A 1,153,433-nucleotide genomic window follows, 5' to 3' on the forward strand; every position below is an offset into this window, starting at 1 on the left:
CAGAGACTTTTCTGTACGTCCTGAGAGAGGACCATCAGTTAAAATTATTTTGAATAATAAAGTGTAATTAACTCTTCGTGCATTTACGTTTCTATCTTTCTGAACTAAGCGATTATTTACTTACCAATTCTTAAGGTTCCACACGTTTAGCTGCAAATTCTAGGTTGGAACATTACACTGAAGAGGGGTTCATATGAGATATTCAGAAGTTAAAGTCATATGCTTACAAAGTGTTAGTAATCTTCATATCTGTAGCTATTATTAAGTGCAATATTTGTTAGTGTCAAATGCGTTCTTTCTCTGAAATGTACTCATGTACCAAACCTGTGTGTCATACTAGCACAAATAATAATAGATTTCCTGTTCCATTTTTTTTTCGTAGCTAAGTTTAAAATATTGTTTATTAAAATGCATTCTTCCTACAGCTTTCGATCTGCATATCAATTTAAGGAGAGATACACACGTTGATTTCTTTCGCTCTGTTTCAACTTATTCCAAGAAGCTGAAGTGAAGCTCTAGTGATGTAATGGATTTATTTTAAAGAAACGCATTTTTCTGGCAGTGATGGAGTTGTTATAAAAAAAGGGAAGGAAAAGAGAAAAGAAAACATAACGAATGATTTATTTGATTTCGAGAAAGGCAGTGCTTTTAGAAAATTCCATTAGTTTTAAACTTGAGAAACATATAAAAAAATTGAAAATCTTCAAAAGCATTCCATTTTTTAGGGACATTTTTGTTCCAACGCAGAAAGACAGCATATTCAAGGAATACATCTTTCAAGGAAATACATATGAAGGCTTCATAAGGCTTCAGTTTTTAAATACTCAACATTCCAAATTTTGAAACTAATATCTAGGTACTAATTCAGAAGTCAAACAACAAAAATCAGTGTTATATTTACGACCTTTTTTTGTAAATATAACGCTGATTTTTGTTGTTTGACTTCTGAATTAGTATTTATTCGGCGTGTTATTGTGTCTTAATTAATATCTATATATAAACGATAATTTTTATAAAAGCAACAATTTAATTTGTTTTGTTCTCGTTTCCAATTTTTGAACTAGATATACATTTTCCATTAATTTGCAAAGTAAGAAAACGTTTTTGAGATGCAACAAAGAGAGAAAAACTGTGTTAATGAAAGCAATACAATGTATATGTTTAAAAATCTAAATTCTTACAAGTTCGTTGAGAATTATAATGTACAAAATCCACCAGCATAGATGCTACGTCCATGAATTTCTTTCTAATCTTTGTTGAAAGTTATGATACATTGTCTTTCAATAAATCATATTTTAAGAAAATTGTGTTAACATCATCTTGTTTTCTATAAAATCAACAACAAGGCATTGATAAAACGGAACTGTTCAAAGAAGAGTTATGCAAATGGCATGTAGGAATTAAAATCCAAAACCGAAGGATTCCATGCTTGACTGACTAATATGCAGCAGAAATAGATGCCGAAACCATATAATAGATTTATCAAATGGACTGATTTCATCCCATTGTCTTGGTTTTAGACTTGGCAATCAAGTTTCACTACTCATATTGCCCATAACAGTAAATGTAATTTTATTCACAATGTTATTATTATGAAATCATCTGAAATTTTATACTAACCAATGTATCGGATTTACCTGCATTCTGGATATGACAATTGAAGATTTATTACTGTCATATTTAGGAATTAAGTAAAACTTAAAGATAAATTCACTAATATTTTTGTAACTCATTTCTAGGAAATTTACATTTTTAATAAATAAATGATAATTCATAATAATTCTTAAGCTTATTTTAGAAGAAGGTACTTATGTGGAAATGTTACAACATTTTGCTAACAAACAGCAGAGGTGTTTTAGTTTCTAAAAAATACCTTTTTTTAGATTGGAAAAGTCGAAAGTTAGAATTTCTAAAGATGTAACGGTCAGTTGTCTTTGCATATGGTGTGTGAATGGTCGTGCAAACGTGCAAAGGAAGTCATTTCTGTTAATATAAGATTATATTTATTATACGAAAGTACTTATACATATTCATGAGTTCAAGTATGCATCGAAGGTACATAAATTTCAGGAGAAATGTCTGAAATGTCGTACGGTTCAACTCAATCAGAATGATAGGACTTTATGAACTGCACATAGTTATCATAGTAACTAATACGTAATATAAAGGTTGTTTTTTAATTTTCTCTACGGCTCTGGATATATGTAACAATAATAATCCCTTATTTCACGATTCATTATTTTCCAATATTTTGGAAGATTGCTCTCTTTACTTTCTTATAAGGAAGTATTGTAATCTGGAAAATTTCGGCTTTCAGATTTCAACGGAAATATCCATTTTGACCATTCCTAAATTCGTTTTTACTACTTTTTTGCTTTACGTCTGTGCGTACGGATAGTTATTCCGAAGCAGATCGTAAAATGGATCGAATATTCATTTTTGTGGCATCTGTACGTATGTATGTACGCTTGAATCCCGCGTAACTTAAAAACGATTAGCTGTTGAAATTTTGTGTATTGGAATGTTCTTTCTATTGCACTTAACATCACCAAAAGTATACACACGCACACCTATATATATACATGCGTGTATGTGTAAGACAAGAAATATGTAAATTAAAATTATGATTTGATTTGGCTATGGCTTTCTGATTCCTAATTTAGATTTTGGTGCTTCCCTTTCTATTCTATGAATAATAATAACATTTCCTGGACTGCGTCACTTTTAGATTGGTCCTATCATATGGCTTTTTCATGGCAATGTGACATAATTTAAATAAAAGTTTCGAGAACCGAAACCTTTCTCTTAATGAGCTGCCATATTGGATAATTCTCTCTCTCACCGTTAAGTGCGCTTTACTTTCGTGCTGTTTTCTTCCTATCACAAATATAAATATTTTGAATTTAACGAAAGTATTTGAGAGGAGAGCGTAGAATTAAAAGGTGATCTAATTTACCACTCAAGTTAAAAGTTTGTATTTGTTTTCGTGGTGTTTACCTTTTTTTTTTTCAAAATTTTCGTTTTCGAATAGCATTATCTCAACATTATTTGTTTCATACTGCTGTTTTATGCTTACATCTTTATATTTGAATTTGAAGCTATAGTCTTGTATTATGCTGCAGCTAACAAACTAAGTAAATGTATTCAATTCTCGTAAACAATTGAAAAGAAATCAATATTTCGATAGAGCATGTAAAAGTGACTTCAGTCATCAGTTTCTTAATAAAACTGCATGTATTAAAAATTTAAAACATAAATTTCTCTGAAACTGGGGGAAGTTTCGTCCGAAGTAATATTGTTTAAAGACGCAACGCCCGTTCCACTCCTGTCGGAGGCAAGGTCTGTTCCTATTTTCCTGTCTCTCCTTTTGATCAAGCACTACAACTTTTCCTTTTAGCACTATAGCTTCTGCTCAGCTCATGTTCGTAGCAATAATAATAATAATCATTCGACTAAATTTAAAAAAAAGAGTCTGCAGTCAGGGATAACGTTTTGTTTATTTATGCTAAATATTACGTTTAACTTCTTTTATTTACTAGATTTATTTATTAGGAAAATAAATTAAACCATACATACGTCTAATAACTCAATTAACTATATATACTGTTACGAATTTGGTATTTAAAAAAAAGCTAATGTTAGTTCAATTATAAATTAAATGGTTTTATTTCTCGCTCAGTGCAGCGCGTGACGAATATTAAAAGAAAGCTAACCCGGAAAAATTAAAAATACAAGAGCGCGTGCGTTAAATAAATAAATATCTCTTTTTGATTTCGAGAAAGTACTGGAAAATTCTAGCGCGTGATTTTAAAATCTTATAAAAGGAGGAAAACATCTCAGTTTGTAGTAGTTGCTTAGTTTGTTGTTGTTTAGAAAACTGCCGTTGTTGATTATAGCGAATTCGCGGATTAGCGTTCTTTAGCTGTTTTGAATTACGTTCTATTGTACATTTAAGTAGTTAAAAGATAACTACTGTGAGATATTGTGATACTGCATGATAATTTGAGAAAATTTAAGCATTTCTGTTGTGATAATAATAAATTTTTGTTCATTTTTCATCGGACTTGTGCATTCATTTCATAACGAACCCGTACGCACACAACAATTTTTGGTGTCAGAAGTGGGATTTGAATGCCAATAACAAGAGCGATGGAAGAGCAATTAAGGCATTTAATATCAGCCTTTGCCTCATTTAAAGAAGAAATGAAATTGGGCCAGGAATCCCTCAAGGAAGAAATGAAAGCGGCACAGGAACAAATGAAGTTGGGCCAGGAATCCGTTAAAGGAGAAATGAAATTGGGCCAGGAATCCATTAAGGAAGAGATGAAATCTCTTAAAAATGAGATGAAAGCAGGTCAGGACGAAATGAAAAGAGAAATTACCTGCGTAATAGAAAATAAATTTGAGGCTATGGAAGGCAGAATAGACGCGGTTGAAACTAAAGTTGGACAAATAGAAGAGAGAGTTTCTTCGGTAAAAGAACAAGTAGAAGAAAGAATTTCTTCTGTAAAAGAACATATAGAAGAGAGAGTTTCTGCCGTCGAACAACAAATTGATGATAGGGTTTCTGCTGCCGTCGCCAAAGAAGTTGACAGCCTAAAGAAGTGCATAGCGACGGTAGGAAACAATTCTGAAGGTTTCAAATTTTTATCGATGCCTGCTCGTTCCGTTCTGAAACTATCTACATATGATGGGAAGACCTCCTGGCAGGTGTATAGGACACAATTTTCTATCGTTGTGGATGCGAATGGATGGGATTCCCAAGCTAAGGCCTGTCATCTCGCCGCTTCTCTGAGAGCAGACGCAGCGGATATCCTGCAGACGCTTCCCGAAAATCAAAGGCTAGATTTCGAAGGTCTGTCCGGCGCTTTGGAGCTGCGTTTCGGCGAGAAATGTTTAAAAGACTACAGCAGGCTCCAATTAAAATCTCGTCAACAGAAGCCTACCGAAACACTTCAGGAGCTCGCCGCGGATGTTGAAAGGCTGTCCCATCTCGCCTTTTCGGAATACCCGACAGAAAAAAGGGAAATCCTGTCCTTACAATACTTTATCGACGGCATCCGAGATACTGAAATACAGAAAGCTCTTCGAATGACAGATGTAAAGGACATAAAAAGCGCTCTGTTGTACGCCATGAAGTTCGAGGCAGCCCAGCAAGCAACTAGTAGAGATCGCTACCCAGTTAGAGCTGTGCGAGTCCATGAGCCAGTGGATCAACTGATGGCTCGTTTAGATGATTTAGCCAGACAAGTCGAAGATTTGATACGGAGTAGGAGCGAGAAGAAAGTGGCTCTAAGGTGTTGGAGATGTGGTAGTGAAGGTCACCTAAGACGGAATTTCAGAACACCCCAGGGTACGGAATATAAAGCAGATGATTTTACCAGACAAGTCAGTGGCTTGAGATGGAACAGAAGTGAAAAGAAACCAATTCTAAAGTGCTGGAACTGCGGAGTTGAAGGCCACATACGAAGAAACTGCAGAACACCCCGAAGTACGGAAAATAAGACCATTTCCCAGCAACAACGCAGTAAACAAATTAGTGACCATATCGAGGAACGGAGGTTGCCAGATAGTGAAAAACCTTGTTTTAAAGCTCTTAAAATTTATACAGTGAGTGGCAACAATAACGGATTGTCCATCAATGGGAATATCGATGGAGTTCCTTGCAGTATGATCATTGACACAGGAGCTAATGTTACCATCATTAGGAAAGATTTAGCTGAACAGTTTAAAGATAAACTTATTTGGACGCCATCCTGTGTTACCCTTCAGACTGCGTCTGGTGACAAGATCGACATAACTGGGAAGTTAAACGTAAACATCACGTTTGGAAGTGCCGCCTACCATCACACGGCATATGTGGCGGATATTACAGATCCATGCATACTCGGATTGGACTTTTTAAGGAAATACAATTTTTCCTTAGACTTGAAAAACAATAAACTGCTTTCAGGATCTGAAGACATGACTATCCATCCTAAGAAGGGATCCTCACCTGGAAATGCCGATTCTTTGTCCGAAAGAACCAGCTCGAGAAACAGCCGAAATCATGCTAGGGTCGAAAAGAAACACCAGACTACCAGCTACTCTCCATCTCAGATGCTCTTCGGTCGAGACCTTCGTCTGCCTTGTGACCGCCTGTTTCATCGCCGTACGGATGCGCCTTCATCGCCTGAGGAACACATCCAAAATGTCAAGGCCCGTTTTGAAGTGATGCACCGTTCCGCACGAAAGCGAGTGAACTTGGCGACGGAGAAAGTGAAGACCAGATACAACGCGAGAGCTACTGGACATAGATTCAACAAAAGAGACAAGGTGTGGTTGTGGAACCCGATTCAACGAAAAGGACTTTGTCCGAAATTACAGTCACCTTCGGATGGTCCATATACAGTGCTGAACACGAATGACGTCGTGGTTCGGATCCGTGAGTCTTCGAACTCTTACGACAGGTTAGCTCATTACTATGGCCATAGTACATAATGTAAATAATTGTAAATAGTATAAGACCATGGTCCATTTTGTTTTTAAATATGTATTTGATTTGTATTTGATAGTATTTGATTTGTTTTATGTATTGCATTTATTGTTCATGTTGTTTATTATTGTAATGTAATGCTTATTAACGCATTTATGCCACAGTTGTAAGTTTAGCTTCCTGTCCAGGGATTGTACTGCCCGGGACGTGCAGTCCTTGGGAAGGGGGCAGTGTTACGAATTTGGTATTTAAAAAAAAGCTAATGTTAGTTCAATTATAAATTAAATGGTTTTATTTCTCGCGCAGTGCAGCGCGTGACGAATATTAAAAGAAAGCTAAGCCGGAAAAATTAAAAATACAAGAGCGCGTGCGTTAATAAATAAATATCTCTTTTTGATTTCGAGAAAGTACTGGAAAATTCTAGCGCGTGATTTTAAAATCTTATAAAAGGAGGAAAACATCTCAGTTTGTAGTAGTTGCTTAGTTTGTTGTTGTTTAGAAAACTGCCGTTGTTGATTATAGCGAATTCGCGGATTAGCGTTCTTTAGCTGTTTTGAATTACGTTCTATTGTACATTTAAGTAGTTAAAAGATAACTACTGTGAGATATTGTGATACTGCATGATAATTTGAGAAAATTTAAGCATTTCTGTTGTGATAATAATAAATTTTTGTTCATTTTTCATCGGACTTGTGCATTCATTTCATAACGAACCCGTACGCACACAACAATACTATAACAGTCATTCAGAAAGGCAGCAAATGCAAAAAAAATGTATTGAAGAATATAAAGTCAATTAATTAAGCCTAAAGTTACTTTTGGTTATTTCAGTAGCCTAAGTTACTTTTGGTTATTTCAATTAGGAAATTTGTGTGATGTTAGAAATATGTATATAACGAAGTTTTTTGACTATTTTTAGCAGTTTTCTTAAGTTGCTTCATGTTATATACGGCACATACATACTTCGCAACTTGGCAAGTGCTGTCAGTGTGCGAAACAGAAGCTGTTAACCTTCAGCTCAGTTCGGCAAATAGTCATTCTAAAAGCACTGCATTTCGACATGTTATCATATATTCAAATATTATGATATCTATATTTCAAATTACAGGTACGTGTAACGTGAATACTACCAAACTTCCCTAAACATTATCTCAACACAATCATTCCTTGCCTTAGGTAAATTGCTCTTATCTGCGTTGCCATAATCTACTAAATAAATAAAGATATTTTCACAAACAGTAGCAGTTCATATTTTTTAATTTTTACACATTTTAACGTGACTCAATGTTAGCAATATTTTTTCACACAAAACACGCATTTTACATTTATTTTAATTTACATCATAGATTTTTACAATAGCTCTCACGGGTAGCAGCTTTACACTCAACTTTACATTGTATTAGAGCCCTCTATTTTTATAGTTAGCAGTAACAAAATACATAACTCAACTAGTTTAGCAAATACTTGTACAACTCAGAAATTCAAATATGTTGATCTAGGTAAGTTAAATTAAAACTTGCTATTTACTAGCCTTTTTTTATTATTATTTTTATATTTTGATAGTTGTATATAATTTATTTTAGGTTTACATGTATAATTCGTGCTGGGGAAGTTTTCAGGAGGCAAGAGTTTCTAAATTACTTTGGTTTTCTACTCTTAATTGACTTTTAATTAATTTTAACTCTAATTATTTACTTGCTATTTTATCAAAATCTCCCTGTTTAAATTTCTTTTTTAGTAACTCACAATATTTGGTTTTACTTTTACCCTTCCCTATATGGATGACAAAACAAGAAATGAGCAATTGAAGAGTTAGGTTTGGGGGCAACTCCCCCTTGATAAGTCTGTCTCCTGCATGCTCAATATTCACTTATGCAATTTTTTGGAATAATATATTTTTTCATGGTTTTAGATAAGTGCAATTAATTTACATATGCTCTTAGAATTTAAATGATATTGTAAATTAGTTCGCAGCAATGATAATTATTTTCATTTTTATTTCTTTGCAATTTAAATTTCTTAATTAAATTTTAATTTTATATTTGCTTTATACGAATAGAGAATATTTGTTAAATTAACATATATATATATATATATGTGTGTGTGTAAAAATAAAATTCCATAGTCAAGAATACGCTTAAAATTCTAACTGTATGTTTTTTTCATTTTTAATGGCGACGTTCTCTTATTTGAAAGTACGTGGAATCAAATTCACAACCCCGTAGTCAATTTGTTTTTCCCGCCTTTGCTACACGTACAGTTATAGAATGTTCTGGAAATATTTAAAGCGAACTCGATTGGCTGACGAGGGTGACGTCATTTCTTGGAAGCTCCGCCTTTCCAGAGACTATAAAAGGACTCGCAAAAGAATATCGGGGCTTTTTCTTAAATGTCACAATGCAGTAAACTTCATACAAAAAGTTATTTGTAATTCTTTTTCTTTACTCCGGATATCTGTTTTTGTAACTGCTATTTCTCCTGAATAATAATAAATGGATCCTGTTTTTTTTAAACTTATCGTCTGATAATTTAAGCTACGACTAAAGCTGGTACATCACACACATATATATAGATAGATAGATACATAGATATACAATTGGAACTGTAATCGAATATTATAATGCTTTCTCTACGTTCAAACGAAATAACAAAATTTTAGTAAGTGCAATTGGATTTTGAACTTTTCCTTAATGTAGAGTACAACAAAATGAAGATAAAATGCAAGTGTGCCAAAAAAATAAAAGAATTTTTACTTAGGATCCAAAAAAATTATTTGTAGTTGTAGCTTTCAGTTTCCAAAGCTGATGATTTATGTCATGTTATTAGCTAGAAAAGTATAAATAGCAAAACTTCATTTATTATTTAAAACCCCAGCTTGCCTGTTAAGTAAATTTAAATAAATCTAAATGCAAAATGTATGTTACAAAAAATATTTCAAAATAGTGGATATAAATCATTCGTTTCTATAGAAACCAAATGCCGAATAGGAGAGATGATGTCAAGGATAAGATGACTAAGTTTTTCGGATTACTACGTAAGGAAAAAAAAAATCCAGAGTTGCCTTTTAATAAAAATGAAATTTTTCGCTTAATTAATATGAAAAATTAAAAGTACCATAATTAGCGCTGGATAGTTAAATTTGCAAATCTTCTATATTTTTCATTACACATATTACAGATTTTTTCTCATAGAAATGTAAATCCTTTCAAGTACATATTTTTAATTAAAAAAAATAGGAGTTCCTAATTAACAGTTGATGAAGAGCTTTCGTAATTAAAAGCTCAAGCCACAAACCACATGTTTTTCAGTTGCTTACAAATTTTTAAAATCCACAGCAATAATACAGTATTAAACTCTGATACATGGAAAGCAAATTACAGTTGGCAGTGTACTGTTTTGAGCTAATTAAAGAGTATCAGGGAAAACATTAATATATTTATTACCTTAGAAGGCAAATATGTTTTGACAGACACAGCATTCTTCATTACACATACAAAAATCAAAACAAATTAGCGAAATATGCAGCTGCAAAACTCAAGAAAATATTACATTATTATGCCACCCAGACGGGAAAATAGTTAGTCACTCTGACTCCCGCACTTGTAAGATTTCTCTCTTCGCTATCATACAAGTGACTTGATCTCAGTGGTAAACTTGACGACTTCTCGCACAGGTGCGAAGAGTAACAACACAGCCAAAAGATGTAAATTGCCCTTTTATTCGCAAACTCTTTAACAAAAATGCACATACTTAGGCTCACTAAATACCAACTACTTAGACGGTGAGAATTTAAAATAATTTGTAATTTTGGAAAATTTTAACAATAAATTCGAAAACGATAAAGAGTAGAGCTACACTACACGGTTTACTTAAAGTTAACAGGTTGACTGAACAACCACACTGGCGATAGACGTAATAAACTCCCAGCATGCGTAACCGCAACTAAGATTAACAGCTGGAGGACAAAATAGTAATGTGCGCTAACTAGCGGAATTACACTCCATCTAACCTTCTCGTTTCGCCTATTTAAATACTCTCTTCACCTAACTTACTTTGCATTCTGGCGAGGAAATGCGAAGGGAAATAAGATGCTAAGAAACGATATAAAAATTAAAATAATTGGTTATTCAAACTAAGGGAAACCCTACATCCCGAAGTTCCGGTTTCGAATCCTGAAGAAGGCATGGATGTAAATTGTCTGGGCCCTCATAGGAGACAACGGTGGTTCACTTATTAGGTGCCACTAATAAAATGACCACCAGTTCCTTAGCAGCGGCCAACACCTTTAACGACTGGTACCTGCGTTCAGAAATCAAAAACAAATTATGTTATCATTGTTTTAAATAAAATTATTACTTGCATACATACGTATGTACATTGTTATTACAATGTATACATATTATAGCAAATTAGTAATATTCGAAGGTAAAGGCGAGAGACATGAAATATTAAGTCACGTTGCAAATGTTTCAATCTGAGAAGGCCGGGGATATTTTTTTCCAGATTCGATTTACATCCAAGGAAACAGCTGCGGTTAACAGATTTCAAAATTCACAAAATTTTCCACCTGTTTTTGATAAAATTTGAAATGTGGAGTCTATACCTATAAATATTTAAGAAATAAATCCTTTAACCTCATTTTGAGAGTCCTATATAATATCATTTTTCAATACGCTCGAGAGCTAGATAATACAAGAAATTTCATTTTAAAGATTTAATTCATTGAACTGAAAATAATTTCCTTATAAGAGTTAATATAAAATAGATTCATCAGTTCTTGAATTACAGTGGATGCTTACTTAGACATAATAATTATTAGTGACGCTGACTACTATACTGAAGGGCCCGGGTGTGAATCCCGGAGAAGGCACCATGGATGTCTATAAAAGCATAGTATCTATATGGTAGGGGGTGGGTACTCAAAATAGACAGCGAGTCAAAGTCCTCTCAAGTAATTTGGTGGTAAGGGAAGCGGAATGATTAGACCCAACTGCCGGAGGGATCTTCTTCAAAATCGAGGTAGAAATAGGCATTCGTCGCATTGTCACCTATTTGGTGTTGAAACTTCAGTGCCAACAAGAGACAGTGAGAGACTCCATGTTGCACTCCTTGTCCGATAAAATTCGTAACCTTTTTTTGATTAGTCAACATCAAATATTTTACAACGATACTTTGTGCTGAGGTTCATAACGCAAAACCAATGGAAATCTTTAAATTTAGAACTCCTCCGGAAAGGATAAACACATTACTAAACACTTATAAAAGACAAATATTTAATATAATGGTACCAAATCTCTGTGAAATTAAGAGGATCACTTAAGTAGAAACTTATGAAGAGAAAAAAGTGCTAATTTTTGGATGAGAACTATCCTTTCATAAATTATAATATGATGAGAGGGAAGAAACCGCTGATCAACGCTGGTGTTTGTCAGATATTTTCTTTCAACTTCGTTTTGGCCTCTTCTGTCTACTGACTGTGTTAAAAGACTAAAAAATGTGTCAATGGATCATGTAAGCGTAGAAACTAATTTCAACAAAAAATTGTTTATGTAATTTGGGATTTATAAATTATGAATAATCTTGATTCTGACTTTTAATCTAGCATGATGGTGAAAATGACTACATCTGTGAATCGGTAACCTCGAGCACACAAGCGAAACGCTGAATCAAGAAAATTAGGAATTTTTGAAATACTTTGATATATATATATATATATATGTCGTGTAGTGAAATTATCAACACAGTAAAACCTAAAACTCAATTCAGCAAATCTCTTTATACTGCAGTCTCTCCAAGTTAACAAATTAGTGATTTCAAAATCGTATTTAGTATATAGAGCTGCACTGGGTTCTGGAAGCTTCGAGAAAATTGCTTCTAGAGCTTTGAAAATGTGTTTTCCCTAAATATCCAGAAAATACTGAACCTGATGAGAAACTGCCAAATAGCACGAACTTGGCGTCAACAAATATCGCCAAAGCCGATCGTGAGCATTTCTTCCCTGTCTCTTGTAGATTAATTTCCAGAATTTAGAAGTTGTTGGTTTCGGAATTACAAGAACTACAATTCTATACAAGAAATAAGTATTTATATATAAATTACTGAGCTACGAGTTCAATTATACAAGCACACATCGAAAAGTTATTATCTATAATGCAATAAAAAACGAATAACTAAATAAAATAACAAAGAACATGATACGGTTTTGCAGCTGAAGATGATGGTTCGGTAAAACCATCGAAACTAGTCCTGTGAAAACTTTGTGAATTAACGCTGATTTTTGTTGTTTGACTTCTGAATCAGTATTTATTCGGCGTGTTATTGTGTCTTAATTAAAGAACATGATAACAAAACACAAAGACAGCAATACAGTCGAACAGACACAAATACTTTCAAAATTTGCCAGAGTAATAAATATGCAAACACGATTTCTACATTTCCATGTCTTGACATTCGATTAGTATCCCCTCCCCCTCTCGAATAAAAAATTCTAATACGGACACTACATGACTTCCTTATACGGCTTATTAAAATGTATACATTTTTTGCTGCACTTGATTTAAACTTATTTCCTCAAATTATTCTAAACCGAAGAACCACAATTCTATCAAAAACTGCGAAATTTGAATTTAAATATCCCGGTCAATTTTTATCCTACAGGAGTCAAACTTCTTATAAGTTTATTTTTTAATAACGAGTATAAAACGTTTTAAAAAATAAGTATAAAAACCGGGGACAGCAATAAAACTTAAATTTCGTTATTTGTTGAAAAATATTGTTTTTAACTTGATATTGCCAAAACAGGAATATTTTCGTTATTTAAAACACTTCTGTAATTAAAAGTGTAGACTAAGACCAACGGTAGCGAAAACAAGAGGCCGGGTAAGATATATATATGTGATGTACCAGCTTTTGTACGGAATAAATAGATTGGTGAAGAATCATAGATGTAGTCGTAGCTCAAAGTATCAGACGATAAGTTTAAAAAACAAGGATCCATTTATTATTATTCAGGAGGAATAGCAGTTACAAAAATCAGATCTCCGGAGTAAATAAAAAAGAACTACTAATAACTTTTTGTATGAAGTTTACTGCATCGTTACATTAAAGAAAAGACCCCGATATTCCTTTGCGAGTCCTTTTATAGCCTCTGGAAAGGCGGAGCTTCCAAGAAATGACGTCAGCCTCGTCCAGTTCATTTTAAATATCTCCAGAACATTCTATAACTGTACGTGTAGAAAAGGCGGGAAAAACAACTTGACTACGGGGCTGTGAATTTAATTTCACGTACTTTCAAATAAGAGACCGTCGCCATTAAAAAAAGAACATACAGTTAGAATTTTAAGTGTATTTTTGACTATGGAATTTTATTATTACATATATATATATATATATATGTGTGTGTGTGTGTGTGTGTGTAAGGAAAATAAAGAATATATAAAACATTAGCAACGTAAATTTTCCTTTTCTATTCTAAAAATAGTAACCTCTCTCTGCACTGCGTCGATTCTAGATTAATCCATGTCATATGACTCTTACATAATTCTGGTGATGTAAATGGAACTAAAACTCAACCAGCCAATGGTAATTTTACAGCAATATTAACTATCTAATCAAAATGAAATGAGAAACGAAACTAACTCAGTCTGAATTAAGATTTCACCCTAAACATAACGCACTTGCTCTCTACACTTTCGCCTAGTTTGACTATAGTCTGTCTGCTCCATTTTTCTTACTGCACATTTATCTGAAATGTATAATTTTAGAACATGCACAATTAATTGTGACCGCAACGTGTTTGCTGAAATAAAAATGAAGATTTAATCTGCCTTCGTCTCCAATTTCCTACCATTATGGATGAACACTTCTATGCCATCAAAATTCTGCCCGTCATTACTTCTAAGTTTGTTTTTATTACACACATATATATATGCGTTTGGTACTTTCAATTCCAATAAGAAAGGGACATGAACAACCAGAAGCTATGACTGTACCATATACACAATTTCAACGTTCTATGGCTAATCGTTTTTAATTTATTTTTGGTAAATGAGTCTTTTATTCTGTCCGTACGTACCGACGTCACCAAAAAAAAAATGTCCAGTTTTATTCCGGAGCAGTCAAAATTGATATTTCTGTTGAAATATGATACTCGAAATGTTTTGCGACTGTAATACTTCCTTCACTTCTTACAAGGAAGCAAAAAGTAAAATCTGCATGTAGAAATAGTATTCTTTACACGAGCAATAAAACATATTTTTGTACTTCACAGTACTTGCAGGGTGAAATATCTATCTATCGAACAACACTGCTATTTGCACATATTAGTATCATAGTTAGTATTTACATTCCTAAAGTGCTTAGCATAAAAGCGAGCAAAAGGAACAAAATAAGAGTTATGATTATAGCACTGTAGAGAAGAAGACGATGTATTATCTCAAATTCCTTGGGAAGATATTTCTAGAAAACTCTGCAGGTAGGATAAAGATGAAGTGAGCTAAATTCTTCAAAATCTTTCTGTCGATCTTCGGCTTTCATTCGAAAATTTGGTTTTTAAATCCAAGAGATTTCTCGCAATCTCTGTTTTTGCATGAACTTATATATTGTACTCGAATATATGTACTAGAAATTTATTTCTCTTAATTCCTTTGCTTCTATCTTTACGCCTGAAAAAAAATGTACTTTGTAAATGTATTTCCATGTTATGGTATCTAAACGCTGAATAATTGAGCTTCCAGTTAAAGACATGCTGACTATCACATTTTTAAGAAAGATAAAAATGGCAAGCGAGTTAATGCGGATTAGAGCTTAAGAAAATCCTCAATTACAAGTTTTCTTAAGGATTACATTTTTTCCATCGTTTCATATAAAAAATACAATTTAATGTCGAAATAAAGCATTTAATTTTTAAAAATCGGAATTTATATTTTTAAAATAAGTAATGTAATTCTAGACGTTAAAATGGTTTATTTCAATTGTTACATTTTATGCGCTGTTGTTAAGATTAGTTTATCTGTTGGTTCTGAGTAAATCCTGAAATCAATTCTCGACATTAGGATATATATATATATATTACATACATATGTCTACATCTATATCTATCCTATATATCTAGCTATTTATCTAGCTATTTGTCTATCTCTTTCTCTCTCTCTCTATCTATCTATATATATATATAATTTTTAAAAATTTAATTCTTTAAGAAAAAGTTTAATTCTTGACTTTACTTGCTTGTTTCTCAAAAGACTTAATTAGTATTTTCCTTTTTGAACTTTAATTCTTAAATGTTAATACATAAATGTTAATTTCTAAGGGTACCACTTTATTGGAATTACTTTTGGTTTTGACTTTTACCCTTGCCTGCATGAATGACGAAACACGAATTGAATGATTGGAGAGTTAGGTTTGGAGGCAACTTCCCCTTGATAAGTCTGTCTTCTGCCTACTCTACGATCATTCACATATGCATTTTTTAAAAAAATTGTTTAATTTAATTTTAATTTATTAAATTAGTAGATTTATTTCATGGATAGATTTTGCACTTGATTTGCTTATGTTTCTGAATTTAAATGATATTGTAGATTAGTTCGAGAATTAAATCTTTTACATGTTTGCATATTTTTAAATTATTTTAAATTATTTTGGCTTTTTTCTTTTTTTAGAATTTAAATTTGCTTTTCTACTTTTTTTCTTTTATACGTATTTGTTTAGAATTTAAATTTGTTTATATTTAATTAAATATGTATTTAAATTTAATTTTTTTAATTAAACTCAATTTATTCTTATGAAACAATATATATATATATATATATATATATATGGTGCCCTCCCCGTGCGGAGCAAGTAATATATATATATATTATTACTATATATATATATTACTTGCTATATTACTATTAAGTAATATATATATATATTACTTGCTCCGCTCGGGAAGGGCATCACACGGAAAGGGAAGGATGTTCGGTAGAAGACGTTTAGAGGGAAAATGGCTCGTATTCACATTACACATGGGGAACACCAAAGCGTTTGCAGACTTTCCATTCGCCGGGACTCGAACCAGGACTGAACTATCAGTATATTAGTAGGGTGGACATTACTTTGCATTTCTATATAAATATTTCTATAATACGTGTTTTGGAGTGAAATCATGAAGTTTTATATCAATAGAAAAATAATTTAATAAAAAATAAATGCAGTAATAAAAATATGTACGTTACATAATAATATATACACTGATATTCATCAAATTTTGTTCAGTTATCTGTATTATTTATATATATATATATATATATATATATATGTATATCTATATTCAAAAGTTATAAGTAATAACTAGAAAAGTTAAGCATGGCTTGCTTAATTAACTTCATGTGAAGTAACTTTCCTTCATTTGAATTTAGCCAATGAATATAACTCATTTAGATAGCCAATCTGCTGTCATCTTATTTTGACAGTTACATGGAACGATACGTGAATGATGTGTTGCGGCCGGTGACACTTCCTTACCTTCAGGGAGTGCCCAATGCCCTTTATCAGCAGGTCCACCCTCTTACCACACACACCTCGCATCAGCTATGTGCTGTGCAAAGTGTACAAATGCTTTCCTGGCCACCGTTCTCTCCTGACCTCTCACCAATCGAACACATTTTGGATTTGGACGCCATTTGCAGACCCTGCCATTGTCGCGTTCAGTATATGAACTGTGGCAAATTGTTGACAGAAAGTCATTCCTCAAGACACCATCCGTATTCTTATTGACTCTGTACCTAGACATGTTGTTTCATATATCGCCGTCAAAAGTTGTCCTACAACCTACTGATCCGACGATGTTCTCTGTATTATGCCTATCATTTCGAAATAAAGACAAATTACTTTTCGTTGCTGTCTATCTCTATGTGCTGAGTTTCATCCCTTTCTGGACAATTCTTCTTGGTGATGCATTTTTAATGTCGGGTAGTGTATATTCAGGCATCATGCCGGTCGTGATTATGCATTTCAAGTATTATAAAGAGCGAATGATATACTTTGCTTACTAGAAAGTAAATTTCGGGTATGTTTATGTATATTGTTTCTTTGATGGTTATATTAAGTAATAAATCTGTATCTTGAATAATAAATTTGTCAAAAAGTTAGCTTTGGAAATATATCTTCATACTTGACAGCTTTTGGAAGTACCTTTGATCTCCGATACAGATCATGTACACTAAATACGAATCAAGGCAGATAATGACAAATTCTGCAAATATGAATTTTATAAATAGTTAATCAAGCATGAAGAAGAGTGACATGTAAAGCAGGCAAACGTTGTCAATAAGCTTCTACTATTTCACCTATTTTGAAAAGAGCCATTGACTCAGCGGACATAGAGATTAAATATCCATTTGGAATATTTTCAGTTAGCCAGAACAGAGTTCTGTGAAAACGTAAAAGCTTTCCTTTATTAAGTTGTGAAATATTACATTTTATAAAGCTTAATTAATAGCTTAACATATTTAGAGGAAAGATCATATAATGTTTATACTCTTTTCATATTTACTATTCGGGAACCTAACAGTTCTCCCCAGAGCTTGTCAGATGCAGCCAGAATGCAGTCAAAAACTCTTTCTAATGTGGTGAAGCGACACGCAGTAAAGATGGCTGCCGGAATATTCAGCTCCCAATCAATGAAAAATTTCCGAAATCGCAGACAATCTGAACGCCATAGTTCTTCACAAATTTCAAAGATACTTTATAAATTCTAAATTTTATTATCAGTTCGAAAAGAAAATTAAAATTTAAATCTAATCAGCCACTTTTTATTTAAATTCCCCTGAACGAACAATAAAGCTATAAATAACCAAAAAGTGTGAGCAAATTGCCACTGAAAGGAAGGAGAGCGGCTAAGCAGTAAAGTCGTTGAACTCTGGTAGTTCGGTTCGAGGGTCAAATCCTACGAACGAGCTGGCTGCTTATGCGCTTTCACGGTTTCTCCATGTGTAACGTGTATACGAGCTAGTTCCCCTTACAAAATCCTCCACGAAGGCATCCCTTCCGCTAGGCAGATAGTCCTTGAGGCTTTGCTGCAATCACATAAACCAAACCAACCAAACCAGCGAAAGTAAATATAATCTCCGTGAGAAAAGTATTTGTTTTTTTTTGGGGGGAAGGGGGTTAAAAAACTGAGGAAATTTACACACATAGCTGTTTTGCGAAGGATCTTTTCCTTATCGCTCACTCAGAAATTTTTAACTTTTTTCTCCCTGAGGCAAAAATCCAACTTCTCAGTTTCAAATTGAGTGGAAAAGGTAAAAAATTCCTCACTAAACGTTTTTCTCATTGTTAAGCCCTTTTCGCTTTAAAACAACCCCATACAACACAGCAGCAAATGGCACCCTTAATCTTAACTTTCTTTGCGTTAGAGGTACGATTTTGAACTACGAGAATTGTAATTAAAAGTATTAAAGGTATCAATAAATACATTACTAATTACGTTAATTAATCATTAATAATTCGTACACTAATTTAAATTCTTATGAAATTCCTGCTAAGTATAATTTATGCATGATTTAACATTTAATAATCTTTAATATGTACATGATATGATATTTAACTACATTAGTAACCAAACGATTATTGTAAATTCTTCTTATCTTTGTGTTTCACACGTTGCGTAGGAGACTGATAAAGTCAATCTCAGTTTTATTATTGTTACAGGTATAGGGAATCTGTTCCATCCGTGCACATTTACACTTGTTTACATATAAAATAATATTCATCAGTATTAGGCTTCCTCAATGATTATCCTAAAATTAATGATTTCGATAAAGGTTTAGTTTAAGTCAAGTTTTACTTTGCATCGAATTCTGTGATCAGGAAAGTTCTAACATGAGGTTTTAGAAAGTAATAATATGTTATAAGTATTATATCATTGAAAGTATAAATAAAAATGTTATTGTTTGTAATAAGTCTTTAAATAAGTTTCCGTATTAAGCATTATGGCTATTTATAATAAAATTTAAAGCACACATACATTTTTAAATGTTTACCATTCTAATGCATTTTTATATGCTTAGAATACGTTAAACGTGTCTGTGTCTCAAAGCCAATCACTCAAGTAAATATATGTCTGTTATCTTCTTTTACGAACAAAATTCATCATTATTTCCTGTAAGTTACTTTTAAGTAGAAATACAGCCGCATCAGTTTTCTATTTTTAACTCTGTACCGTAAGTAAAATTATTTCGTGTACGTAAAATGAGCATGTAAAATATTGGTAAAAAAAAGCTTCGAAAAAAATTTTCACTGTCAAATGATTAAATGAAAAAATATAGTAAGGAGAAAATAAATGGATTTTATTTTTATTTCTTTCTCCCCGAAGAGGAGCAAATAACTGAAAAACACTTAATTGGCTTTTCCACGAAGTAAATTTAACTTTTTTTTCAGGATATTTATTTTCGTCCACAAAAGAATTTTTTTTTAATGCAGACATTTTTTAAAAATAAACTTTTTCTCTTTTCCCCATGGTTTCGTTTAACATTCGCGAATGTAACAGTTTAATGAATCTAGCTAGTCAAAAAAACCTCAGCTATTGTGTGACAAGAAATTTAAATAGATAATTAAGTAATGCAAGAGGGCGATTTCATTGAATTTCATGCAATAAAAGACGCATTTGTATGAAGGAAAATTATAAGTTTTATATTTAAAAGGGGCTGAAATTTTGAAAAAAAATTTGATAACACAGAGTTACAATGAGATATTTTACTGGAATGACAGGCTCAAAAATTTGATTTCCGTTAAATAATTAGAGAATAAATTTTACGAAAATACGTTAATACCATAAAATTATTTTCAAGGTAGCGTTAAACTGTACACCAGGGTTTCTTAAAATTTTTCAATCGCGACTCCTTTTTATCACTGAGATTTTTTCGCGATTCCCAGCCCCCCTCCCATAATATTTACGAAAATATTTGAGACGTCATAAGCATTGCGCAAATCCGACGCACGCGCGTGTGAAACTCAATTTTTTCACTTGTACTGTAACGTACTATTGCACTTTTAGGTCATTCACTTTAATTTCTAATTTTAAGACATAGAACAATGTGAAAATTTTAAATAAGTAACAGACGAAATGACAGTGTCACGTGCAAAGCAAGTAAAATGAACGCTTCCATTATAAAAAGAACGCGTCGAAACGTTTTCCTTTTTTTCTTTGTCTGTATTGTCTTATCTTTATCTATTTTCAGATACATTTTGTAAAAATATTTGGTAATTGTAAAATTATTATAATAAGTTAATGAAATATCAAAACTACTAAATTTTTGGTGATTCCCTGCTGCAGGTCCTGCGACCCCCACTCGGGGGTCGCGACCCCCAGTTTAAGAAACGCTGCTGTACATGAATCGTAAAATATTTTAAGTTGGTCAAACAATTTAAATTCACGGAAATGTGAAGACACTTGAGAGTTTTGAATCATACAATTGCTTATAGAAAGTATTAATTCTCGATATACAGTGCTGATGTTAAGTTTTTTAAATGTCATGTACTTTTTTTGCTTAAATACGGCAAAACAAATGAGAGCTATCTGTCTACGTGGAGAAATTACTTTGTGCATGACTTTCTAATGGAAATTAGCTTCGATTTGCGATACGTAAGTGAAGACCCGGGGGGGGGGTCACTTATGCCAGTTCGCAGGAATTTTGAGTAAATGAATTTTTAGTTTGTGTAGTTACAATCATTAAAATATTGTTGCAAAATTATTTAAAATTGTAAAAAATTAAACCTTTGTTTAACGAAATGTGTCTTGTGTGAACACGAACATAGCAAGTGACAATTCCAGTTGGAGCTCCTATTCAGCAGCTGACTTTTCTGCAGAAGACGAGAAAGAAAAATAGGGGAATCCGCGATGTAATGAAAGTTTAAGAGCAACTACGCCTGAGTTTGAGATCTGACTGCATTTGAAAGATTTTTCAAACTCTGTTCTTAATGTATCACAGATACTACAAGTATCCTTTTTTAGGTACCGGGGGAAACCGATGTTAAACTTAGAATAATGAAAACCATCTCTGAATTTATACAATAGGATACCGGATTATCCTTTTTTGACATGTCGTTAATTTTGTTATGTTTAACCCTTTGGTCAAGTATATTTTATTACTCTTTTTTAAGAAATAATGAGACTTTCTCTCCTTGAGGGAGCTGATAAACTCAATTATTTTCAAAGGAACTGCATGTTTTCAAGTTTGTACGTTTTTGCTGTGTGATCTACCGGTGCTTTTCCATCGATGGCTAAAGTTTCTCTCAATTTTTTTTAAGCCGATTTTTTGTAATGTTGTGGAATGAAGGAAAGACATTTATATAAATTTGCCCATCATTGCATTGCCTGTCTTGGAAACAACATACTCTATAAGAGCAAAATGCATTGTGTCATTATTTACCAAACGAGAACGAAAGAGCATCATAGGCAAAAGCTTTACAAAACTGACAAGGTAACGATTTTTGGTACCATAATTCCGAAGTAGATTAAAAGATTTGGGAATTCGTTTCTTTTCAAAATCATGAATAAAAAAAATCTGATGTGTACACCACATGACTTCCTTGTATTGGAATATTAAATTATACGCATTTTTTTTTGCATTTTATTTAAACTTATTAGATTGAATTAAACCTACTTCGCCGACAGCGCATAAACCACAATATAATAAATGCGTTCTTTAAAATTCACTTTGTTTACCATAGCGACACTCTGGCGCTAGGTTTACTTAACAGTATTATATTTCATTCTTATTATAACTCAGAATGCACAAAATGTATATCATTTAAAGAATTATCTAATCGTTGCCACATGTTCTATTCAAATACTATAATAAAGCTAGAATGATGCATAAAAGAAATTAAGCAAACAAAACTAAAAAGAAACAGTTTTTCACAGACGACTGAGTATTTCTCATTTAATTAATCCAGTTCTCACTTCGTGAGAAGGCAAAAATACATAAAAACTCAAAATATCTATATTAAAAATTACGAAGTAAATCTGAAACACTTATTTCCTCGAAAAAATTCCAGAAAGAATTAAGCATGATTTAATTGGCAATAATAAATGAATGCGTTATTTTGTTGTTACGAAGCTAAGTTTCTCTAGATTGGCAACAAATCCACTAGTCTCCTGTTTCAAATGTAAACATCATTGGCCGCCATTAAAAAAAGGCTTAGCGGCACTTAGACAACTTTAAAATTGTTGATAATTCTAAAAATATTACATACAGATTTATTAAAGACATGAAAACCTTAACCGGCAGATAAAAACAACATAATACATGTACATTTTATAAACATATACGAGTAAAGAAACTGAGATCACTGAGCCGGGTAACAAAGTGGATATATATAAAAATATATTTATATACGTTTGGAGCGGCCGATTGCAACCAAAATAATGTTATAGCAGTCCTATATACAAAAGTTCAACGTTCTGAGGCTAGTCGTTTTTGAGTTATGCGAGACACGTACGTACGTACGTTCGTACAGACGCCAGGAAAAATTCTCTTCAGAATTAATTTTAAAGCAGTTTTATAATTTTTTTGGAGGAAAGGAGTCTTTTATTTTATTCTGTCCTTACGTAGAGATAACACGCAAAAACATCGTTAAATTGCATTCGATAGCGGTGAAAATGGATATTTTCGTTGAAATATGCTGCCTGAAACTTTTGGCGATTACAATACTTCCTTTTTACTTTGTACAAGGAAGTAAAAATACTGAAAAATATTTCAAATACTCTCAGATCCCAACTCTAATTACATCGCGGACTCACTTAGTTTTCTTTCTGTTCTTTGCAGAAAAATCGGCCACCGAATACGAGTCTGCTATGTAATCGTCACTTTCCATGTTCACAAGCACTACTGATAAACTGATGGGTGAAATCAACAGGTCGTTGTTATCACCGAGAAGAACGAACATGAATAACCTGATGAAAGGCGTTTAAATGTTTTTTTCCTTTTGGCGTGTGGACAAAAGTTATTTTTCTTTAGTAAACAAAATCTTTCCTGGGTTGCAGTTACGAACACGAATACGAATACTTTTTCCCCCTGAAATGATTCATAATATAAAAGGTGTATCTGTTACCCAGTAAATGGCATTATTACTTCAATTTTTACAAAGAATTACATGAATGATTTTCTCTTCCTTAATCTTCAATTAGAAAATCATTAAAACGCTCATGTAGCCAGCCCTTTTGCCAGGTTTCGAACTAGAAGTGTTTAGTGGTCTCAATCGCTGGGTTACTGCAACGGAATATGCTGCGTAGGTAAAATTCGAAAACAAAAATTTTATTTCTAAATTTAAAATTAATTTACTGTTTGGTAGTTTAAAGTAAAACCTTTTCGGTCCATTTATCTCTCTTTTCCTGCTATTCCATTTTTTACAAACAAAATTTAGTGTGCAATTAATAGCACAAGCAAAATAACAATAAAGCAATATTTTTTTCCATTAAAAAATTTCAAAATATGTTATCAAAAACGAAGTGTTCTTCATTGTATTATCATTAATATCTAACATTACGATATATTATTAGGCACACCAGCAGACGAGCGGAAAAGGCAGCTGCACTATGCTAGTTCGGCCCAGATTCAAATCCGAGACATTTCCTTTCTTAGACGTATAGCTTTTGTGTGCTTTGTGTTAATCAATCAACCTAACTGAGTATTGTCTTTCATTATTATACGGAAGTGAATATAAAAATGTACGACCTAGGTCGCAGATATATTGTTTTGAGTGTGTGCTTAACTGCAACGAATATAAATTAGAACTGAAATATATTCCAAATAACTGTGAAAAAAGATAATTTATTATTAGGAATATTATTCAAAAATAATTATATTTGAAACTATTACAGAATGAAACCAAAAATAAGAATGGGTCTAATTGATTCCATTTCCATTATCAGGATGCATGCATGATCTTCCTGTTAATTGATGCGCATTTTATTTTGATAACACTTTCATATTGTTGCATTCAATGCGTTCGTGGATTTGGAGTAATTGATGATAACACTTGATGAAGAATCAAAACACAATTTATTCGCCAGGAAGCACTGTTACACAAAGCAGTTCCAAAAGCATGTTTACACTGCTCGAAAAATTATGACAAACAATAAGGATCACATTTTTCAGGCTATAACGGTAAAGACAGCTTTACGGCGAAGAACTAAAGTACCACTTTCGACTCGATCGATCGCTCTCAAGCTAATCTCTGAACTCAAGACACTACTTTCTCCCCGTATAGGCAGGGTATATATAGCTTTAACCTACTTTCGAGAATATTCTAGGGGAAAGCGCTAAAAATGTGTTCTAGAATATTCCTCTCCGTCTATGACATATCGCTAATTTTGTTGCCATATATTGCCCAAAGGGCGATTTCGCGCCGAATATAGCAACCTGCCTTTTCCTTCCAGTTTCTGGCAATCCTAAGCCTGCCTTTGACTCACGCTGCTCAGCCAGGGAACTTCGTTTTCGACCCGGGTTTTCATCTCCCCGTATAGGTAGGGTATATATAGCTTTAACCTACTTTCGAGAATATTCTAGGGGAAAGCGCTAAAAATGTGTTCTAGAATATTCCTCTCCGTCTATGACATATCGCTAATTTTGTTGCCATATATTGCCCAAAGGGCGATTTCGCGCCGAATATAGCAACCTGCCTTTTCCTTCCAGTTTCTGGCAATCCTAAGCCTGCCTTTGAGTCACGACGCTGCTCAGCCAGGGAACTTCGTTTTCGACCCGGGTTTTCATGGAAGCTGTTTCACTAAGACACCGCTGGGCATTTCGCAAGAATATTTAATTTTAAAATAAGTAAAAACATATTTCTATTATATAATACTTTTGCGTTTAAATGATTTGGAAAAGCAATCTTCTTTCACATAAGTATACAATTTGATCCCTAAATGTAACATGAAAAGCAAATGTACAAAAGTGCAAAGTTTGTTTTAATTATGAGAAACTTAATGACATCTTTGTTAAACATTTGTTTCAATTAATAATTTTTGCTCCAGTATCATAGATTATTTTGTCATAAACTTGTTATTTTCAAAGAAATTTAGGTCCTTATTTAATAATATACATCTTCAAACAAAATCAGTAAAAACTAGTGAACTTTCTTAATTCAATTTATTTTTGCATTTTTCGTTTAACTTTTAGAGATTAATAATAATATTCGACAGAGTGATTTATCGTAAGTTGCATGTTTGAGTAATAGATCAAAATTATTGAATTTTTATTACTTTGAAACGCACCAGTCAATCATTTTAACGCAGCGCGCTATCGTCATAAATTTAATATCTGAGTATCGCCACTTGAGCGAGCCGCTTGATTCGGTTACTGGTTGAATGTTTTCAGCTGACCTTCTGGGAAAGGTTAGAGTACGGTGAGCCAGAAATGGCCAAAATGTTGTTCGAATCAAGGCTCGCATTCGAGGAAAGCGCCAGAATATAAACTTAAGGAATGTATACCGCAGCTAAAAATTCAAGTAACATATTAAAACATTTTTCGTTCTTAATAAAACATTCCACTGCAGTTCCACATTCTATATGTCTTTTGAGAAAAATGGATTAACATACAGAAGATGCAAAGTTTTAAGAACCATTAATGACTTCCTAAAACTGGGCAAAAGAGCAATTTTAATCTGATGTAGATTTCGAATACATCTGTATCGATTTCGAAGGTGATGAGGCAAAAACCTCTTTTTTTCCGGGGGGGGGGGGGCAAAAATCTTTTGTATTGCGGAAGAGTAGTATTCATAATTAAAACAATTGGGAGAGCAATGTTAAAACAAGCGTAACATATGTATCGATGAAAATAACAATGAAATTATAAGGCATTTCTCACGTCTTCTTTGCATGCCTTCGTGGTGTAGTGGTCAGCACGCTCGGCGCGTATTCGAGAGGTTCATGGTTCGAGTCCTGGCGAGGGCACTTCTAATTTTTCACATCTCCTGCTTTAAAAAAATATCTACTGTGTCTACAGTGGCGTCCGAACTAAAAAAAGGTGATGGATGATGATTCTCCACCACCAGGATTTGGCGACTAGGTCCTCTAATCTCCAGTTGCCCTTTAAAAGGGGGAGTACATAAGGTATTTCTCCCTCCTTCTTAGCATGCCTTCGTGGTGTAGTGGTCAGCACGCTCGGAGCGTATTCAAGAGGTTCGTGCTTCGAGTCCCGGCGAGGGAATTGCTATTCATTTCTCACATATCCTGCTTTCAAATAATACCCAATGTCTGTACAAAATATTAAAACAATGAAATGTGGGTGAAAAAAACTAAGGTAGTAGACTTTTGAAAGCCTTGCGAAGGAATTGAATGAAATGAAAATGTGTTAGGTTTAGCCGTCGTTTTTGAAATTTTATATTTTCATAAATTAATTTGTTTATTTTGTGTAATAGTTCCAAGGTTGTGAGATTTTAAGGTTATGAGAATAAATGTTTTTAATACTTGTGCTTTTCTTGTCACTTCTACTTTCACTGGTTCCACCTAGATGCAAATTAGTTAATGCATACAAGGCAGTCGCATTCTCGGAGAGGCTCGAAACATTTTCTAATTGCTGAATTTACTTTACGTTTGGCTTTAGATTTGTTACTTGTATTTTCCCGCGTGACTTGAGGACTAACCCAAAACTATTAACGCTCTTTTTGTATTGCAACTATCATATTTAAACATTTATATTTTACTTTGTTTTTCTTAATCCCGTAAATATAGAAGACCATTTTTTCATTGTTACACAAACTGTTTAAATTGTTAGGCGGAAGAACCATTAAAAATATTTTAAATTTTCTTCTGTGTTCAGCGTTACTTCATTGATAGAAGATAAGTCTGCTGACTGTCTCCGCCGAGTCAGAGATAATATTCGTAAGTAACAGTTACATTTTGTACAAATTAAAATTATAGAAGCGTTAATTTTTAAATCAACAAATTTTAAATTCTCGTTGAAATGTAAGTGATCAGTGGTTCAACCATTTCCAAGAAACTCTTAAACAGCAAAGTTGCCGTTTGAAAAGAAGTTTATTATGAAACTAGCGTATGTTGTCCGTATGAGCTATTGCATCGGTTCATACATCAATACTTATTCCCTTAATACGAACCATCCGGTGTTAGTTTGGTAAAGAGGCAATAAAAATGCTTCCAAAATGTCCTATAAAGGAAAATAAAGAGTGTTTAATGTCAGTGCTTCAGAACTCTTTTTATTCAAGGATTTAGTCACTTTCATTTTTATTTATTTTTTGTTAGTTATTTTTTGTGTTATTGTTTTTAGCCTAATGGGCAGTTTTCCCAGAAGGGCTATTAATTTTGTTTTGGCATTTTGCGTTGATTCACTATAAACGGCGAATCACTTTTCAAATTGTTGCCACCAAATATTAGAGCCCTGTATTATATTTAAATAAATAAATTAATGAAATTTGATTAAATGTATGTATTTTTCTCTCACTGTGATAAAAACGACTGTATTTAAGGTCATCAAATTTTGAATAACATATGTCTCCACCCGAAAATGGGCATCTGGAAGCACAAATTTGGAATTTGTTTTATTATCTATTTCATATTCTGTAAAGCATTAATGAGTTTTTGATTAAGAAACTCAACGATTTCAAAGCGAGAAGTGGCAACATTACGAAAAAGAAAAAAACATTTTTATCGAAAATTATAAAAAGATATGCTCAATTTAAAATTGTTTTGCGATATTGTTCTTGAATTGAATTTTTTTATTTAAGTGCAAAGAACACGATATTTAATAAATAAATGTAACACACAAAACGTTTAATAAACGTCCTTTGGGCGTAATGTAAAATCTGAAAGCTTTCGGATTTCTTTTTTGTTTTTGTTTGTTTTGTTTTATTTGATTTTTTTCGTCCATTATAATACAATGCGATTTCATTGTAATGCAATAAGATTGATTTGAAGATTTGATTTGATTGCAATTGAAGATCTCGCAAGCAGCGATGGCTAGGTTTTTTTAAAATTTTTATAATGGTATAAAACGTAGATTTTAATAAACTATTTTTGTTTTACTGAGCGTGTTCCTGGAGTTTAGGCCTCGACGTAAGTGCTAGTTTGTCAAGAACAGTCATATTGTAGGTGTAGTGTAACAGCTAATTATGCTTAACCTTCCAAGCGAACCGTAATGTGGCGACGTATACGCCATTTATTTAAAATACTTTCTACTTGATATGAATTATGCTCCATTTTAAACAAATATATTTTGAATTCATTATAATAATAAATTGCCTTTTCATTACTCGGGGATGTTTCTTAGATAAACAGTTTCTGTCCAGAATATAAAAAGGCATTTATTTTTTAAAAACTGCAAGACGTTTAAAACATATAGGTGGTAGTGCATATTGTCATTAAATGGAGTTCAAGTAATATTCAACAGCGATATTTTGAAAATATTCATTTAAAAGCTTTTGTGATAAATAAACATTCATTTGCTACCAAAAAAAAGGTGAAAGATTCTTTTGCGAAATATTCTCTCATATGAATGAAAAATAAGCGAGGAACTTTTCCCTTTACTAATGAGCTAATTAACTTATTTTCCTTTTTTTCCTATATTTAGAATTTGTGTATTTTTACTTTTTTACAGAGAATTTGAAAGCTACTTTCTTGGAAATAAATACGTTCTTTTTCACTTATATAAAACGCTTATCGTAATTTTAAACTACATGCATGAATACATGCTTTTATTATACATGAATATAAAATATAATGTTTTAATTTTTACAGGCGAATGTTACAGTAGTCAGCTCGAAAGCGCTTTTAAGACCGAAAAATTAATTCTTTTTATTATAGAGTTCTATTAATAGTTCAAAAGTTGTTAGATCTGTGCAAGTGTTTTCAGTCATGAAATTTTAATTACGAACCGTTGTTTAAAAGCTGTACAAAAACTATATATTATTACGAATTTTGTATATATGTGAATAATTTTAGTGAAATTATATGTTACATTTTAATATATTTTGTGTAATATAACATGAAATGCCGCAAAAAAGCCAAGCTATGCCAAAACAATAAGATCACATTGGATTGGATTGGATTATTTAATTACAGCAAAACACACGAGGACTATCTTTCTAAAGGGAGGGATGCCTTCGTGGAGGACTTTCTAAGGGAAACTGGCTCGTATTTAATAAGATCGCAGGAGTAAGTCTATTTAACATTGAGGTAAATGGAATCATTCAGGGAGCATAAGAAAGAAATTTTTGAAAATGTAATTCGTTAGCGTTTTCCTTTAATATAAAATCAATAAAATATGGAAAACTCATAAAACTCAGATTGTATGACATTTAGATTGTATGACATTAAAACTATTTCAGAAACTTATAAAGATATGAAATCTGATGAAGTTATTTAACGTACGGGAGAAAATGAGAATGTCAAATTCGGGTAATTAAAAAACTTAGAAAATCCTTAATGCTAAACTATGGTAAAAACCGTATGATTGTCGTACGCATTCCTAAAAGTGGATTATTTCAAAAACAGAATGTAGCTGTACTTAGAAATATAAAACGTAAAAACGTATATTCCAAAGGCTTAAGCGTTTTGATGACATAAATTTTTTCTGGAGAATTTCGTATCTTGTGTTATTTACGAAACAGTTTTAGTCAAATTACAGTTTTTGTCAAAACCTTTGGAAATTTAGCTTACAAATACAGCATTTTGTGGCATTTGAATTACTGATAATTAATCTTCAAAGTTTTGAAGTCACTGCGTATATTTTCATGAGAATAGGGCTCACCAGCGGCCGAGCGGTAAAGTCGCTGAATACTGGTAGTTCGGTCCGAGGTTCGAATCCCGCGAACGGGCTGGCTGCATGGGTGTTTTCGTGGTTTTCCCCATGCGTAACGTGTATACGAGCCAGTTTCCCTTAGAAAGTCCTCCACGAAGGCATCCCTCCTCTTAGGCAGATAGCCCTAGTTTGCTTTGCCATAATTAAATACACCACACCACCATGAGAATAGACTTTTGAAATGAATCAGTATGACTCAGGTTTAATTCAAAGTATTTACTAAATAAACACGTTTTATAAATATATTTTAAGAAAATTCGGAAAAGTTAGAAATTTTATTAGTAATTTTGTCCAGAATTTTATCCATTACAATGTTGTCGATGAATCTGATTGCAAACAAGAGTTTTCATATTGTATGTAGCCTCAATCCAAACTGTATACAAGATTTCATTGATAATTTACACTCTTATAAATGTTTTATCGACATTATATTTTCAAATTTTCAGACTAGTTTCGATGGTTTTACAGAACCATCATTCTCAGCTGCAAAAGCGCAAATGAACAGGTAAGATATATTGATAAGATAAGAAAGCTTGGACAGAAGATAAGCTACTGGCGCCATCTGTTGATGAAACGAGAACTAAAACATAATTCCTTTAAAGGCTGAAGGCAAAGATGGATTGGAATTAGGGCCGTTAGAATAAATGACCGGAAAGTTAAATTTCTGCAAAATACGTGCAACTTTATAGCTAATTGATGGAAAGAAGGGAATGACAACAGAAATTTTATAACCTCTTAAAACAAGAGTGTGCCTTTTGGTGTATTGAGATGAGAATTTTTAACTGCTTGATTAATAATGTTGGGTGAAAATCCCCTGTCAATAGCTATTGTTTTAAAATAATTTAGTTCTTCATCAAAGGATCGTTTGGAGGAGCAAACTTGAAGAGCACGAAAAATATAGGAATAAAATAAAGCTAACTTTTGCTCAGTCGGATGACATGATTTGAAGTGTGGTGGAAGGCAAACCGATGAAGGTTTACGGTAAACCGTAGTACTGAAGTTGGATGTGTTACGTGTGACCAGAATGTCGAGAAACGGAAGAGAATTGCAAGTCTCAAGTTCAAAAGTGAACTGAATAGCAGGATCAATGGAATTCATTGTTGAAAAACTTTATTTAAATCACCTTTATTACCTTCAAACAGGGTAAAAATATCGTCTACGTAGCGTAACCATACCGGGAAGTTTAAAGTTTCAAACAGTTTTGATTCATAATAATTCATGTAGATAATAATAATGTTTAGTGAATTACCAAGTCATTTAAACAGCTCTCTTTCATTAGATAGTAAAAGCAGTTTGTATATATGGAGTATTGTTTTAAATACTTTTTCTTTTAATTCTTTTAATTTAAATGTTAAGTGTTATTTAGATAAAAATGAACAGAAACTGTTTATGGACAACAATTCTGATTTGACGTCTTCAGTTAGTATTTTTTTCGTTAGGCTCATTTTCGTAGGCCCATTTTCAGTTAAGTTCGAAATTTTACAATGAGAGCTTCCTGCAAGTATTAGCTCAATTAGTCAATATTTTTTGAAATAAATGTACTTAGCTTAGGATTAAAAAAGTTGTAACTGTTTTCGAAACGTCCGAAAAATTTGATTCTATGTTCGGTAACCTAAATTTGAAAAAAATATACAAAAAAAAAAAAAAAAAAAAAAAACTGAGACTGAAATATTCGAGACATTTTGCAAATTCTTGCCCTAAAATGAGCTTCACTTTACGAACAGAGTGAAATTAATAACCTACTCAAAAGACCTTTAAGTAATGCTAGAAAAATTTAAACATCTATTGTTCATACGAACTGAGAAGAATGAATAAATTTCAGATGATTTCACTAAAGCAACCTCAAAAGTATCATTCCATAAAAAAGAATAATTTATGTAATAGTTCTGTCTTTACTCACTACAGTTCATAAATTTTCTTGCATTAAAAATGTATCATAAGTTGTATTGCGAAATCTATCATAAGTTGTATTGCGAAAATATTGGAGAGTGATGAGAGAAGTATAGATTCGGAAGGAGAAAGTTAGAGGTACTCTAAAATTATAAAGTACCAATAAGGGATACGCGAAAGGAAAAAAAAAGTTGGGAACTGCTACTCTAATTCAATAAGTTACATATACATTAAGGTTTTCAAGACTACATGCTTTGCAGAAATTTATTTAAACTTCGTGTGCTTTTGAGAGTTTATAAAGATTCTTAAGTACTCAGTTGAAACGTTTGAGTAAAGGAAGTATACTACAGAAACATGATTGTCTTTTCAGATACAACAAACTTTCGAGCTTTTCAGATACAAAACGTTCGAGAGAGTGGACAAACATCTTCCAAAGAAACTGGACAGTACATTTTTATATTGCATATCTGTACTCCTCTGCAAGAAATTATGGACAATTTTTAACAATTCCTGTTTAATATATGACTCAAAAAGTAAATTAGCAAGCAGTTCTGAAAAGCACTGATTGGTAAATTGTTTGTTTTGCTAACTGAACTGAGTTCGATTCAAAGGAAACAATGCGTTTTCCATCTACCTGTATGCAGAGTCAAAGCTACTGTTTGATATCTATTATTATGTAAAGCAATGAAGTTCGTGAATGCGACATTGAATAGAATCTATGGCTTTTCTGGTGGCACAGAATCGACGTAGCAGCTCAAATACAGTTTTCGACCCTAATGCTAAGATCAGTCCTATGCAGATATTACCAAATAACCATTTAATCAAATTTTTTAAGCCCTATTACTTATAAAGTTTGGTGGGTTTTGAAATCATTAAATGATGTCCAAAATCTTGATTAATATTAAACAAATTATCACTGATTCTAAAATAACAACCGAAATTTGAGAAGGGTGCAAAAGACACTTTTATTTAATTTGTGGCTGTAAGTAACGTTTAAATATAAAATTTCAAGTAATGTAGCAGCCGAAGACTACACAAATCAATTTAACGCGAAGTTTGCTCAAAAATTCAAACAGAGATTCAATATCGACAATTATAATGCAAGGCCGAAGATAACAAATATTATCCGAGCTAGTAAAGTGGACTCGAGAGGTAGATGACGCTCTGTCTTACAATCTAAATACATTGACTCAAATACGCGCGAACTAATTTAACTTTTGGCGGGGAAATGAAAGAAAGATGTGACAGTAAAGGTCTAAATCATAAAATAACTGCTTAATTAACATAAAGGAACTCTACACACTCACCGTTGCTACTTATAATCTTTGGCTGCGTTATGCAGTGTCGAGTGCATGCTGATATCAAAATGACATCCTGTTGATCCTATGCCAACGCCGATTTTGTCAAGCAAAAGTTTTCGGCCAGTGCCGAATTTATCAACATCCTCTGCCCCAGCCGATTCTTTCCAGTGTCGATACTGTGCCAATGTAGATTTTTTCTTGTGTCTATTCTATGCCAGTGTAGATTTTATGCAGTGTCGGTTCTTTGCCAGTGCAGATTCTATCCAGTGATCCTATTCCATAGTTGATTCTATCCGATGTTGGTTCTATGCCAGTGCTGATTTTATTCAGTGTCGACTCATGTCAGTGTAGATCATATCCATTTTCAATCCTATGCTAGTTCCAATTCTACCATTGTTGGTCCTTTGCTAGAGTGATTCTATACCAGTTCCATCCACTGTTGGTCTTACCCTGTGCCATCTTAAGCTTTATACGTGCTTATCTTATAAAGTGTCAATACGCAATGTCAATAATATGCTTGAGAGAACTTTGTGAAGTAACAAATATGCAATAATCCTGTTACTCAGTGGACGAATTTAGACTGTATTGACGCTACGCTGAATCTGTTCTACGCAGTGTAGAGCTTTTAATGCAGTGTGGATCACATATATGTAAGCATCAGTTTGTGTCGGTTATTATATTCCCTACCTTATTTTGATCTTTCTATTCCTTATCTCAGAAGTACCAAAGTGAAAGATGAATCTAAAAGTTTGCAAAGAGGAGTGACTGAATCCAGAAATCTGAGCTGTTGTTAAATTTCAAGCAAATCTTTTCACTGCTCTTTCTTTTTTCTTTACAGGCGGCAATGACGTGATCTACCTGAGTTCGAGATATACGTATCAAACAACAACCTAATACCATATTACGAGATCCTATTTTAAAATCACCTCCGCGATCGACCGTTAGCTCGTGGTACATTAATTGGCAAATTCTGTTATAAAGAGGTATATATACTTGTGACTTTTCTAATAGCAGAATGAATATTAAAATACGAGTAATAAGTATGAAAAGTAAAAGTAACCAGTATAAAATAAGAGTAAGTAAGTAATAAGTACAAAATAAGTGTAAACTAAGCAGAAAAGAAGAGTAAGTATAAAGATTAAGTACGAAAATACGTATAAACTGGTATATACAAAAATAAGAGCGGAATGAGTAGGAAAGAAAAAGTACGTAATAAGTACGAGAATTTAGTTTGTAGCAATGATTAGTTAAATTTTAAGTTACTTAGAAACTGAAATGCCCGAAGAAGGGCTATTTGATACTTAATTAGATTACTTCATAAGTTAGTAAATATAATTAAATTATTAAGATTGTTTGAAATCAGTACACATTTGGAATTCGAATTATTTAATATAAGTTTTTCGAATTTTAATAGTTGAACATAAAATAGGATGGCAGCTAAATAGGCTTAAGCAAATTTAAATTTCTCTTATTACGGTAATTTATTACTTGAAACTATTTTTTGAGTTTATAAAAAAGTTTATAGAGTTATTATTGAACTTCTATAATTTTCTGTTAAAATAGTTTAAGCTTGTTAAACAAATTGATACTCTAATAAATTTATTGTTTCTCTTAGAAGTTTGTAAGTTTATTTAGATTGTCTTTATGAAGCTGGGCTGAACTGTTGCAAAATGGTTAAAGCCATTAAACACTGGTTGTTTGATCCGGGATCAAATACTTTGAAATGAGCTAGCAACACAAGCGCTTTCGTGATTTTGTCCAGCGAAACGCGCATACAATCTTTTCTTCTTCCTTGTACAAAGTAAAGAAAGTGCACTCAAAAAGGACTATTGAACCTCTGTGGGTACAGATGCTCCCACAGAAAAACTATCGAAACTTACAAGTCCTATCCACCTAGGATCTATTAGAATTGAATGTATTTGATGTATGCTAAAAGAGAGTCATCATCAATCGATGGTGAACTAAAATCGTCTGCTATGGAGACAATTTTACTCCAGGTATCCAGAGAATAATTGGCTTCACATATATACTGATAGATCGAAATGCTCGACAAAGTTAGATCTGGTGTAGAGCTTTTTGCATTCTATACTTTCTTGTCTTGGTCCATTTCGGACTAGTTTCGATGGAGAACTGGAGGCAATCTGAGTTGCAACTGAACAAATTATTATTAGACCAATTCAATTAAAAATATTGTCATCGTTTTAGATTCCCTTTCAGCCACTCAAGCGATTCCTGCACATAATGTCGCGGAATCAAAAACTATTGACTATTGCAGAAGAACTCTTTTACTTGTGGCCTCAAAAGGATTTACTGATGTCTTATAGTGGATCCGACACATGTTGGAATAGCTAGCAATCAATAAGCTGATAAAATATTTAAAAAGGGAACTGAAATTTCAGTCAGATAATTGTGGGTTATTATTTGCATCAATGAAACGACTAGTAAAAATAGTATGAGGAAATATTTTTATGTTAAATTACTTGATGAAATTAAGAATGAGCAGTGGAGGAATTCGATTTGTAATATTTCGGACTCTCTCAGATCCATCGCAATTGCGGCGTTGCATTGGGAGATTGAACATGATTTGTCTCGCAAAATATATGAATTGCATTGGTACATATGATAGACCCTTGTTCACTTTGTGCAATTAGAATTTTGAGATAGACCGAGATTATTTGCTAAATAGTCCCTCGCTGAAGCAAGAACATTTGTACAGTCGATACTGGCGAGCTAGAGAGCTGATGCAGTTGACATCCAGCGACTGATTTTCTTTCATTTCCATCTTCGATGTAGTAGTTGTTCCTATTTTAATTAGGTTAATTACTATTTTGTCTTTTTGTAAATCTATATTTGTATTTTTTACCTGCTCTGGTCTCAGGCATCTTCGATGCATGGGAAACCGATGGCGTGTAATCAAGTGCCTTTGCAATTAGAAAAAGTAAAGCAAGTTTTGTAATTGTGAAAAATCATATTTCAATGGAAATATCCACACTGACCGTTCTCGAATCCATTTGAAAAACTTTTTTGCGTGATATCTCTACGTACAAACAGAATAAAGGACTCTTTTTTCAAAATGGATTATAAAATAGATTTAAAATGGATTCAAAAGGGGTTATTTCAATACGTCTATAAATACGTACCTTCGGATAGATACGTATATATAGACGTATCGAAATGTATACGTACCTATGTACCTATGTATTTTTGCAAAATCGCCTAATTCAAAATTATTAGCCGTAAAACGTTGACATATTGTATAGGTACTGCTATAACATCTCGTCGAGCACCTATTTTTTAATTGCAATCGGCACTACTGAACGTATATAGGTAGAAAGTAATAAACTAAAAATAGGGAGAACTAGTTGGTGAAAAAAATTGCACATTGAGCTACAAATTTTAAAATAGTTGCAAAGAAGAGGACAGTTAAAATTCGCTAAAGCTTTAAAATACATTTGATACAGCAATTCGAAAATATACATGTAACACCAAGTAAAAACAATAATACTAAACTAAAGCAGTTAAATTTTACGTGAAAAAAACCTACTGTAATTACTAAAAAATTAAATAAACAACAAAAACAAAATAGGAAATTTAGAAAATAAAATATGTCTTTAAAAAAATTTTAGTCTTTTAAAATTTCCTATTTTGTTTTTGTTGTTTATTTAATTTCGTATTAATTACAGTAGGTTTTTTCATGTAAAATTTAACTGCTTTAGTTTAGTATTATTGTTTTTACTTGGTGTTACATGTATACTTTGGAATTACTGTATCAAATATACTCTAAAGCTTTAGCTAATTTTAACTATATATACTCTTCTTCGCAATTATATATATATATATACTCAACCTCTTACCCGGCCTTTACTTTCTTTGTCGTCGTCATATACTTCTAATTACAGAAGTGCTTTAAATGATGAAAATGTTCATGTTTTGGCAGTGCAAAATAAAAAAAAAAATAATAAAAAAAAAAAAAATTTCAACAAATATTAGTCAGCAAAATTTATTCGTGGTTTTCCGCATGTGTAACGTTTATACGAGCGAGTTTTCTCTAGAAAGTAATCCACGAAAGCTATCCTTTCTCTTAGGCAGATAGCTTTCGAGTGCCTTGCAGCAGTCAAATAAACCAAGCCAAAATCTTCTGAAGTACTATTTTCTGAGTATATGGTAGTAACATGTTTTTTAAACATTTTTACGCTTTTCTGAAAGCTAATTTTAGCATCAAACATTTACTGCCTATTTACTCTTATGAACGACAGATTCTGAAACTTGAGTGGCAAGTCTAATATTTTTACATTAGAGCTATCGATTGAGTGTGTCTTTCAATTTCTTCCACAGTTACCTTTGAAGTACTATTTTGTAGTAGTAGTAGTTGTAGTAGTAGTTATGTATATGTTGACGGTTTCTTCTTCAGACAATCTCTTTTTCAGTGTAATCATTGTAAGAAGGCACCTGCTTAATGCCTCAAGAAACATTGTTTGTATGTGAATACAACTTTTTTGTTCAATAAAGATTGATTTTCTTTAAGCAAATAAATACATTTTAAGGTAATTCATCAAGCATGTTGGAAAAAGTAACTGATCAAAAATTTGATGTTCTTTCTCAGGGTAAGCCATAATCATCTCATCCAATATGTCACAACTTCTTAAGTTTTCTTCTATTTTATATAATTTATGGTTTTTCAGGTAAAAAAAAAAAAAAAACATTACTTAACATTATCCTTGGAAGTAATTTCGAGCCTTGTGAAGTTTATCATTTAAATAGATGAGAAAGAACCGGAAGAATAATTTAAGTGTTGTTTTTCCCAGAATTTTTAAAAGAAGGCATGATTATATTTTTCTTACAATGCTTATCATTTACCATTACTTTATTTTAATTCAGCCATCACTTCTATGAGATGTGCGAGGTTCATACTGTGTTTTTTAAACCATAATATAAAACAATCAAAAAAAGTTGCATTTTTTTCAGTACGGGATCCATCAATACGTTTTTACATAAAATATAATGCTGCTAATGCCGTCATTAAATTCTATCTCTTACAACACTGTTCTGTTATAAGCATATCACAGATTTACACATTGTCAGCATTAAAATAAATGCTTTGCTTTAACTCTTGCATGAGTGTTCTTGTTTTCACTGTGAATATTGTCAACAAAAACCTTTTAAAATGTGTTTGTTATTCAGGGAAATAGTCTTAGAACATACGACGCATATCTATATAGTAGTAATTGCGAAAAAGAAACTATTATTTTTTAATTCTCTCTTATAATAGAATTTTTATTAATTACTTTTTATATACAGCTTTATATTGCATCATTCTTTTATTTATAATCAGAAATTTAAAACGCTTTGCGAGTTATCGTATTGATTTTCTTCCTCCCAGTCTAGTAATGCTGACTGCCATACCAATGGCAAATACTTCAAACTTCATAGCAGTGCTATGGATTCATGCCGATGCCATAACTATCCTTCATATCGATGCCATAAAATGCTTCATACAGATGCCATACTGATGCCTTTTCTGGGTTGGAATCCCGGAGAAGGCATAGATGTTTTAAGCGTAAAGTGTCTGTGCTGCGAAGGGGCACTCAAAAATGCACGGCGAGTAGGAAGTCCTCTCGAGAGGTTGCTGGTAAGGAAAGATGGTTGAGAAATAGACGAACACCATCGGTGTGTCCTTCCTCAAAACTGGGGCAAAACGGCACAGTTAACGCGGAGGAACCATCCTATATGACCAATCGTTAAATTCTGGTATTCCGTTCATTTCTACCTGTATCTGTCTAAATATCAGTATCATTAACGAAATAATCAATTTTTTTCTACGGATCTCTTACAACACATCTTTTCTCTCCTGTCCTCCTTCAACGTGAAAGAAAGACTTAAGTTTTCCTTGTCTGCATGCGGTACCCTTATCTCATCACGTAGAAGTGTTGGTTTTTTAGTATTAAATTGGAATAATTTTAATTATAGTTTAGGCATTATTATTATGCATTCCTTATTACGCAAAGGCCAGTTTTCTGCATCGATGTTTCCATCGTTTTGTGCCTTTAAGTTTAAACTTATTTAGTTTTTTAAAAGATGTTTATTTACAGCTAGTTTATTTTAAAGATATTTATTCCAAGCTCCGTATGATAATGAAGCATTTTTTTAGAAATTTTAAACATGAGCGAAAATGAAACAGAGGAGCTTTAAAGGGGCTTTAAAACCAAGGTAACCTCACTTATAAATGCTCTTCTGAAAAATAGAAATTGCTTAAAAATAATGAAAACGTGCGTTTGCAGTAATATAAAAAAATACACAACATATAAGGAAATTATATAAGTCAAGAAAATTAGCTAATTAATAGCTTATGATATTACAGAGTTCCCTTTGCCATGGTTAATGTAAGTTATAAATTCAACAACTTCTGTGAATCAATAGTATCAGTTTTAAAACTTGAGACATTATATGATCAAGGCTTGAACTGAAAAAATGCCATCAGATAAAGTCATCTTATGGCGTAATTTTCTTTTGAATAAAATATCAATTCTAGGCAGAGTGCACTGGAGATTGAAATAAGAGACTCCGCTGTACAAGGAATTTCAGTATTAGAAGAAAATTTTTAACTCCATACTTTGCTTAGTATGTATAGTTACACTTATATTAATATTAATACAGAGTGAAAAACTCTATTTTCCTTAGAAGACCAAAATGCGTGAGAGAACTTCAACAGCTAAAGAAGGAAATTCTCCTTGTCAAAATGCAAAGCCATTAGAAAAAGGAATTTTTATGAGATATATTCATTTCCATGCATCACAAACCGGCACCATCTCTGGGATTCCAACTCCGGCCCAAAGACACTACAGCCAGCATCGCTAACCTGTGTATCGAACAGGATGTAAAACAACAGTCGAAATGAACTGACGACGAATACGTGTTTATTAGCTGGAAACATGAAAGTGACATACTTATTTATCTAAAGAAAATTATTTCGTGAGTGCTGTCTTATAACAAGAACGATCGGAAAAATTATCTTTATTTGATTTCTGGTTGTGCATGAACATTTCATTCGTTATAATTACGCGATTGTATGCTCAGTATCTGAGTATACAATTACTTGGTTTCTTTGAAGATAATTTCTTCAGTATGATCGCATACGAAATTAATTCCATTATTAAAAAATTTGGTACTTTTCTGCTAAAGCTATTGGCGCCTTTTTGTTTCTAATTTGATATTTTTCTTTCGGGCTATGCGTCGCCAATTTGGTTTGATTTGTTTTCTGTCGCTACTTGTCTTTATACCCAAATCATAATTGCTGATCATTATTGATAATGGTATTATTCTTATTGCGATGGATTTCATGTTCTGGGATTTGCCGAGAGATGAATATTCAGACACTCTTTTTCTTCAACATGAAGGCATTCTAAGCAAGAAAGACTGCATTGAAATAACCACCTCATAGCAAAAATTAAAATGTGACGTAAAATGGAAATTTATGCGCCTTCATTCATGCCGAAAAGAAAAGGCCGCCAGAACACAACACAAGCGTGATTTACCGGATCCTGGATATCTTTCCTTACTGCAGAAGAATTCATTTGTATCTTCTCTTTAGCTTTATATGACTTTTTTCAATGCGATGTTTATTAGTTACTGTTATATTTTATTTTAATTTTAGGTATTTTATTCAATCACATAAAATGCAGTAAAACTCAGACCAATACGCTGGCTTCATGGTTGCGTTTTGTCGTTTATCCCCATGTGAAAGTTAACAAAGACTATGTTTCCTTAAACAGCCCTCCTCTAAGGGATCTCTTGCGGTAGGAAGACCTTGTGGGATTTGGCATATCCCATTAACTAAAATTTAACCTAACATAAAATGCAGTTAATATAAGAAACTTTAAATGAAACAAAAAGGTTTGGGGGAAAACATCTGATGTACACCTGAAAGCATGAGGAAAACATTAAGCCATAATGCACTAATATGGACTCGAGAATACATGGTATAGCTTTAATGAAATGTATCTAATCTTTAACAATTTAAAATAAATGGAATAACAATTAAAACTTTAAATACATGAAGTCGTTCCTTGACTGCACATGGAATGCAGATATTAAACATGATATCTGAATATTGATTCTTTTATACTGATATAGATATACTATTTAGAAAGGTTCAGTTTGAAAGTCCTTCTTGTAAATCTGACGTGCTATTGGATTTACAAGATTTTAATATTAGGCCAAACTTTGCATCTGCCTTACAGATTTAATTAACATATTATTGTCACCAGTAACTGCCTATGTCTTCATGCAGACAAGCCGTCGAGATGGGGAAATAGTTAGCGATGCTGATTGCCATACCGAATGTCCTAGGTTCGACTTCGGAGAAGGCATGAATATTTATAAATGTGCATGTGTCTGTGCGACACGGGGGCACTCCTAATATACTGCTAGCCGAAAGTCCTCTAGAAAAACTCGAGGTAGGGGAAGAGTTGTAGGAGACCCTCGGAATATGTCCTCCAGGGATTTTTTCTTCAGCATTTGAAGTGGAACTGAGCATAAAATCGGAATGTCACCTGTATGGAGCTCAAATCTTTGACCAAGGACAGACGCAGTTTTGTACACCTTGCCCCGATAATTATTTCTGGGCTTGCCTGATTACGTCAGATAGGCGAGGCTAGTAATAGCAACACCAACAACATCATATAAACATAGAGCTCTGTTTCTATCAGTTTAACTATTCTGGTTAATTCTCTAATATTATTGGTTTATTCTTTAACAAGGTTCCTGGTTATCATTACATACTTACAAGTATCTGGTTACATTACAAGTTGCTGGAATCAGTAAATTGTTGATTAAAGCATGATGCAGAAAATTTTGTTAGCTAAACTATTTAAGTGCTATTAGAAGTAATTGTCCTTTGACGAATAAGTACAATTAAAATACTTCTGCTTCTGGCAGTAGCAACTCGCATTCCAATCAAAAACAGTTATAAGTGGCTGGCTGTGTAATTCCGCTAACGTAAATAAAGAAAAACTAAACATCTAGTAAGTTTTATTTCCTTTTAATGACTGTTCAAATTGGGAACATAAAATAACTTATTTATAACTAATAAAATAACAGTTTACAGTTGTCGTCATAGATTCTGGACACATAGCTTCTTAAACATAGCTTGTCACAGCGTATTGAACAGTCTAGAGTATTATACGCACGCACACTGGTACTTTTGGACGTAAGGCTAAATATAATCTTTCGTGTGCTGTTTTAGACAATGAGAAATAAAACCTATATGGGCTGTACTTTAGTCAGCTAAGCGAGAGAGTTTAATTTGGGATAACAAAATTCGTATGAATAAAAATGCACCTCCTAAAAATTATGGGTTGATAAAAATTTAAAACTTGAAGTTGCAAATTACCAGCTTAATCAATACGGCATGATTGGAAGTTTTTCAGGTGATAACAGTGGAATATATATAAATAGTTTCAAAATGAATTTATCTGTTTTCTTACATTTTTAACTTTGACAAAAGTTTGATTCTTTGCAAGTGATACTTATTAACCCATGCAATGAAAAATCAGAAAGAAAATTTTTAGTTACGGATACAAATTAAGAACGCTGTAGGATTAACGGGTAGCACAATTGCGAGAGTAGTGGCAAGGTTAAATAGGAAGCTATTTTCTGCTCTTTATTTGCAAAATTTTATTTCTTCCTAGTGTTAGAATGTAGCGCGGATTGCTGCTGTTTTTTTGACCATTTTTATTTTCTTATTCATTCTTCAAAAAAATGGCAAAAGAAGTTGATTTTGGCTTACTGCAGCCCTATTAATAATCACCATTAATAAGTGTATTTACAACAAATTAAATCCAAGTAGATAAAAGTATTTGTTAAGATAAAACACTATAAAACCAGAATTCCGAGAGAAATGTTTCCTTAGAAGTTTCATAAATAAAGTGACTTCTGTCCCTAAAACATTAGAAGAATCAATAAAACCATGCAACGAATCGGTTCGATCGTCGAAAACATATTACGAGACGAAATTACCAATGCTCAATAGTCTTGACTTCTTTGCCACAGATGAATTGTAGTGCTTGTGAAGAAGTTCTGTTTGAAGGCCATTTCTCGATTAACAGACTTTGGCTATTTAGCGAAGTGGTTGCATGTTGGCAATCAAATCTTCTTAATTCTTTGAGTTTGGAATGGACATGTATTCTTACAAGTTCTGATGTCTACTGATATATTTATTATTTAGTACTTTGCAGCAACCATGCAACGAAGTTTTAAATTAAATGTTAACTGTTTGTCTTTTTCATATATAGCAGTGCTGCAACTAAACTCTGGACTTTTTTCCCAAGTGAAGTGAACTGATTCTTTTGAGTTAGTCTTCCTCGTGCCTGTGCTGTTATCGCTGCAGAAAAGCGGCGTGATATGTTTTAGTAGCATGCTCTTTTATTTCGGTATGTAACTGTAAATAAATGTCATTAATTGAATAAGTTTAGCTTGTCAGGACTCGTATTTCTTTTGATTTGCGTTGGAAACATGAATGGTCCTGAATCGGAACAGGGAGCTTACTGAAGCTATGTTCAAGAAGGTGTGAAGTAGACAACACAAGCAGGAAGGGTATACGAAACCCTATATTTTCAATACTTTACAGGTATTTTCGAACTTCGGAATACAGAGACCAACCACTTGTGGTCTAAACGTAAGAATATAAAAACTACTAACTAAAACTCTAACTAAAAGCTAACTTTGAATTGGTATACAAATGCCTAGCACTAAGACTGGCCCTTATTTAAAAAAAGGTACGTATGTAGTACGCCATTCTGCTAAAACTACGATACGTCTACAAATATCAAGAGGGCTAAACCTCTGGCCTTAAAGGCAACCAGCAACAGAGTGAAAACTCGTAAAACTGCGGTGGCAAACGGATTGCTTCCTAAAAACATTTTATCTCTCTCTCTTGGCAAAAAACCACAACTTAAGTATTTGGCGTTAGCAAGACAATTTGCATAAAACAAACTAAATTAACTAATTAACTTAATTAGTAAACTAAAAATACTAATCTAGAAATTAAAAAGTATTTAATTCTGGCCGGAAGTAGAAAATAAGAAGTGATAGTACAGTTTTAAAATAAAATAAACTTTAGTAAAACTTAGAATCCTTACATACTTCCCGCCAGAGTTAATTAGTTTGAAACTGAGGTCTAAAACGACCTTGTTGAAAACTTTTACTCTAGATTCTAAATCTAACGCGAGGCCAATCTTTTACAAAAACTCCTCACTAAAAACTATCTAATCTAGAAATTAAAAAGTCGTTTTTACATGATCAATTCCATGGACAATTACTTTTCATCTGTACTACATCTATAAACAGGAGTTTTTCTTAGTTGAATCTGGTTCCTTCCAGAGATCTGGAAGAAAACTAGTTTAATGAAATGTTAGACAATCAAATGCCAAGTAACATGAATACGTATATTTTTCTTTTAAAACTATTCTTATTTCATTCGTGCCATTTTGCCCACCAGCGGCCGAGCGGTAAAGTCGCTGAACACGGGTAGTTCGGTCCGAGGTTCGAATCCCGCGAACGGGCTGGCTGCATGGGCGTTTTCGTGGTTTTCCCCATGTGTAACGTGTATACGAGCCAGTTTCCCTTAGAAAGTCCTCCACGAAGGCATCCTTCCCCTTAGGCAGATAGCCCTAGTGTGCTTTGCCATAATTAAATACACCACCACACCATTCATGCCATTATTTAATTATCTCCCCATGCTCTCTGACATGTGTTGTAAAGAGAAACACCAAGCACGTGCGTGTCTATGTACAAGTGTTCAACACTACCACCTGCAATCAAAACACTAACGTGTTAAAATTCAACGTAACAGGACCTCAGAATACACCTTATATTCATCTCTGAACCCTGAGGTACTATTCTCAAAAGTGGCTAACTCTGAAGTGTAGCGTCAGAGAACCTAACTACATTCATTCAACCTTTAGCACATGTTCACAACAGTTTGCTCTTTTTACAGTCATACCAATAAGTAAAAATTTTGGCATTACTATAACATTTTCACTTTTAATATATCACAGTACTTCTTAACTTTTAAGATAACAGTTCACATTGTACATAAAGACATATTAACATGCCGTTAATTTTACGCATTTTAAAACATACATTAGTAGTACAATGTTTGTTAACTTCTATTTCTTTCCAAGCAAGTGCTAATTCTTTTACATTGAAATACTACATTTCAAAAGTCCTTTAGACTAAAACTTCTTTTCTTGACAGAATCTTTTAAATAAATTTTATACAATAATTTTATAATTTTCTTAAGGTACCTTTCTCAAAGATTACCAATGCTTTTACAATATTCAAGTATTTGCACATTCCTATTCTACAATAATTTTAGTTTTACTCGCAAGTAATTGAAAAACATAAGACCAAAATAGGTAAAACTCATTTCTCGCCTTTTTGGCGATAAAGGTAGGCCGCACATGAGGTAAAACTTCTTCAATTCTGCCACTTGCAGTAAGAACGAAAAATTAACTTAAAGTTTCAAAGTAACATAAAGTTTTACTTATCTTTGTGATATTCCGACATCCGTTTTGCCGCCTATTCCTGGAAAATGGCGAAGAATACCGTCTGGTTTATCCTCCGTCTTGTGCGGGTTCGCCCTTCAGTTCCTTCTTCCGTGAGATTTCTTTTTTTTTCCAGTTTGATGACCCTTGAAGAACTTCTTTTTAACATCTGATTGTACTTCCGGCCGTTTGATGGCAGCTGTTCTTGGCGGAATCGGGACAACTCTCTCCCGTTGTTGCCTGGATCTCGTTGCTGGCTGTTCAACCATTTGTTGCTTCCTTGCATCTGTAGCTGATTTTCCTTCGTCAATTCGTCGACATTTGCTGCGTAAACTCCTATCCGATGGGTACATCTTTCGTTTTGGAGCCGTGTTATGGTTGCTGCCATTTCTCCTGGCTCTCTTTGCATTAGTAGAACTTTTCCCTTCTTCATTCTGGGGGTGGTCGTGCCCTTTTTTTTCTGGTCGGTGGAACGGCTTCTTTTTCTTGTTACCTTCAGTTTTCAAACGGAAAACTTTCTTTTCATATCCACCTGTCTACTCATAGCTTGCCCTTGTGATTGTCGTTGTGCCACCTCTGGAGATTGTGCTGCCGTGCCGGATCCTGCAAAAGATCTTGAAATATTTGCATTTTATTACGATTATAGAAGGGTTTAATCTGGTCAATGTTTGCGGTTCAGGTTTCACCATTCTTGGCTTTTAACACCACTAGAGCCTGGGTTACTTTCTCTATGACATATGGTCCTTCAAATCGTGGATAGAACTTTGGAATTTTATCTCCTGGTGCTGAAGAAAGTGAATGCTTAGTTTTTAACACTTCATTCTCTACTTTATAAGTTATTTTCCATCGTTTCATGTCATAATACAGTTTCCGTTTTCTTTGTGCTATTTCAGTGTTCTTCTTTGCTTCTTTAATTAATTTTTCTATATCGCCCATTTGAAATTTAGGGGCTCTTTGTTGAACATAAAATAATTTATCTAACGGCGTTATAATCTTTCTGTCTAAAAATAACTCGGCAGGACTTTTGCCCGTCGTGTCATGTTTAGCGGTCCTAAGGGCGAAAGCTAATTCATTGACTAAAACTACGATACGTCTACAAATATCAAGAGGGCTAAACTTCTGGCCTTAAAGGCAACCAGCAACAGAGTGAAAACTTGTAAAACTACAGTGGCAAACGGCTTGCTTCCTAAAAACTCCTTCTCTCTCTCTTGGCAAAAAGCCACAACTTAAGCACTTGGCGTTAGCAAGACAATTTGCATAAACAAATTAAAGCATTTAATTCTGGCAGGAAGTAGAAAATAAGAAGTGATAGTAGAGTTTTAAAATAAAATAAACGTTAGTAAAACTTAGGATCCTTACAAGCTTATTTGTGAATATGCAGAACCAACCTGCCGTAACTTATTATATTATTACTGGAATCCAAATGAACTAAATATGACTCTTCATTTTCATGTTGGTCAAAGCATCGACACTGATAAATGAAACATAATAATTGTAAGGGAACTGTCTTAATTTATATCTTTTAGGCAATGGATTAATTTAATAAGTAATACAAAACCAGCCAAATTTCAAAATTAGGCGAAAATCATAAATTATACCTAAATTCATTTAGATGAATTTCAGGTAATAATTGTAATAGCTAAAATCTTTATTTCTGAAACAAAACTCGGGAATATTAAACTCAATAATTACTACTTGTTAATGACTAAGTTCAGCGTAAGTTAGAACTCAGTGGATTCTAACTCTTTTTTTCCATCGTATCTCCTTTAATAAAGTTTTATAATTATGGAATACACCTGATCTCTCTCATTATAATCCATCTCACCTCTTCCTGTATTTTCTCAGCATATGTTATTATTATATTATTTTATTGCGATGAAGAAGATCACAATAAAATACAGTATGCTTGAGTTATATAAGTAATGCTTTCGGTAAATAATCATTCCGTAACTTGAATTTTACGCAAAACGAATTTATGAATTCTGAAGTGTAACTTCGTAAAAAACGACAATAATTAATAATGTTAAAATTGTGATATATATATATATATATATGTGTGTGTGTGTGTGTATTTAAAATTTATAAAATAAAACTTTAATTTGCGATAGTTATTTAAATTCTCTCTATTTTATTTCGGTAGCTCCTTTTTCTGCTCTATAAAAATAATGACTGATCAAAATAAATCTCTCTAAACTGCATCGTGTTAAAATTTATTCATCTCATATGATTCTTATATGAGGCTCAGGCATTTATAAACACTTAAGATTATGATGCAAGTACTCCCATAAAAGCTTTAGACAGAAATACGTTTAGGAAATTATTAATTAACAAGTCAAAATAAAGGTGAAACAAAACTAAATCTCTCTAAATGCAGTTTTTTCTTGACACTAATAACAAAATTTTAGATTTTTGAGAGGTGTTTAAATGGAAACAATTCTTAGCTCCCTTTAAGTAAATTTTTAATTTTTTTTGAATCCTAATTATCATATGTAAACATTAATTTCTTACAGAAAATTTCAGTAAAATATCATTTCTGACAGAATAAAAGTTTTATAAGAATATTATGTATGTTTATATAATAAAATTTCTTTTTACATTTATAATGCACAAATTTTTCATTTTGGTATTCAAGATAATTTCTTTTCTTTCAGTATATTAAATTTATGAATTAATGAAAACTTGATAACTGCTACGAAGACCATGCAAGACGTTCATATGTGAGTTTTTCTGCTTTCATAAAAATCTGTCTTGATATCATCAGTTTAAAACAGAGATCATGAAGTATGCAGTAACTGAAAGATTCTTTAAGAAAACTCTCTTTTGGGGATTGTTATATATATCATCAAAAGATGGAGCCACCGTTAAATTTTTGTGATTGAAGCGTTGCTAGGTTACGGAAGAAGACGGAGGAGGCAGATTCCTTCCTTGCTGCAGCCTTCAGGTGCCACATTCAGGATGCAGCCTCCTGTGCAATCGAATCAAGCTGCATCTGGCATCGACACGTGGGCCTTTCTAAACGTCAAATCTTATATTTGTCACCGAAGAGGAAACGATGTATGCTTTCACTTCCTGTTCTTCAGCAAAATACGATAAATTAAAATTTATCCTAACTAGTTTAAGAGCTTGTATTTGGACATCTTGTGACAGAGAGAAGGTAAAATAATTACTCTTTCTCGATTCTAATGTAACCTAGAGATACTGGACACTGATATTTGGGATGACAAGTTATGCTTCTCGCTGATATTTGGATGGAGTGGTTAACATATAAACAAGGTGATAATCTACATGCTTTAAATTTATTTCTGGACTTTAAAATTTAGGAAAAGATAAAACAACTGATTAATTCTTGTTGATAATAAATTAACCAATGATGTTCTCTTTATAACATTATTAAAAGATTTCGAAATTTTCATATTGTTGGTGTCTGAAGCTCTGGCTTAAGACTATTGCATAAGGAAATACTGAAATTGTGAATTCCAGTTATTGTAATTATCATAAATGTACTAATGAGTGTTATTAGATAAATAACGATTTGACAGCTGGCGAGATTTGATAAGATTGATTTAGGGCTGAAGTTTAGAAATAACTGCGAACATTCATTCAATTCTAAGAGATTTTGAGAATTTTTTAATATTGCCTTCTTGTCGATTTATTTAAATTACCCTTTTGCGAGAGACTATCGCGAAAGTTGTTTCAAAACACAGCATGGAATCATAAGATCCACTTTAATCATTATAAAAATTATTATTTATACTGAAATATAAATAATATATCGAAAAGAGAAAACATGAATATATTTCACTTTTGTTTAGGTACGAGAGAGTAGCTGTTACATATAAGAAGATAAAGTATCTCCCAAGATCCTATCTTGACAGTTTTAAATTTACAGCTCTGATAACCTAGATATAATTTTGCTTTTCCTGATGTTGTCTGTCAAGGTTAAGACACAGCTACCTGTGTAACGTTCGTTTGGGAATTAAGAAAGTAAACTCAGATTATTTAAGCATTACTCACGCCTTTAATTGGTTATGATTGTTTTAACTGGTGAATGATAAAATACTAACGTGAAAGACTAACTAACTCCATGAAGGTTCACTTTCAACAAACCAACTGTGCACTTAAACTAACAAAAATCATAACTGGATTCTCATGCGAAGCGTGTGCACATAAATGCTTTGGTTTGTTCACAGTAAACATCCTGAACAGTCTTGCACTGCTAATCAGGAAAGGAAATTCGTCATAGTGAAGCCAAGATCAATTTCGGGAGTAGTTTAGGAATCATGTTCTGGTTATTCAAGCGGAAGAAAGTTGCTGACAAGAAGGCTATTACACCCTGTGTTTGTGATAACGGTAAGTTCCTAATTTTGTTTCGTATTTTAATTAAGAATAAAATAATTAAAAGATTTACAAAAAGGTGGAAAATGAGAAATATAAAAGAGAATTTTATTAGTTAATTTCATATAATAGAAAAATTACCTCTAATTTAATATTATGTGGAAATATATAGAAAAGTAACATTTTTCTGTACTCACCCGATGAAAGGAGAAATTATAGTTAAGGAGTCATTTAAAAAAATGAAAATAATTCTCGCAAAATAATTATTCTAATTCAATGTATTAAATTTGGCATTAAAATTAGAGTAGGGATTCTCAACACTTTTTGCCCCCTGCACCCTGTCCTCATTGCTAGAAGATCATCCCCCTCTCCTTCCCAATATTCGAAAAATAAATGTATACATTTATCAAGATTTAGATGATTTTTAACACGTTTTTATAAATTAAACAACAAAAAGTGTAGAAAATGTTTTAAGCACCAAAACTTTAATGAAAGCAGTTTCCTATGTTCCTAAACTAAAACTAAATAATTTACAGCTAAATAAATCCTGATCGCATTCCCAATGAAACTATGAAATTCCTTCTCATGGGAAAATTCACCCGTCCCTCAGGTTGACAATCCCTGAACTAGAGCCATAACTATGTCCTGGTTAACTGATATTTTATTCCTCCAAATTTTGTTGCTTGTCCTATTTCATATACAGAATTCAGATCAAATATAAAATTAATGAAGTATAATATATAAAAACTATTCTTTATAATAATTAACAAAATGACAAAGTATTAAATGGCATTCCGTTGTTTAAAATGATAACACTGCATACCGTAATTTCATTATTAATTTCTCAAATGAAATCTTAAGTTTTAAATTAAGCGAAACTGACTTTTCATAGGTTTTTTATTCTACAGGAGAATGCTTATATAGTAATATGCCAATTTTTGGATTAAGGCATATATAATCTTGAGTTTTCTCCTATTCTATAGCATTATTTCTGTAATATTTCATAGCAACACGTCAAAGTTTCTTTTTATGCTTTTTTACTTACATGTTATAGAACATAAAAATATAGAAATTCTGGAAAATTTAATTTAAATAGAGATAATAACAGTGAAAGAAGAACTATAAAAAGTATAATAAAAGATTTAAAAAATGAAAAAGAAAGAAATATAAACAGAGAAAATATTTGTACAATATCAGTTTTTCTAAACTAAGCTAAAGTATATATATATATTAAAAGTTTCTAAATTAAAGTATATAATACTTAATTTAATTATGATTTATATACAATTTTAACAATCAGGAAATTTAGATAATAGAATCGTTTTATTTCTATGGGTCAAATAATTGTTTATTATAATATTAATCAGTTTTGTTTTTAATCTGTTTTAGTTACAAAACTTTATACAGTTAAAAAGATTCAGATATATTTTATGAGTTAAACGAAATGCAAAACTTATTTATTTTGATAAAAATATTCAGTTTTACTATTTATAAAACTATTCACTTTTACTATTGTGAAACTATTTATATTTCTTTAAACGCATGAAAAATAAAATAAAAAAGTAATTGGTTTATTTACATAAGTCGCAACTCTAAGCGTATGCCTATTTTTGATTTAGTCTGTATTTAGAAAGAACGCATTTGCTATGGATATGCAACGATTCACGGAATAAGCAAAGAACAGTAGGCTTATATAATATCGGTTGTAATTGTGTTAATATATGTAAGCTATATAATAGGCATATATTATGTAAGTAAGTAGGCCATATATATATATATATATATATATTAATACGTATATTGGTATTTTATCTTTTTATGTTGCCTAAATCAACAAAATATTAAAACCACGTAATCAAATAAAACGCAAGCTTAAATATAAATATATGTTCTCGAAAGGATTACTGTATTACTCAATTAACTGCAGTTCAGACAGTTAGATCTTTTGCTGTGTTAGAATGAAAAGGCTTGGAAACTGAATTTTCCGTTTTATTAACATATTAAATAGCGTAAAATTAAAGATTATTGAAAAATGTATGGGAATAAGCATTTATTTTGCAAAATGGAACTGCTAAATAAATTTACATTAGTGATATAACATCATAACACGTAATTAAAATCATTAAACCCCTCCGAATAGGACATTCTTGCAAAGAATAGAATATATATAAGTATATCAGTATTTTTCGGGCTTCATTTGTATAAATCAAGATTCAACATTAAATAATAGAAAAAAAATATGTAAGATTTTTTTAATATTCCTATTGAGATAAATTAACACTACTTTTAAATTCATTTGTTAACTAAATTATTTTCAGTCATTCCTTTATTATAAAAGAATTGTTCAATAGAATGAGTCAGTTTCTATTGGTAGTACCATATGCTGGGAAACCTATCAATAAATAAACATAATCTCCACTAAAAGAGAGTAGAGGCTTTTAGCTTCAATTTAATTTTGTATGTGATAGCATTTTCCATATAAAAGCATTTTTTAACTATCAAATTTTACGCCCTTGGCTTTAAGCTACCTGACAAATACTTCATACTAGAAGAACCCGTTACCGTAAAGTCTTCAATAATTTACAGCTTGAAAACTGAATGTAATCCCCCTAAAGGACACTGTTTACATATAGAAGAACAAAAATGTCTTTGATATTCCAAAGTAAATTATTTATGGACAACTGTCATTGAACATATCATAACTTTTTTTATATTCGTTTTATTTTCTGATTTAGAAGAATGTGTATTTGAACGCTATGAAAAAGTATTTATAAACGCGGTTTTTTAAAAATAAGCTTTTAAATCAGAGCAAAATATGCTTCGTCTACTTGACAAAAAAATCATTTTAAATCTTTAGACCAGTGTACGTTATTCAAACTACTGTATAAAATATTTGTGATTGTTTGATGCTTCTTATGTTTAAGCCTTTAAAATGGAAAAGTCTTGTCAGGATCTTGATGGACGCTCGGCGACAAATGCACAAAATTCTTTTGGAGATAATTTATTTTAATATTGTGTACCAAAACGTTATTACTTGAAATGCATACATATTTACAACTGACACTCTTTATAACGACACTTCATTATAGCGACCATTAGATACAATGTTCATTTCCTTCGAGACCTAAGGAATCGTTGCAATGAGGTCAACCATATTGTTCTAATATCAGTAATCTGAAAATTCTAAACCTTTTAAACTCATTATAAGAACCGCTTGTAATAGTGACCGTTCCATTTCAACTAGTCACTGTCTGAGGAGAGTTTATTAAACTCAATTTGATTATAGAGACTCTCATTACAAAATCTTTGTTCTTTCTTTGTGATGAAGTCGTTATGGTGAATCTGTATTGATTAAGTTTTCGCAATCTGAAAATCCGAACTTTTTGAAATCGTCATCTCGCGCAAGCGAAAAGTTTTAACATGTGACTCGCCTATGAAAGATTACATTTCTGTATTTGTGGTACTTTATAAACACGTTTTTACGTTTTAATATCAATATGGTAATCAGTTTAAAAATATGTATCATGTAAAGTCAGACTCAGAGGAAGGAAGATATTTCCTGTTAACTATACATGAAAGATGAGGCAACTTCTAAATTTTAAATCCTAAACAGCGACTCTAAATTTTAGATACAAAAGAAATTATACAATGACCTGTTTGAAATTGGTTCAAATCCTGCTCTTTCCTGGTTAGTTATACTGATTATACTGGTTAATTTTGTTATCCTCAGCCACCAGTGGATTGCAACTACGGTGAATAATTAAAGATGTATCTTATAGAAAATTGTATTTTGTATTCGAAACGAATTCTTTATTTTATTTGGAATAAAGCGAAACCAATCTTAGATTCTCTCAATTCATTTTCATTTTAACATTCCTAATATGTGTGATATATTTTAATTTATTTAAACTTTAAAAGGGAATGTTTAGAAAGTACTTCTATTATGTATTATCCTTATGTTGCTGTTGTTGACAGGAAAACTTTTATTATTTAATGCTAAGAAAGCATTTTATTAACTTCAATTTTCACTTTTATATGAAAAAAATGCCTTTTGATTCGTTAGTGAAATAATATGATTTTAATTCAATATATTTTTAATTTAAGCTTAAAGAAACCTTCTAATTTGCATCGTGTTTCAACAGCATTTATATATAACAATAATTATCATCATTAATGCATGCCATAAATTCTGTCTCATTTTTTTTATATATTTCTATGGATCAATATAATCCCAGTGTTTTTCGAGCGCAGTTTGGGAAAAATTTTATTAATTTGAATTATTGACTGTAGTAAATATTTTCCCACTGCAGATTTTGTCGATGTTTATTATTTATAATTTAAAAAGAACCTAACGTTTAATGAACCTCTTCTAATGCATTCAAATTTACTTTCATATTACATGGCTAAAACATACTAAATAGCAACATTTCTCTGAGAAAATAAAAGTCATATACTAAAAGTATCAAAGGGGAAAATATATTAGAGAACAAAATTTAATATTAGATTACACTCGATATTTGCTACATACCGACTACGGGAGTTTGTCGTATTATTTCTAACCAACAGAATTTTACGGAATGAAATCATTTTTTCTTTGGTATGGATGAAGAATGGATTTAATAATTCTGCGTACGGTAAAAAATTGTATATAAGAAAAGGACTAGAATAAATCTCTCTGTCACGAAAATCAGACGTTCTAAAACACTTTAGGAACTGGATAAAAATGCATCTTCGTAAAAATGCTTAATTTTCTATAGCAGAGAATGTAACCAGAAATAACTGAATTCATGAGGGCATTTATGCTAATGCTTTCTATAATTAGCATAGACTAAAGAATAATCTAATAATCTATGTTAATTGGTGGAACATCAAAATCTGTTCTTTTCAGAGTTTTCTCTAAGTAGTCAGGCAAAAATTGACAGCATGATATAGTATATAAATTCTAGAGACGAAGATTAAATTTCAAATAAATTATATCAAAATGGTGAGTTGCATCTTTATATGGTTAAAGAAAGCAGTTTATCAGTAATTCTAAAATAAGAAAAATTTTACAATAAGATTTTAAACTTACATACATTTTTGAATTATATTATTTTTTGATATACTTTACTGCATTGCAATTCGAATGGTGGAATTTTTGTACAGTTTTGTGCATAAAAAAAGCATTCTCGTCATAACCAAAATCTTTTTATCACACCCAGTCTTTTGCATTAATCTTCAATTTAATTTAATTTTTCTAAGTGCGCTTAATTTAGTAAATTGAAATAAGAGTAGAGGTTAAAAGAATAAAACTAATTTTGTTGATTAAAGAGGCTAAATATTTCATGCAATCTTCTTAGAGCAGTTATATTATGATAAAAAAAATCTCGGAACTAAGTATGTCCTTTCAGCCAAAAGTGTTTCAAAGTGTTATGACGTTATTATTAAGTAAATTCTAATTATTGTTTCCTAACGTGGAATATTTTTTAAGATTTCTGATATAGTTTTCGGGGAAAATCGACGTTTGCCAAGCAATCAGAAACCAGATTTTTCCTTGAAAAATCGTGTAAATAAAAATAATTTAAAACTCCCAGGTGAAATTATAATAGACTGTGTTTCTTTTTCACAGTTTTAAGTACCTAGGCACAGGGAATGTGACAAATGTTAAAGAACTACCGTGAACGATTTGGTTCATAAACAAATTTAGATTTCTAACGAGAAATTTTGTTTAGCCCACCATTCGTGCAAAACAAAGACCACCAATGGCCGAGGGATAAAGTCGCTGAATACTGGTCGTTTAGTTTGGGGTTCAATGCAAGCGAACGGGTTGGCTGCACGGGCGTGTGAATGAACATGTATACAAGATAATTTCACTTAAAAAGTCCTTCACGAAGCACCTCCATTTTCTTAGTATATAGGAATCGTTAAGTTCTTAGTATATAGGAATCGTTAAGTTCTTAGTATATAGGAATCGTTAAGTTCTTAGTATATAGGAATCGTATCGATAGTTAAAAAATCTGATGTGTGCACCCCATGACTTCCTCGTTGGAATATTAAATTATACCCATTTTTCTTGCACTTCATTTAAACTTACTGGATTGAATTAAATCTACTTGGTCAATAGTGCATAAACCACAACAGAATAAATGCACTGGTCAATAGTGCATAAACCACAACAGAATAAATGCACTCTTTAAAATTCACTATATTTGTTTACCATAGCGACACTCTGGCCCTAGGTTCACTTAACATTACACATTCATTTTAGGTTACATTTAGTTCCTTTTTTAGCTCAGAATGTACAAAATTTATATCTTCTTAAGAATTATCTAATCGTTGCTATATATTCTATTCAAATACTATATTAAATCTAAAACGATGTATAAAAGAAATTAAGCAAAGAACAACAACAACAAAAGAAGCAGTTTTTCACAGACGATTCAGCATTTCTAATTCAATTAATTCAGTTCTCACTTCGCCACAAGGCAAAAATACATTAAAAATCAAGATGTCTGTATTGAAAATTATGAAGTAAATCTTAAACACTTATTTCCTCGAATAAATTCCAGAATGGATTAAACATGATTTAATTCGCAATAATAAAGGAAGGCGTTATTTTTGTTATTGCGAGCTTACTTTCTCTAGATTGGCAACAAATCTATTATTCTGCTGTTTCAAATGTAAACAAGCAATGGCCATTATCGAAAAAGTATTAGGCTTAACAACTTTTAAATTGTTGATAATTCTAAAAATATTGCAGACTGATTTACCAAAGGCTTAAAAACCTTAATCCGGAAGATAAGAACAACGTAATTCAATCATTTTTAAAGCAAAAAATGCACAATTTACAAACATATAAGAATAAAGAAACTGAGTTCATTGAGCCGAGTAACAGAGTGGATATATATCAACAATATATATATGTATACTTTTGGTGAGGAGGACTGCAACCAAATTACGAGTGCACATCTACATGTTATAGCAGTCCGATATACAAAATTTCAACGTTCTGAGGCTACTCGTTTTTGAGTTATGCGAGATACATACGTACGTACGTACGCACAGACGCCACGAAGCATTCTCTTCATTATTCATTTTAAATTAGTTTTACAATTTTTTTGGGGGAAAAGAGTTCTTTATCCTGTCCTTACGCACAGATGTTACGCAAAAACATCGTTAAATTGCATTCGATAGCGTTGAAACTATGATTGAAAATTGCGTTGAAATATGATGCCTGAAACTTTTTGCGATTACAATACTTCCTTTTTACTTCGTACAAGGAAGTATTAAACGAAAGTAAACCAATCGTGCGAAATGAAGGATGCAGTTATAAAGTTTGTCAGGACTGTTGTTCCTTCTGGTTGCCTTTGGAAATATTTACTAATCCTGAATGGGAGCATCGAGCTTACTCAGGGAGTGTGTAGGACAAACACCATCATCAAAAAGATTTACCCTTTATTTTTCACAGCGTACAGCGCTCCTGCACTTCGGGATACAGAGACCAGCACTTATGGTCTACAACGTAGAAAATAAAAAGTAAACTAACTTAACTAAAGAAGAACTAAGGTGCTTTACAGAGACTAGTAACGCAAAGATTGGCCGTTTGACACTATGCATCTTGTGAGCGAAATGCAAAACTACAATACGTCTTCCGATATCAGCAGTAACTAAGTTTTCGCCTTAAAGGTAGACATGAACTGACTGAAAAGTACGCGCGTGTTAGGCAGCAAGAAGTCTCTCTCTTTTCTTGGCTAAGAGCCACATCTTAATTACCTATACCGTTTGCATCCTCGTTAGCCTAAACAATACTACTCGCGCTTATTCTGGTCGGAAATGAAAAATAAGAGAGTATAACAAAGTTTTAAAATAAAATAAACGTTAGTAAAAATTAAACTCCTTACAAGCTTTATGATGAAAGCCAGCTATGGCAGGAATATTTCTGGCATTTGTGCCTTAGCGAAAATATAAAACTTATTGAAATTAAGTAATAAATTTATCAAATGCATATCTTGTTAATGCATACCTGTCATATTCCAAATAAAGAATAAAATGAAGATTTAAATTTTACAGTTGTCTAATCTTTGCAGTTAACTAGCTGAAGTTATTTTCTAAGCAATGACTACCTTTTGACACTTTTACAGGCTTAAATGCATATTAAATACTTCTCTGTGGTAATTTTATAAAAACTTTTGTATTCAAAATTTTATGCTCTGAGCTCCTTTATGTTCAAAACATTTTAATATTATAGATGTTTTAAACTAAGCTGCTTCCTTTTCAAAATTAACAATGGGAATTTTAAATATAATATATGACCTATTTATTATGGAGTTAACATAGCTGAAAATTAAATTCACGTTTCGCAAGCAATTTTTATCTCATAGTGTAACTAATTCAAAAGAAATAACAAACATTGTTTTAAGTACTGAAACCGGATACAATAGTTTAATGTATTTTAAGTACTTATTCTGAGGCATGAATAAGTTTATGTATGTCCTACCGTTAGTGTGAAAATTAAATAAAGAATGAAATTTCAATTTTAATCTTCACATTATAAATAACGGGATTACTTTACAGGAGACAGTACTAAAAACAAATCCGCATTCATTGGCGTAAAACTGCCATGAGTGAAAACACTTGCAATAAAAAGAAAATTATTTCTCTATTTATTTAGTAGTTTAAAAATATCTGAATGCGAATGACAAAGATATTTTTTCAAATAATTTTTAAATTATGAGAATATTCTATCAGTATGTTAATGAGTTACTTTATGACAGTTTTCAAGTGAGATTCTTGAGTACGAAATTTTTCTCACATTAAACATTACTCATTAAATTATTTTCTAAAGAAAAGTTAATGAAAGAACTAAATTAAAAATTTGAATAAATCTAAAAATTAGTAAGTTCTTTATTGTTTGAAATATACAGTATCATCATTACCAGTTCTTTCAAAATGCAGAAATTTAATATCAATAATGTGCCACAACAATAATTTTACTTACTCATGTTATATACATTATTCAGAATGCTTTGCAAATACAAGATTTACCTGTATATGTATTTATCCTAACAATTACTTTCGTATGAATTAAGAGTTGAATGTTATACCTAAAACCAAATTAATATACGCAATTTATTATAGCCGTTTGAATAAATATCAGTGCATGTTATCAATCGATTTTTCCTTGTGTGCCTTCCGAAAGGAAAGTTAGCTCATTATCCTGATTCGACAGCAAATGCTAAATCCATATGTTTTTGCTGTGGCTGTAATCGCAAAGGAAAATTGATCTCATTAATTTTGCTCTTTAACAATAAAATTCCATTGCACAGGACGTATAATTGCGTAGACTTTTAAAAATATCGTCTGCAGATTTCACAAAGAAAAATGTCATTAGTTTATAACATAGCATAATTCGTGGGAATGTAACCCTAAACATCAGAGTACAAACAATGTCTTCTAGCAACATTCAGATCTATTTGAAAACGCTTTACAGTATCTTAAAGGGACCATCACAGGATGTAGCAGTGATCTAGATTGTTTTTATGTTGCTAAGTCATTTGCTGAGGCTTACGTTACAAAAGATAATACTTCAATTAACCCATAAAAAGTATGAAGGCATCACATTAGGTGAAAAGGGCTATTTGGAGACTTAAGTATACAAACATTCTCGATCCTTATAAACTGAAAGAAAATGGTGGCCACATTGGCCAAAAGCATGAATTCCTGCTCTTTTAAGTTAAGTGTTTTGACATTTATTACAGCTTTGGACATTTTATGTATCATTTAACGTGATCAAATTTTTAATCTAGAGTTTCTGTTTTTAATTTTCAGAACTTTAATATTAAAAAATATTTTTTCCTTTTTAGTAGAATTTAATTCAACAGTTCACTTTTAGAAGTTTAAATTCGCGTTATTACTTTCTACCGACATATTATACTATTTTTAAATTTCATTGGCACCAGTAAAGGTTTTGGCGTCCCTTAGTAGCAGTAATCTATTTAAAAATTTCAAAGCCTAGCATTTTTAGCATTCAACATGCATGTTTTTCACCGAATTACCAGCTATTTTACTTTTAGAAAATAGAGATATTTTAAACTAATATTTTAGTACTTATTTTTGGGCTGTTGTACACTGGTATATAGATTTTAACGTAATTAATTATTTTCATCTAGAGTGTTAAATTTCTGAACTTAAATGCATTAAACATGCTTTTACGTTTTTATTCGCTTTTTGATATTTTTAGAGTTGTAAATTCGCTTTGGGATATATACTTAACTCTGTGGGAATGAGATTAAAAATACTTTATGCATCCTTTTAATGATTTTTTTAATATTATAAATGGTGTGTTTAGTTCTCTTAAGTCGTCAAGAAGGATAAAATGCATTTTCAGAATTCATTAATTATTCGGATTTAATTTTTAAGCTGATTACCTTCAACGAATTTTTCTTTAAATTAATAATAATTAAATGTAGATGGTAATAAAATATTTTATATTAAAAGAATTTTTGATTATTTTATTCTTAAATTTAAATATTTTAAAATTTAGTAATCTTTATTTTGTTTACTTTTAATTATTGTTTTAATTTCTCTTTTATTTGCTAAATATTTTAATAGTTTTAATAGATCTTTCCAAATACATTTTATACTTTCTCGGATAGAATAACTTTTTAAAAACTAAATATATATATATAGATAGATAGACAGATATGGATATAGATATAGATATACTGATGCCAACTTCCTTACCCAACTCAGAAGTCTTTACTCGACTTTTATTTCGAACCCTTTGGTCGTAGACATATATTTCCAATTACAGAAGTATTTTAATTGACAAAACTATTCATGTTTTGGCAATGCCAAACTAAAAAGAAATTAATTTAGGCAAATACCGAAATCTAATTCTTAATACGGTCCCCCGGTTCCCATGCTTGTATTTGAGAACGTTTCGTACTCGTTATGAAAAAAATAAAAATATAAGAAATTTGCCTCCCTTACAGTAAATTTGACTAGTATATTTGTAGAGAAATTAGGTTGTTTGGAAAAGTCAGAGAGATGAAAAATCGGCAAACGCCGGAAATCGAACCTCGGATCTCTGGAATACGCGCCCAGCATGCAGACCACCACACCATGAAGGCATGCCAAGAAGGCGGAAGAAATACCTCATATATTTAACTTTAAAATATGCAGTTTTTGATGTAATTTTCAACTTGAGTTGAGGGATCTGTTAATGAAATTATAATAATTCAAAGAAATAAGTTTAAGTGAAGCAAAAAATATGTATAATATATTAGGCGTACAAGGAAACCATGTGGTAAAATCACAGATCATCAACAAATTTTTTTGTCTTTGCTTTAACATACCATATTTTGCTTAAAATTTCACATCTGTAAAAAGCTGAATGGCTGGTAATATACAGCGCTTCTCATAAGTGAATCGGTTAAGTTACTTGCGTTATGAGATTACTTCACATTATACTTTGGAGATCATTATTCCATTTAAAAATACGATTAATTGTTATCGCATACGATGCATTCTATCTGAGGGTAAATACAGTTTGGGAAAATGCCTTTTTCATTAGCCCTTGAACCATTATTTTGCCGTTATATTCGTAGAGATGAAATTTTAATTCTTAAGAGAAAATCATAAAGTTAGCTCTCTTTTAGAGACCAACTGGTATATTAGTTTGCTTGCTTAATTCTGTTGTCCCTTGGTCTTGAAATCATATATTATGTTTAACAGTTCGCGAGTGGTGTTTCTTATTTCTTAATTTGAACATAACCACTTCCAGCATAATTAATTTTTCAGTGTTCAAATCATCCAGAAATCACATGTCAGTAAATCTTTGCTGTACTCAGGATATATAAATGCTGACAGAATTAATATAAGGCAGTGCTAAAACCCACAACAGTTATACGCAACCAGGCATCGTGATCGAGCACTACTTCTTGAATATTTCTTTTTTTAATTCCACATGGCTTTTGGACACATGATTTTCAAAACATACAATAATCACTATACATTCTCTACTTATGAATATGAAATGTTGACGTACCTAATCGTAGAGGATAATCTATCAGAACATTATTTGTAGATAATCTGCGTGTTACTACCTCGAAATGCCTACATTTTAACATACTGAAGAATGACTAATTGATTTATTGTCATACCCATGTAAGGTAAGAAACATCGAAGATAAAGTTCTCACTTGTGCTATCTCTTGTAATTTCCTTTTTGATTCAGTTTTTCTATATCCTCGCATATCTATAAAAATATAATCATAATAAATTATTCTGCAATGACTTACTTCAAAATTAATTTTAGTTATATGATTTTATGTAATGCTGGTTATTTGCTTACTTACTTAACGGGAAACGTGAAACTAAATACAATTACTAAACAAAAATTAGTTTTAAATAGTCAATAGAAATAAAGCATAACCATAACACGCTGTTATTAATCCAGTATCATTATCGTAATCTTGCTCTATTTTCACCATCTCTGTGCTATTAAGATGTTAACCATCGCCTTTCCTCTACAGAAAATTTCATTGTAACGAATATGGGAAAAGTAAGCAAATATATGTGGTTTAAATATGTATATTTAATTCATATCATAACAAAGAAATGTTCAAACAGAGCAAAGAACAAGAACAAAGAAATGTTCCAATGTGTATGGCTGCTTCCTTAGAGTGATAGTCAGCTTTCCTCATTATTCAAGTTTAAGATACTCATTGCCTTGTCTCGGTATTGCCGTCAAGTTCAGCATAGTCTTTGCCATTTAACACGTTCTTTCAATCTATGCCCGTACGTGCATACGCATATCTTTCTTATTCCGTACAAGAAAATATGCTTGGTACTTTCCCTTAGTTTGTGACTGTGTACTGAAAGCCGTGAACTCTACAACTGCAGGTCCAAACCAATACATGGTCCAAACCAATGATGTCTTCTCAAACTCGAGTACCGAGTTATCAAGTTCAATATCAGGAAAGACGAACAGAAAGAAATCTTAAAACTTTTATGCCAACTCTTGTGTAAAATAGAAGGACAAGTATTTTTACCTCATGATTATTAGTTACGATAATCCTGGAAGGTATTAAGTCAAATATAGATCACAATCGGTATTCTTATGGTCGTCGGATTCATGATAAAGGGATTTCTGATAAATAGGTACTTCATAAAACCTGCTCTTAGCAGACGTTAACAATCATTACCTTCTGTTTATTTCTGATATACCACAGAGATGGGAAATGATTAAATTAGAAGTTCTAACATGCGTTACCTTGTCTGTTTCAATGACTAAAAAATAATTGCCCTTTTACAAATTACTGCATGTTACGTGCGTCAAGGAAATATATAGATAAAGCTGTTTAAAAAAGTGAGAAGCACTCATCTTTAAGCATAACCCTGGTAAAATTGCATAGTGGTATCTGCAGCCCTTTTCTCTTGCCCATGCTGATTATTGTAATTGTGGTAATGAAACTGAAGCAGGTATATGAACGAAGGTATATGAAGCAGGTATAATGAAACTGAAGCAGGTATATGAACAGGTATGTAAACAGAGGAGTCGTCGGGGAATGTTGCAATTACTTTTACTCCATTTCATCGCTCTAGGACATTATGAAATTGGATCATGCAGCAATATTTCTTGTGTTACGAAATTTCTATTGCATGCAGAGACATATCCAGTTGAATCATTTGTCATATTTAGTGAAGCAGTTTCTTCCCAGAACTGCATATAGTTATGCTAAGATCGTTAAGGCAAACAAATTGTGTTTTGCATGATGAGGTAGATGCCATTTTAATTGGAAAAGTGCAACTCTTTAGATTTATTCTTAATTTTCCTAAATTAAACGTGTAAATTTTCTCTCAAGAACACTTAAAAATAGACTACTTAAAGTGGATTAGTCAAATTTCATACGGAGGTGAGAAAAGTAGTCGATCCTCACTTCAACGAAGTGTTAATTACATCATTTTTGCTTCCTTTCATGAATAATTACGAAGTTCACATTTTTCTTAATACATAAAGTTTTTACTTTTAATACTTTCGTGTTTTGCCCTTTCTGAATTTTCTGATTGAAGTCTCTCATTACGGAAAGAATGCAAATATAGCTAGAATAAAATAGTGTAACGTGTTTTTTTATTTTAGGTAGAACATTATGATAGGACTTAGCTAACATTATCATGAATTTGTACATGCGATGCTGTGCTATTTAAATTGCAATGCTCTTATGTCTAGGAACAGAATATATTGGTAGAAAGGGCAAGATAGCTCAGGAGTTTGGAAATATTATGTTAAATTGACTTTTATATATAGCTAGACAAGAGCAAAATGAACATTCGTTTTGTTAAAGTATTATAATTTCTACTTCTTTTTGCTTCATAGTGTAATTAACACAATAAACTTTGCTTTGTTTGTTTTGTGTTTAGAGATATATATTATGGTATGATTTCAGTCAATGCTATTTTCTGCTCAGTATTTGGCTGAAATAATTCCTCTAAACATGTTACATTAGTGCCCTAATTGATCTGGTTAAGTGAAGACAGCATTTTTATAACATTTTCTTTATACAGTAATTAATTAACACAAAATTATTACAGAATAAGTATATCGTTTCAGTAGTTTATAAAAAACGAAGAGAAAGATATAGCAATGGAACTTGTAAATGTATGTGCATGTAGATATGAAGTTTCCTTCTGTATTCCATGTTGTAATGTGCGTGGTGATCGTATATAACATGATTCAGTAAACAAAATGGTCATTCTACAATGGAGAAACTTTTCAAGCTCATTTAGGTATAACTGTAAATTTAATGGAATGAATTTTAGCTACTTTTGAAAAGGTTTTCGCGAAGTTGCAGAATCTGAAATTCAGGTAATTTTCTCTTGGTTAATTTCCTTGGTCTTTGTTGAAAGACATTTATATCATGTGCAAATGTCCAAGATCTCCTAATTCTGGACCGATTCTAATCGCAAGACTTTAATTTTATATAAACAGACCATATTTTTAAATTCATTCTACCAGTGATAGATAGATATTCTGTCTTGAGGTACTTTTATGAGGGTTCATCGAAATTTATATTAAGCCACTATATCGGATTTTGATTTCTTGAATTAAAATTTGTGAAACGCCTTCAGCCTTGCAGATGCAGTCACTTTGTACACCGAACTATGCAAACGCAGCATACACTGATCTCTTTCTACACAAGAATACCGAGAAGAAATTTACAGTATTTAGTCCTTCAAATTTCATTGATCTCTCATTCATGCAGCTAATTTTTTAGCAACTGAAACTGTGTACCTTTGTAATAACCATTGTATTTATTTAATTAAAAACAATGAAACTTATTTTTTAATTTAAACTTTAATAATAATAATAACGATTAATGTTATTTCTTTTATTCATAGACTTGAGAATTTTTACTTCAAACAAGCGATGCAAAAGTTTGAAGAATGTAAAAATATAAAACAGTTTTATTGGTGCAATATTATTTAAGACGACAAAATGACATAATCATCTAAAAGAAATTTTTAGTTTTATGTTAATGGTGTTTTCTTAAACAAATGAGTTATTCTGAGATCTTTAATTACATTAATATACTGTATTTAGTTCACTACAGCAACGTAAGCAAAAAAATTTGTAACTACGTTGGTATAGATTGCAGCAACTCGCACGAGCCTAAGAAAAAAGGTGCATTTGTAGATGACTTTTTAATGTAAACTGGCTTGTATTCACACTGTACACAGTGAAAAAAAAAGGAAATGGGAATGCAGTCACTAAGCTAGCCTATACCTGAACCCAGGTAGAGATATCTTTATCCAGCTGTTTTATCTACTAGACCGCTGAAGAACATTTAAAATTTCATTCTAATATTTAAATAAGTTTAAACGTTAATACTTTGTTCATTAATTGAAGTAAAACTTTATGCTGGATACCCTTTCAAATTAGTAACAATACTAAATATTGGGTGCTGCTGATGAGTTTGAAAACATTCATGAAATTTATCATTCATGACATTTCGGACTTATTTAGACTTGTCTAGTCAGTTAATGAAAGCATCCAGCTTCAAAAATTGATGAGGTAAACCAGCTTTAGAAAGCTAAAATAACGAAGGACAGATAAGTGCTTAAAAGCAGGAATATCGGTATAGAATTGTTAATGAAGTCAATTAAACTTTCATTAATTTAACATCGGTGTTTCAAACTTATCCCGATAAGAAATTAAAACACCTAGTAACAAATTAAATGACACGTGTTTATCTAACACAATATAATGAATGGTAAATTAGAACTTAATATAAATTAAAGATTAAAAGCTTTGTCTTTAATTTACGATGTATGTTTACAATAGCGGTGTTTACTAGTAAGGTAAATGATTAATAGTACTTCAACAATTTTCCGAAGTGTTGCCAAATGTATTCATATTTGCTAAATAAATCGTCCATGTAAAAGAGAATTTAATTTTAGTCATTAATTAAATTTATAATGTCAATTGTCTTAACAAATATGTCCTAAATATTATTCAATATTAAAATGTTCTTTATGTTTTCAAATTACATTTTCGTAACATTTTTTATTTTGTTCATTAATTATCCTTATTAGTTCAAGAAAACGGTAATTTAAAATTTTCCATTGGGATCCCAAAACCACATATCACTCTATATCAAATATTTGGTCACCAGAAATTAAAATCTTTAAAGTTTCAGGTTAACTCTTTAGGATAGTTATGGTTTTGATTAATTATTCGCGTAACCTATAGTTTTAAATTTATCGTACGCGGCATGAATATAAAGGATAAACAGGAAACTTCATTTAGCCATAAATAACTGATGAACAGAATCAGGCCATAGTTATGAATATAATACTTAGCTATAGTAAATTTATAAGGGTGAATTCATTTTGGCTTAAGTTTGCTCTAACTTTCTGATCATCCGGAATAGATTTAGTTCCGGTTATAACTAACAATATCGGATCTGTAATTTTATGAAATTGAAAAAGCATACTGCGCATTCAGCTGTAAATAAAAACTACACTCATGTCCATAAATTAAGGATAATACAAAATCAGGCAAAGGAGGAGTTAGAAGCCAAACAAATTTGACTTATTTGTAAAGCTCATTTATTAAACAAAAGGTAAAGAGCAAAAAAAGATGCTATATGTTTGATAATATTAAAACAAATTAGAGATTTTTCTCCCTGGAGCAAATTACAAAAAAAAAAACCTATTTACAAAAAACCAATATTACATGGTTGGTATGATTGTTAATACATTGTATGTCTCCCAGACGATGCAATACAGTCCGTACAACGCCTAGGCATGCCTGAGTATCAAATTATCGATCTGATCTTGGGGGATATTCCACCACTCAAAAGGCAATGCTCTCCGAAGTTCCGGTAGACATGTAGGAGGAGGTTGACGGGCTGCAACTCGTCGGCCAAGCAAGTCCCACACATGCTCTACTGGATTCAAGTCCGGTGAGAATGGCCAGTCCATACGGGAGATATCCTCCGATTGAAGGCATTCGCTTACGATGTTTGCACGGTGAGGACGGGCGTTGTCATCCATAAACACAAATTGTGCGCCCATGGCGCCCCGAAACAAACAAACGTACATGTTGTTCCAGAATGACGACGCTATAGATTTGGCTTGTCATGGTTCCAATTCGAACATGCAGGTTAGTTCTGGAACCCAGAATAATTCCACCCCAAACGAGCAGTCCTGCACCACCGTAACGGTGTCGTTCAATGATCTTTTCTTAATGGTAACGGGTACCTGTAGCTCTCCATATGAAAGTCCGGCGAGAATCAGACTGCAAGCTAAACCTGGACTCGTCGAAAAACATCACACAAGCTCACTGTTGCGGTGTCCACAATGCATGCTCTCTACTCCAGGCTAACCGGAGGCGACAGTGAGTTGCAATACGTAGAACGCGTCTGAGAGGTCTACGAGCATATAGACGAATCTGCCCTAAGCGTCTGTACACGGTCTGCCTTGAAATTGTCGTACCAGTGGCTGGAGAGAGCTGACGAGACAGGTCTGAGGCTGTGGTCCGCCTGTTTCTTTTGGCAGTAACTGCCAAATACCGGTCCTCATTTGGGGTTGTAACTCTGAGGCGACCTGTGCTATAACGTCTACTCACATTACCATCATCTTGGAATCGTTGCCAAAGCGTGGAGATGACACTCTGGGCAATTCCAAGTTCGTCTGATACTTCCAGGTTGGTACGCCCACATTCAAGACGGCCGATAATTAATTCTACCACGTAAAATATCATCCAAATGCGTACTTTGTGTCATAACTATTCGGTTATTGCACTGAAATGCTTATAAAGCGCCTGCGAACAATTTTACTTCTTTGCCTGTATTTCTTATATATCACTCTCTTACACTCTCGTCATTGTGACGTACCATCGGTGTCATCTGGTTTCTTCCTGAAATTTGCATATGATTCTTGAAGATGTGTGTAGTGATTTTACAGGTGATATATTTATTTTAGAGTTCGATTTCCGCGTGACTCCGAATTATCCTTAATTTATGGACATGAGTGTAGATGAAAGTGTATAAATAATCTCACTTTCCCGCTGCAATAACATAGAACGTAGAATTCAATTATTTACAGTTCTCTCATTTTGTTATATCCTAACATCTGGTTTGGGTAATTTCACGAACTAAAAGCAAAAGGAAAATTCACTAACATTCAGAAATGTCGCCCACATCGGACTCACAAACAAGTTTCTTAATAGGCGGCCGATATTGCCAGTGCCCATTCTCATTGTTACTCCATATTTAAAACTACTCTCATTTACACATTCTAGTAGAGGAGACGATTCAGTAGGACAGAATTTAACATCAACTAAACATGTTTATTAAAAAAAAAATTGCAGAGTGACTATGCTTCAAAAATAAAACCAACTGAAATGTTCATTAAAGTGAAATTAAACTAGCCATACACTTTCAAAGTTATTAGAAGTAGAGGGAGAACAGGTACTCAAAGAAATGTACAGCAACTTTAATTTAGTATGAACTTGGGGATGATAAATACACTTCCGCGATTACCACAACACATTCCGATGGATGTTTTCTTTCCAAGCATATATAAAAGATAAAGTATGAGCGATATCATCTAATCTTCTGGATCTGCGATAGCATTTCACTAACGCTTCACTGTAACCCTGTCCACGTTAATGAATAAGTATGCAAATGAATTTAAACATACAGAGGGTGTATACGCACTTTTAGAACGCTTTCGATGTCTTTTGATTATTGGATAAAATGTGAAAAGTACTTTTTCAAATGTTCGATATCATGCCCTTTTTTCTGGACTGTCAATTTCCATCGTAATTTTTATGGTATAAACTATAAAGGCATTCATAAAATTTCCAGGAATACTAATTTCCATTCTTCTTTCCCACTACTTTCAAGAACCCATCCATCGTGATGTGTTTGCGCTTAGAAAGATCTCTTTTCAAGAGCCCAAAAGCACAATAGCGCATAGGCGAAACATCACTGGATTTCCGAGGAATACGTGGAAAGAGAATATATGAAATATCTGTATCAGTCTTCATTTTGTTAATTAATACAGTGGTACTTTCCGAAGTATTACTTTTTGCTTTGTCTGGATAAAGTTTCCTTCTTTGAAAGTCGCTGCGATAATGAAATGTAATTTATTCTGTAAATATCGGATGTAAAATTTTCTCTTGATAGTACGTGGAGTTGAATTTAGCAATTTTTTCTAATCTTCTTATTTTTAATTTCCCATTCTAAGAAAATCCTCCAACAACCATAAACCCCTTATTGAAACTTTCTTTGTATTAATGGAACCAGCTCTTCAGATATTTTTTTTTCGTTCCCGATAATAAATAGACTTTTCTTTTTTCGTTGCATTTATTTTATCCTTTATCGACGGTAAAAATGTATTTCTATTTATCTCCTGTTAAACAGTTTTCATATAGGGTTCTATAAATCGTTTTCCGTTGAGCCACATGTCTCGGCAAACGCTGAGGAACATTTTGACTTTTAGTTATTTTACTTTGTAAATCTTGGTTTATTATTTTATTTATTGTCGCTACAAATGTATTTAAAGACTTTGCAATTTATTTATGCGTCGGCGAATTTTCTGTTGTTACCAAAGATTTAACTTTAGAAACATTGAAAACAGTACGTAAATTTTTCGGGTGTTTGTTTACAGATTTCTTTTCATGTAAAAGTTAATATAAACGTTTAATTTTTTATTTACGATTAATAATACTGTTCATTTTGCACTTACATGTTTTAATACTAAATGCTTCACAAAGTTTTTAAATTACAGAATGGAAATAGGTCTCTTCTAAAACACTGTCCTTCAATCTACAGGTTGTTTACATCTGACATTTTGCAGGAAGAATAAACTGGAAATAAGCAGACGATGTTTCTCATTTGCAATAACAAGCTGTTACCAGAGATTTTTATTCCAAAATGTTTGTTTTTTAAAAATTTCTTTATGAAAATTGTTTTAAAAGTAAATAAGGTCTTTGACTAATAGATAACCTCTTAGAATAACATCTATATAATGTTTATAATGTTTTGTTTTACTGGGCAACGGGCAAGCTATATTGATGCTGTACATATTGTTTGCCTATTTATTTATATTTCTGGACTCGTGCATACTTATATAGTAAACTTCGCAATACAGTATGCATCACGCATAGCTTTCGGGTGTTTTGCGTTGTACACTGGAAAATTTATTGTATTCATTTGTACTTAATGTGTCTTTTCATATTGAAAGGTGATGCTTTGCAACTTTGTTAATAACATTTTCAGTATCTCTCACATTTTTGTGAGAAGATATCTAATTTTTGAATATGGCCGATAGATACTATATAATGATCTCATCTTGTTCAGCGGAATCAATTTACTATAGGTAGACATTGTATGCGTAATTATATCTGATACTGTTTAACAATTATTTCGAGACATACAAATTTTCCTGCTCTCCTATAGACAACGTCCGAACTCCCTTATACCGTATTTCTTTTCGGAGTTGGTGGTGGTTATCATTGAAAATATTTTAAATCAGGCAATTATTCTTCTTTTGAATTTGTAAATAACAAAAAATAAATTCACTTTGAAAACAATATCGCGAAACTTTTAGGTTTTACATTGCACCCAAAGGGGCGTTTTTGACCTTTGCTGACGCATACGCGTTTTATGTTATTTTTATGCGTTTCGATAGCCACTTTCAGAGCATTTGGTTTAATGCTCCTTTTAATTCAAAATAATTAAAAGCAGCATATATTTAGAATTTCCGACAGGCAGTTCAGCGCGCTGGAAATAAAAATATTTCTTTTTTTTAACAGTGTTGCCATTGTTCGCTTTGAAATTATTGATTTTTTAAGCAAAAACTCGTTAAAAATGTATAAACTATGAAATATATAATAAAACAAATTCGAAACTCCAAATTCGGGCCTCCAAATGCCCATATTCATATGGAGGACTGCGTTATTCAAAATCAGATAGCTCTAGATACTGTTGTTTTTTCACAATGCAATAAACATGCATATATTCATGAAGATTCTTCGTTATTTAATTTCTTTAAATATTGTACGGGCGATAAAATTTGGTGGCAACAATTTGAAAAGTGATTCAACGCTTTTAGTAATTCGAAGCAAAATTCCGTTTTGAAACCAATATACTTTCTAGGCTAACTCCACTTGGAATTAAAATTATGAAGTTTAATATTCTTTACTGTCCATTGTCCTTATACTTACATTTATGAAAATTGTATGCTCATTATAAAAATAATATACGAAAAGTGTGTCTTCCGTACGATAAAAATTAATCGAGATATTTAATTTTAAAGTTTGAGATCATATTCACAATGTGTAAATAAAATGAAGAGCGAAAATGGTTGCTTTTGCACTTAGCTAATAATATAATTATAGTTTAGATAAATAATTCTGATTTTAAAATATTAAGCGAGGGGCATTTCTATGCATATTGACAAGAAACGTATTGATCAATATACATTTTTTAAAGAATGGAGACCTTATTCACAAAATCTTATATTTTTCTAGAAAATACTGGCAGGTTTCAGAATTGGTACACAGCCAATTTGTAATATTGTTTGCATAAGTTAAAAATGAAAACATTTCTATTTTAATGAATTGTTTGTATGTATATTAGGTTATGATTCTAAAATTACATAAGGTGCATAAAAAGTCTTTCATTATGTCAGTGGTAATAAAAATATACATTTAAGGATACTATGTATTAGCAGACCACAAAAGAGTATCACTGAATGGCATTTATGAGAAATAATCCTTGAATTATGCTACGAGTAAGTCATTTATTAACCGACCTCTAAAAGCAAATCGGAAATGACGTCAAAAATCCCATTTTGTGAAATTAAAATTCTCTGCGAATTCTTTTCGCGCGCATGTCAACAATTTTGTATTTAAGTGTTTTATAATAAATTTAAAACTTCCCTAACTGTAAGAATAAAAACCGGGAGGCGATTAAGATGGTAAAAATCATAAATTTTCTAAAAATAGCCTGGCCCACTAGCGGCCGAGCGGTAAAGTCGCTGAACACTGGTAGTTCGGTCCGAGTTTCGAATCCCGCGAACGGGCTGGCTGCATGGGCGTTTTCGTGGTTTTCCCCATGTGTAACGTCTATACGAGCCAGTTTCCCTTAGAAAGTCCTCTACGAAGGCATTTCTCCCCTTAGGCAGATAGCCCTCGAGGCTTTGCCATAATCACACACACACACACACAGATTCTAAAAATAGCCAAGCATGGAGTTTGAGTCATATTCGATAGATTTTTAAATTAAAAAAAATATCTGAGCATATAAATATTAAGTTCTTACTAAATTATCTAAATTTAAGATCTTACAACTGGAATTATCCCACAGTTTTTGACGTTAAAGAAACATTAACGTGAAGCAGAAGAATCATTTATTTAATAAGATGCAAAACTTTGGGGACTAAGTTCTCAAGGAACATTCACACAGCAGAAGGGATTGCTTTAAGCTTCTGTTCCCACACTAGTTAGAAATTGTTTTGCCGTTTACTTTCTTCTTTTTTTAAATTTTATTTTTACCTTCGCCAAATGAATAACTATTTACGAATGTTTAAATTTGTTTTGCAACTACACACTGTTAATGTTGTAAGCTATTTTATATTTGTTTATTTCATTTGTTTTTCTTGAAACTTAAAAATGATGTTATTTTTCCAAAATTGAAAAAAAAATTCGTTCGTGATAGAATGAAAAGTTATGTTAGTTTATTATATTTATTTAAGACTACGACCTCAGCTACAGCGTAAGATACCTTAACACTTTTAAAAATTGAGGCAAAATGACGGGAAGATTTGCTACTGTTTTATCCTTCAAAACATATATTTCAAAAAATTGGAAACTTTTGCATTTCTGGTTTAGTTTAGATATTAAGAGAATATAAAAGTAGATGTTTGCCATTCTGAAAAAAATAAAGTTTATTTTTATCGTCTGTCTGGTACGTTTCGGACATTTAAAAAATTGGAGCTAAAGCAATACGTTTCAGCTATTAAGCTGAAATCTGAAAGCAGGCCCTTCGCTAATGGTATGGTGTGAAAAAACTCCCCTGGTTGCCTGGTATATGAACCCCTAGCGCCCTATCCGCTCAGAAATTGAAATGAAATTTCAGATATGTTTATTTGAATGTATGCGCTCGTGATTGTGATTATTTAAAACAATAGAGAATTCAGGTTTACGGTTACAGCATTCAAGGTTACGCCATTCACGATGTTACCATTTCAAAATTTTGGAATGGCAATACCCACCTTTTTTTTTTGTGCAAGTAGATCAGCGCATTGAAAACCATAAATGGAGTTGCAAGGAACTCATATGAGAAAAATTGCTGGCGTAAAATATTTGGAAAGAAGAGTACTGTAAAGAACAAATGACTCTTCTCTGGAGAAGGAAAAAATTTTATTGAAATCGATATTTAAGGAAATATAATATATATTCACCTTTCTCGAACACACTACACAAGATTTTATACTGCGTTCATTTAAAGAATTATATCTTTAAAGTAATCTGTTCTTTCATTTGTTGTTTTGCTGATGCATATCATATCGTTTATAACAAAGTTTCTCAAAAATTATCAATTGGATATGTTGCAAGTTAAATTTATTTTTATTTTCATTGCTTATATATGTTACTCAAGTAAAATAAAGATTTAAATTCTTGTCAATTGCATTAATAACTTTTAAATAGTTCAGTTTGTTATATAGAAACATAGACTTGCATATTATATGATCCCAAGATGTTAGATTTTCTTATCACCAGCTATAGTTCTCACTCTGTCCTGTCATAGTAATATTATCCCAATACGCGTATCTTTCAGCCGAAGCAGCGTACTTGCTACCGAGTGAAAGTATATGAGGAAGATGTTAAATATGCTACCAAGAAACTGTTAAATCCGCCCATGTTCGGGAAGCTACCTGCAACTTGATAGCAGGCTCGTTAGTCGCTTCCAGTCTGAGGAACATTGCTGCCCCTCCACCCAGCCGAGGTGGACCCTCAGAGGGGTGTTAAATTGCAACTAACTGACTAAATGCTTAAGCGAAACCAAAGATTTTATACTTTTACGATTGGCTGCAATCTAAGAATAAGAACAAGCGCAAAGCCATTTGGAATTTATTTTTTAAATCTTATTTTTTACGCAGGGCTAAACTGCATGGATGATAAATCTGTTGCTTCTTACCATGTTCTAAGTAGCAGTTGAATGGTAAAGTGGTAGCTGAATACTGGTAGTTCGATCTGCGTTCGAATCTTGGTTGATTGTGATTGACTGAGTGACTGATCAACGGCTGATTGCGTGGGAGTTTTCGTGTTTCTCCCCATGTGTAACGTAGACAGGAGGCAGTTTTTCTTAACTCTTACCTCATGAAGGCATCCTTTATCATTAACAGATAGCCCTTGAATTGTTTGCTTTAATCAGTTAACCAAACTTGCCATTCTTCATCATCCAGTTTCCGAGGTATAATCGTATAAACTGATGTTATTACACCAGGACGTGATTTTACACATTAACAATACATTTTTTAAGTTTTATGAAAAGATACAATTCGATTTGAAAGGGAAAATTTACAGATATTCAGTAGAAGATTATCGCTTCAAAGTTGAAAAACTTGGCGAATCGACTGTAGACAAGTTTCTGCCCAGGCTAGTTTCTATCCGTTTTCTTTCCATAAGATTTACTTATGGGTCGACAGAAAATTTATTTGTAAGTATTCAGCCTTTATGTAACCTATAGGATTTTAAAAAGGAAATAATATTTTAGTTTTCATTTATTTATCAGTACATTCGTTTAGTGATTTGTGTTTTCTGTGGTGGCAATAATTCAATTTTATAACTTAAATGGTTTCCAGTTTGAGCAGAGACTACTATTTGAAGTGAATGGCTTGATCAAAATAAAATTGACATACGAAGAAGTTATTTTCGAGCTCAGGATATTGTTGCTATTTAGCATCTGTATGCTGGATTTACTTCACTTTTATCTTATTCCTTCACGCAGAGCTTTATCATCCTTTGTGTGAATGAGATAACCATTTCTCATAATATGAATAGGGATCTTAACAAGTTCCTGGAGAGTAATACTCATTTATTTAACAAGATAGATTTTAGCTGGAGAGACATACAGGCAAAGGAAGCATCAATTTTCCTGTCTCTCTGAGTAATCCCGGAACACAGCATATAATTCAAGATGGTGCTGTTTCTGGCAGTTAATTATGCTGAAGGGGGAAGGCTGTATATCAAAATTCACATATTTATTTAGTGAAAATTTGGGAAAGGTAGGAAAAAATAATACTTAAATAGCTCGAGAGGTTACATTTATTTCCTAGTATCCTTTTGGTCAAATTTGAATAAATAGCTTAATTGTTGAAATTAGACCCACAGTTAAGCAACATCGGAGGTGGAGCAGTACTAAAGAAGTTTCTTTGGAATCATTCAAAAGAATAAAACAAAAAATAATAATTATCTGAAAACTTTCGATTAAAGTTTAACGCATTGACTGAATTTAAAAACGCATATGACTGAAATTTAAAAAATGTATTGATTAAATAAATATTTTAAAAATATTTAAAAAATTAAAAATTCTAAAAATCATAAAAATTTAAAATACAGATGATTCTGTAACAGTTACAGTACGTATATCATTAGAAACGTCTGTTTATTGAAGTGTTGCATTCTTACGGGTTCGTGGATTTGGAGTGATTGACGACAACATTTGATGAAGTATCAAAACACAATTTAGTACCCAGTATCACTAACGACAGCTCCAAAAACACGTTTAAAGTAGTCGAAAAACTACGACAAACACACTGAAACAATCAGCAACACAGCCTTCAGGCTATAACGGTGAAAATAGCTTCACGGCATAGCACTAGAGTACAGCTCCCGAGTCGGTCGATCGCTCTCGGAGCTCAACTCACTCGACGACGCACTACGATATACTGAACAACGCACATTATCGATGCACCAACTCGTGATGCTGTTGAAGACCAACTCAACACTAGACTCTCGATCACTAGACTACGAGACACTCTTGCGATGCACTAACTTGTGATAGACTCGACGACCAACTCTACACTAGACTGACAATACTTGCTAGATTTGCAATCGACTCCTACTCCGCGTACAAACAGAGTTTATATAGCTTTTGGGCTGGCCTCGAGAACATTTTGGGCCAAACCAGTAAGAATTCCTTTCAAAATGTTTTTTCTCCGTCCATGACATATCGCCAATTTTTTCACCAAATGGGCCGATTTCGCGCCAAATACAGCAAATCTGTCTTCCCTTGCCATTTCTTGGCAAGCCTAAACCCGCTTTGCGGAGAAGCTATGTTACCGGGGCTGGACATTTCGTAACAATAACAAAGTTGCAATTAATAAAAAAATTATCAGTTGGACCTGTTATAATTTAAATATATTTCCAACTTATATCATTTATATGCCTTACTAAAAAGAGAAAAATGAAGATTTAGTTTATTAAAACGTGCGTTTATTACTTTAAATCACTTAATTTGCTTACAAACAATATATTGATCAAGCTTGAAAGATAAATTAAAGATTTAGTATTATACTAAATGAAAATAACACTCATAATGTGTTGTGAGCAAAAGAGATTAAAAGAAGGTTCATTTGCTTTGCTCAATTGGAAAATATTATTTTAAACAGCTCATTTCTTAATTGATAATTGAATGATTAAATTTACAAGGCATTTAAATGTCTTTTGCTTGTTGATTGACAGCAAGGAGAACGCGGCACGTGAAAAAGTCATAATGTACACTCTTTTGCGATCGTGACGAAATTTGGTATGCAAAAACATCTTGATCGAACATGCAAATGATCAAAGTTTTAAGGCAAATGAACAGGAATTGCGATCATAGCGCACGTTTCTAGCACATTTCTAGCACATTTCTTTCATTCGCAAAGTATAAAATCAGTAACAGAGGCAGAAAATTTATCTTTTTTTATTGTTGTTGCTTCCATTGTAATTCATTAAAGAAGCAACTAAAAATGGTATTACGACGATATCGAAGACATTACAAACAACTAAACGACTTCGAACGTAGCCGCATTGTAGGGCTTCGTGAAGCTGAGTGGTCATACGGAGCAGTAGGCCGCCACCTGCAGCGCACAGACACTGCTGTGCAAAGATTTTGGCAGCAATGGTTGCTACAATCACATTGCCGACGAAATGAAGGCTCTGGAAGGCCAAGGATCACAAATGCGAGGCAAGATAGGATGATTATTCTCCAGGCCCTAATCGCTCCAACGGTATCATTGTCGACTATTCAACGCACTACAGCCACATCTATACCTCCCGTGGTACCATCATCACGGCGCTTTTTAAGACGTTTGGCTTTGACCTCACAACATCGGCAGAATCGTCTGGAGTGGTGTCGCAGCCGATTATCACGGTTGCCATCAGACTGGCGCGTTCAGCGATGAATCCGGCTTCACTCATGAAGCAGATGACCATCGTGTTCGTGTCTGGAGAGGACGATAGCAGCGGTCTCAATCAGTCTTTGTGTTAGAAAGGCATACAGCCATAATTCCCTGTGTGATGATGTGTGGCTCCATTTCTTATGACAGCAGGCCATTTTTAGTCATCCTCCGTACATCTTTAACAGCTCAACGATATGTTGATACTATCCTGCGGCCGATTGCATTACCCTTCATGGCATGCCATCCTGGGTCCATTTTCCAACAAGATCATGCCAAGCCACATACCACTTGCATATGTTTTGGCTGTATCCGTGCGGTTAATACTCTTCCTTGGCCAGCAAGATCACCAGACCTTTTACTAATCGAGCATGCCTGGGGCATAGTAGGCTGCCAAATTCGGGCACCACAAACTATCGCAGATCTGAAGCGACAACTGATGAATGCCTGGTAGAATGTGTCGCAGGAGGACATTAGGAACCTTTACCACTCCTTGCCTCAACGAATTTAAGCATGCATTGCCTCCAGGGGCGGTTAGACCAACTACTAATTTGAACACTCAATGGATCATTGTGAGCCGTGAACCGGTACTATGACCTTGATTTTTAACCATTTTATTATCTGTGTATGAGCTATACACATATTCAATTTCATCAAAAACAATCACTTCCTTCATGGTGCTTCGATTTTTTTTTTTTTTTTTTGTATTTGCTCCCTTATTTCTACATGCCTTCGTGGTTAACTGAAAGTACTTTCGACGCGTATTCGTAAGGTCCGGAGCTCGAATTCCGACGAGGGCGCTGCGCATTTTTACATTCCTGAAACGATATAACCCAAACTCTACGAAGTTTACCCTCAATTTATCTCCCATGTGTACTCACGCTGAAATTTCTTAAAACTTATGTTTCGCGTAATAGCAATGTTCATCTTTTACTAATTACAACAGCTGGATATATTCTAAATTAAATTTATTTAATGACTTATTAAAATTTTAAAATAAAGGTTATATTTGCTGAGAAGGGTATATAGCTTTTAGCTAATCAATTGATTAGCAATCGAGTGATTAAATCCGAAAGGTGTTATCAAGGCTTTCCCGATTAGCAATATTTTGAGAGTTGGATGCAACGATGTTAAAGGGAGCGTGAAAGGTTAATTAAAAAGCCAACATTTCTCGCAATGGAAAAGCTTGCCAAAGCTACTTAGGATTTTCCAATATTTTTGTATGCCATTGTTTGAAGCGTGATGATATCTGCTTATTTTGTTTGCAGGAAAAATGTCATTCGCTAGGTAGAAGAAAAGAGACACAACTCGAAAAACACTAGAAAACCCTTCCCCAAAACGATATAACCAAAGTTTAACTGAATATGGACAGTGCAACCAATAAACACCAGTGACACTTTCCCACATAAAAATATACCACATTTTTGTTTTGATTATGACATAAGCAAAGAGCAGCAATTTTTTTAGCTATGCCAATTTATTTAAAAAGTAGGGATTTGTTAAAGTAAATAAATAATGCGTCTCCTTCGAAATGTAATATGTTACAAAAAAAACTTCTTTCAAAGACGCACACAAGCGATGCTTTGCAGATGCCTTTGTGAAGAATTAAAAGCACACCTCTTGTATGCTCATGTAATGAATGCAACGGTTATATGGAGATACCATATTCCCTTTAGAACAGAAGTATGGTTCGTTTTTAATTTATTAAAGCACCCAGACGTCTCTCATCCCTCATATAGCTAATCTGTTTGGGGCTCGAAAGATAAAAATAGCATCCTATTGAAATGACGATTAAATAAACGTAAGAATCCTTTAACTAAGATTATGCTTTGCTTATTTATTATAACTCACTTCGGAGAAATGCTGAAATACATGGCTGCGAGCAATAAAATTCATTACTTTTATTCATCGTTTCCACTAGAAATATTCATCACCATTCTCTCAGATATGAAATTTAATTCCTAAGTTAGTAGAAAATATCGGTAAATCTAAGGAATTCATGTCAGAGCTGCTCAGCTTCAGTTTCAGGAAATTGATTTAATTGGCTGAGCTAAATATGACAGGGAATATGCTTGAAGTGAAGTGCACCGATGTTAAAGATGTTTCCGATAAAATTCTTTTTAAAGTGTGTATGCAACCGTAACTAATTATCTTACTGTGTAGTCTTTTAAACATCTTTCACAATGCACTTTATGGCTCTGATACTCCTTCATTCTAATGCAGCATTCGAATACATATTTAGTAGAAATCATAATTAAAAGAAGAGTGAAGTTAAAATTCCTCGTTTCCATTTCTCGAACAAAATTTCGATAACTGTGCCACGAATATTTCAAGTATAATTTAAACAAACCAACTTTTGAGGAACTTTATCGAAACTGCAGGAAGAATAGCGGTTTGCAATAATAAATTCCCAAAATATCCGATAAACCTATGAAGGGAATCTCTCTTTGTCTGTTCCTAAACATTTTGTCCATATGGTAAACAACATTTAAAATTAAAATACTAGATTATTATTAAAGCTGAACTGCAAAAATGCTTTCCGCACTTTTTGGCGCTACATCTTTTCTCAATATGTCTAAATAAACCCAGTTTACAAAATTCTTAAAATCTCGAAAATGCATTAAGGAAACAATTAAGATACACGACAGAGTGATCTCACAGAAAAATGACATCATATCTGCAAAATTATCCACATAAAATTCCATATAAAGCCATTAAGTTACAAACATTTTGAATATTTTTCTCTCGTGCTCTTGTGATTCATTAGTAGTTGTTTTCTTAACTTTTTGTGGCTGCAGAATTCGATTTTTAAACGAGATTTAACGTGATAAATGCGTAGAGATAATTCAGGGTAGCGTCCTTGCGTTCTTTCTCTTCAATATATTTACTAACGATATGCCCATCCTCCAGCTAGCAGTGAAAAACCTCGAAACTGCGGTTAACACCATATCCCATTACTGCAAGACTTGCTTGCAGTAATGGGATATGATGAAACGCTTCAAAAAGTAATATCTTATTATTTAGAAGATATCGCAAGCTCACCCCGGTTGAAATAAATATCAAAATCAATGATCAGTCTGTTCCGATTGCGAATACTACCAAATACCTCACAATTACTATTCAACGAAGATGCAGAATACGCAATAAAGAAATCAATAGCTGCCAGAATTGCCCTACGCTCATTAAGAGAAAATCAAAACTAAATATCAACATCAAGAAAATAATTTACCTTACTTTATTAAGACCAATACTTCTCTTGCAATACCAATCTGGGCCACTGTATTCAAGACATACAGCAAGAAAATAGGTCTTGCAACATAAAATCCTCCGAGAAATTGTAGATGCTCCTGGTTCGTTTGTAGCCTGCAAAATACATAAAGAATTAAAAATAAAACCTATCCAAGATCAAATATTTGTTCAAATACCGTTATTTGTTTTTGTTTTTCCTCTATGGCATGGCGATTTTCGCCTTAGAAACTCAATAACCAAGGCCTAAGGGCACACCTTCAAGACAGGCAGTAAAAGCTGAGGCCGCTAAAGGCTGCTAAAGCCAACCAAGATCAAAGATCAAGATAATTCATTGCTTACTGTTGAGCTTCATTATTACATCGGCTGTTGATGTCAAGGATGTTCCTAAGGTCTTTTGTGTAATTAAAATCAAGCTTCAGTTAAAATTCAAAACTGCACACTAAGTGAATTCATTGTAGAATTTTATTTAAAATTGTAAAATTATTTTTCGTGCTTGATTCATCTGGAAAGGAAGGAGCTGAATTGGTTGTTGTACCACATTACATGAATTCGACAAGAAGCAAGATTCCATTAGCATCCCAAAACACAGTGACCATAATCTTCTTTGCTGTCAAAGTTCGACGGGCTTTTCTCAGCTAAGTCGGAGAACCGGTATTAACCATACCATTAATTGTTGTTTTGTCTCAACATTCACATGTGCTACCCATGTCTCGTTGCCAGTCACTATTCAATTCAAAATCTCTTCCCCTTCCATGTTGTATGGGAAAGATAGTCTGAGGCAGCGCCTATTCGAATGATTTTGAAGATCTCCATGAGAACTTTCCTTGCCCATCGAGCGCAGAACTTCCTGTAGCCTAATTTTCTGGTGGCTACCTAATACAAAATAATCCGAGAAAATTGTTTTTCGCAAATTGTACAAGTTCAAAAATATTGAATGGACGGATCTGACGTGTTTTGTTGTCAATTTATTTCACGAAATCATCACTCAATACAGGTGGTCTTCCACTCCTTGAATTCATCATGAATGTTTGTTCTTCGTTCCCTGAAAAAGTGAACCCACTGGCGCACTAGCCATTCACTCATAATGATTGGGTTGTATATGGCATACAATTCATGAGGAAAGTCTGCCACTGACACGTTTTTCCCAATAAATCGTATTTATCTTCGTATTTCGCCGAATGTTCGATAGCAGTCCACATTTTGTGATGTTATAACTAGCACACACGCGGTAGTACAACACTCTTACTAGGAGCAGGAAGCTTACTGAATGTTTAATGTAACAATGTGTTGCGCTCCGTCCACTACTGCTAGCGCCATGCCACAACGGTTAGTTTCCGAATAGCCCTCGTTCCGAATATCCCTCACCAAAATCTTTATGTAGTATGTACTTTTCTTAATACACCATATGTGTTTTTCTCTTTATTGTATTTCAATAACGTAATGGTTTATTTTTATAATATATTTCTTTGTAATGTGATAAATTACTATTTTCATGCTCTTATTAATAATATTTGATTATATTTGTTCCTGTACTTTATGTTGTATATAGTAAAATTGTTTATATTTTTATAGTTTATGTATTTTTTGTATAAAATTACTAAATATAGTAAAAAGACAAATGTACTTTTGTACCTTTTTTGGAAACTTCCTGATACTGGTATTCTGGTATAATTTCTTTTTAGTAATTCACATTTTTTGTATTACTTTTGGTTTTGAATTTTCCTTTTACCCTTGCCTACATTGCTTACATGGATGACGAAACACGAATTGAATGATTGGAGAGTTAGGTTTGGAGGCAACGTGTCCTTGATAAGTCTGTCTCCTGCCTGCTCAACAATTATTCACTTATGCATTTTTATAAATTTTTAGGATTAAAAAGTTTATTGGAATTATATAGTTATTCACAGATTTTGATGCTTGCACTTGATTTGCATATGCTCTCAGAATTTAAATGATATTGTAGATTAGTTCGCAGCAATAGTTAATCATTAATCATTTATTTGCAATTCAATTTCATTTAAAATTTAACTAACTTTAAGTAATTGTTTTAAAAATTTAACTAATTTGATTTTTACGAATAGAGAATGTTTGTTAAATTCAAATTTCATTCCATGCAGCAATGGTGCAAGAGAATTATTTAAATTTAATTTAACTTTACTATTCTTTTGAAACAATATTAATTTAAATACGTGTTATAATTTAATTTATCTTTTTTTATTTTCAAATAACCGAAGTATTCCAAAACAAAATCGTTCAATAACTTAGTTCAATTTACTGTAAAAATATAAATTATTTCTCTGAAATACAAATCTCATTCTTCTCTTCGCACGTACTTCCCAATCCAACAGAGACGTACGATACCAGAAACAGATATTGCAATACAAATAAAATAGGAGACGAAAACTTATCCTCACAATGATCATCACTTTATGATGAGAATAGAAACGCCACTGTCGATAAAGCACAAAACCCGAGTCACGTATCTCTACATCTTCTAGGACAGGAATTCCAAAATATTTTCGGAGACTGTTCCACGTCTATTTCCTCTTGTTATCGGATGTCATTCGTCAGCTTCATCTGCGGGGGCGAAGATAACAAAATGGATAATTTCTATCTCTGACGAGTACAGAATTGGCTGGTTATCTAGATTATTAGGAAGCGCTAACTGCAAAAAGAAATTTTTCCGATATCCGACTAAAGAATTCTAAGTTGGCATTGTCTAAGCTTGCCGTTAGGAATTTGTCGTTATTGGATTTTCGTTCGGTCATCTGGTTATATGCCGCATTTTAATGTGGAATGCCATTCAACGATTCCTAAAAGTATAAATAAAATCGGTGGCTGTCATTGTATATGAATTCGTATTTGAATAATTTCGCGTTCAAACAACTGGCATTACAGATGATGAATTGGGACTAGAAAAATTTCCTACAACTTTTATGTGTTAATATATTGGCAACGGCGCGTGATAAATTTCTCTTTTGATGGAATTCATGTTAGCTTATGAAAGTCAAATGGAAACGGTAGTTTTCACTATACGAAATATTTCATCTATATTTTAAATATTGAAAAAGAGATACCTAATCGAGGAAGTGTGCTTTTCCTTTGTAGGGTAAAATTAATTACCTGTAGCTAATCTTTGCGATAGGATATATTATTGCATTAATGATGCAATATTTTAAGAGCAGTAAAATCTGCAGCTGGTTCTTTGCATGTAAAGAAAAGGAACGCTTTGTACGTGTTAAAAATAACGAAATATTTTATTAATTGAGTTTTTATTCTAAGGGAACTTTATAAAATGTAGATTTGAGAATTACATAATCCTCCTACCACACTTCGATGAAAAGTCTTCATAAACTTCACTCACTACATTCATTTATTACACTGATGATGCTCTTTTCATAAAAATTCGTTGCCTGATTTTCAGGATTTATAAAACTGGAAGTAAATGTCTAGGAACTACATTCGTTTATTACATTGAGGATGCTTTTTTTTTTCATAAAATTTGCTGCCTGATTTTTATAATTTATACAACTGGAAATACATATTTAGGATCAATGTTTAAGGCTATGAAGTCTGTAGCAATCTTTTCGAATACCTTCAATTTTCCAAATCATTATTCAGGGTAATTAAAATAATAATAATGAATATAATACTGGCAAAAGAAGGTAGACGAACCCAAAATGAAAAAAATTGTAAAGTTGCTGAAATGGTGGACTGTGATGGTACAGACCGCTATTAAACGGTAGTTAAACATTTTACTGTAATAAATCGTGGTTTCCTGAGCAGATATCGAGTCGTATGCGACACTGCTCGTTTGACCTGCCTTCTTCCTATAAGGCTGCGAACGAAATGAAGTAGCTTCTCAAGAAGGTACCTATGTATGATTCGAAAGTACCTGCTTTGAGCAGCTGCTTCTTAGGTAAAATGCGTATCAGCGAACTCCACTTACTCGCATGAATGCAAACTTCTGAATCCAGCGGTAACAGCTTCTCCTTGTATATCTTTCTTGCAAAGATTGATAAAATATATGTATGAATAGTTCGGTAACTAAAGTGTATAAACGACATTCCTGTAGACAGCTGCATCTGCATCACGCTCTGAATATGGTACAAATAGCACATGTGTGCCTTATGCTCAATCAGGTGACGTATTTGTTGTCAAAATTTTAATATAGTCAGGTGCCAGTTAGTTTGTGTAGAAGATCTATAGGAAGAGACAGATGCCCTGCCTGGGCATTCTATGACAGCTAACTAGCTATCAGCGCTTAAAAGGTTTGGATAAATTACAATACAAAATGGAAAAAAGGCATAAATATCAGCTAATTTTACAGACATAATGTACATACCGTTTTTAACCTTCGAAAGCCTAGTTATTCGAGCTTTTTCAACATAATAGAAAACATGGATGATTTCTTTTCAAATAAATGTTGCATGTTCCATACCTTTCTCGAGAACTGTTTTTACACAGCTGTTTATATACTTCCATGCACTATTTCTGATGTTTTAGAAAAGTCTAACTCAGTTGTTGCCAGAATAATAAAGCACGGTGCAGCGTGAGAGGGTTTCGAGATTTCAGTGAAACGATTTAACTTTGTCCCTAGTGCTTCTTCAAATTACCCATGCATTTAAGAAAAACATTGAACCTGCTGGAGATTACATTGGCAAAAAATTGGTGAATAATGGCTTCAAATATGAATAGCATAAGTAGATACATTGATTACTTAGGCGAAACTAGGACAATTTCTGGAGGCAACTCTGATATTTTTTGTATGCTAAATGAATATGCTTCGTAACTATGCTCATTATTTATCTCAGATGCAGTAACAGTAAATTGAATCAGAAATAAATTGCCTTGCACTTTTATCGTGTTCCATAGCTGTCGCGAAGATGAAAACAATTTACCATTTTTTGCATTGAGAAAGATTAATGAAAAATCATGTTAATGAGGTGTATTTTACTATACTGTTTCAAAGATAAGCTTTTATGAACATAGTATTATTTTTACATATCCGATTGTTAATCACCAATTCAATACGTTTTTGACAAAACTTAATTTTGTGTCTATAAATACAGAAGCTATTCGCACATTTTATAGCCGAATTTCATTGTGAAACAGGCAAATCGACAACCTTGTATTCAGCGTAGATTTTGTAAAATCCCAAACTACGCCGAATATAAGGTTGTCGATTTGCCTGTTTTATTTACCACGTCGGCGTGTTTCTCTTGCATCTCTACTTTCGAAACATTTCACCTAAATTTCTGTGTTTAAATGGCTCTGTTTGGAAACCCTTATTCTTCATTAGCTTTTTACACCGTAATTTCCAAGACAATAAAGCCTTTTATAGTATAGAAGAAGTATTTTATGCCGTTCCTTTTGAACTGCTTTCCAAAGTCTAAGGAGTGTTGTGGGTCGACATTTGGACAATCCACTTTTTAAAAGTCCAGAAGCGCAGATATCCAAGAGGTAATTATCGGATGATTAACAACCTTGATACTTGTTTCTTGCTCCATTTTTCTTCAGGAAATTAACAGTGGATTTTGCATGTGGCTGCTTGCTTTATCTTGACGCAGTTCTACTGAAGGATGGCACTGTGAGTAAAGAGAAGGTATTTCATGTTTGAAAACTAGGTACAAAATATATTCGTGATAATATGTGCAGTTGATGTTAACAGTTTCCTCCACTCTCTTTAATTTTTATTTGTTATTATATCAAAAACCAACAACAATTATAAATCCATTTGAAAAGGTTTCTTTTGATTCTTTGGACCATTTTTAAGATTTTTTTCTCTTCTTTGATGATAATAAATGGATTTCATTTCATTGTATCATTTAAATATATCCAAGTATCATATGTTGTGGCAATAATTTTTCCACTTTTGTTCGGAAAAGTATTTCTCATGAAGAATTCTTCAGCGCGTTCTGCATTTGGTGATATGTCGTGTAGAAAGACGATGCATGTTACATTTTGCCACCCTTTCAGATTCAAATAGACATTAATTACTTTGTTTCTAGTTGCCAATGAGTATTTTAACTAATTTTCAACTCTCCTTTGACTTGGAGGATTTTCTTTTAACATTAAGGATTAACTTTGCAATATTTTTTTTTCTCCGTTTTTCTCTTCGATATGTGTTTGAACAATTTTTCTCTTCGAAGACAAATTTGACGGTTTTTCCTTTTTTATTGACAGTATTACCTATAGTAACTTTATATATCGAAACACCATGGACTTAAAAGTATTTTTTAATAACTAGATACGAATAAAAAGTTCGTTTCCGAATTCTTCGGAAAGAAGCCAAACATAGCCTTTCATCCACTGCTTCTTCGAAAGCGACATTTTGCATGAAAACAAACCTGTCAAGTAGCAGACGATAATTTATACATTCAAAAATATAGTTGCAGTTAAACAACTTTCAAGCAGAAATTTTTTTTAAACAGCAAAGAAAAATCGTCTAAAAATGTGAGAACAACCTATGTATTTGACGGAGTAATCTTGCTGCAGACGGATGACAAATTGTTTTGTTTATTGTCAGAGAAATAAGTTAGTTTTAAAAGATTTTTAAGGGATGTTTACACGTAAAATATATATGTAAAACTAATTATCATTCAGAAACTTGGTTTATCTACGAACATGTTTCTTAAATCGGACAACTCTTAGAAACTTTCCTTCAACAAATAAGCCTGCAGATTATTTTTAGTGCCGACAGTAGCGAAATTGGAGAAGTCGAAGATACTTTCTTACACAAATACAATTACACTTTGCTATCTGAGGAAAAACATTTCCTCTTCCATAAAGGACGATTTCTTTCTGTATTTTGATATCAATGACTCTAACAATTGCCTAGGAAGAAAAACTTTCTTATGGCATGAAGTCCAAGACGTTTTTCGAGATCGAGTGTGTCTATAAAACAGTAATACTCATTTTTCTTTTTATCGAGAGACGATGATAAAACTTTGGCCCAAGAGAAGGACTTTACTGATGACCAAGAAAGTTTGACAACTGCAGATAGTTGCTTAAATGAACATAGTAGTTTGAATTATTTAATAACTTTATTTACAACCCATAGCGCCTGGAACCTTATGAAACTTAACTACTTATAAACGGTAACTACGAACGCCTACAATTATACCTAGATGATCACCCTGGATATTTGAGAATGTTTCAACTCTATTGGATAAGAACAAAAATGAATTAAAAAAGCATAGCTTTCAAAAAATATTCAAAAAAAAAATTTAAAATCCACTATTTTTATATAACATGCACAAAAAGCTTACTAATATGTCTGCTAAAGGACAAATAAATTCATTGTATTTATTAAAAAATACCCATTCCAAAATATAAAAAGAAGACCATTGAAATAAAAAGAAAATATAAAATAAAACTATGTGTCCAAAGTCGTGTTTTCCTCAGATAATATTCAGGCAAGAAATTTATGAAATATGCTTGTAGATGAATATTTGTCTTTGCAGCTATTCTCTTTCTGTTATTGTCTTGCTACTGTTCTTTGTCTTTACAACTGCCTGTCACTGAATTAAGATTAAATTCAAAGCAAGCTAAGCTGGGCAATGACTGAGTCGAGAAAAGGTTTAAAGATAGGGGGGGAGGCAGTTCAAAGGGAGTTTAAATTCGAGTGTTTACTGTATGGGATTTTGTCGTTTCGCCATGTATAACATAAATATAAGCCTGGTCTCTTTAGAAAGTCCTCCATGAAGTTATTCCTCTCTTTAGACATATTGCCCTCGGTCTTTTGCCTTGGTTATTTAATAATATATATATATAAAAGTAGCAGCTATATTAACAGAAAATAAAGGTTTTTACAATTAAAGGACTCGAATTATCTAGACTCCAAATCTTAAGGTCGGGTTGTCTAAATCACTTTATCTTCCTTCTAGGCCACTTAACATTATTGTTATTGTTAATTTATTTATGTGTTTTAGTACATTCCTTACCTAAAATTGCGTAAAAATATACGAATGGAATATTTTTAACAATATATTAGAGTAATTTAAATGATCATATATAATGCGTAAACTGATTTACAATTTTAGTATTATCAAAAGCAGAAAATAATATCTTAATAAAATTTTAATTGAATAAAAATTGCGCATGCACTTTTGCTTTAAGTGCATAAAATATTTCCTTGTATAATGTTTTCGTAGCAAAAATAAAAGCAAAATTATGTATTACACTTTAGAGCCAATTTGTATAAAAATTTACATCATTGATTTATTTGATCGAAAATAGATTATGCTATTAACGTAATAAAAATAGCAACAAGAGAACAAATAGCGCGCGCTGTTCACTTTTTGTCTGTGATTCAGTGGCAACGGTGAAACGATGTTTTGTTCTTAAGATTTTAATTCAAGGAGCCAGTTTTTACGATTTGGATACTGGATTGTGAAGGAATGTTGTCTGACGATGCTTAAATAAATGTTCTTGTTCTGTAAATGCGCTGCAATTTTTAAATTTTCTAAAACTATACATTTTTTAAGACCGAAACAAAATAATTTTTAAATGCACAATCATTGCTGAATGCTGTTAAGATTAAAAAAATATATTCAGTCATAATACTATAAATGCGATTTTTACATACATGAAAGAAAGGTCAGACACAATATCCGGACAGGCTGCGATACTGGAGTTTTGCTGGGTATGTAACTACTATCACTTTGTTAAACCATACATGCTGCGTATTCTCTTTTATCTTTATTTGGCTTTTTTAGACTTTCTTATAAGAATCATGGGGTTTCGAGATACTGGATAGTTAAACCCAAAATAATATATAACATGTAAAAGACAGGAGTTCATTGATATAACATTCGAGAAAAGGAAATAAAAATACTGAAAGTATTTTTAAATAATACTTTGGTTAAAAAAACTGTTATCCTTTTAGAAATTAAACTGCATGTTTTCAAAACTACGAAAAAAATTAAGCTAAGCGATTTAATAAACAGGAAGATAATGCTAGAAAATCTTTATTTTATTCGTTTCCAGTTTCCGTTCCTTGTAGAACGATAAGAAATTGCTTTTATTCCAAAAGAGTAATTTTTCTCCTTAAGAATATTTCAGAATTATTGTACCGTAACTTTACGTGGAAGTAGTTTTGAAGGAAATGAGAAAGCTGCGGCAAAAATTCAAAACCTAGAAGAAAAACCTGAGAGGATCATCGAATCCACCTCCAAATTCTAAGTATTAACTGCCAAACTTGTTGAAGAAATAACATTTCACGATTCACGGAATCACGATTGCAATATCTAAGGCTTCTAATATTATCAATAGTTTCTTATAATCCGTGTGTAGTTAGCTAGAGAGAAACATCAAGTAATGTTGGATGATTGATAAAAAATCCTGTAATAAAAGGGAAAAAACAAAAACAAAAAAAAGTTTTTTTGTCCTTTTTTTTTATATGATACAAAAGTACACAATTTTTTAAAGAAATGCTTAAGGTTTCATCAAAATTACTTACTTAATTATTACGCATCTGTTTAGTTAAAAGTTTAAAATTTAGTTTTTTTTCTCATAGAGCAAAATAAATTATTTATTAAAGTACATATTTTAATTCATATGTATCATATTCTACAGTGCTAGGATCTTCTATGTAGGAATCAAATGTAACTTTAATTACTAAAATAATTTAATTTTGTTGGTTCGCCGCTAATGATGTTAACAAGATGTACACTTAAAAAGTAAACACTATTACGTAAGAAAATAATTAAGTGGAATAAGAACCAACAGTCTTAATATATTGTTGCCAATGTGTATAAATTCGTGAGTCTAGCAGCTCTTTCAAATCACGAAACGTCGAAAATTAACTGTCCTCTCCTCAGGGTTAAAAGCAGATATTTTCGACTTGCTAGTGCGATGTGTTTCCCTATTACACCATGACATCATTCGCGAAGAATGCATTTTCGAATAGAATATTATAAACTCTATGTTTGAAAAAATTCAAAGTGTCTTGAGATAGTGATGTTTGCATCCAGTTAATAGACAGAAGAACATTTGTAAAACATTTACATGAATATTACTGTACTTGTAACTGTCCAAACGTTTTGCTAAAATCTGGAAAATGAGGAAGATGAAACAATTTCTATGATCTTTAATACTATACCTGTTGCATGCTTTACACTGTGGAACATATGGTATTTTTCACTGTCTTGTGGTAATAATACCCGGATCTAGATTAGCACCAGCTACTCATGGCACGAGGTTTGGTGCATTTCCTAAGTATAAGCGGAGTATAAATGTGTTTAGGTGGTTTCAAAGAAAGAATAATGTGTCGCACAGAATGAAAATCGTCTTACTGTTCGCATTATTTTCTCTGCGAAGGTATATTTTTTAGTATTTTTTGTAGATTTGTTTATATCGAAATACTCAGCTACAATTGTCAAAAATATTCTACTCTTCAACAGATTTAATGCTCTAAAGTCTAAAGTAAGGTTCTCAGCCTACGTTTATTTAAGACAGAGAAACCCATTTCAAATTTCTTTGTTTTATTACAGTCGACGAGCTCGTACAGCACCAATGTATCACACTCTTTATCTAATTTTACCAAGTATTCCTAAGTTGCTGGAAGTACAATAGGAGGATAAGATTTGACCGGATATAACGGATATCGGTGCTTCCAAAGTGTATTCTATTAGCCTAGAATTTCATTAATTATACAATCATCTTCGAAATTTATGTGACTAGAAATACCGTCTTTTATACCATTCAAAGACGAATGTTTCATAAGAAATCCACTCTTGGAGAAAAAATAACACTAGAATTAGAAATTATTTTAATTACATTCTTCAAAAAATTCTTCTAGAATATCGATTATTTTAAAACCGATTTTAAATTAATACAGGTGTGACTTTAACCCTTAGAAAACCGAAACATTTGTTAACCTGTATGCTTAAAATACTGAAACGGCCCTGCCCTACTATTAATCATTCCGTCCGTTTCTTCACCTAACGCACAAAGAGGTGTGGAGATTTCAAATGACATCCTTTCTACTTCCTAATAAAGGAGCTTCCATTAACCTTTTAGACAAGCTGTCTGCAATAAACTGATGAAATTGCATTTGGAGAAACTGCACCTGCTAGTGTATACCTTAGGCCGTTTCGGGAGGTTGTGGTTGTTTGATTCAAAGATTGTATCGGACGCCTTGGCCTTCGAAGACTTAACCTCTGAAGTTTCTTAGCAAAATCTGGTTTCTGATTTTCCAAGCGTTTATTTTATTATTGTTACAATTTTCTTTCTTAATACCAGAATGTTTTGTGTAAATTTGGAAAATCTTCTTGTAGCCTTCCTATATATTTGAACCAACATCACAACTCGTCATATATGATTCAAAACAATAGTAACAGGTTGTTTTATGTTTTTAAAATTTCTGACTATCTTGATAAGAACGATGATATTTCTCACATTTTATGCAATAAACGGATTTGTAACACTTGGTTTAATCATTAAAACTGTGGCAACTGAACATGTACGAAGTCAGGTGTTTATAGAAAACTGTGTAAAATAACAGTCTTATTTATTAAGTCTTATTTAAAAAAAATGGCAGCTGCAGCTCCTAAATTTCGTCATTTCTTATCATTCTGTATGCTCATATTTAAGTATGGAAAATTTCTTTTCTTTAGGCTCTTCAGAAATTTCTTTTCAATAAAACCACTTTAAGGCCGTAAAGGTCTTTCCTGACAAAGATGTTTGTGAGATAGAACTTCGAAATTTCTTAGTTCTTTTGAGTTTTTATAATTGGTCTGAAGATATTCGATGTCTCCATATAGATTTTAAATTGATCACACATAATATATCTCATTTTTGCTCAAATTCCTTAGTTCTTTCCTTAAAAAAATCTCCAAAATTGGAAACCATCTAATGGTTTTTTTGTCTCTTGTTTCAGAAACACAGGGTCAACGCCTTCATTACCTTTGATGTCGATTTTACGAGATTCAGAATTATTTGTTACTCTGTTGCAACCGCTTCCTTCTTCTTTTGCACAAACTTTGGGCTCCAATATTTTGTTCAGAATGAGATATTTTTAACTTTCTCTTTCAGTTGAGTTTACAGTTTCCTTTACCAGGATATTCTCGATAAGAATTACATTATTTGCTGATCTTTTCACAATTCTTTATTTCACTTTGCAAAGGAAGTTTCCGTACAGTTTTGGTAAACAGTCCGTTTCATTTTTCATCGTAATTATTCCCATAAAATAAAAAATAAAAACACACTAGATTTCAGTATACTGGCAACGTTCCATAGTCAAAGTCCACAACTCATGGCTAATGATTGTTAGAGTAATTTCCATGCAACATTCAGGATGTTCTGTCTGATTGAACCCATTATTTTACCAGAATCAACAGAAGGAAGCTAAACGGCCACGGGTTTCGTTCTGCAGACTTTTATTCCTGATATAAAATCTGAGCGGCAGCACTGAATTGTTTGCTCGATGCAGTATCTCTCTCATTTTTTTATCTTCAGTACTAACAGAAATCCCTATATCAAACACATAAAGCAAAATTAAATACATGATCTGCTTCATGTTTGACTTTGCCTGAACAGTTAACGCTAACACATATTCTCTGAAACCAAGTAGTGCCTTTTGCAATTCTCATGCATGCAAGTGCTTCATTTTGCCTGAGATTTTCAGAAAATGTAGTTTTCTCTTTCTTCTTAGCAAGCAGAATTTCTTTATCTTTGGTGGAAAATTTTATTCCAGTAGACTAATATTTACAACCCTTTACTCATTTCAGTATTTATTTGAAAGTTTTGTACTGTCACCTGTAAACATGACTTTTGATGAGTTTAGATTGTTGCACGATCGTTACAAGGATGTTAAGCACAAAGCCCCCTTAACTGCTTTACACAACTGGTTTATTAAAAATAACTATGATATTTGTTTCAGTGTCAATAATACGCTGTGACTAAATAAAAATGCTGATAAAATTATAAGAAGGGAATAAATTGGTTTCCTTTCTTATCGTTTTAGCAGTTAGGTGGCAATTAATATTGACGTATTTATTTATTTGCTATAAGCATAAAGTAGTGAGAATAAAAGTAACGTAAATATTACATATAATGCACATTTTATTCTCACTAAAATTTTGTTGGAACTCCGTTGAAGTCTATCAATACAGTGTTGATGGTGTTTTCAGGTGGAGGTTAGGTCAAATCGCAGATACGTGACGTACGTGTTCACCCTTTAGCAAAAAGAAAATAAATAAATAAAAAATAGAGGTTGAGACAGGCTTTTCACGCACCAGCAAGAACGTTTTATAAAATGAACTAAGATTCAAGTACATAGGAAAAACTTCCATCTCGTTAAAATTCAGAATTAAAGGGTACTCTTGATATGAGTTAAACCCTCTAAGCGGTAAGGCCGTATATATACGGCATAGAATCTGCGTGATATCTTGTGCTATCTGTAAGAACGTATATATACGTCCATATTAAAATATGTCAAAGAAATTAAAGAAATATATCAAAAGAAAACAAATTCAGGTATGAAATACCAGGAGAGTTTTCACATTAAATAAAAAAAATTGTTCTCATAGTAGTTTGGGGAACTTTGTGCTTTCTTAGCGAAAACCGCTCAGAGGGTTTAAAGAGAAAGACATGAGAAAATTCTGATTTGTTTTCCAGTTTTGGGTTCGAAACCACAACTTTCTAGAATACTGCAATTATCAGTTGCGCAATGCGTCTCTCCAATGCGGAATTTTTGTCATCTTCGCAAGTGTAATTCATAAGGATGATCTTGGGAATGCTTCGTCATACATAATTATCATCGTTTAGTAGTAAGGGGGATAACGAATCCTGTTCTCTACCTTAGAGTTCATTTTCTGTACACGAATTTTAATTTCTGTAAGATATACTGTATACTTTAACTGTAAAATACTGAATAAATCCAGACCGTTCAGCGAAACATTAACAAATAATAAATTTCATATTGAAGCCTTCATCATTTGAAGCAAATTCTTTACAATTTCTGTCTTCATTCGCGTAACATAAAGTGACGTTCAAAGCCATTGCGAAACGCATTAACCTAAAGCTATTGAAATTATAATCAGCTTAAAAGTGGTACTGATTGAAGCATAAATATAAGATCTGGTGGACAATAATTGGCTTTCTTCTGGAAGAGTAAATAAAACATAAACACATCAAAATTTTGAATTAATGTATAAGTGATGCATTAGGGTAACACGTAGTTGCTACTTATTCAATAGAAAATCTAAAAAGAAGAATTAAATCATTAATACGTTATTCATTGCTTTTTTGTGTTTGTTTTCCTTCTGTTGTCGAAAAAGTATTTTTTAGATTTGAGACGATTTTAGAATTTGCATATGAGTATTATCTATATATTATCTGCTGTTATATATAAAAATAGCAATATAAAGGGCAAAATAATTCGCAAACATACGTGATGTAAATAATAATAACGTATATTAATATAAGAAATTCTAAGGCGTGCAGTAATTAAGGATAAACATAATAATTAAAAGGCATAATAAATTTATAACGTTTTTATTAAAGGGACGAATGTGCAATATGTCTAGCTTTATGTCCGTATATTATGCTTATCAGTTTAATTGCTCTGCATAAGATTCATTTATTTGACCCGCTTATGTAAAAATAATGCATGCATATCATGCATTTTACTATTTAAGAAATTTTATCCTAGAATATTTCATTTTGTTAAGGAAGCATGCAGTAGCACTAGTGCACCTTCGCAAACAATTATCATCTCTAGTTGTAAATACTGCAGGTTGGTTCCAAGCTTTGATATAGTATATTCAGTTAAATAGGTCCTGTAATTTAGATCCCACTTAAAGTTACGCTGTTTTGAAGGGTGCGTTTTGGGATGATGAGATACAGCTTCTTAATTCAGTTGTAGTTAGATATACGTATTCCCTGTCGTGAAAAGCACTCGCAAATCTTTAAATGCAATACCTAGATTATTCCTATAATCATAGGAAATAATCGAGGAAATTAACTAACATAAAATCGTATCTTTGCACGATGTGTGTTTTGCAAATCATGTTCTTCCTCATAAGGTTAGATTGTCAGTACTGCTATTCCTTCTAATTGCCTTTGGGGACATTTAGGAATCCTGAATGGAAACATGGAGCTTAATCAAACTATGCTCATGTGTGTGTAGGACAAACACCAATAGGAAGGGTTAACTGTACCCTTTATTTCTCACAGCGTACATCCGCTTTCGAACTTAGGGATACAGAGCCCAGCACTTTTGGTCTAAAACGTAGAAAGTAAGAAATAAGTAAGTTAACTAAATAAGAACTAAACTTAAAATGCTTTACAGAGTACTAGTAACGCAAAGATTGGCCTTTTGACACTACGTATGTAGTGAGCGAAATGCAGATACTACAATATATATTAGTATAACAGCAAGAACTAAGTTCTGACCAAGGCAGGCATGAACTGACTGAAAAGCACACGCGTGGCAGGGCAGCAAGAAGGCTATCTCTTCTTTTGGCTAAAAGCCACATCTTAAATACCTATATAGTTTGCAACCTCATTAGCATAAACAATTCTACTCGCGCTTATTCTGGGCCGGAGATGGAAAATAAGAGAAGATAGAAAAGTTTTAAAATAAAGTAAACGTTAGTAAAACTTAAAATAATTACAAGGTAACCAATGGAAGTCGTCGTTAATTATAGCTGAGTACATTTCATCAAGTGTCGTTGTTAAAAACGTGCACAAACATACTTGAATAAATGCTAAAATTGCTGTTAAAAACTCGGAAGCCTTTAGTCTTTAATTGAGGCAAATAACTTTATGATATACTTTATTTCTTCTTCTTTCCCTTTGTTTTCTTTCATTTTTTATAGTTTTCAAACTATGACTAATTGATAAAATGCGACACTTACAGCTGTTGGTTTCTCATTTTCATTGCAAGAGACAAAGGCATATCGAAAAGGTATTTTGTTCTTCCGAAACTAATCTTCCTTTGAACGGAATGCTTCTGCACTAATACGAATATGGTATCAGTTGATCGAGGAAGAAAGTACTCACCTATGTAAAAAATGTTAAAGATTCCAGTCGCACTTCTACACCTCTGAGACAGACCAAACAGTTTTCACTATGGCTGTACGGAAATAACTTAACTCGAGATTCAGGGTACCTAGCTTAGCAATTAGTCTCCACACATGAAATTGGACATTGTTGACATTAAAATTTACATTAAAGAGGAAATCTGGTGCGTATCCATTGGTTCAGTACATTTGATTGCATTCCATAGGCGTCTACTTTGTTATTGTGCCTAGAGCTTCGGACTTGGAGGAACGAACGGCATAGCGTTATATTTTCAAACGAATTACGTCTGTTTCTACAGTGCCATGATTGGTGTATCCTCATGAGACGGTAGCACGAAGACAGGCTAAGTTAGATCTGTAATTTATATTGCCACATGTGTTTAATATCTGACGTTTTGATGTAGAAATCACTGGATACGAATCTTATTGTTATTTAGCATTCATTTCTGCTAAGTGAAATAACTGTCGTTGAAGGTTTGGAATCTTGTGTTTTCTTATCGTCATGGCCAACTATCTATAGGACAGTGCGTGATTGTAAAGGAATAAAGTTTGTGACTTTGAGTGAAATTGTGATAAATTTTATTCTTATTATGAGCCTTCACTGGCTGTATCGGCTATTAAGCATGTCAAATCTATGATGACACAATGATAATCCTCCTCGACTACAATAGTTAAACTTTCCCAACGGGATATGTTATATGCTCAGGTACATGCCAAAACCTCTGTCCTTTAGCAGTAGTTACTGCCTTTCACGTTGAATGTATTATGCACTGGCTTTTTTATGGTTCATAAATTGAATCAAACTGTATTTGCAAGCATTTTACTCTCGTATTTTATGTTACCTGTATTATAAAATATTTGACCTGCATAAATAAACATTATACCTAGCTTCTGGACTTCAGTTACCGTACCAGGTATGGCTAATGATGTGGAATATGGGATACCCAGCATCTGGGTACCTGTATATAAACCTTGTATATATATATACATATATAACCAGTTTACAGCTCAATACAGGTATATATATATATATATATATATATGTAATAATAAAATTCCATAGTCAAAATTACACTTAATTCTCTAACTGTATGTTCTTTTTCATTTTTAATGGCGATGGTCTGTTATTTGAAAGTACGTGGAATTAAATCCACAGCCCCGTAGTCAAGTTGTTTTTCCCGCTTTTTCTACACGGACAGTTATAGAATGTTCTGGAGATATTTTAAACGAATTGGAATTGCTGACGAGGCTGACGTCATTTATTGGAAGCTCCGCCTTTCCAGAGGCTATAAAAGGACTCGCAAAGGAATATCGGGGGCTTTTCTTTAATGTAACGATGCAGTAAACGTCATACAAAAAGTCATTAGTAATTCTTTTTATTTACTCCGGATATCTGATTTTGTAACTGCTATTTCTCCTGAATAATAATAAATGGATCCTGTTTTTTAAACTTACCGTCTGATAATTTAAGCTACGACTACATTTATGATTCTTCACCAATCTATTTATTCCGGACAAAAGCTGGTACATCACACACACACACACACATATATATATATATATCACACCTGTAATGAGCTGTAAAACTGTTATCTTTCACAAAATAGCTCTTTTAATGGGAAATAATATACTAATGTGCTTGCGTAACAGAGAAGATATTAGTTGCTAAATGAAGGTTAAATAAATATTGTTTACTACTTTTGAATTATTTAAATTTTGCTTATTTGCTATGAATGCTATATCATCTAGAAAAACTGAAAGGTAACAGTGCTAAGGTGTTGAAAGATGTAAAATTTAACTTTCCAGTTAAAGAAAATGAAATTATTTTTCTAGATTTTATTTAGGGGTTTAAAATAATGGTAAAACTTTTAATATGCCTCAAGTAAAAATATAGTAGATTATTGCTAAAGAAGAAAATAATTTCTAGTACCATTTTAAATGAATTCTTTAATTCAGGAAATAAAATTTGTATTGGTTGATAGAAGTTCCAAACGGCAGTTCTTGTTAAAGTTCAAATGTTTTTAAAGTTCAAATGTTGTTTTCATAAAGTTAATAAACAGGAAAAGATCAATTCTACGAAGGTTTGAAAAGAAATTTTGTTCAACTAATGAGACTTCTGCTTCTTGGTTTTATTCCAGAAGAATTCTAGTTTTCTTTTCAGAGCTAAAGTTTTATCTGTGAAGTTTTAACGAAACGAGAAGTCAACTGGATTTTCCAAAATTTGCTTCCGTAAATAAAAAAAAAAAAAAAAAATGCCGCATTAGGAACGCAAAGAAGAATGTAGGTCAGGCTGGACGTTCATTACTGTTTCAAAGTCTGATGAATACAAACTGTTGGAGAAGGAAGCAGATATATTGATGTATAGTCTAATCTCCGTAAACTCCAATTAGGATTTATGATGTTTGAGAAGGGATGTGGAGGCAGGATCGAGTCTTCATAATCTTTTCCTTCTTGATTAAGGATTGCTGAAAACTTTCTTTCAAAAACAAGGATTGCTTTTCGTTTTCAATAATTTTTTATTTGGGGGATTTGTACGATATTTTTTCTTCTATTTTACCGCATCATTTGCTGCAGGGAAATTCTAAGCAGTGCATACTTCTGCTAAAACGAATGTAAAGAAACCTGCGGAAGCAAAAAAAAGATTTCTGGTCTTTTTTCCCCAAGAAAATCCTCTCTTGTTGGTATCCCAGCTTCACGAAATCCCCTGAAAGATTCTCCAACTATTGATCTTCCTTTCGGGTACCTTAACAAAAATGTCTTTATGCTGCTGGTCATATCTATCTTAAGAAAGGAAGGTTATTATTTGAGTTTGTCTTCCGTTACACAAAAGAAAGTGTATTTGATTTCAGTTTTGTCTTAATGGTAATGCATGTAATGAATGGTAGAATAGGAAGAGAAAAATTCCTTTGTACATTTATCTTTCTGTATGACTTTTGGAAAAACGATATCACATAGCAGATATTTGTTTAATTCTTACCATCGTTCTTTGGTATTTGTCTAACTATTGTCGCATGAAGTAAAAAAGACAGTTCGCTATAACTGTATTATTTTCAGAAACTAGTACTTCAGTCTTCAATTTTGGAAAAGGATATCAAAGTGCTTGTGTAGAATAATGAAAACCTAAGTCATTTACTATTAATGAGATTAAATTTAATAACTATATGTTTCATATTAATATTACGATGGAAGTTCAGTAAAAGAAAAAGTAATCCAGCATTCTGTGACAGCGCAAATTAGTCTTGTCTTTTAGTCACAAATACAGAAAAAGGTCTAATTAGGAAAGAATTTTATGCGTGATTTTATTTTTACTTAGATGCGTAAGATTCTGTTTTAGTTTAGATAAATTAGTTGCAATTTTAATTTATCTATCTAGTAATTCTTTTATTGCTGGCATACAGTTAATCTTCAAAGAAAAGAAACTAACGTAATTTAAAGCGAATAGAAATAGCATTAGAATAAGAGAGATAATTACAATTTACTCGAGAGTTTTTTCATGTCTACTTGGAAATTTCCGTGTTTTTCATAAGCTGCATAGTAGCGATCTCGTTTTATTTAAACTTGTAGATTTACAACTAAAGTAATCTGAATTAATCTTTCAAATACTTCTTAAAGGATATTAGTTGAATGGGAATTTATGTAATGCGGTCATGTTGACTGTTGTAAGCAGCTGTAGACACTACAAATATTTATTATGTATTTTCCAGCCTGTAACCTGCAGGATTATTATATGTAATTGTTTCAGGCTGTATGATTGTATTATCATATAGTGAATAATATTTAGAATTGTTTGTCTTGTCACTGTGAAATGTAGTAGTGTGTTAATACAGCAGCTCACAATAAACCATGATGGGTATCTAGATCGTAACTGTTAAATAATTGTTAAGCCGGAAGTTATAATATAATAGCTAGAGCATTTCCACTGGCCGAACCATTGAAAATTCTTGATTCATTCATTCAATAGGGAATGGAAATCCTTCCTGCTATATATACTGATTTGCGTTATATTAAATAGATATTTATTTGGGATCGCACATCTCTGTTGTGGGACGTATTCATCGACCTGAGTAAGCTTAACAGTAACATAATCTGCACCCAAAACGAATTGTCAAACATTCACTTTAAAAGCTGCAACATAACAAACTTAGTAATGCGAGTAATAGTAATTTTCTTGTAGGGACATTAGGATATTTTGAAGCAGAAGTCATGAAAAATGAGCAATGCCCTCGCCGGGACTCGAACCGCGGACATCTCGAGTACGCGCCGAGCGTGCTGACCACTACACTACGAAGGCATGTTAAGAAGGCGAGAGAAATATAATCTTATTTGAATAAAATATTCATATCTGGTTATGGCTTCACTATTAATCAGTATTGTATGAGTATTAATACTAGTAAAAGTATTATATGAGTATTAATACCAATAAAAGTGTTGTATGAGTATTAATACCAGTATAAGTATTGTATGAGTATTAATATCAGTATTGTATGTATGAGTATTAATATCAGTAAAGTATTGTATGAGTATTAATACTAGTAAAGTATTGTATATGCATATTGCTCATGCATATATTGCATTAGCTATACAACAGTCTTATATCAGTATTGTATCAGTATTATATCAGCCTTGTATCAGTTATATTTCATCAGTGATGTAGAAGTAATGTAACAGTAGAATATTGATCTGTGATATTTTAATTCGCAATATTTTGAGTCTCTGTATCATATTATTTCGTGGATTTATTTACCGACTTGTGCAAAATCATTCCCGTTTAATCAGTATTACTAATCAGTGTTATATAAATGAATCAGTACTGTAGCAGTATTAATATCAGTACCAGTATTATATCAGCCTTTTATCAGTTCTGCATCTGTCATATTTTCATCAGTAATGTACCAATAACATATCTTGAATATTAATCTGTAACTCTGTAACATGTTATTTTGTATGTCTTGTAGTGACCGTTGATTACCTTTCAGGTGGCATTATGTATTTTGAATGGGATGCTATAGCTAATACAAGTAAAGGTACTATAGATAGTACAATAGTACAAGTAATGTAATAGATAGTGGTGGACGTGGTGCTATACTAATCAACATTTTGATAAGGGGATAGTGCCCACGTCCTCCGTTCTCTCTCTCTCTCTCTGTCTCTCTGGTTACGGCTTTAAATGTCAAAGTAAAAACACAATGAACTCTTTGCATTGGATGTTGGCATACCGAGAGGGCTTTAAACGTTGTGACGAGATGTCTTTCTTGTAAGTGCATGGATAATATTATGATCAAGGAGTAGTGAAAGCATTTAATACTGTTTCAATCTCTACCTAAATATTCCTAAGAAACTTTGTAAATTATGTTTCAAGAATAATTTCTTTACCTAGCCTTTTGGTTCCAGGTTATTTTTCTGTGTAAAGAATAATTTGTAATCAATCTTATTTATTATGAATGATTTTGGAGTTGAAACAAGCATTCTATATGGAAAACTTATTCTTTTGAAGAGGATATTTTGTCAGTAAATGTTTTGGTTTCAAAAGCAACGAAGGGAAGTTTAGCAATAATTTGCATGTTGCTGTTAATAGTGATGGTTTTGATTCTGAAATGGGTATCGAAAATAGGAATGTTCCTAATATAAACAATAATACAAAAGATGCTGATGGTAGAGATGCTAATAATAGTGATTAATTGTCTCTCCCCAATAAAAATTGAAAAGGTTAATTTTCTAAAGCCATTAGAAATCATGACTAACACAATGAGTTAAAATACTGTACGGATAGCTATATTCCTATCGCCGAAATATGTAAAAATTAATCAAATTAAATTACTACTATAGGAATATGTTATGATTGTAGGTAAGTTGATGAACTGAATAAATTAACTGCGAATTCATATTGACATTTGTGCTACTTCTCTTTGTGCTTTGCTCAAATATATTTTTCTGAAAGAATTTTAAACCACTTCTTTTGTGCAGATTTAATAAGCATCTCTTAAATAAGACTTATCCGAGATAAGCTAAGGGTAATCAAACAAAACAAGCCTTGAAATTTTGTATCGCACATTACGAGAGGAGGAAACACTTTCGAGGGAGGAAGGGAAAAGCATTCACAAGCCAACTAACTAAGCTCAGTTTTTATTGTGAAAGCAACACGTTTCTTATCTTTCCAGCCAAAATTTGAAAACAAAAGCACTTTCAATGAGCTAATTATATTTTCTGGAGGTTTTTAACGTAGAATGTTTTTTGTTTTTCAATTAATTTTCCCAAGCCCAATTTCTGTAAACCGTTTTCGTTAAAAATGGGCTGGTTTATATTATTACAATAAAACAGTCTAAATACTTTTACTCAAGGAAAGGATGTCGTCATAGATTACTTTCTAAAGCGAAATGGCTCATTTTCATGTTACACACTGTTAACAAGAATTTTTTTTTAATTATGTGTCTTTAATGTTTCAGTCATAAAGCTACCAAAAGGATATTCTGAGTTTGCACTTTAACCTATATTTCTATTCATTTCATTTTTCGCATTTGGGGTTGAAGAAGAATGTATAACGTGTGCTTCAAAACCAAAGCCCTTCACGTTTTTATTTGCAAGTTTGAAGCTAACTTTATTCTCCTTTGGAATGACATTATTATTTGGGCTACCTCATTTTAAATAAAATAAATTGAGAACTAAGAAGTGTCAATTTATATGGCACGTGAGCTATTAATTACATTTGTAAAAAAATTTAATTGAAATAGGCACAAATAATTGCCGGCAATAAGATAATATTTATGTACTATTTGTATAATTTAAACGATATAAATTTAAGTTATTTTGTTTAATAAACTTACGTATTAATTCAAACTTAGACTTTTAAAAGAAAATTTACTAAAATATGAATTACGAACTGATAAAAATAATTAAGGGCTGATAGTAAGTCTTCTCAAAAATATTAATTTCTAAATTTTAAATAGCATCAGAAGCAATCTCATTACAAGTTAATTTTTAAGCAGCATGAGTAGTCCAGTTATCAAATTGCTTGTTCTTTGTTCCAGGATAATGACACATGAATTTTTATCAAATTATGTACGATTTATTTACGTTGCATTGGTTTAAATAACATAAAAATAGTATTATATAATACACTGGTTCTAAGAAGTTATAAAAATATTTGTTTTTAAATACTTATTATGTGACAAACTGATTTTCGTTATGATAATGACGTTCGTCACAGTAATCGTTCTTTTACGTGTTTGAGAGTCTTTTGTTTTGCGTAGCAAAATATTAAAACGTTTGGTTACCCATGAATTACCGAGTGTTTAGGATTGCTGAAGGTCAATTTTGACCTGGGTTGGACTTCATCAAACGTGCTGGCTGCATAGATAGTTTCATAAATTTCTCCATATGTAACGTAAATATGAAGCTATAACTTTAGAAAGAATTTCAGGAAGACATTTTCCTGAAATTCTTATATACTTTTGGAGAGATCCCGAGAGCCAATCAAACGCTTACACAAGAAAGTATTTCAGATATCGGAAACTGTCTTACAGTAGCTCTTTCGCGATAGTGGTACCAAGTTTTACTGCTGTATAACAGATGCACGACCGAATACCAAGGTCGTTTTAATATCCCCCAAAGCATCGTTTCTTTTCTATCCCGCACATCTCATCAGTGTTAATGGATGGTGACATGAGCAAGAAATAACAGACCAAAGAAACACAAACGAGTCTTACTCTCGGGACCGCCTTACTTTGTTAGATTCAGAGAGCCTAACATTGCGTTAGATTTACCTTTAATTAGAAGTATAGAAAGAATGGGTTGAAACTTATCTTCTCCAACTTAAATAATCACTTGGTATGTTAAAGAATGACTGCGTAAACGTATTTGTATTTTTTAACATTGTAAGAAAATTTTCTATTGTTTTTCTTTTTAAGGAGGTAAAGTTATCTTAATCATGGATAACTTTTACTGAAAACGTTATTGTACTTGCAGTTACAGTAACTACGAATCTTCCTGGATTACAAAAACAAAACGGTATATTCATTACATTCTTTGAATAATCGACGCTACATTTCGACTACATTTGAATGCATTAGAAAATTAGAAATCTTCATAAGCAATGATTGCCCACCAGCGGCCGAGCGGTAAAGTCGCTGAACACTGGTAGTTCGGTTGGAGGTTCGAATCCCGCGAACGGGCTGGCTGCATGGGCGTTTTCGTGGTTTTCCCCATGTGTAACATGTATACGAGCCAGTTTCCCTTAGAAAGTCCTCCACGAAGGTATCCCTCCCCTTAGGCAGATAGCCCTCGAGGCTTTGCCATAATCACACACACACATAAGCAATGATTACGTAAAATTTCGAGCTGTATCTAAATCGTAAAAACAGAATGTTCTTTATTTGAAAAATTGCCAAAAATGATTTGATCCCCCTCTCTGAAAGCAATACAATCTATTTTTAAGCTAAAATTGTCAAAATATTTTTTTACGTTAAAAACTTTCTGAACGTGGACTTTCAGACGGCGATCTGGCATATACGCTTTATCCTAATTGTCTCCATTTAACTTGTCCAATTATACGCCGAACTTTATATTGTGAACAATTATACGCCAAGAGTATTTCAATTATACGCCGAACGTTGCAGTATGTCTGCCGCGTTATGAATGGTTTAAAAATTAATTCATTAAAGAAATCAAACATTACTTAGAACAGCATAACGTAACCATCCTAATTCTCCTAATTCTCCATAATATTCCAGGACATAGTACTGAAGCCCTCACAACGTTGCATCGACGTGACCACCTCTTCCTTAATCCAACTAATACATCAAGAAATCATAAAAGCATTCAAAGCATTTTATGAGAGGCAGGCTTACATGTCTCCTAATAAAGCACTAGACGAAGGAAAGCATGGCACAAAAATGATATTTTGAAAACAATTCAAAATAAGGCACGACATGTAAATGATTGAACTCGTATGGAAACAAGTGAATTCATCAAAACCCGAATGCTTGCTGGCATCAGCTCTGGATAGAAGTTGTCAAAAAGTTTCATTCAAACAAAAAGAACTCGGTGTGTCTGGCAAGTTTTTCCAGCGGCATATAAAAACATAGTTTGCAGCTTTCCAACAAAAAACATCTTGTCGTGCCTGGCGCATTTTTCATTGATATATGCAATACGCCGTTGATGGCTTTGAAGCAAAAGCAATACATTGTACTCCGAAAAGTGTTTCCAGCCGCTTCTGCAAATACATCATTGACGACTTTGTAACAAAATCATCTCGCATTCGTAACAGATCTTTCCAATAAATGTTTAAAACTTTATCATTATCAGCACAATCTCAAGCACTTTCGGCGCCCTATATATGGCGTTCTGCATATATTAAGCCACAAATATGGCAAAATATGCTTTTATTTCGTCGTCACTTGTGCAAGCAACGTAGCGGGTTCCCTAAAAAATTCTGCGTCTTGGCCGCTGCCCCAAGCTTGCAGCCGGCTCAGATAATGAGCTTTCGAGATAAATGTGTTACGTATAGTGCATTTTGTGGCACTAAATTAGCAGCATGCAATCCGAGTTTTTATTGTCAGTTAATAAATCACTGTTAATATCTACTGATATTGAAATGAGGCTTCCCAATTAAGTTAATTCTAAAGAGGATAACGTAATCGTTATCCATGAAAGAGTGGCAGTATCTATTTCGAAAATCTGGATGTACTTTTGTCCTTCTCTGCTAATAACGAAATGAGCTTGTGCCCTCATTTATATTTTACTTCTAGACACGTTTTTACATCTAAACATTTCCATTTACTTAAGTATTCATATAGTTCATGTCACTAAGCAAGTCTCTTAATGACATAGGTGCATGAATTATAAGGTATTTACTCTTACGTTTATTTGGAAAAGCTGCCGTGCCAAACCCACACCCACTATTCAGTTCGTAGATGGCCTTCTAAATGTCATTCTAGAGGTGGCAAAAATAGTTCTAGACATTAATTAGTATATGGAAAGAAGTAACCAGTGGTACTTTAGGGAGACATGTTTTGATTGTTCTAGAAAGTTTTCACTTAATTATTAGTTCTAGACTGTTTTCCCATTCCAACAAAATGCGTCCATGATTTTAATACTTTCATTATGAAAGATTTGACTGAATTTCTCACTCTCTGAATTTGTTATAAATTTACATGGAAATCATCTTCATGAGAAATAGGCGAACAACAGTTCGTTCTCATTTTATCTTGAATGATACTTAGTGGTGTTTAGAGAACTATGCAGAGGAAAGAAATGTTTTTATTATTTAGAAGCTAAAATTTAAAAATCATCCAACAAATTGGTAACTTCATTTTTACGATCGTGACAATTCCTGGCACAGAGAAACGATGACAAAATAAATTCGAAATATCACTTTAACTGAAGAAAAAGAAAGAAATTACTGATACTTAAAATATATTATGCATAAATTTAAATGTACCTAAGACGTTTCCGTTTTACAAAAGCTTTATAAAAACCAATTGCCATATCTACCAAATAAGAAAAACAAAGCAAATTTAAGTGTTTTTTCTTATCACTTTCTTACTAAGAAACTTTCACGGTGTTTCTAAATTCATTTTTGAACAAGTCTGAAAACAAGTAAAACTTGAAATCTTGCTTATATGAATGTTTATGAATGAATATAATGTCCAAATACTATTTATAGTTTACAGAACTATAGAAAATATATCTACATACACGGTTTTCTAAAAGGGTAGTCATAGGCTTTATTTCCTTAAATACTAATTCAGGCTTCTAGAGTCAAAATCCTTTAATCGGAGGCCGATTAATCGAGTTGAGAATTTAACTGAATAATTAAAATATCAAAAAGAAAAAAAAATAACGGAATCAGCAGATGATATCATGTTGCCATTATGCTTGGGAACTTCTTAGCAGTATATGTAATTTAATTGTATGTAATCCAGAGCATAAAGTGTATCTTAAAAAGAACTGAATATTTTTTGAATGGAACATTTTAAATAACAAATAAAAAGTGACTGAGAGATATCGGTGGCTGATGAAGCCCGGAGAGAACGACAGTTTTCAGTTCTTTATTTCGGAGTTGAGGTCGGTGTATTTAAAGATCACCGCGCTCTAAATCTAAAGAGCGTATCTAAAGAGCGAATTTAAAGATTCGCTCTTTAGATACCTTTTGAATTGCATTTTTTTAAACGTTCTTAGTTGTTTAGAGTGTACTTATTGACTGTTTTCTGTGATACTGAGACGAGCTGTACAAGTATATTTGCGGAAAGTTCCAGAATTGAAAGTTTTTCTTTTGTGAAAATAATTTTTATCAAGCTGTCAACGGTTCTGTATCCATTCAATCCCTTACGAACCCCTTACGCACGTAGCAATATGAATGATGTTGTCAAAATAACATTCATTAGACCAAAAATTATATGAATATGTTTATGATATAGCCCATTCATGGATAAATAGGTTTATGATGTTTCACTTAGCAACAATATGAATATTTCATTAGCCCAGCAATAAACTTAAATTAATTTTGATATGTTATTTTATTTTAAAATGATGAAATTTCCCTTTGTTTAGCTTTTCAACAGCAGGGGATTTGATGCGAATAAAAATACCTGACATGATGTTAATTCAGTTATTATTTTGTTGTACCAAGGAAAACAACTCTAAGATGAGAAAATACTATTACACACTTTTACGAAATATTGTGGCAATAAAAACAAAAATTTAAATATTTTGCTACGTAAACATTAAAATTACCTCCCACGAAATAATTATTCATACAATCCTGTACTTAAACACTCTCTTTCGAAAAAAAACTGCTATTTTTTATTCTTCTAATAAATTTTAAACTAATGCATTTTTATTCATGATATTTAAATATTTTCCAGTTTTCTTTGTTTGCGATATTTATAACTGGGAGTAATAAGCAAACAAATTCTTTTTCACAAAAAGAGATATTCATCACTGTTAATAACTTTACATAGTGAAGCATTTTTTATCTCGTTATTTTATTTTTAGAAAGTTCCATAATGAATTTCGTAGCAAAATAAACTGTTTAAGTTCGGTTTTTATATGGTTAACTCTATTGTTCATAACGCTAGAAAATCTTTGGATATATTTTAATCACTCTGTAGGGTTCCAACGTTTTGTGTAACAGATAAATGTGTAGGAACCTCGTGAACAGATAAGCGAATAATCGCTTGAGTTCGGGAACAGAGACGTAAAACTCAAGAAGGGTTAATTACCCTTTATTTTTCAAAATAAGAGTGTGCAGTTGGCTCCTTCTTCAGGGCGTACAGCAAAGCCTCCACTTCAGCTTGAACTCAAAGTAATAAGAAATAAAACTTAACAACTGCTTATCTAAAAGATACAGCAGAGGCTATCAAGATTTCTAAGTAGTTGACGCCTAAATATCAAATAAACTGGTGAAGCTATCAAGGGCCTGAAATACGGCCGAGGTTAAAGAGACGAAGCGAAAAGGCGAACACGTGCTACTCAGGATCTCTAACTCTCTAACAAAGTTAGTGAAACTTCGACTTAAATACCGCTCTTACTCATTTGCAGTAAACGCGATTCTAAAAACACATTCTGATAGGAAATTGTAAGCTAAAATTAGGAAGGATAGGAAAGTAGCCTTAACTAAAGCTAACTCTTAAAAACTTAGAATAAACCTTACAACTCGACTGATTGTTACTGAAAATTCAAAAATATAAGAAACAAAATATGCTTTATTTTATTGTTAAATTCAGAATATAATTGTAGAATCTAATTTTCAGCTCTAGAATATCTATTCAGTTCTAGAATATAATTTTCTGCTTTCGGTAATTAATGTGGTTATCTATACACTGTATATAGAATATTTCACGAAACATAATTGTAAATTCTGAAGTTATTTTAATGCATTAATTTCTTCGCACGCAAGTTAATTGAAAAATATTCTTGCATGAAACGGTGCAATATTTCATCCTGAGAATTATTACAGTATATTTTTAATTAAAAAATTCTGGATAGTTACTTTTTTTCACAAATTTGCTTTCTCCTCTCTCAGCGGAATATAATCTCGTTTATTAAAGTAGCAGGTTAAGACTGCATGCTTTGTAAAATTAATTTTTGCTTCCTTTCTTCACGGAGTCATTTAACTTAAATACTTTTATAAATATTACAAAAAGTAGTAACAAATATATTTTAAAGTAAGTGTATAAATTACCTACAGAGCTTTCTTCTATGTGTTGTAAGGAAATTAAAAAAATCACTCATTTTTAGGCGCTATATTTGACAGAATTTCGAGCTTTTCCGATTTATTTATTTATTTGACTATTTCAGGAATTTATTTGTTTATGATGATTTAAGGATATTTATCTTTTAATGGTGTTAGAAGAACATACTTTTACGCTTGAAAAGTTCTTTCGCTTAGTGTACTTCACCTCTGCAGTTAAAACTAATTTATCTTTGTTGATGAAAATATTATTTAACTGTTTTGACTTTACTATTGAAAAAAAAAAAAAAAAACATTTATAATTTTTCTAGCAATTTTAATGAATTCATGTAACTCTTTTTCATATTACATACAAATAGTAATGCAGTTGTCTCGATTTCATTAAATAATGATGTCATAAACATCTATATCCTTTCATTTTTCGCCGTTACGCTACGATACTCTACCACGACATTTCTAGTTCATCCAGTCTGACAAATGTTGCCACTGCAAGAGGGGTAAGATCTTTCATTTATCATTCATGGGGACTGTCAAAATGACATTTCTCAGAAGCAGTATCACTGGATATTACCGTATATTTTTTAATTTAAAATAAAACAGTACATTACTTAACTGATTTAAAAGCGGTATACATATATTTTTATAACTCTTAATTTTAGTTTAATTTTTAATAATGAATCTAATAGTTGTAAACTCATATAAATAGACTTGTATTGCACCGGGTGTTTAGACTGTTATTTGTACTTATTTTGGATCATTTTCTGCATTTCGAAATATCAATATTTTGTACAAATATAAAATAAATTAAAACTGCGACAATTTTTATTAAATTTATTCAATTATTTTTATATTTAAGTGCTTCTTTCATTAAAATTTTCTTTAACACTTCCTGCATTGCGCCATATGAGAAAAATGTGTTTCAAAGTATATTTTAAGCATATTATAATGTATTAAGTGTTATTAAATTCCTATTCTAAATCCAAATTTAAATCCTTAACTCTCCGTCAAATTAGATTCCGCGTGCAGCCAAATGAAAAATACTTATGTGATATTTCGTGATTAGGTAAGGAATGTAGTGGATAAAACACTATAAAATGCAACAATGAAAAGACCGAAGATGCAAGGAAACACCAAAAGATGCAACAATGAAAGAAAATGATAATAGTCACAATTATTTGCAGCTGTCTAGCGATCCTTCTGATAGCCATTAAAAAAGAAACATAAACACATCAAATCAAGATGTTCATAAAATAATTCCCTTAAAACAAATGTCACGCGGTTATTTTAGATTTTCTTCTTAAAATACTACACATTTTAACCTTTTTTTAAATAGTATACTAATTTTCTTGTACAATAAAAGAAAATAGACACAAAAAAGATTTAAGACTTAGCCATTATTGATAGAGCGGAGAGAACTGCTAAACACTGGTAATTAAACCCAGCTGCAAATCCAGACTGCCGGGCTAACTGCATAGGCGTTTTTGTAATTTACCTCAAGTTTGACATGGATTCAATCCAATTTCATTTAGAGATTACTACATACAGACATGTCACCTCTTAGGCAAAGAGCCCTCTTATGCTTTATCATCATCACAATTTATTTTAATAAAACAAATAATATTCTTAGAAATTGCTAACCTAAACAATCTGAGAAATTTAAAGACTACAGTGAAATTAGAACTTTTATATACACTTTGCATACAAGAGGAAAAACTAACTATTCGGGATTTTAACATTCACAATTGTCGAGAAAATATAATCTACAGTAGACCCTTGTATATTTACACGTTCCTAGGGAAAACTGATTGTCGCTAAAATATTAGATAATTAAGCTTTAACATTTTAAATGCTTACAAGCACAGATTAGGTAGCTTAAATAAACAAGTTACAACTACAGGGTTTTTAAACAAATCAACTTACACTAAATTAAGTTAAAACAAAGGATTCAAAATTACTAAACTAGCAATGCGGACTGCTTAAGAATTTAATAAACAACGAAGCTAATGTAATAAACTCTTATTTTTACGAAACAGAGACTTACTATCCTTTGCAGAAAACTAAATTCTGCCTTATATTATTGCCAGTGTGATTAACACAAAGCATAAAAACGTGGATAATTTCTTTCGTTTTCTAGATTATGTACCTATTTATGCCATGAGGTGAATATAAATTAAATTTGCTTTCATTTAAAAAAAACGGCTGTAGACCATTGTTGTTTCGTTCATTTTATGTTCTCCTTAAAGGTTGATAAGATTTCTCGGCATTCAGCAGTTGCAAAATGTTTATAACATGAACAGTTATGGTTTTGTAGTAGACAGTTATGGTTTTGTGAATTTCATTAGCGGACCTTGTCCAAAGTTTATACACATTTCTTACCTACATGCCTTGAAAAATGTTGCCATTGCAAAGAATACTGCATTGCTGTATGCAGTTTAATGTCAAATCACAGGCGGTTAATAAAGTCATTCTAATAGTTTATCTAAATATACTGATTATTCTCACACTGATGACGTTTAATGATTGTCAGGTTTGCAGTCACAGGTGATCAGTGTAGTATTTGACGATCATTGCTGCATTTTAGTTTTATTTAGTTTAACTATCGATTTAAACTCAGTGTGTTTCGTCCCATCAGTGGCTGTCAGCTTGTTGAACAATTATCGCGAATTTCAGCTTTACCTAATTTTACTTTATTATAATAAATCAAAAATAAATAAATAAATATAAATAAAAAAATTTTAATAAATCAAATAAATTTACTGCATCACTCCATATTGGGGACAATCATTTTTTAAAATCTCGGCAAACAATGTCGTTGATAATCACTATGTTCTGAAAGTTTATTTTATTTAAATATTCGATCTAATTTACTGCATCATCCCACACCTGTGACTCTTAATACACATAGAACATCGATAGCCTTCGATTTAATTTTATTCAAGTAATCTATAATTTACTGAGTTATCTTCCCTTTGAGAATGTCAAAAAGTTGATATCTATGTTCTTGATTTAATTTTATTCAAGTAAGGCGTCTAAAGTTTATGCGTTATCCTATGTCCTTCACGTCCGTCAACTCATAAAACACCAGTGGTCTTAAATTTAACTTTGTTCCATCAGCATCTAAGTGTATAACATCACCTCACATTGGTGACTATCATCCATATAATATGTGTCTTTACTAATAATTTTATTTTAATAATGTGCCTAACTGGTAAAGGTACATTATTAAATTGATATGAGCACATTAACATAATAAGAGTAAATGATAATTTACATGAACGTTTGCAGCATTATTTTTATTAACAAAATAAGCTTCTGACAGAAATGTTCCTTATCCGATATAGACTCGAATGGTCTTTATTTGTCTCAAATGCCAGGTATATAGGAGAAATATTTAAGCATAAGCTTTATCTGAATTAAGTTCATTAACTCTTGTTTTGTTGAGGACTTAACGTCGATCGAATGTGATCATTCTGTAAGACTGCTTTCAAGTTCGCAGCATTCCAAACCTCGTTTGACTGTAGACATAGGCTGTAACTTATTTGTTGACTCATATTAAGGCTATGAATAGTTTAAACTTAAATTGAAAATCTTCATGAAAATCTTTGCTCGCGTCCATTCTTTAATACATTTATAACAGGATGTTGAATTTCAAGGAAATATCTTTTCCGCTTTTTACTCTTTATGCTAACTATTAAAGTTTTCTTCTGAAAACAGAAAAATATCATTAAAACTATGCTTTCTATATCTTAATATATAGTTGTTCAAGAACCTTTGATTCCAAGTTTTGGTGAAACATAAAATTAAAATTTTTTCACTGAACTAGTCTTGTGTTAGACTATTCACTCAGAATGTACTCATTGAATTCCCAGAAATGATAATCGTGCATGCGAATCTCCTAAAAAAAACTGGTTTCGAATGAATTCCTGATTTAATTTTCATAAGCAGTTCATTTTATAAATATAAATGAAACGCACTTTTTGAAACTATATTAGTTTCTTTTCCAATATAAAAACTGTTGTTTGACTGTATAAAATACAATTACATAATTTATGTTAGCTTTATGTATAGACAATTATCGTTTATAGATTATCTTTTCATAAATGTTGCATTTTTGTGAATATATGTTTGCTTTTTCCTATTAATGTATAATATATTATTCGTAACTGACGATATATGTTAAGAAATCGGTTAATGACAAGATACATTATTGATGCTTGTTTTACATTGGAAATTTGAATTCGGATGCAAAATGGTGCCAACAAATTCTGATAGTTGGAATTTTATTAAATTTAAAAGCAATTATTATTTACGAGACTTCTTTTTTGGTAAGTAGTAAATTTTTAAAAACGTTATATACTTCCACTATGGACATCTAATAGCAATATGCATGTCAAAACAATTCGAACTTCCAAAGAAATGCAAATATATTACTAGCTTTGATTCGGCATATACTTAAGATAATACTTTGAATTTTATGCATATTAGTTTTCTACGGCAAGTGTAAATGCAATCAAACGCATTCCTTCATTAGCTTCTCCAACTGCGGATTCTTAATTTATGTAAAAATTCCTGACTAAGAATTAAAGTGAAATGAACCAAGACGAAAGTGTGAGCTTTCTCGATCGCTTAATATCATATGTCAATAATTAGCATGCAGCCTGGAAGCAATGTAGATCAAATTCGCAAGCAGTTTACCGCGAAAACAGGAGAATGCATGAAATTTTACTAACGAAAATCAGGGTTGGATAATAAAAGTTAACCTCAGTTCAATATGCACATGTCAACTGTAATACGCAGAACTCTAAATTGCTTCCTTACTGTTTTCATTAAGTTGAGATGATTAAAGCAAGATAGCTGTCGATATCTATGCGAATTTAACAAATTAAACATCAGATTTCTGAGATGTTCAAAACGGTTTGAGTTGTTTAACATAGCGTGGGCAATTTTAAGTCCAAAACATATTTTAGCGTGGGTGCGCATTGCTAATGAAAAGAATTATTTAATATTTTTCTGCTTATTTAAAATATCTGAAAACTTGGCTTAGTGGTAGAAAGATAAATACCCTGGAGTTAAATTGACAGTTGGTTTTTAAGCTTAATCTTTATTTACGTATGCTAAAACTTCGGTTACAGATTAAAATTTGTTAACGAGAGGCAAAAAATACAGATAATTTTAAGATAAATTAATGTATTTAAATTGCATTCCGTTTCAGATATTATGCAAAGAAACTAACTTTATGTTTTTTTTTTCTTTTAAGCCACCAAGTGATTTAAATGAACCAGTTTTCGATACTCGACATATAATTTCAAATTTGCATTTTTTTGATGGAAAATAGGATTTGACTGCTGTCGACGAATTCATTTTTGTTTAAAAACTAATCATTCGTTAATGCATTACATTGCATTAAATACGTCATTGAATAAGTGCAGTTTAATTGTGATTTATGATCAGTTACTCCAAAATAGGCACTTCAAGGCTATTTCTCTCTCTTATTCCAAATCATGACTCATAACCATCGTAACGACTACTGAGGAAAAGAAAAGTCCAAAATATCCAATTTTCCAAAATAACCCCAATTCCCTCTGCGTGGTGGAAACAACACAAATTACGATGGTACATGAGGAAAAGTGATTACGATCTTAAGGGACCTATTTTAAAGTAACACAGTATAATAATTCCCAGTTTAACAATATCCTGTATTTTACGCTAACTAAACACCTCCAAGAAAAGTTCTGCGTGGTACGTAAGATCTTTAGTTCTCAGTTTTGGCATCTTAGAAAAATAGAAAGTATTGCCACTTGAAGATGTCACAGAGCTGTTACGCATGTGATGTAATTAAATAAATATGAAACTCTGCTTGCTTATTTAAGTGTTTTCTTTATTAAATAAGTGCACCTGTCGCCATGTTGGTAATTTACACTGACCTAATAAAAACACTGCAAATATGTTTCCTGCCATTTGTCTTTGCCATTTTGAACAACTGATTTCATATATAAGGCTGAATTTCGAATCAAATTATTTAATTTCAGAAGACGTAATTCTTAATTATAGATCTAATAAAATCGCTTGGCTTAAAATTGTTCCAAATGTTGGAATGAAATATACATATCAAGATCAGACTGTAATTTCGTTTTCTTCCAATTTCCTTTTTACTTACTAGTACAAAGTAAAGGAAGTATCGTAATCGAAAAATTTCGTGTATCATACTTCAACAAAAATATCGATTTCAACTCCTCTTGAAACGATTTGAACGACGTTTTACCGTGTCTGTACTTACGTATAGATAAAGGACTATTTTTACCAAAAAGTTAATTTAAAATGGATTCAGACGATACTTTTTCTTGACGTCTGTACGTAAGTGCGTATGTATCTCCCATAATTCAAAAACGAGTAACCCGTAGAACGTTGAAATTCTGTATATGGGACTGCTATAACCTGCAATTTTTTACTTCGCGTTTTCGTTGATACCAGTGGAACCAAACGTATATATGTATATATATATATATATATATATATATATATATATTTCCACTCTGTTACCTGGCTCGGTGGGCTTAGTTATTTATTATTCTAATATGTTGTCAAATTCTGCATTTCTTGCTTTAAATGTGATGGAATTATGTGGGTTTTATGTTTCGTTTAAGGTTTTGAAGCCTTAAGTTAATCTGCATGCATAGTTGTGGAATTATCAACAATTTAAAAGTTTAAGTGGCATGTTAAACTTAATGAATCGCCATTTGTTTACATTTGAAACGCAGCAGACTATTGAATTAAGTCAGTTTCTGCACCTCCAATGTGTTTTTGCCGAGTGTAATCACATGTAAACTTTCAGTTCTGTGCATTGTTATTACCGAAAAATCTGCCGTCTTGTCCGCCGGTCGAATTGCTTGTTTTTACGTAGACACTGTAATTTTAATTGTAAAAACTATTTTCTTAACCGTTTTAACTGTAGTTGGTGTCTTATGTTTCTCTACATTTTACAATTTTTAATGAAGCTGTTTTGAGTTTTTATGTATGTTTGCTTTTCTGTGAATTGAAAACTGAATTATTTGAATGAGAAATATATCTCTAATGAAATTCGAAGAAATAAGTTTAAATGGAGTGCAGCAAAAAATGTCCATAAAAGGAAGTCATGTGGTGTCCTCGTCAGATTTTTTATATAGTTTAAAAGTTTTTTAAACATATCTTTAACCTTTTAAAAATTTAATGCAAACTCCTATAAGTCTAATTTGGCATTTTTAGATTGCAAATTTTAATTGTTTCGATCCGAAATGTATAAATGCCGGCAGATTAACCCCGATTTATTTATGGATTTCATTTAGTAGTATTTCAAAAATCCTGATATCTTCGAAGGCAAACGTGATGGTTTATTTTTATTTCTCTCTTTTCAACTAAATTAATATCTTCTAATGCCATAGTCTTGGTCCTTTCCTCCAATTTCTCTGTTTTCAAGCTCCTTTAAGAAAATGTTCCTATCCTTTACTTTTAAATGGACTTCTAAGAAAAACTGGTAGACCAAAGGTGACAAGTGAGCGCTTGACAATAGACTGTGATTACGAGAATTGTAATCCATATTGCAATAGAATATAAAGTACCATTCACAAAGTGAAACTGTGACCTTAACTATTCTTGTTCTTGTTCACTAAAAAAATGAAAAAATTATCATCTTGAATAAGGTACTTTAAGAAAATATTATCATTTTGGAAATCCATTTGCATCATGTTTAAATTGACAAATAATTACTTTCGATGAGAACTGATGAAAATTAAAAAAAATATAATTCTCTAAAATTTATATTTCTGTTTCGGTAACTTTTCTGAAATCCACCAGTAAAAGACTATAATTCAAAACTATGTGCAGAACCTGGCCATACTAGGAATTTTCATGCTTTATTACTAAAATTCTAGAGCCAAATATTTCAGTCGAGTTAATATCTGTAAAAGGAATTTTGTGACACATTGAAAAAATTTATTTCACGTATCTGAAATGCATCAGAAATCAAAGATGAATACCCTTCAGATTAGATGGACTATCCTGCTTTTGTAATACATTTCTCATTAATTTTCCCCCATCAATGAAAGAGGAGGAACCAGCATGGCAGATTTATTCGCCAACTGTCATGTAATTTTTACAGAATGAGTTATAACCTTATCATAAATATGATCAATAGGTAACATTATACTTATTATTACCCATAATTACTTTTGAATTACAGAATTACTTTTACGCTTTTAGAAACTTTTCGAAAAACTGTAAAGGAACAGCATATAATTTAAAGAACATTACGGAGTGAATTATTTTTGAAGAATAGGTATATTTAATAATAAACATTTAATATGTAAGTTTTATGATTAGCATTCTGATAAACTTAACTAATGTATCTTTTTGTTTGGAAATAGATACTGTGAAAGTATAAAATAGCAGCGAGATGGTACCACAGAGAAAAAAATTGTTATTGAAGTGCTTGTCGAGTGACTATGACGGGTTAGCTGAAGGGAGATTACAGATGCGGAAATGCCAGACAAGTTGAAAGGAGGATTACTGCTGTAAAATGTTGTTGTCAGCACGGTATATTCTGTAGGCTGATAAAGTGAATTAATCTGTTAAAATCAGGAGTTAAAAAATATAATTTTCAAGAAAGAACAAAAAGAGGGAAGTGAGGGAAAAATTACATGTGCATTTACTGACTCTACTTTGAGCGTGAAAATCCAGTAAGCGTAAAAAGGAAGCTTTGACAACCGTGACATTTATCATGTAATAGCTAAGGAATATGTTACAGCTTTCATGTTTTAACGCTGAAATATTTTATAATTTCATAAAACAATAATTCATGATCATTCTTATTTTACTTTCTACTGTTGATATTAAATGAAGAAAGTCAACCTTAAAACAAAAGCGATACTGCTTAATATTATTTTATTGTTATTATTCGGAAGGAAGACAGTAGTGGAGATATGCGGATGATCATACTAAATGTTTATAAAAAGCATTATATCTACAGATGAAATAAGAATAATGTTTACTTTTTTTTTTCTAAAGTCAAAATGACATCAAACTCAGTATTGAACATAATAAAAAGTTGTATAGATTATTATGCACTTTATTTGAGAAGTAGATTTGAAAGTTATGCAAGTCTTATCCGGAACTTGATTTACAGATATTATAATTTCTAGTCAGACGTGCGTACGAATTACACTACGAAAGAACTATTAAATCAGAAGAAAAAAAACCTACTTTCAAACCCTATTAAAAAGGTGACACGACCGCCTCACCCTGGGTGTGACTCCTGCTTGTATGTTTAATTATATTTGCTTGCCATTGTTAAGACCATTAAAGATTTTATTTTGGAGCAGAAGACGTGCAAAATGTGCAGTACTTTCGCTGTAATTCGAACTAAGAACTATCCGATTGCTATTCGGACGTGATCTCCAATAATACTACGAAGGTACGCAGGAAGGAGGCAAAAATATCCTTATACAGTTAAGTTAAATAAATATAATTCCAATCTTTTTTCAGTTAAAATTAACATAATCATCAAGATGTATTCGGTTCATACTAGGAATTAAAATTTATAACATTCTTGGAATTCTACTCTTGAAATTCTGTATATGCTGAAGTGAGATTTAGCATTTCTTTTGAGTATAACTAAATCTAATTCGAAAGCTGATATTTTTTAAATCTTGGAATAGATTATATTCATCACTTTGAAGATGTTTTTCCCTCTGCCGAGTGAATGTGAAGGAAGAAACAATATCAGAAGTAATCATAAAGAGACATACATATAGCCATGTCTTATTACTGTGACCACTCGTTAATACCCAGAATAATTGCCACGTGTCATGGGGGCAGGACTGAATGGGCTGCGAGAGACTCAGTTAGGTGCTGGAATCTGTTCACAAGGGTATACAACCATGCTGGCGCTGTTGGAGGATGTGTGACAGCGGAGCCACAGAGCAAGCAGTATGGTCAGTGTGGTCACATAGATTCCGGATTAGTCTCTTAAATTTGAAGAATTAGAAACGAAAACGTTTTCCGTGCTTTTCCAACCAGTTACGTACATTCCTATCTGTGTGGCAGATCATATTGTCGCGTTGAAAGATGTCATAGTCTGCAAGAATCGATAATATCATTCACAATGCTGAGTGGACCCACATTATGGGAAGGAAACATTCCACAGGTCCTAACGTTGGCTCTGCTAGGTTGTATTCATACACAGATCATTGAAGATGTTTGTTCTGCTATGATTTCCGCCTATGTTCATATGTTTATGTACTTTTATGCACAAACGCCCATCCGTCAGATATAGCAAAATATGTTAATTCCTCGAAGAAGACACTGCCTTCTGCCAGTCAGTGGATGTCCAGTATTGGTACTGCATGCGAACTCGAGCATCTTTCGCCGATGGCAGTAGTAAGTGCTGTCACCGTATGTCAGCTGCTGAACCCTGTACACAACCATGCGCATCAGTGTTCATTGAACTGTCCTTTTATGCATAATTGCAGTAGTTTCCCTGTTTATTGAGCAGTATGTTGTTCAGCTGTAATATATGTGTCTGCCCAAAACACACAGCGGACCTACCATTTACCTATTTCATCTGTATCTTTTACTGCTCCGCTTTTTCCATGTCGCTTGTTTTGTCTGATGCTGTTTCGCATTCGATCTCTTCGCAGCAGCTAGCGAACAAACTTTGCAGATTGTGTAATATTGTCACCCTTGCCTCAAGAACCAATAATCGTTACAATTGGTAAAGCTGGCAAATCGCTCCATTTATCCATGACAACAACTAGAATGTTTCTCGAATGCTACAACGCACTTTACTTACATCCACCGAATCTTCAACTCACACTCGGATTGTTTTGTTTATTATTTAGTTCTGACATTAAATGTAAGGTTAAGTGGCACATTCATAAAGCTCAAACCTGCATAATATAATCCAAAACTGCTAATCATCTTTTAATTATCTAATTCAAGTGTGATTTCTAAATGTCCTTCGACATATGTTCTGTAATATTTAGCGTCTTCTGAGAGCTATGTAACATCGTAATTTCAACTTCTTGGAAAGAAAATTGAATAATTCGTAAGCAAATTCATCGAAATAAATTTATAAAAAGTTTAGGAATTTTCTTTGATAATCCAAGGGTCATACATAAATTTTAAAAACTATCGAGTGGCATGGCGGGACTGATTGTATTGTCATCAAACCATAATGAAATATACTGTATTTCCTTGATCTAAATTTTAATAGGAACTTACAAACGGATATAAGTAAAATTGCAGAACTAGGGTAACAGGTTTAATTATGATAAATATTCAGAATAGTTACATTGTTTAAATACTAGATAAACGTAGGTAATTATCGTAAGTAGAAATGTATAACGGCAGCTAATTACATTAACTACATCTAGCTCAGCAATATCAATTTCGGGCTGCTTCCATTAAGTCCGTGTGTTTGAAAACAAAAAGTAACATTATATTACTAACGTTTCCTTACATTTCCTTGGACTGTGGACCATGCTAATTGTATTGCTATTTTACGCAAATTCCTGAAGTAAGAATAACAATTGTTATTCTAGAAATTAGCGCAAAATAAAGTGATTATTTAATTGCTTAAAATTAATACTAAAATGTGAGGAGGATTTTATATTCGAGAGTTTTCATATTTTCGAGTAAGTACTGTGGAATACCTTTATACATTTAATTCATTAGATACTTTCAGCATTGTCATAAAAGGAATTGATAAAGTAGACACAGTATTTTTTACAGCAAGACTTATATTAGAAAGTATTCATTTGCTAGAAGAGCATTTTCTCTATTTATTAAAACTAAGAGAAAATTTAATGTTATGCCAATGAACAAAAAATATACTGATCTTGCTAATAAAATGAATTCGTTTTATAAATATACAGTATATACATAGGATTGGCAATATTAATTTTAGACTGGAATTTAGAAACTGAAGAAAGCCAAGTTGTGAAAAACTGAACTTCTTCACGCAAATGTGAGAAACAAATTCTTTACTTGTAATAAAAAATAATTCCTGATTTAAGTTACATTGGGAGGACATTTTCTTTATTTCGCTATTTTTTACTTTTAGAAAACCTATTATATATATACAACAAATATAAAAAATCTGATGTATACACCACATGACTTCCTTGTATTGGAATATTAAATTATACGCATTTTTTCTTGCATTTCATTTAAACGTATTGGATTGAATTAAATCTACTTCGTCGACAGCGCATAAACCCGAATAGAATAAATGCATTCTTTAAAATTCACTCTAGTATTTGTTTAACATAGCGACACTCTGGCGCTAGATTCACTTAACAGTATTAATAATTATATAACAGTTAACTTATATATAATAATTCTATAACGGAAACTAAGTTAACTGTTATATAATCCAATAATAATATAACAGTTAACGTATATATTTCGTTCATATTATAACTCATAATGCACAAAATTTATATCATTTAAAGAATAGAATTATCTAATCGTTGCCACATGTTCTATTCAAGTACTATAATAAAGCTAAAGCTAGAATGGTGTATAAAAGAAATTAAGCTAACAAAACAAAAAAAGAAACAGTTTTTCACAGACGATTGAGTATTTCTCATTTAATTAATTCAGTGCTCACTTCGCGAGAAGGCAAAAATACATAAAAACTCAAAATATCTATATTAAAAATTACGAAGTAAATCTTAAACACTTATTTCTTAGAAAAAATTCCAGAAAGAATTAAGCATGATTTAATTGGCAATAATAAATGAATGCTTTATCTTTGTTGTTGCGAAGCTAAGTTTCTCTAGATTGGCAACAAATCCACTAGTCTCCTGTTTCAAATGTAAACATCAATGGCCGCCATTAAAAACAGGCTTAGTGGCAATTAAACAACTTTAAAATTGCTGATAATTCTAAAAATATTGCATACAGATTTACTAAACGCATAAAAACCTTAACCGGAAGATAAAAACAACATAATTCAATCATTTTTAAAGCAAAAAATGTACAATTTACAAACATATACGAGTAAAAAAATTCAGATCACTGAGCCGGGTAACACAGTGGATATATATACAAATATATTTATGTACGTTTGGTGCGGCCGATTGCAACCAAAATACGAGGTGCACATCTACATGTTATAGCAGTCCTATATACAAAATTTCAACGTTCTGAGGCTACTCGTTTTTGAGTTATGCGAGATACGTACGTACGCACGTACGTACATACATTCGTACAGACGCCACGAAAAATTCTCTTCAGAATTAATTTTAAAGCAGTTTTATAATTTTTTTGAAGGAAAAGAGTATTTTATTCTGTCCTTACGTACAGATATCACGCAAAACCCTCGTTAAATTGCTTTCGATAGCGGTCAAAATGGATATTTTCGTTAAAATATGCTGCCTGAAACTTTTGGCGATTACAATACTTCCTTTTTACTTCGTACAAGGAAGTAAAAAATAACAATTATATATCAAACAATTACATATAACTAATTTGTTGATAAAATGAATGATCACAAGTAAGAAACGTAAATAGTTTTTATATCAGAAAAAATGAAAAATTTAACAAATACGCAACTTCAGATAAATTTTTATCACTGATATTGTAGTTTGAATAATATATCGAAAAGATCTTAAAACTTTTATTCCAAATAAACCAAACAGCGAAGATCATCCATTGCAGCAACATATTGTTGCTACATCATTAGGCACCACTGGCAAGCCATCCTTCTGTGTCAGGAGAACTTCCAGCGTTATACTAGTGCAATTAACAGATAGCTCACACTCGGCGTGTTCATCCATTATCTTCAAAACGGTGACGCTGCGTTATCATTTGCGAACGATCGATTATTATTATCTAAATTTGATTGAAATATATAATATTAATTATACTTGCTTGAATTGTGGCTCCTAGCTCTGACTAGAGTTTCTTGGAAATTAAGATATTGTTACAAATTGAGCTTATCATGATATACATTTGCACATTGACTGTTTAACTAAGGAATAAAACGTTACGTAATGAATGAAATGAAATTTAAAGTTTGAATGATTTACTTGGAATTACTGTTACCTTATATATTGTAACCAACAGAAAATAAATTTATGAATAATTATTATGTAAGGTTTAACTCATTTTGGGCTAAATCTAATCTTTTAGACTGGCAGATGAATTTGAGTTTCTCCTTTATTTTCAATACCAGAACACTAAGTATGTGTTATAAGACATTTCTCCCACTTTCCTAGCGTCCTTCGTGGTGTAGTGGTTCTGCACGCTGGGCCGGTCGTGGTTCGATTCCCGGCGAAGGCGTTTGCTATTTTTCATCTTTTATGTCTCTAAAAAATCCTAATGACTCTACAGTGTAACAGAAACAAAGTAATTGACGATTTATTTTGGGTCAAAGTACAGAACTAAAATAACAAAAATTTATTTCCTCTACTCGTGGAAATGACAGAAAAAAAGTTAATTAAGTTATTTAGAACTCAAAAACGTGACTTTGTTGTGACCTGTTTAACACTAATATCAGAACAAGAACAAGAACTATGGATATTTCCAATCCATAGTTTTATGTGAAGAAAGGCGCAGGGATGCCATTGTCGCTGACATGGGCTTTAGGCATTTTATACGTAAAGTTTAACCTTGCCAGTTCTGTGCCAATTTCGAAGAAGAACACCCAGGGACGAGTCCAAGGATCTCCTAAACCTTTTTTTCCTTCCACCAAACCATTCGAGGGGGTATTCGACTCATTACGTATTTCATTGTTATTTTATATTCATTGTGTATTCCATGTTACAAAGACACTGTACTCTTACAAGTGCATATCCGTGCCTTCTCCGGGAGCCGAAAGCAAGAATAGCAACACGGTACCTAGCAACGCGAATCACTATACCAATCAAGGCGGTGTGTTTGAATTTCAATCCTAGCACCAAGATGCTGAAGTAGCCGAGACAGGTGCTGGGTTTAAAATTAAATCACTATCCTTCTCTGTCCACAGCTACTACTAAGTATTCAATTAAAAGGAAAAATCATAAACTAGTAGCAATACAGCTCATTCCAATAACAACAGAGGAGCTTCAATACGGCCGCTGATGTTGCCATTCCTCTATCTCTTAAATTTAGATTCATATCTTTATTTAAAACTTCTTTCATTTGCACATTGTGGTAAAGTAAATAAAACAGGAAGATTGTAGGAAAGAGAATACGTAAGAAATAATCTGTTAATTAAATTAAACCTAAACATTATCGACATGACTGCAGTTTTAATAGGAAATTAGAATAGGCAACCCTAATTAACGAAGTAACATTAAGCATTCAAAAGACTCGTGTTTTAACAAACTGATAAAACATTAAAGTGATATAGTAATTACATTGTAGATACATTAGAATTTTTTGAAGCATGAAAGATGAATATTGAGTAAAGCCTTCGGGAATCGAACCACGGACCTCTGAAATACTCGCCCAGCGTGCTGACCACTACACTGCGAAGGCGGGAAAATACCTTATATACTCCCCCTTTTAAAGGGCGACTGGAGTTTTAGGGAACCCAATCGCCAAATCCTGGTTGGGAGAATCATCATCCACCATCTTTTTAGTTCGGGCGCCACTGTAGAGACATTAGGAGTTTTGGAAGCTTGAAAGTTGAAAAATGCGCAACGCCTTCCCCGGGAATCGAACCACGGACTTCTGGAATACGCGCCCAGCGTGCTGACCCCTACACTACGAAGGCATGCTAAGAAGGCGGAAGAAATACCTTATAACATAAATAGTATTTAACATAGAGGGCAAGTTGTAAGATATTCCTTCCTTTTTATAAAGTGACCGTAAAGTGCATTATGTGCAAAAAGTACATTATGAGCAAAAGGTTCATTATATGCAAAACGTACATTATGTACAAACAATACTTTTAACAAATGCTGAACTTTGTAGCCAAACCAAGAAAAACCTTCAAGACACTGGTAAGTAAGGACAGAAAAGCAGCATTTCTTCAGAGATATTTGGAACACGCAACGATGTTTTAGAGTCATTCGGTTTTCTTGAAGCAGGAGATGTGAAAAATGTGCGCTGCCCTCACTGAGACTTAAATCCTGGGACTTAAGTAGGTTTCCAACTAAACCACGAAGGCATTCGGAAAGGAGGAAAAAAAATGCTGTACTGTAATAGCTCTTAAAATTTCTAACAGGTGAATGATTTCGAGTTATCACGAATCAAATAACCTCGTAACCAAAATCCATACGATTTCAGGTGGTACAGAGATATGAATTGTCATTTGGGCTAAAATGACAACTTATCAGTTGATTCTCTTCAAAATTAAGATTAGAAGTTATTCACAGCAAACGCTGCATATAATGATGCTCTATCCTGCCTAAATACTAGAAAATTTGCAAGATTTAATTTAATTAGCTATTTAACTACATTGTAAATATTCCTGCGCTTCAGATGAATTTTCTTCTTCGCGCTTAATAGAAACTTATGCTTTAGGAACACAGACAAGAGACTATTTGCTCTGTAAGTATAACAGAATTATGCATCTGTACAGGCAGAGTCTCAGAAATTCAAATACAGTAAAATCTTATTTGAGGATTTTAATTCATTCCGGAAGGCCATTCTTCATCCGAAATATTCATAAGCCAAAACTGTGCTTTCCTTACTTTGATTTTAAAATTAAGTAATTCTTTCCTGGACCAGATATGATTTTTTAAAATATATTTCTATACCTTGCGCATAAATTTGTAACACAGAATCAAGAGAAATCAATAAATCTAAGACGTTTCCTAAAAAAAACAAGGCGAATCCAGTATTAAACAGTAAAAAAAGATGAAAATTTTATTTCATTGTTACCGTACCTGTACGAAAGAGAATGAATGGCATAAATGGAAAGAGATGAGGAAGCTATATTATATAAAGAAAGTGATGAGGAAGATATGATTTGTTTATGTGTGGAATCTTCTTCCATGAAAATATCATATAAATCTCTTTCTGAATCATCATCTATTACTCAGTCTAATTTGCATCCTGAAATGGCCGATGAAGAAAATAGATAGGAAAAGTAAGGAAAAGAATTAACATAAAAATAAGGTGTTAACTTATAAGGTATTTCTACCTCCTTCTTGGCATTCCTTCGTGGTGTAGTGGTATGCACGCTGGGCGCGTATTCCTGAGGTCGTGGTTCCATGCCTGGCGAAGGCGGTGATATTTTTCATCTTTCCTGCTTCCAAAATGCTTAATGTCTTTACAGTTGCGTCCGATCTAAAAAGAGTGGTGGATGATGACACTGCCCACACAGGATTTGGCGATTGGGTCCCCCAGAAACCCCAGTCGCCCTTTAAAAGGGGGAGTAGTATATAAGGTATTTCTCCCACCGCCTCGGCATTCCTTCGTGGTGTGGTGGTTTGCAAGCTAGGCGCGTATGCATAAGATCCATGATTCAATTCCCGGCGAAGGCGGTGGATATTTTTCATCTTTCCTGTTTTCAAAATACCTAACGTCTCTACAAACTTAAAAACCTTAATCTACTAAACTTTAAAATCTTAATGCTGATCTTTTTCCCTCCTAGATTTGGTTTGGTTTATTTAATTATGGCAAAGCACTCGAGGGCTATCTGCCCAAGGGGAGGAATGGTTTCGTGGAGGGACATTCTAAGGGAAACTATCTTGAATATATGTTACACATGGGGGAAACTAGGCAAAGGCCCATGCGGGCAGCCCATTCGCAGGGATTCGGACTCCGGACTGAAATACCAGTGTTCAGTAACTATACCGCTGAAGGGTGCTTTTCCATCTAAGAAAAAAAGTTGTTTTCGTAACATGTTTCACAATATAGTCATATATCAAAAGCAGAGTCATATATTGAGAATTAAAAGTCACAGAACTAAGAAATGGAAGCAGTTACAGCTAACTTATTTGCACAATAAAATCCCTTAAAAACGGATAGTATTATTTTATTCATTATTTAAAGGTGGCGTCATACTGTAATATTTCTTAACACAGAAGTTCTTAAATGTTTATTTACTTTTGGATGAATTACTTCTTTTTTTTTCTAACAGTCCAATGGAGTACCGGAATTTTGTTGCTATAGATACATTTCTTAATTAATAACTAAATAAAAACAGCACAAAGAATAAAGAAATATATATTAATTGTAAATAACTGCAACTAGAGCTTAGGGCGTAGTTTAAATAAAGAAACTGCAATCTCTACAAAGAGAAGTTCTTAAAGCAAAACATTGCAATTTACGCAGAAGAATTTCTTTCACACAGTGCTTTGATTTGCCAGAAATTCTTGAAATCTAATGGATTGGATTTTCTAAAAGCCGCTTATTAATATTTAGTGCAAAATAAAATTTAGCTTTTACAGCTTGGTTGCCTTGCTATAAATTTAACACTGTGTATGCTGAATCACACTGATATCACAACTTAATTTAACTATTGCACACTCACCTATAAACATATTTTTCTTGTTTCAGCTATTTTAGATCCTTTATGAAAGAAGCGCTTTTAGGATTTCGAACTATTAGCGACAGAAAAATAATAGTAATTCAACCGAACTATAAGGTAATTATAACCGAATTAAAATCTCAAAATAAACATCACAAGTTTTTCATCAAAATATTTCTAAATAGAATGCTTTAGAAGGGGTTTAATCTCAAGCTTTATATTTTTAAATTAATCTTTTTTATTCATGATTGAAATCGTTAAAAATAAATAAACATAATTTAAATTTGGGCCAAAACCACAAACTTAAAAATTTGCGTAGATTTTCGAGATCAATTACGAGAGCAATAGGACATTGGTCCTTCTTTTCAGAAGCAAACGCACTAATTTTGTCTAATTTAAATTTTACAGATGGGTATTTATTTATAAATTAGAAATACATATAATGTTATCAGGTTCAGTGTTCCTCCTTACTTGCTTCGGGAACATTACATGACCTGACTCGGAACAGGGAGCTTACTAAAGCTATGTTCAATAAATGTGGGAAGTAGACAAAACACACAGGAAGGGTATACGAAACCCTTTATTTTTCTCTCTTTACAATGATTTCTGGACTTCGGAATACAGAGACCAACCACTTGTGGTCTGAACGTAAGAATATAAAAATATTAACTAAATTCTAACTAAACTAACTTTGGATTAATAAACAAGTGGCTACTTGAAGATTGACCGTATATTAACAGAAAGGCCGTATGTAGTACAGAGAACTGTTAACACTAGGATACGTTTAAAATTATCAAGAGGATTAAACCTCTGGTCTTGAAGGCAACCAGCAACCGAGTAAAACTGCTAAGGCAAGCGGCCTGCTTCTACTAACTCCTTCCTCTCTCTTGCTTGGCAAAAAGCCACAACTTAAGTACTTGGCGTTCGCAAGACAAATTTGCATAAATAAGTTAAAGCTTTTAATTCTGGCCGGAAGTAGAAAATAAGAAGTGATAGTAAAGATTTAAAATAAAATAAACGTTAGTAAATCTTAACATCCTTACAATGTAACGTATCGCAAATGAGATAGGCTATAATTGTTTTTATTGCATTTAATTTGCTTGATGAAAAATCTTATGATGGGTTGAAAAACATTATATACATACGTACATATATTAACAATAGGATTTTAAATTCTTCTGCACGTAAACTTTGCATTTCAAATCAAATTACTTCAAGAATCAAAGACCGGATTTCAGTAAACATTAGATAATCCAATCAAAACAGAAAGCGTTCTAAAATATTAATCAATGAAATTTTATTTCATTTCAACATTTCTACTGAATTTTTTTCTTAATTTATTATTTTACCATTTTTATGTTTATAACGCTTCATACACGCAATCCCTTATCAAAATGTTAAAAGCGATGAGCAATTTTGGTTTCCATCAATAATAAAATGAATCAGGGCAAAAATGCGTTTTATTAATGATCTTTTTTTTTTATCAGAAATCTCTTTCGAGATTTTATCGTACTTTAAATAATTTATAAAGTAACAGAACTAACAGGATTAATAGCTTAATAAAAATATACAAGCATTTGTAGGACAACCGTATTAAAATAATTAATGTAACTCGTTAATTGTTTCGCAATGATAGAAAATATTTTTATTTTGACTTTTTAGTTCAAATGGGCTTTGTCCGTGAAGGACTATTGTTTTCGTTTTGCGATTTTCCGTTGAATCACTATAAATGTCCGTTTTACTTTAAAAACTGTTGCCACCCAATGTTAGAGTCCTGCATTATATTTGAAGAAATTAAATAATGAAAAATCTGCATAAATGTATGTATGTTTCTCGCATTGTGATAAAACGACGTTACCTAGAGCCATCGAATTTTGAATGACGTAATCCTCCTACAAGTATGGGTATGTGGAAGACCAAATTTTAAATTTGCAATTTGTTTTATAATCGATTTCCTATTTTGTAAATCTTTAACGAATTTTTGAGTAACAAACTCAGCGATTTAAAAGCAAGCAATGGCAACACTCTACGGCGGGGGAAAAAACCTTTTTATCTCTAGCGGGCGAGGAATTGTGTATTGGAAATTCTAAAGATAGGCTCATTTGAAAATTATTTTACGACATTGCTACTGAACTGAATTTTACGGTTTAAGTGCAAAGAATATGGTATTTAATAAATAAAGGTAACACATAAAACGTTAAAAAAACGCTTCTTTGGCCGTAATTTAAAATCTGAAACCTTTCAGATTTGTTTAGGAGAGGGCTTATAATTTTTTTTTTGCCATCATACTGAATATGTATTAATTTTAATAACATTTCTTAATATTCTGTGAAGGACCTTTAATGTGTTCTTAATATTTATATATATTAGTAATTTTATGCAGAATAATTATCTTAAGAATCATTTATTATGGTGATTTCCCAAACGTACTTAATATTTTAAATGATTAACATAGGTATATTTCAGTTTTTATGCGAGAAATGTGTATTTTAAATAAATCACTTATCGTCTATATATTGGAAAAATTTTGAAAATATCATACCTGCCTCTACTGCAAAGTATTAAATACTCATCGAACATTCTTTTAATATTTCTTTATCATTTGAAGTTTTATTACTTTTTTTTCGCATTCTGTTTAAAAGCACAGCATTTTTTCAGATAATATTCTTAACATTTCATGAAGTGAAATATCTTTAATACTTTTTCCTTCTATTCAAGGCGCAAAGACCTTTCGCTGCAAGCTCATAAGCTTCCAATGAAATATTTCTCTCCTATTATCTGGCGACAGCGAGCTATCTTGCCGAAGGGCAATCACAGTGCGGTCTTTTAATCCTCGAACCCAGCGGGGAAATGTTCCAGTGAAATATCCGCCAATTTCATTTCAGTCCAATGCATTCCTTTCCTCCAGCAGACTATTCCTTTTTATAGCTGCGGTTTGCACCTACTCCATTCTTTTTTTTTTTTCCCTGAGTGAAATAATCGAACAAAAATTCTGGAAGAAATAAGAATCTTTAAAGTTTTATAGCTACTTGGGTGTATAAACATAGAAGTGTTGTAAGAAATCTAATTTTTTCTGAATCAGTTTCTTTACTTTGGAGTATTTTCTTATACTATACCGCATTCGCTGCTTTTAATTCTTACTTCATTTTGAATTCTGTAATTCTGAATTTGTAATTCTGCAAAAAGAGAAATTTCATCGGTAAAAATGGTCTACTTTAATTGTTCTTTAAAATATGGAGAAAAAGTCAAACCTCAAAATTTTTATATATTTTTTCAAGCAATCTTAGACAATTTTCTGCAAGAACACCTGATAGTTTAATCATTATTCATCATATCTTTCAGTATAGGATATAGTTCGAAATGCTGCAGCGTTATTATCCGTATGTTATGCTGTTCCGATCTTGTCTTTTCCTAATTATATCGTTACGAAATGTACAGGCGCGGTGAGATGGCTTCCTCACAAAGCAGTTTAGGGTTGCCATAAAAGAGCAAGTAGGGCAGGGTTGCCACATTTGGTGAGAAATCGCCCGTTTGGCGTCAAAATTGGCGATATACCATGGACGGTTGGAGAACCTTTTGGAACGAATTCTTACCGGTTTAGTCCAGAATGTTCCCGAACACAAGCCGAAAGTTATATAAACCCTGCTGGTCCGCAGTCAGTAAGTGTGCTTTATCGAGAGGAATTGTGTCTCATCTAGCGAGTCAGTCCCTGCAGAAGCGATCATGTTGACAGCCGGCCACCGAGTGCCGAGTGGGTCGTCGCGTGAACCGAAAGAGTCTCATAGAGCATCGCGGTTAGTGCAACGTCGAGAGAGCGTGTTGAGCTCGGAAACGACTGAACCGAGAGTCGGGAGCTGTTCTCTGTGTGTCGTCGAGTGCATCGCGAGTTGTAGCTCTGTTGTAGTCTCGAGAGTACGTGGAGTTCCGAGAACGACCAAGCAGAGTCGGGAGCTGTACTCCGGAAAGCAGAGTCGGGTGCTTTGCAGGAAGCTGTCTCCACCGTGATAGTCTGATAACCTGAAGGCTGTGTCGCTGATTGTTCCAGCGTGTTTATAGTAGTTCATAGACGACTGTAAAACGTGTTTTGGAGCTGTGACAATACTGACTAATAAAGTGTGTTTCGATACTTCCTCATGTGTTGTCGTTATTCACTCCAAATCTACGAACCCCGTACGAACGTGAAGTCAGAAAATAACGTAACAACTAGTGTCAGAATAATCAGAAGAATAGGAAAACGTAACAATATGTATGTGCGTTAAAGTCTTTAATCCTGCTCTCGTTATGAATTTGCTGCTATGTTTTGTGTCATCAAATCGGTAGAACTCATGTTGTTACCTAACACATTATAGCTGTAGAATTTATGAGCAGTTGGCATGTAAACTCCATATGAACAACACTGCGACGGAAACCATCTCGGGCGGGATCGACACAAAATCAGGTTTTTCTGAAATGACGTATCGATTATGTTTTTGCATATTTTGATTATGCAAATCAAAATATGAATTATTCGGGACGCAAACTGTGCATCAAGATAAATTCTAAAATTTTTCGATAGATTTTTCACCAACATTTTACAGAATTTAATATTTGAGCATAGTTTGAGTTGTAGAATCGAAATATGGATTAAAATTAGTAGGCCACATGAGGTAAAGTCCGATTTTATGTCAAATACCTAGTTTAAAATAATGCTATATATAAATCTAATATATATGCCATGTGACGCTTTCGGGACATGAGAAATGAAAGTTAAATTTCATCAATATTTCCAGTAGAACGAACTATATAGAAATGTATTATTCTTTATACGCAGCGCACATCTGCAGCTTAATAGAAGGAAATGGAATAATAAGTTAATGACAACAGAAAAACAAACTTTCAGGATTATTTCTAGAACTTGCAAATTCTCGATACTTACATTCTTCGTGACATGGCAAATATCACTCAAATGTTTAATTTCATCCACGTTTGTTCTGTTGGTTTGACAATTTGAATATTATATGGATCATACCTCACATCAGTATCTTTAGTTCTTTAGGAATCTATATCAGCTTTCAGCCTACTTGTAAAGCGTAGTTCATGTAGCTCATAGAGAAGTTGCATAACAAACACTTGTTGGAATCTAGAGCTGTAAAGGTCACTCATAACTTAGATAGTTCTCACTTTAAAGGTTATAAGTTCGAATAAGAAAAATCTAGTAATGACTGGATCTTTTCTTTCAGGGGTTTTCCAATTGGCTTCTTGGCCCACCAGCGGCTGAGCAGTAAACTTGCTGAACACTGGTAGTTCAGTATGTTATTGAATCCCTGTGAAAGAGACTCCATGATTGTGTTTCACGGTTTTGCCTATGTGGAACGTGAATACGAGCCAATTTCTCTTAAGAAGTCTTCCACGGTAGCAACCCCCCCCAATAGACAGATACCCCTCAAACTGCTTTGCCTTAATAAGTTTACCTTACTCTGACTAAGCGTCCTCTTTCTTTCGTCCGGTTTTCGATTACTAGGATAGTAGCTCCAAATAAACTTGTAGAATTCTAAGATTTTACACAGTTGCTTAATATAATATAGGTATAATAAACAATAAATTCCAAAGCAGAAGTAAATTAATTAAACGCAATGATAACTCGGTTTTGCATCATTATTTACAGATGAAAAAATAGAAGATATTTGCAGTAAACATATTTACGAATGAAACATATATAACAACACAGCGATCATTTCCGTGAATATGATTTTTGGAATGAACAATAAGTAATATAATACGAGAAGCAAGAAGACTGTTATTATTCACTTAGCATAGTTGTGCATTTTAATACAGAATGAAAGAGAATGAATTTACTACTCAAACACTTGTTTCCTACTCTCGTTTTCAAAAAGCTTTGTATTAATGTTTTTATGATCGTGCTGTGTGTTAGTCTTTTAATTTCTAAGATAATTATTTCATCAAATGATTTATAAAAAATACCTAAAGCCAAAGAAAAAATATTTTAACTTTGCCATTACCAACAGATCGCACTGTAATCACAAAAATTATATTTGTTAAATTCTTTAACTTCTTTTCAATAAAAACATAGTTTTACGATTTCCTCAAGCAATGTTTCATTCCTCCGCATTTTTTTATTTCAGTGTTCTGGGTGATGGAATTTTGAATTTGGAACGCTGCTATTTTAGAAAATGTTACGAATTGTTTCAATTTCCTTTTCCATTTCTATTTCTTTTTTTCTAAACCTAAGGTTTTTCCTTTTTCATCGATTATTTCATTGTAACCTCTTATTTATATTATTTAGAAAGAAGGTTCTAGATTAATTATTAGTTTAGAAAATGAAGTAGAAAAAAACTGTTTACTATTAGTTTAAAACACATTTTAGAAGTGATAAAATAATGTGCAGTTATTATTCTTTGAATACTTAGCCAGGTTTTATTCGATTTTTTTAATCTCGTTTTGGGGAAAGTGTAAATGTTCTATTTTTTTAATGCTTGAAAAATGTCTGCAGTTTATCTTTCCTCTCTTATTTTATATTAAGTTTCGTGCTCAAGTTATTTACTACAAAAAAAAACCTCGTTGTTATGTCAATCTTTATAATTAAAACTATGCATTGCCTAACAAACCGAGTGCGTTAAAAGAAATCAATATATTTTTTATTTATTTTCAGTTATTTATTTCTTCTTGAACTAATGTATACATACGAATGCTGCAATTTATAATACATGTAACTGGTTTAGTTTGTAACAAATCGAAATCGAATAATTTCTAATACTTACAAATTTTCTAAATTTTATCAACTTTGCTTAAGAAGCTTTGTTGTTAGGTTTGAGATCTTTTAAGGCGTTTAAGGCGTCACCCTGGACGGTTTAGTGATTATCGTAGAGTGACGACTAGTTAGAATTCCAGCACCCTCGTTCTACATTCCTTAATGTTGATTGTGTTCTCTTCCCTCTCTTGCGGATGCAATATCGATCGCTTACTGTAATGCACACTAGATGACACTGTCGGTTATGATTCAACTAAATGGCCGATGTGTTCTGAAATTCCTGAAAAATGCATTAATCCTTTGCTCTCGTGATTTCCATTCGAGAATTTTCCTTTCTTGGGCAACTGGTGGAGGGTCATGTTTTTTTTACAACTAGTATACTGCATTATGAAATGTTCGTTGGAATTTAATTAATTTGGCTACTCACCATTCCTGGAAACCAAAGTGCAGGAAAAACGAAAATGCAGATAAAAAATGAAGTTTGAACTGAGGAGGGGGCGGGTAACCTATAGAAACTGAAACAAATCTTCCACTGCTGACGCCATATCGAATGGTAGTGTGATATGTTTCTTGATTATTGTTATTATTATTATTATCATTTTATTCCACATTACGAATAAAGAATATTTTAGCACTGATCTGCAGCTAACAAAATAACAAATGAGATACTCAACAAAATATTTATATCATTAAATGCTTGTGAAAACATAATGAGTTAAGACTGTAGTTCTCCATTCAGTACAATAAGAATTATGAAGTGTAATGTAATGCTATATTTATGTAATATACATAATGTGACTATGTAAAGTATGTCATGTAACGATGTAATGTACTTAATGAATGTAATGTACGTAATGTAATGATGTAATGAACATAAAGTGCGTAATGTAATGATGTAGTTTGCGTAATAAACAATCTAATGTTTGCGTAATGAAGTACGGACGCGTAATGTTCATTTGAGGTCAACTGAAAACTCAGGATGGTGAAATATAAGCATGACTGCAAATTATTTATTGTTTTTAGATAGATTATCTACTGAGAAATGGCAACACCTAATTCTGGTGGCCATTCCATGGACATCTCAGAAATATATTGACGCGTGCGATGCAGTAAGAACGTCTGTTATGATATGTACGTTTAAAAATAAGTTACTTGTAGTCCAATAAGTTACAAGTTTGATTCATCTTTCAATAGATGTTTGCTGTTTTTTTAAAGGCCTTATGATGGATTAATTTAAACTCAAAAGTAGCTAATACATATAATTCAGTAAAAATTTTCTATCTACCACTGTAATCACAGGCCAGAGGTTCCGAGCCCTATGGCCACAGGTACCATTATGGCAGCCAACGGTTTTACGTTTGCCCGCTGCTGTGTTACCATGATAAAAATAATTACTTAAGCTTTCAAGAAAATGTTGTGTAATATTTTTATTGTTAGTAATTAGAGAAATATAAGCATGTTTGTTTTAAAAAAGTATTTGTTTATAATTATATGTCTAAATGGGCTCATCAGATTCGGATTTGATCTGTTCTGACCAGACCACTTTGTTATTTTAACACGGTTATTTGTTAAAAATTAAAAAAATATCAAATATAATTATTTTCAACAATGAATATTATAGAATCAGTCCACATATCTCGACTTACAGATGAACACCTTGATGAATTTTTACGAGAAATAATATCGTCACACACTTCTAATTCTGAAGCAATGGCCTATGAATTGCAATGGCTTTAGAATTACAATTTTATAAAAGTGTCTTATACCAAATAATTGTAAACCAAAGAATTTGTAAACTTTCGTCTGTGCTAATTATTAATTTTACATAAGAAAACAATCAGTAATTTTTAGAACTTAAAATTATATATTGGAAATTGTTTGTATGTTATGCATATTTTTAACTATGTCAACCTGTAAATTTACCTTGAATAAGTTAGGAAGTTTTATATTTTTAATACATTAGACATATTTAATAATACATTAGATGAACTTACATTTATATAAAAATCAGTTTCTTTGGAAATTGTTATTGTACGTTACATGCATGATTAACTTTAAGTTGCATAGTGGCTGTCAATGTATTACTGCATGAGTGTTGATATTAGAAGATAAGTAAAAATTGATCACCTCGTTACAAATGTTTATAATAACCTATATAACTGGCAAATAATTTTCTTCGAAAATTAAAACGGGCTAAAGTCGCTAAACCCACTAGCGGCCGAGCAGTAAAATGGCTGAATCCTGGTGGATTCAGCGAACGAACGGGCTGGCTGTACGGGAGTTTTCGTGGATTTTCTTATGTGTAACGTGTAAACGAGCCAATTTTTCTTTAGAAAGTCCTCCACGAAGGCTTCCCTCCCTTTAGGCAGATAGCCCTCGAGTTTTTGCTGTAATCACATAAACCAAACCAAAACAGTCTCGATGGATATGTAAGAAGCTCATGCATTTCAACTCTTCCATTCAAAGTCAACACTAAAACCGGAAGCACGATTGGAAGTCATGTGACTATGAAATACGTATGATGTCTTGGTCCTTAAAATTTTTAGGAAATGTTGAATAAATACGACATTACCACAATGATGTTATCAAATGCAATAAAAAGAAAAGTCAGCCTTGATTGCCTTATTATAAGCCTTATTCATTACTGTTGCTATCTTAAACTATTTGCCATGTCAAATTCTGAAGAATAGTCATGAATAAAATATGTTGAGTTATCATTAATCCTGTCTTAAAAATATAATCACGCAAAGATTCATTAAGAGTGCGGCTATCACAGTTTCTAATAAAATTAAATATCATTACTTTATCGATTGATTTTTCAAAAGTGGTAATTTCTTCGTAAAGTGGAAGAGTTACTATAGAATAGAGAAGTTTATGACCATCTGGCAGAAAAGAATTTCTATGATACTCAGACAGAGGATAGGTTCTCCTTCTTCGGCTAAAAACTTGGTCTCCGTTTAGCTTAAGTAGCCCTCTTTTTTCCACTTTATTTGTTTAACGCACAAGGTTTCTTCGTATTATTTAAAATACATGAGTTTCATTTTTGAAATTTTGCTTGTGAAGCGAACAATGAAAGGTTTTACTCGTTAATAAACATTTGATGGATAAACTGTTAACGAGATTAATGTATAGTCAGTGAAACAAGTTTGGTATGCTCATAATAAATAGCATTTCAGAGTATGAAATGCTTCGATTTTTGAGGGGGAGTAGTTGTTATTTGTTTAAAAAAAATCTGTCAATGTAAGTGCCTGCAGAAGGAAAGCCAAGTCTCGAAGTGGCACAATTTAATGTTGCTATCTTCACATAGCTTGAAACAGAAGTGAGTGAAATGAGACATAACGATTGATTTTGTGCCACCATTGCCATCCGACATTAATGAACTTAAAACTCGTATTATCCTCGCCATACCATCAGTCACATCGAGTATTATTAAACCGGTGTGGATTGAAATGGATTTAAAGATTCAGTATCTGTAGCGCGACAAAAGGATTTCACTCAGATCATCTATGATATGTCATAAGACATCTGAATATTTAAAATATAATTTAACGTTTTACAGGTGAATAAGTGTCAATTAAATTGTTTTCTCTAATCACTTATATCAGGATTATTCGTTTTTGATTTACCCTGCAAGTCAAATTTTGCATCCAATGAATCCTAAAGATGAACGCATTCCGTGATGATGACTATAAAAAAATCTCAAGTGTCCAATACATGATTTCCTACTCAATCCATGATTTAAACAGAAACAAACTTTAAATAAGGTCATTATTTTGGATAATTGTTTGCGAACAAAATTTAGTAATTTGTTGTTCCCATAAATAGAAAAGACTGCAGTACGAACTTTTATAGTAATTGGCCATATATAAGTTGTCATGAGGAAAAGTGGTATTTCTAAATATATAAAAAAATCATTATAAGTAATTGCCTATTTATAATTTTACTGGGCTATTGAATTACATGTAATTTAACTGGATTTTAATCAAAGAAAATCATATGTAATAATACATTTAAAACAAATATTTCGAAACGAAAACCATAATTTAATGTCTTCAGTGGTATTACTGTAGTATCAACAATTTTTATTTTCTTTTAATTTACACGTATATTCCTGCCATTTTTAGGTATGAGTAAACAACATTCGTTTGACTGAAAAAATATATTATGGTTTATATATGCAGCAATATATTATATTGATGGGTTTCAAGTACTACTTCCGGTCGACCTATTTTACTCCAAATCTAAGCAGCTCGTTATATGAAGGCAGAAAGATTAAATAAAGAAAATATAAATTTTTGGAAACTTGAGAGTCATCCTGGATGAAACCATCGTCGCAGACATACAGACATCATTGTAAAAATAATAAAAACGTATTGTGAGGAACCTAATTCGTACTTATTTACTGAAAACTCACTGTCGAATTTTTTAGGGCCGAACCCATTATCTTCCTTATCTATGTATGTAAGTTGGCAGGATGTAAAAACATGACTGTCAGTGATGTTAATTTAAAATTAATTAATTATACTCTTAGATATCATGATCTCCTTCAGACGTTTGTCATGTTAAAAAGGTTATCTCAAAAAAATATTTCACTACATTTACTCATGGTATGAAAATCTGGTTTTATAATAAATACTTCAATTACTCAAAAATTAAAAATTTTTTGATGAGAAAAGTTCAATGTTGCGATAAACAAGTGTAACGAGAGCAAAATATTGACCTTAATAGCATCTTGAAACTATTTTGTATCATTAATTATCCTTTTTTACTCTGTTTTGGCAACACCAAGGTTAATATATATCAACTAAACCTGAAGCATGATTAACTAACTCCCCCACTTTTTTTCTTTATGCTTTAACAAAAAAAAAAAAAAAAAAAAAAAAAAATTCAACGGCTTACAAGCAAAATGACAGTGGTTTAGCCGCTAGAGGAAAAGGTGAAAAATTATTGATTTTAAGACGATGATTTATAGTACTAAAAATATTGGAAGAGAAAGTAAAGGGGTAGTAAAAAAATCTCATAAACAGAAAAAAAAGTGCATATGTGAATAATTAATCACCTTTCATCTTGAAAGTGAACTGTAATACTCATAAACTTATTCAATAAAAATAAAAATTCCTTGTCTGTATTTTGATGTTTAGCAGACGCGGTAAATATTTTACATTTTATGAGCACTTTGTTTGTGCTGAAGCTACCTGAAAGTATTCCCTTTTTTATCTTCATCTGAATTTTTTTTCTATTATACCACAGGCATATATGTTTAGAGTGGATATTATACATAAAATCGTCTGTTTGAGGGTAACATTATACAAAAATAATCGAAAGCGCAGTATAAACTCAAGCACTTGAAATAAAAATAAAGACTTAACTCACTTTTTTTAATTATCACATAAAATTCATAAGTAAAATGAAAAATTTTGAACATAATCACACTCGTTGACAAACGAGATTAATTATTTCTGAATTATTCTTATTTACAGATATTTCTTGCCTTTCCGACAACTTGCGTTTATTTGCTTTTATTATTTACTACCAGATTCTATAAAGATGGTTCCGAATTCCTTCAAAATTAAAGTATTTTCTTTTGATCCACTTAATCAACTAATTTTCATACGCAAATGTATAATTTATGTACATTGCCCCCCCCAAAAAAAGGGAGGTGACAGTTCTATATCTCCCGTTCTAGTGGGCCAATTGATGAAATTTAGCTTGCGTTTGTTCATATATCGAAAGCGCGACTTAGGATATGTATCAGATTTATATATACCATTGTTCTAATACAGGTATTTTGACACAAAATCTGACTTTTTCTGAAATACCATGCCACATTTTTTCTATATTTCGATTCTACGATTCACAGTATGCGAAACTGGCCAGTTTTGTAAAAATCGCACGAGTAGTTTTTAAAAAAATAGCTCTCAAAATTTTAGCTCCTCAATGTTAATTGAGTTTGGTATATATTTATTAATATATCTTTTTCTATTAAACTTATTTGATTCTTCCTTTCACATTTCGAAACTAAGGTACATTCCAAATAACATTCGTCCATTTTTATGATTTACTTTTAAAATTTGTATTTTTAAATAATTTTTATAAATTTTTCGAAAAACATTTTAAATATGATCCATAAAATTTTTGCCATCATCGTAACGTAGATGTATTTCTAAGCACACCTTCAAAAAAAAAGTTTTTCATTCAAAATTTCCGAAGATATGTGTAAATTTGTATAGTGCCGCGTTTTGAAATTTGGTATATTTGTTGAAAACGATACATCAAATATGGTTTAGGCACTTTGTTAAAATTATTTGAAAGTAAAACGAAGTGACGTTTTTCCCGCTCATGCACAATGTAAAAAGGTAGGAACGAAGTAACTCTTTTTCCGCTCCTGCACAATGGAAGGGAAAGGAAAATAGGTTGCCATATATTATGAAGTTCGCCAAGTGGGTTATTTCTGACGTAAACTGACAAAAATTGCGCTAAGATAACTGTTTGAGTTTCTCCGTAATTTTCGCACCAAATTTTACAAAATTTAATATTTAGGCATAGTTTTAGTCGTAGAATCGAATGGAAAAAATTTATATGTTATTTCAGAAAAATGGGACCATTTTGTGCCAAAATACCTACGTTATAACAATGATGTATATAAATTTAATATATACCGTAAGTCGCGCTTTCGAGACATGAAAAACGCATATTGAATTTCGTCAATCGGCCCAGTAGAACGGGAGAAATGGAACTGTTCAATTTGTTTTTCGCAGTGTACATACAACACTTTATTTATATGACTAAACCATATTTCCCCCAGTAACAAGTATTAAAAGCCGTACTCGTTATTAGGCTTAACATCTTCGTTAAGTTGAATGCATTTTATGCACGCAAAATCAAAATGTATTCCAATGCGTCAGGGTCCCAGAAGTGCCATCTAATGGCTGATAATTTTAACTCAAAGTATCACAACTAATACATCTGATAAATAGTTTATTCTTTAGATGTATTATTTCAATATATCTTGCAAACTAAATTAAGGTCTTTTTTCTAGATTTTTTTTTTTTTTTTTGCAAATCAGTTTAATTCTATCCTCTATGTTCTATACGCTATCTCTAATTATTCTCTCGAATGCTGATTTTAAAGAATTTTTTATGTAAACTAAATATGCATTCGTATACAGTTATATAATAATGCAAAATTTGAAATTTTTATCCAGAGAGTGTATTGTGACGCTAAACCTCTCTTTGAAAGAAAACTGGAACTAATCAAAAGCTCTTTTTAAGTTTATCGACCGGTAAAATAATTATCATTTACATATTTGTCTGCATATTTCCTTCCGAATTTGTGTTAAATGATGTCAGTAATTGTCTAGACAGTCCAATTTCGATAAGATTGCCGATGACAAGTAACATTCCTTACCGATATTACACTTATATGCTTTTTCTTCGCAATATTGGAGAAAATGATCGATTCATATTATCACTGAGTAAACATAAAAAAGGTATTATGCACCACAGATGAATGGAATTGGTTTTATTAGATTTCCGAATCTGTAGTCTAATTTAGTAGAACAGTTCATAATATGAAATTCTTTTGTAGTTCTAACATAAGCATTACGTTTTTGGAATGCGGTTCCCTTTTGATGCTACATGACTTACACCATGATGTTTGTGTAACATTATTGTATAGTATCCAGTTCTCATCTCGAGTAATGAACCGTCTGAAAGAAAAAAGGGTTTCCATATTTCGTACATCCTAGCAGATTACGTACCCAGTCTTCTTCAAAGGGTCGTGTATTGTACTTTTTGAAATACGTAATCTATCTGATTGTTCGTAAACCGCAAAGCGTGGATTTTCAGATATAGTACTTTTCAGTACCTCCTTGTTTACACAGGCTGGTTGTACAGAGTGGACATAATATCTCAGGCTGACATTTCCGCACTTATAACCGTGTCAAACTGTATACGAATTGTATCATAAGGAGCAGAATATTTCCGTGCACAGCCAGAAATTTTATGAGCAGTCTGACTAGCAGTTTTTATTTTTTTTAAATTAAAAAAAATATAATGACAAAAATGATCTTTCCGGTTTTCCATTCGTAGTATTAAACTGGAAAAGTAAAATATGCCACAAAACAAGCCAGAATCACGCAACATGAATAGATAAGAGTGCATTTACACATCTGCTTCAATCAAGGTCACCCCTTATTAGGCAGCAACAAAATAATTAGAGGAAACCGCACTTCGGTTTAAAAAACAGCAGAATCTTTCGAATGATCTATTAATTAACAGGCAAACCTCTTCAGAAAAAGAATTTTTATAAAATACGGGGATGTCCATAAGCTTAAAATTAATGGTTTGAAATGTTGCGCATTAAGTTATCATTATTAAGGAAGCAGAGAAAGTTGCATGTTAACTTCACACTAATTTTCTATTTAGTTCCACCTTTCTTCCATAGAGGGATCTAGGAGTCTCTAGCTCTTGGTATAAAGAAGAGAGTTAGCAGTGTGGTTTATTAAATTATGGCAACGCACTTGAGGGCTATTTGCGAATGGAAAGGGATGCTTTCGTAGAAGACATTTTAGGGTAACTGGCTCCTATACTTTACACACGTGAAAACCACAAAAATGCCCGTGCAGCCAACCCGTTAGCCGGCATTCGCTCTCTGAATTTGCAAAGCAGAACCATCTACCAGTGTTCAGCCATTTTACCGCTCGGCCGCTGGTAGACAGTGAGTCAATGTAGTGGTCTCACTTCCTAGCAAATAAGATATCAGTCACAGCCTGAGGTAACCAGGAAGCATTTTCGGCGATAAGACTGTTAGACTGATGAATTCGGCAATATTTCTCCTCGAATACCGGTTTAGCAAGCATATTCCGTTAAAATCACATATATACATATGGAATAAAATACTAACTTAATGATTGCGCTATGATTATATAATATTACTGTATAAAATAATGACAGAAATTAATACTTTTTTATCTACGCTATATTTGCGAATCATATTTCAGCTAAAAATAATTAATAGCATATATATTTTTTAATAACACATAAATTTACTTTAAAGTACAAAATGTTAATCTCTTTCTAATTCTTTATAATATTTGACTAATTCTAATTGCTTATTAATTCAAATTGTTATAATATTTGACTAATTCTAACTGTTTATAATAGTTTGAATTATAATATTTTACGCTTTTAGCAACATAATGTTCTCCACTTTTAAAATTCTCCCAGTCCTTTTCATACGCCACTTAAGAGATGAGAGTAAAATCATTTCTAATGTTGCCATTGCCATAGATATTAATATCTTTTTATATATATAAGCGGCTTAAGTGTTTGCCGCCGATAGTTTATTGTTGCCACTCGGAAAAATGAGCGCGGAAATTAACGTTTCCGCAGTTTTTAATTAATATATCGGCCGATTAATGTCGTACAAAGATGAGAACGGTATCGATGGATTCGGAGACCTTTTTGGAATCCGAGGATACGCGTCTCGAATTTAAACTGGGCGACGTTCCGTAGATATTCGAGAAAAAGAATTTGGCACGTAGCCAAATCCCTCTAATGGGGAAAACCCAAGAAAGAAAGTGGAAAATGTAAGGGGAAATTAGTTTTCAATTAATATCTCGGCGAATTAAAGTCCCACGAAGACACGAATGGTCAAAATGGCGTGCCACATAACTGCGGAATCCAACGGTTTGCTTCGCTAAGCCCGGGAGCCAGCCGTTTCGGAGGAGATGATGTTACTTCACCCCATATATATATATGCGGCTTAAGTGTCTGTTTGTCGAGGATACTTATTGGTTGCTTGCGTAACTGTACTAACCAACTAACCAACGGGGTGAAGTTGCCCCGACACTGCGTTGCCGTTTCAATTAAGACGTAGACAATTTCCTGTAAAACTTGCCTTTGCTATGACCATCAATAAGTTTCAGGGCCAAACGCTTAACCGTGTTCGCATTTTTTTTACCTGAGCCTGTATTTGGACACGGTCAACGTTATGTTACCTGTTCAAGAGTTCGTGAAAGAACGGATGTAAAATTAAAAATAATAGATGATCCTCTGCAAGGGGAGCTTAAAAATGATGGAAAGATCTACACAAGAAATGCTGTGTACAAAGAGATCTTTGGCATGTGAATTATCATTTTATTATTTAAATCACCTTTATTTATTGGGCTCTTAAGAAATGTACCGTCAGTGTTTTCCTTCATTGCTTTCTTTTTTAAGTAATTAAGCAAGTAGAAGGGGGAAATCCCATGGGGCAGTAAGCAAAGGGGCGTCCTCGCCGCCTGCGCTCGGTAATTCAGTTTGAATTAGCGAAAACCTTTGCACAAATGATTTTAATTACATTTTATAATATCTAAAACAGCGGTCATTTCGTATTACCACCGGGCTTTCTAGTATGCATATAATTATATTGCTTTATGGTGGTAAGGAAGCCAGTTCCCATAGTCTTAATCCCGGGTTCGAATCCGGGATGAGACATGGATGTTTGCTAAGCTTTTTGTGCCTTTTTAGCACAACGGACTTAAAACATTATCGAGGCAAAATTCCTTTCGACAGGCTCATGGAAAGCGACGGTGGATGGAAGATTCTCGGATTTTTCATTTGGGAAATTCTGAACGACTCATGTTTTTAAATAAATGATCTCAAATTTGGTTTTTGAAATCCAGATTTTCACAAATTAAGGCATAAAGTTTTATGAAAATAGTTAAAGTACCGTAGGCAGAAAGTTTCTGCAAATGTAAAATTTAATTTTTTGTGTTCTTCCCATGCAGCAAAGTAACTGATTAGGAAAAACAATTATTATGCCTCAAACTATTTAAAAGGAGTTTTCTCTCTCCTTTCGTTGTGCTGTTGTAGTGTAACTGGATAATACATCTAGCTAGCATCTAGAGGTCTGGTGTTCGAATTCCGGAAAAGCATTGAGGATTTCTTCGATTTCCTTTCGATGTAACTTGATTCTGCAAATTAAGCACAAAATGTTCCATTCGATTTAGAAAACATTCTTGGCTTTATTAGGAAAAGAATTTGCTATATAGTTCTTTTAAATATCAAAAGTTATGATTTTACAATCAATATTTGGAAGCAACTAATAAAAGAATGTTACTCTTTTGGACGACTAATTACGCTTGTTATTAAATCTTATTGCACTTGTTATTAAATCTGCTTCATGTTTCATTAAAGTATTAATTATACGTATCTCTACGAATATTGTTATTTAACTTTTGAAACATTTTGCATTTAGCTCATCGCAGAATTATTTTTTAAGAATATTGGAAAGCAGTAGTTAGTGTTTTATATTTATATAGATTCCTCCCATTTTTCAGAATTTAAATGATTTTTGGTGCACCTTCTACCATATTTTGAATTTTTTTAAATTTAGAATACATGTCTAAGATCAATATTAACGAAATAATATCTACAGTCAGATTTTTCGAAAAGCCCATATATAAAGACTGAAATATAAAGTATCAGACTGCAAATTTTGTATTTGAATAAACCTAAGAAATAATAACAGAAGTTATAATAATTCTTAACCTTACTTAGGATTTACTAGAACTAATAATGTGGGAAAGATTTCTTTCCTTAATTTTTTTTTTTTTTTTTGAGAATGTGTGTCTTCTGATGCCTGAATTCTTTCATGGAATGACCCGTATAAAAATAAAACTTTTCTTAACCACAAAGTTCTCTGTTGCCGTAGCAGAGGAGACGAATTCCCAAGACCATTGATGCCAGGAATTCGAACAGCGATATTGAGCTTTAATTAGGAGCTCACCAGCTCTGAATCCCTATTGCCAGTTTGTCCCTTGAGAGGCAGACGATAAAAGACAGTAAACGAAGATCACGTACATCGTTTGTCGAAGGAGGGCGGAGTTGTAAACGCAGCTTCTGGCACTGGTGTCTCTCCCGAATGTTTTATTCGAGCTCCTCTTTTGGTATTATCGCAATATCTGAGAAATTCTTCGCTATATCTAAAATGTATCATTGATTTCTGAACAGTATATAAAGACATATTTAACTTCTTATGTTTAACTATTTAGCGAAATTTAAGGTGAACAACATTTCTTCTAAGGAAATTGTGCAATGTTTATTTTTGTTCGATTTTGTTTCACCGCTTTTGGTTTTTTATACGAAACTTGTTTAAAAAAATCCGCAGTGTTTATTTAGAAATTTTTAGGATGTTTTAGAACCTGTTTAATTAATGTTTTGAACCTTTTTAATTAATTAATGAACCTGTTTAATTATTGAAGATAATATTTTCGATCTGATAACTTTGTTTCTGGACTATAGTCTGCATCGTGATTTCCATGTTCGAAGAGAGTTTTATTAAATTTCCAGGGTTTCTGATTTTTCTTCCTCTTCCTCTATTTTCCAAATTTCACCTATCTGGTGGATTTGTGCTTAGAAAGAGATACTTTCAGGAAACCAAAGGCACTATAGTCCATAGGCGAAATGTCAAGGAAAATGTCTTGATTACATTTCACTTTTTGAAATTCATTTCGGGTAAAGGAAAGGAATTCTTTTTGTTTATTGTTTATTTATTAGTCCAAAATGGCAATTTGCCCATAAGTTCTATTAATTTCGTTCTGGAATTTTGCGTTGGTTCACTATAAAAATTCCCTTTTCAAATTGTTGACACCAAATATTAGAGCCCTGTATTAGATTTAAAGAAATTTAATAATGAAGAATCTGCATAAACGTATGTATGTGATTAAACAACGGTACCTACAACCTTAAATTTTGAATAATGTACGTTTCCAACCGAATATGGGAATCTGGAAGCCCAAATTTGGAATTTGAAATTTGTTTTATTATTTATTTCATATTTTGTAAACTTTTAACGAATTTTTTAGTAACAAACTCAACGATTTCAACGCGAGCAATTGCAACACTGTATGAAAAAAAAATCTGATGTGTACACCACATGACTTCCTTTTACGAAATATTAAATTATACGCATTTTTCTTGCATTTCATTTAAACTTATTGGATTGAATTAAATATACTTTGTCGATAACGCATAAACCACAATAGAATAAATACACTCTTTAAAATTCACAATATTTTTTTACCACAGCGATGCTCTGGTAAAAAAATATTGTGAATCACTTAACAGCGTTATATTTCGTTCATATTATAACTCAGAATGCACAAAATTTATATCATTTGGAGAATTATTTAATCGTTGCCACATGTTCTATTCAAATACTATAATAAATCTAGAATGATGTATAAAAGAAATTAAGCAAACAAAAGAAAAAAGAAACAGTTTTTCACAGACGATTGAGTATTTCTCATTCAATTAATTCAGTTCTCACTTCACGAGAAGGCAAAAATGCATAAAAACTCAAAATATCTATATTAGAAATTACGAAGTAAATTGTAAACACTTATTTCCTCGAAAGAATTCCGCGAAGTATTAAGCATGATTTAATTCGCAATAATAAATGAAGGCGTTATCTTTGTTGTTGCAAAGCTTAGACAATAGTTGATTGGCAACAAATCCACTATTCTGTTGTTTCAAATGTAAACAAACATGTCCGCCATGTTATTTAAAGATTAGGCTTAACCGCACTTAAACACATTTTAAATTGTTGATAATTCTACAAATATTGCTTGCAGATTATCGACAGACATGAAAACCTTAACCGAAAGATAAGAAAGAACAACATAATTAGATCATATTTAAAGCAAAAAATGCACAATTAGAAACATATAAGAGTAAAGAAACTGAGATCACTGAGCCAGGTAACAGAGTATATATATACATAAATATATTTATATACGTTTGGTGCGGCCGATTGCAACCAAAATACGAGGTGCACATCTACGTGTTATAGCAGCCCTATATACAAAATTTCAATTTTCTGAGGCTACTCGTTTTTGAGTACGTATGTATGTACGTACAGATACCACGAAAAATTCTCTTCATAATTCATTATAAAGCAGTTTTATAATTTTTTTATAGGAAAAGAGTCTGTTATTTTGTCCTTACGTACAGATGTCACGCAAAAACATAGTTAAATTGCATTCTATAGCGGCTAAAATGGATAGTTTCGTTGAGATATGCTGCCTGAAATTTTTCGCGATTATAATACTTTCTTTTACTTCGTACAAGGAAGTAAAAAGCATTTTTATCTCCAGCGCCGCGAGACTGTGTATCCGAAATTCTTAATATATGCTCATTTTAAAATTATTTTGCGATATTGCAGTTCAATTGTTAATGCCCTTTTGGACATAACTTAAAATCTGAAACCTTTCAGCCTTATTTATTTATTTATTTTATGTTTGTGTAATCATTTAAATAAACGCATGCTTCACAAAGGGTCCAAATGTATTTATATTTATCTCCTACTAACTAATTTCATACAGGGTTTTACAAATTGTCCTGTGTTGAAGCACATGCCTCCTGAAAAGCTGCTGAACATTATGTTTTTTAGCTATTTTAAACTGCAAATCTTAGTTTATTATTTTATTTATTGCTGCTACGGATACATTTAAAAACTATGCAGCTGATTTATGCTTCGGAAGCCTTTCTCTTGATACCAGTGATATTACTTTAAAAAACATAAGAAATAGTAGTTACCTTTTCTGGTATTTCGTTTGGAGATATTTTTTCATGTAAAACGAAAGACTGACGGTTTTTACTTTCCTAATTAAAAATATTGCTTATTTTGCACTTTGAAATTTTAATACCATGCATTTCATAACGTTTTTGAATTACGGAATAGGAATATTTATTTACGGAAAAGGCAAAATATTATCCTTGATTCCATATCTCGTTTTTATGTGACATTTTGAAAGCAGAATGCATGTAAAAGTATTGTCAAGAACTCTGATTTCAATAATAAGCTGTTTTCAGAAGTTTTTATTCCAAACATTTTTCTTTTTTAATTCTTTATTGAATAAAATGTGTAATCACCGTCAGCCAGATGCTCATAGCAAGTAAGTTATTAGTATGAGTTTAGCTTGTTGTTGGCATTATGATTTCAGGCATTAAAAATTCCTTCCTTCTGATGGAAGTAGAGAAACCAACAATGTAAACGTTGAAGTGATTTTTTTAACATTTTGAAATGTGTATTTGTGAATGAAGAATATACAGTTTTTCTTCGACTCAGAAATTCAGTTTGTATTTCAATTATATGAACATCACTGGTTCAAAATGTTAATAATTCGAACAGAATGTTTCACGCAACTCGCATGTGTAGCAGAGTATCGGTTTGTATAAAGTGAAAAAAATTCGAATTATAGAATATTCAAATTGATGAAATTTTCATCATATTACATCTGATAGTGGCAGGAAATCCTACGGAGCTATATCCTAGGGCATCTATATATTATATTTCTTTCGTAAGCTATGTGATAGAATTGTTTATTTTCTCCATCTATTTTTTCAACCGATCTATTATTGACATCATTAAAGAAACAGAGTTGGGTGATAGGTAAACTCCTTCCTTCAACAGCCATGACGGATTTTAAATATGGCAACTGGTGAGGATGATTTGTAACATTATCATTCAAAGCAAACAACTGGAATTATCATTCAAAGGAAATATAAGGAATTTTGAATGGTAATTCATTATCATTCAAAGGAAATAACAGCTGCCTCCTTGGCAAAATTATATTTTCCTTCCATTCCTCACAGACTGTATAATAAACACTTTTTCTGCAATTTTGAAATTATTAAATTTCTAACTGGACATGATAATTTCAATTCATTTCTGAAGAGATTTAAATTATCTAGTACAGACCTGTGTCCGTGCAGTTTCGCGGCAGTGCAAAATCTCGAACATGTATTGTTCTATTGTTCAAAGCTCACGTAAGGACGAAAAGAACTAATTTCTAGGTTATACTGTGAATATTACATTTCATCCCCCTATTTACGTATTTTTTCAGATAAAATGGCTTTCTCTTTCTTCTGTAAATTTATCCCTTACCTGTCGTCTATGAATTTATAACTCTATTTTATTTTGTGTTGTGTTTTTGTATTTGTTTGTTTTTTACTTACCCTTGTAAGCCTTGTGTAAATACTATGTTGTGCACGAGGAATTAAACATTTTCAATTAAAAGAAGGAACCTTTTCTTTTGATATAGTAAAGTTTTCAGAAGCATTTTACAGAGGAAGAGACTTCTAAGATAAAGCTGCTGTAATGAATGTTAATAGTGTTTCAAGATTTTCTAAATCGCAGGGATATTGGATATTAGAATTCCTCTTACGGTTTTTGGAATAATACACAAACGATGATTTTAATCAAAATCTTCGTTAGAGTTATCACCAGAAAAATACAAACAGTTTTTCGCTGGTTTGAGTGCTGTTTATCCTGTGCTATTTGAATGTACGTTGTGTACGACCGTGAAAGTTAGTTACCATCGAACCATGATAGTTAGCGGAGATCACGCCAAATTTGTGCCTCGTATTCCTGAGGAATTTTGAACCTCACTTCTATACGCAACTCTTGACAATTCGTTAGGAATGCAGGTATGTCAAAAATGTGCAATGCCCTCTCCAATCAATGCAGGAATGTGAAAAATGTGCAATGCCCTTGCCGGGATTAGAACTCTGGACGTCTCGGATATGTTATGAATCTTTGTAGTGTTTCAAGTTACACCACAAAGGCATGCGGAATGGTGGAAGAAAATACTTTATGCGATAAAAATTCTTCTTAGTGATTATGCATAATCCAGTAATTAATCATTATGCATAATCCAGTATGTTCCCCACTGCTATGCAAGTATTCGATTTACTTCGATTTGAGCTTCGCTGAAAGGCTTTCGTCTATTTTTATTACTTTGGCCTTTGGGCATTCCTATTTTAACACTAGCTCTGTTTAGAACGCCATGAGTATAAATTCCCGCAGGTAATTTTTCCAATCTATTATTGTTTTGCCGATCATTCGTTTTTAAATTCAACAGATGTTGATCATTTCTGACAACTAGCTGTAAATCAACCGGAATGCAGTCATAAATTTGATTCGACTTGGCTTATCAAAAATTAGTTATCAAAAATTATTATCAATTATTTGATATATAAATAATTATCAAATAATTATCAATTATTCGACGATTGTAAATTATTATAAATTATTATCCAATAATTATCAATTATTCCACGTGGCTTATAAAAATCATTAACAAATAATTATCAAAAATTAGTCCGAATTACGTCAATCGAAAGCGAAAATATTATGAGTGTGTTGTAACGTCACGCTTGCCCATAATTGATGCTATGTCCCGCTGCCTGGCGGCAGCTTTACGGTCGACGGCATAATACGAGAATACTGAGCATTATTTTATTATTTTATTCAGAAACACCAGTTTCTTCAGCATTAAAAACTTCAGAGGACTAATTCCGTCATTCAGTTATGTTCTTAATCCTAAAGCAGTATGTTGGAAATGTTGAAACATTTTCCTGTCTGCATTTACTGCTTTTCCACTAATTTGCAAAATGCATAGATTTTATTTTATTTTTTTTAATCCATGAAGCCAAATTTTACTTACAGTTTTTATTTTTATGATTCCCTTTTTTTTTCTGAATGGTATTAAAGTTCTGTCTTTATGAATGATTAACCTTCTTGTTTATATTCAGGTTCTTTAATGCCCGAATACTGGCTACCAAATTAAAATTACCACCTGATGGGATAGGGATTCATCATTGGTTAAAGGTTAAATTTCTGAACACTGGTAGCTCGACTCATATTCAAATCACGGCAAACGGCTGGGTGCTCGAATTTTCTGGATTTTCGTCATTTCACGTGTAACCTAAATGCCAGTTAGTTTCAGTTTAAAAAATTATCCATGAAGGCATTCCTTCCCTTCAACAGTTTGATGTAGTAGTTCTTAAATGAACTGATTTAATATGAATGATGTGACAGCTGGAAAATATTTAATGACGCCTATCGAGCAGGATCAGTCGAAATTTTACACTCTTCAGTATAAAATCAGGCAAAAAATAACGTAAAAAATTCATAATTTCTTTGTCCATTGATGAAAAAATATCCATGTCAGTCGCCCACAAAATTATTGCTAATTTTAGCTTCTAATGTTATGCTACATTCCCCAGTGCCTTATAAACACTTTGTGTTCCTTTTTATTGATAGCTTAAATGATTTGATAATGTCGAAAATAAGAAAGCATCCTAAAATACGCGCGTTTCCAGTAATGAAACATAACCAAGTTATGAACGAACATCATAATTTTAGCTTTTTATGAAATAATTACATGTAGTAAGAGAAAAAAAAAGTATTGTAACGAAGCACTGCTAAAATGGAGCTTGGTGTAATTTAAATAGGTCTTAAAAGAAAATTATGGCGTTTATTTAAATAGATCAAGATATCTTAGAAGGTCTTAAAAGAAAATTATGGCGTTTATTTAATAATCAAGATAGAAATGGCGTTTATTTTAGAAACGCCATTTCTATCTTGATTTGGAATGGAACAAAATTGAAGTATTTTATATTTTACATTTTCGTTTCCTAGACTTACAGGTTATACAGTGAACATTTCGTAGTTTTGCTGTTCTCTTTCATCTTTGTTTGTTTTGTCTACAGCTGTAATGTGCTGTAATTTGCCGTTACTTAAAATCTCATTTTAAATAACATAAATTTATTTTAAAGAATAAAATTCTATACATTTCCTTTAAATATTCGAAATAATTTTAAAATATAGATTTGTTGCACTATATAAGGATTTTATGTTACAATTTTGATTTTAGAAAAGAAGTATTACCAGGTGGTAAAAAATATTCCATTAACTTTCGATGTTTTTACTTTACGATTTTGATGCTCGAACGAAATGAAATGTTGCAAAGTCGTCAAAAAATCTTCTATTAACTTTCCATATCAACTCTAAATCGACATGCGCATTTTATTCTCTGTCAGAAGATTTATAATTTTACGATCTTATCAAGTATGATATGAACGTATTTTCTAATATAAATTACATTTTCGTTTCAATAAATGAATTGTAAACATAAAAATTCCTTGACTTCATTATTTCCAACATTTCTGTTATATTTAAGTCATTTTTATTATCAATAGACGAAATAATTTCTGTTTTCCTCTGCAATATATATTTATAACCATCGTAATGAAAAATACACCAAATTTTGTATGCGCAATTTGCTGAAATTCTCCTTAACTCGATTTTCCGAATATAAAATAATTTGTCTCTATTTTCTACAATTTTAACTATTCAATACACGACTACAGTACGTTACCTCCATGCAATTTGAATAAGTAGGGAACTGTAACAGTTTATAAGTTATAGCACTGGAACGAATTATCGCTATGTATTATTTTGGTATGTAACTAAAAGAACTACCTTTTAACATGCATTATTAGCACAAAATGGTTGTTTGGGTTTTAAAATATATGTTGGTAATTTGGAATAAAACAAAAAATAACAGTCTGACTATTAAATAGAACTAATATTAATATTGTGTTCTAAGTTAAACTTATACGTGTTTCTTCTTGGTTTTATATTTCAAAATTATCCCTGTTTGATTCCAGAGTTTTTTCCTCTTTTAGTAACATTAAGCGTAAAAAAAAATTATATATTTGTGTGAGGATAATAAAAGTAAAAATAAAAGAATTTCATTTTTTTTTTTTTTGCATTTCTTTTAATTAAAGTAATTTGCACGTTAAAAAGTATTTTGATGCTCATTTTGTTTGACGTTAATGAAGAAAGTGGTAAATAAGAAAAAAATCATATTTAATTTCTTTAATTATTCTAAAAACAGACAGTTTTTGAGCCTCCTTTTTTGTAAAGGTACGTTTGTACATACTTTCGGTTTTTATATATTTTCAAAAGTTTTGTAAAGCTATCTTTTTAAATTTCCTTTTATGTTTAACTGAAAAAACAACGTTATCATCAATTTTAGCATTTTTTGTAATAATTTAAAAAAAAATTATTGTCCTAGTCTCAGCGTGTTGCCATTCCGTAAAACCTATTTAACTTTTTGATTCAAATTGGAAAGTTATTGGGTAATAAACTAAGCGATTTAAGTTCTTAATAATATCTTTATACTTTTTTAATAATCTTTATACATTTTGATTTAAATGAAAATACGTTAAAATCATGAAATATTTAATGCAATACTGAAATATAGAATTTTTTTTATGGTAAGAGTTTTAGGTGGCTGACAGCGCAATGGGCTACGTTTTAGAGAACTTGTGTAGCGATAAAAAAACAATAAAGATTGGAATTCCTAAAACTCCATCGAGAATTCTAAAGATATGCTGCATTTAAATGTTTTTTAATTTAATGCGGTGTAAGAGAGAAAAACGTGATATTTAATAAATAAAGTTAAATGCACTGAAAAAGTCTGAACACTGACATAATGAACTAAAAGACTGGACTAGAATATAAAACTGTTTATCAATAGTTTGCATTGTGTCAGGAATTCTAAACATGTGCATTATTAAGTTATTAAAGTAACATAAAATTGAATTTATATTGTAACAAAAGGATAATAGCCTGAGATTACAGAAATTTGGCTTAATAAAGCTGTCTGAACATCAGTTCGCGATCTGATGTCAGCTAGCAAACGGCTAATACAGGGATATTAAATGGTGGTCCTGGGCAATCGAGAGTAAAGTTTTAAGCGTCGCTGCCAAAAGCTACATATCTAAAACATTAATTACCTTAAAATACCTTAGAAGTTTTGTAATATTACATTTTCGGATGATTTGCACATAACTCGCAGAACTTTGAGAATTGAATGCTGTATCTAAATTTTTTGCCATCTTAATAAAAACATAAGGGGATAATACTAAAATATAGTAATTAACTCAATCACGAAAAGGTTGTTAAATTTTATTTTAAATGTTAGAAATTGGTTGAAAATGCTAGAATATTCAAAATAATACTTTTAATAAGATTATGAATTTTTAAACAAGAAATGAAAAACTTTAAACGTACGAACTATGTAAATAATATTCAAATTTCAGAAGAAAATGTTTTTCGTAGATGCCTTTGATTAATATATTGGGTATAAATTCTTAAATTTTTTAATTTATTTCGTTCCATTGTTTTTCTTTCCTTGTCGAAGAGAGTTTTGTAAAATATAATTAAATGAAAATAAAAGTTCTTTCCATATTCATTCATATTAATTTCTTTCATTTGGTTTATTATTAATTCTCTATCTCAGATGATTCTTTGTTCTCAAAAACAATTCATCTGGTTTTGCTAATGATCGGCTGAGATTTTTGTTATAACAAAAGTACGAAATTCAGAAAGATCTTTTCGTTTTTCTCAAATACTGATTTTTTTCGATAATGCTTCTATGTAACAAAGCAAATTAGAATATATCTTTCAATGAAAGCCGTTCTGAAAAATTATTCATTACCTTTGAATGAATGCTTTGATACAAGACTGGGAAAAAGTAGCATTGTTTACCCTTTTATTAAAAACATATTAATATAATGCATAATTTTAAAAATAAAAACAGAAGAATTCTACATTTCCTTTAAAAAAACACGAATATTACGGAATCATTTTGTATAATGTGAAGCTGAAAGTCTGAGGAGTAGCTTTTCTCGTTATCTTTCATTTTTTCTTAAGATTAAACAAAGCTAAAACATGTTTAGTACCAGTGCATCTAATTTTAATCTGATGACACAGCCACAGTAGTAATACCACCTAGAACGCGCTGAAAGATTAAGAGGAAATATATAAACAATAGATCATTACGTTATCTAGATACGTTATCCTCAACAATGTGTCCACTGGGCCTTTTATGTGTCTTTTTAAGCTAATCATTTGCATGATGCTTACGTGAAAAAGTGAACTGAAACGGAGGCAGAAAAAGAAAGCAACAATATGATAAAAAATTTTGGTTTAAGAGAATACAATCTGGAAAATCTATACACTGTGTAATTCAATTATACAAAAATTTCACTTCTATTTTTAAATAAAAGCAAATGTGCTGTTGCCAAACTATTAAAACTAAACTGTTATTCTTGTTTGTGTGTTTAATTAAAATGGTAAGCCACATGAGAAGTATCTTGCTCAAGGAAAAAGACGCATTCACTTAGGGTTTTTCTAAGGGAAACTGCCTTCTACTTATGTTACAAGTGGGATGAATCACGAATGAATATACATTAAAAATTTATAAATTTGAATCCCTGAGAACATGAAAGTATTATCCTTGTTCTGTTAGTCCCTTGTGAAAAATTCTCAATAACGAATCGTAATCGATCAAAAAATCCAAAAACGTTTAACCATTTAAACTGAGATAGTTAAATAAAAGTTAAATTAATTTAAATCCAACAAACCTAATCATTAAATGTCTCATATTTTAACAAATGTATTAAGAAATAATGGCTGAAAAGTAATAAAAAGACCAAGAAAACATTTTTAATTAAATTAAGGATTTTAAAAGAAGAGAAATTAAAAACAAAATTAAAAGAAGACTAAGAGAATTATATTTTACATTATGTCGGTAAGATTTGTTCGAACATTTTATGATTAACGAGTGAAGGAAGATTCAAAGAAAGCAATTTAAAATAAAATCATTTTCTAGCTGGTTAACAAGATTTTGCATCGGTTTCTAAAGGATTAATCCTAAAACACGTGATAAAATTAAAACTTCTTGTGGAATCTTCTTTTCCATTTGGTTCAATAATCATTAATCTGTTTTGGTTTCAGCCATTACATGATTCTTTTTTTTTGCCCCAAGTAATCATTTGGTTTTTATTACAGATCTAATCTAATATAATTCGTCTGTCAATAGTAATGTAAAATTAAAAACGATACCACCTTTTTGTTTCAGTAACGTTTCTGTAGATAATTCTTATTGAAACTAAAATAGCAATTTAAAGAATCGCTTGCATTCGTCATGAAAAAGAATAATGTTGACTGTTTAACTTATTTTATTAAAAAGGGAAAGCAGAGCAGTTTACAAAAAATGCCATCAACTGATTTAATTTTATTGTTCTCTCGAAACTCTCTTTTTGTGTGTCTCTAGAATTATATTCTTGCCCTTAGTTCAGAACAATTTTGTTTATATAATTTAATATAGTCATCTAACAGTTATTTTTATTTATTTTAAAATATACACAAAAAATACGAATGTGGGTAGTTTACTCTGATGTATCGGCAGACGACAGGTCGTAAATATAGTTTTAAATCACTGCAAAAATAGTTTGAATGAAAAATAGTTTGAAACTTTTATTACAAATATCGTAACAATTGGACGGAGAAGATAAATTTAGCGTTTTTGGCCGCAAGCCTTGTGAAAATAACGACATATATGATCATGAGTTGCAGCCGGTCGATAAAAATGAAAAATGAAAGCAGAAACATTATAATCAAAACACGTTGTTAAATCCTTAGAATCCGTTTAGCGAGCGTAGTGCTCTGGGAATTATATTCTAACCGTTGAACTTCGTATATTTAAATAAGAACTTTTCGCAATAGAGCAAAAAGAGAAAATTGCTTTTTAAACTCTTAGAGATTTATAATATATTTTGCTAACAACAATAAAAACATAAATTTGGTAGAAGAATTTCGTTTTTTGTTATCTGTTTGATAATACGATATTTGTGCAAGAAAAGATTCAGAAAAATAATTATTTAACCAAACATATTAGAAGATAAGGTAAAGAATTGGTGGTGTAGTGTATTTAATTACGGCAAAGCACACTAGGGCTATCTGCCTAAAGGGAGGGATGCCTTCGTGGAGGACGTTCTAAGGGAAACTGGCTCGTATACACGTTGCACATGGGGAAAACCACGAAAACACCCATGCAGCCAGCCCGTTCGCGGGATTCGAACCTCGGACTGAACTACCAGTGTTCAGCGACTTTACCGCTCGGCCGCTGGTGGGCTAAGGTAAAGAAGATACTGATGATTACATTTATGTGAGTATACGTTTTATTGTCGTCGTGATGCATGAAAATTATTCCCCTCGCTTCCAAACAACGACATATTTAATTCCTTTATTTCTGATTTGCACAAATATAAAAGGAAATGTATCAGATCTTTTTTTTTTCTTACTATACAGTAGCGGTCCATTTATCATAAATGAATAGAGCGGTGTCATTTCGGATTGGATTGGACTGGATTATTCAGTTATGGCAAAGCACACGAGGGCTATCTGCCTAAAGGGAGGGATGCCTTCGTGGAGGACTTTCTAAGGGAAACTGGCTCGTATACACGTTACACATGGGGAAAACCACGAAAACGGCCATGCAGCCAGCCCGTTCGCGGAATTCGAACCTCGGACCGAACTACCAGTGTTCAGCGTCTTTATCACTCGGCCACTGGTGTCATTTCGGATAACATTTTATTAAGATTACTCGTCTGATGCTCGGTTTCATAAAACTATCTTAGCAACTACATAAATGTAGAATTTGACTTAATTCACAGCATGAGAGCACGAAGTAATATTTAAATGGTTTATTTAATAGAAAGAAATAAAAGTAATTAAGAAAAGTATATAAAGATGAAGTTAACGGTATGCAGGATTAACATAATGATGTAGTCCTTTTACACCTAAAGGCATAACATCAAAGCACAATCTAAATTCATAATCTCTTGAAGACGTGTGAGCCGTCTGCTCACGTCTGCCCTCCACTCTCGACCAGGTCTCAGCGCTGTCTTCGATGATTCTTACTGCGCTGGGTGATTCTATACTGATGACGTCATAAGGGGCAATTCTAATTCAGCATCGGGCATTGGTGAATCCCACATAAATAATAATGTTTTTTCGAGGCCACCAGCTGTCGAGAGGTAAAGCCGCTGAAAATTAGGAGTTCGGTCCGAGGTTCGAATCCCGGCGAACGGGTTAGCTGCGTGGTCGTCTCAGGTGGTTTTCCTCAGGTGTAATATGTATACGAGCCAGTTGCCCTTAGAAAGTTCTCCACGAAGGCATCCCTCTCTTTAGGCAGATAGTTCTAATGCGTAATCAAATAAATTAAACCAAACCGTAACTTGTTCCGTAATCAAATAAACTAAACCAAACCAATAAGTTACTTCTGAACATATTGTGCATAAAGTAAACTTCAGGATCTTTTTCAATTTTACTTTGTGTCATTAAGTTTCACTAATATTTAATTTTAAGATAATTTGTAATTTGTATCCTGTATTTCCTTGCTCCGTCACTATGCCACTTGCTACTTGCTCAGACCAAAGTTGTATGCAAATCGAACAGCAAACGGCAAAATTTAAATGTAGGATGTAATCTTCTTTGAGAATCTGCTACTGCTTGTTACGTGATTCTACCGCCCTGAGAGTAAAAGCTGTTTTTAGAACTGTGAAAATGCTGCCGAAGAGGGTTACCTAAGTTTGCGAACTTCGTAAGAAGAAGGCCATGACACTCGTTAAGAAATTCAGGAATGATTCATTCTTTCCGTCCATCATTTCAGTCGGCTGTTTTTGCAGCTAAACTTGCAGTAACAAAGATTAACTTTGTAAATTATTGCGATACTAACGATTGATCTTTATCGCATGCCGAGCTGTGAATCCAATTACGTTGAAACAAAGTAGCGTTTATATGTTTCGGAAGAATGACACAAAAAGCGAGATTTATTTCAAGTAAGAGAAATGTTATTCTTGGCTAAACGTTTTCGTTTTCTCAGAGGTATTATTTCAAAAGATGATTTTATGAATATACTCAGTGGCGTAACAGCCCTAATGGGCCAAGGCCTGCAGTGCCCGAAATCTGCTTTCTGGGGTGCGTAAGCATATACCCTGAACAAGTGATCAGCTTGTCGCAGGACCACCAGTGTTTAGTGCCCAAGCGAACTTGGTACTCATTTAATCGACTCAAGTGATGGAAATCAAGGGATGAAAGGTTGAGTCGACCTTGTCCAGCTCGGGAATCGAACCCCGGACCTGTGGTGCTGCTGCGCGATACGCTAACCACTGCGCCACCGGGCCTCTTTTATGAATATAACTGGATATTAAAATATAAAACATAAACCCATTGTTTATAATCTCAATTTGGTTTATATGGTCAAATGCCAGGGAGAATTATTCATGTGACTGCGCAGGAAATTTTGGGGGAGTGAACTGAAGTGAACTGAAACACGTGTTCAGTCGAAAAGCTTTAGTTAAATGTATGTTTCATGAATTAGCATCTGCAACAAAGTGGCCTGAAGACATTTTCCTGTTTGATCAAACTGATGTGGATTTAAATGTATCGAATAATAAAGAGCAAATTTTAATATAACACATAAATGGTTATCAAGTGCATTATTTGAAGCTTTTAAATGCGGTGCTCCTAAAAAAATATCCGAACTTAATTAACTCCTTCATTTTATCAGTTTGAGTTACCGATTTCGAAACTATGCTTAAACTATTGTAAATCGTTAGTTTAACTATTGTAAATCGTCAGCTCTTTCAGTAATATATATGTAGAATGTTAATGACCATTTCTCCAGATAGTCTAAGCTTGCTCTTTGAGAATATGCATTTATTAAATAAGAATATTTTTCAGACGAAAATTAATATCCATCTCAGTAAACGGATTTCCCGTTTACAGTATTTGAATGAAAAGCTCCGCTATGCTTTTTAGTGTCTTGACCTTCTGTCATGGTTAAACACATTAAGTATGAAGAAAGTTTACATTGAATTCCGACCTCATTGTGCTATAGATTGCAGTTAGGATAGAACTGCAATTTCTTCCGAGCCTAAGCGTAACGGCAAGTAGTCTATCATTGAAAAGTTAAACGAAAAGATCTCAGCTTTAGTTTATTTTCATGTTAAACAGTACCAGCAGTGATAACTCGTCAAACAAAGGATCTAACTCCTGTAAATAGCTGCTAGTTATTGAGTTAAGCAGTTCAAGTTATTTTACAGCATACAAGCTGTAAGCTAATTATTTACAGGCGGCTTAATATATACATGGATAGATAGATATAAAGAAATAAAATGAAATGATAAAATATACGTCTGCAAATGAAAAGAAAATGCCACAGTTTTCATTTTTATTACAATTACCATTTTTTAAAAATATTAAACAGTATTCCGTTACTGAAGAGTAAAACATTCTCTAATAAAATTATAATTATCATAACATAAATAAATTAATATTCCTAAAACTTCGACTTAAAAATGTATACAAGATAAAAAGTGTAATATTTCGGGAATAATAGAATAAAATATAAGTTTCAGAAATTTTCATTTGGAACATTTTTTTATATTAACAGCAATTCTATGAAAAACATGTTCAAAGAATGCAATGGAATACTTGAAATTTATAGCAACATATTTATGGTGGTGTGGCAAAAGATACCATTTCAGTCCGTACAGCTTCCCGCTGGTGAGCACAGGCACATGTGGTCTTGTATATGTAGAGGCATTAGGTAATTTGGAAGCAGAATATATGAAAAAATGAGCAATGGCCACCCCGGGACTTGAACCACGGACTTATCAAATATGCGCTCAGATGCTATTGTAGAGCTATTAGGTTATTTCGAAGCAGGAGAGATGAAAAATGATTAATGCCTTCTCCGGGACTTGATCTAAGGACATCTTTAGTAGGCGCCGAGCATGCTGACCACTACACCAAGAAGGCATACTAAGAAGGCGCGAGAAATACCTTACACATTATCTTGATGGAACATTACATTTTTCCTTTGGAACTCAGTTCGACGATCTTCCTTGATAGCAGCTTCAACACCGACTGGCATCTCGCTGTAAACCTTACTATCGACAGTTTTACGTTTTTCCAGATACTCTGTATGTATAATACCACAGCAGTCTCGCCAGATAAAAACCATAATCGTTTTGTTAGTCAAATTGCGCTTTACGATGCTGCAGACAGGCTCACCGGGAGCTGACGAACCCCCTTTTTCGGCCTCTGTTGTTGAAGTAAATCCACTAGTCATCACAAGTGACGATTCGGTCCAGAAGTTTATCCTTGCGTTGATACTCGAGCAGATTAGTTTACGCTCCAACACGTCTGTCCTTTTCTGCTTGTTAGCTCATGCGGCACTTAGGGATTGAAATTGTAGAGCAAGTTTATGCGATGCATAGCACGAACGTCTGGAGTGGTTCAGAGCGCTCTGCTTCTTGAATGTCATAGGCCTTTTATTTGAACTTTCGGTACCAAACCCTCACATTGTCATATGATGCAACATTAGTACCTAAAGCTGTACATATCATATGGTGACATTCTGTAGCTGATGTTTTGCAAGAAAATTGGAAATGAATGACGCTTCTAATTTGATAGCGTGATAGCTCCATTGCAGACACCTGGTACTTCTTGATAACGATATTTTTTTTTACAGATTTCACAACACAGTGTTCTAAAGGAAGTCTCTTTCTTTCAAATACCAAAAATCGTTTGACAGAATATGATTAAACACGCCAACATGAACTGTTTGAGCAAACGACGTTTGCGGTGGCGGGAAATTTTCATTAAAGCTCCATGTAAGGAACATGGAGGCTAAGGCCACATGAACCAATCAGGGGGTCGATGTTTTTCAATTCTTTTACGGGAACTTGTGTTTTTCTACAAACGATAGATATGTCTAGATAACATTCCTTGGAAAATGAAATAAGTTTTCTTGCTCTTATTTTTTAATATCTCGTAGTAGCAAGCAGGCTTCATTCTATCGCCTTTTGGCAATCAGTGGATGAGGACTGATCAACAAAAAATGTCAATAATTAATCGATTGAGGAATCGAATGTTGCACTCTTTCATGTTTAGGCTTCTAACTACTATTTACAAATGAAACTCATGACTAAACGTATGCCTTTATCATCATTGCTTTACGCAGAAGGCACGTTTATTAATATATATATATATGTATATATATATATATGTATGTATATATAATCATTTTTCTTAGTTTTATATATCTGACACGAAAGTAGAGTTCACCTTTGTAACAAACAAGTTCGAATACCATCGATAGCACCGTCCAATTTTCGTGTATCCTGCTACAAATAACCTCATAAATCTATAGTAGCATTCGAACTAAAGAGAGGTCGGACTAAAGCGAATGGATTTCCACCTCTGCAATTGCCTTATAAGTGAGGAAGAATGTAATGCATTTTTTTCGTTTTTTATAGCGTGTAATTGTTTCTTCAGAGTGTAATTGAAAGCACGTCTGGCCAGCGGTCGGGGGTCCCGTGTTTGAAAACAGAGGATAGCCTGTATACTTTCATATCTCCTGCTTCGACAAATCTAATAACTCTACAAACTCTTACATGTATTTACAAATAAATATCAGAAAAGTTAACTGGTTCAAAAGAATTATCATCATCCAACTAAACGATTCAAAGCTAATTTTCTGCTCTGTTTTGATAAAGCGCTATCTTGGTTTAGCGGTTTCAATTTACACGCATTTGCTGGCACTATAAACAGACAGGCTATGATTGAACTTCATTCATCAACTTTGAAGATTATTTTAGTGTAGCCATAGCCTCTCTTATATGAAATATCAGGTGATGAAAACCGTTATTCGTAATGTAATAAAATGATTTTAGGCAAACGTCTATTCAAATAATGTTACACAAGTGATTTTCGGAGACGATAGCAGCTTTTCAAGAGATTTTGTTTTAGAATGGTTAACCAAACTTTAATTTTGGATGCCATTTTCCGTTCAACGTTCTTTCATACAGGTTTTCCCTCAGGTATCAGCAATCTGATGATCTACTTTATTGCCGAGAGATGACAGTACCATGTAAGCAATTAGTCTTAGCAAAGAGAATGAACCGTTGCGAAATACAATTTCGAATGATACCCTGTCATGGGATTGCTCAAACCAGAAGAGTATATGTTAAATATATTCTGGGATTTCTGTTAAATATATTCTCTGGGATGAGTTTCGTTATTTTGAGAAGCTTTTATCCGGATGTTCATTGATTGCTTCACAAAATTTCTTATAGTAGTGGAAAAAAGAACTAGGAACAACTAAAGTTTCTACAACTTTTAATCTGAGAAGACGTCTCTTTGTAGTATATGTTTTTCAGGTTATAGTTTCAATAGAGGCAGCACTGTTTGAAGTGCTTTTAACTAAATATTATAGTTAAAAAATTCAACATGATAATATTGGGTCATATAAAAAGTCTCAGCGGTTTTTGGTACATTTTTGAACAAAAGTTTTCTTTTCTGAAAATCAGTTTTAATCAAGTACATATTGACCATTAAAATCAGCGACCGTTTGTCATTTTTCGGGTAGCTTCATCATTCCATCGGTGTAGAAGTTCTGTGGTTTGCCGTCGAAAATCTTAGCCAAGTGATTTTCAGCGGCGCTTCGGTCGGCCAGCTTTTTACCTTCAAGAGAGTTTTGTAGAGACCGAAACAAATGGTAGTCAGATGGTGCAAGGTCTGGGTTATACGGTGGGTGCATCAAAACATCCCAACCAAGTTCCGTCTATTTGTTCCGAGTCATCAAAGATGCGTGTGGTCGCTCATTGTCATGATGGAACACAACTCCCGTTTCGTTGGCCAATTCTGGTTGCTGTTTCTGGATTGCTTCATTCAAACGGTCAAGTTGTGCACAGTACAGAGCAATGATGGTTTCGTCAGGTTGCAGCAGCTCATAATGGACAATTCCCTTCCAGTCTGGACATCGAAATTTCCAAAAACACTTCTGGGTCCTTCATTCACTCATAGCATTCTCACCGTACACTTCACAAATTTTTCGGCATGTTATTACCTTTTTGATAGTAAAAAGCATTACATAGCGCATTTCTTAAGATATTTCATCATTTTCAAATCAATAAAGCGTTTTACACGAGCAACGAATTGGAAAGCTATCTTCACAAACAATGGAAGCTGTATGTCACCTTTTAAGCACATGTTCGGTTGAGACAATCGGGTGAATGTTGCCGGAGGTATAGGCATCCACACCATGCAGTGGCAAAAAACCGCGGAGACTTTTTATACTACCCAATATTTAAGTTAATCAAAATTTTTCATTTTTATCTTGCAAGATATATGGCCCGCCTGCGATGGAATGATAGAGTATCTGAACACTATTAGTTCGACCTGGTTTCGATTCCAGACAAACGGGCTTTCATGGTTTTCCTCATGCGTGACAAAGGCACGAGTCAGTTCTTGAAAAGCCTCTCCTTAACTAGGATAGCTCTCTCGTACTTTGCCATAATCGTATAAATCTACACCAAACTTTCAAGCAGCAACGAGAATGCGCTTAGGTTATCATTATACTTAGGTTATCATTATACAAATATACGGAAACAAACATAATACTAATATCCTCGAGGGCACTGAAATGGGTAGGAAAATGCTATCATATCCGAGTTAAAATTACGCTTTATATTAACTGAAGATAGAGTATCATTTATTCCCAGTGTCTGTTATATGTATCACAAATGTGTGTTGACCGACGAAGTGTTAAAAGGAAATGAGGATGCACTTCGTGTAATTCAGGAACAATTTATATATCTCCTTAAAGTAAAATGGAAGGCATAAAATTTTATGTACAGCAATTTGCTTTTTAATGATACTTTTATTAAAGCGGCAGGAAATCTTGTATATGATTACATACAATTCTTTATGATTACATGTAATAAATTGGTAATTCTTGCATGTTGTACTTGAAAATTTCTCCGAACATTAAGTAAAATTTAGAGTAAAACTCCGAAAGTTAAGAAAACATTTAGAATAAAACAGAAATATAAGTTTTTTTAATTGTTAACCAACACAAGAGAATACATTTTCTGGAAAACGTTTATTCATTAGTAAAAATTAAGACGCCAGAGGTCGAGTTGGTATGATGGGAACGTCATACGTTCGTCCTTTAAACACTAGTAGTTTAGTCGCTAAACACTAGTAGTTCGGTCCGTGGTTCGAATGCCGCAAACGGGCTGGCTGCATGGGCATTTTCCTGGTTTTCACCATGTGTAACGTGTATACGAGCCAGTGTTTCTTAGTAGGTTCTACACGAAGGGATCCTTCCTCTTAAGAAGATAGCCTTCGAGGTTTTACTATAGTTACATAAACCGTAAATGTGAATACGTTTCACTTCGAAAATCCTTCACGAAGGAATCACTTTCTTCCTAGCATGTTTCCCATAATCAAACATTCACCGCATTATTCTCTCCGATTTACGCTATGAATTTATGATGGTAATTTGCCTGACTATTATATATGAAGCCATAAATTTATGACGCAAACGGAGCTGTAAAAATTCTAGTATAACAATTAGTTGCTACTTGAATTTAGGTTGTGTTTAATAACTCTAAAAAAGAATGAATAAAACATGTAAGTTTCTGCATCATTATTAAAGTGAATAAAATAAATATATAGGTTGTAACAGGAAAGAAACAAGTGCTGCTACTGATTACTGGATACGAATTACCTTCAAGGGAAGAGGAAGATAGGGAAAATTAAGGAATTAGTTATCATGCATTGCTTGTTATTGCATTCTTATGGATGTCGTAATAATATCATGTCAAAATTATATTCATAAATAACTATTCACATAGTGTAAAATATTTATGGACTAATAATTTACTCTCTCATAATATGAAACATCCTCTCCCTTATATACGAGCTATACGAACTTCAAAATAGAAATTCTTGAACAAAACCTAATTCTTTCTCTTACAAATCACAAATAAAATGAAAAACAGGCCACTTACAAATCACAAAAGGCCACTTACAAATCACAAATAAAATGAAAAACAAGTGTTATAGTAAAAGCCGTGTATATTATAAAGAAAATTATGCAATGGACACAAATTCTGAAGAAGTAAATATTGTGATAATTACATTTGAACACAATACTATATTACATACGTATCGCGTAATATATTACTTATAAGCTCTCTCGTGCATTTAGCGGGCATAAAAACTGCTTGTTCGAAAGCAAAAGAGCTAACAATATATAAGCCGATTACCAACTTTTCGAAAGGGAAATAAAATAACGAAAAATGAAAGAAACCTTTTCTCACTCTGGAGTCTTGAATTTCTATGGAAGATTTTGATATATTGTGTCAGCAACTATCATATATCGTTCAAAATGTTTGGTGAATCCGACATTTATGCAAAGTCAAAGTCAACAGTTAGACTTTTCAGTGCCAGCTTACTTGATATTCTAAATGCATTTGAGCTAGACCACTGATATTATTTTGTGTATTTACTAGGAATGGAACATTCGATTCTTCGAATCTTAAAAAAGATTCGCGAATCAAAACTTACACATTCGCTATTTTTCTGTCATTCGAATCCTGCCTTGTAAAACCGTTAACATTATAGTTCAAAACTTGGAATGATTAGTTTTATTGATGTTCGATGGAAGTATTCATCAAAAGGAATTATGACAGTTGCAATTTTAGTGGTATCTGATTCACATATATCACATAGTTTTAAGTACATACTAATGTTCAGATGATTTCTTGAATTCTTCCATCCGTCTACATTCGTTTCGACTTAAAATGATTTGGGGAATATCTAGAAAATTTTAGATGATAGTAAAATATTTTTTCTCATATTATTTGCAAGCAACGAGCTTAAGTTCAAATTTTTAATTCTGTGCATCATTTGCTAAATTTATTCATGTCTTCGTAATATATATAAGTGAAGTTTTAAAATCTTAGTCTTAAATTTGTTTTTGATTATACGTCAATTCAAATTTCGTTTTCGTTAGAACTTCTCCTTAATAGTTTTTAACATTTTATCATCATAATAATTGTTAATATTCATCATCATTATTATCATGATGTTGATGCAATAAATTTTAGACATTGGAAAACATTCCTGAAATGCGTTCTGCAGGTTCGAATTTTTTAAGACATTCTGTCCGATTCTTCCTGTACTTTCATTAATGATCTCATTTCCATTTGAAGCCTTTTTGGAATAGAAGAGAAGTAACAATATATATATCAACGTGATAGAATGTAAAACACTAGAATGTAAAAGTTAATTTGTTAAGAAATAAATGAGTTTTACCACACAATTTTTAAATGTTTATTTTCTGCAGATTTTATAGCACATGATTTAGGGTACGAAAATTCGTAGTTTTAATTTCACGAATGGTTTCCACAGTAATATCAGTAAGCTGCCCAGACGGAAAAGTGACTCTAACCATGGTCCAGGTTCGATTCCCGAAGAAAGCATGGATGTAATTTGTCCGTTTTTCCGTAGGAGGCAACGGTATCCCACCTGTTAGGTGCTTCCACAATAAAGAGACCAACGTTTCCGGCCTTATTAGTAAGCAATACCTATTGTTAAGTTGTTTCTTCCTTCACGTTCCTAAGTTCTTTGTAGATTTGAAGTGAATAACGACGACACTTGATGAAGTATTGAAACACACTTTATTTAGCCACTGTTAATCAGGACAGCTCCAAAGTCACGTTTTACAGTCGTTGAAGATTTACTATACACTCGCTGGAACAATCAGCGACACAGCCTTCAGGTTATCAGGCTGTAACTGTGGAGAAAGCTTCACTGCAAAGCACCAGAATACAGCACCCGACTCTGTTTGGTCGTTCTCGGAACTCCACGTACTCTCAAGACTCTCCACGCTACAGCTCACGATGCACTCCACGACACACAGAGCACAGCTCCCGACTCTTCAGTTCAATCGTTCTCGGAGCTCAACACACTCTCTCGACAATGCAGTAACCACGATACACTAAGAGACTCTTTCGATGCACTCTACGACCGACTCGGCACTCACTGCCCGGCTGCCAACTGGATCGACTTCGCACGGACTAACTTGAGACTATCTATCTCGCACTGTCTTTCCACGTACCAGTAGGGTTTATATAGTTTTTGGCTTGTGTTCGAGAACATTCTGGACTAAACCGGTAAGAATTCGTTCCAAAAGGTTCTCCATCCGTCCATGGCATATCGCCAATTTTGTCGCCAAAGGGGCGATTTATCGCCAAATGTGGCAACCCTGCCATTCCTTGTCATTTTATGGCAACCCTAAAACCGCTTTGCGAGGAAGCTATCTTAACGCGTCTAGACATTTCGTAACACTATAAACGGCTAAAGCCCGCAATTTGAGGGGAAAAAAAACAAAACAAAAAAAAAAAAAACACCAGTTAGTTTATTAAGTGAATTTGGGTATCTTTGTAAACGCTTTCTTCTGCATAATCTTGTAGAAAATAACCAGTTCCATTAATGGATGATTGAAGGGTAGATATTTGACATCAACATAAGTAAACTGTTAATAATCATTCCCATTTAATTTTTCAATTTTCCTGTTCAACTATTGTGTTATTCCTGTGTCTTATTGTCTTATTCTGAGTAAATTGTCTTTATTTCTGTGGAAATAAGCTTCATCCTCAGTGAGCTAATTATCTTGATGTATTTTGACTAAAGGCTGCAAGCACCTATAGTCGATCCAATAATTGCCGGTAATTTTACATAGAGATAGAACCAGCTGTGGAAACCATTTCAGTTATTTATTTAGAAAATACTATATAGAACATGCCAGAATTTTTGGAGGTGTTAGATCACTACAGTGTTAGGCTATCGATACTGTTATGCTTCTATACCAACAAAATTTTCAAATAAAACAAAAAATAAAATCTTTTATTATATATGGTTTTCTTATGCAAAGAAAGAATTACAATAGTAATCAGAGTAGGATTCCTAATCCAATGTCACGTTTAACTACACAATTAATAAAAAAGTAATAAGTAGATGTAAGAAAATATTAGCTTTTTTGATCCAATATTAGTAACCACAAACTGAAAAATTAATAAAAATTAATAAATAGTTGTAAGAAAATATTATCTTTTTGATCTAATATTAAAAAACCCAAACTAGTTTTCACTTAAATTGTTAATAAAACAAAAGAAGTTCATATTCATTCGCATATCTCCACAATAAAGAGACTTCAGCTGTATGATTTTACTTTACAGTCTCAACAGAATAACTGTCAAAAACGAAGTTCTAAAGTATGACTGCAAAGCTATACCGAGGGAGCTTATACTTTCTGAGATACAGAGTTTAGACAACAAAATGCATCTAGATTGTAATACTTTATTAATGCAATATAGACCCTGCCTTATAGACAAGATTGAAGCAAATCTTTTAAAACTGAATAATCCGAATCTTTTAAACTTTAAATTATATTTAGCTAGTTCTCTTTCGAAACATTTGTGATTTCATATCATGATGCTGAAGGAAGATAACATTTCCCATTTCTATTTCGTAACACACCTCAGACAGTTTAAACGGTGTTAAATACATGAATTATGCCGGATGTGGAAGATGTTCAAGTTCATTTTTGGCATCCATTCAGATTGTTCTTAAACCACTCTGTCGTCCGTTTTGAGTTAATGAATTTTATCCTGCAGTGAAACTATGAGTATGTTGCATTGTGACTGCCCATATTTTAAACTTCTTTAGATCACTGAAATCAATTTTCAATACCAATCCTGTTTATTGTCGACTTTCCTGTGCACCCCTGATAATGAATCAAGTCTAAGAAGTTTCTGACAAGTAGATAATTCTTAATACACCAAAGCAATTTGTTCTTTGGACAATACGTTTCCAAGATTAACTGTGATTAGCGACGATGACTTTGGTATCGGTGAGTTCGGGTTCGAATCAGGGAAAAGACATAGATGTTCATAAATGAATAAGCGTCTCTAAGGTTTTAGGGCACATAATTTACCTGGCAAGACGAAAGTCCTCGCGATTAAATTGTTAGTAGGGGAAACGATGTGTTAGACCTCTGGAGCAGTCCCTCAAAACTGGGAACTGGACGACTTTTTACAGTCAGTGCATTATAATTATACCTGTACAACAAATGATGTAATTCTGGTGTATCGCTGACTTCTTCTTGCCCTATCTTGGCCCTTCAAGATGAGCTTCAACAATTTTGAATTATAATTCCTCTTTCATTTTTGGTCAGTATTTCTCAATGCCGAAAGTGAGTTATTCTAATATTACTGAAAAAAGGAACTTTGCACTCTGCTGCTATTAATAAAATTCGTAATATTTAGGGATTCGCAAATAGAGTTACATATTCTGGCATGAAATTTGGAGTCACGAAGGTGTTTAAATTCTATAGGAGTTTCGCCAAGTGTTTGATACGATCTTAGTCAAGTTCTCAAATATATTCTCTGAGTGTTTATATTTCATCATCGAAATCCTGTAAATATTTAAACATTTTTCTTAAAATATAGCTGTTTTTCCAAACATAATTAGAAACGTATTTTAAATACCTATTAATAAATAAAAATGAATAAAAATGAGTGAATTTATTTAATGTAATTCCCCAAATGCATGACATAAGATATTTCATAGCTAAATAATATAAAATGTATAGTTTTTAAAGTATAGATGTGGAATAAAATAGGAAGGCAAATTTAATTCCAAACTTGGACGTGGTAAAGATTCTGCTCTTCAAAGAAAAATATTGGTTAGGTTTGTTATATTATGCCTTTATGTTTAACAACAATCCTGATTTTATTTACGAAATTTTTGTAGCCAAATGTTTGCAGTCTGTGAGAAATTCATTATTAGGTTAAATGTTTAATTAATAAACCAAAAAAAAAAATAATGCTTTTCTGACATCACCTTCAGTCACATATCCTTAAAATAAGGATATAATACCACACAAAGCTAGAATACCTTTTTCCTTTTTTTTTGGCATAAACTCTCTACTGATTTCCGAATATACGAGTATTATAATCTCATCGAGTATTCTTATATTCTTCTTTAGCGACTTTTAAAGACTTCGTTTATGTACAGTATTAAGTTTATTTAACATAATCATCAATAAACTTAATTACTAAATTTGATGCATTAGACAAGAATACCAGGTCGCAAATTTTGCGAGCATCATACAGAAATAGTTTTTGTTTTCCCTAAAAGAATTTACTTAATTCTAAGGAATAAAATAATAAAAAGTACATTTAATTAAAAAGTAAACAATAATAGCTTTTTTACTTATTGATTTAATTTTTTGCTTCCTCCAAATAGCATGAGCTTGGGATAACAGGAAACATTTTGTAATTTTCCGTTCCTGCACTTAGTTAATTAATCGTAAATTTGTTTTCAACTTTATTTAAGCAAACTGTTCCGCTAATAACAAACTTTTTAATTAAAGAAATGCTAGAAAAAATTACCCTTCTAACACACTGAAAATAAAAGGTGAAGCACGGCCAATGAAATCTTGATTAATTTTATTAATGAATATTCGACATTTTTCAGCATTTTCTGACTTTACATAATACCCATTAACAAATTAGTTTTAATTAATTGGTAGCATGATTTCAGATAAATTCCTAGCTTAGAAATAAATATTAATTCCCAAAATATCGAAATATAGCTATAATGTTAAAAATATATTGTCAGTATACTAAATACTTACAGAGGGATGAAACGTAATTTGTGTTTGAAAATCGAAATTTAACATAAAGGTAATTTAACCTTTCAAATAAAAGTAACTATATGAACTGTTTTATTGAAGAAAATCATAAACAATAAATTTATTAGTATTCAATGTAAATTATTAGTAACTAAAAATTGCTAATTATATCAATACAGTCAATAACCTAATTTCATAAAATCAATGCATGAGAATAAGGTCCAGAGAGTCCACAGTATGCGTATGCGCGGTAGCAAACAAAGAATAATAGGAAAGATACTCCGTAACGTGTCTGAACATATCTGAGCTCAGCGTGGGTTATGTTAACCATAAAGAGATACAGTGAATGCTAAAACGTGCACAAGGCTATACAGAAAATTTTATTGCAAAGGAACCTTTGTGTACATCCAGAACGCACCTCGGCTCGTTCTTGGTTCCATTTCCATCATAGTGGCCGGACATATTCGCCCTTCGCCTTGAAATAGTTTATGGCCTGTAGATGTGTAGAGACATTAGGTATTTTTTGGAAGCAGACAAGATGAAAAATTAACAACGCCTCCGCCAGGAATTGAACCACGGAGCTCTGGAATCCGTCCCAGGGCGCAGACCACCACAACACGAAGGCATGCCAAGAAGGTGGGAGAAACACCTTTATATACTCCCCCTTTTAAAGGGCGACTGGGATTTTTACGGAGCCCAATCGCCAAATCTTGGGTCGGGAGAAATCATCATCCACCACCCTTTAGTTCGGGGGCTACTGTAAAGATATTAGGTATTTTTTGGAAGCAGACAAGATGAAAAATTACCAACGCCTTCGCTGGGAATCGAAACACAGACTTCTGGAACACCGGCCCAGCGTGAAAATCACAACATCACGAAGAAATGCCAAGAAGGTGGGAGAAACATTTTACAGATGAACAGTAGACTTCATCCATCATTCATTTTACCATCAGACGTCTTTCTGTTCCCGCAGCTGAAATGAGCTTTGAAAGAGAGAGAATTTTCGGATATTCCATATAGCTGAAAACCAATGACAAGGGCTGCGCCTTAGTCTTCAGAATTTATTTAGTCGTCGCAAAACGTTCATTGCAAACACAAGCATTAATTAGAAGGAATATAACACATCTTTCGTAAGCTAGGTAAGAATGTTTTCATTTATGAATATATTCAAGCGACTATACTGTTGTATCCCGTAGGACGTATAGGAATTGTCTATACACAATTTAACAACATATAGGGATACCCAAAGACACCTTGTTTCTTAGCCCATCAACAGCTAAGTGCTAAATATTGGTAGTTCGACCCGGATTCAGAGCCCGCGGCCCGGTTAGCAGTATGGGTGCTATCGTGGCTCATTTCCTCTATGTCAGGTAAATACAAGTTAGTTTTCCTTCACGCAGATAATACTTTATTCAGAAAAGAAGATCCTGTGTAACCCTCCTGTACTTTGCTGTCTATATATTATATACACATATAATATAATATTTTTCGTTAATATATCTCATTAATCTCTTTTGCGTCAGAGGCTTTGTTAAATGGATAGGGGAAATAGTTATTTTTGTCAGTTCTGATTCTTTAGTATAAAGCGTTTCATAGTTAAGAATATTATTGACATATATATAGCGTTCTGACAAGAGGATATTGACGTAGCTTACGAGCAGAAACGGAAGTAATGTTCATATCCGCAGAAGTCCTTAGCTGGCCTTTACTTTCTCAAGTGTTTGTCATAGACTTATATTTCCAAAAGACAAAACTATTAAAAATGCTGCAAAAAATTATGTTTTGGCATTTCTAAATTTACCATATTTTTATTTATAAATGTTAGAGCATGAATTGTTTAGTTCAACTTAAGAAACTAATAGATTTTTTTACGTAGGTAAAATAAGAATCAAATCCACCTTCGCGAAGATTCAAACTACTGAACCATGAAATTAAAGGCAATAAACTTGCTTGGAGAGCACGTTTCTGAAATTAAAATTCGAGAGTCATGTTCTATTACTTAGACTCATTTATAAGTCTACCTACAGGAAAACTAGATTCTTTGGAGAAAGTAATACGAAAAATCAACTGACCTTCACTGAAATTCGAATCACAAATCTTTCACTTGCTAGCTCTACATACTAACCGTAATAACTCTAAAGACTCACATGGGGGTATGCGATAATTACTTAAATTTTCTCCTAATTAGAGGTGACTAAGGGGAAGACCGAGAAGCAGTCAGTTCGCTCTATGTGATGATAACCACATTTAAGGGATAAATATAACAACAGTATAAAGATTTCTAGTTTTTATGGAGACAGAAACGTGAAAATTCAACTTATGATCTCACTGACAATTGAATCAATTTCACCACAAAAGCACGGGAGTGGAAATGCTATAGTGTCTTACACAGTCTCTCAAGGTGATTTCGAACTCTGCTTGGGAAACTGTTTTTGTAACAGGATATTTCTCCCTGCCTGGTTCTGCATATGTGTTTCATGCCAAATACCTTATTCTCTTGCCAGTATTTTCTCTGTTTGGTTCCTAAAACTTTTTAAACGTGTGTTTAATAGATAAGAGATCAACATGGTATGTCAGCCATTTGACCAAATTTGAAAGGCACATTTCAGAATATGTTTTTTCTATAGCACCTGTAAAATTTAAGAAAAAATTAAATAGCAATCTATTAAATATATTTTCTGGTATTTAGATTAATCCACTGAAATAAAACAATTGTTAACATTTTATTCAAAATGCATTTAATGAATCAAATATTTCAAACATGTAAAAAATGTTTCTTCTTCGAAGCTCAAGAACAGTTTAGTAATCTTATTTGGCATTCTTAGAGGTAGGTTTATCCACGTATTTGCGAGAAAAGCACGTCCGTATTTTAAATGGATTCTTTTAAATATTACATCATCCATTTAAATATTTCGATTAAATTTTTGCGCGATTTCAATTTCTAAAAATTTAATACCTTATCCTTTAAGTCTCACAATTTATGAATTTGATTGCTTTATTTATAGACTCATACTTCACGATTTTGATTGCCCTCGAGCTTCTGAAATTTTGTTAAACATGAAATGACTTCAAATGTTTTTTCTTACGGTTTTTGTTGAAATTATAACTAAAATTAGCAAAAGAGGCATAATTTTATTGTAAGGCTAAATATGTAATATTTAATTTCTCATATATATATTAACTAAAACAATTGTTCTTATTTTAGCAATTATTTCTATGAACATAGTTTAGTTACGTTTATAGGAATTCTAATAATTCTAAGTTAATGAAATAATTAATACGGGAAATGTATGTTTTCTTTGCTTTTAAAGCGTTTGTAAACAAAATTGTCATTGCCTGAAAACATACTTTATTTGATTCATTTCTTAAGCTGGAAACATAGGTTTGCTACCAACCGAAGACATTTAGTAGCGGAATCTTTGGAAACACCTTGATTACTTTTTTTGATGCGGATTTAATGTGGAAACCTCCGAGACCAAATAGTTTATCGAAGCTATGGGAGCCTCGAGAAAGTCACTTACATTTTTCCATTTTAGCGATCATTTTATCATGAAGATTTTGGAATATTTTCAAAGCTAATAAAGGTAATTACATATAATAATTACACATAATAAATATTTTTAAATAAACGAACATAATATAAACTTATATTTAAAATATTAATACCATTAAAGATTTTAATTATTTACAAATTTTAAACCTGTATACAAAACTTCGTAGACCTAGAGTAGTAAACTGAGTTAAATTCTGAGTTAAATGTTTTCTCAATTTAGACAAGTTCCGTCTTAAGGCTCTTTGTGTATTTTGATTCTCTACATCAGAATTTTGCACACATCATTTACATTTTATTTTTTAATTACACAGTAAAATCCCTCGTAAGCGGCATCCAATCAACCGACTATATCAAAATCAATAAAGTCTGGATTTCGATCCAAATTTTTATGCGACCATGAGTGAATTTTGAAAGTTGTGTTGACAATTTTCAAAAACAAAGCCTACTGAAGGATGTCATTTTTACTTTCTCTCTCCTATCATTTTTACTTTCTTTTTCCTGAAACGATATAAAGAATATTTTTTAATGTTACTTTTGATGTAAATTGTGGGCTATGATTCTGTTCGTAGATGATGAATCGAATGAGAGAGATACTCTTGATTTTAAATCATGTTAAACCTCATATACCCATGTTAAACATACATTAAACCCGTATCAGATATATTGGATGTACTTACACAGAAGCTGTGCTCGCTTGGATTGATGTAGATAAAACTATTCTCGTCGCACTTTCTCAAGATTACTACGAAATAGTCAGGTATGCACTTGGTAAAGAGGACCATAGTGAGATAAAGTTGAAGATAATACGCAGATTAAAAACTTTACATGGAAATAAGCTGACGATGAATTGCAGAATTTCGTAAGATTTCCCGAGAAATGTTAATGTCTCTATATGGTATTATGAAGCTTCATTGTATACATGCGAGCTTTTAAAACATCGGCGACAATTTTATAAGCAGGCATTGGAAGTGCTAAGAAACCATCATGCTAAGAAATTCATAATTTTCATGTGATAATAAATATGGTAACTTTAAAAATTGCACAATTTTGTTTTTCTAAACTATAAAATCATGTCGTGTTTTTATTCTAAATATTTTGTATAATTTTCAATATTATTTGTTTAATTTTGGCAGTTAGATAGAAAACGTTCTGACGGATTTTATATGCTACTATTTCTACAAATGACATCACAAAATATGAGCAAGTAAGTTTTGGAAATATATACTACCCAAAAAAAAACCTCTTATCAATCCTTTCTCTTGTAATATTTGTGAACACATACATATGACTCGTTTTATTGTTGGCTAGAAATGCTGTACATTTTTTCTGAACTCTCTCTGCTCTTTTAACTAAAATGTTAGTTAATATATACTACCGTCATATACTAAAATTTGTTGAAATAATTTTGAAATTTACTTGTGGTATAGGGCTTTACTAACTATCGCAGACGTTGTTAACGGTTTTTGATATAACTAGTAGTAAGTCCTACAAGACAGAAGACATACTGTGCGTGTTTTAATGTAATAAATTATCCATCCTCTTGCTTATTGGTAGGCAGTTTTGGCATACTTAAACGGCATTGTAAAGAATAAAGAAAAAGGAGTTCTGAAAACTGAATTTTTTACCGATCTATATTAAATTCTTTTTCTGTCAAATGTCTTGTTTTATTTCATACAGTCGAGATGTCTGCTGATAAAAATTCAATAACTGAAAAATGAAGGAAAAATATTATGTATTAAAGTTTCAAAAAAGACATCTAAAAGGCACGCAACATAGGGCGTTAGATATTAATATAAAGTATTTTTTATATGAGCAATTCTATGCAGCTAATTCGATGTCAAATACAGATGTTATATCGAAGAATATCGAATGTTATATCGAAATAATATCTCTTTTTTGAGCAAATTTTAATATAAAAAGCATTCAGTAATTATTTCTGAAATACTGCCATTGGTCTGTTGAGAAGAAGTAAACTGAATTCTGACATAATATTAGTGAATGAGATCCCAAAGCCGTAGATACAGTACCTACGCTTTATTACATGACAATGTCACTTCGTCTAGTTCAACTAAAATTTAGAAGTTTATTGTAAAGGAGCTATGATATATAATACGTTTATAATAATATTATACGTTAATAACAACATATAATACGTTTATTTACCAGAAATTATACGTATAATTTTGTAGCAATGTAGCATGCGGTATAGCCTAATCAATAAAAATAATACAAACAAATGAAACTAAAAGAAAATATTATTGAGATTTAAATATCCATGGAAATTAAATTAATACCTACAATTTTTTATGCCGTTTCTAAGCACTAGGACATAATTTACAGTTTCGATAGGATTATGGCTGATTAAAGTTAACTTACAAGGAATTGTAACATCCGTGCCATATGTGTCATTGTGGTGTATGTGTCATTGTGTCATTCGTGCCATATGTGTCATTGTGTCATTGCAGAAAATTCAGCCAGGAGCTGGAAGACTGATGGTTCGATTTCTGGAGGAGACTGTAGCTAACGTTACACATTTTTCAATGACTAGAGTCTTTAAAATGGCATTCTGATCTAACGTGTAGTGGACGATGGTTCATCATTATTTGATTTTGGCTGATTCTCTGGCTTGATTATCGTCTACTCCCCAGTCACCTGTTCAATAGGAGAATATAAGGAATTATAGAAATCCTCTCTTGTGTGTCTTTGTCGTGTACGACAAACCAGTCAATTAGCAATAGAGAAATATATGCTCGATTGCAGTCGTTTGGGAATGCATACAAATTATGATGAGGGGGTAACCATCACCGTACTAACTGTGCAGCTCCGTCGCCATTTTGATGGAGAGGTGCGAAGGTTTCGTTCGGGACGGTGATGGGACGGTGCGATGGTTTCCGGTCACTTTTCCTCTACCACCAAGCCACACAAGACGACTTTCGACTCTCCAGTATTCTAAGTACCTCCATGCCGCCCAGATACTATACACCTACAAACGCGATGCTTTCTGCGTGTTTCGAACCTGTGGCCATCGGTTCTTCGTTGGGGCAACTGGACTTTTATATTTCTCGCTCTAAATGCGTAATAATTCTTACAAAGTAAACTTCGGAGGCTCCGGAAGTTTGGCTTAATCAAAGAAACTATTAATTTATTTGAATAAATTATGTAACTAATCGCTTCGCATAAATTACAGCTCTCAGCCACAATTAGATATTGCAACCAATAAATTAATTATTACCGATTATAGGCTCAGAGAGTTCGCAGTAACACCATGTAGTCAGCTAATTCGATTTACTTTCTGCTGTATCGTTATACATCACTGTCTGATGATTCGTCTTCGATATTTGCTAAATTTGTATATTTCTATGCACTTTGAGTTTGAAACAATGAACAAATAATAACAAATCATAAAATAAAATGGCTTGGTTAAATATTAAAATAACCTTACCCTTATTAAAATAGAGGCTTAAAAATAGGCTGCCAATCTCCAACCTTAAAAAGTTATTTCTTTCGGAAAATATTGAAGTGTGTTTGAGTACTCGTAAAAATATTCTATGTTAAAATACATATGAAGACCTAAAAGACATATACCACAGTCCTGGAAAACTCCCTTAGAATATTTACTATTTCGATTTTTTTTCCTCCCCGCATTTTTATTTGACAATCTCTAGGAGTTGAGATATGATTGACTTTCAAATCGGAGGATGGCTATGAAACTGGGGCTGATGCGATTTTAGAAGATGGATGAAAATGAAAAGACATTTCCTTCTTATCTTAAATCGATGAAACGGAAAATAAATGTGAAAAAAAATAGTCATCCAGCTAACATCTCTACTCGGCTTTCGTGATTTGAGCTGTCAGACATTTTGGATCAATCTGTCTACGTTGGCCTATCACGTGGCCTATCTTCCATTCAAAAGCAAAACCGGATTAAAACGTGTCTTTATCTTTCTTTTTTTATCACAAAGTATCCCACTGAAAGTAATATCCTATTCTGCTTCGCAAAATTAGTTTCGTAATAGGTTCTATTTTTTTCCTCTGCAAAAAGTTATAGCTCGAATTTTTCATACTGAGATACCCATAAAGCAAAGATTAATTTATGGGTTGATTAATAAGCCCTTGCAATGTATTTTATTTTATATTTTAAAAGCTGATTATTTGAGGAGGTAAAAATATCATTTTATTTCAAATTTTTCTTGAATATGAAAGATAAATTAGTATTTAGAGTAAAAACATATTTTAAGATAAATTAATAGTGGGAAAAATAACTTTATAATTAATACGAGCTTTTAAATTCTACAGTGTTAAGATGTGTATTGTGTATATTAATTAGTATTTCCTTAGATAGCCTCTCGTAACAGCTGAGTCAATTTTTGGAACTAATTAGTTTTATAAATTAATTTAATTCACCAAAATAAGCAAAAAATTCAATTACCTTATACCAAATAATATGCTAAAATTGTATGCATCTATAACCTAAAATCCATGTAAGAAAAAAATTAATACCTTAACAACATGAAGATGGAGTATCTGGTCAGCACCTCGAAATTTTAGAACTAAATTAAAAAACTGCTTCATTAAACTGTGTGCAAAGGGGTGTAATAAACAATTTCCAAAAATAAAATTCACTCATACAAATTTACTCAAATTCGAGGAACATTTATATTCTGAAATAAATAAAAATATTTAATTAGACTCTTATTGCCCTTCCTATGCATTAATACTTATGTGTCCGATATTACTTTATTAAATGTTTCTTAATTCGCTCGAAAAACAAATTAGATGCAATAGCTTCGAAAACTATGAAGCGCATATTCATATTAACATTGTAAGTTTTTCGTGGTACTGATTTTCAAAACATTCATTTTCGAAATGAAAAAAAGTATTTTGATAGTTTAAAATATATTTAGTATAAGATGTTGCATTTAAATTCCACAATGTGACATGCAATATTTGCCGTGCTTTTAAGACAGGCTCTTAAACATATGCACCGCTTAACAACAATTTTATAGTTTTGTATGACGAAAAATTTTATTAACCCTATAATTCAATGATTTTTTATTCCATATCAAAAATTTAAAAGAATCTCTAACACTTCTACCTATAAATTATTACTTATGCCAAAAAAAATCTGATGTGTACACCACAAGACTTCCTTGTATGGAATATTAAATTATGCGCCTTTTTTTTTTTTTTTTTTTTGCATTTCATTGAAACTTATTGGATTGAATTAAATCTACTTCGCCGACAGCGCATAAACCACAATAGAATAAATGCATTCTTTAAAATTCACTCTAGTATTTGTTTACCATAGCGACACTCTGGCGCTAGATTCACTTAACAGTATTATATTTCGATCATATTATAACTCATAATGCACAAAATTTATATCATTTAAAATAGAATTATCTAATCGTTGCTACATGTTCTATTCAATAAAGCTAGAATGATGTATAAAAGAAAGTAAGCAAATAAAACAAAAAAAAAACAGTTTTTCACAGACGATTGAGTATTTCTCATTCAATTAATTCAGTTCTCACTTCGCGAGAAGGCAAAAATACATAAAAACTCAAAATATCTATATTAAAAATTACGAAGTAAATCTTAAATACTTATTTCCTCGAAAAAATCCCAGAAAGGATTAAGCATGATGTAAACAATCAATGGCAGCCATAAAAAAAGGCTTAGCTGCACTTAAACAACTTTAAATTTTTGATAATTCTAAAAATATTGCATACAGATTTACTAAAGGCATAAAAACCTTAACCGGAAGATAAAAATAACATAATTCAATCATTTTTAAAGCAAAAAATGTACAATTTACAAACATATAAGAGTAAAGAAACTGAGATCATTGAGCCGGGTAACAGAGTGGATATGTATATAAATATATTTATATACGTTTGATGCGGCCGACTGCAACCAAAGTACAAGGTGCACAGTTATAGCAGTCCTATATACAAAATTTCAACGTTCTGAGGCTACTCGTTTTTGAGTTATGCGAGATACGTACGTACATACATACGTTCGTACAGACGCCACGAAAAATTCTCTTCAGAATTCATTTTAAAGCAGTTTTATAATTTTTTTGGAGGAAAAGAGTCTTTTATTCTGTCCTTACGTACAGATATCACGAAAAACATCGTTAAATTGCATTCGATAGCGGTCAAAGTGGATATTTTCGTTGAAATATGCTGCCTGAAACTTTTCGCGATTACAATACTTTCTTTTTACTTCATACAAGGAAGTAAAAACCTGTGTAAAAACCTTTAATAATAATAAAAACTTAAACATAGTCTGATCATTCAGCCTAATGTTATTTTAAATGTTATTTTTAAAGGAGTTTATTTAAATTACAAAACCTTTTTTGTTATTATTTGCATGTAAGAAATTATTATTAATTTCTTAAATAAACTGTGCAACTATGACCGTGCCTAGTAAACTGAAGCATAAGAAAAAAAGTAATAATGTAGAAGGAGAACTTGGCAAAGAATTTTAGCGCACAAAAAAAAATAAAACATTTAATTTATTTTTTCGCAAAGCAGAAATTTAGAATGATTCAAAAAGGCATGAGGTCATTAATTTTTCTTTCACACTCTTCAATCTGTTACTAAGCAGTTCAGTATATAATGGTGTTAGTATAGTTATGCATGCATAAGTATTTATTATTATAAAAATACATTCCTACCCAATACCTATCCTCTTTAGATTGTAATATTATCACTCTATATTAAGTTTCTAGTGTTAAATCGAACGTATGAAAAACAGGTTTTCGTATGAGGAAGAAGACAGTCAAATCATAACAAATAATACATAAATCTAGACTGACTAGAATAAATAACAGCAATTATTATTGCACAAAACATGCATTCTACGTAAAACATTCTTCTAGGCTAAAACATCAAAGGTTGTTGTGTAGAAACATTTTGGAGAGTGGGATGGATTAGAGAAAAACAGAGATTTTCTAGTGCATAATTATCATTGCAATGCAGCATAACTGTGTCACTGAAGTATACAATACCACCTTCGTCTGCTAAGAGAAAAAACAGGAAACAGAAAAAACAGAAAACATCTGTTAGAGAAAAACAGTGATTTTCTAGTGCATAATTATCATTGCAATACAGCATAACTGTGTCACTGAAGTATACAATACCACCTTCGTCTGCTAAGAGAAAAAACAGAAAACAGAAAAAAACAGAAAACGTCTGTTAGAGAAAAACAGTGATTTTCTAGTGCATAATTATCATTGCAATGCAACATAACTGTGTCACTGAAGTATACAATACCACCTTCGTCTGCTAACAGTATGTCGAATTTATCGACTGTATGTCTCATCGAGTTGCATGTTTAAGTTTGAAGTTTATCGTGTGCCTTGAATGATATGGAAGGTTTGTGATTCTGAAACGTTATTAACTGATTAAATTTTTTACAAGTATATACTCTCATACTATATAGAGCAGTATACTGAATATATTACTCTAAGCAGGCATTTAAAGATTTTGCATAATTGATCTATGTGCGTAGAGTTTCAAAATTAAATCTAATTTTTCTTCAGTCATTGCTTTAAATAAACGTAAGACGGTATGTTCGAGCTCTTTATATCATATCAAAGTTGTAAAGTCGTTAGATTTCTCGAAGCAGGAAGTATGAAAAATGGGTTCGCTGAGGTTCGAACACCGGACCTCCCATTTGCTAAATGGGCTTTAATTTAAAATAGCATGCGGCAAAGAATGAAGAAAATATCTTACAATGTGAAAATCCTTTAGCGATTTTTTCTGTGGAAAATATATTAATGTAGGCCTTTCTTAAAAAATCTAAGGAAATTAAAAAGGATTTTGCAGTATAGCAGTATACCTGTATTTCACAACCGATTACTTTAATAATCATATTATTTTAGACGAAAATGATTTCATTTAAAAGTAGATTTATCAGATCGTTCCCAAAGTGTACAAATGTATGTAACAAAAATTTTTAAATATGTTATAAAATTTATCGATCTACTTTCTTTATTACATAAAAAAATGAATGAGATTTTGAACGGCTTTCCTACTGCGCATATTGAATTATAATGAGTCAAAATACATTTTCTACTTTAAATCTTAAAGCCGCTCAATGTATTTTGAAATATTGAATTTTGGAACCCCAACATGTAATATTTGTTTCCAGAATGTGGCAAAGTTAGCAATCACATCTATCAATTTTCCTGTCTGTAAGGACAGCTGATAAATATATATAAAAATCTGGTGGAATTGGTAAGGCTTTGTGACAATTGTTCCAGAATTATATCTAAATTGAAATGGAAAGGTATTTCTCCCGCATTCTTAGCGTGCCTTCGTTGTGTAGTGGTCAGCACACTGGGCCGGTATTTCAGAGGTCCGTGGTTCGATTCCCGGAGAAGGCGTTGCTGATTTTTCATCTCTCCGGCCTCAAAATAACCTAGTGTCTCTACAAAGTTACTTTACTAAATCCAAATAATACTTTAATGTTTTGAAATGAAGAAGCACAAAACCAAATTATGGCTTGTTTCCGCGTTAAGGCAAGTGTAAGCATTATAAATTTTTAGTTACTGTCTTATATTATAAGTTATAAAACTTGTTTTAAGATATTAAACTTGTAGAAAAAGCTTCTTTTTGAGAAACCATTAAATATCCTAAGTATGTGAAACGCCAAACATTAAATGTTACGAATAGAAAAAAAAAACAAATTTTAATTTTACTATATTCTGCATCTATCTAAATTCAATTGTTTGTATTTAGAAATTCATCTTTAGCATCTTGAATAAAAATGGTAAAAAATAGTAATTCAAAATCTAAAACTTCTTGTTTTCTAATTATTACAAATCTCGAAGCAATTTAAGAAAATCTGTAAATAAATTACAAGCAATTGCGCTTTCCATAGAATTTGCAGAATTTACATTTTTGTGGGTATTTGATTTCCTAAAATTAGCAAAGCAACAACCTTGCGTTTGGCGTAAAATTTATTCAGGAATTCAATTGATTTCGAAGGCAAACAAGTACCGGTTCCTCTTCATCAGGCGCTAAGAAATCTGCAAGACTGGACTAAATGGTAAAAAATAGTAATTCAAAATCTAAAACTTCTTGTTTTCTAATTATTACAAATCTCGAAGCAATTTAAGAAAATCTGTACCACTTGTAAATAAATTACAAGCAATTGCGCTTTCCATAGAATTTGCAGAATTTACATTTTTGTGGGTATTTGATTTCCTAAAATTAGCAAAGCAACAACCTTGCGTTTGGCGTAAAATTTATTCAGGAATTCAATTGATTTCGAAGGCAAACAAGTACCGATTCCTCTTCATCAGGCGCTAAGAAATCTGCAAGACTGGACTAAATGGTAAAAAATAGTAATTCAAAATCTAAAACTTCTTGTTTTCTAATTATTACAAATCTCGAAGCAATTTAAGAAAATCTGTACCACTTGTAAATAAATTACAAGCAATTGCGCTTTCCATAGAATTTGCAGAATTTACATTTTTGTGGGTATTTGATTAGCAAAGCAACAACCTTGCGTTTGGCGTAAAATTTATTCAGGAATTCAATTGATTTCGAAGGCAAACAAGTACCGGTTCCTCTTCATCAGGCGCTAAGAAATCTGCAAGACTGGACTAAATGGTAAAAAATAGTAATTCAAAATCTAAAACTTCTTGTTTTCTAATTATTACAAATCTCGAAGCAATTTAAGAAAATCTGTACCACTTGTAAATAAATTACAAGCAATTGCGCTTTCCATAGAATTTGCAGAATTTACATTTTTGTGGGTATTTGATTTCCTAAAATTAGCAAAGCAACAACCTTGCGTTTGGCGTAAAATTTATTCAGGAATTCAATTGATTTCGAAGGCAAACAAGTACCGGTTCCTCTTCATCAGGCGCTAAGAAATCTGCAAGACTGGACTAAATGGTAAAAAATAGTAATTCAAAATCTAAAACTTCTTGTTTTCTAATTATTACAAATCTCGAAGCAATTTAAGAAAATCTGTACCACTTGTAAATAAATTACAAGCAATTGCGCTTTCCATAGAATTTGCAGAATTTACATTTTTGTGGGTATTTGATTTCCTAAAATTAGCAAAGCAACAACCTTGCGTTTGGCGTAAAATTTATTCAGGAATTCAATTGATTTCGAAGGCAAACAAGTACCGGTTCCTCTTCATCAGGCGCTAAGAAATCTGCAAGACTGGACTAAATGGTAAAAAATAGTAATTCAAAATCTAAAACTTCTTGTTTTCTAATTATTACAAATCTCGAAGCAATTTAAGAAAATCTGTACCACTTGTAAATAAATTACAAGCAATTGCGCTTTCCATAGAATTTGCAGAATTTACATTTTTGTGGGTATTTGATTAGCAAAGCAACAACCTTGCGTTTGGCGTAAAATTTATTCAGGAATTCAATTGATTTCGAAGGCAAACAAGTACCGGTTCCTCTTCATCAGGCGCTAAGAAATCTGCAAGACTGGACTAAATGGTAAAAAATAGTAATTCAAAATCTAAAACTTCTTGTTTTCTAATTATTACAAATCTCGAAGCAATTTAAGAAAATCTGTACCACTTGTAAATAAATTACAAGCAATTGCGCTTTCCATAGAATTTGCAGAATTTACATTTTTGTGGGTATTTGATTAGCAAAGCAACAACCTTGCGTTTGGCGTAAAATTTATTCAGGAATTCAATTGATTTCGAAGGCAAACAAGTACCGGTTCCTCTTCATCAGGCGCTAAGAAATCTGCAAGACTGGACTAAATGGTAAAAAATAGTAATTCAAAATCTAAAACTTCTTGTTTTCTAATTATTACAAATCTCGAAGCAATTTAAGAAAATCTGTACCACTTGTAAATAAATTACAAGCAATTGCGCTTTCCATAGAATTTGCAGAATTTACATTTTTGTGGGTATTTGATTTCCTAAAATTAGCAAAGCAACAACCTTGCGTTTGGCGTAAAATTTATTCAGGAATTCAATTGATTTCGAAGGCAAACAAGTACCGGTTCCTCTTCATCAGGCGCTAAGAAATCTGCAAGACTGGACTAAATGGTAAAAAATAGTAATTCAAAATCTAAAACTTCTTGTTTTCTAATTATTACAAATCTCGAAGCAATTTAAGAAAATCTGTACCACTTGTAAATAAATTACAAGCAATTGCGCTTTCCATAGAATTTGCAGAATTTACATTTTTGTGGGTATTTGATTAGCAAAGCAACAACCTTGCGTTTGGCGTAAAATTTATTCAGGAATTCAATTGATTTCGAAGGCAAACAAGTACCGGTTCCTCTTCATCAGGCGCTAAGAAATCTGCAAGACTGGACTAAATGGTAAAAAATAGTAATTCAAAATCTAAAACTTCTTGTTTTCTAATTATTACAAATCTCGAAGCAATTTAAGAAAATCTGTACCACTTGTAAATAAATTACAAGCAATTGCGCTTTCCATAGAATTTGCAGAATTTACATTTTTGTGGGTATTTGATTTCCTAAAATTAGCAAAGCAACAACCTTGCGTTTGGCGTAAAATTTATTCAGGAATTCAATTGATTTCGAAGGCAAACAAGTACCGGTTCCTCTTCATCAGGCGCTAAGAAATCTGCAAGACTGGACTAAATGGTAAAAAATAGTAATTCAAAATCTAAAACTTCTTGTTTTCTAATTATTACAAATCTCGAAGCAATTTAAGAAAATCTGTACCACTTGTAAATAAATTACAAGCAATTGCGCTTTCCATAGAATTTGCAGAATTTACATTTTTGTGGGTATTTGATTTCCTAAAATTAGCAAAGCAACAACCTTGCGTTTGGCGTAAAATTTATTCAGGAATTCAATTGATTTCGAAGGCAAACAAGTACCGGTTCCTCTTCATCAGGCGCTAAGAAATCTGCAAGACTGGACTAAATGGTAAAAAATAGTAATTCAAAATCTAAAACTTCTTGTTTTCTAATTATTACAAATCTCGAAGCAATTTAAGAAAATCTGTACCACTTGTAAATAAATTACAAGCAATTGCGCTTTCCATAGAATTTGCAGAATTTACATTTTTGTGGGTATTTGATTAGCAAAGCAACAACCTTGCGTTTGGCGTAAAATTTATTCAGGAATTCAATTGATTTCGAAGGCAAACAAGTACCGGTTCCTCTTCATCAGGCGCTAAGAAATCTGCAAGACTGGACTAAATGGTAAAAAATAGTAATTCAAAATCTAAAACTTCTTGTTTTCTAATTATTACAAATCTCGAAGCAATTTAAGAAAATCTGTACCACTTGTAAATAAATTACAAGCAATTGCGCTTTCCATAGAATTTGCAGAATTTACATTTTTGTGGGTATTTGATTAGCAAAGCAACAACCTTGCGTTTGGCGTAAAATTTATTCAGGAATTCAATTGATTTCGAAGGCAAACAAGTACCGGTTCCTCTTCATCAGGCGCTAAGAAATCTGCAAGACTGGACTAAATGGTAAAAAATAGTAATTCAAAATCTAAAACTTCTTGTTTTCTAATTATTACAAATCTCGAAGCAATTTAAGAAAATCTGTACCACTTGTAAATAAATTACAAGCAATTGCGCTTTCCATAGAATTTGCAGAATTTACATTTTTGTGGGTATTTGATTAGCAAAGCAACAACCTTGCGTTTGGCGTAAAATTTATTCAGGAATTCAATTGATTTCGAAGGCAAACAAGTACCGGTTCCTCTTCATCAGGCGCTAAGAAATCTGCAAGACTGGACTAAATGGTAAAAAATAGTAATTCAAAATCTAAAACTTCTTGTTTTCTAATTATTACAAATCTCGAAGCAATTTAAGAAAATCTGTACCACTTGTAAATAAATTACAAGCAATTGCGCTTTCCATAGAATTTGCAGAATTTACATTTTTGTGGGTATTTGATTAGCAAAGCAACAACCTTGCGTTTGGCGTAAAATTTATTCAGGAATTCAATTGATTTCGAAGGCAAACAAGTACCGGTTCCTCTTCATCAGGCGCTAAGAAATCTGCAAGACTGGACTATTTGTTTCTCCTGAAAAAATTGTTTTATTCCATAATTACAGGCATTTACATCACGTTTAAAGCTGTGCAAAGAATCTTAGCTGTATATTATCAATTGAACTGATAATTGATAAATTTCCGGAACTATCATGATGTTATTTCAGTAACTAATACACTCTATTAAATTAACTTGAACAAATTAATTATCAACATGCAATTTGTTTCCAATTAGCTTTGACAATGAAAGATGACCGTCAAAAGGTAGCAATGGTGTGATTCATATTAGATCAAACAGAATCAGCAATTAGAATGACGTGAATGTAAGGAGTGAGAACAGTGGAAAAAAAAGAGCCTATTTATGTAAACAGCAGGTAGACAAGATTTCGCTTTAGCGTCTGCCAATAAGTTGAATCAAATTTATCATAGTTATAATTTTGCACATAACAGGCATCGTTTTTTTACCTCATGCGAGATTTCAGACAGTCGAAGTTAAACAGTTTATTTTAGCTTGAATTTTACGATCCTTTAAATATTTAATTGTAGCTGTAATAAGTCTCAATATGACTGATAGCTCAACAATATCCATGGGAGTTTGGACATAAAATGAAAATTCCCTGGAATTTCAGCTCTTGCAAGGCTGTTGTATGAATTTTCGAAAAGATTCAAATCGAGAGATTTGATGAGTTTGTTTGTTCGCTCGGTGCCTGTGATTTCAAAAGATGTATCAAGTTTGATGAAGTGGATGCAAGGTGTCAGCAACAAAAGGATATCATATCCATGAGCACCTCAAAAAACTTTATTTAGAGTTATAAATATTCATTTTGATATCTATAAGCAAACACATTTTCTTTTTCGAACACATGTAAGCGAGTACAGGGCACTGATCACTATCCTTTTCTATAAAATCACCTTTACACCGCCGTAGCCATCATTTTCCCAAATGCAAGGAGAACTACTTTGTTTCCTGACTCTTTCTAGACGTAATCGCATTTCAAATCAAATGCGAAAGTGAACCGAGTTACTAAAAAGACCACGTAAGGCATTTAGTTTTCCTAATCACGTCTCTTCGTGGTGTAATTGGAAAGCACGTCCGGCTAGAAATCGGAAGGTCCGAGGTTCGAGTCAGTAATCGAATAATAATCGAAATGTATTGCAAAACTTTATTTTTCATAAATGTAGGAAATATATATATTTATATAAAAAACTTTAAATATTTTTTACGATTTACACAATGAGGTTATAAACAGACCATTTGATTATCTGGCCTTAACTTCAATGCAATAATGAAGAAATCGTTTTAGCTGATGTGAGAAACCGCATAAATTTTGACACGTACGTGAAACAAATAAAAAAAATCTGATGTGTACACCACATGACTTCCTTGTACGGAATATTAAATTATACGCATTTTTTCTTGATTTCATTTAAACTTATTGGATTGAATTAAATCTACTTCGCCGACAGCGCATAAACCACAATAGAATAAATGTATTCTTTAAAATTCACTCTAGTATTTGTTTACCAAAGCGACACTCTGGCGCTAGATAACAGTATTATATTTCGTTCATATTACAACTCATAATGCACAAAATTTATATCATTTAAAGAATAGAATTATATAATCGTTGCCACATGTTCTATTCAAATACTATAATGAAGCTAGAATGATGTATAAAAGAAATTAAGCAAACAAAACAAAAAAGAAACAGTTTTTCACAGACGATTGAGTATTTCTCATTCAATTAATTCAGTTCTCACTTCGCGAGAAGGCAAAAATACATTAAAAACTCAAAATATCTATTTTAAAAATTACGAAGTAAATCTTAAACACTTATTTCCTCGATAAAAATCCAGAAAGGATTAAGATTGATTTAATTGGCAATAATAAATGAAGGCGTTATCTTTGATGTTGCGAAGCTAAGTTTCTCTAGATTGGCAACAAATCTACTAGTCTGCTGTTTCAAATGTAAACAATCAATGGCCGCAATAAAAAAAAGGCTTAGCAGCACTTAAACAACTTTAAAATTGTTGATAATTCTAAAAATATTGCATACAGATTTACTAAAGGCATAAAAACCTTAACCGGAAGATAAAAACAACATAATTCAATCATTTTTAAAGCAAAAAATGTACGATTTACAAACATATACGAGTAAAAAAACTCAGATCACTGAGCCGGGTAACAGAGGGGATATATATATAAATATATTTATATACGTATGGTGCGGCCGATTGTAACCAAAATACGAGGTGCACATCTACATGTTATAGCAGTCCTATATACAAAATTTCAACGTTCTGAGGCTACTCGTTTTTGAGTTATGCGAGATACGTTCGTACGTACGTACGTACGCACGTACGTACATACGTTCGTACAGACGCCACGAAAAAATTCTCTTCAGAGTTAATTTTAAAACAGTTTTATAATTTTTTTGGAGGAAACGAGTCTTTTATTCTGTCCTTACGTACAGATATCACGCAAGAACGTCGTTAAATTGCATTCAATAGCGGTCAAAATGGATATTTTCGTTGAAATATGCTGCCTGAAACTTTTCGCGATTACAATACTTCTTTTTTACTTCGTACAAGGAAGTAAAAATGAGAAATATCAAATACAAGGGTTAACTAATTCGCGCATGATTGCCACAAAATGTTTACTCGGTAAACAGCTGAATAAATGACATAAAGATTAGAAGAAAGCACAATATGTTGAGATATGCCTACAACTGAGACGTGCGAAAACTAGCTTAATCAGTGATCAGATTTTTGGCTACGTTCCTATTGATGGTAAAATTTTTTTAGCAAGATTTGCGGCACTTGAAAAATAACCTTTTGAAGTACTGTTTAATTCCTTTTCAATATTTTCTTATATGCCACAATTTTTTTTCAATAATTGAGAATAACTCTAGCCTTCAGTTGCTTTGCATAGTAATTTCGTATCATTATTACCTGCACATGTTAAACATGCGAACATAAATTACATTATCTGAAGTCTGAAGACAACTTACAATGCACAGTATTTCTTTCATGCTGTAATTATTCCATCTGTTACTCTGAAGTTTCTACTGATTCAAGTTAACTTCCTAGATAAAGTTTCTTGTTACAGTATTATCATGTTTTGATCTTTCTATAAGCTCATTGATTACATAGAAAACTTTAAACTGTATTATATTTAAAAGGAATTAAATTTTCATTATCTTTTATTCTTAGAGATACCAATCTCTAACCTATTCTTACAAATGTAACCATTTTTTTAATAATATGTAACATTTTAGGAACACTATTCAACACCGTATGTTGTGGGCTAAGTTAAAATGTATTTTCATATGATTACCACAGGTCAACAATTTCAGTTAAAAAAGTAATCATTTACTCAAATTAAACGAAACATAGTATCATCATGTACAAAATTTCGGCCCAAATGCACTGTTATCTCCATGTTTCTAATCTGTGTAAATTAGAACGTTTTAGGAGAAATTTATGAAGCAGTTGCAAAACAAGTGTGCTCATTTTGCGATCAATACTTCTTTCTGTCTTGGCAAACCATTGTTCGTTAATAAATCTGTAAATAGTTTCTTAAAAGTATTTATTAAATACATAGCTGAAGTTATTATGATTAAGATCTTTACTGTCACTTCTTCCTTTCGTTTCCCTACCAAAATGCAAATTTAGTTTTTTAGTGTATTTAAGCTGAGGTTTTTGGATAAGACAGACCGTTTTTGTCCCTCTCGAGGCCACGTTACTAGGTTTCATCTAGCTCAGATAAGATTTTAATCTTCGGCTTTGCATATAGTTGCTGCCATTTAAATTGTTATGCCGGTGAGAAGTTTGAGCCAACTTTGCGTTAAATCAGAAGTGTAGCTGCTAGACTTTGTTTTACTTTGAAACTTGGCTGTTAGCTTAAGTTACTTCTCATAAGCCGTGGTCGAGCATCTGAAGATTGGTCATGCGTATATGTTAAATTTCTAATTTAATAAAACGGTTATTTTGTAACATTTCAAGTCTTTGTCATTATCATCACTCACAACGATAATTACCTGCAATGCCGTAAGGAAGTTACAATGCTGTAAGCAATGCTGTAAGGAACTTAGTTGAACTAAAAAATATTAAAATATGGAATGGATTGTTTGTAAACTGTAGCACTTTAGAGTTTTATTTATACTATAAAAACATAAAAAATACAAATTACTTTTCCAAAACTCTTTCACCCGTAGTGCTGACATAAGTTTTAAGTTTTCAGGAAATTCTTTGCCATATTTTGAGAAATATTGCTATTGAAAGTACATGTGTAGATCAATATTAAAGAAATAATGTCTGTAGCTGCCATTTTTGTAAACGCACTGCATATCTATGCTAATTTCTTATTTTGAGGGTTATATATACATATTTTTATACTGATTTACTGTTTATGTCGGTGAAATTTATTTACTGACTTATACGTATTTATACAGCGTAAATCAAGATGTACTGATTTAATAAGATTAAGAATAACTTAATTAATTGAATAATATTTACTTTATAAATAAAGAGGCGTTAATTTTAGTAAGAATAAAAGTCCCTGAAAAATTTGACTTTGGTTTTTTCATCTTATTTTCACATAAAATAAACACTCAAAATTTTCTGCTTTCCCGTAATCAGAAAGCATTTGGAAGTAAATTCAAATTTATTCTATTTCTAGCGCAAATGCAGAAAATGCATGAATAAAAATACCGACACATTTGCTTGCAAATAAAACGCCAAATATTATCCGCGCGATGGATTCAGAGACATGTTTATTTTGCCAGAAGTAACATCCTTTGGCCTTCCATTCGTCAAAATTTATCGAGTGAAAGTAAATAATGCCCAGAAAAATGCATCAGAAACGATTACGGAGTACGAATGGCCGACTTAAATTCGTATTTCTAAGGATGCAAATTTTTATTTCGTCAGATCGATTGCTAGGGTATTATATTTGGTTGTCATGAATGGCAACGGTTCTTTCGGAAGCGACTGAAATCAAATTGTTCTAGTTTATTGGTCGCGGTTTTGCGTCACTGCTGGCGGCGAAAGAAGTTCTTGAATTTATTCAAAATTCAAATAAGCGTACAATATAATGAATGCGCAAAAGAAGAACTTTGCACAATCTGTCCAAACCAGTTCCATTTCCATTAGATATCGTTTTATTCAGAAATCAAGCGTAGCGTTATTAACAATGAAAGAAGTATTTAAATTCAAACCTGACTGCTTATTGTATCATCTGAAACAAGTTTCTTCTTCTATAAAACGGAGTATTTTTATTCAGCAATCAGACTTGGTAAAGTTTATGAACAAAGAATAGACAACTGAAATTCAAGCATGGATTGCTATTGTGTTGCCCGACTGTATTCATATAAAGTTAGAATAATAATTCTGTAACCGCTGTGTTTATATATAATGCATTAGATCTTTGATTTCATAGCAATACATGGATACAATTTATTAAAAATTTTAAACTTTTCCCCTGAAGATCAATGCTTTCGATTTCATCTAATTTTTTAAACCGTTTTTAATACAATTTTACTTGTAATCAATTTATGGCAAGTCATATAAAATTTGCTTTTGCAATGGCTGCTCTTTGCAAATCAGTAAAGTAATTTCTTACAATAAAAATATATATAAACAAAGAAAATGCCATGATATAACCACTCATTCTGTTGTTGAAACCCTACCAACATTCATTAATTTCTTGATGATCTTTATTGCACAGCAAATGGCTGTTATAATTCTGTGAAAAGCACCGACAACGTCCACAAAGATTTAAAAACATCTGCAGTGGGGAAATGTTCAAGATTTAAAGCGATAATAACATTGAGTTGTATTATCTTTCATAATCTTCTCAGTTTTAATTTTTTAAATTTGTATCATAGTTGTCTTAAATCTAACGCCTGGGGTTTAGCCTATGCCAAACCTTATAAAATGGTCGAAAAAGGAAGCCTATTCCAGAGACAGTTTCGTATGTACAAGTAATCATATGCCTAACCCAGTAAACATATGCACAACTCAGTCACTTATTATTGTTATATCAAAAATAGAAAATGGAATTCTTAAAATGAGAGCCTATATTCAGGCTATATTACATAGCTCCTAGTTATATAGTATGTAATAATAAAATTCCATAATCAAGAATACACTTAAAATTCTAACTGTATATCTTTTCATTTTTAATGGCGACGTTCTCTTATTTGAAAGTACGTGGAATTAAATCCACAGCCCCATAGTCAAGTTGTTTTTCCCGCCTTTTCTACACGTACAGTTATAGAATGATCTCGAGATTGCGAACTGGATTGGCTGACGTCATTTCTTGGAAGCTCCTTCCTATTCAAATATTCTTTCGAGTGGTTTAGTATTAGGAAAACGAAGTGGTAAACTTTGCATTAGAATATGAAATCTATTAAGTGTAAAAATAATTTATATTATTCACGTAATTTTGAAAGGCTTTTTTCTCATTAGTTTAATTTAGAAATACCTTAATCATGCATAAATTGTCGTTAGAATATAAGCACACTGAATCCTTTCTCTAATATGTAACTTAATCTGTAGATAATATACTTTTCATTCTTATATTCATTTAATTTTGCTAATCACACATGTGCATTAATCTTAAATTATTATATTCAACGCAATATTATCAAGACGTGTGTCTTGTAAGTTTTAACCTGAATTCGTGACGTTTTGACCTATGTCTACACAAGTAAATGGACAAAAACCTACGATTTGGACAAAATAGTGTTTTTTACTTTGCAGAAGTTATTTTAACGTTTGCAATACTTTTGGGTAAGCAAGCTGCTTCAATTCTAATATTTTTCTTCTATCGCTTTTTCACGGTCGTTAAGTACAATGCCTTCAGAGAACAAAATCTTTTGTAAACTACTGATGGGTAATTTTATTTCTAATCATTATCTGCCTTCCCCCGACACATACGTCCCCTAGAAGATACGCTTCTATTTGATTGGAATTGTTTCGATGGGATTTGGGACTTTCTGCGATTTATTTGTTCTGAGATAATAACTGCTAGACATTTCATTGAGAGTCTGATGAATGTGAATTGCATCATGTTAGTTGGTATTAAACAAAACTTTAGTTAATTTCATGCAGTTCATTAATTTTTATATATTGTAATGATATAAATTTTATGAAACCATACATCCGTTTTCTCTATTTGATTGGATTAAAATTAGTAATTAATTTATGCATTAAATAAGGTTGAGGTAAAGGAATTTATTGAATATTTAGCTACGCTACCATCTTTTTTTTTTTTTTTTTTTTTTTTTTTTTTGTTTAATGGTTACGACTGGATTAACAATTTGCAAAGTATAACAGATCGTATATCTGAAAGTCCATGCTTGTTACTTTTCTGATGACATAAGACTGTCTTAAAGTTTTATTAATTTCGCAGTTGCTTTTTTATATTTGCTTGGGATTATGATTTCATGTTTATTAAATACTTCCTTCTCCATTTCTTAATATTTCTTTCCATAGCTTCACAGTCATAAGTTAATTTTTCCATGCGTCTATAATATTACCATACATTAGATATTGTAAATAATATTTTAATCCCTTACTTCTCTTAAGTTAGATTACAATTTGAAATTTAGTTAGTGTGGAGACTTGTTAGTTTAGAAGGTTTACGCAAAATGCTATTTGACGTAAAATGCTGGAATCTAAATCACAATTTTTAACTATTGTACATCTGACATTATTTTCTCTGTATATAAAAGAATAAACAATACTTTTCATATTCATTTTTATATTAACTTTCATAATGAATGATCATGTGTCTTTCAAAATATTGGTATCTATATTAATATTTCACCAAACACATATTAGCTGTTTGGTAACAGGAAAGACTGATTCGTCGTATATTTTTCTGCATAATTTTAAACTGCGTGTAAGGCCTGACACGACACTCAGAAGCATATAAGTATCTCCTCCAATTATCTATACCAGCACAATTGATTATTTTGGTCTTTGGGATTTATTAAATTCCGGTTCACTTCAAATGATCGCAATCTTATTGATTTTAATATTCTAAACAATGCAGTGTTAAGCAGACAACATGTTTAAAATAAACTTTCTCTTTGGATATTAGCGTCAGATATACAAATATTCTATTTTCTGCTTTGATTCTTAGAACAATTGTGCAAGAACAGAAATGCCAGATGTAACATTTCTCTTCTTGCCTAATTTTCTTAGTTCAACTGTTGGCGACATTGCCAGAGATAAACATAAATATATACAAATTATTATATCACAATTTAGCTGACAAAGGTTATGGTATAATGACCGTCTGCGTAATTTTTAAATATACGTCAATGCTGCAACTGAGGACAAGGTTCCTAAAACGAATCAGACGGCTTCCAGTAGTAATATTTGTCATATCACGTTGTCTGTGCCTTCCCTTCAAGCTCTGCCAAGCTCAAAGTAAGATAGTTGAATGTTTTCTGCCACTAGTTTTGTCTACAAAATAATTTCAGCGTCAGAAGGCTTGCGGAATCCTATTGGTCTGCATTCTAAGCTCATTCTCCGGTTGCATTACAGATGTGCACTTACGAATTATGTTGACGGTCTAGAATCTGATGCTTAAACCAGAAATCATTAATCAAATGAATTCTATAATTCATATATCATATACGTCATATATTGAGAAATTTATAAATATAGAAACTTCAAACTAAAATTCAAGCATCTTTACATAGAATCGAATTCGAGATGTTTGAACACTGGCTCGATGTGTTGATCTTACACTACAACAAATGTGAGGGATATAAGTTACTCTGCCATTTAAAGCTGATTGAAAAGGTGAGAGAACCAAATGCAGTAATCTAAATCTAAATAGTCTATCAGTTCACCTATTCAATTCAATTGACATATAAGGAAAACAGAGATATCTTTGGAAATTTTAAATATTATTGTAAGGAGTCGAGCATGTGACGCTCAAAGCGATACACTGCTGTCTTCTTTTCTATAATAGAGTGTAAATATACACATTTCTCACTGTGATAAATATACACATTTCAAACCTCGACAGAAGATTTGTCAGAAAAACAGTAACAGTAATTAATAAGCAGTCAATAACAATAACAAGAACATCACATTACCTCTGCGTATTACCAATTTAAATGTTATATTAATTATCTCCTCTTATTACGCTACACGTTTAAAGCTCACACAAATTTTTCACATGCGTTTATTAGCAAGCTTCCTTGAAAAAAAAAATTTTTTTTTGTTTTATTTAGTGCTTCTTCTACATTTATAAATATAGCTGGGAAGTGTCTATTAAAGCGGAAGGAAATCAGGTTTCCCTTCTGCATGTATTCAAGCACTTTGTAAAATTTTTAAATGAGCCAAGTTTAAAATATAATGGGTTTTTAGGTCGAATACTTACTTGATTTTAAACTAGAACATATGCAGCAGTTTTAACTTTTCATAGTATGATCTTGCAGATTTATTGGGTTATTTTTAAGCAGAAGACATGAAAAATGAGCAATACCCTCACCGAGATTCGAACCCCAACCTCTCGAATACGCGCCGAATGCGCTACCGTTACACCACGAAGGCGTGCAGAAAGGTGGGAGAAAATAACCTTATATACAACCCCTTTTAAAGGGCAACTGGAAATTAGGAGACACAGTCGCCAAATCCTAACGATGAAGAATCATCATCCACCACTCTTTAGTTCGGGAGCCATCGTAGAGTACGTACGTTATTTTGATGCTGGAGACGCCAAAAATTATCACTGCACTTGCCAGGACTCGAACGTGGACCTCTCGAATACGCGCCGAGGCTACTAGCGTTACAGCACGAAGGCATGTAGAAAGGAGGAAGAATTTACCTTAAAACCTAAAACAAAAATTTGCATCGATTAATTTAAAATCCAATACTTGCGTTAGTTTTGTGACCTAGTAAAACTGCAAACGAAGTAAATTTTAGAACATTCCTTATTTACGTTATTATATTATTAGAAAATATTTACAGAATATTTTACAAAGATGTTTCAATGTTTTTTATTGTATTCTTCAAGTTCAATAAGGAAAAATAATTTCCAGTATTATGTTGTATTTAGATTACCTTTGTACGCAGGGAGTATAAAAGCGTGGATTTGTATTCTGAAACCCAAAGTTATCATACTAAAATCCTTAATTCATTTTTAATTTTATCACATATCTTTTCTTTATATTTCTATAAACGTTGGACTGAAATTTAGAATGCACATTTAAGATTGCAATTATGCTATGTATTCAGAATATAATCTAAACGCTTTCAGCTTGAGGACCGTAGTACTGCTGACAAGATGAAGATAGAGTGTTACAACTTCAACGAATAAGAATGTCTGTCTTATCTTTCTATATATGTACATTTAGACTCAATATCTAATATTTCTTACACTGCCAGAATGTATTAACATTTCTTAAATTTTTAAACATTTTAATCGATGAGAACACACAAAAATTGCAAACAAATACATATTTTAACTAATAATCGACATTTCACTCTTTTAGAATTTAACTATTAGATTGCTAACCGTAAGCAGATATTCTTTCAAACACTATCCTACCACCTATTTATACCACCTATTTATTCTCATACAATTAGTTGATTTTTGTCTATTCTCACTTTTATTACATTTTTGTACAATACGTTGCAATAGTGTAATTCGTTTATACTAAACTAGATCGTTATTAGATGCCATCTTCGTCTGAATTCATCAAGACAAGCAACTCACGAACCTTTACAATTTCTGTGTCAGATGCTGTCCCCTGCTGTGATTATTGTGGAGGGTTAATAATAATATAGCATGCTAGAATGAAAGAGGCTGTTGCATTATTACAGTAGCGTTTTTCAAAAGTTCCCAAAACATATTGCAGACTTACCTTAGAGACTTTTAAAAAATTGAAATCATGTTTCTCTGCAATTATACCAAACAACAACTACTGATCGATATTTTAGTAAATCGTTTCCGTATAAGAGAAAAATATTTTTTCGATTTTAATGCTTTTCGTATAAGAGAAAAATGCTTTTTAAATGGTAAAAATTATTAAAATAGTTCATAAAAGCAAAATGGTATTAAGCAAACTTTCACGAAATATATATAATAGTACTTTTTTATTTTGCAACCAAATACTATAGAATAAGAGAATTTTTACCGCCTTGTAGCCAATTACAAATTTAATAACTATAATTTATTTTCATAAAAATTTTCTTATTTATGATTTTACTATTAAATGTAGATTTATTCTATTTTGGGAGGCTAAACTATTGTTTTTGTATTGTACTGCTGTACAGCATAAAGTCTGTACTTTAGATTATAAAAAATGGTAAAATAAAAACACGCTTTTGTACTCTTATTCAGTATTCTGGCCATCCGCCATTCGTGTATGTATGTGATGAATTTTACGACAAAAATAATAGTTATTTGAAAATTATGCGAGCTCACCTTCCTCGGTAAAAACCAGTATGAATTTAACATAACAATACGTAAAATACACGACTATGTTCTTATTTTGAAAATGGAATCCGCACAGAAAACAAACTTATTTTTATCGCGTTTCTTATGCTTTCCAAACATTCGTTTATCATCACAGTTTTCTTTGCTTAGTTTTTTTTTTTTTATTTATTTATTTTTAGAGAATCACTACGAAGTATTTCTTTTTTTCCTCCTTCGTTCTGTTATCTATGAGATTATTCAAAGTCTTTTCGAAAGCTTCGCTAACATAGTTTTATTTCGTAGCATAAGATGAATAAAATGCGATCTCAGAAAAGTAGCTCACGGAAATATAACTTTTTTTTGCTTTAATCTTTTCTCTACCAACGCGTGGCAACAGCAGGAAAGAAATGTTTGCTAGAACTTTTATTTTACATTTCATGCATTCGGCTGTTGGGCTATTGCTCGAAAATTGATGAATCTTTGGAAAGTGTTTTGTTTTCGGTGTATTTCGAGTTGCATAACAATTCACTCCCTGCTGCGAATCAATGAAGTGCGGCAAAAGAATCGAGAGTTCATTTCGGAATTTCTTATAGCGTCAACATTTTTGTGACAGCTTGCTTGCTGGGATCAGTGCAGATGAATGGTTTTCTGTCTATAGTTTTTTTCGTGGTTCTGCTTGGGGCTAGGTTTATCAATTATTCATTAAAAGATTTTTAAGTTACGTGACGATATTGGTGAAAAAATAAATCATCGTTATGGACTTAGAACTTCGAGTACGTCGGAAGTTGACAAATGATAAAAGCATTAACTGTCGACCCAATGTAGAGACATAAGACAATCTACAGTATCGTAAAGTAAAAAATATAAATAAACGTAGGAAGGAAAGTAAAACATCGTTTTCTTGTTACTATAATTTAAAATAGCTTGTAGGTTTTGAAGCGCATTTTAATATAAGAAGATATTTTTGTGTAATTATTATTACACATTTGCATTTATAATTCCAAACAGTTCTGGAGCATTAGAGCGTTAAGTCTTTGGGGCGATTAACCGACGTCCAAATTTCTTGAACATTTCGCACTCTATGACTCTTATAATTTATAAAATATTTTCCTTAAAGTCCGAAATTAACACAAAGAAATCCTACTCAAGTTTGGTCACATTGCTTACCTAAACGCTATCAAATTTATACTTCTCCATATTGAATAGATGGTAGACAAATATCAAAAATAATTATTATCTTATTATTATTATCAAAAGCAATTAAATTGTTGAATGAAAGATATAAAAGTAAAGTATGCTGGAGAAAATATCGACATCTAGTAAGTAATCATTTAGTAGTAAGTAATCATTTAGTAGTAATTACCATGTAGTAAGTAATCACCAAATCAATTATTACTAAATTATGACTTTTCCTTTTCTTTTAATACTTTATTCCGACTTTTCTTGAAAGCCAAACCGTTCTGGTTAAACACAACTACAGCAGTGCACATTAAAATTAGTGTGTGTGTGTGTATACGTACGGTATGGTAAACGTTAAAAAAATAACTGGGGAAATTTAGTTTTCACTCTTTATCTAATATTAGAAATTCTTTAAAATACGAACAAAAATTTACATTAGAAGTAATATTGTAAAACATCTGAGAAATTCTTTTGATTTTTTTTATTCGATTAGTTAGACTAGATAAGTTGACTTATTTTCCATTAAGAAGGCACACATTTGCTTTTATTTGATGAGACATATTTACCTTTATCAGAATAGTTCCAACGACGTGCCCAGATTGAGACTTCTGGTACCAAAATTAAATGGATACCACTTCATGTGATACGCATCGTTATCTTAATCTCAAAACTTCTTCATAGTACTAGGATTTTTCTGGAAACCCTTTTATTAAAAAATAAAACATTCAGAAATTTATTTCAATAAGTTGCTCATCTGCCTTCAAAGGCACTTCTTGAAACATGAAAATGATTTTTAAGAATTTAAATCAGTTTTCTACAACGGTTTAGCACTTGTATTATTAATTTATGCTAAGCCATTCAGCATATCATGATATAATCGTTCGATTTAGTTCGATGCCCAGCAAATATTGACGACTTTGAACTAAATTGGATTCATTCCAATTTCGCATTTATAGAGAAATTAAACAAAATCAGGCTGGGATTTATTTGTGAAATTGCAGGGATATAATCTGAATTTGTGTAATTTGTGTGTTAATCGCTTCGTATAAATATTTGAATTCTGACATCAGTGAAGTGCATATGACAAATAAATGTCAAGAGACTAATTAACTGTGACTTGGATTCTATTCATGAAACGATGCAATATACTATTACTGGCATGAATGCTACTATATCTATAAAGAATTTATTAATTTCGTTTGATTCTGAATTAATTCAGCCACTATCAGTGTTTACGAATGAGTTATCATTCTTGCGCATTGCTCATATCAACGAAAAATTAAGAAAACACAAACCACAGCAGTTTATTTAAATCGCAGTAACATAATAAGACAAACTAACAAAATTTCCAAACGTAATGGAAAAAGTCGTTAGATTTTTTTAGCAACAAAGCACAACAGTATGCTATATTAGTATAACCAAAAATTTAAAGTTAAATTAAACATTTAGCATAAGGTGAAAGTAAGTGGCTATTTATAAAATTTGTAAAGCTAAGAGATATTTATTACCGGCATATATCTTATTTCATGTAAATACCGTATTTTATGGATGAACCGGAAAAAAAAATTGCTATTAAATTTTTCGAACTACAATTTAACGCTTCAAAAAAAGAGTTTAATAATACTGTTATTAATTTTGTAGATAGATAATTTTAGTCACATTATGTTATTTTTCTGTATAATTTAACATGAAAAGCCGAAGGAAACGATGCACTGCCGGAAAAAAAAATACAGGAGCAAGTGCATTAACCATTTACTAAGCGGCTATCTCGCTGATTTGGCGAGATATCTCCAACCTCGAAACTGTTTTGGCGACTAAACATTGTCTCCAAATTTGGCGAAAAATCTCTAAAATTAACCAAACTTTGTCAGGTCTCTGTATAACTGTAATGGATACTGTAAATGAATAACTGTAATTGATGTTCTGTAATTATATACGCCCTCATATTCCTACGAGTAGTTTCGAGAAATAGAAAGTACTAGAAATATATCTGAGGTCGGGCGAAAGCTATATAAGAACGGAGAGACCATCAGTCTGTCAGCTGTTGTTGTGAGAGGGTAGTTCAGAGCAACTTCAGAGTATTGAGATATCCGTGAAAGTTTTTTTAAATCATTCACTTACGACAAATCATGCAGTTCTGAAATGCTGAATATAAGTGAAAGACTTTTTTTATGGCAACAATACACCTCGCATTTTTCATTATTATTTGTTTTGGTCAAGTTTTTATTTCTAAATGAAAACAGTTATTTTATTTCGAGGTGTAAGTGAGAAACTTTTAATCAGCATGTGCATAAGTAGAACATTTTACAAAACTAGAGTGTTTTTTGTTAAAATCGGAATTTGCCGTGAAATACCAACAGCTTCAGTGTTCAGCCAGATCATGGGATTTTTCACAGATTTGCTACTTTTGACAATCTTGTGCCTTTAAAACTTATATCAACTACATTTTGCCAATTTTCTACTGCTTCAATATTTGCTTGTGCTACTTTTCGCTACTTAAAAAGCTTTCAATACATCGAAATATATATATATCTATTTAAATTAATTTATGATAAAAATGCTCCCCAGCAGCCGAGTGGTAAAGTCGCTGAACACTCGTAGTTCGTTCGGGGGGGGGGGTTCGAATCCCGGTATAACTGAATGCTATACCGGGATTCGGGCTGATGCTATTCCGGGTATAACTCAATGCTATACCCGGAATGAGCTGGTTGCATGGGCGTTTTCGTGGTTTTCACTATGTGTAACTTATATAAGAGCCAGTTTCTCTTATCAGCAAGTTTCACTTATAGATATTCACCTCCACAAAGATATCCCTCTCATTAGACCAATAGCCCTTGAGTGCTTTGCCAAAACCAAGCCAAAGTAAACCAAACCAAAATTGTAATAAAAGTAATGATTTATTTAGGCTTAAATAAATGATAGCATCTTTCAATTCTGCGATCGTAACATGTGCACTCAATTTGAAATCATATGCATCAGTTTGAAATTATCAATATGAAAGCATATGCACTCAGTTTTTAACACTGCAATCTGTTAGTTTAGAAAAGGCAATTCCAGGCCTATGTTTTTTGAACCATACTTCATAAATATAGCAACCACTGTTATGGAAAAAAAGTCAGAGTGTTTAATTTGCTAAAATTCCGTAAGTCCTCTTGGTGAAAACGGCGGCATACATTACGATCGTAAGTAACGGAACGGTCGTTGCAACCTTGAAGTGCCTCTTTTTAAGTAACAGACTCTAGTCACTAGTTGTTCGCACATGTGTCATTTTGCTTTGTTTAACTGATGATCTGTGAGTAGAGTTCTAAAGCTCATGTCAGATTATAACTGCTATGTTAACTAAGTCTGAATAATGAGTAATATGAAAAATTCAGCACTAACTTTCAAACGCCTTGGCTTAAAGCTTCTGTGTTCGAGTATGAAGGGAAAGAATGAAAGCAGGCAAAACAAATATATGTCAAATATACTACAAATATGACAAATAGCTTACAAATATATCAACTGAATAATGTTGGATAATGAGGATCTATAAAATTGATTTAATGAAGCGCAGTAATTTTTAAGTAAAAACGAAAAAGTTTTACAGCGCTTAATATGGCTAGTCTAAACCAAGCAGAGTCAAAATTTCAGAATTTAAAACAAAAAATGTCTAATTCAGAAGTCAAACAACAAAAATCAGCGTTATATGCACAAAATTTTCACAGGACTAGTTTCGATGGTTTTACCGAACCATCATCTTCAGCTGCAAAACCGCAAATGAACAAGATAGGAAATAATGATTAGATAAGATACGGAAGCCTGGACAAGAATAAGCAAGTGGCGCCATCTGTTGGCGAAACCAGAACTAAAACATAATTTCTCTAAAAGCCGAAGGCAAATTTGGATTGGAATTAGGATCGTTAACTAGAACAGAGAGATTTTTATGAATGTGAAATGCCTCTAGAAAATCCAGTTCTCCAATGGAAGATGTTTTTTGAATAATTTTGGCAGCAGAAAAATTGAAAGTGTGATTTTCGGACCAACAATGTTGAGCAACAGAAGACTTCTGTGTTTCCTTTTTTCTAACATATGCCTCATGTTCTTTGACGCGAAATTTTAAGGCTCTCTTAGTTTGGCCAATGTAAATTAAACCACACTGGCAAGGAATCCTATAAATACCCCAGGAATTCATATCCGGAATGGGGTCCTTGAGTATAGAAGTTGGAATTTTATTGATGGGAGAATAAACAACTCGAAAGTTAAATTTCTGCAAAATATGTGCAACTTTATAGCTAATTGATGGAAAGAAGGGAATGGCAACAGAATTTTTATAATCTCCTAAAATAAGAGTATGGTTTTTAGTGTGTTGAGATGAGAATTTTTTAACTGCTTGATTAATAATGTTGGGTGAAAAGCCCCTGTCAATAGCTATTGCTTTTAAATAATTTAGTTCTTCATCAAGGGCTAGTTTGGAGGAGCAAACGTGAAGAGCACGGAAAACATAGGAATAAAATGAAGCTAACTTTTGTTTAGTCGGATGACATGATTTAAAGTGTGGTGGAAGGCAAACCGATGAAGGTTTACGGTAAAGTGTAGTACTCAAAAATTCTGTTGTCATTCCCTTCTTTCCATCAATTAGCTATAAAGTTGCACATATTTTGCAGAAATTTAACTTTCGAGTTGTTTATTCTCCCATCAATAAAATTCCAACTTCTATACTCAAGGACCCCATTCCGGATATGAATTCCTGGGGTATTTATAGGATTCCTTGCCAGTGTGGTTTAATTTACATTGGCCAAACTAAGAGAGCCTTAAAATTTCGCGTCAAAGAACATGAGGCATATGTTAGAAAAAAGAAACACAGAAGTCTTCTGTTGCTCAACATTGTTGGTCCGAAAATCACACTTTCAATTTTTCTGCTGCCAAAATTATTCAAAAAACATCTTCCATTGGAAAACTGGATTTTCTAGAGGCATTTCACATTCATAAAAATCTCTCTGTTCTAGTTAACGATCCTAATTCCAATCCAAATTTGCCTTCGGCTTTTAGAGAAATTATGTTTTAGTTCTGGTTTCGCCAACAGATGGCGCCACTTGCTTATTCTTGTCCAGGCTTCCGTATCTTATCTAATCATTATTTCCTATCTTGTTCATTTGCGGTTTTGCAGCTGAAGATGATGGTTCGGTAAAACCATCGAAACTAGTCCTGTGAAAATTTTGTGCATATAACGCTGATTTTTGTTGTTTGACTTCTGAATTAGTATTTATTCGGCGTGTTATTGTGTCTCAAATATGTCTATTCATAATTGAAATAACCATCTCATTGTAAGAAATAAAATACTTTCTTACTGCCTTAGAAAAATGTCAACTCAGATAGAACAACAATGTTAAAACTCGAAACGTGAGAAAGTAACTAAATAATCCTAAAAATAATAATCTAAGTTGAATAATATAATTTATAACTGATATAAAGTAAGACCACAGTAAAAACGTCAGTTAAGGCCGCCACTTACAGAACTCACGGAGACTGAATTTGTGATAACGTTATCATTAATTTTCAGAAGCCGTGTAAGCCACGGACTTGTGATGTCACGAAACATCACGTGACTTCTGACATCATGAGCTAATTTTTGTTATTCCTGGTTTAAACTACTATTGCTAATTTAGCTCAAAAATTTCAGGGAACACTGATCAGCTTATTTAAACATTGGGGACACAACATTTAAAAGCATGTCGAAAAACATAAATGAAGATTTTGCTACGGATCGCTTCTATCGATAAATGTTGCGAATCGATTCTTCTGTGAAACTACTTTATCTGCAGCAAGAGTGAATATGTTATGAAGCGAATTTACAGTTGAGCAAACTTGCATTCATGAGCGTATGGTATTTAACCGTACATGGCATTACTCATAAATTAACTCTTGCTAGTATATTTATTGTCTATAAACTGATACATAAAAGCGACTCCTCTTCTTTCATAAGAAGTCTGAATCTTTCTTCAGTTTACTTTTTCTCAGTTACATTGAAACATATATTTCGGCAGTGCAATGAAAGAAAAGTGTCTGGCATTTATTGATGTAGTAATTCTCATAACGTATTTATATGTTCTACAACATTATGAAAGTATTCTTAAAGTTTACTTATATAACATTACATTCATAAAGCATACCATTGCATAAGCCTACAAATCTATTCAAAATTTTTAACATTCAGTGTGTTACGTGCTGAGTGAAAAACGATACGTGGGACTGCATGAAATATGTTTACAGAAAGAGAAAAATAAAGTATTTGAATGCCTAGAAATAAAGAGTCTATTTTTAGGGTTAAGTTTTTATGCTTGAAGAAGAAAATAATATTATAAAATATTTTGAATTTCACAACCTTAAGAAATGAGAAATGATTTTCGTGCTGCTATTTGTAATATACCTCGTAAGGGTAAATAAATAATAATGTATTATAAGTGTTGTAACGCATAAGGAATTTATTAACGTTATTTACTTTAGTTAGTGCTTTTCAGACGGTAAAGTGGTTAGTGACGCTGGCTGTCGTACCGGTGGACACGGGTTTGAATCCCGGAGAAGCGTAAGTGCATAGTAAATGTGTTAAATGATGTTTATAAATCTATTCTGCGTGTGAGGCATGAGAGCATTCCAAATATATTGCGGGTTCTGAAGTGGTTTGTTTGTATGGGAAGAACAACGGAAGACCTGAAAATCCGTCCGCTTAGATGCTCTTCTTCAAAATAGCGAAAAACTGAGCAAAGTTTTGATGTCATTTATTAGATGGTTCTCAGTATCTTCAGGGTCCATGCCGATGCAAATGCAATCTTACAATCCTGGCGAAGATAAAATTCGTGCTCGTATTCTGCTTAGGACAGACGAGGGAGATTAGCCATAACAACAGAACATTTTTGCATTTTTTGTTTCAAAACCCGTCTATCATTGTGTTCACTTGAGTTTGATCAAAAAGGAATGTAAATTAAGTACGAAATAAAAGAAAGCAAGACAAAATTTCGAAAAAGATTGAAAGCTGGAGCTTAACTTTAGCTATCCTTTATGTGCGTCCCTTTCATACACTGGGCAGCGGGTGGGAATTGGGATTTTAACTGTTGATAAAAAGTTACAGTCACTCAAAATAAATTATTCTTTGATTGAATTTCTATGTCCAAATTTTTTCAACAAAATTAGTTACTTCACTAACCTAGAAGATGTATATTTCAATCTTTATGACTCTAGTATAATGTTTTTAATTTGCTGAAAATTTCATTCACTGCTACAGAACCTGATTTGTATCTAAATTTCATTTTTATATTTGGCCACATTTCCTTCTCATCTTGTTTATGTTTACATTACACTGAAACTACCTTTCGAAGAAAAAAAATTAACTTTCCTGTTAAGGGAGAAAAAACTTTAATTTAAATATTACTTCAGTAATTTTATGAAATTTCTGATAAATATTTTATGAAATATTTGGAATTATATCGAATAAAAGCTTAGGCTTACTATGTTGTAGAGCCCTTAGGTTATTTTGATGCTGGAGGCAAGAAAAATAGGCATTGCTCTCACCGGGACTCTAACTTGGACATCTCGAATACGCATCGAGTGCGTGCTACCGTTACACTGCGAACGCATGCAGAAAGGATGGAGAAAATACCTTATATACTCCCCTTTTAAAGGGCAACGGTGTATTAGGGGACCTAGTCGCCAAATCCTAGTAGTGAAGAATCATGATCCACCACATTTTAGTTCGAGCGCCACTAAAGAAAGAATAGGTTATTTTGAAGAAGGAGACATGATAAATGTGCAATGGCCTCGCTGGGACTCGAACTTTGGCCTCTCGAATACGCGCCGATTGTGCTACCGTTACACCACGAAGGTATGCAGATAGGAGAGAGGGAATACCTTGTAATGTACATACTTAAATTATTTCCAAACTGTTTTGGAAATGAAAAGAAAGGAATTTCCCAATCAATAGCTATTGCATGTACTCATTACATGTAGTTAAAAGTTTTGTCACATAGATTTTAGTCCTTCTGTCACGTTGAGTAGCATTGCGTTAAGAAACACCAATAATAGATTTATTTATACTATTTTTTAATAATCAGATATTAAAATCAGACATCGGAAACGTTAAAATAACACTAATAGTTTTTTTAGTTTTAATTTGGGAGATTATTTAGACATTAGTTCTTTTGATATGCTCAGGGTTTGTGACAAGATAATTAACAAAATATAATAAATAAAGATAAAAAAACGTAAATAGTAAGCAGAAGAACACCTGTAGCTTAATCTCTCCTTGTCACGTTCCGCACTGCGTTTCTGGATCATCACAGACATTTATGATTAATGCGGGTTCATAAATTGCTGGTCCTGCGAGCTGTTGCCATCTAACAAAACAAAAGACTATAAACTATCTATGACAAAAGACTATAAATTGAATTTACAAATGTAAATTCTTGTAGCAACTTAATTAATTACAGATATGTTTATGTATTTTAATAATATTTTTTTAACATTTAATCATTTACTACAATTAAAAAATCATATATAATGCGTTACAGATCTTGGATAGAGTAGTTTTTAAGAAGCCAGTGTATATGGTGCGATTTTATGAATATCTTGCTGTAGCATCCAGTACATTTCATCATGAAAGTAGTCTTCACTTTCATCTTATGTGACTAAAGAAGATTTAGAGAACAATACAGGAAAGATCAAGTGTCACACGACGAAAAGTAATAGGCTAAAAATAAAAAATTAATATCGTGACATGGTATCGTAACAACTTGTTAAAATCCCAATAAATTCTTTTTTAGAAACCATCGAAATATAAAAATAAAGGAAAAAAGTCATTTTTCTGGTGGGCATGTTTTTCTGTCCTCTATTTGGAACGTGATATCTCGAATTCGGACGTCAATCGAGCAGGCGACCACGAAAATGGCTGAGGTCGCCGTTGCCAGATCCCCGTTCCAAGAATTACTGCACCCTAATCAGGCGTAGAGCAGCAATTTCGTTGTCAGAATTGTGTCATAAATCACACATTTTGTTTCATTTCGGAATGACAACCCGTAAGATGGGAGGGGAAAAAAAGAAGAAAACCCGAAAAAAAATGAGAAATATGGCGATATGCACCAATGAAAACGGGACTTATTCGGAAATTCTGAAAAGTGATGCACATGCTATCGATCACAAGTAGCCAATTTAAATCTAGTAAGCAAATTATTAATATTACATTATTTTAATTTTAAGATGCAATAAATTATTCTAATTATAAATATGTATATTGTGAAATGCTGATTTCCTTTGCTTGCCAATAGCAAACGTATAGCGTTTGCTTGTTAAATGTTTTGAAGGATATCAGAAATTCGAATTTATGACACTGGTATACTAGATATTCTCAACTGTTTCTGATTCTGATTTTCAATATGCGATAGTTTTAGGTATTTTTTTAACTTATTTGTGCCTGTCGTGTTTCTCTGATAACATGGACTTTAGTGAAGATGCATTTTTTCCTGAATGTAAAGATACAGCACATTTTTTAAAATATGCATTTGTATGAAACTTACATAATATACAGCAAAGAATGCAGAAAAATATTGCTACGCGTTTTATCATAGAACTAACGGAATTTGAAAGAGATTGTCATTGAAAAGAAATCACTTTGAAAGAAGAATGTTATTCAGTCTGAATGCAAATAGTAGGAAAAATTAAATGCAAACACAAAGGACTAATTTACAGAAGATTACATTAAAAATAATTTCACATAGATTTGATTCTGGTGGCAACACAACGACAGCTGACCGTTTGCACAAAAACAAATAAAAAAGAGTTTGTTGAATTGTAAAGAAAGATGCTTTGTGTCATTAGTTAAGACTGCGAATTTTTATAAGACAATAAAAATTTTTGTACTATTAAATGATTGAATTCCTTACTTGCTTATTTTTTTGTTTGCAACCCTAGAATTCTACATAAAATATATAGGATTCTCCACTGTGTACTTCTAAGTTACAGTTGAATATGAAGAATCTTAAGAACCAGTAAGCGAATAATCGCTTGAGTTCGTGAAGTAGTAAACAACAAGTGAGAAGGGTGAAATAACCCTTTATTATTCCAACTAAAGTTTAACAAAATTCAGTCCTGGAGTTGTACAATAAAGCCAACACTCGGGCTTCAACTTAAGAAACTAAGAAATAAACTAAACAAATCTTAACTAAAAAAAAGATATAGTATAGCCGAAGCTATCAAGATTCTAACAGAGTTAGCCCCTTAACGTTAATTGACTGCGAAGCTATCAAGGGCTTAAAGTACTGCCGAGCGTAATAATAGCTTACTAAAGTATAGCCTAAAAAGGCGGATGCGTCCTAACCAGAATATCTGGTATCTCTTACACTAAGAGAGTAGAACTTCCCGGTTAAATATCGCTCTTCCTCATAAGCATTCAAACGTGATTCTAAAACTGCATTCTAGCCGGAATTGGTAAGTTGAAATTAAGAAGCGATAGGAAAGGAAGTTCAGCTCAAAATTTAACTATTAATAAAATTAACATAATCCTTACAAATAAATAAAATTTTATTTTCATAAGATCATTTAAATCAAAAAGGACTGCAGAGCTTGAGTGTTGAGGAAAATACTGCGTTTCATTCTTAAATTCGTTTCAAAATTTTATTTTTTAAACTAAACCTGTGTTAAATTTTTCTTCACAATGTTGCCACTGCATATATCAGTAATATTATTATTTTAATTTATTTATTTTGAAAATTTATTTTTATTAATCCAAAAGGGCAATTTGCCCTGAAGGACTAGTAATTTCGTTTTGGAATTTTGCATTGAAAGCTATAAACGGCGAATCGCTTTTCAGACTGTTGCCACCATATGTTACCACCCTGTCTTATATTTAAAGAAATTAAATAATTAAAAATTTGCATCAATGTATGTGTGTTTCTCGCATTGTGATAAAACAACGGTACCTGGAGCCATCAAAATTTGAATAATGCAACCTTCGATAGGATATGGGAATGTGGAAGCTCTAATTAGAATTGGAAATTTGTTTATTTATCGATTTCATATTTTTAACACTTCAACGAATTTTGGATTAAAAACTAAACGATTCCGAAGCGAAGAATGACAAAACTGTAGGAAAAAAAAAACTTTTTATCTCCAGCGCGCGGAACTGCGTATCGGAAATTCTAAAGGTATGCTCATTTTAAAATTATTTTGCGATATTACTGTTGAACTGAATTTTATGGTTTAAGTGCAAAGAGCATGATATTGAATAAATAAAGGTAACACACAAAATTGGACCTGGTATATTGAATAAATAAATGTAATACCAAAATTGGACACAAAATTGCCCCTATGGACGTAATTTAAATTCTGAAACCTTTCAGATCTTTTTTTAAATTTTAATTTAATAATTTTTGGAAATTCATTTACTATCAGCATGTACTTACTATATCAATGCATTAATGTTAAAATTAAATTAAATTTTTCTTCGTAATTCACTACATCATGAATTCAATTTTTGAAATAATTGCATCTTAGTAAATGTATTCTCATCTGTATTATCTGTTAGTGATTAAATCATTGATCATAAAGTGTTGAATTTAATAAGATGATGAATATTTTGTAACTGTATCACATATTAAAACATTATTTTTAATTCGCAATTTCGTTAAAAATATTTTTCGGTCTGAGTATGATTCATATCAACTAAGGGAACACATTATTCAATAAATGCGGCAATAAAATACCAGATATTGCAGATAAGTAATGATAAATGCCATAAGAAGTTACGAAAGCTACCAAAATACGAAATGCGCCGTTACGAACATCTGGGTCGTTATGGAGTTCCTACGCAAAGCAAAAAGAATTTAGTTACACAGGCATAGTTCCGTGATTACAGTGCCACGTTTCCTTGGTGGCTGAACACGCATTCTCTCGAGAATGCTTTTTTGAGTTCCAAGCTAAAATGGGATAATTTTAAACTTAATAAATAATAAACACTAAAGAGCTTTTAAGGTATTTTATATCATAAAAGATAGCATAAATAGAGTTCCTGCAAAACGTTTTGTTGTGGGATTTTATAATATCATGTTTTTTATATCTTATTTTTACAGTATATGGAAAGTCTGTGACAAATATTTAATGACTGAGGTATAAAAGTAAATCTGCCGTTAAAATAACTAGTGCAAGTTTGTTTGGAATTTGCGACTGAGATATTTTTAATGTTAGGAGGTCAATTTTTAATTTTATAGGAGTTGGGTAATAACAAAGACAAAAGTCTGTTTTTAGTAATAGCAATCTTGGTTTTAAAGCTTTTAATATTATAAATTCTTTCGGTGTTCTTATTGTTTACTTTAGGTAATATGCAAAGTCTTTGCTTTGCTGTACATTCACATGCCATTATTAACTCCACGCAATCTAGCAAGCGTTGTCACAGCACTGCATGGATGTTTTCGTGGTTTTCCCTATGTGAAGCGTGTATAGGAGACAGTTTCCCTAATAAGATCCACCACGAAGGCATCCCTTCCCTTAGAAAAATAGCCTTCAAATGCACTTTACTGTAATCACATAAATTTAAACCAAACCAAACGGCCTAACAGATGGTCAGTTTCCAGAATGCAGTCATTCGACTTTCTAATATATTTCATATATTTTTTTGCTAATAATTCCTAACTATTAAATGCTACGTTTTGTAGCAAGCTGAGTGATTTGAAAACAATGATCGAGTTTCCTACTAATTAAAATCATTTTTTATTTTTAGTAATATATAATTTTAAATACAGGGTGGTTATAATTAAAGTTCCATTTTTAAATAGTCATAAAAGGACACAACTACTGAACCAAATACTATCAAACTTCGTAATCGTATCAAAGAGGTCATGGAAATTTATTTTCCGCGAAACAAAAGGAGCGAAATGGCGCTGTATGCAATATTATTAAATGAAATAAGACACGAAGACATTGGTTTGAAATGTACTTAATCGTTTCTCAAACATGTTATAAAGCATGTTCAAAACGGAGTACGCCATTTTCTGAAAGGAAGTTAAATGGCATTACTGCATTCTCAACAGCAACGGACATGTCGGTGTATTGCATCTTTCAATTCCTCCAAATTGTTTAAAATTCGTGGTGTCTAAAGTGACACGTTGCTGCAGTTCAGGTATCACGAAACTTCTTAACATTCACGCTAAGCGAGCTGCAGTCACAGTGGATGTAACAGATTGACTTCTCTTCAAAGAAAAATGGTCCAATTATGAAACTAGCTGTCATACCATACCAAACGATGACTTTAGGAAAATGCGATGGAACTGGGTAGATAATATGAGCGATTTGTAAGAAACTGATTTCCGGAATGCGTACACTTTTTCGAGAGATTTGTGATCTCACAATCTTCAATTTATGGTTTTCACGGACGGATGGCGCACTCGACTTTTATCGCCTTTAACACCTTTAAATAGTAGTTTTGTTTAGGTCAATGTGTCTTAAGGGTATGCAACATGCTAAACCCGTGTAAGAAAAGATTAACTTAGATTCCGACCATTATTCCGTTTAATAATATTGTATACAGCGCCCTTTCCCCTCTGGTGGTGGGCGCTTGAAAATTTTTTTTCGTGGAAAATAAATTCCCATGACCTCCTTTACACGAGTACCAAGTTTGATAACTTTTGGTCTAGTAGCTTTCCTTTTATGAACATTTCAAAATGGAACTTCAATTATAACCACCCTGTACTTTTAATTTATATTGCATGTCACGGATAGAAACTGCCTAATTTACACTTGCGTGCTTTTGCATTACTAAAGGTTAACACGTTCAAGCTAGCAAATGAAAATCCATGGTTCAACTCCTGACGAAAGCAAATCTGTATTTTTAGTTTGAAATACCTTCTAGTGTCTGAACATTTTATATATTTACATAGCAGTACTTTAAATTATAAAAAATCATCTTATAATATCACGTATTTATATACATGTATATTATATATATATATAGAGAGAGAGAGAGAGAGTGGAACATCGAGATACGAGTTTAATAAGTTCCAGCATTGAGCTCATATAGCGAATTTCTCTTATCTAGAAAAAAAACTTTCCCATTGAAAATAATAGGAAACCAGTTAATCCATTCCGCATCTCCAAAAATATGAACATAAAAATAATTTTTTCTAATAAATAACACTGGTAAATAATATAACCGTATTTTTACCTTTATGATAGCTTCAGACACCGACCTTTTAACTGCTCCTTGTTAATCCACAACAACAACAGCTTCTCAACATCTTCTAATAATTTTGTATGGTGCTTGGAAGTAACGGTAACTCCTTCGGCTATATCAAGTTTTTAATTTCTTCCTGCTTCTTCCGAACACTGCAACTTGGCGATGTCGAAAAGCCAAGGTCTTCACCAATTCCGTCGCACTTACACCACGCTTCTTTATCTATGATTTCTTTCTTAATTTCAACGGTCATGCCTTCCTTATTTTTCTTTGCAGCACTATCTGAGGCAACAATCTCCTTGGGAGGCATCGTGAAATAATTATTTTCACGTTAAATATACTAAACAATTGACTCGCAAGCGAACAAACACGTACATCAAAGAACAACGAGTGATCTGACGAGGGGATTCTCCAAGTCGTGCCGGATCGGGAAATGGCGCCACGCATACCAACAGCCTGGCTTATTGCTCGTTACTCGAGTCAATGCTCGTATTTAGAGACAGATGTTTCGCCCATACTTTAATTTTATCTCGAATTTCTCGTATACAAAGGTGCTCGTATCTAGAGGTTCCACTATATATATATATATATATATACATGATAATAATACATTTTCTGAACTGTGTATTTCTTTTTTTTTTTCCATTGGCGGGCTCTAGCCGCTTATAGACGTTGTCTATAAACTGTGGTCTCTTTGTTATGGAACCACCTAAAAATAAATGGGCCGCCGTAGCCGCCTATGAGGTTACGCACAAACTACATCCATATATTCTCCGGGATTCGAATCTGGGCATTTCGGTACGGTTTTTAGCGTCACCGACATTACTAAATAAGGCAGCCAGCTTTCTTATCTGGGCAACTAATGCATTAATACTAATCTCTGGCATATTAGTTTTACATAACTCTCATGATATATGTTCTTACGTTACTATGAAAGGAAAACTAAAATATTTCAGTGACTCAAATGATGATAATTGTCTTCTATTGCTTATTCTAATTTAAGGTAATGTAACACGAATATAATTCAGATTTAAATTTCAATTTTAAACTTTTTATAAATTATTTGGCTTGCATATTGCATTTAAGAAATTAATTTCTATATTTTGACTTTTTTAATGGTTTAATCATTAATCCAAAATGCTTTTCAATGGCCATATTTAATTTTTTAAATTAATTTAAAGACTATTTGACGTAATCATTTCATACAAACTTTCACAATGTTTCATAAATTCTCAGTGATATTGATAATATATTCATAAATGTTTTTCGTAACGAAATTCGGATCTTCTTTTACTTGCGACTTAAAAAGCTGCTCATTTTAGCAAACATTCACCTTCACATATGTGCAATGGATCATGGAAGCATTGTATTAAGTAGAGGTGTCAAAACTGATCAGAAATAATTATCGCAGCAACTGTTTGTTTTACAGCTGTAACTTTAATTTCGAATCAGTTGCGCTTTCGGTATCTAAAGTACCTCTCAGACAAATAATTGTGTCTATTATTAGGTAAAACAAAAGGACAAGTCTTTAAGTATACTGATCGTTAAATGCAACGTTATTGTAGCCTGTTTGTCATTAAAGAGTCAAGGGTACGTGGGAATCCCTCCTTAATGTCATTTTAAGGCTCTGAGGACCCATTAGTGTGTCATTACAAATGACATTAATGAAAGGGATGTGCATATGTTTTGAAGCATATAAAGTTCATTATTGATATGCGTTTTATATCTAATAACATGAAACATTTTTTATGTAGAAGCCTTTATTATCTAAAGTACTACTTGTAATATCAATAAAAACGTAATCTGAAGAAATGCAAAAGAACTTAATATCCATAAGAGAATAATTTAGAGAAATACAAAAGGACATATGTCTCTGTTCTATGTTTCTGTGAATAATTCTCTTCTAATTAATGTTCATGAAGAATAATGTATGGTATTAAGATGTACCCATTTTTTTCCTTAAATGATGCATTTCAATTACACGTTCATAAAATATACATTAAACATTTTTAAGGAATGTTGAAAATAATATTCTCTCAAATTTCATAACTAATGTGTCTCGAATCTCTTAACATAAATAAATGTTTTGTGAAACTGACGCACGCGATATTTAATTAAGGAAGATTGTACATAACTTGAATTGGTAATATATGATTTTGTTTAATAAATTCCAGCAGTCCTGCCAAACAGTAACTGATGCCGTTTTATTACTATTACATCCCAATTTGGTGGTTTTTCCTAAAATAGCGTTCTGCTTACACAGAGAATTTTTTTCTGCTAGCAATAGTTTGCTGTAATCCAGTGAAAATATACTGTCTTGAATTTAAGCTGAGTAAAATGTAGCAATAATGTAAATGAAGTAAAACAGCGATGGAGATTGAGACAGACAAATGTAGACGGAGCACAAGAACTTCGTCGGCGAATTCACAACCATTGCTCCGCCGCACTATTATACTTACTGGTAACATATGCGATAGAAGCAAGATAATATATTGCCATATAACTTATCAGGTTCAATGTTCCGTCTTACCTTCTTCGAATTGAGCCGGTTTGGACAGTCGACCTGTGAAGACCACGCTGCGTTGCGCTCCTGCTATTTTTCGATTTTTCAAGTGGAAGTTTCACAGTGCGAAGTGCGTGTGATAAATCAAATTGTGCGTGAATGTGAGCTGAATCCAAGGATACATCGCATTAGTATGTGTGCATCGTAGTTTTCAAAAAATTTGTGAAAAAGTGTGTTCAATAATTTTGTTCACCTCATATGCCGTCCTTGTAACGGAAGGGTGCCGCCCGGCCACCACGTGGTTGCCGTACTAGGCTTAGGAAGTCCGTCGAAAAAATTCTAAGTCCAGAAATCTGTGATTTCTTTTCAAAAATCAATATCTTCGTAATTAATGCACTTAGGATTACCGGGTTTTCGGCAAATTGGTAAGTTCTTCATATACTATTATATTATATTTTCAATATGGCTATAACTGCATTATCTTCGATATTAGTATTTTAAGACTAACCTTTTCTGGAACCTAGCTAAAATCTGGACCCAAATAAACTTAATTTGCTGATTGCTCTCTGAAACTTTATAAAATATGCTAGTAACACCAAAGGGTCTGTTCATTGGGCTCGGAATACTAGTTTAAACATGATACTTGATTTTGTCGAAACGTTGTGAATTTCGACACAACTCCTTCACGTCGTCGAGTGCAATTTCGACAAACTCCTTACAGTGTATTCTCCATAGTTTTTAAGACTGTTTACTGTTATTTTAACTGTGTTATATCTTTCTGAGCCTTTTCTGTGTGCCTTTACATATCGTATACATATTTTTGATTGATTATATATTATTTTATATAATAATATATTATTTCTCTGTTTATATTGAACATTCATTATGTTTTACTGATATAAAGCATATTAACGTCGTTTGTAATTATATTATACCAGTCTGTTTCTTATGGGAAATTAATTACCTAGTGTGAGCTTATGTAATATTCACGCATCGCTATGCCTCAACAATCAGTTTCGTTTACGGATGACCCAGTGAATGACAACTTTGATCCTACTGCATTGCTTGCAACTGATAACAATTATAGTGACAAAGTTAATTTGTTATACGATCATATTCGTGCCATTGCAACTCTCTATCGAGGAAAAAAGTATACACTTCCTTTCGAACCACGAGAAAAATTGCTCCATTCATTGGATGCGTTACGGCAATTGGCTCTTCAGGGCCCGGATTACATCCCGAAACCAGCCACAGTTGAGGCTGAGGTGAATACATCAACAGTGGTCTGCTGTGAAGTTATTCATAACCCACCTATTATTTCATCTCTGCAGCAAGTTCCTTTAGTTCCAAATCCCTCTGCTTTGCCTTCTCCAGCTCCTGGACACTCTTACGCATCTGCATTACAGCAATCCCTTCCGCCAGCTCTTACACCTACTTTACTAATATATCCAAAAGAGAACACAACTAGCAGGAAGCTTAGAGATAAACTTTCCCAGGAATTTCCTTTGCCGAAACTTGGAGTCCAAGTTAAACGGATCAAACCTATCCAACGGGGTGGACTGGCGGTGGTCTGCCAGTCTGAAGAAGATCGGAAAAAAATAGCAGCTACTTTAACGTCTGATCACGCAGCTACATTTGTTAACGTAAAGAATCCCACAACAAAAAAAAACCCTTATTGCAATTCATAATTTATCCCCAGATCTGACACAGGAGGATTTACAGCTTACCATACAAGAAGACTTTGACCTCACTAGTGACGAAGTTAAACTTATATTTCGTCTAAAGCAGCGACGCAGTGTCAAGTGGGTTGCCGAGTGCAGCCCAAGGGCATATCAAACCTTCATGTGCAACCCTCGCATCTACATCGGCTGGCAAGGCCACCTTATCACTGAGCACTTTAATGTCAAAAGATGTTTCAAGTGCCAACGTTTTGGGCATCTGCAAAAAGACTGCCGCAGCGTCCACTATTGCGCATTGTGTGCTGGACAACACGATACCAAGGACTGTTCGGCCGATGCCGATACAGCAGCATGCATCAATTGCATCGATTATAACAACGGCAGCAGATATCAAGTCCCGATTGACCACGCAGCAAACTCCAACACCTGTTACTGCTACCAAAGTAATACTGACAGAATCCGAAGCATCACCACCTATGAGTAGAGATGCCCAGTATTATGTTTCATGTAATTCTATTCCTAACATCAAATTCTTGCAAATTAATCTTCAGAAAGCTCAAGTTGCAACTGCCCAGGCAATAGAGTTTGCGTTAAGCAACAAAATTGATTTTCTTCTCGTTCAAGAGCCATATACTAGACATGGCAAAGTGGTTGGTTTTCCTTTATTATGGACTGTATATCATCAAGAAAATTCAGAAGATCCTCCACGCTCAGCAATAATTAATTGTAACCCTCAATTCTCTCCATCAATTATTACTATTACTAAAGATCAAGTAGCACTTTTATTAGAATTAGAAAATTTTACTATAGCATTATTTTCGATCTATTCCTGTCCCTCAGATGATATCAGCACTACAATCTCTTTCCTGGAACACTATACAAGAGTTCTTGGTAATAAACATCAGATTATCAGCGGCGATTTTAACGCTCACTCTGTTGCTTGGGGCTATCGAACAACAGACCCCAAAGGCCGTCTGTTAGAAGACTTCTTATCTTCTAAAAATTATGTATTACTCAATGCCACGAATACAATTCCTACTTTCGACAGACTATATGCTGTGGGTTGGCCGGACCTGACCTTTACATCCGCCAATACCTCTCACTTAACAAGTAATTGGACGGTCAGAGATGAGATTTCATTATCTGACCATAAATATATCACTTTTGAAGTAACACAACATAGTTCTTTACCTATCTTACCTCGTTATAATCTTCCTGGCAGGAAAATTAATCAGTTTAGTCGAAAAGTTCGTGGAACTCTTAATCGTCTTCGTCACCAAATCAACTCTTTAACCATATCTGAAGATATTGAACGTTTTTCAGAGTCCTTAATGCAAAATATATATATGTTATTACAAAATATATATATGTTTACTTTTATAACTTATGTTCTAGAATTAAATTAACAATTTCCGAACCAAAATCGCAAATTTTATTAATCCCTAAAAAAGGAGGATCTTTGGTTCGACGGCCTCGAATCACCATTCATGGTACACGTATACCTATCAAACCGCAGCTCAAATTTCTCGGCGTTATCTTTGACGAGAAACTGAACTGGATGCCGCATGTTTTGGAACTAAAGAGACGAACTGTTATAATTGCATGTAAATTGCGTCAAATGCAGAGTCGTGGATGGGGAATTAGTCCCTATATACAAAAGGTTCTTTATCTCACCGTTATCGAGAGAATGGTCACCTATGCGGCTGCTATATGGGCTGAACCCATGCAGGGTCGCAAAGTGCGCCACTTGCAAAGTCTCCAGCGTCAATTTGCCTTACAGATAACTAGGGCGTTTCGTACTACCTCATCCAGTGCATTAAATGTCATGGCGGGACTGATCCCTCTTCATCTACGTATTCTGCAGGAAGCAGCAATACAATCCGTCAAGGTTTTGAAAAAACCTTTCATCCTATTTGATGAACTTTTCACACCATTGCACTATGAACAACCCTCACAACATTTGGATGTGCATCCAGTCCTTCAAGGAACAGGACTTCGGATTTTCCTTAAGGACGTAACACTGCCACCTATCCCAAGCATTCAATATTACACTGATGGATCTAAAATAGATCAACAGACAGGCTGTGCCCTTGTAGCCATTCATAATGGTCAGTCAATTTATCAGTGGCTGGGTCATCTCCATGGAAATAATAGTGTATTTCAAGCGGAGGCCCTAGCCATCCTCAAAGCAGTTCAACACTGTAAAACAAGTGGTGCTATGGAGGCAATAATTATCACTGATAGTCTTTCGTCGCTTCAAGCTATTCAAAACCCCAGACATTCTTCTTCGCTTATCTCGGACATCCAATGTGAACTTCGTAATCAAGTGGGAAATAACATCACGCTAGCTTGGACTAAGGGCCATGCTGGGGATCACGGTAATACTTTGGCAGATAAGTTAGCCAAATCAGCTGCCGAAAATACCGATGCCGAGTCTGAAGAAGTGATTCTTAAGTGGCCAACATCTCACTTAAAACGAGCTCTTCTTTTAAAAGTTATATCCCAATGGCAACTAGAATGGGATACTGATGAAACCGGTCGACGAACGTACAATCATATTACGTATGTGGATCAATGTCGTCAGATAACAAATCATCAACTAGTAAGATATATCTCGGGGCATGGTCCATTTCCAAGCTACTTTTACAAGCATGGAATTGCAAATAGTGAATATTGTGTCTGCGGAACTCTAGGCATACCTGAACATTATATTACTACATGCCCGTTAACGGAGGAATTTCACATTCCTTTCCCTGTGGATAATCAACTAGCATTTAGTAAATTTTTAATTAAGCAGAAGTACCTTATCAGAAAACTCTCAAAAATTATGGACATTCTCCACAGTTATGGATCTGATCTATGTCAGGTTGTCTAATGTTAATGGTTTTGTCCTGTTTTCATAATACAACTGTATTCTTGTACACTCCAGTTGCATTCTTGTCTGTTTACATAGTGTTTTCATAATACAATTGTATTTTTGTACACTACAGTTGCATTCTTGTCTATTTACATATTATAACTATATTCTTTCTTTTTAATAGTCCCAGTATTGTTACAAATATTATTAAAAATTGTATTGTATTTTAAATGCACTATAAGATATTGCACAATAAGTATTATACTCGCAACCTCAAACTGTAGATATGGTATTACTATCTTACTGAATTACAAGCTACATATTAAGTATTCTAATCTGGTTATATATCAAAAATATTGTATCGAGCATTGTAATAACTGGTAGTTATGTTATATTATGTTGAGTTATAAGCTCTACCCTAAGAATATATGATGCAACATATTGAAATTATGAACATCGTATCGCTATGTATGCTTTAGTATGGAACTGTAAATTAAATTCTTTGCAATACAGAAACTGGATTATTAGCTGGATTATTAGCATAACGTTATAAGTAGTCTTGATTCAACTTGGCATTAACTATTTTATTGAATTACATGCAGAATTTTAGACTTTAGATTTTAGATATTGGTATAACTATATTGTTGCATTGTATCGCATATTGCACAGAATTAATAATATTGAATTGATCATAGATATTTTTATACATTGCATTTGTATATTTATACTGTTGCAAAATATGTCTTTTTATCCTCAGTATTGTACTGAAGTGTTGCTCTTGTGTATTGTATACAAAGTATTGCGTTTAATTCGCTTTAGTTATTAAGAACATTGCCTTATAGGCATCATACTATTAAGAATATATATATTGCACTTCTTTTTATACCCTGAGATACGTACTGAATTAAATATTGTATTAATTATTTTACTGAACTAGCAATTGTGTTAAAATACTGTATGAAAGTTAAAGTAGTATTTTGGTCTCTTTTTGCTTTAAATATTCCATTAAATTATAAATAGTATCATAGACGTAGCTTATCGATTTTATACTGTATCATATGTCTTGTATTGCATATTGCATAGAATTATTACCAATTACTTGACAATATGTATTTTTCTACATTGCATTTGTCTATATACTGTCACATACTCTATTTATTTACTCTTAGTATTGTATTGTACCTATTGTTGTGTCTTGTATACTAACCCTGTAAGCATGTTAATTTACCTATTGTATCACATATCTTACGTATTTGCAGTACATTATATTATATCGTATAACCGTATTGTATAATATATATATTAAATTGTGAGCTTCGTATGGATATGTTTCATCTTATATGAAATTGCAATGTTGTGAGCATCGTATACATAATAAAATTGCACTATAAGTCCCTTGCAATACAGGAAATGTGTAGTTGGTATCGTAATATAAATAATGTATCATTAATTTTGCATTACCTTTTGTAATTGAATGATATAGCATCCATTATCTTACGTATTAGTTGTAAATCATATTGTACTGTATACTGTATTATATAATATATACATTAAATTGTGAGCATAGTATAGATATGTATCATCTTGTGTAAAATTGAATTATAAGTTCCCTGCAATGCAGTACTGTGTAATATATATTAAATTGCGAGCATCGTATAGATATGCGTCGTATAAAATTGCACTAATATAGGAAATATACAGTTGGTATAGTAATATAAATAGTGTTTTATTAACTTTGCATTAACTATTGTATTGAACAATATGGCTTATTGATCTTATATTGAATTATCAATCTTGTCTTGCATCTCGTACAGAATCATTAGTATCGTTTTACCTTGTATTGGTATATATCTGTATATGTGTATGTATGTATATATGTGTGTATGCGTGTATATATAGTTGTATAATGTATCCTCTTTACCTTGCATTGGTATTTATATAGTTGCATAATGTATTTATGTATTGTATCCTTGCTTTGTACACTAACTATTGTATTGAACTTACCATCAGTATTAAGATCATTACATCATCGATATCATACTATCAGCATTATTATCAGCCTAGTATGTAGCAGCAGTAGCAGTTTTGTAATATTTAGCATTGTATCAGTTTGTAGTACTGTTTGTAAGTATTCTAGTAGTAGTTTTGTAGTATTGTAGTATGTAGCAGTAGTAGTTTTGTAATGGTGTTTACTCCTTTGGTTTTCTATTGTTATCGCTATCTGTATGTGTTTTGTTCTAATTATGTCTATGTGATTCTAGTATTTATTCAAAACTGGCACTTGCACCTTCGTAATCTTATGCTTTGTCAAAACTTCAAATGTACCCTTTATTTATCTATTTATTTATTTTTTTTTTGAGTCCTTGTCTGGCCATGTATTTGTTGAACTTTGACTCAATAAATACTAGGCCCGGGCGGTTGGTGTGAACATGCTTCTGGGGGCTTCTTTGGTCTTTTGGACTGCCACCTGGATGGCCTGGTCGCTGGGTTTCGGTGTATGGTGCGAGGCGCCTGTGTGGCCCATCTGGCTCAAGATAGAGGTGGACGTGTTCATATGCCAATTAACCATTACGGTAAAGGGATGGTGCACACGTCCCCCGTCAACTATCAACTAACTATCAACTTACCTTCTTCGGGAACATGCAAGGACCTGACTCGGAACAGAGAGTTTACTAAAGCTATGTTCAGAACTGTGGGAAGTAGACAGGATACACAAGAAGGGTATACAAAACCCTTTATTTTTCTCTATTTACAATAATTTCCGTACTTCGGAATACAAAAATCCACTACTTGTGGTCTAAACGTAAGAATATAAAAATAGAACTAAACTCTAACTTTGAAGAAATAAACGTGGAAGATTGACCTTATATTAACAGGAAGCCGTATGTAGTACAGATAACTGAGAACACTACAATACGTTTAAAAATTATCAAGAGGATTAAAACCTCTGGCCTGGAAGGCAACCAGCAACTGAGTAAAACTTCTAAGGTAAGCGGCCTGCTTCGACTAACTGCTTCCTCTCTCTCGCTTGGCAAAAAGCCACAACTTAAATACTTGGCGTTCGCCAGACAAACTTTGCATAATTACTTTAACGCTTATAATTCTGGCCGGAAGTAGAAAATAAGAAGTGATAGTAAAGATTTAAAATAAAATAAACGTTAGTAAAACTTAAGATCCTTACAAACTGGCTCTCACAAGAGGACGGGCAAACAAGGTATTCAAAAGGTATACTTAATATTAATTTCAAATATTTTCAAGTTGAATATATAATTACACATTGCACATAGGTGTAATGTTACAATAATCGCAATAGATTAATATATTATTTACACATAATTACATCCAAACTCAGATTTCAGCATAAATCACAGAATTACGCCATGACATACAAGTTATTCTTGTCGTGTAAGTTAATGACTAATTTCTATCATAAACAGTGGTATAAGGATGCTTAGAACATACTAGCCAGTATCATACCACATAAATTCTTCTGGTTGTAATGTTTGTCAATTACGTATCAGTTTACGATTCCTTTTCCTAGCATTTATTAATATTGCACTTCTTGGTTACGCACATTTTGCTATACTATAAGATTTGCTATTATCCTAGCATAGTTTTAGTACAGTTGCTAGTATTTCAAATGCATTAGTTTCGAAGAACTTTTCTTCTATTTTTGAAACAATTTACAATGTTATAATTGACATTTTTAGTAAATGTTGTGAGTAGCAGTGACATGCTTTTATATGCATTTCTTGAATTAAGATGTATGTAATATTGTATAAACTCTTTTAACATGGATTTCTCATTTTTTATAACTTAGTAACATAAATTAAACGTGTTTATATAATTGTAATGAATTTTTCCTCTTTTTAAAATAATAAAAATAATTAAAATAACCAATGAGTTCTAATAAGCTAATTATTATTCAGCGTTCTATCTTATAATCTATATTATAGTGTTTCAGAACGATATTTCATGTTTAAGTTATGTATATAGTTGTTATCCGTAAGAAGTTTTAAATTACGATATTATCTAACATTAATATTCATATTTTACATGCTAATTTCAGCAGGTTAGTGTTTAACCTACTGCAATTAGCATGGTCCTTTAACAATACATGATCCGTTAACACTGTTTATAATTCTTAAATTACACAGAAATTACATTTTTATAATGGCTGCCATGAACTAAGAATGTTACTTTTCTAAGTAGACAAATTACAAAATTTACAGAAAACATTTCAGTTACAGTGCTATAGCACTTTAATAAACAATTCAATGTTACATAAATATAGTTTTAAGTTAATGTTGTAGAGACATTAAGTTAATTAATTGGAAGCAGGAGATGTGACAAACGAGCAACATCTTCGCCGGGAATCGAACCACTGACCTCTGGAATACGCGCCCAGCGTGCAGACCACCGCACCTCGAAGGCATACTAAAAAGGCGGGAGAAATACCTTATATACTCCCCCTTTTTAAGGGCGACTGGGGTTTTTAGGGAATCCAATCGCCAAATTCTAGGTGTGGAGAATCACCATCCACCACCCTTTTAGTTTGGGCGTCACAGTAGAGACATTAGGTTAATTGGACGCAGGAGATGTGAAAAATGAGCAACACCTTTCCTGGGAATCGAACCACGGACCTCTGGAATACGCGCACAGTGTGCAGACAACCACACTACTAAGGCATGCTAAGAAGGCGGGAGAAACACCTTATAATGTTAATGAAAACAGTGGTATTTTCGTTGACAACAAAGTATGCTAGTCTGCTTAATTTTATATACGTAAAATACCAATTGATTTCAATAGACTAGCACACAAAGTAAGGGTAATAGAAACAAGACTCTCGATATTATTCTATTTTAATCGTATGATACATATTACGTACTTTAGACTATTTCTTGTGCTCTTGACAGTATTACAAAAGATAAAAAAATTACATAAATGCAGTATTTCTCTAAGTAAGCTAAAGTATTTATCACTATGATAAGCTTTCTATTAGTATGGATATTTCATAATGGACGGGAAGACACTGGTGAGAATTCAGAAATTTTCGCCTTTTACACATTCAAATGGAGAATAGCACCGATTTCAGCAATCATTGTTGAAAAATCATCCCCCGTGTTTTCGAATGATATCTGATTTGTTTAATACCAGCAAAAGCACTGCTCATAAAGATTTCATGCAAGATCTTGCCAAAAAAAATTTTCATTTTGCTTTTCGCGCATTTATTGTGGTAGAGAAGAAAGACTAGTTTCTACATGTCATCATTGGATTCAAAAGGCAAACATTGAATCTTATTCCTCCACTGGAACAAGCAACAAATTTTTACTGTACAGAATGCCTTGTTTTGGCGCCTTTGTGTCTCAGATTGGATTGGATTATTTAATTATGGCAAAGCACACGAGGGCTACCTGCCTAAAGGGATGGATGCCTTCGCGGATGACTTTCTAAGGGAAACTGGCTCGTATACACGTTACACATGGGGAAAACCACGAAAATACCCATGCAGCCAGCCCGTTCGCGGGATTCGAACCTCGAACCGAACACCAGTGTTAAGCGTCTTTAACGCTCGGCCGCTGGTGAGCCCTTTGCGTCTTGCTATGGTTGTCCGTTATTGTGCGAAAGCGAGTGCGAGTGTGACACTCTGCTTATGTGGCTTAATTGATTTTAAACTGCTGAGCAAGATGTTAAGCTTTTTATAACTGTATTTAGATTTTCTCGTCGAACCTCGTTGTTTTAAAACTTTTGTTTTCTCTATGTATATAGGTAAACCTCCGACATCAAAAAGCAAATACAAAATATTGTAGTTCATTATTCTGAAGCTGTCTATGAAGAACAAGTTTGGTTTAGGTATCAAAATATCTACAAGTCTGTTTCTTTGGTATATGGAATTTGTGCACGAGTGTCGAAAACACTTAACCTGCTCAAACATTTCAAGCAAATCAATAGTGATTTTAGCAGCAAATATCCTGTCGCATCACATTTGTCAATGGAATTTATCAGTAAAAAAAAGTGTCTTTAGCCGATCAACAGTACTTGTTCCAGAAGAAAAATGACAAAATGGAAACTATGGCAAAGACTTCTTATGAACTTTCTTTGCTGTTAGCCCACAAGAAAAATGCTTATTCTGACGAGAGGGAGTAACAAAATAGCCTCGTAATATTTGTTCGAAATATAGGTGATAGTTGATAGTTGACGGGGGACGTGTGCACCATCCCTTTACCGTAATGGTTAATTGGCATATGCAACACGTCCACCTCTATCTTGAGCCAGATGGACCACACAGGCGCCTCGCACCATACACCGAAACCCAGCGACCAGGCCATCCAGGTGGCAGTCCAAAAGACCAAAGAAGCCCCCAGAAGCATGTTCACACCAACCGCCCGGGCCTAGTATTTATTGAGTCAAAGTTCAACAAATACATGGCCAGACAAGGGCTCAAAAAAAAATATAGGTGATATGAAAGTCAAACGTATATTTGATGAAATAGCTTTCTCTTTAAATACCGTCATGTGCTCTCTACATAACATAGGTCAGGATGTCGGCACACAGGTTGTCTCTCTACAACAATATTTTATATTAACTTTATATGAAAGCTGTGACATCACAGACAATGCGCAGTTAAGCAGATTCGTGCATTACACAAACGATAATTTTGATGTTCTGGAAGAACTTGATTTGCGCCAGCTAATTTTAACTAGAGGTGAGAGCATTTGTTAAAAAACTAACAAAGTGGAATGGACAAAATTACACATTGCTTGTACATATGGAGCGTCTTGTATGCTTGGCAGACAAAACTGTTTTGTAACATTGCTTGAAAATTATTTGAGAAGAAAGGTTTTTAAGTATCTTTGTATTATTCATCGAGAATCTCTTTGTGCCAAGAATTTCAACATGTCTTCTGTTTTTGACACTGTAGCGCACTGTGTCAACAAATACGAGCTCGAGCTCTGAATCGACAACGATTTCGTCAGCTTTTCCCGGAAGACATGGAAGAAGATGAGTAGTTACACCTTCTCTGTAGTGTAAGCTGCTGCTTTCCAAAGGAAGAGTACTCGTGAGATACTAGAATTTAAAGTAGTGTGTTTAAAAATACCTGGAAGAAAACAATGAAGTGTCCAGTGAGTGCTTGCTACTCAAGATTGAAGATTGCTATGGGGTAAGATTTTCTCACCAATACTATGGGACATTTCAATAATTTAAATTTAAGATTACACGAAATGATTGTATTTTTTTACTCTAGTTGGCCACATACCTTCTTTTGTGATGCTTTTTTGTCTTGATTTTGGGAGAAAAAAGATTATACTTTTCACATGAACACAGGATCTAGCTATAAAAGTCAATAATTCTCAGAGCTATAATAGATTTAAATGTTTAACATCCGTTTTTCAGGATTCATTCAGTTTTGGGTTTGATGATTTTCAAGATGAAGAAAACGTGCTGGTCTTCTCAGATATTATTTTCAATTTCTTTGCAAATTGTTAATTATTACCCATCTGAAATCCAAATCGAAATTTTGGACATACAGCACCATATCACAGGGAAAAGCAAATATGAGGATCTTATTTCAAGTGCAAGTGATCCAAATTATATTGAATTTTGGAAATTAGTACCAACAAGCGATTTTCCAAATTTAGATGATTTGGCTGTTGGATAGTGTTCTAGATTTTGATCAACATATGTCTGTAATCAAAATATCATCCAATATTGACTTATATACACCTAAAACACCTAATGTTGTTAGCATCTTCAAAAACTAACCCTAATATAGCAGATGACTTCGTAAAAAAGCCACATTAATTAAATACTGACTGTATAGCAATTTCATTTTTATTTTCTGCATAACCTAAAAGACTAAACCTTTAAAAATGTTTATTAGCAATAAAACCAAAAGTTTGCAATTTTGTTTAATACGAGTATATTACATTATTTTTTAAACCTGCACTACTCAGACTTACATGACAAAAATGCCATAATTGCGTTTAAATCTCATAATCAGCCTGTGAATAATACTTTTTCACATTTTTATAGTTTTCAGTATGTTGAAAAAATGGAAAGTGATGCGCGTAATCTTGTTTTCAGATAGTGGCATTCTTCTAAAAAAGGTTGGCCATCCCTGCTGTAGAGGAAATTTAATATTGAGGTTATAGAAATCAGGCAAAACGGATATCATCTGCTTGGATTAAAGAAGGATTAAGACGGCCACATAAACTACGTTTGCTCCGAAAACGTTTAATTGAATAATTAGTTCTGTTACATGACAAAGCGTTCTCCCACAATTCTAATCTCATCAAGCAGATTCTACAAAATAAAAGAGTCACAATTTTAATCTCCCCCTTTGCTAACCACATTTAACATCTACAGATTATTTTACCTTGCCTAAAATACCCTCATATATGACTATTTTAATGGCTTTGAGGAGATATAAACAATCGTTTTTAGCGTTCAAACGTTTTATTGAAAGGGATAAGTTTCATGAAAGAATCAAATACTTTTGTCTACAAAATTTATATCAGTATACAAAGATAGAATATTAAAGACTGAGAAGAACTGTTTCTTGAATCTTATATTTTGTACTAACTTTGTTTAAAGAATTCGTAGAGGCATGATGCTTGTTTGACAGTTTTTATGAATATAATTGAATTTATAATTATAAGGATTTTCATGTAACAAGCTAACGCATTAAATTTATAATGTGTAAATTATTTACGAATCTTTTCCCTTTAAGGTTAGTGGTTAGTGGGACTTATGTTTTCTAATAAACACAGTTTAGAAATAATAAAGCTGCAAAATACATTAAATATATAAAACTTTTGTTTTTTCATTTCACTTTAACTCATGAAAAAGAACATTTTTCAATCTAACGAAAAATTCTTGGCATATATTGCGTCATGCTGATAGCTAGTAGCTAGTTTTACTTCTTCAATTTATTCCTAAAATAAAAATAATATAAATGTAAAAGAACATTAAAAATAATGTTTGTGACTTAAGAATTTTATTTAATAAAATTGTGAATTTTTTTAAATGTAGGATTAATAACTCGTCATATTATATGGAATGTTAAAATAGTTTGCTAAAATCAATAATGCTCCGAACTATAATATATCCTAAATAATAAACAAATAATCCTAAAATATTTCAGATAAAGGCCAAACCATACATTTTTAATTTTATAAAACATTCTTAATTGTTTCTTTCAAAAGAGAGTTAATAAAACGAAAACATTGTTTGTCGTATAAAAAACACTATGGAAGAAAATTAAGACGATCAGCGGAAAATTCTCAGTAATTTTTAATGACAATATCGTGATACGAATCCTTGTGTAGTAAAAACAGGTTTGTGGCATAAATCTGAATGACACTGCGTAAGAAGAGTTAATGGTATAAAGTGTGAAATAAACTCGGCAGCTCTTAAAACTGTAACTAAAAATCCGTATTTTTAACCTAATAAGAAGCTCATATTGTATATAAAAAGGAATTTTCTGTTGTGAAGTCATAACACTTCGATTGGAGAGAACAAGCAAGAAACATTTCCTTCCGCTCTTAACCATGACTGAATTTGCAATCTGAAACTCTGAAACGATTGACAAATTTTCTCACGTAAAATATCTTTTACGCTAGAAGCTTTGATATATGGTTTCTTCGTATTCTTATAAATAAGCTCATATGAATTCATGAGAAACTGCAAAAAACTTGAAAAATCTATGATCAAACATATTGCAAGTTTAAAATCCTTTATGTAAAATAAACACAGTTTTTAAATAACTAACAAAACATCATGCTTATGTAGATTTAGTTCTTTCAGATTCGTATGTGATGCTAACATTTTCTCAATATATTGTATTTCTGAAGTAAAAAATATTGCTACATGTCTGAAGTAAATTTAGTATGATACTATATATTGTAGATAAAAATGGCTATTCGAAGATTAAAATTTAACTTCGCGTTTGCAGAAGACCTTTTTAGTTATCATTGCCCAGAGTGATTTGACTAATGTTAAAATAATATCGCGAATGAGAGCGACACTATTCGAATGGACAGAATATATTAATACAGTAGTTTTGCCGTAGACTGTCGAAAAATGAAGAAAATGGTTGTTATAGAAAATCGTATGACAAACGCATAGCAAGATAAATGATAACTGCATTCACAGAGGCAATATCGGTAAAGTCGGAATCATTATTAAACGGCTATCAGTTTAAGGCTTCAAAGTGAGTTTTGTTGGCATTTTTATGTATTGTTTTGCTGCTTAGAAACGTGATCTTCTAAATAGCAAAAAAACACTTGCTTGCGAATCTACGCCGATACTTTTGACGGCAACTTAAAACAGAAACGTAACATTAAAACTAATCCTATATCAAATAATCAGCTGAAGCAGCACAGAGATATTTTAGGCTCTTGGCCCTGTCACCGACGTAGACTAACCAACAATTAATATGCATGGCTATAAAATCGCAAGCTTAAATAGCAGAAAAATAACGTGGCTGAGAGGCTGAACACGCTCTGCCTGATGTAACTCAGGCTCTAGCTTATACGTATGTTTCTTCTCTACTTTGCATAACACGCGAAACTAAAAACTTATTCTGGGAAGAAAGCGTGGGTTGAAAACAAGAGCAATAGGACAGGTGGCTTCAAAACAAAATTAAGTGTTAAATAAATTAAATAAATTCCCACACTTTTCTCTAAAATGCCTTCCTGACTTCTCATTGCCGATGACGTTCTTGATGAGTTCTGTCCGATGTTGTTTTCAAATAAGATAATTAGAAGAAATTATTAGTACGAACTATTTCTAAGCAATTTGTAAAGTCTTTAGTCAAACTATGGTTAAAGATTCCAAAGAATAATTATTAATAAATTGTAAATAATTACTTGAAGGGTAAGCAGGATAATATTATTAAACTATAAAGTTTAATGTGTATTGCTATTGTGCAGACTAACGTAACTCTCAAGTAATACTGTATAGCGACATATCGCTAAGTCTTGGAGAAAGTGTTTCAAACACGAAAGAAGAGTGCAAAATATACCTTTATTAAAACTCAAAAAGTGTAGAATAGAAGGTACGCTTAAGGGATATTGTAACTAGTATTTCAAATCCTGATAACATCCCATACGCTGTCGGTGGAACCTAGATAGAATGTCCTAAGAATATACTGGGATGTGACATTAAGCATTCGGGAGGATGAGTTTAGGAGGAAACTGGGTTATTACAGGATGTCCTGAGGATGTAGTAAGTAGGACTTTAAATCCTAATAACATCCCATACGCTGTCGATGGGACATAGATAGGATGTTTTTAGGATATAATGGGATGTGTTTAGGAGGTTAGTGGGACATCCCGGGATGTCCTGAGGATGTAGTAAGTAGGAGTTCATATCCTAATAACATCCCGCACGCTGTCAATGGGACTTAGTTAGGATGTCCTGAGAATATCCCGGGATGTGACATTAAGCACTCGGGAGGAGGTGTTTAGGAGGTTCGTGGGATATTCCGGGATGTCCTGAGGATGTGCGCATATCCCGCGAGCACCATCCTCGGGATATCCCAAGGATGTTTTTGTGCTATGTGGGTTAGTGCTCACAAACTCATCTAGCACTTATGGCTAAAATCGAAATTTAGATTTTCAAATTATGAACCTATTAGAAATTAACCTAAAGGCAACGCGAAGATATTTAGCGCTCTTATTTTCACCGGCCCTCTTATCTTCACCGGCGTGGAAAGCACTTTCGACAATGATAACTAACGACGAAGTGGAGAACACGTATCTTAAGATAGCAAACTAGTAGCGTTGCCTTCAGCAGGCAAAACATGCTCTATCTAGGCAACAAAAACTTTAATTGAAATTCTCTTTCTACCTCACTTACATTCTTGTAGGGGAAAGGAAACGATGAGTGACAGTAAAGATCCAAGATATAAAATAATTAGTTAGTGAAAAATAGTAGTAACTTCCTTACAAATCTTATATTGTATAATTTATAGTTAAATTTATAAGAAAATGCATTATCCAATTCACTTAAGTACTCTTAAGTTTGCAAGTATTACGTTAATTTTATTAACAGTTAAATTTTGAGTTAAAATTCCTTTCCTATCAATTCTTAATTTCAACTTGCCATTTCCAGCCAGGACTTGCCACTTCCAGCCAGGAGTTTTAGAATCACGTCTGAATGCTAATGAGGAAGAGCGGTATTTAACCCCGAAGTTCTTCTGTCTTAGTGAGAGAGATACCAGATATTCTGGCTGCACCCGTCCGCCTTTTTAGACTACTCTCTCGTAAGCTATTATCACGCTCGGCCGTACTTTAGGCCCTTGATAGCTTCGCAGTCAATTTGCGTTAAGGGGCCAATTCTGTTAGAATTTGATAGCTTCGACTTTAGTTAAGATTAGTTCAGTTATTCTTAGTCTCTTAAGGTCAAAGCCCAAGTGTCGGCTTTATTGTACACTCCAAAACGGAGTTTTGTTAAGCCTTAATTGGAATAATAAAGGGTTATTTTACCCTTCTATCTTGTTGTTTCCTGTCACACGAACTCAAGCGATCATTCGCTTATCAGTTCTTAAGATTCTTCACTTTCAACAGTAACTTAGAATTACACAGTGGAGAATCCTACAAGTTAATATAAAATATTTCTTTGCCTGAGTTCTTGTAGAAATATCAGCTAAACACTAAGGCGCCAATGATTTTAAAATAACAGCAGAGTTATAAATCATAGTCGAAGATATTATGAATATACTTTAAGAAAACCCATAAATACATTTATTTCGTGACCTCTTTTCCATGCGCATAATGCCTTCCAGAGTGAAGTGAATAAGAAGAGCTACATATTCTTTATTGGATTTTCTGCTTACCCTAGTGCAACAAGCTGACACTAATCAGCACTGACAATTTTGTTCAGTCCAATGTATTGAAAAAGTTGAAGTTTGTAGGAAATATGTAAGGTATTTGCACGTTTTGAGACCATCTATCAGATTTGATTTTCATAACGCTGTGATGTTTTCCTCCATTGTTACAAATCTGATTTATGTAAGACAAAATCCCCTGATATCTTATTTATTTTATAGGGATTTGTATTTAAGTTAGCATAAGAAAACTCAAAATATATTTATTATTATTCCTATAGCTCCCTGCCTTGAAAAGAAAAATTTGAAATCTTTTTGCTTACATCCTCAAAAGTTATTTTTAACTTTTGGAATAGGAGTCAGATAAATCCATTGGCGCTTCGAAATGTCAGAGAGATAGAATTGGTTTTTGCCCTGCGAGGCTTAAAGATTTTTAAGGAATCCTTGAATTCTCATTTTATTTCACATGTAATTCATACTCAGATCCATTCGAGAAACTTCGATGCAAATCTATGCTCTGAAGAAATTTATTTAACATTTGGCTAAATAAAACCTCCAAATCTCAAGTTTCATTTTTCTGTTTCAACTTACAAACATTTATTATATAGGAAAGCGAATAAACCTCTCAAACAATTTAAAAGTACTGAAATTAATAGAAGTTTAATCCAACAAACACGAGATATTTCATTAAATAATTTACAATTCAGAGAGAAGAGACCACACAGCAAATTAAAACAAAAACTTAGGCAAAGCAACAAATTTTCTCTTTCGTTTATATTTTAACCAAGACCCATCAATTTCGAGGGGACCACATGCAGGTCCCTCACCATCAGGAGAAAAAAAGTTCTGCAAAAAAGATAGCTGTATTTATGCCAAAAGCCAAACAGTGAAACGAACAGAGAGTTAGAACCCTCTGTCCACAAAAATAATACCGAAATATGAAGAATTAAGTTAATAGCATTCTAAAAGCATTAGGAGTTAATTGATGTGGTATTCTTAAATGCTTTAACAAGTAAAAAGTCAGTAGTTAAGGAAGACAAGTCTTTGTCAATAAGAAAATCTCCAAGGAAATCCAAATGGCCGATTAAAGAAATGTTTTGAATATTCGAATAATTTGAATAATTTTCTTCCTATTTCTAGATCAAATTTCAGAAACTATGTTTTAATCCCTGGATTCGCTACATAGTGTATTTAATGCTGTAAATAAGTAATCCTTATGCTATTCTATGTCATCTCATGCTGCAATGCTCTGTCATGCTATGTCTACGCTACGCTATGATATGTCACCATGCAATGTCCACCTGTAGCACAGGTCATGCCACACTGCGATTTGCGTGCACAAACATGCACAGATATGCAAACATATAAAACCTTCATTAAAAGAATTAAATTATAAACTTCGATTAATAGACTTGTATGTTAACTCACCTTGAAATATTCACTTTAAAATTCTTTGTGTTTAATTAAGTATTCCTAATTCTTTTTATAAATCATATCACGTTTGAGTTAAAGCCCACCAGCGGGCCGAGCGGTAAAGACGCTGAACACTGGTAGTTCGGTCCGAGGTTCGAATCCCGCGAACGGGCTGGCTGCATGGGCGTTTTCGTGGTTTTCCCCATGTGTATGTGTACGAGCCAGTTTCCCTTAGAAAGTCCTCCACGAAAGGCATCCCTCCCCTTAGCCAGATAGCCCTAGTGTGCTTTGACATAATTAAATACACCACAACACCACGTTTGAGTTAAAATATTAAATTTTATGTGTGGAAGTACACCCGCAGGAATTTTTTTTAACTTTGTGAATGTTAAGGGGTACTGATTGTAATCCATAAAAATATGTAAAAGTGTTATTTACGACCTGCTTAAATTGCAGTTATATAATATGCCATGTTTGTGAATATTCCATGCTCTTAATTTGTTTGAGTTGTACTATTTAATTTTTTTATTTCCGTTATTTTAGTTCAAATGGTTTTTTAAATAGTTAGTGTTGTTCTTAAGTTTATTCTACATTTAATTTAAACTCAAATAAAATTTAATGACATCAAAAAGTAATTTTCGAAAAAAGACATGTGAAACTCTAAGCGTACAAGCAGTATATTTGATAAACTTAGTAGTACTTCGTTTAAATGTAACTAACTCATAATGCACAAAATTTATATCATTTAAAGAATAGAATTATCTAATCGTTGCCACATGTTCTATTCAAGTACTATAATAAAGCTAGAATGATTTATAAAAGAAATTAAGCAAAGAAAACAAAAAAAGAAACAGTTTTTCACAGACGATTGAGTATTTCTCATTCAATTAATTCAGTTCTCACTTCGCGAGACGGCAAAAATACATAAAAACTCAAAATATCTATATTAAAAATTACGAAGTAAATTTTAATATAGATATTTATAATTTTTAATATAGATATTCCAGAAAGGATTAAGCGTAATTTAATTGGAAATAATAAATGAAGGCGTTATCTTTGTTGTTGCGAAGCTAAGTTACTCTAAATTGGTAACAAATCCACTAGTCTGCTGTTTCAAATGTAAACAATCAATGGCCGCCGTCAAAAGAAAAGGCTTAGAGGCACTTAAACAACTTCAAAATTGTTGCTAATTCTAAAAATATTGCACACAGATTTACTAAAGGCATAAAAACCTTAACCGGAAGATAAAAACAACATAATTCAACCATTTTTAAAGCAAAAAATGTGTGCAATTTACAAATATATAAGAGTAAAGAAACTGAGATCACTGAGCCGGGTAACAGAATGGATATATATATATAAATATATTTTTATATGTTTGGAGCGGCCGATTGCAACCAAAATACGAGGTGCACATCTACATGTTATAGCAGTCCTATATACAAAATTTCAACGTTCTGAGGATACTCGCTTTTGCTACTCGTACGTACGCACGTACGTACATACGTTCGTACAAACGCCACAAAATATTATCTTCAGAATTCATTTTAAAGCAGTTTTATAATTTTTTTTGAGGAAACGAGTCTTTTATTCTGTCCTTACGTACAGATATCACGCAAAAACTTCGTTAAATTGCATTAGATAGCGGTCAAAATGGATATTTTCGTTGAAATATGCTGCCTGAAACTTTTCGCGATTACAATACTTCCTTTTTACTTCGTACAAGGCAGTAAAAAGCATGGAATACGAATATATTCTTATTCTTGTTGCATTTTTAAAATAGGGGCTGAAATATTTCATTGTTCTAGCATTCAGTCTATAGAACTTCAGACTCATGTGCAGCACCAGATCTTTGTAACTTACACAAAGAGATCAAACGTTTCCTTTAATGTATAATATTTCTATAACCGTTTACATTAAAACATTTTGAATTGAGTACATATTCAAGAACTATTGAGTTGTTTCATTCAGTGCATTATATTAAATAGAATAGGGAGATAAAAGGGAATTGAAAAATACCTGCTACGTCTCTAAAAGTTCGCCGCAGAGGTAAGTCCATCGACAAAAATGCTTTTCCATGTTATTCTGAATCAATCTATGTTTTTGAAAGGGTTGGGACAAATGTTGACTAGAATTCTATTACGGCGATCCCAGGGCAAGATATATCCAAATAGCAGTTCTTTGCAAAGAAATAGATATCTTCGATATGGCAAGACGGATACCAAATGGGAAACTGTCATTCCCATCCACATATCTCTTGTAGGATTATCAGAGGAAGCAAAATGATCTCTATGGGCAACTTGCCCATAAATTACCGTAAGGCAGTCGATTACATGCCATCATTCAATAGCTCTTATCACAGAGCTAGTGACTTCTGGTTATAGAGTACCTCTGAATGCTTGTTTCGTTAGTAATCTACCAAAAAGACATCAAAGTCTTGTATGGTAGATATTTCCTTATATTCGAGTGTTTTCGCAGCTTTTATACGTACCGGTTTTGTCGAGCACAGAATAGTAATAGCCTCTTTTTTTTTAATGTGCAGGACTTATTGATTACCTTTTAAGTTTGATCTAAGTAATAAATGAATTATTTTTATATAGCGCTCCAGATCACCAGCAAGCATTTATTATAAAATATTTAAACTTAATTTTACTAAGTGGAAAAGTAAATTTCATATTAGCTAGATATAAGGCAACTTTCGAGATTTTGTTGGAAAAGAATAATACTTTTCTCAACGTTATTTAATTTTAAATGATATTTAGCAATTATATTGACTATTAATACGGATGTTTAAAAATTTGAATGTGATTAAGTTATAGCAATATTGGAACTGATATTCCGTAAAGAGTGACTTCAGTTATGGAGACACATTTCAGTGAACGATTTTTAATACAACATGCCTGAGAATCAAATGTAAAAAGCATATATTTCCTGCACAGCTTTCGAATTCTGCGTAATGGAAGAGCATCAATTTAAAAAAAAAAATTCCTATGTAAGTTAAATACCGTTGCGTGTGTGAGTGCGTACAGATTGAGTGCACAAGTTCGATAATAGGTTAATAAAATTTATTTTTATCAAAAGAATTTCAGAACTCTGGAATTTTCCACAGAAATATTCGTACAAGTGTTCCCAGTATCACACAGAATTATTGCTAGTTAACACTTCAAATTACTAAGATTGTTAAACACAATTCAGTGCAAAGCGCATCTAAAGAGAAAGCTAACTCGGATATTTATCTCAGTTCACTCGGAACTAAACGACTCGCAACAGCAATAACTGAGTACCTGAGAGAATCTGCTCTCTCTTCGGCCTTAAATAGCTTTCAACCGAATGTGAGATATTTCTAGTAATTTCTGCTTCTCGAAATTAATGGAAAGCAATAAGAGTGTGGGATTACGGTTGCAGCTAACATAGCGGTCAATAACATTTATTCAATTTCAATACATATTACGGTGATACAGGAACCGAACCAAAATTTCGTCAAACCGTTGTCAGCTTGGCGATATCTCGTCAAATTACTGAGATACATATTTACTCAATGTTAAATACTTTTGCCTTTGTGTTTTTACTTTTCCGGCACAGCTTTTTTTTAAAAAAAATTGTCTCGTGCTACATTGCAGAGAAAATACAACAATTTTACATATAATTCTACTAAAATTACCTATCTTAAGTACAAAAATTCTTGACAGTACATTTCTTCATATTAATTTGACTATATTTAATACTGAAGCACTGTTGTAAAGGTTATCCGGCATCGCTTATGCTTGGACATCATCATGCTGGCGTTTAATTAAGGAGTCCGTTTACTGATTTATGCGAGAGGGTTTATAGTCGTATGAACAAATCATATGCTAAAATGCTATGATGGATATGCGTATAAATTCAATTTATTATGTTCTGCAAATATGTAAAATTTTCGACATTAGAATTAATTTTTATCCTGTTCATTATGACAGGAGCCAAGCTGCAATTAAATGTAAAATTTTAACGAAAGCGATTAGTCAAATAACAGTCTTCAAAGTATTATTTTTTGATTTCTCGATTTATTTGCAGAAGCTTCGCATAAAATCCCATATTCCAATTTCCCATATTTTTCTTGAAGTTACCCTCTAAAAATGTTTCTGTTCGTTAACGGGGGGTGAATTATCGGAAAATAAATTTCGACTTACTATCCTGAGGCATTTTATTAATTAAATCGAATATTCAATAAATATAAGATACTTTCAACATATTTTGGTTAAACTAAATAAATTTAGTTGCATAAATTGAATTAAAGATATTTCAGTTACAGAATTTTCTTGATCAAAATGTCTCTCAGCTCACATTCTTGTGACGACATTTTTTATCTTTACATTCCATTGCCTTCAGATCTTCATTAATATAAAGACAAGATATTTCGAAAGTGTTACTACTACTTTTGTAATTGAGAAAGAAATTCATTTTTAAACGTATTTAACAGTTTATATTCTCCTTTCAATACATATGTTTCCATAATTTTCAACGCATTCTAAGCTATAACACTGCTCAACAAATTGAAGGCTTATATATTTTTAAATCTTTTGTACATTATTAAGCTATGTTAGCTGTGTTAGGTTTATATATTAATTCTGATTAAAAATACGTTCGAGCTATTTTCTAAGGCAAGATCGTACGTATACAGTGCATGCATACTATGTACACAGCTTTGTTAGATAAGGCTCAGTTATTGAAGTATGGTAAAACACACGAGAGCTATCTGCCTAAGGGATAACTTCGTTAAGGACTTTCTAAAGTAAACTGGCTCGTATTCACATTATATATGCAGAAAACTACGAAACCTAACCATGAAATCAATCTGTTTCCCTGGGCCCAAACTTAAGAGAAACTACCAGTATTCAGCTGTCTTTAAGCACTCGGATATTGGTGAGGGCTTATGCGGAGTATAAGCCTATCAAATCTGTTGATACGAAAGTCGTTTATGTGGCTAGAGCCAACTTTAAAAAAGGGAATGATCTTAGATCTTAGGTTTCCTGGATTTATATATGGGTACTACTTGATTCATACCTGAGTACTGATAACTGATTGTATAGTAAACTGGGTGGGAACTCTCTTCACTCATTCATTGTAAGAAAGAGATGTTGTCGTGGAGGAATTTCTTAGGTAATCTCATTTTGTATTTAACCTACACAAGGAAAGATGATCAGAATTCTACACAAAAAAACCGGTTTAACTCCAGGAATACGAAACTGGAAAGAATTTCTTTTCCTCTTTTTAGTTGGTATCAGCTGTTGTGTGAAATAAAAATTTACCAAATATACACATTTTAAAAATGTAACTTTCATTCCGTTATTTGAGCAAATAGTTAATTCCTAAGTACAACTTTTACAGCATTATTTGATACTTACCTTCTTTTAGCTGCACTTGTTAACTGGTGACACAGTTTGAATGCTCAAACACCATTTTCGTTTATTCAGTCATTGTAAGTAAAGCTGCTTGCGTGGAGGGTCTTTAAAGGAAAACTGACTTTGTGGAGCATATGGATAAAATTACGAGGGTTATATATAAAAGCCTGTTCGATATTTAGTATGAGTCAATCACTGAGTAAGATCATAATCTAATGAGAAATATGTAGAGAATCAATAAACTAATTTTTCATTTATAACTTCTAACTCTGATGCTAGTAATGCGGTTTAGTAAAACTCAAATTTAGGTTTTCTAAATTTTACGAAAGTATTGTATATTCTGGACCTCTCTATCTGAAAATGCATTCTGTTTCAATGAATAAATAGCAAAGAACCGAAAATGAACGTTAAACGGTGGTACTTCCAAGTATAGGCACATCATTCTTTATGAGCTTCTTTTCAACACAACGGCATTTCTTTCCCAAAAATTTTCCTCCTCAAGACTTTTCGGGAAAATGAACTGAAAAGCAGACATAAGTCCCTGAATTCGACATCAATTCTTCTTCTCACTCCAGTGAAGCCTTTTCTTCGTTCCAAAGTAAAAAAGCAAAATAGTTTCCTCTTCCGACATTCTCTTGACCGCGGAGGTGGAGACAGAATACGCTAAGAAATAGCTGAAGGGCCTATATTACTCCGCTCAACCTAAATCCCATTGTCCCATCTCGTAACTTCTGTACTTTCAGGCTTTTCATTTTTTTTTCTTTTTGTACCTTTCGCGGTTATAAAAGGAAACGACGTTTCTTTTATTTTTCGTAAACTGCTAAAGAAAAATAGAAAGAAGTTCTAAAAGAACAGCCTTATTTAGAGAAAGACACATTATACCTTAATAGTTGCGAAACTTTTCACTAAACTGTTAAACAGTTTACAAAATTAAACATATGAAAAGAACAGTTTTTATGGAATAGGTTTAAAAGCTTACGTATTTTGAGTCGAGTGTAATTATAGTTCTACAAACAACTAAAGTGTTTTTAAAAGCTTAGTAGAAATAAAAATACTTTTCGAGAAATGCATTCGTGAATTACAGGAAGTATTTTTAAAATAAGCGTATATAGAAGAAGTAAGATTTTATACAAAATTTATTTATTTTATAGGAATAATTTCTTTTAAAGGAGTAACACTTTTTAAAACTTACTATAGTACCCAAAAATTATTTTTAGTTTCGTTTTATATTTTTCGTATTAAGTACCTTATCACTGATTTTAAAATTTGTTTGGTTGTTATATAACATTATTATACGCATATTGTAACTAATGCGTAATTGTTAGAACCTCATTTTATTGGTCTCTGGTTCCATTACTTATATAAAGTCTATTGGAGAAAATTATTGTGCAATGCATTATATTCAGAATTAACTGCATTTTTAAATGAAACTCATTACATATGGCATGTGTTATAAAAACGGATGGTCACAGAAAATAATCAAGGTAAATCAAATAAGTTAAAAAGTAGTTAATCAAAATTAAAATATTTAATTTTGAAATTATATGAATATAATTAGTTAATTTTTTAAAAAATATTTATTTGCTCAGTTCTATGGACAGTTATGGACTCTTCAGTTCTTAGGACAGTTCTTAGGTAACATCACGAATCTCCCACTGAAATAGAGTAATTTTGTTAGTTTCTTTGAAGGGATAACTTTTTCGAACAAACATATACAACTAAACTTGCAAGTGTTTCATATTATATATACTTCATATTTTAGAGGAATCCCAGTATTATGAAGTATATGAAGTACATGCAACTTCAATAAATTTAATTGATTAAGCAGTGTACTCTTTTTAATGAAATTCATTGGAGCATACTTGTGGTTATTGCCAGTTTTTAATTATTTGTAATGTTTTGTAAAATCTTAGGAAATGCGCACAAGGAAACTTACATCGAAAATGAACTAACATTAAATGCTAAAAACAAGACTTTAAAGATGAGGAAAGCTTTTTACATTTGTCTACAAATCTTAAGAGCAGTATAACGAACGCAGTAAACTTGAAAAAAAATAATTGTGACCTCAATGGTATTCAAATAACGAATTTGTTGGTTTTTCGCTGGGTAAGCTAACGACTTAATCCGCGAAAGTACGCAGAAGAGAATTGGGATTTGGATATATCCTCCTCCAGTTAAACAACGAAAGAGAAGGGACACGAGATCCAGTCGAACAAATTCAGTTAGTGACGAACAATAGTACATCAAATTTTACTTTGGTGGGTAGTGTCAAAGCTATTAACTTTTTAATGGATAAACTTGAAAAATTATTTATACCATCGCCAAGATTTGAACCGTAGAATATTGAGTTTCTAGCTAGACGTGCTATCACGTTACTTAGACCATAAGAGAGCACAGGGGATGCGTTTATTCTTTGCAAAGAGAAACACGAGTCTAAATCAAAATTTGCAAATGAAATAAAAGGGCTATCTTTCATTTCATTGTAGAAAATTTTTCAGTTCAGAATTCTAAAGTTCAAAATTCAAAAGTTCAAATTCTAAATTTAGAAAAAGGTTTTACTTACCATTTTCTCTTCCAAAGGTTGGAAATCCGTGATGAGCTTAACAGGTAGAAAATCATCAAGCAGTACTTGAAGACTACTTTTGGTAGAAAACAGTTTTATTTTTCATAATTCGTACGACGAAACCAAACGTGGTTATAAAATACTGCAAATTAACAGAAAATCTCAGACGATAGTAAAATAATTACAGCCGACGTCAAATGTCCATTTTTTAAAACTAAGTACTGTTGCCAATTGTTAATAAACATAAATGTCTATTATTATTATTTTTTTCCTTTGTAGGCCATTTTCGACATAGACATTCAAACGCTTATTTATATGTGATAAACCATGTTATATTATATTTTATTTCGCGCTCTTAAAAGAATTAAGGTAATAAGATTGAATTTGTCAAGTATTCCCTGAAGCACAACTTTTTAGCTTTGACAAAAGTACGGCTTTCTAGTCTGATCTCTGACCTTCTCTTCAAATACCAAAGAGCGAATAAAAAATTTACAACGGCTGAACGTGTACTAAACACTGCACGCATTTACGGCAATAATTTATCTTCATTTGAGAAATTCTAAGCAAGCATTCTTCCCTAGGGTATAGTACATGATTCTGTTCTTCCAGCAGTTGCTTAAATTTTCAGGTAAGCTGAACGTGCCTTAGGAGAAGGTAAAGTGGCGTAGAATCACCCTTCAAGACGTTGCAGAGGAATTCGCAATGCGTATCTAGTAGATTAAAGTATCAAAACCTCTTTCAGATAGCGTTCAAGATTTTTATATTTTCTTCATTACTTAACTTCATCAAATTCGCTATGTATATTAAATTATTGATATTAAACTCAAAAGCAATCGTATTATAATTCACCTTGGGAAAAATACAAGTTATTTTAATAAACCAAACCATGTTTTCAGATTTTAACTGTTTTCCAAATAAATTCTCTCTTTCTTGGAATCTGCACAATGGTTAAGAATGCTGAAATGTCATTTCAAATTTAATTTTGGTATCTTAGAGGAAACAGAAATTTATGTATCTATTTTTTCAGAAAGTATTCAGCGGCTTTAAAACCTATGTGAGAATCCATCTCTCTAAGGAATTATTGAAAATTTAATTAATTCATTAAATACACTATTGATAAGCTTTAATTTTTTTAGTTTGTAATAAAGATATTCTATTGCAAATCACAAAATTTTTATTTATGTTTTCCAATAAAATACAGTTTTCGAAAGTACAAGTTGACTCAAATTTTAAAATTAAAACGAAATTTGTTGTGTTCCCCCTTTATTTTTATGGGTTAAGTTTAAATAACATACAGTATTTTTACTCAATGATCAATAAAAGTGAAAAAAAGAATATTTTTTAATTCGGACGCTTAATAATTCCTGAAATGGAATGAAATTTCACAGAAAATTATTTTTAGTTTTGATCATTTTATCTCTGACAACTAACTCATGTGAATGCTAAATAAAGGACAAAGAATAAGAATCACTCCTAGTAATATTTTCTATCGGTTATTAATGCGTAGAAAAGAAAATTCTCGTAATATAAGACACATACAATTGAATTTAATATTATTTATTTGTGTATTGGTTAACACCAGCACTGATAATTAAATTTCTTACTTCAAAAGCATAATTTGCAAAGCAGACTTCATTAAAAAATTATTTATTTTCAATTTTTATCTACAGAGAGCATAAAATTAATTAGTTCATACAAGAGAAAAATATTGTTAGTTATTTCACTTTTAATATGAACGTTGCAGATTCCGTTATTTCAACGTTATGAAATTATAAGCAAGTAATAACTGTTACTATATTTGCATTTTATTTTTTGTTAAATATTAATTGAAAATGTCTTTTATGTTTCATTTATCAGCTTAAAATATATTAAGAATTAATGACTTAAAATACCCTGAGTTCAATTATCAAAATCAATTTTGAATCAATAATACAGAAAACAATGAAACATGATGTTATGTTCTTATTTTGGTAAACCGTGAGTGATGTTCGATAAACCTTCAGTAAAATTTAGGGGAACAATGCAAAAATCTTTATATATGCTATAAGGTATTTCTTCTGCCTTCTTAGCGAGCCTTCGTGGTGTAGTGGTCTGCACCTCGGCGTGTAATTGAGAGGTCCGCGATTCGATTCCCGGCGAAGGAGTTGCTAATTCTTCAATCCCTCTTGCTTTCGAAATAAACCTAATGACTCTACAATGCTATGCAGTGTGTAGTTAGTATGTATTGTTTGATGATGACATCTCGGTAGAAATTTCAACTAAGTGAGAAAATACTAAATCACGGGTCTTTACAGATTCACTAACTCACAGATTATGAGTAACTTAAAATATTATTTGATATCAGGGTTATTTCTCAGATATACAGTGGTGTCAAATATGATTTTGTCTTTTATATATGCAAATATGATTTGAATATGTCTTTTAACTGGTTATGGGTCATTCGCTAACACAGTAGAATGAAACATTTTGCTTGCTTAGGTTTCCAGTCTAATTTAATTAATCGAGTTTCTCAAGGAATCTTATAGTGATATTATTTCGATGTGCTTTGTACATAATTCGCAATAAATGGAACAATTACTGAATCTAACTGAGAATATTGATATAATTTTCTCTTAGAGTTAGTTTTATATAATTTAATTCTACAGAACTTAATAAACCAATGTCTGCTGTGGTTTAGATGCAACTCCAGTGAATGATGGTATTATGAATTTAAACAAGATATATAGCATTAATTTTCAGTGAAGTGTATATGAATTTTCCTTTCTAATGGGCGTTTGTCTATATATAAATGGATTTCGGGCATTCTAATTATCTTTTAAACCTACAAGATTATTAATTATACACTATCTAGAATTTTAACAGGAAACGATTACTATATTTCCATTATTAGTTCTTTTTAAATGTTCATTTTATAATTTTATTTTATCTTGATCATCACAAAACATTTTGATTAAAGTAACTGGAATCTAAAGTAATACACTAAATGTTCTGGGTAAAAGACCTTAGTTTTTAACAATAAAAAGATAATGCTTAATAAGCAAAGTGACTTTCGAAACACCTATAAATTAATCTTTCAGTATTTTGCATGACATTAAGTTATGTTACCAAGGTATTAATCATCTATTCAGTCTAGCACATTTAGTTACGCTTTACAGATCTATTGTCTTTTAACACAGTAGAAGAACTTCCATTTATTATATTATCGCGAAAAAATATCAATTCTTACAATTAATATCATTAAGTTAGGCTTAAGTTTTTTAGCTATTCTTTCAAAGTGAAATCTTCTCTTTAACAGACAGAGTGATTAAAAGGAATATATATATATGTGTGTGTATATATGTTAATGATTTATATTATATTTTGAAATACTTATTGGAATAATTAATAACGAAAACATATTTCATAATATTTTTATGTAAGTTATAGGTAGGAAAGAGTATAGTAATATTACAATTTAACTGGCATAATTTATAATACTTAATTTTTATTTATAATGATCCAATTTATAAACTATATACATAATAAATTTGATAAATATAGGCAGTATACGTTTATTTAACAGAAGATAATTATTTTACGTAGATTATCAAGACTATATTAAAAATGATCAATAATTTAAAAGGTCTGAAAACTTCATATTCTTGCGAAAGCTTCCCTTTTAACACCACAGAATATAAAATTTAATTAAAATATGGTAAATAAAAGGAATTACTTCTCATAAAATAGCCTTTATTGTAAATAAATGAAAATATGTCTATATAAGCTTAGTGATAAATATAATAATTTTTCGAAAATTATTGTTCAAGATTAAATTTACGAAAGCATTTTATTTAACAATCATAATATTAATATACATATATATAAAATAAATACACAAGGAAATACTTTTAATAAAAAATTGACTATATCACTTTATAGCTTACGTTAACTATCTCTGGAAGAAAATAGTATATTGATCTGCATAACAATTACACACCAAAATTAAATATTATAAAACATTTCTTTTCATGATAAGCGTGAAGAATAAAAATATTTTATTAAAGAGGAAAATTTTATCTTTTTCTTATGATCACATTTTGAGATATTGGCTTAAAATAAAATTGTTAGTCATGTTTTTAGGGAAAAACGAGACGTTATATTAAATATGATACATTGATAAAAGTACTTGTATTGTAAATTGGTAAGGCTTATTAAATAATTTCAAGAAAGATATATGTGCTGCAATTTATACATAGGATGTGAGAAGTAAATGAGAATAGTAATGCTAATTTAAGTATTATATATTAATCAGCAGTCTTATATGCAAACTTATTAAATTCATTTTTTCGTATCTCTCTGTATATTTTTAATTTAAAATTTGGAAAGCTTCAATCTTCTGTATATTTTAAATTCTTGGGAATCTAAGTCTTTAATTATATCATCCTACACCATTTTCTTATTCTGACATTTAATATCGCAGATCTAGAAGGTCAGTGAGTTGATTAACGGTCTTCTGAGTAATTTGTATGATTGGTTGAATCTGCTGGTTTAAATTTATTTTATACATAAGAGCTTGCGTGGTTATTTGTATGATGTCTGTGTATTCGGAGATCTAAATAAAACTTCGCTCATTGCAGCATAAGTTCATAAGACATTTCTCCCTCCTTTCAGCAAGCCTTGTTGATGTGATTGGAAGCCTACTCGACCTCTATTCGAGAGGTCCAGGATTCGAGTCCCAGCAAGGCTACTGCACATTTTTCAAGTCTCCTGCATCAAAAATCCTAGTGACTTTAGAAGTTTACCAGTAACAAATTTCTGAATTTTTTTTATCAAGAATATTTCTTGATCATTGTTCTTTGTTTGTTTTAAAAATGTTTTATAGTACTAACTATACCTTCGATTATCCATCATGTCAAATATAGCAAAAATAACATCGAAGATCTAAATCATGAAGCAACTGATAATAAGATTAGCAATAATATCAGTCGTTTTCAAAACTATAATTTTGAAAGTTAAATAAAACCTTCTTCTTCAGCACAGAAGTTAATATGACGTTAAAGAACCTGAAACTACATAAACATAAACTCCAGATTTCTCTAGAAAAATGATAGAAAACAAACGATGTGCTGACCGAAAAGTGAAATAAAGCAACTAAAAGCCAACAAGTTCTTTAAAATCGATACAGAGGAAATCGAAAAATTTCTATGGATTGTGAAATGTTTTCAATAAATTTATTTCGCCGAACGAAGAGATTTTCTCGAATAACATGTCCTGCTGAAAAATGGAAAGCGGTTTTTTTTTACTAGTAAACTCGTTCATCTTTTTTAACAGTCTTAGTTCCAATCATTCTTTACCAACAAATTTTAGAAAATTTTTTCGCCAACTGCTTTACAGTCAACAGATGGCGTCAGTTGCTTCGTTTCCTATCATTCAACTAGAATATTCTCAAAATACTAGCTGTTTATATAGCAGATTTGTTTATTCGAATACAAATTAATTACCTTCATCATATCAACATGTGAATGCATAGCCATATATATTTTATATGAATATGTATATTCATACGTACTATAGTTGCGTAACGCTTTGAATACAGTTCAAATTCCAAGATTCGTCGTTTATGATTGTAGGAATTTCCCGGGTTTTAGATCATCAGCTTAAATAAAGAAAGAAAACATGCAGAAAATATAAAATTAAAAATCTGAGTATTTATTTTTATGAAAGAATAAATGAGGCATTAAGAACTTAAAAAAATCAAAATTAAAAAGAAAGCTCGATATTTATTTAATTGCTTTATTAAATTGTTTAAGTTGCTTTGTTTCCTTTTGCTAGTACTTTCTCTTAAATGTTTTGGACAGACATAATTTCTTGTCTAGTTACAAAGTTCAAAGCCTGTAACTACCAAGTCAAACACTTCCTACTAAATTAGCCAAACGAAATTTTTTCGTCCTTAGCAACCTTTCTGCCACTTTCTTCACCATCGCTAACAATATGTGCTGGATTTGGAAACATGCTACAGACTTCGTCAATAATTGATTAATTACTGGAGCATTGCCATCATAATGGAACAAGTATCATATCACCTTCATTTAATACCACTTTTCCACATTTTTTCGTAACTTCTATTAACTGGTAAATTTCACTGTTAGTTTGAAATATTTGAAAACCTTCAAATTCGCAGATCTCAACATATAGCTAACGAACGTATGCTTGTACCTGCTGGTGACATATCATGAGATTGACAAATAAAGACATGTTACTTCGCTAAAATTCGCCTTGCTTCTATTGAACATTTTTGTTGGGTGATATTTTCAAGTATAATTCTAGACTGCTAGTTGATTTTTAATTGAAAAGAAAAACTTGATTACAAATTTGCGATAATATCAAAATAAACCAAAATAAAAAATGAATAATTACGTAAACGTGCGATCTGAAAGCATCAGATTACAAATCCATTTGAATTTAAGTGTTTGACTACTTTCTCTTTGATACTACTTGTAATAAAAATTTTGCTTCGTGAAATGTGTTTTCAATCTACACCTAAAATCTGCACCTATTTTAGTAGTCAGTATCAATTTCACCATAGATATAATATTATGAAATATTTATTATAATAATAGGTCAAAATGAAACGCTTTAGAAAATGAACATAATAATCTGTTTTTAATTCGCCAAGTTTTATATCTGTTCCGTTCTTTTTATTTCCTTTTACCAAGCGGGCCCACCAGCGGCCGAGCGGTAAAGTCGCTGAACACTGGTAGTTCGGTCCGAGGTTCGAATCCCGCGAACGGGCTGGCTGCATGGGTGTTTTAGTGGTTTTCCCCATGTGTAACGTGTATACGGGCCAGTTTCCCTTAGAAAGTCCTCCACGAAGGCATCCCTCCCCTTAGGCAGATAGCCCTAGTGTGCTTTGCCATAATTAAATACACACAATACACACCTTTTACCAAGCATCGAGGGTATTATAATCACGAAAAATTTCGTGTGTAATATTTCAACAGAAATATTTATTTTGACCGTTCTCGAGACTATTTGGTCAATTTTTTTCTGTGACTTCTACACTTACAGGCAGAATAAAGCGTTGTTGTTTCCAAAATGGATTGTAAAAGTGATTTGAAATGAATTCAAAAGGAATTTTTTCGTGACGTCTGTACTTACGTACTTATGTTGTAATGTGTATATATTCCTGGCATGATTAAAAAAATATTATAAATGATTGAAAAAAATGTTTGAAGTTCAGAAACAATACAATACACAAGCAAACCCTCATTATGAGTCGCTATCAGTTTTTGTATAGATGTCCTCGTATTAATAAAAAGAAGTTATGTAGTTAAGAATGTAGTTGAGTATGATATAAAAAACAAAAAATAAGTCCAATAAAATATTTTCTTTCTGTTTAAAATAGTAGCAAAGTAATCGATAAGTAGAAAAATGCAATGCATGATTACCGAAATCGAAGTATGCTACTGTCTTAAAACAGAATGATTTTCTTTCCTAAAACAAATTAAATATCTTGAAATTATATTCATTTTATACCAGCTGCTTAGCTGTAAAAATATGTTAAGACTGTTACTCACTTAACCTCATACATATTTAACCCCTCATGATCTTCGAATATGTAACTGTTGCAAGAATTGAGATATTTTATTTATTTTAAAAGCAGTTACTTCCAACTTTTTACAACTGACCACATAATATAGCTGCTATGAAAACTAGTAACCAGAAAGTTTGTGTTACCACAAATATTTTTGTAATTTAATCCTGTTTGTGACAAAATATTTCGCCATGTTTCCACCTTGCGCACATTATATTTTAAAAATGGCTAATGGTACATACTTGAAATTAGATGGAATTCTTTATATGGGCACTATTTTCTAACTGAACCAACAATCTGATGAATATTTTAATATTGAAGAATTTTATGGACGAAAACATTACAAATTTTGTTAATAAAATACATTTTATAAACTCAACTCAAAATAAAATAAAAATTTAACATGAAATTGTTAGAATTTTAGGTTCACAGTAGTTTCCAAATGTTATAAAAGCTATATATTAAATATGGAATTAAATTATGAAACAGAATGTTTTAAACTGTGCGCGCAAGTTGGAAACATGACGAAAAATGTTGTCACAAAGCGGATTAAATTATAAAAATTATTTGTGGCAACACAAACTTTCTGATTACTATTTCAGAAAGCAGCTATATTATGTAGTCAGCTTTAAAAGGTTGGTAGTAATTGCTTTTAAAATAAATAAGTTATCCCAATTCTTGCAACAGTCACCCATTCGAACATCTTATGGGTTTTAAGGTGTATGAGTCCCCTTAACATCTATGCTAAAATCAAAACATTTTCTTTGCTTTACTCGTGTGATATTTCAGATTATAAACTATTTTAGATATGTTTATCAACTCAAACTAAAGCATGCTGTGTTGTGTTCAAAACGTAGTCCTGTAAAACACTTCACTAATGCAGAATTGTCCTAATACACCATGGCTTCTCACATTTGGATTAATACAGCTAACATAACGAATATATCCTACTAAATATTTCACTTTATGAATCGTTTAATGAATATAAGTATCGTTTTAAGTTTTTTGAAAGCCGAGAAAAGATAATTCAAGTCCAAAATATCCTCAGAATACCGAACTCATGCTTAGGAAATGTCATTAAACTGAATAAAATTTTTGAGTTATTAAAGTGATTCCATAATCGAATTGAATGGAACATAATTTATAAAAAAATGGCAAAAAGGACGGAAGCGAACATCTACGGAACGAGACCTCGATTAAAAACGTTTTCTTTTTTAATTTATTAATGTGATATATTTGACATCATGTTTCATGAAAATTATGTTAATATAATTAATTATGTTATTATTAGGACTGACAGAGAGTGACTCTTTAGGCATCGAGCCAGTCTTAGAACTGAGAATTCCGATAGAGTTTCAGCTTAAATTGTGAAAACTTAGCCAAAAACCCTTTTATATCAAAATAACGAAATTAACTGCATAGAATAATTAATTTCGGAAATTCGATTTACTTGAGCAAGGTTTACATAATAAAGATGATATAGTTTCCATAATATTTATATCAATATATAATACTTCCAATAATTATACCTGTAACAAATTTATTTCGCAGTCAGATTTATTGACTACTAACATAGTAAATAAATTTCGTAGATTCATAGCGTTATTTTTGTTTACGGACATTATTTACGTATGTGTAAGAATTCATAATCAAGGATATTAACCTTTATTCTTTCAAATAATTCGCTGGAATTATTTTTACGAGTTGAGAAATTATTTTCTGAATTTTTTTTAAGTTATTATTTTCAACTGTAACGTTTTCTAGTCAAATGCCATGTTACGTTATGTTTTACATATTTTCAAAATTTCAAATGGTGAATAATGTTTCGCGTCTCTTTTTCATTACATTTATAAGCATTGTTACATTGCACAGCATTTTGGTGAGTAGTTTAAAGATCAAGAATTGCTAAATTTTAGTATTTACCCTAGTGTTTCAAAAAAATATTTCTATTTCAAGCTTTCACCAATTTTGATAAAGCTTTTTTAGCCCCATTTGCAAAAAAGCATTTTTGGTTGACAGTTAATATGCATTTTAATTGAATGTTTTTGTCACTTTAAGCTACTTTTATGGATTAATCCATAAATCTTAAAATGCTGCAACGTTCGTTAATTTTTTAATTTTATGCAAATTGGGTGACAACATATTGTTGTGTTTTTTTTTTTTTTTTTGTTTTTGTTTTTTTTTTTTTCTGAATCTAGTTGTAAGTTATTTTCTTCCTTCATTCGCAGATTTGAAACTTTATTGGCCAGTACTGTCAGGACAGCTGGAAAACACTGTCCTGACAGTACTGGAGTTTTTTACACTCGTCGATGAACTACTGTAAACACGCTGACTCTATCAGCGACACAGCCTCCAGGTTATCAGGCTATCACGGTGGACACGGCTTCACGGCAAAGCACTAGAGTACAGCTCGCGACTCTGCGAGCTCGTTCTCGGAACTCCACGTACTCTCGAGACTCTCCACGCCACAACTCGCGATGCACTCGACGACACACAGAGCACAGCTCCTGACTCTTCGGTTCAGTCGTTCCCGGAGCTCAACACGCTCTCTCGACAATGCACTAACCGCGATGTACGAAGAGACTCTTTCGATGCACTCGACGACCCACTCGGCACTCGCTGCCCGGCTGTCAACTCGATTGACTCCACACGGACTAACTCGCTAGACGAGACATCAACTATCTCGCACTTGACGAGGCACTCTCTCTACGACTGACATCAGCTCGCTAGACGAGGCACACACTAACTGACTGCGGACCAGCAGGGTTTATATAGCTTTTGACTGGTGTTCGAGAACATTCTGGGCTAAACCGGTAAGAATTCTTTCCAAAAGATTCTCCATCCGTCCATGGGATATCGCCAATTTGTCGTCAAATGGGCAACTTCTCGCCAAATGTGGCAACCCGACCTTCCCTTGCCATTTTATGGCAACCCTAAAACTGCTTTGCGGGAAAGCTATCTCACCGCCTCTGTTCATTTCATAACACTGCCCCCTCTCAAGGACTGCACGTCCCGAGCAGTACAACCCTTGGTCAGAAGCCAAATTCAATACAGACAAAACGTTGCAAAACAAACAAATAACATAACTAAAGAAGCAAATATTTACACTATGTACAGGTTATATACACATAATTAAACACATAACAATTTCAAATGATACAAATTAAAGTTCTGAATGAATTTCAGTCTGAGTCTTTTCATTAAAATATACCCGGGTCAAATACTTTTGCACTGCAGTTCTCAGATGCATTTCTGTTTTGATATCACAATCTGAAGATATAGTCCTTTCAGACTGTTCATTCATAGGAAGATGTGGAACAGTTTGTTCACCACTCTGTAGTTCAATCGCAGCATGCATACAATTCACCTCGGTATCTTTAGCAGCTGGTATATGCTTATTTTCCTCCGTTTCCTGGGAACTAGCTCCAAACTCTGCATCAGAGTCATGAACGGAACCCATAAACACAAGTATCCAGGTTTAGAAATAAGTTCTTGTCTGCGCAATCAGCACTATGAGAAACACACATAATTTGCGAGATGAGTGGATTTTCTTGCAATACAGCACGCGGCTTAAGCTGTACATTAGCTTCTTCCATCTCTGCATCAATCACATGCACTTTCAGATGGTTAAACCCTTGCTGACTGCGTTTTCAAAACTTCACTATCAGTTTTGACGAAGTTAACAGTCGCATTTTCATTTTCTTCCACTTCAAGCACTTGAGAAACAAAAGCTTCTTTCCTGTCTTTTATTTCTTCATGTTTTCGTTTTCTTTAATCCCGTTAGATGTTTCATCCTTAATTTCTTGATCTTTCTCAGACAATTCATTAGCTACTTCCTTCTTTTCTTCATCCTTTGATTCGTCAGATGCCACTTCTCTCATTTCCACACTGTCTTTTATGCCTCCAGTTTCTTCTGTAAGCTCCACTTTCAGCTGTTGGAGTTGCTCTCGCACATTTTCTTGGCCGCCATTTATCTCTTCTCTTCGGCCTTTTTTCTATTCTAGTCCGACTTTGATCTCAGCTGTCATATCTTTATATCCAGCTTATCAATAATGAGCATACCTGCGTTTTGAATTCGATTTATATCCAGCTTTTATCTCATCATATCCGGCTTTTATCTCACCATATCCGGCTTTCAACTTCTCCTGTCCGGCTTCCATCTTTTCTTGGAATTTACCAAGGGCAGTCACGAGCTGTCTTAATAGATCTTCCATTGGTCTTATCACTGGCATTCACCCTCAAATCTGACACCAGTTGTTGCGTTTTTTTATTCTTCTGACACCAGTTGTTACGTTATTTTCTTCCTTCACATTCGTACGGGGTTAGTAGATTTGGAGTGAATAACTACGACACTTGATGAAGTATCGGAACACACTTTATTGGCCAGTATTGTCAGGACAGCTGGAAAACACGATTTTACAGTCATCGATGAACTATTATAAACACGCTGACACGATCAGCGACACAGCATCCAGGTTATTAGGCTATTACGGTGGACATGGCTTCACGGCAAAGCACTAGAGTACAGCTCGCGACTCTGCGAGCTCGTTCTCAGAACTCACTCCACGTACTCTCGAGACTCTCCACGCTACAACTCGCGATGCACTCGACGACACACAGAGCACAGCTCCTGGCTCTTCGATTCAGTCGTTCTCGGAGCTCAACGCGCTCTCTAAACGATGCACTAACCGCGATACACTACGAGAGTCTTTCGGTGCACTCGACGACCCAGCACGACTGACTGTGGACCAGCAGGGTTTATATAGCTTTTGACTGGTGTTCGAGAACATTCTGGACTAAACCGGTAAGAATTCGTTCCAGAAGGTTCTCCATCCGTCCATGGCATATCGCCAATTTGTTGTCAAATGTCGCCAAATGGACGATTTCTCGCCGAATGTGACAACCCGGCCTTCCCTTTTATGGCAACCCTGAAACTGCTTTGCGGGGAAGTTATCTCACAGCGCCTGTACATTTCGTAACAATATTTTGCAATGGAATTACATTGTAATTACATGAGTGTTGATAAATACTAGCATTTACCGAAATCGCTTACTAAAAATCCAAAATCATTTGTCGATATTTTACCGTCTCACTATGTTAAATGCTAGGCATTATACCCACAACTGACAATCTGTATGTTTGTTAGTTTTACTTGTTTCAATAGATTGTGTTAGCGTGCATAAAAATCCTCATCTAGTAGACAAACATTTCGTATTTTTTAAGGTTTGCATACAATATTTTAATATCATTTGTTTTCATAATTAACTATATATTTACCTCCAAAGAATGAAACTATGAAAGGAATTTGGTTCAAAAGCTGTACATAACTGGTTTCTGAAATCGAACCATTCTATATTACTTTCCTTTATCCCTTCATTCACATCTCTTTGAATTACAGTTTAGCAGGGTTTTACATTAATTGCTCAAGGTACCGTTGTGAAGAAAATAAGTTTTTGCTGAGGATTTTTGAGGTAAAATTGATCAGACTTTAAGACACGTACGGGAAAATTACTGAAATTTCAGGTAATGAGGCTGTTTAATTTCGGATAACTGAACCTTGGACAAGCCACCAGTGTTTACGAGAGTTATTCTTCTAGCACCTCATTGGGCATTTATTTTCAAATTCCCTAACTAATTTTTTATTGCAAAAATGACTAAAAGATCGAAATTAAGGCAAAATCATTTACAAAGGATATTTTACCTTAACAACTGAATAAAAGTGACCCAAATTTTTAACTAAAATTTTAAAATCTAAGTGTAAAGGTTAAATGTATTATATATTACACAATGCTTAGTTCTAATCTCTGTGATTAATCGGGGTAATATAGGGAACAATGTCCGTGGTTAACTTAAAATGTCGGTTAACCCTTTGCGGCATGGTGGGTCAATATATGTCCCACCTAATTAATATTTATTTTCTCAGTTAGCAATTTCCGTTAGAAATTTTCTAATTTTTTAAAAATAATCTATTTTAGTTATTATTTTTCTCAGTAGATATTACTACTATACCAGGGCTTAAGTTTATAAGCAAAAAATATTCAAAATAGGATCACAAGAGTGATATCCCTGTATCTCGCATTTTTCAATATTTTAAAAATTTTGGTATACAATTTATGATATGTATGATACTTTTTAATATTCAAAAGTACTTTATTTTCAAAAATCTTAATTGTATTCAATATTTTATAACATTAATTTTACAGTTGAAATAAGTGGGTTAAAATTTGTCCCACCACACACTTGAATTTCCGCTCAATAGATGGCAGCACTCACGATTATTTTTTCTTTTCTTTTTTGCATCTACTTTTTTCGTGATTGCGCGCGCTTTTACATCCGTTGTATGCTCTGATGTGCTAAAATGTGTAGGAAAAAATTAACAACTCAGGGAGCTTTGGATCTTTTTGCTGAATTGCCATCCGATTGCGACTCAAATGCTTCAGATGTCAGTTCTGATTCAGATGAAATTGAAATCCAGGAGAGAATAACTGAGGTTGAAGTTATTTCTGAAGAAGAAAGGGAAGTAGTCATAATTTGTTTCGCTTTTTAAAGACACAGACCCATTTATGCATGTGGCACTGTAAATATGGATCGGAAGTATCTACCCAAAAATTTAAAAGACAAATTTATGTCAAGAGAATATAGACTTTTCAGTTAGCGATGATTCAATTTATTGCATAAAATGGAAGGATAAAAGATCCGTTTCTATCCTGTCTTGCTTGGAAAAGGCAACTGAAATAAAAGAAATTAATAGAAAGGAACGAGATGGAAAGACAAAAAAAAAGTACTGTGCCCAAACAGCATTATTTCATACAATAAGAATATGGGATATGTCGACTGATTGATCAACTGAAAGGACTATATGAAATAGACCGCAAAAGCAAGAAATGGTGGCACATGATTTTTTTTTTTTTTTTACTTTTTAGATGCGAGTATAGTAAACACATTTATTCAAGTTTGTTCGCGAACCTGATCATGATGTAAAAACAATGAAAGATTTTCTTCTCTCAGTTACAGAAGGTCTAATGGCACTTGCAGGCAAGAAAGAGCTGAAAAGAAAACTGAAATCCCCCAGTTCAAATAAAACTAAAAACCCGTTCGTACAACCAGAAAAGACACTAAAAAATGTAAGTAAAACGCCAAAGAGAACGAGCAGGAGAAGATGTGCATATTGCAGCATATCGAAAGAAGAACGACGAACATTTGGCATGTGTGAAACATGTGAAGTGCCTCTATGCTTACAAAAGAATGAAACAACATGTTTTTCAAACACGTTCAGTTTCATGAAAGTGACTTTTTTTCAATTTTAGTCATATATAAATGTTTTTGAATCAAGTGCCAATTTTAATATTTTATTTAGTATCATATGTACGAGTATCAAATTTTAATCTTAAATTAATATTCAAGAAAATATTTTCTTTTGTTCCTAAAATTTAAAAATATTAAATATATACTACATGCAAAATGTGCATATGCAAAATTTTACAAGTCATGCATATATGCAATAAGTACAAAATGCATTTTAGTGTGTTTATTATGAATATTTTAGAATGCACGCTTTATTTTGTTTATTCATTCCACATATAATTTTTTTTCCTGCTATACACCAATATGCTACAAGACATGTGCTAGTTGCATGGTGGGACAAACGGTATCCCACCTTCCACCGTAAAAAATAAAAGCGCAGAATTTTTTTCAAGCCTTAAAGGCACTTAAGTAAGTCCATCTGACTTATTCTAAGGCATTTTTTTAAAGATTAAAATATATTTTAAATATGCGTGTCGCAAAGGGTTAATAAGGTGGCAGTTAAAGAAACACAGGAACGAGGAATTTAAAGCACAGTATAATTTAACAGAAAAATGCTATAAATAATCTATCTCTAGTTTCAAGCCTTTGAATGATAAAAATAAGTTGATTTGATTATGTATATGGAATCTCAGTTTTAAAATAAAAAGAGCAAACTGCGATTGGAAAGTAAAGTGACACACTTTTTCCTTATCATCTTCTCTCTTCCCCTCTTCTTTTGTATTTTCAGTATATAGTTTTTTTCATACTGTTCAATTTTAATACTCAGTTTCTCTCATTTTGCATTCCATATTGAACAAATGTTTATATTTTTAAGACAGTTTTCGTTAATTTAATTACTACAAAGCACGTGAGGTCTATCTGGCTAATATAGGGATGCTTTTGTGGAGTACCTTTTCAGGGAAACAGGCTCGGATACACGTTACACATGCGTAAAACCACAAAAACATCCATAAAGCCCGCTCCTTCGACGGGACTCGAAACGCAAGCCGAACTACCAGTGTTTATCGACTTTACCGCTCGGCCTCTGTTGGGCCCTGTACTTGAAGATGGAGTCCGGTTAATTAATAGCGCGTTTAATACGCTTAGTGGATTGGAAATAAAAGCGAAATTTTCACAGTTCAAAAGACTTTCGATTTCTAAAAGTGATTAATGTTTTATCGTAAAGTATTTTTACAAAAATACAGAAGTAATTTAACTCACTCATCAACATAAATAATGTATAAAATATAGCTACTTTAAAGGTAATGTGTACATGTCTCATTCAAGAATAAAACTGTTAGTTCTTAGTGAGATGTTGTTTTGGGAATTTACTATGTAGCCTACTCAGGCAGCATTTTTATTTACAGTATCTTTTAATATTAAAGGAACATAATGTATTGCTGAAATTCTTCCTATGTTTGATTCGGGACAGTTCGCGGAGAGATAATTGTAGGAATTGTAGGAATCGCTCTCACGAAACCATTTTCCTTGTAAGATGAATTTAACGCTTGCAGTATGAATTTAATCTGCTCGTAGTCTGTGTAGATTAGATGATCCAAGCCTTTACTCTATTACTCTGAGACTGGAATCCGTTTCTAATGATATGGTAATTGCCAACGCTAACGACCAAACCGACGGATGATTTGTCTCGTGAAAATCGCAGTTTATACAATTAAACATCTTACTTGTTTTATGATTTGTAGTGTTATGAAACAATCTTAGAATTGAGAAAACGGAATTTTAATGATATAAGCTATCTTCTTTTGCAATGAATCTGTCTTCAGTGGTAATAATCTTAAAAGCAATATTTATTCAATACTGTAGTGACTCCGCAACAGGGATGATACACTCCAAGATGTTACTCTTGTTAGTTTGTAGGGATTTATATATATTTTAAACAACCAATTTTATTTAATTTTACGTTCTTTCCCACAAGCCTACATTCCCTTGATTGTCAATGCTAGATGCGCGCGTGAAGAAATGCAAATTCTAAGTTGAGGAAAAAAAGTTAAAACACCGAGTTCTACAAGGAAAGTTAGAGAGTTTTGGGCATTTGCCGTCACCTCTGTTGCGTGAGCTTCTATTCCCGCAGTTATTGCTGGTTTACATGGAATATCAGTTTTTACTTTGCTGCCACTAGTTTCGACCAGGTTTTAAGTAACAGAAGTTTTCTGATCGCTGTAACGCTATTTCTACTGCTTGTTAATATCTTTGAACTTTTATTTTAGTTCCTGTGATTTGAGTTACCGCCCGAGTGAGGCGTAGTGTGTTCGCGTCAAGTTCACGCATTGTTAATTTTAAAGAGTTTAATAAAGAGTACTTTTAACCCTTCTTTTGTTCACTAAAAAATCCTTGCATTATATTGTGTAGTTCCTACATGCACTTACTATACGTACAGTTGTCTCTCATAAGATAAGCAAGTGGATCACACAAGTTGAAACCATGAATATCAGATAATTTTGCATAGAATACGATATTCATGTAATGTACATGAATACAATAAATTGCGTACACGTAGACCTTACTAATAATTAATATAATAGTAATTTATATTGTACCTTGTATTGTATATCTATATCTATATCTATATATATAATATACATTCTCTTTAGTACATGTGATTCTGGTGTTTTATTCTAAATATTAAGAGCCTTTAGAGAGTTATAAAGCACGATTGTACATTTACTGTACAGTATTATGTATATCGTAAAGGGATAATAGAATGATAAAAATTGTACTTTTTAATTAAAATGCTGCATTATGCAATCAGCAAATCAAAACGCTGAATATGAATCACGCATACGTGCTACTATTAGTGGAATTGACAAAGGGCAAAATAAAAGCATTGGTATTGCTGGTGTTTCACCATGGCTAACTAGACAGGATTTTTGGTTAGTAACTCTGAAGAACTGGGGTTCGAATCTTGAAGAAGACATGGATGGTTGTAAGAATATAGTGCCTGTGCTACAAGGGCTCTCAAATTACAAAGCGAACCGAAAGTTCTCATGAGAAGTTGGTGGTAAAGGGAAGGGGTAGACCGTCGTATCGCGCCTTAATATTTTTCTGAGTGTATTGGGTTTTGTCTAAACCTAACACTTTTCATACTTCATAAAGAATTTTCATGATACAATATATCGCACTATCCTTAATTTTCTGAATCCAGTTCAGAATTTATTTAAGGAAACACCATGCTCGTATTCAGATTTCTTCTCACTATAGGAATTATTGGGAAAAATATATTTATTAATTTAAACACTAATGCTCGTAATGTTCCCAAATGAAAGCTATTCGAAGAGAAATATGAAAATAATGGCTACTTTCCATCTTCGAATGTTCTTTCGAGAGAGGAATTTTTTTTCATCTGTGCATAAGACAAGTACTCACACTTATGATTAAATCTCCTACCATTCCTTTTACTTAAAAGCCTGCTTTAAGTCTTCTTAGATATTTATTTATGGCATGTTTATTGAGTAGTTAGTTGGAAACGATTTGCCATCCTTGCCATATATTGTGGTAGCTATACTAAAATCTTAATAATTTGTTAACGGCTTTATTATGTAACTTTACTGAAAATAACAGTTTTTTACACCGAAGGGGATTTGTCCCTGACGGACTGTTGTTTTCGTTTTGTGATATTGTTTCGAATTACACTGAATGTCAGTTTCACTTTTCAAACTGTTGCCACGAAATATCATCGCTCTGTCTTATATTTGAAGAAATTAAATGATGAAGAATCTGCTTAAATATATGTATGTTTCTCGCGTTGTGATAAAACAACGGTACCTAGAGCCGTCAAATTTTGAATGACGTAATTCTACTATGAATATGGGCACTGAAAGCCTACATTTAAAATTTGGAATTTATTTTATTATTTATTTCATATTTTGTAAAACTTTAGAGAATTCTTGATTAACAAATTCAAGGATTTCAAAGCGAGCAATGGTAACATCGCACAGAAAAAAAAACATTTTTATCTCCAGCCCGTGAAACTGTGTATCGGAAATTCTAAAGATATGCTCATTTTAAAATTATTTTGTGATATTGCTCTTGAACTATATTTTATGGTTTAAGTGCGAAGAGCATGAAATTTAATAAATAAAGATAACACACAAAATGTTAAAAAACGCCTGTTTGGACGTAATTGAAAATCTGAAACCTTTCAGACTTTTTTAAATTTTATTATTTTTTATTACTTTGGTTATTTAATCTTCTGAGCAAGAAGTCTTAAATATCATTTAAAGTTTCAAGAATGTGGGCAGAATAAATCCTTAAATTTATTTTTATTTTCCTTATGGAAGGTTCGCAGTCAAGTAAAGAAATAGAAAAATGACATTCCCAGTAACTGAAGAAGAAAATATTTTTTTTTACCGAATATCGTTGAAGAATCTGTATATTTTCTGTTGAACTCCTGCGCGCTTTATTTATATTCATATAAGAAGCATAAGGAAGTGATTCTGTTTGCTATTCTTTATCAAATACTCCGAATGTTTTTATTCTTTTAAGATTAGAACTATGCTATTTTATTTTTAAATACTTCGAAGAAAATTTCTTTCAAGTATTTATTGCTTTTAATCTGAGATAAATCGCTCCCGCGACAAATTGACGTGTTGCCAAATAGCTATAAATGATATATCATTTATCTTCGATTTCTATCAGAGGAGAAGGCGGTAACTGGATTAACTTTCTCTACATCCAGGGAATTGATTTATGCTGTTGTGAATATTCTATAACATTGTTACTGTTTTTGTATTGATTTATTTAGTTTGCTTTTTTTTAATAGAATTGTTATTAATTTTTTCATTTCCCCGTGCAACGCTGCACGCGACTTATTTGAAGAGAAAGCTACGCCGGAAAAATTAAAAATACAGGAGCACACGCATTTAATAAATAGATATCTCCTAATTGCACGCTTTTGCTTTTCGGGAAGAATCGAGAAAATACCAGAATATGCTTTTGCGTGATTTAAAAAGCTTATAAAAGGAGGAAAACATCTCAATTCAGTAGTTGTTTTATGAGCTGTTTTAGGAAACTGTTGTTGTTTACTGTAGCGAATTCGCTACGAGATTATAATTACTGTGAGATATTGGGATATTGTACGAATATCTGAGGAAATTTAAGCATTTTGTTTTATTTGTTGTGATAATAATAAATTTTATTAATTTTTCATGGGACTTGTGCATTCATTTGTGCATTCAATTCTTAACGAACCCGTACGCACGCAACAATATTTTAATCCTTTTTGAATGTACATTTGTTTTCTATATTATTGCAGTACTTCGTATCGTTTTATTTATTTATTGTTCTTAGAATGTTAATTTCATGGTTTATTTTGTGTTTATAATTTGTGGCAATACATCTTGGATTTTAGTGTTTATTTGTTTCACAGTATTGTAGAACTTCTAGGGCAGCGGTTTTTGAATTATCAAAATAGCTAAACAGAAGGCGAGATATAGGCAATTCAAAATTTTTGTCACCAAGACGTCGTTATTCCTGGCAACTTGGCGACTTTCTGCAGGAATCGCGAAAACACATTTTCGAATGATTCTTCCAGTAGTTTCTAGAGCCTGTGCTGTGGAACAGTCTCAATCCCTCTCTCCTCGGAGAATCACTTTCAAGAAATATCACTGTCACGAGCCCCATTTCAACGGAACCGGAACAAGTCACACCAACTGTTTGATATTCTCGACTTACAGAGGAACTTGGAACTTGAGGGAGCTCAGTTGTGAATCAGCGGCGAATCAGCTGTGAAACTTACCGGTTGAGCTATTGATTATTGTTTACGTTGAGAACTGTTTGCGAAACTTTACAATTTGTTTCGCGCACTAAGGAAGAATTGCTAATTATGCACGTTCTTCTTGATTTGTTCCCAGCCATTATTCTGCTGTGTTTGCTATTTATTTTTCTTATTTGATAATCAATTGTTCTTTTCTTCCAGCTTATCTGGATTTATTATTTAAAAAATGCCAAGATCTCGTAGCTAGCAATAATATCTTAATCTTGGAAAGACGCATAATTATTCAAATGGATTATTATATGTGTAAATGACTCTAAATTGCTTCAATCCTGGGATGTTCAACAAGTAAAGTGCAATGTTATGCCCATGAAGTTTTCATTCATACTCATCAATTTCATCAAACTAATATGTTCATCGCTGACTTTATTCTCACGCACATCTTAATCACCGATTTTTATTAATATTATTTTCTTGCTTTCCACCTTTCCAAGTTTTAATTCCGTTTTTAATATATTCACTGTTTTACAATATTCGATTTTTGTTAGTTCTTCGATTTTGAGTTTTTCCTTAATCACTGTAATCTCCACATTTTGGCCGCGGAAGCTAACAGGTGACTGGAAAAATGGTTGCGCTTTTTCAAGATTCGATCTAAGTATCTGCAAAAAATGTCATAATTTCTTAAAAGTTGCCATAAATCTTATTTTCTATACGATAGAGCAGATTCGAATCATTTCAGTATCATTTTCAATAAGTTTTAACCTGAGAATACGATAAACTTACCCAGTGCTACCCAGCTAGGATGGGAATGTCTGTGTGAAAAGATGTGGATATTAGTATCTTAGCAAAAAATTGAAAAGCTCTGATACCATTATGTAACACGGGCTATCGAAGTGCACAAATATCCGTTCATATTAAATTACATTTTTTCATGCAACTGTTACTAAAGCTCAAGTTCTGCTTCTGACAACGATACAAAACGGATTAAATTTTCTTTTTCTAGTCATCTGATACGCAGGGTGTTATTTTTCTTCAGAAGCCATTTTTGTAAAAGGCGTTAAATATAACAAGATTTACAGCCATACTCCCCAAAATGAGTTTCAATATAAATTTCTTAGCGCTTTAACAAATAATCCTTACATCTTTTAGAATAGAAAAATGGCTTGCACTTGACAGCTAGCATCAACAAAATACCGCAAATTAGAAACTTCTGTTTCTCTCTTGGTATTTTCAATATGCTCTCAAAAAGAGCAGCTGCTTTTTTTTTTTTTTTTTTTTCCTTGCTTCTCTACTTACTTCGTTTCCCAGACATTAGACGTTATTCAACCGAGGAGTGAAAAGACTCGAGAGGAATTTATCATTCGCGGCTCCATTCTTGTCGATGAAACTGACAATTTACCCAACAAAACAAATCGCAGGGCCATGGATGGGAGGGTGAAGCCAGGCATGCGACAAGAAGCAGAAATGTCCCGCTGATTACGGTTTGGAGCATCGATTGGTCGTCACACTCAGCTGCTGTCTAGGATGTTCTTGTTTGCGGCCGGCATTAGGTCACGGGTCAACCGTTAGAAGTGACACGTGCCGGATATGGTTAAAATGTTGGACCGCTCAGGCCGGCAAAGAAGGATATATTCTTATCAAAAGGACCTCCTGTTCAGTTTAAAGAAAGGAAGAGTCAATTTAGAGAATATTACTTTACATTTCTGTGTGTTTTAATCATACTTTACCCAACCAGTTTGATACTGCCTTTAATAATTTTGATTTTAAAATAGTATGCGAGGGCTGCCGCTTTAGAAGCAGTTTCTTTTGTATCCTATATGATATTGTGTATTTTTGAAAATGTTGTATTGATAGTAATTTAAATTTTATGCATTTTTGTAGGATTTTTGTCGCATTTTGTTATAGTCTTTTACTTATTTAGTGCAATTTATGAAATATTTCATTGTATACTTTTGCTTTGTGACCATATACTGCGTGTAATTGTTTATTTCTTGTATTTTATTCCAGATCTTGTAATCCTTAATCAGTCCATGTCTGAGCTATAAAGATTGCTCATAACGAAACACAACATATGGCAACAAAACAACAACAGATATGGACAGATATCTTTCTGATGGGACTTGGACACCATTTTTGTCTTAATTTTGAAAATATTTATTGATTTTTAGCCAAATGGTTAATAACCTGAAACTTTTCAAAAAACGCATTTTTTAATTCATGCGTCTGATTTTTTTTCGAAGCTTCCAGTAGTGCTTGCCCTTCCTCTTAAAAAACCCTATAAATAGGAGACTGATTTTTTTTTCTAGTTGATTAGTTTGTTCTATTCAGAAGCGTGCACACTGCAGATGGTATAATTCCCAATGGATCGACTTTTGAACTGTAAACGCGGCTCAGAAAGACTCAGATATATGAGCAGAAATCCTTTTAACGGGCCTTGGCTGTCACATTTATGGTATATTTACGAGGATTTTATCAAAGTTTACAAAATTTCTTACCATTCCTGTTAAGCAACCCTATGAATAAGAAACTCTTATTTTACAGTCGGTTAGCTAAATCGTTGATATTTTACCATTCAGTAATTACTGCTTTGGATTTTGCTCTGTAAATGATTGTGATGGTCTGCAGTTTTTTTTTTTCCTAAGGAGAATTAGTCTTATCGCTGTTTCTTTCCTTAAGCTGTTTATAGCTGTTTATATGAGCTGTTATTTATTTCGATATAATTTACATTTCTTTCTATCCATCTGCTGTAGCTATGAGAAAGATTTTGCAGTCCCCTGTAAATTAAAATATAATTTTTTATGCATAATGTTAATTTTCTTACATTTTGAAAACACTTAAGTTGCGGATGTCATATTTGTATTCTGATAGCAGTGATTGTTTTAAATATTAATCAATTAAAACTCAAAATCCTCATTAAATGTTTTTCGATGATAGAAACATCTATAGCTTAATATTTTCTTTTTTGTTGCCGACACATTAAGCTACGTTATTGGGATACTTATTATTATATACTGGCAAGTGATGGCTTTCCACTAGGCATAAGATCTTACTTTTAGTATCGATGCTGCCTCCAAAGTATCGGGTTTCATCTATGTTTTAAGCCATTGATCTTTCAAATCGAAACTATTCACTGGTGAAAGAAATTAAGAGAACTTTTATATTTGATCTACGATCTCCAGAACTACTGGACTGATTTTAATAAAATTTGGTGTGAACATAGGTTGATATAATACAAACAAAAGAAACATTCAACAGTTATAATAGATACACATGTTCGTGTGTAACACTCATGGGAGTCAGAAGGTCTGAAACAGCGGCTGCAGAAGAGACAAAAGAAATAGGTAATAGGGGTATGGGCCCCTATTACAGCCATACAGGCCTCGCAGTGTAATGTCATACTGGAAATAAGGCAGTTTATCAGTGCCCGTGGCAACTGGTCCTACTCATTCAGTAACGTTGTTTTCAGCTCCTGGATGGTCCTCGAAGGGGGGACAACTCGGTGGGCGAGGCAGCGTCCTACCTGGCTATTTGGCCTTAACGGACATAAGTGTGTCCCACCGTTCTTACAATCTACCATGTGGCGACCCCACAGAGCAAGGGCAGACAAGGCAGTACCAGTATGGTCCCTTCCGAGCCTGCGAGTTGCAATTGCTCTCCCCAGAGCGTCCCAGGCATGCTGTATAGGGTTGAGGTTTAGAGACTTGGCTGGCCAATCCATCCGGCGAATACTCTCACTCTCAAGAAATTCGTCGACAAGAACAGCTTTATGTGGCCTCGCGTTATCTTCCTGTAAAATAAACCCGGGGCTCACTGCACCATGGAAAAGGCGAACATAGGTGTGCAGACATCCAACATGATGCCTTCCTAGACCATTACACCGCCACCGCCATAATTGTTGATTTCACGGACATTGGAAGGTAGGTAGTGAGTCCTTGGCTCTCTCCATATGAAAGTACGGCGTGAATCGGTGTTTAGGCTAAAACGGAACTCGTCGGTAAACAGAACGGTCACCCACTGCTCCGTACTCCAATTACTATGCTGCCGACGCTGGGCGTTAAATTAAACTCTCTGCATATCTGGACATGCGATTGACCTGCATCTAGCCTCCCCACAATTCGCCAGCTCATTTCATCATCAAAACGTTGGTGGTTACTCATTTTTTTTACTGTTCTTATATGAATTTAACCGATTGCTGCAACATAACACCAAGAAATTCGCCGAGGTGTGCTAACGAACGCAATTCGTCTTGCCCTCCACGCGCTTATAAAGATTGTTTTTCTGTTGCCTCCACCTACACACATGTGTACGCTTACGTATTTGCCGTACAAGATATGCATTTTTTATCTAGAGGCAGTGGTTTTTCTTTCAGTTTAGTTCTTTTCATGCAGTTCGATAAAATACGAAAATTCTCTTAATTTATTTCACCAGTGTAGATTGCTTAACAAAATGGGCGAAAATGAAGGTATAAATTGTTTTGAAATATGTAATATGATAATTCACACCATTATTTTTGACATTTTAGTAATTTATAAATTAGTTTTCGATGACGATGAACGGCAGGAACGTTTTTGAAGAGGAAGAAAAAATATTACATTGTTCTTATTTTGGTCGTTTTGCATATAGTACTAAAATACTACTAACAGCAAACACATATCTATATTTTCCCTATTTCACATGCATTATTTTGATGGCTTAACTACTTTTGCTAATTTGTGTTAACCATAAATAATACATTTTGGAAATAAATATTTTTCTAGAAAACAGATGCAGTGCAAGATAAATATGGAAAAACAAAAGGTAGTTATAACTGCATCATAAACTATTCAATTATGTTGTAGACAAAACAATCAAACCTTTGCATTTTAAGTACTTATTTTGCAGAAGAAAGAATGCATTAAGTTTTCGAACAAAAATGTTATTGTTAAACTACAACTCTCAGACAAGCCCAATAGATTACCCATAAGCATTATTTATAAAGCTCATCTCTAATTTTTTCTGTTTTGTTTCGAAATTAATCACTTTTTTCTTTGTTAACATCATAAAATATTGCGTAAGATTCTCGAAACGTATTAAAAAATTGCATTATTAATGTGTTCATTCTTTAACCTGTTACGGGGAATTTAAAGTTTAAAATTGCCATTTATGATTCGAAACTGTAAATGATTTCTTAAATATAAATAAAACTTGCATGGAAAGAAACGTTTTTAAAAGAAACCGATAAATACACTGATCAAAACAATTAGGGGATATTGTGAGTTCGGTATGAAATAGCCGTATAATCGATACCACTTTTAACAAAAATGAAGTAGAAGAGGTTAGAAAAGAAAATTATAACTGTTACAAAGTTAGGAAAATGCAAACTTTACGTGTGATGTCAAAAACTACGCGTTGTAGAGAAGGTGTGAAAAGCGAGGATGAAATTAAAACCAAATGGCAGCGTTGAATGTTTTGTAACAGTCAATATGATGTCTCAACAAGATGATTTAGATGAATCGGTAGTCAGCTGAGGAAATAGGCTGGAGAGTCATCACTTGTTTAGAGACACGTCAAAAGCAATCCGTTGCAGCGGGAGCTTTAGGAGCTCCTCAAAGTGTAATTTCCAAACTATGGAATCGATTTCTGGAAACGGGAAGTATTCGCCGAAGATCGTAATAAGATTGGACGTCAACTAACTCAAAATGATTCACTAACGTCAGAGGAAACCGTACTATTAAAGCCACTTTCTTGCTACAGCTTCTTCAGAATGATAATGATACCAGAGTTTTGATATATACTGCTCGAAACTGACTCCACCATGTGGGTGTGTATGCTCGCGACCCATGGTTTGTGTTTCGTTGACACAGGACCTCCGCGCTGCACACAGAAGGTGCGCATAGGAACATCTCAGGTGGAGATGAGATGAGTGGAACTATCAGGACTTGTATTCCTTTTAATTTGTTTTGGAAACATTGACATGTCCTGACTGGACCGGGAGTTTGACTACAAACTATGTCTTAAGGAGTATTGAAGAGATAACAAGATGAGAAGGGTTTAGATACCCTTTATTTTCCACAATAATACAGGCGCTCTCAAACTTCGGGATACAAAGACCAACCACTTGTGGTCTGAAAGTAAAAATATAAAATCTACTAACTAAAACTAAGAGCTAACTGTGAATTAGTTTAACACAATGGCCTAACGCTAAGACTGGCCTTTTAAATTATTACGTATGTAGTACACAAACTGCCGAAACTACAATACGTTTTAAATAACGAGAGCACTATATCTCTGGCCTTAACGTCTGACAGCAGCTGATTGAAAACTCGTGCGGAATGCAGTGGCAAGGCGGCTCACTTGGGAAAAATTGATATAACTCTTGGAAAAAAGCCACAACTTAAATACTTGGGCGTTAGCGAGTACAATTTGCATAAACCAGTTAACGCGTTTATTATGGCCGGAAGAGGAAAATGAGAGAGGATAGTAAAGTTTTAAAATAAAATAAACGTTAGTAAAACTTAAGATCCTTACAGAGCAACATGCTCTTCACGGACGAGTTTCGCTTTAATATGCAACATGACAATATGCAGATTCTCATCTGAAAACCTGGTGCTCGGAATACTCCCACATTTTCCCATGAAAGTGTCCAATTTAGCGGAGACGGAGAGGTCATCTGGCTAGTATTTCTATCAATGGCTGCAGCGACCGCCACATTATCAGAAATGGAGCACTAATGGCTAAACAATATACGGATGAGATTCTCAGACATGTTGTGGTCCTTTACGCTACAGCTGTCGGGGATGAATTTATTCTCATGGATCGTGTTCAGCCACATCGTGTTCAGCTAGTGAACAATTAATTTTTCGACTAAGGAATTATTCGAATCGATTGCTCAGTATGTTCCTCGGATATGAACCCAACAGAACATGTTTGGGTCATTCTAAGAAGAAAGGTTGCTGGTTGCTTATCACCCTCAGAAACTATTCAGCAGTTTTAAAGCTCTCGTTTACAGGATTGAGAGATAACACTCCAGTCTTCCATTGAAAACCTCATTAATTCCATGCGTTGTAGGTGTAAGACTTTGCTTTCGGTCAGGAGAAAAAATACTCCTTATTGAATTTCATTTGTATGAGAGATATCACATTTTTTATTTGTTTGTATGACATGTATAAAATGTGCCTTTTCTGTATAGCTACAAATATCGTCAATAAAATTTAATTATTCCTTGTTCGCTGTTTCCCTTTCCTTTTCTCATATCTTACAACAACAATACATCATACATCAGTTACCAAAACATTTCCTCATCAGCAGTTTATATCCAAAATCGTAATATCCCCTAATTGTTTTGAATAATGTATTTATTGCAAGTCTAAAAATCAAAAAATATCCTGCGAAAGCAGACAATGTAGTGTGAATAATATATATCTCTAATATGTACAAAATATATGAATATGGAAATATCTTTTCTAAATTGAAAAATATCTTAAACTTATTTTAATTTATATCGATTAAATATATTATTAAAAATAAAATGAAAATTTAAGCTGCTAAAAATGTTTCTATAGCTTTGAATGATCAAAGTGATGCATTTAAATGTTGATTAAATGCAAAATATAAGTCAAAAACCTTACATTTTGGCGTATATCAACAGTCCGAAAACCGAATAAACGTGAAATATTTGGAGGTTAAATTAAAGTACTTGTGTTTTGCGCTGTGGAAAAACTTGCTAAGGCAAGTGGGTGATACAATTTACGGTAGCATAACATAACTTAAAAGTTAGGGATACATTCTGGTACGGATGCTTATAACGCCAAAAATTATGGAAAGAATTTGCTAAAATACTTCTAATATTAAATTGAAGAATACCAGGGCCAACCAAGGCCAATAATTTCGAGTTGATGTTTCTGTTGATCAATCCATAGATTGCCTATGTGCAGATATAAAAGCTAGTTAAAATATATATTTTAAATAAATTTAATTGGAAGTACACGGCAGCCGGTCAAAGTTATTGGTCACCAGGTATGTACAGGCTAACCGTCACTGGTTATCATCCCATAAGTCACTATATTAGGGCTGTCAGGTATATTCTAATAAAAATTTAAAAGCATAATTATTCTTAAGCGTTTGGTAGTCGCTTACTGACAAGACGCTCGCTGGTGACTTATAAAATGAAGTACACACATGATCAGTTAAACAGTCACTAGTTTGGGAGTACAGCAATTAATTTAGAGGGATTTTTAAGCTAAAATTAATTCAAAGACAATGGATGCTCTTCAGATGGCGATCAAACCTCATGCTGGTCACCAGTACCTGTTAAGATTGATTATTAAGGTGACCTTCATGGTTGAGGGTCACTTAGGTCAAGCAATAATTTGGCAGCATGGAGTAAAGCAGTAAGATAAGCAAATTTTTAATTTAAGATATAAACATAGATCATTGATGAGCAACAAAACTGTCGATATCAGAGGACCAAGAGATTGACAGTCACTGGTAGTCAACTGATAAATCGCCTGCAGTTGGAGGTGCACTACATTTAGACAAATTTTAAAATTAAATAGAACTACCCAACTGCATTCGAAATTAGTTGGTCACAGCTGATTTCAGCCAGACGATCACTGCTTGGTGACTTACACAAGTTGCTACTACTCTACACAAGTGGGGATGAAGTCTATAATTTTTTTTTAATTAAAGTGAAAATGAAGCACAACATCGATATCAAAGCTGTTGTATACCGGGGAAAAAAACAAAAAAAAAAAAAAACAAAAAAAAAAAAAAAAAAAACCCTACAATTTGGAAATCAACTTATGGGTCATCAGTGTGAGACAGTGGGGTAAGTTAAAGAATAACGTAAAATATAAAAAAATATCTAGCCTACAGCTAGAGTATCAAATTAAGGTCAATGAATGAAAGCCCTGCAATAAATTTCAAGTAGATAAATTACGACAATTTAAAGAAACTGAACGATACCGTTAACTGTAACCAAAGAACACCGTCGATCGTTTATTTAATAGTTCACTGGCAATATTATATTTCTCTTTCCTTCTTAGCATGCCTTCGTGGTGTAATGGTCCGCACAGTCGGTGCGTATTGCGAGAGGCCCGAGGTTCGAGTCCCGGCCAGGGCATTGCACATATTTCATGTGTCCTGCTTCGAAATAACCTAATGTCTCTACAATATATGGATACGCTTTAAAAGGAATGTAAACTATAGTTCAAGCTATGTTCGTAGAGGAAATATCTGCCATAGAGGAAATATCCTGTAGACCATATCTGCATTTTGTGTTAATAATATTTTACTTTTATTACAAAAAATGGAAAATTAATGCTTGCATTTTTTTCTATAATTGGAAAAGCTATCTTTTAAACCTAAAATATAGAGCATAATATATAATGTTTTATTTCTGTATTCGTTAGATGTTCCGTTAACGCAAACGTAAGCAAAGGAGTGCAAGCTCAAGATATATGAAACATCTCCAGATTTAACGGTGCATTCATTTATCCGAATTTATTGAGGACGTTCATATCGTTTTGCTAAAATACGCCTCCATAGCAATGAACATTATTGCTAACAAACAAAGTGATGTGCTCCCCGTTTACGAGGCAAAAGATTACATAATGGGTCATTTGGAAAGCTGTTGCTGGGTTATAAATAAGGACGAATGGGACATGTCATTGGCTAAACACAAAATATATCAATGAATGCGTATCCATTTGCATTTTGCTTATTTCAGGAATAAATTGAGAATAAAGCATACAGAAAAGAATGCGATAAATCATCCTTCTTTATTTTAGACGTTATAATTCCTTTTATTGTCAGTTTGAATTATGGTTTTTTCCGAAAAATGGCAAAGGGATAGCCACCAGTTTTTTGGATTTGACTTCAACATAAAGTGCAAAATAAGTTCCAGATAAGGCAATAAGTGTATTTCGATAAACTGTACATTCTCTAAATTTTAGTATCACATCGCAAGGACTATCTTTAAAGCCTTGCATATTTCAAAGCTGCATTTTTGTTTTTTTTTCGAGTTATGTTCACTAAACTGTAAATTAAATATAAACTATTAATTAAGTAAGTTAACACCTCATTATATATTCACTTTAATTAGTCGTTTTATCATGCATGTAAAATTATAGACGATTACAAATTAAATTCTGAAAATATGAGAAGGCATTTGAAGAATGTCCATAAAAGCTAACATTAATAGCAATGAAATTTCTAAGACTTCAGATTCTTAAGGAACAAATGCTAGCTACAGATAGCATAAAGACAAAGAGCTTTATTTTAATAATTAATGACATGATATGATGTCAACAGAGGGAAAAGTGTAGGTCCTATATTTCTAAGTTGCCGATATACGAAACTTTATTTTGAAAAACAAAGAAATTTGTTAAAAAAGAAGTGTTGTTAAACGCACCATTATGAGCTAAACAATGTTTAAAATTAGCTAGACTTTAGCCTGCACGTCCAAAAAACTGAGCTTTCATTTATTTATCCCAACTTGTTTCTTTAATTCGAAGTAATTTCGGTTAGATATGAGCTATAATTTATTTATCGTAAAACGCATAAAGACAACAGACCTGTCTCATATGGTTTACAATTCGGGATTAATAGTTAATGCCTCTCTGTTATATGTGAGCATAAACGCATGCGCACATTTCTTGACTAGAACTACTACAATTATTGTTCGCACCATTAATCTAAGTGCCCGTTCGGAGTCAAGATTATTAACATAACGTAAGCAGTGTAAATTTACGCCGTTGTAATTACTTGCAACATCTAACACTCCTGATGACTGCGGCGCGTTTTACGCGTGGTTGACATAAACCTTCATGTACATTGCAACTTCTGATAATGTGTTGCTATAATCGTGTTCATTAATATAAATTAGGAAATTGTAGTTACAAATCATTGCCTTCATAGCTCATGAAATAGCTTCCGAAATGCTTCGTTGAGACTTGCAAACGGAAACTGTGCAAGTTACTTTCGAAAACATTCCGAAAGCTAAACCAGCTTCGAGATAATTGCTTAGTTCAATAATATGGTTAAGAGATACTCTTTATAACCTTTGAATCAACGAGTTCATTCAAGTACTCTATACCTCAGCACTAATTTGAGCAGTAAACAAAAATTAGTAAAAATAGGGTAAGGGGAATTGTTTTAAGAACCTAAAAACGTTCATTTATGTAGTTTTTATGTCCAATAATAAATCAGGTAATAAATAATCTTTGTGATAAATCAATAATAAATATCATGTGTTTTGGCATATTATACGTACTTACAATTTCAAACTACATTTTGTAATTTTTAGGTATATTCACCGTATAACGTGCATCCGTTTCTTTACGAAGAAGTCTGATAGATACCTGTGCGATGCTTCTATCTTTTGAGTCATTCATTTGAAGATTTTCCCCAGGCTTTCCAATACTGTTGTACTTAACTGACAATATCTGTGCGAGGGAAATATTTGATGGACTAAACATTTCTTTCTTTTTTAAGAAGGTGCTTTGTATCTAATGCAAGTGTGACCAAGAATGTTATTCTAGGGTTTTGAGAAAAAAGGAACATAATTTGGGGTAAAAATGCACTTTGGATCTGAACAAATTCACAGAATCAGGATATTTTCTTTTTCTGTAGTGTTGGAGGTCATGATTTTGAAGTGAACATCGAAGGCTTCAATAAACCGCATTTGCTTTAGTTGAAATATAGTTGATCTTTGTTAGTGACTAGTGTTCCTTTTGGTAGAAAATTTGGCTTCTGCCAAACGAAACAAACACAGTACTACTTTGAAACGCAAATTCATTTAGTTTTCAAAAGAAAACGGAAATCGTGCTGCAGCAAGGATGTTTGGTGTTGGTGAAAGCTCCATACGTGAGCGGATGAAAAACGAATCGCAATAATTAATATGTCAGAAAACAAATGTGCTTTGTGTAAAGGAGTAATTAAATGGTTTATCCTAAAAGAAAGTGTTGTGACCTGGGTCCTAGAAAATCGCCAGAATAGATTAATCGCTACAAGAAACAGTTTGTTTGCCTTAAAGTGGGCAAAAAGCAATGTAAATGTAAGTGAAAAATTTCAGGCAACTTTGAGTTGGTGCAGCCGATTTATGGCAAAGAACAAATTAGTTCTACGAGGAAGAACAAAAGTTTCGCAAAGGCTTCCGAAAGATTTGGGCAACAAACTGGTAAGTTTCTTAATACAAGTCACGAAAGCTCTCATCTCACGGTAGTGTTTTCCTGCTTAGCGGACGATACAAAATTAAAATCCTTGGATACTTTTAAAAGAAAAAAGGATGCCGAAATATATTTCCAAAACGGTGCTTCCATTCATGTTCGTGAGAAAGCATGGATAGACGAAAACGGTGTGAAATTCTGGATAATAAAAGTTTGACAATAGTATCTTGTTGCCTTAATTTAGAAAATGTTATAGTTTGGAACATATTCAGATCCTATTTAACGGATCATACGAAGTGCGTATGAACAGCCCATTCAAAGTAAATCTAGGGTCCACCAACAGCCGAGCGGTAAAGTCACTAAACATTGGTAGTTAGGACCGAATTTCGAATCCTGGCGAAAGGGATGGCTGCATGGGCGTTTCCGTGGTATTTTCATCATGTGTAACGTGTTTCGCTTAGAAAGTCCTCCTTGAAGGCAAAGTCCAAAGAAATTTAAAATAGTGGAATACGTGGATATTAGATGGCGCAAAAGATTTAGGAAAAGAAGGCCAAATGCGTTTTCCTAGTCTAGAAATAGTGTATAAAGGGATAATGAAAGCATCAAAATAAATCAAACCAGACATAATTCAAAAGTAATTGTAAAAATGTAGTATATCTCCCAAGCTAGATGGAATGCAAGTTGATTATTTATTTATACATTAGAATAACAGTGATGGTGAATATGATGCGTAATTCTCGTGATGTGCCTGAAGTTATAACGGAAGACGAATACATGAGGAAATGTTCATGTTATGCTCTAATGAAAATTTTGAAGTTCATAATATTTGTCATTTCTTTCAAAAAAGCAACATTTCGGTACATGTAGAAATCTAATGTTTGTATGCCCATCTTTTTCCATTTTTAAGTCTATCATTTTTATTCTGGCGCACTCATTTTTTTATTAAAACTGCGCATTATACACTAGAATATATTGTAGTTAATCGCATTTCTGAAACACATGAAAATTGGTAAATAATTAGTAATGCAAAATACCTATGTGGTTAATCCGAGCACTACCAATTTCTTTACATGCGATGGCCTGTGTAATCTGTGTCGTCTCTATATACCGTCAGAAAATTTGTGAAATTTATGATATGATTCCTGAAACAGCAAACACATTTTGTTTCAAATTAGTAATAACATGTGCGATTTCAATGAGATTATTCATTTCCCTGAAATTTAACGCTTGAAATATTGTATACATTAACGACAGTCTCACGCAATAGTACCACCGAAGTAAGGTTTTAATAATAATATTAGTATTTTTAATATGCCTGATGAAGTTTTCTTAACCAAATAAAAGTATGACGATAGATAATCATTAGTGAATTTGAAAAAATTCTCAAGGGTAGCATGCGGGTCCTCGGGGCTTCTAGCTGGCCTTCTCTGTGTTAATCTTCACCCAGACATGAGCTCAATTATTGTACGTTGTTAAATAATGCAAGAGAACATAAAATAGCTGAACATTTATGATTTCCAATGTGTAAGAGATTTATGAATTAAATGCAGCTTATCCTTTTTAATTTTGCGAATGACTGGAAGCCATATGCAGTCAAATACGAGTATCCAGACCAATCTGCTTGAATCTGAGTTCAGCAAAAAATCATTTTCTACAAGAAATCGCTTGAGATTCCGCCAAAATTAGTGACGAATAGGTTCATAAATATTAATGAACAGGAGTGGTTTTGTACTAGGGTTTACTGAAATTTACCAGGAATATTATTTCGAAATTTCCATATGTGTAAAAAGACTTAATAAACACTGGTTCAGAAAGTGTGTCTTTAAACGAAGAAACAATATTTCACAAATAACCAAAACATGTCACATGTATCTAAAACAGAACATGGTCGCCTTTCGATAAGCAATATCTCAACAAAGCCTCACATTGTGGATATATCACAAGTGCACATCTGTGTAGCCACCAAGGGAGTGGCTTCTAGGATGGACCAATGAGCATTCAGTAATATTTCTGTGATGTCACATGACCTTTCGCACTCTTTAAGATTTAAGCAAGATGGTTGAAAATATTTTGCCACGCAAGTTTCTGTACAAATTTCTGTACATCGTCTATTTCTTCCGAAAATTTTCATTGCGAAGTTAGATCAAATGTAAATAATTGTGAAGATTTCACTACCTGGTTAAAAGAATTTGAAATAAATACAAACGCATGTTAGATATTCCGCAAATGAAAAAGATGTTCTATAATAATAGCCAATGCAGAATTTTATTCAAAGTGAACTTCACTAATTTGCATTTGTAATTTACTAATTTGCATTTAGTGTGTTAAATTCCATATTTAGTAACTGCTCACTCTTAAATATACTGTCTACACAAGAAATACTCATCAAACAAAATGAATTTATCTATTCACAACGGATATATTCAATTTATTCACATATAACTTTTAATGTTAACAATGGATATAATCAGATCATACACAATATGTATTCTGAATCTTACACTTTCAAAATCAAATGAATGCAAGCACTGAAATAAGAAAACACTAGATTCATTGTAACACTTCCAGTCCTTCTCAGCTCAATAAAAAATTTTAAGAACTATAAACATGAATTCTCTTAATCCACATTTGTTAGTAAATGCATAATATTCGAGGCTGATTGTAGCTTGAGTCATTTTCTCGATGTAAAAAGCGATAATATGCCGTGAACATCAATCCAAATATCAAAGCGGGATAAAAATCGCGAAAGCGAAATGTCAGCGATTAATTAAACACATAAAACGAAAGCACTACGAGATTTTCTTCTTTTATGACTGCGAAACAAAGGCAAATTAAAACGTAAACAACATACGCTCAAATGCACGAAGATTTAGCGTCACAAAAGCAATAGAAGTTCATTGGTCCATTTTCGATACCTCTCCCTCAGTAGCTACGCTGATGTGCACTTGTGAAATATGCTCACGGCGTATCTAGCTAAAGCACATTTATGACCAATCCCGTGAGATTTTCAAGAGTGCCATGCACTGTTTAAATATAGCTGCTAGCTATCAGATGTCAGCTACTGTGGGTTTATTGACACTTCAGTGCGCTTTCGTAGAGGGTCTTAAACTAGCATCGTTTAGTAGGTACTGGTTTGGAAAGAAGGAGCACAATGGAGCAAAAAAAATTCAACTTCAGAACCTTACAATGGAAACCTTCAGAGTAATTTACCAAACATGGTGAAGATTTACTTAGTATTTGTTTTCTTGAACTGTGTAAAAATTGAATTTAATTTTTTTAAATGTCTTTTTCAAACCAATCTCTCTTTTTTTTTTTAAATAAGCATCACTATATTACTTACTCTATGCATATGAATATAAAATTACTGATTCAAAGTGAGGAATTTATTTCCATTTATATTTCAGAAAGAATTTTGTGCTGTAAAAACAAAATATTTAGAAAATTTATGAATGAAAAGTAGCTATTTCTAGAAGCGCAAAGTTTAATCTAAAACTTGTTTTTGAAAAAAAAATAAATTTATGAATAATCATGTTAAATAAAGAATAACATTATAATTATAGAATTATTTAAATAAAACTAATTATATAATAAAATAAAACTTAAAGAAATTGTGAAAATTAGATTCAACATATCATTTCTATTCAAAGCGTATTTAGTAGTACAAACATATTTATCTGAGTCTAAAAACAGAGAAATGAGTATTTACAAAATAATCTTTTAGTCATCGCGCGAATTTTAAAAATGTCTTCTGTGATGCAGTTTTTTGTTTACAGCAGTTTTTCCCTTATAAAAAGCAAAAGCTCCTTTCATTTGTAAATGAAAAGCATTCCAAGACAAATCTGATAGAGTGATGCCTAATGATGCAGAATTAAATCAATGCAGCCTAAAAATTAAATATTCTGTCGATGACTTTTGTTTAAATGTCATATTGCTTATATTACCAAAAACTATTAAATACTTATCACGTTTAGCGTTTAGTGTCTCTACCGTACCAATTTACAAATAATATATTTCGGAACAATTGTTCCTATTCAAAACAAAAATGATGTTTTAACTATCGGGTGAGTTGTGATTTTTGTTGCAATCAGATCTACTCGCAGCGGATTTTACGGATGTGATTAAAAAGTGGATAGGTTTCAACTCCTCTAATTAGCTGTCTGATAAATTCTATCAATATATTACGACTGCGAAGCTCTAAAATATCACATATGTATATATATATATCAAAGACCAAAAGCATGATTTTAATGCATTTAGTATTTGTGAATGAAGAAAAAATGTGCATCATTTTAATTGCTTTTATTGCAGTGCCTTAGAATCTGCTAATAGTAAAAGTGAAAAATAATTTCTTTCTCTATAAAACTGAGACAAAAACTAAATAACAACTCGTTTTTACCAAATGATGAAACTACCAAACTTTATCTATTTTACACATGTCTTTAGTTAAAATCTGTTCTTCCCTTAAAATGATTTTAGAACATATATTGCATTTCAATCTGTTATTAGCTCAAAGGAGCTATTAATCTCAAAATACGATTTTGCGTTGTTTCACTTTTCATTCACGTCTGTTGCCACTCAGCAAAATGTAAAATTAACTAAGAAATTAATTAAGAAATCTCTCTTAATTAAGAAATTAAGCTGTTAGAACAATATATGCAGCTCTTATAAGTATTATGTTCCTTTGCTTTTTTAATCAGTTTGATTTAATTAAAAATGCATTTAATTCATGATATATCTTATTAAGTAAACCTTTTTATAGAATTATTTAAAAATTTGTTTTCACTTTTCAAGTATACTGAAGATATATAACGTTCTCATGTTAGTTTAACAGTATATTCATTTACTAACCAATAAAATGCTTCGCTATTCCACCCGCGTTATCTCTGTTGAAAAACTATAATGACAAACTGCATTAAACTTTAAATGAGTCCTTTTGATCCACAGTTAAAATCCGACACCTTTAAGAATACTTTTTTTTTTCAAATTATCCTAGGAAACGAATTTTACATGGTAGGCTTAAAACTTATTTTATACTTTAATTTATCATAGATTTGGCAACAATACATATTTTCCTCACCTCAGCTTCAGCGTGTTTCATCCTGAAGAACATGGCACATGAAATACTACAGTTTTATGTTATATGCATCACAAATTATTATCAGTGCGTATAATTAGGTAAATTACGCAATAATTAAAGTAAATAACGCATAGTGTACAAATGTGTAATTTCACATTTAAAGTTTTACTTTTGCGGAGTTCTCATGATTATCTCAGAGTAATCATAAAAACTCCGCAAAAGATAACATCCAGAATAATCACAAATGAGTGTTTTTAATTATTAACAAGCCATGCAGTTATCCGCCCTCTTGCTCATTCAGGTCGCATTATTCATTCAGTAGTAAAGACGAAGATATATAATTTGCAGGTACCTGATCCATAAATACTATATTCCGAAATGGTCAAAATATTATTAAAGAAAGGCTTAAATTACTGCAGGCATTACATTTTTCATTTAATCGTCTATATTTAATTTTGAAGCACAAAGTTTTCAAGTTGGAGTTCTTTTTGATTAATTATAGCAATAGTAAGACAGATATACATTTTAAGTTTAACTTGCAATAAAATCTCAGTTTTCGTTTCTAATTGCATATTTCCGGTTTTTATTCTTGAAATAGTAAATTGCTTGTAATAATTTTTTTTTAAAAAACATCAATCCAAAATTAATGGCTATCATATGATAGATAACACGAAAGACGTGTGTATCTGTATGACGGCAAAAAAGAGAAAGTAAAATTTTTTGTACACAACGATTTCAAATGAAAACATTTGTTATCCTAAAACAGTAAAGCTCGCCTCAAATACGTATTTCTTTAACGGAAAAAAAAACTAAAATCAGCATTTAATCTTAGTAATACCAGCCTGTCTTAAGTGCCTGACTGTTGTGCGCAATTTAGTATTCTGTCAAACCCACCAGCACCCGAGCATTATAAAGTCGCTGAAAACTGTTCAGTCGGTTTTGAATGCCGGCGAACGGGTTGGCTGCATAGGCGTTTTCGTGGTTTTCTTCATTTATAAAATGTATACTAGCTAGTTTCCTTAGAACATCCTCCACGAAGACATCCCTACCCTTATGCAGATAGCCCTCAAATGCCTTACCATATTTAAATAAAAAATACGACATGATAAGAGAAATGGAAATGCACTAAACCGTCGACAGCTCAAAAAGTATTAAATGTGCTAGTTGCTATTAAGTATTTTAGATATTTTTGTTACTTATTAATTGTATTAAAACTATTAAAAACATTTTGGTTATCAGAAACAGCAAACTGTATTACTCAACTCTGTTTTCTTTAGTATTCGAATCCCATTCCTACCATTTACACGCTGGATGTGCTAACTAATACTTGCAATACAAGAATACGCACGGAAGAATTCAACAGCTCTTTATTTTCCTAAATTAGTGAAGCACCAGGCCCATTCGACTAAATAAAGGTGATGAGAAAGTGGTATATTTAGTTAAATCACAATGGTAGAGAACATTATGTTATGGAAGGTAGTAAAAACATAATAAATCCACTATGCTCTCGTCGAGATTGAAGTTGTCATGTGGATGCGCAAACTGTTTAAACCAAGAAATCAAGCATGAGTGGATATGATAAATGTATAAGGTATTTCTCACGCCTTCCTAGCTTGCCTTCGTGGTGTAGTGGTTCTGCACGCTGGGTCGGTATTCCAGAAGTCCGTGGTTAGATTCCCGGCGAAGGCGTTTGGTATTTTTCATCTCTCTGGCTTTTCCAATTAACATAATGTCTCTACAGTAACGCCCGAACTAAAAGGGTGTTGGATGATGATTCCCCGCACCCAGATTTGGCGATTGGGTTCCCTAAAACGAACCCCAGTCGCCCTTTAAAAGGGGGAATATATAAGGTATTTCTCCCGCCTTCCTAGAGTGCCTTCGTGGTGTAGTGGTCTGCACGCTGGACCGGTATTCCAGAGGTCCGTGGTTGGATTCCCGGCGAAGGCGTTTGCTATTTGTCATCTCTCTGGCTTTTCCAATTAACCTAATATCTCTACAAATGCTTCCAAAGTGTTATAAGTACTGTAGAATCTGTACAAGTATTCTTCATGGTATAGTTCTCATCAATTAATCCCACAATCAAGAAACTAATTCATTAGAATGTAAGGCTGAAACTTTGGTTTTCTTATGTACCTTTCTCCTTTGTTTGGTTAATTCTCTATATGTACTATAGTGCAAAAACGAGAGAGGGGCAAAGTGAAACACACATGCAGACCCACACAAACACACACATATATATATATATATGTACGTTATTCAACTGCATTCTCTTTAACTTCAGGGTCAACAAAGCATGATATATACTCCAGAAAACATCGATATTCACTCTCTTGGGTAAATATTGGGTCCGCCGTGGGCACAATTGATCAAAATAAACCGCGATTCCGTCTCCCTTAATGGATTGCTACTTTTGTTTCTTTGAGACTCCTGTTTGTTCCACAAGACCGCTTCATTTTTCCCTCCAAATGAGAAAGAAACTGGCGCACCGCCATCTTGTTTATTTTTGCATCTGATGCCATTCAGCTTGACCTAAAACTTCCTTATAACTGTAACACACAGTCCTGTGTGTGTAAGGAAAACTACATCCGTTGACATTTTCCTTTCCTTCCATGTTTCTCTTTCTCATTCATCTTTCTTCTCATTCGAGTTTTCTCTGGAAATGTTTTTGATTTCCGTCTTTCGGGAACTTTTCTCATTCATTCATTTTTGGTGTTTTGTGCGGAAGGAAACTGAAGTCGAATACGGAGGAGGTATATCACTTAATGAAAGGTTCCGAACAAAGAAGAAAGTTTGGAACTTCAAATTCCCAAATTTAAAAGTCATGTTGTTGTTTTTTGAAGTTCATGTGATAAATATTTTATGAGCCTTACCACGGGATGCATAGATAGTTGACTCTCACAGAGAAGAAAAATTCCGGAGATATTTTGCTAGAGCTTTGAGAATGTTATCTAAGTATTTTCAGAGACTGAACATTCGATATATCTATATAATTTATGATATAAAGAAAGATGTCATAAAATAGGTAAGCACGAGTCCAGAAAAGTAAGTTCGAATTAATAACACAATTTATAAATAAAGTAATAAGGAAGAAAATTGTTAAAATTTTTTAATAAAAGCAGAAATAGCTTTAACCAATAAGCCACACATACCCATTTGTATTAAAATTCTAATCATATTAAAAATAATCTGTGAAATCTATAATCATAGACTATGTTAAAAATATTATTAAATTCTTAAAATCATTTAGAATTTAAACCAGGAGTCCAGAACGCGATGGCTTCGAATGAATTTCAAATTTCCCCGTCCTTTAAATTTCTAAATTTTAGATATTTGAACAACAAAGACTCGTACTTGTAATGAATATATTTTTTAATTCTTATTTCATCTTCACCATTTCAAATATTATACGATTTTCACAATTAACCGTTTAACAATGAATCAATTCTCGATTGTCATAAACATATGTTTCCTCATACAATGAAATGTTTACTGTCCCCAATATCCTTATATATAGTTGCGTGCATACGGGTTCGTAATAGATTGAATGCACAAATCTGATAAAAAGTTAATAAATATTGGTTAGTATCACAAGAATGCTGGAATTTTCGTCAGAGATATTCTTCCAAGCGTTCACAATATGACGCACTAATAATCAGTAGAACGCAAATATGTTAAAAAGAACGCAACACAACCAGTAGCTATAGTTTAAACTACTAAAAACGCTAAAATACAACACAGATCAAAGTGAGAAAGAAAGCTAATTCAGTTCATGGGGAGCTAAAACAAATCGCAATAACAGTAACTAAGCAAATGAGCTGAGATGTTCTCTCTCTGGCTTTTCTGTAGCTGTTAATCGGTCGCGAGAAATTTCTTTGCTTTTCGAGATTTCTGGAAACCAACACGACGATGGGATTACGGTTATAGCTAACACAGTAGTCAATTACATTTATTAAATATAAATACAAATTAAAGAAATATTCATTTATTCAATGTTAAATGCATGTGCTCCTATATTTTTATTTTTCCGGCATAGATTTCTCTTAAAACTCGTCTCGCGCTGCATTGCACAGGGAAATAAAACAATTTTGATTATAATTCTACTAACATTAGCTATCTAAATCTAAAACGCGTAACACTGCCCCCTTTCCAAAGACTGCCCTTCCCGGGCAATACAATCCCTGGGCAGGAAGCCATACTTACAACTAAAGCATCAAGACAATAATAGACATTACAGTACAATAACAAACAAATATAAACAATAATTGCAATAAGTAACATAAAACAAATCAAATACTAAATCAACAAAATAATGCACAAATTTAGAAACAAAAAGGATCCTGGTCTTATAAGATTTCCATTATATACGCTACATACTATGGCCATAGCAAGGAGCTAACCTGTTGTAATGAGCAACGATGACTTACAGATTGGAACCACAACGACGTTCAGCCTGTTTAGGATTGTGTAAGCGCCATCCCAAGGTGAATGTAATTTAGGACGGGTCCTATCCGTCGAATCGGATTCCTGAACCACACCATATCACGCAACGGAATCGGATTCCACAAACAAACCGGAGCTTGAGATCTTGGATGTAATTCTCAGGCGATGAAGGCGCATCCGGAGGGTGACCAAACGAGAGATTACAAGGCAGACGGAAGGTCACGACCGAAGAGTATCTGGGATGGGGAATAGCCGGTAGTCTCGCGGATAGCCTTGCGATAAGCCAGTAAAAATAGACATAACTTTCTTGTCCCACCCCTGTTGGTTTCTGGAAACGAGTAATGACAGGTTGTTAAGGATGGTCCGATAAACCTCTCTACCATGCAGTCTGACTGAGGATGTAAAGGTGTAGTTTGGGTTTTGTCAATGCGGAGTAGATTGAAGATTTCTTTAATTACAGCCGAGGTAAAATTTCTTCATTGATAGGAATGTAACTGAAGAGGCATTCCGAACCTAGAAATCCAATACTGTATCATTACTTCTGCTATTCCGACAGCCTCTTGATCAAAAATAGGATATGCTTCAGGCACTTGGTGAAGTAATCAAAGACAACGAGGATGTATTTGTTGGCATCAGCAGTTCGTGGCAGAAGTCCCGGAATGTCAAAAGCGATGCGTCCAAAAGGTGCTTCTGCATTGTAACGTTGAAGCTTGCCTAGGCTGCGTTTCTTCGGTCCTTTACGACCTGCACAAGCATCACATGATCGGCACCACTTTTGCACTTCATCCTTTGCATTTCTCCAATAGAAACGCTCTCGATCGCTCTGGAAAGCCTTCATTATTCCTAAGTGGCTTCCTTTACGGCTGCTATGTATTTCTTTAAGGATGTCCTGGATCTTGGAAGTATCAGCTGCCATATGAAAGCCTTTCCATCATCTGATTCGCATTTTCGCTACAAAATGCCGTTTCGAATATGGAATGAGTCTCAAAGAGCCCGATATTGTTTTGGCGTAGGAATACAGCTCGAAACGTCCGGTGAAGTAGGTTTTTGTTTGAAGTCAATTATGGGTTTTATGTCGCCGTCTTCTCGCTGATCTTTCCTGATTTCATAATCACTTCATCATTTATAATTTATTTTTATTATTTCTGACTCATCATCATTTATGAAGAACGTTTTCTTGCAACATTGTTTTCATAAAAGTCTTTGTAACAACAAAGAAATTGTTAGAACAACACAACTTTTATAATCTATATAAATTAACGATATTTTGATATAGTTATTAGCCCAAAGGAACAGTTTGCCCGGAAGGGCTATTAATTTCGTTTTGGCATTTTGAGTTGGCTTACTATAAATGGTTCTTCCCTTTTCAGATTAACGCTACCAAATATTAGAGGCCTGCATTATATTTAAAGAAATTAAATAATGAAGAATCTGCAGGAATGTATGTATGTTTCTCGCACTGTGAAAAACCAACGATACCTGGACGCACCAAATTTTTAGAAACGTAGTTTTCCAACCGAGCATGGGCACTTGGAAACCGGAATTTTGAATTTCAATTTTTTTTATAATCTATTTCATATTTTGTATGACTTTAACAAATTTTTGATTAACAAACCCAAGGATATCAAAGCAAGCAATTTCAACACTGTATGGAAAAAAAAGTTTACTCCAGCGCGCGAGACTGTGTATCGGAAATTCTAAAGATATGCTTTGTTTAAATTATTTTGTGATATCGCTGTTGAATTAAATTTTATGATATAAGTGCGAAGAACATGATATTTAATAAATAAAGGCAACACACGAAACGTTAAAAAAGTCCATTTCGGGGTAATGTAAAATATGAAAGCTTTTTATCATTTTTTAATATTTATTTTGGTTATTATTACGTATCTATGGTTCTTATATTTATTTTTATTATAATTGTTTCTGCTCCAGAGTACTCGAGGAACTCCCAAATTTCTGACCTTCGTAGTGAAAAGGGCTGCCGATTACTGATTTAAGCTGTATAAAAATTTCTGAGGTAGTAATCTTTCAATTATTAGGATATTAATGGAAAGAATTTCGAAGAAACCTTTTATAGCAATAAAAGCACAAACCCCTAGAAAACTCTGGTAGCAGAGAAAGGGGATAAAATGGCAAGGCGAGAATGATCCAAAGGAAATAGCATTTCTGGGAAGAAAATAACCATTCTCGTATCTTAGCTAAAAGGCAAAAGGATATAGATAAGAACTAGTAGTCAGATGATGTACTACTTGGAATTTCCCAAAAAATTCTTTTCCAAATTATGTAATTCTTGCGAAGGGTGTTAAACATGTCTTACTGTCTTATGCAGATGAATTTCTCTGGTAATCTACATTAAGAATAGCTTCATTTTACGTTAACATTCTTGCCTTTAAATATCATATTCAGAATAAAGCTTCTTACACGCTCTTAGTTATTTTGTTAAATTATAACTAATCTTATTTCTCTAGATAGATTATAAGTAAAAAATAAAGGTTGATGTAACTAAAAAATGAAGCGATAATTTCTTTTTATTTTCCCCATGACTATCATCCACCATTCCTACCACTGTCCATTCCTACCATTTAACTACTAGGATTTCTTGTATTTGTTCAACTAGAATTTCAATGTAATAAAAGTTTCCTGTTCACTTTTATTTCAAGAAAAACAATTTTTTATACAATTTAAGAAATATTCTTTAATTTTTATGCGAATTTGTGATGACAGTACAATATTTCATAGGCGTTGGTTTCAAATTCTGCTAAAGATTTTTATTTAATATTTAAGCAATTTAAAAACGTATAGTACTTCATATCCTACCATCAGATAGAACCATCAGATATAGTAGAAAGTACAACATAGAGAACGAATAATATAAATAAATTAATTATTTTGAAATCTAATATAATTAATGGATTTTTGGCAACTCTTTTAAGATTGGTCAAAATGTTGCGAATAATCGCGATTGCTTTCGGTGATAGATCTCTAAGTTAATATTGTCAAAAAATAATTTTATTTAATCAAATGTAATCTTACGCCATCGGATAAATCAAAATAGCTTAATAGAAAGTGAAATCACATAATTTGTTGCTCTTCTGACTCAAGGCAATAACTTTTCTGCCCTAAAAATTGGTGATTTTCCTTATAATTTTCCCATCCTTTAAAATGCTAAACGGTATGAAATAAAATATATCATAAAAGTTGTAAAATATAGGAATGACTTTAAAGTAAAAAGTATTTTAAGCTATCACTACATTCTTCGTGATATATTGTTAAAAATAAGAATACTCGAACATTAACTTCAGATGCAATAGAAATGATAACAAAGAAATCAAATACGAGAAGAATGATTATTTCGAATATTTCGTAGTTCCATTTTTAAGAGTTTGAATATTTTGTCGCATATAAACGGACTGCAAATTTTACTTTTTAATTTGTAGTATACTTTATGAAAGAGGTAATTTAAAAATTTTCTACATACTTTATTTATAATTTGCGTGCTGTATAATTTCTTTTCCAGTTTTTAGAAATATAATTTACTGTTTCATCATTCAATTAGTATATTAACTAATTCACTTTTAAAAGGAAAACATAGAACACACACACTTAAAAAATATCTTGAAGCGTTGATTCTTTTCCGTCGAGTTCAGTTTCGCTTCTAAGACCAAATGGTTTCTTAAGACTTCAAACAGAACTCATTTACTCTAGACAATTTCTAATTCATGAAGAATTTCTTACAGACTTCCAGACTTTTTAGTTTAACTTATAGAGACAACAGTATTGATTGTTCTTGTACTTTTGGCGTCCGATGCATTATTAGATGATTATTTAATCAAAACATACAAGAGCTAGTTACCTTGCACTATCGCAATTTATCTAGAGGAAATGCAGCTTTTTTAACATACATTTAATATAGTCTTTGTATTTAAACTATGTCCTCTCTATTAGCCTCGTTTTAGAGTTTAATATTTCTATAACAACGTTAGCAAAGAAGCTGATATTTGAATGGTTGTAAATAGAAAGTCCGTACGTGGATAATAGCGAAGTATCTGTACGTAGAATAATAATAGCAAACTGTCTATATGTAGAAAATGAAATTATAACACATGGCATCAAAGGCGCCATATATCTGTGATCATTTTATCAGAGCAACTATACAGTAAGATATAACAAGAATATAACAAATGACAAGCAATTTCTTTACATGTGGTCTTTCAAAGGATAGCTGAGACCAGCATTGATTTCGATTGACCTAAAAATGTCATTTCATTACGTTCCTGATACATTTTGTTGGTGATAAATCCAGAGAAGAGAATGGTTGGACCTTGGTTAGGTCAAATCTCGTAAATATTCCAAGGCTATTGTTGTCAGTGACATTCTCGATCTTGAATTCATCTCAATGTCGCTTCTCACATTCGTAAATGCAGTCTTGGTGGATAATTGCGTCAGGATTCTTTAGCATGGGTTAGAATCTCATAAGCACCAGGAAGTTTATGCACAACATGAAAACGTCAGATGTTCTATAATAGATAAATTTATAAGTGGGTATAGCAAAAGTTAACATTTTAACTTAGCGCTTGCTAACGTCGCGCTGGATATCCAGCCAGAAACTCATTTAGATACTGTTAAGCAGTTGACAGATTAAAGCATGATGTGATTGGAAAGTCGAATGCAATATAAAAAATAAAAGCATCACTGAAATTCAACATATGTACAAACAGCCTTGTGCAAGACAAAGTGTCTTCTGTATTACAGACTATCTTGTACAAAGAAAGTACTGCAGCGTAATCGAATGAAAATACAGTTAACCATTAATGATTGGTTTCGAATACTGAATTCGGTGTATAGTAATTGGTATAAGTACAGTAATCTTCAAATTTAATACTAATTCCTTATATTATAAAAACACTTTTATGAAATAGAATCATAAATGTAATGTTCAAGTTTGGCTTGAGTTTATAAATCACATATCAGTTTTAACCATAAAGTCAATTTTAGATATTATGCTTTAGAGTTTCTGTAAATCTCAGGCTGTGATTTCCATCTTCGTGAGAAGCGTTTCAATTATTGACTGTCATTTCTTTATCCAATTAAGATAATTCATTTCATCAATTCAGCCCACTGATGATGTTAAATCTGTTCCATTTGATGGCTTTTCCTTTCCATTAATGGAATGCTGGGTTTTAGAATGATTTGTTTACCCTATCACCTTTCTGCATGATTATATTATACAAATCATATTTACATGATAGTTTTGAGACTAATTATCACATTTTACTACTGTATTCATTTTGGTCTAATCTAATATCTTTTAAACTTTTTTCAATTTCAAACTTAATAAATCAATATAAGTCGTTTTTGCTTGGTTAAAAAGCCTTAAAATGTGCATACACTAGGGATAAAATTAAGATAATTTGACTGCGATAACTATTTTCACTCATTTTTAATAATAAATGCAAAGTAATATTTTCTCTGCAAGTTAATTTTTTTATTAAGAGGTATTTCTGCTGACAGAAAAACTACATCATATTTATATAAAATTTTGATTTGGACAGCACATGACTTCCTTGTGCGGCCTATTAAATTATACACATTTTTGGCTGAACTTCTCTTAAACTTATTTCTTCAATTATTTCAACTTGAATAACAGATTGTTAAAACCTGCGTAGGAACCGGAAGACTATATTTAAAGTTAAATTTCATTTAATTTTCGAAAAGGAACATTTTTAAATTTGGGATTGCCAAACATGAATATTTTTGTAGTTTAAAACACTCGTGAAATTGAAGTATATGACGACAACCAACAATTGAGAAAATAAAGTCCAGGTAAGGACTTCTAAGCCAGGTAACGTTTTGTATTCACGATTTCAATGTAAAAGGGAGGTGCACAGCTAGATGTTACAGCAGTCTTAAATGCAAAATTTTAACATTCTACGGCTGATCGTTTTTGAATTATGCGAGATACATGCTTGCATATATTCAAACGTAATTTAAAAAAAATGTCTTTTCAATTCATTTTAAACCCATTTTACAATTCGTTCGGGAAAAATAAGTTCTTATTATCCACGTGCGTACATACATCAAGCAAAAAGTGTCTAAATGGATTCAAGAACTGTCAAAGTGGATGTTTCCGTTGAAATATGATACCCAAAATTTTTCGCGATTTCAATATTTCCTTTACTTGGCAAAAGGAAGTAACAATGTGTAACGAAAAAAGAAAATATTTCTTTCATATCATTTTAGCAATGTATGTTTATACTTGTAGATATACTTTTGTTATTATACGATTTATTTTGTGAAGAGGTGATATTTAGGAATTAGTTAAAATTGCTACCTTTTAGTTAAGAAATTATATAAATATGGCTAGTTTGTCTGGGTTCGCTTGTCTAAATACACTCATATCCATAAATTAAGGATAATGCAAAATCAGGCAAAGGAAGAGATAGAAGCAAACCAAATTTGACTTATTTGTAAAGCTTGTTAATTAAACAAAAGGTAAAGAGCAAAAACAGATGCTATATGTTTGATATTATTAAGAAAATTAGCGATTTTTTTTCCTCGGAGCAAATTACTAAAAAAAAAAAAAAAAAAAAAAAAAAAAAACCCTATTTACAAAAAAAACAATATTACATGGTTGGTATAATTGTTAATACATTGTATGTCTCCCAGACGATACAATACAGTTCGTATGCCTAGGTATGCTGAGTATCAAATTATCGATCTGATCTTGGGGCATATTACACCACTCAAAAAGCTATGCTCTCCGAAGTTCCGGTAGATATGTAGGAGGAGGTTAACGGGCTGCAACTCGTCGGCCAAGCATGTCCCACACGTGCTCTACTGGATTCAAGTCCAGTGAGAATGCTGGCCAGTCCATACTGGTGATATCCTCCGATTGAAGGCATTCGCTTACGATGTTTGCACGGTGATGACGGGCGTTCTCATCCATAAACACAAATTGTGCGCCCATGGCGCCCCGAAACAAACGTACATGTTTTTCCAGAATGACGTCCCGATACATGTGGCTTGTCATGGTTTCAATTTGAACATGCAGGTCAGTTCTGGAACCCAGAATAATTCAACCCCAAACGAGCACTCCTGCACCACCGTAACGGTGTCGTTCAGTGATGTTTTCTTGGTGGTAACGGGTACCTGGAGCTCTCCATATGAAAGTTTGGCGAGAATTGGACTGCAAGCTAAACCTGGACTCGTCGGAAAACAACACACAAGCCCACTGTTGCGGTGTTCACAATGGATGCTCTCTACTCCAGGCTGACCGCAGGCGACAGTGAGTTGCAGTAAGTGGAACGCATCTGACAGGTCTACGAGCATATAGACCAATCTGCCCTAAGCGTCTGTACACGGTCTGCCTTGAAATTGTCGTACCAGTTGCTGAAGAGAGCTGACGAGACAGGTCTGAGGCTATGCTTTGCCTGTTTCTTTTGGCAGTAACTGCCAAAAAATACCTGTCCTCATTCGGCGCTGTAACGCTGGGGCGACCTGTGCTGTAACGTCTACTCACATTACCATCATCTTGGAATCATTGCCAAAGCCTGGAGATGACACTCTGGGCAATTCCAAGTTCGTCTGATATTTCCGATTGGGTACGCCCACATTCCAGACGGCCGATATTTCTACCACGTAAAAAATCATCCAAATGCGTCCTTTGTGTCATAACTATTCGGTTATTGCACTGAAATGCTTATAAAGCGCCTGCGAACAATTTTACTTCTTTGCCTGTATTCCTTGTATATCACTCTCTTACACTGTCGTCATTGTGACGTACCATCGGTGTCATTTGGTTACTTCCTGAAATTGCAAATGATTCTTGAAGATGTGTGTAGTGATTTTACAGGTGATATATTTATTTTAGTTACCTATTTCCGCGTGACTCCGAATTATCCTTAATTTATGGACATGAGTGTAGATTCCTAATATCCAATTATTTGTAGAATTGATTAGCACAGCAATTAATGTAACTATAATTGAGCTGGCAACTAAAAATGTAAGAAGCATACATAAACACAGATATGAAATTTTCCGCTGTGAATTAATATACATCACTTGTGTATTATTTATGTGTTAACGTATATATTTATATTAACTTATATGTAACCAAACGACTTGCTAGCTCGTGGAATTTACTTTTGCAGAATCTTAAAGCGTTGTTTTTCGAGCCCCTACTGCACTGACAAGCAAGTTATCGCTTCAGCCTGAATTTAAAAAAAAATAATCTGAAAGGTTTCAGATTTTAAATTACGTTCAAAGAGGCGTTTTTAACGTTTTCTGTGTTACCTTTATTTATTAAATATCATGTTCTTTGAACTTAAACCATAAAATTTAGTTCAGTAGCAATGTCGCAAAATAATTTTAAAATGAGCGCATCTTTAAAAGTTCCTATATATAGTTCCGAGCCCGCTGGAAATAGAAAGGCTTTTTTTCCCCGCCGTAGTGTGCTGACATTGTTCGTTTTTAAATCGTTGAGTTTGTTACTCAAAAATTCGTTAAAGGTTTACAAAATATGAAATCGATCATAAAACAAATTCCAAATTTCGAATTTGGTCTTCCACATGCCCATACTCGTAGGACGATTACGTCATTCGCCATTCGATGGCTGTAACTACCCTTGTTTTATCACAATGCGAGAAACATACATACATTTATGCAGATTTTTCATTATTTAATTTTTTCAAATATAATGCAGGAGTCTAACATTTAGTGGCATCAGTTTGAAAAGTGAAACGGACATTTATAGTGATTCAACGGAAAATCGCAAAACGAAAACAATAGTCCTTCAAGGACAAAGCTCCTCTGGACTAATAATAATTAGCAATTAATATATAATATTTCCATAGTATGCAGACGCAAATTATGAAAAGCGTATGCTAAAAGTCTCGATAAAATATCCAGACGTTCCTTTGCTTTGAGCTTTGAAAGAAAGTTCAAGTAGTACCGTTGCAAGTTCAGGTAGTACCGTTGCAAACATGAGGCATTACTTTTGTACCATGTTTAGCTTTCAGGTGTAGCCAGACGTACCTGAGTAGTGAGAATCATTATTAACTAATTGGTTAAAAATATATTTCTGCTCTTTTTCTGGAATTATAAGAGCTGAAAACAGGAAGAAAATCTTAAATTTTTATAAAAATATAAGTTACAGATAATTGAAATTTACAAAATTTTAGAAATTTTAAAATGGATACGAATGGCAAAATTTCAGTGGATGACATCCCTCTATTGTTACAAGCAATATACTGTATGAAATATCAGTTGCAGTTTATGCTGTTAGTATTTTGTTATGTGAAAGGTGGAAATTAGTTTTCCCAAGCAGAGTACACTTATATGATTGAGCATTACTTCGCAACGCATGTTTACACAAAATTTGTTAAAATGTTTAAACTGAACTTCCTTAATGTTCAGGAATCAAGTAAGCCAATGTGGTTTTACATCGTAAAATTTCGAGAATCTGAAAGCCTTTACTATAAGAAATGAACCGGCCGCCCGTCTCTACTGAGTTCATACAAAATGAACAAAGTCAGGAATAAATGAGTGTGACTTTTAAATCACCTGAAATAATAAAATGTTTAAGACGTTGATACAAATTTTTTTAATTTGATAATAAAAATAACTTGTGCCGTTTATCGAAGGCTTACCTAATTTTAACCATCCCGTTAAAACCATTTTTAAAAATTTACCATTCATTTATTTAATGGTAACATTTCAACACCCGAAATCCACTGTTTATTTTATTCTAAGGGTATACGAATGAGATGACTGAGAAGAATACGCATTTTTGTTCGTTTTATTCTAAGCTTCGAGCAAAATGGGAAATTACGAAGAAAAACTTTAAAAAAGTTTTATTGATGCGTTCTTCTAATTGATACACTAAAACATCCAGTGAAAAATCTTTTTTTTTTTTTTTTTAAGTTTTTTTTTAGTTTTTCTCCGTAATTTACCATTTTGCTCGAAGCTTACAATAAAACGAACAAAAATACGTATTCTTCTCAATCATCTCATTCGTATACCCTTAGAATAAAATAAACAGTGGATTTCGGGTGTTGAAATGTTATCATTAAATAAATGAATGGTAACTGAATTAAATAAATGAATGGTTGAAGTTTATCACCTTTCAGAATTATTTTTATAGATTTCGAAAGATGTCATTTCTGGGCCACCCTCTTAAGTGGCGTGAACACTAAACGCTAACTATATGTATAACTATTAATTACTTCAATTAAATGATTAAAAATTAAGTTTCAAGGAGTTTCAAACAAATTACAGTCTTTAATTCCGTTATCGTTTGGATGATATGTGATGATAATTTATTTAATTGTTATTATATATTCTATGCAATTAGAAACAAATTTAAACTCCTTGAAATCAATGATACATCCGATTATGCCCTTTATGTACGTATAAGGTTTTAAATGAAACTCTAAGCAAAAGGTCTATAAAATGCCATATTTTATATGCAGTATAAAGTTCTAAATATTGAAAAAATGGTGCTTTAGAGTTTTTTGAATATCTTGCAGTTTTCTGAATTGATTTTTGCGTGCATGATATAAACAACGGAAGAATTTTTCATTTTGTTATCCTGTGTCTTTGCTATATCAGATTTTGATTTTGGCTTTCTTTCCATTTTTTATGTGCACATATTTTTTAGACATCGTTCCAGAGAAATTCCTTGTGGTTTAAGTTCAGGTTGTGGTATGCCATGCATATCATTTCAAAAGAAATAGTTTTGCTTTACTTTGACAGCCGTTTCTGGTCACAAATAAACTATATTCCTTGAAGTTCACGAAATAAAAATCTTTGTCAGACTTCTACCACTTTTAAAATGCCATACAAACGGTGATATCTGAAAAAAAGAAACTTATTATCATACAATAATGCTGAACACTAGCTTATTTTTTAGATATCCAGATTATTATTAAGACAATTATTTACAGACAATTAATTTAGATTTCCAGATTTTTTAGTAACCGAAAAGACTTTTATTAAGATTTAATAATTGTTATTGAAATGAAATCACTAATTTCTTTAACTGTAGAAGATTCTATTGATTATGTTTAGTTTTGTAAGAAATATACCTTATTTTGGGGGGTTTTAAAGTATGTCAGATTTTAGTGATAAGAATTCAGACAAAGCTATGATTCTAGCTACAAACGCATCACAAAAGAGATATATGAAATAAATAAAGCATTATAGATGAACTAGGTAAACAAACGAAAAAACAAAACTGCGAGAGGTTTCAGATTTTAACGATCGCCTAAAAGGGTTAAAGGTTTTAAGATCTCGTTCATTTATCACATAAGAAACACATTTTAAAAGGAGAGAGTTTTTTAAACGGTGAAGAACTGCCTTCTAATAGGTAGAGGGATATCAATGTTTCAGAAAATAATTGTTCCCACTGGTAGACTTGAATTTCAGAAAAGTTCCCATGGAAAAACAGCCAAAACGTGGTTGAAATCATGTGATCCAAAAACGCGTAGGTAACTTAAACTCTCATGTAAATGAGGTGAAATCAATGGAAACGTTTTCTTTATCATATTTATTAAACACAGTAACAGTTCTTATAGATAAAATAGTAAAATCGGAGGAGAATAATCTCCAGATTCTCACCGTTCTGTGCTTGTTTGCTTGCTTGGTATGGAAAAGGAAAAATAAATGAGTAAATGTTGAGAACTACCATTTTAAGGAAAATATGCAATGATATACGAACATAAATGTTGCTAAAGAACAATATTGTAATCATAAAATATTTAGTGCTTCATATTGCAGCAAAAATACCATTGTTCTCGAATCAATTTGCACGATTTTTTGCTTGACGTCTGCTCATGTGGACACGATAAAAAACTCTTTCTTCCTGTTGTAAAATGGATTTTAGAGGGACTTTTTGTGACGTCTGTACGCACGTAAGTATGAATGTATTTTCTCGTAACACTAAAACGATTAGCCGTAGAACTTTTCAATTTTGTGTATGGGACTGCTATAACATCTGTCTATTCACCAGTGCATTCTGCCGTTGGTAAGTGAATGTCCGTCCTAGACGTCTATAATAAACCATTTTTGAGCTAGATAGACATCAGAGCATGTCCACCTATAAGCTATTTCTCCCGCCTTCTTAGCATGCTTACGTGGTGTAGTGGTCAGCACGCTCGACCCGTGGTCGAGAGGTCCGTGTTTCGAGTCCCGGCGAGGACATTGCGCATTTTCCATCTCTCCTGCTTGGAAGAAAATCTTGATGTCTCTACACACCTAGCAAATGCAGAAATCATGGTTCGAATTCTGACGACAACATGATCGTTTTCGTTACAAAAATATAATCTTAGTGCCTGAAATAAAATGTGACGAACTATAATTCGTTAACTTGGATGAGATACTGTTATGAGATCAGAATTTAAAATAAATTTTTTCATTAATCGTCAACCAGGTGATTACACACTCTATGTAATAACAAAATAATCAAGTTTCCGGATGTTTCGGATAACCAGAAACAAAAGCTCAAGTAAAACTAAAAATTATATTACAGGTTAAAAGCTTGCATACAAGCTTTGGCTGAGGCTCTCAAAATTTTACCTGCAACTACGGTTAGCAAAGTTTAAACCGATTTAAGTCGCCCAGTTACTGGGAAAAGTAAAAATTTTGAACTCAAGAACGATTTGCTTAAATACATAAATTAATTTTCTCCTAGTGACAGTAAAAAATAGAACAGAAATTGTATACAAAATAATAAGATTAAAAGGTTCTAGCTAAAACTTTAATTTGTTCGCCAGATCTTTACTTGAATTGTGAAGCGACTATTTGCTACGGTAAATCTGTATCAATAACAACCCGTGAGAAGGTTAAAAATACCCTTGTAGAGACATTGGGTATTTTTTGGAAGCCGGCAAGATGAAAAATTAGCAGTCGCCTTCGCCGTGAATCGAATCACGGACCTCTGGAATACCGGCCCCGTGTACAGAAACACTACACCACGAAGACACGCTAGGAAGGCGAGAGAAATATCTTATACCCTTTTCATTCAAGACAAAGATTTTCAGACGGTACTCCTGGTGCTTAAAATCATAGCCAGTACATTTGGATGCAACTCAGAATAGAAATATATAATTAAAACTAAGTTAAATAATCAGCGGAAGCTGCGCAGAGATAATTAACGCGAATTGGCTCGTAGCCCTACCACCGACGTAAACAGACCGGAAACTCATATGCACGGCTGTTAAATAGCAAGCTTAAAGCAGAGAAAAAACCTCGTCGAACAGCAAAACAGGATTTGTCTGAAATAACTTGGACACTAGTTTAAATAGCATCTTTCTACGCTACTTTACGTAGCACGCGAGAATGAAATATCATTCTAGCAGGAAATAGAAATGTGAGAAGATAGAAAAGTCAAGTAACTGAGTAAAACTGGTTAGTTTAAAACTACAATAACATTCCTTATAAAAGAATTCTGGTTATTTAAACAAAAATGTTCATTTTTTTTTCACGTATCCATCTTGAATAAACCTGACAATCTCTCCAGCTAACAGCTAAACTTTTTTTGTTTAGTTTGATGATACTTTTAAGGTTTCCTTTAATTGGAAATGGAGCTCAGAACCTATTATCAGTAGATGATGAAAGCACTGCTAGTGCATCGCACAAACCGGAAACCTTGCTTTTTATACCTATTTGAAATTTCGTAGGAAATAGAAACTCTTACTAGTTTGAAATTGATCCGATCTGTGAAAACCATTGAGAGTTTACAAGAAAGGTTTTGTTTATTACTAGTTGCAATAAAATGAAAAATTAAATTAAAAAAGGCAAGCAAAAATAAACAAACTAAGTACACAAGTCACATGTCGCCCTTTTGTACATCTAACTTCCGAGTATTGATTTAGAAGGAAGAACGTGTGGTGTATCAGTTATTATCTCCAATCCAACAAAAAGGAAAATTTAGCTTAGAAAATTATCAGTAGAAATATATCCTGTTGAAAAAAATGTGTCAGGTAAAAGGAAGAAAAACGCTACAGAGAATTTCCGATGAGTCAGGAGAAAATTAGGGATCTTGTACAGATTAAATCCTGTCAAAAACAAAAGATGTTCCCATTAAATTCAAGCTAAGGAACAGATTGTTCAGATGTATATCGTGATTTTGAACAATTATTTTCAGAAAATGTTATCTGTTTGGCTTATACAAAAGTAATAAGCATTTTTTCGCAGCCAAAAGATCTTATGTCAGGTATAAAATGAAGAGTAGTAAGCAACTTTTCAATATCAAAGTTTCTTACAGAAAATATGATGACGCAAAATCTGAAAATTAGTTCAAGAGAATACAAACATATAACTATGTATTGTACATCAGTTTAAATGAAATTTCTTTCAATTACATTTCGCATTATTTTTATTTATTTATTTATTTACTTATTGTTACTGTTCGATGTATATTATTTTAAATATTTATCTTCAGTTTATGATTACTTCCTTTTGACGTCTTAAAGACTACGAAATTTACACAACCTTCATCGTAGTTTTCAATACTGCTTTCCAAATGATTGCCATTTTTACTGATTTAATAGTTAACTAACGTATATAAGTTTACGTTTCATTGATTACACTGTATAGTCTATTAAGTAGGTTTCAAAAGTAAGAAATATGAAAAATCAATTGCTTTCTCACCGCAGTTCGAAACGCAAAATCTTTCGCTTTCTGTTTAGGCGAAGTTTACTATTTTCACCATAAAATGACATGTGACAGAACGCGATAATTCCATGCATCCTTCTTCACGTAAAAAGAGAGACTGGAGAAAGACGCAAGACCCTGACGACCAAATCCAAGTGGAGTCTTTATTTTCTTCCACATTCATTTCGGACACATTTGAAGCCCATCGAATTTTTGTAGAAGAAAATATTGAAGATTAATTGTGACCTAACCAGGATTCGAACCAAACATATTCCAATTATTAATGAATGAATAAACATCCGTGGTTCAAATGTGATTATGATCATTGTTCGATCTGTAGTTCTATTTGTGATCTGCGTTTCAAAAACGAAATGGCATATTTAACTTCAATATAAGTATTGTTTCTAAATGTGGTATAACGTGTAATTCTTAAAACAATTTAAATATATATGAAAACTATAGAATACTTGTGAGAATAAACATCATCAAAATAACTGATAGCGGTGTGCATCTATAGAAGGAAACTTTTCGGCCAATAAATGGTAAGAGGACAGGCATGGAAGGTGGATGGGCAGTATATTAAAACAATTCCGTTCTGTGCATTACATTATTCGCGTGGATGGAAAGAAACAAAACGCTTATACATATACACAAATACAAGATTATAAAGACACAAATTGTATAAATTATTATAAAGACACAAATATTAACAGAATGCGCAATGACGAAATGTTGACATGATAACATTTAAATAAACATTTCCATATGAATACAGTTAAAAACACTCAATTCTAAAAAATTCTAATTTGTAAAAAAGTTCCCCGGTTGAAAAAAAATTTAATCAAATTGAATACCTCACACATATATATTTATATGAACAAATTATGGCAGAGGAAACATTAATTATATTCTAAACGTAATTATTCATTTTTCTATTATTTTTAAATTATTTTAAAATTTCAATTTTTTTTTTAAATTTGAATAATTTTTTACAATAATGTCGAAGCAGTTACTAGCGTATTTTAAGAATTGAAATAGTGCAATTCCTAATTTTACGCAGGTGATGTTATTCTTGATACTTGATTCTTGATACTTGAAAGGAAATTTTAATAGAAAATATATGCTTTCCTCTCATAAGAAAGGACACAAATGTACTTTTTGGGGGTGGGGAATTCGTAAATTGATTAATAGAATGAAAAGATATTAACATCTCTTAATGAGGCAAGCTAAAAGCATAAAATTAGCAATAATAAACGTAATTATATTAATTTTATTGTATTTTCTTATACAGTTAATCTTTACTAGATGACTTTAACTCTTAAACGTTTTAGTTTCAGATTTACACTTTTAAGTTTTTTCCCGCTGTCAAAATTTGCCACAAAAATTGTCCTTGTTGTGCTAATTTATTTGTTTAATTATGTATATATGTGAGTGCGTGTGTGTCCAGAAATTATCTCTTTGTGCTATAAAATCATAAATGTGCTATAAAATATAAACAGTCGATATTAAATTTTGGTAGAAGATGAAATTCCATCAACGGCGCATATAACGCATATTGCTTTTTATAACGCTTAGTTCTGTTAATGTCGCAAGTATAACTTAAAACCCGTATAATACTTATTTTTATAACTCTCATAGTGTATCCTCCTTTGTTTCAGACTATTTTCATAGCGTATCACGTTTCAAATAACGCATGGATGCTTAACGCTTAAAAAATAGCATCCTTTCTACTTTTCAGATGATAACGTTGAGTCAGTTATGGCGCTTATATAATAGTTATAAAATATATTTCGTTAAAACAAATAGTCAACAAGAGTTAGTCCAAGAGCAGATAAATAGTGAGAACATATAAACCCTGTAAGAACCTCTCTGGTTGCGACTTTAAAATGTGAATTCTTTCAGAATTTTTTAAAACATGTTATTTGAAAAAACTCAATTAACCGTTATTATTTTCTTAGATAAAAATGTTTTCAACTTTTTATACCCTGAAGATTATTTCAAATTAAACTATTCGCTTGAGAACCCTAATCAACATCATCCTGACTCAGAAATTCAACCCCAGATTAATCCGAAAATTAGCGTTTCCATCCTTTCGTTAAACCACATCTCTATTACATAAAAACACTTTCCTGTTTCTATTGATATATATTTCGATAAAATTAAATCTTGCATCTTATTCACCCGAAACAACCTCCCCCCTTTTAATAGCCTTTTTCTTTTGCCTCGGAGTCAGAAATAAAGATTCAGGAAAATTAATTACTACATAGTTGGAGTATTATAAAGCCGAATTGCGGTCAGGATGTCATTTAATTGGAGGCATTCCTATTCAAGAAATCTGGGACGGTTACATAATCAAAAATGTTCACGGATGCGGAAAATTAATCAAATTTCTACTCCAATGAAACTTCGCTTCGGATTAAATTAGAAGATCTTGGAATCAGAGTTTAGTAGGAACCATACATTGAACGAGGCAGTAGAAAATTCGAGAAAATTTGTTAATTTGCCTGCGATGTGCATTCACTATACATATATGCTAACGTTTAATTTGCAATAAGCATAGATGAAAGACTATTGAGTATATGAAATGCGACATGTGTGTTTATGGTTTCTCAAGTGTTCAAATATATGTTAATATTTTATATTTATTACTTTAGAATTATTATTATGTAGGCTAATATATGTAAAGATCTTTTAATATTTTCAATAATTATACGCAATCGATAAGTATATCTCTTTCGAACTGCAGTGTCATATTTTGTGAACTCTGTTCTCCGTGAAATTCGAGCCACCGGTTTCCCATTCGCAAGTTATACCTCCTAACCACTTACACCATGAGCGTTCACACGGGGAATACGGTAACTGCTATAGAACTTCTGTGTAATTGTCAATATCATAATCATAATGAGCTTAGGTGAAACGATCAAAATCTTCAACGAAAAACATCGAAAATGAAAAATTAATGTACGTTAACAATGCAACTCACAAGCATGCGAACATATATATAGCCGCAGGATTATATACAGATTATGCTTATGGCCCTGAAGATATGGTACCTTGTAAGAATAACGATATATAAAATCGTGGACAAGCGTTAAAACGTGAATTTTCGGAATAAGAAAAAACTGCGGTCGAAACAGGACCACCAATGCAGACAAGCGTAAAATCAAATTTTGGATCGAAAACGAAAAATACATCAGAGGAAAGCAAAGCCAATAATGAAAACACAATTTTATACCATCATTCAAATGAATTCAGTTAGTTCTTCCTAAAATGTTAAATGTGATACTTAAAAGTCTCCAAGGAATCTTCTAAAAATATTTCAAAACACTGTTGAAAACTGTGCAAGAAATTATTTTGATTATATTAAACTGCATACTGATAAACACTGACTATTTAGCGAAACAAAAGTTCTCAATTTGTCAATTCTGATAATTCGGTATTTATACTAATGTCTTTCACCAGCATTCTAAACTCAACATTACTCAAAACTCGTTTGTCTATTAATTCAAAAGCAAAAAATACTTCCACCATTTCATTTTACAAATTATTTGAAATTTTCATTTAATTATCTCAACATTGTGCACAGATCGAATAGATTTTCATCTCTATTTAATAACAAGGAAATGCAACCAACTCGCTATTAACCAAGGGAGTATTAAACAGTCGCGACGTCGTCTTCGATATTATCGCTGCTAATGAGAAGTAAAGTGATAATCTCTACATACAATAAATGAAAGAGTCTGTGTGCCTTTCGCTCGTACTGCGCGTAAACAAATAGACCCAGGGCTACAAAATTTGGTATATAGGTGCATCTAGACAAGAGCCAGTGCACCTCGAAGCGATTTTTTCCAAATTCGAATCAGATTTTTTTTAATTTTAGCTTTTAGATTTGATCGCATCCATTTGAATAGTTTCATTCTTTCAGAAATGTGGTTTTGGCAACAGTTTTCTATTCAATTGTATGCTGGACTACTGACTGTTGAAAATCAGCACTGTTGCCAATTGGAAAAATGAGGGCGATAATTCTGTGCAGTTTTTAAATTGAATGTTTTTCTTGGATACTGGGTATTTGTTAAGAGAAGGCAACGGGAAGTTGATTAATTTATTTAATAGGATAATTATTATTTGTAATAAGGGATATTGCTTATTTTATTGTAATTTTGTTGTAATACTTTTTTTTTAATTTGCGATTTTTTTTATTAAGTTGTTCTGCAAAGTAAAATTCTGAACAGTTTTTGAATTTCACGTTTTGTATTCCCTTCAGGCATTTTCAGGTACATTTAAAAGCCAGACAAAGGCTGGCTGCGTAGCTGCTAGTAAGTAATAAAACAACCGTCTGCCAAAGAAATCTGCTTAAAGAAAGAAAGAATGTAAATCCTAAGTCCAGGAAAATTTAACTTTCTTGAGTCGAAAATTACATGTTCTTTTCTGAAACAGAATGTAATATTTTTTGTAAGTTCTTGAGTGCAAATTTTCTTTTGAAAGTATAGTATATATGGTGTATATATATATATATATATATATATATATTCCAATTTATATGGTATATATGGTATATATATATATATATATATACCATATATACCATATATATATATATACACCATATATACCATATATATATATAGAGAGAGAGAGAGAGAGATTTCTTGTAACTGGAAACGTTAACAAATCAAAGCATATTTGTAAGTTTATATATATATATAAACTTACAAATATGCTTTGAATTGTTAACGTTTCCAGCACAGATAAAGAATTGTAAGTATTAAAAAAGAAAATAAAGAACGAAAGCGATGAAAAGAAAGGTAATACATGGGAGAATTATATTTTAAAGTTGATGTTTTCAACCGTATCTAAAATTATTACATTTCTACCTAAGTAATTACATTATACACAGGTTGATACTATCAACAAGGTTGACAACATAAGCTAATAATCTAAAACCTAGAACAGAAGGTTCTAGTCTTGAATCCATTCGTTCTCAAGGGAATGGCCAAAAGCACACGCAACTAATTCCGTTCTATTATATAAAATCGAAAACGACGTTTCTGGATGTTCTGAGATGTCGAAAACTTTTAATAAATAATTCAATAAATAGCATTAGTCATCTCATAACTTCCCTTTCCCCGAAATTTGTCTTGGACTTCAAAAGAAAAACATAACAAAAAGTTGCAGAATATACAATGCCGACGTAAACAATAGAAGTTTTACAAATGAAATCAGTAATTTCATTATACACTACCAGATTTTAAACTGGTAAAACGTGCAAATTATACCGAGATTATAAAAGCTGAAGTTAAAACCTCGTTCTTATGTAAAAGAAAAAGAAAATGAGAAAAATCGTTTATATATATATATATAGTTTTTAAAAAAACAATAAAAATAATACAAGCATTTTTTTTACAGATTTTAAGTCAGTGTCTTCATCAAAGTATAAAACTCGAAAAACAAAGAAAAAACTTACTACTGCCATTATGAAGAAATGTAGCCAAAATGGACATGAGTCTAGTATGGGGTGAAATAAATGAAGAACATCTTTCCATCAAATATTGTAATTCCACCAAAATCGCAGAGAATTTTAAAACTAAATTAACTTGGGCCGTCCCCTTAAGAGCAGATTGATTCAAAATAATAACTTTCGGTTCCGAGTTTTACCTTATTAGCTTGTGTTATAAACGTTGATGTTTTCAAACTGCTTATTTGGCTTAAAATTAAATTTCATTTAAGTATTTTTTGTATCGATTACAATTCTTGATTTATGCTTATTATATGTTCTTCTTGTAACTCTAAATCTTGGAAATTTTTAAAATTTCTGGAAATTGATAAGTATTAATTAATGCTGCAGTTGCGCTTTGTTACATTTTATTAGATTGACTAAATCAGTTTTTACTTGACTATTAAATTTTCTTTCTATTAAATGTATATGTATATATAGAGAGAGATAGATACATCGAGAGAGAGAGGAAAGTAAATTTAAATATAAATGTAATTTCTTTTGAAATTCAAAGAAAATGTGCTTAAGTTGCATACCAACAATTAAATTATGTTGAGTATTTTTTTGTTGAATTTTAGTACTTGCAATAAATAAACAATCACAAAATAAATGATAAAGAAAACAATTATTATTTCAAGGAATAAAGGGAAAAGGGAAATGGAATCAAAACTTCATAACATTTGGACCCACCCGCAAAGATCAAAGTAATTTAAAATGGTCCAAAATTAAATTTTAAATCAATGTTGGGATTAGAATAAATGAAGCTAAATTCAGACTGGTTCTTTTCCAAGAGGATACACTAGCATTAATGAAACGTTTCAGCCGTTTTTCTGACATGAACCAAATAGAGATAATGGGAGTATAATAACATTTAATAAACAATAATAAATAAAAATATCTCTCATCTGTTTGTGATAGGCTAGGTTCTAAGTATAGTAATAAATAAAAATAATTGTTACTCTGATTGAGGCAGGCTGTAATTCTTTAACTGAAATTGTGTGTATATATACAGGAATTTTCTAACTTTGCAGGGTTCTTAAATAAAAGCAAAATATAGTGCTTTCAGCGGATGCTTTTTTCTTTGCAGATGATCTGTCATCTGATATAAGGACACATAAATAAGGGCTATCTGCTTAAAGGTGAAGGTGCTTTTGTAGATGTTTTTCTAAACGAAACTGTAGCGAAAAGATAAAGTAATTTCAATTTGTTTAAAAGCCAAGCATTTTGTATGCAAAAAAATAATCCATATTTAGTCACAAAAATGGAATTAGTAAATTTGATCATTTTAATCTTTCACTGTTTAAAATGAATAAAATTATCTATTGAATTAAAAATGTGATATATAATGAGCAGTGTTTGCTTATTAGTTTTTCTGAAAACGCATCACACCTAGCATTAAAGATTTCATTTATGGACCACAGCCTTCGTTCTATCAAACCAGTCATCTGAATATACAAATTACTCTTATGTTTAGAAACCGGATTATGTATTCATTGAATAAAAATGACGATGCTTAAAGTTATCAGTCAGAGTAAAAAATTATGTAACTAGACACGTGCTTAATTAATTTAAATGCATCTCACAATTATCTTTGTAATACCATTTAAGCATTCAATAAATGTTATTATTTAAGAATTCTATTTTCATTGCCATTTTCATTTGCAAGCACTTATTTTTTTCCTCTTTTAAATATTCGAGGAAACAGATGCCGCAGAGGTTGACAGCAATTTCCGTGCAAAAGTATTTCATTCTTCCGAATGGCAACAATCAATTCTTTGATCTAGACTTCTTTTATTTCGCGTTCTTCTACTTGGATAAGGCGAGAAAGAAGTTTAATTGAAGTTCCTTCGGAGCTCAACTAATTAAAAGTGTAGGTAGAGTTATGAGGTTTTCCGATCTTGATACTTTTTTTCCCTCTTCCGCAGGAACGATTTTGCTCCGATAGTATGTTGTCACAAAAATGTTCGGTAATTCTTTTTTCTCTTGCTTTCATAACTGCTATTTATTTATTAAGAGACAAGAATTAACTATTCCGCTCTTAGAATTATAGAATTAGAATAAATTGGCTACAGAATGTGCCATTTAATCACGCTATTTGAGTAAAGAGGGAAAAAATAGCATTTATTTGATGAATAAAACAAACTCATTTAATAAATGAGTAAATATATTTAACATTGAAAAATATCTCATTAAAAGAATTCGATAACTGTAAACGTTTAGTTTTAAACACATCCTTATATCAGATATATACATCCTTATATGTCCTTATATGTCCTTATATCAGATGACAGATCACATATTTAACATTGAAAAATATCTCATTAAAAGAATTCGATAACTGTAAACGTTTAGTTTTAAACACATACATTTAACCTTTATGATTCGAGGTGTTCATAAGGTTGCAGTATCTATCAGTTTTTTGGAAAAACGTAAAAAAAAAAAAATCGCCAGGATTTGAATTATGACTATTAGTTTTTTTTTAGCCCTAAAGAGCGTTAGTTGGAATGGGCTATTAGTATCGAAACCGGATTTGGTGGAATATCGTTTTAAGTGTCTGACCGGCATTACATTTAAAGAAATTAAATTATAAAGAATCTGCATAAATGCACATATATTTCTCGCGCTGTGAATAAACACGGTACCTAGGGTCATTAAAATTTGAAGAACATTCATCCTCCCCACTCCCGAACATGTGCACTTGGAAGCCCGAATTTTGAATTTCAAGTTTTATATTTCATAATTTGTAAAACGTTAATGAATTTTTACGAACTCAACGATTTGAAAGGATGCGGTGGCAACACTGTAAGGATTAAAACACTGCTATCTCCAGAACGCTAGTCTATATATCAAGATTGTATGTTGTGTGAATTTTGCTATTCAACGGAATTTCATGTGGTGTAAATGTGAAGAACATGATATTTAATTAATGGATTTAACACATGAAATATTAATAATAAATAGCCAAAAAACGTTTTCCAAACCACCTTACTAGAGAAACTGTACGCTAATATGATAAAGTATAAGAAAATAGCCAATATATGCCAAATCTTAATACTTCATTTTGAATTCTAAACACATGCTGCTCTTAAAATATTTGAAATTTTGCTGTTGAATTGAATATAACGTAAGTGCAAAGAAAATGATGCTTAATAATATCTAAAATAATAAAACAAAATGGGTTGGACATTGACTGACCAGTGACTGACTAAAAATTGGACCTTGATGATTAAGTGACGATCTCTTTGTCTGACCAGGGAGTAACTAAAAATTGGACGTTGACTGACCAGTGAGTGACTAAGTGGCGATCTCATAGCCTGACCACTGACTGAATAAAAATAGGACATTGACTGACCAGTGACTAACAAAGTGACGATCTCATTGATTGACTAAGAATTGGACATTGACTGACCAGTGACTGACTAAGAGACGATCATTTTGAGAGACTAAATGTTAGACATTGACTGACCAGTGACTGACTAAGTGACAATCTCATCGACTCACCAGTGACTGGCTAAAAATTGCACATCGACTAACCAGTGACAGACTAAGTGATGATCTCATTGACTGACCAGTGACTGACTAAAACATTGAGTTCATAAGCAGAACTTATATTTATTTAATAAAAAAGATCTTAATTGGGGAGCAAAGGAAGCAGCTTAATTGTGACTAAACTCTGCAATTTAGCCAAAATTAAAGCTTTTAATTAAAGCTTAAGAATTTTTTTATGTATATTTTTCCAATTAATGCGTTTTTTTACTATTTTTATATCATATTCCCTTTTTAATGCTATTTTATATTACTTATTTGTTTATTAATAATTACTTTTATGTTTTTTGTATTTCCTTATTGTTACTTTTTACATTTTATATTTATTTCTTCTTAATATTTTATATTGTTTCTCATTAACTTTATTATGATTAATATTATTACTATTATTGTATTATTTTTGAATTTGATTTACTTATTTCTAAATTTTTGATTTTATTTTTCATTATAGTTTTATTTATTATTACCAATTCAAAAACATTTCGAACGCGTTATAAAGTTTAGACTTTTATTAAAATTTAAATATAAAATTAACACTTTTGGCTCTCCAATAAAATTTTAATCATTTGTCTTTTCATCTCATTTGTATTAAAGACTTTCGTTTATTATTACACATTTATGATTTATTATAATATTCAAAGCTTTATTCATGAAAAACTACATGAATCAAAATATTGGCCTCTCAGCCAAAACTGCGAGACTTCAGACTCCGCCCTAAGAGTTTCCATTTCCTCGTATTCCATAAGTATATCCAGATCCCAGAGAATGATTTTAAATAAAGAGCAATTTACTTAATAAATTCTTGTAATTCGAATTCGAATTTCATGTAACTCAGAAAACTTTCTTTAGGTAACCGACCTCTTTAAAAGGAGATTTATTCTTATATGTTTACAATTTGTATATTTTCCCTTTTGTATTTTTATTTTTCGATTTTGTTCAATTATAAATTCTTATTTTAATTTGGATTATTTTTGATATTGTGTTAAAACTCTTATACAAGGTTGCGAAAGACGTGCTTTTCCGGTATGAAAAATGCAATCTAAATTTTGTTAATCGGCTCTGTAGAATGGAAGATACAAAACTGTCACCTTCTACTTCCTTCAACTGTAATTGCGAAAAATATACGGTACTAGATTTCAAGGAAAATATTCATTTTGACCACTTTAAATCAATGGGAATGATCTTTTGGCATAGTATCTGAACAGAATAAATATGGGGATCTTTTTTTCCAAAAACGGATTGTAAAATGAATTCAGAAACGAGATTTTTCGGTATTTTAAAATATTTTCGTTTCAAGAGATACGTATGTCGAATAACTCGAGATTGAGTAGCCGTTTAATGTTTTAGTGTATGGGAGTGCTACAACATATATTTGTACTCCCCGCTTTTTCGTTGCAATGGGTCACTTTAACATGTATAAATATATATATATATATATATTTAAAATATAAAAAAAAATACGATGGCTTTGCTCTTTGCGAACCAGCAACCTTTAATTAATTCTCTGCAATTCAGGATCTTCCCCTTATTTTCTAGAACATTCGCGCCTATTACATAACCTCCTCATATAAATGCTGCGTCATAAGTTTTCTACATTTTTCTAGAAGCTACTCTGTTACATAACCTTTCATATAAATGCTGCGTCATAAGTTCTCCTAGACAGATGCCTTCTCGCCTTCGTCCTGCTAACGCTTCCGCTATGCTCCTCTTTCTTTGTTAGAACGTTATGACGTATTAAAGTCAGTCATATCCATAGTTCAATTACTGAATAAGTTATTTGATTAACTTCATCTGGAAAAAGTCATCTGCTCTAAATTAAAATAAAGATATGCTTGCTGTTAAAAGTGAAAAGTCCTGAGTCGTCATTTCTCTCCGTGCTTCAGTCATCTGCCAGAACGTGTAATGGAATAGCTTCACCATTCGCCCACGATGTGTTGGAATAACTGAAAATATTACAGTTATTAATTAGCAGGCAGAAATTATCCTCTACTTGGGTAAAAAGCTCCTGGATTTATTTCTAACGCGCTTCTAAATTCAACAGTGGGTCAAGGGACAGTGTGTGATCGTCTGATGCTTTTGCTTCTCTTCCGGCGATTCTTAAATGCTTTCCCTCGTCTCCAAAGTTATGCGTTTTATCAAATGCTTCTAAAGTGATTGATTTTGGTGTTCAAATTTATGTGTATGCGAACTCTTAAATTTAAGATTTTGTGATTGGAATGCTAACATGCTCAATAACGGCAAAAATGTCAACTGATAAGCAAGAATCCGTAGCTATTGTGGATACAGTGAAATTTCAGTTCCCTATTTTTGACGGCACAAGTACGAATTTTCCAATAGACAAATATCTTCTATTGTTTGAAGAGAAATGTGCCGCAAAGAACATTCCAGAAAAGCGCAAAGAACATTCCAGAAAAGGAAAATAAATTTGTTTTCTCAGAGTGTATTAGAGGAGAGGCTTTAGCCCTCTATTTACGTGATTGTTTAGATAAAGACTGGAACAAAATAAAGGATATTTTCGAGACATACTTTACGACATCGGAATCTGTTACGTTTAGTGATTTTGTGTCTTTAAAATACGAGAAATTTAATAATGTTGATGTTTATTTTCGTAATAAGTTGAAATTAGGAGCCAGCTTGAAACTAACAGATTCCACAATGGTGGGAGCACTTACGGAAGGATTTCCTGAGTCTCAAAGAATGCTGTTAAAAGTGCAAAAAATAGACACACCGAAAGACTGGATTACTCTTGCTAGGAAACTGTTTCCAGTTCAGATGCCGTTGGATGGTCTAGGAAATAGCAATTACCAGTTTGTTTCTCCAAGGCAAACTGTTCCGAGGTGCTATTATCCCAGACCAGTGCAAGCCACTCCTTATCAAAGTTTTCGTAGTGTGAGACCTTTTAATTATCAAAAAGTGCAATACCGACTTCTACAGTATGCTTATCGGCCAATTCTATATCCACAATTATCTGCTATTAATTATAACACGGTTCCTAAAAGAGAAGTTAAAACATGATATTACTTAAAGTGAATGTCCAAATTGGACAGGAAAAAATTCCCAGTATTATTGATACGGAATCGCAAATTAACGTTTTACCGTTAAAAATGTTTAACAAAATTGGGGATAAATTTAGAGAAATTTTTGTGAAATCCCATGATAAAATATTTTCAATATCTAGTCAAGTTCATATAGAGAAAATAATCAAAGTAAAGTAAGTAAAATAGGAAATAATGTGATATTTTATGTAGTAGATTCAAATTTGAATTATTTATTGCTTTCATCACCATGTGTTTCATTATTTAAATTACAATTGAATTTTCATAATTATGAAGTGTATCAGCTTTGAAAACAGGTAAGTAAACATGTTAAAGTAGACAAGTTTTTCCAAAATAATTATGTATGTAAAAATGATATCAGTGCTGAACAATCTAGTAAGTATTTTGATAATAGCGAAAATTTTGCATGTAAAAATGATCTTAGTACTAAAATTTGTGGTAATTATTTTGAAAATAGTAAAAATTCTGATAGTAAATTACAGAAATTGTTCATTCAACTAGATTAAGACCTTTTAATCCAGCAAGTGAGTTTAAGTTAACTGTCAGAAATAGTAGAATTTTTATCTCTGTTCAAAATTAAAATTAATTTTTTTCAAAATTCTCTTTTAAACATTTTCCTGATTATGACTTTTTATACCTGATTTAGACTTAAACCCTAACTATGACAAGTTATTTTCCCGATTATGACAAATTATTCTCCCGATCTTGACCTTTTATATTTTTCACATAATTTGAATTATTTTGTAGCAAAAATTTTCTTCTTATTGTAGGATTATATTTGTTTCTACTTTACAAAATTATAAAAAAGACTAACTTGATTATACAAGTTATCTGTCTTATAATTTTGATTTTATATGATCTTTTATTTTTCTGAAACCACTTTGCGGTAATGTACAATGCCAAAAACCAGTTACCTTGCATTAGGCAACGGAGGTTTTTCGATATTTGTACCTAGCACCCCCACAACCATTAGCAAGTAATCACGCTGATATGTTGGCGAGGACATGCCATAGTTTTAAAGTGAAAGTGTTCATGTTCTAGTGTATAATTGTATTATTTATATTGAATTCTTTTTTGAATAATTATAATATTTTGTATTGAAGTGTAAAATATATCAATCTTTAATTGCCTACGATGAGAGGAAAAAATACACATAATATATTATTCATAAATTGTATAATCTATTTCTTTTCTAAGTTTTATCTGAAGGAAGAAAAATTTAACATATTTTCTAATCAAAGCTTATTATTATGAAAACATATTCAGCGAAAAAAATGAATCATATTTGTGAACTATCAACATGCATCATATTTGTGGACTATCTGGCATTTAGAGATTTTACCAGATATTTTCATTCTATTCGAACTCTTTTTATGAAAAGTACTTAAAAAAATGGACATTTTAACTAAATTGAGGACTTTTGTAATTATAACTTATTTATTTATCAGTATTCCATATTTATTATGTTATAGTTTTAAAATTAGTCATATATTGTATATTTATTTATAACTCATAGTTTTAATGTTCAAAATTTCATATGCCTATAAAGTCAAAATTTTATATGCGAAAGTCATGAACTATGATAGACCAGAGTTAAAGCTTGTACGCTATGTCCTGGATGTTTTCATGTCTTTTCTCATACTTTTGCTTTACTCCTGTACTAATGCTTTTCTCACCCAGGCCTTTCCTTTTTGACGGGGGGGGGAGATGTAAAATATAAAAAAAATACGATGGCTTTGCTCTTCGCGAACCAGCAACCTTTAATTAATTCTCTGCAATTCAGGATCTTCCCCTTACCTTCTAGAACATTCGCGCCTATTACATAACCTCCTCATATAAATGCTGCATCATAAGTTTTCTACATTTTTCTAGAAGCTACTCTGTTACATAACCATTCATATAAATGCTGCGTCATAAGTTCTCCTAGACAGATGCCTTCTCGCCTTCGTCCTGCTAACGCTTCCGCTATGCTCCTCTTTCTTTGTTAGAACGTTATGACGTAAAGTCAGTCATATCCATAGTTCAATTACTGAATAAGTTATTTGATTAACTTTATCTGGAAAAAGTCACTTGCTATAAATTAAAATAAAGATATGCTTGCTGTTAAAAGTGAAAAGTCCTGAGTCGTCATTTCTCTCCGTGCTTCAATCATCTGCCAGAACGTGTAATGGAATAGCTTCACCATTCGCCCACGATGTGTTGGAATAACTGAAAACATTACATATATATATATATTCCTGTCTTGTTACACCTGCTCGTTCAGCTCTCTATTTCGGTTCTTATATGTTAGTAAATTTTGCATTTTCGCTATTTAAAGGGTTAGAATTATGTTGCGGTTACGGATTTTACAACTTTAGTGCATGGGATAGCTATCGAATTATAAGCAATGTAAAAGTGATAGTAGGTGCAACGAGGCCATCATTTATTTGCATTTGAAACTGATAGTATAAGAATGAATTAAACAGCCCTAGTTTCTAATTAAATATAAAAATATTAAAAAGTAAATGGGTCAAAGATTTGAAAAAAATGAATATTTTTATTGGCATTTCACCTGATATTCTTTTTTGAGGTTGTTAAAAGATTTTACTGATCATCGAGACAAAGTTTATTTCTAAAATAAAGAATTAACACAGGACGTATTTTGAATATAACATTAAATTATGTCTTAAAATTTAACTAAAGAGAACTAGTTATTAAGTAATTTACAGAAGAATAACAAAGTATAAATTCTTACGAATAACGGTATTCTTCATAATTTGCATTTAGCTGTGATGGAAGCAAGTGCGAAACAGAGCTATGAATAGTGAAACATTTCTCATTGTAAATGCTTTTATGTAAATTGAATAAGCATGAAATAGCAAAGAGTACTTAATTTTAAACTACCATATCGTGGTAAATTACTGCAGCTTGTTGCTGTAAAGTTAATGGCATTTACAAACCTAAGCCAGAGAGAGACTATATCCTTAATGCCCATTGCAGTGCTTTAAATCGCACCTGGTGCCATTATGAATAATTATATCACATTCTTAAAGCACAGGAAGATCTTGCAAAGTTTAAAAATACTTAAATGTTCTATAATTCTTTAATGGGAGGATGGAAGAGAAAGGGTCTAGGAAAAAAATAAAATCCAATTCAAAATGTGCCATGAATATGTAAAAAAAATTACATAATGTAGGCTGTCATTTTATAGGTTAAAATTTATTTGACATTCTTTAAAATTTGCTCTGTGAGATTTCTTAATAAACTGAGGTATTTATTAACCTAAAAAGGCATTACTGGAATGGGCTATTAGTCTCAAAACGAGGTTGTGCGTCTCCACTCTAAATGGCTATACCCCTTTTCAAATTCGTTGCCACAAAATGCATGCACCCTGTTTCATTCTTAAAAAAATTAAATAACGAAGAATCTGCATGTATGTATATATGTTCCTCGCATTTACATATATATATATTCCTTGCGTTGAAAAAAACCCACTACCTAGGCTAGATTTTGTGAAACGTAGTCGTCCACCCGAATATGTGCGCTTATGAGGTGGAATTGTGAATTTTGAATTTCAGATTTCATATTTTGTAATCCTTTAATGAATTTTTAATTAAAAATCTCAACGATTTGAAAGCGAGCAGTGGTGACACTGTACGAAAAAAAGCATCTATCTCGAGCGCGCGATCCTGTCAGTCAGCAATTCTAAATATTTGCTGTTCTTAAATAGTTGGTGATTTTGTTTTCTTGAATTTTATGTGGCGTGAATGCAAAAACATGATATTTAATTAAATTTAACACAAAAACTTTAAAAATACAAAAAAAAAAAAAGATTTGCGATCCGTCTTACTAAGAAGACCGAACATTGATATGATGAACAGAGAAAAGAATGAAAAAATAAAAAAAAAATATTATGCCAATATTTAGCACAGTATCGAGAATTCTAGACGTATGCTGGTATGCTGTTTTTCAAATTTTTGTAATTTTTCTGTTGAATTGTATGAAAATGAAAATGGAAGGAAATGGAAATGATGCTTAATAATAAAAGTCAAAAAGGAATGGGTTATCAATAGTGAGTGCTGCTGGTAGAGTGCTAGCTCAACGGGAGCGTAAAAATACTTTAACAAACATTTTTACGTGGCTGCTAAATCCTGAACTCTTTCAAATTTGTTTAGTGATGTGTTTATTTTTTATTATAATTTATACTGCTTTTATGACTCTTGAAAATATGAAGGTTTAGTTTGTTTTTAACTATGACTATATCGTTATTTACTACGTTGGTAAGTTCTCGAGGGTTGCCTGTGTTAGAAGAAGTACCATAATAGACAGGCTTGAAAGAAACCCTGGAGCATATTTATACTAAACAAGGGAAAATAGCCCATAAGTGCGTGAAACAAGAACTTAAAAATCGGTCCCATATGAGCTCTCGGTATTCAAGGATTAAAAATATCATTTTTATTTAGGATCATTGTTCTAGTTCTAGTTTTGCCTTTAGAGGACTGGCGGGTGTACAAGTTAGTATTTTTTTATTTAATTTGGAAAGAAGTAAGAGGTCTATATGATAATTTATTGCTTTTTTAGTATTTGCAGTCGCTCACTTTCTGTTATTAATCAACTGGAGTTGGAGCATGTTTGGTGCAAACCATAAGACCGAATCCTAGTCGCTAAATGTCTAGTTTTTGCTTTGCTTACTTGTGGAAACATACAACTTAATGAACCAGAAAATATGCTACTTTGAATATTTGCTGCGTTAAGAGCTTAAAATACCCACAGGTTCAAAATAGCACTAACCACATCATTGCAAATATTTAAAAAAATCTTTTTAAGATTTTATTTCGAAAGTACTTTTGCTACCGCAATAAAGTTCAATGTTACACTTGAAATCGTAAGAATAACCTTAATAAATGCCTGACTATATTTTGATTTTATTATTACAGCATCGGCCGTAAACAATTGTAATTAGGTAACATGCTTCTCACACTAAATTCCCATATTAATTTTATGCGCTCATTATAAATGAAAAGATTACAACAAAGTCATTTGCATAAATCCAGCAGGCTTACGTTAAAAGTAGGAATGGCAAATATGTACATCTTCCTGAATGTAAATGAAACCTCCAACATTAAATTTCTTAAACTCTATAGCTACTGTTTTGTTCAAAAGGTTTAAGGAATATATTTTCAATCTTTTGAACTGGAGTATATTATATCAAGTAAACCATATTTGAAGGTTTATTACTAATGTTTGTTACCGAAGGTTTATTACCGATGTCGAAGAGAAAGAGAAGTTAAACGTTATACACAAAGATTTTTTAATATGGAATGCATACTTCATTTTTCTTTGCTATTTCTTCATTTGAACTAGCAAATTCAGAATGGTATTTTGTGTTCTTTTTATTCCCGAATATTACGTTTAAAACTGAGCAGATATGAAACTGTTTACTCGGCCGAAATATTACCTTTCTGCTGTACCCTATATATTTGATATTCCATTTACGCATAATGCATTGCTTATGTTTTTAATATTCTAAATAACGTGTAAGTTTTTATTTTGGTATCATTTACTTTCAAGTAAATACTCACAGACTGTTACACCATTGTTATGTTTATGAAGTATTCATGAAGTTAGTCATTCAAAAATTTTCTATATCTTTTTTTTATTTACTAAAGAAATATAAAGTACAGGGTGCAGCAGTGAATCGGGCCATTTTAAAAATTTTATCAAGTGTGAATGATGAACTTTATTTACTTAAAATACACAAGAACACACAGTAAACATTAAAGGATTTAGTTTTCAAATTTAAACAATTTTTTTAAAATCTTTATGTTTAAAATGGCTTTCAGATACCAGGCATCTAGCATTCGGAAAGTCTTCTGCTAACACCGCTCATTATCTGTTTCAATATCTCCACAGAAATTCTCCCAGTAATGGAAATTTTGCGTGTTAATGCATCCTGACAAATGGAAATGGGCTTTCGAACTCATCGGTAAACTGTTAACGAAATTCGGGTTTCCATTAATCAATTGCAGAAGTGTCTGGCGAAATGTAGGTCTGTTTGCACAGACCTGCTCCCGTAGTGCTTGAACAATTTCAATCTCGTAAGCACAGAAAAGAAGATCTTTATGCAAGAGCCGTCGAACGCTGCGGTCTGAAAACCCAAGTGTTAATGACGATATGCAGAGCAGCGTGGACTCTGTCTAACGGTCTCTCTCACTGCTGTTCTGTTCTCGGGTGTAAGCACTGTTTTTCACACTATGGAAAACAGTGCCTACATTTCTCTTATTTACTGTCAAATCAATGGCCTTAAAGTTTCGCACCCTGTTCTTGATGGCATGTGCTGATGGAAGACATTATTACGATGAATCTTGAACTCTCTGTGAAATTCACGCTGAGCGATCATGTAACTGTTGCCGTTTTTATTAAATACCTTTAGAGGATGAGCACTTTTCGCTCCTATCCACTGTACCATTGTTACTAAAAATGTTTTAAAGATTTTTACAGTTTGGCTGTACAGTCCTTCTCCTCACTCCAGCCAAACCAAAACAAGCGCTGTATTCAAATCGCCCAATTCTCTGCCACATCCTGTAGTTTGAGATAGGTCCCAAATGTCATTATTTTGCGATATTTAATAATTTTAAAATTCACGTCTATCGCTCAAACTTACCACCAAGTTAAGACATCCCGATATCACTTGCATTTAATTTCATCAGAATTAATAACAAGCAATAGACATAAGTAAATTTTAGGAATTAAAACATAATTAAGTAATTATATACAAGGTGTAACACACACACACACACAAAAAAAAAAAAAAAAAAAAAAAAAAAACAAGATTAGTCCAATAAATCATTGTACTTACGGAATCAGTTCTCCATGACATTATCACCTTCAAAGTAGTTCCCGTCAGCATTCACACACTTCTGCATTCGATGTTGCCATTGCTGGTAACAGTTCTGGAACGAGGTTTTTGGAAGGCCCTTCAGAAGATTTTCCGTTTTTTACTGAACCTCTTCAGCTGAAGGTAAAATGGGTTCCCCTTAAGTATGATTTAACTTTAGGAAATAAAATATGTTGCATGGAGCCAAATCAGCTGAATAAGGAGGATGCTTCATCACAGTGATGTTTTTGCTGGTCAGAAACTGCTTGACAGATAGGGACGTGTATGCGGGTGCCTTGTCCTGATGCAGCAACCATCCATCACTCTGCAAATGTGGCCATTTTTTTTTCCTAATTTTTTCACGTAGTACTTCAATGTATTAATATTGATTAACAGTCTTCCCACTGAGAACCCATTCAATCATGATGTACGTGATCATCTTCCACACTGTCCCTTCCCTCTGAAAACCGTTTATGGCATTTAAACACATATGCAGGAGACAAAGTTTCATCTCCATAAGCCTCGGTTAACATTCGAAATGTTTCCTCCGTGGCTGATTTCTTAAGTTTCACAAGAAACGTGATGTTGATTCGCTGTTCAGTTTTTACATTAGACATTTTGCCGGCAGAATGCAATTGCACGTGTTCACTCAATGACTGGCTTGGTAGGGTAAGTTGAAACTACGCCGCATGGATAGAGGAGGTTTGTGGCATGACGTCACCAAAAACGTTGTTGCCAACTTCACTCTGTTTACAAGCTACACAGTCTTGTTTTATTTATTTACTTTTTGTGTGTGTCACACCTCATATATAATGTGGTTTGAGATAAAATGTTAGTAGTACTGAAGTGCAAATTTGACAGTGTTATAAATTTGTTTATATATGTAATAATAATTTTAGAGCTGATAGATTAAATAGAGGAAGAAACTAATGACAGAGTCGGTGATTTCTTGAATAAGCAGACAACCGTATCTATATAACGCATATCCTTATTTTTAAACATAATATCATAGCATTATAAACAAAAAAAGCACCACGAATGCCAGAAAGTGTACAAAAGTTGCTCAACAGTTTCAGGCACAGGTTTCCCAAATGAAAACATATAAGCCGGCAAAGAAACATGCAGTGGGCGATGTATTACTTAGGCAAAAGTGACTGTGAAAAGAACAAAGCAATTATGTTATTCATACTACATTTAGATTAATTTTGCGCCGCGTAGCATCAAACGGTTCAAACGAGAGATTTTAATTTTTAAATAGCTCACTTCAGAAAGATTTATTATAAGATCTTTACCATTTTTCGTATCAGAAATGAAAATACCCGAATTAAAAAATAAAACTTACTGGATTATTTATAAATAAAAATTATAATTTCATTTACAAGTTAAAATTTTATTTTAATGTAACGAAAATGTGGAATATAAGTTATGAAATATAGCTTACTTATATAAAGTAGCTCTGAGATAAACTAGAAAATATATTTTAAGTTTACGTATGTAAAGATAAAAAATATTAATAATGCGAGTTTCTCCTGAGCATAAGCAGTTGCCGACTCATAAAAATATGGAGATGTAAATACAATAACAGAAGACATCAGAATACAAAATATGTTTGCAAACTTTTTGTGATTTGCCAACTAATTCTGAATGGAAAAAATTCACTTCATTATATATGTACTTCCTTTACGGAATTGATAAATAAACTTCAATCTCGTTCTATTCAGCAATGTATATTATTAGAGTTATTTTAATATTATTAATATTCTTTCTATGCATACAAATATGTTGCAGATTTCAAAATTTCATAAAATTCTTAATTCAGAATTTAAACTAATACAGTTATCACATTTTACTGAATAGTTATAAAACTCTCTTTCAAGAACTGACGATAAATCAAATATTTTTTTAAAAGTTACGAATTTCGATACAGCCTTTATCTTTTAAATATACGAACAAGATATCGGAATATAGTGTTACAAAACTTAGATTAAATTATCAGAGATTTTCATAAAATTCTGAAGATTCTTAGTGTACAAGAATAACTTCATCCAGTCAATAACAGAGAGCTAATGCTCCATGTATGCTTCATTACGCCTTCACAAAAGACGTCTGTTGGTTATTAACTTATGCAAAAATTCAATAAATTGATTTCTGCATGAAATTCATTTACATATTAAAGAGCGCTATTTTATTTTGTGAGCTTTAACTACAAACTGCTATTATGCTTTCATTCAAAAACACCTCATTGTATCCAAGACAGTGTATCCTACAATAAATTGCGATGAAGAACAATTGTGGAAAGAACATTTTACATACAGTTTGATAAAATGAAAGTTACATTATACGTAGAATTTAAATTTAGTTTAATAAATAAATTTATATGCTAAATATTTATTTCGTATTGTAAAATGGAATACGGACAGAAAAGCTTTTGACGAAAAATTTAGTTTAAATTAAGGTTCACCATTTAAATTTAGTTTAATAAAGAATATTTATATGTTAAATAATTACTTTGCATAGTGAAAGCAATACTGAGAGATTATTTGTCAGATTTAATTTAATTAGAACGTTACATTTTAGGCTTAAGCTTTCCTAAACGTCTGCTGTTTCGTCTGTTGCAGCCTGATACGTAAATGAAAAACGAAGTAAGTTTTAAAACCCTCTAAGTGACAATGTTTGGAATATTTTTTGTGGTATCTACAAGAACGTACATATTAAAATATGTCAAAGAAATTAAGCCTATTAGGTATTTCTCCCACTTCCCAAGCGTGCCTTCGTGCTGTAACGGTAGCACGCCGGGTCGGTATTCCAGAGGTCCGTGGTTCGATTCCCGGCGAAGGCGGTTGCATATTTTTCATCTTTTCTACTTCCAATCAACCTAATGACTCTACAAGTGGCGCCCGAACTAAAAGGGTTGTGGATGATGATTCTCCGCACCCAGGATTTGGCGACTAGGTCCCTTAAAACCCTAGTCGCCCTTTGAAAAGGGGAGTATATAAGGCACTTCTCCCACTTCCCTAGCTTGCCTTCGTGGTGTAACAGTAGCACGCTGGGCCGGTATTCCAGAGGTCCGTGGTTCGATTCCCGGCGAAGGCGTTTGCTATTTTCATCTTGTCTGTTTTCAAAAAAATACTTAATGTCTCTACAAGCCAATATCCAGGTATAAAATACGTGGAGAATTTTTACATTAAAATCAAGAAAATAATGTTTTCTCATAGTAGTTTTGGGAAATTTGTGCCTTCTTAGCGAAAACTCACGTCGGTCAGAGGGTAAATAAGAATTTAAATTTAGCAGAGAGGGTTGGAATACTAGTCTACCACGGTGAAACTCATCTGTCGATATCTATCTTTAAAGCTATTCCTGAGAGAATGTGAGCGTCTTTGACTAAAATTTAGATATGTAGATGCTGTAAATCATTTTTGCTATTCAACTCTCGAGAAATGGAAATTAATTCTGGAAATTATTTTAATTGTATAACTTCAATCTGAAATTCAAAAAAGTCTTTAGTTATTTAATATTGTTGATAATAATTCATTCTGCAAAGAAAAAAGGCTAATTTCATGTTATATAGAAATTATTATTATGTTAATATAAAATAACACTTTTTAATCTTCTAGACACTAAAATAAAGATATTTTCAAAGTTTATCTTAATACGGAATATATTTACTTAAATCAGTATCGATGTCTTCGCTAAAGTTTGGCGCCCAGGAATAAGGGTACAAAGGCTCATTTCTATTCCGTCATGGATAAAAACAGAAAAAGACCTTTTATACCTTTTAATGTCAACCGTTCATCTGTCACTATTATTGTCTGAAATCAGATGGACCCAACCAAGCTTATTCATAAGACTTCTTGGAATAAACAATTATCAATACTATTCTTGGCTTTCCATACGAATTCTTGATTCTTTATCCAAATATTCCACAACGTAATTAAAGGCCTAAATATAAAGACTTAAATAAGAACTCCTATGTTGTATTGACTAATCGGATTAATTACGACCTTAGTATTAGTAAGAAATCTCTTTCGTTGTTGTTTGCGAGCTGTGAAAATTGTGTTTGCAGTTGATGCAGAGGACGTCACAATCGCAGAAGTCGAATTTCTTTGGAACAAATCTCTTTAATAGTAAGCTACTTTGAGAGAAAGTAGAATATTTCGGTCCTCAAGATATATAGATGACTTTCTAGTTTGAGAGATAATATTCTGTTGATGTTTTAAATATAATAGAAGTGGAGATACCTTAACTAAATCCAACCACAGCTGATTTGAATAACCCAAAAATTTAGATAGTTAGCCTATCCTTGTTACGTTGGTACAACTATATATTTTATGAAAGGAAAAGAAAGGGAGTTTATTTTACATTTATAGTAGTGAAAATTTATTTTTATATTATCGTAACGTAACTATTTCAAGTTAAAATAGTTAGATATTTTTACAATAGGAAAATAAAATTTTAAACACATAATTTTCAACAAACAAATCTACAGTTATCTCTTATACAAAACCAGCAAACTAATCTGCAACTAAGATGCAGACAATCTGCTTTGTTTAATCTTACTAACTTAGTTACTTACTTGTTACATGCTCCTCCTTTAAGGGCGGGGGCTTTACTACATGGGAAGAGAGGGATGTCCCGTAGAGGTCTTTTTAAGGGAATCGGGATCTTATCCACGTTACACATGGCGAAAACCACGAAAATAAATCAGCCCATTCAGCCAGCCCGTTCGCCGGAATTCGAACCTCTTACGAAACTGCCAGTGTTCAGCGGCTCTTACAGTTCAGTCGCTGGTGGGCCTGCTTTGTTTGATCAATTATGGAACAATTCGCGAGCGTAAATTGTTTAAGGGGAGATTTCTACAAATAAAACTTGTTCGTATTAACATTACACATGTGAAATCCAAGAAAACATTCTTGAAGCCAACTTAGTCAACTAAATTGGTAACTTCCATTGTTCAGAGGTCCATTGTCCATTAATCACTGTAGACCTCGAAATCTATTTTTATGAAAATAAAATAATGAAATAAATGTTCATTTAAGTGGACTCGAAAACTACTCATTTAATCTTGTTTTTATTTTTACTGTGTCAAAATAAAACGAACAATGATTTTACTTGGAACAGAGGCATTAACGTTCTTCTGTTCAAATAAATGTAAGTTGCACTTATAAGGGATTTAAAATAAATAAATAATCACATCATACACTTCCATTTAAATTTATTTAACAAATTCCGGTATTTTGTTTTAAATCATTTAATGTAGAAATCCTTTGCTAACACCGTATAATTTAACAGCAAGTTTACTTCTACCTGGCTTAAAAATGAAGATATGTTCGAGATAATTACAGTTTATTATACTGTTTTAATATATCTGTATTACAATATTACAAGTTACAGCAATCATCCGTTACTTTAAGTCTGTAGAGACATTAGGAAATTTTTGAAAGCAAAAGGGATGAAAATGAGCAACGCCCTGGCCGGGACTCGAACACGAACCTCTCGAATACGCGTCGAGTGTGCTGACCACCACACCACGAAGACATGCTAAGAAGGCGGGAGAAATACCTTATATAACGCCCCCCTTTTAAAGGGCCACTGGGGTTTTAAGGGACCCAAACGCCAAATCCTGGGGAATCATCATTCTCCACCTTTTAGTTCGACGCCACTGTAGAAACATTGGGTAATTTTTTAAAGCAGGAGAGATGAAAAATGAGCAATGCTTTCACCGGGACTTGAACCATGGACTCTCGAATATGCGTCAAGCGTGCTGACCACTACACCACGAAGGCATACTAAGAAGGCCGGAAAAAGTCTATGCAATCAAAAGAAAAGTCTGCATTTAATTTATCTTTAAAACTCCTTGTTTAAATAAGCAGTATCTAATCTGCTAAAAGAACGTGAAAACCTTTGGAATGTGATCAAGAAAAATACACAAACTTTTAATTTTAGGATTTAAAACACGCTTACGGATTATCGAATGTATTTTTGTTATTGGAAGAACAGTTTCCAGCAAAGCACATTATTTCTTGGGAACTGAATCACAGATGTTATTGAAATTTCATGATTAGTAAACATAAAGTTATAAATAATTATGTTTGGCATTTATTTCTAGAATGTATCAGAGAATTATTTCATCATCACGTGTTGTAATCAAAACCTTTTGGGAAAAAACACATGTTTCAATACCATTATTTTCTCTGTTTGCGTTTTGTCACTATGGAAAAAATTTGTTACAGGAAATTATTGCTCTAGTTTTAATAAACTGGTTGATGTTAAATGGTATATCATAAGTGACAAAAATGTAAGGAAGAAAAGAAGAAAATACTAATTAGTGAGGACTGTAATGCCAACAGGAATCATTTCGTGAAAGGAAATATATTCCTCTTCCAGAAACCAAAGTTTCAAGATACATCTTTCTTCCAAGAAAGTAAACACGAGATAGGTAATTAGGAAGTATGCTGCAGGATAGTTATAGGAATATACTTTCGGGAAAAAATATCCAGACAAAACAGTTCCGTATGTCTATGTTTTGCGTCAAATAACTATGCCAATTATGTTGAAAAAAATTTATTCGTATAAAAGTTATAAATCGCAATATATCTTTAGTGCACAAATTAAGACTATAAAATTATTAATTGATGATTAAATCGTACACGATAACATAAATCTACAGAGAAAAAAAAAGTGTTTTTAATCCCAGGAACAAAAAGAACACTGTTAAAAGGAAATAAATAAGCATACAAAGAAATAAATCTCAATATAATTACAGAATTAAAGGGAATAATTATTTATAAAAAATGCGGACAGCTATTGAAATCATAATTGGGTAGAAAATAAAACGGTTAGATCTTCGAAGATAATTTAATCTGTATAATCTTAAAACACTGACAACGCCTAAACATTGAAGCCAGATCTCCAGCGTTTCCCAATCAATCGTTCCAGGAAACAATGTTATTCTCGAAATTCTCATTAATCTCGAAATTAATCTCGGATTTTGAGTATTTCTCTCAAACGGCTGTATAACTTTCCAAATTCTAGCCACTAAATATTATAACCCTGTATCAGTTTTAAAGAAATTAAATGAAGAACAATCTGCATGTACGTATGTATGTTACTCGCATTGCAAAATTTCCGGTACCCACAACCCTCAAATTTTGATGGCTCTGGTTAAATCTCTATTGCATCTATTGTAATCTCTATTTTGTAAATCTCTATTGAATTTTTGATTAACAAACTTAATGATTTGAAAGCGAGCATTGGCAACATTTATGGAATAAACCATTTTTATCTCCAGCGCGCCAGACTGTTACTTTTAAATATTTTACGATTTTGCTATTGAGTTGAAATTTATGTAGCGTAAGTGTGAAGAAAATGATATTTAACTAATAAATTTAACACAAAAACTTTAATAATAAAAAGACAGAATAAAATTTTCAAGCCTTCTTACTAAGAAAACTGAACATTTATGAGGTATTTCTCCCGCCTTCTTAGCATGCCTTTGTAGTGTAGTGGTCAGCACGCTCGGCGCGTGTATTCGAGAGGTCCGTGGTTCAATTCCCGGCGAGGACATTGCTCATTGACTCTCCAGCTCAACAGCGTCCAGCTCAAATTATTATTTCCAGCCCAACAGTGCCCTCTAGTGCTTCAAAGCGTCATTTGGGCACAGACATTACAATACAAAATTTGTTCATTTTGGTCCCTGCCTTTACATTTTTGACAGATATTTTCTGAACACCCTGTATATAGGACTAACTGGGTAAAGAATTAACTGGAATCAGTTTCAAGTTATATTTCTACTTTTCAAGACTCACTTCAGTACTTCAGTTTCATGACTTACTTGAGTACTTTAAAAAATTTGTAGGGAATATATATTTAAATGCAAGATGTAGGTATGGTGTTTTAGTAAGCAAGTCTTTAATGAATTACGATGCTGAAATTTGCGTACTGCATTTTTAAACGATAGCAAAATTATTTTGAATTTTAATTTTTTACACAAAGTTAATTTACAAATTTTAAAAGAAATAAAAAGCGAAAAAGAATCTGCTTTGATTGAACTTATTCAATATACTGGTATCAATTTTGCCATTTTTAGAGCAATTGTAGAGACATTAGGTATTTTTTGGAAGCAGGAGTCATGAAAAATGAGCAATGCCTTCGCCTGGAATCGAACCACGGACCTCTGGAATACGCGCCCAGAGTGCAGACCACCATACTACGAAGGCATGCTAAGAAGGCAGGAGAAATATCTTATATAATGTTAAATAAAAATGCATACAAAATGTAGATAATATTTATTTCAACAGGGATGGGATTAAAATTAAATGGAAGTAAAGCAAAATAAAATACAAGTAACAGTAATAAGTTGGTTTTACAGTCTCGGAGATTTTTCCATCTATTCGATTAGATGTTTGCGTCGTAAACAGTTAATCATCTCGGAACTTAACAGTTACAAGACTTTTCTTCAAGGTCGGTTATCTTCACCGTCTGACTTCTTTTAGAGAAGAGTTTGTACACTTCAGGGACAGCGAAATCGCTTATTTAATTCTCGCTCTTACGAGCTAATGGTGAAAAATTATGTTACTGTAAATAATGCATCTGAAGATTAGTGAAAATTGGGGTATTCTGGCAACGCAAGTTGTGATTAAAATGCGACTCTGTCACTGGCGACATTGATAAATGCACCAAAATAATTGCCCTTCGAGACTGGTTAAATTTTTTATTTCTTAAAGCTTAAATAATGTTATTTATCAGAGTTTAAGACACAAGGGAAGATATAGCTGTGTTTTTTCCAACAGAATTTGCAGTTAATGATACTACTATGTTTTCTCAAGGGTGGGAAATAATTTATGTATTGAATTTGATGTTATTTTTACATAGCATAAGTCCAGGCTGTTCTTGCAACTTTCTAGGATTCATTTATCAAGTTTATTTAGTTTATTTTTATAACTGAGAAGGACTAATCACATAACTTGCTACCAAATTAGATAGACAGTGTTTTCTGGAAAGTGAAAGTACATTAAATTGCATTCAGAGTTTCAATGAGTAACACATACTAAACTATTTTTGGTTAGAATGAAGTAAATTACCGTAACGACTTTTAGAATAGATAAGAAACTTTACAAACTTAATTCATTTGTTACATTAAGGGGATTCGTTACCCCTAAACTGATGAAATTACCGATTTTCCAAGTGTTTACTAAAAATATATCTTAATACCCTTACTACAATGAGAAAAAATTTTGAAAAGATCTGGCGATCATAAATGATAGAAAAGGCATATAAAACTTTGGTAGTTTATTAAATGCCGTACCCACTTCAGTATTTATTTTCTTTTACTTCTTTAATTGTGTCAATTATTTTTTTAAAAATCAGTGTAGAAGAAGAAGAAGGTGGGACTGCAACTATCAGAAAACTTTGTTTGTAAATATAAACGGAGTGATTTTAAATATTAAGTGTAGTCCGACAAAATTTTTTTTCCACTTTTCCATTTACAGTCCCTTCTCACCCCCACCCCCATTTTCACTTAGATAATATTTGAATATGTATTAGTAAGTACTTTTTTATGCTTTTTCAGAAACGGAAATTATTTGTTACAGATATGGACAGAAAGACGTGGCATAATGAAAGAGGTTTCTTGACTGTAGCATTATTGAAAATTGTGCTGAAATAATAGCTCTTTAATTAATTAAAATAAGCCTAAATTAATTTAAAATGCAATTTATACGAAAATAAATGGATTCAAGAAGAGAAGAAATTACGTATACTTCTGGAAAGTTTTGAATAAAACGCGTTACTTCTGTTCATATTCCAAATTTTCCTTTTTAGAAAAAGGGCCTACCAACGGCCGAGCGGTACAATCGCTGAACACTGGTAGTTCGGTCCGAGGTTCGAATCCTGCGAACGGGCTGGCTGCATGGGCGCTTTCGAGGTTTTCCCCATGTGTAACGTGTATACGAGCCAGTTTCCCTTAGAAAGTCCTCCACGAAGGCATCCCTCCCCTTAGGCAAATAGCCCTAGTGTGCTTTGCCGTATTCTCAATACACCAATACACACCAATACCTTTTTTAGAAAAATGTAAAAAACCGAACAAATTGATATTATTAATATTGATAATAAATATTCTAAATAACTCATATATTGACATTGTTTCAAGCGTGTTTTACAAAACAGAAACAGGTAACTAAAAATTCTAATTACTTTTTATCATTTTTCTTGCCGTATTTCCAATCAGATAAGACTTCAAACAGAAGTTGTAATTTGTATTTATATTCACCAACTGAACAGTAATTCATTCAGACCCATATTCGTAAGAGGATTACGTCATTCAAAATTCGATGGCTCTATGTACCATAGTTTTATCACAATGCGAGAAATAGACATACATTTATGCCGATTTTTCATGATTTAATTTCTTCAAATATAATGCAAGACTCTAACATTTGGTGGCAACAGTTTGAAAGTGAAACGGACATTTATAGTAAACCAACGCAAATTCGCAAAACGAAATCAATAGTCCTTCAGGGACAAAGCCCCTTTGGACTAATAATAATTAGTGTATAACAAGTTTCTGGTATAATGAAAAATATGTAAAATATGTAACTAAATTTATTAATCAGCCTTTAAAAATTTTAATTTTTAGTTTTTGGATTTTTATTTGAGGAATTTGATCAATAACAGAGGAAAGTTATTTAATTTTTTCTTTACTTATAGGCATGATTAAATACATTTTTAATAATTTTTCGGTGTTAGAAAAAGAAGATACTGCACTATTTTTCTATAACTTGATAAATATCAAACTTTGCAGATTTTGCAGCCTTGCCATTAAAATTAATTGTAGCTGTTCATCATATTTTTCTTTTATATCAATTTTTATGAACTGAACCTTTAAAAAAAACCAAGTTTTTTTCATTTCACTTATATAATGCGATGTGAATTATAAAACTTCAAGTTCTGGAAATCTATACTTTGATAACATAAGTAAGTTATACAGCGATCTAGAACTCTCAATATTTCTCTTCATTTTATTGATGTTGATATGATGTGTGTATATTCGTTTTTGTAATGCATTTAAACACTACATACCTTGTTTCTTTTAGCTTTTCTTCGTCTTTTTCTTACTTTTCCTTTTCTTTTTTTTAGTCCAAAGGGGTTTTGTCCCTGTAGGGCTATTGTTTCCGTTTTGCGATTTTGCGTTGGTTTACTATAAACGTCCGTTTCACTTTTCAAACTGTCGCCACCAAATGTCAGAGTCCTGCATTATATTTGATGAAATTAAATAATGAAAAATCTGCATAAATGTATGTCTATTTCTCGCATTGGGATAAAACAACGGTACATAGAGTCATCGAATTTTGAATGACGTAATCCTACTGCGAATATGGGCATGTGGATGCCCAAATTTTAAATTTGGAATTTGTTTTATTACCGATTTCATATCTTGTAAATCTTTAACGAATTTTTGATTAACAAACTGAAGGATTTCAAAGCGAGCAATGGCAACGTTGTGCAGAAAAAACATTTTTATCTCCAGCGCACGACACTCTGTATCGGAAATTGTAAAGGATTATGCTCAATTTAAAACTATTTTGCGATAGTGCTCTTGAACTGAATTTTATGATTTAAGTTCGAAGAACGTGATATTTAATAAATAAAAGTAACAGACAAAATGTAACGCAATTTAAAATCTTTGGACGTAATTTAAAATCTGAGACCTTAAAGTTTTTCTCTTCTTTTCTTACCCCTCCCCCTTTTTTTTAATTTTGAATTAATTTGATATTTCACATTTAGTATTCTGCGCAGTTCGGATAAAAAAAGCAATTGCAAAATAAATGAAAAATATTTAAATTACCTGTAAGGAAATGTAATTTCAAACGGACGAGCAGTGAATGTGCATGTATTTGTATGCACACATATTTAGACTTCTCGTATACACAGCTCATGCACATTTTTCATTGACGGTCGTAGCACCGATGTTGTATTAAAGAAATGAGGTTAGTTTGTAAATAGAACGCATTATTTCTAAGTTCAGCAGTATTTATTCTTAGTTACAATAAATATGTTTACCTACTTTGAAAATGGCTACGCTTAATTCCATATTCTATGCAAAGTAACTTTGAAAGCCTTTTAGAATTATCGCTTCTAGCGGAAATAGTGCAAATAGGTGAAGCATTATATTATTGGAATTTGGAAGAGTTTCCGATGTTACGCAAAGCTTTGCTTGATAGTATAATTGCATTTTCAACTGCATGCAGGTTTCCTGTGTTACGAACATAGCGTTGAATTAGATTTCTCGAAATATTTAGAGCATAGAACTCCAAAATCTTCGACTGAAAAATGTATTGTTTTTTTAACATTTTTTTCTTTTACTAAACCTGTGGTTAGAACTATTATAATGAGCGGGAATTTTGAAACCATATAAAGGTAATAAATACCATAAATTGGTTTTTGAATACTACAGAAAAACCTTTAAAATGACCCACTCTAAATCCACCCTAAGTTTCCCAATTCATTCGACAGAAAAGAGTGAAAAAGAAGAGCGGTATATTTAATTGTGATTATAACTCTCTGCAAGTATGTTAGGATATGCATCAAAATTTATTTTGAAGATTAAAACAAATTACACATATAAAAGCAAACAAAAAATGTAGCTTTACACTGATATAGAGTTTGAAAAAACTCTTGATTTTGATGACAATCCGACGTAGATTCTCCTTCTTTAGAAAAACAAATTTGTGCAGTGAGGCATTTTTAAACATTGTACTTGAACGAGAGTCATTTTGTAGTTTTCTTTATTTAAATTCCCTGCCTGAAAACGACGAATTATATCTCGTTTTTGTGCTAATGTAGGTGTTAGCTTTCATCAACAGTATAAAGTTAACATTATAAAGATGGGAAGAAAGCATTGGCGTACGCAAAATAATCAGTTTCAGCATTGCTGAAAATTATACAGTAAATAACAATCTCCGTAATATAAATGCTATTGAAAATCATATAGGTTAAGATGGTGGAAATTTTATAATTATGAAATTCAAACACATTATTAAATATTTAATTACAAACTGTCTAGATTCTTAAGGAAAGGATCGTCCCTAAATAGACACTGTATTACAACTCTTTAAATAACTATTGAAATCCATTGCAAATGTTTATCATATGTACTACATGATAAACATATGTAATCAATAAACATTTGCAATTTGTACATATCAAAACGTATTTTGAAAATATTTTACAAAACAAAAAGGACTAAATTATGTTGTGTGTTCCTAACCAGCTAACAATGTAAACTAGCCAGTTATAATCGCCAATATTGAATAGCTACGCCGATTAGATTTGTGAACCAACTTCGAGTTAAACTGATTTGTGTAGTCTTCGTCCACTAGTTTACTTGAACTTAAATTTTATATTTGACTATTAATTAAAGTTATCTTGAAATAAGTGATGGTTGAGCTGTAAGCACTAGGTGTGCCTTTTGTTCTTCTTAGTTTGAAATAAAAGGGTCTCTTACACCCGTTTCAAGTTTTAATTTTTATTTTAGACTTGGCCTAACGTCTACAAGTGTTTTGGCATTATTTGATGATTACAAAACATACCAAACTTTATAATGTCTGTATTTGTAATTTATGTTTCATTTTCTCAGCGAAACTGGTTTAATCAATGTTTTAAAAATTGTGGGACTTGAACATGGGAGCTCCAAATGAATAATGAGTGAATTAATTTTGAAAATTTATATGTATGCATATGTAATACCCACACATATACCCATATATTACATATATAGAGAGAGAGAGAGTGAGAGAAAGAAACCATGAAAAAATTGCGACTGCTTTCTTAAGGTCCAAAAGTTTCGATAAATAATACCGTTTAACGCTTTTTTAAGGTTTATGGTTTTTCTGCCTGTTTATTGTGACCTGTGTAACTGAACTAAGAGTGGATTTTGCAATCCCGTTTCAGGGAAAAATATAATATAAATGAAAATATAATAGATATCAATTTTTAATTTTAGTCTAAAGGGGCAATTTATCCAGAAGGACTATTAATTTTGTTTGGGCATTTTGCGTTGATTCACTATAAACGTTTATTCACTTTTCAAATTGTTGCCACCAAATATTAGAGCCCTACGTATTATATTTAATGCAATTAAATAATGAAGAGCCTGCATAAATGTACGTATGTTTCTCGCATTTTGGTAAAACAAAGGAAGAGCCGTCACATTTAGAATAACGTACATTTCCACCCAAATATGGACATCTGGAAGCCCAAATTTGGAATCTGGAATTTGTTTTATGGTCATTGATAAACGTACCCATAAATGTATATTTCGAATACTACATAGTGCAATTCATTTTGTTTTTAATTATTCTCCAAGCTGAAGTTTTCGAACTGTATAATTTTAAGTGTTAATGAAAAAAGTAGACGCTGTAATTGAGAATATAAAATTTTATTTCCGAACAGAAATTAAAATCAAGTTTGTGCATTTTCTATCATAGGTAAATTTTATTTTACAAAACATTTTTAATATCTTAATTACTTTTGTCATATTTAGAAAATTTCTTATATCTAACGTGAGACCTGTCATTTATCTTTAAAAGGATTACTCTTCTCAGTTTACTTATTCATCACATAAATTAACAGTTTCTGGCATTTAAACATGTTTCATTTTATAATACATTGTTATATGAAGAACTTCATTTATGTAAGCAATTACTTTAATCTGTTCTGAAAGTCGTTTTATTAGTTTTCTAATGATTTCCCTTTTAATTTCTTTTTTAAATCTTTGAGAAGCGAAGAATATAGGACACTCCTTTCGCGTTTGGAGAAACAAATGATGGCAAAATCAACATTTAGGATTAATTTAATGATATTCCTAAGCAAAAGGTTTTTAAATAGATTTGACAACATCATTTTAATCTTTCGCTTTAAGTTAAGTGAAGTAGAGAAAATAAATGCATGTTTTAATGGAATTAATTAATTGTTAAACAAGTTTCTTGCGTAAACATGGCAAATGCTTTTGTAGACAGCTAAAATTTAATTTATTTTAAAGCGCAAAGTAAATAAGAGCACTTATAGCCAAACATAGAAGATTTTATGTAACTAAAAATTTTTCGTAAGTAGAGAGAAATAATAAAAGATACTTTCGCAGCGTTATACTGTCATTCGTAATATTTCTGTGTGTGCTTAGTCCTTAACAGCTCACATCCAAAACTATATTCTCTTTATTGACAAAAATGCTTGCATGTTTGTAATTAATGAAGTTATCTCAGTAAATCTTGCTGATTTCGTCAGTGATCTAATAAAAACTCGCTGAGTGATAATAACTGTTGAAGGTTATCCATTGCATGTCTACTGATAGTTTCTTTGGCAAAAGGAAATTATGATAAATCTCGAAATCCCTTCTTTTGGATTTCATCGCGAAGAGGATCAACATAAGATTTTCTAGTTTATTAACTACAAGTTGATTCAACAAGTGTTTTATTTATTTCGAATATAGGATGTATTATAGGAGTTGGCAGAATTCGTGTTGGCAAGTATTATTTTCATAAACCACTCACAAAGTTTCATATAGGATAAGATAAATCCCCGGTATTTACATATATAAATAAATAGCTCAATAACTGGCCTAAAAAGGTAAAGCAATCATAAGGTATAATCATAAAGAGGAAGCTATTAGGCTTTTGCATTCAAAATTCAAAACTATGCCAAGAACTAGAGAAGATACGTTAAAAAATGCATAACAAATTTATCTAATATTTATTATTTCAAATTATTCAAAATTGAGATAATTTAATATTTAAAAATAATATTTATAATGCAATGATAGTTTGTACAAAACGTGTAACATTTACAAATTTTCTCTGCTAAAGTTAAGCATTCATAAGGCTTTAACATGACAAAATCAATTCCATTTGTACAGTTTCAGTTGTTAAATCAGTTTTAGTTGTCTTCGAAGCAATGCGAAAAATCTCAAATGCGTAAACTCACACAGTGATATTTCAGTACAATCAATACTGTAAACTCAACTTGAACTCTCAATAATTTCAGCTCTGGACTCTCAACATGCTTTTTCCAGTTTCATTATAGTTTTTTTCTGTCCACTTAGAAATTTCCACTACATTCGTTTCCTCGAAATTGCTGAAAGACACACAGACAGACAGAAAAAGTAGACAGATATCTTGTTTTGCACCCGCTAAGTCTTTCTGCACCGATGAACGAAAATTCAAGCTTAGGAGCGAAAGGAAAATATATAGAAATGGGGCAATTTCGTGTTTCAGAGCAGAGTAAAAAGGAACTTCGTACATTTTATACGAGTTCCAAAGGCCAAGAAGATACACAGTTACAGTTGCATATGGCCGGATACAGTCACAGTTACATAGGTATTGTACCAGTTGTAGTTAGTTCGCCGGAATTGGACCCAAATGACGCCAAGTGATTGCAAGGTTCGTGATTTCTCTATTTTTGTCGATTTTGGGGTCAAATTTTTGGACAAAAATTTGTCGTTGAAACCATCATCAGCTTGGCACTATTTCGCCAAAAGCCAAGTTGGCCATTATTTACCTCAATATTAAATGGACTTGCTCTAATTTTTCGGAGATGCTTCGTTTTCCAAAACCTTTCACATTACACAAGAAATACTATAATTCACAAAATAATTTGCATATATACAGAATTCCTAATACCATCATTTTGTATTTATTACCGTTGTACACTAGAAAGATTTTGTTTCGTCTCTACCATTAAAATTATGACGAATCTATTTTTTCGTCTATGTATGTAAGTTTGTATGTTCCTTGCATTGTAAGAACATGATCTGAAATAGATTCACCAAATTTTAAGCATACATAGTCCTTCACCGGAACATGTCTACCTCGAAGCCTAAATTTTAGATTTCAAGTTTGTTTTTATTTATCTCATTACTTGTACTAACTGAAGAAATTTTTTAGTAAAAACTCGGCGATACAAAAGCTTATTGCTATCACTTAGTGCAGCGTAACATATTCATGTTTCAAATGTAGTCAGGCAACTCCGCGTTGCAAAATAATTGTGTTGCCGCTCGGCAAAATATTTGCCTTTTGAATTTAATCGACAAACTCACTCATTTAAAAGAAATGTATTTCCAGTGTCTGAATTAAAATATTTTTATCTTCCACGCGACAATGCGTTGCCATTCAGCAATGTTTTTCTGTTATTAATTAAAAAAATAAGCAATTTAAAAGCAATAAAAGCAAATTCCTTTCAATTATTATTAATTACTAACTGAACCCAATAAATTGTATTAGCTGGACTTATTAAAATGTTTATGTATTTTTAAATTACGAGTTTTAGTCTTTATTTCATAATAATAATTAGTTATCAGCTATTTAACATTCTTTATTTAATATGAGCTGTCGCTTTAAATAAAGTATGCTCAATACCTCAGTAATTAGAACAAAGAATAGAAAATCAAATAGAATAGAAAATCAAATAGATAAATCAAATAGAATAGAAAATCAAAGCATTAAGGGGACTCGTACACCCTAAAACCCATAAGATCGTCGAATATGTGACTGTTGCAAGAATTGGGATACCTTATTTATTTTAAAAGCAATTACTTCCAACGTTTTACAGCTGACTACATAATATACCTGTATTCTGAAATAGTTATCAGAAAATTTGTGTTGCTACAAATATTTTTATAATTTAATCCGCTTTTTGACAAAATTTTTCGTTATGTTTCCACCTTGCGCGTACAGTTTAAAACATTCTGTTGCATAATTTAATTCCATATTTAATATATAGCTTTTGTAACATTTGGAAACTAATGTGAACTAAAAATTCTAAGAATTTCATATTAAATTTTTATTTTATTTGGAATTGAGTTTATAAAATGTATTTTATTACTAAAATCTGTAATGTTTTCGTCCATAAAATTTTTTAATATTAAAATATTCATCAGATTTTTGGTTCAGTTAAAAAATAGGGCACATATAAAGAATTCCATCAAATTTCAAGTGTATACCATTAGCCATTTTTAAAATATCGTGCGCGCGAGGTGGAAACGTAACGAAAAATTTTGTCACAAAGCGGATTAAATTACAAAAATATTTGTGGCAACACAAACTTTCTGGTTATTAGTTTCCAAAGCATCTATATTGTGCAGTCAGCTGTAAAAAGTTGGAAGTAATTGATTTTAAAATATCCCAATTCTTGGAACAGTCACATATTCGAAGTGTGTTAAGGGGTTTAAGGGGTTTGAGCCCCCTTAAAGTTACACAAAAGATATCATTTACAGAAGCCAAAAGACTTGTTCTCTCTAATCATCCAAGACCTTTATCTTATGCGTCCGCAACAAAATCATTCAAGATCAATATCAATGCAAACCACAATAACCACACAGAAAAAAGAGCTAGCAATGGCAGAAGATCCTAGAAACCAAAAATCAGGGAAAAAACTTGATGTTGAAAGTAGTTCGCCGGTGATTGCGTCCAAATGAAAACAGGATGTCCAACAGAACAAACATATAGATGTTATCAAAGAGCAAAATAAGCAAAACCTCAGGACCTCCAGTCAAAGTTCCATGAAATATGAAATTGAAATATGAAAAAAATTGGCATGTCATTTCAGAAAAAGTCGGATTTTGTGTCAAAATACCTATATTAGAACAATGCTATATATAAATCTAATACATATCCTAATTCGCGCTTTCGAGATATAAAAAACGCAAGTTGAATTTCGTCAATCGGCCCAGTAGAACGGAAGATATAGAACTGTCCCATTTTTCTTTTGCGCAGTGTACATGAAAATACGTCATGGAATGCGGAAAAAGAAGATGGAAGTAAAATTTTTAATATCATTTGCGCCTTATGGTAGCTTTTAGAGTTGTTACCAAATGTGAATAGTAATGAGATTAGGGTATAGCTGTCAGGATAAATGCACAATTAACAGGCTGATTTACTGAACATGAAGAGAGAGAACATTATTAAATTCAAGTTTGAAATGAACAAAGATAGCGGTAGCACTAACATTTATTTCTGTTCTTTCTTCTTCAGGTAAACAGAAAGATCAATTAACATCACTTCCGCTGTTGACCTTTATGTTAGATACGACGTTAAGACAAGACGAATTAGTAACGCAGACTGGTTCCTTAAATTAGCAGTTCCTAAGGGTAATAGCATTTTTCCAAAGCTTGCTTCTCCAGAAACTAGTTAATGAATCTTTCATTTAAGGTATTCTGTCTTGCAACTTACAAAATTCATTCGAATGATTAAATCGGTAAAGGTATTAGGAAATGCTAAAAATATTAAATTTACATATCGTAAATAATATAACGAATAGACAACAGGAAAAATTAAGTGACAGATAATTTACTTCCCGGTGATATAACAAGAATTAATTGCTTTTGAAGGGTTTCGTGTTGATTAAGGCGTATCTGAGTATCAAGCCTAAAACTGACATTTCAAATCGATTTTAATTAATTCTTGTTCTTTTCATCATCAGTTTTATTTCATCATTAGTTTCTCTTTCTCAATGTTTTTCTAAATGGCTCCTATAAATATTTAAGGGACACAGATATATCTAATCAACTACGTTTGGCAGTGCATGATTATTAGAGTCATCTGAATGACGCAAGTGAAAAGTATTGAAAACGTATGGTAATTTATATATGTTTGAATATAAATATTGATATATGAAAAAATTCAGTGATGTTATTTTATTATATCAGTATCACCTCCTTAGTATGAATACACTATCGTTTACCCTAACCTCATATGAATTAAAATGTGAGGCGTATAGGAAAGTAATGATTATAAAAAGTTTTCACAAATTTCATTTCTTAAAATTATGTGCCTGCATAATAAGATTTGGCAGGAATAGAAGCCTTATTCTATATAGCTACTGGCAGACGTAAAGATTGATTGAGATAATAGAGTGCTACAAATTCTATAAATGCCCATTTGATTACTAGCAGCGTAAGACAAGAGTTGATTGATTATTTAGCTATGACTACGTACTCTACGTTTGTAAGCAAGGATATATTCGGGGATGCTTTAAGGGCATGGCCTTTATTTGAGTTACTTATAGGAAACAGTTCTGTGTATCCAGCTTGTTCCATTGACGAAAGTTGAAGTCAAAATGCAATCCTCTCTGGCTTGAAGCTTCAGTCAAAGTATCATTGATACGTTAAAAGAAATATGAGAAACATCAGTGTGTAATTAACAGTAGAGAATGTCTCAGTCAGCTCAAGACTAAAATATAATTACTGTTGCTGGTTAGGTATTTTTGTGAGCAACATAATTTGGTAAAGATGAATCAGAATATACTGCATATCTTCTCATTTTGTGAGCATTATCATATCGTTCTTCCCTACGCAGAATTGAAACTGGTATCCAATCGCCTCATGAAATGTACACAACTTATGTTTTTAATCTACACGACAAATTTACCTGTGATAATTATTTTTAAGTTTTACTGACAAGGTAGAAGTGTCTTGGGAATTTCACTACTAACCATGCATATGTAATGCCGCCACACCGGATCTCAAGTTCAAAAACCTAATTTAAATTAATGTGCTTATCTTAAATCTATTGGATTTTGTTATCTGCATAAAAAATATAAATATAACCTTCAAATAGTGACATAACGAAGGGGTAAAAATCTTGGTGCAATGGTAAGACTTATAAGGTTTTTCCCCTAATTGATTATATGTGTATGTTACTGATATCTTCATTAACCACGAGAAACAGTTTCTCCTTATCGCAATCCACCAGACGGCTGCATTGCTGTCATAAAACAATTCAAATGGATATTTTTTATCGTTTCTTTGAGCGTTCATTTCTAGAAAATTCAGAAACAATCAAAAGTATATACGAAATGATTCAGGAAGGAAAAGAGAGGAATTATAAATGGTTTGAATACACAGACGATTATAAATGTGATGACATAAATACAGTCTGGAATCCGAAGGTTCTCTGTCAAAACTTGCAGGACAAGATAGAAAAGAAGAATAATGATAGAACGTACCTCTGAACTTGAACAGTGCATGAGATACAAGAACATTCATTCTAGGATTATGGTACTACGGTTTGGGGCAAGAAAGCGAATGTGATCCATTATCCGCACTGGTTGGCTGTACTAATTTCGTTCGTTAGTGATCAATCAAAAAATATAGTGACCTAGAATTTCGGAAAATGTATCATTAACCACCTCGGAAATCTCTACCAGTTTTCCGATATGTCTCAACCTTTATTATTGCACTGATTCGAGTATTACTCCTTTTTTCTATAGGATCTCAATCACTGCTTCGTAAACAGACAGCTACATAATTGTTTCTTTGTATCAGTGATTAATTATTTTACCTTAAATGAACAAACCTTCTAAAGAAATAAACATTTATAACTTACAACAACTAAACATTTATAATTCCTTACATATATCCAAATTCTCATTTATAAGAATTTTATATATTTCAATTATGACTTGTCATTCCTTCTATCTTTCAATTTTTAAAATACGTCCTTTGTCTGAAATTAAAATTAATGTTCTGTTACAATACATGTATGTATTATACTTAAAGCAACTAAATTTTAAAATTTTAAATGCAGGATAGAACTTGCTTAACTATAACAATGCATTAAAATGTTTTTCCATTTTTAATTTTCAAAAGAAAATCGTTTTTTCAGTATTATTGAACATAAGATACGTTTAAATAATAAGTAATGAATCTAAATCTTTATTCATCCCAACAGATATTCGAAATTAAAAAAAAATATATTGAACCCGTACATTCGAACCCGTACAGAATCCAGCCGATGGATGCAGACACATGTGGTCTTCATTATTTTGATGGAACATTACCTTTTTGCTCCAAAACTCAGTTCAACATTTTTCCTTGATAGCAGCGTCAACACGGACTATCATTTCACCATACACTTTACTATCGTAGTTTTTACCTTTCTCCAAATAATTGCACTTTGGGACCTTGCCGACGGGCTCATCGGGCTTAGAACAATCCTCTTTTAGGCCTGTGTTGTTGAATTAAATTCATTTTTCATCACAAGTGACGATCTGCTCCAGAATTTTGTCCTTGCGTTGATATTCGAGCAAATTACTGCAGGCCCGATCAAATGTCTGTCCTCATCTGCTTGAATCAACTCATGCAGTACCCTGCGATTAAACTTGTACCGCAAGCTTATGCGATGCATAGAGCGACTAATGGACATGGCACTTAATGTCTGACTCCTTACAAGCTCTCGAGTGGTTGCATACTGATCTTCTTCCACAGGTTCTCGCATTAGTACCTAACGCTACACGCGTACCTAAAGCTACACGCATACCTAAAGCTACACGCATTAGAACCTAACGCATTAGTACTTCTCGCATTAGTACCTAAAGCTACACGCGTACCTAAAGCTACACGCATACCTAAAGCTACACGCATTAGAACCTAACGCATTAGTACTTCTCGCATTAGTACCTAAAGCTACACGCGTACCTAAAGCTACACGCATACCTAAAGCTACACGCATTAGAACCTAACGCATTAGTACTTCTCGCATTAGTACCTAAAGCTACACGCGTGATTTGGTGACATTCTGTTGCTGACATTTTGCAATATAAGTGGAAGTAAATAATGGTTCTGATCTGGTAGCGTGATAATTCCATTTCAGATACCTTGTCTTAATCATAACGATATTAAACAATTTTTTTATAAATTTCACAACACAATATTCTAAAGCAAGTATGTTTCTTTCAAATGCCAAAACGCGTTTGACAAAATATGATTAAACTTGTCAATACGAACTATTTGAGTAGATGATGCTTGCGGAAAACGTTCGTTAAACCTCCTGTATTATCAATAACGTGCTATTCGAATTACGCAGTTACTTTATCTTGTTCATATTTATAAATGTCACAATATCAGTACAGTTTTTTAAACTTTTATACAAATTAATATATTTAAATACTGCTCGTCAGTGGATAACTTCTTTTGAACTTTTATAACTAAAATACGATTTTATGAACTAAAATTAAACAATAATTTAAATATGATTATCACAGGGATGCTTTCTTTCGGCACAAAAGGCTTTCTTAATATGATTGTTACAGTTATAAATTGAGATGCACTACTTAAAATTATGAAGTATACCTTACACTGTAAATCTTCATAAATGATGAGATCAGAACCAAGATCGTTTTAGAAGATCGTTTTAGAACTCAATCTATAAGTACTCCAAATTTTACCTAATTTTATATTAGCCGGAAGTCCTTTCCTTTAATGCGGGTATCTGCAGGTTATTTTAGAAAGAATTATTACAACGTATCTAGTATATATCAAAAATAATGTTTGGTTTATACAATTTGATAATTTTTAACTGCTTAGCGTTTTAGAAATAAAAGAAACATTTTGTGATTAGCATTTTCATGATTCACACTAGTCTTTTTTTAGTGAAGAATTATTAAAGTTTTCGATTATTATGATTTTATAAATGCAATCCATTTTGCTTAACATATTAATTCGTTCCGTATTATGTGCGGATAATTTTTCGTCTTTATTAAATTTATCCATTGACAACGAAAATAAAATCATTTTTCACACGTAATTTTATTAAAACTAGTATTCCTTCACAAAATATTATTATGTACCAAATGAAAAATAACACAATTCAGTTTGAACTATGGACTTTTTAATTAATTGGATTACTTAATAAACGTCCATGCAGTATATCAGAGGCATACTGGTATTTATCCTCTACTTTAGATGATAAAGTAAGGCAAACTGTCAAATGATATCAAAATTCATAGCGGTAAATTCGAAATTTTATCATTTCAAAACAATTGATTTTTACCTTAAAGGTGAAACCTACAGTAAAGCTTATTTAGAGGTGAATCATTTATTTTCCAGTAAAAGTTCTTAACTAATTCGAATAAAATTTTAAAGGTTAACAGAATAATCTAATTACAAACATATATGAATAAGGTATCCCAAATATATATCGGTTTGTTTTATTTTTGAATGCCTTTTGTTTCATTGATTATTGGATACTAATTTAAACGTCCTGTGAAAGAGACGAAATCTACGGACATCAGAAAAGCGCTTCCCCAGCCAGAGGCAGTGAGAAAATACCTATAGAAAAAAACCTGAAATCAATATCCAAAATCTAAAAACTCGGTAAACCTGCCAAAAGTTTGGAAAAACTCGATTTGCCGATATTTTCGCTGATGCCAGGGCAGAACATACCAGTCTGTAAAGCTGGAAATCAGTTTTTGGATTTCGAGATTGCAAACGCCTCTCGTCTTTGAAAAAAGAATTCTTTTTCGCTGGAAAGCATATTTATTTGATGCTCTTTGTCAATACGAAACACAGGCTTTCAGATGCGTCCCCCTTTTTAAGCATATTTTATGTACGTATATATTAGCCTCGTATTTGGGGAAATAAAAATTCTTAGAATTCTTTTTTTGGGAGAAATAGTGAAAGAACATTTTTACATTTAATATTAATAAATTTTAGGTATCACTGTCTTTTGAAACAGTTTTAAAATTTTTGTCGTTTTATTTATACTTTTTTGCATAATAAATAACCAAAATAAGTTTCAATGTTAATTATAAATTATAAATTTTAATTATAAATTTCAATGTTAATTTCAAAACTTACGTCACCTAAGTATTTTAATCAACGGCTTAAGGATCGTTTTAGACCACCTTTTACCCTTATTCTCAAGTATCTTTAAATAACGCTTTTAAATTAATTCAGCATTTTCATATCTTTTTAGATCATTTTACTTCCTTTTCAACATTAGCGTCAAGCTAATTTTTAAATGCTAAATTAGAGGTAAATTATAGTATTTTGAGAAGTAATTTATTTACATTTTATATTGTAAATTTATTTGGAATTGAAACACAAAAATGTCAAAATAGAAAGCAAAAATAAAATATAATCCATAATACATAAGTGACTTTAAAATGTGCATAAAGCTGAAGTAATATAGTAATTAACTAATACAGATTCAAATTTGTTAAATGAAATTAAGAGGAAGAATTTTAAAATGTGAGATTCCCTCGCACGGAACCAGTTTCGCGAATATCAACGATATCTAAAGATAAAAATAAAAGCAAAAACAGGGAAAAACATAAGAACATGCGAATAGAAAGCAAAATACTTAACAAAATAGAAAATCTTAATGTAAAATATAAGCCAAAAAATATTCACATTTGCATTGCATTTTTATAGTTTTTGGTGTTGAGCTCATTATAGAATTTTATGATTAACAAACAATTTCGGACTGAGAAAAGTTCCCATTAATAAGTATTTCTTTTCAGCTTAGAAATATAAGCGCAATATAAAACTCCAACCTTTATTTGAAGTAATTTTTTAAGTTCCTTTTTAATTTAGTTATTCTCTTTCTTATACTAAAATATGTGCTGATAATATACTGATTATAAATCTTTCGCAACTTCACCATTTCAAAATTAATTCCTGCCATTATGATTCTTATGACAGAGATTTATTTGCACGTTGTTTACCTGAACACAACACCATTATGTAAATAAATGCTCTTGACACAAACATTTACATAACGCCGAAAGTGAAGCTGTTGTTATTGTTGTTACTGTGTGAAATTTAAGTCTTTGAAAAATCAATAATATTACATTTGCAAATCAAAGCTATAGCTTTGATTAACCGACTGAGGAAGCTTTACTTCACTGTTCAAAAGTATATTAGAATCTACTTACTTTTGTCTCGCTTTCTCTGTACTACCAACGTCATATCACCCGCTAGGGTTAGATCGTCAGTCGCATTTCTGTCGATATTTTTATGAATATGTGAAAATATGTATGGGTTATTTTACTGTTACTGTTATGAAAATTGCTTTACTATGCTATTATGCAACGCAACGTACCTCATAAAGATCATCACTGAAAGCTTCATCTTGTAACATCTGTGTCAACCTTCAAAAAATTATCATAGCATATATTTATAATTTACAATTGTAAATTTTTACATGCATGCGTATGTACAGGGTATAATACGAAAAATGCTGCCGGCTTTAAGGGCTGATATAACATGCCAAAAGTAATAACTTTCGTAATACAGTGCGTTGTGGAATGTGAAATGTGAACGTGGGAGAACATTCAGTAAAAAGAATACGGAGAGCGGTAGCAAATAATCGCGTGCACATGTAGTTCGAACGTGATGAAGCTGCGGCCTATAACAAATTAAGTACGGAACTACTTGAAAACTCAAATTCAGGACCAATGCACTGAGCTCAGTGGATCTCGGAGACATCTGTTGTTTCCAGCCCCAGAATGACTGTCCTGAAGACCTGTTTCCAGAATTAGAGTCACTGGGGCAGAAATACGCGACATACCGGATATCTTCAGAAACGCTTACAAATCACTTCATCATTGTTTGGGAGGCATATATTGCAATTAGTGGTCATTCATTTAAACAATGCTTGTAAATATTATATCTTTGAAATGGTAAGATTAGGTTAGATTATTTGGATATGGCAAGTCATCTATCTGCTAAGGTAAAAGATGCATTCAGGAACATGTTCCTAACAGAAAATAACTAGTACTAACAATAAACATGATGAAAATCCACGACACCTATCTATGCAAACAGATCATTTGCTTGGGATTGAGCCCGGGTCGAACTCCCAGCATTCAGCGGCCTTCAACACTCGGTCACTGGTGAAGCTACTTCCGGTAAATCTCCGTAATTAAAACGACTTTCTATCTTCCAAGTTCTTTGTGCTAACTTGTTTCGGCACTTACATTTCACCACGCACTGCAATAGGAAAATTATAACTTTTATTATGTTTCAGTCACTCCTCAAAGTGAGACTTTTTCTGTTACACTCTGTATATTAAACGTTGCTTTAGATCATTTTCAACATTTAACATGAAATTAACTTTCAAATGCTTACCAAATTAGACTTTCATAGCCTGTATGTCTTCCACCTATATAGCATTTTATATATATCTCCAGTAATGAGATTCAATGTAGTAATTTATTCTAGTATAGTTAATTATCAATCAGTGCTCAATGAGTAACAAGAACTAACCCATTATTGAAATTTTAGTGCTGTTACTTTAGTGAGCTTGTTTCAATATCACTGTCAGAGCACGCAAATCATGAACTCTAGGCATCGTCTGAGTAGAGTAATAGCTAAATGTCTTCTATGCGCATTTTTATACAAAGCCGGATATTAGTCTCGAAACACGATTTTGCATTGTTTCAATTTAAGGTGTTGTTTCAATTTTCATTCGAGTCTATTTTGCCATTGGGAAAACGTGAGATATTATTCTTTCATATTTAATCTATCTGCTACTGATAAATATATTAAACTATTTAAAATCAATACATGCAAATCTTAAAACTGTTAATTTTAAATTTTTAATCCGATTGATTGATTTAAAAACGCATTTAATCCATGTTATATGTAATTAGAAATATTAAATATTTTTATAGGATTACATTACATATTTTTTCACTTTTTAAGTGTACAGAAGATATGTAATTTTCACATGTTAGTCTAAATGCATGTTCTTCTACTATACAATAAAATGTTTCGCTATTCCATCCATAATATCTGCCGATAAATCATATTAAACTTTAAAAGCTTTCTTTTGGGGCAAACGTTAATGTCTGAACCCTTCCAGATTTTAATTTTGTTTATGCATTACTTTAGTAAAAAGCATCAAAGTTGTACTTAAAAAAGTAAGTTTATCTTAATTAACATAAACATATTAAAAGTTGTAAGAATTATGTTAATTTTATTAACAGTTAAATTTTAAGTTAAAGTTCCTTTCCTGTTAAATTCTTAACTTCAACTTACTACTTCCGGACAGAACGTAGTTTTGGAATCTTGCTCAATATTTAATGAGGAGGAGCGGTATTTAAACCACGAAGTTACTTGCAGAGGTAGAGAGAATCAGAGTTTCTGATTTACGGGTGTCTGTCTTTTTGGCCACTCTCTCTCTCAAAGCTGTTATTGCGCTCGGCCGCCGTACTCAGGCCCCTGCTAAGCTTCGTAGTCAAATAAGTTGAGGGTTCAACTAGATTTGAATCTTGATAGCTTCGACTATAATTGCTTTTACTTAATCTTAGTTTTAATTTAATTCTTAATCTTTTAAGTTCAAGCCCAAGTGCAGGCTTTGTTTGTAGACTCCCAGGCAGAGTTTTGTTAAATCTTATTGAAATAATAAAGGGTTAGATACCCTTCTATCTTGTTGTTTCTTGTTACCGAACTTAAGCGATTATTCGCTTATCAGTTCTTAGATTCTTCATTTCCAACATTATTAACTTCGAATTTCGAAATGAGGAACTCTACAAAGTCTGTAATTAAGTATAATAAAATTTGTAATTATAAAAAATGTTCTTTATTTTTATTCTAATGTGATCTTCTAATGTAGGTCTGCGTTTACTGAAGAAAGTTAATCATTGTGTTTACAAATTTTTCCTTTAAATGGTATTAAAAGGGAACTCAAGGATTGGTTATTACTAAACACCTAGCTGAAAATCTCTTCCGAGGTATTTGCTATTTTTAGCAAGCAGATTTGGCATTTTAGGTATAAAAAAACGGTTGCTTTGAAATAATTCTTGAAACATAATAATTCTTGAAATATTCTCTTAAAAAGGAAATATTTATTTCATGTACGTCTCGTGCACAGTAAAATAAATATACACTGTGTGTGGGGGGGAAGGGACAGTTCTATATCTTCCGTTCTACTGGGCCGATTGACGAAATTCAAATTTTGTTTTCTATGTCTCCAAAACGCGACTTAGGATATATTTTAGATTTATATATAGCTTTGTTCTAACATAAGGTATATTTTGACACAAAATCGGACTTTTTGACATACCATACCAATGTTTTTTCCATATTTCGATTCTGCGACTCAAATTATGCCTACATATTAAATTTTATAAATTTTGTGAGAAATTTATGGAGAAATTTAAATTTTATAAATTTTGTGAGAAATTTATGGAGAAATTTAAAATTTATCTTGGCAAATTTTTTTCAGTTTGGCCAAGAACAATTCACTTTGCGAATTTTTTAATTTATAGCAACCTATTTTCCTTCATTGTACACGTTCATACTTTCAAATATTTTTAACAAAGTGCGTTGACAACATTTTTGTTATTACCGCTTATAACAAATATGCCAAATGTTAAAACGCGCCAATAAAATTCACGTATGTCACGTATGTAAATTCACGTATGTCTTAGGAAATTTTGAATAAAAAACTCTAATGTTATGCAAGTATGCTTAGAAATACATCTACTTTAAGGTGATAGCAAAACTTTTATAGGTTATAATTCAAAATCTTTTTCGAAAAATTTATAAAAATTCAAATAAGCTTAGTAAAAAAAATTATGTGTAAATAAAATAAATGGATATCAAATTCAATTAACATCGAGGAGCTAAAATTTTGAGAGCCTATTTCTTAAAAACTGCTCTTGCTATTTTTATAAAACTTGGCAGTTTGGCATAATTTGAGTCGTAGAATCGAAATGTGGAAAAACATTGTCATGTCATTTCAGAAAAAGCCCGATTTTGAGTCAAATACCTATATTAGAACAACGCTATATATAAATATTTTACACATATCCTAAGTCGCGCTTTCGAGATATGAAAAACGCAATTTAAATTTCGTCAATCAGCCCAGTAGAACTAGAGATATAGAACTGTCCCATTTTTTTTCGCAATATACAGTTACATGTTGAATAATTAACTCACTCCTTTATTAATTAAGCACTTTAGTCCCTGCGTCACGATAAATATGAAGTAACATCAAGTTCATTTACTACCACTGAGCATTGCTATTGCTGTCGTTTAAAATATGATTTTTTCTGTACCTTGATCTCTTATGAAAATTGTGTCTTAAATAAGTACGTTAATTGTCACTATTAAGCTTTAAATTTCTTTAGGCCTTAAATTTTGTTTGATCCTTTTTTAGTATGAATCCTTTTTTAGTATGAGTTTAAATTTTGTATAAATTTTTAAAACAAAATTAATTTTCGTAACACTTTGAAATTTTAACCATATTAAATTATTAATTTCATTAGTTTATAATCTGATATTTTCTGATTAAAATTTAGTTTTGAAAAATGTGTTTTGAATTTAATGAATGAAATGTGTTTTCTTTTTAACAATCTTGAGTAGACTTTGGGGTAACTGTATAATATATACTGGATAATTGCTTCTCTCAATAGAAAATGCATTAAAATATCAGTATTATTATTTATATTTTTATGTTTAGTGTGTGCGGAAAGGGAATATATCTGTACAGACACCATGTCCATAATAGTCATACCTAACATTAAATTTCGCAACTGTTAAGTAAGTGTGTTAGTTATTGAAGATATATAATTCAAATTAAAAAAACAAAAATGTTTAAATAACGCAAATATGGCAATGTCAGATTTTAAAAAAAATAAAAATAATTTTGAGAAAATAACGAAATCTAACTTTTAATGCTTCTCCCCAGTTCCTTTACTTATATTTGGGAAAATTTGGTGGTCATTATGAAAAAAAATGCAAGAAGTTTGACTGCCGTGCGGTAAAAATTAACCAGGATATTTAATTTCAGTATTCGCAATTTTTAATGGCATTTCCAATTTGCTTTGATAGCTAGGTTGATGAAGTTAAACTAAATCGATTAAATAAACGAAGGGCAGCAAAAATGGTGTATAATTTAATAGGCTATACAAGAAAGTCATGTGGTGTACACATCAGACTTTTTAATTAAATTAAAGACATCATATTTGTAAAAAATTACAAAATCTAATTTTTTATGCTTTCCTCCGCTTCCTATACGTATGTTTAGGGATATGTTATACGCATTACAAGAAATAAAACACGAAACATTTGACTCCAGCCTATTAAATATTGATCGAGATATTTTGTATTAAATTCAGAAATCTTGTTCATTAGACATACACAAACGTACGAGGTAAATGTTTGCATTTATACGTAACTAAAAATGAAACATCAGTTCAGAAAACGTTTCTGATGTTATGTAACGAGCATTTCTATGTAAAGTTTTGTGAAAAGTAATAATTAATGCAATTCTTTTCAAAATGGAGGTCTTATTCGTAGAATGTTATGCAGGCATGTAGTCAACTGCAATATTATCTGTATTAAGTAAAAATGAAAAATACTTGCACTTTAATGAATTTTTTTATGATTACTAGATTATGATTCTAAAGTAATAAACCTCATGAGAACTAATGGTTTAACTTCAGGTTTTGAAATGCTGTAAAATACTTGTGTGGAAGTTTTTTCGTTACGCTAAATATAAAAAAAATAAATTAAAAGCACTAGTGAATCACAAAAAATTGCCATTCAAAGGCATTTAAAGGGGAAAATTCCACCACGGGTAATTATTATTTATTTATTTATCGACTCTTATTGCAAATTAAAGATAGCAAACATCAAAAATAGCGAATTTTGAAATTAAATACTTCGGACAGTTCTTGTGTTTCGGTAGTCAAACTTCACCTGTTTTATTTTGCATTTTGAGTGTCACATTTTCCTAAGTATATGGACAGGAGCAACGCACAGAAAGTTAGATTTCGTAATTTTTACAAAACTGATTTCTTTAAATTTAAAAATTCCCAAATATTATTATTTACTGGAAGAGAGGAAAAAATGTAATTCAAGTGTTATCACAAACTGAAATATTTTTCATAAAAATTATTGTAGTGCTACATTCTAAATGAAAATTCTTAGGTTGTCAGTAACTATCTAAATATTGTTTTCTTTAAACGCTTTGCATTTTATTATTATTTTTTTTGCAGTCAAAACTAATTTAATAAATAGTGTTTCTTAAAATAGTTATATGTATGGAATAATGCATGACTGAATAAAAATAAAACTTTAACAATATTATTAATTTAGCATTAAATGCATGCTAAAGATATAAGCCCACAGCATATAATGTACAGCATATAAGCCCACAGCACAAAATGATTAGGCTTAAGATGAATTTTCAGAAATAATTTAAAAGTCATCATCCATCACTATCAATCATCATCACCCTAATGTTCGGAAATGAGATAAACCTCTCTTTTATCTTTTAAGCCACTAGTAATACAAAATCTTGAACTCTAGGATTTCCGAACTTTCCAATAGATGAATTAGTCAAATTAATCAAGTATCTTCTTGAGCTTGAAGCAGATGAAAATTTTTAAACAAATGCTTTGGAAATATGGATGAAATTAGGAAATTTCATACTGAACAGAAGAATGCCGTAGATTATTAGAGCACCTAAATTATTTTATTGCTATAAAATGAAAACAATCTTGTATTTATTTTAATTCTGAATTTAAATTTCGCACATATTTATTTAAAGTATTCCTATAGAAAACAGGAAGATAAAACGAAAATTCAGTCTCGTATGGAGTTATTTTAAATTATATATATATATATATATATATATATATATATACTTATAATACTTATATATTACTTTCAGAAAATTAAAATGCATAATTTTTGTGAAAATTTGGAAATTAAAGCATACAATGTGGCAAAAAAGAAATTTGCTGTAATTTTATACTTTTCAAAGTTCGTTTAGTGAATCTACTTGTAGGTTTGAACTTAGTTAGCTCAATAATTGCACTAGTTTAACTTACTTGCTCCGTAAATTTGTCATTGCATCTAACTCAAATAAACTTTAGTAATATAGACAAGAAATGCCTTTTAATTAAAGGTCTCTTAGACAATTACTTGTACCTTATTAATTTTAGAATTAAACAATATTAGCCATCATCACTTGAGAGGAGTTTCAATAACTCAAGTATTTGAATTGGTAAATCAAAAACTAGATTTTGCTTCCTAATGCTGGTCAAACAAACGGAACTCTAACCCTGACATTTAACCCGTCTCTAAGCAAAACACTTCACACTTATGGAAGAAGCTTTCAGTGTCTCCAAAGAGGAAACGTTTGACTTTAAACTGTAAAAAAAGCTCTCAGAAATGACCAGCTAATGGGTAATTAAATTTAAGTGACCCAAAAACGCTGAAAAGAAATAAATTTTATCGTCGTTTATATACAGTAAAATCAGTAGAAACGCTTCTTTATTTATATTTATTAAATAGAATGTTAATTGGTATGTTGATAAACAAATAAATATTATATATTTATTATACAAATAAGCCTTAAATTTGTGTGCCTTTCGGTAACGTAAATGTCAGTTTTAATGTACGAGTATTATTTGGAATGCACTTATCTAAAACTGAATATACTTGAGTGGATGAAAATTCTGTCACGTTAGTGGGAAAAGAGATTCAGGCAATAAAAGTTGAGAACATCTTCTTTAACAGGTACAAAATTCCGGCAACAGGCAGATCAAGGAGGACGATTCTTCTCAAATTAACTGTCTACTAGTTAGTTTCCACAGTACTCTACCCGTGAGCAATTTCAACGATTTACCGCCAGATGGCGTCATGACCATTCAAAGCATTTGTAATAATAAAAACGTGATAGATAGAATGTAGTCTTTGGAAAGGCAACAGACGATATTAACTACTCATGCATTTTGAAAAAGTAGAATGAAATAATTTTAATGTTGTTGGTTGTAAATTTATATCCTGATAAATAACTTAAAAAAATATACAGTGTCTCAAAAAAGTGATGGGACACTTGTGCTTTACAAAAGGAAACTGCAATAAAATAAATTTAAAAAACATGTAAAATTTTTTGTGGGTGTGTTTCATACTTAAATTTAGTAACAATTGTTACATAACATACATTTTCTCAAAATATTAAAACATTAAATTAATAAAAGTAAAATTGTTTAAACGGTTCATTCTGGGAAGCATGGGCATGCATGTGCATGTAGAATTAAAGTAACTCTTTGCTCTAAGTACGTATATAATTTGAATCACTAAATAATAAAATTGTACTTGAATGTTATTTGTGTACCTTATTAAGTCTTTTAAACTCTATTTCTAACATATATACTTCTGCAGTAAAGGGGATGGAATGAACAAAATGTATTGTTACCAAAGCAATAAAATTTTACAAAACGCTTTAGTGCAGTTACAATACGTTTTTGCATCGAATTTGATTTGCATCAAAAGTGCAATCTGTTGAACCATTTGACAAGTTACTAGACGTGTAATGTTGGCACTGCAGTAAACTAAGTAAACAAAAATTTCAGAAATAATAAAGATTTTTTAAACAATCTCATAGTATGTATTTATTACTTCTCTTTTCTCCTACGGCTGACAATTGTCAGGAAGAAATTGATAAAAACTTTTAAATTTTAATTAGATCTTTACATGTGGGTTTAAAAAAGCCCAGTCACATATTGCAAAGTGCGACATACGTTAGCATTCATCAATGGCCATAAGCATCCGTAGAAACAACAGTAGATGCATTTAAAAATTTTTTCAGCTCAAGTGTTGAACAAAACTTTCAACATATTTTAATTATTGTTTCAAGAAATCCATTTTTAGGTGGCACATAAAAAGTTATTATATATCAAGGTATCTAATACCTGGCATTAGAAATTTTTCCACTTAATGCAAAATTGAGCAAATGTGAATAAAAAATATCCGCTGGATATATTTTAAATTATATCTAGTATATATTGGCAAAACAAGCAAAGGCACAGGGTTTAATAAAACCATTTACCGATTTAATTTCCTTCGTAATAACAATTCTGACGTGAAAGATAAAGATCTTTTGACACACAAAACAACAGTCTAAGAGCTGGTTATATTCCAGAGTTCGAAGAAGATAAGTATCTTGTGTTTGTGCAATGTCAGCATTCGATTCTTCAAGGAAGTAATAAAGCTGTGGTAGCAAATGTTATGGTCCAAAAAATTGGTGACTGTTTTTCTTTAAGGTTCGAACATAATAAAATAAAAAATGATGTTATTAAGATGTAGGTAGATTGTTTTAAATGGTTCAGATAACTAAGTAATATACTGTTTGTTTTAATTTGAAAGGTAATAATATTGTTGCTTTCTGCAGTCTTGTGGATTTGGAGTGATTGATGACAACACTTGATGAAGAGTCAAAACAGAATTTATTCGTCAGTATTACACAAGACAGTTCCATAGACGCGTTACAGTCGTCGAAAAACTACGATAAACACGCTGAGACAATCAGCAACACAGCTTTCAGACTATCAGGCTATAACGGTGAAGACAGCTTTGCGGCAAAGCACTAAAGAACAGCTCCCGACTCAGTCCATTGCTCTCAAGATAATCTCTGAATTCAAAGTACTACTACTGAATTCAATATACTCAAGATATTCTTCACGATGAAACTGCTACTCCGCGTACAGGCAGGGTATTTATAGTTCTAGACCTGCCTTTAAGAACTTTCTTCGGAAGACCGGTAAATATTCGTTCTAGAATGTTCTCATTCCGTCTACGCCATATCGTCAATTTTGTCGCCAAATGGATAATATCGCTCCAAATCCGACACCCCTGCCTTTCGTTGCCATTTTTTGGCAAACCTAAGCCTGTTTGTGCGGAAGCTATCTTGCTGCAGCTGAGCATTTCGCAACAATGTTGTTTGTCTTAACTTGGAAGATTTTTATAAAATATCGAACGTTAGTATCGTAGAGAACTACGCAGTAGAAGTGATAAATGATCTGTCAGAGTAATATAACGTAACATAATGTTAAAAAATATACAGAAGGATTAAGCTGTAAATGACAAAAGTTACGAACTTGAAAACTGCAATTTAAAGTAACTGATGTTGGGTTATGCCCAGCTTCAGCATCTAAGTGTAGTACAGTATTTTACCAATAATTCATCCAAACTTTGTCTAGAATACCGTGGATAGTGCACAGAAAATCCATAAAACCCTTTGCCTGAGAAATAACCTAAACGCCATCGAAAAAGCTCTTGCTATAGAATTAGACGGCAGAAAGATAAGGCTACTGCGGGGCCGTTGTTCATTTATTGCTCTCAACTGTTTTTCTTTTTTTTTAGCGAAGGCTTTTATTATGACGACATCTATGAGTACAGTCAAAAGTGAAAAGCGAAAAACCGCTTGGCCTTGGGGACGGAACTTGAGTCTGTTTCATGAAAATGAAGTACTCAACCGTCACAAAAGAGCTCTCTGTTGACGAATTCAAGTAATTCAACTCACTGAAATTTTGGAACGTTGGCTGACTCCACATGCCTCCATAACCCTCCCCCAGCATTTGTGTACTAGTGAGGAAGTACGATTTGTTGTTGTCTTTTGAGTTGGTGTGGGAAATGCATATTTTCTGTGGCAATCAACTCTTTACTTTCTTTTCGAATCAACTCTGTGGCAGTCGCGGGGCCGTCGCTAAGTTATTGCTTGTAGCTGTTCAACACTTTTGTATTTTAGCGGAAACTGTACTGATGCCGAATCCGAAGTGCATTGCGACAGGCTGCTTGGCTTTGGGGACAGAACTTAAACTGTTTCGTGGGAGTGAAATGCTTTACCTCGTCACAAAAGGCCTCTCCGGTGACGAATACAAGTAACTTTTGTACACACTCTCTCGAATTTGCGAGCGTTAGGTGACTCCGCGGGCCGTCATAATGGTAACACAAATGAGAACATTATCATCCAAAGGCAAACAGAGAGGTAAAAAACCATTATATAAACTTATATAAAACGTAAAACTCTACAGGATATTTTTGAGAAAGCTTAAAGCCATAAAACGTGGGCAGTAAAGCGATTGGTGTTCATTATCGTTATGAACTTAGTTTCCACCTCAGTGTAAAATAAACCATTCATATTGAACTTTAGTTAAAAAAATCGCAACATGCTGTAGTTATTAGCTGTATTAGTTGAGTAGTTCAAAAATAAATGTAACTGCATATATTTCTTCTTTTTTCAAATATTACATTCGATAATTAGAAACGAGACTTGAAATTAATAACGCACTTTATAAATTTGCAAAATTTTTATCTGAAATGGACCCGGCTTTCAATTTTATTCAGTTTTTGATGTGCGTTGTTGTGCGCATTGCCGGATTTACGTATTAGTTGCACAAGCTATAGCTTACGGCCCCTACTTTCTTGAGGGCCACCTTAAAAAATTATACTATATTTCGTATTAAGGAAACAAAAATTGTCTCATATCCCTCATAAAGGGGCCCATATCTCAAATAGCTTAGGATCTCATCGAAACAAAATCCGGTCCTGTTTGTGCGGTTAACTGACTTGTAAGAATTGCTTGTAGCTTTAACTCACAGATAGAAGGAGTCCTTCTTAACACTCCATGACACACCAATTCTTGTTTATGCTTATAAGAATGATACTAAATTAATAGTATAGTTAAATTGTATCTGTATAGGCTGTATCAAAAAGTGATGCACAATGCGCAGTTGTGCATAATACAGCTTTTCAGCATTCGCAAGACTTTCTCAACGTTATGCCAACAAAAACACCACGTGTTTCTTTACGTTCATTTGACGACTTTAAATTTAGCGCATCTAAATTTATTACAATTCTGTCCGTCTATGATACCAATACCAACAGTAAATGCCATTCTATTGAATAGCGATGCGCGTCCAATAAGTTGAGAAAGGTCCATGTCAAAAATACAGGTAGAATGTAGTCTGACCCACGAAGTATAATGGGATATCTAAGAATTAAAGGGGTGTATCTTTCCTCCTGTATCATTTATGTTCCGTATTGTTTTCCAGTTGAACCACTGAAAGAAAAGAAATTTTGCTTTCTGGTTAGGGAGGCCGTTGGGGTTATCAAAATAATGACATGAACATCAGCAGGAAAAGCCATATCTTTTGCGAAAGTATCCTTTTGTATGTTTGGAATGCCCATGGGCATGTTTGGATTGGTTTCAAATTATTCGATGTAATATCAGTTATCTTTATACCTTTTATATGCTTTAACTTAATTTCGCTCTTTTCTGTTTCGCAATTTTTCTTTTATTTTTGCCAATCGAAAGAATTTAATTTTTTCGCACACAGAAGCTTTCTTTTGATTACATCCATTCTTTAAGGTGGTATACAAATTCATGTCATCATAAGAGGTTCATATCCATTCCTTGGGCTCATTTCATTGTTATAGACAGATTGAAACATATATAGCAAGTTCAAAATCATTTATAAATATCAATATACTTAGTAAAAAGTTCTAATCATTTTGATATTTACTATTGAAGATCGATTTTCGTACTATTTACTATTACTACAGAGAAATAAAAAGCTCTTGTTGTGTTCAAAATTTTCAAACTGCTTTCAGATTTAAGCATCGTAATTCAAATTATATAGAATGTAGCGTAACGAACGAATATATGTCTGAACTGAAAACGGGTATGTATCTTTTTTATTTTTGTATCTTTCCATTATCTGACAAACTTTTCTTAAAATCTTCACGAATCGCTGTTTAGACAATAATTCAAAACGACTCCAATTTTTCATTGCTTTCGTGATGTCTTTCATATTCAAATGAAAAACCTGTCCTTTCCAGAATGATTGATCTTAGAAGATGGATAGACAGAAGTTTCGATCAACTATAACTATATTTCAATAGCGAATAATATCTCTATTATGCCAAAAGGCATCCCATAATGCGAGTTCTGAATACGCGTTTTGATTCTCATAACATCAGTTTCTGGAAAAGCACAGGCGTGAGATGAAAGGCAAGACAACAATGGGCTAACTGCTGGCATAATTATCGATATCTGCGGGGTTGACGCAAAGAGATATTGGGCGTCGAAAGTGGAAAACGTGAATGAATAGTGGTAGTGGGTCCTTTTCACAACTTCTATTCAGGTTTCAATTAGGAAAATGAAGTTGCGTAATTCAGGCAAGCTTTGTGCTGCGTCGAGCAGTTGCTAATGAACTGGAAGAATCCAGCAGGCAACCTCGCTTATTGAGGATATTACAGCAGATTTTAAATTTATTTCTTTGTTGCAGAGACCCGTTTATATAATGTTCACATATTAAGCCTGGCAACAGAAATTCTCAAGAATTGTTTAGCCCAATTGCAAACAAAGGTTTATTTCGTGCATCACATTAACGGGTTTAATTTATCGAGTCCCTAAATGTTTTCCCAATACTGTAATTTCAATTAATTTACACCCATTCCCTTCTTTTAAAGTGCTAGGTACTTACAACATTACTTAACTCACCTTATGTTACAAAATTTATATGAAAGGAACTCAAAAATTATTTAAAAGGAACAATAATAATTTTAGACGAATTCACATTTACAGGAATAATGTATCTCTCCATATAAAGAAATGTGTATGGGGTAATTAGTGTTTGCTACTGGAATCTAAATTTTTTCCCTGAATAAGGGCTTTTAATAAGTCAGGTACCGAGATCCATTTGTTAAATCCGGATAGCTCAGTAGCTAAGAATATACGTCTAGGGAGAAAATTCTTGGTTCAAATCCCGCTCACGTATGGCTTAGTGGATAAAACCTTTAGCGCTGGTAGTTCGACTCAGCTTAGTGTTCTGGCAAACCTAATTGCATTGTTGTATCCATGCTTTCTCCCATGAGTAGCTTGTATACAAGCCAGATTCTTACACGCATGCTTCCGTTTTATTAGTTAGATAGCCCTCGAGTTCTTTGCTTATCGGAGCAACGAATTAAATTATGGCTAAATTTGAAAAACTGGGCATGGTACTTTCCTTAAAGTCTAAAGAGTTTTCTTAAAAATTATATTATGATGTAATCCAAAACTTCTCATATCTGGTATTTAAAACTATGATTGTGTACAACATATTAAATTTTGACTATATATGATAAACCGGGTGTGGTACTTTACTTGGAAAACTTTGAAAAATAAAGAACCATTATAGTAAAAGTTAAATATAAAATAATGCAGTAAATATCATTGTCTTGTCTATTATATCTACACAAGACATTTGCTTATATGAAGCCGTAGAAGAGAAGGATTTTTATAATGGCGTTTAATTTGTAGAATTTCAGAACTCTTGTAATGAGTACATGCTATCAAAAAATACACTTATTTTTATTTTATTGGTGATGACAGTGCACAAGGGCAAATAGCAAATTCGTAAACACCTATTACTTAATTTTTTACTGATTCCGGAACTCATGGCGGACACCATTCAGCTGTAATTAGATCTAACGAGTATTGTTTACTGATACTTAATATTGCGAATCAAAATAAATTTAGGTTTTTTTTTTTTTTTTTTTGGCTGCCATAAAAATAACTTAGAAGAAAATTAAATTAGTATTTGTTTTAAAATATTTATTTTATTTATATTACAAACGCTTAATACTCTTTAATTAAATGCTAATTAATTTAGAGGTTAATTGACTGCTCAGTAAAATAAAAGTTTCAACGATAAGAAATTGAGGGATAAACGTTTGATGATGTTCATATAAATTTTAACACCTAGGCCAGTTATACCTAATAAAAGATAATCCGAAATTTCGTCGCATTACGGAAGCTTCTATTTATTTGTATGTTTTGTTTAGAAACGACTAACCGGAAGTAAAACCTTGCTTAAAGCTACTTGTTATTTAAAACACAGAATCACCAGGAGGTCGTGTACTGAGTATATCGGTTTTATTCTGTAATATCTATACATTATTGTCTATACATTATACTAAGAGCTATAGTATCAGACTAAAATAATTCCTTTGTAATGTAAGACTATAATCTAGACAGAATTGATATATATGAATCCAACTCCCTTCCTACATCCATTTTTACTTCCTTGTACGAAGAAAAAAGGAAGTATTGTAATCGCGAAAAGCTTCAGGCAGCATATTTCAACGAAAATATCCACTCAGACCGCTTTTGAATGCAATTTAACGATGTTTTTGCGTGATATCTGTACGTAAGGACAGAATAAAAGACTGTTTCCCTCCAAAAAAACTAAAAAACTGCTTTAAAATAAATTCTGAAAAGAATTTTTCGTGGCGTCTATACGAACGTATGTACGTACGTGCGTGCGTACGTACGTATCTCGCATAACTCAAAAACGAGTAGCCTCAGAACGTTGAAATTTTGTATATAAGACTACTATAACATGTAGATGAGCATCTCGTATTTTGGTTTCAATCGGCCGCTCCAAACGTATATAAATATATTTATAAATATATCCACTCTGTTACCCGGCTCAGTGATCTCAGTTTCTTTACTCTTATATGTTTGTAAATTGTACATTTTTTGCTTTAAAAACGATTGAATTATGTTGTTTTTATCTTCCGGTTAAGGGTTTTATGCCTTTAGTAAATCTGTATATATATTTTTAGAATTATCAACAATTTTAAAATTGCTTAAGTGCCGCTAAGCCTAATTTGATGGCGGCCATTGATGTTTTCATTTGAAACAGGATACTAGTGGATTTGTTGCCAATCTAGAGAAACTTAGCTTCGCAACAACAAAGATAACGCATTTATTTATTATTGCCAATTAAATCATGCTTAATCCTTTCTTGAATTTTTTCGAGGAAATAAGCGTTTAAGATTTACTTGGTAATTTTTTATACAGATATTTTGAGTTTTTATGTATTTTTGCCTTGTCGCGAAGTCAGAACTGAATTAATTGAATGAGAAATACTCAATCGTCTGTGAAAAACTGTTTCTTTTTTGTTTTGTTTGCTTAATTTCTTTTATACATAGTTCTAGCTTTATTATAGTATTTGAATAGAACATGTGGCAACGATTAGATAATTCTTTAAATGATATAAATTTTGTGCATTCAGAGTTATAATATGAACGAAATATAATACTGTGAAGTTAACCTAGCACCAGAGTGTCGCTATGGAAAACAAAGTGAATTTTAAAGAATGCATTTATTCTATCGTGGTTTATGCCCTGTCGGCGAAGTAGGTTTAATTCAATCTAATAAGTTTAAATAAAATGCAAGAAAAAAGCGTATAATTTAATATTCCGTACAAGGAAGTTATGTGGTGTACACATCAGATTTTTTTCTCTTATTCTGGTACCCTGGAAAGCGCACACATGCGGTACCTTTTGCTTTTTTCCCAACAAGTGTATCGCTAAATACCTTAAGTAATAAGTTCCAGATGTTACTACAATGCAAGAAAGTGAGTTATTTACCTTGGTATTCGATACTGAGATAATTTAAGGGTGTTACCTTTTGTTTTTTGCACTTGTCACAACGTTATAAGTTGAGAACTTGATTGCATTTTTTTTCTGTTCACACCTACACGACAACAAGTTACCTACAAATTTACACTGTAGAGACATTAGGATTTTTTGGAAGCAGGCAACATGAAAAACGAGCAATCGCCTTCGCCGGGAATCAAACCACGGACCTCTGCAATACTGGCCCAGCGTGCAGAACCATTATAGCACGAAGGCACGCTAGGTAGGCAGGAGAAATATCTTCTGTACTGTCCCTTTTAAGGGGCGACTGGGATTTTTAGGAGACCCAATCGCCAAATCCTGGGGGAGGAGAAATCATCATCTACCACCCTTTTAGTTCGGGCGCCAATATAGAGACATTAGGATTTTTTGAAATCAGGCAAGATGAAAAATTAGCAAACGCCTTCGCCGGGAATCGAACCGCCAACCTCTGGAATACGTGCCCAGCGTGCAGACTTCTACATCACGAAGGCATACCAAGAAGGCGGGAGAAATACCTCATAAGTGCTTATCTAGCATTTTTTCCTTTAGAAAAACAAAATTGAGGTATAAGTGGAAAAGCTAATTTGTTGCATATGTTGTTTACACAATTTGCTACATTTGTAGATTCGGTAGAGTAAAATATCATGCTTCTAATTTGACGATGTTACATTTAGCGTATTTTTGGGGATTATTTGACACGGCAAATCATTATTAATGAAGATGATTGATATTTACATTTGAAAAAGATGTTTCTTCCGTATTAAATTATTCATCAAACAGGCCTTAAAAATAATATCAGAATGCAGAACCGTAAGATATCCATATATATAAAAATATTCCATAATAGAATATTGTAGAACTGGAGAAACATACGAAATTCATCATCACACTTTAATGACAAACAATTACAATTTCCTTCACAAATCAACAAATTAATTTGAGATTTATTATATTTCTTATAGTTCTCTTAACTGTCACAAATACGTTACACTCATGTTCGATCGTGATTAACCATAAATTAGGTTTTTTAAATCTGAACTATGGTAGACAGATAAAACACATAAGCCTAGAATTTACAAATATGAGTCCAAAGGGACTTGAGTCCCGAAGGACTATTACTTTCGTTTTGGAATTTTGTGTCGGACGGATAAATGTCGGTTCACTTTTCAAACTGTTGCCATAAAATGTTAGAGTCCTGCATTATATTTGAAGAAATTAAATAATGAAAATCTGCGTAAATGTATGTATATTTCTCACATTGTCATAAAATAACGGTACATAGAGTCATCGAATTTTGAATAACGTAATTCTCCAACGAATATGAGGATGTGGAAGACTAAATTTGAAATTTGAAATTTGTTTTATGATCGATTTCCTATTTTTTAAAACTTTGACGAATTTTTGATTAACAAACTCAAGGATTTCAAAGCGAGCAATGGCAACGTTGTGCAGAAAAAAACATTTTTATCTCCAGCGCGTGAGTCTCTGTATCGGAAATTCTAAAGATATGCTCGTTTTAAAACTATTTTGCGATATTGCTGTTGCACTGGATCTTATGGTTTAAGTGCGAGGAACATGATATTTAATAAAGAAAGGTAACACACAAAATTAAAAAAAAAGCCCTTTGAACGTAATTTAAAATCTGAAACATTTCAGATTTTTTTTTTGAATATTTCCTTATGAATTTACTATATTTTAGCACAGATCATCTGTTGAGTTAAATTTCATTTGGATGATATAGTAATACGGCGTAGAAATGATGAGTGAATTTGCTGCCCAAGTTCATAATAAACAATGCAAAAAAAAAATGACCTAGTTAGAATTTAAATGCTGTTCGTTTTCAAAAATTACAAAATCGTTACTACGAGACTGTGGGAGGAGTACCTATTTTCGGCTATCTCAACGCTTTCTCACACACTTTCTCCTCTTGCCGTTTTTTTTCATCTTTTCACTATCTGCTTCCCATTTTCGACAACATAACTCTTGGCCTAAAAATTAATAAAAAGGGTCTTCTAATGCAACCCACCTCACATCTTCTTACATTAGTAGAAGATTTTCTTAGAACACTTTTTGAAAACCAGTTATAATCACATAACTGTTAAAATTATACCCAAGGAAAATGGCTAACGCATTTTCAATTATTCTTTGCACCGCATTGCAAAACATAAATGCTACTTTACTTAATTAATTAAGGGCACATTTTCTCAAAGATACCACGTTTCTAACCTCCTACAACGAACTTGTTATTAATACATTTCACCTTTTTTAGATCTTCTAGCTATTTCGATAATAACGCCCCAATGAACATTTTCTTAAAAAAAATATCCTTTCCTTCAGACGAAGCCCCCACGGTTCTGAAACGAATTGGTTCATTAACATGACACAAAGTATTTATCTCTTACTAGAAGAGAAAGACATTTTTTGGAAAGATTGTTTTCGTCTACTTTTCCAGACACCTATCACAATGAACGTTTCTTGCTCTTCTTTCACGGTATTATCCCTGAAGCCAGATTACTACATGAGAATATTTCGTTTTTTAAAAGAACGCGAGAATACTCGAAGCCTGAAAAAGAAATGGCAGTGTTGATAAAGTGAGTCATCTGAGATTACGTTGCTGGAAATTAAAATCACCCTGGTATGTAAAACAGAGAACAAGGAGAAGCTTTTAATATTTCATCAACGATTATATCCACAGACACTATCTCTATGCCTGTCTGCCTCAGTGAAAAAAGTAAAAGTTTATTGTATGCTCTAGATAATATTAAAGCCCTGGAAGAGGACTACATATTTATTTGATACACTCGTTTACTCTTGTATAAATAATCGCAGGCATGCTTATTCATCTTTAGTGACATTACTGCATGACCGTGTTTACAATTATTAGTGTTGTTAGTTTACCTTGTCTGCAGTTTTGTATGATCACATGCCGTTACAGAATGCCAGGATGGCTGTCCAAGTTGCCCCATGGGGCGACATAGAACTACAAAGACAAGAAAATGGAAAAGCATTACAAATTACCATGTCATGTGTGGATTTTAAACCCAAAACAATTACTACCATAATGAGCCTTTACTTAATCACTATATGAACGAAGGCTGGTTTCAAAATTTAGTAATACACGCGAGATGCTTCCTATTATTAAATATATATCCTACTAGTTGCATCTCTACCAATAACAGGCATTTTTATCTCGTATCTATTTAATATCCAAAAACTAAAATTAGTAGTCTAAGAATTGTAATATATTTTTGCAAAACGTTTTAGTCCCATCGTGATAAAATAATACAAGACTTATTAGCGATGAAAATCAGTTTTGAATTCAGAAGTAATAAATCGCCTTGAGATTCATTTTTGAGGAGAAAAATACTTTCCAACGCTATTCTCTTCTTTTCGCTCTTGTAGAATATTAATAGCATGGAATGGAACCTTTAAAAGCATAATCAGATTTTATTACTTTGCTTAAAACTTTCATTTCAGTGCAATACATTTTCCAAAGACCCATTTCCTCTTCGACGTATCGCTTTAATGGAAAGAATAATTATGTCATTAAAATGTGAGTTTGTAAAGAAAGTTATACCTTTAATCTTTTAAGAACGAAATTTATATCTTAAAGAGGTATTTTATTTTTATTGCCAGTGATGAGATAAAAGATATTTTAAATTTTATTTCAATGAGAATATTGCGAAATTTCCTGCTTTAAAATTAGAATGAAGATTAAAATGACTACAGATTGAAAAAGAATTTTGAAGTATTTGGATTTTGGTTCATTATTAACGGAGTGTCAAAAATAAAACTAATTGGTTAGAGTGAATGCAGTGAATTCTACTCTAATGAACGCAGTGAATTCTACTACTCACGGATGAACAGTATAAACAAAGCTCCCCACAACTGAGCCTAAGCCTGTACAATATAATGATTCTAATAGACATTATACTCAAATAAATTACTTTACTTCATGCGCATTTTCCAAACCTTGTTGCCTAGTCTACACTAGCAGCTAAAGAATTAACTGTAAGTACCTTATATACTTCTTTTTTCAAAGGGCGACTGGGGATTAGGGGGCCCCAATCGACAAATCCTGGTGGTGGAGAATTATCATTCACCCCTTTTTTTAGTTCAAGCGTCACTGTAGAGACAATAGAACTTTTTTGAAGCAGGAGACATGAAAGATGAGCAATGCCCTCGCAGGGACTCGAACCACGGACCTCTCGAATACGCGCTGAGTTTTCTGGCCATTACACCACGCAGGCATGCGAAGAAGGCAGGAGGAATGCCTTATAAACTTCATATTTACTATCTTCATCTGATAGATGTCTATTTGTAAGTCATTTACTTACTATAAGTATTTTGAAATTATAACTATAATGCAAGATAACGGCATGAAAAGAAACACATATTCACTCACAGTAAAAAGTAAAATGCAGTTGACTGTTTTTGATTTATACGAAGATTGTACAAGAATGTATTTATCAGTGCACAGTTTGATCAATTAGATAAGTTTGAAGTATATAAACAAAGGAATCTGAGCAATATAACCCATGATTTCGATAGTCTGAAACAGAAATTAAATAAAGAAAAGTGCTATACTATATATATGCTCTACGTTTTACAGCAGTGTCGCAACAAAAAGTTAAAAATTAGCTCTTTAGAAATTAGCTCTCCAAAGAATAATAAGACATGAAATAGAGAGAAATAGATTATTGTAATATTGCATTTATGTAGGTTGGTGTACGTAAGAATGTAAATAACAATCACTCAATTTTTTAGCCCAAATTAACAGTAGCCCAGAAGGGTTATTAGTCTCAAAACGGCACTTTATAGCGTTTCACTATAAATGGCGAATCATATTTTAAATTGTTGCCACCAAATATTATCGGACTGTATTATAGTTAAAGAAATTAAATAAAGAAGAGTCTGCATGAATGTATGTATGCTCCCGGCATTGTGAAAAAACGGCGGTACCTAGAGCCATCAAATTTTGAATAACGTAATCGTCCACCCGAATATGGGCACCTGGAGTCCAAAGTATGAATTTCAAATCTGTTTTATTACCTATTTCATATTTTGCAAACTTTTAACAAATTTTTTAATAACAAACTCAAAGATTTCAAAGCTAGCAATGACAACACGGTACGTAAGAAAACATTTTGATCTCAAGGAAGAGCCTCTCTATCGAGAATTCGAAAGATATACTGTTATTAAATATTTTATGATATTGTTGTTGAATTTAATTTTATGTGTATTAATATAAATAAAGGAAATGAATAAATAAAGTAACACAGAAAACAATAAAAACACGCTCTTTTGGGTCTAATATAAAATCTAAAAGCTCTCTGAATTTTTTATGTGTTACCTAATTATAGTTATTTTTTGTAATTTTTAGAATATTTTAAATAAAATGTAAAGGCTTCTTGTGAAGAACTATTTGCGTTTAATCACTAAATTTGCATAAGTAAATCATTTTTACACGTCATTCAGTCCTAAATGGTGTGGGCAACTTGAATACTGTTCAGAACATTTGATGAAATAGGTAAAGTATGAGTCACATGAATATACTAAACCAAGATTAGCATCTGAAGTCTGCTTCCGAAGTTTTACTTTTTGAAAAGGGAAATGTTGCTTTTGGTTCTTTTCAAAGAATCATAAGCTTCTATATGTTTAAAAGAATCATAAGCTGCTACACAAAATGTAAAGTTTTATTTCACCATACTAATTTTTAAATCGAGGAATATTTTGCTTATAAATCTAACTTTCTTTTTAAGCGAAGACTGTTTTACATTTACTAGACATTTCCAATACCTTATTTTGTCATAACTAAGAGTAGTTAATTTTCTATTAGTATACGAATGCTTTGTGAATCGTGTAAAAATTGTTATTGTTACTAAAGCTAATCACGAACTTTATTATGTAAGATATAATAGGGTCTTTGTGACTGATAAAAGTAAGATATAATAGGGACTTTGTGATACTTTACCTATTGTTTTCGTTTTATGATTTTGCGTTGAATCATTATATATTTCCATTTCACTTTTTAAACTGTTGCCACCAAATGTTAGAGTCCTGGATTATATTTGAGAAATTAAACAATAAAAAATCTGCATAAATGTATGTATGTTTCTCGCATAGTGATAAAACAACGTTACCCAGAGCCATCGAATTTTGAATAACGTAATCCTCCTACGAACATGGTCATGTAGAAGACTAAATTTGAAATTTGGAATTTGTTTTATTATAAATTTCATATTTTGTAAAATTTTAACGAATTTGTGAGTAACAAACTCAAAGATTTAAAAGCGAGCAATGGCAACACTCTACAGGAAAAAAAATTTTTATCTCCAGCGCGCGGAACTGTGTATCGGAAATTCTAAAGATATGCTCATTTTAAAATTATTTTGCGACATTGCTAGTGAACTGAATTTTATGATTTAAGTGCAAAGAATTATGATATTTAATAAATACAGGTAACACACAAAACGTTAAAAAAACGCCCCTTTGGACGTAATTTAAAATCTGAAACCTTTCAGACTTTTTTTATAAATATAGTTGTTACAATTAAATTAATATTAAATAATATATACTTTTTTGTTTTGACCAAAACGTAAACATCAAAGCCGTCTAAAAATTGTAAAACTGTCTTTGCTTTTAAAGAAAACAAGATTTAGAACGCAAAGAACCCCAAGTTTTGGAATCTACCTAGACGATGCATCATTTACATAGAATACATTCTCTAAAGAAAGAGCAAAATCATTATATAGTGCAAAATGCAAATTAATATACTAAATATTAATAATACCTGCCAGCTATCACAAAACAATAGACACTATCATTCAGAAAATAGATCTACAGTGTTCTAGAAAGCTATTTCAGAACATTCGTAAAGTGAGAAACCATAAAATAGTTCCATTCATTTCACCAAATTGGACCAAATTACTTCGTATCCCCGCGATCATGATCTAAAGTTCCACCAATCCCATCGATTCCAATCAGAGAAGTGGAAGAATCTTCCCTTCCTGTTCCAAATGCCGCGAAGCTCATCATAAGCACTCTGTGCAGATACATTTTCCGCAAAATCTTCACGCGATCGAAGTGGAAGAGTCCCGTAACTTCGTTCGATGAAAGCGAAGTAAGTACTTTTCGAATGACGTTTTGAAAAAGTTCTGCAGAACAGCTTGGAGTGACGACCAATTAAAATAAAAAAAAAAAAAAAAATTCGTATTATTCGATAAAGCAAATTATCGGCCAATTTCTTTAAGTGCAGGGCCTAATTTGAATGAAAATCATTCTGTAAAGACTGACTAAGGGAACGAAGGCGGGAACAGATTTATCAAATTCCTTTTTCTTCTTTTCCGCAGCTGTCGGTACTTCTTATTTTTTCCTTCTTTTATTGGGTAAAAGTGTCATTGATTTTCCAGTGTTCAAAAATGAATTGAAGAACTCCGAGGACTTTTTGGGTATATTTACAGTTAATATTAGACGTCATTAATCAGGACTTATGACAACAGGACTTTTTTCCTATTCGAAATCGATTTGCTCGTCTGATGCATCCCGTAAACAGAGAAAAGCAATTAATATATTGATTCCATTATAAGCCGGTTTCCCATATAATATAAAGTTATGTTAGAATATTTGAATTTGGCAAAATACTCGAGAGTTATGTCGTCGTGGAAGAATTTCTAAGAAAAACTGGCTCGTATTTAAGCTATGCCTTGAATAAACCACAAAAAGCCACCAAGCAGCCAGGACCGAGTAGCAGTTTTCAGTGGCCAGTAATGAGGTACATATGACAACCCTAAATTGAGAAAGGTAATGTTTAACGTAAGATTTATACCATTCGTCTATAAACCTCTTTTAGACAAATTTTAATGAGTATGGTCTATCGTAATACTCAGATGCAAGAAGGAGATTGCTAATTATTACTTGTAAGCAATTGCAATCGCCAGTAATTTTCAAGAAGTCTGATATATAGACATTTCAAAATGGATATCATGAATTCTTAAAATGTTATTACTCCCTCCTTTAACTTGATCTGCAGCATCAAATTTTCTTTCGAGATATCCCGAACTCCAGAATCAGTCTGACAATGAATTAACCAAGCCCCAACAAACATTCTTCCAGTCATGAAAATGGTAAACTCACTCAGTTTCCTCTCCATAATTGTTATATTAGTGCCATCCTACATCAGCTCAACAGCTGATGTTACTGCGTTATGAGTTTTCTTGGACCTTGGTCTTAAATGCAACATAAAGCCTTAGGACAGTGGTTCCACACTCAGATTGCATGCGGGCCAAACGTACAATCTGAAAGCAATGGACAGGTCAGATATTTTTTTTAAAGAAATGAAAAATTTTATTAAAACGTAAAAAATATTTTGAGTAAATTGGAAATTTCGTTCAATAAAAATTTATCAAAATATACATAAACAATAATAATAACGCAAAGAGAAAATATTCAAATTTATATTTTTTCCTCTGAAATCTTAAGTTTGGTACCTGTAAGACATTTTTGTGGAGAACCTTTGTAATTCAAATATACTGATAACTAAATGTTAAATTCTTATACCCAGTTTTTGTTTTTAAATAATTCTATCTTTAATTGATTATTAAATAACTGACTTTAATTTGAACTAAAAATAAACGAATTATGAATCCTAATCTCTCTGAACTTTTTGAGAAAAAGTAATAAATAAACCATAATAATATATTTTCTTTCTCTTCTTTATTAAATTTTCTTCGATGCAGAAATCAAAATACATATGTTTGTATGTGAAATAGCATTGCTCTGCAGAAGATGCTGCATTTGTATGCCTGACAGTTTTGGTTATTAAAGTGTTATATAAAATTATCCTTTATGAGACTTTAGACCGTAGCTGCATCCGTGAATTCTTCTTAGATGGATTTCTCTTTAGTGAGTCGTACTGGCTTAATACACATCCCTAACCTTCTATTAATATTGAATTTATAATTAGTCCAAAGAGGCTTTGTCCCTGAAGGACTACTATTTCGTTTACCGATTTTGCGTTGGTTCACTATAAATATCCGTTTCACGTTTCAAACTGTTGCCACCAAATGTTAGAGTCTTGAATTATATTTGAAAAAATTAAATAATGAAAAATCTAAATAAAAATATGTATATTTCTCGCATTGTGATAAAACGACGGTACATAGAGACATCGAATTTCGAAGGACGTAATCCTTCCACGAATATGGATATGTGGAAGCCCAAATTTGGAATTTGGAATTTGTTTTATTATGGATTTCATATTCTGTAAAACTTTAACGAATTTTTGATTAACAAACTCAAGGATTTCAAAGCGAGCAATGGCAACGTTGTACAGAAAAAACATTTTTATCTCCAGCGCGCGAGTCTCTGTATCGGAAATTCTAAAGATACGCTCATTTTAAAACTATTTTGCGATATTGCTGTTGAACTGAATTTTATGGTTTAAGTGCGAAGAACGTGATATAATAATGATAATGATATAATAATAGATAAATAAATGTAACACACAAAATTAAAAAAAAAAGCCCTTTGAACGTAATTTAAAATCTGAAACCTTTCAGATTTTTTTTCGAATGCTTTAAAACTTTGGTTCTTAAGTATTTGGTCTTAAGTATTTTTGGAGAAGTATTGCTGAATTAACACCTTGACAGTAATTAAATTAGCATTAGTGTTTACAGTAACGCAAATAGAAATGAGTATTAATTTAAAAATTTGTTACAAATTATTACTGGTTGTACAATTCAAAACGATTATCATCTCAAAATCTAATGAATTGAACTGTGTTCACGAGCTATGTACATTGTGGGGAAAAAAATGGGACAGTTCTATATCTCCCGTTCTACTGGGCCGAGACAAAACTTAAACTGCGTATTTCATGTCTCGAAATCGTGACTTAGGATACATATTAGATTTATATATAGAATTGTTTTAACATAGGTATTTTGATATAGAATCGGACTTTTTCTGAAATAACATTCAATTTTTATTTTCATATTTCGATTTAACGACTCAAGTTATATATTTTAAATTATTCAAATATTAAATTTTGAAAAATTTGATGCCAAATTTACGAAGAAATTCAAAAATTTATCTTGGCGATTTCTTTTTAGTTTGCGCTTGTTGGCGACCTTCTTAACATACAGCAACTAATTTCCCTTTCCATTCCATTATGCCGTAGCGGAAAAACCGGCACCTCGTTCCTACTTTCAAATAATTTTAGAAAAGTGTCCGAACCACATTTGATGTTTATCACTTTCAACAAATATTCCAAATTTCAAAACGCGCCAGTATATAAATTCACATTTATCTTTGGAAATGTTGAATAAAGAACTGTCAATTTCTTGCACATATGCTTAGAATTACGTCTACTTTAAGAGGATGGTAAAACTTTTATGGATTATAATTCAATTTTTTTTTTAAAAATACAAATTTTAAAAATAAATCATAAAAAAATGGCCGATTTGTATTTGGAATGAACCTGAATTTAAAAAGTGGAAGAAGAATCAAATACGTTTAATAAAAAAAAAGAGAGATTAACAAATATATACCAAACTCAATTAACGTTGGGCACACCAGCGACCAAGCGGTAAAGTCGCTGAACACTGGTAGTTCGGTCTGAGGTTCGTATCCCGCGAGCGGGCTGGCTGCATGGGCGTTTTCGGGGTTTTTCCCATGTGTAGCGTATATACGAGCCAGTTTCCCTTAGAAAGTCCTCCACGAAGGCATTCCTTCCCTTAGGCAGATAGCCCTCGTGTGCTTTGCCATAATTAAATACACCATACACTAATTAACGTTGAGCAGCTGAAATTTTCATAGCTAATTTTTTAAAAAACTACTAGTGCTATTTTTATAAAACTTGGTAGTTTGACATAATTTGAGTCGTAGAATCGAAATGTGGAAAAAAATTGGCATATCATTTCAGAAAACGTCCGATTTTGAGTCAAATACTATATTAGAACTATGCTATATATATACATTTTATACATATCCTAAGTCGTGCTTTCGAGACATGAAAAACGCAAGTTGAATTTCGTCTATTGGTCCAGTAGAACGGAAGATATAGAACTGTCTTTTTTTTTATGGTGTGTGTGTGTAGTGTACATTTTAATGACAGCAGGAGAAATGCTTCTCAAGTTCGGATTTTTGATTGAAGGAATATATATATATATAATAGGAAGAAATATTGTAGTGAGCTCGCCAAAAAGTTACCAGGAGCTGTGGCTCCAAGAAATAGTTCAACGCAGTATTTTTTAAAATAATAACATTGAAGGGTAAAAAATTAGCCTACACGCGAAATAAAATGCTATATATATGGGTGTGTGTAAGGTATAAAATCTGAAAGAAAATTACTAACTTTAACTTAGCAGTTGTCCTTTTCATTCCTCATTTTAATTTGGCTACGTCCCTTTCGTAGAATCCAAACTGCGCCATTTTAAAACTAATCTGCAACATTTTATTATTTTATTTCTGAAATCCGGTAAGCTCCTTCCTAATCGCAGTCCAAAGTATAAACAAAGAATTCAATTCGATAACTACTTCAGCTGCTAAATATGCATTTACTTCTTCTACTCTCTCTTGTCTTGCTGCTAGGGCGTGTGTCCTTGCCTCTCTGTATCGTCTAGAAATGTGATGACATTAGGTATTTTGAAGCATGAGACATGAAAATGAATAATGCTCTCGTTGGGACTCGAACCATGGACCTCTCGACTGCGCACCGAGCGTGCTGACCACTATACCACGAAGATATGCTATACGAAGGCGGGAGGAATACCTTATATAACATATTTGGAAACGTGCTAGTAGTTCGTCCATCAAAAGTACGTCATTAGAAGAAGTTGAAATGTATGACTGTCATTTCATATTATACACAAAGCATGAGTTCATATTATACGCAAAGAATGTGAGCATACGTTATTTTTGTTTTAATGAATTGGGTTTATTTACAGAAAAGTTACTGCAGAAAAAACTGTAAAGTGTTATGAAAATTTTCACTAATTAAAAAAAAAATGTGCCACATTATGGTTATTTGAAAAAGCAAAAACCATTTTCTCTTCAATATTAACGTAAGAGAATAAAACAATTAAATATGTAATACATAATTAAGGTATTTTGTCCAACATTAAATAAGAGAGAATTTTCTTCGAAAGTTCGCCTTTTCCTTTGAATTGACTGAAATCTTAACATAGTTCAGTAATCTTTGAATGTATAACGTAGTATTTCGTATACTACCTATAGTTGAGTCTTTCTCTTTAGTATGCATTTGCACTGAAATACTTATTTCGGTACTGTGCTACATTCCTTCTTAGCAAGTGCGCTTTAATTATGAATACGACATGCTTGAAAACAACGTGATTGTTCTGAAAATGAGGATAATCTTGACTCATTTTGTCTCAATTTCAGTTTTATACTAGGATCGTTATTCTATTTTTCGGTTACAATAGTTTATTTTTGTATAAGATGATATTTTTCGTATTGTATAATATTTTTCAAACTGAAACATTTAAAATCTTATAGATAATTTAATTACAGTATCTATTTTTTAAGTCTGAAATAAAAATGAATTAAAAAAATCAAATCTTCTTAATAAAACTTTCTTTGAAGAGATACTGTTCCTCTTGTAACATAACAAAAAAACACTATTACGAAAACTATGATCGTTTGCCTAGAAACACGAGTTTTGAACACATTTGTATTTTGATCTCATAAAATATTTCATTACTTATTTTGATCGGCTTTGACAAACGTCATGTTGAGTTATATTATCAAAATTTGAGAATATTTATAGTTATCCTGAATCAGGGTCACAACACTAACATTAGGAGTTAGTGTTTTGACCAGTTAGTGTAACATTAGACTTATGTAATTTTCTTAAGCATGGGATTTTAGGAGATCCTAAAATATCCCTTCATATATGGATATTATGTAATAATGTTTCTCCACAAGTAATAAATCTTGTATGCATTATAAAATCAGAGGCTATACGACTTAACATACCATAAAGATACATTAAAGCTAATAGTGAAATCTTCCAACTAAAAGAAATATTCCTGAAGTTTACAAAATTTTATTTTTTTATTCTTAAAAATAAAAACAATAATTGAGTACAAGTATTTTTACTTTAGTTTTTGACCTATAAATGTTAATTACTAAACAGAAGCAATGTATTTCAATTTTTTTACTTTCAAACTGAGGTTAAATCACAATACTGAAATACATTTACAGAACTATTAAGGATTTTCTATCAAGAATCATGATAAAGCAACTAGATCTTTATCAGGATTCTAACCACGCATCTTTCGCCGGACATGTTGCTAGTTATAGTACTATAGCATAAGTGGAAAACGGCGATATGCTTCTCATTACATAACGTTTTCAAATTAATTAATATTTGCGCTATTTATATTGTGTCATATCTATATGAACATAAATTTATAACAATTTCCCACAGAAATGCAGTATTTGAATTTTGTGACGTAGTATGAAAGTTACACAAAACTATTTTTTGTATCAGCGAAAATATAATTAACATTATTATTATTATGATTAACATATAAAAAGAAGGCTTATTTTTAATGCAATTTCGTCAAAACCTGATTTCATATGAGCATTTAATATATTAAATGCACTTTCTTCAGGATGTAAAAATGCTTTTGAAAAAGACATTAAGCTGAAGAGAAATTTCATATTATCTATAATATCTCTAAGATAAAATCAATAACATCATTAAAAACTCAGAGATGTATCCTAATCAGATATTAATTATAACCACGCATAAGAAAATGAATATTAACTTCTCGCTGTGAAGTGAACACGCTGTGAAGCCAAACAATTACTATTTAAAACAGCTACGTATTCTAAGTATTAAAATTCGAATCTGTAAATATTCTGTTATTCAAACACTATAAAATGTAATACCTTTACTTAATGAATTTCAGCGCCATCTAGTGTCTTACTCTTACATCTTTTAATAATGAACATTGTGTATACTTGCAATAAAGATGTTCCTAAAAAATGAATAAATGAAAAATTTATCCTTGAATTTTAAACAAATATAAAGGAATTTAATCTCTGATTACAATCATAAAACATAACTAAAAACGAATCAAGCAGTAAATCTGAAAAAAAAAAGAGATAATACTATAAAAGAAGTTTGCAGAAATCCTCCAGTGGTGCCCACATCATTTCACTGACTTCTTGGCCCAATTCTTTGCTCATAAAAGATGTCAAAATATTGATCACATCGCCTCAGACAGTTTAAAGAAATCTACATTTCCTCCATTCGTTCTAAGCTTTCTGCTCCGGCCCATTCCGTTGCCAGATACCCCAAACTTAAATTAGATTTTCTTCTGCTTTTCTGCTGCTGTAATCTCCTTCTGCGCCGTTTGCTATTTGCCGTATTCTTCTAAATTATGAAACCATTTTTATTTATTTTATTTTTTTTATATTTTTATCAGAATGTGTCGTTCAAGAGTGCTTTTTGGATACTTTTTTCTATTATCTTTTTATTGCTTGCTCAACGATTATGCAGCACAAAATTCAGAAACCTTTTTTCAAAGATAAACACTATTTTGCTTACTTTCCTCACAACTGATTTTTATACGATGAAGATTTCTGTATGCTTATATTACTTCTCTTTCTACATTATGCGAAATTCTAGATTAAATATAAGTGCTAAGGATATTGAAACGCACTTTTGGTTCTTCTTTATATTGTATATTCACGGTATGACTTTCACTGCAAACTTAATAAAGATTCGAGGAAAATAAGAAGTGATACCCCTAGCCAAACACACAAGCAATGAAAATTTATTTTTATTTTTATCTGAGATAAGGATTCTATTGTATCTTTTAAATGACAGTTATTTTGAAAGCTTCAGTGTTATAAACTATATCGGATTGAGATTATTTCAATAACTGTTATTACATTGTTGAATATTATTTGAAAGTATGCATAATTATTTTGCTTTCTCGTAACATAGTAGAAAATATCTTAATGCAGAATTCTGTATTTAGTATTTAAGATGTTTTAGCTAATGAAAATATGATTTCAGCTGGTATCAGTTTAATTCTTTGCATTTGAAAAAATTATATATTGCTGTATGCATTCGGGTTCTTAATGGACTGAAAGCACGCAGAATTTATGATAGCCTAATAAAATTTATTTTACCAAAAGGAATAATTTAGAGTTCTGGAACTTTCCATAAAAGTACTCGCATAGCTTTTCCACATATCACAGAGCACAACCAGTAGTTACACTTAACTACTAAGAACGTTAAACGTAATGCAATGCAAAACACATCTAAGTGTTTTGTGTAAAAGAGCGAAGCTCACAGAGAGATATCTCAATATTCCGTAGTCGACTGTGAACTGAGAAACTGAGAGGGGATGCTTTCTTTAGTCTTATACAGTTTTCCTCCGGCCACCAAGAAACGTCTAGTATCTTCCATTGCTCGAATTATAGGAAGGCATATAGGATTAAAGATAAAAGCCAGATGCGGTTACAGTTATATATAGGAATCAATGAAATATATTCAGTTAGAGTATCAGGGACCGGACCCAAATGTCGACAACTGTTCGTCAAGTTTCAGGACTTTTAACGATTTCTCGCCAAATTTGAAGGAAACAATTAGTCGCCAAAACTATCGCCAACTTGGTGATATATCGCCAATAAAACCTTTTTTTTTTTTTTTTTTTTTTTTTTTTTTTGGTAGAGCTTTGTCTATTTTAAGCCTTTCATGCTATATTGCACACACCCACATGTAATTTTCTGTATATTCAATAATTGTCTCGCAAAACACTAACAGATTTTTAACGCTTTTGCTTTTTTACATTTTAGAAATATTAATATAAACATGAAATTATCCCGGAGAATGACACACATTAAAAGTATTGATTGGCTATCTTTGTCTTGGAATGTATTCTTTATTTGTGTTATTGTAAGTACTGTAATTGTAAATACTTTAGGTTATTTCGAAGAAGAAAACATGAAAAATGAGCAATGCCCTCGCCGGGAACCGAACCAGGACCTCTCGAATACGCGCTGAGCGTGCTGACTATTACACCACGAAGGCATGCTAAGAAAGCGGGAGAAATACCTTATGTAATATATGTATTTAATTATGCTTCTCACAAGTCTTTTTGTTATGTATTTAAGAGAAGGGCTGATATTATAAATCCACACAGTAATATTTCCAACAAAGTCGCCTAAAAATATTTTATTGTGACTTATTTTTTGGTAACCTCTTTTCTTAATTTTTGACGCAGTAAAATAATTGCATAGCAAATCTCTATTAGAACATTAATGAACTTTTCTCTTATGAATTTATATTTGGATACATTTGAAACTTGAGAGTTGATACGGCGTTAATTATCACATCATCTCATGTGTGCTCTAATGAAGTAAGTGATTTGCGCTACAGTCTAGAAAGCGTAAGATCTGAGTTTCGAATCCCGACGAGGATGTGGTTGATTGCTGACGTTCCCTCACTTTGAAAAATCTAAGCCTCTATAACTGGTCATAGCAAGAAGTGTTTTTTTTTTTAATTTATTACAGAGTGCTTTATTTCTACAAAGAACGACCATACTTGTGTAAATTGAATCCCGAAGCAACAGCTTTCAACGATTTTCTCTGATTTCCACCGAACTATTTAGATTTATTAATAGATAGAAGCAGTTTTCCGAGACATCGAACACTTATTGTATCTGAAGAGTTTTACATTCAAGAGCATATTCCAACGTTACTTGAAAGTGTCCTTCCACATTTGCTGCAGCATTTAATTTAAACCGAAATGCATACATTTATTTAAAAAAGTCAAAGTAGCTACAGGTTTCTTTTACAGATATCGTTTCAAATTCATTAAGCCAATAATGCCTTTATATTAACATATCATTTATTTTTTTTAAATAATTTCTGCGTTATTTAATTTATTTGTATGTATTTTTTACTACTTATCATTATATTACTTTGTTGCCGCATATAGCAGTCAAACAGAATGCTCTTCATATTCGTGTTAAGCAGTTGCTTTAAAAAAAAACCGATTTTGCACACAGTCTAATAAGGATTTAAACCTAATACCCATTCTAACTGAAAACTCAATAAAGTCACTAGATTTAAGTCTTTGATTAGTTTGCTAAAATTGGTTACTAAATATTCCGACACCATTGGCACTGAGCAGTAGAGTTTCCTTTTTAATTTGGAGCACATTTAATGCTATTTGTTTGATTTCCTGCGAGTGTAGGCAGATAATTAAATTCCAGTGACTGTCGACGCGGGAGATGCAAGAGACTGACAATAAATGCAACGAAAGCTAAAGTTCAATCTATAATATTGTTCAATCGAATGTCTTTGAATGGCAAGGGAAAGGAGATTGTATTTGTATTTGGATAATTTGCTCATTATTTTACTTCCCGCTTTTTCAACAAAATATGCTTATGAAATAGAAGCATTCTACAATTATTAATTTATTTAATTATTTCTTTTTTGGAGAAACATGAAACATAAATTATGTCTTCAACAGGATCCTGTTAGCTTAACTTGCTACCGTTTGCGTTCCAAGAGCACGCATGGCTAAAAACGGTAATCGTTTATAAACTTAAGTATCGTGCATCAAACGTTTTAATGAAAATAATAATTAAGTGTACGGGACAGATGCTTATTTTTTAACTGTTCAGCTAGTTATTCAACTTTGAATTCGTTCTTCCATTGAGTACATTTTAGTAACCTCGCCTTTCTTGTAGAAAGAAAACATAATTTTTCTTGTGCGTTTTTATTTTTATATCCCGCGTAAATTTCGACACTAAATTATTAATTTTTGTCTGCGTTTACAGGCGAACAAGTGCAAGACTCTTTCACTCTGCAAGAATTCGGAAGTCGCAGTTCCTCCGAAGGAGCACTGTCTTCGCGTCTCACCCTGGCTGAGGCCTGTGGAAGGAGTGGAAGAAGGGGCTACCACAGACTCCAAGGGGAAGCTCCGGCACCGGAAGAATCAACCTCCCAACAACCGCCAAGTCCTTCCAGCCAGCCGTCGACTTGCTCCAGGCTCCCAGCACCCCAGACAGAGCCAGTAGAGTGTAGTTCTCCGAGCTCAAGCACCGAATCTAGCTCTGACTACGAAAGAGACTACTTCGGAGGCTTCACGGACACGGATGACGGTAAGACACTCTCTTAATCAAAATCAATGCCATATGCTCCCACCGCATATTCCATGATACCTCTAGGACTTCTATTAAACGCTTTCCCTCTGATGCCAGATCTGCATGCATAATGAAATCATCCTAATCAGAAAGCTCAATAGAATTAGAGAAGGGGACTAATTCGATTTTGATATAAGATTCCACATGGAGTACCTCTGCATATGGTGGTCTGGCGGACAGGTTCGCATATCCATCTCGGGTAAGGATCGTGTTCCATTCCGAGACATCGGGCTGTTTGTAATGTCTGATGGATTTGGTATTCATTTATTCATAAGACTGATATATCGATATCATTAAAATATTCATAAATGTACGAAATAAAGCCTCAGAGAGGAAATCGCAAAGATAAAGTGCAAAGATAGTTTGCAAAGATAAAGTGGTTCATTGGTTTCCATAGACTTAAAAACGAATGGTTGTAGATTAAAGTTTATTTTCTATTTTAAGTATGAGTGTTAGTCATAAATATCAGTATCTCGTTCCTAAAATTAAAGATTTGGTGCAAATTCTTCCGTTCTTTTTCACCACATACTTCAGCAGTTTAGATAATTTACACATTCCGTATGTATTGACATTTTTAAAATCCTCGTAATATATTATTTTTATATGATATTTAGTTTTATACTCTAAGAGCAAACATTTATTTTTTATGTTATTTCAATCAAAATACGAGAAATGGAAGCAGTATTCTAATGCTGCGCAATGCAAACGCTAACTTGATTTTAGCAAAATTTCTTTATGTTTGAGTTTTATAAACTGGAATTTAGGCTGTTTTTCAAAAGCACATTTCATTGGCGTTCATTATTTTGCTGTTACCTTATGTCTCTTTTTTATTTCATTTTCCATTTTTCTACTATTTCCTTAGATTCATTTATCCCGCTATTCATACAAAAAATCTGATGTGAACACCACCTGACATCCTTGTACGGAATATTAAATTACATGCACTTTTTCTTGCATTACATTTAAACTTATTGGATTGAATTAAATCTACTTCGTCGATAGCGCATACACCACAATAGAATAAATGCACTCTTTAAAGTCCACTATATTTGTTCACCGTAGCCACACTCTGGCGCTAGGTTGACTTAATAGCGCTATGTTTCGTTCATATTACAACTCAGAATGCAGAAAATTTATATCATTTGAAGAATTATCTAATGGTTGCCACATGTTCTATTCAAATACTATAATAAATCTAGAACGATGAATAAAAGAAAATAAGCAAACAAAACAGAAAAGAAAACAGTTTTTCACAGACGATTCAGTATTTCTCATTCAATTAATTCAGTATTTCTCATTCAATTAATTCAGTTCTCCCTTCGCGAGAAGGCAAAAATACATAAAAACTCAAAATATCTATAATAAAAATTACAAAGTAAATCTTAAACACTTATTTCTTCGAAAAAATTCCAGAAAGGATTAAGCATGATTTAGTTCGCAATAATAAATGACGGCGTTATCTTTGTTGTTGCGAAGCTTAGTCCCTCTAGATTGGCAACAAATCTACTATTCTGTTGTTTCAAATGTACACAAACATGTCCGCCATGTTATTTAAAAATTAGACTTAAGCGCACATAAACAGCTTTTAAATTGTTGATAATTCTACAGATATTGCTTGCAGATTTCTTAAAGGCATAAAAACCTTAACCGGAAGATATGAACAACATAATTCAATCATTTTCAAAGCAAAAAATATACAATTTACAAACATATAAGATTAAAGAAACTGAGATCACTGAGCCGGGTAACAGAGTGGATATATATATAAATATATTTATATACGTTTGGTGCGGCTGGTTACAACCAAAATACGAGGTGCACATCTTTATGTTATAGCAGTCCTATATGCAAAATTTCAACGTTCTGAGGCTACTCGTTTTTGAGTAGGAGATACATACACGTACATACGTACAGACACTACGAAAAATCCTCTTCAGAATTAATTTAAAAGCAGTTGTATAATTTTTTGTAGAATTCTATCCTTACGTACAGATTTCACTCAAGACCATCATTAAATTGCATTGGATAGCGGTCAAAATGGATAATTTCGTTGAAATATGCTGCCTAAAACTTTTCGCGATTACAATACTTCCTTTTCATTTCGTGCAAGGAAGTAAAAGTATTACAGTAAGACATAAAATAAAATATAACTGTATAAAGCAAAGATTATTACATATAAAATTTAATCGAAAGTTGCCAATGTTTACTCGAAACAAAATTCAAATGATAACGTGATCATATAAAAAATAGCCCAACTCGTGTATTACCTTAATGCATTTTTTGCTATGCTATTTAGTTTTATGAAGAATGTATACTCTAACAGCCGCATTTTGATAAACTTTTTTTCTGGAAGAGAGGGTATTTTATTTTAATAAAGCAATAATCGCAAGTAATATGTTTATTAAAGCAAGAGCTTATTAGCCTAAATGTGCGTTAGCCCAGAAGGGCTATTTCTCGAAATGGCATTTTGCGTTTTATCTCTAAAAGCGCTGAATTATTTTTCAAATTGCTGCCGCCAAATATAATCTCCCCATATTATATTTAAATAATAAGTTAAATGACGAAGAATCTGCATGAATATATGTATGTTTCTCGCACTGTAAAAAATGACGTATCTAGAACCATCAGATTTTGAATAACGCAATCTTTCACCCGAACATGGGAAGCCCAAATTTTGAATTTGTTTTATTACCTGTTTCATGTTTAAAGCTTTAAGGAATTTTTGATTAACAGAATCAAAGATTTCAAAGCGAGCAATGGTAACACTTTACAGAAAGAAAACATTTTTATCTCCAGTGTGCGAGACTGACTATCGGAAATTTTAAAGATATGTTGTTTTTAAATATTTTGTGAAATTGCCGTTGAATTGAATTTTATGCGGTTTAAGTGCGAAGACCATGATATTTAATAACTAAATTAAACAAGCAAAACGTTAAAAAAAGGTCCCCTGAGGCGTAATATGAAATCTGAAAGATTTCCGTTTTTTTAAACTTTTTTATCGAAATTTATTTTAATGCAATTGAATTATAATTTTAAGATTACCAGCTGCACTCTTCTATGCGTATTTCCCTCCCAACTATCATCTAAATCTATTAATAGATGAGGCGAATAATAATTTTCAAAAGATACTTATTTATAATGTAAAATTCCGTCTATGAATAAAATAGCACGTTTAGTTTTGGAATTCTTTTAATAAACTGCATATCATCGATAAGATTTTGAAATACTCATTTCTTTTTATAGGAATTTATAAAACAATTTAGGTGGTGGTGTGGTGTATTTAATTACGGCAAAGCACACTAGGACTATCTGCCTAAGGGGAGGGATGCCTTCGTGGAGATCTTTCCAAGGCAAACTGGCTCGTATACACGTTACACATGGGGAAAACCACGAAAACGCCCATGCAGCCAGCCCGTTCTCGGGATTCGAACCTCGGACCGAACTACCAGTGTTCAGCGACTTTACCGCTCGGCCGCTGGTGGGCCCTAAAACAATTTAGGAGTAATGTCATGTGACACGATATTGTCACTTTCAGTTTTAATATTGCTTGTTTTATTTTCTAAAATTAAGTACTGCTCTTTGATGCGCGTTCTACAAGATTAATAATCAAAGCAATAGGTTGCATAATCACTATTCAGCAAAATAATTTAGAAATAGGGACTTGAGATTTGAAGTATTTATTTTATTAATTTATATTTATCTTTGTTTCTTCGGTAGTGCTATAAATTATGGAAAAGATGAGATCATACAACATTGTTCTTTCTAAATGACGGAAATTCATTGTTCTTCTATATGGAATTTTGAATTTTATGGCAAATTATCGACTCGTGACAAAAAATCAGTCATTTATGGCAACTATCAAATGAAGTATCTTCCCTGAAATAAATACAGAAAACAAAATCAAATATATATATATATATATATATATATGTTATAATAAAAGCAAAGGAAATAACGGAGCAGTGTAGATGCGTGATTAGATCCATATTGAAGAAGAATTTTGATTGCGTAGTATGCTAGTAATGCTAACTTGGTAATATCTAAAGAACTTGGCAGTCGAAGCAGTTTTAATTCCATTTTTATTTCCAATTGATATTTGTGGCCACAATCACTTGGCACTCTAGGCGTGCCTTTCCACAGAAGATTTACATTTTTGATGTTGTTGGGATAGAAGCAAGCCAGCGAAATTACATCATAGCACAGTAGAGAGCTAAAGCTGAAGTGCGTAGTTATGAAAGATGGAAGCACGGCAAAGAGAAAAGTTTTGGTTTACAATTATTACGTCATCAGAGCTGCGCGGGCCATAGAGTGTTCTAGAAATGACGCAATGCAGAGAAGTTATTACGATTTTAGAATAGAGAGGAAGAATTAATGTTTATAATTATATTATAATTCTAATTCATACATTTTTATCTTACATATTAATAATTGTAAACCAAAACTTTTCTTTTTGCCGTGCTTCCATCTTTCATAACTACGCACTTCAGCTTTAGCTCTCTACTGTGCTATGATGTAATTTCGCTGGCTTGCTTTCTATCCCAACAATATCAAAAATGGAAATCTTCTGTGGAAAGGTACGCCTAGAGTGCCAAGTGATTGTGGCCACAAATATCAATTGGAAATAAAAATGGAATTAAAACTGCCAAGTTCTTTAAATACTACGCAATCAAAATTCTTCTTCAATATGGATCTAAGCACGCATCGACACTGCTCCGGCTTTTCCTTGTTTTGCTCTTATTATGACATATATATATATTATATAACCTAAATTATTAAAATATTTTGAATTAGTTTTGATATATGGTATCAGTAGTGGGCACAGCCCGACCCGCCTAACCAAACAAGTTGGTCTCATGGTCATAACAGGCCACTCCCAAAATATTATGGCATATTATATAATTATATAAATATAAATATATAATATAATATATAAATATATAATATATAATATAATATATTAAATATATAATATAATATATAAACATAAATATATGGCAAAATATTAAGGGGAAATGATTAGGATCAGTTTACTCCAGAATTCAAACTATGGAAGCTTTTGCTTATAAGGCATTTTCTTCCTCCTTCCGGTATGCCTTCGTGGTGTAACGGTAGCACACTCGGCGCGTATTCGAAAGGTCTAGCTTCGAGTCCCGGGGAAGGCATTGCATATTTTTACGTCTTTTGCTTCAAAATAACTTAATGACTCTACAGTTTTAAGGATTTTCACAATGTAATTAATATCCTTATTAATTTTCTTGTGGGTTCTAAAGCAACTAATATATATATATTATTTAAATAAAAATTGCAGTAAATATATTACCTTTAATATTAATAAAAATAATTACAAGTTTAAAATATTTAAATAGACATATTTTAAGATTAATTAATTATAGCAAAACACAGACAAGCTGCTTCCCTGAGATGATAGTTTATAGCAGACATTTTAAGGCAACTATAATTAGATATTGGAAATCTGGATCCTCAAATCGCATGATTTTGTTTTCTCGAAGCTTTAATATTCGGGAACTGAACGTTCACATTTTATTCGTTATTCCATATCTTCTGAATCATAACCTAAAATTCTTTAATTCTTTTAACTGTTTCTTAAAAGTGATTATTAGTGTTTAGTTCAACTGACAAAATACTCAAATGTATTTTGTCGGTACCCTAAACTAAATTTCTTACTTAAATGCCGGCGTTTCTTAAAATCTTATTCTTAAATTTGTATTTCATTAAACTCAGATTTCAAATTTTGCTTTAATTAAAACCTTTCAACATTAAGAAAAGCTTATTTTTGCTGTTCTTATATGACGAATTCGGACGACTCTAGAATTCATTAGAATGGGAATTTGATTTCGAGAAAATTAGCAATTCGTGCTACCTCTAGCATGTACTTTACAACCGAGAAAAGTCACAAAATCTGGCTTAATACTGTTCTGGAGTAGGACTTAGGAGCCGAATATCTATGTTTCTCAGTTTTAGTCTTGAGGCCAGTTGTGAGCTCATCTGCAAGAATTCTCTCGATTCTACATCTTACATATGATGCTATTCAAATGACGAATATTTAACTTAGTATTATGATTACACAGTAATACCGAGAAATAATCCCTAAACGTATTAAGGAAGATCCCAGGCTAAATTCCAACGAGCAAATTAACAGTAAGTGAATTTCTCTCCAACGGCATGTCCCCAGGGTTTGAAATGGCATCCTCATTGGTCTATTTAAAATCCATCAATATTCGCTGACATGAGGGAACTAATTACTTTTAAGGACTAAGCATTTCCTCTCAGGTTCGAATTGAGAAACTTTAACGAATTTCTCGTGACACGAATCTCAACAGATAAAAGAATTTGAAATTCTGGCTGGCGGCCTGGACACAAAGTGCCTTATTTCCCTTCTTAAAATTCTTCCACGGCTCCCTAACTTTGAGCAATTCGGATGCACAAAAGGCAGATGGAGATCTCACAATGGGGAGAGGAAACGCCGAAACAAGGATCATTACTTTCGGCTGGCGGCCATTAGTCACCTAAACTTTCTCCCAAACTTCGATGAAGGCTTAGCCACGGATTTATTTTCATCCGACGATATGGAAGAGAGGAAAGCATCATTAAAATTGGAGCTTGCAAGAGATCTAGAAGAGTGTGTGGATTCATGAAAAGTCCATTATGTGCTAGAATGAAGAAATGCCAGAAACTATGTGTACGTTAAATATGCTCACAACTATTATATGTTGATGGGATATGAAATATTTTAACGAATGATATGAAAAAAATTCAATATTAGTCGTTTATCATTGTCATCAATATCTTGGTTAATCAGTCATTTTATTCAAAGCGTTGTTTAATTTTCCATAAGTTCTCCTCAATTCCATAATCACCTTTATTGCTCACTTTAATTTGCGCATTGCAAACAGAATCATAACTTCATAATATCTAAGAAAAGAAAATCAATTAAAGGTACTTTATTAAATTTCATAATAAATAGAATGTTGACGTTAAAGAAAAAATGACATTGCACCTAAAAACTGAAAACAGAAATGATTATACAAGTTATCAAAACGTCTTTTTTAAAAATTCATAGAATACAAAAACACATAAATGGTATTGCGAGCTATAAGCATGCAGTAAATAATTTAATACCTTCAGCACTTCGTGATGAAGACAACGTTAATGCACTTGTAGACACCATAGAAACAACATTTCAACATAATCCAATACCTTACAACGATAATGTAATTACACATTTTAAGAAAATAGTTTACCACGCTATCTACGTAGTCCTTAACCGAGAAATCTTCCCTTTCCCATTTCATCCTTCTTTAGTAGACAACATTATAAGGAAACTGAAAATCTGTAAAGCTAGTGCGCTGTATAATATAAAAAATATAGATTTAAAATATGTAACACTATAATAATATTTGTAATACAGGTGATACTATACAAGTATCGCTTGTATTACAAATATTATTAACGCTATTCTCAAATTTTGTCATTTTCCTAGTCTCTGAAAACAGATAATCATAATTGATATACTTAAATCAAATCAAAACACCACTCTTACGCAAAACTATCCACCCTTTAATTTACGTACATCTCTACATTTAAGGTAAAACATAATACTACAAAACAAATTCTTGGAATCCGTCCACAGGTGCGGAATTTCTTGAGGTTACAAAAGTGTTTGACAACATACGGTGCGGTGGCCTTATTTATAAATTAAGCAAATTTAATTTTGCACATACTCTAATTCGAATTATCACTCCATAATATATTATTCAGCATATGAATTGGAAATGCATATTGTCGGAGAGACAGGTTAAAGCAGGTGTACCTCAAGGCTCAGTATTAAGGCCTTTATTCTACAACATATATACTTAGATAGCGCTCTTCATTAACGATACAGCTATTGAACTTGAGCATTAAAGAGCTATTAATTTAAAAACTTGAAAATATCAACTTCAGCATTATCTTGATTTGCTAAAGTCATGGCTCACAGATTGGAAAGTTTCAGTTAATGGTAGCAAATCAAAAGCGGTTATCCTTTGCAAAGATCAGTTATAAAATTTATTATCTACTCCCACGTTATTTTAGAAGAAATGCTCTGGAAACAAGAAGCCACATACATGAGTATCATACTTGACAACAAAGTAACTTTTAGACCTTATTTTCCAAATTCAAAAATGAATTTAATATTTACATAGCTAAATTAAAACCTCTTTTCAAAAACCATATCAGCCTTTCTATTCATAATAAGAAAAATTTCATAAAACAATATGACATCCGACATTTCTTTACTCCTCCTCCATATGGGGAGCATGCTTCAAACCAACATTCCTATAAAATTCAAATTCTGCAAAATAAAGCTATTTGGGAAATATTTACTGCTACTTGGTTTATGAGAATAATGTATTACATACCGATTCAGAAATCGAAAACTTTGAATTATACATTTCTAAAACTGCTTACAATTTTTACTAGGGCATTATACATGACTAAAACTCACCAATTTGAATTCAAAATCATAAATCACGACTCCAAGAAAAGCACGTGGAAGAAGTTAATAATCTTCTTTTACAACAGTACTTTATTGCAATTCACTCAATGATTCTTTTTTTTTATCTTTATTTGTTTTCAATCATTTTTAGTTGTAAAAAATAAATTTTAATTCTTCTTCACTTTTATATCGAGATTGAACTGTGCATGTTAAATATTTTAAATTTCATACAACATAAATTCTGGTCAACGTATTTAAGAGTATGTAAGGGGAAAATTCCTTTATATAATTAATCTTTAATCAAGGCAGGCACAAAAATCAGAGAGATCACACGCTTGCCGTAGTCCGAATTTAGAAGCGGCGCAATTTGCGGAGAGCAGGTAATTGAATTCAATAACGGAAATGTAGCAAACGACTGAAACTGAGTAAAATCGGGAGACCTGCTGCTAAACAGGATCGATATGACATAATAATTTAACCAATTGTTGCCCAACCGGTGCTGTGGTTAGGGTCTCTAACTGTCGTGTTAAAAGGCCCTTGTTCAAATCCCAAAGAAGGCATATACGTTTGTAAATGTATAATGTCCTGCTGTATGTCCTCTAGAGAGGTTGATGGTAGGGGAAGAGGTGTGGGAGACCCTCGGTCCTGTCTCTCCGGGGTGCTCTTCGTCAAAAGTGGGGGCAGAACTGAGCTAAATCGAACTGTCACCTGTAAGGTTTTCATGTCTGTTGCCAACGACAGACGTAAACTTGCGCCCCTTGACACGCGATATTTCGTGGGCTTGGGCTGACCATACGTCAGGCAAGTGAGCATCAGAAGCTTGATCAACTGCTTTCTTTCTGGGTTATTTATGCTACTGATGCTACGTTATGTAGACTCTATGTTGCTGTCGATATATGTCACGATCGAAGTATGCGGTGCCTTTTTTATGTATGAAAAATGTGTTTCTATTCTCTTATTCAAACATTTATCGGCAACTAATAACAGTCAGATGACCTTGTCGATTCTAAGCCGTGTTAACGCTCTGCAATTTTGATTCTTACATTATCAGTCCTTTGTAATGTCGATTCTGCACAGTGTGTATTCCTTATATGTAAGCCGAATTGGACATGGTGAAAAAAGACCTAGCGGCCGCCTACCGTTTATATAAGAGTTTACTGTTTAGTAGATAACATTTATAGAGTAGCTATAGTTTAAATCGAAATTCGCATGTTATGAACTATGTGGACAAATCCCGTAAAACTAGCTACGTGTAACGATTCACTCTGGAATCGAATATATAATAAAAAATATGTTTAAGCGGTTGCTATTGAAAAAGCTACACAATTGCTTCAAATTTGTATCTCAAATTTTACCGATTAAATTCTTTAAACTCTGGCTAATATGCTTCTGTGTACAATATTGTATAAATATATAGAAATGTTAAATTATTGGCACATCTATCTATATAAGAAAGTAAGTTACAAGTGATTTCAATAAAAATAAAATATTTCCTTTTGTGTGCCTGTTTTTTTTTTTCATCATTTGATTCGAATTTCAAGAAATTTCTTTAATTTGTTTAATTGTGTAAACCCGTCTCTGTGTAAAACGTCCATTATTCTAAAATAAGATTTTTAAGAACTTTAAGTTTCAGATTTTAAATTACGTCTGAAGGGGCGATATTTTTAACATTTTGTGTGCTACCTTTATTTATTAAATATCATATTCTTTGCACTTAAACCATAAAATTCAGTTCAAGAGCAATATCGAGAAATAATTTTAAATTGAGCATATCTTTAGAATTTCCGATACAGAGACTCGCGCGCTGGAGATAAAGCTGTTTTTTCTGTACCACGTTGCCATGGCTTGCTTTGAAATCCTTGAGTTTGTTAATCAAAAATTTATTAAAGTTTTACAAAATAGTAAATCGATAATAAAACAAATTCCAAATTTCAAATTTGGGCTTCCACATGCCTATATTCGAAGTAGGATTACGTCATTCAGAATTGGATGGCTCTAGGTACCGTTGTTTTATTACGATACGAGATGCATACATTAATGCATATTCTTCATTATTTAATTTCTTCAAATATAATATAGGACGATAATATTTGGTGGCAACACTTTGGAAAGTGGAACGGACATTCTAAGAGTGATTCGACGCAAAATTGCAAAACGTAAGCAATAGTCCCTCGGGGACAAAACCCCTTTGGACTAATAATGTATACTTACAAATTTAGAAGTATGTTCCAGTATTTCATTAATTATTCTAAGAAAATAATGTGTTATTTTGAGAATTATAATTTTATCATTAAAATTTCTCAAAACTATAACTTTCCTGCAGATGCGCAGGATTTCTTTAAAAACCATCAGTCAAAATTTCTAATATACAGTGGAAGGACAAAAATATGGAAACACCTTGTGAAATGCATGTTTGAAAGGAAAGATTGATTTTAATGAAATATGTAGGTGGCGCTGGCGTTTTTGACTACTGACGCCACCTATACAAGTTCGTAAATGTGCTAAACAGTTCAGTTGTTGTCGGAGTACTGTTATGTGAGGTTGTCATTGCATTATGTCAGAGTTAACAGACTTCGAACGTGGGCAAATTGTTGGAGCACGTATGGTAGGTGCTTCCGTAGGCAAGGTAGTTTAGTGTTTGAAGAAGTACTGTATCGAAGATTTATTCCGCATATTTGAAAAGCGGAAAAACATCATCTGCTAAATCACAGCGCGGACGAAAGTGTGTCCTGAGTGATCGTGACAGACAATCATTAAGGGCAATTGTGACAAAAAATAAGAAGACCACAGCTGCAAAAGTTACTGCTGAAATCAATGTTGTGTTACCGAACCCTGTGAGTACCAAAACAATTAGAAGGGAGCTTCATAAACAGGGAATTGCTGGCCGTACTGCAATTGAGAAGCCACTCATCAGTGATGCTAATGCCCGTAACAGGAAAAGGTGGTGTTTAAGTCATAAAGCCTGGACTATAGAGCAGTGGAAGCGAGTAATATGGTCTGACGAGTCTTCTTTCACATTGTTTCCCACTTCAGGCCGAGTTTACGTCTGGAGAACGCCATCTCAAGCCTATAATACAGACTGCTTGTTGGCAAGAGTGAAACATGGCGGGGGTTCTGTTATGGTTTCGGCAGCCATATCGTGGTTCTCTGCTAGCCCCATGATAACTGTGTCAGGGCACATGACTGCCAAGACTTATGTGAACATTTTGGCCGATCAAGTTCACCCCATGGTACAAACTTTGTTCCTCGATGGTGATGGTGTCTTCCAAGAAGACAAAGCCCCTGTTCACACAGCTCGCATTGTCCAGGACTGGTTTTCTGAGCACGAGGATGAGTTGTCCCATCTCCCCTGGCCACCACAGTCACCAGACCTGAATATTATCGAACCTTTGTGGTCTACATTGGAACGGAAAGTGCGTTCTCGTTATCCACCACCAACATCGTTATCTGAACTTGCCACCGTTTTGCAGGAAGAATGGTATAATATTCCCTTGGCAAACATACAGGAACTGTATTTATTCATTCCGAGAAGACTGCAAGCTGTTTTGGATGCCAACGGGTTTCCTACACCATATTAAGCAAAGAAACATGTTTTTTTAAAGGTGTTTCTATATTTTTGTCCAACCCCTGTGTTTTGTTATAAAATGACAGCTATTATGCTTCTTATATAACAGTTTTAAAAATTACGCTAAATTGTATGTTAAAAAAAGTATCGGCTTTGAAGTCTCAAACATAAAATATGTTATGTTTTAAAAAAAAAAATATAGTTCAATTATTTTTGAAGTTGGTCACATTTGATTGCATATTAATTGCCTAATTTTGAAAAATCATAAAAAATTCGCGATTTGTTATGCGTAATCTGTGCGTAGTACATGGTACAATTTTATGCCTTTGACGAACGTTTTTAAGCCAAAAGAGGCGTTCGCCCAGAATGGCTGTTGGTCTCGAAACATCATCTTGCGTTGAATCACTTAAATGCGATGTATCACTCTTCAAATTGTTGCTACCAAATATTATCGCCCCGTGTTATATTTAAAGAAATTAAGTATTGAAGAATCTGCACGAATATATGTGTGTTTCTCGCATTGTGAAAAAACAACGGTACCCAGACTCATCAAATTTTGAACACTGTAGACCTCCAACCGAGCGTGGGCACCTAGAAATCTAGAATTTTGAATTTGTTTTATTGCCTGTTTCATATTTTGGGATACTTTAACGAATGAATTTTTTGTTAAGAAAATCAGCAATTTCGAAGCAAGCAGTGGCAACACTGTAGGGAATAAACCAATTTTATATCCAATGCGCGAACTCATGTATCAGAAATTCCAAATATATGCTGTTTTTAAATACTTTAAGCCCAAAGTGGCGTTAACCCAGATGCTCTCGAAACATATATATGTCTGTCAATGAAAGAAATGCCCATTTGGGCGTAATATAACATCTAAAAGCTTTCAGACGTTTTATTTTATCTTACTTTATTTTTTAATAGGTGGACACAGTCATAAGATAATTATGCAGATACTGAGCTTTAATGTTAAATGATGTGCGCATTTTTATACTTTAAAGGTAACTTACCTCTTTAGTAACAGATCGGTTTCCTAAAAATACTTAAATCTGTTTTTAATTTGCTTCGGTACCAATTAATATTCAATATAATATAGCTCTAAGAAGTGTCAAATATAAATGTAATGAAAAAACAAACTATTTCGTTCAAATAATTGCTAATATCTGATAATAATACTAATAAAAAAACTGTCATAGCAGTTTACGTTTGTTACATAGTTATTTAAAATTTTGTTCAGGTTTTCAATTCAAATGAAATGATCTAGCGAAAACTCATTTTCTTGAAAACCATTTGCATAAGCTGTTGATTTCGTGCCAGAATAAGCTTCTAAACAGAAACACTTGAAACAAAATTCAAAAACAAATACTTTAATGGAATTTTACTTAGAGCTTAAAACGTTTTAAAATATTGCTAAAACTAGAGACCATTACCGGACTACACCTCAAGTATAAAATTAAAAGTTTTAGAAGCTGTCTAAAATATCGGTGGTGTAAGACCCTTCAGAATGCAACAATTTCGTCATATCCAAATAGGGGCGAAATAGGAGGGGAAATAGGTATTTCCTTATAGCAACGTAGCACATCTATCAATTACTATCGGATAAACGTCCGAGAAATGTTCATACTCTAATGCAATATAATGGATAGAAGTATCCGAGGACTGAGTTACATTAATAACTGAGCAACGAAGTAGAAAAAAGCATTTCTTTTTGCGCAGTTTGCATCTTTGTTGCATAGAAATATATGTCTGAACAGACTTTCAAAAATATAAGATCCAGGTAAGAAACTCGTGTTTTTAAACCAGTACCTTATGCATGAATTTTGAAAATTAATAAGTATTACTGAACAAATACATGAAGCAATGTATGTTTGATACTAATGAATGAATCATACACAATAATATGAAAGCTTATTTTGTTTTGAAAGTAATGTTTTAAACTTATTTTTAAAGTTAGATACCCTGATAGGTATAGCGGTTCGAGATGATGACCGGATTCGAATCTTGATGAAGGCCTTGATATATGTAAGCGTATAGTATCTGTGCGGCATGAGACGCTTAAACTACTCGTGATCCGAAAGTCCTTTTGAGCGGTTTGTGGAAGGGTAGGAATGGTTAGAGACCCTAACATTAATTTCCCGGCTTGTTCTGCTTTGAAATGGGGATGGAACTTCCTTTTTCTAGCTGGTGTAATTCGGTCGTCCACTGTCTTGCACGCTGGGCAGCATTCCCTTTGCTGAGACGGCTAGATGGCCAATGAGTGTTGGTCATTCAAGATTTATGCATTAACTTGTATGTGCCCAGTTATTCGTAATAACAACATTTCCATATTCTAGCTATGCAATTAATTATTATAGAAGTTGTGATGATTTGCTGCTTAATCAGTACCTATTGTTCAACTAACAGCTATTAGCTATTTACCAATCATGCATTATAGAAATGGAAGCTTCATTATTCACAGGAAGAAAAGTGTCAACTGTGTAAAATGTGGTCTTATTCCCAATAGATGTTTTCCGATTTTTCTATTAATACTGATATAGCTCTTCCTCAGCCATAACGTTTTATGAATAAAAGTTCCAGTTGCTGCTCGTATTTTTATATTTGCTATATTATTTCTTTAAAAATCAGCCACTTATGTGCCCGACCTCTTAAAATAGTTATTATAAAAAATAAAAATTATATAATGATTTTAATGAGTCCAGCTAGTGTAATTTCATAGATCTTTTAAATATTTCTAATTAGACCTCTCGTGATTTTCATGCATGTTTATTTAAACCAATTCTATTAAAAAGTAGAAAAATTGTTCTAAAGAACTGTATTTATTTCTTTTAAATCGCTTAGCTTATCACTCAATAACCTTCCAGATTAAGTGGAAGATAAAAGTGCTTTATTTCGAACAGTATTGTTACTGCTCTGTTTCAAATGATTGAGTTTGTTAATTCAAAATTTATTAAAGTTTTACTAAACATGAAATATATAAAACAAATTCGAAATTCAAAATTCGTGCTTCCATGTGCACATGTTCAAGTGGAGGACTATGTTACTCAGAATTAGATGGCTCAAGGTACAATCTTTTTTAACAATGGGATGAACATACATACGCACATACATACATGCAGATTCTTCAAAACTTAATTTCTTTAAAAATAATGGAGGACGATAAAATTTGGTGGCGGAACGTAACTACTGCAGCTAGAAGCTTTCCGTTCAAACTTGCGCTAGGTAAAACGCATTTATCGGAAAATTTTATTATTCCAGTCGCTAAACTTAATAAAGCCATTACTTAGCACAGGAACTTACTGCGTTGAGTCGGCTATAAGATTCAAGTTTCAGCATCTACATTACCAGAGCAACTTAATTCACTGATATATCGAATTTAATTTACTGAAGACACAAATAGTTAAAAACAGTCCTGAAAAATTAAACTTAATATACAGCTGCTGTGAATACTAATCGTTCAGAGATTATAAATGAATATAATATAGTGTGTGAGTATATTTTTGAAAAGATTCAATAAAGAAAACATTCAAATTTACATAGAATTTTAAGTTTTTCTTGTGAAAAATATCTATTGCGTTCTTTTGTTTAAAAGGTTTGGGTTTCAGATAGTATAGGAAACTGAGCGTAAAACTTAGTTGTCATTTTTTTGAACTCATTTTACTTTCTCAAATAGTCTACTAGCGTGCTTTTACTCATTCCAAATGCTATACGCTCTCATCCTTAATACCTCACATTTAATTTTAATTACCCTCTTCGTATACCTATTTGATTAGGTATTCTTAAATCACTACATTAAAGGTATCTTGGTTCAACTAAATTTTATATTATTCGTCATTCTTGTTTTTTAGCAATTACATATTTCCGTGTTTTCTTTATTTTTACATTTTCAAATTCTTGAGCATCTTACTATTACCTCTACTTTTCTGTTGTTACCAGTAGTCTCTACTAAATTCGATCTCATTATCTCTTCCATGGTCAAACTTTAAAAACATTATAAATCAGTTCTTTTCAATCTTGAGTTAGCTTCAAACCTTTAACTTTATTCAAAATTTGAACAAAGCCCTTCACTGTGTTAAAAATACTAAGGTTTTCTAAGAAGTAAGACGATTTTCTTTTTCTAGTATTTTTTCTTTACCGGAATGTTATAAAATACACATTTAAATTTATTAGCAGAGAATTCAATACACGAAAGCAAATTTAATGCAAACTAAAAAGATTAAAATATTGTATGTTCTGTTAAACCTTACGCTTTTAAAAAATAATAGCTATGTCTCGCTCAGAAAATCAACACACATCCTTTTTAAATATTGAAAAAAGAAACTATACCCCTCCAAATCCCAAGAGGCTCATCTTTGATGATGGAACTGCTGATGATAACCACGGAAGAATGCGTAATATATCCCAGAAAAATAAAATGAATGTAGTTTTAGCTAGAAAACCCTCATCATGTTCTGAGATCCTTTTTTTCTTATAAATATACTTGAAACACATCATTCTGATTACTTTGCACTCCAGACTTCTTTACAATTTGATACTGTCATAAAGTAAACATTTTGGAATCTGCAAATATATATTTTATAAAAAAATATCTAAAGGTTAAACTATAGGAAAAAGAGTGTTGTTTACACTTAACGTTGTTATGTAAAGATCCATTACAAATGTTTTACGTTTTTATTTCAAAAGTTGTTATGGATAAGCTAGGTTTCATCGATTAATATACATCACAGGATAAGTATTACTATATTTTTTTAATGATGAAAGTCAACGAAAATGTTACACATTTTTTTAATGAAAATGCTTTGGATAAAGATTTTATTTCTTATCTTCCTCAGTGGAATAAACATTCGAGAATTCTGAATATTTCGTTGCTTATGCATCATACCGGGAAACGTTCCCAGGCAATTTAATACATGTAACGAAAGCTGAAGAGTAAGACAACCTTGTATTTATTTTGTTACAATGCTTCAAAATGTTAAAATAAAAATGTAAAACATTAACATTTTTAATAAAATGTTGTATAATGAAAACCTGAAAGCTTCCATAAACATCTCTCTCGCTCTCTCTATATATACGCAGACTAATCCAAAAGAAGAAAACAAAGTATAAATTCCGCAAATAAATTGCGTCTAAATCAGCGGTCGCCAACCGGTGGCCCACGGACCAATGGCGTTTCGTGAAAACGTTTTGATGGACTGCAGAAAAATTGAGGCATTACTTATATTTTTATGAAGATTCAGTTTAAAAAATGACGAGTAACAAAAAATCTGTTATGGAATATGGATTATACTTTTTTTTTTAAATTTTAGCTACTACTTTTAGTGAAATTCCATCTGAATTTAGCGGCATTTTAGCTACTTTTGTAGGTGTTTCTAGCGACATTTGAAAGTGAGAGTTGGCATCCATGGATATGCTGCTGTTATCAATAATAGCGCGAACTAGAATTCTCTTTCCTTTTGAATTACAAACATATGCTATTGTGGTCGTTAATAATGCAGTTTTTCTCCGTGTCATTAGACATCTTGATGGATTTTTATGAGAACCATCTGCATTCTTGTTTATAATTGCATCATTGGAAGTTTCCGTTTTTGTTTTGTCTAACTGTTGATTGATGGCGCCATTGCTGAGTAAGCGATGATTATTATGTTTACAATAATTAAAAATTGGTGGCATCGCACTGTCAGTTTATTTATACTGCTCTGTGTTTGCCTGTTTTTTCTTACTTTTCGTGAAGCTCATTTTCAGTGATATGGGAATATGAAGCTTTCTGTACAAGAAGGTAAGATTTTGTATTTTTCATGTATTTTTCAATGTGAACGAAATATGTGTAGTTTGCTGATTATTATTGTATAAATGTATTTACTTTTTTTAATTCATATTAGTGGTCCGTCAAATATAAAATTATATATGTAGTGGTCCGTGAAGTTCTAAAGGTTGACGTCCACTGTTCTAAATCATAAAAAATGTTCCATATTTTGCTGCAAATTATTTTTATTATCAACAACGTATTTATTGATAATAACATATATTGTGCTCCAAAGTTAAAAGACGAATTAAATTCTTACATTCAATGACTGACAGAACGGGTTGGCTAAATTTTAGTCGCAAAGCGCTCCAGACGGCATGATATATCTAAAGGGAAATCTAAAGCTAAAATTACATATCTAAAGCCAATATAAAATGTAGAGTTTTAGTTCTGCAGACAATTTTCGGTCTCTTTCTTTACAAAGAAACAAACGTACCTCAGTGTCTGAATTCAACGTTTCGTTTCGAAGCAACTAAAACAAGAAATCCTACAACTACGGCTAGAAGATTATGTCACGTAAAAATGACTTAAGCTAAACTTTAGCTTGAACTCCTCCTACGCTGTTACGCAGAACAATGGTATAAGGGAAGTTAGATTTATATAACGAGTTGCAAATAACACAGGATCTCAATTTAATCAATATCGAATAGTTCTTAAACAAAACTAGGTCGTTTCGTGACCTGCAGAAAGTACGAAATTATATCTCACGGTTTAGGGAATACTTCGGGTGATCATAATGATCTCTATATGTGTTTGCAATACTCAGTAACAGCGAGAAAAAATTCAGCGTTCTTACAACGTTTCAATTCAGCGTTTAACTGTATATTCTTTAATGAACAATGAGGTCTGACCTCATCAAAAAGCTGTAGTCATTTGCTACCTTGAAGATCAAAGTACCGTTAAAGTAGAGTGCTTACTCGATCAATATGCATTACCTTAATAGCGTACTTAACGATAATACTTAGCAAATAAGTGACAGTTTGACAGTTTTTTTCTATTCTCTACAATATATAAAAACAAGCCGTTTTGGCTTATTTTCGGCAAGACTTCAGAGAAGACTTTGGCAAGAATTGACTTTAGTTTTCAAAAAGGTATTAGGCAGCCAAACTAATTATATGGAAGGAAGAAATCAGGCATATCTTAATTTAAAGTAGGGCCTGCTGTACATGCATGTATCTGTCGCTATATTTAAAAAGACGCCCTTCTCTGTTATATGATCATAGGATTTTGAAGGATTAATTTGTCAGAAATGCTTAATGAAACACCAGGCATCTTGTACAACTAATACAATTGTTTAAAACTCGGGGTGCATTTAAAATACTCTGTACAAGTTCATTTTACTCAGCAGGTCACTTAATAAGTGCTGTTTACAAATATCTATTTGGCAAGTTTTTATAGAAGCATTCAGTTTGCTACATGACTTTAAAACATATTTCTGATTTCTTTATGGGGTTTATATTTATTTTAACTAACATTTATTTTAAGTTTAAGCTATCTTTCCTGTCAAGCCTTTACTTTCCCCTAGAACTGCCAATGCTAGAGTATGTAAATTGTAGTAGAGCGCGCAGTATATTTAAATTTAGCAGAAGTAAGTTGAGTTTAAATAGAAGGAAAACGAGTTTGTGTGTGTGCTTCTTGAATCGCGAACGTGAAGGTTGCTAGATAGAAATTTAAGAACCGCGCGTTTCGGCCTGTGTGCCTATCTCGGCAGTTTTTGTTGAATCCTTCAACTGCTTAATTAGTAAGCTCGCTGAATCTCAGCTGTATTTTAGAACGCGGTTAGGTTAGTTAAGATTTCAGAACCTCGTGAATAGTGATCTAGCTATTTATTCATCCAGTCATTATTTTTCAGTTTTACATTCTGTTTCTGTTAAACCGCCGGGTCGGCGTAGTTTGTGAGCGTCAATTGAACGCAGCTGTTATTTTTTTAAAGTGGAATAAAAAAGGGCTTTAAACCCTTCTTACGTGTTTGTGTAAATTTACATTTCGTAGCAGTCACTACCACAGTTGCTGACAAGTTGGGGCCACACGTTACTACAACTTCGAATCATATTTTATTGATCGTATTGTTTAAAACTATATTTGATGATATTAAAACTGATGTATTTGATTTCAAAAGTTGCAAACACTTCATAATATAGAATAGTTGTAAATGTTTGGTAACGTGCAGAGGCATTAGGCATTTTTTTGAAAGCAGGCAAGATGAAAAATTAGGAACGCCTTTGCCGGAAATCAAACCACAGACCTCTGGAATACGCGCCGAGCGTGCAGACCGCCACACCACGAAGGCATGCCAAGAAAGCGGGAGAAATACATTATATACTCCCCCTTTTAAAGGGCGACTGGAGGTTTTAGGGCACCCAATCGCCAAATCCTGGGTGTTTAGAATCATCATCCACCACCCTTTTAGTTCGAGCGCCACTGTACAGGCACTAAGTACTTTTTGGAAGCAGAAAAGATGAAAAATATACAACGCCTTCGCCGGGAATCGAACCGCGGAACTCTGGAATACGAGCCCAGTATGCAACAGCCACACCACGAAGGCAGGCCGAGAAGGTGGAAGAAATACTTTATAAATGTTCCTTAACGCTATCATAGAATTAATTCTCTGTACTCACTAAAGAGTATTGTAAAATACTGATATCTTACCAAATACCACATGACACAATTTTGGTTGTAAGCAGACTTCAGAAAAATTAACATGATCTTTCTGCATCCTCAAAAAGCATTATTTTTTATAATAGAAAAAGACGCTTTTTCATGCAGTCACAACGGAACCTAGCACACCATTAAAGGGCAAAACAAAAGTACAAAGTCAAGAATAATCTACTCTTTTCTCCCTCGAATCTCAGTAATAATCTCAAGCACGAAATTCTTGAACTAGAACAAAAATTACCAAAAAAAAGTTGAATAAAAAGGTAAAAATTCCAGGATGGGCATTTAAGAACTCTGGAAGTGGAACGCCTGAATTTGCATTTCCTTGGCCCCACACGCAATTCTAACATCGTTTCAGGAAGGGAATAGCAGCATTTGCATATATGGTAATAAACTACTCTCTCTCTCTCTCTGTCTTTTCTTCTCCTTCGATACCCTAGCGTGAATTGGTATTTATGAAACAACTCGGGCTGTCGCGAAATTTAAATTCATATAAAAATTATACGCGAAATCTTTTTCGGGCCTTTTTTAACTCCATCGCTGCAGGCGCCTCACCTCTTATTTAGAGATCCAACTAACAATGACATGAAAATGACTTTACGCTTAATGATAGCATCGGTCTAAATTAGGATTTCTTCGCCAACATAAAAATGTATTTCCTTGTATCTGATGTGTTCAAAACTGTAATTTGACAAGATTATGAAACTGAAAGCTGATGTTAGAAGGAATTCTTTCAAGTTTAATGCTTATTCTTTAGCCAATGGCTACGAAATAATATATATGTTAGGTGTTACTTGTATATACGTCATATAATAAATAGGTAATAGGAGTTTGACCTATTACCTATTTATTATTTTTAAATTTAAGTTATTCTTATCACTATATTTTTTAACATTCCTCAGATTTTAACTAAAGAGTACAATTGTTTATAAGTGTACTTAATCGTTCAAGCAAAACATACATTTACAAAGCTTTATTTAAAATATGTATTGAGATTTTACACTTTTAATCTGCCGTTTCCATCCGTTTTACAGAACAACTTGCTTTAGAAATATGTAAACTTATTTACTATAAAACCACTGTACACCTGGAATGGCGCATTTAGAAACGAACACACCTAGAAATAAAATATTCAAAAGATAGCATCATACGTTTAATACGCTGTAAATATCTTCTATTTCGTGATATCTTCTATTCTGTGACAGTTTTAAAGTACTTGTATATCTGAGATCTGTAAAGAAGGAATTGGCCAATTTCAGACTGATAACAGGAGTTTATATCATCTGAGAATAGAGTAGTTATTTCAATTATTAGCTTTAACCCCTTATATTAAGGTCTACCAGTTGTGCAGACATTTTTATTGTTTCTCAGATTGCAGTTAAGTTTCTTTTCCTGGTAACCACTAAACTGCCACTGAACTGCCATTGAACCTAGGTGGTTCAGCTGCGCAAATATTAAAAAACCATGTTACGTCATTAAAGTATTTTACTTCTTGTTATTTATCTGTGTATGCAGTTATATTACATTTTTACTGTAATCATTGAATCAGAATGTAAATTAAAATAATTTACTCAGTATAGAAAGGGAATAGCAATGATGGAAGTCTTCTTAAAACATTGTAATCATGAACCAGACAAAACATGTACAGATTCTTGCCAGAATATACATTAAAGGAATATGTTACTTTCGTGTACTAAATTATCATTACAAGTATGGATTTGTAATCATGCTTCTGGAATGTTAGATTGAGTATCAAAAGTTCTCATCACTTGGAATTAAACTACATGTAGTTTGGATCACCTTTTTCAAAGGGTCAATTGACATAATTGATGTGATTGTTTAGTCAAAATGTGCAGCCGTAATACTCTACACAATCGAAAGCAAACGTAAAGTTGGATTTTACACACTGTTTCGAATTTTTCTATAATTTCACTCATAAAATGCATAAATGCAAGCTTTCCAGTAAAAATTCTCTCATGAGTCACTTTGAGAGACCTCACGATTGCCTTCTTTAAGACCTGAAAAAAAAAAAAAAAAACTCTGATGACATAAACTCTAAGTCTCTAAACATCGCCAAAGTCAACTATAAAATTTCGACGTCTCGTGCTTGGAAAATACTATAGGATTTAGTAGCAATGAAAAAATGTCCAGCTTTTTTTGACAAAATGCGCTGCTTGGTTGATTGCGTGATTGTGACATAAGGAATTTGCCACTGGATTAAATGCGATTTCTTCATCTGAGCAGTGTATGCGACGAGAAAAATGTTGATGACGAATATTAAACACGTTCACAGGTATGAGAATAGTAATTCCATGAAGAAGCACAGGTACCTGTGATGAAAGTTGGGGCGCCGAATCGTTGTCAAAAATGTTACCAATCATGTCTTGCAGCCTTCTCTCCCGCAAGCGAGCGTACACGAAAGAAGGAAGATGCAAAGGAATTTTAAAACCAGTCCTATTTTTAGTCATTTTACCCAACATCCGGTTCTAAAATTGAACTGCAATTCTGAGTGAAAATAAGAGGTCTTTTCTTCACAAAGGCTGCTTTGGTCGCATTATAAGCTGCACTTGCCTTTGCACTGGCTAATAAATATCTCAATATATATACAAAATGTGGCTCTAGTTTTCAGGCAAGCTAACGCACATACTATGAAAATCCAGTCTTCAGAGCGATATAAAAGCTCTTATTTTGTATGTCAGACAACCGTAGGTCCAAACCCTAGGTGGCACTTGTTCACACCGGAAAACTGGGTAACGAATAGCAGATTCGACACCTAACAGAGTAGCGACCAAGACCCACGAACGCACACTCGATATTTCCTTACCAGCCTCGTTCTTGAAGCTCAAGAATTACTGAAACGTTGACAATATCTGTGGGAAACAGAGATTGTTGGTAGAACAGTCTATAGACTTTTCCTAAACGTATATTAGCTTCTAAGAAATGGTTCGCCTCACCTTACTCAGGTTCTAAAAAGGCATAGGCCCTTCATGATTTATTTACATGACTTTAATGGACATGGAAATGATCAGTGCTCTTGCGGGGTGACAGGGGCTCAGATCATTATGTGTTCGAAAGCAGAGAGACTGAAGAGCATCCCCTTCAGATACAACAGCAGAGCATATTCGTGCATCGGTTGAAGATGTTTTGAAAAATTACTATGTTGTAAAACGTGTATGCAATTGCATCAATATATGAAACATAACACATCCATCAAGCTGGAGTTAATGTTCTTTATTCGAAATTTATTTTATTTAATATATTTTTCAAGCTTTTTAAATGAATGTTATGTGTTCTAATTTAATCTTGAATAATTGTGCTTGTTATCGTACTTATTGTATTCATTTTTATATCCATAACTGATAATATTTTATTAATTAAATTAATAATTTATTATTTAACTTATTGTGCCATGCCTATTCATATAACTCATACATTATACCTGTGTTATAAATATGTGCTGTTTTAATTACTCAATAATCCTTCACATTGTGGAAGCTCGGTAACAGGACTTTTAGTTTTACCAATTCAATTTATTTCAGTAACGTGTGGAAAGTGAATCTGTACACTATTCATTGCACTCTATTTACATCCCCGAACCATTCATCAGTCCAACACTCGTGATTCCTTCTTTTAATCTGTGATCAAACATATTTTCGAAAAGAACTAAAAGGCATCAATTTATTTGTTCCTTTCGCAAAGACAGCCCTAGGAAACCGAAAATCCAAGAAATTTTTAAATGAACGATAGTTCCAGAAGCGAGGTCACATTACAAATATGCTAACTGCCCCAGTGCGTCTTCTATCCTAATGGCTGGGGAAAGAAAAAAAGCGTTATTAGGTTTGTAAAGGCAAGGTACATGAAATTGGGCTGTAATTCTGCTCACTGTAACCGGAACGATGAATGTTCCGAGTTAACCGGCTATACTTTCTAGTTATATCATAGATGAACGTAGTAAGGGGAGAATAGATACTTTACAAGTTTACAGAAAACGTGAAAAAAATCGCATGCAACATCAAACTGAAATTGATTTTGGAAAACAGCAATTATTGAAGGGAATTGGATTAAATATGAACATTCAATACCGATCTACGGCCTTGTGTACTACTATGTACTATGTATTACTGCGAAGCGTACAAAGCGAAGTTTCCGCACAACTATTCCAGTGAAAAATATGCTTTTTTCCATTCTATCTGCCTATCTTTACATTTTTCCCAGATATGATTGGAGCATACTGTTTATGTACCAAAATACAGCGGAGTTACCAAAAATTTTCATTTTATGTTATTAAAGTAAGACCATATTACCTAATTATTCAAGAACTAGTTAATTATATTGTTTTTGGAACACATATAGCATACTGAAAAGTGGAATAATCCTGTAATAATTTGCTGTTTCTTTATGATAAGTATACAGACAGAAGACTAAAGGGTAATTTATGATCTTTTTATCCGAAGTTTGATTAGTCTAATCTGAGTGAATGCTACTGCAAATCGTAAGATAAGCTCACTTAGAAAAATCCTTGAAATATTGAAATCATTTATTCATTCTAGCATAAAATAGTCACAATCGCAAGTTTTACTTCGTTTAATTATATTTTCCCGAAGTTATTTTAACTATTGTGCGCACATTTAATCCTGAGCTTTATAACAAAAGGTACCTGAAGAATTCTGATTGCAAATATTACAATTTCTCTTGAATTAAGGGACAAATAATAGCTTCATATCATAAATTTACTCAAATGAATCGGAATCTGAAGAGAATAAATAATTTAAACTATTTTTAGAGACATTTATTTCAGTTAAAATTCTTAAATCATTGATAAAATTATTGCTGTATTACTGAAGTATTTAAAATTATACGAAATCAATGAATCCCTTCTTGATTGCGATGGTTTAAATAGGCCTGTACCGTAAGTTTTCAAATAATTAGATTTAAGTGTTGAAAAATGAATGTTGTGACAGAAAAGATTTGAAAATATGGTTTCAAAGCTTTTACTTGTTTTTAATTCGTCATTACTTTATTCAGCACTAGAAGTTTAATTAAATATTAAATGGAATTAATCACTTATGATTAAGGAGCCAATTTATGTAAAAATTACAGACTGCAAACTTTCTGAGTTTTCATTGCAATCTAGTTATAACGTTAACATCCACTCTGTTTACTAACAGAGCTGAGAAACATCCTAAAAATTTCAAACTAAAAAAAAAAAAAAAAAAAAAAAAAAAAGCAACAATAAAATCACATTGAATAAAACGAGAGCGAAAATGCATTTAATAATTCTAAATTTGGCAATAAAATACAAGCATATTCTAATAAACGCTAAATTAGAAAATAAGTCATTAAACATAAAACTGGATAACTTCATTCTAGACCTCAAATTATCCAAAGATCATAATTTTTCGTAATCATATCTTAAAGCTAGCATATTTCTAAAAATCTAAATTGCCATAGTATACAATTAAAATAAAGCTAGAATAAACCCATTTCAAGTCAGTAAATGCGTGACGCAAAATTTTATTTATAGAAAACGTAATTATAAGTGAAACGTTTGCATTCATATTCCTGAGCTCGAAAAATAATACTTCATTAAAGATCATTGCAAACAAGAAAAAGTAATACGGACTTAGTGATACCATTAGGGAAGTACTGGTGATATTTATATCTTCAGGCGCAAACAGGAATCTACAATCTGAGTAACTTTCTAGTGTTACTAATGCACGAAGTTTATAGACTTAGCCGTAGGAAAGATATATTTGACACCATTCCCGGTAAATGTGAAACGCTTTGAAAATTGATCGTCCTCATGAATATTTAACAGATTATTTAAATTTAGAGTGCAGAGCTAATTTAACATTTTGCATATCGTAAAAGGAATTCCTTGCCTTATTTAATCAGTGGTATCTATATTCTATCCAGTTCATAAGTTTTAATAATCTAATCTAATAACAATAATTAATAATATTCTGGGAAATTTTAGTCATCCTTTTAAGACATATAGCATAGTATACTATATTCGGATTTCATCTGTTACATCTTTCCAAATATTGTACTATATTTTTCTAATATTATAAATTTATCTGAACGTAGACTATACAATAACAAACACATTTTTCTCTCCTAAAATGTGCAAATTAAATTAGTGAAAGCGAAAACTGATTCGAGGTTAAAATTATAAGGGAAAGATTTTAATTAAATTCCTAAAAGCTTTAAAGAAAAGTGAGTGCTTGTTGTTAGAGTATAACTTATTCATTGACACCATGAATTGTTGTCTTATACTGACAGTAATCGACAGTTCTTTTCATTTGTTGTTCTGAGTACAGTGTGGCCACAATAATTATCCGTTGAAATCAACGTTTCGGTCTAGTGCACAGTCCGCTTTGTTAATAGATTTCTTCAAAACTGAAGTCCAAAAAGTACATGAAATTAATTGTAGATTGGGTAATATTTGTATTAGAATGCATGTGTAAAAAATAGCAGAAATTTCAAGAAGAATGGCAAGATGTCCAGTGACGAAAACGAAGGAAGGAGAGGATAATTTCTCTTAAATTATGTGAGAAGTTGGCTGGCTGAGCGGCTTCTGTGACAAAGGTAAACAAATCCCGGTGACATGATAAGACACAACTTTGCCAAAAAGCATATAATAGATAGTAGTAGTAGATACCTTATTAAACTGCATTTACTTTCAAATAGAAATTTGAAAATTTCATTTACTTTCAAATAGAAATTTGAGGTAGAAATTTGAAATAAATTAAAACTACACTTTTTTCATTGAATTTATTCACACTTTTAAAATTTATATTCCCATCTGTACCTTTAACTACATGAGAAAACCTCCTTGGCATACTAGTCGCTAGCTTACGACTCTGTTCTACATTTATGCTCTTCTAAACTTGCTCAAGAACATTTTTAAGGAAACCTTTGGACATTATTGAGTATTGCAATAGCTTTGCTTCGAAAGCTTCCACATGTGTTCCGTTGCGTTAAGATATGGGGTTTGCGTTGGCCAGTCTAAAGCATCAATATTATTATGATGCGTCCAATGTACTGAAGTTGCCTATTTGTGGCACAGTGTTGACATTTAAAACAATCTTTGAACCCAATTCAAGAGCATTGATGTGTTTTTGGTTAATCCCGTAAGCTTCACAAACGCACATTTTGCCTACACAATTGGTGCCACGGATTCCCAGACGATAATGCTGCATATATTTTACAGGGGAAAAGTACACTTTATGTGCTATATTTTCATTTTCTTCGTTTCGCATAGGATGCACTATGCATACCAAATACCTACATGTCGAGAGAAAAATTATTTTTTTAAAAGACTAATTTGTTACCAAAAACATTTTGGACATGTTTGGAAGATACTTTTTTATGTGTTAAATAGAAGCAAAACAAAGGTTTCTTGATAGTTTGTTTCATCAGAGAAATATTATGCGGCCCTTCTTCCCCTGTAAACTCTTTGATGATAAAATCCATTCTAAAGCTTTTGTCTAGCTTTGGAACATTCCTTCTTGTTGCTACTAGTCTTGTTTGACAGTTTTAGAAGTAGTCGCGCAGTGAAATCTCTGCAGTAAGCTCAAGTGGAATTTGGTGACGAGTACATCGCAGTGTGAGTAAAAATCTGTGAGTTTGGTTCATATGTTGCACTCTGCATGGAATTCAGTGACTCCAATGACGAATGAAAATTGTTTTCGTCATGCACGATTCTCTAAAGTATCAGATTCTTTGGCGCCAAAAGAAATGGAGAAGGAGGATATTGAAACTGAGCTGACACTTAATGAAATGTTTGAGAATGTTTCTATATTAATGGTCTGTATTATCGGAATATTTCTCTGCAGTTGATGATAATGTGTGTACAGCCCCAATTATGGCAATCAAATACATTTTGGAGTTTATTCAAAGCTAAAAAACAATCATTGATACAGAATCCGACGGCGGAAATGAAATGACTAATGCAGCTCCTGTTCCCACGTCATTCGAAATGAGGAACATCATAAAAAGTATGCGCAGTTATTTAGATGCACATTTCCAGTGGTGAAATGATGACAAAATAGACGAAATTGAAAAATTTGTTAACAATTTGATGCTAAAAACACGATGAAAAGAAAAACATCAGATTATTTTCCAAAAACTGAATAAATGTTTTGTTTTTCATAAAACTTGAAAATTTTGTATTTAAATTTCATTAAGTTCTTGTGAATGTGTTTGTTTCATTGATTTTTATTAAAAACATGTATATAAAAATATGCATATATGTAAATAAAATGCACTCTAATAAACCTAATTTTGTTGAATATCTGTTTTTGATTTTCAGCAACCTTTAACACGAAATTCTTTTAACACGTAAAAATATTTCAGTCCCCTCAGTTTCGCGTTAAACGATTTTCACTGTAATTACTTTCAACAGTAATGATATTCTGAATTTAGTTTTACGTTTTTATGATAATTAGGAAGTCATTCTTCTGATGTCATTAACAAAATAGGAAGCTATGGTCCGCTGGTCAAAAATATAAAATAGTATCCAAGAGATATTTTTCATTTCGAAAAAATCGTAAACGTAGTCGTTTTTTTAATCGTAAATCGTTTAAAAAATCGTTCTTGCAGTGCTGCTGCCTGCTGCTTGTGTTAGTATGTTTGTACGTAATCTTATTTAAAAGAATTATTGTGAGACTTAAGGAAACAAGTACGGTTATATGACCACTATGTTATATAGAAAATTTTTATTTGGTGTTTAAATACCTTTAAACTTTACTTTTGCTGCAAGGTGCCGGACAAAATTTAAAAAAAAAAAAAAAAATTAAATAATTCATTCAAAATCTAATTCATAATATTCATATATCATATCTATCAATCAATCAATCGTAAATCATATCTATCAATCAATCAATCGTATATCATATCTATCAATCAATCAATCAATCGTATATCATATCTATCAATCAATCGTATAGTGGTATAGTACAATTTAACTTTTTAGGTTTGCGTTGTGAGTAACCTATGTAAAGGGAAAATCAATAACTCCAAATTCAATTAAACTCCATGTTTCTTAAAAGCCTCCCGGCTCAAACAAATGGAGGGACATGACAGACCACAGTAAATTATACGCAGCATAAATACACAAATGCCATTAAATTTTAAACACACATTTATTAAATTCTTGACTATTTTATATAATTAAATAATGGATAACTGATCAGTATCCTACCACATATTTTTTAAGTCAAAATAACGCATCACCAAATTACACCAAATTACAGCTTACATTAATTAAGATTAACATTGTTTTTTTTTCAAATTAATTAGGTGTAACAAAATTTAATCCTCCAAATAACAGGTTCTTATTAATGAGAAAGTAACGTTTTTCTAGCTCACAAAATTCAGTAGGTGAAACAAATTTTAATCCTCCCAAAACTGGCTTTCACTTGAAATTATAAATAAGTTCTCAATTTTTTTACTGTAATATTTAATTTATATAAGCAATAACAATATACTGGTAGATAAATCACTATTAACTGTTCTGCATTCGGGAAAACTAAGAAAGAGAGAGAGAGAGAATATATACTTAAAAAAAAATTTCACTCACAGATGGAAAACAGTTTTTCCTAATTAGCCGGATCCTTAGTGTCCAATCCACATGGAAATGAGCCAAGACCATTTTTCTTTACTGTCCATTAGGTGGGAACCAATAGTCCAATTTAGAAGGATCTTTTATCTGTCCATTAGGTGGGAACCAATAGTCCAATTTAGAAGGATCTTTTATCTGTCCATTAGGTGGGAACCAATAGTCCAATTTAGAAGGATCTTTTATCTGTCCATTAGGTGGGAACCAATAGTCCAATTCAGAAGGATCTTTTTTCAATTCAATAACAGGTAGCTGAATATACACCAGTTTTTTAGCACAATCACGTGCATCATCGAAGCGTCGAGGCAACAGGCGATTCAGGTGAAGAGAAAAAACCTGTGCTAAATTTTCTTGGTAGATTTTTCTCTATACTTCTCAAACAGCTCTCAGTAAAAATGCTCTTTGCAGCTCTCACACAGTTCTCCATACATCACGCAGGAAAATGTTCCTTGCATCTCGCACAAAACTTTTAAATATCCCGCAGAAAAGAAAACGGTACCCAGTCCCTCTTGCACAGGAAGCCCGCAGCAGAGCAAAGCGCCCCACGATCTTTCTTTCTCTTTCACATCGCGGCTGCTCAAAATTCACTCAAATCAAACTCCACTACAACATCACCGCAGCCCGCTTGTACAAGTCGCTCGCCCCTCAAGGGGGGAGCCCCGCAAAACTTTCTGCTTCTCCTTTCCTTTTCGCTCAGAAATCTCAATCAGAAAAAACTCTAGCCTGGTGTAAGCACCCAGGAAAACTCGGTTTTTCCGCCTCTGTGAGTTCATAGGCTTTCAAAAAAATCATAAAATTAAATCTTACCAATCCCGGAATTTTAAGTTATCTAAATTGAGAAAATGACACACCCATGACGAATCAAACACCAGAAAATCTGACAATGCAATCCGAAAAACATCTGCACTCATAACGTAAGAAAAGAAATAGACCCCCCAACTAACAAGCGAAACTAGCTTTTACGAGTATCCAATTACCAGCCACCCCCACTGTCTTGAAGTAAGAAAACTGCAAACTTACAAAGCGACAGGAAAGCGCTTTCCGTTTCACACGCATTAGCTAAAAAGACCCTACTGCCTCCATTGTTAGTAGAAAAAAGGCTATAACCAATAAACCAGATGTGTTTCCTTGCAACCGTCTCTCGCTTTTGTTACAATTCCTACTCAAGAATAATGAGTTAAATAAAACCTTAAGAGCTTAAGAATACTTTTTTTTTCCAGATTAAAATACACATGAATGCAAATAAAAATATTAGAATAATAATAACTTGAAACACATATTAATAATTGAAATTCGCGACATAACAACTACTTGTTGACCACAAATACGAATTTCTTGGTTCTGATATATATATATATATATATACATATATTTAGCAGTCTTTTCATTTATTCGTATTGCCCATTACTTAAAATGTAACTGCTTATACAAAATTTTGGGATGCCTATTGCACCCAGAAGCATGTATGAATCAAATTTTATGTCTTTGGAATTGTTTTATCCAATAACAAAATTTTGTCGAATTTGGGCCACATCTGTCTGCAAGTCATTCATTCCGTCTACGCGGTAAACATGTTGAAGTTACATTTTACGCTACCATTGCCAATTCATTGCAACTATCACATGCAAACGTACTTTGGCCGTGACTAAAAGGTGAATTGGTTTCATTTTCCCCCAAAACTGCAGCATCTCATATATTATTTAACACGTAACACAAAACCATTTTGTACATCTCTGTGAGAAAAAGACTATTAAATAATATTTTCCTTACAAAATGTGTTTTCTATGTTTTCAGTAATGAAAGTAGTTTCAATGTGTTTCATATTACTGATATCGGTATCGTAGCCATGTGTACTTTCAAAAGCCTTCAAATAAGAATATATGAAACGGAAATTTTATTACGATAATAACAAATCTGGGCAGAGATTATGGGTATATTATCAGGGAGAGTAACCCTTTATACATGAATCGTTTTACATTAATCATGGGATGCAGAACCTTCTCATTGAATTCTCAGATTAGAAATGCATTATTTTATTATAACAGATTTACAGGCTCTTTGCTTATATTTGGAATTAGAAGTTTTTTTTCCGTATGTTTGTGCAAAAGGTATGTATGAACGTTTCACTTGCACACTTCTGTGATCTCGTGATATGAATGTTTATTCCATACAGCTTGCAACTGGAACGTCTGTTGTTAAAAGTCCACCAGATTTATGATATTTCATGACTTCATGACTAAGAGGTATTTACGTAATAGCGTTGCAACAGCTTTCGAACTTTAATATGGCAAATAGTAACTCTTCACTACCTAAAACCAGACGACCTAGACAAGATTGTCGGGGCCACATGCCTCTCCCTAATCAGGGTTTTTGTAGGAGTGAATGCAAGGAGTTAGCGTACTTTGCCGTGCTTGCTCTTGTGGTATTAATGGTTAGCCCAGTCAGCTGGCAACTGAAAGATCCCTAATTTGAATTCCGGCGAAAGAACAGTTAATTTTGTATGCTCTTCTGACCTCAAAATCCAGTAATTACAGATAAAAAGTTATGAATTTGAAAACTGTACATTTTCTGCCGCAGAATACTTTATTAGTTTCTTGGCTAATAATTTCCTAATAGACTGTTAAGTAGGTATAAAATCTATTTAATTTCCATTAAAATCCATTGCGATCACAACATCCTACTTTCGCGACGTTCTTTCATTGGCGTGTTTTCAAGGAATTCACGTAGTTTTTATATTTTCAGCTCATGAAGATGGCAATAAAATATTGCATATAAGTTTACTTATAGAAGAAAATTAGATACATGAGGAATTTATACAGAATTAGAAAATTAGATACATGAGAAATATATATACAGAATTAGAAAATTAGATACATGAGAAATATATATACAGAATTAGAAAATTAGATACATGAGAAATATATATACAGAATTAGAAAATTAGATACATGAGAAATATATATACAGAATTAGAAAATTAGAATTCGTGAATTTACAAATATGTAATGAGTATGATGGTAAATAAGTATGATGGTAAATAATTTGAACACTTGAGAAATAGCTATTCGTGTGCTACAGTTCAGAAATCTTGCATATGCTCTGAACGGCTTGACTTCATATATATATTCAAATAAGCATGGTTTTGTAATATTTCTTGTTCAAAAAAATCGAATACTTATACTTTTCAGCTTTTGACATACATGACATCTCAGTAGTTTAACTGAATGAAGCCACTACCAACTACTTTACGCACAAAAAATATATATATATATATATATTTGCTGCTAAGTAATCAATGCTTACGCAAGAAAAATTGACAGTTCAAGCGTAAACTACCGCCGAGTCTCTCCCGCGTTGCATTTAATTTTCTGCGCCTTTCAAAGCATTTAAGTGCGAAGCTATTTAGTTAAGTAGTCGCTTAAGTCGTTAAAATAGTGGAGTTCTCATTTTGTTTAGTGCCTGCTAAGTTCTGAGTCATCAGATGTGCGAAATGTAGGTGATGTGTTTTTTTTTTTTTCTTTTCTTTTCGGGATATTTAAGGATTTAAATGAATGCTACTTGCATCTTTCCTTGAGCATCACTGCGACTTTAATCGTATCAAAACTGTGAACCCGGTAACGAATACAGATGAAACTGATGAATTACATTTTCATGCATATTTTATATTAGGAGTTAAATAATAAATTAAAAGATAATGAAGATATCTAACAGAAGAAAATATTTGAAAATCTGTAATGTTTGGATGTTGGGATGATTCCAATTTTCTGTATTCTCATGCATCAAAATCGAATTTAAGACAATATAAAGGTTACTAAATGAATTATTCCACGTTTTTCACTAGGATAAAATCATCTTTATTTTATCAATACGAGATATTTTAAAAGAACTAGTACCGACTCCATCCAAGGTTGTAAGCCTGAAATGTTTCGCTATGAAACAAAATCTGATGTGTACACCACATAATTTCCTTGTATGAAATATTAAATTATGCGCATTTTTTCTTTCATTTCATTTAAATGTATTGAATTGAATTAAATCTACTTCTTCGATAGCGCATAACCCAAAATAGAATAAATGCACTCTTTACAATTGATTATATTTGTTTACCATAGCGATGTTCTGGCGCTACGTTCACTTGACAGCGTTATATTTCGTTCGTATTATAACTCAGAATGTACAAAATTTATATCATTTGAAGAATTATCTAATCGTTGCCACATGATGTTCTATTCAAATACTATTATAAATCTAGAACGATGTATAAAAGAAATTTAGCAAGCAAAACAAAAAAGAAACAGTTTTTCACAGACGATTCAGTATTTTTCATTCGATTAATTCAGTTCTCATTTCGCGACAAGGTAAAAATACATAAAGACTCAAAATATCTATATTAAAAATTTTGAAGTAAATCTTATACACTTACATTGTCGAAAAATTCCAGAAAGGATTAAGCATGATTTAATTCCCAATAATAAACTAAGGCCTAACCTTTATTTTTGCGAAGCTTAGTCTCTCTAGATTCGGAACAAATCTACTATTCTGCTGTTTTAAATATAAACACATATGTCCGCCATGTTATTTAAAAATTAGGCTTAACCGCACTTAAACAGCTTTTAAATTGTTGATCATTCTACAAATATTGTTTACAGATATCCTAAAGGTATCAAAACCTTAACCGAAAGATAAGAACAACGTAATTCAATCATTTTTAAAGCACAAGATGCACAATTTACAAACATATAACAGTAAAGAAACTGAATTCACAGAGCCGGGTAGCAGAGTGGATATATATTTATATACATTTGGTGCGGCCGATTGCAACCAAAATACGAGGTGCACATCTACATGTTATAGCAGTCCTTTATACAAAATTTCAACGTTCTGGGGCTACTCGTTTTTGAGTTATGTGAGATACGTACGTACAAACGTCACGAAAAAATATCTTTAGAATTCATTTAAAGCAGTTTCATAATTTTTTTGTAGTAAAAGAGTCTTTTATTCTGTCCTCACGTACAGATGTCACGCAAAAACATCGTTAAATTGCATTCGATAGCGGTCAGAATGGATAATTTCGTTGAAATATTATGCCTGAAACGTTTCGCAATTACAATACTTGTTTTTTACTTCGTACGAAGTAAAAATGGTTAATGTCTGAAATAAAAGTCGAAAATAGACAACTTAAACAGCGATACTGTGTAAATGAAAATCAAAATTACAGCTTTGATGTCCGTTTTCTGATTTATTGCTTCAATATACTTCATGTAGTTATTTCAATGCACTCTCCCAGCTTTTAAATGTAACTATTTTATAGCTATATTACGAACTGTTCTTTTATTTTTAATTTCTTACTTACTTTCTAATAACAATCTAGTATGAGGTTCTTATAGCCATTACTTTTACGGATAGCGGAATATTATCTCCTTAACTTCAGGATGTATCGGAAAACATCCCATTTGATTTTCTTACTAAATGACTAGGCTCAAGTTCCTGCATAAGTGTTATCAATGCAAAATTAATTTAAGCATACTTACATAGCAAAATAATAATGACACAAAAAATAAATTGAATAATCAACTTTTTATTGATATTGGTTCTTGATGTTAGGAGCTCAAATTTTCCAAAGCTTCTGTATCATAACGTTCGTGATGTTATGTTATGCTATCACTTGTCTATCTTCTACACGTTTTAACAAATGTTTCCATTACGTGAAATGTACTTCTTTCAGTTTCTTTTTATTCATTACTTTATCTCACAAGTAACTACTTTTCAAAACGTTATCAATCAGGAAAGAGTAAACATTTTAACTCTCATTTCATTAATCTATAATTGCTTAGTAAAATGATGGAATTAAAAACTATAAACTAACTTCTAAATGATATGAATCTTTATTCCCTTTTTAATAATATACGTAACTGATGCAATCTGAAATACGTTTAAACTGTATTATATCCAATTGACAATTTATTTTTTGTCATTTTTGTATTGTCACCAGTTATACTGTCAATTGTTGTACTAATGTAGCTAATAAGTTTCCTTTCCATATATTATATAACATGTTTTTGTATGTGTATGTGTATGTGTATGTGTGTGTGGGCGTATGTACTCGTATGTATGCCTTCCTACTTGTGTATAGCAAATCTCTGTACTTCGAGGAAGACAGAAAGTGGGAGCCTTCTGTGAAACCTCTGTGTAAGGATAAATAATGTCATTTTAATTGAATTAATTAAACAAAAAAGTGCAGAATAAAAGCAAAAAACCATTATAGCATTATCTCATTGAAAATGATACTGATCAAAATATATTATAAGGTATTATTAGCATGGTGTAGTAGTATGGTATTCTTCTTCGTGGTGTAGTAGTCAGCACGCTTGACGTGTGTTCGAGAGGTCCGTGGTTCGAGTCCCGGCGAGGGCATTGCTCAATGTATATAACAATGTATAACTGTTTCAATTTATATAATGTCGCTACAATATAAGTTGAGGCTTTTAAAGGCATTGGGAAACAAACTACGAATTAATATCTAATGACATACATTGGCACGTTTTGATGATTATTAAAAGCTTCGAGAAAATCCATTTCAACAATTAAAGTAGTGCTTCAGATAATTTTAGCAAAATTAAAGTAAAACGAATGACAGTTATTAACTAAACAAAATGTATTTATGTCTTCTTTACTGAAATATGATTTAGGATTTTAAGTCAAAATTTTTAACTTCTTTCGTTTTCTTAATGTAAATTACACTGAAGTAGAATATTAAGGTAAGGCTTCTCAAATAGTACCACCGTATAAGTTGTACCTTTTTAATATTCGTCATAATATCATGCCAACTGCGCCTTTTTCGGGCAAAATGAGTTATGCCGTAGTTAATCATAATGTTTCTCATCGTGTTTGTCTCCCTGTAATATCTATGAGGAAGACCGCGAACAGAATATGATTCAGTGTCTAAAATGCAAAGGATGGGTGCACAACTTTTGTGCTAGATTTGAGAAGAAACTGAAAATATATCTTTGTGTTGACTTTTGTAATTAATTACATCATAATTAATTGAGAAAAATTGTTTATTGTAATTGTTCAATTTTAAGCGTAGTACGACTTAGAATACTGGTTGTCTAAGGCGTATTAATTTCATGTTCATACACTTTATTAATTTTATACAACAGATAAGAATCTATGGAATTTTATTGTAATAAATATCAGCAACTGCAACACAAGGTATTATTTCCACACATAAATTTTATTCTTTTCAGAGATGTTTATTTTACGATTTATATTCATTTATTTAAACTTACGGTTTATACTTATTTTTTCTTACGCAACCTTACTTTATAAATTTATTAGGAATCAAAATCTACTAGTGAATAATATCTTAACAGTCTATCAATAGTAATAAACATAATACTTATTGCTCATTTATTCATGTGTTCATTTGTAGAGTAATTAGCTTTTTGGGGGACGTGAAGGAAGAAGGGGACGTGAAAAATATGCATTGTCTCGAATTTGGACTCGAATTTGGACCTCTCGAATACGCGCGGAGCGCGCTACCATTACCCTATGAAGGCATGCTAGATGGAGGGAGAAATTACCTTCATTCAATGCTCCATGTTTATTTCTCAGAATATAATATATAGTAATTTTGAGTTGTCAAAATCAAAATAATCAGAATCATTGTGCGGCTTGAGGGTAAGAAACTTATGTAAGGCTTGGGTAACAACTAACATCTGTGCATAAACTATTCAGTCAGCTTCTTTTAAGAAAGAGAATTTTGCTGTCTATATTTCATCTTTTCTACGGAATGCTAAATTCAATATCATTTTGCTGAAATAATCTATAATTCTTTTACAGAATCCTTCTCATGCCCAAATATTCCTATTGAAAATCCAGCGGCAAGTACCAAATTTGTAACTAAGAATGGCTACCGCTTAACAACTCAGCTCAGATATATTTTTAATAACTGCACTTGATGACGTGTGGCTTCTTTACTGCTAATTAAAAATGCTAATTAAAAATGCGTTGCTTAAATATTTGTACATATTTTATTTCACCTTTATTTCTCAAAGTAAATGTGCCTGCTAATTTAGCGCAAAAGCGAAATCACGTAAAACAAGATTTCGTAAAGCAGTAGGATTTCTTTAAGATATTTCAGTTTTAATTAATATAATTTAGACAATCTGACAGGGTTCTGTGAAATAGAGTATAACTACGATCTAGATTTCATGCGAGAAAGCAAAGATTTAATTTTTTTTTCACTAACTGTTTTATCCATTGAGTACATTTTTTATCGTTTAATTGCTTTTTTATAACTAGATCTGACTTATAAGGTGCAGTTACCTAAAGAACTGAAGAAAAAAACCTTTACAGCGCTTTAGAGTTATTTATTTATTTATTTCCCAAATTATGTTTTTTCTTAATCTTCCGTTAGAAAATTGTCACAGCGTGAAATCAAACAGTTTGACACTTTTTACTAACTTCATGAAGACATATCGCTTCTTTTGAAAGATTCACTGTTATTTTCTCATTAAAAAGATATTAGACGCTACATTTATTCCTTAAATGCTTGCAATGAATTTTCGCTTGTCGATTAGAGATCTTTTTTTGGTATGTTCCTTCAGAAATATTTTTCTTTAAAGTTGTTGACGGAGAAAAAAAAAGCGAAAAATCAAAAAGAAAAGGTTTAAAAGTTCCTTTAAAACATGAAAGATAAAAAAATGTTTTTGAATTTCAGGAACTGTATCAGAAGCAAGAAAAAAATATGCAATTTGAAATTGAATTCTTTCAGGTGAGAATTAAAATCAAAGGATTATGTATGCATCTCATGGTAATCAATGAAGATTTATATGTTCCTATTCTTACAACGACCAAAGGCAGCATTCAGTACTCAAAATACTCAAAACAACTTTAATTGAAATCTCATTACTTAATACAGAGATACAGGAGAAAAAAGTATTTAATCTTTTAACTTCAAAAAGGGAGTTATTGTTTTCGTTATATCGTATCCTGGATACTTCGAATAAAGGCTATTGTTTTCCTGTGGCTTTATATACCTATAACTATTTCTTATTTTCATGCTATGTTCTAAAACATTCGCCGTGAGCAAGAATTCGATTTGGGGGAAGCTGATACTTACAACTGCATCAAATTTAAAATACTATTTTTAAGAATGGTTTGTAAATAGTAATTATGTTAAATTGATTTGATTTGGAATTCATGCAAGATACCGTGTTTATAGCTCTTATATGATATTTGTTGCCGCAACGGTTTGTCGGTGACATATTTCTAGTCACAAAACTGCTTAAATACAGAAAATATTCATGTTATAACATTTTTACAGCATCTGTTTCTATAGCTATATTTAATAAAAGTTTAAATCTTTTCTAAAAAATGAAAACACAAATTACTTACGAATGATTAGCGGATGTTTATAGTTTTAAAATTTGATATAATATTCAGTGATCGTATACAAATTGAACACCCAAATCTTCGCATTTCTGCGTAGTTTAAAAACAAAATATCAATTTAGAAAAAAAGGTTTTTGATGTTAATAAATAAAGTGCACAGCATTGCTATAAAGATATTATAAGAAATAACATAAATAAGATATTTCGTCAATTATTTTCTGAGCCGTTAGAGTATAAATAGTTCAACGTAATGTAAATCGTGACTAATAGTGATTCTAATTCCTTTTCTCTTTTCTTCTCAGTAATTAACTCTTACTGACAAAATAGTACAATGTAACTAATAAAACTGTATTTAGAATTTGCAATATAAGTTCAATTTTAATATTAAGTGTCCTAACCCACACACAATGGCGTGCATTAACCATTAGAGGAGTTGGTCGCTACTAAGCGATAGTCACTTTATTATGGGCTGACTTAAATAGGTGGGCCACAATTGCCGCCTATAAGCGGACAGACAATTTAGATCCATGCCCAGGCTCTTCGGTACAGCAGTCAAAGTCACTAGCTACTTTCCCGTCTGGACGGCGATTTTAATATAAGTAGACACTTACAAAACATTACTAAGTATGTTCTAACTACCATCATTAAAACAGTAAGTAACACAGGATTATAAGTTGCCAAAATTTAAATGCGTAAAACTGTTCTAAAAAATCGAAAAGCTTTCAAATTTTATATCACGGCCAAATGGACTTTTTTTTTAACGTTTTGTGCCTTATATTTATTAAATACTTTGCACTTAAACCACATAAAATTCAACTCAATAGCAATATCACAAATAAATTTTTAAAAAAATCTGATGTGTACACCACATGACTTCCTTGTACGGAATATTAAATTATACGTATTTTTTTCTTGCATTTCATTTAAACTTATTGGATTGAATTAAACCTACTTCGCCGAACGCCGCATAAACCACAATAGAATAAATGCATTCTTTAAAATTCACTTTGTTTACCATAGCGACACTCTGGCGCTAGGTTCACTTAACAGTATTATATTTCGTTCATATTATAACTCAGAATGCACAAAATTTATATCACTTAAAGAATTATTTAATTGTTGCCACATGTTCTATTCAAATACTATAATAAAGCTAGAACGATGTATAAAAGAAATTAAGCAAACAAAACAAAGAAGAAACAGTTTTTCCCAGACGATTGAGTATTTCTCATTCAATTAATTCAGTTCTCACTTCGCGACAAGGCAAAAATACATAAAAGCTCAAAATATCTGTATTCAAAATTACTAGTTATTAAAAATTAAGTAAATCTTAAACACTTATTTCCTTGAAAAAATTCCAGAAAGGATTAAACATGATTTAATTCGCAATCATAAATGAAGGCATTATCTTTGTTGTTGTGAAGCTACGTTTCTCTAGATTGGCAACAAATCCACTACTCTGCTGTTTCAAATGTAAACAAGCAATGGCCGCCATCCAAAAAATTATATTAGGCTTAGTGGCACTTAAACAACTTTAAAATTGTTGATAACTCTAAAAATATTGCATACAGATTTACTAACGGCATAGAAACCTTAACCGGAAGACAAGAACAACATAATTGAATCATTTTTAAAGCAAAAAATGTACAATTTGCAAACATATAAGAGTAAAGAAACTGAGATCACTGAGCCGGGTAACAGAATGGATATATATATATAAATATATTTTTATATGTTTGGAGCGGCCGATTGCAACCAAAATACGAGGTGCACATCTACATGTTATAGTAGTCCTATATACAAAATTCCAACGTTCTGAGGCTACTCGTTTTTGAGTTATGCGAGATACGTACGTACGTACTTACGTTCGTACAGACGCCACGAATTCTCTTCAGAATTCATTTTAAAGCAGTTTTATAATTTGTTTGGAGGAAAAGAGTCTTTTATTCGTCCTTACTTACAGATATCACGAAAAAATATCGTTAAATTGCATTCGATAGCGGTCAAAATGGATATTTTCGTTGAAATATGCTGCGTGCAACTTTTCGCGATTACAATACTTCCTTTTTACTTCGTACAAGGAAGTAAAAACAGCATATCTTTAGAATTACCAATAGAGAGTCTCAAGCGCTGGAGATAAAAATGTTTCTCTGTGAAGTGTTGCCATTACTAGCTTTGAAATCGTTGAGTTTGTTAATCAAATTTTGTTAAAGTTTTACAAAATGAAAATGATAATAAAAATTCAAAATTCCGGTTTTCATGTGCTCATGTTCGGGTGGATGTTTACGCTATTCAAAATTTGATAGCTCTAGGTACTGTCGTTTTCCCACAATGCGAGAAACATACCTACCTTCGTGCACATTATCCTTTATTTAATTTCATTTAAAATAATACAGGGCAATAATATTTGGTGGGCAAAATTTGGAAAGTGAGTCAGCCAGTTACAGTGATTCAACGTAATATCCTGTTTCGAGACTAATAGCTCTTCTGAGCTAGCACTCCTTTGGGGTAATAATTCAGCAACTGAAACTTGCACAGATCATTGTAATGTAGGCATTGTATGCTTTTACCCATTCCAACAAAACAATATTATTCGTAAATAATTAATGCCATATGATAAACTGCATATTCTTTTTATCCTGCCTTATGAGCTTTTCCTTCATGCGAGTGCTACAGATCCACACTTGATATTTTATTTTTCCCACTTTGAAAGCTAGGATTACATATGAAATCAAATGTGTTGGAGTACCATTGCCGCAATCGTCATTTATCTAACCGAATCTCCTACTTCACCCCAATCGCTCTAAAGCTATAGAAAAGGAACGTAAAGAATTATAGCACTGAGTATGGATAGTGGTTAAAAGATTCATCTAATTTCATTCATCTTCACCTCCGATAGTGTGGAAACCCAGTTAGTCTGGACATTAGTTTTTTTTTTTTTTTTTTTTTTTTTCTCGTTTTACTATATTTGTATGCATGCAAAAAAAGTACTTCCTTTAGCAAGTAGTTGGAAAATATACGACACCATTCTTGGAGAGAATGCAATTAAAAAGTAGTCTCAGTGGCCTTGAAATGATTTGCCTGAGACTTTTATGTGAATTGTTTGTGTACTATGTGATTGTTTGTGTTTGTGTGAGTATGGAAAAATGTATTTCCTTTAGCAAGTAGTTGGAAAATATACGACATCATTCTTGGAGAGAATACAATTAAAAAGTAGTCTCGGTGGCCTTGAAATGATTTGCCTGAGACTTTTATGTGAATTGTTTGTGTACTATGTGATTGTTTGTGTTTGTGTGAGTAAGGAAAAAAGTATTTCCTTTAGCAAGTAGTTGGAAAATATACGACACCATTCTTGGAGAGAATGCAATTAAAAAGTAGTCTCGGTGGCTTTGAAATGATTTGCCTGAGAATTTTATGTGAATTGTTTGTGTACTATGTGATTGTTTGTGTTTGTGTGCGTAAGGAAAAAAAGTATTTCCTTTAGCAAGTAGTTGCAAAATATACGACACCATTCTTGGAGAGGATGCAATCAAAAAGTAGTCTCGGTGGCCTTGAAATGATCTGCCTGAGACTTTTATGTGAATTGTTTGTGTACTATGTGATTGTTTGTGTTTGTGTGAGTAAGGAAAAAAAGTATTTCCTTTAGCAAGTATTTGGAAAATATACGACACCATTCTTGGAGAGAATGCAATTAAAAAAAAAGTAGTCTTGGTGGCCTTGAAATTATTTGCCTGAGTCATTTATGTGAATTGTTTGTGTACTATGTGATTGTTTGTGTTTGTGTGAGTAAGGATAAAACGTATTTCCTTTAGCAAGTAGTTGGAAAATATACGACACCATTCTTGGAGAGAATGCAATTAAAAAGTAGTCTCCATTGGCCTTGAAATGATTTGCCTGAGTCATTTATGTGAATTGTTTGTGTACTATGTGATTGTTTGTGTTTGTGTGAGTATAGAAAAAAAGTATTTCCTTTAGTAGTTGGAAAATATACGACACCATTCTTGGAGAGAATGCAATTAAAAAGTAGTCTCGGTGGCCTTGAAATGATTTGTCTGATACTTTTATGTGAATTGTTTGTGTACTATGTGATTGTTTGTGTTTGTGTGAGTAAGGAAAAAAAATATTTCCTTTAGCAAGTAGTTGGAAAATATACGACACCATTCTTGGAGAGAATGCAATTAAAAAGTAGTCTCCATTGGCCTTGAAATGATTTGCCTGAGTCATTTATGTGAATTGTTTGTGTACTATGTGATTGTTTGTGTTTGTGTGAGATGGAAAAAAAGTATTTCCTTTAGCAAGTAGTTGGAAAATATACGACACCATTCTTGGAGAGGATGCAATCAAAAAGTAGTTTCGGTGGCCTTGAAATTATTTGCCTGAGTCATTTATGTGAATTTTTTGTGTACTATGTGATTGTTTGTGTTTGTGTGAGTATGGAAAAAACGTATTTCCTTTTGCAAGTAGTTGAAAAATATACGACACTATTCTTGGAGAGAATGCAATTAAAAAGCAGTCTCGGTGGCCTTGAAATTATTTGCCTGAGACTTTTATGTGAATTGTTTGTGTACTGAGTACAGTGTTTATAGCAAATCTGTCAATAAATAATTTATTTCACCTCGAATATTGGGCAACCGTTATTAATTGGGACATGCATTCACGAGTATTGTTGTATTTGATGTATTTCAAATAAAAGCAATTTTCATCACTAAAACAAAATTCCTCTTAAAAAATTCTTAAAGTGGCACCTATAAAAGAAAATAATCGTTCTTCAAATATTTTTCAGTTCCAATAAATAATCTTTAAACAAATATGGAAATATGAAAATAAAATCACAATTTTCCGAATTGCAAAATCTTGATTTGTTTCTTTGGCTTTCCGTTATTATCTTCAAGGAATTAAACCAAATTAATCGAAGGAATTCAAACATGAAGTTATTAACAACTTTGCTTGGAGATTCGAAGAAATTCTCTTCTGTGGAAATAGTTTATAAGTTATTCTAGTTTTCTTTTCCTGGTCTAGACAGATTTATTTTAATTTATTTTCCGTCATTCGTTTTTAAGGGCAAGTCATTTTAATTAGAACTTTATTTCTGTGACCGCACTTTTTCTGCAAAGTTTTTAACCCTAATAAGTTTTTATTAGTTAAAACGAAATTCCAAATATATTGCAGTTTCATTAAATTCAAATTACTTGCGTCTAGACAACAAATGAATTTTAGACAAAAAGGCTTTTGAGCTTTCTAAAAATTTGATCTGCATCCAGATTTCGATATTTATTCATTTTATTACAAATCACTGTGATGTTTCATTAGTTTGTATTATTCCCATTGTAGTAAATTTTCAATTGCACAAAATAGATTTATCATTGTTCACGTACAAATTCATATTCTTCATTTAAAGTGTTTTGCACTTATAAAGGACATAAAAATAATACAAAGGATATAAAAATAATACAAAGGATGCAATGATTAATACAGTTGCGAGGTTTCTTTAATTTAAATAATTAGCTATTTTACTTTTTGAATCTTTACTGTCACATCTCTCTTTCCGCTTTACCGCCATAATGCAGATAAGTTCGCGTGTCTTTATAGTAAGGTTTTGAGTTTTTAAGCCAGAGAGTCTCCTGCTTCTTGAAGCCCACCTTACTAGGTTTGCTATTTTAAAAAAATCTGATGTGTACACCACATGACTTCCTTGTACGGAATATTAAATTATATGCATTTTTCTTGCATTTCATTTAAACTTATTGGATTGAATTAAGTCTACTTCGCCGACAGCGCATAAACCACAATAGAATAAATGCATTCTTTAAAATTCACTTTGTTTATCATAGCGACGCTCTGGCGCTAGATTCACTTAAAAATTATTACTGTAACTAAATTTGTATTACTGTTAGTTTGCGCGCAGTGCTTCAGTACAAATTTAAAATTTTCGGAAAATACAGTTAGTTTTTTCTTTATAAAACAAATTCTTATACACTATTAAGTAAAATAAATCAAGAAAGATAATCATCTATGTATAAAGATGACACACTGAAAACTTCATATATGACAAAAACAATTTGACTTATTAAAAGTCGAAAATCAGCTAAAACTGTCACTTTTTGTGTTACGCAAAACTGATGACTCCCCCTTCAGAATTATATTTCATTCACATTAAAACTCATAATGCACAAAATTTATATCATTTAAAGAACAGAATTATCTAATCGTTGCCACATGTTCTATTCAAATACTATAATAAAGCTAGAATGTTGTATAAAAGAAATTAAGCAAAAAAAAAAAAAAAAAAAAAAAAAAGAAACAGTTTTTTTACAGACGATTGAGTATTTCTCATTTAATTAATTCACTTCTCACTTCGCGAGAAGACAAAAATACATAAAAACTCAAAATATCTATATTAAAAATTACGAAGTAAATCTCAAACACTTATTTTCTTGAAAAAATTCCAGAAAGAATTAAGCATGATTTAGTTGGCAATAATAAATGAATGCGTTATCTTTGTTGTTGCGAAGCTAAGTTTTTCTAGATTGGCAACAAATCCACTAGTCTCCTGATTCAAACGTAAACATCAATGGCCGCATTAAAAAAGGCTTAGCGGCAATTAAACAACTTTAAAATTGCTGATAATTCTAAAAATATTGCACACAGATTCACTAAACGCATAAAATCCTTAACCGGAATATAAAAACAACATAATTCAATCATTTCTAAAGCAAAAAATGTACAATTTACAAACATATAAGAGTAAAGAAACTGAGATTACTGAGCCGGGTAACAGAGTTGATATATATATAAATATATTTATATACGTTTGGTGCTGCCGGTTGCAACCAAAATACGAGGTGCACATCTACATGTTATAGCAGTCCTATGTACAAAATTTCAACGTTCTGAGGCTACTCGTTTTTGAGTTATGCGAGATACGTACGTACGTACATACGTTCGTACAGACGGCACGAAAAATTCTCTTCAGAATTAATTTTAAAGCAGTTTTATAATTTTTTTGAAGGAAAAGAGTATTTTATTTTGTCCTTACGCACAGATATCACGCAAAAACGTCGTTAAATTGCATTCAATAGCGGTCAAATTGGATATCTTCGTTGAAATATGCTGCCTGAAACTTTTCGCGATTACAATACTTCCTTTTTACTTCGTACAAGGAAGTAAAAAGAGTTCCTGTTTTCGGCCTTGCATTATACTTGCCTATAGTTAAATTAACGCTGGTGAAGTTTCTGAGCCAATCTCACGCTAACTCTAACTTGCTCTGCCGGGCTTTTGATTATTAGTCGAAAGGACTTTGTCCTTGAAAGACTATTGTTTTCGTTTTGCGATTTTGCGTTGGTCCAATATAAATGTCCGTTTCACTTTTCAAACTGTTGCCACCAAATGTTAGAGTCCTGCATTAAATTTCAAGAAATTAAATAATGAAGTATCTGCATAAATGTATGCATATTTCTCGCATTGTGATAAAACAACGGTTCATAGAGCCAGCGAACTTTGAATGACGTAATTCTACTGCGAATTTGGGCATGTGGAAGACCAAATTTTAAATTTGGAATTTGTTTTATGATCGATTTCATATTTTGTAAAACTTTAACGAATTTGTGATCAAAAAAGCATTTTAAAGCGAAGAAAGGCAACACTGTATGGAAAAAAAATTATCTCCAGTTTTCGAGACTGTGTATCGGAAAATCTAAAGATATGCATGTTAAAATTATTTTACGATATTGCTGTTGAATTGAATTTTATGGTTTAAGTGCGAAGAACATGATATATAATAAATAAAGTTAGCACATAAAACGTTACAAAAACACCCCTTAGAGCGTAATGTAAAAACTGAAAGCTTTCAGATTTTTTTTCTATTTTTATTAAAGTTATTCTTATCGTTATATTTCTTTTATTACGAATTTTTGATTAACAACTTCAAGGATTTCAAAGCGAGCAATAGCAACGTTGTACAGAAAAAACATTTTTATCTCCAGGGCGCGAGACTTTGTTTCGGATATTCTAAAGATATGCTCAATTTAAAACTATTTTGCGATATTGCTCAAGAACTGAATTTTATGGTTAAAGTGCGAAGAACGTGATATTTAATAAATAAAGGTAACAGACAAAATGTTAAAAAAACGCCCCTTTGAACGTAATTTGTAATTTGAAACCTTTCAGATTTTTTTAGTTCGTTAAATTTAGCTTTACATTTGTATTTCTACTTGGAGTTTCTTGCTATAAATGCCGGCAGACGTTGTAAGTACCAGGAGTGACTTCTCTTCTTTATATTGAGTTTGAAATACAAGGTCTTTTACAATAATCGCAAGTTTCTGTTCTTACTTTTAGAGTTAGCGATAAAATGCTTAACGTCTACCAAAAGATTAGTCATAGTTTCCATTAATGAAAGACTAATAATAGAGCAGTAATTGTTTTCTAGAGAGCATATTCGAGTGTCAAACTCTATAATTGCTCTAAGTTATGTTCGTTTCATACGTAGCACAAAACGCAATTTAATTTGAAGTATGACACTTATTTTGTTTTATACAAAATGTTAAATTATTAATTGCATGTAATAATCTAAAATTTTCTTACATAATGTAAGGCAATTAATTAACTAAATGTTCTGAAACATGCTCTACAGACTATAATACTAGTATAGTCAGTAAGCTCTAAGAGAGTGTGCATTTTGAACCTACACATGATATCGAGTTCTTGTTACGCATGCGCCTTAAAGAAGTATTCTTACGGGTCACTATGTAGTGCTATGAACGCCAATACAACTACTGGAGGCGCTGACCAGCAGCCAAACGGCAAAGTCGTTGAGCGCTGGTAGTTCGATCCGAGGTTCGAATCCCGCGAACGGCTGTCTGCATGGGCGATTTCGTAGTTTTCCCCATGTGTAATGTGTATACGAGCCAGATCCCCTTTGAAAGTCCACCCCCGAAGGCTTCCCTGCTCTTAGGCAATTACCATAATCAGATAAACCAAACCCAACAACTACTGGAAACACTCCTAGAATTCTTAAATTCTCGCCAGAGGCAGAGTAGTTAATACCTTTTAATAGTAGAGTAATGACCAACGTCTGGTTTGTCATAAAATCGGGGATAATATGCACTTCATAGAAGAATGCAAGTTTACCAGGCATATCGAAGGTGCAAATATAGAATTTATGAAAAAAAATTGCGCAAAGCTAAACAAATTGCCAGAGAAATTATGAATGTAATTAATAGTAGTAAGGAGTGCATTGGCATCGGTTAATTTTGTGTGTGAGAATGTGAGTGTTGATGTATGTTTGCATTATTTAATTTCCTTTACTTTAATTTCGGTTTTAACACACCATTTTGATTAGTTTGAATTATTTTACGTTTTCTCCTTTCCTTTGTGTGTTATTGAGAATATTACGCAGATTTATATCGAAATGCTCGCTTAATGTATTTTTTCAGATCTTTTTGTTGCTTTTTTGTAACCTTTTTTGTTACTCGGGCTCGGAGCTTGGTCTCCCGGTGTTTAACTTTTAGTTTTAAATTTTATGTTTAGTTGGTGGTTTGGAACGCGACCGGATCGCTGGATGCTTTCGTTTGTGGTTTTTGAACCGGCGCAGTCCAGACATTCTCATGGGGCAAATATTTATTTGCAAGAAGGACCGGGCTGCTCCCTAAGGGTACATAGAGTCATCGAACTTTGAATGACGTAATTCTACTGCGAATCCTAAAATCTTCAAAAAATTGTGATTTCGAATTTTTGCATTTTCAAATTCTGCACACTTTTATCTTTCTAAAAATACCATTCTTTAATCTCCATGAAAATTATAACTGTAAAAAATCTAGTTTTAATTTGTCATCGACTGCTTTGATCAATGAGGATTTTTACATAAAAACGCGTTTCTCTCCAAACGTGATTTCTTTTATACTCATTGTACCTTTTCTCCGGGACTACTGCTCACAGGTATCTAACATTTTTGTGGCTTATTTATTAGGTTTCTTAATATTTACTGAAATGAGCCTTTTGTGATAAACTAAGAAAAAAGAATTTTAAAAAAAATTTGTGTGTGAGAAAATTGCTAAAGTTTACTACACCTAACAAAATATTCTGTAAATTACTCTAAAATTCAAAATGTTTTAAAAGCTCATTTCAGTATAATCCGACAGGTATAGTTTAATTACACAAAAAATTTCAAGCGTCTATCTACAGCAGATTTTGCGAAAAGGTACATCGAAAATGGCCAATTTAACATTGTCGGTATAGGGGTTGCTGATACCTCTAAGCATACCGCATAATGCTGTTATTCGCCCTAGGTCTAAACTCAGGTGAACGTCCTAAGTGCGGGGTATTTTTCTGTTGCTTTTCTCTTATGTAAAGTGAATTGAAAACAGTTTTCTGTAGGAAGTCCTCCACGAAAGCGTCTTTTTCCCTTAAGCCTTCAATTTTTCGCCATATTTAAATAACCTAAATTATAATTTATTGACTAGAACCAACTGACTAGCCTTCGAGACAACAGCAATTAGCTATTGTATATAGAAAATAAGCAAGATGTGAAATCAGAAGAATGTGAATATTAGGAAGTGATATTAGTCTATATTTTACAAGCTTAGACTGCACAGGAACAAAATGATATTCAAGATCCTTATCATAAGAAAGAAACTGATTCATATTAAAAATCAAAACAAAAGAGAAATACGCCAAAGTGAAACATGTTGTGTTGTTGTGACTTAACTCACCTGTCTTACAATAACCTAAGAAGAAACCGACGCAGTTCATAGTCGCAAACAGTGCAAGATTGATCTTGTCATTAGCAACAGTCTTGAGTACCATACAGCTGACAGTACGACTTTGTCCCCCCCCCCGATTTTGATGGAAAGTACCCCAGGAGGACGGGTCCAGGTAAGGCTCCTCTAGGTCCAAGGGTCTCCTACCCTTCTTTTTCTACCACAACTTCTCGAGAGGAATTTCCGCAAGCCATATATGCAGAGTGCCCCCCATGAGGCACAGATACTGAATCCATGCAATGAATCCATGCAAACATCCATGCCTTCTCCGGGATTCAAACCTGGGTCCTTCGGAACGGCAGTCTTCGTGTCTCTAATCATTATCCCGGCTGGGCGGCAAAGTGAAACATAAAATTAGGAAAGCTTTAACCTTGTTTTCAAAGTAGATTAATTCAAAATTTAGATTTTAAAGCAACAACTTTGTGTTTGGCGTAGATTTAATCAAAATTTAGATTTTAAAGCAACAACTTTGTGTTTAGTGTAGATTTAATCAAAGTTTAGATTTTAGTTCATGACAAAATCTACGCCAAACATTAGTTTGTTGCTTTGCAATGTTTATGATTCCTGTTAGTCCTAGAATTTTATCAAATGCTTAGGAATAACTTTCAGAAATCGTCTTCTGCATTTCTCGAAACTTTATCTGCTTCTAGCCGATGCCATACATCCTGAAAGCTAAGAGCTTTTAAGAGACTTCATATCCACAGCAAATGTCGAAATGCGAACAGTTCTAGAGCATACTAAATAAATGTATTTTAGCTATTTGCTCAATTTCAAATGTTTTTATTTGCGCTCCTCTACACAGACTAACGTAAATTTACGCGTACCATGCCTATGCACTAACAGTCAAACAGCATGTAAATTGCTCTGCTTCAAGTTTGCTAGGAATTTATTTTTAACTGCTGCATTCCCCAATAAAAACGACTTTTCTTCTTGAAGATGCACTTGATAAACATACCAATATCGCATATGCTGCTTCACATTTAAAATTAGAGGTGAGATAAATTTAAAATTTTCTGGAAGCAGACACCAGAAAGCTTTAAAATCTCTAAAATTTTTAATCCGAATATATCAAATATTTCATATAAGGATAAGAAAAAAGCGAACTTCTGTTTAACATTAAATTTTTATTAAAATCGAAATTTCAAACCTACGTTTATTGAAACATAAATTTAATAAAGAATATATATTTTACAAATACCCATAAATATATAGAGAGAATATGAAAAGGAGACTTAGTAAATGACTTCATTAAAACTTGCAATATTTAAAACTTATTTCCTTAGTACCAAATGACAAAAAACGTTTGATTAACATTTCATAGTATTTACATTTCTCCAGCATCCTTTTAAATCACAGCAAGCGTAAAAAGTTAAAGATTATTTCAAGATGTAACACAGATGAAAATAAAGCATGAAATGCTAAATTACGTTTAAAAAATAGTAAGTATACACAGTTATGGTAAGTACTGATTTAACACAGCGGTCACCGTGGTCCGTGAAAACGTTTCGATTGTGCGCAGAAAAATTGGGATATTATTTACATTTTTATGAAGATTCAGTTTAAAAAATGACGAGTAACAAAACCCATTATGGAATATGGATTAGAATTTCTTTTTCAATTTTAGCTGCTACTTTTAGCGAAATTCCTTCTGAATTTAGCGACTTTTTTATCTACTTTTGTAGGTGCATCTAGCGACATTTGAAAGTGAGAGTTGGCATCCACGGATAGGCTGCTATTATCAATAATAGCGTGAATTTTAATTCTCTTTCCTTTTGAATTACAAACATATGCTATTGTGATCGTTAATAACGCAGTTTTTCTCCGTGTCAATAGGCATCTTGATGGATTTTTATGAGAACCATCTGCATTCTTGTTTATAATTGCATCACTGTATGTCTCCGTTTTTGTTTTGTCTAACTGTTGATAAATGGTGCCATTGCTGAGTAAGCGACGATTATTATGTTTACAATAATTAAAAATTGGCAGCATAACACTGTCAGTTTATTCATATTGCTTTGAGTTTGCCGGTTTGTTCTTTCTTTTCGTGAAGTTCTTTTACAGTCATATGGAAATGTGAGGCTTGCTGTACAAGAAGGCAAGTTTTTTGTACTTTTCATTTAATTATTCAATGTAAACGAAATATGTGTAGTTTGCTGATTATTATTGCATAAATGTATTTCCCTTTTTTTAATTCATCTTAGTTGTCCGCCAAATATAAAATTATATATGTAGTGGTCCGTGAATTTGCAAGGGTTGACGACCGCTGATTTGACAGATACCGCAACATGTATATTGGTAAGGCATGTTGATACAAATCGTAACAATTATAGACCGTTGTTATGAACCTTTTACTAGATATAAATAAAACTACCCTTGGTAAGGTATTTTTTCCGTCTTAACCGCGTTCCTTGGTGATGTAATTCAAAGCATATTCGAATAGCAATCGGAAGGTCCTAATTGTGAATCCTTCTAGCATCTTGCTGGTTCTTCATGTTTTTGGCTCTAAAAGCTCAATATGTCTATAATAGCTCCCGAATTAAAATATGATAGACGATAATTCTCACTACCAGTGGCGACTGGGTACATTTCTTTTCAGTAACCCTTTGAGTGAAGAAGAATGTAGCATATTTTCACCCATATTACTGATTGCCTTGATAGTTTAATTGGAAGCACGTCCGTCCATCAACTTAAAAGTCCTCAGATGGAATCCCGACAACAGCATTGTTGAATTTTTATGTTTCTTGCTGCGGGATCAGTCTTAAAAATTCTCATTTAAAGTATTTAATGGATTTAGGGCTTAAGTTCAAAAGATTCGAATGTCAAATATAACACGAAGTGGCGAGTTTTATATTCTAATATTTCTCAAGATTCTGAGAATTGGAGGACTCGGATGTCTATCATGAATATTTAAAATATGTATTACAATAATTTATGCTTTATCTGTTGTGGTTCTGTTTGGAGAAAAACATTTAGTAAGTTTTAGCTAAACAGATGATGGTATTACTTTAAAACTCCTTTTTCTTTTTGGCAAAACCTTTTGAAAAATTCAAGATAGTTTTATATCATGGTAATAGGGGCCACATCTGATAATGTGAACAAACATCACTTCACGTTTCTTGAATGCCACAAAGCTAATTAAGATATTTTTAGCTGAGATAAAAGCAACAGATACATATCTCCTGCACCTCGTATGTAAAATACGCAAACTAATACAATACATCACTGTTTTTATCACTGTCTGTGTAGTATGTCATACCCATGCGTTCAATATTATGTCTGCATATAGATTTTACTATGACATTAACAGTCAGTCTATGACCTAAGTCGGTGATGTCCCAAAATGAGGGATGATGACTACGACTGGAGAATGTGCATGGTACTGCCGTTTACGGACAACGTACTGGCCATTGATAGATACACTTGGCAGAAAATATCCTTCCATCACTTTGAACTTGCCTGCACTGCAAAACAATTTAAATCGAATCGGGAAGAGAAGGATGAAGATTTCCAGGGTAATTTAAACCAACATTCGCAAGTCATAGTAAAGAGATTCTCAAAACAAAACTTGCCTAGAATCTGTTAATGTTTTTATGATATTTCAAAAACAGTGTTCGAATCAATATTTCTTGAATAAAAGCTCATAGACAGATGACTCCGTATGAGAAATGAAGGAAATGCGATGCGATTTCAAATGGTGTCAACTACCCCATTTTAGAAACACACAGGAATATTAAATTTTTACAGTGATTTCACAGAAAGAGAAATATCAGTGAGAATACATAAAACTTCTAAGGAACTGTGTGTAAATAGTGCTAAAGTTAGCTGTATATGTTACATTTTGTAAAGGGATATTTTAAGTAATATGTTTTTACAACGAAAATGGGCTAACGAATTTAACAAATTTTCTGTGGCTCCTGCTGTGAATTTAATTTTATGTGCTTTTATGTGCGGTTTCTGTTTTAGCTAAAATGTGATGTGGACACTACGTGACTACCTTGTACGGCCTATTAAATTATGTATATTTTTGTTGCACTTCATTTAATCTTATTTCTTCGAATTATTCTAACCTAACTTCCTCAAGACAAGTTGAAAATGACATCAAAAACTGTAAATTTTGAAATTAAATATCCCGTTCAATTTTTGTGGAACGAGAGTCAGAATTCTTAAAATTTTGTGTTTTCATAACAAATATAAAACTTACATACACATAAGTATAGGAACCGGGAGACCACATTAAAATTTAGATTTCGTTGTTTGTCGAAAATTATTTTTTTTAACTTGAAACTGCCAAAACATAAGTACTTTATACATTTAAAACACTTCTATAATTGGAAGAATATGACTACGACCAACGATTGCGAAGGTATAGGCCGGGTAAGTAAGGAATTTTAAGCTGGGTAAGGGGATGAGTACATAATACGTTTGGGTACGGCCGATTGCAATAGAAAAGAGAGGTCATAGCAATCCCATATACAAAATTTCAACTGTAATCGTTTTTGAATTACACAAGGTATATACATACATACTTCATACGTACGGTCAGACATCCCGAAAAAAAATCCCTTTAGAATGAATTTACAATTCATTTTGACAAAAAGAGTTTTTTGTTCTCTCCGTACGTACAGATGTCACTCATAAAATAGTCAAAAGTGATTTGGGAACTGTCAAAATGCGTATTTCCTTTGAAGTATAATACCCGAAACCTTTCGCGATTGAAATACTTGCTTTACTTGTGCAAGGAAGTAAAAACAAGTAAAGCATTTATCTTCAAATATATTTCACAATTTCCTTCTATTTTCGAAATTAGTCGAAATAAATAATTTTACATGCCGAAATAAATATTCTACTTTCGTAACTTCTAAAGCTATATTAAAAGACAATTGCTATGGAGCACAATGAACTGGAAATAACTCGAATATTTGATATAAATATAAAAGATAGCTGGCAATTTTAAGTTGTATTTCTTTCTGGGAATTATAGGTTTTCGCATTCGTAAAGAGGCAACATCAAGCGCCTTTGAACAAACACAATATTGATTCTCCAATTCTTCTCAGCGAATAAAGCGTGAAAATTTCGCATTTTCTCTGTCGCAGAGCCATCTGGCGTTTTCTTTGAAAAAAGGCCTCTGCGTATGTTTGGATGCCGTCCATCGAGTGTGTTTAAATAAGCTTGCATGCATCATTATAATCAAGAGCAAGTTTTGATATCTTTCGTACTTTTACTTATTGTTTGGAGTTTTAATTCTTACAAGCATTTAATTCCGTTCCTTGTTTTAGTAACATTTATTTAAACATACGACGCACAAATGGTATAGAGAGTATATGGAGACCCATCTAATACGGAAAACTTGCCATATGATAAAATCGGATGTCTTCTTGTGATTATAAACAGCAACAAAAAGAATTAATAATTAACACTCATTTTAAATTATTCATTGTGTAACGGCGTTCGTTTGTAAGCTTAAATTTCTTTGAATTATTGATTGCTAGAAAAGCTATATTAATAAAAAAAAAACTTTCCAATTTTTGAATTAAAATAATTGCAGATGACTTTTAAACATTATAACTTTTATTTTATATATAAAAGAATAAAGTAACCTTAAAAAATTTCATAAACCAAATTACAGTAATACATATATGATTTACAATTTTACTCGTAGAATAACGTATAACTGGGATAATAAAAGAGAAGGCATCTGGAAGTTAAATATATACAAAATTTAACTTGGTTTGGTAGCACAAACTAGTATCAAGCGCCTAACAGACGTTAGCGAATTATCATTATTTCTCGACAGAACTAAAAAGTCGTAAGAATGTTTTAAAAGTAATCCATTGATTAAATCAGAACTCTGAATATAAATGCACGACTCATGCATACAAATTCTGCCAGCCGCTTGCGGTAAGATAACTTAGAAATAGTACATTCAAATTTAAAATAAATAAGCTGGTAGACCAAGACTGCACAATTCAAATTAACGCGAAGTTGGCTCAAAATTTTAACCGGAGTAACAATTTAAATACCAGCAACTATAATACAAAACCGAATAACACCATCTTATCTGATTTAGCTAACCTAGTAAATTTGCCTCGAGAGACAAAACACGCTGTGAGGTAAACTCCGGAAACCCTCTTTTAAATACAACCTCTTTCACCCTAATTTACATTGTTATAGGAATACGGAAAAGAGAAGTGACAGTAAAAATCCAAAACATGAAATAACTGATTATTGGTCAAAAAATAAGAATCAGCGTTATATCTCTAAACTTTGCAGGGCTAGTTTTGATGGTTTAACTATAAAACCATCTTCCTGAACTGTCAAAAAGCAAAATTTTAAGAGTTAGCGTTTAATTGTTGTTAATTGTAGTTAAACCATCGAAACTAGTCCTCCAAAATTTATAAATATAACGCTGATTCTTGTTGTTTGATTTTAGGCATTTAAATAACCATTATTTAGCGTGTTATTTTAACCTAAATTATAACATAAATAGGTTAGTGAAAGTAGTAGTTATAACCCTTTAAAGTCATTAAGTTGTTTTGAAGCAGGAGATGTGAAAAATGTGTAGTGCCATCTCCGGGTCTCGAACCTGGACCTCTCAAATACGCACCTTGTGTACTACCTTTACACCGCGAATTCATTTTGGAAAGGGAAAACCTTTTAAAGAGCGACTAGATATTAGAGAGCCAGTCCCTAGATCTTAGTGGTGACGAATTATTGTCCACCACCTTTTAGCTCGTGCGCCATTTGTAAAGTCATTAGATTATTTTGGAGCAGAAGACGTGAAAAATGAGGAATGTCCTCGCCAGGAATCGAAACTGGACCTCTAAAATACGCGCCGAGTGTGCTACCGTTGCAGCACGAAGGCGTGCTGAGAGAAGGGAGAAAATACCTTAAAATGCTTCATATTTTACTTGAAATTCTAGGGGTTTATTACAAAGAGAAATATATAAAACGCTTTACAAGTAACTAGCAACTGTCAGAATGTTATCAGAGCTCATATATGTTTTGACAATATTTTAATTTTATATAACTTGACAATTCTAGTTAATTTGCTTCCTAAAGCATTTGCATAAATTATAAGAGCATAAAAATAATAATATATTTACATTTTTGTTTAACTAATTACATATATGAAGTACTTATGCTTAACATTTTCGAAAGAACTTTTATAAAGTACCCTTAACTGATTACAGTACATTATGCAGCATGTATAAAATGCAGTTGCACATTAAAGTACAAATTTATGCTGCATTTTAAATCATTTACAAAACGCTGTTACAAAACATTAAAAAAAGTATAGTACAAATTATTCCAGTTTGAGTCATTATCAGCAGTAATAAAATTTTACTATATCTTTTTTTTTTTTTTTTTCAAAATAATAAACAAAAAAGAATGAAAACAAAAAGCTGCCTTTAATGAGGGAAGCTAAAAGATAACATAAAATAAAGCTCTCATCAGTGGAAAATCAATAATAAAAATATGAATTTTTCATTAATTACAATCAATAATCAAAACGTAGTACGATAAAGAGTATTTAAATTGCAAAATATGAAGTATGAAGTACAAAAAATTTACTTTCTAGCTAAACAGTAATAAATAATAAGAAATTCATTTCTATTAAAAAGAGTTAAGAAGGTTTTATAATAAATTTACATTCATTATGATGTAATAACGAAAAATATATAGGTGAAAAGAATAACTGAAAATTGATAACAGCAAAATACTTCCTTTTGCCACATCAAGCTAAAAAAATTAATGCGAAATAAAAGTTGCCTCAGTGGCGAAAAGTAATAACCATATTATATCTATATTAATTAAAAATATGCAATAAATGAAGTAAAATATGCAATAAAATTTGCTTAAATTACAAAACATTAAGAAATATTGTACTAACACAATTAATTTCTGAAAAGTAAAAAATGATAATAAATTTCTTAAATTAATTAAAAATAAGAGAACGCTATAATAAGTTTTCATGGGTTATAAAACTTTAACAAAACATATAGCATATAATAATAATTGAAAACTAAAAACATTAAAAGCTTCATTTAATTACTCTACAAAATTAATAGTACAGAATTATAGCACAGAATGCTTCAGTTCATAAATTTTATATTAATCATTAAAATGATAAGATAGTATTTTCTTCAACTACAGTAGAGTGTTAACAAACCAGTATTATAAAACAGAATGATTCACTTATCAGCAATAATAAAAATATAGCATGAAATAATCATTGTTCTGTTATAAAGATCTATTACAGAATTCTAGTGCAGAATACTTCAGTTATATTTATCATAATAGTTATTAAATAGTACAATTTAATAATAAAGTTAGCTCTTTAAAAATAATAACGAAAAATAAATAAAAGCAAAAAGTTTCCATTAACATAAGAAAACTAAAAAGAACAACATAATCACGGAAATAAAAGTTGCATCAGTTGTGAAATAATTATAAAATTTTAAATTTTACATTAATTATAGAAATATAATATCACGCTGCCTTTAATTATAGTTGAGAATTAAGAGTATGCAGATTGCTTCAGGTTCAGTAATTATAAGCAATAATAAAAATATAACATAAAATAATTTTTAAATAATAAAGCAAAATTAATTAAAATATAAAGCTTCTTTTAATTACAGAAAGCTTAACAAAAAATAAAAGTTTCATCAGTTGCAAAATAAAAGTATGTTTTACGTTTATTATAAAAAATTAAAACATAGAAATAAAATTTGCTTAAATTACGAAATATAAAAAATATTCTACAAAACGAATTACCTTATAAGCCATAAAAAGTAACGAAAATGGGCTTTAGTTAATAAATAATAATATGAAGAAAATTACAAAATATTAAAAACCAAAATATAGCACAAAAGAATTTATTTTTAAGCCGAGATAAGAAAGAAAACATTAATTATAGAAATATAATATCACGCTGCCTTTAATTATAGTTGAGAATTAAGAGTATGCAGATTGCTTCAGGTTCAGTAATTATAAGCAATAATAAAAATATAACATAAAATAATTTTTAAATAATAAAGCAAAATTAATTAAAATATAAAGCTTCTTTTAATTACAGAAAGCTTAACAAAAAATAAAAGTTTCATCAGTTGCAAAATAAAAGTATGTTTTACGTTTATTATAAAAAATTAAAACATAGAAATAAAATTTGCTTAAATTACGAAATATAAAAAATATTCTACAAAACGAATTACCTTATAAGCCATAAAAAGTAACGAAAATGGGCTTTAGTTAATAAATAATAATATGAAGAAAATTACAAAATATTAAAAACCAAAATATAGCACAAAAGAATTTATTTTTAAGCCGAGATAAGAAAGAAAACATTTCCTTTGATTAATGTTACATAACAGGAATGTCACTTTCATTATAATATAGGAATAAAAAATATAGTTTAATTTTCTCAAAATAATAATCAGAGATAATAACCGATATAAAAAGAGTTTTCTTTAATCAGAGAACACTCAATCGAAAAATATGTAAATAAAACGTCTTTCGCAATGATAATAAATATACTCTCGATTTTTTTTATTATTAAGAAAAAAACAAATTGCATGTAGCAACAGTTCTAAGGACATATGTTAACGTCATGAGATTAGAAATAATCAGGTAAGGTAAACATTAAATAATCTCTCTTTAAGTAGAAGAAATTTTTTTTTTTTTATCACCAGCTCGCAAGACTATGTATCGGAAATTCTAAAGATCTGCTCATTTAAAAATTATTTTGCGATATTGCTGTTGAACTGAATTTTATGGTTTAAGGGCGAAGAACATGATATTTAATAAATAAGGTAACACAAAAAACGTTAAAAAAACGCCTCTTTGACCATAATGTAAAATCTGAAAGCTTTCAGATTAAAAAAAAAAATTAGGTTTGTTTTCTTTCTATCATCGTCATTAGTTTTTATTTCATCACCTTTTCAGAATCTTCTGATAATTTTCCGTTTCCTTACTTGTTCATTAAAATGCAAAGCGTTAAGTCTATCTTCAGTTGTTTCGCATTTAGGTGCTTACTAAATTTCCCATTCAATTCAAATAGTATTTTTCAGATACGCGTTAAAATATAAAAACAAGTGAAATGTTAGCAATAACAACGTGAGTAAAAATATATCAGTACATAAAATATTGTGTTAATTTCATAAAAAATATCCATTCCTTGAGAATTCACAGATATCAGTTATTGAATTCTGATTTTTAAAGAACAAAATATTAAGAAGCTTTCACAAATATTAAAAAAATGTGCTAAAATTTAGAATGGTTCTGTTACAATTTAATTAAGTTTAAGAGAACATTAAGAGAACTTCTAATAAAGAGAGGTAAGTTATGATTTATATAAAAAGACTTAGTGACAGACATTTTATGTAACTAAGATAATTTCTTGTTTTTTAGATAGTTTTTTTAACGATATATTCCGTCCAATTTTACATGTAATTTTGTTATGACCACGCAGTCCTCTCCACCTAGAGGTAAAATACATCATACATTTTAGAATATAAACAAATAAACATATAATTTATAAATAAACATCCAATTTAGAATTATAACATAATAATATGTATAATAATATTAAATAACAAATTAGAATCATAAAAGCCCAAGTGTCTTCAAAATGTTCATTGAACTTTTTGTTTTAAAGTCCTTTCACAATGAAATTTTTATGAACATTTCTTAATGTGACGAAGTCCACAAAGTAAAAATCAGTCCACAAATATAATGCACTTTTCATTGAAGATGGTTCCATAGTGGTTTTTGAATAGCAGATTTTTGAAATTTGTGGGGGACATCTTTTATATAAAATTTTAAAAATATACGTTTTATGCGTAATGTATTACTTGTATTCATTCTTCTTATTGTAGGTAATTAACAATACATTGGCATATTTTAAACGAAGATAAAAATTCGATACAATCATTATGATACCTTAATAAAACGATTCAATATAAATAATAATATGACATTAATACAATAAGACATTAACACTTTGAATGAACATTTTGGCATGTCCTCTCCAACAAATCAGCGTGACTAGTTTGCTGATGGTTGGGGAGTACTAGGTACAAAATATCAAAAAACCTCCGTTGCCTAGTAAAAGGTTGCTGGTTTTTGGCATTGTACAATGTATCAAAGTGTTTTTGTAAAAATACAAAATCCTACAAAAATTTAAATTTAAGACAAATAACCTGTATAATCAAATTAAAGTATTTTTTAAAATTTTGGAAGTAGAAATAAATATTTCCCTACAACAAGAAGAAAGACCAAAAACATTTGTGTTACAAAATTATGTAGGAAAGAAAATATTTGGCTTTCTAAAATTATGTGAAAAATATGTGTATGTGTGGGGGGGGGAGCGCTTCTGTACTAAACCATGGTCAGAGGATCCTGGCTGGAATGGAAAGTGTGCAAAAACTTGATAGTTTTCTTAACCATAGTTGACTCTCTTAAAAAAAACATAAAAAGATAAATTTTGAGGGGGTGTTAGGGGTATTACCTAGGGGGCATCGGGCGTGTGCTATCACTTCTTACTTCCTCTCTAAAGAGAGGACGCAAGAAGTAATACACATAGTGTGATATCTAGTGTCGAAAACAAGTATAAACATTCGTCTTTATTGAGAATCTGGTATGAGAGCCAAATTTTCAGTGCAATGTAAAAATGAGTTAGAGTTTTCCCTCTCCTCATCTCCTGTGCGAAGGAGAACGTATACAACAAATTTTGAACGGGAAAACGCTGGGAAGAAGGAAAGGCATGATAGGAAAGAAGCCAAATTGGGAAACTCATGGCACGGTCCCGGATGCATAAAAACACACAACGCCAAATTTTCCACTTGTACGATCACTAAAAATATTGAAATTAACTTAGCCCTTAACAGTTTATTTTCAGCTTGGAAGTTATTTAGTTAGTTACGGTTTCACCTGTCTGTTTCTATCTGTGCCGGTAATTTCTCTTCAGATACCGATATAGAAATAGAACATTTGTCATAGTTAGGGTTTAGATCTAAATAAGGGATTAAAGGTCATAATAAGGAAAATTTTTAATAGAGAATTTTGAAAAATTTAAATTTAAATTAATTTTTGACAGAGATAGGAATTTTTCTATTTATATCAGTTCATTTAAATTCACTTGCTGGATTAAAAGGTCTTAGTCTAGTTGAATGAATAATTTCTGATGTCTTTGAATTTTAGTTAGAGGATTAGGTTTATCAATTTCATAAGTAACTTCAGAATATTGTTTAAAATTTTGTAAGCTCCTCAAAATGGAAGAGATAGTTTGCGTGTATTAGGATATTGAAATTCTTCATACATTACTAATCACCTATTTTAAAATTACTAGATTTAAATTGAGTATCATGTCTTTCTTTCTTTACATTATGATAATCATCAGATCTTTTTTGAACTATTTTTCTAGCTTCATCCTTATATTGGTGGATATAAGTCTTGATTTTGAATTAAGGAATCATAAGGTAATTTTCCATACATTAAGTATGATGGTGGGAATTTTGTTACAGAATGAGGATTGTTATTATATTCTTCAGTTACTTGGGGTAATAATTTTGTCCACGCAATATTACCTTGATAAGAGTTTAGTTTACATTTTAATCTAGTTATAATCGTTTGATTAACACGTTCAATTTTACCGTTAGTTTGGGGTCTATTTGCAGTAGTTAATAATTGTTTTACATTATGATTCCTTAAAAAGTGCTTAAATTTTGAAGATGTAAAAGCAGCGTTCCTATCACTGACATACTTTACAATGCTTGCAATAATTTCTAACATCTTGAACAACTCCTGACCGCTAATATTGCAGAGATAATAAATTTAGCATTGAGGACACGCAAATATGACCAAATTGTAGATGTGCGTTTTTCAGTAACTTAGCACGAAGGGACACTGGAATTACAATTTTATACAGTCTTTATTTTTTAATAGTTAACACATAATTCATTTTCTGGTGTGTGTGATAATGGCAAAGCCTCTAGGGCTATTTGCCTGAGCGGAGGAATGCATTCGTGGAGCACTTTCTAAGGGAAACTGCCTAGTATATACGTTACACATGGGAAAAACACGGAAACGCCCATGCAACCAGCTCGTTCGCGGGATTCAAAACTCGAACCGAAGTACCATCATTCAACGACTTTAGCGCTCGGCCGCTGGTGAGCCATTCATTTTCTGATATTTAGGATTGCAAACATCTAAATTTTGATATTCGTTTATTTCTTCTAATGATAATAAATTAACTTGCAATCTTAAATGCTGACAAGGATTTCTAGATAGCATGCCAGATTCAACATTAGTGGATCCTTTTTTGTTCACAAGATCTTAATTTTCTAGAATGAAAAGCAATTGGATGTAAATTACCATCGGGATGTTTTTGTTTTAAAACAGCACCAACAGCTTCTTTAGAGCCATCAACAAATACATGACAGGGATATTTAGGATTAAACAAAGTTAAAATAGGCCTAGAAATTAATGCATCTTTTAATTTTTGAAAAGCTATTTGACATTCATCGGTCCATTTATAGGAGGTATCGTTTTTAAGTAAATTTGTTAGAGGAGCTCTAATTTTAGTATAATTTTTAATAAATTTATGATATATATTAATACTTTATTAAAATCTCTCCAACTCTTTAACATTTTTAGGGGGATTCAATTTCTTAATTACCTCTATATTTGCATTACTGGGCTGGTATTTACCGGCTTGAATTTCATATCCTAGAAAATTTAATTTTTGTTTACCAAAATTACATTTAGATTGTTTTAATTTTATATTTTCTTTCTCACATATATCAAATATTATTTTAAGATGGTTTAAATGTTCATCAAAATTTGTAGAGAATATTATAATATCATCAAAATAATATAAAGCAAATTGAATCTGATATTTGTTTAAAATTTATCTAAGAGCTCTTTGAAAAACAGCTGGGGAATTCTTCCAACCAAAAGGTAGTCTAGTAAACAAATAAAGTCCAACATTTGTAGTAAATTCTAATTTTTCAGTATCTTTCTCATTTAATTATATATGCCAATAACCTTATGCTAAATCCAATGTAGAGAAAATTTTTGCACTTGTTAATTGATCTAATACAGCATCAGTTTTAGGAATGGGCTCAGGATCAGTTCTTGTAATTTGATTAAGCTTTCTGTAATCAATACACAATCTAGATTTTGCCTGTTCATCACGCTTATAAGCTAAAGTTACAGGAGCAGCATAAGGGCTATAAGAAGGTTTAATTATACTAGCATTTAACAACTCATCTATTTGCTTCTTAATTTCACTATTATCTTTAGGTGGTGCTCCATATGGTGTATAAGCTATTGGTAATTCAGAAGTTAATACAACTCTAGGGGGTTCAATCTTAATACAGCCATCATCATATTTACTTCTAGCAAATATATGATTATAACTATTCAACACTTTTTGTAATTTACTATCAGAATTTTCACTATTTTCAAGATAATTACCAGACGTTTTACACTCATGTCCATAAATTAAGGATAATTCGGAGTCACGCAGAAATCGAACTCTAAAATAAATATATCACCTGTAAAATCACTACACACATCTTCAAGAATCATATGCAAATTTCAGGAAGTAATCAGATGACTCCGATGGTACGTCATAATGACGAGAGTGTAAGAGAGTGGTATATAAGGAATACAGGCGAAGAAGTAAAATTGTTCGCAGCCGCTTTATAAGCATTTCAGTGCAATAACCGAATAGTTATGACACAAAGGACGCATTTGGATGATTTTTTACGTGGTAGAATTATCAGCCGTCTGGAATGTGGGCGTACCCAACTGGAAGTATCAGACGAACTTGGAATCGCCCAGAGTGTCATCTCCAGGCTTTGAAAACGATTCCAAGATGATGGTAATGTGAGTAGACGTTACAGCACAGGTCTCCCCAGAGTTACAACGCCGAATGAGGACCGGTATTTGGCAGTTACTGCCAAAAGAAACAGGCGGAGCACAGCCTCAGACCTGTCTCGTCAGCTCTCTTCAGCAACTGGTACGACAATTACAAGGCAGACCGTGTATAGACGCTTAGGGCAGATTGGTCTATATGCTCGTAGACCTGTCAGATGCGTTCCACTTACTTACTGCAACTCACTGTCGCCTGCGGTTAGCCTGGAGTAGAGAGCATGCATTGTGGACACCGCAACAGTGGGCTTGTGTGATGTATTCCTACGAGTCCAGGTTTAGCTTGCAGTCTGATTCTCGCCGGACTTTCATATGGAGAGCTCCAGGTACCCGTTACCACCCAGAAAACATCACTTAACGACACCGTTACGGTGGTGCAGGAGTGCTCGTTTGGGGTGGAATTATTCTAGGTTCCAAAACTGACCTGCATATTCAAATTGGAACCATGACAAGCCAAATATATCGGGACGTCATTCTGGAACAACATGTACGTTTGTTTCGGAGCGCCATGGGCGACAGTTTGTGTTTATGGATGACAACGCCCGTCCTCACCGTGCAAGCATCGTAAGCGAATGCCTTCAATCGGAGGATAACACCCGTATGGGCTGGCCAGCATTCTCGACGGACTTGAATCCAGTAGAGCACGTGTGGCACATGCTTGGCCGACGAGTTGCAGCCCGTCAACCTCCTCCTACAAGTCTACCGGAACTTCGGAGAGCATTGCTTTTTGAGTGGCGTAATATCCTCCAAGATCAGATCGATAATTTATACTCAGCATGCCTAGGCGTTGTACGGACTGTATTGCATCGTCCGGGAGACATACAATGTATTAACAATCATACCAACCATATAATATTGTTTTTTTGTAAATAGGTGTTTTTCGTAATTTGCTCCAGGGAGAAAAAATCGCTATTTTTTTAATAATATCAAACATTTAGCATCTTGTTTTGCTCTTTACCTTTTGTTTAATAAATAAGCTTTACAAATAAGTCAGATTTGCTTTGCTTCTAACTCTTCCTTTGCCTGATTTTGCATTATCCTTAATTTATGGACATGAGTGTAGTTCTAATATCACTTTTACATACAAAATTTTCACTATTTTCAAAATATTTACCAGGTTGTTTAGTATTGATATCATTTTTCCATACAAAATTATTTTGAAAAAACTTATCTAATTTAACATTTTTATTCACCTGCTGACTACACTGATAAACTTGATACTTATGAAAATTCAGTTGTAATTTGAACAGTGAAATACAAGATGAGGATAATAATAAATAATTTAAATTAGAATTTACTACATAAAATATTACATTATTTGTGAGTTTACCTATTTTACATGATATTTTAATAATGTTTTCTACATGAATCTGATTAGATAGCGAAACTGATTTGCTATTAGATTTATCTTCAAAACCATTTTGTTGTCCAATTCGGACTAAAATAAAATAATTTTTTCTGTTCATTTTTAGCACTGTGTTATGATAACTAAGCGACCTGTACGGATATTGAAAAGACCGGGACTTATACTGATTTAACTGAAATGGCCTAGCACAATATCTAGGTACAGTTTGCCTCGGAGCAACAAATCTGGAATCACTTCTTGCACTTTCTACTCCGTCCAGTGTCACTGGAAACTGAGAAACGTTTTCTGGCTATCTCAATCCAGTCTTTCGGAGTTTTATTTTTTGTATACTAAGTAACATGCGCTGGGCTTCAGGAAGACCCTGGTTGAGGGCTTCCACCATTGTAGAATTGTTTAATTTCAAACTAGATCCGTATCGCAATTTGTTTCTGAAATAGATCAATGCTTTTGAATTTTTTGTACGCGACAGATATAAAATCGCTAAATGTCACTGCCTCTGCACTCGAAAAATAAGTTAGAAATTTTTCTTTGACTGCTTCCCAGTCTTTTTCTAAGCACTCGCGAAAGAAGTATGCAAGTGCTTCTCCTCTCAGGCACTCATGTCCTTATCTTGAATATTGTTTGCTTTGCATTTTTATTCAAATAGTAGAATGTAATTGTCCACAGAAATATCACTTTTGGATCCATCGAAAATAGCAAATTCGAATTTTGTTACGTCGATAGCGGCTATTTCCTCCGTATTTGTTGACATGGCTGTCTTGGATCTTGTATTCATAATCTACACACTACAGAGTTTTTTAACGCGTCAAAATTTTAGAGCATAAAGCACAAGCAAAAATAATCACTGAGTTGTCTGCAGATGATGAAAGCACTATGCAAATGGTTGCCCTTGACCCGCTTTGCGGCATTGGGATGGAAGTTAAACACTCGTTCGATGAAGTTAGAAAATAAATCCAGATGAGTTTTCTCCCACGCAGAATAAATCCTGCAGGCTAATTAATTAACTGTAATATTTTGGCAGTCGGGCACATGAGTGAAGCTTGGCATTCTGGTCACATCAGAATTCTGGACATTGTTGTGGCTGAGTGTAAGGCGGCATCCAATGACGACACAGAAAGATTTAAATTTATAGTTTCATATCTTTATTCAATGTAAACGGCAGATCATTATTCTTTACTAAATAAGATTAATTTTAAATTCACTGCGTCATAATATTCGAACAAATGGACGCAGATGAGAAGAACAGCAGCAAAGCGCAGTGGCGCAAATTCTTCATTTATAGAAACGGTTACGTAATATGCTCGAAAGTACTGGTCTAGGGGGAAGATCCTGAAATTGCGGATATTTAATTAGAGGTTGCTTGTTCGCATAGAGCAAAGCCATTGTATTTTTTATATTTTAGATACATATACTATATATATGTATGCATGTAAGGTAAAAAATATGTGAATCAAAGTTATAATTTAAACTAAGGGTAAAACTTTTAATTTTCCCTCTCGGTTCTAAAATTCGTAATAACTTCTCTCCATTGCGTCATTCGTAGATGATTCTTTTTTGCGTGGCATGCGCAGCGCTGACGACGTAATAATTGGAAATTGAAACTTTTAACTCAAACCAAAACCTTTCTCTTTGTGTCCTTCCATCTTCCATAACTACACATTTCAGCTTTTGCTTCTGTGCTGCTTAGACGCTATTTTATTCTGCTCTGTACCTATTGCAACAATATCAAAAATGTAAATGTTCTTGAATAGTGCCAAGTGATTGTGGCCACAAACGTCAACTGGAAAATAAAAATGGAATTAAAATCATCTCGATTGCCAATTTTTTAGATATTACGAAGTAAACATAATTAGCATATATGAGATATATATATTTGCTGTATTATTTCTTCGAAATCAATATATGGCAATAACATTTGGTGGCAACATTAGTAAAGTGACAAGTGACCAAAGTAACTTTTGGGACTAATAGCTCCTTTTAGTGCTAATAACTCATAAAAAAACATTAATTTATTTGGTGAGTGATCTTTTTAAACTTTATTTCAGTATTTATCGAATTTCATGACACATGAAACAAGAAAGGTACATCTTTAAACGTTTTGATGCACAACATATTTTATGTCACTGACGTTAATTGTAAAAGCTACTATAACTAAAGTGATAATACTATTAATTCTGAATTTTTTACCGCGCAAAGAAAATAAAAGTAAAATAATGAAAAGCCAGTTTAAATTTAATTTATAATTTTAAACATGTTATTTTATAATTTTAAACACAAATATGCTTTTATAAAAAATATCGCGTTAACCCGTGCGTGCTCTCGTAGGGCAATTGGTAGCATGACCGGCTAGCAGTCAGAAGATCCGTGTTTTAATTCTCGTTATTGCATACTTAACAGTCCCACACTTGTGAGACATTATTCTAAAGTTATTACGATCTTTTTTTTAAGCAGAAAATACGAAATCTCAGTTATGGCCTTGACGGGATTCGAACCACTGATCTTCCTATCGCTGTCCGGATGTGCTACCAATTACACCCCGATGTAAAAGTACTTGACCTTCGGAAGGACGTAGTGGGATGTAGAAGTTTCCTAGCAAGGTGTACGAAACTATGTGATTAGATTTGTTTTGCCTTTCAATGCGTTAAATTGATCTGTGATGCCATTTGACTATCATACCCCATTATGTCTTCAATGAAAGGAGTAGGAGTAGGAATATAAAATATAGATTGAGTAGTCTAATCATAGTGTTCTAAGTTAAGTCTTGAAGCAACAAAAAATAATTGGGACATATTTTATTACTTATAACACAAAAATACCAATGAGACTTGTTAATTAACGTATAACTATTTCCTGGGACCGAAGCTCAAATGCATAAATAATAAATAGAATATTGATATTTTGTCGGTGAAATTGTAAATAATATTTCAGTATTCCATTTCATTGTTGTTTTCGCTTTATACATTATGTTTCAAGCTTTATACATTAATTATTATTTTTCTGTCTACTGTGTTATTTCCATTTATTCCATGTAAATATTATTATAGTGACGCCAAAAGATAAATATTTAGCAATTTGATGTCTAATCGTTTATCAGTTAGTTTGCCGCAGTTAGTAAAACTGTAAGAATTTAAAAAATAACTTCAAGCTATTTAATTATTTTTACAGCTTACAATTGTATTCAGAGATAGTTTCATATTTTCTACAGTAATCATCTGTGCTGTATGTAAGATATAAATGTTTTCTTTTATTAAAAAAGAAATAATTCATAACAATTAATAATTAAAATGAACCTAATATTGCTTAAATTCTTATATTATTTTAATATGCAGTAGAAATTATTAATTGTATACAAAGCTGTATTATGATTGGATGCTAAATGGCGACAAAAAACATATTCGATTACTGTGCATAAAAAAATATTAACTGAGAAACAAATCAATATTTTTATTTGTAAACAGCTTCTCAAAACGATTTTTTATTAAAGTTCAGTCATATTTTATGCAAAATTTTTATCAAAATAGATGACCTTAGGGTAATTAAAATAAGTAGTTTTAGCTTTACATATTTTAATATATTCCTTAAAATGTGTAATGAAGAATGTGTATTTTATTTTCTGCAGAATGCACAATACATTAAAGTATCCTGTCATTTATAGCATCGCTTAATGTATCGGGATTTCGTGTATTATGCAAATATGTCGAAACTCAAACGAACAACATGATCTCCAAATAATGCTTTTATCGCCTAAATCCCTAAAATGACGTCCATTAAGCTCTGTAGCAATTAGTGAATAGTATCTCAACGTTTCAGAGCTTCTTTTACCATTTTTGAATATTATATTTGACAATATATTTTGACCACCAAGATATATTGGCGGCAAACAATATACTATATATAATAAATTATTTATAGGGTGATTCAATTTGATAGGACTATGTTCTTAACCAACAGCTATAATTTTTAAAGACATTGAAATAATAATCTTAGGAAACATATATGCACAAGGTACATGCAAAATAATGAAACGAAAACATCATCTCCAGGTGTACATCATGTGATATTGATTTATGCTGACATGTATAGATTAAAATAAAAGATATAATCAAATCAGTAAATAAATGTATGCATATAAATAAATTAAATCTAAACTCAGGGGCGTAACAGCCTTAATGTGCCAAGGCCTGCAGTGCCCGAAATCTGCTTTATTGACCGTGGGCCCCGGGGTGCGTAAGCATATGCCCTGAACAAGCGGCCAGCTTGTCGCAGGACACCCAGTGTTTAGTCCCCAAGCGAACTTGGTACTCATTTTATCGACCCAAGTGATGGAAATCAAGGGACGAAAGGCTGAGTCGACCTTGCCCAGCCCGAGAATCGAACCCCGGACCTCTAGTTCTGCTGCGGTATGCGCTAGCCACTACGCCACCGGGCCTTATATAAATAAATTAGCAAATGCATATATATAGAATATATAGAAACGCACATTGTGTGACATTTGAATTTACATTGATATGCATAAGATTATAGGTCTTTTAATTTTAGGGGCAATATATACTGTATCTCACATTATGTTTCCGTTTTTTTAATTGTTTTTTACTCACAAAACTAGTTAAATAGAATAAACAAAACTGTGTTTAATCTTAATTACAAATGCAATTAACTTTTCCTTATATTTACTTATAAGGTATTTTCTTCCTCTTTCCAGCATGCTTTCGTAGTGTAATAGCACATTCAGCGCGTATTCGAGAAGTCAAGGTTCGATTCCCGGCGAAGGCATTGCTCATTTTTCACCTTTCCTACTTTATAATTACCTAATGACTCTACAAATTAAATATTCTATTTCTTATTGCCACGTCTTTCACTTATATAACGTGGGAAGCCTTTTAAAGGGATTTAGTTCTTCTTATTTAAGTACCTAACAATTGAGTGCATAAGACCGCTAAACACTTTTCGATAGTATTTCAAGTCTTAGCGAATAAGCTAGCTGCATGCGCATTTTCGTAGGTTCTTCATGTGCAACGTGAAGTTGATACAGTTTCCCTCAGAAGGTGCTCCACAAAAACATCTCTTTTCTTAGGCAGATGAGATACATGTGCTTTACCATAATCAGATTAAGCAACCAAAAATATTCCTCCCGCGTTTCGCATCATAACAAGAAGAAACTCCCCCTCCCCGCCGAGAAATAGTTATATGCACTTCATTAAACAGAATGACAAAGCATTTGTAATTAGTTAGTTTAGCTCGATGACAGAAATTCATAAAATGTGTACCAAATATCTCTCTATACGAGTTAGTGTGTACGACAATTTTTAAGAATAAAAATTGGATTCTTGCAAAAAACACAGTGACCCAGATTTTAGGAATCCCATCATCCTAATAGAGTATTTACGAAATGAACCATTCTACTGAACGTGCAATACAAATTTTACTGTTACGTAAATTTTAAGATCTCATGTATAATCGCTCCTATCCCGAATAACAGAGAAGCATATATCTCCGTTCCTTAGACGGCACAAGTCTTTTACGAAAGGGTGCGACTGATCTTGTACTCATAGGTAATCCTTTTTAGAAGTTAACTTTTGAAGAAGCAAGAAAGATTTAAGAAAGAAAACTTTGATCAAATTTCCTTTGAAGATAAGATTAAAAAAAACTGGATCGTGATATCGAGCTTAAATGCGTAAAAGACAAGAAACAAAAGCTTTTTTTTTGCTTGGTTTTTATTGGCAAACAAAAGCTAGGTCAACAAATTTAACACTGGCTGAATTCCAAAGAGGGTGAAAGTTCTGTAATATTGTGAGATTTCGAGCCAGCATAATATGTCGGAAAGCCTTCCAACCCTTAATCGGGGGAATTGGAAATTATAAGATCTTTTAATGCATGGTCGTCTTCATAATCCCCAGTGAATCGTTCAATGTTGTAAAGAGAAGCTATCGCTTCTTTCTTCGGTTTAGCCAGCGGGGAATAGGGCTTAAAAAGTCAATTTTTATCTTCTTTTAGGGAGAAAATTTTTCTTCAGAATTTTTATCGGAGAACGCGGGTGGCATGTGTTTGATTTTTTTCCTTTTTTTTTTTTTTTTTTCCTTCTTTTTTCTTTCTTGTTTTTATTTGATTTTTAGTAACAGTAAACTGTACTTTGTATCTTTTGCCTGACATGAGGTAATCCATCAGAAGTTTTTCCTCCAGAATGACTAGGATTAAATAGCTGTTAGACATATGAATGAATTTTGCTTTCATGATGTTTGCAATGAATAATTTTGAAATTTAGTATTTTTAGACGTTCAAATTTAATCACATCCTTGCATCATGTTGTCATTTTAACATGATGTAAAAATATCTTTTCACAATCTATATTTGGAATTTCAAGTTTATATTTTCGAATTACATATCTTCTTCAGAACATACTGCATAGGCTTCTTTGTTATCTGATCAAAATTTTAATTCAAAATTTATTGGTTAAATATTATCTCACGACGGTAATTATTTAAAAACAATTTAATTATTAGTTCAAGGGGGCATTTTGCCCTAAAGGACTATTAACTTCGTTTTGGCATTTTGCGTTAATTCACGATAAGCGTTGTTTCACTTTTCAGATTGCTGCCACCCAATATTATCGCCCTGTATTATATTTAAAGAAAGTAAATAATGAAGAATCTGCATGAATGTATGTACATTTTTCGCATTGTGATAAAACAATGGTACCTAGAGCCATCAAAATTTTAATTACGTAATCTTCCATAGAATATCAGCATGTGAGAGGCTTAATTTGAATTTGAATTTTTTTTATAATCGATTTCATATTTTGTAACACTTCAACGAATTTTTGATTAACAAACTAAACGATTTCAAAGCAAGCAATGGCAACACTGTACGAAAAAAAAATTTTATCTCCAGACTCTGTATCCGATATTCTAAAGATATGCTTATTTTAAAATTATTTTGCGATATTGCTGTTCAACTGAATTTTATGGTTTGAGTGCATAGAACATGATAAGGGAAACACACAAAATGTTAAAACAACGCCCCTTTAGACGTAATTTAAAATCTGAAACCCTTCATTTTTTTTTTTTTTTTAAATTTTTTTCTGCGTGGCCAATAATTAAATTTTCACCAACTAGAATTCCATTAGTGTTGTCCTGTATATCATTCAGCCGCCCTGATAGGTACAGTGACTAGCAACGCTGGTTGCCGCGTGTTCGAATCCTTGAGAAAACTTAGATGTTTGTAAGTATGAAGTGACTGAGCGACATGATGGAGAGGCACTTAAAATACTTTTGAGTCGAAAACTATCTCTTAAGGTTTAATTGTAGGAAAAACGTTGTAACAGATACTCACATACGTCCCCCTGGGTATTCTTCATCAAATCTGGGACAGAACTCTCCAGTTAGTGTGAAGATACTATACCTGTAAAACCACTGGTAAAGTTCTAGTATCCTTTCTTGTATGAATAAAACTATAAAAAATTTCTTTTCTTTAAGAGTATATACGAATTGATGAAATATGAAAATAATAACAATTTTTATTTAAATAAAGAAAATTGTAAAACTTCAGTGACTGATATGAGAGGTATAATCATAGCCTTTAAACAATCCATTGAATATAAATATTTCAAATAGGCAGTAAAATACCTTCAAATTGGCAGCATAGCTCCAATATATGCATAGCACCAATATATGTATAGCAATATAATATATATACAATATAAATATAGCATAGCACCAATATATGTAAAGTAGCGTAAAATCATACTTTAATTATTACGTTTATTTTAAGCAACTGTTTAACTTAATACTTGAGATCCACGTTACGTTTAGCTAATGATAAAAAGTTGGAAATTTTTTAAGCATAAGAAGCAAATGTAAAACGCTATTAAATACTGTTACGAATTTGGTATTTAAAAAGCTAATGTTAGTTCAATTATAAATTAAATGGTTTTATTTCTCGCGCAGTGCAGCGCGTGACGAATATTAAAAGAAAGCTAAGCAGGAAAATTGAAAATACAAGAGCGCGTGCATTAAATAAATAAATATCTCTTTTTGATTTCGAGAAAGTACTGGAAAATTCTAGCGCGTGATTTTAAAATCTTATAAAAGGAGGAAAACATCTCAGTTTGTAGTTGTTGCTTAGTTTGTTGTTGTTTAGAAAACTGCTCTTGTTGATTGTAGCGAATTCGCGGATTAGCGTTCTTTAGCTGTTTTGAATTACGTTCTATTGGAGATTTGAGTAGTTAAAAGATAACTACTGTGAGATATTGTAATACTGTATGATAATTTGAGAAAATTTAAGCATTTTTGTTGTGATAATAATAAATTTTTGTTCATTTTTCATCGGACTTGAGCATTCATTTCGTAACGAACCCGTACGCGCTCGCCACGGATGTTGAAAGGCTGTCCCATCTCGCCTTTTGGAATGCCCGACAGAAACATGGGAAATCCTATCCTTGCAATACTTTATCGACAGCATCCGGGATACTGAAATACAGAAAGCTCTACGAATGGCGGATGTAAAAAAGCGCTCTAGTGTACGCCATGAAATTCGAGGCAGCCCAGCAAGCCACTCGTCGAGACCGCCACCCAGTCAGACTTGCTCAAGTCCAGGAGCCAGGGGATCAATTCACCGCTCGTCTAGACGATTTAACTAGACAACTGAACGCCTTGAGACGGAATATTGGTGAGAAGAAACCGACCGTTAAGTGCTGGAGCTGCGGTGCTGAAGGACACATACGACGAAACTGCAGAATACCCAGGGTACGGATGTTAAGACCGCTTCTAACAAGCAGCAGGGAAACTAATTAGTGGCCATCTCGCGGGGCGGAGGTTGCCAGATAATGAAAAGCCCCCGTTTAAAGCGCTTCAGATTTCTGCAGTGAGAGGCGGCAGTAATGGACTTTTCATAATAGGACATATTAATGGAGTTCCGTGCAATATGACTATAGATATAGGAGCCAACATTACCATCATCCGAAAAGATTTTGCTCAACAACTAAAAAACAAACTTATCTGGACGACGCCCTGCGTTACCCTCCAGACTGTGTCCGGTGAGAAGATCGACTTCGGCGGAAAAGTAAATGTTAACATCACGTTTGGAAGTGCCGCTTACCATCACACGGCATATGTATCAGAGATCACTGATTCTTGCATACTCGGATTGGACTTTCTAAGGAAATACAATTTTTCCTTGGATTTTAAAAATAAAGAATTGCATTCTACATCTGAGGACATAGAGTTATTTCTAGTTAATGATGAAGAAGTTAAATCTGTCCATAAAATCATAGCACAAGACAATATCACAATACCGGCAAGAACAGAAATTTTACTTCCTGGATCCATAGCCAAAAACAGAAATTTCCGCTACGGCATCATAGAATATCCCAATAACTGTAATAGCCCAAAAGGAGTACTAGTAGCCTCAACACTCGTCGACCTATCCAAAACGGTTATCCCGGTGAGAGTCGCCAATGTAACTGAAAAGTCGAGAGTTAAGAAAGGTGAAGTGGTTGCAACATGTACTCCAGTAACCAGCGTTGAAAGAAAGAGTAATATCCCAGAATCCGTGTCCTCAGAGAGCATTACATCGGACTTATTGCAGAATTCACAATTAAAAGATGAAGAGAGAAATGCTGCCGATCGCGTCATTAAAGATCTTCAAGTTGTTTTCTCCCGCTCGTCTTCTGACGTAGGTCGGACTAGTTTGACACAACATAGAATAGATACCGGCGATCATCCCCCGATCAAGCAACATCCAAGACGTCTTCCGTTTGCTAAACAGGAAGAGGTGCGAACACTGTTAAAAGATATGGAAGAAGGCGATGTCATCGAGCCTTCAGCGAGTCCATGGGCATCTCCCATCGTTCTCGTCAGAAAGAAAGACGGCTCAACAAGATTTTGCGTTGACTATCGCCGGTTGAATGAGGTTACGAAGAAAGATAGTTACCCTCTTCCTAGAATTGATGACATTCTAGACACTCTTTCTGGAAGCAAGTGGCTCTCAACACTTGATTTAAAGAGTGGGTATTGTCAGGTAGAAATCCATCCTGATGACCGAGAAAAGACGGCATTTACTACGGGACAAGGACTTTGGCAGTTCAAAGTGATGCCGTTTGGACTGTGTAATGCGCCGGCAACATTCGAACGTCTTATGGAGACTGTTTTGAAAGGCCTTTCCTACGAAGCCTGCCTGATATATCTGGACGACATCATCATCGTCGGAAAGAGTTTTGAAGAACATTTAGAAAATCTTAGGAAGGTGCTTCAGAAACTGAAAGAAGCCAATCTGAAGCTGAGTCCCGCTAAATGCAAATTGTTCCGAAAGGAAGTGACTTACCTGGGACATGTCATCTCTGCAGAAGGTGTACGCACGGATCCTGAAAAGGTATCAGCGGTTAAATCCTGGAAACTTCCCGAAAATGTCCATCAGCTGAGAAGCTTCCTAGGGCTTTGCACCTACTATAGGAGATTCGTGAAGGACTTTTCTTCCATCGCAAGACCCCTTCACAAGCTGACAGAGAGCAAGCAAACGTTCTTGTGGACAAAGGAATGCGAGGATGCATTTAACAACTTAAAGGAAGCTTTAACATCTGCTCCAATCCTGACGTATCCTCAGCTCGAGAGACCATTTATTCTCGACACGGACGCGAGTAATGAAAGTGTCGGTGCGGTTTTGTCCCAAGAAATAGACGGCCAAGAACGTGTAGTAGCGTACTGGAGCAAATGCCTGTCTAAACCGGAAAGGAATTACTGTGTCACCAGGAAAGAGTTGCTCGCCATAGTCAAAGCTGTAGAACATTTCCATCATTATCTATACGGCAGAAAATTCCTCCTCCGCACGGACCATGCCTCATTGGCCTGGCTTTTAAATTTCAAGAATCCTGAGGGTCAAATAGCCAGGTGGATACAGAGACTCCAAGAATATGACATCACTATCCGTCATCGTAAGGTATCATCACACGGAAACGCCGACGCCCTGTCTAGAAGACCTTGCCAAGAAAACTGTCGATATTGTTCCAGGGTGGAAGCGAAATACGAGCTGCTGACTCCGGTCGCAAGACAAATTACAACATCAACATCGGCTGATCGAGAACCGTGGAGTGATGATGAAGTCAGGAAAGACCAGCTGGAAGACCGCGACATTAAACCCATAATTGATCTAATGGAGTCGTCAAACAGAAAACCTACCTGGCAGGACATTTCTATCTGTAGTCCTACAACCAAACAATATTGGGCACTCTGGGATTCACTTCACATTCGAAACGGCGTCTTATACCGGAAATTCGAATCGGATGATGGGAAGACGTTCCGATGGCAGCTGATACTTCCATGATCCCGCATTCCTGATGTCCTTAAAGAACTACATAACAGCCCTACGGGAGGTCACTTTGGAATAATGAAGACCTTACAGAGAGTTCGTGAGCGCTTTTACTGGAATAATGCAAAGGATGACGTGCAAAAGTGGTGCCGATCTTGCGATGCCTGTGCAGGTCGGAAAGGACCTAAGAGACGCAGCCGAGGCAAGCTGCAACGTTACAACATAGGGGCGCTTTTTGAACGAATCGCCTTTGACATCCTGGGACTTCTGCCACGAACTGCTGATGGCAACAAATACATACTTGTTGTCGTTGATTACTTCACCAAGTGGCCTGAAGCTTATCCTATTCCTGATCAAGAGGCTGTCACAGTAGCTGAGGTAATGATACAGCACTGGATTTCCAGGTTCGGAGTGCCTCTTCAGTTACATTCCGATCAGGGAAGGAATTTTACCTCGGTAGTAATCAAAGAACTATGCAAACTACTCGGCATTGACAAGACCCAAACGACGCCATTACATCCCCAGTCGGACGGCATGGTAGAGAGGTTCAGTCGAACCATCCTTAATAACCTCTCTTTAGTGGTTTCCAGAAACCAGCAGGACTGGGACAAGAAATTACCACTCTTTTTACTGGCTTACCGCAGTGCTGTCCACGAGACTACCGGCTATTCTCCATCACAGATGCTCTTCGGTCGTGACCTTCGTCTGCCTTGTGATCTATTGTTTGGCCGCCCTCCGGATGCTCCTTCATCGTCTGAGGAATATATTCAAGATCTCCAGGCCCGGTTTGAAGTGATGCACAACTTTGCACGAGAGCGAGTCAACTTGGCGACGGAGAAGATGAAGACCCGCTACGACACAAGAGCTACTGAAAATCAATTCCACGAAGGAGACAAGGTGTGGTTGTGGAATCCCACTCGACGGAAAGGACTTTGTCAGAAATTACAGTCACCTTGGGATGGCCCGTACACAGTCCTAAAAATGCTGAATGACGTCGTGGTTCGGATTCGTAAGTCTTCGAACTCTAAACCTAAAGTCGTTCATTACGACAGGTTTGCTCATTACTATGGCCATAGTACGTAATGTAAATAATTGTAAATAGTATAAGACCATGGTCCTTTTTGTTTTTAAATGTGTATTTGATTTGATTTGTATTTTGTATTTGATAGCATTTGATTTGTATTTGATAGCATTTGATTTGTTTTATTTATTGTATTTATTGTTCATGTTGTTCATTATTGTAATGTAATGCTTATTAATGCATTTTTGCCACAGTTGTAAGTTTAGCTTCCTGTCCAGGGATTGTACTGCCCGGGACGTGCAGTCCTTGGGAAGGGGGCAGTGTTACGAATTTGGTATTTAAAAAGCTAATGTTAGTTCAATTATAAATTAAATGGTTTTATTTCTCGCGCAGTGCAGCGCGTGACGAATATTAAAAGAAAGCTAAGCAGGAAAATTGAAAATACAAGAGCGCGTGCATTAAATAAATAAATATCTCTTTTTGATTTCGAGAAAGTACTGGAAAATTCTAGCGCGTGATTTTAAAATCTTATAAAAGGAGGAAAACATCTCAGTTTGTAGTTGTTGCTTAGTTTGTTGTTGTTTAGAAAATTGTTCTTGTTGATTGTAGCGAATTCGCGGATTAGCGTTCTTTAGCTGTTTTGAATTACGTTCTATTGGAGATTTGAGTAGTTAAAAGATAACTACTGTGAGATATTGTAATACTGCATGATAATTTGAGAAAATTTAAGCATTTTTGTTGTGATAATAATACATTTTTGTTCATTTTTCATCGGACTTGAGCATTCATTTCGTAACGAACCCGTACGCACGCTACAATACTAAACTGTAGAGAATGCACCAACTGATGAAGCTAAATTTTAGCAAAATAAACAAAAGTTAATTGTTTTAACAAAATAAACAAAAGTTAATTGTTTTAACAAAATAAACAAAAGTTAATTGTTTTAACAAAATAAACAATATTTATTGTTGAAATAAACAAAAGTTAATTGTTAAGATTTTCTGTATTTCTCAGTTTTCAAAAGTATTATACTGTAAGATTTATGAGAAACCGGAATTTATGAATTTAAAGTAATATTAGTAATTTTAATCAGGTTTTAAATAAGCATATTGACTTCAATCTTAAATATTTATATTTTTTGCTAGACTAAAACATTAAATAAAAATTTGTCTTGAATTTTTGAATGAAATTTTTAAGAAGTTATTGTTTGTTTTATTTTATTTTGTTAGAAAGATCAAATTATTAATATAATGCATATGTTTTTTTTTACTAAATCCTAATATTTATTACCATCCCTTAGCAAAAGTATAAAATATATGTGAAGGGGTCGTTTTAGATAGGGTCATAGAAGAGTCCGGTATAGTGTAACAAATATTTATTAACTGGTTTAAGTTACACACGGACATTACATTTAACTTTAAGAGAAAATTACAGAGCAACAGTCTGGTACAACTTACCAAGTGGGAGGCTTGGCTTTTACTGAAGTACCTCTCTGGCCACTTATCAGAGGGCAGCCCTGTTGTCACAGTTAGTCCAACAGTTTATGTTAAAGATTGGTTACAAACAACTTTAAGAAAAATTACAGAGCAACAGTTTGGCACAACCTATCAAGTGGGAGCCTTTACCAAAGTACCTCTCTGGCCACTCACCAGAGGACAGCCCCGTTGTCACAGTTAGTCCAACGGTTTATGTTAAAGGATTAGTTACATATATATATTTTGCTAGATAATTATGACGTTCAACACCCAGTGTTGTCAAATGCGAGTATACATCGATTAAAAACTAAAATTTACCAGTCTTCGCAATTTTTACAGCAATATATATACATATAAACCTCTAAATTTCGTTAATTTATGCTAACCATAAAAACAATCGTAACATACGAAATTCATGAACGAAAATAGTATTGAACAAACTATAAACATTTCGGGACCAAAGCATCATGGGACGTAGAATGTAAATCGGAAGTTCCTGTAAATTCGAATCCACTGCATAAATGCTTACAGAAAACAATTTGTATTCATTGCGACAAAGAGTAATTTTAGGAATCAATCTAATTTACTTGAAAGTCTATCTTCTTTGCAGACACTACATTTTAATTGAAGAAATTTATCAGTTTTCTCCAAATGATTTTATCAAATCTGAAATATTTTCATTGGCCCAGTACTTGATTAAATTTCTGATTCACTGGCATATTTTCGATTGGCAATGAAATTCATATGAGATAAGCAATATCGAAGTCATATCTGATGGATGTTTGGAGGAGCTCGGTATTGGTATTCGACAATTAGAAGCACTGTGCATTCATTTGTGTAAATGTATATTGTGGAATTACACTAAGATTCCAATATCTATTTCCTTGTTCAATATTGGATGATAAATATACCATTATAAGGTTAAAGGCACAGTATGAATTGTTATAGATTTATCATTATTCTGATTACAAAATATTATCGGCATTTGTTCTCTGGAATTGGAACGTAAAGTGGCAAAATTATTTATAGCAAGTCATCTGAAGCCAATTTTCAATGAAAGTGACGTAATCGAAGGGAGCTTTCTAGAGCGACTTGACAATTTGTTTTTATGTTATATGTAATATACTTATTAATTCCTCAGCACGCATGTCAAGAAAGCTTCAAATTCAGCAAGAAAGCTCTTTTATAACCACAAACCATTCTGCCGTGGATCATCGAAGCCGACAATAAAATACACGTCATTCTATGTAAATCAACATCTTTAATAATTTGAGTACATTTTTATTATGGGGACCGGATTCAGAAATGTATGTATATTTGTCTGTATGCATGTGTGCATTGATGTACTATGTACGTATGTATGCATGTATCTGTGGTGTGCCTTGATGTATGTACGTATGTATGTATCTGTGCATGCATGCAGTCATGCATATACACATGTATGTATGTATGTTTGCATGTATGCATGCATGTTTATATGTACGTTATAGCGTCATTAAGTTATTTTTAAGTAGAAAACTGAAAAATAGGCAGTGCTGGGACTCGAGCCTTGATCTCTCGAATATGCGCCGAGTGTGCTACGTTTACACCACGAAGGCATGCTGGAAGGACGGAAACAATATTTTATATTCTCCTCTTTTTAAAGGGTGATTGGGGATTAGGTAACATAATCGCTAGATCCTGCTGGGCACGAATTATTACTCACCATCTTTTAGTTATGGCGTCACGTGTAGAGATTATTAGTTTATTTTGAAGCAGAACACGTGAAAAATGTGCATTGCCTTCGCCATGACTCGAACCTGGAGCTCTCGAATACGCGCCGAGTCTATTACGCCATGAAGGCATGCTAGAAGAAAGAAGAAAATATCTTATGAAGTCTGTATGTATGCATGTTTGTGTGGATATATGTATCTATGTATGTATTACACACGCATACACACAATACATGCATACATATATACATTTTTGAATACGGCCCTTATAAAAAAAGGGTACCATAAATCGCTTTCTTGTGGTTATTTTGCATGATATTTTGCGCATATTATAAAGCATTTTTGACGACATGCAAAAATGCGTACATAGATGACACTATACAGATATTAGGTATTTTTTAAAGCAAGAGACATAAAAAATGAGCAACGCCTTCGCGGAGAATCGAAACACGTACCTCTGGATTATACGCCCAGCATGCAGACCACCACACCACGAAGGCATGCCAGAAAAGCAGGAGAAATACCTTATAACATGAGTTCGTAAAAAATGTGTACCAAGTACTATACCCGAGCATCAGTTTCGAAAGTCGAAGATGAAAATGGTATATTAGAAAGATACGTGAAATAAAAAGCGTCTCTCCTAGTTGACGACAATGAAGTAGATAACAATCAATTAAGCGCGCTATTTTCTTTGAGGTAGCAGATGTCATAGATGTCAGTATAATTGAAAGAATTTATTGAAACTATAATGTTAGATTTGGAGTATTCTTTGTCAACATATGCTCATAAAAAGCTAATATTTTTGTCTATTAAATAAAAGCATTCACTCTTAATAAGACAATTACTAGACACTTTACAAAAAAAAATAAAAAAATTAAAACTAAAGTTTACAATTCTGATGTATATAATACATAGAGTTCAAATGCATGTTCTCAAATTTAACCTTTTTGCTTATTTTACCGGGAGGTACTTTTAGGGAGAGTGCTGAGTGTTTTTTAAAATAATATTGTCGCTAGAGCGTCACCCAGTTTCTTATACAGCTTCCAAATGTTTGCTCGGATTTCATACTTTCAATATTTGAAAGGCAAATTTCCATTTTTCGGTCGATTCGATGGAAAGATCTCAAGTACTAGTGAAAAAAGCCAATACTACTCGTACACACAATTTCATTTACATTCTTTTTGACTTCTGAAGATATAACTCGAATTTCTTTCATGTTTTATAATTCACTTAAAAAAAACAATATTCTTTCTTTAATGTAGCACTTCTCAAACATCGTCTGTCCATACATTTCTTATTTAAAATAAAATTTTGCGCGATTCTCCTCCTTAGAGTTTTGACGAATTTATTTTAAAATAATCTTAAGAGGATGTTTAAGGATCAATTCAGGAAAGGTTTGATTGGCTTTTTAAAATCAGTTGCTGGCTTTATAATGAAGATAATCTTTACTATCAAACTGTGAAATATCTACTGAATTATCTTGAAAGATCAGTAATTATGTTTCTGCATTGATTCATTTGATCGAAAATACAAATGAATCAATGCAAAAACGTAATAAAACTTCTTCGAATCGCATAAGTACTAATTTTTTTCTACGAATGCCATCGCTCTGGTAGCAGGAAAAAACTATTTTTGAAAAAGGTCTTTAGGCTTAATTCGAAAGGAAGTTACGGAACGCTGTTTGACGGTCTCCAAAGAAGTGAACTCTAGGCCGTTCAGAAAATTTTGAAGTGACCTGAAAATATGAAAATCCGAGAAGGCAAAGTGTACAGAATATGGGGGGGGGGGCTACACTAAACGACCCAATCGTACTCAATAAGCCTTTGTAAATCAAATTATAGCGTTGCGCGCCTCTAACTTGCACGCAACCAAGGGTGACTGTGAAAGCTTGTATAAACCACAGAGTCTTGTAAAGGGTTTAAGTCCCTTTTTATTCAACGTACTGAATTACAATTGCGTTCTCTTGACGCTTACAAACGGTGCCAACTCGGCAGTCAAAAATAAAAATAAAAACCTGAAAAGAAATTAAAGACAATATTCTAACTACGAGGCTCTCTCAAATAACTAACTCACCGCGTTTTACAATACGGCTGCTAATTCAGCCGACTTGAAGCTCACTGGAACAATTGCAACTACTTCCCGCCAAGCACATAGGCCGCAACGCGGGGTTCTTTTTCTCTAACTACCTCCGCGCTCGCTAAGTAAGAATAACTCCCTCACCGAACTCGTTTCCTTCTATTTAAATCATACTACTTCCGCTGATAATTTGAATGCTTGCGCGTTCTACTCAAATTTACATATTCTGGCATTGGCAGTTCCAGGGGAAAGTAAGGCTTGACAGGAAAGATAGTTTAAACTTAAAAATAAATGTTAGTTAAAATAACTATAAACCCTACATTTGCCGCTGCAGAATTTGGAAAACTTGGAAGCAGGTCCTACAAACGACCTGTTGTAAGTTTATCTAATTCTGAACTAACTGGCGAAAGCCTCGTTTACACAAAAATAATCTTATGTAACAATTAAAATTCTGTTACTCTTTACAAAGGTTTCTTCTTACAGCAACTTTTCCTGGACTTCATCAATCAATCTTGGTCTTTCCTTCCAGCATCTGGAAGGAATAAGTATCAGTATCTTTCTACATACATTATAATTTACACTTTCTTGACACAATAAATTTTTGTTTTTAACGTTTCATTTTTCTTAGTTATTGCTTACTTCACATTCATTCAATTTTTCAAGCATTAATTTAACTTTACCCTGGCTCTCCACCGTGTGTGGTGTCAAACGGGAATATTCGTGTTTTAGTCTTACAACACTTCCCCTAACCACCATGATTTGTTAGAATTCAACAACCAAATAGACACACCTTACTCGACATTCTACAACTCAATGAGCTACTTTAATATTCTTAAAAATTCAAATGTAGGTGGAGAACCCTACAAAACACATTCACTCTAACTTCCCCCTCATTCATCTTTAAACATGCAGGCTTTCGCTCTAAAGCATGACTTTACAGTTTAATACTTAAATTTTGACTTCATTGCTTTTAAGCATTCACTTTTAGCATCTACAATTTTATGCTTCTAGACTAAATTCTACTTTTACATAACATGCAAGTATTTACATACATTTACAAAAGTTTAATACATATGCTTTTTACAATTTACCATAAAATGAATAAGAGAAATAAATTTTTACTTTACTCAATCTTCACCAAGCTGGCGGCACTGAAACTAAAATTCTTATTAGTACATACAAGAATACGAAGTTATTTTTATCTCCGGCCAAATTTTGGCTTTAACATAACAGAATTAGTCTTTCGACCAACAGAAAATACTTGTTTTTAGCTTTTACACTTAAAGAAAATAATACTTTTGCCTTAGCTAAATAAAGTAAAAACAAAACTAAGTCTCAACCGAGACATATTGACTTTCGTCAAAACATAGAACTTCGTACTTATGCACAACATTTCGGAACAAAAGAGAAAAATAATTTATAGAAGGTTTTAACTTATCTTTGAGTTTTCGATGCTTGAAACTCCGTCATCCGTTTTTGACAAAATTGATCCCAAGTTAGAGGTGTCATGGATGTCAATCTTCTCCTTGTTGATCTCCCATTGTCGTCCCTGTTGATCTTTCTTTTGCGTCCTCTACATGCTGGCCTCTTGACGGAGTAATCGTCTGGTTGCTGGCTTTTGCGTTTCTGCCTGGGACGGCTGGTCTTGACGTCCTCCGGTCTGGAGTCCTTGAATTTCTTCTGTTCCTCGTACTTCTGTGCCTCCTGTTGGCGTTTCAGTTTCCGGAACAGCGGCCTTGCTGGCACCTGACTCTGTGGCCGTGTGCGCGTTCTTCTTGATGTGTAATTCCTCCTGCCATCCTTTGTAGGTGGTGTTTTTCTTTTTACCACGGTTTCTTTACCCGGTTCATCTGTACTTTTGTTTTTCTTAAACGCCGGAGTTTGATACTCATTTTTTCTTTTTGATACCGACGTCCAGGTTGTAGAAGTGCTAGGTCTCTCTTCAATTCTCCGTTTCTTGGGTGGTGGAATAGTTGTTGCAGTCTCTGGCCCTTCTATTTCGTTTAGACTTGAGTCCTGCAAGAAACTTTTAAGGATTTCAAAATCATTGGGATTATAGTATTTTTTCACCTGGTCGGGACTTGCTTTACAGATTTCCCATCTCTCGTTTGTAAGATATAAGACTACTCCTTTGATTTCCTGAATTACATAGGGGCCTTCAAACTTTGGAGCTAGCTTTGCCATAAAATTGTCTGGGGCACTTGATAAAGAAAATTTCCGTTTCAGTACTTTATCACCAACTTTAAAATCTGCTTCACGGCGTTTTTTATCGTAATAAATTTTCTGCCTATTTCTTGCCGTATCCGAGGTTTTAAGCGCCTGATCAATTAGTTTTTGCACGTCCTTTTGTTTGAATTCCTGCTCTCTTTGTTGCACAAAGAATAATTTATCTAAAGGCGTAATTAACTTTCTGCCTAAAAATAATTCTGCTGGAGTTTTTCCCGTAGTATCATGATGTGCCGTTCTTAAAGCATAAGCTAATTCATTTATGTAGCCATCCCAGCGCTTGTGATGTGTGCTAACGTAACTGCGAATTATTTTTACAATGTTTTTATTAACTCTTTCTGCTATGTTAGCCTGTGGTCTATACGGAACCATTTTGATATGGCGTATATCAAGTCCATTGCATATGTTTTCAAATATTTGACTAATGAATTGTTTTCCGTTATCGCTAATGACTTTTATCGGTGCACCGTATTTTAAAATGTATCTGTGTAAGAATGCATCTGCGACTGTTTTGGCTGACGCGCGTTTAAGTGGAACAATTTCTATCCATTTTGAAAAATGATCTACTATTACTAAAAGAAAACGATTTTTATTTAACTCGCTCTGGGGGAAGCGACCAAGGAGATCTATGCCTAAAATTTCATTCGGAAATGTAGCGCGAATGCTATTTAAGTACCCGGCCGGGCTGTAATTAATATCATTTATTAACTGACATTGATTGCAGGACCTGACATACGCCGTTACTATTTTGTATAATTGCGGGAAATATACCGCCTCGCGTACCCTTTTTAAAGTCTTTCTGATCCCGAGGTGGCCCGCTGTTTTTTTTTCGTGCAACTCCCTCAAAATGCTTAATCGAAGCGAGGCTGGGATGACTGGCTTATACTCAAGATTTTCGTTCGTTGTTTTCGTATAGAATAATAAATTATCTATTATTTCATAGTTTTTTGCTCTATTTCTTATCGCATCGATATCTGTATGCTCAAAGCCTTCGGGGTCTTTCAAATAAGCATAGATATTTCCAAATTCAGGATCAGCTTTCAGTTCAGTAATAACCGTATCTCTAGAATCTAAAATTTTTGAAGTCAACACAGCGCATTTAAGTTCATTACCTTCCTCGTCCAGTTTTATACGAGAAAGTGCGTCAGCTACATTGTTTTCCTTACCCGGTTTATATTTTATTGTGATATTATATTCTTGGAGTTTTAAAGCCCATCTTATTAACCTGGGCGTTAGGTTTTTTCCCGAGTAAAGTCTACCAACAGCCGCATGATCCGAAAAGACTGTTATTGGCGATTTGCCGAAATAAACTCGAAATTTGTGTACAGCCATTAATACGGCTAATGTTTCTCTTTCTGTAGCTGTATAATTCCTTTGTGTTTGATTCAATGTTTTACTAAAAAATGCCAGCGGATGGTTATTTTGCATAAGAACCGCACCCACCGCATAGTCTGATGCATCTGCCGCAATTTCCAGGTTTTCGTCCCCCTCAGGGAATTTTAAAACAGGGGCATTAATAAGCGCTTCTTTTAATCTTTCAAAAGCTGTGTTAGCTTCAGCTGTCCACGTAAATTTACTCTTTTTTCTTTTGATTACTAAGAGTGGTTCAACAATATTAGCGAAATCTTTTATGAAAGATCGATAGTAAGAACATAGTCCAAGGAAAGACGAAAGTTTCTTGGCGGTGGAAAATTCTTAATAGCTTTTATTTTTGAATCTTGCGTTTCTATACCCTTTTGCGAAATTTTATAACCGAGATATTTAAGTTCTTTAGTTGCGAACTTGCATTTTGAGGCGTTAATTGTAAGACCGGCCTCTTTTAATAATTTAAAAACTTGTTCGAGATCACTAATGTGTTGTTCTAACGTACTACTCGTTATAATTATATCATCTAGATAAATTAAAGTTGATTTTCCTAGGACAGGCTTTAGAACAATGTCCATAGCTCTCTGGAATGTTGACGGGGCCCCACATAACCCAAAAGGCATGCGTAAAAATGCATAAGTGCCCGATTTTGTTATAAACGCGGTTTTATGTATATCTTCGGGTCTCATAGCTATTTGATAGTAGCCAGACGTTAAGTCCAAAGTAGACATATATCTCGTCGATTTGATCTGTCTAATGATCTCGTCTATAACCGGCAAAGGGTAAACTGGGAATTTAGTTATGCTATTTAGTTTTCTATAATCGATAGCAAACCTCCAAGCCCTTTTATCCGAAGGAGGAAACTCGTTCTTTTTCCTACATAGTACGACTGGACTCGCGTATTCACTATTTATGGGCGTTATTATTTTATTCTTTAACATCTCCTGAATATGTTCTTCGATGATTACGTCTTTTTGTTTGTCATAGCGGTAAGATTTAGTCCTACAAGGTTTTTCGGCATTTAATTGAATCTTGTGAGTTACAATCTGGCAGTTTCCCGGTTTTTCTGAAAACAAATGAGAAAAATTACTCACCACTTGCTGTATTGCTTTACTTTCCTGGTCATTCAAATGGCTAAGGTCCAATTCAGGTGTCTCCGCAGGTTCCACCACCCTCTGGTCCATCTCCAACACCACGGAACTATCTTGAAAATTTAATTTGGCCCTCGCGGCCCTTAAAAAGTCCATACCTAAAATAAGAGAGTGTTGTAGGTCTTTCACCACAAAAATTAATACTTTGAGATTTCCCTCTTTTACCTGTAAGTTTAATGATAATTTCCCGATGCAGTGACATGTTTTTCCTTGCGCCGCTATAATTTCCGTATTTCTGGTTTTAAATAGTCGTATCCTATAAAAATTCTTTTTGAAGAACTTTTCACTCATAAAATTTCCTTCTGCTCCTGTATCGATGAGGGCTTCCACTGGTACATCGTCAACCAGGACTTGTATAATTGGTAGCTGTGAGTTTTTTACGATGACTGTATTTAGATGTCTATTTGAGGGTTTTTCTAAAACTTCCGGGGTCTGGACCCTTCCTTTCACAGGCCCCTCTAGTCGTTTAAAGCTTTCCTTTCAGTCTGTGTCTTCTGGATACGCGGATGCTTATTTTCAAATTTTCTTTTTGGGCCTTGCCTTCAAGTTTCGATGCGTTAGCTTGATAATTCTTTCCCCCATATGAGCGATTTCCATTTCTTGTTTCCTCCTTCCTTCTGGTACTTTGAGAATATGTTTCCCCTCTCGCTCTTTCCGCGATTCTGCGATTTTGAAACTTCACCGCCAATTCGAAAAGTTCCTGCAATGTGGTTGGGTTTCTAATTTCAAAGTAGTCTTGAACAGCGGGTAACAATCTTGGTAATATTATTTCAATTATCTCCGCATCGGGTTTCTTGCCGTACAGCATATCCGTTAGCTTGATTTTTCGTAAAATAAAGTCCGTCAATTGTGCTGTATCCCGTTGATAGAAACTTTATAGCTCGGCTCCCAGTCGTGCGCGATCTTTCACTATGGGGAAGGCCTTTACTAACGATTTTTTGAAATTTTCAAAAGTATACGTCGGGCTTCCAAATTCACCTAGAAGAAATTTGCCTATATTTTTCCACCATAGCGCGGCCTGTCCTCTTAGTGCTGATGTGGCGATAGCAACTCTTTGTCTTTCGGGCACAGGATAGAGCTGAAAGTGGTTTTCTATACCTTCTAAAAATACGGACACCGAATTTTTTCCGTCGAAATAGACGTTTGGCTTGATTTATGCTCTCAAAGTCTGGACCAGGTATCCAAATCCTTCTAACTGCGTTGTCATTTCTTGGTGTTGTCCAGCGGCTTCCATCCAATTTTCGGCCATTTCAGTTCGATAAGTGTTCGGGCGCCAATATAGCGTTGCGCGCCTCTAACTTGCACGCAACCAAGGGTGACTGTGAAAGCTTGTATAAACCACAGAGTCTTGTAAAGGGTTTAAGTCCCTTTTTATTCAACGTACTGAATTACAATTGCGTTCTCTTGACGCTTACAAACGGTGCCAACTCGGCAGTCAAAAATAAAAATAAAAACCTGAAAAGAAATTAAAGACAATATTCTAACTACGAGGCTCTCTCAAATAACTAACTCACCGCGTTTTACAATACGGCTGCTAATTCAGCCGACTTGAAGCTCACTGAAACAATTGCAACTACTTCCCGCCAAGCACATAGGCCGCAACGCGGGGTTCTTTTTCTCTAACTACCTCCGCGCTCGCTAAGTAAGAATAACTCCCTCACCGAACTCGTTTCCTTCTATTTAAATCATACTACTTCCGCTGATAATTTGAATGCTTGCGCGTTCTACTCAAATTTACATATTCTGGCATTGGCAGTTCCAGGGGAAAGTAAGGCTTGACAGCAAAGATAGTTTAAACTTAAAATAAATGTTAGTTAAAATAACTATAAACCCTACAAAATCATTCATCGAAATTTGGGGCAAAACATTAGCATGAGGACGGCAATGCCTCTAGGATAAGTAAGTTCTAGGAGATTACTTCGATTTCTGGGTTTACGACTGCCATTTGGGAACAGTGTTTATTGTCTGATTTGGAGGCAACGATTCATAGTATACAATTCCATTGTCAACCCACCGTGTATAAAGCATTACATTTTTGGTACTCTGCCGCATCTCGATGCTACTGATGGGTATTCTTTTGGTTTACCCCATGACTTTTTCTTGCGCCATTTTTGCTCTTCTCATCTCCAGTAAAGATCTATTCCAAAAAGGGAGCGAAAAATGTCTCATTTCCTTTCAGTAAAGAATCCCATGCCGAAATTCGAGCAAGCATATTCTGTTCTGTTAAAGTAGGAAGTATGTATATATCATAGCAGCTTATTTACGCAAATGACATTACTGTATTTTTTGGAATATTTAGCCTGTCTGATAGTACCTGATCTGTGTAACTTGAATTGTCAGCGAGCGCTTCTTTCAGCAGGTCGAACAGCGGAGTTCGTCCAGAGCTGGCATCATTTTCGCGGTTTAATTTTCCGCACTCCTAATTCTGAAATCATCTTCGAATTGTGTCATCAGAAACAGCATTTTGTCCATACGCAGCGCAAATTTTACGAGCAGTTTGACTAGTATTTTTTCATTTTTATTTTAGCCCTTTAAAAACATGATATAGGGAAAATAAACGCTACAACACATGCTAGAATGATGCCAAGTGAGCAGTAAATATCACATTTCAATATCAGTTTCGATCAAGGTGATTCCTTATCAGCAAACACAGAAGGTATCAGGATAACTTTGTTTCCATTGTAGGACACAGAAAAGCTCTCGACAGCTATCTGTATAAGAGGAGAGATGCTTTCATGAATATTCTAAGCAAAACTGGTTAGTTTTCGTGTTAAACATGATGCTCATGCAACGTATTCTTTGATTTAGGACCGGTCAGAGTACCCATCTTATTCACTCACCCGCTGAATGCATGGATAAATAACATATCTTAAATAATTTTGCTAAAAATATGTCTAGCTAAGTAAAGAAGCTTAAAGATCATAGTTTGATTAAATGTATTCTGTTGATATCTGTAGAAAAGAATTGATCCCGTAAAAGTAATAACGTTTTTCTTCAAGCAGTGCAACTCTCATTACTGCAAAGAATGTGCCACTGTTTTTGACTACCCCTTACCCATCAGACTTAACGCTTGTACCTTTCTTTCTTTAAACTGAAATGTCAAGGAGTACCATTTTAAGAACACTTCGAAATTCTATTAAACGTGAGGTTATAATTAAAGCGCATTCCAAGAGTTTGCTTCTATAAAGGCATCCAGAAGATCAGAAAATATCCCTAGAAACGAAATAGAGAATAATTTCTAGAGAACACTTAACGTTTTAATTGCTTTTTTAAAATATGGAAAATTTGAAAATTCAATCATAAATCATCATGTGAGATCTGAGTGCAAATTATTGGAAAGGTATTTTCATCTAATTTGCTGTCATAATTCTAATTTTTTATTCTATGTTCATATCATCATTTTCTAAGAGTTTTCATTACTGGTGAAACTTCCCAACAGGTTATGTCAAATTTTTATCGGGAATTCTAATCCTGACTTTTCTTTCATCTTTGTGATAACCTGTATTGAATAATTAATTGTCTTTTACAGAAGATTGATCTGAAATATTTGAAAATTTTCCTGATAAGTTTAGCTGTAATACTTAATCCAATTTTTGTTAGTCTGATCGGAAAATTCTAAGCAGTATTTTCCTATCTTTTTTAGGATCATTTACTTAAAAATGTATGTGAAGCTATAATAACATTAAAAACAAAATTTCGTGTAATTTGCTTACTTGTGAGAAATATCCTCTTATTTTCACATATTCATACAGAAAAGAAGATTATCTATTGCACGTAATCAGAGGACATTTGTTTTATAATTTACTAATCTTTTCATTATATCATAACCAATAGTAGAAGTATTTAATATGTGCAAATTAAGCAGTAACATATCTTTTGGATCGAAAGATCTTATAATACAAATTTTATGATTACAAATTCTAAACAAAAATAGTTTTCCAATATTCAGATATTCATGGAAGTTCTGAATGTCTGAAGCTGTCTTTACTCAAATCTGATAATCACTTTAGGCTCAGTGGTTAAAAATGTTTTCACGTGGTATCAATGTGTGTTTGATCAGTTTGTTTCCTCATGCACAAGATTTCTGATGTGACATATAGACCTTACTTTAGAATATATGCAATGTCTGAACTCATTATAATTTCCTAACACGAATACTAATATTATACTTATAACAATCTATGCATATAGTTTAATTAATAATAATAGTTTATCGCGCAATGCTAGCTTGTTATATGCTGGCTTATCATCTTTCATTAGAGACGAAAAGATTCAGCTATGAGTTGGACGAATGGAATGACTAATAAAATGGAAGGATTAAATAACTATAAAGCATTTCGTTATTTCAAGTAGTCCCTCTAATTATTATGCATCTGTATAGGAATTCAATAAACAGTTTTAAGACCTCTTTAAAAAAACTGTTTAGTCAGATGCCTATTAACTCTTGAGATGACGAGAAAGGGCACAAAAAATTCGGCTACAGAAACACCTGGGGCCATAACTGGGCTACTATTGCGAGAGGATGTTGCATTTGCATAGGTACGCATCATTTGTTGTATTTGCGCATGTTCCACAGAGAACTGCTTTTGCATTGTACTGTAAAGAACGCTCCTGAACTCTCTACTAGAAAGATCTATGATGCTCTCGACTAGAGATCACACTACGAGGACTATAATTCATTTTTAATTCATATTTTAAAGAACTGTGAATGGCAACGACTGAACTGAGTAATACGTAAAGAGATGAGACTTCTGTTGAGACGCCTGTCAGAGAGAGAGTTTGGGAAGCTCCGCCAGCGAGCTGAGGTGTGGAGACTTTGTTTGTCGAGTGATGACGAGTACCATCTTCGTTAACGTCTCTGATCGTGTCACCAGCTCGGATATCTACTAAAGTTTTCTAAATGTATTAATGTTGTATCTGTGATATGTTGTGTTATTAAAAAGTGATGCATCACCACTATCAGTGTTGATTCCGTTCCCACTGAAGCATCCACGACGTCACAGTACCAAAGGAATCATCTCCCTGAAATTCCCTCAAACCATATCATATTTGAATGCTCTAATACATCAGGACTATACTCTGCTTAAAAACATATTAGCAGTAACCTTCCAAACATACCGATGCCTACCGATGAGAAGAAAGACTTCTAAAATTTATTTATAAGTAAGAATGAAAAAATACTATTCATAGCTTAAGACATTGTTTACTATACTTTTCGAAAACAAAGGTGCAAATGTAGTTCCTAAAATAAAAATTAACAGAAAAGTTAGACAAAAAAACATCAATGCTTTCTTTCAATTGAAAGTGCCATTGAGAACTATGCCATCTCAATTTTCTCGCCCTTGACGAATGTCAATTTTCTGACAAAAATTAGTTCATGTCCTAATTTTCTTTCAAAAATATTGCTGCATCTTAGGAAACTTAATATTCTTATCCTCAGACAGCAGTAGGTTAATGTTAGACATTATGTTCTATAAATGTTTAAGAATCAATCTAAATAGCCAAAAATAAATAGGCAAAGGAATAAGTCCCAGAAAACGGGTTTTTCACTTCGCATGATGCGTCTAGAGAACTTTTCTGCCAGACGGCAAATCCGGATTAACTATAGTGTAGAAACGAAAATGTATTTGATGTTTTTTTGGCTAAAAGAATGAATTTAGATAAAAGAGCTTAATGGAAGCAAATGTCTTTATTTATAAGCGAATTTGGTTTAAACATCGTATCAATTAAATTAAACAACAACGGAGGTATAGAACATCCGTAAATCGCCATTTTGAAATCTAACGTGCTTCATATGCTTGTTAATGCGGGAGTTTTTTTTTAGTCCAAAGGGATTTGAATCCCGAAGGACTATTAGTTTCGTTTTGGCATTTTGCATCGGACTCATAAATGTCGGTTCACTTTTCAAACTGTTGCCACAAAATGTTAGAGTCCTGCATTATATTTGAAGAAATTAAATAATGAAAAATCTGCATTAGTGTATGTATATTTCTCGTATTGTGATAAAACAACGGTACATAGAGTCATCGAATTTTGAATAACGTAATCCTCCAACGAACATGAGCATGTGGAAGACTAAATTTGAAATTTGAAATTTGTTTTATGATCGATTTCCTATTTTTTAAAACTTTGACGAATTTTTGATTAACAAACTCAAGGATTTCAAAGCGAGCAATGGCAACGTTGTGCAGAAAAAACATTTTTATCTCCAGCGCGTGAGTCTCTGTATCGGAAATTCTAAAGATATGCTCGTTTTAAAACTATTTTGCGATATTGCTGTTGCACTGGATCTTATGGTTTAAGTGCGAGGAACATGATATTTAATAAAGAAAGGTAACACACAAAATGTTAAAAAACGCCCCTTTGGACGTAATTTAAAATCTGAAACATTTCAGATTTTTTTTTTTTTTCGAAAATGGATAATGTTCGTCTATTATAAGTAACTCTAAGCCCGTTATTTGTTGAAGATGAAGCTCCGTTTGTTTTCATTTGCTGAAGATGGTTTTAACATTACATCAATTAGGTTAGACAACAATGGAGATATAAAACATCCGTCAATCGCCATTTTTAAAACCTAACTTCCTTCATCTCCTGGTTAATACGAGCGCTTTTCTAAGGAAATGATTACTTAATGCTCGTCCATTACAAGGAACTCTAATCCATTCATTTGTTGAAAATACATTATTTAGTAAATGCAAACGCCAGTTCGAGGGGAAATGACATCGAGAACTTGTGGAATTAGTTAATAAAAGAGAAAACTGTCTGAGTAGAATTTACTAGGATTTTTTTGAAAGTCGGGAAACAGGAAGAATCAACGATGCCTTCGATGGGATTCGTAGTGCGGACAACGGACAACCGGATTGTCTTCCAATTATACCACGAAAGCGTACAGTAAGAAATGAGACAATTCCTTATGGTTCACACCTTTCCTGCGAAAAAACTGAACGATCAGCAACGAAGGTTGAGAAATACATGGTCTTATCAGTCCCTCGAGATCTGAAAGCCCAATTTATCTCACTCAAAAGAGATGCCAAAAAACTTTTTATCTAGAAAGAAAAAGATGTTTTATATTAAGCCAATTTTTAAATGTTCTGAACAAAACATCCTTTCTATTTATTACGGGATATACAATTTGTAAATTAAAAGAAAACACTCTTCTGCTCAAATATATTACAAATATAGTAAATGATTGTAATTTTTTCATTTTCTTCGACTATGAGGAGTTTTATTTTCATCTAATTTTGTTCCTGCAATTTAAAAGTTAACCACTTTTACTGCTAGACTAGAAGAGGAAACAATGATGGTTAAAACGAATACTGAAATTCCAAATAATACTGATTCCAAAATAACTTCATATCTTTTTTTGTTGTTGTTGTTGTTGTTGTTTCTTAGATCTTCTTTGCATTACGTATGGTTAAAAGTAACAAAACGTAAAATGAGTACGTTAACATTTGAATTAAATATTTAATGCCTGGCAAAATCGTAACAAGTTTTACGCCCGAATTGCTCATTTTTGCAGCTGGTATTTCGAATTAACAAGCAAAATCTTGTGCATTAATTTTAAAAAGAACGCATTAATTTATGCATGAAATCATAAAATACAAGCTTATTCTTTCGTTCCCAAATTTTGAAAAAATGTAGACTTGTAAATGCGAGGAGGCTCCAACAATATTAGATCCCCACCAAAAAAATCTTAAATAAATATGACATGAACAATGACGTATAAGGAAGCAAGGTCCATTTTGCCTGATTAACTCTGAAAAGGAGCACAAATAAATTCCTTCACCCATTAATTCACTGGGATTAAAAGCAAATATTCAATAGAAGCTTTCCGTTTTATGCAGTGATGAGTGAAATCATTAAACATGGCAGACTTGACTGCAAAAAACTATGTCACATTTTCCGATTGCTTGGATTCCTAATGACTCTAGTATCGCTGTTGTTTCATGTAAAAGAATGAGTATTTTTCAGCTTATTTATAATGATTTTATAAATTTTTAGCACTTTTCAGTCTGTATGATAATTTACTCAGTCTCAAATTTTAAGAAAAGTAATTCGCAGTTAGTAACAGAATGGTAATTTGTAGATTAATAACCACCTCTTTCGTATCTTGTAGTCTAATCGAATTGGTAAATGGTAAATCAATGCATATGATCAGAGATAAATAGCAAGTGGTAAATGAATACATAGAATTTGGATCGATGATGGTCGGTAAATGAAAGGTTTTATTTGCCGCAATTACTGAAGAAGGAAGCTCTGTAATTTTGCCTGAAAACACGAATATGGAAATTAACTAACGAAACCAGGCTAACTATTTAATTTAGCCATTGAATTTTCACATACATTCGTGGTTAATTTTAACTTTGATTTTGCCTTATGGTGCATATTTTCAAATTATTTCAGTTTTTATTGCTTTAATTAACTATAAGGGCTTTAATTTTAGTAAAATTATTATTTCTAGGACCTCCGTTAAGATGAACTAAAAGGTTTAAAAATCAAACGAATAGGGTAAATTAAAATACGTTTTGTTTATATAGCGGGTTACATTCTTGGGGAATTTTCAGAAAGAAACCGGCTTTTCAAAAGGAAAAAATATTCATGCAAGAAACAAAGAATCTGGAAGGCCAAAGCTCAGAAGAAAACATCACTATTCACGTTCTTATCAACTCGGCGATTTTGAGCATTAAAAGTAAGGAGTTTTCTGTACTCCTCATAGAGCCATTAATGCTATAGCATAAAGCATTAATAGCATTATGGTAACGGATTAAAGAGTCTATCTTCGAATCTTGATTATAATTATCATATTCCACAAAAAGGTTTAATGATTTTTATTGCATTGTTCGTAAATACATTTTATGAAGCTTCAAAGTATATTGGAATATGTATTTTGAAGCGTCATATGTTTCAAATTTGTTAACTAGTTAATTTTTTATCTGCAATGTATTCATTTTACATTTCTCAGTCGTTTGTTCAACAAAAATGTAAACGAGGCAAAAAAATAAAAGAAATTAGTAATACTGATTAAAACTATTGGATTAGTGAAACGCTAGAATTAGTGATTTTATGTATAGTTCATCTACATTGAACAGTAAAAATATAACTTCTATGTTTATTACGCAGGATACGGATCATCTTTGTAAATAATAGGTATACATTTTATTTCAGGGACTTCTAAATCTGTTTTAATATGAAAAATTACATTGAATATTTTTAACCAAAAATGAAATGCTCGATACCTTTACCACAGCATTAGTAAGTAACTGTCCTTTAAATGAAAGTGCTGGATTTTTATTAAAAGATCTTTAAAATTAAATTGTAAAGAAATTCAACTGCTCGTCATTTAAAATTTCAGCCAAATAGAAAAATTTCATGTTCGATTTTCTGGCACTCAGATGCTTCTTACCGGGAGCTAACAACTTGAAATTTATGTTTAAACGAAGTTCTTGAGGCATTTAATAATTTAAGGATTTAAGGCGACCGTTATAAGCCAGAAAAAAAACACACTCCAAATTAGGAATTCCAACTCTTTTTCTAATTACATTTCTGAGACAAGTGCATTTACGCTTGAACAGAACCACAAAATTTCACCCTATTACGCTTTGGAGAAATCCAGTTAAACGCCGCATCACGTTTACAGCAGATTAAACCCCAGACAAGGGTCCTTAAAAGTGTTTTCGACCGAACAGAAAAGGACAATTGTCAACGGATCTTTTCTCCTTTTCCTCTCTTTATCTTATTTTATTATTATTATTATTATTACTATTTTATTTTTATCTCTGAGTTCTTTTGCTTCTAATTAAACATCCATCTACCCTCAGCCTTCAAGAGATTCTCAAATCGTCTTAAATGGCAGTGTGAACAAGTCCTGGAATTTAATTTTCCTCCCTTGGCGTCAAATTAATTATCGATCGAACTCAACCATAAAACAGATTTCTATTCCTCGTAGAACTGTTTTTCCTGTGCGGTGCTCTCAGCTAAATTAGATTTCAGGGAACTTGCTCAGGTGAGTCATATTGTTCGGGTGTTGAACAAGGAAGGAGAAATTATGTGAAAACTTTCAGTTAATTTTTCCATTGCAGAGGAAGGTATTGCAGGTAAAATTTAAAGAAAAAACATAGGGTTGTTTCAAGAGATTAATTACGGCTTAGGTAATTTGATTACATTTCTGGGAAATGTGTTTTAATAATCTGTCGGAAAACTTTCACATTAGAAATATTTTTGAAGAGAAAAAAAGTTGAAGCATAAAGGGCGTAATGTATAACGTAATGTATGACGTAATGTATAACGTTTTAACAACGATAAAATAATCATCTCTAAAATTATTTTTTAAACCATCATTTTTAACGAAATAAATAAATTTAATATTAACGACATCGATTGTGACTTCCGACACATGGAGCGCTTAACATCTTTAGAAGAATTGACATATAGCTCTATTGACACATCGTTTTTGCTTTTGCTTGGATAAGATTTTTATGCGTCTCATCCAGCCAAAATTTTAGTAGTTCAGTAAAACTACACATCAAATTTTATTATAATTGTTATAATTATTTTATTATAATCTCTTAGTTAAAAATTAGGACTTAATATTTTACTTTCTATATATTTGAATCACAAAATGGAGAAATGTGAGTAAATTTTAATTATAAAAAATTGTTTCCTTCGTTTCATCATCTTGTATCGAAACATTTGTTTATCCCTTTGCGAATGTACGTGTCAGATGCAATACGCACGAAAACGAGTCCTGTTATAAAGGAGGGGGATAATAATTATTTGTAACATTCTCCAATGGTAACATTGTATTTTATTAGCTAATTTTCACTCTTAATCTTGTAATCATGCAGTTTTGTTATTTTTATGATAGAGAAGTATTTACGATTATTCAAAGAACCACAAACAACTCACCTCTATCCTCAATCTTTAACTCTGGAAACACTCTTCTTATTTTGCGAAGGAATTTTGAATGTTTGACGTATTATTATGAGAAGTATTTTAAAAGCAACACGAATATCCACTCTGATGTTTAGAAAACTTTAGAAACAAGAACATAAAGCATTGCAGTTTCAAAGATAAAAGGAAGCTGGAGAGCATTTCCTGTTCGGTGCGTAACACTAATACTTCAACAAACAAAAGGAAGGGATGAGCCGTTAAGAATAAGATGTAATTCCATTTAACCACAGATTTGCTGTTTTTTAATTAGTACTAACTTCGCGTGTGTGTGCATTTACAGACAGACTACTTAAATTTTAATTTCTTATGCAAAGTTTTAATTTATAAGACCATTTAATGTCTTTCATTTACTCTGCCAGTTTACGCTTTCTGTTTCAGGAATCGCAAAATCATTGTAATTAATCATTCTGATGTATATCATTCCTAAATTAATATCTGTTATATAATACTTGATATGCAAGCTATTGGCTTTTAATTCTGCGCAGATGAAGTCAGCTAAAGATCGAATGTAGATTGCAAGAGAGAATCTAAGTTGTTACTGGTTAGGCTCCTTTAAGAGATTATATTATTATTACTAAGGTTATTAATGCTTCAAAATTAAGCAAAAGAAAAAGTCATTATTGGGCAGAGATTGAGACTTTACGTTTTTCAGTATGCAGATAGTAGATAAAAAGACTTCGAGAACTATTACTATTTAAAATAAAGATGTAATCTTTCATATTTAATTAAAAGACATATAAAAACTATCACATCAAAGTCAAATGTGCATGTGAATGTATCATCACTTGTAAATTAAATTAATCAAAGAGGAGAATTTTATAATCAATACAATGAGTATAAAGAAGAACGAACGTATGTGTGTGTTCCGAAATCGCAGTAGGAGCATCGTTACTGTATGAAGTCTTGGATCATTACTGTGTAACGATATGTAAGCTAAAGTCATAAATTAAATTCCTAATAATTACGTCTCGTATGCAGTTTGGTTAGTCTTCAAATCAGTATTATAATAAAACACACTTAATTGTGCAGATATATAGAAATATTGATGGCATGAGAATATAGATTGTAAGCCCATACTGAAAAGGAAACTGGGCAGCCGAGGCAAATTAAAATCCATCTTTATTCTAGTAAACATCTTGTGGTCACAAACAGCTTGACACTCTACTTGGTGTCCAATTCAAAAGCATTTGCATTTTTAATAGATTTGCTTTTAGAAGAAAGCAGGAAGCAACATTCCAGCTGGGCTGAAAAGTAGAAAGCAAGTGCAGTTGTGTTCAGTATGAAATCTTAGTTCCGAATGAAAGTTGGTTTTGATTCTCAATGCATTTGATTGAATAATTAATACTTCTGTAAACTTGTTATTTGCTGTTTGAGTTTTAGTCCCATTTACATCACTAGCTTTATGTAAGACATGGATTAGTCTTGAAATGACGGAGTGCAGAAAAGTCTATTTTTAGAATACAGAGAGAAAATAAACTACTTAAAACTAAGCATTAAGGAGCTATTGCTAATTTAAATTATAATTTGTAGTTACAGTTTACATATTTTTTTATCTTTCTTACACACACAATCATATATATATATATATATTGTGTGTGTGTTTATAAATTTTACTATTATTAAATATACATATATGTATATAACTTTCAGCCTGTAGCAGTATTACAATAACCAATGTATGCCAGTATTATGAATATGTTTCTTAGCAATTAAATAGTATAATTGGATGTATGTCATACTTATATCGTAAGCATTAGATTACACTGGATATCTATTGCATGTAAAATTATATTCGTAAGCATTGATATTTATCACATTGTAGGGTTTATATTTATTTTAACTAACATTTATTTTAAGTTTAAACTATCTTTCCTGTCAAGCCTTACTTTGCCCTGGAACTGCCAATGCCAGAATATGTAAATTTTAGTAGAACGCGCAAGGATTCAAATTATCAGCGGAAGTATTCTGAGTTAAATAGAAAGGAAACGAGTTCGAAAAGGTGCTTTCTTGCTTCACGAGTGTAGAGGTGGCTAGTTAGAAATTGAAGAACCACGCATTTCGGCCTGTGTGCTTGCCTCGGCAAATTGTTAATCTTTCAACGTAATATTCAGAGTTTGCTGAATTATCAGCGGTATTTTAGAACGCGGTGAGGTTAGTCACATTTAGAGAGCCTCGTAGTTAGTCACTTGTTACTATTCTTTTCTTAGTTTCTTAGTTTTATTTTACCGCCGGGTCGGCGTAGTTTGTGAGCGTCAAGAGCAGGCATTTGTAATTTTTAAAGTTGAATAAAAAGGGATTTAAACCCTTCTCAAGACTTTAGTCTATTTCCAGTTCTCAGCAGTCACCACTTTGTTGCGTGCAGGTTGGAAGAGCGCAACTTTACAACATTCTGGAGAGACTTGTTTTTCTTGTCTCTCACTTGTACTGATCTTCCCACTTACTCTACATCTCGGTATCACATATAGCATTTTCAAGAAAGAAAATAATAAGGAATGCAACTGAATACTGCCTACAACTCTTCTGTAGAAATACTGAATTTTGTTTAGAAGTCTAGTTATGAAAATATTAACTCTTCATAACATGAAACGTGTCTGTAATGAAGACCACGACGAAAAGTTATTCATACGAAATAAGCCAATATGATGCCTGTTATAGCGTCTAATACTGTAAATGAAAAAGATTTTAAGAGACTTGGGTATCAAATAAAAAACTTTACCGATTAAAAATCTTTTATGAATAGTTTGTGAGGAGCATACGCTAAATTCTAAAACTAAAAAAGGAAAATGAAATCAGGCCTCCATTTTGACGATGCAGTGGTAGAAAAGGGAAGAAGAAAACTTACCATAAGCTCTAAATAAACGAAATTAATTTCCGCAGTTTTTCCGCTTCAAAGAAAATGGATTACTTCTCTGTTTTTCTCACATTTTTCTTCGTTTTCTATTTTAGGTTTTTTTCTGTTTTATGTGAAAAATAAGTTTAATAAAAGATGAACTCAGGCCTTTATGACATTTCTTTCTGCAATATTTTGTCATCATATAATGATAATTCATAAATATTTATAATTTACAGTATACAAATATCTGTATTTACATAGTAATAATAGCTTTCAGACTACAAAACAATTGTGCATTGTACGAGAACCCTCCTAGTTGTTATATATATTATCATTATATATATTATCGTATTTAGAATTTATTTTAGTTACTTAGGATTACTAAAATAATATATTTTTGTATTGTGTTTTTCTGTGGGTCTCAGCATGTGGACTGCGCAAATTTCATCACTTACGAAATGTAAAATTTCTATGTTAAATCTAAAAAAAAAAGAATCACTCTTGTTTTTAACACATTTTATACTATAAGGTGCGCATACGCAAATATAAATTAGCTTTATATGACTTATTCTGCGACTAGAATGTTGTTATTAGTTTAGAAACAGAAGGCAAACATAGGAAACATTTTTTTAAGTTTTATAAAGTTTGACTTTTTATTTTATATTTTTTTTTTAATTTTTTAATTTTCTGGCTCTCTTTGTTTCTCCCTTATCTTTTTTCCCTTTAACAAGACTATGGTAGTTAGTTAGGTAATTAATAGTTCCGAACATTAAATTTATTAGCTCAAAACGACTATTTAGTCTCCAAACACGCTTTGGCGTTATTTTATTTTAATATGCTGTTTCTCTTTTCGTTGGAATTTGTTGTCATACGGAAAAATGCAACTTATTATTTTTTCATATTTAGCCTATCTGATATTAAAAAGCGAGCTAAACTGTTGAAATACAATAGATTCACCTCTTAAGGATTTTTTTTACATTTAATACGATTGATTTAAATAAAAATGCATTTGATTCATGATTTATCTGATTAAAGACATTGACATGAATATTTTTAAAGAATTTCATTATATATATATATTTTTTTGCTTTTTAAATATACAGAAGGTACATAATGTTCCCATGTTATTTTAAATGCATATTCATATAATATCCTGTAACATGTTTCGCTATTCAACCAGGCCATCTCTGCCGATAATCTCCATTGATATACCATTTTAAACTTTAAAAGAACCCTTTTGAGCAATCGTTTAAAGTCTCAAATATCTCAGATTTCTTTTGTTTTTTAATTTTATTATTGTTGAAGATTTTATAAGGATTTATGTTTTTTCGGAATTTCCATTTTCGGAATATCATGAATTAGTAAATTGTCACAATAAAAAAACTCGAATGGTTAATTTAGAAATAATTTTTTATAAGCTTCCAGAAAGCACTGCTAGCTTTCAATTCAATTTTATATGCCGGGAAAGGGATCATATCTCGATCCTAATACCAATTTGTAAACGTATTTATAAACTTTAAAGTGTAAATTGCATTTACGAACATAAATAGCTATTACTAAATTAACAAAAATCAGCGTCTCAGAAAATTTATATAAAACTGAAAGTCATATTTAAATATTTACAATTATTTGTAATCTATAAAATGATATGGAAATAACACTCCTGCTAAATTTTTAACGGGTTTAAAATTAGGACTCCTTAATCAAAACTGCTATCTTAAAATGCATTTTCACAAGCCCAGAAATATCACTAAAATCTCGAAGATTCATTATCACGTTCAAAAAATGTTATAAAATACTCTTTGCGCGTTATGTCCTGTGATTTACTTCCATCTTTTTTTTTATTTAATCAGATGTTTAATCTTTAGAAACTATATTTTAATTTTGAAATATTACATTTTACGTAACTATTTTATTAGATGTATTAATGAGATACATTCCGCAGGAGAAGAAGAGGAAGAATGACCTTGTTGTTTATCTGATCTCTGAGGTCATCTGCATTGTTTGTTTACATTAGCTACGCATAAATCACGTGATCTCTGATGTCATCGGAATGTATCTCATTGTCTAAGTTCTCATTATTTAACATTGCAATCCACCAATAGCCCAATAAGCTACATCTAAATATTAGCAGTTTATTTGAGATTCGATTCTATTGGTTAAAGGGATTAGTTTCATATGCCATATAAATACCAGCTTATTTACCGAACGACTTGATTTAAGAAAGCATCTATCCAAAGCCTTTGTAAGGATGCCCACGGGAAACGTCGCGGAGAAAACAACGCAAGGAGAAAACATATTGGTACAAAACATTCTGGGAGAAAAAATCGCAGTTCTAAAGCATTGTGGTACAAGATATCGTGGTCGAAAATAAAACGGATCCAAAACTTCGCAGTTTTAAAACATCGTCGTCAAAAATATCGTGGTAAAATATGAAGTAGCTACAAATCATCGCATGACGATAACATCGTACATAAGCGTTTTCAGGTTTTGGAAAGTTGGAAATGCATGTTCGTATAAAAATCATAGAATACAAGAAAGAGGGATTCTTTTACTTCTACATTTCATATATTTGAATGAACCAATAACTTTTTGCTGAAAATATAAGAAGGAAACTTAAGCATTTAAAAGTTCAAAATGAGTAGAAAATTAATGCAACTTAAAAAGTTTAATAGCACTTTAAATTTATGCAATTAATTAACAAAGGCCATTAATAAATTAAGCTTTTGTAATAAAGTTTAACTGATAATTTTTCATGAAAAAACGGTCTAAAAATGCTTAGAAAAACGAAGATAAATAACTGCATGAGGTTACCTCTATAAAAATTGCTTAGTTAATGATCAAATTATTTTCTTTCACATTTGTTGATCTGATATTGTTTCAAATGAAAGTTACATATTGTTCTGTTTTCGTTTATTCTTAAACTGTCGTTAACATTTTCATGTATAGCGTGCAATCAATTTTTTGGATGTCGATTTGTTAGTTATGACGAACGTCAATTATATAATATGTCACTATGCAATTTGAAATAATGCATGTATGCGATGTTATCGTCATGCGATGATTTGTAGGTACTTTATTTTTTTATCACGATATTTTCGACGACGATGTTTTTAAACTGCGAAGTTTTTAAACCGCTTTATTTTCAACCACGATATTTTCTACTTGCTTTTTTTTCTCTGCGACGTTTTCTTCCGCGATGTTTCCGACTACTACCTTTATAAGATTTGATGTCCCAAACCTACCCTCGTTCGTAATCGCCTATCTTAAATATTTTCTTGAAATCACATTTCCTATTTGTTTTTCTAAAATACTTTTACACATTAATTTCTGTGTGCTTATATATACAATACTGGAATATTTTGTGAAAAACTTAATCATGCTTAATATTTTTATAACCAAAAATTTAAATATGCCATCGATAAGTTTATTACTTTTTTAATCTGAAATTATACCGCATATTTTATTTGGATTCTAAATAACAGCACCTTGTACCTAACCGAGCATATGTGGCGATGTTACATTAAATATGCGAGCAGATTCTGTGAAATAAATATGAAAAACTTAAAAAATAAATGCTTTTGGTATTTGCTCATTGGTTGAATGCAGTGTTGATGAATTATGGTAGGTGAAAGATAAAAAGTCGTGAAACTAAATCCAGTTCTAAACAAATTTATATTTTATTCTCGAACAGGTACTTTTGTATGTTAAATGGTCGTTATTTAAATTTTTAAACATGAAAATTTGGAGTTTACCTTTTTAAGATGGAGCTCTAAACTTTTTTGTGAAGATAGAATCACAAAATAAAAATGTAAAAGAGTTTTAAAAGAGTTCTACGGATGGCAATGCACTCTGTAACACTTCACAAAAAGGACGTACTCAGCGATAAAACTATCTCGATTTATTTTGCTCAAAACTCTGAAGCTTATATATTCTTGGAGAGGAAAACTGAAGTCAATGAAACAGTACTAAAAACCGGGCCACAAAACATTAAATATTCGGATTCTTTGAAATTATATTGCACAATTAAGTTAGGCATAGCAGACTTGAACGTTATTAAGTCAATTGCAAAAAAAAAAAAAACAATTTCATAGATTAGCTAGACCACCCACTCAAAAGATTTAAAAATTGCTTCAAAATAATGTTACTGCATACATAAAAATAATTTTATTGAAATTATATGTGTACATTATAGTATGAAACGGAGGATCTCTTGCTTAAGTAGCATGAAAAGCCTCAGAATCGAATCATCAGCGGAAAACTAAGGGTATAGGAGTAGATCCATTTAATGCTGAGGTAAATGGATATCGCTCCAAATTGGCGAAATAGCGCCAAGCTGGCAATGGTTTTGGTGACAAATTGACACTGTTGAGCGAGAAATTGCTATAAAACGTCGTCAAGGGATTATATGGTGACATTTTGGTCCTATCTCTGAGTAAATGTCCCCGAACTAATTATGGATCTGATCCAGGTAATTCGTCCAGTCGCTGTGCAATTGTAACTGTGTCCAGCCCTCGTCCCTATGTAACTGTAATGTATGCCTTTTAGTAGTTTCCAGAAATCGAAGATACTGAAAATTTCTCGGTGGACGAAAAACTATAGAAGACAGGAGAGTTTTCAGTTTAACTCATATTATTGAGTGATTACAGTGCGAGCTTTCATTTTTTGATGTCCTTTGCAGTACTTTCTGTTCACCGTTCTTAGTAAGTTTGAACTAGTAACTATTGATTGTGCTCTATCATACTGAGAAGATCTGTACGAATACTTTGCGCAAATAACCGCAGAACTGTGCTTTTTTATAAATTTCATCAAGCCTTCGTTAGTTTTGTATGTATTACAAATTCTTGCGCAAGTAACAGTACGAAATGAGGAACTAATAGCTAACATGAAACAATAAGCCACCACTGACTGCATCGCTCTGGCAATTGCTAGATTAGTACATTTTTAATGTCATTTTGAATGAAAAAAGATTTTTAGCTTCTTACAACTAAGAGGTTAATAATATATAACGAGTATTACTGTTATGAACAATTAAACTAATGATTTGAGTATCTTAGTCAGATAAATAGATCACCTTGTATTTATTAACTTCTCTAGCAACTCTGCGTATTGAAAACGCGTATTTACTCGAAGAATGGATAAATGAGCATATTTTAAACAAAAACGAATACGCATGATTGTGATTTGACTCAAACTGCGTATTCGCCGGCGTACGTGCTGCTACGGTGTATTAAAATTATCCCTCTATTAAAGACATTACGATTTAGAATCCACAGAACTTACAATTTTAGACATTAATTTCTACAATACTGCTTTGCTGGAGCTCATTTAAATCCAATTCAAATTTCGATATTTAGGCTAAGACCTTTGGCACGAGCGCTTTCCCTGCTCATTATAGTATTGTTATGGTATTGGAGGTAATTGGAAAATGTTGGAAGTTTATAATTTGTAACATTTAGTCATCCACTGAAACTGGGACAATTATCTGTCAAAAGCATTTACAAATTTTGTTCCTTCTAATTTGTGATTAATTATTCTATTAGGATTGAGTGAGGCTAAAACTGACATTAAGACTAATAAGTGCTATGCGTTTAACTATGCCTGTAACGTTAAGACATTAGTATACGCCATATCTACAAAGATTCTTACCCGGCCTTTATTTCTGCAACCGTTGGGCGTAGACATGTACCTACAGTTACAGAAATATTTCAAATGACATGAAGTTTCATGTTTCTGCATTTTTAATTGAAAAAAATTAATCTTAGATTATAAAAAGCGAAGGCAAAAAAATATGTGGGGCGTGAACGCACTCAGCTGATCAGTAATTAATGTTTCATCAGTAATTAATGTCAGTTGATTAATATTTAATAATTTTTACCCCAAAACAATGTGTATAACGAAACTTTTGATTTATTTCACGAACTGATTTATTTCGTTAATTTTGCTGCTCATCGTAGCGCAAAGTTTGAGTAATGTTATGTATTAAAACAATTAAATAATTGATCAATTTTCGTTTAATCTTTATTTAATATTATTTATTTTTTATTTAATTTTAATTAATCTTCGTTTAGTCGTATCTCCAAGTCTCAAAATGTATATACAGTTCTATACTTGGATTTATTCTCTACGTTTTAATTATCATTCCCAAGCAACTGACATCGTAGCGAGTTTAACGCGTTCGCTATTCGATTCATTAGAGAATTGGGGGGGGGACTGCTTTTTGTATATTTTTCCGAAATCATTTTACATGTTCGTTCGGTGCCTTTACTAATATTTCGGAAAATTTTGATTTTGTACTCGGTATAAAAGAATAAAACACAAAAGATTGACTCCCGTCATACAAAAATTGACCGAGATATTTAAATTCAAAATTTTACGGCATTTAATGTTACTTTAAACTTACACTGAGCGGCCAGTTAATAAAGAATTAGAATAATTCGAGGTTGATTTTGTAAGTTTGCAAAGTCTAAAAATCTATACTATTAAAATCTGTGTGCGTTTCGCCTGTCTGTCTAATTTTCCCCTCTGGAACGGCGGAGAGTTGAAATTCGAGAGAGGTAACCCCCCCCCCCCGGATTTCAAAAATTCGTAAGAAGCCATTTCAACCATTCGTACAACATTAATCAGCCGAGATAGTAATTAAAAATCCCGAAAACGCTAATTTTTGCATTCATTTTCCCGGGTGGCAACAGTCTTGCCACCCGGTAAAAATCTGCTATATTTCGAAAAGTGTTGCCACTTCTCACTTTCAAATCATAGATTTTGTTAGTAAAAAATTTGAAAATTTTACAAAAAATGAAATAAAAATAGCATTGCCAAACATTAAATATATATACAATTATTATTATTTAAGGTCATATTCTCACTATGAAGAAAGCATGCGACTGCATGTGATGTCATTGTAAATTGGAAATTTTTTGGTAATGTCAGCAGTTTAAATAAATACCTGCTGTTGCCAAACTTTTTGTTTCGGCTTATGATAATTGATACGATATGTTATTGCCATGTTAATTCTTTTATTGATACTGAGAAAAAGTTGTTGTTTAATAATAATTAAAAAAATAAGTTAGACACCAATAATTCCTCTGAAATGAGATAAACGAACGATAAAGCAAACTAGACGTAGAATGGCTGCACTAAATAGCAGGATTCAGTACCATAAATTCTAATTTAGGAAGAATGTATGGTCATTACTATGCTTGCTGTTATAGCCACTGGTTTGGTGAGTAGGGAAATGTTTTATGCTTTACGCATATCTTGAATGTAGATGAATCCATTGGTATTTCTCAAAATAAACCAATAGACATTTTACTCTAAATATTATTATATTATATTGTAATATTTAATAAATTTGGAAATTTAATTAATAAAAGCGCCTTCGTAAAAGCATTAATAATTACTGTCCTTGCATAGATTGGATTGGATCATTTAATGGCGACAAAGCAAATTATGTTTTTCTGACTGAAGGGAGAGATTCTAAAGGTAAGTTGTGTCATTTTCACCTTACATATGGGGAAAACACAAAAGCGCCTATGCTACTAACCCATTTGCCATGATTTGGAATGTATTTAGGAAACTCTGATATTGATCCGTTTATCTCATCAGTTGTAACTGTATGACTTGGTTTGGTTTACTTAATTACAGGCTGGAGTTCACAGAGATAGTAATATCGTACATTTTCGAAATCAAATAACCCAGTCAAATGTAACTGATTTTTTCTTTCCCTGTTTCCGAAACTGAAGCAATATCTCCGACAGCGATGATCGTCGGAGATATTGCTTCAGTTCAATAATAATCAATGCCGTTCGAATTAGTTTTACAGATGTGACAAAACTTTTGATTTCAGTTGAAATTTGATAAGGAATTGTTTGAAATGATAAATACATTCATGAAACTACATAAAAAAAACAAATTTTTGCTTTTACGTTTTACCTCGGAACAACTTTAAGCTCAAAGCTTAGCTTTGTAGCAACAAGATTAACTGAAGTTATTATAACTGACGTTGCTTTATTTTCATTCGAATGTGATATGAAGAACGTTCTCTTTCAGATTACTACTAAAATCGCTAAGAGAAAAGTCATGTTATTAAAGTCAGTTATAGAGTCTATTATATTTGTCGAAGAGGGAAATACGAAAAATGCCTTGATTCGAATTCCCGACCTTCCGATTCCGTGTTTCAGTAACACCACGAAGTCACGTGGTAACAAGAGAGAAAATACCTTACTTAGAGAGATCCGTCGCCGAGCAGAAATTACTTACTTACGACGAGCTGAGTTGCTGTATCGCCTGTTATGTGACTATCAGTATTTGTACTCAATTGGTGAAGCATTCTATTATAGCTAAGCCTAGCCAAAAATCTCTATGGAATATTAAAAGTTAATTAAAAACTAAATACATCTGTGGCTGAATTTATAAAGTTGTTTCGGAAGACAGGTATTTGTGAACTGTTGTTTTTAAAAAGAATCTGTCAAGATTTTGACTGTACTGAATGATTTTTTTTAGATTGCTTTTAGATTTTCGCAGTTCATTGCCAGCTAGTCTATAAGAGTTCGAAGTTTTTTTCGTAGTAGCACCATCCATCATTATATGTTCAAGTGTGAAATCACCAAAGACCTACATTTCCGGTCGTACACAGCTGAAAATGCCCAGGTATGGATGAAACAACTCCAAAAGCAGAAATTATCTGTAAAGTATCAGTTTCCGTAAATCAGTACTGAGCAGCAGGACTTGAATTGAAATGACATGGTTTTTTCCACCAAGTATTATCGCAATTGGCCGAGAAACTGCTCGCCATAAAGAAAAGGACGACGGAATGTTTTCGACACAGAGTACATAATTAAATGTAAAAAAAACTACAAGTAGCATAGTCAAAATTAAACTTCTGAGATCCGGCCTTAAGGAAAACATCTGAAAATGTTCACTTTACTCGAAATTCTTTGAATAGCTTAGACATCGGTAGACATAAGTGCAATTTGGAAATATTTTTCTTTTAATTTTAATACCATTTTATATAAACGAAAATATGTCATAATTTTATATATATATATAGTACGTAAAGAAAAATATTTGTGGGTTTTTACTTCATCTGGAACTGGTAATTTGTCTAATAATCCAATAGACGTGAAGTGAATTATCACTTTGCCTAAAGTAACTATAAACCAAGAGAAGATTTTAAATAGCCTTTTTATATAAGCAGAATTTAGAACAGAAGCGCTCTGTCTTGTGCTAACAGTATCAGCTACAGCTCCTGGTGATGCTTAATTAATTAATTAATTAATTCGGTTAATGTGGTGCAAAGCACATCGAAATTGGACCATAGATCAGTGGAAACGGGTTCTTTGGAGTGAAGAATCAAGGTTCACCCTTTACCGTTCAGATGGCTGGGTCTGGCGTCTACCGGGAGAACGTCTCCTGCCAAAATGCATTGTGCCAACAGTCAAGTTCGGCGGAGGTGGAATTATGGTCTGGGGGTGTTTCTCCTGGTATGGGCTGGGACCCTTGGTCCTCATTACTGGTAAGCTCATCTCCGATGACTACTGCACTATTTTGGATGACAATGTGCTTCCTACGTTGTGGCAGTTTTACGGTTTGGACCCCTGTTACTTTCAGGACGACAATGCCAGTTGTCATGTTTCGACGTTAACCAAGGCTTGGTACGGTGCCAATGGAGTTCATCGAATGGACTGGCCTGCCCAGAGTCCAGACCTGAACCCTATCGAGAACCTCTGGGATGAGTTGCATCGCCGAATTCAGGGGTGCACTACCCGTGCAAAATCGGTGAAAGAACTTCTATGTCTTCTCCAAGCCGAGTGGAAGAAAATACCACTAGCTGTCATACAAAGACTTCTGGAACGTATGTCCCGGAGCGTCCACGCTGTAATTGCCTCTCGTGGAGGCTCTACCAACTATTGATTTTGAATAAAGTTAGTTTTTCTTTTCTATCACAGGTGTCCAAATACTTATTGGTAGTCAGTGTACAGAGAAATACAACAGTTTCCCATATATTTGATTAAAATTTTGGTGCTTTATCTATGTACAAAATTCGTAGTAGTACAAATCGTAATAACTTGTTAGTTAAAATAATAACCTTACATAATTTATAAATATGTGTTATTAAAATTTTCTAAAGTAAATATGTGTGCGTTTCTTCGTTCTGTGTACCTGTTATTTTGACTTTGCTCGTCAAATTAAATTATAATCTAAATAATTGCGATCATTTTCAGCTTCAGTTTTCTTTTGAAAATTGATAACAAGCTTCGACACATTTACTCGTTGTCAATTTGCTTCAACTAATAAAATTACAGTAAGAACAAATTGCTTTATAAATCATCAGTTTAAAATTGAATTTAATTACGGATGGCTAAATGATATGCTGTCAAAAGTAATTTTGCGCCCTAGTAAATAGCACACACTTCGTGTTTAAAATATATTTCATATGTTCGTTTTAGAACTCACTTAAAGAATTTAATTTCTGTAAAAATATTAGAAATATTCTTTTACAGAAATTCCCCAGAGAAAGCAAATGGGAACGTTCTATAAACTAGAGAAACTACTAGGCGAACAAAGAATACTTTTACTATTTACATGGTAATGACATCATCTGCCGATTTTGTAATTTTTTTCTCCCTCCTAAAAGCTTTTCTGGAGTAATTGGCATAAAAGGAACGAGAAAGTTCACTAAGTAAGAGGAAATTATGAACGTTAAGCGATGTAGCATTTAAATGCGTATTTACGCTATTTATTTAATGCACTAATTTTTTTTGTAGCCATATTTCTGTACCAAACTTATATAAGGTATTTAGAGCATCTGACACGAAAAAAATCATTTCTTGATTTTTCCTGCGACGTACGGCATAAAGCCACGCGAATAATCATTTGCGCGCTCATTTGCTTTTGTTATTGGTCATACACCTTGAACAATAGTTGATGATAGTACGACATTCTACTCTCTATCCAAAATGTCATCGAAATTGTCCCCTGAGATGGAATTCAAGAACTTTTTGGAACCCATCTTTCTTTATCTTTCAAAAGTACTGCAAACAGGGTAAATTTTAAGTGAGCCACTTCACAAGTTTAGGATCACACACAAGATATGAAATTAACGAATGTTTATCTTTTACTTTGTAAATACTAAGTTATTCGGGGCGAGGAACTGAAAAAAATCAACTTTGATGCTGCCTAAATTCAAATCTCGTATTTTCACTTGCTGGCTGGATGTGCTTATAAATTACAGTACGAGAATACTCATGAGGACATGCGATAATTCCTTACATTCTCTTCCTCTTAAATGGATGCATGAGATGCAATCAAACAAAATCCAGGTGGGGAGGGATTATCATTCATGTTCCTTTTTCTTTTTTTTAAGTTTGGCACCTCATTACAGACTATCAGGTTTTTCGAAACGACACTCATGAAAAATCTACTTTGCGCTCGCCGGAATTTCAGGCATTCATATTCCGATTTCTATAATCCCTGCTTTTAAAATATTCACTTAAAAAGTCACAAAGTCCTTCCCTCCATTTCCACTCGTAACAGAGAGGATTAGGATATACATTGGTACAGTGAGGATTAGTACATTAGGACAGAGAGAATTGTTCTGCCTCATTGCAGAGGGAATTAGGAAAGTTTTGCAAATTAAAGGACTCGGTTGTCTTCCCCAGAAATCCTTGCCATGGTTATAAGGCAAGATAAAGGAGAGTGAATAGTGTTTAAATGCCTTTTATAAAGTAACACTGTAACTGCACATGCTAATTATATATATCATCAGAGCATCCAAGGGGAAATGTGATAAGTCTTTGCAATCTTCGGGTTCGAATCCAGGCTTATGTGCATGACCACTGCTCCCTTAACGACTACAGTGATCGGAGTACAAAAAAAAAATAATTTGAATTATCTAAAAAATCAACTGAAAGGTTTAGTAAGTCTGTTGTGGGAAGAAGTGATTGAAATTTGTTGCATTTCTTTTTTAACCACAGATGTATTTAAACCTAAAACACTGTTCTAATATTAAGCTATCTCTGATTTACTTTTCTTTGTAATATGCATATAATTATCTTTTTTCCGATTCTCTATGGGCTGTTTATACATTAAGTAACACATATTGTAAACACAATCGAATATAGAATTAACGAATCGTTCTATACTGGGGATAAAATTCGTTCAGCTGAGATTATTCATAAAATCGAGAGAAAAATAAAATAAACGTACATATATCAAATGCAATTTAAATGTATTCGTTAATATGAGGACCATATGTGCATAAATGTATTTTATATAAAAGATTTCATAATATACGTTCCAAAAGTTTATTATTTTCATCAAATTATTTCTCAGAAAAGAAATTGATATCTATGTTTGATTAAAAGTTCGAACTGTTTAAATATCTTTATTAATGGTATAGAATGATTAAATTGCTCCGTTTATCTACTTCATGCTTTATAAGGTATTATTTTGGGAACGTAAAGAATAAAATAATCCACTTTAACCCCTTCCTTGTTATGGACATAGGTCTTCCTTTGCGATTGCCATCACTTGAAAACTGAGAAGTCCAAGAACTTTATTCTCTTCTCTAACAGTACTTTCTTTACACATCTCGATTATATTTACTATTTGTTTTCTGTGGCAAGTAAATGTAGGTTAACGGGAAGTAAATATATTTTGCTATGTCAAACATATGTCCTAAGTTCCTAAGTACTTGTCACATAAGCCTTACTTCGAATACGTGCACATTTAAACCCAAATTTTGAATTTTGTTTTGCATTTATTACATCTTTTGAGCGAAATTAGTGAGTGTTTTTTTGTTACCAGACTCGAATGTTGTCACTCAACAAAGCATACGGAATTTATATTTCAAACTTAATCAGAAAAATCAGCGCTATGAAAGAAACATGTTGTCCTGTTGTCACTGCCTAAAATAGAATATTTTTACCTTTCCACGTGCGAACGTGTTGCCATTCGGCAAAGCGTAAGATTTTAAAATTATCTTTCAAATTTAATCTGCCTGTTACTGATTAAAATACTAAGCGATTTAAAAGAAATAAATACTGCTCTTCATCTTTATTAATTACAAGCTAGGATCACACTAAATAATGCTAGCTGAGGATATTAAATTTATTATAAGTATTCTTAATTTTATTTGCTATTTTATAGTACAGTAAATAAAAAATTGCTGTGACAAGAAATACTAAGCTCATCGCGAAATGTAATATAGATCTTCCGTATAGAAAGTTGGTAACTGTTCTAACTTTTCTCAAGATTTCAAATAAAAGAATCACAATTTAAGCAGTCGTAATAGACACATATCTGTTATTATACAGGTAAACAAGCTATTTGTTGCAAAACAGCACGAAGTTGACCTTCGCGGAACACTAACGATACCGTTGAACGCTCTCATAGCTAAAATATTTTAATCAAATCTATCTCGCGTTCCCTTCAGACTCGTACGTATTTAGTCCGTAATTTGCATATGCTCGCATTTTCTGGAGTGCGTGGATGTCCGAGAAGTGGTGGAAGAAGTGTAGCAGCTAGACACTAAATGTTATGTAGCTGAATTATTCAGTTAAATCCAATTCCTGTCATGTTTCTCTCATAAATGTATATATTTAGTCGGTAACATGTATATACTCGCATATCCTAGGATAAGTAGAAGTCAACAAAATGGAAGGGGTTGTAGGAGACAATACTGCGAAAGTTAAGTGGCTAGAAAGAGGGTAAATTGAATTGATGTGTGGTATGAATTTTGATGTGCGCTATGAGCACACAGAGAAATTTCTATAAATTAGCATATATGAACTGAGCTACCTTGAAAGCAAGATATAAATTTTGAGGATTGCAGTTTTCTTAAACTGCGAAATTTCAGTAAACTTTAAATTTTACTTAACGTTGTTGTTGTTTTTAAGAGAATACTCTGTGTTTGATCGACCTTGAAATTGATAGAATTTTATTCAAAATCCACTCCAAAATAAGGCTACTTTTTGCTTATTTTTATCTTTTGCATTAGGGTGTTTCTTTTTTATTTAACAGATGGTTTATTATCAAGAACTGTAATAGAACCATTTTTATAATACATTTTCTTTTAGATAAGCATTTCTGATATGAAATAAAAGAATTTACAGATTGCAGTTAATTAACATAATTTCAAAAATATTTGTAGACGTTTATTGCGTACGTATACAATTTACTGTAATGCGCATGTACAGTTAGTAAAATCATAAGTAAACTGAGATAGTCATTTATTAGGCAAATTATGAAAATCTGATCCTAATTAATAAAATGATTTTGACATATTTGGCGTAGACATCCGTTTAATAATAACAAATAGTAGGTCAGAAAAATTACTGTCTCCAAGTATCTACCGTTTAAAAATACCATAACCTTTAAAGGTTTTAATGTGTTTTAAGTTAATAAACAAAGGTTTTTAATGATCATACTTGTTTTATTAATTACCTAAAGTGTAACACTGCCTGTAAGTGTTATACAATGAGATAAAACTTAATAAAACATTTTGTATTACGCAAAACTTGTAACTTATTGGAATGCTACTAGCATAGAAATGCGTAATTTACGTAAGTATGTTTTTAGATAATTTATTACATATGCGTTTTTAGATAATTTATTATATATTAAGTTTTTAGATAATTTATTATATATTAGTTATATAATTTATTATATATTACTTATATCCATTATGTTTATGTGAGTATCGTTTGCTTCATTTTATTGTTGCAAACAGCGTAAATTCCTTTTGTTTTTCTTCTTTTAGTTTTGAACTTTATGTGTGGCAACAAGATAATTGATTGATAGAATTGTGTTTGTGACAGCCATGTAGAATGGCTCGCTTATTTTGTATCAATCATTTTGCATCGCTGACAAGTGTAATTTAATAAAAGTGTAGGAATACAGTCCATTTGTTGATTGATTATAGTTTGTGAAACATATTAAGTTTAAAAGAACATTTATTGTTGGTCAAAAGTCTAGCCGGAGAGCTAGTGAAGATAGTGACTGTTCTAAGTGTATTCTAACAACGCAAATTTGCATATGGTTGGTGAAAATTATCCACTTTGTGAGGTAAGTGGATTTTGAACAAAAATTCGTTTAATTTATTGTTAAATTTTAAGAACAATGTTGTAATACAACATAGAATTCGATTTCATTTTAATAATAGTGTTAAGTGATTTAAGAACAATTTCTGTTTTTGAATTGATCAATTATGAGTGAACTTATAACTTTTAAAACAAAAAGAGCGGTCTTACGCAGGAGTTGTAATTATGTAAAGAAAATTGAAACTATTTTAACTGCAGATGAAATTAATTTAGAAGAACTAGAGGAATGTGTCGAATTATTGAAACAAAAAGAAACTGAGTTAAGGAAGCTTGATTCTGAAATCGAAAGTTTAATTACAGATACTAAAGAATTAGAAAACGATATAGATAATGTTCAGGAGTAAACAGATAAAATTTATTTGTGGAAATTTAAAGGTGAAAAAATATTAAAAAATCAAAATAATAAAAATAATTCTAATAGTGTAATTTCAGAACAGGTTCTTGACAATATTAAATTACCCAAGTTAACATTACCGACTTTTGGTGGTAATATTACAGAATGGATAGCTTTTAAAGATCTTTTCAGTGCTTGTGTAAGAAATAATACAAATTTATCTAATGTTCAAAAATTGCAGTATTTGAAGGCTTCGTTGAAAGGTGAAGCATATCGCATTATTCAAACCATTCAAATTTCGGATTGTAATTTTGAAATAGCATGGAATCTGTTAGACGAAAGATATTCAAATAAGAGAGAACAAATTTTTGCATATATTAAACGTTTTTTAAGTTTACCAACTATTCAAAATGAATCAGCATTTGCTATTTTAAATTTAGTTGACAATATTAATGAAATATTTCGTTCTTTAGAAGTATTGAATCAAACCATTGATAATTTTGGTGACACTTTAATGACTTATTTAATTTTGCAAAAATTAGACCCTGCTACAAAATTATGGTGGGAACGTCAGTTAAAATCTAATGAAATTCCAAAACTTACGACTTTAATTGAATTCCTAAAAAACTATGCAAGAACACTTCAAAATAGCAAATCAACAAGTAATAAGGTACCTAAATCTGTGTTTCAAAATAAGAATAATGTTCTGGTTGCTACTTTGGGTTGTGGTTATTGTAAAGAAGATCATAGTTTAGCCAAATGTTCGAAATTTCTAAATTTATCGGTTCAGCAAAGGATAGAATTTGTAAAATCTAATCGTTACTGTTTTAATTGTTTATCTAATATGCACTTGCTCAAAAAATGCAAGAGTTTAAATACATGTCAACATTGCTTTAAGAAGCATCACAGTATTTTGCACATTGTAAATAATTCAAAGAATAAAACTCAGTTAAACAGTATATCTCCGCCTACGTAATCTATCATTAAAAGAGATGAATTAACGAGTCCTAAGGACGTTTCAGCCACAGTTTGTGCCTCTCATTATGATTCGAATGCAAAAGGTAATCAAACCAATCACATTTTATTGTGTACTGCTTTAATAAAGGTTCAAAATTCTAAGCAACAATTTGTGAAGTGTAGATGTTTATGTGACACTGGATCTCAGAGATCATTTATTTCAAGGGATTGTGTGAAGAAATTAGGATTACGAGTGAAAGATAATTCCATTTCTGTATCATGTTTAGGAGAATTTAATACTATAAGTAATGGGGAAGTCGATTTAGTATTCACTTCTCATTTTAAAAGTGATATTCGTGTATCAACATCAGCGTTTGTACTGGACAAGGTGACAGATAACATTCCCTATGTATCTTTGCCATCAATCATCTTCGATAACTTCAGTGATTTACAATTAGCTGATCCATTATTTTACAAGTCACAACCAGTTGACATTTTATTTGGAGTAAATGTATTTCTGCATTTAATGACGGGAGAAATTATCAAACGTGGTCCTGATCTACCATTTGCTCTAAATTCGAGGTTGGGATGGATAATTTCGGGTACTACAAATTTTGAATCTACAAATTTTGAGCCAGTATATGTAAATCATTTGAATACAAACACAGATGAGTTAGTAAATTCTTTCTGGGAGTTAGAAAAGTTTCCAAATGTACAACCTTTAACAAATGAAGAAAAACTTTGTGAAGAACATTTTAAAAACTCGCATTTTAGAGACACATCAGGTCGTTATTCAGTTGCATTACCATTCAAACATAATAGAGATATTCTAGGTGACTCCCGTGAAGTGGCGTACAGAAGATTTCAATACTTGGAGAAGAGGCTGTTATCTATGAAAGAAATTTACAACCAGTATATTCAGTTTATGAAAGAGTACTTTTCACTAGAACACGTAGAATTAGTGCCAGACACAGATTATGAATTAGAGAATAAACACTATTATATCCCACATCACTTTGTGTTGAAGGACTCTAGCTTAACAACAAAATTGAGAGTTGTTTTCGATGCGAGCGCTAAAACAACCACAGGTGTTTCTTTAAATGATACACTAATGATAGGCCCAAAAATACAAGATGACTTAATTTGTATTTTACTAAGATTTAGACTTCATAACATTGCAATAACCACTGATATTAAAATGATGTACAGACAGATAAAGGTTCATGAAAAAGATAGAGATTTTCAGAGAATATTATGGAGAGATAGCCCATATAAACAAATACAAATTTGTCGTTTGAAAACAGTTACATATGGAACTGCAGCTGCTCCATATCTTGCAACCAAAGTTTTGAGTCAGTTAGCGATTGATGAAGGATTGAACTTTCCAAAGGCAAAGAATATAGTTTTAAGAGATTTTTATGTTGATGATATGTTAACTGGTGTAAAAGATAGTTCGGAAGGTATTGCATTGATAGACGAATTGCAACATCTGCTAAAAAGTGGTGGCTTTGAGCTTCACAAATGGTCGACAAGTGAACCGTCATTGTTAAAAACCTCTGGCTTAACAAACACAGATAGTGACAATATTCATCGTGTAATAGAAGACAAACCATTGAAAGTTCTGGGATTGGAATGGCATCCGGACAATGATGAATTCAAATGTAATTTCGGTGTAATAGAGTATCAAAGTGTTCCGACTAAAAGAATTATTTTGTCATTCGTAGCAAAACTATTCGATCCATTGGGGTGGATAGCTCCGTTTGTAATTCTCGCTAAAATGATCCTTCAGCAATTGTGGAAATTACAGTTATCATGGGATGATCCTGTAACAGAAGAGATTGATCGAAATTGGAGAAATCTTCGTAGAGAAGTTAAACTTTTGAATTCTATAAATATACCTAGGAAAATTCTGCTACCTGATTATTTTCGATGTGAACTTCACGGATTTTGTGATGCGTCTGAAAGAGGTTATGCAGCAGTTATTTATATCAAAACTTGCAATAACTCTGACATTAATGTTAAACTCGTAACAGCTAAAACTCGTGTAGCACCATTAAAATCTATTACGATTCCAAGACTGGAATTATGTGCAGCAGTGTTATTGGCACGCTTAATTCAGTCTGTAAAAGCTGCATTAGTTATAAATTTTGATTTAGTGCAAGCTTGGAGTGATTCACAAATCGTGTTGTCATGGCTAAGGTCAGATCCTAAAAAATGGCAAGTATTCGTATCCAATAGAGTTTCTGAAATACAATCCATCTTACCACCTGAGAACTGGAGTCATGTTGATGGAAAGGAAAATCCAGCTGATTGTGCTTCACGTGGATTATTTCCTGCAGAACTATTATCTCATCAATTGTGGTGGAATGGTCCTTCTTGGTTAAAGTGCAGTGAGATTGCCTTATCTAAAAATATTCTTATAGATGAAGAGGCATTACCAGATGCACGTAAAACAGTCTCATTTGTAGTTTCTGAACCTGTACAGGAACTTGCTATTATATCAAATATATCTTCATTTCCAAAGTTACAACGCATATTTGCTTGGATATTAAGATTCATATCGAATTCTAAAGTAGCATATCTAGAAAGAAATACGTCTTTTTTATCTAGTAATGAAATTCGAGCTGCAACTTTCTGTATTGTCCGAATAATACAGCGATTTCACTTTTTTAAAGAAATTCAATGTTTGGAGTTGGGAAAGGACTTACCTACAAACAGCAACCTCCTTAGCTTGTGTCCAATTTTAGATGACAACAAAGTGTTACGTGTAGGAGGAAGACTGAAAAATACGCAACTATCAGAAAATGAGAAACATCCAATCTTATTACCTTCAAAACACAATCTGACAGAAATCATAATTAGACACTTTCATGTCAAATATCTGCATGCAGCACCGGAACTTCTTCTATCTTTAATTAGACAGTAATTTTGGATCATAGCTGCTAGATCTGCTATCCGAAAAGTAGTAAAATCTTGTATCACGTGTTGCAAACTTAGAGCTAAAACTGCAAGTCAAATAATGGCTGATCTACCGGAATCTAGAGTAACACAATCACGACCATTTCATCGAACTGGAATAGATTTTTCTGGACCGTTCATGATTAAACATCATGCAGGTCGTGGACAAAAATCATTTAAATATTACGCATGCTTATTTGTGTGTTTTGTAATCAAGGCAGTACATCTTGAAGTGGTTGAAGATTTGTCAACAAAGGCATTTTTAAGTGCATTGAAACGATTTATTGCAAGAAGAGGGAAACCATTTGAGATTTATAGTGACTGCGGTACTAACTTTAAAGGTGCAGACAAAGAAATCAGAAAATGTTTTTTGCAATGGAAGCAAAATCAAGAAATTCACAAATTTTTGTCTTTAGAGGAAATAAAATGGATATTCAACCCGCCATCAACTCCCCATTTTGGTGGACTATGGGAATCGGCAGTAAAGTCAATGAAATTACATCTAAAAAGGACTGTTGGTGATACTGTGCTGACCTATCCGGAATTTCAGACCTTGATAGCGCAGGTTGAGGCTTGTCTCAACCTATTGTCTAGGCCATTGTGTCCAACATCGGCTGATCCAAATGATTTAACTGCATTAACACCTGGTCATTTCCTAATAGGAACGTCTTTAACTGCCATACCTGAACCAGACCTAAATTATAGTTCCTTCAATCACATTGACAGATGACATGTGAGACAGTTTATTTTTCAGCACTTCTGGAAAAGATGGAGTCGAGAATACCTGTCTCAGCTTCAACAAAGACCTAAATGGCAAAAAAGTCAAAACAATTTAGAAGTCAATGACTTAGTCCTCATCAAAGAAGACAACCTTCCGCCTCTTAAATGGAGGTTAGGGAGAATAATTGCTGTTCATCCGGGCTCAGATCAAAGAGTCAGAGTTTCTAGTATTAAAACTGGTCATGGTGTCATAAAACGACCAGTCGTGAAATTGTGCCCTCTTCCTATTCAGACTAAAAAACTATGAACTGCTTCACATATAATATGTTGTATTATTTTTCTTATGTTTATCTTTTATTACAGACTAAGAAGTTTCAAAATGCTCCAACTGTTGAAATCCCCTGGGATTTCAACGAGGGCCAGGATGTTTATGTGAGTATCGTTTGCTTCATTTTATTGTTGCAAACAGCGTAAATTCCTTTTGTTTTTCTTCTTTTAGTTTTGAACTTTATGTGTGGCAACAAGATAATTGATTGATAGAATTGTGTTTGTGACAGCCATGTAGAATGGCTCGCTTATTTTGTATCAATTATTTTGCATCGCTGACAAGTGTAATTTAATAAAAGTGTAGGAATACAGTCCATTTGTTGATTGATTATAGTTTGTGAAACATATTAAGTTTAAAAGAACACATTAATTAGGGCAGTACATATATTTCTGACCTTTTCGCTTAAGATTTCTTAGATCGTCACTGTTCCTAACTATCATTTTCAGTATTTATTATGAGGAATCTTTTCAAAGAAGAATGATGCAGCAGACACAATGGAATTCAAATTCGCATAATAAAATTTTTCGAGATTTTATTCTTTTCTGAGTTAATTTCATTTCTATGCATTTTAAATTTAATAAAATACAGCTTTTTAAAATCGTCTTCTAATTTTAAATGAAGCTGTATATAATAAACAAATAATAAAAATATAAATACTTTGTGATTAGAATCCATCTCCTCCTCTCTCTCTCTTTTCTTTTTGCCTCTTAATATGCGATTCGCTGGTATTAATCACCTATTTACGTATATGATAACAGTAGATTCCGAGTATGCATAACTGCAATGATTTCTCTTTACAATTTCATTCGAAAATGCTGGCAACGTATTGCAATTTGGAAGACTTGTTTCGTAGGATGCCAATAAACGCAATAAGACTTCATGCATGAAGGTAATAATTTCTTCATCGAATTCGTGTATTATTTTTTCATTCAAATACAATCAAAAGTAGATAGCAGATTACTATCAGCATATTCTTGCAAAAATAACTCTTGAAGATAGTTCTAAGGATATTGCAAATTAAATGCTTAAATAGAAAATGGTTTCTCAAACTCTTATTCATTTTTATAGAAAACGTTTTATGATTTAATATGAATAAAAGAAATGTGCATTGATATTAAAGAGGAGAGAAAGAAGATAATGTTTTAGGAATCAATATTGATTTTAAATCCGTAAGTACGTACTCATTTCTTCACTTTTGTTTTTAATTTATTTAACTAAAATTTTATAATTTTTCAAAATGTTAGATTTTTACGACTCTGCACTTACTTAAATATCAACTCATAGAAGATTAAAAGAGAGACAAACGGCTTAATCTCTCCCATTTACTTTCTACGATAAACACAAGCTCAGATGAAGATTTGAAATAAACCTTTTTATTTAGTCCTTAGCCTAACGATTAAAGAATACTTAATATAACATTAAACAACCTCACCAACTTGCCAGATATTCAGAACTAATCTTAAAATCATATTAAAATATTAAACTTTAGCTTGCCCTTATGCATTTCACGAAGCAGCTGCGGCTAAAAAATCTAAAGCCAGTTGCGTAATTTAGTTGTAAGGTCATCTGACAAAAGGACTTCTAAGCAATGGAAACGGAAGAAAGTAAAAGTTAAGTAAGCGCAAACTGATAATATAATTCAATTAATTAACATAAAACTCTATAAACTAATATTTCACAGTTTTAACTCCCATAACAGGTTAAATATGTAACATAGAAGCTGATGTTTTCTGTTATTACACAGATATGTTATGAGACTATGTATATCATCTGCGGTAAAATGAATTCAGGAACAGACGCCAAAACTTACTGATTTTTCTTTTTTACGTAAGCTTTAATTTTATTTAACGATATATTTTTTATTACTCGCTCATAATTCATTTCTATATATTTATTGAAGGGTAAAATCTCGTGTAAAGTTTTAAATTGATTAATTTTAAACACTTCAGTTATTTCAGAACTCATTTTAATAATTTATTCATCTGAATTATTTCAATTAAATTTCCTTAAACTTGCTGAGGTTTTTTGTAATTCCTGAATAAAAATACTGAAATATTTTTTGATGATATAATTCAAAAGACAAGCAGAGATTTCCCTTGAATAATGGCTGAGTAATATATATAGCGAAGAAAAGTATTATAAAAAGATAGAATGTAAATTACATACTTCTCATTTTCTGCTAAGTGTAGCAGCAATTAAATTAGTATTCACATAACTAATTAACTATCTTTCGCAAATTATTGATCAGCAGTTGAAGTTTTCTGCTTACTTCTTCAATCGAATTCCGTAAAAAATTCAATTTTCTTAAAAGTCTTTAAGAAATTTTTTATATCTTACAAAACTTCTCAAAATATTTCCATTTGTTGCACCTAGCATCGTTTATAGTAAAAGATGCTGCTTAATGAGCCAAATAATCAAGGCTTGAACCTGCTCTTGATAATGAAAGTACTGTTCATTAATCTGTGGCCTCTGATAACGGTATTGAGAAAAACATGGAATTTAAATGATAAAGTAATTCCGATGTAAGTTGTGCTATTTTTTTCAAATCCATTATATAAGCTTAACAATAATTCAGTTGCAGAATTTTGGAAGTTACTTTTAATATCAATAGTTGTCTATAAAAAGGTATTAGTATGGAAACTCATGTGAGGTTAGCAAGGATATTCGCATGATGATTTTCATCTGACGCATGGGAAAAATTCGAAACCTCCATACAGCCAGCCACTTTACTGTACCCGAACCCATGTCAGAGACAAAGATCTCATATCCTCTGGCTTCAGAAACTTTTAATTTAGATTGATCTGGTCCTGTGTGGTATAAGGATATATTCTTTCTTCGATAATACAAATGATTTTGACAGTTGGGCATAAAATAAGTCTTCAGAATGATTGTATTGTTTTATACCCTGTAACCGACAAGGCCGTACATATACGGCCGAGACTATTTTTTGTGATATCTGTAAGGACGTATATATACGTGCATATTAAAATATGCCAAAGAAATTAAGGCAATTTATTAAAAGTACACAAATCCAGATATAAAATACCAGGAGAATGTTTACATTAATATTAAAAAATAATTTTTTATCTTAGAAGTTTTGGCAAATTTGTGCTTTTTAAGCGAATACCCTGACCTGTCAGAAGGTGAATTTAGACAAAACATACAAGGGACTGAAATATATTTTTTAGCCTACTTTTGATAAAGATCACATCAAGGAATATGCTTTCAAAGTCTTCTTCCTGTCTACATTTCCGCCCTTACTACCAAGAAAGTGCCATCATACTGACAATTAAACAACCCTACTCTGAGCTCTCTATACATCGAACTACTGAGTGTATAGGCCCCAAAATTATTGAACATACTATTCAAAACATGGGCAAAAGGATTACGTGAAAATAATTTAGTTCCAGAAACACCGATAGGTGGAGTTGTGCAAGGGAAAATATGCTGAAAATGCGCAAAAAATTTTTAAAAAAAACAGACATGAGGTATGGAAATATTCCTTTTTAATTTCTATTGCTGATATGAAAAAAAGAACACAAAAAGTTAAGAAACTTAAACTGTCATTGTAACTGCAATTTCTCTCTCTGGCCATCTCGTTCTCCAGATCTTAATCCATGTGATTTTTGGCTGTGGGGTTACTTAAGAAGCCCCATGTCTTGACGACGTCTGGTAACTTTGGCAAATTTGAAAGACAGTATCATTCTGCATGTGAGAAGCATTTCAATCGACCAGTCACGATCCGCAGCTGAGCAAGCTGTCCACAGCCTGTAGATTTTACATCTTCATTGCATTGTATATATATATTTTGTATCTTTTCAGCATATGTTCTGTTGTACAGCGCCACTAACTGATCGTTAGTTAGTGGAACTAATCGTTAGTAATTGTTAACTAATTGTTAGCAACTCTGGAACTAATTGTTTTTCACGTAATCCGTATCCCCATATCTTGAATAGTATGTTTAACAATTTCGGAGCCTTTACACTCAGTAGTTCGGTGTATAGAGAACTCAGAGTAGGGGTGTTTTAATTGTAACCACATTGTATATATATATATATATATATATATGTATATATATATATATATATATGTATACATACATATATATATATGTGTGTGTAAATATATATATATATATATATTGAAGTTTCTTTTAATTTTATATGTACTCTTTTTGGATTACGACTTTTATTGAGAAAGAATTGGTTAGGGCCTTCATAAGAAAGAAATTATAATATATAATTTAAGTTCTGACTTATCCTTTTAATTTTATTATTATTTTCGATTTGGTAACATACGCTGAGATTCGTCTCTTTGCTTTTTTAGAAAAACTCAGTTTTAAGAATTCTTTTTGGACTTTCTTAAGAGTTATATATATATATGTGTGTGTGTGTGTGTGTGTGTGTGTATGTGTGTAAGAAACATAAAGAATATATATAGAATACATAAAGAATATATATAGAATACATAAAGAATATATATAGAATACATAAAGAATATATATAGAATACATAAAGAATATATAAAAAATATATGAAAAATTAAATTAGCCTTCTCAATTCTAAAAATAGTAACCTCTCTCTCTATACTGCGTCATTTTCAGATTAATCCATATCATATTACTCTAACATAATTCTGGTGATGTAAATGGAACTAAAACTGAAGCAGCCAATAGTAATTTTACAGCAATATTAGTCATCCAATCAAAATGCATTGGAAACCATAACTAACTCATTCTGAATAAAGATTTCATCCTGAACATTACGCACTTGCTTTCTACGTTTTGGCCTAGCTGGACTGCAGTCTGTCTATTCCTTCTATCTTACTGCAAATTTATCTAAACTGTAAACGTTTTAGAATAGGCACATTTAATGTGCCAACTTGTTTGGGGCCACAACATGTTTGCTGAAATAAAGAATGAAGATTTAATCTGCCATCGCCTCGATTTTCTATTCATTATGGATTAACACATCTAGGCCATCAAAATTTCTTCCAATCATTACTTCTAAGTTTGTTTTTATTGCATATATATATATATATATATATATATATATATATATATGCAATAAAAACAAACTTTATATATATATATACAACACCTAACGAAAGAGTCGCTCCGAGCTCCAATGTATTGTTTGTAGATGGCTGTAGTAATTCGATTAAAAATGAAGTGTATTATTTTAAATGTTTTTTAACAATATGAAAATATACTAAGTAGAAGGAGTTACTTTTAATGAATTGTTAATCCATCCTAGAGATGATTTTTAATTCATTTATTTAAACTTAATTAACACCGTATATTTAAAGATTACGTAGATTAAAAATCGCAGGGTATTAAAAGATAGAAATGAAAGTAAAGTGACTACTTAAAACAGAAACATTGTAATTTCGATAAATTCATAACTAAAAATAAACCTTTGAGTGCAGTTCACTTCTATGAGAAATAGCATATTTTAACTATTCAACATGGTGAAAAATAAAATCACTAAGTTCCGCTCATTAGAGTACTGCCATAAAAATATAGCATGCTTCTGTTATTAGAAAGGCATAAAATGTTTTATGTCATTTAAATAAAAACTGAGTTTAAATGAAAAACTTATTTTTTTTTAAATGTATTCAAAGATATCATTACTGTCGAAAATAATATGTGTAACTCAGAGCCACTTTTATTTTCTTTGAAAACGAGTTTGATAATATGCTAATCAAAGTTTGAGCTGAATATGTTTTAGTTGGAAAAGCGTGCTGTCCAAAACTGCTCCGCTCCAAATAGTTCGGATAAACAGGATTGGACTATATATACGTTCAGTCTATAAAGCTATTTGTAAAATCCTGTAGTACTAATTATAACATTTATTAATATACTCCAGTAACTGACTTTTTCTTACAAATCAGAATATAAAACTCTTGCTTAAGTTGATATGTACTTTATATTTTTGTTTGAAACTAGACTTCGCAAAACAAACACCTATATTTTTGCAAAGTTTAAATTCTTTAAGAAAGAAATTACACAAAAATTGAATATACATCTTACTTACCTGCTCTCAGTATTTTAATAAAACCTTATTTTGAAAAACAAAAGTAATTTTGATCTTTTAATCTCATATACCCTAATTTTATTTACTTTATTTAAAATTAAAAGACAAAGATTAATCAACTAATTACTTTATTCATGAGTAATTATTTACTTTTGAAGAAATTAATGAGATGGCTAGCTGATTGTTCTAAGAAAAGCGGCTTATATTTGTTTCATCCAAGCAGCTCGATTAATTCTATTTTTCTATCATAGCAACAATTAATTTTTAACTAATTCGCAGCTTCACATCAATAACTTTATAGTGAAAATATTGCAATTTAATTATTAGAAAAGCTCTTCCCCGTAAAGCGAAATGCAATTTGCCATGCTGCCATTCATAAACATAAATCTTTCTACTCGTTCAAAATTTAAACTGAAAACATAATAGTAAATGAATATTTAATTTATGAAAATTAATTATTCATTTACTATTACCATTCATTATTCATTTACCATTCATTGTTTATATACATACATTTTCGTCACATGAAATATATATTTTTGAATAAATTGATTACTCAATATATTTATGAATGAAGTACATGTAATTTTTTATGGATAACTTTTTTTTGTGAGAACAATCAAATGTTCGGAAGTAGAAACCTATTTATTCTCTAAGAAAAGAATTGAAAGGCTGTGTTTGAAAAGACGGAAGGCAATTTACACGACAAACTTAATCTCTTTAGCCTTCTCGAACAAAGCTTTCTCTTCACTGTCTTCCAGAATGTTATCCTGAAAGCTGGAATGAAAAGACTGTATCTTTTTCCTTCGAGTATAAAAGTGGAATATATCGGAACAGATTGCAACACCTGAGAGAAATTCTGTTGTTTTTACTTTGCGAAGATATTCACATCGGAGCAAAATAGAAAATGCTTTTATTACAGCAACTCAAGATTCTTCATTTATTTTCGAAATTCGATATCACAAAGCCTTTATGATTTAATGAAGTCAGATACTGAAGTGAACACAGTGTTATACTTTGACATTTTCCTATGGCAACAGTTTTATTAAGTTTTTAATATCATTTATAACATAATTAATAAAAGATGTTTTGGATGTCATATGTTGCATGCCTCACCTGTAGTGAATTTCTAACTGGTTTCCAAACTTTCATCTATTCTGAATCAAAATTACAAGACTACCTCAATCTACGATTCCCTAAATGATGTTTTTCATATGTATCGTTCACCATTTTTCGTTCGGAATGAAATCACAGGTTGTGTTTCTCAACACCAGGGTTTCAGACTTGTAGAAGAAGTAAGGTGATGACTGGATGACTGGAAACGATGTGCGCATTCAGTAGTGCATTAGAAGCACTAGAAATGAAGAAAGAAGCACCGAAAATGAAGAAAGAAGCACTAGAAATGAAGAAAGAAAGCATGAAGGATGAAACACGAGAAATGAAGAAAGAAGCACCAGAAATGAATTGTTGGGGACGGAAAACACTAGAAGTAAAGATAAGTAAGTGAATATGCGCTTTAATGCATGCACCTTCTTTAAGCTTTGTGAATGTAACTGAACGCATGTTATGAATATTACATACGTTCAATTACATTCACAAAGCTCAAAGAAGGTGGCTAAAGTGTCATCCATCAGCTGTAATGAAGATATTACCTCTCCAGCACATGAAATTCTGAATACTCGAAGATTCTGGGCATGTCTTGGCAGCAAGGCTACAGCAAGGCATACAACAATTTGCTGGACGCTGTCATACACTGGTGTTTTCATGTCTCTAGGGGAAAACATCAAGAATGATGGGTTTGGGCGATTGAGCAGGTCAAGGCACCGGACAACCATGCTCGATTCACTACTGACCAAATGTAAAATAGCCCAGTTTTATGTGAAGCACATCGGCTAATTTTGTTTTCGTATAAACTATCACTCATTATACTACCGACACGTCCGGTACATAAAATAAAGCTTCTCTGCAAAAATGTCTAGATCAACGCAATGTACAGTTTCAGGAAAGCATTTTCTATCCTTGGTTATTATGCGATTCCTAATTGTCTGGTTGCACCCTACCCCTCTTCTAGTTTGTAAATATAGTACCGAGGAATTCTGTGTAAATAACGCTTTTCTTCCCGCATTCACCACTTTCAGAGCTACCATTTTATCTCATTAATCTTTTCGAATTCCTTGCGACTTTCCTATCTGGAACTTATTTCTGAGTTTGTGTGCTTCAAGTTTCCCATTTCTTAGGTTATTTGAAGGTGCTAGCAGTTTTAAGGATCAAGCTAGAATAACTTTCGTATTCAAGTTCTCGGTGGAGTATGTCCCGCACAAGTCATTCGATAAAAAAATGTTTGGCACGAAGTACGAGTTCATTATTTGAATTAACTTGTCTTTGGATTAAAAAAATCTAGTAGCTGCACGTAAGACTTAAATCTCCACTGTCATAATCTTAGGTTCATTTAAAATTCCCTCCCTCTCTTTACGTTTCAAATTAAAGTTGTGAAGAATTATCCTCTACTGCATTTTATTTTGGGTACTACAGCGCAGAATTTGAGTATTTTAGAAGGAGAGGAGCATAAACAATTAACTGTATCCTTGCAAGGATTATACATACGTATTAGCTGGATGTGTTAACTATTTAGAACACAACGAAAGACGTTGTAAACGCAGTTAGTTACTGCTTACAATTTAACCTGATAAAAAATTACTTTATCCGAGTATTATGAAATTGAATGTAATGTCGGAAATTAATAAGATCAGATTAACTGCAGTTAGAAACATTAGATAGATGCGCAAGTAAATTCAAACGTTTCTAGCATCATATGTAAAACATTATTTCACAATAAATTCCACTTACAAACAGGTCGTGTCAATAATAAATGAATAATTTTCATGGCATCATTAGTAAAATCGTTTGTGTCTGTTCTTTTTTATTGCTTACTGAAAGAAGTAATAAGCTAGACTGCTCTAAAATGTTTAAAATTCAGTATTATTCTGAGATTAAATTTTTGATTAACGAAAAACTTAATTCGAATTCCTATTCTACAGTAAAAAAACGGGTAAATGATTTCCCACTGGCTGAGAATCCATAGAATATGATTCTTGTGCAAGTTAACCATTGGAGGCATTGATATCAGAAAATAATTCTTTGGTCCGAAGCAAATAGTAACTGACGGGAGATTAAATGTCAAAAATGACAGCAGACAGATATTATCTAAATTAAATGTTCTGCGCATTCTGCATGAGCATATTAACATGAATAAAGACTCTATAACATGAGAACACCGATTTCTTTTAGCAGTTCAAAAGCAGCAATGTGTTTCAAAAACAGCGATGCTAACTTAAGACGCATGACCACCCCCTGGCAGTCTAAATATAAAGTCAAGCGATTATTTCCAAGATTTTAAGCTGAAATTTGACCTTTCTATAAACAGGTTTACTAATGATGTTGGAAGCAAACAGCAGTTGTGGAAGATTTTTGTGGACAAACCTTTCAGTACTACAGAGTTGTTCCTTAATGACAAAAGAGCATTAGTGTTGATAACGTGTTGAAAAGTAAAATATTAATATTTTCTCTTTAAAAAAATATGTTAAGCTTGAAACATTTGTATCTGTACACCTATCCTTTCAAACAGGAAAACCAATACCTTCTTTTATTCTAAGCTATTTCAAATCTACACTTCGGCTTTGAGAAGAAAGCGTTTGAGTCACGTGGTTTCAAATGATTCCATTCTTCAAATATGTTAATATGTTAAGTGGTAAAGTTTCCATGGTAATATAAGTGTAGTGGTTTCCTGATCTGGCGCTGTTAGCCCGTTGTTTGCTTATAAATTATAATCTGAATTTGACGGTTAATATATAATCATTAGTAAATACAATAATTGTGATCAAAGGAATCCTTTGGAGAAAAGTAGGGTTGGTAAGCATAATCTACAATGCAGAGACAGTATCTGAAATCTGTCAGAAAGCTGACAATAAATCTATTTATTCAGTCATAACAATCAATGTTTGCTTTTTTAGAAAGCAAATATTCATAGTAAGCTTCTAAGAAAGTTAACCTTCCAAACATCAGTTCAATTCGCTTTTTTTAGTGTTTTACGAAAAGAATAATTTTAAATAGAATTTTGTATTTGATTTAGTGCAATTATTATCTGCAGTTATTATCAAGTGCAATTATTATCTACAATTCGTGCAGTTGTTATCTACAATTAGTATTTAAGCATCAAACATATTATAGACTGATCAACAACAAGCTATAAGTTTTTGATTGCACAACGCAACGTTTGTGAAGTACCTTATTTTAGAGTGAAATGTCACAATTCTTTTAATAAATCTCTAACTATTATAAATCTATATCTTATTTATGTCTCCCAAAGAGGAACCTTATTTTCAGATGGTACCATTTTGAAAGCATTTTCAAAATACAGGCACCTCTAATTAGAATTCGAAAGAATACTTAAATGTTTATTTTTATGTTAATGTATACAGAATACAAAATAGCTGTAACTATTTTTTCTCCTAAATTCTGCTTCTTTGAATTCACTTCTCAAATTCAATAAACTATGTATGCTTAAGTACTATTTTTGCAGTGTTTGCTATGTATATGAACCAGTTTTCTTTAGACTTCATAAATGAAGTCCATTCTCTTTTTTATTTTGTCACAATCAATTACCTTAATCTTTTGTGTTTTTTCTTCGCAAGTGTTTTCTTTTCTTTCATTTTCTCATCTAGATAACAAATAATTCCTTTATCTTTTATTTAGAATAAAATGTAGTTTATTGGGATTTTACCTGCTCCTTAATTTTACCTCATTTTAATAATATAGCTGTTTTACTCACGCCATTGTATTCTTCTGTACCTAAAGATAAATGTCTTCATATTATCTCATATCATTTCTGACTTCGTGCAGTTCTTTTTTTTCTTTATTCATTGTTGTCCACCTAAAGATAAGAAAGCAAAAGAAAAATGTCCTTTACCTCTTAATGTACTGTTATACACAGCGAATAACATTCTCCTGTAGCAAGAAAGCTGTCTTCTTAGGATCCTTTTTCGAGGCTCAAAATCCTGCTCTCTTTGTACCTAATACCCTCATTTTCGGAATAAAAGAACAAAACAGCCTTTTCTTTCCCATCGCATAAGCATCTTCGTGAAGAGGGAAAGAACTTCGTTTGCTTTTTCATCTTATTTATTTGTTCGTTGGTTGATATCTCTTCAACACGAGAGGGCGCTCACGTATATTCAATTTGCTTTTTTCTCTATGAGTGGCTTTTACTTTGAAAGTTTCTGAAAGAATACAAAGTCCGAAAAAATCTACATTTTCTTCTTTAGGTGGCTAACATTGGTCATTTGAAATCTTCTGAGCTTGTTGAGAATGTTTCATACTTGTTATGAAAGTTTGAGTGGTGTTAGTGAATATTAATTTTAGGCAGCAATTCCAGATTTGACAGAAGTTGATTAATTGGACTGAGCACTAAAGTCCAACATAAAAAGTGTTGAATTCTTTATTGAAGAGCGATAAAAAATTATTTTAGGGGCTTTGATAGTAAAATAAAATTACTGCATAAAAATGTCATGTTACTAATATTATTTTGCATTACGCATTTCTTTATAGTTTCAGCCCTTATTGTAACTTCTCCTTTCCAGTTCCTCACCAGAAATGTAAATGAGTTAAATAGTATTTAAAATGATGTTTTCGGATTGTAAGATAGAGCGCGCTTCTGCTTCTCGAGGCCACGTTGTTTAATTTTTCCTGCTCTGATAAGATTGTATTTATTCGGCTTTGGGTTGTGGTTACCATCGTTTGAATTGTTACTCTAATGAGAAGTTCTGAGCCAACTTAGATTTAAAATTAATATTGTATTCTTTGACTACTGTTCTACATTTTAAATTTTGAATTTGACTTCTACTGTTAGGTTGCATCGCCATAAGTGGTGACTGTTTCTTTTATCACTGGAAGTGCGTTTATCTTTTAAGCTCTCTTATATAAAAAGGTTGTTTTAAACCTTTTCAAGTCTCACTAGTTAATTTCAAACACAATGATCATTCGCTGCTCGTCTGCTAGGAGTTTGGATCTATTTTATGCTATCAAAGGAAATCAAATTCTACGAAAACAAAAAGGAAACTAATAATTCATATATTAACAGTAGTCAAAACTAATGATGCCATGGAAGCCGTTTTTATCCACTAAAGTACACGCAGTTTAATGGTATGTAATCCAAAATATATGAACATCGTACCATAAAAAAACTTTTAACTTTATTGTTGATTCTCTAGATTAAACTTCTTGAAAATGCAGGTAAATTGTTAAAAGTATTTCTATTGTTAATTGTAATATGGATTATTATTCTTTAATATGTTGTTTAACTTTGTTTGCTTAATCGTCATTTTAAGTAAGCTGTGGAAGTTTTTCATAACCTTACTTCAATATACAGGGAGCTGCGGGTATTTTTTTTTCACGACAAAAATACGGCACAATGCAATTCAAATTTAACGTATATTTACAAAACATTTGGAAAACAATGGCTACTCTTTCCTCAAATATTTCTCGTAGAATATACTTGCAATTACACAACTTTTCATAATAGAGGAGTTAATTTGCTGAAATCAGTTTCAACACTGTTGTTGTTGTATTGTGACTTATATCATTTGTCTGAAAGTAACATCAGAACAAGCCCTCGAAATTCGTCCTGACAAGGAGAGAAAGATTGCGCCTGTAATTGGCTGGAACCTTGAGCAGAATACAGGTCACAGTACGACTTCGCTCAGTCCCCCCCCCCAGTTTTGATGGAGAGCACCACGGGATATGGATTCGACGTTCTCCCAACTCTCTTCCTCTACCACCAAACTCTCGAGAGGACTTGCTATACATTTAGAATGCCCTCATGCCGCAAAGACACTATGCATTTACAAACATCCATGCCTTCTCCGGGATTCGGAATCCGAGCCCTTCGGTATTATTGTAAGCTTCCCTAACCACTATACCGTCTGGGCTGCAGTTTCAACACTGGGAAAGGGCTGGTTACATGAATGAAAAATCTTTGATTAAGCATATTCTCTCACAGAGCACAAATCAAAGTAAGGAAAATATTTAATTGATGTAGACAATATGCAGTTACATTTTATTTAAATAAATAGTAAAAACATTTTATCTCTTCATCTATATGTTGTTAAATTGCAAAGTTTCACGGGACCTTTTAATATTAAAGACAACTTATCGTAATATAAAATGGAGTAATACTGTAATTGAGTACTGACTATTAGCTAAGTCTAAATTACTAAAATTAATCACGCGGTCGGCAAGGACAATTAGGGAAGAAACCCCGATAGGTGATCGTATAGTTTTAATAGTAATAGAAGCGTTGTGTATCTGCACCCGTGATCTGCCGCTGGAAATGGTTTTGTTAGAAATCAGGCTCCATGCTATTTTCATGAAATCCTTATTCCATAGTAAAACATAAAATTTCATCCCAACATAGCATACTATTCAAATAACGCAGAACTCGCATAGTCTTTCAAACTCCATTCTTATTTATTAATTCTATTCTAATTCCTGACAAAGCATATATCTTAATGTTTAATTCTCTTGATTAATTAAGACCTTATACATTACTAAATTTCTGATATTCATGACATTAATACTTAAAAAAAAATCTAACAAACACTATCTCGAATAAACACAAATTAAAGGAAAAATTAGATTCTCTAAAATGATAAGAGAACCAGGGCTTCTGGAGTCCTTCGAGTAATCAAGCAATAAAGGAATGAAAACAAAATTTCTTAAGAGAGAGAAAAGAAAAATAAACTTAGCTGTATGGTACTGGAATGGTCCGGCGTTCAATTTTTGCTGAGGTCACTAATGGTGTCACTCCTAAGCATTGTCCGAGGTTCCGGGGAGAACGGCAAGGGGCCTGTCAACTTCCTTGTTTTTTTCTTCTAGTGTTCATCGGTGAGTCGTCATGGGGAACGGCACCACCCGTTGGCACATCTTCTTCGTCGGTCATCTACCCCCTTATCTCGTCAATCGTCAGTTAGCTCCGTAGGGATCACTCGTACCACATCGTAGCGGGGCAGCGGAAGGCAACATCAATAATCCTTACAACAGACAAATCGTGCCCTTAGATTTGCATGGTGTAGAAAGCACGAACATCGCAGACTCGCCGAGAAAAGATTTCAAGAACGTCTCCAAAAGGAACACCACGAGCAAGAACGTAAGAATAGTCCTCTATTTGACTCAGCAGCTAAACAGTGCAAGAAGACTAGATAAGCGGTTCAAGTGTGTCAGCAGCAAACGCAGAAAGAAAATCCAAATCTCAGAGAGCGAACACTCCAGTTTTCTCTCCTAAATACCGACAAGCATTGTTTTCCAGACTTAGCAAAACTCGCCCCTCAGAAGCTTCCAAAGTACAGTCTTTGTTTTCCAAATCCGATCAAGTCTCTATTGCGCAAGTCCGCTACCTACGAAAATTCACCAATTCTCTCGGAACCGACTCTCCAAAATCCTGACACCTTCCTGTTTACAAGTACATTTTATCACGTACACCTTACTTCGGCTAAACTCGGAACAAAAACCTAGCTTCTAGAATCCTGTGGAACATTCCCTGAGTGAAAGAAGACAGGAAACAGTATACAAAATGGCGCAAAGGAAACGAATATCAGGCGGCCATGTTTCTTTACATTAAATCATTAAATCAAACTAACATTTCATAATTAATCCAATACAGTTTGCTAAATTTTTCCCTTTCACTTTATATTAGAAAATTTTACATAAATTTTACTTGAGGCACTGGTTCACAGACTGTATTCCAATATATTAAGAATTAAACGAAAATAAAAAATTAATCTCCTTATAATAAAAATACACGAATAAATGCTTTTTTCTAGAGAACAAAATCAAACTTAATATCTAATTAATTCAGCAAAATACAGAAATTATTTAATTCGTAAAATCCCGAATTTTACTACACAACAATAGAGAGAGAGAGACAGAGAGATATGTAAAGCGAACAGATTCGTAAAATCCCTTTTACTTAGGAGGAGAAGCAAATGGTGACAAAAATTGTGGTTTTGATTTGAAATCTTCAGTTTCGCAAATCTGAATTTTTATGGAAACATGTTCTCTATATGCAGATGTTTTGGTTAATCTTTGGATTATGGTAACTTGGCGATTTTTTGGCGAAACTTTGGCGAAACCAACCCTGCTACAGCAACCTGCTAGTTTTTGTTTGGACGCCATTTTGTTTTCACGAAGTAAAGGCATGTTTTTTTTTTTTTTTCCCACTCAACATTTTTTTCCAACAATCTGCTAGCCGAATTACGCTTATGCTAGAAGTTTTATGGAACAAAAGTGCTTAATCATGACGAAGATTAGGTGCGAAATCGGGAGAAAGTGCAGAATTGCCCACTCCTTGCCGCGTTTTTTAAGAGTTGCACATACACGGTATCATCCATGTACACGTCGACTTATTTTCAGTTTAAAAAAATCCCAGAATTGCACAAAAATGGCATTGCGCTCACTTTTGGCTTTATCCATGTACACTGCTAAAGTCCTAGCTAGTAACCTTTATCGCCTTACCAAAATGTAGCCAAACTACCTGTTACCATATTCCAAAGATTAGCCGATGTTTTAATAAGGAATCATTAAAAGTCAAATATAGAATTCAGCATAAAAAAAGAATTTTTCATACATCAATCAGTTCTACTAAAAAGTTTAAACGTAACTTTAAATTGATATTTGAAGTAAATACTTAACTTATGCTCGGAAGTTAGAATCCTACTATTCATCACATACCTGGATCCGAAGACGAATTTAATGGCAAGGTAAGTATACATATATTTTCAAAGTACAGAAGTTTTAAATCTTTATTATTTTAAATCTGGTATGATTGTGTGCTCTTCAGAAAACTGAGATTATCATTATAACTAAACACAGTGGGGGATTTTGCATATTTTGATGACTACTCAAGTTGAAAATAATACACATAATTTACAGAAATACAGAAAATAATATACAGAAAATAAATATGCAGATAATAAACAGAGCAATGACGTTGAAACAGAAGACAGTTGATTTGATTGACCACTTGCAAATGAAAAAAATTAGAAATTGCTTTTATTATGTTGAAGGTGTCAAAAAAATAGATGGTAGACTAAAGCATAAATGCCCTACTTTTTGCACTATAAGATAAAAAATATTGAAATAAAACACGAAAAACAAAATAAGTTGAAGAGAGAACAAATAAGATTATTTTAAAGTTCTGAAATTGTAAACCTTGGGCCTCAAATGTAAGACCCCGCAAACATTTTTCTATTTATTTAAGCAAATTTAAATAAAAGTAACCCAAAAGAAAATATCAAACATTGTACTCGTATATTTATTATCGGGGGGTAAATCTTATTTCAGTCTTAGTGGGCAAGATTGTGGAATGGCTTTGGTTTTCATAACTATTAGTAAAATTAATCTGGAGTTTTGAAGGTAATTTATTAAAAATAAAAATAGCATTTTCTGTCATTAAAAAAAATAAAAGACTGATTATGCTTATAAAAGAGAAGTTTTTAACCCGAAGAATCAAAACTATAAAGAATAAATGAGAAAAATGTAAATTAAATAATAGCATAAAACCTTAGCGTCAGCATCAGAAAAGAGAATTCCCCAACAGCTGCTTAGAAAAGAATACTCCTAGTTACCTTGCGTGCACTCGCAGTGAAAGTTGCAGTTAATTACCTTCTGAATTATATTCTAAAGAATTAAAGTGTGTTGGAGAACTCGCAAAGTAATGTTGTGCGAGATGATGATAAATTAGATTTTAGTTGTAACTTCATAATAATACGTTCATGCTTTTTCTCAACTTTTATAAAAAGAGGTAACACTACTATTTCCAGAACGGCCAAAGCAGTCTCTTTTCTTTCATTGTTAGGAAACAGCTTTGACGGATGAAGGTTTATGTTACTTTCTTTAGAGACTTAATTTTTTAAAACTATTAAACAGACCCTTGTGCTCTGTAAATTATATTATAATCTTGCGAAAGCAACTAAAATATCCATTAAGTAGTAAAATATATCCAGTAGATAAGAAAGCTTAAACACACAACGGAAACTTCAGGTGGTTGCAAGTAATTTAGCAAAATAACTTTATTTGCTTTTGATATAAAAGAATAAATGCTAAAATAAAACCACCGCATCCCAAATTTACAGTTTACAGCCACATGTTGAAACCTGCACTGCGAATTTAGAGTGCCTTTATTATGCGTCTGACGTCTAGAAATTATTTCACATTTTGCTGCTGCCTGTCCGTGATGTCCGGTTAATATTTTAACAGTCGAAGATTTCATTTTCAATTCATGCACATGCACATTCGTTCGGCACTTCATCCTTTTCGAGAGAATATAAGATATTTATTTGGCTTCAGAATGAAAGACATCTTTATTCAAAGTATTTTTTGATCAGAAGCTCAATATTTGCCATCTGTCAATAACAACCGGATTCTGTGGAAGAAAAGGTCTGATTGCACATAAAAAGCTTCCGCCTAGCTACACTAAATGGCATCTCGCTAGTCAAGACTCAGCCTGTACAAAGCTTTAGGTATTTGTTGTAATCTAGATTTAATTTCACAGTTACAATAGACATATCTCTGTCACCCTTGTGAAACGCAGATAATCACTTATAAGCACTCAATAATACGCCATCTGTTCTATTAACGAAGTTCTGGAAAAGGGTAAAAAAGTGTCTTGATTGTTAGTAAGATCCAGGTAATTATTGGAGTCTATAAGGCAACAGGAATCAGTGTAATTTTCATAAACTTTTGTAAATTCATGCAGTTTTATCAGTTATAAAATTTTGTGCATTTTACAAAAAGTCAACTTTTTGGTCTTTTTATCTTCTATCAATAAAATTCCCATTTCATAGTTAAAGACCCCATTCCAAACATGAACTCATTGTACATATACAGACATAAAATTAATCTGGAGTTTATATGCCTTAAATTAATCTGGAGTCTTTGCCAGTGTAGTTTAATTTATATTGCTTAAACTGAGAGAGTCGTAAAATTTTTCGCTAAAGAATATCAGGCATATGTTAGGAAAAACGAAATACATTATTCCCTGACGCCCAATGCTGTTGGTCAGAAAATACCAATTTTCTATTTTTCTATAGTCAGAATTATTCAAAAGGTGTTTTCGATTGGCGAATGAGATTTTCTAGAGGTGTTTCACATTCGTATAAATCTTTCAGTTCCCAATTCCTTTACCCTCAGCTTTTAAGAAAATTATTTCCTTGTTGTTTACACTTACCATCAATAGATGGCGCCAGTAAATTGACTTTTATTGTTACTGCTTGAGCATAGCCTTCTCTTTCGCTATTCGTACTTCTGAAGCTGAAGGAGAAGGTTCTATATTTTAAGCTTCGAAAATAGTCCTGAAAATGTATGAATACGCTGTTCTAGTTGCCTTAGTACCTCTAATAATGGTTGTGCGGCGTGTTACTTTAACTCAGAAGGTCCAGATATTAAAGTGGCTATTTAAAACCGAGATTTTTCAAGTTTTTTTCGTTAAAAATGGAAGAAAATAGCAATTCAACAACAGATCTCATACTCCTTCATTACGTCTAGACACATCAGAGAAAGATATTCCGGAATCAGTAAAGATAATGTTTAAAAGTCCCATTTCGTAAAAACGGCGTTCGGTATATAGGCACTTCGTTCGGCACTTCATCATTTTCGAGCGAATATAAGATATTTATTTAGTTTCAGAATGAAAGACATCTTTATTCAAAGTATTTTTTCACCAGAAGCTCAATATTTGCCATCTGTCAACAACAACCGGATTCTGTGGAAGAAAAGGTCTGATTGTTTTGAAACAATGCAGTCACCAAGCTAGTTTTTGATGTTCATGTAAGAACTGAACTGCTTTCCAGAAAGACCACTGTGCGTGGAACAAAACAAATAGTAATCTCGAGGAGCAACATCTGCTGGATACTGCAAATGGGGCAACACATCTTCAAGAAATGTTTCTAGAATTCCCTTACTAGGCGAGCATTGTCTTGCTGGAAAATAAACTTGTAATTTTTTGGGGGGATATTCTGGGTGTTTTGTGCTTCACTGCTTCGTTCAGATTGATTAACTGTTGTTTTTAACCTTCAGCAATGATCGCCAAACCTTTTCGCGGAAAATGAATTCTTTTTATGTTTTCACAAGCTTTCTGCAATGTATATCAAAATCATTATTTTCAAATCTCGAAGCTATCATTCGGAATTTTTGTTCGATGAGCATTTCCCCTTAAATATCGTTTACGCCTTAAACAGATATCATATATTATATATTTAAGGCTGCTGTCAAGCCTTTTAAATACAAGTGTTCCCAAGTATATTTGCATGCAAACAGCGTTATTAAGGAAACCTGTTAGCAAAGAAACAGATTCATAGATAAGAGGATGAAATTTTGTAATATTTTTGAAAATATTTATGCTTCATCTAGTATAATATAGAAGAAAAGCTGTTTGATATTCTATTGGTTGAAGTTAATGGAGATGTAAGAGAATGAAATATTTCCTATCATGTGTTCAGGTGTAAAGTTTCGCAGTCTGAACCGGTTTATTCAGAGATTCTGAATTCTGAAGAGAACTCTAAGAAACTTTATTTCTAGTTTATTTCTAAATTCGTTTCATGCACAGCATAGTCTTTCCATGATTTCTTAATTCTTTCTATGCACGGCACAGTCTTTCTATGATTTCTTAATTATTTCCATGCGCGGCACAATCTTTCCATGATTTTTTAATTCTTTTCATGCACGGCACAGTCTTTTCATGATTTCTTAATTATTTCCCTGCACGGCACAGTCTTTCAGTGATTCCTAATTCCAAATCTGTAACTGATTCACGAAGTAAAATAATTCATCAGTAACAGTCGAATGGTTTCATTTAGATTTTCTACTAATTGCCTTTAGGTAGAAGGGAATTGAGAAACCAAATACATTCTTCCCCAAGCACTATAATAATTTTGTGCATCTCCAAGTCAGATGATGGTGGTTCAGTGGGTTTACTAATTTTAACACTTTTACGTTTTAATAATATTTTAATTACTATATACAGAGCGTATTCTTAGGCCGCCGCCTTCAACATGAACAAACTTTATTCTCTTACAACTAAGCAAGCAACAGCGCCCTCTAGCCTTTTTCTTCAAATTACACAACACTCCCCACCTGAACTCGGTGAAGAGTTCATCTTTCAATAATATATTCTAGAATATACAATTAATATTTCGACAATAAATCCTGGAGAAATGGTTAAATATAACAAACATGCATACATAATTATAAGCACATAAAATTTTACAAAACATTAAATGATACCTATCAGCAAGGTCAGGAGAATCAAACCTAAAAATACAAAATACAAACATTAGTTAAGTTCCATATTATATAACAATTGTATAGGCCTTTTTAAGGTACCAGTAGGTGTTTTAATTATGCAAGATCTTATTTTACCATCTCTGCCTGGCATTAATTCCAAAATTTTACCTATTGTCCAAAGATTTCTGGGATGTTTGTCGTCATGAATCAAGACAATATCGTTGATTTTAAACTGAGATGCGTTAGAGTGTGGAGGACAAATATTGGCAGATCTCAGATTAAAAAGATACTCTGATCTCCAACGCTTCCAAAAATGATTTAAAATATCTTGATGGTATTTATATCGTTTAATAATTGAATTTCTTGACCCAGTCAAATTATTTGATGTTATTTTATTAGCAGGCAGAGATAGCAATCGTCTACCAACCAGAAAATGAGAGGGTGTTAGTGGAGAAGGTTCATTGGGATCGGTAAAAACGTAGGTAATTGGTCTACAATTAATCATTGCCTCGATTTCAATGAGCACTGTTTCAAGCTCTTTCACAGTAAGGGATGATCGACCAATAATTTTTCGCAAGCTGGATTTTATGGTTCGTACCATACGCTCCCAAAACCCTCCCCACCATGGACCCCTCTCAATAATAAATTTCCAATTTATGCCTCTAGCAGAAAATAATTCTTTCACAGATGAATCACTCAAAGTTTTAAAAATATGTTTTAGTTCTTTATCAGCTCTTTTAAAAGTCTTGGCATTATCGGAATACACGGTGGTACACAGTCCTCGGCGAGCTAAAAATCTTCGGAAAGCTAGCAAAAAACTTTCAGTGCTGAGATCAGTTACTATCTCTATATGTAAGGCACGAGTGACCGCACACGTTAACAACAGCATGTAAACTTTACCTTGCCTGTCTTTCGTAAAAAATGGACCGGCGAAGTCCAACCCGGTCATAGCAAATGGAGGCGACTCTTGAATTCTGTCTGGAGGAAGTGAAGCGATATCCTGTACCCCAGGACGAGCACTATATCGTTTGCATATTACACATTTTCTGATGATAGTCTTAACACGCTGTCTTCCCTTAATGATCCAATTTGATTTATACTTAGAACAAGCATAAACTGTACAAGTTTGTAATAATATTTCCCTGGCATTACAGTCATTATTATTATCACCTTGAGGAACAGAAGCAATCAATTTTAAGTTTTGAACTTTATTTCTTTCCTCAGAATTCAAAGTCAGAGATTCAGTTGCATTTTCGGAATAACCTTGTTCCGAATTTTTGTTTACAAGGGATTTATTAGTACAAATCGATTCATTGAGATACATACCGCCACATTTATTACATTTAGTTTTATTTCTGCACCTTTTTGATGTATGGAATTTTTTAAAACAAGAAAAGCAGCGGTTTTCGGATCTTAGTTTCTTTAATTTATCAGAAACATTCACTTCGCATTTAAATGACTCGTGCAAATTATCACAAAAGATGCATTTTCGGTTAACTGCAGTATGAAATGCAGCCGTGGGTGTATTTTTTACATATTTTCTAGTTTCATATTTTGATTGATCGACTCGCGGAGGCACAGGATTTTTCCTTTCGCTTAATACTAGATTTGAAACTTCCCTGCATTCTATTTCCGTTTTAATAAATTGTGTTAATTCCGAAACTTCAACTTTATCTTTCGATCCTCTTTGCCGATTAAATTCCAAAACTAAATCGTCCGGAATTAATTTTAATAAAATTGGAATTAATAAATGTCCATATGAGCCAGAAGTTACTTCTAAAGTTTCCAAATTACGAATCGAAACTTCTAATTCGTCATATAATTTACGTAAAGCCTTTACGTTAGCAGAATTTTTAACGGCTTCCAAATTGAGAATTTTATTCATGAATGAATTAATGATCAGGTCTTTTCGACCATATCTGTCCTTTAGTAATGCTACACAACTATCATAATTACTTTCTGTTAACTCAAAGCCTGACACAATATTCGAAGCTTGTCCCGTTAAGAATGTTTTTAAGTATACAAATTTTTGTATTTTTGAAAGCGTTTCGTTTTTATGTATCGAATTTTCGAAACTATTCCAAAATTCATTCCATTGTTTGGGGTCTCCCCAAAATTTATCAATCATTAATTTTGGTAATTTCAGCGTACTATTCCCACTAGAACTGGAACTTAGATGCAAAATTCCATTACCACTAGACTGGTTTAAATCAGAACTTAGGGGATTCCTCGCTGGCGGTACTGCGGTAACCGCACCTAGAAACTGCTTAATTTGACTACAAGCAATTATACATTTGTCATTGTATTCTTCGCTTATACTACAATCTTCTTCAATTAAGTTAACATCAATTAACTCTTGTATTTCATCATCAAGCGTTCTCAAATTATTTTTCTTTTCGGTTAATAATTCAAACAATTCTCGTAATTCTTTAAACGAATTTTCCTCCCCTTCAATTTTTAATTTATCTTCAATCACTTTAATTAACCTAGTAACAGACGATCTCAATGTGGAACGTTTACGTTTCAATCTATCTAACTTCTCTTCCATTTTATTTAATTTAAATACACCCACGACAGCAATAATAAATACTTACTAATGTACTACAAATAATCACTAAATAATTAATTTAAGATTTCCCTACCTTTATTTGGAATTCCATTGTCACTTGAATATGAAATATCCATTGAAATCGAAACACTTGGATCGAACACCTAAAATCTTCACAAAGCCTTAATTCCTTACGCCGATGCACCATCTAATAATTATGTGCATCTCCAAGTCAGATGACGGTGGTTCAGTGGGTTTACTAATTTTAACACTTTTACGTTTTAATAATATTTTAATTACTATATACAGAGCGTATTCTTAGGCCGCCGCCTTCAACATGAACAAACTTTATTCTCTTACAACTAAGCAAGCAACAGCGCCCTCTAGCCTTTTTCTTCAAATTACACAACAAGCACTGTTATGGCGAAAGGTTAAACTTTTGGCCGAAAGAATGCATGGTGTGTTTACAGAAGTTCGCATTTCAAAATTTCTAATTATGTTGGTACGATAATCACTAATCCAGTTTTGTAAATCTCCCTAGCAGTAATTCTCTCTCGAAGTTAGTACCAGAATATATATTATAATGATATTAACTTGTATATTTATCACATTTATAGGCAGAAGATATACTCATTTCTTGCCCGATTGCGAGTTTTCTATAAATTTAGTCATGACACTTTTATATTCCATTTTGAAATTTATCAATTTGATCTCATGCTAAAAAATAGACAATGTTATCTGGCTTTAATACGTTTCCATTTATTAGTGCATTACTAAACTTTTTAAGTTGCTTTCAATATCTTCTAATCAAAAATAAAGATGAAAATGAATCACAATTCAAGAATTTTCTATATTTTGATTGAACTAACTCAACATTAAATTCTTGGCAAAATAATGGTAAAAAAGTAATTAAGCTTTCAAAAACCACTATTAGTTGGAATTAGAAGTAACGTAACTGTCTTTCCTTTACGTTACCCATACTAGATCGAGTTTATTATTCATTTTACTTCCATCAATTAAATAAATTATATCATAATGCTCCAAAATATTGCTTACCAGATGTTTTTTATGAGAAGCATTCTATATGACGAGCAAAGAAATGGACTATATATTCAATTGTAAAATACTGGAATGATAATTTTGTCCTCTAAAATTTATAAATTAAAATCCCAAAAGTTAAATTGGGAATATTTGAGAAAACGAGAAGAGCTTCATAGCTTATTGTTTTTAGCATGTAATAACTAGTACGATCTTCTCTAGATATGATTTATGATTCTGTGTTTGTTTCAGGTACGAGTTTGAAAATTTCAAATTTGAACGACAAATTCTAGAATATTAAATTAAATTTATTGAAGTTTGAACCTTCCTTAAGTATTCACATGACTAAAATATTCAATTCTTGAAAGCATTAAAATTTACGAAGAATTCAAAAAAAGTATCTAAAATTTGCCGAACATCTGCATAATATCAGGCTGTTCAGTCTGAATCCGGATGCTTTTAAAACCATTTGCAGTACTTTAGGGAAATTTCTATACTTGTAGCTATGAATAATTTAGAGTTTGTGTTGTGCTTATTCTTTATAAACCGGTGGGTATACAAAAAATTCAATGCAAAATGAGTTTCGCATGCCAAAAATTAGTAAGGCAGCTTATAATTCATGAGTTCATGCTGGCCCACGAAGGAATATTTCAGTGATTGCTCGTCAGAGGTCTGCAGTCTTTCGGACTCGATCTACCATGACCTTCAATCATGAGGCCAGAATCATGTTCCTGCTATGTTAATGACGAGATATTGCACATAATTAGACGTCCATGTATGACTGAAAACTGAAAGTTTTCGAACATTGACTAAAAATATTTATACACGCGATACAACTTTCCGCTGAACCACTTAACTGATTAGGCCACAATGGCATACGGATTATTAACGACTAAGAATAATTTATTATTGCAATCATAAATTAAATCTTATTGAATGAGAACGATATTTTGCTTCTGAAGAAGGGAAATTTTCTTAATTTTTTGCTTATTATTCTAAATATTTTAATAAATTCTTGCTCTTAAAAGAGAGGAATCTATACCTGACTACTGTTGAGACATCAACAGAGCTTGTAAAAGTCTTCGTCCATCTAAATTTGCATTTTGCCTAATTTTATACACGAAATAAGCATTAAAAGAATTACCCGTCTTATATTAGAAAAGGCAAATGTGTGTGTCGTGGTCCAACAGTGATCAGTGCTCATGTTTACACTCTTGCCATATTTTTTTATATTCGATATACAGTTTATATTTAGGATGTTAACTGCGAACGTATCTAAAGGATTTGCTCTGGATATCTTCACCTATAAAAATTATTTCTGCTTGGAGGTAAAAGATTCCAAATGTTTTTAATTTTTTTTTTTTTTCTTTTCTACGATGTTTATTCGCATAGTTTATACAAACAAAAAATACTAATGCAACACCTGAAAAGAAAACACTTGAAAATATAAAAAATGCTTAATTTAATTATTCTTTGTTTTGAAGTTATGGATGGCAACGATTTGTAATGAAATTTAAAATGGAATCCTAAGTTTTAAAACTTATATTCTCGGAAAGAGGTAAGATACTATTTTCAATATTTAAAATTGGGAAAGTTGACATTCCAAAAATACAATCCATAGGATGTTATCAGTCTTATTATGATGATCTAATTATGTGATTTTGCCTTTTGTGTTTTAAGACAATATGAAGTGAATGTGTTTTTAGACTTAGATTGCGTACTTTAGTTACTGTATACATTGTTCAGACTGTTGGTCTTAGAGTTAGCAGTACATTGCATAATATATACAGGGTGTACCGTAAAAGTTGCGACAAACTTCTAGGGAAGGAATGCACATCATAAGGATTAAGAATTGCATAGGAACCCATGCCCGAAAATGTCAGGGGTAAGTGGTAGCAGAGGTAGAAGATGGGAAAAGAAACAAGAGTGATTAATTTGAAACACTTATTAGACATGAATACAAATGATGTATGACAGCTTGAATGTTACAACAGATGCTCGAAGTTTGCACCATCAGAGACCAAACATGCCTGACACCGAAGGACCATTTATTGACGGGCATTTTCAAATACATCGGAAGTTTCTTTGATTATAGCAGTTGCGCAGGGAGGTCTTGTCACCAGATCCATTTCAGACACAACAGGATCGTGATACACGACACTTTTGATGGCTTCCCACAAAAAGAAATTAAGGCTCGATAAATCCGGTGAGCTTGGGGGCCAGAGAACTGGTCCACCACGCCCAATCCATCGATGCGGGAATGATCTGTTCAAATGGCTACAAACATCCATTCCAAAATGAGCAGGCACCCCATCATGTTGGAATCAGCTGTTGCGCCTCACATTTGGCGGAACATCGTCAAGCAAATCGGGAAGAAACTACTCCAGAAAAATCAAATCTTTCGCGGTATCCATATGGTCGGTCGGTGTCGAGCATGTTTAGCTTCTGATGGTGCAAACTTCGAGCATCTGTTGTAACATTTAAGCTGTCGTACACCATTTGCATTTATGTCCAATAAATGTTTCAAATTAATCACTCTTGCTTCTTTTCCCATCTTCTACCTCTGCTATCACTTACCCCTGACGTTTTCGGGTATAGGTTCCTATGCAATTCTTAATCCTCATGATGTGTCCTACCTGTCCCTGTTACAACATTTAAAGTACACTCTGTATATATCAGCACATTGTATAACACCATTAAAAAGTCGAATAGAAAAAAATGGCGAATAAAAAAGGAAAGGCAAAGAGAAAAAAAATGTTTGTTCCGTGAACATGTAGCTGCAACGTGCGGCAATCCAAAATTAATAATTACATATTTTCTTATTTAGTAAACTGAAACACTCAGAAAAAGAACTTAAATAATATATTTTATTTTAAATGTTTTATTTCTTTTTATTTTGGTATATATTTTAATAAAAACATTATTGTAACCTCGACACCAATTGCGATTACAAAAGATATTGCAAACATAAAAAATATTATATTTAAAAATATGCGTATGTACTCAAGAAAATAAAAATAAATTGAGATTTCCGTTTCTAAACCACTGCAGACGCACTTAGCTGGTCAATTCTTACAAGTGCTGTTTTCGAAAGTGAGGCATAAAGTTATTTTTGAAACAGGAAGAAATGAAAAATAAGCAATGCCTTCGCTCGGAATTGAAACACTGGTCTCTAGAATACGCGCCCAGCGTGCAGACCACTACACTATGAAGACGTGCTAGGAAGGCAGAAGAAATACCTTATAGCCTAATCAAAAACAGCCGAAAAGAGATTATTGAGCAACCGAAAACGTTTAGTTCTCTGCATGCGCTTAACGAGAGTTAACAACAATTATTAACATATCAAAACATGATTCGAGATTGATCAATGGGGATTGAAAATAAGGGCTGAAAGTTGTACAGGACACAAGCACGGTGGTCAGTCATTTTAGCATTATTTGTTTCGTTAGGTGCTTACTAATTTATTCAAAGTGCGGAGAATTTTGCGATATACTACAAAACGGTAAATCATTGGGATATGCGGATGTATGTGGCAGCAAATCCAAAATCGTCGCATACAAAAATTACAAATATAATCATAACTTCAAAAATAAAGTTTTAAAAACTGTTTGTTTCGTATTTGAACTGTTATCAGCACTGGATCTGCAGTTAAGTTAGCCATCGTGAATTCGTACTTTTTTATATACTATCTTCTTTTATTGTTAATAGATTCCTTCTGTCTGCTAATGCCGAAAAAAATGCCTCACAAATGCTTGTAAAAACATTTTTAACGGGTTAAATAAAACTTTATTTTTAATGTCTCAGGTATCTTTTTTCCAGCTTTTTAATTTTCAGTGCTTCATCATTCATTTTAAAATTTCATTCAAAAGCTTCGTTTTTTTCTTCTGTTGAATTTTTAAATTAATTTTTATTTCATCGAGTACTAAATTGGAATTTTTACTTCCTTGTACGAAGTAAAAAGGAAGTATTGTAATCGCGAAAAGTTTCAGGCAGCATATTTCAACGAAAATATCCATTTTGACCGCTATCGAATGCAATTTAACGACGTTTTTGCGTGATATCTGTACGTAAGAACAGAATAAAATACTCTTTTCCTTCAAAAAAATTATAAAACTGCTCTAAAATTAATTCTGAAGAGAATTTTTAGTGGCGTCTGTACGAACGTATGTACGTACGTGCGTGCGTACGAACGTACGTATCTCGCATAACTCAAAAACGAGTAGCCTCAGAACGTTGAAATTTTGTATATAGGACTGCTATAACACGTAGATGTGCACCTCGTATTTTGGTTGCAATCGGCCGCACCAAACGTATATAAATATATTTATATATATATCTACGCTATTACCCGGCTCAGTGATCTCAGTTTCTTTACTCTTATATGTTTGTAAATTGTACATTTTTGCTTTAAAAATGATTGAATTATGTTGTTTTTGTCTTCCGTTTAAGGGTTTTATGCCTTTAGTAAATCTGTGTGCAATATTTTTAGAATTATCAGCAATTTTAAAGTTGTTTAATTGCCGCTAAGCCTGATATTAATGGCGGCCATTGATGTTTACATTTGAAACAGGAGACTAGTGGATTTGTTGCCAATCTAGAGAAACAGCTTCGCAACAACAAAGATAACGCCTTCATTTATTATTTAAATCATGCTTAATCCTTTCTGGAATTTTTTCGAGGAAATAAGAGTTTGAGATTTACTTCGTAATTTTTAATATAGGTATTTTGAGTTTTTATGTATTTTTGCCTTCTCGCGAAGTGAGAACTGAATTAATTAAATGAGAAATACTCAATCGTCTGTGAAAAACTGTTTCTTTTTTGTTTTGTTTTCTTAATTTCTTTTATACACAGTTCTAGCTTTATTATAGTATTTGAATAGAACATGTGGCAATGATTAAATAATTCTTTAAATGATATACATTTTGTGCATTCTGAGTTATAATATGAATGAAATATAATACTGTTAAGTAAACCTAGCGCCAGAGTGTCGCTATGGTAAACAAAGTGAATTTTAAAGAATGCATTTATTCTATTGTGGTTTATGCGCTGTCGGCAAAGTAGGTTTAATTCAATCTAATAAGTTTAAATAAAACGCAATAAAAAATGCGTATAATTTAAAATTCCGTACAAGGAAGTCATGTGGTGTACACATCAGATTTTTTTTTAATTTAAAGAAGTACTATGTAGATATTCTTGTGTAATGAGAAGATATATTAATTAGTACATATGATAAATTTAATTACATCTTTAATTAAAACTTCAGATTTTATAAATTATTACATCTTTAATTAAAACTTCAGATTTTATAAATTAATTGGATGTTTGGAGAAACTACTTTTTCTTTGATATTACTGTTCTTAAACCTCTATTGAAAAACTGTCCCAAAATTTCTGAGTCATTAATAAAAGTGTCCAGACTTCAAAAACTCTCAGTTTTTATGTAATGTTTTTGGAGGGATGATTTATTTTTAGTTTTGATTCAAATGCTTATTTATAAAATCACTTTTTCCATCTCACTACAGTTCAATTTTAATTAACTTAAAATCAGTATTAAATAATATGCTGAATGCACTTTTAGAGAAGCTTTTTTTTAATCTTGTTTTCTTCTAAACGTCTTTTGAGATAATGTGAGTAATTATTCCATATATTATAAACTGATATAATATGGTTAAATTGTATTTTTAATCTAAACATAATTGAATCAAAACTTTATTGTTTAATTTTAAATCTTTCGTTTTCTACATTATCAATCATCCTTTTGGCCAGAACAATTATAAATCTGTGAGATGTTGTCATTTTATGCGTTATAAAATTGTTTAAACTCAATTTAGCTAAATACTAGCATATTTTCTTACTCTTCAGAAGAATTATCGTCCCATCTTTACATCTTGATATTAAAACACTAAGTAATTATAATAGTAATAAAACGACTAAAGGTTATTTTTGACTTCATCTAGAAGTACAAAAATAACATACCTAAAATAATTAACTTTCTTTTATTGCGAGATTAATAGACAGTAATATGATAAATTATTTACAAGAGCTTAAATTTAGATATTAACACTTGTTAGTGTCTGTAAAATACTGTAAAAGATAATTTTAATGAACGAAAAATTCCCCAGTTGGTAACAATAGACTAACGCCGGACAGTAAACATTCACTGCTACATGCTGATGTTTCTAAACTTCTTTCATAAACTTAGATTTCTTGTTGTTCTTTAAAACTCCTTTCACTTGCATATTCTGGTAGTTAAGACGAAAAGTGCGGGCAGATTGCAGCGTAAGAAATATTATATATTTAAAATAAAGCAACATACATAACAATAATGTTACATAAGGTTTTTTCCTATAGATTTCGTTTCCCATTGAGTGAGCCGATTATGTTATATTTTCAGGGCATATATCATCTAAACAGCTTAACAAATGCTGATATTCAACAAAGCTTAAGATCTTTAATTTATCATTTATATTAAACTGCCAGTTCTTAAAAATTATGCTATTCGAGGTAGCTTGTTGTGTTTAGTTTATCGTTCATTTTAAAACTTCATATCGTTTAACTTTAAAAGCAATTTATGCAACTCTTAATACTTTTTATTTTCATTCTGTTTTTAATAATATCTCGAACAGTTTATGATAAGTTTAAGTCGTGGGATTTATGATATAAATAATTTGTCATTTTTAAAGCATTTGTATTTTTACTGTAATGAATAAAATATAATTACAGTTGTAATACACCTGACAAATATATAATAATAAATTTACCCTATTTAAACTAACGCACACCACTTTCTGGTAGACTTGTTTAGTTGAAACTTAGTATATACGTTATATGGACCATGAGAAAAAGACAACTGCCATAAAAATAGTTCAAATTTCGACCACCAGGTGAGAAACCGGCGCATGAAGAACAAAGAATGCAAATTAAAAATTCAAAAGCTTTATTTAATCTCTGCATTTTTTCATATGCATTACATTTGTGTCAATCGCACATTTAAAGTGTGTTTAACCGTAGCGCGAAGGATTTCTCGATCATTTGCAGCAATATGTGCTACGTTTACTTTCATTTCAGACATAGTCCGTATGCTTCCTTCATAGACAAGATCTTTCAGGAAACCACCCACAACCAGATCTTACAGGATTCAAGTCCTGACGAGGCCGGGCAGACGGAAAACTTCTTGAAATTAATATATTATCTCCAAAGTCAGTCATGAAGTAACGATTTATTAACGCAAGATTCAGCACGATTAACGTGCCATTCAACATTTCTTAACTATTTACTGCACATTTCAGGAAAAAAAAAAACTGAAGAGAAATTCGTAATAAAAGCAATGATTTATACGACATAGCCGATGATTGCAATATTTTTAAATAGGACTTCTTTTAAGACACTGTAAATGATTCCATTTGTATAAATTCAGTGCCTAAAAAAGGATTGATTCAATGTATTCCACACTAGAAGTATCGAATGTTTTGAAGCATTATTAAAAGCAAGTATTCTGGGGGAAAATTAGCTTAAACACTTATCTCAATTAAGGGAAATTTATCTCCGTCTTAAGTAAATTTTTAAAGAAACAGTATTAATTTGTACTATTAGGACAATCACAGCAAATCTTGGTAAAATTAGCCACCGCAATAATTAAAATATGAACATCGAAAAAAACTATTATTCTGACGTAAATTTTAATTTTACATGAATGCTAACTTTAAAAGATCTCAAATAAGTCTAATTTATATCCACAAAGCTCTTTATTTTGAAACATAACTCAAACTTTTATTACAGTTTCATCTAAACAAACATTATTCTTTCGTTACCGTATTCCTGCGTATTACAAAGTAACGTATTATATTGCACAAAGGCAAATTAAATAAATAAAATACACTGAAATAAATTTAAAATACACTGAATAGCATTACTGAATCCGGAACTCTTATTAAAATTCAAAATCACAACTTTAAAATACACAGAATAGGATTACTAAATCCAAAACTCGTATTAGAATTCAAATTCACAAGCGCAAGACAGTGAAATTTACATAGAAAGACTATAAAATTATAAAACTGCCAAACTGCAGAGCATTGCTAAGACTTATGGCAAAATTCTCTAATCAATATGTGACCGATTAATTAGGAAGCTGCTGGAGCAACCAATGAGATTTATCATTTCATTCATTATTGGAGAGCTAAACCTTGAGGATAAGATAAATATTGATAAAGAGCTCATTTTCTGGTACCCACGTTTCTCTGCACTTAACCTTGCTGTTGTGTCTAGCAAACGTTTAATCATAAATTAGCGTGTTATCAAACAAATATCAGCACTTAAAAGAATTATAGAATAGATTTGTCGACAATAACATGAAGATTAAATGTAATATTCGCTTAATATTATTACATTCATTTCTAAAACTCGCTCCAGTTGTTCTAAATAAGAAGTTTGACGATTTCCATTTAATTTTCTCTAAATCATTTGGTGGTATTAAAATCGCAGTAACGTAAAAGAGAATTAAAATCTTTAAAATTAGCATGCAAAGAGTATGAATAATGGAATTTATGTTATAGGATACTTCTAAAACAGTTTAGTGTAACTGTTATTACTACCAATATGTTACGATAAAAATACTTCCAATTATATATACCAATCGAAATTTTGTTATTAATGTGACACAGTCCCGTGCATTGATTGTTTTTTAATTATTTGTAAGCAGCTTGTTTATTTTACAAACTTTAATATAATTCATACTCAACAATATTTGAAAAGTTATTGAAAGGAATATGTTAAGCTTGAATGTTTTTGTTTAGTGTAGCTACAGAAAGCGGCTAATGCAAAGATGTTATCTAGATCATTTTACTTACTAATGCATAAATTAACCAAAATATGATCGCACTGAGATATAAAATCAATGCAAAATTTGTCAAAACGTAATACTTTAAAATCAATTTTAAGAATTCGAACTGCATACTAGACAGAAAGTAAGAACACTGTGAACGAACACATAAAAAATCTTAAAGGATCATTACGATAAAAATAGTAATAATGGCTTCGCTCAGCTGCTGGCTGGCTAACAAACAAATATATTCTGGGAAAAAAAAACAAAATATCAGTCCAAATCATATTCAGACGTTTGAAATAATACAAACAACCACAAGTGATGAAGTACACTCTACTGACTCAGCAAGCAAAGCAAGTCATTTTTATAGTATGGACGATCCAACTGAACTAATCACTGTTCAGCGATAATAGCAGGATTTTCTTCAGGTTTAGTTCTGGATGACAATCCATCTTGGCTTTAAACCTGTCTCATCCACTAAAACACATTTGAAACTGGCATTTATAGTGACGTTGGAAAAATGTTATGTGCATGAATAACGATTATTTGCTGGCAGAACAGCTGGTATTGCGAAAGAAATCTTGATTGCTCAGTATTATTAAAAAGAGTTATTACACCTCACGTAAATATATATCTGTTTCTCATGCAAATTCATTCAGCCAGATGGTGATTATTTATTTTGTTTTGTCAATCTACTACAAAGATAAAGAATATATTTAATAATCTGGACTGTGGATTTTCCAAACTTACATCTAATAGAATACGCATAAATGTTCTTAGAAGGTGTACTAACTAACGTATTTTGCCTACGAAAATAATGCAAATGTACGGTTGTGATATTGAAACGAAACTAAGCAAGTCTTCGAGATCTTCCAGACATCTTATTAAGAACCTACGTGAAAGATGCCAATTATAAATTGCACTTAAAAAATTTATGTACTGAAAGGTTACGATTACGAATTTATTCCACATTTCCGTTTGTTTTTTCTCCGCGAATGATCGAATACAGTATTTTATACAAATATTCCTGATCAAGTATATTTTATACATGTATATCGATTTGCTGTTAGAAGAAAAAATGTATGTCTCTTTATTCATATATATTGACGTTTTATTTAGTTTGCAAATTAAATATGCTTCAAACAATTTTTCATGCAAAGTACTTCCTCTAAATGCACAATTGATATTTAATTTATGAAAACTACTGTATATTCAAATGTTTTCTGTATATTTTATTATTAGTCCAAAGGGGCTTTTTCCTTGAGGGAATATTGTTTTGGTTTTGCGATTTTGCGTCGATTCATTATAAATGGCAAATCACTTTTCAAACTGTTGCCACCAAGTCCTGCATTATATTTGAAGAATTTAAATAATGAAAAATCTGCATAAATATATGCATATTTCTCGCATTGTGATAAAACAGTGGTACATAGAACCATCGGATTTTGAATGACGTAATCCTCCTACGAATATGGGCATATGGAAGACCAAATTTGAAATTTGGAATTTGTTTTATTATCGATTTCCTATTTTGTAAAATTTGAACGAATTTTTGATTAACAAACTCAAGGATTTCAAAGCGAGCCATGGCAACGTTGTACAGAAAAAACATTTATCTCCAACGCGCGAGTCGCTGTATCGGAAATTCTAAAGATATGCTCATTTTAAAACTATTTTGCGATATTGCTGTTGAACTGAATTTTATGGTTTAAGTGCGAAGAACGTGATATTTAGTAAATAATAAATATAACACACAAAATCTTAAAAAAACGCCCCTTTGGACATAATTTAAAATCTGAAATTTAAAAAAAGTTTTTTTTTTATTTAAAGCATAGATTTTGTTTTATAAGATGGCGTTGGTACCTGATGACAACACATAAATTTCTGACAGTTTGCTGTTATTAATCCTTCTGACCTGACGCAATCTAGCTCATATTCATCATGGCCATAAGTCTCAACTTATGACTGTATGTCACTGACTAACATTTTAGGTATAGTACAAGTGTGGTCAATTCTGTCCCAGTTTTGACGAAGAAGCTCCCAGAGTCGTATTCAGGTCCTCCTAACTCTTTTCCTCTATCACCATTCTCAACAGGACCTGCACCTCGATGGTATTTTAAAAGCCTGAATGCCGCAAAGACTGTATATATTTACAAACATGAATACCTTTCCCTATATTCGAACACCATCCCAACGATTTTGCAGCCGACACTGCTAAGTCCATATCAAGATGGATCTCACTCCTTGTTTTGCGGAAATTTTGTTTCCCAGAATTAGGTAAGAACCATCATATTTCTCTTGCGTTTTCGTATCACGCACAGGTATGCGAAAATACTCCTATAAAAACTTTAATTGGTTTTAAGTCTTTCTTACAGTGTACACAAGAAAATGCTTTTACAACACAGTATAAGCATTAAGGGGAAACACAAAAGATCAAATTACAACTCCTTTAACATACTTTCAGACTTAGATGTATTTTCACAGCTGTGTGAACAAAATAGATAATTACTTCCCTGTCAATTCATATTAACAGAAAAATGAAGTAACTATATTGCTTTTTCTTTTTCTCTCGAGTCATTAGCGGTTTTGTTAAACCAAAGAGTTTTGATTCAGTGATAAATGTTGTATGATTTGTTTTGTAAATTATTAAATCCTACGTGTTGATGCTATAAAGTTGACTATCATACTCGACTGCAATCATATTAAGAATCTTAGAAATTTCTTTAATCACAAAGGGATCATGAAACTTTCCGTAAAATGGATTTGAGTATATTCTACACTGAAAGCATTTATCTTTCTTGTAAGTTGCAAAATTAAGTTAAAAATGTACGTTAGCAGTAAATTTTATTTCTGGTGTCCAAAGGTATTCTGGGACTAGTAAAATGTGTGTGTGTGATTATGGCAAAGCCTCGATGGCTATCTGCCTAAGGGGAGGGAATTCGAACCACCGATCTTCCTAGACGTTTTAACCAAGTTAGCTTGTATCCGCCGCTAAGAGGGCGAAATACAACAGAAAATTTTACCTAGAAAGGATTTTCCTAGCAACTAATTTGAACGGGAAGCTTTCAGCCGCATTTTTTTATAACAACAGCAAAAATTTCGTTTGACATCCTGTTTCACGTAGGTCAACCAATCCGACGGAAGGACGTACTATCACGGAACCAATTAAGTAGGATAATTATGTAAAACTCCAAGAAGTAAGGATTTTTCAAAATATTTATCTTGGCGACCTATTGAGGGAAACTGTTGTCCAAACTTATAACACATTTACATCCCGATAGCATATACGTATAACTTAGATACCAGGACAGCATATACGTTTAACCTACATTTTCCCCCATTTAAAGAATGAATGGGGAAATGCACGAATCTCAGCCGACCAAATCAAAGTAATGATTAATTATTATCTCTCATATGTTTAATTGAGCGCCACTGTAGAGCAGCTGTTAGCACGAACATTTTCGGGCGCCACTTTTATCATATTACTATTTGCTAAATGGTAGTACTTACTTACATGTTGGATCACTCAGCCAACACGAATGAATGCAATGATTCATTGCAGAGTTATGAAAATAAATAGAGTGGTATAGCAATTCCTTTAATCCCTACGAAACAATGCCAATGCGTGTGCCGCTAAAGGAAAGTGTTTAGAATGTGCGAGGTATTCTGCAGATAAAATTGTCTAAGCCAACCAAACAAAAATTTGCTGTTTGATGTCGTTTAAGAAATGGAACATTTTTCATCTCAATCACTTTTTCCTGTTTTCTGTATACAGTTCCATTATTTCTAAACACATTTTTTGCCTTTCTCAATGTACCATCACAATGCAATTTACGAAAATGTCGCATCGTTATCTCAGCATTCCAGAACCTGTTTACCGCTAATCGTAACCCAAGTTAATTAACAAATTTAAATGGAGACGAAATTACTCCGCTTATAATGCGGCGGATTAATCTGTTACAGCATTTTCTTGTCGCGAGAACGCTTTCTCTTGAAAATGAATCCTGGAATAAATTCTGATCGTAACGATAAATTTTACCATTAACTTAATTATTCAAGATGATATTTCAAAGGTAAATCACAATTAAGCTTTCTTTCCTTTTTCCACCAGACTGTGAATTTATCTTTCTCAAAAGTGGAGCCAATTTTCAAAGGAAATAATTTGGAATTTGTAAAGATAAAAGTAGATGCGTAGCGTAAATTAAATATATACTACAATGAAAGCATAATCGTAACACAATATTTAGGCGAGCTGGAAGCTTGGATTTGTTTATAAAGGATTAGGAAATAAAAATAAATATAATAGCTTCAGCGAAAGATGATGCCTTTGAAACACATTAAGTGCATACCTAGCCCAATCAATAACTGATTATGAAAGGTGTTTAATGTAAAATAAAATATAAAATGACTATATGATGACTGAAAATCACGCACGGTCAAATGACAATTTAAACTGCGTAAGTCACATCGTCAGTTCCCAATTCCAAGTATCATTATTAACTAGAAAACAACACGAAGTTTGTTGTTACAGTGTTCTTAGTTTATACAAGAGCAGCCTAATCATATGTAGATAGTGGTCATATACTCAAGTCCCCTTTAGAAGACAAATATTGAAGGAAAACTTTAAAAGTAGGAACTTCGCCGCGACGTGATTCATAACAAGTACACGAACAGGTGTGATAGACGTGCCTGAACAGATTATCTAATTAAAATATTTAAGGCACTCAGGTCACCTCCCCATCAATGCCAACATTTCGAGTTTCTGTTTCTGAATACACAGTATTGATTGAATGAATAATACAAGAGCTTGCTGCATATGGCCCAAAGTTCTGATTTCAGAGACCGCTATCATCTCAGATTTTTGCTATTCTCTTCAGGTTGAGATAAAAGAAAGCAGTGAGTTGATATTTACTCATAACAAATAACTTACTTTCTTAAGTTTCAGATAAACAAAACATTTTGTTTAAGTCTTACTTAAACAACGTTTTTGTTTAAGTCGTGCCTGAACAGATTAACATAGTTTTGTTAAACAAAAACTATGTTAATTAAGAAAAAATCTGAAAGGCTTCAGATTTTAACTTATGTCTGAAGGGGCGTTTTTTAACAGTATATTTGTTACCTTTATTTATTAAAAATCATGTTCTTCGCACTTAAACCATAAGATTCATTTCAACAGCAATAGCTCAAATTTTTTTTAAATATGCATGTCTTTGGAATTTCCGATACAGAATGTTTTTCTTCCGTATAGTGTTGCCATTTCTTGCTTTGAAATCGTTTGTTAATCAAAAATTCGTCTAAGTGTTACAAAATATGAAATCGACAATGAACCAAATTCCAAATTTCAAATTTGGGCTTCCAGATGCCCATATTCACAGGAGGATTACTTTATTCAAAATTGGATGGCTCTAGGTACCGTTGTTTTATCATAATGCGAGCAACATGCATATACTCATGCAGATTCTTCATTATTTCATTTCTTTAAATATAATACAGGGCGACAATATTTGGTGGCAACAATTTGAAACGTGAAACAACGCTTATCGTGAATCGATGCAAAATGCCAAAACGAAATTAATAGTCATGCTGGGCAAATTGCCGCTTTGGACTAATAACTTTTGTAATCAAGTTGGCTGTTGAATTCTAAAGTTATCTGCGATGTCTGAACCCCTCCCTCTAATATCATGAAGCTCAATTTATCTTAAAATTTTTGAGTCACATGTTTTATGTTATGCGCATAGATGTATAAATATATCGATGACAGATAGATCTTCAGCATATGCCTAAATGGGAATTTTTAAAATAAAGTATATGGAAGTCACAGTAGTAAATAACTTCACCTGTAACCTCATCATATGGATATACTATTTGATACTTAAAAGTCACATGACTGCTTCTACTTTTAAAGACCTACTGGCTGAAAGGCTTTTCATCTGTGCATAATAATACACATATGTATAAGCGCCACCCACCAGGCGAGAAATCCAAACTATTTATCCAAAGCTATTTGAAAAATACTTAGAGACTAAGCAATCCTTTTCATAAAAAATTTCCATCAATTCTATAACCACCATGGTAAATTTTAACTTACTAAAGGAAGACCTGGATGTCATCAAAGGTTTAGTCATGTCAATTAACTTGTGTGTGGGGCTCCTCGCAGAAGATGATTTAAGCCATTTAAGAACTTCTGTAACTTCATTAAATGTTACTTTAGGTTACGAAGGATTTGACTTGGAGGAGACTTTTTTCTTCAGATTGGCTAATGTAAAAAAAATCTTGAAGATAATATTTATAGACAGGATTTTTTTTTATTTTATTATTATTACTTTTAGAAATTTGGCATTTTTCCGGAAGTTTGAACACTTTCTGTAACCGGAAACATGGTCTTGTCAGCATTGTATCCAGTGGGTTTAATGCTTTTCTTCAAAGGACAGAAATATAATTCATAATGTTAGGCATTTAAAAAAATAGTTTTCACTATCATGGTATTTTTATAATTTTTAATTAAAAATAAAATAGCAAGGCTCTTTTTATGAATTGTTTTAAAATATAAACACAATTTCAGAGAATAATAGAAGTAATAGTGTAAAAGTGATATATATATAAACGATTTTATTGAATTCACCTAAAATTTTCTTTGGCACTGTTTAAAATCTGCCAAAACTATCAGCTGCACAGATTTAGTTTCAGCACCAATAGCAAGAATATTAAGATAGTTAAAAATTGCTTTTAACGCGTTGTAAGATTCTGTATTGCATACTTTTAAGTTACAGTTGAATTCGAAGAATCTTAACTGGTAAGCGAATAATCGCTTGAGTTCATGAGACTTTAACAAAAAAAAAAAAAAAAAAAAAAAAAAAAGATCTCAAAATCTCTCAAAGATCCTTTGTTATTCCAATAATATATAACAGAACTCCGTCTTGGAGTTTTACAATAAAGCCGCCACTCAGGCTTGAAGTTAGGAAACTAAGAACTAAAACTTTTAAAATGATATAGCCGAAGATATCAAGATTCTAACCGAGTTGGCCCCTTAAAGCTGAATAACGGCGAAGCTATCAGGGGCCTAAATACGGCCGAGCGTAGTAATAGCTTAAGAGAGAGTAGTCTAAAAAGGCCTAAAAAGGGCTGGCTAGAATGACTGGTTCTCTTTGAGGAAGACAGTAGAACTTCGCGGTTAAATACGTCTCCTCAATTTCTATTCAAACGAGATTCTAAAAATACGTTCTGGCAGGAAGTTGTAAGTTGAAATTCAGGAAGACAGGAAAGGAACTTTAACTCAAAATTTAACTGTTAAGAAAATTAATCCTTACAGCGTTTAACTAAAAATCGTGTAAATTTTAATGTTTTTTTCATATACTTTATTTCAAATCAATAATTCCACATTCTCCTTTATTCTAAAAGTCGTGAAAGATTTTATTTTTTAAAATTTAGCATAGCAATAAATATTATCCTGACGTGAATTATATTCTTCATGCTTTTAAATTCCGTTTCACTACTGATTTAGTTCAAAGTGACTTTTACAAAAAAATTATATTTTTTAAATTATAGTTTTTTTTATTATTATTTTTATTTTGTTTATTTATTACGTGCTTTGCCATTAGACACCACACGGAAAGGGAGGGATGCCTCATGGAGTTTTTAGGGAAACTAGCTCGTATCCACCTTATAAATGGGGGAAACCACGAAAGCGGCCAAGCAGCCAGCTGATTCTTCGAAACTCGAGCCCGGACCAAGCTACCAGTGTTCAACGGCTTTTACTGCTCGGCCACTGGTGGGCCAATATATAACATTTATTTTATGTTTCTTTTCTTTCCGACATAGAATTTCAACATTATTTTTTAGTTAATTTATAAGGAATTTTCTCTCTCATTTTCACGGCCCACCAGCGGCCGAGCGGTTAAATCGCTGAACACTGGTAGTTCGGTCCGAGGTTCGAATCCCGCGAACGGGCTGGCTGCATGGGCGTTTTTGTGGTTTTCCCCATGTGTAACGTGTATACGAGCCAGTTTCCCTTAGAAAGTCCTCCACGAAGGCATCCCTCCTCTTAGGCAGATAGCCCTCGAGGCTTTGCCATAATCACACACACACACACTCATTTTCACGTGTCTTCGTGGTACACTACGAGAAGCACGTCCGACGTGGGCTATAAGCGAAAAATCAAGACAGAATCATCGCAGATGAAAACGTCAAAGACGAAACAACGCAAGGCGAAAATGTTGAACAAAACGTCATGGGAGAAAAGAAAGCAAGGAGAAAACATAGAAATTCTGAAACATCGTGATAAATATATCGTCCTCGAAATGAAAGTGGTTCAAAACCATCCCAGTTTTAAAACATCGTCATAAAAATATCGCGGTAAAAAGTAAAGCACCTACAAATCATCTTATGGCAATAACATCGCACACATATGTTTTTCAGGTTTTAAAAGTTGTAAATTTATATTCGCATAATGATTTGTGAGTGCAAGAAGGAATGAGGAATATTTTTACTTCTGTAATCCATATTTTTGGATTAATAGTTTTTTGCTAAAAAAAGCGGAAAGGAAATGTAAGCATTCAGAAACTGAAAGTGAGTAGAAAATTAATTTAAATCAAAGCAGTTAAGAGAATTTTTAATTTATGTGCTTAACTATCAAAAATCTTTGTCTAATTAATCTCTTTTAGTATTAGCAAAAAAGTAGCAAAGAGAAGGTGAGTAACTGAATGATGTTACCTATATAAAAATTATATAATTAATTATGAAACTGTAAAATTGCTTTCTTTCATTTTACTAATCTGATAATCATTTAGTATAAACTAAATCTTGTCTTGTTTCAGTTAATTAAATAATTATTTATAGGTACTTCTTTTTTATAGCGGCTTCGATACTGTATCGACAATCAACCGACGTACCTCGCGAAAATCTGGCAGCGTGTTCTTTTAACTCGCCACGCAATCGTATTTTAATTCATTTTTGATGAAGTTTTCGAATTGTGATTGTTTATTTTAAAATATATTCATTGTCTTTTGTGAATATGACGTTAACAGTTTTTAATTTACTATGTAATAAAGTGGATGTCCTATCATTTGTTCAAGAAAAAGATCTTTTACCTGACAAACGAGCATTCGAAAATGGCACAGCAGGAAACTTTATGTTAACAACGAAACCGTTTGGAGGTGCAATGTTAAATATTTCAAAAAGAATGGCTTTCGTATTGGAAAGTGGTTCAGCTGGTTCCAGAATATCGTTCATCACTGCTAGTGTATCTATGCATTCTTGGGCAGAGGAGTTGACATCCGTGAAGTGGTGTAACAAACATCTTAATATGTGTGAACGTGCTGCAGTTGAGTGGAACAATTACATATGATAAAATAATAGTAATAAGGATAAGGATTCGGTTGATCTTTACATTATGGTAACTTAACGATTTTTTGGCGAAAATTTGGCGACCAACTCTCCTACAGCAACCCTCTATTTTTTTTTTCCCCGCCGCCATTTTGTCTTCACGAAGTAAAGACATGTTTCTTTTCTTTTTATCTCCTGAACACTTCTTCCAACAATCTACTAGCCGAATTACACTTATGCTAGAAATTTTATCTAACAAAACTGCTTAATCATGACAAATATTCACTGCAAAATTAGTAAAAACTGCACAATACCATCCTCCTTACGCATTTTTCAAAATAACACATACACATAAACCATGTACACGCCGACTTATTTTTACTTAAAAACATCCCAGAATTGCACAAAAATGGCATTGCGCACACTCTTCACTATATCCATGTACACTGCTTTTTTCTCATAAATTAGAAAAATTTCACGAAAATACATGACAATTTTCTCAATCTTTAAACCCGGTAAAAAGAACATATATGAAATTACCTGATCGCGAAAAAGTAATGAACATTTCCACATATAAAATAAATAAAATATCCAAAAACTTTTACCTCTAAATTATCTATTACATTATACACGTCACCAACGAATTCATACCGCAAGCATTACAAATACTTAGTATCAAATATTTAAATTATTTCCATGCACGTTTATTTCAACTTAAACGTATACCAAATTCCTACAAGCATAAAATTCACAAAATAACTATCATTTCATTAAAATATCACTAAACCATGTACACGTCGACTTATTTTTACTTAAAAAAAACATCCCAGAATTGCACAAAAATGGCATTGCGCACACTCTTCACTATATCCATGTACACTGCTTTTTTCTCATAAATTAAAAAAAATTTCACGAAAATACATGACAATTTTTTCAATCTTTAAACCCGGTAAAAAGAACATATATGAAATTACATGATCGCGAAAAAGTATTTACCCTTTACAAATATCAACATTTCCACATATAAAATAAATAGAATATCCAAAAACTTTTACCTCTAAATCATCTATTACATTATACACGTCACCAACGAATTCATACCGCAAGCATTACAAATACATAATATCAAATATTTAAATTATTTCCATGCACGTTTATTTCAACTTAAACGTATACCAAATTCCTACAAACATAAAATTCACAAAATAACTATCATTTCATTAAAATATAATTAAATTCAAAAACACTACTTAAAATATAAATGAGCACATACATTCAATTAATAAAAATTACCTTACAATCCTAATTACTTTAAACTAAATCATTGCTAATAACAATTTTCCCAATAATACCAAATTCCTTTCCACCTTACATTTACAACAATGCATAAAAATAATATCCTCAAATAATTAAAAATACTAACTTACCTAATCTTCTGAAGAATCTTGATTACGTGGCGGATGCACTTTTCTTCTTTCTGTTTCAGAATCTTTAAAATCATACTTATCTTTCAAAGCAAGATGCCAGGTAAAATAAATAACATAATAAAACATCTTTATTTCTCTCTCGCACAACCTTAAAAAACATTTATTACTATCCTTTTCAATACCACTAAATACCCATTTCGAATTCACTTTAGTTACGGCCATGGGATCCAAAAATTCACAAACACTATTTCACACAACACAGAATAAAGCCAAATAAAAAATTGCCAGATTTTTCCCGTTTAAAGAACAGTAATTCGTCCATTAATATCACATGACATATCCCATGATCTCTCATTTCCCTCACACAAAATAATGCGTAATCAGAACTGAATACTACTCACATTCTTAACAAAGTCTAACTAACCTAATCTTCTTCCGAATCTTCCTTACATGGTGGATACACTTTTATTATGGATTCAATAAAATTACTGAACGATTTTTTTTTCCGAATTTGATAGAATTTGATAAAAGAAAAATTCTCTTTATCACATCTACAATTCACTTTAGACAGCGCCATACAATCCCAAAATTATTCAACCCTACTTCACACAACACACAATAAAGCTTAATACAAAATAATATACATCCACAGATACTTGTCCAAATTCCCCCCCCCTTTTCCGATTAAAGAACCGTAATTCGTCCATTAATATCACATGACATATCCCATGATCTCTCATTTCCCCCACACAAAATAATGCGTAATCGGAACTGAGTACTGCTCACATTATTACCAAAGTCCCAGGTAGTAACCTTTATCGCCTCCAAAATGTCGCCAAACTACCAGTTACCATATTGTAAAGATCAACCAAGGATTCTTGAAAAGATTCTTAGGAAACGATATTCGAATATTATTATTCTATTGAGCTATTTACTTTTACATTCGCGCTTCATGAGCTTGGCGAACTTATATCTGAGATCTTGGCGCAAATCTAAAATCGCCAAATATGGTTGGGGGGTCGTTATAACAAAGAAGTACCTTTTAATGTAAGCAACCTGTTACTCATCTTCCTTTCCTAATGTTTTTACACCATATTTTTCATTACAATCTGCCAGTACAACTTCATAAAAGAGTTTAACTAAATATTGGCGTTTGATACTTAAATACACAAATTTAAAATTACATTAACTGCTATAGGTAGGATTAATTTTCTACTGATGTTCAGTTTTTGGATATTTGAGTGGTTTTTTTTTTTTTCTTGTTTTATAGTAAAACATTATTAATTAATCCAAAAATATGCCATATGGAGGTAAAAATATTCTTTATTACTTCTTGCAGTCGCAAATCATTATGCAAATCATTATACGTTTACAACTTTTTAAATCTGACAAATCAACATGTTTGCAATGCTTGCAAACCTGAAAACATGTCTGCAGTCTTTATGCAGTGATTTGGAGGGGCTTTACTTTTTACAGCGATATTTTCGACGACGATATTTTTGAGACACGAAGTTTTTGAAACGCTTTTTTTCCGACGGCGATGTTTACATATGACGCCTGCACATTTCATTCTGAGATTAAAATTAACTTACATTCTTGTGATTAATCCAATTTAATTGCAGTCACCTTTAAGTTTATTCAAGTTCAAGTTATATTTTTTTTTATTTCTTGTAACGATCACTGATTTAATATTTGTCTTTTTTTGGGGGGGTTGGATACCATCGTTATAAATTTAAAAGTATAAATGATAATTTAAAAGCATATTTTTCTGAACAAAAAAGAGTCACGGTAATCAAATTGAAATATAAATAAGCAAGCACATTTAACAGCAGAATTAGGATCAAGTTTTGTTGCTGCCTTTATACTATCAAAAGAAAGGTGTTATATTCAAGGCAAAATTTCTTACTTTCTACTTTGTCCCCTGTTCTAATTTAAGCAGTTATCTATTTATCAGTAATAAGTTATGTACATTTGCTTAATTCTATCATGTTATAAATAAATAATTATTTGGAGCATTTCAAAAGAGGGCGGCTCTGAAAACAAGATACAATTAAGTTCCAGTTCGCTAGATTTATGTACTTATACATTTCATTTAGCATTTATCGCATAAAATCCTTTCAGTGCCATTATTTTTATTTTATTACAAGTATAACCCTTTTTATCAGAGCCAAAGACAAGAAACATGTTGTAAAATCTGAGTAACTGAATATCTGTACTTCTAAAATCACATTTCCTTTCTTTTTTCCTACATTTTCTATTGCAATTAGGGTAACGAAGAGTAGGTTAGGTTAGATTATTTGAATATAGCAAAAAACGTGAGGGTTATCCGCCTAAGGGGAGAGAAGACTTCGTGGAGGATTTTCACAGGGTTTGAGACGGAGTGAACAGTAAACTTAAAAATGAGAAGATAGCGAATTACATAAATCGGCAGCATTAGAGAAAATTATACAATAAGGGAAGATTAACAAACTATTAGCGTTGGATCACAGAAAAGCTAAAACATTGTAAACTGTGTAAATGCTTGAAAGAAAGAAGTTTATGAAGATTTTACCTACTTGTGTACGTCGCGACTAATACATTTTAGCAATGTCAATGAGTCAGTTTTTAGCATTATGTAATTCATTTTCTTAAATTTGATACAGTTCTCTCCTTTCCAATTTCAAATGCCCGAGCATTTGCACAAGAAGATTGTAGAATTTTTTGGCTAGTAAAAGATGCTTTACTAACAGTTGTAATTGTAACATTTTAAATGCAGCTAGTCGTTTAATCATCGAGATGTATTTACTCTGAGAAAACACAGCTGAATAAATAAATAACTACCTGCTTAACTTTGTTGCTTAAACAAATCAACGAGCTACAATTGTTTAATTAAAACTCTCTTACTTGTATTAGTTAACAAAATTACGTAATTATTGTACCTAGGGAATGAGAACGAGAATAAATTCAATTATATATATTTATAAAAAAGTGCTTTATTTTTCTACCCGCATTTTTACTAGTTTTTCTATTTCTTATATTTCTTAAGTATAAAAAGCAATATCAATAAACGATAACCCTCAATGGCATTAAACAGGAATAATATCCCAATTGATGGTTGGACATCCTACGGTTTACATCAGACAAGCATGTATGAGCAAATGCGATTACGTCCTTATACCCTACGCCACTGAAACGGTGACTAAAAAGAGGTACGAGACCCATTCGAACAAATCAGGGTGCCAACAAACTATCCAGCGCATTTCGTTTATTAAATCAACCTTAAGTTTTCTTCGAAGCCTCGAAAGCGCAATACCCTCGTGAAGATTCGAACCAGGGATCTTTCAATTACTAGGTGGAAGTGCTATTATTTACACAACGAAAGCAAGCATAGATAAATGCTATAATTCATTAATAATTGACAGATTGACTTATCAGATTTTATATTTTAAATCCGACAATTTTTTTTTGAATTTAACCCTTTAAATGGTATCTCAAAGAAGTGAATTTCGTTCTGTAGCAGTAAGAGTGCACAAGGAAAAAAAAAACGCTGTGAAAGATTTTGTACTCCAGTTCAAATGTTGTTAGTTTCCCTGCCTAAAACTGCATTCCCTGTCTATGCGAGGTTCGAATCGTATTGTGTTAAACCGCTTACCCTATAGTGTTGACACCTAATTAACTTCTAAAGCATCGCATTACTGGGGCTGACACAAATGGAACGAAAAAAAAAATTTTTAGTCTGTATGTACGTGACACTATTCTTCGAAGAAGAGAGGAGCGGTTTTTCAACAGATTTCTCTGAAGGCGAAAATTCATGTGAATACTTCTTTGGTAACGCTGATTGGTCGCTTTAATTGGAAGGGAGAGAAAAATATGCTTTGCAGTTACAAACCAGAGATATTTATATCTTGCGCTACGACTAATCATATATTAAGCGTTTGAGGGCACCGAGTATTCTCGGGCGAATCATTGTGTGATGGTTTTCTCATCCAGAGGTAACTCGAGCCAATCAGGAAGAGGGTTAATGGATCTCCGTGCAAGTGAACGGAATTAGTTTGGTTAAAATTGTAGAGTTCCTCACTTTGCAATACTAAGTTACTGTTGGAAGTGAAGAATCTTAAGAACTGATAAGCGAATAATCGCTTGAGTTCGTGTGACAGGAAACAAGATAGAAAGATAAACTAACCCTTTATTATTCCTACTAAAGTTTAACAAAACTCCGCCTTGGAGTGTTCAATAAAGCCGATACTTCGGCTTAAGATACTAAGAATTAATAAAACTAATCTAAACTAAAGAGGTATAGCCGAAGCCATCAAAATTCTAACAGAGTTGGCCCCTTAACGTTAATAGATTGCGAAGCTATCAAGGGCCTAAAGTGCGGCCGAGTGTGATAATAGCTTACGAAAGAGTAGCCTAAAAAAAGGCGGACACGTGCAGATAGAACACCTGGTATCTCTCTCACTAACACCGAAGAACTTCGCGATTAAATACCGCTCGTCTTCATTATGTATTCAGACGTGATCCTAAAACGACGTTCTGGCCGTTGTTTCTTAATACTTATTAAACTGCCAGGAAGAGATTTTTTTCTGTTTAAATAATTCGCGTAGCTTCTTAACCTTAATGAGGTTCAAATTACTACTCTGATCTGATTTTGAATTTCTTACTTGCACGAATTGTAGCTCGCAGACAAGTGTGCAAATGTGATAAGCTGGGCCCATTTGAACTGAAGTAGCAACATGACAGCTTTATAGCAACTTTAATTTGCATACTCACATTATAGCAGATTTTAGTGTAGGATATGAAATAACATATTAATACATGCTTTAATATGTTTTTACCTTTATTTCTTGTTTAGCACTCGTGTTATTTTGGAATAATAGCTATTGCTTGAAATAAGTAAAAATTTTGAACAACATATTTTTTCCTTATAATTTGCTCATACACATGATGACAAGAATGCATCTAACTTTATAAATATTGCAACGTATCTGTTCACTATATATTCTTCTTATAAATATAATTTAAGACACGCAGAAATATTGAAAGTTTACGTTTTAATTTTAAAATGTTTCTTAGCCAGAACTCACTAGAACTCTATTTTTCGTTTAGAAAAATACGAAGTAGTGATGAATAAACTAATCATATATAGCATTTATATAGAATTTCCTCGAGACACTCTGTTATATTTCTCTGAGAGAGGATGTAAATAATATGATGTAACTTTTATGGTGAGTTTTCCTGAGACGTCAAAGGTTTTGCAACATTTAGAATGTTGATCTATAAAAATACGATACTAATTGCATTCACCGATACATTTATGTCTTTACCAAGGACCTGCATAGATTTTCCCAAACGTCCTGCTTGTGTTTCAAATTGAAGCTCGTTTTCTTCTACTTATTTTGTTACTGCTGATAGCGAATCGTTGGTTGATGAGACTAAACTGTCAGAAAGTATTAGATAATCCTTAAGTGGTTGGCAAAATTTTTTTTGAAAGTGGAGCATCGAAGAAGAGAAAGAAAAATAATTAATTTCCTTCCTAATCTCCAAATCGCTTTGAGATTGATTTTCACAAGGGCTAACGTTCCTGTGAGAAGGCTGGGCTAACTCCAGAAAATTAATTGCCAGTGGTGCCACGATGAATGAAGAGTGATCGTAATTAATGTATTCTTGTTTAGCCATCCAATGATTCAAATACTGCGAATCATAGCAAGAATGGAGTGTACACTGCGCAAAAAAAAAGGACAGTTCTATATTTTCCGTACTGGGCCGATTGATAAAACTCAAATTGCATTTTTCATGTCTCGAAAGCGCGACTTTATTAGATTTGAGTATAGCATTGTTCTAACATAGGTATTTTGACACAAAATCGGACTTTTTCTGAACGAACATAAAATGTTTTTCCATATTTCGATTCTACGACTCAAATTATGCCTAGATACTAATTTTGTAATTTTGGTGAGAAATTCAACACTTCATCTTGGCGTTTTTTTTTTCAGTTTTCGCCAAGAATAATTCACTTGGCGCACTTTTTAATATATGGCAACCAATTTTCCTTTTCCTTCCATTATGCTGGAGCGGAAAAAAAGGTACCTCATTCGTATCTTTTTACTTTGTGGATGAGCGGAAAAAAAGTATCACCGTTATACTTTCAAATAATTTTAGGAAAGTTTTGATGTTTTATCGCTTTCAACCAATATGCCAAATTTCAAAATGAGCCAATATATAAATTCACGTATATTTTCGGAAATTTTGAATAAAAAACTGTAATTTTCTGCAGATATGCTTAAAAGTACGTCTACGTTAAGATGATGGTAAAACTTTTATAGATTATAAAACAAAAGCTTTTTGAAAAATTTATAAAAATTATTTAAAAATGCAAATTTTAAAAATAAATCATAAAAAATGGCTGAATTTTATCTGGAATGAAGCTTAATTTCGAAACGTCAAAGGAAGAATCAAAAAGGTTTAATAAAACATGAGCTATTAATAAATATATACCAAATTTCATTAACAATGAGGAATTAAAATTTTGAGAGCTATTTTTTTAAAAAGCACTTGAGCAATTTTTTCAAAACTTAGTAGTCTGGCATAATTTGAGTCAGAGAATCGAAATAGGGAAAAAATGGCATGTCATTTCAGAAAAAGTCCGATTTTGTGTCACAATACCTATGTTAGAATGATGCTATATATAAATCTAATATTTATCCTAAGTTGCGCTTTTGACACATGAAAAATGCAATTTGAATTTCGTCAATCGTCCTAGTAGAATGGGAGATATAAAACTGTACCTTTTATTTTTCTTTCGCAGTGTACGTTATATGAAGCCCTTATATTCTAATTGCACAATATCAAATATTTACAAGAAACAAATATCAATATCAATTTTTCGTTTGAATAAGTCACAAATGTTAGAAAATTCTTTAAAGGTGGATTATATTCTTTTCTTAAATTCTGGTGTCCAAAAATTAGTGAATTTCGTGTAATTAGTTTTTTTCCCCGATATCTCTAATAACTCTTTTTACCTCTACGGTTATTGCATTGTACGTAATTTTCTATTTTTTACTGTTTGTTACCTTTTGTTTTCTCTATATGAGAAAAGATCTCTCTTAGCTCCTTATCTAACTAAAATGTTTCATCACACATTGACCAAGGTTATTTCCTATAATTTAATTTAATGTACACTGAGAAACCTAGTGTATGATTTTGCTTGAATTCATATTTTCTGTCAAGTTTGATTCTTTGTATTGACATTCTTTATCGTAAAATAATTATAAGGATTATCTCCCATAGAAGATACACGAACAACAGCTCTTAAACAGCAAAGTAATTGCTAACATTATTACGAAATTTAGTTAACTAATTATCCCGCTTTCTTACTCGTAATTTCATTTTGATATTCTGGTTGATTGGTCGGTGAAGTACCAGTATATTTCCCATTTATCCCTCTCCTTATTCATGCTTAATATCATCTATCATAGAAGTTTTAGCTTTTTGTATCCAAAACTGAGCACAACTGCAGAAATTCGGGGATTAAGTGGTCGCAGATTATTGGAACTCTATTGTAATTAGATCAATATTTGCCATTTAGATAATTTAATCATTCGTCTTAGAATACCTTCAATATTTCAAGCTGATTCATGCGAGACTCACTAATGTGCAAGCACTTTTTCTTGCTTTTGAAACTCCTCACAGAGTTCCTTAAATGTTAAGGTTATTTTATATATGGATTTCTATTTAGTATTTTCCTGAGAACCGGTATACATTTTCCCAAAAGTTCTGCGGTTTTTCAAATCGGAGCTCGTTTTTTTCGACTTATTTTGTTAGTGCTGATACGGAGTGACCTTGATTGTAACGGATGTCTAAACATGGTCTTTTATTCTTACAGTCCATAATTCTAGCATGTGTTGTTGCACAGATTTTGTTTCAGGCATTGCTAAGAATGGAGAACTAAAAAGCACTCGTCCCTCATATTACGCTCATTTACAGGAAAAAGGAAACAACAGATTAATTGCTGCTGTGCTAAACAGATTGCTAGTAAAATTTGTGCTATGTGGGGAAAAAGTGCTGTTTCTGATGACACAGTTCGAACAGCTTCGAAGATGATGCCAGCTCTGGAGGATTATCTTCTGTATACAACGACCTATTAAAAGACACTATAGCTGAAAATCCAAGTTATACAATCTAGAAATTACCACAGAAAATAAACGCTTTAGAAAATACAGTTCATGATCATTTGAAGAGGAATAGGTACGAAAGATGCAGGTATCCCATACTTTAACAAATGCTCGAGTTCTGGCGTGCGATTCTTTGATGAAAAAAATCAAAAATATATTGTTTTTAAAAGGCTCATTACTTCAGATGATACATGAGTACTACAATAATGTTAGACGAAAACCAATCGTCAGGTAAACCAAAAGAACGTCTTTCAGAAACAGCGAAAGTAAGGCTGCAATAATCGTAATATGCAACAAAGAAACTGCGTACTATGAATTTTCGCCACCAAGTCAGGCAGTAAATTCGGAAAAATACTGTTCGTAAGCAACAGTTCTAAAAGCAGAAATGAAAGCGAAACATCGAGAACTGACCTTTGAAGCGTTGTCCTCCATCACCTCGTATTTCAATGAATGTCGAACAGAAACTTATTGAGCATGGCTGACATGTTTTGTGTCATCCCCATCCCCATATTAACTAGACCTAAAACTCTCGGATTTCAATCCTTTCACATCACTTCAAAAGGAAGAACAACACAGAACGTTTCGGATAGCCCAACATATTTTTTTATTGCCGTCAGCTCAGTGCATAAATGTTGCCTAGCATGAAGAACATAATCAAACAGAGAAAACAAAAACAAATTTTGAAATTAATAACAAGTTAAATTCTAAAAAAAAACCCGGAATGACTTTAAAATAACTTTTGTCTTTTTCCAAGTAGCTGTGAAAAGAATTTTCAACGGAGCAAGTTTCTAAATGTGTAGATGAATTCTAAAATTATAACTGGAACGAAAATTTGAAATTTTGAGAAACAAACTTCTTAAAAACTTTTGAATAAAATTAAAATAATAACTATTTGACGCGTTTAGTTTTTTTAATTTATTATTGAATTAAACCCATTCATGAAGATAACCTGCTCCAGGATGATTCAAGAAAGCATACTTTTATATTTTACCATAAGTTTCAAAAATGCAATAAATTTGAGGAATTCCTTAAAAGAATGCTGTTTAGCATTCATTTGAAAGCAAACTAGTAAATTCTTTAACTAAAAGTATAAGTTAATTGCAAATAATAAAACTATACTAAATCAGCAGTAAATTATCAGAAAGAAGATATGAGAGCATCAACAATGAAAGTAAGCGTCAGTGTGTGTGATTGTGGGTATATATTCGCGAAGTTGTTTACAATATCTTTAGGCTTGAACACTTTGAATCCTTTTCGATCGACATTTCTATCTGCACCACATTCATAAATACTTGTAAATTTGTCCCAGTTGTCGGACAAATCAGTTTAGGAAAAGAAACTAAAAAACATTTTACTACGATAAAATTATCAGGTTGAATAAAGTAAAACTTATGCATCAGTAAATTTTGCGCACGTTTATTATTCGTACGTTAAAATTTACGTTGAAATATTTAACTTTTGCAGCAATTCAATTTCTTAGATATCTTAAAAAATGATAGTAAAATAGCTTCGAAACATTTCTGGAAATAATTTATCGCAGGAAGTATAGATAGTAAGGAATTGATTTAAATTATATTTTCTTCAAAATAATCTAATTTAGAGTTCATACAATTTTGCTAGCTGCTTAAAGCAGTTCTAGGATCAGTCTGAAACCTCTTTCAAATTATTCATCGCAGTGCATAACCCTCAAAATAGCTGGTCTTTTCATCTTTTTGCTCATTACGTCCGATCCACAGTGAGGCTTAAATCGAGTTCCGAGAAAACTTGATTCTGTGTCAAGACTCATAACTGCTGCTGTTGTGAAAGTTATTTGGCACCTAAGTTCTGACTTTAGTTTATGGCTACACAAGTTTTCAAATTTTAACACGGAAATTTTTCTCATGTGCTTATTGATTCACACTGAGAATGATAATTATTTTAACCTAGAAATTTTGAGGGACTGCTCATTTTTAACTTATCATCGTTTTTACTATTAATGTGATGCCCTATGCTTATCATAGAATGACCTTTTTCTCCTTCATTAAGTTCAAATGATCATTCCGAAACTTACTGATACGAATCAAGTTCTTTCTAATTAGTTGTTGCAAAGTTTTGAGCCCAGAAGATTAACTTTGTTCTTGTTAGCTTGAGGGATTTTGGTATTTCTGGGATAACCTTCGTGAAAATCTATGCCTTCAACAAATCTATCTTATTATTTTCTATTCTTGCAATCTATTTGCTACTCTGTTTCGCATTTGCTTCAGTACATAATGAAGATATTCTAACATGTGCATGAACTAGTATAGGATATCCCTTCTTGGAATATTGTTAGTTGGCCAATATAAAAATGCAAATTTATTTCACTAAAACACTGTTTATAGTTTGGGGATTAAATTAATTGAACACACAATAATTCCTAACAACAAGTGAGTTCTTTCAATTACCAAACTTTAGAGTTTTATATCTTAAATAATTTTTTATGTAACTAGTGTGTGAGTTTATCCTACTCATATCATAAACGGGATTAAAACATTAACGGTGTGAAAAGTGTGATGACAGCCAACTAGATTTTAAATATTATTAATATTTGCTTGCGTCTGAAATGTAGAATTAATTAAAATGATGCTTTAACTGAAATTAATTCTTAGTTTATTTTAAATTGGTCTTATAATTCTACATCCTGTAAAATTAAAGATATATCATAATAAAATGAAAATATTTCTGGAATTTTGTATTTTATTGATTGAAATTAATCGGTTAATTTCTTCAACATACTCAACGTAAATATGAACTAGACACACCAGTGACTAACGTTATTAAACTATTTTTAACCATTAACACATAAAAGGAGCACAAGTGAGTTGGTTTTTTGTGAAAACATTTGCAAACAAGCTAATGAAATGCTTCAGTACCATATTTATAAATGAGCTTTTGTAATGGCTTCGCATCTGGTAGTTTCATTAAATAATTGTGAGTGTAAATAAATTATTGGCATGTATTTTTGTATGAGAGAGGTATTGTTCCAGTGTATATCAAAGGGTTAATATTGATAATTCACCCCAAAATCTTTTCAAAAGATGTTTAATGGTTGGCTATATATGGTAGGTATTGTAGGGATTTTGTATGCGAAATTCCTTTTAACCAATGGCGAGCCCTCATGCGACCGACGTAGGGTTGGCCACTACTAAGGCCAGAAGTGGTGGTTACTTTATTATGGAGGCGCCTAATAAATGGGCCACATTTGCCTCCTATGAAGGGACGGACATTTATAACCATGCCTTCTCTGGGGCTTGAACCCGGCCACTGAACTAGGTATAGCAGTCGGCTACCCTAACCACTATACCGTCTGGGTAGCATATATGTAATGAATGTAATGTATGTGCAATGCAAATAAATTTTAGTCAGCTATTTGCTTAAAAGTGTTAATTAACAAATAATTCTAAATTTTAGCACCATAAAAAAACTAACCTGATGTAAATACCTAGTTTTCTCTAGAAAAGTCATCCACAAATGCAAATTTTCCTTAATCATAGCTTGCCATTGTCTAAAAAAATTTTTTTTGAAAAGTGGACCCAAAATTTTGTAATGCAAACGCGAATACAACCCAGCATTTCAAAAATAAAATTTTACTCTATTAATTACTATTTCTAATTATCTAATCATTTGCATTTACACCGTTTTACGTTACGTTATTTAGGAACTACTTGCATTTTTAATACGAAACCATAAAATAAGTTATTTAGTACATAATTTTATTCAAAATTGTGAAATTCATAACCAAAAGATTTTTCACCTTTTCCAGAATTCACCTACCTAACAGGACTAAAATTCCAACAGTTCCGCCTAATACAAAACATATCAAATCAGACACTCAGATCAAACTAGTCACGTAAAATCCAAATCGATTGCGGAATCACAAACATTGGTTCCTCATCGAAATATCGTTTGGTAATGGACTATGTAGACATTTCTTTACATTTATCTTGTACAATATTCTAAATGACAAGCGTTTATATCTACAAAATCAATATGTATGTTCTCCTAATAAAAATAAGTTGCAGTTCAAGCGATGTATAAGCCAATTCATTAGCTACAATTGCCATAAGATTGAGCTGCGTGACATGAAAGAAAAGGACCTGATATAACCAATGATATATTTTGATTGATCTTGTGTCTCTATTCTTTACATTGCTTACTACAGGCTATATCTAATTTCTCCTGTACGTGATACATTCCTATAAATAAAAAATGGTGCAGGGATTGTAAATGATAAGTGGAAAAAAAGAAATATATGAAGAAATTTCAGATAATGTTATATATTAGGATTTAATTGCATAACCTAACTCTCCTTTAAAAAATACAGGAAATAAATTTGAATTGATTTTTTTGGGGGGGAGGAGGTGAATAGTCGGGAGTTTAAATTCTTTTATTTTATTTAGGAAAATTAACTGGATTCAGTGGTAACTAACACCTTTTTTTATATTACATTTTTGTTCTAAAATTGGTAATGTCGCATAAACAGATAATTTGATAAATGAAATTGCAAAATGAGAGGAAAGGTTTTAATTCCATACTGCGCAGCGTGTCCACAAAAGTCTTCACTGGTCCTCGCATCACCGTTGGTCATAGATCCAGAAATCATTTAAAGAACTTAAGTATTCATGTTCTGATATTTTAAGTTTAAACAACCAATTCCATAAAAATTACGAAAATTTGATTTCAATTCAACTTACCTTGAAGGGTCGTTAGTCAATAAATTAAAATAATTCGAATTTCATCCCCCCTTCTTAAATGTTATTTAATGATATTTATTTGTGATTTACTAATGTGCAACTTTATTTAATTTATAATTTTGTTATAATTGGCTTACCGAAAGAATTTTTACACAAAAATAAATAATTTTTCAAACGCTAAAAATACGTTATTACTATTCTCATGGAGCTTTATTGCTTTAGAATCATAATCTAAGAATCATACATAAAACTTATTTAACTAGGAACATTTTTCACTTTCAGTTTCTGCAAGTAGTATTACAAGACGTTTATGCGCTAATACTGAAATATGCTAGTGTTTCCTAAAGCTTGAATTTTATACGATTCTGTGAACGAGTTCTATTTTTTGAAAGAAAAAATAGAGAGAGAGATCAATACTTTTCAAGAATTTAATATGCACAGACATGCTCGTAACTTAATCTCGTAATATCAGAAAAAATACTGTAAGCTGATATGTTATTTTTGTTACGTGCTATTGCAAGCATTACATTCTTCAATTTATGTATGGTCTTTGCGTACGATCTCCAACCTTAAAATTAAATGTCGTGGGCAATTTTTCTTACGGGAGTGACACAAGGGTACTTTGTTTCTTATAAAATGTATAAAGTTTTATTAAATATAAATATAGGAACCTCAGAGAACGTATAAAATGTTGAGCTTCGGTAATTCTTATAGGATTGAAGTTTTTTATTTAAAAGTGTCAAAATATGTTTATGTGCATCACTTGCCGAAAGAATTTTCACCCATTTTTATAACTGTAAGTATACGCCTGAGATCAGAAGTTTCGAAAATAAAAGCTGCGTGGGAACTTTTGCGAACATCGTGTATGAAATAATTGCCATGTTTAACATGAAATAAATCCAGAGAAATTGTTACGTATATAAAATGCATAACTACCGCTCACTGTATAAGGTGTTTCTCCTTAGCATGCCTTCGTAGTGTAGTGGTCAGCACGCTGGGCGCGTATTCCAGAGGCCCGTGGTTCGATTCCCGGCGAAGGCGTTGCTCATTTCTCATCTTTCATGCTTCCAATTAACCTAATGTCTCTACAACTGTAGTTGTCATGTCTAGTCGAACTATTTTGTTTTAGGGCTGTGTCCATTGTACTAGTCCCTGGGATGTCAGAAAAACCAATAAGTGATCATAGGTCATTATGTTTTCCTAATTTTTCTTTCTGTAGCATAAATAATATATCTGTAACATAGTAATCATATCTGTAGCGTCTTTCCGTAAAACATAGTAATATATCTACGAGAACCATTTGTTGAACCATCGGTTGGTGGCTAGTGGCCTGCACTTGTGGCGTCCGTTAAGAAGACTACCATTGATCCACATCACAGATGCCAACGTCCTGCAATTGTGCCGGGTCTGAGATGTGTACAACGGAATTGCACAGGGTCGTGTTCTCAGATGAGCCACGCTTCTGATTCTCCAATGATATTCACCACGTACAAGTGTGGCGTCGATGCAGAGACAGGTTCTATCCAGCAGCAATTGTGAAACTCTTTACCGCGCGACAACGCAGCATCATGGTTTGAGCGGAATTAAGTACGATTCCAGGTCGCCTTTGTTTCGTATTCAGGGCACTATGACGGCCCAACGATACGCGGATGATGTGTTGCGACCGGTGACACTCCCCTATCTTCAGGGAGGACCTAATACCTTTTATTAGCAGGGTAACGCCCGACCACACGCTGCTCGCATCTGCCAAAGTGCTCTGGAAATTTGTACAAACTAAATGCTCTAAATCAGCTTTCACCCTGTCTACTTATCAACTTAAAAACCTGAACCTACGAACTAAAACATATTAACTAGATATAGAACTAGAACTATGAACTGGAACAACGAACTTATACTAATTGACTAATATAGGTACTTATCGAACTTTGAAATCAATATGATACACAAATGCAATGTCCATTCAATCTAAAGTTATACCACCATGTATATATGTCTAAATTGTTTATACAAATTTTTCTTATGTATATTTCTATGCACGTTATAGTCTTATGCATACTTTATGCACATTACGAATTTCAATAAATGCCGCACGGTCCATTGGGGGTATCTCAAATTGCAATGGGGTAATACATATTTTACTTATAGAAACCATTGGGTGCCCATTTCAGCCAACCAACCTATTGAGCCGACTGTGTTTTTACTCTGTATTACGCATATCATTTCGAAATAAAGATCTCTTATTGCTAGTTGCTGCCTCTTCCCTGTTGCCAAGTTTCATCAATTTCTGGCTACTCCTTCTTCGCGTAGCATTTTCATTGTCGGGTAGTGTGTATCATGTATTTGCATGTATCATGTAATGTATGCGATGTGTATAATATAATAACTATACATCATTTAGATATTTAATGTTTAAATTTATGCTGTTTTCGTGAAATTGCTTAAATTTAATAGTATTACTTTGCCGTTAGTTACAAAACAGAAATCGAAATATATGTCTTTTTATTTTGCATGTCACCATTTTGCTTGTGAGATTAAAATATCAATAATTTTTATTCGAGTGTGAAAAATTATTTTTTTAGAGAAATTAGTTCTTTCATCACATAATTCTTGACAATCTGATTTATTAAGCTTTCCTTTGAAATTTTCTTTAAATCATGTTCAGCTATTCGTGCTTAAAGCTAAATTTCCACTTCTGCATGCTGTAAAGAAAGTGATAATCCCTCTATTATTTTTGTTTCCTTAACTGAATATCGCAAAGTATATGAGGGTAATTTGTCCTGAAAAGGATGCATTCAGGAAGGAATTTCTATGAGATATTGGCTGGTATTTGTCTACTTTAGAAGAACACGAGAACACCCAAACAATTGACTCCTGCACCAATATTCGAAAAGAGCTTATCATTTTGATAAGAGTTAAGCATTATGTCCAGTTATAATTTGAATTTAAATGCTTTGCTTTTAAACGGATGTGTTTCAGTACGCTATTATTAGAAGCCTACGAAGTTTAATTTATCCTTTCATGCTTTATTTAAATTTTACGCATACATATAAATGCTAAGTAATACTAATGAGCTGAAAATTACACAAAATTTGAAAAGCTGACTTTTTTGCTTTATTAAATAATTTTGAATAGTAAATAACTAATTAAGTTTTAGATATGATTTATTTAACTCATAAGTACAAAACGAATCTTCGCGGAAGATTTTTAAGGGAAATTGGGTCGTTTTCACATTACGCACGGACTAAAAATACGAAAGAACCCGTTCAGCTCGACCGTTTGCCGGGATTTTAGCCAAGTCGGTCTATTAATGTTCAGTGGGTTTACCTACTAGGCTGCTTTAGAGAACAAATCTTTGGTTACAGTTATTTCTTAATAACCTTAACAGTTGCAGATGTTTTATAACTTAGTTTTTATTATAATAAAAATATCAGTAAAACATTTTTCTGTTACAGTCACTTAATAAAAGAATGTCTGTTTACTTCGTTGTTACCGGTATCGGAGATATATTTTTGATATTACTGATATTGCTGACATTGGTGCCTTTGCGTTCTTACCTTCAGCTACCTTAGAATTAGCTGAAACTGTTGTTTCAAAGTCTTTCGCCGCAAAATTCTAAATTTTTAACTTTTTTTATTTCTCCGATACTAAAGAACTCAATTATTAATAACAGAAAATTCGAAAAAGGAAAAGATGTGTTTTACTGTATCATTTTATACTCATTTCTTAATAGAAAACGAAACTAAACCACCAGTTCACTTTATCAGTCTAGCAGTAACTGTGGCTATTCCAGATATAATAGTAGTAAAGAAACTTGCTGCGCAGTCCTAACAGAAATTAAGCAAGGATACACTAGGACAAGAACTATACAGTCATCCAACAGCGGATTCATAACAAAAAGGAAGCAGACCGAACTTTATATGGGAAATGGCGAAATCCTTATTTAATCTTCAGATATTATTCTAATAAAGATTTTTTTTGTAATAGATCTATTTGGATATGTTAAATTCTCACGTATTAGCATATATTATTCCTTGCCACCCAACCGAGATAATGGTTAGTGACGCTGACTGCCGTACCGAAGGGGCCAGGTTCGATTCCCAGAGATGCCATGTATATTTGTAAGTAAATAGTGTCTGTGCGGCGTGGGGTACTCGAAATATACGGCGAGCCGAAACCCCTCTCGAGAGGCTAATCGTAAAGAAAGAGAGGATTGGTGACCCCCCTCCGATCCGTCGCTTCGCCTACTCTCTCTCAAAATTGGGGGCTTAAATGAGCTAAAGTCGAACTGTTACCTATATGATGTTAAGGCTCTTGCCAACAATAGGCCCATTAGACTCCTTACCATGATGAATTGAATGACGCGGGTTTATGCTGACCTTTGTAAGATAAGTGCGACTGGTAACAACAACAACGTATTGTTATTCTCCATAAATGTTAAAACTTCAAAATATTTACTACTAATGGAAATGGAAAAGCAACCCGCAGCTTACTTGCGTTAATTCTTCACTAAGCACTTTTAGCAAAACTTTACAAAAAATTGCTAATTGTTGAAAAGCAAAGCCTGCTAGTTAATGGCTTTCGTAAGTGAATCGCACTGAAAATGAAAACGGTATCCTTCAAATAAAACCTTTTCTTTCCTTCCTAGTTCAGAACAGCGAAACGTATGGCAGGTTATTATCACTAATCTTAATTAACCTAAATAAACGGGTTGCTGTGTAATGTAACACACACACAACGTTATCAAATTAAACATCACTTTGAACGATTGTTTTCGCATAAAGTTTACTTTAATGTCGTATATCAACACTTGCATTTAACTAATTTTTTAAAGTTCATTCTTAGTTGTTATATTCCAGACTTTTCAGAAAATCTAATACAAAGGACATTGGTTAAATCTAACAACTAAAGCGTTTTCATGGATTTCCTTGTATTACAAGTTCTTATTCATTTTTTATTTCTCGATGTTTGACACATCTTATGTTTCCTAATTACTTTAAATCAAGTTTTCTCCAGTGAAAATTTTAATTTTGCATGTAAACACTTATATGTATTTTCTCGTGATTTTCTAGAGTATAGTAATCTTCAGAAGCATACGGAAATATATAAATAGAACGTTTTTTGGAAAGAAATCTGCAATCACTAAAGCAGCTCTGTGATCCATAGAGGCCTTAGAAGTGGCCTTTTGGAAATACAACGTGTAAGTTATCGCGCTGTGTGAAATTACGCTTATTTGATCACTGTATGAATTGACTGTAATCTTCAGTCATTTAGAGATAACCCGCCAATAACATCATAAATAAAAACGCTGAATTCTGGTAGTTCGTCCTATGCCTAGGCGCAGGGGTTGCTTTGTGGAACTTTTCGTTGTTATTCAGAACATGTCCACGAATTGTATCGTAACTAAGAGCACAGAATGCATTTGTCCTTCGCATGGGCCTTGGGCATCTTTAGGATGAAATAGGACTTTGCCTATCTCCATCCCAGTTTAAAGAACCACTAAACCATTCGAGACAACATTCTGCTCTCCATGTATTTTAAGTGACTCCATGCCACAAAAAAATACTTTAGACCTATAAACATTCAAGCCTTTTCCTGGTTTTGAAAACGGGCCACTAAAACACCGGGCAGCCAGCAACACTAACTACCATACCAACTAGGAAAGCAGACGTTTTTGTTGTTTTCTCGATATGTAACATCAAAACGAACAGTTCTTTAGAATGTCTTCCAGAAAGGCATCCCTTCTTGAAGGTATCCTAGTGTGCTGTAGTGTTCTTTGTCATACAATCCAATCCATTTCAGTTCATCCTACCTTCTCCTTTGTTACTCCATATTCCGTCCATATTTCTCCTCCGTTTATCATTGTGCTGTTATTCGTGTCCATTAAAATCACAGACACCTAGTATTATAAATAATATTTTTCGTACAATACGATTGCACCTTTGTTCCCTACCTAACAATTCAATTCTTGAGTAACCGCAAAAACCTGTCGGACGACTTTTTGTTTCGTCTTAATTTAAAGTCTTAATTAAAAATTTTGTTCCGATAATTAAAAGTGTCACAGCTAAATAAAAAGCTTAAACTAAAACTTCTTATTAAGATGTCATCTTGGCAGTTAAAAACTAAATGTTTAACGTTAACAACACTCAGCTTTCGGATTCACAAAACACATGTTCAGATTAAATCAAATGCCGAATATAAAATTAATAGTAATAATTAATAAATAATAATAACTTGAACTGTATCGCATTCCTGATTAAACGCTTGGAAAGAAATTGCGGCTACCAGAAACTTAAGGCATCAAGTTAAATTGCAGTTGAGTGAAGGGAAAACTAACAACAGATGTAACAGCTACGCAGCCAAGATTTCTAGGAAAAACTTATCAGCTCAAAATTTATTTACGTCTTAACTAGTTTGCATTCTGATGAAAGTTGGCGAAAGTTGAACTAATAGTAAAGCTGAAATGTGAAGATAACTAGATTAATTAAAATAAAAATCTGACAACTCTGTGCTCTTATATTTAAAGGCTTCTTAACGGCTTGGCAGACATTGAATTATTTCAAAATCTAAGGGACTCCTTTTCGAAAATTACTTCGTGATTGACTGTAAGCTTCTTAGAATTTAATAGTTAGCGTCAGTCCCAACAAAGTTTCCCATAATTTCTAATGTTTCTATGCTAAATATAATGATGCAGCTTGAACATAAATGTTTGTCTTTACTTTTTTAATAACAACTAATTCTCATTTAACAAATAAATCCACATTATAAGATGTAATATCAGTACATATAATTTTAATACAATGCTTTTTTCTGATTCTTGAAGATTTGTCTTCTCTGTCTAGTATGTATTATTGTAATAAATTAGTTTGAAATTAAAACTTGACTGCATTTCATTATCTCTCTTAAGAAACATAAGTTTCAAAAGTTCTTCTCAAAAAAACCAATTTATGTATTTTTGAGACAATACAGCTACCTGAAAGGGCGAGATTTACACCTTTGTTTTTAATTTCACTCCGCCTCTAAACTTATAAAAACTATAAATTTGTGGTTGCCATAAAAACGCTACTTTTTGAGTTGCTCATTTTTTCGTAAAAAGCAGCATAATAAAGACATACATTCCTTGCAATTCTTTAGTAACTTCAGCTAACAAATTAATATTACACTCTGTTGCTAGCAAGGGAATAATTTCTTTCTCACACACTGGAAAAAATAAACATATTCTAACTTTTCCTAAGTTAAAAACTACTTTTAATAGTTCACGCATGAAGTACTTCTAAAAGAAAATACCTTCTTTAATTCTTGCTGGCCAAAAAGCCACGAAAAAATATTCCTGCCTGTTTTCAAAAACTACATTTTGCTACTATTCACAGCTAAAAAGATGAGGAAGAAAAAAAGTAAACAATAAAGGAAAGGTCTTTTCAGAATTTTTCTTAGTCAAAGAAAGGAAGTAAATGTCATAAACGAGAAGGACCCGTGTTTTCTTCTCTTGACACTCGTTACGATGGAAGGGAGGGTCGGTGCTAAAGACGACCCTCCTCCTTACAGTGGAGAGTGAATGCGATTACGTGTTCTTTTAGGTGCTTCAGTAAATGCACATTACCTTAGATGATGTGCCAAATGACATTTCTTAGCAAGGACTCAATGTTCTTTTTCTTTGGCCTCTTCCTTGTTGGAATGGTAAGATGGATAAAAGGTCTTCACTTCCAGCAGGCGGAATTCCACTCCTGCATAATTAATTGACGGCAATAGCAAAGTGGGAGTGAATTTCCGACCTTACCTTGCTGTACCCATTTGTAAAAGAAATTCTGAATCGGACTGGAAATCTATTCGTTGAATCTATTCGTTGGCTTTGCGTTCTTGATATTATCCTTCATAAGAGATTAAGATACAAACTTCACAAATTGGTCAAAGTAGATTTATCATTATTTCGGATATTTTTATGTGTAAGAAGTACTTTACGCTGATAATGTGGCGACAATTAGCATCTCTAAAACTGATTTTACTGCAGCAAAGAAATTTTGCCTAATTGGTTTAAATCAAGTAACAAATCCTCTTATTACGCAATCTTATGAAATTCAGTGAATTTCAAAGCCGACAAAAATAAATGAAATTTTATTTAACCTTAATAGTGTCTGTATTTGGCAGTAATTTACATTTCTGTTATTGATGCTCTTGTTTATCTTTGATTCCTGAACACTCAAACAAACTAATTCTCAATGGTGAAACAGGAGCTTTGATTAGCCTTGGGACCATGTTTTCCAGCTTTAAATCAGTTTTGATCAATGTCTCCACAGAAGTTAAAATCGGAGCTTTTCTTACCTTTACTAACCTCTGTAGATTTTAGAACAGACAGATTTTTCAGTGCAGCCATTCTGAGACGACATTAGTGTCCCAAATCATACAGTCTCGAATTATAATCCAATCTCAAATTAATATCAATCAGGTTTCGTTAACCACAACACCATTCGTACCGACACGGTGCTCTGTTTTACAGCTAAACGTAGACTGACAAAACCCATGCTCATATAATAACGACCCGGGAGATCGCCTGAGCTCAAATTCATGATTTCCAATCCACGAACAAAGCTTCTTAACTACTTTACAATTAGAAGAGAATAACTATTTCCGAATAATTTCTAGTTTACCATGATCTCATCTTTAGTGATTCATCTGATTGCAGTTGAATTAAATATACCGTCTGCAAATTCCCTCTGGGTGAGAGTGTCTTTGCGAAGTGAAGCTTTAGTGGAAAGTTCTCCCTATCCTTATAATTGATAGCAACTACTTTAACGATCTTGGGATCTTGGGTTTCAGTTGGAGGACAAAACCAGGATCGTAATTGCGAAAGTAAGTTGAATCAGAAGCAGAGCATCTAGATAGTCTGTATGAATCCATTAGACATTTTATCCTCACGAATTGATTTAATCGATATCTGAACAGTTGAGCTATACAAAATGCTTATGATGCAGATGGATATTTTTCTACTTCAGTATCGAGCAATGTTAAGATAATAATCATAAAAAGAGAATTAATTAATAAGAGCACCATTTAATTTATTCCAACGTTTCCCAAAGAAATTCATATTTCGGGTTTAGGATCAAGATATCACGAGATCGAAAGGAATATCTTCCACAATCATCCACTTCCTGTTTTTAAAATGAATATTCAATTAATATTTGGTCTTCAGCGGAGTATTTAAATTGATTAATTACTAATTAAGTAAAATTGAAATTTAATACGTATTTTCTTTCCTTTACTCATCTTTTTCTAGTTTACTTAATTTAATTAAATGAAGCGGATCTCCAATTCATTTCCTTAATTAAATTCAAATAAAAAGGAAAATAATAAGTTATAATAAAAGTATTAAAAATAAGGTGGGACCTTTCTGGGTTGTAACACCTACTCTTCTGCTAAAGTTTATTATTTTGCTTTGAAGGTATGCTAAAGAAATGAAACTATTTAATAAAAAAAGTTCATCAATTGATTAAATTTAAGACTAAAAATAATAAAATTCAAATTGTGCTTGTCAACGTCAGTTTTTCATTTCAATATTTTATGATCTCAACAGAGAAATATATTTCCGTTTTCTGATTGCAGGTGTTCATGCATATATATTACCTAGCATCTCATAATAAAAATTTCATTAAGAGTTCTACCTACTTGTATTTTCTATTTTCGTAAGCTTTTCTGTGTGCAGTGTAAACACACTACCGGTTTAAATTTAAAATATGAGTATTCTTAATAATTTTGATTTCCCTAATTCATTGGAAGTAACATGGAAACGTAATGAATTAGAGAACAGCAGTATGCTGACCCAGAAGAAATCTCTGTAGATTTCAATTTGTGAATGTCGCCCCAAAGAAAACTGTACAAATTTAGATGGATAACTTTAAAAAATTTTAGAACTTTTCTGTAAGTAACATCGTTTGCTAATACTTTTTTTTGTTTCGGAGAGCAGTGATGATGCTGAAAAGCATTTTGATATAAATACTGAAGATAAAGCCTTTAAAAAGAGAATAATAAAAAATATGCTATTTATTTATTTTCCTGTTAAAGATAATGATACTAAAACCGTTTTTCACCTTACATATTTCAATTTAAAAGTATTTTATTAAAATACAGCCCTTACTGTTAATCTAGTTCTTTATAAAGCATGTTTACAAAAGATAATTAAACTGAGATGCCCTTGTACCATATACACAAAAAATAGAGGAAACAAAAACGAGAAAGTGTGTATTGTGTGTATTTAATTATGGCAAAGCACACTAGGGCTATCTGCCTAAAGGGAGGGATGCCTTCGTGGAGGACTTTCTAAGGGAAACTGGTTCGTATACGCGTTACACATGGGAAAACCACGAAAACGCCCATGCAGCCAGCCCGTTCACGGGATTCGAACTTCTGACCGAACTACCAGTGTTCAGTGACTTTACTTCTCGGCTGCTGGTGGGCCCCCAAAACCGAAAGAGAAATAAAACGCGAGTTGAAAGGAAGATTCGATAATAGTGTTTTTCGTGCTGTTTTGCATTGTATATAAATTCAATTATTTTGCTTTGAAACTACTGTTTTAAATATTTTTAATTAGGAGATATTTTTATAGATCCAAGACACGTATAAGGTATTTCTCCCGCTTTCCTAGCGTGTTTTTGTGGTATAGTGGTTCTGCACGCTGAACCGGTATTCCAGATAGTCAGTCCATGGTTCGATTCCCATGGAGGCGATTGTTAATTTTCATCTCTCCGCCTTCCAAAAATCCTAATGTCTCTAGTCTCTAGTTCTAGTGGCACCCGAACTAAAAGAATGTTGGATGAGGTTTCTCCGCACCCAGTATTTGGTGATTGGGTCCCCTAAAAACCCCAGTGGCCCTTTAAAAGGGGGAGTGTATAAGGTATTTTCCCAGCTTTCCTAGCGTGCCTTCATGGTGTAGTGGTTCTGCACGCTGGACCGGTATTCCAGAGGTCAGTGATTCGATTTCCGGCGAAGACGGTTGATATTTTTCATCTTATCAAGATAAAAAATATCAACTGCTTCCAAAAAGTACCCAATGTCTCTACACACTTCTTTTTTAAATATCTAAAATATATCTTTTTTCCAAGTGCCGCAATCTTTTATCTCAACCAACATTCAGACCCTTTGTACAAAGAGTTTCACTCGGAAATGTATAATAAATATACCTCCAATTTAAAAATTAAAAAAAAAATTAAAACTCTAGTGCAATGAGGAGTAGTGAGATGACCCTCGACTGCCTATAAGAAAATTATAGGACCTATTGAGCCAGAAATACTAGGTATATTTTCTTCGAGTTCTGGAAGCGTGGAAATAAAGCTAACTATTTCTTTGATTTTTCTGTTTCGTATGAATGCATATTACCTCTAAAATTCTTACCTGTTTGTATATTTTTATAATTATTACGTAAAATTCGCATATGTATGTTAATTATGTCTGAAATAAAAACCAAATGAGTATCTATCAGGTGGGTAAATATGGCGTTAGGAGCATCTCTTTAATAAGTTCGAGTTAAAATAATATTACATGCAATGGAAAAAAAAACTTCCTAGACTGTTAATGTTATTTAAATTATATTCAATTCAATTTATGTGTGATATTTAGTAAACTCTTAAATAGAGATTTAAATTAAGAAGAATTACATTTACTGCTTTTAAATTCCTTAGTTTTTAAATACTTATTTTTTATATAAAATTAGGAAAACATCAACCATCCGCTTGGCTTATAATTTAAACAAGACTCTATCGATTTTGAGGGAAACAGGTGCATGTCCCGCATCATCCGGAGAAAAGAATTCTTCAAGAAGGGAAGATGTATTGATACGAAGAGCAAACGAATAAAGCGAATGGGAAGGTAGTGCCATCTGAGATAGCACCATGAGCAGAAATAATACCAAACGGAAAAATTTGAGTTAATAGCAATAAACAAGGTAAATCTTTGTGAAAATGAAAATCTTCAAGGAAATCCAATTCATGAAGAAGATTTTTGCATGATTTTTCGCTACTTTTCACGTTCACAAATACATATCTTGTTTAGTTTTATGACTATAATTCCAATCCAGATCTTTTAAACGCTTTCGAAAGTCTTGGTTAAAATATACGCCAAACAGAAGGTAATTGCTCTGCCTAATTTTATTTTTTACATTTCTCTAATCTCTTGTGTTATTTGTTAATTTATTAAATTCAAAATATAAATAAAAGATTTTATGTTTAACTGAATGGCAGCAATCTGAGAAATGGTTTAGCTTTAGGCCGCATGTGCGGCAAATTAAACACCTTATGTTTTTCGCAGTGGCAACACTTGCCAAGGCAACTGATTGACATACATATGGTAGCTCACGTAAAGAAACATAACATAATGAAAGGGTCCAAAACATAACGTACAATATGAAACGGACCACATGTTTTTGAAAAATTAGCTAAGAATATTTTTAACGTCAAAATGGCGATGCTTATTTTATATTCCCTTCTTTTCCTTACTTTACAATACGAAGAAATAGTGAACTGTTCTTTTCTGTTGGGAAAAACCAGTAAGTGCAAAAAGGATAGTTCCCGTAAACAGCAGTAATATATTTTACCTTAAAAGCTATGAATATTCAAGCAAAACCAGCAAGTTTATGGAAATTTCTATATTTGTATTTTTACTTTTTTTAACATGTTGAAAACGTAATATTTCCATATTATATCTTAAACGCAGAATTTAGTAAAAAAATTCCTAATCGTAAAATAAAAAATCTGATGTGTACACCACATGACTTCCTTGTACGGAATAATAAATTATACGCATTTTTTCTTGCATTTCATTTAAACTTATTAGATTGAATTAAACCTACTTCGCCGACACCGCATAAAACAAAATAGAATAAATCATTCTTCAAAATTCACTTTGTTTACCATAGCGACACTCTGGCGCTAGGTTCACTTAACAGTATTATATTTCGTTCATATTATAACTCAGAATGCACAAAACTTATATCATTTAAAGAATTATCTAATCGTTGCCACATGTTCTATTCAAATACTATAATAAAGCTAGAACGATGTATAAAAGAAATTAAGCAAACAAAACAAACAAACAAACAAAAAAAAAAAAAAAAAAAAAAAACAGATTTTCACAGACGATTGAGTATTTCTCATTCAATTAATTCAGTTCTCACTTCGCGAGAAGGCAAAAATACATAAAAAACTCAAAAAATCTATATAAAAAATTACGAAGTAAATCTTAAACACTTATTTCCTCGAAAAATTTCCAGAAAGGATTAAGCATGATTTAAATAATAAATGAAGGCGTTATCTTTGTTGTTGCGAAGCTAAGTTTCTCTAGATGGGCAATAAATCCGGTATCCTGCTGTTTCAAATGTAAACAAGTGCAATGGCCGCCATCAAAAACATTATTAGGCTTAGCGGCACTTAAACAATTTTAAAATTGTTGATAATTCTAAAAATATTGCATAAAGATTTTCTAAAGGCATAAAAACCTTAACCGGAAGATAAGAACAACATAATTCAATCATTTTTAAAGCAAAAAATGTACAATTTACAAACATATAAGAGTAAACAAACTAAGATCACTGAGCAGGGTAACAGAGTGGATATATATATAAATATATTTATATACGTTTGGCGCGGCCGATTGCAACCAAAATACGAGGTGCACATCTACATGTTATAGTAGTCCTATATACAAAGTTTCAACGTTCTGACGCTAGTTTTTGAGTTATGCGAGATACGTATGTACGCACGTACATACATACGTTTGTACAGACGCCACGAAAAATTCTCTTCAGAATTCATTTTAAAGCAGTTTTATAATTTTTTTGGAGGAAAAGAGTGTTTTATTCTGTCCTTACGTACAGATATCACGAAAATACATCATTAAATTGCATTTGAAAGAGGTCAAAAAGGGATATTTTCGTTGAAATATGCTGCCTGAAACATTTTGCGATTACAATACTTCCTTTTTACTTCGGCCCACCAGCGGCCGAGCGGTAAAGACGCTGAACACTGGTAGTTCGGTCCGAGGTTCGAATCCCGCGAACGGGCTGGCTGCATGGGCGTTTTCGTGGTTTTCCCCATGTGTAACGTGTATACGAGCCAGTTTCCCTTAGAAAGTCCTCCACGAAAGTCATCCCTCCCCATAGGCAGATAGCCCTAGTGTGCTTTGCCATAATTAAATACACCACCACCACACCACCTTTTTACTTCGTACAAGGAAGTAAAATAATTTAATTTACATTCTGTTTCATAGGAAAACACCCACAACATTTAAATTAGGGGCATCGTGTAAACTGATTATTGAATTTATATTGTGCGTGCGTACGAGTTCATGATAAACAAGTCCGCTGAAAAGTGAATAAAATTTATTCTTATCCTAAGAATAAATGCAAAATGCTTAAATATTCTTAAAGATATTCGTACAATATCGCAATATTTCACAGTAGTTGTTTTTAAACTACTAAAACGTTCAACAGAACTTAATTCAAAACAGAGAAAGCTAATCCGATTTCACAGTGAGTTCGCTACAGTAAACAACAACAGTTATCGAAACAAGAACTGAATTGAGATGTTTTCCTCCAGCTTTTATAAGCTTTTTAAATCAAGCATGGGGAATATTCTGGTATTTTGTCGACTTTTTTGGAAAGGAAATGCGTACAATTACGAGATATCTATTTATTACATGCGCGTGCTCCTGTACTTTTAATTTTTATTTTTTCGTAGCTTCCTCTTCAAATAAGTCTCGTTCTGGATTGTACGGGGATATAAAACAATTTTAATTAATTCTACTAAAAAAAACCACATATTTACAAAAACCGTAACAATATGATTGTGGTTAATTTAAGTTTACAACAAACGGACTTTGTAAAGCTTCCGAAATCTGTCTTCGTATTCACTATGAAATCATGCAATTTTCCTACTAAATATGAATTTGCATTTGTGCTGGAAACCGAACGATTGTAGTAAACAGAAAAAATATTTCTATAATTTCTGTGTATCATACAAAATCAAGAAAACCTATGACTGGAAAGGAAATTTGGCAATTAAATATTTATGTTATTTCTTGTACTGTTGTAAAATACCAATTAAATTCTTTTTCGAAATAATAAACAACATCTTTATTATGTAAATTTTTAAAAGAAATTATTCATATAATGCATTTATTAGAACTGTAGGTATTTAATAAAAGGTGCTAATTTTATATTTAATTGATTGACTTATTTAACAGTTCTAAGTTTTTGGCTAATATGCTTGAGATAACATCTATCCCAGTTGTTGTTTATTCATGAGACTGTCACTGCGTACTAATAAATGATGTTGCACTATTTTTCACAATAATGTAATACAGCCTGAGTAAAAATTTTTGAGAAAATGTAAAATGAAATAAAAGGGATTCAAATAATATTAATTATTAAAGTTCATTGATAAGAAATAAATGCTATAAACATAATTTGTAAATACATAATTATGAGAAACGTGGTTATTTACAAAGTTAGTATTTCTGCCTGAGTAAAAACTTTAAGGCCACCCGTCATTTTTTAAAAATAAATATAATATAATCGTGTAATTACCATTGCAACTACTAGCTTGTGACAACGCTGCAATTTTCATATTTGTCATACGTTTCTTCGAAGTATTGGTGATCTTTGTAAAGATGGCGAAGGGTAAGAAGTTAACTGATCATGAAAGAGGAGAGATCGAAGCTTTGTCTTCAACAGGAATGAGTAGTCGTGCTATTGTGATAAAGATAGGAAGATCAAAGACTGTAGTCAACAATTTTTTTTTTAATTGAAAGACAATTATAGTAAAAAGACTACTGGGGGAAGACCTAAAGCTTTGTCCTCGCGTGATGAAAGAAGAGTTTGCCAACTTGTATCTACTGGAAAGTACTCAACCAGGAAACTGATTCCGACGACAGGTTTAAAAGTTTGTCAAAAACCGATTTGTAACACAATTAGAAGGGCTGGAAGGTTCACTTATACAGCAAAATAGACTAAGCCTCAGTTACTGCAGAGACACAAAATAGAGCGTTTGAACTTTGGCCAGAGAGTCGTGACCTGGGACAACCAATTGATAGAAATTATTTTTTCTGATGAAAAAAATGGAATTTGGATGGGCCAGATGGCTGGAATTTCTACTGGCATGATATAAAAAATGAAAAAGAAATATTTTCGAAGTGCCAATTAGGTGGAGGGTCTGTCATAACTTGGGGCTGTTTTGCTTACAATCGTGTGGGCTCAATTGCATTCGTTTCAAGTAGAATGAATTCACAAGGATACCAAAATGTCCTAACAAATCATCTTTTGCCAAATGCTAAATGTCTTGCTGGAAAAATTGGAAATATCAGCAAGACAATGCATCGATCCATTCGAGTAACAGTACAAAAAATGGGTTCCAAGTCAACAATGTTGAAGCTGTGAAATGGCTAGCTAGATCACCTGACCTCAACTCAATCGAGAACCTTTGGGATGACTTAGCAAGAAGAGTTTGTGCAAATGGGAGACATTTTACATCAACAACAGAGCTGAAACCTACTATCGAAGATGAATGGTATAAAACCGACCCCACCCTTTGTCAAAAACTCGTTTCATCTATGAAAACAAGAATATTTGAAGTAATTCGAAGAAATGGCTTCTACACAACCTTTTAAGAATTTGTAATTTTTTTCTTATATGTTATTTTCTATGTTGGCCTTAAAGTTTTTACTCAGGCTCAAATATTCATCTGTGTGTTCTGTAATATTTTCTAATAATAAGATATTTGCAAATTAATTTTCTACTTTTTTTACTTTTATTTAAGCTCAATAATTATCAATCAAATGGTATTTTAAGTCCTCAGTTTAAATGTTTCCATTTTCTCAAAAGTTTTTACTGGCCTTAAAGTTTTTACTCGGGCTTTATTCTTAATTTAATTGCACTGCATTATTTCAGTGACACTTAAACACTCTATGCAATAAAACTAGAATATTCAGATTATCATATATGACAAAGCACAACATCAAATATTTTTTTTTACGTCGAAAATTCGAATCATTCATGCTTGTAATTGTAAAACGTTTGATTAATGGCATGAAATTTTGCAAAATGTGCTCTAGACGTTGCCATATATTTTCTTAAATTTGCATACTTGTGAAAATAAAATACATTATATGCCTCTAAAAATAACAGTTTCTGTATTATTTTAGATCTGTATGCTCAAGTAAAAGAATATATTTTTATGCCTTTTCTGGTCTAAACGAAATAATAGATAATGTATCATGATAATTATTTTCTTATTCTGAACAAATATATGACGCATTGCAGTCATATGATCGCAGATGCAATGACAAAAACTGTATTTTTATTTTTAAATTCAAAAGCTGATTTTTAAAAACTGCTAAGTAAATTTCGGCATGTCTGATCAACTCGATTGTGTGCAAAAAAAACTGAATCTGAGAACATGGTCACTTTAATAAGAACAATGTAATTATACTAGCCTCTGCTTACTTAAGAAAAAGGCGTATGATAATTTCATGCATAATGCTAATCAAAACGAAATCGTTTACAAAATTTCCTCTCAAAAATACTAAATAATTCCTGTATCATATATACCAGTATACAGAAGATTTCTAGTGTACTTCGCACTGTCATAATCATATTAAAATTAATTTAAAAAATCGTCGACGAATAAAAATGGCAACATTTTATTGAAACTGCATATTTGAAACTTAAATGGATGCTTATGTTTGTGAATTTTACAAATCAGTAATAATTTTTTAAAAGTCTTATAGAAAAACATTTCCCTGGAGTAGTTAGTATGGCAAGCTTCTAGTCGCAATAGTTTACTACGATAGTTACAAATGTTCCGTTTCGTGTTGTGTCTCGCCATCCAGAGGATTTTTTAGACAATTTGACATTTACGAAATTTTTATAAACGTCAAATAGTCTAAAAAATCTAAGAAATATTTATGATTTTAAAATTTCAACATCTAAAAATGTTCTACATCTAAAAGTTTTGAGATTTTCACAGATTATAAAGCAAACTTTTCGCTCTCTTTCAAAAGAAGAATGTTATACAAATATTAATTGAGCTATTTTCTATGCTTTTACTTGTTTGTACGAAGTAAAGGAAATACTGTAATCGCCAAAACTTTCGTTTATTATATTTCAACGGAAATATTCATTTTGACCCTTCCAGAATTCAGTTTGAATATTATTTTTGCTTGAAGTCTGTACATACGGACAAAATAAAGGACCTTCTTCTTCCAAAACAGATTACAAAATGGTTTCAAAAATGGGTTTTTTTTCGTGACATCTATGCGTACCTATGTATGTATCTCATATAACTCAAAACTAATTGAACAGAATCGTATTAAAATTTGGTATATGGGACTGCTATAACATCTAGTTGTGCACCTCCACTTTTTATTGCAATCTCCAATACCAAACATGTATATTTACGTTTGATATTGACGATACCTTATCCGTCTTTATAAAGTTCGCTTTCTTTAACCGACCTGTATTTGGTAATCGTTTATCGTAGTCATAGTGTTCCATTACAAAAGTATTTTAAATAAGGAAAAACCTTCAACGTTTGACAGTGCCAAATTTAAAGAAAATTAATTTTCGACAAATGACAAAATCTAACATTTAATGCGGTCTCCTGATTCCAGTCCTTATATTTGGGAAAGTTTTATACTCGCTATGAAAAATAAAAATTCAAGAAATTTGATTCCCTTGCAACAAAAGTCGACCGGGATATTCAGCTACTAAATTTGCAAATTTTAATGTCATTTTCAGCTTGCCTTAAGGGATCGATTAATTAAGTTAGACTAATTCGAGGAAATAAGTTTAAATGAAATGCAGCAAAAAAGGTGTGCACAATTTGATAGGCCGTACAAGTAAGTCGTCTTGATGTCCACATCAAATTGTTTTTGAAAAAGCGTTTTACAGTCTGAAGCAAAGGGAGAAAAACGTGTTTCTGGCGGCAAAATTGCTTTCGTGTTTGCCGCCTTGGCGCGTTTAATGACCAATTGGCGATATTTGTTTTTTCTGTTTATCTTATCATTATTGCATCCAGTTTCCGAAACTGAATACTCAAAGCGATTTCTTCATTCTCTGAATAATGTTCAACCATTTTTCTTTATTTCATAATTTTCTTATTATTTATTGCTTGTATCTTTACAACGACTAAAGATTTCATCACTAATGTGTAACTGAGATTAAAAAACAAAAAATAAAATACAGTTTAAAAAAAAAAGGTTTTTATACATATATTTTAAAGAAAAGTTTTTATTTAAAACGGATATGATAATGAATAGACTAAAAGGAGAAAAAGGAAATAATAGATTAAATAATTATATTTAGAGAAGTCACCTACAATGTTATATTGCGAATATGTTGTTGTTGTATTTAATTATGGCAAAGCACACTAGGGCTATCTGCCTAAGAGGAGGGATGCCTTTCGTGGAGGACTTTCTAAGGGAAACTGGCTCGTATACACGTTACACATGGGGAAAACCACGAAAACACCCATGCAGCCAGCCCGTTCGCGGGATTCGAACCTCGGACCGAACTACCAGTGTTCAGCGACTTTACCGCTCGGCCGCTGGTGGGCCCTATATTGCGAATAATAAAAGCATGTATCGCCTAAGTAACGAAATCTATTAATTTAACTGCATTATCAAATTTAATGTATAAACCAGTACCTTTTTTATCTTTTATAATAATTTAATTTCATTTCCAATCGTAAGTCATTAATTTTTAAATTTATCACGTTTTTAATATTCGCCATACAGAATTGTAGACGGATTCTGTAAATAGTATTATTTAATGTTTGATTCCCATTAAAGAATATGATAAATTATTTTTCTCCTTTTAGTGTATTGATTATCATATCCATTTTAAATAAAATGCTTATTGTATAAATTTTTTTCATATAAGTTTTAACTGACACTTCATATAAAAGTCGTAAGCTATTTATAATGTAGAAAAGTATTTTTCAATTTTGCATCTTTTCTCTCCGTTTTGTACTGATTATTAAATACTTACCTATTATTATATATATATGCGGTATATGCGTTATGAAAAAAAGGTATGAGCTATATTTACTAATTTACACAAATAGCTAGACAAAACGGTTCTCAATACTGTCAATCATTTACTCTCATATTTCAGAAAAATACTCTTTAAAAGCTTTTTCTCATCAATTGTCCGTTATTTCTTAACACAAAGAGACCAGAAAAGTGCTTCGTCATAGAAAGGATACTTATGTAGCAAAGTTCAAGTATAAAGCTGTACGTTACATTATAGATGAGTAATCTTCAAGGTTACGTTTATCCCATAAGTGTACATTAAATATTCATTGTTCTCTTAAACTCTTAAGTCTAACAGTCTACCATTTCGTTTATCTCATTCGCTTTTGAGAACCTTTAGAATATTTTTAGATACTGCTTTTAACAATTTTCTTTCTTTCTTTTTTGAACAATTTAACTCAAACATTATTTCTTTTTTGTTACATAAATGGCTAAGGTATTGTGATGCCACCTTGAAAATATAGCCTCAGTAGACCATTTAAGAAACAGATATTTTTGAACCTCTAATTTTGATATTTTGGATTTCATGTACTTTCGCATTTAATTTATATATCTGTGGCCGATTCAATCGACGTACACTACAGAATTCATCTTTCATTTACACTTCTAATTAGCATTTCAGCACAGATGTTTTTGTAGAATACTGAAATTTGTTTATTTGCCATTCGTATGTGCAGATAAATATCTCTTATATGAAATTTGACTTTAACTTTCATACAGCAAATGTAGAAGTTTGTGACACATTCTAAATATTACAAGCTACAGTGTTAAAGGTCAGATTGTACACTGCGCAAAAAAAAGGGGGGGACAGTTCTATATCTTCCGTTTTAGTAAGCCGATTGACAAAATTCAAATCGCATTTCTCATGTCTCGAAAGCGCGACTTAGTATATATATATTAGATTTATATATAGCATCAATCTAACATAGGTATTTTGACACAAAATCGGACTTACAGCAGCAGCTGAAATGACATGCCAATGTTTTTCTATATTTCGATTCTATGACTAAAATTATGCCTAAATATTAAATTTTGTAAAATTTGGTGAGAATTTACGGAAAAATTCAAACATTTATCTTGGCGTATACTTTTCAGTTTTCGCCAAGAACAATTTACTTGGCAAACTTCTTAATTTATAGCAACCTATTTTCCTTTTCTTTTTTTCGTTGTGGATGAGAGGGAAAAAAGTCAACGTTCGTACTTTCAAATAATTTTCAAAAAATGCGTAAACCACATTTGGTGTTATTATCGCTCAAAAAAAAAAGATGCCAAATTTCGAAACTTTTAAGTATGTAAATTCATGTATATCTTAGAAAATTTTGTATAAAAATCTCTAATTTTTTTGCAGGTGTGCCTAGGAATATATTTACTTTGAGGCGACAAAAATTTTATAGGTTATAATACAAAAATATTTTTGAGAAATATATAAAAAATATTTTAAAACACAAATTTTAAAAATAAATCACAAAAAATGTGCTAATTATACTTAAATTAATCCTAAATTTCGAATTCTGGAAGAAGGAATCAAGTAAGTTTAATACAAAAGATATATTAATAAATATACATCAAATTCAATAAACACTGAGAAGCTAAAATTGTGAGAGCTAATATCTTAAAAACTTACTCGTGCGATTTTTACAAAACTCTGCAGTTTGGCATAATTTAGCCGTAGAATAGAAATATGGGGAAAAAACTGGCATGTCATTTCAGAAAAAGTCCTATTTCGTGTCAAAATACCTATATTAAAACAACGCTATATATAAATCTAATATTTATCCTCAGTCGCGCTTTCGAGGCATGGAAAACCCAAGTTGAATTTATCAGGACTTGTATGTTTTTTGATTAGCTTTGGAAATATGATGTGTCCTGAATAGGAACAGGGAGCTTACTCAAGCTATGTTCAAATATATGTGGAATGGACAACATCAGCAGGAAGGGTTGACTTTACCCTCTATTCTCTGTAAGATTACAGGTGCTTACCACTTGTGGAGATACAGAGACCAACCACTTGTGGTCTGAACGTAAAAATATAAAACTACTAACTAAAATTTTAAATAAGGAGCTAACTTTGAATTAGTTTACAAATGCCTAACACTAAGACTGGCCTTTTAAATTATTACGTATGTAGTACGCAAACTGCCGAAACTACAATACATTTTTAAAATATCAAGAGGACTAAACCTCTGGCCTGAAAGGCAAACAGCAGCTGATTGAAAACTCGCGTGTAAGGCAATGGCAAGGCAGCTCACTTCCTCCCTCCCTCTCTAAATTTTTGCAAAAAGCCACAACTTAAATACTTAAACAAACAATTTGCAATAGCAAAAACAATTTGCATAAACAAGTTAACACACTTAATTCGACCGGAAGTGGAAAATAAGAAGTGCTAGTAAAGTTTTAAAATAAAATAAATGTTAGTAGTAAAACTTAAGATCCTTACAAATTTCGTCAATCTGTCCACAGTAGAACGGGAGATACAGAACCGTAGCTTTTTTTTTTTTTTTTTTTTTTTTTCCGCAAGGAATCTTTTGTTCTAAGCGCATGCCGTCTAATTCATTGTTTCAGTTTTGGCAAATTCAGATTCATTTTGTGTTTCTGATCTTCGTAGCATTCATTTAAAATCTTTGCCTGGTCAGTAGGTTATGCTTTGTATGGTATGGAGCGACCAAGTCACGTTCAAAAATATTTTTCAAGTTATCTTTGTTCATAGTCATAAATCTTGAAATACTTCCAGCCAATTAAGACGTTATATATACCTTATCCACAACAGCCGTTTTCAGCTTTGTTTTGCGAGCGTCGGCCGCATACATAAGCTTCCAATTACAATTATGCTTCAAATGACGTAAACATTCATGTTTTACGTTTTAAAAATCAAGAACATCAATTTTTATACGTTCCTTTAGACCCCGTTCAGAAAAATGTTTTAGTCATTATAAAAAATAAAACTCAAGATGTTTGACTCCCATATGACAAAAATTGACTGTGACATTTTATTACAAAATTTGGGTTGTCTGACGTCATTTTCAACTTGCCTCAAGAGTGGGATCAATAATATAATTTCAGGTTGATTTTTTGTTTTTTAATGCCATTCAGTAATATCGTTTTGTGATTTTCTAATAGGTAGCATTCTTTAATTTCTAATTTGTTTACAACAGTACCACAAAAGAGTTTCCCCCTCAATTTATGTACGCTTTCAAAAGCTAAAAAATGCATTATATATTCTCATGAAGTTTTATTACTCTAGAATCATCATTTAATAATTATACAAAACGTTCATTTATTAAATAACGAAGATTTTTCATTTTTAATTTATGTTACGAGTTGTCTATGTGGCAATGTATATTGATAATCAAATGCATTTTGATATATTAAAATATATCCATCAATACTTTTCGCGAGAATACGCTCAGAAATTCTTATCACTTAATTTGTTAACATCGGAAACCTTTTCTTAAGCTCTTAATGTTTAATTGGGTATAAATGCAAACCTTTCGTTTTCCAATTTGTGAACGGCACCTAAATATGATTTTTAACATTGAACTAAAATATCTCAATCACTTTTTGTAGTTTCTGTATTTTAATTTCGAAAAAAAAAGTGTAAACTTTTGCTAAATATAAGTATTGGGACGAGATGAACGTGTAAAAAGTTGGATTTCGTTCGTAAGACTCATTAATTTAAAAAAGCCAAAATATAACTATTTGCGTTATTTGAAGTACAGTCGAATCCGGTTAATTGGACCACCGGATAATCGGACCAGCCGCTTTTTCGAACCCCAACAAATCCTATGTACATAAGCCTAATAGTATTCGCTTATTTTACAAAAAATCCGTTTCATCGGACCAAAAAACGTGAGAGCAAATAAGACACAGAAGCCACAAGTTGGCCGTATACAGCGGATGTTGTAAAGGTGGATGTACTTTTTGTAAAGATGTAAAGGTGGTCCGCGGCATATCGGACGATCTGTAACTTCGTTCCCCAGGAGAATGCTTTCTCAAAGATCAGGAATTCCTTAAAGTGCATGACAAGAGCAAAACCAGTGTCAGGTAAACACGCGCACCATTTTCTTTGGCCTTTCTTAAAACAGAGCCAAATATTTTTCTAACAGGGATTTTTGCTGCATAGAACAATATAAAATATTTATTTTGCATTTTTAAATATGTTTCTCTCCCAGGCTTACACTATTGTTAAAAATTCTGCTCTTTGTAAAGAAAGTTTGTGAGTCAAAATACCTTATCAGGGTCTGTAAATTAAAGAAATAAGCATTCCACACTGTAAGGCTGGAGCTTTTTCTGACTTACAGTTCGACTTAAGTCAGAAAAAGCTCCTGAAATATGTTTATCAAAAATTAAGAGCACTAAAATCTCCATCACGTGTTATCTGTAAAGCTTCTGACTCAGCAGTTTTTTTATTCTGTGTGTGTCCCTGCTCATGACGTTAAATCATCATCCTAGTCTGAGTTGCAAAGCCTTTTCCTCAAAAATTCCTTTCGAAGACTCACTCGCAGTTCATATTTCACTAGAATTTCTAGTATCCAAAAGTTGAAGTTTTGATATAATTAATTTTATTCATATTTAATTTTTATTTCTTCTAAAAGCGTACATATAATTCAACAGAGAAACATCATAATTAATTTAAATACATCAATAAAACGATTATCAGATCATAGCTAAAGCCAAAATCATGATCTAAATAAATTACGAAACAAAAGTCAATTTCAAATTTTAGATTAGATAAAATTAAAGTATGCTTTAGTTTTATGGATGCATATAGGTTTCATGAAAACAACAAACACATTTAAAAATTAAATTTTGAGTGACGTAATTTCATTTTAATGAGAGCGATGTTGAAGATTACTTGGTGAGTAATTTCAAAGTTACTTGAAAAATTTTAATAAATGATTGAAACTCACTCAATTTTAGTAAACTAAAGTACATCCAATAATTAAGTAAGCTAATAAACCTACTAATTTAATTTTAAAAACAAATTATAATAATTATCAAATTATCGTTGTTTATTCCATTTAATAAATTTGGTTAAATTAATTTTCTAAAACGCATTGGCATGTTTGTAATTATTTTAAATCACTCAGAACCCAAAATATAGTTCCTAATTTCAATGTGAAATTTTTCTGAAAAAAATACAGTAAATTATTCACTGTAGCTGAACTACACTATTTTTCATAGATGAAATATTTCTTAGAACTAAAAATGCGCAGCAAATGCTAAGAACTCTAGATGCAATATTTTCTTTCATATCTCAACATAATTGACTATTTTTACTTTCTTTTAATAATAAATTAATCTAATTTGCGTATAGCACTGATTCTATTTTGCTTAATTAAATATATCTCAATAAAGAATTTTCATTAGCAGTCTTTCTGAATTATGTTTTCGTAGGCCAAAAGTAATTGAGGGAAAAAAATGGCAAGAAGTATTCATGTGCTTGTCAGCTGTAATGCAATTAAAAATTATTTACCTACGTAATTTAGTTATATGTTGCTTAACTAATGATGTAATCCATTTCTTTGACAACTAAAAATCAATTATTTTTAAAGGTCGAGTTTTTTTCCTTTATCTTGCTTTTGTTCCTATCCAAGGCAACAACAAAAATCGCAAAAATTTGTAAAATTCTTCCTAGCTTTTTTTTTCTTTTGTCTAATGGCAGGGAATTTCCTCGAAAGCTTCGTAATCTTGTTTCGTCACTTTCATTTCAAAAAGCAGCTAGTGTTTTTTTGTACTTAGTGACTGAACATAAATGTTTTATTTTCTCTTGTCCAATCCTGTTTAAGGTGTCTTGCAATTATTAAGAGCGTAACATCTTATAAAATTTGATTTGATCAACAAGATGTAAATCTTGTTGATCGAATACAAAGATACGATTAAGAAATGATCGTAAATTTTTCTTAAAAATTTGCTTTCCTCGTGTATTATTGTGAAATGATATATAATCTGTTTTTTATACTTCATATTTTTTGTTTGCTTATTATTATTTTCAATTCATTTTATGTTATTTAATTAAAATTTCGTATATATTTGTTACGTAATCAGAATGATTTTTAATTTGTTAGTGGTTATTATATTCTATTGTGTTTAATTGGTTTAATACGCTACAGGATTTATAATTATATATAAATAAATGTTAGAGTAAAGTAAATAGCTATAACAGAACACAATCTAGGAACACAATTTTTTTCAGAAATCTGGCAACAGTTTAGAAATTTCTAAGAAATTTATTTTCGACAGCCTGGGATGGAGGTTTTCAGAATGTTACAGTAATGCTGTTTTGAAATACGAAGATGTGAAAATGTGTAGTGTCCTCGCCGAGACTTGAATCTGGACTTCTCGAATACGCGCCGAGTGTTCAAGCGTTACCTCACGAAGGCATGCAGAAAGGAGGGTGTGTGTGTGTGTGTGTGTGATTATGGCAAAGCCTCGAGGGCTATCTGCGTAAGGGGAGGGATGCCTTCGTGGAGGACTTTCTAAGGGAAACTGGCTCGTATACACGTTACGCATGGGGAAAACCACGCAGAAAGGAGGGAAAAAGTACCTTATACCCTTTGCTAGAATATAAATGTAGTCCTCTCAGCTAGATGAAAGTTAATTTTATAGGATTTGGGTTGAATTTTATTGAGTTATTACAATAATTTGTGAATCTGTGTTAAGCAACATATAGCAGCATCTTTAACCACTGCATGAACTAATTTTATATGCTTAAATTTCTTTGTGGAAGGTTATCACTTAAAGATGCTATCTAATGAAAGTTTATGTTTTTCCTAATCATCTGTTATGTTTATTTAGAAAGTTTTTATGTAATGTTGGAACATAGTGGCTGTTTCTTTAAAAGCTAACAAATCCACTATTCCTTTTTAAACTTTCATACAGTCTCGATCATTCCATCACCAATGACATTCATGCCTATTGTCATTTGTGTATCGTATCTCATTACTAAGTGTAGCGGGTACTCAATACATCCCGCAAGATTAGTGGAATGGCCTTAGTCATTAGATATTTTAACATAAAAGGACTTCTGTTCTGTACCACATGAAGAAGAAAGGTAACATCCTTATTCGTCTCGAATATTAAGCACACAGATCATGCAGATGGTCCTTAATTTCAAGAACAGTTTTCCCCTTGCTTCGAAAAACAAGAGATATCGTTGACTATTCGACCCGTGCAACTCTGGAAAATGATCCTATGCTCCCCACTTATTTAAAACAGAACGAACTAGTACCGTTAATCTACTGGAACCGGGACTGCAACCATAGATCTGGAATTCGGTATCCGGACATAATCCCGACAGCCGAAATCCCGACAAGCCAGAATCCCGACAGATGGAATCCCGACAAGCCAAAATCCCGACAGGGTCGAAATCCCGACAAGCCAAAATCCCGACAGGGTCGAAATCCCGACAAGCCAAAATCCCGACAAGCTAAAATCCCGACAGGGTCGAAATCCCGATTGTCCAATATCCCGACAGGGTCAAAATACCGACACGGGAGAAATGCCAATAAGGCCTAATGACCCCTTAACATACTTCCACAGCTGCAACTAGTATATGCTTTGATGACTAGCAAATCTGAAGAAAATTACAAAAGATTATTCCAAGATTTAATTGATTTCGCTGAAGAAAATAATATTGAACTGAGGCCATCTAGAATCATTAGTGATGTAGAAAAGGCAGCTATAAATGCTCCGCGCACTCAAAATGCTGTCGAGGATTGGCACCGAAGATGAGAGACCTTAATTGGACGCACCATGTCGGCGTTTGTAACATCATAGAAGGATTTCAAAAATAACAGGAGCATGTTGAATACCAAGTTGAATGCATTCTTTGCGGAGAACAACAACCAAAACGTAGGAAGGTAGATGATGACAGAGAAAGGAGAATTATGACTGTTGTGGACGGTCGTGATAATCGACCTGTGATGGAATATCTTCGTGCTATCGCTCACAATATGTCGTTTGCATGTGTAAGTGATGTTTTCTTTTTCTTAATAAAAATAATTTTATAAATCTTCATTTCAAATTTTAACTGTCATTTCAATTTGTTAAAAATTATTTTAAGTAATGACATAATTTTTATGATTTTTTGATTTAAACTTTTAATTAGTAATATGTAATAGTTAGTTAAAAATTGTATTTTATTAAACTAAATTGAGTGTTTATATTTAGATATTAACTTGTCGAGATTTTGGACAGTCGGGATTTTGACGCTGTCGGGATTCTGGACACTCGGGATTCTGACCCTGTCGGGATTTTGACCCTGTCGGGATTTCGACCGTGTCGGGACTTTGGGTTGTCGGGATTTCGGCCCTGTCGGGGTTTTGGACAGTCGGGATTCCGACTGTCGGGATTCTGGCTTGTCGGGATTTCGGCTGTCGGGATTATGACCCAGACCCATGGAATTCAATGTATTAGCACATCGTTATTGTAAGAAAGCCACCTTAAACTCCGCCTGGCAAGCTGAAGCACGACTGAGTATCGTGATACATCTCGGATTTCGAAACTCATCTTAATGGCGCTATTTATCTGTTTCGCACTAGTGCGGGTTATGCAGATTTTTGATATTTCTACATACGATGAGCATTAATGTTTGTAGAGGAAATTAAAATAAAGTAGTTCCTCAAACAATTACCTACTAAGAAATTAATCTTAATTTAGTCAGCTAAAAATAACTATTCGAAAAATGCACATAGAAAAGCCATAATTTGAAATCAAATTTTTTGCAATACAGATATAGTTCGCTGCATGCTTAACAATGTTATATTCTTCTTCATAGCAACTGTATTTAACAATTCAAAACCGAGATTACAGACAATACTTTTAAAGGCGCTGAAATCGCACTTCAGCTTAAAGCAGTATTAGTTTCGGAGACATAATACTCAGTTTCCGAATTTAGAAGACAGATTCTTCAGAATGAAAAACATCTATTTTTCGTTTTGCTTCGAAAAAGACCTTTTAGATCCGATTGGATGTCATAAAAAACATTCAGAATTCGAAAAAGCTGTGATCAAAAAATTTTGTGAGCTTCCAATTTGGACGTATTTCTTTCTAACGGGCTATAAAAACTGATTAATCATAGTACTATTTATTTAACACATTGCAATTTACTTATTACTAGTTTATTTTTTTACAATATTTATACTGTTTTTTAAATGTTTCAAAAAGTGTAATACTTAGCTGTGATAGGTTATTTAAATTAACTGCGAGATTTTCTATAACAAGTTAAGTTAATTTTGAACAGGTATTTGAACAACTGTGTTGTCGTAAAAATGAGACATTGTTATTTTCATTAATATTCCATTTAGAGAAACACTCTTGTTCTATAAATGCTACGAAACTATCAGAAAATAATTTGAAAGAATTTGTCCTATATCCTCTAGTGTTTTTTTTTTTTTTGGTACCAAGCATACAATCTTATTTTACTTCCAAATATTGCGTTTAGATCTTTAATTGTAGCATTTTTATCGAACTTCAGACTCATACATTTACGCTACCTTAAGGGAAAACCCTCTTTCGTCTTGCAAAAACAAAATTCTAAAAATTCATATTCATATTTTCTTATTCCTACTTAAATTCTAAATATCCAGTTCGTCATATTCGTTCAAAAATTAATTTTCTTTGTTCTAAAAATAAGCATCAATCTTATTTACATATCATTCTATACTTCATATTCATATTTAGATTATTAATATTATCTTCTGTAAGAGATTTCACTGTAGCTAAGCGAACATATAATATAAATTTCTAAAACTGTTATTTCAAAGATTTAATTATTGTCTGAAAGTATATTTGTTGTGTATGCTTTAACTAAAGTACTGGTTACATGGAAGGTCCTTTCCACCGAAATTAAATAATGTCAATAACTTGAATATTCAATATATATATATATCTTTATTTAAAAATACCATTATAACTTATATATAATTTTATAGACATTTCAATATATAACGATTTCGGAAATCCATTTAGTTTAGACTCAAGCCTTTTCCAAGCAGAATTGTATTGCTAAGAGGTTTAGCAGGAAAATCTTTTACCATCTATTGGAATATTTTTTCTTCCTGTCATTTCAGTTGCGTTTCAAATTTCTTGAAAAATTTTTGAATGCGTCGTATAATCTAAAAATCTTCTTAACTGCAGGAATGAATACTTGCGTAAGAAGTAAATGCTTTTAAATATGTCCCGTAAAGGAACTTTTTCAGTCGGAGGGAGTGATAGAAAAATACTGCATAGTTTTTATAAGTGCTTTTCAACAGCCCTCTTCAACTCCTACTCTTTTCACATTTTAATCCAAACTATCTATTACTTAAAGCGAAATATATTCTTTTGTAATCTTATCTTACATATTAGTAAAATGAGCTGTACACAACTACTATAAATATAAAATAATGTATATTTAAAAAGTATTGCAAATACAATCATAACTGATAAATAAAAGAGCCAGAAGCTTACCAAGTTTTCCAAATCTATACAAATATTCTGTATGCATTCCATTAGTGACACGTCACATATCCACGAGGAAGCCAATTTAGGTTCTTTTCTTTTTTAGTATACTCGTTCAGGTCTCCTGATACAATGCTTTATGATTTTTTTCTCTCGGGGATTATCAACGAAGCACATATAATCACTTTTCTAAGAGTAATACTTTCAAGAATATGTTTCGAAATCCGTTGACTCATTTATAATATGCCTATCTTTAAAAATATTAATTATATTAATAGTAAGTCTAGTATTTGTTATTAAGAACAGAAAAACACTTGAAGATTTTTTTTATTTTAAAGATTATTTTTAACGTTCGAATTGAAATTTCACAGAGAGAGAATTTTAACTAAGCGCAGGAGTTATACGTCAAACTTAAAAAAAAGCTACAGTAATAATATCTAGAATTCAAAGCAATGTTCACAGACACATGCTTAGAAGATATATATATTTAGATTCAGTAAATATGATTTTCGATTTGCTTAACTTAGTTTTAAACATTTTGTTTCCCTGTGTTTTAAAGATAAATAGGAAATACTGAAACCGCTTTAGTTGGTATTTATATTTTATACCTAATTATCTAGCCCAGAATCACTAAACGTCTTTTCGGAAATTAGATCTTAGACAGCTAACACAAATTCAAACGTAACCCAAACTTGAGTTTTATAAATGTATTTTTAAAACTAATGTTCAACACTTTTCAAAATATGTGCAGTTGTATTATTATAATAGAGATTGTAACATACTAAGACACACAGCCTATTACAGATCACAGCTTCAGTTATGAATGTTTTTTGTAGCATGTAGTTTGATTTAACTATTTATAGTAACACTTAAACGTTTTCAACGAAGATAAGAATATTAAATTACTCAAAGTTATTCAATCATACACTTTTTCTTCACATGAACGTGACCCTTAAAAAAACCAAGTGTTTTATTATGATGTATGGTCAAAATGGTATGGCGGTCGGTATTTTCTGAGAGATATCAATGATTCTCTCCTTTCCGTTTCAAAAAAGTCTACGTCTGAAATTTTCAAAGGACATCATTCTTAATTTTTAAGAAAGAAGCATGTTTTACCATAAAGAGTTTTCTATTTGTAAGGTAATTAAGAGAGAGTAAACTCTTGGGGAAACAACGAATTAAGATTAATTCTTCTAATTCACATTCTTCAAGAAAAAGGTAGAAAAATTAATTTCGGAATGACGCCACCTCTAGGTTTTTACCAAATCTAAGCTAGTTTATCACATAATTTAGGTAGCGAGAGTGTAAGGTATCAAAGCGTTCTGGGAATTTAAGCTTTTCTGTCAGGTGAATAGTGCTCACCTAAATCCTGTGGCAGAAATAAAAAACTCTTTCGTGGATATGTAAGTCTAGGTTATAGATTAATCTTACTCCAGACAATCAGCCCATCATATTTGGCTTCATGAATGCTTTCAATATTTAATCTTTCGTTTGCATACTTCTGGAGAGAGGAAATTAAATGCATAATAAGAGATTGGCCAAAAAATCATAAATCAATTCTTAACAAAATAATAAATTATTGCAAATAGAAAAGTGAAATACAGGGTGTTCATGTCAAAGAAGTGAGATTATCAAGTTTCCTCTTTTGATTTGCGTGATAATTCTCCTTCTAGAAAGCAAAGTAAAACACATAACAATCTCTCAACTGTCCGTAATTGTAAAGGGATTCATGGCACTAAGGCCTTAAAATTCGAAAGCCACGGAGGAAATAAGGCAGAATGGCAAGCACTGCAGGTCAGAACCTTTGTTTCACAGAGATTCAGTTATTGCATATTTAAAGCAGAAGATAAATGGTCTCCATGTAGGTAAATCCCAGTGGAATGTCGAACTTCGGAAACCCAGGTCCCAATCTCAAAAATATCATTATTTTTTTACTTCCTTGTACGAAGTAAAAAGAAAGTATTGTAATTGCGAAAAGTTTCAGGCAGCATATTTCAACGAAAATATCCATTTTGACCGCTATCGAATGCAATTTAACGATGTTTTTACGTGATATCTGTACGTAAGGACAGAATAAAATATTCGTTTCCTTCAAAAAAATGATAAAACTGCTTTAATTAATTCTGAAGAGAATTTTTCGTGGCGTCTGTACGAACGTATGTACGTACGTATCTCGCATAACTCGAAAACGACTAGCCTCAGAACGTTGAAATTTTGTATATAGGACTGCTACAACATGTAGATGTGCACCTCGTATGGTGCTACTTTGGTATACGGTTGCACGGATTTTGGCGATTTTTCTTTTGGCGAGTAATACAACTTATGGTAAACCCATTGCTGGATAAGTTATTTATGGTAACCGATACTTTGTTGTCATTTTATTTAAAAAATAATGCGTTTTATTATGTATAACTTCCGTGTTTTAAATATTATTTATGGCTTCTAAATATTAAAAATCAATTTAATTTTACATTTTTATTTGAAATAAAAATTTTGTTGTTTATAATATTTTATATAATTTTATATTGTTGATGATGTAATCAATGACGTCACCTTACTTAAAAAGTAATTGGTTTTATTAATATCTATAAATTTAATCTAATGTTTTAAACATTATTTATGGCTGTTAAATATTAAAATACAATTTAATTTCGCATTTGTTTTAAAATGATTTTATTATGAATGATTATTTAAATAATTTTAATTCTATGCGTGATGTAATCAGCTCCCTGATTGGTTACTGAATATTTGTGCATTACCGCGCCATTTTAAAATTTTATTATTCATCTCTTCGAATTCGTCAGATTTCAAATGGAATGGATATCTCTGTTTCGAAGATGAATGTTGTTATTGGTAATTACCAAAAATTATTGGTATTGGAATAAAAAAATTGCCCTTTGAGACCTTATTTCGGTCAACCTGTCTTTCCTAATCAAAGATTTATTTATAAATTGTTAATAGCCTCAGACGAAATTTATTTCAAATTTTTGGAGGAAACCTCGCTAATTGCTTCTTCAATGAAGTGCGAGATATGTGGATAACAGATGAAGATGTTTAAAAGAGCCGATTCAATTATGATTTCGATTTTTTTGTGGTACTTATCAATAAACAAGAGGTTAAATTACTCAAAATATGTAAGTACATATTTTTCTTTTATTTTATAATTGTATACTTCAATTTTTGTTAAAAAAATTAATACACTATTTTCAAAAATTGCTGAGATAATTATTGTCACATATGTTTTAATGTTAATTATATTTTATATAACGTATTTTAAAGTATTTGAATTTAATAATATTCTAATTCTTTTAAATGTTGGTAGGATGGTTTTTAATTCGATATTCAATTTTAGTAATGTTTTAATCTAATTAAACGTTGGTACGATGTTTTTATAGCGGTGTTTTTATTCTCTTTTTTGCTATATGAAAGTAATAATAGCCTTACTTTAGTATTTTATACTCATAGTAAATGTATTTATTTACACTTGCCTGCCATCTTAAAAAACGACATTTTCAACAAAAAATTAATTCATTACTTTTAACGATATTTATTTTTTTTAAGTTTCGAATACTTTACTATGCGTAAAAACAGCGTTTTTCAAGATGGCTGACGATTGTAAAAATCGCGCCAACAATTGTGCCAACGTAAATCGCCAAAAATCCGTGCAACCGTCTACCAAAGTAGCACCCCTCGTATTTTGGTTGCAATCGGCCGCACCAAACGTATATAAATACTATATTTATGTATATATTCACTCTGTTACTCGGCACAGTGATCTCAGTTTCTTTACTCTTATATGTTTGTAAATTGTACATTTTTTGCTTTAAAAATGATTGAATTATGTTGTTTTTATCTTCCGGTTAAGGTTTTTATGCCTTTAGTAAATCTGTGTGCAATATTTTTAGAATTATCAACAATTTTAAAGTTGTTTAAGTGCCGCTAAGCCTTTTTTTTTATGGCCGCCATTGATTGTTTACATTTGAAACAGCAGACTAGTGAATTTGTTGCTAATCTAGAGAGACTAAGCTTCGCGACAACAAAAATAACGCCTTCATTTATTATTGCGAATTAAATCATGCTTAATCCTTTCTGGAATTTTTTTTGAAGAAATAAGTGTTTAAGAGTTACTTCGTAATTTTTTATACGGATATTTTGAATTTTTATGTATTTTTGCCTTGTCGCGAAGTGAGAACTGAATTAATTGAATGAGAAATGATATAAATTTGTGCATTCAGAGTGTCGTTATATAGTAAGCAAATATAGTGAATTTTAAAGAGTGCATTTATTCTATTGTGGTACGCTGTCGACGAAGTAGATTTAATTCAATCCAATCAATTTAAATGAAATTCAAGAAAAAAATGCGTATAATTTAATAATCCGTACAAGGAAGTCATGTGGTGTCCACATCAGATTTTTTATTTCTTGTTATTCTAAAATTTCACAACTTCATGCTCACATCTTTTGGACGCTCTGAGACTAAAATAACTGAGACGTACATAGAATGATATAATATTTTTTGTCCAAAGCACATTTCTTAAATTACCTCAGTGTACATATGAATTATACATGCAAATAACGTGATCAGAAAAATGTATTATGTTAATGCTTAAAACGACCAAAAGCAAACTGTGTGGCTTTTCTTCCGGTTTATTAACCGCATTTCTCCAAGCATATGATTAAATATTTACAAACTGTTGTAGCAAAAGAAGCATATGCAAATATCGAAAGGGTTTTTAATGGAAGTGCATTTACATAAAAAGCTCTTTTCCGTGTATTTGAAATAAAATGTAACACGGATTCTCGGGAAATTGAAAGAGACAAAACTACATACACAGCACTAGGTTATATTGGTTATCCGCAGTATTTTGAAAAACATTTCTGTTATCTGCATGCTACAAAATTAATTTACGGACAAGAAATAAAAGCTTTTCGGAAAGAACAAAAAATTACTTTTTTCTTAATGCTGCCTTAACATTTTTTACAGAAGTGAAAATGCTGTTTTTTATTATTTCATGTAGATCAATATCTGTTTTTCTTTTGCATGTGCTTGCAATTCAAAAAAAATTAAACTACTTTGAGCATTTCATATGGTATAACTATCTATGATAAGTAAGCCATTAAAGCTCTCACAAAAAGGAGGAATATGTAGTTTACGTCACAACAATATAACAGTCTCCTATGTGTTTAAAGTTTTTTTCTCTCCTTGCCAGACGTGCTTTCCAGTTACACTGTGCCTCCTTCACAGTGTAACTGGAAAGCACGTCTAGCTAGAAATATAGAGATCCGGAATTCCACTCCTGAGGGGAATTGCAAATCTTTCATGTTTCTGCTTTTGGCAGACTTAATGGCTCTAACGTGGCGTGCCAACTAAAAAAGTGATGGACGATAATTTGTCTCCAACAGGATTTAGCGATAGGGTTTCTTTCTCTACAGTCACCTTTTAAGTGAGGGGAAATGTAAGAATTTTGTAGTCCTTACCACATACCTTTCTAGTGTAATAGAAATGTATGTCCGAATACGTAGCAATCGGGACGCCCTGGTAGGCGAGACGTCCGAGAAGGCCAGGCGAAGGCATTGCACATTTTCATGTTTCGAGCTTCGACAGACTTAATGACTTTTGATTGTAAACACCTTGTTATGTGTCATAATTCAGAACAAAAATCACGTTCGTTCCACATAATTTATGGTAAACACACAATGACGTTTTAAGGGACATCTGAATGGATTGTTCGAGCATTGATAGGAGTAGTACATTCATAGCAGACGGAAAACTAATGAAAGGATAAAGTGTCATATAATCTCAGTAAAAGAATCCTTTGCCAGTCGAGCCCACAATCCAGTAGCAAAAGCAATCCAACGCTGAGGTCAAATTAGCATATAAGTAATTTCATAACACCTTTTCACATCTCTCTTCGCTTTTAATAACAGTCTTTGTTACTGTACATAATTGCTTAGTACATAATTACTGCACGTAATTAATTAATAAAGTGGTAAGCGTTAAATAGTCGAAAATCCAAACAGGCGTAAAGCGAATCATCGCTATGCCTGAATGTAACTACAGAGATTTGGAAAGATTTAGAATAAATATTTTCTCTCTCCTTTCTGCATTCGTTCGTGGTGTATTCGGAAGCGTAATTAATGTGTATCGGAGAGTCTAGGGTTCGAGTTCCGGCGAGGGCACTTGCATGTATTTCATGTCCCTTGTTTCGAAAAACCCTAATGACTCCACAAAGGCGCCCGAGCTAAAAGTTGGCGGACGATAATTCGTCACCACTTGGATTTGGCGACTGAGTACCCTAATCCCCAGTCGTCTTTTAAAAAGAGGAGTATATAAGGTATTTTCTCCCTCCTTTCCGCATGTCTTTGTGGTGTAACTGACAGCATACCCTAGGCTTACTCGAGAGGTTCTCGTTTGAGTCCGGCAAGAGCATTGCACATTTTTCACGTCCCTTGCTTCAAAAATACCTTATGACAACATTTTTATTTAAACATGAGCATTGAACATAAGTTCGCGTTCTTATGCTAACAATGTTAACCACAACTTATAGCGATGCAATTAAAGTAACAGTCAAATTTAAAGTGAAACCGTAAAATAATATTCAAAAAACGCATAACTAGATTTAAATATAAGCTAGTTCAGGGATTCTAACCGGCGTTTCAAATTCAAATGTTGGCAGCAATAACAATAAGCCGAATAATTACAAACTTATAAAAAAGCAATATTAGCTTTATACAGAAAAAATCAGTTACGACTAACGTAACGTAACTGCTTTTTTCTGCCTTTCGCGGCAGAAACACGCTTTGTCTCACAATCCGAAAAGCTCGGCTAAAATATTATCTAACTAATTTGTATTCTGGTAATGAAATAGAAAGGAGAAGTTGCAATAAAGGCTAAAATTATAAATAATTGGTTAATTTTAATGATAAAACCATACAACGTAATTCGAAGAGTATAAGTATTGTTAATTAATTTGTAATTAAATCACCTGAAAAAAAGACGAAGTAATGTAAAAATAACCTTAATGGTAAGATTTTTATTTTTTATACACAATTTGTCATTTCAGAATCGACTTGTTCGTTTATAATTTTTAGATATTTTTTTAATCTGCCCGTAAGTACTGGTAAATGTTACCAAGCTTTCAGATAATTATTTTCTTTTAATAAAAGAAGTAGACTTTTCGTCAGATAGATAATATTGCATTATAACGATGTATTTTACTACGATACTCCGCTTTAAAACTCATCTTTACAGCTGAGGTCTCCTTTAAAACTGGTAGATGACAATTTGTCACTCTGCACACAATGCCACCTCTGCAGTCTATTTCAGCTCCTCATGCGCATTCCCATTCCAGGCAACAAATTCTCAAAGGTTTTCAAACAGTTGAGTTGCATAAATACATTATAAATGGTATTATACTTTCAGATGGGAACTAATTGAATTTTGAAAGCTGTCAGACCACCCGTCCGTTACCCAATGCATCATTAAACAGCTCTATTTACTTTTGGGCAATATACTGAATATGTATGTGTTACAAAAATAATTCATTTTCTTGATACAATTCAACTAAGTTGCCAATATCGGTCACACAATAAATTAGTAACTTAGGTTAAGGTAAATAAGGGAGCACATTTCTAATTTTGTGACACTGAATATGTAATTTTATTGATTTATTAATGTGAACATTGACATATATCTGTCCCACATGTTGCAAAGTATAAAACCACTAACAGAGGCGGAAAATTTATATTTTTTGTTGCTGCCATTGTAATTCTATAAAGAAGCAACTAAAGATGCCATTACGACGATATCGAAGACCTTACAGACAACCAGACGACTTAGAACGTGGTCGCATTGTAGGGTTGCGTAAAGCTGGGTGGTTATAACAAGAAATATGCCGCCACCTGCAGCGTACAGACACTGCTGTGCAAAGATGTTACCAGCAATGGCTGCTAAAAGGAAATTGCCGACGAAATGAGGCTCTAGAAGGCCAAGGAGCACAAATGCGAGTAAAGATAGAATGATTGTTCGCCAGACCCGAACCGTTCCAACGGTATCATTGTCGACTATTCAACGCACTACAGCCACGTGTATACCTCCCGTGATGGCGCTCGTTCTGAGGCGCGGTTACGCTCACAGAGGCCTTGAAGACGTTTGCCTTTGACCCCACAACATCGGCGGAGTGATGTCGCAGCCGATCATCATGGCTGCCATCAGACTGGCATCGTATAGTGTTCAGAGGTGAATCCCGCTTCACTCTTGAAAAAGTTGACTACCGTGTTCATGTTTGGAGAGGACGGGGCCAGTGGTCCCAATCAGTCTTTGTTTCACAAAGGCATACAGCCATAACCCCTGGTATGATGGTGTGGGGCGCTATTTTTTATGACAGCAGGTCATCTTTAGTAATCCTCCGTACATTTTTAACAACTCAACAATATGTCGATACCATCCTGCGTTCGGTTGCATTACCCTTCATGGCACGTCATCCTGGGGCAATTTTCCAACAAGATAATGCCAGGCCACATACCGCTCACACATCTCTGGACTGTCTCCGTGCGGTTGACACTCTTCCTTGGCCAGCAAACTCACCAGACCTTTCACCAATCGAGCATGTCTGGGACATGGTAGGCCGCCAGATTCGGGCAATACAAAATATCTCAGGTTTGGAGCGACAACTGATGAATGCCCGACAGATTGTGTCGCAGGATGACATTAGGAATTTCTACCACTCCTTGCCTCGACGAATTCAAGCATACATTGCCGCAAGCGATGTTTCGACCAAGTACTAATTTGAACACTCAGTGGGTGATTGTGATCCGTAAAAAGGTACTATGACCTTGATTTTTCAATCACTTTATTATCTGTGTATGAGCTATCCACATATTCAATTTAATCAAAAACAACCACTTCCTTCGTGGTGCTTCGATTTTTTTTTTTTTTGCAAAAAAGTGTATTTGTCGTTTACTTTCAAAAGAAGTACGTGAGCTCTCTTATCTTCTAATTCTATTGGAGAGGAAAATTAAGGGAACATATAGGGAAATTGCCAAAAAGTTTAAACGTTGCACTGAATAAATAGAAAAGCGACTGCTAGGATTTCTGAGACGACCATTGCTGTCCGAAATTTATACAAAAGATGTTATTAATTTCACTTAGCTCCACCTCCACATATAATATTGCTCGAAACTTTGCGAAATGCATGTAGCCATCCCTGCTCTGCTCTGTTATTACAGATCATTGAAATAAATTGGTAGCTAACCATATTTTCAATATTGAATGAATCTTCAAGTCAGTTACTTTGTCCTATTTTTTTTACAACTGCAATATTTGAACACGTCTGTGTGTGGAGTTTTGTTTTGAATTACTGTTTAAAACTCTAATTTTAATTGTGCGCATTTGAAATTTGCAAATTCAAAGTGTTTATATAAAAATAGAGAAGTTGTTAAAATGTACCTATTCACTTGTAATAAAATTGAAACTACCGTAGGTAAAGGTTCCAATTTGGCGTCTGCTCCAAGAACATGCTGAAATGCACTGTTTTCAGGTAATGAACTTTTTGCAATGACAAATAACTTCAAGAATTCGCTATATTATCCGATATGTTTTCAGTAATAAATAAACTCATATTAGGATTATATAACAGTTTCATAATTGTTTTATAAAGTGCCTGTAAAACTGATTTTATGATCAAAAGGTTAGATATTCGGAAATTATAAATGAAAAGTTTCAGAGCGAAATATTTGAGACACTTTAAACATAATCATTTGAGAACATAATAATCCTCTTAAAAGGGCTATTAAGTTAATTCAAATATTCTTTTACTAAATAAAGTGAAAAGGACAGCTGAAAGCATATCAGTGATTTCTTTAAAATAACCTCAAAACTATCATTCTCTGAGAAAGAAAAATTATTGATTATACTTTTCTGATCTTATACATTGCAATGTATTGATTTTATGATATTAAAATAATAATAAGGTATATTGTGGCAATAATGGAAGAGATGATGGAAGTCTTACGTCTGAAGCGGATTAGGTGTACTCGATAATTACGAAATCTTATTAAGGGGTACGCGAAAGGAAAACGTTTGAAAACTCTAGTGTATTTTTTTTAAATGCTGTAGTGTATTGTTTGATACATATTACTAACGTACCAGTACTTTCACTTTCGATTTAGTCGAAATTTTAGATATGAGCAAGGTAACAGTATATCAATAAATTCATCTCTTTGAATAATTGTTGCTGCTTTTGACATTCATCGGTTTTTGAATTGCCTTGATGTCATCTGCAGAAATCGATTCATGAGATATCAATTTTCATCTGCGATGAGTTTTATATCTTGTTGACACTGTTTATTTGCACGGTGTATCAATCGTATTTTTAACTGACAGTATAGCAAACAGATTTAATGCGCAGTTTTCTCAGTTTCTCAGTTCATACTGTGTCGTTCAAATGGCTATGAGTTACTCTTGGACAAAGCTGCTTTACAAATAAATACAAATTTTACTGCTGATCTTCGATCCATTTCTGAATAGCTGATAGATAGCTAGATAAATATAAGTACAGAAAATACCTGTAATACATCAAAAGTGAGCATTTGTATAGATTATACTGATTATAGTTCAAATGCTAAATAACTGGGCACACACTTATTATAATTCACTTGACATATTACGGACTATACTTACATTAGCATGCAATACTTCAATTGAAATATATTGTTTAACGCTTTGAGCTTTTCATACATACAAATAAAATTTGAATGAAACTTTTGAATACATACTATTACTGATACACTTACTTACAGACTTAACACAATTAGCGAATACTGTGTGCTAATTAAGTGATATAATATTTCAGGTGTTTGAATATATACTCTTCATAATTTCTGGGAACAAGGTTTTGGTTGCTTAAATTCTTGCAGTATGGAATAGGTCATGTAATATTGCTTTTATAATTTCTTTGTCGATTATTAGTTAAAATTCATAGATTCTTCTGCCTTCACACACCTGTGTCCCAGTTCACAATGATCCCACAATCTGAAAGTTTATTAAAATCTGACAGGTAACGAATGACGGAGAACGGGAACACTTGGTGTATAGCCATTGGCAAACAGTTTGTCTCGGATCTATCACTACCTGTAGAGTCAACACTTCCCTTGAGGCCAAGAGACAGCTTCATCGGAATTTAATTTTAAATATTATTTGGATACTTTGCCAAACAAGGTATTTTATGAATTACATTTGGAGTTTGGAAATACAACATGATGACATTAACACGACATTTGAACAACAGTTATACATATATGTATGCACAAAACCTATATACGTGCATTAGCCACATTAAGGCCAATGCAGCAAATATGAAGGAATACATTTACTCGAGCTTTTGCAGTAAATGCATAAAACACCTATAAACAAATAAATCATATGTTGTAGACTCATTAGGAATTTTTGATGCAGGAGACGTGAAAAATGAGCAATGCTCTGTCGGAGCTCGAACCTTGACCTCAAGAATACGCTCCAAGTTGGCTACTGTTACATTACAAAGGCATGCAGAAAGGAGGGAAAAAATACTTTATATACTCCCCCAATTAAAGGCGACTGGGGATTAAGGGACTTAGTCGTCAAATTCTGGTTGTAAAGAATCATCATCCACCACCTTTCCGTTCGGTCGCCTCTGTAGAGTCATTAGGAGTTTTTGAAGCAAGAGACGTGAAAAATAAGTAATGCCCTCGATGGGACTCGAACCTGGACCTCTCGAATACTCGGCGTATATTCGAGAGGTCCAGGTTCAGTACCTTTACAGCGCGAAGGCATACAGAAAGGAGGGAAAAAATACCTTATAATGTAGACATATTAAATACATATAAGCAGATATATTTACGAGGTATGTACACGCATAGTACTTACTATTTACTCAGATTAAAATGCAGTTAAATGTTTTCAGTTTGATGCTATCATTATGGCGTGGCGCAGATTTTAAGATTTAATAATGGCAAAATAATGCTAGCGGTAAGTCGCACAAACATAGGAGTTATCACATAGGAACATACATAAACACGGGTGCATAAAACAAGCAAGCTTAGCAAAATAGTAATACTCTTTAAAACTAAATTATAATGCAGCTAGATGTTAATGATGTCGTATGATGCAGATATTATGGACTTAAAAAATACTTTAGCATGCAGGTAAAATACTTGTTTAGAACTGTTTCCTATAGTACTTTATGCTAAGTTCATATCACCCACTCTCTTAAAAAACTTCTAGTTATTTCAGTTGGTGGCAACGTTAGAGACTTGTCTTTCCGCACACGGAAAGAATGGAAATAAAAATGTATGTTGTTTATCTGAGTAAAAAAACATTTGTCTCCTATAGATTAATAATTCAAGGAACCTTGGATTTCATCTTAATCAAGGAAGAACAATAAGGCCCTATGAGACAGAATCTTGGGAGTCTGAGAGAAATGAGATAACACTGAAGTTTGCTCTAAAACAAGACTAGCACTTCTAATCAGGAAAGCTGTGTTAGAGTAAAGCTACAGTCCTTCATACATAAGATATATCATGAGAAACTGAGGGAAAGGAAGACGAGCTCTGAATTGGCCAACTCAATAAATACTCACACAATCGCATTACAGAGATCTCTGACTGGAATCACATCTGAATAAAGCATTGCACAATAGCGTAGAGCTTTAAATACTTGGAATAAAACTAAATATTCTAGAACTCCAGTTAATTTTTTGATCCAAAAATTCAGACAATTACAAGCCAATTATTTCTTTTTTATAATACCAATAAGATAAGTTTTCCAATCACCTACAAATAAATCTTTCCGAAATGTTAATTATTGTTTTCAGTTTGTGACCTAGCGATACAGAATGTGTTGCCACTTGAGAGAATATTTTCTGCAAGTCTCGTGTGCAAGCTGTCTGATAAAATAAATACACAACTGAGTTTCGAAAATAACATTTTCATTTTTAAATATTCGCTTAACTTTCCCTGTAACGATAATTTAAGATAAAGTAATATCCAAGTATGTATTTTTTTCTAATATTGGAAACTGCTATTTCAAACAATTTATCTGAATTTATTTCCTGTGTCTTGAATTCCAAAGGGGAGTAATATCTAAACTAGTAAACCAGTCGTAAATATTTAACTGAAAACTATCTAAAGCCTCAAGCTAGAATAAGCATAAGAAGATTAGATCAAATTCATTAAAATTTTTGGCATTTATATATTCTTTTTAATTTTCTAAATATTTTGTAATCTTTTCAAAACTTTATAGGTAGCTCTTTGAAATATTAGGTTATAACCTAAAATTTTCAGATTTAATTTACTTTTCTTTAATTGGCTTTTATTTTGAAAAGGATTATGCAATTTAAAAAGTAGATAAGTTTCATTTCCATGAAGTAAAGCAAACAGCGCATATTTTTGTCAAAAATAACAAAATTCATTTTTATTTGCCTAAATCTTCATAACGCATTTTGTGGCAACTAATAAAATAAAATAATGAAATTAGTTTTCCTTTATGAAGGACCTAACGCAAAATTCGTAAATTGGATTTTTTAATTTTAGTTCAGGAAAATTAAAGAGAAATTATTATTATTATTATTATTATTATTATTATTATTATTATTATTATTATTATTATTATTATTATTATTATTATTCACACATTCATTATTATTATTATTATTATTATTATTATTATTAGTGTTATTATTATTAGTGTTATTATTGTTATTATTGTATTATTATTATTATTATTATTGTTATTATTAGTGTTATTGTTGTTATTATTGTTATTATTGTTATTATTATTATTGTTATTATTGTTATTATTATTATTATTATTATTATTATTATTATTATTATTATTATTATTATTATTATTACTATTATTACTATTATTACTATTATGATTATGATTATGATTATGATTATGATTATGATTATGATTATTAGCAAAAACCCAAATTTCAACTAACGTTAAATTTGTAAAGGCAGAGGTTTCTTTTTAGCGAAAAATCCTGAAAATAAACCTTGGTCTCCTTAAAATCAAAATGAGATCTTTAAATTCTAAGCTTAACATAATTATCGTTAAATCTCAAAAACACATAGGAAAATTGCCTTTAATTTCTTCCTAAAACTTCAGAGTAACAGGGCGAATGAGAGAAGTAAGCGAAAACTAATCGACCAAATCAAAATGCCAATGAATTACCTTCTATCACATTACAGATTTGGCGCTACTGTAGCGTTATTAAGTTTCTGGACAAGAAATTTTGAAAATTCATCCATTCCTTTGCTTTGAAAACTCATTAAAAACCCAAAAGCACAAGGAATGAATAACTTTTAGTCTCTAAAAATTAATGTAAAGAAAACTCTCGATCAGCTACGCTAATACCAGGATCACGGTTAACTCAAAATCACAGTTAATATAAAGGCAGTTAAAAAATACAGGAAAGAGATATAATCTATAATATAATTAGCAGAAATGTACTATTTACATTTTATCTGCATTTTCAAACAGTTTTGTGTTGAGCATATGTTTATTAATATTTTTCAATTTATACAATTTTGTTTCGTATTGATAATTTGTTATATTAATTTTTCTATCGCTTCCAAATTAACAAATTTTGATAAAAAGAAAGAAAGAGGGAATGATAGTTTGTACGTTGCAGAAATGGGCTCTCCTTTTGGAAATGCAAAGAACAAGAGATTCGGATAATTGGTATTTTACACGGCTGCTGAGATTTTTAAAAGGCATATACACTGACAAAGAAATTTAAAGAATCCTTAAAATTCAAACAATTCGTATGACCTTGCAACTAAGAAAATAAAATTTGCGTAAAGCATTGATTTTGCTCTGAAGGTATCTTCAAATACAGAACTACCTATTTCTGAAAAAAAAAATTTATTTTTACTTAAGATTAGAGAAAATGCGATATTAAGTGGAGTAGGTAACTTTTAGTGTTACAACCTTTCAGTGATACCTAGAAATATTAAAATTGTGCGTGGTCGATCTTGACCAAAATGTAAAATTTACACAAATTTGGTTGTGTATTAGATTGCCCAAGCGTTTCTGTGGAAACAAAGTTTATTCGTCATTAACACAGCAATGAAGCTTCTAGTAAATGCAAGGAGAGGGATGCAGTGGTGCATGGTGCACGCTGGCATTCTAGTGAGTCCACTCATTTTCTTTCGAATTTAAATCCAGAAATTATGCGGACGACTGCATCCAATTGATTCTTTCGTCCTCAAGATAATCGGCCAGTAAAGTAGTGTATTAGTTGCAAGTGTTATCATTCATTAAGAGGATGGTATTACTAATTGCATCTCTAAATAACTTGATACAAAGCTAAAAAAATCTGTTATCCGTATATTTCAGTACTCCTGGTTGCACTGGTAAACGTTTTAGATCAGTACGGTCATTTAGAATAACGTCCACTAATACTTTGATTCTTTAAATTTGTACTAATTGCTTTTCACACATACTTTAAGGTTTATTGCGTCTTTCTTCCCTTCTCTTCACATCTCTTCCAAAGGTGTTCCTCGTAACACCTTTGGAATCACTTCTCGAAAAAAGCAGAGTCATGTTTTTCAAAAACTCGAATTTCTTCTGTATTACGTTTAAGACCATTGACCTGGTTATAAGCATGCTTCAGTATGTCGTGGTCAATACCAGTGACTGCAGACAGAGTCACTCTTCGCATTTGCGCTAAATGCAGTTATGAAAAACGGGTTTGAACACAAGATCTTTGATGTGACTCATAAGATGAAATTATATAATATATGTCAGGCGAAAGAGAAGGCAACAAAAAGGAGAAGATAAATATCAGAAAGCACATCTAATTCAACATTCAGGGAGCTGAAGCATTAGACTGGGCGTTGTTGCCCCCATGAAAATGTGTACCCGTCATTTTGTTGAAAGACGAAGTCTTTTTCTTCCTTGTTTGCTCTGGCTTTGGTTTCTTTAATTGTGACAAAACACACAACGGCTATCTATCTATGCGTTTTTTCATGTAATCCTTTAATTGTGACATTAGTTACTATTGAAGTACGTCGCTGGCCTGATTCCTTCGTCCAGTAAGTCCAGTGGGTAGTAACGCCAACTTCCGTATCGATGGAACCGGCTTAGAATAACAGAGAAGGCGTGGCTGTTTTTAAGTGCATAGCGTATGCATGGCATGGGAACACTCAAAATACTGGCATGTTTAAAGGCCTCTGGAGTGTATTAATGGTAATTAAATAGAGGTTAGAAACTCTCGTACATCCCGCGGGATTTTCTCCATCAAAACTGGAGCAACGTTCAGTGGGGCTATATCTGCAAGACTAATGTGAAATTCTTCACTTGTACTTGCACCTGTTGAAATACGTCAAACTTCCAAAACAAAAAGCAAACAAAAGAGAGTTTCACCTTTCATTTTTCTACAGAGTAATAAAAATCAATACAAAATAATAAAAATTGGATTATAACTTTAAGATATACAGAAAATATTAATACGTTTTACTTTACAATAGAAAGAATGTATAGTCGAGTCGGTGTCAAGAATGTAGATCATTCAGAGAACTAATTGTAGAAATTTCGCATTTAAAATCCGTAACATTGAACTTTAGAAGTCTCATGATGATTTCATACTCGTTTATTAAACACACAATTATAGTTATTGAATGCTCAGAATACTGTATTCAGAACGGGCTTTGAATTGACTGACTAAACCCAGCAAGAGGAATATTTATTTGACAGCTAACAATGTAGAGGATGGGAATTTCGTAACTTTTCTCATCAGTTTTACTAAATACATCGCTCAGCCTCCAAATGGATTATCAGACACATTCCTAAACTTCAAATATTGATAATATTTAACCAAACCACGAACTTGATGCCACTTCCTGTCACTTCGCATACTGCAGATTTCAACAGACAATATTTTTCTTTCCATTGGATCTATTTAAAAACTTCCATTACAAAGTTCCATTGCAAAGTTATCTGCTCTCATATTTCTACCTTAAAATTCAATAAAATAACTACGCATGAATGCCGGATTATTGTACACGAAAGAAAGTCGATAAAAAATTAACAAAATGTGCACAAGCTATGATACCTCAAAATAACAAAACAAATGTGGCAATGTTATGAAGTAATGCAAATTAAATGCGAATAATTATGCAAGAAATAAAAATATTTTCATCAATTCAAAATAGGTTCAAGCAAAATTAGGTAAAAGTAGAAGTACCAAAATTCGGTGTCAATGAAACAGAATAATGATGTTATTAGATAAATTGCTCATTTTTATTCATAAGACTAGGCAGATAGGTAGCGCTTTGATGGCCCTTTTCCTGTTCGTACTTTTATATTCAAGGAAAAGAAATGAAGCTTCTTTCACACGTATTCTCATTTTTTTGCAAACTGCAATGGATAAAAAGAGAATAATTAATTATATCTCATCTCACTGAATCGCAGACAGTTCCTATTAATTCTTCCATTCTATCATCATAGTTTTTCAATAAACCAGACTAAAAAAATTCCATTTAAACTTTTTTTAAAATGTTTGGATTTTAATTAAGAACCGTTCTCTTTAACCTGAAAAAGTGCTCTGGGAGTTTTACACTATGTGCGAGTTTTTTTCCCTTTTCAATTCGTTTAAATATTCGGAACGATCACCCATTATTTTTTTAATTTGCATCCAGAAGATAGTGGAATTATTCTTTGAATTAGTGGATAACTAAGCTAGTTAAAACAAGGCCAAATAGTAAGACAGTTACATACTTTAACTGTAGTCATATCCCCACGCGCAGAAATTATAGCATTATCTGTTGGTGAAAGAATTCAGGAAAGTTAATTAAATAACTTATATCAGTTATAAGTCTTCATAAGAATAATTTGTAGCCAAATACGTTTTGTCTCTTTATGTTTTGTTCACATAGTCTCATATAATATCGAAATGGCTCTTAACAGTTCTTATAATCCAAATATCATTCAAGTTCTTCATAACAAATAATGGTTTTAATGTATAAACTTTGTAACTGTCTTGTTGAGAGTCGGCTATGTTGCTTTATGAAAATCCTGAAAATATCTCGCAAAAGAATTCCGGTTTCCCTGAATCTTCTCTGCAACCATAACTCCCTGAATTTTCTCAGCAACCATACTGATACATCTTTCGGCTACCCTCTGCTTGTGGATCTAATTAACAACCATTAAATGTATCCCATATCATTTAAGTTCCACTTCACTTCATTCAAAACTTCTGAATGTATTTTTTAATTCTGATGACCTTAGTAATTAATAATCCAAGTTTTGGCAAACATATATATAGTACGATTATGTAACAGAAATATACCAAAATCAGACTCTAATTGTATATGTCATACGAATGTAGTACTAAAGGTGTCCATTTTTGTTTGTGGCGGCCTTCTAAAATCGTTAGTTTTGTTTGAAGTCCTTGCATTCATTTAAAAGTAATTTGTTTTTCATTCCTTTGTTGTAAATCGAAATTTCAGGCAATAACAAAGGATTGCCATAATTACAGAAACGTAATCATAGATACATTACAGCAAGGTACTGCAATAATACTACTTAGTAGTTCATATACTGTTTTAACCCTTTGTGGCACAGTGTGTCCTGTCTGGAGACACCTAAAAATTTCCTTCTGTACGCACAGAAAAATTGAATAAAAAAGGATTTATAGGTTACTGTAGGTTACTCTGAACCTTCTTTATTAATAGTAGATGTCAGCTCAACACAAACCAGTCCATATATTTTAGCCATGTTTAGTTTTTTAAGATCCTCATTTTTCAAAGAAATCTTCCAGACTTTTTTAGGGTATAAAAGGAATTGTTTGAAAAGAAATTTCTATGTTATTTCTTGGCTGTATGCTAATCTTCTTATTCTATATTAGTTTTAAATTTTTATCTTGAAATCTTGCCTGAAATCAAACGGCGAACCCTAGGTGTACCCAGACCAGGCTCATCGATAATCTAGGACAACTGAGAGTCTGTATTCTTTGTTTCTCCGCATCGCATCGGTCAGTTCATTGACAAAAATGCTCGTTTCAGCACTCCTTTCGAAGCTCTATTCAATCAGTGTGCCCACTTTGAGCACACCCACAGAATTAAAACTTAATGCTATCTTCTCAAAATTTTACTTGTGTATTCCTCTAGGCCTAATTAGACTGCTTACCTTTTTTTTTTTTTTTATCAAAACTTCGACTTTAAAAGGTAGCGTGCCGGAAAGGGTTAAATCTATTAATTTGTTGCAAGTTATGCATTGTTATAATAGGAAAAGTAGCACAACTTCACGTGTTTTGACAATGGCTCTCAATATTTCGCAGTTTGCATTCTTAATAATGTTGGAAAACAAAAGCTTAGGGACTGATATTTAATAACATAATTTAATAAATAGCTACATGCTATTAATTGGAAAACCTGTTTTGTGATTCTGCAGAGCTTGAGGTAGAAGTAATAAAAATATGATATAAAAATAGAAAGGCTTAACTGAAGAACTTAAAGTTTAAAAATGTTTTACAAACGGATAAATGAAACAAGATTAAATTAAGAGGGCTTTAATTTTTATAAACAAAGAAAGGAAACAGTGTTGTGAAGGAAAAAATATATTAGATAACATACCGGTAGTAAAATGAGTTACGGTTTTGGTAACAGTAATATTTTATAAACGCATGACTTAGAAGCAGGAGTCATTTTTTGACAGATTACAAAATGTTATTGATTTATAAGGCATTTTCTCGCTCCTTCCGGCATGCCTTCGTAGTGTAATGGTAGCACACTCGAAGCGTATTCGAGAGGTCCATGTTCAATTCCCGGCGTGGGCTCTGCAAGTGTTTCACGTCTCCTCCTTCAAAAGAACTTATGACTCTACAAATGGCGCCCGAACTAAAATGTGGTGGACAATTATTTGTAACCCCCAGGTTTTGGTGATTGAGTTCCATAATCCCCAGTCGCTCTTCTCCATATTTCTAGCATGCCTTCGTGGTGTAACAGTAGCACACTCGGCGCGTATTCGAGAGGTCCAGAATTCGAGTCCAACACAACTGCGCGTTTTTCACATCTCCTGTTTCAAAATAACCTAATTACTCTACAGACTTTAAAGTAAGTTATATTGCTTAAATGTATCCCATATCATTTGAGTTCGTAAATATAAAATCTTTCAATATAAACTCGCAATTTTAAAAATATAGAGAAAGGTAACTACAGCGTATAGCACTGTGTTTAACATTAATTTAGCATTAAAATGAAAAATTATCAGAGAGCAACTCAGAATGCCACTCTCTTCTAGCCTGTATTTTACCTAACTCAGTATTCCTATTTTGCATTGACCTCAAATACTCCGTTACCAGTATAAATGATGTATAAATGCAAATTACCGTCATTTTCGATATATGGTTAAATAAAAATTTTGAAGAATGATTAATTATTTTGTTTACCGAATGAAAAATTGGATTTCGATGCATAATCCTATGATCATTTTCTATGCATCCTTTGAGGAAGTTTTAACGATAGATAACCGGTTTGTTTGACAAGTAAACTAAATGAATTCGATACAAATCGATTCAGAAACTTTTGTTTTAGAATGCCGTACTAGAAGGGGGAAAAAAGAAATCCAAAGCATTGAGGCATCCTATCAAAAGCACCTTCTCATTTCTTGGGATTGACCTGAAGCTTGAGAGGGCTGTTGTGTGACTGCTTTAAAATAAGGTTTTAAATCCATAATTTACCAAATTCGCCACAGAGTATTTTAATCACAATAGAAAGAATACATTTTAGAATTTTTGTGACTTAGAACCTATAATAAATATATTCGTTTATTTTCTTGTTTACCATCAAAAATCATTTTCGATTTTTCATATGTATTAAAAAAACATTAAAAATTCTATAAAGCTAATTTGATTTTTGCTCTAAAACAATTTAATATATTTTTATTAAAATGACCCTATAAGAGCCATTCACACTGGGGTTTATCTGAGTTAACGGAGTCAGTTCCATGTGTTGACTAGCTCCGCTATGTCAGATTTTTTTTTCCCAGTTCAGATTTTTCAACTTGCTGCCCTAGGGAGAAAAACTGGTTTTAGAGATGGGTCAGCTAAGTCAGCTGTGTCCGCTAGGCGTAATGGCAGACCGCACATTGAGTTGAACAGTGTTAAGCGAATTTCGCTTACTGCGCATGCTTGATGGTGTACCTTTGGCGAGGGGAGAAATATTGGCGACTAAGCAACCCTACGTTAGCTTATTCGTGATCTCCATGGCTGTCGAGTGTGTTCGAGTGATGTTTAAAACTGCAATGTTGTGGAACTTTGATCAGTTATTTTAACGTCCATACCGATTGCACTTGCTTATTTTTCTAATAAATGTTTCATTTTAATTTGTCAATAACAGTGCATTTAATATTTGTTTACATGTTATAATTCAGTATTTGTCAACTGGAGTATCTCAGAGTTTGTTAGCGTATATTCGCGCTTTTATTTTCTCATTTCAAAGAATTTAATAACTAGCATTAAGGAATTGTAAAATTTCTTCAGTGTTATTTGCAAGCACTTATTATATTCCTCAGTGTTTCTTTATGTATGTACGAATGGAACGTATTGTAAATCCTGAATAGTTTTTATTGCTTAAAAGTATAATGAATAAATTTTCAACTAATATATCCTTAATTTCAGTCTTTTTCTGAACGAAAATTTGTACAGTTCCAAAGGAATGTGCAGAATTTCATAAGTATTATATTTTACATTTTGAATGTAAGCACTGCTTCACATTGCTTCGCAATAATTTCAGCTTTCTAGTTGTTTGAGCAGTACAGCAAAAAATAGTATTTTAACACAGTAATTAATTTACATTTACATTATACTCTACGAAGATTTAAACGCCAGATTTGTTTACAATTAGATGGCGATACATCTACCATATACCGTATTTATCTTCTTTTCAAATCGCGCCAACACAGTAATTACGCCAAATTGTTTTCTGGGCATGCGCAGTATGCGACATTCGTTTAACACTGTTCAACTCAATGTGCGGTCTGCCATTACGCGTCCGCTAGCTCAGATAAACCCCATTGGGAACCTGGCACGGAAGTTCAGCCTCCGCACTCGCACCCTTTAGAACCCGGCAGGGAGGTTCAACCTCCGCCTTCGCACCTTGGAGAGAAGGACGCATCGCCGTTTAGCGACACCCGTCGTTGATTGATTTGCTCTCTGCCCGTCGCAGAGGGACATTACCCAGCGTAGCCGGGGCGCTACCTCCGGGCTACTAGAGCCTCTCTGCTCTAGGACTTGCCAGACCAACGGGCCGGTCAATAAGTGACCTTTCCGGGGTCTCCAGAACCCCTAGGTTCATAAATTGTATACTCTCGTGGCCGAGACTGCCTAGGTACCGATCCTAGGCAGTAGCTTCGCAAAGTTCTTTACGTCGATCCCCGGGGGGGAGGTTTATACCGGTAAGTCTAAAAAAGACGTTATTAATATTTTCATAGTCTTTTGTTACTTTAAAATAATAAGCTGGTAATCGCACTAAAAGTCAGTGCAGGCATATTTAAAAGAAATGCTGCAAGACAGAAACCATGAAGAGAATAATAAAATGGCACACCTGAATCCCTCATACAACTCTGATAACGAGATTACATACTGAAAGTTAGGCAGCTGAGGAGTTCCTGTGCCTCTCGTGCTACTCCTGTAGTAGCACTGTTTTCTAATCCCTTAAAATTACGGGAAGAGAAAGTAAACTGCAATAGCCCTCTTAAAAGTGTCCCAGACATGGCTTTTATGGTTTAGGTCTGGAGATTTAGATGGCAAATCCATAATAATCCAATCCAATCAATATATTTACTTTCTAGAAATTAATCTCTCAGATCAGCACTCTGTGCACGAAAGTTTTTGACCAGAAAATGAACAGAGGTCTAACTGTACCACGAAAAGACAAACATAAGGCTCTAAGATCTCGTTTGTTTAGAATGGAGACCTGTTGTTTGCTTCCTGATCGCATATGGGCTCAAAAGAGCTCGCTTAACAAGGTGCAGAGAACGACTTTGGATCAAGTAGTCGTTTCATTGGTAAGTTCCTTGGCGTCTTTCATTTGGAGAGAACCAGGAACGTCCTACCTGTCCTTTTTCATCTGATAAATTGGTCAATATATAAACGGTCTGGAAAAGCATTGTATTGATCAGGTGGGCGACATTGCTTGTCCACATAGGGTTAATCACTTGTATGTTTTTCTGGAAAGTGAGAATATTAATCGGATGGACTGACCGGCCAGATATACATATTAAATCCCGTAGAATATTTATGGAATCTCTTGGAAAGAGCCATTGCAACTCATCTCTTCCTTTCAGAATCCTCCAGAACCTGAAAATAGCACTGTTTCAGAAGTGATGCTATCAAGCACAGGGTATCCCTCTAACCCAGAAGTGAAGCGAATAATCGCTATGTCCGAAAGTATCTACGAAGTCAAAGAAACGTTTAAATGAGCACTTTTATTCACACAGAACGTAGAATATAAGTGCACGTTCTTGTGCCAAAAAAATCAACCACAGTTCGCGGTGATGCAACTCAATAGAAGCATTCAGTTTCAATTTAAAGCAAATTTTAGTATAAGCTGGCTCAGCAATTCTAACCAGTTTATCGAATTCAAATGTCCGCAGTGGTATAACGTAAACCCAAAAAATTACAACTTATCCTAGCTTAGCAGGAACTAAACTTAGCATTCACACCCAAATACATGCTCTTTCTTAAACTCCAAAAACCTCGGCTTAAATACTACCTAACCTCATTTACATTCTTGTGAAGAATAATAAAGGAAAAGTTACAGTAAGTGCTGAAATAATAAATATCTGGTTAATTTAAATAATAACCTTATAACTCTTAAAACGAAGGGACCACCCTTAATAGCTTTTGTTTTTGCCACTTTGCAACTTCTGTTTTAAACGCTTTTGCGCCGATAAGCCTCAAGTGCGATTATAAGCGTGCATCATGGCTATCGTATGATATAGCTTTTGCATCATAGCATCCTATATCCATACTAGATTTCATTAAAAAATCCGTCAATAGTATCTGATCATAATCGTTCGAATATGAAAATTTTCTCAATAATGAAAATTAGTATATTTGAAATGTAAGTATGTGCATGCATCTGAGTTGACATGTATATCCACTGTAGAAGTATACATATTTTCTAAAAACGTCATATTATTAGTTCATGTCTGTAGACAGCCACTGTAAAGAAAAGTAATCTAAAAGTAACATTTGTAATATAAAGTATTTTCGAGAAAATACCGCATTTCACACCAAATGGTTATTTGTTACTACAGCAGGGCTATGTCATATAAACTATAAATACATAAGAATGCAGAAGTTAAAATTATAGAAATCATTTCTGTAACAAGCAAGAAAAGTAAAGATTCAAATTTAGTTTAAAATATAGCTGATGATATAAACGTTTTAACTGCTTGATCCAAAGCTTAATTTTCGTTTACTTTTCTGAACTATATGACTTTTATAACAAGCCGTGCAATAATTACAGGTATTACAGGTGTTGAATGTTGTGTTCCCTGACATTACGAAAGGGTGTATTTAGAAACATTTTCTATTTATATGATCATGTCATTCGGCTGAACGTCGTCCAATTTATACATAAAAAGAGTGGCACTCAGAACTGGATTTTGGTGCTATTTGCCATTCTAGCACAACATCACACTAATATTGCTTTACGAATATAGTACTATCGTTATTGCTAAAATGGCCAAGGTTATAAAGTTTGCTCAAAACAATTACCTAAAATTCAATATTATTTTTAATTGTTCTGAAAAATAATGATTACGTAACTCAGATTACTTAATTGCTGGTATTTTGGATTAAAATTAGACACCATACTTAAATAAACCTCCAAGTACAATCTTGAGAGAAGTGTACCGCTTTTGCACAAATATCTTTATTGGTTTATCGCATGATGTGGCAATTATCTCACATGAAGCTTTCCAAGAGGATGGTGAAACGGCAGTTTTTTCTTACAAATTAAAGATGATCGATAAGAGAGAAGATGGGCAATTATGCTAATAAACTTTAATGTGTGTTTCAAAGAAGAACCTAGACCGTTTCTCTTCTACAAATCGACCATTTTAGGATACCAGAATCGAATTCTCGTAACGCTTTTCTTGGGCATCATCAGAGAATCAAAAAGAATCTTAACAGCAGCTAGTCACGAGAGTGTATGCGTTCCATTCCATTCTTCATCCAAACTAGAAACATTAGGTCACGAAAGATGCATTTAATACGTGCTAATGTATGTGAGGGAAGCACAGGATGAATCAAGTCCCTCGACGGAAGTTTCTCATGAGCCATCTGACACTTCTCCTCTGGTTGCCATGACGACAGATTACATGGCGGGAAAGGTTAGTTTGTATCATGAGAGACACCTCTTTTCATCCGTTTGAATGCGATTCCATTTATGGAATATCCATTGCAGCTTTGCTTCAGGGTATACTGACTAGTATTCGGACAAATAATTAATCTCTATGCCTGAGAAGGAATTTGAAAATCTGGATTTCATATTCCCTATATTAGAGATCATATATCAAGAGAAATCGGAATTTCTTTCTGTTTGTAAAGTGGGAAGAAAGGAACGGACTGATTTCTTGAATTATATGCATTATTAAATGTTTATTTAGGAATTCACTAAGCGAATGTTCTGCTTCCCCATAAATTAATCGTTGTTGACAAATTTCAATGATTCTTGAGTAACATTAATATAAATCCTCTGTAATTTTGGAATATTCCGACAGTGTATATATAACATACGGAAAAGAATGTATAGATACGAATGTATCGATATAAGAATACAAAATTTCGATCATTGAATTCTATTAAATTAAAAGACTAGTGATATTATTTCATATGGAAATAGAAAGGAAGTCATAAATGTAAAAAATTCAATAATAACCTTACAAAAGTTTATAATAACCTTACAATCTTTTCTTATTATAGAAGCACGGTGTTTGAATCTGTTATAATTCCCTTACATTACAAATTAGAAAAGAATACAATCCTATATTAGTAGTTAAAATGACTTCTGCATTCATCAGAAGCAGGATAAACTGCAGGTTATAAGGTATTTCTCCCGCCTTCTTAGCTTGCCTTCGCAGTGTAATGGTCCGCACACTCGGCGTGTATTCGAGAGGTTCGAGTCAAGCGGGGGCACTGCTCATTTTTCATGTCTCCTGCTTCGAAATAACCTAATGTCTCTACAAGGTTACTAACTGAAAAATCAGAAGCAAGATTGATAAACTCCTTTCAACGCATAATGTAGTTTATGAGCAATTTCTATATCTTTCAACAAATATTATCGCTTTAATGAGCTTCGGCATTAAAAGGCTTTAATTTTAATTTTATAGGATAGAATTCCAGTTTTGCGTTTTACTCTTTTAAGCAACTTAAAACGATCGTCTGTAAATGTTAAGTAACAATGATTTGGAATTGAAAGAGCGTGCATGGAAACATTTAAAAAGTTACTGTTTTATAGGGAAATCTCAGAAATAAATGCAAAGTAATTCGAAATTCCAGAAAAGGTCACTTAATTTTAAAAAACTCCCTAAGGGTTTCAGGACTGAAATTTGTATTATATGAATTTTTGGTGATCGTTAAGAAACGATTCTAAGTAAAAAGCAAAAGTGCATAACCTACTTCAAAACAAGGCAATATTTATGAATTTTCGTTTACTTTTATTTTCACTGGGATTATCATCTTATCACATATATTTTTTTATAAATTTTGTTTTAGTTTTATCTATTTTGTAACATTATTCAAGTGTAATTTACCAGCATACACGTATACCAACTTTTCAATAAATTATAAATAAGGAAATTCTGACCCTCTGAAGTCCAGTGTTTACAAAGAACTATGAAAACAATATTTCACAGGTACAGGGACAGGTGGTCAGAAACGTTTCGGTTAAACCCGTTTTATTGAAGAAGTACAGACATGAAGAATATAGCCACGGTACTTTAAATGAATGAACTACGAAAGTTTTCATATATGTAAGTAAGATATTCTGGTGCTGAAGAATCAGTCTTTTATTAACATGAATTTAATAAGTGGCGCAGATGATGTCCATAAATGCTGGTTTTTCTACACTTGATCTTAGCCAAAAGGCTGAGAAGCGATATGGTGGTGCTTTCTATTGATTAATATGAATTTTTTTCGCTCCTGGAAATTTGAACTTAATAAGCGGCTGTATCATTAATGCGTTTTATCCACTTTTACTATACATCTTGAAACACTTTGTGAGTAGGATAACTTTGTTATCCCAATTAAATATCTGCTATTTTTTTCATATTAATTGCAGTGATATTTCATCATATCGCATTTTTTTTTTTTTTTGTTCCGAACTTTTTAATTAACACACGTTACTCTGCTGAAAATGTTTTCAAAAGAATCCTTCCTGATGGTGAATTGTTTTCATCAGATATATTACTTCCTTCAGTGTACGTTTCTCATTTTTACTATGTATCTTTTTTACTCAATGGTTAAGATGATTATTTCAGGTTCAGATGGAAATAATCTTAAGTTAACTCGAACCGGAATACAGATACCAAAAGGTTTTCTAATTTTTTTAATCATCTATATGAGAATAAGAAGAAAAAACTTTTACTTACTTTTGAAAGCTTCTAATTAAAGCAAAAACTAAAAAACGGCTTTTAATGAAAGTAAATTTAAGAAAGCATAGTTTTCTAGAATATACCTTCCACAGTCATTAGGATTTTTGAAGAAGAAACGGGTAAAATAAGCAATGCCCTGGCCGGGATTCGATTCTCGGCCTCTTGAATACGTGTTGAGTTTGGTCCGGTTATACCACGAAGGCAGGCAGAAAAGAGGGAGGGAAATACCTTATATATTCTCCCTTTTAAAGGACGACTGAGGATTAGGGGACCCAGTCGCCAAATCTTGGTGTTAAAGAATCATCATCCACCACCCCTTTTCTTTAGTTCGGCGCCACTATAGTATCATTAGAGTTTTCTTTTTTAAAAAAAGCAAGAAACGTGAAAAAGGAGCAATACCCTCGTTGGGTCTCGAACCTGGACCTCTCGAATACGCGCCGAGCGTGCTACCGTTACACCACAAAAGCATGCAGAAAGGAGGTAGAAAATACCTTATAACCTGTTTATTACGAAAATATAAATTGAACTTAGTAATTGAAATACATAATTAAAAACCTTGAAGGTAAATATTTACTTTCTCAACATAATTTGACATAAAATAGTTACATAAGAGTTCATTTTTATAACATCTTTCGAAATTCCTTAAATCAAAGAACGTGCAGAGGGGAAGGATTGTAACAAGATTTAATGTAAACGGAAAAATATTAAATATTCTCCAGCAAACTAACAAAAATCTCTAACTTGCTTAATTTAGGAAGTGCAAGAGGCCGTATGGTGATAGTAGCAATTCAAGTAACACTGAAAACACAGATATCCCTTTCCTTTGGTTTCTAAATTAACAAAACCTTGAATAACTATGATTTTTTATTTTCATATATTTATTTCCTTATATTCACTTTCCACCGCCCACACACACACATACGCACATCAACACCCGCCGCTTATTAAACTCACTGGTTAACAATTTCAGCCGCTTAAATTTCCAGGAGCGAAAAAAAATCATATTAATCAATAGAAAGCACCCCATATCGCTTCTCGGCCTTTTGACTAAGATCAAGTGTAGAAAAACCACCCTTTATGGACCTCATCTCCGCTAATTATTAAATTCATGTTAATAAAAGACAGATTCTTCAGAGCTAGAGTACCTTAGTTATACATATGAGAGCTTTCGTAGTTCATTCATTTAAAGTACTGTGGACCGTGGCTATATTCTTCATGCCTGTACTTCTACAACAAAACGGGTTTGACCGAAACGTTTCTAACCATCTGTCCCTGTGAAATATTGCTTTCATAGTTCTTTGTAAGCATGGACTTCAGAGGACTAGAATTTCCTTATCTAAAGTTTATCCTTAGCCTTATCTGTCCTTATCAGTTCTAGAGAGATACTAGAAATGAGGGAAAGTTCCTTTCGAATACGAGATAATAGAAGGTTGAAAAACAATTTCTGTACGCCATCTTTTAAAGTTTAGACATTCACAATCTTCGTTTTGGGATAGACACTTTATATTCAGGCAGAGTTCTAAAAAATGTTCATGAAGTGCTTTTAAGCATTACTGTATATAAGCATTATTCGAGGAGAAAGCAAGTGGTAAATGTAGACTGAAGAAAACGAAAGGAAAGCATTGGTCGTGCTTGTAATCATGAAGAGGCAAATCGACTAAACGGGCAAAGGGAGATCGTTCTGCTAGCTGGAAAATGTAAATTCTGAAATTTGAATAAATCATTGGACGAAACACTTTTTTAAAATTACTTGTGTGCTTGTAAAATGTTGAAATACCAAGCAAACGGTTTTATGCCTGAAGAAAAAGGGATAAATTGTTAAAAATTTTCTTGGTAATTTTATCCAGAAAATACTGCATTTAAACTGTAAATTACCCAAATAACACTGTGCAGTTTACTTAAACAAGGAATTATAATTAATGACGAACTAATAAAAATCAAATATATCTTATGGAAGTTAAAAAAAGACAGAAAATTGGGAAACATTGAAATTTGTTTTCAAGAATGGTTTCAAGCTAAAAAAACGCTTCTATTTCTGTAGATTTTTTTGACTAATTATGTAAATGCTAGACGAGAATTTTATATCAATGACATATGGCTAATAAGTTGGGGAAAGTGAAAGCCAACATTGTCCATCAGAAATTGTATGCTGTAAATTAAGAATCTGATCATAATGCAGTCGATAAACTGCATAAAAGGCATTTATTTATTAAAAGGCCTGTTAAATGAATACAAGCCACGCGAAATTTATAAGACAGAATGCATTACAGAGCATTATCAGAACACATGTTAATATTTAAAAGCAGTTGGTTTATGAAACTTAAAGAATACGTTACTCTGTTGCTAACGCCAAACGCTTAAGCTGTCAAGCACTAGACAAAAGCAAACAACCTTGAAGTTTGGAAAGAGTCACAGATTTAATTTCAACGTATCATAACAAAAAAAACCAGGCATGCCAAATATTATTTTTACTGATTTTCCTTTTAAATGAGACAGCGAACTGAAAAATGAAAAAATAACTTAATTAGGTAACTGTGAAGTACATACATCTCTGATCTCCTTAAAACAATAAACATCATCAAATAAAGGTGTAAGTACTTGAGAATAAACGTTTGTATGTAACGTAAATGTAACGTTTGAAATTAATATATGCGTTCCTTGTTAATATGAAAACATTTTCACGTAAATGTGTACATAGAATAAAATGTACAAATAAATGTATAACATTATAAATTCATGCAAATGACTGCAGAAACCAAGCTTACAGTCACTATATAGTTTATTCTATATAGTTGTTATAATGTGTTACAATACGAGAAACATCCTTAATTGCATAAATCACTCAGTTTTCGACTGGAGCCATAGTCAAGGATTTGAAGGCAAAATATGGAGAAATTCAATTTTTTATACTATTTCTTGAATTCTATATTTGCTAAAAGCATATTTTATTTTATTTCTCAACCACGCAGGTTTGCGACTTTAAAAAATTACCCTTCATTCTGGGCACCCATCTTGCAACAGCTTAAGCTTCCGTAAGAACCTCTTACTCCAAATCCTTAAATTTATTTGCTGTTGTGAAAAAGCAGTATTTCGCTGCGTTTCAAAATTTTCAACAGTCATCCTTTCTTATTCTCTAATAAAACTTATATTTCTCAATGAAAATGAAATCAGCTACCAAATAGAAAAATATGCTTTTTGAGACACTATTTTAAAGCTATATAAATATTTTCCATTTACAATAATATAAAAACACTAAGAAATCTAGCCAGTTTTAAACTCATAGTGCAAATATAAGACACGCCTGCTCTTATCCAGATAAAATGAATTCCAAAAGCAAATAGATTTCGTTATGCTACAGAAAGATTTTCGAGGAACTAAATATATGTGTTCAGTTTCAGATAAACCCTTATATATATATATATGTGCGTTACTTTCAAAACTAACAATACATAAACTTGATTTATTTTCATCATTGGTAAAAGTTTACAATTGAGTGACCCTTATATTTTTATGATTCTTTTTTAACTCCAAGATCGGCGCCAGGAAGGCACAATTACAAGAAAACCGCTAAACGAACCAAAATAAGAAGTCAAAGAATTGCACAAACTTGGTGTCCATGTACACATCAATCTATTTTTACTTAAAAAAATTAGGAAGCTAAAACAAAGTTAAAACTATCATGGCTACCAGAAATGGGGTTTCATCGCCAATACTGAACAAAATTTGTCGCTAATGGAAGAGGCACCCAATTCTACACTACAGATCATCATTTGAATTTTTCAGCAGTAAATAAATCCCACTGTTCATAAAACAAAACAAAAATATTTTTTCACTCTAGTTTTTCATCAGTCTTTCAAAGCTAGCATAAACTCGTGTTAAAAAAATTGGAAAAATTTTTTAACGACGAAACATAGTTTCTAGTATAACCGTAATATAAGAAAAGAGTACTATTCATAATGGAGCAAAGTTGGAAATGCTTTCTTACTTTGAAAGGACACTACTTTTATACTCATTTTCGTAGTGAACCCACTTCCTTCACTGGGTTACAAAACAAGCTTGGCAAATGGAATCCCATTTTTCGTTTTCAAATTCCAACTTAATACCTGAAATCTAACATAAATTCCTGTTTTTGCAGTGTTTTAAAGTTTCTAACATAACAAAATTCATGTTTGCAGATATTATATGCCTTAGATTGACAATATTTCGTATTTTAACAGGACTGCAGTGAAAATAATAATATAATAGATAATAGAACCACGTAACAAACGCCACGCAAAACGAGCAGATGGCGCAAACCGGAAAACTTACAGCAACACATATATACAAAAATTACAGCACATATATTAAAAAAATCTGATGTGTACACCTCATGACTTTCTTGTACGGAATAATAATTATACGCAATTTTCCTGCATTTCATTTAAACGTGTTGAATTAACAGTTGACGAATCTCAGACTACACACTTAGACAAAAAAAAAAAAAAAAAAAAAGAAAAGAAAAAAAAGAAAAAACGACGCACCGAGAAGATATAAAACAAATTGGACAGAAATTGATATGAATACAGGTTTCAACGGAAAATGCAAAATTTTACATTTTGGCTGCCAATGAATGAACGGTTGTCGCTACAGCCCATCTGATCTGCGCAACTGGCAGGATATTTCAGAGGAGAAATTACGATTCCAGGTCATAAATTCTTCACGAATTTCATTCCGTGTACTCTGGTAGACAGTAACTATGCCTCGCATACAGGTGCGCGAACGATATGCGCAGATGTCAGAATTTGAGAGAGGTCGTGTAGGGGGCCAAAGAAGCCGGTTGGTCTTATCGTCGAATAGCTCGACATTTGAGCAGGAGCGATGCCACTGTTAGACGATATTGGCAGGAATGTGTGAACCATGGCCGCACACAGCGTCAAGAAGAAAGCGGTAGGCCTAGAGAAACGACAGAACGTGAAGACCGAGCAATCATCAGAGCGGCACTCACAGCCCCAGATGCATCATTATCATCGATTGTCCGTGCTACTAGTACTTCAGTGACCACAAGGACCATTCATAGACGGCTCACAGAAAGGGGGCTGAGGTCACGGCGCCCCTTGCGCCGATTACCGTTGACCTCTGTACAGCGTCAAGCCCGTTTGCAGTGGTGTCGGGCTCATTCCCACTGGAATGTCACTGACTGGAGTAGAATAGTTTTCAGTGATGATTCTCGCTTTGAACTGAGCCCCGATGACCAGCGAAGGCGAGTCTGAAGACGCCCCGAACAGCGGTGTGATACCAACCTGACTGTCTTTCGGCAGACAGGCCGACAACCAGGAGTGATGGTCTGGGGTGCCATTGCATTTCATAGTAGGACCCATTTGGCTGTCATCCGTTGCAACCTTACAGCACAGCGGAACGTCGACGAAGTTCTAAGGCCCGTTTTGTTGCTCTTCATGTCACGTCACCCTGGACTTACATTTCAGCAAGATAATGCCCGCCCCCACACTGCACACGTTTCTGCTGTTTGCCTTAGTGCTTGCACGCAACCTTGGCCAGCTAGGTCGCCGGATATCTCTCCTATTGAGCACGTTTGGAGCATTTTAGGCAGGGCCCTCCAACCATCTCGGGATGGTGGCGATCTAATGCGCCAGTTGGAAAGAATTTGGCACTCTATCCCTCAGGAGGACATCCGCACACTCTATCAATCGATGCCAAGCCGAATAACTGCTTGCATAAGGGCCAGAGGTGAAAAACGCGTTACTGACTTTTTCACTTTGTAAAGCTCTATCACTTCAATAGTAAATCATCCAGTTTTTCTCAAAGTGTAATCATTTGTTTCTCTGTACATCTCTTCTACCGATTTTCGTCCCATTCGGATAACTTCTTCTTGGTGCGTCTTTTTTTTTTTTTTTTTTTTTTTTTTTTGTGTGTGTGTGTGTGTCTAAGAGTGTAAATCTACTTCGCCGAAAGCACCTAGATCTACTTCGTCGAAAACACAATAGAATTACTAATCTACTTCGTTACCCAATATTGTAATACTAATCTACTTCGTCGAAAACACAATAGAATAAATGCACTCTTTAAAGTTCACTATATTATTTGCCATAGCGACATTTTTTAACTCAGAGTGCACAAAAATTATATCATCTGAAAAATTACAACAAGTTCTATTATTCAAAAACTTTAAAAAATATAAAACGATGTATAAAAGAAATTAAACAAATAAAAAAGAAACAGTTTTTCACAGACGATTCAGCGCCGCTGACCTAATGCGGATGTGCTACTAATTTATTCAGTTCTCACTTCGCGGCAACGCAAAAATACGTAAAAATTCAAAGTATTTTTCATTAAAAATTGGAAGATATAGAAAATAAAACAATAAAAAAAATTTTACATTTAAAATTACAGTTTGCACGCAAAAACAAGCTAATAACTTAAATGATAATTCCAAAATGAATTAAGCATAAATAAAATTCGAAATAATAAACGAAGACGTTACTCTGTTGTTGTGAAGCTTAGTTTCTCTAGATTGCCAATAAATCCACTAGTCTACTAAGTTTCAAATGTAAACAAATATGGCTGCTATCGTCATCAAAAATGAGGCTTAGCCGAGCTTAAAAAACTTTTAAAATGTTGACAATTCCACAGTTATTGCATGCAGGTTAACTAAAGGGATAAAAATCTTAACCTGAATATAAGAACAACATAATTCAATCAGTTTTAAAGGGAAAATGCACAATTTACAAACATATAAGATTAAAGAAACTGACTTTACTGAGCCGAGTAACAGAGGGTATGTATATATATATATGCATATATTTATATACTTTTGGTGCGGCCGATTGCAACCAAAATAAGAGGTGCACATCTTATAGAAGTCCTATATATAAAACTTCAACGTTCTGAGGCTACTCGTTTGAGTTATGCGAGATGCATTCATACATACGTACGTACGTACAGACGCCACGAAAAACTCTCTTCAGAATTTATTTTAAATCAGCTTTATAAAGATTTTTTGGAGGGCAGAAAGTTCTTTATTCTGTCCTTACGTACAAATGTCACGCAAAAACATCGTTAAATTGCATTTGATAGCGGTCAAAATGGATATTTTCGTTGAAATATGATACCCGAAATTTTTCGAGAGTACAATACTTCTTTTGTACTTCGTACAAGGAAGTAAAAATATAGTACTTTTTTTTATTGGGAGAGAACACAAAAATGTATGTATGTATGCATATGTGAATGTATGTGTACATATGTATGTGTATATACACCCGCCTATATGCATAAAAACATATATGCATACATACATATCTGTATCCAGTTCCGATAACAGAAAAATGCCAAAGATCTTTAAAATTGATATTGAATTACTAAATAGCGAGGCGACCGAAACGAAAAAACTCTAGCAAAAAAGTGCATTAATGAGAGCTCACGTGGAGCAATAAAAAAAATAAACAAAAGCTACGACTATCACATATGGTTTTTAAATTTTTTAATGTAAATAGCGTATTATCATAGCGTAAATCATGAACATAAAGATGGAAATTCTTAAATATTTGTGCTTTAATAAAAATTTCACTCGGTAACTCTTTATTGATTTTATTTTAATTAATTCTTGGCTTTTTTAATATTGTAAAATTTCATGGACTTATTATTTTCATTCTTTTGGGATTTTTATTAAAAGGTATAAAATATGGTTAAACCTTACCTCGATGATAAATTTTACACTTCAGTTTTACTTTTTTTATCTATTTAATACCTCTCTTCAAAATGCCGCTTCGACGTTACTACATTTCATGGATTGCGTCTTAAAAGTAATTTATTTGGCTTGAGATAATGCACTTCGATTTAATAACCGTTCAAATGTTAATATTTACTGAAAAGATTAAATATTTTTACGAGTTGAATAAGAGTCTCTTTAAATAAGAACATATTTGGTGAATGATGTAATAAAATATATTTGTTTCCGTTTCATACTTTATTCTTTTTACTTACGCAGTTATGACTTTCGGATATTGCTATGGTAAATATTTGAACTTTAAGGAGCACGTTGATTTTAAATCTTTGATTATGGTGTTCATATCATTCCATTTTTTTAAATAGAAAATATTTTTATTTCAATTTATGCAGCTACGCTTGGTGTTTATAAGAAATACATTTTTATGAATACTTTAATTTCATGCATATGCATTGAATAAAAAATTGCATATTTTATTTTATATTAAGATTCTTGAAATAAAATATAGCTTCTCCGTATGATCCTTCTCCGTATGGTGTTTATAAGGACTACAGTTTTATGAATACTTTAATTTCATGCATATGCATTGAATAAAAATTGCATATTTTATTTTATATTAAGATTCTTTAAATTTAATATAGCTTCTCCGTATTCAAGCTTTAAATCTGTACGCTCGATAGAAGTAATGCAAGATATAAAATAAATTATAAACATGAAAATGCAATAAATACCTAAACAGTAAACTGATATTAAATTTCTTGATTGCTTGAAATATATTTATTATGAATAAATTTCTTAACAAATGTAATTTCATTATAAATTGTAGGGTTTACTTTAATTTTCCAATAGTTACTTTATTTTGAAACAAGCTTTTCCTTTATTTTCTCATTTCCCACTTGCCAGAATGAGTTTTAAAGATTACGGTTTATGTAAATCAGGTTGAGATGAGTATTTAAGCTTAAGTCTGAGTCACTTCAGTAGAAGAGCATAGGACAGCGGATTCTGCCTTTCGGCCACGTTGTTGCTGCTAGTCTAAACTTATTGTTCTACAGTTGTACTGTTCGTGCCTGCTAGTATTCGCCGGTGATATTAAATAGGGGCAAACGCTGTTAATTGATTTTGTAAAGCTTCGGCTGATTAATTTTAGTTAGTGCTAGATTTACTTTAGTTAGTATAGTTTTATTTTCTATCCGGAGTTAAAGCCCAAGTGGAGGCTTATTGTAAGCCCGAGTAGGAGCCATCTGTTGATTTATTTAAAGCCTGGAGTAAAGGGTAACTTACCCCTTATTTGTACTTGTTACATACAAGAACTCATCGAATAGTCGCTACATAATTCTTCAGTATTCCAGCTCTCAAGGAACTCGGTTTAGCTAGGATATTACAAAATATCTGCGTAATTAATGTTATATTTTATTCCCATGTTGCAAATATAAATTAAATGCAAATGCTTTGAATGGAATTCTGTGAATTTTCAACAACTCATGAAAGAAAATATTGTTCACGAGCCTGGTTATGATGTTTTGAACTATCGCTTTCATTTATTAGTTACTGGTTTGAGAAAGCTGTGCTGATCAGCTTATGTACCTCTAAAACCATTTAAATCACTTCGTCAAGGACCAATCCAAGTCTGATCGTTTGGTAGAAATCACCTGAAGTCGTATTACTAGATTCTCTGACTTGGCCAGCTTAATATCTCTCACTCAATAGATTAAAATTTCACTTGGCAAAACCAGCTCGACAGCAAAAACAAAAGCTTTGATTATTTTATCTTTGCTATATATGCATTCTCTACATCAGTTCAAGGCGAATTTACGTGGAAAGAATAACGAATAATCCAACAAAAGTGTTGTAAATAGTATAATATGTAGACAATTTCGAATATAAGACGTTATCCTTAGATCTGAACTGAAATTATTAGACTGTAAACAAAGTCTGAGATACGGGATTTAACCTTCGCGTCTTTTCTCTGTTGTGCCTTTGGTAATAGCCAGTAGCACGTTACTCCAACAAAGCTAATCATTTAAAAACCGCACTACGGTTTCAAATCTCCTTTACCTCAGAACTCAACCGAGTTAACTCGGGTTACACCAAACTAAATTGTTTTCGCGCACTCGAGTAAATACGGTCAAGAGAGTTTTTTACTCCAAAGGACTATTACTTTCGTTTTGGTGAGTCGGACTTCTACAAGTGTCGATTCACTTTTCAAACTGTTGCCACAAAATGTTAGAGTCTTGAATTATATTTGAAGAAATTAAATAATGAAAAATCTGCATAAATGTATGTCTATTTCTCGCATTGTGATAAAACAACGGTATCTAGAGCCATCCAATTTTGGGTGACGTAATCCTACTGCGAATAAGGGCATCTGAAATCCCAAATTTGAAATTTGGAATTTGTTTTATATCGATTTTATATTTTGTAAACCTTTAACGAATCTTTCAGTAACAACTTCAACGGGTTAAAAGCGAGCAATGGCAACACTCTACGGAGGGAAAAACCCTTTTTATCTCCAGCGCGTCGAACTGTGTACCGGAAATTCTAAAGATATGCTCATTTCAAAATTATTTTGAGTTGTTGCTATTGAACTAAATTTTCTAGTTCAGGTGCAAAAAACATGATATTTAATAAATAAAGGTAACACACAAAACGTTAAAAAACGCCCCTCTGGACGTAACTTAAAATCTGAAACATGTTTTTTTTTTTTTTTTTTTTTTTTTTTTTTTTCAGATACGAGTGCATCTGAATATATCCGCTATAGTTCCAAGTTGAAGAAACAGAATAAAAGATAGAGTTAAAATTAAAACTAACATATTCGGCGAGGAAAAGATCACTTTCTGAATTTTTATTAGTTAGAGGAGTTAAAGGGTTATTTAAAATACCTAAATTTTCTTTTCAATGTTTTCCCTTTTATAAGGATAATGAGTTAAATCAACTGTTTCCTTAAGTAAGTATAATGAAATTTTTACGGCAGCTATCTTCCAGAGATTTGAACCTTTGAAATTTATCAGTATTTCTGAGCCCGTAATTAATTTCAAGAATCAATGTGTTTTCTTGGTCACACGTTTATACAAGAGGCCAAGACTTCAGATATTGTGATGGATCCTAAGATATTTTTCACTCTACAAATAGAAATTACTTAGCATATAATTTTGTAAAAAGAATTAACACCATCTTTTTTAAACCACAGAGTTGTTTATAAAGTTTAATATAACGCTTAATCTGAAATGACAGAATCAAATCTTGACGAACTAAATAACTGTTGTGTGTTTCATGGGTATTTCCCTCTTTATAACGTAATTATGTATTATTCCCTTTTATAAATTCCACCACGAAAACATTCCTCCCCTCGAGCAAATAATTCTCAAGCGCTTTGTCATATTGATACGGTTTATGTAAGATTTACCTCAAAGTAAAACCTACTGGATGGTTGTTAATGTTGCAAAATCATGCAATCGCAAAATTGTGTTTCAACTAATTCTGCTCACTTCAGCGGTCGAACGCTTTTAAAGAACGGCTCTAAATCTTTACGCTACCTTATTCGCACATCAAATAAATTTTATTATGTATTCCTATGTAGCAAGATTTTTAACCAGTTGTGCTTCTAGAAAATTTTTAGTTTACTAAAAAACATTGCTATGATTCTAATCTAAGATAGATTAGAATATGATTCTAATCTAAGATAGTGCTTCTACGAAATGTTTAATTTTCTAAAGTTTCCCGTGAACAAACTAATCTAGATATTGAAAAGTATTTGAGTAACTCAGAAGTATATTTTATAAAAATACTTATCTTGAATGTAGAAATTTCAAACCCCGTTACATTTTGCATAACGAAAGATGAGCTTTGTAATTGTGAAATGTAGAGGTTGGAAAAGTAAATTTAGATAAAGAGTGAAACAGTATATCATACTCAAAAACTTTTATAATATTTATTTACTTCATTTTCGCTAAACGTGATATCCAAGTTTTCAAGAAACTTAAATTAATATATAAAAATAATTGCTTCTTCTCTATTTATCTTGATCTTTTTATTGTAATTGAAGACTCTATGATAAGTCTATGCAGGGTTTAAATTTATCCAAGATTTTGTTCAGAAGAATATGATAATTACTAAATTAGTATTTCATATAATAGCATATAGAGAAACCGGTAATTAGAACTATAAAATAGTTAAAAATAAGCAATGCTTTTGTCCAAATTAGTTGTACTATAAAAGCAGATAATATTGTTTAATACTGCTGGTATGATCAAAAGTTTTAAGAATGTCGTGAGAAGTTGTTTTAATTCTTTCATAATTGCACTGCTGGACAGTTGCTAGTTACGGATGTTAAATTGCAGTGTAGCATAACATAAAGTAGGAGTAGAGGCTAAACAGAATAAAATATTCTTGACACACTGTTCGGACATTAGAAGAAAAAGCATTTTTTCTTTGGGAAAATACGGAAGGTTTTGAAACATCCAAAGGTGAAAATTATTCTTTGGTGCTTTGTATGGAGAAATGGGAAATGCATATAAACGACAAATGGCACCGTTTAGAAAAGTGACAAAGTGGGATATGTCCACCGTGAAGTGCGATGCAACGTTCGTCATGTTATGTCATGCTGTGCACAACATTATCCAGTAGCTGTTGAAGCAATTGATCCCATTTCTCTGTCAGTAAGTGGAAGATGGTATTCTTGTTCGTTGGACGATATTTTTGAAAAGAAAGTCGCCTCCCCAGATCATCCTAAGAATTTTCAATAGAATTTAGATTCGGAAAAAGTGCTGGTCATACGAAGCGTTGAATCTTATCTCTGTATAGACAATTCTGAACAGCGAATGTTCGATGACATGGCGCATTGTCCTCCATGAAAAGAAATTTATCTCCGAAAACAACGGAAAAGTTGAACATGAGGCAGTAGACTTCATCAATATATTGTTCGCCGATCACAGTCCCAGCTGAAACCACGTGTAGGGCTTGAGGCCATTCATTTGGATGGCGGTATATGCCATCTCGGATATCGGTGCTTTTCCTGGATGTTTTCAGACGATAAACAGTGCCACTTTCACGCCAGATCATTTGGCGTCTACAATCCGAGCAAGCCCCGTCCTGATTAATCCTTATGATGCTTGCGAAACTATTGCAAATGGGATTTACGGTGCCTTTTGGACAATTGCATACACATGACAGGCCTGCTGGTGTATAATCCTCCTTTCCTAAGCGTCTGGTTGCAGTTTTTTGGATGACCCGCTGTTCTGTGGCAGTTAGAATCTCATTTTTCATAGGCTGAGCTGTGCTGCGCCAGTTTCTTTTTCCGATAAGGCAATGTATTGTCTGCTGCAAGGCTGTGCATCTAACACAATATCCTGACATTGGCTACACGTTTCAGCTGTTAACTTTTTAGTTGTTTCAGTTCAAATACTTTCCGCAGCCTTGAAATAAAGCTGTGATGTTGAACTCTCTGGCCCTTATTTTTCGTCTTTCCTCGATCTTTCCAATGATATGGCCCCACGCATCATCTATGTGATTTTGGGAAGACATGCCAAAGCATTTAAGATTATAAGTATCACAAGATGAATGGGCGAAGTAATGAAAATTTGCGTACTTCTTCCTCTTGTCAGCTCGCACTTATTTTCTACATTTTATTTCCTTTCATTTTGCGGTTGCTAAGGATAATAGTGTTATACGACCTTAACAACTGTCCAGGAGTGTATATTGCTTTAATTCCTTACAAATTAATTAAATCTTGAGCAATTTGTCGTGGCGAACAACTGCGAATAATACCCAGTTGAAATTTTTGCTTAATTCTTGTTACATACTCCGCCATTAGGCACTACACGGAAAGAGAAGAATGCCCCGTGGAGGACTTTTTAAAGGAAGATGGCTCATATCCATGTTACCACATGGGGTAACAACAAAAAGCTTCATGCAGCCAGCCCATTCCTTAGGATTCGCAATCCGGACCACACTACCAGTGTTCAGCAATTTTTACCGCTCTGCCGCTGGTGAGCATAACAAAACTTTGACATTTGGAATCTTTATATATTTCGAATTCCTCGGTATGGCGAAAAGCAGAATCTCTAACCCTATTTCCGGGCAAGGCTTCCAGAGTTACAATGAATCCATCCATAATATACACTCTATTCATAATTCCTTGGTTTCACATTGGGAAGAGGTTTATTCGTTCTTTATTTCTGTAGCAACGCTCCTTGGTCTGTATATCAGTCTGTAGCAATGTTTCGTACAATGATAAATCAGAGAAAAGCTGTAATTTCTCTCTTTTTTTTTCTTGTGGAAATGAATTTTAAAATTTTTAAATCTCCTTTCTTGTTAGTTTACGCTTCAATTGCAATATGCCGAACTTTAGCAGAAGTAAAATCTCCATCGGATTCTTATGAAGAAGTAAAATTTCAAGATATTGTTAAAAACGTGATGGTGAGAAAAACAGAAAAAATAGTTATCACATTGCTAAACAGAAAAAATAGTTATCACACAACTTTATAGAGTATTCTAAAAATATTTATTTTGAACTATTCGCCTCATTAACTGTGTTATAGGCTCTAACGCTAACAAACTCAAAAATAAATTTTTTAAAGTTTAAAATTTTAAAATTAAAAGTAAACGATGGTAATATTTTCTAATTTTTATATTGTTTTCCGCGTCATTAACTTTATATGCCATTACTCTTAAGTTTACCAAAAATGTAAATCTTATTATCTCAAATCTTCTTTACCTAGATATTTTTGTCTCCTTGTGAGCTTTTAGATATCACAATTCGGCTATAGTTTATTTAAGATTAAAACAATAAATTAATTCATCATGTCCTCTGTATAATTACTTTTATTTAGTATTTAGATTATTTACATCTGTATTAGAAAAGTATGAACGAACGGAGATGGATAAATCAAACTAAAACAATTATTTATTAACAAAATAAGCAAGCACTTTATAATTCCGTAATAAAAAAATAGACTTCATAAACGCCAATATCTGATACTTACCAATAACAAGTGTATTTTCGAAATTATTTATAACCAGCTATTGAAATCAAACGTATTGTAATTAGAGGTTAATAGATGCTTCTCGTACATTCATAGGTGCAAAGTCATTAGGTTTACTTCAAAGTAGGAGACAAAAGAAATCAGCAATGTCTGCTTCAGGATTCCAATTGCAGACCTTCCGATTACTATCCGGACGTGTTTTCAATTACGCCATGAAAGCACGTGGTAGGAAAAGGAAAAACAACTTTATTAACGCTAATTACCAATAATGCTTTACATGTACAAACTTTGACATGTTGCCTTAACCGAATCCACTGGCTAACAGTTTTCACTCTCTCTACAATAGGTGGCGCTTTATTCAAGCTAAATAGATCTAATGCCAGCTTCTCTTAAAATTTGTACACAGTTTTTACAAAATAACGCCAATTTCGTCTACATTTCAACAGTGTAATAGTTAAAAATCACTAAGCAGTTGTTCAAAATAGTTCAGTAGTATTATGCAAAATAGTAAAATTTTAAACATAATTAGGTGAAGCACAAAATGGCTTTGTGATTTTAGAAACTTACTGTTAAAATTTTGTAAAATATTTTGAAATTTCGAGCTCATTATGCTACACTACTGTACGGTACCATATCGTTTATCATCCATGACATCACACGAGACTTGGCATTATATGAGACATAAAATATTCGTTCATTATGCATACCATTGTTTGAGACATGACATGCAGTACCATGGAATCTGGCCTTAATTGACAAACAGATTTAACAGGAATAAATGCAATTAATACTAATTTAACTCTATATGTTATTGGCTTCGAGAAAGCCTTTAGTGAAGCAAGATTTTGGAGACTTTACATCAGGTTGTCTTACGTTATATTGCGCTATCTGCACATTTATCATTCACACAGCTTTGTAAGACAATCTCGCAAGAACTGTTTTCCATTGTTCACGCTATAAGATTCAGTTTTTCTTCCACGTGGTTTTAAAAATAACCAGTTTTTAGGTTGTTGCCATCTGACATGTCGTAAGGTCTCCAATGTACTTTTCAAGTGATTAATAATATATGCAATTGAAATAGTTTAAAATGCATTTTGATTATAGCACATATAGCTAGCAATTTTTACGAAGATTTAATGCAATTATCTATTCATAATGTATGTTTCTAACTCCCTAAAACGTCTAACATTCAAGCAGAAAATCATCTGGCTTCACTTTCTACATTTAAATAGGGTTTCCAGATTAGTATTTTTTTTAAATGCGTTGCAAAATAATTTTACAAAAGCTAAATATGTATTTTAATAAAAAAAAGTATTACGAAGCGTGTACCTGTATTTTAAGAAAACATGTATTCTGTGGAACTTACTTTGATCATTACAGCAACAATCCACCCCACACGTTATTGAAACAAAATTGTCTCTGCATCTCCAATATATCATTTATTAAATGTGATTTGTAATGACATTCCCTTTTTATTTTTTATACCGTCTCGAGAATTACATTCTCAAATGTAGCATGAAATGATTTAATTGTACCTTTAGTAAAGGCGCATTTGTAATTATCATTTAAATGAATTACATTGAGAAGATCTGAATTCTAATAACAGAAGTAAGCAACTAACAAGCAATGAGCTTGAATAAAAGTAGTTCCAGTGTAACGAGGCTCTAACATTTCCGAAGCTTCATTCAATAAAAATCTTCCAGCTAACCTTTTCCGAAACGTGACAAGACTATAGAAGTGGAGTATTTTCTAATTAACTCAATTCACTGCATTTACTGTTCCGAATATGTGAACTGTTTTTTAATCATTCTTTTCAATTCAAGGTCTAAAGCTGTTAAATTAGATTTTATTTAAGAATAGCACTTGATTTATCTGCTTATGGTGCTGAATTAAGCCTCCAGGTGCCCTAGATAAAATTAAAGATTGGTACTCTGCTACGGAAGGTATTTCTAATGAATCTTAAATAATATCACTTACAAATCCTATTAATGATATAGAAGGTTGTTGCTTGTGACGTGTCTGGCACTAATATCAGATCAAGCCCACGACGTTTATCGTGGCGAGAACAGTAGGATTTCGCTTGTCGTTGACGTGGGCCTTAATCACCGTACAAGTAACTATACGACTTTTTCCAAGTCCTTCCTATTTTTGAAAAAGAATCTCTCGAGAACACGGGACTGAGAGTCCTCCATCCTTCATCTGTTTACAACAAATCACTGAAGAGGACTTTGGGTTTGCTGTGTATTTTAAACGCCCCCATGCTGCAAAGACGAAAGCATCCATTTCTCCTCTGGGATTTGAGCACAGGTCCAATTATAAGGCTGCAAGCAACGCTAACCAATATACTGATCAAGCAGCGTAGTAAAGAATACTGTTACGAGTTTTGTACACAGATAGAGAATTTTAGTAAAATTATACGTGAAATTATTGTATTTTTCTGTGTAATGTAGCATGAAAAGCTGAGCAAAAAGATGCTCTTCCGAAGCAAAATAAGAATACAGGAGAAGTTTATTTAGCATTGAGTAAATGGTTAGCTCTCTAATCTGGCGAGAAATCTCCAAACGTCGCCACACGTGGGACCATTTGGCGACATTTTAGTCCGGTTCCTGTGTCACAGTAATCCTTATTGCAATTGAATAACTGTAATTCAATGTAGCCCTCATATGCCTACCAGTAATTCCGAAAAGCAGGATTTAATAGAAATATCTCAGCGGCCGTGTGAAAACTATGTAAGACCGGAGAGGGAGTTTCGCCTTCCAGATGCGCTTTGCATTCTGTTGTGTTTAACGTTTATAGCAGTTTCAAGTGTAACTATCGATTGCGCTCCATGATGCTGTGAAGAGCTGTACCGGTATTTTGGGGAAAAGTTCCGAAACTATGAAATGTTTCTTTTAACAGAAATTTTATTAACCTGTTATGTGACCTGTGTACATTCAGTCTATTACGAACCCGTACGCAAGCACCAGTACAAACAGTAATTCATTAGTGATTGCATAATAAAAGCATCTGGCTAAAGGAAAATTACATACAATTATAGTTACTAATCATTCTTTAAAAATTTCAATGATTTTCCATTTTCTAATTTTTATTTCGGAAAATGGTTAGTGATACTTTTGCAAGCTTACATTTTAAGAACCCCTTTTTCTACAGCAAGTACTGTTTTCCTTCCTGTCCTACTGAGTTTTTTAAATAATTTGTATTGGATTAAAAACAGTGGAAGTTTTTCTCCTGTTGCATTATTTACAGGCACAGTTAATTTGTAAAGTATTTTCTGCCTTCTTATCGCGTGCCTTCGGGGTGTAAATTGAAGCACGTCCAGCTGGCAGTCCAGTCTGGAAAGGCATGGTTCCAATACCGGAGAGAGCATTGCACATTTTTCCCGTTTCCTCCTTTGAGAAGCCTAATGATTGTACAGAGTAAATTCTTAAAAACAAAATCTGAAATGTTTCAGATTTTAAATTACGTCCAAAGGGGCGTTTTTTAACATTTTGTGTGTTACCTTTCTTTATTAAATATCATGTTCCTCGCACTTAAACCATAAGATCCAGTGCAACAGCAATATCGCAAAATAGTTTTAAAACGAGCCTATCTTTAGAATTTCCGATACAGAGACTCACGCGCTGGAGATAAAAATGTTTTTTCTGCACAACGTTGCCATTGCTCGCTTTGAAATCCTTGAGTTTGTTAATCAAATTTCGTCAAAGTTTTAAAAAATAGGAAATCGATCATAAAACAAATTTCAAATTTCAAATTTGGTCTTCCACATGCTCATATTCGTTGGAGGATTACGTTATTCAAAATTCGATGACTCTATGTACCGTTGTTTTATCACAATACGAGAAATATACATACATTTATGCAGATTTTTCATTATTTAATTTCTTCAAATATAATGCAGGACTCTAACATTTTGTGGCAACAGTTTGAAAAGTGAACCGACATTTATGAGTCCGACGCAAAATGCCAAAACGAAACTAATAGTCCTTCGGGATTCAAATCCCTTTGGACTAACAATAATCGGGTATTAGAAAACGAAGCCACAATGTTACTTTATTAACAATACTGTTACTTTATTAACAGTACATATCCTTCGAATTTCGCAAATTTTGTTCTTTTGCTATTCAAACTAATTTTATTTATCTTCATCTAGTTCAGACATGTCGAACTCGTGCCCTTGGATCATTTTTCTGCGACCCATCCGGTGACGGAAAATATATAATTATAATATATAAATAGAAATTGGAATTCTACCAAATATCGAAACGTATATGCCAGTTCGAGTGCTAAAACAAACTATTGAGATATTAACTTTACAAAATCTAACCTGATGATAAGAAAATGGCAGAGCGTTTACAGATGAAATTAACAGAAATTCATTGCGACGCAACACTTAGTAAAGATTCTGAGTATCCCTAGATTTTAAAAGTACTTGCCTTTTGCGGTTCCAGAAAACAGAAATTTTACATTGTGCGTGATTGGTAGTATCTATCATAAAGAACAGATTTCCTTACCTGTTAAAAGAAATAAGCATTTATTGAGATCCAGGTTAACAGATATTTATCTCCGTTCTGAAAATTGTTAGTGTGCTTAACGAGTGTCCAAACATCCGAAAGCTTTGGTTGCAGGAAAAATGATGCTAGTGTCGAGAAGCTAAAGTAAGTATCCATCTATTACCTGGATTTCCTTTGATACCTTCTATTTTTATTCAGATCTACAGCATTAGAAAAGATTTTACTCTTTTAATCACGTTTTCTCTTCTTGTAATATTAAGTAGGAAAATTACTTTTTTTTTATGTAGCCTGTACTATTATACATTGAAAACTGTTTATCCAACTTGATACTGATTTTGACACGCCTGGACTAACTCTTCAACATCAGTGTCACTGAAGTAAATTTTTTATTCCACTTGCATGATCCGAATAAGCATGTATTCTTTTCGTCTTCACTTTTGCTTTCTTCTTTTTGATCATTCTCTACGTCTTCTTTATTTCTTCTTCTTTTTGCTCTACATTGATCCAGACCTTTAATTTCTTTCACTTTATTTACTGATATGTATACGTCTCCTCCTTTTTTTGTAAAATGCATTGGCTATCATTAATTCAGAAAAAAATCACAAAAATAACGATTACTCAAAACGTTACATGTAGAATTAAATGAAATTGACTAACAGTATACAATACTTAGTAAGGTGTAAAACAACATAGAAATAAATTACCAGACAATTACGGTGTTATAGAAATTAGCATAGGTACAAAATGAACAAATCGGATGTGTCAACTTGGTCTAAGAAAATTACGTTCAATGTGGAGAACCAATGCTCTTTCAAAGCAGTTGCAAGTGTGGCAAGGGTCTGAAGAAGACTGAAAGCAGCTATACGTTTACAAAGCATTCCAAACATGCTCGATAGCATTCAGGTCCAGTGATCGAGCTGGCCATTCCACGCGCTGAATTGTTTGCTGCTGAAGTTAACCATCCACGATAACCATCCTGTGCGGTCGAGCGTTGTCGTCCTGTAGTAGGAAATCATCACATATGGCCTCAGTATAAGTGCACACATAAAGCATCAAAGACGTTATCTCTGTAGACCTGAGCATTCACTGTTCCACGTAGAAAGACATGAAGACATGAAGGTCTCTGTATCCACTCAAAAAGATACCACCCCAAAACACAGACACTGCCTCCTGCGTATGCATCTCTTTCAAAGATGCTTAATGTATGATGAGGAGTTCCATTTTCCCTCCAAATCAAATAGCGCCTACTATCGCTTTGGAGGCTAAACCTGAACTCATCCGTAAAGAGAACAACCCTCTGATCAGCCATCCAGTGGATATGCTGGCGTGCCCATCTTAAACGTTCCCTTCCATGACGTGACGCGAGTGCAAATAGCTTGCCGCCTCGCGTACAGACTTCCTTCGCGAAGCCTTTTACGCACGGTTGAAGTTGACACCAGCCAGAAGTAAAAGATTTTGTTCCTGAAGGTTTATGTAAATTAACACATTATATTTTGCATTGAAATACATATTTTTATTTATTATTATTTTCTTCTCTGTCATAATATGTAAATGAGAAGAATTTTGAATAGAATTGAGAATCTAAGTTTAGGATTAGAGAAATCGGTAACCTCAGCCGGCCGTGGTGAAACTTCTTTCATGTTGTCTGGTATAAGCGCTATTTTAACCAGTTGGTGAGTTGTCATTACTTGAAAATATCTTTAAGTAGAAGGTTTAAGTAGTCGATCCATTCCTAGAATCTAAATGTAAATATAAACAGGAATTTTAAATTAATTAATTCGTTTTCGTTTGCCGCTTCCACGAGAGGTGGAAGAAAATTTTTTTAATTTAATTTAGTCCTGTACTTCGAGTATTTCCTTAGCGATCTTGTTTCTAAAGTTAAAAAAAGACAAAACTTTGTTTAGTATTCTAGAAAAATTAGACTTTTATATAGAATAAATCTAGTTTAATCTTATAACACATATCTTAGAATAGGTACCTGTGTTTAAGAAAGTCAACAGATTTCTTTAGGCTACAAATAAATATGACATCCGATCTCTGAAAATAATTCGTGTCTTAATACAAGGAAAAGCATAATCCAGTTGTAAAAACCTTTTCTCCTTTTTCAGTGCATGCCTTAGTGGTGCAATTGAAAGCATGTCTGACTAGCATCCCAGAAATTAGTTAATTGTTTGTTGTCCATTCAGGATAGTTATCATCCAGCTTTTTATCGCAAATAAACCGTATTTTACATTAATCACCCTTTCTCACTGTATCTGGCATTTTAGAACAACTTCCTATTCCTTAAAGATAAATCTAAATTTAAAAGGTAAATCTAATTCTGATTACATTTATAAACTCATAAAAACGTAGAAACAAAATAAAAAAAACATTCCAACAGCTAGCTTCTACGAAAGCGCAGAGAAGTGTTATGAACATACTAGCAGATCTACAGGGATAAGAAATGTGTATAAAAAGTTAAACATTCACAAGCAGCTTTCTTCAAATATCGATTTCCTTTTATGAATTCAGTCCTAAAATATTTTAGAAGCAGTGTGCACACTGTCGAGTTTGAAACTTGTATCCTATTCAAAGTATACCCTCGTCGTTACTGGATGCAAGTATCTTAGAAACTCTTTCACTGAAGGACATATTTTCTAAGGTCTTCATGTGGAATGCTGCTGGCGAGGCTCTTTGAGCCTCTTCAACGTCAGCAAAAGCATTCCTTTCAGTTACTTTTTCATCTCTAAGGGGAAAAAATAGCTCTCGGATAAGGCGTCCCAGAGGCCTTTTTTTTAAAGCATTGGAATTTGCAAATTAGTATAATTAGCCTATCATGCGACAAGATAAAAGAGATACTAGCCAACGAACATATACAGGCAAATAAATGTTTAAGTTTGTTTTTGCATAAAATCAGAGATTTGGCAGTATAGTAATCGAGTGAAAACACAATAGTTTAATCATTTTGTGGAATGAACTTACTAGCAACAGATTGTGTTTCAATATATTTATCTTCATACAGAACCTGTTTTGCTATATTTGAATAAAAATAATTATTTTTGTATTTCTAGTCATATAGTTTCAAATTTTAATATGAGATTAATCGTTTAATTGGCAATTGGAGTTGTAGATCTCCTGTAAGAGCGAATGAAAACATATGTAACCTCTCAGCAACCATGCCAAATAAATGGTTAAATTAGGGTACTTTGATTACAGCAAAGCACATCAATACTACTTTCTTAAAGGGATGGATGCCTTTGTGAAAGGCACTTTTAAGAATAACTGGCTCATATTGACGTTACACATGGAGCTTCCCATGCAACCATCGATATTCGTCGGATGTTAACACGGGCCAAATTACCACTGTTTAGCCCCCCTCACTTTTTGGTTACTAGTGGGTCTTTTTTAACATGAAATTAAATAGAATTTAACAAGTTGATGGTATCGTTACGGATTTTGTACTTAGCTATGTTTGGAAGAACTGTAAATAAAATTGTTTTATTTCCCCGTGTAATACGGCGCGTGACGAGTTTTAAGAGAAAGCTACGCCGAAAAAAGTAAAAATACAGGAGCACGCGCATTTAATAAATAGATATCTCCTAATTTATATTAAAATTGAAGTAATGCAATTGTGTGATATCTGTAACTGTAATTCTACTCTTTTGCTTTCCAGAAACCTCGTGAAATTACAAGAAGCTTGCTTCTCGGGACTGATTAAAAAGCTTCTAAAAGGCGGAGAAAAACATCTCAGTTCAGTTGTTTAGATAACTGTTGTTGTTTACTATAACGAATTCGCAGTGAGATCGGATTAGCTTTCTCTGCGTTTTGAACTGTGTTCTACTTAACGTTTTAGTAGTTTAAAATATAACTACTGTGAGATACTATGATATTGTACGAATATCTGCGAAGAAAAATTTCAGCATTTTGTTTTAACTCTTGTGATAAGAATAAATTTTATTAACTTTTCATCAGACTTGTGCATTCAATTTAATACGAACCCGTACGCACGCAACAATATTTTATCTTATGTGATAACATATTAAACACCATAAAGTTTTCAAATTTTCAAATTTTACTTAAATTTTTAATTTAATTTATCTGTCTCTAATTTCGACATAAATGGTTGGATGCATTGCGAGATAAAAATGATAATGTCACCTTTCTTTAATAAATTATCCTTTCAAAGGTCATTGAAGAATTGTGCTTTAAAGAACAACGCAATATTTAATACCTTCTATAAGCGAAGCAGATAACAAAAAATAAATAAATAAATAAATCTGAAAGGTTTCCGATTTTATGTTACGTCCAAAAGGGCGTTTTTTTAACGTTTTTTTTGTGTTACTTTATTTATTAAATATCATGTTCTTTGCACTTAAACTTTAAATTTAGTTCAATAGTAATATCGTAAAATAATTTTAAAATGATCATATCTTTAGATTTTCCGATACACAGTTTCGCTCGCTAAAGATAAAAAGGTTTTTTCCCCCCGTAGAGTGTTGCCATTGCACGCATTTAAATCGTTGAGTTTGTTACTCAAAAATTCCATAAAATTGTTAAAAATATAAAATCGATATTAAAACAAATTTCAAATTAGGTCTTCCACATGCTCATATTCGTAGGTGGATTACGTCATTCAAAACTCAATGCGAGAAATATACATATTTTTTTATTATTTAATTTCTTCAAATATAATGCAGGACTCTAACATTTGGTGGAAACAGTTTGAAAAGTGATTCGCTGTTTATAATGATTCAACGCAAAATCGCAAAACGAAAGCAATATTTAATATTTTTGGACTAATAAAATAAAATAAAGTTCATTCATTTTATCTTACAATTTTAAATTTGTCTTATAAATTGACCGTTTTTAATTTTGTATTTTTTTTTATATTTAAGTAGTAACATTTTAAAATTTTATTATAATGGGCTTTATCTAATATATATATTGAAAAGTTTACCTTCTCTTAATACAAATTCTTAGCATGAGACAGTGGACTGTAAACAGTTTAGTCCTGTTAACTTGAAACATCCCTATAAAAAGAAATCAACAAGATTTTTTTTCATCCTGTGACTTTGGTTTTCGAACTTCTACATTTTCATATTTCCGTCGCATATTTTTGCGAGAATTAGCTTCCCATTAAAAAAGAAACTTAAAAAAATGAAAATATTTTTTAAAAAATTATTTGAAACCCACTCTGTTATTCTGAACTTTCTTAAAAATGTCCGTTACCTTTTTTTATTATTATTATTATTATTATTATTATTATTATCATATATGACAGTTTCCTGAAGCTTTATCGGAACTCTCTACAATTGTCCTAGTATCAAAATGCAGGTAGCTTGAATACCTTGATGCTGTTAAATTCATAAAAATGTTGTTTCAGTGGAATTTATTTTCACTCTTAAAATAATGGTTATTTTAAGTAAGCTATTTATTCGATAAAATTTCTCCATTTAATTTGATTAGGTATAAAATAGTTTTTAAGAATTAAGTGTCTAACTTCGGCACTAAACTACTTTACCCACTGAAAGGATTAGAAATAAATTTCATAAAAAATACTCATAATTTTTGACATTTTTGACTTAGTACTTAAGAATTAAATATTTCACAAAATAGAAATTATTCGCCTAAGCTCATGTATTGAACCGGTGGGAATTAAAGGAATAAAAGAGGAAGAGTGGGTATAATAGATGAATGCATGAAAAGAGATTACGTTAAATAACTAAATCAAATTTAATTAAACGAATACAAATAATCGGAAACTAAACGAATTAAGTCATTACAATGTGCATCTACCAAATTTTAGGTCCAAATTCATTATAAATCAAGACTGTTGAAGGCTGACGGAGGACGAGGATACCGTCTATTTATAGGGTTAGTTGGGTTTCACCCCATATCCACCACTATTCAGTGGCGGATTTGTCCGTTACAGCATTCATCAGCATTTTGTATGCTTAGGCAGCACTGTTATGGTATATAGATGTTGTATTTGTTGGTGCTCTTGAATTATATTGTTACGCAACATAACGTTCTTGTCCACATCCTGGAGGAGCACATCCACTGCTTATCAGTTACATAAAATTACAATAGAACCTCGATTATCCGAGTTAATGGGGACCGCATCTACCTCAGATAAGCAAAAACTCGATAACACGTATTGATACAAAGAAAATTTTAATATGAACTTGAAACTATGAATTTCAAAATACTTACCTGTAATACAAATGAGGTGCTGTGCAATATACATAATATATCAGCTGTTTAGCATACAACTGTGACGTTTTGATAGCGTTACTGCCATTTGTGTGACAATATTGGTTTGAACAATTCCCATTTCTTCGTCAACAGGACTTTCATTGTACGTGACGTAAATTTACAATAGCCTCAGCAGACAGTTCAAATTAATCATCATCTTGCATCTAATCAGTCACATCTTTATTCTTTACTGCCTTTGTACCCACAAAAACTAAATGTTATATGATTTTTCACTCAAAGCGCATAAGAATCCAGGCCACTGAGCTTAAACGTGGTTATGAAGAGGCTATTATCTTTATAGTTTCAATTATTGCTAAACCTAAAATCTGCATATAGTCAACCTTTAGGGCTAGGCTATTTCACAATGTTTTTCTTTGTCGCATTGGGCTGGAATAACGCCAAACATCGGTTAATCAAAACTCGAATAATCGGGTTCTTTTGTGAAAAAAGAATTCCAAAGATACTTGTTCCGTAAGTAGCTGAATAATTTACGTAAATTTAGTTAAAGCGTATTAGTATATGGCACATCGCTCATAGTTAGCATTTAGTATATGGCACATCGCTCAGGATTGTTTGAAAGAAGCCCTGATTGTATGATGTACTGTGTGTTAGTTTGTACTGTGTGTTGATTAATCAAATAATTGTGTTTGATGTACTGTGTGTTGATTGTGTTAGTGCCATACTTTTGCAGAGATCCTTTGCCATCTGTTGAAAACGTGTCACAGAATTCAGATACTTTAATGAATCGATGTTCAAAAAATTTTAATCTACTTTTTAACCTCGCAATCTATCATGTGCATGTAACTCCTAACTATAAAGCTCCATTTGCATATAATGTTTGTTGTGAAAAAAACAACAGAAAAAAGGGAAAGAAAAGTCCTGGAATAAAATAACGAAATTATCTGTATATATAAAATCCCTACTAACAATTAATTAGTAATAGTGCATACATATATTTAATTAATGCATTATTAACAATAGTGCATAATATTATTTAATATTTTTGTGGTTTACGAAATGTTTTGAAGTTATATAATAAAATATATAACTTCAAAACACTTTGCAACCCACAAAAATTCTCTCAATCGACACTTTGTGAGTCATTTACTGTACTGATAATGGAAGTACTGGAAAAAAAAGCTATTCGAAGCATAATTTGAAATAAAAGACCACTATCCCACGAAATACGATTTTTCGATTGCAGGAAAGGTTTATTGATTTTGAAATCAAATGACACTTTGAAAAATTGCCTTTAGGAAATATCTATTTCTGTCTGCTTGAATGAATGTTGGTTTCTCAACGCTAGTGAATAAATTTATAAAATACAGGTTACGTTTTGCGAAAGCACTACTTTATGATTTAATACAGAAAAGGAAAAACTTTACATGCTCGATACTACGTTAAAAAAAATCTGTTATTTTTCGCCTTCAAGTGTAAAGAAGAATCGGTGCAAAGAATAATTTCGCTTTAAGTATCCATCATTTATTCTACGAGCAAAGTTACTGAAAGAAATAAAGGACACTACTGGTGTCTTAAAAATATATTTTATAATAAATTATACTCTGTAAGATGAGAAACAGCTGGATAATAAAATTTGGAAACATTAAGTAAAGCTGACTGATTTCGGCAGATGAAAAAGTCTTTAAGTTATTTTATTTTAACAGTTCGTGATTCTTTTCTTTTGAATAATTGTGGCAGAGATTTGAAATAAAACTCGTGAGTTTGAGAAGAATTACAATGAAAAGAAACTAAACCCGAGAAGCAAGCTCTTGTACCAAATAAGATGATATCCTGGCTTTTTCTGAGTTACAAAAAACGAAATCCCAACTAAAAGCAGAAATTTCAACAAAAAAATTTAAAAAGTGCCCTTGTCAAACTACTAAAAGAACTTAAGGAAGCAACCAACTTTTACAAGGTTACCAGAAGAGGAACTTTTTCTTTGACAGCGAATCATCTGTCAAAGAAAGTGAGAACTTTATCTGAAAAATTAGCCATTGCAGCAAAATTCCGTACGTAAATCACCGAATTAGAAATCTCATCTCTTTCTGTTCTCATGATGAGTGCTTCTTGAGGGTTACAGCCGAAAACATCGCGGACGAAAACGTCGCGGAGAAAACAACGCAAGGCAAAAACGTCGTGCTGCAAACATCGTGGGAGAAAACATCGCAACGAGAAAACATCGCAGTTCTAAAACATCGTGGTAAAAAACATCGTCGTCGAAAATAAAGCGGATCAAAAACTTCGCAGTTTAAAAACATCGTCGTCTAAAATATCGTGGTAAAAAATAATGTATCTACAAATCATCGCATGACGATAACATCGCAGACATGTTTCTTTCAGGCTTTAATAACTGTAAATGGATATTCCCATACTGATTTGTGATCGCAAGATGGAAAGAAGGATAATTTTTACTTTCATACTTTTTATTAACTAAAAAATTTTTGCTGAGAAAATAAGAATGAAACTTAAGCATAGAAAATTAATGCAACTTATAGCACTTAATAGAATTTTAAACCGACATAGTTAACTAACAAAGGCCATTAATAAATCATTTTTATAAAAGTTTTTACTGGTAATTTTTCATGAAAAGTATAATCTATAATTTGCATTTAATTTTTTATGCTTAAATTTCCTTCTTACGTTTTCAGCTAACATTTATTAGTTAATAAAATATGTGAAAATAAAAATTATCCTCCTTTACATACTGCGCTCACAAATCATTATGGGAATATCCATTTACAATAATTAAAACCTTAAAAAAGCATGTCTGCGAAGTTATCGTCATGCGATGATTTGTAGATACTTTATTTTTTACCACGATATTTTCGACGACGATGTTTTTAAACTGCGAAGTTTTTGAACCGCTTTATTTTCGACGATGATGTTTTGTAGCACGATGTTTTAGAGCTGCGATGTTTTCTCTTTGCGATGTTTTCTCCCACGATGTTTTGTAGCACGACGTTTTCGCCTTGCGTTGTTTTCTCCGCGATGTTTTCGTCCGCGATGTTTTTGCCGCGATGTAATCGGCGGACACCTTCTTGAGCAAGTTCCACTGAGAAGCACATTTAAGAGGGTAACACTTCACGACCTTTACTCTGCTCATCTAAAACGTCATCTGTTTCGGAATGTTTTTATTCTGGTCGTATTTTTGGATACGGTAGATTGTTCGAACCTTACTTTTAATTACTGTGAAAGTACTAGGACGTTAGTAGAATGATACTGGTTCCGATTAGTAGATTTTGGTTCTGAATTGTTCCCATTACTAGATATTAAAACCATTATAAAATAGATGATTCATGATCTATGTCACTGAAGCAGTATTATCTACAAGAAATGATTCTATAAAATTCATGAGATTGAAAAGAATTTTACTTAATAACAATAAGTGGTATCGAAATAAAAATAACAAGGGTTTTCCTGATTTTCGCATACTGAACACGAATATAACATTAAAACTGTTTACTTTTCAATTTTAAAAATCCACAGGAATGTAGTTAATTGAATCCTGATCCTATGGCAGCTGATAACGATGAGGTTTTTTTTTTTTTTTTTTTTTTTGTTACATATATTGCTTTTGTTATAATTTCTTTCTTACATTATGTAGAAGGGCAAACCTTTTCGTTTCTTCTTGTTTAACATCTGACTTTATAAGAAACGCTACTGTTCAGTATAGTGGTCAGAAAAGTTCGATTGTTAGTCGGAACCCAAGGGTTGATTTGTTTCTCTTTATGTTCTTTTCGGCTGTAGTATCGGATGTTGTCTTTCGTGTACCCTGGGTAACAATCTCGGACATGCTATGGCTAAATGACTGACGCATTCGGCCATTACAGATACTGTCTCACACACAAGTGTCCGGACATAGAAAACACAGTTACAAGAAAGTTATAAAATCTCTTAATTATGAGAAGTTACGAGCTTGCGCAACATTTCAAAATGTTAATTTGTGTCAAAGATACTTGCAAACCAATGTAACGGCTATGTACTGAAATTTAGAAACTAAATTTGATGCCAAATTAAGTTATTTTAGTAGGCTTATTAAATCAATGTTACACTTTTCAAGATTAATTTTTAATTAACGTAGGAAAAGGAAATAAGTTAAAATATTCCTGTTCATTGTTAGAGATAGAAAATTTGATGTTCTCTCTTTCGGCACTAATTTCGTGCTTTGTAAGACAAAATCTCAATGCTCTAATATAGTTTATGAAAATAAAAGTTTTCTGTGAACGTTAAATCCTATTTTGTTGCTAATAATTTAGAGCGCGAAAGTTAAGGAAATTAAATCGAGTAATATCTAATATTATCTCGCTTACGATAATTTTAATCACAAATTATTCTGTTGCGTGCTTAAGTTTCGTGCATTATCTCCTGGATACAAACAGTCAAACACTGAGGAAATACTGACCTTTGCTAAAGCTTTGAAAATGATTGCACCCTCAATATAATACGCCACGCACAGAAGACAATGCCATTATTGATGAAAATACTTCTAAAAGTCTTTTATCAAGGAGGAGAAAATTCCACAATTTTCACTTTATATATCAAACACGCCAAGCACGTTTTCGAATATTCATTGTAATGGTGGCAGCACGCGTAGAATATTTTCTGCAATGAAAACAATCGATGTCGAGCAATAAATGTTTACATTGAAACTGAAAGCGTTTCATTTTATTAAGGATCAAATTTTATTAAGGATTCATCAAACCTTCTATTAATAATTTGACCCAGTTCTTAATTTTTCGTGTCTTATTTTATACTCATAAAGTTTTAATCATTTTATAAAGATTTCGAATCATATTTTAACACACAAATTATTAAATACATCAAATAGGAAAGAAATATACACCAGTTCCCCAAATAAACCCCAATAGCAGAAATTATAATAGTACAATCTACATACAGTAGCACGAAGTCTATTGACGTATGTATTCGCAATAATGTCTAATTGCTACATATAAATTCCAAGTGTTATGATTATTTCCTCTTTATTCGATTATGGAATTAAATCGAATTAAGGCGATAAGGATAGGTGTAGGTTCTTGTCACACTAGTTCATTTTAATTCGCATCTCCCAATCTATGCACTGATTTCCCATTACTGAACAAGAAATATATAAATTGCATTAATTACGTAAATACGAAGCGACATATATCATATAAATAACTTTTCAAATGAAACTTAAGTCTAATATTATCTTAATTAACAGCTTAAAAAACGCCTGTTTAACTTTCCCTTGTTTTGACGAATTGGCATTTTCACTCTTATTAGAACTATAAATATAAGAGCACAATCAAGGAATTAAAATTAAACTAAAATGTTTATTAAAAGCACGCTTAGTAGTACAATTAAGAATTCTTAAATACCAGCTGCAGTTACTTACGAGGTTTTGGTAACTCAAATGTTTGAATTCATACACATTCATAGCATACACATTCCCGTTTAGCTGGACTGAAATTCTTAATAACTGGAAAAATAATTGAAAACTAACTTCTAGCTACCTGCGAGCTGCTACAGCTCTATCGCTCTAAACTACGAACTCGTTCACTAAATTCAATCTAATTTGCATTCTGATAATAGCTGATGAAGGAAATCAAATGTAATGAAAACAATTAACATAAATATTACCTTATGGCTTAAATAAACCATGCAGTTGTAAATATTCCATAAAGGAATCAGGATTTTTTCTATAGTTCCCACTATAGATTTAAAGCATTTAATCTGGGCACCCGGAGGCTCATTTGCCTGTTGTGAGTAAAAATATCAATATTTGCAGGCAAGGCAGTTATACTGTAGTGTAGAAGACTAGGAACTTAGAGCAAATTTTCAAAGGAGAATAGACATTTCTTGTTGTAGAGAATATGTAAGCTTAGAGCTAGTATTTTGCGTAAATAGCCTTTCCTGGAAGCAAGAAAACTTCGAATTTGCTGAATCGATTAAGAGTACATTGGATGAATATACCAGTTCTTATAGTCTCTTGTTGAAAATTAAGTTAATTCAAATTACATTGAAAGTAAGATGCTCAGTAGTATTGATTACACTCAGTCAAATCACCATTATCTCTTACAAATGATTTAAAAAATATTTTCTATTCTATTTATATTCCTTTTAAAAGTACATTAATTCCACTTCTGATGTGTATGAAGATTAACGCTTCTGAATTCAGTTGCTTTTGATTTAAAGCAAGAAAAGCAAGGATTTAAGCATTAGACTGTAACTTAGCATTTAAATCACAAAATCCTTTGTGTTAAATTATAGATTTCCCTTGCTCTTGAGTTTCTAAAGCTAATCACATAGAATGCATAAACTTGAATTCAAAAACAGTTTTGCTGTTGAACAAGGACACATCCAGTAATAATATTTTATGACACGTGTTTAAGTACGCTATTTCGTAAGGTTATTCTCGAAAATATAATCTAAACAATGCAGTTTTATATCTGACATATATTAGAGCTTCGAGATAAATACTCCAGCAAGTTGTGCTAAGTCATAAATTCTCGAGCAAGTTGTACTAAGTCATGTATTTAAATCCTCTACGATGTATTTCAGTTGTAATTCAAGTACATTCTATATAAAAGTTTAAAATACAGTTTAATGCTTCAAAGAGAAACAATAAATAATTTTTTTTGTGCAGTTAAAGATCAAAAGTACCAAACTTCGGTTTAAAAACAATTTCTTGTTATTCAGATATCGCTATGGAAATTGAGAGTTATACTTTCAGAGACTTATGTGTTTATTTACGCATTTTGTTTTACTGCTGTGCCATGCCTTTTCGATTGCTTCATATGGATATGCATACACTGCTAAATCTATTGCTAGAAGCAGGTTGCAAAATTCCCAGATTCCATCCATATGGCAAGAAGCGTGTGCAACAGATTTACAATGAATGTCAGTTAGATTACTACATCATTTTGTTGTTTAAAAAATAGTTTTTTTCCAGTACCATCAGAGCTTTCACTGTAGAACATGTTCAGCAACAAAAGAGAGTTTAGCGGTTAAGGAAAAAGTGCCTATCTGAGCAGCTGCCCAACAATAAATTTTGCTTTCATTTACAAAATCTTTTAGTTACAAACTGTTCAATGAAACTTATAGCAAAGCGATCTTGTAACAAAAGCAAGCATTTTATTGATAAAGAAACTTCTTGGAAATAAGAAAACGTCGAAGATTCTTCTTTCACCTCTAAGTTATTACTCATTTTGAATTTTCTCCTGAATAGTGTATTCTCAGCATCATGCGATGTGTATGTGAATCGATAAACAGAAGCCTTAAATATAGCTGCCGTGTCAAACCTGACTTGTTTTTCTATCCCCTGGTCTTATCTGCCCTTGCTGCTTTTGATTTTCATCTATTTTTTTAAACTGATACGTCGAACCAGAATGGTCGATTTTTTAAGGAAGGAAGTGAAAAATGCAGCGCAGATACGAATGAAGAACTTTAGAAAGAATAAGCTTCAGAAGTATTTCAATAATTTCCACGCACGCTAACAGAAGTTTGCGCTCTCAAAAAGTCTTGATATTCTTCTACTTTGTAATTCTAACGATAAAACTGATCGATTCAGTTAGGAAACTTTTAGATCCTTCTATGTGGATGCTACTAAACAAGCTTTACAAGATCGTAGCAAACAGACTAGATGGTAGTGCTATGCTATCCAGTAAATATTGATCCATATTCGAAAAGCATCTTATCGGATTGTGGTACGTTCTAACCCAAACGTAACAATTGTACAGCACGCTTTTCTATCTTATTATTATTCCATTTTTATTCCGAGATCCAATAAAGTTTCTTCTCACGCAGATTATGTATTTTTGACTCTAAATCCGTAAATTCATTCTAAACCGTCTTCTTTTTTATCTAAATGTACAATCTTTCAGGCTATAATATAACAGATCTGTGTCAGTCTATGTATTTAACTATGTACTCTATGTCTACAGTCTAACAGATTGTTAAAAGTTTTAAAGTGATTAGGTACTCTTCTTCTTAATACAAAGTGGCCATAGGATTAACTCTTCAACAACATTTACAATCTAATATTGCTATAAAGAATTTTTCAATCTCCAAGAGCTTGGAGCAGCTCAGATTTAATTTATCCTCCTTTCGTCCCAGGTGTACTGGATGTCTGCATGGAATTTACATGATTCAATTTAGGTGTTACATAGATATGAGGTAATTTATCTTGGGAAATTCATCAAGAAGGCAGTTATTCCCTTAAACAAGTATTCTCGTGTGCATTACAATATTTAATCAAAACCTTTTTTTAAATTTTGTTATATTGTATTAACGGAGCTATTTATTTTACGAAATACTCATGAACATTCTCTTTTATGCCTTAATTTATAATAAAATTATGCGCTGCAATAGCAGATATGTAGTTATAGTAGTAATATAATTATTTAAGGTGCATTTGGCATGGTTTCTTCTTTCGTGACATTTGTACTATCATAAACATGTCAATACTCCATAATGAGTCACCAGTAATGATGTTCTTTGACCTATATGGTACATGCGATCAGAAACGCAGAAAAATTAATTAATTCTGATGCAAATCACGAAGCTTTATACAGAGCTTTCTTAAACTGTGGGTCGTGACCCCCTTGGGAGTCACGGGACCTGCAGCAGGAGGTCGCCAAAAATTTTAGCAGTTTTGATATTTCTTCAACTTATTATAATAATTTACAATTACCAAATATTTTTACCCAATGTAACTGAAAATAGATAAAGATAAGACAATATAGACAAATAGACAAACGAAAACGTTTCGACGCATTCCTTTTATAATATAAACGTTCATTTTCCTTGCTTTGTACGTGACGCTGTCATTTCGTCTGTCACTTATTTAAAATTTTCACATTTTTCTATGTCTTAAAATTAGAAATTAAAGTTAGCGATTTAAAACTGCAATAGTATATTACAGTACAAGCGAAAAAATTGACAGTTTCACTCACGCGTGTGTCGGATTTGCGCAATACTTATGGGGTACCACAAAATTTTTGTAAATATTATGGGCACCTGGGGGTCGCGAAAAGTTCTCAGTGATAAACAGGGGTAACAATTGAAAAAAATTTAAGAAACCCTGATATAGAAGTTAGCCCAAAGTGCTAAAACAATCAAATCCGCTTATAGGGAATAAACATTACCCAACGCTAGGGAAAAAAATAAAAAAAGGTAAAAAAAGTCAAAATGATAAAGAAGTAAAACATAGCCTGTTCTATATCTAACCAAACTTATGACACGAATAATATCAGAAATATAGTATCTTTCATAATTTACGAAAATGTCTTGATAAAATACGTACCGTTAGCAAGAAATCCTTAACTTCAAGCATACACTGGGCCTGATGCAGTATCAGAAAACTTCAAGTACTTCAGAAAGTTCTCAAATTTGGCCATACTTCCTCAAATATTTATTAGCTCACACTACATTTGTCGCTGAGTTCGGCCCATTTACACCTCCATCATTTTCAGCTCAAACCAGCGTAACTAAGAATCTTTGGGTAATAATATACACACCGTTTCTTAAATTAGAATAAAAAAGTAAATATTTTGCAAGTAAATATAAAACAAAAGTATATAAATATTTGCACGATTTCACAGTAAAAGTAAATGCAAAGTAAAAGCATCAAAATAAATAGCAATGCAAAATAAACATATAGAAATTTATAAAGATACAAAATAATTATACAAACATTTATAGCAAAACAGAATAAACATAAGCAAATATCTGAAATAAAGGCAAATCACTTTTTCAAATATAACAGAAATAATTTTAATAAGACACCTGTTTATGATGTATATACTTTATCTAAACTTCATGTTTTGCAAAATGTCGTTGATTTCAAACAAAAGGCTCATCATTACAAAAGACAGGCAAATGTCTGTTTTATTCAACGACAAGAATTTATTCACGAAATAAAGCAACAAGAACATATCTTTCAGCGACGAATAATGCTTTCTTTGTAAGCTACTCTAGCTTACATTTGAGGCTCTTATTAATTCATGTAGAAGTATATATCCGTACTCGTCAAAAGATAAAATAAATTTAATGATTTTTCTGCTTCTCAAAATTGAACATCGTATTCAATAAAACTAAAATTCAATATAAAAGCTAACATATAATTCATTTCTTTGTGAAGGAATTCCAAAAAAGGATGCTTTCAAATATTTTCTTAGAAATAAATAAGCAAGATCGGATCATTTGCATTACTTTCTGGAAGAAATCATAAATGAATGCCGAATCAGAATCAGTCAAAATGCAAATATCTTTTACTTTACTTACAGTTAAATATCAAAGGTAAAGCCATTCCCCGTTCTAATTTAAATAAATGATGTTAGATTTATTTAAATATTTTCTTCGTAAAGATAATAAATTAAATGCGAAGCTAAGAATTCGAGATTTAAGATATGAATTTTTATCTCTGTTTGTAATTGCGTTTGGCTTATTTTTAATTGTGTTTAAAATTGAAAATACTTCAGTATTAACAAAAGCGACTTTTAAAATTATACTAAAGCCGTCTCGCTGTTTTTAAAATAGCATTAATATTTTCTACGTTATCATATACCTCTATTTACATATTTTTAAAGGTGCAGTTCATGTATTTTGTTTGCACCTCTTCATGTGTTCTTAAAATATCATATTAAGTCAATTAAAATGTCATATTATAAAGCATTCCCATTTTAGAATTCATATATTTATGTGTTTTATTTAGTAATCGAAGGTATTTTGTCCATAATGTTTACTTTAAAACAATTTATTTTGCGGATAGTGGACACTGTAGACAACACTGCTTATGTGAAATTTTTATTCTGACGCAATAAAAATTTCACATAAATGTAAGTTGATTTGTTCATAAATTGAAACAAAGTACTGAAGCACTTTTCGCCACTGATACAGGCTTCCGACCTAAGGTAATTGCGAGAATTGCCAAACGGAATTAGTGCCTGGTCAGTGGAAGTATTCAACCTCTCCATCAATTCCTGCATCTCCAGCAATTTGAGATATACATAATCATCTGTGCCAATGGCTACGAATACATTCATTAACTGTATACATTAGATATAATAGCGTAATAATAGACATACTGTATTCACACAAGATCCACATCAACTTCAACCATCTTTGCAAAGAGTATATAATGTATAGGCGTAACATGAATGAAAGGCAGGTGGGATCTCTTTAAAATAATAATAGGATGATATAATAGTTTAAGTACAGGAAGAATAGTTTGCTCTATTTCTACTAGTTTGCTCTATTTCTACATGACGAAAGGTACTGCTCTATTTACAGTTTATAGTACTGAAGGACTATTTTCTTAAACAAAGATTCGTTTTTGAGGAGGTCTTTTTAAAGTAAACAGGTTACCACCTGCTTTTATCTGTTTCCCAAACAATCAACCCTTTCCGCGACAAAGAGCTGAAACTAGACGAGATTAGAAGGCTATAATGTATTTCTCCAGCCTTCTTAGCATAACATTGTGGTGTAGTGTTCAGTACACTCGGCACGTATTCGAGAGACCCGTGGTTCGAGTCCCAGCGGAGGCATTGTTCATTTCTCATTTCTCCTAAAAAAAAAAAAAAAACTTAATGTCTTTACAGTGGCGCCCGAACTAAAAACAAGTGGTAGATTATGATTCTCCACCACCAGGATTTGGCGACTGGGTCCCCTATTCCCCAATCGCCCTTTAAAAGGGAGAGGATATAAGGTATTTCTCCCGCTTTCTTAGCATGCCTTCGTGGTCAGCACACTCGACGTGTGTTCTAGAGATCCGTGGTTCGAGTATCGGCGAAGACCCTGCTCATTTTTCATCTCTCCTGTTTCGAAATAATGATTGTCTCTACAATGTTTTGAACTTCAGTCAAATAAATTAACTTAATATATGCACATTTGCTTTTTTTACGTAAGATGTGAGGACAAGCCTCGCATTTTAGCCTTGATTATTATTATCACTAACATTTTCGTACTGCAAGGAGAAATTCACGTCTTTCAGCCATTATGAAGAGAAAAAGCTTTGTATTCATGATAAATACTGGACATACACTAGCATCTACTGATATTCTTTGGTGACCATGTGAGTGATCCAACTAAAATCTTGATTCGTTTTCTTAAGAATGATTATTTTACAATAATTCAAATTATATTCCTTTTTAACTTTTTCTAAAAATAATCAACAAGAGCAGGGCACAACTTTAATGTTAGAGATCACAGCTGGCCGAATGGTGCTATTGTCATAGGCAATGTTATTGCAATGGCTCTTCTAATCCGACTTAATTGTAGGTGGATAAGATGAACTCTGTGAATTCCTCCTTGTATTTAAATGATTGACAGTTGTAACCAAGTATTTTTATTTAATTTAAAACGTATATTTACCTTACCATCTTTAGTCAACTCTAATAAATATCTTCGCATGTGGATGAGTTATGTTTCTTCAACGGTGTTACAACAGCCTGAGTAAGTAACCAAATTTATCTAATTCGTCATTAATTTATAGCTTTATTGCTCACACAACGCAACATTCTTTAACGGTCAGTAATATTAATGTAATAAATTCTGTACAAAATTTTTAATTTATCGTTAATTTAATCTGATTAATTACGGCATCCAGCAAGATAAAATTAAGCTAAAGGAATATTTTTCTATCACGATCTACAAGAATCACTTCAACAGTAATATGCTTATGAAGATTAGTGAGCGGAAAAGCATAAAGACAGTGTTCTTTAATAGCTCCTTACATAAAAATCCAACAAGTGGTTAAATCTTGAATTCGTAGTGATCACCGTATTAAAGACTTATCTTTCTGTCCTTTTCGTCCTGTCTATTTTTACATACATGAAACATACATATTATACATGAAAAAAAAAATAAGGAAATGCCTACAGCCCTCTGTTTGCTACAATGTGAATTCAAGTCGCGCTGCTTTATACTGAGGTCTTACTCACTCAGCTATTTATAGACAGAGATACTCTTGCACGTCTGGGTGGCAATAAATAGGACAATTATATTTTTAAAAGAAGAAATCAGCATTTTCTTCATAAAATTCTGATATTAGCCAACTTTTCTATATATGGATCTAGATCCTTCCGACGTCGCAGATGTCTGTCGTACCAGCAAATGTCGCGACACTAAGTATTTGTGAAGTAGATAAAATTAAATTAGTTCATTTAACATTTTGAGTACAAAAAAAAATCTGTCAATGATTGCTTAGTTCATTTTTCATGAATTTTGAATTTGAAATTATGAATAACTCTATATTACAGGTTTCTCAATTTGGGTAAAATTAAACAAGATATACTAAAATTCATCTTCCGTACAAAAACCATTTTCTAAAAGGTATACAAGAATGATTACAGTTTTTTCTCATGTATAAGATTCACCTTGATTTTGGGACTCGAACGTAGAAGAAAATAAAGAATTATTTGATTGGTGGACTGGATAATATTAGCCTGCTGAATTTCAATTTAATATGAAAACATTAAGCATTAAATTACTGAATTATTAGCATTAAATTACTGAAATCAGTATTAATTTAGTATAAAACTCGTAATCAGAGCTCCCATCCATTATCTGACCTTATCTGCGCCTAATGACGAATCATTGTTTTAATATGTTGCCTCATCCGCAGTTCCATTTATAGAATTTGAGATACCACATTGTTAAATGACTTGACAATAATTTCAATCTTTATATTATCCCAAGATTTTTTTCATCCAAATACAAACTGCTCTTATAGTTGGCTTCTTCACTCTTTCTATTGGTATCGAAGAATTGTCCAAAGAACATCATCCATTCGTTGCATTCCTCTCTCATGGCAACTTTGAAGGGTTTATTAATGTGAATGTCTAGAGGTTGGAGCTGGATGTCAAGGCAGCTGGTCTTCGGCTCCAAAACTTTCTCATACTATATCTTCATTCTATCCTGATTCATCTACCCTTTGAACATGAAAATCACTCCTCAAGAAATGACCTCTTTTAGCTTTGTTTTGCGTTTGAAAATCAACATGGGTAGCAGCTTGTTTCCATTAGCATAACGAGCTAGAACAACTCTAAAATGATTCATTTCATCTCTACTTCTTTTACAGTTGCAGTCTTTCCCACCTTTTTATCAACAGTTCCGGAAATCAAACTGAAATGGGATTTCATTCATATTTGCAATTAGTCCCAACTCAGACTGATGTGTTTTCTGACGCTGAATGACAAAACTACCCAATTAAATGAATTTCTACCAACAGCTTTGTGATATCTTTTGGTCAATTCTCGTGTGTGACCGCATGCTAGTGCATTTTGCTTCATGAGCCTGAAGCACCAACTGCGAATTAGAAATTTCATTTTCAGTAGAAATTCGTTTTGCCTCGTGTTGAATATTTTTGAGAGAGGGGGATGCAGAAATTCCGATTGTTCTCTGTTCTTCGGTTTTCCTCTTGAATTTCCTCTCTATATCAGGCTATTTTGCAGACTTGCCTCTTATAGCTTTCTTTAAATGTGGCATCTTCAGTAGGGTTTCTTCATTCCGTAGGCAGTCTTAGATTGTTTTCTCAGTTGGAGAAGAACCAAATTTATATTCAGCACCATAATTTCTATTCATGTTGGCAAATTGCACACTTTTAAATTGAATTGAATTGAATTGAATGCTGTAAGACAATGTTTTCTTAACTATTTCTGGACAAAACGTCGCACGTTGTATAAGACGCACCCAAATTTTAGACAAGAAAGTTTTAAAGAAAAAATACGTCTTGTACATAGGAAAACACCATAACTTAAATTTTACAAAGAAAAAAATGCAGAAATATCAAAGATATTCCATGAAAGCTAGATCATGTTAAACATGTTGGAATTATTAAAAACGGTATTACAAAGAGATATACAAAATATTAAAAAAACTGAATATTTCTGAAGCAACTCGTTAACTTACTTAGATTATATGATTGACGAACTCAATAATACTCAGTGATCTAACCTAAAGAATCTAAAATAGATTTTAAATTACTAAAATATATTTTCTTCTATTCGAAAAGTTGCATTTAATTTTTCATCACCAAAAAAGCTGTGCCTAAAAACTAGGACCACAATTTGAATGATAATTATTTAAATTTTAACAGTTCGCACAAAATACGGTTATTCAAGAGAAACAAATCTCTATCGTTAAATGACAAAATTCTGTGCGCATATTTCTTGCATTCCGGGAAAACGGAGGCATGTAGAGCCAGCAAGTTTAAAACACAAGGTGTTCTGCAACCGAACATATGCTTCTTGAAGCCAGTATTTTGAATTTCGAATTTCTTTTGGATTTATTTCATATTTTACGAGCGTATCAAATAATTTTTTGATTAACAAATCTGGCAATTAAAAAGCCGTGTGTTGCCAATCCAGAAAACACAACATATTTATGTTTCAAATTTAATCAAGAAACTCAGCGATTTAAAAGGGATATTGCCACTGCCCGAAATAAAAAACTTTTATTTCCGACATGTCAAACTTTTATTTCCGACATGTTACCATTCGGTAAAGCGTAAGATATTTAATTGCTTTAGAAAATTTAATCCGTCTGTTATTAATTAACACACTAAGCAATTTAAAAGCGCTAAATGCAGTTCTTAATTTCTATGATTATTTACTGGCTGAACTTGTGAACTTACACTAGCTGAACTGTGAAATTACACTAGTTGAAGTCATTAAAAGCATTACATATTTTTACTTTTTTATAGTAAATATTTTAGGCAGTTGGCCACACAATCGACTACTTTAAAAAATACTTAAAGGCTAACAATACCATATTCATATAATATTTTAAAATTTTGGGAGGACCCTCTAAAAAATAGGGGCTCTAAGCTACAGCATGTGTAAGCTTATACGTAAATAATGCACTGATGGAGCTAAAGAGCTACAATCTCAATAACAGCTTTCAGAAATGCGATTTAACTTACAGAACGTTGTTCTTCAACATTCCATAACCACCTTCACACATTAAAATAAATATCTAACTTAGTAAAATTTTGAACAAAATGTATTAAATATATATATGTACATGTTTAATTATTTATTAAAAATTTTTACCAAATTTTTGAATAATTGAAAATTCTTAATTAAAAGAATATAAGTAAGAGTTTTAAATAAACTCACTTCAATTCGCGAAACACGGAATTATTCTTTTATAACTGCATTTGGCAGCAACTTAATGAAGTAAAAATTCTCTCTCACGAAAACTCATCAATTTGGGGTTTATTCAGAGAAAGAACAAGGGCGGGCAAAATTAGAAGACGACTTTCACCTGCGTTTGTCACTTGACAGATTAGAAAGAGTCTTACTTCGGCTTAAAGAAGTAATTAACAGCGACACGCAGAAGTACTGCCATTTCTTACACAACAGACGATACTTCTGTCTATTGTCTTCTTATTCTGCCTTGTATTTGCTTTCAATCGAATTCATTAGAATTAAAAAAACTTTAAAACTTCTTTTAAAATGTCTTATTCTCTAGGAACAATAGTGTTAGCTACCACTTTTAAAGTAAATTTTCTCAAACAAAAGCTTATTTTAAAAGAATTCTAGGCTATATGTACCTATCTGAAACGAGCAATAAATTCCTTTAGGATTTTATCTGAAATAAAAAGTAATGAAACAAATTCTGAGTTACAATTCGGACATTTTTCCCTTCCGGTTTAGAGTTTTGATTACTGTTATCGTACTTCGAAATGCTTTTCCGGAATTTTCGGTTTGATATGAATTTGGGAGTTTCCGAGTTTCTACTCCAGGAAATTGGAGGATTCAGGGCAATTTTGTCGTCTACGACATAAAGTTTATTTCTTTCCAAACTTTTCCTTTCCACGTTTTATTGCTTTAAAGTTTGTTTTATAGCGATAATTTATGTGTAGCGTTCAACATAAATCCTAGCACACTCTTTACTGCATTACTACGGGCATTAAAACGTGACGAAGTAATACAAACAATTTCTGAAGAAGAGTTTTAATGTCTGCGACGTAAAAAGTCAGGAAAAGAATATTAAGATTTTTCAGACTTTAGTGACAGTAATAATGACCGAAGTACAAATGCGCCACAGTAAAATTCTGTTACTGCATATTATTCATTAATTATTTTAATAATATAAATGTTAATAAAATCAATTTTATAAAGCGTATCAGCGTGTTATCAATTAATACACATTATCTTAATAAGAAATGTTTACAATGTAAATTTGCAAAATTCTCTCTTTGTTTTATACTAGCGAGCGTGCTACATAATTTATGTCGTCTGCTGTATTTCGTACGTATCTACTTTATGTTGTTATATGTATGCTACCTTCATTATGTCGTCCGCCTGACCTAACACTTGTTGCCTTTGCTTGTAAATCACCTTTCACACAATTTGTAATCAACTTTCAAGCAGATGCGCAAGTAATGACTTGTAATAAATTGCTCTTTTACCCGCTGCATACCTTTGTAGTTAAGTTGTAATACATTTGGCCTCAGTCGGATGATGTGAAGTAAGAGTCTCGGCTATGACGTAGCAACTTTCAAGCGATTTCTAATTCAAACCATTCTAAATGTATAAATAGCTCTAAAAAAATAATAATAATAAAATGGACGATGATTCATCACCATCTGACTTCGGTGACTGAATCCCCTCCCTTATCAGGGGACATTTAAGGGGCTAGAAATACACTGGTGTGCAAAAATTAAGGACGAGACGGTTTTTTCAATATAACTTCGTACAAAAGCTTTCCAAATCAACACATTTAATACCGTAAGATCCCCAATACGTAAGAACATGAGTAATGTAAGCAACACTTACTAAAAGAGAAATCATAGGGATAAAAAGAAGCTTTATTGAAAAAGTAGCATGGAGCGCAATGCGGCTGAAGGCCGAAACATCCCTGTGATGGGTGTCCAGCAAGAAACATTCGGTCTTTAATGGGGGATATGATCTCCCCTGACGGCTAGGCAGGTTTCACAGCGTCTGCCCATGCTGAGAATGAGGGTGTCAATGAGTTGTTGAGGCATTGCTGCCCATTCGTCTTGCAGCGCCAATCGAAGCTCCGGAATCGTTACTGGTGGTAAGGTACGAGCTGCCAAGCATCTTCCTAGAAAATCCCATACATGCTCGATGGGATTGAGATCCGGAGATCGTGCCGGCCAATCCATACGTTCAATATCCTCACTCTCTAAGGCAGCTACTGTGCGATGACATGGTGCATTGTCGTCCATAAAAAGGAACTGCGGACCCATAGCGCCTCTAAAAAGACGCACATATGGAAGAAGAATCTCGTTACAATAACGGGTCCCGTTGACTGAACCTGCGTCGAAGATGTGAAGGTCTGTACGACTACCAAGCATGATGCCTCCCCAAACGAGAACACCGCCACCTCCATACCTGTCCTTTTCAATGATGTTCGAGGGATGATTGCGGCTTCCCCGCTCTCTCCAGATGAGTATGCGATGAGAATCGCTACTTTAAGGTCCGTGTCGTGCAAACAAACCACCACCGTGCAGTCTTCTGGCCACGGTAAAACGCGATATCGGTCGTCCAGTCGCCTGTGTCGTGTGTCTAGCGATTTCTCCCGCTGTCTGCCGCCTGTTTCTTCTGGCCTGTAAGGCAATATACCGGTCATCTGCGGGTGTGGTTCCTCGTGGACGACCTCTACTAAACCCCCGAATAACTGTTCCTGTAGTTTGAAATTGTCTCCAAAGTCGTGAAACGATGCTGTGAGCAATTCCAAACTCTGCAGCCACACTTGTCACACTGCGGCCTTCCTCCAACTTCCCAATGATTCGACCTCGGGTAAAAGCATCCAGATGTCGTCTAACAGATTGATTATTCGCCATTTCTCGCTGAGGCAGCAACTCGGTGTGATTTTAACTGCTATACGGCGTGCAATCTCTTTGCCAGAAATACTGATCTTACACCGAGAATATGCTTTATACTACTCAGACACTCCCCCATTACGTCTACCTGCATATCTGCGCATGTGCTACCGTACATCACCTTACTTAATCTCCTGATTGGTCTTTCTGTCCGCTCTGCCTCTTCGTTCAGCTGATATGCTAATTTTTCGACTTCGTCCTTAATTTTTGCACACCAGTGTATAAAGAATTTCCTTTTCCACAATGCTGGCTTTGGTACTACTTTGGTAGACGGTTGCACGGATTTTTGGCGATTTACGTTGGCGCAATTGTTGGCGCGATTTTTACATTCCTCAGCCATCTTGAAAAACGCTGTTTTTACACATAGTAAAGTATTCGAAACTTAAAAAAAATAAATATCGTTAAAAAGTAATGGATTAGTTTTTTTGTTGTTGAAAATGTCGTCTTTTAAGATGGCAGGCAAGTGTAAATAAATACATTTACTATTAGTATAAAATACTAAAGTAAGCTTATTATTACTTTCATATAGCAAAGAAGAGAATAAAAACACCGCTATAAAAACATTGTACCAACGTTTAGTTAGATTAAAATATTACTGAAATTGAATATCGAATTAAAAACCATCATACCAACACTTAAAAGAATTATAATATTATTAAATTCAAATACTTTAAAATACGCTATATAGAATATAATTAACATTAAAACATATGTGACAATAATTATCTCAGCTATTTTTGAAAATAGTGCATTAATTTTTTAACAAAAATTGAAGTATACAATTATAAAATAACAGAAAAATATGTACTTACATTTTTTTGAGTCATTTAACCTGTCGTTTATTGATAAGTACCACAAAAATAATCGGAATCATAATTTTGATATCAATGAAAAAAATTTGAAAAATGTAATATCAAGGGCAAGTATAAACAAATTAAATATATATAGAGATAGATAGATAGATAGATAGATAGAGGAATTTAGAGCCAAATTAATGAAAATTAAAAATAACAAAATAATTTGAAAAAAAAAAAAAAACTACAATAATAGATATTGTTTTTAAGATTTCGAAGATCCTTTAACCGCCCTTCCCTTAAGTACAAAGGACAATTTTTTGATTCCAATACCAATAATTATTGGTACTTACCAATAACAACATTCATCTTGGAAGGAATTCGAAGATATGAATTAAATTTTAAAATTTAAATTACCGGTAATGCACAAATTTTCAGTAACCAATCAGGGAGCTGATTACAGCTCGTTAATGCACAAATATTCTATAACCAATTAGAGAGCTGATTACATCACGCCTAGAATTAAAATTATTTAAATAATCATGCATAATAAAATAATTTTTTAAAAAAATGCAAAATTAAATTGTATTTTAATATTTAAACAGCCATAAATAATGTTTAAACATTAGTTTAAATTTATAGATATTAAAACTAATTACTTTTAAAGTTAGGTGACGTCATTGATTACATCATCCACAACATAAAACTGCATAAAATATCATAAACAATAAAATTTTTATTTCAAATAAAAATGCAAAATTTAATTGATTTTTAATATTTAGAAGCCATAAATAATATTTAAAACAGGGAATTTATGCATAATAAAACGCATTATTTTTTAAATAAAATGACAACAAAGTATCGTTACCATAAATAACTTATCAATCAATGGGTTTACCATAAGTCGTATTACTCGCCAAAAGAAATATCGCTAAAAAATCGCTAAAATCCGTGCAACCGTCTACCAAAGTAGCACCCTAGCTTTCGTGGTGTAAGTGGTAGTTTATCAGGCTAGTATTCTAAAACCTGAAATTCGAATGGCATAGCTAAATTTCTAGTGTTTCTTGCTCCAAAAATATCAAATCTACAAACTTTTAGAAAGTTGTCCTTCGGTGCTCCACAAAATATTAATATTTGAAATTATAACTGTTTTTCTTAAGAAATTGAGTGCTTTTACACAGTTTATACATTTATTTCATTCTTTAGAGATATAGTTAATTGATATAATTTATCCTGTATTTAATTTGTAATAGATCCAACTGATGATTTTTCCGAATATTTCCAACATAGTCATTATAAAATCAGTAACTATTAGAAGATATTTCTAACATCGTATACCATATCAAGAGAATATAAACGAGTAAATAACTTACATAATTAAAACGCTTGAATCTATAGCTTTTCATTTTTTCAACATAATTTGACAAGTATATATAAAATATTTGAGTTACAATTCAGGATTTTACATTTTTCAGCCATCATTTTAAATCAAAGCCAGGAGAGTTGGTTCAAGAACTAATGCAAAAACTCTAAATACTGTTACGAATTTGGGATTTAAAAAGCTAATGTTAGTTCAATTGTAAATTAAATGGTTTCATTTCCCGCTCAGTGCAGTGCGTGACGAATATTAAAAGAAGAAAGCTAAGCCGGAAAATTAAAAATACAAGAGCACGTTCATTTAACATTAAATAAATAAATATATCTTTTTGATTTCGAGAAAGTACTAGAAAATTCTCGCACGCGATTTTAAAATCTTATTAAAGGAGGAAAACCTCTCAGTTCGTTGTAGTTACTTAGTTTGGTGTTGATTAGAAAACTGCTCTTGTTGAATGTAACGAATTCACGGATTAGCTTTCTTTAGCTATTTTGAATTAATTTCTTTTGAACGTTTGAGTAGTTAGAAGATAACTACTGTGATATATTGTAATACTGCACGATTATTTGAGGACATTTAATCATATTTATTGTGATAATAATAAACTTTTGTTCATTTTTCATCGGACTTGTGCATTTATTTCGTAACGAACCCGTAGGCACGCAATAATACGAATCCCTAAATCAATTTATGATAAACGTATTCACTACACTAATGTAAACATTAAAAATGGAACTCTATGTAGCATATTAAATCAGTGCTGTACACAGGATTGTCTCAATTTGATACATATTTCTGAAGTATATAAATTTCTTGAATATTTTAGAGTCATTTTATCAATTGTGTGAGCCAATGAAATTGCAGCAGTCACTTTCGCTTTGTACTCAATGTTTCCATTCTAGACAGTAAAACTAACCTTTATGAATTTATTTATTTTTAAAACGCTTAAAGAGGATTCGAAAAATTCGAATGTCAAGAAAAAAACACAAGATGATTCCCGTTTTCAAATCTATACAAGAGTAATCTCCGGCAGTTTGTTTAATGTCTAATCTAGTATCCTCCAGCAGTTTGTTTAAAACATCTTTTTCTTGCAAAAACGAATTTATGTACTATGTTTTTGTTTTTATTTAGTAGTCAGTTATTTAAGTGTGTGAGAAACTGAATTATACCTGCTAAATTATATAAAAAACCAATATGTATCTTTCGTGGAGACAGACATGCAGGTAACTACAGGGACTGCGTTAAAATCTTATATTTACATGTGAAAATTAAAATTTGCACAAGATAAAGTCACATGCAATGTTTTAATTGCCAGAGGTTTGACCACAATCGGATGAGCTACTAAAATCCAGTTATTTACGTTGTGTCAGAAACTAGATATTAGAAACAGCTGCAAAACATATAATAAACCGATCAGTATTCTTCGTGGAGACAGACATGTAGGTAAATACAGGGGCTCCGCTAAATTCCTTAAATCATAATTTCCCATTTTTGGGGGGTCTCACTGCCCCCTGCGATGGATATTTTGGCCAGCATCCACTACCCTTGCAACGATGATAATTTTTTTAATGTAAAGTGTATATATTAACTGAAAGCTCTAGGAATATATATCTTTCGCACTATATCAAATTAGCAGCTAACACTTATCACGCAGTACGGAAACCGAATGATATTAATTAGCGATTTCTGAAAACGTTGTTATAGTAATTAATTTGCAAGACATACATAGATTCTTGCATTATTACCCAAAATGATTGCACTAAAAACTCCTGCGACTTGAGCTTACTTACTGGAATATGGATTTACCACTGAAATTACCACTGAAATATGGATTTGTGGTAATGTTTTTATCATACTTGTATTTAGACTGGTATTTTGCACTTTACAATGCCTTGGAGTAGATAATGAAACTACTTTCAGCCAACTTATATAGAAAATGTACTGTTATAATTTGGTGTGACCTAGTTAAGATGCGTTGACTAGAGGCGTGCAGTGATTTTTATCGAAAGCTATGTATGAAACAAAAATTATAATTTCCTCTAAGACGACCATGCTTTTTTGTTTCATTTTAGGATAATTAACACGATATGTTATTGAAAAGTTAATTTTTTATTGATATGTTATATAGAAAAAGAATATAATATTTATATTATATCTATGTTATATAGAATTTTTTATTGATATGTTATATAGATATAATTTTTTATTGATATGTTATGTAGAAAAAGTTGTTATATTACATTAAATTTAAATCAAGACTTCGTACGTATACGTATTAGCCTGAAGTGTGAAAAGTTTTTGCTTTCTGGTTTGGTAACAAAAAAAAAATTATTTACGAATTGATTGCTGCTTTGAAAGAATGAACTGATTTCGTTTATATTGAAATTATTTTTAGCATTTTCTTTGAGGTGCACAAAGAACTTATACATATTTCTTTGGCCGCAGCCCGATAGTAGTTTTGAATAAAGGTTTTCAGTATATTTTCATTTTATTGTTAATCAATTTCAAATCTATGTGAATTTTATTTCACCATTATCGGGTAATTTCATGCTTGAAAGAGTAGAGCAAAACTTACTTCTTATCTTCCTCTTTAATTTTAAATTATAATTAATTTTAAACATGGTTAAATTCATATAAATTGTATTTCACTTTTGTTCGACTGCTCTATAGAAGACAAGTTTAGCAAGTTATCGCCAAATGTCTAGTTGTGCGTATGGATATTTTGAAGAAGAGGAAACTATTCAGTTAAGCCACAGCTGATAGGATATGTGTTTCTTGCACGTGGGGGGGGCAGAAATTTTGGATAAAAATCCACTATTTTCCTTTCTGGATCAAACTAAAAGTGGACATCACCGCAAGAACAGAGGTTGTGATAGTCTTAGAGAGGTGAAATTTAGCATTAGGGTTTATTTATATTCTCAGAAATACCATCACTTTGAGAAGTTGTCATCTTAGAACAGTAGTTGTCATGACCATGCTATTGTTTCTTAATATGAAGAGTAGTAATATAATTTAAAGACTGATGAGTTCAAAGGAATTGATGTGTTCTGATATCATCCATCGAAACAGATTACTTCTTAATATAAAGTAGATTATATAAAATTCCACTTTGGAATGACAGGTATATTATTTCATTGCTTGTGCAAACGAAAACATATATAGTAGATCCAACTTTTGTTATTATTATTATTTTTTTTTTTTTTTTGGCTTTTGAAAATGTATTATTTCAAAAATATGAAGACCTTTGTGATACTGGAAGCTAATTAGTGGGTTGTTATAAAACGGGTTCAAAGGCTGCTAGCACGCGCTCCATAATGATCTCTTATGTGATGACTAGTTTTTCGTACCACCTCGGCTTACACATTTAAACTTCAAGGCCAGTATATATATATATATATATATATATATATATATATTGTAATTCCTTCAAGTACCATAAGAACGCTTTTATAAAGACAAACTAAACTGTAGTGTTAAAAGTGAAATTAGTTTCGCTAATATTAATCAAAAGAAAATGCCAATAGTTAACAATATGTTTATGGAAGCTATGGGAACAACTTAGGTGAAAGCGAGCTAGTCCTTCTGACTTCCATTCTTGCGAAAATCCCACTACACTCGAATAGCGCAAGGTTTCAAAAAAGGCAAAATAATGTTTCTTTTCATGCTTTGGAATTTTAGGTAAAAATAAACTTGAAAGTGTGAATGCATAAAATGCTAGGGGATTAGCTTAGTCCCTTTAGCCCATTGACGGCACGCAACTGTGCGTGACAGTAATATTTGCTTAATCAAGGGAATATTTAAGTGATTACTTCAAAAAGATTCAAGCAACCAAATTTTCGAAGCATGTTCTTATTACCCATTTGTTTCTCAGGACATTCATATTCTCCTTCAGCGCCTACAGAAATCGCCAACAGTCAATTACGCCCACTTTGCGAAGCTATATCATAAACGAAGAGAAATTCCAGATAAAAAAATAGCAAAATTTGAAATCCAAAACAAGCCAGGAAATCCCCTAATTTTGAAATCGATGAAAATAGCGAAGTTCTCTGGTCCAACTCATGGGAAACAACACTGAAATTTCATAGCATACAGCTACTCAATTTCTAGCATCATTAACCTGAAGAAATTACTACAGGTCTCTAAGGCTGGAATTGATAAACTGAAGATTGCCGTGCAATTTGTAAAAATTAATAAATTTTGATGATAGTATTTAATTTTCTTTAAACCATTTTACTATGTTTCTTTAAAGATGAATTTATTTCTGCGATTTTTGTCTAAAATCCTTTTTAGTACTTGATTGTTACATATGCAAATTCCAATCGGCACATAAGTAGTTGTAGTAGTTGCCCAATCCCGAGCTGTAAGCTATGCTGCATCATGAAGCTATAGGCACATTTTTTACGTATATTACACGCAATAATTCAGCTTAAATGTCTTTATTGATTTTGTAAAAGAATTGAGTTTCTATCATTTTACAGCTTAAAATGAGTTTCTTGTTTTATAGTCTAGTTAATAGTTTTGAGAATGCAGGAACGGTTGACGCCATAAAACGGGTTTCAAGCTTTTCTCGGTCATAAAGTCCGAGCTCGCCACTCCAATAGAAACAAAACGAAATGCTTTCTTTACTAGTATCAATGTCACCCTTCATCGAGATAAATATATCATTATATTTTACATGTAAAAACTTATGTAATTCTGTGATCTAAACTTCTAGAACTAACTAATGGACAAAAATATCGAAAGCTTAAAATGTTATATAAAGGAAAATCAGACATTAAGATTATCACAAAATTAGATTAGAATTATCATGGCTGTGAGGTAAGGGAATTATCATGACATTTAGCCTTTAAAAAGCTTCAGAATAAGTAACTATTAATTTTCAGTTAAAGTTTAAAAATAATCATTTATTAACCCACACTAAAGAAAGATTCTAATGTTAAAGTTATTATCTTATAATTTTTTTCTCACCTAACGTTACTAGCATTCTATTTTTTTAGAAATGCAAGTTAATTGATTTCACTTTTTTTTTGTTCATTTAATAGAGTAATTTTCCTAAAGCCAAAATTCATTAATATTCAAACTGGACATTCAAATTACTACAGCAGGATGGAAAGCAAATAGTAGAAGCTTATTTACTGTGCATATTTTGCAGGTAATTTCGGTAACACAGCGTGTAAAATTCGGCACCCAGAGCTGCCACCTCTGGAAGCAACAGCAACAACGGACGTAATCTGGCGGGGTATGAAGTCGAACTGGGCTGGCTTGTATGACAGATGCGGTTATTTCATCAAATGCGATTTTAACTGTAAGCCAGAGTTCAACAATTGTATAGTTAGCGTGCCTTTCTATTGGTAACCCATAACTACATTTTCTTAATGGGGAAAATACCTCTAGAGAGCACTGTCTTGGGAAACTGTCGAGCATCCTCTATTTCGAGGAAGATCAGGACAGCACAGGCAGCATGCGATCGTACTGAGAGATCGCGTTGCTCAGGCCTCGAAAATTGGGCACAATCACGAGCTTAATACGTCAGAAATGTAATGGCGAACATCGATATAGAGGCTATGCGAACAAGAAGTGTATACCCAATGGCACTCCATACCAGCACAACAGGTTTTGGTCCATATAGCGATGACGAATGCAAGGAAGGACTGTAACATTCATTCTGTTCGGTATCAAAATACATGGTGTTGTACAAAATCATGATGTTGTACGCAAAACTGTGATTCGTCTTTAAAACGACGTGATGCCACCCCTGTGTCTAATACTGTCGGTCGTCGCACCACTGCAGGCGCTTCTGTTTCTGCTGCAGTGTCAAGCGAAGCTGCAATAATGATTGCCGTGCTAACAGTCCATGGTGCTGCAGACGTCGTAGCCCTCTTCGTCCTGTACACGGGCCAAGTCCTTGATTCAAGGTGCACGACGTGGGTGTAAAATTCCCATAAAACTGAGGGGACAGCATGTCTGTCTTGATAGGCGTTAGAAGCCTGAGACTGCAAAGATCCCCCATAGCATTCTGTATGGCGCTCCTGGACTGATTCCATATTTTCCTGACAACCATAGGATCCTGACCAACAGGAGGAGCAATGCCGCTGTACGGATAAACCTCAGTCGCGAACTTGCCGTGATTGAATTTTGACATGTACTGCTAGGAGTTTCTCTTTCTTACACGATTCATAACATACCTTTACGCAACACCCGAAGTTCAGACACAATTTCCAAATCATATAGCCGCTTTACAATATTTACATTTATTCATAATGTAAATAGTGTTACTCATACTTTGTGTGCTTGCACTGGAATGTTAATCATTTGAATATTCCAACATGCAATACTTTTCTTGCAAGTTTGACCTTTTGCATGCCACCTTTATAATGTAGCAATTTAAACGGCCAGCAGTGTAAATAATTCATTGGTTAATAGCCTAAAAATGTATACATTTTACATAAATAATTTTCCATTTTAAGAGGTTTTTAAAAATTTTAAAGGCTCATATATTAAAAGCTAGATATGTGCACGCTACATTTGCGATTGGTATAAAATAAAATTTAATTAGAAAACTTTTATATTCTTAAAAATATATTATAATGCTGGAAAATAAGATATTTAGTAACCGTACTTTTAAAATAAGAAATTCATTATCCAAACTCACCTAATTCTGTTCCAGGTCATCAACTGATATATAGTTAAATTAAGAAACATATATTCAGCTAGACTTTATTATAACATACCTTGATAATTTTATTTATGTAATTCTTCTCTTTGTATTGATAAGTGAAAATTTACTGTATTTCACATTACCGTAATTTCTGATATATGACTTATTCACTCAATAGCAAACTGACTTTTATTTGTCGAAGGTAATTCACGGAAGCTTCCAGTTCTCTAATTAATGTTTTCTGACGTTACAGCCGTAACCCCACGGATTGCCTCAAAGGCAAACTAATTCACATAATTTCCACTAGTATAAACATTTACTACTTTCACTAATTGTTATGTTTCTCGGTACCTCTTTCAATAAATTGCAAAATACGTATCCTCATGTACGCGTCCAGACAAATAATTCTTTAAAATTCACCAAAGTAGAAACTTCTGCAAGATTGTAAGAGAACATGCAAATAAACTTTAATGGCATACTGTAATATTACTAATTCATTTCCCGAGGTTTAAATATATCCATGAGCAAATAATATTATCACCTCCTGTTTCTGTAAAGCTAAGTAAATGTAATCATTTGGAATAATTGAACCATGAATTTTCTGGTTAATAAACTTTGCAGTAACAAGAAGTAAAATTATCTCAAAATTTCAGAGGAGATAAGACTCTCGTATGCCATCTCTTATTAATATAAAAGACTGTAGTTTAAAAATATTATTTAGAGAAATTTTCAAGCTGAATAAGCAGATCTCAGTGAAACTTTAATATAATATAGAAAATGCAGCATTAGTATACGAAGTGAAAACTTTACTTACTATATGTAATGTAACAATAATTCAAATAATCACCAATGCAAAATATATACTAATTCGCTGAATTATTCCATTTCCTTAAAGTTTCTTTTTTTAATAAAGTAAAATAATATAATCTTAAAGGACAATGTAGAATTATGTTGCAAAGACTATCTGGAAAAGGAAAATCGAAAAATCAGTTATCTCTCTGGAAGATTCCAATTACATGTTTTGCGGTAACAAGATAGCTCATTACAGTCTTCCGCTCTTGAAAGGGGATTGAGGAAAAACAGGAGACCCAGTCGGTCGAGTTCAAATAATGACGAGTTATCTTCCAACGTCTCTGTAGTGTGGGTGCCACTATTGAGACTTTTAAGCTTTTCTAAGGCCACCATTAAGACTTTTAAACATTTAAGAAATTAATTATGCGCTCATCGGGATTTCCAAACCAAAGTAATTTGAAACCATTGCTTTCAAATTAATATGTTTCTGACGTAAATGCTATTTTTTAGAAATTCTTATTGCAAAATTTATATGCTATTTATAATAGTATAATTAAGTGGCTTAATTCATAAATTTAATTAACTATTAAGCTTAATTAATTATTATAAGCTTAATTAAACATTAAGCGATATATGTGTCGAAATTTACACAACGTACACTGATGTGTAAAAATTAAGTACGAGACAGTTTTTTTTTCAATATAACTTTGTGAAAAAGCTTTCCAGATCAACACAAATAATACAATAAGTTCCCCAAGATGACAGAATATGGGTAATGTAAGCAGAACTTCCCAAAAAAGAAATTAAACGGATAAAAAAGAAATATTATTGAAAAAGTAGCATGGAGCACAATGCGACAGAAGGCCTAAATATCCACGTGACAGCTGTCCAGCAAGAAACATACGGACTCTAGTAGGAGATATGATCTCCGTTGATGGTTGTGTAGGTTTTGCATCGTCTGTCTTTGCCGAATTATACGGTTATCGATGAGTTGGTGAGGCACTGCTACCCCTTCCTCTTGTAGCGTCAATCGCAACTCCGAAATGGTTACTGGTGATAAATTACGTGCCGCCACGCATCTCCTTAAAAAGTCCCATACGTGCTCGATGGGATTCAGATCCAAAGACCTTATCGGACGAGCCTTGCGTTCAATATCCTCACTCTCGAACAGCTTTCCGACAGCAACTGTGCGATGAGTTGTCGTCCATGAAAGAGGAACTGAGGACTCGTAGCACTTCTGAAAAGACGAACGTAAGGAAGAACCTCGTTACAAATAGCGGGCTCCGATGACTGAAACTCCTTAGAAGAATATCTGAAGGTCAATACGGCTACTAAGCGTAATGCTTCCCCAAACGAAAAATCGGCGACCTTCAAACCGGTCCCGTTCGATGATGTTAGAGGGGTTATTGCGTGTTTCCCGCTCTCTCCAGATGTGTATGCGTCTAGAATCGCCACTCAGACTAAATATGCTATCATCCATAAAGAGTAGTCGACCCCATTTATTATATGTGCATTTCCTGGTGTTCCCTGCGCCACTGAAAACACCTTCTCCGATGAGCAGGCGTTAATGGTATATATCGTGCAAACAGACCACTGCTGTGTAGCCTCCTGGCGACGGTAAAACGAGATATCGGACGTCCAATCACCTCTTCCATGAGTGTTGAAATTTCTCCCGATGTCTGTCGCCTGTTCCATCTTGCCTGTAAGGCAATATACCAGTCGCCCGCTGCCGTGGTTGCTCGTGAACGACCACTGCTGAACCGTCGGACAGCTGTTTCTGTAGTTTGAAATGCTCTTCAAAGTCGTAAAAAGATCCTGTGAACAATCCCAAACTCTGCAGCCATACTTGTCATACATCAACCTTCCTCAGTTCTTCCAATGATACGACCATGAGTAAAATCATCTAGATGTCGTCTGACAGATTGATTGTTCGACATTTCATAATGAGGCAGCAACTCGAAGTCGTTTAAACTCATATACGCCTTGCAGTAACTTTCCAGAAATCTTGAGCTCACATCGCTAGCGATCTTTATACCTCTCCGACACTCCCCCAATACGTCTATTATATACGCATCTGCTACTGTACCTGATCCTAGTCTATCTCCTAATAGGTCTTTCAGTCCGCTCTGCCTCTTCGTTCCGCTGATAAGCTTTTCAACTTCGTCCTTAATTGTTGCACACCAATGTATATCAGAATAATAGGCCACTTGTATTATAGTTTAGATGCTGTGACGCGCACTCAGATTCTGTCGCATGTACCCTAAAGGAAACATCGATGTATAATTGAATGACGTAATGATTTTAGTCGTTCATTAAACTTTTGTGGAGAAAATAGAATTTTATCCACATAAACTTTACGTACCTAAATAAATAATTAATTGTGGTCTTAAAGACAGATATATTATAATATTATGTTTTACAAATGTACGTGACATTAAGGATCATTTATATGCTGATTAAAAAAATAATATCGGCTTTAAATACAACAATATTTTTTGCATCATGGCTCTCTGTTAATAATTCAGGTAATTTGACTATATGTAGAAGGTAAATTTTTTATGAAAATCTTATCGTCTCTGACACAGTTTTTCCATGACACTGATATGAAAATTTTAACTTTAATACATTTTTACCACAAATTATTACTTGGCCATTTAATGACCTTGTAAAGATATTTTCTCACTCCCTACTCACAGTTTTCATGGGGAACAAACATATTAAGCCTTTTGGTGAGTTACGAATGACAACGCAAATGTTTTCGGTTTACTAGTACAATCAGAAGTTAATTTTTGATCTTTCATATCTTAGATTGTAATATGCGGAGATTATATAAGTTTTCCACAGATACATTTCAAGCACTTTTTTCCCTTTGGTAAAGCTTATATGAAATTCATTGTAAAACGGAAAAGATGTAAGATTTTTTGCAAAATGTCCCCCTTTCTCGAATAAGACTTTTTACTATGGTATTTTATGCATTTCTGCCATTTCGTAAGAATTTTCCATTTCCCACTCTGCTTGCTGGTAATTGCAGTTTTCTTCTTTTCCATGCGTTTTCCTGGTACTCGTTGGGTTTTTTTCTTATATTTTTTTGTTGTTCCCAAGCGGAAACTGGAGTCTGAATATGCAAACTTTAGACCAAAAGTTGCTTTATAGAAAGCTCCGAACACAAGGGATTTTGGCTCTGATCACTTTATACATATAAAACTAAAAACTAAAGATTTAATTGTTAAGGAAAATTAATGTGAAATGCTAAGCAATTTTACTCTTAATTTAGTTGGCTCATCTGCTTTATGTTAAAATACTTTGGAACGTGGAAGGCAAAGAAAGACTGAAATCTAGTTCTGCTAAAATTTTCATTTGCAATAAATCGTCCTGTTTTAAAAAGAGTTAACTTTTACTTCGAATATGAGGCCAACTACTCCATTGCCAAACATACAAGAACAAAATAAGATCCATCAAAATTAATTGAAAGGAAAATTTGTTTACGGAGCAGTAAACAAATTAAGATAAATAATAAACTTTAGTTACTAATTTATAAATTACTTCTTTTATTGCTTATAATGTTGACTCTGACGACACAGAAGAAATTTCTTTCATTTTGAATTCGGGTGCTACAATTTTTTTTAATTCATAGGCTGTATATTTATATTGAAAAATGACTGTTTTTAATAACAAAGTCAATTTTTAATAATGGGAAACGACGAATTTCTATCTCAAATCTTTTGAAATAAAATACGGAATCCCTAGCTGTTTACGTTTTTGTACTAAAATTAATTAATGAAATAATATTTAACAATTTTTCCCATATTTTCTGGGGCAGATAAGGCAGCTTGGTTCAAATGTCTGTTTTTCCTGGTATCGAATTATTATTTTTTTTCCAGTTTTTGTTTTTAACGTCTTTGTTTTACGATTTTATTTCAGGCAGATGCGCCTATTAAGACATTTAGTTTTATCTACATCTATGCAGGATTGTTGTAAAATTTCTTCATATATGTGTTTTGCTCAATTTACAGAAACTATTTCCAGACGTGGTTAAGTCCAACCCAACCACGATTTAATCTTTTTTCCCCATCATTTCAACTCGAAATTTAAAACCACTGGAAAACTCTCCTGTCTTATAATCTTTCAGCAGACATACTTTTGCTGTATATTTGTTTGAAATATGAAAGAGTTGTAGTATTATAATGAGTGCAAACAAAATTTAACATTTTGAAATATATATCATATTAAAATACGAGTTAAAGCAATTCCTTGATTGAATAATCATCTTCAAGATCTCCCTGATAATTGTTAGATAGCTGTTGGTTTGTAATTTGAAACTTATGGTAAATAAAAACATTCAGTTTAGCACAATGATGTCAACGTCAGCTAGATTCATCTTTTGGATGTAAGAAAAATGCGTATTAACGAAAAGTCTTATGACTTTCAGTACATACAGATTTACATTTAAGTAAAATCGAACCGCACTTGGAGGAAAGAAAACAGTCCAAAAGAGCTTGGAAAATAGCTTCTCCTATGAAGAAGGAAAAGACGATTCCCTTATGTTTATGTCCTGTGACTTTTGACTTTGCTCCCCTCGCATTTCCTTTCCCATCAAATTCCATACCGTGGAGGACATTACTGTGGAGGATATCACTACTGTAAGTACCTTTCCAAGCCCATATATTTTGTAACAAGAAGAGATAGTTACGGAGGGTGACTTTCACTGTTAGGGGTGCTTTCAGCTCTTATTGCTTAAAAAATATTTCACAATGAAAGTTCTTTTTGTTGAAAATTCAGAATAGATATTTTATTTAAATAAAGAACTAAATTACTGATTTTTTACCAGCTTCGCATTTTGAGAAATGCGATAAAGCTTTTAGCAATTACAGCATTTTCTCTTCTGTCATTCATGTTTTCAGCTTTCGAAAACATAAATCTGTGCTTTATGAAGATTGAGCAGATAGGATTAAACCAAGCAAAAAGTTACCAAGGACCAAAAATCTTTTTTAAGGAATTCTTTAGAATATTCCATTAAGGATATCCTATTGTGGTATTCTCTGGATCTTCTGTCTTCCCTTAGTATGAGTTACGTTTTCACCCTTGAGAAGGACAGTTTATAAGTACGAAAGTTACCCAATGCATTCTGATAAGAAAATGATAGCATCAAATACTGGATTTTATCGCAAAGAACTGGAGCTTAAAATGCGTTACGTAATTTTTTAAATGAACTTTGCAATATCATTTGCAAAAATCATACAGTAGTCTCATACCAAAACAACATGCATTTTACCTTTATTTTGAAACTCATCGTAGCAAACTTATATACACCCAATTGTTCATTTTTTGTTATTGTTTTCCCAGTTTTAGAACGATTTCGGTAAAACAGCACGAAAAAGCAAATGTTTTGGAATAAAACTTTCTGGCAGCAACTTATTATTTGAAATACAAAATATCATGTGCTACATTTAAATTCATTTTTCTTTCAAAATATTTCATGTAAAGAAGCTGCGGATTAAAGGATATGTTTTTGCGCTTTCCGAAAAGAAATATTAATATTCCGTAATTAAAAAAATGTCGTGAAATGCACGGTATTCAAATCTCTTAGGGAAAAATAACATTATTAATTAAGTAACATTATTAATTGGAAAGAGAAAACTGTCAATCCTTACATCTAAATGGAAAGAAGATTCCAAACGTACTGCTTCTAAAGTTAAATCATTGGTAACAAACGAAAATTCTCAAGAGTAGAAATCAATTGTAAACTCTTTAAATACACTTGTAACAATAATAAACCAAGATTTACAACTTAAAAAAGCTAAAAACATAATATTCACCAGTTTTTGAAGAGGCATGTGGCTCAACAGAGAAAAATTCGTAGAACTCTGTATGAAAACAATTTAACAGGAGATAAATATTGTTGCGTTTTTCTTTTCTGACATCATTTCTTACTTTCTTCCTTCACGTTCGTACGGGGTTCGTGAGGATTTGGAGTGAATAATGACAATACTACTTGATGAAGTATCGAAACAAACTTTATTTAGCCAATATTAATCAGGACAGCTTCAAAATCACGTTACAGTCGTCGAAGAACTACTATAAACACGCTGACCCAATCAGGGGCACAGCCTCCAGGTTATCAGGCTATCACGGTGGAGACAGCTTCACGGCAAAGCTCCCGACTCTGCATAGTCGTTCTCGGAACTCCACGTACTCTCGAGACTCTCCACGCTACAACTCGCTGTGCATTGAGATTGTTGGAGTGCTCCCCACCCACCTGATCACGAAGTGATCTTGTGATCTTAGAGGAGCACCCATAAAACCAAAAATAACTAACCAAGAAAAATATACGTTAGTATAAGAAAACAAAAATAAGGAAATGTACACATATAAGGACAACACACAAAATACTACCAAACAAACAGCACATTGGAATTGACAGGGAACCATACATAAAAACTAAGAATTAATTAAACTTAATTTTTAATTTAACGAATAAAATGGAAGTCCAAATTAGAAATTTAGAATTTCTTTTGTTAACGATTTCATATTTTGTAAAACTTTAACGAATTTTTGATTAGCAAACTCGAGGATTTCAAAGAGAGCAATGGCAACGTTGTACAGAAAAAGCATTTTTATTTGCAGCGCGCGAAACTCTGTATCGCAAATTTTAAAGATATGCTCAATTTAAAACTATTTTGCGATATTGCTTTTGAACTGAATTTTATGGTTTAAGTGCGAAAAATGGGATATTTAATAAATAAAGGAAACAGACAAAATGTTAAAACGTAATTTAAAATTTACGTAATTTAAAATCTAGAACCTTTCAGATTTTTTTGTTTTAATATTTTTTCATTTTTCTTACTTTTTTGTCAACACAAAGGAAATTTTAGTAAGGAAATTATGATCTGCTCAGGATACTCTTATAATGGAAACTAAAAATAAGAAGTATGGGAGGAAATGTTAAAATCAACTCAATATCCTCTCAAGAGAAAATATTTTGTCCAATATTGATAAAAGAAATTTCATTTCTTTGTCCCCGTGACTTTCAAAGAGTGAAAGTCGTTAAGACAAAGCAACAAGTCATATTTCGGAATGTACGTTTACATTCCTTGACAAAATGGAGATTGATATGTATATTGCATACATACCTTTTCAACGTATTCCTGCGCAGTCCACTGATGTGTTCACCAATAGACTGTTGTGTCTTTGTTCTATTGAAAAGAACTCTTTCTAACGCCAAACTCACAAATATTGATGGGATTTAGAAAGTAGTAGGAGAAGAATGGGAACCAGTACCTATAGAAATTTTATCAAATACTCTTCTACCATAGAAATCACGATCGGACTTAATAGTCCAGAAAAAAGGGCTATGAGATAGAACATTTCAAAAATACTAACACTAATAAACGGCACTGAATTCATTCTAAAAATGTGTAAACAGCCTCTGTATTAATGAGAGGGATACTGGATAAAAAAATATTAGCAGTTGCCCCTATAATTGATCATATTAGCTAGCAAAGGAAATGCTTGAGAATTTTAGCTGGACATAACATACACAGGAGGTAATAAACACACAAATCTAATTAAGCTTTCATTTTCATTTCTTTTTTACACAAAATATTCAAGAAAAACATAAATTTACATCTCAAGAAAGTATTGGCAAAGTTCCAACTTCTATGCAAAATGTTGAGGTCACGTGTTTTAAACAGGTAAAAAAACTCATGTTAGTATGAAGTCTGCAGGTCTACTTACAGACGTTTGAAACGTTATTTTACTAATACTGTGATAAAATTGATTCGACGTCGAAGGAGTTTGATGTTAATGTTAAAAACATGATTATTCAGCTCAGAAATGAGCGTTTAACTTATCAGCTATAGGAATACAACTGAACATAAGTTGATTTACTGTTAGAAGTGTTGTAAAAATGTTCAACGAGACAGGATCGACGGAATATAACATTACAAGTAAGTGGCCTCGAATATTTTCTGCAAGGCAAAATGGGCATTACCAAAGAGGTTAGGAAAAATCCTAAAATAAGTGCATTCCAGTTAGCTAAAGGTGTTGCTAATATTTCGCATAAAACTTTCAGTGTACAGACTATACGGAATGTTATACCTGAAGGAAGTTATTATGGAAGGGCAGCTAGAAAGAAACCTTTCAGAAATAAACAGGAGAAAGAGATTAGATTTTGCAAAAGCTCATGTTAATTTATCAGACGAGTTTTGGAATACAGTTATTTTCTCCGACGAATCGATGTTTAACATTTTCGGGAGTGCTGGATGACAATATGTGTGGAGGAAGCCAAACACCGAACTGGGAAAACAGCATTTAACACCGACTGGGAAACATGCTGGAGGGAAAGTCGTAGTTTGGGGCTGTATGGCAGCACACACCAAAAAAAACGGAGTTGGTAATCTGTGCTTCATTTGATGGTATTACGACAGTACGTACGTTCACTGACATATTGCGCTATAACTTGAATTTCAATGCCCCCAAACGTGGCTTATTAATATCATTCGTGTTTCAACTGGACAATGATCTTAAGGATATAGCGAACCTCACCCGGGAGTCGTTACGCTATAACGTTCCTCGCTACTTAAAAACACCACCTCAATCCCCTGACATATATCCAATCGAAACTTTATGGCGCAAATTGAACCTAGAAGTCAGGAAACATAAAATATCGTGTAAAGATGAACTTAAGCATAGACCTCCATCAATAATGGTACAAAATTCCCAATAGTATAACCAAGACTTTGTTTTCTCTATGATAAATAGCTTACAAGCTGTTAGAAATGCAAAAGGTATGAATACAAAGTATTAAATTTTGTTCCCACATTTTACCATACGATTTTGCCAATACTTTTTTGACATGCAAATTTACGTTCTTATTGCATATTTGTGTAAAAGGCATATTAAAACGAAAATTTCGTTAAATTTGTGTGTTTATTACCTCCTGTGTTCGTTATGTTCATCTAAAATTGTCAAGCATTTCCGTTGTTAGCTAATAAGATCAATTATAGGCAATTGCCAATACTTTTATACACTGCATGCCTTGAGATGAGAATGTTTCGTTCAAAAGTCATTCCTGCGGTTTTCAGGTCTCTAATGTTAAAGGAATGAGTTTTGACTAATACTCTCATTTCAAATTAAAACTTTCATAAATATTTTTCTAAAACACATAAGCACAAAGAGACGAATTTCACCTATTTAAGATTTGTAAGCAAATAATATAAACTATGTCCTTCACATCAAGACAAGGCAAGCCATGCATTCAGTTTGAACAAGCAAAATTTAACTTACGTGTTGCACTACTTTCATTAAAAAGGAGGTTCAGTATTTGTTAATACAGTAAACAGATTCCTTCCTTCATAAGCATGCTTATATTCCATCATTCTGAGCATTAGTTTTAATATACTTTAAGGTAAATAAGCAATAATCCATGTGATAATATGTGTGAAAGTGCTAGGTAATCAAGATTGGTATTAGAATCAATAACTAAAACTGAAAGGTTTGTTAAAGTTTTTAAGGAAAACTAATTTGTCAGTTTATATGGCTTATTATTATTTTTAATTACCCGTTAGCCAAAACCTTTCTTCCAGTGTGTTACTCCTTTTCATCTTCTCACTCCATAACTAGCTAAATGAAATACAAAGGGTTAAGAAGAAGCACGAGGTGACTGATTTATTGACCAAACGTAATTATCTCTTAGTATTGCTCATGAATTTTGTGAGCTGTTAAACTTGAATTTGCAGTGGCTATCAATCACTCAGAAGCCATAAAATATATGTATGGCTTCAAATCAAGCTATTTTAGCAGAGGAGAGAAAACTCTGCTAGTAATGTTTGTAACAATGATATTCCAAAAGAAAATAAACGACTTGCCTTAAAATCATCAGCATAAGAAAATTTGCATACTTCTGTACATTTCATAGAATATTCGAGGCAAAGCTGTTTTGAATTAAAATAAAAAGTACTGTACCACACATTACGTTTACATGCTCGCCTCAGCTGGAGTGGACGCTCGATTATTCGATCGGATAATCGAAACTTTATTGCATTTATTCTATATCTAAACCGCTGCTCGTCAGCTTTTGAAATACCTATCTCTGCTATAAAATCTATAATTAAATATTCCAGTTGTTAAAGTATTTATTTGCATTGCCTTTTCCATTTTATATACTATATTCTAAAACAACATTAAAATAATTCAGTTATGTTTAAAAATATACTATAATTTCTATAATTGTCTCATGCGTTAAAATCAAAACATCTTTTAAGAATTCAGAAGTTTATTACACTATGATAACCTCCTTTCAACTTATTCCCTCCTTATTTCTTATCTTATTTCTTCAACGAAACGGTGGACGCTAAAGACAAATATGCAGCGTTGGCTACAAGCATCTCTGCTTTCCTTCTTTACAGCGAAGATACATTTTTAAAAGAAAAATAATAAACGACATCGTCAAAAATCCCATCTACATAGCTATGTATACCCTTCCTCGAGGGGTTTCTTTTATCTTACCTCACACAATATGAGGATAAAAAATGAATTTAATATATCATCCATCTATTTTTGAGTTTACCGCTATTGATGTTTAAAACCGCACACTGCTCATTCTCTTGCCAGGACCCCTTATCATATCCAAAAATGATTTTCGTTCATTCGTTTCTTTTCCAGAAGGTCGTAATTTATTTTAAGTGGCTGATCCCAATTCCTGGAGAGCTCCCGTGTTGTCGGATTCCCGTTTCAAAAGCCTCCTGGTGGCGAACAACGCCACATGGGCGCCATGTCCTCGAGGTCAAAATAAATGGAGCGGAACTCGGGATGTGGAATGTTTGACCACCGCAGTGATTTATACAAGACCTCCACAGACCTTAAATCGTGGGTTCTCCCTTCTGCCAGAGAAGGAGGAGCGTCTGCGAAGGGAAAACACACAAACGATTTGATTTATTTGTATTCGATCGGTCGGAAGGATCTAGGCTGTTCGCTTGTTGCATACTATCCAAAGAGTTTAACTGACTGAACGGTAATTTCGTGTTATGTCCTCGGTGACATTCAAGTCTTTCATTGCAAGGACTTACCTTATTACTAGAATGCAGAGGTTTCAAGATTAAATAAGGAAGATTTATGGATAAATTAGTGAATTTGTCGCTCTGTAAACATCAGATTATTCTGCGCCCACTCTATTTGTTGTTAATCAAATGAATTGAGACAATGAAAGACGATGCGACAGATTAACGTATCTGCTTTAAATAGCTGCTGTCATAAATGGAGCATTTTACCCAGATTATATTTTTGATATCAATTACATTTCCATATAAAATTAATTTTTAAGAGTGAAGGTATGCAACAGGAATCTAGGCTGAGCCTTTAGAATGCAATTTTATTTTTGTACCTGCGTGTAACTTAACGTTCTTCAGTTTTCAAATCAAGAAGCTAGTTCCCATTGTCATTTACTTTCACTGGCACTATGCCAAAATCTCGAATCTATAAAATGCTTGTTAATTGGTTATTGTATATATAGTTATATAATATAGTTATTGTGTTTGTATCTCCGTCAATTCGCTCTGTCTTTAAGTGTTGTAAAATATCAGTAACTAACTTAAAAAGTACATCTAATTAAAAAGCGTAAAACATTCAGATTCATGTATTTGGCACAATGCCGATGACTTCGGTAATCCCTAGGAATGAGAAACTTATAAATGATTATTCTGCAATCGTAGACTCCTCAGAAGCAGAAAATATTACCAGATCCTCTTTTTTTACGCTCATTCCTTTACTTACGCTCATTCCTCATTTACGCATTCCATCATTTACGCTCATTCCTTATCTTATTTCATTAAGATAAATAATAAATAGCATTTTCTTTTAATATATCATCAGGTTAACTGACTCAATTTTTTAAGTCAAGGTATGTAATAACTGCCTTGGGAGGATGACTTCGAAGAAAACTTCTGGTAAAATACCTCCCGTTTATTTTGCACATGGGGAAACTACAAAAATATCTATACTTAAAGAATAGCGGTCATAAATTTATTTTGGCAGGAAAGAAATATTATTCCCATGTGTTTTACGGAAAGGACGAAGCCAAAATTTCAAATATTAATTAAATAAAAATACTAATAAACTATAAATGATGGCTATGGAAAATTATTTCAATGCGTATCTCATTCTTTCGTATTTAGCAAGGATTTCAAGAATCTAATTAACCCATTCAGCTACATTTGAAATTTTCTAACAGGTTACTCTATTTTTAACATAAATTTTGACAAAAATCCTTTAAGAATCTCATGAAAGAGCACTTAAAGATGTATCAGAAGGTACTGGTTCTGGGATTCGGATGCTGCACTTGTTTAAACTGCACATCTGCAAATACGAGTTTGCCGCTTCTTATCCAAGTTTGAATAAAGAAAATCCTCTACATTAGTGGCGCGGGATTCATCTTCTTAGACAGTTCCTACATTTCTATCCTGCATTTTCCCTATTGGATTCTTATCTGATAATAAACCTGCATCTTAAGTTTAAGCGAACCTGCATTTTAAGTTTAAGTTTAAGCGATTAAGTTATTTCAGGTTAGCGATTCACTTCTTCGCTAAACTGAAATATCACTGCTCTTTGTGCATCTTGAAATTTTCTCAGCGTCCTATGCTTGCCGCTGTGTGCTTAGTACCATCTATACGTAACTCAAGATCACTGCTTTGTGTGCTTTAATGGCTGCGATGGTAGTCCTATGAACGATTATTTTTTTCTGAAACCGTAATATGTACAATTACAACCACAGTAAAACTTTTTGTTACCTACAGGCACTTAATTTACGTTGCTTCTCTTTGACGCCTGTTGCAACCAAAATATAAAGAGTGATATAAATGACTACTTTAATTTAAATAAATGATAGGCATTTCTGTCGCGAGTAAAAGAGACGTCTTAAGATAAAGTAGGTATTGAACAGTTTTAACACGAACAGAAAAGTCTACAGAAGTTCAAATAAATATTAGGCTACTATTAAAATCCAAACAGGAAAAGTCTGTGTTTAAGTAGAAATTAGGCATTTGAAATCAAATAGAAACGTCAACTTACGAACGAACGTCGATTCAAGTATGTGTTGAATCACTTTTTTCCTAAAGCAGAAGAGGCAAATTTACATCCAATCAGAATAAAATAACAAGTATTTCTAACTAAATCAGAAAACTCGGATTATATTCAAGTATTTCTTAACTCAAATAATAAGTTATACTTGCATTTAAAATGACACTAAGCATCTTTGTTAGAAAAAAAATTAGCAGCATTTCTAATAGAAACATCGACTTACTATATCAACTATTACTATATCGACTATATCAGTTACTACTATATCGACTATATCAACTATTACTATATCGACTATATCAACTATTACTATATCGACTATATCAACTATTACTATATCGACTATGTCAACTATTACTACATCGACTATTACTATATAAGATAACAATAACCGTTCCAAATGCAAATAGGAATGTAGACTTCAAAATGTAAGCAGATAATCTACTAACATGTTCTAATTCCTAACCGAGATAGACGGGTGGCTCACATTCTGATAGATGCTAGACATTTAGAGTTTACATATTAATTTACATTAGATTAGATTAGTAAAGATTAGATATTCCTAAACTACATACTATATAGGATACTTACACTCAAGTAGGTTCAAACAGAAACTGACCATTAATCTGTACTGAAAAGCGACAGCTTAGTAGTTAGTTTCAAGTTTCACTAAAAGACCATATCTAATTATTGAACACTTCTGATTTTGTTTCTTTTTATTTAATAAATATAAATCTGGTATTAAATTTCATATAGGTATAACTTTATATATTCCAGATCCAATTCTAAACCACAACAATAAACTGAATATCACAAAAATGCAGCATTATGATTTTTTTCCCCTCAGCTGGCATGAAACCTACGGCTAAAGTATCGTACGATGAATCTATGAAGAATAAAATTTTTTCGCACTTTCTTATCATGTACATATTCACTCAAAAAGTACTTTTAATTGCTTTCAAGACTTCCTTTTGCATTGCCAAAAGGCTAGTTTTCAACCCCACTCGGCGTTTTACTCTGTTTTCTTCCTTTAACTAATTATTTTTCGACATTTCATGTGTTCATTGAGAGATAATTATATTATTACTTAGGATTTTTTGTATGAATTGTTTATAAAAAGAGATCTAAATCAAAGTAGGTATGTATTTTTTTACTTTCTTTTAGGGTCATAAATCTGGTAATATTCCTCAGTCATGTCCCTCAGTTTCCGCAGCTGAATTATTACCAACATCCTTTTCTAATATTATTTTCTTGCAAGTAACAAACATTTCTGCTAGTTTTCAACAACTCACTACTGCTAACTATCATTAAGCTATTCCCGTTATCTTTCAAGATCTCTGAGCTAGTTTACAGATTGGATCTACAGGAGGCCCACCAGCGGTCGAGCGGTAAAGTTGCTGAATACTGGAATTCGGTGCTAGGTTCCTATCCCGAGAACGGGCTGGCTATTTGAACGTTTTTGTGATTTTCCCGAGGTGTAACGTGTATGCCAGCCAGTTTCGTTAAAACGTCTTCCCCGAGGGCAAACTAAGCCAAACCAAGGATCCACAGGACCAAGCAAAAAGAAAAGAAAAATGATAAAAGGAATAAGAGAGACCGGGACTTACGAAACATTACAAAAATTTAAAGTATTCTTCTGTGGGGAGAGCTCCAACTGCACGAATGAAAATCCCCCCCCGTCCTGCTATAGTCCAATTGCGCGAATCAAAATTTATCCCCCGTTGCCTACAGGGTTACAATTTAACTTTTCAAAGCCAATTGTAGCCAAGAGGAAAATAAAAATAAAGAAATAGAATTACATATCACAATCACAAGAACAAGTAAAGAATATCTAACAAGAAGGCTAATTACTTGAATAACAGTAATAAATGCGAGAGCTAACAAAGAAAATAAAAGTTATTGGTAAACATACATATTAGCATTACAAACATCTTTCACTAATTACAATATTAGAGCAAACAGTATTATAATAACATCATAAATTAAATAGTTATAAAGTATACCAATTATATTTTTTATAAATTGCATCAATAATAGTCAAGATGTCTGAACTAGTATGGAAAATTTAATATAATTCACTGGCGTGCAAAAGATTATTCCGAATCAAAGTGTGTTAAAGTGTGCTAGAAATATTTTTTGTTAATTAAAGTAATCATGTAAATGTTTGCAGAAATTAAAAGTTAAATTTAAAAAAAGTTTAACATGAAATCTATTATAACAACATTACTATGCGTTTGGAAAACTGACGTATAAATTGTAAATAAATTTAAATTATTATGCTAAGAAGTTTAATCTAAAATGTATCTAAAAGAAAAGAATTAAATAAACAGGACTGCAAGTTAATATAATCAATCAGGTCTCTCAATAAATAAAAGCTTATTTTTGTAACCAAAAACTAAAAACTGGGATGCAAAATGCCCCATTAATGGCGATAAATGACTTTTTGCAGTACCCAGTCTTCTTGGGAATTCTAGTTCTTAGAAAGAGGGGACAGGAAAAAGTCGCGCAGTTCGTCTATTAGTTAAGGCGGGGGGGGGGATTTTCGATTAAATTTCGCGCAGTTCGTACCCTACCCTTTTGTGGACAATGTTGGACGTTTTTGGGAAAAAAAAAAAAAAAGGTTTTTCTTGCTTTTTGAGACATTTGAAATTAACATATTACAGGTAGCGCTATTAACTTGCTACTTTTATGGTATCACGATAACTTAAATAATATAATACTAGTCTCTGAACTTTATAAGGTCGTTATTGATTGAAAACTAAACTTAAGTCCTACTAGACAAGTTAAAACTACTAGGCCCTACTAGACAAGTGAGCGAGTTACCGCCACCTCTGAAATATTATGACAAAATCTTTAGAAGGTTTAAATAATCTTTTTATTTAAAACTTGAACTGAATGTAAAAGGCACAACTTGTGCTAAAGACAAACCAATTTTCGTAGCGATATAAATTAAGCAATAAAAGTCAAATAATTTTAAACGATGATAAAGTAGTCTAAAACTACGCATTCAAATAAATAAGCTATAAGATGGTTCAATTAACTTTACGGGCGCATAAATTTAAAATATAGGCTGCGAGAGAATGCAAAAGCCGGAATAATTACACTGTCCACCATTAAAATTGCAACACCTGGAAGGTGCGATACACAGGATGTTCGATTGCTGCCCTGGCCTGCATTGTTCCCAGATCTGTCACCCATTCAAAACATGTGGTCATGGGTTGCTGAGAGACTGGCCTGCCAACCTCCTCCAGCTAATACGGTTAATGAACTGAGATTTAGACTTGAAGTAGCATGGAATAAGTTGCCCATTTCTGTTATCCAAACCCAGTTCGACTCCATACCTAACCAGGTAAGGGCCGTTTTAGCTGCAAAGGGTGGTAGCTGTTTCTACCTATTTCGCACCCCTGTAAATACCCAAACTGCTTGCAAATTTAATCACTTTGTCTTCATGCCATACTATTTACATACAATAAATATCTTTTTTTATTTGTTTTTCTTCATGGTGTTGCAATTTTAATGGCCAGAAGTGTACTTTTAGACAAAACTGGTAAAATTCTAAGAGCTGTTTGCGAATGCTAGACTCTTCCTTTCTGTACATTTACCTTATATACTCTAAAAGCTAATTTACATTCTGGTGTTGAGTGCGGAAAAAAGAAGTTATAGTAGAAATCAAAATCATAATAACTAGTAATTAACGTGACTAGTAATCTTATAAGTTTTAAAGTCCAAAGCAATGGGATTATTTGGCTTACTTTTAATATAATGATAATGAAAAATTTGAAATATTATATGAATGACTAAAATAAGAGATACAAGTTCAACAAATGCAGTTAGAAAATGGTGATAATCGAGTTATCACAAATCTTTTATTTTTAAAAAAGATCGTCAAGATGACATATTCACGCGCTTAATTCGCTTCGCAAATATTCTAATATCTTACCGCTTAATATTAGGCAAATTTCCTTACATTTTCAATTTAGAGAAGCCTTAAACTATATTTCAAGATTTCTAATAGTATACTTAAACTTCTAAAATTTAACTGTCTGAAAATATAACCTATAATGCTGTTTTATATATATTTATGTAATACTTTATTGATATCATTTTAAGACCGATGAGCGGGAACTCATTTTCTCACTAGGTTATAATAAATTTCTTTTTGCAGCGCAATCAAACCGAGTATTTTGCTACGAATCTCCTCAAATAAAATTTTATGATTCCAGAGTTTCGCAACGGTAAATAAAATCTCCCAGCTATAAAATTCTAAAATACTGTGTTATTAGTATCTTTATCGATCAGATACCGCACTGTAATTGCAAGCTCTTGAATTTTCTTCCTCCTAATTTTTCCCATTTTCTATTTTATTTGGTTTGAAAGTAAAGACACAAATATGGTTTCAAGTGCGATTTCATTTGTTCTGGAAATATCGATCGAAGATTTTACGTTTGATAAGAACTAATGGGTAATATTTAACTCTTTCTTTATGCTTTAAGTAGGTGGAATGAAATGGCAGAAAATATATTTGACAGAATAAATGCATTTCAGCAATATGTTCCCATACGATAATAAGATTTATTATGCATGTCTACATCTTAGGAACTTGGCTAATTTATTTAATGCAGAAGAATATAAATTATAACAGAATCCCTATTAAGCTAAAGAAGATGGATAGAAGATATTTCAGAAAAGGCGATAAAAGTTTACTGTAGAATGGCAGTTTAATAAGTTTGAATTAACAATATAGAATTGACTTCAATTCATATTTATAGCTATTTAGTTCATAATTTTTATGGTGACGTCTAGACAGTGTAAAGTAAAAGAAGCTTTAGTATGCCATAGTTAACGCCCATGCCAGTTGTATTACATAGATGTAGAAGGATAAGAAAACTGCGTTGTATTTCAAAATTAACGAGTTTATTATTTTTGTATCAAAAACATATTTACTTACCGATAAATGATAAGTGCTAAAGGCAATGTGAATGGAACAACCTTCTATCTAGTAAAATAATCTTTTCAGATTTCTTCTTCATCACCTCTGTTGTCATACTCTGCCTTTTGTGAAGCAAATGCTATTTTAGCTACTTTAGTTTTTTTTTTTTTTTTTTTTTTTTTTTTTTTTGGGGGGGGGGCTGATTTTTTTTTTAATTTCGCATTCAAAAAATTCGTACTTCTTCTACTGAAGAACAGGGAGATTCCCCACCCTCGTGTTAGAAGGCCTTACCCAGACTTTATTTTCGCAACCGTTGAACTTGAATTCCAATTACAGAAATGTTTTAAATGACGCAATATTCATGTTTTGTCATTTTCAAATTTAAAGAAATCAATTTTGTAAAAATTCCAAAATGTAACTTTTAATAGTTTTCTCCGACTAGTAAAACTAGTAAAACATTTATAACTACTAAATCATTTTCTATTTAAGAAAATGTTTTACTAGTTATAAATTATTAAAATACGAAATCTGATACTGTTTTTGCATCTAATGGCTCCGTGTGTCCAAAGGTGCATCAACGACGCTTTCGAAAACAGTAACAGCATTTTTTTACAAGAAAATATATAAAAAATTCAAACAGTTAGAGATACATTATGCTGGAGATACATTATTAGGTACTTCTTTCTGCCTTCCACGTCCTACACCTTTAGAACTCTGCCTGCCACTGTTTAAGTGAGCGTACACAGCGCGCTCTAGTCAAATGGCGCAGGAAATATGTAACAACTGTAATATGGTAAGAGTTGACCGATTGTCATTTATCTTGCTTTCATCAATAAAATGTATACATTTTGTAGAACATCTTTGGAGTGAAAAGTAATTGATGTAAGGTTTCAGTTTTGGGGATGAGGCAAACAAGAAATCGAAATGATTGCCGTTAAAAAAAAGTTTGGAAAAAAGGATCTGAAAAAAATATCTTTTAGAGCAACATTGCTTAAAATTTCATTCCCCATGAATGAAAGAGCAGACATTAAAAAAAATTTGGTGAGAACTAACAATTATATTATAACAACAATTAAAAAAACCCTTTTGAAAATTTTCCTAGTAAACACCCAGCCAGCACCGTTCAAAACCCTTAACGCATATGAAATAATAGGCATTATTCCTTGTCTGTAAATTGACTTAATACCATCTCATAGTGTTAAGATCTTTAAGCTGATGGAGTCTAAGCACTTTAAGATGTTATTAACTCAAGTGCCCTTAGAAGGTTTGCACAACACTCGAAAAGAATTTTTTCCCGTTTGTTTAAAAGGTAGGAAATGTAGTGCTTCACTGACGTTTATTAAGTAAGTGTTAAACTTCCAAATCCTTCATCATTTATAAGTTTCTAAATCCTTGATCTACTTAAACGTTTTGACGAGGATATTTCCAAACGATAAACTGATTTCACCATCAACATTTAATGTTTTAAGATTTTTCATATCTTTACTCTTAAAATGACTGAATATCAATTTAAAAAATTTAGATTACAGAAAAATAGCAACATAAAATAGTATATCTTGAGAATAAATAACAAACATCAACAAAATTTTGCATTGAAAAAGATAAAAGCGGATCCTCCTGAAAAGTAATTTAAAAAAAAAATTCCGAAAAACAGACAGTTTACAAAATTCATTTTTACGAGACTTCAAAGGGAAATATCTAGGGACACTTATCCTTCTGGATAGGAATTTTTCAAATTATATTCTTCATAATGTTATTCAGCGTACTATCATATTATAAGCAAGCGGCTTTGAAACTAAAACCTTAATCTGTGATAGTGCTATTGCAACACATGAGAATGAAACTTTGCTGCAAGAATGCAAGGGTTTTCTAATTCTTTAATCTTGTTAGATTGGAACCTTGTTATAGGTTTCCCTCAGACGTGGTTAACATGCAGAGAAACATGTTATACGAGAATAATATCATGACTTTATCACGTTCTTGTCGTGCGAGCTTTTATGGTGTAAAAGGTTAGCGTCTCCATCTGACAGCTGGAAGATCAGTGGTTAGAATTCTGGAGAGGACACAGCTCGTTTCTTAACTTTCTTAGCTCTGAAAGACTAATAAGAATCTACAAATTTTAGTTTTAATTTGCAAATTAATAAAAAATTACTTCGTTGCTCCGGCCGTACTCTTGTATAGTATATGTGGTATCACATGAAAGCTAACACTAGAGGATCTATGATTTGAATTCCGGTGAGAGCATGACTTATTTTTTGTGTTTTCCGTGAGAGGAAACCAAATTTTTACAGATTGGTAGGGCAGAGTATGCACTTTAAGCGAATATCATAGCACCATTTTCATTTCATATCTCGTATTTTTTTGTGTAATTAATACATTTAATGTAATTAATACTGCTTAAAAATACGAATTGCGTGCTGACATCTATTTCTAAAGAATATTAATTGTTATTCAAGTTATATCGACTTTCAAAACTGTATGCATTATTAATACCAGTTACATTCTAGTACCGGTTTCGGTGCAGAATAACCACTTTTGATTTTGCGCCAGTAATTTTATTAACCCTGCGTACCTACATCTTCTAACAATCTTCTATCTTTTTCTTCTTCTCCTCCTCCCCATCCGAATAACTAGCTTATGGATCGCCCTAAGTCGCAGCTTGATGTACTTTATCCGAGAATAAAAAAATTTTAAAACACCGCATAAAGGAGCAAAATGGGATAAGGAATTGTACTGAATGCCTTTAAAATTAGACTGAAGAGTATGAAATTCATAATTTTGTCTTATTTTGGAGTAAAAAATATACAAGGCTTCCTCAAACATATGATTAATTTCGAATACCCATATATAATTTGCATTACTCAATTTGGCAGCATTTATCGAGAACAGCAAGCGTAAGCATGATGTCATATTGAATTTACTGTCATTTATCACATGTTACAGGTCGTTTGCGTGATAGATAACTCGAAATACAGTGTGTCGAAATATTGTTTAATTGCCTTAAATTTAAATTGATTCGAAACGATTGAAAGCTGGCCATTAAGTTGTTGAGGTGTAAATGCGGTCTTAATGTCTTCTCAGTAATAATCTTGACAGGTGGAATTAATGACTGGGAGAAGAAGATATCCGTGGTGGGGTTTCTGGTAGTCAGAATAGTTCCCGTTAAGCAATGGATAACTGAAGGTATAACTCTGTCTACAGAAGATGAAAGATATTTGAGTTTGTTCTTCTGACTTTACCTGACAATACAGGAATAATAATGCATAAGTAATAATTAAACTTATTTTGTTAGTTGAATTTAAATGAGATATTCTGTAATTTTTACCACAAAATATTTATTGAGATTCCTTTTCCACAAAGCCGAGAAATAGGTGAGTTAAGCTGATCTTCTATTAAAGAAATGAAAGGCTAACTATAACGAAAACATTCATCAGACTTAACCAAAAGCTAAATCATAGCTGCGCGTTTATACTCTTATGTTTCTGACAGTATTGTACAGCATTTACAGTCAAGTCTCAATTAACCAGGAAGGAAACAATAGTTAATTCAAAATCATTGTTAATCCGTAGGTGATTAAAAACCTGGAAAGAGGAATAACTCATACTATAATTAACAGAGCAATATTTTAAATAATTTACCTGTAATTTCGAACTGAAGAATAAGTAAATGAAGAAACTAAGTTATCATACACGTTAAAGAGAAAATATTTGCGAAACCCTGTAGAGACATTAGGTTGTTTTGAAGCAGGAGACCTGAAAAATGAGCAATGGCCTCGCCTCGAACCACGGACCTCTCGAATACGCGCTGAGTGTGCTGACCACTACATCACGAAGGTATGCTAAGAAGGCGAGAGAAATACCTTATATACTTCCCCTTTTAAAGGGCGACTGGGGTTTTAGGGAACACAGTCGCCAAATCCTGGTGGTGGAGAATCATCATCCATAGTTTTTTATAATTTTTTTTGTATAGTTCTGGCGCCATTGTAGAGACATTAGGTTGTTTCGAAGCAGAAGACTAGAAGACTTAAAACTCGAACCACGGACCCTCGAATTCGCGGTGAGTGTGCTGACCACTACACCACGAAGGTATGCTAAGAGGCGAGAGAACTACCTCATAACCTAAGTAATGCCATTGAACTAAAGTCGTGTAAAACAAAATCAGCTAGAACGTTTCGTTTTTTTATTTAAGAACGCTTATTCTAGATTACGTTCAATTAAACTGCGTACTGTTATAAATTAAAACAACTCTGAAATACGATGCCGTCATCTACTACCAATGCTTTTATCTCATAAACCATATCCATTATGCATAATCCTTTTCCTTCTTTTTTCTGTTGACAGTTTTGTTTTAGAGTAATGCTTTGCGATAGTAAATTCTCCATCGTTTCGCATTTAATAAACTTAATTTTTTTTAGGCAAGGTGCAGTTAAATAGCAAGCCAATTGATTCTCCTGGATAAGCGAAAGTTGACTGAATTTATATAAAGAAATCCTCGTGCATTACAAAGTATCGCACATATCAGGCTATCCAAAGCATTTATGGCTGCATATGCAAATAAGCACGCTCTTGCTAACTATCATTCACTTGCCAATTCTTTCTCTCTCTCTCTCTTTTCTGAAATCTCTTTTACGTTGATCAATTTCACTTTTCCTTTATAAATCCTAAAAGTTATATGCTTAAAATGTGTATATTTTTATAAAACTATTCAAAATATATTCTTGCGAATTAGCGCAGCTGATGTTTACATATGTAAAACAATAAAAACATTTATTCATTTTTAACATTAATTAATAATGCTAAAATCCATTAATTAAATTAGTTAATTACATTTTTAACATTTAACTTAAAAGTTATCACACTTTAACAGCTTAAAATTATTAAAAATGTATTCTAGGGATTAAGATTGTGTTTTTAAATCCAGTGTCTATTTGCAGTTGTAAAATTACAACAATTTTTGCAATATTACTTGTAATATTTTTGTAGTATTATTTTTTAACCATTTGAATCCACTTTTCTAGAAATTTCCTAACTCATACATTGTCCCTTCGCCAGACGCATGATGAGAAAGTGTCTGGAAAAGTCACTTATTTCCATTTAAGGAAAATATATAAATAACTTTCATAAAGTAATCAGTAAACTATTTTCATTTAAGGAAAATATATAATAAATAGCTTACATAAAGTAATCAGTAAACTATTTCTTCTGAACAGTAGGTAAATGAATGCATATTAAGAAATCTCCACAGTTTAATTAAGGTGCTAATATATAAATGTGCATGCATGTAAGAAAGTTTCAATGAGAAAATGCTATTTTGCTATAGCAAATTATTTTGTGCGAGTTTCTTTCTCTAGTCAGTGTATAAAGTAATTTCTATACTTACGAAAAGTAGATTCAGCTGCAGGTAGAATTCTAAAAAGGCGAGAAAGATTTCGATATTTCCCAATGTATTTTTATGTTTGTCTAACTCGATTTAAAAGACCTAGAATCTATTATTTACTAGTACCTAATTCCTATCAATGTATTCTGTTAATTAAGGTTTATTTATTCAGAGTTTCAACTAAAATCAAAACATGCGTATTTTGTTTTTTCTGTGTTTGAGTTAATGTTAGAGCTCTATATACTGATTCCAAGTACTGCTTTAGGAAGCTTTCAAGTCGCACATATATCTTCGCTGTAGATTGAATGCAACAAGATTATTAATCCTGGTTTAACAAATGCACTGCGCATAGTACATTAGTGAGACGCACTGCAGTATCAAATAGGCGAATTACCATCTCTGATGATTGTTATACCATAATGTTTGGAAGTCTAATAATACTGAATCACAGTGATTAAGAAAAGGAGTGAGTATAACTTTTTATTTGCTGTCGATGGTGTTATAACTTCGATACTTTGTAGTATATAAGTTGGGAAACGCAGAAAGTTTCAGAAAGATATCAAGACTAAATATCTCTTCAATGAGAGTTCGCAAATGAAACAAACTGAGGAGTAGTATAGTTTGTAGTTAGATGACTATACTTTAATGAATCAAACAGACTAGGCTTTCACATCATGGTAGTTTCTATCATGTGATATTATTTATAAAACTAAGCGTAAATTAAATTTCTAATCAAACTTCGTACGGAAAAAACATAAATAAGGTGTACAAATTATCTGCAAATAACTTCAATGAGCTTTGGAATGATTATTTTGAAAAATCGTATTTCTGTTAGAAAAACATTTATTGAAAAACCTCTGTTTAAACTACCATATGTAAAAATACTAAAACTCGATTTTTTATTTAATAGAAATTCAATTTTTATGCGACCGCACTCTTTCTTCCAATAACAATTATTTCAGTTATACAATTTTGATAATTTTTATCAAAATTACTTTCTCGCGTAGCAAAATGTTTTTTTAGCAAGTTCATGTTTTTTAACAAGATAAAGGGCAGAACCTTCTTCATAAAGGACCCCCACAAAAAGTTTGTTTATTTTTACTAAAATGTGTTACATGACCGAAATATTCACAGTGTGAAAGCCACTGAATTTGACCTATTGCCTAAACAAAACGAATAGCCTATGAAAAAATATTCAAGAGATAACTTTTTAATAAGATTAACTGTTTAATAAGATAAAGATACTATCTGAAGCATTATGCATTAATAAGAACTATATCTATATCTGAAGCATTATGCATTAATCAGAACACTCATGAAGTGCTCATATCATTTGCAATTTTAAAACTACGAAATTTTCACTTAACTTGAATCTTATAAACACGAACTCAAAGTTATGTTCTCTAAAATTTTGATTCTGTGAGACCCGAAATTCTGAATGAGTCTTCCGGTTGACCAAAGAATAAGCAGAAGTTAGTGATAATCATACAAAGTTTCTTTGGGGAACTTATCCCAGTAACGGAAAATGTCTTTGCTTTTAAAATCATTTTAAATGAATCATGTATAAGTTCATAAATGCATAATTTTGAGTTTCAGTTCTAATTTTTACAATAATTATTTAAATTGATAATTCGTTATTTTAATTGTTGTTTTGTTATCTCCTATACCATTTTAATTACAAAAAAATAAGGTATTAGAAACTTTTATAATATGAAAGTTTTTGACTGAAGATGCTTTAAAACCCCTTATGAAGCTTATATATGCGGATAAGATTTTTATCTTTATATGTAAATATGAGGCTCAGATTTATAACGTTCAGAATATTCTTTATAACTTAATTTGTTTTTAAAAAATCTGATGTGTACACCACATGACTTCCTTGTACGGAATATTAAATTATACGCATTTGTTTCTTGAATTTCATTTAAATTGATTGGATTGAATTAAATCAACTTCGTCGACAGCGCATAAACCACAATAGAATAAATGCACTCTTTAAAATTCACTATATTTGTTCACTATAACGACACTCTGAATGAACAAAATTTATATCATTTGAAGAATTATCGTTGCCACATGTTCTATTCAAATACTATAATAATACTATAATAATAAAGAAACAGTTTTTCACAGACGATTTAGTATTTCTCATTTAATTAATTCAGTTCTCACTTCGCAACAAGGCAAAAATACATAAAAACTCAAAATATCTGCATTAAAAATTACGAAGTAAACCTTAAACATTTATTTCCTCGAAAAAATTCCAGAAAGGATTAAGTATGATTTAATTCGCAATAATAAATGAAGGCGTTATTTTTGTGTTGCGAAGCTTAGTCTCTCTAGATTGGCAACAAATCTACAATTCTGCTGTTTCAAATATAAACAAATATGTCCGCCATGTTATTTAAAACTTAACCGCACTTAAACAGCTTTTAAATTGTTGATAATTGTACAAATATTGCTTCCAGAATTACGAAAGGCATAAAAACCTTAACCGGAAGATAAAAACAACATAATTCAATCATTTTTAAAGCAAAAAATGTACAATTTACAAAAATATAAGAGTAAAGAAACTGAGATCACTGAGCCGGGTAACAGAGTGGATATGTATATAAATATATTTATATACTTTCGGTGCGGCCGATTGCAATCAAAATACGAGGGGCACGTCTACATGTTATAGCAGTCCTATATACAAAATTTCAACGCTCTGAGGCTACTCGTTTTTGAGTTATGCGAGATACGTACGTACGCACGTATATACATCTTCGTACAGACGCCACGAAAAATTCTCTTCAGAATTCATTTTAAAGCAGTTTTATAATTTTTTTGGGGAGGAAACGAGTGTTCTATTCCGTCCTTACATACAGATATCACGGAAATACATCGTTAAATTGCATTCGATAACGGTCAAAATGGGATATTTTCGTTGAAATATATTGCCTGAAACTTTTCGCGATTACAATACTTCCTTTTTACTTCGTATAAGGAAGTAAAAAGTAAAAGTGAAATGTCTTATAATTGCGAGTGAATCTCCCCTTTCTTTAAATAAAACCCTTTATTTCTCATTCTGCTTAATCATCTGTTAAAGTATGCATCATTTCGAAAGTCTAATATAACCACGCCCATTGAATAAAGAAAGCATATAAAGGTCAAGAAATTGTGGTCTGTCTCAAACGTCCTTCTTAATGAAAGCCTGAATAATTAAAGAAGAAGAATATTACTTTGTCGTAAATGGCTTAAATTCAGAAATTATTCTGAGAGAAAACTGCATTAGTTTAACGATAAGGCAGCTAAAAACACGTTTTCAACAGAGTGAGTTTCATGTTTTATTTTTTTAAGATAGATTTTAATATAAATCCATTTGACGTGTAAGATAACAGTTAAAAAGGTATGCGTTGATGCTCAAGATTAAAGCAGAAATGTGCCAATTTCTATATAAATAACATACATTCTTTCGAACTTTATTTTATACGCAACATTTCAATAATAATGAAATCAGCTGAAGAAGAAAGAAATTTCTGCCGAAGAAGATTCTAAGGATATATTTGCAATAATAAAGCTCATTCACTTTAGAAGCTCTTCTAAGATTTGCAAATGTACACTACTTTCTTCTTTATTTAAAATATATCTTTATTTATACTTTTAAAAGTTTTACATTAATAGTAAAGGCGAAGTGTGAGAGAAATAAATGGGGGGTGGGGTGTCTATAACTTGAGATAAATCATAACACTATAGGGTCCTGTTTTGTTTTACTAACAATTATTTTAATTTTTAAATTTTTCCTGAAATGTCTTATTTCTCTTCGCATTTCCTCGCCAAGATGCAAATTAAGTAGTTGAACCGGAGAATTTAAACTGTTGAAAGGAAAAGGTTAGACAGAGCGGGATTTTGCTAGTAAATCACACCTTTGTTATTTGTGTCCTCCAGGTGTTAATCTTAGTTGCGGCTACGCATTCTGAACGTCTATTTAGTATATCGCCGTAGTAAGTTTCTGAGTCAGCCTGTTAGATTAAATGGAATTGTGTAGTCAAGCACTACATCTGTAACTTTTAAATTTATTGTTATCGTTTAAATTCTCACCACAAGTGGTCGGTGTTTTTGTGCAAGCACTCAAGTCCGTGCCTTTTGTTATACATTGTATGATAAATGGTCTTTTACACCCTTTCCCTGTCCTGTTCATCTTCACGCCTGCACAAAAAGTCCCCAAATAAGAGCTTTAAATAGATCTAGTTACCATTTCATGCTTGCAAAAACACACACTGAATCTCATATCTTCACTCCAGAATTCATAAATTTTTTTGTTGGCATCAGACATATATGCTCTTGAAGATTCTTGATGCATATCTGTCGGAATTCTCACCTTTACTCTTTGAAAACAAGCAGCAACGAGAAAATTATCCAGTTTCAATATTCCAGTATTCTACAATACTCGAATGATATAATAATCTTGATTAATCGAAATAAAAAATAAACCAATAGTCCTTAGACCATTCTGCCTATTGTAAACTCTACGCGGCTGTTAACCAGACTATTAGACAAGATGAGCCGACTCGGTGATGTCCTTGGTATGATTTAATTTCCTGAGCTGAAAAACGATGATTCTCACAAAAAAGATTATTAAGAATATTCAACTGCGCATATTCCTAGCGGCAATAAAACCTTCTTGTGAATTTTGGTTTAAAATAAAATGAACATTTTCTTATATTATGATTTATCTAAAGCTCTACACAACCCTTTTTTATTTCTCTTATACGTTAATTAATACTCACCTACGCTCATAAATTTAAACTTTTAAGAGTGTTACTAAATCCATTCTTTGAACAAAGAAGAACGTAATGCATATTTAGAAAGCATAGAAGAATTTCTATAACGAACGATGTATGTTATTCTAAATATCCTTAGAATCTTGTTCAGGGGTAATTTCATTATGAATTATTTTTTAGTTGGCTTCATTGCCATTCGAAGGTAGTTTATAAAAAAGAGTTATAAGGTATTTTCTCACTTCTTTCCGTATGCCTTCATGATGTAACTGAAAGTACGCTCGGCGCGTATACGGGAGTTCCGGAGTTCAAATTCCAGCAGAGGCATTGTGGATTTCTTCAGTTTTCTGACTTCGAAAAAATTCTAAATGACTTTACAAGTGGCCCCCCGAACTAAAAAATGAAAAATCCGTCAGGTGTTGCCATTGCTTTCTTTTAAAGCGTTGAGTTTGTTAACCAAAAATTCGTAAAAGTTTTACAAAAAATGAAATCGATAATAAAACAAATTTCAAATTTGATCTTTCAGATGCCCATATTCGCAGCAGGATTACGTCATTCAAAATTGGATGGCTCTAGGTACACTGTTTTATCACAATGCGAGAAACATACATATATTGATGCAGATTCTTCATTATTTAATTCTTCAAATATAATACAAGGCTATAGTATTTAGTGGCAACGATTTGAAAAGTGATACGCGCTTATAGGGCTCCGGTGCAAAATCGCAAAACGAAAACAATAGTCCTACAGGAACAAAGCCCCTTTGGACTAATTATTATTAAAATAATTTTAATTTTAAATAAAGGATTTTTTATTAGGTGTTAATATGTTTATTAGAATGAGTTTTAAAAAAGAGCTTAATGAAAAGGGAAAAAATATTGCATTGTCATGACACAGAACTCAATATTTTCTGCATTATTTCTGACTAAACGTTTTTAAAAAAATAACTTTTAATAAATAAAATACTGTAATGCTAATTTAAATATATTCCGAATGAAAAGGATTAATTTTTTTCCTGTAACTTGGAACCGTGGCTTTGTTGAAAAAAAAAGAGCGCAGATCTGTTTAATCCGTTTGTTTGTTAGTTTTTTCATAAAAGCGACCTTTTCTTGTTTAATTATATTTAAATCTTCAAAAACATTTAATCCACTAATTAATGCATCGAAAAATTAGCTCATGTGTTTGTCACTTGTTTTCTGAAAGAAATATTCGTTGCTTCATATCAATTTCAGTTGATTAAAATCCAAAGAATTAATTTCAAAATAATTATTGATTAAGTTCTAAATAATTAATAATAAAAATAAAAAATATAAAGCAGTTTTACGGTTGAGAAAAATACGTAACGACAGATATTCTTTACATGTCTGGTATTAAATTTATAATCCTTAAAACAGAAATAATTCCATAATCTTTGTATAAATTTTTCTAAAAAAAAAAAAAAAAAAAAGAGAGACTAAGGCGTTAAGACAAAATTAAATTTTATCCGTCAAGTTTCGCCATATTATTTCAATAAAATTTCCTCTGTATAATCACAGTTTAACTTTCGTTTTCATAAAAACAAAAAAACAAAAAAAAAATTAATTTCAAATTCTGCATCAGCTTGATTTTAAAAAAATTCAAATACCTTCATACACCATCTAGCGACTGAGCGGTAAAAGCCGCTGAGAACTGGTAGTTCAGTCCGGGTTTCGAGTCCCGGTGAAGGGTTGGCCATATGGGGCTTTTTCGTGTTTTTCCCATGTCTACGTGGATACGAGACAGTTTCCTTTAAAAGTTTGTCCGCTGGGTATCCCTCCCTTCTGTGTAGTTCCTATTGGCGAACCAGGAATTAAAACTTTTTAAAAAAATGTACCTTCTCAACAGTGAAATGAATGTCAATATTCAACATGTTGTATTGCAGTTTTTCAAAGTGGTTGCTTGAAGTTTTGAGTTTTCTTTCTTGGGAATAATTTTAATAAATATGCTTGAGATAAAACATTGTAACTCATCAAATCATTTCTAATGAAATAATTTCTATTTACTGCGGTATTACTAGCAATACTTTGCTGTTCAGAAATATCGGTTTTCATTCTGTTCTTTCCTTTTTATAGACGAGTTACACATAATCACTGATCGCAGTATTTTTTATGGCATTTCATAGCAAGGAGAAAACAAGATTAAGTCATTCTTTTAGAAAACATTATTGAAAGTATCTTGGTAATACTTAAAATAGTTTTATGCGCATCCCTTATTGCTGAAGAAATATTAGATATTTTTTTGTTTAATTTTGCGTTTTGTTTCAAAAATGATTATAGATGTATTTACTCAAATTCAATTCCTTTAGTTTAGAGATGGATGATATCTTAATTTTTCTTCTTTTTATCACATTTCCCTTGAATATTAATTTTTAAAACTACCTTCGACTAGAAATATTTGAAAATACAGGCAGAAATTTTGTATATTTTACCCGAGTATTGCTTATAATAATTGTGTTGTATATATTTGTAGAATTTTGTAAATTGTTGACAGTTATTTATAAAATGAAATGTATTATGTTTATGAACTTATGAAAAAAACACAAGTTATGATATAAAAATACTCTAACGAACAGTCCCTAATGGTGAATTTAGAAGTTCTGAAAAGATATACTAACCTGGATTGCTTATCCCTGCACTAAACAGTTAATCCTAAGAAGTAACGAATAAAGAATGGCGAATTATCGCTTGTCGCTGTTCTATTACTAGTGCACAGGTGTAAGATTCAAGGTTAAATAAAATGTAAACTTTATTATCCACTACTTGTGGGTTAATGTAACTAAAAATTATAAATAAACTCAGTTTGGTGATTTCATGTCAACTTAGCAATCACAGCTATTTGCTTGTATGCTGCAGTTAGACGTAATTACAAAAACAAAACTTAGACAAATATACAACTCATCTTAGTCAGAAATGAAACTGTATAATTTTCTAGCACTTACCAAGCTTCTCCAAAACCTTCAATAGCTTTAAATTACTAACTCTCTGAGGATCTCAATGCTCCAGGACAAGTTTTATTAAACTCTCGGTTAAGATTGCATCCTAGTTTCAAACTATGCCATTTGCTGTAAAATATCCATAAACTTCTAGTCCGAGCGAGTAACGTGACAAGACAAAAAACATCAAAAAGCAATCAGCATAAATATAACTGTTAGTATAACTTAAATCATAAAGTTCACAATGTAATATCTTTGTATCAATAAGGAAAATATTTGGATTATTATAAAAAATTTCTTAATGCTACATAAATCATACTTTTTGTATATTTTAAAATGTACAGAGAAGCACATCAAACTGAATTTTAAAATTACAGGAGATTCAGCCTTACACTGACGATGATTTTCTAGAAACGCTCTGTGCCTTTCAGAAGGTAAAGAACAAGGCTTCTAACAAGGCTTGTAAGCAAAATTATCCTACTCCTTGACAAAGAGTCTTTATTAATTAATATGACATTTTATTCAGAATACTCATCAATCAACATGTAATTTTGTTATACTGCAGTGTTGTGGCAGAAGACCAAGTTGAATCATATGTGGGAAATCCTTTTTGTATCTTTATTCCACACTTACAGTTTCTATATGCAATACTATATATATATATAGATAGAAATAGAAATTGAAAAGCTAATAAGTAATGTGTTGTAAGACCTATTTGGTCTTAAAAATTTTGCACAAAATGCTGCAAAAATATGGAATAATAGGAAGAAGTATTGTAGTGAGCTCGCTAAAAAGTTACCAGGAGCTGTGGCTCCAAGAAATAGTTCAACGCAGTATTTTTAAAAATATTAACATGGAAGTATTTTTTAAAATATTAACATGGAAAGGTGAAAAAACAGCCTGCACGCGAAATAAAATACAGAACATAAAACTGTTAAAATCAATTGTTGAAAACATGTGAATGCACAAAAAAAGAGCAAAACCTATCGAAGTGATATGTGAAAAGTTAACACATATAAAAAACTGATCGACGGAACAAGTTAAAACAAAATTAAAACATAATAATTAAAACATAGATTGCAAAAATTACAAATATTACAAAGCGGAAAATGGTAAATTAGCCCAAATAGACTTCTAACTAGGCTTTTCAAGGGAAATTTAGTTGAATGTCGAACTAAGCTAACACCATTACGCGTTTCGCCGAAACAGACAACTGAAGCTCTTGTTTGACGAAAAATTTTTAAATAATATGAATTGTCCCGAAAAAATCTTTTGGAGCTTCAATTCTCTGTTCCAATTTCCCGAAGTCCGCAGAAAAACACATTAAGGTGTAAGAAAAAGTAAATGCAACTCCGAGCAAAACAAAATTTAAATAAAAATAAAAATATAAATATAAACAAACAAATATATTGATTTTAACAGTTTTATGTTCTGTATTTTATTTCGCGTGTAGGCTGTTTTTTCACCTTTCCATGTTAATATTTTAAAAAATACTTCCATGTTAATATTTTAAAAAATACTGCGTTGAACTATTTCTTGGAGCCACAGCTCCTGGTAACTTTTTAGCAAGCTCACTACAATATTTCTTCATATTATATATATATATATATATTAATTAAACATAATTTTAAAGTATATAAGTCTTAAACTATTCTAATTAGATGCTCTATTCACACCCTATAAAAGGCTACTGAAGCTTAATATATTCACACTCGCTTTTTTGGGCTTTTCTTCTTCTCCACTATCAGTGAGGACGACACTGATCGGCTGAAAGAGGAATGATACATTACAATAACAATTATACGAGAAAGTTAAACAATTGTTAAACAATCATCTAATGATCTTTATCCGCCAGATATGTGTCTGGTTCAATATTGCAGGTGATAATATACTCCAGTACAAGGTGCAAGGTGTTTCTAAATTAAAACAATAAAGGTTACGGGCTGACCTAAACAAACATTTTTCAGAGACAACGAAAGAAAAGTCTGATTTGGCCAGCACGTGATCTCCTACCAATTCCATATTTTAAATGGAAGTTAGCTTTAAATAAATGATTATATTGTTACGAAATGTACAGGCTTGGTGAAATAGCTTCCCAGCAAAGCAGATTTAGGGTTGCCATAAAATGGCAAGGTAAGGTAAAGGTGCCAGATTTGGCTAGAAATCGCCCATTTGGTGACAATTGGCGATATGCCATGGACGGATGGAGAACCTTCTGGAACGAATTCTTACCGGTTTAGCCTAGAATGCTCTCGAACACAAGCCAAAAACTATATAAACCCTGCTGGTACGCGAAGAGTGAATGCAAGATATTTAGTCTCGAGTTAGTCAGTGCGTGCGGAGTCGATCGAGTTAACAGCCGGGCAGCGAGTGCCGAGTAGATCATCGAATGCATCGAAGAGTCTCTTAGTGTATCGCGGTTAGTGCATTGTCGAGAGAGTGTGTTAAGCTCCAGGAACGACTGAACCAAACAGTCGGGAGCTGTACTCTGTGTGTCGTCGAGTGCATCGCAAGTTGTAGCGTGGAGAGTCTCGAGAGTACGTGGAGTTCCGAGAACGACCGAGCAGAGTCGGGAGCTGTACTCTGGTGCCTTACAGTGAAGCTGTCTCCACCATTATTGCCTGACAGTGTGAAGGCTGTGTCGCTGATTGTTCCAACGTGTTTATAGTAGATCTTCGACGACTGTAAAAGTGTTTTGGAGCTGTCGTGATTAATATTGGTAAATATAGTGTGTTTCGATACTCCATCAAGTAGTGTTGCCATTATTCACTCCAAATCCACACGAACCCCGTACGTACGAACGTGAAGGAAGAAAATAAAAACGTATCAACTGGTGTCAGAGAAAACGCAACAATATTTATAAATAAATCCGACTGATTGTTTTATAAACAAATCTAATGATGTGGTCCAATAAAGGTCTGCAATACGAAATTTTGTATCACATCTATATTTCCGATTAAATTTTGTCTTAATCTTTAATTACGTGACCGATAACTTCGAGTCCAATCACTTTTAAAAGAAAAGGAATGCTGCCACCAAATGTTATTATTACATATTATTTTTAAAGAAATAATATAGCAAATATGAATAATGTAGAGACTATAAAAAAGGTCTGATAACACTTAACACTCTATTGGGAATACTACAAATGTGATACTTTTAAAGATTTTGTTGCTGAATTTTATGTAGAGTAAGTGATGTTTAAAAAGTAAAGATAAATAACGAATAAAAAAGTTGGTCACCTTATTGGTTTTCTTAGAAAACTAAGCATGATTTCATGAACTAAAAAAAACGCTGAAAAAAACTGCATAGAGAACACTGAACACTCTACCGGGAATTCACAGATAACCTGCTTGTAAAATGTTTGTTATTGTTATATCATTCATTTGCAATTTCGAAACGCACAATTCTTACAGGATCATCAAAACAATAAAATATAAAATTTACATCATCTTCGATTCTTTTGATTCCGTTAGAAAGCATTCAGAAGGTGGTATAACTGTCACTATTGTCATAGTCTTAGGACGACGTAAAACCCATTAACTTCGTTCGTTCGTCTGAAAAAGTTTAAACTGTAGGAAATTAGGGAAGGTAAAGCTAAGCATGAGTGAATGTGCGGTAGTTTCAGCGAAATCGTCGACTGGATGTCAATTCGCTGAGTTTCTTGTTTTGTTGTTATTAATCGGTATTTAATACCAAACTGGCATACAGATGACAGTTAGAGAAAATTTGTATACAAATAGCAATGGTTGATTTACCATCAATGGAAGTTTAGCCAATACAAGGAGCGATAGCTGTGCCATCACTTGAACGTCTCTCTTAGGTACAATGTCAGTTGTCAGGTAATAAATCGTCGATATTCGATACCATCCTTTTTATTACTTCCACGCTTCTGAGACAATAAAAAAGTTAAATGATAATTTTAAAGTAAATATTTTATACGTAGGCAGAAAACAGATATATCACGAAGCGTTAAATGATGGTATAGTTATCAGAGATATGAGGCGTAAAAATTAGTTAAGTTCTCATCAGAGGAATAGGATTTTAGCCATGGCCAATCAGGGAAGATTAAGTTGTGTATGCGTGAGTACGTAGTTTACCCAACGAAATCGTTGACCAGATGTCAGTTCGTGTTCGTTTTACTGTGACTGGCCGCTGTTATGCCAGGTGGTATAAAGTTAAACAGTTAACACATTTAAAAAATTCCTTATATCACTTTCCATGACATACTAATGACTGTTTACTAAATTCAGACATTCAGCTTCTGCTGCTTGACCAAAAAAAACCATCGTGTAAAAGCTCCGTTAAAGTCGCTCGCATAATTTCTGAGCGAAAATAACTAAAGGTACAAATGTGAAGTAGTGACATAAAAAGGCGAACATGCTCTACTAGATAATGTTGACTACAGCATTCCTGACGGCATATTAAGAAATTTAACACGTCTGTCTCAAACAATATGATAGATGGTACAGAAAAAGCGAGACTCGAAAGCGAGACTTAGTATATGTATTAGATTTATATGTAGCATTGTTCTAACATAGGTTTTTTGACACAAAATCGGACCCTTTTCTGAAATAACATACCAATTTTTTCCACATTTCGATTCTACTATTCAAATTATGCCTAGATATTAAATTTTGCAAAATGTGGTGCCAAATTTACGGAGAAATTCAAAAATTTATCTTGGCGAAATTTTTTCAGTTTGGCCAAGAATAATTAACTTGGCGAGCTTATTAAATATATGGCAACCAATTTTCCTGTCCCTTCCATAATGCCGAAGCAGAAAAAAAGGCACCTCATTCCTACCTTTTTACCCTGTGCATGAGTGGAAAAAGTCACATCGTTTCTGCTTCCAAATATTTTTTGCAAAGTGTTTAAACCACATCTGATGTTCTATCGCTTTCAACAAATATGCCAAATTTTAAACCCGCCAATATATAAATTCATGTATATCTTCGGAAATTCTGAAAAAAAAATTGTAATTTTTTGCAGCTATACCTAGAAATACGTCTACTTTAAGATGATGGTAAAAGTTTTATAGATTATAATTCAAAATTTTTTTGAAAAAATTTTAAAATTATTTTAAAGTACAAATTTTAAAAATAAATCATAAAAAATGGGTGAATTTTATTTGGAATGAACTTGAATTTCAAAATATGAAAAAAAGAATCAAATAAGCTTATTAAAAAAGGGGGGAAATGAAAGCGAGTGAAAAATTTTTCTTTTAATTAATACTGCAATATTAGGCCGCCCAGTCGGTATGGTGGTCAGGGAAGCTGATTGCGATGCCGAAGGGCCTGGGTTCGAATCCCGGAGGAGGCATGGTTGAAACTGTCTGTCCCTTCATAGGAAAGGTGATAGTGGCCCACCTATTAGGCGCCTCTATAATAAAGAGACCACCACATCCGGCCTTGTAATAAATTGATAGACTGGGTTACATTTGTAATTGTTCACAATCTGCCATTGGGAAAAAAAAAATGCTGAAATATTATGTAACATCATTCAGTCAACTTTTATTCTTTGTGACTTAAATGTTTACCATTTGATTAAATATTTGAAAAATTATTTACGTTATACAACTCTGTTTCAATAACTTAGATTCAAAGAAATTCTTTAAAGCAGGACATAAATTTCAAAATTTATGAGTACCATTATATTAGGCTACTAAAATATATTTTGTGTATGTTTATCGAAAGCAATCACTAATTCGTAATTCAAGTTTACGACCCAGCTCCTGAAAGCAGGTTTCTGATATATTGCGAAAGCTATAGCAAACTCTGAGGAGCACTTACGTCGACAGATGGCGCAGCGAGCAGCAAAAGCGAAAGAAACTTTTCATGGACCTTGGGAGCAGTAATTTTGGAATCCGAACAATAAATCACAGGACTGCTATTGAATCAGAGGAAAGACATTTTGTTCGCCAGACAACCATCATCACTCAAAACCACGTTCAAAGAAAAGATGAGCTTCACTTTTGTTCGAATAATTTTCCGATCCTGTCTCCTTTGTCCTCAGTGTTTGTAGAAAATCGTGACTGCAAACTATCCTTCTAATCCATTTGTTTCCGGGAGTTTATTACATTTTGTCTCCATGGTATATAAAATGGTTTCGAAGAAAAATAATTGATCATTGGTGAATTCTCTAACGTTTATTATCACTTCGAAGTAAGGAAAATACCCTTAAAATTGCTCTATGAGAAATGTCCTGTAGTGCTTCTTGAAAGCTGAAACCTATTTTATTATTTCTCTCGAATGAGTTCTTAAAATTTCCTTTTTTTTAGTATATTAAATTCAATCTTCCTCTTCTCTGTCAAGATCGAGATTTATAATGAACGTCTCATAATCTGTCACTGAGGATTAATATTATCCAACTACTGAAACTACATTTATTAGAAAACTACGTGTATAACAGTTACAGTTATTGGACACAACATGCGGCTTTTCCAGCTTAATAAAAATGCTATGATAGTTTCGAATGAATGTATAATGAAAGCTCTGACTAATATGTATATACAGTTACAGTTATTAGACACAACATGCTGCTTCTCCAGCTTGATAAAAATGTTATGATAGTTTCGAATGAATGTATAATGAAAGCTATGACTAATATGTATATTTTCAATTTAAAATGACGATTAAAAAATTTTTCCTTCTCAAATGGAAGACATTTTAGAATTAAAAATAAAATGAAGATATATGCAAACATTTTTTTTACAAGGATTATGCTAAAAGTCAGACAATTTTCCCAGATAGTGGCTGTGTTCCTTCAGAGGCGGTACTTTTTTTACAAGCCATTTATTTTGATTTTTTCTCCCGTAAAATATTTCATACTTTTATTCTAATTCTAACACTAACACTTTATTTAATCTAACACTACTATTCTATACTAATATTTCACAATATTCACAATATAAATACTTCACACTGTATTCAATAATATTTCACACGTAGAATTCAAATTATACGAAGTTTATTGAAGCCTTCAGAATTTGCATAATATATAAACATCAAAGTAATTTCTATTTTACTTTCTCGAAATGCTCTCGATTGTGTTAAATATAGTTTCTTATACTTTTCAAACTACATGTTAAATACTGCTACTGTTCTTCCATTGGTATATTGCTTACAAACACCCTGTTTTGTCGATATCACGCTTTTTTGGTAAATCAAATCCCTGTTTATGAATATTCTTTTTGGCTTTAAGTAATAAGAAGTCACATCGAGATAAATCTGAATTATATTACTATTGCATTATCGAAATGCGGCAGGATTCCTCGTAATCCAATTTCCGGTCCTCTAATTCTTACGCTTTGGAAACGAGCTATCAAGTATTTTGTGATATAACAATCATTTACTTGTGATCTTTCGACATCACAGCTTTAATATGTCCGCTCACAGAGAAACGAGATCATAATATTGTTTTCTTAACAGTTTATACTCGATGCTTATTAAGACATAATGTCTGAAAGAGAATTAATTATCATTCTTTGCTTTCAATATATCTTTGCCTTATTAAACAAGAAAGTAAAAATGCTAATTGTACTTTATGATTTATCATTTGCAACAAGGATTATTATTAAACAGGCAAACAGAAAATTTTCCTGCCAATAAATGGGTAATTAAATATCACAGTATTTTGATGTTGTTGATCAAACATTTGTGTAAATATATGATGATATGATATTATATTTTATCTATGAAAATAAAATATATAGCGTAATTGGTTGCGCAAATTTGATTCTTTTGGATCAGTTCATGGCATGCAGTAATTCATCTCTTTTGCTTATTTGGCAAAAAAATATTTACATTTTTAAAAGAAGTTTTTCTGTAGTTTAAACTAAAACCCCCACATTAAGCACGATTTTGCAATATAAAGCATTTCAATAAGACTGAAAGAAAGCAGTAATTGGTTGAAAGTAGGTAGTATCTGACTTTGATAGAAGGATATTTCTCAGTAAAATCTCATACGGCAGAGAGGGGTCTGGTTTATGAAGAAAATGGAAATGGTTTATGGAAAGAAATGGTATTCCGTCATCGCCTGTTATGATGTTAAAAATCGATTTTTGGGTAAACTCCTAAAATATTTGAAGCATGTTTTTTCATCCATCTACTCAAGCATGTTTTATGTCACTGTTATAAGACATCCAATGACTATAAAGCTTCCTGATCCCAAATTTTCCATAATGAAATTTCTAACGACTATCGATTCCATATTTGAAGTGCCTTGAAGATGAACAAACGTTACATGATTCTCTTCTTTAATATCTGCTTTAAAATCTCACCTTGTAAAGAATATTCCTCACTCCTGAATTCTTTGAACAGTTGCAAATTGTGACTTCGAAAAACGATTTCATAAAGACTAATTATAAAAATTAAGATTTCATAAAGACTGATTGTAAAAATTAAGATTTCATAAAGACTGATATTAAAGCTCGACTAAAAAACTGCTGATGTCTAAATATTTCAAAACTATTCATCCAAATATTTAGAAATTAGCCTTTCCTTAGTCCAACTTTGATATCATAACATCCATGGCACGAAAATATTCAAAATTGAACGCATAGTGTTTCGAAGTAAAGAGTCAAATATATGGAGATGAAATGATTTTCTCGTCAAACTGTAGCTTTCCTTGCCTGTGGTAATATGGGAATTTTCTCTTGGTGAAAAATAAAGTATTTTACACAGCATGATGTATAGGATTCTCTAAACTTTTTCAGAAATGACCTATGTATTTGGCTTATATTACAATTTTAGTCTCTCACTACTCAGTTCATTTTACTTTGGTGTACATTACTTACTAATTAACGACAGTATCCTTTCCTTCGAAACACTAGTACTAGTTAAGAATAAATAACTCCAACAATTCTCTTTAAATTTTTTGGCATTGCACATTTTGCTCAAGCTAGTTGAAAATCTCCACTTAGTTTATATGTCGATTCTATGTAAACATTAATCCAGTCCTATATATTTTCTTCTGAAATTTTGTTCTTTTAAATATGAAGCTTACCCAGAAAGAGTATTTTCATTTAATTCAAGATCATTTTGAAATTCTGTAACAACTGTATAATCCACAAGTACTTCTCCAAAGATTTTTTGAAACACAAAAGTCTGCCTCAGAAGTAATGAGAATGACTTTTTAAAATTATCGACTTCAAAACAGATGCCTTCGGCTCCAAATGTATCAATTCCATCATTGTTTCTGTTCCCAGTAGCGTTAACAAACTTCGTTTAAGATACTGTACAAATCCTTCCTTACAGCTGCCTAGACGTTATCATTTATCCCAAGTGGCGCCTCTAGAATTGTATTTGGGGCTTGGGGAATAAAAGAAATAATAGAAAAGCCAAATGAAGTCTTTACTTAAATGGGTTATGACAATGCTTACCTTTAAATTTATATTAGAAGAAATGTCTCTAGTTCCTTTAGTTATATGACAGCTTAACTTCGATCGTCAATCCTAGACCATCATCATTATATATTTTAGCTTATAATTATAGAATCATTATTTTTCTATTCGATATAGATACAGTATTTTATGGTGCTTATATAACTAACTATAATCATAGATTTGTAGGTAGTTTTTGTTCAAATATTTACTTCAGTAACAGTAGGTTTTTCTGCTTAAAACTGCCACATTTTCATAAAAAAATTCATTTATTATTTAAATGGCACTTTTAGACCAAATTTTGGTTATTTAAATGGCACTTTTAGACCAAAACAAAGGAGCTATGTATTAGATAGAATGCACATTGACTTCGCAGGAAGTACTTTGTTGGACAACAATCGTAATATTATTACAGACTCTTCCTAAAACATTCGGTATTAACTTCGAATCTTAAGACAAAATTCGATACAGTGTATTTTTATGAGCAGATTTCCTGGAATTTTCCGAAACGGATGAAATTAATTCAAATTATTATTTATCATTAAATTTCTTCCTAGTTCGTAAAAACAACAAATCCAGAAAAAATTTTATTTGATTCGGTGACCTTTTGTTTGCATGGAGCAATCGTTAATCTTTTGAGTAAGTAATCTAAATCCTTTTAAATGTTAGAAAAATTAAAGAAACTTATTAGCACTAAATAAGGGCTTTTGATTATTAACTCGTGACTAGTTGCGTGTTTTCGTGTGGCAGAAAGGAAGTAATTTTTAGCTGGTTATAACCATTAGCCTTTTAAGCATTATCCAAGATTATAGTCAAACTCATAAGTTACTTAACGATTTCATCACTAAGAATCTTTTTAAAGTTCCACTTCAAAAGGTAACGAATAATGCACATGTATGGAAGGGAAAAGATACTGCACATAACATGGTAACACATAACAAGGGACAGTGCCTCTGTTCTTCACTGGCAGAGAACCTAAAATAGTTTAATCATGTTCATGAGTCAACATATAAGCCCTTCTCAGGTTTATGAATGCAGCTTTTAACATTGATAAAAAATGAAACAAATTTTCTCTAAGATTAATCTATTCTTCTCTGATCTAACTGATTTTATTCTTCTCTGTAAGTAATCGTCTAGGTGAAGCGATTAAAAATCTAAAAATCAAGAGATCGAGAAAATCTAAAAATCTAAATTAAAGAGGTGATCGCCACAAGAAAGTTCACTGTCCTTCATTTTTAAATACGTATTTTCACATAATGTTTGATAGAAAATTAATTTTCATTCTTTCCTTCAATGTGTTTTTATTAGGTTACAAATGAAACAAAAAAGTAAAAATTCTTAATGCAATAAAGCTTTATCATTTGCAAAAACCTGGGCCTGCTACAGATAAACGTTATCGAGGAAAACCTTTTAAAAAAACTACTCTTCATTACGTTACACGTTACTTACTTGTGTTACTTTTGTTTACAATCAGCAAGCCCATCATCAGTGGCATAAACAATAAAGTAGCCTATTTTGAACAGCACAGACATTGAAAGCACAAACAATACGCATGCAAAAACACCTAAGTATGTAAAAAGGAGAAAAGAAACACAGGAAAGGGAAGATATTTCGTTTTAATATGAAGTATTACTACACACAAAAGGAAAATTCAGAAAAGTGACCGTTTTCAACAGTAAATTTTGCAATGTTATTCAGCAGTGCCGAGTGAAACATTGAAGTATCACTTTAATCCCTGACACCATTTAGAGTATGGTTCGCAAGTTTAATGTAATCCAGTGGGCTCAGAAATATTTTAACGGCTTTTAAAACTATTCTAATAGAACATGTGTGAATTTAACGGAATAATTCCACCCTATATCGTTAGATAGATTTATATTTTACGAAGGCCATGGATGTTCAGAACTATTGTTAGCCAGAATAATAACTTCTATAAAAGTTTAATATACTGTTCTAAAATTATTCCTAACTGGAGGATTGCGTTTTATTTTCAGCCAAGAGGTTTGTGATAAAGATTATTTTGGTCCAAATGCCGTAAACAAATTTATACAGTTCCATGTTATATCAAAAATACAGCTTTTAAAAGTACTGTTTCGAATAAAAGCGTTTTTTTCATAAATAATTTCAGACTAGTATGTAATTATTAATTGCATTATTTATTTCATAAGTTCTTCCATATTCCTCTTATAATAGATGGTTACAATGTTTTGCTCTTCTCAGCGACAACATTGTGCAGCATATAATACCGAACTTTTATTGATATTACAGCACTTCAGGGTTTATATACATATAATAATGCAGGAAAGTTGACTGCGCAAATGTTGATCCATAACAAACAGCAAACTTGGCAGCCGAGACAGATTAAATACACATTATTTCAGTTGCCATTTGTGGCCACTTCACACATTAATCATGCCTGATTCGCCATATCTGGATTTTTAACACTATTGTGCTAAGAAGAAAGCGGCGCGGCAGCGTCCTAACAGCAGCAGAAGCAAATGCGTAGTTATCCAATATGGAAGCTTATTGAGAGAAAGGTTCCGGTTCTTGGTTTGAGTTTCGAATTTGCTAAATCATCATCGTTATATAAAAGTCATATGATCGATTGATCTAAAAAGGATGAGTCTCAAGAATGTCGTTATTTTTAAAATAGAGAGGGGAAGTACACAAATTAAAATGAGGAATTAAAAGGGTATTGCTAGATTAAAACTAATTTTGAGTTATATAACTATATCTAAATGAATAAATACAAACTGGAAGAGAGTACGCTGATAGTAGAAACAAGCGGTGATAATGAAGCAAAATAAAATAAAACGACAAATAAAAATTCGTTTAAAATTCATCCCATGTTTAATTCGGAATAAACCAGATGAAAATAAAGCACAATTGCTAACTGCAAGAAATAAGTGGGTAAATTATGCCAAAAGCAAAAATGAAAATGAAATTTACATCTTTCGCTACATCGTCATTAGGGGTTTGGTGAAACAAAAGAAGTAAATAAATAAAACAGCATGTTTCTGAACCGACGAAAACACATATTAAATTTAAAAATTTAAAATTAATCTTAGAAAAGCAGTCAAAGAAATATGTCTTTATGAAGCCAGCCTCTACAGGCCGAATTAAAAAGTGCCAAAAATGCAGACTTATAGCATCAAAAACGTAACATAAACAAATTCAAAAAAATTGCCAAATAATAGACAAGTTTTGACAAAGACCGTCAATTTAAGTTAAACGAAATATCAGTTCGCTTCAGTTCAATGAAGAAAAAATAGTTGCAGTGTTTAGTTTAATGAATCGAGTAAATTGTCGTGTAAACTACGAATTTAAACTGATTAAACTCAACAAAAGCAATCATTAAAAACTAATGTAGAAGGAAAAATTAATACTTTCAAAAACAAGAAAAAAAACATCGAATTACGTGGATAATGAATCCTGAAAAGATCTTCAATTTGAGTTCAAGTGAAATATTAATTCGCTTCAGCTCAACGAATGGAAAAATTCTTTTTTTTATTCACAATACAGGTAATTCGATATATTATCCTCTTTCAAATTGTTTATTTTTACTTCTACACTTTTTATGTTACAACAAATTTTTTTAATTCTTTTATTCAGTTTAAAATTCACGCATTTTAGGCTGTGCTACCACTGCACACGCTCATATATATTTTTTCCACTTCAAAACATTTCTACTTCCTTGTACGAAGTAAAAAGGAAGTATTGTAATCGCGAAAAGTTTCAGGCAGCATATTTCAACGAAAATATCCATTTTGACCTCTATCGAATGAATTTTTCGAAAACAGTAATGGCAACACTGTACGGAAAAAAAAAACATTTTTATCTCCAGTGCGTGAGATTCTGTATCGGAAATTTTGAAGATATGCTCGTTTTAAAATTATTTTGCGATATTGCTGTTGAACTGAATTTTATGGTTTGAGTACATAGAACAAGGTATTTAATAAATAAAGGAAATATACAAAACGTTAAAAAGACGCCCATTTGACGTAATTTAAAATCTGAAACCTTTCGGATTTTTTAAAATTTTTATTTTCTTATTTTTTAGATCAAAGTTTCATTTATTCCTTTAATTTTTGCATATGTTAGATTACTTCTGTTTTACATATTTTTGAACACGGTCCACTTATATTAAAAGAAATTATTACATTTTTAAGCTCATTTGTTTATATGATCTACGTTGCTACTTTTTTAACCCAGCCTGTATGTTTTCAAAATTTGCATATAGTTTTGCTATTTCTAGTTTTGGATTACAGATTTGTATATGGTTTTGTTTTCAAGTACTGGATTATTATTTCTGCAAGTTTTGTTTTTGGACTCTATCTACTGAAAATATTTTTTATTTGTCAATTATTTCGCAATTTTTTTTAAATTTGTCCATGTTTTTGATGCTATAATTTTGCATTTTTGCTGGCTCTAATTCTTTGGCCCGTAGAGGTTGGACTTACTTCGGCCTGTAGAGGTCACTCCTGACGACACAGATTCTTTTGACTGTTTTCTAAGATTATTTTTAAATTTTAAATTTTAATTTGTATCTTTAATCCATTCAAAAACCAGCTGTTTAATTTATTTACTTCTTCCGTTGCACCAACCCCCTGATGAAGATGCAACTAAAGATATATTTTTTTTTCACTTTTCCTTTTGGCTTATTTTGCTCTCCCCTATTTCTTTTAGTTTGCCACTGTGTTTCTGTTTTTGGGTATTTGCATGCCGTTTATTCCGAATTGAATATGAGATGAATTAATTTTTTTTTACTTTTATTTTATTTTATTTTGCGTTATATATATGTGTGTGTGTGTGTCTATAAACTTCTTGCATTTCTAGAAATATCATATAGACTTTCTTCTTCACAATAAAAGTATTCTGTATCATTTTATTGGAAATTCATTACTTAATAAGCAAATTGGATGAAAACAATTAAAACGAAACAGCAGAATTTGACTGAGTATTTTTCCTAGTTTTAAAAGTTAAGGCTGTGCGCCCATCTTCCCTCTACAGCTATCCTTTCTCCAAGAAACCTAATTATTATTATACTTCCTAAATTTACTTTGAATTAAATTAAAATTCTGAGTCATAACAGTAGTCTTTTGCAAAGGAAAATATCAGTCAACATGTAGAGAAAAAAAGATGTTTTTAAAGTTTAGAAAACATTGGCAGTACTTTTCCCAAAATTACTCAAAACTTCAACAGCGACATTGAAGCACTTATAGCAACAAAAATATCTGATGTGAACACCACATAACTTCCTTGTACGGCCTATTAAATTATACACTTTTTTTTCTGCGTTTCATTTTAACTTATTTCCTCGAATTTCATAAGAGGTATGTTTCTCATTCAATCAATTTCCTCTTCTCGCGGCAAGGCAAAAATACATAAAAATTAAAAACACCTTTAAAAATTGTACGATACAGAAAAACGTAAAATGCCAAACACAGTTAGAAACAGTTAAATTAAAACAATTTTTGAAATTAGGGTTTGTGTGCAAAAATAAGAAATAGGGCCAGGAAAACAAAATTTTCCGTGAACAAAATTGAAAGTTAGTTTTCGGTCCCACTGGGCAAAAAGATACTGGACGTTTGTGCACCCACTGATTTAAGTCACTATACTACTAACAGTTTCAAATGTAAACAAATGGTGGCCTCGTTGGGCCTAGAGCCACTTAAGCTTTTAAACTATTGATAATTCTACAACTATTGCGTGCATATATACTAAATGCACAACATTCTTAATCCGGAACATCAGAACAACATATTTCAATCACTTTTATCAACATATAAGAATAAAACCAGAGTTCACCGTACCGGGTAACATTTATATCAATGCGGCCGATTGCAACAAAAAAAGGGAGATGCACAACCAGATGTTATAATAGTTCCATATACAAGAATTCAACATTTTTAGCCTAATCGCTTTTGAGTCATGCATGATACATACGCACTTACGTATACTTCAAGATGTCACAAAAATTTCCCTTCTGCATCTCTTTTAAATCCATTTTACAATCCGTTTTGGAAAAGGAGTCCTTTATGCTGACCGTACATAGAGATGTTAAGCAATAAAAAAAAATTATTCAGATGGATTCGAGAGCAATCAAAATGGGTATCTTCGTTAAAGTATTACATCCGAAATTTTTCGTAATTACAGTACTTCCTTTTTTTTTTCTTACAAGGTAGTAAAAAGGAAGGATGTGACTGTCACATGATCTTATATTTGAATATCTAAACCAAAACTAAAAACACTATAACCTAACAGCACAATAATATTATAAACGTCGAATTTGATTAAGATAACTTTATTTTTCGATTGTAATTAATCTCTCAATTTGCCAGTACTAGCATAATTGCGAAAGTTTTAGAAATTCACTCTTCAGCAATTCCCTAAACGCATATCATTCAGATATATGAAGTTGTGAAGTTTTGATCTTAGCTGTCATGTTTGAATTTACTTTCATCTAAATAATTTCATCTAAATAATAATTTGAATTAATTTCATCTAAATACTAATAATTTATATGCAATAAATGTAAATGTTCGAGAAAAGAACTTAATCACACAAATATTTACGAACTTCACAAATAAATTCAATGGACTGTAGAATTTTTACGATTACATCTGTTAACGTAATTATATACACATATATGAGAACTTACGTATTCTTACTCGGATAGACACTCTTGCCATTCACACCTTAATATACATATCACAAACTTGAATTACCAGCTCAAATAATTTGCAGGTATCTGAAATTATATTATTTTCTGAAAATATATAATCAAAAGAACGTAATTTATATTCTTTGTTTATTTAAAATTAGTCAAAAAAACAACCTTAAATCAGCTTAAATTTTGAATTAAACCATGGCGTCTAAGATTCTCTTATATAATTTTAAAGTTTACACCGGCGTGTTTATCTTTATCACCGGTGTGATAGTTTGTTTATCTTTGGAATTTATAAATTTTATCCTTTAAAATTTTAATTCCTAAGGACATCTGCTGCTTACTGAAATTCAGCATTAGTATAAATAGTCTATTGTCATATTTTGCACTCTGTGTACGTTTCCGTTTGGCCGGCGCAGAGGTTAAAGTCGCCAATAATGGTACAACTGATGCCAAACGTAATATCCTCGCTGATAACCTTTTACGCCTCATTTTCAAAACAGTGCGCAGCCATTTCTTACCAGATTGATTGTTTCTTTCAATACTGGCATACCATTACATAGAATTTTTACCACATAGTTCAGTTTTATGCCCTAAGGCCATTCGCGGCAACTAAGTCAATTACGATGCAATCACACCGCTCACTCGAAGGCGAAAATATATAGAAAAGGCAAAGTCTAGGGTTAAGTTCATCAATTCTAATGAGAATGCACTAGCGAAGTAAAGCACTACGGTTTTACATAATTTCTGAGTAAGCTATTCGTACGAACTGAAATAATTCTTGCATTTAAACTTGTATTCCAAATTAAGATTTAACTTGAAATTAATGTAGATAATTACTGAGAGAATTAGATTTTTGTGGCCCAGTTTACGTGAGATGAGATCACTTGGAGTCACGTGATATGAAAAGGCGAATCAGGATGTTGAACCATGAAAGCATAGCAAATTCTTAAATTAATATCTTTTTACAAATTTGTTGTCTTTATTTTATGGCTTTTTACAAAATTTTAAATAATATTAAAATGTTTATGCCTTCAAAATGAAAAATTCTTAGAACTAACATTAGTTAACATTTTTTATGTGTGTACTGCATGTTGTCGCCAATAAAATCTACTTGATGAGATTTGCGCCGGCGAAACGGAAAAGTACCATTTCTTGTATTAAATACTGTATTTTTACGATATTGTAATAAAAAGCAACTATGCAACTATTTACAAATATCGTACGACAAGAAAGTGCATTTTACAATACCGTACTTTATTAATTGAATGTCTGAGTATCTGTTTGCAAGATAGACTCTTAGGGCTAATAAGTGATGCAATACAGTAGTATCAGCAAACATTCATGCACTGACGCACTCAAAACTTTTCTTAATTTTAAAATTATGCATTATGGTGCCTGTCTGCTAGTTTTTTTTCGAACTATCACAGATTTGCTAAATATTTCTTAATATTTATTTAAAAAATTCATTAATAAAGTGGAGCCATGCGTTTCAAACGCATTTCGCTTAGAAGCCTACTTTAATTTGAATAAGGGAATTTCTATCGATTTTGTTATGCAACTTATTTGTTTATTTATTTGCTTGTACCAGTAATTCGATTTTGTTATGCAACTTATTTCTTTGTACCAGTTTGTAATACTTATTTGTTTTTTTAATTGAGAGGAGTTTTGCCTTAACTAAATAGTAACTGGGAAAGATTAATTAAACTTTTGCAATTTATGGTATTTCTGTTTTTTAGAATCATTAAAAAAGGTTTAGTTTATCTAAATCTACTTAATTTTTAACTAAACTTTTATTTGACAAGACAGGTTTTACTCCGTCAAGTATTAAGTATTGATATTTAACTGAAATATTTCTGTGTTGTTCGTACATAGGTAAGAGAGGTTATTTTCCTAAGATGATTAATACTTGACTCACATTCTTCAGTTAAGTACTTAATGTTTTCATTCATTTATTTTTTTTTTTCAATTTAGCAATTAACTTTATTCACTTCTCTTGCTGCTGTCTAAGATAAAGGGTTGTTGTCTCTGGCTAACTTATGAATATACTATCATGAAATTAAAAAATGCAAGAAAAGATTTTAATGAAAAATAAAATTTCTTAATTAACTTTAATTCTTTAGTCTTTCCTGATAAAAAAAGAATTAAAGTTTATAATAATCTATGCATTTAAATTTATAAATGTTACTAATTAAACCTTATGCACAACATTTTCCCTGCATCTCTGTTTAAATCGTATTCATCGAATATAACTGCTGCAGAATTATCGTTTCTATTCACGTTTAGTACACGTAGCCATACAAAGAAACATTCGCAATTTTTTTCATGCATTGCTTTTTGGGAGACTTATAATAATTTCTCTTCTTTTTTTTTCAAACAGAAGATGAAGAGCTGACATGCAACGTCTGCGAGAGATCTTTCAATACTGTTCGTCGTCTGGAGCAGCATCAACAGAGAAAGCGCCACTATGGATGTTCCATCTGTGATTCCATCTTCCCGGGACTAATGGCTCTTGAGCTGCACAAGGAGACACTCGATCACTGGTCTGATTACGAACTGAGAGTGAAAAAAGTGCAAGAAGATGAGAGGGAATCGGATTCTGAAGACGAACTGGAGGAGCATCGAGTGTACAGCGGTAAGGGTAGAGACGAACTAAGGAGGCTTTTGCTTTGATGGTGTTGTTTCTGCTGCCGGCAGAGGCAGCAGCATTATAGTCTGCATCTATGAGTTTAGTAGTTCGGTGCTGTGATTTCTTCATTGTATATACAATAACAATAGCAACAAAGAAACAGACAGTGGTGTTTTCAAGACAATTTTACGATATTTCTTAACTGGTAAATCTTATTTTATTCTAATACTGTTCGTCTCAATCTCTAAACGAACAAGAAGAGCGATGCTAGCGAAGTAACAGGTATGTAGAAAGTGGTATCAACAGAGCAAGCCGAAATGTGGTAAGATTAACTAGTTGTTATCTGTTGAGTACCATTCATAAAAGAATCAGCCAAGATATTTCTGTTAATTAGCGACTTTATATGCCTTATCGGCGTGGACACGTTCATTAAGAATTACTTCCTAGTCACACAGCATTTGTGTTATGGATTCTTCGATATTGAGGAAAATATAAAATAAGGTTCCTTTTTTTCATGTCGTTATTAATGATGGTGGATGAAACATATTTCATGTATAGGTAGTGATATTTTATTTCATTTTTGTTCGCATCTATGATTTATTAAGAACTTACACTTATAACTAGAATGTCCAAACCTTTGAAAGCTCTTGTACAAATTACTAAAATTGGAGCATACAGTTTGATTGAACTGAAATACCTGCATACTGTAATGTGTTAATTGTTAAAATGTACAGTTTTTAGATTGTTTTTGTATTTTTAAAGTTTTAAGAGGCGAAAAATATCAAAATCTTTCAAATAATGATTATCTTTACCGGTGCTTTTCACTCTTCCATAGCTGATATAAAAATTAGAATGCAACTTATTAATCCTCGAAGGCTTTGAAAATTTTTAAAATGAACATAAATGCATATTAATACTCAAAGGTAAACACATTTTGTGATATTTTAATATACATGATAGAAATACTCGCAATTACTTTTGTACTCCTTATTTTAAGAAAATTTGTTTTAGGGATGATAGTAGCAGTTACTTAATTTAGATCTAGATCATGATTTTTATTTTTAAATTTTTTCTTAGGTTGAAAATTCCGCAAAATCTCCAAAACTAATGAAAGAATTACATAAAAGTACGACGTTTACTTTTACAATGACGTATTAATTTAAGAATACATAAGCTTGAGCTCTTCGCTTTTACTTACAACAAACACTATTTTAAGACATGGTATTATTTTCAAAAGGTAGCGTTGCGATAAATATATTTATTTATTATTATTAGAACTTAAAATTGTGAATTTAATTAAATTTAGTAAATAGAATTGGCGCTTAATTAATAAATAGCGTTGGAGCTTGTACTCTGTGTGCCACAGCTAATCTTCATTAAATTGCCTAGTGAGGATACCACGTACTTCTTAACGGTGGGACAGATATTCCCTGCCTTACAAATGTTCACTTTACGCCATTTCTATTTTATGGAAGATCTACCATTAACGTTTTCTTCTATTAACGAAAGAAATCCGACGAAAAGTTTCATTTTTATGTAAAATACGAAAAAGCGAAACATTCCTTTTTGCGCGCAATAATTGCCAAGATCCATAACTTTAATTCTAAAACACCGTGCAGGTTTGTGGCCATTAATACTGATACTTTGATACTTTGATTGCCTGCGAAAATCTGTTCTCATGTAAAAAAATATTTCAGTCTAAATTACTAAGCATACAACTTAACTGCGATCAAAACATTCATGCCAACCAAATCACACGATACACTTCAGAATTCCATTCTATGGCAAGCATTCATGAATATCGTAAAATATGACTAAACGGAAATAAACTGCTATAAACAATGATATCTGCAGTTTGTCTCTAAAATTTAGTCTTTGTATCTTCCACTACCTAATCCCTGATAACTCAGCCTTAACTTCCATCGTCATTGCCACTACTCCTCTATCTTCAAGTATGGTGCCTGGTTTCCTAGTTTCCAAAGATAAAATTACCCTATAAATTCTAAATATAAATCCCCTTTCATTACATAATTTATGTATTAATAATATTACTTCTTTTTCTACTAAGTTATTATAGGTTGTCATGAGCTTGCAGATACTTTGGAAGAATCGGAAAATTTAAAATGTTTTTTAATATAAAACGAAAGCTTTCTTTTTTAGTTTACAATAGATTTCACAGGAAAGTTATACTTTCGTAAAACGGGTAAAGACTGTATAAATGTTTCTACATATTGACTTGGCTTACGAATAAAGCACGTTTAAGTAGAAGTATGTTATATGGAACATTTAAAATCCACGAGACTCCGATTTTCATTTCATTTAAATTGTGCTTGCCATGTTATATGTATCTGCAAAGTAGAACAGATTCTAAACCAAGCTCAGATACTGGCAGGACAATACACATTTTTGCAAATAGATACATTCTATATTACAATACATTCTTTTTAATGGATTTTTAAAGCATAAAATTACAAAAAAATGGGCATTCATTATATAATTAGTTTCTCGGATTTTTATAAGATTATCAGCAATACATATAACATATTATTAAGTTACTATTCTTTACAAAGACCTTCCTATCTTTATATCTCTTTTACGTGTATATTTATAGAAGCCGCGAGAATTTCGGAGATTTTTAATGTTTTGAAGCATAAAAAGGTTGGAGTATCCTTTTTTTTATAGTTGGTAAAGACTATAGTTGGTTCATTATTCTCCATTTGGTAAAAGCCAACTTTTCTAAAATATTAACTCTGGCATTAAAATAGTCACATTTATTTTACACGCTGAAAGACCAATCTGTTAAGGATAAATGATCTTATATATTATTTAAAATTTAACAAGAATTCAGGTCTCTTGAATTTCAATTCATATTTAAATATATGTTTTCTTGTAAAAATTTTCAGAATTAAATTAATACAAATTTTTACTGTATTTGGCTCTGTTTAACTAATTACCGGATTTATCCTCATTAGCTACTGTTTCAAATTAATGGCCATTTATTTTTCGAAAACTTAAAAACGCTCAACAAATTTGCAAAACGATAAAAATGAGGAAGACAAATTTAGAGTTTAAAATGAGCTGATGGAATTCTGCTTTATTCCTAATCAATCAATCAATTTCTTAACAAGGTTTATGGAAGTTTTGGCAGAAAAAAGATTATTAGCATCTTTATTCGTTTAAATAACACAACATTTTAGTTATTTTTGTTGAAATTTAGAAATGCTCTCTTTAATTTACGAAGCATTTTAGATAAAAGAATGCACTAATTGTTCTTTCTTATAGCTCTAATGAACAACATTTTTAATTTCTTTCAATGTTGCCATTATAGCTGTAGACTACGCATTGTTACGTGATATGATACAGAATTCTAAACCTCAGTTTACGAAGAAAATTTTTGGTCTTTGATTACATTCACATTCAAAAACAAATTGAAGATTTCCCCTGAGTTCGAAAATGTGATGCTTACATGATGAGACATTTAAAACAAATTCTCATTCATAATTCGAATATCAAATAAATATCATTTTATCGATTTTCTTTGTGAATCTAAATGTTTAAAAGCCTGCGTTCAGACAAGAAACAAGAGCCTGATGTGGACACACCATGATTTTTTGCCTGATGTCATGGACACAAAATGACATACAATTTTTTGCTGCATTTAATTTAAATTTATTTCCTCAAACTTCATTAGAGATATATTTCTTATTCATTTAATTCAGTTCTCAATTCGCAGCAAAAATGCATAACAACTCAAAACACCATTAAAATTGAAAAATATAGAAAACATAAAAATCAAATACAGTTAAAAATTAGAGTTTCTGCCCAAAAGTAAGCAATTCGGCTCGTCAGATTTATCGAAGAACGCAGATTTTTCAGTGCACAAAACGGAAAGTTTACTTTTGGTCCCACTCGGGAGAAAGACACGTGATGAGAAGAAGGTGCAGAAACCGACTTAGTGCACTATTCTGTTAAGTTTCAAATGCAAATAAATGGCTCTTCCGTTAGGCTTCGCTGCACTTAAACAACTTTTAAATTGTTGATAATTCTGAAACTATTACATGCAGATTAATTAAAGGCATAAAAATGTTAACTGGAACATAACAACATAAGTCAATCTCATTTTAAGCAAAAAATGCACAGATTACCTATATATAAGAATAAAAAACTGAACTTACCGAGCTGAGTAACACAGTGGGTATATAGATTACTATACTTTTGGTGTGGCCGATTGCAACCAAAACGAGAGGTGCACAACTACATATTACAGCATCCCCACATACAAAATTTCTTAGAATACTCCTTTTTGAGCTGCTTTTTGAGTTATGCAAGATACATACATACGTACGTAGAGACGCCACGAAACAAATCTTCCCTGAATGCATTTTAAGTCACATTTTTAATCCGTTTTGGAAATAGGAGACCTCTATTCTGTCCGTACATAGAAATATCACGCAAAAACAGAGTTCAGAGGGATTCGAGAGCGATCAAAATGGATATTTTCTTTGAAATATGATACCCGAAATTTTTCGCATTACAATAGTTCCTTTACTTCGTACAAGGAAATAAAAAAGGCAACAAATTTCACTTTTAAACATTCAAGTAGCGTAATCTCTGTGTTACTCAATTAGCTTTAAACGCGGAAAGTAACTGTACAGTTCTCGAAATATTTTCCTCGTATAACTCTCAGAAACATTACCTCGTGCAAGGAAAGATATCCGTACTGTCACTTTAGCTTTCATAAGCGCTTTTATATTTTGTTTGAATTTATTTATTCCTTATACATGGCTACTGACACTTTTTCACATAAATTTTCAAGTAGATATGCATTTGATTCAGAGATGTTTCAATATTCTTTATTAATTTTTTCACAGAAAACGACGCACTTAAAATGTACGAGGAAAGATACGAAATTTTCCGGCCTCATCTGTAAGAAACAGAGAAAAGATGATATCTTTAATTTTCAATAATCCTGCATTCGAGTCATTAGCAAAGTTAACTGCTATATCACTGGACGAGGTTTCGAATCCCAAAGATAGCATGGACGTTTGTACTTGTAAACGTTTTGTGCGGCTTGGGCCAGTTAAAGCACAGGCGAATCGAAAGCCTCCTAGTGTGGCTTGGAAGCAAAGGAACTAAGATGGACCCTCAGGCCTGTCTCCGGCCGCACTGTTCATAAAAACTAGGATGGAACTGTACATTTAGTGAGGAAAGACCATACATCTATAACAAGTCCTGAAATTTTTGTTTCCCACTCAATTCTTCCTGCCCTGTGCTATGACATACTTTGCGCACTTTTTAATCAGCAGCTCTATGTCCTTAAAAACTTAATGTAATATATTTCAGCAATCTGTTCTATAATTGTTATCTTCGCCTCTTCATCACCATTAAACTTTCTTCTGCAAAGTTCAAATAAGAGTTCAGATATTTCTTAGTTTTTAATCTCATATCGTTGCATGTTTCTGCCTTCTTGGAGAGGATAATCTTCACTGGAGCCATGTGGATTCGTTTTGCTGATATTTCACCATAGAAGAACACAAAGGAAAGTAATCATCATAAACAAAACTCAGAGTTTGCTTTGTTTCATTAATAACGTTGCCATTACATGTCAGCAAGAGAAATTTATTGCCAAACAAATTTTAAATGAGTAATTGAAAACTCTGATATCTTTTATAACTTACCTTCATACTAATATAAATATTCTAAGCTACTTTTATAGTACTGTACATTGTAATTTCTTGCTACATGAGTTCAAAACATTTCAATTTTTATTGCATAACTTTCATATTTCTTAGAACAAGGAAGAAGAAATGTTCACATTATTTTTCTTTTCTCTTTTGTCGTTAAATTTTTATTAAATTTCATCACATTAATCTAGCAGAATTACTAATTAAAGACTTTCTTTTCATAATTTATTATGTATATATATAATAAATTCAAAATAATTATATAGGTATATTAATATATATATATATATAAAGGATCTCGTTCCTTTACAGTACTCGAACATGAACTTAAGAAAGTTGGAATTTAGAAACGATAAGTGAATTTTCTAGTTTTATTTACTTTTCGTAGATTTGAAAATTAATTAGTATTTTTTTTAGATTTGAAAATTAATTTGAATACATAGAAAATATTTAAATAATGTTTTAACAGCCATTTCAGGTAAATAACATCATGAAATCTGCATTTTTGTGCTTTCATTTGATTAAGTACGCAAACCTGTATTTATATTACTCGAAACTGTAGTAATTCCTCAAGACATCGCAAAACTGAACAAAGAAAGGATTTATTTCCAATAATCTTGGAAAAATAATGAAATTTTATTATGCAAAATGCATTTTCTGTTAAGCCTGCAGACTTTTTTTCACTGGACACAGTAAATCCATTAGTGGCTTACAGAGTACAGATCTTCTGTTCACTACGAAAAACAGGAATATATTTTTCTTTCTAATCTGGTTTAAAAATGGCTAAAAGTCGGTTTTTTCCCGAAATCTTTCGCAAAAAGCCTTTTAGCCAGCAAAACTAAAGTTAAGAAGCTTAGGAAAAGTATTTCAAAAATTTCTTTAATGAAGTTATTTTTGGTTTCAAATGCACTAAAAAGACATCTCTAAGGAAGGCAGCATCGATAACTTCACAGTAAAAGTACATTTTGCAAATAAAGAAAATAAAAGCCTTTTAATATATATTTTGAAGTTTGAAAATATATGTTTCTGTAAACTCAAAAAAAAGTGAAAATCAGCTATGAAGGTTAGGATTAATTGATTAAATCAAAGTAACTAGAGCGTTATCTGCTTATAAGAAGCGATGCTTTCTTCAAGGGTTTTTAAGAGAAACTGGCTGGTATTTCATTATACATGGGGGAAACCACGAAGACTAAAGAAAGTGTATATGCAGTCATCCCACTTCACTGGAACTGAAGTCCGAATCGAAATACCAGCGTTCAGATATTTTACTGCTTGACCGCTGGTCGGCAATCAGCTGTGAAGAAAACGTATAAATGAGCAATAGGAAAATTCCAATCAGCAAAATTTAAAAAGTAAAGAAAGATAATAGCAATATTAGCACGAAAAATAAATGCTGTGCAGTATTTATATTGAAATCTAAAGAACATACAATATGATTCCATATGTAAAATAGTCAATCAGTTTGGGGAATAAATAATTACGGTTTGGGTTGTAATTAACTTGTATTAAAGCCGGCTAAAAGCAAATGCTGTTCAAAAAAGAAATATAGAATAAAAGCAAATAATAAGTTATGTGATTTCCGAAAACAACAAGCGGATTATTCAGATATTAAAATTAATTTCTCTGCACTCGAATGAGGAAGATTAGTGAAAATACGCAGAAAGAAAATTACCATTCTTAGGAAATTAAGTTGCTTTTTTTCGCTAGGTCTTTTGTTTCGAAACAATCTCCAAAAAATATGAAACATAAGCAGATTTAATTTATCTAACGTATGATACTGAAATGTTTGTATAAATTAATATTAAGAGAATTTTAGAATTAAAAATTATTTATTAGTAGAAACTTAGCTTAAAATAAAAATTACACTGCATTAAAAACAAACTTTATTTCATAAATAATTATAGCAGTCATTCAGAATGTTATTAAAATAATGATTACACTAAACAGATATACAACCTCTTTATTAATATAATATTGACAAATAACAGTTATTAAGCAGATAAAAGAAAACTCACCACATAATAGAAATTTTATCTCTCACGTAGTTAAATGTTTGCCAGATCTTAAAATGAAATGTAGAAAAAACTGTAGTCTAATTTGTTTCTCAACTGATATTGCCATAAAGTTTCAGTCGTATAACCACTAATTTCGATGCGCTTCATTTTAATACGACTCGTACAAAGGCACATTTTTCGATATACTTTGAAACATTATCTGTCTAAAACCACATACAGTATAGAATTCCAACAAAATCAAATATCATATATCCGAAATATCGATTATCAAAAATCGTCTGTTTTTCCTTTAGGTCGCTTAAAATTAAGCTCGTTATTAATTTCTTTGTGTGTTTTTAACTTTTTCGTGGATTTAAATAACACAAAATGATAAAATAGTATAGAACATGTTTTAAAACAAAATTAAATTAATTTAGATAAACACGCATTTCATATTTATTGAAAACGTTATACTAAATATTAAAAAATACAATAAATTTAACTTGTTCGCAGACAATAAGCATAACGGGCATACTCATCCCATTTAATTCAGGCCCACCAGCGCCCGAGCGGTAAAGTAGCTGAACACTGGTAGTTCGGTCCGAGGTTCGAATCCCGCGAACGGGCTGGCTCCATGGGCGTTTTCGTGGTTTTCCCCATGTGTAACGTGTATACGAGCCAGTTTCCCTTAGAAAGTCCTCCACGAAGGCATCCCTCCCCTTAGGCAGATAGCCCTAGTGTGCTTTGCCATAATTAAATACACCACCACCACCATCCCATTTAATTCAATAACATGTCATTATATATCATTTGATAAATTTATATCTTATGAATATTAACAGAAAAACAGTTACGTACTGTATGCATGCTTGCTCTTTTTTCAATTCGTGAATTATTGCTTTGAGTTGTATCATTTTGTTTCCCTAAAACCTGATTAAACCTCGTGGTGATGTTATATCTTTTCTCTCTTAAGTATAACTTGAAATTTATTTCAAGCAAATAAAGAAATTACTCTTTTAACTGTAAAGTCTTTGCTATATTAAATAGGATCAACGAAATAATATTTTAAATTCCGTCACTTGCATAGCAGAAAATGTGCAAATCCGCTGGCACAGCCTAAAACTTTGCATTCTATGTGTATCACATTTGGAATAACTTTCTCAACTATAGTCTCTTATAAATGATAATGAATACGCATTATATCCGATGTCATATACAATGGCAGACATCTACAGCAGAACACCTCTGAATCAATTATGCCATATCAAGACAAAATTTTACTTCAAAAGTGAATCAAGTGAGTCTTGAGTTAATATGCTATATTTCTGTCACACAGAATAATTTTGATCAAAAATTATCATGTAAGATAGAATATCACTTACGTAAAATTAAGTAAGTGACACATATTGCATGAAATTTCAAAATTTTAGCTCTTTATTAGAAAGGTTACTATTTTGAAAAAAACGTATATATACATATAAGTTATTTCAAATACCGATTATTTCAAAATGAATAAATGTTACATCATTTTAAGAAGTAAGAAATACAGAGAGGTTACATGTCATGTAAAAGTGTTAAATAAATCTAGATATCTGTACACATAACCAAGGAGCCTGTCAGTTCCAGAACGGTTCTGTAGTATCCTACAAACCCAAATTTTAGCATTAATTATGATTCTGAATAATAACAGACTTCTATATAATAATAGACAGCAGAGACGATAGAGGGATAGACCTATAATACCGGAGATCTGCGCAATGATTAGTTTTCTAGGCCTGTATTGTGGAACGTTTATCAGGATCATTGCACTGAAGATATTTCGGTGCATGCCAACTAAAGAATGGATCAGTTGTTTCTAACTGGAGTACGCAATTTTCTTTGGTTCTTAAGAATAGTTATAAGTAACAGCTAGTATTAAAAAGCCTTGCAAATTTCAGTGTAGGCCAAACAAAAGCCGTTTTTTAAAACATTGTTCATCATCACTTGCCCTCCACCAGATTCGATAACAAAACACTTTCTTCCAGTGCTTATACGTAATCACACAACTCAACTATTACTAAATTCCAATTTAAGACATCCAAATTGGACGCTGAATAGTGTAGTCGGGTTCGATGAATCAAAAGTTCTAGTTGCTTCGCGTTGATAGACGCAACGGAATGAGAAAAATTCCTCCAAAGTCCATAAGCTTTTCATGGTGCAAACATTCTTCCGAGGCAGTTTCATAAGACCAATATTTTGCAGATCACCCATTATGATTCTCTACACTTTGATTATGAAGGAGTACTCCAGTTGGTGATATAAAGTATTATCACCCTTTAATTCACAAGATATCCTGTGAGAGATTCCACTTCGGTAACTTAGGTTCCTCTGATGTGAGATCTCTGTATTATCTGTAGGATACAGTGGAAAGAAACTTAATGATCATGAGTTTGACATCATGCAATACAGCATAATTATAGTCTACAGTTCAGAATTTTGCTAGAATTTCCCCTAAAACGATATAAGTAATATTTTGTTTCCATGTTTTACACTGCTAGCAGTTAGCGAACCATTATTTGGTTAACTGTTTATTTACCATTATTAGTCCAAAGGGATTTGAATCCCGAAGGACTATTAGTTTCGTTTTGGCATTTTGCGTCGGACTCATAAATGTCGGTTCACTTTTCAAACTGTTGCCACAAAATGTTAGAGTCCTGCATTATATTTGAAGAAATTAAATAATGAAAAATCTGCATAAATGTATGTATATTTCTCGTATTGCGATAAAACAACGGTACATAGAGTCATCGAATTTTGAATAACGTAATCCTCCAACGAATATGAGCATGTGGAAGACCAAATTTGAAATTTGAAATTTGTTTTAGGATCGATTTCCTATTTTTTAAAACTTTGACGAATTTTTGATTAACAAACTCAAGGATTTCAAAGCGAGCAATGGCAACGTTGTGCAGAAAAAACATTTTTATCTCCGGCGCGTGAGTCTCTGTATCGGAAATTCTAAAGATATGCTCGTTTTAAAACTATTTTGCGATATTGCTGTTGCACTGGATCTTATGGTTTAAGTGCGAGGAACATGATATTTAATAAAGAAAGGTAACACACAAAATGTTAAAAAACGCCCCTTTGGACGTAATTTAAAATCTGAAACATTTCAGAATTTTTTTTTTTTTTTTTTTCTCTCAAAATAAAGCACATTTATAGTTTATGTATTGCTCTCTCCTTAAATTGGTGCAGCATATAATTTCCTCTTTTAAGAGTGTTAAAGATGAATTTATTTGCTATCGTAATACTAACGCTCAAAAAACTAACTTCATCGATATTAAGCTAATTTTAGTGTAATAATGTAAAACAACTATAATTTGGACATGTGGGACAGGTAATATCTAAATAAAGAAAAACATAACTGCTGTTTGATTAATGTTTACTTACTATTGATATCATGAGTAAGATCCTCTTGCACAGAGTAATGATATAAATTTGGATAATCAATTTTGACTGTTATATTTTGTTGAACTAACAGTGTTATCACTCCTAAAGAAATATCAAGCATGCAAACTTAACACAAAATGCATTGGCATATCAGCTAAAAGAAAATTCCTTTTGTAAATTATTCTAAAAAAGATAGTGTTAACGAAGCAAAGAATAAATACGTCATGTTATTAATAACAAATATTATTATTATCAATTATAGTTTGCCCACTGAAGCGACAAAAGTACACAGGAAGTATGGAACGACTTTAATTCTAACACAGATAGCTTGAAAAATTGATAGAATTCTACATTTTATGAAATTCTCCAAACGATCCTTAATAGTCTAAGCTAAAGTACGATTATTTCATCTTAAACTTTACATTTGCCATTTTTTTTTAAATTTTAATAGTATATAGCTGCCAAATGTTTTTTAATGCCATTCTTATTTTTTTCTAGCTAGAAGTATTAATTGCTAGATAAAATTAAATCTCAATCTTTGATATGATCAAGGGGTTTTTATTTAAAATATATATCAACTTTCTGTAACGGCCTCATCAAAATGTTAATAAAAAAACCTTTTTTATTAGTGTATCATAAAAATTTTAATATGTAATAAAGATGAGAGCATTCACTGTTTTGAAAGAATGTATAAACAAATTTTGACCTACTCTCGTTTCTTATGAATAAATACATGCAACATAATATAAGTATTCACAAATAACATTAAGCATTCGAAATATATTATTAGGTAATATTTATTTTTCTATAGGGCATTTATAATCTTTGTTTTATTGTTCAGATAGATGCAAATGTGTCTGAGATACGTTTTCGAAAACTTATGAAGTTTTCATTGTATAATTTTTTGTTGTTGTTTCTCAGTTGCGAATAATACAAATTTTAAAAGAAAATTTATTTTAAAATACATAGCAAAATTTATTTTAAAATTGAGATTATTTTATAAAAGAATTTTGATATTATAAATATTTATTCAGAATTAGATATTGTAAATAAGTAGTAGAAAAATTATTTACCAAAATTATGTGTTTTCTGATTATAATATGATGCAAATTATCATCACATTCTCTTCGAAATAGTGTTTATAAGTGCCATAATTTTTGTGACAGCTAATATATATATATATATATATGAAATGGCAGTTTTTTAATAGTAGTTATAATGAAACGTCATGTTTAGTGTGATATTTAGTGTTATCATTGGAGTTTTGCAAAACAAAGAACATGGGTTATAATTTTTTTTTCTTCAGTTTATAATAAAGCAAATTTTTTTCTTTTAGTTTTTATATCATATGTAAATGAACAATAAAACTTAAAAAACAGAACAGACTATTTTTTATTTTTATTACCAAATACATTTTGATTTACAGCTCTTGTTTTAGCCAATATTTCATGGATAAAGAATTATTAATAAGATATTTTCAGTCATTTTAGCTTTAATTTAAACTTTATTATTATTTTTCCAGTAAAATATCCTACGTATTAAATAGCTTAAATCATACATTCGAAAAGTTTCATTCGTAAAAAGACTGAGTTCTTTAAGGTGCTTCTAGAACACGTTTTTTCCTCCCTTTCGCCTGTAAATATTTAATCTCAACTTAAAATATTTTCAAGAGCTTGCGTCCCAAGTTGAAACCGTCGTATAAGTGTATCAAAGCCTAGCCAAGTTTAAATAATTTATTGTGAATTTCAAAGGAATTCTTACAGGGAAGATCTTCATACCTTTCTGGACAAAAACACATACATCCTGTGTTTTAGATACTTATGCCGTACCTATGAAACGCTCAATTAGGGCAGAATTAGTTGAAAAGTAAGAAGTAGTCAACATGATAAATTTAAACTAAAGTTTTGTGTAAACGAGAGCACTCTAGATAGAAAGGAATTTTATATAAACAGCACTTTTATTTATTTCTTCTGTTTTTGTAATGTGTTCTTGCACATGTGTTACGAATGTTTGTAAATAAAAATTATTATAATATGCATAAGCTTCCTTTCTTTAGATAACACCTGTTTCACTAACAGTGTTAACAAAACGGAAATACTATTCATAAATAGCATCCGTTTACTGGGTTAATCTCCGGCTGAGAGTACGAAGTTGGTGACTTTGGGCTAATTTAGGCGACAATTTAAAGATGGTAATCAATGAAGTATGTTAAATTACTTTCTAAAAAATAAACTCGTAACCAATAACGTCCAAATATAGACGTACCCTCAACTAGTTAAAGCCTACTTCGTATTCGACTCTAAAGATTAATCATGAAGTGAATAAAAGAAAAAGCAATAAACGTCTTGTATCTTGAAGAATTTACACATATATGTTCAAGCTGAAAATAAAATAAAATATGTATTTTTTTTAATCACATTCATTCATTAATTTATAAACAGCTGAAGGCTGAAAGTGTTAAACTAGTGTAAAACTGAAAAAGAGATAAAAGCTCCAATTTAAATCCTTGCTTAGAACTAGGTTTTTAATGAAGTTTTGAAAAAAAATTGTTAATACTATATATTTTGCCGAAACACACAACAAGTAGTTTTAAATCAGTAAAACCTCGTTCCACGAAATTAATTCATTCCTGAAGACCGCTCGTCAACCGAAATGCTTGTAAACCGAAACAATTTAATTCGTTTCTATTTAACATTATTAACTATTATACATTAATTCGTCCTTATTTAAACTTTACAATAGCATGCACAGTTTCATAACCCAAAACCAATGGAAATCAGAACATGTAAAACAAATTTGATCAATACAATATTAAACGGATAAAATACACGAAAACCTGATTTAATTTTATAAGGTATTTCTCCTGCCTTCTTAGCATTCCCTCGTGGTGTAATAGTAAGCACACTCGGCGCGTATTTGAGAGGTCCGATGTTGGAGTTTCGACGAGGGCATTGCTCATTTTTCATGTCTCTGCAATTTTACTGTATTTGCACGAAGGAAAAAAATAATGAAAGTTACTGTCTGGATGCGAAATTCTCTTCAATAAAAACATCAGGTAACTTCATGTAACTAACTGTCTTTAGGTCTTCAGGAGGCATTTTTTAAATCTTTTTTTCTTTGTTTCTGAGCATCGCTCTGCTTGAGGCCCGCTAGGGCTCCTTTTCACTTAGAATTATCCCAATGTGACTTGTCCTTCCCTACCTTTAAAATGCTTATGCTTATAACATCTGCTCATTTTAGTTAGCATACAATTAGACCAGAACTCTATAAGACAACTGGCGAGTTTTCACTGTGTCTTATAAATACCACAGAGACAGGGAAACAGTGTAAACGACCTTTTATTAATCCAAATAAATTTTTAACAGACGGCACCAACTCGTGCTAATAGAAGCCAATACCTCTGTCTATAAATCAAAGATAATGGATGAACTAAAACTAATGAAATGTAAGTATAGCCTAAGGACTACACAGTGTAACTAGCTATAAAAAAGATAAAAACTAAGTGATCCTGACAAAACTACTAATACTTATTTGTAACTTTGTGCTTTAGTGTTATATCTTAGAATTCGTTTATCAATTCATGCTTTACCAAATAGTGAAGTGCCACAGAGTTTTTCATGTAACTTTCTGTAAGCAGATCTTTTCTTCAAATAAACAAACTGCCAAAATATTTTTGAGCTATTAATTTACATCTTCTTCGTCATCCTTATATTTCTTAGAATCCGAATGCTTTAGCTGGAAAAAGAATCTTCATTAACAAAGAAACTGTAAATGATGTTATGATTCTGCATTGATCGAGACCAATCAACAGCTAAATAATTTTCGATAGACAAAAAATGCCTCAACATTGACTGGGTGATTTTATATCAACAGTTTTAGAATTAGAATGTTGTGAGAAAGTTTCACATGCACACACACACACATACACAAAAAAAAAATATTACAATAACTTCTTGTTCTTTGTGTGTCCAATAGCTTTCGTTGTTAAGAAAAGCTATGGGACTTTTCGACGGCAGTTGCAGTGAGACATTTAAGTATATGAATGAAAGGACAAGTGCAAAATATACCATTTCGCGACTGTCCGCAACCTACAGAACAGGGCATAAAAAATGGTGCACTCTTCCTCAGTTTTTGAAATCATAGAATTGAAAAACGTAATATATGCAGGAATTTAACATTAGCTAGAACAGTGCATATAAATTGGCGCACTCGCTCGCGGTTTTCGCAAAAATAGAATGACAAACGTAATATTATGTAGCTATCCATTTATATATCTCGTAAATTTCTTGGCAGCACTGTAAAAGAAAAACTCATTTATCTTCTGTGATTGACGTTATTGAGAATGGCAGCTCTCTGCAACGACTTTTCTTCTGTAAGAACATGTGTTTATGTTTCTATGATGTAAAAATAGATGTTTTTATTAATAAGAATGACTCATCGTTACATAAAATACCCCTAACCGAACCTGTTTGAGGTATTTTATCATCAGTATATCAGAGTATATTAAGTACTCCCGTCATAAAGTTGCACATGTCATGCACATACATCATTTTATGACATAGGACTGTAGTGAGAGAAAGCAAGGTGCAAGAAAAGTTGATGCAGACACCACTGAATAGTCCTGACAACACTAGAAGCATAAATTACGTATAAGTTATATTATGTAAGAATACGTCACCCAGAGCTAGACTCATAGGGAATACGCATGTTCCATAAAATTTACTTCAGGAACATAAGAGGTGTGTGAGGTGGAGAAAGAAATATGTCTGGATTTTAAAACTGGGATAACTATTCCTTTGACCCTGTAGGATTCCTCAGAGTGTAATGCTGAGTTACTGTTGAACGTCAAGAATCTTAAGAACTGATAAGCGAATAATCACTTGAGTTCATGTGACAGGAAACAACAAGATGGAAGGATAAATAAACTTTATTATTAAAATAAGATTTAACATATTCCTTCTTGGAGTGTACAATAAAAGCCGACACTTGGGCTTGAACTTAAGAGACTGAAAATTAAACTAAACTAATCTTAATTAAAGAGATATAGCCGAAGTTATCAAGATTCTAACCGATTTGGCCCCTTAACGTTAATACACTGCGAATCTATAAAGGGGCCTAAAGTACGGTCAAGCGTAATAATAGCTTACGAGAGAGTAGCCTAAAAAGGCGGACGCGTGCAGCCAGAATACCCGGTATCTCTCTCTCTAAGACCAAAGAACTTCACGGTTAAATACCGCTCTTCCTCACTATGTATTCAGACGTGATTCTAAAACTACATTCTGGCCGGAAGTGCAAGTTGAAGTTAAGAATTGATAGGAAAGAAACTTTAACTCAAAATTTACCTGTTAATAAAACTAACATAATCCTTACAACCCTCTACTTTAAATGCCAGCAGTAAATTCCACCGCATGGTAGGTGTCTTTAGGATTTGCGTGAATTTGATATAAGTATGCTTGTGAATTCCTGCCACTTTGTATTTAGTTGTATCATCTCTTTCAAAAGCAGTGATAATGTGCCCCATCACATTCAGTTTTGTCTCTTATTTTGGGGTAATTGCTGTATGAGATTTTTATTACTCGAAAGAGAAAGAACTCTCTTACAAAGCGCTTGTTAATGTACATTTAAATTATTGCATTTGTTGAGTGATATTTTATGGCACTACTGTGTCTAATGCTTGTACCACAACATGACGACTACAAGTTGGAAATAACTTGACTACAACTAACAAGTCAGTGCTCTTTATCACACTGCCCAAGTTAACACTCATGCCATCTTTCAGAAATTCTTGCTATTGCACAACGACCATATAATTCGTAAACAAATTATGTTTGCTAGTCAGTGGCTAATCTTGCAGGCAGGCCGCTTTATAAACCCATGTGAAAATGTTTAAACGTATAAAGCTACCTTTAACCATATTCATATCTTTAGCAATATATGATCCCTCAAAATATTTTAAATAATATTTTGGGTAATTCTAATCATATGACAGTGGTATTTTTTGAAAATTATTCATATTTTTTTCTCATATGGAACATTTAAAATTTGTTTTAAGTATCGCACATTTCCATGACCAGATTTGCCATACTCTAAAAGTCTATTTTATTTTATTAAGATGTACCATAGATTTACGACCAACCAATCAAAAAATACTTGAATAAGCTTTCTGAATCACCTTCTATAGCATTTTACCTGAGACTATATTTTTGATGAAATGGGCAAACAACATTTCTATGAATAGAAAATTGCATTTTATTCCCATTTGGAAAATATGGTTTGTTTGTTTATTCCCTTCCGTTACAAAAATTTATTTGCAATAGCCTTTTTTGAAATGCAAAGATGGATATTTCCAGAACCATAAAAAAGACGGCCAAACTAATCTTTCAAATACATTTAAAACATGATATTTTAGCAACCATCAGTGGCCAAGAGACTCCTCAATATTACTAGTCCTTCCAGATATAATTGCTGTATTTTTAAATTTTTAATGCCTGTATATATATTAGGTATGTGTAAACCTTCTACCCACTTTTATATGAAAATCGAAAACGAATTTAAAATGTTGAGTACCTATATATTATATTCACGTAATTGCTATCCCTTAGTTTTACTTCTTGCTGTCCGCTTTACAGTACATTAATCTCTCATCGATAAACGTCCTCTGGTTTAGTATTTAAAAATCGTATTATTCCGTTTTCATATGTGACATATAGTCAAAGCTTCGGAGGGCCAGCGGGTTCTGTAACGATCGAAAACGATGGTAGTCCGAAAGCGTAGCTCTGGATGTTGGCTCTGGATAAGACAAAAATTTATCCTGAGACAAAATTTTATCCACAAAAACGAGTTATCCAAACTCAGGCAATCCTTTTTTTTTCCTGAATGATTAAAGCAGTATAAGGTCTGGCATTATCATGCTGAAAAGAAATGTAGCTTTGCGATTGACAAGTCTGACCGTTTACGTATGAACTATTCCCTCAATCTGTCCCGATGTACTTGGGAGCAACTCCCAGTGGTTGTTTCATTCATATATTGAACCAAACCTTTCCGGAATACAATCATCTTTTTCAGGTACATAGAGCAAGTTATGCGGGGCGACACAGTGTCCTCCGAGGCTTAACATGACAGCGGATTACCTATTCCTCATCATTCATTATAATTTGTTCCAAAAATCATCATTTCTTTAAAGCGACTGCAAAAAAAACACCGTTATTGATTTTCACCTATCGTTGTTTTTCAGAGAGTTGATGGAACCCACTAATCCAGCTTTATGGTAAACTCAAATGCGTGCATTGTTCTTCCAACTGTTTTGATGCTTACGAATATATCTTCTCCACAGTTGGATGTGAGGCAGTCGATAGAGATTGGTTCAAAATCTGCTCAGAAACCACCGAAGGATGTCCGGAAGGTGGTTGAACTTTACAGTTTGAGTTTCCGTCCAAGAATTTCTGAAATCAGCGACGACATCTGCTATCTTCAACCGTATCTTCCCCGTACACTTGTTTCGGCAAGTCAGTGTTGCAGTAGCTCTATCAAACACGTTCAATAAACAGTGTCTGATACGCTCCTTCCCATTTAAATTTTTTCACGAATGATTTACTCTAAAATGTGCGCTACATCTATCTGCTAGCAATTTTTTATCCAATGAAATTCCAAACGTCAGAGCGTCATGCGTGACGTCAAAACCACTCCTAATTTACATCCACAAAAACGAGTAGTTATACATATATATATTGTTACGACTTTGGAGCTATGTACTAGATAATTTTAGTGAAGCTGTAGTATCTTTGTATAATTAACAGTATGAAAAGTCTCGAGAGACTAAGCTCTGATGGAAAAATAAGTTTACAGGGGCAAGCCTATTTAACACTGAAGTAATTGGCTGTTTCGCTAAACTGGCGAGATATCGCCAAGCCGTCAGTGGTTTTGCGACATAACATATCTATTGCCAAAAGTTACCAAACATGGCCACAATCTGACGACATTTTGGTTCTGTCCTTGTATAGGGTAAACTTGGCAAATATGGACACATATAAGCAAATGCTAATATTACATATAATGGGTTTGAGTTGGTGAACTCGCACTGCAGCGTTAGCAATACTCAAGTATCATGGCGACTGCGTGATTAGTTTGCGTTGTTGTGCGGTTCAAACAGAAGTGCAAACGGGTCATTTCTAATGTCCGTTTCAAATCAGGGTTGCTGTTATAATTTAGTTATCTTATCAGGACTTGTGTTCCTCTTTACTTATCTTATCAGGATCTTTATCTTATCAGGACTTGTGTTCCTCTTTACTTGCTTTGGAAACATGAACTGTCCTGACTCGGAACAGGGAGCTTACTCAAGCTATGTTCAATAATTTGTGAAGTAGACAATACACACAGGAAGGGTATACAAAACTTTTTATTTTTCTATCTTTACAACGGTCTCCGGAACTTCGGAATACAGAGACCAACCACTTGTGGTCTGAACGTAAGAATATAAAATTACTAACTAAAAACTCTAACTAAAACTAACTTTGGATTAATATACAAGTGCCTAACTTCAAGATTGGCCGTTATTTAACAAAATCCGTATGTAGTACAGAGAGCTGCTAAAACTACGATACGTTTGAACTTATCAAGAGGACTAAACCTCTGGCCTTGAAGGCAACCAGCAACCGAGTAAAACTACTATGGCAAGCGGCCTGCTTCTAATAACTCCTTTCTCTCTCTTGCTTGGCAAAAAGCCACAACTTAAGTACTTGGCGTTAGCAAGACAAATTTGCATAAATAAGTTAAAGCTTTTAATTCTGGCCGGAAGTAGAAAATAAGAAGTGATAGTAAAGATTTAAAATAAAATAAACGTTAGTAAAACTTAGGATCCTTACAATCTTATTTAAACTTTAACACGCAAAATTATACACGCAAACTTAAACTTTACCACACAAAATCCCCTGACATCGCAAACATATGGCAAGCAACACTACGCAGTCAAACGACACTGTAAAATGTATACATATCAACCTTCAAAGAGCACGAGCCGCAACTTCACAGCTTATCCAGCACGCAATTACGCATGATGCCGATGTACTTCTACTTCAAGAACCCTACACCAGAGAAGGGGAAGCTGCAGGTCTTCCAATTGGCTGGATACTCTTTCAACAGAAATCCGTTCCCCAAAATCAAGCCCCAAGAGCAGCCATTGCATGCTGCAATCCCTCCTGGTCCCCCATAGTTATTAAACAAGAACGCGACATAGTTGCCATGCTACTAGCCCTTCAAAACTTTCATCTCATCCTCATCTCTGTTTACTCACCACCTTCTGAAGATATTATGAATCTCACCACCAACGTCCTTGATGTCATGCAACGATATCTCTCAACTCCGATTCTTGTAGCGGTGACTTTAATGCCCATAACAGCATATGGGGCTACGCGATACTAGCACAAAGGGCCAAAAATTGGAAGACTTTGTGGCTTGTCATGACCTCCACCTCCTCAACACTCCAGACGCTCCACCCACTTACGATAACTCCTACAATACTGGCTGGCCAGACCTTACTCTCTGCACGCACAATATCGCACGTAAAATTCAAGATTGGACAGTAAATGAAGAAGAGAGTAACTCAGACCACAAGTACATACATTTCTCCATCAGCTCCGACACCACCATTTCTGTTATTACCAGGTTTAAGCTCCCAGGCAATAAGATCCGGCACCTCACCTCCTCCTTCTCCACCATCTTACATAACGAAGAAAGAAAACTTCACAGCATTAACAGTCCAGCCGACATGGAATTATTCACCAATCAACTCCTGGCGACACTGAAAGACATATGCCACAACATTCTGCCCACCCGGTCCGCAACGAAACTACAAGGAGTCTCTTGGTGGACCAAGGAGCTTCGCACACAGCGACAAAAATGCAGAGCCCTCAGACGTCGCATCCGCATTGCAGACAACAAATTTTGCTGGTATACAGGAAAGAGAGAGCCCTTTACAAAAATAATATTCTAACAGCCCAAATTACTAGTTGGAAGAACTATTGTACAGCTAATAATAACCCATATGGCATCCTGCCCAAACTTACCACCGGAAAAGTCTTTCGCCCGGCACAGATCCATATCCAGGCTCCAGCACTGGCCGATAATACCAACATAGTGGAACACACTGCCAGCGAATTCCTGAGCACTATATTCCCTGATGACAACCCAGAGGAGGACACGCCCTCACAGCGTATCATCCGCGAAAATGCAAGCACTCCCACCACCTCGTATGATATTCCCTTCAGTAGCAGTGAGATTAGACACGTCTTCAAACTTCTCCCGCGCACAAAGGCACCAGGCCCAGACGGCCTCGACTATGCTATCATCAAGGTGGCCTACAATGCATGTCCATCATTTTTCAGCACCTTCTTCAATAGACTTCTTCATCTACAAATTTTTCCACAGGCGTTCAAACAAGGACAAGTAGTTCTCTTCTTAAAGAAAAATAAAAGCGCACAAGATTTGCGCTCTTATCGACCCATCTGCCTTTTATCCGCAATGGGTAAGATTTATGAAAAACTACTTGTCCAACGGCTGTCCTATCACCTGCACGTGACCAATTTCCTCAGCTCAAGACAGTTTGGTTTCCGACCACGTCTCTCCACCACACATGCTCTGTACTATCCGGGACACTATACAACGCAACAGAGTTACGGGATATCATACGGCCTTCATCTCCATCAACCTGCAGAGCGCGTTCGACACCCTCTGGTGGCCTGCTATAAAACAAGCCCTCAGAATAGCACGCTGCCCAGCAAATATCTTTAACACCTTTAATAGCTATTTGGAGAACCGAAGCTTTTTAATTTCCAACGACAACGGCACAACCACCAAAAGCCAGGAGCGAGGATGCCCCCAGGGCTCCTGCGCCGGACCGGTTCTCTGGAACCTAACTTTCAATTCTGTGCTGGAAGCTGACTGGCCACAGCATACTACAGTTGTTGCTTACGCAGACGACGTCGCTCTGCTGGTCAAGGGACGCACACGGAAGGAATTAGAAAGAAATGGGACTGCAACATGTCCCATATTCGAAAACATGTGCACTGCATTAAAACTCAAAATTTCCACTGATAAGTCCATGGCCCTTGTCATCCCTAGGGCAGGTACAAATCCATCACGCCGCCCTTGTATCAAATTGCACAATCAAAACATCAAGATAGTCTCAACCCTTATGCATAGGCCTTCTCTGGGATCAAGGACTCACGTGGCTCCCGCACATTCAAGACATCAGAAAGAAGACTATCACCATTGCAAGGAAGGCACGCACCTTTCAAGGGCAAAATTGGGGGCAGAACCATCATATACAGAAGATCCTATATCACACTGTGGCAGAGAAGATCGCCACGTACGCTGCCGCTGCCTGGGCCCACCCAATGGGCGCTCGTAAAATCAAATTACTGACTACCGTCCAACGCCCTTTCGCCTTCAACCTCACGAAAGCCTTTCGCACAACTGCAACAAGTGCGGTGACTGTCCTTGCGGGGTTGCTGCCTCTCCACATCAAAGTAGAAATGGAAGCGGCATATACAACTCTAGTATACTTGAGAAAAGACGTCACATTCTACAATAGCACCTACAGCCCAGTCAAGTTTGAAACACCTGGACACCCTCTCCACACACACCCGGCAATTAAAGGCAAAGGAATTTCTGTCATCATTCCACGCACCCCTACCAACACTGGAATGCAAGTACCTTCACAAGGTACCCACATCTTTACAGATGGTTCTAAACAGGAGGAAGGTGTAGGCAGTGCCTACATCCACTACCAGGATGGCCTGATAGAAGAAGAATGGAAAGGTCGTTTGCAAAATCACAACAGCATCTTCCAAGCGGAGGTCCTGGCCATCACAGCAGCAATGCAGCACATTGTCCATAATGATCTAACTCATGCCACACTTCATACAGACAGCTACTCAACACCTCAAGCCCTCCAGAACCATCAGCACAGATCCCCACTAGTCATCGCCCTTCAGCACCTCTTGCAGCAAAATTCGCATAAGCACACGATGCTGATGTGGATAAAAGCACATGCCAACAACGAAGGCAATGAGTCAGCAGACCGTTTAGCCATTCAGGCAGTAACCGACTCAAATGCACAGCAGATCCACCTTCAAGCCCCACCGTCCTACCTAAAGGGACAGCTCCGGAGTAAAGGGCTCCAACAATGGCAGGAGGAATTGAACCATAGCACAACTGGCCGCCGCACCTACGATTTCTTCCCAAAAGTCAGCACGGATCGACACATCGCAATCGCTCCGCTGACACGATATATCACGGGACACGGCCCATTCCCCAGCTACTTCCAAAGGCACAACATCTCATCAACAGATATATGCGTCTTTGGAGCCCCAGGCAACCCAGACCACTATCTTTTCACCTGCCAGCTGACAAAAGACCATCACCTCCCATGTCCAACCATGAACCTAGATGCATACCACCGCTTTATCATCACTCACAAGCCAGCCATAACCAAAATCTGCAAAGCTATCACTCAAATCGGGGCAATGGGCCAAAATATCTGCTCACCGCAATAGACCAAGACCTATCCAGCAACTCTTTAAACACGATCATCTTTTCGTCCCCCCTACCAACTATCCAACCTTTTCAAAAGCTTTTCACTCCGGGGCCACCCCCACAAGTTGTTAAACAAAAGCTCCCCACCACCAAGCCTTCGACTTTTGTGCACACCTCAATCTTCTTTAGAACTTACCTTACCGGTGTGCTAGCAGAGTACCAACTGTGTCAACTCAAAGTGCCTTTGAATGCCTACATCACCTTCCAACCTATTGCAATGAATGGTACACCGCACGTATACATCATGCACCAACTCCGACTATGCCTAAGCACTAGTGCACACATCAGTGAAGATCAGTACCTACACCTACACCGTACTTGTTCACAGTCATAGTAACTGTGCAACCATTGTGACTGCGTACTGAAATTACTGTGCCTAACATAGTGTCTGCGCTGTAGTGACTGTACCAACCTATAGCAATTGCATTAAAACTTAGTGACTGTGCCAAACTCCAAATTTAGTGCTATTAATACCACAGTGTACACTAAACTTTAGTGTAGCCTGAACTCTTGCAAATTTGAACTATAGTGCAGACTGTACTTTCAGCGAACTCTAACACTAACTCCTGGCACCATAACTCGACATCCGGTACTAATAGCTTCATGTCTGTGTTTAAGTGCTCACAGCACATTTGCAACCCCAAGGATACCAGCAATACACATATGACTCTATAAGTATTTATTACTCTTGTTTTTACTCTTGTATCTTACATATGTGTCTCTCTTCATATTTATCTTAATATCAATGCATCCTTATGTTCGTATCTGTTAGTATTTGTTTGTTTTTGCCTGTATATGTATCTATTCTTGTATTTGTTTTGTATATTTTTATGTATCTGTGTTATTCCAACAGCCATGCACACCCACAAAGTTATTGTCACGCAACCATTGTCAAACAATAATCCTCAGCCCCTGTTTGGCCATGTATTGATCTTTAGATCTGTATTATAAACTCCCGAGGCAGCCTCACGGGGCCCCAGGGAGTTGTTATTCCTAGATAGGGGAGGGCGTGGGACACACGCCTGTTTACCTATGTTAAACACCAGGCGTCCCCGTCCTCCGTCACCTGTCACCTGTCTGGAGAACACCATCTCAAGCCTATAATACAGACTGCTTGTTGCCAAGAGTCAAACATGGCGGGGGTTCTGTTATGGTTTGGGCAGCCATATCGTGGTTCTGTGCTAGCCCCATGATAACTGTGTCAGGGCACATGACTGCCAAGACTTATGTGAACATTTTGGCCGATCAAGTTCATCCCATGGTACAAACTTTGTTCCCCGATGGTGATGGTGTCTTCCAAGACGACAAAGCCCCTGTTCACACAGCTCACATTGTCCAGGACTGGTTTTCTGAGCACGAGGATGAGTTGTCCCATCTCCCCTGGCCACCACAGTCACCAGACCTGAATATTATCGAACCTTTGTGGTCAACATTGGAACGGAAAGTGCGTTCTCGTTATCCACCACCAACATCGTTATCTGAACTTGCCACCGTTTTGCAGGAAGAATGGTATAATATTCCCTTGGCAAATATACAGGAACTGTATTTATCCATTCCGAGAAGACTGCAAGCTGTTTTGGATGCCAACGGGTTTCCTACACCATATTAAGCAAAGAAACATGTTTTTTTAAAGGTATTTCCATATTTTTGTCCAACCCCTGTATATTAACCACTTGCGCTAAAAAAGACGTGCCCGAACGTCGAGATGCTTTTGTCTCAAACCGCGCGCAAAAATGAAAATAACGTGGTGCACACGTCACCTAACAACCAGATTGTTTATTTCTCGAGTTACAGCTCTGGATTGCACTCGCACACGCGGGCCCACCAGCGGCCGAGCGGTAAAGTCGCTGAACACTGGTAGTTCGGTTCGAGGTTCGAATCCCGCAAACGGGCTGGCTGCATGGGCGTTTTCGTGGTTTTCCCCATGCGTAACGTGTACACAAGCCAGTTTCCCTTAGAAAGTCCTCCACGAAGACATCCCACCCCTTAGGCAGATGGCCCTCGAGGTTTTGCCATAATCACACACACACATATGCACTCGCAGACGCAGAGCGGTGTGAATGAGACACTTTACCGCTTGTTATACTGACGCGCACGGCACCTCAACCGTGAAGTTTAGTCGTAGCGCAAGTAGTTAAAGACTGTAATAAATCGCAAATGTATATCGTTTAATGTCATATAAGTTGAAAAAATCAACCTCGAGTTATTCTAATTTATTTATAAACCGTCCCATCAATGCCAATTGAAAATGACATAAAAAATCGCAAACTTTGAAACTAAATATCTGTCAGTTTTTGTCCTACGGGAGTCAAACTTTTGTGGTTTTTTAATTACGCTACAAGTATCTTTTATTTTTCTAAATATAATTTATAGGGAACTAGGAAAAAGTTTAATTTCGTAACTTTTACAAAACTGATTTCTTTAATTTTAAAAATGCTGAAACATAAATATTATCGTCATTTAAAACATTTTTGTAATTCGAAGCATTTGTCAACGAAGAACGGTTGCGAAACTAAGGACCGGTAAGCACTTTTGTGGAGCCAGTTAAACTTCAGATTGAAATGATTTAAAAGGCTGTGAATAAGGCAGTTTAAATTCATGAGAATTTTTTATTACTGAAAGCGCATTTGTGTAAGTTGGCAGCAAGACAACCATCAGAATATGAAGCAAATGGAGAAATTTGGTAAAATGAAAATGTAAAAGTGAAGAGAAAAAATAAATAAGAGATGAACAAATCCATAGATAATAGAAATATTCCATCATGGAATCAGTGCAATTAAGGAGATAAATGCTATTGTTACAATTAATGTTACCCAAAAGACCATTAACAAATTGCGTGGCACCTGTTCTACATTACACGTCACTTTACATGGCACCTGTTCTACATTACACATCTAAACACATATTGTATATGCAATAAGAAAAAAGACCAGGTTATAGATAAAGATATATATAATATGTTTGTGTGTGTGCGTGTGGGTGTATTTAAAGACGTTTTAATAAAAAATATAAAACTTTTGAGAGAAAGCGTTCAAAGAATACGAATAAGCTATCGTATTCAATCAGCATTTGACTCCTAAAGGGAGAAAAATGCTTATTTTCCAACTATGACATATAGATTCAGTAATAATATTCGCTGCGGAGAAATACAGGAAATTATAAGGTATTTCTCCCGCTCAAGCTTGTCAGATTAAGCCTGCTTACTGCATCAGAAATACCTATCTGCGTAGAAAATGTAAATGCGGTAAAGGCATAGAAAGGCCAGATAGGGCATAATTAGAACTTTCAAATAAGCTATTCCCTTTACTAAGCAACATCGAAATTTCCTTCGGCATTCCACCGGATGTATCAATATGATTTATAGCCGCGAGGATTAAATGATTCGCAAATGATTTAATATTCGGCTTTCTAACATTTGACGATCATGTACTCCCTCATGTGAAAGGTCCAACAAACTGTGATTACTTGGTATATATATCGTTTAATATTCTCGATTGGCTTTCAGGAATATTTTCCTGGCGGCTTTCGTTATTTCCGATTAACAGTGAATGAAATTTCATTACAAATTTTAGTTCAGAAAATGGTGTCCAAGAAAGCAAATAGTCTACACTAAGATTTTATTGCATGGCATATCCAGAAACGTCTACCTTTTTTACATCTTTCATCCATGTGTGCTTTCAAATAACTAACTGCTATCAATTATTATAATGATGACAAACAACAGACATTTCGAAGCTTCTACTACCAAACTGACGATCAGAAAACTCCTTCTCCGTCCCTTTTATATGTACAGCTTATAAGGTATTTCTCCAGCCTTCTTAGAATGCTTTCGTGGTGTAATGGCCAGCACACTAGGCGCGTATTCGAGAGGTCCGAGGTTCGAGTCCCGGCGAGGGCATTACTCATTTTTCATGCCTCCTGCTTCGAGATAACCTAATGTTTCTAAGCTGTTCAAATAAATTTAACACTTGCGGTTGGCATTTTTTTCCCACATAATTTTTCATTCTTTAGGAGCAATTATACAATTGTCATTTTTGTGGTTGGATTCCTTATCAATCTATATAAATTTCTCACTCCAAATTCGAATTCTTGCTAATTGGATTTACTTATTTGTAAACTATATTTATCCTCTGAAAATCAAGTTTTCTAAAATATCTTTTTTTGTAAAGAAATTCAAAGTTTATTTATTACTAACATATACATCAAATGCTCATTCAATTACAATTATCAGTTTGTTATATCTGTAACATAGAGAATTCGTACATGCTTAGGTAGTACACGTAAAAACTGTGCATAGATACTTGACACATCATAAACACATAATATCTGTAATAGTTTTCCTGCAGAAGTTACTAATAATTTCGTGTACATATTTAAGCAACAGAAGTAACAGCTTCACGGAAACAGCAGAAAAAGGGTCATTAACGGTAACTACCAGGTGCCAATTATTTAAAAGATCAGTGTTTCCTTCTTCCTCAGTGTGTGCCTTCATAGTGCAGTTTCTAGCACGACCAGGTAACAGTTGGAAAATTCGGAGTTCGTATTCTAATAAAGGCACGGATAACTTCTTCGCATTTCTTACTTTGAAAAGCCTAATAGATTCTAAACAGTTTACATATTACCCAAGAAAAACTTTATTTTTAAGACTTCTTTGATGAGATTTATCATAAATGTTATAATAAATGATTTGAAATAAAAACAAAGTGTGCAATTACTTTATAACATACCATTCCTTAGATGTCCATTGCTATAATTAGGCAAGCATTTCATTCTCGAACTATTGGTATGGCCACATGAGTCGGTCGGTTAATGATTTGTCTGCCAATGAAAAGTGAACCTTAATTCATTAATGAATATTAGTCTTCCTAGCTATTAAAAGAAAAGGGTAATTATGCAAACATTTCCCCCTCCTCAGTTGTTGTCTGAGAATTTCGACGATAAACTTATGCTGACGCACACTTTTATTTGGTTTGTAAGCGTTTCAATATATTCTTAATTAACTAATGCTTTATTCAATATGCTCATATTTCAGGACCTTTCCCCAAACTTCTTCAAGTCTGGATGTATTTTTTGAACTATTTTCTCTGTTTACTGAATAGCTTGTATGGGATATTAGGTAAATTGGAAGCAAGAAAGATGAAAAATGAAAATCCGCCTTCGCCTGGAATCGAACCACGGACCTCTGGAATACGCGCCCAGCGTGCAGACCACCACACCACAAAGGCATGCCAAAAAAGGCGGGAGAAATATCTTATAAGTTTATTAAGGTGTTTTCTCCCTCCTTACAGCATGATTTCGTGGTGTAACGGTAGCACACTCGGCGCGTATTCGAGAGGTCCAGGTTCGAGTCTTAGTGAGGGCATTACTCATTTTTCATGTCTCCAGCATCATAAAGCCCTAATGACTTTTTAAACTCTACACTTAACTTAAAATTACTTTTACTTAAGTGTCGTTTTTCCTAGCAACACACCATCGTTATACTTATACTTATACACACCATGTTATAAGTTTTTTATGCAAGTTGCAGCCAATTCAGGTCGTTTTTTTAATCACCTTATATTATTTTTAAAAAATACTTTTTTCATCAGAATTTATATGACTCTGTACATTGAGACGATTATATAGAACAATAGCGATACTTGATCTTAATCTCAATTATTTTTATGTCATAATCTGTATTTGTGGGCTTGAATGCACTGGAGACAGACTTCCAAAACTTACTCCGTATCAGAAAACAATGTATCCTTTCAGCTATTTTCAGAATAATAGGTGGGATTTAAAATATTGTCAATTTACTGTAACAATCGGTCAGTTGAATAAAAATGAATCACTAGTTGACCACCGACTGGAGAGCAGTTTATTGTTGATATGGCAACAGTTTTAATATTTATGTTTACTGTCTATTTTTCTTCTTCCTCAAAATTATATTAGAATATACGGTATTCTGAAGTTTATGGAAATAGTACCTCTACTATGTCACAAGGAGCGAGAGTCAGAGGTGCAATAGTTAGCAATGACATGTCCGTAAAGACCGTAAAAAAAGAGAAGTGGGCCAATCAAAGATGGAAAAAAAAAGTGAAATATGATTTGGTTCTTGTTTCAAGTGCATATTTTTGTACAATGTGAAATCCCATTTAATTTGACAAATGTTGACTTTTGTCTACAAACGGGTGACTCTAATTTGCAAATGAGTGAATATGATCTACAAAATATTGAATTGGAAATGCTAAAGTGCATTACAAATATTCACATTTTCATCATACAGTTCAAATTCAGTCTGAAACTAAATCTTTCATATTTCAAAAGTAATTATCACTCTTTTGAACAGTACAAAAGTCATCATTATATTTTGCAACTTTTTGGGAATAAAAGTTAATACTCACAGCATGTACTTAACTCATTAAACATTATAATCTTGAGCATAGAGTAAGACAAAAATAAATCACTACTTCAATTAACAGAAATGTATTATTCTGAATACAAAATTACTACACATCGCCATTTTTAGGAATCAAAATGTATACTGATAACATATACTCACCAAATCAAATAAATGCCCAGAAAATGCTAGAGAATGTCTTAAATGATCTTCCATATAAACTTAATTAATCACAAACTACTTCAATACACAGAAAAATACTGAAGACTCAAACGTTAACAAAATGAAATTATTGTTACGAATATTTTACATAAATAGATGAATTTAGTGTAGTTATATGTGAAATTGTTGCATTTTTTCTACGTAATGTTATCAGGTTCAATGCTCCTTCTAACCTTCTTCGGGAACATACAAGGACCTGACTCGGAACAGAGAGCTTACTAAAGCTATGTTCACTAATTGTGGTAAGTAGACAGGATACAGACGAAGGGTATACAAAACCCTTTATTTTTCTCTATATACAATAACTTCCGTACTTCGGAATACACTGACCCCCCACTCGGGGTCTAACGTAAAAAAGTATAAAAAAATAAAACTAAACTCTAATTTAACTTTAGAATAATACACGTGGAAGATTGGCCTTATAATAACAGGAAGCGTATGTAGCACAGAGACTGTGAACACTACAATACGTTTAATTTATCAAGAGGATTAAAACCTCTGGCCTGGAAGGCAAATAGCAACTGCGTAACTTCTAAGGTAAGCGACCTGCTTCGAACTCACTGCTTCCTCTCTTACGCTTGGCAAAAAGGCCACACTTAAATACTTGGCGTTCGCCAGACAAACTTTGCATAAAAACCTTCACGCTTATAATTCTGGCCGGAAGTAGAAAATAAGAAGTGATAGTAAAGATTTAAAATAAAATAAACGTTAGTAAAACTTAAGATCCTTACATACTTCCCGCCAGAGTTATTTAGTTTGAAACTGAGGTCTAAAACGACCTTGTTGAAAACTTTTAGCTCTAGAATCTAACGCGAGGCCAACCTTTTACAACCATAACTTAACTAGAAACTAGAAAATTTAAAAGAAAGAAATTTGTTACAATAGCAGCTCCCAGGATATACAACAATCTTTTTTTCATCTGTACTGCATCTAAACAGGAGCTTTATTCAATTCTGGTTCCTTCCAGAGATCTGGAAGGAAAACTAGTTTAATGAAATGTTACACAATGACATTGCAAATAACATATAGAATATACTTCTCTTAACATTCTTATTTCATTCATGACTATTTTAATTATCTCTCCCCGTGCTCTCTGACATGTGTTGTAAAAAAACACCAAACACGAATGTGTTTCTGTCTACGTGTGCCACACTTCCTCCTACAATCAAAACACTAACGTGTTAAAATTCAACATAACGAGACCTCTTAACACACCCTACTTTCAACTCTAAACCCTGAGGTACTATTCTAAAAGTGGCTAACTCTAAAGTGTAGCGTCAGAGAGCCTAACTACATCATTCAACCTTTACCACATATTCGCCATGATTTAATCTTTACAGTCACACGAATAACAAATTTTTAACATTACTTTCACTTTTACCATATCACGGTATTTCTTAACATTTAAAATAACAGTTCACATGTATATAAGAACATATCAACATGCCGTTAATTTTACACATTTGAAAACATACATTAGTAGTACATTGTTAACTTCTATTCTTTTCAAAGCAAGTGCCAATTCTTTCTACATTGAAATAATACTACATTTCAAAAAGTCTTTCAGACTAAAACTTCTTTCTTGCTAGAATGTTTTAAATAAAATTTATACAATAACTTTTTACAATATTTAAGTCTTTACACAACGCTATTATACATCAACTTTAGTTTTACGCACGAGTAATTGAAAAACATAATAAGAAAATCGGTCACAACTCATTTCTCGCCCTTTTGGCGATAAAGGTAGACCTCGCATGAGGTAAAACTTCTTGAAATCTGCCACTTGCAGTAAGAATGAAAGATTAACTTAAGTTTGCAAAGTAACATAAAATTTTACTTATCTTTGTAATATTCGGACATCCTTTTCTGGGCCCAGTCTTTAAAGGTACTGCAAATAGTAGCTTGGTCTATCCTCCTTCTTGTACGGGCTCGCCCTTCAGTGCTTTCCTCTGGAAGCTTCCTTTTTTTCACCAGTACGGCCACCCTTGAATACTTTCCTTTTCTCCTCTGCTTGTGGTCTTTGCCGTTTGATGGCAGCTGGTCTGGGCGGAACCGGGAAACTTCTGTCGTGATCCTGCTTGGACCTCGTTGTTGGCCGTTCAAATTTTTCTTGTACTTTTTCCTCCGCCGCTGATGGCCCTTCCGCAGTTCGGCGACTTTTGCTGCGGAGAGTTCTGTCGGATGAGTCGATCTTCCGTTTTAGAGCCGGGTTATAGTTGCCGTCATTTCTCCTGGTCCTCTTCACATACGTCGTCCTTCTCCCTTCTTCATTCTGGGGGTGTTCGTGAACTCTGTTTTCTGGACGGTGGAACGGCTTCTTTTTCTTGTTACCTTCCATTTTTCCGCGGGGCAATTTTCTTTTCACTTGCTTCTGTCTCTCATTGGCTTGCCCTTGTACTTGTCGTTTTTTCACCTCTGGAACTTGTACCTGCGGTGTCTGCCGTGCCGGATCCTGCAAAAGATCTGAAAAGATTTGCATTTTATTACGATCGAAGTAGGGCTTGATTTGCTCAATGTTTGCGGAACAGGTTTCACCATTTCTGGCTTTTAACACTACAACAGCGTGAGTTATTTTTTCTATAACATATGGTCCTTCAAATCGTGGAAAAAATTTGGCAGTTTTATCTTCTGGTGCTGAAGAAAGTGAATGCTTAATTTTTAAAACTTCATCCCCTACTTTATAAGTTACTCCCCGTCGTTTCAAATCATAATATAATTTCTGTTTTCTTTGTGCTACTTCCGTATTCTTTTTTGCTTCTTTTATTAGTTTTTCTATATCACCCATTTTAAATTCTGGGGCTCTTTGTTGCACATAAAATAGTTTATCTAACGGTGTTATAATCTTTCTGCCTAGAAATAACTCAGCAGGAGTTTTGCCCGTTGTATCACGTTTTGCGGTCCTAAGGGCGAAGGCAAATTCATTGACATAGTTATCCCAGCTTTTATGAAAATTTTTAACATAACTACGGATAATTTTCACTATATTTCTGTTGACCCGTTCCGATATATTTGATTGCGGCCGATACGGGACCATTTTTAAATGACGTATGCCCAGTTTTTGGCACATGTCTTCAAATATATTACTTACAAATTGAGGACCATTATCCGATATAACTTTTAGGGGCGCCCCGTATTTTAAAATATATTTATTTAAAATAGAATCGGTAACCAATTTCGCGGAGGCTCGTTTTAAGTGAACAATTTCGGTCCATTTACTAAAATGATCAACCATAACAAGGAGATAGCGACTTTTATTTAACTGACTTTTTGGGAAAGGGCCCAATAAATCGATGCCAATTATTTCATTTGGAAATTCGGATTTAATACTATTTAGAAACCCGGCCGGGCGGAAATTAATATAATTAACGGCTTGACATGTTGGGCAGGACTGGACATACGCCCTTGTTAACTTTTGCAGTTCAGGAAAGTAGACTGCCTCGCGTACGCGTTGGATAGTTTTTCGAATACCAGCATGAGAAGCTAAAGGGCTGTCATGGAGCTCATGGAGGATATTTAATCTAAGACTAGCTGGGATAACAGGTCGAAATTCGTTGTTGGAATTCGTAGTTTTTGTATAAAATAATAGACCATCTATTAGTTCGTTATGGGCCGCCCTATTTCTTATCGCCACAATATCTTGGTGCCTAAAATTTTCAGGATCCTTCAAATACTCATAAATACTTCCAAACTCAGGATCCTTACCCAGTTCTGTTATTACAGTTTCTCGGGAATTTATTGTACACGCTGTAAGCATTGCAACTTTTACGGTATTACCCTGTTCGTCTAATTTAATTCGTGATAGGGCATCTGCTACGATATTTTCCTTTCCGGGGGTATGCTTGATTACCAGATTATATTCTTGCAGCTTGAGTACCCATCTTATTAACCTTGGGGATAAATTTTTCCCTGAGTACAATCTAGTTACCGCCGCATGATCAGAGTATACTGTTATCGGCGCCTTTCCAAAATAGATTCGGAACTTTTGCACTGCTAACAGAACTGCAAGTGCCTCTCTCTCGGTCGCGGAATAGTTTCTTTGTGTTTGATTTAAAGTTCGGCTAAAAAATGCCACGGGCTGCTGATTTTGCGAAAGTACCGCTCCTACCGCATAATCCGAAGCATCCGCTGAAATTTCTAAATTTTCATCCTTTTCAGGAAATTTTAACACAGGGGCTTGCGTTAATGCTTGTTTTAATTTTTCGAAAGCACTATTGGCTTCGGCCGTCCACGAGAATCTTGCCTTTTTCCTTTTTAATTTTAACAATGGCTCAGCGATAGCCGCAAAATCTTTTATAAAGGACCTATAATATGAGCAAAGTCCTAGAAAAGAAGAGAGCTTCTTTGCCGTGTTTGGAGTCGGATACTTTTGTACAGCGATTATTTTTGATTCATCTGTCTCGATCCCTTTTTGCGATATTTTGTAACCTAAATATTTTAATTCAGGGGCTGCAAATTTGCACTTTTCGACATTAACTTTTAGACCGGCCTCATTTAATAAAGAAAACACCTGTCTTAAATCCTGTATATGTTGGTCGAGATTACCACTAATAATAATGATATTGTCTAAATAGATAAATGTGGACTTTCCAAGAACAGGTCTGAACACAATGTCCATGCATCGCTGAAATGTTGCCGGGGCGCCTCAAAGGCCAAACGGCATACGCAAAAATGCATAAGTGCCAGACTTGGTTATAAAAGCAGTCTTAGGCACGTCCTCAGGCCTCACCCCTATTTGAAAATAACCAGTCGTTAAGTCTAAAGTCGTCATAAATTTGGTTGATTTTATGTTCCTTAAAATTTCTTCTATGATCGGCAACGGATATACCGGATATTTCGTTATGGAATTTAATTTACGGTAATCAATAGCGAATCTCCACCTTTTTGGATGCTCCAAAGGATAATCATTATTTTTCTTACATAAAACCACCGGGCTAGCATAACTACTTGAGATGGGCGTTATGATCTTTTTACGTAGCATATCGGTAATATGCCATTCTATAATTTTTTCCTTATTCTTATCATACCGGTATGGTTTTTGACGAACTGGCAATGCATCTCCGGTGTCAATACTATGGTTAGTAACCTGAGTAAATCCTGGAATATCACTAAATAACGAAGCAAATTCACTTACCACTTGTCGGATTCTATCTTGCTCGTCATTAGGCAGGTGGTCAAGATTTAACCTTGGCGGTTCAACCTTTTCTACACGCACTGGTTTCATTGTCAGCTTAAGGGACGCTTCATTAAAATCCAGTGTAGCTTGTGCGCCTGAAAGAAAGTCTATTCCTAAGATCAAATGTGCTTGCAAATTCTTTACTATAAAAAACATCACCTTTACTTGTTCGTCCTTGATACGGATATACAAAGGTACTTTACCTACGCACTTACATTGTTCTCCTTGCGCCGCTAATACTGTCGTATTATCCGCATTATATATGCGGTATTTGCGAAAATACTTTCTAAAAAAGACTTCTGCCACACAGGAACACTGCGCGCTGGTATCCAGGAGTGCGGTGGCCGGGATATTATTCACCAAGACTTCAATCTTCGGAAGAGTCAAATTTTTCACCATTACTGTATTTATCTTGTAGGAAGAGGGGTTTTCGTGGCCTTCGGATTTCCGCACCCTCTCGTCAGCAGAAATCCGTTTTAGTTTAAATTATTTTTCCTTTCCGTGCTTTCCTTCTTTTCCACCTGGCCTTGAGACTTTTTTCCTGGGTTGCTATTGAACTGTCGACGTTCGCCGGCTGTTTTTGAATGCTCGGGTTTCCTTGCCCACTGATTCGCTTTTTCTCCGTAGCCGTATGCTTGAATTTGCTGTAGTCTTGGCGTACCAAATTGGTTTCGCTGTTGATATTGGCGTCTTCTTTCGACGTCCGCCGTTCTTCTACTTTCAAACTGGATTGCTAGCTCAAATAACTTTTCCAGTGTAGTCGGATTTCTTAATTCAATAAAGTCTTGCACTTGGGGCAGTAACCTCGGCAAAATCCCTTGAATTATTTCAGGATCCGGACGGTTTCCATACAAGAGCTTGAAAACGTGAATTTTTCTTAAAATAAAGCTCGAGAGGTTTTCGATTCTTTGTTGATATATACTAAAAAGTTCCGTTTCTAATTTCGCACGATCCCTTACAACAGGGAAGGCTTTTAGTAGGGCAGTCTTGAAATTTTCGTAAGTATAGGTGGGACTTCCTGCTTGACCCAAGAGACTTCTGCCGATACATTTGAACCAGTTAAGCGCTTGGCCCCTCAAAGCGCTGGTAGCTAAGGTAACTTTTTGAAACTCGTGCACGGGGTAGAGCATGAAGTGGTCATCAAATTTTTCCAAAAAACTGGTTACCGGTGAGTTTCCGTTAAATGTTGCTTCTGGTTTCATCGAAGCGCGCATGGTCTGGACGATGTAACCGAATCCTTCCAGGGCGGCAGCTGGCATTTCTGGATTCTGAGCCGTTTCTGCAGGCAGCACAGGTTCTTCTTGAAACTCGGCCATGGTTATTCTTCTTCGTTGGGCGCCACTATCAGGTTCAATGCTCCTTCTAACCTTCTTCGGGAACATACAAGGACCTGACTCGGAACAGAGAGCTTACTAAAGCTATGTTCACTAATTGTGGTAAGTAGACAGGATACAGACGAAGGGTATACAAAACCCTTTATTTTTCTCTATATACAATAACTTCCGTACTTCGGAATACACTGACCCCCCACTCGGGGTCTAACGTAAAAAAGTATAAAAAAATAAAACTAAACTCTAATTTAACTTTAGAATAATACACGTGGAAGATTGGCCTTATAATAACAGGAAGCGTATGTAGCACAGAGACTGTGCACAGAGACTACAATACGTTTAATTTATCAAGAGGATTAAAACCTCTGGCCTGGAAGGCAAATAGCAACTGCGTAACTTCTAAGGTAAGCGGCCTGCTTCGAACTCACTCCTTCCTCTCTTACGCTTGGCAAAAAGGCCACACTTAAATACTTGGCGTTCGCCAGACAAACTTTGCATAAAAACCTTCACGCTTATAATTCTGGCCGGAAGTAGAAAATAAGAAGTGATAGTAAAGATTTAAAATAAAATAAACGTTAGTAAAACTTAAGATCCTTACAATGCAACATAAAAATATCCAGAGAGATAAGCTATCCCGGATAAGTAAGAATACAGGGGCAAATTAATTTAACATTGACTAACTGGGTATCTCGGTAATTTGGCGTGAAATCGACAAAAGTCACCAAATTTAAGAACCATTTGGTGACGTTTTGTTTCGGTCCCTTTATCAACGTAATAGGTATTGTAACTGAATAAATGCAATTGATCACTATGTTAGCTGCAACCGTAATCCGACGCTCATATTGCCTTCCAGTAAAATTCGAGAAGCAGAAAGTACTAGAACTAGCTTGGGCCGGGTGAGAGATATAAAAAGCCGAAGAGAGCTTCTGCTCGCAGTAGTAGTTGTTGTTTTGTTGTTGCGAGTTGTTAGCTCAGTGTGAGATCGGAATGCTGAGATATTTCCGCCTTAGCTTTCTTTGTAGATGTGCTTTGCATTGCGTTATGTTAAACGTTCTTAGTAGTCAAAGGGTACAATCAGTGTAACTATGCTGATTGTGCCCTTTGATACTGCAAACACCAGTAGGAGTATTTCTGAAGAAAATCCCAGAACTTAGAAGTGCTTCATTTGATAAAAATAAGTTCTATTAACCTATTATCGAACCTGTGAGCATTTAATCTATTAAGAACCCGTACGCTGGGTGTCAGAAGAAGAATGGAATGTTTGTGACAAGAACGATGGAGAAACACTCAAGGTAGTTGGTGGTAGCCTTTGCTGCGTTCAAAGAAGATATGAAAGCTGGCTAAGCATTCGTTAAACCACAGACGAAATCTCTTCATGAGTCTGTTAAAACAGAGAGGAATGTTATTTAAAAAAATACTGAACCAGGTCCAGAGGAAACGGAACGAGAAATTACCTGCATATTAGAAAACAAATTCAAGGCTATAAAGAAGCTGACAACTTTTAAAAAGTGCATAACGACAGCAGGAAGCAATTCCGAGGGTTTTAAATTTCTACCCATGCCTTCTAGTCCCTCTCTGAAGCTGTCCACATGTGATGGGAAGGCTTCCTGGCAAGTGTATAAGGCAAAATTTTCTACAGCGCGGACGCGAATGGACGGGATTCCCAAGTTAAGGTCTGTCATCTCGCCGCTTCTTTGAGAGCAAACGCAGCTTATATCCTTCAGACTCTTCCCAAAGTCCTCTAGTCTTGGACTCTTCAGAGTCCTTTTGGGCTTTGGGAACCCTCCAAGAGGCTAGACTTCAAAGCTCTATACGGCGCGTTGGAGCTGCACTTTGGGAATAGGAGTTAAAAGAATATAGCAGGTTTCAATTAAAATCCCGTCAACAGAAGGTCACGGAAACACTCCAGGATCACGCCAAGGATGTTGAAAGCCTATCTCATCCTTCTCGGAGTGCCCGACAGAAACAAAGAAATCCTGTCCCAGCAGTACGGCATCCGAAATCCTGAAATATAGAAAGTTCTGCGAATGGCGGATGTCAAAGATTTGAAAATCACTCTAGCGTACGCCTTGAAATTCGAGGCATCTTAGCAAGTAACTCTTAGAAACCACTAACCAATCAGAGCTACTCAAGTCCAAGAGCCAATGGATCAAGTGACTGCTCGTTTAGACCATTTAACCAGACAAGTCAATGCCTTGATACAGAATAGGAGTGAGAAGAAATCGACTCTAAATTGCTGGAAAAGTGGTGAAGGCCACGTACGAAGGAATTGCAGAACACCCTAGAGAACAGAAAATAAGACCACCCCTCAGCAACAACGCAGAAAGCAAATTAGGGACCATCTCGCAGAGCGGAGTTTAAAAGATAATTAGAAAATCTACTTTCAAGAGCTTCAGATTTCTGCAGTGAGTGGCGATAGTAATGGGCTCTTCCATCATGGGGCATATCACTGGAATATGACTTACAATATGACCATCTATGCGAGCTATGCCGGAAAAGTAAGAGTACAGGGGCAAGTCTATTTAACATTAAGTAAAAGTTTATCTCAGTAATTTGGCGAGAAGCGACCATTTGGCGACATTTTGGTCCGGTTCCTGTATCACCGTAATAGATATTGTAACTGAATAATAATTGAAATAAGGAAATTATAATTAAAATTAATAAAAAAGGAAAATTAATTTTTGCGGCAAATGAACATAATGCATAGCTTTGATTTTATATTTTTCAGATTCCTAAGGAATGTTATACTTTCGTTGAACATATTATTATTCCATACATCAATACCTGGCAAATATCTAATTTCTGTTTAGTAAAAACTATAAATTTGGAATAATACACAACCTTTCAAATACAAAATATAATATCAAGTGTAATTGCAATAGCAGACACTATATATAAAAATAATAATCTAAAAGTTACTTATCGGGTGCAAGTTTGCAATTATTGCGAATCTTTAAAGATCGTCAAACTATCAGTATGTATGGTGAGTCGGAAACATTATCAACGTACCAAAAGAAAACAAAGAAAAATCCAATTTAAAAAAAATGTTGATTAAAAATAAAAATTAATTAATACATTTTATAATTAATGCAACAGATCAAATTAAGAATAAAAAAACGATCCAATAAACTTTACACATAACATACAATATATTACTTTTGCTTTCCCCAGATGTACACGGTGATCTGTATTCGCTAAAACAAATTCAGAGAATTGCACAAACTCAGCTATGAGCATGATTTTTCAAGCACAGTTCCACCTTCAAAATGTTGGTATGCATATAGTGATGGACTGTCGCCAATAGTGCGATAAACTGTATGAACTGGAAACCCTGCAGAAGAGTTAATTGTGTAACACTCTTATTCTTTACCACTTTACTTTTTTCACTCCTTCAGGATAGGACAGTGATATGATACTCTCTATAATATAACTCCTTTTTCAATATGTATTTGGAATACTAACGAATTTTTATCTATTTTTCATGTATTAATAAAGAATGTGTTTTGTGATCTTACAATTTCCGTCTACACCTATTTTGGATTATAAGTTAGTTAGGTATGATCTCGCTCGATGCTGCACTGGATACAAGGTAAGAAGAATCATGTTGCTCTCTATTTTTATTAATTTCTTGTGAAATTTCGAGGCTATAAAATGTTTTACAACAAAAGATTATGAGACTGAAGAAAAGATCATAGCTAATTAAATAATAATAAAGAAAAAAGAACTGTAAAAGCTAGACTGTAGTTTCATATCAAAATCGAAAATAAATTTTTCGACGATACAAAAATGTTGAATTCAAGTCAAATGCAAATTGCAAAACTGAATTCCAGCAATTACTCAACATAGAAATTCAAAATGCAAATGGAAAAATACTAATAAAGGAGGATCTTTACGATGTAATCGAAGATGTACCTCCTAGCCCCATTACAGAACAATGGAGTAAACGGGATGGGCAATGTCGCGCGATGATAAATTTGTTTATCGAAGACAGCCAAATAATTCACATTAAACATGAAACTACTGCTAAAGCCACCTGGGAAAAACTCAGGCAGGTACATGAAAGGTCAAATCTTTCAAGTAAACTATCTCGGTACTGTTCCGTTTCGGCGGCGCAAATCTCGCCAAGCAGACTTCATTGGCGACAACATACAGTATACACATAAAAAATAATTTTAAAAAATGTTAGTTCTAAGCATTCGTTTTTTGAAGGCATAAACATTTTAATATCGCTTAAAATTTTATAAAAAGCCAATAAATAAAGGCAATAAATTTGTAAAAAGGCATTAATTTAAGAGTTTACTATGCTTTCATGGTTCAACATCCTGATTCGCCGGTTCATATCACGTGACCCCAAGCGATCTCATCTCACGTAAACTACTCTACAAAAATCTAATGCTCTCAGTAATTATCTACATTAATTTCAAGTTAAATCTTAATTTGGAACACAAGTTTAAATGCAAGAAATATTTCAATTCGTAAGAATAGCTTACTCATAAATTATGTAAAACTGCAGTACTTTACTTGGCTAATGCATTCTCATTAGAATAGATGAATTTAACCCTTGACTTTACCTTCTCTATATTTTCGGCTTTGGGTAAGCGCTGTGATTGCATCCTACTTGACTTAATTAGCCTTAGACATAAAACTGAACTATCTAATAAAAATTCTATGTACAGTCGGTCACAAAATTATTCGAACACCGGTACCCTATCAGAAAATGACAAGATGGCGTTTTTTTTTCTCTTTCTCTCTGTGTGTCGTGTTATTCCATCCTAGATTTTCTTCTCCTCCCCCCATCTTGGAAAAAACTGGAAAAAATTGGTTACGATCTCTTTTTGAATGGGGAGATGCCATTTTGAGAAAAAGCTGACGACCCTATTTTGGAGAATGAACATGACCGCTCTACACACCCTTTTACTCTCTCTCTTTGAATTGGGAAGCCATTTTGGGAAAAAGCAGACGACCCTATCTTGGAGAATGGAAATGAACGCCTCTCCCTCTCTCTTTGAAATGGGAAGCCATTTTGGGACCCTCTATTCTTGGGGAGGGAGAAAACTGAAGTCTGCATTTCGCTGTCTCTGAATGCGGAAAGCCCTTTTGGGAAAAGCGGACCCTCTTCTTCTGATCTTGGAGAACTGGAAATGAACGCTCTACACGATCTTTCTTTGAATTCAGAAGGTATTTTGGGACCTTCTAATGTTGGAAAACTGAAATGAACGCTCTACACCTTCTCTCTCTCTCTCTCTCTCTCTTTCTCTGAAATGGGTAGCCATTTGAAAACTCCCTAACTTTGGAAAAAAACAGAAATGAACGCTCTACACCATCTCTCTTTGAAAATGGGGGGTGTCATTTTGAGACCTCCCTCCCCTAAACTTGGAAAAGAAACTGAAATGAACGCTCTACACTTTCTCTCTTTGGACATGGGTAGCCCTTTGGGGACCCTCTCCTCTTGTTAGAAAAAAAAAGAACTGAAGTGAAGGCTCTACACAATCTCTCTTGGAATGGGATCCATATTTCGGGAAACGTGGATCACCTCATGCTGGAAAACTGAAGTGAACCACCAAGATTGGACTCTATATAATATTTTTTTTTTAAAAATTGACATCATGACCCTCCTCCAATTTGTTATTAAAAAAATTGTTTTTTTTGTTTTGGTTTTTATCCCATTTCCGATGTGATTTCAGAAATGCAATTACATAACAGTTCAATTTCATTCGAGGTTAAATGATCTAAACAGTCTTTGACCCACCCATCCGTATGATTATTTTCTTCTCCTTCCTGTTGCACCAAATTTTGTAAGTCCATATAATCATTCCATACGGGAAGGGCTGGATCCTCACAAGGCTGTCTTGAAACACTTGGAGTCTCTTTGGGATGAGTGGAGGGATCTAGGATGTCTGGACCCGACTGCGATTCTACCTCCATGATTTCTGGACCCGTTTGAACTTGTTTACCCGGCTGAAATTCTACCTCCATGATTTCTGGACCCGTTGGAACTTGTTTACCCGGCTGTGATTCTGCCTCTACGATGTCGGGACATTTTGAAGCTTGTGCACGCCAGGTAGGTTCCGGTAAGTCGACCGTTTTTTAAGAGGTAATTTTTTTTCTTCCTCCTCATCTTCAATTGTGATGACTTCAATTTCATTCCGTTGCCGGGTCGATTTTGTTTCGGGCCATGACGACGGTTTGGTCCAGCTCCTCTTATCATCTAAGGAAGGGATGGGTAAAGGTGGCGGAGGGTTTTCTTCTTCTTTTTCTTCAAACATCATCGGCGATTGGAAAGAAATCTCCTCTTTCAATTGTTTCCAAAGCGAGTACGAGCACCGATCGACGAGAAAGAGACTCTTCTGGGTTGTGACGATGAGATATTGCGTTTTCGGGGGAACGACATAGTTTTGAAAAGGTCTCAGAATATATTTCTTATATTTCATCCTGTCGCTGACTTTAAAACTTCTTTCCTTCAGATTGGGGGACGATGATTCGTAATAGGCGAGAGGAGCGGCTGTGGTTTGAACAATATGAACTTCGTCCTCAGCCGTCGTTCTCACTCCAAACGTAAAATATCGTTTCGTGAGAAAAATATTCTTCCACCGAAAACTCGTGCGCGGATCCGTATATCGCCGGTCTGTTTGAATGGGCCGTCTCAAAGCTCGATCCATCCGATTCCAAGAGAAGGGAGATTCCTCTTTCGTTTGTTGCGATTCGAATAAATTTCTGTATATATTCTGAACGAGCAGGTTGGAGGATTCGACATCTTGGTTGAAAGAAACGATCGCTTGATGAGGTGGTAAATGCGGAATAAATGTCGCACAATGACACGCCAAAAAAATTTTCAAGTTGGAGATTTGCTTTAGCGTCTTCAAATCCTCCCCGTTCGCAATCCGTTGAGTTGGAAAAACGTCTAATAGCGACATGGCTCCCAATGGAAAAGAAATGATCTCGCCCAGTACTCTCGTCTTTTTATATATCTATATAGACACACACAGACACACATAGAGGCTCTATGACGTCCGTTTTATTTGTTTTTTTTTGTTTCTCTCTCTCTTCTTTCCAAGAAATCTTATCTCCATGAACTCTTTTTCTTTTCTTAAAAAGATGAATGTGTGTGGGAATGAGGAAGTGAAAGTAATAATTTAATAAACAAAAAATTATCCAACCATGACCTTCTTTTTTTTTCAAAGTCACCCTTTCCAATCCAAGGACGTCCAGAGATAGAGGAAGCAGGGAGAGTGGAGGAGGAGGGAAGGGAAGGTCACACTCTCTTTCTCTCTATAAATAAAAGGGGAGAGCCCCAAAGTCGTATTTTTGTCCAAGTGGATCATGAGGAGGCATCCCCGGCTCACTACGTGTATTCCTTTCAAATATAAATATGTTGATCTTTCCTTTTATATCATCCAAGGAGTCGTTTACCTGAAAGCCTCCAATTTTTCAAAATGTGCGGGTTATTATACCGTGGGGAGTTATCAAAAGATGCGGGACGAATTTTTGTCCGACGAAAACGTGTTGATGGCTCGTGACATTCCACCTTTGGATGCACAAATTTTGTTAATGAAACGAGCCAAATATTTTTACACGTCCCACTTTCTAACCGTCTCGCAAATGAATAGGATTATGGATCGTCTTGAGAAGACAAAAGGGATTCTCGTTCATTTTAGTGAATGGTTGCATAAATGTTTGCACGAACCTCTCTCGATCGAGAAGACTGGGAAGAATACCTATTATATTCTTCTCGAGGACTCTCCTCGTTCGTCTCATCTTAGAGAAGCTACGACTTTTGAAAAAATCCTCGAGCAAGAAAAAATAGAATGGTGGAACAACTACCCCATCCCTCTCCCCGAGCATCAAGAGGAGCCTGTTCAGAAGAAAAAGAAAAAACCTTTCCAAAAGCCTATCCTCATCCTCCTCGATAATGATGGGGATGAGGAGAAGCCTGTTCAGATTCCTCTCAGTTTGTCAAAACCCGTCGAGGATGAAAAACCTCTCCCTTCCTCAAAACCCCTTGAGGAAGAGAGACCCCTCGAGAAGGAGAAATCTCTCCCATTGTCAAACCTCCTCGAAGATGAAAATCCTCTCCATTTATCAAGACCCCTCGAGAAGGAGGGACCTCTTCCTTTATCAAACCCCCTCGAAGATGAAAAACCTCTCCATTTATCAAGACCCCTCGAAAATGAGGGACCTCTCGATTTGTCAAAACCCCTCGAGGATAAGGGAACCAAAACTTCTCTCTCTTTCGAAAATGAGGGACCTCTCGATTTGTCAAAACCCCTCGAGAATAAGGGAACCAAAACTTCTCTCTCTTTCGAAGAGGAGGGACCTCTCAATTTGTCAAGACCCCTCAAGAATAAGGGAACCGAAAATCCTCTCCCTTCCTCAAGACTTCTCGAGGAGGAGGAGGAGGAGAGACCGCTCCATGTCTCAAGACAGGACCCCCCTCTATCTCTTGAGGATCCGAGGGAAACAATTCCTATTGAAAAACCATCTATCGACGATCCCCAGAAAAGGTCTTCGGAGGAGATTAGACTTCCATGTAGAAAACGAATCTGCCACAATCATCATCATCATAATAATAATAATAATATACCCCCTTCTCAACAACAGAATCCTACAACATTTGCAGATAAATGCATTCAAACCAATCCCTTTATAGTAACCCTTTTGATTGGAGAACCCGTGCATTAGCCTCGAAAAATAAAATGAGATTCTAGACTGTTTCTATGACCAGAATGTTAAGCCAATAGATAGGTCTAGCTCAGAATTTTTCTTTTTAAAAGAAAATAAATAAATAATCCAAAGACTATTCGTAAATATAAATGGTAAAGTCTCGAGTCGGCTGGAAAAAAATTTTCAGAGCTGAGAAAAATTCTACAACTCAAAAAAACAAAAAAAAAAAAAAAAAAAAACTTTTTGTTAATTTTTATCATGTCTTAGACATGATAAAAATTAACGACCCTCCTTCCCTTTTCGTCTGGGAATGTTGTCTCACTCTTTTGAAAAACAAATCGTGATTCATTCATGGAATGATTGCCATTAGAGAAAGGATGAGTCATGGTCTATTTTTAGAAAGGGTGAGACATCCTTCCCAGACAAAAAGGGAGGGTCATTAATTTTTATCATATCTTTGATAAAAATTAACCAAAAGTTTTTTTTTTTTTTTTTTTTTCATTAGAGAATTTTTATCTCACCTCTGAGAAATTTTTTTTCTCCCAGCCGATTCGAGACTTTACCATTTGTTTTTAAGAATGATTTCTCTCTGATCTATTATTTCAAAATTCCAAGTTTCGCTTCAGAACCATCTATGCTGTTGAAGAAGTAACGTGATATATGTATTTTTTTTTTCTTTTTTTTTCTTTTTTTTTTAATGAGTTCTGTCAAGATTGAATTGTGCAGGATCGACCTTGCGAATTTCTTCTCTGTGTCTTTAAATAATAATGATACCAAACTGCTTTTTGTAGAGCGCAATGGAAAAAACCTTTTGTATGGTTAGGACAATTCATGTGTTCGATCCCATTGTATTTGAGAATCTCTTGCGTCGATCCCGAAATGCAATAAATGGATCTTTGCAACCATTTCTCTAAAAACCGCCGTTTCATTTCTCCTCGCACCCAAATCATGGAAAAAGGTTCCGTCAACATCGTTAACACCCATGGAAAATAACTGTACGGAATTTCTCCTTCGTACCACGACAAGCCGTGATAATAATCACTCGCCCACACAGCGGTTCGTTTTTCTTTCTCGGTGAGCATTTGCCATGGAAACGGGGGTTTAAAAACAAATACCCCTCGAGAAGTACCGTCCAATGTGACGTAAGCCAATTCTTTCACAATAAAGGCTCCTTGAGAATCGTAGAAACCTTCAAAGTCGAGCACGAGTTCCATGTTTTTTATTTCTTTTTCTTTCCAAGGTGACCTTTATTATTATGATGATGGATGTGTATTGAGATACGCACGATATTATTCAAAAAACAAATATATATATACGAATGGGACCTTTCCCAGAATTCATACGACCTGTCACGTGCAACCTTCTCTCTCTCTCTCTATAAAAGAGGAGACGGCGAGAGAACGCTATCCATTTTTTCCTTCAGGACACACAGCGAGAGAGAGAGAGAATTTTGTTTTCTTTTTTTCCTCAATTGAAGAAGATGGACATTTTGAGTACCAAACCTCTCAAAGATTCCTACATTGTTCTGGACATGGAATACTTTCACTGTTATGATCCAAAGACGGGAGATATATGTTTCATCTTGAAAGAACTGGGCTACATCACTTGCAATTTAACCTTATGCGGATCCATGATTTTTCTCCCTCCTGTCCATTACGATGACTTATCGTCCCGCAATCAAGCTGTGGTCAACCAGACTACAAATAACCGACACGGCCTTCAATGGACCGAGGGTCGTCTTTCCTACGAGCATCTTCCTACGATCCTGAAAATACTGACCGAAAATGTGGAGGTGATCTACGTCAATGGATACGATAAAGCCGAATTTTTCAGCAAGTTCTGCAGCGATCCGTTTACGAGTTTTACATCCCAGGGAAAACCGAGTGGCGGAACAAGTCGAAATGCACGCGACACCAATATTTCCAAAAGATGATTCATTGTGCCGAGAACAAGGTGAGAAATTTTCGATACCATTTGATTGAGGGTAGTTACGTTTTCCAGAAATTACATTGTTACCCCTCCGAGAGCAAAGCTGTCGAAGAGGAGGCGGAAGAATCTCCCCAGGAGAACTCGTGCGACGATGAGGAGGAGGAGGAGGAGGAGGATGAACTTTCTAATAATAATAATAAATGTCTAAGTTGGGATGCTTTAGAGACCCAAGAATATTGGTCTCAACCCTTATCTCACCTAGACCTAAAAGAGGATCCTCAAGTGTACTCTTTGTGGTCCTCTTCTAAAATTTGGTCTTGGAGAGAACCCTTGAATGTTCATGAATGAAATGGTATGTAAATCCCTAGAAAAAAAAAATAGAAAAAAAAAGTTCCTTTTTTTTGTAATATGTTGATTTCTTTCCAATCCCATTTCTTTTCTATAACTCCAGCCCAATCGACGAGAAGAAGAAGAATTTTCCAAGTTACACAAGACGAATCTTCCAAGTTACACAAGACGTAGAAAGATTTCACAAAGATTTATAAATCACACTCTCCCACATGATATATGTATAGAGAGAAAAAGACCCTCTGTTCTCTAGCCAATACGTCAAGACTTCCCTAAACTAAGAGAGACCATGAGTACCGAGGAAACCTTAGCAGAGCAAGTGGAAAGACTTTCAAAGAGATTAGAAGAGTTAAGACGGAATAGATTTACAGTTCCGCCGACTAAAGAGGAAACTATCATCGATTTCAACAAACCGCTGTACTTTCATCCCCTACCCCAAAGAATGAGACGAGTGGACTCGCCGTTGAACAGTTCCAATGAGAAACAAAATGTCACTTATTTGAATAGTCAATTTCAACACATGAATATTTCATAAGTATTTTTTCCCTAAAGCGTAGGGAGATCGGATCAGTAGTTTTTCCCTTTTCATCGTCGAAAACGATTGGGAGGAAAAATCTTTCTCAGCTCTCTCAGAAAAATTTTTAAGCCTAAAAAAAAAAAAAAAAAAAAAAAAAAAAAAAAAAAAAAAAAACTTTTTGTTAATTTTTATCATGTCTTAGACATGATAAAAATTAACTCTACCCCCCCCTTTTGTCTGGGAATGTTGTCTCACACTTTCTAAAAATAGACCATCACTCCTCCTTTCTTAAAGAATAGAATTCCAAGAATGGGATCTGGTCTATTTTTAGAAACGGTGAGACCCTATTCCCAGACAAAAGGCGGGTAGAGTTAATTTTTATCATGTCTAAAGTTCAGGGTCCATCCATCTTCTTATGTGAAACGGTGACCCTGACAAGATCGAGATAAACAAGTCCTGTGAGTTGTTTTGTAATCTTGACGCGATCCAAGAAAGACTTTTTATTATTTTTTTTTTGAAATAGGCGGGGGGTGGGGAGAGAAAATGTTCTCACGACCCTCAGATATCTTTTCATAAATATATTTTTTATCAAAGTGTTTCTTTCATTCCGATCCTTTTAAGAGGTTGGAATGACCCTGACATTTAGATGGGGTCGCGATCCCGACAGATGTCGCGCGAGTATAAAAGTGTGTGTCCTCCGCGAGATTTCTTCAGAGAACAGAAGAAGACGTGAACTGAGCTGGTAAGTACCTTTGGTCCTATGAATATGGTTATCTATAAACTCGATTTGATTCTTAGTTTTTTTTAATAATGATAATAATCATAACTTCATTTAAAAAGACCTTTGAAACTTCTTAACCCTTTGAAAAGAAAAATGTCTCTTTCAAGACGACGACTCTAAAACGTTTTATTGTTTTTCCCCCCCTTTCTAGATCTTCCCTGTTATACATATATACCTTTTCGATTCTCTTTTTTGCTCCTGTTTGTGGAAGACATCACCGTATTCATCGCCATGGCGTGTTCAGAAAACTTTATCGTGCTCGATCTAGAGGGTTTCCAGTCCTACAACCACAAGAAGGGTGAATTTACCTACATTTTAAAAGAATTGGGCTATGCGACAAAAGATTTTTTGACCGTGGGATCGTTGACGTTTACTCCTCCTCACCCCTTCCACCAACTGAGTGAAAAAAACCAAAAGACAAATGCCTGGCTGACAAGAAACCGGCACGGACTTCGTTGGAACGAGGCTCATATTCCCTACAACCATTTAGGACGCATTCTTCTGTGGTGGGATGTCAGAAAGCTAAATTCTTTGCTAAAGCCTTGGATTATCAAAAGCCCGTGACGGAAATTTATGTGCCAGATGGAATCATTTGGAAGTATCGGGAAAAATGTGCCCGACATCATCAAAGGATGAAATATTTCCATTGTGCCGAAAACAAAGTGCGCAACTATCGATGGCATATTATGGAAGGAGATTTTCATATCAATCACGTCTATCCAGACGGAACGGAGAAAGAGGAGAGGATTCAGGAGGAAGCAGACAATCCTCTGCAAGCTTTTGATAAGGCCTACGATCAGTTAGAGAAGGATCCGTCCCCAAAAGCGTACGATAACCTCATCCAGAAATGGGATAATCTGTCCTGTTTCCAAGTGATGGAACATCCGGATGAGCATACGCCTTTAAACTTGATGGGCTCTTCTACTTCTTCTTCTTCTTTGTCGTCAACTTCCTCCAATAACTCGAGGAAGACGGAGGGTTGGGGAGACATACCTGAAAATATTCCCCATTACGATCCAGCAGCCTGTTGGGACGAACCTTCCAAAGAATCTCATGGGACCCCCAAAATATCTTCAGAGGATCCAAAGACAAAATCCACTGAGTGTTGGGACGATGAACGGACGACTCATGATCCAAAATCCACTAAGACTATATCCACTGAGTGTTGGGACAATGAACGGACGACCCATGCTCCAAAATCCACTGAGACTATGTCCACTGAGTGTTGGGACGATGAAACCGAAAAGACGACAGAGAATTGGGATGACCGTTCTCAAAAGTATTTGAATTGATATATACATAAACTCAGGAGAAAAAAATAAAGAAAAGATTTTTAGAAATAAGTAGAGAAAGGTTCTCCGCTTTCCCTATATTTATGGAAATGGACTGAGAAGAGAGAGAGAGACGAATCAGGAGACCAAAAAAAATTGGGTCTTGGAAGGAATGAGTGCAAATGCATTCGATTCCTTCCGAGACCCATTTTTTTTTGGGTCCCTCTCTCATCCAATCTTGGAAAAGAACTTTGCCCTATTTTTCTAGGTCCATTCAAAAAGAAATGAATCTATCCATAAATTTTCTTAAAAGAAAAAAAACAAAAAGATCCACTACCTCTTGACGGTCCAAAGTCGAGAATCTTGGAAAAAGTCATCCACTCTCTCCATCCAGTCAAGCTTCTCTGTAGAAAATTTAGTAGGTGCATTTGCATTCTTGAACACACGGCAGTTATTATTGGACGCGAAACGTCGAATGCTGAAATAGCTAACAGTGAGCCCATTCTTAAAGAAACGGGGATGTTTTATTCATCCACTCGAGTGCCGAAAAATTTCTGAGAGCCGAAGAAAAATTTCTCTAGCTGAAAAAAAAAAAAAAAAAAAAAAAAAACCCTTTTAGTCTGAAAATTGATTTCTTCAATTTTTCAAAAATTGAAGACATCAATTTTCAAATTTTCAGAGTAAAAGGGGGGGTAATTTATTTTTCAGAAACTTTTCCCAGCCGACTCGATGTGAATAAAACTTTACTGTTTTTTAAGAATGTTATTTAATGGATCGATTTCAACCTATCGAGTTTCGTTTGAGTTCCGGCCGTGCTGTGGGCCCACCTGGATACAAGTTTTTTCTTTTGGAATAGAATTTCCGTCAAGGTAGGCAGGCTACTTTTCCTCCTTTTGCATTTTTCATGTCATTTCATTTGTATTACAATATACTGAAAACGGGCGTTCGAACTGATTTCTAGGCTATTTCTATACAAATGGAGCTCGATCCAAGAAAGAAATGATGTCTTTTTTTTATTTTGTGGACCGCCAATTTGTATTGGAATATACTGAAAACGGGTGTTTGAGTCGACTTTCAGTATATTTCAATACAAATAGAGCTCGGTCCAAGAAAGAAATGATGTCTTTTTTTTTTATTTTGTGAACTGCCAATTTGTATTGGAATATACTGAAAACGGGTGTTTGAGTCGGTTTTCAGTATATTTCAATACAAATAGAGCTCGATCCAAGAAAGAAATGATGTCTTTTTTTATTTTGTGGACTGCCAATTTGTATTGGAATATATTGAAAACGGGTGTTTGTGTCGGTTTTCAGTATATTTCAATACAAATAGAGCTCGATCCAAGAAAAAAATGATGTCTTTTTTTTATTTTGTGGACTGCCAATTTGTATTGGAATATACTGAAAACGGGTGTTTGAGTCGGTTTTCAGTATATTTCAATACAAGTGGAGCTCGATCCAAGAAAAAAATGATGTCTTTTTTTTATTTTGTGGACTGCCAATTTTGTATTGGAATATACTGAAAACGGGCGTTCACGTCGGTTTTCAGTATATTTCAATACAAATGGAGCTGGATCCAAGAAAAAAATGATGTCTTTTTTTTATGTTGTGGACAGCCAATTTTGTATTGGAATATACTGAAAACGGGCGTTCACGTTGGTTTTCAGTATATTACAATACAAGTGGAGCTGGATCCAAGAAAAAAATGATGTCTTTTTTTTATTTTGTGGACAGCCAATTTTGTATTGGAATATACTGAAAACGGGCGTTCACGTTGGTTTTCAGTATATTTCAATACAAGTGGAGCTGGATCCAAGAAAAAAATGATGTCTTTTTTTTATTTTGTGGACAACCAATTTTGTATTGGAATATACTGAAAACGGGCGTTCACGTTGGTTTTCAGTATATTACAATACAAGTGGAGCTGGATCCAAGAAAAAAATGATGTCTTTTTTTTATTTTGTGGACAGCCAATTTTGTATTGGAATATACTGAAAACGGGCGTTCACGTTGGTTTTCAGTATATTACAATACAAGTGGAGCTGGATCCAAGAAAAAAATGATGTCTTTTTTTTATTTTGTGGACAGCCAATTTTTTATTGGAATATACTGAAAACGGGCATTCACGTTGGTTTTCAGTATATTACAATACAAGTGGAGCTGGATCCAAGAAAAAAATGATGTCTTTTTTTTATTTTGTGGACAACCAATTTTGTATTGGAATATACTGAAAACGGGCGTTCACGTCGGTTTTCAGTATATTTCAATACAAATGGAGCTCCATCCAGAAAAAAATGATGTCTTTTTTTTATGTTGTGGACTGCCCTATTTTGTATTGGAATATACTGAAAACGGGCGTTCACGTTGGTTTTCAGTATATTTCAATACAAATGGAGCTCCATCCAAGAAAAAATGATGTCTTTTTTTTATGTTGTGGACTGCCCTATTTTGTATTGGAATATACTGAAAACGGGCGTTCGAGTTGGTTTTCAGTATATCCAAATACAAATGGAGCTCTATCCAAGAAAAAAATGATGTCTTTTTTATCTTGTGGACTGCCCTATTTTGTATTGGAATATACTGAAAACGGGCGTTCGAGTCCTATTTCCGACTATTTCTACACACATTCCACTATATTAAAATGACGTCATTGTTGAGTCCACACAGAGTCGTCTCCGGACAGAGTCGTCTCCGAACAAAGTCGTCCCCGGACAATTTTATACCGAATTTGTATAGAGATATACTTAAAATGGGGTTGGAAAGTATAGAAAAGAGAAGAATTGAAAGTGAAAGTCAAAAAGCAAAATGGGATCGGCTGGGAAAAATTTCTGAGTGCCGAGAAAAAATTCTGAGTCAGAAAAAAAAGAAAAAATATATAATATATATATTATATAATATATATTATATAATATATATTATATAATATATATTATAAATACTTTTTGTTAATTTTTGTCATGTCTTCTAGACATGATAAAAATTAACTAATCCCTTTTGTCTAGGAATGTTGTCTCACCGTTTCTAAAGAAATAGACCATGATTCATTCTTTCTAAAGAATAGAATTCCAAGAAAAGAATGGGTTCTGGTCTATTTTTAGAAACGGTGAGACAACATTCCCAGACAAAAGGGGGTACATTGAGTCTGTGCTGCATACCCTGAACAACCTATCGGTCACCGGTAATATATCTGGAAGGACCCCAAAAAGCTATCCACTGTCGTTGGAATTGTGTTCACTGGAGGCTATTTCTTTTTTTCGCAATCTCGCTTTTAGTTTTCTCTGAGATTCTTTAGAAATGGGTGAAGATGGGTAGCGTCAAGCGGGGGACACCTGGATCAGGATTCCCGATTAGGGTAGAGAGGGAGGCGTGTTGCCTTTTCAACAGCCCACAGTGTTCTGAACAGAAACGTGGAATGCTTTTATAGAAAAGAGAAGAGTTGAAAGTGAAATTAACTCACCCCCTTTTGTCTGGGTATGTTGTCTCACCGTTTCTAAAAATAGACCAGAACCCAGTCTTTTCTTGGAATGCTATTCTTTAAAAGGATGAGTCATGGTCTATTTTTAGAAAGTGGGAGACAACATTCCCAGACAAAAGGGGGGGGTGAGTTAATTTTTATCATGTCTAGAAGACATGATAAAAATTAACGAAAAGTTTTTTTTTTTTTTTTTTTTTTTTTTTTTTACATCTCAGAATTTTTTTCTGAGCTCTGAGAAATGTTTTCTAGCCGATCCCATTTCGTTTTTTGACTTTCACTTTCATTTCTTCACTTTTCCTATCCACTGTCGTTGGAATTGTGTTCACTGGAGGCTATTTCTTTTTTTGCAATCTCGCTTTTAGTTTTCTCTGAGATTCTTTAGAAATGGCTATACAAATTTCACCATCTATATAGAAATGATGTCCAAACAAAGTCGTCCCCGGACCATCTTGATGGCCGAATATGTATAGAAATAGTCTGAAAATGGTCTTGAGGGCCGGTTTCTGGACGATTCCTCTACAAATTCGGCCGCATCCAGAAAAACAAAAATACATAATTTCTTTTTGGGTGGACAGGAGATGATAAATTTCTTTTCTCTCTCTCTCTCTCCCAATATTGGAGGAGAGAGTGGCCCAAAAGAATGGGTCTCGGAAGGAATCGAATGCATTTTGAAATGCACTCATTCCTTCCAAGACCCATTTTTTTGGTCTCCTGATTCAACTCTCCAGTCTATGGAATAGGGAAAGCGGAGAACGTTTCCCCTTCTTTAAGCGACTGGAGACCATATCACATCATCATCATCATCATCACCATCACCATCGTCCTCTTTCTGATACTTTTCAACGAAGGCTTGATGTCTCTGGATGATTTTGGGGAGATGATGGATCCCGAATTGAGTGATGAAAAAGAGAGGACACTTTTTCCTTTCTTGTTCGTCTTGCACAGTCTCTCGGAGGGTGATATACGTTTCCCCGTCCTCCTCAATTTTCGTCAGAGGTCTCATGAATATTTTACACATCCAAGGGAAGAGCGACTTGTTATGCAGGGATTTCGAAGCGACGAAGGCCGCTTCATTCGAAGTGAGGACAATCTGGTTCGGTTGACCCCATTCTTTGGAGTAGTTGTCCAAATCGCCTAGTCGAAGAAAATGGTGTCGATTAGGAAAAAAGACTTGGTGAACACTCGTCGTATGCGAGACGTTCGTAGGCAAGAGAGTCAAGATATCTTTGGCATTCCAGTACAGGAATCCTAGATCCACATACGCGTGCACGTAATAGTCATCGTTATATTCCAGTTTGAGCAGCATGGCTTTTGTATTTTTTTTTCCGTTCTCCAGGCGAAACACTCGTCTAATATGAACAAGAGCTCGCTGGCGATCCGTTTATATAGACTCCTCAGAGAGAGAGGGAGAGGGGAGGAGGAGGAACAAGGTTGATGAATTCTAAAATAAAAAAAATGATAAAACATGAGTGTTTGTGAAGGTCATAGAGAGATGATTATAGAGTTGTTTTATTTTTTATTTTCTCAAAAGAAAAAACCAAAAGGGTCCCATTCCATACGACATGGCCTTTGAGAAGGTGACGGGGTCATGTGTCTACAAAGTTGATAAACTTTAGAATAAAAAAAAAAGCTTTCATCACGTAGCTCTCGAAAAGAAAATGACAGAGGTCTCTAGGTGAAGATCATAGGTAGTATACAAAGGATGGTTGTTTTTTTTTCTTTCGTTCCTCTCAATCCCATGACCTTTGAAAAGGTGACGGGGTGTCCTTTAGGAAAAAAATAGAAGGTCATAGAGAGAGAGAGATAGACAAAGTTGATTTTTTTTTCTAGAAGTCAACCGTCACGTCGCCCATCACGTGGTCTTCTCGTATATATAGAGAGGCGAGTGGAAGACACACTCTATTTCCCAGAGAGAGAGACTGCTGTGCGTATCCATATTTCTACTCAAGATGATGATCCGCGTCTTATATAATGAGTCTGTGAGCATTCGCTGTTATGTGGATGACGGAAGATTGTTTTGGAACGCTACGGACATTTTGCCTCTGATTCATACTTCCAGTAAAAGAACCTGGGACATTCTCTCCGTGTTTTTCGACGAACACCACGTCTTCAGGAAAATAAAAGATCTTGAGAGTCTCGGCAGTTCTCAAGAGGGATATGTCCTCTCCAGCGAAGAAATGTTACATCTGGCCGAAAATAATCCTAAAAATAATCAGCTTCTGGCCTGGGTGTATAGCATTTTAACTCAGCCGCTGGTTCGAGTTGTACCCAATCAACCCGTTTACCGACTGCTCTATCCGGGGGAGAAATTTCCCTTCATCACCCTCTTTAATCTGGGAGTGCGCTACATACCGCCTCATCCAGGCATGACGGATTCTTCTACTTACCCTAAACAATATGCCAGCGCTTATTGCCAGACAGACCCCCGTCAAGAAAAGGTCGTCGAGACTCAAACGGATCCTCTGGTGGTCTCTTTAAATGTCACTAAAGTTATCACCTTCTAAAAAAAACAACCACCACCACCCAAAAAAAATTTGCTCCTCCTCCAAATTTTTTTTTATCTTCTCGAAAGAAAAAAAAAGAAACTTTTCCATCTAGCCTCTTTCTTTCAATCCCTCTTAAGAGAGAGAGGGAGGAGAAAAGAAAGAGAGTTCTGAGGAGGCAAAAGAAATGGGTCTGGAAGGAAACGGGTGCATTGCGAGAAAAAGAGGGTCCTCTTTTCTTTTCTCGAAATGCAACCTTTTCCTTCCAGACCCATTTTTTTTATCACTTCTTCAAACCAATCTTGGAAAGGTGGGGATACAATAAATTGTGCGTAAAGTCCATTTCGATCAAGACTGGATTTTTTTTTGAAAAGAAAACATAATGTTATATATAGATAGCTAAACCTTTATCATGATATTCTTTAAGAATTTCTTAGCCATTTGTCAAAGAATCGGATTGTAATTGAAGAATTTATGAATTTGGGAACATGTCACCCATGGCAAATCTAAAATCTTGGAAGTGGATACTGGAAAGCCCCGCTCTGATTATAATTCTGAGTTCTAGCATGGGACATTTTTTAGATCAATAAGCTAAACTATTTTTCTAGTCTCATATTCTCTCGTGACTAGGGTTTCAGATTTGGGTAGAGAGAGACACTGTTCTGAACAGAAACGTGGAATGCTTTTATAGAAAAGTGAAGAGTTGAAAGTGAAAGTCGAAAAACGAAATGAGATCGGCTAGGAAAAATTTCTCAGAGCTCAGAAAAAAATTCTGAAATGTAAAAAAAAAAAAAAAATTTTTGTTAATTTTTATCATGTCTTCTAGACATGATAAAAATTAACTCACCCTTTTGTCTGGGAATGTTCCCTCCCACTTTCTAAAAATAGACCATGACTCATCCTTTTAAAGAATAGAATCCAAGAAAAGACTGGGTTCTGGTCTATTTTTAGAAACGGTGAGACAACATACCCAGACAAAAGGGGGGTGAGTTAATTTTTATCATGTCTAGAAGACATGATAAAAATTAACAAAAAGTTTTTTTTTTTTTTTTTACATCTCAGAATTTTTTTCTGAGCTCTGAAAATATTTTGCCAGCCGATCTCATTTCGTTATCATTTTTTTTTATTTTAGAATTCATCAACCTTGTTCCTCCTCCTCCCCTCTCCCTCTCTCTCTGAGGAGTCTATATAAACGGATCGCCAGCGAGCTCTTGTTCATATCAGACGAGTGTTTCGCCTTGAGAACGGAAAAAAAATACAAAAGCCATGCTGCTCAAACTGGAATATAACGATGACTATTACGTGCACGCGTATGTGGATCTAGGATTCCTGTACTGGAATGCCAAAGATATCTTGACTCTCTTGCCTACGAACGTCTCGCATACGACGAGTGTTCTCCAAGTCTATTTTCCTAATCGACACCATTTTCTTCGACTAGGCGATTTGGACAACTACTCCAAAGAATGGGGTCAACCGAACCAGATTGTCCTCACTTCGAATGAAGCGGCCTTCGTCGCTTCGAAATCCCTGCATAACAAGTCGCTCTTCCCTTGGATGTGTAAAATATTCATGAGACCTCTGACGAAAATTGAGGAGGACGGGGAAACGTATATCACCCTCCGAGAGACTGTGCAAGACGAACAAGAAAGGAAAAAGTGTCCTCTCTTTTTCATCACTCAATTCGGGATCCATCATCTCCCCAAAATCATCCAGAGACATCAAGCCTTCGTTGAAAAGTATCAGAAAGAGGACGATGGTGATGGTGATGATGATGATGATGATGCGATATGGTCTCCAGTCGCTTAAAGAAGGCGAAACGTTCTCCGCTTTCCCTATTCCATAGACTGGAGAGTTGAATCAGGAGACCAAAAAAATGGGTCTTGGAAGGAATGAGTGCATTTCAAAATGCATTCGATTCCTTCCGAGACCCATTTTTTGGGCCACTCTCTCCTCCAATATTGGGAGAGAGAGAGAGAGAAGAGAAATTTATCATCTCCTGTCCACCCAAAAAGAAATTATGTATTTTTGTTTTTCTGGATGCGGCCGAATTTGTAGAGGAATCGTCCAGAAACCGGCCCTCAAGCCCATTTTCAGACTATTTCTATACATATTCGGTCATCAAGATGGTCCGGGGACGACTTTGTTTGGACATCATTTCTATATAGATGGTGAAATTTGTATAGCCATTTCTAAAGAATCTCAGAGAAAACTAAAAGCGAGATTGCAAAAAAAGAAATAGCCTCCAGTGAACACAATTCCAACGACAGTGGATAGGAAAAGTGAAGAGTTGAAAGTGAAAGTCGAAAAACGAAATGGGATCGGCTAGGAAAAATTTCTCAGAGCTCAGAAAAAAATTCTGAGATGTAAAAAAAAAAAAAAAAAACTTTTTGTTAATTTTTATCATGTCTTCTAGACATGATAAAAATTAACTCACCCCCCCCCTTTTGTCTGGGAATGTTGTCTCCCACTTTCTAAAAATAGACCATGACTCATCCTTTTAAAGAATAGAATTCCAAGGAAGACTGGGTTCTGGTCTATTTTTAGAAACGGTGAGACAACATACCCAGACAAAAGGGGGTGAGTTAATTTCACTTTCAACCCTTCTCTTTTCTATAAAAGCATTCCACGTTTCTGTTCAGAACACTGTGGGCTTTTGAAAAGGCAAGACGCCTCCCTCTCTACCCTAATCGGGAATCCTGATCTAGGTGTCCCCCGCTTCACGCTACCCATATTCACCCATTTCTAAAGAATCTCAGAGAAAACTAAAAGCGAGATTGCGAAAAAAAGAAATAGCCTCCAGTGAACACAATTCCAACGACAGTGGATAGCTTTTTGGGGTCCTTCCAGATATATTACCGGTGAGCGATAGGTTGTTCAGGGTCTACAGCACAGACTCAATGTACCCCCTTTTGTCTGGGAATGTTGTCTCACCGTTTCTAAAAATAGATCAGAACCCATTCTTTTCTTGGAATTCTATTCTTTAGAAAGAATGAATCATGGTCTATTTCTTTAGAAACGGTGAGACAACATTCCTAGACAAAAGGGATTAGTTAATTTTGATCATGTCTTCTAGAAATATATAAAAAAATAAAAAGTATTTATAATATATATTATATAATATATATTATATAATATATATATATTATATATTTTTTCTTTTTTTTCTGACTCAGAATTTTTTCTCGGCTCTCAGAAATTTTTCCCAGCCGATCCCATTTTCCTTTTTGACTTTCACTTTCAATTCTTCTCTTTTCTATACTTTCCAACCCCATTTTAAGTATATCTCTATACAAATTCGGTATAAAATTGTCCGGGGACGACTTTGTTCGGAGACGACTCTGTCCGGAGACGACTCTGTGTGGACTCAACCATGACGTCATTTTAATATAGTGGAATGTGTGTAGAAATAGTCGGAAAAAGGACTCGAACGCCCGTTTTCAGTATATTCCAATACAAAATAGGGCAGTCCACAACATAAAAAAGACATCATTTTTTTCTTGGATAGAGCTCCATTTGTATTTGAATATACTGAAAACCAACTCGAACGCCCGTTTTCAGTATATTCCAATACAAAATAGGGCAGTCCACAACATAAAAAAAGACATCATTTTTTTCTTGGATGGAGCTCCATTTGTATTGAAATATACTGAAAACCAACGTGAACGCCCGTTTTCAGTATATTCCAATACAAAATAGGGCAGTCCACAACATAAAAAAAAAGACATCATTTTTTTCTTGGATGGAGCTCCATTTGTATTGAAATATACTGAAAACCGACGTGAACGCCCGTTTTCAGTATATTCCAATACAAAATTGGTTGTCCACAAAATAATAAAAAGACATCATTTTTTTCTTGGATCCAGCTCCACTTGTATTGTAATATACTGAAAACCAACGTGAATGCCCGTTTTCAGTATATTCCAATACAAAACTGGCTGTCCACAAAATAAAAAAAAGACATCATTTTTTTCTTGGATCCAGCTCCACTTGTATTGTAATATACTGAAAACCAACGTGAACGCCCGTTTTCAGTATATTCCAATACAAAATTGGCTGTCCACAACATAAAAAAAAGACATCATTTTTTTCTTGGATCGAGCTCCATTTGTTTTGGAATATACTGAAAACCGACGTGAATGCCCGTTTTCAGTATATTCCAATACAAAATTGGCTGTCCACAAAATAAAAAAAAGACATCATTTTTTTCTTGAATCCAGCTCCACTTGTATTGTAATATACTGAAAACCAACGTGAACGCCCGTTTTCAGTATATTCCAATACAAAATTGGCTGTCCACAAAATAAAAAAAAGACATCATTTTTTTCTTGGATCCAGCTCCACTTGTATTGTAATATACTGAAAACCAACGTGAACGCCCGTTTTCAGTATATTCCAATACAAAATTGGCTGTCCACAACATAAAAAAAAGACATCATTTTTTTCTTGGATCCAGCTCCATTTGTATTGAAATATACTGAAAACCGACGTGAATGCCCGTTTTCAGTATATTCCAATACAAAATTGGTTGTCCACAACATAAAAAAAAGACATCATTTCATTCTTGGATCGAGCTCCATTTGTATTGAAATATACTGAAAACCGACACAAACACCCGTTTTCAATATATTCCAATACAAATTGGCAGTCCACAAAATAAAAAAAGACATCATTTCTTTCTTGGATCGAGCTCTATTTGTATTGAAATATACTGAAAACCGACTCAAACACCCGTTTTCAGTATATTCCAATACAAATTGGCAGTTCACAAAATAAAAAAAAAGACATCATTTCTTTCTTGGACCGAGCTCTATTTGTATTGAAATATACTGAAAATCGACTCAAACACCCGTTTTCAGTATATTGTAATACAAATGAAATGACATGAAAAATGCAAAAAGAGGAAAAGTAGCCTGCCTACCTTGACGGAAATTCTATTCCAAAAGGGGAAAATTTGTATCCAGGTGGGCCCACAGCACGGCCGGAACTCAAGCGAAACTCGATAGGTTGAAATCGATCCATTAAATAACATTCTTAACAAACAGTAAAGTTTTATTCTATTCCAAAAGGGCAAAACTTGTATCCAGGTGGGCCCACAGCACGGCCGGAACTCAAGTGAAACTCAACAGGTTGAAATCGATCCATTAAATAACATTCTTAACAAACAGTAAAGTTTTATTCACATCGAGTCGGCTGGGAAAAGTTTCTGAAAAATAAATTAGCCCCCCTTTTAGTCTGAAAATTTGAAAATTGACATCAATTTTCAGACTAAAAGGGAGTTTTCTTTTTTTTTTTTTTTTTTTTTTTCAGCTAGAGAAATTTTTCTTCGGCTCTCAGAAATTTTTCGGCACTCGACTGGATGAATAAAACATCCCCGTTTCTTTAAGAATGGGCTCACTGTTAACTATTTCAGCATTCGACGTTTCGCGTCCAATAATAACTGCCGGGTGTTCAAGAATGCAGATGCACCTACTAGATTTTCTACAGAGAAGCTTGACTGGATGGAGAGAGTGGATGACTTTTTCCAAGATTCTCGACTTTGGACCGTCAAGAGCTAATGGATCTTTTTGTTTTTTTTCTTTTAAGAAAATTTATGGATAGATTCATTTCTTTTTGAATGGACCTAGAAAAATAGGGCAAAGTTCTTTTCCAAGATTGGATGAGAGAAGGACCCAAAAAAAAATGGGTCTCGGAAGGAATCGAATGCATTTGCACTCATTCCTTCCAAGACCCAATTTTTTTTGGTCTCCTGATTCGTCTCTCTCTCTCTCTCTCTTCTCAGTCCATTTCCATAAATATAGGGAAAGCGGAGAACCTTTCTCTACTTATTTCTAAAAATCTTTTCTTTATTTTTTTCTCCTGAGTTTATGTATATATCAATTCAAATACTTTTGAGAACGGTCATCCCAATTCTCTGTCGTCTTTTCGGTTTCATCGTCCCAACACTCAGTGGACATAGTCTCAGTGGATTTTGGAGCATGGGTCGTCCGTTCATTGTCCCAACACTCAGTGGATATAGTCTTAGTGGATTTTGGATCATGAGTCGTCCGTTCATCGTCCCAACACTCAGTGGATTTTGTCTTTGGATCCTCTGAAGATATTTTGGGGGTCTCATGAGATTCTTTGGAAGGTTCGTCCCAACAGGCTGCTGGATCGTAATGGGGAATATTTTCAGGTATGTCTCCCCAACCCTCCGTCTTCCTCGAGTTATTGGAGGAAGTTGACGACAAAGAAGAAGAAGAAGTAGAAGAGCCCATCAAGTTTAAAGGCGTATGCTCATCCGGATGTTCCATCACTTGGAAACAGGACAGATTATCCCATTTCTGGATGAGGTTATCGTACGCTTTTGGGGACGGATCCTTCTCTAACTGATCGTAGGCCTTATCAAAAGCTTGCAGAGGATTGTCTGCTTCCTCCTGAATCCTCTCCTCTTTCTCCGTTCCGTCTGGATAGACGTGATTGATATGAAAATCTCCTTCCATAATATGCCATCGATAGTTGCGCACTTTGTTTTCGGCACAATGGAAATATTTCATCCTTTGATGATGTCGGGCACATTTTTCCCGATACTTCCAAATGATTCCATCTGGCACATAAATTTCCGTCACGGGCTTTTGATAATCCAAGGCTTTAGCAAAGAATTTAGCTTTCTGACATCCCACCACATAAATCGTGGAGAAGCTGTGAGTGAGCGATTGGAGAATGCGTCCTAAATGGTTGTAGGGAATATGACCCTCGTTCCAACGAAGTCCGTGCCGGTTTCTTGTCAGCCAGGCATTTGTCTTTTGGTTTTTTTCACTCAGTTGGTGGAAGGGGTGAGGAGGAGTAAACGTCAACGATCCCACGGTCAAAAAATCTTTTGTCGCATAGCCCAATTCTTTTAAAACGTAGGTAAATTCACCCTTCTTGTGGTTGTAGGACTGGAAACCCTCTAGATCGAGCACGATAAAGTTTTCTGAACACGCCATGGCGATGAATACGGTGATGTCTTCCACAAACAGGAGCAAAAAAGAGAATCGAAAAGGTATATATGTATAACAGGGAAGATCTAGAAAGGGGGGGGAAAACAATAAAACGTTTTAGAGTCGTCGTCTTGAAAGAGACATTTTTCTTTTCAAAGGGTTAAGAAGTTTCAAAGGTCTTTTTAAATGAAGTTATGATTATTATCATTATTAAAAAAAAACTAAGAATCAAATCGAGTTTATAGATAACCATATTCATAGGACCAAAGGGACTTACCAGCTCAGTTCACGTCTTCTTCTGTTCTATGAAGAAATCTCGCGGAGGACACACACTTTTATACTCGCGCGACATCTGTCGGGATCGCGACCCCATCTAAATGTCAGGGTCATTCCAACCTCTTAAAAGGATCGGAATGAAAGAAACACTTTGATAAAAAATATATTTATGAAAAGATATCTGAGGGTCGTGAGAACATTTTCTCTCCCCACCCCCCGCCTATATCAAAAAAAAATAATAAAAAGTCTTTCTTGGATCGCGTCAAGATTACAAAACAACTCACAGAACTTGTTTATCTCGATCTTGTCAGGGTCACCGTTTCACATAAGAAGATGGATGGACCCTGAACTTTAGACATGATAAAAATTAACTCTACCCACCTTTTGTCTGGGAATAGGGTCTCACCGTTTCTAAAAATAGACCAGATCCCATTCTTGGAATTCTATTCTTTAAGAAAGGAGGAGTGATGGTCTATTTTTAGAAAGTGTGAGACAACATTCCCAGACAAAAGGGGGGGTAGAGTTAATTTTTATCATGTCTAAGACATGATAAAAATTAACAAAAAGTTTTTTTTTTTTTTTTTTTTTTTTTTTTTTAAGGATTAAAAATTTTTCTGAGAGAGCTGAGAAAGATTTTTCCTCCCAATCTTTTTCGACGATGAAAAGGGAAAAACTACTGATCCGATCTCCCTACGCTTTAGGGAGAAAAATACTTATGAAATATTCATGTGTTGAAATTGACTATTCAAATAAGTGACATTTTGTTTCTCATTGGAACTGTTCAACGGCGAGTCCACTCGTCTCATTCTTTGGGGTAGGGTATGAAAGTACAGCGGTTTGTTGAAATCGATGATAGTTTCCTCTTTAGTCGACGGAACTGTAAATCTATCCCGTCTTAACTCTTCTAATCTCTTTGAAAGTCTTTCCACTTGCTCTGCTAAGGTTTCCTCGGTACTCATGGTCTCTCTTAGTTTAGGGAAGTCTTGACGTATTGGCTAGAGAACAGAGGGTCTTTTTCTCTCTATACATATATCATGTGGGAGAGTGTGATTTATAAATCCTTGTGAAATCTTTCTACGTCTTGTGTAACTTGGAAGATTCGTCTTGTGTAACTTGGAAAATTCTTCTTCTTCTCGTCGATTGGGCTGGAGTTATAGAAAAGAAATGGGATTGGAAAGAAATCAACATATTACAAAAAAAGGAACTTTTTTTTTCTATTTTTTTTTCTCTAGGGATTTACATACCATTTCATTCATGAACATTCAAGGGTTCTCTCCAAGACCAAATTTTAGAAGAGGACCACAAAGAGTACACTTGAGGATCCTCTTTCAGGTCTAGGTGAGATAAGGGTTGAGACCAATATTCTTGGGTCTCTAAAGCATCCCAACTTAGACATTTATTATTATTATTAGAAAGTTCATCCTCCTCCTCCTCCTCCTCCCCATCGTCGCACGAGTTCTCCTGGGGAGATTCTTCCGCCTCCTCTTCGACAGCTTTGCTCTCGGAGGGGTAACAATGTAATTTCCGGAAAACGTAACTACCCTCCATCAAATGGTATCGAAAATTTCTCACCTTGTTCTCGGCACAATGAATCATCTTTTGGAAATATTGGTGTCGCGTGCATTTCGACTTGTTCCGCCACTCGGTTTTCCCTGGGATGTAAAACTCGTAAACGGATCGCTGCAGAGCTTGCTGAAAAATTCGGCTTTATCGTATCCATTGACGTAGATCACCTCCACATTTTCGGTCAGTATTTTCAGGATCGTAGGAAGATGCTCGTAGGAAAGACGACCCTCGGTCCATTGAAGGCCGTGTCGGTTATTTGTAGTCTGGTTGACCACAGCTTGATTGCGGGACGATAAGTCATCGTAATGGACAGGAGGGAGAAAAATCATGGATCCGCATAAGGTTAAATTGCAAGTGATGTAGCCCAGTTCTTTCAAGATGAAACATATATCTCCCATCTTTGGATCATAACAGTGAAAGTATTCCATGTCCAGAACAATGTAGGAATCTTTGAGAGGTTTGGTACTCAAAATGTCCATCTTCTTCAATTGAGGAAAAAAAGAAAACAAAATTCTCTCTCTCTCTCGCTGTGTGTCCTGAATTAAAAAATGGATAGCGTTCTCTCACCGTCTCCTCTTTTATAGAGAGAGAGAGAGAAGGTTGCACGTGACAGGTCGTATGAATTCTGGGAAAGGTCCCATTCGTATATATATATTTGTTTTTTGAATAATATCGTGCGTATCTCAATACACATCCATCATCATAATAATAAAGGTCACCTTGGAAAGAAAAAGAAATAAAAAACATGGAACTCGTGCTCGACTTTGAAGGTTTTTACGATTCTCAAGGAGCCTTTATTGTGAAAGAATTGGCTTACGTCACATTGGATGGTACTTCTCGAGGGGTATTTGTTTTTAAACCCCCGTTTCCATGGCAAATGCTCACCGAGAAAGCAAAACGAACCGCTGTGTGGCCGAGTGATTATTATCACGGCTTGTCGTGGTACGAAGGAGAAATTCCGTACAGTTATTTTCCATGGGTGTTAACGATGTTGACGGAAACTTTTTCCATGATTTGGGTGCGAGGAGAAATGAAACGGCGGTTTTTAGAGAAATGGTTGCAAAGATCCATTTATTGCATTTCGGGATCGACGCAAGAGATTCTCAAATACAATGGGATCGAACACATGAATTGTCCTAACCATACAAAAGGTTTTTTCCATTGCGCTCTACAAAAAGCAGTTCGGTATCATTATTATTTAAAGACACAGAGAAGAAATTCGCAAGGTCGATCCTGCACAATTCAATCTTGACAGAACTCATTAAGAAAAAAACAAAACATATATCACGTTATTTCTTCAACAGCATAGATGGTTCTGAAGCGAAACTTGGAATTTTGAAATAATAGATCAGAGAGAAATCATTCTTAAAAACAAATGGTAAAGTCTCGAATCGGCTGCGAGAAAAAAAATTTCTCAGACGTGAGATAAAAATTTTCTAATGAAAAAAAAAAAAAAAAAAAACTTTTGGTTAATTTTTATCAAAGATATGATAAAAATTAATGACCCTCCCTTTTTGTCTGGGAAGGATGTCTCACCCTTTCTAAAAATAGACCATGACTCATCCTTTCTCTAATGGCAATCATTCCATGAATGAATCACGATTTGTTTTTCAAAAGAGTGAGACAACATTCCCAGACGAAAAGGGAAAGGAGGTCGTTAATTTTTATCATGTCTAAGACACGATAAAAATTAACAAAAAGTTTTTTTTTTTTTTTTTTTTTTTTTTTTTTGAGTTGTAGAATTTTTCTCAGCTCTGAAAATTTTTTTCCAGCCGACTCGAGACTTTACCATTTATATTTACGAATAGTCTTTGGATTATTTATTTATTTTCTTTTAAAAAGAAAAATTCTGAGCTAGACCTATCTATTGGCTTAACATTCTGGTCATAGAAACAGTCTAGAATCTCATTTTATTTTTCGAGGCTAATGCACGGGTTCTCCAATCAAAAGGGTTACTATAAAGGGATTGGTTTGAATGCATTTATCTGCAAATGTTGTAGGATTCTGTTGTTGAGAAGGGGGTATATTATTATTATTATTATTATGATGATGATTGTGGCAGATTCGTTTTCTACATGGAAGTCTAATCTCCTCCGAAGACCTTTTCTGGGGATCGTCGATAGATGGTTTTTCAATAGGAATCGTTTCCCTCGGATCATCAAGAGATAGAGGGGGGTCCTGTCTTGAGACATGGAGCGGTCTCTCCTCCTCCTCCTCCTCGAGAAGTCTTGAGAAAGGGAAAGGATTTTCGGTTCCCTTATTCTCGAGGGGTTTTGACAAATCGAGAGGTCCCTCATTTTCGAGGGGTCTTGATAAATGGAGAGGTTTTTCATCTTCGAGGGGGTTTGATAAAGGAAGAGGTCCCTCCTTCTCGAGAGGTCTTGATAAATGGAGAGGTTTTTCATCTTCGAGAAGGTTTGACAATGGGAGAGATTTCTCCTTCTCGAGGGGTCTCTCTTCCTCAAGGGGTTTTGAGGAAGGGAGAGGTTTTTCATCCTCGACGGGTTTTGACAAACTGAGAGGAATCTGAACAGGCTTCTCCTCATCCCCATCATTATCGAGGAGGATGAGGATAGGCTTTTGGAAAGGTTTTTTCTTTTTCTTCTGAACAGGCTCCTCTTGATGCTCGGGGAGAGGGATGGGGTAGTTGTTCCACCATTCCATTTTTTCTTGCTCGAGGATTTTTTCAAAAGTCGTAGCTTCTCTAAGATGAGACGAACGAGGAGAGTCCTCGAGAAGAATATAATAGGTATTCTTCCCAGTCTTCTCGATCGAGAGAGGTTCGTGCAAACATTTATGCAACCATTCACTAAAATGAACGAGAATCCCTTTTGTCTTCTCAAGACGATCCATAATCCTATTCATTTGCGAGACGGTTAGAAAGTGGGACGTGTAAAAATATTTGGCTCGTTTCATTAACAAAATTTGTGCATCCAAAGGTGGAATGTCACGAGCCATCAACACGTTTTCGTCGGACAAAAATTCGTCCCGCATCTTTTGATAACTCCCCACGGTATAATAACCCGCACATTTTGAAAAATCGGAGGCTTTCAGGTAAACGACTCCTTGGATTATATAAAAGGAAAGATCAACATATTTATATTTGAAAGGAATACACGTAGTGAGCCGGGGATGCCTCCTTATGATCCACTTGGACAAAAATACGACTTTGGGGCTCTCCCCTTTTATTTATAGAGAGACAGAGAGTGTGACCTTCCCTTCCCTCCTCCTCCTCTCTCCCTGCTTCCTCTATCTCTGGACGTCCTTGGATTGGAAAGGGTGACTTTGAAAAAAAAAAGAAGGTCATAATCAAGGTTGAAGAAATAATCAAGGTTGGATTATTTTTGTTTATTAAATTATTACTTTCACTTCCTCATTCCCACACACATTCATCTTTTTAAGAAAAGAAAAAGAGGTCATGGAGATAAGATTTCTTGGAAAGAAGAGAGAGAGAAACAAAAAAAACAAATAAAACGGACGTCATAGAGCCTCTATGTGTGTCTATATAGATATATAAAAAGACGAGAGTACTGGGCGAGATCATTTCTTTTCCATTGGGAGCCATGTCGCTATTAGACGTTTTTCCAACTCAACGGATTTCGAACGGGGAGGATTTGAAGACGCTAAAGCAAATCTCCAACTTGAAAATTTTTTTGGCGTGTCATTGTGCGACACTTATTCCGCATTTACCACCTCATCAAGCGATCGTTTCTTTCAACCAAGATGTCGAATCCTCCAACCTGCTCGTTCAGAATATATACAGAAATTTATTCGAATCACAACAAACGAAAGAGGAATCTCCCTTCTCTTGGAATCGGATGGATCGAGCTTTGAGACGGCCCATTCAAACAGACCGGCGATATACGGATCCGCGCACGAGTTTTCGGTGGAAGAATATTTTTCTCACGAAACGATATTTTACGTTTGGAGTGAGAACGACGGCTGAGGACGAAGTTCATATTGTTCAAACCACAGCCGCTCCTCTCGCCTATTACGAATCATCGTCCCCCAATCTGAAGGAAAGAAGTTTTAAAGTCAGCGACAGGATGAAATATAAGAAATATATTCTAAGACCTTTTCAAAACTATGTCGTTCCCCCGAAAACGCAATATCTCATCGTCACAACCCAGAAGAGTCTCTTTCTCGTCGATCGGTGCTCGTACTCGCTTTGGAAACAATTGAAAGAGGAGATTTCTTTCCAATCGCCGATGATGTTTCAAGAAAAAGAAGAAGAAAACCCTCCGCCACCTTTACCCATCCCTTCCTTAGATGATAAGAGGAGCTGGACCAAACCGTCGTCATGGCCCGAAACAAAATCGACCCGGCAACGGAATGAAATTAAAGTCATCACAATTGAAGATGAGGAGGAAGAAAAAAAATTACCTCTTAAAAAACGGTCGACTTACCGGAACCTACCTGGCGTGCAAGATCCGCTTCAGAATCCAGAAGCTTCTTCTTCTTCTTCTTCTTCCCCGACTTGTTCAAACAGGCAACCTCTTTCGGACTTCTCACAGACAGAACTTCTTCTAGTATCCTCTTCTTCTTCTTCTCCTCTTCCTCCAACCTGTCCCGACATCGTAGAGGTAGAATGTCAGACGGGTCCACAAGCTTCAAAATGTCCCGACATCGTAGAGGCAGAATCACAGCCGGGTAAACAAGTTCCAACGGGTCCAGAAATCATGGAGGTAGAATTTCAGCCGGGTAAACAAGTTCCAACGGGTCCAGAAATCATGGAGGTAGAATCGCAGCCGGGTCCAGACATCCTAGATCCCTCCACTCATCCCAAAGAGACTCCAAGTGTTTCAAGACAGCCTTGTGAGGATCCAGCCCTTCCTGTATGGAATGATTATATGGACTTACAAAATTTGGTGCAACAGGAAGGAGAAGAAAATAATCATACGGATGGGTGGGTCAAAGACTGTTTAGATCATTTAACCTCGAATGAAATTGAACTGTTATGGAATTGCATTTCTGAAATCACATCGGAAATGGGATAAAAACCAAAACAAAAAAAACAATTTTTTTAATAACAAATTGGAGGAGGGTCATGATGTCAATTTTTAAAAAAAAAATATTATATAGAGTCCAATCTTGGTGGTTCACTTCAGTTTTCCAGCATGAGGTGATCCACGTTTCCCGAAATATGGATCCCATTCCAAGAGAGATTGTGTAGAGCCTTCACTTCAGTTCTTTTTTTTCTACCCCAAAGGGCTACCCATGTCCAAAGAGAGAAAGTGTAGAGCGTTCATTTCAGTTTTTTTTCCAAGTTTAGGGGAGGGAGGTCTCAAAATGACACCCCCCATTTTCAAAGAGAGATGGTGTAGAGCGTTCATTTCTGTTTTTTTCCAAAGTTAGGGAGTTTTCAAATGGCTACCCATTTCAGAGAAAGAGAGAGAGAGAGAGAAGGTGTAGAGCGTTCATTTCAGTTTTCCAACATTACAAGGTCTTAAAATACCTTCTGAATTCAAAGAAAGATCGTGTAGAGCGTTCATTTCCAGTTCTCCAAGATCAGAAGAAGAGGGTCCGCTTTTCCCAAAAGGGCTTTCCGCATTCAGAGACAGCGAAATGCAGACTTCAGTTTTCTCCCTCCCCAAGAATAGAGGGTCCCAAAATGGCTTCCCATTTCAAAGAGAGAGGGAGAGGCATTCATTTCCATTCTCCAAGATAGGGTCGTCTGCTTTTTCCCAAAATGGCTTCCCAATTCAAAGAGAGAGAGTAAAAGGGTGTGTAGAGCGGTCATGTTCATTCTCCAAGATAGGGTCGTCAGCTTTTTCTCAAAATGGCATCTCCCCATTCAAAAAGAGATCGTAACCAATTTTTTCCAGTTTTTTCCAAGATGGGGGGGGGAGAAGAAAATCTAGGATGGAATAACACGACACACAGAGAGAAAGAGAAAAAAAAACGCCATCTTGTCATTTTCTGATAGGGTACCGGTGTTCGAATACTTTTGTGACCGACTGTCTGATTATACTGGGAGAACCATAAAATCGGAAAAGCGATGGGTTTCACTGTTAACGAGGCAATCGAAGACAGACTGGGAAAGAGAGATCCTTTTTTTTAGCTGAGAAGCAGATTACCCTGGAAATCCGTAACTCTGACCATATAATTTCTCCATAGACTCTTTGAACGGTATTCAAGAGACATCCTCCATGAGGGAAAAAAAAATCTCCCCTTCCCCTTCTAAATCGACTGGAAAGAGAATGAGGTGGAAGAGATCCATCCACGAGACATCATACTCTTGAACGTCAGACAAATATGAAGTCGAATAGCTTAAACAAAAAATGCTTGAAAAGTCATCGAGTCTCCAAAATCTAGGCCTCTCTCTCTCTGAAGGAAATGAGAAAATGGGAATCTGCGTTTTTCTTCCTCAACGGCTGACATTCATCTGAAGTGACACTCGAAATGCTTAAATAGATAAACGAGAGTCCATTCTTAAAAAAAATGGCGCTGTGTCGTCAATTGGAGAATTGAGTCGGCTCGGAAAATATTTTGAGAGCCAGGAAAAAAAATTTTCTAACTCTATATAAAAAAAAAAAAAAAAAAACTTTTTGTTAATTTTTATCATGTCTTTAGACATGACAAAAATTAACTACCTTCCCTTTTTGTCTGGGAATGTTGTCTCACCGTTTCTAAAAATAGACCATCACTCATCCTTACTAAAAAGAATAAAATTCCAAGAATGGGTTCTGGTCTATTTTTAGAAACGGAGAGACAATATTCCTAGACAAAAGGAGGGTAGAGTTAATTTTTATCATGTCTAGAAGACATGATAAAAATTAACCAAAAGTTTTTTTTTTTTTTTTTTTTTAAGAGTTAGAGAATTTTTTTTTCCCGGCTCTCAAATTTTTTTCCCAGCCGACTCGATTCTCCATTGACAAGACAGCGCCATTTTTTTAAGAATAAACTCTCGCTTATCTATTTAAGCATTCCCAGTTTGGCTTTAGATGAGTGTCAGCCGTTGAAGAAGAAGCATCCTGTCACTTGGGAGAGACATATTTTGAGGAGTCAACATGTTGTGTGGACCGTTGAGATCGATTTTTCTCTTCCCATTGTGTGGACATTGTTGAGCGTTTTGTGAAGCTTTGAAAGAATGGAGGGGTTTTGATAGAGAATATTTCTTTTTATTGAATTTTTTAAAAAAAAAAAGATTTAAGATTCACATTTTATAACAGGTTTTACATGGAAAGAAGGTTTTTCTTCTAGTTTGACGACTTCTTTATTTTTGGGAGATGTTTCTATTGGAAAGATGGAAGGAAAGACGATTCCCACATTGAAGAAGGTTCATGAGAAACTCGTACGGATCTTGGTTCTCTTCTCGAGCCGAAATATCATACGGAATCCGGGACATGTTTTGCAATCGCTCCAGTTCCTCCTCGTATTTTTGCTTGCTCGCCAATTTCATGCGGGACGAAACTGGTCCAGAATATACAATCCCTGGGGTTGAGTCACTCGAGAAAAAGCGACATATTGCTGAAATCGATTAAAAGGTCCGTGCATGTAAATTGCGATCGACGGAAAGGTGGGTCCTTGGGCTTTATGAGCCGTAATCGCTTCGGCTAACATCAAAGGAAACTGTTCGCGATAAAATGCGAGTGTTTTCGTCGAACAGGTGTCAATACGAATGGAGACGCGATCGATAGGAGCTAGACTATTCGAAAATTGCAGCCAGACACGCGTCACAACTCCGTCTTCATCCTGGTCTATTTGGTGTAGTGTTCCAATTGCTCCATTCATCCATCCTTTGGATCTGTCGAGCGTTTTAGTCAATTGATATCGCGCTCCTCTTTGTAAATGGAGGACGGATTCGAGATTCGCCATCTGAGATCGATGTAAATGTTGACTCCGTTTCATCATCCTCTTCCGCAATTTTTCGCTCTCGGAATAAATCACGTCTCGAGCCAGACACGAACAGTACGTCCCTCGGGATTGGAGACGTTTCATATTATATTTCTCTGCATCCTTGCTCGAAAAACAGAGAATAATAGCTTCGCGAGGAATTTCGTCGAAACTGCGAACGCGGGACTGAAAAAATGCCACATCGTCCGGTTCTAAAAAGTGATTTCTCGTTAAACGATCGAGTCTCTCCTCGTAATCCAGAGAGAATCGCATACATTCGACTAGTTCATAGTAGAGCGTGGATTGAGGCGTCCACCACCCTTCAGAATAAAAAATGGGCGTGTCGCGAATCGGTTGGAGCTGCTGCAAATCTCCGAATTTAATCATATGCACATTCCCAAACGGCTTATCCGGCACATAACACAATTGTCGAAGTTGCTGGTCGAGGCGCGAAAATAAATTGGATCCGATTGTGGAAACGTCATCCAAAATCACCATCCGTAAAGGAGCATACAGGGGTCTGTAATAGTCTAAAGTCTCTTGGGTCAGAGGTCGAACAAAAGTCCCGTTCATTTGAAGACGCAGGGCATGATGCAAAGTATCTCCCGTAATGTAAACCGCTCCTTGAGCACTAAGTGCGAGTTTGAGAACCGAGCACGCTTCGCTAAAAAGAGGCGTTCGAATCAGAGTTTGGTATAAAGCTTGGATCAGGAAAGATTTACCCGTTCCGGCAGATCCTTGCACAATAATATCGAGAGGAGGGGGACGTTTCGATTCAGGTAACGCGTAATAAGTGTACAAACGGACGAGAACGTAGATCAGGAAATTGTATTGCTCTTTATTACATTGTCGAATACATTTTTGATAGGCTTCTTCGGACCACATATCCTTATACTGCAAATTCGTATAGCTTTCCCACTGCTTGGGAGGAAGATATTTCTTTCGCGGTCGGGAGTTTTTTTTAAGAACAGCATAACGTTCCTTTTGAAGTATTCGTTCTCGCTCTCGATTAGCTGAATTGCTTCGCCACCGTCGTTTCTGTTCACGCATTCTTTCCCTAAGACGTTCTCTACTGGATAGGCTCATCGTGACACCACTCAAAAAGGTGAAGTGTGTGTATAGAAAATCACTTCCTTTAATTTATATACATATACTTTTTGAGGAGGAGGAGGGGTGTGTGTGAAATGACCTCGTCTCGAAACGAACCAATAGCACTTCGAGAAGACTTGGAACGAGATAGGTTTCTTAGAAAGAGAGAGAGCGACACAAAAAAAATATATAAAAAATCAGAATGATTTATCCGTCGACCTCTGGGCTAAAAGTAAACAAACAAAATTTGAAAAGGTCAAGGTGAACTCACTGAATTCCTCTTAGAAATCAGATAAGAAAAAAAAATGAGGGTACCCATGTTTCCTCTTCAACAACATAGACTCATCTAAAACGAAACTCGGAATGCTTACACAAATAAACAAGAATCCATTCTTAAATAAAAAATGGGGACGTCTTGTCGATTGAGTCGGCTGGAAAAAATTTCTGTTACTCAAAAAAAAAAAAAAAAAAAAAAAAAAAAAACTTTTGGTTAATTTTTATCATGTCTTCTAGACATGATAAAAATTAATGAACCCCCCTTTTTGTCTGGGAAGGATGTCTCACTCTTTCTAAAAATAGACCATCACTCACCCTTTCTAATAGCAACAATTCCAAGAATGAGTCATGGTTTGTTTTTTTCGAATGGGTGAGACATCCTTCCCAGACAAAAACAGGGGACAGTTAATTTTTATCATGTCTACAAGACATGATAAAAATTAACCAAAAGTTTTTTTTTTTTTTTTTTTTTTTTTTTTTTTAACTCAGACATTTTTTTCCCAGTCAACTTGGCTGGACAAGACATCTCCGGATTCTTTCTGGAATGGACTCTATGATCTATTTAAACATTTCGAGTTCCGAGTTTCGTTTCAGTTGAGTGTGAGCCGTTCAAGAAGAAGAAACCATCCTGTGACTGGAGAGAGAACTATTCCTTTTTCTATTCACCCATTGTGTTGAACTGTTCAGATATTTGCTTTTATTAATATTTTTTTTCCTAACCCACCCGTCTTTAAACAATAGAATAGTTTGAAAGGGTCAACCCATTTTATAGATATCAACCTCATACCCTCATCTCAACGGGTCTCGAGTGGGAGGAAGGAAGGAGCAGGCGACGAGAACTAAGCATGTCTGTTTATCGAGTAGACGTATCGGGGAAAGAACGATACCCGACCGACCCCCAACATCCTCATTACGAATTATACGTTACGGATCCTGAAGGAAATCCTATCTTGGCTCGAGACGAAAACGGTCATGAGTATTACGCGGTAGATTTAAACGGAAACCAATACATTTTAGCTCCTCGACGGTATGCCCGAACGTCTTTTGGACGAGAATACTACCCGAAATTTCAAAATGGGAACGAGTATTCGCTTTATACGTCTGCTTTATTCCCTTATGCCAAAGACGAATCGGGGCATGAAATGTATCCTAAAAAGGCGGATGGAGTCGAATATTGTTTAACGGCCGGCGATCGAATTCGTTATGCTCGCGATGCTTGGGGAAACGAGTTTTATCCTCGAAGAGCGGATCAGCAAACGGAATACCTCTGTGAAGAGGTGGTGTATGCGAAATGAGCGGACGGATCCGAAACGTATCCTAAATTTTATATCTACACTTCTGGTTAAGATCTCTCTCTCTCTCTCAAAAGAGAAGAAAATAATAAAGAGTGTGTTACTGCAATGGAGCATTCTGACGCGGAACCTGTTTCGTATTCCATTTGGTGTGTGAAATGCCGAGCCAAGACCGATACGGTCGACGTCCACTATCGCATGTCGAAAAATCGACGGCCGATGGTCACGGGAAAATGTCAGGCGTGTGGAACCAAGAAACAACAGTTTATTACAAATGCTTCCGTTCCACCTGGAATTCAGTTCCTGGATGAGGAGGAAGAAAAAGGAAAATGTTCCGAGTAAGAAGAAACAAGTACATTCAAATCAAAAATTGGAAAAAGATGGATCTTACTATTATATGCTCTCCTAAAGCGGGTGGTTCACCTTTACAGTTTGGCATACAGACGGATTCGCATAATCCGGTTCCAAGACTCGTGAATTTTCCTCAACCGGCAACTCCACCCTTAGATACTTCTTCTTTGAATGAGTTTTCTAGCATTCTGAAAGAATATCTAAACGTCGTGAGAGAATTGATTCTTCCCCTGCAACGAAATGTTGAAGAAAAGAGCTCTGAATGTGGAAGCAAGGACACGGATCCAAAGCCAAATTCGGAGGGTTGAAAGGGATAGGTGAAAGTCCATTATTAAAAAAAAAGAAACAATGGTCATGTCATGTCTTGTCGATCGAGTCGGCTAGAAAAAATTCTCTAGATGAGATTGAAAAAAAAAGAAAAAAAAAACTTTTGGTTAATTTTTATCATGTCTTAAGACATGATAAAAATTAACTCTCTCTTCTTTTTTGTTTGTTGGGAAGGATGTCTCACCCTTTCTAAAAATAGACCATCACTCACCCTTTCTCAAGGCAATTATTCCAAGAATGAGTCATAATCTATTTTTAGAAACGGTGAGACAACCTTCCTTGACAAAAATGAGGGACAGTTAATTTTTATCATGTCTAGAAGACATGATAAAAATTAACCAAAAGTTTTTTTTTTTTTTTTTTCACTCAGAAAATATTTTCCAGAGCTCTGAGAATTTTTTTTTCCCAGTCGACTCGATGATCCAAACAACAAGACATCCAAAATTGTTTCTAGAAGAAACTCTCGCTTCTCTATTTAAACCCCTCGCGTTTCCAACTTCAGATACGTGTGTGCTGTGCACTCAACCTAGAATTGCGCTTCTCCTCCCTCCTGGAAAGAGCCTTTTTTTTTCTGAGCTCTTAGCATTTTTTCTCAGCTTCATTTCCATTCTCCAGGTTTCTGTCTCCTCCTTTCCGTTAACACTGCAAAATTTCTAAATTTCTCATCACTCGGAGCTTGGAAATCTGTCATCAAAAAAAAAAACATGACATAGCTCTGCTTTCAAGGAGTCGGTTTAGATTCGTCAGGATCATGGCTGATTTTCCATGACGGCTCTCCAACCGCAATATTAGAGTTTGAAAGGAATAAGGTAAAAAAGTTCGTCCTAGATATCCAACGAAACGTAAAAAGAGCGACGAGGATCTAAAAAAGCTACGACCCTTTCCAGAAGGGGGAGGGAGCAATGGATATTCAGGTGAGTCCACAGCATGGACTGCACGAAAATGAAACGACTTCCGCAGATAACAGAATGTTCGAAATGTCTCTCGTCGATCAAGTCAGCTGGTAAAATTTTTCTAAGAGCTGAGAAAAATGTTCGCATACCTTCACAGAAATTCTTTCCAGGAGGGAGAAGTGTGTATCCAGGTCGAATTCACAGCACAGACTGAACTGAAGTTGGAAACACGAGTGGTTTAAATAGAGAAGGGAGAGTTCCTTCTAGAAACAATTTGGATCTGTCTTGTTTGGATCATCGAGTCGGCTGGGAAAAAATTCTCAGAGCTTTGGAAAAAATTTCTGAATGAAAAAAAAAAAAAAAACTTTTGGTTAATTTTTATTATGTCTTCTAGACATGATAAAAATTAACTCTCTCTTCTTTTTGTCTGGGAAGGATGTCTCACCATTTCGAAAAACAAACCGTGACTCATTCTTGGAATAATTGCCATGAGAAGGATGAGTTTTGGTTTCGTTTTCGAAACGGTGAGACATCCTTCCTTGACAAAAAGAGGGGACAGTTAATTTTTATCATGTCTATAAGACATGATAAAAATTAACAAAAAGTTTTTTTTTTTTTTTTATTTTTTTTTATTGCTCAGAAATTTTTTCTCCCCCTCCAACCAACTCAATGGACTAGACGATGAGTTTTTAAGAATGGACGTTTTGTTATTTATGCAGATATTCCGAGTTTCGCGTCAGGTAAATGCGCGCTCACCTTAGATTGGATTCCCTTCAGACAGGTCTAGAGATTGGATAACCCATCAAGAATTCTTCGACAGGTTTTTGGAAAAAAGAAATCGTCAAGAAGTGAGTATTGATTTTGATATTTTCTTTTCAACCTTGGGTCAGTTTCTAGTACATTCCTATACTAATTCCATTGTATTTAAAAAAATAATGTCAGCACGGACTGATCTGACCCGAAACGCTTGCCCATCCAGTTGGCTGCTGGAGGGAGGGGAAAAAAAAAGAAATTTGTTGTGAAGGATATGTCAATTCTTTTCTAAAAATAGATTTCTAAGAAAAGAATGAACCTTTGTTGGAAATCTATTTTTAGAAACATGTCTAGACAACATGTTGACAAGAAAAAAATAATTCTTTTTTTTTTCCTGAGAGCGAAATGATTTTTTTCTTTCTACCCACTTTTCTTATTCTTTGGGAGGAAGGAAGAACTTCCCTTCCCCCACGCCTTTTTCCTCTAGTATTTATATAGATCCGAGTTTTTCTGCTTACAGGGTTCATTCTCGTTCTTCCTTCTCAACCGAGCAAAACTAAAATGTCGACCGATGCCGTTGCAGTTCTACCTACCCTGGTGGAAATCACGCCCGTCTGTCATCTCGATGTAGCTGATCAATGGGAACCTCTCTCCCGTTTCGAAGAATGGTTTCGGGACCCGGAGCGTATGGAACAAATCGTCCAAGAAACCATGTGCTATTTATCCTGTTACGATGGAAAAATCCTGCATTATTTTTCATCGAAGTTTTCAAGCATTTTGCTTTCCAATCGATGATGGAGGCAGGAACCTTTCGCTTACACGCTTATCTGCGATGGGAAAATGTGATCGCCGTCGATGCTGGAACTTTTTTAAAACTGTTTTACGTTTCACCCGAGTGGGTTCATATTCTTCAAACCGGAGAAGCTTCTATCCGTCTTTATGGATGGGAAATGGAATCAGAAGCCGACGGGTATCGTATGATTCCCTATCGACTGCGAGCTCGCTCCGTGTACATTATTCACGGACCTCTTTACTACCAACTCCAATTTCATGACAAGACGGTGTTTGCCGTAGACGCCCTCTCCAGGAAGAAAATGGAGTCTTTACGATCGTTGCATCCTGAACAGCATTTCCAATTCCCTGCTCGCGAGGAAGAGAGGAGAAGGAAAAGATCCAGAAGGAGGAGACACCTAAAGAGGTACTAAAAAGAAGTCGGAAGGTAGAAGCATATTTGTTTTTTCATTAACGGAAAAAAAAACTGTGGATCATTCTTTGTATATTTCTTGGGAAAAAAAAGAAAAAGACTAATAGTCATAATAGAGGGAGTTAGGAGGGACCCTATCTATATATAGCTCTCTATATAAATCGGAAGCGTCAACAGGACGGTCCACCGAAAACAATCTACCTTATCTTTCTCAGAGCAGAGTGGAAAAAAGGCCAAGATGCGTGGACTCATTGGAAGCAAAAAAATTCGAGTGGTTTAAATAGATAAGTGAGAAAAGATTTTGAGAGGTGTTGTTTTATGGATGGAGCTGGCTGGGAAAAAAATTGGCAAAGCTCAAAAAAAAAAAAACTTTTTGTTAATTTTTATCATGTCTTATAGACATGATAAAAATTAACTCTCTCTTCTTTTTGTCTGGGAATGATGTCTCACCGTTTCGAAAAATAGACCATCACTCATCATCCTTTCTAAAATAATAGAATTTCAAGAATGGGATATGTTCTATTTTTCGAAACGGTGAGACATCATTCCCAGACAAAAAGAAGAGAGAGTTAATAAGGAGCTCTCATTTTTTTCTATTTAAGGAACTCGAGTTTCGGCTTCCCATCAGTCTGTACTCTGCATTCAACCTGGATACCCATTCTTTGGAGATAGGGGGGAAACTTTCGCAGTTTTTTTTCCTGAAACCCTCTATGGATCAGAGAATCTCACACATATCCTCCTCCGTGGATCGAAATGGACTGACCGCCATATCTGTTTTAGATAATAGTTTTGAATTTTCCACCTCCTCCACAAGATTGGACTATCTCAATATTTTTTTAAAGAAAAACAAAATTATTTTTTATGATTATTCTACAATTTTTAGGTTTCCTTTCCCCCCCACCCACTCTTTAAGAAGAATAAAAACATAAAGCACATTGAAACAGTTTCGATAAATTTTGAAACTGAAAGTCCATCACCTTGTTCTCCACGGCACTAAAATAAGTTTCCCCGGTCTGAGAATCTTCTTGGATTTGAAGAGGTTCTCTCATCACACTCTGAAGCCAGGTCGAAAAGAGGAGAGCGTCTGGACCCAAATCGTTGAGGAGTTTTTCCAGGGAATCGAAGGTGATAAAAGGAGTATAGCGGAGAATCCGGCTAGGGCGGTCCGACGTATCGATCCAGAGATCCGTCGTTAAGGATCGGTAAGGGCGAAAAGGGGCTCGAGAGATCCATTGCTGAATAGTCCGTTGACTTTTCGGATTCATCCAAGTCCCTTGCTGGGAAAGGCAAGTCACGAGTTCCGATCCTCGAAAATAGAGCGTGCCCGACCCCAAGTAAAACGTGAAGGGAATTGTCTTGGCGAAACGGAAATGAATCGCGAGGGAAAAAGACTCTCGCCGTAACCACTCCATGGCATTTGGTTTTTACTCTCTCTCTCTTTCTCCTGAGGATGAGATGGAAAAAAAAAAAGAAAAGACAACTTTTCTCTCGGTTTCTTTTATATATAGGAAGAGAGAGGGGAAGGAGTGTTCTCGAAAAGACTCATGGGAAATTTCTTCTTCTTTTTGGGGTAGGTGGGAAGAACTCGTTTTTTTTTTTTTTTTTTTTTTTTTTGGTGGAGAGAATGCGTCGGATGACATCCCGAGACATTAAAAAAAAGAATAGATAGGATGGATTCTTCAAATGAGAAATGCGGGGTGGCTAAGGGATCTTATTTTAAAGAATATTATTACCATTCTTCGAGGGTGAGACGTCTTACCATTAAGTCAGGTAATCCGAGATGATGAGCATTCCTTTTGACATGCCTCATATGTTTTCTAATAGTTATGTAACATAAATTTTCCAGGCTAAGAATACGTGGTTCAACAGCATAATTGAGTAACCGCATATTTTCCTCTTCCAATTTTCCATTTTTTCGCCAGCGTTCTAAAACGGTTTTTGGATCGCAACACCGGACATTTGCACCAGCAAGCAACAACATATCCACGATGAGTTTGCATCGTAATTGACAGGCATAGTGTAAAGGGGTAAAACCAAAAATATCATGTTTGTTCATGTCGTATCCAAGAAGAATCAGTTGCCGAACGATATCATCCATTGAGAACAAAATAGCGAAATGTAAAGCATTTCTTTTCGTTAATCTGTGTTCATAAAAAACGGGTGGTTCCGCGTTTATTATTAATTTTGTGAATGTCCATTGATGAAAAATGTTAGAAAAACTCATATTGAATTCAACTCTATTAAATTTACGCGTAGCTTCTTTGATAGATAGGTAGGAGATATCCTTAAATTCTTCACTGGACGGGGTTCTTGAGAAGAGAGGGTAGAACCATGTTGGAGAGCACACACTCATTCTAAAAGGAAACACGGATTGAACTAAAGCGAAACTCGGAATGCTTAAATAGATGAGCGATAGTCCGTTCTTAAAAAATTGGATGGTTTTGTCCATCGAGTTCGCTGGGAAAAATTTCTGAAAGCCAAGAAAAAAATTTCTAGGCCTTGAAAAAAAAAAAAAAAAAAAACTTTTGGTTAATTTTTATCATGTCTTAAGACATGATAAAAATTAACTCTCTCTTCTTTTTGTCTGAGAATGATGTCTCATCCTTTCGAATATGTTTCTAAAAATAAATTTCCAAGAAAGAAATGAGTCATGTTCTATTTTTAGAAGCATATCGAGACAACAGGTTATCAACATCATTTGAAAAAGAGGGTATAGTTAATTTTTATCATGTCTAAAGACATGATAAAAATTAACAAAAAGTGTTTTTTTTTTTTTTTTTTAGTTTAAAAAATTTTCTGAGAGAAATATTTTTCCCAACGACTTATCTTTTTTACTCCTACCTACTTTCATTCCCCCCTCTCACTCTTTCTCTATATAAACGATTGTAGAAGGAATCGCGGCTCATTTTCTTGAGCAGATAGGTCTAGAACAGATGGCTACGGGAGACTTAATCATGACGTGTGAAGACGATAATGAACCCTGTTTGGACTTGCAACCTTCTTCGCCTTTATATGAATGTGTTTCTTCGGAGAATGAGTATATCACGTCGTGGTCTGACATATCGCCAACTCCTTCTCCTCCACCTCTCCGCCGTAGGATCAAAAAGAAGAAACCTAATCCAATTTGTGATACTCCTTCTCTGAATTTCAATCCGCCGTTATCGCCCATTTCGTCTTCTTCCTCTCATTATTCAGAAATAATGGACCAATCCTCTCTACCACACATGCGTTCTACAATCGAAGATCTTCCCTCCTCATCTCATTCTACTTCTTCTACTAAAAAAAGAAATATCGAACTGAAATTCATCCGAGTGTCATAGGTGTGCTGGCCATCACGTCTGATGGATACACTCTGACAAACAGTGTCCGGTTTGCCTCTAGAGACATGAAAACGTATCGACCGCATACCAAATGGATTCAGCAATTGAATGAGGATCTGCGAAAACTTCATATTCAAAGACTGTATGTCGCGAATGAACATTGTCGAAAAAAAATTTATCAATTGCTCCGTGTTGAATCTGTATGGACAGTAAGCTATAAACCTTCTCGTCGTCCACAGAAATGTGAGTATTGTGGAACGAAATACTGTCATCGATTTATGGCTATGATCGCCCTGCAACAAATAGTGAAATATAGTGTCAATAAATATATTCATTGAAGAACCAAATGAAGTGTCTTTTTTTTATAGATGATGATTAGTATTTTGTCCAACCTCCTCTGTGTTCTATGACAGATGCAATTCGTCGAGGCATGGACGCGATTAATGTTTCAAAATAAGTTTCTTCCAAACTATAAAAAGCATCGCGGACCAAGTCCCATAATTCCAATCGGTTTCGAGCTACCCGATTCGCTAATCGACGTTCTAATTCCGCCCAAACATTTTCGACGGGATTCAAATCAGCTCCTTTAGGAGGCCAGTCTTCAACCATAGGAATTTCATGTTCTCGAATCCATTGTGTGACGCGTAAACTCGTATGGATCGGAGAGAGATCGTGCATGAACAAGAGACGGTGTTCGGTGATCAAAGGGTTTAAAGAAACATCGGGAGGTTGACTATGATCGAGAAGCACCGGCTCTAAAATATTAGAGAGGTAATAGTCGGCATTTAAATGCTGGATCCCGATTCGACGGATTTGGTTGGGAAATTTTCCGCTCATGCACATCCAGACACTGAGATTAAAACGACCGGAACGTTGACGGCCTTCTAACGCAGAAGAAAAATAACGTTCGTCTTGATAACGCAGGACCTGTCGAAGCCGCCATACGCGAATAGGACCGTACCCGATCGAACTGAATACTTTCTCGTCGGAAAATATAATCCGGGACCAATCATCGACCGTCCATTCTGCACGCTGAGAAGCAAAGTCGTAGCGTCGTTGACGATGCATCTCCCGCAAATAATCTTTTCGGACGGGGATGCGCGACACTAATCCTTTTTCTTTTAATCGTCGACGAACCGTTTGAGCGGTGCAAGGCACTTGTAATCGACGACCAATATCCGTCGCGGGTAAAAAGGGATCACCCGTCGACATTTCAAAAATACGTTGATCCATTTCTTGGGTCGTGGCTCGAGGTCGGCCGGATTTGTGTTTGGTTTGATAGTTCTCCTCATTTTCCGAGGAGCGGCAGATCCAATATTGAACTGTGGAAGGAGCGACATTCAAGTGTCGAGCAATTTGACGAACCGTTTGCCCTCGTTCATAATACGAACGACGAATTTCCCGTCTTATTTCAATAGGTGTATACGGCATGATAAGAATAAGAATAATACAAGTAGGATCTTGGTTACCATGTTCCTTGATTTCATTTCAACGTGTCACGGTCCCGATAAAATCGTAGCAGGTGTCAATGGTCAATTGCAGTGCACGGAATGTGATCAAATTCAAGATGCGTATGCTTTTATTTTGCGAGCGTCCTTTCCTGATGACAGTGATCCGTTCTTATCGGCTCGTCTAGCTCGAGAATATGCGAATTGGACGGGAGATTTGAACGTACCCTGCACATTTCCTCTCATAGGGATTCCTGGTATTTTACCGATCCGTAATGTTTCCGTCACGTTACGTATTTTATTAAACGGGATTCGATTATTACAATGCGTGAATGCCCCTTTTCGATCCCAGGCCGAACCTTTTGAATCGTATGAATCGCTCGAACGGTTCATGATCGAATACATGGACGAATACGCCCAGCATATTGAAAAAATCGCCAATGAAGAGAATCACTCCCAAGTCGATAAAGCGGCTCTGCACGCTCTTTTCACCAACATGAAATCGCTCATGGAAAATGTCCATCAAGACGAGGACCAACCTTTCAATTTCTTAAGTTATTATCACAAAATCCTAGCTCCCTACGTAAAAATATGTGACGGCGACGATGCTTCGTTCCATCTACCTCCTACTTCCAAGGATGTTGAAAAGGATCCCGCTTATCAATTATGTTTGGAAATGAAAGCCTCGAATCAAATTCGGGCTCGTTATTCTCCTTACACGACCCTATTTGATCTTGTGCACGTCATGATTTATTGCAATTTATGCCGGAACGAACTCAACGTGGTGGCGAATTTCGTGTTTGAGTTTGGAGTTCGCATTTGTTGTCGCCCCTTCTTCTTTAAAGAATCGTTCTTGACCCAGCAATTGCGAAAACTGGTCACTTCTCAAATTACGTACCATCGGAATACAGAATTCTACTACCTCCTTCGAGAGATTCAACAAGGCGGCACGTGCGATGCTTTATCACTAGAATTTATTGAAAAAATGAGTCGAATCGAAACCTTTTTAGCGAAAGTGTTCCTAGGAAAAGCGGATGATCGAATAAAGCAGTTTGCGTTCAAACAAAATTTCCCCTACGTCCTGTTTGTTCCGAAAGAAGACGAAGAGACGACAAAAAAAGCCACCCAAATTGATGAGTACCTCGGATATCTTTTCGGGACAGGGTTTATTATTTCCAAGCTCAAAGGTAAAGGATTAGTGAAAGGTTCGATCGCGACGGGTAAGAAATTTTACCGTCTTGTACAGAAAGTGGCCTTGAAAATACGCGAATTTGAAAAATCCGACGAAGAAATTTTCTGGACGATGGAAATGGTGAAACTGTTTTTATGTTCCGACGGGTATATGGAAAAAGAATTGGGAATGTTACTCAATGTAGCGACGAAGGAATCCCAAGTTCCCTCTCGTCAAGAAATATGTCAAGGAGGAGGAGGAAGAAGAAACGAAGATGGCGAAGAGATGGATATGTCATAATCAAGTAAATCATTGGAAAAAATGGCAGACGCAGAGGAAGAAATCTGTGGAATTTGCCTGAAGGCCTTCAAAGAAACGAAACGCCATAAAGTCTACAATCTCGATTGTGAGCATTGCTTTCATATTAAATGTATAAAGAAATGGATTCGAGAGTATGGTAAAAAGAAATGCCCGACCTGTCGGACTCATATCAGCCAGGATGATATGCTCTATTTTACCAGCGGAACATTGCAAATGGAACATTTAAGAATAGATTCGGATGAAGAGGAGGAGGAGGAAGAACCAGAGGTGGAAGAACCGCCAAGGCAACGACGAAGACGAAGACCCGAAGAAGAATTAGTCGATCTGGGAGGCCATGGTCTCATTTTTTCCGGGCCTAGTACCAGTCAAATGAGACCCAGAAGACAGAGAAGAGAAGATTTAGTGGGAGATTATGCTTATATGGATACACCTAGACAAAGTTCACCTACCTCAGATGATGAAGAACGGGAAGTCAATCCTTATTTTGGTCGACCGAATGCATTTTGGAGAGAAATGAGACGACAAAGACGAAGTAGAAGGAATTATATGATTCTTAAAATAAAAATAAAAACAGTAAACAAAAATGGAAAAGTAAGACTGATGACTGGTATATAATATTTCGTTATCAACAGATCCATCTCCTATACATCGTTATATCAACAGATCTATTTCCAAATGGAAAAGTAAAACCGACCGACTGTTGAAAAATATTTCTCAAAAAATCTGATAGTAAAAAAAAAAAAAAAAAAAAAAAAAAAAAAAAAAAAAAAACTTTTTGTTAATTTTTATCATGTCTTTTAGACATGATAAAAATTAACTGTACCTTCTTTTTTATTTTGAATGATGTCACCTTTTCTAAAAATAGATTTCTAAGAATGAATCATGCTTTTCTTGGAAATTTATACTTAGAAACATGTCTAGACAACATGTTGACATCATTCCAAACAAAAAGGAGGGTAGAGTTAATTTTTATCATGTCTAAGACATGATAAAAATTAACAAAAAGTTTTTTTTTTTTTTTTTTTTTTTTTTTTAATACCGCATTAGATTTTTTTTTAGAAATATTTTCCACCAGTCGGTCGGTTTTACTTTCTTTTTTTTGGAGATGTTGATAACGATATATAAGTCGATATATAAGTTTCACTCACTGGGTTCTGATTCATTCGTTTTCGCCTTTGCTTTCACGAGATATCGAGACCGCTTCAGCATTTCGAAGGAAGCCCCTTTGATGTTATACTGTTTCTTCAATCGTCGCTTTAGATTAAATAAATACTGGTAATGATTTTTTCCAAATAGTTTGGATGGAGGAGCATTGAAAAGAAACTGGAATAACTTTATCTGATTTGGATCCTTATAGACTTCTAAAGTTTTAGACGCAAACGCTTTTCGTTTCTCTGGATCATCGTTTAGATATCCCAAGATGTGAATCATCCTCAATTCCGTTTCTAAAAGTAATAAGACTATCAGCGACAGTTCATCTGTTTCATAATTGGAGAGACAGTGATTACGGATTTGATTCATCTGCTCTGCTGTAAAAAGTTGGTGTTTTCGACGACGAGGTTTCTTGACCACCACCTCATCTGCAGAAGGTAAGAACCATTTTCGTCGAATAGCATTTAAAGCATTTGAAATATATTTCGCGGAACGTTGTTTCTGATCGATAAGATATTGGTGATATTCTTGAAGTGTTTCGGTATGATTTAGATCTTTATGCATTTGTAAACACCAAGTTTCATATTGATTTTCATAAATAGAGTAGACTAATTTACTAGTTTTTGAGGGAGACATAATGCTTCTTTTATTTTTGGTATAATGAAGAACTCTTACTTATTTATAATTTTTTTTAATAGGTTTTGAATCAAAAAAAAATATTTATAATAAGAAGAAGAAACAGTAGAGACAAAATGGCCGAATATTGTCCAATTTGCTTAGACGAACTCATCGCCGAAGATGTAGAAACCATTTCTACTTTAACGTGCCAACATCAGTTCCACACGAAATGTATTGACATTTGGAGAGAAAAAGCATTGACGTGTCCTGTCTGCCGAGAACCGTTTGAAGATGCCCTGCAGAAATTAATTTCTATGTTTCTCCCTTTGCGACGTTCTTTTTTATATGATGTGATTTACGATTATGAAAACCGCATCAGGTTTTCAGACGATGAAACTGATTTAGATGATTTACTCATGTATGAATTATTGGGACCTTGGGAAACTTCTGAGGAGGAAGAGGAGGAGGAAACAGAATCAATCGAACCTGAGGAAGAAAACCAGAGTGAGGAAACTAATTGAGACCATAGATGGGTTTGAGTAAATTAGCCGATGACGGATGTAGGGATTGGACTCGAACCGATGGAATGGATTGGGACTGATATTCATCCCATTTCTTTAATCCCATCCGAAGATTTAAAGCCAATAACTTTTTCATATATTCGGAAAGAAGGAATCGCCAGGTTTTGGGACGATACTTTCCAATAATCTCGAGAGCGTTTAACATGCTGAGATAGCATTCTTGAGCTGTACGACACAGTTTCAAATGAAAGACAACATCCATTTCATTCTCGACTTGCTTCCACCATCTCCCAGTTTGATATTTCCTTGGGTACAGCACTTCATTGTGTGGATATATTTCAGCCTCATCTTCGATCCACGGTTTCATGGTACTGGAAGGAAGGTCGTAGGGATCGCCTAAATGATAATTCAGTAACTGACAATTAGATAAATTGAGATGAAGATGGCTCGTGAAAACAATGAGACGATCGGCATAGGCTGGTTTGACCACCGAGTCTCCAAAATTCGGTTCGATCCAGATGAGAAGATCGCAATGCGTGCCGTCGCATTCGGAAGACGGATCTAACCCGCTGACGAACCAATCGTTGGAATCGTCGAGAAGAATATGGACCGTTTTATGATGTCGAACAAAAAGGGTTTCCAAATGATAGGATAAGAGGGAAGGATGCCTTCCTAAATTACCTAATACAACGGTCACGGGTGCGTCTTGACATTTCTTGAAAAGATCTTGAATGGAACCCATGCTGGTTGTTCCGCATACTTGATTCCCGAGACGAGTCACAAAAGATCCCATGCTTCTTATTCTTTATTTTTTTAACGCAGCTCGCATATATTCTTGATCTTTCTGGAATTCCGATTCAGGATAAGGTGGCTTTTGAAGACTGGCATTCACTTCATTATGAAATTGAAACCAGACGTGGGCAAAGTGTTCGCCTAAAAACCGTTCTTTATACGTTTTGAGTTTGGATAAGTAATGATACACACAAATCCCGCATCGGAGAGTTCGATATAAAGATTCTGTCACAAAGTCTCTCCAAAGAGTTTTCGCGAGACGAATATCCTCGTCCTGCTCGTCCTGAATTGAAAACGCTTCGGCCATCCAATGTAAAAGCCGCCAGTAATAAGGACCAAAGACCAACGTGTTGTGGTAATTGATGTGATGAAAATAATCTTCGGCTGAAAAAGGTTGTGGGGATACGGAAATGCCGATCCGGGTCATCAAGTCTCGAATCGCCTGACTTTTCCCCTGGAGTAATTCAATCACCGCTTCGTCTAAAGAGAAAAAGTATTCGCTCTTCCATCGAATACGGTACAGGAGCGTTAAGACGCAGTACGTAGTCAATTTAAAGAGTTGAATCCAACTGTATTCGCCTACCCAAGCTCCAGGTCGTAGAAATGTCCGTCCCCATTTATCTTGGTTCATTAAATTGGTCATGAATAATAAATAGGTGACGACGACTTCATCTAATCGTTGTTGGGGCTCTTCTTCTCGGAAAGCGGTCGTAAAGTGGGTGACGTCAATACCCGGAGGAGGAGGTGAAGAAGAAGGGGTTTTGAAGTGTAAAAGTTCATGAATTTTATGAGCCACGAACGGTGAAACACGAGCCTGGCTTTCTTGGAGTTCGTTCGAAACGATCGGTTCATCTTCTAAATAAGTTCGTTTTAAACGTTTAAAGGTTTGAGCATCCATTCTCTTTACTTAAACCACCATTGACGAAAACGGCAATACCAATCTCCCACGTCTTTGTTTTGCACCAAACTGCCGAGCAATTCCCCGAAAGTTGTAAAAATCGTCAGCTTGCGAATGTATCCAAAAGCCAGAAAGAGAAAAATGAGTCCGTTGATGAGGAGGAAAAGGAGAAAGAACTAGCTTTGTGTTAAAATGAGACAAAACAGGATCACGAAGGACGTATACGCTCCAGCGACTAAAAGCGTTCCTAATGTTAAGGAATCCATTTGTTTTTTTTCTTCTTCTTCTCTATTCTTGACCTAATGTCTCGTAATAAAGGGTCCGATACGTAATATTCTGGTAAGCATTATAAACGGGATGGTGGATAAAGAGAAATAATAAAATCCATAAGAGGATCGATACCATATTTTTGTTTTCTGTGTTCTGAGTCAGAAGAGAAGAGATAATAATAAAGTAACTCATATTAATTAAAAAAAATGGTTCGAAGGGATAAATCCAAATCTGATAAAGCGGAACGAAAATTGCTTCGAATGGAAGCAGCTCCTCCTAATCATGTAGGAGACCCAGTCGTTGACAACCCTCTTAACAATCACCCTCCAAGCAATCCATCTAACCATCCTCCTCCAATCCATGACAATCCTCCTAATAATGATAATGTAGGCAATATTCCCATGGATGTGGATGAGGAAATAATTCGTCGGCATAGGCGAGATCTCCTCAATTACGAAGAATACTACCCCGATCGAATGAAATCAGATAAGCGCTATGCCAAATTGGCTGACGGAAATGAGATTTATGCTAAGAATCGACAAGGAGATGAATTTTATATGCTGGATCCCGATGGAAATATTGTGTTTGCAAAACAAATCTCTCCCATCACCGGTAAAATAACCCCTGTCTATGCCGTCGATCATCTGAACCGTTCTATTTTACCCGTCGACGCCCAAAACCGTCCCGTGTATGGATTTGATAGTGATGGGGAACCCATGTTTCCCATGGAAAACGGAAAAATGGTGTATCTGTTCTACGGAGGAAAAGAATGGTATCCGGAAAATCCTCAGACCAAAGAACAAATCTATGCTTTAGACGAGCACCATCGACCCTATTTTGCCAAAGACGAGCATCAAAAGCCTTACTATGCTCGAAAACTCGATGTCAATCAATTCCCTATCGAATATGCCCCTCTCGATTCCAACGGTCAACGGATCTATATTCCCTTAGAGAACAATAAATTCCAATACCCGTTTAATCTCGTCACAAAACGACCGCTGTTTGAACTCTCTCCGGATCAGGACGAAATGTATTTCCGAAACAATACGCTAGGCGAATATTATCCCGTCAACGAATTCAACGATGAAATTTACGCTCGAGATCGTTTGCACAATGAAATGCCGGCTAGGAACATCGATGGAACCCCTTATTACGCTAAGAGAGCAAGTGGGGACGAATACTATCCCAAGCAACTCAACGGTCTCGAAACGTATATTCGAATTGGAAATAGGGACGAACCGGCCTTAGATGCTTTAGGAGGAGGCATTTATGCGAAAGATGAAAACTTGGACGAATATTATCCGAGAATTTACCATGACGACAATGACGAATAAAGCAAAACGATTACCAAAGGATCTTCGATGGCAAAAGATGAGTATTATGCAGTCGACAATCTTGGAAATCAACGATATAGAAAGGATCGAAGGGAATTTGAAACATATATTACCACTGACGATCCCAGTCTACTGTATGCCCTAGACAAATATAAAGTTCCCCATTATGCTAAAAAACCCGTGTATATCGGTGGAGAAAAAAAATTTGAGGAGTATTATGGAAAAATCAATAACTTGCCCGTCTTTCTAAAATACCAGGGTCGAGAAATTTATGCCAAAGAGCATTCCGGGGCCGAGATGTATCCCAAAGATTTGTTTGGGAACGACATGATTGCTCGAGATGCCGACGGGCGGTATTATTATGCTAAAGATGAGACAGGAAATGAAAAATATCCCTTGTTGGCCGACGATACGGAACACAAGCCCGAATACATGTCTTACGCCCTCGATAAAAACGGTATTCCGTTCTATCCTATCAATTCTCAGGGTAAACCCATCTATCCTAAAAATGCTACAGGCGATGAATTTTATCAAATCCTTCACCCTTTCACTCAGCAAGTCATCTTTGGAAGAGATACCGATCAGAACCAAGTGTATGCGCGGAAAGCGGATGGAGGCGAAATTTACCCGGATAGCGGTCAATTCGCCATGACGAGGCTGAAAGAATTCTTTTATGCTCATGATAAGAACGGGGTCATTATTTACCCGGTCGATCAACACGGCAACGAACGATATTTAGTGACGGACAAAGGATCGTACGATCAATTGATGAAAGATCCGGCCGTGAAACGATACGCCAAAGATGCAGACAATAATGAAATCTATCAGGAAATTATTCATGCCGATAAGCGCATTACCCAAAAACCTTTAGGAAACCGGTACGCTCAAAATAAATTGGGTGAATATTACTACCCGGTCGATCGATATAATAACGAGTACATTGTCCAGTTCAAGAAAGTGAGTGAGGAACAAATCTTTGCGAGTGGATACCCCATCACGTGTGATCAAATCATCATTGTTCCCAATTTAAATTACAAGCCCTGGATGCCTGCGTTTATACGAGACCCTAGAATTGAACCCGAAAATTTGATAGGCTACTTGTACCGATCGCATTCGAAACCGATGGATTATTTGACCAATTTGAGATCTAAACGCGCTTCTCGACACGGATTCCAACCCTATAAAGTTATATATAATAACTCGGAGGGTAAAGTGGTCGAGAAAGTGGAAAGCGGTCTTCTAGGACAAGAAGATCCAGTGGAAGAGGAAGAGAAAAAGAAGAAAAGAAAGAAGAAAATATATGCCAACCCGATACAGTCTGACGAAAATAATCATCAATATACCACCAACTGGACAAAAATCATTCTTTCTATGATAGGTATCTTGGTCATACTTGCGTTCCTAATCTGCATTAATATACTGTTTAAAAACTAAAGTCGTGAGAGAAAGAAAAATATCTGAAACAATTCATTCTTAAAAAGATTGGGATGTCTTTTCAATCCAGTCGGTTGGAAAAAAATTTTCAGAGCTGAAAAAAAAAAAAAAAAACTTTTTGTTAATTTTTATCATGTCTTCTAGACATGATAAAAATTAACTATCTACTCTTTTTGTCTAGGAATGATGTCTCACCCTTTCGAAAATTAGACCATGACTCACCCTTTCTAAAAATAAAATTCCAAGAAATAAATGAGTCATGGTGTATTTTTAGAAACATGGTGAGACATCATTGAAAACAAAAGGGGTTAGTTAATTTTTATCATGTCTAGAAGACATGATAAAAATTAACAAAAAGTTTTTTTTTTTTTTTTTTTTTTTTTTTTTTTCATTACAGAATTTTTTTTTAGCTCTGAGAAATTTTTTCCAGCCGACTGGATTCACAAGTCATCACCATTTTTTTTAGGAATGAACTCTTCCTTATCTATTTAAGCATTTCGAGTTTCGCTTCAAATGTGTACGTGCTGTTGAAGAGGGACCCACCTAGATCCTAGTTGACTCATTCATGGGGAAGGAAAAAAAAAGTATTCTATAACGTGTTGGATAATGTTGGAGGTAAGTCTCTTTCTTTTTCATTTTTTTCTAAAGATTTATGAATGACAAACGGAAAGGTTTCTTTCTTGTACTCTTGAAGGCGATGAAAATAAAACAAAGCTTCTTGGAAAGCACAATATTTGGTCCGACCTATATGTTTCGGACAAAACGATGAATATTCATAGTTCATTGGTATGGGCGCGGTATGAAACGCCTCCTTGTTCTTGGAGACGAAATTGAAATAAATAGGACGGGCCAGTATCTGGTACAAAACATTAATTTTCCAATAATGAGGGCAGTAAATGTTTTTATATCCTGCCGTTAGAGCTACGAGAAACGGTTTTAATTGATCGTACGGCAAATGACCCTCATTCCATGAAAAGCCATGCGTTATATCCGCTAACGGTAAATGAACACTCGATACACTTTGTTTGGCGGAATAGGATAATTCAGACCACGGTATGGGTGGTTCCACGTAGATAATGTCTTGGGAACGATCATGGGTGATATAAGCCACTTCTTTAATAATATAGTCGAAAAAGTCATCATTATAAGAAAGATTAAGTTCTTTGGCGAGAGGATCACCATTCAATTCGAAACCTTCGAAATTGAGAACGATATAGGATTCCATGTTTTATTTTTATCGGTCATCTTGTTTCAGGAGAACATTGAATCTAAAATCCTCTACGGTTATCACATGAAAATCTCTCAATTTGCCTTTTAGATAGGTGGCTCCAACTAAGTGGATGAATTGAGTTCCATATTTTTTCTTTAATTGTTGGAAACAAATCCGCTCTGATACTTGTACTGCAATAGGTCCTAGACGTATCTTATCCTTGCGAGTGAACAGAGTTATATATTCTATACCCACTCGATGTTGACGAAACTTTTGTAGAAATTGTATTAAGGACCAAGATTGAAGACCCAAGGTCGATTTTAAATCTCTATCCAAATTAAACGTGGCAGTATGGGAAATAAGAACAATATATCGAAAGGAGAGACCTATTTGTCGATTGAACCGTTCGGTGATTCGACATGGAAGAAAGGTTGAATGATTCATTTTTTTTCAATTTAATTTAATTTTTTTTTCTTCTTCGGTTCGAAGGATTAAACAAGCATGGCAGAGTATTACGATATTTCTGTTTTGAAAACTATTCAATTACCGATTGATCGACTCATCCGATTCGTGATTGGGCAAAATCCTCAACTTGAAAACTATCAAGCGACGTACCGGTTTCTGAATTTATTTTTTGAGATTACGCCTCGACTCGTTCGAGATTTTCAATCACAGGCCGTTGCTCATATCCGTCACGTGTTAGATAATATGTCGCAATATGGACACCTATATCTTTTAATCGATCAGCAGCCCCTGTTTAATGCCCTGGAATGGAATGATGAAGAATTTATTTTATCGAATGAAGAAATCTTAGACCCTATTCGCAAAATGGCCAGTCAGTTTTTTCCTAAAGATTCTGCTCATTACCATGTCACTTGCACCTATCTCTTATATTTTTACGCACTACTCGCGAATCCGAAATATACTTGGATCACAATGGATTATTTAATGCACGGCAATAAATATCATCAATATTTATTAGCTAAACATGCTCATGAAGAAAAGTAAAAATAAAATCATTAGACGAGAAATTTATTTTTGAAAAGATAAAGCAATATAATGGAATTTTATCCGAATCGATATGGTAGCGAATATTACAAATATCGAAAAAAAGATCCAGTCTTTGTGAAAAGTGAATATGGTCATGAAAGGTATGCCATTCACTCCCAAAAGGGGGAAATCTATCCCGACAAAGGTGATCCTTTCGCTTAAACTCGAGACGGCCTTCCATATTATGCCAAAGATCGGAAAGGAAATGAAAAATATCCTCTACAACGTAAAAAATCCCTCGTTATTCAAATTCAAAACGAATTCGTTCTGGCCAAATACGCGGACGGAAAAGAACGATACCCGGTGGATTTCCGAGGGAACGAATATTATTTAGTGAAAAATGAAGAACCTTACGTCCTGAAAGATGCCCAAGGTGAAATCTACTTTGCTAAAACATGTAGTAGAAAAATCCTCATTCCCTGGAATTATTTTGAACAGTACAAGTATCTTCTCTCAGAACATTATAAACGCACATGCGATGCTGCAGGAAACTGCGTTTATCAATCCACGGTACCCGTTGAAGAAATTCTTAAAAAGTTGTTTCCATGCCTCTGTTTGTGCTTAGCTGAAATACCTACAATGGCTTTTATTCTAGCAGCTACGTTAATGTCAATACCAGGACTGTAAGAACAACGTTCTTATATATAGTCAGTGAGAAGAGAAAGAATGACTCGAAGCTGGCTGAGAAAAAATTCTATTAAAAAAAAAAAAAACTTTTTGTTAATTTTTATCATGTCTTTAGACATAATAAAAATTAACTCTACCCCCTTTTTTCTTTTTGTTGTGAATGATGTCTCACCCTTTCTAAAACTAGATTTCTAAACAAAAGAATGAGTCATATCGTTCTTGGAAATTTATTTTAGAAACATGTTGACACCTGATTCAAACCAAAATAGGGGTGAGGGGTGGTAAAGTTAATTTTTATCATGTCTAAAGACATGATAAAAATTAACAAAAAGTTTTTTTTTTTTTTTTTTTTTTTTTTTTTATCTAGAATTTTTTCTCAGCTGTTAAGAAATTTTTCCAACCCGACTCGATCGACCGGACATCACCATGTTTTAAGAATGGACTCTCACTTATATATTTCAGCATTGCGAGTTTCACTTCACATGATTCTGTGTTTTTGAAGAAGAAACATCTTGAAATCTGGCTTTCTTCAGTCAACTTTTGTTTTTTCCAAGTCATTACACAATGAAATGTAGGGAACCTACCTCATGCATATGTAAAAAGGTTAGTAATTCTTGTCTTTTTCAGATTTTTGATGATAACATTATCGTAATAAATAACTTGTCTTTTATGCTGAGGCAGATCAATGGGTTCATCGTCCACTTTTAAATGTTTCGTGGTTGAGTGTTCTCCCTCTTCGTCGTCATGCTTTCGTTTGAGAGACGAATTCAATTCGGCATTTTCAAACTGAAGGGGTTCTACTATATCCAAAGACGAGGAAATATTATTTTCGGCTGAAAAGGAACTGAAATCCATTTCGGTCCGTTTCAAATGTCCAAATTCATCATTGAAACGCATAATGAGTTCCGTTTCGTGGATGGAGGTGTCGCGCATCGTTTTCAAAAATTGTCGAATGGCCGATTTCAGTTCGTTAAAGGTCGTAACAGAACCGGGAATGATTTGTACATCGGCATACTGTTTGAATTGTGTAAAAATATCGGTCGAAGATAAAAATTCTTTTTTGAATTCTACTAATATTTCAGGTTCGGAACGGTAACGGATCATGCCGTCCTCCATGTTAATATTGTGGGCCAGATGCAGATAAATCATTAAAAAGAAACCTTTATAGGAATCTTCGACGATAGAATCTTTGGTTTCGAGTAAATATTGATCCTGCATCACTTGTTCTGAGGTGAGGGATGGAGCATTTTTCGTAAACACGGCGTCAAAAGGAATTGCTACCACGCGATCATTAAATGCCTCTGTGGCCGTACACACTGGGAACGTATTGGTAGAAGCCATGAGTTTGGCACTGGGAATCGCTCCTACATTTTGCTCGTATAAATTCCGAAAACTGGTGGTCGAATTACCCGTGATTTCTTTCACGAGGTTTTCGTTTAATTTTCCCGACATTTCTTCAACAGTCACTACCCGACAACAAAATAACGAAGAGGCCAGTTCGGGTTGGGCTGATAGTCCTTGACCACTCGTCGTTTGTAAATTGACGGCTCGAATACCATGACTATAGCCTCCAAAGACCTTCGAAATCATTTGAAAGAATTTACTTTTTCCATTGCGCGTGTTGCCTTTCAAAATAAAAAATTTGCGACCGTAATTGGTCGCAATGAGAAGACTGGCCAGGACATCTAAAAGGTACATGAACAGATCGTATTCGAAACACGTATATTTACACATGTGCACATAAAAATGAAGCATGCTTTGAATGAGCGGGTTGGTTTCTAGTTTGTCATGAAACTCGCGCACTTTTTCCCGCAGCGTATCCAGTAAATCGTCCGTGAGGTCGAGAAAACAGCTTTTCAGGTATTGTAGAAAAAATTTCCGGTCGGTTAATAAACGATAGATGGCTATCAAATTCGGATCGTGACGAAATTGCATCAACTCGTGTCGACTAAAATTGATGCCCAGACGTCGATCCGATAGGTAAAATTCCGGAACCGTCCCTCCTACATGACCCGTCAAGAGATTCAGAACCCCATCGTGGGTTCGAATATGCCATTTATGTCGATCCATTTGAATGATTTTACGATCAATGTTGGTTCGACTCAGAATGGACGAGACCACATAATTAATGTTGACCTGTTTCATAATGTCTGTGAAAGGACACATGTTTTTAGTTTTATCCGCAAACTGATTCCGAGCATAGGCCTGAATGGAGGACCAGATGGCATTCATCAGGTTTAGAATTTCTATCTGGTGGGGCACTTCTTGCCAGTACTCGTGGATATTATTCCACATATAGCGTTGAGGTTTCTTACAGGAATTGTGCATGGTAATGACGAGAATCGGAAAATATCGCTCTTGAATTCGATGAATTTGTTACACGAGCTGATCTCCAGACACCGAATATAAAATAACGCCTTTCATGGTTTTGATAATAGCTTCCAGTTTATCTTTAAATTTATAAAGTTTAGGATTGAGATTCGAACCACAAAAGAGGATCGTGTCGAGAGTAAAATCTTGGGAAATGATATCTATAATTTTGCTGTTGATTTTTTCTACAGAATCTATGAGTTCGTGAGATTCTAATATCGTACGCAAATGGGATGCGAGTGTATGGGAGGACATTCGTAAATGTTGACACAAGGCACAAAAGACAGGTAAAAAATAGTAACCTTGATTGTACTGCATAATCGTACGAAGGGGATTGGGATCGGAATGCAAACTAGGATTGTCTAACTTGAGAGCTTGATTCACCGTCTGGAATACATCGTTTTCGATGACAATAGAATTTTGACTTTCCCGGTACCATCGTTTTAGAGCCCGGTTATTTGATTCAAAGTCTGAAATCACAAACCCGTTAAACTTGATAAAGTAAAACGTTTTTAACCAATGATGACCTTCGGTTCCAAAATCCTTCCCCTTGTAAATATACATCGGGGTTTTTAGTTTATACACAAACGTAGCCACTTTTTCATCGTCGGGTCCAGCTTCCTCATCTTTGCTAATAAGCGTGGGATACGATACTCGATACAAAGGATCGTACAGTGTCACCACAGGCATCATATATTCATAAAGTTGTTTTTGAATATCCATTGGCTGGAGGTGGAGCAGTTTACGAAAAAAGGAATTGGTATTATCCTTGCGACGTTTAAATTTTGATTGAATGCCTAACAATCGCATGCTGAAAGCATTGGGATTGGTCAAATCTAAACGCCAGGTGGTTTGTTCGTCTACATAAATAATCAACATGGGTTCGTATTTATTCGTATAGGGCTTGGAGGAATTCACAAGCGTCGCATTCGCTAAAACGTCCAACTGGAAAATAAATTCAGATGTTTCGTGATAGAACCGGGGTTGAAGTTGGCTGCAGAATTGAATATAATCATCATGAGCGATCGAAATTTCCGGCAAATGGACATGAATACCACCTCATGGACGAATAGCCACAATAAAAGTAAAATGCTTAAGGGATAAAAAGTAAAATTTTAAGGTTGAGAGAATAACAGAATCTACATAATCGTAGAGCATAGATGAAGGAAGGGATGCATCGCATTCGGTTTTAATATCAATATCTAGGATAAGGGAATGATGGGTCGTCGAGCAAAGATCCATCGTTAAAAAAAGATTTTCGGCAGACGTTCGAGTATAAAATCGAGAAAATTGTGCGTAATCTTTTCGGTTACAGTAAAAGATTCCTCCCGACATCTGGTAGAAAATGTAAGCATCGTTGGGCGCATCTCCAACCAAATTAATCCTTGTTAAATAATGGAGGCTCTGCGACATGATTATATATCTTTAACTTGATTAATATTTCTTAAAAAAATACAAGCAATGCTTTGTAAGTAAATATCCTATAAAATCTCCACGTGCTCCTCTAAAGAATAAATAAACTGAGCACTTTTACCTTCATAAAGTCTGTTCCTATATAATGTTGAATTCACGGCACAGAATGATTTAAAGTGAAATTCGTTTCGCACGTCTTAAATAGATAAACCAGAGTTCTTTCTAGCCAGAGCTCAGAAAAAATTCCAAAGTAGATATTAAAAAAAAAAAAAAAAAAAAAAAACCTTTTTGTTAATTTTTATCATGTCTTTAGACATGATAAAAATTAACTACCTTCCCCTTTTGTCTGGGAATGTTGTCTCACACTTTCGGAAAATAGAACATGACTTATCCTTTCTAAAAATAGAGCTCCAATAAAAGAATGGGTCAAGGTATATTTTTTAGAGAGTGAGACATCCTTCCCTGACAAAAAGAGGGGACAGTTAATTTTTATCATGTCTAAAAAACATGATAAAAATTAACAAAAAGTTTTTTTTTTTTTTTTTTTTTTTTTTTTTTTTTTTTAATATACATTTTAGATTATCTGAGAAATTTTTCCCAGCCAGCTTTTACTTTTCTAGACATAAACGTCCTTGTTTATGTCCTTGAATGACGTCATCTCTCATGTATATATAAAGCGTGTAAGTTGGCTCTGTAGACTTATTCCTTCCGAGGAAGAAGGCGAGATAAAGTAAGCTCTGTCATGGATAATGAAAAGTATTACAATGTTTCAGATTATGTGGAAGCGTATGGAAATGTTTATAGACAATATTATTTTATAGCTGTTCGTTTCAAACTACCCATCTTCCATGTCGATACTTTGAAACATTTTAGCCCGGGTCTCGTTCGAGCACCTTGCATTCTCGTGGTCAGTGAAAATCGACTCATTTTCCAAGGAGAAAATTTAGACAAAGACTATCCGTTTCCTCATGGGTCTTTAGTCTTTTGCGTGCATGGAACAAAAGAGGATCCTCGTTGGATTAACGTCTCTAGAGATACGACCGATCAGTTTTTACAAAGTTTATTTCCCTCTCGAGATTTTATCAAGGTCTCCTATGAAAATAATACCTTATTTGTTTGTTCGACCATCAATCCGTTTTCCTTGTTCTGGAAAGTACTTCCTCGCAATATGGCTTTTCGCGCCTTAAGCGATCTGACGATGACCTACATAAAAAGAGAACCTTTCCAGTTAGAGCATTGCATGCGCCTCCGATTTTTCAAACGAAATACGCACGTCTGGGAATCGTGGTCCAACTGGTATCACTATTTACATCCCATGCTCATCCTCCACTTCATACATTTAACGGGACAAGCTGCGAGTGCTCAATTGGCTGCCAAACTTCATAAATTGTTTAAACGCTCCCTTCCACCTTACCTGCATATGGATTCTATTCCATCGGACTTTTATACTTGTGAAATTACTTTTGACGACACGAAATTAACCGGTGTTTGGTTTGTCGTTTTGAATATGTCTTTAGTGATGTATGTGTTGCCCATGATTGCGTCATTCCATCATGAAACGTTCCTCGACGTGAATCGTGAACAATGTAATTATTGGCTACCGTTTTACCGAAATAATGAATTATGGACCCGAGAAGGATTTAAAATATACGTTTCCCACTTTAGAAAGAATCGTCGCTACTTGAAAGAAGTCATGATTTGGTTATCGTCCCGCTCCGAAGAAAAATATCAATATATGTTGCTCGATTTGAACAAAGTAGCCTACCTTTTAATGATTTAAAAAAAGCAAAAAGAAAAGAATGTTACGAGAACTGGTTCGATGTCTTATTCAATACCAGTCCGACCCCACTTTTATATCTTTAAATGTCGTTGATGGTCTCAAACAAAATCTTCGAGACGACGTGATCGATGCTTTTCTCCTGAGTCGACCTTTACTCCATCTCTATCCTCAACTGTATAAAAAGAGTTCGAGCATCATCGATTTCTTGTTTCGCATTTCGGGTTTGCATTTGGAAGAGATTGTTCCGATGGAATCGCAGGACCTGGAAAACAAAATCGCTTCTTTGGAAACTCAATTGGAGGCAGATCGGAAAGCTTTTGAGAAACAAATCGAAACGCTCCAACAAGAGCACAGGAACGAAATGCGTTATTTTCTAGCGGAAAAAGAACAATATGTGAATACCGCTCGATTCGGAAAAGAGCATTCAGTCGTGGATTTGCAACGACAATTGGAACGCCTTACATAGGAGAAAGAAACCCTGCAGACTGAGTTGGAGCAGCTGAAACGGAATCACGAAACCTTACAAACTCAGTGGGAGCAATTGAAACGAGATCACGAAACCTTACAGACACAAATTCGAACGCATGAGTCTGAAAAAATACAATGGCAGAGGCAAATAGTAGAACAACAACAACAACAACAATTGAATAATAATAATAATATCGAGTTTCCAAACCGTTTGATGAACGAATGGCAAATGCTCCACCAACGCTACGAAACGGGACTTGAAGAATGGATGCAACGAACGGAAAGTTTAATCCGCCCTTTGCAAATGGCTTTACAAGAAACGATCGAGCAACTGAAACTTCCTCCTTCTTCTACAACTACGGTCATTGAAACTTTACCGCTCGAATCGCCTCCTTCTCAGCAGCTCATGATCGAGTCGTCGCGATCTAAATTAGAGCAATTACAAGAAACCCTCGACCAGTTTTTAACATCGTATCAATCGGAACAAAAACAGCACGTCCAGCAATTGAACGAGGAAATGAAAGGACAATTGACCCTTTGTCAAAACGAAAAACGGATGTTGGAAAAGCAGTTGGAGCAGGGTCAGAAAGAACGAACCGACCTCCTGCAAAAATGGAAAATCGAGTCCGAAACACATTTCCAGGAAGGTATTCAACGCGTTCTTGACACGCTGCAAAAGAAAAATCCTCATATCGAGACGATTCTTCGAGACGAAATGGCTAAACAAATGAAGGAGTTCCACGAAACGCAGTTTATGACGTTTTTACAGACGATCCTTCCCCCCTCATTTTGGAAACCTTTAGGTGCGAACCAAGATTGGAAAACGTTTTTCTTCCAGCAAATTCAAACGTATATCCAGTATTTACAAAATTGGCAATCCCAGCTTTTGAACCAATTAACACTTCTCGGGAATGCTTTAAATCAATCGCTAACGCCCGACAATTTAGCTCATTCCATTCTTCACAGTCTCCCTTCTTCCTCTAAAAGCATGATGGAAGACACGACCCTCTTGCAACGACTGCACGATCTTCAACAATCGATTGAGAACCAGAACGAAGCGAAGGAGGTCCTACAACAAATCCAAGCTCAACTCCATCGGGATCGTAGCCAAGAACATAAAAATTACAGCAAAGTCTAGAACATGAAAAACGGCAACGCGTCGCTTTGGAAAAGAAACTGGAGGTCCTGAAAACGAATTTGGTAACTCTGATACGGACTAAATGGAATGCGTATTTTGGGGCCACGGATTACGATCAGATTCTCTCGGAACTCGAAAAAGTATTCCATTTCAAAGAAAATCTAGAGAGGACCCTCGAAACGCAATTGGCGCAACTGAAAGGTCATTTTCCCGAAATACCGGTCGTTCAATTCGATAATTTGGCGTCGAGCATGATCGAATGGGCTCGACAGGTCGAGAATCACAACGATTGTGAAGTCGAGCTCCGTAAAACCAAAGAACAACTTTTCGAATTGAAACAGAAACTCGATCAAGTCGAAAGTAATTATACGAAATGTAATGAGTACCTTCTCTACGCCAAAACGAAATTAACCACGTTCCTAAAAACGATCCTTCAGAATGACCCTAGTGATCAAAGAGAAGATTGGCCGCAAGCTGTTATCCATCAACTCCAAAACGTGATTCACGAGCATCGACAATTTCAAGATCTCGTTTATAAACAAATTGTCACGCTTCGAGCCCAGTTTCCGAACATACCGGATCCCATTGAAGAATTGGCGAATTCGGTGATTTTATATTTCGAGCAGGAACGAGACCTATATCGACGGCAGTTGGAGGAACGTCCTCACATCACCGAAGTGAAAGAACCCACTACTGTACCGGCCATTACGTATCCTACGGATCAAGTGGAGGAATTACAGCGGGAAGTGAAAGATTTACAAAACCAACTGGAAGTGTCTCGGTCTCGAAACCAAACTTTAGAAAACCAACTGGCTAAAGCTCTCGTAGCTCCGCAGGATGTAAAAATGTCCGATACTTCGAAATATAAACGAAAGCACGTATCGACGGTCGACGAAGACTATGTAAGAGGTCTGTCATTGGATTTACAAGAGGCCAAACACGCTTTAGATCGATGTCTGGACGAAAAAGCCCACTTGCAAAAGGAATTGGAACACATTAAAACCGAACCAACCCCTTCTCCCTCTGTATCGTCCGATTTCAAAATGCTCAGCGACCTGTTTTATCAATTATACGTGTCCTATTTTCGATTACGATTTGATGTCGTGTACGGAAAAACCGTTTTTTCGTCGGAGGAATATATTAGATCCGTGCTGAATAAATTGGATTTCGTGGATCGAAGCATTCGATCCAATATGACTGTGAAAGAATGGACCGATGTTTTATTGCAATACATCAAGTGGGACGTACAAACTCTGACAGGAGGGTTAGATTGGCAGGGGTCGCATACAGCCTACATTAAAGATGAATTCTTAACCTATTGCATGAATCAAACGATTGAAATCATTGACCGGTACGCGAAAGAATTGAGGAAACAGACCGAGATGTTTAGAAGTCCATAAAATAATAATAAAGGAGAACTATGGAATATTCAGAGTTAATCGATCGTATTCTTGCGCACCCGATTTTAAAAGCGGGGATTGACGAAATCGTTGAAAATAACCCGAGAACGTTAAACCTCGTGAGCCGGGAATGGAAAAATATATTAGCCAACAATCCTCAGTTTCAAGAGTTTCAAGCTAAAGCGATCCCGTTCCAGCATCCCGTAGAAAAAGGTTATATTCAGATTGAAAATATTAAAGATTTCAATCATCATTATAATATTCTCGTAGCGGGGTATTGGGTTCTCTGCGCTTGCGCTACTAATTATAAGAGGAATCTGAATGCCCATTCTTTCATATGTAAACTTTGTCCTCCTCTGGTGGACATTACCAAAGCCGTGGCCGCCGATCATTCCCAAATGCTGATTTCAGAACAATGTCGGTTCTTCATTGAAAAATGTAGACCTTCTCTCTGTAAAGCGTGTCGGCAAATGAGTCAACGAAATGATCTGAATTCTCAGATGTCTCAAAATCAATGGTGTTTACGCAAAACCAAAGTGTTTGATGGAACGACCCTTTTAAACGTGTTTCAAGAAACCCTGGACAAAGAATTTGTGAATAACGATATGTTTATTGGTATTTTAAATATTAAAATTAATTCGCGGTACTTTTACGAAACGGACGCTTTGTATTGTAGAGTAGGAGGCATTTGTAGAGATATGATTCTCTTTCAAGAAGATGCTCTGAATATGATCGAAAAACCCGTGTTTCAGTTAAATATTTTAGAACCTTCTTCGAGAAATATTATTAACGAAACCATTTCCACTACCTTCGATAAAGAGAAAATCAAAACTGAAAAGGTGGATCCAGACCAGGTTCCCATCAAAAGCAAGATCAATCGAGATCTGTGCAAACCATTCAAGAAAGAGAAGTCTAAGAAGGAGGCTGAGGATGTAAAAGGCAATGAGGATCCAGTCTATTTAGGTGAGGTTTCTGCCAGTTCTATGAAGAACAAGTTTAGTAAATTTGCGTATAAACCGTACGCTCTCAGGTCTCGTCGTGATCTGGATGATCTGGATTAGAAGTTTAAAAAAAAAAAAAAAAAAAAAAAAAAAGCTTTTTGTTAATTTTTATCATGTCTTTAGACATGATAAAAATTAACTACCCTCGCCTTTTTGTCTGGGAATGTTGTCTCACTCTTTCGAAAAATAAACCGTGACTCATTCTTGGAATGATTGCCATTAGAAAGGATGAGTTATGGTCTATTTTTAGAAAATGTGAGACAACATTCCCAGACAAAAAGGGAAGGGGATTGTTAATTTTTATCATGTCTAAAGACATGATAAAAATTAACAAAAAGTTTTTTTTTTTTTTTTTTTTTTTTTTTTTTTTCAGATCTGAAAAATTTTTTCCAGCCGACTCGATCAACAAGACCATCATTTTTTTTCAAGAATGTGTTCTCACTTATCTATTTAAGCCATTCAAGTTTCATTTCAGATCGTTTAATGCTGTGGTTTGTGTACAAGCTTCTACATGATGAAAACAGATTCTGTGTCAAGGTATATTACCATTTTGTTTTTTTTCCTTTTTACATAATAGAAATTTTTCTGTACTGACTTTTTAACCCCCCAACCAAATCAATTTATTTCTCCAAACCTTTTCGCATTTAGCAAGTTAGGAACCGCGTATCAGAAAACTGCATGGCATTTTTCATAATGAGATTATCGGGCAAATCCTTTCTCGTCAATTGTTTATTTAAAGCCGTTTCTTTGGGATACGTGATGCATTTGGATTGATAGAGATACGAAGATCCTGTTTCTTCTCCCATCACAACAATCGGTTCAGGGTGACAAATATCTTCTAACGTATAAAACCCAACCCCTTTCTTGTACGCGACATTCGAAATGACGGTTTCGGGAACGAGGTCTAAATTGGGTAGTTTATGAAAATCGAATAAACAATGCGCCAGCAGGAAATTGTAAAAAGGAGAGAATTCCGTTTTAGGGTCGACAAAAAGACCTCCATTCGCCATGTCGCATACCTTTATCTTGTCGAAGAGCGTCGCTACATTTGAATTATTAATATAGTGGTATAAACCGCAAAGACGTTGCTGAAGCGTGCTCTTGAAATGAACCATCATTTCTTCTTGCATCTTCGTGGTATTGTTCACGCCTAAACCAATTTCGTTCGTGTTGCCAACACTTAAATTCCGTAGCAGTTCGTAATGGAAACGCCGATCAAACACATCCATGGCGTTATTGCGTTTCAAGTCGGTCGGGTCTTGAGAATACAGGTGGTTGATATAGTGCTCGATGCACGGGTTTAGTTTAAATGTGAGATCGTCCAACTGGACGTCGTGTAAATCGGGTCGGAAATGTTTATCCAGGAACTCGCGTGTCGGTAAAATGACAGTATTTTTCGGAAACGAGAAATTTTCCTTCACAATCAGGAAAGGTCCAACGACCTTGGTATGCGATTCCGATTCCATTCGATGATAATAAATTTGCAATCCATAAGGATTTCGAAGATGGTTCAGGCAGAGAATATTCCGAAACGCCGAAATATTGTCCGACCCACAAGGAATTTTTCGATTACTAAAAATACAATTGGATTCGTTCATTGTCTTGGTTTCTGAAAATCCGGCAAGGGTCAAGAGACATGCGATTTTTTAACAAGTCTGGAGGCAAAGTCGCTAAACAATTTAAACAATTCGACATTCCTGTCAAACGAGCAGGGGAGGTCGCTAAAGTCGTCGCGAAGAATAAACCCCTTCAAAAAGCTTTTGATAAAGTGTTTAGTAAGAAAGCTCTTCTGACCGCAGGAGGGGTGACGGCCATCGCGCTCGGTTCTCAATATGTCAACCAATACATTCGGGACAATTCGGGCTGTTTTCTCTACAACGGAGGGGACATGGTTTGTAAACTTAAAGAATTGAGTTGTTGTCAACCCGAACCTGTTCACGGGATCTAATCGTGCACGGGATTTCCTATTCAGCAATGGAATGCGTGTGAAGGGTACGACAACGAGAAAGAGGATACGTGTTGTCGATTATGTGATTGTCAATATCACGATTGTACACCGACGCAAGAATTGAAATGCCGTCGACCCACGATCGGAGAAGCTTTAACGCATTTCAGTCAAGACGTGACGGGTTCCATCACGAGTGGTATTTTAGATGTTTTGTGTAATATACCGTACCTAAAACCAATCTTGTTGGGAATCGTTCTTGTCATCATCGGCCTTATTATTTGGAAATTCGTATAAGAAAAGATGGATATCGTTACACTTCAATCCTTAAAGACTCCTATCGATCACCTTCTTCATCATAAATATCGTCCTCGACTGAATACCGTGGTACCTCAATATATCAAATTTCATAAATTTCCGCCCTTCACGAGCCTCGTCACGCTCGAACTGGTGCGCGATCCAGAAGTACGGGAAGCGGTGCGAGACTATATTCAAACGCTGTTTCGAGAAAAAGAGAAATACGGCTATTTGTATTTTTTGAGTGAACAAAACCTCGTACTTCCATTTACAATTCAATGGAATACAGAATTGGTCGTGGATCCACTGAACTTTTTTACTATCATTACGGAAATAGATCAGATAGCCGACCAGTTCGCTCAGCGGGGAGATATGACGTACGAAATAACTCGCGTTGAAATACTCTATTTTTTAGTGTTGATTGTGAATATTCAACTCAATTGGATCACGGTCGATTATTTGCTACGATGTAATCAGATGTATGATTACTTGATTGCTGCTCCTAATCGAATCTTGACCAATTCCGAAATGGAAAAGAATACAATATGATCTCCAAGTGACGAAATGCTTCTTCTTCAACCCTCCTGAGCGATCTGAAGTAAAACTTGAAATGTTTAAATAGATAAGCGAGAGTCCATTCTAGAAAGAATTTTGAGATGTCTTGCCAATCGAGTCGGCTAGGAAAAATTTCTGTAGATGAAAAAAAAAAAAAAAATAAAAAAATAAAAAAAAAAACCTTTTTGTTAATTTTTATCATGTCTTAAGACATGATAAAAATTAACTCTCTCTTCTTTTTTTCTGGGAAGGATGTCTCACCGTTTGAAAAAAACAAAAATCATAACTCATCCTTTCTCATGGCAATCATTGCAAGAATGAGTCACGGTTTGTTTTTCGAAACGGTGAGACATCCTTCCCAGCCAAAAAGAAGAGAGAGTTAATTTTTATCATGTCTTAAAGACATGATAAAAATTAACAAAAAGTTTTTTTTTTTTTTTTTTTTTTAGCTCTTAGAAATTTTTTCCAGCCGACTCGATTCACAAGACATTTCAAGATGACGTCATCGTTTCAAGAATTGTGTATATCAGTGGATAACTTTCGAACTTTCGCACTTCTTGTGAGTTGAGTTCCTAGCTGAGCTAAGGGAATCACCATCTCTCAATCTACAGATATTTGCTTCGTTTTTTTTTCTCTTTACAACAGAACACATGGAGAGGAAACTGGTCGTTCCATAAATTCAATTCTTAACCGGACAATATCGAGAAATTTTCGAGCTTCCCGACTTAGGCGAATGACGATCGGGGACGATGAATTTCTTGGTACAATGATACCTTCTTCTTCTTCGGTTTCGACCGTTTCGGCCGAAAAGCATATTTTATGTCGAGCCAAAGTTAGAGCCAATTGAAAGAGTTTCAGATTGCCGTACCTGATTTCTGGATCCGTGGAACGATTCTGATGATAAAATTCCAGCCATGATTGAACCAGGTAAGGTAGATGAGCATAGGGTTTAGCAAGTGGAACTGGTTTTTCTTCTTCGATTTTGGTCAGACACCATAAATCATGAGGAATGGAAGCATATCGAACTCGGTGAAGCGCATGCTGACAATCGTATCCGTAACTCTCGAGAAACGTCAATTCGCTCACATCTGTGACGGGATGGAACAGACACGCTGTGTTTCTATTAGCAGGTTGTTTCGGATGAGATTCGAGCATGACATAACTTAAACATAAGAAAGCCTTTTTGTATTCAAACCCGATGATCGTCGAACAGAGTACGACCGGTTGAAGTGGATACGTGGTTTCTGGTTCGTAAAGAATAGGAATCCAGTGCACGGTCGTGGGGATGGCTTGATATTCCATGTACCGCTGATACGGTGATCGAACATATAAAATCGTTTCCGGTTCAGAACCGTTGACGACGAGTCCAATGCATTTCCCGTTAGGATTCGATCGAGTAGCATTTTCGAACCCGATTTGAAACGGGTATTCGATCAAGAGTCCGACCTTCTCAAGCGAATTTCTCTGATCGTACGTATTCAAAATATCTTGGACAATATATTGAGGATGGTGCTGATACGTCCATTGTTTTTGAATGAGCGCCGTACTCTTATTGTACTCAATGGGAAACGGGATGGGTTTCTCAGGATTCACGGACGGTAAAAATTCAATAAAGGAAGACGGAAAAGCCGTTCGCGTTTTCAGAGGATCGTAATAAACGTCCGGTCGATCTTTCCATTCGTTGATGAAATTATGGACGAGGTCATACTCGTGATGGACCTGGTTGGACAAAAAACAAAGACGATACCTTTTCCCTCCGTCATCTTCTGGTAAATGTAATCTGGGCCCGTTATCATCATCAAAGTAATGTCCTCCTGGATACGGTATATCCCATTCGTCTAAATATAGAATTGTATGATTATTTTGGGAGCGGTACACGTTTTCGAACACGGGATTTTGTAAATACCGTTCGATCGTTTTAGGATCTTTCACAAAAAATGGTGTGGCGAAAAGTTTGAAAAGATTGTGGGAGGATTCCGATGAATTCGGGATCGTGGGGAAAATGACCCGTTCGTTTTCTAAAAGAAGGATCCATGACGCATTGCGTTGAAGAAAAACGGTACACGACAAGTCCGACATTTTACAATAGGCGGCTAGGGCGAGAACGAGTGGTTTCTGACTCGGGACGACTTTATCGAAATGAACGAGTTTTCGAATCACAGAAGGTTGAAGCCGCATATGGGCTAAGGGAAAAAAAATCGTATCTTGAATCACATTGAATCCTCCTAAATGCAAGCCATGAAATTGGCTGTAAAGTGTAGCGTATATATGAATATTCATTATCCTTTGTTTTTGAGAGGGTCGGATTAAAAAAAGAAGAAAATAGACATCTGAGAAAGTATCCGCAAGTGGAAAAGCTTACGATGAGCCGATTTTATAGTTGGCGTAGTATCCGAACTGACATTCGCTAAGGGGTCTAATAAAATCTAAAATCCATGGCTAGAGAATAGATGGGGAAAATCTTTTATGCTTCTGATAAAAACCGCTCGTTGTAAATCCAGAATCCATTGGTTAGAACAGATGCGGGAAATGTATTTGGAATTCTAATAAACAGACCAAACTGCCTTGAGTATCTGCAAGTAAAAAAATCTTACGATGAGTCAATTTTATAGTTGAAGTAGAATCTTAGATCCATTAAGGATATTGATAGAACTTGTATGTAATTAGAAAGAAAGGAATGAACAAGATAAAATGAGTTATGAATCATTTCTCCGATCCTTTTTTGGATCTAATTATAAGACATTTATGCCTTTTATTCATACTATTCAGCTTTACTGTTTATTTGTCATTACATTAGTAATTTGTCTGACCATCTACATGATTTATGAAACACAGCAAGATAAACATTAGGAAAACTATGTTCCCCCTTCATGGTATTTGTTTTTCAGACATATATATTATGGATTAAGTTATTTCTTTATCAATAGCGTCAGATCCTGGCACCCATTCAAAAAAATCATTAATAATAATTTAATATCATTAATAAAATTTTGAAACCTTCTAGTATAAACCTTTTTATCAAATTTTTAGTAAAATAACAAAGATCCTAAAATCCTTACCTTTTAAATGTAGTGTGTCCCATAGGACAAACCGGTTTGTCCTATGGGTCACACTACATTTAAAAGGTAAGGATTTTAGGATCTTTGTTATTTTACGGTCAAGGAAAATTTAAAAGTTTTATGGAATCCTTATATTTTTTTTAATCAATTTACTTTTTAGGTACCAAAAAAGGATTAGATTAAAAAATATAAGACTAAGTGAAAAATAATAGATAATAATTAATAATGAAGGGTAGGAGTCAAGATGGATACTGAGGAACCTACAATTTTATCTGAAAGGAAAAGAAAAAGAAAAGCATATTTGAAACATTATTGGTCACTGGAACGAGTAAAAGAAGCAAATCGATGGAGAAAACGAGAAAGGCGAAAAGATCCAAACGTTCGATTCAAAGAAAAAGAATACCAACGAATGAGACGATGGAAATGTTGGGATAACGCTCTTCCTAAACATAGACATAAGCCTGACAATACAGTATTCAAACAATGTCCGTCGATGGAGGAATGTCAAAATATTATTAAACGTATGAATATTTCGGAAGGAACACGAGCTAAGTATGAATTTTATTTTAATGAATTCTATGATTGGTATCAAAAACATGGTGACGGTATAAAATATCATTATAAAAGAGCACTAGAGATATATGAAAAGTATCTGACTGAGGAAAAGAGGAAATCGTATAATAAAATAAAAAATAAAATCGTGTTTTTATACCGTTTGCTCGGTGAAAAAAGGGAGCGCTCGAACCAAATTCATATTAAAAGATGTCAAGGTCCTCTTCTTACATTAAATGATCTCAAAAAACTTAGAAAAATAGTTATAGATCGCTATGAATATGAAGAGATGGCTTTATTTATTCTTGTCATTCTTGAAACTGACTTAAAAGCAAACGAAATTTTAAAACTTCTGAACGAAACAGATCTTCGACGACATTATGCGGAAAAGAAATTGGCATCGTCCAATATATGGGATCAACGTAATCGGTTTTTGTATGAATTTTTGGCTTGGGTTATTGCCGGCCCACTTTTCCCTCGATCATTAGATGGTTGCTTAAGAAAATTAAAACGATTCTTTCGAAAGTATTTTCCGTATCGACCCTTTAATCCTTCCTATACCATCATTAAACGTTCCATGAAAATTGCAAAATATCGTAAATATATACGAGAAGAAGCTAAAAGGAGATGGAATCAGTAACACAAGAGTCTATTCTTTAAAAAACTTTCAAAAAATATAGGGATCATTGCTTTTATGGATTGAAAAAGATAACCAGATTGGATCTTCAAAAGCACTTCGTAATCTGAAGTAGAACTCAAAACACTTAGATAGGTTAAAAAAAAATAGGATAATCATTTCTTTCTAGTAAAACGAAAAATAATTAAGAAGGAAAAATCTCTTACCTTTATTGAAGCATTTGTCGTAACGTAGAAGCTGCGTTGAAAGATGTTACCTCTTCAGCAGTACAGACTGATCTGTAGGGAATGTCGGATTGTTTAAATAGATAAGTGAGAGTCTGGATAATTAAAAAACCATAAGGATCAAGTCAATTAAATTGGTAGAAAAAAAAAATTCTCTCTTTTCGTCCGAAATTGATGTCTTCAATTTTTCGAAATTGTGAGACATCATTTTCGGACGAAAAGAGGGGTAATTTCTAATTGCACCCAATGTAAGATAGAGTCACGGTTTGTTTTTTCAAAAAATTTGAGACATTTTCAGACGTACATTTTTTAATGATCCAGTTCATTACGGATCCCGATAAAACCGAGCTATATTCCTATGCACACACTGAGGTTTTCCTTGAATCATAGCCTTTACTTGTGGAAATTGACACATGCATTCATGCTGATTGAACACCCTATAGATAAATGTACCATTTTGACAAACGTCTTTCGCCAATTCTCCACAATCCGGTCCATTGTAAAAAGCTGGATCCGTACAGTAACACGACCACTGATAGAATCCATTTTTTTCGGTAAGAATAATCATACCCCCTTTTTCAGTTTGACACGGGTAAGGATTCAGTTTGGGCATACAGAGTCCTCGAACACATTGCATTTCTTCCCCGTTTGTGCAAAGAAAATCACATGTATCCACACACCGGACTTTTTCTCGTCGACAATCTTTAAGCGGTATAGATTCGTTCATGGGGATGGAATCCGATTCTATGACAGAAGTAGGAAAGAAAAATAGAAAGAGACCAAACATCATCAAGAATATATACATTTCAGCCATCTTTTTTTTCTTTGGAAAGAAAACAAAGGATAAGGATATGGAAAGACGAGTTGATCAACACGAAGAACGTCGATCTTGTCGTCAAACGGCTCTTCAGTCTAAAATTAATACTTGGCGAGATGCTTGTACGGCATGCTTTAAAATCATGGATGATTGGGCCACGATCGATTTTAAAAAATTCCATTTCATATTTGAACGATGGGTCTCGATTCTCAATCGTATCTTGGAAAATCCAATTCGTCGATTGGACCGTTACAAAATGTCCATGTATTATTGTGAAGAGCCAGGAGGACCCAAAGAGGTTATTCAGTTATATATTAATGAAACCGAAACCGAGGAAGGAAAAATTCCCGTCTACGTTATTTTTAATCTTTTCGAGTTTATTAAAATTCATCGCAATTACTGCTTAAACTATTCCACTTCGAACAAGATGCTGGTAGATCAAAACAGGGGCACGATCAATATGAACACCTATTATGCTAATCAGGTCAATGTAGATCAAACTCGATTTTATCGTAATGAAACGACATGTCAATTATTATTCATTTTTACTTTACATGCCTTGGCTCATTTAGATGTGTTTGATTTATACGATCACGCTTATTATGATACACACCAGCACGTTCGAGATTCAGTTTTCTTCCGATTATATTTCTATGGACAAGTCATTTGGGGAATATAAAGCAAAAAAAAATGTCTTATCCTTCCAAAGTTCCTATTGAGTATGTTCAAAAAGTGTTAGAAGAGAAATTAAATCGAAACGTGCGTCGTTCTGAATTGACAGGGACATGTTCGTTGGGGCACGTTTTATTCGACTTGTCTCATTTACAAAAATTTTTTCCCCGCTATAGTCCAGAAGAGTTTATAAAGTTTCGAGACGATAAATTTATAATCATTCCGGGAAATTACTGGTATGACGCTATGAGTGAAGAACCTCGTGTCCAAGACTATGTAAAACGTTTCTTAAACCGTAATAAAGTAGAAATAAATCCAAATATGCGGCGTCGATCTCAACGTCAACGTTCTAGAAGTCGATCGAGAAGTCCAACGAGAGTCCGAACACGATCTCAAAGTCCAACAAGAGTCCGAAGTCGATCTCCAAGTCCAACAAGAGTCCGAAATCGATCCCGAAGTCGCTCTTCGAGTATAGATATACCCATTCGGCATTACTTGGCTCCTCTACCCAAAAAAAGAGGGAGAAAGAGAAAGTCTAAACTCAAAGCTCGTGTTGGCTACGATCAAAAGTTTATAAAAGCCCTCGAGACAAACGAATCAGGTCTGATTCTAAAACCGACTCGAGGAATGGATCGAGATTTAAATTTGCCGGGATCTATTTGTCGGGGTATTCGCCAAGTCTGTCGCTACAAGGATCCTCAAACGAAACGTTACATCAATTTTGTCCGTGACGGGAGTGAAGACGATGAGTACGTGCTGCAACTGGAATATTAACAAATGATGGGATTTTCTAACGGATTAAAAGCCAGCGGGACAAGAGCCTTCCAGTGATCCGAATAATATAAATTATAAGGATCGTAATCATATACATAAGACGGTAAAATGGCTTTATCGGTATGATTCTTCCAAGCATAATCATCTCGAAGGGACAATAATACTGATTTAGAAGTGCACGGTGACAATAAACCTTGAATCATGCGTGTTTCCAGTAAAAGAGATGAACGAGGTCCAAAATATTCGGGATCCATAATTTGATGAGTGATCTTGGCCGTTTTATAGTTATACACCCATAGTCGTATGGACTGGGGTAAATATCGAGTACTTTCGTCGTGAGTTAAGTTCAAAAATTCTCGAATGGCAGGAATGTTACTATTCAGATACATTATGAAATTATAAATTTGTTCTTCGAACATCTTGTATTTAAACATATCAAATTCAGCAAGATGGTGACTGGACAGTTTAACACGAAAACATTTTTCCGGATATTGATTTATATTAAAATCTTTAGGATCGATTTGTCGTCGAATAACCAATTTACTACTCTCGTCCGAAGTGATAAATTCCAGTTTATATGGATTGGGTTCTTCTAAATATCTTTGATTCAACTCGAAACATGGGGAGTCAAATCGTTTTACTTTCCCGTCTGATTTATAAACCTCTTTGTAATAAATATAATAATAACCACATAATCCACTAAAATGGGATATTTTTTCTGTTTCAATAAATCGAGGACGAGTTGTTTATAATCCATCTTCTTGTTTATCTCGCAGAAAGCCACGTTCGAATGAGTTGACGAATAGGCTCATGGGGCATGAGTTCTTGAAAAGTATCTAAAACCTCGGCCAGACTGCGTTGTCGACTTTTACAAATCAGTTGATGCGTTACATCGTTGAAGACGACTTTCTCGGAGAGAATGCATTGACCACGACATTTCTTCTTAAAATAATCCGGATGCATGAGTTTCACGTACCGAATAATGTCTCGAGTCGTTCGTCGTTTCGAGAACCGATGCCATTTCTTCTCGTTTAAAAATTCTCGATGACCGATGCGTTCTCTCTTTTCCACATTCAGAGCTCCAATATCCACGAGCACGGGATGATGGTCCGTGTACACAAAAGAACATAATTTTAGATTTAATTTAGGGAGCCGTTCCTCCGTGTCGATAACAAATACTACACAAGAAAACAATGAACGTGTAAAACGTTTCTGCTAAATATTCCGGTTGAAGAATGCGAGCACTATAAAGTCCAGGATTCATTTCAAAGAGACCTATTGTATATCCCGAACGTTCTCGGAAATGTGTTGCAAAAGGCAACACATACTCCGAACTCAATTGTCGATGAAGAAGGATCAAATCGAAAAAATGTTCGGGCAAGTCACAAGAGCTGCTGGCACTGTAAGATCTCCATTGCATCGAGTGGGAAGTAAACAGGCAGTGGAATCGTCTTTGATTGAAATTATTTAAAATGAGGAAACAGGCATAATCAAAATGCCAAGGACATTTGGAAGGAGCATAATAAACAATTTCTTTCACGTGTTCAATAATAGTATGAGTGGTGGATCGACTCATCTTCTTCTTTCTTTAAAAAAGAAAGATGGTGGTGGTCTGTGTCTTAGATATGGATGAGACGCTTGGATACTTTGAAGGAGAAACATTTCAAATTCGACCCAAAACCAATTTCCTGATCCAGTTTTTACGTCTTTGCAATATCGATATCATTTTGTGGAGTAAAGGTTCGGATGATTATGTCGAGCGAGTGATCAACAGTTCATTGCACGATATTGCACGATATGCGTATCGGATATTTGGCCGCACACAATGTGAAAAGTCGTGCCGAAAGTATAATATTTCAAAATGTTCGGAACATATCAGAGTCTTGTGCGATTACGACATTCTTTTAATTGGGGTCGATGATAACGTCAATGAAAATATGGACGAGCGCTATGATTTAAGAATTCACGTGAAGCCGTACAAGCAAATAGATCCCCGTGATCAAGAACTGTATAAAGTCGTGGAAAAAATTACCCAATTTTGTATAGATCATCAACGAGAGTTGTAGATGAAGCGAGATAGGGTTTTTGCTATGTCAGCTGGGAACCCCATTCCGTATAGAGAAGTGAGTACGAGAAAGTTATGTGTATATAGTTCTTGAAGCAATGACGTCATTTTTAAACAAACCAATAGTAAGCCAGTTTTAAAAAATGATGATTGGGAAAAGGTCGGTTGAAAATCTGGCTGGAAAAAAATCTGTCAGGAAAAATTTACAACTTAAAAAAAAAAAAAAAAAAAAAAAAAAAACTTTTTGTTAATTTTTATCATGTCGTCTAGACATGATAAAAATTAATGACCCCCCTTTTTTGTTTTCAATGATGTCTCAGCATCATGTTTCTAAAATACACCATGACTCACCATTTCTAAAAATAAAATTCCAACAAAAGAATGAGTCATAGTTTATTTTTAGAAATGGTAAGACATCATTCAGAGACAAAAGGGTGGTAGTGTTAATTTTTATCATGTCTAAAGACATGATAAAAATTAACAAAAAGTTTTTTTTTTTTTTTTTTTATTTACTCTCCAGATATTTTTGTTCCAGCTCTCACAAATTTTTTTTTTCACTCGACTTCATCAACCAAACAAGACATTGCAAAATTCCTTCTAGAATGAATTCTCGCTTATCTATTTAAGTCATCCCATTTTCGCTTCAAATCAGTTTGTGCTGCTAAAGAGGTAACATCTCCTAAGGCCAGTAGTCTAATAACCAAGATACTACATTCTACTTTGTTCGAAAAAAAGATATCTATTGAGTAAGAATGGATTATTCGTTGATTATCAAGAATATTCTTTCTTCTCCCATCCTTGAGAAAGCTATCGACGAATTAAAAGAACGTCAAGGTGCTCTCAACTTAATATGTCCCGACTGGGAAGATGTTTTAAATCACGATCCGCTGTACGAGACACATTGTCAACAAAAAGTTCAATTTTCCAAAGGAACTCGAAAAGATACTGTTCACATCCGAAACATTATTGGTTTACAAAATTGCTATAATGTTCTCGTGGCTCGTTATTGGTATTTGAAACCGGGGGAGATTAATAAAACAGGAACTTCGTTCATGACTCGACTGTGTGCTCCTTTAACTAAAATTGGCGAAAGCATGAAAGAGAATCCGCAACATAAATTTGCGGAGAATTGTCGTTTTTTCATGGACCGGTGTGATCCCGCGTTTTGCTCTGCTTGTAAAGGAGCCCAAGATAAATTTCAAATTCATAGAAATATGTGGTGTATACGAAAGAGTCGGATCTTTAATGGAGAGGGTTTAAAAAATACTTTTCAGTGTTCGATTGAAAATATGTTTGGTACGACGACTTCTTTTCTAGGTATTCTAAACCTTCAAATTTCTAACCGGTACACTTTCGGAGAAAATTCGTACAAGGTAGGAGGTTTAGTTCGCGAATTTATCTTATTTAAAGAATCTGTCCTGTTCTCGACCGATCTGGATATTGAAACTCCTCTTTCCCTCCCTGTAGTCGAAGAGATGGAAGAAGGGGAAGAGAAGTGTCCCGAAATTATCGGCATTCCCAATTACTTCAAACCCGTTACTCATTTTTAAATAAGAAGAAAGCATTTAGAAATGGATTTATGGAAAATCCATCGTCGACATTTATTATCCAAACGACGTTACCGATTTTTCGCCAAGATGGCTCAAAAAGAAATGGATCAACTTCCCTATCTCACCCCTCATAATATGTTTATTCATCGAGGTTTATCGGAATCGCTGTTGAGTAACAGTTTTGTGATTACCGATCATATGCTTTCCAGCATTATACACCGAAAAGATAATATTGATCCTCAGTACAGTCAATATTTGAACAAAATCGTTCCTTGCCGCAATTTTAATCAACCTCTCCTCCTTCAGTTAATAGCCACCTCGATCGCGGAAAAGGTGAAAACGGAACAGAAAGAATTACCGATGGACACAAGAGGACTTCCTAAAGACCCAATAGAGGATCCAAATGCTAGGAAAGTAAGTGTTATTAAGGGGGGTCCAGGAACCTCCACGGAGGATGCACTGAATCAAATGTTTGGCGTAAACAAGTAATTTAAAAAATAATGGACGACCCTGTCAAAATGGTGAAGGCTCAACGAAACGATATGGTCTACAGTGTTCGAAAGTATTTATTATCAATCCAGAATCTACAAACCAAATATAAACTTTTGCAATATTTTGAACAAATAGGGGCTCAACGAGATAATGCCGGTCTGGTGCATGAAGATCGAGGCGATAAAATAAAAGTTGTGAACCTCTATTGAAAAAAAGAAGATGACGCTTTGGATATTTCTTCTCGTATTTTATCTTTACCTGATCATAATCTACCTGTTTCGAAACGAGTCACAAACGACTACAACCCATCCTTGGCAATCCATTTCCTACCACCCTCCTCAGCGGACGACGCTTTATTCGACTTGTATTCACGCAACCGATTGTGACGACGATCAAATATGTTTTCGGGGTGAATGTTTTCCCAAACTCCTTCCCCATGCTACTTGTTCTTCAGCTACGGGAGAGTGGGTTCTGGTGAATCAAAAAGGATTTAAATTCGCGACCTGTTTTTGTAAATACCCTCATCTCGTCACGCAAAAAAAACGCGGGGGGAATTGTGACGTAGACATTGCTTGCGGACCTCACGGTCGATTAAAAAGTTTAGACAAAGATCCTTTGAAAGAAGGTAAATGTGTTTGCGATTTTGGATACAAGCCGCTTTTGCAAGGTTTCGGGTGTGAAGAAATGACCGCTCACGAACGATTAGCGTTTTCGAAGGAAGAAGAAAAAAACAACGTATGGGATCCGACCGTATTTTCCGAAAAGTATCTCGCGTCTTTCCAAAAACCCGGTTACTTCCAGCAGCCCTGTTCCTTCGATGCTTTTACAGGTCAGCCTTTAAAACATACTTTTTATCATGCAGAATTTGGAAGTTGTGTGTGTGATCCGAGGTATGGGAATATCGGGGTGCGACTCGATCATCCCTATTATTTGAAAAATAACGATAAGGGCTATAATGCTTGCGCGAATATTTTTAAAAGCGAACCCGATTCCCCGATCCATCATGTGAAACTGTTTGCCTATTTCTACATGTTTGATTATTCGCCGGTCGCGTTCATCGAATTTGAAAATTTAGACCCGACTCAATTATCCTATCCTTTCAATTATTACGTGGTCCAATCCAAGAAACACCATCTACAAATCGAAGAAACGTGGCCTTTTGACTACATGCAATATGTTTTTAAGTACCTTCCCTTTACGGTGCATACGCGTCACTGCCACGAAGATCCTATTTTTCATGTCAAAACGTGCTACGAAACCATTATTCGACAAAACCAGCTCACGCGTTGCCAGTTGATCGAGCAAGAACTGGATGGAAAATTAAGTCAACACGCGAACGCCTACACGCTCCTGTATCGATATCCCGTATGTCTTTTTTCAGAGGAGGATCGACGCGTTCCCGAAATTTATCAAGGCCATGTCGTTCTCAATCCTTTCCATTTACTGTTGAAAGCCCTCCCAAACCTTCTTCGATCGAACGGTATTCAGATGAAACCGAATGAGGAAGGCATGTGGCATGTTACGTTCGCTCGAGCTCCTTATGTAGAAACATATGCGGCGACGTTAGATCCAGCCGTCTTTCCCGATATTAAAGGAGAACCCACGAAAGCGTTGGAAAAAGGTCATTTCTTTTAAAGAGAAAGAGAGAGAAAATCAAAATAAAAGAAAGGGAGACATATAATCAAAATAAAAATGAAACGCGCTCATGAAGAATCCGAAAAGGAAATGGACCATGAAGAGGGGGAGAAGGAGGAAGAAGAACCTACCCATAAACGAATTAAACAGTCGGACGTGTCTCTATTATTAGAGCTTCAAAATAAACACACAGATCCCGGTCAGCAAATGAATCGAGAACTGGAAACGGCTCGCGAAAAATATCTCGTTTCTTATCTACGGAAAGTCATTGAAAAACTGCCCATGAGTAAACACGTTCTAGATTCAACGACCGAAATTCCAGAAGGTTACGAAGGATTTTTAAAAATGTACAGTATCGCTAAAACATGCGTCCATTCGGAAATTCAGTTAAAAAAATTGATGGCGTTTAATTCCATCTTTGACATGTTGAATGGCGTGATCGGGAAAGTCATTCACGATAAATATATCGCTCCATATTTAACGAAACTCGTCACCGATCACGATTTGAATCGGGTTTTTGCCGTATTCCAAGAAACTCTGCAAGCAGACGATACGAACGTATCCACGGAACTCCATTGCGTTTCGTTTTTGATTCAAGACGAATTGTCAAAGAAGGAACCTCTCAAAGTCTCCAATCCTTTGTATAATCGTTTCACGCAGCAAATGTATGCCGTCAGTAAATACGTGACAAGTATATTAATGGCGATCGCAGCGAATCATGCAACTGCATCTACGCCTGACTTTGAAATGATCGGAACACCTAGAAAAGGAGAAAAATAACCAATGAAAAAAAAGCTTAGGAATACGAAAGTCCATTAGTAACAAAACATGACAATGTCAGTTGGAAAAATTTTCTAAGAGCTAAAAAAAAAAAAAAAAAAAAAAAAAAAAAAAAAAAAATTTTGTTAATTTTTATCATGTCTTTAGACATGATAAAAATTAACTCTACCCCCTTTTTCTTTTTTGTTGTGAATGATGTCTCACACTTTCTAAAACTAGATTTCTAAGCAAAAGAATGAGTCATATCGTTCTTGGAAATTTATTTTAGAAACATGTTGACACCTGATTCAAACCAAAATAAGGGGTGAGGGGTAGTAAAGTTAATTTTTATCATGTCTAAAGACATGATAAAAATTAACAAAAAGTTTTTTTTTTTTTTTTTTTTTTTTTTTTTTTAAAGTCAATTTGATGTGGACAAGAAGTTACCCTTTTTTAACCAGAATAAACTTTCACTTAACTATTTAAATCGTCAGTCAGTGCTGTGGACTGGATCCAAGCTTATACTCCATCATAGGAAAAAACCTTCTTATTTGGGTCCATATTCTTAAAAGAATTTCTTTTTTTGAATGTCTATTCTCCATTCGATAAACCACGCAACCAACACCAGAAACACGATCCATCGAAACTGAAATATATAGAAGAGTTTAGGAAAGAAATGAAATCCATGGAATATAGTTTCGGCCGCTTCATGGTATCGTAAACGCCGATCAAGGTTGACGAGCTGTTTAACCGGTTCAGGAGCGATTAATAATTGTCTGTCTTGATTCACCAGAATCACGGAATGAGCCCAATCCACCTCATTTAAAGAATCCACGTTGAATTTTTCTGCCGAGGGGTAATTGGGATAAACATGTTCCGTTACATATCGTAAATGCGCGTCTAAGAGTTGAGCTGTAAAAATAATATTTTTGGGATACGTCAATAACAACTGACTTCTTAGAAATTCTTCCTGATAAGGAATCCAAGCTGATGAACGATCAAGAATCGTTTCCATCATGATATTATTTCATCTACTCTGTTTTTTTCTTCTTTACCTATTCCAATGTTTCATGTACCGAAATTTACTCGTCTATTATTCGGGACAATCGATTCCTTTTCATTTCAATTTTCTTCAATGGTATCGACAAGTCCATCAAGAAATCACATAATAAAGGTATCATTAGTGGATAAAACAATGTTTGGTTTTAATCTTCGTTCGACTCTCGCCATAACCATTTTAATATGTCTGGTGACAACACTGGTCATCATGGCCCTCATCGTATATCGTCTCTCCTACGGCAGTGTGGCTTTCGTTTACGATGCTGCTGATCCGAATAAAGTCACGACCAAAGGAACGACAGCGAGCGATTTCTGGGCCAACAATAAAATGTTGCTCATTGCTCCAACGGTTGTCAATGTGATCAATATACTAATGGTCGGTTTATTACTTTACGTGTAACCGAAAAGAGAATAAAGACTAGATTCAAAAATACATCACGATGGATACAAAGGCTATCATGGTAATTATCTTATTAGGAATTGTATTTGTCTCGTTACTCAATTTCGGCTACCTGGCAACAGCTATTTAGAGTGATGCGACACCCAAAACAGGAGCCGAACATTTTAATCAACGCAACTGGATGTTTTACGGAAATATAATGTTACATATTATAGCTCTGATGCTAGGTGGAGGCATTTTTATGAAAAAGTAATGATTTAATTTAAAAAAATATGACAAGACCTACCCAAGATGAATCCAAAATCTTTCAGAGAAATACTTTCATGCATAACGATGAGTCACTCGTATTCATAAACACGTTCAAGGTGATGGACGGGCGTAACTTAAATCCAAGAAGAAATATACCAACAACTGCTTTTATTGACATCTTGCCCACTCAAGAAGGAAGAACAAGAATGATCAAAGTCAGCTAGAAAAATTTCCCAAGAGCTAAAAAAAAAAAAAAAAAAAAAAAAAAAAAAAACTTTTTGTTAATTTTTATCATGTCTTCTAGACATGATAAAAATTCACTCTACCCTCCTTTCCGTTTTGAATGATGTCAACATGTTTCTAAAAATAGATCTCTAAGAATGAATCATACTTTTCTTGGAAATCTATTTTTAGACACATGTTGACATCATTCAAAACGAAAAGGAGGGTAGAGTTAGTTTTTATCATGTCTAGAAGACATGATAAAAATTAACAAAAAGTTTTTTTTTTTTTTTTTTTTTTTTTTTTACTACTAGAAAATATTTTTCTCAGCTCTCAGAAATTTTCCCAGCCAACTCGATTGACCAGACATCACCATTTTCTTACAATAATGAACTTTCACTTATTTATTTAAACCATCCCAGTTTCACTTCAAATCAGTTTGTGCTTGAATACAAGCTTCTGTTCAGGTATGTTAATAATATATTTTTTGTTTCTTTGGCTTTTCGCGTTTAGTTTATGTGATTCGTCTTTCGCTATAGAGATCCAATATTTTATAATGGCAATTTTGATTTAAGATGGTCACCATTTTCGCCATTTTCCGTAGCGCTTGATCTGCTCGAGTGTCCATGTTGCGTCTATCTTCATAAGACATATCTAAATACAGCTCATTGACGTTCGGTTCAATATTTAGGTGATACACTTCATGATTGCGTTCTTTGTCCATGAGAAACTTGAACACATCAAATTCATTTGGCCGGCGATCTGATTTGAACGGTTTCAGGACTCTCGGACTGTAAAGTCGTTTCCCCTTCGGATCAAAGACGAAACCCGGACAAGGTCCACCTTTTTGAGAACGAACTTCCACCTCGTCCGGTTCGACATCTTCTTCGACCTGTCGGCCATTGTCGGAACGATACTGTAATTTAAACCGTCGCCAATTGTCAATAAACGCGTCGAGAGTATCCTCCGATTCTGGAAAATATTGTCGGTAAAGCGTTTCGGCTTGAGTTTGTTCTTCGGGTAATAAATTGGCATAGTCCACATATTCAGTGAACAATTTCCGGAAAATAGGATCTTTCTCACTTAAATAAGTGGCCATTTCATCCAACGTCATTTCGTATAACTGTTCGACAAAATTCATGATGGAAGTGCTTTTTTCTTCTTATTATTATTATTGAATTTTCAAAGCGGACATTATATCTTCCATTCTCTCACATTGATAGCGGTATTTTAAATATTTGAAAGATGTGATGGCCATGAGCGCTAGAAAAATGACGAGCGTTAAGACCGTGAAATGAAATTTAAAGTGAGTTTCTTCCTCATGCACAATCAACACGCAAATGGAATAGAGTAATCCGCCCGCTAAAGCAAAGATACCGAACGGTTCTAGCTTCGAAATATTCATAGGGATCCTAAAAGCGACTGGGCAACTCTCAAGTTAGTAAATACTTTATTCCAAAATTCTTCGTGAATAGCGAGCGAATTTTCTAAAGAGGCCTGGAACGTTTCGTACTGAGGCAGAGTTTGAGCAAACGATAAAATACAGTCTTTGGGATTCTGCATCGGCGTATGAACTAACCATTCGCGTAACCGGTTCCACGTCTCGGGCCAACATTGAATTTCTTGGTTGAACCGATCGGCAATCGAGGGACCGAACGTTTCATTCAAAAACCAAGAAATGCAAGCTACAGTTTGTTTCATAATCGTTTCTGAATTCATGGTTCCTTATTTTTAAATATTTTTTTTCATTTATTTCAGAAAAAGAAAAAGAAGAGCAAAGAATGAATCATTTAGACGAATTGTTTCAGTACCTTCTCCAACACAAGAAAACAATTGTGTTTGGGAACCTGAGTCGATTACCTTATGTGATCAACGATTACATTTCCAAACATTTATCCCACCTCACCATTTTTGTCATTTGTCCCTTTTATACGTACCCGTCTTCCCCTCATGTGCGTGTAATTAAACCGGAAGAATTGAGCACGAACACGTGCGATTTATTATTCTACATTGAACCTTCTCCGCATGCCGTTTTACACCACGACATTAAAACTGCTCAACACCTCGTCATTTTAACGAGCCACATGATTTTTATCGATCGATACCATACGTGTTCCTATTTATCCTATTTTCATTTCCCGGGAAGTTTAGAAAGGTATATGGAAAAAACCAAACAGCTGATGGATTTGGAACAGACGTTCCTTTACAAAACGGATCTACCCGAAGTTAAAGAGTCCAAGAAAGCTCTTTCGATCGGTCCTAGTCCTACCCTGGATCGATGGATCAGTCCCGAGAATCCCGATCCGACTCCCTTAGAAAACATGTCATGGATTTTAATCCATCTCACGTCCTTCCGGAATACGTCGTCACTGTTATTTCATTTTTGGACAGCTTTTGATTACATGCTGAATCATATCGATCGCATTGAAGGCTGGCAATTGTGTTTTAAAACGTCCGCGGAAGCTCGTGCTTATAAGAAACTCGTTCAGAAATGGATCGATTATCTCTGTTGTAGGGAATTCCAGCACGGGAACGTGTTACAATTGAATGAAATTCTCTCCCTCACGCCTTTTTATCGAGCAGGGACGGTCGATCTTCCCATTATTTTAGAAAAGAAACGATTCGGACCTTTGGAATATATTCTTTGCACATCGGTTCAAGATGCGTATCGAGCTTCTATGCGATATAACTTAGATCCTGTCGTCGGATCCGTGTTTCGATTGAAATAAAGTCAGAATGAATGATCCTAACGAGGATGATGTTTCGAAGGAAATTCCACCTCTTGGAACACCCGAAGTTATTTATTATGACGATATTCTACCTTCACAAATTCAAAACCAAGTCGACCTTCCCGACGATTTCGAACTTCAATTTCCTCTCCACACGTATGCCAAATCCGATGTAACCACTAGCCCTTACATTATTCGACCGTCCGTTTCTCCTTCTTCTCGAAGTTCGAGTCCAAGTTCAAGAAGAAGTCCAAGAAAACGCAGTCCGAGTCCAAGAAGGAGCAGAAGTCCAAGTCTAAGCAGGAGCAGAAGTCCAAGTCCAAGAAGAAGAAAAAGTCAGAGAAATCGTAGTCGTAGTTTAGAAATACGTCATACTAGAAGAAGAAGTCCTGTAAGAAGAAGTCATTCGGCTTCCTTTTCATCGTCTGCATCTTCTTCTTCCTCTCCTTCCAATATGAATCGTAGAGGAACACAAAGACCCATTCGTAGAAGACCTATGAGAAAACGTCGAGGATACGTTCTTGGATCTCGAACCGTTCGTGTGGGTCCTAATCGATTGCTTCATAAATATGGTAACCATTCCATTACGTTTGTGACCGAAGGTGGGGCCCACATACGAAATAAGAAAATTCCCAATAAAGCTTGTCGATATCTATTAAGTCATTGCTCACGACGGCATCCAACAGCTCGAGATCGATTGCCACGACAAGCTCGTATTGTTTTGAGAAAGAAAAGAGCTTAAACACAACGAGTTGAAAAAGAAACAATATCCAAGCAATTCACAAAAGCCAAAAAACAATTCAACAAAATAATAAAGTTCACTTACCAAAATGTGTATATAATAGACTTTAACTGAAGATCTTTCGAGGCTGGTATCCAAAGCACAAACTGATCTGAAACCGAAACTCGAGTAATTTAAATAGTTAAGTGGAAATCCTTTTTCTGGTTTTATCGATCGAACCAACTGGGAAAAATTTCCAAAGCTGTATTAAAAAAAAAAAAAAACTTTTTGTAAATTTTAATCATGTCTTCAGACATGATTAAAATTAACTATCCCCCCTTTTGTTCAAATGATGTTAATCTGTTGTCTCGATATGTTTCTAAAAATAGAACATGACTCATTTCTTTCTTGGAAATTTATTTTTAGAAATATGTTCGAAAAGATGAGACATCATTCCCAGACAAAAAGAAGAGAGAGTTAATTTTTATCATGTCTAAAGACATGATAAAAATTAACAAAAATTTTTTTTTTTTTCGCGAAGTTAAATTTTTTCCTACTACCCAACTTTTGCTCATTTCATAACCAACGATTTTCTCATTTCATACTGAGGACAAGATGGATCAGGAAAACACTGTAACCCTGGAGCCTTTGACATTACCCTTGAAGGATCGTCTCAAGTACGTGTTGGATGAAGTCGTGCTGGAAGAATTTAATCAATCTAATTTGTTTACGACTAAAACCACCGTTCAGTTGAGAGTTTTAAAAAGAATAGCTAATATGATGATGTTTCCGTGGACCTTGATTCAAGATTTGAAACCTCTTGTACCCGTCCATCAATACTGTTTAAATACCATTTGGCGTTTATGGATGGATGTGCAACAGCAGTTGGTACAAAATAAAACCATCTCCACGCCAGATGAATGGAATATGATCGAGAAAGTTTTATCTAAAGACTATTCTAGATCGACCGATCTAATAAGACTTTCCAACATCTTATTCAAACGACAGGAAATACCTAAGATAGAAGTGTATAAATTATTTGCCGTAGACGGATTGCTGGGCGAGGATCTGCAAAAGTATGTTTTTAATCTACAGTACGGAGGAGATGAAAAAACACCTTTAAACGAACAAGAAGCTCTAGATTTTAAAGCAGTTCATGCTCGAATCGTCCGTTGTTTATATCACGAAGTTTCCAAACGATCGGAATCTCTTCTCTACGTGGATGTGATTCGACGTACTATAGAAGAAATAATAAACACTACACCTTCTACCATTGATGAAGTAAGCGAATGGGGTGCATTGTATTTAAAGTATCTTGGAGAGGATCTATTTTCAAATATATTTTACGAAATTAAAGTCTGGAAGACGAAAGAATTGGAACAATACCAGGCGAAAAAGAATCAACAAGAAAATAATTCTCAAAAGAGAAAGAATGTGAGAGAGGATCCTAGAATCAAGAAGAAAAACAGAAATAATATGTCGGACCCTACTTTAGCTTCGAGTGATTATTCCGACCCTTCGATTGTCGATTTGCAACCTGTTCGTTATCCTTCTCCCAAGAGTCCACCTCCATCGGAAAAGGGGGAAGAAGATCCTATTTCTCCCGAGAGTCCACCTCCATCGGAAAGGGGAGGAGAAGATCCTGTAGAAGCTTCCTTCGAAAGACTAGAGTGTGAAGACGAAAATGTAGAAACTACAAGTAGTGAACAAGGCAAAATGAACCCCTAGAGACTCGGAACATTTTTTCCATGGCTCTTTAATGGAATATAAAGAGTGGACAGTCCAATAATACATTGAAGGTATGTGGGAGACTATATATATATATTTTTTGGAATAGATTTAAATACTTTAGATGCACAAATATTAGACGAAATGAACTTGTTTTTGTCCTTTACAAGAAGAACTACTAACCATGATAAAATGTTTTTCGAATAGCATCCTTTCCAAAATATTTTTTCATCAGGTTCCATCCTCAACTGTAAAAACTGATTTTGACAAGATTTTATAGATAAGATAGTTCATTAAAAAAAATTTTGAGAACTGGTTTTTACCGCTATTCCATACGCAACTGTAAAAACTAAAATTTATAGGATTTTATAGTTGAGACAATTTATTTTTTAATTAAAAAAATTTTTTTTGGAACTGGTTTTTGTATATGTTCCATACGCAACTGTAAATACTGAATTGAATCTCATTTTATACTTGTTACTATATAAAAAAAAGAATCCTTTTATTTTTGTTGTTAAAAAAATGCAACAACATCGAACTTTTTTTCGATATATAGGAACAAAGCCCTCCTCCAAGATGAAATGGGATTCGTTTCAAAATAGAAATGAATATACTGTCACTTCTTACGATCTCGATCACGCTATTCGGTATGCTCAAGAAGCGACTCAACTCTATATTTACGAACAAGCTCTTCAAAGTCGGTACGCTTTTATTTTTAAACATACCACCTTCCAAATAAGAAAAGCCGACTCCAAACGGGATTACTACATACCTAAAACCCTCGATCCGGAACAATGTCACGTCGTCGAAAAATTTGTTTTTACGCAAACGGGATGTGACATGATTGCCTGCTTCCCTTTCCAAGAAAATTTAGAATCGTGTTCCCCGGAAGATGAACCGCGATGGATTCGACTCGGAACGGGTTTCAGTTTAGCTTGCCAACCCGCCTGCGATCGTTTATATTCCAACACGCAGCAGAGTATGGACACGGAATATCGAAATGGAAAATGTGTAGCCGTAAATCTCGCCAAGAAATTATTAGCTCTCTTGCCCGAACAAGTTTTCTTTCAATCAAATCATCCTTCTCTTCCTCGTCATCATGCCGGCCTCAATCTCATCGAGGGTCATTTACGACTCAACCAGCCTTATTGTGAAGCGTACGGTCTTGTTTTCAACGGGTCTGATTGTGTGACGACGACGGGGCAAGATATTGGCGAATTTTTCTTGGGAAGCAGTATCTATCGATCTATTTCCACTCTGCAAAAAAATCATACGTTACCACCATATCCTCCTCATCTTCCCGACTTTGTACAAAACTGGCCCAAGAAACATGTGAAACGGTCCTTGGTTCATGAATTGGCGATTGATGTAGGGATCGATATCGGATTAGAAGCCGCGCAAAAAATCCTTGAAAAACGGATGCCTAAACTCTTAACCAAATTGAGTATGCAGTCTTTTCCCATTCAATCGGCCATCCTTCAAGCCGTCGTTCGGACCCAATTAAGTACGCTCGCAACACTTTCCAGAATCGCCGCGACAGGATTCTCGGTTACTTCCAATGTGCTAACGGGTATAAGTATTCTGTCCGCCGTACTCGATATATTGGATCCGTTTCATTTCAATAAAGTGCTGACCGCTCGAACTCTTTACGATATCGACTGGCGATTAGACGTTCAGTTTTATCAATCGGAAACGGACCATGTTCTAGAAATCACACCCGATCTTCTATGGGACGTGTTAGAAGAAGATGCGAGCGATCGATACCTCTTCTTTGCTGAGAAAGTGCAAGAATATTTAGATGCTATCCATAAAGTGCCCATGACCGATCGACCCCAAACGCGAATGTCATTTCTCCAAAAATCACGAACAGACGAAAGAACCCCGAAAAATTGGATTTATTTCACGATAATTGTTTATTTGTTAACAGGATTCACCTTCCTATTTCAACCCTACATGCATTACTTATGCGTGACCATCTTTTTCCTATTTGTGTTTTATTTTTATCGTCATTCTAAATGAAAGCTGAAGATTTTTGGAGGGAAAAAAAACGAATGACTTGGAGGGGGAGTAACTAACCAGTGAATAAACTAAAAATCAGTTAGTACTTACAAATTACAAGAAGATGTTTCTTCTTTCACAGCACAGAGTGATCTGAAGTGAAACTTGGAGTTTAAATAGATAAGCAAGAGTCTCTTCCAGAAGCAATTTTAACATGTCTGGTTTTCTGGATCAACTCGGCTGGGAAAAAACTGTAAGAACTGAAAAAAAAAAACTTTTGGTTTATTTTTATCATGTCTTTAGACATGATAAAAATTAACTACCTCCCCCTTTTGTCTGGGAATGTTGTCTCACACTTTCTAAAAATAGACCATCACTCCTTTCTAAAGAATAGAATTCCAAGAATGAGTCATGGTTTGTTTTTTCGAATGGGTGAGACATCCTTCCCAGACAAAAAGAGGGGACAGTTAATTTTTATCATGTCTATAAGACATGATAAAAATTAACCAAAAGTTTTTTTTTTTTTTTTTTTTTTTTTTTTTCAGCTGTGAAAAATTTTTTCCCAGCCGACTCGATGGACAAGATACCATTTTTTAATATTGGACTCGTTTATCTATTTAAGCTTTCCAAGTTTAATCCGACCAATCCATTTCCGTTTTAATCCGTTTCCAGTATAATCAGACAGTCGGTCACAAAAGTATTCGAACACCGGTACCCTATCAGAAAATGACAAGATGGCGTTTTTTTTCTCTTTCTCTCTGTGTGTCGTGTTATTCCATCCTAGATTTTTTCTCCCCCCCATCTTGGAAAAAACTGGAAAAAATTGGTTACGATCTCTTTTTGAATGGGGAGATGCCATTTTGAGAAAAAGCTGACGACCCTATCTTGGAGAATGAACATGACCGCTCTACACACCCTTTTACTCTCTCTCTTTGAATTGGGAAGCCATTTTGGGAAAACGCAGACGACCCTATCTTGGAGAATGGAAATGAACGCCTCTCCCTCTCTCTTTGAAATGGGAAGCCATTTTGGGACCCTCTATTCTTGGAGAGGGAGAAAACTGAAGTCTGCATTTCGCTGTCTCTGAATGCGGAAAGCCCTTTTGGGAAAAGCAGACCCTCTTCTTCTGATCTTGGAGAACTGGAAATGAACGCTCTACACGATCTTTCTTTGAATTCAGAAGGTATTTTGGGACCTTCTAATGTTGGAAAACTGAAATGAACGCTCTACACCTTCTCTCTCTCTCTCTCTCTCTCTTTCTCTGAAATGGGTAGCCATTTGAAAACTCCCTAACTTTGGAAAAAAACAGAAATGAACGCTCTACACCATCTCTCTTTGAAAATGGGGGGTGTCATTTTGAGACCTCCCTCCCCTAAACTTGGAAAAGAAACTGAAATGAACGCTCTACACTTTCTCTCTTTGGACATGGGTAGCCCTTTGGGGACCCTCTCCTCTTGGTAGAAAAAAAAAGAACTGAAGTGAAGGCTCTACACAATCTCTCTTGGAATGGGATCCATATTTCGGGAAACGTGGATCACCTCATGCTGGAAAACTGAAGTGAACCACCAAGATTGGACTCTATATAATATTTTTTTTAAAAAAATTGACATCATGACCCTCCTCCAATTTGTTATTAAAAAAGTTGTTTTTTTTTTGTTTTGGTTTTTATCCCATTTCCGATGTGATTTCAGAAATGCAATTCCATAACAGTTCAATTTCATTCGAGGTTAAATGATCTAAACAGTCTTTGACCCACCCATCCGTATGATTATTTTCTTCTCCTTCCTGTTGCACCAAATTTTGTAAGTCCATATAATCATTCCATACGGGAAGGGCTGGATCCTCACAAGGCTGTCTTGAAACACTTGGAGTCTCTTTGGGATGAGTGGAGGGATCTAGGATGTCTGGACCCGGCTGCGATTCTACCTCCATGATTTCTGGACCCGTTGGAACTTGTTTACCCGGCTGAAATTCTACCTCCATGATTTCTGGACCCGTTGGAACTTGTTTACCCGGCTGTGATTCTGCCTCTACGATGTCGGGACATTTTGAAGCTTGTGGACCCGTCTGACATTCTACCTCTACGATGTCGGGACAGGTTGGAGGAGGAGGAGAAGAAGAAGAAGAGGATACTAGAAGAAGTTCTGTCTGTGAGAAGTCCTAAAGAGGTTGCCTGTTTGAACAAGTCGGGGAAGAAGAAGAAGAAGAAGAAGCTTCTGGATTCTGAAGCGAATCTTGCACGCCAGGTAGGTTCCGGTAAGTCGACCGTTTTTTAAGAGGTAATTTTTTTTCTTCCTCCTCATCTTCAATTGTGATGACTTCAATTTCATTCCGTTGCCGGGTCGATTTTGTTTCGGGCCATGACGACGGTTTGGTCCAGCTCCTCTTATCATCTAAGGAAGGGATGGGTAAAGGTGGCGGAGGGTTTTCTTCTTCTTTTTCTTGAAACATCATCGGCGATTGGAAAGAAATCTCCTCTTTCAATTGTTTTCAAAGCGAGTACGAGCACCGATCGACGAGAAAGAGACTCTTCTGGGTTGTGACGATGAGATATTGCGTTTTCGGGGGAACGACATAGTTTTGAAAAGGTCTCAGAATATATTTCTTATATTTCATCCTGTCGCTGACTTTAAAACTTCTTTCCTTCAGATTGGGGGACGATGATTCGTAATAGGCGAGAGGAGCGGCTGTGGTTTGAACAATATGAACTTCGTCCTCAGCCGTCGTTCTCACTCCAAACGTAAAATATCGTTTCGTGAGAAAAATATTCTTCCACCGAAAACTCGTGCGCGGATCCGTATATCGCCGGTCTGTTTGAATGGGCCGTCTCAAAGCTCGATCCATCCGATTCCAAGAGAAGGGAGATTCCTCTTTCGTTTGTTGCGATTCGAATAAATTTCTGTATATATTCTGAACGAGCAGGTTGGAGGATTCGACATCTTGGTTGAAAGAAACGATCGCTTGATGAGGTGGTAAATGCGGAATAAATGTCGCACAATGACACGCCAAAAAATTTTTCAAGTTGGAGATTTGCTTTAGCGTCTTCAAATCCTCCCCGTTCGAAATCCGTTGAGTTGGAAAAACGTCTAATAGCGACATGGCTCCCAATGGAAAAGAAATGATCTCGCCCAGTACTCTCGTCTTTTTATATATCTATATAGACACACACAGACACACATAGAGGCTCTATGACGTCCGTTTTATTTGTTTTTTTTTTGTTTCTCTCTCTCTTCTTTCCAAGAAATCTTATCTCCATGACCTCTTTTTCTTTTCTTAAAAAGATGAATGTGTGTGGGAATGAGGAAGTGAAAGTAATAATTTAATAAACAAAAAATTATCCAACCATGACCTTCTTTTTTTTTCAAAGTCACCCTTTCCAATCCAAGGACGTCCAGAGATAGAGGAAGCAGGGAGAGAGGAGGAGGAGGGAAGGGAAGGTCACACTCTCTTTCTCTCTATAAATAAAAGGGGAGAGCCCCAAAGTCGTATTTTTGTCCAAGTGGATCATGAGGAGGCATCCCCGGCTCACTACGTGTATTCCTTTCAAATATAAATATGTTGATCTTTCCTTTTATATCATCCAAGGAGTCGTTTACCTGAAAGCCTCCGATTTTTCAAAATGTGCGGGTTATTATACCGTGGGGAGTTATCAAAAGATGCGGGACGAATTTTTGTCCGACGAAAATGTGTTGATGGCTCGTGACATTCCACCTTTGGATGCACAAATTTTGTTAATGAAACGAGCCAAATATTTTTACACGTCCCACTTTCTAACCGTCTCGCAAATGAATAGGATTATGGATCGTCTTGAGAAGACAAAAGGGATTCTCGTTCATTTTAGTGAATGGTTGCATAAATGTTTGCACGAACCTCTCTCGATCGAGAAGACTGGGAAGAATACCTATTATATTCTTCTCGAGGACTCTCCTCGTTCGTCTCATCTTTGAAAAGCTACGACTTTTGAAAAAATCCTCGAGCAAGAAAAAATAGAATGGTGGAACAACTACCCCATCCCTCTCCCCGAGCATCAAGAGGAGCCTGTTCAGAAGAAAAAGAAAAAACCTTTCCAAAAGCCTATCCTCATCCTCCTCGATAATGATGGGGATGAGGAGAAGCCTGTTCAGATTCCTCTCAGTTTGTCAAAACCCGTCGAGGATGAAAAACCTCTCCCTTCCTCAAAACCCCTTGAGGAAGAGAGACCCCTCGAGAAGGAGAAATCTCTCCCATTGTCAAACCTCCTCGAAGATGAAAAACCTCTCCATTTATCAAGACCCCTCGAGAAGGAGGGACCTCTTCCTTTATCAAACCCCGTCGAAGATGAAAAACCTCTCCATTTATCAAGACCCCTCGAAAATGAGGGACCTCTCGATTTGTCAAAACCCCTCGAGGATAAGGGAACCAAAACTTCTCTCTCTTTCGAAAATGAGGGACCTCTCGATTTGTCAAAACCCCTCGAGAATAAGGGAACCAAAACTTCTCTCTCTTTCGAAGAGGAGGGACCTCTCAATTTGTCAAGACCCCTCAATAATAAGGGAACCGAAAATCCTCTCCCTTTCTCAAGACTTCTCGAGGAGGAGGAGGAGGAGAGACCGCTCCATGTCTCAAGACAGGACCCCCCTCTATCTCTTGAGGATCCGAGGGAAACGATTCCTATTGAAAAACCATCTATCGACGATCCCCAGAAAAGGTCTTCGGAGGAGATTAGACTTCCATGTAGAAAACGAATCTGCCACAATCATCATCATCATAATAATAATAATAATATACCCCCTTCTCAACAACAGAATCCTACAACATTTGCAGATAAATGCATTCAAACCAATCCCTTTATAGTAACCCTTTTGATTGGAGAACTCGTGCATTAGCCTCAAAAAATAAAATGAGATTCTAGACTGTTTCTATGACCAGAATGTTAAGCCAATAGATAGGTCTAGCTCAGAATTTTTCTTTTTAAAAGAAAATAAATAAATAATCCAAAGACTATTCGTAAATATAAATGGTAAATTCTCGAGTCGGCTGGAAAAAAATTTTCAGAGCTGAGAAAAATTCTACAACTCAAAAAAAAAAAAAACTTTTTGTTAATTTTTATCATGTCTTAGACATGACAAAAATTAACGACCCCCCTTCCCTTTTCGTCTGGGAATGTTGTCTCACTCTTTTGAAAAACAAATCGTGATTCATTCATGGAATGATTGCCATTAGAGAAAGGATGAGTCATGGTCTATTTTTAGAAAGGGTGAGACATCCTTCCCAGACAAAAAGGGAGGGTCATTAATTTTTATCATATCTTTGATAAAAATTAACCAAAAGTTTTTTTTTTTTTTTTCATTAGAGAATTTTTATCTCACCTCTGAGAAGTTTTTTTTCTCCCAGCAGATTCGAGACTTTACCATTTGTTTTTAAGAATGATTTCTCTCTGATCTATTATTTCAAAATTCCAAGTTTCGCTTCAGAACCATCTATGCTGTTGAAGAAATAACGTGATATATGTTTTTTTTTTTTTAATGAGTTCTGTCAAGATTGAATTGTGCAGGATCGACCTTGCGAATTTCTTCTCTGTGTCTTTAAATAATAATGATACCGAACTGCTTTTTGTAGAGCGCAATGGAAAAAACCTTTTGTATGGTTAGGACAATTCATGTGTTCGATCCCATTGTATTTGGGAATCTCTTGCGTCGATCCCGAAATGCAATAAATGGATCTTTGCAACCATTTCTCTAAAAACCGCCGTTTCATTTCTCATCGCACCCAAATCATGGAAAAAGGTTCCGTCAACATCGTTAACACCCATGGAAAATAACTGTACGGAATTTCTCCTTCGTACCACGACAAGCCGTGATAATAATCACTCGCCCACACAGCGGTTCGTTTTTCTTTCTCGGTGAGCATTTGCCATGGAAACGGGGGTTTAAAAACAAATACCCCTCGAGAAGTACCGTCCAATGTGACGTAAGCCAATTCTTTCACAATAAAGGCTCCTTGAGAATCGTAGAAACCTTCAAAGTCGAGCACGAGTTCCATGTTTTTTATTTCTTTTTCTTTCCAAGGTGACCTTTATTATTATGATGATGGATGTGTATTGAGATACGCACGATATTATTCAAAAAACAAATATATATATACGAATGTGACCTTTCCCAGAATTCATACGACCTGTCACGTGCAACCTTCACTCTCTCTCTCTCTATAAAAGAGGAGACGGCGAGAGAACGCTATCCATTTTTTTCTTCAGGACACACAGCGAGAGAGAGAGAGAATTTTGTTTTCTTTTTTTCCTCAATTGAAGAAGATGGACATTTGAGTACCAAACCTCTCAAAGATTCCTACATTGTTCTGGACATGGAATACTTACACTGTTATGATCCAAAGACGGGAGATATATGTTTCATCTTGAAAGAACTGGGCTACATCACTTGCGATTTAACCTTATGCGGATCCATGATTTTTCTCCCTCCTGTCCATTACGATGACTTATCGTCCCGCAATCAAGCTGTGGTCAACCAGACTACAAGTAACCGACACGGCCTTCAATGGACCGAGGGTCGTCTTTCCTACGAGCATCTTCCTACGATCCTGAAAATACTGACCGAAAATGTGGAGGTGATCTACGTCAATGGATACGATAAAGCCGAATTTTTCAGCAAGCTCTGCCAGCGATCCGTTTACGAGTTTTACATCCCAGGGAAAACCGAGTGGCGGAACAAGTCAAAATGCACGCGACACCAATATTTCCAAATGATGATTCATTGTGCCGAGAACAAGGTGAGAAATTTTCGATACCATTTGATGGAGGGTAGTTACGTTTTCCGGAAATTACATTGTTACCCCTCCGAGAGCAAAGCTGTCGAAGAGGCGGCGGAAGAATCTCCCCAGGAGAACTCGTGCGACGATGAGGAGGAGGAGGAGGATGAACTTTCTAATAATAATAATAAATGTCTAAGTTGGGATGCTTTAGAGACCCAAGAATATTGGTCTCAACCCTTATCTCACCTAGACCTGAAAGAGGATCCTCAAGTGTACTCTTTGTGGTCCTCTTCTAAAATTTGGTCTTGGAGAGAACCCTTGAATGTTCATGAATGAAATGGTATGTAAATCCCTAGAGAAAAAAAAATAGAAAAAAAAGTTCCTTTTTTTTGTAATATGTTGATTTCTTTCCAATCCCATTTCTTTTCTATAACTCCAGCCCAATCGACGAGAAGAAGAAGAATTTTCCAAGTTACACAAGACGAATCTTCCAAGTTACACAAGACGTAGAAAGATTTCACAAGGATTTATAAATCACACTCTCCCACATGATATATGTATAGAGAGAAAAAGACCCTCTGTTCTCTAGCCAATACGTCAAGACTTCCCTAAACTAAGAGAGACCATGAGTACCGAGGAAACCTTAGCAGAGCAAGTGGAAAGACTTTCAAAGAGATTAGAAGAGTTAAGACGGAATAGATTTACAGTTCCGCCGACTAAAGAGGAAACTATCATCGATTTCAACAAACCGCTGTACTTTCATCCCCTACCCCAAAGAATGAGACGAGTGGACTCGCCGTTGAACAGTTCCAATGAGAAACAAAATGTCACTTATTTGAATAGTCAATTTCAACACATGAATATTTCATAAGTATTTTTTCCCTAAAGCGTAGGGAAATCGGATCAGTAGTTTTTCCCTTTTCATCGTCGAAAAAGATTGGGAGGAAAAATCTTTCTCAGCTCTCTCAGAAAAATTTTTAAGCCTTAAATAAAAAAAAAAAAAAAAAAACTTTTTGTTAATTTTTATCATGTCTTAGACATGATAAAAATTAACTCTACCCCCCTTTTGTCTGGGAATGTTGTCTCACACTTTCTAAAAATAGACCATCACTCCTCCTTTCTTAAAGAATAGAATTCCAAGAATGGGATCTGGTCTATTTTTAGAAACGGTGAGACCCTATTCCCAGACAAAAGCGGGTAGAGTTAATTTTTATCATGTCTAAAGTTCAGGGTCCATCCATCTTCTTATGTGAAACGGTGACCCTGACAAGATCGAGATAAACAAGTCCTGTGAGTTGTTTTGTAATCTTGACGCGATCCAAGAAAGACTTTTTATTATTTTTTTTTTGAAATAGGCGGGGGGTGGGGAGAGAAAATGTTCTCACGACCCTCAGATATCTTTTCATAAATATATTTTTTATCAAAGTGTTTCTTTCATTCCGATCCTTTTAAGAGGTTGGAATGACCCTGACATTTAGATGGGGTCGCGATCCCGACAGATGTCGCGCGAGTATAAAAGTGTGTGTCCTCCGCGAGATTTCTTCATAGAACAGAAGAAGACGTGAACTGAGCTGGTAAGTCCCTTTGGTCCTATGAATATGGTTATCTATAAACTCGATTTGATTCTTAGTTTTTTTTTAATAATGATAATAATCATAACTTCATTTAAAAAGACCTTTGAAACTTCTTTACCCTTTGAAAAGAAAAATGTCTCTTTCAATACGACGACTCTAAAACGTTTTATTGTTTCCCCCCCCTTTCTAGATCTTCCCTGTTATACATATATACCTTTTCGATTCTCTTTTTTGCTCCTGTTTGTGGAAGACATCACCGTATTCATCGCTATGGCGTGTTCAGAAAACTTTATCGTGCTCGATCTAGAGGGTTTCCAGTCCTACAACCACAAGAAGGGTGAATTTACCTACGTTTTAAAAGAATTGGGCTATGCGACAAAAGATTTTTTGACCGTGGGATCGTTGACGTTTACTCCTCCTCACCCCTTCCACCAACTGAGTGAAAAAAACCAAAAGACAAATGCCTGGCTGACAAGAAACCGGCACGGACTTCGTTGGAACGAGGGTCATATTCCCTACAACCATTTAGGACGCATTCTCCAATCGCTCACTCACAGCTTCTCCACGATTTATGTGGTGGGATGTCAGAAAGCTAAATTCTTTGCTAAAGCCTTGGATTATCAAAAACCCGTGACGGAAATTTATGTGCCAGATGGAATCATTTGGAAGTATCGGGGAAAATGTGCCCGACATCATCAAAGGATGAAATATTTCCATTGTGCCGAAAACAAAGTGCGCAACTATCGATGGCATATTATGGAAGGAGATTTTCATATCAATCACGTCTATCCAGACGGAACGGAGAAAGAGGAGAGGATTCAGGAGGAAGCAGACAATCCTCTGCAAGCTTTTGATAAGGCCTACGATCAGTTAGAGAAGCATCCGTCCCCAAAAGCGTACGATAACCTCATCCAGAAATGGGATAATCTGTCCTGTTTCCAAGTGATGGAACATCCGGATGAGCATACGCCTTTAAACTTGATGGGCTCTTCTACTTCTTCTTCTTCTTTGTCGTCAACTTCCTCCTATAGCTCGAGGAAGACGGAGGGTTGGGGAGACATACCTGAAAATATTCCCCATTACGATCCAGCAGCCTGTTGGGACGAACCTTCCAAAGAATCTCATGAGATCCCCAAAATATCTTCAGAGGATCCAAAGACAAAATCCACTGAGTGTTGGGACGATGAACGGACGACTCATGATCCAAAATCCACTGAGACTATGTCCACTGAGTGTTGGGACGATGAAACCGAAAAGACGACAGAGAATTGGGATGACCGTTCTCAAAAGTATTTGAATTGATATATACATAAACTCAGGAGAAAAAAATAAAGAAAAGATTTTTAGAAATAAGTAGGGAAAGGTTCTCCGCTTTCCCTATATTTATGGAAATGGACTGAGAAGAGAGAGAGAGAGACGAATCAGGAGACCAAAAAAAAATGGGTCTTGGAAGGAATGAGTGCAAATGCATTCGATTCCTTCCGAGACCCATTTTTTTGGGTCCCTCTCTCATCCAATCTTGGAAAAGAACTTTGTCCTATTTTTCTAGGTCCATTCAAAAAGAAATGAATCTATCCATAAATTTTCTTAAAAGAAAAAAAACAAAAAGATCCGTTACCTCTTGACGGTCCAAAGTCGAGAGTCTTGGAAAAAGTCATCCACTCTCTCCATCCAGTCAAGCTTCTCTGTAGAAAATCTAGTAGGTGCATCTGCATTCTTGAACACCCGGCAGTTATTATTGGACGCGAAACATCGAATGCTGAAATAGTTAACAGTGAGCCCATTCTTAAAGAAACGGGGATGTTTTATTCATCCAGTCGAGTGCCGAAAAATTTCTGAGAGCCGAAGAAAAATTTCTCTAGCTGAAAAAAAAAAAAAAAAAAAAAAAATACCTCCCTTTTAGTCTGAAAATTGATGTCTTCAATTTTTCAAAAATTGAAGACATCAATTTTCAAATTTTCAGAGTAAAAGGGGGGTAATTTATTTTTCAGAAACTTTTCCCAGCCGACTCGATGTGAATAAAACTTTACTGTTTGTTAAGAATGTTATTTAATGGATCGATTTCAACCTATTGAGTTTCACTTGAGTTCCGGCCGTGCTGTGGGCCCACCTGGATACAAGTTTTGCCCTTTTGGAATAGAATAAAACTTTACTGTTTTTTAAGAATGTTATTTAATGGATCGATTTCAACCTATCGAGTTTCGCTTGAGTTCCGGCCGTGCTGTGGGCCCACCTGGATAAAAGTTTTCCTCTTTTGGAATAGAATTTCCGTCAAGGAAGGCAGGCTACTTTTCCTCTCTTTGCATTTTTCATGTCATTTCATTTGTATTACAATATACTGAAAACGGGCGTTCGAACTGATTTCTAGGCTATTTCTATACAAATGGAGCTCGATCCAAGAAAGAAATGATGTCTTTTTTTTATTTTGTGGACTGCCAATTTGTATTGGAATATACTGAAAACGGGTGTTTGAGTCGATTTTCAGTATATTTCAATACAAGTAGAGCTCGGTCCAAGAAAGAAATGATGTCTTTTTTTTTATTTTGTGAACTGCCAATTTGTATTGGAATATACTGAAAACGGGTGTTTGAGTCGGTTTTCAGTATATTTCAATACAAATAGAGCTCGATCCAAGAAAGAAATGATGTCTTTTTTTATTTTGTGGACTGCCAATTTGTATTGGAATATATTGAAAACGGGTGTTTGTGTCGGTTTTCAGTATATTTCAATACAAATAGAGCTCGATCCAAGAAAAAAATGATGTCTTTTTTTTATTTTGTGGACTGCCAATTTGTATTGGAATATACTGAAAACGGGTGTTTGAGTCGGTTTTCAGTATATTTCAATACAAGTGGAGCTCGATCCAAGAAAAAAATGATGTCTTTTTTTTATTTTGTGGACTGCCAATTTTGTATTGGAATATACTGAAAACGGGCGTTCACGTCGGTTTTCAGTATATTTCAATACAAATGGAGCTCGATCCAAGAATGAAATGATGTCTTTTTTTATGTTGTGGACAACCAATTTTGTATTGGAATATACTGAAAACGGGCATTCACGTCGGTTTTCAGTATATTTCAATACTAATGGAGCTGGATCCAAGAAAAAAATGATGTCTTTTTTTTATGTTGTGGACAGCCAATTTTGTATTGGAATATACTGAAAACGGCCGTTCACGTTGGTTTCCAGTATATTACAATACAAGTGGAGCTGGATCCAAGAAAAAAATGATGTCTTTTTTTTTATTTTGTGGACAGCCAATTTTGTATTGGAATATACTGAAAACGGGCGTTCACGTTGGTTTTCAGTATATTACAATACAAGTGGAGCTGGATCCAAGAAAAAAATGATGTCTTTTTTGTATTTTGTGGACAGCCAATTTTGTATTGGAATATACTGAAAACGGGCATTCACGTCGGTTTTCAGTATATTCCAAAACAAATGGAGCTCGATCCAAGAAAAAAATGATGTCTTTTTTTTATGTTGTGGACAGCCAATTTTGTACTGGAATATACTGAAAACGGGCGTTCACGTTGGTTTTCAGTATATTACAATACAAGTGGAGCTGGATCCAAGAAAAAAATGATGTCTTTTTTTTATTTTGTGGACAGCCAATTTTCTATTGGAATATACTGAAAACGGGCATTCACGTTGGTTTTCAGTATATTACAATACAAGTGGAGCTGGATCCAAGAAAAAAATGATGTCTTTTTTTTATTTTGTGGACAACCAATTTTGTATTGGAATATACTGAAAACGGGCGTTCACGTCGGTTTTCAGTATATTTCAATACAAATGGAGCTCCATCCAAGAAAAAAATGATGTCTTTTTTTTATGTTGTGGACTGCCCTATTTTGTATTGGAACATACTGAAAACGGGCGTTCACGTTGGTTTTCAGTATATTTCAATACAAATGCAGCTCCATCCAAGAAAAAAATGTCTTTTTTTTATGTTGTGGACTGCCCTATTTTGTAATGGAATATATCCAAAAAGCTATCCACTGTAATTGGAATTGTGTTCACTGGAGGCTATTTCTTTTTTTCGCAATCTCGCTTTTAGTTTTCTCTGAGATTCTTTAGAAATGGGTGAAGATGGGTAGCGTGAAGCGGGGGACACCTGGATCAGGATTCCCGATTAGGGTAGAGAGGGAGGCGTGTTGCCTTTTCAACAGCCCACAGTGTTCTGAACAGAAACGTGGAATGCTTTTATAGAAAAGAGAAGAGTTGAAAGTGAAATTAACTCACCCCCTTTTGTCTGGGTATGTTGTCTCACCGTTTCTAAAAATAGACCAGAACCCAGTCTTTTCTTGGAATGCTATTCTTTAAAAGGATGAGTCATGGTCTATTTTTAGAAAGTGGGAGACAACATTCCCAGACAAAAGGGGGGGTGAGTTAATTTTTATCATGTCTAGAAGACATGATAAAAATTAACAAAAAGTTTTTTTTTTTTTTTTTTTTTTTTTTTTTTTTTTACATCTCAGAATTTTTTTCTGAGCTCTGAGAAATTTTTCCTAGCCGATCCCATTTCGTTTTTCGACTTTCACTTTCAACTCTTCACTTTTCCTATCCACTGTCGTTGGAATTGTCGTTGGAATTGTGTTCACTGGAGGCTATTTCTTTTTTTGCAATCTCGCTTTTAGTTTTCTCTGAGATTCTTTAGAAATGGCTATACAAATTTCACCATCTATATAGAAATGATGTCCAAACAAAGTCGTCCCCGGACCATCTTGATGACCGAATATGTATAGAAATAGTCTGAAAATGGGCTTGAGGGCCGGTTTCTGGACGATTCCTCTACAAATTCGGCCGCATCCAGAAAAACAAAAATACATAATTTCTTTTTGGGTGGACAGGAGATGATAAATTTCTTTTCTCTCTCTCTCTCTCCCAATATTGGAGGAGAGAGTGGCCCAAAAAAATGGGTCTCGGAAGGAATCGAATGCATTTTGAAATGCACTCATTCCTTCCAAGACCCATTTTTTTGGTCTCCTGATTCAACTCTCCAGTCTATGGAATAGGGAAAGCGGAGAACGTTTCCCCTTCTTTAAGCGACTGGAGACCATATCGCATCATCATCATCATCATCACCATCACCATCGTCCTCTTTCTGATACTTTTCAACGAAGGTTTGATGTCTCTGGATGATTTTGGGGAGATGATGGATCCCGAATTGAGTGATGAAAAAGAGAGGACACTTTTTCCTTTCTTGTTCGTCTTGCACAGTCTCTCGGAGGGTGATATACGTTTCCCCGTCCTCCTCAATTTTCGTCAGAGGTCTCATGAATATTTTACACATCCAAGGGAAGAGCGACTTGTTATGCAGGGATTTCGAAGCGACGAAGGCCGCTTCATTCGAAGTGAGGACAATCTGGTTCGGTTGACCCCATTCTTTGGAGTAGTTGTCCAAATCGCCTAGTCGAAGAAAATAGTGTCGATTAGGAAAAAAGACTTGGAGAACACTCGTCGTATGCGAGACGTTCGTAGGCAAGAGAGTCAAGATATCTTTGGCATTCCAGTACAGGAATCCTAGATCCACATACGCGTGCACGTAATAGTCATCGTTATATTCCAGTTTGAGCAGCATGGCTTTTGTATTTTTTTTCCGTTCTCAAGGCGAAACACTCGTCTGATATGAACAAGAGCTCGCTGGCGATCCGTTTATATAGACTCCTCAGAGAGAGAGGGAGAGGGGAGGAGGAGGAACAAGGTTGATGAATTCTAAAATAAAAAAAATGATAAAACATGAGTGTTTGTGAAGGTCATAGAGAGATGATTATAGAGTTGTTTTATTTTTTATTTTCTCAAAAGAAAAAACCAAAAGGGTCCCATTCCATACGACATGGCCTTTGAGAAGGTGACGGGGTCATGTGTCTACAAAGTTGATAAACTTTAGAATAAAAAAAAAGCTTTCATCACGTAGCTCTCGAGAAGAAGATGACAGAGGTCTCTAGGAGAAGATCATAGGTAGTATACAAAGGATGGTTGTTTTTTTTTCTTTCGTTCCTCTCAATCCCATGACCTTTGAAAAGGTGACGGGGTGTCCTTTAGGAAAAAAATAGAAGGTCATAGAGAGAGAGAGATAGACAAAGTTGATTTTTTTTCCTAGAAGTCAACCGTCACGTCGCCCATCACGTGGTCTTCTCGTATATATAGAGAGGCGAGTGGAAGACAGACTCTCTTTCCCAGAGAGAGAGACTGCTGTGCGTATCCATATTTCTACTCAAGATGATGATCCGCGTCTTATATAATGAGTTTGTGATCATTCGCTGTTATGTGGATGACGGAAGATTGTTTTGGAACGCTACGGACATTTTGCCTCTGATTCATACTTCCAGTAAAAGAACCTGGGACATTCTCTCCGTGTTTTTCGACGAACACCACGTCTTCAGGAAAATAAAAGATCTTGAGAGTCTCGGCAGTTCTCAAGAGGGATATGTCCTCTCCAGCGAAGAAATGTTACATCTGGCCGAAAATAATCCTAAAAATAATCAGCTTCTGGCCTGGGTGTATAGCATTTTAACTCAGCCGCTGGTTCGAGTTGTACCCAATCAACCCGTTTACCGACTGCTCTATCCGGGGGAAAAATTTCCCTTCATCACCCTCTTTAATCTGGGAGTGCGCTACATACCGCCTCATCCAGGCATGACGGATTCTTCTACTTACCCTAAACAATATGCCAGCGCTTATTGCCTGACAGACCCCCGTCAAGAAAAGGTCGTCGAGACTCAAACGTATCCTCTGGTGGTCTCTTTAAATGTCACTAAAGTTATCACCTTCTAAAAAAAACAACCACCACCACCCAAAAAAAATTTGCTCCTCCTCCAAATTTTTTTTTATCTTCTCGAAAGAAAAAAAAAGAAACTTTTCCATCTAGCCTCTTTCTTTCAATCCCTCTTAAGAGAGAGAGGGAGGAGAAAAGAAAGAGAGTTCTGAGGAGGCAAAAGAAATGGGTCTGGAAGGAAACGGGTGCATTGCGAGAAAAAGAGGGTCCTCTTTTCTTTTCTCGAAATGCACCCTTTTCCTTCCAGACCCATTTTTTTTGATCACTTCTTCAAACCAATCTTGGAAAGGTGGGGATACAATAAATTGTGCGTAAAGTCCATTTCGATCAAGACTGGATTTTTTTTTGAAAAGAAAACATAATGTTATATATAGATAGCTAAATCTTTATCATGATATTCTTTAAGAATTTCTTAGCCATTTGTCAAAGAATCGGACTGTAATTGAAGAATTTATGAATTTGGGAACATGTTACCCATGGCAAATCTAAAATCTTGGAAGTGGATACTGGAAAGCCCCGCTCTGATTATAATTCTGAGTTCTAGCATGGGACATTTTTTAGATCAATAAGCTAAACTATTTTTCTAGTCTCATATTCTCTCGTGACTAGGGTTTCAGATTTGGGTAGAGAGAGACACTGTTCTGAACAGAAACGTGGAATGCTTTTATAGAAAACTGAAGAGTTGAAAGTGAAAGTCGAAAAACGAAATGAGATCGGCTAGGAAAAATTTCTCAGAGCTCAGAAAAAAATTTCTGAAATGTAAAAAAAAAAAAAAAAAAAAAAAAAAAAAAAAACTTTTTGTTAATTTTTTAAAAATTAACTCACCCCCCCCTTTTGTCTGGGAATGTTGTCTCCCACTTTCTAAAAATAGACCATGACTCATCCTTTTAAAGAATAGAATCCAAGAAAAGACTGGGTTCTGGTCTATTTTTAGAAACGGTGAGACAACATACCCAGACAAAAGGGGGGTGAGTTTTTATCATGTCTAGAAGACATGATAAAAATTAACAAAAAGTTTTTTTTTTTTTTTTTTTTACATCTCAGAATTTTTTTCTGAGCTCTGAAAATATTTTGCCAGCCGATCTCATTTCGTTATCATTTTTTTTTATTTTAGAATTCATCAACCTTGTTCCTCCTCCTCCCCTCTCCCTCTCTCTCTGAGGAGTCTATATAAACGGATCGCCAGCGAGCTCTTGTTCATATCAGACGAGTGTTTCGCCTTGAGAACGGAAAAAAAATACAAAAGCCATGCTGCTCAAACTGGAATATAACGATGACTATTACGTGCACGCGTATGTGGATCTAGGATTCCTGTACTGGAATGCCAAAGATATCTTGACTCTCTTGCCTACGAACGTCTCGCATACGACGAGTGTTCTCCAAGTCTTTTTTCCTAATCGACACCATTTTCTTCGACTAGGCGATTTGGACAACTACTCCAAAGAATGGGGTCAACCGAACCAGATTGTCCTCACTTCGAATGAAGCGGCCTTCGTCGCTTCGAAATCCCTGCATAACAAGTCGCTCTTCCCTTGGATGTGTAAAATATTCATGAGACCTCTGACGAAAATTGAGGAGGACGGGGAAACGTATATCACCCTCCGAGAGACTGTGCAAGACGAACAAGAAAGGAAAAAGTGTCCTCTCTTTTTCATCACTCAATTCGGGATCCATCATCTCCCCAAAATCATCCAGAGACATCAAGCCTTCGTTGAAAAGTATCAGAAAGAGGACGATGGTGATGGTGATGATGATGATGATGATGCGATATGGTCTCCAGTCGCTTAAAGAAGGGGAAACGTTCTCCGCTTTCCCTATTCCATAGACTGGAGAGTTGAATCAGGAGACCAAAAAAATGGGTCTTGGAAGGAATGAGTGCATTTCAAAATGCATTCGATTCCTTCCGAGACCCATTTTTTTGGGCCACTCTCTCCTCCAATATTGGGAGAGAGAGAGAGAGAAAAGAAATTTATCATCTCCTGTCCACCCAAAAAGAAATTATGTATTTTTGTTTTTCTGGATGCGGCCGAATTTGTAGAGGAATCGTCCAGAAACCGGCCCTCAAGCCCATTTTCAGACTATTTCTATACATATTCGGTCATCAAGATGGTCCGGGGACGACTTTGTTTGGACATCATTTCTATATAGATGGTGAAATTTGTATAGCCATTTCTAAAGAATCTCAGAGAAAACTAAAAGCGAGATTGCAAAAAAAGAAATAGCCTCCAGTGAACACAATTCCAACGACAGTGGATAGGAAAAGTGAAGAGTTGAAAGTGAAAGTCGAAAAACGAAATGGGATCGGCTAGGAAAAATTTCTCAGAGCTCAGAAAAAAATTCTGAGATGTAAAAAAAAAAAAAAAAAAAAAAAAAAAAAAAAAAAAAAAAACTTTTTGTTAATTTTTATCATGTCTTCTAGACATGATAAAAATTAACTCACCCCTCCCCTTTTGTCTGGGAATGTTGTCTCCCACTTTCTAAAAATAGACCATGACTCATCCTTTTAAAGAATAGCATTCCAAGAAAAGACTGGGTTCTGGTCTATTTTTAGAAACGGTGAGACAACATACCCAGACAAAAGGGGGTGAGTTAATTTCACTTTCAACTCTTTCTTTTCTATAAAAGCATTCCACGTTTCTGTTCAGAACACTGTGGGCTGTTGAAAAGGCAACACGCCTCCCTCTCTACCCTAATCGGGAATCCTGATCCAGGTGTCCCCCGCTTCACGCTACCCATCTTCACCCATTTCTAAAGAATCTCAGAGAAAACTAAAAGCGAGATTGCGAAAAAAAGAAATAGCCTCCACTGAACACAATTCCAACGACAGTGGATAGCTTTTTGGGGTCCTTCCAGATATATTACCGGTGACCGATAGGTTGTTCAGGGTCTACAGCACAGACTCAATGTACCCCCTTTTTTCTGGGAATGTTGTCTCATCGTTTCTAAAAATAGACCAGAACCCATTCTTTTCTTGGAATTCTATTCTTTAGAAAGAATGAATCATGGTCTATTTCTTTAGAAACGGTGAGACAACATTCCTAGACAAAAGGGATTAGTTAATTTTTATCATGTCTAGAAGACATGATAAAAATTAACAAAAAGTATTTATAATATATATTATATAATATATATTATATAATATATATTATATAATATATATATTATATATTTTTTCTTTTTTTTCTGACTCAGAATTTTTTCTCGGCTCTCAGAAATTTTTCACAGCCGATCCCAATTTGCTTTTTGACTTTCACTTTCAATTCTTCTCTTTTCTATACTTTCCAACCCCATTTTAAGTATATCTCTATACAAATTCGGTATAAAATTGTCCGGGGACGACTTTGTCCGGAGACGACTCTGTCCGGAGACGACTCTGTGTGGACTCAACCATGACGTCATCTTAATATAGTGGAATGTGTGTAGAAATAGTCGGAAAAAGGACTCGAACGCCCGTTTTCAGTATATTCCAATACAAAATAGGGCAGTCCACAACATAAAAAAGACATCATTTTTTTCTTGGATAGAGCTCCATTTGTATTTGAATATACTGAAAACCAACTCGAACGCCCGTTTTCAGTATATTCCAATACAAAATAGGGCAGTCCATAACATAAAAAAAGACATCATTTTTTTCTTGGATGGAGCTCCATTTGTATTGAAATATACTGAAAACCAACGTGAACGCCCGTTTTCAGTATATTCCAATACAAAATAGGGCAGTCCACAACATAAAAAAAAGACAGCATTTTTTTCTTGGAAGGAGCTCCATTTGTATTGAAATATACTGAAAACCGACGTGAACGCCCGTTTTCAGTATATTCCAATACAAAATTGGTTGTCCACAAAATAAAAAAAAGACATCATTTTTTTCTTGGATCCAGCTCCACTTGTATTGTAATATACTGAAAACCAACGTGAATGCCCGTTTTCAGTATATTCCAATACAAAATTGGCTGTCCACAAAATAAAAAAAAGACATCATTTTTTTCTTGGATCCAGCTCCACTTGTATTGTAATAATCTGAAAACCAACGTGAACGCCCGTTTTCAGTATATTCCAATACAAAATTGGCTGTCCACAACATAAAAAAAGACATCATTTTTTTCTTGGATCGAGCTCCATTTGTTTTGGAATATACTGAAAACCGACGTGAATGCCCGTTTTCAGTATATTCCAATACAAAATTGGCTGTCCACAAAATTAAAAAAAGACATCATTTCTTTCTTGGATCCACCTCCACTTGTATTGTAATATACTGAAAACCAACGTGAACGCCCGTTTTCAGTATATTCCAATACAAAATTGGCTGTCCACAACATAAAAAAAAGACATCATTTTTTTCTTGGATCGAGCTCCATTTGTTTTTGAATATACTGAAAACCGACGTGAATGCCCGTTTTCAGTATATTCCAATACAAAATTGGCTGTCCACAAAATAAAAAAAAGACATCATTTTTTTCTTGGATCCAGCTCCACTTGTATTGTAATATACTGAAACCAACGTGAACGCCCGTTTTCAGTATATTCCAATACAAAATTGGCTGTCAACAAAATAAAAAAAAGACATCATTTTTTTCTTGGATCCAGCTCCACTTGTATTGTAATATACTGAAAACCAACGTGAACGCCCGTTTTCAGTATATTCCAATACAAAATTGGCTGTCCACAACATAAAAAAAAGACATCATTTTTTTCTTGGATCCAGCTCCTTTTGTATTGAAATATACTGAAAACCGACGTGAATGCCCGTTTTCAGTATATTCCAATACAAAATTGGTTGTCCACAACATAAAAAAAAGACATCATTTCATTCTTGGATCCAGCTCCATTTGTATTGAAATATACTGAAAACCGACGTGAACGCCCGTTTTCAGTATATTCCAATACAAAATTGGCAGTCCACAAAATAAAAAAAAGACATCATTTTTTTCTTGGATCGAGCTCCACTTGTATTGAAATATACTGAAAACCGACTCAAACACACGTTTTCAGTATATTCCAATACAAATTGGCAGTCCACCAAATAAAAAAAAGACATCATTTTTTTCTTGGATCGAGCTCTATTTGTATTGAAATATACTGAAAACCGACACAAACACCCGTTTTCAATATATTCCAATACAAATTGGCAGTCCACAAAATAAAAAAAGACATCATTTCTTTCTTGGATCGAGCTCTATTTGTATTGAAATATACTGAAAACCGACTCAAACACCCGTTTTCAGTATATTCCAATACAAATTGGCAGTTCACAAAATAAAAAAAAAGACATCATTTCTTTCTTGGACCGAGCTCTATTTGTATTGAAATATACTGAAAATCGACTCAAACACCCGTTTTCAGTATATTCCAATACAAATTGGCAGTCCACAAAATAAAAAAAAGACATCATTTGTTTCTTGGATCGAGCTCCATTTGTATAGAAATAGCCTAGACATCAGTTCGAACGCCCGTTTTCAGTATATTGTAATACAAATGAAATGACATGAAAAATGCAAAAAGAGGAAAAGTAGCCTGCCTACGTTGACGGCAATTCTATTCCAAAAGGGGAAAACTTGTATCCAGGTGGGCCCACAGCACGGCCGGAACTCAAGCGAAACTCGATAGGTTGAAATCGATCCATTAAATAACATTCTTAAAAAACAGTTAAGTTTTATTCACATCGAGTCGGCTGGGAAAAGTTTCTGAAAAATAAATTACCCCCCTTTTACTCTGAAAATTTGAAAATTGATGTCTTCAATTTTTGAAAAATTGAAGACATCAATTTTCAGACTAAAAGGGGGGTATTTTTTTTTTTTTTTTTTTTTTTTTCAGCTAGAGAAATTTTTCTTCGGCTCTCAGAAATTTTTCGGCACTCGACTGGATGAATAAAACATCCCCGTTTCTTTAAGAATGGGCTCACTGTTAACTATTTCAGCATTCGACGTTTCGCGTCCAATAATAACTGCCGGGTGTTCAAGAATGCAGATGCACCTACTAGATTTTCTACAGAGAAGCTTGACTGGATGGAGAGAGTGGATGACTTTTTCCAAGATTCTCGACTTTGGACCGTCAAGAGGTAATGGATCTTTTTGTTTTTTTTTCTTTTAAGAAAATTTATGGATAGATTCATTTCTTTTTGAATGGACCTAGAAAAATAGGACAAAGTTCTTTTCCAAGATTGGATGAGAGAGGGACCCAAAAAAAATGGGTCTCGGAAGGAATCGAATGCATTTGCACTCATTCCTTCCAAGACCCATTTTTTTTTGGTCTCCTGATCCGTCTCTCTCTCTCTCTCTCTCTCTTCTCAGTCCATTTCCATAAATATAGGGAAAGCGGAGAACCTTTCTCTACTTATTTCTAAAAATCTTTTCTTTATTTTTTTTTCTCCTGAGTTTATGTATATATCAATTCAAATACTTTTGAGAACGGTCATCCCAATTCTCTGTCGTCTTTTCGGTTTCATCGTCCCAACACTCAGTGGACATAGTCTCAGTGGATTTTGGAGCATGGGTCATCCGTTCATTGTCCCAACACTCAGTGGATATAGTCTTAGTGGATTTTGGATCATGAGTCGTCCGTTCATCGTCCCAACACTCAGTGGATTTTGTCTTTGGATCCTCTGAAGATATTTTGGGGGTCTCATGAGATTCTTTGGAAGGTTCGTCCCAACAGGCTGCTGGATCGTAATGGGGAATATTTTCAGGTATGTCTCCCCAACCCTCCGTCTTCCTCGAGTTATTGGAGGAAGTTGACGACAAAGAAGAAGAAGAAGTAGAAGAGCCCATCAAGTTTAAAGGCGTATGCTCATCCGGATGTTCCATCACTTGGAAACAGGACAGATTATCCCATTTCTGGATGAGGTTATCGTACGCTTTTGGGGACGGATCCTTCTCTAACTGATCGTAGGCCTTATCAAAAGCTTGCAGAGGATTGTCTGCTTCCTCCTGAATCCTCTCCTCTTTCTCCGTTCCGTCTGCATATACGTGATTGATATGAAAATCTCCTTCCATAATATGCCATCGATAGTTGCGCACTTTGTTTTCGGCACAATGGAAATATTTCATCCTTTGATGATGTCGGGCACATTTTTCCCGATACTTCCAAATGATTCCATCTGGCACATAAATTTCCGTCACGGGTTTTTGATAATCCAAGGCTTTAGCAAAGAATTTAGCTGTCTGACATCCCACCACATAAATCGTGGAGAAGCTGTGAGTGAGCGATTGGAGAATGCGTCCTAAATGGTTGTAGGGAATATGACCCTCGTTCCAACGAAGTCCGTGCCGGTTTCTTGTCAGCCAGGCATTTGTCTTTTGGTTTTTTTCACTCAGTTGGTGGAAGGGGTGAGGAGGAGTAAACGTCAACGATCCCACGGTCAAAAAATCTTTTGTCGCATAGCCCAATTCTTTTAAAACGTAGGTAAATTCACCCTTCTTGTGGTTGTAGGACTGGAAACCCTCTAGATCGAGCACGATAAAGTTTTCTGAACACGCCATGGCGATGAATACGGTGATGTCTTCCACAAACAGGGGCAAAAAAGAGAATCGAAAAGGTATATATGTATAACAGGGAAGATCTAGAAAGGGGGGGGGAAACAATAAAACGTTTTAGAGTCGTCGTCTTGAAAGAGACATTTTTCTTTTCAAAGGGTTAAGAAGTTTCAAAGGTCTTTTTAAATGAGGTTATGATTATTATCATTATTAAAAAAAAACTAAGAATCAAATCGAGTTTATAGATAACCATATTCATAGGACCAAAGGGACTTACCAGCTCAGTTCACGTCTTCTTCTGTTCTATGAAGAAATCTCGCGGAGGAAACACACTTTTATACTCGCGCGACATCTGTCGGGATCGCGACCCCATCTAAATGTCAGGGTCATTCCAACCTCTTAAAAGGATCGGAATGAAAGAAACACTTTGATAAAAAATATATTTATGAAAAGATATCTGAGGGTCGTGAGAATATTTTCTCTCCCCACCCCCCGCCTATTTCAAAAAAAAATAATAAAAAGTCTTTCTTGGATCGCGTCAAGATTACAAAACAACTCACAGGACTTGTTTATCTCGATCTTGTCAGGGTCACCGTTTCACATAAGAAGATGGATGGACCCTGAACTTTAGACATGATAAAAATTAGCTCTACCCACCTTTTGTCTGGGAATAGGGTCTCACCGTTTCTAAAAATAGACCAGATCCCATTCTTGGAATTCTATTCTTTAAGAAAGGAGGAGTGATGGTCTATTTTTAGAAAGTGTGAGACAACATTCCCAGACAAAAGGGGGGTAGAGTTAATTTTTATCATGTCTAAGACATGATAAAAATTAACAAAAAGTTTTTTTTTTTTTTTTTTTTTTTATTTAAGGCTTAAAAATTTTTCTGAGAGAGCTGAGAAAGATTTTTCCTCCCAATCTTTTTCGACGATGAAAAGGGAAAAACTACTGATCCGATCTCCCTACGCTTTAGGGAAAAAAATACTTATGAAATATTCATGTGTTGAAATTGACTATTCAAATAAGTGACATTTTGTTTCTCATTGGAACTGTTCAACGGCGAGTCCACTCGTCTCATTCTTTGGGGTAGGGGATGAAAGTACAGCGGTTTGTTGAAATCGATGATAGTTTCCTCTTTAGTCGGCGGAACTGTAAATCTATTCCGTCTTAACTCTTCTAATCTCTTTGAAAGTCTTTCCACTTGCTCTGCTAAGGTTTCCTCGGTACTCATGGTCTCTCTTAGTTTAGGGAAGTCTTGACGTATTGGCTAGAGAACAGAGGGTCTTTTTCTCTCTATACATATATCATGTGGGAGAGTGTGATTTATAAATCCTTGTGAAATCTTTCTACGTCTTGTGTAACTTGGAAGATTCGTCTTGTGTAACTTGGAAAATTCTTCTTCTTCTCGTCGATTGGGCTGGAGTTATAGAAAAGAAATGGGATTGGAAAGAAATCAACATATTACAAAAAAAAAGGAACTTTTTTTTCTATTTTTCTTTCTCTAGGGATTTACATACCATTTCATTCATGAACATTCAAGGGTTCTCTCCAAGACCAAATTTTAGAAGAGGACCACAAAGAGTACACTTGAGGATCCTCTTTCAGGTCTAGGTGAGATAAGGGTTGAGACCAATGTTCTTGGGTCTCTAAAGCATCCCAACTTAGACATTTATTATTATTATTAGAAAGTTCATCCTCCTCCTCCTCCTCCTCCTCATCGTCGCACGAGTTCTCCTGGGGAGATTCTTCCGAAGCCTCTTCGACAGCTTTGCTCTCGGAGGGGTAACAATGTAATTTCCGGAAAACGTAACTACCCTCCATCAAATGGTATCGAAAATTTCTCACCTTGTTCTCGGCACAATGAATCATCTTTTGGAAATATTGGTGTCGCGTGCATTTCGAGTTGTTCCGCCACTCGGTTTTCCCTGGGATGTAAAACTCGTAAACGGATCGCTGGCAGAGCTTGCTGAAAAATTCGGCTTTATCGTATCCATTGACGTAGATCACCTCCACATTTTCGGTCAGTATTTTCAGGATCGTAGGAAGATGCTCGTAGGAAAGACGACCCTCGGTCCATTGAAGGCCGTGTCGGTTATTTGTAGTCTGGTTGACCACAGCTTGATTGCGGGACGATAAGTCATCGTAATGGACAGGAGGGAGAAAAATCATGGATCCGCATAAGGTTAAATTGCAAGTGATGTAGCCCAGTTCTTTCAAGATGAAACATATATCTCCCGTCTTTGGATCATAACAGTGAAAGTATTCCATGTCCAGAACAATGTAGGAATCTTTGAGAGGTTTGGTACTCAAAATGTCCATCTTCTTCAATTGAGGAAAAAAAGAAAACAAAATTCTCTCTCTCTCTCGCTGTGTGTCCTGAAGGAAAAAATGGATAGCGTTCTCTCGCCGTCTCCTCTTTTATAGAGAGAGAGAGAGAAGGTTGCACGTGACAGGTCGTATGAATTCTGGGAAAGGTCACATTCGTATATATATATATTTTTTTGAATAATATCGTGCGTATCTCAATACACATCCATCATCATAATAATAAAGGTCACCTTGTAAAGAAAAAGAAATAAAAAACATGGAACTCGTGCTCGACTTTGAAGGTTTCTACGATTCTCAAGGAGCCTTTATTGTGAAAGAATTGGCTTACGTCACATTGGACGGTACTTCTCGAGGGGTATTTGTTTTTAAACCCCCGTTTCCATGGCAAATGCTCACCGAGAAAGAAAAACGAACCGCTGTGTGGGCGAGTGATTATTATCACGGCTTGTCGTGGTACGAAGGAGAAATTCCGTACAGTTATTTTCCATGGGTGTTAACGATGTTGACGGAACCTTTTTCCATGATTTGGGTGCGAGGAGAAATGAAACGGCGGTTTTTAGAGAAATGGTTGCAAAGATCCATTTATTGCATTTCGGGATCGACGCAAGAGATTCTCAAATACAATGGGATCGAACATATGAATTGTCCTAACCATACAAAAGGTTTTTTCCATTGCGCTCTACAAAAAGCAGTTCGGTATCATTATTATTTAAAGACACAGAGAAGAAATTCGCAAGGTCGATCCTGCACAATTCAATCTTGACAGAACTCATTAAAAAAAAAAATTCATATATCACGTTACTTCTTCAGCAGCATAGATGGTTCTGAAGCGAAACTTGGAATTTTGAAATAATAGATCAGAGAGAAATCATTCTTAAAAACAAATGGTAAAGTCTCGAATCGGCTGGGAGAAAAAAAATTTCTCAGAGGTGAGATAAAAATTCTCTAATGAAAAAAAAAAAAAAAAAAAAAAACTTTTGGTTAATTTTTATCATGTCTTAGACATGATAAAAATTAATGACCCTCCCTTTTTGTCTAGGAAGGATGTCTCACCCTTTCTAAAAATAGACCATGACTCATCCTTTCTCTAATGGCAATCATTCCATGAATGAATCACGATTTGTTTTTCAAAAGAGTGAGACAACATTCCCAGACGAAAAGGGAAGGGGGTCGTTAATTTTTATCATGTCTAAGACATGATAAAAATTAACAAAAAGTTTTTTTTTTTTGAGTTGTAGAATTTTTCTCAGCTCTGAAAATTTTTTTCCAGCCGACTCGAGACTTTACCATTTATATCTACGAATAGTCTTTGGATTATTTATTTATTTTCTTTTAAAAAGAAAAATTCTGAGCTAGACCTATCTATTGGCTTAACATTCTGGTCATAGAAACAGTCTAGAATCTCATTTTATTTTTCGAGGCTAAGGCACGGGTTCTCCAATCAAAAGGGTTACTATAAAGGGTTTGGTTTGAATGCATTTATCTGCAAATGTTGTAGGATTCTGTTGTTGAGAAGGGGGTATATTATTATTATTATGATGATGATGATGATTGTGGCAGATTCGTTTTCTACATGGAAGTCTAATCTCCTCCGAACACCTTTTCTGGGGATCGTCGATAGATGGTTTTTCAATAGGAATTGTTTCCCTCGGATCCTCAAGAGATAGAGGGGGGTCCTGTCTTGAGACATGGAGCGGTCTCTCCTCCTCCTCCTACTCCTCCTCCTCGAGAAGTCTTGAGAAAGGGACAGGATTTTCGGTTCCCTTATTCTTGAGGGGTCTTGACAAATTGAGAGGTCCCTCCTCTTCGAAAGAGAGAGAAGTTTTGGTTCCCTTATTCTCGAGGGGTTTTGACAAATCGAGAGGTCCCTCATTTTCGAAAGAGAGAGAAGTTTTGGTTCCCTTATCTTCGAGGGGTTTTGACAAATCGAGAGGTCCCTCATTTTCGAGGGGTCTTGATAAATGGAGAGGTTTTTCATCTTCGACGGGGTTTGATAAAGGAAGAGGTCTCTCCTTCTCGAGGGGTCTTGATAAATGGAGAGGTTTTTCATCTTCGAGGAGGTTTGACAATGGGAGAGATTTCTCCTTCTCGAGGGGTCTCTCTTCCTCAAGGGGTTTTGAGGAAGGGAGAGGTTTTTCATCCTCGACGGGTTTTGACAAACTGACAGGAATCTGAACAGGCTTCTCCTCATACCCATCATTATCGAGGAGGATGAGGATAGGCTTTTGGAAAGGTTTTTTCTTTTTCTTCTGAACAGGCTCCTCTTGATGCTCGGGGAGAGGGATGGGGTAGTTGTTCCACCATTCTATTTTTTCTTGCTCGAGGATTTTTTCAAAAGTCGTAGCTTCTCTAAGATGAGACGAACGAGGAGAGTCCTCGAGAAGAATATAATAGGTATTCTTCCCAGTCTTCTCGATCGAGAGAGGTTCGTGCAAACATTTATGCAACCATTCACTAAAATGAACGAGAATCCCTTTTGTCTTCTCAAGACGATCCATAATCCTATTCATTTGCGAGACGGTTAGAAAGTGGGACGTGTAAAAATATTTGGCTCGTTTCATTAACAAAATTTGTGCATCCAAAGGTGGAATGTCACGAGCCATCAACACGTTTTCGTCGGACAAAAATTCGTCCCGCATCTTTTGATAACTCCCCACGGTATAATAACCCGCACATTTTGAAAAATCGGAGGCTTTCAGGTAAACGACTCCTTGGATTATATAAAAGGAAAGATCAACATATTTATATTTGAAAGGAATACACGTAGTGAGCCGGAGATGCCTCCTTATGATCCACTTGGACAAAAATACGACTTTGGGGCTCTCCCCTTTTATTTATAGAGAGACAGAGAGTGTGACCTTCCCTTCCCTCCTCCTCCTCTCTCCCTGCTTCCTCTATCTCTGGACGTCCTTGGATTGGAAAGGGTGACTTTGAAAAAAAAAAGAAGGTCATAATCAAGGTTGAAGAAATAATCAAGGTTGGATTATTTTTGTTTATTAAATTATTACTTTCACTTCCTCATTCCCACACACATTCATCTTTTTAAGAAAAGAAAAAGAGGTCATGGAGATAAGATTTCTTGGAAAGAAGAGAGAGAGAAACAAAAAAAACAAATAAAACGGACGTCATAGAGCCTCTATGTGTGTCTATATAGATATATAAAAAGACGAGAGTACTGGGCGAGATCATTTCTTTTCCATTGGGAGCCATGTCGCTATTAGACGTTTTTCCAACTCAACGGATTTCGAACGGGGAGGATTTGAAGACGCTAAAGCAAATCTCCAACTTGAAAATTTTTTTGGCGTGTCATTGTGCGACATTTATTCCGCATTTACCACCTCATCAAGCGATCGTTTCTTTCAACCAAGATGTCGAATCCTCCAACCTGCTCGTTCAGAATATATACAGAAATTTATTCGAATCGCAACAAACGAAAGAGGAATCTCCCTTCTCTTGGAATCGGATGGATCGAGCTTTGAGACGGCCCATTCAAACAGACCGGCGATATACGGATCCGCGCACGAGTTTTCGGTGGAAGAATATTTTTCTCACGAAACGATATTTTACGTTTGGAGTGAGAACGACGGCTGAGGACGAAGTTCATATTGTTCAAACCACAGCCGCTCCTCTCGCCTATTACGAATCATCGTCCCCCAATCTGAAGGAAAGAAGTTTTAAAGTCAGCGACAGGATGAAATATAAGAAATATATTCTGAGACCTTTTCAAAACTATGTCGTTCCCCCGAAAACGCAATATCTCATCGTCACAACCCAGAAGAGTCTCTTTCTCGTCGATCGGTGCTCGTACTCGCTTTGGAAACAATTGAAAGAGGAGATTTCTTTCCAATCGCCGATGATGTTTCAAGAAAAAGAAGAAGAAAACCCTCCGCCACCTTTACCCATCCCTTCCTTAGATGATAAGAGGAGCTGGACCAAACCGTCGTCATGGCCCGAAACAAAATCGACCCGGCAACGGAATGAAATTGAAGTCATCACAATTGAAGATGAGGAGGAAGAAAAAAAATTACCTCTTAAAAAACGGTCGACTTACCGGAACCTACCTGGCGTGCACAAGCTTCAAAATGTCCCGACATCGTAGAGGCAGAATCACAGCCGGGTAAACAAGTTCCAACGGGTCCAGAAATCATGGAGGTAGAATTTCAGCCGGGTAAACAAGTTCAAACGGGTCCAGAAATCATGGAGGTAGAATCGCAGTCGGGTCCAGACATCCTAGATCCCTCCACTCATCCCAAAGAGACTCCAAGTGTTTCAAGACAGCCTTGTGAGGATCCAGCCCTTCCTGTATGGAATGATTATATGGACTTACAAAATTTGGTGCAACAGGAAGGAGAAGAAAATAATCATACGGATGGGTGGGTCAAAGACTGTTTAGATCATTTAACCTCGAATGAAATTGAACTGTTATGTAATTGCATTTCTGAAATCACATCGGAAATGGGATAAAAACCAAAACAAAAAAAAACAATTTTTTTAATAACAAATTGGAGGAGGGTCATGATGTCAATTTTTAAAAAAAAAATATTATATAGAGTCCAATCTTGGTGGTTCACTTCAGTTTTCCAGCATGAGGTGATCCACGTTTCCCGAAATATGGATCCCATTCCAAGAGAGATTGTGTAGAGCCTTCACTTCAGTTCTTTTTTTTTCTACCAAGAGGAGAGGGTCCCCAAAGGGCTACCCATGTCCAAAGAGAGAAAGTGTAGAGCGTTCATTTCAGTTTCTTTTCCAAGTTTAGGGGAGGGAGGTCTCAAAATGACACCCCCCATTTTCAAAGAGAGATGGTGTAGAGCGTTCATTTCTGTTTTTTTCCAAAGTTAGGGAGTTTTCAAATGGCTACCCATTTCAGAGAAAGAGAGAGAGAGAGAAGGTGTAGAGCGTTCATTTCAGTTTTCCAACATTAGAAGGTCCCAAAATACCTTCTGAATTCAAAGAAAGATCGTGTAGAGCGTTCATTTCCAGTTCTCCAAGATCAGAAGAAGAGGGTCCGCTTTTCCCAAAAGGGCTTTCCGCATTCAGAGACAGCGAAATGCAGACTTCAGTTTTCTCCCTTCCCAAGAATAGAGGGTCCCAAAATGGCTTCCCATTTCAAAGAGAGAGGGAGAGGCGTTCATTTCCATTCTCCAAGATAGGGTCGTCTGCTTTTTCCCAAAATGGCTTCCCAATTCAAAGAGAGAGAGTAAAAGGGTGTGTAGAGCGGTCATGTTCATTCTCCAAAATAGGGTCGTCAGCTTTTTCTCAAAATGGCATCTCCCCATTCAAAAAGAGATCGTAACCAATTTTTTCCAGTTTTTTCCAAGATGGGGGGGGAGAAGAAAATCTAGGATGGAATAACACGACACACAGAGAGAAAGAGAAAAAAAACGCCATCTTGTCATTTTCTGATAGGGTACCGGTGTTCGAATACTTTTGTGACCGACTGTACATAGAATTTTTATTAGATAGTTCAGTTTTATGTCTAAGGCTAATTAAGTCAAGTAGGATGCAATCACAGCGCTTACCCAAAGCCGAAAATATAGAGAAGGTAAAGTCAAGGGTTAAATTCATCTATTCTAATGAGAATGCATTAGCCAAGTAAAGTACTGCAGTTTTACATAATTTATGAGTAAGCTATTCTTACGAATTGAAATATTTCTTGCATTTAAACTTGTGTTCCAAATTAAGATTTAACTTGAAATTAATGTAGATAATTACTGAGAGCATTAGATTTTTGTAGAGTAGTTTACGTGAGATGAGATCGCTTGGGGTCACGTGATATGAACCGGCGAATCAGGATATTGAACCATGAAAGCATAGTAAACTCTTAAATTAATGCCTTTTTACAAATTTATTGCCTTTATTTATTGGCTTTTTATAAAATTTTAAGCGATATTAAAATGTTTATGCCTTCAAAAAACGAATGCTTAGAACTAACATTTTTTAAAATTATTTTTTATGTGTATACTGTATGTTGTCGCCAATGAAGTCTGCTTGGCGAGATTTGCGCCGCCGAAACGGAACAGTACCGAGATAGTTTACTTGAAAGATTTGACCTTTCATGTACCTGCCTGAGTTTTTCCCAGGTGGCTTTAGCAGTAGTTTCATGTTTAATGTGAATTATTTGGCTGTCTTCGATAAACAAATTTATCATCGCGCGACATTGCCCATCCCGTTTACTCCATTGTTCTGTAATGGGGCTAGGAGGTACATCTTCGATTACATCGTAAAGATCCTCCTTTATTAGTATTTTTCCATTTGCATTTTGAATTTCTATGTTGAGTAATTGCTGGAATTCAGTTTTGCAATTTGCATTTGACTTGAATTCAACATTTTTGTATCGTCGAAAAATTTATTTTCGATTTTGATATGAAACTACAGTCTAGCTTTTACAGTTCTTTTTTCTTTATTATTATTTAATTAGCTATGATCTTTTCTTCAGTCTCATAATCTTTTGTTGTAAAACATTTTATAGCCTCGAAATTTCACAAGAAATTAATAAAAATAGAGAGCAACATGATTCTTCTTACCTTGTATCCAGTGCAGCATCGAGCGAGATCATACCTAACTAACTTATAATCCAAAATAGGTGTAGACGGAAATTGTAAGATCACAAAACACATTCTTTATTAATACATGAAAAATAGATAAAAATTCGTTAGTATTCCAAATACATATTGAAAAAGGAGTTATATTATAGAGAGTATCATATCACTGTCCTATCCTGAAGGAGTGAAAAAAGTAAAGTGGTAAAGAATAAGAGTGTTACACAATTAACTCTTCTGCAGGGTTTCCAGTTCATACAGTTTATCGCACTATTGGCGACAGTCCATCACTATATGCATACCAACATTTTGAAGGTGGAACTGTGCTTGAAAAATCATGCTCATAGCTGAGTTTGTGCAATTCTCTGAATTTGTTTTAGCGAATACAGATCACCGTGTACATCTGGGGAAAGCAAAAGTAATATATTGTATGTTATGTGTAAAGTTTATTGGATCGTTTTTTTATTCTTAATTTGATCTGTTGCATTAATTATAAAATGTATTAATTAATTTTTATTTTTAATCAACATTTTTTTTAAATTGGATTTTTCTTTGTTTTCTTTTGGTACGTTGATAATGTTTCCGACTCACCATACATACTGATAGTTTGACGATCTTTAAAGATTCGCAATAATTGCAAACTTGCACCCGATAAGTAACTTTTAGATTATTATTTTTATATATAGTGTCTGCTATTGCAATTACACTTGATATTATATTTTGTATTTGAAAGGTTGTGTATTATTCCAAATTTATAGTTTTTACTAAACAGAAATTAGATATTTGCCAGGTATTGATGTATGGAATAATAATATGTTCAACGAAAGTATAACATTCCTTAGGAATCTGAAAAATATAAAATCAAAGCTATGCATTATGTTCATTTGCCGCAAAAATTAATTTTCCTTTTTTATTAATTTTAATTATAATTTCCTTATTTCAATTATTATTCAGTTACAATATCTATTACGGTGATACAGGAACCGGACCAAAATGTCGCCAAATGGTCGCTTCTCGCCAAATTACTGAGATAAACTTTTACTTAATGTTAAATAGACTTGCCCCTGTACTCTTACTTTTCCGGCATAGCTCGCATAGATGGTCATATTGTAAGTCATATTCCAGTGATATGCCCCATGATGGAAGAGCCCATTACTATCGCCACTCACTGCAGAAATCTGAAGCTCTTGAAAGTAGATTTTCTAATTATCTTTTAAACTCCGCTCTGCGAGATGGTCCCTAATTTGCTTTCTGCGTTGTTGCTGAGGGGTGGTCTTATTTTCTGTTCTCTAGGGTGTTCTGCAATTCCTTCGTACGTGGCCTTCACCACTTTTCCAGCAATTTAGAGTCGATTTCTTCTCACTCCTATTCTGTATCAAGGCATTGACTTGTCTGGTTAAATGGTCTAAACGAGCAGTCACTTGATCCATTGGCTCTTGGACTTGAGTAGCTCTGATTGGTTAGTGGTTTCTAAGAGTTACTTGCTAAGATGCCTCGAATTTCAAGGCGTACGCTAGAGTGATTTTCAAATCTTTGACATCCGCCATTCGCAGAACTTTCTATATTTCAGGATTTCGGATGCCGTACTGCTGGGACAGGATTTCTTTGTTTCTGTCGGGCACTCCGAGAAGGATGAGATAGGCTTTCAACATCCTTGGCGTGATCCTGGAGTGTTTCCGTGACCTTCTGTTGACGGGATTTTAATTGAAACCTGCTATATTCTTTTAACTCCTATTCCCAAAGTGCAGCTCCAACGCGCCGTATAGAGCTTTGAAGTCTAGCCTCTTGGAGGGTTCCCAAAGCCCAAAAGGACTCTGAAGAGTCCAAGACTAGAGGACTTTGGGAAGAGTCTGAAGGATATAAGCTGCGTTTGCTCTCAAAGAAGCGGCGAGATGACAGACCTTAACTTGGGAATCCCGTCCATTCGCGTCCGCGCTGTAGAAAATTTTGCCTTATACACTTGCCAGGAAGCCTTCCCATCACATGTGGACAGCTTCAGAGAGGGACTAGAAGGCATGGGTAGAAATTTAAAACCCTCGGAATTGCTTCCTGCTGTCGTTATGCACTTTTTAAAAGTTGTCAGCTTCTTTATAGCCTTGAATTTGTTTTCTAATATGCAGGTAATTTCTCGTTCCGTTTCCTCTGGACCTGGTTCAGTATTTTTTTAAATAACATTCCTCTCTGTTTTAACAGACTCATGAAGAGATTTCGTCTGTGGTTTAACGAATGCTTAGCCAGCTTTCATATCTTCTTTGAACGCAGCAAAGGCTACCACCAACTACCTTGAGTGTTTCTCCATCGTTCTTGTCACAAACATTCCATTCTTCTTCTGACACCCAGCGTACGGGTTCTTAATAGATTAAATGCTCACAGGTTCGATAATAGGTTAATAGAACTTATTTTTATCAAATGAAGCACTTCTAAGTTCTGGGATTTTCTTCAGAAATACTCCTACTGGTGTTTGCAGTATCAAAGGGCACAATCAGCATAGTTACACTGATTGTACCCTTTGACTACTAAGAACGTTTAACACAACGTAATGCAAAGCACATCTACAAAGAAAGCTAAGGCGGAAATATCTCAGCATTCCGATCTCACACTGAGCTAACAACTCGCAACAACAAAACAACAACTACTACTGCGAGCAGAAGCTCTCTTCGGCTTTTTATATCTCTCACCCGGCCCAAGCTAGTTCTAGTACTTTCTGCTTCTCGAATTTTACTGGAAGGCAATATGAGCGTCGGATTACGGTTGCAGCTAACATAGTGATCAATTGCATTTATTCAGTTACAATACCTATTACGTTGATAAAGGGACCGAAACAAAACGTCACCAAATGGTTCTTAAATTTGGTGACTTTTGTCGATTTCACGCCAAATTACCGAGATACCCAGTTAGTCAATGCTAAATTAATTTGCCCCTGTATTCTTACTTATCCGGCATAGCTTATCTCTCTGGATATTTTTATGTTACATTGTAAGGATCTTAAGTTTTACTAACGTTTATTTTATTTTAAATCTTTACTATCACTTCTTATTTTCTACTTCCGGCCAGAATTATAAGCGTGAAGGATTTTATGCAAAGTTTGTCTGGCGAACGCCAAGTATTTAAGTGTGGCCTTTTTGCCAAGCGTAAGAGAGGAAGCAGTGAGTTCGAAGCAGGCCGCTTACCTTAGAAGTTACGCAGTTGCTATTTGCCTTCCAGGCCAGAGGTTTTAATCCTCTTGATAAATTAAACGTATTGTAGTGTTCACAGTCTCTGTGCTACATACGCTTCCTGTTATTATAAGGCCAATCTTCCATGTGTATTATTCTAAAGTTAAATTAGAGTTTAGTTTTATTTTTTTATACTTTTTTACGTTAGACCCCGAGTGGGGGGTCAGTGTATTCCGAAGTACGGAAGTTATTGTATATAGAGAAAAATAAAGGGTTTTGTATACCCTTCGTCTGTATCCTGTCTACTTATCACAATTAGTGAACATAGCTTTAGTAAGCTCTCTGTTCCGAGTCAGGTCCTTGTATGTTCCCGAAGAAGGTTAGAAGGAGCATTGAACCTGATAGTGGCGCCCAACGAAGAAGAATAACCATGGCCGAGTTTCAAGAAGAACCTGTGCTGCCTGCAGAAACGGCTCAGAATCCAGAAATGCCAGCTGCCGCCCTGGAAGGATTCGGTTACATCGTCCAGACCATGCGCGCTTCGATGAAACCAGAAGCAACATTTAACGGAAACTCACCGGTAACCAGTTTTTTGGGAAAATTTGATGACCACTTCATGCTCTACCCCGTGCACGAGTTTCAAAAAGTTACCTTAGCTACCAGCGCTTTGAGGGGCCAAGCGCTTAACTGGTTCAAATGTATCGGCAGAAGTCTCTTGGGTCAAGCAGGAAGTCCCACCTATACTTACGAAAATTTCAAGACTGCCCTACTAAAAGCCTTCCCTGTTGTAAGGGATCGTGCGAAATTAGAAACGGAACTTTTTAGTATATATCAACAAAGAATCGAAAACCTCTCGAGTTTTATTTTAAGAAAAATTCACGTTTTCAAGCTCTTGTATGGAAACCGTCCGGATCCTGAAATAATTCAAGTGATTTTGCCGAGGTTACTGCCCCAAGTGCAAGACTTTATTGAATTAAGAAATCCGACTACACTGGAAAAGTTATTTGAGCTAGCAATCCAGTTTGAAAGTAGAAGAACGGCGGACGTCGAAAGAAGACGCCAATATCAACAGCGAAACCAATTTGGTACGCCAAGACTACAGCAAATTCAAGCATACGGCTACGGAGAAAAAGCGAATCAGTGGGCAAGGAAACCCGAGCATTCAAAAACAGCCGGCGAACGTCGACAGTTCAATAGCAACCCAGGAAAAAAGTCTCAAGGCCAGGGGGAAAAGAAGGAAAGCACGGAAAGGAAAAATAATTTAAACTAAAACGGATTTCTGCTGACGAGAGGGTGCGGAAATCCGAAGGCCACGAAAACCCCTCTTCCTACAAGATAAATACAGTAATGGTGAAAAATTTGACTCTTCCGAAGATTGAAGTCTTGGTGAATAATATCCCGGCCACCGCACTCCTGGATACCAGCGCGCAGTGTTCCTGTGTGGCAGAAGTCTTTTTTAGAAAGTATTTTCGCAAATACCGCATATATAATGCGGATAATACGACAGTATTAGCGGCGCAAGGAGAACAATGTAAGTGCGTAGGTAAAGTACCTTTGTATATCCGTATCAAGGACGAACAAGTAAAGGTGATGTTTTTTATAGTAAAGAATTTGCAAGCACATTTGATCTTAGGAATAGACTTTCTTTCAGGCGCACAAGCTACACTGGATTTTAATGAAGCGTCCCTTAAGCTGACAATGAAACCAGTGCGTGTAGAAAAGGTTGAATCGCCAAGGTTAAATCTTGACCACCTGCCTAATGACGAGCAAGATAGAATCCGACAAGTGGTAAGTGAATTTGCTTCGTTATTTAGTGATATTCCAGGATTTACTCAGGTTACTAACCATAGTATTGACACCGGAGATGCATTGCCAGTTCGTCAAAAACCATACCGGTATGATAAGAATAAGGAAAAAATTATAGAATGGCATATTACCGATATGCTACGTAAAAAGATCATAACGCCCATCTCAAGTAGTTATGCTAGCCCGGTGGTTTTATGTAAGAAAAATAATGATTATCCTTTGGAGCATCCAAAAAGGTGGAGATTCGCTATTGATTACCGTAAATTAAATTCCATAACGAAATATCCGATATATCCGTTGCCGATCATAGAAGAAATTTTAAGGAACATAAAATCAACCAAATTTATGACGACTTTAGACTTAACGACTGGTTATTTTCAAATAGGGGTGAGGCCTGAGGACGTGCCTAAGACTGCTTTTATAACCAAGTCTGGCACTTATGCATTTTTGCGTATGCCGTTTGGCCTTTCAGGCGCCCCGGCAACATTTCAGCGATGCATGGACATTGTGTTAAGACCTGTTCTTGGAAAGTCCACATTTATCTATTTAGACGATATCATTATTACTAGTGATAATCTCGACCAACATATACAGGATTTAAGACAGGTGTTTTCTTTATTAAATGAGGCCGGTCTAAAAGTTAATGTCGAAAAGTGCAAATTTGCAGCCCCTGAATTAAAATATTTAGGTTACAAAATATCGCAAAAAGGGATCGAGACAGATGAATCAAAAATAATCGCTGTACAAAAGTATCCGACTCCAAACACGGCAAAGAAGCTCTCTTCTTTTCTAGGACTTTGTTCATATTATAGGTCCTTTATAAAAGATTTTGCGGCTATCGCTGAGCCATTGTTAAATTCGAATACTTTTGTGACCGACTGTAATTATATGCCAGTATTGAAAGAAACAATCAGATAAGAAAAAGCTGCGACTTGTTCTGAAAATGAGGCGTAAAAGGTTACCAGCGAGAATATTTCGTTTGGCATCGGTTGTACCATTATTGGCGACTTTATCGCTTGCGCCGGCAAAACGGAAAAGTACCACTATTTCTTTCGCGAAAGCTTTACAGTTTGAAGCTGGAAGAAGACGGAAATATGCGAACACATATAAATACATTACTGGAGTTAGTTGATAAACTCAAATCAATAGGTGAGAACATAAAAGACGAACACGTTGCGGCACTTTTGCTTTGTTCAATGCCTAGTTTTTACGATACGCTCATTACGGCTCTTCAAGCCAGAGCAGAATCGGAACTGAATCCAGAATTCTTGAAAGGGATATTAATTGACGAATTTAACAAGAGAGTTGAAAATAATTTATCAGATTCAAAGGCATTTAAAGCCTCATTTCAAAAGAAGACAAAGAGAGAAAAGTTTTGCTCATATTGTCATAAAAATAGCCATTTTAGATCAGAGTGGTATCATCTAAAATCGAAACAAAAAAATGGGTGAGTGAGTGAGTGAGTGAGAGATTATGGCGCAAAACCAAAGTTGATTATAGTGCGCCAAACGCGAGATGGGGTAAGTACAATTGATGAAATTAAAATACAATAAATAAAAACAAGTAGACAAATGTATCAAATCCAGAGGATGAAGTCATATAAAAACAAGTTAAAACCACACATTTAAAATTCAAGACACAATTTTCAAAATAAATTACATTAGGTGATTAAAGCCAGTCTCTTTTAAATAATAAAATAAATTAAAATTCACCTCCCTTCCGATTAAACACGATAAAACGAGAGGTAAGTCACAGCTATTAAAATACTTCTGACAAAGCTTATTAAAATATGGACACTCAATTAAAATATGACGGACAGATAGACAAACATTACAATTTGAACAAACAGGCTCATTCTCTGCTTTTAAAAGGTAGCCATGTGTCACTCTTGTGTGACCAATTCTGAGGCGAGTCAAAAGAACTTCTTCTTTACGATTTCCAGCAAAATCCCAATGCTCAATTCTAGGCTTTACATGTCTTAACTTGTTTTGACGCTGAACATCCCAAAATTGCTGCCATTTTTTTCGTATCTTCTCTTTCACAAGACAACAGATGTCTCCAAAAGGGATGAGGCGACTGGACAGTTCAACAGCACATTTCGCTGTGATATCTGCCAGCTCATTCCCTTTAATTCCCACATGACCGGGAACCCAGCAGTACAGGATTTCATATCCACGATTCGTTAGGTTTATATGTATCTTGAGAACATCCACTGTGACTGGGTTTTGAGTGTTAGAAAAAGCTTCTAATGATTTCAATGCGCTATAGGAGTCTGTATAAACTATAAACTTTTTTTGGCAGAATCTTGAGATGTACAAAAGACAATAATATATTGCAGTTAATTCAGATGTTAAGACAGAGAAGGCATGGTGCAAGCGTCTGCCCTCCATGTGGTCTTCAATTACAAATGCCATCCCGACATGATCTTTTGACTTGGATCCATCTGTATAAACTGGAAGATAACTGCTATATTTGTGCCTGTGCTCAGCGAAGAGTTGTCTATAAATGATGTCATTGGTGCTTGCCTTGACGTGATGCTTGAAAACATCAAGAAGCTGAATCTGTGAATTTTCCCAAGGTGGAATTTCGAAATTCTGTACTGCTTGGGGGCGCATATCAGAGAGGGAATGTTCCTCAATGACAGGGCGAACTCTTAAAGGAAAGGTAGGAACGCAGGATGGACGCGTTTCAAATAAAACGTTACACGCATCATCGAGTAAGCACAGCTTATTGGGATGTTCAGGTTGGGATAGAATATTAAAATATTGCAAGAGGGACAATTGCTCACGCCTCAGATAAAGTGACGGTTCGTTACAGTCAACGTACAGGCTCATTCAGAGAGGTCCTGAAAGCTCCTGAACAAATGCGCAGAGCTTGATGGTGAACAGGATCCAGTTTTAACAATACTGATGGCCGAGCGGATCCATAAACAACTGAGCCATAGTCCAGTTTAGAGCGGACGAGCGCTCTGTAAATGCGAAGCATGGAGCAACGCTCTGCACCCCAGGAGGTGTTCGCCAACACTTTTAAAATATTTAGTGTTCTTAGACACTTCTTTCTCAGGTTTAAAACATGAGAAAGGAAAGTCAATTTTCGGTCGAACGTCACTCCTAAAAATTTTACTTCGGGCGTAACTGGAATAATTGTACCATTCAGATATAACTCAGGCTCAGGATGGAGACCTCGCTTCCTACAAAAGTGAACACACACAGTTTTCTGTTTGGAAAATGTAAATCCCTGTTTGTTTGACCATTCTTCGATCTTATTCAGAGCCATCTGCAATTGCCTCTGTATGTATGTCATGTCTGCCCCTCGACAGCTAATCTGCAGATCATCAACATATAGAGATCCCAAGATGGTGGGAGGAAGTTCTTTTAGTACAGAGTTTATTTTTAAACTAAACAGGGTTACACTGAGCACACAGCCTTGAGGCACACCCTCTTCCTGTTCAAAAACATCCGAAAAAACAGAGCCAATTCTTACTTGAAAAGTTATAGTGTTCAAGAAATTCTGAATGAAAATTGGTAGGTTGCCGCGCAAGCCACTCTCGTGAAGATCCCGGAGTATACCGTATCTCCATTCCTTATCATAAGCTTTTTCAATGTCGAAGAATATCGAGACAAGGTGGCTTCTTCTTACAAATGCTTTTCGAATAGATGTCTCTAAGAGGAGCATGTTATCTACAGTTGTTCTTCCCTTTCGAAAACCGCTCTGATAAGGCGATATAATATCATTCTATTCCAAGAAGTAGACTAGGCGGCTGTTTACCATCTTTTCAAACAGTTTGCATACGCAACTCGTAAGGGCAATTGGCCGATAGTTCGATGGATTCCTTGGATCTTTCCCTGGCTTAGCAATAGGAATTACAACAGCTCTCCTCCACGCACTGGGAAAAATACGCTCCTTCCACACTCTATTGTAAAGAGTGAGGAGGGCAGTCAGTGACTTATAGGACAGATGTTTTAGCATTTCGTAATTCACGCCATTAAGACCCGGAGAAGACCTATGTGTCTGCAATAAAGCTCTCTTTAATTCCAGCATAGTAAATGCTCTATTGTAAGGCTCAGATTTGGACGAGTTGAATGCAATGGGATTTATTTCAGAGTGCTGCTTGATAGAGAGAAATGCAGGTGAATAGTTTCTGCTGGAAGAAACGGCAGCAAATGTCTCACCGATAGTATTCGCAATTTCTTCTATGGAGCTAATCACTCGGCCATCTTTTTCCAAAAAGAAAAGTGAGTGGTCTTTATATATTCCGCATGCTTTTCGAACTCTTTCCCAAACTTGCTTACTAAGCGTAGAGGATGTAATTGACGACACATAGGAAATCCAAGAATTCCTTTGGCTCTGCCTCCTTACTTTTCGTGCGTTTGCTTTGGCTCTTTTAAATGCAATGAGGTTTCGCAGAGTAGGATATCTACGAAAAATACCCCATGCTTTTTTCTGTTTTTTCAGTGCTTCATGACAATCGCGATCCCACCACGGTTTCGAATATTTCAGTATTTTTCCTGATGTTCTAGGAACGGAAAGCATAGCTGCCTCAATAATAGTATTTGTAACAGCTTCAACAGCATCATCGATATGCGCATCTTCTACCATTTCATCTGTGAGCTCTGCAATGGAAGAGAAGAGTTCCCAGTCTGCCCTATCGTGTATGAATCGAGGGGATCTCGACATGGGGTTTGCTCCTCTTCGTGCAAGAGATATAAAAATGGGATAGTGATCGCCGTTGTAAAGATCATTTCCCACACTAAAAGTGCAAAATGGCAGCAGAGATGGTGAACAGATGGCAAGGTCGAGAGCGTGGAATGTCCTTGAAGGCTCGTGGAAGTAAGTATTCTGCCCATTATTCAGGAGACAAAGGCTATGATCTTCGATCATCTGCTCAATTTGTCTTCCACGCAATTTGTATCTTTACTACCCCAGAGCGGATTATGGCCGTTAAAATCTCATATTATTATGAAAGGCTCAGGCAGCTGCTCTAAAAGATCATTTAAATCTTGCTGATCAATGTGCTCGTTAGGAGGCAAATAAAGAGAAACGACAGAAACTACAATATGAAAGTTTACTTCTACAGCGACAACTTGGAGAGAAGTCGTGAAAGGAAACGAACTTGAGGGATAGTCCAGTGAGGTGAGGAGACATACACCTCCACTGGCACGCTCACCTGCATGGTTATCCTTCCTGACGAGAGAAAATCTCCGAAGTTTTGCATGTTGATCTGGTTTCAGATTTGTCTCTTGTATTGCGAAGCACATAGGATGATAAGTATTGATCATAGCTTTGATGTCAAGGAAATTTCGGTGGAAACCGCGACAGTTCCATGAGACGAGGGTGGCCATTATGATTGATGTTTGTTCTTCCTGTGTTCCTTTTTAGTTTTGCGCGGGAGCAGATGTTCAGGAATTTCCAATCCATCCTCCACTTCCATACTGTCTGAATCTGCGGATTCAGAAATCGTTTCATTTGCAGAACTATTGCTGGGACTTCTATTTTTGTTAATTGGTTTTGGAGGGATATGTTTTCGTGTGCTTTGAATTATAACGTTGCGCGCCTCCAACTTGCACGCAACCAAGAGGTGACTGTGAAAACTTGTATAAAAGATAGAGCCTTGTGAAGGGTTTAAGTCCCTTTTTATTCAACCTAATAAATTACAATTGCGTGCTCTTGACGCTCACAGACTGTGCCAACTTGGCAGTCAAATAAAAATAATAACCTGAAAAGAAAGTAAAGACAAGATTCTAACTACGAGGCTCTCTAAAATAACTAACTCACCGCGTTTTACAATACCGCTGCTAATTCAGCAGACTTGAAGCTCACTGGAACGATTAACACTACTTCCCGCCAAGCACATAGGCCGCAACGCGGGGTTCTTCAATTCTCGCTAACTACCTCCGCGCTCGTGCAGAAAGAATATCACACCGAACTCGTTTCCTTCTATTTAAATCAGAATACTTCCGCTGATAATTTTGATAATTTGAATCCTTGCGCGTTCTACTCAAATTTACATATTCTGGCATTGGCAGTTCCAGGGGAAAGTAAGGCTTGACAGGAAAGATAGTTTAAACTTAACATAAATGTTAGTTAAAATAAATATAAACCCTACATTTGCCGCTGCCAGAATTTGGAAAACTTGGAAGCAGGTCTACAAACGACCTGTTGTAAGTTTCTCTAATTCTGAACTAATTGGCGAGAACCTCGTTTACACAAAAAAATCTTATGTAACAATTATATACTAAAATTCTGTTGCTCGTTATAACTTTCTTCTTACAGCAACTTTTCCTGGACTTCATCAATCAATCTTTGTCTTTCCTTCCAGCATCTGGAAGGAATAAGTATCAGTATCTTTCTAAATACATTATAATTTACACTTTCTTGACACAATAAATTTTTGTTTTTAAACGATTCGTTTTTCTTAGTTATTGGTTACTTCACATTCATTCAATTTTTCAAGCATTAATTTAACTTTACCCTGGCTCTCCACCGTGTGTGGTGTCAAACGGGAATATTCGTGTTTTAGTCTTACAACACTTCCCCTAACCACCATGATTTGTTAGAATTCAACGACCAAATAGACACACCTTACTCGACATTCTACAACTCAATGAGCTACTTTAATAGTCTTAAAAATTCAAATGTAGGTGGAGAACCCTACAAAACACATTCATTCTAACTTCCCCCTCATTCATCTTTAAACATGCAGGCTTTCGCTCTAAAGCATGACTTTACAGTTTAATACTTAAATTTTGACTTCATTGCTTTTAAGCATTCACTTTTAGCATCTACAATTTTATGCTTCTAGACTAAATTCTACTTTTACATAACCTTCAAGTATTTACATACATTTACAAATTTTTAATACATATGCTTTTTACAATTTACCATAAAATGAATAAGAGAAAATAAATTTTTACTTTACTCATTCTTCGCCAAGCTGGCGGCACTGAAAGTAAAATTCTTATTAATACAAGAATACGAAGTTATTTTTTATCTCCGGCCAAATTTTGGCTTTAACATAACAGAATTAGTCTTTCGACCAACAGAAAATGCTTGTTTTTAGCTTTTAAGAAAATAATACTTTTGCCTTAGCTAAATAAAGTAAAACAAAACTAAGTCTCAACCGAGACATATTGACTTTCGTCAAAACATAGAACTTCGTACTTATGCATAACATTTCGGAGCAAAAGAGAAAAAAAATTATAGAAGGTTTTAACTTATCTTTGAGTTTTCGATGCTTGAAACTCCGTCATCCGTTTTTGGCAAAATTGATCCCAAGTTAGAGGTTTCATGGATGTCAATCTTCTCCTTATTGATCTCCGAGTGTCGTCCACGTTGCTTTTTCTTTTGCGTCCTCTACATGCTGGCCTCTTGGCGGAGTAATCGTCTGGTTGTTGACGTTTCCGTTTCTCCCTGGGACGGCTGGTCTTGACGTCCTCCGGTCTGGAGTCCTTCTTGAATTTCTTCTGTTCCTCGTATTTTTGTGCCTCCTGTTGGCGTTTCAGTTTCCGGAACGGCGGCCTTGCTGGCACCTGACTCTGTGGCCGTGTGCGCGTTCTCCTTGATGTGTAATTTCTCCTGTTATCCTTTGTAGGTGGTGTTTTTCTCTTTACCACGGTTTCTTTACCCGGTGCATCTGTATTTTTGTTTTTCTTAAACGCTGGAGTTAGAAAATTATTTTTTCTTTTTGATACCGACGTCCGGGTTGTAGAAGTGCTAGGTCTCTCTTCAGTTCTCTGTTTCTTGGGTGGTGGAATAGTTGTTGTAGTCTCTGATTCTTCTACTTCGTTTAGACTTGAGTCCTGCAAGAAACTTTTAAGGATTTCAAAATCATTGGGATTATAGTATTTTTTCACCTGGTCGGGACTTGCTTTACAGATTTCCCCTCTCTCGTTCTTAAGATATAAGACTACTCCTTTGATTTCCTGAATTACATAGGGGCCTTCAAACTTTGGAGCTAGCTTTGCCATAAAATTGTCTGGGGCACTTGATAAAGAAAATTTCCGCTTCAATACTTTATCCTCAACTTTAAAATCTGCTTCACGGCGTTTTCTATCGTAATATAGTTTCTGCCTATTTCTTGCCGTATCCGAGGTTTTAAGCGCCTGATCAATGAACTTTTGCACATCTTTTTGTTTAAACTCCTGCTCTCTTTGTTGCACAAAGAATAATTTATCTAAAGGCGTAATTAACTTTCTGCCTAAAAATAATTCTGCTGGAGTTTTTCCCGTAGTATCATGATGTGCCGTTCTTAAAGCATAAGCTAATTCATTTATGTAGCCATCCCAGCGCTTGTGATGTGTGCTCACGTAGCTGCGAATTATTTTTACTATGTTTTTATTAACTCTTTCTGCTATGTTAGCCTGTGGTCTATACGGAACCATTTTGATATGGCGTATGCCAAGTCCATTGCATATGTTTTCAAATATTTGACTAATGAATTGTTTTCCGTTATCGCTAATGACTTTTATCGGTGCACCGTATTTTAAAATGTATCTGTGTAAGAATGCATCTGCGACTGTTTTGGCTGACGCGCGTTTAAGTGGAACAATTTCTATCCATTTTGAAAAATGATCTACTATTACTAAAAGAAAACGATTTTTATTTAACTCGCTCTGGGGGAAGGGACCAAGGAGATCTATGCCTAAAATTTCATTCGGAAATGTAGCGCGAATGCTATTTAAGTACCCGGCCGCGCTGTAATTAATATCATTTATTAACTGACATTGATTGCAGGACCTGACATACGCCGTTACTATTTTGTATAATTGCGGGAAATATACCGCCTCGCGTACCCTTTTTATAGTCTTTCTGACCCCGAGGTGGCCCGCTGTTTTTTCTTCGTGCAACTCCTTCAAAATGCTTAATCGAAGCGAGGCTGGGATGACTGGCTTATACTCAAGATTTTCGTTTGTTGTTTTCGTATAGAATAATAAATTATCTATTATTTCATAGTTTTTTGCTCTATTTCTTATCGCATCGATATCTGTATGCTCAAAGCTTTCGGGGTCTTTCAAATAAGCATAGATATTTCCAAATTCAGGATCAGCTTTCAGTTCAGTAATAACCGTATCTCTAGAATCTAAAAGTTTTGAAGTCAACACAGCGCATTTAAGTTCATTTCCTTCATCGTCCAGTTTTATACGAGAAAGTGCGTCAGCTACATTGTTTTCCTTACCCGGTTTATATTTTATTGTGATATATTCTTGGAGTTTTAAAGCCCATCTTATTAACCTGGGCGTTAGGTTTTTTCCCGAGTAAAGTCTACCAACAGCCGCATGATCCGAAAAGACTGTTACTGGCGATTTACCGAAATAAACTCGAAATTTGTGTACAGCCATTAATACGGCTAATGTTTCTCTTTCTGTAGCTGTATAATTCCTTTGTGTCTGATTCAATGTTTTACTAAAAAATGCCAGCGGATGGTTATTTTGCATAAGAATCGCAACCACCGCATAGTCTGACGCATCTGCTGCAATTTCCAGGTTTTCGTCCCCCTCAGGGAATTTTAAAACAGGGGCATTAATAAGCGCTTCTTTTAATCTTTCAAAAGCTGTGTTAGCTTCCGCTGTCCACGTAAATTTACTCTTTTTTCTTTTGATTACTAAGAGTGGTTCAACAATATTAGCGAAATCTTTTATGAAAGATCGATAGTAAGAACATAACCCAAGGAAAGATGAAAGTTTCTTGGCGGTGTTGGGCGGTGGGAAATTCTTAATAGCTTTTATTTTTGAATCTTGCGTTTCTATACCCTTTTGCGAAATTTTATAACCGAGATATTTAAGTTCTTTAGTTGCGAACTTGCATTTTGAGGCGTTAATTGTAAGACCGGCCTCTTTTAGTAATTTAAAAACTTGTTCGAGGTCATTAATGTGTTGTTCCAACGTACTACTCGTTATAATTATATCATCTAGATAAATTAAAGTTGATTTTCCTAGGACAGGCTTTAGAACAATGTCCATAGCTCTCTGGAATATTGATGGGGCCCCACACAACCCAAAGGGCATGCGTAAAAATGCATAAGTGCCCGATTTTGTTATAAACGCGGTTTTTTGTATATCTTCGGGTCTCATAGCTATTTGATAGTAGCCAGACGTTAAGTCCAAAGTAGACATATATCTTGTCGATTTGATCTGTCTAATGATCTCGTCTATAACCGGCAAAGGGTAAACTGGAAATTTAGTAATACTATTTAGTTTTCTGTAATCAATAGCAAACCTCCAAGCCCTTTTATCCGAAGGAGGAAACTCGTTCTTTTTCCTACATAGTACGACTGGACTCGCGTACTCACTATTTATGGGCGTTATTATTTTATTCTTTAACATCTCCTGAAAATGTTCTTCGATGATTAGGTCTTTTTGTTTATCATAACGATACGGTTTAGTCCTACAAGGTCTTTCGGCATTTAATTGAATCTTGTGAGTTACTATCTGGCAGTTTCCTGGATTTTCTGAAAACAAATGAGAAAAATTACTCACCACTTGCTGTATTGCTTTACTTTCATGGTCATTCAGATGGCTAAGGTCCACTTCAGTTGTCTCCACAGGTTCCACCACCCTCTGGTCCATCTCCAACACCACGGAACTATCTTGAAAATTTAATTTGGCGCTCGCGGCCCTTAAAAAGTCCATACCTAAAATAAGAGAGTGTTGTAGGTCTTTCACCACAAAAATTAATACTTTGAGACTTTCCTCTTTTACCTGTAAGTTTAATGATAATTTCCCGATGCAGTGACATGTTTTTCCTTGCGCCGCTATAATTTCCGTATTTCTGGTTTTATATAGTCGTATCCTATAAAAATTCTTTTTGAAGAAATTTTCACTCATAAAATTTCCTTCTGCTCCTGTATCGATGAGGGCTTCTACTGGTACATCGCCAACCAGGACTTGTATAATTGGTAGCTGTGAGTTTTTTCCGATGACCGTGTTTAAATGTCTATTTGAGGGTTTTTTTAGACTTCCGGGGTCTGGACCCTCACTTTCACAGGCCCCTCTAGTCGTTTAAAGCTTTCCTTTCAATCTGTGTCTTCTGGGTACGCGGATGTTTATTTTCAAATTTTCTTTTTGGGCCTTGACCTTCGAGTTTCGATGCGTTAGCTTGATAGTTCTTTCCCCCATAAGAGCGATTTCCATTTCTGGTTTCCTCCTTCCTTCGGGTACTTTGAGAATATGTTTACCCTCTCGCTTTTTCCGCTATTCAGCGATTTTGAAAGCCAATTCGAAAAGTTCCTGCAATGTGCTTGGGTTTCTAATTTCAAAGTAGTCTTGAACAGCGGGTAACAATCTTGGTAATATTATTTCAATTATCTCCGCATCGGGTTTCTTGCCGTACAGCATATCCGTTAGCTTGATTTTTCGTAAAATAAAGTCCGTCAATTGTGCTGTATCCCGTTGATAGAAACTATATAGTTCGGCTTCCAGCCGTGCGCGATCTTTCACTATGGGGAAGGCCTTTACTAACGATTTTTTGAAATTTTCAAATGTATATCTCTGGCTTGCAAATTCCTTTAATAAAAATTTACCTATATTTTCCACCATAGCGCGGCCTGTTCTCTTAGTGCTGATGTGGCGATGGCAACTTTTTGTCTTTCAGGCACAGGGTAGAGCTGAAAGTGGTTTTCTAGACCTTCTAAAAATACAGACACCGAATTTTTTCCGTCGAAATAGACGTTTGGCTTGATTGACGCTCTCAAAGTCTGGACCAGGTATCCAAATCCTTCTAACTGACTTGTCATTTCTTGGTGTTGTCCAGCGGCTTCCATCCAGTTTTCGGCCATTTCAGTTAGATAATTGTTCGGGCGCCAATATAACGTTGCGCGCCTCCAACTTGCACGCAACCAAGAGGTGACTGTGAAAACTTGTATAAAAGATAGAGCCTTGTGAAGGGTTTAAGTCCCTTTTTATTCAACGTAATAAATTACAATTGCGTGCTCTTGACGCTCACAGACTGTGCCAACTTGGCAGTCAAATAAAAATAATAACCTGAAAAGAAAGTAAAGACAAGATTCTAACTACGAGGCGCTCTAAAATAACTAACTCACCGCGTTTTACAATACCGCTGCTAATTCAGCAGACTTGAAGCTCACTGGAACGATTAACACTACTTCCCGCCAAGCACATAGGCCGCAACGCGGGGTTCTTCAATTCTCGCTAACTACCTCCGCGCTCGTGCAGAAAGAATATCACACCGAACTCGTTTCCTTCTATTTAAATCAGAATACTTCCGCTGATAATTTTGATAATTTGAATCCTTGCGCGTTCTACTCAAATTTACATATTCTGGCATTGGCAGTTCCAGGGGAAAGTAAGGCTTGACAGGAAAGATAGTTTAAACTTAACATAAATGTTAGTTAAAATAAATATAAACCCTACAGAATAACTATTTCTTTATTTTGTACGACATGTGTTGCATTTTCCTTTTTCTTGTTTGCAGATTGTTGGGTTTTATTTGGTGGAGTCTGTGTACTTATGGAAGTTTGGGTGGCTATAGTGCGGGTTGATTTCCCGGCATTGGCATATGATTTCTTTGATTGAGGCTGTGTGCTTTGAACTTGTCTCCTGGCTTCGGCATATGAAATGTTCCTAGAAACTTTTATGGTCTGAACTTCCTTTTCAGATTTCCATTTTGGACAAGAGCGAGAAAATGCTGGGTGATCACCCTTGCAGTTAACACACAATGGCGCAGCGGTGCAATTCTCACTATCGTGGCCAACCAACGAGCAACTGGCGCACGTAAGGGTGCCACGACAGGATGTCTTAGAGTGACCAAACCGCTGGCATTGGAAGCATCGCATTGGGTTGGGAATATATGGTCTTACGGGACAGTTAAGATACCCAGCCTTTATATTCTTCGGCAGATCAGGCGATTTGAAGGTCAGGATCACGTGTTTCGTGTCAATCAACTGACCTTCCTTTCACATCTTGATCCGCCTAGCACCACAGACATTTTGGTCAGCTAACTCGGAAACGAACTCTTCTTCTGAAACACACAGAAGGTCGATCTCCGAGATCACACCTCTACAGGTATTAAGTGTTTTGTGTGCTGACACAGTTTTAGCTACTTGTCCAAGTTTGGTTTGACGTAAAAGTGAAGCAGACTGGGTGGCCGAAAGGGTATCAATAAGCAAGTCTCCCGAACGGAGACGCTTTATGTTCCTTGACTCACCTACGCAGGAACGAATGTACAGGGTGATTATAATTAAAGTTTAAGTTTCAAAACGCTATAGAAAAAGAACCACTCATGAAAATGACGCCAAATTTGAAAGGAATGTTATTGAAGAAGGCGGAAAGCGTATGGCAGAAGAAAAAATTTAGTTTCAAAAGTTAGCAACAGATGGCGCTGCAAGCGGAAGAAGACAAATTAAAATGTTAGTTAAATTTCAGTGTTATAAAGCCGTCAGATACCAGGCTGTTCCTCATTTCGCGTCTCAGACGTTCGCCATGGGTGTTTCACTGCAGGACCGCGCTCTGCTGGTAAAGCTGTATTACAAGAATGATGATTGTGCAAGAGTAGCTCTGCAAAAATTCAGGACACTGAAGGGTATAAAAGAAAGCGTTGGTCCAATGAGTGTCGTAGGTCTAAAGAAAATGATGCAAAAATTCGAAACGACAGGTTCGTTTGATGTGCAATCTGGTAGAGGGAGAAAACGAGTGCATTCGACGGTAGTTGAAGAAGTGGCCACAGCATTACAGGAGGGGTCCGCCGGTGGTGTGCAACCGTGCAGTGCACGAGGAATTGCCCGAACATTGGACAGGCCTACGAGCACGGTGCTGAAAATTGTACGAAACATCCTGCAATGCTATCCGTACAAAATTGGCCATGTGCAGGAGTTGCTTCCGCCTGACCTGACAGCTAGGGAGACGTTTGCGTTAGAATTCCTGGCTCGCATGGAAGTGGATAATGAATGGCCGTGGAAAATTTTGTGGAGAGATGAAGCTCATTTCCATCTGACAGGATACGTGAATACCCAGAATTGTCGAATATGGGCAACATAAAATCCACTGGCAACGCACCCCGTACCACTTCATCCTGAAAAGGTCACGGTATGGTGTGGCTTTACGGCATCATTCATCCTAAAACCACATTTTTTCGAGCAGAGTGCTTCCGTTCCAGTTACTGCAACCGTCACTGGTCAGAGGTATGCGTCTCTTTTGCGCAACCACGTGATTCCAGCTCTGCAACAGCGTGGATGTGTGGATGAAATCATTTTTATGCAAGATGGCGCTCCTCCGCACATTGCACATCCCGTGAAGCAGCTGCTGAGGCGCCATTTCGGAAATGCTCGAATTATCGGCCGTCATTTCCCTACAGCCTGGCCGTCCCGATCGCCTGATCTTACTCCGCGTGATTTCTGGCTGTGGGGATATCTAAAGGATGCTGTGTTCCGTGCTCCAATTGCAAATTTAGCGGAATTAAAGGCACGCATTTCGCAACACATTCTGAACATCACCCCGGAGACACTGCGATCCGTTGTGGAACATGCTGTTTGTCGCTTTCAACTTGTTGCACACAACACCAAATTGAACATGTTTTGTGCCAGTCTCGCGACAGTTCCGAACTTCTTTGATGAATGGTTCTTATGCGGTATGTCGCCGCAAAACTCTTGAAACCGATTTGTCCCTTTCGATGTGATATGTACAGTCATGCAAATAAAATTATTCAACAATTCTAATTTGTCAATGCATTTTAATGTGTAACTTCCACCTTAGCCATTGTTTTACGAATCGCTTCTCGTTTCTCGTCGTGATTTTGCCGCTTACAGCGCCATCTGTTGCTAACTTTTGAAACTAAATTTTTTCTTCTGCCATACGCTTTCCGCCTTCTTCAATAACATTCCTTTCAAATTTCACATCATTTTCATCAGTGGTTCTTTTTTTATAGCGTTTTGAAACTTAAACTTTAATTATAATCACCCTGTATTTGCTGACCAGGAAAGGAGACATCTTTTGCAATTCTCCAGAGGCACTGTAAACAACAACGAAGCGCGGACAATCAGTAGATTCTTTGGCATTTGCATCGGTACGGATCTTCTTGGTAATGGACTTGTCAATAATTTCAGTATCTTTTGCATTTTCATCGGTCCGTGTCTTCTTGTTAATTGATTTCTCAACGAATTCTATATTTTGGTTGGTGTCATTTGAGTCAGGTTTTTTAAGGATGAAAAGTGAAGCTATGTTTGTAAGAGAAAAGATTCGGGTCCGACGGCCCCGCCCACCACGGAGCCCAACAAGGGAACACAGATTCCTGTGTTAGGGCTAGCCGGACCTATACGCAAACTGAAGCCCCACAGTCGGCTTTCCCGAAAGCAGGTACTCCCGAGAGCTTGACCCCAAGCCACTGACACAAGGACTAGTGACCAGCCGATTGACACCCGTGAGGACGACTAAGGTGCCTCCCGTTTAGCTGAAGCAGAGGCCAAAGCAGTGTGTTGTGGACAGTACCTCGCCCCTCAACTAACAGGACCCTCCTTTCCAGCGACACGGGTCTCCACGCACGACAAACACGTGGGCAGTTTTCTTGCCACTCGAAAACTAGAAACAAGGTCTGTTCCAGCCTCTCGTGACGAGCCCCAAACTCCGTAGAGAGAAACCACAAGGGAGAAGGGAAGGGAAAAAGTTCCAGCCAAGAGGAGAGGAGACGGAAAAAAGGATAGATCACTGGGGCTCCAGGATCGTGACACCCGTCTCATCAAGAAGATGATCCCCTGAAGGGCTAGGGTACCTCGGGATTGCCACACACGTACTCACAAAAGTGAGCCCCCTGAGGGTGAAACAAAAAAATGAACCGCGCCAACACTTAAAGAAAACATACGCGGATTCTAAAACACGCCAAGCAAAGTATGTCGGTAACCTCGCGATGAATCAACAACAAACAAAAATTAAAACACCGGAAATCAGATCCAGATGTGACAGCGTCGCTCTCTCTATTAACTACACCGTACATCAATCATCCGAGAGTTTTATTTTTGACAGCGGAGCAAGTAGCCACCTGGTAAATAATTAGAAATATTTCACGGAATGTAAACCCATAAATCCGTCAGATATTATAACTGCGAATGGGCAATGTACTAAATCAACGGCGATAGGAACTGTCAGTTTTAAAACATTAAATGCTAAACAAAAAATAATTGAAGTTCTCTTATCGAAAGTTTTATACGCTCCTGAATTAGAAACGAATTTAATCTCAATTAAGAAAATAACGGAAAAAGGACTTTCGGTTCTGTTTGAAGGAAATAAATGTATGATCATGAAAGGAGATCAGATTATTCTAGAATATTATAGATTATTGTAGATTATTTTGTCATGCAACTAATAATCTTTACCAAATTAAACCAATAGACAGGAATAATGAACCATCAGTTCATGTGGCATTTCAGTGCAAAAATGAGAACTGTGTTCAACTTTGGCATAGATGCCTTGGTCACAGAAACGATGACGCAATCAAGCAACTTGTAAACAAAGAACTCGCTGAAGGAATTAAACTAGATAATTGTAAACATGATACCAAATGCATTTAGTGCATAAAATGTAAACTAACTGATTTTCCGTATCCCAAAGAATCAAAATTCAGAGCATCTAAACCGCTAGAACTCGTTCACACTGATGTTTTAGGACCAGTACAAACACCGTTTGTCAGTGGATACCTATACTTCGTAACTTTTATTGATGATTACAGCAGGTTCACAATTATTTACCTAATGAAAAAGAAAAATGAAGTAATTTCTAAACTAAAACAATTCATTGCTCTTACAAACAATAAATTCGGGAGAAAGGTAAAAACGCTAAGAAGTGATAACGGTGGTGAGTACACAAGTAAGGAACTTGAAGAATATCTTATAAAACATGGTATAAATCACCAGCTTACTGTACCGTATTGTCCAGCACAAAATGGAATAAGTGAGCGCAAAAATAGGTCTTTGATGGAGATGACAAGATGTCTTTTAGCTGACTCAGGTCAACCTCACAGATACTGGCCCGAAGCAGTGCTGACTGCAAATTATTTACAGAATCGTATGCCTACAAAACCAAATGCAAAAACTCCATACGAACTATGGAATAACAAGAAACCCACCCTCTCTCATCTGAGGACTTTCGGGTGCAAGGCTTTTGCTTACATCCATAAATCTAAAAGAGGTAAATTGGATGATACTGCTATAGAAGGAATACTCGTCGGCTACGACAGCAAAAATAAAGGCTACAGAATTTTAATTCCTGAAGACAAAATTATAATAAGTCGATCTGTAAGATTTATTGAAAACACTGGAAGAGGAGCCTGTAAGCATCTATTTAAACCAGGATGAAGAAAATCCTAAGGAAGAAAGCTCAGAACGGGAAGAAATAAAAATAGAACAACCCGAAGAGGAAGAAATATCAGAACACGAAGAACCTTTGGAAGATCGAACAGACTCACAAAAAGTAAACCTCCTGATCGCTACGGATTCCATGCCAAATATCCAATCTCCTCCGAACCCAAAACATGGAAGGAAATTCAAACTTTGGAAGAAAATGAAAAAAAAAAAAAAAAAAAATTGGCTAACAGCTGTTCTAGAAGTAATTAATTCACTAGAAGAAAATAACACTTGGGAATTAGTTGATTTACCAAAAGGAAGAAAACCAATAGGATGCAAATAGTCTTTCAAGACAAAGCTCAATGCAGAAGGAAAAATTGAAAGATACAAAGCCAGATTAGTCGCAAAAGGATTTAGCCAGAAGTTTGAATCTGACTATGATGAAACCTTTGCTCCTGTAGTAAAATACACAACGCTACGAGCCTTCCTATGTGCAGCTTCGTATAAGAACATGTCTGTCAGACATATCGATGTCAAAACAGCTTTCCTTCATGGAGAACTAGAAGAAAAAATTTACATGACTCAACCCGAAGGATACTTAAAAGCTGGAAATGAAAATAAAGTTTGCAAGCTGAAGAAATCTATATATGATTTAAAACAAGCCGCTAGAGCTTGGAATCTGAAAATTGGAAAAATACTTTTAAACATGTCATTTAAACAAAGTAAAGCGGACCCATGCTTGTTTTACAAAAACATGAATGGAAAATTCACGTATATAATATTATATGTAGATGATATGCTTGTAGGAAGTGAAAGAGAAGAAGATGTAATGGAAACAATCCAACAATTGAACGCTAAATTCGAAATCAAAAACCTAGGAGAAGTCACCTACTACCTCGGCATAAACATTGAAAGATTTAAGGATGGAACTTTTGCCATAAACCAAAAGAATAAAATCAAAGAAATAGTTCAAAAGTTGTTTGGATTTCAGAACGAAAAACCAACATATACGACAATGGAAACAATCTACTGCAAACTAGAAGCTGAAGATGATCTTCTAGAGGATAATACAGAATATAGACAAGCAGTAGGGGCATTATTATATATTGCAACAATCAGCAGACCAGATATAGCATGTGCAGTCAATCTACTGAGTAGAAGAAATGAAAACCTAGGAACACAGATTGGAATGCTGTCAAGAAAGTCATTCGATACTTGCATACAACTAAAGACTTTAAGTTGGTCTTTAACAGAATTCAAGAACCTATACTAACTGCATATTCGGATGCAGATTGGGCAAATGGCAGAACAACGAGAAAATCCATTCGCGGATACATATTTAAACTACGAAATAACTGCATTTCATGGAGCAGCAAACGTCAAAACTGCATTGAACTATCTTCAACTGAAGCAGAATATATTGCAGCAGCTAATACAGCACAAGAAGCACAATGGCTTTTAAATTTGCTTAAAGACCTAGGACTAAAACAAAGTCTGCCGATTACTCTCTATGAAGATAACAAATCATGCATCAAACTATCACAAACGGAGAAAAATAGCTCCAGAACAAAACATATAGACGTGAAATACCACTACTTGTGTGAACTTCAACAAAACGGGATCCTGTGCCTAGACTACTGCAGAAGCTCCGACATGATTGCGGATCTACTCACCAAACCACTAGGCAAACATGTGTTCGAGAAACTTCGAGAATCGCTGCAAATGGCGATCCTGCCCATCAAGTAGGGGTGTTGGTATGCATATAGTGATGGACTGTCGCCAATAGTGCGATAAACTGTATGAACTGGAAACCCTGCAGAAGAGTTAATTGTGTAACACTCTTATTCTTTACCACTTTACTTTTTTCACTCCTTCAGGATAGGACAGTGATATGATACTCTCTATAACTCCTTTTTCATTATGTATTTGGAATACTAACGAATTTTTATCTATTTTTCATGTATTAATAAAGAATGTGTTTTGTGATCTTACAATTTCCGTCTACACCTATTTTGGATTATAAGTTAGTTAGGTATGATCTCGCTTGATGCTGCACTGGATACAAGGTAAGAAGAATCATGTTGCTCTCTATTTTTATTAATTTGTTGTGAAATTTCGAGGCTATAAAATGTTTTACAACACAAAATACTCTTCAACGTAATGAAAACAAAAGAATTTGAAATAGATATGCTAGATGCAGCGGGCTGATGAAAATTTATCGCCAAAAATTTTTGCAAAAAAAAAAAAAAAAAAAAAAAAAAAAAAAAAAAAAAACGCGTTTTTGTTGACATGTTAGGCTTAAAGTGCGAAATGTAAGCACAAGCATTTAAAATAATGTAAAAGTAAGTGCACTTACAGTTCGAAAAAGGGAAAACGACATAAAGAAAGTTAAATGCAAAATATTCGGTTTTGACAAAAAGCACACCAGAAATAAAAATAATCAAACAAAATTTTTAAAAAATTGTCAACATCTTAATAAAAATTTTAAACTCCTTCCAGTTAATTCCTCTGACTGTTTCCACGAATTTATTACGTCGGTGTTCTATTTTCGCGCACTGATGGTAAAACATATGCACTGCCAAATAAAAAGAGAAGTCAACCTGACGGTTATAAGAAGGTAAAGTGCATTTGACACTAAGTGCCTCCAAGCCCCTTCTGTTGTATTATTGTGGTATCCGGAATCAGGGCCAACGAAATTAATACCATGATTAATATACAAATGCTTAAATCCTTCGTATGATTTCCAGATATCAGAATGTATTGCCCTTTCTGGCTCAATCCCCCCCCTTTATATCAACCAAGGACAGTTGAAACTTCAAAATTCCTTAGTTCTATCTGCTCTATACTAAAAACAATCAACCAGACCCCTTTTCCACACTTCCAGACACCCACTGCCCCTCAACAGGATATCTTCGGGGATATTTCCTTCTTTCTCAGATTTGTCAGTTTCAAGCAACTTATCTAACCTCCTATTTTTTCAGAAGTACTACAAATGTAATAAAAAAAAAGGTCTCATAAATAAACTGATGCTAATCACAGTAAGTAGGTTAGCTAAACAGTCATGTCTTCACTATTTCAGACACCTTTCTACGATTTAAAATTTCAAAAGTCAAAATAAAATTCTTCTTAACAGTCAACTTGCTGGAAGTAAACCGAAATCCAAACCCCAGACTCCAATTGACTACCACACTCTTTCCCATTCAAAATTTTTCTACAGAACCGTACATATCCATCTAAGATATGTCATCTAAAATACGTGGTTGATATTGAACACGTTGGTTTGCTCTCTGAACAACATCCTTTACCGACATTACAGTTATAATAAAAGATAATAAACAATCAAAATATCCGAAATAATCCAGATGAGATCCACGTGCGATCCAGCAAATCCTTGTGAGACGTAACAAAATAAAAACAGCTGATGTGTATACCACATGATTTCCAGGGTTCGTAGCGGTCCTTATAAGTGCTTATAAGTCCTTATATTTGAAAATAAAATATAAAGGCCCTTATAGGTGCTTACTTTTTCTTTAAAGCCCTTATTTTTTTGTTTTTAGTGCTTAAATAAAGTAATCGAATAGTCAAAATAATTTCATTTTTTTGGCCAATACATTATACAGTACGAAGGTTGGGAGGTCTCCCCTTTCTCCGCAAAATCTTGAATATTGAAACTGTTACAGTTCGTTGCAAAACAAGCAACGAACCTTTTTTATTTATTTATTTTTTGGTCACTTTCCAATCTGGATTGAATAGGACTAAAAGTTCTGCGGTCTACCAACCCAAGCGAAGAATGATTCTATTCCGGAAATTTATCGCCGTCTGTTGAAAATCAGAATGAAAAACACCCCAGTTATTTAGTTCTTTATTCTCCCAATACCGGAGTTGTTAATTCCGATTGCGTAATATCACGTAGGGAAGAATTACGGCGCACGTATTGCGCAATAACGTTTGCGATATTTTGCAGAGATAATTAATTTTTGATGTTCAGTCCGAGATTTGTTTATGAACACTTAAAAGAGTTTTACTGTGCTTGCTAAGCAGAATATTTTTTAGTTCCGTTGGTTTATTTTATATGATGCACATATTGAAATGTCAAAAGCATTTATTTAGCGGAAAAATCTAAAGAGCGGCTACAGTCTATCCCCCGCCCACATCCGCTCATTCAAGTTAGGCTCGACTGTCCGAATATTCGCTAATTTCCAAGTATGCGGGTTAGTTAAGCTTAAAGATGACTGCATGAAGCAAATTTTCTGTCTTCTGATTTCAGAAATGTTCCTCTTTTTTACTTAAATTACTTTGCTTGCAATATCTGTTAAGAGAAAACTGATATACAATGAAAATTTAGAAAATGTTTAGAATTCAGATTTAAATTATTTAAATATAAATATGAGTGGAAAAATAAATTGTATTTATTATTAGGTTCCAAGCGAATACAATAAATATGCCTTATTATTATTTATTTTCTCTATTTTGAACTGAAATTTCATCATTAAATCTTGTAATATAGTTTAGTTCTTCATAGTTTTTTCCCCCCCCTCTCATTGTAAACTAGTTCTGTAAATTAAACTATTATTTAAAATTAAAAACAAAGCAAAAAAAAAATAATAATTTCTTTCCATGGTTGAGGTAATGCTTATTCTCTCTTAATAAGTACTTCATTTCTCATATTTTAAATTACAAGTCTAAACTTTAAGGTTATGCAGTTGTGTATGATGTAATTAGACAGGTGCTTATTTTTTTCTTAAAATGTGCTTGAAAAGTGCTTATAGGTGCTTATTTTTTTAACTAAAATGTGGCTATGAACCCTGATTTCCTTGTATTGAATATCATTATTTCCTGCATTTCAATTAAACTTATTGAATTGAATTAAATCTACTTCGCCGATAGCGTATAAACCACAATAGAATAAACGCACTCTTTAAAATTCACTATATTTACTTACCATAGTGATACTCTGGCGCTAGCTTCACTTAACAGCGTTACATCTCACTCATTTTATAACTCGGAGTACACAAAAATTATATCATCTGAAGAATTATCTAATCGTTGCCACATGTTCTATTCACAAACATAATAAATCTAAAACGATGTATGAAAGAAATTAAACAAATAAAAAAAAGTTTTTCACAGACGATTCAGCGCGCCTACTTAATGCGCATGCGCTACTCGTAAACATTCTCCTCTGTCCGAAGTCCTAGACAATCTGGCGATATCTTATCCAATTAATTCACTTCTCACTTCGCGGCAAGGCAAAAATGCATAAAAACTCAAAACATTTTAATTAAAAATTAAAAGATATAAAAAACATGAAACACCAAGTACAGTTAAAATATTTTTTACAGTTGAGTTTTCAGTTTCTACGCAGAAACAAGCAATTCGGACAGCAAGCAAGAAGGCAGATTTTTCGGTGCACAAAACTAAAAGTTTTCTTCTGATCCCACTCGGCAAAAAGACACTTGATGGTAAAGAAAGAATCAATTCACTATTCTGCTAAGTTTCAAATGTAAACAAATATGACTGCTATAGTAAAAAAGAATTAGGCTTAGCCTCATTAAACAACTTTTAAATTATTAATAATTCTACAAATATTGCATGCAGATTAACTAAATGCATAAAAACCTTAACCGGAAGACAAGAACAACGTAATTCAATCATTTTTAAAGCAAAGAAAATGCCCAATTTACCAAAATATAAGTATTAAAAAAAAAAAAAAAACTGAGCTCACTGAGCCGAGTAGCACAATGAGTATATATATATTGTTTCATAAGAATAAAAAGTAAAGTTAAATTTAATTTAAATAATTCTATTGTGCCACTGCTGCAAGGAATGAGATTTGAATTTAACAAATATTCATAATTCGTATAAAGTAATTTAAAGCAAATTTAAATTAAAAATTATGAAAATTTAATTGTATACAAATAAAAGATTAATTATTGCTGCAAACTAATTGGCAAATATTAGTCAAATTCAGAGAGCATATGTAAATTAAGTATCTAAAAACCATGAAAAAATATTTAATAACCCAAAAACATTTTTAATCTTAAAAATTTTAAAGAAATTCTAAAATTAAATTAAATTAATTTGCAAAAATTGAGTAATTGTTGAGCAGGCAGGAGACAGATCTTTTCAAAAGGAAGTTGCCTCAAAACCTAACTCTTCAATTACTCAATTCGCGTTTCATCATCCATATAGGCATGGGTTTAGTAATATTCAAAACCAAAGATAAAACCAAATTTAACTATTAAAGAATTTTGAGAAATATAGTAGAAAATCGACTAGGAAACAAAATTATTAATATATATATATTTGGTGCGGCCGATTGCAATCAAAATGGGAGGGGCACATCTACATGTTATAGCAGTCCTACTTTTTGAGTTATGCGAGATACATACATACGTACGTACGTACAGACGCCATGAAACCATCTCTTCTGAATCTATTTTAAATCAGTTTTATAATTCATTTGGTGAAATAGAGTCTTTACATAGAGATGTCACGCGAAAACATCGTAAAATTGCATTTGATAGTGGTGAAAATGGATATTTTCGTTTAAATATGGTACCAGGAGTTTTTCGTGATTACAATACTTCTTTTACTTCGTAGGAGGAAGTAAAAAATCATTCTTACACAAAAGTGCCTACAATGGTTAAAAGAGTTGCCATACGAAGCAAAATCTAGCCAAGATCTTATGGTTACCCTGAAAAACAAAATGTCTGCAAATTTGGCAGCCGGCACATCTGTGCTGTTAACTTTTTAACAGATAACAGGTTGCGATTGTTCCTTAATTACAGCCTCGAGATCTGATAAACTGACTACTCTTATACTCTGATAAACTCCAAACTCTTCTAACAGCAAATGGTACTACAATAATGTATATGAATAAAAGTTATCATCGTTAGATTTAGGTTTAAGAAAACAAATATTTTTGTCTTTTTTTTATGTATGCAATGTTCATACTGCTGCAATTAGTGCAGTATTTCAACTTCCAACCAGATCTTAGAATTTGACGTTTAAACGCCACCTGCACCACATTAAATTTCCATAGTATTTGTGTACTACTATTGCATATTCTGTGAAATTCGTATTTTGTGACCATAATAATTCTAAGCAGTTGAATGAATTTCCTACATTTTTCAAGCTCCTTGTGCGAACTAAACTGTCCAACATTCAGTTCAGCAATCATACTGAAACTTTTGGTAACAGTACGGCCTTTAGATGATTGTAAAAATTGTCGTCATCACCAAAATGACGCGTTTGAACCCATGTGATATATCACCAGTCTGAGCACATGTATATGCATTCACAGGGTTTCAAAATAAATTAAATTTAAATACGTCTCTTGCCCCATTGCTGCAAGGAATGAAATTTTAATTTAACAAACATTTTCTATTCGTAGAAAGCAAATTTAAAGTTAATTAAATTTAAATGAAATTTAATGCAAACAAATAAATTATTAATTATTGCTGCGAACTAATATACAATATCATTTAATTCTGAGAGCATATGTAAATCAAGTGCAAGTATCGAAACCAATGAATAAATATATAATTCCAAAAATTTATTTATCCTATTATTCACTTATGCATTTTTATAAATTTTTTTAGGATTAAATCTATCCTATTATTCATTTATGCATTTTCATAAATTTTTTAGGATTAATCAGCTGTCCTATTATTCATTTATGCATTTTTATATATTTTTAGGATTAATAATCTATCCTATTATTCACTTATGTATTTTTATAATTTTTTTAGGATTAATAATTTATCCCATTATTCACTTATGCATTTTTATAAATTTTTTAGGATTAATAAATTTTTGGAATTATTTTCCCTATTAAAATATATTTCTGCTCATAATTAAAATATAACTGCCTTTATAATGCTTAACTGAATACGCATTTGATATTAGAAATTACTCAACACTTTTTTTTTTTTTTAAATCATGTGCATGGACATTGACCTTTTCAGTATTTGTTGCAATTAAATAAACAGTGTAATTTTTTATACAATATGTAGCAATATTTTAAAAATTAATACTTTTAATTGTTTTTCATTGTTGACTATAAAAAAGCTTCTATTCTGCATATGAGAGAGGGAAATATTAAATTTACAGGAATACTTCTTTCAACACAAGAAGAGAAGCATCTTTCTTTGAAGACATTTGTGTATAAGCCTCCTAGTGCTCAAATGATCACAGATGCAAATTTAGAACTGAGTACTGCCTTTCTTGGTATACATATTGTCAGACTGTTTTTCAGATTTTCTCTACATGTAATGCAAGCATCAAGCATTTACGTTACAAACATATAAATTTAATAAATATGCCGAGGTTTCTGTAAATGCGCAGTTTTCTAGACAAACAGTCGCTATTATTTCTTCAGAATTCAGGTTTTGAATTATTTTTCCTATTAAAATATATTTCTGCTCATAATTAAATAATAACTGCCTTTATAATCTTTAACTGAATACTCATTTAATATTAGAAACTACTCACCATAAGCTTAACTATATTTATAATTACATCATAGAGAAAAATAAGGAATTAGAACAATAAATGAATAATACTTAAATATATTATTTTCGAGAAATATACTTTAATTGAGATCATGTACAATAAGCACAGTTTAGCAGACTGAAACACTGAATAAGTTTATAATTACTGTTACTAATCAAGTAACTTTGATATAAATCAATCTGCAAGACATAACATAAATAAATAAAAAAGGCAATTAAGAATCCCTGAAAGATGAAATAAAATTGCAACTTATTACACTACATAGGAAATTTACAAGGAAATTATGAAGATAAACAGTGTAACATTATTTCAATGTCAGAAAACACATACAAATATTCCTTTCACAATTTTGTAAATTAAGGTACAATTTTTTAAGTTCTGGGTTTTTACAAGCAACTAAACATGCAATAATAAAAGCATTAGATTTATATAATAATTAGATAACCCAGCTAAAGTTTATGATGATGCCAATTGCTAAACATGATTTTAAAACATACAACTGCAAAATTACATATTAAATACTTATATGATGAGAACTCGCACATCATCCCAAAATGTATCTACTTAAAAAATTTTAGCATAATATACTACTTATTAATTAGCCCATTACATAAAAATGCTTTTAATTATACCATATCTTCTTCAATTTGTTAATTATCGTATTGTCCTAAATTTAGGATTCCTCTACTCCCTAAAATACCATTTTGTAAGAATAACTATACCTAACTTATTTATTTAACATTTTAAAAACGTACTACGATAACTTATTAAAAATTTTCACATAAATAAAATCCCAGTTTTATTTCAAATATATGTAACTTAAGAATATTTTATTATTATTATTTGATGACACACTATCAAAACATCACATTCGTGATAGTGAAACCCTCTCACATGTAAATTATTACAGCACAAATTTTTCTATCCTCCCTTTGTAAGCATTTCACAAAATATACAATTATTTTATAAGCAAGGGCAATAATGCAGAATTTAGAAATATGACCCATTTATTAAATAATGTATTAAGATTCAAATTTCAGTACTTGGTTATGAATGAAAAGAATGTTAAAAAATAATAAATACTAAAAATTGCAGTGACTTTCCTCTCATTATAAAAACACAAAATACACGATCTTACTGATACAATAATGACAGCAAATTAATTTTCTTCAATCTAAAATGATCATTTTTTAATTTTGTTATACATAAATTTTATATAACAAGACTTCAACTATTATAAATGCATAATTACTACAATAATTATGATAAGAGCACTTAATTACTTATCATTTTTAAAAAATATCTACCATTTACCTTCTTTCTAATTTTTTAACAACAAACTATTTATCAAATATTCCCACTTATTCTTTAAATAAATAACAAGTAAATAAAAGATTTTTTTTGTTTTGTTTTTTGGCCATTGAAATTATTATTCTCACAGATTACTACACTTATCATTTTGGAAGACTAAATATCCTAACTGCAATTCATTATAATTTAAAATATGAAACCCATAAAATAGCAAACAGCATCATCATAGAAGTACATGTAGGGCAAATCATATGATAAATTTAGATAACTTCATTGAAATTCAATTGTCATAAAATAGCAGCAGCAAGGTATTGCACTTCATACACATTTTCAAAATATGGTTCATAACATTTTCCATAATCTGACACATCAAGAAAATACATCTACAGAAGCAAATATACATTCATCACAGCAAATACATCTACATGATTCTCCATGAAGCTAAAATAAAAATAACATATAAAAAATTACATATGGCATACTAAAACAAGTGAAATGTTTTATACAGAGAAAGTTAAAGGAAGGGAAAAAATTCCCAATTTCCCAATAGAAGAATGAATTAAAAATATACGAATGTTTCATTGAGAAAATGACAGAGAATGTTCAGAAACTCTATTTTTGTTTTAAAAAAAATCTGTAATCTTCTGATATCGCGACCTGATCCAGAATGGATGTGTTCATATATGCATGTATATATGAATGTACATATGATTGTGTGTATACATACACACTTATATTCACAAACATACGCATGTGCATACATACATACATTTCTGAATCTGGTCCCAACAACAGAAGAGTACCAAAAAATGCAACATTTTCAAGCATATGTAGAATGAAGATAAAAATCACAAATTTGCATGAATATATATGGCTTGATGCATGCTAAATACAGAGAAATGTTTTTTCATATCATTATAATGCGTGAAAGACTTTCAAATAATGAATATTATCTTGCATAGACTAGGGAAGATTTTAATTTACATTAGTTATGTGATATTATTATGCTATTATAAAATAAAAAATCACAGCAAAGATTTCATTAAACTCTTAACTCAATTTTACACAGTAATCAGATTAATAATTTTTGGCAAGCAATACTTACATTTCAGAAGTAAAATTCCAAATGTCCAAAAAAAAAAAAAAAAGATTAAAGATAAAATAGCTTCAAATATTAATCAGAAATTAAATTCTTATCACTTAAACATAGAAATTCTGCCAAGCTCATATTTAAATCTTACATTGCATTCATATCTTTATTTTAATTCCCACTGCACTTCAAAACAGTTTAAGAAAAGGATTTATTTAATAGATTCAAAACTGATAAATTAAGGCTGTGTTAAGCTTCATAATTTATGACACTCTGAAACTGCAAATTTTAGGTTTACTGATTATACAGCAGCAAAAGATCTTTAATTTTGAAATGAATCTAATTAAGTAATAAATCAATCAAATTGGCAATCTCGAGTAAATAATCAACTGGTTATCAGAGTCAGTGAACAATCAAACATACTGCATAAATACTGTTCTACTGTACTAATTTTAACTGAACATACTACAATCCATTGAGTATAACTTAATCAACATTAAACTTCACTATAAAACTTTTACTAAAATAATTATAACAATTAACACACAAAGAATATAATACCACTTTTTAAAAAATAATACAAATGCTCATCTTATTGTAGTTTATCTTTTGAAGTAAGAAATCACTTCTATTCTTCAAAGGTTCATAACATTTTATTCACTATATTTGGATAAATTTAAAAATAACTTCAATAAAAGCTTAAAAAATACTGGATAGATATAGGAAACTACGTTATTCATCATTATATCAGTAAATAATATTCACTTTTCATGCTGATTCATGTAATATAGTATATATAGTCTTTGGATACGCTTTTTAAAAAAGCGATATAAATATATATTGTTATAAAATACACAAAAATGATACAATATTTGTATACATGCATAATATGCAAAATAATAAAACATCATAGTAAAAAGCAGAACATAAATAAATATATTAAAACTGAAAAAAAAAGGTACAACTTGTTGAACACAACAATAAATACAAATAATACATTTCAGTTCATACTTGGGAAGCAAAAGAAACATAAAAACAAGCATAAACAGCTGCTCTTCAATTAAAAAACAAAAGTCACAAAACTTTAAAATAAGGTATAAAAATAAAAATTGTAAATAAAAACTTTGACAAATAAAATATTACACGCAAAGTCTTTTATGAATAAGTGAAGATCTGAAATATCCTAATAAATATTCTTAGGCTTGCTGCCCCACTAAATTTTTTTTAAATGCAGATACACATAAGTGCATTAAAAAAATCATTCTATAGCCTTCAAATAATTTGGAAACACAGTCAGATTTCTTACTACTACATATGATTAAGCATAGCATATACTACTGAACATGCGGAGACTTGTGAAAAACTTGGTTTTCCAACAACTTATTTGAGGTAAAACTGAAATTCCTTCAATTTAAAAATACTTATTATTTTCAGCTGTGAAAATCAATATGCAAGTTAATCATAACATATTACGATTTTTATGATTTCTATAATTTTACTCTTTGTCCAATTTGAAACAAACTTGAGTACTTGTAGTATTCCATAACACTGTATATGAAGACTTTTTCTATGCTGTTTATTACACATCATAAGCAATCATTAATGGACAGGGTTCATAGCCACATTTTAGTTAAAAAAATAAGCACCTATAAGTACTTTTCAAGCACATTTTAAGAAAAAAAAAATAAGCACCTGTCTAATTACATTATACACAACTGCATAACCTTAAAAATTAGACTTGTAATTTAAAATATGAGAAATGCAGTATTTATTAAGAGAGAATAAGCATTACCTCAACCATGGAAAATAATTACTTTTTTTTTTCCCTTTAAATTTTAAATAACAGTTCAATTTACAGAACTAGTTTACAATGAGCGAAAAAAAAAAAAAAAAACTATGCAGAACTAAACTATATTACAAGATTTAATGATGAAATTTCAGTTCAAAATAGAGAAAATAAATAATAATAAGGCACATTTATTGTATTTGCTTGGAACCTAATAATAAATACAATTTATTTTTCCACTCATATTGATATTTAAATAATTTAAATCTAAATTCTGAACATTTTCTAAATTTTCATTGTATATCAGTTTTCCCTTAACAGATATTGCAAGCAATGTAATTTAAGTAAAAAAGAGAAACATTTCTGAAATCAGAAGACAGAAATTTGCTTCATGCAGTCATCCTTTAACAGTAAAAGCTTAACTAACCCGCATACTTGAAAATTGGCGAATATTCGGACAGTCGAGCGCAACTTGAAAAAGAGGAGCGGAGGGGGGGGGTGACTGTAGCTGCTCCGCTAAATAAATGCTTTTGACATTTCGATATGTGCATCATATAAAAATAAACCAATGGAACTGAAAAATATTCGGCTTAACAAGCACAGTAAAACTCTTTTAAGTGTTCAAACACAAATCTCGGACAGAAAATTATTTATCTCTGCAAAATATCGCAAACGTTATTGTGCAATACATGTGCCATAATTCTTTCCTATGTGATAGTATGCAATCGGAATCAACAGCTGCCGGTATTGGGAGAATAAAGAAACAAATAACTGGGGTGTTTTTCATTCTAATTTTCAACAAACGGCGTTAAATTTCCAGAATAGAATCATTCTTCGCTTGGGATGGTAGACCGCAGAACTTTTACTCCTATTCAATCCAGATTGGAAAAAGACACACACACACACAAAAAAAAAAAAAAAAAAAAAAAAAAAAAGAAGAGGTTTGTTGCTTGTTTTGCAGCGGTAACAGTTTCAACATTTGAGATTTTGCGGAGAAGGGTGAGAATCTCTCAATCTTCGTACTGTATAATGTATTGGCCAAAAAAATGAAATTATTTTGACTATTCGATTACTTTCGCTTTATTTAAGCCATTCCGAATATTATTCCTTAGAAAGCTAATCTGTGTTAAAACACAACCATTTTTGAAGTTTACTATACTTCAGTTACTGCAACTATGTTATTATAAACATTCATACATATGCTCATAATATAAGCATAATGCTTGTAATAAACACAAATATGAACTGACCAAGCAGAACGAGAATGCAAATTATTAAGATCTTGATAGAAATTCAAACATGTGTAGTATTTGAGTGGGAGGAAAAGAATGCCGAATGTACCGGAATTTTCTATTGTTTTCGCAATTCTTTGACAAATAGAACGACAGGCACCTGTCTGTACTCTTCGTGCACATTAAAGGTTATGTTAATGCAGAGAAAGATGGAAAAGCTATTTCCAGGAATATGATTCACCATCTAACATTCCATATTAGGAAGAAAACTGTTTATTTAGTTTCGTCTTTGGTACGGGGAAAAATAGCGCATTCTTTAAAAAAAAAAAGCACTAAAAGCAAAAAATAAGCACTAAAAACAAAAAAATAAAGGCTTTAAAGAAAAAGTAAGCACCTATAAGGACCTTTATATTTTATTTTCAAATATAAGGACTTATAAGCACTTATAAGGACCACTATGAACCCTGATAGATGTAGTATGAGGAAAGAAGTACTATTTTAACATAAAATTCAAATTAAAAGTGAATAATAATATAGTTTTTCCAGTAAATGAGAGGACAAACAGCAGTTTGAATAACAGTACTATACATAGTGCATACATGAAGAAAATAAATAAAGCATTTATATTGTTGCCATTTACATCAAAAACTACTTTTAATGAAAAGTTAATGCTTAGAAAAGCTTTTTTCATTTGATATGACTGCTTTGTACTGCAAAGCAAATTTGAATTAATTAAATTTTTATCACAATTAAGTAAGCATTCATGCATGGATGTCTTTAGTTTAGTTTTAGATTTTAAATATTACAGATTAATCATATGCTGAAATTATTATGACACTAAATTACAAAATGCAAGGACAGCTGCATTGTATATACATGCAATTGTATTTCCCTTATTTTAACAATAAATGAATACTTGTCTTTAAAGAAATTCATAAAAATAGATATTTCTGTATGTACATGCCTAAAAATAACTTATTACATCTAAACATGCTTTATGCAAAATAAGCTAAAAGTTTTATGAACAACAAAAACCTTCAAACACGATTGCATGATTTTCAGGCATCTAAAATTAATTTTCATAGATAAAAATATTTAAAATATTGTTTTTCCCTTGTCTCTCAAATACATAAAACTGCAATACAAAAAGAAAGCTATATCGGCTGAAAATTTTATTAATTTAATTTTGGTTTTGTTTGTTTCATTATTTTTGTTAACACACGGGCCACAGTACCTTAATAATTCTTCTAATATGTCTACATTTGATGTCTAAAAGAATAAATATTACTTTAATTGTATTCAAAGCAAATACTTAGTTTATTAATATGAAGAAAGAATAAAAATGTGTAATACAGTTTGATAAATTTTAATATCTATAATTAAAAATTCATTTCCAATGCAAACTGTATATCAATCATTTTAGCCAAAAGCATTCACAAGAATTTGGCATCACATCAAATAAATATTAAGATAATTTATACATTAATAAAAAGTTGTTTATCGAATGAAAATAGCAACAAAAAGAAAAAAATAATAAAATCTGTTATGTATTTCTGACATATTTTATGCATATTTATTTCATACTGATTTGAATATATTTATTTTCAATGAAGAATGAATTCTTATATTGGTCATCCTCTTTCAGTGAATATAATCAGAAGAAAAATCAGAATTTTTTCTTGATATATTTCTTAAAATAAGATTAAAAAAATTAGTAAGCTTGATGTATGGTGAAGGGAAAAAAAAAAAAAAAAATTAGAATCACAAGGTAAATTTTTTATAAAATAAAACAAATTTATACATACAAATATTAATTAGACAGCTGACTGGAGTATTAATAAGGTTTCTACAAACTTACAAAAACCATTTTTCTTAATGAATTAATCATCCTACTTTTTTATTAGCTTATTACTTTGACTTTCAAATTACTTTGACTTTCTAAATGATTTGTTTGATTTAAAATTGATTTTGAAGCAACAATTTTTTAAGTAAAAAATCATTCTATGCTAGCTAAATTAACTCGTTTTTTAAAGCATAAAATGAAAGTAATTTTTAATTAAAACTGAATATGGAGGGTCACTTCTGCAAAAAAAAGCTTTAATCAATTATAAGAGTTCCAAGTAATTAAAAATGCACAAAAACATGTCAATCCCCAAAATAAAAGAATGTGATACTTTGGAAATAATAGAAGTTTTTAAATTGGTCTGTTGAGTTTTCAACTTTCATACACAAAAAACTAACAAAAGAAAAAAGATATTAGTTTCATACAACTAAATGACTACTTTCAGTTTCACACCTCAAACATTTGAATAAACTTTTAACACATAACTAACAAAAGATATATCTTCTCATTCATGTTACTCACAATAAAGTTTTATTATACACATTCACAAATATACACTTTATACAACAACAAGATACATACAATTAAACTACAAAGCAAAACAGAAATCTTAAATGTTACTTCTGTTTCCATCATGACAATTTTATTTCATTTATTCTTTATTATTTCTTAAGAGTTAATCATTTCTCAAAAGCCTCATTACAACAGACAACTTGTATTTAAAATATCAAGGTTATGATACACTTTTATGAGAAATAATATTTCAGCATGGGAAATCAATCAGTAAAAAATTCCTGCACTCAATAATTGATAAATCATGCATTTAGAAGGAAGATTAAAATTCAGTACTAAAAGTCCAAAATTATCAAATTTAGGTTATATATTTCAGGCCTAATGATATTTCTTCAACTAAGAAAAACATTTCTTCTTTGAAGGAGCAATGAACTTTTACTAAATATAATTCACAAAACAACTCTAAACTATCACAGAAGTACAGTAAAATTCTGCTAATCTAGAGATCGTTTTAGAAGAAGAATCAACATTAGTGAAATTGAATTATGATTAAAGCCACAATAAGTGAAAATTTTTATACATATAAATGACTACCATCCTTCTCTCTTCGAACTTTAAGTAATATTCAAATGGAATTAATTAGTAGAATATTAAAATAAACAAATATCCCCATACAGTATTAGCATGTATATTGAGACACAACATACTTTTCTTTCATCTGTTCAAGGCATGTATGTCTAAATATTATTTTTAAATAATAGCAAGTTTAAGGTCAAAACATTATTATGCCAAATAAATTTATTTCTAGGTTACTGTTTAATTAATGCACTTAAAGAAAAAGGAAAGTCCAAAAAGAGAATACTCCAACTGACCAAGAAGTCTTAACCATCAACACAGAAGTACAAAATTTTAACAAAAAATAGAAAGCAAAATAATATCTTTTTCAGTTTTTTAAATTCATGACATTATCTGATTAATGTCTGAAGGGAATGCTATATAATTTAATGTAATTTTAATTAACTATCTCAACTACAATGAATCACAACCCATTTTGATTCAATTTAACCCACACAGCCTTTTATTAAAATTGCAGGTAAAACTGGATAAACCTGATCAACTTCAACAAAGAACAGACTGATAATAATGTACTGCAAACACCAGCATTGTTTTCTTCCGAGATTGGTCAACTCAATGCACTACATCATTACTGAAGAGAATACTATGTTTCCATGCATTAAAAATGCAGTCGAGATAAATCCATTAATTCCAGATAAATTACTAAAGGAAAAGCATATTACATAACTCATACTGCTACTAGTAAAAATATGCTATTAATACTTCCTGAAATTTTGTTCTTGTTTCAAAATTAGTTCTATACATCCTCTGTATTATCAAGAGATATATGTATTGCCATTGTATTCCGAATTACATTATCTACATAGCAATAGTTGGTGCCTAAGATATTTTTTCATGGCCTGATCTGTGCAATTAACTTATATACCAATGACCAAGGAACCTTAATTGAATACTTTTATTTTGTGCTTTTAATTTGTATATCTTTTCATTCCCCTGCATATGCATTATTTAAAAATCATAAATATCAAAGACTTTTATAAAAAACTAAATACTCGTGTCTTTTTTAACCCCTTTTTAATTCTTAGCTTTTACAACTTCCAATTCTTTTACTTCCTTTATTCCTCACATATTTTTTACATTTTTGTTTCTGCACTCACTTTTAGCTCAATGAAATGCAAAATTTTATACCTTAGACACTTCAAAAGCACAGATCTTCGCATGACGATCAGCATTAAAGTAATAGCTACAACAATCCCTGTCTGCAGAAGTAATATTTTTAAACTATTCTCAGATTTTTGAGCTTGATAATTAAAGAACATATTTTTTATTTACATAATTTTTCAACTTTGATGAATCCACAACTATATAAAACATAACTGACATTACATTTATGCAAGTACAAAATTAAAAATACCAATCCAATTCAGATAACCAGAAATAAGAAAAATTTCACAAAGAAGCTGAGTATTTTCTCTTTGTACAACCTACAAAATGTCTCATTTTTAAATATTTGATATATAGTACAGAAACTCCATTATTAACTTATAACAATTAACTAGGTTCAGATTAGCAAAGTTTTACTGCACTTAATTTTTCTTGGATATATGCTAAAATATACTACAAAATAAATTAAGTAGAACAGCTTGCTAAACATTATAGCAATTTGAAACACATACAGTATAAATAAGCATACATTTACACAAAATCAGATCTTAGTGCTCAGCACTTTGATGAGTAACAGATTACATATCATAAAGTATACAATGTTCAGCAATAAGCGTAATGAACTTTTAATACAAAATCATTGTTCAGAGAAATATAAAAACAAAACCAGATTACAAATCTGAAATAAAACAAAATTTATTAAAAATTAAAAAAAAATATATTTTAGAATATAAACTTGTATTATTGCAAGTAAAAATAAACTATTGCTAGAAAAAACAATTTAAAGTAATTTCACTTAGTTTGACTAGAAAACTTTGGTACAGAATTCAGAGCATACTTTGATACTTAAATGCTTAAAAAGAAATTGTAAACAGCAGGTTAAAAATATCCCAATACTTATTCATATTAAATTCCTGTACGCTACTGGAATTCATCATCAGAACTCAGAAGAGTGGACTTTTCATTATAATTGTGGCTAATGGTTGATATTTGGCGATGTTGAGTAGTATTATTTCGGCGTGGTTGATGATTTTCTTGAATACTACCCCAATGGCTCACAGGTGCTGCAGGAGCTGTATACTGAGTATATTGCTGATACTGAGGGTGGAAATTATGTATGGCATCATTCATTATATCTTTAGGATTCATAGTTTCCTGCACAAAAGAATATAAAATTTTCATATATTAAAAAATAAAATTATTAGTAAAATAAATCATCAAAACTTGAGACTTTAAAAAATACACTCAATTTTTCAGATAAATATTAATGTTTAAAGACATATACTAAAATGAGAATTACCACAAAGGATTAAACAGAAACAAGAAACTTTTCCCTGCAAACATGTTTCAATAGTATTATTATGAATAGTACAATACTGAATTTCATTGCTATCATGAAAAAAAAAAAAAAAAAAAAGTTAATATAAAGTATGCTGGGTAAAATTTTACTAAACTTTTTATCAGAAAGCTTTACACATATATGTTCTGTGTATTATTGCATAATCATGTATATTTTCTTTCTTCCCTAATCAATTCTAAAGGATAAATTACATATATGAACTAGATACCATAGATAAACTATCATAACTTCCAGTTTTGTGATTAATTGATGTTCATAATGAATAAATCGCTCAATCAGTTTTGCACATGTGGGAGTTAATTATTGAATTCTGTCATACATTCTTCTTGACGTGGGCTCTGGATATATATTTACTACTTAACATGGACGTGAACGTAATGTGGGCATCTCATACAATATACATTTAACCCATTAAGCGCCAAAACTATAAGGAATGTTTCTTTTCTCATGAAAATATAACAAATATTAAATTAAGCATTTCTAACATAAATTTACATTGAAAATTAAAAAAAAAATGCTCTTACCTGTGGAAAAAGCAAATGTTGCGTTTGCGCAATGTCAGCGGAAGTAAGTAGGATTGTACTCGTGTGATGTTTCTTTTGAGTGGAGCGCAGGATTACTTTTTAGCTGTATAACGTTTTATAAATCTACAAATCACTTTACTTGTAATTAATTTAATATTAAAATATACATTGCATTTCTTTTACAAATACAGATTATTTCATTTGAAAGATCCAAGCATGAAAAGCTTCATTACAATCATGATGTAAAGCTACATTACATACTTTGCATCTATAAACAGTCTGGCTATGGTATTCTTTACAACAAAGTCTTTTGTTATCAACGGACTTTACGATAAAATGACTACCATCTCCATGCAATGGTTTTTGAATGCTCAATTTACTAGGTCTTCCTATTGCTGATCTATTTCTGGCTAATTCTACACTCTCAATAGGAGTTTGCAAAAGGAATAATGCATTCTCGCGTATGAAATCTAAAAGAGACTTTATATTTCCAGTAGTAAAAAGTGGTGATATTAAGTTTAGATACGGTCTCACCTCATATAATTTATCAGTATTGTCAATTTGACTATTGTCAAATGCAAATTCTGCTTCATATTCCTGTACTGCAAACGTGATATCGATTCTCATACAACAGGAACAGAAATGTCCTTATCAAAAGACCAATACATTTTTTCTAGGGGTAAAGAATGATATCCTGTAAGCAATATTTCAATAAATCTTCTCATATAGGCCTCAGATGCAATGAATTCTGAATTTTTTTTTTTTTGCTGAGCATACATATTTGTCTGTTCAACGAGAAGAGAGTAAATGTCTAAACCAAAAAGAAAATCGAAAATCTGTGCACTAGTTTTACCTTGTGTTTTGTCTTTTATAATTTCTCTTCTATCTCTTTCTTCATGTTCTTCCTGATACATAACTAACAGTTCCTTTCTTATCCACTTCAAGATTTCAGTCTTCTGCTTTTTAAACTTTTTAGTATGATTATAACTGCTTTTAGAAGGCTGAAACTTACATCTGACATGAATTTCAACTTCCCCAGCAGTATCATTTGGTAAAATATCATTATCATTATTTAAAACAATGCCATTCCTTTCTTCTTCGTAACTAGCCTGTGCAATTTCTGAGCGATAACAACAATATCAATTTCATTCTGGTCATTATTAACATTATCATCATCTGTTTCTTCATCAAAAAATCTTTGAAGGGCTTCTTCTAATGAAAGATACCTCGTTCTAGGCATTTTTAAACCACCAGAACATGAACCAGAACATCGAAAGGAATGAGTGAAAAAGGAGATTGACTACCCGTTTCCTGCCGACGTTGCGTCCGTGCAACACCTGTTTTCCCTACCTTCCCAACACAAATATAAACATCTGACTGATGTAATGTTCTGATAAACACTGACCTTGACTAAAAATAGATCACTCATAAAGACAGCGATTCTTTCGTTAAATATTTTCAGCAAAAATACCCTGTCGAAAATTTTGCGTAAAGTATGAGATTAATTATTATAAACAAAATGATTGTTGAAGGGAAATATTTTTTTACAGAAATAATCTTCATGATATTCCCTACACAAAATCATCTGCTGGTATAAAATATCTTAGGTAGTTATATTTATATACACATTTATTTTGATGGTTGTGTCAATGCAACACCAGCGGCTAATGCGTTAAGCTCACTCTCCAAGGATGCAGCGAAACAGAGCCACTGAACATATGTGTTCTGAAGAGCAGAAATTTATGAATTTAGCTAAAGGAAAATCACAAGTTGAAATAGCCAATTCTGAAAAAATTGAAGTTTCTGTCACAGGAGACATTGTTTTGAATCCAGTCAGAGAATGTGGGAAAGATGCTATTCAACTAGCAAATGTTCTGTATGTCCCTAAGCTTGATGGTAACCTTCTTTCAGTAGGAAGAAAAGGGAATGGCTGTTTCCTTTGAGAGGGGCAAAGCAATCATAAAAGATCCAAGACAATCCGCACTGCACATAGGTATGGAAGATTATACAAAATTGAAGAGAAGCAAATGCACAAAATATACCTTTCCAGACATGAAGAAATTATGCATCAAAGATTAGGACATTTCCCCCATGATGGAGTTAAGAAACTTATCAAAAAGAGATGATTCGAATATAATGTATGAAGAAATCCAAGAAAATGTGACTGTTTTCTCAACATGTGATTTGGGGAAAATGGAGAAGATTCTATTTCCCAAGGAAAAGAGTTCCCATAGTTCCCCGAACATTCAACTAGATTACTTCAGTTGATACATACTGGCATAATTGGACCCATCACACCGACATCAAAAGGTGAATCAAAGTTTGTCATTACCTTTATTCATGATTATTCAAGGTATGCTGTGGTTAAAACTATGAAATCTAAAGATCAAGTCCTTGAAAAATTCATCGAATATACAACAAGTGTTGAAAATTTCCATGGACTCAAAATCATTACTCTTCAAAGTGACAATGGAGGGGAATATGTCAACAATGAATTTGATGATTTCCTAACTAAAAATGGAATAACAAGATAGCTCACAGTTTGCTGGACACCACAACAAAATGGAGTTGCAGAAAAAATGAACCATACTCTATTTGATATGACTAAATGTCTTCTCCTAGATTCCATCATCCCACAAGAATTGTGGGCAGATGCTGTGACTGCTGCCTGTTACTTGCGCTACAAGTGTCCATCAAAAGCTACCAAAGGAAACATTTGAAGAACTCTGACCAAGAAGCCTGTGCAAATTAGTCACCTGGAGAATATTTGGCTGTCGAGTTTTTGCTCAAATTGATAAAATGCTGCAGAAAGGAAAGCTAGGGAAGCATGCTCAAGAATTTGTCTTTATAGGATATCCTGAAGGTGTGAAAGGATACAAACTTTGGAATGCAGAGGAAGATAAGTTTTTAGTGAGCAAAAATGTTAAATTTAATGAGACTGTCTTTCCATTGAGGAGAAGCCAGACAGCTACTCAAGCAAAGAAGAAAAATGAAGTTACCTTTAGCTTAAATCATAAGTACAATTCTGACAGTGAAGTAAATGTTGTTCCATTAGAATACCCATAAATTGCACCACCACAGGAGTCGAAGATATTGAAGCCCCATTAAATGACACAGCAGAAGAAATTGAAGACACAGAATCAGCATTACTGGGAGATTCTGATAGTAGTAAGGAAAACCCTATTGGAAACAGAAAAAGGCACTAGAGAAAGGAGACCTAAGACTTAATATGGGGATCCAGTGTTATGTAAAGCTGTTTATAAAGAACAACCTGCCATCAAAATCTGTAAGAACCCACAAGTGTAAAGGAAGCAATGAATTTTGATTTATTATTTTATTTATTTACCTACAGATGTATTTAAGGATTTTGCAATAGATTCCTCCATCAGTGTATTTTCTTTTGTTACCAACGATTTATCTTTAGAAACATACATAGCTATTCAAGTATTTGTTTGGAGTCTTCATTCCATATAGAAGTAATTATTAAAACTTTTCCAATTAATAATCGTGCTTATTTTGAACTTGAGAAATTTTAATATCGTGCATTTTGCAATGTTTTGAATTATGGAATAGGAATATTGCTCTTCGGAAAGCATAAAAACGTATCTATCAATCCATACATACATACAAACATTTCTTGAAACAAAAATCTGAAAGCTTTCAGATTTAACATTACGCCCAAAGGGGTCTTTTTTAATGTTTTGTGTGCTGCTTTTATTTATTAAATCTCATGTTCTTCACATTTAAGCCATAAAATTCAATTCAACAGCAATAACGCAAAATTATTTTTAAATGAGCATATCTTTAGAATTTCCGATACACAGTCTCGTACGCCGGACACAATTTTTTTAAATTTAAATATTACACAGGGTTCTAATATTTGGTGGCAACAATTTGAAAGGTTAACCAACATTTATAGTGAACCAATGCAAAATGCCAAAATAAAATTAATAGCCCTTTGGGCTAAAAACTAATATTCATAAATTTTTTAACTTAATTAACCAATTACTACTATTTTAAATTACAGTTACTTCAACATAAATTCAGTAATCTAAATCATCTAAAAGATGTAACATTCATTTAACTTTTCTTTAAATTTAATCTTTAATCTTTCACATCATCATAATCATATATGAAAAACAAATTAATTATTAAAATTAGACATTATACTTAAGAAAATCCTCGCTAAATAATAAATTATTTTACATAATGTTAGAAAAAAATAAAAAGTTTAGTATTTTAGCTCTAAAAAAATGTTCAAACTAAATAGTCAAAACGTTTCATAGTTCATAATGCTTCAAAATTTATCAACTTTCTGTGATGCATCATTCATTGGAAAATATAATTATGTTATCAATATAAGAATAGCATAGTCTTTACATTTGGTGAGAAGCTTGTTCATAGTCCTCTGAAAAGTTATGGCAGCATTCTTTATCCAAAGGGTAAAACTAAAAATGCATATTGTCCTTGGTGCGTCACAAACGTAATCAATTGTTGGCACTCAGAGCTCAGTTGTATCTGCCAGTATCCTAAAAAAAGATCAATCAAAGTGATGGTAAAAGTGTTTTCCATCAGAAAGGCATTAGTTTCCATTTGAGAGTTCAGATATCGATAGTCCATACATTATCTCACAATTCCATCTTTGACACACTGGATGCACATATTCACTCTTTGATTCAATGATCAGACCTAGCTGTAATAGCTCATCTATTTGTTGATAAACTTCTTTTTTTAGAACTTTAAATATCCGGTATGGTTTCTGCTTCTTTGGCACACTTCCAGGCTTTAGTTTGATGTTATGTTCCCCAATATTGGCAATTTTCGAAATACCAGATCTTAGATTTGAACGCCTTCTTAGAATTTCTCCGATTTCTTTGCTCTTATTCGGTTAAAGGTGTGTAAGACCACATTCTTCATCGGAATAGTGTTGTTCTGCTTTCAGTGGAATGATTCTTGGAATGTTTTCAACTTCTCCGAAATCAATGTCTGTATCATATATCACACCGACATTATTTACAGCAGTTTTGAACTCTCGTATCTTGTTTGCACGAACATGCTTCAAAGAATTATCAGGCATTTGCACTATGTAACTATAAAAAGTATGCCTTTTGATGATCGTGGCAAGTCCAGTCCATCTGGCATAAACTTTGTTTTCACTATCAGGGATTAAGACTATAACCCTGTCACCTTTCTTAAATTCTTTATGACGAGGCTTCTGGTCATGGTAGAATGCATAAGTTTGTTGCTCTCCAACAGCTGTAAGTCATGTGTATTCAGCAGCTTTTTCTAACTTCATCTTCAAACCATTTAGGTAATCAGTCACTTCAGTCCATGATGTCTTCAAAATAGACACTGGACCATTAGGATGCCTTTCACAAAGCATCTGGAAAGGACTAACATGAGTCGCAGCTTTAGGGACTTCTCGGTAGGCCCAAAGTAAGTATGGTATGTGTTTCTTCCAATTTTGTTTAATATTCTCTGATGGTATGATGTAGCATTTCCTTTAAAACAGCATTAAATCTTTCTACAAGGCCCTTTAAACTTGGATGGCATGGAATCGAGAGCCTTGGCGATGATCCCATCCTTCTAAAAATCAACGAAGCAATAAAATTAGTTCCTTGATCCAAAGGAACAATCTGAGAGATTCCAGTGCATGTACAGATTTGCAACCAATTGCATGTTGATTTGGCATTCAGATTCTTCAATGGTACCGCTTCAGGCCATCTTGTACATTGATCACAGAATATATTAATAACCTCAACAGCTTGGTTCTAGAGGTTCGAGGATATCCACATTAATTACCTGGAATAGCTTATTAGGACGTGTTACTGGCATAATCAGAACATCATCAAATGGACTTGTTTTACCTTGAAGTTGACAAGAAGTACAATTATTACAGTATTCATATCTTTCTTGATTTCAGACCAATAGAAGGAATATCTCAATCTTTCGGCTGTACACAGAACATATTTATATCCTCCATAGCTTGGTTCTAGAACTCCAGGATATCCATTTTAATTAACTGGAATGGTTCATTAGGGCATGTTATCATTCGCTCGGAGATACTCACATGTGTAGCACGTAACTCAGAGCTCTTCAAATACTCTGATTTTTCTCAACCTTGGATAGTGATTCCTTCGGGTCTCATGAGCAAACATGTCCTTCTTTAGGATACCTAACGATGATGATTATAGTGACTACGCAAATTTTGAACAATCAGCAATTTCAATACCTGCCTCTTCACGACTCTTAAAAAAGTCTAAAGTAATGTCTGATTGTCAATGACAAACCACTTCCCCTACGAAGGAAAAAGATGTTGAAGACCCCCAAGATGCCGAACTATGAAAATTGATTCAATTACATGGAGCAGATACTGTGAGACACATGAATAATGTGAAGAAACTGGCTTAAAAGATTATAGTAAAATGAGCAAACTTCTACTGGACCAGAATATCCCAAAAGCGATTTGTGTCATATTGAAGAACCTCCTCACCTCTGTGAAGAAGCCATCTATCTATCAGGATCTGGAATGAAGAAAATACCCAATTCTTAAAGTAAAGCAGTTCACCCAAAATCATAAAGGAGAAATAGGAAAACTACCAATATTCCCACCAGAGTTTAAGAAAAATGCCAAAGAAAACCTGATTCACCACTTAAATAATATGTTCAGTTTCAACGTGATCATCGACAAATTTAATCCGATAAAAAGACCTGTTCAGTGTTATCAATGTCAGCAATTCAGACATTCTCAGTTCTGCTGCAACAACCCAGAGAGATGTGTGAAATGTGCAACCAGTGCCCCATGAAACCTGAAGATAACCCAAAGTGTATTTTTTATACAGCCAAAGCCATGTGAGCAGCTACAGAGGGTGCAGCGAATAAAAAAATTCAAGAGCAAAACCCACCAATCACTGCCAAAAATTTCTGAATTAAGTGAAGAAAATTTCTCCCAGGATGAAAACACCCACCGAACCAGCTCAGAAAACCTTCCCCAAAATTACGTTCAGCGAGAAAGTTAAAGGCAAAATTACAGCCCAGCTGAAAGACCTAAATAAAGCTACACTAGTTATCATAAATTAAGGAAAAAAGCAGTTGCAAGCATGACAAGGGTCTGAGGGAGTGGATTGAGAGCAGCTAGATGTCTTCCTAAAGCATCCCAAACGTGCTCAATAGCATTCAAGTTCGGGGATCGAGCTGACCACTCCATGCCCATAATTGTTTCCTGTTGAAGATAATCATGTATGATGTGAGCCCTGTGTGGTCTTGCGTTATCGTCCTGTAACAGGAAAGCATCATCTATTGCCCCGGATATGGGCGCCCATAAACATCAAGGATGTCATCTCTATAAATCTGAGCATTCACGGTTCCCCTTGGAAAGACATGAAGGTCTGTACGTCCACCCAAAGAGATGCCACCCCAAACACAGACACTGCCCCTTCCGTATGCATCTCTTTCACGGATGTTTGACGGATGATAACGGGTTCCAGGTTCTCCACATATCAAATAACGCTTACTATCGCTTTCTAGACTAAACCTGGACTCATCCGTAAAGAGAACCGCCCTCCATTGATCAGGTGTCCAGTGGACATGTTGTTGTGCCCACTGAAAACTTACTTCCCTCCTACGGTGTGACGTGAGCGGCACACAAATGGCTGGTCACCTCACATACAGACCACCTTTGTGAAGCTTCCTACGCACAGTTGACATTGACACGAACCTTCCGGTGGCTGCAGCATGGGAGGATCTAAGAAGAGTCGGAGTAGCGGTTCTATTCCTGCGTGCACATAATGTCATATAATATAAATATCGGTCATCTGCGCTCGTCATAGCAGTTGCCTGTCCTTGGCTGAACATCTTAGATGCCGAATCTGTGGTTTGAAATTGCCTCCAAAGTCTATGAACCACAGAAGGACTTGCATTTAGTCATCAGGCCACTTCTGTTTGACTTTGTCCTGCCTCTAGTCTCCCAGTGGCTTTCCATCGCAGTTCTGCAGGCAAATGATGCCTGGAGGTCATTGTTACGAATTGGCTATTTCAGATTTCTGATGTCACTGTCCCAATGAAATATGTGGGCTTGCTCTCAAACATGGACTTTTATCCTCCTCGCAGATGACGTATTCTAAAAGCAGCGCCACTAATTTGCATATCGCAGTTTTACTCAGCTACTCTTACTTGGCAACATATTCAAATTTTACATGGTTTGGCTTATTTTTGAGGGAATTATGGATATTTTTTTGATTTTTCCTTAATTTATGAAAACCGGTGTATATACTGGCTGAAAGACGAAAAAATGAATACTTTCTTGACTTCAATTATTTCCTACATTGGAAAAATAAAATCAGTGAAAACTTCTGCGGAAAAACTCCAAACAGGCTTTCAAGCAGCAATATTACTAATTCAATTCACTAAAGTGGATGATTAGTGAATTCATGCAGCAAATCACAAAGAACCAGTAGCTCAGTGGTTAGAGCACAGCAGTAAACTTTTGAACTCTGAGATTGTGGGTTTTGGCCTCAGCTCGGTGAATTTCTACTAATTAATTACATCTTTGTTTTTTACAAGACAGCAGTAGTTTTATTGCTTTTATATCTCGGCATCTTTATACGGAGTGACTAAAATGTGAAGACTTACTACGCATCATCAAGAATTTTTCTCACTTACGAATTCCTGTATGTTATGCTAGGGAAAGTTATGCAAATGCTACTTGTTACATTCAGGATATGGCTTTCGACCAGGCGCCTGTTTTCAAGTGACTTTGCACTTAAGTCTAGGACATGTTAGTGGCATAATTGGAACATCATCAAATGGTCGCATTTTAGCTTGAAGTTGACAAGAAGTACAAGTATAGTAGAAGTATAGTATTCATTCACATCTTTCTTGATTTCAAGCCAACAAGAAGGAATGTTTCAATCTTTCGGCTGTCTTCTTAGTTTTCAGGTGACCTCTCCATAAGCTAGAATGAGCCAGGTCCAAATTTTTTTTCTCTTCTTTCTTTAAGAACAACTTTCTCCTAAAATTTTATCTTTATGATACAAAAGGTTGTCAATTACAATAAAGTTGTTAATTCCATTCTTAGCATCTTGCTAGCATGTTTTCAAAGATGGATCATTCATTTGTTGAGCCCAGTTCTGAATCCAAAACACAATGATCTTGGCTTATGCTATCATCCTTTACATGTGTCTCCAGATACAAGAGCACAACATTCTATTATTTTCTAAACAGTTTGATTACACTTTTCATTAATAAGGTTTTCCCTATCATGGTTAAATATTTTGCCAAAATTTTCAGCTTCACAAAAAGGCATTTCAATCAAATTATCATTAGTAATGTTTACATTTTTGCATTCAAAATTAAACTTTTGTTTATCATGTCTATTTAACTCATTGAAAGCACTTAACAACAAAAGTAATTTACTACATAACTTATCAACCATTGCATATGTTATAATAATAGGTGATTTAAATTTTTCATCTTCAGACTACTTTTGATTAATGAGGTGTCTTTAAAGATTGTCCAAAAGCTGCTGTGAGGATAACACTTCCATGTGGCACACAGTATCAGCCTTAACAACAGTTAATTGGGTGTCTGTATCTGCTACTGCATTAATTAATTTACTATCACAAATAAATTTACCAGTTGGCAAGTCATCGATTAATTCCCTAGCTTTTTGATTAACACTAAAATATTTAGAAGAAATCTTTGCTGTTACAGCATTAGAATCATTCTTAATTTCTTCCTTAGTAACCTTTTTCTTATGCAACAATGTGTTAGGATACTTAGAATTAGATTTTGAATATTTTGATGAAGAAAAATTTTTTGTTCTACAGTTTCTTTAAACTCTTTTTTTTTTCCCCCCCTTTCTTCCGCAGACATTACACACTTTTCAAAACATGATCTTTGCTTCCTCAAAATAAACAAGAAAAAGTTCAAACAGCTGCAATTTTGTTTACATTATGAGGATGATTAACTGGTTTCTAAAAGACAATCTGATTGGAGGGGGGAAAATTAGCTTTACATCAGTTGCTCGAATGATGCTCACGTGATACATAATTCACCAAGGAAGTGATCGCTTCCAATGTTGGCGCCAAAAGCACTTTTGTTTTTAATCGACATTGAAATTCCCTGACTTTTCCAGATTTTGTCTAAAATATTTAGATTTCCTGACTTTTTTTGATTAACTTTCAAATTCCCTGACTTCTTCCAGTTTTCCAGGCAGCGTGGCAACCCTGGGTTTATCACGACTAAAGTATGAATAAAAATAGTGTATGATACTATCCCCTGGCTTGATTTTTTTGTAAATGTGTGAATTATTATTTACAGAAACGTGGAAACTACCAGTGTTCGGCGACTTCACTGCTCAGCCATTGATTGGCTTAAGATTCATCAGGACTTGGATGATTCTAAATTTAGAATTTTTCTGGATATTATGTCATTTAAATCTAGTAAAATGACATGTAGAAATTAAAAAATTAAAGATATGAAATAGAGGTTTATGAAAAAATGAAGCATTTATAACCTCTTTAAAGATCACCAAGAAATCAAAAAATAATTTTAAAAAAAAGCCTCAATATTTGTTTGCTTTATTAAACATTTCTTTCAATATAATTTTTTATGTTACTTCAATTTTTGTGTGAATACTTTCCCTCTAATTCTAGAAATAGACATAATTTCTTGTTCAGTTACAAAGTTCAACTTTTCAAGTCCAGAAATTGCTGTGTCAAGAATTCCTGCTAAATTGTCAATAGAAAAAAAAATTTTTTTTTTTTTTTCATTCTCAACAACCTCTCTGTCACTTTCTTCACTATTGGTAGCATTATTTTCTGGGTTTAGAATCATGTTACAGATTTCGCAGGACGTTAGTAGATTGATGATTGGGGCATTGCCATTGCAATGTAAAAGTTCTGTTATATTATCTTTATGTATTACTTTCCCACATTTCTACACAATTTTTTTTTAATTGGAAAATTTCACATTTTATTTGCAATATCATCAGAAAGCTTAGCTAGTGTCCACTAAACAACACTAGTCATGTATCATAGTATATATGCTACTGGTCAGTTAAGCCTGAATTAGTTATTTATAATACTTATGTCTATTTCCTGCAAATATATTTTTGGTTTCAGATATATACTAAGCAAAAAAGTGGCTTACAGAGCCAAATTATTGATCATACAGATTTATATTAACAAATGATAGTTTTTTCTACATGGAGGTATTTTATTTAGTCCAAAATGAAATTAAGAACTCACTAAGAAAGAATAAACACTCCATGTTTTATTATGAAAAAATATCAAATGTGCATGGGTTAAAAGCATATGAAAAAAGGCTACTAGGGGTTCAGAGGTCTGTTTTTTAGATCATTCTGGATGTCCGGATTTTATATTTTGAACTGCATCATCATGAAGTGTTAGTCTGCATGTACTCTCAAAAGAATGACAGTGCAAGAAATAGTAAGAGACTTTTGGATTCCTTCCATCAAGGTATTCTGATGACAACTTGGATGGGATTTTTGAATCAAGATTAAAGCAGTTAAAATCTTACTATCACCTCTAGTTCATGAAGCCTGTCTATGCAGCTACAGAAGGACACATGATAAACAACAACAAAATAATTCTTTTATGTGATCAGTTAATCTCACTGAATATAAATCTATTAAGCACAGTGTTTAAAAAAAAAGAAAAGAAAAGAATTTTAAAAATTAGGTGAAAAGAATGAAAAAAGTGCAATTTTGTCGTAAGCATGGTGCTAATGATAACATTTACCCTATAAGTTTAAAATTAGTCCCACATAGTTCAGTTAATCAATCATGTCAAAAAAAAATCATGTCAAAAAAAGGTCAATTTAAAATGCATACTTACTTTCAAACTGCTTGATATGCTTTGCATGGTTACAGAACGACCTTGAGAATCTGTTGCACAATCTTGCATGTACACACGGTAAGGAAATGCATACCGCAATGCAAGCGCAGCAAAAAACATCTCAACACAGATCAGAAAATTTTGAATACCAGCTGACACGGTTCCTGCACTTGCAGCATGTGTACTCATTCGATTTGCAAATATCGGAGCAATAACCCCAGCCTTTTCAAGGATAGCCAACACAAATCCTATGAAAATAAAACATTTAAAAGTCACACAATACAATAAAATTTCATAATAACTTGCAAAAATCAAAACACCTACATAGAACAGAGTTACAATAAATATCTAGTTTAAATAAAATAAGTTTTAATCAAGTTTACGACAAACCACTTGCACAATAGTACTGATATCCTATAATTCTAAAAGCAGATTTTTCTGATTATCCAATCCCTCTGGAAAGTATTCACGAGACAACATGATGCCAAAATAAGCAGTCTATTGACATCACCTAAATGTATTTATGTAGCTAGTGCACACAGCAGATGAGCACATATATCCATTTATGAATTTGACGGCCATTGTTCTTAGTGCTTGTTTTTGTATTGAGAACATTTCTTTCCTTCTAAGGAATCATAATGGGACATTTGCTGGCTGATGGAAAAGCAGCTGCCCACCAATCAAGAATGCAAAATTTAACGTTCCATGAAGCTGTACTTCTTAAATGATCGAAAAATTAGATGGCTACTTTTCGTAAGGTGTCTCAGATAATCAGAAAGTACCCTAAAATTACATTAGTTTAAAGAAATAAAAACACTTCAATAAAATAATTCTTTTTCCCTTGTGTCCATTTAACTACACAAAATAAATTTTAAACACTTGCTAATTACTGCTAAAAATCTATATTAAAATAATTTTTCCAATGACAAAAACATGTAATTAATTTAGTGGGAGGGAAATGAATTTATATTGAGAGAAAAACAGATTATTACACTTAAAATAAGATATTTAATCTTAAACATTTTTCTTTAATATTCCTATAAACATCAAAGCCTAAAAAAGGTAAAATTTTAGTTTGTAATTATTCATACATACAGATAGCAAAACTATAAGCAAGGAAAAGAGGTTACAATGAAGTTGTACAAATACATCAAAATCTTACCTTGCCAGAATGACAAGAATATAACAGACTTAATGGTACAAAATTTCCAAACTGGTTCATAGGGAGATAATAATTCATGTGTAGCAAAGTAGAATAACACAAGTCCATATAATGCCAGTGTAACACTGATATTATAAATTATGGTGATGTATAGATATCCACTATCAGGTCTGCAAGAAAACATAAAACAAAGCAAGATCACACTCCAAGGAATTAAGACATCAAAAATCCATACATTATAATTATGTTTCAGTTAATTTGAAGTCAATAAGAACATTTATACATTTTCTAATATTATGAACAACAGAAATATATATAGTTCCTCAAGAATTTTTTCCTTCATAAACACATCATAGGACAGAACTTTATACATGTTAACAATTTTTTATAGTGGGGAGAGATTGTTTCCCCTTTGCAATCTATTCACACAGTACTTATAAAATATTTTTATAATACTGGCATACACATAAAGGAAAACTTTAATTTTTGAAAAAGCATATAAGTTGAAAGTTTCGTTAATTCGTTACAGAACTTTCTTTTTATAATAAATTTTCTTTTAAGACAAGTGTAGCAATTAATGTGAATTTTTCATAAGTTCGCTGAATCTGACATGTATTATTTGAATAAAAATGTTATTTTATGCTACAAAAATTTTTTAAAAAGTATATACAAAATATTGCTGCAAATTTAGTGTTTTTGATAAATATGTTGCATAATATGACAACACAGGTTGGTATTTTACAGCTTCATTCTTAACCACTGAGAATCTTATGCATTTCTACATTCAAGTAGAAGTTATAGTAGTCAAGTAGAAGTATTATTTTTCAGTACACACAAATGTTCTTTACTTCGTTTGGATAGTTTTGTTGTTATGACCTGTTTATAACGTCATGTAGAAGTGTTGGTGGAAAATATCGAATGGAAGGAAGAGATGTTGAAAGTTTTTTAAAGTCTTTCTCATGATGATTCTGCTTCAGAAACTGAACCTGATGAAGAATTTCATACCGAAACTGCATCCAGTTTATCCAACGAGGACTGGATTGTTCTGACTGAAACAAGTAAATTCAATTCGTCTGATGGAGAACCTGCTCGCGAAACTGAAAATGAAAGTAAAAATTTAGATCAAGATCATCAAAGACTGCAAACTGATCCATTTGCCCCTGTTTCGAATATTTGGGAATGCTTTTATAGAAAACTGCTTGAAATGTTATAAACCGGGCAAAAATATAACAGTGGATGGACAATTATTTCCCATGAAGACCCGATGACAATTTATTCTGTATATGCCTAAAAAGCAGGACAAATTCGGTATTGAATTCTGGCTTGCTACTGGTGTGTAGTCAAAATATTTACAGAATGGATTTCCCTATTTGGGAAAAGATTAAACAAGACCAACTGGAGAAACAGATGAACATGCCGCTTATCGCTTGATAGAACCACTGAAATTAGTAAAAGAAATGAGAAATTCAGGGATAAGCTCAGTTGGCACAATAAACTGTTAAAAAAAGAAGTACCTTATTCTTTCAAAAATGCATGGGATGAGCTCTTTTCTAGTAAGACCACTAAGCATGATACTGCTTATGTCTTTTACAATGCTTACATCTTATCAAGGGGGGGGGGAACAAAACTGTCTTGCTCCTGAGAAACTATGCACCGAACATTGCAAATTGCATCTGATGAAAAAATACACTGTAAGTTGTGAATTTTTTATAAATAGCAACATTCGTAAAATTACATCTGCAGACAGTGCAGAATATATTTGTTTTCAATGCTTAAAAAATATTTGTGAAATAAACTTCTACCACACATAGCTGCAGCACTTTCTTAAAATGCTTTGAATTGTGTAATGTAATTTTAAAGCATTATACTTCAACAGCAAGATTTGTCAATTGGAATACATATTTAACTATAAATTATCACTTTGAATATGGATAATTCATCTTTTAATTTCATTTTCACATTTTTGTGCTGTACATTTGTTAAGATAATAACTTAAATACAGAGCTATATTAAACAGTACATAATGCAAAGAAAATAGCTCGCTAATATTTTCTGCTTTACTTTTCCAGCAGCTTTTTTTTTTTTTTTTTTTTTTCCTGCCTCATATGTGTTTTAATAAACTTAATAAATAAGAACATCAAAGATTATACTACATAATTATGTCAGACTACAACTACAATTGCACATACAAAAGGGTTAATATCTCTAATTTGATACTTGCTAATACAATGAAGTTTTCCTTAAAATATAAACTTACTGCACATAATTATCAAAGTATGTATCTTACCAAAAATTTTAAAGAAATCTCATTTCCCAACCTTAATTTAGGAATTAAAATTATGTAAAGCAATGGCACTTTCAAAATAAGCTCTTTTTCAGTATTTTATTAAAATGCAATTGAATTGCTTTAAGAATCCTGAAACTTACACTTTTTTAATATAGCATACAGCACATCTTAAACAAACTATGTGACATTTACTTGCATAGTTTAGTATGAAGGTTATACAATTTAGGAAACACAATATTTTTTTTTTGATAGGAACATATTTTTGATAAACTAATAGCATTTTCAATTTACAAATTTGCATTTAAAATGTTTTCAAAAAATTAATTTTGCTTAAAAAATTGAGGACTGATTTCTTAATTAAAACTATGTAATATTTTTACCTCCAATCACCATCTGAATACTTTCCAAGTGGTTGCAAAATAAGAATAATAACTGACATCAAAGGTTTCACAGCACAGAATTGAAGGGTAGCCTGAAATATCAATTAAAATGTCTAAAATCACAAAGAAATTTTCATTTAAATATAAACACCGATGAAAAATAATCAATTTCTACATACCTGCTTACAGAAACGCAAAAATCCTATGGTATAAGTTTTTCCTCCTAAACAACAAGTACCATACCACCAACTTGCCCTAAATAAAAAGCAAAGCTATAAATAATTTTTTAATTACATATTTAGGAAAATATTCTAGATTTCATAAAAAAAAAAAAAAAAAAAAAAAAAAAAGAACACGAACACATTTTAACAATATTTTGTTTTGCTAATAGAGGTGACAATTTCTAACAGAGTTGACAAATTAATTTGGTACTTAAGTATTAACACAACCACCTCGGTGCAATTCGGCAACTTTTTACAGCTGAAAAAGTAAAAGTTACTATCGGGTCAAAGTAGGTTTTTTTCACGACATTTTTTTAAAAAGATTCCTGAGGTCTCAATAATTACTGTAGTTGGCAAACATTATCAACATATGAAAAGTCGACAAACTTAAGCAATTTAAAATAAAAATTTTACCTTTTAAATAAGGATTATGGATGTATTAAATATACAAAACACTTACATTTACCTCCAAATCTTTCTCTCTCTTTCTTTTTTTTTTATTTTAGCTATTCTTCTCCTCGAGTACATAGCAATCTGTTTTCACTTAAAAAAAACTCAGAGAATTGCAGAAACTTGACATCACTCAAACCTCCATAGCACCGGCTAACTACCAAATGCATCACCTTGTTATTTATTCCATTCAGAAATTTTGCATCAAAATTCTGTGTTCCTAATGCAATTTTACCACTTTCTTCCATCACTCGCAAACTCCACAAATGCTTATTTTAAAATTAAGACATAAAATATCACAATTGGTTCATAAAAGCCATTGTAATACAACAAAAAGAACACATGCAAAAACGGCAGCACTGATTGACTGTAGGATTATTATTAGCAAAGTTGTCTGAAAAATGGCTGCCAGAATTTGGCACATTCTGGAAAGTTAGCGACTTCTACTAAGGTGGCTGTGATAACACGCAAGTACCATTAGTTTCACAGCAGTTTTTTAATTTCATATTTTTTAAGCAATAAAAACAGGGGTAACTAAAATAATTCAGGAAAACAAAACTTGAAAAATTACCTTATAGGTTTTCCTCGTATTTCTGACATAATATTACCTTCTCCTCCTAGGTATTCATAGCATAAGCTCAAGAAATTGTAAATCACAAAAGCTAAACCAAAAAAGAAAAAGTCAGTATGAAACTGTTCACACATTTTTCTTTTTTCTTCTTTCTTTCTTTTTTTTTTTTTTTAACAATTGTTTATGAAAATAAATACAGTCAAAAGTCTTTAATCCGGACTCATCGGGACTTCAGCGATTCCGGATTATCGATTTTTCTGGATTATAGATCATCAGTTTAAATCTGGTAAGATGGCATGCAGAAATTATAAAATTAAAAATATGAAACCGTAATTTATGAAATAAAGAGCAATTATGATCTAAAGGGTATCAAAATTTACAAAAAAAAAAAAAAAAAAAAAAAAGCTTAATATTTATTTGTTTACTTTATTAAACATTTCTTTCAACGCGCGCATGCGTAAAGCATACATTACACATAATCGAAATTAGAAAATTGCAACCAGAAAACTATTTGATGTGTACTCGTGATATTTATAATGACAAGGAATTTGATTTAAATCATATCAAAGACGGAAAACATCGAGATGAAATACTACATTTAGTAAGGAATTATAAGCTGAATATAATAAAAACATCTGCCCTGAAGATAAGGATAGTGCTGACAGATAAACTTCCAGTTCATTGTGTGCTGCGACATCCCCCCTAGAGCAACGTGAAATTGATAAACAGATTTCGGAATGGTTAGAGAAAGAAAGGATATGCCTTTATCCATTTTTTGCAGCAATTCCACTTTTTGTTTGATGGACATCGAAACATACTTTCGCTTTGTAGATCCTTTGGCAGCTCCAGCATCAGAAATTCTATTTGACATAATGGAAAGTTCAAGCTTACTTTTATAAAATTGCTCTAATAGTCTGCAAAAAATAATAATTTTTAGCTTAGCTTATACCGTCCGTTATACATTAAACGCGCATGTGTAAACGTATTTTGCGCATGCGTAAAAGTATTACGCGCATACATAAAAGTATTACGCGCATGCGTGAATGCATTATGTTGTATTGACGCATGCGCAGAAAGTTTGTAGCTTTGAAATCCAGATTATAGATCATTCCGGATTATGGGTGTCTGGATTAACGACTTTTGACTGTATTATGATAAAAAATTGTCGCCCAGCCCCAGGAAAAAGTTTTTTTAAAACTTCTAAAAACTAATAAATATGATTAAGTGAAGTTTATCTACTTTTACAGACTGAAAATGCACTTTATTACACTGTAGGGAGTAGATGTATACAAGATGATGTTAACATATGCAAGTAATAAACATTATTCTCTCATCAATTAACACGAATATTATATATGGCAATTCAATATGCATTTTTCATGAAATTTGAAAAAAAAAACTGATATCAAATAAAATAAAAGAATGCTATGAATTAATTTATAGATTCTCAGAGTGTAAAGAAAAAACATCTGCCCTGAAGATAAGGATAGTGCTGACAGATAAACATGAAACAATATTCAATGAAAGCATATAATTATTCAAGCATATAATTATAGCAAAATTTAATATTAAAGCATATAATTATTCAATGAAAGCATATAATTATTCAATAATACAGATATTCAATGAAAGCATATAATACAATACATAAAATATCTTGCTGATTTTGAAAAATATTATAAAGTAGATCAATTAATAATGCTATTTTAAAATCTGTTTCCAATTTTTGCACTGATTTTATCACTCACACATATGTAAACTACCATATCCACCTGCAAAAATGATTATATCAGTTTTTTCTCACATTGATATAGCTAAAAGAATTCCATGTTATATTGCTTGCAAGCAGTTACATAGTTTTTGAAACTCTGGTGTGATTGGTGAATTTATTAACGAAATATTTTGTTTTAATCAATGAACACAAAAGTGCACCTGAATAATATACATGCAAAATAAGAAATATATAAATCAAAATTTTAACTTTAATTTACAATAATCCTTAATTCTTTTAATTTGGTCATTTTCCCTTTCTGCCTAAAATATAGTCAGAGCTTGCAATAAATTGTTCTAAACTGTGCCATTTCAAAATTCATGTCATATGATTTGTACAAATCCTAATGATGGTGCACTTACATAACACTTATGCCAAAAATAATTTTAAATTTTTAAATCAAATCTTACAACTAACAGACTTAAAAAAAAAAAAAAAAAAAAAAAAAACCTAGTCATTTTAAATTGAGCTTTTCTCTTAGGTATTTTGCATTCCCTCTCTTGCTTTGCTACTGTCAGATTGCTGACACTTTGTGCTGTCTTTAAATACTATATTTCAGAGACCTACACCTGTTGCCCTCAAAATCAATAATCTTAATTAAAATATATGTGAAACAGAATGCTGCAGTTTTGCCTAATTTTATGTTTAATTTTTGTGAGTTTCTCTTCTCTCTTGATCTTAAGGTATAGATAAAAGATACCCATTTTTCAAGAACAGCACTCTTATTATTTATCTAATTTATCAGCATTTTCATTCAAATTATTTGTCGATGAAAAAACATTGCTTTATTTAGAAATAAAAGACATTCTCCTGACTGCAAGCATCCATCTCCATCATCTGAATTAATATATAACAATACAAATGCACATTATCTAAGTATATATCTATCATATTACATACCCAAACTCAATATACCGAAGCAAGACAAACAATAATAAAAGGTCAGCTATTTTTTTGGAAATTTAAAATCAAATTTTTATATTTATTATAATTTTAAAATATTATAAATAGCATGGACAAATAATAACATTTGACCAGTTTTATAAATATGTACAATATTTAAATAGTAAATTTAAATTTCAGATAGCTGAAGTTGCTGAAAACGTGATGCCTATTTCAAAAAAGTATCTTAACAATCATCTCTTTTAGATCAGAAAATTTCTTAGACAAACAACCAAACACACATAGCTATTTTTGAATAATATCTTTTATTTTACCACTAGTTCCAAACAAAGACAGGGTCACGTTTAAGAACTAACACTCTCACTGCATTTCATGCTGTTCTGGTGAATAAAAAATATGGAAACTATGTAATTTCAAACGTATGAGGCTCATGAAACCTTGCCATATTTGGTTAAATCTTATGGTTGCCAGAGGTCCCACCTCTTTTCTGCTCGCTTTGATGTGGGAAAGAAAAATGACCAATAAGCAAAAGGTGTCATAGAATGTGGTGAGACTCTGGTCAATGAAGACAATAGCAGGAAGAACAGAAAGTGATCATATGCACAGCTAGAGAAAGAAATTGGATATTTGTTTCATAGGAAGGGAACAAGAAAGATGGCGATGAGCTGACTAAGAGAGAGGTATTTAAAATGTAAGTGCAATTAGTAGAAATTGCCAAATTTTTAGAATGCACCAAATTGACAAACAGTTTAATTAACAGTTATTCAACTTTAACAAGCAACACTGCCATTTTCATAAACATTCTTTTTTGTAAACTTCATATTAAAAGGTTTTTAAATACAAATCATAATATTTTATCTCCTAAACACAATTTTAAAATATGTGATTTTAAAAATTACCTGCACTAAGAAGAAACTGAGACAGTTGCGGTAAAACACTATATTCCTGCAGAAACAGTATTTTACCACAAGATTGGTGTAGCAGGCAACTCCTTTGAATCTGTTCTTAAAGGGATTACCATGAAATTTCCACCAAACACCATAAACAGATAAACAAGAAACTACTTCTAAGTTAGCTTATTGATTGATTTTCAAGATAAATAATTAAAATGTAAAATATATGTATGTAATTTTTTTGTAATTATAAATCATCATTCTTCCTTTTTCCCTATAAAAATTGCTAAACTGTTTTGAGGTGGTTGTGCCAGTACATAAACAAACATACAAGGAACAATGATAGTGAAAAGATAATGAAAGTAAAGAAATGGCACATAATGACTGATCATGGAGCAAAAAAGGAATGCTTTGTGAAATATTAAGAAAACCATATACAATTACAGCTGATACAAGTAAGATAAATCCATGCTTCATAAGCAAATTTAATGAGTTTGTAATTCAAAACACAGGAGACATCTCATCAAGGCTTATACATAGAACCAAGAAAGAGTGGCGGTATTTTGTGGTCTAATTTCATTATAACGTGAAGTAAATATAACCTGCATTCATTGAACATGATTTTTAGAGATGATAAATATGTTCCAGAAGACCTCTTTACTGGTAAAATAAATCCAGTCAAAGGAAACTAGCTAATAAGCAAAGTAGGTCCATTGCCTATGGGCAAAACCTAAGAAAAGAATCCAAAAAGGGAAAAATTTTAACTTTGATTAGCAACATCACAACATAAAAATATTTTATTATTGAATATCCACTTGAATGTCAAAAGTAGACATAATTAAACCTCAGACTTTTATTAGTAAAAAAATATGCCTTCCCATTACCAGTCTTTCTTTCGAATTATTTTGCACTTTGAAGAAGACTTGCTTATTTCAATTCCTTCAAAATACAGTTTTTCTAGAACTAAAATTTTAAAAACACAAAATACATACAAATCAAAAACTCAACTAGAAGAAATAAATTGTAAATATACTTTTATAATTTTAACAAATATTTTTCAAAAAGGAATACAGTATAAAAATATAAAAAGCTTAAAAATGATTTAATAGTATTAAACTAATTGAAATGGTTAAAAATAAAACATAATAAAACATTTACCTTCATACCAATCACGGATGCTGTCAAAATATATATAATAGTTATCACGGAAAAACATCAGACTTAACCATGAATCAAAAGCATAGATAGGTACGATGAATAATATTCTTACAATCCATCGCTGCTCAGATGGGCTTGTATAATAACGTAAATGCTGATAAATCTGTATTGAAGATATCAAAATAATAAATAAGTCATGTATGAATACAATATACCTCTTTTTACTGACATAACTTAAAACTACATAAATAAATAACAAATTAAAGCACAATACCTGATGACATGTCAAGAATAATGCAAACCAAACAAATACTCCAGATATCACTTGTGCTCCTGTTGTTTGAAGAAATGTAGGAGGGACATCGATATCAGTTTCATTATATGTGGAATTATCTCGCACAATGTCATCTTCAGTCGTATTGCTTAGAACAGCAGACATTGTACTTGATGAGATGTTAGCCACATCTGATGTCACATTCAAATCACCTATGAATTAATAATAAGTATAAAATTAGGCAAAAATCACAAATTCAGAGGCTCCCATTTATTTTTGGACATTCAATTTTTTTATCCACAAAAACCTTTTATTAAAGAAATTAGCTCAGTTACTTATTTCAAAACTTATTTTTTACAAGAATTCTAAGTAATCTCTCTAATCCACACTCTCAGTTTTAATATGCAGTATAATTACCATTTTTTGTTGTTTTTCCAAGCACACATCTGACAACAACCAACCCACACTGCATGTGCCTCACATGTGTTTGAATATATGGGAATTTATAGGCTTTTTATGTAAGGGATTTTGCTTAGTAATATCCATCAGCTGCAAAAAACCAAATAAACACCACATACATGCTTGTTTTTTTCTGCATGAAATTTCTTGTTAGTTAGAATCGAAATATGGAAAAAAAAATTGGCATGTCATTTCAGAAAAAGTCTGTGTCAGAATACCTATATTAGAACAATGCTATATACATATATATGATACATATCCGAAGTTGCACTTTTGAGACATGGAAAATGGAATTTGAATTTCGTTAATCACCCCAGTAGAACAGGAGATATCGAACTGTTCCACCCCTTTTTTTAGCAGTGTAAATACTATTACATGGATAAAATTAAATGCACCATATATTCATTAAACATTGCTTAAATCTTCATAAACTGTTTTATATCTACAGTAGAATAATAATTCAATTTTAATAAGAAAAATTAAGCAAATCAATGATCAAACAAAATTTAATAAGCAAAAAAGAAAAAAAAAAAAAATAAGAATCACTACGGGATAGGGGATTGAAATTTACACAACTCAAAGTTAATTAATTCAATAAATTTATTGTTGCAAGCCTCTTTCCTTAATAAAGTCTAAAAATGTTAAATAACAGTTTTCAGAAAATCCGTTTCAAAGCAGTTACATATAAAGGCAAAATATGTAGACATTCAATCCATATTTGCTAAAGTTTTTCACTCAGTGCCATGCATCAGATACTCCAACAAACTGGCCTATGCTAAAGGAAAAGATATAAAAAATAAATAACATTATTGGTTATGAAGGGTGACTGTTTTTCAACTGAACAGCTGCATAAATTTAAATTATGTCACAGAATGTCATACCATATCATAAGTAGACAATCCAAAGATATTTCAGCCGAATTTGAAGATTCAGGAATTTATTCAAAGAGGTATATGAATATCAGCTAAAGAACATTTTCAGTGTTAATGAAACCAGTCTTTATTTTTCATCTTGTGTCATTAAAATGCCTAGCTTCTAAAGACATGTAGTATCATGATCAAAATCATTACACTATTTTACTCTAAAGTTTAATGAAACAGAAGGAGAATAAAGATTGTCACAAAAATCACTTTTGGAACACATTGGAAATGTTTATGACAGATAACAAATACAAAAGCAAACATGAATGCAGATATATCTGCAGAATGCCACAAGGAATTCACTGCATTGAGGCATTAAGGAATTAAGAAAATTTCAAGGCAAATAGCCTGACATTACGGAAAAAAAAAAAAAAAAAAAATGTTATTTTATTCTTTCTCAAGATTTAAAAAAAATCTGATGTGTACACCTCATGACTTCCTTGTACAAAATATTAAATTATACGCATTTTTTCTTGCATTTCGTTTAAACTTATTGGATTGAATTAAATCTACTTTGCCGACAGCGCATAAACCACAATAGAATAAATGCATTGTTTAAAATTCCCTCTAATATTTGTTGACCATAGCGACACTCTGGCGCTAGATTCACTTAACAGTATTATATTTCGTTCATATTATACGACTTTATAATTGACCGAGCTACTGCGAAGAGCAATTTTGCCGGTTTCAGAATACAGCCCAAGGGCACTTGACATAAAGAAATCCGGACGTGAAGAAAATCTCAGATGAGAAAACGGAGAAAAGGGAAAGAAGAGAAGTACCAAAAGGAGCAAGACAATCCAATCAGACAAGTTCACGCTCAGAATGCACAAAATTTATATCATTTAAAGAATTATCTAATCGTTGCCACATGTTCTATTCAAATACTATAATAAAGCTAGAATGATGTATAAAAGAAATTAAGCAAACAAAACAAAAATGAAACAGTTTTTCACAGACGATTGAGTATTTCTCATTCAATTAATTCAGTTGTCACTTCGCGGGTCCTCGATAAAATTCCAGAAAGGATTAAGCATGATTTAATTGGCAATAATAAATGAAGGCGTTATCTTTGTTGTTGCTAAGCTAAGTTTCTCTAGATTGGCAACAAATCCACTAGTCTGCTGTTTCAAATGTAAACAAGCAACGGCAGCCATAAAAAAAAAAAAAATATTAGGCTTAGCGGCACTTAAACAAATTTAAAATTCAAAATCGTAAAAACAACCTTGTATTTAGCGTAGGTATAATGAAACACTCAATCGATTTCGAGGGCAGCTAAAGGTCCCTCCTCAGAAAAGAAAGAAATACCTAGAAAGAAGAAAATAAAGGAGGAGTCTCAGAAACACGTGGTCCTTATCAGCACTGCACGTGGTTATAACTGGATTTTTAATCAGAGTTGCACTGGCTGCCTACATTTACTGACCCAGGCTATCTGATCAAGCATAAAAGACAAGAAAAATTATCAAAGTTAAAATAGGGAGCGAGGGGCAAATGCACCTTCACGCTCAAAATCTGATACCCTCTGGTAGTACCAAACGTGAGGAGGTAACGCCATGTATCGGCAACAATAACTGAATTAAGATAGTAGAATTTTAAAGGCATTACGAAGGACTGGATTGGACTTCAAATCATTAACTAAACCTGCTAAATCTTTGTGAATGTGAAAAGCCTCAAGAAAATCCAATTCACCTATGGAAGAAGCTTTTTGGATAATTTTTACAGACCCAAAGTCAAAATTATGGTTAAATGTCCAACTATGATACACTATTGAATACTTGTTAATTTCGCCTTTTCTGACATAAGATTCATGTTCCTTGATACGAAACTTCAACGCTCTTTTTGTTTGGCCAATATATCTTAAACCATACTGACACGATATACTATAAATTCCCCAAGAATTCAAGACAGAAACGCAATCTTTTAGAATAGAAGGGTGAATTTTATTAATAGGGGAGAAACCGACTTGAAAATTGAATTTCTAGAGAATCCGTGCAATTTTATAGCTAACAGAAGGATAAAATGGAAGCACGACGATCGATTGAGTGTTTCATTATACCTACGCTAAATACAAGGTTGTTTTTACGATTTTGATTGTCACATTAGCGTGTTTCTCTTCTAGTCAGCTTTAAAATTGTTGATAATTCTGAAAATATTGCATACAGATTTACTAAAGGCATAAAAACCTTAACCAGAAGATTAAAAAAACATAATTCAATCATTTTTAAAGCAAAAAATGTACAATTTACAAACATATAAGAGTAAAGAAACTGAAATCACTGAGCCGGGCAACAGAGTGGATATATATATAAATATATTTATATAAGTTTGTGCGGCCGATTGCAACCAAAATACGAGGTGCACAGCTATAGCAGTCCTATATACAAAATTTCAACGTTCTGAGGCTACTCGTTTTGAGTTATGCGAGATACGTACGCACGTACATATGTTCGTACAGACGCCACGAAAAATTCTCTTCAGAATTGATTTTAAAGCAGTTTTATAATTTTTTTGGAGGAAACGAGTCTTTTATTCTGTCCTTACGGACAGATATCATGCAAAAACATCGTTAAATTGCATTTGATTGCGGTCAAAATGGATATTTTCATTGAAATATGCTGCCTGAAACTTTTCGCGATTACAATACTTCCTTTTTACTTCATACAAGGAAGTAAAAATGAAAAATTTGATCTGAAAATCCTACTTATTAAATAATATTTTAATAAGTAGGATGATAAAGTTATGTCAAGCAATGGCAAAGCTGTGTACAACAGTAGAAAACTCTACGTACTAAATATCTTCAAAATTAAAATATCGATTACACAATTTTCTCATTTATCAGGGTTTGTATACATTTCTGCATTTGGAAAATATGTAGTTTTAAGGGCCATCAATGAAAAAAATTAAGAACCAATCAAGAAAATAGGAAATGAATAAACTAAAGCAATTATCTACACGTGAAACTTCACTTTTGTAATTTGTAAGAAAATAACTCTGCTAAATAGGATGCATTATTATTACACATAATCTAATATTTAACTTAATCATTAAACAAATTCAAGAATATAACTTCATAAATTTTTTCAAGGAATTAGCATTAAATTATAAAATGTCTTGAAACATTTATATTTTACACTTATAATAATTTTAAAGAAGATTAGTGGCTTTTAATTTAAATTTTACTACTGCTTTATATTCATTCTTTCTTTTATGCCTCATTCATCACATACTCACTCAGTACAGAGGTCTATGCAAATTTTATATCAAGTGGCATACCCACATAATATTATATGTTAAGGTGATAAGTCCCCTTAACATGTAGAGGTAACTTCTAAGGGTGAGCAGTTAGTTATAAATAATTAAATTACACAGTTACATACCCTTAGTCATAATATATTTACAAAATTACAATTAAAATTTCTTCTTTATTTCTAAAAAGTACTAAGAACATTTTAGAGCAGTTATAATTTATGATACTGGTTCTAAAATTATATTAGTTTAATTATACATTTAAAAGCTACAAAACATTTACATTTTGTAGCAACAACAAACAATAAAATGTTTATGCATCTTTTCAGTTTGAAAATTTTCCAGATGTTTTAGCTAAATTACATCAACTTTCTTCTCTTAAACATTTTTTTTTTTTTTAAAGTTTATGTGTTTCAATAAACAAATCAATATTCCCACTGCTTTCTGCTTCATCTCTTAATTTATTAATATTTCAACTATGTACCTTTGAAGAATACTTTTCTCTCTCATTATACAATCAATTCCTTCTTGCTATACTTAAATAAAATGTATAGGGGGAAAAAACTGCTAATTTTTTTCTTTAATAAGCATTGAGAATAAGAAATGATATAATGTCACAGCTGTTGCCAGAATGAGTAAAGGTGAATTAAGGAGAATTTTTCAATTAAGTGAAGCACCAAACAAAAAAACTTAAGGATGGCAAATTTTTTAGAATTCAGGGTAGGCACCGAGGTATGTACGAGGTGCTGAGACATACAAGATGAATCTCTTAATAAATTGTCAGTTTCTAATTTCTTTGCTTTTTTTTATTGCTTTAATGCTTGTATTGAGTGGAAAGATTAGAAAATAAAGGGAAAATAAACATGCCATGAGAAAGACTTCTGGTATCAAAAGAAGAATATTCAAATAATCCTGCTCACTATTTTTCCAAAAATTCTCCAAAAGATAAGAAATTCATCACAATTTTTTTAAAAAACTGGTACAATTCCAGAAATTTCTATAAAACTGGTATCAATGCTCCTATAAAACTGGTCCAATTCCAGTAGGTCTATAAATCTTGCTTTCAAATCCTTCTAAACCTTCTGAGGGGCAAGGTCTAAAATTTCAAAGAAAAATTCTCCCTAACTCTGTAACAGCAGGAATCTTTGAATTACCGGCTCAGTGTGCTGATCACTACACCATGAAGGCACCTGTAAGAGCAAGAAAGCCAAAAGGTTTTCGGGAGGTGGGGGGGGGGGAATCAGGGAAAAAAAGTGAATTTTCAAGAGAAAACTAATATACATACATTTAAATAGTCTGAAACAATCACATGGAAAAAACTCTTATCATGAAAAAATATAAAAGAAGAAATATGAAATTAATTTTAAAAAAAATCTGAAAGCTTTTGCATTTTATATTACGCCAAAGGGACATTTTTTTCATTTACACATACAAACACGTTTTCAGAGCATTTGGGCTAACGGCCCTTTGCTTAAAAACAACACAACTTTAGAATTTCCGATAGACAGCCTTGCATGCCAGAGATAAAAGTGTTTTATTCTATATAGTATTGTCACTGCTCGTTTTGAAATCATTGAGTTTTTAATCATAAATTAGTTAAAGCTCTAAAAAACATGAAATAGATAATAAAACAAATTAAAAATTAAGCTTCCATGGGCCCATATTCAGTTGGATGACTACGTTATTCAAAATTTGATGACTTGGTACCTGGTTGTCTTTTCACAGTGAAAGAAACCTACATACACTCATGCAGATTATTCATTATTTAATTTCTTTAAATAATTACAGGGCAATAATATTTGGTGGCAACAATTTGAAAAGTGATTCAATGCTTTTAGTGATTCGATGCAAAATGCCATTTTGAGACTAATAGTCCTTCTGAACAACACCCCTTTGGTCTAATAATTACAGTACCTTTTCTGTTTTTTTGAAGATATTTTAGAAACTGTGCTTTATAGCATTTATTATATGGCTTATTCTGAATTAAAATACTCCTAAGTCATCAAAGTGGAAACTTATGTCAGGTTAAAATATGGCAGCAGAAAATAAAATTCTTTTGTTTTAAAGTTACTTCTTAAACATATTTGTAATATATTATCATCATTTTTATGATATTTATTAATGTTATTATGTTTATAAAAAGAATTGTCAAAAAATTTGCATATCTCCGAATAAAAAATTTTGTATACAAACTTATTTTTAAATTACCAAAACGTTGGTAAGTCGCCAAATTTAGTGCCATAAAGGACCTCATTTCACAAAACAGAGAATATTGTTTTTGAAGTAATATTTTATGAACTCTTCATTCACAAAAAAGAAATTATTTTGAAATGTTTGTGTTTCAATCCAGGCACGATCTCAAACCTAAAGCTTGAGTATCCCGTTTATATTAAGACATAGGAAAAAATTCAAATGTTAACCCATCAAATACATATTTGAGAATGTATTGCCAAAAAAATATCCCCCCTAAATATTAATCCACACTCAAAACAGCAGTCATAAAAAAAGAGACATAAATATCAGATGAGTAAAATTAAAGACCTTTTGTCAACTAAGCCCAAACTTAAGAACAAACCCTTTGAGCAGCACAGAATTTTAGATCTGTGGTGAAGACCGGTTTTTAAACAGCATGTATTAATTGAGCTTGTATAATTACTTATTTTAGTTTGTATTTTCATAAACTTACGTTTATTAAGATATTTACATTATTATAGAAAGTAAGAAAGCAAAATATCTTAAAATATAAGTTAATATATGCCAAGTTGCAAAACTTCTGATGACCAGATAAAGCCGGTCATATTGCTCACAGTATTAAAGGACACACACACACACAAAAAAAAAAAAAAAAAAAAAAAAAAAAAAAAAAAAACCAAAGACCACACTCTCTTTATATATCTTTTCTGAATGAACAGCCCACTGAAAGATGTATTAACCAATCTTAACAGTATCTTCTCTTTCAATGTAATATACAGTTTTCCAAGGCGTTGTGATTTATACCAAGTCAAAAATATTTGAATTTTTGAAAGAAATGGAATTCAAATAAATAAAACTGAATTTTAAAAAAATTATATGAACAAATATGCTTAAAGTACACAATGTGAATGAATAAATACATAGTTTTAAAAGAATTTAAAAGAATTGAAAAAGATACAATTTTCAATCATGCAGCAACTCAAATTATTAAAATGAAATTCTAAAAACAGAAAAAAATCTCAGAAAACAACTCTGATTAAAAAATATAAAGTAAAAATATTTGCTGGAAAGAAGAAATGAGGCCATTTTTCCACCTGCGCAACATGAAACGGAAAATTGTTAACACAAACTGAAATTTTGCCACTCTTGACAGAAAGCAAAAATTTTTCTCAAACCATTTTCTAAGTTTTCCACAAGATTTGGAAATTTAAGCATAATTTGGGTTATAGAATTGAAATACAGAAAAAAATTGGCATGTCGTTTCAGAAAACATCCGATTTTGTGTCAAAATACCTATGTTGGAACAATGAAATATAGAAATTTAATTTACATTCTAAGCCACACTTTCAAAACATGAAAAACACAAGTTGAACTTAATCAATCGGCCAAGTTGAACAGGAGATATAAAAATACCCTTTTTTTTTTTTTTTTTTTTTTTTAATTTGATGTACCTTGCAATCTTCAAAGTTCATTTGCTGACTATTAATACAAAAAGATAATACCAAAAATCATGTTACCCTCTTTTTCTGAAAATAAGCCCTATCGTGATTTTTGGAACTTTTTGTAAAATAAGACATCCTCCGAAAATAAGCCCTATCGGGATTTTCGGAACTTTTTGTAAAATAAGACATCCTCTAAAAATAAGCCCTAGTTAAAATAATGTGATAAAAAGAATTCATTAAAAAATGCTGTTGATTTATTAAGTAATAATATGTTTAGCTTTCCTAATACTCTTATTTCAGAGAAATGTTTGAAACAAAATATTCCGAGAAATTAATTGTTTACCTCTACAGTTCATTTCAAATTAATTCTTGGAATTTATATTAACCTCAATTCTTCTTTTTTGTTACAGACCATCAAGAAAATAATAAAACAAAATTCAAGGACATTTCAAATACTAGCTAATGTCCTTATTTTTACTTTATATAAAGCTTTTTCTTGACAATTAAAAATTACATATACATTGCAATAGATTTGGGGTTGGATGCAGAGGGAAAAATATCTGCTCTAAGGACTACACCAGTCTTTGTGTTTTATGTTGCTCTTTAGGGGGTTGTTATTCACCATCCTTCAGTGTGACAGGTACGCTGTTCAATCTGATTTGAACAGAACTTCTAAATAGGCTTTCACAGGTGGTGAAAGGGGGAAAGAAATACTCTGAGCCCAATTTTAGATACAAAAAGTTTACCTTTGGATGCGAAAAATGGCACGAAATGTTTGCGATTTTCCTAACGGCGAACTGGTTAAAAATACAACATAAAGCAGCAGTCTACATTGAGCGACAGTGCAGGTATACAACGTTCATTCATTTCAGTCTTGTAAGTATGATTATTTCCTCATACGTAATTTTATTTAAAAATAAAGTGAATAATTTTTAACCCCAGTTAAAATGAGTACAAAACAAAAGAGCTATCGCTAAAAGGGAATCGTGGAAGACTCCAGGGGTGTAAATCTTGTAGCATTCTGTAAAGAGAAGATGCTGGATCTCCATATGGTTCATAAATGGCGTGCAGACTACGATTACCTGTGTCGACTGGTGGACCAAGGAAATGAGAAAAAACGCAGAGTTGGATCAGGTTGGCAGCCGATATTTTCTGAGTTGGAAGATTGCATCTGGGAATGGATTGCAGGCAGGAGAGCAATGGCTTTGGTTATGCGCAGGGCTGATATTCAAAAATTTACCCTTGAAACAGCAATTGAATTTGATATATCCACAGAAGAATTTAAAGCATTGTCACACTGGTTGGACAACTTCCTTAAGCGATATGAACTGTCTCTAAAATGATCAACAACATTGTTTAAGCTGGAAGACAATGAAGTTGTTCAGCGTGCACTCGCGTTTACGCTTTTCGTTGATGGCATCGATTTTTCGAAATACCAACTCTCCAACATGATTGCTATGGATGAGACCGCAGTATTCCTAGGCCAAGGAGCTCAAACGACAGTTCACCACAAGGCTTCTTCGTCAATTTACGTTCCTTCTACCGGTTACCATAGTGCACGTGTTACCTGTATTTTGGCGATTCGTCTAGATGGCAAGAAAGTATCGCCATTTTTAATCACTAAAGGTAAAAAAGACCAGATTCAATGTGTTTGAGGAATTTATGTCAGTGAAAGTGAAAAAGCCTGGTGCACCCAAGCAGTTATAAGAAAGTGGGTTGATTTTACGCTGCCACCACTGTTGAGGGATCAGAATAGAGGTTTACTAGTTTGGGATTCAGCCAGTACTCACCGCGCTAAAGACATGAAAAACTTTCTTGCTGAGAGGAAGATTGATCAAATAATGATTCAAGCAGGAATGACTGGTTATCTCCAGACACTTGACATTGCAATAAACAAGCCATTCAAGGATCATTTGCAGATGGAAATCAATGAATATATTGAAAACAGAATGGTGAGAAATCATCGAGGTAATTTTGTAAAACCAGGCTTACAAGAAGTTGTGAATTGGGTAAAAAATTCATGGGATAAAATAACTGATAGTGATGTTTCCAATGCACCATGAACAGGCTACTTAGACAAGAAGTATTCATTTAACGATAGCTATATCGCAAGACATGAGAGATTTGAACCAATGATTCAACAAGAAATGGATTTGGAAGAAAATCAGAATATAATTCAGAATTTTATTTATGACGATGTTCCAGAAGAAGATGACATGACTGTAATTGAATAAATTTAAATTTCTGCATTCTGTATAAAATAAATATTAAATAAAAATATATAAATACACTTTTATTTTTGCCCTCCCCCGAAAATAAGCCCTAGTGCATATTTTGGACCAAAAAAGAAAGTAAGACAGTACATCACCTTCTGAGCACGATATATCAATAACTTGCCTAAGTGTTTGTTAACAGTCTACAAACTTCACTGAATGAAAATATACTGCCCATAAAAAAAGCAATATAAGTAACCTTCCTTTCAGCTACTAACCCATAATATAAAATAATCTATAACAATATATGTAAGCACACATACTCAAGAGAAAAAATTATAACCTTACCATCCTACACAAGTGACTTTCTAACTACCTATTCAAGGAATAATCAAACCTATTTGTCATTTTTATGCAATACATATTCCATAATAAAAATTCTACTCATTTTTGCAAAAATCCACAAAAATATACTAAAAAATCCAAATAAGCAAAATCTGAGTGATGATTAAATCATTCTTATTAAGTTATTTCACTTGGCAAAATAAGCATTTTCAAAACATAAGAGTTCAATCCTAATCTATCTTTTTTGCTAATTTCTAAAGAAACAAACAGCATTACTGACATTCTACAGTATCACTAATATTCCACACTCTTAGAGTAGGTCAGAAAAATCTAAGTTCATCTAATTTATACTTTTGATGAGCTAATCCAGCTTTTCAGCTAATCCATTAACACACCAATCTATTGCACTTTCAGAAAATTCCAAATTTAAAAGCAAAATCTAATTGTTCACTGCAGTGAAATATTTTGAAAGAAATATCAGTTCAAAAAATTACCCATCTCAGTTTCTCTATTAATATGCTTCAGAAAATAGCATTAGTATTGCTACAAAAATGCTTTTTAGTAACATTTGTATATAAGTAAACTACACCTCATTTGACATAAAAAATATACTGATAACCCAATTGTTTTAAAATCTATAGAAATATCTTACCAAATCTAAATATGGTTAATACTGGATAAACAGAAATTTTGTCTAAATATTTTGTTCTATAAGGAATTTTAATAGAACAGATACACAAAATGATGAATTTACAATATAAGACTTATGCTGTTAAACGAATGCAACAAATGCTTTTTTTTATTAAACACACTTGCATCTATCTTTGAATTATAATTTTACTACTAAACAGAAATGTGTCAAAAAAAACTGTTAATTTATTAACAACTTCACTTTTATTGATAACATTTAATTGAAAACAGTTCTTAAGTTTCAGTTTTTGTTCCAGAATAATGATTAAATGAGAGAAAATCTTACTTATCTATAATTAAGACGTTCCACTAGCATTTAAACATAAATAAATTAACACTCTTAAGAGGTTGGACATAAAACTATAAGCACAAACTTAAATAATGTCAGAAGTTAAAATCCAGATTAAAATTTATTATATACCCAACAGCTAAATTAACAAGCTGTTTAAAGCAATACAAATATATATTATATATAAACGAAGATTCGTCATATGAATAAGGGCATAAAGGCGAAACAAAAAATCTCGTATCCAAGAATTCCAGTGATTAAACAGAATAACTCAGATGTTAAATACCTCGATTTTAATGTTAACATTCCATACGGTGTTGTCTGACAATTTTTTAGTAATTCAGACTACCTTAAAACTGATTTTAAAAGCATAACCTATAATTCAAAAGTAACATAAGAGATATAAAATTGCAACAAAATACAATATAGTATTAGTTTGATTTAAATATACATGAATCCTCATTACCCATAGCAAAAACCTGATTCCAGATGTTGGAAGCAGGCAGACAAACCAATATAGATTGCCTATCTTGGAACAAACAAAGAGCATAGAAATATGTGTTAGCGTCACGTCCTTGTACTATAAACACCGATACTTTATTTAACAAAGAACTCTTTCATTTACCGCCTAATAATCACACCTCATAATGAGAAATTATAAAGAAAAATACAATCTGATGTCATCACAACACGAAATGCCAGATTCATTAAGTTGTCAAATAAACATTTTAACATTTTTTTTTAAAAATGTATTGAAATTATTTCCATCATCGAATTTTGAAACGGTCAGATAAAACGAAGGTCCTTTCTTAAAGTTTTAGCTATTGGAGATATGATTCATATATTTTATATATTTATTTTATTCAGTGTCTGAGATCGAAACTAAAATGGCGTCTGCTCTGTTTCAGGGTACTGCTCACGCAGTTTTGTACTCAAAATTTCGACCTTTCCCACCTGCAGCCTTGATCAATAACATAATTAATTATGTTAAATTGAAGGTAATGTAAATTAATAACGTAATATTTTATAAATCCGTTATATATTCTGTTTGTGTCATAAATGAGGTGCGGTTTTGAAATATTAAAATAATAAGAAAGCAAATCCACTGGAAACGTACGTAACAGGCGTTTATAAATTTTATTAGATAATTTAGATATAAATTATTCCATTTTTAAAGTGCCTGTGACATGCTTCAGATGTAATGATCGGACGTTGGGAGCATATGTATGAATGAAGATTTTTTAATCAAATTATTGTCATGCATGTAATATTTTAATATACGAGAAAATGGGATGTATAATTTTAAATGTCCTTTTTTTATAAAGAGTGAATCTTATTTGTTATATACATAGGGTATATTTAAAAGCTTTTTATTTGCAAAATATTGGTCTAATTTATCGCGGGAGTTTCCTTTCTCATATTCTGATAGAATAATTCACTGCTATGGAATTAATAAAAGTAATGGTGCCAGTATCAAAGAGATGAAAAGATCCTATTCTTGTACCTTATGTTTGAACAAAATTCAGTGACGATCCTAAACTGTTGGATGCCCTTGTTCAAATTAAAACTGGCTGCCTTTTTGTACCGAAATATAATAATTTGGGGCCCTTAAATTTGGGCCGCCTCTGTACTGTGTAGTATATTGCCTCCTAATAGGATCAATCCTTACCTAATGTCAAGGTTTTAATATGAAAATTTAAAATGAATAATAGGGGAAAGGAATGATCTTTCAGGATGTATCAGTTTTTATATATGCTTAGTAGTTTTTTTTTTTTTTTTTTTTCCCCTTCTAATATTATTTATATTTAAATGGCCAGCATAATTTTAAAGTGTTGATAGCATCAATTAATTTCACATTTTAAGAAAACTTTCATCTTTTCTATTTTTTGATTACATTTCAGGTGAACAATAGTATTGCATTTCCTAATTTTGTGTACTTTGAATTGCTGTATGGTTGCTAATTAATTAATTTAACACTTTCAAGATGGCATGCCTTTGTTTAAAATGTCCCTTCATGATGGATGGGAGTCTAAAGGAATCGTTCCAGAGGATGAGGTTTTCCATTCCTAACTTTAGGGAAAAAAGTCACGAAGAAATCGCTTTAAGTCCTAATGTCATAATATTGGGTATCATTTTAGATTATTACTTAAGCTATCATATGTGTTAAAATTAGCAAATTTATTAAAATATTGCTTACTTGATAGAAGTAATTTTTGTAAGCGCTATTAAAACTATTCCAAAGTTGTAATTGACAGAATACATTCATAAACTTTAAGAGGAATTAAAAAAATACAGGAAAGACTGTTTACAAGAAGTAACGAAATCTTTCACGGAAAGTGGAAGGCAGGCATGCAGCGAGCTTAGTTTCTGTCAAAATGCCTGTATCAGAGCTCCTAGACATATTGTTCTCTAACTCTTTAGAAAATAAATCATCACTCTCATCTATGCTACTAATTGGCTCATTTACCGTGTAGATATATCCTTCCTCATCTAAATAACGCTTGTGATAATTAACTGAAGTCGAGGATTTTTGAAACAGAAAGGAAATTATGCAAAATATAAGTGATAAGAACAACACCAAACATAACAGAACCCCACATAGTAACCCTTAAAGATCATAGTATTGAAAAAAAGGATTTGAAGGGATATCAGAAACGTGACTGTTTATATCACATGGTGAATGAGCCGAGCTCTCTCTGTTTACACTTTCTCTTCTCCCCTACAACAGCTGATACCAAAGTAAGGCAGTATGTGATCAAACTGAAGGTCAAGATCATATGTTTTGTTCAAAAGTAATAAACACAGTATGCCATCTAGTGGTCCTTAAAAAATGGTTCAGTTTAAAATGCTCATGTGCATCACCCGTGCCTTAATCCATTAACTGCTAAAACTACAAGGAATGATTCTTTTATCATGAAAATAATAGCAAATATTAAATTAAGCATTTATAACATAAATTTACATTGAAAATTTTAAAAAATGCTCTTTCTTGTGGAAAAAGTGAGTACTACGTTCGAACTATGTCAGCGTAACTACGAGTGTTTAGTGACTAGGAGTGTACTCGTGTGATGTTTCCTTTGAGTGGAGTGCAGGATTACTTTTAGCTGTACAGTCAAAAGTCGTTAATTCGGACACCCATAATCCGGAATGATCTATAATCCGGGCCTCAAAGCTAAAATCTTTCTGTGCATGCGTTGCGTTTACGCGTGCGCACAAGACCATTACGACTGCGCATATGCATCTGCGCAAGTGCAGAATACGTTTTCGCATGTGCGTTTAATGTATAATGGACGGTATAAGCTAAAATTATCTAATTATCTATATCAGTTAATGTTGATGATTGCATTATTCCTTAACCTTCTAATTGGATCCGGCTTATTATTTTTTGCAGACTGTAAGAACAATTTTATAAAAGTAAGCTTGAACTTTCGATTATGTCAAGTAGAATTTCCGATGCTGGAGCTCCCAAAGGATCTACAAAACGAAAGTACGTTTCGATGTCCATCAAACAAAAAGTGGAATTGCTACAAAAAATGGATAAAGGCATATCCTTTGTTTATCTAACCGTTCCGAAATCTGTTTATCAATTTCACGCTGCTCTGCGCGGGGGGGGGGACGTCGTGGCGTGCAATGAACTGGAAGTTGATCTGTCAGCACTATCGTTATCTTCAGGGCAAATGTTTTTATTTTATTCGGCTTATAATTCTTTACTAAATGTAGTATTTCATCTCGATGTACTCCGTCTTTGATATGATTTAAATCAAATTCCTTGTCATTATAAATATCACGAATACAAATCAAATAGTTTTCTGGTTGCAATTTTCTAATTTTGGCTATGCGTAATGTATGCTTTACGCATGCGCACGTTGAAAGAAATGTTTAATAAAGTAAAAAAATAGATATTAAGCTTCTTTTTTTGTAAATTTTGCCACCCTTTAGATCATAATTGCTCATTATTTTATAAATTACAGTTTCATATTTTTAATTTTATAATATCTGCATGCCATCTTACCAGATTTAAACTCATGATCTATAATCCGGGAAAATCGATAATCCAGAATCGCCGAAGTCCCGACGAGTCCGGATTAAAGACTTTTGACTGTATCATGTTTTATAAATCTACAAATCACTTTACTTGTAATTAATTTAATATTAAAATATATATATTATTTCTTTTAGAAATACAGATTATTTCAATTGAAAGATTCAAGCATGAAAAGCTTCATTACAATCATGATGTAAAGCTACATTACATACTTTGCATCTATAAACAGTCTGGCTATTGCACTCTTTACAACAAATTCTTTTGTTATCAATGGACTTTACGATAAAATGTCTACCAGCTCCCTGCAATGGTTTTTGAATGCTGAATTTCCTAGGTCTTCCTGATGCTGATCTATTTCTGGCTAATTCTACACTCTTAATAGGTGTTTGCAAAAGGAATAATACAATCTCGTGTCTGAAATCCAAAAGAGGCTTTATATTTCCAGTAGTAAAAAGTGGTGATATTTAGTAAGGTTAGATAATTTCACCTCATATAATTTATCAGTATTGTCAAATGCAAATTCTGCTTCATATTCCTGTACTGCAAACGTGATATCGATTGTCATACAACAGGAACAGAAATGTCCTTATCAAAAGACCAATACATTTTTTCTTGAGGCAAAGAATGATATCCCGTAAGCAATAATATTCCAATAAATCTTCTCATATATGCTTTGCTGAGCATATATATTTGTCTGTTCAACGAGAAGAGAGTAAATGTCTAAACCAATTTTTCTTCTATCTCTTTCCTGATGTTCTTCCTGAGACTTCCTCCACTTCAAGTTTTTATTCTTCTGCTTTTTAAACCTTTTAGTATGACTACAACTGCTTTTAGAAGGCTGAAACTTACTTCTTGTGTGAATTTCAACTTCGCCAGCAGTATCATTATCATTATTTTAAACATTGTCATTCTCTTCTTCTTCATCACTAGCTTCTGCAATTTCTGGGGAAACAACAACAATATCAGTTTCATTCTGGTCATTATTAACATTATCATCATCTGTTTCTTCATTAAAGAATCTTTGAAGGCCTTCTTCTAATGTAAGATACCTCATTCTAGGCATTTTTAAAGCAGCCAGAACATGAACCAGAACATCAAAAGGAATAAGTGAAAAAGGAGATTGATTACCCGTTTCCTGCTGACGTTGCATTAGCGCAACATCGGTTTTCCCTTCCTTCCCAACATAAATATAAACATCTGATTGATGTAATGTTCTGATAAATGGTTCTGATAAATGACTAAAAATACATCATTCATAAAGACGGCGATTCTTTCATTAAATATTTTCAGCAGAAATACCCAGTCAAAAATTTTGCTTACATTTTGCTTAATGAATGAGATTAATTATTATAAACAAAATAATTGTTGAAGGCAAATATTTTTTTACAGAAATAATCTTCATGATATTCCCTACACAAAATCATCTGCTGGTATAAAATATCTTAGGTAGTTATATTTATATACGCATTTATTTTGATGGTTGTGTCAATGCAACACCAGCGGCTAATGCGTTAAGCTCACTCTCCAAGGATGCAGCGAAACAGAGCCACTGAACATATGTGTTCTGAAGAGCAGAAATTTATGAATTTAGCTAAAGGAAAATCACAAGTTGAAATAGCCAATTCTGAAAAAATTGAAGTTTCTGTCACAGGAGACATTGTTTTGAATCCAGTCAGAGAATGTGGGAAAGATGCTATTCAACTAGCAAATGTTCTGTATGTCCCTAAGCTTGATGGTAACCTTCTTTCAGTAGGAAGAAAAGGGAATGGCTGTTTCCTTTGAGAGGGGCAAAGCAATCATAAAAGATCCAAGACAATCCGCACTGCACATAGGTATGGAAGATTATACAAAATTGAAGAGAAGCAAATGCACAAAATATACCTTTCCAGACATGAAGAAATTATGCATCAAAGATTAGGACATTTCCCCCATGATGGAGTTAAGAAACTTATCAAAAAGAGATGATTCGAATATAATGTATGAAGAAATCCAAGAAAATGTGACTGTTTTCTCAACATGTGATTTGGGGAAAATGGAGAAGATTCTATTTCCCAAGGAAAAGAGTTCCCATAGTTCCCCGAACATTCAACTAGATTACTTCAGTTGATACATACTGGCATAATTGGACCCATCACACCGACATCAAAAGGTGAATCAAAGTTTGTCATTACCTTTATTCATGATTATTCAAGGTATGCTGTGGTTAAAACTATGAAATCTAAAGATCAAGTCCTTGAAAAATTCATCGAATATAAAACAAGTGTTGAAAATTTCCATGGACTCAAAATCATTACTCTTCAAAGTGACAATGGAGGGGAATATGTCAACAATGAATTTGATGATTTCCTAACTAAAAATGGAATAACAAGATAGCTCACAGTTCGCTGGACACCACAACAAAATGGAGTTGCAGAAAAAATGAACCATACTCTATTTGATATGACTAAATGTCTTCTCCTAGATTCCAACATCCCACAAGAATTGTGGGCAGATGCTGTGACTGCTGCCTGTTACTTGCGCTACAAGTGTCCATCAAAAGCTACCAAAGGAAACATTTGAAGAACTCTGACCAAGAAGCCTGTGCAAATTAGTCACCTGGAGAATATTTGGCTGTCGAGTTTTTTGCTCAAATTGATAAAATGCTGCAGAAAGGAAAGCTAGGGAAGCATGCTCAAGAATTTGTCTTTATAGGATATCCTGAAGGTGTGAAAGGATACAAACTTTGGAATGCAGAGGAAGATAAGTTTTTAGTGAGCAAAAATGTTAAATTTAATGAGACTGTCTTTCCATTGAGGAGAAGCCAGACAGCTACTCAAGCAAAGAAGAAAAATGAAGTTACCTTTAACTTAAATCATAAGTACAATTCTGACAGTGAAGTAAATGTTGTTCCATTAGAATACCCATAAATTGCACCACCACAGGAGTCGAAGATATTGAAGCCCCATTAAATGACACAGCAGAAGAAATTGAAGACACAGAATCAGCATTACTGGGAGATTCTGATAGTAGTAAGGAAAACCCTATTGGAAACAGAAAAAGGCACTAGAGAAAGGAGACCTAAGACTTAATATGGGGATCCAGTGTTATGTAAAGCTGTTTGTAAAGAACAACCTGCCATCAAAATCTGTAAGAACCCACAAGTGTAAAGGAAGCAATGAATTTTGATTTATTATTTTATTTATTTACCTACAGATGTATTTAAGGATTTTGCAATAGATTCCTCCATCAGTGTATTTTCTCTTGTTACCAACGATTTATCTTTAGAAACATACATAGCTATTCAAGTATTTGTTTGGAGTCTTCATTCCATATAGAAGTAATTATTAACTTTTCCAATTAATAATCGTGCTTATTTTGAACTTGAGAAATTTTAATATTGTGCATTTTGCAATGTTTTGAATTATGGAATAGGAATTTTGCTCTTCGGAAAGCATAAAAACATATCTATCAATCCACAACTTGTTTACATGCAACATTTGGAATGAAAAATAAATTTAAAAGTAAAAGATAATGTTTTTCATTTCAAATAACAAACTGTTGCCAGAAATTATTATTCCAAATCATTTTCTTTTTTTATTCTTTATTGAAGTCATTCTAAAACTGTGTTCTAAACCCTTTTGTATTAATGAACACGATATGTTCAGCTGAATATAATTGACAAAACAGTGATAGATTGGAACAATTACTTGCAGGAAGTATTTTTGCTCTTAGCATTCTAAACAGAGCTTCAGGTAAAATTGAAGAGCCTAACAAAATAGTACAAATCAACAAAACTTCTTTCTGAAGAACAAAATGAAGCCTGTCATATGCTGATAGGTTACTAAATAAGAAAGCACAGGTTACTTCAGAATGCTACAGGAACTGTCACTGTCAAAAGGGTAATATGTAAATCCTCTTAACTACCAGACTTTGGCATCAAAAAACTTACAAAATCATGAATTTGGCTTGGAAGAATTTGTCTGAAGATTTGACATGTAGGAATTTTTTGTTACTTATGATATTGTGTCTCTAAGGGAAACTGTGGCCTAGGAAGTTAACAATAATAAAGATGTGGATAAATTATTAGAGGATCATAAAATTGAAATCAACATGAAAGAATTACATCAGCTTCAGAAGTAACAAGAGTGAATTTGAAAAAAACATGCCTTCAGAAGAGGAAGAAAGACAAGATATACTTAGTTCTTTGACCTATGAAATTTATGAAAAATGGGATTAGGTGCAAAGTTTCATGTAATGATATCGCACTGATAAAGCAGTAGCAAGCTGCCATATAAGCATTTTCAGTGAGAGTGCCTTGCTTTACTTTAGAAACCTATGAAAGCATATACAAATCACATTTGATAAATAGTATTGAATGAAATGGAGGCTCTCAAGCACAGTCAAGTGTTGCTAAGAGATTAAAAAGAAGATAAATGGTGCCTTAGAAATATAGTTACCTGATGTTTCCTCTTCTTTCGTCATCACATTTCAATTATGTCATCTATAAACTTTTAAATAGGTATGATAAAATTAAGTTTTCATCTATTTTATACATTTAATATTTTTTATGTATTGGTGATTTTGATTGGTTTGTTGTGTGAACCTGTGTGCAAAGTACTGTTTTAAATTTTAACTAAGCAATCACCTATAATTCAGGAACAGATTAATCCATTTTGCATTAATTCCTATGGGGGAAATCAGTTTATGAACATTTCAAGTGATGAATTAAATTCATAAACCAAGGCTGCACAGTATATATAATCATAATCTTAGCAGCCTTGATTTGATGGCTATAACAATCAGCTCTTTTTTGGGGAAGGGAGGATGTAATGTGAATTTTATAGGTTTTATTTAATAAATATTAGTTTCATCCTTATATCTACTAGGATTTACAATTAAGAATATATTACTGAATGTTTCTTTTTTCTTTTCTTTTCTTTTTTTTTTTTTTTCCCCTAGACTAATGCACCACTGAAGAAAGCAGTTGATATTGGATGTGGCAGTGGACAAAGTACAGTTGTGCTTGCTAAACATTTTGAAAATGTTGTAGGCTTAGATGTAAGTGAAGCTCAAATAGAATGTGCTAAAGCAATCAATTTTTCTTCAAATATTGAATACAAGTATGCTGATATTTTCACTTTGCTCTAAACTTTCAACAAAAGTGTTTAATGTTTATGAGTTAAATTATGTGGTTATAGAATCTTTAAATTATTTCTAAAAGCCCTTTAGAACTCTATTGTAATTAGGATTTTCCTCCTCTGTAGTTTTCTTATCTAGCATGTTGAATTATATCTCTGTGTATTTTTCATGTTGGTGTTTCTTTCATTGATTGAAGTCTAGTGTATAGCACATGAGATGAGCTGTGTAGATCCAATGCTTATAATTGAATTAAGCTGTGTTTATCAAATTTGATACAAAAACTAGTGAATGATAAAAGACAATTCAGTGATAAAAAAAAAAACAATTTCTCCTTGAAACTCTTTAGTAGATAATACTTAAGTTGCTTTGCCATAATATATCATCAATCACCTGTTTCAAATTTCAAGTATCTCATGCTGAACCAGTGAAACTCTTTGTCTGACTTTTAATTATATACGAATGTTGATGTATTTTTTAATAAATTTGGCTAATAATTGTTAATAATTGACTGGCTGAATAAGAATTTGTCTGTTTATCTCCAATTAGTAGTGTTATTTGGTGAAATTTTAGAGTTCTTCCTTTCTTTTTTCTTTCCCAGTCCCTTATTTACCCAATGCCCTTCTTTCCCCCCCACACACCATTAAATAAGACTAAAATTTTATTAACCTCTTAAATGGCATGATCACCTTCATCTGGTCATGTGAGTTTTTTGTCAGTTGATTTTGTTAGATTCTTCTGTATTTAAATTCATCACTAATAAGACGTTTTTAGAAGACAAACACTTATTAAAAGATAAATTGTACTTGTAACTTAATAGGTCTACACGTAACTTATTCGTAAACATATGCATCATAACATTTTTACTGCATTGTACATATATATATATTGATTATACATCTTTCTGAATGTAAATAGAATGGCATCCAGAATTAGCTGTTGCCATTTCTCTGTAGATATTTCGTCAAATAAAAATAAATAATTTACAATCATGCTTACAATATCTATTAGATTACAGTTTAAAATAGTGTGCTTTCTTACTTTCTTTAACCCTCTTAGCACCATGACCGAATATATCTGATTATGAGATTTTTTGTCATTTGGTATATATTAGCTTATAATTTAAACTATTTTGCTCTCTCACTTTCATTAATAATGTAAATGTCATCTTACTTAGTGTAAGTTGATGGAGGAACAAAGTAAGTAAATATTCAAATTTAGGTAATAAATGCTGCTTAAATCTGGGTTTCAGAATAAATCCAAAACCTCTTGCCACTCAGAGGATTAATAATGTAAATAACATCGTAATGAATGAAGTTTATGAAGACAGAGATAAAATAAGTAATTATAAAAATTTAGCTAATAGAAGCTTATAAGGTATTTCTCCCGCCTTCGTGGTGTAGTGGTCAGCACGCTTGACATGTATTTGAGAGGTCCGTGGTTCGAATCTCGATGAAGGCATTGCTCATTTTTCATCTCTTTTGCTTTCAAAAAAATACCTGCTGTCTCTACTGTGGCGCCCAAACTAAAAAAGTGATGGATGATGATTCTCCACCACAAGGATTTGGCGATTGGGTCCCTTAATCCCCAGTCACCCTTTAAAAAGGGGAGTATATAAGGTATTTTTCCCGCCTTTTTGACATGCCTTCATAGTGTAGTGGTCAGCACACTCAGTGCATATTTGAGAGGCCTGTGGTTCGAATCCTGGCGAGAGCATTGTTCATTTTTCCTCTCTCTCAGCATCAAAATAACCTAATATCTATAAGCTGTTTAAATATAGATCTTCATGAGCAGATCCAAAAACTCATGCCATTCAGAGGATTAAGTGATATAATACAGTCAAACTTTCATAAGCCAACACTGAAGAAATCAAGAAAACATTAGATTATTCAAAAATTTAATTAATTATGAATTCTGTATATAATAACAGTTTGACATCTCATACTGAAATTGTGAAAATAAAGAAATTGTACTAAAATTGGTGATATGTCATTTGTTGCACTAATAAATGTGACTGAACTTAGAAATATTTTTATGATTTTGTGTCTTTCTTTTATTTTTCTTGGTTATGGCAAAATTATCCAAATTATTATTATAAACACATTTGTATATTTATAGAACAGTTTTTTCTTCCTTGCAAACCAGATATTTTAAATTTTTTTTTTTTTTTTTTACTGTCAGTTTCTTTAAGAGAGAAGCAGTTCTGTTACTGACTAAGTAATGCATGAATTGTTTTCTTTATAAGCAGTTATTTTAAAATTAAACTTAAAAAAGTCTTCACTTAGTAATTTTTAAGTACTATTACATTTTATTATTTCAACAAATGATGCATTACCTCGTTTTAATGATAATAATTTATCAAATTTTATTACCAGGTTATATATTATAGAATGTTCTTCTTTTTAGAGTAGCCAATGGAGAAAGATTACCATTTTCTCCATGTTCAGTAAATTTAGTAACTCTGTGTCAGGCAGTACATTGGTTTGAAACAGATATACTATTTAAAGAAGTGGAAAGAGTCCTAATACCAAATGGAGTTATTTCTGCTTATGGGTACTGGATTCCACTACCTGTACTTGGAAAAGAGGAGGAGGACAAAAAAATTAGTGAATTAATAAAGCAAGTAATGTGATTAATTCATATTAATTTTGATAAAATTTTTCCCACCTTCTCTGTTTCTCTCTTTTTATTTTTATTTTTACTTTTAACTTGTAGTAAAACATATTTAAAATGCTGCTAAATTAGTATTTGTATTACAGTTTTTAGCATCATATATATAATATAAATTTGATTTTCGAATATTTCATTTAAAATCTTAATTTCTTTCCAGAAATTCATTGATCTGGCCTTAAAGACTATTATTTATTAATAAACTGTGTAAATGAAATATTTTATTGCTACATTTAAGAGTGTGTGATAATTATTTACAGCAAACAAATATTGGTTAGTAATGTCAAAAGTATTGCTGTTTAAAAACTCATACTTTTTTTCTGCAAAAGGTTTTGCAGAAAAAACTTTTTTCTGAACATTTTCTTTAATTTAATATGAAAAGAATAATAGCTTACAAAACAGATTATATGTCATTCAGGCAAACCACTGGCCTTTAACTGCAAAATATGTCCTGGTTTTCAATTCAAAATGATGGAATAAGCTGGCTGCATGTGGCTTTCATGCCTTTCTCATATTTAATTTAAATATGGTTCAGTTTTCCTTAGAAGTATTTCACAAAGGCAGTCCTCTATATTGGAAGTTATCCATATGATGTGTTTAGCCAGAATATGCAGTAAAACATTGAATTGCAGGTAACTTGATTTACCAAAGTTCAAGACTGGCAAAAATTTTTAGTAAATTTTATCTTCATAAACAAGTAATGTCTTTCATTATGAATAATAAATATCCCCTTTGCCAACTGAGCATCACATGATTGCAGCTGAGCAGATTTTTGCTGTGGGATTATGAGTAATTATCTCCCATGCTCAGTCTCAGTCAGTGTGCTTCACTTATATGGTGACTATCTACTCATCACTGTAACCATGTTTACACTATTGCGTTATTGCTATAGTAAATGATCATACACCCATGAAAAATTATCTCACCCTCTTTCTGTGTGCAAATAAAGATTTCAAATTAAGTAAATTAAAATTTCAAATCAAATTAAAAATTTTAAGCAGCATCATTCTGAAAATCCATGAAGTCTCCAAGAAATGCAAACTGCAGAAGAGCTAGTTAAACATTATGGGAAGTTCTAATAACAAAGCTTGGGTCACTCATCTTGTTCATTGCACAGGTCAATGAAGTGAAGTCCTGCAGTGAAGAAATAGAATCTTCCACTCAGAATCACGTTATTCATGGATAATGTTTCTGCTCATCCTTCATGCCTTCAGGAAAACTTGCTGAAGGAATTTGAGTTCATTAAAATAAAGTTTCTTCCTCTCAGCACCACTCTACTGCTCCAACCAATGGATCAGCAGGTCTTTTCAAATGTAAAAAAGCTTTAGACTAAGCCAAAATTTCAATGATGCTTCAAGCTGGCCAAATGAATGAATTTTATCCTCCAGGCATTTTGGAAACATCACTTCCATATCTTGAAGAGCCTCAGTATCATCAGTAAAGCATGAAATGGAATTACCAAGAAAACCCACTATTCTTTTTACAGAAAATTGTGTTCTTGAACATAACTTTGAGACCTTGGTTTGCAAACCAAGGTGTTTGCTTATGAAGAGACGCTGCCATTTGTCAGTGAAACTGTGTCTTTTGAAATACCATGAGATTGGAATTGAATGAAGAAGACATTTATGAGTCCAATAAAGGCTTTAAGAGAAGAATGAAGTCTTTTTTGAGGGAGGAACATGCCCAGGAGCTGATTACTGACAAATTAATGGACCTACCTTATGAGCAACAGCAAGAAATCTCATCTGAGAAGAAGGTTCAAAAGACGGAGAAATCTTTCAATTCAAATAAGTTTACAGAAATGTATCTAATGTGGATATATTATAAAAAAAAGAATGACCCAAATAAGCGTGTAGCCATGCTAGTCATGAATCTGTTTAATAAAAGTGCAGTATCACACTTCTCAAAAATGCTGAAAAGGAGACAAAAACAACTGCCATTTGAAAGATTTATTGTTAAAAATGCACAAAGAAAAAAAACTTCAGTGAACCATCATATAGTAATGATTTTTTTGGAAATAAGCTACAGATTAATTTGTTTCATATATTTTGCTTTATAGTTTGCATAAATAATTTTTATATGAATATTCTTGGGCTGTAGAATAAATTGTAGGAATTTCCATTATTTTTATGGGAAAATTCATTTTGCTTTAAATATGCTTCTGGAAGAAATTACACTTGCAAATCAAGGCAATACTTTAATCCAAAATCTGAATATTTAAAGTTGTTACTTTGAAAAAGGTAAAATAGACCCTTCAAATTTCATTTTGAAATGTCATCATAAAATTGTCTTCTCATAGAAGAAGTATTCATATCATATCCTGCTAAAATACATGCTTTTTTTAATCATTGGCAGTAATCTTATTTGAAACAATTAATAGCAAATTCGGAATAAAAATACAGATTAAGCAGTTTTTAATGAGAGCTCTTATCTTGGCTTGTAAACAGAATTTCTATACAAGGTCATGTGAAATTTCATTGATTATTTTCTAAATAGTGAACCTTATATTTTACATTATTACAATATGCTTATATGTACTGGCAAGGGAATGTAGTGTCATCAATTCTCATTGTGAAAAGGTATTTTATATTGCCATTGAGATTACATTTACTGTAATTCTACTATATATTTATTCAGGGTTCTAATGGTATTATACCCTAAAAGTATTATTAAAAATAATTTCAGCTTTATTCCTTATTGTTCTCAAACCATTAAAATATAAGCATTTGACCAAATAATCTCCAATAAGAATTTAAAAGAAATGAAATTTTAAATAGTTTCCAAGTTAATTTGTATACATTCCTTTTTAGTATTTACATGAGGAAAAATTAGGACAATATTGGGACAAGGAAAGGTATATTGTCCAGAATCATTATTCTGATATCCATCTTCCTTTCAAAGATGTTCACAGGCAAGTTTTTGAATAAGAATAGACATATTTACATCCATCCAAATAATGACAAAAACTTATTTGATATATTCTTGCATATAAGACAAAAATATTCATTTTGCTTAATTTAAATAGAACTAGTCTGGTGAAAGAAACTGAATGCTCACTGGCAGATTACATCGGTTATCTGAGTACATGGAGTGCATATCAAAAGTTGTATAGAAAGGACAAAAAAGAGGCTAGTAACCTGTTAAGTTATATACAAAATGAGTAAGTATTTTTTAATTTCTGTAGAGTACATAAAAAGTTTAAGCAAAAAATTTTATCAAAAGATCATTTCCTGTAAAAAAATTGTATTTGTGTTTTAATCATCTTGATTTCAAATATTTATTAGTCATATTCTGTGTTTTCTGTTTTTTCATGTCAAAGAAATATATGCTGGTAAAAACAATCATTCTAAACATTTGTAGCCACACAGCTAAGGTTCAGTAGTTTATTGAACAGTGATCACATATACAAAATAATATGTGTATTCAACTTTTCAAGGATTATAAAATAGCTGCAGAAATTACTGTTTAGTATTTAAACACTAGTCATGCATTACTTTATTCCTCTTTGTGACATCTAGTACATGATCATGATCAGTGCATATATTTGCCAGCAAAGTCAAGTATGTGACAGCTAATAAGAGTTATAACTGTAGCATATAAATGATAAAAGTCTGAAACGTAGATGAAAAAAACAGTAACACAATCTAAAAATTTTAAAGAGCATTCTAAACAGAATAAAGAACCTGCTCAAAAAGCATACAGAATTAAATGAAAAGTATGTGGCCATATAGCATTCAGTTTAGATATCATATTCTTTATTTGATTCAAAGGGTAAAATCTGTACAATTACAATAATATTGAAATTTCTAAGTGCAAGAGCATGAGAGAAATAAAGATACAAGTAAATATTAATTGCTTCTCATATCTTGATGCATAATATGGGTTCTGTAAGTCGTTAGCATGTGAAACTGTTGGCTTCTAATGCAAATGACCATTAGAGATTCCCAAATGTCTGACATCCACAGCCCATTACTCATTCCTTCAATAGGCTCATTTTTAAGTTAACTACAGATATGTTTATGATGAAGTGATAATTTGGAAGTATTGCTTCCAAAACATGGTTTCTTATTATTGTAATAGATATACTATGTTGGACACCTGGATTTTGCAGCTCACTAGCTCTTGTAACAAACATCAATATCAAATGGGTTCATTATTTACTGTGATCATCAATTGCACTCTATTAGAAAGACTGTCTATCAATTTTCAGTATTTCAGAAGGAATAACAAGCAATTAATGCAAATGAGAATTAATAAGTTCTGATATCAGTGTGGGTTATCCAGCTAACAGCCAAAATTTTATTTCCTTCTAGATGTATTCAATAGGATTGAGGTCTGGATTGTGAAAAGAACAGTTTAATTCCTTACATAAACATGTGCTTTAGAGGCAGATCAGTTCTGACAAATTGACCCTCAACAAAATTTTGCCATAGCATAAGCAGCTTGGAATTGTGTAAAATTCTGAGATAGGTCCCCATAACCTTTATTTTGTGCACAGGAAGCTGAGTCTAAACCAAGAAAAACAACAAGTTTTCTTCACCAGACTTCACTTGATCTACAATACATGTTTACCATTCCCCAGGAATTCTGCAAATCCATTCAAACTCATTAGATTGCTAGACTGTTTAGTAGTTACTCAATGTTTAGTACTTACCACTACTCATATGGCATGGCATGTTATCATTTCTCCATTATTCCGTAGGTGGCAGACTTCACACCACTGAGATGCTGACAGGTTTGTATATGAAATCTCAATATCTGGAGCTTTCGTAGAATGATCATGATGCTGATAGTACATCTACAAGGAGATTAGTGCCAAATATTTTATTTTGATTAATTGTATTCTGTTTTTAACCTGTTTTCAATATTCTGCAGTTTTAAACCTTTTTGAGCATTCTGCAGTTAATAACCCTTTTTAATTATTCCACAGTGTTTATCAGTCACATATTACAGTTCTACATTTGAATTTCTTGCATATTTCCTTTCATTATGACCTCATTCTCAGTGGATTGCACAGGTATAAGATCTGAGTATTCTCGTGAACTGATTTGCCACAATGATGGCATCCTATCACTTCACTTTGTTTTAAGTCATTTAGCTTGCAATTTCTTTTTATTTCAGATTTACAGTATTATTTCTGATCTTTTATTACCACCTTTTTATCCTATGACTTATGATATGCTCCAGTCCATCCTGAGAGTCCCCAGTATACTTGAATTTACTAGTCTTTCTTCAACTTTAAATTCTATGTGCATTATAAAGGGTCATTTACTCTTGTTTATCTGAGGTAATGGAGACATCTGGCACAGCTAGCATAGCTCCAAAACTAGATTTTCCTCATAGTGGAGCGAATTGAAAAATCTTAACTACACATATGGCGGAGCTAGTTGATATATGGGACTGACTCCATTAGCTCACATAAACCATAGTGTGAATACCCCGATATATTCAAACAAAAAGTTACATAGTTCTTTCTTTTCTTTAACACATTTATGCTTCTAATTAATTTGCATTTGAAATTGTCAGTGATTCAGTTAAGCATTGATCAACAAACATTACTCTGACTCCATGATTAGCTTTAAAGAGCTAATGTAAATCAAAACATAGTAATTTTTGTTAAATGCTCTAAAATTTCAACTCCTTCTTCAAAAACTGCTATTAAATTATAATTGAATCATGGACAATGCAGATATCTACATTTATATAGTCACTATGCTATTCTTTATTACATAAAAATAAAGAATGGTGTTTAATAATCTTTCTTCTGCTTTTTAATTATGAACTGAGTCATCCGAGGAATTTGTTAAATTAATTTAATGCAGCTTTCAGCTTCAAGATAATTCCATTTTATGCAGCACATTTATTTTAACAATATTTTCACTGATATTAATTTGAAGACTGAAGGCCAAGTGTAGAACAGTCTGGAATGAAATTCTAAAGAAGGCCAAGACCCATTATAAGTTGCTAAACCATTGAAGAAATATGAAAATTACATTTTTGTTATGAACTTTTTCAAAGTATTTTATGAGTAAGTAAGCAATAAGTATTTTTTAGCTCTTAGCATATCAAATTATAATTCAACTACAGGCAAAAATAGACCCTAACTTATAAGCTTTTTGTTGGTCCCACCTATTACATAACTTGAGAGTATTGCAGTATATGGATATACAAACACAGGCATTCTGCAAATTCATATTAGTATACAGATGATATAACACAGCTATTATTGGATTGCTCCATCCATTCTGTGCTACCTTGTATATTTATATATTGTTATATCATAACTTTTTTTTTTTTTCAGGTCTTGCATACTTTCCCATTGACTACAAAAGCTGGCAAAGATCTTTTCAAACTCGCACCAATCATTCCTAGCAGTTTGAAAAAACAAATTTCTATGTATTTAGCTAAATAATCACCATATACGGTTATGAATATAGCATGCAAAAAACTTGAATAAATACAAGCTTTGATTGCATGCTGTTACATAGAAGGCTAGACCCAAATTGTAATATTCTTTTAAATGCAAGGAAAAAAACAGAGAAATAGAATTTAATTTTTTATCCTTCTTTACAAAAAGTAAACTGGCTTATCAAAGTTTAATCGAGATTACATAAACCAAGTGGAGGTCTCTGTTTTTTGCAACCCTAATTAATCCTTGAAAATTATGTTACGCATGATGTCACAACACAGTATGATGAGTGCACTGTAATATTATGCATATCCATTATTGCAGCTAAATGGTGCTGTTTAGCAACAGTTTTGTTGGTCAAAAATAATTCACAATAAAGTAGAGTAGTATCCCCTCTCTAAATTCCTTCTCTCTCCCCTTTTTAAGAAAATAACCATTTGCATATGAATCTCAATGCTAATATGTTTGAAAAGCACTGCATTAAATTATTATATAAGGTGGCAGAAAAGTAGTTATACCATACTTGAAGTGATATAACTCAAAATGTAGGTGAAAATTGCAACAAAAGTTAAAATATAAAAAATATACGACTTTAAGAATATATGACAAAAGTAGGTTTACATGTTTCCAATCAACCATTCCACCTTCAATATCAAGGCATTAATTGAGATAATATGTAACATTTGCATGCATTAGTGCACATTTCAACTTGAGTTTCTGGTACAAGCCCTGGTGAATAGACTGGCTGAATGTCAGTTTTTCTTATGTGTTACATAACTACAAATCAGTTTCCATAAAACATCGTCCACAAAGGCCCTTTAAACAGGTAACCTTCAAGTGCTTTGTTATAATGTAAATAATCTAACCAGCCAACTTGAATTTTTTTTATGATTGCTTCAAATACTGAATTTAAAAATATCCCAGGTACAGACTTTAAAGCACAGCTGCAAATCAGTCATGAAGAATGAAGCCCGCTGGTGTCAGATCAAGGAAGAAACTCAACCATTTCACTGTCCTGCATCATCCAATCCATTCAGTGTAACACATTTTCTAATAAGCATGCTGCTATGTGTACCCATCATATACTCACCAGCACAGCATAATTTTTGCTTTGTGCATATAGCTTATCACAGTTATTTATTTTCCTTTGCCTCATTTTTAAAATTATAGTGCTTTAAACATAACTGGTTTTGCACCATCAGATATTTAAAATTTTAGGACATTAAATGATAATGATAATATACTTCTTTTTTTAAAACCATAGCATTATGCAAAGGTATGTCTGGGGGTACGAAACCAGCTTTCGTAAGGAAGTTTCTCTATTTTTCATACTTGTGAAAGTAATTTTTTCGTTTATTTTCAAAAAGAAAATATTTATTCTTCTACAGTCCTGTATTTAGTTTATATATTTCCTGTTTAAAAAATTTCTTGACATTTGTTAATTTTTTCATCTTATTTTAGGCTTTCTGAAATCATAGGGAAAGATAAATCTCCCAAAGACATAATATTCAAACTGCATACAGACTACTTCATGATAATGGGTCACCGTTAAAATGCGAGAATTTCCATTTTGCTCGTACCTATAATAGATTCTATTATATTATGTAATTCCAGTTATCTATTTATTCTACTGTTACTGTTTTATGTACAATTATACAATATGTGATTCATTATGTAAAGATTGAAATATTTTTAGTACTTTTCTAATATTTTAATCATTTGTTGTACAATGACCAGTTTTATTTAAATTGTTAGCTGAATAAAAGCATTTTCTTAGAGTTGTATTAGTATACTACTGAAAACAATTAGGGGATACTGTGAGTTTGGCATGAAATAACCATATAATCAACAACTTTTTTAATAAAAATGAAATAGAAGAGATTTAGAAAAATAATGTTTTAGATAAGGAGTGAAAACCAACTTGCAGCATTCTTTCTGTAGAAGGAGATTAAAAACAATTGACACAAGTTGAATGTTTTGTAACAGTGGATATGATGACTCAACAAAATTTCTTAGCCAAATTGGTAGCCTGGACAGCCACTGCCCATTTAGAGGCGGGTCAAACATATCTGTTATAATGAAAGCATTAGGAGTTTCTCAAAGTGTCATTTCCAGACTATGGAACAGTTTTCTATAAATTGGAAATGTTCACCTAAGGTCGGGACAAGATCATGTGCCTGCAACAACACAAAATGAGGATTGGTATCTAACACTAACGGCGAGAAGAAACCATACTATGAATGCCACTTTCTTGCAATAGCATCTTCAGAGGGCAGTTTCGACTCAAGAATGTTAAAAATGACTCCACCATGTGGGTTTGTATTTTTGCAGACCAACGGTTTGTGTTTCGTTGACACTTTCATTCTGTCATATAAAAGGCAAAAATGTTAACCAATTTTTGTAATGCTTTCACACAGAACTTTCCTGGGTGGGCTGCCTCTTATATGATATATACAAAGGAATTTTATATATAAACAGGAATTAATCAGCTGAAACTGTAATTATTGAACACAATGACACAATTTTCTCACTGTTTTTCTGTGTAGCCATCTACCACTGCAATACAACTATTCTAGTGTCCAGGAAGTTTCTTAATTCCAAAAAAGTAAAAGTCTTATGACTGCATGTTGACCATTCTTGCATTAGTGTCAATCATTTGTTGGTTACACTTGAAATTTCTTCCTTCTTAAAAGTTGTTAAGTGGACCAAAAATATGAAAGTTTGTTGGCACAGTCTTTGGACTTTTGAATTTTAGGTATCATATAAATCTAAGATTAACCTTGGTTAGTCAAAAATCGAATGGTCGTTTGCTGTACAGCACTGCTGTGAACCTCCTCTTCAGCATATTTATTATAACTAAAGGGGTGATGAAAAGAAAATTCAACACTACTGTTGACAAATTCAACCATGTTTACCTAACGAGTCAACATTTTGAATTCTTTACAAGACTGCATAAAAATTCCTAATATCCGTAATATGCACTTGGAACAAATCATGAAAACACCCATGCAGCTCAGCATCACAAGAGATAGAAATTACCTAATAATGTGCTCTCGCTACTTGACCAGAGATGTGCCTGTCATCTCTGGTCAAGTAGCAAGAGCTGATATTCATACATATACTTAAGATTAACTATGTGGGATTCATAAATGAAGTATAATCAATCCTTTCAAAGAATTTAATAGAGATTTTTTATTTGATTGCCAAAGATTTTAATTTAAGGTTTATTTCTCACAACAAGAGTTCTGATGTGAGCTTTCTTCATTATTACATGAACAACATTCAAGATTTGGGCATAGAAATGTAAAATTAGGAAGGAAAGAAATTTTAGATAGACATATTATTTGAGATTAAATTTTTGAAAAAGAAAATTAACAGATTAATCAGTGTTTAAAATGTTCTGTAGATATTTTTGATATTTTCATTAGAATAAGTTTTTTAAAAATTCCTTAATTTACTGAAGATTTAAGTTATGTCATAAAAATTTTTAATGATCATATCCGAAATCAGAAATAATCATTAAATGTAAAAAATGGAGATAAATATATTACAGTGGATTTGAGTTTCAGTAAATTTAATAGAAAAACACAAAATCAAGTGTTAGAACTGGAAATGTTTTAAAACACAATAAATTTATAAAGTATGCATGTTCTGCCTTGCATATCTTTTATAGACTATCAGTTATCTGAATTGTTAAAATAAGCCAAGTATAAGCTTTTGCAGATTTAGGTAATTAATATGCAATAAAAATGATCTCTTCATGTTTTTCTTAGATTACATGCTATTTTCAAAAGATCATTACCTAAAAATTAATAGTTCATAATGATTTTCATAAGAATATTTTAGCAGAAAGTTTGTACATATTCAAATTTCGAAATCGTGCCTTAACATTAAGCCTTACATGAATGATAAACATTAAGCTCGGAAACCCTCTCCAAATTTTCAAATGACAGGATTATAGTACAGACATTCAAAAAGTTTCATTCTACATTATAGACAAATGAAATGGTCATGAGGAAAATTTTAAATAAAATCTAGTGAGGTTAATTACACAGTAGAAGGAAAGGAGAAGTAACTGAGGTTGAAAATATCAATAAAATTGATAGAACAGACAGATTTGAATCAGAATGACAGATACAAAATAGATGCACTATTTCATCAGCAACCAGTATGCAGTATTTTGCCTATATCATTACTAAAGCATACCAGATGGGAAAAAGTACATTTTATGCCATCTCATCAATAAAATGGATTTTATTGATGTGAGTAGAGTCTTGCTAGAACTCAGTTAATATAGTAAGAAACTGGGGTACAGTATAAAGATCAATATGACATAAGGTCTTCTCATCTGGAAGTCTCGATGGAATTATAGAATTACAGATACTGAAGTTTAGTACTGCATCTGATATACATAACTAATGAAAATATTCCTCCTTGTGTGAATCTTAACTTGAGTGGGCAATAACATGATGTTCTATTATACGGTTACTGTGTGAGGTGCTGTTTTAAGATGTGAAGACATCATTTGAATCAATTAATTCACTCATTTCTCTGATCTAAATTTCACTGAACAATTTAGAATGGTTTAAGTAGATGTCTTTTGACACATTCATGCTCATAGTAACTGCCCCCAGCTACTGAATTTGGCTGCGACAGAGAAAGGAATGGGCAATGTTACTGCAAAAACTTAAAATAAGTTTATTTAAGGTATCTAAACATGTATCATAATGCCAAGCTATCACCCTAATTACTACGAGCTACTTCTTTTGTCATCTGTGCTATAACAACTATCTGTTCTAATGCATTTTTTTAGTTACTGTGTTCTTTCCTTCTTATTTCAGTATCTCCTGAAGTAATTTGTGTATGATTTTTCTCTCATACCTATACTACTTCAATGGACAGCTTAAATTAAATCTGTGCCGTAAGTGTTGCATCCAGTATGTCTTATTCCAGTTTGGCTAATTAGAATTTATTGAAGTAATTTTAATCATTAATAATAAAATCCTATAACTTTTTAGTCTGCAAAGACTTGCATAAAATTAAAAATGACAAATATAAAATATATTATATGGTACGACACTTTCCATAAATTTCTGTTGTTTCTTCAAACTCATAAAATGTATCACAGGGTTCATAGCCACATTTTAGTTAAAAAAATAAGCACCTATAAGCATTTTTCAAGCACATTTTAAGGAAAAAATAAGCACCTGTCTAATTACATTATACACAACTGCATAACCTTAAAAAAAAATTAAACTTGTAATTTAAAATATGAGCAATGCAATATTTATTAAGAGAATGAGCATTACCTCAACAATGGAAAACAATTAACTTTTTTTTAAATTTTATATGACAGTTCAATTTACAGAATTAGTTTACAATGAGGGAAAAAACTGCAGAACTAAACTATATAACAAAATTTAATGATGATATTTCAGTTCAAAATATAGAAAATAAATAAGAATAAGCCATATTAATTGTATTCGTTTGGCACCTAATAATAAATACAATTTATTTTTCCACTCATATTAATATTTAAATAATTTAACTTAAATCAAAATTCTGAACATTTTCTAAATTTTCATTGCATAACAGTTTTTCCTTAACATATATCCCAAGCAAAGTAATTTAAGTAATAAAGAGGCACATTTCTGAAATCAGAAGACAGGAAATTGCTTCATTCAGTCATCCTTTAACAGTAAAAGCTTAACTAACCCGCATACTCGAAATTCCCGAATATTCCGGATAGTAACTGGAAAAAGAGGAGTGGGGGAGATTGTAGCTGTTCTTTAGATTTAAATTTAGGCTAAATAAATGATTTTGACATTTCCATATGTGCATCATATAAAAACCTACGGAACTGAGAAATATTCTGCTTAGAAAGCACAGTAAAACTCTTTTAAGTGTGCATAAACAAATCTCAGACTGAACATCAAAATTAATTATCAATGCAAAATACCGCAAACGTTATTGCGCAATACGTGCGGCGTAATTCTTCCATATGGGATATTACGCAATCGGAATCAACACCTGACAGTATTCGGAGAAAAAAGAACTAAATAAAGGAAAAGAAAGACTTACTAATCTGGGGTGTTTCTGATTCTAATTTTCAACAGACTGTATTAAATTTCCGGAATAGAATCAATCTTCGCTTGGGTTGGGTAAACCGCAAAAACTTTTAGTCCTATTCAATCCAGATTGGACAGTGACAAAAAAAAAAGTCCGCTGCTTCAATATTACAGATTTTGCAGAGAAACTCCCAACTTCCGTACTGTATAATGTATTGGCAAAGAAAATGAAATTATTTTGACTATTCGATTACTTTCCTTTTATTTGGGCCATTCCGAATATTATTTCTTAGAAAGCTAATTGTGTAAAAACACACCCATTTTTGGAAGTTTATCTATACTTCAGCAGTTACTGCATGCTCATAATATAAGCATAATGATCATAATAAACACGAATATGAACTGACCACGCGAAACGAGAATGCAAATTTATTAAAATCTTGATAGAAGTTCAAACGTGTGTAGTATTTGGGTGGGAGGAAAAGAATACCGAACGTACCGGAATTTTCTACGTTTTCGCAATTCTTTGGCCAATAGAACAACGTGCACCTGTCTGTACTCTCGCGCGCACCATAGGTTACGTTAATGCAGAGGAAGGGGGGAAAGCAATTTTCGGGAGTATGATTCACCACCTGACGTTGCATATAAGAAAGAAAAGTTGTTTATTTAGTTTTGGCTTTGGTACGGGGAAAAAATGCGCGTTCATTAAAAACAAAGGATTAAAAAAAAAAAGCACTAAAAGCAAAAAAAAAGCACTAAAAGCAAAAAATAAGCACTAAAAGCAAAAAAATAAGGGCTTTAAAGAAAAAGTAAGCACCTATAAGGGCCTTTATATTTTATTTTCAAATATAAGGACTTGTAAGCACTTGTAAGGACCGCTACGAACCCTGTATCAACTATTTTACTGTCCTTTTTATTTTTCTCATAACTAGTACACAGAAGTAACTGTCAATGATGCAATTTCTTATTTATGATAAACATTTAATTTTACAAGAATTTAACATTATCATAGAAAAAAATTCCTAACTTAAGAATCATTGTTGAAATAACTGCCTACAGAAATACACGTGTTTGTGAAATTTTATTTGAAAATGAAGATTCATTCAAATAGGTTTTCATTTATAACTGAATATTTGTAAAATCATAAATTTTTCAACATGAGTTGTTGCAGAGAAAACTATTGCAGTAATAAGTTTTAGTAATTAAACTTATTACTGCAATAGTTTTCTCTTTCTAAAATATAGGAATAAAATATTTATATAGATTTCACTATTTTTGCTTTCTTAATATACTAAGCAGGAAAAAAAAAATAAAAATACATTCTTCTCTTCCATCAGATAATCTGAGAAACAATAAATTTTACTTGCCTGACATAATCGGTGTTACTCATGGATAAAGAAAAATATTCATAAACTACTTTTTCACATCACTTCAGTACCATTTTAGTTGTTTAAAATAAAGAAAGAGTACCTCATAAATTACACGTTTAAACAAAGGTATACCAGAATATTCTTTATTCATGAAACTGCTTCCATTTTTCTACAAAAGCATAAAATTTTATATCTGGTAACACGAGAAATGCATCACTACATTCTCTAGTTGCATATAAAGTTAACATTCATCATCTGCATGGCAAATTTATATTTACTTGTAAGGCAATCATAAAAAAATTCAATGTGTAATTTAAACAAGTATAAAAATGTAACAATTTCTTTACATGTAAAAAGAAAATTGTGCTGTTAAGATGAAACTAGAAGCTTAAGTAGTTCGGATTATTAAACGTATGCTTGGGATAAATGTGCAAAAGAAAAGTATTTCTTGACATATTTGATAATTTAAAAAAAAAATTAACATCAACATTTCTTGACATGTATTAAAAAAATCACACAAACAAAATAGATGTCTAATACTATTTCAAAAATAAACAGAAGGAAATAAAATATTCTGATGACACAGAAATCATTTTTGAACATTTTTTTGAATGCCACAGATGTACACATTTCATTGTATTTTCAATTAATAACTTCATTTGTATAAATTAACAATTTAAGTATAGAACATTTCCACTTATCATTACAGATATATTTCATAGTTTGAGCCATTTCTAGATAGCATATTATTAACACAATAAAGCTCTTTATAAAAACATTCAAATAGTATATAAAATAAAAAATAACTTATGTAAACCTAGTTACTAAAAACAAGTGATTAGAAAGTAACTTCTATAGTAGGTACCTTTTAGCTGCAATAGAATCTTTAATTTATACCCTGTCTATCTTTAACTCTCCAGAAAGAATACAATTAGAAATAAATTTCTATAAAAATGTCTCATGTCAACTTTAAAAATAACAAACTCTCATATATGAAAAATCTTAAAAAGTATTTTTAATGAAAATTGTTAGAATAACTCCATCAATTTTTGTTGCATGGGAGTTAAGCTTTTGGAATTTTATTTTTACTTAATGTAACTATAGGGACTGTGGTAACTTAAAAATAGTTAAATTTACATTTACAAGAGTGGTTTTTTAATTTAAAATATTTGCATTATTTAAAACACTTTGGAAGCATATTTCATAACTGATGTTATAAAAATAAATGCTGCATGAAGACTTATGGATATGGCCTGTATATTTTATGTTTAGCATCAAAATTTGCGGCACAATTTTTCTTTATTTTATTTTCTGCGATATTTAATAATTTGCATTACTAATACCAGGTGATATAAATTGCACATACTTATTTCTTTGTGAAATTGTTCCTGCAGGCACAAATATTGTTAGATTCCTTTTACAATTAGGTTGGATATCTCACATTACATTACCAATTTTCAGCATTTCTTATTAATATATTTTAATAGTATGCCAATTCATAAATTTATTGAAAAAAAGACAGCTAAAATCATTACAATATTTTTACACAGAATCACAAAAGAAAAATTACCAAGCAAAATTATCTGCTGCTAAGCTTAACTATTTTCTATTAAAGTAAAAAAAAAAAACTATAGAAAGATTCATGTTCAGTTTTGAATTTGAAAGCAAATATTTTCTAACAGCATCAAAACTGTTAAATATTATGTGAAAAAGAAGGTTTACTTTTCCTTTTCAAGTAATTTGATATTAAATGATAAAAATATTAGGATTCATAGCAAATTTGTAAGGAATATATATAATATTCTAGCTGAAGGGTTGTGAAACTAATGAAGAAAACTAAGTAATGCTAAATATCATATATTTACAGGTAGTTGATATCTGAAACCATTCAATACTTCACAAGTAAATAGGTTTTGCAAAGCATGCAATACAATTAAGGAGGCAATTTAATACACCCATGCAATGAATTATAGAACCAGTGGAACAAGGCTGTACTTTGCATACATTTAAAAATCAAAACATATTAGCTGTGTATTTTATTGAACTTTATTATTCCATAATTATAAATTCTTAATTGATTTTTATTCAACAAAAATCATTCTGGAGAGAATAAGAAAAAACATCTTATTGATGTATAACAAAATTTGAGCTGCATATATGAAGCACTAACAATATAACTTAACAATATTCAAACATTCATTCTGTTTCCAAAATTATCCATAAATAGAAAAATAATTTGGAATATTTTACCCTTATCAAGAGCATATCACAGTTTGTTTCTGAGAATAAGACAGTATAAAATAATAATAATTGCTAAAAACAAATGCTATATTATAAAATTTTTAATGAAAAGACTTTTGTGCTACATATTATAAATACAAAATTTTGTATTTTATTTCAACATTAACATTCAGCAGAATTATTCTAAAATTATTTTATGCATAAACATAAATTGATTTTTATGAAAATATTTATTTCACATAAGATGATTATGTATTAAAATATACTAGCATGTCGTAAATTATGAGTATTTTATATCCCACAACCAATAAAAATAAATTAAAACTATTTACTGAAATCATACAACTTGATCTAAGTTAAAAAAACAATGAAAGACATGGTACTCAACAAAAGTAAAAGTAAGTTAATATCTTAAAACCATTATAACTAAAAAAGAAAAAGCCTAATAATTGTAAATACTGTATATATTGCTAGACTTTAAAAATGCATGCAAACTGGAAGGAAAAAAAAAAAAAAAAATACTGAACCTCGTTATTTTAATACACAACAACCAGAAATACAAATCTATTTTCCAACTGGCTTTTTATGTTCAATGTAATCTTTCAGAACAGCTTTCCCTGCATCTTTTGCTGTTCGCTTGGCAACTGATTTAATACCCAATGATTGAACATTGTGTGTTGTTAATGCCAGATTTCCAATCGAGAAAATAGCATTCCCTACAACTTCACCAGCTTCACTTCCATACCTGTAACGTAAAAAAAAAACGTAAATGAAAGAAAACGGTGTATGGATTAATCAGTTTTTATAACTAAAATACTTACTTATGATCCACGATTTTTACCGTTTCGGTACTTAAGCTGTAAGCCAATGTTCTAGCAGCATTCTCCAAGCCATTGTATACAGTAGAAAACCCTAATTAAAAAAAATAAATAAATAAATAAATAAATAAATGAAACAAACGTAAAGCCTTATTAGGTATTAAATAAGTTTTGTGCACATTTCTTTTTTAATATATTTAAAATTTAGCAAAAATTTCTGATTTTCCTTCCACTGAAATTACCGAGTTAATTTTCGAACTTAAAATTATTCAAATAAAAAAATGCATGTAATCCTGTTGTTTAAACTACAATTTGAACCCAAGTTATTTTTTTTCAAAAAATTCAGTTTTCAATTACAGTAGAATTCTAATAATCTTTGAATTGGATGCGGTTTATTATTTTTTGCAGACTGTTAGAGCAGTTTTATAAAAGTAAGCTTGAACTTTCGATTACGTCAAATAGAATTTCCGATGCTGGAGCTGCCAAAGGATCTACAAAGCGAAAGCATGCTTCGATGTCCATCAAACAAAAAGTGGAATTGCTGCAAAAAATGGATAAAGGCATATCCTTTGTTTCTCTAACCATTCCGAAATCTGTTTATCAATTTCACGCTGCTCTGCAGGGGGGGGGGACGTCGCGGCACGCAATGAACTGGAAGTTGATCTGTCAGCACTATCCTTATTTTCAGGGCAGATGTTTTTATTTTATTCAGCTTATAATTCCTTACTAAATGTAGTATTTCATCTCGACGTATTCCATCTTTGATATGATTTAAATCAAATTCCTCATCATTATAAATATCACGAATACACATCAAATAGCTTTCTGGTTGCAAGTTTCTAATTTCGACTATGCATAATGTATACTTTACGCATGCGCGCATTAAAAGAAATGTTTAATAAAATAAACAAATAAATATTAAGCTTTTTTATTTTGTAAACTTTGATACCCTATAGATCATAATTGCTCTTTATTTCATATATTACGGTTTCATATTTTTAATTTTATAATTTCTGCATGCCATCTTACCAGATTTAAATTGATGATCTATAATCCAGGAAAACTGATAATCCAGAATCGCCAAAGTCCCGACGAGTCTGGATTAAAGACTTTGCACTGTACTAGCAAGATTCTTTTCTGCATAAATAACATTTTTTAAACAAATGGTTCACTCGTCGCCACTCATTTAAAATTCAGAACTCACTAATTTTTTTTATTAGATGAAACAGCAACTTTATACTAATACCACTATGTCTTTTGCTAGTCTCATCCGAAATAGAATCAGATCATAGTAATCTTCTTATGAATGGCTCGTTGTCAAAAGAAGGATAATGCACACAATGCCGAGCGAAAATTAAGTTTATATGAATGAAATGAAATGAAAAATAAGTTTAAGCTTCTTCTGTTCTCCCCCCTTCCACCCAAAAATTGCGGTAGATTAAAAAAAAACAATAAATAAATAAATTGGTGTATTTGTACCATCATCAAAAGTAGGAAAAATCAAAGCCCGAACAAGCAATACAAGTCCCTAGTAAAAGATGAATTTTTTAGAGCGTTTTACCTCCGTACTATGGTATCTTGTGGGCAAGCATAGTTTTTCACACTTCACCTTCAGGAAACTGAAGAAGCATCTGGGCTACTCTGAAACTAGCGATAATATTTTCTGTATATATATTTTTAAAAATATCAACTCCATTACAACACCACTCTTGGTGACACTTGAATCCAAAATCTTTAACATAAGAAGCCAACATTTTATCCACTAGGCAACAAGAGCAACCTTAAATTGATGTAGATATATTTTTTAAAAATTAAAAATTTGGGATTTTGAAATCCATCACTATTTTCTCACAACAATATATTGCTTTAGATTATTCTGTAAAAATTATCAACCATATATAATTTATGGTTGATTATTAAGGTTCATTATTGCTAATAAATTTGAGAATTTTCCTTCAAATAATTTATAAAGCTATTTATTCTATTAGCATATGCATTTTTTATTATTATCTGAAATTTTTATTAAGATTAATCCATTTCACTTTTTTTCATCAAAAAGAATTTTTGAAAGTGCGATCATTTAAAAACCATGGTATAAACTGGACGTCAAAAAATTAAAGTTAAGTCAACTCACACGGTCTCCGGCCATCGGGCAAATGCTGCCTATGAACTCGCTTATGATTATTGGTTAACGTGTAACCGCTCTGGTGTGAACGCAGCTTTACAGTATATGATAAACTAGGCTTTCATAAATACTGCCAGCTTTATTGTGGGTAGTCAAACTGAATTTGCATATTTAATTATTTTTTAATTCTATAGATGGCAGCACTCTATTGATTCTTGGAATAAATATTTTATCCTGAAACTTATGCTTATCTTGGAAGTTTTTAATCCTCTAACCGGCAAGGCCGTATATGTATAGCCTGGAATATTTTTTGTGATATCTGTAGGAACGAATAAGTATGTGCATATAAAAACGTGTGAAAGAAATTAAATGCAATATCTCAAAAGTACACAAATTCCGGTATGAAATACTAGGAGAGTTTTTACATTAAAATCAAAAAAATAATTTGTTTTTATAGTAGTTTTGGGAAATTTGTGCTTTCTTAGTGAAAACCATGGCTGCTCAGAGGGTTAATGCAGCCCAAACTTTTTTTTTTTTTTTTTTTTTCCTGATTTTCTTGATTCTTCAAGTAAGATTATTTATTCTGAACATAATTCAGGATTTTACCAATCATCTCAGCATATATTTTCATATACAATATTTTAAATATACAGCATACACAATATTATGTATATATACACACACATATATATAGCACTAATCACACTCAAATAAAATACGTGCATTAATCAAAAGTAATATAAAATAATGTAAAGTGATGTGATAATAGAAAATAGCTAATTTAAAATTCTAAAATTATAGCAAAAGCAATTATCCCACAGGTTTTCTCAAATCCGATAGCTAGTCCCATGATGGCATTGCACATGTCTGATGTATATTTCAGCAAGTGGTGAAGCATGCTACGAGCACTTAACGGGTTGAATAATTCTTGAGGTGAGAGTTTATTTTGATAAGCTATTTACAAACAAACATTCCAAATAATATAAAAATTAGAAGAGGATAAGAAATAAAATAAGACCTATAGTCTACAAAATTATCTGATCTAAGCACCTTTTCCCAAGGCGTGCAGACTTTTGTAATTCTATTGTAGTATACCTATGGTTCACATTAATTAAATTTACCTTGTAGACCTCCAGCTGCAACTGTAAGCACTCCATCTATTGTATCTTTAGCTTCAGCAGGATCCTTTTTAAAAGCGCATGTAAGAATTTTAGTGCCATGTTCACGAATGTGGGGTGCAAGTTGCTTTCCAAGAGCAACAGTTAGGTCACCCAACCTCTTAACTGAAATTGATGAGCAGAAAAAAATTAATTTATTAAAATTCTAAACATTTTATAATCAATCATTCTTTGTATAAATCTGTTCATTTCTTATGTTAAAACATGAAATTATTTAAGTTCAGAAGATTATATTTAAAAATTAAATTATTTTCAAAACGCTTTTAAATGCTTACACAACTTACAAAGTTAAAAGAATTAAAAAATTTACAAGCAAATATGATGTTAAGATACTTATCATCCAGATACACAAATCCATATAATAATAGCTAAAATATTTCTTAAATTATGTATACCTTCTGAAAATTAATAAACGTAATAAAGATGACATTTTATAAAGAGTTTAAAAATGTGAAATACACAGCTCCAAATGTACTTTTAAAGATAAATAGGATTATCAAAATAAGATTATGCCTAATTTCAATGCCTATTTTTTTTAATTCAAAGCTAGCAATAATATAATAAGAAAGTAAATTTGTAATTAAAAATCATAAAGAATTGCCTACCAAGAAAACCTGTAGCTTTCAAAACAACCCCTGAAGCCTCCCGTGCAATTTTCAAACCCTCTCTAACACGAGGATCAACAGCAACAGGTCTATCTTCAGGATTAATTTTTTGACGAGCTTTTGAAGCGCCTTTATGTATCAGATCACTACTTAGGGCAGCACCTTTTACTAGACCAGCAGATATGTACTCTGCACCTACAAATGTAATTTTAACATAAAAAATTACCACAATGTTAGCAAATATTTTAAAGTTAATAAAATTATGCACAATTTTTTTTAATCTATTACACAAACTATTGTAAACATTAAGCCTTTTTAAGTTTTCAGGCTAAGTTATTGCAGCTTTGTAACAAATAGTTATTAAACAACATTCACTGTTTGAAATTTTACTCAGATTACCTTGAAGTCCCCCCCTAACACCTTAATTTTTAATGCAATGAAATCAGATCACTATATTAGAAATATGTCAGAGAACTTTTGACTTGAAGTAGAGGAAAATTCATAACTGATATGAGATGTTCTTAATTATCCATCTAATATATTTCCATTTTTCATTCATTAACAGTCATGATAAAAATAGTTATTCTCCATACCTAACATGAACATGAGGTGACTTCCTATGAACGACTTCTATAAAATATTTACCATTATCAATTTTGATAAAAAATTTGCCATAGTCAATCAGCCAATCAATAATTCTGGTACTATTTTGTTATCGGAATCAGAATCATCGCCAGTTGATTTGCGGAACTTGCCAAGAAATTGGCTCATATGAATTCGCAATGTTTACTTCTAAAATGGTTTCAATGTGAACATTTTTTAAAGAAAAAGTTACGGTATGCATTTTCAAAATTGACGAGAATGCAAATTCCAAAGATGTAACAATCGCTTATGTTTTTATTTATTATTTGTATTTACCATGTATTTGAAAATTTGGACTTGCCCAATAATGAAATATTTTCCATATACCAATTTCTTCAAGAATGAGGAATTATTCAGTCTTAAAAAAAAAAAAAAAAAAAAAAAAAAAAAAACCATTAAATGACTTTTTTTGTTCTGATTTCTTTAACAAGTTGTTTAACTTACATTAAAAATTTTAATTTTATGAGTATCTGTTGTTATTTTTCACTTGGATTTTTCTTCAACTTAACCATATTGTATTTTACTTATTGTAATTTAAACACTTTGGCGATTATTTTTATGCTTTGAGATTTTAGCCTGATCATCAGCGTTGGGGGATATCTAAATCTGGTTTCATTAACAGAACAAACAGTACCATAATTGTAAGATCATAAACCAAATTTGACAATCTACCTACCATGTGAACCCAACTAATACAACATATCAATGCAACTAATCATAATACCAATACACAATATTAACACATTTATTATATTCTATACTCTTAGTCCTATACACTCAAAATATTGCTTTTCTCTCTTCAATTTCTCTAATTCTATCTTAAATCATGTCTATTTTACCTCCTACAGCAACGAATTTCTTTTCAATTATGGAGTTAATTTCTCTTTTCATTTCCTCTTAACCTGCTTCAGTCTTTTCTCGAACTCATTTAACAGCCCCTTTGATCTTTTCTTGAATGCAGCAAAGGTTGCCACAAGCTGTCTCCGTTGCTCCTCCATCACTCTTGTCGCTGGCATTTAATCCTGCTCCTGACACCAAAAATTGATGTGTGCACATGGGTTCATAATGGATTGAAGGCACAGAGAACTGATGATAACTTGATGAAATTTATTTTACCAAATGAACAATTTTACAGTTCTGGATCTTTACATAATAAATACTCATACAACTATTTTCATTACTACAGAACACAATCAGTAGTTACACTTCAAACTACTAAAAACCTTAAACATGATGCAGTATAAAGCACGTCTAAATAGCAAAGCTCTCATGGATATCTTAACACTCCGAATCCAGCTTTGACTTAACAACAATTGAGAAACTGATGCTCTGTCCGGCCACCAAGAAATCTTTAGTACCTTCCCCTTCTTGAAATTACTGGAAGGCATATGAGAGCCGAATATGATTACAGCTACATATATAGATTAACTACATTTATTCAATCACAGTCATATATGGACCAGACATATATGTCGCCAAGTTTGGGGAATTTTGGCAATTTCTCACCAAAACCACTGCTACTTTGGCAATACCTTGACAATTTAGCAAGACAGCCATTTACTCAATGTAAAATAGACTTGCTGGCACATTACATAATCCAAATAGCATAATTCTGATCTGTCAAAGTCCTTGTCCAGCAGTAAATGCCATCTTTTCTCAGTTGTCAGGATATATATTTACCTGCCAATATCCACTTTTTAAATCAAGTGTTGAAAACCAGAAAGAGTGTCTAGAATATAAAAATTCTAAGAAGAGGGTAGCTGTCTGTCTTTGTAACCTTGTTCAACCAGCAACAGCCAATGAAAAATCTAGTTGAAACATCTTTCTTTCGAACCAGGGTGATGGAAGAGTCCCACGGACTTGCTGAAGGCTCGATAACATCGCTTTCTTGCATGTCCTTTTAGATGTTTCCCTACCTCCTGTTGTTTAGCAAATGGTAGATTTTTTTTTTTTTTAATGTTGCTCGATTGATGGATAAACTCCTGTATCAATTCTATGCTCAGCTGAACTGGTTTGACCTGCATCAGAAGATAAGCAGGAAAAAACATTTTGAAATACTTGAATGACACGCTCTGCAGTATTTGTCTCTTCATTGCCTAGCTGTGCATTCTGCAGTAACACTGATGTTAGGCTCTCAGACATAGAGATTAGTGGATTTTCGGGTTGTTCAATGCAAGTTGCATGCTGCAACCACTTCACCTTTCCTAATTAATGACTTCTGCTTATTGGTTATATTGGCAACTCTCAAGGTTCTTGATAGGTCAACAAAGGAGTACTGAAGCTACTAGTACTCCTTTTGGGCTGCAACAGTTCTTGAGATTCCATGATGCCATACTGGAAATTTCTGTTTGCAGCTGTGGATCCAGGAAGTAAAATTTATGTTCTTGCTGTTACTGTGATACTGTCTTATTGAACTGAGCTACTATTTGATGGATAGATTTAACACCTTCATCTTAAATTCCAAGCAGGCTTATGTCATCGGAGGCAGAATGTAGTTCGTTATTCTTAATGTCCAATAAAAAAAAATTTTACTTACTTAAAAATTCTCTATGAGTGTATAACAGTCAGTAATTTTTGCTATATATGCTGTTGTGATGGTAAATGGCCCTCCCAAATGTGATGTTAACATTAATTTTCCATCAGTTTAAATTTTATCTCGGATATAATCTGCAGGGTAACGCAGGGCAGTGTTCAGATCAGTTTACCTTCCAGTTGTTGAGCTAATTTTTTCCCAATGATGGTAACACTGGATCCAATATCTATGGTCATATTGTAAGGAACTCCACTAATATGTCCCATGATCAAATCTCTATTAATTCCACCACTCACTGCAGAAATATGAAGTGCTTTAAAATGGGGCTTCTCGATACCTCTGTTCACATTCCCTCTTCTCGATCTACCTCTGTTCTCGCTAAAATGCTGCTTGATGTTATTCTTTTTATCGTACCAGTAGCACTTAAAACGTTAACTACTCTGAAGTAAACTGATTTGTTTACTTCAGTAAATTGTGACTGCAAAGTTCAATTGAAATAAAGATGAGTATTTAATCTGTTTGTTAATGTGGCTAAGTTTGCTCTTCATTATGGATCCAAGTTCTAAGCCATCAATACTGCAATCTTTTCCATTCCACATATATACATGTCATAATAAAAGCAAAGGAAAAGCCGGAGCAGTGTCGATGCTTGCTTAGATCCATATTGAAGAAGAATTTTGATTGCGTAGTATTTAAAGAACTTGGCAGTCGAGGCAGTTTTAATTCTATTTTTATTTCCAATTGATATTTGTGGCCACAATCACTTGGCACTCTAGTCGTGCCTTTCCACAGAAGATTTACATTTTTGATATTGTTGGGATAGAAAGCAAGCCAGTGAAATTACATCTTAGCACAGTAGAGAGCAAAAGCTGAAGTGCGTAGTTATGAAAGATGAAAGCACGAGAAGAGAAAAGTTTTGGTTTACAATTCGGTGATTGGTCGTCAAGAGGCATTTGGTATTAACGGTTACATAAGATCGCATGATTAATTTGAATGACGCAATGCAGATAAGTTATTACGATTTTAGAATAGAGAGGAAGAATTAATCTTTATAGTTATATTATAATTCTGATTCATACATTTTTATCTTACATATATATGATTGGGTCTTAAGACAGTTCCTAGGAGTTTCTTCAACCATAAGCAGACAGCTTTAGAGACAGTCAAAAAGGCAAGGGTAAAAATTTAAAACCATCAGAGTTACCTCCTGCTGTCATTATGAATTTCTTTAAGCTTTCAATTTCTTTGGCAACAGCAAAAGTCTGTAATCTATATATATATATATATTTTTTTTTCCCAGTAGAAATCTGTTCTTCAATTTGTTGTTTCACAGAAGAAACTCTTCCTTTACTTTCTCAAACTCTATCTTCAACCATGTCTATTGAACCTTCCACAGCCTTGAATTTCTTTTTAATTATGGAGGTAATTCCTATTTTTATTTCCTTTTGACCTGCATCACTCTTTTCTTGAACTCATTTAACAGCCCCTTCCACCTTTCTTGAACAGATTCATCTTTTCCTAAGGAGATTCCTGGCCCACTTTCATCTCTTTTTTGAATGCTGAAAGGCTGCCATAAGCTGTCTTAGTTGCTTCTCCATTGCTCTTGTCTCTGATATTCAAACCTGCTCCTGACAACAAAAATTCTTGCATGTGTATGAGCTCATAATGGATTGAAAGCACAAACCTGTGATAGCTTGATAAAATTTATTTTACCAAAAAATCCCTTCACGAGTTCCGGATCTTTTTCACAGCAAATATATGTAGAGCTCTTCCAGTATCACAAAGCACAACAAATAGTTACATTTTAAACTACAAAGCATGTTAAACACAATGCCATATGCATATAAAAGGTGACGCTCTCACGCATATCTCAATACTTTGAATTCAACACTGAACAACTGAGAAAGTCAAGACTCAATGAAAATAATGCTCTCCAGTCTCATATGGTTTTTCCCCGGCCCACTGAGAAATCTCTAGTACCTTCTCGAAATTTTTGGAAGGCATAAGAGGTTTGGTTTGGCTTATGTAATTACGGCAAAGCCTGAAGGGCTATCTGCCTAAGGGGAAAGGAAGGCTTTGTGGAGGGCTTTCTAGGGGAAACTGGCACGTATATACATTACACATGGGAAAAACCGAGAAAACTCCCATGCAGCCAGCCCGTTCGTAGGATTCGAATTTCAAACCAAACCACCAGTGTTCAGTGACTTGACCACTCAGCTGCTGGTGGGCCTGGAAGGCATATGAAGGCTGGATAGGGTTACAGTTACATATATAGGTTAAATACATTTATTCAATTACAATAACAATTACAGTTACACATGGAGCAGACTAAAATGTCACCAAATGATCGCCAAGTTTGGCGACTTTTGGCGATATCTCCTCGATTTGAGAAATGGGTGCTTAAGTATTATCGCAACCAGGTTGGCGCTATTTGTAAGTTTCAGTAAAAAAGTATGAATAGAAAGAAAATGTACATTTATTAATTACAGATAATTTTTAATACAGTTTTTTATATTATTTTGTTTTAAAATATAAAATAGCAATTAAACCCTTCCGGTTTCGAATTTGAATAAGTTGCAGAATTATTTTTTGGCGGAAATCTTTTGGCTATTGCTTTTAGCACTGATTGAAAACCGTATTCGCCATAACCATGTACACGTCGACTTATTTTTACTTAAAAAAAAACACCCCAGAATTGCACAAAAATGGCATTGCGCACATTCTTGACTTTATCCATGTACACTGCTATTTTCTCATAAATTACAAAATTTTGCATGAAAATGCAGGAAAATTTTGTGAATCTCCACATGCTCTTTTTACAAAACTATGTATAACACGTAGGGTTGCCGTAAGTAGGGTCGCCAAATTTGACAATTTATGCGAATTTTGGCCTGGTTGCGATAATAGGTAAGTACCGAGAAATGTTAAATAGACTTGCCTCTTGTAAATTATTTTTCTGGCAGGATATTGTCTCTTTCAAGCATTTTATGTCACATTATACAAAAAATACTACTATTTGACATATGATTTCACTAAAATTAATTACATATATACAAAATTCTTAGCATTATTAAATTACAAACTGAACTTCTTTTTGAATTACCTAACAAAGTATGAACAGTAATTACAAATCTACAGCGTATTATAGTCATATTACCATATACAGTCACCACTATATATTGCAACATCATTTTTTAATCCCACTACAAAATCTGCATATGCAATATATGGAGTAATTCAAAGGCAGCTTATACATATACCTTTTATAAAGGAGAAAATAAATACACATTCATACAATGAAACAAAAGTTTTAACACATGAAGTTTTATTAACTGTGAATACATGGAGAGACTAGTGATATTCATCAACTAAGAACAAATATTTAAGTATTGAGAATTATCTGGTTTGCGGTCATTTGTGGTTTTGCAGCTGAGGATGGTGGTTTGGTAAAACCATAGAAACTAGTCCTGTGAAAATTTTGAAAATATAATGCCGATTTTTGTTGCTTGACTTCTGAATTAGTATTGAGAATTATGTTTAAATTGATTTTATTATTAATTTTCAGACGAAATAAAGGATGAGTAGTAAAGATCAATAAAACTGCTTTCAATTTCAATTCTAAAACCTTATTTATAAACCCTTAGCGTACCAAGTTATTTTCTGCAAATACCTTTAAAACTGTTGCTAATGTTTTACCCAACGTCCTGTAAAATGCCATGAAAACATAGATGGGACTTCTTCAATAGCAAATTGATTAAATGAGAAAAATTAATTAAAGATCTGATGCTTTTGCTGAATGACAACGCTCTAAGAAGCAGCTCTTCCTGAGTGTGCATGGAAGATAATGGAAAGATCTTACATTTCAAGGAGTGGCAACTCTCACTTGCTTTTCTATTATTTATTCGTCCATCAATTTTTTGAAGCACATTCATGTCTACAAATTTTATTTTTCTAATACAGGATTTTAATCGTTAAGTTAAAAAAATATATCACTTTTGAGGTCCAATCATAATAACAAAGGTGAACAAATAATTTGCAAGCATAATATATGACAGAGAAATTTTTAGTTGTAACTGATTGTGGCAAAGAATGTGAGCTATATTTGTCTGAAGGAAGAGATGACTTTATGAAGGAATTCAGGGATTTAAACTGGTTTATGCTGTACATGAGAAAAAACAGTGAAAATGCTATGTAGTCATTCTCAAAATTCGATTCGGACTAAACTAATAGTACCCAGTGATTGTATCCACTTGTCCACAGGTGGGCCATTATGGGAATTGTACCAATTTTCTTTGTTTACAGAAATTTAGTTTTAGAATTGTCACATCACTTGCATTTTTTATTCTTGATCATGCAGTTTACGTAACTACTTGCTTATATGTCTTTGTTGTTAGAAAAAGTTTATCATTAATAATTTAATTATGTTTAGCTCACTGTGAAAATTTTTGGACGTCATTCAACACTCATCTATATGATGACCATCAATTAATTACTGCTTCCTCCATTGTAAAATGGTCTGTCTTTCCCAAATAACTGAGAAAACATGGATTACTTTATACAATATTGAATGCCTTTTTATCCTGCTAATACGAGAAACTTCTTTCTTAGTAAAATATATCAAAAACAAAAATATGCATAAATATGGAAGATTACACAAGATGATTTGGGGTTGGTTTTTCCTCTTAATGAAAGCAGTAAGTACATACATTAATTAAAATCCTTCTCATAGCTCCTCTTTAATTATGGCAACATAAACAAGACTACCTTCCAAGAGTAAGTCTGTAGAGTCATTAGAATTTTTGAGACAGGAGACAAAAAATTAGCAATGCCCTCGCCAGAACTCGAACTTGGACCTCTCGAATACACAGAAAGTGTGCCACCGTGAAACCACTAATGCATGCAGAAAAGAAGAAAAATCCCCCTTTTAAAGGGCAACAAGAGATTACGGGACGCATTCGCCACATCCTGGTGGTAAAGAGTCATCATCCACCACCTTTTAGTCTGGGCACCACTGTATAGTCATTAGGATTTTTGAGATCATGAAATATGAGAAATGCTCTCGCCAGTACTTGAACCTGGATCTCTTGAAAATGCACCGAGTGTGCTACAGTGACACCACGAAGGCATGCAGAAAGGAGGAAGAAAATATCTCATAAGTATGCCTTCAGGAAGGATTTCGTAAAGGAAACTAACTCATATCCCCGTTAAACTTGAGGAAAAACCATGAAAACTGTTATCATTCAGCCCCTTCTCGGGGATTAGAACCCGGCTCAAACTAAGAGTGTTCGGCGACTTAGCCCCTCAACCGCTGAGGGTGTTTATTAGCATTTGTATTAAAAGTCTTTGCAAAATAATTATGTAGATATAGTTATTAGGTAATAACGAATTAATGTATAAATTAAAATCTCAATATAAAGAAAAACTTTCATTCAATTTATCGCTGTCAGCAATGGCATTTGGAGAGGAAATAATTTATTTTCTAATAATAAAATATCTTTTCAACTGCAATATTTTGTGCGCAAAATATCTAACACTTCCATGCACTTATTGTTTCCTTTCTCTTATACTGCATTATTTATAAGAACAAAAGACTTATACTAATAGATTTCTTTCTAAAATAGTTCCAAGATACAGCGAAGAATTTTCTCCGCATGCAGATTATAAAATTTTGTTGCATTTTAATAAATTATTTAAACAAAGCTACTGATATCCAAAAATATTTTGGGATATTCATTTACTTGTTTTAATTTAATTTCCTGAATAGAATACTTTAATTTCTACATTTAAGAGTTTTTTTACATGCAAGTTCATGTTTATAGTAAATAGTCAGTCACACATACAAATTGCAAAATTCAGGCATGCTGAAAACAGCGTTGTCATTTCAAAAAGTTTTATAAAAAAATAAAAAATTCCACTTGAAATTACAAAGGAAAACAAAAAGTTAATTTTGAAATTATATGTCTTTTTCTTGTTGTTGACAAATCAAAAACTGTAACCAATTTTTAATATGAAAATTAAATAGTCAATTATATTATCAAATGACTTATGCATTTTTCATTACATTTCTGAAGTTTTCCTATTTTTACTAAAGATGTGGGGATGTAATCAGTGACTGTGGATTGGCCTTTCATTACTATAAAGTACCCAGAAGGCAAACAGTTGTAAAATGACTTATCTTCATTCAACAAGCTGGCAGAATAATATATACTTGCTGTCTGATAAGGTTTCACTCATAAAGCTCTTCTGCAAAGTGCTACATTCAAACAGATTTCGCATCCTATTAAGAGCTTTATGCAAATGACAGCTGCCTGCAGAAACGCAAGGGGAAGGATGATCTTGCATAGCATCTCAATACATCTTAAGCATTTATCGGAAAATCTTGCCTTAGTGTATACGCGTCTAGATCATTTTTCAAGAAATTTCACTTCCGTGTATATGCGTGTTAAGCATTTTTAGAGCGATCTCTGAAAATGTTTAAAGACATCTTAAGCAGTTAAAGGGTTAATATACACTTACCTGTAACAATACCTCTTGATAAAGTATCACTAAATGATTCCTTACGAGCCGAGTATTTTGTTTCATCTGCTGAAGAATCATATTCTTCCTTCAGAGCAGTAAGGCGATTTAGGAGATCAAGAAATTCCCGCCTTTGAACGGGATCGACGGATGGAGGTAAAATTACTCCAACTGCCGAATCTAAAATTGTTAAAAGTTTAATAATTTAACCACTTCTCTTACAAATTTTTTTTGAAAAAAATTGCAAAAAATCATCACATTTTTTTAACCATGATAAAACAAATCTCACTGATAAATTCTGCTTCGTCCGAGTTTTCTTGGGATAATAATTAACTGCAATATATACGAACCCGGGATTAATTGGACTAATCAGGCAAGCAGTTAATAAGTAATAAAATATATAAACAGTAAAAAAAGAATACAGAATTTAAACCTTATTCTCTTTTTCATTAATGCACTATCAGAAGTTTTGAAAATTTAATAAATAAAAAACTCTTAAGCAGCATGCAAATGATTATTTACTATTATCCACCCACAAAAGAAAGATCCCCAGTGAATGATCCAAAGATGCTATAGTTTCTTTTCCCCTGAGACAAATGTATTTTCTCCTCAAAAGAATTTGTGAAAATGGCCATAATAAACAACTGTATATTAAAAGAAACCACCTAGACATGCTATGTCAGCAACTGCAAGAAGAAAGACCTCCAAATAGTGAATTAAAATATATTTGTCAAGACATTTCATTTATTATTAGACAAAGGTATCCAGTTTAATATGATAGCATAAAAAGCAGTGAAAGATGGGAGAAACAAGTTTTCAACTGGAATAATTACATGAGGGAAATCTGCTCAAAATTCCTGACAAGATATTGAGCCAATAAAATAAGATAACTTGATGATTTTTAATAAAATTATAGACTGGTGAATCCCCTTTTGTAAAATGCATTGTTGCAAAAGTAGAGTTTAGATGATATTTTCATACAATGACTCCTCAGTTCATGTACCAATAGAAATACAAGAATCCTTAAAGACAATATACAAGAACACACAAATGAAGGATCAGTGATTCACAACAGAACAAGGAGTGGGCAGGACACCAGAACTTCAGTGGTTTTACAGGTATAATCTCACCAGACTTGCTGCATTGCTTTGTCTGCATTTCGATGCACAATGGCTAAGGAGGCAGATTTGAAGGTCTTTCAGTCCTCTTCCTGTAATACCAAGCCTCTTAAGACAACTTTTACCTAGATAGTATTTTAACACTTTACCGACCGTTAGCGGTTCAACAGCATACGCACGTCCAACCGGTCGCTGAGCCACAGATTCTTGCTGCCATCACTTTCGTCACCACTATCACTTCCTGAATAACCGTCAGGACAATCTGATAAATCGTTTAAATAAAACTCTCCAGTACCATTTTTTGGTACTTTTCCGTTTCGCCGCTGCAAATCTCGCCAAGCAGACTTTATTGGCGACAACACACAGTATACACATAAAACATGTTAACAAATGTTAATTCTGAGGATTTTTTATTTTGAAGGTATAAACATTTTAATATCGATTAAAATTTTGTAAAAAAGCAATAAATAAAGACAAAAAATTTGTAAAACGAAATTAATTTAAGAATTTACTATGTTTTCATGGTACAGCATCCTGATTCGCCGGTTCATATCAGGTGACTCCAAGTGATCTCATCTCACGTAAACTACGCTACAAAAATCTAATTCTCTCACTAATTTCAAGTTATTCAGTTATTAGTTCATTCTACATTAATTTCAAGTTAAATCTTAATATGGAATAGAAGTTTAAATGCAAGAATCATTTTTATTCGTACGAATAGCCTACTCAGAAATTATGTAAAACCGCAGTGCTTTACTTCGCTAGTGCATTCGCATTAGAATTGATGAATTTAAGAATTTACTTTGCCTTTTCTGTATTTTTGCCTTCGGATGAATGGTGTGATTGCATCCTAATTGGCTTAATTACCACGAATGGCCGTAGGGCATAAAACTAAACTATCTGGTAAAAATTCTATGCAATTTTATACCAGTACTGAAAGAAACAATTAATCTGATAAAAAAATGGCTGCGACTCACTTGGAAAATGAGACGTAAAAGGTCACCAGCAATGATATTCCGTTTGACATCCGTTGTACCATTTTCAGCAACTTTATCACTTGCGCCATCAAAACGGAAAAGTACCCATTTTTTTTCGCTCATATTGAATGGTAAATTTTTAAAAAATGGTGTGAAAATATGGGAGTTTACGAAATAACTCAATTCACAATAATGGATTTAAAGTGAGCAATGTACCTCAATACTACTAATAAAATGCAGATGATATAGCAAATGACAATTGTTTATCGCCACGTGGACCGATTGATAGGCTATTTTTAGGTAACCCTGAGAAAAAAGCGATTAGCAGGCTATCGGTCAGTAGGCGTTGGCGAAAAAAGCCTATTAATTGGCTATTGATCGGTCGGCATTGGCGATCAAAAGCTGATTAATACGCGATTGGTCGGTAAAGTGTTAAGCACCCCCATAACAAACGGACATTATTAAACTAACAAACATGCACATCACAATCAGGATTTTAACTTGGCTCCAATGATGTGACAGCCGGCTTCACTAACCCCATACCAATCAGGGTGGTGGGACTACTAGAACAATTATAAATCCAAAGAACTGAAGAAAACTGGTTTCTGCCACTTAATGGTTAACTGCAAATATAACTTTGCAGATCCTAAGACTGGTGCTCATACTCAGAATATAGAATTCTTATTAGGGACCAGTGAAATGGTGGTACATAAAGCAGAGGGATATGGCTTATTATTGGAAGAGTTACTAACCCAGCTCTTATTTAGGCATTATACTGTACGGTACAATGTGTTTGACACATAATTAGCTAAAATTGCTAAACTGTGACACCAGAAAATGTTTGTAAAAATGAATTTTGGTATATGTTAACACATTCACTGCCACCAGCAGGCTGGCATGTTAGCATGGAGATATTTTGCATGCCAGTGACACTCTGAGACATCGGTCGACTATCATAATTGTATTCTTATTTTTAGTGTAGCACTGATAGTTAAATGAAGAGGTTGTTTTGGCAATTCAGAAAGCATTATTATTTTATTTTTACCACCTGTTGCTTTTGTGCTTGAATTTTTATATGTGCATTTTTAAAAATGGCACATACAAGTATGACAGGACTTTCAAAACCCAAGAAATAGAAAGCAAATAAAACTGATTAATGCTGAAATATTAAAACCATTAGAAAAAACTGACCTTTCTGATTATGAGAGCATAAATGATGTAGACTGGTTACTAAATTATGAAAAGGCAATACTGTAGAAAGATACTGTCAGGGAGAAATGGAATCAGAAAATGGAATGATAAATGTGATGTGTGTTACATTTCAATGGAGTACAAAAAAGAAATAGCACAGATTTAAAATAAAAGAAATGAAATAAAGCAGAAGCCTTTGCTAATAATCAACTACAGTACAAAGTCTGTAATCTGGACTTCATTATCCAGAATGATCTATAATCCGGACCTCAAAGCCACAAACTTTTTTTTTGTATGCTTTACGCATGCGCGTTTAATGTTTACGCACGTGCGTTTAGCACAAAAAATGAAACAACTTACATTGAAAGAAATGTTTAATAAAGAAAACAAATAAATATTAAGCTTTTTTTTTTTTTTTTTTTTTTTTTTGTAAATTTTGATACCCTTTAGATCATAATTGCTCTTTATTTCGTAAATTTCGGTTTCATATTTTTAATTGTATAATTTCTGCATGCCGTCTTATCAGATTTAAATTGATCTACAATCCAGAAAAACCCCTAATCCAGAATTGTCGAAGTCCCGACGAGCCCGGATTACGGAGGCAATAGCAAATGTTTCATATTACCTCTTGGAGAGGAAAACACTATGCTGGTATAAAAACTTGTTCTTTCATGTTATTGAAGTAACTGCAATCTATTCACATGCCCTCTAAAATAAATATTCTAGAAGTAAAATGTCACTTTATGACTACTGATTAAACGTTATAAAATCTCTTTTGCCATCAACGAAGGAAGAAAAGCAGACTTCAAAGGAATCTCATACATACTGCTGAGAAAAGAGAATTTGCAGCTGGCAAAAGAAATATATGACAAAAATGAAACCCTGTTCTAATCGAAGCGAATGCAGGGACACCATAAAAGGAACGGACACAAATGCATGGACACCACATATGAGTATCATGACTGCCCAGACAAACCAGAATATTGTTTGAATTGTTGTGAAATATACCATAAGTGATAATTTAGTAATGCAATACTGTTTTCTACACATGAGACATTTTATTTGCAAAGTTTATAATTTGTGTACTCTTTTCATGCTTTTCTACTATACTAATTATGTATTATATACATTTTGTAGTGTTTAATAAGCTTTAGAATTGATCATTCAACATGTAGGTTATATGCATACATTTTATGCTTTTTATTTTGTTTCAGATTTTGAAATAGTAGGAATAATTCAACAACGTCAATATCTATATTTTGTGCTTTAAAACGATTTCCAATACTTCTTCATAAATGTAATTCATAATGTTTTTAAAACATTGCCTAATTCATCAATGTTATTTATTGCATCAATAAAATAAAGCATCATCATCATCATTATCCACATCACGGGTATTCCCAGTTAACTTTACAGTTTGAAAATTTTCACTATAGTGCATGCATGCAAAGAGCCATGTTCCCTCAATGTGTTATAACAGGCTTCAACGACACAGCTTAGGAGCTTGGGTTTTAAAACACTGTATACGATATAGTATTTTAAGAACATTTTCTTTATATCAGATACAAGCTTGTTAATATCAGCGTAATATGCATGGATTTCTTCAGCAAGATGATGCAATGCATGGGCAAGACAATTCACATGCACTATCATGAGATAAAATCCCTTTACTGATTTTCTTACTTTAACCAAGTATGGCACAGTATGACTTATAGTAACATGCCATTACATTGTACACCACTTGGCCATAAAATGTTCAGTGGGTTTTTTTTTTTTTTCAAACAATTGGCAAACTGCAGAGTGGTTTACTATTTTCAGTTCATCATTAAGTAAAAATATCTTGCCAGCTAAATCTGGATAATGAATACCTATTTAACATATTGCACACATAATGGGCAGCATCATCATTCATTTTATCAATTGAAACTAATTATTTTTTCCCCTTTAATAGTTTTCTAATTTTCTTCAGTGTGTAAGAAACAATCACCTACATATTTTTTTTTTTTTTTTTTTTTTTTTTTGCACAATAGATTCGTCAAGTATCATTTGGCCTTGCATATTTTTCTAATAAGTGGCAAAATGTAGTATTATTCAGTTTTTCTAAAGGAATGTTTACAGACATAAAAGCTTCATGTAATTCTTTATAAAACAGTTTCTTTGATAATAATATTAAAGAACTTTGCACAAGCAAACACTGAGATGCTTGGCTTTTTTCTTCACAAGTTTAGGTGGTCGTTCATGCTTATCTCACTCCATTCTGTTGCATAATGGTAATATTAATATATATATATATATTTCTGCTGCAACTTTGTTTTGCACAGTTTACAAAATCAAGTAATTCCATTTGTCATTTTCTCCATACTCAGCAACAGTCATACAGATTACCTAATCATCTTTATGTGGCCAGGACATGCCTGCCTAGTAAAAATGAGTTAACAGGCACTGAGACACTGTTATTTCAAGGGTAACTTTATTTTTCAGTTTGATAACTAGAATATAATCCCAAATGCTCTAAAATGGCCTAAAAAGCCCAAAAATGCTTTAAAAGAGGAAAATACTCAAAATATGAAAAAAAAAAAAAATAAAAGGATGCATCAAAATCCAGACCTTGATAATCTAAACTGAAGTTTAGATAATGAATACATACAGCTGTAACTAATATTAAAAAACACAATATATTCTTATGATGGGGTTTATACAATACTTAATGATTTAAGATGCAATTTCGATGCATTATTGCTCACACTAGCTGTGTTCTTAGCTAATGTTGCCATAAAATCTACCTGGATTTTTTGCGACCCAAATGATATGAAAAGCTTCATGAAAAGAGATTATGCCAAATTTGCAAAATTTTCTGATGTTCTATTCTGGTCTTCTGACCAGAATATAACAAAATAAGAATTTATTTCATAAAGAATATTTATTATTGATTATTTCAAACAAAACAAAATTGGTTAGAGTAGACTTTAAGGTACCCCTTGTGTTATGGCGAAGTTGTTGTTTCATTTATGGTAGCCTGAGTAGTTGAATGTTATGGAAACCCTATTGTGACAAAATTGGGGGCATGATTCTGGGAAATTTTGAATCATGGGATGTTTTGTAATCGCTTTTGAGGTGTATGTTGTTTTATTATTAGACGGTAGAATGGCTGAATGTAGTAAGATTAATTTGAAGTTTCTGTACGATTTGGAACAAAAGGAGAAAAGAGCGTTAATTGACTGGTATGTAAATGAAGGTTTACTTAATAGCCATTATAAGTGTCTTGTATGTAGGAAGGATATGCTTCCAGTCGAGCGTAAAAACCGTTTAGATGGATTTGTAGGAAGAAAGGTTTGGATGTGGTGACGCGGATATACGGATTCAAGTTCAGATAATTTTAGGAAGTTTTTAGATGCTGTTAAGGAATTTTGTGTGCCACAGACTAAAGACAAAGGAACTTCTAAATAGGGTAAGTGGATATTTGCTTTTTGTAGTGCTTAAATGTATAACACGTTTTTCCTTTTTTATTTTATTTTATTGTTTGGCTTAAAATGTAGTTTATTGAGATGATGTATTTTTTGTTTGCCTGTATTGTAGAATTGGGTGCTCCTTTGACCTTTTAAGTGAAAATATATCGATGTGTACATGGACAAAGTGAAGGGAGTGCGCAATGCCATTTTTGTGCAATTCGGGGATTTTTTTTAAGTGAAAATAGGTTGATGTGTACATGGATACCGAGTTTGTGCAATCTTTGTCTTGTTTTTAGCTTTGTGTAGCGGCGACAAAAATCGCCGTTATGCAAGCTAATAATAATAAGCCAAAGAATTGCACAAACTCGGTATCCATGTACTGCCAAAAATCACCAAGGGGTACCCTAAAATATACTTTTACCACAAAATTAAGTCTTGCAGACCTAATGCAAATCATCATGTAAACAAAGTCTGAGATTCAGACTCACGGGTACTTCAGCAATTCCAGATTCTTCAAAATATTAGATCATCAGTTTAATCTAGTAAGATAACACATAGAAATTAGAAAATTGATATAGTGATTTATGAAATAATGAAGCATTTATGCCATTAACCTTTTTGCGATGGTCATCTTTGTTTAAGACGCTCGTGCGGGACGGAAGGGAATCGAAGGCAGTCACCGTACAGGACGGAGGTTTTGCATAGCTAAACCTAATTTTATAAAAAAAAGATCAGAAAACAAAAGTTTCGCCTCTAGCATCATAATTTTTTGAATTCTTTTAGATTATTACTTGAGCTCTTATATATGTTAAAATTAGCACTTAATAACCTTTTTTTCTGTATTTTACATGAAAATATACTTAAAAAATTGCTTGTCTTGTAAAATAATTTTCAGAAGCACTATTCAAATTATTCCACAGTTTTAATTGATAAAATCCATCAATAAAGTTTTAAATTAATAAAATAACACAAAGACTATTTACAGTAAGAAGTAACAAAATTTAAAATGAAGACTGTGGTAAATCACAATGTACGGAGAAGTATCACTTTCTAACTCTTAGAAAAAGTATCACTTTCTAACTCTTTAGAAAATGAATCATCACTCTCATCTGCGTTAATAAATGGTTCATTGACCATACGAGGGTATTCTTCCTATGGTAAATAGCGCCTTTTCACTATAATAGACTGGAAGTGAGGCTTACCGAAATAAAAAGAGCAGAAATGGAAATATATCTGAAGGGCAATGCAAAACGTAACAGTACTCCACATACTAACCCTAAAAGAACATATATAGTAAAGGAAAAAATAGAATAAAAAAAGGAATTGGATATAAATCAGACACACAAATGTTTTCTTTAGCATGCAGCGATTTAAAGAGCTCACCTCTGTTTACGTTTTCCCTCCACCCTCGCAAAAGCTGATGAGTAAAATACCAAAGTCAAGCAGAATATATCAAACTCAAGGTCAGGAACTGAAAACTGTGTTCATTTCAAAAGTAATGGACATAGGATGCCATCTAGTGGCTTTCAGAAAAACGTTCCAGCTTAAAATGCGCATACGCATCACACGTCCTCTGAATGCAACCTCTAGCAATGCGTGGCTGGGACGCCCAGTTATAAGAGATGTTCTTAGGGAATGCGTATATGGGACGCCCGTCCTGAAAGTGTTAAGGGAATCCAAATTTACCAAAAAAGAAAAAAAAAGAGATTTCGGTAATTAAGGCACAATAACATGCCGAGCAAATACTAATTCAGAAGTCAAACAACAAAAATCAGCGTTATATTTTCAAATTTTCACAGGACTAGTTTCGATGGTGGTTCGGTAAAACCATCGAAACTAGTCTTGTGAAAATTTGAAAATATAATGCTCATATTTGTTGTTTGACTTCTGAATTAGTAACTCAGTATTTGTTTGTTTGCTTTATTTCTTTCAACATGTTTAAGCTGCTTCATTTTCTAGGACTAATATTTTCTCTTTAGTTCTATAGATAGTCATAATTTCTTGTTAAGTCCCATTGCTCAAGTTCTGTAATTGCAGTGTCGAGAATTCCAACTAAATTATCTAGTGACATTTTTTTTTTCATTCTCAACAACCTCTCTGTCACTTTCTTCACTAATTATAGCAACATTTACTGGATTTAGAACCATATTACAGATTTCTCTATCCATTAGTTGAAGGAAGACCCGAGCATCAGAATCTCAATGCAAAACTTCCGTTACCACCTTAAAGTATTACCCTTCTCCATATTTCTCTACAAATTCCATTACTTGGAAAATTTCAATTTTTGTTTCTATCTGAAAACCTTTAAACTCCCAACTATTATCATAAAGCTTAGTTAGCTTTACACTGTTGGTGATGTAACATGAGACTGGCGGCTAAATACATGTCAGTCCATTAAATTTTATCTTCCTTATATAGCAAGGTGACAAAATACATATGCCTATTTTCTGCACATTTTTTTAACCCTGGATAAATAATTTCATACAGATATTTAAGGCTTATTCAGGATTGACACTAGATATTTTGCGGTCCGGCGCAGAGGCCTAAATTCTGTTGCCAAGTGCCTCGCTAAATTCTAATTTTGCAACCCCTAAATTTTGCATCCTAAATTGTAAAGATTTTGCTATCCCTTAATTTTATTGTTTGATGCTTATTTAAATTCCAAAAATTTTACCTTCACTAAATTCTGCCACCTGGTGTAGCTACACCAGATCTGGTGCCATTCCTGGGCTTATATTAATAACAAATCAGCTATTATTAATTCAAACAGCACTAAATATAATCTTCTGGCCTATAAGTATCATTTAAAAATCTATTTTTTGATCATGAATTGAAATTTCTCCTCCTCAACATAAATTTTTAATAACAAATCTGAGTAACTTTTCAGAATGTTATGACAATACGCAATTTGTCTATATGTTATGTACCATATTTAGTAACATTTTTCTTCTCTTTGCATACTTTACCCCCTAGTTCTTTTCAGCATCTGATTTAGAAATCTGTGATTTATGGGAACAATGTAAAATGTGTGCACAAATAGAAAGTATTTTATGCAATTAAAAATATTATTGAAATTAACAAGTTCTTTGAAATACCTTATATAATAATATTAGTATGTCTTGTCATGTGCTTTTTTTATTTATCATTAAAGCTGCTTTTTCAGATACAGTAAACACTACATATTTTTCTCCTTGATTTTCAAGAGGTAAAATTGGTAGGAAAAAAGGGAGATCTGTAAATAAATATACATATACCAGGTGATCAAAAAGTCAGTATAAATTTGAAAACATGATAAATCACGGAATAATGTAGACAGAGAGGTAAAAAGTGACACACATACTTAGAATGACATGGGGTTTTATTAGAATAAAAAAAAATGTTTCGGTATGGGTTGGATGTACCACATCTACTGTTATCGGGCCTTTTTCCTTCGAGGAAATGTGTGATTCTGGTTTTGTAACTGCTACCGTGACGGGTGAGAGGTACGCCGATATGTTACAGAATGGTATCGTCCCCAGCCTGGCTGATAAACACCTGCTGGAACGTACGATTTTTATACAGGATGGCACTCCACCCCATATTGCTAGACGCGTGAAAGATCTCTTGCACGCGTCATTTGGTGATGATCGTGTGCTCAGCCGCCACTTTCATCATGCTTGGCCTCCTAAGTCCCCAGACCTCAGTCCGTGCGATTATTGGCTTTGGGGTTACCTGAAGTTGCAAGTGTATCGTGATCAACCAACATCCCTAGGGATGCTGAAAGACAACATCCGACCCCAATGCCTCACCATAACTCCGGACATGCTTTACAGTGCTGTTCACAACATTATTCATCGACTACAGCTATTGTTGAGAAATGATGGTGAACATATTGAGCATTTCCTGTAAAGAACATCATCTTTGCTTTATCTTCATTTGTTACGCTAATTATTGCTTTTCTAATAAAACCCCATGTCATTCTAAGTATGTGTGTCAATTTTTACCTCTCTATCTACATTATTCCGTGATTTATTAAGTTTTCAAATTTATACTGACTTTTTGATCACCCGGTATATTAAATATTCACCCCATATATCTTGCATATATATCCATATACATACCAGGGGATCCAAAAATAACAGGAATTTCATGAGTTTTTTTTAAATTTTTGAATACAATTTTAATCACTTTCAAAGTACTCTCCATTGGTACTAATGCACTTGGCCAATTGTTTATTCTACTGCTGGAAGGACATTGCAAATTTAGTCTCTTTGATACCTGATTTGGTCTCATTGTGATGTTGTGTTTGACTTTGTTGACAACAACAAAACATTTGCCTTTCAAGTCCCTTTTCAAAAAGTCTGTGGGAGCCAAATCTGGCAAATAGGGCCCATGGGCAGTTGTCTGTGTTGAGGCCAAAAACCAATGAACACTGAGAGCCATGTGTGCGGGAGCACTGTAACGAAGCAGGAAAAGTGCTGGAATTCCACAAGGCCTGATGTTTTCAAGCCAAACTGCTGCATGGCCATTTCAACACCTCTAAAAGGAACTGTTCGTTGACAGTCTGGCTTTGAAGGATGAATTCTGAGTATATGATCCTTTCAATATATATATATAAAGATCAGCTAAAAATTCGATTTAACTTGACAGACATTTTCTGGATGAGGCGAGTCTGGTGATTTCCTTTGACTTGAAATTGTCCACAATTTGGGGAATTAGTAATGAAAATTGGAAAATAGTGTTCCCGATTTTCAGAAATAAATTCATTTTTAAAGATGCCATATTTACAAGAATATAACATCTGTGTTGGTGTAAATTGCAGTTTATGGTCATGTTTGTATATGAACAGTTCAGTAACAAAGATTCTCTTGATTTTTAACATCGATGATGTTATGATGCCTGTGTCAGACATCTTAGATTTACCTACATATTAGGAGATCAGTGTTAGAGAAGAAAAGATGCATGCTTGGATGGATGTATGACAATTCTATTCCCACCACACTCTCTCAAAGTGACAATGAAATTATTAGATACATACTAGGAAAAGAGAACAATGATAAAGAAAAAGGGATGAAGAAAGAACATAAAATAAGAAAATTACATGGAAGGAAGTTATTAAATTAAAGACTCTCAGTTTCTGAGAGTCTTTCTGATGTTCATTTAGGTCCATACATGATCTTATTTCATTACAGCGACAATCTTGTAAGCAGGCAGACATTTTAAATTATATGCCATCATACTAATATATTTACCTTTTGCATAATAACGAATACAGTAATTTAAAAATGTTTAATTTCATTTTTCTGAAACATAAAATCATGTTATGTGTTTTAATTTTCAATAATTTGCATGATTTTTAAATTTCTTATTTAATTGTGGCTGATAGATCAAAAGCACTACTGAAGGACTTTGCATGCTATTCCTACAAATGGCATCACAAAACATGAGGAAGATGTTCTAGAAATACATATTCAATTATCCTGAAAAATCTCTTATCTGAAATCAGCATGTGGCTTCTTTGCTATCACTAAGAGGGATTCTACTGTATACTAAAAAATAATAATAATAATAAATACAGAACACATACCTCGTCCAGCACCAATATTTGGAAAGATTAAGGCACCATATCCACTTTCAAAAGCAGGTGACTGTCCAGGTACCAAAGGATAAGTCCAACCTCCAATCTGAAGCCAAGCAGGAGGTCGACTGGTGTCACCATTTGAAATAGCATCATGGTCAACAAACTGATAAATAGTCAATGCTGTCTGAGATGAACTAGCTGTAACTGATCCATCATATGACACAAAAAACAGCTGAACATCATTAGGTATAGAAAAAAGTTCAACAACTTCAGTACTCTTCCTCTGACTACCATTGGTGGCTGGTGGCTGTTTCATTTCAGAAGTAAGAGGGTAAGAAGAACGTCTTGTTTCTGAAATTTTCCTGCTAGCTAAAGGATCATCAGGAAGCAACTCATGTTCACAAGCTTCATCATAACTAGGAGGCATTTCAAAGGGTTCAGGTGGTGTGTATGGTGGACTGACACAATAGTTTGTTTTTGTTAGCTCTTGAAGTTGGCTTTTGATCATCTGAGAAGTTTTTCGCATTTTTTGTTGCAACTTAAGTGCATTATCCCATTTTGGACCAATGCAATAAGGCCGATCACATCGAACATTTAGAGCTTTATCTATTTTTTCAAGTCCTTTGTTATACATGTCTTTTGCAAGATCAATTTGCTTTTGTTCTTGATAAGAAAGGCCTTGTGATACATAAAGGTATGCTTCGTCATGGTTAACTCTAATTATTTCTAACTGTTCTAAAGCTTCTCCTGATGTGTTGTTGGCAGATATATCCAACGCCATTAAAACCTGAAACATAAATATTATTAAATGCTTTTAATACAATTTAATATAATTATTTTATTAACCCTCTGAGCGGCACAGGATTTTAGATCCTGTCATGAAGACCTGTATTTAAACAGCATTTATTAATTGAATTTGTATAAGTACTTATTTTAGTCTGTATTTTCATAAACTTACACTCACTAAGATGATTATTTACATTAAAGAAAGTAAGAAATTAAAATATCTTTAATAATAAGCTAATATATGCCAAGTAGCAAAACTTCTGATGACCGGAAAAAGCCGGCCATAACACTCAGAGGGTTAAACAAGAATACAAAATTACACTTTTGTAAAAGAATTTTTGGTAATACTTTATAACCTTCTGTAGCTTCACAAAAAAGTCCCCAACTTGTTGGCAACTTCATAAACTGGCAAAAATTGCTTGTTTGCTAACTTTACTAAGTTGTTGTTCCACTCATGAATAATTACAAAAAAGAAGCATTTTGTATAAAAAAAAAAGGAAAATTCGAAAAAAATAGCATAGGCAATATTTACACTTTTACAGCCAGTAGATGATGTTCAGCAAATAATAAATGAATATGAAGTGTGTAAATCCATATGCATTCAGTTATAAGCATAGCATATATAGGCAAGGATTGACTATTGTCATGAATAAAAAATGACAAAAATGCAGTAGTTTTACCATACATTGAAAGCGGGAGATTCAGATAATCAGAATTATGTAATAGCTAATAAGATTTCTGCTTAACAGCATCAGAAAGTATAAGTATACAATTTAAGAACAGATGAACACTTGAAAAATACTTCAACTTCAAAATAGGCAATTTTACAGTGTTCTCCTTTGTTAAAGAAGTCACTATACTCAGTCATCAAAATTGGCGGCTCTAGTGTAGAATCTAGGCTCTAGTAGGTGCCCCTTCGATTAGCGACAATTTTATCTGCTATGCGCAAATTTTAAATTTCACCAAAGGCTCATGCAGTGGTCTCTTTAACAAATAGCAAAATACCTGACACATTAAGATCTCTTCAAACAATTTTGGTACTTTTCTGTTTTGCCAGCAAAAACGATAATAAAGTCGCCAACAATGGTACATCTGATGCCAAACGGAATATCTACGCTGGTAACCTTTTACGCCTCATTTTCAAAACAAGCCGCAGCCATTTCTTATTAGACTGATTGTTTCTTTCAATACTGGCATACAATTACATAGAATTTTTACAAGATAGTTAAATTTTATGCCCTAAGACCATTCACGATAATTAAGTCAATTAGAGTGCAATCACACCGCTCACCCATAAAGAAATGGCAAAATCAAGGGTTAAATTCATCCATTCTAATGAGAATGCACTAGCGAAGTAAAGCACTGAGGTTTTACATAATTTCTGAGTAAGCTATTCGTACGAATTGAAATAATTCTTGCATTTAAACTTGTATTCCAAATGAAGATTTAACTTGAAAATAATGTAGATAATTGCTAAGAGAATTAGATTTTTGTAGCATAGTTTATGTGATATGAGATCACTTGGAGTCATGTTATACGTATATGCGAATTAGGATGTTGAACCATGAAAGCATAGTAAATTCTTAAATTAATGTATTTTTACAAATTTAGTGTCTTTATTTATTGCCTTTTTACAAAATTTTAAACGATATTAAAATGTTTATGCCTTCAAAATAAAAATTTCTTAGAACTAACGTTTGTTAACATTTTTAATGTGTATACTGTATGTTGCTTGACGAGATTTGCGCTGGCAGAATGGAAAAGTGCGCAATTTTTAAATATTTTATTCATTTACCTCAAAATTCACTGATCATTCATACCGATCTTATAATTTTGCACTCAGTTCTCTATTCTTTTGCATAGTGTTATTTTCATCTTGTATAAAATAGATATGAGGCAGTTGGCTTTCATTTCTAATTGTATTCAAACTTACAAACTTAGAAAGTTCTCTACAAATGTATCTTTCACATTAGGTAGACAACCCTAGCATTCTGTCATAAACTAAAAAATTCAATCACTTTAGTAATAGAGAGCTTCTTAAATTTTACATTTAAAAAAGTCTTTTATGCCAAAAAAAAAAAAAAAAAAAAAAAAAATCAAAGAGGCTAGTTTAAAAAAGTGGTCTCATGACATGGGGGTCATACATCAGTTCCGATATTTGTACACATAAAGAATTGGCAGAATAAGAAAGGAACTTAGCAATAAAGTGCTTTATAATTAGCAAAATCAAACCGTAACAAAATTTCCAGTTAAATTCATCAATAAACAAATATTTTGGTAACAACAAATCTAACATTCTGAAAGAAATATAACATAAGAGAAAGAATTTAACCAATTATCTTAGCAATTAAAACAAAATTTAAAATATTGTTTTCAAATGTCTGAGACTTTGGAAATTATTGATTTTAGTTGACATATATTTCAACATAAAATTAATAAAATGTATTGTATACGACTTTATGGTAAATTTATCAGTATTTATTATTTTAGATCTGAGGAGTGATAATTTTATGCTAACAAACCAATTTCGATGTACATTATTCATAACCAAAAAAATATATAAAATTTACCTTTTTATAATACCATCTAAATATTTGACTGGCATATAAAACAACACAGTAAGGCATCATCAAACAATTTAAAGTTTTATCATAACGAGAAATTCAGTTTGAATCTATACTCACTTTACTAAATGCGTCTTTTACGAAAACAGGAACCAGGAAAAATCAGGCATAATATATGACAAGAAATCAATTTCCAGCTACTTCTACGGTGTTATTACGGTAGTCACACTTCAACTTTTTTTTTAAAGAAAAACGCGTCAACTGTTGCCAATCTGAGTAAATTTAAATATTAAAATTTACAGTTGTTGATTTTTTTAAAATTCTTCTAACATGAATTTTTTAAATCAAATTATTTTTCAAAAATTCGAACAAAATATATTTATATTAAAAACTTATAATAAAATATATAACAAACGAAATATTCTTTATTTGGATTTAATTTCTTCAATATCTCAACTCGTAGGACGACAACTTCCATGCATTCTGCACTATCGTAAACAAATAAATTCTCAAACTTATCTACTGGATCAAGAGCAGAACCTCTTATTACTTTGTTATAGTGTCACATTTATGCATTCGACGTTCATTATTTCATATTAAAATTATGCATTCTGTTATTATATTATACTTGTAATTATTCTTGATTAGAAGGGCCTGGTTTTTAATTGGTATTTGAATAGTTTTGAGAGCATCTAAATTGATCATATTAATTCGTCATAGGCGAGAATAATGCGTATTTTCTTTTCTAGTAATTTGATACGAACTTATATCAGTTAGATAGAAAATTGATGAAAGTTTATAACTATTGAGTAATAAATATGTGTTCCAGTTGGCTTTTTGTGCGATGGCGGATGTGGATTCGCCCGGTAGTTATGATTGTATATGGATTAATAATTTTAATTGTGCTTCCATTATGCACTGTAAAATTCCAGCAGAACGGGACATCACCTCATATGCAAGCATGGTTTACTGGTGGTGTTTTTGTACTCATGGCTCTCCCGATAACATTTTGGGAGATAACTCAACATTTAGTTCATTATAATAAACCATACTTGCAAAGATACATTATTAGGTGGGTATATTAATGGTCTTTAAATTTACAGTAATGTAAAGTTGTTTGCTTAATAATGTTTGTGTATGACTTGTATTTCTGTTTTTAAAAGTTATGTAATATTTATACAATAGTTCATATTTGTTTTCAGACGAGTGAATTTCAGTTTTATTTCTAAATATCTCTAAATATTAGTGAAATAAATGAATTCACGTAAATAAAATGACGCTTTGAACAAATGTTTTGTATTTTATAAAAAAACATGAAAATAGCAGGAGATTCCATAGTTTGGTGGACATTCTTTAGTCAAAATTATATTTTTTATGCACTGTGGTGAAGATTCAACTAATTTATTTGTGTAAGAATGTTCTATTCTGTACTTTCCTCCTTAAGAATTTTTTTTAAATGTAGCTTTGGAAGAAATATAGTTCCTTTTCTCCAATTTAACCATACCCATTCGATAGGATTTAAGTCTGGAGAATATAGGGAGTTTTAATAACTTCAGGACAGTTGTATAAAAACCAGAAGGGAACATTTACAGTTTATGTGTAGGATCAGTGTCCTCATAAAACTTGAATGTATTTTACATTCCAAGTTTTAAGCATATTTATATATTTATACTGAATATAGCCACGAGATTTTACCTCATGCAGTTAATCCCTTAATTCCCTTTGTGAAGGGTAGAACTGATTTTATTCAAGTGGTGTGGAAGAAAAATGTTCCTGATTCAGTTTTATAGGCTGTCTTTTTTGAAACTATGAATACCAGATATCCTCAGCCTGAATGGCATTGTATCACGGTACAAAATTTTATCTGTAATCATCCGGTGAATTTTTACGCATCTACCAATTATACATATCTTCCTAATAATGTTAGAAGAGGTGACATTCTTGATATTTTAATCTCTGCTACCTCCATTCCCATTTATTTTGATACTAAAATTGGCCTCACTTGAGACCATATTCTTGTCATTGTAACTCTAGGCAGAAGTAAAATCTCAGGTGATAAATTTATCAATAGAACTGACTGGAATAACTTTCATAATTTTCTCCTAGACAACTCTCCTAACATCAAAAGTGTGAAAACTATGCAAGGTATTGAAATCACAATTGATAACTAACTTCTAGAATCAAAAGGGCATATAATCATGCGACACAGAAGGTCCCAGCTGATCAAAATCCCTAGATTCTCCCCCAGTACATCAGGGAACAAATCAAAGACCAAAATAGACTGAGGAAAAGGTGGAATCTCACCTGGGACCCACATATTCAATGTCAACTCAATAAAATCAACCGCATTATTAAGAAATATATAGAAAATTATAGGAACGAAAGATGGCATGACAAAATTCAAAGTTTTAATGAGTCAGGAAATGCCTTCTGAAATTTTGCCAAGAGACTAAGAAACACCTGTATGCAATAAACCAATTAAACGAGGTTCTACTATTGCCATTACAGATAAAGAAAAAGCTATGCTTATAGCTGACCATTTAGAAGAATCAATTAGTACCAAATGATTTCCCATGCGATCAAACTTTCGCCTACAGCATTAAATACTGCATCTAAGACTACCTTAATGGCCCTTCTGCAAGATATAAAAGTGATTTTGCTACTCCTAAGGAAGTTACTGATATTATTAAACAGTTTATAAATAAAAAAAGCCCCTGGCTATGATGAAATCACAAATATCACTATCAAGCATCTACCTATTAATACTATCACCAAATATACCAGCATTATTAACACCTGTCTGGATAAATCCTATTTTCCCATTCAATGGAAGATTAAAATTATTCTAGTACCTAAACCTGGCAAAGGTATGGCTACACCTGAGGGCTATCAGCATACTGCCCAGACTTGGAAAGATCTTTGAATGGATTATCCTGAATAGAATGAAAAAATATATTAACAGGCTCCCTCCTGAGCAGTTTGGATTTAGAAAAACCTTATCCACTACTAAGGAACTGGTACGTCTTGCTGAATTTATTGGATCAGCCCTACACAATAATCAGAAAGTCGCCTTACTTATGCTAGACATGGCAAAAGCATTCGACCACGTATGGCATGAAGGGCTTATCTTTAAGCTGAACAGCAACTTCTCCAGAGAGATGGCACAACTTACCTATTCCATCATCAAAAGTAGAAAGTTCTGTGTGTCAATTAGAAAAGATACTTCTAATGAAAGAAGAATTAGAGCCAGCGTTGCTCAAAAGTCAATTTTATGCTCAATTCTCTGCCTCTTCTATGTCTCAGACTTTCCTAACATTCATAATGGCATAAACAACTTTTTAGGATGCTACACTGACAATACGGCTCTTGTCATAAAGTCTCTGAGCTCTAATAAAGCGATTCAAAAGCTTCAGGAAATTATACGTTATGTAGAGCATTGGTGTGTCAAATGGCGAATTGCTATTAATGCTGAGAAATCACATCTTCTGATCATTAGCAGAAATAAACCTTCTAGGCAAATTATCAACGCCAGATTAAAACTCTTAGACACTGATATTCCCATGGTTAAGAAAGCCAAGTACTTGGGTATTACTATTAATAATAGACTTAAATGAACTGATCATATAAATAATATCAAATCTTTTGGAAATATGAAGCAACTTATGCCACTTTTAGGCAAGTTTTCTAGTCTTTATCTCAAGAGAAAATGCCATATTTATACAGCCATCATTCGTCCTTTACTGTGTTATGCATGCCCTACCTGGGCTACTGGCAAGTAAAAAGACCTCAATAAATTACAAATTGTTCAGAACAAGTTTTTAAGATTAATTACGAATGCACACAATTTTGTCTCCACTGCTACTCTGCATAAAGACTTAAGAATTGATTATATCAAGGATTTCATTCATAAGCTAAACGATAACTTCTTCAAAAAAGCTACTATGTGTCCATTTATGAATAATGTTCAAGTTTTCAACTATATCATTCTGCAAGAAGACGGAGATTTAAAACCCTGTGCGGCCCACCTCTGTGACTCTAATTTCCCGACGTAGCTCACTTTGTGTATATACTGTAATATAGTTTTTTTTAGTATTTATTTTATATTATTCAAGAAATTTTCTCTTATATTTAATCTAGCTTTTTATTTTCATTTTATTGTATTACTTATGAATATATTTTGTTAATGTATTTTATTTCAGTTTTGTATCATGTTTATATACGCTTTTCCACCCTACTTATCAGCACTTATTCATTATGAATTAATTATCTCTCTGCACTCCGTATTGTCTCTCGTGGTCTTATTGTCTGGTTTTTCCATCCTTGTGACGCATAGTCATCTCCTCTTCCCCTTGACTCAGTTCCTCCTTTACCACCTGTTATCTACCTTCAACGAATCCCACGAACAGGCTGGCTGCATGGGCATTTTCGTGGTTTTCCCCATGTGAAACGTGTATACAAGCCAGTTTCCCTTAGAAAGCCCTCCACGAAGGCATCCCTTCCCTTAGGCAGATAGCCCTCAAGGCTTTGCCATAATCACACATACACATCTACCTCCAACTGCCACGTGCCATCACGGCAAATCATTAGGAGCCGGTAACGTCGCATCTACTAGCGACAATTTGGCAATATATATATGGACTGGACTGGATCTGAATGGCTACATGTGTATACTGACAGATCTCGAATGGACCTGGTAGAAAATGCAATCACTGGGGTGTTTTCAGAAATGTTTGCGTTCTATATTAACTTAAGGCCCAAATACCATGCCGTTCAGTAATCCAAGTTTGACAGTGTGAAGTTGAAGCTATTAGATTGACCAGTCAACAACCATTGGCAAGAGTGGAAGACTTTGCGAATATTGTTATACTGTCTGATTCCATCTCAGCAATCCAAGTAGTTTCATCTCTGCATTATCTAGACTTTCGTAGACTTAAAGTGAATTTTGAGTTACTACTGGAAAAAGCATAATGTACTGCAATGAATGCCTTCACATTGTGAGATGTATGGAAATGAGATGGCTGATCTTGCAAAGAAAGGGACAGTACTCAAAAGGAGATGCCATACTATTCAATAAATAGAATAATAAAAAATACTTTGAATAGAAGCTGTCAGACAAAATTATCAGAACTTATTAGTAAAAAAACTTAGAAAGAGACTCTTGAAGGGATTCCTTATTTCCAAGACAGCACGCTGTCACTGCCTTCAGGCTAGAAACAAGCCATGACTGTGCTTTGCTGGTTACCTGTACAAGATTCAGAATATTGTTGCGTGCGTACGGATTCGTTACTAAATGAATGCACAAGTCCGATGAAAAATGAACAAAAATTTATTATTATCACAACAAAAATGCTTAAATTTTCTCAAATTATCATGCAGTATTACAATATCTCACAGTAGTTTTCTTTTAACTACTCAAATGTCCAATAGAACGTAATTCAAAACAGCTAAAGAACGCTAATCCGCGAATTCGCTACAATCAACAACAGTAGTTTTCTAAACAACAACAAACTAAGCAACTACTACAAACTGAGATATTTTCCTCCTTTTATAAGATTTTAAAATCACGCGCTAGAATTTTCCAGTACTTTCTCGAAATCAAAAAGAGATATTTATTTATTTAACGCATGCACTCTTGTATTTTTAATTTTTCCGGCTTAGCTTTCTTTTAATATTCGTCACGCGCTGCACTGCGCGAGAAATAAAACCATTTAATTTATAATTGAACTAACATTAGCTTTTTAAATACCAAATTCGTAACACTGCCCCCTTCCCAAGGACTGCACGTCCCGGGCAGTACAATCCCTGGACAGGAAGCTAAACTTACAACTGTGACATAAATGCAACTGAGGCATAAACATTACATTACAATATCAAACAATATAAACAATAAATGCAATAACTAACTTAAACAAATCAAATGCTATCAAATACTAAATACAAAACAAATACTAAACGCAAATCAAATACTAAATACAAATCAAATACTAAATGCAAATCAAATATACATTTAAAAACAAAAAGGACCATGGTCTGATACTATTTACAATTATTTACATTACGTACTATGGCCATAGTAATAAGCTAACCTGTCGTAAGAGTTCGAAGACTCACGGATCCGAACCACGACGTCATTCGTGTTCAGCACTGTATATGGACCATCCGAAGGTGACTGTAATTTAGGACTCAGTCCTTTTCGTTGAATTGGGTTCCACAACCACACCTTGTCTCCTTTGTTGGATCTCTGTCTAGTAGCTCTTGTGTCGCATCTGATCTTCATTTTCTCCATCGCCAAGTTGACTCGCTTTCGTGCAGAACGGTGCATCCCCTCAAACCGGGCCTGGGCATCTTGGATGTGTTCCTCAGGCGATGAAGGCGCATCCGTAGGGCGACTAAACAGGCGGTCACAAGGCAGACGAAGGTCTCGACCGAAGAGCTTCTGGGATGGAGAATAGCTGGTAGTCTTGAGTTTCTTTTCGACCCTGGTATGATTTCGGCAGCTTCCCGAGCTCGATCTTTCGGACAAGGCGTCGACATTTCCAGGCGAGGATCCCTTTTGAGGATGGATAGTCATGCCATCAGATACTAAATGCAGCTTATTGTTTTTGAAATCTAAGGAAAAATTGTATTTCCTTAAAAAGTCCAATCCGAGTATGCATGGATCTGTAATATCCGCCACATATGCCGTGTGATGGTAGGCGGCACTTCCAAACGTGATGTTTACGTTTAACTTCCCAGTTATGTCGATCTTGTCACCAGACGCAGTCTGAAGGGTAACACAGGATGGCGTCCAAATAAGTTTATCTTTAAACTGTTCAGCTAAATCTTTCCTAATGATGGTAACATTAGCTCCTGTGTCAATGATCATATTGCAAGGAACTCCATCGATATTCCCATTGATGGACAGTCCGTTATTGTTGCCACTCACTATAGAGATCTTAAGCGCTTTAAAACAGGGTTTTTCATTATCTGGCAACCTCCGTTCCTTGATATGGTCATTAATTTGTTTCCTGCGTCGTTGCTCAGAAATTGTCTCAATTTTCGTACCCTGGGGTGTTCTGCAATTCTTTCGTACGTGGCCTTCAGCTCCACAGTTCCAGCACTTTGGTTTCTTGTCAGTCCTTTTCCTTCCCGTGGCATTTAATTGTCTGTTTAAATCGTATGCCTTATTTTCCGTGCTCTGGGGAGTTCTGCAGTTCCTTCGTAGGTGGCCTTCAACACCGCAATTCCAGCACTTTAGGGTCGGTTTTGTTTCACCACTATTCTGTCTTAAAGCATTCACTGGTCTTGTCAACTCATCTGTTTTATTATCCATGCCCTGGGGTGTTCTGCAATGCCGTCGTAGGTGACCTTCAGAACCACATCTCCAGCATCTTACAGCCACTTTGTTCTCACTGCTACTCTGTATCAAAGCATCGACTTGTCTGGATAAATCATCTAAACGAGCCATCAATTGGTCCCCTGGGTCGTGAACTCGCACAGCTCTGACTGGGTAGCTATCCCTAAGAGTTGCTTGCTGGGCTGCCTCAAATTTCATGGCATACACTAAAGCGCTTTTCAGATCTTTAACATCCGCCATTCGCAGTGCTTTCTGTATTTCAGGGTCCCGGATGCCATCGATGAAATATTGCAGGGACAGGATTTCCCTTGTTTCTGTCGGGCACTCCGAAAAGGCGTGATGTGACAGCCTTTCAACATCCGTGGCGAGCTCCTGAAGCGTTTCGGTGAGCTTCTGTTGACGAGATTTTAATTGGAGCCTGCTGTAGTCTTTTAAACATTTCTCGCCAAAGTGCAGCTCCAATGCGCCGGATAGAGCTTCGAAGTCAAGTCTTTGGTTTTCGGGAAGCGTCTGCAGTATATCCGCTGCGTCTGCTCGCAGAGAAGCGGCGAGATGACAGGCCTTAGCTTGGGAATCCCATCCATTCGCATCCGCAACTATAGAAAATTGGGTCTTACACACTTGCCAGGATGTCTTCCCATCATATGTGGATAGCTTCAGAGGTGGACGAGCAGGCATCGGTAAGAATTTAAAATCATCATTCTTGCTCCCTGCCGTCGCTACGAATTTCTTTAACGTTTCCATTTCTTTGGCAACTTCAGAAACTCTCTCATCAATTTGTTGTTCGATTTGGTGTTGGACGGCACAAACTCTTCCTTCAATTCGTTCCTCCACAGCAGAAACTCTCCCTTCTATATGTTCTTTTACAGAAGAAACTCTTTCTTCTATTTCTTCTTTCACCGAAGAAACTCTTTCTTCAATTAGTCCAACTTTATTTTCAACTGTGTCAATTCTGCCTTCCATAGCTTCAAATTTATTTTCTATTATGCAGGTAATCTCTCTTTTCATTTCTTCTTGACCTGCTTCAATCTTTTCTTGACCAGCTTGAACGGCTTTCATTTCGTCCTTAACAGAGTTGACGGACCCTTCCATCTTTCCTTGGCTAGATTTCATCTCTTCTTTCATTTCTTCTTTAAACGAGGCAAAGGCTGTTATCAATTGCCTTAACTGCTCTTCCATCGCTCTTGTTATTGGCATTCAAATCCCACTCCTGACACCAAAAATTGTTGCGTGCGTACGGATTCGTTACTAAATGAATGCACAAGTCCGATGAAAAATGAACAAAAATTTATTATTATCACAACAAAAATGCTTAAATTTTCTCAAATTATCACGCAGTATTACAATATCTCACAGTAGTTTTCTTTTAACTACTCAAATGTCCAATAGAACGTAATTCAAAACAGCTAAAGAACGCTAATCCGCGAATTCGCTACAATCAACAACAGTAGTTTTCTAAACAACAACAAACTAAGCAACTACTACAAACTGAGATGTTTTCCTCCTTTTATAAGATTTTAAAATCACGCGCTAGAATTTTCCAGTACTTTCTCGAAATCAAAAAGAGATATTTATTTATTTAACGCACGCGCTCTTGTATTTTTAATTTTTCCGGCTTAGCTTTCTTTTAATATTCATCACGCGCTGCACTGCGCGAGAAATAAAACCATTTAATTTATAATTGAACTAACATTAGCTTTTTAAATACCAAATTCGTAACAATATCATCCACCCCAGACTGTATCTTATGCAGAAGTGACCATAGACACTGAGCGGAGTATGCCCTGCTGTCTTAGTATTTACTCATGAAAAAAAAAATTCTGTTTACAGTTCATTGATGTTTCTACTTTGTATGTTTTTTCTCCTTGTGTGTTTGCACCGAGTGTTTTCGCTCTGGCGAATGATGTTTATCAAGTGCTACTGCTAGAAATAACAACGAAAAAAAAATCTGAAAGCATTCAGATTTTACATTACGCTAAAAGGTGCTTTTATTTTTAACGTTTTGTGTGTTACCTTTATTTATTAAATATCATGTTTTTCGCACTTAAACTATAAAATTCAGTTCAGCAGCAATATTGCAAAACAATTTTAAAATGAGCATATCTTTAGAATTTCGGATACGTAGTCTCGCACACTGGAGACAAAAATGTTTTTTTCTGTACAACGTTGCTGTTGCTTACTATGAAATCCTTGAGTTTGTTAATGAAAAAAATCGTTTTAGAAAATATGTTTTAGAAAATATGAACGATGATAAAACAAATTCCAAATTACGGCAACCGGATGCCCATGTTCGGTGAAAGATTACATTATTCAAAATTTGATGGCTCTAGGTATCGTTGTTTTATCAGTGTGAGAAACATGCATACATTTATGCAGATTCTTTATTATTTAATTTGTTTAAATGTAATACAGGGCAATATTATCTGGTGGCAACAATTTCAAAAGTGAAACAATGCTTATAAATGAATCAACACCAAATTACAAAACAAAATTAATAGTCCTTCTGGGCAAATTGCCTCTTTGGACTAAAAATTATATTGATATACATTATTTTCTATAATCTATATTTTCTATGAAGATTTCCCATCACAAAGGCAGCAAAGCATCCCCAAGCCATTATGCTCCCTGTACAGTTTTTAACAGTAAGATTTCAGATTTAAATTTTCATCTGTTTTTCACCTCAAAGAAATTCATCATTTCAATCCAAATATATTAAATCTCAATGCAAATACAGTGCAACGTTCAAGATCTGGAATCAGGAGGTCTTCAGGATTTTGAAATTGCTGAATTAAAAAGAAATTGAATTTTATATCGTTAGTTTAAATGTAGTAAAATTAGCAAATCATAAAATAAAAAATATGAATGGCTGTCTGTAAAATAATGGAGCATTTCTTATCTTCAAAATTTACAAGAAAGAAACAATGTTAACATTTGTTTTATTTCATTAATTTTTTTAACTTAATTTTTTCAAGAAATTTTGTTTTTTGTGTTAATACTTTTTCTTTATTTTTATAGAGGTACATAATTTTTTGCTCAGCTACAAAATTTTATTGTTCAAGTCCTATAATTTCCTTGTTGAGAATTTTTGGTTTTAAAACCATATTACAGGTTTCACCATCTGATAATCGATTGATGATTTAGGCTTGTCATTACAGCGAAGACTTCAGCTATATCATCATCATAATTTTTTCATATATTCCATTAATCAGAAAACTTGGCCATTTTTTTTGCCACATTTCCTCAGCATTAGACATCACCAATTTAGTTTGGCAACTTTCTTGATATACCCTTATTATTTTCTGCCATTTTTGCTTACTATACATTTTATTGTTCATTAATTAACAGTTGGAGCACTGTCATTGTAATTGAAGACTTCAGTTATGTAATCTTCCCTTATCATTTCTTCGTATATTCCATTAATTAAAGAACTTAATTTTTCGCTTGTGATATTATCGAAAAATCTTTAAATTTGTGGCTATCATCATCATATTGAAATATGGTACTAGCTAGTTATAAACAAACTTAGTTCTATTATTTTTGGTGTTCTAGGCAATCAGTATGATTGGTGTCTCATATAAATAAAATATTCACTATTCAAAGTGAAATATAAAGTTCTGATATCCTTCGTCTGATTGATGGATATAAAGTTTCAAAGGAAAAGTAAAACAGTGGTATTATCTTTTACTGAAACTTTCATTTTGATAATGGTGATAATATTAAATAGAAGACAATAATAAAATCGACCAAATCAGGAAGTTAAGGATAAGTGCAATTTGTAGTGCTGGCTAAGCTTTAAGTTAATAAAAACCTAATTCTTTCTTCTTCTTCCCTCCATCCTAACGAAAACGAAATCGACATTTGCAGCATTCTACTCCATGTAAACATTGGTCTTTAGAGTTTCACTTATTATGTACAAGATTGATAAGCTAGAAAAAAGCTACCTTCACCCTCCTTACACACATAGCCATTCAAGATCCAAACCTGAAAATGTAATTCACTAGCCATCATGTGTTCAAAGACAAAACACAATCAGGATGACTGAATATTGTTGCGGATATAAAAATCTTTTTGGCAAAAATAATTCAGATAATCAGAATAAAAATTGATTTAGGGCACATTTGCTTTTGAGTTCCATGTTATCTGTGTTTCTACTAGGAAAAGTTTAAATAAATAAATAAAATTACATGAGGTTTGAATAATAGATCATTTCAATCATTAGACATTTGGATTTTGTATTGTATAATATTATTCAAATATGATAAATTTTTGCTAGGGCTTAATTTCTAAAATTAGAAGTGCCAGAGCCCTATGGAAGACCATTAGGAAAAAGGAAAAAGAGTAAATAAATAAATAAAAATTACTATTAAAATTATTAACAATTAAAAAATTAAATAGTTTATCATTATCAAATTCATAGTTATTTAATTAATAATAACAATATTTATTTATTATTATCTAATCAGTAATCAATAAATTAATGATTATTATTTATTAAAATAATTAAAGTAAGTAAAATTAAATGAAATAAAATGTAAAGAAGTAAATTAAAATTTAATAAGAAATTTTTAATATAATTTTATTGTTGCTAAAAATAAAATTTTTGACATCAAATTTCTACTGAAATGGTTGTTCTATAATTACATGAAAGAAGTGCTGGAGCCTTCTTATTTAGGGCTGTAGTGCACTCTGTCTAGAATTATGATTTATCCCATAAACTGAGAAGTGGCTGTGGTGGGCTCCAGTGCAGTTTAAGACGTTGACTGCCCAACACGAAATAGCTCGTATTAGCGCTCTTCTTCAGGATACCCAATACGAGTTATCTCATAGTTTCTTGACTTGCCACTTTTGCGCCACTACAAGTTACTCACTTAGCGCTTGTTTTAGCTGTACTGAGGCGACAAGTCGAAGCATGTCTGTACAAATCGACTCCTAGTGGGCTTCTGCGAAGAGCTTTGTCTAACAAAAGCCAACTACGAGATAATTTGTAGGATCCTTTTTTCTACAAAAAAAATTCCTGTAAACTTTTTAATGATTGTTATGAATCATAATTAGTATTTTTAATAATATAATTAAATTGATTTGGCTTCTCGGTCCGGAATCCGAAAAGTGCCGTGGCAGTCAATGTGTTAAGCTCTGATCTTTACTTACCATGGATTTTGCAAATGCTAGTCATTTTTTCTTTGTTTCCTTGTTGACAAAGAATTTCCTTCTTGCTGATTTCCCTTTGTGTCCATGTGTCCTAATGACAACATGGACACAAAGTTTAACAGTTTTAGAATTAGCTTTTACTGCAGAACTAATTTTTGGGTCTTGTCTGATTTCTCATGGGATAAATCTCTTGATTCCTTGGTTGTTAGCTTGGAATATGGCCTAGACTTTGGGGAATTTTCAGTGTTTGTATGCAATTTCCATCATTAAGCAATTGATTGCTTTACATTAAAGTTTTTTTTTTTTAGCTATTTTGAATACTTTTACCATCTTTAAAATGAATAATTGAATTTCTAACAGAACTTGTGATTAATTTATAGCATCTTGCCATTTTACATCAGGTGTGGGACTATTAATATATTTTGTTAAACAAGTAATTAGTCACCTGTAATTAATTACAGGTGATAGTTGTGGCGTCTTTTCATTAACCGCTTGCACTAAAAAGACGTGCCACACACGTCGAAATGCTTTCGTCTCAAACCGCAAGCGACGTGAACACCACGTCGATAGGCTTTTATCGTAAAAATGAAAATAACGTGGTGCACACGTTGCCTAACAATGAGATTGTTTATTTCTTGTGTTATAGCTCTGGATTGCACTCGCAGACGTGGAGAGGCGTAAATGAGACGCTTTACTGCTTGTTATATTGTAGCGCACGACACCGCAGCCGTGAAGTTTAGTTGTAGCGCAAGTGGTTTAAAAAAATTGTGATAAGAAACATCTGGCAAAGCATCTGAATAAAACTTGCAAATGTCCAAATTATTATGCAGGTTACTGATTAATAATTTTTGAAGAAATGATTTTATAATGAGAAATATTTTGACGATATTTATTTTGGAATAAACTAAGCTTAATATACAGAAAAAATAATGCATTAAACAAATATGTGAATTCCCTGTGGTACTTACATATTAACGCAACCAGGCCAAAATTCGCATAAATCGCCAAATTTGGCGACCCTACTTACGGCAACCCTACGTGTTATACGTAGTTTTTCGTAAAGAAATTATTTTTCTTACTGGTTAGATTGAATGCCCTGAAATACTTTAACTATGGGTATTTGGGATCTGCCTGCGAGTGAAAAAGATGCTGTTGAATTGTTGCAGGGATATGGAATTATACCGAACGAACGTACTTGTAAAAATTCTCATAAAATGAAACTGTATTTTGGAAAGCAAATCTTCTGGAAATGTAACGTCGAAGAGTGCAATCAACATTTGGGTGTGAAAACCGGAAATTGGTTTGAAAGTAGCCGAATTTCATTTGTGACAGCGGTGCACTTCATTTATTGTTGGTGTAAAGAGTTAACCTCAATTAAATTTTGTGCAGAAGAGATGGGAATTGCTGACAAAACTGTTATAGATTGGAATAATGGCGAAGACGGTTTTCAATCAGTGCTAAAAGCAATAGCCAAAAGATTTCCGCCGAAAAAATAATTTTGCAACTTATTCAAATTCGAAACCGGAAGGGTTTAATTGCTATTTTATATTTTAAAACAAAATAATATAAAAAACTATTAAAAATTATCTGTAATTAATAAATGTACATTTTGTTTCTATTCATACTTTTTTACTCAAACTTACAAATCGCGCCAACCTGGTTGTGATAATATGTAAGTACCTTCCCTGTTCCTGTATCTAGTACAAATAAATTTCAAAAAATATATGTGTCTGAAAACAAATGTGAGCCACTGTAATTTCATTAAATTCTTAGTGGCTTCAAATATACTCAGTCTGTTAAGTGTATGCTAGATGTTTATATTCAGTTCTTTCATTTGAGTATATATAATGTAGAAAATGTTATTATTTTAGTTCACTTTGTATATACTTCAAATTAGAACATCATAATGTAAATTTAGAATCTGCTGATTAATTATCTTTGTAAGGTACATTATGTTAAAGTAAGATATTAGTATTTAAATTAGGTGAAGTAAAATTGTGTTTGAGATTTTCTTTGTGTACTTATTAAGTTGAAAAACATACTTCTTGTTAACGCAGCTGAGAGGCTTTTGGCAGCATTTGAATTTTTACATCGTAGCGGCCAATTAAGTTTGCTGATTTTGGTGACAACTAGATCAATTTGCCAGCCACTTTAATAAAAAAAAGTACCTCGATAGAAGTGCAGAAGCTACTAAAATGTTCTGAATATTTAGTTAAGCATTGTGGTAATCATTGTGGTTGTAGGGTATCCCACGGGATTCTAGTTACATATACAGTCAAAAGTCGTTAATTCGGACACCCATAATTCGGAATGATCTATAATCCGGACATCAAAACTAAAAACTTTCTGCGCATGCGCCGCGTTGACACATGCGCAGAGGCGTTCACGCGTGCGCGTAAGACCTTTTACGACTGCGCACATGAGTGTGCGCAAGTGCAGAATACGTTTTCGCGTGCGCATTTTATGTATAATGGACGTATAAGCTAAATAATTATCTATTTCAGTTAATGTTGATGATTGCGTTGTTCCTTAATTTTCGAATTGCATCCGGCTTATTATTTTTTGCAGACTGTAAGAGCAATTTTATAAAAGTAAGCTTAAACTTTCGATTATATCAAATCGAATTTCCGATATATATTTGTTAATATGTAAAGGATCTAAAGCGAAAGTATGTTTTGAAATCCGAAATCTGTTTATCAATTTCACGCTGCTCGGCGGCGGGCGCGTAATGAATTGGAAGTTGATTTGTCAGCACTATCTTTATCTTCAGCGCAGATGTTTTTATTTTATTTGGCTTATAATTCCTTACCAAATGTAGTATTTCATCTCGATATGCTCCGTCTTTGATATGATTTAAAACAAGTTCCTCGTCATTATAATTCGCTTCCGATAGCGAAGAAAAGTGACAGAGGTTATTGAAAACAAAAAAATTTCGATTGACAAATTAGTCGGTGTTCTTGACACAGCAATTATAGGACTTGAACGGCGGAACTTTGTAACTGAACAAGAAATTATGTCTGTTTAATAGAATTAAAGAGAAAGTATTATCACATGAAACGAAACAAAACTTAAACAACTTACATTGAAAGAAATGTTTAATAAAGTAAACAAATAAAATTAAGCTTTTTCTTTTTGCAAATTTTGATACCCTTTAGATCATAATTGTTCTTTATTTCATAAATTACGGTTTCATATTTTTAATTTTAGAATTTCTGCATGCCATCTTACGAGATTTAAACTGATGATCTATAATCCGGAAAAATCGATAATCCGGAATCGCCGAAGTCCCGACGAGTCCGGATTAACGACTTTTGACTGTATTACATTAAATGTTCTCACTGTACTCATTAAGAACTTTCAGCAGACATATTACACAGTAAAAATTTGTCTTTATTTCGAGACTTCAAAAATGCATGCTACTACTCGAACGGCCGGTCCGGTCTCATCGCTTCTACCTAGGGTTGCTGCATTTATCAGCATACACAAGGGGACACAAGTTGCACTCCCTACTACTGTCACTATAGAGAATCTCCACACTTCCTTTGATGGCAGCTTAAAGGAATGATGAAATATTTAAGAGGATCTGTGCTGTCGAGTAATTTTTTAACACAAAATTAGGATAAAAAATTAGAAAACTTAAAATGCTGTTCAACATTATGACTACGTACTATGCACACATTATAGTGTAAAGTATTAATAAATATATGAAAAAGCAAATTTCAAACATTGTTTTAAATTTTAATATAAGAATCAAGTTTCTTTGGAAAGTGCCTTCCCGATCTCATGACAGTTAGTGTCTTAAAGTTCATTAGATTAGATTTATCTTCTTGAACTGTCTGTAAGTCTGGTGGTTTCAGTCCAGGTAAATGAGAGTATGAAAGCAAATAGGCCGGTTTGATGTGGTCTATGGAACACAGTGGATTTAATGCTGTTTATTTCAGTTGTAACAGTTTGTTCTGGTAAGTTTTTTGTGCAGACCTAAGTATAACTGGCACAGCGGTGGCTTTACGTGATTGATACATAAGTATACAGAGGTGCACTATTTTAGGTTCAAATTTACATAATAATACTTGTTTTGACAATGTACAGATGTCGCTATTGGGTTTGATTGTTGCAATCTATGCTGTAGATTGGTGATAAAGTGATAAATTGAAGATATCCTAGATGATGTTAGCAATATCACTAAGCAGCCTGAGAGTTGTGCCGTACACTAGTTCTGCACAGCATGTTCGCAGATCCTCCTTAATGGCTGTCCGGATGCCAAGCAGAGCAACTGGAAGTGTTTCAGTCCAGTTATTGGCCTCATGAGCCTTAAGCGTGGATTTTAAATGCCAGTGAAATCATTCAACAATGCCATTCGACATTGGATGATAGGCTGTGGTTGTGATTCTGTTTGTTTTCAAAATTCGAGTAAACTCTGCAAAACATTGCAGATATCATCTGAGAACCTTGGTCAGTTGTTACAACCAATGGGCAGCTAAAGTGAGATATCCATGAGTTTAAAATAGTTCTGCAAATACTTTCCATTTTCATATCAGGGGATAGGTATGGCTTCAGGCCATCTGAAAAATTTATCTATTAGAGTCAAAAGGTACGTGTTGCCTTCTGATGGCAGTGTCGGGCCAACAATATCCATATGAATTTGTGAAAAGCATGCATCAAGAAGAAAGAATGTACCCAATGGTGCTTTAGTGTGTCTAGTTATTTTCGATCGCTGGCAAGACTCACAGGATTTCAACCAACCCAATTTTCGATATGATGTCTCATATCAGGCCGTACACAATGAGAACAATTGAGTTTCATCATAGCTGCAATTCCTGGATGTGATAGATTTTGCAGATGATTAAAGATGAGTGTGTGAAAGGAGTTTGACTTGAATGGATGAGAAAAGTCAGTAGAGATGTCACAAAGGATGTTATCATCAGAGTATTGGCATGGCTTTAATTCCAGCTTCAAAGATCAGATCACAGATAAAATGATCAATGTGTCTGTTGTTCTAAACTGTGGATGTAAAGCAGCTTTTGGTAAACTTTCATATTGCCTTCCTATGGATAATATAATGCATTATTGCCATGAAGTATATCAAAACTTCAAGTGTATTAAAAGAATGGTACAAAATATTTAAGCAGCCCACAATATAAGCATTTAGTGGCATATGAAATTTGTACATTACAAGCAGGCTATCTAAGTTTGTTACTTTGGCGACCAAATGTGATAGCCATTTTAACTTGAAATACGAGTTAAACCTTTGCATAGTCTATAATTTACATAGTGGTAGAAGTGTCACATTTTTGGTGTGGTTTTAAATTCTTCCAATCTCATAACCATGCTTGATATAACATAAACTTATATTTCATCCTAGATCGTATTAAATTATAATTAGCAATCTTGGCAATTTTTTTGTATGACTATTATAAGGGGATATTTAGCTGTATTATAGTTAGTTTAGTGCAGTGCTCCGCAACCGGTGTGCCGCCAGTAGGATATAGGTGTGCCACAATCAAATACATGTATTTGACATTTTGCAATTTTTTATCATGTATTTAATACACAATGACAATTTTTTTCTTTAATAATGTCTATTTTAAATGTTTTTATATATTTCACTGTTGTGTGGTTGTGTGTGTGTGATTGTAAGTGTGTCAGCATTTGAATTTTTTCGGCACTTCCTTGATAACTCTGAACTCTTTGGTGTGCCACGAAATTCCAGAAAGATTTTTTGTGCGTCGCAGGTGAGAAAAGGTTGCGGAGCACTGGTTTAGTGTATTCTCTCAAGCATTAATGTAAAGCATACTTACTTAATAATTTAATATACTGCTGCCAGTACATTGCATTCTTTCATAAAAAGTTGTCATTATTACCATCTTATACATGAGAACATATTTATTTCTATGAAAAAAAAAAAGTGTTTTCTACAAAAAATTTTAAAATATTTTATTAAAAAACTAAAATTCTAAATTTATTTATTTTTTAGAATACTATGGATGGTACCAATATATGCTCTTAATGCTGTAAGTCTTCATTTATATTAGTTTTCATTTATGATGGTGAATATTTAATTAGCTTGCCTTATATAAGTGCAGCTTAACTAATTCATCTTTCCATTTCAGTGGCTTGCCTTAAGTTTCCCAAAGACTGGCATTTATTTGGACACATGTCGAGAATGCTATGAAGCATATGTGATATATAATTTTATGGTGTTTCTATTAAATTTTCTTCATTATGAAATGGACTTATCTTCTTCATTAGAATGTAGACAACCAGTAAAATATATTTTCCCTTTATGTTGCTTTCCTCCTTGCCCAGGTGGGAAGTAAGTATATTTTTTTCATCCTAGCATATGTTGATTTCTTTACCATGTGCATGTTGTTAATATGAACCTTATGTTTCTTTATAAAGTTTTTTAATAAATATCTATACATTAATTGGTTTGAGTGACAAATTTTAACTTGTTTTCCTTTATTCTTGTTGAACGAATTTCTTTGTAACCTTTGTAGCAAGTAATGATAAAATTGAAAGATCAATCATAATTTTCAAATGCAGATGTATAGACCAGCCAAATAATGTAAAATTTTCTATTTTATGTGCACCAGGCTGAAAAGTATTTATGAGCAATGCACTATGTCACCAGAATAGGCAACCTATGATGTGACCAAAATGTATTTATATGGCAACCCATGTATATGCTAGCATACAGCAGATGAGAGAGGATTTTAGCCTTCAAATTTGACAGTCACTTTCCTGATTAGTGTTTGTTTTTGTTTTATTCGGGTACATATTTTTTTTTTTCTTATAAAGAACCATAAAGGCTGCCAGCTGATGAAAATAGGCATTCTATTTCTTCAAAAATATGGATAGTGCTTTGTCCAGTAGTAGAGAATGCAATAATTTGCTTTTCATGAAGTAGCACTTCATAAACAATCAATTTTTATGGACCAAAATTTGTACAATTCTGTGACTTTTAAGTCAAAATAGATTGATGTGTACAAGGGAAGAACAACAGTGTGCGCAGTGCCAAGTTGTGCATGATACCGAATTTCTCCAAATTTCTGATTTTTTTTAAAGCTAAAAATTGTTTTATTGTGGATGCTTCTTGCATTTGTATATTAGCTCCTATTTTATGTAATTCTTAGTGTGGTATTTTTTAAAGTGGTTTTGTATCTTATCTGGGCAAAAAATTGGTCATCAACAGTTTGTGACTTTTCAGGAGGAGAGTGTTGATAAGCAGAAAGTGCTAAAATTATTCATTTTGGGGCATTCAATTTTGTCACCAAATTTTGTTGCAAGATGATTTCCGTATTCTATTTGATATGTACAATAATCCCTTGCACAATGAAAGGCTCACATAATGAATGCCTGTAGAAGGCTAGAACCCCTTGCATATAAATTTCATCAGACATTATTAACATGTTAAACATGGGGCCAAATTTGCCTTACTTTCTATTTAGGCAGTATGTAAACACAAAAAAATGTGTCTGTATACAAGCAAAGAAATCAAGGAGATGATCAGGCATATAACCTAATTTCATGATATTATATCACCTATAAAGAATTGCAAACCTTTCTTGAGCAGAAACATGAAGAAGCTCAAAGAAAATTTTCTTTTGATGAAAATATGGAGAACACAAAGAACTGATACTTCTGTAATCCTCAGTTGCATTTTAAAGAAATAGAAAGAAATCTAGTCTATAGGCAAGTAATCACGGCCTAGTCGAGCAGAGGCAAACAAAGTGGCAGATCTGTTCAGTGCTAATATTGTGTAGTCAATTACTTCAAAGCTTCATGGTACTTCACATCATTCCTGTGGAAAAAGTAAATCATTTTAAATAATGTCTGAAAATCTGACATTTTAAGAAATCCAAACTGGACATATAGCAAAGCCAAGGAGAGTTCTTCTTAAGATAAAGAAGACTGAGATTAAAGACTAAAATGAAAAAATGTTAAGACTGTGTTAATGCATAGCGTATATACCATATTTGCCGGCGTATAAGACCCACCCTCTTTTTATACACATTTTTGAAGAATAAAACTTTAGTACTGATCATTATAATGAATTTTACTGTATTTTAAATATAAGTACAAATATAAAGTAATATTTTCTGCAAATACCCAATCTGTCTGGGAAAGAACACTTTTTAATTCTCTTCGTCAAAACCCAGACATTCATATCCAGAATTAAGTCACTTGAATCCTCATCTAAATCAGCATCTGAGTGCTCATACAACAAATTATCCTCTGTACCATCCACTGTATTACTAATGCCACACTTTTTAAATGATTTAACCACTGTCTTTGTTTTCACATCATCCCATGAAGCTATGGCTCATTCACAAACTTGCGAAATGCTAACTTCGAATAAACTGTGTATCCACATACAAGACGCACCACATTGTTCAGACCTATTTTCAAAGAAAAAAGTGCATCTTATATGCCAGCAAATATGGTAAGTCTTTTTATAGCTAAGTAAATTCTTAGCTTTTTACAACATGGTTAGTGTTGTTAATAATCCCTGAACTCTGGATTTTGAACCAAGCTCAGAAACAGATTAGAATTATTTCCATGTTAGCACGTGGGAAACTATGTCCTGCCGAATGAATTCCATTGTGGTGGAAATTTCATTTGTTATGTTATAAAATATGTTAAAAGTATGTTATTAAATTATTATAAAACAGCATGCTGATAATTTAAATGGGCACAAAAGGAAAGACTATTTTGAATGTTTTTTCTCATTAATTCCAAATGTTTGTTCTTAAATGCTTTTTTTTTTTTTTTTTTTCTTCCTTTTTAGCATGAAATTTCATCAATGTAGCTCATTTATTAATTGGACTATATCTTACTGAGAATGGTCAATTTATCCATAAGGGATCTCATAACTTACTAGATGTTTATTTTTCTCAAAATATTCTTCATGATGTTGTACATCTATTCTAGATGTAAAGAATAAATTATTCAAGTGTTATAAAAAGTATCTTTTAAACTGTGTTCAAGAACTGAGAAGGTTTGATCCCATAATAGTGAAAATATTTAAATTTCATTGGCAAAATTTAATTTTATTAAAAATATTTTAACTACTAAAACATATCATATCTGCAAGCTACCCTCAACAGTGTGGTAAAAGAAACACTTCTCAGAATATTTATTTTGGGGATATTTGGTTGGTTGACTTATGTAAAACTAGTTCTTTGGAGAAATCATATGCAGGACAGCTCTTCAAATGAAACATTTTCAGTTCAGTTTGTAAACGTCCTGCATAGCTAGGTGGGATACACTTTCAATAAAAAATGTTTAGGCTAGGAACTCTTCAGTAGTAGATGACAGACCAGCTCTTTTCTCAGGAAAGTTTCTTTTAGCCTCACACATCATTAGATATGATAATCCCATTAGTTATTGATAAGCATAGATTTTAGTGGCATGATGAATTAAAATTTTGGTCTCTTTACAGGTAAAAATAAAATTTTCAGTTTTTATAATAAAACATTTACCAGCTCTTTATATTATCTGTATGTGCTTAGGTTAATCTTTCATTGTTAAATATCTAGTTATAATAATGTGTTTATTTATTTATTAAATTGTAATTTATTCATTTTGAAACTTTATTATTTGCTGTTTTGATAACTTTTTCTTGATAATTCATATCACATAACAATTTTCAGTGCAAGGTTGTATTTGAAGATTTAAATAGAAATTTATGGTTATTTACTATTAGTTCTTCTTTTTAGGTATTTTATACAAGCTTGTAAACATGGTATTCTACAATATACTGTCATTCGCCCTTTGACTACTTTAGTGTCTTTGTAAGTTGGTTGCTTATTTATTATATTATGTTATTTTATTATTATTATCATGCAGTTACCACAAATTAATTATATAAAAAGAAAATTCCTCAGCTAAAAATACTTTTATTTGAAAAAAAGAAAAAAATTTTCATGTTCAATAATTATATACAAATTTCTGATGTAAGAAATGTTAATTTAGACTTGACAAAATTTATTTTCCATAATAATCTGGGTTAATGCTGTAATAGTGTCATTTTACATATATTGACCATTGAGTTAAAATCTTTTGTTTAGTGACTCATTAAATCAAAAATTGGTACTTATGTATTAACGCAACCGTCTTAGTAGGAGTCACCAAATTTTCAGAATGTGTCAAACTCAGGCAACCATACACATAAACATTCTTTGGGCAACTGTGCTAATAACAGTATGGGTAATGCCACCATTTTTATATGCATTCTATTTTCTTGTATTGCAAATTCCAGTGTTTTTTTTATAAACAAATCACGATATTTTTTGCCTTAAACTTAGTTTTAAAATATAAGCTTGTGGAAGTTGCCAGCAATGGAAGACAGTACAGTAAAATTTCTGCAAGAATACAGAATTTTGCTGCAAATTTTCTAAAGGGAAAAAGAAAGAAAATGGGTTCTCTTAATAGCTGCTTTTGCATGAAGCCAGGTCTCCCTAGCTTTCATGATTAAGTCATGAAAGTCCCTAGTACACAGCGATTAAGCAAATCGCTGTGTACTAGGGAGAAGAATAGCACAAAAAAATTAAAGGAAGATTTGGAGAAGAGAATGTAAGTACTTTTTTTAATGTATTACAAAATCCTTATTAAATAATTTAAATTTATATTTTAAATTGCTAAAGTATGTTTCCTTGGTACTTTTCTGTTTTGCCAGTGCAACCAAAAAAGTCGCCCATAATGGTACAGTTGATGCCAAACAGAATATCCTCATTGGTAACCTTTTATGCCTCATTTTCAAAACAAATCGCAGCCATTTCTTATTAGATTGATTGTTTCTTTCAATACTGGCATACAATTACATAGAATTTTTATCAGGTAGTACAGTTTTATACCCTAAGGCCATTCACAGTAATTAAGTCGATTAGAATGCAGTCACACCGCTCACCCGAAGGCGAAAATATAGAAGAGGCAAAGGGTTAAATTCATCAATTCTAAAGAGAATGCACTAGTGAAGTAAAGCACTACAGTTTTACATAATTTCTGAGTAAGCTATTCATACAAACTGAATTAATTCTTGCATTTAAACTTGTATTCCAAATTAAGATTTAAATTGAAATTAATGTAGAAAATTACTGAGAGAATTAGATTTTTGTAGCGTAGTTTATGTGAGTTGATGTCACTTGGGGCCACATGATATGAACCGGAGAATCAGCTTGTTAAACCATGAAAGCATAATAAATTCTTAAATTAATGTCTTTTTACAAATTTATTGTCTTTATTTATTGACTTTTTACAAAATTTTAAACAATATTAAAATGTTTATGCCTTCAAAATAAAAAATTCTTAGAACTAACATTTGTTAACATTTTCTATGTGTGTACTGTATGTTGTCGCCAATCTGTCTGCTTGGCGAGATTTGCGCCAGCAAAATGGAAAAGTACCATTTTCTTTTCATATGTTAATAATGTTTGCCAACTTGTAATAAATATTGATAGCCTGGGATTTTTTTTTTTTTTTTTTTCTTTTTTAAGGCGCAAAAACCATTATCCTGCATCCAATAAGTAATTTTTACTTTTTCATCTGTGAAAAATCGCCAGATTGTGGCAAGGTGGTTGTGTAAATACATAGGTTATATAAAAATCTTGTGCATTAGTGAATTTGAGCTATTAGCTCATGTGTAATTGCTTTCACAAATGATTGTGTACAAATTTTAAAGTAAAATGTGATCAAGTATATTTATATGTAAGACATCATCTTCCTGTTCTTTCTTCTGATATTGTGTCATTCACAAATATACGTAGGGGAGTCAACTGAAAACCATAAAAGTAGAAATAAAAATCCGCATATGGCGCCAGTGAGCTGTAAGTTGGCATGCCTGTTTCCGATAATATGCCAGATGTCTCTTAAGTGTCAGCAGCCGGCAGATGCAAAAACACCGGCGCAACAACAGTTCCAAAATGACAGCCCCACCAGCCACATGCACCAGCGAGGAGCAGCGTTCTGTGATTCAGTTTTTGCAAAGTGAAGGTGTGAAACCGATTGACATTTTTAGGTGAATGAAGGTTCAGTATGGAGATGCGTGTTTGTCACAGCCACAAATCTATGAATGGGGCCGGAAATTTGCAAATGGTGTTACGTCCATGCTCCGATGCTCCACGCCCCGGCCAGGCTCGGCGTGTAGTGACTCCAGAGACCATTTCAGCCATTAAAGCCATCGTTTTGGAAAACCGCTGTGTGACAATAGATGAAATTGCAGCATGTGTACACATGAGTTATGGATCGGCACATCATATAGTGCATGATGTTCTCCAGTTTCATAAGGTGTCTGCAAGATGGGTGCCCTGACAACTGACGCCTGAACTGAAACAGCGACGTGTTGATGCGTGCGAAGACCTTTTGTGGCGTGCTGAACGTGACGGTAATGCCTTCCTGTCACGAATCGTCACTGGTGACGAAACATGGGTGCATTACCATCAGCCTGAAACAAAGCGAGCGAGCAAGTAGTGGCGCCACTCCTCATCACCGAAACCCAAAACGTTTCGGACACAGCCGTCTGCAGGGAAGGTTATGCTGACCCTCTTTTGGGACAAAAAGGGCATCATCTTGGAACACTACACACCACGAGGAACCTTTGTGATGAGTGCTACGTACTCGGACCTCCTAAAAAATCATCTCCGGCCTGCCATCAAAACGAAACGACGTGGATTGCTGTCAGCCGGTGTGCTGCTGCAACACGACAATGCACGGCCCCACACGGCGCGTACAATGGTTGTGATCATCACAGACCTGAAATTTGAATGCCTCCCACCTCCCCCTTACTCGCCAGACCTCGCACCGAGCGATTTCCATCTGTTTGGTCCGCTTAAAGAAGCAATGGGCGGCAGGAAGTTCCACTCCGATGAAGAGGTACGCAACGCGGTGCACGAGTGGTTGCACCGTCTCCCAAAAGACTTTTTTCTCTGCAGGTATTCAGGCTCTTCCGAAGCGCTGGCGGACTTGGATTGAACGAGGAGGGTACTATGTTGAAAAGTGATTTACTTCTGTACCCTGTGTGACCAATAAATAATATTAAAAAAAATAATTATGGGTTTCATTTGACTCCCCCTTGTATAAAAAAAATCAGATCTGTGGCCTATCGACCATATATGTGTCATATTTTATCATTTAATATTTCATCATTTACTATATTTCATCCTTTGAGGTTCATAATTCAATGATATTTATGAATGATAGTTTAATTAATCGCCCATGTTGCATAATTTTATGATGAAATTTTCTTATAGACTAACTGAAATTTTTGGAGTATATGGTGAAGGGAAATTTTCTGGAAAATATGCATATCCTTATGTGGTCGCTATAAATAATGCATCACAATTTGTAAGTGATTCTTAAAATTTTCTTCATCAATTAAAACTACATTTTCATCTGAGTATATTTTATGCGAGTTATTTTATTATTATTTAATATTATCTATGCGAGTATACATTACGTAATTAAAAGTATTAGGGTGCTTGTATATTTTGTTTCTCCCGCAGATAAGTGAAAAATTAGTACAAGGTTGGGATACCTTTTGCAACAATAATACTACTTCTTGGAAAGGTTCTCACTAGTGTTTGAAATGTTTCAGCAAGAATTGCATACAATTTTTTCAGAACACTGGTCAGTTCTATCACTTACTTAAGGCGATGTAGCCTAGATTCCAACGTAATGTGTTCTGTGGGATTATTCAATAAGTCCCATTCTGTGAGTCTAGTATGCTCTATAAGTCACACATGTTCTATGGGATTCAAGACATTGAAAAGGCCAGTTCAGTTCCTGAATTCCCATGTCTGCAGACCACCTCTGCACAGGCCATGCAATATGAACAGGAGCACGAACATGTGGAAGAGGAATCGACTCTCTCCAAATTGTTGCCACAGTAAATGTCCAGATAGGCTTCTGTCATCCTTGCACAGAAACCAAAGGACCCAGGCGAAACCCCCCCCCAAAAGTTCCAAACACCAAAACTGGTCTACAAATCTTTGTATTAGAATTATAAAACAGGAACACACCCTCCTTTAAAATGAGACTCTCTTGAGACAATGTTCTTGATTCAGCAAAAGCCCATCAAAGCACTTCTGAGAGTTATTCTTAGTAATAGTTTTCTGTGCAATTTGCATTGCATTTTTCAGTTCCTCTGTGCTCAAAAATAGATGATCTTGGAATGGATATTCCAGCTGAGAAAATAAATGAGTCATAGAAATCAAGAAGTTAGTTGAAAACAGGGAATATGAGAGGTTAGCAGTTCTTTTGGTGAATAACTGAGACTTTTTTTGTAAAATTGCATTATGGGATAGATGTCCTAATTGACAGTGCATTAACTCTTCAGACACTTTAAACAGCATCATCAGTATGGTAGCTAGCAGAGCTCACTGCCATGTTGTTTCACCTAGATGTGAATCCCAAAGAAGGCGTGGGTGTAAGTAATTATCTATCATCCTTTCTTGAAGATATGATATTCATCCCTGTGGCTCTATTCCTGATAATGATGACTGCTTAATGATCTATGAGTTTGAACATTCCCAATAAATGCTTAGCTTGCATTCATTGTATTCATGTCTGGCCATTATTATAAAAAAGTAGAACTATATTCTAGATGAAGGATACTTTAAATTTCAAAAAAGGATTTTAGCATTATTTTCCCTTTGTTGTAACATCAATGGAATTTCTGCTTGTGTGGAGACATTGATAATTTCCATACTATTGATGCCTGCATAGTCTAAATATAAAATAGGAAGTACTATTTTTCATCTCCTACTTAATTTTTCATAAATGCTGTGGATCATGATTTGCAACAGTTATGAGATCACCAGCCATTTCCATGTTTATGGCTAGCTGAACATTAGCTAATACATATGGAATGATATATTGACATGTCTGGTATACTGTGAGAAAAAGGGTGCAGTTCTATATCTCCTATTCTACTGGGCCTACTGATTAAATTCAAATTTCTTTTTCCGTGTCTCGAAAAGGCAGTTGAGGATGTATATTAGATTTATATATAGCTTTGTTTTAACATAGGTATTTTGACACAAAATTGGACAATAACATACCAATTTTTTTCCATATTTCGATTCTGGTCCTCAAATTATGTGTAGATATTAAATTTTGTAATTTTTGATGAGAATTTAAAAATATATCTTAAAAATTTTTTCAGTTTGCACCAAGAATAATTCACTTGGCGAACTTCTTAATTTATAGCATTCTATTTTCCTTTCCTTTTTCTTCATTATCCATGAAGAGGGAAAAAGTCATCTATCATACTTTCAGATAATTTTAACAAAGTGCATAAACCACATTTTTGTTATTATCGCTTATAATTAATACGCCAAATTTCAAAACGTGCCAAAATGTAAATTGTAATTTATCTTGGGAAATTTTAAATAAAAAACTCTAATTTTTTGCAGGTATGCTTAGAAACCCATCTACCAAAAGAAGATGATAGCAAAACTTGTACAGGTTATAATTCAAAATGGTTTTTGAAAAATTTATAAAATTTATTTAAAAATACAAATTTTAAAAATAAAGCATAAAAAAAAGGCCAATTTTATTTGGAATGAACCTAAATTTTGAAGTGTGAAAGAAGGAATCGCATAAGTGTAATAAAAAAAAGAGATATTAATAAATACATGCCAAATTGAATTAACATTGAGGAGCTAAAATTTTGAGAGCTAATTTTTTAAAAACGACTTGTGCGATTTTTACAAAACTTGGCAGTTTGGCATAATTTGAGTCGTAGAATCGAAATATGGAAAGAAATTGGCATGTTATTTCAGAAATAATCCGATTTTGTGTCAAAATACCTATACTAGGACAATGCTGTATATAAATTTAATATGTATCCTAAGTCGCGCTTTTGAGACATAAAAACCACAGGTTGAATTTCGTCAATTGGCCTAGTAAAGCGAGAGATAGAAGTAAAATGAGAGATAGAATAACTGTCCCTTTTTCTTTTTGCGCAGTGTACATTTTCAAATCTCTTTAATAATATTCATTGTTTGACATAAGAACAATCTTGTCTTAATTAAATACTGAATCATGTACTATGTGTTTACATATCAATTAACCTAAACTATGATTTTTTTAATTATGCTCTTTTTAAATGTCTGCCTACTACAGTTCTCATCTTAACCTCTTCTCTGCCTTTAGTGTTGATGCCCATTAAATGCTTGCAATTGTAATAATATGCTTTTCAGCATAAATTTGCCCTTTCACCAGATGTAAAATGTTGCTAGCAGTACCTTAATATCTTGAATGTCATATTATATAATTAATAATTCCATATTAACTTTATAGAACATGAATCTATTCTCTATGTGAAGAAACAATCCAATAGTTACCATAATGCTGTTTCATGGATACTTCACTATATATACAAAACATTAGAAATTTTTTGTATTTAAATATTAATTCAGTGCTTTATAGTAGTAATATTATAGGGTATTTCTCCCACCTTCCTGGCGTGCCTTTATGGTGTAGTGGTTTGCAAACTGGCCCGGTATTCCAGAGGTCCACGGTTCGGTTCCCGGTGAAGGTGTTTGCCAATTTTTCATCTCTCTGGCTCTAAAGTGGTGCCCAAACTAAAAGAGTGGTGGATGATGATTCTCCCAACCCAAGATTTTGCGATTGGGTCCCCAAAAAACCCTAGTCGCCCTTTAAAAGGGGGAGTATATAAGATATTTCCCTGCCTTCCTGGCTTATCTTCGTGGTGTATTGTTTTGCACACTGGGCCGATATTCCAGAGGTCCGCGGTTTGATTCCCGGTGAAAGTGTTTGTTCATTTTTCATCTCTACTGCTTCCAAAAAAGAACCTAATGTCTCTACAATATTAGCTATACTTTTCCATTATTAGGCATAGCACTCTTTATAAAAGCATTAAAAAGTATTATTAATTGGTTTCCAACCTTATTTTTAAAGCTAGCCTTTTGCTGAACTTCAGATGTTTTCATGATTTTGCTAAAAATTTCAAACAAGATGTAAGAAAAAGAGTGTAATCAATTTCAAAGCAAGAGTGTAATCAAAAACACTATTGAACTAACACTGCGGTCAAATGATAGAATTCTAACGGTAAAGGTTTACCAAAGAATTAAATGAAAGTTTTCTATCTTAGACTTTTCATTCGTGTTATAATTACATATGGGATTACAAAGTGCATTTAGTTTTATTCTTTTTTAAAATGTGTTTGTTGTAAATTTTTTTAATGATTTCTTTGTTTTTTTAGGTAGCTATGTATGCACTTGTACTTTTCTATCAAGCTAATAAAAATGAACTTGCTCCAATGAAGCCAATAGCTAAATTTTTATGCATAAAGGCTGTAGTATTTTTCTCATTTTTGTAAGTAAATGTTATGTTTTTCATAATTTTTTGGATTTAAAAATGAGAAAAATTGTGTTTATTAATTTTAACAAAATAAAAAAATAACCAAAATACATTTATGTATAGAAATTATTATGTCTATTTTTATGTGCAGAAAATACAGCATATATTTCTACCCTATATCTCTATCTGTATATTTTTTGTAAAATTAATTTTGTTTTGACTATTAGTCTTAATGAAACTCTCTCCTATTTAAGTTTCTTAAATTATAATAATTATTTAATCATATGTTGAATATGAAGTACTAGTGTTAAGTTTCATTTTTGGTTATGAATTTTATAGAACATAAAAATTCATAATGTATCTGTTTTGTATTGTATTAATATGGATTTCCAAATATATTTGAATTTTTAATTTCAAGTACAGTACAAAGCACGAAATCCGGATGTCCAATGTCCGGAATGATCTACAATCCGCAGCTCAAAATCACCAAACAAGTTTTTCTCGTAGGCTTTACGCATGTGCGTTTGATTCCCCCCTGCGCACATAATAAAACATCTGGATAGTCCCAATTCTTAATTTCACTTCAATACTAAATAAAATACCTTGTTATTGAAGAAAAAATCATTTTAGCATAAATTTGTACGATCAGTAATTTAGCCTGATTGCTGCATATCTGCTTGGCACACATCTCAAACCAAAACATTCCACATAGATACATAACTGAATAATAAAGGATTATGGTAACCTTTGATGTTGACATTACGCTTGGTGATGATTGCAGATTTAAGTTAAATGTTCTAAAAAATGTTGACGAGGAAAAATTTATCAAAAATTTCTTTCCATATGCTAAAAACAGATTTTGTTGATGATACTCTTAGACCCAAAGATTACATTATTTGAATTAAGAATAACTAATTTGTTATTCACATAAACCCAGAACCAGCGCCAGGGCTCGTATAGCTGCACCGGTTCAATTTAAGAGAAAGTATTAGCAAAAAAAGAAGCAACTTACATTGAAAGAAATGTTTAATAAGATAAACAAATAAATATTAAGTTTTTTTTGTAAATTTTGATACCCTTTTAGATCATAAATACTTCTTTATTCCATAAATCACGATTTCATACTTTTAATTTTATAATTTCTACATGCCATCTTACTAGGTTTAAACTGATGATCTATTATCTGGAAATATCCCAAATCCGGAATCGCCGAAGTTACGACGAGTCCGGATTTCGGACTTTGTACCTATATTAATGGATGTTTGAAGATTGTTCATTATTTTAAACTTTTATAACAAGAAACATGTATTATGGACAGATTTTTTAAGAATTGTCGTGTAATGTTACTCTCTTTTTGGGTAAAATTCTAAGCACATCTAATTGTTTCTTTATAACCTTTATTAAAATTCTTTCAGCCAGTCTGTAATTATTGCTGTTTTGACATATATTGGTATTATCACTGAATCTTTCACTTCTCCTGGTGGAGATATAGCAGAAGTTGGCAGAAGCTTACAGGTAAATAGTTTATACATATTATATATGAGCATTAAAATAAAAAATTTCAAAAAGTATTATTATTGATAATTCTAAAATATACATGTATGATGTGTGTGTATTCTTTGACAAAAGATCAAGCATCATTTGATCTGGATGAAATTTGGCATAGAAATTCCTTAGCGCCAAATAAGCAGTTAAGAAATCATGGCCAGCAATTAAATAATGGTGTACCAGAGCATATGAAAAACTGTGAAAGGTCAAATTTAACTGATTGTGATAGCAAGTGGATGTTGCATGAGCTCCTATATATTGCAAGGATGCTTTAAATCTGTGCACAGTATTTAGCTATTAAGAGGCAGTGTTATTGGACTGAAAGAGACCAGATGGAATAATCACATATCATTCAGCAGTAGGGTTGGAATTATATTCTATTTAAATAACACTGCAACTTAGGTATGGAAGGCACAATTGAGAAATGTGTGTGCAGTGAACAGCCAGAGAGATGACAGAATATCATGATAAAGTACTTGGAAAGCTATACAAGCATCAACCATATCACACCCATAGAATGCTGTTTTTAAGTATAAAGTGTTCATTTGGATTGTTTTCAGTTAACATGCAAAACAGGAAATCTAGAGGCTACTCTGTTGTGTGCCACTGATTAATTAGACACAATTGTCTGACACTGATCAAGGCACTTTTCTAACACTAGTCATAACTGAATTGTAGCAGAGAGAAGGGTGCAATTTAAAAAGAACTAATCACTTGAGGAGCTGACATGTTAAAGACTAATTTCCATCTGATCTTGTAGCTTGAGCTCATCTAATAGAATAGCCTTCAAACTTGGAGTGATTTTATTTGAAAAAAATTCTCAAGATATCTTCATCTATTCTACTCAGTATCACCCCTCACCACCTTATAATGTAATTTGATAAGACATATAATGCAATTTAATAAGACTTGGAGGTCACTTTAACTATGGCTAAAATATGCAATATAGCTCTGCAGGAAATTTCTACTCATTATATCAGGTATCCAAAAAGAAATACAGTTTTTGCCAGGAGACCTGTCAAGACTGAGCAGGGGTCATATTAAAACCTTTAAATTTGTCAGTACAAAGAAAGTTTCCTGAACTGTCCTTAGAGCATGAATGCATGGTCCTCCCATTGATTGCTATTTCTTGGATTAGTCTGTATCTTCATACTTTGCTATGTAATCCTTAGAGAGTATTTATTGATTATGTTAGTGATACATGGATCATTAGACTTAGTATGGCAACATTTGCTAGATGAGGAAGAATTAGACACTTTATTAGTGTTAGCATTGCCATTGTAGTCAATCCATCAATATGAAATACTACTGAGAAAAATTAGAACTTTTTCAATCCTTGACAATTTCATAGAGGAGCAGTATGATATATTTTTAGAAAAGCTGGCCACCATATGTAATTTCTCATTGTTATAGAATAATATATGATGATTTTACATTGACATCAGTAATGTGGGAATTACTATTGTCAGAGATTTTTTTTTTGGGGGGGGGCCTTTGTAAGGTGTGCCACTAACAGTCCACCATACCAACCTCACACTGACACAGTATGTATATAACATTGTGCTGTCTGTTACAATACCATTTTACCAAATTCTTAAGTTGCAACTTTGCAAGTTAGAGCTCAGACTTGGTTGTACAACTGTTCAAGGAGTACTTCTCTGGTGTTAATACTCTTCCAAGACTACTCTAATCATCTGACTTCTTCCTGATTAATGTTTAGCCAAGGATGGAATGTGAATTAACTCTTGCCCAAATATAAGTAAATTTTCTAAACAGTTGGATCATGCCTGACCATACTATGGCATAAGCTAATACTCATAAAGAATATATCTGATGCTATACCAGATAAATGCTTCTATCTAAATCAGAAATGATTTGACATCACATAGACATTTTACTCAGTAGCTGCTTTAACCAAATAATTCTTTTGCTGTTGTGGAATATCATTATTATATCCTTTTTTTAATTCATATATGTTATGAATACCAAATTTCATTATTTTATGTTCCTTTATATGCATTTATCATTTCAAAGAAGCTTTCAATCATAAAGTGGTATCTAGATTGGAACTTTAATTTTTTTAATTAATTATCAATATTAGTAAATCATATCTGGATATTAGTCATGTTTTAATTTGAATCAAGCAACTTTATCTTTGAGAATTTTATTTTAACATCCGTACTTTATTTTCTGATCGTATAGCAGAATATGCATTTTTGTTTGAAGTTTATTTCATCCTTTCTCTCTTTCTATACTTCATTTTTTAATTATAATTTCCTTCTGCATGGTAATGTTTATACCTAATATACCTTATATAATTATTAAAAAAGCTGTATTGAAATGTTTGTTCTTTTCAAGAAAATGAGTATGTCATAATTTCAGTATCATAAATCAAGTTTTTTTTTTTTTTAAATTTTATCATAAAGATAATACTAAGAATATCAGAATAACTTTCCATCTTTTTAAATTAAATTCTTGAATTACTTATCTTTTCAATGCTAAGTAACATGAGATAAAATTGTATGAATAAAAATTTACTTGTTATTTGTTTTTATTTATATTTATTTATAAAAATTTATTAATGAAAGAAAATTTATAGTTTTATAGATAATACAATTAATAAAAAAATTGTCTTTTTTGACTTAATAGACATTTTCATCAGAGTATATTGATACAATAAATTTTTTCATACTGACCAACCTCAGAAAACAATCAGCAATTCTGAAAACAAAAATTGGTATTAACCTTCTGGCTGCTCATTCTGCAAATTCTGCAGGCAACTCAAATGTAGCAAAATTTGCTCATCCCATGATTTTCGCAGTCATGTGTTTTTCTTCCTTTACTGAGGAGTGCACATGTCTTTTTACTGTTTAGCCAGTGAAATAAATTATATACAGTATTAGATGTTTAATTTAGGTTTTGACCAACAGATGTCATTAGTCGTCCACTAAATTTCAGCATTTGAAGGTACTTGGTAGTTACCGCTCTAAACTTCACTATGTTTGCTACCTTTTCTAATCAAAAATGGCTGCTAGAAAATGTTTAGCAATTAGTGAAAGAAAGATGCAAATGAAAAAAAAAAAAAAAATTACAAAGAAGTTCTAGAAACTAGCAAAGACTAGTCTTGTGATTGATGAAAGAAAGATGCAAATAGAAAAAAAGAATGCAAGAAAAGATGCAAATGGAAAAAAAATTCGCAAAGAAACACAAATCTAGTGCAAAGACTGTGAAGTTGGACTTTGCCTTGAACCCTATTTCGAACTCTCTCATACTAAGCTACATTTCTAAGGTATTTTTTCCTTGGTTCATTATATTTTCTTAAGTTTTTATCTGTTTTACTTTTTTATATTATGTAATAAATAGAAGTTAACTATAATTTGATTGAATTTTTTTTCGTGATAACATCTGAAATTAGTTTTTCTGACAGCTTAGTTTCTCATGATAAAAATCTATATAAAAAATCTTTTCTAAAAAGAAAAGATGCATATTTCAATTCTCCAATATATATAAATTTAAAATATGAAAAAAAAAAAAAATACAGAATTTTTTAAGTGCTTTCTGTCCACAAATTGAGGGTTAAAATGTCTCTTCTGTTAGGGAACCATCTCTAAAGGTGATCAGAATTATGGGGCTCATCATAAGGAGAATTCACTATTTATGTCATTATTTAATACTAAAATTTTGTTGATATTTTGATATTTCCTGATTTTTGTACTTCAATTTATTGCAGAAAGAAAAGATAAAGTGTTCACATCTTTTGCAGTAAATACAACTAGATCTTAATTAAGAACAGTTTGCTACCTTAAGACAGTGGTTCCCAAACTGTGCACCGTGGTGCCCTGGGGAATTGTGGCATCTTCATGAATGAGACATGAAATATTGCAAAAGCCTCTTAATTAATTGAACCAATACATTTAGCCTAACAAGCGAGCAAAAAAGGAGAAGCTTCAAATATCTAGATATTTTGTGTGGTTTGTTTTGTTTTTTACTTGAGCTTGTATAAAAGTAAAGTTGACATTGCAGAATGATCTTGTCAATGCAAGCTGACAATGCCTTGTCTTCTCGATCATATTATATCTCAGGACAGTTTAACCTGAGAACAGATGCAAGGCTAGGACTACCTTTTCATGGCTTATGTCCTAAAAAGAAATGGTGAAGTTGTCTTAGTTATTGTTGATAAAGTTAGCTCATCATGCTGTTTGATTTGGGTTTGTGTGTACCGACTTTCAGAGATTTTTTTCCTCAGATTTGAAAATCCACCATTTTCTTTCAGGTCAGATTTCATGCAATTTATCCTTGTCACAGAAATGACAGTCAAATCAACAGCAAAAGTAACAATTTCATTACCGGATTTATTAGGAAAATATTCCCGTAATTTGACAAAAGCATTGATGATGATCTTAGCTAAAGGTTCCAGCCTTATAAGATTTTGAAATTATATGCATATGTCAGAGATGAAGCAAATGCCATAACAATTGCTTTCTTCTTCTCCTGCATAGTGAATGAGTGAATGCATTACTTGCTTTTTTCATTGAGAGTTTTGCCAATAATACCAAAAAAGGGAATGTCTTCCTATTGGTCAATGAATCATTGGCATATTATTAGCAAATTTTTAAATAAAAAGCTGGATGCAATGTAATCAAGTTTTACAATATGACATCTCAAAATGGTAGAACTATATTCTACGGTGGATGCATACATTTTCTGTATATCCAGTGTTCTCAACTTTTGTTAACCACTAATATAGAGCCGTCAAGATACCTAGACCCTTCATGAAAGATTTTGGACTGTTCTGGAAGATCTTGTGGAAAGCATATAAACAAGCACTACCAGCTAAATTTAGTCAATCAGTTTATAATTTGAGTGTAGTAAAATTAAATTCAGCACAAATAAACAGTTATGTAAATTTAAGTTCATGTGTTATATAACTTCCTGTTTGTTGTCTTGTGATTTTTTGCTGTTGTATCTTTGATGATAGGCCAATTTTTGGAACAGTAATAAACTTAATAATGCAGATAAAAAGTATGTCTTCAACTAGTGGCATGACCAGGACCGTTCCTAGGCGGGGGTTGCAGCACATGTAAAAGTACGCAGACAACAGAAATCAGGGGCAGCCAGACTCTTGCAATACCAACGACTAAATATTTTAAATTCATTGTAAGTATTTGTTTTGTGTGAGTACTTTTTATACAAGTCATATATAAGTACTTATTGAGTATGAAATAAAAATTTGACTAATCAATGAGCATTTTTTGGGAAGGTACATGGGCCAGTGGCCTAGGAAAGGCTCTGGGCACAACCGTCAAGAAACGAATATATTGTAAATATGATGATGGTTATTTAATTTGCTTTTACGTCAACAAAAATTAATGTTGAATTGAGACCACAGTGTGTATTATGTGAGCATTTTGGCAGTGGAATGTATGCTTCCAAGAAAATGGAAATGCCATTTAAAAGCTAATCAGTACAGCATCGTTGGCAAACCTGAAGGATTTTTTGCCAGGAAGTTGAAAGAAGTGAAACAACAAAACTTTTTTTAAAAAACTGCATGAATGCATCAGTACAAAAAAAAAAAAAAAAAAAAAAAAAAAAAAAAAAAAAAAAAAGAACACCACTTTGCTAGCGTCTTGCAAGGTGGCTTACAGAATCACAAAATGTAAGAACTCATACCATTGCAGAAGACTTATTCTACTGGCTGCTGTAGATATGATGAACATGATGGTTGGTGAGAGTGCTGGGAGGCTGCTTTTAAAAGTGACTTTGTGCAATTAGTCGGAGAATAGAAGATATGGTAGAGGACATAAAGAATTAATTAATTGAAAAAATTAAAGGAGTGGAACTCGGATTATAGCTAGATGAGGCTACAGATAATAATACAGATGCTCATTTAATAAGCTATGTATGGTTTATAGATGATAATAATATTAAAGAAGATAGTCTGCTTTGTAAAAATATTACTACAGGAGCAAAGGCACAAAATCTATTTGAGATTCTTGATACATTCACATCTGAAAATAATTTGAATTGGTCTAAGTCCATTGGTGTTGGTTCTCATGGAGCTCGCTGCATGTCTGGCTGCTATGAAGGATTATATAGATACTTATTCGAAGCAAATCACAAAATGCATTGTGGACCCATTGCATTATTCACACAGATGCACTTGTATCAAAGCATTTGAATCCTGTATTGAATCAGATGTTAGAATGTGCAGTCAATGTGGAAAATTTTATGAAATCTCGTCCATTGAAAGAAGGTTAAGTGCTAGATTTACATATAAGCTGAACAAGCTATAGCTTAGCCCCCCCCCCATTATAAAATTGTAGCATATCCCATATAAAAAAAATTGACTGATATCCCTTATATAGGGCCCCATATCTCAAATAGCTTAAAATCTCATCAGATCTAAATCCGGTCCTGGAAAGGTTTTTTTAAAAAAATTGTGGGAGCCGAACATTCATCTTTGTTGTATTATAGCACTGCACGATGGCTCTCACATGGTAATGCTTTATTACATACCTTTGAATTGCAGAAAGAAGGTTTTATTTTCCTTATGAAAAAGGATATAAAGATGCAGAAGATTTTGACGCTGATTTTTTAATAAAACGGCATTTTTATGTGACATTTTTAAAAAGCTGAATTCTCTCAATCTAGCTTCAGGGAAAAAATATCAGCCTTTAATTTAAAAAAAAAAAAAAAAATTTACGGAGAAGAACAGTGAATGAAGATGTAGCCAAAGATTGTTTTTTAATATTGCAGCAATTTTTGACATCAAATTAACTTGATCTTTCTCAATATATAAAAACCATGTTTGAAGGGCACTTATCACAGCTAATCATGGTTTGAGAAATACGTTCAGAATGAAAATTTCGGCATGTTTGCATGTATTCAAGATTAAAACAAATTCTCTGTCTGAATTTATTTTTGTAGAAGAGAATCTTATCGAATTATCGTGCAACAGCAGTTTGGAAACAAAATTTGGCAGCATGGAGTTGAAATAATTTTGGATTTCAATAAAAAATGTATATACTTTTCTACATGATAAGGCTCAGAGATTTTACTTCCATTTCCTATGTCATATTTGCACAAAGCTTGGTTTTCGGCAGTCACTGTAATAAAAGCAAGTATAGAACAAAAATTAGCATGGAAAAGGAAATGAAGGTGGATGTGTCCAGTTTATCTCCACGATTTGAGAAAATGTGCAGTGATTTGCATGCTATCTTTCACAATGATTATTAATTTAATATTCATAAAGTAAAAAAAAAAGTTAAATGATGAAGATGCATGAGTTTTATTTATTCTTTCTTTTTCTTTTCTCTCTCTCTCTCTCTTTTTTTTTTTTTTTTTTTTTTTTTTTTTTTTTTTTTTTTATCTCTTATGTACGATTAGTCATATTTAGGGTAGGGCGACATGGAAAAATTTTAATCGGAAAAAGGAGTCATGACTCGGAAAAGTTTTGGAACCACTGCCTTAAGACTCAGCTGATGCATCTTTTCCATACCTAGATTATTGAACCACTTAAGAAAAGGTTTAGACAAAAGAACTAAGAACTTTCTTTGTCTATTTCAGAACTTTTTGATTTGTATAGAAATGTTCATAGCTTCTGTTGCCCATTATTTTGCTTTTTCTCACACACCATACATCGACATGGCAGCACAGCAAGTACCATGTTGTTTATCTTTTATGAGCATGTGGGATGTTTCGGATGTCACTCAAGATGTTACAGATCATATTCGTCATGTTGGTGAGTACTTGAGATTTCTAAGTTTGATTCCCTTATTTACTTAAACAAAATACTGTGAATGTTGTTGTATAGGGAAGAACTATATTTATCCTGCTCTTTAAACATCTTTATGTTTTCCTTTTTTTTCACCTTGAAAGTGTGTTATTGCATTTAGTTGGCAACAAAGTCCTGTGTGTCGCACTGTTGAAAATCAACAATGCTTAAGATCTTTTATTTGTCAGTGTTAGTTATTTTATTTGGTCTCCTTAATCTATGAAGACCTGTATTTAAACAGCATTTATTAATTGAGTTTGTGTAATTACTTAGTTTGTATTTTCGTAAACTTACATTCACTAAGATGATATTTACAAGAAAGAAAAGCAAAATATCTTTTAATTATAATTTAGACTATTAAAATTTCCAAGACACTTTGTCAAAAATTTTTTTAGCGAAAAAGTTTCAATTGTCTGTTTCGGCGAAACGCGTAATGGGGTTGGCTTGATTCGACGTTCAAATAATTGAAATTTCCCTTGAAAAGCCTGTTTGGATATCGAATTGGGCTAATTTACCATTTTCCGCTTACTTTTTAACTTTTTCTGTTATTTAATTTTAATTTTATTGTATTTATGTTTTACATGTCTAATGATTTGCTTTTCATGTGTATTAATTTTTAAAAACGTCTTTAACCTTTTGGAGCAGCAGCTCTTGGTAACTTTTAGGCGAGCTTTCTACAATTTTTATTTTTTACTTATTTTGCAGCATATTGCGCAAGATGTTTTCTTGACAAAAATTGTTATTACTGCTTTGCTTGATATATATATATATATTTAATTAATATATATATATATATATATATATATTTATATTTAATTTATATAATTATAATTTATTATATTATTAAGGGAGCAGCTATTTTGGTTTCTGATGTCAGAAGGCTTGACTGATGAATCAGAGCTGATTGTTCTGAAATAGATGACTGCACAATAAACATTTTCTGAAGCATCACAAAAAGCATGAATTTCTATAATTATTGCTTTGAACTCAAGACATACCTCATAATTTGTAAACTTGATAGTAAGGGAAATTCTAAGTAGAAACCTTTCTGCTTATTCTCTTGTCAATAATTTCATCCCAACCAAGCTGTAACCTCCACAACTCTTGTAATAATATTTTTGTGTATATCATTGTTGGCACTAATCATCCCATTGGATCAAAGATTTTAGCTACCTCTGATAAAATAGTCCTCTTGATAAACTCCTTATCACTTATGCATTCTGAAAAATGAAATGTATCACTAGAGGTGTTCCAATTAATGCCCAGTACCTTCACTTTCATATCACTGGTTAGTTCCAGAGAAGTACTGGGTTCTCGTAACCATTCAGGAATATTGTGAAAATTTCTGAACTGTTCGTAATCCACTTCCTTAAGTGAAATTCACCTCTTTCCGTCATTTCATTTAACTGCTGAACTAAAACAACCGCTTCCTCTTCACTTCATGCCCCTGAAAGCAAATCATCAACATAAAAGTCACGAAGGGCAATTTTTTGTTGCAAGTTGTTTCATTACACTAGTAGACAAATATGATACACAGACAGTCCCATACATAACTGTTACTAATTTGAATGTACTCAAGGGCTCACTAGAACTATCCCTCCATAGTATTTGTTGCCAATTTGTACCTTCTGGGTGGACACGAATTTGTCTGAACATCTTCTCTACATTGGCACATACCGCAATTTTGTAAGTTCTGAACCATAGAAGAATTGGAAACAACTCTTGCTGAACTCTTGGCCCAACCATCAAAAAGTCATTTAACGAAAGTTCCAATGTTGTTTTAGCTGAAGCATTGAAAACGACTCTCAGTTTAGTACTTGATTTCTTCAACATGGCATGTAATACATAGAATCAATAAAAATCATTCTCTCAGGCACTCCTTCCATATGTCTCATGTCAAGGTATTTCCTCATGAAATCCTTATATTGTTCATATAGTTGAGGCCTGAATCTATGCATAGCTAACTATCTCGAATCTCCAAGCTGAGAAGGCAGAGAATGAAACGTTAATTTCACAGTATATACACCACTTTCCTCCCTCATAAATGTAGATTTGAAGTAATCCTCACATGATCTTTCTGATTTGATAAGCATGTCAAATGTAGGTACAGCATCCAATTTCCAAAAGCTAGAAAGCAACTGCTCAGTTTCCACTTGTATATTATTCACATAGATAGTGAGATTAACCTCTGATGAATTATTAACACTACCCAAAATAATCCATCCTAGTTCAGAATAAGAGGCTGCTGGTTTATATTCTTGGCATTTAATCAATTCCCCCTTCAAAAGAGGTAAAGCAATATCCACGCCTAAAAGTATATCAACAGGTCCCACTGTAGGAGAATGTTGGATCAACCAGGTTAAATCAGTATATTTGTCAACATACTTTGTATCTAATGTAAAATGTGGCAAGGTTCCAATAATTCTGTTGATGATAAATACTGGTGTTGTAAATGACACTTTCACTGGAAAATACAGGACGAAATTTATTTCCATAATTCCATTAGTTTTCATATCCAACAACCCTAAATATAAAATAAAAACTTTGGCATTTCTTCTTGGTAACCATAGTGTCTGTATGCAGTCTTTTGAAATCAGGCTGCTTGACTGCCGAGATCAAGGAGGACTCTACACAATTGGTATTCACCAGATAAACACTATAGTAATAGCCATGTATAATAAAACTTCATGCTGAAAATTAAAGTCTGATACACAAAATTTAATTAGTGGACTAGAACTCTTAAAATTTCTTTCGAAATGCAGTAATGTGTGATGTAGTTTAAGCACTTTTTACATTTATGAACACTTCTACACTTGAGAGCTTTATGATTTGAAACTAAACAATTAAAGCAAACATTGTTTTTCTTGACAAAATTAATATGCTCCTTAACATTCAGATTTAAAAACTTATTACATTTCAATACTGAATGACAGGCTTTACAATATGTACACTGCGCATGAATCTCTGAAGCCAACCAGGTTAATTTGTCTCTTGCACGTTTTTTTTAACACTTTGTGGCTTACTTGCTTGCAGAGTACTGGATGAGATTTTAAGAATTCTTTTAGGTCATTAAGTGTTGGTTATTTCCTCATGCTTTAATGTTCTTTCCCACCATCCTTTCGTAGAAGAATCTAATTTAAATTGTACTATTATCATTAAAATGTATCTGTGAATTATTCCACTTTGAACCCCAAATTTTCAAACAAACATACACATTCTCTTACGATATCTACTAACACTAATAACTCACTAGGATTTTCAGTATGTAAATTTGATAAATACAGTATTTTCTTTAATAATGATGAAAGTAATTCTCTCTTACGTGAAAATCTTTGACACAATAAATTCCATACGATTTCAAAATTTCTATCACGAATAGTTAAAACTTGAATGATCCGTAAAGCATCTCCCTTTAAAGAGCCTTTTAAATATTGTACATTTTGAGCAGCTGATAATCTGTCGTTAGCCACTGTCACTGTTTCAAATAAATCAAAAAATGATAACCATTCTTCAGCACTACCACTAAATATAGGAAGAGTTAGCTTAAGTAAGTGAATACTCACTATTTCACAAGATTTAGCTTCCACACTGCTATCTTTAACATTCTGAACATTAATTCTGTTTAGCGTTAAAAGTAACTCGTCAACAGTATGTTGAATGTCTTATTCTTCTATAAACACGTCAATGTCTTTCTCTTCACAATCTACAAAAATGTTACTAAAAATATCCAAAAACGGTCATTACATTACTTAAACTGGATTTAAAAAGTTCTAACTGAGCCTAATTAGCAGAATCTTAAGACACTTTAATTTTCTCCTTTAGTTTAGTTAACTTAGCTTTTAGCTACATGCTTTTTCATCTTAAGCATAGTAAATTCCATTATTTAATAGGAAAGATACAGAAATACACTGACTCACCATTTTTACTGCAGCTCCTACTTGACGGACCAAAACCATGTGCGTTTCCTTGTTTAATAATGGACTGTAGGACTTGCGATTACCTCAGTTGAACTTAAGAAACATCAGAGTCATATCATGACCGAATCTTTTTATTGGTATTCACACATCAAGTTGGCTGAGGGACAGTGACAGAACATGGTAAACCTCTTGCTTCTGAAGACCCTCTTCATTGCTGGAACTCCAGTAATTCTCAGCAACTTTAAAGCTCCAAATGCATGCTTAAAAACCTAACAAATTTGTGTCTACGCTGTTCCTCAGTTCAGCGACTGGAAATAAAATTTGCATAACAGAATATTTGTGCATCTTTTTAATTTGAAGCCTTTTCAGACATTCTGGCTAACTTATATCAATTTCCTTCTCTTTAAGCATCTTTTCTAACAATTAGAAATTTGTTTCAATATGCAAACCAATATTCCCAATAGTCTCTGCGTGTTTTATCTCCTAACTTTTCAATCTGTCAACTATGTGCCTATGAGGTTTTAAAAAGTTAAATAGTCTAAAACCCCTGACAGACGTGAAGCAAGTTATCGCTGCATCTGAAAGTAATTACAAAGTCACATAAAGGTTTAAATAAATCTTTTATTTAAAAAGACCTTAGGATATAAAGGCGTGTTCTAATGCTAGCAAAATCAACTACAGCTTATGATGATCTAATTAAACAGGAACATTCAAATTCAAAGCGGAGGCCAGAAATAAATTCTGTCTTACAACCCCAAAACCTTAGTTTAAAAACTATGTGATTTTCATTCTAGTGAGGAAACAGAAAGGGAAAATTATAGCTAAGACTGAAATTATAAACAACTGCTTAATTTACATAATAATAACGCACATATGTTTGAAGAATAATTTTCTTTCTCTTTATGTATTCAATTTCTTTCTTCAATATATTTCCTCTTAATTTCAGAATTTTGGGATTTAATTAAAGATTGCTGCTATTCTAAAAAAATTAAATGCATTTATATCATATAGGGAAAGGTGCTAATTTTATTTCTTATATGAACATTCAGAATATATATGAAATGACATATGGTAAGGGCGGGTGTAGCAGAATTTTTAGAATTTAGTGACACACTGAGCAAAAAAATCTAGAAATGGCAAAATTTTATAATTTAGGAAGGCACTAGGCAGCATAATTTAGGATCCACAGAGATTGCATCGGGTGGGAAAATGCATAGCCCTGTATGATGCACAGAGACGTAGCTAGGGTTTTCGATGCATGGAGACAAATGAAGATTTTGTGCCTCCTTCTGTATGCCAAGCATGAAAAACATTGCCTTCTAAAATTTTGTGACATCAATTTGGCAGCCTATGGATGCTGTGCTCAGGGAAAGATGTTCCCCCTTGGCCCAAGCTATGCCACGGACGATGCATTGAGACATATAAGATGAATATTTTAAATTGTCAGTTTTCAATATCTTTATTAATAGGAAAATTCATTTCCATAAATGCCTGCCCATGTAATAAAATAAGAAGCATTTTTGATATTTTCCATACTTGTGTGTAGTGAAAACAAAGGGAAGATAAAACATGTTAAGAAAAGACTTCTATTTAGTACCAGAAGTAAAACGTTCAAATATTATGTTTTCATTGTTCTTCTGAAAACTCCAAACTTTTCTAAACTTTCCAAGTTGCAATTCTAAAATCCTAAAGAAAAATTACCCCTAACAATTCTGTAACAGCAAAAAGCCAGAAATATGTTGAAGGAAAAATCATGAAGAAAAAAGTGTAAAATTAATTGTATAGAGAAAACTGATGCATATTGAGACAATTACATAGGAAAATCAAAATGAAGGCATTTTTAATTACTTACATAGTTATTTTGCTTTTGCTAAGAATTGTTTCATAAATTGTGCTAAAGTGCAACAAGCAATTATTACCTTGTTTATTTTTTACTTTCAAAATATTGTATAAGTTGCTAAAACGGAAATTAATGTCACTTATAAAATGATAGCGAAAAATAAAAATGTTTCATTTTAATGTTATTTCTTAAATACAGTTTCAATATATTAGCATTATTTGAATGAAATTTATCAATGTTATAATGTGTTTTGAAAAAAATATTGTCGAAAAATTCCCAGATTTCTGAATTAAAATTTTCTATAGAAACTGATCTTAAAATCACCAAAATGTTTATAAGTCGCCAAATTTGGAACCTTTTAATAAAGAAATCACATTCCCAAAAGCGAAAAGTTGTTTAAGAGCTAGCTCTTCATTAGAAAAAGTGAAGTAATTTTGAAATGCTTATGCTTCACTTCTTGCTCAGAAACTTGAGTATCGCACCATTTATATTAGAAATAGAAACAAATTATAATTCATGAACCTAGGCACCCATTCAGAAGTATATTTTTCAATGAATTGTCAAAAATATTTGCCCAAAATGCTAATTCACATTCAAAATGGTAGCCTTAAAAACAGGCAGAAATTTCAGATGATTAAGGACCTCCTGCCAAATTTGGTTAAATTTAAGAACTTTCAAGGATCAAAAATTGATTCCAAAAAATCTAAGGACTTATAAGAACTGTATGAACCATGCATTTATTATGTATAACTTCTTCGAGGTGTAGTACTGTAAGCTAAAGTTTTCATTGCATAGTTCAAAATTAATGCTTTTTCTCTTGTTAGAAAATTGTCTGCAATTACTTAACAAGAAGGCTTTTTAAAGAAGTTGTGAAGAAGGAATTGTTTGAAAGAGGCACTCATTTAAGAATTATTTTTTAAACAATAATAGATCTCATTAATCTAAAATGCTTTTTTTTGAGTAGTTTAGGTTTCTTTTGTGTATTCAAATACAATCTAAACTTAAAAACATTGCAAGTTCAGTTTGGTAATGCCTTAAGTTTTGAGTTTTAATTTCTCCTGTAGATTGCTGTTTTAAAAATTAATAATAATTTACATCTTTTGTAATTGTTTCTTGCATAACAAAAATTATTTTTGATTTAAAACATGCTTGGTACTTTCTGATTACAAATCACCAACAAAACGTCGCCAACTTTGTGATTGTTGGCGATTTTGTCAATCAGCAAAAAATCTATTTAACTACCTTTACAGCTCATAGGTACTGTTCTGTTCATAAATAATAATAAAAAGAACTTTTTTTAGAATATATATAAATTCAATATTCACATTTTTACAGTCGATGGATATTGTTTAGCAAAATGACAAATATAAAGCATGTAAATACAGCACTCAAAAGCCTGTTCAGTAAACACATGTGAAGATCATTTACTGTTGCATTTTTACTCAAATACACCAAGAAACAGGCAATTCTACGGAAAGTCAAAATAGGGGGTGCAGAAAATCGGAAAGTAGCAAGTACTATTTGTAAACATATTTTAAAATAAAAATTTCATTTAAACATGTATGTTTTTCTTAGGGAAAAAAGTAAAAATGTCGGTGTCTGGACGGCATTTAGCTGGTTATGAAGAAGAGAAGCAACTCCTTGTTCCAAATCAAGAAATGGACTATCCATCAAATGCTCCTATAAACTATGATAGCATAGGCAGTAATAGCAGTGCTACTGTTGTCAAATCTCCAGCAAACCAAAATGCATTTTATGAAGTACCTGAAGATCTGAGTCATGAAATCGAAACTTAATTATTTATATGTAATTTGAATTGTATCATAATCTTAGGTAATGGTTGATGTTAATTTTTTATTTTTGATGCAGAATTTAAATATAAATATTTTTAAATATAATGTTTGCTTTCTAGTCTAAGTTCAAAATAATCCATTAATTGTAAATTTTATGCAGCATAGAACCAAAACAAAAAAAAAAAAAAAAAAAAAAAAAACTTAAATTGTTTCTTTCTGTATATAATTACAATATTTCTATAGAACTTATGTAATAAAAATCACTCAATTTTGTATATTTTTTATTGAATATAAAAATTAGTTTTTATGAAAAATTTTGTGTTCAGTATATTTTTTCAAAATTTTAAAGTTTTTAAGATGCATTTAAAGTAACTGCTGATTCTTTTAAAAAGAACTTTTTTATTATTGTTATTAAACACTACATGTTTAATAACAATAATAAAAAAGTAGTGTTTAACCCTTTGCGGTCGGATTAAATTTGGAGATGGGTATGGTACTGGTCGGAATTAATTTCCGTCGATAGAGCAGGGATACATAACACACAAGTTTACGATGGATAAACAAGATTTAGTAATTCTTTTGTGAACTTTAGATATATCTTTATTCAATACACTAATCTAGTGATATGTTTTTGTATAAAAATTATGTTTTATAATTCTCCTTCGTGTGATATTTTTCAAAACACTCTCCAACATGCAGGCCAGGTTTTCAAGTGCATGTATCGCAAAAATAATTGGTTTGGTGCCTTCCATCCTTAATCTTTCTGTTTGAACATACACTACAGTCTTTACATTTTACAATGCCGCAGTATATGCACTTTTTCATTAAGTCTCTCTTCCTTATCAGTGGTCGATGATCTTCCTGGTTTTGAATCTGCTCCGTCATGAAAATCACCTACCAGTTGTGCCACCAATTTTCGGGCAAACATAAAATGTGGCATAGGTGTCCTGTTCTCTCTTCTAGCTGAACTTTGGGGAATTATTTTGGAATATTTTAAGAAGAGAGAATGTCTATTTATATTCTTTGGAATTCTATAAGATATTGTCGATTTCATTATGTTCAAAAGACGACTGACTCGCCACTGCGTCTTGCATGGCGAGCGCTGGGTCACAACTTTTGTTTAGATTAGATTACGTTATCTCCAATCGATGGAGCACCGTATTTGTTCATGAATGGGTTCTTTAGGCATTGAGGTTCATATAGGAAAAGTGTAAACTGATACATGAATGCATGCAGAATACGATTCGTATAGTTCCATGCTGTGATGGCTGAGAGCAGACAAACGACCGGAACAGTAAAAAGAATTTGGTGGCTGAGAGTGAACATACAACTGCAAAAGGTTAATAACGTGTTGTAGTGTTTAATAACAATATACATGAAATATTGTACAGTCAAAAGTCGTTAATTCGGACACCCATAAATCCGGACCTCAAAGCTAAAAACTTTCTGCGCATGCGCCGCGTTGGCACATGTGCACAGGCGTTTTACGCTTGCGCGTAAGACCTTGATGACTGCGCATATGCGTGCACGCAAGTGCAGAATACGTTTTCGAGTTCGTGTTTAATGAATAACGGACGGTGTAAGCTAAAATAATCTAATTATGTATTTCAGTTAATGTTAATGATTGCGTTGTTCCTTAATCTTCAAATTGGATCCCGCTTATTATTTTTTGCATACTGTAAGAGCAATTTTATAAAAATAAACTTGAACTTTCGATTATGTCAAATAGAAATTCCGAAGCTGGAATTTCCAAAGGATCTACAAAACGAAAGTATGTTTCCATATCCATCAAACAAAAAGTGGAATTGCTGCAAAAATTAGATAAAGGCATACCTGTCTCAAAGTTATGCAAGGAATATAACATTGGAAAGTCAACTGTATATGACATAAGCAAAAAGAAAAAGGAACTTTTTGATTTTTTTGTGGATTCCGACACCCCACTTGCAATGAGTAACAGAAAAAGGGTTCGTTATGCTAAAAGTGACGATCATGACTGAGTGATGATTGAATGGGTCAGACAGCGTTGCAGCGAGGGCGTGCCATTGAGGAGTCCAATGGTAATGGCTCAAGCCAAAATATTTCATGAAGAAATGAACTTAAACGGAGAGTGCACATATTCGACAGGTTGGTTAACAAAATTTAAAAATCGCCATGGTATAAGACAATTAAAAATTTCTGGTGAAAAATCTTCAGCTGATACTGAAGCTGCTGAACAATTTGCAGATGAATTCATCGAATTCATTACTAGTGAACAATTATCTGCAGAAAAATTTACAATGCTGATGAAACTGGTCTTTTCTGGCAATATGTACCACGAAATACCTTGGCAACCCCTACAGAAAAGGCTCCAACTGGTGTCAAAGATTCCAAAGCGAGACTAACAATTTTAGCGTGCGCAAATGCTGCAGGAATGCACAAGTGCAAACTTTTCGTAATCGGAAAACATGCACGACCTCGACCGTTTAAAGGAGTAACGATTTTCCCTGTTATATATCGCGCAAATAAAAGAGCATGGATGACACAAGTGTTGATGAATGATTGGTTGTAAAATCATTTTATACCCGAGGCTCGGCGACATTTGAATTCGGTTGGTTTACCTGATGACTCAAAAATAGTTCTGGTTGTTGATAACTGTTCGGCATATAATTCACTTAAAGTTTTAGTGAAAGATAATGTATCCGTGTTATTCTTCCCTCCAAATTGTACGTCTATCATTCAGCCTATGGATATGGGAATAGTGCACGCGCTGAAATGCAAATATAAAGCAGCATTTCTAAAATCTATGTTAAATTTCTTGAACAGTGGCAAGACTATTAAAAAATTTTTGAAATTTTTTAGCATAAAATCTGCCGTGTGGAGCATCGCAAGATCGTGGGAGGATGTGTCTCCAAGTACGTTAAAAAATGCTTGGCATAATTTATGGCCATCTACCATATTTCATGGTGAGGAGGATGAAGATGATAGCCACGAATTTGAAAGTTTTCGGGCATCGCAAACTAAAGGTGAAATTTTTCAGTTATTGGATTTTGTAAAGAAATGTGGAGAAGCGATAATAAATGAAGATGATATAAGAGAAGTTTTTCATTGCGATGACAATGCCCCAATCATCAATCAATTAACGGACAGCGAAATATGTAGTATGGTTCTAGATCCAGAAAATATCGCTTCCGATAGTGAAGAAAGTGACACAGACGTTATCGAAAATGAAACAATTTCGATTGACAAATTAGTCGATATTCTCGACACTGCAATTATAGGACTTGAACAGCGGAACTTTGTAACTGAACAAGAAATTATGTCTGTTTATAGAATTAAAGAGAAAGTATTCTCACATAAAACGAAACAACTTAAACAACTTACATTGATAGAAATGTTTAATAAACTAAACAAATAAATATTAAGCTTTTTTTTTTTTTTTTTTTTTTGTAAATTTTGTTACCCTTTAGATCATAATTGTTCTTTATTTCATAAATAACGGTTTCATATTTTTAATTTTAGAATTTCTGCATGCCATCTTACGAGATTTAAACTGATGATCTATAATCCGGAATCGCCAAAGTCCTGACGAGTCCGGATTAACGACTTTTGACTGTAAATTGTTATACATATTTCATGAATGAACCTTACACACTGATAGTAGCTATGCTAATTCAAAGGAAATGGGAAAACTGGTGCTAAAGCACAAATTTACTGTCACTTTTTGGGAGATAAAAACAAATGACACATGCATAGAGAGGTTGAAGAAAACATTACTATAATGCTAACATTAAAAAATTCTTTTCCTCTTCTAAACAGTTCTCATTCCAAATAGAAATAGGTTAGGTAAATTCAGGTTATATCACAGGTATTTTATACCTCTAATGCCTTTCGAGAAAAGTGTAAACACTGCTGCTACAACCTTCACCATGCAGTAGAATTTTAAATTAGAATAAAGCAGTCCTGATGTGATAATATTGCAAATCAGAAATCTGAATCCTGCATAGAGCAAAAAAGATGTTTATTATATCAAACATTTATTTCCTTTGTTATAAATAACTAATAGCTTTGTGAATTCTATTAAACCTTTTTTCCAGTTTTAATTCGAGATAATCTTACTTAAAGTTATACAAACATTTTCATACTGATTACTTAAAGTAAGCCGTAAAAATCGAAATTTATGCAAAATTACTAACTTATATAAGGTACATATATGATTTCTTACATTAGAAAAATCAGTTTTCATATGTACATATTTTTATACATAAGTGTTTATTATTAAGAGTCGTTTGATAAAGCACTAGAGGAATATGAAAAGGCTGCATTCTTACTAGCTTTTTTCCTTAAAACTCAATATAATGTCATAGAATTATTCATATCAAAGAACATATTCTAAATACGAATATTAAAAAATATAAATAACACATAGGTTTTCCGCCCTACTCTCCTACCCAAGTTTATTATTCAAATAATCTCGTTTTGGACAATCCTTATATAGTGTGACAACATATTTTTACAAACGATTTCTTAGGGTGAAGGTCTGCTGCATCTTCTATTCCTGCCAACCTTTTTACCCTAGTTTTAAGTTCTTTTGAGATAGATAGAATAGCAGCTCTTTTTAGCACATGTTCTTTTACATGCTCTAATGCTCAATCTTTGAGAAAAGCTCTTCGGTTCATATTCACTTGGTCGTTATTTGATCGATGAATAATAAAAGCAATTATACCTGCAATGTTCATTAGTCAGAAAAATACCATTAGAGGCCAGCCGTAGCATTTTCTTGAAACAGACTAAGTTCCACATAACTCATCAACAGTATAAACATCACCTTTTGTAGAGTTGCAAAAAGTTATCATTTCGAGCTTGAGCTGCTCTTTAGACAATGGATCGATTTGATTATCCTCATGCATGGATGATAGAACAAGAACCGGTTTACTCTTTTTTGGAACATATGAAGTAAGAGTTAATGCTTTACCTCTAAACACGAAAGGTACAGAAGCCTGGTTTATTTGGCAGAAATTCTCCTGGAATTTCACGCTTATTTTTTTGAAGTGTCCCAAAACATGTCAATTTTTGCTTTTTCAATAATTCATTGGCCAAAGGAATGCTCATGTACCAATTGTCCATAGTTATATTTCTATCAGTGCCACTTATGGGTGCAATAAGTCTCTTTGTACAACATCCAATGCCACATTTGATTGTCTATATAGTCCGACAGGCTGCTGACCTGCATAAATTCTAGGTTGTATGTGTAAAATGTAAGAGAATTGCACAAAGCAAAAGTTTTTATTTCATATCTTGGAAGCTTACTTTTTATATATTGTCTGAATTGGCACCTTTCTCAAGAGGGTTCTAATTTTTCGTCTATAGTACAATATTCAGATAAAGAACATATTTTTTGTATGTTTTTGATAAATATTTCAAAAACGTGTCTAATAAGTGCAAGTCTAGCCGTCATCTTTCGCACTGCTCGTAAATTAATGTCATCAAACCTAATACACTTCAACAGTACGTGGAATCGGTTCATAGACACTTATTTGAAAAATAGTTATTCCACTTCCGTCAGCTGACCACAAATCATTGCTTTGAGAAGTGCTGCACTCAGCACTCCAGCCTAATATGATAGGAAAAACGCCTTCAATTCAGCTACGTTTGTCTCTTGTGCATCACGTTCTTTAGAGTGTTTGTTTCTTATTGAAGAAATGTAAATGTTTGTTTATTTCACCTAATCTTCCATTATTTCTACTTCAAAAATTTGCAATAAACAGGGTTGCCACTCAAAGAGGAGAATGAAATTCCCTGACTTTTCCAGGTTTTCCAGGTATGTTTCGAGAAAATTCCAGTCTATCCGCGTAATGTACGTTGGCTGTGCTAAGAGGTAAATTAATTATGGTATTACTTGTACTGTGTAGCAAATTCACTTAATTATTCAATAAATCCCAGAGGACATTTATTCTTAATTATTCTTGGTACACTTTGTTTCATAATTTTGTTTACTTCAGCTTAAAAAACTTAATAAAATTTAAGATATATACATTGGATAACCAACTGTACGTTTTATTTAATTATTACTCATGATCATCCCCAGTTCAACACGAGGCTAATCCGATTCTTATAAACCACAACGCAATGCTAAAAGTTAGGTTAGATTTTAGGTAAATTTAATTTGTGTGAGGTGTATTCTTAAAAGGCACCTTAACACTTGAAAACACAAATATAATTATAATAGGAGTTGTTTTCTCCACTGAAGATTGAAATTTGAATCTGCCCAATCTGGAATAAAATAAGGCTTTTTTTGCAGACATTCTGCAGCTAAACAAAAGAAAGAAATCTATTTAATGATATTTTTTTACTAAATTGAGGTATTTTATATTTATTTCGCAGCATACATAAGGAAAAAATATGTGCATTAAATTTCGTGATGTCATCATACTGCTAGAATTAATTTCAGGATTATGCCAGAGAAAATTTCCTGAAATTTGGAAATATTATTTACTAATGATAAATAAATTTAGAGGGAAGAAGCAACATTAAATGATATGAATAACATAAAAATAAAGATATATACTTAAAAATTTAATTAGAAGAATCAACGATATTTTAGCGAATATAGTTACATATGGTTATCCTAGATGATTGATTACTATTTTTTTTATTTTACTACAAAATGACAAGGTATTTATTAAAAAAAAAAAAAAGATTTTGTGGTAAAATCCTAGTATACGAAATGGCCTTCGCATGATTTTGAAAATTGTCGCCAAGAACAAAATGACCCGTTTACTGCTCATCATCATGTCGCCAAATCCCGCTGTACCATACATGGAGATTATTCTGACCAAAGAACGTCTATGTAAAAAGCAGAGGGAAAATTTGCCAAGGGATTTGACGACGGAACGGCCAGAATTTCCCTCTCCGCGATGTGTACAGGAAATTGAAAAACACGTGTTAAGAAGAAAAGTTCTTTGACAAAGAAGAAAACTACGGAAATCCGTTTTTAAATTATTGCGAAAAATCCAAGAAGAAACGTTTTATCAAAGAACGTTTTTTCTTGGATTTTTAGCAATAATTTTAAAAACGGATTTTCGTAGATTCCCCCCCCCCCGTCAAAATAACTAATCCATGAATTAATTTACTTGCGCCAAAAAATATTTTCTTTTCCTTTAGAGTTTGAAGACATTTTAAACGATATTCATTTTATGAACTCTTGATAACGTGACCTTCGAACTTCGACACCGGTTTCGAGCTTTGGCGACAGATACTATATCGCGCATGCACAGCTGTTTCCCGCTATGATGGAACCGAGCCACGTCTGTTGCAGAGAGGTTTTTCTTCTTTACAATACATATTTTTTTAATTCTAACCTTCATGGTACAGTATACTAGGATTAAACCCATTTTGTTTTATACGAGAACAGGTACTTTCTTTAGTTCATGCACTGCACATGCGATTCTTGAGGTTACTGGAAACCAAAAGTTGCAGGAAACTTGCTTGCCTTTCTAAAAAGACAATCAAATCGGAGCTGCGGAAATTGGCTCTATGTCAGCAGCCCGAATGACACTCACGTGATACACAATTCGCCAAAAAAGTTATCTCTTTCGACGTCGGCGCAAAACTCGCCTTCTTTGGCGGGATTGTTGTATGAAATTCCCTGACTTCCAGATTTTGACTAAAACACTTAAATTCCCTGACTTTTTCGGTCAATTTCCGAATTCCCTGACTATTTCCGGTTTTCCAGGTAGCGTAGCAACCCTGAATAAACACTCAGATGGATTTTTCAAATTTCTAAAGCTTATCTTGACACCAGGTAAATGTGTCACTATATTGTGCAGCTGTGTTCAAACGTTTTTTGAGGGTAATTTTTTACTTCAAATTGTTCCATCTTTTCAAACATAAAAATCATCTGCTATCAAAGAAGATATGCTCCCTAAATCATGTGAATCAGCATATTACTGGTCAGAATCACTTTCAGAAATATTATCGCACTCAGAATCGGAATTTTCAATTTTGCTATCAGTTTAGATACTAGCGAGAACCCGCTGTCGTTACTGTTCTCGCTCATACGCACTCATCTCAATGAAATTCTCTCTAGAAGTGAAACATTAGTACACGCACAGGGTAGCTACAATCCCATAGCACATTCCTTTCCCGGGGGAAAAAAAAAAAACACAAAATCCCAAGGACACAGAAAATATTCCTCATGACGCCCCCTCCCTAATCTTGATAGCTCACATATGAACTTCCCTTATTTTCCAAGTAAAGACTACATGTGCCGTGGATTTTACCCCAGTGCGTGTGCTGACGGGTTAATAAACATAATTGTTTTCTTGTTATAATTTTTTATTGCAAACTACACTGCTTGACAATTGCTCAGGAACAACTGATTTATGCAAATTTTCATTCCCAACAGCTGTGCAGTATTCAGTACAGTGAACTATATAACTGACTTTTTTGAGAATCCATATGAAAATGCATGTAGAATATTCCATTGTATGAAAAATGCCATGAACAACTTGTATGTTATGGGAAATTTTAATGTAGACATAAATAATATTGTCTTCAAATTTTATGACCATTTTTCAGTGTCAGCAAAAAAGATGTGAAATACTTATAGCATTTTATGTATTTGTTGAAAGAAATTCTTAGATGTGCCTACTAGGTGGCTTTTTTTAAAGCCATACAATGAAATAAATGTAATTTCGTGCAAAGCATTAAGTTTTTATTTCTTAAGCAAACCACTGACTTTTCCAAACAATTATTGAAATTGCTTTTAATTGATCATAATTTTACAGTAATTACACCAGTTATTGAAATATACCGTATTTACGCAAATCTAATGCGCATCGTTTTTGGCCAAATGTAGTATTCAAAATTGGGGTGCGCATTAGATTCGAGTGCAAGTTCGCCGATGATGTCAACCAAATTTCTCGACTACATTTACCGTTACATTTATCGTTGACACATTATTGCATAGAGGATGCAAACTGCAGAGTACGTAGTCACGAAATGGAGGGCAAACAGAGAAGAATGTCATATGACACTACTTTCAAACGTAAAGTAATTCTTTATCCTGAAAAAATGGCAATAGAAAGGCAGGGAGAGAGTTCAACATAGCTGAGAGCAATGTTCGCTTGTGGCGGCAACAGAAATTGGCACTGTTTGCAACTAAAGCTAGTAGAAAGAAATTCACTGGCCCTCGCTAAGGAAGACACCCTAAAATTGAAGAAAAAGTTTTGGAATTTGTACGTGAAAGGAGGAAGAATGGACAACCTGTGACTAGTGACACCATAAGAAATAAAGCAAAAGAGGAGGCTGAAGTTATTGGAATACCGAAACAAGAGTTTAAGGCTAGCCATGGATGGGTGGATCGGTTTATGAAGCGGATGGGTTTATCTCTAAGACGCCGTACAACAATATGCCAAAAGCTTCCTGCAGATTTTGAGGGAAAACTACTAACATTTCAGTGGTATGTCATCACACTTCGGAAGGAAAAGAATTTTTCAATGGGGCAAATTGGCAACGCTGACGAGACGGCAATTTGGTTTGATATGCCTCATAACTACACCATTATGGAGAAGGGGACTAAGGAAGTTATCATCAAAACTTCGGGATGTGAAAAACAATGCGTAACAGTGATGCTGGCAATAACAGCAGACGGGTGCAAACTTCCCCCTTTCTTAATCTTCAAACGGAAAACATGCCCTAAAACCCCTAAGAATGAAAAGCTGTTCCCAGATGATGTCCTGAGTCGAAACCAAGAGAAGGGGTGGATGACGGAATCATTAATGCTCGATTGGCTCCGAAATGTATGGAAACGCCGTCCCGGTGGGCTCTCTAATCCACCATCAATGCTTTGGATGCATTTCGTGGTCATCTCACCGACGACGTAAAAACGAAGATGAACAGCCTAGGCAGTGATCTTGTTATCATTCCTGGAGGGATGACGTCTGTGTTACAACCCCTGGATGTTAGTATAAATAAACTTTTTAAGGAGTACGTTCAGGCGGAGTACGAAAAATGGTTTTGTGAGCCAAACCGTGTATTGAACCCAACAGGAAAAATTAAGTGTGCTGCACCGCACATTGTTGCACACCGGGTTTCTGCTGCCTGGAAAAGCATCGAAGCACCAATGATTGTGAAATCTTTCAAGAAATGCTGCATTTCAAATTCGTTGAATGGCAGTGACGATGACGTGCTCTGGAACGCTGAGGATGACGATGACGATGATGAGGAAAGAAGAAATGAATCTGCTTCTGACGAAGAGAGCTGCGAGGATTCCAGTGATGAAAACATTAGTGAATAAAGACGTTTACTATTAATCACTGATTGTAGAAACTGTTAGCTAGCTAGAAATGTTACGATTTATTTCATGTTCATATTTTACGATAGGTACCGTATATACGGTAGTGCTAATTAACAATGATTGTTTCACATGACAATAGCCCACTAATAGGTTAATTCTATGTTCTGCTACTTTATGTATAAATGTACTGTTGTATAAAATATGGTATCTAAATTTAAATAAAATTATCATACCATTAATTGATAGTTTATATACAAATCCATTGTTATATAAAATAAGATTCAATAAATTCCTCATATCATTGATGCGCATTGCATTCGCCGACAAAAATTTTTTTTATTATTTAAAGTTTTAAAATGGGGATGCGCATTAGATTCGCATAAATAGTAGTCATTGTTCTTGCATTTTTAATATCAATATTTGGCTCAGCTGTTGAAAGAATAAAAACAACTGATACAAATGTTTTCAACATTTTGACCAGCTTAACAAATAAGTTTAAATCTTGAAAAAATTAGGTAACCCAGAATCTCAAAAGATTATCGATGACTTTAAATTATTTCTTTCTTCAGCAATTACTTTAGAAGATTAATTTAGATAAAAATTCTACCTTTGAAAAATTGTCAATTCTACGTCCTAAATTATTCATTTCAGCACATCAGAAATTTGTTGAAGTTAATGAAAATTCGAAGCTATGAGAAAAGTTTGATTTGAATATGGATCATCTTTTTCATAAGGGAACATTATTTTTTTTTTAAATACAAGATCCAAAACATCAAACAGCAAATGGTACATGATTATTAAAATGCTGTTTACAAATGTAAATGTATTTTTAAAAGCATTTCATGTTTTCAATCCCTGCAACATCAGCGTATTGTGAAAGAATTTTCAGTGTCAACTAAATGGAAAATAGATGGTTGGTTAACTCACGAGTTAAATTTTTTCAAGCTTTTGTCTATTTCTGTATTAATTCTAATGATGTATATTTTGTGTTTAATGAAGTGACGATCTTATCATCTAAATTCCTAAAATGAAACATTTTTCGATCGCTTTCAAAGTTAAGAAATTGCTAATCTACATGAAATTATAAAATTGTATCATAATAATGAAAAAATAATTAATATAAACATATGTTATAGTATTCCTTGTGACTGGATAGAGTTATCAACCCTACTCAGACCTTAATACACAAAACTGATCTGAAAATGAATTAATTCTTTTTTTTTATGATATAGAAAGATAAAATAAATATTCGATATGTAATTTTATTCTTGAACTTTTTTTGTGTTTTACAATTAAAACAACATTATGAAAGATATTTCATCTGATTTTTTATTTATGATACCTTTACTATAAACACAGCCATATAGCATATTTCAGTTTTATCAAAACTACCAAAAATATACAGCAGAAATCTCTCATAAAAAAACACCATTTAAAAGAGCTAAAACGTAATGGCTGTGGCTGTATTGGCAAATTCTGATGATAAAATTAACAAGGAAACTTTTCAAAGACCTTAAGTAAAAGTTAATTCTCAGAATTTCGAAGACTTTTATAATTAAAAAAACTAAGTTTCCACCACAATAAAATTGCAACAAAGTTTAAGGAAAATAATTTACAAATTAGCTTTTTAAAAATTTTATTCACAAAATACATGAATGATATTTTAAACAATAAATTATCTTTTTACACATTAGGTCCGAAGAGAAATTTTTCCATAACCATATGTGGCGGTGCAAGCGATTCGATACCTTCCACAGGATCTACAAGATAAAGTGACATAAATAAGAACCATTAAAACTTTGATTTATCAATATAATGTTGTCTAAAAGTTACTTACCATTAAATACATAATCATCAAAATCAATTGTCTCATCTCGCCCTTCTAATGTTTCTAAAGCAATACTTGAGCTTGGCAAAAAGGGCAAACGTTGTATCTACAAAAAATAATAAAGGTCACTCACAGTAATAGAAAATATATAATAAATCATACATTCAGCAAAAGCTGATAAAAAATGTCACATTATAAATTTCTTATGTACAGCTATGAGCTTCAATATTTAGCCATAAAGTGAAAGAATCAAGTATTTTTTGTCATGGGAGACATCTCTATATGTCTTTCTGACAAAGCATGTCTCTATATGATGTCTTTTCATGACAAAGCATGGTACAGTTACAGTTATGGCAATATATGAATTAAGAAATCACAGTTATACAAATGAAAATGTACTACAATTGTGGTTGAAATATGCATTAAATAAATTAAGAACTGAAGTGAAACATGAAATATCAAAGTATTTATATTGTAGTAAAGCCATGTTCAGTTCTTCAATGGAGTCTCTTCAAGGCAGTAAGTAATACACAAAAAATCGATCTATCACTTGTGTATTACTGTCTTGAAGCAGATAACCTGCTGTTTACTATTCCAGCAGGTTATCCACTGGGGTTCATATCCATGGGTGAGCATGCAGTGCCTAATGACTATTATGTAATTTGTTTTAAAACTATTTATATGAAGCCACAAGGAAGAAATGAACAGATTTACTCAAGAAATAGATGTTTGGCTTCCAGACAATGCCCATCTACATGTTGCTGTTATAATAAATAAATTTTGCATGAATTGCTCCAAGAGGACTGTCTAAAACTGCTATCAGACGGGACAAAAATGTTCCTTAACTTCTTGTCGAACAAAACTTTTCCAGAAACTTTAGATAAATTATATAGTTAAGTTCCATGTTTCATCCTTCTTTTTGACTGGTTAAGTTAAACGTAGTGTTGAATGGAATATTTTGGTGGTTATCATAAAATATTGAAGATAGAAGCCTGTAGTATTGCAAGAACTCATTTCCTTGAAAAATTCCATACTTTGTTTTGCATCTATATGGGTGATAACAGCATAAAACTGATTTGTCAATACTAGAATATCCTGCATAAAGTGCAGACATAATGACACATAATTTCAGGTAATTCTTAACATTGAAGAGAGACGCATGTTACTGTCAGTTGGCAGTTTGGTAATTTTTACAGAAGAAAAAGAAGTACTGTTCTGTTATCAGGGGGCACCGGGTCCAGAAATGTCTATATGTGTATCTGTGTGTGTACACACATATATACACATGTGCATACATATATACACTTCTAAATCTGGTCCTGATAACAGAAGAGTACTAAAAAATAATAATGATTTATAACTGCAAAAAATATTTGACATAACTACATATATTTGAAATTTTAATTAAGTTATTGACTCCAAAAATGAGTCAGTAACCTGCTTACAAGCAGGTTCTTGTATGCTTACAAAAATCACGGTAAAAGAATATAAAAAAATGGCAAAGTTGCTTGTTAAAAGTCAAAAAATGTGATGCATATGGTTGCATGATATGCATACAATTGCCTTATGCACATGTTTGCCAGAATTTGATGCTATTTTAAAATTAGGCAACTTCTATTGTGTTACATAGGGGAAAAAATGTTAAAAATTATTTTGACAAATAAACTGACTTCTTACGACGACAAAAAAAAAAAAAAAAAAAAAAAAAAAAACTTCTAAGTACTCTTACATAAAAGAGAAACTATTCTTGACTCATAAAGTCAAAGAAAAAAATTACTATCCTCCCTGGTGTTTTGTTAGAATCAAAGATTATTATCAAACAAAATGTAAAAATACATTTCCGTAACACGCTATCTCTCTCTAAAATAAAACTAGATCCACTGACTTTCTTAAAAGGCATAAATATCACTCTATAGATAGCCACTAAAGCACTTTACATTTTAAATACAACTCAGAACTCTTCAAAACACCAGGGAAAGATAAATCTCACACCAAAGAATTCTAATCACCAATTCATATAAATTAATTAAGCCAATCGTACAGTCACAAAACTCTAAAAATTGATTCTTTTACTACCGCAACTGATTACATACTCAGGTTTGAATTGAAGTAAAACCATGTTTCAGTAAAGAACACATGGGTGACCTACAGTAGACCACAATTAAAACTCAAAAGAAACATACAATAATTAAATCAATAAAAGAATTTTACTTAATATTCCAAAAGGTTTATAATTTAGATAGCTGGAGAGACTACCCCTACAAAACATTTTTTAAAAGTACTCATTTCATTTCAATCTCATTTTTAACATTATTCAATTTGTACAAAAATCATAGTGAAACACCTCACAGTTATTAATCTTTTAAACATGTACTCAAGAATTTAAATTCAGGACAATTAAACATTGAAAAAAAAAAAATAACTAACACCATCTCAACTATAAATTACTCATAACACTTTCTCAACTATTGATTGATTGATTAACAGCAAATATTCGAATTTTAATCTACATAAAAATGTCAGGTAAAGCTTTAGAATTTAACATCTCCAAAATCCTAAAGATTAATTATTAAAAGAGAAGCAAAAATGAAAATATAAAGTCTCTTACAGAATCCGCGTACACATGTCTGAAGGACTCGGGGAGCTGCCCGGAACCAATCACAAAACACTGAAACAATAACTGCCAGAACTTCATCGATGTCAGGAAAGCCGATACTAAAATCTGTATCGGCTTTCCTGAAATCTGAATCTGTATCGAAGGCACTGAAATCTGTATGAAATCTGAATCTGTATCGAAGGCACAACGGGAATTTTCGCATAGTTTCACTTTCCATCGTTGTCAGGAAAACCAAGTCAGGATGTCTGTTTAAATCACAATGGGAAATTTCTAATAATTCCAGCACTATCCTCCGTCTAGCAGCATTTTAACTAAAAAAAAAAAAAAAAAAAATCAGCCTTTCCTTTTATTTTGAAGTTCTTATGAAGATAACAGAAAACGGCAGACATAAGGAAATAACGATTTTCCTCTTTCCACATTTTCCAAAGCAAACTGGAAATTCAGCGCGAGCAATTCAGACTCAACTCTTCCACAAGTAGAAAACGTGAGATCAAAAGTTGCCAGTCAAGGAAAAATGCTGGACCTAGCCCCAGATCTTCAACCGATTTCGCTGAAGTCTAACCGATGGGAGCCCCTGACGAGCTCGGATCTGCCCCCGTGGCCAGCACCTCGGAGATAGACAATATTAACCGCACTCGCCGGGCTAAGCTCCTCTCAAAAGTAGATCAAAAATGGACCAAATCTCACAAAAATTCTCCCTCCTCCTTTCATGCAATGGCTTAAGAAAACTCGCTTGACTCTCAAATGAAACCCCTCTAATTCACTATTGACTCAAAAAATACTAAAATTTAAAATTAGCCAATCTTAAGCGAAACTTGAACTCCCTCTAGCCAACTAAAATAGAGGTGATAAATAACTACCAAACTTCGAAGAAAATCAGACCCCTCACAAAAATGACATACCCTTCTTTATCGCACCACAGAGGAGTGTTTCTAACCCATAATTCAGTAAAACTTGCAACACCAGTAAGTAATAAACACATCACCCAGTTCTCTACTCCAGAAAGGCTGAAATACACCCCCACACCCTAAACAAGTGGTCAAGTCCACACCCTAAACAAGTCGCCCCCACACCCTAAACAAGTGGTCAACCCCACGAAAAGAGAAAAGGAAATTGCAGCTGGGCAGTTCGACCCCTGACCCTCTAAAGAAGCCGCCTTGTGAGATCGAAATATGCCAGCGCCCTTTTATCTTTATCCCATCTTCAGCTAAACTTAAAAGAGCTTTGCCGTAAACGAACAAAAAATTTAAACAAAACTAAATATTAAATATTAATCCTTAAATAAGAACATTACATATTCATTATTCACAGTAAAATAATATAATCACTAAGAATTCCCTATGCACAGTAAAATATGTAATAATTATACACAACAAAATAATACATGACAATTGGAATATGTGTGCTAATACATAAGTATCAAAAGGCAGTTATGCCAGAAGAGGTACTCCACTTTAGAAAGGAAATAAAAAATGTCACACACACAAGTCTAAGAGGATGTCACAAATCCCACATCCACAAAAAATTTAGAATCTAAGAGGATGTCACAAAAACACAATCTATTCCATGTTTTTTAATTGTTGATAAAATGATATATAAAATAGGCCCATAGTCAAAAAGAATGTTTTAAGGCTTTTCATTCAGTCTATATACAAAAGAACTAGTATATAGAACAAAGTCCAAATCTGGAATCATTATGACTTCAGCAATTCTGGATTTTAGATCATCAATTTAAATGTATACAGAGATGGCAATAGGCATTGCTTATTGCTTAGGTCAGTCAGAGGAATACTTCCCTGCTTCCATAGAGCCAGTATGCCACATTAGGTGGTAAAAATTTTAGAATTTAATGGGAGCATAAAAATTTAGATCCCACACATCAGGCAGCAAAATTCATAGTGGTGATCTTGCCCCCCCCCCAACCACTCGAGAGCCATAAGTGTGATCCTGGCCAACATCTATACTATGCCAATCAATGTATTTTTCTTGGCTACAATGCAGCTTCATAGCCAGCAGGTGTTTGAAAGTGATTGTAGGAATTTCAGTTATTTGAGAGAAAAATCGCTTTTATGACATACATGCCTCTTTTGTTGATATTCTTCATTCCTAGATTTTATGGGGGGGGGAAGTTCTCTTATTATTTTTACTTATTTATTTGTTTACATTTTGGTTGGTGGTCTGGAGGCCCGAATATTGAATTACTTTATTTTACAAGTGCAAGTGTTTAAATAATATACATGTTAAACTACATTTATAAAGGACTTATTCAAGAAAGATTTTACCTTTTTTACAGCATTTTTTTCATGCATGATTTTTAAAGGGGCTGCAACTCCTTGAACAGAAGCAAGAAATGCCAAGCACATTTTCTCAGCATTTGCTTTAAACTAAATAAAAATATCAACACTATAATTGAAACTTTACAGATAATGTTCTATTATAATAGTAATATAATGTTAGTTTAAATAAAATTTGATTAAAATGGGAACATCAGCATAATGAAGATAAATAGAAAACTATATAAAATAAGACAACTTTTAAATACATGCAACATATCATGAAAATGCAAGAACAAAAATAATGCTACATACATAGCTGCTTACTTTGTTTTCCAAAATAATTATTGTTGCTAAACTGAAGGATTATCCACAGAAATCCCTCTCTGCCTTATTCTTGACAATATGTGCATGCATTATTTGAATCTAAATTACTTAAAATAATTACACATCCTAGCTTAGTTTCATTATGTTGATGATTGATCTATGAGCACTGTTTAACAGGAAAAAAGAAAATTTTCAGTCATGAGACATTTTATTTGGTTCACTTTTTAACTTGAAGTCATCCTGTGTGTTTGTTTGTTGATGCCTTGGTCATACGCAACAAATCTAACTTCAATACCTTTATCATAATTCTTAATAAGGTTGTCTCCCCTAGCACATCAAATCTTGTCATCCTGCTAAACATATTCTGGTTTCATTTTCTTACTTTCATTTCTCATGCACTCAAAGTTTGCCCATCCAAAAAGCTCTTAATCGAGAAATTCAACTATTTAAGTATGATTACAATTTATATAAGTTTCAATATCTTATACTATTGACCATTTAAGTATCTTATACTATTGACCATTTAAGTATGATTACAATTTATATAAGTTTCAATATCTTATACTATTGACCACATGGTTAAAAAACTGTCATCTCAACACAAGAGAAAACATACTTGGACTGATTACGATATTCAATTTTTTCTATCAATACATAAATTGTATGCAAAAATATTGGGTAAAACTGAATGGATTTTACATATATTTTCATGTTTTTCCCTCCTGCTAATAAAATTTGCCACACGAAATTTACACACCATTCTAGATAACAATTTCTCAAGTCTCTATGGTATTCCTTGTTGCTGTGATTTAATATACATTGCTCAAAGTAAACCTTAAAATTCATACTAAAATGTATGAGACTTATATTCAGAAAAAAAAAAAAAAAAAACTCATCAAACCTCTACTGATCATTACGTCTGGTAAAAAAAAAAAAAAAAAAAAAAAAAAAAAAAAACATCTATTGCTCTCCAGCCAAAATTATTAAAGCCTTCCTGTAGTCCTGTCTAGCCTTCCTGGAGGTGTTTTATATTAATAAAATCATTTGGATCTTGTTAATAATCCTGAATGTATTCCTTCTTTAGCATCACCTTTTCAAGAATCTTTTTCTAAGTTGGGTTAATCTTTAGTCTACGGTTCCACTTGGCGAATCTTTGACAAGATTGGCGCCACGAAGGATCGGCACCAATTTCAAGATGGTGACGATCCTTTCACCCCCTACAGAAAATCAAAACAAGAAATCAAACACTTACGCAAACTCTGCGTTCATGTACACATTGGCCTATTTTAACTTAAAGAACATCAGATAATTGCACAAACTAGGCATTGCTCACTAATTTAACTCTATCCATGTACACATTAACCTATTTTAACTTCATCAGAGAATTGCACAAACTAGGCATTGTGCACTAATTTCACTTTCTCCATGCACACGTCGATCTATTTTCACTTAATCAGAAAGCTAAAACAAAGTTAAAACTATCATGTTAACCAGAAAAAAATTCGCTGCTGTCTTAACACACAAACACGAACAAATAACCAAAAATACATATTTCCTAACATAAAAACATTAAACAACATAAATTAACACACAGACACCAATAAATAAATAAAACATTAATTCTTTAACATATGTTTTCTTCACGTGCATACCTTTACACCTCCTAACATCATCCTCGTCCATGTAAGCAATTCAATTAAATATCTGGTCATTTTGGTTCATCCGCTGTTAATAGCGGATAAATACATATAATAGCATGCAAGAAAGCCATAAATCAGTTCCTTCTATTTTATGCACTCCTTCCAAACAGTCGTATCCAGAATAATATACTCGTTTATAACACTAAGCAAACTTTCAGGCACCACTTTCAAAAAACATTATGCACATGCAACCTAACATAGCAATTCAAAATCTATGGTCTATACAAAAGGATTACTATTACAAAAAACAACCAAAATTTCAACTTAACACATTTGGCAATGTTCGCAATTTTCCCCCATGACTAGTTTCACCAACATTATCAACATTACGGTTACCAAAAAACTTACTTCACGCAGCGGGCTTCCAGATTTCAAGAACAACCAATACCACTTGGTGATTTTTTTCAGACAGAAACCAAGCAGAACCATACAGTAAAGTTCAACCTCAAAGTTGCTTCTCCTTTATTTCATGCTTTCATTACATAAAAATTTAACTTTCTTTTAGCATTAATTTCAATAAAAAAATAATCAGTTTACATGATAAAACATACTTTAGTCATTTTAGGGAAAGTTCACTACAACGTGTTCATAAAATGCTAGTATTTAATAAAGAGGCCTCATAAATTCTTAAAGATTAATGATAAATTTTAATAAAATCACTCTGATACTCACTAATTAACTAGCCAACTCTCTTGCAAAGTCACTAACTTAACATACAAAAAAATAGTAGCCATTTAAAAAAGTAAGGCATTAACAAGGATTAATGATAAATTACATAAAACAGAAATAAATTTATGAAATTAAAAAAGTATGAAACATTGAAAAATACATAAAAAAGCATCTATAATGAAATATAACAAAATAAAACAGCAAAAAAGTCTGTATTAAAACACTTAACTTTTGTTTTTCATGGTCTTCTGCCCATGTACACATTAACCTATTTTAACTTAAAGAAAAAACACAGAATTGCACACATTAAGTTAATGAAATGGACAGTCCTACACTCTCTATGACTAAGCAAAATGCCATATTTTTGAAAAAATGCAACCTTTTTTTTTTTTTTTTTTTTTTTTTTTTCTCATTAGCATACAAAGTCCACAGTAGCTTTATGATTTGTTATCAAAAAAAAATCAACACACTCATCAAAACAAGCAGAAATCACAAACGTGAATTTTGAATTTCAAAACTGAACATAAATGCACCCACAACAATTGGTGGGTGGCAGATAAATACATTTTTGTAAAATTTTGGGTTGCTTATTTTGGCAACTTAGCACTTTGCCCAGCAATTCTTATCAGAGTTGAACAGATTATCAGAGTACTATTACTTTTTATCAAAATTTATCTTATTAATGTTTAAATTTGCCACTGAGTTGTCACTAGCTGCATTTATCATGATTTATTATTTTTAATGCAAGTAATTAAAAAATTTAATTGTTTTTAATGCAAGTAGTTCTAACATAACAAATATATTATTGCAAAACTATAACTTACATTTTTTTCTGAGTGCTCTAAAGGATGAGGGACACACATCTGACTTCTAACTGAGACAAATCTGTAATATAAGTACTCAGCATGAAAATGAATACAACTTATCGAGTTTAATGCAATTAATTTTAGATACTGGATGCTAATTTGTTTTTAATTAATGATAGCAATAGTATTTTATATATATATATACATAGCATATTCAGAAACAAAGTACTGTTTCATTCTAGCGCCGTCGTAGTGCTGTGGTAGGTGTCCTGCCCATGGGCACTAGTCTTTCTTGTTCACTGACTTTCAATTGTCGCCATTTTGGTTGCTCTATGTTGTGTTTTCAGTTTGCTGTGCACATTCAAAATGTTTAAGACAATTAGTTCTCCCACTGACTGTGAGATTCGTGCCATGATTAAATTTTTTAACGCGAGGAATGTTAAACCGGACGAAATTTATCGTCAAGTGACAGAAGTTTACGGTGAATACACGATAAGTGATGGAATGGTGAGAAAGTGGGTAAGAATCTTTAATGCAGGTCGAACAAATGTCCATGCCGAGGCTCGGAGTAGTCGGTTGTCACCGATGATTTGATAAGGAAAGTTGATGAAGCAATTCATGAGAACAGACGCTTTCTTCCCAGAGGTGAAACCATTAATGCGGCACGATATTGTGAGACTTTAACAAAACTAAGGCATGCCATTCAAAACAAATGAAGAGGAATGCTCAGTAAAGGAATTGTGTTGCTCCATGACAATGCTCAGCCCCATACTACTGGTGTCACTCAATCGTTAATTCGACAGTTTCATTGGGAGCAGTTCGATCACCCGCTGTACAGCCCGAACTTGGCGCCGTCCGACTATCACTTTTTCTTGCACATGAAGTGCGAGCTTGGTGGCAAGCGCTTTGGATCTGACAGCGAAAAATGCTGTGGAGTCGTGGTTATCGAAACTGGCGGGAAGTTTCTTTGACGATGGTATACAAAAACTGGTCACCCACTATGACAAGTGTTTGATCATTGGCGGAAACTATGTTGAAAAATAGTTTAAGACATGTATTTTCATGTAAAAATAAAATTGGATTCGAAAAAATTGTTTTACTATTTTTTTTTCAAAACGGTACTTAGTTTCCGAATACGCTTCGTATATATATTAAATTGATTAACTTATGTAAAATTACTACAAACTACTTTATTTTTAAATATATTTTTATTTCTAGAATGGTTTACCTTTTGATCATCTGTGAAATGCATGCAACTTGAAAGTACTTCAGTAAATCAGTAGCCCATAAGTTAACCTAATCACGTAAGTTCACTTAATCATGCTTCTTCAATCGGGGAATTTTTAATTTTTCTACATATTCAAGTAAGGGCAGATGTGAGAAAGTTAAAATCATATCTGTTAGTTTAATCTTTAATTTTGAATATCTCTTTAATTTTTTTCTCCTGACTGTGATGGAAAAAATTTAAAGAATTGCAGAAAGTTGGCTAGCAAGCAATAATTCTACTTCCCCCTCCCGTGCACAACATAAGGTAAAAAAAAATTCATCAGTGATTGATGCTGTCTCTTACAAATTTAATAAAAAGCGAATACTGCGCTTTGTGTAATTGTTCATTTGAAGGATAAACTTTGCACAAGCTTTGTCACAAACATACAGCTAACTGAGTTGACAAGATCTTTTTTATCTTGATGCAGTTTATTAGTCCAACATACTTAAAAAATAATCTGGAGAACTGTTTAAGATAGCAAAGTAAAAGTGGCTGATCTTTAGAATATGGTAACTGGTAGTTTGGCGACATTTTGGAGGCGATAAAGGTTACTACCTGGGACTTTGGTAATAATGTGAGCAGTACTCAGTTCCGATTATGCATTATTTTGTGTGAGGGAAATGAGAGATCATGGGATATGTCATGTGATATTAATGGACGAATTACGGTTCTTTAATCGGAAAAGGGGGGAAATCGGGAAAAAATCTGGAAATTTTGTATTTGGCTTTATTCTGTGTTGTGTGAAACAGTGTTCGTTAATTTTTGGATCCCATGGCCCTAACTAAAGTGAATTCGAAATGGGTATTTAGTGGGATTGAAAGGGGTAGTAATAAGAGTTTCTTTAAGGTTGTGTGAGATAGAAGTAAAGATGTTTTATTAAGTTATTTATTTTACCTGGTACCTTGCTGTGAACTATAAGTATGATTTTAAAGATCCTGAAACAGGCGCACATACGCTTGCTTTTTATTTAGCCGAGGAAATAAGAAAAGTTTATCGGACACGTAATCAAGATTCTGAAGAAGATTAGGTAAGTTAGTATTTTTAATTATTTCAGGATATTATTTTTATGCATTGTTCTAAATGTAAGGTGGAAGTAAAGTAATTTGGTATTATTGGGAAAATTGTTATTAGCAATGATTTAGTTTAAACTAATTAGGATTGTAAGCTAATTTTTATTAATTTAATGTATGTGCTTATTTATATTTTAAGTAGTGTTTTTGAATTTAATTATATTTTAATTAAATGATAGTTATTTTGCGAATTTTGTGTATGTAGGAATTTGTTATACGTTTTAGTTGAAGTAAACATGCATGGAAATAATTTAAATATTTGACACTAAGTGTTTGTAATGCTTGCGGTATGAATTCGTTGGTGACATTTATAATATAATAGATGATTTAGAGGTAAAAGTTTTTGGATATTTTATTTATTTTATATGTGGAAATGTTCATATTTGGAAAGGGTATATACTTTTTCGCGATCAGGTAATTTCATATATGTTCTTTTTACCAGGTTTAAAGATTCAGAAAATTGTCATGTATTTTCGTGAAATTTTTCTAATTTATGAGAAAAAAGCAGTGTACATGGATATAGTGAAGAGTGTGCAATGCCATTTTTGTGTAATTCTGGGATGTTTTTTTTAAGTAAAAATAAGTCGATGTGTACATGGTTTATGTGTATGTGTTATTTTGAAAAACGCATAAGGAGTATGGTATTGTGCACTTTTTCCCAATTTTGCAGTGAATATTTATCATGATTAAGCAGTTTTGTTAGATAAAATTTCTAGCATAAGTGTAATTCGGCTACTAGATTGTTGGAAGAAGTGTTCAGTAGATAAAAAGAAAAGAAACATGTCTTTGCTTCGTGAAGACAAAATGGCGGCGAGAAAAAAAAAATAGAGGGTTGCCGTAGGAGAGTTGGTCGCCAAATTACCATAATCTAAAGATCAACCGTAAAGGTTTTATCAGTTAACACTTAATATTTTTTGTTTATTTTAAGGAAACAGAAATAGTAGTGTAATGAGAAACAACATATTTTATTAGTGTATTTTTCAGAATATAAATAAGACTTTAAGTAAATCATTAAATATAAATTTTATCATCTGTGGTAACAGAATTTAACCTAACCCATAACCTATTTCTATTAGTAAACTAATACTGAATGTCAACAAAAACTACAGCCCCAATCCATCAAACATTTAACAAAAAAAAAAAATTGATTTTTTTTCCCGAGGGGGGGATTCTACATTTCTTGCAATGAAAATGAGTAATTTTATTTTATCACTTGCAGTTCTTTTATTTCAAAGATCATAATAACACTAATAATAATAATATTGGAATATAAAACAAAACAACAACAACAACAACACACACACACACACAAAATAAAAAACAGCTTACAAGGATCATCTTCATTGAAGAGCAAAATGCACAGTAAAATGCTAACATTAGATTAATCTAAAATTTTTGAATATCTCAAGAGAAATAGATATCATTTCTTTTATTCTTCTGTTCAATTTTAAAAAAAGTTCCAAAATAATATTTTTACTTTTTTTGAAGGAAAAAAAAAGAATCTTAAACTACGCTTCCTTGAACAGAAGTTTTCTATAAAACCAACTTTAATATATACCTGATTTCCATTTTACTTTGCTCCTCTACACATATCATGTTACAACATTAAAAAAAAAAAAAGAACAAATTAGAAACAAAACAAAAAAACCCTCACCCATTTGTCATTGTGTTACATGTACCATATTCTCCACTTTCAGGAATCTGCACTTTTTCAAGGGCATGATGCTGAGGTTTCAGAGATGGAAAATCCATTTTCGAGTTTGATAATCTGAGAAGAAAATAATTTGTTTACTTTCAACTTACTAAATTACATTTAAATAAAAGTACATAAGAAAACGTTTTTAATACTTTTATGTTGGAAATACAAAGTAATTTAGATTAGAAAACATAAAAATCTACGCAGGTGGGCACTAAGCTGTCTATTTTTGGGAGATAAATAATAACTTTCCCTCATTCTTTTTTTAAATAAAACAATTTGTTAATCTTTCCGAATACGTTTCTAAAGTCATAACTTTAATTTAAATACCTATATCAAAGATCTGAAAGTGGATTTGATAATTTTATTTTCAAAAGAATAACAGTCCATCTTGTTTTCCTAATATACAATTTGACAAACAGCGATTATAATCATTTTCTGTGTATTTCTAATTAAACTTGGATACCCTAGTAATATTAGTTGCTGAAACAAACATGACTTTAAAATCAAAAGATAGTAAACATTTTAGCCTGGCTGCCGCATTTTGGGAAATTCATGGCAAAATAAAAATATTTCCCTAGAATAAATAACCAGATTATCATGACATGCATAGTAAAAAACGTTTTAAATTGAAGCTTACAAAAGTAATTTGGAAACAAAATTCGCTTACTCACTTCGCCGATGACAACAGACAGACAGACAAAGTAGACAGATGTCTTGTTTTGCACCCGCTAAATCTTTCTGCGCCGATGGGCGAAAAATCAAGCTTAGGTGCGAAGAAAGAGGGGCAATTTCATATTCCAGAGGAGAGTAAAAAAGAACTTCGTACATTTTGTACAAGTTCAAAAGGCCAGGAAGAAAAGATGGGACAAAATAAAATTTAAAATAAATGGCCCAAAAAATAATAGAGGGGGGAAAAAAAGGGCCTATAGAAAGAAAAGGAAAAGAAGTAGAAAATATCCTAAAATAAAACGATTGTGTCCATGAGTGTAGTTAAAAACAGAAGAAGCTGTCTTCATTTACAATAAATAGTGTCTCACAGATGTGTGTGTAGTGAGTGTGTTTGGTAATGTCGAATAGATGTGGTACTGGGAAAAGAAAAAAAAAAAAGGTGACAATGTTAAAATGCTTCGTATCAAGGTATTTAGCATGGAATACAAAGTAATATGTATGCTTGCAACCTGAGACACAACAGCAAAAGACCCATAACATCAGACAAAAGTATATATTAATTTAACTGAAGTAACTTATGCTATTTTCCTTCCCAACACTTTCATACATTTTTCAAAAAAAAAAAACAGCAGCAGACAAAGAACATAGAACCATACACAATACAAGACCACAGCCGCACACACACAAAAAAATTACATATATGTTTATATATATATGTGTGTGTAAATTACAGAGTATATGTAGTAAAAACATAAATTAAACATAGTGTTTATTAATTTAACTATCATAATTTATTACAAGTTAATTAATGCTAGTTTAACACATTGAGGCACACTCTCATAGTTCTAAGAATTTATTTAAGGCAATGAAAAATCATCCCTTACATTTGGACATTTAACAAATAGCAAGGAACAGTATGAGAAAAATAATCGGTGAGGTATAATATTATGGATTGCGTTAAAGGCGAAAATATCTTTAAACGACCTAACAAAAAAGGGAAAACAAAAGATCCGAGAGGAAAGTAGCGCGATGCCCCAATTCTCCCTCTCACGAGATTCTTCAAAACAAGATAAGGGGGGCTTTGTAGGTGGTGATAGACGTGAACTGATAACGTTGGCGTCTGTTTGGAATTGTAACCACAAAGGAAGCCACAAGCAATGAGCAATTATAAATATTGTTTAATGCTAAAAACAGAGGAAAAATTAAGTGATTTAAAGGCACTTATTTATAGAAATTTGATTTAGTTTAAATGAAAGAAGGGTACTTATCTTAAAATTCCAAGCTTTCGTAGTATATCCTCACGTTGTCCGCTGTTTCATTCTCATCAACATCGGAGTTGAAAATCTTTGTAAAAGGTGTAGATTTTGAAGAAAAAACACTATTTCAAAGTAATTTAATTGATAATCACTAAGGGAAAAGGGATGTTTTTCAACGCTGTGAACGTGCAGCCGCTTGCCTCGGTAATCGCAGCGCCCTCCTCACGGAGTATAATGAAGGAGGTGAAACTGTCTAGTAGAAAAACGGGTCCTAAAATGTCGCGTTCACTAGATGGTGCTGCAGTTCCAAATGTAAACATTTATGGAGTAGCTAGACGTCTAGCGGGTGAAGAAATGTTTATGTTTTTAATGTGATGGATTGCGTTATTTTCAACGTTATAATATTTTGCTTAGTAATGATTGTATTTTATTCCTCAAATTATAAAATTAATTTACAGCTTTCATGTTGTAAGGCTTATAGTACTTTTTATGAATGATTAATTTGAAGATATTTTTCAGCCCCTTCCCCTGAGAAAAATAATCATATTACTAGTAATAATACTTGCTGTGTATGTGTTAAATTTAATTAGAATAAGTTCTTCGCGTCTCTCATTTTGTAAAATGCTTAGATACACAGCTTGATATAACCTGTGGCGAAATTTTAATGAAGCTTATAGAATTTTTTACTTCAGTCAATAAAATTTCTTTACTATCATAATGAGTTATTCTTTTTTATCAATAAGATTTCAGTTTTGATTTTGATATTTTTATTGTTTTCTGTTAAAAATTTCCATATCTTTGTTATTTCAGAAGTATGTTTCAAATTGATTTCACAAGATTTTAAAATAGAATTCGGATTTAAATTCAGTTAAGTATTCTGAACACTTGGTTATGCTGAACTGTATATTATTCATAATTAATTATAAAGTGTAAAAAATATTGAAACTAATTCAATCTACCTTTAATTTTGTCCTGCTTGAACTAACTTCGAACCAATAAATGCAGTATTTTAACTAAAAGCATAATGCAGACCTTTTTTCTTTTAAAAGTACATGTGCTCTTTTCCTCCAAAGGAGGAAAATTCTATTCCGTTCAATAGCCTAAAAGATGAATTTCTTATGTTTAGAAAATTTTTATCACAATTATAATGAGATGATATTTTCTCGCTGTTAAGTTTCAAATTGGTACATGTAGCTTTTTTGAAAAAAATGTTGTGCATGTGTTATCTTTTACTGGAAAAGATCCCCTATTTTTTATTTTCATTTATTGAACTGATTATTTACTGATAGAGTCTAATTACATTTGTTGCAACACTACCAATTTAATATCAGAATACCTAATGTGTGCTTGCTGCGGTATTTAAAAAATATCATTACCTATGTAAAACTAAAGTCTGTTTTCTCTTGCAGTAATTATTTACTTTTTATTCTCAATTTAATATCTCTTTTCCAAAGACTCGCAGTGAAAGAAACAAGTTCAAATAAATAACAAAAATTTAATAAAATGTAACAGTAATTATATAAATAATCCTGAAACAATCTTAACAGTATTGTTTTATATTGCTACACACAGGGCTGAGCTTTAGGAGGCTAGAGTGATTCGTTAAGTTTGTGTTCAATTTGCAAGCACTTTGTTCTTTCCCACCAGCTGTTGAGCAGCAAAAGTCACCAAACACTGCCAGTTTGGTCCTGGGTTCGAATCCCGGCAACAGACTAGCTGCATGGGCATTTTCCTGGTTTTTCCTGATATATATACAAGCCAGTTTCCCTTAGAAATGAAGGTATCTTTACCCTTAGGCAGATAGCCCGCAAGTTGTTTGGTGATTAAATAGAGCAAACCAAACCTTTTCTTTTTGTTGTGGCTTAGAGAGTACTGCTGCTGAATGTGTACATGTCTATATAATTTTATAACAGTTTGAATTCATATAGAAAACTATTTAAAAAACCCATTTAATTGCAATTTACTTTCAATTGAATTGTTGAAAAGGAAATATTTTCAATTTTTCAAGATTCATATCAGCATGCTGAAAGCAATAGACATTTAAATAATGTGTCTTCAAGATCTTTAATTGACAAATTATTGTAAGTAAAATGTGGAGTATTAGCCAGATGCAGTATTCGCCAGTAAAATATTGTCGCCAAATGAAATCCCTAATCTGTTTTTAGACGACTGTAATAATTCCAAGGACATAAATTTAAAGTGACCTCATCAAATATTCCCCCGTTTTCGAGGGGAGGAGAAAAAATTAATTATGTGCAGAATAAAAATTCCGGTATCACGGTACCAGCCTCATATAAAATCAAAACAATCACTATGGAGCTAAGTCTGAAATACAAATTACATTTTAAATTGGAAGATTTATCATTTAGATATCACCCAAACCAACACATCTACACAAAAACAAAATTTCTAACATATAACCCCATATTTAAATATTCCATAATTCAATACAAAAATATATTATATAAACTCAGTCTTTACATAAGCAACTTTTTATGCAAAATACGAGGGGTGATCCAAAAAATGTTTACAAGGCAAATGAAAAAGTATTTATTAACAATAGGAACAAGATACAAATGGGAATCATGAGACACATCTGGCCTTCACTTTTCCACATAATCGCCAAACCTGTTTAGACATTTGTCAGATCGTTCGATCAACTTGTTTATCCCGTTTTGGTAGTAATCAGGGCCCTGCTCATTGAGCCATTTCTCGGCAGCTGTTTTCACTGCATCGTCTGAGGTGAACCGTGTTCCGAATAAGTATCGCTTCAACGCCGGAAAAATGAAATAGTCACTTGGAGCCAAATCGGGGCTGTCCAGACCTCCCACTTGAACCTTTGCAGCAATTCTTGAGTCTGGCGAGCTGTATGGGGCCTGGCATTGTCATGCAGAAGAATGACGCCTTTGCTCAGTAATCCAGGCCGTTTGCGTTGGATGGCTTTACGCAATTTCATTAAGGTGGCACAATAACGATCGGCCTTAATGGTATGGTCATGCTCCAAATACTCAATTAGGATAACACCAGTCGTATCCCAGAAAACGGTTGCCGTCACTTTACCAGCAGAGGGTGTGACCTTAAACTTCTTCCTCGTCGGTGATCCAGCGTGTTTCCACTCCATCGTGGCTCTTTTGGATATGGGGGTGAAGTGATGAAGCCATGTTTCATCACCGGTAACGATGCAATCAATGAAGTGTTGGCCGTCTGAATGGTATCGCTGAAGAAATGGAGGCTGCATATCATTCGAATGGCCTTATGTTCCGCGGACAAAGCACGTGGAACCCAGCAGGCACAAACTTTGGAATATCGCAACTCATCGGTTACGATACGCTGAACGTTACCATAACTCAGGTCCAACTCTGAGGCAATCTCACGCACGGTTACTCGTTGATCCCTTTGGATGATTTCTTCAGCACGTGCCGTTTTGATATCCGTCCTTGAAGAACTCCGACGGCCGCTCGCTTCCATATTGCGGTTTTCCACATGCTCCCTGCCCGCTTGATAAGAACGACACCATCTCGCTACCTGTTGTCTGCTCATTGCTTTGTCCCCGTATACCTCAACGATTTGTCTGTGAATTTCAGATGCGGCCACATTTTTGGCCCATAAGAATCGAATTACGGCTCGCACCTCTATGCGAGACCACTTTTCTAGACGTCGTGCCATTACTGTCGCTCTTAAGTGTCTGCGTACTCACGCTACTTACTCGTAGAACCGCTGTATGATAACTAGCGCCATCTGTCAACCACCCTGGGTGGAAATATTCGCTCCATACTTATTACGTTTCAAATGCTTCTGCTTGTAAACTTTTTTTGGATCAACCTTCGTGCATATAAGTGCATGATATAAATATGGTACACAAAATTTTCTAATATACCGTATTTCAAGTACACAGTACAGAATTGTAAATGAAGTATTTCTGTGATAAAGCAAAATGCAATTTTTGTACAGCCCCAGTTACACTTAATTAGATAAATCACATACAGGATAAAGAAACAGTACAAACCATTATAATCACATCATACCAGGAAATGTTGAAATCAAACACTTATGCTCTTGTATATGTTAGGCACAATGTTGTTGAATCTCGAAACGATATTTAAGGGTGATCAAGCCTTAAACTATGATTATGCTCACACAATCGAGAAATCAACAAAAGACACATAACAATAAATTTCAAACAATATTAATTAAACATATTGCATAACTTGTAATAATGTTCTATGATAGTACAAAAAATGAGTGAAAGAAAAAGAAATAAGTGTACTGTCTATTTCTACGAACATATTGATGTATAACTTGAGAAGTGGGAGAATATTTTAGGAGTCAAACGAAAGCAATTAATGGCTGAGAAAAGTCATTATCAAGTGCACAAATAACATAATTTACATCATTTACTTTAGAAGAAATAGCACAAAATGTTTTGAAAACCTATGCTGGAATGTAACCTTAGATTTCACATACACTATATCATTAACATTGAATGATCTTAATATGCCATTTTTCATTTGACAAGTATTCAGTTCTATTTGCTTTATTCCAACATCTCATAGGCATGCTCATAACTTAGTTTTAGCTGTGTTAAAAGATCACACAAATAATGTGATTTATCCAACTGAATGGCCTTGGGATCAGGATTAAACATATTAAAAGGAAACGATAAATTTTTTTCTTAAAATGCAGAATATTAGGAGAATAACCAGTTGAAGGATGAACAGTACCATTGTAAATATTTTGATGGATAAGCAATGCATTTTCAAATGGAATACCTTTTTTTATGAAGTATAAGCAAATAGCTCTTGATGCTGGCATTAGAACGTTCATTTTGTGCATTATACTCAGGTCTCTAAGGAATAAATACAGTGTGATAATTTAATATTCAAGGATTTGGTAACTGATTCAAACACCAGTCAAGGGTACTGTGTGTCTAAATCAATTAAGATCATTTTTGGTCTTCCAGGTATATATATTGTAATAAATGTAGTGCAACAGTTTCAGCAATGAGATTTTTTGTCATAAAACAAGATGTTTAGAAAAATGAGTTTAGAAAATTTGAGTCATAAAACCAGATGTTTAGAAAAATGATCTAGAATAGTGAGATCATGTTCACAATTTCGTACAGGACCACCAATATATATGGAAATAAAGTCATTTGGATATTTAGGTATTCTGATAGATATAATGGAGCCTGTTTAGGAGTGAAAGATTTGTATTTGTTACTTAAATGATACGGGAGGACAAAATTCTTTGTGTCATTATACATACCCTTTCAAAAGAATCTTTCGATAAGATTTCATACGTTTTCTGAACTCGAAGATGGGATATATAAGAAATTTCTCATATTCCCAGGATTTCAATGCTAGTGGGACAACAACTAATTCAGCATTATTTCATTTATTCAAAACAAACATAAGAAGCTTATTGAATCATTTCTGAAGAAATTATGTACTTTTGCTGAATTAAGCAAGGAAGGATTTTTCAAAATGTTGGTAATTGCTAATTCACCTGGATCTAAAGTGAATTTGTGTTTCAAATAAGCATTGCAGTCTAGTGACCTCATCAGATATTCACCACATTTCGGGGAGGGGGAAGAAGGAGGAAAAATTAATATGTGGATAAATAAAAATGCTAGTATCACGGGCCTCATATAAAATAATGATGATCATTATGGAACTAACAGTCTGGAAAGAGCTTGCGTATAACCCCATTTTTTCGCCAACGGTAAATATTGGCAAAACTCTCGCCAATCTGTAACACTGTGGTCTGGTAACCTGATGTAAGTAGGAGAATTGAATTTTCACATAGTTAAACTGATTTTATTTTTATTATTATTATTAGATTTGCAGTGTTATTAAAATGGCAAGCAGACAATAAGATTTGATAACTGTAGCATTTTACTGTAAGACTAGCATTTTATCAATGTTTAAAATGGGTATTTTGAAATTTTTATGTGTTAAATAAAAAAATTTGTTGAAAATTTAGATATTTCTTAATTTTTTTTATGAAATGTAATTCAGATTTTTTCTTTTTTGCTTTGAAGAGGAAGATGGAATTCCAATCACCTTATTTACATTTTTGAAATTATATTTTTTTCAGTTTGTTGCTCTGAAAGTATGGGAGAAATTATTCAATGACTAACAAATTATTTGATTCAAGTCCTTAGAATTATTTAACTTTATGCAATAACCATTCTTGAGAGTGAAATTTCCATTCAATTTAATTCACTTAAATTTTTATACTCCCTAATTTTATGACAAATTTTCTGATGTGCCAAAATTATTTTTGAAGAACATCGAATAAATTTCAGTATATTTTATCCTTAAGAAAGCACACATATGCACACCAAAAAAAGACCACTTTCCTTAATTTCCATCATAAAATTATTTCCTTAATGCAAATTTAGAAAACTTATAATCATATATGTTAAAAATGTATTCATAAGATCTTCACAATGCTAACATATACACAAATACTTATTAATGATACTTTTGAATAACAAAGCAAAAGTCACCATTCCATTTCACGAACAATTTCTAAACATTTTGTGACTATGTTCAATTCTTTTGCTGCACACTGTTTCGAGAATATGTATTCTGCTAAATACAAAACAAAGTCTCCATTTCTGTTATATTGGGGTAGCTGTGTTTTAATGTGCCGCCATGTATCTTCAGTTGTATTTGTGTGTGCTCCTCGAGAAATTCCATGTCTCCATTTTTCTAGCCTCACAGAATCCTGTAAAAAATATTTCATTAAGTATATATTAATATCAGAATTCAGTTACATACAAGATTTTGTATGTAATTTATTATAAAAACCTATTTCAACCTGTAAAGAAGGGGGGAATGAGTTTATCTTCTTTTCTGTAAATAAAATAGAAGGGTAAATACTCTATCATTCTTGTATAATTTTAGAAATTTATTTAACTTTGAAATCTAACGATTGCATACTTTCATGAACGAAATGCAGATGCACATAAGTTATGCGCAATATTTAACTAATTTCCAATTTATTACTTTTTTATAAGCATACAGTAAATATTATCTTATTTACTAACAATCCAGACGTTCTGAAAAGTTATATAAGTTCGTATATATGATCAGACATAATATAAATGTTTCTCACCTTTGGAACTCTAAATATATCTGGTTTCTTGATTCCCAAGCTTTTATTCTTCAGTCTAACAGTTCCATAATTACTGTTGCATCCAGGGACGAAACAGTTTCCATTCTTTGACTTTTTCATAATGAAAATTGATATCAAATCAATATTTTCGCTATTACTGTCTATGCAAATACTGCGAAAAGACGAAAAGCTAGTGATCGCAGCGCCTTCTCTAAATAATGCGACAATAAGTGGACCATTTTTTGGAAAAGTGGTAATATTAGTTTTCCCTCCTTCTTTATACTCTGTGGCCCTCCTCAACCGATGGCAACAAACGTTTACGGTTCACAAGTATCAGTGAAGTTAAAGTGATAACTGCCAGATTCTAAAATTAAAGTAAAATTAAATATTATTAGCATGCGAAAGGCGCATTTCAGCATTTGATATTTGGTAACTTGTGACTGGCTACAGTATGGATGTATATAAAACACAGAAATATTTTAATATTGCAATTACACAACCTGGATTTCTCAGGTTACACCATAAACATAATTTAATCCTACCTGACCGGTTACACTTTATTGTTTACATTTCAGGCACATGACATATTCCAGCAGCTGTGCTATTTCAACCGGCGTCCCACAAGGGTCCTTACTTGGTCTCACAATCTTCAGTATTTACGTGAACGATATTCCGACCATGCACCCAAAGTGCATTGGTTAGCCCAGCTATGCAGCGATTACAAGCACACATCCATGCACTTGAAACTTGGCTAACTAAACGGAAAATTATGGTAAATGTGGAAAAGGATATTCTTCGGAGAACAGCTTTGACGCCAAAAAAAGAGGGAGAAACAGCTTATTATGGTAGAGCAGGGTATCGTTGCCAACCGGTGACGTATTTCCTCTAGGGAAACAGCCGTAATACTTTTCCCTTGCTAAGGGATTATCTGTATAGCAAATCGGGGAATGTAAATCCTCTTCACGAGGAAAAGGAAAATTCTGAAATATCTCATTATTTCTATGGAACCTCAATCTCCTAGCTAAGCAAGTTCCTTATGTTGGAGTGATCCTCAATAATTCGCTCACATGGGCCCCACACATTACATCTATTATCAAGAAGTTTCGAGCAAGTAAAGCTTAACGGCAAGCAAAGCTTAATTGCTCGAAACAGCGTTCTATCTATGAATAGCATTTACACTGATCGGCATTGAAAATGCAACACCAAGAAGGAGTGATCAGAAAGTGATGAAATTTGGAAAAAAGACAGAGACAGCAAGCAGCAATAAGTCATCTTTATTTCAAAATGATTAGTCAGAATACAGAGCGAGAACGGCGTTGGCACAGTAGGATGTAGGACCACCGCTGACAATGATGCACGAAGAAACACGTCTAGGCATAGAGTCAATAAGAGTGCGGATGGTATCCTGAGGGATGGCTCTCTGTTCCCTTTCAACCATTTGCCACAGTTCGTCTTCTGAACGTGGCAGGGGCAGAGTCTACAAACGGCCTCCAATCACATCCCACACATGCTCGACTGGTGACAGGTCAGGAGAGTACGGTGGCCAGGGAAGCATCTGTATACCTTGCAGAGCGTGTTGGCAGATGCGAGCACTATGTGGTCGGGCGTTATCCTGTTGAAAAATTGCGTTAGGAAGCCCCTGAAGGTAGGGGATTGCGACTGGCCGCAGTGCATTATCCAAGTATCTTTGGGCCGTCTTGTGCTATGAATACGAACTAGAGATGACCTGGAATCGTAGGCAATAGCGCCCCAAACCATTATGCCACGTTTTTGCGCGGTGGGGCGTTCCACAGTTACTGCCGGATTAGATCTGTCTCCACGTCGAGGCCACACACGTATCGGCAACTGTCACTGGATAAACAGAAGCGTGACTCATCTGAGAACACGACGTTTCGCCATTCTCTCATCTACATCGCTCCAGTCCGGCACCATTCTAAACGTTGGCGTGTATGCTGTGGGGTCAATGGCAGTCTTCTTAACGGACGCTGTGAGTGCAGGCCACTTTCAACCAATAGACGGGAAATGGTTCTGGTAGACACGGGAACATCCAGGGTATCTTGCATATGCTGCAGAATCGCGGTACAAGTGACTTTAGGGACCGTCACAACTTGTCGGCGCATGCGTCGATCCACGCGTACTGACGTCACTCTGGCTGTACCTTCACCACTCCTTCTTCCCACATTTCCTTGTTCCAACCACGTTCGCCATAGCTGATGCACCGTGCTCGCATCCATGTGGGTATCAGCTGTGATTTGACGTTAGGACCAGTGGACAAAACCAACTTTCTTCGATAATTCGTCTGGCAGAAATAACGACATGAATATTGCCCATTCTGCATGTTCCTTCACTTATATCTTACTTCACGTGCGTCGGAGAGCTGCGCATTTCATATCATTCGCATAACTCTGACGTGCGTCTACTCTAAAATTTGTATAAATTTCTGACCACTCCTTCTTGGTGTTGCATTTTCAATGTCGAACAGTGTATATTTATGAGCGTATGCTTGCAAATGTAATTGAAAAAGGTTGCAGAGAGCGCAGACCTAAGTTCTGCGGTGTTAGAGATATAACGCAATAAGCCAGAAATACTTGATAAACGTACAGGATGAAATGTGTGATCTGAAAGAAATATAGCCTGCACATACGGCAGATCGTAGATGCCTTGTGATACCTCGGTAATAACTGGATCCATTAGGAACTAAATATTGGTCAGTTCAGGACTCTTTACTATTTTCTTGCAAAGAGATTCCAGGAGAGGCAGAGATGTATAAATAACCTCGTTATTAAAATCTCTTGGTATGACTACAATACTTTAGCAAATAGTAATAGGCCAATGGTTGTACTCAAGTATATAATGTAAAACTGTTTTTTTTTGTATTTGTTATAACTATGTATCTATATATTATTTGTTTGTATATCTTACTTATGCAGTGTTGCTGCTCACCTCTCTCCTGTTTATGTAATTACCTAATGCGCCAATTGACTCCTAACTGCCTATGTAATGTTCTAAGTTTCTAGCCAAATCACCAGCTCGAACTGGCTTTTCTGGTCTGCGAACGTAGGGAGCTATCTCGGTTGGGAGCATTCTCACTTAGCTCTTTTGTTACACCTTTACTACCAGTTGAGCAGTTTATTCAGCTCTTAAAATATATATTATATTTTATATCATTATTAAATCTGAAAAAAAAAATATTTTTTTACCCTCCTTACCTTGTTCAATTATCCAAATATTCTTACATCTGTGTAAATTCAGTCAGCTACAATATTGTTACGAATTTGGTATTTAAAAAGCAAATGTTAGTTCAATTATAAATTAAATGGTTTTATTTCTCGCGCAGTGCAGCGCGCGACGAATATTAAAAGAAAGCTAAGCCGGAAAAATTAAAAATACAAGAGCGCGTGCGTTAAATAAATAAATATCTCTTTTTGATTTCGAGAAAGTGCTGGAAAATTCTAGCGCGTGATTTTAAAATCTTATAAAAGGAGGAAAACATCTCAGTTTGTAGTAGTTGCTTAGTTTGTTGTTGTTTAGAAAACTACTGTTGTTGATTGTAGCGAATTCGCGGATTAGCGTTCTTTAGCTGTTTTGAATTACGTTCTATTGGACATTTGAGTAGTTAAAAGAAAACTACTGTGAGATATTGTAATACTGCGTGATAATTTGAGAAAATTTAAGCATTTTTGTTGTGATAATAATAAATTTTTGTTCATTTTTCATCGGAGTTGTGCATTCATTTAGTAACGAATCCGTACGCACGCAACAATTTTTGGTGTCAGAAGTGGGATTTGAATGCCAATAACAAGAGCGATGGAAGAGCAGTTAAGGCAATTGATAACAGCCTTTGCCTCGTTTAAAGAAGAAATGAAAGAAGAGATGAAATCTAGCCAAGGAAAGATGGAAGGGGCCGTCAACTCTGTTAAGGACGAAATGAAAGCCGTTCAAGCTGGTCAAGAAAGATTGAAGCAGGTCAAGAAGAAATGAAAAGAGAGATTACCTGCATAATAGAAAATAAATTTGAAGCTATGGAAGGCAGAATTGACACAGTTGAAAATAAAGTTGGACTAATTGAAGAAAGAGTTTCTTCGGTGAAAGAAGAAATAGAAGAAAGAGTTTCTTCTGTAAAAGAACATATAGAAGGGAGAGTTTCTGCTGTGGAGGAACGAATTGAAGGAAGAGTTTGTGCCGTCCAACACCAAATCGAACAACAAATTGATGAGAGAGTTTCTGAAGTTGCCAAAGAAATGGATACTTTAAAGAAATTCGTAGCGTCGGCAGGGAGCAGGAGTGATGATTTTAAATTCTTACCAATGCCTGCTCGTCCACCTCTGAAGCTATCCACATATGATGGGAAGACCTCCTGGCAGGTGTATAAGACACAATTTTCTATCGTGGCGGATGCGAATGGATGGGATTCCCAAGCTAAGGCCTGTCATCTCGCCGCTTCTCTAAGAGCCGATGCAGCGGATATCCTTCAGACTCTTCCCGAAAACAAAAGGTTAGATTTCGAAGCTCTGTCCGGCGCCTTGGAGTTGCGCTTTGGGGAGAAGTGTTTAAAAGACTACAGCAGGCTCCAATTAAAATCTCGTCAACAGAAGCCTACCGAAACACTTCAGGAGCTCGCCGCGGATGTTGAAAGGCTGTCCCATCTCGCCTTTTCGGAATGCCCGACAGAAACAAGGGAAATCCTGTCCTTGCAATACTTTATCGACGGCATCCGAGATACTGAAATACAGAAAGCTCTACGAATGGCGGATGTAAAAGATTTAAAAAGTGCTCTAGTGTACGCCATGAAATTTGAGGCAGCCCAGCAAGCCACTCGTCGAGACCGCCACCCAGTCAGAGCTGCTCAAGTCCAGGAGCCAGGGGATCAAGTCACCGCTCGACTTGACGATTTAACTAGACAACTGAACGCCTTGAGACGGAATATTGGTGAGAAGAAACCGACCGTTAAGTGCTGGAACTGCGGTGCTAAGGACACATACGAAGAAACTGCAAAACACCCCAGGGTACTGATGTTAAGACCGCTTCTAACAAGCAGCAGAAACTAATTAGTGGCCATCTCGCGGGGCGGAGTTTGCCAGATAATGAAAAGCCCCCGTTTAAAGAGCTTCAGATTTCTGCAATGAGAGGCGGCAGTAATGGACTTTTCATAATAGGACATATTAATGGAGTTCCGTGCAATATGACTATAGATACAGGAGCCAACGTCACTATCATCCAAAAAGATTTGGCTCAACAACTAGGAAACAAACTTATCTGGACGCCGCCCTGCGTTACCCTCCAGACTGTGTCCGGTGAGAAGATCGACATCGACGGAAAAGTAAATGTTAACATCACGTTTGGAAGTGCCGCTTACCATCACACGGCATATGTAGCAGAGATCACTGATTCTTGCATACTCGGATTGGACTTTCTAAGGAAATACAATTTTTGTTTGGACTTTAAAAATAACGAATTGCATTCTACATCTGAGGACATAGCGTTATTTGGAGTCAATGAAGAAGTTAAATCTGTCCATAAAATCATAGCACAAGACTATATCACAATACCGGCAAGAACAGAAATTTTACTTCCTGGATCCATAGCCGAAAATAGAAATTTCCGCTACGGCATCATAGAATATCCCAATAACTGTAATATCCCAAAAGGAGTACTTGTAGCCTCAACACTCATCGACCTATCCAGAACGGTTATCCCGGTGAGAGTCGCCAATGTAACTGAAAAGTCGAGAGTTATTAAGAAAGGTGAAGTGGTTGCAACATGTACTCCAGTAACCAGCGTTGAAAGAAAGAGTAACATCCCAGAATCCGTGTCCTCAGAGAGCATTACATCGGAGTTATTGCAGAATGCACAATTAAACGATAAAGAGAAAAATGCTGCCGATCGCGTCATTAAAGATCTTCAAGTTGTTTTCTCCCGCTCGTCTTCTAACGTGGGTCGAACTAGTTTGACACAACATAGATTAGATACTGGCGATCATCCCCCGATCAAGCAACATCCAAGACGTCTACCGTTTGCTAAACAGGAAGAGGTGCGAACACTGTTAAAAGATATGGAAGAAGGCGATGTCATCGAGCCTTCAGCGAGTCCATGGGCATCTCCCATCGTTCTCGTCAGAAAGAAAGACGGCTCAACAAGATTTTGCGTTGACTATCGCCGGTTGAATGAGGTTACGAAGAAAGACAGTTACCCTCTTCCTAGAATTGATGACATTCTAGACACTCTTTCTGGAAGCAAGTGGTTCTCAACACTTGATTTAAAGAGTGGGTATTGGCAGGTAGAAATCCATCCTGATGACCGAGAAAAGACGGCATTTACTACGGGACAAGGACTTTGGCAGTTCAAAGTGATGCCGTTTGGACTGTGTAATGCGCCGGCAACATTCGAACGTCTTATGGAGACTGTTTTGAAAGGCCTTTCCTACGAAGCCTGTCTGATATACCTGGACGATATCATCATCATCGGAAAGAGTTTTGAAGAGCATCTAGAAAATCTAAGAAAGGTGCTTCAGAAACTGAAAGAGGCCAATCTGAAGCTGACTCCCGCTAAATGCAAATTGTTTCGAAAGGAAGTGACTTACCTGGGACATGTCATCTCTGCAGAAGGTGTGCGCACGGATCCTGAAAAGGTATCAGCGGTTAAATCCTGGACGCGTCCCGAAAATGTCCATCAGCTGAGAAGCTTCCTAGGGCTTTGCACCTACTATAGGAGATTCGTGAAGAACTTTTCTTCCATCGCAAGACCACTTCACAAGCTGACAGAGAGCAAGCAAAGATTCTTGTGGACAAAGGAATGCGAGGATGCATTTAACAACTTAAAGGAAGCTTTAACATCTGCTCCAATCCTGACGTATCCTCAGCTCGACAGACCATTTATTCTCGACACCGACGCGAGCAATGAAAGTGTCGGTGCTGTTTTGTCCCAAGAAATAGACGGCCAAGAACGTGTAGTAGCTTACTGGAGCAAGTGCCTGTCTAAACCGGAGAGGAATTACTGTGTCACAAGGAAAGAGTTGCTCGCCATAGTCAAAGCTGTAGAACATTTCCATCATTATCTATACGGGAGAAAATTCCTCCTCCGCACGGACCATGCCTCATTGGCCTGGCTTTTAAATTTCAAAAATCCTGAGGGTCAAATAGCCAGGTGGATACAGAGACTCCAAGAATATGACATCACTATCCGTCATCGTAAGGGATCATCACACGGAAACGCCGACGCCCTGTCTAGAAGACCTTGCCAAGGAAGCTGCGGATATTGTTCCAGGGTGGAAGCGAAATACGAGCTGCTGACTCCGGTCGCAAGACAAATTACAACATCAACATCGGCTGATCGAGACCCGTGGAGTGATGATGAAGTCAGGAAAGACCAGCTGGAAGACCGCGACATTAAACCCATACTTGATTTAATAGAGTCATCAAACAGAAAACCTACATGGCAGGACATTTCTATCTGTAGTCCTACAACAAAACAATACTGGGCACTCTGGGATTCACTTCACATTCGAAACGGCGTCTTATACCGGAAATTCGAGTCGGATGATGGGAAGACGTTCCGATGGCAACTGATACTTCCAAGATCCCGGATTCCTGATGTCCTCAAAGAACTACATAACAGCCCTACAGGAGGTCACTTTGGAATTATGAAGACCTTACAGAGAGTTCGTGAGCGCTTTTACTGGAATAATGCAAAGAATGACGTGCAAAAGTGGTGCCGATCTTGCGATGCCTGTGCAGGTCGGAAAGGACCGAGGAAACGCAGCCGAGGCAGACTGCAACGTTACAACGTAGGTGCGCCTTTTGAACGTATCGCCTTTGACATCCTGGGACCTCTGCCACGAACTGCTGATGGCAACAAATACATACTCGTTGTCATTGATTACTTCACCAAGTGGCCTGAAGCTTATCCTATTCCTGATCAAGAGGCAGTCACAGTAGCTGAAGTAATGATACAGCACTGGATTTCCAGGTTCGGAGTGCCTCTTCAGTTACATTCCGATCAGGGAAGGAATTTTGCCTCGGCAGTAATCAAAGAACTATGCAAACTACTTGGCATTGACAAAACTCAAACGACGCCATTGCATCCCCAGTCGGACGGCATGGTAGAGAGGTTCAATCGAACCATCCTTAATAACCTCTCATTAGTGGTTTCCAGAAACCAACAGGACTGGGACAAGAAATTACCACTCTTTTTACTGGCTTACCGCAGTGCTGTCCACGAGACTACCGGCTATTCTCCATCACAGATGCTCTTCGGTCGTGACCTTCGTCTGCCTTGTGATCTATTGTTTGGCCGCCCTCCGGATGCTCCTTCATCGTCTGAGGAATATATTCAAGATCTCCAGGCCCGGTTTGAAGTGATGCACAATTTTGCACGAGAGCGAGTCAACTTGGCGACGGAGAAGATGAAGATCCGATACGACACAAGAGCTACTGAACATCAATTCCACGAAGGAGACAAGGTGTGGTTGTGAAATCCGACTCGACGGAAAGGACTTTGTCCGAAATTACAGTCACCTTGGGATGGCCCGTACACAGTCCTAAACAGGCTGAATGACGTCGTGGTTCGGATTCGTAAGTCTTCAAACTCTAAACCTAAAGTCGTTCATTACGACAGGTTAGCTCATTACTATGGCCATAGTACATAATGTAAATAATTGTAAATAGTATAAGACCATGGTCCTTTTTGTTTTTAAATGTGTATTTGATTTGATTTGTATTTAGTATTTGATTTGTATTTAGTATTTGTTTTATATTTAGTATTTGATAGCATTTGATTTGTTCAAGTTAGTTATTGCATTTATTGTTCATGTTGTTTGATATTGTAATGTAATGTTTATGCCTCAGTTGCATTTATGCCACAGTTGTAAGTTTAGCTTCCTATCCAGGGATTGTACTGCCCGGGACGTGCAGTCCTTGGGAAGGCAGTGTTACGAATTTGGTATTTAAAAAGCTAATGTTAGTTCAATTATAAATTAAATGGTTTTATTTCTCGCGCAGTGCAGCGCGTGACGAATATTAAAAGAAAGCTAAGCCGGAAAAATTAAAAATACAAGAGCGCGTGCGTTAAATAAATAAATATCTCTTTTTGATTTCGAGAAAGTGCTGGAAAATTCTAGCGCGTGATTTTAAAATCTTATAAAAGGAGGAAAACATCTCAGCTTGTAGTAGTTGCTTAGTTTGTTGTTGTTTAGAAAACTACTGTTGTTGATTGTAGCGAATTCGCGGATTAGCGTTCTTTAGCTGTTTTGAATTACGTTCTATTGGACATTTGAGTAGTTAAAAGAAAACTACTGTGAGATATTGTAATACTGCGTGATAATTTGAGAAAATTTAAGCATTTTTGTTGTGATAATAATAAATTTTTGTTCATTTTTCATCGGACTTGTGCATTCATTTAGTAACGAATCTGTACGCACGCAACAATATGTTTTTAGTTCTGTCTTGTAATAATTAGGAAAGGTAAACTGTTTTACATGGGGTAAGAGCTTCGGCTCAGATACCCGGGTGGCAACAATATTCCTAGAACCAAAATCAGGACCTATTTGCTGTTGGCGCTGTTGAACATCTACATAAATGATGAATCATCCATCCAACCATGCGGTCGATGGTCGTCAGTTATTAGTTCACGTTAAATAAGCTGATAAAATTTCGTGGTAGCGGCTACCAAACTTCGCTGTTTCCTGCGAGGTTCAAAACAACATTTAAGTATTTTGTGGTGTGCTTGTCGATATGAATGACATGCTACGGTCATCGAAGAGAAAGAAATCTACTTCATCAACAACGAATGGGAGGAAGAGCTGTTATTACGTTCCGTGAAAAAAAGTTTTATTTATTATGTTGTGCTTCAGTAGTAAAACAAAAGCGATCGAATGTTGAACGTCATTATAAAGCCGTTCATTAGGATTTCAATGATAAATATCCACTTAGGTTTGCATTACGTAAGCTTAAGTTCAATTACTGGAATCTTCTCTAAAAGTTCAACTTAGCAGTTTTTTACCCTAAAAAATGAAGCAAAGAATCACACGGAAGCAGCCTCCAAAGTAAGTTACATCACGTAAAAAAGGCATGGAGAGGAAATCGGAAACTTGACATAAAACAGGGGTTGAGCAGTAGGCGCAGTCAAAGTTAACCAATGTGGATAAAGGATCCTTTTCACCTTCAACGTTTGTTCCAGATAAAGAGAAATTCCTAAATGAGAAGCAGGCTACGGAGGCCAGATGCGGAATTGTTTTAAGAAAAAGAATTGTTAAGTGTGAAATTGCTGGAAAGCCTTTCGTTGCGGGAGGTAAATGGATGCGGAGACTTTATGAAAAAAAGGCTGGGCCTGAAGCATTGGCACCATTTATTGTTTATATATTCCTTGAGCTATGATGCAAACTAAATAGAGTTTTAATTGCATTGTATGTATTGATTTCGTAATAGACGTTTCCTTGGAATAAGCTGTATCTCGGACAATTTCCCACGGCGAGTCAAAAGGAGAAAAATACCCTACTCGTCTTTCTTGGGGCGTCATAGAAAAATATGTTCGGTCCTTAAGTTTAATTGCTACGTTGTTATAATTGGTTTGGAAAAGGCTGTACTAGATTGCAATGGCAATTATGTTCAAGTGAGGCGTGGTTGCATCAGAAGTTGTCGTTTAATTAATAATTAGGTCTGGAGTTAGATACTAAATTTTTGCTTTAAAAGAGGCTTTTGTTTCTTTTCAATAATTTTGGACTTGCTTTGAACCGGATAAGTAGTTAGTGAAAGTAAAGAAAATGCAGGGGGATAACTATGGATAGGTGCGTAGATGAGAGAGAAGATTTTATTGGTGATAACTGATAGAAAGGGATGTTGGAATGAAAGACTGAGTCCAGAGTTGTGTTGTTAGGATTTTCAAGATGTGCCAGATAGTTGGAAACATTACAGATGTTTAGGGCTCGTGTAATGGAATTCAATAGAGTAGGATGAAAGAGAAGGACTTGAACGTGTAAATTCCTTGTGACGAAAATGCGACGTTCTGTGAGGAGCTTTTGTCATGACATTTGTATTGCAAAATTATACCGAATTTATAACTCCAAAAGTGATGACAAACGTATTTCTGTCTTCGAGGCTGCTTTTTAATGGATGAATGAAGTAAAAACATGCGTGAGCGTTCAGTTTCCTGATTTAGCGATTCAGAAAAATGGCTTTTGGCATTGACTGATGGTGTGCAACTATCTCGGCGTTGTGATCCTGTTTTCCGAAGTATTATAAGAAAACTGTTCGGAACTGATATTTAGCGTAATGAAGTAAACCGCTCCGCTAACGAGCAATATCGAACTGTGTTAAGTATTGTACAAGTGACTAGTGTTAAGGACAGGTTTCATAACTTCATTGCAGTCTGATTCTAGGAACGTTATCCTTCAGCGTTGGGTAAGTTTGTTTTCAGCTTCGGAATTCCGTAGTACTTACTGCTCATGTAAGTACTTTTCCTCTCATCCTAGCATGAAGTGATGAATATGTAAAACTAGAAATTTTTTTTTTTTTTTTTTTTTTTTTTTTTGCTGAGATTAGGATAAAGTTGTATTTGTATGTTTATTTGAACCTTAATATGTTTTTTGTGGTGCTTAGGAAAATGTATAAAAAAATTAATATTTCATACCTAGGATTATGTGTTTATTTAGGATTATTTTTCGTCCGCAACAGATACAGCCAAAGAATTGTAAATTGTATATGTTAAACAAACCTTGGGTAAGTGAATTCCGTTTGTATTTGTGCTTAATTGTCAAAATGTTCATTAGGGAGTCAGATTAAAACTTTACAATTTATCAAATTTTTGTATGTGATTATTCTGCTCCTAAAATCTCTTACACAACAATGCTTAACTGCCAACGTGGAAGAAATAATTATGTTGTAAAACTTCAAGTTATTGACCAAAAATTACCTTCTATGTTAAGATTAAAATTATGTTTGCAGCTAGGAGACAAAAATTAATGTCTGTTTATACTGAAGACTCACTGGAGAAATGCAAAGATGTATTTGAAGGCTTAGTTTGTTTAAAGGAAAAGTATAAAATCCAGTTAAAAACAAGAGACAAAATCAGTAATTCATCTTCCAAGAAAAATACCAACTATACGAGATAAAGTGACGAATGAGCTAACAAGAGTTAATAAATTTAAATATCACTGAGAAAGTATGAGAACCAACTGTAATGGGTAAGTTCAATAGTCACTGTTGTCAAACCTAACAAAATAAAAATATATATATATCCTAGAGTTTTAAATAAAGCAACAATAGGAGAACGTTATCCTATGTTAACCGTAAACGAAACTGTAACTAGAATGCTAAAATCAAAAATATTTTCTGACTTAGATGCTTATAATGCTTTTTTGGCCAATCCATCTTGACAAAGAAAGAAAGTAGTAATTTGTGTGCATTCAGAACTTTTAGCAGATACAAATTTGAAAGACTATCACTCAGCATATGTTCGGCTCAAGAAAGTTGTCAAGAAAATCAAGCTTCCGAATTTTATCAAAGTAAATCAAACCAAATAAAAGAAGGTCTAGAAGGCGTTGAATGTATTATAGACGATATCTTAATATGTGTATTTAAGGCAAAGGAAAAGGCTTACAACTTAAAAATACACTCTAAAGTACGAAAAAATAATCTGAAGTTCAGTAAGCGTAAAATAAAAGTTAGCCATATGAATTATAGAAGGCATAATTTAAGTGAAGATGGGTTAAAACTTGACCGTTCTAAAGAGATCTAAAGATCTTTTTAGCAATTGATAAAATGCCACAACCTGAAGATGTGCTTTCTTTCCAAAGATTTTTAGCAATGATCTTTTACTATTATTACTGCATCATTAAGGCTGCTATTACACATCCGTTTGTTTCGGAAGAGCAACTGTTTGGAACATTTTTTCTGCTTTGTCACAGCAGCCAATCACCACGGATCACTTTGGGGTTAACATGCAAAGGGAAAACTGGTTCTCCATTACAAACAAGCTGATAATATTCGAAGCTGATAGCTGATTGGTTGAAAACGAAGAACTTACAATTTGTTCCTAAAAGAAGGAAAAAAATCACGCGTGTTCCTTTCAATAGTAAACCAAGCAGAAAAATTGTCCGAAACAATTGTTCGCATGTAACAAATGCATGTGTGATATGGATTTAAGAGGGTTACTTGAGAAAAATATTCTCTGGCATCAGACTGAAAGAAAGCGTTGAAACATCAAAAAGCTTAAATTTAAAGGACTGATTGCAAAAGCACCGATATTAAAATTCTATGACATTGCTAAGATAACATTCTTTCTGTAGATGCAAGTTCTAAAGAATTAGGCACTGTTTTAGTGCAAGAAAATCAGCCAATTGCTTATGCTTTCAGTGCTCTGAATAAGAATCAGAAAATTATTTTAACAGAAAAAGAGCTTTCAGCTATTACTTTTGAATGCTCTAAATTTCATCAATATATATGTAAGATAGAAAATATATAAATCAGCTATAAATAATTTAATTTATTCAAAGCTTCTTAATTCCTTATATTTAATTTGGGTATTTCTTCTCTCTATTCTAAAAATGACAACATTTCTGGACTGCGCAATTTCTAGGTTAATCTATGCCACTAAGCTTGCGTAACGCTGATGACGTAGTTAATTGGGAACCTAAACTCTGAGAACTAAAACGTTTCCAATTCAAACCAGAACTCTTCTCTTAATAGTTTGCCATACTGGATAAATGCGTACTTTTAGCTTCACTTTGTCTGTTGCTTGGACGTCGCTGTGTTCTCTTCGCAACAGTATTAAAAAATATAAATGTTCTTGAAAAAGCACGATTAGAGTGACAGATTATTCGTGGCTACAATTGTGAGTTTAAATAAAAGTGGAATTTAATGCTACTCGACTCGACTTCTTTTTCTTCAGTATGGGTCGACGCTGTAAGCATCAATCACTGCTGTCAACATTTTTGTTTTCTTCTTGTTCAGTTAATTCCTTGAGCTCATCATTAGAAAGACTAGCCGCTGCTTCTTGAATTATTTCTTCGACATCTTCCACATTTACCCCTTCAAAATATGTCTGTACAATACCGCACCAAACAAGAAATACAAGTACACTCTTTCGGATATGTATTTGAAACCTATCGCTGCATAATATTTCGGGGAATCCCCGTATGCTGCGAGCGATTTCGTGGAATCCCCGGGTTGAAATAAAAGAGCGCTAAACCTAAACAGCGCTAAATGAAACAGCGTTAAGCGGGGTCTTACTGTACATACGTACGTACAGACATAACGAAAAAAATATCTTCTGAATCTATTTTAAATCCATTTCACAGTCCGTTTTGGAAAAAAAAAAAAAAAAAAAAAAAAAAGTCCTTTATTTTGAACGTACGTACAGATATCACGCAAAAACATCGTTCAAATGGCTTGGAGAGGTCAAAATGAATATTTTCGTTGAAATATGATTTGCGAAAATTTTCGCAATCACAATACTTCCTTTACTTCGTACAAGGAAGCACGAAAGGGTAATCAAAATGAAATTCAAACGCAACAAATAATAAAAAGAGAATTACTTATTTAAGGTATAAAGGTAAATTCAGCTCTTTTAAAGAATCAGTTAATTGTATGGTTTTGGAAATATCAATTACGACAGCCAGAAGAACATTATTAATAATAGATTAAAAGCTTGGAAGTCCAAGAAAAGAGACATTAAGAAAGATTAGGACATTAAAAGATTAAGACATAAGGACAGAGACATTAAGAAAAGATAAAGGTTAAAAATGCGATATAATTTAGGCATTACAAAAGGAAGTAAAATAGGCAAAACATACACATATTTTACTGAGTTGAATAAATACTTTCAATATCATTCTGTTGCCTTTATTTTTAGTTTAAATTAGATTTGATTTTATAATGCCTATATAACATATTCTTGGTACTCTGATATATTCTTTATTATTTTTGTCATGGAATTTTCACTTTCATTAGCAATTTTCATTGTTTGTCAGCATTTGAGATTATTTAGTTATCTAGATATTTTGTATGCAACTTTCCAGAGTTACGTTAGATTCTGAGTACTTCTTAGAGCATTGCATTTTTGCTTAATATTGTTATTATAGGGCTGAGGGGTTTCTATTTGAGACATTTAATAATATCAAGCTCTATTTCATGTTTACTGATTACACATGGAAGCGGCAGGCTAAAAATTCAGATATAATACAAAGACTGAACTTAACATTTTTAATAGCAGTATTTGATTAATGAGAAAACAACGATATTACTTTTACTGTAAATAAAAAATAGTTAGAATAAAAATCATAGAATCACAGTAATACAAGTTTTATTAAAAATATTTCCACATCATTTTACAAGAATTAGATTTTAGTAGCTCCAACAAACATTCATTCACATTAAAATTATTTGACATGAAGCAATTACATGCTATTTTTTCTAATTACTGCTGATTGAGCAAGTTCCGTTTCAATGAAATGTGAGACAATTGGGTTTGAGGTCACTTTTTCCACAAAAGCTCTTAATTTGGAATGACTTTCAAGCAGCTTTGGCTGGCGAATTTGTAAACCTGCGAGCATTAAAGCCACACCTAAATCACACCAGGTAAGCTGTGAAGAAAATCAAAAAATTGCATATTAAATATAAGGCATGTTATTTATCAAAGCACCATTACAACTCTATTATAACGTAAAAATATAAAAGAAAAATCCATTTTCTTATTAAAGAGGCTATGGCATAGGCCTTTGGCATAATTTAAAATTGATAAAATTGAATAGCGTGAGTAATGCAAATATGAAGATTAACTCGCCAGTTTTAGCATTTTAACAAGGAATTATCTAGAAATGCATTTTTCTTGTTCTTTTTTTTTATATATGTTTTTTATATTAATCTAGATTAACGATTTTCAGCTCCCTTCGCTCATGAATTTAACTTTAATTTTGATGTAAAAATTAAAACTATTCGAAAGGAAATAAAAATTCAGAAGCATTACCTTCTCGCTGGCAAAATAACCACTGGAGAGGTTCGAATTTTCAAGAAACTTTTCATACTTTTCTAAGTATCGGGGAACATCTTCTTGCATCATTTGTTTCAAAAGTGTGACCTAAAAGTAAATTATATAAAACTTAATTTATGGTTGTCAAATTTATCTTATGGTTGAAATTAAATGCAATATAAATATGACACTCATACATCCTCATGCAACGTGCACGTAAATGACAGATGTAGTAACTGTTTCCATTGCCATTCAGAGAGCATTAAATTCAGATGTAAGTGATTATTCCATTTCGTTATTAATAAACAATTTTATTTACAAATTATACAAGCATCATTATTAGGCATAACGCCTTCATTATTATTAGGCTTAGCCTCTTCGTTTTTCCATCAAACTAAATTTAAGTTACAGAATATCAACAGAGACAAGACGCTCGGAGCGCCAACCTAACGGTTGCTTAGCTATCAATTTATAACTTTTATTAATTGTGAAATTATCAGTAATTTAAAAGTGTGAGTGACACTAAGTCTAAAGTGGAGCTATTTATTTACAGTTGAAATTCTTAGAAGTGTAGTGAATTAAGTTAGTTATTTCAGCAACTTCAGGGTCTTTAACCCAGTGGGACTGAAATTTAACTTTACATTTTTGTGCGTCGAAAATCTGCCTTTCTGCCCTCTGGCCGGATTGTCAATTTTTGTATAAAAAGTCTAATTTTAATTGTAAAAATTGGTTTTTGTAACTTCATGTTTTAGATGTTTCTGTATTTTACAATTTTTAACGAAGATGTAATAATAATAACAAGATACAACTGTCAAATAAAATAACTAAATATGACATCGTTGCTGAATTTTCTAAAATGTTACGTTTGTAGTAATTACATTTAATACGTATCTTGTCAGTAAAGTACATGGTTTATTTTCTCATTTAAAACATCAGAAAATGCTTTGTTGGCAAGTATGAAAAGTCGCCAAATATTTTCGCTAGTTTCGAGCCTAGAGAAAATGAGATAATCTTACGTCTTTAACTATAAACAAAAGAATATTTAAATTCTTGAAGAAACAGTTAAAGAAAAGTATCGCAACCTCATTCGTAGAAAAGAAAAGTACTGTTAATCCCTCGTATCACTTTGATAAAGTAATTTTCCCAGTTTGAATTCAGAAAACAATAGTATAACACGTCAATGATTAAAGTTTTGATTTGTTATTAGTTAAAAAAATATTAAATTTATATTAATATATTACATACATAAGGAGAAAAAGTTAGACTCATTAAACAAGAAAAAATTTTGTTTCCAAGTGACCGTATACGTTTTTATAGCTCAGATTATATATTTTATTTAAAATGAAAATAAATAAAAGATACAGTTATTTATTTACGTAAGACACTGAGGTAAATAAATAAATTAATATGGTCACCACATGAGTTCCTTGTGTGGCCCATTAAATTATACAATTTTTTTGCCGCACTTCATTTAAACTTTTATTTCGTCGAATATCACCAGAGATATACTTCTCATGCTATCAATTGTTCTCATTTCGCAACATGGAAAAATGCATAAAAACAGAGAACATCTTCATTAAAAATTGTAAAATACAGAAACATCTAAAACATGAAGTTACAAAAACCAATTTTACAATTAAAATTAGACTTTTTAGACAAAAATTGACAATCCGGCCAGAGGGCAGAAAGGCAGATTTTCGGCGCACAAAAATGTAAAGTTAAATTTCAGTCCCACTGGGTTAAAGACCCTGAAGTTGCTGCAATAACTAACTTAATTCACTACACTTCTAAGAATTTCAACTGTAAACAAATAGCTCCACTTTAGGCTTAGTGTCACTCACACTTTTAAATTACTGATAATGTCACAATTAATAAAAGGCATAAAAACCTTAACCGTAACTTAAGAACAATGTAATTCAATCACTTTATAAGGTATTTCTCCCACTTCCCTAGCGTGCCTTCGTGGTGTAACGGTAGCACGCTGGGCTGGTATTCCAGAGGTCCGTGGTTCGATTCCTGGCGGAGGGAATTTTCATCTTTTCTGCTTCCAATTAACCTAATGACTCTACAACTTTTAAAGCAAAAAATGTACAATTTAACAATATATAAGAATGAAAAAAAAAAGAACTCACCGAGCCTGGTAAGAGAGTGGGTATATATATATATATGCTTGGTGAGGCTGATAGCAACAAAAAAGAGAGATGCACAACTAGATGTTATAGTAGTCCCATATGCAAAATTTCAGCGTTTTAGAGTTATGCGACTTGCTTACATACGTATGTATATGTACAGGCATCACAAAATAAACTATTTCTGAATCCATTTTAAATTCGTTTTACCGTTGCATTTTTCAAAGATAGAGTCCTTTGGTACTTTATTCTGTCCTTTGGTACAGATGTCAGGGAAAAAATCATTCAAATGGGTTGGAAAGTGGTCAAAATGGATATTTTTGTTAAAATATTATAAATTTTTCGCGATTACAATACTTCCTTTGTTTCGTACAAGAAATTAAAGATCTTCCTTGTCAAGTTATAACAACGGAAATCTGTGAATTGAATACGTAACTATGCTGCCAAGAAAAGTTTTCTTAGGGATTGCAACGTTTGGCAACTTCTCAAGCTAGCAAGAAAATTTTCTTTTTTCGGCGTTGTTAATGGAAAGCTTCAAAACGGGTATCAATTATTTATTTTTTTATATGCCTTTTTTTAATAAAAGCTATTTTATATTTTTTCTTTTTTAAATGGGCATACTACACAAATAACAGTAAAATAAATAACTAAATCTGAAATCAATGCTTAATTTTCTAAAATGTTTCATTTAATATAATCGAATTTTATATGCATTATGTTGGTAAAAGACGCGTAACAATTACTTTACGTATTTATATACCATGTATTAACACAAATAAATAAAAACAATTTTTAAATTTATTCTCCTTTAAAATATTTTGCATTATAATGTGCATATTTGTCTATGTCGAATATTTGCCAATGTCGAGTCCCTTCGCCTGATTGCATGTATAATGCATACTGTATATCTAAACATTGTTGTTGCTACTTCATATGAGAAGACACACACTCTGAAAGAAACACTCAGGCGCAAGCTTTAAAATTGAGTTACTTATTATCTCGAACGTTAGTATAAGCTTTCGACGTATGTTCACTATAAACAAATACAAGACGCACGAGATTTTTATACGTAAAGAGTAAAAATTTTTTATAAAGGTTAAAATAACAGTATAAAATCAAATGAAAAATTAGTAAGTGTGATAACTGAAGTACAGTATTTACACTGGACTGCGGTTTTAGTTAATACACAAAAGTAAAACAGACATATATGTCTGTATCTTAGTAGCAACAAAGTGGGCATATGAGCGTTTATGAACGATTACTATATACGTTTTATAAAATATATAATATTTCGATGGATCTTTTAATTTCGTTGCTTAAGAGAACGCATCTTCACTTTTTCAGTCTATTTTCATATGTACAAATAATATTTACCGTAATATTTACATGGTAATTATAATATTTACACGATAACATTACTTTTGACTATATCAATTAAGGCAAATTGAAGTCCAAATGGAAATGCAGGGTAAGGGTAAGTCATTGTGCGTGGTTTATGATAAATAGCAAATGATATGCAGAATATATCCAACTGCATTACATGCACCAATTTAGCATTTTTCGAAAATTTAAAGCATTTCGGAGAATATTCCTTTTGTAGCCCACTTATTATTCTAAACTGTATTGTCTCTGGCCATGTACCTTTCAAAATTTAGTGTGTTATTGTTCTAAAATCTTCTGTAATTTGTTGTTTAATAAGTTCAACACTGATACTAAATTTGGCCAAATCACCATGACCACTTTCATACTCTATACACAAAGAAATTTAGCAATTATTTTTTCCCGTCTAGCTAACCAGGAAACGGATCTACATAACACCTATAATTTTTTTTACAGTAGTAATCGCAAAAAATTGTGTTTATGCAATTAGATTATAGTGTTATTTTAGACTGACTGATCTAGAACCAGTGTTCTGGTTTGCATAGAATCTTAACGCGAATGTCCTCCCGAAATTACTTGACTGACAAGCGATTTATTGCTTCAGGGAGAATTAAGATGACTAAGTCTTACGAAGGTTGAAATAACGCTTTGTCTTAGAAAAGAAAGATCGAGCTTTACTGATCAAGCAGTATTAGAACGGCAGTAATTTTCAACTGCACATAGAGAATATGAACGCTTGAGAGGCTTTCGAAAATAGCCTATTTCAAGACAGGGTATGAAATAGATGATTTCTAAATTTCAAGAGAGTGGGGTGTTGTCTGTGCTGCGAGGAAGAGGACGGAAACGGATGTGAAATGAAACCGTGTATGAAGTCTCTCTTGCCGTGGCCGAGAGAGCACCCAGTTCCCAATGTTCTTCAACATGTGCTCTAGCACATGTTGAGTGATTTACCTCTCACATGGTCGACAGTATGAAGTGTTCTGCAATCCATTATAAAGTGGTATCCATACGATATCCAAGTTCTGCAAGAACTGCATGCTGCAGACCTGTACAAACGGCAGTGGATTTGTTAGCCTTTGTTTTGCCAGAATAGCCGTTGTCAATGCATGGCCTCATGGTCTTGGAACATTTTGCGGTTGAGCGAGTTGCATTTTACCCTAGACTAAGTTCTTAATACTGAAACTGTAGTACATAGGATTCTGCAACCTTAATGTTATGCTCAAATGGTCTCTGCATCCTAATTAAATTACTGTATATGGTGGTTTAACTGTTGATTTCACTGTTGATCCATTTTTCTTTGAGGAGTACACTCCTCAAAGAATGTGCACTCAAATGTGCTCCATAACGGTGCCCATTACTGCGAACGTCTTCATTACTGCCTTACAAGAACGAGAATGTTTACAGACCAATAAGTTCATGCAAGATGGTGCACCACCTCACATTGCAGGACTAGTAAAGGCAATGCTTCGTACCCAAGTTTCAGATGATAGAGTAATTTTGAGAAGTTTTCCGACTGCTTGGCCGCCTCCTACTTTGGACTTGAATCCATCTGATTTGTGAGGATTCCTGAAATCTATGGAGGAAGGATGCGGATTATGCCTGAATTTAAAGCAAGCGTAACCGCATGAAACGTCATGTTCCTACCAATTGATCGAAAAAACCTTCGCTTTTCTGTTGAAAACGTTATAACGTGCTCTGAATGCGTGAATGACGCAAATGAGGCGTATATTGAGAAATTCTGACGTGAACCCCAATGACTTTCTTCTACGGCCTATTAAAATATATGCATTATTTTAACTGTACATCATTTAAACTTGTTTCTTCACACATCATTAGAGATGTATTTCTCATTCAACTAATTCCATTCTCACTTCTTAGCAAAGCAGAAACACATAAAAATTCAAACTTCTACTTTAAAAATGGTAAGATACAGAAAACATAAAGCCCTAAATACAGTTAAAAACAGCTAAAAAAAACCGATTTTTACAATTTAAATTAGAGTTTCTACGAAAAAGCAAGTAATTCGGTCTGCGAGCAGGAAGATAGAATTTTCGGTGCTCAAAACTGAAAGTTTACTTTTGGTCCCACTCGGGAAAAAAAAAAATCACACTGAAGTTATTGTAGAAATTGATTTAACTCACTATTCTAGTAACAGCTTCAAATGTAAACAAATTCGGGTTTATTAGGCTTAACAGTACTTTAACAACTTTTAAATTGGTGATAATTCTACAACCATTGCATGCACATTAACTAAAGGCATAAAAACCTTAAGCGCGATATATCAACAACATAATTCAATAACTTTTAAAGCAAAAAATGCACAATTTACTAACATATAAAAATAAAAACTAAGCTCACCGAGTTGGGTAATAGAGTGGGTGTATATATATATATATTATATTATATGTAGTATATATTGCGGCAAATTGCAAGAAAAAAGAGGGGTGTACAACTACATGTTACAGCTGTCATATATAGAAAATTTCAATGTTCTAAGGTTACTTGTTTTTGAGTTTTGCCAGATACATACACACGTACCGTACGCGCCGACGCCACCAACAAATCTCTTCTGAATCTATTTCACAATCCACTTTGAAAAAATGTATCCTTTATTATGTCCATACACAAACATGTCACGAAAAACATCATTCAAATGGAAGTGAGAGAGGTCAAAATGAATGTTTTCGAACAAATATGATACCCGAAATTTTCGCGATTACAATGTTTTCTTTTATTTCGCACAAGGAAGTAACAATGCTGTGATTAAATAAAGCGTCGCATTTCCAATTCGTGTTTTTTATTCCTTATATGCTCTATTCTCACCTGGTGGTCCAAATTTGAATTAATTCCTTGTCCATACAACGCACACACCAAGTTTCAACGAAATAGGTCTACCAGAACGGGTTCTGCGTAGTTCTAAATAGGGTGACTTAAATTATAACAATCCAGAACTCTATTTTAAGGTTACCTGCTGTGAAACGTCCAACTTTGAGATATGGGTTCCTCTCATTTTTGAGAACATGACACCTAATCCGTCCATGATCATGTCACATATGGCAGCTTCTTCATTGGTTTCACCTACCAGATCTGCAACGAAGTAAGATATTTCTTTGAAGAGATTTGTTTAAAGTAGATATTAAAAATTCCTAAAACTATGAAAAAGTTGAGCTTATGTCTACATATCTGTAGTATATTTAATCTAATTTGCAAGAATTTTTTTAAGAAAAACATTTCTTTCTTTAATAAACAAAATCTTCTGTTTTTTTGTATTAAATAATCATTCTAATTTTTTGGCAGTTTTGCCCTTCTAATTATTTACTTTTATTTCTACCGTGGAAAGAATCATAATAAGAAAAGAAAAACAATTTTGCCATTATTAAAACACTTGAAATGCAAACACAAGTTACTTTTTTTACAGTTTTACAATTAAAAACATGAGAGTTGTGCAAAATTTATCCAATATATATTAAAATTTAGAAGTAAAATTGTATACGAGCTAAATTCTAGAACGTGATGAAGTTTATTGTATAAATGGTTTTTAAGAATTTAAAGCCATTCGCTAACATTTGGCGGCTGTAGCAGAAAATATATTTTAACATGCATGTTTTCTATGAAAACTATTTAACTATGAAGTATGAAACAAATTATATTAGTTACTTAAATGTTTAAAATTTTCCAAGAAAATTACCTGCCACTGGAATATAAATTGGGAATTAAAAAACAAAAATATCATTTGAAAGCAGTTTATATGAATATTTGTCAAATGGAAAATGAAAATTATTCATTTCCTGATTTCTGTTTTATTTGCGCTTAGAAATATTTTCTGTTTTGATATTTGTGCTTCCCAGATATAGTATCAAAAGAACTAACCGAAATTTATTAACTATTATTAATAATATAACTTGGACAATTTCTTGGGAAATTATTTTATTTAACTTTTCTTGCTTAAGGTAGAATACTAAAATAAAATTGTATATTATTAAAGAAAACTCACATTTCTAAGCTAATTTAGTATTTAAAATTGTCTTAGCACTTTTCTGTGTTTCTCTTGACTTTCATTTATGTTATAAAGTTGATTTTGTAACGATTTATTAAGATTTACCTAATTCCCTTGCAAGGTACCTTGAAATACCTTGCTGTTGACTCACAATTTTCCCATCGACGTATAGAACAGGTAAAACTCCAAATGGAGACTCTGAAAATATAGGAGTTAAATTAGTACTTATTAAAAAAATTTAAAACAATATAATTACGTAGGAATTTTTCCCAATCACAGTGTTCTTAAAACGAAAATATAGTACTTCTTTGGGAATTAGTATCTCACAGCCTTTGCAAAATTAGAATAACATGTTTTGTAACAGCAGAAAACAAGTTGAAAAGCATACAATATATTTATTTAAAAAGGACTACTTTTCATATTTTTCTTATTCAATCGTACAGAACAATTCGATTAAATTAAGCTTAAAAACTTGATCTAAGTCTACAAAAGAATCCAATTTCATTTTAAATCTCTTTTTTCAACAATAACAAGGAAAACAGATTCATGCATTTTAGTACTGAAAAAAATTACTAATATAAAATGAGTAAGTAATTATCTCACAAGGAAGACTAAGGCAGCTGCAAAGAGAAAAAAATCACTAAAATAGGAGTGTTATGATTTGAACAGAGATATATCTGGATTTCATGAATCAGAGAAAATATTCAGTGCTAAAACTCATTTCCAGAATAATTTTTACGAAATTACTATTTTTGCCTTGTTAAGCAGTTTTTTAAAAAAAATGTATTTACCGTTTTGCTTAGTGTTGCGTAAGGAAAAAAAAATGGAATTATAAAATTATTTAGACAGAAGATAAATTTCAGTTTCTTTCCCTGTGCTTGCTTTGAAACAGTGCACAATTAGTGCTTACCTTTGAGCATTTAGAGGTAATATTTAGTTGTAATAAACAGCTAGTTCCAATCGTTAACCAAGAAATTTCCTTCATTGTGGAAAAGATCGATAGCTTTCCTAAGAGAGTTGACAGAACTGTTCATAAATGCTTAATAAGAAGTGATGATAAAATGCATCGACCAAGAGTGACTAATCTATCATGTTCAATGAAATGAAGGGAGGGACCTTTCGAGAATATGTAAACAGAGTAAACGATGTCAAGGATATAAAAAATTGAGTTAGGAACATCACATTAAGTTGCGCAAAATGGATTCATAGGATAGTAAACGTTCGAAGATTAAGGTGAACTTCTCTGATAATTCGTTCAAAAATTGTTTTTATCTTTGTAGATTAAATATTTAGGGCGAAGAGATTAGCTAGAAGCACTTGTTTTGCTCATAAGCAAAGAAATGTTAAATCGTTAAATCTTTTTAATTAGATACAAATTTTTAAATTTTGAATTTATTTTTGACTTTAAATAAAGAATTTAATGTTTTGTTGAGTTCCAAATTAAAGGTACATTATCTGAATACTAAAAATTAATATAAACCTTTCTTGGTGACCACCTTTGACAGTCATCAGTAAATCTGAGACCAGAAGTAAACACTAGAAAATCACTGATTGTCACTTCCTTTAAAGTGATTAACTCCTCAAAAGACAAAAAAAAGTCGTCTGGAACTCTCAGTGGTCACCTTATGAGGTTTCTCTCTCTCTCTCTCTCTATATATATATATATATATGCCCGTGTCTTAGGTAAGAAAAATGTAAAGCAAATTTCAATTTTAATTGGCAGAAATCTGTTCATATGCCATTTTAATTTAGCCATTTTCCTTTCTCTGCCTTAAAAATAGTACGGTCTTACATAACGCTGTTAACTTGGCTATGCTTTAGCCAATCATGAGGTTCTGAAATCCCAAATCTTTTGCAAATCGTAACCTTCTGACTTTCTCCCATGCCTTTCTTTTGAATGCGTAATACTTTTCTCTTGCTTTGCTTACTTCTTGTTAACGTGTTGTCGCTTTTCTCTCCATTTCGTCTATTCTATTCATCTTAAGATGTAGAAGAGGTACAAAAATACGATAAAGAATGGGTGGAAATTGCGTCCATAATGATATGGAAATAAGAATAGGTTCCTAAAGAGCTATTTTGTCTGGAAATAAAGTGTTTGAAATTGTCTCTACAAATGCATCTGAATCCAAATACGCAATCACGCATTCTACATGCCATTACAATCTATATTCATCGGCTATAACTGAAGTACATTCCTACTAAAAAAAGCAATAAAAGGAAAACACGGAATAAACTAAATCCAATTGGATCCAAGAGGTTTTTGTAGCATTATTACACCACATAGCAAACAATAAAACAAAGAAATACAAAACCACGTGCATTACGATCATCATATTGCAAAAGACCAAATGGGTCTGAAGAGTGTGCAATGGAAACATCACGCTAATAACGGGTATGATACCCCCTAGCTGAAATACATGCTTGATAATAGCGAGGCAAGTTGACAATATTATCGTTTATAGCTTGTTGTGACGGTTAGTTCCCATTCTTGTCGGAGCTATGCCGCCATGTCGGAGCTCGTTGAAGGTTCCTGGCGGCACAATTAAAGGACGCCCAAGAGGGTGTAGAATTTTGCCGTGATATCAGACGTCTGTGACGGAACCAACAGGAACAATAAAATAAAGACATACAAAACCATGTGCATTATGATCATCATATTGCAAAAGACGAAAATGGGTCGGAAGAGTGTGCAATGGAAACATCACGCTAATAACGGGTATGATATCACCTAGCAGATGAGACCGTTCATTGCTCTCGCAGCCCATTACAAGTAAGCCTCCTCCTCAGTAATAGTCTCTTTCAACGATGTTTGGCGCCCGATAGTTTACCCCTGGATCTCGCCATATCACTTCCCTTCTGGAATCTTTCTGGATGTTAAACCGGGACTCTTACGTAAAGAGTATATGGCCCCACTGCTCTGGCGTCCAATTACGATGTTCACGAGTCCAGTTAGACAGCTCTCTGACATGCGATGGAAAGAAAGGAACACAAACCATAAGTCATCAGGTATACAGTCCACCTTCATGTAGTGGACGGATACAGTTTGAAGGGATATCGGCCATCCTCCAGCAGCAAGGAGATGCGACGCCAGCTGTCTTGCTGTTAGTGATCTACGGCATCTTGCATATAGCAATAGGAGGCAATCGTATGCCGTTGTGGTAATCTTCTGGCGTCCAGATCTATGTCTTCTGCAGGGTTTTTTTATGCCTTTGGTAATGATTTCACATCCTGTTGATGACACTACGATGCACATTCAGCTCTCTTGCAACAGCGGATTGTCTTGCACCAGCTTGCAACATCCCAACAACACTCCAACGTATTTCATTGGGCAGATGGTGTCTTAGGTTCATGCTTTCCACTTGGCTATCTTGGATTACATGGAACTATTACTGCTTGCGAACTGATACATAGGTTTTGCATGATACATAGGTTTTGCATGTCATTGTGGTGTGATTGCGGGATTGCTTTTTATGCCAATTTTGTTTGCCTATCTGCCTTCGGCGATGCAACTTTACCTCTACGTTTTAATTCCCCTTTTTACATTCGTACCTTTTTTTTTACAGTTTGATGCGTAGTTTTTGAACACATGTACATTTGTATCTTCTCTGGCATCCTATGTTATCGCATATATGTATATATATATATATAAGTATTATTTTCAAATCTTTAACCATAATAATTTAGATACTTTTGACACGTAGATGCACAGGCACGGCAAATTCAGGAATTTTTATTTCTTGACAAAACAAATCTTTTGTTTTAGACAAACATTCTCGACAGAGGCACAGATATAATTGCACTAAGTGGGCCCATTCTTTAAAGAACTTTTATAGTTTTAATTCTTGAAGAAACAAAATGCAGCAATGGAGAGGAAGTGTGGAGGCCACATAATCAGAGAAGGGAATGCGTACGTTTTAAATGAAGATTTGGTTAAATCTGACCCAGTTCGATTTGTTTGGCTGTTTGAGATTTATTTCGAAAAATTTAAAGTTATTATTGACTAAAATGTTATGCAAGTGAATGCCCCATTTGCTTTATGTATGTGTCATGCATGAAGGATTAATTTCCCGCATGACGAAATTTAAGTATATTTATTATAAACAGTTACTAATTTTATAAAGGAAAAGGGAAATGAACAAAAATAAAATAAAATAATCTGCTAAGGGTTAAAGGCTGCCGCAAATTAAAATTTGAATTTTGATTTCTCCCTTTTCTTACTTTTTCTTACATATATATAGACGGATAGACAATTTTCTTATTTACACCAAGTACCACATTAAAATTGTTTTCTTATCACATGAATCAAACTCAAAATGTAGATATCGTTTATTTTATTGAAGCTTGCTTTGTGCCGTTTCACATTTACGAAAGACCTAGCTGATTGAACTTCCTCAGTTTACGGAAGAAACTCGAAGAAAATGAAGTGAAGCCCTTCAACTCGTATTTTATGCAAAGTTTGAAGAAAAATATGATTTTAAATATAAACGAACACACGTTTTAAGGCAGTTCCGACAGATACATGATTGCTTATGAAGAACTTCATGATAGATACAGCCTATCTGTCTAAACAACAAAGCATTTTGTCATATTTGAAGCCTTGCATATCAGCCGAATATGTTGAGACAATTAGACTTTTGATAGTGGGGCAGGCAGACACAGAATATATTGAGGAATGCATACACAATGACCTGAAGGACACAAATGTTAATCTCTTTTTCTCAGTACAAAACTTCACATCTCATGTAACCGAATCGCTGATGATTCACGTTTACATACTATCATCATTGACACACCAATAAGCCTTCCACAGTTTTAGTGCTTCGGATTCGGAAAATTAAACTTTATTTTACGTTGCTGTTTAAAACTTTGGAATTAATTTTACTGATGTCTAACAAAAAAGCGTTCACTGAAAAAGGACGGGACTGTTGCAGTTTCAACGGACGTGAACTACTTAGATTATCGATATGGTTCTAATGTTAATCCTTGATCTCTCTCTTTTTCCAGTTGCTTTGATTTAAAGAGATTCTAGTAAAGTGTAAAAAAAATAATAATTGTTTCTCAAATATAGTTTGTCAAACTATTGTCTGAGAAATAAAATTTCAAGGCTCTATGTATTTTTTATATGGTGCTGTTTTTCGAACGTTCGACAATGCTCAAAACCTTTTCGTATGAAAATTGGCTGTAGATGTTTTTTCGTTTTGCGGCATCTTGGTTTACAAAACCTCTTCTTTCACAATTTTTTGTAGTTTTTCGTTTTTTTTTTTGTGATGCATTGTTTATATAAATGTACATATTTTTATAAATGTTAATCATTTAAAATGAGAAAGTAAAGTACTTTCTGCTGTACTTTGACTCAAAGAAAATTTCTTTCAAAGGCTTATCAGAAGTAAGCTAGCATAGTGTTAGGAGAATTCGAAATTTTTGCATATGGAGCTCACTGCAACGTTCGCTGAAGAACTATAAAATTGGCGAGCTGAGACGAAATTCTGTGCCATTCCGAGATTTTCTCGCAGCATGCAACCGAGCCCCGGTTTGAGAGGATTTTGTTACACTGTTTCATATAGGTATTTTAAAGTTTTATTTTATTAATTACTTTTAGTGCTTCTAAAATTCTCAGCTTTGTTTTTCATTCTCAAGCTGAGCAGTTTTTTTAATATTAAATATAAAGTTGCTAGTTAATACAATTTGCGATCCTTTTACTTGAACTGATAGAGCACTTGTCATGCTCATTGATCACAACTTCGAGATTCGAAGAGTAAACCCTACTTCGGACTATAAAACGTGTTTGAAACACATATTGCATCCCATGGCTTCTTATGACTTCGAAAGATCACAGATTATTACTTTAGTAAATTAATAGCTCTCTATTTACTTTCCTGACTTTTTTTTAGATTTTTAAGCATACCTTTTTGGGGAGGGTATGAATTCGAGAATTTTACATATGTACTCAAGCACAGCAAAAAAGATCTGGAACACAGAAAAAATATTCTATGAAATTACTACTAAGCAATTTGTTTTCAATAAAGCACATGCAGCAGGTAATATATCTAAAATCACAGTCCAAAAGTACCGAACAAAACTAGAAAGTATTTTATTAAAAACTATTATAAATTTCCCCAGTTAATAATGGATAACTATCTGACATAAAGAAAGGATATAAACAGTAAAATAAGAAATTGATTCTGGAAACGAAACAAAATTAAATCAAAAACAAAATTTACAATGAATTGATAATTCTTTTGATTTTTTTCAAGGAGCAGCCATGTTCTTTAATATTATTTAACACTGTGTTACCTTAAATAGGCCGTACTATCAATTCAAATTTCACACAATCTTTATCCTAATCCTGTGTCATAATTAAATATGAAAAAAATATGACAAAAGAGTGAAGTAGCTTATTTAAATTAAGATTTCATTAAAAACATTTCCTCCTTCTGTCTGTTAACTGAGATTATATTCTGTTCTTTCTTTAAACTCTATCAGAATTGCTCTGTATAAGTTTAAAAAATAAAAAGTGGATTTTGTTAGCAATGGAAATGTATTTCACAGTTTTGTGAACAATTTACCTTCTTCTGCTTCGTAAATCCTGTCTGGGGAATCTACTTTTTCATCTTCGTACTCGATTTCTCTGTACTGAAGGATGAGCCTGGCTAATTCACCAGCTGTAGGATAACTATAATCGACTATCTTGTAATGAGGCATTGTCTATAAAGAAACATTTGTTGAAGAGTATAAAAAGAAATAATTTTATATTTATTGAGAAAAATTGAATTTCATGCATGCAAAGAATTTTTAATACTCTCTTTAGACTCATTGTCTAATTTTAAAACTAATTAATACTAAAAAAGTATTAAATTTTGCAACAGACAGAAGTCTTACAGAGAAACATCGCATAATGCTTTTAATTAAACTGTTAACTAATACTTGTTAAGCAGAATCTTGTTAAGAAAATGCAATATACAAAAGAAAGACTTATAATTATTCAAGAATCAGTGTAAATTTGGAATCGGTATTCATAATGTTCATGTTACAGTAAAAAGACAAGAAAGCTAATAAAAAAATGAAGTGTTAATTTAATAAGGTATTTCTCCCGCCTTCTCAGCATACTTTCGTGGTGTAGTGGTCAGCACGCTCGGCGCGTATTCGAGAGCTCCGTGGTTCCAGTGCTGGCGACAGCATTGCTTATAAATCATTACTCCTGCTTTCAAAATATCCTAATGTCTCTACAGTGGTGCCCGAACTAAAAGGGAGGTAGATGATGATATTCCACCACCAGGATTGGGAGATTGGGTTCCTTAATCCCCAATCGCCTTTTAAAAGGGTAGATTTCTCCCGCATTCTTAGCATGCCTTCGTGGTATAATGGTAGCACGCTAGGCGCGTAGTCGAGAGGTTCGTAGTTCGAGTCTCGGCGAGTGCATTCTTTCATGACCTCTGTTAAAAAAAAACGAAACAAAACTTAATGTCTCTATAAGTGTTTGATTAAACAGCGCTTGTACAAAAAATTAAGTAAATATGTCCAAATAGATTAAGAGGTTCAGCTTTTTCTAACCTTCTCTCTCGTTTTTATTGCAATTACTGCATAAAAGAAAATTTTACCTTCATTAAAGTCTCATTGAAGAAAGAGTTTAACAGATCTCTGTAATAAAATATATTAGCCTATAAATATAACCTATTGTTCAAAACTAACAGTATATTTAATGGAAAATCCAGGTTATATGTTAACGAACATCAATGCTTCAACAGTTTTTCTTCAATAAAATATCTGCACATTTCAATACCTCGTAGAAAAAGCTCTTTGAGGGGTTATTGTTTTCTGTTTTGATAAATCCAGCTCTTTGATAAACAGATATCTTTGTTGATAAAAGTTAGATATGAATTTTTTTTATCCTCGATGTTATTCAAATGTATTGAGCAATACAGCATAAATCAGTTATTTAAATAATTATTTCAGCTGGATTTTTTAATAACAGTTTGCAAAAAGCATTATTTTATACCATGAATGTCATAAATAAAATGGTTTTATAATACCTAAAAAATCGATTCAAAATCTATAATTTCTGTCAACCATCATCTGCATCTAAATAAAATATAATGGTTGTAATGCAGTTTGTTAGACTGAGGCAGATTGCAAACTTCTGTATATAATACTTCTTTTGTACACATTTCTTAATATTTCGATAATCTTCTGCTTATTTTACGTTTCAAAGAGGAATGCATAAATAACCCTCCGAACTATTAAAATTGAAATTCTATTCTAGTTCGATTACAATTTTCTTCAGTGCTAAGGATTTAATGCTAGAAACAGTAATTTTTTTTTTTTTTAAATTTCAGAAAAGAAAAGAAATAGCATTATGATTTTTTTAAATATTTTTAAACTTTTCTTACGCTTTTTCATTTCTTAAAGCTTAAAATAAACTTTTACCTTTTTTTTTAAGTGTTATTTTGTAGGGTTTATATTTACTTTAATTAACATTTATTTTAAGTTTAAGCTATCTTTCCTGTCAAGCCTTTACTTTCCTCTAGAATTGCCAATGCCAGAGTATGTAAATCGTAGTAGAGTGCGCAGTATATTCAAATTTTAGCAGAAGAAATTTGAGTTTAAATAGAAGGGAAACGAATTTGTAAGTGTGCTTCTTGAATCGTGAATGTGAAGGTTTCTAGGTAGAAATTTAAGAACCGCGCGTTTCGGCCTGTGTGCCCATCTCGGCAGTTCGCTGAATATTTCAACTGCTTAATCAGTAAGCTCGCTGAATCTCAGCTGTATTTTGGAACGCGGTTAAGTTAGTTACGATTTCAGAGCCTCGTAGGTAGTGATCTAGTTATTTATTCCTCCTGTCATTTAATTTTTAGTTTCACATTTCTGTTTTTGTTAAACCGCCGGGTCGGCGTAGTTTGTGAACGTCAAGTGAACGCAGCTGTTATTTCTAAAGTGGAATAAAAAAGGGCTTTAAACCCTTCTTACGTGTTTGTGTAACTTTACAGTTTATAGCAGTCACTACCACAGTTGCTGACAAGTTGGGGCCACGCAATACTACAATATAATGAACTGAAGTTTTCAGATGGCAGAAGTTTCAGCCTGGGAAGATGCGATGCAGTACAACCTAAAAACAACTTGCGCTAACTTCAAGTAACCTAACTAAATAGCAATAAATATATAAAATGATAACTGGCTTGTTTGACTATGGAACAGCAAGTAAAGACTATCTGCTTAAAGGAAAGAATGTTTTCTTCGAAGACTTTTCTGTGGAAAATTGATTAATATCTATCTTACATATGACGAAAAATCACGAAAATGCCGATGCAAACAACCCTTTGAACCCGGGTTAAACTTTTAGGTTTCAACGATTTTAACCACTCTGCTGGTGAATCTACAAAACGAGAAATGATATTTTGTCCCCCAAACGGCGGGCGCTATTTTTGTCTTTTTTCGACATTGGCCAATCCTAAGACCGTAAGTGGTATCCATTTTATAGTGGGCGGCCACCGTTACCTCCTATGAACGAACGGACAGTTACAACAATGCCTTCTCTGGGATTCGAACCCGGCTCTTTGGTATCGTAGTCGGCTCCCCTAACCACAATACCTGCTGGGCGGCAAACGAGAAATGACATCATTTCACTCGCTCAGGCTCACGCATTTCAAATCCAAGTTTCTTTCTATGCGACATGGAAAAAGAGGATACTACAGAGAAAGCTTTAGAATGTTTAATAACTGGAAGAACACAACATCTAATACGAAGATAAATTTCTTAGCAACAAATCAGTATGGCTTCAAACCAAATTGTAGCGCTATTAACATAACAGAAGCTATAACCAAGCAGCAAGACTGTAGCAATAAAGTAGAAAATAAACAGAGCGCAATCATAAGTAGGACTTGAAATATTCATTTCCTTCCTTATAATGGCCAGCACTTATGAATGCAATAGCTAAAGCTGGCTGTCCAAAAAGTATATATTGGCTCATTAAGGATTACTTCAAAGAAGGAAAAAGCATCTTAATTTAAAATAATGCAGTTGTATAAAGGATACAATCAACAGGTTCTCCGCAGTGGTTGTGCCTCAGTACAGACTCCTGAAAAATGGCGTTTAATGAAATTCTCAAAGCATCTTCCGTCGGTATCAAAATTTATACTTATGCAGATGACACAGATCTGATAGTGAGTGGACTCTTCAGACAGATTTTACAACGAAATGGTAATGAAACTCTTGAAATTTTCCACACAAGATGCCAAAAATAAAAGTTAATTATCTCGCAAGAAAAATCCAAAGCAATAATTTTTCATAGACCAGGATAAAAAATTAATAGTTGGCAGAGTATTACATAATCCATGCAGAATTGGTTACCAACTCAGAAGTTTAAGGCCTTTGAAGATATTAATTGCATTGTGCTTTTTAGGAAGCCGAAGCTCTTACCCATTGTACATAATAATACTTGCATACTTACTAATACATAATAATCTAACAATTTAAAACTGACACATAAAAGCCATTGCAGGCCCTCGTCATTTGCGACTATAAAAGCGTGCGTGTCGTCAGTCAGCGCAAAGCGGTATTTTTTCTATTTCATCTGAGACTATAGTTTAAACGGTCTTCATTCGCGCGCTTTTCAGTAAACAAACATGCTAATGGAGGGGGAAAAAATAGGCGACACAAATCGTCTGCTTCAGCTGTCGTTCCTACGGTTATGAGGCAAGTAAGGCGGCGAAAGATAACCTTGAATTTACTATTTAAATTAAAAGATTAAAGACGTGAATACTAATTCCGATTAAAAAGAACTAAGTGTAAACTACTATTATTTCCATTCGTGATTATTAAATTTTTTCGTTCTTTTCAGCTTTTCCGAACTTTAATTGAAGACCTTTAATTTTTTAAAGACATTTACTTAGCACAAAAGTCATGGCTCAGTCTTTCTGTTGAAATACATATCTTCCTCTAAAATACGTATTTGTTGTTAAGAAGAATCATTTTCTCAACATAATATGATCTTCTAAAGAATGGTTTCTGAATGTCCTGATTTTCGAAAAAATGAGGGTTAGAGGCTGGAAAAGAAGGGGGGAGGAAGGAGAGATAAAAGAAAAAAAATATAAAGGTGCTGTTCGATATCCTACTAACATAAATGAGGGGGGGGGAGTTTAGAACTAGGAATGTTTCAGTTAGACTTGAAAAACTGCTGGAAAAAAAATTTAAAAACTTACAAGGGGTAAAATGGTAAAATAAAGTTTAAACTGAAGATATTATTCGTTCGCTATAGCTGTATAAAATGACATTAAGGGCGCTATAAGTTGTATAAGACCAAGATGTTCGTTCATTACATCCGGAGGTTTGTAATTTAAATGTGCAAAATACTTTCAAAATCCTAGAATTAAACTCTAGCAAATTTTTAAAATAGATCTTTTGAACCGTTTTAAATCACTATAAATCGTGTTTAAAGAATTATTTAACGTCTCTTTCCTTATATAATTGTAAATCGAGGAAAAAAAAAATCTGAAATGTTTCAGATTTTAAATTACGTCCAAAGGGGCGATTTTTAACATTTTGTGTGTTACCTTTCTTTATTAAATATCATGTTCCTCGCACTTAAACCATAAGTTCCAGTGCAACAGCAATATCGCAAAATAGTTTTAAAACGAGCATATCTTTAGAATTTCCGATACAGAGACTCACGCGCTGGAGATAAAAATGTTTTTTTCTGCACAACGTTGCCATTGCTCGCTTTGAAATCCTTGAGTTTGTTAATCAAAAATTCGTCAAAGTTTTAAAAAATAGGAAATCGATCATAAAACAAATTTCAAATTTCAAATTTGGTCTTCCACATGCTCATATTCGTTGGAGGATTACGTTATTCAAAATTCGATGACTCTATGTACCGTTGTTTTATCACAATACGAGAAATATACATACATTTATGAAGATTTTTCATTATTTAATTTCTTCAAATATAATGCAGGACTCTAACATTTTGTGGCAACAGTTTGAAAAGTGAACCGACATTTATGAGTCCGACGCAAAATGCCAAAACGAAACTAATAGTCCTTCGGGATTCAAATCCCTTTGGACTAAAAAGAGCTGTCTGTGTGTAAGGGGGGAATGAATATATTTCGCATAGAAATTTATGAAATTCACAAGAAATTCAGTTCTAAAAACTATGATACACACTCATGTGAAAATACTTATTCTGCCTCATTGCAATTTTGCTAACATTTATCAAAGACCTAATTTGAACTTCTTTATGTGTGGAATTTTTATTCTTTTTACAGGCGAATTTTTTAATTTCTTCCTTGCTCTTTTTTAACACAACATATGTGAACAACATGATGAGTTTTGCCACCGATACAGTAATTCATTGTTTTCTCTATCGTGTTATCGATATTTACTACTTCACGAATTATCTCATACTTGCAGAAGTCAGAACGTAGTATTGACAAAAGAACTGATAATTGTGAGAGGGGCGTTTCGATGATTCTAAGAATCGCATTGGCTCTTAATGACAGTTACATTGAGAAACTTTAAGAAGACAGAAAATAATGTTGCAAAATTAGTTAACAGCTATCAAATAAAATGACCCATGATTGTTTATGTAAATACAAAATTACATATTCTAATATCTGCCTCTTTTCACGGTTTCCCAAATCTAAGTAAATGAAAATTTCTAAGTGAGTATTAATTGACAACTTTTTTTTAAATTATAAATAAGTTATAAATAAGTTAATTAGTTAATTAGTTATAAATAAGTTTTTTAAATTATAAATAAGTTATAAATAAGTTAATTAGTTATAAATAAGTTTTTTAAATTATAAATAAGTTATTGACAGCTAGGTGGAAAGACTTTAATACCTTTCAATATAAAAAAGGCAATGAATGGAAGTTTTTTGCTACGTAATAAGCTATATTATTTCAACTAAGCTATAACAATAGTTAATCACGAAATTGAAAAGAAGTCTGCGTATATTAATCTTACAAAAGATAATTACGTATAAACTTGCAAATCCTTATTCAAAATTAACATTCAGCACATTTCTACGTAACAGAGTTCTGTTCCAGAACTGAAGCGTTCGTTAAACGTAAAAAAGTTCGTGCCGAAGTTTTCAGAGAGAAATAACAACCTAGTAATTACGAGAAAATGCATTTTATTCAGCAAAATAGTCTTCTTCATCTTCCATTACAAGTTCCCAAAGAGTTATATTAAGCTTTGGAGTTCCCAAAGAACTATGAACTTTTACAAATGCGGTATTATTAAGTTTAATAATACCGCATTTGTAAAAGTTCTTGTCCCTAGAGCCAAGATGTCCTGTAGCCTGCGTGACATCTTGTCGGTTTCGGAAGTGTTGCTCACACAGACGATTATAAATGTACAAAACCAGATAGTATTCAGATGGAGCGAAGTCCGAAGAGCAAGAAGGATGAGCTAAAATTCCCCCCCCCAAAAAAAAACACGCGTATTGATCACCTCCTTCATTGCTCTTGCCGTATGAAGTCTGGCGTTCTGTTGAAGAACTCCTTTCCTATTGACTATTGCTTGTTGCTTCCAACGAAGTATAGCTGCATCCTTTCGCAGCTATGACGAGTACACCTGGGCTGTGATCATTTTGCCACTTTTTAACAATTCAAAGTACACAGTACCAGTACTGATCAATTAAACACAAATCAGTACCTTGTATTAATGAACGCTTAGATTTTGGGGCAAATGCCACAGAACCAAGGGGCAACAAATAATGTTTTCTTTTGCGGTTGCTATATACGACCCATTTATCGTCACATGTCTGTCAATATCCGATCCAAGAATGAGGTTTTGTAGCGGTGTGGACGCAATGAAGAACAAATGGTGAGCCGAAGGAGTTTGGTTTCTGCAATCGATACGTGAAGAACTCACTTACTGAGCTTCCACTTCTTTTAAGGTTGTGCACACAGTCGAATGATTTTTCTCAGACATCCGAAAACCTTATACATGTTTGATTCATGTTCCTTGCATGTTTGACTGGATTTCTGATGACGAAGCCTACATAATGTAGTCGCTTCCAGTGATAACAACAAGATTGGCACCATCTTTCTGATTTATGCATCGATCTAGGCACTTCAACTATGCATAGAAGTTAATCAGAAGGAAAAATAAAGCTTGAACACTACTTGATTTCGCCAACAAAATATCCTGACAAACTATTAGTTAACAGACGGCAAAGGACTCTTCCAAAAACCGTGGTACAATTATTACCCCTATATTAAGCGAGTAGATAACAGCTATCCCCTAACGATGTTTGTCCCAAGTTTATAACACTGTGTGTTGATATTCGGAGTCGCGTCTTTCACTAGTTGAACGTTAATTGAGGCTGCTGTAGAACAAAAATTATTTTCCTTATTCCAGATATGTTTTAATAGGCGGGCGACACCTTTCATCCAAGTACTAATTGTGCTATACAAACTTTTCGCGTCTAACGCGGATTAAAGGTGAGCTACACTATATATATATAATTGAAGAATAAAAACAGAATCTCAAGTTGAGAAAGTTATTATAGCATTTATAAAGAAAGAGACTTACATAAAAATAATACTGGCAGAAAGTAATAAATGTTAGTTAATCTTTGATGGTCATCAACTAGCTCAGTTCCCATTCCAGTTAGCACTGCAGTGGACGCAAACGAACATAGCTCGCATTGAAAATTTACACCTGATAGATATCACACGTACTTGGGGGAAAAAAGAACTGCTTAACCTCGGAACTTCCGAAGGGTTAACAGAGCTTAAAAATTAAATCCAGATTTTCATACAAAAATTCAGAATTGTAACTTCTCAATATTAACCAATATGGGAAGGTAGAAATTTTAAAAAATTAATAGAAAAATTAAAAAAACTCCAAATTAAAATAAATAAAATTGATTAATTATACACACACACACACACACACAAAAAAAAAAAAAAAAAAAAAAGGCTAAAATAGAATTATTAGCATTTCTGATAGTTTTTGAAAACTGTTTTCAATTATAGTTCTGGGTTCACTTGTGTTATTTTGTGCAGTAATATTTACTTTGCTTATTATTTTTTTTTCATTATATTGTTATTTATCTGTTTTAGCTTATTGACTGGATTCATCAGCCGTATTGATGTTAATAGGCATAATGTTTTTATTTTCTTAGTAAGATTATTCAGTTTTCTTATTTATTAGACAGACTTAAAAAAAATAAGGAGAAATTGTAATACGGAGTTTTAGATTACAAGAACTTTTGTTACGGTGATATAGTAAAAATATATGAAAATTAAGTATCTTTATGAGCTCCGTTCAAATAACTGAAAATAAATTAGGCATCCGATTAGATCAAACTTATTTAATATAATTAAATAAATTATTTGGGATTTGCGCGTAACGTAACCTTCCAAAGATATCTTTAGGTTTCAAACATTTTTTTTAAAAGAAACTTTTTACATTAAAAACAATCATAATTTAGAAGATCTAGATTCAAATTATCTTTTGTAAAAACCTAAAATTCTAAATTTTAAATTAAATTAAATTTAATAGCATTCTTTTCTTATTGGTAAAAATTTATGATATATAATTAAAAGAATTTTTCCACCACAACTTTTCATATTAAAGACATTTCTGTCTGCTGGTCATAAAAATATTTGGTAGAAGAAGAAATACAATTTTTTGATTGCAACTTCATTCATTTATATAAAAAAAATAAATTCCATGTAGTTTCAATAAATGATGCAACATGGCAAAAAAGAAATATATTTAAAAGTCTTTCCTATTTGATTTATTTCTTAAACCAGAATCAGGGTTCGTTAAACATCCAAGAGATAACAACTGGACAGTTTTTTTATTACTCACCTGTACAGTAAGGTAATTTATAACTCATTTTTAAAAATAAATTACACGTCTTTAATTTTATTTTAGATAATTTATACCTTACAAAACGTCTTCGGTATACACACTGAAATATGTTACGCCTCTATGTTTTTTCCTTTCAAACTCTTTAAAAAATACGAACTTGCTTTAAGTATGAAAGGGTCTTATATTCATTGTTGTCTTATATTCATTCCGGGTTCGAATTTCAGAGACGGCATGGATGTTTGTAAATGTATAGTGTTTGTGCGGCATTTGAGTACTCTAAATATGCGCCGAGCCGAAAATCCTCTCAAAAGCATGGTGGCAGGGAAAGAGGGGTGGGAGATCTTCGGACCCGTCCCTCCCTCCATCGAAATTAGGGGTGAACCTGAGCAAAAATATATGTCACTTGTATAGTGCTCAAGGTTCTTGCCAACGACAGGTGCAATCTTGCATACTTAGCCACGATGAATTTTGTGGGCTTGGGTTGATGTCACTGTCAGACAACTGAGATCAGTCACAATAACACATTCATTGTATTATATTTAGAGTTGCCTTTCAATTTTTATATCGATAAAAAAGGCATAAGGAATCATTAATGCTGGCGCAATCGTGTCACGTATGTTTGCTATCTTCGTAGTTATTGTAGAAATTAGTATATAAATACATCAGAGTATATTTCTATATTTTATGTAAATAGATTTTTAAATAGAGACAACATAGTATAATTAAATTGCGTCTGATTCTAGGAGTATCTTGAAAACGTTTTAAATTATCTGAATTGAAAAAAACAAATGTTTTCTGGTTTCAAGTTGAATTTTCCTCCTTTCACATGCCTTTTAATATATAGACCGATAATTCCATTCTCTGATTGGCTTAAAAATAAGATTATTCTCTAACAATCGAAAGGAAATTTTGCACTTTATACAAAGACATCTTCAGAAAAATATTTTGATCTATCCAATTCGTTTATTAAATCAATCAAAGAAAAGCGCATAAGGGATATTTTTGATATATATCGAAAGGAATCTTTTGGAGTTTTTCGGAAATTTATTTCTAAAGCATTAACTTAATCTTTTATGCTACATATATCGATATATAAAAATAGAAAAATAATAGACGTCTGTTATATATACATATTAATTATACATTTCTCAATTTTGCAATTCAAATGCTTGTTGAAATTAGGCATCAATATTAACAAAACCAAGCTTAACAAAATAGCCTCATATCATTTAAGGCAGCTCTAGTACTGAGGCGGTATCGCTAACATCTTTACATAAGGAAACAGAATCAAGTATGATTCGTTAAAATGTTACAAAACAAATCAGATTCGGAGCAGAAAAGGGCTGCAAAATATTCGCTAGCTTTTGGTTAGAATGATAGGACTGATGGATTATTTATGCAAAGTGAGCAAGGGCAATCTGCCTAAAGGTGGGGGGAGGTTCGTGAAATACTTTCTAAAGAAAACTGACGCATATTCAGGTTCTAACTAAGAGTTGAAACCTACAGTTCAGGTCTGTAATGTATAATAAGAATTATAATTATTTTTAAATAGGTATGATCTCTTAAAAGCTTTCATCAGTAAAATTTCGGAATTTCATAATGAAAATATTCGGAAATGAATAAAATTTCTGTAAATATAAGTATATTGCAGATAACCTTGTGAAGCTTGTACAGTAATAATACAAACACAGTGTAAAGTTAAATAAAAATAATCTTAAATTTTTTATAAGTAAACTGGTGACGAATTAAAATTATTTATAATTTTTATAACAACGGAAAGAAGAAAGCAAATGCGAGCTAAATAGAATTTAAGTAGCAGTTTCTGTTTCAACAGTGTTTGCATTATACTAAATGTAGGCTAGTATATAACATGTATCTGGAAAGTTCAGAGAAAATAACTCCAATAATGTTAGTTTAATTTGCCATTAATGATATCTGTTTTTATTGAGTCTTTCTTCTAATAAATTGGCACAAGTTTAAAAACTGAAGTACATTAAAGAAAAAAATAACACATATATTTTTGTTACTTATAAATAGGCAAAATGTATCACCATTATGTTAAGTTTAATAATCCGTATTGTTACAAAGAAAGTTTAAATTAGATACTGACTAGCAGAAGGTACGTAGAAATGAGCAATATAAAAGAAGCAAAAATACATTGCATTACTTCTTTGTCGGGATTATGATTGGCATAAAAAAATTAGGACCACATTAACTGTTGATTAAGATTTCATGATTTCCACTTATATGAAGAGTATTTTCACATTAGGATCTTTATTTTCAAAGAGGCTGATAATTCAACAAGCGGATACTGGAATAAATATCCTCGAAATGCATTGGATAAAAATTTCGAAAATAAGTTTAATTGCTTAATTATGTACTTCTTTAGATATAAGAAATAGTTAATGTTATGTCATCGATTAAAGTAAACTGTTTGTAACTGTACTAAATCGTAGAAGTTTCGAGCTCTGAAGTTTGTAATATATTTTAATGTAAATCTTGCAAAATATGTTTTTTTTTTTTTTTTTTTTTTTTCGGTTTTACAATATTTGGTAATTTAAATCTGTGTTTAAGGCCTGTCAAAATTAAAGAAAGTAGCTATGAATGTATAAGAGTGAAACTGTAATCTTATGTATTTTAATCATACAGTTTTAGATTTAATTAAGTACTGATATGAAGATAGGAACAATTGGTGGAAATGAAAATTGTAAAATTAAATAGTAAACAGTAATGATATGGAATAATATAATTAATAACAAACAGTAATAAAATGATTTAATAAACTATATACTATATCACGGTTATTTTAAACCTCGATATAGTATTTTATTATTCATAAGTGATTGAATTTAAGTGTTTTCGTGAATTTTGATTATTCATAACTGATTGAATTTAAGTGGTATAAGTGAATTTTGATTATTCATAACTGATTGAATTTAAGTGGTATAAGTGAATTTTGATTATTCATAAGTGATTGAATAAGGGATTGAATTGATATAGTATTTTGATTATTTTATTATTCATAAGCGTTGCAAAGTTTGTGTTTTAAATAGAATTAAAAAGGACATTTTAATGCCTAAGCTTCTTGTTGTTTATTTTTTATTATATATAAATGGGGAATATAATACGATACGCATGAATACCCAAAATAAGTAAATAACTAAATAAGGACATATTAATGCAGTTTAGGAATATTAATTTGTGTTTTGAAATATAAGATCTTGTTATGAAAATTTCATAGAAATTTCAGTCTTCATAGATATTCTTCAGTTTTACGTAAAAATAGGAAATTCAATGCATTATTCTAAACTGTCAAGAAAAAATAAAATTTTGAAATGATAAATCTAATTTAGAAATATCAGCTATGTGAAGAATATGAGATAAAGGTAACACAGATATGAGGATAATGAGAAATAACTCAGGACACACTAATACCAAACATTATATACTAACATCAAATTTACGTTTAGATTATTATTATCAAAAGAATTTTCCCTTCGAACACTGTTCAGTCTCAATTAGATAATGGTTTTTTAGAAACTATCAGTAATTAGAAGCAACACCTTTCGAAATGTTTCATTAGAATCTAAAGATGACATTCACTTGACCAAGACATTCAAAATATTCAAATTATTTTGTTTTGAAAGCTACCCTTTCCACATATTATGATTACAGAAATAGGAAATCGATAATTTTAACAGATGTATCTAAAGTTTATAATTTTAATGCATCCTCAAACCACTCTTTTTTTCGAGTACTTAATTAAATCCTTTTTTTTTTCATATGACGTATCAAAAATACGAAACATAGAAAAGACAAAGAAAACATTTCGTTTTACGATGAACAAATTCCTTATCTTAAACATAATAACGAAACTAGGACCTCAAAATCAGATGCAGTTACAATTTACTTACTGAAGTTAGGCGTTAGTTCAATAAAGAAAAGTGGTAATTATTTACCTTTTGCAAGCAATATCAATTGCTACTTTGAAAGGAAGCTGAGTTCCTGAAGGTGCTCTTGCCGAGGAGCTTTAGCTTAATAAATTATTATCGGTCTTGCGCATGTACTCATGTGACCTACCTGTGGCAGATACATTCTAGGGCAAAGTTTTCTGATAATTCGGATCTGATAGATTAAACGTAATCATTCGGAATGCCTACTAAGTTTGCTTTCCTTTTTTTTGCTTCAACCTTAAACACGAGCGAGTACTATATTAGGTACAATGTTCATATGAATAAAAAAGAATATCGATTTTGTTCTAAAAATCTCTCTAAAAATATACATGACTAATAAGCACATTTTTGAATTGCATTATTCAGATAAAGCATAAAGATCAGTTCCAAATATAACTTTCATTTTTTAAGCGTTGAAAACAAAATAGATAACTGATATTCAACGTTGCTCTGATTCACTATTTTATTGATTTATAATAATAAGAGTTCAAATAGAAGGCAATTAGCATAAAATTTGATTACAGAGCACTCTATATAGCAATTGTGTAGCTTGGTCTTCAAATTTGTGAGTAAATTCTCTGTTAAATGCAGATGAATATTTAGGAGAATCAAATGCAGTATTTCAGAATTAATTTTCTTATTCATATTTTACTTAAAGTAAATTTTATTTCACTATTAGTCAAAGTGTAAAATATTTTTTTTTCCGTTAGAGTAAACATTAGTGAAAACCGGCAATTCGACACATAACGTTTCGATCCATCCGATAATCCGTCACACGTGCTCCTTGCGTACGTGCCGTTAGAGGACGCCACAAGCGTTTTATTAGGAATATTGATTCAATGATGAACTTGGAATTACTGAATACAATTCAATATTGTTATAATGAATCCACAAGCCGCACTTTCAGAAAACGAAATTATTGAATAAATTGTAGGTAACGAAAGTGAGACATTTATGGGAGATTTAAGGGATTTTATCGTAATTTAAAATTTGTTCCACAGAAGTTCCACGAGTTCCGAAAAAGGGTAAATATAAGTAAAGAGTTAACAAGGAAAACATTAAACTTGCAGCTAAAATATTAAATACGTTAGTAAAATATGCATAAGATTATCAAACACTATAGCACTGGATAAGCCGCCCAAACAGTAGGATAGTGAAGCCTGACTGCGATACCAAAGGGCCCAGGTTCGAATGTTGGAGAAGCCATGGATGTAAAATTGTTTCACCCTTCGTAGGAGGTAACGATGGAAACAATAAAATGGCCACCACTTATGGCCCAGGAGTGGCCAGTACCGTTATAGGCAAGTGCCAGCCATTGGGGAAAATAAATAGGCACTGGACAACTAAATGAATTTGCTTATTCTTTCTAGTGCCCCAAGAAGGGGGATAAGAAAGTTGAATTTATCAGGCTGGGGAGCATTTGATTTCTGTTTGAGGAAGTTTCATGATCCCCCCCCCCTAAAAAACAGATTCCGGAACATAAATCGATTAAGAATACTAAATTATGTATATTTTATCGCTCATTTGTTAGTATGTGATCAATAATTGAGTAACTTTTAGAATTACTATACATACAGTTTCTTTTATGTTTTACTCTTACAATATAAAAATTTACCTTTGAAAAATAATTTTTGTAAGGCATATAGTCCAATTATTCGGCATTACTCTTGTAGTCTCATAATCTGGAATATTTGATAATACTTAATACTGAGTCCCAATCGAGCCGGATTTTTAGAATAATAGTGTACTCTGATATTCAATAAAATTAAGACATAATTATTTATTAAATAAGAAAATTTATTTCAGTGTCATATTGAAATTAAACAATATTCAAAATGATTTTGTGCTGGACATTCTGTTTTGTTATTGCACACATTTTCTAATGAGATTAATTGCTGAATGGTTAACTTTTCATTTTGAATTTTTATATAGAAAATTAAAATAGTAGTGTAAGTTTTTATGATAGTGAATCAATGCTTAATTTTAAAAACAAAGTTCATGGATACAGATATATTTTGACAAAAATTCTACAAGAATTCCTTTAATTTATAATAAGTATCCCTAACAGTGTTGCGAGATCGTGCTATTTTTCGGAAATTTGCAATTTTTGACAAACTTGTGCTACTACAGTTTAGTATTTGCGATTTTGCGAAATTTTTTGCGACATCCATCATTTTCTTATGCTAGATTTTACGACTTCAAAGATTTTTTTTAATATATCGTAAAATACTTTGATGTTAAAATAATGTATCAACTAAAAATAATTTATATAAAAAAATCTGATGTGTACACCACATGACTTCTTTGTACGGAATATTAAATTATGCCCATTTTTTCTTGCATTTCATTTAAACTTATTGGCTTAAACTACAATAGAATAAATGCACTCTTTAAAATTCACTATATTTGTTTACCCTAGCGACACACTGGCGCTAAGTTCACTTAACAGCGTTATATTTTGTTCACATTATAACGGAATCGAAATCGAGTCAATGGCTAGGCGGCAATTAGTAGCCAACCGCTACTTTAACCGTCTCTTTTGGTAAATTGCCCTAAGGCGTTGGTACTTAAGTTTTTAATTAAGGCGATTTACGCCGCGCCAACTAGGCGAAACTTGTCAAATTTTGTGAAATGTAGGTGGAGTGGAAGGAGATAATTGGCAGGAGCCTGTCACGTGGGTGGTCACCCACCCAAGTTCAGACTCTGAGCAAAGCAGCTTATGCGTGCAATGAGAAATATTGGATATATTAATAATTATCAAGTTTTGAAACAGGTTATCCAGATTGGAATAATTAAACTAATATCGCGATCTAAATGAAGACAAATGGCACAACTAAGTGCAAAAGATTAGCTAAACAAAATATTCAAATTCATCCTTGCTGTAAAACACAGATTGGACAGTGGGGGTCACCCTCCCGTGAACTGTCCACAGCCAATGCATCTTGAAATAGTAGATATCACAACTCAGTGAAGTCTTGGTCTGAGAAATTAAACACTAAAGTTCTTGTACAACACTGAGGCACATGAGTTACTGAAACTATACACTATGTACATATAGGGACGACGGTATTTGAGCGAAGTAGCAAATGGTGACAAACATTTTACACTAGCAATAAATAATCAGAGTTTTGAAGATTCAGGTACACGGATCATGTCCATAAGTCCACAATATTACAAAGTCTCTGATATAACAATAAGAAGATTACGAAAATGACAAATATAAGATCAGTGCTTTGAAGATCCAGGTACACGGATCATGTCCACAAGTCTATAAAGTTTCAAAGACACTGGTAAAATGACACAATGAAGATAAAATAAAGATAATAGTACTATGTACAATATATACACATTTCACCATTTGCTGTTATGGAAGATGCCTCTTGGGCGCTTTGCTGCAATTTCTGTAGTAGAATCATAATTTATCAGATTACGGATATGTTCGTATTGAGAAAGTTCTATTTTGGCATAGAAATTGTGGCTCGTGGTGAGAATTTGATCAGCTATGGGTCTTATTTTTAGTTCTTTATGTATCTGCAGGTTACGTACGAACCATGGGGAGTCAACAATTTGTCTGAGTATTTTGTTCTGAAAGACCTGTAGTTTGTGTCTATAAGTCTTGTACACAGTGGCCCAGATAGACACTGCATAAAGTAGGGTGGGTCTTATTAAGCTGGTATAGATCTTCTTCTTGAGACTGATATTTAATTTTGCATTTCTTCTTATTAAAGGGTAAAGAGACATTTTAGCAGCGGTGGCTTTGCGCAAGGCATACTCCGTGTGTTCTTTGAATAACAGCTGTGAGTCGAAGACCACTCCTAGATACTTAGTACTTGAAAAAATTGCTAGGGCTTGATCATTAATTTTTATATTTACATTCACAGGAGCGAACTTCCGATGACGTCTGAAAAGGAGAATTTGGCTCTTTGACGGATTTAATTTTAATTTCCATGAATCATAATAGTGTGCTATGATATTTACTCCGCTTTCAAGTTTATATATAGCGAGCTGAGGTTTTAGCGACTTGGTTAAAATTGCTGTGTCGTCGGCATATTTCACTACTTTTGCATTCAAAGGAACCGGCATATCATTCATGTAGATATTAAACATAAGCGGTCTCAGAACGCTTCCTTGAGCCACTCCGCTTTTAATTCTTTTTCTTGAAGAGAGAGAGTCATTAATTTTTACCTGAAAGGTCCTGTTTTTAAGCACATTATAACTCAGAATGTACAAAATTTATATCATTTGAAGAATAATCTAATCGTTGCCACATGTTCTATTCAAATACTATAATAAATCTAGAACGATGTATAAAAGAAATTAAGTAAACAAAACAAAAAAGAAACAGTTTTTCACAGACGATTCAGTATTTCTCATTCAATTAATTCAGTTCTCACTTCGCGACAAGGCAAAAATGCATAAAAACTCAAAATATGTATATTAAAAATTACGAAGTAAATCTTAAACACTTATTTCCTCGAAAAAATTCCAGAAAGGATTAAGCATGATTTAATTCCCAATAATAAATGAAGATGTTATCTTTGTAGTCGCGAAGCTTAGTCTCTCTAGATTGGCAACAAATCTACTATTCTGCGGTTTCAAATGTAAATGTCCGCCATGTTATTTAAAATTTAGGCTTAACCGCACTTAAACAGCTTTTAAGTTGTTGATAATTCTACAAATATTGCTTCCAGATTTCCTAAAGGCATAAAAACCTTAACCGGAAGATAAGAACAACATAATTCAATAATTTTTAAAGCAAAAAATACACAATTTACAAACATATAAGAAACTGAGATCACTGAGCCGGGTAACAGAGTGGATGTATATATAAATATATTTATATACGTTTGGTGCGGCCGATTGCAACCAAAATACGAGGTGCACATCTACATGTTATAGCAGTCCTATATATAAAATTTCAACGTTCTGAGGCTACTCGTTTTTGAGTTATGAGATATACATACGTAACAGTCACCATGAAAAATTCTCTTCAGAAATCATTTTAAAGCAGTTTTATAATTTTTTTGGAGGAAAAAGAGTCTTTTATTCTGTCCTTACTTACAGATGTCATACAAAACATCGTTAAATTGCATCCAATAGCGGTCAAAATGGATATTTTCGTTGAAATATGCTGCCTGAAACGTTTCGCGATTACAATACTTCCTTTTTACTTCGTGCAAGGAAGTAAAAAAACAGTTTATTTAGGCTTAAATAGGCGTTGGCATCTGAGAAGCGCGGTGATGAAAGGAAAAAAGCGGAAAAAGAAAGAAAAAAAAGAAGCTGCTTCAGAACCTCTCAGCTCCCTCGTCCCTCGTTCGTTTTGTTTTTAAGTCAGTCCGCGCCCCCCCCCCCCATTTCTATGGTGATAACGAATCGAACAAAAGAACTTGCAGGCTGCGCGCAGTTTATTAAGTACCCAGACAGAGAAAGAAATGAAATTCATTCTCCTGATTTATAACATTGCTAAGAATTATGCAATGGAAATGTATTAAAAATCAAAGCAACGTCATTTTTCTAAATAACGACGCAAATAAATTTAACAGTGAAAAAACAAGGCTTTCATAAGTAATCAGAATCTGAAATAAATTGACCACACAGAACGAAAATAGAATCGAAGCAGTAACTTACAGAACCAATAGACCAACGGTTGCCAACCGGTGGTCCGTGAAAACATTTTGATGGTCCACAGAAAAATTGGGACATTATTTACATTTTTATGAAGATTTAGTTTAAAACATGAAAACTAACAAACGCATGGAATATGGATTATACTTTTTTTTTAAATTTTAGCTATTACTTTTAGCGAAATTCTTTCCGAATTTAGCGAATTTTTAGCTACTTTTTCAGGTGTATCTAGCGATGTTTGAAAGTGGATGGCTGCATCCATGGATATGCTGCTGTTATCAATAATAGCGCGAACTAGAATTCTTCTTTCTTTTGAATTACAAACGTATGCTATTGTAGTCGTTAATAATACAGTTTTTCTCCGTGTCAATAGGCAACTTGATGGATTTTTATGAGAACCATCTGCATTCTTGTTTATAATTGTATAACTGGAAGCTTTCATTTTTGTTTTGTCTGACTGTTGATCGATGGCGCCATTGCTGAGTAAGCGATGATTATTATGTTTACAATAATTAAAAATTGGCGGCATAACACTTTCAATTCATTGATATTGCTTTGCGTTTGACATTTTGTTCGTGCTTTTCGGTGATGTTCCTTTTCAGTGATATGGTAATATGAAGCTTTCTGTACAAGTAGGAAAGATTTTTGTACTTTTCATATAATTTGTAAATGGGAACGAAATATGTGTAGTTTGCTGATTATTGTGTAAATGTACTAACCTTTTTATAATTCGTATAAGTGGTCCGCCAAATATAAAATTATATATGAAGGGGTCCTTGAAGTTCTAAGGGTTGACGACCGTTGCAATAGACAGCAAATTTGTGATGACGTCAGATGTCATGTTAGCATACGTAACTATGACGTCACAAAAAATCACATGATTTCTGACGCCATTTGCGGTTTTTGCTACTTTTTGAGTCCTTTTTTGCGACTAATTGAAAAATTTCTGGCAACACTGGTCTTTAAGGTACATGGATATAACTGTATAAATAAGATGTATGTATTTACATATATATCGCTTACATAATCATATATGAAAACTTTAAAGAGAGATAACACAAATAACTAAGTAATATTTATATAAATTATAACTACATTATATAAGCAATAGGGAACTTCATATTAGAAATGCTAATATATAAACCGTATTATTATAAGAAATATAAGTTTATATGAAATATTGATAGCAGCAGTTAATTCATATCGATATATATTCATTTATATCAAAATATAGATACATTTATATAATTTACATATTATTTATACAGTTACATACAGCTATGACTATTAAAAAATATTCATATAAACAACATAATTTTAACTCTCTAAATAATATGCAAGATGAAAAAATAAATACTTGTTGCTTGATAGTTTTAGATATTCTTTTCCATATTATTTTTAGCAGAAATATTTTCGAAACGATTATTGAATGCACATCTTTACATTCATAGCATGAATACCTGTCACATGTATTCCAAACGCACGTATTCTTAATTTTTTTAAGATGCTTGCTATCTTCCATTGCAATTTTATTTTTCAAGATTCGACATTGCTCACGCAGAGAGAGAGAGAGAGAGAGAGGAAAAAAAAAAAAAAAAAAAATGTGTCTTTTTTAAAATAAAATTTGCTTACATTTTCAATTTGTATGTATCTGCTATCGGAATCTCAGATATTGTATAAAATGCCTGGGCATTCTGCAGAATGTCCATCATTTTTTTCGCAAAGTTTACATACGCTACTTTAAAAATATTCATATTTTATTCGGATCTTATTGTATTCTATCAAAAGTTTCTGTGCAGCGCTTTTTAGACAAGGAATTCTGAATCTCAATGTCGTTTGCAACTGAAATCTGTATTTTTTCAGTGTATAACGCCTGATTTAAGTCTTACTAACAATTAGCTTTATGTAAATTCTTTCCTTTATGCTTTATTTTTTATCATAGTCGCTCAGTTCAGTGGTTTTTGTGGATTTTTATCGCAAGTAAAATAGATTAAGAGGAGAAGAAAGTCGTAATCGGTTTTGATTTGGAGCAGAATTTTGACTGCCATTGCAACTTGCACAAAGAGCCGTTGGTAAGCATAGACGAGAATACTAGATGTTGGTAAATGATGAAAGATTTTGCACATTGTTTGTCCAACCAATTAGTGTTGTACCTTCATGTAGATTATTGGAGTTGTAACTCGACTAACATACTTTAGAACTTTTTACTTCTTTTACTTCTTTACTTTTTTTAGATACTTTTTACTTCTAGCAAGCCGCTATTCACAAGATGTTATTAATTTGTGCTTATTTTATAAGCCTTCACGGAAAAGTTATCATGAACAAACTTTTATGTTAACGTTTACCTTTTGCATTGTATTGTGTACCCACCGTAAGCATTAAGAATAGGCGGTAACTAGCCACCATGTAGAGGTAATTTCTAAAACAGAATATTTGTTAGAAGTAATTGATTAAATAATAAGACACATTCATTTGTTATAGCAGTATTTTCTTGCGTATTTCCCTGCCGCTGTCCCAGCATTTTAGCGCCAGATGCTGAAAACTTTAAAAAATATTTTAGGTTTCTTCTTCTTCAATGCGTGCAAAGGATGAGCTTTCCTAAATTTCAAAATGGATTCTTCTACATAGTGATTGTTTTCGTGTTACTGTCAAAGATAAACCCTCACAACTTTCCTGCGAAGCACACACCGAACGTTTCTCTTAATTTTATGCCAGCCTAATGCGAGTACCGATCGATTACAGCGAAGCAAATACAAACTGACAGTCGGTATACGATTTCGCTTAGTCAGCTGCTTTTCAAATTATTTATGGGTGATCAGAGGCATAAGGAGAAGCAGAGGCAACAATAAGAACGGGTGAGATTTAAGTTACAGGGACATAGAAAAGAAGATACTTTATTAGATAGTGTAATATTAAAAGTACTGTGTATTCTTATTGGAATGCGGGTTTCTCTAAAAGGAATAACATTATGACAGATATCTGTAGTTTATACATGACTATTTTTCGTTTATGTTTTTACTGTAACCTCGTCTTTCGGAAATTAAATTATTCACATAATTTTCCCCGCTCGGGTTTCCAGCGATAAAATTAATAAATTGAAAAAGAAGAAAAAATGCGGTAAGTTTTTTAGTTTGACGTATCTTACACATTCACTTCGCAAATTTATGTTAAATTCTTGTAGATCGTTGAGTCGGAAATCTATGAGATGTAATTTAATGATAAATAACAGATAGGCTGTCTCATTTTATGAATTGAATAGAATCAATTCAATATGCTATAAATTTTCTGTGAAATGTGCAGAGATAAGAGATAAATTTATTTTAAACATTTCTTTGAATGATTTAGAGAGCATGCAGAGATAATTTTATTTTAAACCTCAATTATTCAATAAATGCCATTCATTGACATTTTGCTTGTAATGTGTATAAGTGGCTTCTCTAAGGGGTGAATTTTAATTAATAATATCTCCATCCGATAAGGATATTTTCGTTATCATCATAGTTTTCAGTGATTTTTACTGTCTTGGACAGCGGTTCCTAAATCTTTTAGCAAAAATCACAAATCTTATCCGCAGAGCCCTTTTTAGAATCAGCATATCTATCACAGCCCCTTTACGTCTTACAAGTTAACGATGCTTAATAATAGCATTATTAGGAGATGGCAAAGGTATATTTAGTAAGGGAATAAAGTAATATACAATGGAAGGAGATTATATTTAAATTTTTTTAAACCTACCGTAACATTTAAATTTATTCTTAGTGTGATAATGTCAAAAGTTAGCCATTCATGAAGGTTCTTCCAAAGTTCAATAAATCAAACCATCTTGTTTTACAACAAATATTTCATGATAAAGTATATTTGACGGAGCAATCATTAAAGTCTCTACAGTAATTCAGTTCCTGTAAATTAATCCTTACATGGAATTCAGTTCAAAAATATATTCTTTCATTACTTGTTATTTGACACTTTTATAAGAATTTATAGAAGACAATTACGGTTTAATATACTAATTTGCAAATTATAGTGGAGCTGTAGACGTAAATTAACCCTTTGCGGCACAGTGTGTCCAGTCTGGACACACCTAAAAATTTCCTTCTGTACGCACAGAAAAATTGAATGAAAAAGGATTTATAGGTTACTCTGAATCTTCTTTATTTATAGTATATGGCAGATCAACACAAACCAGTCGATATATTTTACCCAAGTTTAGTTTTTTAAGACCCTCATTTTTCAAAGAAATCTTCCAGATTTTTTTTAGGGTATAAAAGATTGACAACAATGCACTCTTTTCGAAGCACTCTAATCGAAGCTCTATTCAATCAGTGTGCCCACTTTGGACACACCCACAGAATTAAACGATAAGTGCTATCTTCACAAAATTTTACTTGTGTACTCCTCTAGGCCTAATTAGACTGCCTACTTTTTTTTTAAATCAAAGTTCCAACTTTAAAAGGAAAGGGTTAAAAAGAAACGTTAAAAAAAGTAAAAGACTTTAATACCACAATTAAAAGAGCAAGTTTGCTTATATATGCATTTTGCCATTTAGTATAAGTTAGTTAACTTTTATGTAAAAAATAATTTCAATGAAACATGGAAAAAACATGCGTGACCAGAGAACAACTTCTGCATGTACACGATCAACACATCTATCAATCACGGTGCAGTATCTTCCAGGTTATTCCAGATATATAGAATCTTCCTTAAAATTATATTTCGTTTGTCGAATAACATTTTCAGAAAATATGCTAACCAGAGTTAGTGAAGTCTATATTTTGCAAGATAAATAAATAGAGAAATAAATGAAAAATAGATTGAAAACGAAGATGTTTTACTGCGAAAATAAAAAAATCGTATTTTCGGTAAGTGTTTAGAAAAAAACATAAATGTATATAAATAATATAAGAAATATAA

The 1,153,433-nt window shown here is 33.3% G+C and overlaps 7 protein-coding genes across 10 annotated transcripts; 3 read left to right on the top strand and 4 right to left on the bottom strand.

The window, feature by feature from the left end:
• Positions 1–48,685: 48,685 nt before the first annotated feature.
• Positions 48,686–737,278, top strand: LOC118186123 (uncharacterized). The gene is made up of 3 exons (XM_085824162.1): positions 48,686–50,356; positions 382,470–382,793; positions 723,882–737,278. The coding sequence occupies exons 1-3, from the start codon at positions 50,287–50,289 to the stop codon at positions 724,172–724,174; spliced, it is 687 nt and encodes a 228-aa protein (XP_085680288.1). The 5' UTR covers positions 48,686–50,286; the 3' UTR covers positions 724,175–737,278.
• Positions 737,279–916,353: 179,075 nt separating this feature from the next.
• Positions 916,354–962,263, bottom strand: LOC118188887 (transmembrane protein 184B-like). The gene is made up of 9 exons (XM_035359408.2): positions 961,885–962,263; positions 949,622–949,833; positions 949,348–949,510; positions 944,623–944,713; positions 943,560–943,635; positions 943,381–943,472; positions 940,714–940,883; positions 939,552–939,799; positions 916,354–926,964 (listed from the first exon to the last, which is right to left on the bottom strand). Exons 1-9 carry the CDS (start codon positions 961,886–961,888, stop codon positions 926,731–926,733), a joined length of 1,290 nt encoding a protein of 429 aa, XP_035215299.1. The 5' UTR covers positions 961,889–962,263; the 3' UTR covers positions 916,354–926,730.
• An 8-nt stretch (positions 962,264–962,271) lies between these two features.
• On the top strand, positions 962,272–981,435 carry LOC118188888 (putative methyltransferase DDB_G0268948). 2 transcript variants are annotated; one of them, XM_085824164.1, is made up of 6 exons: positions 962,272–962,416; positions 970,402–970,562; positions 972,985–973,201; positions 976,059–976,159; positions 976,274–976,408; positions 979,550–981,435. In XM_085824164.1, the coding sequence occupies exons 1-6, from the start codon at positions 962,306–962,308 to the stop codon at positions 979,569–979,571; spliced, it is 747 nt and encodes a 248-aa protein (XP_085680290.1). In that variant the 5' UTR covers positions 962,272–962,305; the 3' UTR covers positions 979,572–981,435. The 2 variants fall into 2 exon arrangements, with proteins under 2 accessions (XP_085680290.1, XP_035215300.1); XM_035359409.2 differs by having other exon boundaries at positions 962,273–962,416; positions 981,119–981,435.
• A 5,787-nt stretch (positions 981,436–987,222) lies between these two features.
• On the bottom strand, positions 987,223–1,019,652 carry spartin. Of its 2 annotated transcripts, none has more exons than XM_035359406.2 (7): positions 1,019,519–1,019,652; positions 1,016,055–1,016,835; positions 1,003,754–1,003,933; positions 994,063–994,257; positions 993,401–993,562; positions 990,158–990,248; positions 987,223–990,081 (listed from the first exon to the last, which is right to left on the bottom strand). In XM_035359406.2, the coding sequence occupies exons 2-7, from the start codon at positions 1,016,827–1,016,829 to the stop codon at positions 989,901–989,903; spliced, it is 1,584 nt and encodes a 527-aa protein (XP_035215297.1). In that variant the 5' UTR covers positions 1,016,830–1,016,835; positions 1,019,519–1,019,652; the 3' UTR covers positions 987,223–989,900. The 2 variants fall into 2 exon arrangements, with proteins under 2 accessions (XP_035215297.1, XP_035215296.1); XM_035359405.2 differs by having other exon boundaries at positions 1,019,405–1,019,546.
• A 195-nt stretch (positions 1,019,653–1,019,847) lies between these two features.
• LOC118188885 (transmembrane protein 184C) lies at positions 1,019,848–1,066,370 on the top strand. Its single transcript, XM_035359404.2, has 9 exons — positions 1,019,848–1,020,470; positions 1,037,857–1,037,893; positions 1,037,993–1,038,195; positions 1,041,602–1,041,676; positions 1,045,130–1,045,223; positions 1,049,107–1,049,219; positions 1,050,620–1,050,719; positions 1,058,319–1,058,493; positions 1,065,859–1,066,370. Exons 1-9 carry the CDS (start codon positions 1,020,217–1,020,219, stop codon positions 1,066,077–1,066,079), a joined length of 1,272 nt encoding a protein of 423 aa, XP_035215295.2. The 5' UTR covers positions 1,019,848–1,020,216; the 3' UTR covers positions 1,066,080–1,066,370.
• Positions 1,066,371–1,077,971: 11,601 nt separating this feature from the next.
• On the bottom strand, positions 1,077,972–1,091,363 carry Pomp (proteasome maturation protein). 2 transcript variants are annotated; one of them, XM_035359403.2, is made up of 6 exons: positions 1,091,280–1,091,363; positions 1,090,564–1,090,677; positions 1,086,591–1,086,651; positions 1,083,080–1,083,181; positions 1,078,190–1,078,286; positions 1,077,972–1,078,112 (listed from the first exon to the last, which is right to left on the bottom strand). In XM_035359403.2, the coding sequence occupies exons 2-6, from the start codon at positions 1,090,659–1,090,661 to the stop codon at positions 1,078,036–1,078,038; spliced, it is 435 nt and encodes a 144-aa protein (XP_035215294.1). In that variant the 5' UTR covers positions 1,090,662–1,090,677; positions 1,091,280–1,091,363; the 3' UTR covers positions 1,077,972–1,078,035. The 2 variants fall into 2 exon arrangements, with proteins under 2 accessions (XP_035215294.1, XP_085680291.1); XM_085824165.1 differs by having other exon boundaries at positions 1,091,246–1,091,331.
• A 23,569-nt stretch (positions 1,091,364–1,114,932) lies between these two features.
• On the bottom strand, positions 1,114,933–1,143,061 carry LOC118188883 (glutathione S-transferase 1-like). Its single transcript, XM_035359402.2, has 6 exons — positions 1,142,904–1,143,061; positions 1,129,688–1,129,826; positions 1,123,227–1,123,319; positions 1,122,093–1,122,211; positions 1,115,613–1,115,723; positions 1,114,933–1,115,229 (listed from the first exon to the last, which is right to left on the bottom strand). Exons 2-6 carry the CDS (start codon positions 1,129,821–1,129,823, stop codon positions 1,115,044–1,115,046), a joined length of 645 nt encoding a protein of 214 aa, XP_035215293.1. The 5' UTR covers positions 1,129,824–1,129,826; positions 1,142,904–1,143,061; the 3' UTR covers positions 1,114,933–1,115,043.
• Between the last annotated feature and the right edge of the window lie 10,372 nt (positions 1,143,062–1,153,433).

Source organism: Stegodyphus dumicola, chromosome 9, assembly GCF_044657685.1.
Source record: "Stegodyphus dumicola isolate Sdum_Otavi_A_Nest chromosome 9, ASM4465768v1".
In the NCBI taxonomy this organism is placed as follows: Eukaryota; Metazoa; Arthropoda; class Arachnida; order Araneae; family Eresidae; genus Stegodyphus; species Stegodyphus dumicola.

Bases quoted from the DNA above. Each gene is read 5' to 3' on its own strand.
- LOC118186123 (XM_085824162.1), top strand. From the start codon at position 50,287: ATGTTCTGGTTATTCAAGCGGAAGAAAGTTGCTGACAAGAAGGCTATT. The intron at 50,357-382,469 runs GTAAGTTCCTAA...CTGCGTTTACAG, and splicing joins ACCCTGTGTTTGTGATAACG to GCGAACAAGTGCAAGACTCT. The intron at 382,794-723,881 runs GTAAGACACTCT...TTTTTCAAACAG, and splicing joins CTTCACGGACACGGATGACG to AAGATGAAGAGCTGACATGC.
- LOC118188887 (XM_035359408.2), bottom strand. The intron at 943,636-944,622 runs GTAATTTTTCAA...CTTTTTATTTAG, and splicing joins ATACGAGGAAAACCTATAAG to GGCAAGTTGGTGGTATGGTA. The intron at 943,473-943,559 runs GTATGTAGAAAT...TTGATATTTCAG, and splicing joins TTTTGCGTTTCTGTAAGCAG to GCTACCCTTCAATTCTGTGC.
- LOC118188888 (XM_035359409.2), top strand. From the start codon at position 962,306: ATGGCGTCTGCTCTGTTTCAGGGTACTGCTCACGCAGTTTTGTACTCA. The intron at 970,563-972,984 runs GTATGCTGATAT...TCTTCTTTTTAG, and splicing joins TCTTCAAATATTGAATACAA to AGTAGCCAATGGAGAAAGAT. The intron at 976,409-981,118 runs GTAAGTATTTTT...ATCTTATTTTAG, and splicing joins TTAAGTTATATACAAAATGA to GCTTTCTGAAATCATAGGGA.
- spartin (XM_035359405.2), bottom strand. From the start codon at position 1,019,464: ATGATGCCTTACTGTGTTGTTTTATATGCCAGTCAAATATTTAGATGG. The intron at 1,003,934-1,016,054 runs GTATGTGTTCTG...TAACAATTTTAG, and splicing joins AAATATTGGTGCTGGACGAG to ATTCGGCAGTTGGAGTAATT. The intron at 994,258-1,003,753 runs GTAAGTGTATAT...TTACATTTGTAG, and splicing joins ATCAAGAGGTATTGTTACAG to GTGCAGAGTACATATCTGCT.
- LOC118188885 (XM_035359404.2), top strand. From the start codon at position 1,020,217: ATGTGTTCCAGTTGGCTTTTTGTGCGATGGCGGATGTGGATTCGCCCG. The intron at 1,020,471-1,037,856 runs GTGGGTATATTA...TTTATTTTTTAG, and splicing joins TTGCAAAGATACATTATTAG to AATACTATGGATGGTACCAA. The intron at 1,045,224-1,049,106 runs GTAAGTGATTCT...TTGTTTTTTTAG, and splicing joins TAAATAATGCATCACAATTT to GTAGCTATGTATGCACTTGT.
- Pomp (XM_035359403.2), bottom strand. From the start codon at position 1,090,661: ATGGATTTTCCATCTCTGAAACCTCAGCATCATGCCCTTGAAAAAGTG. The intron at 1,086,652-1,090,563 runs GTGAGGGTTTTT...CTTATATTACAG, and splicing joins TGTAACACAATGACAAATGG to ATTTGTCTCAGTTAGAAGTC. The intron at 1,078,113-1,078,189 runs GTAAGTAACTTT...TTTATCTTGTAG, and splicing joins TGATGATTATGTATTTAATG to ATCCTGTGGAAGGTATCGAA.
- LOC118188883 (XM_035359402.2), bottom strand. From the start codon at position 1,129,823: ATGCCTCATTACAAGATAGTCGATTATAGTTATCCTACAGCTGGTGAA. The intron at 1,123,320-1,129,687 runs GTAAATTGTTCA...CTATATTTTCAG, and splicing joins GATTTACGAAGCAGAAGAAG to AGTCTCCATTTGGAGTTTTA. The intron at 1,115,230-1,115,612 runs GTAATGCTTCTG...TTTTCTTCACAG, and splicing joins GTTATTTTGCCAGCGAGAAG to CTTACCTGGTGTGATTTAGG.